Raw genomic sequence first — 1,153,433 nt, 5'->3', positions numbered from 1 at the left:
TTGGAAGAAGCAATATTGTGAAAATGACAATACTACCCAAAGCAATCTACAGATTCAATGCAATCCCTATCAAATTACCAATGGCATTTTTTATGGAACTAGACAAAAAATCTTAAAATTTGTATGGAGACACAAAAGACCCCGAATAGCCAAAGCAGTCTTGGGGGAAAAAAAACGGAGCTGGAGGAATCAGACTCCCTGACTTCAGACTATACAACAAAGCTACAGTAATCAAGACAATATGGTACTGACACAAAAACAGAAATACAGATCAATGGAACAGGATAGAAAGCCCAGAGGTAAACCCACCTACCTATAGTCAACAAATCTATGACAAAGGAGGCAAGGATATACAATGGAGAAAAGACAGTCTCTTCAATAAGTGATGCTGGGAAAACTGGACAGCTACATGTAAAAGAATGAAATTAGAACACTCCCTAACACCATACACAAAAATAAACTCAAAATGGATTAAAGACCTAAATGTAAGACTGGACACTATAAAACTCTTAGAGGAAAACATAGGAAGAACACTCTTTGACATAAATCACAGCAAGATCTCTTTTGATCCACCTCCTAGAGTAATGGAAATAAAAACAAAAATAAACAAATGGGACCTAATGAAACTTAAAAGCTTTTGCAGAGTAAAGGAATCCAAAAACAAGATGAAAAGACAACCCTAAGAATGGGAGAAAATATTTGCAAATGAATCAACAGACAAAGAATTAATCTCCAAAATATATAAACAGCTCATGCAGCTCAATATTAAAAAAACAAACAACCCAATCCAAAAGTGGGCAGAAGACCTAAATAGGTCTTCTTCTTCTGCAAAGAAGACATACAGATGGCCAAGAAGCACATGAAAAGCTCCTCAACATCACTAAATATTAGAGAAATGCAAATCAAAACTACAATGAGGTATCACCTCACACCAGTTAGAATGGGCATCACCAGAAAATTTACAAACAACAAATGCTGGAGAGGGTGTGGAGAAAAGGGAACCCTCTTGCACTGTTGGTGGGAATGTAAATTGATACAGCCACTATGGAGAACAGTATGGAGGTTCCTTAAAAATCTAAAAATAGAATTACCATATGATCCAGCAATCCCACTACTGGGCGTATGCCCAGAGAAAACCATAATTCAAAAAGATACATGCACCCCAATGTTCATTGCAGCACTATTTACAATAGCCAGGTCATGGAAGCAACCTAAATGCCCATCGACAGACGAATTGATAAGGAAGATGTGGTACATATATACAATGGAATATTACTCAGCCATAAAAAGCAACGAAATTGGGTCATTTGTTGAGACGTGGATGAATCTAGAGACTGTCATACTGAGTGAAGTAAGCCAGAAAGAGAAAAACAAATATCGTATATTAACGCATATATGTGGAGCCTAGAAAAATGGTACAGATGAACCGGTTTGCAGGGGAGAAATAGAGACACTGATGTAGAGAACAAACGTATGGACAACAAGGCGGTAAAGCCGCGGCAGGGTGGGAGTGGTGGTGTGATGAATTGGGCGATTGGGATTGACACGTATACACTGATGTGTATAAAATTGATGACTAATAAGAACCTGCTGTATAAAAAAATAAATAAAATTAAATTTAAAAAAAAGAAGAAGAAATGCTCTCCCTGTGAATGCAATATGTTAATAGAGAAAGTGGGTATATGAAATTGAAAATTATATTTTAAGAAACTGGAAAATTTTTGAAATTTCTCCAGGGGTGTATATAATTTACCTATTTGATTACACATCCTGAAAAGGCTTGCCATTTTTCAATCTTTTTAATATTAATCTTAGAAACATGGAATTTAAAACATTAAACTTAAATCCTCTATTCATAATTATGAGTATAGAAACAGCCTATGTTGATTAAATAAAACAGCAGAAAAATAATAAAAAATAAAATAAAACAGCAGAGACTGTGCCCTACAACAAAACCCAAGACAGATCTGAAAAAATGTCCTCTTTACCCTTTGATAAACTGCCTATCGGCTTGCAAAGGCAGTGGTTAAATTCCCCCTTGGTAATAATTTCACATGATAGTCTCACTGAGTGTGGAGTTAAAAACCAGACACAGAGCATCAAAATTCCACCTCAGATGATGTAGGGAGCTGCCTAGAAAATGTGAATCTGAGACTAGCAAAAGGCCTCCAAATTCCCTCTCAAACTGGCCTGCACCCAAGCCTAGGATTCCTGCCACTAATACATTTTTTCCTACTTACATGATGTTTCTTGGAGTTTCTCTGGCAGTTGCATTTTGAAATATCACAACACAACATTATCTGGAGAAATAAGACACTATAAATCACAAATTCTTTAGAATAGATTAATCTATCAGAATACTTACTGTCAAAAGGGAAGCAGCAAATAATGAGGGAAGAGGTGAAGATGCAGGGAGTGTTGAATGGCCAGGAGGCTGGAGGAATGGTACATACAGCATACAGCACTGCTAGAAGAACAGCCGGTGTGTGCTGTAGGAGTGGGAACAAGGCAAGACCAGCTAAGCAAGGAAGCCAAACATCAAAAGGGAAAGGGATCAGAGGCTAAACACAAAAATCAGACAACTTGGGAATTCTACGTGGGACTGGCCTCGTTGACCAAAACTAAAATATGGATATTATCCAATAAGGAGGGAAATTTCATCAGAGTCTACAAATTAAATTAAGCAAATAAAGGGTAGAATGACCAAATTTGTTTTAAAGAATTTTAAAATTGACAACTTTACTACAAATAAATTCTCACAGAGATACTGAAATGCACTCAGAGATACTGAAATGCACACAGAGGTACTGAAATGCTAACTTCTCTGCTCAGTATTGAACAGGTTGTTCCACCTCTTCTCAGCCAGGATTAGGAAAGGCCCTTATTGTGTTGCTAAAGATTCTATTCACTTTATATCTTGAAATGTTTCCAAAAAACTAAATAAATGTTAAAAAAGGGGTGGGGGAGGAAACGTAACTAAAATAACGTTCTGCGAAATAAGGAAAAGAGGTTGTTGACTCTTTTAAAATCTAAATAGAATCCTCCCAAACTGTAAAAAATGAGCACTAGAAAGTTAGCCACGTTAAGTGATAATGTAATTAAGTTTGTTTTGTTTTGTTTCTGTACATCTGACGAAGCAATTGTTAGTTGGTCCTTTTCTGGTGATGTCCTCTTCCAGGTTACACACTGATTTGCATCATAATAGTTCTTTCCAAGAAAATACTGATACAGTGATACTCATCACCCAGTGAAACTTACGTTTCTCTCAGTGATTATGATAGCTCTTTAACACACAAAGACAATATTCTGAGATCCCTTCTGCCTAACTCCTTCTCTTCCGTGACTAGGAAAGACCTCAAGAAACAGTAGGAATACAAACTTGAACAAGGGGTAAATAGCATCAGACTCCTTGAATGACTCTAGCATCTGAACCAGGGCAAAGACAGCTGGCAGCACTGCTCCTTCCAATAAAGGGCAGTGCGGTGTCCTAAGCTGGGTTCTCTTTTATCTCTGCCCTTTTCCCCAGTTAAAAGACAATACACTTTAGGTAAAGGATCAATTTTTTATTTACAGTCCCTAAAGATGATATTCAAAATATTTTCTTTAAAAAAGGAAAGGCAGAACAGATTCTGGATATAAACAGGTATTTGGCTACCTTATTGTTTCCTATACATTTTGCTCAACCTCAATTCCATATTTCATTCTTATTAGTTTTCAATTTTCATAAAACGTAAATACCATGATTTAAATAACACCTATTTTGAAAATAAAGCCAAAATATGTATTGCTTAAAATTACAGCCAAAATCTACTAGTAACTTAGTTAAGCTTAACATAGTCATGCAGCTACAGAAAGAAAGAAGAAAGAAAGAAAGAAAGAAAGAAAGAAAGAAAGAAAGAAAGAAAGAAAGAAAGAAAGAAGAAAGGAAGGAAGGAAGGAAGGAAGAAAGAAGGAAGGAAGGAAAGAAAAAGAAAGAGAAAAGGAAAGAGAAAATCAAACAAGAATCAACAACCTTGACACTATCAATATGAAGAGTTAACACACAGACTTTTTCCTAAGGTGTTGATCATATTTTAATAGCACATTTACCATATCAAAAGATATGTCAAGAATTTTGAAGGTGGAAAACAAGAATATATATAGTCTATTCATTTGAGACCATACAAGGAAGAATATTAAATATCAGATGTAGAAATATTACTAGAAAAAGTAGAGACATGTAATAGGAATAGAAAAGCCCATCTGGAGCCAAGTTAATGTCAAAGCCCTGGTTCCAACTCTTATTGGCTCTGGGATCTTGAGCAAGTTACTCAACCTCTCTCAGTCTGTTTCTTCACCTATTAAATGTAACAACTCTGCCTCCACTTGAGTTATTGTGAAGATCAAGGTGAAACCATGTCAGTGAAAGTGTTCTGTAAATTACTAAAATTTATTCAATGTAATAATAAGGTAATATCTTTGTATGGTGACACATGGTGACTACACTTGTCACGGTGATCATTTTGAAATGTATAGAAATATCAACTCACTATGTTGGTAACAGGAACCAACTAGTGTCATAGGTTAATTATACTTCAAAAACAAGTAAACAAACTCATAAAAAAAAAGAGATCAGATTTGTGGTTACAGGTGGGGAGTGTGAGGTGGATTGGATGAAGGTGATCAAAAGATACAGACTTCCAGTTATAAGATAAATAAGTACTAGGAATGTAATGTGCAACATGATTAATATAACTAACATTACTGAATGTTCTATATGAAAGTTGTTAAAAGAGTAAATCCTAAGTGTTCTCATCACAAGGAAAAAATATTTCCTTCTTTTTCCTTCATTTTTATTTATCTGAGATGATAGACATTCACCAAACTTACTGTGATAATCACTTCATGATGTATGTAGGTCAAATCATTATGCTGCACACTTTAAACTTATACAGTGCTGTTATGTCAATGATATCTCAAAACTGGAAGAAAAAAAGTGGTTCAATGTTACCCAATTAAGCATTAGAATAATAACAATACTAATAATAAGCTAAATCCTAAAACAGGTTCATATTTCCTCCAAGAAAAGTTGTTTTCTTCACAAACTATGCCCTAAGATAGTAGAAATGTGACAAGAATGTAAAAGCTTGACAAATTCGTTAGGAACTAACTCTGAATTTAAAAAGGTGGTAGGCTAGACAATCTCTCATCACCATAACTACACCTTTGTATCTCACACTTGAAAGTGAATGTTATTTATAGATAAAGCCGTTCAGTTAATTCTCACAAGAGGATTACCAGATTGCCAATCAAGCAAAGGCCCCAGCATGTGGGGTTTATGTGAGGTAATAAGACAGGTTCTGTCAAAGCACTTGTGGAGTGTATTCCAGAATCATTGACCCTCCCACACCTTATTCTTAATCCAAAAAATTATATCCTCTGGCCAAGAACAAAAAATAAGGGCCGGGTATTAAATAGATGTATTCCACCTAAAATACACTGTAGGTTATAAAGAGATTGTGTGTGTTCCATACACCTAGATTTTAGAAACTGTACTAAGAATTCAAAAGGTCACCTGGTGTTTTCAAGCGTGTCTCAAAATAAATTATATTTCTCTGTCAACTATAAGAATCATATTCTACATCCAAACTTGGACTCTTTACTTAAGCTCCAGGCTCAAATTTCCATGTGTATTTAGGACAAATCTACTTGGACTACCAAATAGTCTATACTCACACTAGACTGGACTATTTCATACTCATTATGTCCAGAAACATACTGTCCCCAAACCTCCTTCATGAGGGTTTGGTCTCAGTGAATAGTATCACTATTGTTCTAGCCACCTGGTGAAAACGTTACATCATATTTGACCCCTTCCTCAGCCCTACTCCCACCACAGCCATTAATAAATGAATGTCTCTGGCTGATATCTCCAAAATGTCTTTTGTATTTATTCAGTCCTATGTTCTATTCCTATTGTCACTACCCTTGTCTAAGTATTCATCGATTTCCACTAAATCATCTGGACAATGTCTTAACTGTTCTCACTGACTGCCTCACCTTTCCAAATATATTTTCCACATTCCTAATGGAGGAGTCTTCTAAACAGTAAGATTAAAAGTTCTTAGCGAGGCATTTAACAATCTAGGCTATATCTGTCTTTCAGACTTATTTCTAAATTGATGTCTCCACAAACTCCATTCTCCAATCATACCACACACCATAATAGTTACTATTCCATGGGTACTGTAGTCTATAGTTCAGGGCATTTACTCATGCTATTCCCTGCATCAAGAAAGCTCTTTTCTCCCTTCTCCAAAAAATAACATATTATTTATATTTCCAAACCCAGTTCAGGTACTATTTTCTCCACCTCCTCTCATTTGAGCTATACCCCAACACTCAGAATTTATCTCTATCTCCTACAACCTTATAAAGCCCTGTTTGTATTTCTTAAAAAGTATTTCTTTCATACATGCATGTTGCTTTCTCATTAAATTATAAATCCAAATACTGTAAGCATACTATTTTTAGCTTAGCATTTCCTATGGTCTCTAGCTGTGTGTGTGTGTGTGTGTGTGTTTTATCCATCAGTAACTCGTAGCATGTTTATCAAAAATAATGACAACCATTAAATGAGTGCTTATTATGTGCCAGGCTCTATCGGCAACATTTTACACTATATTAATTGAGTCACTTAATCCTTAAAATAAATCTATGAAGTAGTTAACATTAGCCCCATTCAATATGTAAAGTAATAACTGTCCCCAAAAGTTAAGCAGTTTACCCAAGGTCAACACTAGTCTAGAGTCAGAATTGGAACCAAGATCTTTCATAATTCACAGCTTGTGCCCTCAACCAATTCACTACACAGCCTTTAATGTATAGCTCTGAACACTTACCCATTAAAAAACTATAGTAGATAAAAAGGCTACTATATGTATACTGACTAAAAACATTGAAAACGTTGGTGCCTAAAAGGTAATATGATTAGAATCCATAAATTAAAACTCTCTCTTGAAAGAATAATATTTCCTACCTCATAAGACTATTTTGAAGATTAAATGAAATGAAGTATGTAACATGCTTAGAACAGTACTTGGAACACAGTAAGAGTTCAAACAAGTGTGTATTATATTTTCATTTGTGAATAATATGGCAAGTACACTCAAACTTATTTCCTAAATCATAAAATACTAGGGCAAGGAGACATACTTTAAATTCAAAGTGGCCTGAATGTCAGATAAAAGGGAATGTTTTAAATTTAAACCTAAATTTATAAAACATTTCCCAGTGTATCTGCTATATATAGAAAATATAAATATATTAACAATTGTTTGGAAAAAGTTATGAAAAATGTTCTCACAGATGAGATCACAAAGAGATTTACTAAACTTTCAAGGCTGATGGCATCTTCCACATTTCTACATTCCTCTCCTCCTTTGCTGGGAATAGGGCACTGGAGTCTGTGAAATTTGGACCATGAAGTTCACCCAGCAACAATAATCATACCAATGACTATTAATTCAGCAATTATGCAGTTCATATGTATCGACATTTTACTTTTCACAAAACACCGATGAAGCTCGTGCTGCTATTATTATTGCTGTTGTTGCTAGTATTATTATTCAGATGAGGAAACCAGGGTTTGAAGAATCTAGGTAATTTGCCCAAAATTACACTACTGTAAGTGACGTAGCCAGAATTTAAGTATGTGTCTGTCTGACTCTGAAACCGAACCTCTTAATCACTCTATTTTCACTCAATCTCTAATCTACAATTGCTTTGGATTTTTTCTTTTATAAAGAGAAGTTTTTAGTGTGATTCATGACATTATAAATACTAGCTTTTTTAAAAAAAACAACTCATTCAAGCAAAACACTCAGTGTCTAGGCAATCCAACTTCTTTTAGTTTAACACAAAGAGTAGGCATAAACAAATTATAATCTATGTAGTCTGAATTCCAATACCATAAAACCGGAAGGCATGATGTACATTTATCTGTCCACAGAATCTTTTCCTAGAATGGTCTGAAACCAGCAATGACATCACTGGGGGGTAGACTTACTTCATTACCATATGACTGTATGATGATGCGTTCTGAGTATGTTTTTATCTTGCTTTTTTAAAATATCATATGGGTAATACATCAAATAAGGTATTTTTAAAACTTCAGCTTTTCCCAGCTGTTGTCCAGTCTTTATATCTATATATTTGCATTGCCGTTTTCATGGTGATTCTCTTTTTCTAATTTGATACCTACCACTGCTTTCTTTATGGCCTGGGCCCTCACTTTAAAAAATGCCCCTGTTTATAATGCTTCACTTGAAAATTCCATCCCCTATATGAGAATTTAAGTTTTGAATATTTATATTGGACCTGCTCACTAAAATAAAAAAGGGAAGCACTCAGACTTTACCATAACTATTTCTGAACTCTCCTTTCTCCACCACATAAAGAAGCAGAAAGATAAACACAGAATTCAGAGGGTTTAATTTAACATGATGCTGGTTGGGGGCCCCAGCATCTGATGACAGTAATTATAGACTTCTCTTGCAAAATTCAGTATTTTGAAGTTGAGACAAGCTTTCATTTAAACATAACTTTCAACTATTCAAAAAGTTTAAGTTATTTTCATTGTTTTGTCAGACATCTCAAATGCTGTTTCTCAGTGATTATCCTGAAACTCCACAGATACCCACTAAAAGATTCTTTTTTCCTTAAATAATTTGAAGTGTTATGCTTTTGTGCCACTACCCTTTCATCATTTCCAGCTTCGTGTTTCTGATTCTTTGATCAGACCTAGAGTCATTAAGATCTAAAGCTATTCCAAAGGGAGTTAAGATTCTGGGAAAATTACATTGCATGCTCTTTTCATGCATTCTGTCCTAAAATACTTTATTTGGATGAAATATTTAAATTAAAGTTTAAATTGGAAAACTGCAAAATGGCAAGACAGTCCAGAAGGGCATACATGGAAGGAAAGAGGGGCAATACTCTTGCTGAAAATAGGACATGTGGAAATAAAATATTGCCCGCCATATCAGTAAACAAAGGATGTTGCAGCCATCAGTGATTATAGCCACTCCCCATGGTGAGCCTTGAGAGAACTGAGGATGAAAGCAAGGAATGCCTGCCATCTAACAGTCACCAGACTGCAGTCACCCCTGATGGTGCAGTCTGAGGAAACTCAGGATGAGAAAACACAGGATAACTGGTCCCAGACAGCTGAGGTGAATATCAAAGGAATGATTTCAGCGAGCCCAGAATCTTGCATCTTCCCAAACATAGAAGAGCACTAAATTCCTTAATTTGAGACATCTAGTTTTCTTTTGTTAACAGTAATCTTTTGTTTCAGCTACCTGGTGCTGTTGCAAAAACTCCTATATATTCTGGCTTCCCCCTCCTCCTCTTCGGAACAGTTTTCTCAGCGTTATCTGAGAGGCTGTCTCCTGGGCTTGAAGACTTAAGAATGTCCGCCAAATAAAACATAACTCTCAACTTTTAGGTTGTGCTTTTTTTTTTTCAGTCGAAGTGTTATATTCTGGTTGTATGTATAGGAGCTCTCTACCATTTTTTTTTTTAACCAGCTGGAGAAATACAAATTTCTCCTAACCAAACATCTATAAAAATCTGTGCATATCAGTTTATTTTGTTGTTGCTATTAGAATTGAGACTTTAGTTTAATTTAAACCACCATCTTGGTCAGTCAAAAACTGACAAGATATTTCCTCCTGCTACCTATGTAGCACTTGCAAAGTTATTGTGCAAATTCTTGCACAATCCTCCAATAATATTTATTCTGTCCTGCAATGAAACCTAGTGTGATCAATTCATAAAAATTTCTCAAGGTACATTTAATAATCAGAAGAGGAAATGATACTTTTCTAAGCACATTGGTGGTAGACTGAATAATGGCCTCCAAAGATATCCAGGTTCTAATCCCTGGAACCTGTGAATGTTACCTTATATGGCAAAAGGAATTTTGCAGATATGATTGAGAATTTTGAGATGGGGAGATTTTCCTGGATTATCCAGGTGGGTCCTAAATGCAATTGCAAGTATCCTTTTAAGAGAAAGGTAGAGGAAGACTTGACTACAGAAAGGAAGAAGGCCATGTGATTACTGAAGCAGAGATTGGAGTGATGTGGCCAGAAACTAAGGAACACCAGCAGCCTCTAGAAACTGGAAGAGGCAAGGAATGTATTCTTCCCTGGAGCCCTCAGAAGAAACCAGTCTTGCTGACACCTTGATTTTAGCCCCAAAAGACTCATTTCAGACTTTTGGTCTCCACATCTGTAAGAGAATAAATTTCTGTTAGTTTCAGTCAGGAAGTTTGTGGTAATTTGTTACAGCAGCAATAGGAAACTAAAACAACATTCTACATACCTGACTGTATTTTATAAACAGGAAAATTATGGCTAAATATGTTCAAGTTAATTTACTGACCTTTCAAAACCAATATTCTCAAAGGTAAGAAATAAACCAAGGGAACTTCCAGTTTCTAGTCCAGCTTGTAAGATTCTTGGAAGTTGCCACTCTGTCCTAACAACAAGTAGAAATCTGAACAAACTGAAAAATCAACAGCTCTTCTTAGATCTGTCAGAGAAGTGAGATCACAGGCAAGCCATTGCCCCCCAAACTGGAGAGACAGGCAGATAGAATCACAATTTACCAGAGCAGAAACCCACCAGCAGAAACCTCCAGAAATAGTAGCAGCGTAGGAAAATTTGAACTGCAATAGACAAATTGCTGAAGGCTCAATGTAGACAAGTCTGAGAGTTAAAAACTCCAGGGCATTGGATCACTCAACCAGGAAACTATTCTCTTATCAAATAAATAGTTACTCATCAAGATCCTTTCAAAACCCTCATCACTCTCTGTCTACCAATTCTCAATTATCATATCATGAATTCTGAATTGCTGCACTGAAAAACCCACCCTAAAAAAAGGAAAAAATTTTGAGGCGTTTTACCTCCTGGAGCTCAACCAAGTTCTCACAGTGAACATCAAAGAAAAATCTCCTTGGGCTTCCTACACGGAAGGGAGAAAACTAACCATTTTGGAATATGCAGAGCATTCTGTTCTTTTAACAAGTCTGTGCTCAAGAGAAACTATTTTACCAGCACCTAACCTATTTGGGTTTTATTAAAGCCTAACTGACCCCCTCTAGCCTTCCATGAGGGGCAAGGAAAATATTCAACTCCACCCCCCTCCAGCCAACTCTCCCACCTAAAGTGTGGGAGTAGGGGACTGAGAGGCACTTGTGAAGTTCACAGTTCAGACACAGGCTCACTAAAAGACTAAGACCTAATCATAGGCCCCTAGGACAGTGGTCCCCAATATTTTTGGCACCAGGGACCGTTTTCGTGGAAGACAATTTTTCTATGGACCAGTGGTGGGGCGGGGGGATGGTTCAGGTGGTAATGCGAGCGATGGGGAGCGGCAGATGAAGCTTTGCTTGCTTCCTGCTTGCCTCCTGCTGTGCAGCCCGGTTCCTAACAGGCTGCGGCCCAGTACCGGTCCATAGCCCGGGGATTGGGGACCACTGCTCTAGAACATTTCTGCTCTCCCGCACCTTACCAGCATTATCAATAAAGGCCTATTTCTGGGAGTTCCTTTCACCCAGTACACCATGTCTAGCTTTTAGCAAAAAATTACAAGGCATACTAAAAGGCAAAAATCACAGTTTAAAGAGACAGAGCAAGCATCAGAACCAGCTTCAGAATGTAAATTTAAAACAACTATGATTAATATGCTAAGGGCTCTAATGAAAAAAGTAAACATGCAAGAATAAATGGATAGTGTAAGTAGAGAGATGGAAATTCTAAGAAAGAATAAAAAAATATGCGAGAGATCAAAAACACTGTAACAGAAATGAACAATGTCTTTGATGGGCTCATTAGTAGACTGGACATGGCTGAGGAAAGAATCTGAGAATATTCAATATCCTCTGGATATTGAGAATATGTCAAAAGAAACTTTCAAAACTGAAAAGCAGGGCTTCCCTGGTGGCGAAGTGGTTGAGAATCTGCCTGCCAATGCAGGGGACACGGGTTCGAGCCCTGGTCTGGCAAGATCCCACATGCCGCGGAGCAACTAGGCCCGTGGGCCACAACTACTGAGCCTGCGCGTCTGGAGCCTGTGCTCCGCAACAAGAGAGTCCGCGATAGTGAGAGGCCCGCGCACCGCGATGAAGAGTGGCCCCCGCTTGCCTCAATTAGAGAAAGCCCTCGCACAGAAACGAAGACCCAACACAGCCAAAAATAAATAAATAAGTAAATAAATAAATTAAAAAACAAAAGAAAACTTCTGATTGGAAGTTCTTTAAAAAAAAAACAAAACTGAAAAGCAAAGAGAAAAGAGACTTGGCGGGGGTGGGGGGGAAACAAAACAAAACAAAAAGAACAGAATATCTAAAAACAGTGGGACAAATACAGGATAAGTGCCAAAAAAGCTATACCTAGTCATATCATATTTAAACTGTAGAAAACCAAAGATTAAAAAAAAAATCCTGAATGAAGCCAGAGGGAAAAACATCTAATGTATAGAGGAGCAAAGATAAGATTTATATCCAATTTCTCAGAAACCATGAAGACAAGAAGAAAGTGGAGTGAAATATTTAAATTGTCAAGAGAAGAAATGAAGCCAAAACATTCAGTAAAATTAAAACAATACTTATTCTATATCAGACATAAAGGTAAATATATTTGTCAAACAAAACTATATGAATGAAATCAAATATAAACAAAATATGAGAAAAGAATACTTAAGAACCATGAACCATTTATATTTCAATCTTTAAGATCATTTCTTGAATTAGAAGCCACAAAATAACATTACAGTTGCTTAACTGGCAACTACGACTACAACTCAGAGGGTAATGAGAGATGCTCATTGTGGAAAAGAATCTACACCTACACAGAAAAACTGGTTCCCCTCAGTAACACAATGCATAAATGTAAGAGAAAATAGCAATACCTAAGGTTTATTGCCCACTTACCAAATGTAAATTTGGTTACGTGTATTTACTCATTTAAGTGGATTAACACAACTGTGCCCATTTTAGAGACACAGAAATGTTAAGAAACTTGACCAAGGCCACACAAGTGGTGAACCCAGGAAGCCTGGCTCCAGAGTCTACACCCCTAAGCACTAGACTGTCCTCAGTGAATTCTAAAAAGGAACTGCATTGTTTTCCTCCCTAGGACATGTAAACTCTATCCATGTAAGTTAGCTATTTTTTGAGGTACCAGTTTGAGGTACCAATTCAAAGAACTATCATTATTTAGGCTCACAAAAGATAAAATTATAATTTTAAACACCTTTAATCCAAATTTGTTATGATTTTTTCAAATAAAAGTAATTTTATTTGAAATTCTTTAAAAATTATTTTCAACTTCTAGCATCTCCTGAGGTTGAATCCCATAAAATTTCTAACTTCTGTGTGAAGATAATTTCTTGCATCAATTTGCTTAAATTTATTTCTTTGAAACTTAAGATGGTGTTTCTTATGTTGAATAAGTCCATATTCATAAGGCCCACAGCCTTTAAGATTTTATGAATTACAAGTATATCTATTCTAAGGCAATGTTTTCTCAATTCTTTTTTTTGTACAAATTTTTTTTAATTGATGTATAGTTAATTTACAATATTGTGTTAGTTTCAAGAGTACAGCAAAGTGATATATATATATATATATATATATATATATATATATATATATATATTCTTTTTCAGATTCTTTTCCATTATAGGTTATTATAAGATATTGAGTATAGTTCCCTGTGCTATACAGTAGGTCCTTGTTGTTTTTATTTTGTATATAGTAGTGTATATTGATATATGTTAATCCCAAGATCCTAATTTATCTCCCCTCCCCTTCCCACTATCCCCTTTGGTAACCTCAAGTCTGTTTTCTATGTCTGTGTGTCTATTTCTGTTTTGTAAATAAGTTCATTCATATCATTTTTTTAGATTCCACAAATAAGTGGTATCAATACTTTCCCAATTCCTAAGATTTGATTCAAAATATACTTTATACGATTGCTTCCAATCATTTCGATATTAATTATCATTTTTCTGGAAGCTTTCCAGCTTTATTATTTCTTTTTTAAATGAATCCAATGTTTCCAATATGGGTATACTATGGTTTTATACAAGAGCAAAGTCATTGGCCAATAATTTATGTAATAGTCATCAATTCCAAGTTCTCCATTATTGTGAAATATAATTGAGATGACATTCTCTAAAATGTATTGATTTGCCAAATACATATGAAGATCCTGCTGTGTATTAGGCACCACTGAAGTACAGAGTTGGCCATGGAGGAGCTAATAATCTAGTGAAGAAACACCATGAATAAGTATAGCAAAGAGAATGTCAGATAAATCATTTCCAAGTAAATGCTTCCTTTATTCATTGAGTTTAGATATTTTAAAACAACATCGAATGTATTTGTTTCCCTAAGTTTTATCTTTCTTGACTGGGGTCAGAACTTAACCTCTATTTTCTTATCTAATATTTTCTTTATCAATTGCCCACTACCAATGACTGTCTCAATTAAACAACTGTTATATAATTTAGCTTAAAAGAAGGAGGGGGAGGAGAACGGAGGGGAGGAGGGAAAGGCATCATGAAGGACAAAAACCACTGAGCAATTTGATCTAAAGGCTATTAATGGTTTTATTATTTTTAGCTCAATGAATAAATTACTGTGGTAAAGGTAGCTGAATTATAGACTCACAATTATGTTTAATGTCTGCTCAGTTCCAGGAAGTTAAACCGCAAAGTACTTCCTACTTTATGAGTAATATTTTTACTAATACATAGAATTTACCTTTTTCAGGTGAAGTATTTCATGTAATACAATATCTGTAATAGCACTGACAAGCCCTTTTCCCACAACTTTTCCCAGCAGCAATTCGAGGCTCAATTAATCGTAAATCTTGATAAGTCAACAATGTATTACAATGGTAATAACAAGTAAATATTCACCTAATTCAAAAAAAAAAAATAACTCTTCAATGTTATATTTATATTGGTCACATATTTAAGCCAGAATGAGAATAAACAAATAGCTAAAAGAAACATAATCCAACCCAATAAAACAAAGAGTATATTTCCTACTTATTTTTCAATATTTGACTTGTAACAATGTGTAGATCCTATTAATAAGTTTCAAACTCTAGACTCAAAATGTGAAGTAAAAAATCAGATAAAACCGCCAAAGAGAAATAATATGAATACTTTAATTAGAAAGGTTTGTATCTCTAGTCCTCAAAGGCCAGATATATAGATGTCTGAGAGTGCTGAATTAGTTTCCTACCAAAAAAAATGAGTCTTAAACATCCTGGAGTAAAAGGAAAGGGTAAAGTTTTTAAAGCAAGCACTGAAATTATTTGAATTACATCAGGAGAAGAGAAAAGATACACAGAAATGAGAGCCATAGAAGAAAAATAATAATAATAGATTATTGTCTGCTCATTGTGTGTCAGTTTATGGTGTTAACTAATTAACAAACATTAGATTCTCACACTGATGCTCTAAGGTCAGTATTCCTATTTTACACGTTAGAAAACTGAAGTCAGAGAAGACTGTTGCAACAGTAAACAAAAGAGCTAGGAACTGAACATGGGCATCTCTTATTCTAAAAACAATGTTACTAACCCCTACCTGATGCTACCTACCTAGCAAGTAAAAAGCAGTAGAAAGAAAGTATTCACTCTTTTAATTTTTTATGGTTTTCTATTTTGAAATAATTTTAAGCATACCTAGGAGTTGCAAGAATAAGACATGAGAAACAATGTTTAAACAAATGTAAAACGTTAACAGTTGGGGAATATGGAAGATGAATATACTAGAAGTCCTTGTACTAATCTTGCAACTTTTTGGTATGTTTACGATGATTTCAAATTTAAAAGTAAAAAATAGGGCTTCCCTGGTGGCGCAGTGGTTGAGAATCTGCCTGCCAATGCAGGGGACACGGGTTCGAGCCCTGGTCTGGGAAGATCCCACATGCCGCGGAGCAACTAGGCCCGTGAGCCACAATTACTGAGCCTGCGCGTCTGGAGCCTGTGCTCCTCAACAAGAGAGGCCGTGATAGTGAGAGGCTCGCGCACCGCGATGAAGAGTGGCCCCCACTTGCCGCAACTGGAGAAAGCCCTCGCACAGAAACGAAGACCCAACACAGCCAAAAATAAATAAATAAATAAATTTAAAAAAAAAAAATAAAATATAAATTAAGAAAGTATGCATTTTTATACATTTTTCCCTTAATCAGAATTATTGGAGTAAATTCGCAGACATGATGCACAATTTCCTCAAAATACTTCTATGTGTATTTCCTAAGAATAAGAACATTCTCTTTCATAACCACAGTATAGTTGTCAAAATCAGAGAATATTGATAGAATACTATTATCAAATCTATAGACCTTATTCAGACTTCACCAATTACCTTAATGATGTCCAAGTATAGAACAAAGTAGTATTGCAATCTGGGACCCTGTAATCCAGGATCACATATTGCATTTAGCTGCAATATTTCTTTAATCTTTTAAAATCTGAAATGGTTCTTTATTCTTTATCTTTTACAACATTTTCATGGCAAGTCAGTTACTTTGTAGAATGTCCCTCAATTTTGTTTTTGTCTGATTTTTCCTCGTGATTAGATTCAGACTATGAATTTTTGGTTAGAACTCCACAAGAGTGATGTTGTGTCTTTCTCAGCATCAAAAAGCACATAATGTCAGTTTGTCTCATTGCTGGTGTTGACCTAAACAATAAAACAGCCAGTTATTTTGTCGGCAAAATGGGTTTATTCAAGAACAACAAAGAATTGCAATTTGGGACATGCAACCTATGGAAAATCACAGACAAGTCCAGAGAACAAAGGTGAGGAACATTCTTTTATAGAGAAGGGAGAGTTAGGAGGAGCTGTTATAAACAAAGTGTCCACGGGAGGAAACTGGGAGTTCAAAGTGTTGTGGGTTTTTTATTGGCTGAGTTGTGGCAGTCTCTCATTGGCCGGGCTGTTGCTAGGCCAGGAGAAATTCTTCCCTCCTCCTGCTGGGTAGTAAAGTAGTAACTTCCTGTTGGAGATGCAAAGGTACATCTCTCTCTGTTGGATCTGCAATTGACATCCAGTGGTAGGGCATGAGAGCTTCTGACTCCATTGTAAATGAGGTTTCTGTTTGTTAATTTTCACATTGATGATGGTAACTGATCACTTCATTAGGTAGTTTTTCTCAGGTTTCTCCACTGTAATTTGTTATTTTTTTCTCTTTGTAATTAATACATAATTTGTGGGGAGATACTTTGAGACTGTGTAGATATCCTGCTCCTTACCAAACTGTCACACAATCGTTTTAGCATTCACTGGTAACTCTACCTGAATGAAATTTACCCATGATGGTTCTGAGAACATACTAGTTTGATGCTTTAAAAAAAATACAAGTATTTATTTATTTTTAACATCTTTATTGTAGTATAATTGCTTTACAATGTTGTGTTAGTAACAAAGTGAATCAGCCATACATATACATATATCCCCATTATCTCCTCCCTCTTGTGTCTCCCTCCCACCCTCCCTATCCCACCTCTCTAGGTGGACACAAAGCACCAAGCTGATCTCCCTGTGCTGTGCGGCTGCTTCCTGCTAGCTATCTATTTTACATTCGGTAGTGTATATATGTCCATGCCACTCTCTCACTTCGTCCCAGCTTACCTTTCCCCCTCCCCATGTCCTCAAGTCCATTCTCTATGTCTGCGTCTTTATTCCTGTCCTGCCCCTAGGTTCATGAGAACCTTTTTTTTTTTAGATTCCATATACATGTGTTAGCATATGGTATTTGTTTTTCTCTTTCTGACTTACTTCACTCTGTATGACAGTCTCTAGGCCCACCCACCTCGCTACAAATAACTCTGTTTTATTTCTTTTTATGGCTGAGTAATATTCCATTGTATATATGTGCCACATCTTCTTTATCCATTCATCTGTTGATGGACACTTAGGTTGATTCCATGTCCTGGCTATTGTAAATAGAGCTGCAATGAACACTGTGGTACATGATTCTTTTTGAATTATGGGTTTCTCAGGGTATACACCCAGTAGTGGGATTGCTGGGTCATATGGTAGCTCTATTTTTAGTTTTTTAAGGAACCTCCATACTGTTCTCCATAGTGGCTGTATCAATTTACATTCCAACCAACAGTGCAAGAGGTTTCCTTTTTCTCCACACCCTCTCCAGCATTTATTGTTTGTAGATTTTTTGATGAGGGCCATTCTGATCGGTGTGAAGTGATACCTCACTGTAGTTTTGATTTGCATTTCTCTAATGATTTGTGATGTTGAGCATCCTTTTATGTGTTTGTTGCAATCTGTATATCTTCTTTGGTGAAATGTCTATTTAGGTCTTCTGCCCATTTTTGGATTGGGTTGTTTGTTTTTTGATATTGAGCTGCATGAGCTGCTTGTAAATTTTGGAGATCAATACTTTGTCAGTTGCTTCATTTGCAAATATTTTCTCCCATTCTGAGGGTTGTCGTTTCATCTTGTTTATGGTTTCCTTTGCTGTGCAAAACTTTTAAGTTTCATTAGGTCCCATTTGTTTATTTTTGTTTTTATTTCCCTTTCTCTAGGAGGTGGGTCAAAAAGTATCTTGCTGTGATTTATGTCAAAGAATGTTCTTCCTGTGTTTTCCTCTAAGAGTTTAATAGTGTCTGGCCTTACCTTTAGGTCTTTATTCCATTTTGAGTTTATTTTTGTGTATGGTGTTAGGGAGTGTTCTCATTTCACTCTTTTACATGTAGCTGTCTAGTTTTCCCAGCACCACTTACTGAAGAGGCTGTCTTTTCTGCACTGTATATTCTTGCCTCCTTTATCAAAGATAGGGTGACCATAGGTGCGTGGGTTTATCTCTCGGCTTTCTATCCTGTTCCATTGATCTTTATTTCTGTTTTTGTGCCAGTACCATACTGTCTTGATTACTGTAGCTTTGTAGTATAGTCTGAAGTCAGGGAGCCTGATTCCTCCAGCTCCATTTTTCTTTCTCAAGATTGCTTTGGCTATTCAGGGTCTTTTGTGTTTTCATACAAATTGTGAAATTTTTGTTCTAGTTCTGTGAAAAATGCCATTGGTGTTTTGATAGGGATTGTATTGAATCTGTAGATTGCTTTGGGTAGTATAGTCATTTTCACAATGCTGATTCTTCCAATCCAAGAACATGGTATATCTCTCCATCTGTTTGTATCATCTTTAATTTCTTTCATCAGTGTCTTATAGTTTTCTGCATACAGGTCTTTTGTCTCCTTAGGTAGGTTTATTCCTAGGTATTTTATTCTTTTTGTTGCAATGGTAAATGGGAGTGTTTCCTTAATTTCTCTTTCAGATTTTTCATCATTTGTAATACAAGTATTTAGGTCCTGATATTTAGGTCCTGATTGGTTACTCATTAGAGATGTGTAATGATTGGTTTTCAAAATCACTTGAGTAAAAAATAGATAATGGAAAGAGCTTTATGTGTAATTATAGCTGTGCTTCCTGTCGGTAATACTGTTATAGTCAGAGGTCCGGAGGCTTTTCCCTTTTAGTTCTTATAGAAATACAGACCTTAAATACAGAATTTATTTTTAGAAAGGAACATTTACTAATATTAGGAAAACACTTTATTCTCAAAGTAAGTATTTCCAGCATTAACACTTTCCAGCCAAAATCAGCCCTTCTAGAAGAACTGTTAAATAATAGAGAGAACACTGAACATCTGATCAGGACAGGTAAGTTCTTGGCCACTAGAATCTGTGAGACCTTAGACACCTAATGTAAACTCATGTGGCCTGAGTTTCCTTTTTTATAAAGTAAAAGGCTTGATTTAGGCCAATGGTTTCTTGACTCTGGATGCATGAGTTACAACATAGCTTTTTACAAATACTGATATCTGTCCAGCCTCCAGAGATTCTGACCTAATTGGCCTGGATATATCTCTCCAGGTGATGCTGATGCCAATTATGTTTAAGAGTCACTAGGTTAGGTGATCTCTGAGATGAGCCTAGCTCTGATTCTATGATTATGTGATTCTATTTCTCCTTCCCATAGCAAACCAGAGAGGTGGTACACTTCTCTTTCTCCTCCAGTCTTAATATAAGTTTCTGGCCCATGCTCAGGGTAGTGATTTTCAAACTTTAGTGGTTAGTAGTAAATAGCTAGTTAAAAATGCAGATTTCTAGGACCCACCCCACAAAATTCTGATGTAGTAGGCCTGAGACATTGTCCAGCAACCTGTATTTTTTACAAGCACCCAGGTTCTGAGGCTACTATTTGAGAACCACACTTTTAGAAACACCTTCAAGCGTATAATATGTAATCTCAAGGATGGGGTTCTATCTGAGGAAGCTTCGGGAATCTGGTTCACTCTGGAATACAATTTTTGGCTAAATTATGAAGTTGATGCAGTAATTCCAGACCCTGAGTTTCATAGCTCTGAGCCTTCTTCTTCATTTGAACTCCAGTCATATAGCCAGGATCCTGGCTTTCATCAAAACCTGCTCTAAATAGGTCAGAGAAAGAGAATTAGAATCCAGAATAGACAAACAATTTCTACAAATAAATAGAAACATTACAAAATTACAGTGGAAAAATGGGCAAAGGACATGAACAGGCAATTCACAAAAGAATGAATCCAATAGTAAATAAGCTTTAATAGTATCAGTGAAATAAAAATTAATAAAAGAGTGAGACACCATCTTTCATGAATCAAATTGGCACACATTTAAAAGATTGATAGTATCAAGTGATTATTAGGGAAACTGGTACCATCGTGAATTCATAGGGAAATACAAACTAGATGAGCCAGTTGAGAGGGCATGTTGATAGTATCTATCGAATATGTTCATATTCAATGATGCTAAAAATGTAATTTCACTTCTCAGTATTAACCTTAGGAGTACTGGAACATAAACAAGAAAAAACATATTCAATAACGATTTTTAAAAAAGAAAAATGGAAACCACCTATATGTCCCTAAAGGAGCAAATGTCTAAATATGTGGTATAGTCTTGGTAGATATTATGCAACAATGAGAATAAATAGAAAGGATCTATATGAACTAACTTGGGTAGCTCTCCAAGACTGAGAGCTGAGTGAAAAATCTAGTTAAAGAAGGCTATTCAATGTGGTACCTTGTCTCCAAGGTAACACCATCAATTCCTTCCTTTTGTACATACATGCCATTCCCCCATCAAGAAGCTAAGTCTGTTCTTGCCCTCTCCTTGAATCTGAGCTGATTTTAATGACTTTCTTGACCAATAGAATGTCACAGAAGTGATTTTGGACTTTTGAGGCTAAGCTGTAAGAAGCTTTGCAGCTTCCTCCGGGTCTCTTGGAACTTGTTATTACTTCTCGCTATGTAAAGAAGTCCGATGGTCCTGAGAACAGCATGTAGAGAGAAGATGTCAGCAAACCCTGGCTATTCTAGCCCAGGCAACATGTGACATGTGAGTGAAGCTACCATCTTGGGCATTATAGTCCTAGCAGATGCCATGTATTAGAAGAACCAAGATCCCAGACATAGGGTCCCAGTCAAGCCATTCCAGACATCCTCTTTTGAGCTACCTCAGTTGAGACTCCAGACTTGGTGAGTAGGGATGAACCATCCTTACTATGCTCTGTTTAAATTCCCAACTCATAGATTGGATGTTGGTTGTTTTACACCAGTAAAAATAAATATTACTATGATGGTTACCAAATAGTGATTTTTTTAAACTCCTTCATTCCTACTATATGTTGATTGGCATTTTATTCTAAAGACGGGATTTTCCTTCTCCTCTATTTATTTCTAATTCATTCATTTATATCAGAACACAGTCATAGAACCTTATTTTATTCTATAGATTATAATCCATTATTATCATTATTTATTTCGGTGCTTAAATTGTCCCAGATTTGACCAGTGGGGCTCTTTCAAGTGAGTTCCAGTATCATTTGAACAGTTCCCCAGATTTTTTAAAAATATTTAGTTATTTGGCTGCGCTGGGTCTTAGTTGCGGAACACGGGATCTTCATTGCGGCATGCAGGATCTGGTTCCCTGACCAGGGATCGAAACCAGGCCCCCTGAATGGGGAGCACAGAGTCTCAACCACAGGAACACCAGGAAAGTCCCTCCCCTGATTTTTGAACATTCATTAATTTTTGGCATAAGATGATATCCCAGGCTCATTTTATGCAATAGTTTCTCTGATCCAGCTCTTATTTCTTTTTCAGGGAGCCCTGGCTCCTTTTAGTGAAGATGTTATTTAGAAACCAGGATTTGGGTAGTCCTCATTGATACAGGAATGTTGTTTCTATGCCCTCAGTACACAGAGCTAGAAAATGTATGTATGTGTGTTTGTATATATACACTTGCACACTGCTAGGTAGGTGGGAAGATGATAGATAGTAGATGGATAGATAGATAATAGATAGGTAGATAGATAGATAGATAGATAGATAGATAGATAGACAGACAGATAGATAGATATGGAACAAACCATGAATTCATACTGATACCTCAAATCCCAATCCAAAATCACTGGCTTCATGCTAATCTTCCCCCAGTGCATAGTTGTACTCCTGTCAACCATGGTGATAAGTTAGACTTCTTTTACCCTCAATGTATATACCTGTTTGCATAAAGTAGTAATAGATTGCTTACCCACAACACTGCAAAAAACAGTCCTACTGACTAGAGTTCAATATTTGTGTACAGTTCTTTTGGCATTTATTCTAAGGTTAAGTTTTCAAAATACTGTATCCAAAACTTACCTGGCCTCATTGCCTCTCACCTTCAATGTGGTTCTACTTCTCATTTGAAACTGCTTAATTCCACTTTTTTCTGTTTGTATTCCATTTTAGATTCCCCTCATTCTTACTGGCCTTACTTTACTTTGTGGGTTTCATTTGAGTATGTAAAATATTAGTGTGATTATGAAAGTCAAAACTGTATGAAATATTATACTTGGAGATGAGTCACTCTCTCATCCCCAAACCTTCATTCCTGCTCATTCCCAGTAGATAGCCAATCTTTTTAGTTTCTTAGCTTTTCCTTCTTGTGTTTATTTTTTGGAAAAATAAACAGGTGCATGTATATTTTCTTATATCTCCTTTCTTACACAAAAGATAGCATACTATGTACTACTTACATTTTTAAAGGATTATTTTTATGATGAATTTATTGGCTTAGCATAGGTTTCTCTTTTTTTATTTATTTAATTAATTTATTTTATTTTTGGCTGCGTTGGGTCTTCGTTGCTGCGTGCGGGCTTTCTGTGGGCTTTCTCTAGTTGCAGCGAGCGGGGACTACTCTTCATTGTGGTGCGCAGGCTTCTCATTGTGGTGGCTTCTCTTGTGGCGCATGGGCTTCAGTAGTTGTGGCACGCAGGCTGTAGAGCGCAAGCTCAGTAGTTGTGGTGCACGGGCTTAGTTGCTCTGCAGCATGTGGGATCTTCCCAGACCAGGGCTTGAACCCATGTCCCCTGCATTGGCAGGCAGATTCTTAACCACTGCGCCACCAGGGAAGCCCTACTTACAATTTTTACTTTTCTTCTCTCACTAAACAATAAATCCTGCAAATCACTCCATATCAACCTTAGAGAGCTTTCTCTTTTAAATTTCCAAAGTACTTCATGATACGGATGTACCATTGTTTATTTAAACAATCTCCTATAGATGAACATTTATATTGTTTCTAATATTGTGCAATTAATAGCAATGCCACAATGAATAATTTTCTGCATATTAATTTTCTTATAGTTGGAGATAATTTTCAGGATAAATGCCTAGAAATGGAATTTTTAAGTTGAAAGGTAAGAGCATATGAAGTTTTATTAGGTATTACCAAACATCCCTCCATAAATTTTGTACCAATTTGCATTCCTGACAGTAATGTATAAAAGTGACTGTTATCCCCAGGTGCCAAGCTTTAAAATTTTTGCTTATCAGATAAGTGAGAAATGGTATCTTAGTGTAATTTTAATTTTTCATGTTTCTTATTTCTCATATTATGCATAAAGTTGAACATATTTTCTTATGCTTAAGAGCCATTTATGTATGTAAATATTTTATACATAATATACATTATAAGTATAAAATCTATGGTTTAGGATAATGGTTGCTCTTGGAGAAGGACAAGTGGAGACTGGTAGTAAAACATGGAAATTCATTGAGCTTTTGGTATGTGCACCTTTTGAGTAAATTTCAGAAAAAGATTTTTTTTAAATGAGTGTCTTATATATGCCTTCTAAATTAGAGGAAGAAATTAAAAGGTATTAAAGAATATAATCAACTCAAACAAAGTTTGGATATGAGTGAGAAGGGCAAAAATAAAATCAAGAAAATATCATTAAAAAGCAGAACAGGGGCTTCCCTGGTGGCGCAGTGGTTGAGAATCTGCCTGCCAATGCAGGGGACACGGGTTCGAGCCCTGGTCTGGGAAGATCCCACATGCCACAGAGCAACTAAGCCCGTGAGCCACAACTACTGAGCCTGCGCGTCTGGAGCTTGTGCTCCACAACAAGAGAGGCCGCGATAGTGAAAGGCCCACGCACTGCGATGAAGAGTGGCCCCCGCTTGCCGCAACTAGAGAAAGCCCTTGCACAGAAACAAAGACCCAACACAGCCAAAAATAAATAAATAAATAAAAATAAAGGAATTCCTTTAAAAAAAAAAAAAAGCAGAACACATGGAGAGCACAAAATAAGATAAGCATTAAATATATGAGTAGTCACGATAACTGTACATGGACTAAGTGCTCTAATTAAAAAAGAGACATTAGTAAACTGGATAAAAGACAGTATATACCTATATGTTATTTAAAAGAGACATGCATGAAACATAAGGATATTAAAAGTAAAAATATGAGAAAAGCCAACTCAGGCAAAAACTACCAATAGGCACTAAGACAGAAAAGAATTGTTATATATAGAGGTGGTTAATACATATGATAAACAATAATTAAATAGGAAGCTTTAACAATTTTAAATTTATGTACACATAAAAAATGGAGCCTCAAAATAATATTGACCAAAGTGTAAAGATCAGATGTTAAATTCATAACCATAGTTGTGATAATAACAGATCAAACTAACAAAAAGTAGTAAGTATATAAGAAATATGAACAACTAGCAAACAAGAAGCAAACTTGATCTCATGGTCGTATACAGAATGTAGAACTCAACAGTTAACAGAAAATTGTTTTTTCAAGAATAGGAAAAATATTTACTAGGTCATAAATGAAGTCTTTGTTTCAATAAATTTCAGATTTTGTCATACAAACCACATCCTCTGACTGAAAGCAACCCAAAGCAACACTTCAAAAAGAGATAACTTTAAAAAAATCCCCTATGTTTGAAAATGAAAATGATTGATTTACAGATATCATAAACCTGTAATTTCTCAGTACAAATTGAAATATGGCCCAAGGGGTTAAGCAGATAGCATCATTAGGAGAACTGAGATGCAGATTCAGATGATCAGACTGACAGTCTCATGTTCTGTCAAACTGATCAAATAAAGAAAAAACTTTGAAAGAGTTAGAACCTCTCTGGCAAGAGCTTTTTTTTTTTTTTTTAAATAAATTAATTTCAATACATTTTGGCTAAAATAATGTAGAAAATATACATTCCATATAGTCTGGGCAGGAATAAGGCAAGAGACTGTCATTGGCTTTCCGCATTAACATCTCTGTTGGCCAGTTCAACAAACTTTCTATTTTGCTATTACCTGGGGTGAAGGGATGCAAAAATAGCCTCTATCGGATATTAGAATGGTGGTTCTTAAATTTGGAAGTATATTAGAAACACCTAGGAAATTCTTTTAAAAATGTAGGACCCACCCAGGGCTCATTGAATCATAACCACCAGGGGCCAGAAATGTGTATTTCCAAAGTCTCCAAGGACAATTCTGATGCACAACCAGGATTCAGACCACCAAAAAGACATTTTACAATAATTTTACAGAAAATTATTGAGAATGTTATATAAGTTTAGATAAAAGAAACATTTTAAAGTTGTCATTAAAAATATTGTGACCTATTTCAGGAATGAGACCAAAAAGAAATGGCCCATTCCAAGTTGTTCTTTAAAATAATATTCAAAAATTGGTTTTACTGGTACCATCTAAGAGAATTAATTTAAGATTTTGCCCCCAAACAAGCAAACAAACAAAATGAAGCCAGAATAACAGATGAGAAAGAATAGTAAAAAAAAGTTTGTCATCAATTTTGCTCTACTTTGTTCCTAATTTTTATTTTTAGTACCTTGGACGACCAACAGGTGACTTCCCTTAACATGACTGAATACAAAGCTTAAGGAGAAAAAATAGTCCTCAGGTGATCTTGTCTTGTCCTTTGATTTGCTGCCATTGTATTATTATTATTATTATTATTGTAAGAACATTTAACATGAGATCTATCCTCTTAACAAATTTTTAAGTGTACAATACAGTACTGTAAACTATAGACACAACGTTGTACAGCGGATTTCTATAAGTTAATTATCTTGCATAACTGAAACTTTATACCATTTTAATAGTGACTCCCTATTTCCCCCTTCTCCCAGCCCCTGGCAGTCACCGTTCTAGTCTCTGCTTCTATGTGTTTGACTATTGTGATGCCTTATGTAAGTGGAATTATGAAGTATTTGTCCTTCTGTGACTAGATAATTTCACTTAGCATAATGTCCTCAAGGTTCATCCATGTTGTCACATATGACAGGATTTCCTTCTTTTTTGTAAGGCTGAATAATATTTTATTGTATGTATATACCACATTTTCTTTATCCATTCATCCATTGATGGCCATTTAGGTTGTTTCCACATTTCAGCCATTGTGAATAATGCTGCAATGAACATGGGAGTACAAATAGTTCTTCAATATTCTGACTTCAATTCTTTTGGCTAAATACACAGAAGCAGGATTGCTGAATCATAGTATATTTCAATTTTTAATATTTTAAGGAACCTCCATACTGTCTTTCATAGTGGCTGAACCATTCAACATTCCCACCAACAGTGTGCAAGAGTTCCAATTTCTCTACATGTTCAATTACACTTGTTATCTTTTGTTTTTTTGATAATAGCCATCCTAACAAGTGTGAGGTGATATCTCATTGTGATTTTTATTTGCATTTCCCTGATGATTGGTGATGTTGAGCAACTTTGCACATACCTATTGACCATTTGTATATCTTCTTTAGAAAAATGTCTATTGACATCATGTCTTTTTCCTATTGAGTTGAAGGAATTCCTTGTATGTTTTAGATATTAACCCCTTATCAGATACATGGATTGCAAATATTTTTCTCCATTCTATAGGTTGTCTTTTAGTTCTGTTCATTGTTTCCTTTGCTGTGGAGAAATGTTTTAGTTTGATGTAGTCCCACTTGTCTATTTTTGCTTTTTTGCCTATGCTTTTGATGTTATAGCCCTGAAATCACTGCCAGGATCAATGTCATGAAGTTTTTCCCTTATGTTTTCTTATAGGAGTTTAACAGTTTCAGGTCTAACATTTAAGTCTTTAATCAATTTTGAGTTGATTTTTGTGTATGGTATAAGATAAGAGTCTAATATCATTCTTTTCCATGTGGATATTCAGTTTTTCCAGTAATGATTTGTTGAAGAGACTATCCTTTCCCTATTACGTATTCGTGGAACCCTGGTTGAAGATCACTTGAGAGTATATGCATGGGTTTATTTCTAGGCTTTCTATTCCTTTTCCATTGGTCTATAGGTCTGTATTTTGCCAGCACCATACTGCTTTTTTAAAATTAATTAATTAATTAGTTTATTTATTTATTTTTGGTTGTGTTGGGTCTTCATTGCTGCATGCAGGCTTTCTCTAGTTGTGGCAAGCGGGGACTACCCTTCACTGCAGTGCGAGGGCTTCTCATTGCAGTGGCTTCTCTAGTTGTGGAGCATGGGCAGTAGGCTGTAGGCTGTACTTCTTGAAAGCCATCAGGAATATAACCAAAAGAAGAGCAGTGGTAAAGATTCATAGGAATTCAAAGAAAATTCAAAATAATTGGAAACAAATTGTAAATAATGATAGCATATTTACATGGGACTTTAGAAATTGTGACACTATACTATTATATCATTTAATCCTCACAACAATATGTGAAACCTGCTATTCCCTCCATTTTACTGAGGATGCTGTTTTAGAGAGGTTTACTAGCTAATTAATGGTCACACAGCCAAGAAATGGCAATTAGCATTCTAACTTAGATTCCAAGTCCACTATTTCTCCACTGTATCACACATAATCTATTTCTATACACTGATATATGGACCATAAGTAATAAATTTAAAGTTTCAATAAAAACAAGTAAACATGTCTTGGAATTTTCCACCAACATTTGGTGTAACAGAACTCAGGAAAAAAACCCAATAAAGCATGTTTAAAAACATAAGTTAATCTGAAGGTGAGGAAGATTATTCCATATGTCCCCCAGAAAGGAAACATTTGGAAATCTATGTGCCTAAGAAGGTAAATATCTTAAGGTATGAGGAAAAAAAGCAGCAGAAATAAGATGATAGTGATGTTGACATGTACAGCACAGATAAAATGAGAGACTGGAATGTTCCCTATACAGATTATAAAACTAATGGAGAGTCCACTTTTTAGTCGCTTCCTTCAGTGCAAATGAAAATGTCTTGATTACTTTTGTTGACAATATTTTTCAGAAGATAGAGGATTGAAACTAAGTAAATTGCTACCCCAGAGTTAATTCTGACCAGCAAAGAAAAACCATCAAGTAACAAGAAAATGTTGGAAACCTTCAAAAGGAAATAACCAAGGGACTTCAGAACTTACCAGGGAAAAGAAAGGAAAGGCTGGGTACAGGAGAATACATAACTGCAGACTCATAGAAAAGAGTCAGATATCATTCTATGGCCCAAGACTCTAAAAGGAAAAGTAATCTGGAGATGACAAACTAAAATTCTGACAATAACCATCTCCACTTATCTCTTGGAAAGGTGAAAGATAAAGTGGGTGATTGTGTAGCATCACAGGGAGTGTCCAAATGAACTCAGATTTGTTAAAGGGTATCTTTGGAAAGAGGGCACGCAATTAAGTATGATAAAATAATCTTAGAAATACTACAGTCCAAAATAGACTAGGTTTCATTAAATTGCTAAGAACAAAAGGAGATTTAGAATTATGTCCAGAGCAAGACAATGAAGGAAGATGTCAGTCTCTTCTTTAGAAGAATAGTAAATTGCAAAGAGAAAGAGAACCATGAAATTCTTACTTTTCTTTCATTTCCTCAATCAAGGAAAATAAAAGTTAAATAAAGAGACAAACACGTATTGGAAAGGGAAATAAAATACTAAACAAAAGAGATAACAGCACTATTTCATTCTGGTAAGTCACTTCAGCATTTTGGTCTAGTTTCCAAAATTTCCTCCCAGCTGTAAATGTTATTCTGCTATTTGAAGAGTAAGAGAGAAGTTTTCGAGCTCAAAATAAGGAAGGATTTATTTTTAGTAAAAATGATGTCACTCACCTATGGCCTTTATAACCAAAAGTGCCCCAGCCCCTTCTGAAGAGGTAGCCCTATGTAGATCACATAACCTTGCCTTCTGGCTAAAGCTGATTAAACTAAGGGCGTGACCTTTGCCAAATTATGCCAATCCATTGGGTGAAGTGACTTGAAGCAAAATGGTTTGAGCTAAACCAATCAGATTATCTCATAATATTATTTTGGAACATGGAAATAACCAAGCAGTTATCATAGGTGTTAAAGCTTGAAGAATTCCCATAGATAGGGACTCAGAAATAGAATCAAGGCCATGAGGGGGTCATGAGAAACTGAACATATAAAGAAATATAAACTATGAGTAAGCAGAGACTGTAAAGTAGAGAAAAGATACACGAACATGAAGAAACATGTAAGTGTCATTACTGACAGCAAGGATCAGCCATGGGGAGACGACCACAACCTTGGTGGTGGAGCCCTACTGGGAATATCAGTAGACCTCTGTTGCTGAGATGCTTAGAGAAGCATTGTATCCTCCAAGCTTCTGAACGACCATTCCATTCTCCTAGGGCCAGAGTGTGTGCTGTCCTTGAGTTCCTAAGGAATCCATTCTTTTTCATCAACTCTACCTTACAATAAACCTTCTCATACTTGAAAAAATGGGGAAGGTAGATATGTGATAGCTCTGGAACCAGAAAACCTGCACTGTAGACTGTTTAAAGAAGATTCTATAATTTCATCTTTTTAAAGGATGTTTAATCTGCCGTAGGCAGGATGGATTACTGGTTAATAGTGTGGGCCCTGGAATTAAATCAGACATGAATTCCAGACCTGTATTCTTCATAGACATAATGTCAATGTTTGAACACAAAAACTTTGTTTTGTCTGCTACCATATATCTTGTCCACAGAAGAGTGCTTATCATATAGTAGGCATTCCACAAACATTTGGGAATAAATGCATGAAATTGAATAAGTTACAAGACCTATTTAAACCTGTTTCCTTATCTGTAAAATTATACTTGACTTACCTTAGAGGACTGTTATGAAGATTAAATGATGCAAACATATAGTACCTCACCTGGCATGGTGAGTACTCAGAAAGTGTGCTAATTATTAATACTTTTCTTGTTTTGTAAGACATTTTCAGGTAGTTTATAATGTTTGTGATTTGTAAAGTGACAGTATTCCAGTCTCCTTAGAATCGGATATAAAATCTCAACATATAATTCTACTACTCTTAAATATTTTTACATCAGTCAGGAATCATATAAGTGAAATAATGGACCTTGTGGGCTTTGACTCTTTTTGGTAAGTTTTTATGATTTACAAAAATTGCTCAATTCATGACTGCAGCAACTGGATCAAATGTACTCTTACATACTCCCAATTTTGTAGTAATTAAACACTTCATTGTGCACCTCATGATATAGGGAATAGGGTCTAATTTTCTTTGCATCCTCAGTGCCTAGGTAGTGCTTGCTTGACACAACATAGGTGCTCAATACATGTTTATGGGACTAATGAATACATATTCATTTTATTGTAATAAATAAATATTCATGTACTTGCTGTCTCTCAGCCATCTGGTGCATCTTGTAAACTATAAATAAGCTGACTACTCTTAGATCAAAGACTATACATTCTATGTGGTAGCCTTGAACCAATGAGCTCATTGCAAAAGTCTAATTTCCAAAGACTGCAATAACACTTTTGGTAAGCATCCCCTAGCAAAGAGGCAGTCAATAAATTGTTTTTGAATAAAAGTTCATTGTTTTGAATGGCACATGGAAGAACAGTGAAATGACTAACATGATGATACAAACAAGAACTAGGAAAGATACAATAAAGCAGATGGAAGATATAAGGCAAAAGTCATTAACATTACTGAAAACTGTATTTGAACTTTTCCAGGATTTTTTTTTCCAAAACAAAAGAATAAAGATTACCAGAGATTTTAATACACAAGATATTTCAGGGCACTAAAAAGGGAGAAGAAAATAGTTGTTTGACCAATTTAAAAGGAAAAGATGGACCATGCCAGAAGAAGTTGTTGAGAAGGATAGTTATTACTGTTGGATCAAGACAAATTTCTTGATCAGAAAAACTAATTTTTTCTTTCAGAAGATGACAAGTGAATTTCTGAGAATTGTTATCAGTTTATGCTAAAAAGAGATAATATCAATTTTTTTCCTCAAATAATGTAAAATTGGTGGGGCAAAGATTGTATTTACCACAGGACTTGAAGCTCTTTGGTTTTTTTCAATTTATTTTTTTGTTTTTGCCTTACTGTTAATAAACAGGCTTTGTTAATTCTCTTACCTCAATCCTATTACTTGTTCAGAGCTATTTCTGTAAAGGTCATCAATATCCAGGGATCTGAAATCTGAGCTTAAACCTGTTCCACTTCGAGAGGAGTTCAGCAGACAGTAATTCTTACCCACTGAACACAATCGAGGACACCAGGCACTAAACTGTGAGTCTACAGGTAGTCTTCTTGATAATATAACTTTTACATTTTTACCTTAGGGGAAAAATAATGATTTCACTGTTTATATATTATTGTGTGTTCTTTTAAAATATTGCAAAGTAACATTAAGTAATATTTATCTACTATGAAGATAATTAAATACTGTGTATCTTTCCATTTTAAAGTAATTTGCACCAGTCATCTTCACTAATGTAAGCTCAGAGTAAACACACAATCTTGAGTCTGATATTCTAGAAAGTTAAAACCATGAATAGAGTATTAATTTTGAAATTTACAATTCTTCAGTCCTTCCTTTGAGTGAAGGGAGAACTGACAGAAAGAAGTGATGATTCCTTGAACTTTGTATTTGAAGAGTTGACTCCCAAGCTGTGAGAGGGAGTATTAACGTTCAGCACTAAAGCACTCTCAGACCTCTGAACCAAATATTTAACAAGTTGTGTGTTCTTGGGCTTTCTTCTTGATATTATATTTTTTGTTTTGTGTTTTGTTTTTTAATTTTTAAAGTGGGAAAATGATGTCTGTTTCAAGAAGTTTACTTCAAAAATTTAATGAGACAGAAATGATGTTTTTAAAAGAAAACACATGGAGTTTGTTGATATTTGTTAAATTAGGTAAAATTTTTCTTTCAGTTTTTTTCTTTTGGCATTTTGCTCCTGTGGAGGTGATTATTATTACTAATAAACCTTACAGTTTGCATCATGAAAATGAATGAAGTAAGGTTTTCCCATTCTTTTGCCATGGAATATTTTTATTAACTGCAAAAATAGCTCTTAATTATAGCATCCATTTTAAATATATATATTTTTTTGACGATTATGCATGCTACTTAGAATTACCTAATGTTAAAGCTAGAAAAAATTTTAGAGATCACTTAATTCTCCACAGCAATTTTTTGCCTAAATATTATGTTTGTAAACTGGATTTAATATTACATAAGTTATTGTCAAATATATATATAAACCATCTGTGATGTCTATAATGGAATTCAAATAGTATGTCCTGGTATAGTGTTTTTACAAGATACAGAGATTATTCAAAACAAGATACATATGCTCTGAATTTCCCACCAGATTCTGACATTTCTATTTTCTTCAGAACAAGTAAGAGAATATCTGTATGTAGTAAGAGCAAACCTGGATAAGTTAATGTCTTCTTCATTTGTTAGGAGCAATAATTCAGTTATAATTTGAAAGCTCCTATTTTCCCAGAATATTTTTTACTGATGATACTGGTTGACAAATATGATTGTTATTTGTTATACATTCCTGACATACAAATTGTTCAAAAGCCTCCCTACATCTCTCACTTGCCTGTCTCATTTGTTGACAAATCAAAACTATTTGAGAAAGGTAGAAGCTAAGAAAGCATTCTATCTGCTCTGCAGTATCTTACATGAAAGTTTCTATCACAGTTCTTCTATCAATGTTATTATAAACTTTAGACACTAGGGAGGAAAAAAGTAAAAAATAAAGTAAGGGATGTTTTCAATAGCATCAATATGTGAGTTTTATATGTAAAGAAAAGAAAAGGAACATTTGCTTAGAGCCAACCATTTGCTCAGCATTATTTGTTACAGCCATTTTGAGGATGGTGTGTCCTATGTTCCATTCATGCTTCTGGGGATTTATTTCTAAAGAAAACTCTCCTTATGATATAAAAATGTAAAAGTTGACCTACCCCCAAATTAACAACTAGAGTGACTAAAGGTGGCAGCAGAAATCTCGAGTGTTGTTACTGTCTCTTTAAAGTCTTACTCTACTAGACAACTGAAATTCAGAAAATATGTATGAATCACTATGACATAAATGCTGAAAGGAAATTCAAACAGAAAATCACTTACAAGCTGAAAAATCAGAGTTAGAGAGATAATTCATTGGAAAACAAATATGTCACATTTGAATTAATACCTCCCATTTTCCACATATGTACACATTTACAGAAAACCTTTTTCCTATTGTTTTCAAGGCAATTTCATGTACATTTTATTAGCCTGTATTTCATGACTTCAAATTAATCTCCTTTTCAGGTTTCACATTCTTAAATGCCTTGTGGCAAACAGACCTTACTAGAAGTAAATCAAAGTATGATGGTAAAGGACCTTAGTCAGTAATGAGACAGGAGAATGTAAAACAGCTTTGAGATAAATGTACAATATGAATGTGGATATGTACATACACACACACAACACACACACATACACACATATATTTGAGTGAGGGAGATAATTAGACATAAGCAGTGCATATACATATTGATTCCAAAATGAAATTTATATTAGTTTGACAATGTCTGTTATTAATTTTAAATATTTGGTTCTAGTATCTAAAATTTTAAATTATTTATTAATTATCATTCTACTCAATACTTATTAAGTCCCTACTATTAAATACTATATATTTTATATAATACATTTTATATCATTTAATCCTTACACAGTCATTTGAGGTAGACACTATTATCACCCCAATTTTACAGATAAGAAAACTAAAGTACAGAGAATTTTAGTGATTTGCTCAAGGTCACACAGCCAATAACTGGCAGAGCTAGATTTGAACCCAAGTGTTTATGTGTTGTTAATCGTTATGCTATACTGTCACTTGGAAACATTGCAATGCATGGTTCCTGCCCACAAGAAGCTAATTCCTCACTGGGTAGAAGACATATATAAATAAACCAATTTGAGAGTAATTCAAGAAATTAACTGATATATTATGAGGCATAAAATCCCCTCTATATTAATATTAAACCTAAGACCACATCACTCTTACTAAAAATCTCTAGTTCTCAAAGTCAGTAAATAAAAGAGTGGGGTGGGGTAGAGAAAGAGGAAATTATGGCTTGGGTGAAATCATCAGAGTTAATTTTGTGATTTGAGAGATAATGCAGTCTTCACAAGCCCAGTAATATCTCCCATGATCTGAGGTGGTGCTGTCAGACCTATCTGATGTGAAATTCCCACCACTGATGACTTTTTTTTAATAAGAAAGAAAAAGCAGAACTGTTTTCTACAGGAGCCCAATATGACATTGGGGAAGTCAGTCGTAGCAGGGCTTAAGGCATCTGACATTAATATATTAGCACTGGTGAGAACATTAACCCCGCTTAGTTGATCAGATTAGCTCACAGTCACCTTGAAAAACAAAGGAAGGCACAGATCTATAAAGATGTATGGTTAGAGGTGGAAAAGGGTAGAACATGAAGCCCTGCAAGGGTGAGCAGCACAGTGTATTACCCTTATGGAGCATAGACCAAGACACAGAATCTAGGTTTCTATCAAAAGTGAAGGTGAAGCAGAATTTCTATAGATTTTTCTCACCTAGCAGTTTTGCTTGGTTTCAGCCACCTAATAACACAGTATGTTCCAAGTATGCCTTAAAGATAGATAATTTGCTACATTCCACTTCAGTTAAGTTAAAGAATTATTTTAATCAAGCACTTCAGTACTTTACTCCCAGTTGGTTATTTACATCCCATGACTAATCATGTTCAGACAAAATAATGTCATTTTTAGTATAGCACCTTCTCTAAAACAGCTTCTTATTCCATGTTTCCAGAAGGGAACATATGCATTCATGTATAAGAGAGAGGGAAGGTTATTTGTTTTAAATTGCACGACAACAAAAAAATATTTTGAATATTTCACATTGAAGATACTTTAATGCTCTGTTTTTTATATTTTTTATGTCCATGGAAAGATGTCATGTATGTCATAGGAAGTTCATTTTAATCTTTGGTTATTTAACCTCTTTACTTTGTACTTAAGGAAACCAGTATCAGAATACAGAATCTAAAACCTTAAACTACAATTAAAAAAAGAAAAAGAATGAAAACACATTTACCTGAACCTCAGCCCTACTAAATAAAATGGAATACTTCTATTGCGCCTTTTCTTCACCCTGGCATTTATAGCTTTTATTTCTCAACAGAAAATAATAGTTTTTGTAATGCTTAAAACAGTTTTTTTTCCTCTATATGAAAAATACTGATACACAGTGTATTCTTAGATCTACAACTAGTTATTTGATCTGACCTAGATCAAGGTGAACCCATACATTCTAACCAAAGTCTATGTATCACTCTTCTGATTTACTTTTACACAACACTCTAGATTGTATTGCAATTAGTATAGAACACCAATATTTTCCTAAGGACATCAGAACAACCCAGAGACTGGCCAAGAAAATAACTGGCATTTGTATTATTTGATATGTAGGGGTTTCCGGGCCTATATTTTTATAGGACCTTCTGTGGCATCCCAGGAATGCAGGTCCAGAAACAAGGAAAGAACTAATAAGCAATCCAAAAATTGGACAACATAATCCTAGTTATGCCTCATTTCCCTACCTGCAATTCTTAAAGGATAGATGGGGAACCCTGAGACATACAGAGGCCCCAAAGCTTTAGAAATTAAGGAAAAGATGGGCTATTCAGGCCCAAAGCACAGAAATAGTGGCCACCATCTATTACATAATGTAGATAATTCTTTACAAAAGTAAGAACCAGGTGCTATGAACTGAACTGTGTCCCCCCAAATTCATATGTTGATGACCTAACCCCAGATGTGATGGTATCTTGAGATAGTAATTAATAAGGAAATAATTAATGGTTAAATGAGGTTATGAGGGTAAGACCCTGATCCATAGGATTAGTGTCCTAACAAGAAGGGACACCAGAGCTCCTTCTCTCTCTGTCATATAAGACACAAGAAGGTAGCTGTCTGTAAGCCAGGAAGAGAGGCTTCACCAGAACCCAACCCTGTCAGACCTTGATCTGAGACTTATAGCCTACAGAACTGTAAGAAAATAAATTTCTGTTGTTTAAGCCTCAAAGTCTGTAATATTTTGTTATAGCAGCCCAAGAAGACTCAGTTACCAGGAAACTATGTTTACGTGTGAGTTTTGACAAATAGAAAAGTGGCATAAAGTTTGAAAGACTAAAGTGTTAGTTTCCAAAGATATGCCACACATTGAGAAGATTTTTATATAAAAGTTGAGCTACATAAAAACAGGACTAAGAAACAGGCTTAATTTTAGAAATTGATCTTAAAGATTGTGGAAGCCATAGAATTGTTACTTCAATTACATTTAAAAATTCAAATGTCATTCTTTGGAGTACAGAATTAATTCTTTTAAAAAGGTTGAGGTGAGTCCTTGAGTGAAGTACCTCACTTAGTTGCACAAATCTCCACACAAAGCTCAGTGTAACATTTCCTTAATTCTGCCACACAAGCAAGAGTAGTTCTATAAAGAGCGTTTTGTAGTTTTATTTTGATACATAATTGTTGTATATTGCCTATTACACTTGCTTTTTATGAGTGATCCAGAGACATAGGATTGATGATAAATTCTCAATCAGTATGTATGATTGTCAAGAACCAACAGCAGGCAAAGCCATTTTGTCTTCTGTACTAACTTTCCAGTCATTATCAGTCATTTAGAATTAATTCAGATAACTTGAAATAAATAGACTCTTCTATTACATTTAGTATAAATGAATGAGGTTTAATCCAAAACAGAGACATATATAATTCATATAAGTACTATCTCAAGAAAAATATAATTTAAATAAATACTATCTCAAGAAATATATCATTAGAATAAACACTATCTCAAAGAACAAGGACATGGTGACTTATTGATCTGTTATTTTTCATATTCTCATCTTGGTTTTAATGCTTATGCAAAAATTAGGTTGATTTGTTTCATTCATTCATTCATTAAGCATGCTATTAAATAGGTGATGGCATAGTGGAAAAAATAAGTATTTTAGAGATTTGAAAGTCAGAGAAAAACCTGGATTTGAAATTTAGCTCTATCTACTCCATACTACCTCTGTGAGCTTTGGCAAGTCACTGAAGCTCACAGAGCCTGAGAATTCACATCTGAAAAATGAGGAAAATTGTTCTGTGAAAATTTAAAACAGTGTGTATAAAGTACCTAGCACTTAGATTCTTTCAAAATTGCTGCTGTCATTTACGGATTTTTTTATAACATGTGAAACAGTTATAAGAAGTAAGGCAATGACAAGTGAAGACTAGTCTCTGTCCTGGAAGAACTTACAGTAGTAAAGCATGTAAAAATAAGTTCTATAAATTGCTGTGGATGCTAGGAGAAAAATCAGTTTAAGGTACAGTGATGAGATGAGCCCACTATTTGAAAACCTACCAGTAAATTACAACAGTTAGTATTGAAAGCAAAGCTCTTCTGGAACACTGAGAATCTACAGTAAATTCTAAACTAGATGTTCTGATTAGATTAGATCAACATATATGAAATGATAAACAAATGTCATCATCACGGTATCATGTGAACAAGAATAATGATGATAATGAAATATTTTAGGGGTGGATTTGGGGATTTTAGAGAGTTTTTTAAAACAAATACTTAAGAATTTTACTTACTTCCTTTCTATTCTAGATTATCACTATTATGTGCAAAACAGGAACTAAAAGAAAAATTGTTTTAAATTGTGTCATTTTATTTCTTAATAATTTCTATTCCATGGATGGGAGGTGTTAGAGTTTTGAGGACAAAGTTCGAAAAATCTTATCCCACATAAGCTATTATTTTAAACTACTATTAAAATCCTAAACTAAGAGGAAAATAAACACTAACTTGGTAGAATTATGCTTTTAAACTATATTTCTCACCAATATTAACTTTACTTTTACTTTTGAAGAGTTTGGTATGTAAAATTTATGGCTAGTGGGAAGCTGCTGCATAGCACAGGGAGATCAGCTCAATGTTTTGTGATGACCTAGAGGGGTGGGATAGGGATGGTGGGAGGGAGGTGCAAGAGGGAGGGGATATGGGGATATATGTATACGTATAGCTGATTCACTTTGTTGTACAGCAGAAACTAACACAACATTGTAAAGCAATTATATATACTGCAATAAAGATTTAAAAAAAAAAAAAGAGTTTGGTAGTACCCATTTGAGTGAGTGACATTCTGTCAAAGGTCATCCAAACACAATTTTTACTTAACACAGATTTCATTAATTGAAACAGTATTATAACTGTCTAAAATCAGAAAGGAACAACATCACAGATTTTTATAATATATCATATGGAAAATACAGTAACTCTTGAACCACAGTAAATCTTGGGGAAGGTAGCAGATTATTTTGTCTTCTTGCCCTACTTTATCACTAATTTCCAATCACACAGCATGTGTTTACAATAACCCAAAGTCTTGTAATAATCCTATTGTTACTTTAAATCCTTTAACCTAAAGCAGACATGGAATTTTTTTAGCCACTAATAATACCATTGCAAGCCAAATATTGATCATATTTTTAAAATGACTATTACATTATATATGGAAACATAAAAGATAGAAATGTAAAAGATATATTTTTATTTTATTTTACAGACTTATATAGCACTTACTATGTGTAAGCATCTGAGCACCTTCCAAATACTAACTGGATTAATTTTAGGATATTAAAGCAAATTTTGAAGAAGATAAATTATTTGAGATAATCAGAAAGCCCCATAGTAAGTTAATGACAGGGGATATTAACAGGTGGGCAGGTCAAATATATCAATAGCTAATTACAATAGACTTGTGTGTTCCTCTACAGTGTCTTCAAGCAGTGCAAGCAAATATGCCTCATATTTCAATATTTTTCTTCAAATTTCTGTCTCTGTTGACTGGTTCCCTTAGTAGTAAATTTCACCAATCTTTGTACTCTTACTCAAATGGGGGCATTAGGTAAGGAACAGACTCTGTCTTTTACTACATAGGTAACCCAGCTGACTTCAGTCTTAGTATTTGTGAATACCATACTAGAAGAGTTTTGTTCTTCATGTAATTCAGAGCCCAGCGGAATGCCTGGCCCATAGTCTATTCTTAACATACGCTAATCCAATCAATGAAACAGGTTTTCCCCCATGTAACTGGATTATCTCTTCAGTAAAGGGATTCCTTGAAATTGGTGAAAGTCTTTTTGAAAAGTGAAATTTCTTTTTTTCTCCACTAGATTGCCAACTAGGTTGGCAAGAAACAGGTCAAGAAATAAGTTATGCTTCTGTCTCTTCACCATTTGAAATAAAATTATTTTTATTTAAACTTATTTATATTTATTGTGAATAGTACCTACCCCAAATTATTAATCTACTTTTGCAAAATAAAAGAGACTGTCTTGAGTCTCTACTTTTCTGGGGACTAAATAGCTATTGAAGTTATGAAAAAGTATCCATTACTTTGTTCTGTAGTGGTCTTTTGAAGCAAACTTATAATACTCATTTTTCTTAGACGTAAAAATTATTTTTAAATAATTGCATTAAGTAATTAAGTAGCCTCTTTTGTCCAACAATTTATTTATTTCCATTTTCTCTTATTTTCATTTTCTTTTATTCTTTTTCACTACTAAATCCATTCAGATTTAAAATTCTCTATTACATTTATAGCTACATAAATACTGTGGAATGGACTGGCATTCCTTTGACAGACTTCTCCTAAAAGTCTTTTCTTGTTCAAATTGGCAAATCAAATTGGCAAAGACCTTTGACCTCCAGTGATTCTGGGTAGGAACTGTAATGAGGGAAACAATAAAATTAAGATACCAGTCCAAATGTTGGGGGCAGAAGTCCCAGCCAAAAAGGAATCAAGACAAAGAGCTCTGTTTTACCATTCTGTGCCTTGGGAAATCACCAAACAGACCAAGCTCAGTGTTTATCAACAAAAAACTAAGATGGGATCAAAGCATAAGCTGGGTGATATCATTGCTTAAAACTGACTTTGAGGACTTCCCTGGCGGCACAGTGGTTAAGAATCCACCTGCCAATGCAGGGGACAGGGGTTCGAGCCCTGGTCCGGGAAGATCCCAAATGCCATGGAGCAACTAAGTCTGTGTGCCACAACTACTGAGCCTGTGTGCCACAACTACTGACACCTGCGCACCTAGAGCCCATGCTCCGCAACAAGAGAAGCCACTGCAATGAGAAGCCCGAGCACCGCAGCGAAGAGTAGCCCCCGCTCTCCACAACTAGGGAGAGCCCATGAGCAGCAATGAAGACCCAATGCAGCCAAAAATAAATAAATTTATTTATTTATTTAAAAATAACTGACTTTGAAAGAAAGAGGCAAAGGGGAAAGGGTAGAAGAAGGAGAAAGAGTAAAAAGATAGCATATCCCCTGTCAGTATACCCTCTTTGACTTGAAAAATTCAAGAAAGTCACAACTATATGGACCTTCTTGGGGAATGTGTTAGTATGTATAATAGAGTTTTCCAGATAAAGGAAAAATAAATAGGCAAATAAGTTGGATTTGAATGTGAACTAAGAATAAATAGGTTCTACATGAAGGCATCAGGGAGTTTCCTAAGAATAAAACTCCATGTGCTTTTGATAGATTTTGTGACAAATTTTAGCTTCTCAAAATTCTATAGGCATAGTTACTGGCTGTTTTCATTTGCTTGGTGGGTAACGTCACCAAAACGTGCTTTATGGTATGGAGAGAAGTTATAGTGTTAGGCTTCGAATCACACTATTCCTTAGATCATAGTTCTTTAATGCCAGTTCAGAAGCTGGATTTGTCAAATCACACTGAGAAAAAATGATACAGTATCTTAACTTCCATTAATAGTGTAATGCTTTAAGACAGCTCTAAAATCAAATGTAGATTCAAACCCTTGCTCCACCACTTACTATGTGATCTTAGGCAAGTAAAACTTAAACTCCCTGTCCTTCACCTTCCTCACTTGGCATTAACAATTGTCCCTGCTACACATGGTTGTGTGAGAATTAAGTGACTTTTGACACAATAAAATGATTGGTACAATGCCTGGCACATACAAGTGTTCATAGTAAGTATATAATTATTATTAATTAAAACATTATTATTATATAAAATGATTAGAATATAATTTTATGAAATTTAGTAACAAACAGTAATAATAAAGAAAATCAGTAATAAATAATGTTTACTAAGTACAAAGACCCAAGCTGAAGGCTTTTTAAGTACAAAAAAGACAAACTATAAATTATGTAAAATTCTTAGGTCCAAATATCTTTAAGGACACAAATATTAAATTAATGTGCTTTTACAAGGTAGATAGAAAACTAAACACTGCATCACTTAGTCATAACCCTTAACTTACATGGAACCTGGCAGCAGAATATATACATATATTTCTCCTAGAATTCATCTGTCGTCATTACTTCTTTGTTTATCCTATAGATTATATCAAATCTGAATCTCTAAAATGGAAGGAGCCAAAAGGCAAAGTTTGGAGGAAGACTCTGAAGGACAGGCCACACACACAGGTAAGCAAAGTTAAAAGAAAAAAATAATTATAAAATTAAAATTAGATCTGGAGATCTCTAATGTTCTTATTGCCACTATTCAGTATGAAATTTAAGTAATACCTTTGAATGGGTTGATGGAATCATCTAAAAAATATTTGACTGGATAAATTAATGTGAAATCAAATAGTTTTAGAACAGTTTTAATTAGATGTCGATTTGAGTTTGAATGAATTCATATGAGTACTAAATAAAAATGCATGAAAACTAATTTCATAGTGGCAGTGTTTGGAATACCTTCTAAGTATGACACAAAACCAAGAAACCATAAAGGAAGATTGATAAATTCAGCTATAGAAATGAGGAAAGGAAGGAAGGAAGGAAGGAAGGGAGGGAGGAAGGGAGGAAGGAAAGTGGGGAAGCAAATGTCTGCTATCTGGTAAAAGTCACCAGGAGCAAAATCCAAAAAAAATTTAACAAATTGAGGAAAAACATTTGCAACTAACTGACAAAGGGTGAATTTCCTAATATATACTAAAATTTCTACAAATCAATAAGAATAAAACCAAACGGAGGAATGGGCAAAATATAGAATAGACTATTTAGAAAAAAATTTTTATAGGCACTTACAAAGTTAGAACTATATAGTGAAATACATTTTTTTCACATGGTTTGTAAAAGTAAAAAAGTTTAATATCACACTTTGGAAAGAGGCATATTCATACATTACTGGTAGCAGTGTAAATTGGTACAACCTCTTTAAAGGTAGTTTAGCAATATTAAAATTAGAAATATATATGCTTTTTGACCAAGCAATTTTACTACCATTACCTATATGTAGACCTGCACAGAGAGGAAAAAAGATGTATGTGCAGGATTCTTCACTCAGAATCATATGTCAGAGAAAAAATGTGGAGCAACCATTTACATCAATAAGAAACTAAGTAAATTAATATCTACACAGTAGAATACCATGCCGCCATTTTTTAAAAAGGATGTTTATGTATATATGTGAAAAAAATCTCTAAGATATATTATGAAGTAAAAAAAGAAAAGTGAACAGAAGTGTGCATAATATACTACCATTTGTAAAAAAAGAGAAAAAAAGGGATTCTCTTTTCTTCACACATAAACGCATGCTATACACATGCATATTTTGTATATGCAGAAGATACATCTGGAAAACGAAGACTACACAAGTAAGTAAAAAAACATCGATTGTCTGAACATAATTAATATAAATAAATTTATATTAAAATTGTATATTATTATTATATAAATAAAAATTATTAGGAAATATGTGGGAGAGAGAATACATCTACATACATAATACAATATTAAAATATGGATATAGCTAAGTTTTAGTGAAGGATATTTAAAACTCCGTATTTTCAAGAATTTAGACCTTCTTCCAAACACTGTTATTATTTATCAGGGCAACTGAACATCAGAACTTCAGTTGGATCATCCTTGATTTAATTAATATTCTTAAATCTGAAAATTCCATCTTTTCTATATTTGTAAAAAGATTCTTAGGATCTTAGAAGGAATTGAATGGTTATATAATAAATTTCTTAAGGCCATTTTAGTTTTAACTGAAATCAGGCCTCCCTCTTACTGGTTGTCTTTTAAGTGCTATTGTCATTATTGTTCTCTGGATCTTGATAACATTTCAATCTGTTTCCCCTCAAATCCTAGTTTCCTTTGTTAATAGTGTGCTTCCAGTTTTGGTTTATTGCTGAAGTTTCTTTCTTATTTAATGACAGTACTATTTTTCTAGAATTCTAGTTTCCTCTCTATACTCTAATTTTTTAATACCTTTACCCACAATTTTTTCCAATAGCTCAAAGTGCATAATTTGCATTTTCATTAACACAGATGTTATAGAAAGATTCTTAGTCAAAACCCACTTAACAAGATTAATGTGGGAGAACATTTCTATGAGCAAGGCAGTCAGAAATTTCTAGCCCAAATAAGATAATTTTTCTGATATAGAAGATAGCAAGTCTATTCCCATGGCAATACTTATACAAATATCAATTGTGTAAATAGTAGTCCTTTTGAAAGTAAAAAGGAAAACAATTTGTTTTAAATTTTATTCCAGGACCCAAAGGAGTAATAAATGATTGGAGAAAGTTTAAATTGGAGAGTGAAGATAGTAATTCATTCCCACCCAGCAAGAAGGAGATTCTCAGACAAATGTCTTCTCCTCAGAGTAGAGATGACAAAGACTCAAAAGAAAGATTCAGCAGAAAGGTAAGATAAGAAGAAATCAAAAATAAATAATCTACAGGGTGTTTTTATTATAGTATTGTTTGTATTAGCAAAAATAAAAGGAAATGCAGTAAACGCCTATGCCTATAAAGTCATCCCATACTAAGAAATACATGGCAACTGTTAAAAGAATGAGTTACAAATACATGAGTTGACTTAGAGGTAGTTCCACAACATGAGAAAGCAAGATACAGAGAATTTTAAGTTATATGATCTCATTCTCTAGAGCAATGGAAAACAAACAAACACTGTATATGTGTTTATGCTTCTATGATTATATGAGCATGTATGTAGAAAAGTATGGAAAGACACTCACCAAATTGACAATATTGGTTAATTGGAAGGGTGAGATTGGTTGACAGTTCTCAACCTCCTTTCCAAGGAGGAGGAAGAAGGTAAGCAGAATAAGCCACACTATGAAAAAAATATATCCATGATTTTTTTAAGAGCAGCATTTTAAAAAATTCTCACTTATTTCTTATTATATAATGTGTATGTCATACATACATTAAAAAGTGAAACAAGAAAAGATGATCTCTAAAATCTTGATGGAGATTATCTTAGAGTATCAGAGTGGTAAAATTTCAGTATTTATTACTTCCTTCCTTTAGCTTTTAGTTCAGTTTTGAATCTTTATAATTAGCACATATTATTTATATAAAAACAACAGCAATACTAAAGAAATACTAAAAGAAACCATAAGGTGATTTTCATTGTGGGGAAAAATCACTTTCGTGGTTTATTTATCTCCAAACCAGCATATATGAGTTGTTGTATATTGATTGTTGTATATCGATTCTCAACAGACAGTCTGTGCATCAGAAATATTCTTGGTTCTAGGCTTCTGGCCATTGTAAAAAATCTTCAAATCTAAGATCTTATTTTCAGGGACTTCCCTGGTGGTCCAGTGGGTAAGACTGTGCTCCCAATGCAGGGGGCCTGGGTTCAGGGAACTAGATCCCGCATGCATGCTGCAACTAAGAGTCTGCGTGCTGCAACTAAGAAGTGCTCATGCTGCAACTAAAACCTGGAGCAGCCAAAAAAAAAAAAATTAATGCAATAAAATGTTTGTGAGGGAAGTGGAAAAAAAAAAAAAGATCTCGTTTTCAGATTTTGGTTCCTTCACTGAGTCACTATGTGATGTGGATGAGACAATTAAATTTTCCTATCTGAGGAACTATAACAATACCTCCTCCACTTGTGTTAAAGGGATGTGAAGAGAAAATAAATGAGAATGTATTTTGAAACATGTAAAATGCTATACAAATGTGAGACATTATAATGATTAAAAATATTGTATTAAGGTTAAGCTTTAGAAATGTATCTGAATGCTTAAATATCTATTTGCCTGAAGATGTGAATGGAACAAGTTCTCATAAGAATGCTCAAATGCATATGTAAATCAGTATTTTGTGGTTCAGCCTGTTAAATTAGCAGAACTATGGTAGCAACTTAAAAATTACATAAAACATTTAACAATGTTTAGGATTAAAACAAATTAAGTTGGAACGATAATTTTAAAGCAGAAAACAATAAGAAGAAGAATGAGGACATTAGAAAAACAAATATAGGAGGAAGAAACAAGAGAAGGAAATAATGAGAGCACCAAATACTTCTACTTAATCTCAGTATCTTCTGTAAAAAAACTAACTGATAGGTTTACTGTGAAGATTAAGAAAAATAATCTATGTAAATTGTCTAAGACATAGTAGATTTTCCATAAATGTGGGAGTCGTCCAACTTCCCTGGCTCTGGGCTGCTCCACATCTCTTAGTCACACTATGTCCCATCATCACTCCTTTATATCTTCTGTGTGTGTGTGTAAAACCAGTGCATATGAATCACCTAGAGGGCTTGTTTAAACATGTCTCACTCAGCCTCACACTTACAGAGTCTGATTCAGTAGATCTGGGGTGGCGTCCCCAAATTTGCACTTCCCAGAACTTCTCAGGTAATGGTGATGCTGCTGGTCTTTTGGCTAATCTGGTGAACTCCAAATAGTAGTAAAAGCTGTCTTTCTTAAATTCCATCCTACATGTTCCAAAAAAATTAGTAAGTGATAAGAAAAAATCTTTTTCACAATTTTTGTGGAGGAGACAATAATGTCCAAAGGCATTTGTTGGAAACACATTTAAGTGCGTGTACAGGCACTTGTGCATGCATGCTCATGTGTATACACTTTTATGAAAGTCACTCTAGAGGAGACCTTGCTGGATTTTTTTCACCCAAAGTGGCACATTTCATGACCATCTCATAGCTCAACTATATTTAGCAATACTTATGCATGTATTTAATCATGAAATAATTACTGAACCCCTATTGTGTGCCAGACACTAAATTCTGCCCCCATACAGCATAAAAGTTAGAAAAACTAATATTAAACAATGAAACAAATAAACATATACTATAATATCAAGTAATGTTTATTGCTACAAAGAAAAATAAACCAGCATAAAGAACAGAAAGCCTGGGGCAGGGACACTTTTAGGTAGAATAATAAAGAAGGTGACATTTGAACAAATGAGGTGAAGGAGAAGGCCATCTCAGGAGGTAGGGGGGACAGCCAACGCAAATTCTTTAAGTTGAGAAGGGGTTTGGTATTATAAGGAATATAAATTTCTGACTGAATGATCTCTATCATTTCTTTCATCTATTTCCAGATGAGCGTTCAAGAATATGAGCTAATCCACAGAGAAAAAGAAGATGAAAATTGCCTTCGTAAATACCGTAGGCAGTGTATGCAGGATATGCACCAGAAGCTGAGTTTCGGGCCTAGATATGGGTTTGTCTATGAGCTGGAATCTGGGGAGCAATTCCTGGAAACCATTGAAAAGGAGCAGAAAATAATCACAATCATTGTTCACATTTATGAAGACGGTATTAAGGGTTGTGATGCTCTAAACAGTAGCTTAATATGCCTTGCAGCCGAATACCCTACGGTCAAGTTTTGTAAAATAAAAGCTTCTAATACAGGCGCTGGGGACCGCTTTTCCTCAGATGTACTCCCCACACTACTCGTCTACAAAGGTGGGGAACTCATAAGCAATTTCATTAGTGTTGCTGAACAGTTTGCCGAAGAATTTTTTACTGGGGATGTGGAATCTTTCCTGAATGAATATGGGTTATTACCTGAAACAGAAATGCATGTCCTAGAGCAGAGCAACACGGAAGAAGATATGGAATAAAGATTCACTATGTCAGTGTCTCATATTTCTCCTTTAAGCATTGAACATTGATTTTGGTAGTATTTATATTCCTATAGAGAACACCAAGTGTAGCAATGGCTGTTCTAATTTGGGAAAAAAAAAACCCAGACTGACACTAAAATTATATGATTAGCATTTCTTAGTTTTAGTTACTCAAATTGATATAATGCTTTACTTCAAAACATTGTAGTCTTCAGTAATATTTTAGTAGACAAAGAGGATATGGATAATATTGTGACAGTTTTCAAAAATCCCTTTCAAGTTATATATTGGCTTTTTTACTCCAAGTTTTTTCCTCATTGTTATTACTGGGTTTTTCAAATTATATTTTTAATGTAATTTTTTTGCTTGTGTAATAAGAATAAAGTCTCATAAGAAAATACATTTCCTATTTAAAGTCTATTCTTTCTCAAATATTATATTATCAAGGCCTTAAAACATTATATAACTCAAAATACAAAAAATTATCATTCAGTAAGATATCTTATATTCCAACCAAACTAATACATTAGAAACTTAGAAACACTGTGGCACATTAAAATTGTTTAAAAAGTAATTGTTTAAAAATACAGTTTCAGAGTTTCAGAAGCTAACTTTATCTAGGAAAAAAAGCAGGGTAGAAGCAAGGTCTTTTTATTCTTTAGACAAAATAATATTTAGTGGTAATAATAATTACAACTATTATTTATTGATTGTCTTTTATGGGCCAATATTTTATATATATCATTTCTAATACTTAACCACAATTCTGCAAGTAGATATTACTCCCATTTCATAAATGATGAAACAAATTCAGAGAAGTAGAAGTTCTACTTCCATATCTCTTGAAAACATTTGGAAAACTCTCCTCCTACACAAAACACATGGAAATGCAAAATAAAATATAATTTGAAAAATGTTTTTAAACGCACGAATGAGCTGAAGAGCAAGATAAAAGAAATTTCTAGGTGTCTGAATCAGAGTGGAAAATGACAGTGAATGAGAGCCAAAGTGATATAGCTTATCTTTGAAGACATGGTGCTTGATAAGTAACCAAGTGTGGGTTCTCAGAGACAAGTGTGCTTAAAACAGGTTTGCACATTTTCCTCTGGTGAACCAATGTTGAAACCAGACATTTGTCACAAATTCTAGTCTCCATTCTCCTAAACGACTATTTTATGGCTTCTCTTCTTTCCTTAAAACATTTTTACCCCATGCCAAACACTTCACCTTGCCCATATTTCATTGAGAAAACAGAAATTATCAGATGAGCCCTACCTCACCTTTCCATTACCAATCTAAAATATGCACCTGCATGTAAACACTGTTTCCATTAATGTTAAAATGGAAGAAGCTCATGCAGCTCAGCCCGACTGATCAAACTGTGCTATGGATCCTATGCTCACCCACACAGTAATTTTATTCCTGAAATTATTTCCCCTCTATCTGCATCATCTATTTCTCACTTTCTCTATGCTGTATTATTCATATTGGCTTACAAATGAGTTTTTAAATTGTCCACTATTTAAAATATGCCCCTTATAATTTAAAATTTCCAGCTATTCTTCACTTCTCTGCTTCCCTTTAAAATCACATCTCTTGGGGGACTTCCTGGTGTTCCAGTGGTAAAGAATCCACCTCCCAATGCAGGGGACGAGGGTTCGATCCCTGGTTGGGGAACTAAGATCCCACATGCCACGGGGCAACTAAGCACACGCGCCACAACTACTGAGCTCTCGCGCCTCAACGAGAGAGCCCACGTGCCGCAAACTACAGAGCTCATGCACTCTGGAGTCCGCGCCACAAGAGAAGGGAAAACCCGCACACCACAACTAGACAGAAGCCCGCGCACCACAACAAAGAGCCCGCGCGCTGCAATGAAGATCCTGTGTGTCGCGACTAAGACCTAACAGAGCCAAAAATAATAAATAAGTGAATAAAATAAATATATTTTTTTAATTTTTAAATAAAGTCACATCTCTTGATAGAAGTGTCTAAAGTCATCATCTTTATTCCTCATTTCTAATTTTTTTCACCCCACTCCAATCAGGCCTTTGTCCCAAGCACTCTAATTACAGTTGTAATCACCTTGTCAAACTTAAGTTTATTCCTTATAAGTCTTATTGTAACAGGGAAGGACAAATCTGACTCCATATTGGATCTATTTCTTTTACTTTAACCTTTGTATTATACTGTTTTTGTTGCAAGTTAATCACTAAAATAATGTTGCTTATAGCCTGAAATACACAGGATAGCCCATTCTCAAGGTGTTGACCTTTAAAGGTATAATACTTTTCCATTTATCTAGAGATATAAAGTTGCAGAACTGAGTATAACATTTGTCTTGTTGGAGGTTTATAGGAACACTGTGACCAGACTTACATGGACAGATGCAAGAACAAAGGATTATGGCACCAAGAAGTTTGCAACAATCTACCACACCCCTTCCCCTTTTAGTATAAAACAAACCTGAATTCTAACTCAGGTGAGATGGTTCTTTGGGACATTAGTCCACTATCTTGGTCTGCTGGCTTTCTGAATAAAGTTGCTATTCCTTGCCCCAACAACTCATCTCTCGATTTATTGGCCTGTTGTACAGTGAAGAGTATGAGTTTAGACTCAGCATTATTCCTTATTTTATTCTATCTCCTATAAGCATGTGTCAGAGCTGACCACCTCCCCTATTTTTAAGTCACTTTTTTGGCTTCTTTGAACACATCCTGCTTCTATCCTACTGACTATTCTTCTAAGTCTCCTTCTCTAACTTCTCTAAACATTCACCCTAGGTAACTCCCTCCTGTCTACAGTCTTAAATACCATTTATATTCAGACTGCTTTCAAACTCACATTTCCAGCTCTACCTCTCTCCTAGACCCCAAAATCCTATGTCTCAACTGGAGGAAGGGAAGAAAAAAGGAAAAGAAGAATGTGAAAGAAAAAGAAGGTCTGCAATTATACTAGATATTGGTGATTCAAATATGGGTGAGATAGAATTCCTAACTGTGGCCAGCTTACATTGACCAGTCCTTAACATGTAGTTACTGCAATAGGTAGTTTCTGCTTATGAATCCAAAATTCCACCTTCTATTCCTCTTTATCAATTGGGAAAGGCATTTTAAATACCCTATGGCTTATTTCTAAATTGATGAATGCTAGGAGGGAGACTGAAGGGTAATTATATATAAAATGAGGCGATTTTTAAAAGAGTTCCACATGTTTTCTCCTATTGAGTAACTGCTAATGAATTTATTAATCCCTTACAGTGTTCTCTGTTAGGGAATTACTGGACTTAAAAACCATAGCAAAGAACAGGATCCTTATATGTGATATTTATCATTTAAAAACTCCTTAGTGGAACTGGTCTTTTAGGGTGATATTAATTCCATGAACTGGAAGTAAATACTTAAAAAGATGATCACAAGGCAGTGGGGAAGGATAGTCAAACATGTATCTCTAAAGAGAACAATATTTTAAGATTAAAGTATAAGTTCTTTTCAATCACCAGTCATTATTAACTGCAGTGTAGTGTAGCTTTGTAGGGCAGAGGGGAGAAAAGCATCACTTAATGGTGAAAGAAGTCTCTCATCTATAGAAAAGAATAAAAATGAGTGCTTTGAAAGATTCCTGTTTAATGAAAGCTTTACTCTTGTAAGAAATGACCCACTGTGCATTAATTTAAAATAGAGAGCTAGCAAGCTTAAGCAGGACTAAACTCTGGAATGTATTTAACCCATAATTGTCAAAACAAAAGTAACTAGGTGGCACCTATGTAAAGGGAGTAGTGATGATAGCAACCATTCTCAAAATAAGCACTCAGGGACTAATAGATGCCAGAGTGAAGCTTTGATGGTAACACTCATCAGGAAGAGTCGGAAAAAGGCAGGATTTGACTAGAATATTTGAAGCCCGCTGTTGCAGAAATCCTGGACTACAAACTCCCCTCATGTAAACACTTAATCTGCTGTGATATTTGGCAGGAGGAGAGGAAGAGATAATTTTTGTCTCAGCAAAAGAATGAAGTTTTAGATGTAGAGATTTAAAATGTCATAACATGTCTCATAACAAACCACCCAAATAATAATTGGAATAGACTTGAAAGAAAAGCCAAGAGTGTTAGTTGAAAAGTAATATAAATATAATAGGAAAATCTGTAGGAAACAGCAAAATTATCTTGGAAAGTGAGAAGATTTTTCATTAGTTTACAATATTTATTGATAAGCTGCAATGTGCCATGCAATGTCCTTGATCTTAGGGAGCTCAAGGTAAAGAAAACAGACATTTAAGCAAGCAGATGATAAATGCATCTACATTTGTATCTAAATCTATGTCTGTATTAGTAGTGGTAGTTAATATCCTGAGCACCAGTGTCAGACTTCCTAGGTTTGAATCTACTCACTAATTTTGTGATCTTAGGCAAGTTAGTTAACCTCTCTATACCTGTTTCTTCATCTGTAAAATAAGAATAATAATAGCACATTTTGGAAAAAATGAGTAAATCGTGTAAACTACTTAGAACAGCACCTGTCACATAATAAACAATACCCAATGTTATTATTACTGTTATAATTACTAACAGTTATATATGAAGTAAAATGGTAATATAGTACATAAATATAAGATCTTAAAGATATGCTTACATAAATAGAGGCTCATTTATGAAGAAGTTTGAATGCGATTATCTATCCCAAACACATCACTCACATTCCTCTATATAAGGAACTTATTTTTAAAATCTATATATTTGAATTGAAAGAGAAAGATCCTTAAAAAAACCTGCCATTTCAAATTGACTGTAGATACCACAATAAATACAAATTAAATTAGTTCTGAAAACAGAAGTGCCAAACAAACATTAACATACAAATAAGAAAGAAATCTACAGAATTTTGAGGAGTTTTATACTGAATTTATTGCAGAATATAATTACGATCATATACCTAGCTGCTCAAATATATCTAGTAAGCTATTATCTTATAATGAAAATTTGATGTGTTTTTCTTTGTTCTTTTTTTCAAATACTCTACAAATATTTGAGTATCTAATACATGCATAGAATTATGTTAGATAATAGAGGGTGGTAATTAAAATGGGTAAGATATAGTCATATCAGGACTTGCAATTAGGAGTGCACATTTCTGAAATTTAAAAAGATAGGGATTTATTTTTATTTTGTTTATTACTGTCTAAGGTCTTATATTCTGGAATCCAGCTGATATAGAATTTCAGTGAAGAAATTGTCATCCACTCATGCCTCTCTGATTAGCTAACACACTGTCATATCTATTCAGTTCCTCCCTTACTTTCACTACTCTTTTAAAAATCTTCAATTTCAATATACCATTCTCTGATGATAGGCATCTACCCCTCAAGCTCTCTCAGCCCTTTACTCCCAATGCACATTCTTTAAGACCTCAAATTTCTCAACCTTGTCTTTTTAACACTATCTCCATTTTCATGGTTTCTGTCCTTCCCATGTAGCTTAGACACTTGGCAGATGACATCAACCACCTTCCTGTTAGCACACTCTGTATTTCATCCTCTTATTCTTCCAAAGCACTTCTCTTTTAAATCCCCAAATTTCTGGACATTTCAACTACAGTCCATAGCTTATCCAGCAAACAATTCCCTCTTCCATTTCCCACAGCCACCATTTCATCCTTTATCATTCCCTGTCAGTCTTCCTCTCACAAATCCTTCCCCCTCTGAAAAAAATGACATTGCCTTCAACATCACAGAAGAAACTGAGCCTCCTCAGCAAGAAGTTCCCTAATTATTTACCCCACATATATTAATCCTCAATTCACCATTTCATTGTTCTCAAAGATGTCTCTCTGTACAAGGCTAATCCTGCCATCTGTGATTTTAATCAGATTATAACACATTCAAATTTCACAACTTTTTTGCTTATATTATACAATTTTTCTTCTCCTTCTATATTAACTTCTTATTCACAACCTAAAATTAAGTCTACATCTCTCATTAAAATTTTTTTCTCTAGTTCTTCAGAATTCTCACTAGCTATGATGCTCTCTAGCATTCTCCTTCCCTTCACTGCCACACTCTTGAAAAAAAAATCCATGTCCTTAATATTTTTCTTTCTTTCTTTCCATTTACTTCACCTCTCTTCCTAAACCACTCCACTAAAAGTGATTCTAACAAAGATCAACAATGACCTCTGTGTCAGTCAGGTTTCTGGCAAGAAACAGCACAAACAGAAAAGGTATGATTGAAGGGAGTATAATGAAGAGACTGTGTATACAAGAATGTGGGCAGGAAACTAACAGGGGATGGTAAAGCACCACAGGGCTAGCAACAGGTGAAAGTGACTACTACCCCCAGGCCTTGAGGAAACCAGAGAGACATAGTTATAGGAAAGTGCTGCCCAACAGGAGCTTTAGTTGTTGGGAGAGAACACTGCCCCTGCCAATCTATGACCTAGGAGGGAGAGAGATATCAAAATAAATAACAGGAGTTATCTCTCTTTCTGTTCTCTTATCTCTCTTCAGTGCCTCCCATTGTCCAAACCCAACCAGAAGCCAGAGGGCAAAAGAGCATTGTTGATGTGTATTAGGTCAACTTTCCCTGGGCACAAAGCAGGTTGGAGAAGGATAGAAAGTCGTTCTTAAGGGGCAAATGGGGGATATAAAACACAGCCACCTAGCACCAAACACACTAGACTCTATAATCCTCATCTTGATTTTTGGCTTCATTGAATGCTGGTGACCACTCTCAAATTCAAATCCTTTCCTCTCAGGTTAACATCCCTCTTACAACAATGGACAAATCATCCAGCCAGAAAATCAATTAGAGAACACTGGCCTTAAATGACACATTAGACTAATGGACTTAATAGATATATATAGAATATGCCATTCAAAGCAGCAGAATACACATTCTCTTCAAGTACTCATGGGATATTCTCCAGGATATATCACATGCTAGGCCACAAAACAAGTCATGGTAAATTTTTAAAAAGTGAAATCATATCAAGTATCTTTTCTGAGCATATATCTATGAGACTAGAAATCAACTACAAGAAAAAAACTTCAAAAACCACAAACACGTGGAGGCTAAATAATATGCTACTAAACAATCAATAGATTGTTGAAGAAATCAAAGAAGAATTTTAAAAATACCTGGAGACAAATGAAAACATAAATACAACAATCAAAAATCTATGGGACAAAGCAAAAGCAGTTCTAAGAGGGAAGTTTATGGTGACACATGCTTACCTCAGGAAACAAGAAAAATCTCAAATAAACAACCTAACCTTACATCTAAAGGAACTAGCAAAAGAAAAACAAACAAAACCCTAAGTTGGTAGAAGGCAAGAAATAATAAAGAATCAGAAGAGGAATAAATAAAATAGAGACTAAAAGAACAATAGAAAAGATCAATGAAACTAAGAACTGGCTCTTATAATAAACAAAATTGATAAACCCCTAGCCAGACTCATCAAGGAAAAAACAGAGAGGACCAAAATCAGTAAAATCAGAAATGAAAAAGGAGAAGTTAGAATGGAAACCACAGAAATACAAAGGATCATAGGAGACTACTATGAGCAACTATATGCCAATAAAATGGACATCCTAGAAGAAATGGAAAAATTCCTAGAAATGTACAATCTCCCAAGACTGAACCAGGAAGAAATAGAAGGTATGAACAGAACAATTACCAGTAATGAAATTGAATCAGTAATTTAAAAACTCCCAACAAACGAAAGCCTAGGACTATATGGCTTCACAGATGAATTCTACCAAACTGTTCTAAAAAATTGCAGGGGAAGGAACACTTCTGAACTCACCCTATGAAGCTATCACCCTAATACCAAAACCAAACAAAGATATCACAAAGAAAATTACAGGCCAATATCACTGATGAACATAGATGCAAAACTCCTCAACAAAATATTACAAACTGAATCCAATAAGACATTAAAAGGATCATAAAACTTGACCAAGTGGGATTTACTCCAATGATGAAAGGATGCTTCAGGGCTTCCCTGGCGGCACAGTGGTTAAGAATCTGCCTGTCAATGCAGGGGACACAGGTTCGAGCCCTGGTCTGGGAAGATCCCACATGCCGTGGAGCAACTAAGCCCGTGTGCCACAACTACTGAGCCTGCACTCTAGAGCCTGTGAGCCACAACTACTGAGCCCATGTGCCACAACTACTGAAGCCGGCACACCTAGAGCCCGTGCTCTGCAACGAGAAGCTACTGCAATGAGAAGTCTGCGCACCTCAACAAAGAGTAGCCCCCACCCGCCAAAACTAGAGAAAGCCTGCGTGCAACAATGAAGACCCAACACAGCCAAAAATAAATAAATAAAATAAATAAATTTTTTAAAAAATTTTTTTAAAAAGAAAGGATGCTTCAATATCCACAAATTAATCAATGTGATACACCACAATAACAAATTGAAAAATAAAAACCATATAATCATTTGAATAAATGCAGAAAAAGCTTTTGGTAAAATTCAAGATCCATTTTCAGAAAGTGGGCATAGAGGGAACATACCTCAACATAATAAAAGCCATATATGATAAGCCCACAACTAACCTCATATTTAATGGTGAAAAGCTGACAGCATTTCCTCTAAGATCAGGAACAAGACAAGTGTGCTCATTCTAGTCAATTTTATTCAACATAGTATTGGAAGACCTACCCACAACAATCAGACCAGAAAAAGAAATAAAATGAATCTAGATTGGAAAGGAAGAAGTAAAACTGTCACTGTTTGCAGATGACATGATACTGTACTTAGAAAATCCTAAAGACACCACCAAAAAACTACTAAAGCTCATCAATCGGTAAAGTTGCAGGACACAAAATTAATATACAGAAATCTGTTGCATTTCTATACACTAACAACAAAAAAAGAGAAACAACTAACAACTATCAAAAAGAGAAATTAAGGAAACAATCCCATTTGCAATCACATCAAAAAGAACAAAATACCTAGGAATAAACCTACCTAAGGATGTAAAAGACCAATACTAAAAAATTAAGACACTGATGAAAGAGATTGAAGATGACACAAACAGATGTCCCATTAAAGGGGTTACTCTCCAAAATATATAAACAGTCCACACAACTCAATATCCAAAAACAGAAACAAACAACCTGATTAAAAAATGGGCAGAAGACCTGAATACATATTTTTCCAAAAGAGATATAGAGATGGCCAACAGGCACATGAAAAGATGCTCAGTATCACTAATCATCAGACAAATGCAAGTCAAAACCATAATGAGATGTTACCGCACACCTGGCAGAATGGCTATCATCAAAAAGACCACAAATTATAAATGTTGGCAACGATATGGAGAAAAGGGAACCTGCTACACTGTACACTGTTGATGGGAATGTAAATTGGTATAGTCACTGTGGAAAACAGTATGGAGGTTCCTCAAAAATAGAACTACAATATGATTCAATAATTCCACTCCTGGTGTATATAGCCAAAGAAAATGAAAACACTAATTTGAAAAGTTATGGGCACCCCAGTGTTCATAGAAGCATTATTTACAATTACCAAGATATGGAAGCAACCTAAGTATCCATCAACATATGAATAGATAAAGAAGATTTAGATATATACAGTGAAATACTACTCAACCATAAAAGAGAATGAAGTTTTGCCATTTGCAACAACATGGATGAACCTGTAGGATATTATGCTTAGTGAAATAAGTCAGACAGAGAAAGACAAATACTACATGATATCACTTATATGTGGAATCTAAAAAATAAAACAAACAAATGAATATAACAAAAAAGAAACAAACTCACAGATACAGAGAACAAATTAGTGGTTACCAGTGGGGAAAGGGAAGAGGGGAGGAGCAAGATAGGGATATGGGATTAAGAGATATAAACCATTATGTAAAAATAGATAAGGAACAAGAATATATTGTACAGCACTGGGAATTTTAGCCATTATTTTCTAATAACTTTTAATGGAGTATATTCTATAAAAAGTGTGAAACACTATGTTGTATACCTGAAACTAATGTAATATTGTAAATCAACTATACCTCAATTTAAAATTTTTTTTAATTAAAAAAATACTTAACAGCAATGATTTAGTCAACTTTCAAGCGTTTGATCCCTAACTGAATGTTTGAAGTCTAAAAAGATTATAAAGACTACTATGGTATTGACACAAATTTAGATAAAGACCTGCAGGTTTTATGACAAAAGTTATTATTTTTTACAGCAACTTTACTTGAAAAAATTTGGTATATATATGTTGTTTCAATAACCCTTGTGCCTTTAGCAAGAAAATTTGAGAAGTTATTTAAGAACAACTACATTTGTCATGGGCAGCTGTTTGTATATCCTGTTATGAAAGTAAAGCACCTCACAAACAAATTAAATATTAAATTACTGAAACAAATATAAAGGCAAAAACACCATGTAAGTTGTGATTACTAAAGAATTCATGTGAAGGCAATACTATCCATGCTATGCAATAGTAGCTTTGGAGATTCCAAATAACATAGCTAACATTTTTATAATGTGTTATAATATCTATAAGAATTTCACATACATTACCTCATTTGATTCTCACAATTCCTCTATGAGATAGGCAGAGCAATGTTTTTAATACATCCTGCTCAAGGACAGAGACAATTTTTTTCAGCTTATTTGGGGTATAATTGACAAAATTGTAAGACATCTAAAGTATACAACATGATGATTTGATATACATATACACTGTGAGAGGATCTCCCCCACCACCAATCAAGTTAACTAACACAGAGGATGGAGGAATTGAAGTGTTTGTGTTTAGTTCATTTGTCCAGGTTTATAAAGGTACTAAGATGTAGAGTTTGAACTTAATGCCTAGTGCCTACACTATTCACATTACATCATACTCCTCACAAAGCAGTCATCAGTACAAAGAACACAGGAACAACCAAAATTGGGATTCTGTAAGATTAGAAAATATGTTTTAATATATTCAAGTCCATATGGCAATTCTACAGAAAACAAAACAAAACAAAAGTTACCTGGAATCCAGACAAAGCTTCAGTAAGTCTCACAACTCCAACAACTAATGCAGTGGCCATGGTCCTGGGCAGAGAGAACAAGGTTAAGTATACACTAATCTCAGTTTTCAATTATAGGTTTTCCTTATTTGGGCAATAGCATTTAGAGAAAACATTGCATTTTATCTTTACTTGAGGTTCTCAGTTATAACGAGTGTCAAAGTCCTTATATCTTTCAGGGCTCTTTTATTTTGCCATAGTATGTAAGATAATGCTTCAAAAATTAGTTTTCACAAAACCAGGTGTTTCACCCTAGGCTATTTTATTTCTCAGAGTGTCCACCCCCACTCCCAATCCCTGAACACATACTAGTTTGATTTAATCATGGTATCTCAAAAATAATAATTCATTTTTAAACGTTGACATTTATTCATTGCTGACAACATATAATTAACTCCCCTACACTGTTCCTGTTCTAACAAATTAATGCACTTTCAACAGGCAATGATAATCACACATGAAATTCAACTGGCTAGGCAACTTGAATTACAGAGGCTTACATAACAAGCTACATAAGTCCCAAGAAGTTTAGAAGAATAAAACCATGGCTTTACAGTATATTTATCTTTTATTAAAAATACAGATGCCATTTTTGCCCATCATTTTCCTACTTTGAGTGTTTAAGGAGAAGAGGGATTTATAAATAATTTTGTTGTAGCTTTTGTTTTGGTGGGGGAATGGGAAGGAATGTTAAACCTGATTTGACTTTTCCTGAGGTGAATAGCAGTGAATTGCTATCCATTTGAAACGAGCATTATCTTCTAAGTGGCAAAGTGAACATTTAAAGTAGAAAGAGTTCCGAACATAACAATAGTAACAAAAACATAAATGATTTAAACTCACTAGTTAAAAGGCACATATTCTCAAATTAGACTTTAAAAATCAAGGTACTTGCTGTTCAAAAGAAATACATTTAAAACATAATGACACAGAAGCAAGAAGAACTACAATCCTGCAGCCTGTGGAAAGAAAACCACATTCACAAAAAGATAGACAAAATGAAAGGCAGAGGACTCTGTACCAGGTGAAGGAACAAGATAAAACCCCAGAAAAACAACTAAATGAAGTGGAGATAGGCAACCTTCCAGAAAAAGAATTCAGAATAATGATAGTGAAGATAATCCAGGACCTCAGAAAAAGAATGGCGGCAAAGATAGAGAAGAGGCAAGAAATGTTTAACAAAGACCTAGAAGAATTGAAGAACAAACATCTAGAAGAATTAAGGAACAAACAAACAGAGATGAACAATACAACAACTGAAATGAAAAATACACTAGAAGGAATCAATAGCAGAATAACTGAGGCAGAAGAATGGATAAGTGACCTGGAAGACAGAATGGTGGAATTCACTGCTGTGGAACAGAATAAAGAAAAAAGAATGAAAAGAAATGAAGACAGCCTAAGAGACCTCTGGGACAACATTAAATGCAATGACATTCACATTATAGGGGTCCCAGAAGGAGAAGAGAGAGCGAAAGGACCCGAGAAAATATTTGAAGAGATTATAGTCGAAAACTTCTCTAACATGGGAAAGGAATAGCCACCCAAGTCCAGGAAGCACAGAGAGTCACAGTCAGGATAAACCCAAGGAGAAACAGGCAGAGACACATAGTAATCAAATAGGCAAAAATTAAAGACAAAGAAAAATTATTAAATTCAACAAGGGAAAAACAACAAATAACATAGAAGGGAACTCCCATAAGGTTAACAGCTGATTTCTCAGCAGAAACTCTGCAAGCCAGAAGGGAGTGGCACGATATATTTAATCTTCCTGGGCAAGATTACTCTACCCAGCAAGGATCTCATTCAGATTTGATGGAGAAATCAAAAGCGTTAGAGACAAGCAAAAGCAAAGAGAATTCAGCACCACCAAACAAGCTCTACAACAAATGCTGAAGGAATTTCTCCAAGTGGGAAACACAAGAGAAGAAAAGGACGTACAAAAACAAACCCAAAACAATTAAATAAATGGTGATAGGAACATACATATTGATAATCACCGTAAATGGGAATGGATTAAATGCTCCAACCAAAAGACACAGGCTCGCTGAATGGATACAAAAACGAGACCCATATATATGCTGTCTATAAGAAAGTGAGGGGATGGAAAAAGATATTCCATGCAAATGGAAATCAAAAGAAAGCTGGAGTAGCAATACACATATCAGATAAAATAGACATTAAAATAAAGAATGTTTCAAGAGACAAGGAAGGACACTACATAATGATCAAGGGATCAATCCAAGAAGAACATATAACAATTATAAATATATATGCACCCAACGTAGGAGCACCTCAATACATAAGGCAACTGCTAACAGCTATAAGAAAGGAAATCGACAGTAACACAATAATAGTGGGGGAATTTAACACCTCACTTACACCAATGGACAGATCATGTAAACAGAAAATTAATAACAAAACACAAGCTTTAAATGACACAATAGATCAGATAGATTTAATTGATATTTATAGGACAGTCCATCCAAAAACAGCAGATTACACTTTCTTCTCAAGTGTGCATGGAACATTCTCCAGGATAGATCACATCTTGGGTCAAAAATCAAGCCTCAGTAAATTTAAGAAAATTGAAATTATACCCAGCATCTCTTCTGACCACAACGTTATGAGACTAGAAATCAATTACAGGGAAAAACATGTAAAAAACACAAACACATGGAGGCTAAACAATACATTACTAAATAACAAAGAGACCACTAAAGAAATCAAAGAGAAAATCAAAAAATACCTACAGACAAATGACAATGAAAACACGATGATCCAAAAGCTATGGGATGCAACAAAAACAGTTCTAAGAGGGAAGTTTATAGCTATACAAGCTTACCTCCAGAAACAAGAAAAATCTCAAATAAACAATCTAACCTTACACCTAAAGGAACTAGAGAAAGAAGAACAAACAAAACCCAAAGTTAGCAGAAGGAAAGAAATCATAAAGATCAGAGCAGAAATAAATGAAATAGAAACAAAGAAAACAATAGCAAAGATCAATAAAACTAAAAGCTGGTTCTTTGAGAAGATAAACAAAATTGATAAACCAATAGCCAGGCTCATCAAGAAAAAGAGGGAGAGGACTCAAATCAATAAAATCAGAAATGAAAAAGGAGAAGTTACAATGGACACCGCAGAAATACAAAGCATCCTAAGAGACTACTAGAAGCAACTCTATGCCAATAAAATGGACAACCTGGAAGAAATGGACAAATTCTTAGAAAGGTATAACCTTCCAAGACTGAACCAGGAAGAAATAGAAAATATGAACAGACCAATCACAAGTAATGAAATTGAAACTGTGATTAAAAATCTTCCAACAAACAAAAGTCCAGGACCAGATGGCTTCACAGGGGAATACTATCAAACATTTAGAGAAGAGCTAACACCCATCCTTCTCAAACTCTTCCAAAAAATTGCAGAGGAAGGAACTCTCCCAAACCCATTCTACAAGACCACCATCACCCCGATACCAAAAACAGACAAAGATATTACAAAACAAGAAAATTACAGACCAATATCACTGATGAATACAGATGCAAAAATCCTCAACAAAATACTAGCAAACAGATTCCAACAGCAGATTAAAAGGATCATACACCATGATCAAGTGTAATTTATCCCAGGGATGCAAGGATTCTTCAATATACACAAATCAATCAATGTGATACACCATATTAAAACACTGAATAATAAAAACCATAAGATCATCTCAATAGATGCAGAAAAAGCTTTTGACAAAATTCAACACTGATTTATGATAAAATCTCTCCAGAAAGTGGGCATAGAGGGAACCTACCTCAACATAATAAAGGCCGTATATGATAAAACCCACAGTAAACATCATTCTCAATAGTGAAAAACTGAAAGCATTTCCTCTAAGATCAGGAACAAAACAAGGATGTCCACTCTCGCCACTCTTATTTCAACATAGTTTTGGAAGTCCTAGCCACAGCAATCAGAGAAGCAAAACAAATAAAAGAAATACAAATTGGAAAAGAAGAAGTGAAAGTGTCACTGTTTACAGATGACATGGTACTATACATAGAGAATCCTAAAGATGCCACCAGAAAACTACTAGAGCAAATGAATGAATTTGGTAAAGTGGCAGAATACAAAATTAATGAACAGAAATCTCTTGCATTCCTATACATTAACAACTAAAGACCAGAAAGAGAGATTAAGGAAACAATCCCATTCACCACTGCAACAAAAAGAATAAAGTACCTAGGGATAAACCTACCTAAGGAGACAAAAGACCTGTACTCAGAAAACTATAAGACACTGATGAAAGAAATCAAAGATGACACAAACAGATGGAGAGATATACCATGTTCTTGGATTGGAAGAATCAATATTGTGAAAATGACTATACTACCCAAAGCAATCTACAGATTCAATGCAATCTCTATCAAATTAGCAATGGCATTTTTTACAGAACTAAAACAAAAAATCTTAAAATTTGTATGAAGACACAAAAGACCCCGAATAGCCAAAGCAATCTTGAGGGGAAAAAATGGAGCTGAAAGAATCAGACTCCCTGACTTCAGACTTACTACAAATCTACAGTAATCAAGACAGTATGGTACTGGCACAAAAACAGAAATATAGATAAATGGAAATCCCATTGGATTAGGATAGAAATCCCAGAGATAAACCCACGCACCTATGGTCAACTAATCTATGACAAAGGAGGCAAGGATATACAATGGAGAAAAGACAATCTCTTCAATAAGTGGTGCTGGGAAAACTAGACAGCTACATGTAAAGAATGAAATTAGAACACTCCCTAATACCATACACAAAAATAAACTCAAAATGGATTAAAGATCTAAATGTAAGACCGGACACTATAAAACTCTTAGAGGAAAACATAGGAAGAACACTCTTTGACATAAATCACAGCAAGATCCTTTTTGACCCACCTCCTAGAGTAATGGTAATAAAAACAAAAATAAACAAATGGGACCTAATGAGACTTAAAAGCTTTTGCACAGCAAAGGAAACTATAAACAAGAGGAAAAGACTACCCTCAGAATGGGAGAAAATATTTGCAAATGAATCAGTGAACAAAGGATTAATCTCCAAAATATATAAACAGCTCATGCAGCTCAATATTAAAAAAAACAAACAACCCAATCAAAAAATGGGCAGAAGACCTAAACAGACATTTCTCCAAAGAAGATATACAGATGGCCAAGAGGCACATGAAAAGCTGCTCAACATCACTAATTATTAGAGAAATGCAAATCAAAACTACAGTGAGGGATCACCTCACACCAGTTAGAATGGGCATCATCAGAAAATCTACAAACAACAAATGCTGGAGAGGGTGTGGAGAAAAGGGAACCCGCTTGCACTGTTGGTGGGCATGTAAATTGATACAGCCACTATGGAGAACAGTATGGAGGTTCCTTAAAAAACTAAAAATAGAATTACCATATGACCCAGCAATCCCACTACTGGGCATATACCCAGAGAAAACCGAAATTCAAAAAAACCCATGCACCCCAATGTTCATTGCAGCACTATTTACAATAGCCAGGTCATGGTAGTAACCTAAATGCCCATCAACAGACGAATTGATAAGGAAGATGTGGTACATATATACAATGGAATATTACTCAGCCATAAAAAGGAACAAAACCGGGTCTTTTGTAGAAACGTGAATGGACCTAGAGAGTGTCATACAGAGTGAAGTAAGTCAGAAAGGGAAAACAAATATCGAATATTAACGCATATATGAGGAATCTAGAAAAATGGTACCAATGAACCGGTTTGCAAGGCAGAAATGGAGACATAGATGTAGAGAACAAACGTATGGACACCAAGGGGGATAGTGGGGTGGGGTGGGGTGGTGGTGGGATGAACTGGGAGATTGGGATTGACATATATACACTAATATGTACAAAATGGATAACTAATAAGAACCTGCTGTATAAAAAAATAAAATAAAATTCAACAAAATGGAAAAAAACATCAGGACCCAAAAGTTGGAAGTAAAATAATGGAAAAGTTATAACACGAAAATAATTTTTTAAAGCATGAATCACTAAATTAATATCAGACAAAATAAGTTTAAAGAGAAAAAGCATTATTATAGAAATGGTCATCACATAATGATAATATGGTACATTTCACCAGGAAAATCTATCAATTTTAAACTTACACATACCTAATAAAATGTCATAAAATATACACAGTACAAATTAATAAAATACAGGGAGAGGGGGCTTCCCTGGTGGCGCAGTGGTTGAGAATCTGCCTGCCAATGCAGGGGACATGGGTTCGAGCCCTGGTCTGGGAAGATTCCACATGCCGCGGGGCAACTGGGCCCTGAGCCACAGCTGCTGAGCTTGCGCGTCTGGAGCCTGTGCTCGGCAGCGGAGAGGCCGCGACAGTGAGAGGCCCGCGCGCCGCAATGAAGAGTGGCCCCCACTCGCCGCAACTGGAGAAAGCCCTCGCACAGAAACGAAGACCCAACACAGCCAAAAATAAATAAATAAATAAATAAATAAATTCATATTAAAAAAAAAAAAAGCAATAAGTTTAAAAAAAAAAAAAATACAGGGAGAGGAACTTCCTTGATGGTCCAGTGGCTAAGACTCCATGCTTCCAGTGCAGCAGGTGTGGGTTCAATCCCTGGCTTGGGAACTAAGATCCCATATGGTGCAGCCAAAAAAAATTTTTTTAATTAAAAATTTTTAATAAAATAAAATGCAGGGAGAAAGTGACTAATACACCATCAGATATTTCAGTTCAGTTCTTTCAATCTTTAATAGATCAAATAACAAAAAATTATTATCGATGTAGATATTTACCACATAATTAATAAGCTTGATCTAAGGGACATATAAAACACTGCAACCAAGAATTAGTGAATTAACCATTTTTTCCCAGCTAGCACACAAAGAAGATTTTCAAAAGTTAATAAATTATGTCACTATTAGACAGATTACATTTTAGGAAACTGAGATTAAATCTGCCATGATTCTCAACCTTGCATTCAACACAGTCAACATCCAAAGTGAAAGCTCCCCAACCTCTTCCCATTCACTACTGCTTGCCCACTCCCAACTTGCTGTTTGCCATAATACTCTACTGTACCATTATCCCCATTCACTTACACTTCCCCTCTAAAAGCAGCACACTTCCCTTTATTTTCAACCTTTTCTTTAAGCATTCCTTCTACATCTTTGCCATAAGTAAAACCTAGTTCTTAAAAGAAAGTACCCGTTCCCTTTATTGCTTTTAAGTGGTGATTGTTTATTCTTTCAAAATCCAAACAGCATTTACACTGTAGATCATTGTTCCCACTTGCTTCTGTAAAAAATCTTATGTGTTTTTTAAAAGGCTCATGCTGTTTGTCTGTATCACTTTTCCTCCATCCTTGGAATTGTCAATTAGTGATATTCTAATCACTCTCCCTCATTTATCAAAATTTTGATACTCAATTCACACAGCCTTCTCTTATGCTTCAAGTTCTATTATCATGTTGGGTATTATCATTATTCTAACAGACCACCCTTCCATAATCTGGACTCTGTTCCTTGACCTCCTCATCTCTTGACCTCCAATAACCTACTTTACATCAGCCACTCACTTCATTTGCTATCATCTATGTGTTTCTTCCCAAATCACTATTCCAAGCATTCTTGTTTATGATCACAATCGTGTCTCCATATTTACCTGTCAACTACATGCGGGATCTTAGTTCCCCAACCAGGGATTGAACCTGTCTGTGCCCCCTGCAGTGGAAGTGTGGAGTCTTAACCACTGGACTGCCAGGGATGTCCCTCAACTATCAAAATTTTAAGTCTTTTATTTTTTCTCGATCTCCATGGCACTGATGCACTTACAATTCACCAGAACATTCTCTTTCTTTCTCTCTCACGGTGTTCTCTCCCCTTTCTCTTTCTTCAATTTTTTATTCAGTTTAGATTTCATAGTTCATCCTTTAAATAATATTCTTTAAATAACAGTATTGGCAATATCTTACATTTATTAGCCTTTCTTTGCTTTCAGCTTATCTGTTGGACAAGACCCTCAAATGCTGCTATTTACTTTTTCTATTCTTAAATCTGAGAAGTCAAAGACTACTGGGGGCAAAATAATATAAGTTCATTCATTTATTATTACTAAACTCAAATGGGGCTTTACCACTGTCTGGTAATCCTGCTATGTTTGTTCGAATTGACCTCCCATTATTTGCAACAAGTCTTTGAAGTCTTCTTTATGCTCTTCTTTCTTCACTCACAGTAGATGACCTTGCCAACTTCATAGAGATCTGAAGCCATCAGATAAAATTATCTTTAACTTTCCACTACTGAACCTATAAGTCCATACACACATGCACTAATTTTCTTCTCTCTCTGAGCTATTATATTATAGATGTTCCTTCTCTCAAGGCCAATGCTTTAGAGACTATCCCCTTCCACCTTTCCAGGAATCTTACTTTCATGTTTTCTTCTGTATAGTCATCCCTCTTGCTTCTTCATATTCAATCCCTCCCTTTCATCAGTATCTTTCCCCTGAATATGTATATGCCCCACTACTATGTTTAGCAAATTACTTTCCTGAACCTCAATTTCTGAATTGTTAAAGTATGATAAAAATGAAAATACTTTGTAAACTGTAAAGCACTACATAATGAGAGTTAGTTTAATGTTAGAATTTGTTTCAACCTAAAGATCAAAGGAATTAAGTAGATTTCCCAAGGTTTTGTTTCCTAATTGAAAGACCTAGGGATACAACTCAACTCTCCATTATCAACAACTATTATTTCATTTATAATTAAAATCTAGAAAATTATTTTCAGTAGTACTAACTTGAAAGCACAGAAATATTTTTTAAATGACATAATTTTTGTTTAGATATAGATATTGCAGTCAGCATCTTAGTTTATTGACATTCAGAATTTTAATCATGGGGACAGGCATCAGGCGCGTCTACAACTAAATTGGATTTGACTAAAATAGAATCTGAGCTGATTAAAGTACCTTCATCCCTATCATCAAGTTTCCCTTCACAATTCTGTAAACATAAGATCTCCTTAACAAACTGAACAAATGGATTGAAAAATCTTTTCCTAAAAAGAATATATATATATATACAGGTAGGAATAAGTTAGGAGTATGGGATTAACAGATATGCACCACTATATATGAAATAGATAAACAAAAAGAATTTACTGTATATAGCACAGGAAACTATATTCAATTTCTTGTAATAACCTGGAAAATGTTCTGGAAAAGAACTATGTGTGTGTGTGTGTGTGTGTGTGTGTGTGTGTGTGCATGCATGTATAACTGAATCACTTTGCTGTATAGCTGAAACTAAAACGACATTGTAAATCAACTATATTTCAATAAGAATTTTTAAAAAACACAAATTCACATACACACACATATGCACACACAAAAGAAAAATCTTCTCCTAAAAGGTAAGCCTTTCTAATTAAAAATTTTTGTACAGGGTTATTTTGGGATCAGAATTTAAGTAGTTCCACAGTACAGTATAAACTCTACTTTTATTTGATGGGGCTAATTATGTAAAATATTTACAAAATATTTTTACAAAGATGAAAAAATAAGGAATAATCTGATTATTGAGATAGGTAATAGTTACCCAAATGTCTACTCTTCCTAACTATATATCCTTGGATACAACATATAATAATCAATGTGTGGGGACCTTCAAGATGGCGGAGAAGTAAGACATGGAGATCACCTTCCTCCCCACAAATACATAAAAAATACATCTACATGTGGTACAACTCCTACAGAACACCTACTGAATGCTGGCAGAAGACCTCAGACTTCCCAAAAGGCAAGAAACTCCCCACGTATCTGGATAGTGAAAAAAAAAAAAAAAAAAACCAGACAAAAGAATAGGGATGGGACCTGCACCTCTGGGAGGGAACTGTGAAGGAGGAAAAGTTTCCACACACTAGGAAGCCCCTTCACTGGCAGAGACGGGGTGTGGGCAGGGGGCAAGCTTCAGAGCCATGGAGGAGAGCACAGCAACAGGGGTGCAGAGAGCAAAGCGGAGAGATTCCCGCACAGAGGATCGGTGCTGACCAGCACTCACCAGCCCGAGAGGCTTGTCTGCTCACCCTCTGGGGCAGGTGGGGGCTGGGAGCTGAGGCTCGGGCTTCAGATGTTGGATCCCAGGGAGAGGACTGGGGTTGGCTGTGTGAACACAGCCTGAAGAGGGCTAGTGCGCCACAGCTAGTCAGGAGGGAGTCCGGGAAAAAGTCTGGACCTGCCTCAGAGGCAAGAGACCATTGTTTCAGGGTGTGCGAGGAGAGGGGATTCCTTTCCCGTCTGACCACAGAAGGCATAGCACCACCTAAACGAGTTCCAGAGACACGGCTTTCAGCTTGGACACCAGAGACAGGAATGAAACGCTAACGCTGCTGCTGCAGCCACCAAGAAGCCTGTGTGCAAGTACAGGTCACTATCCACATGCCCCACCCCTCCCCCCACCACAGGAGCCTGTGCAGCCCACCACTGCCAGGGTCCCGTGATCCAGGGACAACTTCCCCAGTAGAACACACAGCACGACTCAGGCTGTTGTAACGTCATGCTGGCCTCTGCTGCTGCAGGCTCGCCCTGCATTCCAATTATAACTACTGTACCCCTCCCTCCCCCCGGCATGAGTGAGCCAGAGCCCCCTAATCAGCCGCAGCTTTACCCCGTCCTGTCTGGGCAGGAACAGAAGCCTGAGGACAACCTACACGCAGAGGTGGGGCCAAAACCAAAGCTGAACGCCAGGAGCTGTGAGAACAAAGAAGAAAAAGGGAAATTTCTCCATGCAGCCTCAGGAGCAGCGGATTAAATCACCACAATCAACCTGAGGTACCCTGTATCTGTGGAATACCTGAATAGACAACAAATCATCACAAAATTGAGGTGGTAGACTTTGGGAGCAACTGTAGACTTGGGATTTGCTGTCTGCGACTGACTTGTTTCTGATTTTTATGTTTATCTTAGTATAGTTTTTAGCGCTTGTTATCATAGGTGGATTTGTTTATTGGTTTGGTTGCTCTCTTTTTTTAAATTACTTTTTTGTTTTTTTATTTTAATAAATCTTTTATTTTAATTATTTTATTTTATTCAAAAAAATTTTTTCCTTTCTTTTTTTCTCACTTTTCTTCTGAGCTGTGTGGTTGACAGGGTCTTGGTGCTCTAGCCTGATGTCAGGCCTGAGCCTCTGAGGTGGGAGAGCTGAGTTCAGGACATTGGACCACCAAACACCTCCTAGCCCCACGTAATATCAATCGGTGAGAGCTCTCCCAGAGATCTCTGTCTCAATGCTAAGACCCAGTTCCACTCAACAACCAGCAAGCTCCAGTGCTGGATGCCCCATGCCAAACAACTAGCAGGACAGGAACACAAACCCATCCATTAGCAGAGAGGCTGCCTAAAATAATACTAAACTCACAGACACCCCAAAACACACCACTGGGTGCAGCCCTGCCCACCAGAAAGACAAGATGAGCCCAACACACCAGAACACAGGCACCAGTCCCCTCCACCAGGAAGCATACACAACCCACTGACCTAAACTTACCCACTGCGGGCAGACACCAAAAACAATGAAAACTACGAACTTTCAGCCTGCAAAAAGGAGACCCAAAACACAGTAAGTTAAGCAAAATGAGAAGACAGAGAAATATGCAGCAGATGAAGGAGCAAGGTAAAAACCCACCAAACCAAACAAATGAAGAGGAAAGAGGCAGTCTACCTGAAAAAGAATTCAGAGTAATAATAGTAAAGATGATCCAAAATCTTGGAAAGAGAATGGAGAAAACACAAGAAAGGTTTAACAAGGACCTAGAAGAACTATAGAGCAAACGAACAATGATGAACAACACAATAAATGAAATTAAAAATTCTCTAGAAGGAATCAATAGCAGAATAACTGAGGCAGAAGAATGGATAAAGTGACCTGGAAGATAAAATAGTGGAAATAACTACAGCAGAGCAGAATAAAGAAAAAAGAATGAAAAGAATTGAGGACAGTCTCAGAGACATCGGGGACAAGATTAAACACACCAGCATTCAAATTTTAAGGGTTCCAGAAGAAGAAGATAAAAAGAAATGGTCTGAGAAAATATTTGAAGGGATTATAGTTGAAAACTGCCCTATTATGGGAAAGGAAATATTCAATCAAGTCCAGGAAGCGCAGAGTCCCATACAGGATCAATCCAAGGAGAAACATGCCAACACATACTAATCAAACTATCAAAAATTAAATACAAAGAAAAATTATTAAAAGCAGCAAGGGAAAAGCAACAAATAACATACAAGGGAATCCCGATAAGGTTACCAGCTGAGCATTCAGAAGAAATTCTGCAAGCCAGAAGGGAGTGGCAGGACATATTCAGAGTGATGAAAGGGAAAAACCTACAACCAAGATTACTCTACTCAATAAGGATCTCATTCAGATTCGATGGAGAAATTAAAACCATTATAGACAAGCAAAATTAAGAGAATTTAGCACCACCAAACCCGCTTTACAACAAATGCTAAAGGAACTTCTCTAGGCAGGAAACAAGAGAAGGAAAAGACCTACAAAAACAAACTCAAAACAATTTAGAAAATGGTAATAGGACCATACATATCAGTAATTACCTTAAATGTAAATGGATTAAATGCTCCAACCAAAAGACATAAACTGGCTGAATGGATTAAAAAAAAAAAAAGACCCGTACATATGCTGTCTACAAGATACCCAATTCAGACCTAAAGACACATACAGACTGAAAGTGAGGGGATGGAAAAAGATATTCTATGCAAATGGAAATCAAAAGAAAGCTGGAGTAGCAGTTCTCATCAGACAAAATAGACTTTAAAATAAAGACTATTACAAGAGACAAAGAGGGACACTACATAATGATCAAGGGATCAAACCAAGAAGAAGATACAACAATTGTAAATATTTATGCCCCCAACATAGGAGCACCTCCATACATAAGGCAAATGCTAACAGCCATAAAAGGGGAAATCGACAGTAAGACAATCATAGTAGGGGATTTAACACCCCACTTTCACCAATGGACAGATCATCCAAAATGAAAATAAATAAGGAAACACAAGTTTTAAATGACATATTAAACAAGATGGACTTAATTGATATTTATAGGACATTCCATCCAAAAACAACAGAATACATTTTCTTCGCAAGTGCTCATGGAACATTCTCCAGGATAGATCCTATCTTGGGTCACAAATCAAGTCTTGGTAAATTTAAGAAAACTGAAATCATATCAAGTATCTTTTTTGCCCACAATGCTATGAAACTAGATATCAATTACAGGAAAAAAAACTGTAAAAAATACAAACACAAGGAGGCTAAACAATACACTACTAAATAGCCAAGAGATCACTGAAGAAATCAAATAGGAAATCAAAATATACCTAGAAACAAATGACAATGAAAACACGATGACCCAAAACCTATGGGATGCAGCAAAAGCAGTTCTAAGAGGGAAGTTTATAGCAATAAAATCCTACCTCAAGAAACAAGAAAAACCTCAAATAAACAACCTAACTTTACACCTAAAGCAATTAGAGAAAGAAAAACAAAAACACCCTGAAGTTAGCAGAAGGAAAGAAATCATAAAGATCAGATCAGAAATAAATGAAAACGAAATGAAGGAATAAATAGCAAAGATCAATAAAAATAAAAATTGGTTCTTTGAGAAAATAAACAAAATTGATAAACCACTAGCCAGACTCATCAAGAAAAAAAGGGAGAAGACTCAAATCAACGTAATTAGAAATTAAAAGGGAGAAGTAAAAACTGATCCTGAAGAAATACAAAGAATCATGAGGGATTACTACAAGCAACTATATGTCAATTAAATGGACAACCTAGAAGAAATGGACAAATTCTTAGAAAAGCACAACCTTCCGAGACTGAACCAGGAAGAAATAGAAAATATAAACAGACAAATCACAAGCACTGAAATTGAGACTGTGATTAAAAATCTTCCAACAAACAAAAGCTCAGGACCAGATGGCTTCACAGGCAAATTCTATCAAATATTTAGAGACGAGCTAACACCTATCCTTCTCAAACTCTTCCAAAATATAGCAGAGGGAGGAACACTCCCAAACTTATTCTACAAGGCCACCAACACCCTGATACCAAAATCAAAGATGTCACAAAAAAAGAAAACTACAGACCAAAACCCATATGATAATCTCAATAGATGCAGGAAAACGTTTTGACAAAATTCAACACCCATCTATGATAAAAACTCTCCAGAAAGTAGGCATAGTGGGAACTTACCTCAACATAATAAAGGCCATACATGACAAACTCACAGCAAACATTGTTCTCAATGGTGAAAAACTGAAACCATTTCCTCTAAAATCAGCAACAAGACAAGGATGCCCACTCTCACCACTATTATTCATCATAGTTTTGAAAGTTTTAGCCACAGCAACCAGAGAAGAAACAGAAAAGGAATCCAAAATGGAAAAGAAGAAGTAAAGCTGTCACTGTTTGCAGATGACATGATACTATACATAGAGAATCCTAAAGATGCCACCAGAAAACTACTAGAGCTAGTCAATGAATTTGGTAAAGTAGCAGGATACAAAACTAATGCACAGAAATCTCTTGCATTCCTATACACTAATGATGAAAAATCTGAAAGAGATATTAAGGAAACACTCTTATTTACCACTGCAACAAAAATAATAAAATATCTAGGAATAAACCTACCTAAAGAGACAAAAGACCTGTATGCAGAAAACTATAAGACACTGATGAAAGTAATTAAAGATGATACAAACAGATGGAGAGATATACCATGTTCTTGGATTGGAAGAATCAACATTGTGAAAATGACTATACTACCCAAAGCAATCTACAGATTCAATGCAATCCTAATCAAAATACCAATGGCATTTTTCACAGAAGTAGAACAAAAAATTTCACAATTTGCACAAAACGTAAGACCCCAAATTGCTTTGCTTTCTCAAAGCAATCTTGAGAAAGAAAAACGGAGCTGGAGGAAACAGGCTCTGTGACTTCAGACCATACTACAAAGCTACAGTAATCAATACAGTATGGTAGTGGCACAAAAACAGAAATGTAGATCAATGGAACAGGATAGAAAGCCTAGAGCTAAACCCACACACATATGGTCATCTTATCTTTAATAATGGATGCAAGAATATACAATGGAGAAAATACAGCCTCTTCAGTAAGTGGTGCTGGGAAAACTAGACAGCTACATGTAAAAGAATGAAATTAGAACACTCCCTAACACCATACACAAAAATAAACTCAAAATGGATTAAAGACCTAAATGTAAGGCCAGACACTATAAAACTCTTAGAGGAAAACATAGGAAGAACACTCTTTGACATAAATCACAGCAAGATACTTTTTGACCCACCTCCTAGAGAAAGGGAAATAAAAACAAAAATAAACAAATGGGACCTAATGAAACTTAAAAGCTTTTGCACAGCAAAGGAAACCATAAACAAGACGAAAAGACAACCCTCAAAATGGGAGAAAATATTTGCAAATGAAGAAATGGACAAAGGATTAATCTCCAAAATATACAAGCAGCTCATGCAGCTGAAAAAAAAAAAAAAACCCAATCCAAAAATGGGCAGATCTAAATAGACCTTTCTCCAACGAAGATATACAGATTGCCAACAAACACATGAAAGAATGTTCAACATCACTAATCATTAGAGAGATGCAAATCAAAACTACAATGAGGTATCACCTCACACCAGTCAGAATGGTGACCATCAAAAAAATCTACAAACAATAAATGCTGGAGAGGGTGTGGAGAAAAAGGAACCCTCTTGCACTGTTGGTGGGATGTAAATTGATACAGCCACTATGGAGAACAGTATGGAGGTGCCTTAAAAAACTAAAAATAGAACTACCATATGACCCAGCAACCCCACTACTGGGCATATACCCTGAGAAAATCATAATTCAAAAAGAGTCATGTACCACAATGTTCACTGCAGCACTATTTACAATAGCCAGGACATGGAAGCAACCTAGGTGTCCATCAACAGATGAATGTATAAAGAAGATGTGGCACATATATACAATGGAATATTACTCAGCCATAAACAGAAACAAAATTGAGTTATTTGTAGTGAGGTGGATGGACCTAGAGTCTGTCATACAGAGTGAAGTAAGTCAGAAAGACAAAAACAAATACAGTATGCTAACACATATATATGGAATCTTAAAAAAAAAAAAAAAAAAGGTTCTGATGAACCTAGGGGCAGGACAGGAATAAAGACGCAGACATAGAGAATGGACGTGAGGACACGGGGAGAGGGAAGGGTAAGCTGGGACGAAGTGAGAGAGTGGCATGGACATATATACACTACCAAATGTAAAACAGACAGCTAGTAGGAAGCAGCCGCATAGCACAGGGAGATCAGCTCGGTGCTTTGTGACCACCTAGAGGGGAATAGGGAGGGTGCGAGAGAGAGGCAAGAGGGAGGGCATATGGGGATATATGTATACATATAGCTTATTCACTTTGTTATACAGCAGCAACTAACACAACATTGTAAAGCAATTATACTCCAATAAAGGTGTTTAAAAAAAAATCAATGTGTACTTCGGTTGTATCCATCAAATTTGGATCCATTCAACAAATTCTTGCTCTGCTTACAACAGAAGAGTGTTGTAAAAATCCAATGAGATCATGTATGTGAAAACACTTTAGAAATGGCAAAAGCCAAGAAAAATAACTGTCATTTCTAACTCCAGTTTTTTCTCCTGTCTTTAATCAATTAATCAAAACCCATTAAAATATTAATTTACCTTTTAAGAGGTTATGAATTATATGAGAACTCATTGACTACCTTTAGTGAATATTTAATACCATATTTGATATTCCCAATATAATTACTTATTAGGTTAAAATGAGAAATCAAGAAAAATTTACTAGGTATTTTGGCTAATTTATATTTAGACAAATCCTTTAGATAATAGTCAACAAACATAACAAGCATTTTAATAGAGCTTGATGATCCCCAACAATTATGGTAATATGGTTTTGAACCAGTTGGCATTTGAGCATTATAGAAATAAGTAAAAGGGAAAGATATTTTATATTTTCACCGAAATGTCACAATAGAAAGAAGAAAGACAGAGGCATTTTAGTAAAAGGCAGACTATGGTAAATATAATATTTGGATTATGCTTTTAGGTAATAGTAATTATTTCTCTGGGAACTTCTTTAATAGTCTCCCATTTCTTCTGCATTTTTGATCATTTTTATTATTTTACTTATTTATTTGTTTATTAAAAATAAATTTATTTATTTTTATGTATTTATTTTTGGCTGAGTTGGGTCTTCGTTGCTGCGTGTGGGCTTTCTCTAGTTGCGGGCTTCTCATTGAGGTGGCTTCTCTTGTTGTGGAGCATGGGCTCTAGGCACGTGGGCTTCAGTAGTTGCGGCACGCAGGCTCTGTAGTTGTGGTGTATGGGTTTAGTTGCTCCATGGCATGTGGGATCTTCCCAGATCAGGGATCAAACCTGTGTCCCCTGCATTGGCAGGCGGATTCTCAACCACTGCACCACCAGCGAAGCCCCTTGATCATTTTTAAAGTTTGACATATACTAAAGTATATACATGTGTAGTTAGTCTTCAGTGATGAATGCCATCAACTCTTTCCCTCTCTGTATGCATGTGCTACTCCTCCCCTGAGAAATGTGCTTTTTCCCCTCCCATGGAAGCTAGGCTGGTCCTGTTTGCTCTGACCAATAGAATACGGAGGAATGACATTCCAGGACTTTTGAACGCTGACCTTAAGAAGTTAACAATTTCTACCTACTTTCTCTTTGAACATTGATTTTGGGGGCTCTTTTTTTGGAATTCAACCACCATGCTGTGAGAAGCCTAAGACCTATGGAGAGGTCATGTGGAGGAGAAACAGATAAACTGCCAACCATGTGGATCAGGCATTTTGGATGTCACAGTTCTTAGGTAATTGAAGCCCTGGCCAACATCATGTGGAGCAGAAGAAACTTTCAGCTTAGCCAGTCTACTCACAAAAACATGGTAGTTTAATGCCAACAATTTTGAGGTTGTTATGAAGCCAGAGATAACCAATAGATGTTGATTGGTACCTAGAAATAGGATTCTATTGGGCCAAAACCAAAACATGTAACTTTAACTTTGGAACTGAGAAGGAGATGGCTGTACAACCTTCAGGAAACAGTGGTGGTAGAATAACAATGAGGAAATTGTCATTAAAAGGCAACTGTTGGGCTTCCCTGGTGGCGCAGTGGTTGAGAATCTGCCTGCCAATGCAGGGACACGGGTTCGACCCCTGGTCTGGGAAGATCCCACGTGCCGCGGAGCGGCTGGGCCCATGAGCCACAATAGCTGAGCCTGCGCGTCTGGAGCCTGTGCTCTGCAACGGGAGAGCCCGCGATGGTGAGAGGCCCGCGCTCCGCGATGAAGAGTGGTCCCCGCTTGCTGCAACTGGAGAAAGCCCTCGCACAGAAACGAAGACCTAACACAGCCATAAATAAATAAATAAATAAATAAATAAATAAATAAATAAATAAAAAGAAACTTGCTTTAAAAAAAAAAGGCAACTGTTGTGAAAGCCAACACTTTCACCTACAGTAATGCAAAAGGTAGAATAAACTTGTGGAAATTGCTAAGGGGAAGAAGTAACCTAATAAACTTGTGGATCTGGCTGAGGAGATTTCCAGGCAGAAAACTGAAAATGCCAACTGACTTCTTCTAGCTGGCTAAGATCAAATATGAGAAGAGAGAGATGAACTAAATCAGAAACAGTTGGGTTTTGGAGAAAAATTTATAAAAAATATAAAGGACCCAGAACACCTTTTCCAGACACCAAAAGGTTCTCAAGAAGGAAATGCCCTATGGGCAGAGATCAAATCCAGGGAATTGCTAGTGAAACAGAGCATCAGGGTAAGTTAGGATCAAGGGCGCAGCTGTAATAATCTTTAAGACTTCAGAAATATTTAAGCCAGTGCCTCATAGATCTCTTAGCTACACAAAAAGACTTAGAATCTTATGAGCAAAGACTGTACTCCTCTTAGCTAGACAATGGGTATCTAAGATTTTTAAGGGTATTGTCCTTCAGCACCCTGACTCTCTGCTCAAAGTAGAAAGAGAGAGGTCCGTCTTGAACATTTGTGGGTGCGCCTTTTGTCTAATGGAATGGATAATTTGATTCATAGTAAATACATGATATTTTAAAAGGAATTACATCAGTTTAGTCTAAAAGGGAGAGACAGCTCAAAATAAAAAGATGCTTCTGGGTCTTGAACCTTTCTCAACCTGCTTCAATAGAAAGCAGGTTGAGAAAGCTACTCAGCTTCAAATATAAGCCATTTCTCATGGAAAATGACTCAGAGTAGAGCCAAAATCTTGTATGGAAGAGCCAAGAGATGAGGACCACTCTCAAGAAGAATTAGGTTCTAACTGACATACATTCTCTGCTCGTAGAATCATGACGAATTAGACATGTGTCCCACTGGAGTTCAGAATTGCTATGGAGCATTCACTGCATTGTACCTCCAATTTTCCCTCTTTTTGAACAAGAGTGGCTATTACCTGTCTTGCCATTGTATGCTGGATGAGTATGGGGAAGAAAACTTGGTTCTTTAGTTCATGCATCATTAGATTGAGAGCAACTGCAGTAAAGGTTGCCCATGTGTACCTGAAACCAATTTAGATGACAAAATTATGAGCCTTGAGCCTGAATCTGATGACACAAGATGAGACTTTAAGGTGTCTAGGGAGGTGGTGAATGCATTTTCCACATGTCAGGAACATGAACTGCTATAACCCGGGGTATATTATGGTAACTAATTTCCAAAGATGGCTTCCATCAAGTCCTTTTCTTCTTGCATATGCATAACCATTGAGAGGTAAAGGTTCTCCTTCCCTATCCCCTTTGACCTAGGCTGGTCCTGTAGATTAGTTTGACCAATACAATGTAGTGAAAATGATGTTCTGAGACTTCCAAGCCAGGCTTCAAGAGAACCCACAGCCTCTACTTTTCTCTTCTTGGAACTCTCACACTTGGGATGCTACTTCTTGGCTCCCAGCCATCATGACAGGAGGAAGTCCAGCCACCATGATAGAAGAACCACAAGACACATGGAGAGAACTGAGGTGTGATAGCTGAGTTCCCAGCAAACAGCCAGCATCAACTGCCAACCATGTGAATGAGCTGTCTTGGATGTTTCAAGCCCAATCAAGTTCCTAGAAAATTGTAGCTCTAGACAACACCATGTAGAGCAGAATCAGCCAACTGATTCCTGTCAACTCAGAATTATTAGAAAAATGAAATGGTTGTTGTTTCAATTAAGTTTGGGGGTAGTTTTTTAGTAACAGACAACCAAAATAACACATACATAAATGTCATGAAGTAAATAAAATGATCAAGAAACTCACTTCAAAAAAGAAACAAATGGAACCTAATCAAACTTACAAGTTTTTGCACAGCAAAGGAAACCATTAAAATGAAAAGACAACCTACAGAATGGGAGAAGATATTTGCAAATGATGCAACCGACAAGGGCTTAATCTCCAAAATATACAAACAGCTCATACAACTCAACAAAAAAACAAACAACCCAATCAAAAAATGGGCAGACCTTGATAGTCATTTCTCCGAAGAAGACATACAGATGGCCAGTAGGCACATGAAAAGATGCTCAACATCCCTAACTATTAGAGAAATGCACATCAAAACTACAACGAGGTACTACCTCACACTGATTAGAATGGCCATCATTAAAAATTCTACAAATAACAAATGCTGGAGAGACTGTGGAGAAAAGGGAACCCTCCAACACCGTTGGTGGGAATGTAAGTTGGTGCAGCCACTATGGAAAACAGTATGAAGTTCCTCAGAAAGCTAAAAATAGAGTTACCATATGATCCAGCAATCCCACTTCTGGGCATATACCTAGACAAAACAATAATTCAAAAAGATAGATGCACCCCTATGTTCAAAGCAGCGCTAGTCACAATAGCCAAGACATGGAAACAACCTAAATGTCCATCGACAGATGAATGGATAAAGAAGATGTGGTACATATATACAATGGAATACTCCTCAGCCATAAAAAGGAATGAAGTAATGCCACTTGCAGCAACATGGATGCAACTAGAGATTATCATACTAAGTGCAGTCAGTCAGAAAGAGAAAGACAAATACCACATGATATCACTTATATATGGAGTCTAAAATATGGCACAAATGAACTTATCTACAAAACGTAAGCAGACTCACAGATATAGAGAACAGATGTAGTTGCCAAGGGGCAGGGGAGAGAGAGGGATGGACTGGGAGTTTGGGGTTAGTTGATGCAAACTATTATATTTAGAATGGATAAACAACAAGGTCCTACTGTATAGTACAGGGAACTATATCCAATCTCCTGGGATAAACCATAATGGAAAAGAATATAAAAAAAGAATGTATATATGTGTATAACTGAGTCACTCTGCTTTACAGCAGAAATTAGCACAGCACTACAAATCAACTATACATCAATTTAAAAAAAACTCATTTCAACTCAAGAACTAAAACATCACCAATACTGTTTCATTTGTTCATTTGTTCCTTCTTGCCTTCCTATCCTGCCATCACTCTCACTCTGAAATCGTAATCATGAATTTTTACATGATCCTTTACTTAAAAAAAAAAAGTTTACACAAATATATGTATTCCAACATAATATGGTTTAGATTTGCTTGTTTTTAAGCTTTGTAAAACTGCATGTAGGCTTCTAAGACTTGCTTTATTTAATCATCACTTTATTCTCAGGTCATTCTCACTGCCAAATAAAATTACAAAACCCACAATTTATTTTTTATTCTCTTGTCAGCGAACATTTGGGTGGTTACAAACAGGGCTGCCTTGAACATTCCCACACATGTACTCTTGTGCACGTATGCAAGAATTTCTCTAAGGTATGTATGTAGAAGTAGAATGGTTAGGTTTTAGAGTACATGGATGCTTAACTTTACAAGATAATGCCAAATTGCTTTCCTAAGTTTATTAGTTTACAACTCCACCTTTAGATACCTTCTTGATGTACATCTTCTTCTTGGTATTGCATATTTCTTAATTTTTCAATCTGTCAGATGAAGTATTATTCATTGTGGCCTTAATTAGTTGATTACTTGAAATTAAACATCTTTTCATGTGTTCCATGTGTTTAAGGGGGTGTTTAAGTCACACCCCCTTAAAATACCTGGTTTCTTTTGCTTATTTTTTTACAGGACAATGATGAATAGAAGTAGTGATAATAGGTATCCTTGTCATGTTCCTGATTTTTAATGTATGCAACTTCATCATGATGCATTATCCTTTTTTACATAATGTTGAATTCAGTTTATCAATAATGCTTTTGACTTTCAGATTTGTGTTAGTAAGTGCTATTAGTCTATAATTTTCTTTTCTCCTACCATATATGTCTGGTTTTAGTATCAATAAAAGTTATACAGGCCTCATAAAATGAGCTGAAGAGTATTCCCTCATTATATATTCTTTGGAAGAGTTTGTATAATATGTTGAAATAGTATGGTCCTTGAAAGAGTAAAACATCTGTAAATATGAGCTAGATGTTCTTTATCAAAACTTTTAAAAGTATTTTCTATTCAATACTATTAAGTCCATGTAGCTTGTCTATTTCTTCTTCAGCCAATCTAAGGAAATGGTACTTTTCTAGACCTTGGTCTATTTTGTCTGTTTTCAACTACATTAAGATGCTCCTGGTAGTCTCTTATCATTTTCATCTCTGCTGTGGGTTAGGACCCCTTTTTCAATCTTTATATTGTTTACTTTAGCCCTGTTTTCTTCTTGTTCAAATATGCCAATTTGTTTTGTCATGAAAACAACTTTGACATTGTGATTCTATGTTTTCTAATTCATTGATTTCTTCCCTTTCCTCTGTCTCCTTGCTTCTATACTGTGTTTATTCTGTTGTTCTTTTCCTAAGTTATACACTTAGCCTTTAATTTAAGCATTTAAAACCATTTCCCTCTAAGCGCTCTTTCTGCTGCATCACCCAATTTTTCCAAATGTAGTATTTATAATTAGGTTCTAAGTATGTTTTTTTTTTCATCTATGAAGTTTTTTTAAACTTGTAAAATCATGATTAAAAAAAAATTAACCTAAGTTATTTCTGATTATTCATTTAATACTAATTTTTTGAAACTTATTGTAACTTACTTCATGCCTAATACATGGTCAATTTTTGCTAATACACAATGCTTAAGAATATTCTGTTGATTATTCTAAATATGTTCATCAAATCAACATTGTTAATTGCATCATTCAAAACTGTGTTTTCATTCATTTTTTGTCTGGTTGATTTATTAGTAATTGAGAGCTGTTAAAATCACCTGTTCAATTTGTTCGTTCAGCCCTAGAGTTTATACATTTTGAGGCCATTTTATAAAGCATATACAAATCTAGAATTGTATATATTCCTAATAAATTGATCCTTTTACCATTATTTAGTGGCCTTCTCCATCTTTAATAATACTATCATAAAGTCTAATTTTGAGTTGATAGCACCAAAGCTATGTAAGTTTTCTTTTGCTATTTGCCTAGTGCAGTTTTTTCATCCTTTAAAAAATCCCATATCAGCCTATAGCTGATTTTTAAAAAACTGAATCAATGTTTTTAACTGGGTTTAGCCTATTCACAGTTATTTTAATTATTTGACTTGTTACTATTTATCTTACTAATTTTGTACTTCCCCCACCCTAATTTCTTTCCCTTTTTTTGTATTGAGGTATTGTCTTCTTATTCCATATTTTTAACTTTTTTCTTTGGAATGATTCATCCCATATCTATTATTTAGCAGTTACACTTGAAATTTTACTACACATATTTAACATAATTTCAATGTTAAACAGTACCTTAACCCATTTTCTGAATAATAAAATACTTCAGAACACTTTAATTCTAATCACCCCCCCATCTTATAAACTACTGTCCAGTTTTTCAATTATATCCTATTTTAAAAGTCCACATTAATGTTGCATAAAACGTTTATTTAGTTTTATTTAGTTACAATCTTGCTTCTTATAAACACTTCTTTCATTACGATTGTTTTATACAAACAACACTTTTGATTTACATGTTTTTCATTTATTTGCTTACTAGTTCTTCAATTTCAGATCATCCTTTTGGAATCATTTTCCTTCTTGAAGATAATCCTTTTGCAATTTCTTTAAAGAAGTTCCACTGATGGTAAAATCTGTTTTTCACTTGAATATGTCTTTATTTCAGTTTTGCTTCATACAAATTCCAAGATGATAATTTGTTTTTCTCAGAATTGTGAAGGCACTATTCTACCACCTTTGGAGTACATTGTTGCTATTGAGAAGCTTTCTGAAGTATCTGTCTTGCCTTCACTGATAATATTTTTCCCCCTTTGATTGCTTTAAGAATCCTCTGTTTGGTATCTCACAGCTATACTACACTGGGTTTAGGCTTGGATTTTATCTATATATGCTTGGGATACATTGTGCTTCCTGAACTTATGAATTCGTGTTTTTCCAACAAATGTGGAAAATTCTGTTATCTCTTCAAATATTGCCACTCCTCCATCCTCTCTATTCTCTTCTGCTGGTACTTCTAGTATTCCTAATTCTTCCTTCTGTATCTCTTATCTTTTCCTTAATATTTATATTTTCTAGCACCTTGTTTCTCCTTGCTGCACAGTGGATAATTTCTTTATATCTAGCTTCCAGTTTATGTATTGTCTCTTCAGCTGAGTCTAATATGATATTCAACATGTCTAAGGGATTTTTTTTTTTTTAATTGCAAGTAACGTATTTCTCATCAAGCAGTTCCACTTGTTTCTTTTTCAGATCTGTCTGTGGTTCCATCCTCATGTATGTGGATGATAAAACCTTGGAAAACTGAGTCCAAAGTTTATATCTACAGGTTCTTTCTCAAGCTAGCTAGTTTCAACTTGCACCTGGTGATCTCCAGCTATGAATAATATTGCTTATCTTAATCTATGGGAATCTGGGGCCTATATCTTGTTTCTGCCAGGAACTATAGGGTATTACAAACTGAGGCCCACTTCAGCTGTCCTGGATGGGACATCTCAGATTCAGATATATCTCCTTGTTTCCGGTCTAAGGAAAACTGCATATGGCGGTGCTGCAATTGGTATTTGTCACCCACGCAATCACTGTCAACCTTATGCTTAATATAGTTTTCACAATTTCCAGATCAAAATGTGTTCATTTTGTCAGGGAGAAAAAATAGAGGTGTAGTTCTTGGAGATTTCCCCTACTTTCTTTGAGCCTATTAATGTATTCAAAAGGAGATTTTATTCAGGATCTAGTTGTTTTGCAGTACCTAATATATTACTGGAAGCAAAAGTCTTATTTAATATATTAGGTTATGATATACTAACCAGAGAAAGCTGATGATTTATGACAATCCTTGCTGATTCAAGAGGTATGGAGAGGTTTCCTAGCCCTCAATTGGAATTCAATCAGTATTTTGGAACTGAGTATAGAGAGGTCCTAAACTATGAACTTATCCAATAAGTTTTTGCCCCACTTTGTAGAAATTTCTCCTATTGTTCTATTACTAAGATATTCAGTCAACCCTGACTATTCAAATTTCCAATGTCCTGATCAATATGTGGTTCAGGTCAACAGGACTAAAATCTATGAAAATAAACCATCATTTTGAACATTTTAAAAAATAGATAATAACGATTTTTTACATGCAACTTCCATCTAGATTCATTAACTTTATTCTTGGAAGCCTGAGCCGCCTATAATATAAGCAGGGCTAAACAAGGCAGCTGGTGATTTCATTTTAGTCAGAAACACACCTAATAGGCATTATGGCAGCAGATCTGACTGCTATTGTCTTAGACGCAGATGGATTGTTTGCATCATTATTATTCATAATTGTTGGTCAGTGTTCTCTGGATGATCAGGAAGTTCTTTGTGCCTCACCCTAATCACTGAAGTAATGAAAGGAGATACCCGCAGCAAGGGCTGCAACTGCAAATGCTGCAATCACACCTAAAAGTAAAACAAACACAAAACAAATGGAAATGGAATGAGCAAAAGAAAGGCTTAAGTGATTCTAGGCTTTGAAATGCTGGTAACTGATGGGCCTAAACAACAATAACAACACACACACACAAATACATATACTTACACACACACATATACAGGCATGAAAAGCCAGCAAAGTTTTAGAGGAAAATATAGCAATAGGTTGAAAATTATATTTTACAAAGTTGGACTGGTAATCATATACTTCACCACCTTCGTAACACCTTAAAATAAAAACGTATCTTTCTTATACACATGAGTGCACTCACACACATCTAAGAGACAAACTAATACATACTTAAAAAGGCTTCTATAAATATTTATACTGACATTTCAGCTGTCTCATGCTACTTAGCTTAATCCAAAAAGACATCTCCAATGGGCAGGAGTCCTCAATAATTACCATGTGAAGTCATTTATATAGCTATTGAAAACTACAAAAACTAAAATCTAAGAATTATTAAGCTTGGGTTGGTAACTTTTACTTTTTTTTCCTGAGTATTTTAAGTTAAAAAACAACAACAAAAACAAAACTGACCATAGTAGTCCAGACACACACACACACACACACACACACACACACACACTTAGGTACAAAGAATTTAGGTAATTAACTTATGAGTAAGTGACATGAAAAATAACCAAAGTTTCTGGCTTCTCTCAGTCAGTCAAAAATCTTAATGCTTATAAAGCATTTCTCAAATTGGCATTCAACTAAACAACAGTCTACATGTTCTTTGATCAATAAGTCTGAAAAATGTTAGAGTGACTGTCACACTTCTTGGAGTCTTTAAAATACTAAAATGCATTAGAATTTCCAGACTTGAATTTGACTTTTTTCATAGAGCACCTATCAAAATCTTCCACAATAGCAATCCTGGGAACACCAGTTTGGAAAACACTGGCCCTACTATACTAATTGATTCCCAAAACTCAACATGTTTTTCTTCTAAAAACACCAAAACATTTAATAGGAAGTGTCATCTTTTAGGGCACTTGAGACAACGCTTTATTTATAAATCTTTCTATCTCTTAGGGCGTACCACTTTCCATAATACTGAATAAATACTAGCTTAATCTAGCTCTTTTAAGAAATGAAATGAAAATAATTTTAAAGAAGAAAACTCAAATCCAAAATACCATCTTTTCAATGTTATAGAAGAAATATAATACCTATGTTTTGCTGAATTTTCAACACTATTGTAGTTTTAATTGGCTGTTTTGGTGGTTCATCATCTGTGTTGTCCAATGATGCTTCAGTATTCATAGAGGAACTTACACAGGCTGCAAGAGGATAATAAAAATAAATCCTAAATAAAATGAGAATTACCGCTTAAAAATGAGTTTTAAATAGAGCTGCAATGAACATTTTGGTACATGACTCTTTTTGACCTATGGTTTTCTCAGGGTAGAACCTAGTGGCAAGATGGGAATAAAGACACAGACCTACTAGAGAATGGACTTGAGGATATGGGGAGGGGGTGGGGTGAGATGTGACAGGGTAAGAGAGTGTCATGGACATATATACACTACCAAATGTAAAATAGATAACTAGTGGGAAGCAGCCGCATGGCACAGGGAGATCAGCTCGGTGCTTTGTGACCACCTAGAGGGGTGGGATGGGGAGGGTGGGAGGGAGGGAGATGCATGAGGGAAGAGAAATGGGAACATATTGTAATGTATAACTGATTCACTTTGTTATAAAGCAGAAGCTAACACACCATTGTAAGGCAATTATACTTCAATAAAGATGTTTAAAACAAAAAAAAAAATGAGTTTTAAAGAACATTATAAAAAACATACAGTGAGCTCCATTTTCCTTCAACTTGACTTTTTTTTTTTTTTTTCAACTTGACTTTTTAAACTTGCTCTTTATCAAGTGCAGGTGAATTAAATTTCATGGACTATATATCAAACTGATGTACTTTTTAAAATACTTTATGGGGACTTCCCTGGTGGCACAGTGGTTAAGAATCCACCTGACAATGCAGAGGACACGGGTTCAAGCCCTGGGCCAGGAAGATCCCACATGCCGCAAAGCAACTAGCCCTGTGTGTCACAACTACTGAGCCTGCACTCTAGAGCCCGTGAGCCACAACTACTGACCCCACGTGCCACAACTACTGAGGCATGCGCAGCTAGAGCCCGTGCTCTGCAACAAGAGAAGCCACCGTAATGAGAAGCCTGCGCACCACAACGAAGAGTAGCCCACACTCTCCACAACTAGAGAAAGCCTGCGTCCAGCAATGAAGACCCAATGTAGCCAAAAATAAATAAAATTTAAAAAAAAGAAAAGAACGATTCAATGCAATGACCTCAGCTTCTATCTTAAAAAAAAATAATTTATGTACTTTTATAACTGATCAAAACCAAGGAGCCACAGAGCCAGTTCTGAATGACTCCCACAAATTATAATCTGATTACTATATGGTAGTGGAGATAAATGATACCAAAAATCAAACTAGATAGAACAGGGTAAATTTTGCTCTTAATTGGGATTAATTTATAATATTCTTATTGATGGTTTTGGCAATTAATAATTTTAAGTAATCAGTAATAATAAAAGTAGGGATCAGCAAACTGTAGCCATGGGCCAAAGTGCAGCCCATGGGTCAGACCTTACATGCCCTGAAAAGCCTAAAATATTTACTAGTTAGCCCTATACAGAAAAAGTTTGCTGACTCTTGATCTAACCTGAATTACATAAGCAAATTGGGACCATAAGTTTGACCTTAAAACAATTCAATGTTAAGCAAAGTAAGTACATTATCTCATTTATAGTTGGAAAATAAAACCTGGGACATGAAGTGCATATTTGAGGGTCATAGGCAACAGAATGAGGATTCAAATACAAGTTCTCTTTCTACTTCATTATGGTGACAATAATTTGTGTAGGTTAGCCAAGCTGAATTTATTTAACACTGACTAAAAGTGTCTGAACTGAAAACATCCTTAGGGATCACATAGACCAATGGTTTTCTTTTTTTTAATTAGTGCTAGAAAATCTGACAGAAAATCCCAGTATGTAAAATTGATGAAAGCAGAATTACTCTGGTTGAAGCAGGGATGAAGGGCTCCTGGAGCCAGATTCCCTCCTTCCCCTAAGAGGTGACAGCAGAGTGCTGTTCTATAGAACTCGAGGGAACTATGTTTGAAAACAACTGCAGTTGATCCTTAAACAACATGGGTTTGAACTGCGTGGATCCACTTACTTATACGCAAATTTTTTTTCACTAAATACATACTATATGATCCATGGTTAGTTGAATCCATGGATGGGGAACTGCCCATATGGAAAGCCAACTGAAGCTGTATGTGGATTTTCGACTGCGCGAGGGTCAGTGCCCCTAACCCCCATGTTGTTCAAGGGTCAACTGAACTTCACGTTGATCCCTTTATTTACAAAGAAGAGAAGAGAACCACAGAGTGACACAGTAAATACTACTGTTTAAATTCAAAGTAAAATAGCTTATTGCTTGGATTTAAAATATCTTTTATAGACATCTTTGTATCCCAACATACTGGCACATGCAGATGTGCTCACAAGGATGACGCATAACTTACTGAAATAATTATCTGTGGTACCGAAATGGATGAAAAAACATTTGCCTGCTTCTCATCAACTTCCCCTGAAGAAAAGTTTGTCATTTTGAGAAATAATCCTTAGTAGCCACCTCATTAGAATCAAGGGCAAAACTGTCTTTTTTTCCCTCTTTGAGCATATGACTAAAGTACTTTAAAAACAAACACAAAATGTTTTTCTCTTTTGTTCTACTCCCATATCAAACTAGTCACAAAGGCCAACAAATTCTCATGAACTGTCTCCAGAATTATTCAGTCTTCCATATTTCTACAGCATCCAGTTTTCTCGGGGGCCGTAACACTTTACTTCTAGACTACCAGCTTAAAATTTCCCCTAACTTCATCCATATGTCTAAAAGTTGAATGGAGAGTACAATTTTATTCATTTTAAAAACATACACTCACACACACACAGAACTTTGGCTTTTTCTTTTAGCAAATATCACTGCTAAAAAGCTTTTTCTTTGGGCCACTAAAATCCTTATCTCAGATAAAAACAAAAATAATGGATGAAGCATGAATTATACTTATTTGCGACAGGAAATTTTTTACTTTTTTACTTGAGTACCTATAGATAAAGAGCACAAAAATGGTTTTATTTGTCATGACATATTACTCACACATTTAATACTGATTTGTTATTTGTGAAGAAGAGCATGCTCTAAGAGGTCAAGTCCACTGTATAAACAATTTACTTCTATTAAAAAAAGACATTCCATTGCTCTGCTATTTCCATTTTAAAATCTGTCATTCAAAATCATATTGATTTGATACAAAGCTGAGACAATTTTACTGAAGCAGAGCATTTTTCAAGGATGAATAAATCCTACCATAACAATTTGTTTGTGTCTGTTTTTGGTGGGGCCACGTAGAACTTAATTCAAATCTCAGATACTGTCATTTTTACCAATACCTTAATGTCATCTGAACTTTAAATGCAAATAACATGTGATTCAATAGGAAATTAGATCTTAACCATTCCTTAAAACCAGGTAATTTTAACTGCAGACAAATCTCAAATTATTCATGTAAGAAAGCAACCTTTCTTAAGCAACTGTCAACAAAGGAGAAGACAAGGGCCATGATGAATGCACGCTAAGTTGTACATATAGTCAATTTCATTCCAAGCTGCTGATAGGTAGGACTATTTAGAAGCTTAAAATGAAATATTAGCACTTGAACTCCTTAGTTAGGTGTCATCTTCCAGATCCCTAAATCCTAAGTTAATGAGGTTTCACTAGACAGCCATTAAAATACATCTTCAGCATTACTTTTTTTTCTTTATAATTAAATTATCAATGTTTAACCAAGCAATGAAAATTAATTTCACCTCTGATATCAAGACAGAATTGGCAAAGATGGGTTTCACCAGATTTTAAAGGTGTGTCTCCAAATTTGCTGATACTGTGGATAAAGTACATCTGAATTATTAAGTTAATATCTACCAGGAGATGACTAATACATTTAAGAAATTTTAAAGCCATAGTTATCCCTCACCTTAAGTGAGTCATTTTGACAAACAAATTGTTCTTCATCCCTTAAGTCATTTCAAAGTATGTTATTTTAAAATACTTACTTGGCAAAATACGTATTTTAAACACAGCAACTACTTGGCAACTACATTACAGAACAGAAATAATTAAATAATCAAGCAAATAATAACATCAAATACTTGGAAAATAAAGCTAGATACTTATAACAAGTTTAACAATCCTAAATGTACAGTAATTGATTTCAAGTTTGAATTTGAACATTTGAACTCCACTTTTCATGGTTTATTTTACCTGGAAACCCTAATTTCAAATAATTAGCAAAATCTATGCACACTACATAGCATTACTCTTATACTTTAATGTTTTTCATTATAATTCAGAAGGTCCATTATTTAAAAGTTTTATAATAACCCTAGTAAATATCACCTTACATTTCTATATCTCTTTCTGTTTAGAAAGTATTTTCCCTAACATTTTTACTAAATTCTAGTACCAACACCAAAAGAATTTGGGGTTCAGAGAGGACTTGTTCAAGGTTACACAGCTGTAAGTGGAAGACCTGGACTCAGCCAGCTAAAACATCTTGGTAAAATTATGCATCTAATATTTTTGAATAAATGAAAGAATAAATGCAAAAGTGAACATAATTCTAAACCAACAGAATGTATATGTAAAAGCACTTAATTTTTCTATTAAAATGTTTATGGGGCTTCCCTGGTGGCGCAGTGGTTGAGAATCTGCCTGCTAATGCAGGGGACACGGGTTCGCGCCCTGGTCTGGGAAGATCCCACATGCCGCGGAGCAACTAGACCCGTGAGCCACAACTACTGAGCCTGCACGTCTGGAGCCTGTGCTCCGCAACAAGAGAGGCCACGATAGTGAGAGGCCCGCGCACTGCGATGAAGAGTGGCCCCCGCTTGCCGCAACTAGAGAAAGCCCTAGCACAGAAACGAAGACCCAACATAGCAATCAAGCAATCAAGCAATCAATAAATTAAAACTTAAAAAAAAAAAAATGTTTATGTTTTTACCCTATCCCATAATTTGGAATGTGTTATTTTACTACTAAATAACTATATCATTCCTTCTAATTCAACAAATACTTGATGAAGCAAAAATAATATAATTCTAGACAAGTCTTATTCTTGGCCACAATAAATCTGATGCCAATGTTCAATTCCTAAACAGCTTAGAGTTACTTTTACTGTATTCATCCTTGAAAATGAACTCAAATGTTACCTGCTCTGAGAAGCTTTCTCTGAATCACCTCCAGGGATAATGCCTGTGCTAAATGTTCTGATAATTCTCTGTTCATTCCCCTATTATGGAACTAACCTCTAGTTAAAGTGAAATATAATAGTAATAATAAAGAAAGAAAAAATGGAAAGAATTTACTAAAATTTGAAAATACTAATGTCAAACCTTTCTTACTATAGATTACAGGTTATTGCTAACCTACCATCAAAATATTTTTTTCTGATTGAATTATTAGCCAAATCACTAGAGACCCTAAAATTATGATCATTAATCTTGATGTTCTTGAGTTCTTAGTTACTCTTTGGAACTTACTACATGCCCTGCAATAATTAATAATGCATACAATTCTATCTTCCAAGTCAGATTATAGGCTTCTTGAGGAAAGGAATCTGGCCATTGACTTGTCATCTATAACACTACCTTGAACAGAGCAAATGCTTAATAAACATCTAACAAATAGACATAATAAATGCTATAAACTGGAATATTTACGGGGCAACAATTAGTGTTACATGTTGTCATATGTTTTTAATGTTCTATATCCCTTAAAATGTTCTGAACTATTGAGCCATAGAGCTATGACCATTATATCCTTTTAGAATCTTCATCATGTTCAGTGTAGTGCACTACACAAACCTTAAAAACCTTATATCTCGCTAGGCATAAGCTTACAATTTTTCAAGCATAAAATAAGTATTAAAAAAAGCTGTGCTATAGTTTCCTAAAAATGACCAATTCAGTATATGTCAAGTCAGTTAGGAACAAATATTTATGAATGCCTATCATGTTTTAGGCATGGAATTCAGACAGAGAAATAAATACTCTCGAGAAACTTGCAGTCTAATATGAAAGATTAATATTAAACATGCAACTGATGAGTTCAATAATTACAAGAATGGAAACTAATGCAAAAAAGCAGCAAAAAACTATGATTAAGTATAATGGAGGAACTCACCTAGTCTGGGCACATAAAAGTATCTACACAGGTTAAAAAAAATACTATTTAGCTCCTTGAAGACAGGATCAGTATCTTATTGAATTTTGGTCCCCAAACCCTAGGACTGACAAAAATCAATAATTTTTTCAGTCAACAAATATTTACTGATTACCTACAATGTGTTAAGGCTAGGTTCTTAGGAAAGTGCTAGAAATGACAGCAGTGAGCAAGAAAGGAAAAGTCCCTTTCCTTGTGACTCTTATGGAAAAATCAATAAATGTTTGCTGAAATGCAATATAAAATTGTTTCATACGGGTTTTAATTTATTAGGTTTTAGTTTTATTTGGGGGAGGCTGTCAAGCAAGGCTGCCATAGTTGCCTCCTTAGGAATGTATTACAGTGGTGAAAGCTACTTGGATTTTTATTTTAACCTGTCTTAGCAATTTAAACAATGGATATTAATCTGTTATTAATTGATATTAATAACTATAACTATTTTTAAAGTATAACTTATAAAGTACTGAATAAAATACAAACTAGTCTATAAATGCTTATGTTTAAAATATGACATAAAATTAAACAAGATAAAAATATTTCAGACAGATGGTAGTCTTAAAAAAATCTAAATGAAATCTCTCTCTTCCTATTCTTTTATATCTGATTTTTTTTATAAGTTTTTTTTTTTTAATTTATTTATTTATGGCTGTGTTGGGTCTTCGTTTCTGTGCGAGGGCTTTCTCTAGTTGTGGCAAGTGGGGGCCACTCTTCATCACGGTGCGCGGGCCTCTCACTATAGCGGCCTCTCTTGTTGCAGAGCACAGGCTCCAGACTTGCAAGCTCAGTAATTGTGGCTCACGGGCCCAGCCGCTCCGCGGCATGTGGGATCTTCCCAGACCAGGGCTCGAACCCGTGTCCCCTGCATTAGCAGGCAGACTCCCAACCACTGCGCCACCAGGGAAGCCCTATATCTGATTTTTAAAAAGTTGTGAATGGGCCAAGTTTTGCATACAGTGCTTCCCTTAGTCATACTTAATTCAGCAATGTAATATGCACTAAAAGTGTGACAAATAATTCAAAAGAATATGAAAACTATATATGATAACAGATCCAAGCTTCTAGCCAACAAGTGAGAAATTACACTGCATAAGATGAAATTAAATGAGGATGATGTAACATCATTTATTTAAGTTAAAAAAATTGTTTTAAATGATGGAATTAAGAGGGTAGGCTAAAATAAGTACCTAGATCATGGAAAGTAATAACCCTATAGTCTGACCTGGTTAAGTGTCACAGAAAGGCAGTAAAACAAAACTGTCGGAAAAAAAGCACAGACTCTAAAACCAAACTGCCTAAGTTTAAATTCCAGCTCCACCATTTATTAGCTATGTAACCCTGAAAAAATTACTTGACCTTTCTGAGCCTCAATTCTCTTATTGGGAAAACTGAGCTAACAATAGTATAATAATCATTATAGGGTTCTTATAAGGACTAAATGATTTAGCATCTGTAAGGCTCTTAAAACGGTGCCCAGCACATAGCAGGTTCGTTAAAAACAATAGCTAATATTATTAGAGTATTAGGTTCAATTCAGGGTAACATATTTCAAGAAAGGCAAGCCAGACTATACTGATATTTTAAAAAGCAGTTTTTAATCCTTCTTAGGTCACCAACCCTTTGAAAGCTATAGATCTTTCCCCCAGAAAAAAATTATACAATTATGTTCAAGCGGTTTAGGGATCTCCTGATAGCCAACTATGACCCAAAAATTTTGGACACCACAGGTTAAAAATTCCTAACCTAAAGAAAGGTAAACAAGGTGGTAAGGAAAAATGAGGTCTAGAAACTGTAATAATGAGAACAGTTAAAGGTATATGGGAGTATTTGGCTTTGAAATATTTAGAACATGACAACTGCCCTCAATGTAAACTTACAGCAAGGCCTCAATAAAGAAGCAGTACAGTTGACACTTGAACAACATGGGTTTGAAATGCACAGGTCTACTTATACTTGGATTTTTTTCAATAAATACATACTACAGTACTACACAATCCACGGTTGGCTGAATCTGTGGATGTAGAACTGCGGATATGGAGGGCCAACTGCAAAATTATACATGAATTTTCGACCACATGGAAGTCAGTGCCCCTAGCTCCTGTACTGTTCAAGTGTCAACTGTACTCATGTTTAATTGCTCCAGATTACTGAAAAAGTAGAGGTTTCAGGAAGGCAGACTGGAATTCAGAATAAGGAAGAAAAAAGTCTAAATACCCATAGATTTCAGTATTATATGAAAGAGGATGAACCAGGTCAACTCTAATGATCCCACGTAAAACTAATTCAAGTTATCAACAATAGAGTTGGTCAAGAACTACTGTTAGGCACTAGTGACAGAAGTAAACAAAAGCAAACAAAAATCTCTGCCCTCATGACTCTAAGATTGGTTGGCAGAAATAGCATAGTCGCTAATCTGGAAAAACATATTTCACAAAGTAGCAAACATTTCTACCAGTCTACTCCAAAATCTATCACTTAGAGAATATGCTATAGCTATACCTTTAAAAATATTAGTTTTCAGAGGACTGAAACATAGCTGCAGCTTTAACATCTTTTACTGAGCAATTTCGAGGGTTTTTTTTTTTCCCCTTTAAAACAAACTTACTATTCCACATGATTAATATGAACTTGGAGTTGTTGAAAAAACAAGCCTGGTGATCTCCAACTAACCTGAGGCTTTACTGACAGATTTGAAATTCACCAACCAAATACTTACTTGATTCACCATAGAAACAACAGGACTCAATCACTCTACTCTTGTGGGGAATGAGAATTAGTTAAGCAACAGAAGAATAACTAAGAAATTAGAATTAGAAAAAGGACTTAAAAATGGTTATATTCAAATTTCATAAACATTTATATTCAGAAGTAACCTAAAGACTTTCTACTATGATATCAGAAATTTCAAGACTGATAAATGGCTAGATACTCAATATTTATGGATACTTGCAAATAACTACCTTTACCACATATTTTTAAAATGTTTCAGGAAGACTGTCATACACATTTATAGACACGCTTTCATATCCTACTCTCACTAGAAACAAAAACAAAGCAAAGCAAAGCAAAACAAAAAAAACCTTTTAAAATGTAAGATGAAATATGAAAATAATGGTTAGGGGAAGAATATGTGTTACACAATTACATAGTATGGCAAATCTATGCTCTGTAAAAATAATCTTGATCTAATTTTTGGAACTGCCCATTTTAGATTAGTATCCCAATTATAATGAAGGGGACAGGAAAATAACAGCAAATAGTATGGAGATGTTTAATAGAGTGTTTAAAAAAACTTCTGCAACTTGATGCTTAACCAAATAATTAAAATAACAGATTTTGAGAAAACTTCTCTCATAACAAAAGAAATCCCTTAAAGCTATATATTTCTACCTGTTTAAGACTGAACTTATTTTATGAAGATCTACTTGCTAGGCTTGGAAAAATCTAAAGTATCTTAAATTTTGATACAATTTTCCAGGAAAACACTGCATGTTTATATACTGTGTAGAAAAAAAGACACATTTTTAAATGCCTCGAAAGTATCAAACAGAACTAGCTTTAAGGAAATCTAAAGACATGATACTTAAACTAGATGTCCCATAGGTAACCTCAGCTATAGTCTAATCTGGTTCTTAAATAACCTCATATAATTACCTGTGTTTATTTCCTCTGCAATTTCCAAATCTTCTATTTGAATCATATGATCTAACATCTCTATAAAATGGTCTCTTATTTCTTCAGCTGACTCATCACCAAATTTATAATCACATAACATTACAGTGGATCCCGGAATGGGGACAAAAACTCGGTGAGGGAGGATGTGGAACTCTTTTTCAGAATCTAAAAGGAGAAGAAACAATATCAATATTTAGACAGGTCTGTCACTGGTATCAGTGATAAATACTGTATAAGTATATGAAAGCATATGCCAAAAGAAATAAAATCTTAAAAGGTCTTTTCATTTTCTAATTTATCTCGCACAAAATTGCTTACTGAATTCTTTAACTCAATACCTAAGGCCTCTGCAAGGGACATAAATGATACTCCCATGAAATATAAACTCACCTCTGCCTTCAATGTGAAGACATTGTTGATTATACATTCTTATATTATCCACTGTCCTATGAAGGAATACCTAGGAGATAATTTTGCCCCTGGTCTCAGAAGTTGTTTTTCTTGTTTGTTTTAACCTTACAAGTACTGAATTTTCTGAACAATTTTTCCCTTTTTCATGCAAGTTTACAGAGCCAAATTAGTGGCTCACCTACATCAAGTGTATAGGTCGTGATAGCATTCATTTCTGTACTAATCTCACCACTGACTTCATCTTACATGATGTAGCCCCCTAATCAAGCATGTGTAGGACATTAAGATACACATTTTCTGTACTAACCTCACCACCAACTCCATCCTGCTTTCTTTTTCATTTTCCCTTTGCCTTGTTCTCATTTTTAATACCTACTTTACCTTCTTAACTTGTAATGCCTTTTTGTAAATAGCCTTAAGTCATTTTTAGAAAAAATAATCTGGACCTAAGTAAATAATGAATATTTCATTCTTCTTTCAACACACACATTTCGCTCAATTTCTAACATAAACACATAATTATTGTTTGGCTCAAAACCATGACTCTGATGCAAGTAACAAGATAGAGATTTTGTGTAAAGAATGACTTTTTTCAGCAATGGATATGATTTCAAAAGCTACCAATGTACAGACCAAGTAGAAAACCAGGGCTCACTTTAACAGTAACCTACCTTTCCTTGTCAAGAAACAAGTGGTAGCTTTATATAACTACAAACAGATGACAATGAAGAATGCCTTAAGTGTCATAGGAAATGTCGTGACTTAAATATGTAGTCCTGCCAGATCCTGCTTAATATATTGTTTTCAAATGAGAACTGGGAGAATTTTACTCTTTAACCAGACTGCCTCCTAGCTGTAAAATTATATTACTGCAATCTGTCTTATAGCATGTAAACTGTCCACACATTGATATTGGGAATATAGTATTTTATTTTGGGCCATAGTTTCTTAAAACAGGTTAAGTTCAAAATTTTCAAAGGTGGCCTAAGTGTAATTGGCATGCAAAATTTTAAAACAATTTCAAACTGCATTAATTCTAGGTTTGCCTGAAAAAGAGACAAATATGCTTGCTTATAAAATCAAATGTTAAAGAATTGGTTGCAATGAACTTATATTACTCATTAAAAAAAAAAGTGCTTACAATTTTCAAGTTAAAGTTAAATTAAACATTTATTATCTAAATAAGACCAAGTTTTCTAGCTGGTCTGAGGTTTAAAATGGGAGAGGAAAGCTTTAAAAAAAACCATACATCTTAAAAAGTACTCAAAAAAACAATTCTTTAGGCGTATTCCCATAGCAGAGTATTTAGTTCAAAATTATTTAAATAAGTTCAAAACAGAGAAAAAAATTTAAAGTTAAGCCAATATGATAAGAATTGAGATTTTGCTGGTTAAGTATAGAATCCTAACTCATACTGGAATATTATAGAAAATTTTGTAGAATAGGCAATATCTGAGCTGACTCTTGAAAGACAAACAGACATTTGCATGAAGGGATGAGAAGCGCGATCCAGACAGTGGAACCATGACTACAGGCAAAGAGGAATATAAATGTTCTGAGAGGACAGGCAGTATGGATGGATGTGGATGTAGGGATGGAAGAAGGTAAGAGATTTCATAGCTGATGACCTCAGTTTTCACAATGAGTATGTCATCTACTGAGAGTAAGTTGGGCAGGACTGAATGCAGGCGGATAGAGAATAATGAAGAAAGCCTGGAATACTTGTTAAGGGAAGGAAAAGGGGAAGACCAGAATAAGTAAAGGGACTGACTGGAGTTCTTATTTTATTTATTTATTTATTTATTTATTTACTGTCACCTGAAGTATTAAGTTCTTTCATCTGGATAGCCAGAATTAAAAAACTATGTTTACTTTAAAGATTAAGAATGTAATGTTAATATGCCCTTTGCAGACTTCCTTATGCATGCAAAAAATATTCTAGTTCAGGTTAATTTCATGGCATACATTCTAGATTTTACCATATTACAAACCTACAAGATTTTACCAGTATATAAGAAGCATAAGCAAAACAAATATCGTATATTAATGCATATATGTGGAACCTAGAAAAATGGTACAGATGAACTGGTTTGCAGGGCAGAAATTGAGACACAGATGTAGAGGACAAACGTATGGACACCAAGGGGGAAAGTGGCGGGGGAGGGGTGGTGGTGGTGGGATGAATTGGGAGATTGGGATTGACATATACACATTAATATGTACAAAATAGATAACTAATAAGAACCTGCTGTATAAAAACATAAATAAAATTCAAAAATTAAAAAAAAATAATAATATTGTGTTAGCTATTCTAGGTCTTGTGCCCCTTCATACAAACTTTAGAATCATTTAGTTGATATCCATAAAGTAACTTGCTGAGATTTCGATAGGAATTTCATTGAATCTATGATCAAGTAGGAAAGAATTGACATCTTAACTATATTGAGTCTCTCAATCTATGAACAAGAACTATCTATCCATTCATTTAGATCTTTGATTTCTTACATCAGAGTTTTATAGTTTTCCATATACAGTTTCTATGTATATTTATTAGATTTATACATAAGTGTTTCATTTTCGGGGCCCTATTGTATTGTATATGTTATTTATTCATTGCAAATTCCAATTGTTCATTTCCATATATAGGAAAACACTGACTTTTATAAATTACCTTGTACGCTGTGAACTTGCTAGATCACTTATTAGTTAGAGTTTTTCGTATCCTTTTTGTGACTTTTCTAGATAGACAATCATGTTATCTGAAAAGTTTTATTTTTTCCTTCCCTATCTGTATATATTTTGTCTCCTTATTGCACTACCAAGGACTTCCAGTAAAATGATGAATAGGGAATTAAAAAAAAAAATGTCCTGCTGGGATTTTGACCTGCATTATGTTGAATCTATAGATCAATTAGGAAAAAGTTGACGTCTTAATAACATTGAGTCTTCCAATCCATGAGCATGGCATCTTTCTCCAATTATTAGGTCTTTTCTAATTTGTCTTGGCAGTGTTTTGTAGTTTTCAGTACATAGATCTTATATATATTTTGTTAGATTTATCTCTAAGTATTTTATGGTTATTTGAATGCTATTATAAATGGTATTTAATTTTTAAAAAATTTCCAGTTTTTTCTTACTATAGAGAAATATAATTGAGTTATATATATTGACCTTATATTCTGGGACCTTGGTAAATTCACTTATTAGTCCTAGTAGTTTTATTTTTAAAGATTCTTTTGGATTTTGTGTGTACACAATCATGTCACCTGAGAATAAAGACAGTCATTTCTTCCTTTAAAAAAAAAAAAAAAAAGAAGAAAGATAAGCTAAGTAAAATGAGGACTAAATTTAAGATCTAACAATTGGGTGTATATATACTCAACTTCAAAATTTACATGTTCGTATTATTATACTTGCAATATATTTTTTTATCTTGATATCTTAAAATCTACTAACATGTTGCTGGAATAATTATCCTCTTACTACAGTTCAAAAAATGTATACTTATACTTGGTTCATTTTTGAAATATAAGGCTACACTGCACAAAACTTAAAGTTAAGAAAGTTTAAATACAACCATCATTAAATAATTCTCTTCCTTCAGTACCTCCAACTTAATAGTCACTACTACTTGATGAGGGCTTGGCCTACCAACCTGTATTAGGGACTTTAAAAACATCATCTTCTTTCATCTCACAGGCTCGAAAAATAGCTACTATAATCCCTGTTTTTCACATAAGACAGTGGATGCTTAGACAGGCTAAATTATTCGCCTGAAGTCACTCCAGTAGTGTTAGAGTAGACACAGAACCCAAGAACTTCAGTCTTTGCTCTTTCCACCAAACTACACTGCCTATTCTCTCTTCCCACAAGCTCAAAGGCTACTCAATTATCAGTGAAAATATTCTTTCATTTTGTAAAAATGTAAGATTGGATGATAACATTAACTTCTAATATATCAAATTTAATGTATAAACAACTGCTATTAGAAGTAATTAATTTTACTGATTGGACATCAGCAAAAATTTCAAAATACTAACTCACTTAATAGAATACTAGAGCAGTCATTTGATACCCTTTTTATGAAGCATTTGTAATGGAAAGGAATATTTAACTAATGTGTGTGATAAGGCAGATCTTTGGCATTATTGGTGGATATATCCCCATGTCCCAGAAAATCCTCAAATTCACAGTTCAGTTGTAACACATACTGTTACTCAGAAAGTGAAGTAGTGTTTAATACCATGAGTTATCACACACACAAAGTCAAGTAGCAAAAACAAAGCCACAGAGATGAGACTGCTAGACTAATTGGGTGGCTAAGTGACCAGGTTTTACATACTTCCCAAAACAAAACTCTCAACCCAATTGCTGCATGTAAAATTCAAATTCATGTCTCAGCAAAACTATACATTATTAGTGGATGGGTTTTTCCACTAATAATAACTTCAGGGTTATTTGTGAAGTACATGAAAGACAGATGTTAAATCTGGAAATTCCAGGTATCTATCATACTAGGAATAGAAAAAAGATTATAATCAGTCAACCAAACCTGATATACTGGCTATTATAACTAAAAGAAGTTAGTTATACACAGGAGCTATGCTTTTCTCCTATAAAAATAAACATATTCCCTTAACAAGCTAATATGTATGTTTCAACTAGTACATATTCAACCGTGAATTGCAAATCCACCTGAATAGTAGAAAGGCAGATAAATGTGTAGCTTCAAAAAGCATACTCAGGGCTTCCCTGGTGGCGCAGTGGTTGAGAGTCTGTCTGCCAACGCAGGGGACATGGGTTCGAGCCCTGGTCTGGGAAGATCCCACATGCCACGGAGCAAATGGGCCCGTGAGCCACAACTACTGAGCCTGCGCGTCTGAAGCCTGTGCTCCGCAACAAGAGAGGCCACGATAGTGAGAGGCCCGCGCACCGCGATGAAGAGTGGGCCCCGCTTGCCACAACTAGAGAAAGCCCTCACACAGAAACGAAGACCCAACACAGCCAAAAATAAATAAACAAATAAATAAATAAAAATAAATTTTAAAAAAAGCATACTCAATATTATAATTTTCTTTTTGAGTAAAAAAATTTTTTCTAATACAAATTATTGAAAAGGTATAAATTGTTCATGTTTCTCAAAAGATGGAATAGTTATAAAAGGTTAAGACACCATGACTCAGCCTTTTTTAAATCTAGTAAAGTCTGTTAGAGAAGAGATGAGAAGTATATAAACTAGTACACACACACAAAAAAAAAAAATTGGAAAGAAAAAGAGAGATCAATTGCATATACACCTATTAAAGACTCTATTATATATAATGGTCAACACTAATAAATTAATGGCTTTAAAATGGTAACACAGACAGTCTCTTCAATAAGTGGTGCTGGGAAAACTGGACAGCTACACGTAAAAGAATGAAATTAGAACACTCCCTAACACCATACACAAAAATAAACTCAAAATGGATTCGAGACCTAAATGTAAGACTGGACACTATAAAACTCTTAGAGGAAAACATAGGAAGAACACTCTTTGACATAAATCACAGCAAGATCTTTTTTGATCCACCTCCTGGAGTAATGGAAATAAAAACAAAAATAAACAAATGGGACCTAATGAAACTTAAAAGCTTTTGCACAGCAAAGGAAACCATAAACAAGACGAAAGGACAACCCTCAGAATGGGAGAAAATATTCGCAAACGAATCAATGGGCAAAGGATTAATCTCCAAAATATATAAACAGCTCATGCAGCTCAATATTAAAGAAACAAACAACCCAATCCAAAAATGGGCAGAAGACCTAAATAGACATTTCTCCAAAGAAGACATACAGATGGCCAAGAAGCACATGAAAAGCTGCTCAACATCACTAATTATTAAAGAAATGCAAATCAAAAGTACAATGAGGTATCACCTCACACCAGTTAGAATGGGCATCATCAGAAAATCTACAAACAACAAATGCTGGAGAGGGTGTGGAGAAAAGGGAACCCTCTTGCACTGTTGGTGGGAATGTAAATTGATACAGCCACTATGGAGAACAGTATGGAGGTTCCTTAAAAAACTAAAAATAGAATTACCATATGATCCAGCAATCCCACTACTGGGCATATACCCAGAGAAAACCATAATTCAAAAGACACATGCACCCCAATGTTCACTGCAGCACTATTTACAATAGCCATGTCATGGAAGCAACCTAAATGCCCATCGACAGACGAATGGATAAAGAAGTTGTGATACATATATACAATGGAATATTACTCAGCCATAAAAAGGAACGAAACTGAGTCATTTGTTGAGACGCGGATGGATCTAGAGACTGTCATACAGAGTGAAGTAAGTCAGAAAGAGAAAAAGAAATATCATATATTAACGCATGTATGTGGAACTTAGAAAAATGGTACAGATGAACCGGTTTGCAGGGCAGAAGTTGAGACACAGATGTAGAGAACAAACGTATGGACACCAAGGGCGGAAAACCGCGGCGGGGTGGGGATGGTGGTGTACTGAACTGGGCAATTGAGATTGACATGTATACACTGATGTGTATAAAATTGATGACTAATAAGAACCTGCAGTATAAAAAACCAACCAACCAAACAAACAAAAAAACTAATACTACACTTTCTTTGGGTTATTTGTATGGAAATATGTTAATATAAATGTTTCAGACATTACATGAAATTTCTAAATATCTTATATGTTCCAGTATAATTTATAAGTCATAATTCTAGTTATTTCTTTAAAATGTATATCTCAGAAATAACTAAAAAAAAAAAAAAAGGTAACACAGCTTATCTATTCTGTCAAAAATTCATACAAAATTTTTCTTTTTAAATACTCCCTGAAATTATTAAATGTTGACAGATTTACTATTACAAGGTGTTCAAAAACTTTTTTTTAGGTGGCAACTGAAAATTTTCATTCAATAAGAAAAGTAAATGATGACATATTGTTTTAAAAAAGATATATGCAGTTAAAAAGATGATATTATCTATTATATCTTGACATCCTAATATATTAATTGAACACATGCAAAAAAAGTACTAAATATTATATTCATAACTTTTTTTTCTGGAATTTCATTCAAAAGCAGATCCTCAAATAGTACTTCACAACGATCAGCAACTGTATTCAATATATCTCTTTTCATGGCCTATGGAAAACCAAAACAAACCACAATAAGAAATAAAATCCATTTCCTTAAATTTGCATTATTTTATTACCAAAACCCCCCACATAAATGACTTCCCTGTATAATCATGTCCACTAAAATAACTAGTATGTCATTCCATTTGTCCATTTATGTAACAGGCTTATCTATACATTAACAGTTTAACAGCAAATTTACCCAGACTTCATCTAAACAGTAAATTTAAACCAAATAAATGAACAAAATTTTGCATCTGAACAAATAATGCTAGTGGTCCAAATTAGAAAATGCATAACTATGACAAAAGTGCCAGTCATCATTTTTTAAATTTCTAAATTATATTGATTATAGAACAATACCTAGTAATTCTTTGTAGGTGTACTTTTCCTGTTATTTAAAAAGTTCAATTTCCCTCAGAAGAAATGATTTCAAATATTCTAATATGTTACAACTGTGGAACACTTAATACACTTGTATAATCACTTCAAAAAGGTATAAAAATAGACATTCTACATAGGAAAATCTTGGGACCAATTACCGGTATATTTGGACTGCCCAACAGACTGGACTTTTATCAGTTAAAATCAAATGAATAATTATGAAATTTGAGATTGAAAAAAGGTAAAATTTTAAGATTTTTGAATAATTATGTTAACATGCTTCAGTTTTTCATATACCAGTTATTCCTTTTTTTTTTTTTTTTTTTTTTTTACCTGTACAGCATCTTTAACCTTGGGTTTATTGCTATGAATATAAGCTCTGCATTTCACAGCACCCTTAAGGTTTACAGAGCCACTGCAGATCTGGACTGTGGCTGTGGATCTGTGGTCTGAATTCAGAAGCTGAAAGACAAAATCTGTTTAGATTCTAATAGCCAATGACTATTAATTATGTGAAACATTTAAACATTATATATGTGAGTCATTTCATGAAGCAAGAAGGAATTTTTAACTGGACCAGGTGTCTGAAAATATTCCCCATAAATTTTTAAAAGGCCTTCATATTTCTCCTTATAAGTTACATGTTATTTTCTGAGTATTTTGAACATACTCTGAAATTAAATACACTACATCTAATTTTTTTCTTACTAATATAACCATGTAAAGTACCAATATTCATTCAATACGTTCATTAAACATACATTATTTGCAGATTACGCAGATAAGTACTATTAAGATGAAAAGATGTAAAAAGAAGATATGATCTAGTAAGAGAAGGTACACTATGCAAGATCTGCACAAAAATAACTGGAATACAAAGCAGGATGTGATAAATATGATAAAATTACAAGCAACATATAGACACTCATTTATTTATACATTTTTAACTCATAACTTTTATAGACTGAAGGTAATGTTATAGGCTTCACAGCAGAAAAAAAGCAAGTCAACTATGCCTGTCACCAGAAAATGATACCAGTGATTGTCATTTTCACCTCACAGACCCATTCTTATTTAATCTAAGTAGGGTTAGTTTATGCATGGTTTTGAGCTTTTTCACAGACATTTTTAACCTTATCATTTCAATAAGTGCCAAAACAAGGAGAGGATCGAAACTTTGAAAGTACTACTAGAGGCCCATAAAATCACACTGGAACCAAAAATTATGATTAAAAAAAAAATAGACATGGTAAAAATATATGTTCTAAGTGTACCTGAAATAAATATTCAACAATAGGGTCAATTCTGAAGAACAGAAACAAATCATACAACCCGTGACCAGTGCTAACTAACCATGTGCCTAGGCAGTAAGAAACAGTCAGGAAGTGATGAGGACAAATGGTGAAGAAATCAAAAGACTTGAATATGTAGCCACTGAAAGAGCATGAATAGTCAACGTCTAATGTAATTCAGGCAAAGGCTAAATTTTTTTTAAGAATTTAAACTTAAACACAGTCAAGGTCTTGGTAAAAAATTTGTCACAGACCAAATAAATAGTCCAGAAGATTCCAGGTCCATGCAAAAATGTCAATCATCAAACCAAGCAAAAGGGTGATGATGCTGATACTCTATTTGGAATAAGCTTCTTATGATACTTGTGGAGATCACTGATATATCAATAAGTGGAGCAGAGGAGGAGTAATGGGCTTCCCTCATCCACTCAACAGAACTTTACTATAGAAAAATAATGCTCTATTTTACATACTTAATATCTAATTTACAATACATATAACACATTTACAGCATATATATTATATATGCATAAATTAGAACATTATTTTCCAAATGGACTAGACTATATATATAAAAGACTACACACACACACACACACACACACACACACATACCAAGGAGAAGACCTTTTAAAGAATAAAAGGACTGCTTCACTCCTTTTCAGTGGAAATGTATCTGGGCTCTATACAGGTCAACTCGCCTTGGTTTCTTTGGACTTAGGAACAAACTAGCTACTTTGGGAATCTAACCTATTCATAAGTGGAGGAACTTCTGTGATGCTGACATATTTTGGAAAAGGAAAGACCCCTCTGGTTATGGCGACCAAATGAAACCTTACTGAAATGGTAACATTTGGGCTAGATCTTCATGTATAGAATAGGAGGAGTTTGACAGTCTGGATGATAAGGGAAAAAAATGGCACTGGTAAGACAGATGGCTCGGGAAACACACAGAACTTTGAAGGCATAGAAAGCATACCTCTAGAATAGTAAGTTAGAAAATAATGGAAAGGCATGTTGAGGCCATGAAAAGCCTTGAATTAGACTTTCCTAACTAGTCAATATAGAGCAATTAAGGAATTTTAAGCAAGGAAAGTAACACAATCGGTGTCTAACCCTTATACACACTTAATAAATACTAACTGAAAAAAAAAACTAGTAAGTAAATGAACAGTGAATGAATGCAAACTGTGATTCAGAAAGGATAATCTGAGGTAATATACAGGATAGATCAGAAATACGGAAGATATTCCAAGAGATATACAAACAAAGGTATCAGGATTTCGGAGAATGAATCACTTTGGACAAGAATGAATAGATGGAGAGAAACTAGTTAAGAGTTACTTGTGATAAACTAGGTAAAATAATTATGTTGTAAGGCTAATGGCACTGGGACTATAAGGAAAATAAAAGAGGAGCTATGCTGCAAAGAAAAAATCAACAAGACTTGATGAAGGGTGACTGGGAGGAAAGTGGCATCAAATACTTATTGACTACTTATTATATATTGGTCATTTTAAAGTTTCCAGCTGGCTGACCAGTGGAATTATTGACAAAAATATATGATACCATATACTATTAATTATAATAAATTATCTCATGATATTATCTTCTACTCTTCTCTCTATATTCCCACCCTCTACACATCTTCTAACTGCAATTTTATAACTAAAATAATTTTAACTGAATTGTTTAATAAACCGAGAGGTCACATAAGCATAACTAGTAAAAAGCGTATAGGTAGAAGAATAGCCTTAAAATAAAGAACACTTCTAAAATCAAAAAGGAGGAGGAAAACTAAAGACTGAAAGTACTTTTAAGATACTGAGAAGAGAAACTGAGAAATGTTTAGTGGCGTAAGTCCAACAACAATTTAGTAATGTTCTATTGCTAAACACAGAAAAGGAAAAGAAGAAATTAAAGCATCCTCATATGACAAACTGCTTTTGAGTCTATTTTATTCAGTTAAAAAAATATATAAGTCCTGGTAGTATTTCCCTGTTTCAACATTTTCAGTATATTGAAATGAAAAGTTTTCTAAAAACATGGATGTTCTTTATACCCTATCTGGCCTCTAGGATAATTTCCAGCAGGATTAAAATCAAAAGTATGCATACTTTTAGGAATAATTATGCAACTTTAAATTCCTGAAAAGAGATGTGTAATTTAAAACAACCATATAAAAACATAAACCTTGCTAATACTGTGTGGGTTTTGTCAAATCAGAGGTATAAATCTGCTTCAAATTAGGTATATAACAACTCTTGGCACATCTGTGCACACTTATTTTTAAGTTAAGAATTGCAACTTTGCTCATAAAACTTACAACACCAAATATCATACACATGTATATGTGTGTACATATATATGTGTATGTATACATATATACATTTTTTCCTAATTGCTATCTACTTGATGTTAAAATTTTAATAGGCTTGAGACAATAGATCCAAATAGATTTTATTAAAATAATGTATCTTGGGAATAACTTTCTTAGAACTGAACATTTTTTATAGTCCTTTACATCTCTAAAATTCTTTGACTCTCTAACAATAACCATAAAAACAGAAACAATTTCATTAAGCTTATTCTAAGAAATACTGTATTTTAATTTTAGATAAGGAGTATGTTAAAATATTTACCAACTGTGTTAGCACTCTGACATCAAAAGAATGATTAGCTGCTTGAGTATTTCCTCTAGAAGATTTTTTCTGAAACAACACAAAAATTTAAAAAATTAGATTGTTGAGGTTGGAGTGGAACATAAAAGACAATTTAGGGACTATCCGACATACACTAATTAACTCAGAGGGAAAACAGGTCTTATTATTTGTCTTATTTTAGCTTTTTCTATAGATGTGTAACTTTGTGTAGTCTACATCAATTAACGTGCACTCTTAAAAACCATTTATCTCCTACTTTTATTCCCCTAAAGCAAGGATCGGCAAACTATGGCCTATGGGTCAAATTCAGACTGCCACCAGTCTTCGTAAATAAGGCTTTACTGGAACACAACCAAGATCAGTCATTTACATATTGTCTATGGCTGCTTTCATGCTACAACAGCAGAGCTGAATAGTTGTAAGAGAGAACACATGGCCTGCAAAGCCTAAAATATTTACTGTTTGGTTTTTTACATTAAGTTCACTGATCCCTGCTCTAAAGGGAGAGATCACCAAAGTTCCTCTTCAAATCGAAGATATTTTAGAAGCCCATATAGACCCCTCTTATAAAATGGCCAAATTTAGTTTTTAAACTGTTATTAGGGCAGAACATGACTTTAGTTTTAAGCAAGCAGCTTACACTGTAGAAATTAGATGTTATTTAGATGACACTCTCTCCTTTAGGTTTCAAAATTCCTATGATTTAAGAAATAATCTCGTATCATTTTCTGAGAAAAACATTTGCGCTTTAGTTTAAAAGACCTTAGAAATAAAAAGTAGATGAATTGTTTTCATGAAGGCAAGGCCTAAAGAACTAAAGATAAGTCATCTTTTATTTTTCCTTAAGCACAAATAATTTCATAAGAAAGATGATTTTCTCTTAACTCACCTGTCCTTCTAATAGGTCACAATCTTCATCTTTAACTTGTCCATTAATCAAATAAATACTATTTTCTATTTGCTTGGCCCAATGTATAAGTCCATTCTTAAAAGAAATACAACATGGATATCATTCAAATATAATGCCATCTCAAACTCCCTCGAGTCGACTTTTTTCTACCTAGTATACTGAAATATTAAAAATCCCTAAGTATCAGCAATGTGGCATTTAAATTCAATATCATAAACAACAAAAAAGTGTATCCCCAATTTTTGGCACTTTACCCATATTTAATAATAGTTTTTCTAATCTTTTTCCCAAACTAACATTTATGTCACAGACCTAGGAGACTTAATAACCACAGTCAAATAAAATTCAATAATTCCTGTTATCTTAAAAAAAGTGAGAAAAGAGAAAGAGCCTCAAACAAATATATAAAGCAGTATTAAAGAAGAAAAAATAAGCAAGCTCCATTTACCTCCTTCAATAGGAAAAAAGAAGAGAAATAAGTTATGAACAAAATGGTACAGAAATACAAAAAAGAACTGGAAGATGGAAAGCAAAACTAAAGATGAAGATAGTTCCCTGTGCTATACAGTAGGACCTTGTTGTTTATCCATTCTATATGTAACAGTTTGCATATGTTATTCCCAAACTCTCAATCTATATTCAATATCCTGTGATAACCCATAATCGAAAAGAATATGAAAAAGAATATATGAATCACTTTGCTGTACAGTAGAAATTAACACAACATTGTAAATCAACTATATTTCAATAAAATAAATTTTTTAAAAAACTAAAGATGAAGAGAAAGCAAGAAGACCAAAGAGTACATCTTCTTACATAATTATATTTTACAATGTACATAATTACATGTTAATTAACAAATATTTATGGAGCACTTATTATGCTAAATACATTAGTATGATAACAATGTCCCACCTCTAATTTTTTAATCTGGGCAGAGCAACAAATTAGTTACCCATAACAATATTATTATAATTAGAATGCAATTTTTGAGGATTATAAAATGAATGGCACAGACAACCAGAATAAAGGCAGATCATCTATTCAGCAATCACTAAAGAAAATTCATTTTACCCTGATACCTTTGTATTTTTCTCCAGAGTATAGCTGACAGAAGTAGTAGACAGTGGGACATGAATATTAATATATACTGTACACTCTAAAGAAAGCCATGAAGCTGATAGTCCATTTTGATACTTCCAATCTGCTGGTTTTGCAGAACTCTTTAGCAAAGGGGGAAAAACATAAAATATGTGATTTACGTAAAACACACGGAGCAATAAAACATCATAAAATGTACAACCCAGTAACTTATACAAGCTGTTATCTAATATATTTGGCCAAATTCCTTCATCAAAGGGTAATAGGTTAGAACTAAATAAAAATAAAGCATGCATTAAAAGTTCAGTATTCTTCAGCATATCCCAGGCAATCTTGGCAACTCCCTCGCCCAGTGAAAGGCTTGCTTAAAATTCTGACAAGTCCTCTGGTCCTGTAGTTCCCATCTGTAGCTTCAACAGTGTCAATTCTGAAGCTTCTGGTGGACAGTAAATAATCACTGAGCAAATACTAAGTGCCAGACATTTTCCTTTCTGTCCTATCCTTGCTAACAGAATACTGCATTACTTTTTCACACTGCTTCTTTTTTTTTTTTTTTTTTTGGCCACACTGCATGGCCTGTGGGATCTTAGTTCCCAGACCAGGGATCAAACCCGTGCCCCCCTGCAGTAGAAGCATAGAGTCTTAACCACTGGACCACCAGGGAAGTCCCTCACATTGCTTTTTAGACACCTTGGCAAAATGTTAGTCTGGATTCTGCTGAGTACAGACAGCTTGTTTACTGGGCACTGTGGCTCCCACAAGTCTAGACACTTTTACTGCTAGCCTCTCAAATATAATACCAGACACATAAACAAGGTAGGGACAGCTTAACAAAAATATTTTAACAATAAAAAAAAAATATATAAATTGTCCTTGTCTGTAGTGAAATTAATCATATTTCAAAATAAAAAACTACAGGTGGTTGTGGACATTAATAGGAAGAGATAGCACTGAAAATTATTAAAACTAAAAATTGAATTTTATTTAAAAATAGTTTGCAACACAGAAAAATCTTTAAGGAGCAGTTTTTCTTACCTTTGGATTGTGGATATCATAAGTTCGACAAAATATTCTTTATTAATTAAGGATAGAAATAACCAAAAAAATAAAAAATAAGAAAGCAATTCTTGATAATCAAAAGAAAATAAACCGTCAAAAAATAAAAATAAAGTATACGCATCCAAGAGTTTTTACAAAATCATACCACTTCATGGCATGACACTTAAAGATATGTATACACATATATATGTATGCATATGTTTGTGTAAATACATATACTTATATATATATAAATTCCTCTGACTATAATACTTGTGGTACTTTAAACTATTTCCTACTGTTTATAAATCCTGATAATCACAATGAACAGAATGATAGCTCTTACAAAACTGTCCTCAAATACAGACCCTTTTTAACAAATAGGAGTGCTGTTTTGAATGAAGTCAAGCCTGGGAATGTTTATTGGGTCAAAGGGTCTGTACATGAAACTTTCTAGTTAAATACCAAAGGAGTTAACAGCCCACCTTCTACAGGAATGATCCCTTTTTGAATTTTGTCTTTTTGCAGGTCCTAATTTATTGGGCCCTTGCATTGCTTCACTCCCTTGGTGAGGCTGCCTCATGCTTGGGAGGTACTTGCCCTGGTAATATGTAGAGGAAAGAAGCTAAGAAGGCCCTATAATTGGCTTTTAGTGTCACTTGATCTTGGCCAAAGATATAAAAATTGCCAGCTCGGTGCACCTGTGCTTTGCATTGAACATTTTATCTATAGGAACTGGAGGTAAACAAAATAAAAGCATTACTTTGCCTAAGCTGTACCTTTCTGTAGGGGCCCTAGTGTATTTTAATGAACAGGGGTGGAGAGCTGGGAAAGAGTTCAGAATGCCCAGTCCTTGCCACCTCTCTCAAACTCTTTACAACCCTGACACATGATTAACAACCATTCTTACCATTATTATTGGCAGTCCGAATTATGTGTTATTTACAGAAAAACGTACAAACTAAGCCTATTTTTTAAATGATGACTTAAATAAATGTTTGGGGAAAAAACCTGCAGGAACATTATTTTGGTATCATATACTTTAGAACATAAACACCTAAATAAAAGATACTTTTTTGTAGAAGAGCAAAAGTGAAGTGTCACTCGTTCTGAGACCTCCTCGTCTGTGAAATTCCACAGTCTCTTTTTATTCATAGATTTTTCCACAGCAAATACTAGCTGAAAGAGAGGAAAACACATCAACTGAATGCAAAATAAAATAAGAAAGAGAGTGCAGAAAAAGACAATTATAATATCCTTAAGCACCCATCTAGCTTTAAAATTCCACGATGCTATCATTAAATTTCCTTTTTCTCAAAAGAAAGAGTGAAACTGATTATTAACCATTTAGATTCCATGTTTAGGGATATACAAAAATTAGGTATTAAATAAAAAAATATAATTCACTGTCATTAACGATCAACTGAACATGATTTGGGGCAACTAACATTTAAGTGAAGTACAGAATAAAGACTTTAAGTAGAATGAGAAGTGACAAGTGATTTTTAACCTATAAAAATGGAGCGTGTCACCCATTTGGCATTTCTTATTTAAATGTCACAAAAGATGTAAGGTAATACATAAGGGCACATAAAATATAGTAATAACATAAATTCTAAGTGAAAAAACATCAGAAATAGTGACAAAAATCTATGCCACATGTAAGAATTATAAAAATGCATACTTGATATGGGGAGAGGGTTCATAAATTTGGCTCTAAGCTTTCTAAAAATAATGTGCACAGAGAAACCCAATCAGTTCCCTAATTCGCACGGTCCAGAAGCTAAACAATTGATCAGAAGAGGCATAACTTTCTTAATAATGATATCAAAAGAAATTTCTTCAAAGACAATATTATGTAATATAACAAACAAAGTTCTTAGCAATGACCTTATGGGAGACAATGACAAGTTTTATAAGGTTACTTCATATACTGTCCCTCAGTGCAGGTCAATGGAAACAAAGTTAGATAATTAAAACGCTATAATTTCTGAAATAGGGCATTTCTAAAATTTTACATGCTTCTTAGAAACGAAAGAGATACAAAAAGCAAGAGGAAGGAGGATCTACTGCATCTCTCTAGCACTGAGCCCACATTCAACCCAACCACAAGAGGATGCACAGCCAATGCTATTAAATACACATGGATATAGATTACATTTCAAAATGCCAAATAGGATGAACGATTGTGAAAGAGGTACATTTATTTAAAATGGTAAAAATGGCAGAAGGTTGAATAACTTGCCAGGGGAGGGATTATCACCATTTTCTTCCTTTACCTCCATAAGTACAAATATCAAAGGTTTGAAGGTGGGATATTTGATGGGAGAGAATGTTACAAAACTGGAAGAATCTGTAGCACCTGGATTCTTAGCTGTACACTTTTTTACTAGAAAAAGGTTTGGGGGGATTCTGTGGGGTTTTGCACTTCTCAAGATAATGAGGTCTCCTTCTCTCTTGGGGTGGAAAATAACTTTTGAAGGCTTATTTGGATCTTAAGTACTAAAAGAGATGAAAACTGGCTGCACAGAGTTTGCTTTAGGTTTGGGCTTAAGGGGAAACAGCTTGTGGACCCTCACATTTACTTGTAAACCATGTTACCCAAATAACTGACATAGGAATTAAACAAAAAGCAGGGGATTCATAATAGATACTCGGTCCAGAAATAAAGAATAAGTATCTGACTGTCGTTATTTTATGTCTTACTCTCAGGATCCTGAGAGAATTGAAGAGGTGAAGAATTGCAAAACCTATTAATTTCATATTACAGCAATCACTTGGAACTAAATGGAAGGTCTAGCAGAATACTGCTACTGCACAAGAAAAATTGTTAAACCATTATAACTTGTTTCACAATAGTAAAAAATTATCTTTAAAATAACGACTATTTTAAAAATATGTAGCTTTGGTTGAAAATATAAATACTGACATGTATTACACTCGAGATACCAAGCAATTGGGTGGAAAAAGCTGTTTCAACATAATCCCAGCATAGAGAATTAATCTAAATATGCCTAGGATCACTGTATACAAGTATAATCAATTAAGATATAACTTTAAGAATTTCTGATATTTCAGACTTACTCTATGTAGGATATTTTGAAATTCATTTCCCATTTCTAAAGTTGTAATAATAAATACTCCAAGAACTAAAAGTCCCCCTGGTAGCATTCTGGATACCTAAAAACAGAAATATAGTATTAGCTAACAAAAGCATTTGACATCATATGCAATCTTTTGTGTTTGAGAAGCTAAATATTAAATCAGCAAATGCCTACCTAGTACCAACTATATGCAAAGCATTGAAGTAGGGGCTTTGAAAAAACTGGTTAAAATATTGAGAAATGGGGACTTCCCCGGTGGCACAGTGGTTAAGAATCCGCCTGCCAATTCAGGGGACACTGGTTCGAGTCCTGGTCTGGGAAGATCCCACATGCCACAGAGCTACTAAGCCTGTGCGCCACTACTACTGAGCCTGCGCTCTAGAGCCTACAAGCCACAATTACTGAGCCCGCGTGCCACAACTACTGAAGCCCGCGCGCCTAGAGGCTGTGCTCTGCAACAAGAGAAGCCACCGCAATGAGAAGCCTGCGCACCACAATGAAGTGTAGCCCCCGCTCGTCGCAACTAGAGAAAGCCCGTGCACAGCAACAAAGACCCAACACAGCCAAAATGGATGAAAACCAAGACGAATGGGGTGTTATTATGCACACAATCTTCCTAGAGTGTTCTTAACTTTTTACCTTAAAACTACTTTATAAATAAAACCATTTAGTAATGACACTCTTTAGCTACATCAATAAATAAACTCCTTTCTCCTAAGATCGAAAACTAAAATATCTCCTAAATTTTTCAATGGCTTCCACTATCAGCTAAATAAAATACAAATTTTTATCTTAGACTGGTATTGCAGACTCTCTAAAATCTGGCTGATCTGATATTCAGAGCCTCATTTGATACTACTGCCCACGAAATATTCAAGCATCAATCACAAACTTCTCACTGTTCTCCACATATATGGCTAGGCTTTCTAACTCTATACCTTTACTCAGGCTGCTCACTCAGCCTGAAAAGACTTTCTCTTACACGTCTACATGTCTGAACTCTACTGAATACCTCGAAGTCAGCTTGAGGAAGCTGCCTTCCCTGATCCTTTGATCTCCAAACTCCTGCAGGACCTCAGTGTAGTTTTCCCATGGAGCTTATCACATGAACGTGTACTATGGTTATGTCTGAACCTTACTAGTTGATCTGGGAGCTCCTTAATGGAAGAAGTTAATTCTCAACTACCTTTGTATCCCTATAATATTCAGCAGAGTCTGGGATTTGAGCAGAGGGGGTCCAACTTGAAACTCCATTGTTTCCTATTGTTTAGATTTACCTCAATTTTTAAAGCCTTCTTATTGATATTGGGCATTTAATATTATTTCCAATTTTTCTGTACCTTAAAATAATATTGGTTAAAAATCCTAGCAAGTTTCTGTGTTCACAGGATTATTTGCTTATAATAAATCTCCTGAGGTGGGTAACTAGGTTAAAGGGTCATACATATTTTTAAGGATTTTGACACATCCTACCAATTTGTCCTGCATAATATCTGTGATTTTCCTTCCACATCATTGTGGCTAGTTCCTAGTGCCACATGTATTCCTTTCTACTATCTATACTCATAGTGCTCTGGTTACCTTTTATGTACTTAATATATGAGCAAACTGATCACAAAGTTAAGTCTTCAGAAAATTAGATACCATGGTCTAACCCCTAATATATTTGCATTATGTCTGCTGGTGGTTCCCTCTGATTTCATAAATTCTATTTACTACAGTGACACAAGCTTGACATACATAAATAAGGAATAAAGCTTTCATACTTAGCATGGGGAACTTGTACATCTTTTCAAAATCATCAACAAATAAAATTAACCATTTCTTTCTAGAGGCAAAAAGATTATCTATTTTACTACATAAGTTTTATGTTTGTGTATATAGATGTATATAGACTAGACATAGATATAGATATAGGTATGTAATTTTACAGAAGGCCAAAAGCAAAATTAGAGTAGAAAGTTATTTACAAACCATTGGAAATTTAAGTTTAAAATATTTAATATTTCATTAGAAGTTGGTATTAAATATTTATTGCATTTTTCAAAAATATAACTACATACTACCCCGCATCACAAATGCAGATAAACATGTGTGTGTGTTTGAAGATTTAAAGATAATTGGAGAAGGAAATAATTTTATTTTTACCTAATTTAACATACTTTATTGGATGATATAATCCATTCAATAACTACTTTTAAGTGAATTTACTCATCATTCCCTCTGACTCACCCCAAATCTGTTTCCTCTTCGTGTAATGGCAACGCCATCTTCCTAGACCCAGGCTAAAAACAAAATCTCAATAATTTTTAGCAACTCTCTCACAATCTCTTTTTACTGCCAATCTACTTGGTCACTGAATCATCTTAATACTAGCTCTTTCTTTGAAATGTTTTGGCAATGAGGTTTTAGCCCACTGCTTTAGTTTGCTTATTTATCCATTCACTTATCCAATATTTTGGAGTTCTCATCATAAACCATGGGAACACTATGCTTGGCACTAAGGATACGGCCATAAACAAAACAGCCGTGACCCTGTCCTCAGGAAGCTTAGAGTCTAGTCACTAGCTCATGTCACCTTTTTTTTTTTTTTTAATTAATTAATTTTATTTTATTTATTTTTGGCTGTGTTGGGTCTTCGTTTCTGTGCGAGGGCTTTCTCCAGCTGCGGCGAGCGGGGGCCACTCTTCATCGCGGTGCGCGGGCCTCTCACTATCGCGGCCTCTCTAGTTGCGGAGCACAGGCTCCAGATGCGCAGGCTCAGTAGTTGTGGCTCACGGGCCTTGTCGCTCCGCGGCATGTGGGATCTTCCCAGACCAGGGCTCGAACCCGTGTCCCCTGCATTGACAGGCAGATTCTCAACCACTGCGCCACCAGGGAAGCCCTCATGTCACCTTTTTTTGAACTATTACTGTAACTGTATATTTTCTGCTCTCTCTCTCTCCAATCCCTCTACTCTCCATTTACACTGTACCAAGGCACTGCAATTACTTTCTCAATTATTGGCAGGATTATTTCTCAATCCTTCTCAAAATAGGGAGCTCTGAAAGTCTACCATAGAGCTACTGGCTCCAAAAGAACTCCTTCCTTCCTAGAATGACACTTCAAAACCATCCATAAACTGGCCCCATACAGTCTTATGTCTAAAAGCATTCTTTTATATACACCATGCTTCAATTATACCCAATTGTGTGCTATTCTAACATACCTTTAAATTTCATGCCTTTGGGTCATTTATCCACTGTCCTTTGTGCATTCAATGTGCTCCCTGACTTCTACTAGCAAAGTCCTATTCATCTTTCAAGTTCAGAGCCTTCCGTGAAGCTGTTTGAATCCAACCTTTGACAGATATTTAATCATTCCCCACTCTATATTCCTATAGTACTGTCCTATTTTTATTCACTTCTCTTACAATTTGTTTTGGTAATAATGTCTTTCACTTTGCTTAAAATATAAATTCTAAGGACATTAAAGAAAAATTTAACCATCATTTTATTTCCTCAGTACCTGGTTTAAGTCTTTAAAACAATCTGACCAGCAACAATGTTACCAATAACTAATATTATTTTAAAATAAGGAAAAATTGGAAATAAGGTAAATGACCAATAACAGGATATAGGTTAAAAAACACAACAGATAAAAGTTAACAATGGAAAAGCATAGTGTACAAGATCAAAGGCTTTCAAGTCACACCGCCTGGGTTCAAATCCCAGTTTCACTACCTATTACACTAATCTTGGGTGGATTACTTAACTTCAAGTAAGAAAATGCTTTTTTAAAAACTAGATGCAAGTAATCAATAAATAAAAAATATACTCATGGATGAAACAGAGCAGAAAATACTTCTATTTTTGATATACTACCCAAGTTTTGAAAACTTAAGAACGAGTACTCTGAAATCCTAGTCTAGTAACCTGAGGATAACGTACTTTTATTTTGTTAGTCAATAAACACAAACTTAACTATATAAAGAAACAAACATGATGACCTGGTTGGCATGTTCTATGGCCCATTCTTCATCCAAGTTATCCAACTTAGCTTTGGAATGTTTGGAGCTCTCATCTTGTTCCTCTTTGGGTGGTGTTCTAGTGGCAAGAATCACGTAATCCTTTTGTGAAGAACACTTAAAAACAAATTAGAAAAGCTTATTAGGGTGATAACTGACTGAGGAATGCAAAGCCCTTATGACATGCAAAAACTGAGCAATATTTATAGCAGCTTAAATTGTTTATACCTGTATTATACCAGAATCTACAGAGTAAACAACTTTCATGGATAGCCTTACAACATTTTCCTCACATGTTATTTATCTTTTAATATATTTAATACCAGCTCCTTATTTATTTGGGCAACCTGAATGTGAATCATGCAGTGGTCCTTAAAAATGGCTTACTGGAACAGATTAGACAGTTCAACAAATATAAAAACCCAATAAAATAAAGCAACAAATGACCTTGTGCATCTTACTTTCATAAAAACAATGATAGTGGGGAACGTGTTCATGTGTGTCCACAGAAAAACAAAGGTGAAGTGATATTAGATTTATGTTCCTCAGTTTTAATAGCAATTAAATGCTAACCAGAAGTGGGAAACCTAAAGATAAATTTAGGGAAAATTTAATAGCTCAGTCTCATTACAGTGAAAATTTCCTATAAAGAAAGAGTAAAAATACAAGTTAGCACAATGTTATCCTCACACATGACCTGAAATTCTAATCGTTAGTGTCATCCTGGAACAGAAAATAAAGGAAGAGAAATTATTTCAATAAAAGTTATTTCCAGAAAGTTACATTGAAATGCACACAAGGAAAAGGTAGGTGCTGATTAAGAAAGCTCTTTCTTTTCATAAAATCTATGATTTTGAAAAGAAAAAGAAACTGACTCTGGGAGTAGGAGACAGGCAAGCCTGAAAGCTTGAGCGGAAGGAAAGAAAAGTGATGAATCTTGGAACAAAGAGAAAGAAGAAGCATGTAGAATACTGAAAGGAATGAAAAGGCAGCATGAAGAGAGACTGGAATTCTCCCTAAATTGTGGGAGACTTATACGTAAGATGGTAATTTTGCTGAGCTCTAGAAACAGCCTATGTGCTGTAAGGCAGGTTTGGAAGAGGGTATTTCTCCCTGACCTTTCACCTTTACTGATCACTTCTGTTCCTAGCAAAAAGAACCCCATACTAGATGTTAAGTAACCTGAATCTAAAAGAAGTTCAGATTGTTGCCAGGAGAGGTCGTCTGGCTGTCTAATGAGAAGCCTCAGAGGGTGGTATTACCTGGGTGAACAGTGCAGGGTCTGCCCTCTGTCTTACAAGTTAAGAAATTGGATTTGTGAAAACTCTGAGAATGTACCTGTCTCTCAGGGCTACGCTGACATTACCTAAGATCATTCAGAATGATGCTAAAACTAGAATACCATGAAGGGATGTGAACATGCAAATCCTCTGCGTGGTGCATTCTTTATAAGTAGGCAACATAGGGCATCAAATTATAAGAGAAAGTAGCTTGGGAATGTGGATAGAATCAGAACAAGTTAATTATCCAATTTGAAGGTTCTAAGCCATCATGTTAAAATATCCAGAAAGAAAACTGCCCCCAGTAGGGTTTTATTTGCTATTAGGCCTCAAAATTAATCTTTGGACCAGAGTACACTCTCCCCTAAATAGTGTTTAGATGTATGTAGCCAGTTTGTTTGTGTGACTCTCCTTTTTTCATTTCTGTGTACTGCTGACAAGTCCTCCCTGCTGATTAACACATTCTTTTTTTTTTTAAATATATTTTTCTTAACCATATTTGCTTATTTATTTATTTTTATTTTATGGCTGTGTTGGGTCTTCGTTTCTGTGCGAGGGCTTTCTCCAGCTGTGGCAAGTGGGGGCCACTCCTCATTGCGGTGCGCGGGCCTCTCACTATTGTGGCCTCTCTTGTTGTGGAGCACAGGCTCCAGACGCGCAGGCTCAGTAATTGTGGCTCACGGGCCTAGTTGCTCCGCGGCATGTGGGATCTTCCCAGACCAGGGCTCGAACCCACGTCCCCTGCATTGGCAGGCAGATTCTCAACCACTGCGCCACCAGGGAAGTCCCTGATTAACACATTCTCCCTTCAATTATAATAAATCAGTGGGTGCTTATGCTTTTTAAAGTAACTGTCCAAATATCCATTCCATTTTGGTTTGATTTTTGAGCCTTAACTCTAAGAGGGAAATAAAATTTGTGTAATTTCCAAATTTCTCCCAGTCCCTTTCCCTCAATCTCCACTGAATCAATATTTTAAAAAAAATTCAATAAATGGGTACGATAATATACAATAAAATATATGACCTATATTTGCTACAAGTCTGAAATAAGACAAACTAGAAATAAAATTGTAAAAAGCTACCTTTGTAAAGAATTGGACAACCTGGAATTAAAGATTAAAGGGGTGCAAAAGTCACTTTGGAAAGACAATAAAACGTGAATAATCTGGTCAGTAGAATTCTAATTTTGCAGTTTCTACCTTATAAGTTACTTTTACATTGTCAAAAGGGAATGTGTTCTGACTTGGGCAAACCTGGGCTACATTCTTCTTTTTCATTCCATCCCTCCATCCCCTAACTTGAATTTATTGTTAAATAGCATATTTTAACTTTAAATCAACAAATTTGCTTTATCAGTAAATGCATAGGAAAAGATACATACCTGTCCTATTAAAAGACCAGAGACAAAAGCTTTTCCTTGGAGACTGATGTTTGAAAGATACTGGCCGACAGTCTCTTCTACAATGTAGGTTCTTCCCATTATTAAGAACTAATTCAACCTCCTAAATTACAAGAAAAAATACAGAACATTTTTAGGCAAAAAATATAATTTGCAATGTTTTCCTCATGGGGGTAGTATAAAGAGAGAAGTTGTACTACCCTGATACTACCCCATACCTTACAGTGATTGCTTATTCAATAGGGTATTCTTTCTTGCAAAGTTTGAATGTAGCTTCAGAATTCTCAACAGAGTGTTGCAGGAAATGACTACCAATCAACCAGAGTTGACATGAGCGATAAAACCTACTCTCATACCTCAGATAAAGAAGAGAACACTAAACTACTAGTAGCCAACACACCTGATTTCTCATTCAGATCTATTACTCCTTAGTTGTATCATCTTTGGTAATTTACTGCTGAGCCTCACTGTACTCATTTCTAAAACAGAAAAGATGATAATTTCTGAGTTGCTCAATGGGAGGTAAAGGGAATCAAATTCATGTATTCAGTAAGCACACTATAAAGAACCACTATGCAAAAGAAATTGTGCCAAGTGGGATGGCACGAAGATGAATAATACTTGGCCTCTGCCCTTGAGGAACTCAGAGTACAGCTGGAATGATGGAAGTAGACAAATAGCAATACAGTAATAACAAACATTTGTAGCGCTTCCATTTTGTGTAAGGCATTGTTCTAAGTACTTAACATATGGTGACATTTAATATTCAGAAAAACCCCCATGAGGTAGGGGATATATATACACCCTTGTTTTATAGATTTAGAAACTGAAACGAAAAAAGGTAACATAACTTGCCCAAGTGACAAATCTGGTAAGTGGCAAAGGTAGGATTTAACTTCAGGCAGTCTGGCTCTAAAATCCATTTCTTAAATAGGATTCTTAAATACTGTGCTCATACTAAGGAGTCATACCCAGTCTCTCAATTAAACTTTCACTAAGAGGGACTCCTGTTCTGCCCTCTCGCCAGTTTTGGGATGAAAATCAGCATATTCCTCTTACTGGCTCATGCTCCTTTGATTTGAGTTTCTGTAGCTTAAAATCAAAGATGCTGAATAAAAGAGGTAGGAAATAATAAATGATGATCTCAAGGAGTTCACATTCAGTGTGGGAGAAACAAATGTAAAGACATGATTCTAAAAAGCTATAAAATAGCCACAGAGAGACTGAAGAAACACAGTTGCAGCATTCTGAATAGCGGTAATAGTCACTTAGGTCCTGCAAAAAAAATTCCAATCTTATTCAGGACAACAAAGTCCAGGCAACTCTAGATGTGCTGAGGTGGCTTATCTGACATCAGTAAAATAAACTGCCAGTCACAATGATTTACATTACTCTAAAACTAAAGCCCAGAGAATTGCTTCCAGTTTGAAATGGCCTATTAGATGGTCTTTTTCCAAAGTTCCTGTTTGGTTTTGTCTCAAAATGCATTAAATTTCTTCTTAGCTCTCAGGTTTGCACTTTTTTTTTTTGGTGAAGTCTAGGACTGCCTGTGTAAATCATTAATGCCTCTAAAAAGTTAAGGGCCTTCCACTTTTACCACCCTAAGGTATGCATTTCTGTGTATTAAACTTTCTTCTACTTCATCATGCTATTCTACTCCTTTTCCTTCTGCCCTAAATAATTCTTAATTCTTACAAGAAATAGCAGTTAACAGTGACTCCAAGGTTATGATATGTAACTTTCTAATCTTACTTTTTCCAAAGTGTCATCTACTAGTCACATTAATGTGTAAGAAACTGAATGCAACAGAAAGATGAAAATCTTTGGGTTATGAAATCTGGTTGACTGTCGTATATTTTTTTTCTTTAGTGCTCCTTCAAAACTTTGAAATGTAGCTAACCATACTTTATAAAGGACACTAATAAAAATGTAGATCTTCTCTTACACAGTTCAATTTTTCCTGAAATGCTGTGTATCAGCAGAAGCTTTGCAAGTTGTCCAAACGCTGACTTGAGACCACTCAACTTCCCTGGACTCTGGTTTCCTAGTCTACAAAATAAAGAATTTGGATCATAGCAGGTCGGAAAACCTAATTTTAGGATTCTCGAAGTCCAAGTACAGAACATCTGCGTTTTCCAAATGGTAGATCAATGATGATAATATTGTGGCCCTAGGACATAATACAGTACTGCACATACAAGCAACCTTAATTAAAGTGCTTATATAAAATATTTTGGGGGAAAGAAACAACCTTAAGCTCCTTACTGCTAGTCTCAAAGGTCTGCTACTGTGGGAATTGTAGGGAGGATGACATTAGGAATGCTTTATTTTCAATAAAGAATTTAACAAATTCTTTTAGAAGAGTAATCAAACATGAAATAATCTACGGACTCAGCTTAGAAGTCACAGAACTACAATTTGGAAACAAGTAGCTCTGTTATGGTGGCAGGGTGAGAAGTGGTTTTTAAGAAGGAACGTGTTTAACAACTTCCGTTCCAACAGTTTTTCAATTTTAACAATATAAACACAAGGCAACATTTTCTGTAACGTTACCTTAAAACACAAATAAAAGCTACACTCAAACTCCTCCTTGGTTTTTTAAAATCCTCTTCCTGGAAAATAAACCGAGCTCCTTAAATTCCTATTAAATCACTGTTACCAACTCCGCCACCAAAAAACCAAAAAATCTAAGTAAGATAAGTCTCACAACTGGACTTGAGTGTGTCGTACAGGAGTGACCGTCCATATGTTTCCTACACTCTATCCCTTTCTGTCCTCCTTGAAAAGGCAGTTCTCTGTGCCCGAGTGCACACACATCACACACACACACACACACACACACACGGATTCCATCCTCAGGCTGACTCACCTGTACTCAGACTGTGCACGCGTGGCAGACAACTCAGTCGAACTGTCAGACCACCTGAGAAAAGTGTTTAGAGTGCAAGTACCAGCCTCCAGGGACCAGATTCGTCTCCGGTCCCAATTCCACAGTCAATGAATTCATCAGAAAGCGACGAACTTCCCGCACCTCACTTCCTACTCCACACCCGTGGTCTCTGGAGTCAGGTGACTCAGATTGATGACGCACGCTGGCCCCCTGCTTTCACCGCAGCGCCTCAGCCAAAGCGACTGCGGTCGCCACCCCGCCCCCTTCCGGGCGCCATTAAGAGCGTGGCGGTAGCCCGGCGTCTGCCGGCCGGCCCTGCTGGGACCGATGCCCTCTAGCGGCCCAGTGGCTAAAAGCCGCCAAAGAGGACGACCCATGGCATCCCGGAGCTATGACGGTAAGGTCGCTCTCCTCTTCAGGGAGGAACGTAGGTTAACGGGTATTATGTGGCGCCACCTCGCGGATAAGTGGTCGCGCGACAGGCAAGGAGAGCCGGGGGGCGGGGAGAAAGGAGGAAGCGGACTTGGTGGTGCGGAATTGGGCTCACGGAAGGGATTGGGAAAAACTACGTTTCCCAGAAGCCTAGGCGGCTAGAAGCGGGTGGAAAAGGGGGCCGGAAAGCGGAGTGCACGACAGGGGTCAGAGGCTGCCTCTGAACTCGTATTCCCAGGGTGCACAGCTTCCGGTGGTTGCGCGCGCACTGCGGACGCGGGCGCTGCGGCGCGTCCGGTGCAGCGGTTAACGCGGGACTCGATTTCCCAGGGTCCCGCTGTGGGAGTCTCCGTCGGGCGGGCGCGCGCGAGCCACCGAGCGAGGTGGCGGAGGCAGCAGCCCACGCTTCTGGGTCCTCTTGGTCTTCGCCTTTCTTCTCCGTTTCTGCTCCGTCGGCCGCTGCCGCCGCCGCCGCCGCGGTCCCCGGCCCGATCGACATGGCGGCGGTGTTGCAGCAAGTCCTGGAGCGCACAGAACTGAACAAGCTGCCTAAGTCGGTCCAGAACAAACTTGAGAAGTTCCTTGCTGACCAGCAGTCCGAGATCGATGGCCTCAAGGGGCGGCACGAGAAATTTAAGGTGGAGAGCGGTAAGTGCGACGCTCTTCCCGCCCTTGTTTCTGGGCGCGACCCCAGTGATGGCTGGTCTCCTCCCCTTGCAAGCTCGCCCCGTCCACGGCTTCACTGCTAGCATCGCTTCTCCGGCTCCGTGGACACCATAGGCCTTCTCGTAACTGCTTCCTTCACAGTTTGATACGAAGGAGCCTGTTTGTTTGTTTTTAAAATGTGAATCCACATTGAGTTCCTGTTTTCTTTGTAATTAGGGTGGTCTCATTTAGGGACGCCTAACGTCCGGCAAACAGAAATTGTGAAGATTTGGGTCTGTTTACACCGGGCTAGGGGTCTGCGACTCCTAACTCTTCTAAGCCTAGAGTACCCTGTCTGTATGTTGCACGTTAAATGATAGTAATTTCTGATCTGTTTTCTAGTCATCTGCCTTCAAAGGCCTATGTCTTTAATGATAACTTTCTGCACTTGTTCTGAGTCTGTCTCGCTCTGGTGCGTTTTGTGTTCACAAAAACGAGTAGGTGCATAAGACAGCGCTGGAAACACAGTGCACGTGCAGTAAATGTTTAACGTATCCGACTTCTTTCTAAAAGTTGGAGTTTGATAGAAAATATATTAAGACCTTATAAATACCTGTAGTAGTAGACCCTCAGATAAGAAAGTACCTCACAATGGTGACTTGAATATCGTTGAAGAAAGATTAAGAGCATAGTAATTACCATTAGTAAAATACAAACCGTCTGTTGTGTGTCTTGGTTTACCAGGTTGTGTGTCTTGGTTTACCAGGTTTTTTTGGTGGGGGGGGCGGTGCGGGACTGGTAACTGGTTTTTGCTAAGTGGATTGAAAATTCTGAAGAAGTTTTCATTTTAAAAAAATAAATAAAATTACCAAGCAGAATTGATGTTGAAAATTAATTCTCTGAATCCCAACACTGAATATAGTACCCTGCATTCTGTGTGTTAATTTACACAATAAATATTGAGCGTCTTCTATGTGCTTCTAATGTGCTGAACAGTACACTATCGGTCGCTTCCCTTGGAAAGTTAACATGTTTATTTTTACATAAATTTAGTAATTTTATATGTTCAGGCATTATTTTGGCTATCTTAAGACAAACCTTTTTAAAGCAAAGCAGTTTTTAACCTAAATAATTTTTTCTCCATTTAATAAATATATTTTTTGGGTCTGCTTTATGCTAAGAAGTCTACTGATGTGTGGGGGAAATACTATGATAAATGAGACATGTTGCCTGCCTTGAAGAATCTCATAATCTTGTGGAATAGGCAGAAAAATAATTTGTTAAAACCCTCTCAGGCCTTATTTTCTTTTGTCATTTTACATATGTCGGTTGGAAATGTTGGATTAAAGTCCTTTTCTGTACTTGATCTATTTATCTTTACTCAAATTCTCTCTTATTTGCAGTGTGGGTTCCAATACTATGTCTTAAATTTTAAAATCAAGGTTATCAAAAATAAGTAGCAGTATTGACAGTGTGTACATGTATGTTTGATTTTTTTTTTTTTTCCCTCTGATCATCTGTAGAACAACAGTACTTTGAGATAGAGAAGAGGCTGTCCCACAGTCAGGAGAGACTTGTGAATGAAACCCGAGAGTGCCAAAGCTTGCGGCTTGAGCTGGAGAAGCTCAGTAAGTATTTAATTATATCTTTCTAATATTGGAGTATTGAGATCTTCAGATACTCCTTTGTATGCTTTGGAAACATTTATTTACTATATATGAAAATAGTGATTGTCCTTGTTTTCATTTCTGGTAATATTATGTTTTTTTCTTTCAGTGTGATTTTTTTTCAGTCAATGGTAAAGACTTTGAAAGAGGACAGGGCTTTAATGGTCAGGAGGCATGGGTTCTAATTCTGACTGCTATTAAAAACTCTTATGTCGGGCTTCCCTGGTGGCGCAGTGGTTGAGAATCTGCCTGCCAATGCAGGGGACACGGGTTCGAGCCCTGGTCTGGGAAGATCCCACATGCCGCGGAGCAACTAGGCCCGTGAGCCACAATTACTGAGCCTGCACGTCTGGAGCCTGTGCTCCGCAACAAGAGAGGCCGTGATAGCGAGAGGCCTGCGTGCTACGATGAAGAGTGGCCCCCGCTTGCCACAACTAGAGAAAGCCCTAGCACAGAAACGAAGACCCAACACAGCCATAAATAAATAAATTAATAATTGGGGGGGGAAAAAGTTAAAAAAAAAAAAAAAACTCTTATGTCATATGTAAATCATAACAGTGTTTGATTATTGTTTATAAAATGGCTAGAACCACTTGTCTATCTACTTAAACAGCTGTACAGGTCAAATGAGGTATATATGAAAGCATTTTGAAAAGGCTAAAGCATTATCCCACTGAAAAAGTAAAGAGAGTGACTTAGTTATTTTTATGTTGTTGAAAAATTAAAGTCTATTAGTTCCATTATTATATTCATGTTTTAACTCTTGTTATGATATTTATAACTACTTATGAACCTCAGGATGTAATTTTCTCTTTAAGGCCTAATTCCATTGAAAGATGAACAGCTATTTTTCTTCTTAATTAATTTTCTTACATCATTAAGTCCTAGAAAGTACACAAGATCTTAAAGGTCCTGACATTTCTTGGGAGGATGATGTGTTTTTATGTGCCTTGTTTACAGAGAAAAAAGTGAATGTCAGGAAGATCTTTATAGAGTAGGGACATAATATTTGTTATTAGGTATAGCTGGATTTTAATTTCATTGGGAATGCAAGAAGCTAATAATCAAGAGAATGGCTGAAACATTAGTCTTCTTTCTTAACCAAGTCCATGCCCATCGGCTGTATGTTTGAGTCGAAACCCTTTTCGACTAATTTTGGCACATCTCATTTTTAAAACATGTGACGTATACATATGATGGTATATATACATGTGTAATGAGGGTATGAATACTTGAGTAGCTACATCTGATTTATCACCTGTACATAGTTTTGTCTTGGCATTAAAAGAAAAGGTTTGTAGAGCAATAGTGCTAAAAAATTTCAAGAAAATGACTGACCCCAGCTTCTTTTATGAGATCTGGAAAAGGGAGAGGGAGGAGAAGATGGGGATAAACCTAGATAGACATGCCTTCCTGGGGTGTACAGTTTATATTTTTATATTTTTTTAGTTTGGAAGCAGTAAATAACATTAAAACGACATAGAAAATTTGGACAAATTTAGCAGGTTTTTTGTTTTTCTTTTAATAAACGAATTGTTTAACTTAGAAGTAATAATAATGTATTTGTTCATTAAATTACCAGCACATAACACAGACGTGTTTCAGTGGAAGAAAGTTTCAGAAAGTATACTCTTCCTAATTATTGGAATATGTTTAGAAGAGAAACTATAGGGGAGATAGCCCATTATGAGTGGAGATTGTGGGACTGAAAATTCAGTATCAAGCATAGCTCTTTTTAACGTGGTAAACCAGCTGAATTACAGTTATCCATTATTGTGATTTACTCTGCATACATTTCATGTAGTTTAAATGTTATTATTTATTCTCTTGATTTTGTCTTTTTTCACTTAATTTTTAAATTTGCAAATACAATTAATTCACTTTTTTATGATTGACTTAGAAGATGTCATTGAAAAATAAGGAAATTGGTAATTGCATATACTTTTTCCTAAAAATGTTGGCTAAAATGATCACAAATATTATTTTGAAGACAGGATAGCATATTTAAAAATTTGTACTAGAAATACAGTAAATTTGGGTTGTACTCACGAATTTGGAACGCAGTGTTGTGCAGCTCAACCTTTCTGAAACTCAGTTTCTTAATTTCAAAATGTGTATGGGTGGCCGTTGAATACAAACTGTCATCGCAAATTTTAAGCTTATGTACGTGTGTTCATAAAATTCCTTTTATCCAGACAGTCAACTGAAGGCGCTAACTGAGAAAAACAAAGAACTTGAAGTGGCTCAGGATCGCAATATTGCCATTCAGGTAAAAGTTATTCCTGTGAATAAAGCTACTTGTAAACCTGATACTTGAGGAAGTTTTTTATTCTGATTGTGCTTATTGGTTATTTAGTCAGTGGGAAGATGAAATATGTTCAGTTAGGAGAAGCTACTAACAAAAATGTATATACATAAATTCCTTAATAGGATTTTATGTTTTAATGATTGATTGGATATTCCTTTTACTTATTAGAATAGGTAAGTTCTTGATATAAAAAAACACTTGCGGGCTTCCCTGGTGGCGCAGTGGTTGAGAATCTGCCTGCTAATGCAGGGGACACGGGTTCGAGCCCTGGTCTGGGAAGATCCCACATGCCGCGGAGCAACTGGGCCCGTGAGCCACAACTACTGAGCCTGCGCGTCTGGAGCCTGTGCTCCGCAACAAGAGAGGCCGCGATAGTGATAGGCCCGCGCACCGCGATGAAGAGTGGCCCCCGCTTGCCGCAACTAGAGAAAGCCCTCTCACAGAAATGAAGACCCAACACAGCCATAAATAAATAAATTAAAAAAATAAATTAAAAAAAAAAAAAAAAACACTTGCTTTTAGCTGTGTAGCTCTTAAGTCATGAATTAAAAAAATTTTCTTTTGCATTATAATTAAAGTGCCATAAATCTGTAAGTAGGGTAGATATTCATAGATCCATCTGTCTATCCACCCACTCACCCACTGACCTACCTATCTTCCTTCCATTCTTTTAGAAATTATCTATTTAATGCTTACTATTGCCTAGGCATTATTTCCAGTATTGTGGTACAGTTGGGGATATATGTGAATCCACATTGGTAATCATTTCCTTAGAGTAGTGATTAAGAATAACAGATTGAATATGATTACAAGAATTGCGGGCCAGTTTGTTTAATAAAGTGGTCATACCCAGTGATTCTTTGATCAGATAGACCTTTAGACTCTTGCCATTGCTTTTTAAAAATTTGTGTTTGATTTGAGGTTAAAAGATATTTGATATATGGAAGACACTTATAGTGGGAAAGAGTGATAGACTTGATCCAATAGAAATTTAAAATTTTCTACATAAAAAGAATTAAAAAGCAAATAAATCATAGAAAGTATTTTCTCAATAAAAATATGACTATATATATTCTTAATACATGACTGCTTTTCAAATTATAAGAAAAATTATTCAAAGGGGGAAATGGGCAAAGGTTTTTAAACCAGACAGGAAGCTGTACAAATAGCCAATAGCAATATGAAATATTATTCTACATCACTTGTAATCAGAAAAATGCAGATAATGCAACAAGGTAATTATTTTTCACCTCCCTATGTTAACACTGATTTTTTTTTTCTCCTTTTTTTTTTTTTTAAGCATAATCTTCACTTCTGGCATAAGTGGCTTGAGATTGGCAATTATGACTTAAAGAAAAGCCTATAAATTGCCGTTGTCTTGCTGCAAAGCAATTTGACAAAATATATTAAGAGTTTTAAATAATTCTGTTTCTGGGGATCTTTCTTGAGAAATAATTTGAACCAAGATGCAGTGATATTCATTAAAGTTTTATTTTATAACAGCAAAAATTAGAAGTAAGTTAAGTTTCTTATAAAGGCTTGTTGAAGTAATTATATAATTATATGACACTTCCAAGTGATTAAAAAGTGACATGGGAAATTTTTTTGTGAGTCTAGGAAGAATAATTTTTAAAAACCCAAAATATGGGGGCTTCCCTGGTGGCGCAGTGGTTGGGAATCTGCCTGCCAGTGCAGGGGACACGGGTTCGAGCCCTGGTCTGGGAAGATCCCACATGCCACGGAGCAAATGGGCCCATGAGCCACAATTACTGAGCCTGCGCGTCTGGAGCCTGTGCTCCGCAGCAGGAGAGGCTGCAATAGTGAGAGGCCCGCGTACTGCGATGAAGAGTGGCCCCAGCTTGCCGCAACTGGAGAAAGCCCTTGCACAGAAACGAAGACCCAACACAGCCATAAATAAATAAATAAATAAATAAAATTAAAAAAAAAAAAAAAACCCCAAAATATGAACAGAAGTGTTGAGATTATGGGTAGTTTTTAAACATTTTGATATATAAGCCATAAGTAAGAAAACCAACCATTTTTAAACCACTGCTAATGTTAACTAAGGTGCCAATTCCATGTTCATTTCTATATATTTGATCAACTTGATTTTCTTATTTAAATGTTTTATGCTTACTCCTTTATATGACAGAGCCAGTTTACAAGGACAAAGGAAGAATTAGAAGCTGAGAAAAGAGACTTAATTAGAACCAATGAGAGACTATCTCAAGAACTTGAATATTTGACAGGTATGAACAAGGACCTTAGTCTCTAACTTCACTCTTTCCTTTCTCTTCTGACAGTGCTAAGATTTAATCCCCAGTCCATTTCTATTAGCTGGTGTTTGTCATAGCTCAGAATAGAGTTCAGAGTAATATCCTGTTGTTTCTCCTACTCATTTATCTCTAGATCATTCTGAGCACTTAAAGAGGTGTCTATAGACAAGTACACAAATGAAAAACATCTGAAAGAATTTGGACCAAGGTTTATGTACTACAGTATTATTTATAGTATCAAATTGGAAACTGTTTAGATGTTCAGTTGTAGAGGCTTGAACTCCTTCGTTTTATACAGACACCCTTGCTGGTGTAAGCTGTCCACAAGCACTCAATATAAGAACCTAAAAGGAGAGCCCATATTTAAAAGCACAGGCTGAAAGAATTAGGAAGCAAGAATATAAGATATTTAGACATAGAATATAATATGTAATACAGTTGATGTATTCAAGTGAATGTGACTCTTAAGCAGTTTAATGGTATCCAGTTCCCTTTGGTTCCTTTTTATAAGATTTTTCAGAATTTTTATTTCTACTGAAGGAAGAATTTTCAAATACTTATGTTACTGTACAATAATAGTCAATTAGTAACTATTCTATTCTCAGAAAAATTAATTCAAAGTATTTGTTGATGATTTTGATCAGCTAATGGGTAGGTAAAATTAAATTTTTTCATAAAAACCTTCATGTAAGGAATACAAAAAAAATTAAGCATGTATATTCCTGCTGTTTTGAATGTAAGGTTTTGATGTGTATCATTGCTTTTTAACTTAAGAAATGACTAATTTGTGAAATTTTAATAGACCTTTGGTTAATATGAGGAAAATTAATGTTAATGTTGTATATTTAGCTTTAGATACTGCATTTAAAATAAGATAGCCAGTATAATTTACATGTTTGGTTGGATGCGTGAATTTGGCTTCATCATCTATTTGTTTAAATTTGTGATTAAGTGTGGCAGAAACAAGTTAAAATAGAAGAGTTGAGAACTACTTATATAAATATTTGTATTCCTAGAGATGCATTTTTGATGTTTGGTTCCTCTGACCATTCATTAGTCATTTTCACATTCTCTTCTGACCCTTCTAGAGGATGTTAAACGTCTAAATGAAAAACTTAAAGAAAGCAATGCAACAAAGGGTGAGCTTCAGTTAAAATTGGATGAACTTCAAGCTTCTGAGGTTTCTGTTAAGGTGAGAAACAAATAATTTCTAATGCACAAAATACAACTTTTGATTAAAACTCACCTAAATTAAATGTTAAATATAAGCAAGTTATCTATAAAGGAATTAAAAGCTACATTTTTTTAATATCAGGGAATTAAGTTTTAAGACAGTTTTAATTGAACTGTTTTGCTTATATGATGTTTGTTTCATATTGTTCTTACCTGATTCTCTTTTCTGTTAAGAGTCCATGCAAATACTTATTTCTGTTGTAAAAGTTCTGCTTGTGTACCTTAGCTACACACAAAAGCTTTTGAATAACCGTATATTATATTTAACTGTAAACCTTTTTTTCTTGGATTTCCTTAGTATCGAGAAAAACGCTTGGAGCAAGAAAAAGAGTTGTTACATAATCAGAATACTTGGCTGAATACAGAGTTGAAGACCAAAACTGATGAACTTCTGGCTCTCGGCAGAGATAAAGGAAATGAAATTCTCGAGCTTAAATGTAATCTTGAAAACAAAAAAGAGGAGGTAACTTAGTAAAATTGTATCTTTATGTTACTTATAATTTACATTTGTGTGCCAGCTTATACAAATTTATTCAGTGGAGTACCAAACTAAATATATTGTAAGATTAGGGGTCAATGTGGAGGACATAACTCATGAACATTTGGCCTAAGAAATTAACCAATTACATTTCTTTAATCAGATTATAATTGATTTACAATGCTGTGTTTCTACTGTACAATGAAGTGAATCAGCTATATGTATACATATATCCCCTTCCTCTTGGACCTCCCTCCCACCCCCCATCCCACCCATCTAGATTATCACAGAGCACTGAGCTGAGCTCCCTGAGCTATACAGCAGGTTCCCACTAGCTGTCTTTTTTACACATGGTAGTGTATTTATGTCAAACCTAATCTCCCAGTTCATCCACCCTCCCCTTCCCCCACCCCCGCTGTGTCCACGCATCCGTTCTCTATGTCTGCGTCTTTATTCCTGCCCTACAAATAGGTTCATCTGTACCATTTTTCTAGATTCCACATGTATGCGTTAATATACGATATTTGTTTTCTCTTTCTCACTTGCATTTAAATAAAAGAACTTACATATCCTTGGATGAATTTTCATACTATCTACTGTCTTATGGTGTGTCTTTCCTAAGATACATGTTTAAGAAGTGGTGGTGAGTTTCTCTGAGCTAAATCTAAACATGTTGTTCTGTGAGCTATTATTTTTCATTTTCTTAAACATTCATATTTTATGTAAAATGCTTTTTTGGGTGTGGGGGATTATTTTGCTTTTACTTGGCAGCTAAACTTTATTTATTTTTAACATCTTTATTGGAGTATAATTGCTTTATAATGGTGTGTTAGTTTCTGCTGTATAACAAAGTGAATCAGCTATACTTATACACGTATCCCCATATCTCCTCCCTCTTGCGTCTCCCTCCCACCCTCCCTATCCCACCCCTCTAGGTGGTCACAAAGCACCGAGCTGATCTCCCTGTGTTATGCGCCTACTTCCCACTAGCTATCTGTTTTACATTTGGTAGTGTATATATGTCCATGCCACTCTCTCACTTCGTCCCAGCTTACCCTTCCCCCTCCCCGTATCCTCAAGTCCATTCTCTACGTCTGCATCTTTATTCCTGTCCTGCCCCTAGGTTCTTCAGAACCATGTTTTCTTTTTTTAGATTCCATATATATGTGTTAGCATACGGTATTTGTTTTTCTCTTTCTCACTTGCTTCACTCTGTATGACTGACTCTAGGTCCATCCACCTCACTACAAATAACTCAATTTCATTTCTTTATATGGCTGAGTAATAGTCCATTGTATATATGTTCCACATCTTCTTTATCCATTCATCTGTCGATGGACACTTAGGTTGCTTCCATGTCCTGGCTACTGTAAATAGAGCTGCAATGAACATTGTAGTACATGACTCTTTTTGAATTATGGTTTTCTCAGGGTATATGCCCAGTAGTGGGATTGCAGGGTCGTATGTTAGTTCTATTTTTAGTTTTTTCAGGAACCTCCATACTGTTCTCCATACTGGCTGTATCAGTTTACATTCCCACCAACAGTGCAAGAGGGTTCCCTTTTCTCCACACCCTCTCCAGCATTTATTGTTTGTGGATTTTTTGATGATGGCCATTCTGACTGGTGTGAGGTGATAACTCATTGTAGTTTTGATCTGCATTTCTCTAATGATTAAAGATGTTGAGCATCCTTTCATGTGTTTGTTGGCAATCTGTATATCTTCTTTGGAGAAATGTCTATTTAGGTCATCTGCTTATTTTTGGATTGGGTTGTTTGTTTTTTTAGTATTGAGCTGCATGAGCTGCTTGTATATTTTGGAGATTAATCATTTGTCCATTTCTTTGTTTGCAGATATTTTCTCCCATTTTGAGGGTTGTCTTTTCGTCTTGTGTATGGTTTCCTTTGCTGTACAAAAGCTTTTAAGTTTCATTAGGTCCCATTTGTTTATTTTTGTTTTTATTTCCATTTCTCTAGGAGGTAGGTCAAAAAGGATCTTCCTGTGATTTATCTCATAGAGTGTTCTGCCTATGTTTTCCTCTAAGAGTTTAATAGTGTCTGGCCTTACATTTAGGTCTTTAATCCATTTTGAGTTTATTTTTGTGTATGGTGTTAGGGAGTGTTCTAATTTCATTCCTTTACATGTAGCTGTCCAGTTTTCCCAGCACCACTTATTGAAGGGGCCGTCTTTTCTCCATTATATTCTTGCCTCCTTCATCAAAGATAAGGTGACCATACGTGCATGGGTTTATCTCTGGGCTTTCTATCCTGTTCCATTGATCTGTATTTCTCTTTTTGTGCCACTACCATACTGTCTTGATTACTGTAGCTTTGTAGTATAGTCTGAAGTCACAGAGCCTGATTCCTCTAGTTCCGTTTTTCTTTCTCAAGATTGCTTTGGCTATTCAGGGTCTTTTGTGTTTCCATACAAATTGTGAAATTTTTTGTTCTAGTTTTGTGAAAAATGCCATTGGTAGTTTGATAGGGATTACATTGAATCTGTAGATTGCTTTGGGTAGTATTGTCATTTTCACAATGTTGATTCTTCCAGTCCAAGAACATGGTATATCTCTCCATCTCTTTGTAACATCTTTAATTTCTTTCATCGGTGTCTTATAGTTTTCTGCATACAGGTTTTTTGTCTCCTTAGGTAGGTTTATTCCTAGGTATTTTATTGTTTTTGTTGCAGTGGTAAATGGGAATGTTTCCTTAATTTCTCTTTCAGATTTTTCATCATTAGTGTATAGGAATGCAAGAGATTTCTGTGCAGTAATTTTGTATTCTGCAACTTTACCAAATTCATTGATTAGCTCTAGTAGTTTTCTGCTAGCATCTTTAGGATTCTCTATGTATAGTATCATGTCATCTGCAAACAATGACAGCTTTACTTTTTCTTTTCCGATTTGGATTCCTTTTATTTCTTTTTCTTCTCTGATTGCTGTGGCTAAAACTTCCAAAACTATGTTGAATAATAGTGGTGAGAGTGGGCAACCTTGCTTGGTCCTGATCTTACTGGAAATGGTTTCAGTTTTTCACCATTGAGGATGATGTTGGCTGTGGGTTTGTCATATATGGCCATTATTTTATTGAGGTAAGTTCCCTCTATGCCTGCTTTTTGGAGGGTTTTTATCATAAATGGGTGTTAATTTTGTTGAAAGCTTTTTCTGCATCTAGTGAGATGATCATATATTTTTTCTCCTTCTGTTTGTTAATATGGTGTATCATATCGATTGATTTACTTATATTGAAGAATCCTTGCATTCCTGGGATAAACCCGACTTGATCATGGTGCATGATCCTTTTTTTTTTTTTAAATGAGCTTATTTATTTATTTATTTATTTATTTTTGGCTGTGTTGGGTCTTTGTTTCTGTGCAAGGGCTTTCTCTAGTTGCGGCAAGCGGGGGCCACTCTTCATCGCAGTGCGCGGGCCTTTCACTATCGCGGCCTCTCTTGTTGCGGAGCACAGGCTCCAGACGCACAGGCTCAGTAGTTGTGGCTCACGGGCCTAGCCGCTCCGTGGCATGTGGGATCTTCCCAGACCAGGGCTCGAGCCCATGTCCCCTCCATTGGCAGGCGGATTCTCAACCGCTGCACCACCAGGGAAGCCCATATGATCCTTTTAATGTGCTGTTGCATTCTGTTTGCTAGTATTTTGTTGAGGATTTTTACATCTATGTTGATCAATGATGTTGGCCTGTAGTTTTCTTTTTTTGTGACATCTTTTGACATCAGGGTGATGATGGCCTCGTAGAATAAGTTTGGTAGTGTTCGTCCCACTGCTATATTTTGGAAGAGTTTGAGAAGGATAGGTGTTAGCTCTTCTCTAAATGTTTGATAGAATTCACCTGTGAAGCCGTCTGGTCCGGGGCTTTTGTTTGCTGGAAGATTTTTAATCACAGTTTCAATTTCAGTGCTTGTGATTGGTCCGTTTATATTTTCTCTTTCTTCCTGGTTCAGGCTCAGAAGGTTGTACTTTTCTAAGAATTTTTCCATTTCTTCCAGATTGTCCATTTTATTGGCATATAGTTGCTTGTAGTAATCTCTCATGATCCATTGTATTTCTACAGTGTCAGTGGTTACTTCTCCTTTTTCATTTCTAATTCTATTGATTTGAGTTTTCTCGCTTTTTATCTTGATGAGTCTGGCTAATGGTCTGTCAATTTTCTTTATCTTCTCAAAGAACCAGCTTTTAGTTTTATTAATCTTTGCTATCGTTTTCTTCATTTCTTTTTCATTTATTTCTAATTTGATCTTTATGATTTCTTTCCCTCTGCTAACTTTGGCATTGTTTTGTTCTTCTTTCTCTAATTGCTTTAGGAGTAAGGTGAGGTTGTTTATTTGAGATGTTTCTTGTTTCTTGAGGTAGGATTGTATTGCTATAAACTTCCCTCTTACAACTGCTTTTGCCGCATGCCATAGGTTTTGGGTTGTCATGTTTTCATTGTCATTTGTTTCTAGGTATTTTTTGATTTCCTCTTTCATTTCTTCAGTGATCTCTTGGTTATTTAGCAGTGTATTGTTTAGCCTCCATGTTTTTGTATTTTTAACAGATTTTTTTCTATAATTGATACCTAGTCTCATAGCGTGTGGTCGGAAAAGATACTTGATATGATTTCAGTTTTCTTAAATTTACCAAGGCTTGATTTGTGATCCAATATATGATCTATCCTGGAGAATGTTCCATGAGCACTTGAGAAGAAAGTATTCTGTTGTTTTTGGATGGACTGTCCTATAAATATCAATTAAGTCTATCATGTTTAATGTATCATTTAAAGCTTGTATTTCCTTATTTATTTTCATTTTGGATGATCTGTCCATTGGTGAAAGTGGGGTATTAACGTCCCCTACTATGATTGTGTTACTGTCAGTTTCCCCTTTTATGGCTGTTAGTATTTGCCTTATGTATGTAGGTGCTCCTATGTTGGGTGCATAAATATTTACAATTGTTATATCTTCTTCTTGGGTTGATCCCTTGATCATTATGTAGTGCCCTTCGATGTCTCTTATAATAGGCTTTATTTTAAAGTTTATTTTGTCTGATACGAGAATTGTTACTCCAGCTTTCTTTTGATTTCCATTTGCATGGAATATCTTTTTCCATCCCCTCACTTTCAGTCTGTATGTGTCCCTAGGTCTGAAGTGGGTCTCTTGTAGACAGCATATATATGGGTCTTGTTTCTGTATTCATTCAGCCAGTCTGGGTCTTTTGGTTGGAGCATTTAATCCATTTACATTTAAGGTAATTATCGATATGTATGTTCCTGTTACCATTTTCTTAATTGTTTTGGGTTTTTTATTGTAGGTCTTTTCCTTCTTTTGTGTTTCCTGCCTATAGAAGTTCCTTTAGCATTTGTTGTAAAGCTGGTTTGGTGGTGCTGAATTCTCTTAGCTTTTGCTTGTCTGTAAAGGTTTTAATTTCTCCCCTGAATCTGAATGAGATCCTTGCTGGGTAGGGTAATCTTGGTTGTAGTTTTTTCCCTTTCATCACTTTAAATAGGTCCTGCCACACCCTTTGGTTTGCAGAGTTTCTGCTGAGAAATCAGTTGTTAACCTTATGGGGATTCCCTTGTATGTTATTTGTTGCTTTTCTCTTGCTGCTTTTAATATTTTTTCTTTGTATTTAGTTTTTGATAGTTTGATTAGTATGTGTTTTGGCGTGGTTCTCTTTGGATTTATCCTGTATGGGACTCTCTGTGCTTCCTGGAGTTTATTCAATATTTCCTTTCCCATGTTAGGGCAGTTTTCAACTATCATCTCTTTAAATATTTTCTCAGTCCCTTTCTTTATCTCTTCTTCTGGGACCCCTATAATTTGAATGTTGGTGCATTTAATGTTGTCCCATACGTCTCTGAGACTGTCCTCAATTCTTTTCATTCTTTTTTCTTTTTTCTGCTCTGTGGTAGTTATTTCCACTATTTTATCTTCCAGGTCACTTATCCATACTTTTGCCTCAGTTATTCTGCTATTGATTCCTTACAGAGAATTTTAAATTTCATTTATTGTGTTGTTCATTATTGTTTGCTCTTTAGTTCTTCTTGGTCCTTGTGAAACGTTTCTTGTATTTTCTCCATTCTATTTTGAAGATTTTGGATCATCTTTACTATCATTACTCTGAATTCGTTTTCAGGTAGACTGCCTATTTCCTCTTCATTTGTTTGGTCTGGTGGGTTTTTACCTTGCTCCTTCATCTACCCTGTGTTTCTCTGTGTTCTCATTTTGCTTAACTTACTGTGTTTGTGGTATCCTTTTCGCAGGCTGCAGGTTTGTAATTCCTGTTGTTTTTGGTGTCTGCCCCTAGTGTGTAATGTTGGTTCTGTAGGTTGTGTGGGCTTCCTGGTGGAGTGGACTGGTGTCTGTGTTCTGGTGGATGAGGCTGGATCTTGTCTTTCTGGTGGGCAGGACCGTGTCTGGTGGTATGTTTTGGGGTGTCTGTGAGCTTATTATGATTTTAGGCAGCCTCTCTGCTAATGGGTGGGGTTGTATTCCTGTCTTGCTAGTTTGGCATGGGGTGTCCAGCACTGGAGCTTGCTCGTTGTTGAGTGGAGCTGGGTCTTAGCATTGAGATGGATCTCTGGGAGAGCTTTCACCATTTGATACTACGTGGAGCTGGGAGGTCTCTGGTGGACCAATGTCCTGAACTCGGTTCTCCCACCTCAGAGGCTCACGCCTGACACCCGGCCGGAGCACCAAGACCCTATCATCCACATAGCTCAGAAGAAAAGGGAGAAAAAAAAGAAAGGAAGAAAGAAAGAAAATTTAATTAATTAATTAAATTAAATAAAGTTATTAAAATAAATAATAAAAAAATATTAAAAATAAAAAAATAAAGAAAGAAGAGAGCAACAAAACCAATAAACAATTCCACCAATGATAACAAGTGCTAAAAACTATACAAAAAAAAAAGAAAGAAAATAGACAGAACCCTAGGATAACTGGCAAAAGCAAAGCTATACAGACAGAATCACAAAAGAAGCATACACACACACTCACAAAAAGAGAAAAAGGGAAAAAATACACATATTTTTTTTTTTAAAAAAAGGGAGCGAGCAACCAAATCAGTAAACAAATCTACCAATGATAATAAGCTCTAAATACTAAACTAATATAAACATAAAACCAGAAACAAATTAGATGCAGAAATCAAACCCCAAGTCTACAATTACTCCCAAAGTCCACTGCCTCAATTTTGGGACGATTCGTTGTCTATTCAGGTATTTCACAGATGCAGGGTACATCAAGTTGACTGTGGAGATTTAATCTGCTGCTCCTGAGGCTGCTGGGAGAAATTTCCCTTTCTCTTCTTTGTTCGCACAGCTCCTGGGGTTCAGCTTTGGATTTGGACCCGCCTCTGCGTGTAGGTCGCCTGAGGGCGTCTGTTCCCCACCCAGACAGGACAGGGTTAAAGTAGCAGCTGATTAGGGGGCTCTGGCTCACTCAGGCCTGGTACTTGGCAGCTAAACTTTATACCAAATTAATTTCAGTTAATACAACATCCTTCCCCCCACCCAACTCTACTTTTTTGTTTCTAGGTTTCTAGAATGGAAGAACAGATGAATGGCTTGAAAACATCAAATGAGAATCTTCAAAAGCATGTAGAGGATCTGTTGACCAAACTGAAAGAGGTGTAGTTGACCAGTTTAAAATGTCTCTTTTACAAAAATGTTATAACAGTTAGGAAGCTATTGATTTATAAAATGATTTCATGTTTTGAACCATTCCTGGCACCACAAAATGGCCAGGGTACTTTCATATGATGTAACTAGGCTAAAATTGCTAGAATCAGTTACATACTATATCCAAGGTACTGTCTAAAAATGAGTATGGTTAATTTTAATGACATTTAAATATTCTACTTTAAGATAAAAATATCATTAACATTTTATCCTTAAGATAACTTATCTCTATAATGACAACTGATTTTAATTTTAGTGCTTTAATCTTCATCTCTTTACTTTCAAAACTGAATTTTTTATCTTGGCATTTGATAAGCATTCTAAATTCAGTTCAAATCAGACTGTTGTAATTGGGTTTTTAGTGTTGGCTTTTTTTTTTCCCCCTCAGGCCAAGGAACAGCAGGCCAGTATGGAAGAGAAATTTCACAATGAATTAAATGCTCACATAAAACTCTCTAACCTTTACAAGGTAGGTACCATACCATATGTTGTAGTGTCCTAATGTTGCATTATTGGATGTTGGGTAACTTTTTTAAGATTAAATTTCAGAGTGCTGCTGATGATTCAGAGGCAAAGAGCAATGAACTGACCCGAGCAGTGGATGAATTACACAAACTTTTGAAGGAAGCTGGAGAAGGTAAGACTTTCCAATTATGGGAAGATTATTTTGTATTTAGAGAGAAGGTACTGTTTTCTTTACCCTTCTGTAGATTTTTGGATTTAGAGGTCAGATACCTTATTAGGGACAAAATTGGATGTAGAAGAAAGATCCTTAGGTCAAGAAATTTTAAATTCTATTTTCAGCAAATATTTGAAATATAAGTAGCTAATATTTTTCTGTTTCTTTCATTTGATAACCTTATATATTCTGATTTGTAATAGGAAATTTTTCTTCCATTTTGAAGCATTTCCTTTGATAAATACATATAGGTTTATAGTTTCGGTACTCTCTTAATCCATAAATAAGCCTTTTTAAGTTATAATGTATTTTAAAGTCTATGATTTCATATATTCCTGCTTTTTTTTAATGTAAGTTATTTATGTATGATCTTTTCCAGGCATTTCCTATGTTCTAGACATCTAAGATCAGATTAAAACCAAAGAGACACTTAGGGCCACTTTTTTATAATTTGAGTTCCCCTATTTTCCCCTCTTATAAAAGGGCCATCAAAAGGAGAAATAGATTCACTAGGCCAGGACACCTCAGGAATTATACGTACATCAAGAGCTTCCAGTGGGTAATAACTGTCAACCACAGCCTCTGTAGAATTTAATATTGTCTGCTGACTATTCTGTTACATTCTGTAACTCAAAGATTTTAATTATGTGCTTGATTATTCTGTCTCTAAAAATGTTTTTAGCCAATAAAGCAATACAAGATCATCTTTTAGAAGTAGAGGAATCTAAAGATCAAATGGAAAAAGAAATGCTTGAGAAAATAGGGAAATTAGAGAAGGAATTAGAGAATGCAAATGACCTGCTTTCTGCCACAAAACGTAAAGGTATGGATTAATAGATGCTTATTAAAGCTTTGAAATACTAGAACTTCCCTACATAGTCCTCACTTAACTTCACTAATAGTGTTTGTCATGTTGTGATGTAGGAAATTCATTAAGTTATAGCATTACAATTTATTTATCTTTAGTTCAGCATTACTTTATCTGTATCTTTATTGTATTGTCAGGTGTAAGTACCATTTGATCACACATAATTGTGTGTCAATTTCCAGAATAGTTTTAACTATAATTACTGCATGATTTTTAGAATTGTGTTACATGACTACTTGTCATATTTTATAGTCTTCATAGGAACTTATATGTAATGTACAGTAGGTATCACTTTTACTTGTAAGAAATATTAGTGGCTTTACTTTGAAATTTTACAAAAATATACTCGATTTCTGTGTGTTGGCACAGGGGCCATCTTGTCTGAAGAAGAGCTTGCAGCCATGTCTCCTACTGCAGCAGCCGTAGCTAAGATAGTGAAACCTGGCATGAAGCTAACTGAGGTAAAAATGGTATTAAATCTTGTTATTTTCCTTCAGCAAAGGTGTTCACATCTCTCTGACACTTATGCCCCAGAAAAATTATTCTTAAAGTTGCCTATATTAACGGATCATTTTAGGAAAGGCTTTCTTACTTTTTTTGTTTGTTTGTTTGTTTGTTTTTAGTTGTGCCTCGCGGGCTCCTTAGTTGTGGCATGCAAACTCTTGGTCCCCTGACCAGGGATCGAATCTGGGCCCCCTGTATTAGGAGTGTGGAGTCCTAACCACTGTGCCACCAGGGAAGTCCCCAGGAAAGGCTTTCTTGGTTCCTGGTTCTGTGTAACATACAGTAAACATTTCCATCTTGTGTAATTGCTAATGAATGTTTATAAAGAAGCTAGACAGACTGTATATATCTGTTATGCTTAGATTTGAAATGACCCCTCTTCTTTCAGCTGTATAATGCTTATGTGGAAACTCAGGATCAGCTGCTTTTGGAGAAACTAGAGAACAAAAGAATTAATAAGTATCTAGATGAAATAGTGAAAGAAGTTGAAGCCAAAGCACCAATTTTGAAACGCCAACGTGAGGAGTATGAACGTGCACAGAAAGCTGTGGCAAGTTTATCTGTTAAGCTTGAACAAGCTATGAAGGTTGGTTCCATTCCTAAACTTTAATTGTAGAAAAAATACATATGAGAAATCATTTACTAGATAGGGTAGTTCTTTCTTAGAATTAAAGAATTTAAGTTAAAAGGCTAACCACTTTTTCAGTGATAGGGAATTATATATTTTAAAACTTGTCATTACATTATTAAACATCTGTAATTGCAAAATGTTTTATCTTTATTCAGCTAACACTGAAAACCTTTAGCATTTTTTAAGACATTTGGGATGATTTCTGTAGGGTTCTCTAGTGGATGATAAATAGCCAGATGTCCCTGGGCTACTCTTCAGATTAAAATAACAATCTCTCTTTGTTAATAGAACCTTTCTAAATTTAGCAATAGTCATTTTTTGTCAGGCAATTCTGATATTCTGTCTAGAAATGATATTGTTTGACTTACCATTGAAAAGAATTCCTTTTTTTAAATATCGTTTCACAGTTTGGCAAATCTTTATATACATTATTTTGTTACTGTTCCTTTGCATATTAGAAGTACCAAGGAAGCTTGTAAATATTCTTTACCTCTTAAGAGTCCTTTTTAATAGATAATGGTTTAAAAAGAGTACTTATATGCTGATAATGTTGTTTTTAGGATACAACTATTATTAGTGAGAAATCTTCAAGTATAAATAAATTGTATCCTTAATTCAACTTAAACTTTTGTTGCTGTTGTTATTACAATTCAGATATCAGTTTAAATCAGGGTGTATTGTGTCTAATGGTCTCTTTCTCCTGAATCAAATGATGTCTAGCAGTCTTGCCTTGACAGGATATTGGGTTTTAGACACACCCCTGCCCCTTTGATGTGGTTTAAAAAGAGGTCCTTTGGATCTACTTGACTTTCTCACTGTTGAGAGTGAGCATTTTGCCTGGAGCTTATTGTCTGAATCAGGTAGTAAAGTAGAGGGACTTAAAAATCAGATAATAGCAGCTGTTCATTGTGGGAAAAACCTATTTGTTAATTCATCACTAACGTACAGGTACAGTAATAAATACAGACTTTTTTCATAACTGCCAAAGACTTTAAACATAATTTCTGTATGTTTTTCATAGTTGAATCTTCTGTCCATAACATACATTATGTCCAGTCTAGATTCTGTGGTGCTTATTTGTTAGATTCTTAGAGTTTTATAACCAAATTACTTCCTTCCTTGGCATCTTAATTTATCCCAGTTTGAACTCAGTAGATTTGTGTCGTTACCATCTTTCATGAATATTTGCCTGCTTCATTTTGTCAACTGAAATTGGTTTATCCATGTTCCCTGAGGGCACTGTGCTCAAAGGTACTTTAAACACCAGGAAAAATATGAGCCATCTTTCACTCAAATAGTGTGTAAAACATTATTATGTGAAAACAATACATTAAGAAGCAAAGTTTGTATGAATTTGAGATAAAACATAAGATGTCAAAGATATTTTGTGCTTACATCAAGCTTCTTAAAACTGTGCCCCTAAATCCCTAATGATATTGTGATGCTAAACTTTACAGAGCACTGCAATATGCTGTAATTTCTTTCCTTTTTTTAACAGCCTTGTGACATTGGCTGCTGCTTCTTTAGAATTAATTCCTGATGCATTTTTAATAGAACCAAGTCTTTTATGCATCTTACCCAACGTTTTTTACTTTTAACATTTATTTCCAGATAGTATAATAATGATTATCGTTGTAATGCAGTCCTTTGTTTTTGTCTTAGTAACGAAGCTTTTTGAGAGTATTTCTCTGATATCATTTGATAATACACTATGAATTTGCTGTGGCTGTAACATTGTAGTTCACAGTTAACTTGGGAATTCCTCATCATTATCATACAGTGATGAACGTTACAATGAGCAATATTTGAGATATTAAGAAATACATGTATTCATATTTTTAAGAAATTTCTCTTTAGAGGCTAGTATATTATATAGAATATTTTTTATATATAAGTTGATTACTGTGGTATTTGAGCACTGTATATTTTTGTTGTTTGTGTAACTGCTATTTATATAGATCTTAGAAGGAAATACAGAATCTTCATTTGACTTTTCATTTTAAAGGAGATTCAGCGATTGCAGGAGGACACAGATAAAGCCAATAAACATTCATCTGTGCTTGAAAGAGACAATCAAAGAATGGAAGTACAAATAAAAGATCTTTCACAACAGGTAAGAATTTTTTGTTTCTTTTCCTATATTTTTTCCCTGAACTGACTGCCTAGTAGTGTTTGAATCTGTTTGCAGGTATGTAAGATAGAACTAGCACATATGAAATTCTCATCAACTAAGAAAACCACTCTAGCAGGATTGCAGCCTAGTCATTGTTTTCCTGTAGCTGCTCCCCCTTTTCTTTTCTTTACGTGTTTGATAAATTTTCAAATCGAAGGTACTGGTTGTAATAAATGAAGTAACTCAAAGATAAATAAAAGTTTTCTTCCCCCTGCCCAAGTCCCAGAGTTAACAGAATGGTGTTATTCTTTCACGCCTTCTTACACGTACAGATACACAGGAGCTTATGTAAACATATGTAAACATTCTTTGTTTTTACTAAAATAAAATCATGCATTTTGTATATGCATCTATAAATGCATTACCCTACCACTTTTTTTTTTTTAACTGAACAGGTTTGGAAATGTAGGTCTGTTTTGTTCATATATTTTACCCTAATTTTTGTGTGTGGGTATACACACATACACACAAACATAGATCAAAATTTCACATGAATGAAATTAACATCTATTTTCCATGCTCCTCTTCTGCCCCACCACATAATACATACATAAGCATGCAAGTGCAAGCATACACACACACACACACACACACACACACACACACACACACACACACACACAAAATGGGTATATATTTCTGTGTGTTTTATTTGGTCGTTGTTTTAGAAAAATGGAACCATGCTTTTGGAATCTGTTTTTTAAAAAATAGTCGTTTTCATTATGTACGTCCATAGAAATGAAAAATAAATTTTTTCAATTTTCTTTATTTAGGCCTTAATATCTAAAATGATAAGCTTGATGTTTTGTTTTTCAAGATAATTTAATACTAAGTTGACAGTGTTGATAAAGTAACATTGTCATTTGAAAATTTTTACTTTTCTTCTAAACATTTCCAGAATCAAAGCCAATACTATTTGATAACATATTAAAACCCTTTTTTAGATTAGAGTGCTTCTGATGGAACTTGAAGAAGCGAGGGGTAACCATGTAATCCGTGATGAGGAAGTAAGCTCTGCTGATATAAGTAGTTCATCTGAAGTAATATCACAGCACCTAGTATCTTACAGAAACATTGAAGAGCTTCAACAGCAAAATCAACGTCTCTTAGTGGCCCTTCGGGAACTTGGGGAAACCAGAGAAAGAGAAGAACAAGAAGCAACTTCATCCAAGTAAGCAATAGACTACTTTGGTTTATTCAGCAAACATTTATTGAAACCTTTTATGTGCCCCTAACAGTGCTGGATATTGGGAATATAGTGATTTAGGAGAAAAAAAAAACAACTGAGCAACAATACCAAAAAAAAAAAATTCTACTCTCAGGGACCTCAGTTTGTGGATGAGACTGATAATAGATAAGATAGATAATAAGATCAATAAATAGATAATTTTAGTTCAGTGTGATTAGTGCTGTAATAGATAAGCCTATCCATGGGAGCATAGGGTATGAGACCCAGCCTAGATTTTAGGGAACAGGCCAGGCTTCATGAAGAAGATATTTAAGGAATTACAGTAAAGAATTTTTTTTGAAAAAATGGTTTTGGTACTAGAGGAGGAAGAATGGCTCTGAAAGCAAGAAGACTGGAGTTTGGACTCAGTGGAATTGGTTTAATTTTTGCAAACAAATTTTTCAGATGACGTTGGTGAGTGTCTGTGTCCTATATGGTGGGGGTTTTAAAAGTGATTCTTAAAATAGCAGAAGAAAGAAAGGATAAGAGAGATGAAAATACTGTGCTTAACGATAGGCGATTAAATGCTTAGTCAATTTGCAATAGAAATTATAAGTGCCTCTCAATCTCAGTCCTGTGAAATAGACTGATTTCTTTTCCTGCAGAATAACTGAGATTCACCTCAAACTTGAGAGCGCCCTCGTTGAAGTGGAACAACTCCGTGAATCACGGCGACATCAAATGCAGCTTGTCAATTCCATAGTTCGTCAGCGTGATATGTACCGTATTTTGTTGTCACAGACAACAGGAGTTACCATTCCTTTACAAGGCAGGTTTTTATACGTTATCTTAAAAATTTCCAAGTATTTTTGGGAAATATTTCTGAAATGTATATTAGGGAATGGATTTTGCAATATAACTAGTATCTACTTTAATAGTGATAACTTCAAATTTGACTACCACATATGAGTGATCATAACACATCATCAATTCTAAAATACATTATTTTAGGTAAGAAAAATGCTGATCATTGTTGAAAAATATGCATCTGAGAGGCAATGAATTACAGTGTTTATTCTGGTTATGTTTTAACATTTAATCTGCAAAAATTACCTTTATTTAACTAGAAGTCATAAATAACTTTAATAAGTTGTTTAGTAGGTTCTTTGTTTCATAATTTCTATAATCTTATGATTTCATTTAAATGAGTCGACTTGTTGATTTTTGGTAATGACGTATTTTGTGAAGAAATGTTACATCATTCTTTTTACGTTTCTGAAGCTTCAAGCTTAGATGATAGTTCTCTTGTGTCAACTCCAAAACGTTCAAGTACATCACAGGCTGTTTCCACTCCTACTCCAGTACCTGTAATTGAGTCAGCAGAGGCTATAGAAGCCAAGGCTGCCCTTAAACAGGTAAAGACCCCACCTTTACAGCTTTATCTTGGGTCAGGTTTTTTGAGAATATGGACTATCATCTTCTAATAATTTCTCCAATATTTAGTTGCAGGAAATTTTTGAGAACTACAGAAAAGAAAAGGCAGATAATGAAAAAATGCAGAATGAGCAGCTTGAGAAACTTCAGGAGCAAGTCACAGATTTGCGATCACAAAATACCAAAATTTCTACCCAGCTAGATTTTGCTTCTAAACGGTAAATTTTCTTTTCAAAAATTAAGTCTAAACGGTATACTTAGTTTTCAGTTGAATCAAATTCAAGTGTTAATTTGCGATAGTGTTACTTTTTTTGGTGGATTCTGATCCAGGATGAGATGTACAGGGGTTCATTTTTTATTTTTGGTTAATGATTATCCTGGATATTGCTAAGGAGTCCAGGTAGTTATTTAGTTAAGTTGAAGTTCATGTAAGGAATGTTGCTATTTTTCCTTCCTGAGATTAAAGAAGATACTGTTTCCATAGGACTTAATTACTTTAAGTAAGGAGGATAAGAGAACTGTGAGCAAATTTCATTCAGCCTTTTCTAGTCTAGGTAGAAGAGAAGCAGGCTCTAGAGAGTTAATTTGGGAAAATTCACTTTCTTGGTCACTTACAAAGGAATAATGGTAAATTTCATTCCATAGTTATTACCAGAGCCATTGAATACTTGTTAGTTTATCAAGTTAGGAGAAAACTTATTTCTTTGTATACTACATGGTCAAACTGTTTTTGTAAGTATGTGACAAGCAGTTGTCTCTGTACATTCCAACAGTTTGATATCCCAGTAAAAGCACCTTTTTTTTTCCTATGTTGATAGCTCTAGCCAGCCATTTTCTAAGCTTTCAAGCACATAAGAAAATAACATGAAGAATTTTAGAGAGAAAAAAAAGGATTGGCAAAAATCCATCACTAACCATGAGTGAATATCTTAAATTGCATACTGTATTGTGGTGGGTGTCTCGTGTATCAACATTATATGGCATTATTTTGAATATGATTAAAATACTTGTAAATGAGTAAGATTAAAAAATTAATTCAGCATGAAATACTGTGCTTAATTAGAATTTGAATTTGACTGCTAAATGTGGAATTTAGAAAAAAGAATGAAGATTTTTACATTATTACATAAGCCGCTGTTTTCATATTGTTAATCATGTAAAATTAAGTTCTTGTGAAAATCAAGGAACTAAGCTAGGATATAGTACTTCAGTTGCTTATGGAATTTTTTTTTTTCATATAAGTTATGAAATGCTACAAGATAATGTTGAAGGATATCGTCGAGAAATAACATCCCTGCATGAGAGAAATCAGAAACTCACTGCAGCAACTCAAAAGCAGGAACAGATCATCAACACAATGACACAAGATTTGAGAGGAGCTAATGAAAAGCTAGCTGTTGCAGAAGTGAGACCAATTTCCAGCATCTCACTTGCGTTATAAGTTGCATTTGACACTTGTTTTTTAATTATTACTTTGCTTTTACTGGTTGGTGTAATGTAGATACTTGAGGTTTGTGAATTACATGTCCTTATCAAATAGTTTCCAGGCATCCACTTGTCCATCAGATCAGTTGGGTGATTGTTTCTAATAAAACTGGAGAGGGAAAGAAGTTTGTTTGTCTGGACTAAGATTGTCTTACAGATTTTCCATTTCAAAATAAATTTGTAAGTCACTGTTGCTCTAGTTACAACAAAGGCAGTGGGTGAATATTTTATCCATTCTTATTTCTAATAAAGGACAATATAAAAATTTCAGTAGCATTGAATTATATTTCTGAATTTCAGTGAATGAAATATAATTGATGAAATGAATGATGAATATAAATGTCAATCAGAAATTGACAGTACTGTCAACTAAATTCTAAATTCTTTGAAGATAAATTTTCATACAATGTTTTACTTTTTATAAAGTTGTCTCTCACAGCATTTTAATCATTACTTATGAACTAGGTACAGTTGTCCCCCATTTGGCCTATCAAGAAACAGACTCAGAAGCTAAGTAGTTTGCCTGTTTTGGGGCCATCATGAGAGATGGGTTGGTTGGGACTTAAAAACCTAGCTTTTCTAATTCTGTTGGCTATATTCTTTCATTTTTGTCTTGTACCCACTCCTTTGTGGAGACTAGACAGCAGCACTTTTTCAAACTGATGGAGTAAGCTTTATGATTGATAGTTTTTGACTCATCCTGAAAATATGAATATTTGAGGATATTGATTTTCAGCGAACCCTCCTATATCCCCTGAAACTCAGAGTGTACTCTTTATGGGGAAAAAAAGTTTAAATAGATCAGTCAGCACTTTCAAACAGATACTTAGAAACCAAGCTTAGATTCCAAAACTTGCATAATTTAATAGTATGCAGGTATGACTATAGCACAATTTTTCAGTTTTGCCTCTTACGCTCTGGCATTTTAGATTTTTTTATTGTTTGTTTTAAAGTCTGATTTGTTAGAGCAAAGATAGTGTAAGTATTTGTGGTAATTGCAAGATTTTTTTCCTTTGATCCATTAGTATTTCCAATATTTGCTTCATATTTCAATACGTGAAACTAAGAGTTGTATTTCCTTATATAGTGAAGAGATGTAGTCTCTACTGTTAGTTTCTAACATTAAGAAATATGTAGTAATGAAGAATCATTTTAATTTTATAACTGTGTTATTACATTTGACACATTGTTTTTCAGCATTTTTTCTTTAACTTGTATTTGCCTCAAGGTAAGAGCAGAAAATTTGAAAAAGGAAAAGGAAATGCTTAAACTTTCAGAAGTTCGTCTTTCTCAGCAAAGAGAATCTTTGTTGGCTGAACAAAGAGGGCAAAACTTGCTGCTAACTAATCTGCAAACAATTCAGGTAACCAAATAAAAAAGGACATGTAGAAAAATTAAGTTAAATTTGAACAATTTTGACATTGTATTTTCTCAGGTTTCTTAATGAGAAAATTCACGTCATTTTCGTCATGCATTATGATCATTGAATTTGAAGTTTATTAAGACGTCAGTATTCTAAATAAAACATTTAAAGAGAACTGACTGAAGCCATGCAATTGGCAGTTTTAATCCTCAGGTCTATATTTATAGAGTCCTGTACAGTTTAATTGTTTACAAGATTAAATCTTTGGTTTATATTCTTTAAAACTTCAAGAAATCTGAATGGCCATTGGTAATATGGTTTTTATTTTCCCTATTAAATAGATGTTTTAGTATGGAAAATGTCAAAATACCTCCTTGGTAAATGTTTTAGATCTTAACCTCTTCATGTAGAAATGAGTTGTATTCCCATAATTTTCTATTGCGTTTGGTTTTTTTTTTTTTGGTGGGGGGGTTTACTTTTTTCTTAAGTATAACCAAAATCCTTTTTTAACATAGGGAATATTGGAACGATCTGAAACAGAAACCAAACAAAGGCTTAGTAGCCAGATAGAAAAACTGGAACATGAGATATCCCATCTAAAGAAGAAGTTGGAAAATGAGGTGGAACTAAGGCATACACTTACTAGAAATCTAGATGTGAGTCTGTGTTCTGAATTTCTATAGAATGTTTATGTTTAAAAATTAAGCTGGTGTGTAGATAAATTGTCATCTCATGTTGAAGCATAGTTTTGAAGAGATCTCTTAACAGACTTAAGTTTTTCTTGCCTTTTTGTATGCTTAGTAATTTTTGATTGGGTTTTATCCTATTGGGTGCTGGATATTTCTGTATTTCTATAAATCTTGAGCTTTGTTCTGGAATGCAGTAAAGTTCATTGAAAGTAGTTTGATTCTACTGAATATATTTTTTACGATTTATTAGGCAGGCCCAAAGCAGTGCTCAGTTTAGAACTAATTATTCACTGCTACCAAGGCAGTATCTTCCTGACTACTAGTCCCAGTGTCCAGTGAATTAAGAGCTTTTTCAGTCAGGCTGCTGAAAACAGGCATTATTTATTCCTAATATCTGTCTCTGAGCACCAGAGAGTCTTCATTCCAGTCTCTTTGGGTGATTCTTTACCCTGTCTAGGGTAATTTCATAGGCATGCACTGATCACAGTTTTGCTGAATATTCAAGAGGGATCCTGTGCAAATCACAGTACTCTGTGCAGCTCTCTTCTCTCTGATAGTCTGTCTTACGAACTCAAACTAGCCGCCTTCTACTCTCAGTTCTATGTTCTCAATTCAGGAATCCTGTGGGCCTCATTTCCCTTTCCCTATGCCTTAGCCTGGACACTCTTAAATCAATAAGCTGGGAAATTGTAGGGTTCACCTCTTTTGTTTCCTGACTCAGGTATCACAGTTGTTTTAATGTGTTTTGTCTGGGGTTTTTTGGTTGGTGTTTGTTGTTTTGATTTTGGTTGTTTCAGATGGGGAGGTAAATCTCATCTCTGTTACCCTGTTTTAGCCAGAGTTTTAAAGTTCTGTAAAAAGATAACTTGAACCTCTAGTTACTTAAGAACTTAAAGGTAAGTGTTTGTAGGGTTAATGTATTTTTTCTTATAGGTTCAACTTTTAGATACAAAGAGACAGCTGGATACTGAGACTAATCTTCATCTTAACACAAAAGAACTGTTAAAAAATGCTCAAAAGGAAATTGCTACATTGAAACAGCACCTCAGTAATGTGGAAGTCCAGCTTGCTTCTCAGTCCTCACAGAGAACTGGTAAAGGTAAATAATTAAGTAGGCTGATAAAAAGTACCTCTTTAGGTTTATAACATATCCTGTAGATAAATAGCCTATTCTTTGTGGATACTAGCAAAAGATTTAAAAAACAAAAAACCTTTACTATTCATATAGTAAAGCTCAGTTTTCCACTTAATTTAATAAATTTGCAAACTTGGAAGATTCAGAATAGTTGTACATATGGCAGTTGACCAAGATATGCTCTTAGTTTTCCAATTATTGAAACCATTTTACTGATACTTTAAGAATGTTTCTCTTGTGGAGGGTTAATATTTGAATTTTTAACTCTCCCTTTCGAGATGGGGTTACTTGTTGAATTTGTAATGACATGGCTCACTTACAGAAATAATTGATTGGCTTGGTCTCCTTTAGAGCAATATTTCTAATCTTTGGTCATTGATAGCCGCAGGTAAAAAATTTGTCTCATTAGGTTTTGCTTCTCTTTGTCAATACATTATTTCAAATGCAAAGCCATTGTGTCCAGATAATCTTTCTACGTGGTTTTATTTCTTAATAGAAGAGAAATTTAAAACATAAGTATATATGTGTATATGTGATATATATAATATATATATAATTATCCAATACTTCTTTCTTGTTATCATATGATATGAAAACATTCTTTCTAATCTGCAATTTCTTCCTTTTCCTTGAATTTTAGAATGAAAATTGCGCTAAATGATTAAGGTGTAGTGTTTTGGAATAAACAACGTTTAAATAACTTAAGAATGGTAATTTCTGCAAGTAGCTGTCTCAGTTTAGTGGAAATATTTTATATTCTCTTTTTAAGTATCTTTTTTTTTTTAAATATTTGTAACAGCGGAGTTCTTTTGAAGAAATAACATACTGACAGTAACCTGTTTTTATTTTGGTATTCAGTATGGGTTGAAATATACTTTCTAGATAGTTAATTACTTATTTCAGCCTTAATCCTAACTTCACAGTCAGGATTGATAACAGTCATCTCTAATATCTTTTAAAATGTTAATTTTAAGAAAGCTGTTAAATCTTTTAGGTCAGCCTAGCAACAAAGAAGATGTGGATGACCTTCTGAGTCAGCTAAGGCAGGCAGAAGAGCAGGTGAATGACTTGAAGGAAAGACTCAAAACAAGCACTAATAATGTGGAACAGTATCGTGCAATGGTTACCAGTTTGGAAGAGTCCCTCAACAAGGAAAAACAGGTATATACAATTTTGAAATCGTTTTGCATGCACTTATTAACTTTTTTTTTAAAGTTAGGTTGTTGCTATGTGTAAGGCACTGTGTAAAAGTATGGATTCGACTGACATCATTGCACTTACCTCTTAAGAGTGCTTGAGTCTAATAAGCCAAATAAAACAAACAAAAAGATCACACAAAATTTGTGAAACATGGAAAGTGTATTGCTGTAGAAAAGGTATAGATGAGATGTTGGTGTGAGTGGGAGGTAGGTGAGATTATTTGTCTTTTGAGTATGCATAACTTCACAGGAGAGAAGGCATTTGTGTCCAGCCTTGAAAGAAAGCATCATTTGGAGAGTTAAAGGTAGGAAGTTATTCCACGTAGAAGGCACCATCAGCCAAGATAAAAAGGCTAGTTAGTGTATTGCGTTTATGAAGTGAAATAGTGAGGAATATAATTATAAACGTAGTCAAGAACCAAATGTGAAAGGTTTTCAAGTCATACTAAATTATATGTTGTAAGATTACTGAGGCATTGATTTTTTCCCAACATGTCATAACCAGAATGTGCTTTAATTAGAAAGATTAACGTAATAGATTGGAGGGTATGAAGTTTGTTTTGGAGGCTATAGCAATAGACTAGGGCCACAGTTTTAAAAGATCCTTTCGTGGCTGGCATCATGGAAATCAAAATATGTGGGGAGGAAAACCCCTTTCAGTGGTAGAATGGACAGATTTGGCAAGTGGATATGAAGATTGAGGGGAAAATGAAAATTGGAAATTTCACTTCAAAAGAGAAAAATGACCAGTAAACAGGTAGAGAGGTAAATTATGCATAGTTTTAAGTGATGTTTTTGAACTCTTTAATCAGAATTTGATGGATTTTTAAAAAAAATACGAGGCAAACATTAACTTTAGTATTTTTAAAATTTAGTTTAGATTTGGGGAAAGTAACTGTATAATTTTAAATGTGTATATTCTTTGTATCCTACTGTTTGGTTGATGGTGAAGGTGACAGAAGAAGTACATAAGAATATTGAAGTTCGCTTAAAAGAGTCCGCTGAGTTTCAGACACAGCTGGAAAAGAAGTTAATGGAAGTAGAGAAGGAAAAACAGGAACTTCAGGATGACAAGAGAAAAGCCATAGAGAGCATGGAACAACAGGTAAATTAAGTTATTACCGTATCAATCACTTTTTCTATGGTAAGAATTTAAATTAACCAGCTCATTAGTTACTATTCAGTTCATCTCAACAGATATTGAATGAACACATACCCAACAATTTTAGTTTTATGTTTTACTCTACTCTGTACATCTGTACATGTTTCCTTTTGGATATTTAAGACTACTTTATGGTACTAGGTATCAGTGCTGCTTTTTAGAAGCCTCTGCCTAAAAATTGACTTTTGCACATAGTAATATGGGGTCAACATAGACCTGCAAAATTTGTCCAGTAGATTATATCAGGTTATGACTATTTTAAATTTAGTAAGAAGTCTTTGGGCTACTTGTATTTTGAAAAATCTATCTTCAGTATTTTTAAAGTAAGTTTGCAATTAACTCTGGTTTTAATCTTGTTCTTCTGATTTAGTTATCTGAGTTAAAGAAAACACTCAATAGTGTTCAGAGTGAAGTACAAGAAGCTCTTCAGAGAGCAAGCACAGCTTTGACTAATGAACAGCAAGCCAGACGGGACTGTCAGGAACAAGTAAGTGTCACTCTTAGAGCCAGTTATTGAGAAGTGAGCTTTGATCTTAGGGAACAGTTCTTGGAGTATATTAATGCATTTTGGGGATTGGTGAATCTTAAAAAAATGCAGGTTATTTCCACTCTTGTGGAACTTGAAATAACATCAGTTGAAAAGTATTGATGAAGGCTAAAAGTAAACACAGGTTTCCCCTGCTGTCCAAAAGCAGAAAGTTCCTATGAGGCCGTGTGTAAACTGAAATGGCATAAAGTGAAGAAACAATTATCTTAAGACACATCTTGCTAATGGAAGCACAAAATAAATTGAGATAAAGCACAGGTGCTCACAGACACAGTTCAAAGCTATGACAGCTTGATGTTGAGATGCTGAGTGTAGTTCTCAGGGAGGGAGCTTGGCGGTGCCTCTCTTGCTATTCGGGGTGTGCACAGCCTCTATCATGGCTCCTGCAAAACAAACTCTGAACACTGTTTTCACTTTTCTCCTTTTTTGTAAAAGCAAAAATGCTCTTTGGATTTCTTTTGGTTAGCAAAAACAGATGCTAATGTAGGTTTTTCATAAAAGCAAAGTGGCATAAAGCAAACTTTCAACAAGTAGGAGATACCTGTAGAGCAATATCCATTAACAAAACAATGCTGATAAATGGGAAAAATATAGAAAAATAGGAGTCGGAGATTAAATGAGTACTTGCTTTCACTTGAAAACATTCTTTCACTATTATAGTCCTTCACTAATTCTGGTTGTAAAGCTGTACTACAGACAAGATAGAGATACTTTTCTCAACAAAACAATTTTAATACCTTTTTAATGCATTACTGAGCTTACACAGATTTCTATACACCACTGTTTATAAGCTTTAAAAGTACAAAACCACATTATTTAAGTATGCATACAACATGCACACACATATATGTGATACTGCTTTTTATAATTTTTTATGAACAAGAAATGGTAAAACAATTCAGGAAAATGGGGATTATTGAAATGGTAGAATGGGAAAGAAAGACATGTAAGGATATTGGAAACATTCTCATTTTTATGTTTGGTGGTATATTAATAGCTATTCATTGGGTTACTATTGTTTATTGGTTACATAGTGCTTACATACATAACATGTATATATATCAGGATTACTTTAAAAATGGAATACAGGGGAAAGTGCTTCAAATTGAAGGTAAATTAGACAAAAATGAATTGTCTTTGGCTTATTGCCAAACAGCATAACATTGGAAATTAGAATCAAAGAATGTATCCATAATTCAGTATTCAAATAGATTATTTTCATTTCCCTTCATTCACTTTGTGTGTATATATGTATTTTATGTAACTCAGTTATATTTAGTCTTTTTTTCATAAAGACTGTTCCGAGTTACTATATCATCTTCTTAAGTTTCATTTTGAACAGATGTTTAATATTTCATTAAATAGATACAGTGTGAGTTTTTTTTTTAATTTTTTAACATCTTTATTGGAGTATAATTGCTTTACAATGGTGTGTTAGTTCTGCTTTATAACAAAGTGAATCAGTTATACATATACATATGTCCCCATATCTCTTCCCTCTTGCGTCTCCCTCCCTCCCACCCTCCCTATCCGACCCCTCTAGGTGGTCACAAAGCACCAAGCTGATCTCCCTGTGCTGTGCGGCTGCTTCCCACTACAGTGTGATTTTTAATCATTCTCCTATTTTGGTACATTTAGAGATTGTCTTCACTTTTATTACTTTAAATAATACAATGTGCGTCTTTTCAAAGACTAGCTTTATGGGTTTTTAATCATCTGTGTCGATGGGGAAATAATTCCTTTCAGGCTAAAATAGCTGTGGAAGCTCAGAATAAGTATGAGAGAGAATTGATGCTACATGCTGCTGATGTTGAAGCTCTACAAGCTGCCAAGGAACAGGTTTCCAAAATGATGTCAGTGCGTCAGCACTTGGAAGAAACAGCCCAGAAAGCAGAATCACAGTTGTTGGAGTGTAAAGCATCTTGGGAGGAAAGAGAGAGAATGTTAAAGGTATTATTGTACATCATAATCGAATGTTTGGAGAATTGAAAGTTTTGGTTTTTTTTAATGTACATTGGAAAATCTGCTATTATGATAGACTCTTGGCTTATAGGATGAAGTTTCCAAGAGTGTGTCTCGCTGTGAAGATCTAGAAAAACAAAACAGATTACTTCATGATCAGATTGAAAAATTAAGTGACAAAGTCGTTGCTTCTATGAAGGAAGGTGTACAAGGTCCATTGAATGTATCTCTCAGTGAAGAAGGAAAATCTTCAGAACAAATTTTAGAAATTCTCAGGTAAATCCAATATATTCTTAATGCTTTATTACTTCTGTAGTTAACAACAATTATGAAGTGACACTATAAATGTATAAATTAGACAAGTGGGAGTTATATGATATTTAGGTATAAAGCTCATTTTGTCTCTTATTAGTCAACAAACCCACTATCACCCAATTGGTGATCACTTTTGACATTTAGACATATGCCAATTTAAATAAATTAGTTCAAGTTGAATCCAATAGTAAGAACTTGAGTGGGTTCTTTAGAAAATTAAATGCCTTTCGGATTATTTTAAAGGTAGAAGCCACTGTCTGTAATAAAATATATCTCGCATTATTTTTTAATGAAAACATTGTATAAAAATAGTTTTTAAAGTGAATGATTTTTGTCATCTTAAAAATTATCCAAGTTTTGAAATGTCATGTTGTTGGCATTTTTCTATTCAAATAAAATCTTACATATTCTTGTAGATTTATACGACGAGAAAAAGAAATTGCTGAAACTAGGTTTGAAGTGGCTCAGGTTGAGAGTCTGCGCTATCGGCAAAGGGTTGAACTTTTAGAAAGAGAGCTGCAGGAACTGCAGGATAGTCTAAATGCTGAAAGGGAGAAAGTTCAGGTATGTATCCTAAGCTTTAAGAAAGCACTTGTTAAATCAAGAGATGAGCTCATTTCAGTTTCTAATAACATAAAATTTAGTTTGAAATAAGCATTCTTTTTAAACGCGTAAATTCATTAAACATCATTAAACACTGGCACAGTACAGTGGTGAGAGACTAATGGTAACCAGACTGACTGGTTTCAGATTCTAGCTTCACACCATGAGATATGTGCCTTGGATACATTGTTTAACTTCCTTGCTCTTAAACTTCCTTGTCTGTAATATTGGGGTGATAATGAGGATTGAGTTAGTGCACATGAAGCATTTAGAATCATGTCTGGTGCACAGTGAGTGCTTAATAAATTTCAGTTATCTTAATTTATTACTGTAGTTTTCATTATAGATAGATAGTCATTCTAGAAAAAAAGGTAGGTTGAAACTGCTACAGAATATTCCTTTCTCATCAGAGGTGCAAAATGTAGTCAAAACAATTGACCAAAGGAGAAAAAAAGATGCTTAGTGAATATGTGATCACAGCATAAGCTTATTAACTCTTTAGTCCACACTACCACCCAAAGGCTTACTATTGCATAGCCTCATTCTGAGGAGAGCAGTAATATAACTCCACATCTGGAAGGAAGGAAATTAAGACCTTGAATCATTGATCTTCTTTTAACTGATAGTTGGAATGGCTGCTAGAGAGAAACCATTGAAACAAGGGAAAGTGAATAATTGAACAATTAGATGTATGGGATTTACATTTTCAGACAGAAATTTAAAATTCCAGAGTTATATCCTATTGAGAAAACAACCCAAATTCAAACATATCTCATTATGGAAATAATAAACAGACCCTCTAATTCAATGGAGTTAACACTTGGAGGAAAAGAGCAGAATCGGGGTTTCTAACGAAGATTGTATATTCTCTCAGTCTCTTCTGCTTTCTTTGCTGTTCGTTTGGGCTGTAGAAAGGCAAATAATACTAGAAAATGCCCAGCTCAACCAACTCTTACATACAGTCAGAGGAGAGTCAAGAAGTAACATTCATTATGTCAAAAATAATAGAATGTCTACCAAAGATGAACAGTGTAGCATGGCAGTCATGAACCATAGATTTAAAAATGGTGAAGGAATAAAGTAACGTGTGCAAAAGATGGATAATTATACTCAATGAGAACAGAAGAAAAGTTCTTCACAAATGAACAAATATTCAGTAAAATTGCTCAGAACCAAGTGATGAAACAACTGAGTGAAATGAAAAAGAGTTTCTGGGGCTTCCCTGGTTGGCGCAGTGGTTGAGAATCTGCCTGCCAATGCAGGGGACGTGGGTTCGAGCCCTGGTCTGGGAAGATCCCACATGCCGCGGAGCAACTCGGCCCGTGAGCCACAATTACTGAGCCTGCGCGTCTGGAGCCTGTGCTCGGCAATGAGAGGCCGCGATGGTGAGAGGCCCGCGCACCACGATGAAGAGTGGCCCCCGCACCGCGATGAAGAGTGGCCCCTGCTTGCCACAACTAGAGAAAGCCCTCGCACAGAAACGAAGACCCAACACAGCCATACATACATACATAAATAAAAAGAATGTAAGCAGACAAGAATAGCATTAAAAAAATAAAAAATTAAAAAAAAAAAAAAGAGTTTCTGAAAAAGGGGGAAAAAACTGAGGATCAAAATAACATTGTTTTAGAACTATTTAATTCAGTGTAGGAAGAAAAAGAATAGATACAGAAAGAGATCTGGATTGATGTTCTTATCTAATGTAAAAACTATTTGTCAGCAGGATTTGTAGTATCTTTTTACTTTCATCTTTTAATTTCTAGTATTTGTTTAAACTCTGTAATTAGCATGAATCACAGAAAAACATGTAAGACTTCTAAGAATTTGTTTTAAAAGTTGACATTTAAATCCTTTTTACTTTTGTAGGAAAGATTAGAACTGGTAGGAAAAGGTAGGTCTTAATCTATTGTTATGTGTTGCTGTATACATGTTTGAAACCTTTAGGTAACTGCAAAAACAATGGCCCAGCATGAGGAACTGATGAAGAAAACCGAAACAATGAATGTAGTTATGGAGACCAATAAGATTCTGAGGGAAGAAAAGGAAAGGCTAGAACAGGATCTACAACAGATGCAAGCCAAGGTTTGTAACGTACTAATGAAGAGTAGAGGCACATTATTTTTAATAGTATTTTAAATAAATTCTCACATCAGGTATTAAAAAAAATACTGGAACTATTTTCAGGTGAGGAAACTGGAGTTAGATATTTTACCCTTACAAGAAGCAAATGCTGAGCTGAGTGAGAAAAGCGGTATGTTGCAAGCAGAGAAGAAGTTATTAGAAGAAGATGTCAAACGTTGGAAAGCACGTAACCAGGTAAGTGCAGTTAAACCCATTCCAAAATATGGAAACATGTTGGTTTAAAATAATAGGGTAAAATTTAAGGGGATAAAAATGTATGATGAGCTAGTGGAAAGTATTATGTGTTTATCAGTAAAAGTCTAACGTGTAACCTGTACATATGTGACAGGCATTAAACTTATAACTCAGTTTTTAAAGTTTTGGTTAGGTTTTGTATATTTTTAAAAACAGCTAATTTATTTACTTGGATTCCAAATTTCGGCTTTTGCTTTATCTCTAAAATGCTTTGGTACATGAAAAATGGATTCATGTAGTTTACTGAATCACTTTAAGAAGACTTGTTCACTGACTGCTACCTTTTTAGGAGGGACAAAACCATATAGCATAGTATGGTTAGAAACGCCAGCTCTAATCAATGAATTTAGTAAAGTAGCAGGATGCAAAATTAATGCACAGAAATCTCTTGCATTCCTGTACACTAATGATGAAAAATCTGAAACAGAAATTAAGGAAACACTCCCATATACCATGGCCACAAAAAGACTAAAATACCTAGGAATAAACCTACCTAAGGAGACAAAAGATCTGTATGCAGAAAACTATAAGACACTGATGAAAGAAATTAAAGATGTTACAAACAGATGGAGAGATATACCATGTTCTTAGACTGGAAGAATCAAGATTGTGAAAATGACTATACTACCCAAAGCACTCTACAGATTCAATGCAATCCCTATCAAACTACCAATGGCATTTTTCACAGAACTAGAACAAAAAATTTCACAATCTGTATGGAAACACAAAAGACCCCAAACAGCCAAAGTAATCTTGAGAAAGAAAAACAGAGCTGGAGGAATCAGGCTCACTGACTTCAGACTATACTACAAAGCTACAGTAATCAAGACAGTATGGTAGTGGCACAAAAAGAGAAATACAGATCAATGGAACAGGATAGAAAGCCCAGAGATAAACCCATGCACGTATGGTCACCTTATCTTTGATGAAGCAGGCAAGAATATAATGGAGAAAAGACGGCCCCTTCAATAAGTGGTGCTGGGAAAACTGGACAGCTACATGTAAAGGAATGAAATTAGAACACTCCCTAACACCATACACAAAAATAAACTCAAAATGGATTAAAGACCTAAATGTAAGGCCAGACACTATTAAACTCTTAGAGGAAAACATAGGCAGAACACTCTATGAGATAAATCACAGCAAGATCCTTTTTGACCTACCTCCTAGAGAAATGGAAATAAAAACAAAAATAAACAAATAGGACCTAATGAAACTTAAAAGCTTTTGCACAGCAAAGGAAACCATAAACAAGACAAAAAGACAACCCTCAAAATGGGAGAAAATATTTGCAAACGAAGCAACTGACAAAGGATTAATCTCCAAAATATACAAGCAGCTCATGCAGCTCAATTATCAAAAAATAACAACCTAATCCAAAAATGGGCAGAAGACCTAAATAGACATTTCTCCAAAGAAGATATACAGATTGCCAACAAACACATGAAAGGATGCTCAACATCTCTAATCATTAGAGAAATGCAAATCAAAACTACAGTGAGGTATCACCTCACACCAGTCAGAATGGCCATCATAAAAATCTACAAACAATAAATGCTGGAGAGGGTGTGGAGAAAAGGGAACCCTCTTGCACTGTTGGTGGGAATGTAAACTGATACAGCCACTATGGAAAACAGTATGGAGATTCCTTAAGAAACTAAAAATAGAACTACCATATGACCCAGCAATCCCACTACTGGGCATATACCCTGAGAAAACCATAATTCAAAAAGAGTCATGTACCACAATGTTCATTGCAGCTCTATTTACAATAGCCAGGACATGGAAACAACCTAAGTGTCCATCGACAGATGAATGGATAAAGAAGATGTGGCACATATATACAATGGAATATTACTCAGCCATAAAAAGAAACAAAATTGAGTTATTTGTAGTGAGGTGGATGGACCTAGAGTCTGTCATACAGAGTGAAGTAAGTCAGAAAGAGAAAAATATTGTATGCTAACACATGTAAATGGTTCTGAAGAACCTAGGGGCAGGACAGAAATAAAGACACAGACGTAGAGAATGGACTTGAGGAAACAAGGAGAGGGAAGGGTAAGCTGGGACGATGTGAGAATGGCGTGGACATATATACACTACTAAATGTAAAATCAATAGCTAGTGGGAAGCAGCTGTATAGCACAGGGAGATCAGCTCGGTGCTTTGTGATCACCTAAAGGGGTGGGATAGGGAGGGTGGGAGGGAGATGCAAGAGGGAGGAGATATGCGGATGTATGTATATGTATAGCTGATTCACTTTGTTTTAAAGCAGAAACTAACACACTATTGTAAAGCAATTATACTTCAATAAAGATGTTAAAAAAAAAAAAAAGAAATGCTAGCTCTGTATTCAAACAAAAGGTTGGGAATTGGCCTTACCACATACTAGTTATGTGATTTGTGAAAATGAGGACATTAACCTTTCGGAGCCAATTTTCCTTATTTGTGAAAATGAGGACATAATACCCCTCTTCATGTTACAAAAATTAAACAATAAATGAAGCAGTTCACACAGCACCTAGCACCTGGAAAATGCTCTAGGGAACCACTCATATCTGAAGAAGATGATAGAATTTTAGAGCACATTTATTCTTTTTTTTTAATCAAACAAGCAATCTGAAAAATCAAGAAAGGAGGATAATCTTCCCAAATCTAGATATATTCCTGTTAAATTATGATGCCTTCTTTCCTAGTTAATGGAATCAATTACATTTAGGATTATTTTCATATTTTTGTTTAGATTGTAATGCATTATGACATTTTCTTCCCTTGTATATGTCACTTTAATGAAATTAGGTATTTAATATTAATATTAAAAGCTTGTAGATTCTTTAGATCCCTTTTTTGGCTCCATTGTAATGGCTCTGAAATGTTCCTTTGCAGCTATGAAAAATAATAGTGAATGACATTTTATTTTCCCCTTCCATTTTGGCTAAACATCTTAGCTAAACAAAGGAACTAAAGCTTTGATCTTATTTTCTTGTAGTTTGGTGCTTGATCATTATGTATGCAAGTAGCAAATGTAAACACAATTAGATACTCTGATATTTTATTATAGCACATTCGTTTCATAAAACCTATAAAACCATATTATACATTTTTGCTGTTCTAGCATCTAGTGAGTCAACAGAAAGATCCAGATACAGAAGAATATCGAAAGCTCCTTTCTGAAAAGGAAGTTCATGCTAAGCGTATTCAACAATTGACTGAAGAAGTTGGAAGGCTTAAAGCTGAAATTGCAAGGTATGTGGAAGAAACCTTAAGTTGTATACAATTCTTGAAATCTTAAAGAAGTTTGTTTCTATTCTTTATGTGACCCCCTAGGTGCTTCCTGATTTTAGAAAGAATGGAAAGTGCTGGAGCCCTTACATGTGGCTTTCCTTTTATTACTTTATAGAGCCAAGCAAGCAGTAATTTAGTTTTATGCCTTCATATATGCATTATTTCTTAATATTTTATTACTTTTTGAAAAACTACATAGTTGGTATGAATCTAAAGCAAACTTCTTTAAATAGTCAAAATGACTTTTGCAAGTAGATTTTTCTTTTATTTTTTTTTTTGGTTAACATATATTCATGAATCTATTTTGAAAGTTTTTAATAAAGAAAGTTTTTAAATGAACTTATAGTGAAGTATTGCCTTTTAAAGATAAATGTAATATTAAAATTAATGTTTCTGGTTTACCTCTTTTAAGCTTCAATGTCCTTTGTCCCTGTCATAGCCCCTATTTATGTGATACTTGATAGCTTACAAATTTTTGTCATATTTATTCTCTTATTTTTTTCATAACAGTAGTCTGGCATTTTCAGTAGGAGAGAGATTACTTAATTTTAAAATGAGGAAGCTAAGATTCAGAAAGGTACCCAAGCTTATAAGGTTAGTAGCGGTTAAACCCATGTTCCTAATTCAGGTCATCTGATTTCAAGTTCGGTTCATGATAAAAGTACAGGGGTTGGCACACTATAATCCACAGGTCTTTTTTTGTACAGCTGGAAGCTAAGAATGATTTTTACATTTTTTAAGTGTTGTAGAAAAGGAGGAAGAGGAACATGTAACAAACACTGTATGTGGCCTATAAAGCCTAATGTACTTACTCAGCACCCAGTAGAGTGGAAAGCGTGTAGATTTTGCTATCAGGCAGATGTGGATTAAACTCTGTGTACCAATGCAGAGTAAAAGTGTGCATGTTACTTGACCACTTGTAGCTCAGTTTTTCTCATCTCTAAAATGGGCATGTATGACATATAATAAGTAAATCAGATCTTTCTAAAGGACCACAGGTTCATAAGTTAAGGAATTATCTTTTGAAGTGTGTGTATGGTTTTCTTAGAATTTTCTAAATAAAAAACAGACTAAAGCAATACAATAAAAATGTAACTTAAAGGATTTTAAAATTTGGAAAGTTCCAAATATTTAGTCTTTCTCCTTTACCCCATTTTTTTTGCTTAGATCAAATGCATCTTTGACTAACAACCAGAACTTAATCCAGAGTCTAAAGGAAGATTTAAATAAAGTAAGAACTGAAAAGGAAAGCATCCAGAAGGACTTAGATGCCAAAATAATTGATATTCAAGAAAAAGTTAAAACTATTACTCAAGTCAAGAAAATTGGACGTAGGTACAAAACTCAATATGAAGAACTTAAAGCACAACAAGATAAGGTATTTTGAAGCAGTTTTCTTTTTATGTATTCTTCATATATATATTATCATTTTTTGATATACACAGTTTTGATCTACACAATTTACACAGTTTTTATATATATATTTGGATATATGAGTGGATATATGGATATATATTTGGATATATATATAAATATTTGGATGACTTACAAAAACCTTATTCATAATTTTTAATTACTGGTTTTTAGATTCTAAACAAGGGTAAGTTTATATGTGATATCTTTATTTGGTTTAAGATTTGCTCTTTAGTATGTCCCAAAATGAACTATAGATTCATATAGAAATAGTAGTAAATGCTAGGTATTTTAATTCAGTTTCCCAATTTCAAATATTGCTCCTTTTCAAAACTATGTTCTTGTAACTCATTGCTGATTGAAATTGTGTATATCAAAAAATGCTAGTTCTTTATAATTGATCAGGTTGTGTTATAGTTTTAAATAAGTAGTCTGTGTTAACCACCTACCAAAAAGAATTTTTAAATCCTTGTTTTACTTTGGATCTGAATTTTGTTTTTAATTCCCAGTGGTAAAGAACTTGTATATTGACTTTATTGTGTATTTAGTACGTTAGATGAAAAAACATATAAAGAAAAAATTTCAAAATTCTTACCTCTCAGTTAACCATTGTTAGCACTTTAGTATGCTTTCGTTTACATATGAGTGATTTGTTTTTCCAAATAATTCTATGTCAAATAATGCATCATCATTTTGATTAGCTGGTTAATACCTAGTGGTATGGAAAGCCCTAACCTGTTTAACTAATAGCTTACTTTTGGACATTAAAGTTGTTCCATAGAAGATTTAGTTATGAATACCCTTAAAAATAAATTTCTTTACATACTTATGATTATTTTCTTAGATGAATTTGCAGAATTATTGAATATAAATGTGCAAGTATATTATTACTCTTTGTCATCTTAGGTCATGGAGACCTCAGCTCAGTCTTCTGGAGACCATCAGGAACAGCATGTCTCAGTCCAGGAAATGCAGGAGCTCAAAGAAACCCTTAATCAAGCTGAAACAAAGTCAAAATCACTCGAGAGTCAGGTGGAGAATCTGCAGAAGGTATGAGCGGAAGAGTAGTGGAAGGTGTTGAAGGAATTGTTTTCTTGTTGAAAAGCTAAAGAAGTACAATGGAATTTTACTCAGTCATAAAAAGGAATTTTGAAAAGAGAAAGATGTGTTAAACACTGATACTTTCTCTTATATGGAAAGGTATATATTTTATCCTTTTACTTTGAATGACTTATGTATGTAAATAATACCTAATCATCTTTAAGTGTTCACTTGCTTGGTTTGACCACCATTTTATATTTATACTTCCATTTAATCTAAATAAGCAAATTAATAAGTTTTACATTTTAAGTCTGTAGGGCATACAGTTATATTGATTTTGTTGAATTACATAGTGAGTACTTTGTCTTCCTTTAAAAGGCATTATCTGAAAAAGAGGTGGAAGCAAGAAATCTCCAGGAACAGACTGTGCAGCTTCAATCTGAACTTTCACGACTTCGTCAGGACCTTCAAGATAGAACCACACAGGAGGAGCAGCTCCGACAGCAGATAACTGAAAAGGAAGAAAAAACAAGAAAGGCTATTGTAGCAGCAAAATCAAAAATTGCACACTTAGCTGGTAAGTTTCTGTATACTTTAAGATTTAAACTTGATGGTGAAAGTTGGTTACCTGATACAGGCTTAAAATTAAATAGGAAAGAAAAAAGTGACTATACTATAAAGTGACTTCTGTGTATGTGCGTGTGTGCTTTAGATATTTAGGTTTATTTAATTAGACACAAATTATAGCAATTTTAATTTTCAAGTGATGAGGATGTCCTTAATTTATTTATGAAATCTTTCTTGTTAACTGGTAGTAGATAGTAGATAGGGAGTACAGCCATCCTTCTGCTTTACTGTGTAACTGTTACTACCTTTTGATGGTGATCCTTTGGGTCCACAGTATACTGTCCAGAAGCCTTCTGTAAATTCCTAGACAACATTAGATCTTACCAGCCAAGTGAGTTTTCTGTGCCTCACTTCACGGAGGGCCCCTTTAGCCCTTCAGGGAGAATATCATGTCAAATTTATGAGGAGCCCAGTGCTACAACGCTCAGGGCCTTACTGCACCTCGCTTACCAGTCTGCTCGTAGGTAAATAAAATGCCAAATCAGTTGAGTTTTATTATATGCAGCTTTTTAAATGATCTCTAAGATAGTGCCCCTGGCAACTTATTTCATAAAAGAAGTTACTTAATTATTCTTGAGTATATGCTGTAGGTTATATGAAATGAAAATTTTATAATTCCTAATATATTAAAATATTAAAGGCCATATAAAAGGGCTCCTGCTGACTAGTTTATGGTAGATCCTTTGTCTTTTTGAGATCTTAGGAAAAGTAAAATGTTTTATTTTGGAGTATACTTTATATTGGAGTAATAAAGCAAATACAGATAGGTTTAGAACTTTACTTATTGAGATGTATATCAGAATTATTGTGGATGTTGAAGTTCAGGAATGGAATCTGATACGACTTTTGAGTACTTATTACGCACATAAATGCGTTTTATTTCCAGTGTTTGATTATGATATTAATAGAATCATGTGGTTACTTCTGTAGGTGTAAAAGATCAGCTAACTAAAGAAAATGAGGAGCTTAAACAAAGGAATGGAGCCTTAGATCAGCAGAAAGATGAACTGGATGTTCGTATGACTGCTCTTAAGTCCCAGTATGAAGGTCGAATTAGTCGCTTGGAAAGAGAACTCAGGGAGCATCAAGAGAGACACCTTGAGCAGAGAGATGAGCCTCAAGAACCTACTAATAAGGTAATTAGCTAATTTGGTTTAAGTGACAAATCATTTTTGCCCTGTGCATTTTACTTGAAGAGACCTGGTGATTTAGGAGCCTTTGTCAGACTGAATTTTGACTAAACCAGGTATATAGAGAGAATTAACAAGTAAAATATTCTGATGGTATTGTTTAGTGGACTCTTGTGGGATAGGTACAGTAATCCAAAGTTTTCTTTTTATAGGTCCCAGAACAGCAGAGACAGATCACGTTGAAAACAGCTCCAACTGCTGGTGAAAGAGGAATGTGAGTTTTGTTCTTTGACAGTCTGTTTACAGTCTGTTCCCTGTTTTTCTTTTAAAATACAGGAAGGATCTAGTGATCTTTGGGCAGAAAAAATCTGTATTATAAAAATATGTAACTAAAGAGCCGTTTATCCTGTGCAAAACTGCATCATGTAGTTGCTGAGATTTTTTTTTCCAGAACTCTTGTTTTCAGTATACTTTCAGTCCTATCAGATAGGTAGAGCTTTGTGACAGAGAAAGTGTCTTTCATCTTTTAGTTTGTGATTGATTTCTAAGATAGGCTACTGATGTTCCCTGTGATGTTATATGATACAAGGATAAAAGGCTGAGCACAGTTGAATACTTTCTACATTGTCAGGATGCACCACTGCAGAACATTTCCTGCACAGTTTTTAATGCTTAAGTTCAAAACCTCTTCAATAAGAGTTTTGTAATATTTAGTGAACAAAAAATGTAGAACTATACTCAACTGTCTCTTTAATTTTTTTTCTAATCTGCCAAAAGTCTACCCAAAGCAGTGTTAGGAAAACAGAGTTAATAAGGTCTGAATGCATATTAAGGTCATAATTATTAGACACTCACTTCAGGAAGCATATGTGCTTTGCTTTTGATAGAGTATATGTACTTTATAAGGAATATTTGTAGTAATCTTTTATGATTTATTATTCTTGCATTTTCCCCTCTGTAAGTGCCAGCACCTCAGACCCACCAACAGCCAATATCAAGCCAACTCCTGTTGTGTCTACTCCAAGTAAAGTGACAGCTGCAGCTATGGCTGGGAATAAGTCAACACCCAGGGCTAGTATCCGCCCAATGGTTACACCTGCAACTGTTACAAATCCTACTACTACCCCAACAGCTACAGTGATGCCCACTACACAAGTGGAATCACAAGAAGGTAAGTAAAATCATAACAGGTCTGGTTGAACTGTTTACTTAGATTTATTACAAGAAGATGACGGTAACTTCAAGGATAAATGAGGCTTCCACTAAAGCTACAGTCAGACATCATGTACAAGTGGGCATTTAATATTTTCAGGTGTATGCCTCCTGGGATACTTGTTAATGTAGCATATTTCCTCCCTCCCTTCCTTTTTGCTTTTTGTGTTTTGAAGCTAAAGAAGGAGGGAAATACACCCCTATAAGTATATGGCATGCTTTTCCAGGACCAAATTTTTTTACCTCTATTAACTAAGAAAGATGATATGAAATCCACTTTAGAAAACCATATTAAATCACTGGTTCAACCCAAGCATCAACTTCTTCCCTGATAAACTGTCTGACCTTGTAACTGCTTTCTGCACTTTCTTCCCATGTCACTTTCTTACTCATTACAACAATTACAACCACATTTTATTCAGTTGAATACATGTTTTTTTATTCCGCTAGATTGAGCTCCTCAAGGGTGGGAATTTGTTTCTCATTGTTTAATCGCTTTACCCAACCCCAAGATAGGTGTCAGTAAAAGTTACTAAATACAATTTTCTTAGATTCTTGTCTTAACAAATGTTAGAATTCAGTAAATTAAGTGTTTAGAAATATATAAAATATATATATGCTATGAAAGGACAGAATATTTTATTTGAACTACATTCAGTAAAATAATTATGAGATATATTACCAATTAAATTTAACAGTCATTTTGTATTAGTTGAAAACAAAATGATACTTAATAAAAACTTATAATTTGACTTTGAGTTTCTTAATATCATTTTATTTGGTCATCATTTACATAGAATAATAGATGCAAAAACAGTTTATTTATTTAATTCAGCCAACAGTTTACTGCATACTCTATTTCTGTCACATAGGCAATTCAAAAATGCGTAATACATTATTTTTACCCTCAGTGTTTTTTGTCTAGTGAGTGGAAGAGGTATGTACATAAATAACTATGCAAAATGTCACCTGTAAGAGAATAGGGAAGGACAATTCCAGCTTTGGTAAGAATAGAAAACTTAATATATTAAATGTTTTAATTATTTTTCAGCCATGCAATCAGAAGGGCCTGTGGAACATGTTCCAGTTTTCGGAAGCACAAGTGGATCTGTTCGTTCTACTAGTCCTAACGTCCAGCCTTCTATCCCTCAACCCATTTTAACTGTTCAGCAACAAACACAGGCTACAGCTTTTGTGCAACCCACTCAACAGAGTCATCCTCAGATTGAGCCTACAAATCAAGAGCTATCCCCAAACATAGTGGAGGTGGTTCAGAGTTCACCAGTTGAGCGGCCTTCTACTTCCACAGCAGTGTTTGGCACTGGTACGATTAATTTTAAAATGAGGTTAGAGTAGACCTGTGCATTTATCGTTTCTTGAGTATAATACATATTTTGAATGTTCTTTGTACCCACTTGTTTCCTACCAGGTATGAAAACGGATGAAGATATTCCTAACATCTTATTTTATGTTTACTGCTGAATTCTATTTTAGGTCACGCGTTTTTGTCATTAAGATCTTTCTTCCTTTCCAGTTATTTTTTGACTAATTTTAAAGGTGATACAACCTGAAACTTATTTTATGTACAGTTGACCCTTGAACAACACAGGTTTGAACTTCGTGGTCCACTTAAATGTGGATGTTTTTCAATAGTGAACACTACAGTACTATACATCCTCAGTTGGTTGAATCTGCAGACACGAAGGAATGGCTGATATGGGGGGCCAGCACCCCTAACCCTTGAGTTGTTCAAGGGTCAGCTGTAACTTAATACAAGTCCTGAGAACTAAGAGGTATCTAAAAGAACATCAAGTAAGAATTTTCAAGTCTAAACATATAAGGAAAATTTTTTTATCCAAGGAGTCCTGGGTTTTATAAATTATAAGATGGCCCTATATAAGCTTTGTGAGTAGCAATTCTATATCAGTGCAGTCACAGTGAGTCAGATGTATTGTTGTAGAAGTTAATTGGCTTTATTAACCAAAGGTTAAGACCATTGATTCAGAGCGTAAATTGCTCTTCGTTTACGCATAGATTAGCAGGAACAAATTATGTTGTTCTGTCCAAATTTTTACGTGTTTTTTTTTTAGTTAAATGACCAAGATATTTTTTAAATTAACTTTGTCTAAATTGAGTGATTATCACGCTCTAATTCGAGATTTAAATTATGTAATTTCAAAGTTTCAGCTACCCCAAGTTCTTCTTTGCCGAAGCGTACACGTGAAGAGGAAGAAGATAGCACCATAGAAGCATCAGACCAGATCTCTGACGATACAGTGGAAATGCCTCTTCCAAAGAAGTTGAAAAGTGTTACACCTGTAGGAACTGAGGTGTGTAAAGATCTTTCTGTTTACTTTTACTTCTACCAATAGAACCAAGATATTCTTTCAGTTACAGCATTATTAAGAGAATGGACCTTTTGGGGTCTAAATCCAGAAAACTCTCTTGTTGAACTTACTGTAAAATTTCCACTGAAAACCCAGGTATTGTTGCTGTTGCCAACACTGTTTTATATTCTTTGAGTATGTTTAATTGAATTCCCATTTCAATTTTAAGAACACAGTTACAAAAACGTAGGATGAATTCCATTTCAATTTTGTTTTTAATTTAAAGAATAAGGAAGTTATAGTCTCATGGGAATTTTAAACTGGTGCCTGCCAGCTTTTTCTCTGATTGACCAAAATGGTATTCCTTTATTTTCTTTTGTTGAAGATAAGTTGTAATGAATTGTTTTATTATCAAGCATTGAGACTACTAAATTAATTTCACTTGCATGTATTTAATTAATGTTCATAAACCTTATTTTATATATACCAAAGAGGAATGTGATTGTTTATATTTTATAAGTAAATATAAGTGAACATTTCTGATGTACAGCTTCATAAAATTACAGCTTTGAGTTTTGTTTTATTGGGAGAACTCACTGAACAGGTGATGCTTCATCTAGTGAACTGATATGGTTACCACACTTGTATGTCATGATTCAGGAAGAAGTTATGGCAGAAGAAAGTACTGATGGAGAGGTAGAGACTCAAGTATACAACCAAGATTCTCAAGATTCCATTGGAGAAGTAAGTAAAATGTACTTAAAGTAAACAAATTATTGCTTATAGTGAGTGAAATGAGCTTTGACAAATTGAAATATTATTTGGACTTCTGTTTTCAATTTGCTGCTTTTATATTTAATGAAATATTGTTAGAATTGCCAGTGCAATTTCTGCTTTACTTCTAATTAGTATCCTGCCTTCTCAACTTTATTAAAGAAATGTTTTTGTTTATAGTTAGCACAGATTTTCCAAGCTAAGGTTGTCATGAGTAAAGATTACCCACTCTTTTTTTTGGAAGGATGAGCTGGTTGAGGCTGGAGTTCATCCGGAAGTGCTCCACTTGGTATCCTTTGTTGCTCCCCTCTATTGCTTCCCTTACTGAATTAAAATAATCTGTGAAAGGAAACGCATTTGTATACTTCTTCATCTTTTGAACTCTCATTGAGGCTTCTCCAGAGGCAGCCTAACTAATGGGAATGCATAGACTCTGAAGTTACAAAGCTCTGGCTTCTGTCCTTAACTGCACCACTTAGAAGCTGTGTGACTGTAAGCAAGACATTAATTCTCTCTAAGCCTCAATTTTCTCATAAGATAACATAATTTTTAGTTTTGTAGAGTACCTAAAATAGTACCTGCCACATATTAGGCACTCAAATTATTACTTTTCTTCCATTCCTCCGCCCTACAAATTGAGAGTTCATAATTTATAGTAATTCATATTTATAGTAATATTATAATATTAGTTAACACAACTCATTATTATATGCCAAGTGTGGTTCTAAAATATTTGCATTTATTAACTGACTTAATCCTCATAAGAAATCTTACAACAACCCTGTTTTACAGGTGAAGAAACCAATGCCCAGCTAAGTCATGCACCCAGGTTTTCATAGCATTGGAGCTAGGGTTTGAACTCAGGCTGTCTGGTTTCCATTTGTCTTGTTAAGCTTGAAACAGTACTTTCTGTCTGGATAAATTTTTAGGATCATTTTATTCTAAAATTATATTATCTGTATAAAATAAAGGAATTGTTTCAGGCTAATCATAAGTAACCATAGATTGCAAGTAAATTTTAGTTTCTTAGATGCATTAATTTTGTAAGTTAATTTTTTCAGTTTTCCTTGGCTAAGAACAGAAAACTAAACCTCCAAGATGAATATGTAATACTCTAAATGACATCAATTTTGTGTATATTTCAGAGCGGGTCATACCTGAAGAGCATAATAACAATTTTGAAATAAGATGTGAATTTCTGTGTTATTGCCAGACTTGGTTAAATTATACTGAAATCTTTTGTGCAAAGCTTTTTCTTGAGATTGGCAAAATTGTCTGTGACTCAAAAGTGCCATTGGGCTTTCCATTTTGTCTTCTAGCAGTGTCTACTTAGTGTGTGAAAGTGTAACAGTTCATTTTTCTAATTTTCTGACAATGAAGCAGATGTTCTAAGTGTTGCTTTTCTTGAAATAAGCATGTTAGTTTGTTACGTTTTTAATCATACCATGACTTACTCATTTTTTCCATTACAGTAAACAACTTTATGAATGATTTAGTTCATAAGACATTGTTTCTGGCTTGTATAAAAAAACAGATTTTGGAATTCCCTGGCAGTCCAGTGGTTAGGGCTCCTTGCTCCCACTGCAGGGGGCATAGGTTTGATCCCTGGTCACGGAACTAAGATCCCACATGCTGCGTGGCATGGCCAAAAAAAACCAAATTTTGCTGAGTGCTGAACTAAAATAAAAAGTAAACATTTAACTTTTTATAGTAAATATCAAAAATAAAGTTAAATTGCAGTTTATTTCAGTAGCTAAAAAAATGGAATTGTGAGGAAATAGATTAAGGGAAGAATTATTTTTACGTCTAGTATATCTTTAATGCAGTTTAAAGGCTTAAGATAGAGTTTTGAGAGGGGGAGAAGTATTTTTGTAAAAAGACAATTATAATAGTTTGTTTAGTGTGTTTTACACAGTATTTCTGATTTGGGGAAAATTTTTTGTCTTTTTTAAAATTATATGTTACAGTTCCATGGATAGTCTTTTTTTCTGCCTTTGGTCCGCACTGTTAACTAACCACGTTGGCTGTTGAGCGCTTGAAATATGGCTAGTCCTAACTGACATGTTCTTAAGTGTGAAATATACATTGGATTTTGAAGACTTATTACAAATTTTAAAATGTAGGATTAATAACTTTTATATAGGTTACATGTTGAAATAATGTTTGGCTATATTAAGATTATTGTTAAAATTGATCTCACCTGCTTTTTTTTTTTTTAATATTATTATTTATTTATTTATTTATTTATGGCTGCGTTGGGTCTTCGTTTCTGTGCGAGGGCTTTCTCCAGTTGCGGCAAGCGGGGGCCACTCTTCATCGCGGTGCGCGGGCCTCTCACTATCACGGCCTCTCTTGTTGCGGAGCACAGGCTCCAGACACGCAGCCTCAGTAGTTGTGGCTCACGGGCCCAGTTGCTCCGTGGCATGTGGGATCTTCCCAGACCAGGGCACGAACCCATGTTCCCTGTATCGGCAGGCAGATTCTCAACCACTGCGCCACCAGGGAAGCCCTGCTTTTTTTTTTTTTTTTTTTATGTGACTGCTAAAAAATTTTAAATTCCGTATGGGAAATGTATTGTGGCTCACATTATACTTCTGATGGACAACACTCATCTACAGTACCACACTGGTAGATTTGACACATATATACCTGTGTGTCTATATAAAGTATTTTCTCTCTTTTTTATTGGAGTATTACCCAGTGGGATTTATAATAATTCTTCTATAGGAAGACTGTAAAGAAGCCCAAAGCATTTATTTTAAATTAATTCTGCTTTCAAAACCGTATTTTTAAAAATAAAATTCTGGTAGTCCATAAGTATTCTTTACCCTTTACTTATATCTACAGTATGTCACTGATAGTTTTAAGTATACTTGACTTTATTTATTTGTTTGTTTACTCATTTATCTTTTGCTTCTAAAGGGAGTCACCCAGGGAGATTATACACCAATGGAAGACAGTGAAGAAACCTCTCAGTCTCTACAAATAGACCTTGGACCTCTTCAATCAGATCAACAAACAACATCATCACAAGATGGTCAAGGCAAAGGAGATGATGTCATCGTAATTGACAGTGATGATGAAGAGGAGGATGATGATGAAAATGATGGGGAACATGAGGTAAATTTGGATTTGAAATCATTTATTGTTTTAAACTGCTGGATGAAATGCTGAAATCCTTGGGAATTCTAATGCATCAACCAGTAAATTCTGATTCCCTGTCACTTTAAATAGATTATTATGCTTTTCTTTTATCCTGATTAGTTATGAACTTAACATTTTGCATAGAACAAGTGATGGAAAATCTCATTTTTTTTTTAATGATTACTGAGTCCTTTAGGATTTGGTAAATTTGTTAGATTAATTAAACTTAAATCTCACTGATAAGTGACTATAGATTTAATTGTAAGCACTGTGGTTTCTGGAAATAAGGTTTTTTTTTTCTTGTGGAGCCCTTATAGTTCTTTTCAAAAGAAATTGAGGTGTCATGATAATTAAAACATATTCTAAGTGAAACTTTGCATTTTATTTTGGGAGTTAATCCTATATTGACAGCTTCTCATTTTTAGATTCTTTTATTAATCAATGTTTTTTAAAAGCTTATAGCATAGTATAATTTCACCATTTTCTTATTCAGTGCCACATTTTAAATTTAGAATTAAAGTGGACCACTTGACATTCTGTGGACATCTGGGAGCTTTAATCTTTGAATTGATCTCATACGAATAGTTAGAATTCAGAGTTGATTATTACTGTACTAATTCCAGTAAGCTTCACAGTTTTGATACTTGTTGCCACTGAAGTAATCCCATACAACTCTCAGGACAACTCCTGTATCCTGGTCAATAATGAGTCACTTAAATTTCTAACCATGGTATCAAGATATGCAGAACATGTGTACCATGTCCTAGATCTTTATTTATACTTGGGGAGTTTTTAACTAGGATTATGAAGAAGATGAAGAAGAAGACGATGATGATGAAGATGACACAGGGATGGGAGACGAGGGTGAAGATAGTAATGAAGGCACTGGTAGTGCAGATGGCAACGATGGGTATGAAGCTGATGATGCTGAGGTAACTGGCTAGAATTTTGACCATCAGTTTTCTTTAAGAACTTGCTTAGTATTGTTTTTCAAGAATATAAAAAGGCTTGTATTCTCAGAACGCTACAGCTTTTCTTATCTTTGGGTTTTTGTTTGTTTCTACTGTGATTTGGTTTGGTTAATTATTTTTTAAGATAACTACTTGATTTATTTGCATTTAGCATTCATATTTTGTTTTTAGGGTGGTGATGGGACTGATCAAGGTACAGAAACAGAAGAAAGTATGGGTGGAGGTGAAAGTAATCAGAGAGCAGCTGATTCTCAAAACAGTGGTGAGATTTGGTTTTGTTTTTCTTTCGTTATGTTTTGTTTTGTTTTTTTGGTCTCTTTTTAATTGAACACTTTTAATATTTTGATTTAATTAACTTAATATTTTAACCTGACGTTTTCTAAACTAAGACTGCACTTAATTTTCACATAGGTAATAAAACTTGGTTAGTAAACTGGCAAGCAAAAGATAGGCTCTTGTTCTTGCTTTGTCATTATTATTCTCATAAAGTCTACTATGTTTATATCTAAAATGTAGTCATTATACTATCTTTTCTACCTCATTGGTCTTCTGTAAGATTCAAAAATTTTAAATCTATAAAGCATTATAAATGCCGTGTGTTGCTGCTGCTCTTAAGTGGAAAATTAAGTCAGGGACTTCTAATAGTAATGGCAGTTCACAACCAGAAGAGGTCAGTCTAATCAAGCTACATGTTTCAAGATTTGTGGGTGTAGGAGTTTTGCAGTGTTGTCCAGTTTTCCAATGAATAAAAGATTTTTTCATCAATATAGCATACCTTTTGTTAATTCTTGAAAGGATGAGTCCTGGAGGTCAGCTGAACTGTTGTAGGCAGTAAAGAATTATGGAATTTATAGAAAATAATTTTATTTTAGAATTGTTTTTAAATGTTTTTTTAAAGAATTGGTGATCGTCTGGTATGCCATTCTGGTTTTAACAAATACTGAGCCAGAATCATTAATAGTAATATAATAAAAACTTTATATATGTAGACTAGTGGGAAAACAGTATATCTGAGTTTCTGTGTAGGCCTGTGTATTTAAAAGTGCAAATTTTATGCTCATTTGAATTAAAGCAAAGGCAGGCAATCTTTTCAACTTTTAATTGTTTAAGAGAAAAATAAACTAATGAATATTGAACCATATAATGAAGATAGTGTTGCTTTTTAAGGGAGATGAGCTAAGGAGAGAGATTAATTATAATAATCTACACTTTCTAAAACATTTTATGGATTTAAGAAGCACCTTTTTTGTGTCACATAACTGGGTGATAGAGGGAAATTTTTTGCCTCTTTAGGTAATATCACTAAAAGCTAAGTCTTGTGAGGGTGGATGTTCATAGCCATTTTTCCTAGGTACAAAACATATAACAGATGTTCATTGAATACTTGTTGGAGACTTTCTTTTCTTTTTTACAATCAAGCAAAAATATGCCTAGTAGTCTAGATAATTTTAAGTTAGTGGATGGATTTGGTACATTGCTAGTAATTACAAAATAAGTGCTTTTTCTGAGCAACTATACTTGTACTGAATTATTTAATTCTTAAAATAAGCCTATCAGATTCAGGTACCAGTGAAGAATCTGAGAAGCAGAAGCAAAGTGATATAACCAAGATCACATAGCTATTAAGTGTTAGAGCTGGCTATTTACAGTAGCCAGGACATGGAAGCAACCTAAGTGTCCATCGACAGATGAATGGGTAAAGAAGATGTGGCACATATATACAATGGAACATTACTCAGCCATAAAAAGAAACGAAATTGAGTTATTTGTAGTGAGGTGGATGGACCTAGAGTCTGTCATACAGAGTGAAGTAAGTCAGAAAGAGAAAAACAAATACCATATGCTAACACATATATATGGAATTAAAAAAGAAAAGGTCATGAAGAACCTAGGGGCAAGACTGGAATAAAGACTCAGACCTACTAGAGAATGGACTTTAGGACACGGGGAGAGGGAAGGGTAAGCTGGGACAAAGTGAGAGAGTGGTAGTGTATATATGGACATATATACACTACCAAATGTAAAATAGATAGCTAGTGGGAAGCAGTCGCATAGCACAGGGAGATCAGCTCTGTGCTTTGTGACCAGCTAGAAGGGTGGGATAGGGAGGGTGGGAGGGAGGGAGATGCAAGAGGGAAGAGATGTGGGGATATATGTATACGTATAACTGATTCACTTTGTTGTAAAGCAGAAACTAACACACCATTGTAAAGCAATTCTACTCCAAAAAAGATGTTTAAAAAAAAAAAAAAAGTGTTAGAGCTGGAATCTGATTCTAGACCTCAGACTTTTAAACTACTAAATTGATATCCTATTCAGCTTTTCACTTTTGTTGTTTTACTTTGTATGTAGAAGACCTACACATCTGAAGGGCCATTGACATTCAAAATTTAGGAAAACCAGAATATGAAAGTTATTGTAAGGCTTTTTACCAATCTCCTTCACCCTGTTTGAGTGTAATACTAATAACTGTAGTGGTCTGATCTTTAGGTAATTTGCCTATTTTAATAATATGAGCCAAAATTTATTAAATGTTTATTTTATCATGTGTTAATTAAACTAGGTGCTTTATGTCCATTATCTTCAGAAAAATGTTTCTTGTACATTACATTTTGGTTCCATTAACCAACCAAATAAATAGAAGGGAGTTGCTAAGGCCATACCACTGTTAACTGCACACCCAATATCTCTGGGTCTACCACACCTCACTACTTTTTTTCTGAAAATATTAGGTGAACAGTCCTAGTGGTAAGATTTATACTTCTAGGGATTGTCCAAGTTACTTTGTGGTAAACATAATAGTTCAAAATAAGCTTCTCTCTTCCTATAGGTGAAGGAAATACTGGTACTGCAGAGTCCTCTTTTTCCCAGGAGATTTCTAGAGAACAACAGCCATCATCAGCATCTGAAAGACAGACCCCTCGAGCACCTCAGTCACCAAGACGCCCACCACACCCACTTCCCCCAAGACTGACCATTCATGCTCCACCTCAAGAGCTAGGACCACCAGTTCAGGTATTAAAAATACTAGTCATTCTGAAAATTTTACTTGAAAAAAATGTTGGTTTTTTTCTCCCTTTCTTTCCATTAGCAATTACTTTGTTTTTATCCAGAAATTAAGTGAACTTTCTAATGTTTGGTATATTTTTGTAAAATTTTTGAACTGAAACTAATCTCTGAATTCTTTTCCCTGAAATATGGCAGTAATTTACTTCATAGAGGAAGTGAACTTTGGAAAGGCAAGGCTTATTAAAGTTGTGTATAAAGTGAGATGATTATATTCATAGAAAATAAAAGTCTCCCCGCTGTTTTTACAGGTTAAAGAAAATTTTCTTGGATTTTAATTAAAATAAAATGTATTTCAGCAGCTGACCACCATTTGTTTTGAAGGTTTCTTTCTCTAAGGTGCACGTTTTTTTTTTTAAAAAAAAAGGAAATTTCTGTTCTGCTTAACAGAACTTCTTTTCCTCTTATTTTTTTGCAATCACATATATTAACATCCACTTTTAAAGTTCATGAAAGTGTGCATAACCCTTTACATGTAACGCTCTTTGTAGTAGGATTGGACATCTCTTATCAGAAGCTCTTGAAGAAATAGCAGGAAAAGTACAAAGGCTCTATTAATCATGTAGCTTGAGTCTTACTCTGTAGTGTACTAAACACTGTCAAGTGTAGATTCTACTAAAATACCACTGATGAAGACAACCTCATCTTCTGAAAATATAAAGTCTTACAGGATTGTTTATGGATCCTGCAAAATATACCGATTCTATCAATTTAGAATTGTCTAAATTGGGAAACAGTTTACAAGTAGTCAGTACTGCTGTTTGAACTCCAAAGGATAATTAAACTTTAAGATCAAAGGATACTTACTAACACTTAAATTAAGGAGACAGGAACTAAATTAGATAGGAACCTACAAATAAGATAGGATGAGAGTTTGGTTTTACATATTGGTTAATATTATCTACTGGCTAATAAAATATTTGTCTATTGGTTAATATTATGGTCTATATAATTAAAAACATGTCGTTGTTTACAAAATGGATTTCTTTAGTACTGGTACAAGATTAGTAGCAGTTTTTCCTAAGAAAAATCCCAGTGATTACATTATCTGCTAACATTTCAGTTATTTTATTACCAGCGTATAATAAGCCGTATCTTTTAATATTTGGTGTTTCTTTCATTGCCTAGTTCCTTAAAACAAATGAAATTCCTTTCTTGACATAGAGAATCCAGATGACCCGGAGGCAGTCTGTAGGACGTGGGCTTCAGTTGACTCCAGGAATAGGTGGCATGGTAAGTACCTACCTGTCGTGTAAAAGTGATTCATCTGTTCAGCAGTTATTTATATAGTCCATACGTATGCTCCTGTCAGGCCTGTTTAGTACTTGTTTTCTGTCTTTTTAGCAGCAGCATTTTTTTGATGATGAAGATAGAACAGTTCCAAGTACCCCAACTCTTGTTGTGCCACATCGTACTGATGGATTTGCTGAAGCAATTCAGTAAGTCAGCGAGAGGGAAACATACTTTGTGACTAATCAAATTCTTCCTGTTTCCCTGTTAACTTGATTACCTTTGATTGATTCATTATTTGTTAAGTCCTATGCTATGTACTAAGCAGTTGAGGGTAGGAGGGTTGAGGGTGTAGTGTTGGGGAAAATCACATAGAGGTGAATGAAGTACAGTTGCTTCCATCAGGAATTTGAAATTTAAAGGCAGTATAACAATGGTTAAGAGCATGGACTTTAGAGTTAGAATGCCTGGGTTGGAACCTAGCTGTACTGCTTACTAGCTATGTCAAGTTACTGGGTTCTTTGTTTCTGAGTATCTTCATTTTATTAATGAGAATAATAATAATACAATAGTTCTTACCTCTTAAGTTGTGAGAATTAAATGAATTTATGTTAACATGTTTGTAATATCACCAGGCACATAATAAATGCTTTATAGATGTTGGTGAAGGTATTGGTAATTACAGTGATCATGATGGAAAATACTGTTGTGAAAGCTAAGCATATGCACAACTAACGATAACCTAAACAATCTAGGAGAATAGAGGCATAAGCAATAGACTTTGTTTATATGAACGAAGGAGTGATTTATTCTAACACTTAGGGGAAGAGAATCTGAGAGGACTTAATGGGGACAACATTAAATTGAGTCTTGGAAAAAAATACCTAAAACTTACTGAGCATTCCCATGAATCAGTTTATTTAATCTTCGTAACTATGAGGATAGATACTATTATTTCATTTACAGATAAGGAAGCACAGAGATGCTAACAAATTTGCCAGGGGTCAGACAGCTAGGAAGTGACAGCTTTTTTATTTCAAACCAGTCTGGCTCTAGAACCTATTTTAATGCTTGTGCTATACCACTCCTTTTAGAGAATAAAAAGGCTTTCCACGTGCAAGTGCACATGTTTAATTGTGGCTGAAGTATCAGTTGCATGACAGGATGTACCTGAAGAATAGAATAAAAATGTTTCTACAAATTTAGGGAATGATTGATTTTTCTGTAGTATGTGGTAACATATGGCCATCAGAACCAGTTTTAAACTTGCTCAGTTAACCACAACTCACCTCAGCTAACACAATTTTACAAGCCAACTGATCAGTGTCAGCCCCACCCTTCCAGAAGTTAGCCAATCAGAAACAGACTCACTCCTAAAGAACTGCTGAGTACCAGCCAATCAACAACATTCTCACATAGCTCAGAAGAATTTAAGGTCCTTCTAATAGAAGAATAACTTGTGGAGACAGGTTTAAAAATTCACCTGAGGGCTTCCCTGGTGGCGCAGTGGTTGAGAATCTGCCTGCTAATGCAGGGGACACGGGTTTGAGCCCTGGTCTGGGAGGATCCCACATGCTGCAGAGCAGCTGGGCCCGTGAGCCACAACTACTGAGCCTGCGTGTCTGGAGCCTGTGCTCCGCAACAGGAGAGGCCGCGGTGGTGAGAGGCCCGCGCACAGCGATGAAGAGTGGCCCCTGCTTGCCGCAGCTGGAGAGAGCCCTAGCACAGAAACGACCCAACATAGCAATCAATCAATCAATCAATCAATAAATCTTAAAAAAAAAAAAAAATTCACCTGAAAGAGACTGTCCTTAACTAAAGCAATAGTGTGAAACAGAAAAGAAAATAGATTCAAGAGTTACTACTGAGGTAGAATCCATAAACATCAGTAGCTGACTAACCAAGAAAGGTTAGGGTAAGGAGTGGGCAAAGAGTGAGATAATGCTATTTTATATCCTGGATTATGGGCAGAAAGATGGATGGTAGTGTTATTAGGGCAGCGAGAAAACAAATTTCTAGCCATCTAATACTAAAGTTTTTTTCTAGACCTTGGGAGCCACCTAGTGAATTCTTTCAGATAAGAAATGGGCTCGAGAGGTGACCTGATTTATCTATGACTAAACATTGAAAACTGAGACAAAACTTTTTTCATGACTTTATTCTTTTTTTGTTACATTTCATGTTCAGTTTATGTTGCTTTCAATATGTCTACATAGAGATTTCTAGCAGATTCAAGAAATGTGAGGTGTATTTCAGGACAGCTGAAAGCTATTTATGTATAAATCATGTATGTATAAATCATGTATATATAGATCACATAATACGAATCACATGATTTATATTATTGCTAAGTTCTTGACAACTGATATTTTGAAAATATTTTCATAAGTGAGAATTCCTTCATGAACTTTATTTTCAAACTGTTTTCTTTCTTCTTTGTTTATGCTTATTCTTCCTTATTCCTCATAAGTGAGAATTCCTTTATCAACTTTATTTTCAAACTGTTTTCTTCCTTCTTTGTTTATGCTTATTCTTCCTTCTTCCTATAGTCTTTCCATCATTGCAGTTTAAACAAGGTAACTTTAAGTGTCATCTTAAATGAATTTCTGTCTGTTTAGTTCCCCACAGGTTGCTGGTGTTCCCAGATTCCGTTTTGGGCCGCCTGAAGATATGCCACAGACGAGCTCTAGTCACTCTGATCTTGGCCAGCTTGCTTCTCAAGGGGGTAAATCGCTAAAAAAAGCTTAGCTCTCCTGGATTTGCATGTATTTTGCTAATAAGCTGTTCTGACATGATTTTTTTTTTAAGTGAGCAAATATTAATATAAAAAAGTTTATCTCTAAATAAACCTTATCCTAATTTATGGAAAAAGCTATAATATATTTACTACTTATTAAGCACTGCCTTACATATTAGTCTTTCCAACAAAATTTTCAGTTCTTTGGGCATAATGACTAGCTTTTACATTTGTATCTCTTTTGGCTTTTAGTATAGTATCAGGAATATCTGTTGTGCTAATAAATATACCTAGGTACTACCAGCCATTTTTAAAGTTGTTGGAAGGAATACAGCATATTTTTTGTTTAGTTTGACATTTGACATTCCTAGTTTAAGTGTATAAAACTAGTTAGATATTTTCCATTAACATTAGAAATAAGAAAAATAAAATGTTAAAAATACGTGGAATAAAATGACCCCTAACTTAAGTAATAACAGTTGGTTATTTGGACATGAATTGTGCTATTTCTGGAATTAATTACCTTTTAATCATTAGTTGGCATTCATAGAACCCGCTATATTTCTAGGAAGCTATTATGGCATTTTGTAAGTGAATAGGGAATGCATACTGTTTTAATAATAAGCCCAAAACAAAGATTAATATGCAGCCCTCGTGTAAGTCATGCAATACATCTTAGTCCCTGGTGGTTTAGGATGTGAGGTCTAACACTGCTTCCCTCTACCAATATGAAATTGTGAGTTGACTTCAGAGGAATTCACAATTTTATGTGGCTTTATTATAGGACACTTGCAAGACTTGGAAGTCAGATCTAGGCTTAAATTGGAATGCTACCACTTTACTAATAACTTTGGGAAAGTTAATTAACCTTTTTGAAATTCAGTTTCTTTAGCGAAAAGGAGACTAATAATACCTTACTGTTTTGGTGTAGAGTAGATTCAAACACAGTACCTAGTTCATAGTTGGGCACTCAGTAAAGTTAGCTTGCACGAAACTTATAAGAGCACTTTAGCTGTTTTTTATTTAGCGTTACTTAAATTAGTGTTAGGGAGCTTAAAGGATACATTTAAATTGTATTTACATTTTTGAGGGATTGAATTTTGCTTGATGGGCTAATTGTGGGCTTGAACAAAGTTGTGTGTCTCCACTGATTAGTTTTTTTCTTTTAGATGTCTGGGATATTGACAATATTTTGTTCTTTCAATCATTAATATTCAGAATTGTCTTTAGGTTTGGGAATGTATGAAACACCCCTCTTCCTAGCTCACGAAGAGGAGTCGGGTGGCCGAAGTGTTCCCACTACTCCTCTGCAAGTTGCAGCCCCAGGTAGGTATCAAAGGCAGATCAATAGATTATGTGTTATAATGGTAAAATGGAAACCTGTGATATATCTTCTAGCTAAAAATTAGAGAAACCACAAAGTTGTTAAAGTTTTCATTGCTTTTCTGGTCTTTCATTTTTTCAAGTGACTGTATTTACTGAGAGTACCACCTCTGATGCCTCAGAGCATGCCTCTCAGTCTGTTCCAATGGTGACAACATCCACTGGCACTTTATCCACAACGAATGAAACAGCAACAGGTGATGATGGAGATGAAGTATTTGTGGAGGCAGAATCTGAAGGGTAAATGTTTACCGTGTAATTTTTGCTTGCTTAAACTTGTCAGACTTTTACAATTTTTTTTTTTTTTAAGCCAGGAAGCAACAGTCTCTTGAGCTGTATTTTCAATAACATCCTGTTACAAAAGTAAACCAAGCCATATATTTTGGAAAACTAATTTTTGCACAAAATAACATATTTTAAGACTTAAGACATTGTTATTACAGAAGACAAATAATTTTTTAAAAGGTTATCTCCTTGAAAATTGCATGATGCATTCTAGAACAAAGTATTCTTTAGAATCACCCTTCCATTAATGTCGCTGCTTGAACTTTTCCCCAAGAAAGAAGGCTTTCTGTGAAAATTAGGAAATATTAGGAAATGACTCAATTTTCCATTTAGTAGTGGGCTCTCAAGCAAACCTCACCTATTTTTTATTTACGTGCATTTAGAACTTGGTCTGAAACACTAACTTGTTAAAAATCAGAAATCTTCAAGACCTGACTCTTTTTAGCACATCAGTTATAAACAAAGGTTAACAAAAGAAGTATTTCATAACAAATCATCTGGGCTTTTTTAAACCAAAGGAGGTGGAGTAATTTAATGGGAAGAACCATTGGACAGTGGTCTTGGAGAAGTTTAACTTTCAAGGTGGAACCTGATTCTTCATAAAATAACAAAAGTTGGACTGCTTCGTAGTCAGAAGCATAGCTAGAAGTAGAACCCAGATTTCCTCAGTAGAGCTCAGAGGTTTTGTTTTATTTAGCAACATTTTCTTAGTGTAATTACAGGCCAACTCTAGTATATAAGAAAAAAGGCAGGTCTATTATTATGCCTCTAACACAGTGCTGCTTAATTTGGGGAAAGTTACAGATCCTGCTGAAAATACTAGCTGCCTTTAATTCCATACCATGTATGCAGGTCCCTTTATATATGTCATTTCTAAACCACACAGTATCTCTGCAAAGTATTATCTCCATTTTACAAATGAGAAAGCTCAGACTCTGAACATGTTAAAATAACTTGCGTAGGCTGCACTTCGCCAGTTCTTCTCAACTTTAGCAGAGTCATGAGAGGTATCTTTCAGGTACATTGTTATTAATAAGTGCACTAAAGTTTGCATATGATAAAAACTGGAACTGATTCAAGTTATTCTTGTACTCTTATCTCCCTCACTTGCTTTTTTTTTTTTTTTTAAGTATTTATTTATTTATTTATGGCTGTGTTGGGTCTTCGTTTCTGTGCGAGGGCTTTCTCTAGTTGCAGCGAGCGGGGGCCACTCTTCATCGCGGTGCGCGGGCCTCTCACTATCGCGGCCTCTCTTGTTGCGGAGCACAGGCTCCAGACGCGCAGGCTCAGCAATTGTGGCTCACGGGCCCAGCTGCTCCGCGGCACGTGGGATCTTCCCAGACCAGGGCTCGAACCCGTGTCCCCTGCATTGGCAGGCGGATTCTCAACCACTGCGCCACCAGGGAAGCCCCTCACTTGCTTTTTGATGTACTTTCTTGAATGGGAGAGAGAGAGAGAGATGGAGTTATAGCTTTGAGCCAGGAATTCACCTACCCTAGCCTGTCTCATCTGGGCTAGAGCCCATGGTGAAATAGTGGTATATTATTAATAGTTGTAACTGTTGTGAATTATTTTAGTGCTCTGCTTTCCTAGAAAGTTGTTTTGTGATATATCAAAATCTGGATAATATATCTCTTGTGAATATCAAGAATGTGAACATCTTTTGTCAAAAAGAAAAAACAACAACAGCAAAAAAGAGGAAAAAACAAAAATTCAAATTGGAACATGTCCTAGTGAGAAAAGGAGTGAGGAAAAAGGAGCTTGAGCTCTCTTTTCCCCTGCCTTTTAAAAAAATGTATGGTTACCAATATCAGAGACTGCAGTTTTGAGTTGGAGGGGAGCTCTGGGTTATTTAAATGGTAGACTATCGGAAAAAAAAAGATTGGGAAAAATTTAGGATACGTTCTAGGATCAGTTTTGTATTTTCTAATCAATTTGTGTTTTTCTTTCTTAGTATTAGTTCAGAAGCAGGCCTCGAAATTGATAGCCAGCAGGAAGAAGAGCCGGTTCAGGCGTCTGATGAGTCAGATCTTCCTTCCACCAGCCAGGACCCTCCTTCCAGTTCTTCTGCAGGTAAGTTCCTGCTCTTGGCTACAGTACAGCTTTTATACATCAAACTTGTTTGCAAAAGATCCTGCTCTGTTAGCTACAATTGATAATTCTTTTTTCCTTGACTTTTAAAATGCTTCATTTAAAAGGGAAATTTTATGTTATTAAAAGGAACTTGGTTTATATTAAAGGGAATTGGTTACATTAGAGGTGCTATAGGGGCTGTGAGGGATGGGTTATTAGGAGAGAAGCTAAGGAGTAGTAGTACTCCAGGCCTCCTGCCTGTGTTTAAACCAGAGCAGCTCCTTTTTTATTTCTTCTACATATTAGGTTCTACGTGAGATTTGGTATGGAGGGTTGAGGGTTGGGAGGCCTGTTGCTTCAACAACAACCAAAAAAAAATTGAAATTTACTTGATATAAATAGTTTTAAAGTTTGGTTTTTCACGTTTTTGAAGTTAACTTTGAAAAGGGCTATTTTATGTATCTTTCTGGCAATAAAAATCAATTCTGCAGGACTTTTTAAAAAATAACTGGGGCTTCCCTGGTGGCGCAGTGGTTGAGAATCTGCCTGCCAATGCAGGGGACACGGGTTCAAGCCCTGGTCTGGGAAGATCCCACATGCCGCGAAGCAACCAGGCCCGTGAGCCACAACTACTGAGCCTGCGCGTCTGGAGCCTGTGCTCCGCAACAAGAGAGGCCGCGATAGTGAAGAGGCCCGCGCACCGCGATGAAGAGTGGCCACCGCTTGCCGCAGCTGGAGAAAGCCCTCGCACAGACACGAAGACCCAAAATAGCCAAAAATAAAATATATAAATAAATAAAAGATTACTATAAAAAAAAAAAAAGCTATAAAAAAAAAAAAAAAAAAAAAAAAAAAAAAATAATTAACATTCATTGAGCACTTACTGTATATCAGACAGTATTCTAAGCCCTTTACCTGTATTTACTTATTTAATTCTCACACCAACCCAACGTGGTAAGCACGCATACCCATTTCATAGTAATGGAAACTGAGTCACAAAAGGTTGAAAAATTCCTCCCAAGTCACATAGTGAGTAAATAATGGGCAAGCCAGGATGCAAACTCAAGAAGTTCAACTCCAGAGACTCCACTCTTAAACAGTATACTACACTAGCTTATCTATCTCAGAGTTTTTAGGTAGGGAATTACTTTTATTATTGAAGAAATATATACTCAGTCATCCTCTCTGATTGTTTTCATATTAAATTGTTTATAGCAGTAATCCTCAAACTCTGTCATGGAACCTTCAGGTTTTATGGAAGACCTGCTTATTTACTACTTTTTTCAATCATGGAACTTTCCTATCTCAAGATCTCTTCTCCCTTTCAGCTGCTTTTCTGTGACACATCAACCTATAGCCAACATCCCCAGGTTCAGATCCTGTATCTGCCTTTTAACAGCTAGTAACTTTAAATCTCTGCTCATTTCATTGTGAAATATGGGCATTCATAACTCATCTTGCCGTCAAGATTAAAAATAATGTATGTAAATTATATAACTCAATGCTTTACACACAGTAAGAAGGCCCCCAAAAATTGTAGCTGTCATAGTTACTAGTAAAACAGTAATATTATTAATAATATAATAACTGAAGTTCTTTGCCCCCACTTATATCCTGATGTCCCATGAGAATTGTCTTTCCTCAACAGGGGAATTGGTAGTAGCTATATCTTACCAGAGCTTGCATAAGAAAATATGGTTCTTGTTCCCTTTTACAGTATAATATGAAATTAGGGTGTTTTTAAATTTATTTGATAACATAAAACACTAAACCTCCCCATCTAAGCAATTATCCATTTGGTCAGCAAATACTTAAGTGCCCACCAAGTGCCAGGCAATTTCACAAAAATGTTACTAAGAAAATGGTATTTAAGGAAAGACCTGAAAGAGGTAAGGGAGCGAAGCTGTGCAACTCTTCAGGGGAAGGTGTTCCAGGATGAGAGAAATAGTAGATGCAAAGTCTATAAAGCAGCAGTGTGATGTGTTCAGGGTCAGCAAGGAGGCCTGTGTGGCTGGAGCACAGTCAGGACAGAGAGAGACTAGCAGGAGGTCACAGGGTGGGGGAGGAAAGATCTAGCAGACCATTGTAATTTCTTTGGCTTTCATGGATGGAGCAGGTTTTTGGAGGGCTTCAAACAGAGTGGTAACATGATCTGCTTTAAAGACTTAACAGTATCAGTTTTGCTGCTGTGTAGAGAAGAGACTGAAAGTGAGTAGTGGACAGAAACAAAGAGAAAGTTTGGAGGATATTGCAGTAATTCAAGGTAAAGATGATGATGTTTTAGACAGGATGGTAGAGTCAAGGTTGTGAGAAGTAGTCAGATTTGGGATATATATTTAAATTAGAGCATGCAAGATTTGCTAATGATTGGATTGGGGGCATCTGGAAAAGAGAAGAGTCAGATATGACTCATGTTATATTGTAATGGACTGTTGTTTCCTGAGGGATGTGGTATTTTGTTTCCCATTGTATTCCCCAACCCCTAGCACAGTGTCTGATAAATGGATAGGCACCAAGTACATATTTATTATTAAATTAGTAGAGTGAATGAATGAAAAAAGTCAAAAAGAACATTTTTTTAAACTTTTTACCTTTTCTGTTTGTTAAATGTCCCTTGTTAAAAAAACATTTAAATATTGAAAGCAGTGGACACCTCTGCATTTTATCCATGCATTCATTTAGTAATTAGTTTTTGTCACTATAACTGCTTTCATGTTTATTAACTTGCTTTCTTGTATATTAATGCTTTTCTTAGATACCAGCAGTAGTCAGCCAAAGCCTTTCAGACGAGTAAGACTTCAGACAACATTGAGACAAGGTGTCCGTGGTCGTCAATTTAACAGACAGAGAGGTAAATTTCTAACATATTGATCACGTGATAGGATGTGGGATAGTAATAAATGGAATGAGTTTTCTAATCCTTAAGCCTCCAACCTGTATCTAGTTTTTTAAAAACGTTCCAAGGGTTGATTAAATAAGTACACATTGAGCATGTGATGTTTACTAATCTGTAAACATCTTACAGACAAGTTTGTATGCCATAGGTATATCATGAATATGTGCTTACATTTTATTTTTATTCATTTCTTCCTTAAATTCATGGTGTAATCTGGAAAAGCTAAAATGTTATAGTGCTATGTAGATGTAACTACTTGTTACATCTTTGCCTATTGTTGTTATACTTTTTATACAGCAGAATAAAGCTTTGTGACTTGTTTAGCTAGTAAAAAAAAATGTAAAATTTCAATATCTCTGTTTTCCAATGTAACTGTTAGTGATTGCATTCATGTAATAAAACATTAATCTGATTGTTGTAAGTTCCATTGAAGATGTGACATATCTAACAGTTTTTTGTCTACATGCCTACACACTTGATCTTGAAAATTTTTATAATGAACTAGGGTAAGTGAATACTCTAGTTTTGAGCTAACTTTTTAAAAGATGCATTCAGTTTAATTCTTTTTTTCTCTTATAGGTGTGAGCCATGCAATGGGAGGGAGAGGAGGAATAAATAGAGGAAATATTAATTAAATGTTCTATAAACTATAATAACTGTGAATAAGATAGTCAGATCTGTTTTAGTGTAATGATTGTTGAGTTGAAAAACATTTTTGTATTTAAATTGGTATGCTTATATCAACATTCTTTATTAATAAAATGTATTTCAGTGTCAAAGTTTATCATTCTTTTCTTCATTTTAATTAGTCGATTCTTCCTTTGCCCATCAGTCTAAGGACAGTTGTACCAGACATTAGATAAGGTCCGTCCAGAACGAGTAGTAATGGCTCTTGCTGTTCTAGTTGTCACATCGATGTTATAGTACTGATCTAAACAGAAGAGAAGTCATTTTTTCAATTAAAAAGAAAACAAAACACTTGAACTTAAAAATAGTTTATATTTATTATTATACTCGAAGACAGTATTTATCATTTTAATATCAGAAATGTATTAATTAATTTGAACTTTCTGACAAGGAGAAAAACAATTGCCTTGACTGATCTTTCACCATCTTTCAATAAAATTAGGTTTAACTCTGCTTTTTCAAAGTAAGAATTTGAGAAAACCGAGTTAGTTTAAAAAATAATTCATTTGGGTTTTATTCTTTAAAAAAATACATTCTGATGTCATTTATATAGGCAGAATAACTTATATTTTTATGGATTTTTCAAGGAAAAATATCCCAGGTAATATAATTTCGTTAATAAAATTAGTTTCTCAGCAACTTCTTTCTGATCTTACAGACTGTGTAATGATGTAAATCAGTACAACTTCGTGGCAAACAAGACCTCTGTTAAATGCCACAGATAATAGAAGTAAAATACTGTTTTCAGTAGCAGTTTTACTCAATTAATTGGATGTTTCGTCGTAATAGGCTTTAATCTCATGAATGATAGGGCAGAAATGAATTGCAATCCATTCAATTTAATTGAAAGTAAAGCAAAAATCTAAACTTTCTCTTCTTCAGAATAATTAGAATAAGTGATATAATTTAATTTCTCACCTTTAGTCACCACTGAACACTTGTTTTTGCTTTGAATTTATTCATGTTTCAGAGATTAGATCCCATCTTCAGAAAGCTATTAAGACTTTACTTAATAACTTACCTTTAGAAAAGGCATAGTAATCGTAGCCATCAGGTTTTCTGATGTTGGGCAGTGATACAGCTGAAGTAACCACATTTGGAAGTCCTCTCCACAGTGTACTCACTTTAACTTCATTATGGAGGAAACCTGCAGATGACACTTTAAAGGTATCAGATTGAAAGGCAATGTACTGTATTGGAAAGAGCAGCTGTTCGAGTCAGACAGACCTGGGTTTTAATCCCAGTTTGGTCACTCAGTAGCTCTGTTACCTTGGGTGAGTTAACTTAAATGCCTCAGCTTTTGCTATCTCTGATATGGTACAAATATCTACCTTTTAGGACTGTTTTGAGGGTTACAGATTTGGATTTAATGTTATTGGTTAATGGCATTATAATTAACAAGCCTGAATAAATTGCCTTTCTTAGCCACAAAGAAAAAAGTATTGATCTTTGGTCATTCATTGAAGCAAATTGATGTTTTGCATTAATAAGTATTAGGGTTATATGGTCAGTATTTATATTTAATAAGCCATACTCTATAAGAAACTATTACATCTACTTCATGTGTAAGAATTTTTAACACAGTAAAAAATATTACCTTTGTCTTGATAAGTGACTCTGATGGGTGAATAGTGAATTCTGATGGTGTGTGTTTGAGAAGTTTCTATAGCACGTTCAAATCGACGTCTCCTAACCTGTGTCGTTTCTCCATACACTGAATAATTTATTGCAAGCTTTCTTCTAGTACACTTTTGGGTGGGTTCCTGTTTATAAGTATACTGCTGAATGCTGCCACCTATGATGAATTAGAAAATCACATACAATATGAAAATTAATTTTAATTCCCAAAAGAGATGGAAAAGAGCTTTTACAAGGTAGAGGAAACAATGTTTTTCATAAAGTATGTCCGGACGTTAATAATGGTTATTATTAGTCAAGGTATTATAAAAATAATTATTAAATCTCGAAGTACTTGTGAATAAAGCCAACAGATTGCATATTCATATATTTAACTTTGAAAATAAATGACATTCTATATATCAATGTCCTGAAAACTCATGAAATTGTGATTTGCATGTTAAGAGAGCTAAATACTTCTTACTGCCCTTAATTTTTATTTTTTAATTGAAAATACTTGATTCTAGCCATTAAAGATATCTTTTGACAGTAAACCCTATAATAAATGGAAATATTGAATAAAATTTTCTGGGCAGATCACTTCTTAAAAGTTTTTTAATTTTGTCAATTATGTAACACATACCTCTCTTGAAAAAATACACAGATTCAGGTCTGTTCTTGTATTTAGCTATTGAGAGAGCTGCCACTATTTTTCCATTTAGTCCTCCAAATCCTTTGGGAATTAGTTTGGGATACCCTGCATCTTTTATATCATTGGTGAAACGCCAGTACTGAGAATCCTGGTAATTAAAAAGAGGAAATGATGTGAACAGCTTTTTTAAAAGGTTAAAAAGGAAAAAAAAAAGGTTAGGAACTCATTCTTAGATTTAAGTATAGGGAGAAAGTTTTAACTTAGTTAAGTATTTGAATAAGTTGACAATGTTACCAAATTGAGTGTTAACTATTTATTAAATTTTAATGATAGTTTATTAAAATATGGAGACCCTTCTGAACTGGAGGTTAAATTGTCATAATAAAGAATAACTATTTGCTGATTTCTCTCACAAAGATATTTTTCTTACCTTAAAGAAGAAAGTTTTTCCTTCACAGTTGCATCTAGTAAAAACAGTATCAATGGGGGAGGGAATGCCCCAAACTTCAGTAATTCTACGAGGTGGAGATGGTGGACTGAATGCATTTAGCATCCAGAAATAATGACCTAAAATTGAAAGTGATGATCAGCCTACAAGCTGAGTGAAGACTAAAACCTATCCCAGAAGAAATCAAAATGAAATCTTTTAAGAACAGTTTATCATAAAGAAGCAGATTGAATGTGTTAACAAGCATTCTATGATGTTTACTCAGAATTTTGAGTACTAATACAGAAGGTAGTATTTGAATATTTCTGAGAGTAGATATTTCTCAAGTCTGAAATTTAGCATAACTTAAAATATATTAGTTTCCCAGCTTCTCTAGAAAGAGCCTTCTGGCTTTGTGATTTACAGCAAATCACTTATCTCTCAATTTCTTTACCTGTTAGAATTAAGGAGTTATAATTAAATAACTTTATTTTGTTTGTTACTTTACTATGTCTAATTTTGTTAATCCAATATTTTGGTATTTACCCTCAGGTCCTTACAATATTGTGTGAGGTAAGTTCATCAATCAGGTTTCCCTCCAGGAAGCTCAGCCCAAAATTGTACTCTCCTATGGTTCTCGCTTTCATAAACACCAAGAAAAAAACAAGGGGCAGAAAAACAAATGTGTGCAAAACTCACCTCGAAATGCAACTAGTGTCCCATTGCGCAAAGCAGTCAGTCCATCTACTGGCCTACCGTTGCATAAATTAGTCTCATCTAAAACAAATTAACACAAATTAAGCCAATATAAAAATGAGAAAAGTGTTCCCGTTCTTTTCAAATCCTCCCACTGGGTTCTATTTCCTCTGTTTGCCCTTTCCTAAGCTCTTGAAGAGTATAGTTTGAAGTACATGTATTTCAGAGGTGAAAAAGAAGTGACATATTTCACAGTTGTTTTACTTAAAGGTGATATTATTCAAAAAGTGTTATATAAAAATAAATTATGAACTGGAATGGGTCAGGGTACCTGATCTTCATGTAAATTAGACAAGTATTGGATATTCGATCTCAATGTGAAATTCTGTTTCTCAATTCTGATTGCCCTGTGGAATTGGTTTGGAAAAGAATATTGCAGATTTTTGCAATCCTAGGTTATTACTTGATTTTCCAAATAACGAAATAAACTTACTGTGATTACCCCTCTGCTTACCTGTAGAGAAGATGTAAAACTTCACAAGTTCAGGGTTCTAAATAATATATATCAATAGAATAATACTAAATCAGGGCATCCTGGTTCAGAAAGATTTAAGTTAACATTGCCAATTTTAAACGTGAAGGTAACTGATTCATATTACCTGAAAACATGGGGTTGATGCCAATGCCTTGACTGGGTCCTCTCCCTATGAAATCAGTGCCTGGAATAACTATAGGAGTTAACACAGGGGGCCTAGGAATCATGTGAGGTTTTTCTCCTTCAGTAGCATCTGCATCTTCATTCTTTGGACTTACTTCGATTATTTCTGAGTTGGGAGTTTGGTTAGGGCTGGTGGTGGTTTGGAGCTTGGCTTCTGCTAAAGAGGTAGGGTTTGCTGATGTCATCTTTGGGGGAGTTGGTGTAGTCTTTGGTTTTCTCACTCTAGGTGTTTTTGGCTTTTTGGTACAAGTGAGCTTTTTGGGTGCTTTGGTTGGCTTTTGGGGTTTAGGAGTTGTCACTTGAGAGTTAGTAGCTGTACCTTTTGGTATAGCTCTTGTTGGTTCAGGTTTGCTTGTAGTCTCTTCAGTTGTCTTTTTTGTTGCTGTCATTACTTTGGGTGCAAGAGTTGTTGCTTTAAGAGTAATTTTGGATGATGCCATGGTATCAGTTGTGTCTTTTTCTGTGGCCTTGTCTTTAGCTGTTGTAGTCATTTCAGGTTTGGTCACTTTAGGAGCCTTGGTTGTAGGTACAGCAGGCTCCTTGGGACTCTTTTCAAGAGTCTTTGATGTGGGTTCTACAGGAAACTCAGGAGATGATTCAGCAGGGCCCTTGGGAGTAGTGGGAGGCTCCATGGTGGTAGTTGAAGTATAGGCCTCTGAGGTGGTTGGAGCAGGTGTATTAGGAGAACTTGGAGTAGGTTCCTTGGGGGTGGCAGAAGCTGGCTCCTTGGGGGCGGTGGGAGCAGGCGCCTTGGTGGTGGTGGGAGCTGGCTCTTTGGGGGTGGTGGGAGCTTGCTCCTTGGTGGTGGTGGGTGTAGATTCCTTGGTGGTGGGAGCTTGCTCCTTGGGGGTCGTGGGAGCTGGCTCTTTGGTGGTGGTGGGTGTAGATTCCTTGGTGGTTGGAGCTGGCTCTTTGGTGGTGATGGGTGTAGATTCCTTGGTGGTGGGAGCTTGCTCCTTGGTGGTGGTGGGAGCTGGCTCTTTGGAGGTGGTGGGAGCTTGCTTCTTGGGAGTGGTGGGAGCTGGCTCTTTGGTGGTGGTGGTTGTAGATTCCTTGGTGGTGGGAGCTTGCTCCTTGGGGGTGGTGGGAGCTGGCTCTTTGGTGGTGGTGGTTGTAGATTCCTTGGTGGTGGGAGCTGGCTCTTTGGTGGTGGTGGTTGTAGATTCCTTGGTGGTGGGAGCTGGCTCTTTGGGGGTGGTGGGAGCTTGCTCCTTGGGGGTCGTGGGAGCTGGCTCTTTGGTGGTGGTGGGTGTAGATTCCTTGGTGGTTGGAGCTGGCTCTTTGGTGGTGATGGGTGTAGATGCCTTGGTGGTGGGAGCTTGCTCCTTGGTGGTGGGAGCTGGCTCTTTGGAGGTGGTGGGAGCTTGCTCCTTGGGAGTGGTGGGAGCTGGCTCTTTGGTGGTGGTGGTTGTAGATTCCTTGGTGGTGGGAGCTTGCTCCTTGGGGGTGGTGGGAGCTGGCTCTTTGGTGGTGGTGGTTGTAGATTCCTTGGTGGTGGGAGCTGGCTCTTCGGTGGTGGTGGTTGTAGATTCCTTGGTGGTGGGAGCTGGCTCTGTGGTGGTGGTGGTTGTAGATTCCTTGGTGGTGGGAGCTTGCTCCTTGGGGGTGGTGGGAGCTGGCTCTTTGGTGGTGGTGGTTGTAGATTCCTTGGTGGTGGGAGCTTGCTCCTTGGGGGTGGTGGGAGCTGGCTCTTTGGTGGTGGTGGTTGTAGATTCCTTGGTGGTGGGAGCTTGCTCCTTGGGGGTGGTGGGAGCTGGCTCTTTGGTGGTGGTGGTTGTAGATTCCTTGGTGGTGGGAGCTTGCTCCTTGGGGGTGGTGGGAGCTGGCTCTTTGGTGGTGGTGGTTGTAGATTCCTTGGTGGTGGGAGCTTGCTCCTTGGGGGTGGTGGGAGCTGGCTCTTTGGTGGTGGTGGTTGTAGATTCCTTGGTGGTGGGAGCTTGCTCCTTGGGGGTGGTGGGAGCTGGCTCTTTGGTGGTGGTGGTTGTAGATTCCTTGGTGGTGGGAGCTTGCTCCTTGGGGGTGGTGGGAGCTGGCTCTTTGGTGGTGGTGGTTGTAGATTCCTTGGTGGTGGGAGCTTGCTCCTTGGGGGTGGTGGGAGCTGGCTCTTTGGTGGTGGTGGTTGTAGATTCCTTGGTGGTGGGAGCTGGCTCTTTGGTGGTGGTGGTTGTAGATTCCTTGGTGGTGGGAGCTGGCTCCTTGGGAGAGGTGAGAGCAGGGGATTTGCTTATAGTTTCAGCTTTGAGTGTAGATGTAGCAGGAACTTCAGATGTGGGTGCAAAATCTTTAGTAGATGTTTTCTCTGCATTTTGTGTCTCTTTAGCTGAAGTAGTCCTCTCTTTTGCAGTAGTTGAAGTCTGTTTATTTGTTGTAGAAGTCTCTTTAGTTTCATCTATTGTCTCCTTATTGGCTGTCAAAGACGTCTCTTTAGTTGTGTCAGAATTAGGTGGAATACTGGGTTTAGATAGTATCGGTTTTACTATTGTAATCTTGGGAGTTGTGGTAACTTTATTATGTTGAGTGGTGGGAATGTCAGGAGTTGGGGTGAGCTTGAAATCACCATTGTCTGGTCCATTTCCAGCTTCATCTATTACTGGTGGTTCTGGGGTAGGTTTCTTTTTAGGGGTTCTTTTCTTCTTGTTGTCTTTTACTAGTGAAAAAAATATACATCTTTTATTTTTGTATAGTTTTTTTTCTTTAATAGTGCCATAAAGATGCCATCCTTATCATTGACTAGCTGTGTTGTCTCTAGGCAAATTGCTCATTTCTAACATGTCTATTAACTTACTGTAAAATGATAAATACTCAACCTATCTTATTGGGCTATTTTAGGGAATGAATGGGATAAGGGGTGAAAAACACAAGTAAAACTCAATAGAATTAATACATGGAAGCAAGTGGCAACTTTGAAATGATCAATATGATCAATAACACTAATTCTACTCTTTATGTCAATGTTCTTTGCCCGTCACTTTCTCAACTCTTCTTATTCCTTATTGCTCAGTGCCACTTCCTTCCTACTGGAAACCTAGTTCCAACATCTTTTAGACTCACTGTGCCAGTTCCCTCAGAGGCCTCTATAACTACATCCAAGGAATCTGTTCCAGTCACCCCCATGGTTCTTGCTTAGTCCTGCTTCTGTGCACATGGCTTTTAACTGCTTTCTTTCCTCTGCCTGTATAAACTCAGCAGTCTCGGGATACAGAGAGGAGATTAGGATGCCATGGCAGCAAAAGGACCCTGTTTAACAGGATTTCCCATAGCAGCTACCCCATAGGTGACGTACAGAGCCCAAGAGGCACATCACTGAGATGAGCTCCATTTAGCAAACACTTCTATTGTGTGCAAGACTCTCTGGATGACTCAAAGATTAAATATCTGGCTATTCAGCTGGAAAGAAGGCTTCGGGGAAATAACCACCCAGGAAATGAGTTCTTCAAAACTCCAGTATCCAAAATCCAGTATTTCCTGGAGAATGAGAATGTATTTTAGAAATTCAGGAAATAATAAAAAAGCAGAACAAAGGGAATCTCTTTTCAGGAGGTAATAGCCAATTCTGTAGTTTCTCTACTACAGAAAAATCAGCCAGATATGATGGATAATTTATTAGGAAAATAATAAAGAGGACCTGTAAAATGTGGGTAATAATATTGCCTTTCTCAGAAATGTATGAGAATTTACTGGAATAACATTTTAAAACACTTAAGGAAGTATATAAAAGTTAAATAAATAAAATAAATCTGGGTAAGGAGAAATGAAAACACAAGATAGAGGAAAGAGAAGAAAGAAATGATATCAGGTAGACAGGACTTGAAATAGAAAACTATTAATAGTCATCTCTGGTGCCACCCTGTGGTTCTACAGTTGCTTCTATAGTATCTTCTTCCTTTGCTTTATAGAGTGGTTTCCTAGCTGCTTGGCACTAATTTCCTTTAGGAAATTTTCACTGGTATCTTCTAAAGTAATTTTTATGAAGTTACATACCCCCCCAAATATTGAAATGTCCTCAAATCATTCTACCCACACGCCTTACTTTTAGGTCATTATTGTTAAGATGGCATTGATATAGCCACTGATCTTTATCAATGCTCAAACCTTTGGGTATCTTCTTTAATTCTCTATTAAGCAGCAGCTCAATCACAAGTAATGAAATTGAAACTGGGATTAAAAATCTTCCAACAAACAAAAGTCCAGGACCAGATTGCTTCACAGGTGAATTCTATCAAACATTTAGAGAAGAGCTAACACCCATCCTTCTCAAACTCTTCCAAAAAATTGCAGAGGAAGGAACAGTCCCAAACTCATTCTATGAGGCCACCATCACCCTGATACCAAAACTAGACAAAGATACTACAAAAGAAGAAAATTACAGACCAATATCACTCATGAATATAGATGAAAAAATCCTCAACAAAATTCTAGCAAACAGAATCCAACAACACATTAAAAGGATCATACACCGTGATCAAGTGGGATTTATCCCAGGGATGGAAGGATTCCTCAATATATGCAAATCAATCAATGTGATACACCATATTAAGAAACTGAAGAATAAAAAGCATATGATCATCTCAGTAGATGCAGAAAAAGCTTTTGACAAAATTCAACACCGATTTATGATAAAAACTCTCCAGAAAGTGGGCATAGAGGGAAACTACCTCAACATAATAAAGGCCATGTATGACAAGCCACAGCAAACATCATTCTCAATGGTGAAAAACTGAAAGCATTTCCTCTAAGATCAGGAACATGACAAGGATGTCCACTCTCACCACTCTTATTCAACGTAGTTTTGGAAGTCCTAGCCACGGCAATCAGAGAAGAAAAAGAAATAAAAGGAATACAAATTGGAAAAGAAGAAGTAAAACTGTCACTGTTTGCAGATGACATGATACTATACATAGAGAACCCTAAAAATGCCACCAGAAAACTATTAGAGCTAATCAATGAATAAGGTAAAGTTGCAGGATACAAAATTAATGCACAGAAATCTCTTGCTTTCCTCTACACTAATGATGAAAAATCAGAAAGAGAAATTAAGGAAACACTCCCATTTACCATTGCAACAAAAAGAATAAAATACCTAGGAATAAACCTACCTAGGGAGACAAAAGTCCTGTATGCAGAAAACTATAAGACACTGAGGTAAGAAATTAAACATGATACCAACAGATGGAGAGATATACCATGTTCTTGGATTGGAAGAATCAACATTGTGAAAATGAGTATACTACCCAAAGCAATCTACAGATTCAATGCAATCCCTATCAAATTACCAATGACATTTTTTACAGAACTAGAACAAAAAATCTTAAAATTTGTATGGAGACACAAAAGACCCCGAATAGCCAAAGCAGTCTTGAGGGAAAAAAACGGAGCTGGAGGAATCAGACTCCCTGACTTCAGACTACACTACAAAGCTACAGTAATGAAGACAATATGGTACTGGCACAAAAACAGAAACATAGATCAATGGAACAAGAAAGAAAGCCCAGAGGTAAACCCATGCACCTATGGTCAACTAATCTATGACAAAGGAGGCAAGGATATACAATGGAGAAAAGACAGTCTCTTCAATAAGTGGTGCCGGGAAAACTGGACAGCTACATGTAAAAGAATGAAATTAGAACACTCCCTAACACTATACACAAAAATAAACTCAAAATGGATTCGAGACCTAAATGTAAGACCGGACACTATAAAACTCTTAGAGGAAAACATAGGAAGAACACCCTTTGACATAAATCACAGCAAGATCTTTTTTGATCCACCTCCTAGGGTAATGGAAATAAAAACAAAAATAAACAAATGGGACCTAATGAAACTTCAAAGCTTTTGCACAGTGAAGGAAACCGTAAACAAGACGAAAAGACAACCCTCAGAATGGGAGAAAATATTTGCAAACAAATCAACGGACAAAGGATTAATCTCCAAAATATATAAACAGCTCATGCAACTCAATATTAAAAAAGCGAACAGCCCAATCCCAAAATGGGCAGAAGACCTAAATAGACACTTCTCCAAAGAAGACATACAGATGTCCAAGAAGCACATGAAAAGATGCTCAACATCACTAATTATTAGAGAAATGCAAATCAAAACTACAGTGAGGTATCACCTCACACCAGTCAGAATGGCCCTCATCAAAAAATCTACAAACAATAAATGTTGGAGAGAGTGTGGAGAAAAGGGAACCCTCTTGCACTGTTGGTGGGAATGTAAATTGATACAGCCACTATGGAGAACAGTATGGAGGTTCCTTAAAAAACTAAAAATAGAATTACCATATGACCCAGCAATCCCACTACTGGGCATATACCCACAGAAAACCATAATTCAAAAAGACACATGCACCCCAATGTTCATTGTAGCACCTTTTACAATAGCCAGGTCATGGAAGCAACCTAAATGCCCATCGACAGATGAATGGATAAAGAATTTATGGTACATATATACAATGGAATATTTCTCAGCCATAAAAAGGATCAAAATTGGGTCATTTGTAGAGACGTGGATGGATCTAGAGACTGTCATACAGAGTGAAGTAAGTCAGAAAGAAAAATAAATATCGTATATTAACACATATATGTGGAACCTAGAAAAATGGTACAAATAAACTGGTTTTCAGGGCAGTAATTGAAACACAGATGTAGAGAACAAATGTAGGGACACCAAGGGGGGGAAGCTGCGGGGGGTGGATGGTGGTGTGATGAATTGAGAGATTGGGATTGACATATATACACTAATATGTATAAAATGGATGACTAATAAGAACCTGGTATATAAAAAAATAAGTAAAATAAATTTAAAAATTTAAAAGAAAATAAATAAAAATGAAGTACTGAAGATCTAGTTGATGCCTTCATTTTCAGTTGGACCCTGACTATCTCTGTGAATTCTGTAAATGATGCACTACCTTCATCAATTTTTTATCCTTGAGTTTTACAAAAACGTCAAGTAATCTGACCCACCACTTGGTAGCATAAACTATCGTCTTTATTAACATGTTCTCTCAATGCTTTGTCATTCTCTAACCATCTTCCCTCCCCATCCATCCTCTGCCCAAAATAAATTCTTAGTTTTTTGTCTCACAGCCAAAACAATTATCAGAGTGATGAGTAAATATGGAGCACTCATATGTCCTTCTGAAAGCTGCAGGAACTCTGAACTCTGCGATTTTGATTACAGGAGGCGTGTCTCCATTATTTTTGGAATGCTTTCCAATGAAAACATTGAAGAGTTAAGAAATATTCCTTAACTATGCTGATTAATAGTTTTCCACCCTATTTCTCCACAGTTTGAAAGAAGCAGAAGGTGCAGCCTTGTTTAAATAAAATAAGATTATGCAAGCAATGCTAATTTTCACTTTTACCCCCATAGATATTCTTGTTTTAACAGAGTAGGATTTAAGAACAAACATTTGGTAAAAGAAAGGAATTCATTATTTAAGTACATTGTTTAAAGTCTTTTTTTTTTTTTTTTTTTTTGGTAAATCTGGAGGGTTTTATTATGCTCTCAGAGTACTCCTTCAGGACCTATAACCAGAGAAGAGGATTTTAAAATGGAACTACCTCTTTTTATTGACTCCTTCACACACAGGCATTTAGATAGAGACCATTGAGGGTACTGTAGAGATCAGAAGGGAAATACAACCGACAATTAGCTTCTTGGTTTGCCTATCAACTTAGTGCTTTAAACTGACTCAAATTTACTAGTTCAGAGAAGCTAGATGTGTTGATTCTGTCCTCAAATATACACTCAAAAACATTGAGAGCAAAAGCACAGATAGCTCAAAGGACAGTTGACTTTGTGGGGTCAGCACCATAGGATTAGACAAGAAATCATCAAATGAGCTGCTTACTGTTGATTTAACCTGAAATGGAACCACACCTGTAGGAGAAAAGCATGTATGCCCAGCCCCTATCCTCTCCGTTACTCAACCTGCAATCACTTGCACTCCTGGAGCCTGGCTGAGCCAGGGAGTGCTTTACAAGAAGCATTCCTTCTCTAATTCATCTTGGTGAAACAAAATTAATATGAAATAGAAATAGCATATATGTTAGTAAAATCAAGACGTGAGTTGGACCGCATGTTAAGACATTATCAGTGAAGCTAAGATAGGTGCCCAGGTCTGGCTGTACTGAGAGGCACTGATTGGTACTGGGATGCTTACCTTTTTCACAAAAACTGTCATAATCGAAGCAACACTTGCCGTACTTCTTACATTCTGAGTCACAGTCACACGCCCTCCCTCTTGTAAAGGACTCGAAGCAGCGGCCTTTACAGGAAAACTCTACCCAGAGCAAAACAAAACATTATGGATTACTGGTTACACAATCAGTCACACCCATGTATTGATAGCCATTTCCCACCATATAGATGACTAGAGTTCCAAAAGTGCATAGCTAAGTCTTTTATTTAGAATTTGGAAGATAGATGGTTTCCCAAGTGGAGACAGCCCTGGTCAAGAAAGAAATATGGTGACTAAGGAAAATTTTCTTGCCCTTCAAGGCTCCAAGAGACATCCCAATGCTGTCTGAGTCATTTCATGTATGGACAGTGGAAAACTGGGAAATGTCTAAAGAGGTAAGTACACTTCATATGAATTCCCACTATTCTCTCCTTTTGATACTGCTACTTTTTAAGTAGATTTTTGTCAATTGAGCGTGCATATTCTACAACAATATATTCTAAAGAGCTGGCTCAATATAACTAGGTCACTGTTTAGGCTCAAAAATCATTTATAATACAGAAACCGTTGTTATGACAAACTGGGCATGGTGTAGAGTTGAAAGATTTCAGCCTAATCCCATGATATGGACTATATAAGAAGCCTACTCATTTCCAAAAAAGCCTTGGTTAAAGCCACGATGATTTACCCAGGCCTGTCTGAAATAATTACCTTACACAACAAACAAATTGTACAACAATATATTTATCAACTTCACATGCAAATTCTGAAGCAAATATAACTTTGAGCCACTTTTAATTATAACTTTCATAAATTAAATATGAAATATTTGCACATTAACAAGAAAATGGTCCAAAGTATGTTTAAATGAAGTATCATAATTTAAAATTCATACCCTTTGGGATGTAACTGAAATTCATCATTATACACTCATTATTAAACACTTTTAAAGTGCCTTTTTCAGGTAATTTAGAAACATATTAATACCAAAATTTTAAACAGTAAGCAAGATTATTTTATGTCCATGAATTTTTTGATGAAGCTATTGAAGGGCTCCATCCCTAAGCGATTACCTCCCTGGTTAATAGCAAAGAATTACTCATTACGATTTACTTAATGATTCCCGAGTCATAGTATTGTCTCTGTTTAAAACAAGACATGATACTTGGCACTAGTCAATAACCTTGTGCAAGTGACAGACTTCCAGGCTCCCCTTAACCTCCCCCAGTGATCACAAGCTTTGACACCACCCTCAGGCACAGCACACTGCAGCATTTACGCGAGGGAAGGGAAAGGCACTTCAGCACAGAGAAGTGAAATAGTGTGACAACAGCACTGCAAGGGGTACAAGGGGACTCTCACAGGACATGTGCTTGACAGAGGAGACACCAGCTCTCAGGACTTACCTACAGTGCAGACTTTCTTGAAGTCAGGGCAGCACTCCATGTAGTGTTGACAGTTATAATCACAGTTGCAGATGGCATCTCTAGAATACCCTTCCCCACATCTCCCTGCACAGCTTGATAAATCTAAAATTATACAATACTAGTGTAAACAGGGCCAAACCACTTTGTAAAAAGGAAGAAATCTAGGGAGGAGGACAAAGCTGCTTGGTGAGGCAGAAGTTTATCAATTGGAAAGGTTGGGAATGATGGTTAGCAATGGGTCCAGGTGACCCTAGGTGGGCCTGGTCTCCTAGGTGACCTTGATGGGCCATTTTATTTGTTACTAGACTGAGAAGATAAATGCACTTTTGAAAATCAGGGTGAGTAATGCCTTTGCACAAAAGAGCGTGGTATTCCTGGAGGAGGGTTGGCAGCTACAGCTCTACTGATACTGCTACTAGGATGATGACTAGTTGCCATTTACTGAGCATCTCTGTGCTGGGCACTGAGTCACACATTATCTCCAATGCTTATGAAACGTTGCCAGGAGAGTATTAGTAGTCTCATTTTTAGAGATAAGAAAGCTGAAACACAGAAATTTTAATAACTTGCTCAAGGGCACCCAGCTACTTAATAACTCCAGTATATATGTATTACAGGTCAATTAACACCCATTAATCATTCATAGTGGACTTCCCTGGTGGCGCAGTGGTTAAGAATCCTCCTGCCAATGCAGGGGACACGGGTTCGAGCCCTGGTCCGGGAAGATCCCACATGCCGCGGAGCAACTGAGCCCGTGCGCCACAACTACTGAAGCCTGCGTGCCTAAAGCCCGTGCTCCGCAACAAGAAAAGCCACCGCAATGAGAAGCCCGCGCACCACAACCAAGAGTAGCCCCCACTCGACACAACTAGAGAAAGCCTGGGCACAGCAACAAAGACCCAACGCAGCCAAAAATAAAATAAATAAATTAAAAAAAAATCATTCATAGTGACCTCTTTCACTCTTAGAAGTGTCCTGATTTGCATAGTAAATTATCTGGTCATCCTAAGTAAACAGCCCACCTAGAATTTGAACTCTGATATATCTGATTCTGATGCCCAGACTTTTCCTAATCACATTGCCTCTCATTCCTGATCAGACGCTGACAGCAAGCTAGTCATGCCAGCACAAACTTTCCTAGGCTCCTGCTTCTTTCACGGGTGGGGATAACTGAGCGCTATCAATGTTGGGGAATTCAGATGCTTACGACCACCACTAAAGAGAGTACCAAATACGTGACTCTTGAAAAGCATCTGGACTTGAATAAAGGTCATGAACAGAGTTATTTTGGGTAAAACAAAACAAAAACAAAAGCATAATTATCCTTAAATATATTTTTTAAGTCATTTAGAAAACACCTTGAAAACCTCCCTGAGAGATAACCTCAGAAATGTAACAACTGAATCCATCTCTGGAATAGAAACTGGCAGGTGCAATGTCCTAAATCCATAGAGGGACGCTGAAGCACACTGAAAAATTACTCAAAATAATGAGTCCAGGAAAGTTAAAGTCTTAATATGCAAATAAAACAGTAAACATCAGGACAACTTTCAGAACTTTTTACATACACATGTGCACAATACATACAAAAATGCATATCATATATAGTGTATGTATATAAATACATATATATAAAGAAAAAAGAATGGGAAGAGGCTGAGAAGGCAAGAAAAGCAGACAAGACAACATCAAAACGTTATTCTTTTATAACTAGCAGATTTCTGAAATAGGAAGTCAATCATCTTTACAAGAAAATTTATTTCCATAGATTTAATGGCTGTCCTACTTTTATTGATGATGATTTTAACAACTAATTTTAATTTCATTTATTTAAAGGAGAGTAAAATTGTTCTAGTGAACAGCCAATTGTACCACAGAGGAGATGTAGCTTAGGAAATGCACCCAGTGTTATGAACCTTGTAATATTATTCTGAGAGAGCAGAGGGTTTGGATACACCCTGGTATTCATCATTCCTGATTAAATATTTATATTTGCTTTCACCTTATCTAAGTGATTCTGAAACTATGTCCATGGCAGGCAGCTATCTCCCATGCTCAGGCTTATTTAAGTGTTTTACTGGAAATGTAAACAATGCCATAACAATCATGCACCTTGATTTTTCTTCTCTCAGATTTTGCTTATCAAAGAAAAAAAAAAAAAAAGAAAAGGACATTGTAAAGCAACCATACGCCAATAAAAATTAATTTAAAAAAAAAACAATAACTTGAAACAAACAAAAAAAAAAAAATGAAAAGGAAACAAAAATCCAAAGCTTGGTGTTATTGTTAAGTAATTTACCTTGTGATGCTAGAGACTTCTGTTAAGGTGATTACACTGAATGTACCTTAACATTCTCTAAAAATGAATAACAAGAACTGTTCATCCAGGACTAACTCTGTTTTTGGAGGGCTGTGACTGGTTCAATATTATAATATAAAATGACATTCATACCTCTGTAAATTTATATCTGGATGAACAGTCCTTATAAGAAAGAAGGCACATTTTCAAGATTAATAAAATGTCATTTGAAACATTGTAAATGTTCATTGTAATATAGCTGTATCGACATGATGCCATAATTTATTTGATGTAAAAGATTAAATTTCTTTGTAAACATGTAGGAAAAAAATTATATGCTATATACATATTGTTCATTTCAGTTAATCTGATATTGTATCATTTTAGCATAGTTTTATTGTGTAAGTGTCTATATTTTTTTAAACCTTTGGGAGAACTATAGGAATAATGAGTACAAAAATTATTCTATAGAAAAACTCAAAACTTCTTGAAAAACTTCATAATACAAAATGCTTATAAATATGCTATATATTCTATACATAATTTTAAGGTTTTATTATGTATTAAACTCAAACAAATATATGTTTTTAGAAATCTATTTCTTTTGTTGTCATAAAAGTCAGAACTGAATGATTAGCAATAGCTGTTAAATAAAAGTATTTTTGATGGTTAAGGTACCTTGAGAAGAAACTTGCTGAATCAAGAAAACAGAAAGCAGCAACAACAAGTAAATGGGAAGTATTTTCCTCTCCATAGTTGTTTTCGGGTACTGAGCCCTCGCTGAAAAGAAAAAAGCATCAGAAAACTGCTCCTGAATCTCACCACTAATTTATGCCTGTGTTACATACAGTGTTTCAGTAATTTTTAAAATGCAATTTAATGACAAAACCCATCTCATTCTTGAAACAAGACTTTTAAAAGTAACCAGCCTTAATTCATTGTAAATATTTGACCATTAGATTTCATCTTATACAGAAAAAAATAATCAAATCACCATCCCAGTCATGTTACTGACCATTTTAATACTTTAGAATCTCCCCAAATAGAAAACAGGCTTATCTTAAAACTCTATTCAAATTACAGCATGTACATACAGTGCAGGGTTTAAATCCTATCTTGGGAAAAAAAATAAAATAACCAGCTTCAGTAAAATTTAATTTAACAAACAAGAGTTATCGTTCCAACTTTCCCTTAACTCTCAAAATAAATTTATAAGCTTCCAGCAGGTGTATTGCATAAATGTGATCCTTTTCAAAACTTTCCAACCACTATCCTTATAAATCTTTTCAAACAACTTTAATAAGGTATATCCCTATTGAACTGAAAACACATTTAGTTCCATGAAGCAAGTTAACGTTGACACTTACCCGTAAAAGGAGAGATGAATTTCTCCAATGTCCTGGAAGTCTTATATATCAGGGCAAATATATTGGGATGAACAAATTAGTCCAAAGGTTAGACAAAATCAACAGTGACAACCTATGAAATCAAACTTTCCTCATTTATTGGAAGAGGTCCCAGACGACTAGACTTAGGCAACATCTGGAAAACACTTCCATTAAGAAAAATGACTACTACAAGTAAATTTAGATTTGTTGGCCCAAACACAGTTCTGATTTCTAAGTGAAGTGAACAAATTGTTCTGAGATGGTAAATTGCTCTGGCAGGCTTTGACTAGTGCAGCAACTTTAAAATAGTCAAATGCTGGTATCATTTCTTTTTTTCTTTTTTTTTTTCCCCCCAGTTAATCCAGCAAAGAGTGATTTTGAAACTTAACTAGTGTCAGTTTGTGGCATAAATTTTCTGAACTTATACTATTAATTCTAATGTGCGTTTCTTGAGTATTTTCATTTTCACTGAGCGCAGAAAATATGCTTTCGATTTTACCTATTGGTAGATGATGTACACTGTGGATTTTATAACTTCCTTTACTACGTAAAAACCTGCTTAAAAATTGCATTGATATCTCCCTTAGCCCCTTTATTTAAGCCCAGCATTGTTTGGAAAAGGTCTTTTTACTTACTAATTAACTTCCTTGCCACAGAGAAAATGTGAACTGTCAACCTTGCCGAGCTGGGTCAACTAGCTCAAGGTTTTACCCAGTTTGATATGCAGCGTTCCTGTTCAAGTCCTATCTACCTCCATAAGACCCAGTTTATGTCCTAGCACCCCCCGAAACCTTGTCAGATCGATCCAAAGCACATCCAGAATCATTACTGAATTAGCTGTTCATCTGTCTCCTCTCCACTCCCCCCCACCCCTCCTCCAACAGTCTGTGAGTTTCCCAAGGACAACAAACACCTATGTTTAATTCTTTTGCCAGCATCTAGTCTAGTGCTTCACCAAGGATGTGTTTAATACAAGCTTGTTGAACCAAACTGTTTTAACCTGGATTCTGCTGTTTACTATGTTTGGTAGGTGCCGCACTTAATTATCACCAAAAAAATGCCTTTAAGTTAAATGTAATCATCCATATTTTACAGATAAGATGAAGAGCCACAAATCAAGAATCTGTGACCCATCTAAGGATACATAAAGGAGGTTTCATCATGTTTCCACTATATTCAGCTCCCTTTCGATCAAAGCCATCACTTCAGTACTTAAACACAGTACTAAATTTTACTCCTTCATGATTACATGTGGGCTTATGAGATTGTAACCTTTGTAAAGACAGGGATTATAATATAAACATCTCTTTTGTTCCCAAAATTCTTATTCCAGGCTAAATATATAATGTATAAGGACAATTTAGAGACTATTTGACCACCTCTAAATAATCTCCTTTCCCTGGGAACTACCTCCCTAACTTTAGGGATATTTCCCTTTTAGCTGCTTTCATATATGGGATCTTGCCACATCAGCCTCAGCTGGCAGGGTTGGCAGTAGAAACCTGAAATAAACTGGGCTAATATGTTTCCCTGTCCTGGAAATTTGGAATTGCAATCCAGAGATTACCAGTTTGTCTATGGTCGGAAGAAGTAGAGAAAGTCCTTCAGAATAAAGACATGCAAATAAACGAAGCAGTCACGCAGAGAGAGGCAGAGAGTGTTCTGAGAGCTTTCTAGGTCTTGGTTACTCCTTGTTCCTGAGACCCAGATGACTTCTTGCTCTGTATCTTTATGGCAGACTCTCCGTTTGAGGGTGAAGCCAGCTAAAGAGTATGAGTTATCTTACTTAAAATCACTAATCAATACTTAGTAGATATACAGAAGATCCTTTTGGATGGAATTGAATTCTCTTAATTCTTATCTTTCTTGAGGTCCAGAAGGGGACGCTAGAAGCTTAGTAATTTGTTCAAGTCAGACACAGTGTTTTCTTATTATTTGTTTGAAATGCTGGGAATACCAAGAATATCAGATACAGATATACACGCAGACCCATATTCTTAAAACATAAATTGATTTCTGATTATTGTTTTTAGAGCTAGCTGTAATATCATTTTCCTTCTTTGGACAAATTCATTAGAATGACGGCAAGTGACATTTTTAAAGTGATTGAAAAGTCTGCTCTAGTAACTCTTGTTAAGTTCATCTTCTAGGCTTGGAAAACTGACAAGTAAAACAACACCCACACACACAATTATGACCAATAATAATTTTAAACATATCCATTGAGACATTCTCATTGTCATCAAACGTGTTTTCTCTGCATACTAAAGTATGAAAAAAATGAGAAACTTTATTAAATATCAAATTCATGAGGTTTAACCTGATTTGCATAATTCTATTGGGTAATGAGGCTATCTGGGTAAGTAAAGTTTGCCTTTAAAGCATGGCAGCATTTTAATTTTATCTACTAAATATATCTTTATGAATTGTACTAAATGCTTGATTCTGTGAATATTGGGCCATTTAACCTTCCTTGTTGACCACACAGAAATTGTTCCATTAGATTACAGGTTCCACCTTTGAGATTTCTTTTCTCATTAAATGTATTTTCTTAATGTTCGCTTAAATCTCATTTAATTGGGATAGAAATTATCTCAGGATTGGTCTTTGGTGCAGGAGAGATAGGGAGGAGGATAAAGAGAGGTAGAGAAAATGTAAATAATATTGGATCCTATACCCATCTTCTAGGGGTGTTCTTCACCCAGTTCACCCTCATGAACATCAGTTTCTGTGCTTGGCAGCAGCACAATGATGCTTTCAGAGAACATTCAAGTGTGTTTAGGGATATTTTCACTGTATTAAATTATCGCAGACCCACGTACCCTTCTGCTTGGCATGCCCTGTCTCCATCCCTGCTGTGAGCTGTCTCTTTGCCCTGTAGCCAGTGTGTCTGTACCGATTGGTTTCTCTCTGCCTTTCCCCACCTTTGATATGTTTCATTTTCTTCCAACAGCAGCCTAGGAAAAACTGAAGGCCACCAGGGGAAAACCACAGATGCAAGCTTCCTCTCTATTGCCCTAATTTCGCTCACAATGTCAAATTAGTGTACTCTAGAAGTGCAACATCTCTCCTCTCCTATGGAATAGAGATGAAGATTTGGTTCTCACCTGCTCTGTCTGCTCTGTTCATGGCATTTTCACAGAGCTGCGGCTTTTTTTCTGGATGTGGATCAAAAGTCTGACCATTAGATAAGAATTATTGCATTTGCTTTTGGAGATCGTGGCCACCTGATAATTGCTCCGGATCTTTTCTACCTTTTTCTAGCTGTCCAACTAGAGATTCCATTGCCCAGGTCCCCCTTCAGTTGTGTGTGACCAGGTGACTACATTTTCTCCAGTGAAATGTCAGTAGATGGATATGTACAACTTCCACTCTGCTTTCCTAACAGGAAATTGCTTGACCTAAAAGTCCTCTTTTCCCCCTTCTCGCAGAAGGCTACGTGGCACATATGCATGGCTTAATTGACCTTCCCAGTGATCTGATGAGATAATTATTATAATTAAACCCATTTTATCTTTGAGATAGTTGAGACACAGAAGATTAAGTAATCTGCTTAAGATCGAAAAACTAGAAAGCCAGTAAATGGTAAAGTTAGTATTTTAACCCAGGCCTGTCTGGCTACAAAGCCCAAGATGTTAACGAATTCTATGACCCATATGCTGTCAAATCCAGGGTTAATAACTGCTTACTTTGTACTGCTATATAACTTTTATTTGTAATCTATAAGGCATTTCATACTTGTCAATATCCATTTTCCACTAAGTCATAAGCTTCTGAAGGTTCCAGAGTGATTACATCTTGCTCATTTTGTAGCCTTTTTCGCAGCTAGCGTAGATTCTTTTTGTACCTGATTGATACTCTATATCTGCTTGTTGAATTTAACTCAAGTTTATTGTCTTTCTTCTAATGGCTACTTTGCCATCATATCTCTGTTTTCTAACTGTTACCACTATAGCATTGTGATCACTCCACTCTACCGCACGTGGATTCCAGATGTCAAGGAAGCATATTATATGACAGCTCAGAAAAAATCATTACAAATTTATTTTCCAGGAGCCAACAACATGAGTAATTTCCACATAACTATTTAAGTGAGTGAAAGTGAATCAGGGTGCTTTAATAACTCAGTGTGACAAATACTTGAGATTGGGAAATTCAGAGAGTGGGAGCAAAGTTTGGGTGTGGTTGAAGGACCACACATACGTGGGACAGGAGGTAAGTCTCCCAAGAGACACCGTGGAGGACATTTCATTGAGTCATTCCAAAGCAGGAACGCCAGGCTCTTCAAAGATACTGAGCATAATACAGTTTTGGCTGATTGTACGACATTGCATAATAATCTTTGCAAAATCCCTTTGTCTGCCATGGTAGCTAGTTTCTGTCAAAAGAATTAAGAAGCAGGACATTTGCGATGAATTGCCCCAATGAGGCTTTTATTAAGCTTGATATAGAAAACACAATCAGAAGCTTAAAATAAAGCTCAGCATTTTTTCTCTCTTGACCCTTTTTGCTGATCCCTTATGAAACCCAGCACCAGAGGATCTTTACGTCTCTGGTGGCTCCATAGATGTTGGTTGAATGAATTTATGAATAAACGTTACAGCTAATATTAGCACCTGTCCTACCTCTCCCTTGGGCTGGGAAGGAGAGTCTTGGCTTCTTTGTATGTGTCAACTAGTCTGCAAGAGTGAAGGGATGGAGAGGGAGAGGAGAAGAATGGTTATTTATTTATCCTTCTATTTGTACTCTGCTCTTTCCGCAAAGGAAACATTTACGGCAGGGGTGTTGGTGGAGGCCAGATCTTTTTGTTCCCTCAAGCCCTCCTTGAAGTAGTATCAGGAAGAGCTGTGCCCTTTATGGAGGTGAACTCAAGGTCAATGTCCCCCGGAGTGCGGTCAGGCTTTGGCCAACACTCCCACCAGCTCCCATCCACGTTTACTGAGTACCAGATAGATACCAGGCACTTAGTCTTCTTACAGCAAAACAAACATAAGCAAAAACAAAACAAGACAAATAAAAAAGTCGGCCTTATTATTCTCTTTCCAAGTAAGGAAATCGAGTACTAGCATTTCAGTAGCTTTTCCTGTGATTGGAAGGAGCTGGATTCCAGCCTACATTTGTCTAAAAATTATAGAAGTCGATTTCTTTTAATATTACATTCCAAGTTCTAACACTGAACTACTGTAAGGACCCAAAGAAGCTTTGGGTCTTTAAAAACTTATTCCAGTTTCAAAGATAGATGTGGCTTCCTCCTTCCTAGGTGGGCTGTCATCATAGATGACATCATAGGTGATGAATTCAGTAGAAAATGACAACTAAGTCTCAGCTTTTGATTTATTTTTTTATTTAATTATAAAAATATTTTAATTAATAAAAGAAAAAACATTCACGTACAATTTTACCACCCACAATACAACTATTTACATGCTTACATACGCTCTGCAAGAATTTGTCCCTATGCCATTAAAATTTTACAAATGTATTTAAAATCAATAATAATTTTTATTCTTATGTTTTAACTTATTGAATTGGCAAACACATTTATATTTTCTTCATAATTGTCATGTTAATTCTTCTATAATACTCCAGGTACTTGAGGTATCATAATTTAATTTTACTGAACTATTCCTCTGTTATAAGACTTTTAGGCTATTTTGTAATAAAAATGTATACTTAGCTTTTTTCTTCTATTAAAGACAACTTGGGGGCTCTATATAGAAAATATAGATAACTTGAATGTTTTTGTATTTTTGGAGGTTAGAAGAAGCAGTCATAGAAACAGCCTAAGCTTCAGCTGCGTAAACTTAAACTTTGGATCCCAAAGAAAATTTTTATATCATGCAGCCTATAGTTAACTGTTCCCCCAAAACTTTTTTGTAATATATTATGGAGTCTCCTCTCTCAGTGGCCAGTGTACAATTCTTGTCTGCTTAAATGAGATAGCCTCTCCTTGTCCTAATTTCTATAAACTCCCTAACCCTATGTATTGATACCATACTTCTTAGGGTGTATTTATCCTTAAATCTGTCTGATTAACTATAAAAATGAAATTGAGCATGCCTCCATAATGAAATTGAACTTAGTAAATGTCAGTGGTATATCCTTATGGTTAATCTTCTTATTTCGTCTTCACAATTATTATTTTAAATGACAATATTTTATTTTAATCTTTACTTAACTATACTTTGTTACTGACCTCTATACAAGTTGTTTCCAGTTCCTTTGGTTATGATTCATGCTGCAATAAACTCCTTTTTTCATGTAGTTTATATTGGATCTTACCTTTAAAATAAATTGTTGGGAGTAGTAACATCTTTATGACTCTTGATAACTATTGTCAAATTATCTTGCCGTCTATTGTAAATTCATCAAAGAAAGGAAATTGTCTCATACACATTTGTATCCCCAGCACCAGCAAAGGAGTTGCGCATAAGATGTGTTTCATGAAATATCAAGTTGAGTTTCGTGAAACTGTAGAAGTATCATCAGTATAACAGGCATTTTAAAAATTCTTTTTTCCCATCCCAACAAGGCAAATGAGTTGGTACTTAGATACACTCCTGTTTATTCTTCCGTATGACAGCAGGCATTTGTAGAAATGAGACAAATGATGGATGTGACCCAGTAAGGTAAGGAACAGTGCTGGGAAACAAGTGACTTCTGAAGGAAACTTCCATTGAATGACCCCAGAACTCAGAAAACTTAACAATCAGCCCTCCACAACATTGAAAACAGAAACTGCTCTCTCCTTTGGTTCTTTTCCTTTCTTTCCTTTTTTTTCTCATCTTAAAGTATATGGCTAGACATGAAAGTTAGCTGATGAATGCTGAAGGTCAAAGTTGAGGTGAGCAGCCAAAAACTAATATCTTTCCCGTCACCTTTTATCTCTTCCATGCTTCCTGTAGAAAAGGAATGTGGGAGACTTAAGGAGAAAAGAAGTAAAGCGCCAAAAAAGATAAACTTAGACGTAAATAGTTGACGCAGTCTTGCACAGAACCATCTATCCTGATATAGTAGAAGGCAGGTAGGAATACCAGAGGGGGAAAAAAACAGAGCAATTTATCTGAATGCCAGTAAAACTAAAATTGGGATTGTTTAAAACTTTTGAGAAACCAGTTGAACTATTTTGTGGCTCTGTTTTTGGATCTAAAAAATTAGTTTGACATGGGAAAGTCAAGAAACTACAGATTGTGTAATGCAATGATCTGGAAAATCACATTTTAAAGCAACAACTCAAATTGTACTCCGATGTTGCTTTCCTGAGAGAGACTGGTTGGTTGAAATAAGATTTTTTAAAAAATATTTATTTATTTAGGCTGCACCAGGTCTTAGCTGCGGCACATGGGATCTTCATTGCTCACGCAAGATCTTTAGTTGCGGCATGTGGGATCTAGTTCCCTGACCAGGGATTGAACCCAGGCCCCCTGCATTGGGAAAACATAGTCTTAGCCACTGGACTACCAGGGAAGTCCTGAAATAAGATTTTAATAAACCCTTAGCAAAGTAAAAGCTGGCCAGCACCCAGGAACTCTGCATAGTAAAGAAAGGTAGAAGGAAGCAGAGGGAGTGAGTGCTGGGTTGGAGGCAAAAGGGAGAGAGAGGAAAGTATCTCCAATGGGAAATTTAAAAAAACAGCAACCGACTAATGAAAATTTATTGTCATGTGCTGTGTGGTGTGCAATGTCACTCCTCCTTTCCCTGCTCCTTACACAATCTTTAACAAATCCCACAATGTTCACAAAAACTTTTGATATCAGTGGATTTGTTGACCATAGTCATGGTTGGCACTGGGTAAAACCAGAAGCTACATGTGGACTACTCTCACACTTGACCTCTAAAAAAACTGAATAACCAGATGATGTCTAATACGTAAAATATTAGGAAAAGGCACCTCCTCATCAGAGTTGCTTTCAGAGGCTTCAGAGGCTGAGAGTCACGAGGAGGGGTATGGGTTGACAGCCTGAATAGCTCCAATGAATTAAGGAATAGTTAGAGCTAATCAAAGTGTTTGAGAGAACATATCTGACCTGAAGACTGACATGGAGAACAGCGGGGCAGATCCCTGCCACTGGGGCCTCCCTGGGGCCCAGGGAGCCTGGGGCTCACTGAGGCTTCCCTGGGGCTCACTGGGGCCTTCCCTGGGGCCTCTGTCAGACACAGAGTCCTGGTGGGGCTAATTCTTGGTCTGTCTCATGTGGCAATTCCAGAGTCCTGGGCTGAGGTGTCTAGGACAGGAAAGATAACAGTGTGGTTTTTTTGTTTATATCTTTTTTTTTTTTTTTTTTGGTTACTTGCCTTTTATTTATTTATTTATTTATTTATTTATGGCTGTGTTGGGTCTTTGTTTCTGTGCGAGGGCTTTCTCTAGTTGTGGCAAGCGGGGGCCACTCTTCATCGCGGTGCGCGGGCCTCTCACTATCGCGGCCTCTCTTGTTGCGGAGCACAGGCTCCAGACGCGCAGGCTCAGTAGTTGTGGCTCACGGGCCCAGTTGCTCCGTGGCATGTGGGATCTTGCCAGACCAGGGCTCGAACCCGTGTCCCCTGCATTGGCAGGCAGATTCTCAACCACTGCGCCACCAGGGAAGCCCCTTTTGTTTATATCTTATCATTGAACAATAGTGAATCATGATATAAAGAAAACACTTCAAAAACAAGTGAACGTTTTCAAATATAGAATGGAAAAGGTAAGAGTAGCTCTTTGCTCTTCATGGATTATGGCCAGTTCCTTCCTCCTTGATGGTAATTCTTAGAAGTGATGCACTGTTATGAACCGGAATGAAGTCTGACAGCCAGAGTGACTCACTGACGGGATCATGGGAAATTAGTCAACAAACTACAGCAACTTTTGGGTAATGCGTCACATTATATCTTCTGGTTTGAGCTACTATTTCTCTCCCTTTGCTCTTGGAATTTCACCTGATCATCCTTTTCTCTTTCATTGCATCAAGGAAACTTGGGTTCAACAATAATTTTGTAAAGCGTCTTACAGGAAGTAAACCTATGAATCAAAGACTCAGTGGGAGTGACCTAATCGCTGGTCCAAGCGTCCTGCCATTGGCAACGCTCCCAACCATTCACTCCTTCAGAAGATTTCTCTTTAGAAGCTGCTAGTGCTAATTATTTTCAGCTGTTGCTGAGCTTTCTGTGACAACCAATGTGTTCACCCTAGGAATCCGACAGACTGACCGGCGTATGTGGGGTTATTGGCTGAATCTCATGAAAACTAAAGGAAGGGGGAGTAAAGTTATATAGGAGAAATCTTAAAAGAAATCTCAGAAAAATCTCAGTAGAAAAGTATATTTTCCCTAAAAGCAGTCAATTTCAGAACTGCTAGTGTTAGTGAAGAAGTATCAGCAGAGAATTGTAGAACATAATAAAAAGGAATGATCGGTGAGGGGGTTTAAAGAAGGAAAGAATGAGTCATTACTTGAGACTTGGATCTGGAAAGATAATTGCTCTCCAGGGGGGGAGGTTGGAGGTGGGTTGACAACCCAGCCCCTCTGAACATCCAGGAACAACAGCAGTCAGGGGATATTTTAGATGTGGTGGCAACCTGGGGATAAGCATGGGACAGAGCTGACCAAGGAAAGGAGGTGAGGACACACTGAGGCCTGATGAGGTACAGTGCCATTGGGTGGACACCCGACCAGACGCCCTGGAATACTTACCACTTACAGCCTTCCTCAACAGACAAAAGTGCTGTGTTTGGAGAACTGGGAAGTCAGGAGTGGTATCTTTTCTTTCTCCTCGATACTTTGTGAGGCTGGTGCCTCAAAATATCATGTTTTAATTAATACATTTTCCATTATTCATAATGGCAACGGCAATAGCGACAGAATTATTGCAGGGGCGGTGAATGCGCAGCACCAGAAAAATCCAGATGTGCTGGAGTTGAGTGTTTGAACAAAGGCACTTTGGTTTAACATTCAGGCAGAGGGGCAGGGTTCCCTGAGGCAGTACAAGAGGTGTGGTACCACTAAAAGTCATCTAATGAAAAATATATAAAGAAAGAAATTTTTATAACATTGATGAGTTATCTTATATTTTTAAAAATCTATATATTTTCAAAAATGTACATTTTATAGTTCACGTCAAGATAGCTGAGGCAAGTCTATTCCGTTTAGAGAGCAGATATTAGAGTTAAATCATTCTTCCTAGTCAGTCTTTGTACGGTCCATAGGGAATTAGCAAATAATATCCTGAAATAACTGATGCACAGAGAAATTTACATTTTTTTCCCCAAAAGTTAAGTTGCATTAAATAAGTAGCCTTCTATAAAATGGAGAGACAATATACTATCTCATCCTTGGCTTTTAGAGTTTAGAGTCAGAGAGCTGGAGGGCAACTGTTTTATACCACACATCAGTTTGCGTCCTGGGTCTCTCTTGGCTTTCTAATTATGTTACTGAGTCCAACCTCACCCTGCTCACCCCACGGCAGGCCAATGAATCGGAGACGAGGTGCTGAGGCAAGGAATATGACTTTATTGGGAAAGCCAGCAGACCGAGAAGATGGCAGACTAGTGTCTCCGAAAAACCATCTTATCGGGGTCTGGATGTCAGTTTCTTTTATAGAACAGAGAGGGGGAGGAGGTGAGGAAGTAAAGTAAAACGGCCATAAATTTTGCAAATATCCGCTGGAACGGCCAGCCTCCGGCAGGGGATGTGTAAATTTCTTCTTTCTTGCCGCCATCCACAGATGGACGGGGTCCGGATGTTTCCTTGAACAAAGGCATTTTGGTTTAACATTCAGGCAGAGGGGCAGGGTTCCCCGAGGCAGGCCATTACGTATAGACAGTATCCTTTTAGTGAACAAAAGCAACGGGAAGCAAAAGTTAAAGAAATAGATCCAACATGTAGTCAGATTTGGCTCTTCCCTGTTATAATTATGCTAACTTTTGAATCTAATATTTTCTCCCAATAAGAGATGCCCCCTCTCCTCCCCTCAGGCATCAATGTCCTGAGGCTATGGCTTCCTATCAAAGCCATCCTATCAAAAGCAAGCCTTTGGAAAGGAAATGAATAAATTCAACCATGAAGCTGATGAAGATTTAAGTGTTACCTCTCTCAGTTGAATTTGAATTTTTAAAAAAATCACAAAATCCCCTGAAAAATATCTGTAAAGAAATTTCTCAGATGAAATCATTATAAGGAGTCAACATTTTATTGCAAGCCTGCTACAAGGGAAAAGTTCTCTGAGAAAACCAAGTGAATGATTTATCGCCTGGTAGAGACATTTGATAGTAAAGTAGAGAGCTTAAACACTTATACTTAGATAAGAAAATGAAGGACTATAGTCTAAGATCATTTGACTCTTTGAGAGTTTCTCCCAGGGCTGAGAGACAAAGGGTGGGGTTCACAGAAGTGGCTTTTAAACTCATTAAAATCTACCAAGTAGAATTCTAATTTCTTCTCAGAAGGAGCAGCTAATTACATCAGATATGTCAATAAAATCTGCCCCAGCTCAGGACTGGGACTATTTTCTCTCTTATATGTGACCTGGATATTTTTTCATACTTTTCCTTGACTTGCTTTTTTAGACATTAACAAATGTTTAATTAAAGAAAACTGTATTTTTCTAAAAAGAATGGAAACTCATAACTGCAATTACAGTGTCAAGCTTTATCAAAGCTGCTTTGAGTGATTTAACAAGCAAAGTTCATACCTTGATTTTTTTTTTTTTTTTGGCCACGCTGCGCAACCTGCAGGGTCTTAGTTCCCTGACCAGGGATTGAACCCTCAGAAGTGAAAGGATGGAGTCCTAACCACTGAACCGCCAGGGAATTCCCTATACCTTGATTTTAAACTTTGGGAAAAGGAACGATGTCTAGCTTCTAACCAATTTATCATTAAGCAGAGAGCTAGGAGCCCACTTGAGTAGGTTTCTGATTATTAGGGCTGTTAACTTATATAATCATAAAACAAGGCACAGGAGTATAAAGTTTGGAGGCAAATCCAGATGTAATAGATAACTTTATAAATTTAAATAAATGTAAGTATACTACGTGGTACCTAATATGTAAGCATATTTAGCAAAAATAGAATAAATAAAATGTTAACACAAAATGAGATACAATAGATATTTGTTTTGTTCCACATAAGCTTTAAAAAGGTATTCTGCTATACTATGAACTAACAGGGAAGCATGAACTCATAATCTAATTGTTGAGCTTCAAAAACTTTTGCAAAGCTGTTGAAAACTGCCCCTGTTGATAGGAGAATACTATATGAAAATTCCTATAAAAAATGTAACTCAAATCTAGGCTCTACCAATCACTAGTTGTGTAAACTTGGGTGCCACTGCTGCCTAATTTGGAGGGATGTTGTAATGCTCCACATGAGTTAATGCATATAAAGCACTTAGAATAATACTAACTACATAGTGAACACTCAATGCAAGTTACCTTTCAATATCACTGCTGTTTTTATTTCATCAGTTTTAAGAATTACTTGATGTGATACCAAATTCCATGGTAAAAAGGCTGTCTTCTGAGATTTAACAGATTATCCTGTGAAAAAGTATGGGATTTTCTGATAGAAAGTGGGTTTACAGTAGAGAAGGAAAAATATATGTTGGAATCAGAAGAGTTCACGGGTACATTGTACAGTTTTGTCACAGAATCTCATCTAGACTCTCCCTATTCTTGAACCCCATCCAAACCCCCAACCCCCATCAACTGCCTGGGTCAAATATGAAGCTCTACTCCTTCAATGATTTATTCACAAAAAATACAATCTATGCGTAGAGCATTTTTATAAATTTGTGAACTTCCATGACAATTTCACAGGAAGTCAAAAAGGGATTTGTGTTCAGTAACTCCTACCAGCTCACTGGTTCTCTTCTCCATTCTGCCTACATTCCAAAGTATTTTATGAAATGATTATGACGATAAATTATTAGGATCCGTGTAAGATCAAATAACCCTTTACTATTCATACTGATAACTAGAAAGTTTAAGGCTAAATTTATGGTTTATTATAACAAGAGTCTCTTGAGTCACATAATTGTTTCTGTAAAGTAGCATGTAATTCCACTGCTTCAGTGAATTCTCTGCTACAAAATTTTTAAAAAGACATAGGAGATACGTTAAAATAGGTTTTGTAAACACCACTCATTTTCTTGTCTGCCATATTAAATTAATATGAACAATAAACAATTTATGAGAAAGCAAATATATTCAGGTGTTTATGATATGTATCTAAAAGTCATGACGATATCCAGTTAATATCCAAATGACCGCCTACAACCAGAGCTGGGAAGGGAAAACTATGGCAACGACTGTCACAAAAAAAATACTGGAATAAATCAGAAATATAGAGCCAGTTAATTTTAGTCTTCACATGGAAATTAAGGAAGAGAAACTGGGCACAGAGCTGGATTGCATTTATCTGCATCGTTTACAGTTAGGTGGAGCCACGTGGCTGTAATGGATCATGGGCAAAAGTGAAATATATCTTTCATTTGGCCCAACGCTGAAGACTCCAAGGCTCTCGATGATGGCAAGCTACCACGTGGAAAAAGCCTGGATCCTTGAATGACGACTGTGGATTGGAGGTCCCCCTGTCCTATTCCCTACATTAGATTGTGCCATGAAGAAGAAATAAACTTAATTGTGTTACAGAGACTTGGGAGATTGGGTTTTTGTTTTGTTTGTTGTATAACACTTAGCATAGACTGACTAATACAGAAATCTTAAAAAACCGGTAAAATGTAAACTGATTTTTCTTCCAGTGAAGTAGAACACACCCTTCAGATAAAACTGAAAGACCTTCCCATATCTGGTGAGTAATTTTATGAAGTGCCCCTGGCAACTGATAAAAAGAGACCAAATGGAAAAATCCCTTGTATCAAATTGTGAGGCGTGTCAGGCCTTTCCAGCTTGGCCCCTCACATCAATCCTGAACTTCTCCAGTTTGGAGACCTCAAAATATTGTGGTGAGCCATTTAAATTACACCATTCCTAACTTTTTTTTTTTTTTTGGATTCCATATATATGCGTTAGCATACGGTATTTATTTTTCTCATTCTGACTTACTTCACTCTGTATGACAGTCTCTAGGTCCATCCACCTCACTACAAATAACTCAGTGTCGTTTCTTTTTATGGCTAATATTCCATTGTATATATGTGCCACATCTTCTTTATCCATTCCTCTGTCGATGGACACTTAGGCTGATTCACTGTTTTATAAAGCAGAAACTAACACACCATTGTAAAGCAATTATACTCCAATAAAGATGTTGAAAAAAATAAAATAAAATAAAAAATAAATTACACCATTCCACAGTGCATTACGTTTTTTTCCTCTTGACGCTTTAAAACACTCTGCTATGTTGTTTGGATGGTTTCTGAGGAGGAGTCAGCTATAATTCTTATCTTTTTTCATCTATAGGTAAGGTTTCCCCACCCGCCCTGCTTCTTTCAGGATTAAAAAAAAAAAAATACAATATGCCTAGGAGTAGTTAGCAGGGGTACTTATCCTGCTTGGCATTCTATGAGCTTTCTGAATCTTCAGTTTGGTGTCTGAAATTAAGTTGGGAAAATTCTTAAAACTGAGCAGAACCCTGTGGGGTCCTTCTAGACACAAAAGCCTTTCTGCATACCCTGCTGTTTGTAGGAAAACAGCTTCATCCTCCCAGACCTTTTCTGGGTTTCAAAGAACAGATTCAAACAGGTACTAATTAGGGAAGTGACGGGATACAGAAACAAAGGGAAGGCAGTCAAGAAACAGCAGGGCAGAGATGGGGCAGCACCCCGATTCCTCCTCGGGGGTGTGCACAGTCATCTGATATATATCTCGGAGCTCTTCTACAGGTGCTGGGGCCCCCACCCAGCTGGAGGATGGTAACTTCAGGCTGAGCATAAGCACATGGACTCCAGACTGGTTGGAACCAAAAGGCTGCTGATTGAGATTCCTGGGACACCACCCTGTTACCTCACCACCAATCAATCAGAAGAAAGCCACACACCCTGCAGCCCTACCCCCAAGTTTGCCTTTAAAAATTCTTCCCTCAAACCCATCAGAGAGTTTGGGCTTTTTTTTGAGCATGAGCTGCTCGTGCTCCTTGCTTGGCCCTTGCAATAAACCTTTTTCTGCTCCAAACTCTGACATTTCGGTTTGTTTGGCCTCACTGTGCATCGGGCACACAAAGTTGGGTTCAACAACATTCTCAGTCACTATTGTTTCAAATTTTTCTTCTGTTCCTTTCTCTCTTTCTTCTCCTCCTGGTATTCCCACTATATATATGTTACATCTTTTGTAGTGATTTTACAGTCCTATTCTATTTTTCTCAGTCTTTATTCTTTTTCTTTTTCGGTTTTTGAGGATTCCATTGATACATCCTTGAGCTCAGAGATTCTTTCTTTTTTTTCTTAATAAATTTATTTATTTATTTAATTTTGGCTGAGTTGGGTCTTTGCTGCTGCGCGCAGGCTTTCTCTAGTTGCCGTGAGCGGGGGCTACTCTTCGTTGTGGAGCACAGGCTCTAGGTGCGCAGGCTTCAGTAGTTGTGGCACGTGGGCTCAGTAGTTGTGGCTCGTGGGCTGTAGAGCGCAGGCTCAGTAGTTGTGGCGCACGGGCTTAGTTGCTCCACGGTATGTGGGATCTTCCCGGACCAGGACTCAAACCCGTGTCCCCTGCATTGGCAGGTGGATTCTTAACCACTGCGTCACCAGGGAAGTCCCAGAGATTCTTTCTTTGGCCATATCCAGACTACTAATAAGCCCATCAAAGGCATTCTTCATGTTTGTTACAGTATTTTTAAATCTCTAACACTTCTTTTTGGTTCTTTCTTAGGATTTCCTTTTCTCTGCTTAAATTGCACATCTATTTTTGCCTGCTGCCTGCTTTATGCGCTTAGTATATCAATCATAGCTGTCTTAAATCCCTGGTCTGATATTCCAGCCATATCTGGTTCTGCTTGCTCTGTATCTTCAAACTGTGTTTTTTGCTTTTTTACTATATCTTGCAATTTTTGCTTATACCCAGACATGATGTACTTGGTAAAAGAAACTGCTGTAAATAAGCCTTTACTAATGTGATGGTGAGGTATGGGGGCAGGGGAAGCATTCTGTAGTCCTATGATTAGGTCTCAGTGTTTCAGTGAGCCTACACCTCTTGACTGTGAACTTCACAAGTGTTACTCTGATTCACCTCCTCTCCTGCACCCTCCATCACCTCCCCTCCCCCACACTTACATGAAACTGGAAGGCTAGAGTGGGCTGGAGTTGGGTATTTCCCTTCCCCTGGCTCAATTAGCCTCTGATAAAACCCCAGCAGGTTAAGTATGGTTAATTAGTTTCTCCTAAGGGCAGACCTTGTTAAGAAGAACTAGAGTGCTCTAGTGTTTTTCAAAATGGTTCTTTTTCCCTTCCCACTGCTGGAAGCAAGAGGATATTTTTCTCCAGTACTCACTGTGAGAACCTGGTCAAGCTCCTGGAGGTGAAAGTCCCCAAAATGTGGTGGTGGCCCCCTATAATTGGATTTCCCTGGAGTTTTTCACTCTCAGACTTGTCAAATCTGAGCCTCCAGCAATTTATCAATTACTGTTCTGGTTTTCCTAGCAGGGTATTTGTTCCTACGGAGGTTTCAGTTTGCAGGTTTCTGCTCTGGTAAGTTGTGATTCTCTGTGTTCCCCAAATTTAGGGGTAGCCTTTGCCCTGTGGCCTCACTTCCCTTATGGATCTAAGAAGAGTTGTTGATTTTTCAGTCTCTTTAGCTTTTTACTTGTTAGGGTGAATCCAAGCTCCTTACACACAGACCTCGAAACCAGAAATCCCATTACATTTTTTTTAAAAGTATTAATCACCATTATTTTTGTGAGGATATGGAGGATATTTACTTGCCATAATCCCTGGATTCAGAGGCAAAGCCAGTTTCTAACAGGAAGGGAAAGAAGCCTGGGGACAGAGTTGGATACTAGTGTTCTAAGCAGAAAAATCTTCCCAAAGACAATCTCCTTTGGTCTCCATCTTTGAATATATCATGTAATCAACAGAGCTTTCCATAGGACCCAGCAAGTTGGGATGAACTGTTCTCTTTGGGACAGTATAGTCAGAAGGACCCTCTGACAGAGGTTCCAAAAACAGAACCATGCCTCTTTGTCCTCAGGATAATGTACAAAAACTCAGTATAGAATATGAGTCCTTCATGTGCTGGCTTTTGTTTATCTTCCAGCCTGACCTCTGTCGACTCCCTGCATCATTCTACATGGAGCATACTGAACATTTTATAGTTTCTTCATTTACCCATGTTATTTCTCAATTCCATTTTTCTTTGTACATGTTGTTTTCCTTCTCAGAGCTGGTAAAAAAAGCTCTTTCTAACTTTCCCCATGACTGCTGAGTTGGACAGAGATTCAAGGAGGCAACTGGTTGTAACGAAAGAAATGGCAATCTGAGGGGATTCAAAGAAATATGGTTAGAAATTCTAACCTTTTTAGTCTCCACTTAGATGTTCTTTCTACGTGGAAGATGTTAGGGAGGAAGAACCTCTAGGTTTCTCTGACTGGTCTAAGAATTAAATTGACATGAGATAAATTAACAGGAGAAAGTAAAACAAAAGTTTAATAACATGTGTACATGGGAGGGACCCAGGAGAACTGAGTAACTCGTCAAAAAATACCATCCCCAGCTAAAGATAAAAGAGGATGTTGGCGTCTTTTTAAATTCCATATATATGTATTAGCATATGATATTTGTTTTTCTCTTTCTGACTTACTTCACTCTGTATGACAGATTCTAGGTCCATCCACCTCACTACAAATAACTCCATTTCGTTTCTTTTTATGGCTGGGTAATATTCCATTGTATATATGTGCCACATCTTCTTTATCCATTCATCTGTCGATGGACACTTAGGTTGCTTCCATGTCCTGGCTATTGTAAATAGAGCTGCAGTGAACATTGTGGTACATGACTCTTTTTGAATTATGGTTTTCTCTGGGTATATGCCCAGTAGTGGTGTTGCTGGGTTGTATGGTAGTTCTATTTTTAGTTTCTTTTTTTTTAAAATTAATTAATTAATTATTTATTTATGGCTGTGTTGGGTCTTCGTTTCTGTGTGAGGGCTTTCTCTAGCTGCGGCAAGTGGGGGCCACTCTTCCTCACGGTGCACGGGCCTCTCTTGTTGTGGAGCACAGGCTCCAGACGCGCAGGCTCAGTAGCTGTGGCTCACGGGCCTAGTTGCTCCGCGGCATGTGGGATCTTCCCAGATCAGGGCTCGAACCCGTGTCCCCTGCATTGGCAGGCAGATTCTCAACCACTGCGACACCAAAGAAGCCTTGATTTTTAGTTTCTTAAGGAACCTCCATACTGTTCTCCATAGTGGCTATATCAATTTACATTCCCACCAACAGTGCAGGAGCGTTCGCTTTACACCACACCCTCTCCAGCATTTACTGTTTCTAGATTTTTTGATGATGGCCATTCTGACTGGTGTGAGGTGATACCTCACTGTAGTTTTGATTTGCATTTCTCTAATAATTAGTGATGTTGAGCATCTTTTCATGTGCCTCTTGGCCATCTGTATATCTTCTTTGGAGAAATGTCTATTTAGGTCTTCCGCCCATTTTCTAAGACGCAGACATAGAGAATGGACTTGAGGACACGGGGAGGGGGAAGGGTAAGCTGGGGCGAAGTGAGAGAGTGGCATGGACATATATACACTACCGAATGTCAAATAGCTAGCTAGTGGGAAGCAGCCGCATAGCACAGGGAGATCAGCTGGGTGTTTTGCAATGACTTAGAGGGGTGGAATAGGGAGGGTGGGAGGGAGGTTCAAGAGGGAGGGGATATGGGAATATATGTATGCATATGGCTGATTCACTTTGTTGTACAACAGAAACTAACATAGCATTGTGAAGCAATTATACTCCAATAAAGATGTATAAAAAAACAAGAAGTAGAGATTTAGGTATCCTGAAGGGTTCATCAGATTCCATCAATTGCCTTTTGAAAACTTCAACCTGAATAAAGTTGCAAATTCTTGCCCTGATTTTGAAGGTCTTCTAATTTCTGACCACAAAGTAGTACCTAGAAGTTACCGTATCAAAACAGGGCCCACACTCAAAAAAAAAAAAAGGATGTTGGAGTTAGTGGTTTAGGACTTTAAAGCAGAGGAAAGCAATTCACATAGAGATGGAAAAGGAAATGTTTGGTAAGCAAATGTTTGCTGGGCAAGGCAGAGACAATGGGACACAGAGTGGACTCTGTCCTCTAGGCCCTGCTGAGTTTCCCCCACCACACCTAGCCCATGTTCTTTACAGATATTTCTGATGATAACTCTATTCCAGGAACAGGCTCTTTATCTGAATTCTTTTAGGCAGTTAAGGAGGAGGTCACAAGAAAATCTTCCTGAGTCTTCTGTTTCTTAAAAGTAATCAGCCTAAATTAATCCTCATGATAAAGAGACTCATTTTAGGGTGGGAAATTTTGCCTCCCTACAAAGACATCTGGTAGGTTGCTTCCTCTACAGCCTGTAATAGCCCTGTGTGTTCCAATGTTATTCAGTGATTGCACTTTACTCCTCAGTGTACCCTCTCCTGCAACACCCCAACACACACACACACACACACACACACACACACACACAGATACACAACCCCCCCCCACTGTGAGCTTCTTGAGAACAGTGCTTATGTCTTCTTTATTCCTGTTCTCTTTCAGGCCTCAGTGCCTAGAAATTTGTTGAATGCTTAAATGAATGCATCTACCACTATCATCAAAATAAATAGCTGAAATGGCCCCACCCTTCTATTTTTCCTGCTTCAGGCTACATGTTATATTAATTTTCACTTATTTTCTCTTTGAGGCTGCCATTGATATTAACTTAAAATCTACAACTTCTGTATTATAATGCATAAGGAAAAGATATATATGCTGTATTTTATCTGCAGAATTCTGTTCTGGCCTATGGACCGCTATACTTATTACTCATTGACTTTAACAATGGCATTTTTGGGGGCTTCCCTGGTGGTGCAGTGGTTAAGAATCTGCCTGCCAATGCAGGGGACACGGGTTTGAGCCCTGGTCCAGGAAGATCCCACATGTTGTGGAGCAACTAAGCCCGTGCGCCACAACTACTGAGCCTGCCCTCTAGAGCCCGTGTGTCACAACTACTGAGCCTGTGCTCCACAACAAGAGAAGCCACTGCAATGAGAAGCCCGCGCACCGCAACAAAGAGTAGCCCCCACTCACTGCAACTAGAAAAAGCCCGCACGCAGCAATGAAGACCCAACACAGCCAAAAATAAATAAATAAAATAAATCTATAAAAAAAAAAAAGGTATGTTTTTTATTTTCTTTGGTTCTCTTTTCATGAAGGCAACTCAGAAAAAAATTAAAATAGTTGTAACTTGCATCTTTGAATTGAAAATAAAAAGCTCTATTGAGGGAAAAATATATATTTACATAACATACTATTGAAAGAGAACTATCAATAAAAAGGGTACCACTTTAAAACTACTATTTTTAACTTTTCACTTTAAATAATTTCAGACACAAAAAATTGCAAAATGACATAAAGATTTCTCATATATATTTCACCTAGATTTCCTTAATGTAAACATCTTACACCACCACAATTTCAAAATCAAGAAATACTATGACAATACTATATCTAATTTATACTTTACACACTTTATTTCATTGTTCCACTAATGTCCTTTCCTAGCCCAGGGTCCAATCCAACATCATACATTGCATTTAGATGTCATGTATCCTCATTCTCCCATATTTTGGAAGATTTCATCAATTTTTTTTTTTTAGTGATGTTACTGAACATCACTTGGGTCCGCTTGCCCGCCGTGCAGCAAAGCCAATCTACTGCCACTGGGCTGTGGTGAAGGAAAGTTCAGCATTAATTTGTGGGGCGCCAAACAAGGAGAATGAGCAGCTCATGCTCAAAAGACCCAAACTCCCCAGTGGCTTTCAGGGAAGGGTTTTTAAAGGCAACATTTGGGATAAGAATTGCAGCTCACAGGCTTTCTTCTAATTGGTTGGTGGTGAGGTAATAGGATAATGTTTCAGGCACCTTAATCATCAGTCTTCTGGTTCCACCCAGTCTGGGGTCTACTTACTTGTGATCAGCAGTTAGTCACCATCCTCCACTTGGTCTTAGTTTCTGCAGAACAGCTCAAAAATATATGTCACATTATTATACATATCTCTTGAGAAGGAACTTGGACTGTTTTATTGCTGAACTATTGTTCAAGCTATCTTGTTTAATTGCTCCCTTTGTTTCTGCATTCCATTACTTCCCTAATTAGTAACTGCTTGACTCTGCTCTCTGGAACTCAGGGAAGGCCTAGGAGACTAAAGCCTTTTTCTACAAATAAGAAACAGGGGACATGGAGGGGTCTTTGTACCCAGGAGGGCCCCTCAGTGTTCTGCTCAGTTTCAACCCTCCATTTTCTTGATACTCCTCAATCTTGAACAAGTATGAAACAAGAAATGGAATAAAGTTTTGGATAGAGAGGTTAATCATAAACTTGGCAGGGAAATTTGATTTTAGGGGTACTAGGTTTCAGTGACATTGACAATTTTGAAGAGTACTGGCCTGTTATTGTGTCAAATTCCCCTAAATTTGGGTTAGTCTGATTTTTCTTCATGATTAAGTTCAGGTTATGCATTTTTATCAAGAGTACTACAGAAGTGATGTTGTCTTCCCCATATATCTTATCAGGAGGCAGATTTTATCTATTTGGTCACTTGGCAAAGGTGTTATCTACCAGATTTTCCACTGTAAAGTTACTTTTTTTTAATCTTTGTAATTAATAAATATCTTGTGAGGAGATAATTTAAGACTACATATTCTGTTTCTCATTATACTCTCATCCACTCATGTTAGCATCCCTTGGTGACTTCTGTCTAAAACAATTATTAAGGTGGTATTGGCAAACAATAATTTTCAATTTCTTCATTTCTTCTACATTTATTAGTTGGAATCCTACTAAAAGGAAGAGTTTTCCTATTTATTTATTCAGAATGGACCTATGGATTGGTATTTTATTGAATGGGTTATAATCTATTACATCATTATTTATTTTATTGTTTAAAGTGTCCCAGATTTAGCCATCGTGAGTCTTACCAAGTCCCATGTCCATTAGACATATCCCCATCATTTCTTAGAGCGCTTCCTACTTTCTGGCACTACAAGATGTTTCCTGCAGCACTGGAATCAGCCACTTCTCCAAGGAGCCTTAGTTCCTTCCCCCCACCCCCCCAGCAGGTGGATGTTATTTAGAAATCAAATCTGAGCACTAGGTGTGCTCCTTGTTGCTGGGATATTCTTGCTTCTAGGCCCTGAGGACAGAGCCATAAAAAAGGAAATACACACTCGTACACTCTATATCTATTTTTATGTCTATCCATCTGCATGCATATTAAAACCTCGAGTTCATACTGTGATACCTCTAATTCCAGTCCAACAACACAGTATTCACCCTTTTAAAATTTGTAACAGCTTACTCCAACAGTGAGAAACCTGGCTCTCATTGTCCACAATATATTTACTTATTTGTTTAGTCCTGGAATACGCATAAAATAGTTTCATGTGCTAACAAATATCCCTATGAAAAACAAATCTACTGAGTAGTATATTTGTGCATAGTTCTTCTTGTCTTTAACCCTGGAGTATATAGTGTAAATAGACTATTATCCAAAGTTACTTAGTATAGTTTGGTTTGTTCCCCATCCAACTTCACTGGGATTATATTATTCATTATGTAATTTCCCTCAGCCTATTCCCTTTTCCCCATTTTCCCACCATGTTTACCCTCATTCCTCTTAGGTAAATAATCTTATGAGTTTCTGATTTAGCTCTCCTGTGTTTTTTGTTTGCTTATTTGTTTGTTTTGCACAATGTAGCAGATACATATATTTTCTTATGTTCCCCTCCCTCATATTATAGATACTCATTTGCACTTTGATTTTTTATTTAACAGTTATTTTGCAAACTATTCCATATCGGTTTACAGAGATCATACTTATTCTTTTCCTACAGTTGTGTAGTACTCCACTGTATAGATGTACCATTGTTTATTCAACTACTCTTCTCTGTATAAGCATTTAGGGGGCTTTAAGTATTTTATTTTATTTTTTATAAATTTATTTATTTCTTTTTGGCTGCTTTGGGTCTTCATTGCTGGGCACGGGCTTTCTCTAGTTGCGGCGAGTGGGGGCTACTCTTCATTGCAGTGTGTGGGCTTCTCATTGCAGTGGATTCTCTTGCTGTGGAGCACAGGCTCTAGGCATGTGGGCTCCAGTAGTTGTGGCTCACAGGCTCTAGAGTGCAGGCTCAGTAGTTGTGGCTCATGGGTTTAGTTGCTCCACAGCACAGGGGATCTTCCCAGACCAGGACTCAAACCTGTGTCCCATGCATTGGCAAGCAGATTCTTAACCACTTTGCCACCAGGGAAGTCCAGGGAGATTTAAGTATTTTAAAATTATGGGTAACACTGCAATGAATAACCTTGTGTCTAATATTTTTGTATAGTTGGAGGTACATCTTCAGGCTAAATTGCCAGAGTGGGATTACCAGGTCAAAAATTAAGTGCATATGTTGTTTTGTTAGAATTTGCCAAATTTCCCTTAAAACATTCCACCAGTGATGTATGAGAGTGTCTATTTCCCCACAGCCTACCACCAAAATGCATTGCCATCCTTTTAATTTTTCTTTTTTGCCAGTACATAGAAGACAAGTAGTATTTAAGCGTAGTTTTAATTTGCATTTCTCCCAATTACAAGTGAGGATGAACGTCATTCCCTATGTTTAAGAGCCATTATTACATCTTTGTGTGTATGTGTGTGTGAATTGTGTGTTCATATATTTTTTAAAAACCCTTCAACTGGATTTTTTACTCTTTTCTCCTGGATTTTTAAAGAGCTATTTATATATTATAGATATTGAGCCTTTATTTGGATGGCACTAATTTTGAGCCAGTAAAATAGTAAATTTAAACAAAGTACCCTGAATAGCCAAAGCAATCTTGAGAAAGAAAAACGGAGCTGGAGGAATCAGGCTCCCTGACTTCAGACTATACTACAAAGCTACAGTAATCAAGAGAGTATGGTACTGGCACAAAAACAGAAATACAGATTGGAACAGGATAGAAAGCCCAGAGATTAACCCACACACATATGGTCACCTTATCTTTGATAAAGGAGGCAAGAATATACAATGGAGAAAAGACAGCCTCTTCAATAAGTGGTGCTGGGAAAACTGGACAGCTACATGTAACAGAATGAAATTAGAACACTCCCTAACACCATCCACAAAATTAAACTCAAAATGGATTAAAGACCTAAATGTAAGGCCAGATACTATAAAACTCTTAGAGGAAAACATAGGAAGAACACTCTTTGACATAAATCACAGCAAGATCCTTTTTGATCCACCTCCTAGAGAAATGGAAATAAAAACAAAAATAAACAAATGGGACCTAATGAAACTTAAAAGTTTTGCACAGCAAAGGAAAACATAACCAAGATGAAAAGACAACCCTCAGAATGGGAGAAAATATTTGCAAATGAAGCAACTGATAAAGGATTAATCTCCAATATATAGAAGCAGCTCATGCAGCTCAATGTCAAAAAAACAAACAACCCAATCCAAAAATAGGCAGAAGACCTAAACAGACATTTCTCCAAAGAAGATATACAGATTGCCAACAAACACATGAATGGATGCTCAACATCACTAATCATTAGAGAAATGCAAATCAAAACTATAATGAGGTATCACCTCACACCAGTCAGAATGGCCATCATAAAAATCTACAAACAATAAATGCTGGAGAGGGTGTGGAGAAAAGGGAACCCTCTTGCACTGTTGGTGGGAATGTAAATTGATACAGCCACTATGGAGAATAGTGTGGAGGGTCCTTAAAAAACTAAAAATAGAACTACCATACAACGCAGCATCCCACTGCTGGGCATATACCCTGAGAAAACCATAATTCAAAAAGAGACATGTACCACAATGTTCATTGCAGCACTATTTATAATAGCCAGGACATGGAAGCAACCTAAGTGCCCATTGACAGATGAAAGAATAAAGAAGATGTGGCACATATATACAATGGAATATTACTCAGCTATAAAAAGAAACGAAACTGAGTTATTTGTAGTGAGGTGGATGGACCTAGAATCTGTCATACAGAGTGAAGTAAGTCAGAAGGAGAAAAACAAATACCGTATGCTAACACATATGTATGGAATCTGAAAAAAAAAATGATTCTGATGAACCTAGGGGCAGGACAGGAATAAAGACACAGACGTAGAGAATGGACTTGAGGACACGGGGAGGGGGAAGAGTAAGCTGGGACGAAGTGAGAGAGTAGCATTGACATATGTACACTACCAAATGTAAAATAGATAGCTAGTGAGAAGCAGCTGTATAGCACAGGGAGATCAGCTCGGTTCTTTGTGACCACCTAGAGGGGTGGGATAGGAAGAGTGGGAGGGAGACACAAGAGGGAGGGGATATGGGGATATATGTATACATATAGCTGATTCACTTTGTTATACAGCAGGAACTAACACAGCATTGTAAAGCAATTATACTCCAATAAAGATGTTTTAAAAATATAAATAAAAGCAAGTAAAATAAAATGATTGTTAATAGAAAAAAAAACCAAAGTATTTCTCAATTTTTCATCTTATTTCCAATTTATATCATAAATAGAGAAGGAAAAAATGTCGGCAGCTTTCTAAATTTGTCTATGTAATCTGGTTGCAAGTCATTTTGATAATGTTGTTCATCACATTCCTTTCTTCACTTCAGCACTGTCTGGGACTGTTATTTGAATTGTTCCATAATTGCATGGTGTTTCTGCCTAATAGTTTTACTAGTACTTTGGGAATAAAAGGGATTTAATTCTGTGTACCTATGGTTCCTGCCACAGGGCAGACACAGTGGATGCTCAAAAAATATTTGCTAAGGTGTAAAGAATGCTAAAGGAAAAAACAGAACTTGGTAATTCTTTACACAAAAGAATGAGAGAGGGAATACAAATTCATTTTTATTTATAGATTACTTCTAGAAAAAGTAAAGCAGCTTGGTAAAAACACATGATAAATAATACAATGTAAAGTAGAAGTAAGAGAAGGTTGATGCAAAGAAAAAACTAAGAGAAGAATAAGGCTAATGCACAGAATATATATCTTGGTGATCTATACTTTTGCTGAGAACAGAAAGTAGAATTTTTTGTCTAATAAAGCACAATTGTAATGCCAATAATGAAAGCAGAATTGCTTATTTCTTCCAGATCATTTTGAGACTGAGGTTTCAAGCCTAGAGGTGAAAGAGTATGTGTTTTTTTAAAAAGGCACTATGGCTCTCATATTCTTCAATAATAAATTGCTTTCTTAATTTTAAACAGATGTTTAAAGGGCAAAGGGTGAATTTGATGTACAAAAATAAATAAATAAAGAATATCATACAAAGAATGAGAGAGAATCTTCCACTCTTGACTTCCTTTGGCCTTTTTAGAGTATTGCTAAGAAACCCCCATCTGTGCCAGCTTCTGAGTCTTCGCAACTTGACTCGCATCCCTGCTTTTCTTTTATGGAAAAAACAGTCTAAAACCAAACCCTCCTACAGGGAGAGGTTGACAAGCCATGTGGGGTCCCTCTGGCAACCAGAGCAATTTACCATAGCCCATTACAGGCAGGCAGACGTGCTTACATAAAGACCAATAGCAGCCGAGCAAGGCAAAAAAAGAGCGCAAATAAAAATAAAAATAATTTAAAATAGTTTTTATTGTAGTGCTTAAAGGAAAAACATATTTGGTCTCTGCACACTGGAGTTATACCTCCAGGAAGGCAACAAACTGCCCCCAAAGGCACTGTAATGCCCTGTATTAGTCCCCTGGGTTCCTGTGCTTTCATGTTTCCCTTACTATAGGCTACTCCAAGCCTTTAATATGCAGTTAATGTGCAGCATGACTTTCTAAAAGGGGAACGTTATATAAAGCACTTTCCAAAATATCTTGGAATATGTGGGGACATTCCATATTCCACATGGACATTTTGTAGTTCTCAAATTTCAGCATGTATCAGAATCACCTGGAAGGCTTGTGAATCCAAAATACTGCCCACCCTGACTGGAGTTCCTGATTCAGTCAGTCTGTGGTGGGGCCCAAGAATCTGTATATCTAACAAGTGTGCAGGTGATACTGATGCTGTAGTGCTTGTCCAGGGACCACTTCGGGGACCACTGGCCTAGGTATATGGTACTCGAACCATTTTGGTTTAAATATATTTTCAGGGGTCCTTTGTATCTTTCAACTCCCAGCAAGAGGCAAACTAAAAATTAGCTCTTACTTTGTTGGAATTTTTGTTGTTGTCATTAAACACAGTCAAGTATTTTCAAAAGTTTAGACCGAGAACTACTAATAATCCACCGAGGTTCTCCAGGGACACACAGGTTGTTTTATTACAGCATTGACGTGTGTAGTACTCACGATCTGTGCTTCTAACAGGAAAGAAACATTGACTTATGGTATTCCATTGATTCGTGTTTCATCCCACGGGTGATTCACTAAGAGAAACCTTAGTCTTCTTACAGATGATGGTGGAGATCTTTGTATCAGAAAGTGTACATTGTACAGGTATGTGTTTATTTGGCTTTGTTGTTTATTTTTGTTTTTCTTTTAAGCTTTTGGTCCCATTAAAAAAATGTTTAGGAAAAAAAAAAAACCACTTCTAAGCACTTCCTGGAGGTGCTAAAGTTTCTTTGTGGCTGTGATAGAAGATGGGAGGTGGTAGATATATCAACAAAAACCTCTGAGAGCTGTGAATTCTGTGAATTAAGAACCAAACATAGTTTACAAACCAACTTTAGGTCAGAGGTATCTGCATAGATCATAGATAGTCCCTTTTTGTTCTAAGTGTCTAAGAATGCTTTCAGGCCAAGTAACCCCATAGTAGCCTTTTAATTAAACATGTATCTGTTCACTGTAGTCTTGGGCTACAAGAGGGAAACCAAAATTGAAATTCAGTATTTGTCATTATGCAAGTGGTTATGAATAATAATCTAGGTTCATGGTTGTTATTCAAAAATCCCTGGAACCTGTCCATAAGTATTCAGAACTGCTATCACTTTAGAATGGTAAAGAGCAAACACATTTCATAATATGTAACACCTGTAGCAGGGCCCAGGACAGCAGTTGATAAAGAAATGCAGTAATATTTCTGCAGAAAAATGTATGAATAGTTACACTAAGTGGCATAAAGAAAGACAATGAACAATTTTATAGTAGTTAGATTTTGCTATCAGATGAGTTGCCATATTTTTACTTTTAAAAACAACTTTACTGAGATATAATTCACATACCATAAAATCCATCATTTTAAAGTGTACAGTTCAGAGGTTTCTAATATATTCATAGAGCTGTGCAACCATCATCACTCTCTAATTTTAGAATATATTCATCACTTCCCATTTCTCCCTCCCCTTTCCCCTGGCAACCACTAATCTACATTCTGTCCCTATGGATTTGCCTATTCTGGACACTTCATATAAACAGAATTATACAATATGTGGCCTTTTGTGTCTGCCTTCTTTAACTTAGCATAATGTTTTTAAGGTTTATCCATATTATAGCATATATCAGTACTTCACTCCTTTTCATTGCTGCATAGTATTCCATTGTATGGATATATCACATTTTGTTTATCCATTCATCAGTTGATGGATATTTGGGTTCTTTACTTTTTGGTTATAATGAATAATACTCTTATGAACAATCAGGCACAAATTTTTTTGTGTGAAAATATGGTATATACCTATGAGTGGAACTGCTGGGTCATATGATAATTCTGTTTAAATTTTTGAGGAACTGAAAAACTTTTTTCCAAAATGGCTGCGCCATTTTACATTCTCATCAGCAATGTATAATGATTCCAATTTCTCCTCAACCTTGCCTTGTCCATCTTTTTGATTGCTATCCCAGTGGCTGTGAAGTGATTTTCACTGCAGTCTTGATTTTTATTTCCCTGATGGCTAATGATGTCAAACACTTTTTCATGTACTTATTGGTAATTTCTACAATCTTCTTTGGAGAGATATTTATTCAAATCTTTTGCCCATTTTAAATTGGGTTATTTGTCTTTTAAATATTGAGTTGTAACAGTTCTTCATAAATGCTCCTTGTATTATTGTGAGTTTTGGCTATTTCTCAGAATTCTGAAAAAGCTGATTTGACACTTTTGCCAATATTCTCATTGCCTTTATGGAGGAGCTGATTTTCAGAATTTCTTATTCTGTTATACCAAATATGCTTCTCAGGTCATATTTTATAGACTATATAAAACTTTAAATTTTTCAAAACTTTTTTGAATTGTAGAATTGTGAACAGGTTTTGTTTGAATATGAGTCATGTCTCTTTTTTCTTTTTAGCTAGTTCACCTTTTCAGAGAACATATGACCTGAATAAAGGAGATAAAAAAGTCATATGATTGAAATTACAACTTTCTCAACATACAGTAAAAAACTACTGATGAAGAGGTAGTAGTTAAGCATGAGTACTAATTTTTTATGTTGGTATTATGGAGTATCATTTTATAATGCTACCTCCGTGAGAAGAAAAAATAATATTACTGCTGATTTATACTTATTTTATGTTAAGAAACACTTGTTAGTTTTTCATAAGAACAAGCCAAAGCCACATGTTTTTGTTTTTACTGGCAGAAAGTAAAACCAATATAAAATTTAATTAAAGTTGTAATTTTTTATAAATTTACATGTATTGGCTGACAACTAATTACTCTGTTTTATGATATTTTCTGCCCTTTAAAAATATGGTTTTTAGAAAATATGGCTTAATTTAAAAAATTCATTGGAAAGCCATCAGATTTTAAGTACTGAACTGTTAGGAGCTTCAAACAGCCATGTTTTGCTTGTAGATTTTTAGATGTCAGAAGAGGATACCAGGACAGGCTGGCTAGCAAAGTAGAAGACTCAGCAGCTCTAGAAACCAGTATTTATTGTGTGTGCTCTATAAGCCCTGCTATATATCTCTCTTAATTGTTCATTTATCTCACAAACATGTGTTTGAACTGATCTAGGTAGACAGGAGTATTGAATAAAATGGACTTAAGTTCCTACCTTGGGAAAAAATATGCCACAATGTCAGGCAGGTACTAGGAAGAATAAAAGAAATCAGATGGCATGGCTAAAGAAATACGGTGTATGTGGCAGGGGGCAGTTTGCTAAATATGATAGGGTGGCTCAGGGAAGACATCTCTGAGTAAGTGACATTTTAGAGACTTGTGTAAAGGGAGGGAGTGGGCCATATAGACATCTGAAAAAGGACTATTCCAGGCAAAGGTAACAACAAGAACAAAGGTTCTGAGGTTGAAATGTATTTGTCACCTCACATGACCCCTCTTGCACTCCAAGACCAGGCAAAACAGGTTCACCTTCAAGAAAAATATGGGTGTGGGTTTGGTTGGCCTGAAAGGCCTCCTAGACACTTAGAGAACTGGGGAGACCCATGCAGATACCTTTTGATCTGAAGTTGGTTTGTAGCTTAGCTCACAGATTTGGTACCTAACTCACAGGATTTACATATCTCAGAGTTATTTAGTGATATTTCCACCATCTCTACTCTTCAATCATGGTCACAAAATAACTTTAGTGCTTCCAAGGAAGTACCTAAAGTTTGTTTGTTTTTAATAAAAGCTTTTTTTAGTTGAACCAAAACTTTAAAAACAAAAACCATCTATAAGGTTGAAGACATAAAGAGAGATCTAAGATCAACGGAAAGTAATGTTTTGTCTGATTGTAAATTCCATCTTTTATATGCTTACAAGTCCATGTTTTTAAAAACAATAGAGGCTTAAATAAATTTCAAACTCTTAGGGAATATTCTGATGGTTTGGTTGTGCAATCTATGGTGTCATCTAGTGGTAATTCCTTTAAATTTCTACCAAATGTCCCAGAGGGTCATGCTAAATCATTAGAAAACACGACTAAAGCAAAGTTCCTCTAAATTAAAGGCTGTCGAATTATAGCCACCAGTTTTTTAAAATAATTATAGATCAGAGGAAGTTATAAAGACTATACAGGGAAGACCATGTACCCTATATCCAGTTTCCCCTATGGGTTATAATTTATGTAATTATAGTACAATAGTACTATTATAATAGTATTATATTATAAATACAACAATACCCAAACCAGGAAATTGATATTGGTACAATGAACATTCATATCATTTTATCACATGTGTAGATTTGTGTAACCACCAACACGATCAAGATACAGAATAATTCTGTCACCCCAAATGTCTCTTTTGTGCTTCCCTTTCATTGTCACATCCCTCATTCCCCACTATCTCTAACCTCTGACAAATACTAATCTGTTTTCCATCTCTATAATTTTATATAATACATATAATATTTCAAGAATATTATATAAATGAAGTCATGTGGCATATGCCTCTTTAAGATGGACTTATTTTTCCCACTCAGCATAATTCCCTGGAGATTCATAGAAGTTGTGTATATCAATAGTCATTTCTTTTTCTTGCTGAAAAAAGGAATATGGAATATTCCATGGTATGATGTACTACAGTTTGATTATCCACCTGTTGCAGTGCATCTGGGTTGTTTCAGTTTTGGGATATTACAAATAAAGATTCAATTAACAATAGTGTGAAAGATTTTTGTGATCATTTTTCCATTTTTTTAGAGCAAATGTCCAGAAACATGATTGATGGGTCATATGGTGGGTGTATGTTTAGTTTTTTAAGGAACCACCAAACTATTTTCCAAAGTAGTTGTACCATTTAAATTCCCACCAGCAACGTATGAGTGATCCAGTTTTTCTTCATTTTCATCAGCATTTGGTATTGTCACTATTTAAAATCTTTTGCTATTATAATAAAATTATGTGTATATAATAATATCTCTCTGTAGTTATAATTTGTATTTCTCTAATATCTAATGATTTTGAGCATCTTTTCATGTGCTTACTTGCCATATGTATATCGTCTTCAATGAAATATCTCTTCATTTCTTTGGCCCATTTTCTAATGGATTGTTTATTTTTTGCTGTTGGATTGTAAGAGTTCTTTATATATTCTAAATATGTCATTTGTAGTATAAATGGTTTGCAAATATTTTCTCCCAGTCTTTAGCTTGTCTTTTTATCCCCTTAACAGAAGTTTTTCACAGAGCAAATATTTAAAATTTTGGTAAAATCCAATTTGTCACTAATGTCTTTTATGGATCATGTTTTCGGTGTCATGTCTAATAACTCTTTACCAAGCCCTATGTCCTGAAAATATTATACTATGTTGAGTTTTTATGGGGTGGGGATTTATCTTGCTTGAGGTTCATTTAGTTTCTTGAAGCTGTATGTTTATGTCTTTTGTGGAATTTAAGAAATTTTCAGTTATTATTTTTTCAAATATCTTCAATCCTTTTCTTTCTCCTCTCCTTCTGGACTTTTATTACACAAATGTTAGATCTTTTGTTATAGTTTATTGTCCCACAGGTCCCTAAGGCTGTGTTCACTTTTTGTCAGTCTGTTTACTCTGTTGTTCAGATTGGGTAATTTCTATTGTTCTATCTTCAGGTTTTCTGATTCTTTCCTCTACCCCCTCCATTCTGTGGTTGAGCTTATTCATTTGGTTTTTTATTAAGGTTATTATATTTTTCAGTTCTAAAATTTCCATTTGGTTCTTCATTTGGCTGTTTTAAAATCTTTGTCAGATGATACTAGCATCTATCTACATCATCTTGGTTTTGGTGTCTGTTGATTCAAATTGAGGTTTTCCTAGTTCTTAGTATGACAAGGGATTTTTGTTTGAACCTGGAATTTTTATATTCTGTCATGAGACTCTGAATCATACTTAAATGTTTTGCTTTAGTAGCCTTCTTCTTTTTATTGAGTTCTACTTGATGTATGATATTATATAAGTTGCAAGTGTACAATATAGTGAGTCACAGTCTTTAAAGGTCATACTCCATTTATAGTTATTATAAAATATTGGATATATTTCCTGTGTTGTACAATATATTCTTGTAGCTTATTTTATACATAAGAGTTTGTACCTCTTAATCCCCTCTCTCCACTGGTAACCATTAGTTTGTTTAGCAGGTTTCTTTGACATCATTCTAGTGGGGTAAGTGGGATGCTACTTTATTACTATTAAATGGAGGTGGAAGTCCAGTTTCCATTGACATGCAGGGTGGGGGAAGTGCTCCTCTTCACAGTTGGGTGAGAATGAGCATTCCAGCCACACTAAGCTTCCATTGATATCACCTTGGCTGAGAAGGGCAGGGGTGTCTCATTCCTGTTCTCCACATGGCCTCCATTGGCACTGCTTGGGGTGGCCTTGTTACCACCACATAGTAGTGAAAGCCCTGACTCTCCATTAGGCCTTCTCTGACACCACCTCAACAGGGAGGGGAGGGACCCCTCTTTACCTCTGGTTGGATGGGAATCTAGGCTCCCCACTCAGCCTTTGTTGATGGGGGTCAGTGTGGAAGCTGCATTTTTTTTCTGTGCTGTATCGCTAGTTTAGGGCAATTATTGTTGAAAAGCTTTTGTCTTGCCAGGCTGTTTCTTTCTTGGTCCTTTGGATGGAGAGAGAAGTCTTTTCTTTGGGCTTTTTCTTTTTTTTTCTTTTGGTCTGTACTACTGGGGTTTCCAAGTTTCTGGCTTCTCCATTACCCAGTTTAAGATATATCAAGCAAAAAGAAAACCCAAGGAATATATCACCATGTTGCTTCTCAGATCCCAAGGTCCCTAGACAGTGTGACTTTTTCTCTCTACGTTTCAGAGTCTCATCATTTTTTTTTTTAATTGGAGTATAATTGCTTTACAATGTTGTGTTAGTTTCTGCTGTACAATGAAGTGAGTCAGCTATATGTATACATATATCCCCTCCCTCTTGGACCTCCCTCCCACCCATCTAGGTTGTCACAGAGCACCGAGCTGAGCTTCCTGTGTTTTATAGCATGTTCCCATTAGCTATCTATTTTATGCATGGTAGTGTATATATGTCATTCCTAATTTGTTTTATATATAACATCCAGGGGAGGAATTTATTTAGTAGGAGGAATGGGGAAAGTGTGTCTACTCCATCTAGTCTGGAAATGGAAGTGGAAGTCCGTCACCACATAAAAAAAATTATTTATTGAGGTGAAGTTAACATAACATGCAATTAACCATTTCAAAGTGAAAAACTCAGCGACATTTAGTTCATTCAAAGTGTACAACCATCACTTCTATCTAGTTCCAAAGAATTTCCATTAGTCTAAAGTAAAACCCTTTACCTACTAAGCAGTTCCTCCTTTCTCCCCACTGTCCCCAGCCCCTGGCAACTACCAATCTTCATTCTGTCTCTATGGATTTATCTCTTCTGTGTATCTCATATAAATGAAATCACACAATATGTGATCTTTTACACAATATGTGTATCTGGCTTCTTTCACATAGCATAATGTTTTTGAAGTTCATCCATGTTGTAGCATGTATCAGTACTTCATTCCTGAATAATATTCCATTGTATGTGTATATCTCAACTTGTTTTTCTGCTGATGGACCTTTGGGTTGTTTCTACTTTTTGGCTATTATGCATAGTGCTGCTATGAACATGTGTGTGCATGTACTTTTTTGAGTACCTGTTTTGAATACTTTTAGATATACAGCTAGGAATAGAATTTCAGGGTCAGGTAGAAATTATATGTTTAATTTTTTGAAGAATCAACTGTTTTCCAGAGGCTAAACAATTTTACATTCCTGGCAGCAATGTATGAGGGTTCCAATCTCTCCGTATTATCACCAACGAATCTAGCTTCTGGTGTTTGCTGGCAATCCCTGGTGCCCCTTGGTTTGTAGATACACCACTCCAATCTCTGTCTCTGTCTTCACACGTCATCTTCCCTGTGTAACTGTGTCCAAATTTCCGTCTTATATGGACACTCTAATCCAGTATGAACACATCTTAAATTGATTACATTTACAAAGACTCTATTTACAAATAAGGTCACATTTACAGGTACTAAGGATTAAGACTTCAACATATCTTTCTGAGGGACATGATTCACACCGTAACAGTCCATTCCAGTTTCAAAGCACTCTAACTATTAAAAATTTCTTACTTATGGACACTAGGTCAGCCTTCCTATAGCTATAAATAACACGACTAGCTTGAATCAGAAGCTCAGTATTGTATCTTCAACTCAGCAGCTAACTGCTCTGTGACTTTAAGTCAGGGTTTTCATCTCCCTGAGCTAACTTTTCTGGTCTGCAGAATGAAGAACTTGGACAAGGAGAATAACTCTTCTAGTTTTCAAATTCCAGGTTCCAATAACATATTCACAGGACCTTGTGATATGTCAAGGCAACTGTTATCTTCCCTGTAGGTTTTCTTTTTGTGCACTACAGTTATAAGCTTATTCATGCACTATGGTTTCCAGATCCTTCACAATCCTTATTGTCCTTTCCTAGATATTCCTCAAATTATCCATGTGCTAAGATGTGGTAATCAGAAATGAACAAATAAATGTTCCAAGTGTAGCCTGGCTCCTTAAGAAAAATAATCTTAAAAGGTTGAAAAAGGAGAGAGAGAGAGAGAGTAATGAGGGAGTGAGGAGAGAATACCAGGCAAATAACAGTCACAAGATGACAGGTTAAGGATTATAAACAAAACATTATTTAATGCAAAAAAAAAGGAACAAGGAGAGAGAATCTTAATGGGAAATAGAATAATCTACCAAGAAGGCCATGAATTGTTATATAGCAATATCACAGTGTCACCTCAAAATATGTTAAGTAGTAACTAATGGAAATATAACAATGCATCATCAAGTCACAGAGGGAGCATTCATACACTTTTCACAGGAATCTACAAATCAGGTAGATAAAGCATATGAAACATACTGTGATAGAAAATAGAATCTATTTGCTAAATGGCTTTAAAGTTGAAATACAATCTAAAGTGTAAATTAAAAACACCTCAGGACTGAAAAACTCTTGTTCACTCTAATCCATTATCCATACTTTATTTATTATGATGCATGTAAGTATGTATTTATTTATTTTGCTCTTTAAAAAATTTTTTTATTTTTATTTTTAATTAATATATTTTTTATTGAAGTATAGTTGATTTATAATGTATTAATTTCAGGTGTACAGCAAAATGATTCAGTTTATATATATATACATATATACATACATATATACATATATATGTATGTATATATGTATATATATATATATATATATTCTTTTTCAGAATATTTTCCCTTATAGGTTATTACAAAATATTGAGTATAGTTCCCTGTACTATAAGTAGGTTCTTGTTACCTATTTTATATACAGTAGTGTGTATATGTTAATCCCAAACTCCTAATTTATCCTTCCTCCCCACATTTCCCCTTTGGTAACCATATGTTTGTTTTCTTTGTCTGTGAGTATGTTTCTGTTTTGTAAACAAGTTCATTTGTGTTATTTTTTAGATTCCACATATAAGTGATATCATATGATACTTGTCTTTTGCTGTCTGACTTACTTCACTTAGTATGATAATCTCTAGGTCAACCCATGTTGCTGCAAATGGCATTATTTCATTCTTTTTTATGGCTGAGTAGTATTCCATTATCTATATATACCACATCTTCTTTATCCATTTATCTGTCAGTCGACATTTAGGTTGCTTCACGTCTTGGCTATTGTAAATCGTGCTGCAATGAACAATGGGGTGCATGTATTTTTTCAAATTATGGTTTTCTCTGGATATATGCCCAGGAGTGGGATTGCAGGATCATATGGTAGCTCTATTTTTAGTGGGGTTTTTTTCAGTTTTAATATTTTTTTAATTGAAGTATAGTTGATTTACAATGCTGTGTTAATTTCTGCTGTAAAGCAAAGCAATTCAGTTATACATATACATACATTTTTTTTTAATGTTCTTTCCATTATAGTTTACCATAGGATACTGAATATAGTTCTCTGTTCTATACAGTAGGACCTTGTTGTCTACCCATTCTATGTATAAAAGCTTACAGCTGCTAACACCAACCTTCCACTTAATCCCTCCCCCAACCCCCTCCCCCTTGGCAACCACCAGTCTGTATTCTATGTCCATGATTCTGTTTCTGTTTCATAGATAAGTTCATTTGTGTCATATTTTAGATTCCACATATAAGTGATATCATACGGTATTTGTCTTTCTCTTTCTGACTTATTTCATTTAGTATGGTAATCTCTAGTTGTATCCATGTTGCTGCAAATGGCATTATTTCATTCTTTTTTATGACTGAGTAGTATTCCATTGTATATATGTACCATATCTTCTTTATCTATTCATATGTTGATGGACATTTAGGTTGTTTCCATGTCTTGGCTATTGTGAATAGTGCTGCTATGAACATAGGGATGCATGTATATTTTTGATTTATAGTTTTTTCCAGATATATGCCCTGGAGTGGGATTGCTGAATCATATGGCAACTCTATTTTTCATTTTCTGAGGAACCTCCATACTGTTTTCCATAGTGGCTGCACCAATTTACATTTCCACCAACAGTGTAGGAGGGCTCCCTTTTCTCCACACCCTCTCCAGCATTTGTTGTTTGTAGATTTTTGGATGATGTCTATTCTAACAGGTGTGAGGTGATACCTCATTGTAGTTTTGATTTGCATTTCTCTAATAATTAGTGATGTGGAGCATCTTTTCATGTGCCTTTTAGCCATCTGTATGTCTTCTTTGGAGAAATGTCTATTTAGATCTTCTGCCCAGTTTTAGCTTGGGTTGTTTGTTCAATGTTGAGCTGTATGAGATGTTTGTATATTTTGGAGATTAATCCCTTGTCAGTCATATTGTTTGGAAATATTTTCTCCCTTTCTGTGGGTTGTCTTTTCATTTTGTTTATGGTTTCCTTCAATGTGCAAAAGCTTTTAAATTTAATTATGTCCCATTTGTTTATTTTTGCTTTTATTTCCTTTACTTTAGGAGATGGATCCAAATAGATATTGCTGCAGTTTATGTCAAAGAGTGTCCTGCCTGTGTTTTCCTCTAGGAGTTTTATAGTATCCAGTCTTACATTTAGGTCTTTAATCCGTTTTGAGTTTATTTTTGTGTATGGTGTTAGAGATTGTTCTAATTTCACTCTTTTACATGTGGCTGTTCGGTTTTCCCAGTACCACTTACTGAAGAGACTGTCTTTTCTACCAGGAAGATACTTTTAAAACTTGAGTCAGATCATGTCACTTCCTTGCTCAAAACTTTCCATTGGTTTCATATCACAATTATAATAAAACCTAGAAATATTAACCATGGCCTTGCAGGTCCCATCTGGTTTCCTGTCCTTCAACTTTCCTCTTTACTCTCTGCTGTTCCCACACCCACTTCCTTACTCTGCAGCAAGTTACTTACTGTTGTGCTTACTGTTTTTACTTACTGTTTATGCCTATTCTGATTTCCTTTTGGATACTTGTTTAGATTTTTTCTCATTCTTGTTCAACTTTACCTCGTGAGAGGGGCATTTTCTGTTCAATCCATCTAAAATGAGTTGAATGTAAGTTTCATGAGGGGAAGAACTATCTAGTTCATTCACTGTTGTATTTTTAGCAATTAGAACAGTTTTTGGAACTCTGTAAGTGCTCAGTAAGTATTCACTAAGTCAATAAGTGAAAGAATGCACTATATAATAAGACCTGTAGCATGTGGCTAAGGTAGTATTTATAGGAGATATTTAGTGTAATGAAACCAAACTAACTGTTATTTGAAAACAGTGAAGCTCAAAATTAAATTAAGTAATCTTTCAATTCAAGAAACCAGATAAAGTAAAAAAAAAAAAAATCCAAAGAGAGAATAAACAAAGAAATGAAAAAGAAGAAATTGATGAAATAGGAAACAGAACTAAAGAAATAAGAAAAGTTCCTCCATAAAACCAAGCCTAATATTAAGACTAAAAAGGTAGAAAAGAGTATCAAAATATCCAAGTAAGAAGGAGAATCCACAAATAAGCAACATCAAGGAAGAAAAATGAGACTGACCTCAGATACTGAAGAGATGCTTTAAAATTATGAGAATACTACCTACAACATTATGCCAACAGTTTATAAAATATAATTTAATTTATGTTTTATTTAATGTTTAATTCCTAACATCAACTCATCAAATAGTAAAAAAGAAAAAAAACCAGAATAGACCAAGATTCATATAAGAAACTTATATAGTAGTAAGATATATCTCTAAAAGGCCCTAGATTCCTACAGAATTTGGGCAAGCTTTGCTTATCTTCAAGAAACAACTTTCATTTATACAAATGTCCCAGAATCTTGGTAAAGATAGGAAGCTATTCAGTTCATTTTATGAAGCTAGGATAAACACTGTACCAAAATTGGACAGAAACTGCAAAAGAAAACTTGAAGCCAATTTTATTTATGAATACAAACATAAGTGAAACATTAATAAATTGAATACTGAAATGAGTTAAAAGAAAAATACTTTATGGTCTAGATTTTTATGTTAGATTTTTCTTAGAAATGTAAGGATGGTTCTACATTAGAAAATTATTACTATAATTTACTAAGTTAGATTAAATGGGGAAGACCATTTGATATCTTAATAGATGTTGAAAGTCATTTGATAAAATCCAACACCTATTCACAAGTAAAGACACACACTCACACTTAACAAACAAGGAATAAAGGAAATTTTCCTTGGCTGGAAAAAGCATATGCAAGAAAGACTAAAACAAATACACGTATTGGTGAAACTTTAGAAGCATCCCCATTAAAGTCAGGGAGAAGAAAAAAAGACACTCTCTTCTTGACTATTCAACATTGTACTGGAGGTTGTAAGAAATGCAATGAGTTATACAGATTGGAAACAAAAGGAAAATAAACTGCTAATTTTAGATGATAATGCTCATCAATCCAGCAAAACAAAGTGAATCGAGTGGCAGACTGTTAGCACTCAATGACATTTTTGACCCTACAGTGTAATGTGGCTACTGCCTCGTTTCTCCCTGACTCTCTGTGGTCCAGACACACTAAAAGTCATTCAGTTTCTTGAATGTTCTTCTCTTGATACTCAAAATGTGATCTGAGGACCAAAAGTATCACCTGGGAACTTGTTAGCAATGAAAATGTCAGGTTCAACTTTGGATCTATTGCTTTTTAATAAGACTCCCCCCCAAAATTCTTTTTCAATTCAACTTTGAGAAGCATTGCCCTACATCACTTCTCTTCTTATAGACATTGCACATGCTTTTTCTTTTTTTCTGGGATATACTTGCCCTTCTTTTGAATTTCCCAACTCAAACATTTCAACTCAAACTCAAACTTCCCTACTATTTCAGACTGAGACGGGAGCCTCCCATGTGTTCTCTCGGAGCACTCTGTACTGTTTCTTCATAGCATAGCATTTGTCACAGATCATTCTTAAATACTTATTTATATGACTGTTTAGTTAATGTCTGGCTCTTTCTCTAGACCATAGGTCCTTGAGGGACCATGTCTCTTTGGTTCACTCTTGCTTCCAGTGCCTAAGGCTTGGCTTACCGTAGTCATTCAATAAATCTTTGTAGAATGAAAAAATATAGTGGAAAGTCTGAACTACATGGCACCTTCCTCTTGGTTATGAAAAGAACTTTTATTATCATTGCAACTTAAACCTTGTTTCAATTATTTAGTTAATTTACACAACAGTATAATTTAACCTGAAAAAATGTCCTTCATTATCCTAAACAAGGCATTCTTTTTGTATTTGTTTTAAGATATAGAGGTGTAAACTTGTGATTCTCAATACTGGATGAACTTCAGATCACCTGGAGGTTAAAAATGTTCCAATACCTGGGTTCCGTCCCAGAGACTTTTATTTCATTGGACCAGACACTGATGAAAATGTTGTCACTCAAGTGGATAAGCATTCAAAAGTAAAGTCAAAGAAAATCAAATAATATTACCTTTCAGTATTCATATAAGTAAATTATGAACTGGTTACCAAGGCAAAGCTTATCATAAACAAAAGTTGCTAAATTACAACTTTTAAAAAGTGAAGTAAAATAAAATTATATAAAACTTGAAGGATTATATCATCTGGTGTTAGGTGATCTAAACCATGATGTCTATGTCATTTTTTTTGGTTCCTTCTAGGAACTGATTGGTATTACAACTTTAAGAATCTTTGAATTATATTGTTATTAACTTCTTCAGATATGTGATTAGTAGGCACTAAATGTCTAAGGCTTTTCTCCATCATTTATTTATTTTTTTATTTTTTATTAATTTGTATTGAAGTATAGTTGCTTTACAATGTTGTGTTAGTTTCTGCTGTACAGCAAATGGAATCAGCTATACATATACATATATCCCCTAGTTTTTGGATTTTCTTCCCATTTAGGTCACCACAGAGCACTGAGTAGAGTTCCCTGTGCTATACAGTATGTTCTCTTTAGTTATCTATTTTATACATAGTATCAATAGTGTATATATGTCAATCCCAATCTCCCAATTCATCCCACTCCCCCCTTCCCCTTGGTATCCATACGTTTGTTCTGTTTGTTCTCTATGTCTGTGTCTCTATTTCTGCTTTGCAAATAAAATCATCTATACCATTTTTCTAGATTCCACATATATGCATTAACATACGATATTTGTTTTTCCCTTTCTGACTTACTTCACTCTATATGACAGTCTCTCGGTCCATCCACGTTTCTGTAAATGACCCAATTTCATTCCTTTTTATGGCTGAGCAATATTGCATTATATATATGTACCACATCTTCTTTATCCATCCCTCTGTTGATGGACATTCAGGTTGCTTCCACGTCCTGGCTATTGTAAATAGAGCTGCAATGAACATTGAGGTGCATGTATCTTTTTGAATTATGGTTTTCTCTGGGTTCCTCCATCATTTAGATGGCTCACACTACTCAAGAAAATTCATATTTCACACTCTTACTCTTAGGTTATTATGTCTACAATTGCTAGAAAGTCATATCAGAGCTTTCCTATCCCTCACGGAGGGAAATGGTACTAAATCTTTGGCTGAATTGTGTCAAAGCCACCAGGCAAAGACTACAGGAAATATACTTGTAGTTAAAATTAGGGTTTTTATTCCTTTGGCTACAGCAAAGAGAATGCACTTGGAAGGAACCATGGGGTGTGTCAGAAAGGGGGAGTGGGGAAGAGCTTCCCATAAGGTCTGGGCTTGTGTTGAGTGGTTCTAAGGAGAGATTAGGGTAGAGGGAACACAATCTGGATTGGCTAGTCTGGAAACAGAGATGCTTCAGCAACTTGATATTTCAGAATCCTTTCCCTTTCTCACCTGAATAAGCCAGAGAGCAAACTTTTTTCCTTTTTCAACAATTAGGAGTCCATGTCTGTTAACTTCACTATCTGAAGCTTCCGCAGGTCTGGTTTTTCTTCTTCCAGTTTTTATTCATGTTATGTGTTTCCTTTATGTGCCTGGTTATTTTTGATTATGCCAAGATTGAAATTGGAATCCTAGGAAGATGTAAACTTCCTCCAGGGTGGATTTAAATTTGCTTCTATTCGGGTCCTTCATATTATTCCAGCTCTAGGCATTGAGATAATCGATGCTGAGACACATTTTCTTCATTTTCTGGGCCGTCAACTTCTAGTTCACCCCTGCTCCTAGAGTGCAATTCTCTTTTCTTGAAATTAAAGAAAGAAGACTCATCAGACACACTTTTGGTAGGTTCTGGACCTCATTTTCTGTTTCCTTGTGAGGCTGTTAAAGCACCATTCAACCTCAGCCTCTGCTTCTGTGGTGGGTAAAGGAGTCCTCCAGGATTGGCAAACATCCCCAGGGGAAAAGTGACCCCAAACTCCAGACTTCCTTCCCAGGCCTATGTCCTCCACTGGCTTCTGGCTCAGTAATTCTTCCCCATTTTATTAGCTCTAACATTCCATCAAGTCATTAAAAAAGCTTTTTTCATCTAGATTTTCTAGCTGTCTTCAGTGGAAGCCTTGGTCTGCCATTCCCAGAAGCACAAATCCATACCATATAATTTTTGAAAATTAATTATATTTTATTATACTTAAAGTCCTTGCATAAAATTGTCAAGCTAGGTATGGCATAGTTATAATTCTTTCTTAGTAATAATAAGTTGTTATCCAGCGCCTCACTCTCCCAAACCATGATAGATAACCAAATTAATTTGACTCTCTAGAAGATCAGTTTGCATTTCTTCAAAGGAAGAGTCATATGAAATTTAACTTCTAGAGACTTGTTGTTACATCCCAAGGCTCCACAATTAAGTCAGCTAGCTCTGCATTTCTCCTACTGGGTCCTCTTTAATTAATTTAGAAAGTAGCTCTCAATTTATGAAACATTAAGGCCCTCATGAGTAGAAATACCTGTTACAATCCTCCACAAATTGAAGTAACAAATTTATTCATTTAGCTGTTGCTTTTGCAAGACTTGCCACCAAAGAAGGTAGAATGTCAATGGTAATTTTAGAGACATTACTTCATTATAAATGGATCTCAGGCCATAATCGGTTTCTTTTTTCTCAACCATGTGTATCATGCACATGTGTTAAAAGAAAGGTTGTTTGCATCAATGCAGTTTTGCCATTACAAAGGGACACAGCAACAGAGTCCCTTCCAAACTTACAGTTGAAACATAATATTTTTCTTTACCTACTTTCCTGATGAAGTTAATTTAAATTTAAACTAAGCTGAAGGAAGTTTATGGTTTGAAGGAAAATCCCCAGTTGGAGCCACAGGGTTGATGGAGCAGAGATGGAACCTTTCCAAACTGAAACTGTTTCATAGTATGATTTAATGGTGACAAAACAGGAGTTCCCAGAAAAATATAATTTCCATTTCCCTTGCTGCAAGTGTTCATCCAGTTTGAATTGTTAATATCCCTGAACCTAGATGAACATCAGAAAGAGTCCTGAAAATAAGTCACTTTCCAGTTATTTTCCCCAGATATGGCAGGCAAAAATGCAGCAGAATAGAAATAGGCACAATTATTTGTATTACACGTATCTTGAAGAAATTGATTGAGGCCAGAAGTATTGAAAGATTATAAAGTATACATTTAAGAGTATTAGAGATATGTGAGATAAATGGGAATATTAACAGCCATCTTCACAACTGGGCAAACTTGGACTAGATGCTTATTCTAAATAATATTAACTAAGAAAGACATTAACAATGGAAACTTAACAAATCAGTAAGTTAGAAAACATGAAAGGAACTGATGGTGGCATTGGTTATATTTTTGCCTCTCAGGATTGCAAACAAATGAACAAGAACAAAAACACCTTGAAATACAAATATCTTTAATCACTCTAAACTCAAGAGAGGGAAAATAAATGACCAAATAAAAATCACATCTGACCTCCAGCATAGAGACTACATGTAGTTGCTGATCGTTGCCTGCCTGGTCTTTCTATGTGGTTTCTGGAAAAATAGTCCATCATTCTTTCCCTCCTGTAAGCAAGCTTACCAAGAAAACAGAAGCAACCCTTTAAAGGTTTTGTAAGAAGCTGGTATTGGGTCTAGAGTATATCATTTTATTATATTGCCCCTATGAGCAGAGCTAATTAAGAGTGCATTATCATATAAGTCAGAAAGTTCCCTTAGAAATTGTGAAATGAATCAGTTTCAGTAAAGATGAATCAGCCTTGTTAAAAGTGTTGAGGAAAATGATCATGATTTAACCCTTAAATATTTGGCAAGAAGATCTACTCAGTCTTTTGTAAAGGCTCTGATATTCAGCCTGTATTGCACTTTCCCAAAGAAAGATATTTGATTTTTTTTTTTGGCCACACAGTGAAGCTTTTGGGATCTTAGTTCCCTGACCAAGGACTGAACCCGTGTCCTCAGCAGTGAAAGCACTGAGTCTTAACCACTGGACTCCACTTAACCACAGGGAACTCCCAAAGATATTTGACTTTGAATCATGGACCTATTTGAAGATATATTCCTTAAAACTGTGTTGATTTTCAGTTTGCTATAAGTTCTTGATCTTCCTTGGTCAACAAAGTCCATACAGATGATTGATTTAATACTCTCTCATGTGGTCTGATGACATTAACACACTCTTGTTGGGCTGATCATGTAACATGGATGGTATATGAGTTTCCTATTGCTGTTCTAACAAGTTACCACAAACTTAGTGGATTAAAATAACACAAATTTATTATTTTACAGTTTTGAAGGTCAGAGGTCTTATAGTTTCAAAGGGGACTAAAATCAAGGTGTCGGCAGGATTGCATTTCTTCTGAAGGAAGAATCCTTTCCTTGCCTTTTCCAGTTTTTAGAGGCTGCCCACATTCCTTGGCTCTCAGCTGCATCAGTACCCCTGCTTCTGTTGTCACATCTCCTTCTCCCTCTCTGACGGTCCGGCCTCCTTCTTATAAAGACCCTTGTGATTTTATATTGGCTCACCGTCAAAGATAAATGCAGTCAGGCATTAGTTAAAGTGATAAAAACAGATTTTATTCAGTGACTACTGAGAATAGGGGAAAAAGCTGAGCTCAATTCTGATTTGTGCAGAGGTGATTGGGTATTTTAAAGGGAGAATGAGAGAGTAGGGAGTGGCAATGGCTTGAGCAGAGTCAGGAAAATGAAAAACTATAAAAAGCAGGAAGTGAGGATTGGTTCATGTAAAACCCACCTGGGTGTGCTAGCTGGTGTTCATCATAGTTAGGTTCTTACTTTCCCACAGAGATTGGGAGACAGGGGCCCTACCTTCAGAGGTCGGCTGGAACAAACAGTAAATTCTTTTGGCAGCCTTGAGTTTTCTCTGGCAGGCACTTTAAGGAGGGGCTAGTATCTTCCCTAGGTGCACACTTGAGCTGTTAGAAACTATGTTAGTGTTTGTTCAAGACTTCACAGGCCATGGTTGAGGCCTAGTCGAGAAGAGGGCTCAGAGGAGCCTGACCAGAGTTTGATCAAGGAGAGTCTCTTTCACCACCTGGATCATTTCTCCATCTCAAGATTCTTAACCCAATCACATCTGCAAAGTTCCTTTTGCCATATAAGGTAACATAGTCACAGGTTCTGAGGATTAGGACTTCTATATCTTTTGCAGGGCGCATTAGTCTGCCTACCGTAGATAGCAATGACAGAACTCTACCCCCAACAAAGTACATTTCTCTTATCATTTTTAAGTTTTGATAAACTTCCAATCTACAATCACTCAACTGAACCTCATAACAGTCTTTTGAGATAAAAGGACAAATATCTTTGACCCATTTGCACATGTGGGAGCCTAAACTAAGAGATACTAAGAACCTCCCCCAAAGGTGTGATGATGATGATTGCATTAAAACCTAAGTTTCTGATTTCTTAATTACAAGTTTTTTACACAATATGTCACTGAGTTTTTAAAAATTTTTAAATTTTATTTAATTTTATTTATTTTTGGTTGCATTGGGTCTTCGTTGTTGTGCGCGGACTTTCTCTAGTTGCGTCGTGCGGGAGCTACTCTTTCGTTGTGGTGTGCGGGCTTCTCATTGCGGTGGCTTCTCTTGTTGTGGAGCATGAGCTCTAGGCATGTGGGCTTCAGTATTTGTGGCACACGGGCTCCGTAGTTGTGGCTCGCAGACTCTAGAGCATAGGCTCAGTAGTTGTGGCACACGGGCTTAGTTGCTCCGTGGCATGTGGGATCTTCCCGGACTAGGGCTCGAACCCACATCCCCTGCATTGGCAGGCGGATTCTTAACCACTGCGCCAGCAGGGAAGTCCCAATATGTCACTGATTTTAAAAGCATTGCACACATACAAAAATGTGAAAACAAAACAAAACAAAACAAAACATATTTATGGCCTGAAAAAAAGGACCGCTTCATTGCTTTAAAAGCATTTTCAACTTTTATCAAAAGCTCATATCTTTATATTCTGACTGCTTTTCATTTCTCTTAATTAAAAGTGCTGTTTTAATTCCTTCAAGATTTTAGGTCAATGGACCCAAGGAAATGTTCTCAACTTTTGAAATCTACTTTATGCTCTGTTGACCTAATCACAGAGGATATTATAACCACCAAAGTTATTTTTTTATGGCTAACTCTGATAATACTGTATCTATCTAGCTTCCAAATTAATTTATTTATTAGTATGATTAAAAAATAGTGAGCATGAACTATAAAATTTCTGTTTCTTCAAGGGGTTTTCAGATAGAGATTATTTTCTTTTTCTTTTTTTTTTTTTTAATTAATTAATTAATTTATTTATGGCTGTGCTGGGTCTTCGTTTCTGCACAAGGGCTCTCTCCAGTTGCGGTGAGCGGGGGCCACTCCTCATCGCGGTGTGCGGGCCTCTCACTGTCGCGGCCTCTCTCGCTGCGGAGCACAGGCTCCAGACGCGCAGGCTCAGTAATTGTGGCTCACGGGCCTAGTTGCTCTGCGGCATGTGGGATCTTCCCAGACCAGGGCACGAACCCGTGTCCCCTGCATTGGCAGGCAGACTCTCAACCACTGCGCCACCAGGGAAGCCTGAGATTATTTTCTTTACCTCCATATCCCTAGTCCTTAGCACAGTGTCTTGGACTTTGATAATCAATAATTGATGAAAATAAGTAAACAAATTCTATGCAGCTATGAGAGAGGTGAGCACAAGGAGATCTCCTATGGATATGGCAGCACTTAACACAGTCAGGGGGGAACAGGGGGTCAGTTAGGCCCATTAGATGAAGGGATCTCCTAAAGTGTACTGTGAAAGAGGAGTAACAATAGAAAGAATAATAACAATAGTTCAGATGGGGATAGGGAAGGGCATTCTAGGAAAAGAAGGGAGAAGATTGTAGGGATGAAATTGTAGAGACCCTCCTATGACTTTGGTTGTCACATAATATGATATTGAAACTTTTCTCTATTTAATTTAAGAAGTGCAGGTTATTTTCTCAGGTGTGTGAATGTGTAAAATAATTTGACTATTTGATGCTTGATAAGCCACAATTACCTAAGTTGCCATATAATAATATCATATGAATCTACTTGTAACTGTTAAAATATGAGGTGTGTGTGACATTAAGACATTTGGAGATGACATCATAGTTCTTAAATTTTTTATAAATTTATTTGTTTTATTATTTTATTTTATTTTTTTGGCTGCGTTGGGTCTTCATTGCTGCATGCGGGCTTTTCTCTGGTTGCAGCGAGCGAGGGCTACTCTTTTTTTTTTTTAAATTAATTTATTTATTTGGTTGTGCTGGGTCTTAGTTGCGGCAGGCGGGTTCCTCAGCGAGGGCTACTCTTTGTTGCAGTGCTCAGGCTTCTCATTGTGGTGGCTTCTCTTGTTGCAGAGCATGGGTTCTAGGCACTGGGTTTCAGTAGTTGTGGCACACAGGCTCAGTAGTTGTGGCTCACAGACTCTAGAGTGCAGGCTCAGTAGTCATGGCACACCGGCTTAGTTGCTCCGCGGCATGTGGGATCTTCCTGGACCAGGGCTCGAACCCCTGTCCCCTGCCTTGGCAGGCAGATTCTTAACCACTGCGCCACCAGAGAAGCCCCCATAGTTCTTAAATTGAAGTGATCTTGTGAAAATCACTAGAAGTGAAAATCATAGAAGCAAAAAAGAGATTGATTAGTCTTCACCACTGAAGTACAGATAATGGTTATAATTAGAGAATGCTTGGACCCTCATAAAAATTTAGGCAAATAGTGAAAAATGAATCTGGTGAAGGGATCTTATAAAATGCCTCTCAAAAGCTTCCACACCGAATTCTCTTAGCATCTCAGGCAAATTAAGAAATTCAAACCTGAAGCTGCAAAGAGCTATAGAATCTGGAAATCCTTTAATTTTCGATTTTTTTTCCTCTGATAAAAAGTGCTTAACTCATTACACTGAAATTTTCATAATAAAAACAAAGTTTTCTTTTTTTTATGACTTGGAGAGAAATGGGGAGTTAGCTTTCCAGTGTATTCAACCAAGTGTCAATCCCGCTGACACTTGTTCTTTATATGTGTATTTCACATGTATTTCTTGATCAGTAACGTCTCAATGCACTTGACAAACTTAGAACACTTTCTCCCTCTCTCAGTAAATGACACCATATTTTCAGCTGCTCAGACCATCTTGAGTCCACTCTTCCTGTCTCACCCCACATCCAAACCAGCAGGGCTTTTTTTTTCTTGTTTATTTTCTGTCTCCTCTCCTTGAATGTAAGGTCTGAGGGAGAAAGGATGGTGTCAGTCCTGTTCACAAACAAATCCTCACTGTCTAGACGAGCAGATATTAAATGCATATTTATTGAATGAATTTAAAAAATATTAATGACGTCTTTTTGTATAAAATTTGCATTCTCGTGAGATTTTTGAAAGGCACAGAAAAGTGTAGAGCATAAAAAAATGTGTAAGAAAACTCCCAGGAGCCCCTATAATTTTTGTTTCCAGAGATAATCACTATTAATATTCTAAAATATTCCCTCCAAAGATGAGTTAATATTTTCAGACACTTTGTAATAGATGCCTAAAAGATGAATTAAAGCATCAAAGAAAATTAACTTTAAGGCTTTTAAGACATACCTGGATATTGTATAAGCTGTTTAGAATCTTGATTTTTCCTCTCATAACTTCATATAAGCATTTTCTCACATTATTAGAATTTGAAGATATATTTTTAATGTTTGCATATTTCACTTCATGAATGTACTATAATTTATTTGTTTATATTTAATTAAGACATTAAGTTGCTCACATTTTTTGAATTTATAAGAGACATCATGATGAACATCAATACATAGCCTTTCTGGATGTTTCTTTGAAAAGTAGAAGATGAATTACACCAAATTATAAAAACATTTTTAAGGCTGTTGATGTATGCTGCCAAATTATTTCCTAGAAATATAATGGTTAGTACCTAATAAACTGAACATGGGTACCTGATTTATTATCCCTTTGTTTTGTATGTAAAAATATGTATATTTAATTGTTTATTTGTGAATTCAATAGACAAACTTCTTTTTCATTGTTTTAATTTTCAGTGATTTGATCACTAGTGTGGCTGAATATTCATTCAAAGGTTTTTCCTCATTGATTTACATTGTGCATCTAACTAAAATATTATTAAACATATTGCACCCAAAAATATATATGTAATTTAAATGTGCACTCTTAAGAAAATCATAAATAGTAATAATAAACTAGACCCTTGTGTAGCCATAATTCAGTTTATAGAATAGAACTCCTAAGATTTTTAAGATTCCTGTATATCCCATCCCAACCTATCTACTTTCCTCCCTACAGAGATAACCATTATCTTGAATTTCTTTATTTTCTTTGTAGTGTTACCAAAATAAATTTTTCCCTAAAAATATTTTGCTTAATTTATCTTTTTAAGACTATTTAATAAAATTATGTTTTATGTATGCTCCTGTCACTTATTTTCATAATTTAACAATCTCTTTGGAGAGTCATCTGTGTTGCTATATGTAGCTACTATTTACTTATTTTTTTCAATTCTACATAACATTCCATCATAGCAATATCTCACAATTAATTTATTCATTATAATTTAGATGAAAAATTGAATTATTTCCATTATTTAGTTATTTTAATGATGAAGTTTTATATGTATTCTTATAATTATAATGTGTATATGTATTCTTTTATAGGAGCAAGAGTGAGTATGTGTTTAGGATGAAAGAGCTGGGTGTAGGATTTATGCATCTTTAGCTTTATAGAGGAATCCCCAATTGTTTTCCAAAGTGATTGTACAATGTACATGTGGAACAGCATGAAAATTCTCATTGCTTCCCAACTTTGCCAGTACTTGGCATTGTCAAACTTTTTATTTTTTGCCAATCTGGTGGGTAGGAAATAACAAATTATGGTAATTTTACTTTTCATTTCCCTGAGTACAAATGAAGTTGATTATCTTTTCATACTTTTCCTCTACTGCAAACATTTCTTTTGTCCATTTGACTATTGGTCTGTTTCTATTTTTCTTGTTGATATAAATGTATTCTGAATACTAATCCTATGTTTGTTCTGTCTACTGTGTATATCTTTTCTCTGTTTATGGATTAACTTTTCAGTCTATTTATGGTGTCTCTGAATGAATAGAAGTTTCTAACTTTAGTGAATTAGAATATATAAATGTTTTCTTATTTTGGGTTGTGCTTTTGTGTGCATTTTAGAAATCCTTCCCTTTCTTAAGGTCTTAAAGGTATTAAGTTTTCTTCCAAATAAGTTAAAGTTTTGACTTTTCACATTGAAATCCTTAACGCATTTGGCATTTATTTTTGTGTGTGGTGTGAAGCATGGATTGAACGTTATTTTTTCCTGTATGAATAACAAATTATCTCAGCACCAGTTATTGATCAATCTGTCTTTTTCTGTCTGACCTACAGAGCTAACTCTATCATACCTTGTTTCCATAATTTATGACTCTTTCCTATCTCTGTAGTAACACCATACCATCTTAATTACTATGAAGCTTTAACATAAAGTTTTGCTATTTGTCCTACTGCCTTCTTTTTCTTCATAAGTGTTTTGACATTATTCATAAATACTTTGTTCTTTTACTTACATTTTGATATCAGCTTGAAGAGTTTCATGAAAAACTACATTAATAACATTTTAAAGTTTTACTTTAATAATATTCTAACTAGACTTTTAAATTTAGAATAATTTTAGGCTTACAGAAAAGTTCATGTAAAAGGGAGTATGGAAAAGTTCCCACATATCCTACACCTAGTTTCCTTTATTATTAACATTTTGAATTACTAAATCATAACTAATGAATCAATATTGATACATTGTTATTATTATTAAGTAAACTTCATATTTTATTCAGATTTTATTAGTTTTTTTTCTAATGTCCTTTTTCTGGTCTAGAATTCCTTCTAGGATACCACATTACATTTAGTAATCATGTCTTACTTAATCTCCTCTGTGAGTTTAAATGTGACAGTTTCTCAGATCTTACTTGTTTTAATGACCTTGATAGTTTTGGAGAGCACTGTTCAGGTATTTTTGTAGAATGTCCTCAAATTAGTTTGGTTTGATGTTTTTCTCATGATTTAACTGAGAGGTTATTAGTTTTGGGAGGAAGATCATAGAGGTGAAGTGCCATTCTTCACACATCGTATCAAGAGTATATGGTATCAACATGACAAGTCCTTAGAGTTAACCTTGACCACCTGGCTAAGGTAGTGTTTGCCAGGTTTCTCCACTGTAAAGTTACTTTCCCCCCCGTTTTTCACATTCTTTGGAAATAAGTCCCTAAGTAGAACCTGCCCTAAAGGAGTGAGAAGTTATACTCCACTTTCTTGAGGAGGGAATATCTACATAAGTTATTTTGAAATATTCTGCATGGAAAATTTGTCTCTGTTCCCTCATTTATTTACAGCTGGCCTTTGAACATCACAGAGCTTAGAAGCTCCAAACCCCACACAGTCAAAAATCTATGAATAACTTTTGACTTCCCCCAAACTCAACTACTAATAGCCTACTGTTGACTAGAAGTCTTACCAATAACATAAACAGTCAATTAACACATATTTTGTATGCTATATGTATTATATACTATTTTCTTACAATAAAGCAAGCTAGAGCAAAGAAAATGTTAAGACAATCATAAAGAAAATATATTTATAGCACTGTATTGTTTATATCGATACCGTAAGTTTACGTGATCTATTCACAAGATGAACTATCTGTCCCTCAGTACCTACATCAATATTGTCTTATGTGATACAAATACTATAGATGTTTTATGTGTTACTAATACTAGATATCAGAATTGAACAGACAGTGTGAAAAAGAAATTCATATTTATTTACAGGTATAACCAATATACGCACTGATAACAAAGAAGCAGCAATACAATTGCTTTATTGTAGCCTAGTATAATTAATATGATTGCTTCCTGGTAGCCTAGTCTATATACTAGTGAAAGAATCATTGTAAAATTTTTATAAAACTGTAAAAAACTGTCCCTTACTGACAAGGTACCTCCTGACTTCAAGTACAAAGCATCAATGCAACCAATCCAGAAAAAGTGTTCTCACTGTCCAAATCTTCTTGTACAATCAAAAAACTGGCAGCTGGTGTTTATCTTTTCTCTTCAAGGCTCAGGATTAACAGCTTTATAGGTAAGGGAAGTCCTAATCATAAACCTTGACTGCATTTGCACAAAACAGTAGAGTTAGCCTATCTCTTCCTGCCTTTAAATCCTGATGCTTGCTTCTCTTCTTCAGTGATAAAATATCCTTTGTGGCTTCCCCCCACCTCCCCAGAATAAGGCAATTTCCTCTGATTAAAAACCTGTTCAGGCAGATAATCTTTCTCCTCCATGATTTTTTTAGTGACATCTGGGAACTCATCTGCTCTCTCTTGGTTGGCAGAATCTGCTTCTCCTGATATCGTGACATTTTAAAGCCAAATCTCTCTCTAAAATTATCAAACCTTCCTTTGCTGGCATTAAATTCTCCAGCTTTAGACCTTTCACTTTCCTTTTGCTTTAAGTTATCATGTAATGACTTCGCTTTTTCTGAAATCACAGTAGAGTCTATAGATACGCCTTTCTTATAGCAATCCTGCACCTATATAAAAGCTGCATTTTCATCGATGATCTGGTAAAAAATGCAAAGTGCTCTCAGATGAGCTGAAAACATTCCCAGGAAGGTAAGCGTGGCTAGCACTTTCCCAATATGATTGGCAGACTAGAAAAAAAGTCCCTTTCCTTGGAGACTGATGTCCTGTGTGCAATAGAGAAGGGATGGGGGGAGTGGGGAGAGAGGAATGAGGCCATGCGCTCAGCTGGCAATAATCACAGGAAGATCGTGGCAGGAAGAAGAGCCAGAGCTGACAAGCCTGTCCCCTATGGTTTCTAAAGCCTTCTGATTGTACTATGCTAGGTACAGGTAACCACTCTTCACTTTTCTTCTTTCTGCAGGAAGATTTGGCTATTCCTTGCAATATATTAGAAAAATCTCTTTTCCCGCTAATTAGAAGCCTCCTACATGGAAAGGCGACAGGTGGACCCAGCCTGCTGACTTAACCATCCGTGCACCCAAAGTAGCAAGTTTGGGTTTGGAGTTGCAGGAGAAAGACACTTAGGCATCGGAAGGGTTTTTACACACGGCCTTGATTTTTTTCCCCAAGTATAAACGAAGAATTTGGTGACGTGAAATTGAGTCCAAAATGAAAACAAAAACACAAACCCATGAACAAAATGCAACCCACCACTCTTCAAGTTGATGACATTTAAAAATTCCCCCAGTTAATAAAAAATAGCCACTGGGGGGAAAAAAAATCTCCTGTAAGTTTTGTTTACTACAACCAGACTTCCCTGTTGGCGCAGTGGTTAAGAATCCTCCTGCCAATGCAGGGGACACGGGTTCGAGCCCTGGCCTGGGAAGATCCCACATGTTGCGGAGCAACTAAACCCGTGTGCCACAACTACTGAGCCTGAGCTCTAGAGCCCGTGAGCCACAACTACTGAGCCCGCACGACAACTACTGAGCCCATGCGCCTAGAGCTCTGCTCCGCAACAATAGAAGCCACTGCAATGAGAAGCCCGCGCACCACAATGAAGAGTAGCCCCTGCTCGCTGCAACTAGAGAAAGCCCGGGACGCAGCATCAATGACCCAATACAGCCAAAAATAAATAAATAAAATTTTAAAGTTTTATTTACCACAACCTTATCGTTTCTCAACTGGACCGTGTTCGGGAGAACACTGGTTTGTTTTGAAGAGGCTATTTGGTTTGCAAAATAATGAGCAAAATTTCTTCATTAGCATTTTCTTCGGATATTGCTAAATTTTTACAAGTGGTGGTGACACAATTTTAAGAAGTTCTACTTTAGGGGTAACTGGGGAGGCTCAGAGAAACCTGAAATCCCCTTTCTAGCCCTGGTCTGAGAGGATGTGATGCAGTTGAAAGAATTTTCCTGATTCTCACAAATTAATCTGAAGTTAAGGCTCAATTTTCAGTCATCCCCAAACCACCAAGCTATTTGCTCACATTAACAAATTAAAGTGCCTGAAGCATAATTCATTCTTTACCTGTATACTAAAAACCCTGTTGCATTGATTTTTTTATAAGCCTTTTTACCTCTGTGTAAAAAATATATATATACAAGTGTATGATGTACATTTTAGTTCTTAACTTTTTTTTATGGTTTCTAATATGTATGACCAACGTAGCCATTGCTTTAAATGTGCCATGTAAATATAAACACGTCTTATCAGATTAAAAAAAAAAAGCTGCAGTTTCAGTATGTGATAAAAAGGTATTTTGCAAAACGTGCAAGGTTTTCATGCCTGCTGGCATAGCTGCAGTAATGGTTTCACAAATTTCCTTTTCTTTTTTTACAGTTGTCCTTAGGCTGGATTCACTTACCTTGAAGTGGAGGGCAACCACAGCTGCAGACCTCAATTACGGTACATATCAAGCAGTTCAACTTCTTTTTTGTAATGTTATGACTTTTTTCTGCTTCTTAGAAGGAGCACTTCCAGCATCCCTAGTGGCATTTTGTATTAGTCCCATGGTGTTATTCAAAATCTACGGTATTGCACTAAACACAATGAAAAAATACATACAAACCCTGAGAGATCACTTTTTATTGTGATATGCAATTTACTGGAGAGACGAACTGCTCACACAGAGATGATTAATGACACATGGCATTTTAAGCAGATACAACACTTAAGCTCACTGCAACAGCAACAGGAGGTGGCCATGAAATTATTACAGTAGCACAATATGTACAACAGTTAAGATTTAGTAATGCATCTTTAAGTTTGTTAAGATTTCTCTTGACTTTGAATGGAGACATCTATGGTTTGTGCTGTGTGCATAAGTTTTGATACATTTTAGCTTTTTGTAATAGTTTTGTGTATATTTTATGGTAGTAAATAATAGACTAGTATCTACATATATTTTATGCATTTATGACATATGTAGCTTTTTCTTAATTTTTTTGAATTCACAATTCATCTGTGTTACTTCAAATTGTCACAAATTTCCAAAATATTTATTGAAAAAATCCATGTATAAATGGACCCATGAAGTTCAAACCCAAGTTATTCAAGTATCATCTGTCCTCATTTGATCATGTATTTAAGAATAGTATGTACTTATGAATATTTATTTTATATACATTTGTGTGTCTATTTAAATGGCATTTATTTATTTTACTTAATTGTATCTAATATATTTATATACATTGATATTTTGCCTATAATTATATTAAATCCATAGATTATTTGGGGGAAAACTGATGAGATATTGAAACTGTCTATCCATGAGCATGGTATGTCTCTCTTCATTTACTTAAATTTTTATTTTTTGCTTTTATTTTATTGAAGTATAGTTGATTTACAATTTTGTGTTAGTTTCAGGTGTACAGCACAGTGATTCAGTTATATATATTCTTATTCAGATTCTCTTCCTTTATAGATTATTACAAAATATTGAGTATAGTTCCCTGTGCTATACAGTGGGTACTCTATTTAAAAATTTAAAATTATCTTTGAATAAAATTTTTCTTTCTCTTCCAGAAAGATCTTAACACATTTTAAGATCTTAATTAATTACTGGATTTTATTTTATTTTTGTTGCAACCCATCAGTCACGATTCATGTAAAAGAAATCATACCTGTAATTTAATCAAAGAAAATTTAAAGAATTACTAACTAGAAAAAGGTGATTAGCTTCTAAAAAGAGTAAAAGAGGATTCTAAATAATACAGAAATAGCAAATGTAGGCAGTAGTTACTGCTTCTAGGACTGAAGGAAAATTTCTAAGGAAGAATACATTTGGAAAAGCTCTCCTCCTGTGGCTGAGATTCAGATCTCATTGAAGAGAGAGTGTCTGTGGCTCACTGGATGCTGGCGAAGTTCAAAAAGAAGCTAAAGCCTGAACTGGTGAGCAGGCTATTAGGGTGCCAGTACTTGGCAACAGGAATCTATCTGCTGAGGTGTCAGATAAATTTGTTTGTGGGTGTGCAACACTGCGTCTCCCATACATCACTGACAAGAAAGTCACTCCCTGGGATATCAGCAAAATGTGGGCACTACTGAGTCTTTTGCACACAACTGACAGCCAGACTGTAGGGATAGAAGGAAGGTACACCAAAACCAGGAAGAGAAGCTCTTTCCTGTTACACCTTGCAGTGTCCCAGTAGTGTCCTCTACTGACAAATCCTAACATTGTGCCAGCAGGCAAAGGAGAAATGTTTACAGGATCCAGATGCAGCATTACAAAGCAAGATAAAGAAGGGTAGATCCCGCATGCTATCAAATATAGTATTTTTTAAAAAATAGTATATTCTCATTATTACTGGTATATGGAATTATCTTTAATTTTTATCTATTGATATTATATTTGCCAACTTTTATATAGAGTATTCTAATTATTATTAGTGCATAGAATTACCACGAATTTTTGCCTATTGATATTTGGAAACTTTGATAAACTCTCTTATTAACTCTAATTTATCTGTGTATTCTTCTGGTTTTATATGTTGACTATTATCTGTGAATAATGACTCCTTTGTTTCCTTCTTTATAATCCTTACACAGGTTTTTTTCCCCTTTCCCTTGTCTTATTGAGCTGAATAGGACTTACAGAACAGTGTTAAAAAGAATCGGTGATAGTGGCATTCTTAACTTGTTTCTGAGTTTTAAGGGAATGCTTTTAATATTTCACCATATAATATCTAGTGTAGGGTTTCTTCTGGTAGATTGTAGGTTTAAGAAATTTCCAAAATTTAGGAAAGTCTCATCATTGGAGTGATTTTTCTTTAAAGGCATACTTTCAGGAAGACATTTATTAAAATTACAGAAAGTTGGGAAACCTAAATTAAATTTATTAGTTTATTAGAAGCAGAGTATAGTTAATAATATTAAGAACATTTCACATTTAATATTTTATAGTTTATGAAAATCCTTCATATTTGCTGCTTATTTGAGCGACAAAACAACCATTTGATGTAGGAGAAGAAGGTGTAGCCGAAATTGCTACTTGCTTTCTAAAATCCCATCTCCCCATTTTCCTTTTTCTTAGCTGCAGCACATGGCCATTCAAAATAAATATGCATTTCTCTTTGCAGTGGGAGTGGCTATGTTACTTTGTTCTGGCCAATGGGATGTAAGTTGAAGTGTCCTGTAGCACTTTCACAGGAATCTTTTTAAAGAGATAGTTGATGTGCAATCTTTGCCTCTTTTCTTCACCCTTCTTACACCTTCCTGCTTGAAACATGGATAACACCATCCTGGGCTGTGAGCATGAAGACTGTCCCCTTATGACATCAGAACAGTGAGCTGGCATCCAGGAGCTGGATCCCTGAGGGTTCTGTGGAGCAGAGCGACTGTGCCAGGTCATTTATGCGCTTTTAAATGAGAGAGAGAAATCAACTTTGTATCTTAATATCTGTCTATCTATCTATCTATCTATTTATCTATCTACCTACTTACCAACCTACCTACCTACCTATCTATCTATTTATTTATGGCTGCATGGGACTTAGTTGTGACACTCAGGATCTTTCATTGTGGCGTGTGAGCTTCTTTCTAGTTGTGGCGTGCAGGCTCGTTAGTTGTGGTGCACGGGCTTAGTTGCTCTGTGGCATGTGGGATCTTTGTTCCCTGACCGGGTATCAAACCCACGTCCCCTGCATTGTAAGGTGGATTCTTAACCACTGCACCACCAGGGAAGTCCCTGTATCTTATTTAAGCTACTTCTTGTGCTTTCTCATATTTGATCCTTTTATTTAAGAAAGAGAAAAAATATGATTATATGTAAATATAGGTGCTAACGTTAAGTATATGATAGGGTAAACCATTAAATTTAAAAAATGTATTTACCAATAGGGAGTTTGAGGGAATAGGGTAGATGGAACAGGAATACAATCTAGACTTATGTGACTATAAGGGTAGATCTGCCCTTGGATCATGTAAATATATCATATACTTATAAGCATAAATTAAAATATCAATCACTTAATATAAAAAATAAGTGAAAACAATTGAGTGTCGTGTATTGAGTTAGTGACATAACCAAACAGGGAAAGACTATTTCAAATGACTTTGTCACACAGTAATTTGTCCATGGATCCCTAGTATGATATACTTTAAGAACAAAAAAAATTGCAGAAATATCTTAAAACAATAATCATACTATTGTTGGTAGTATTGATATTGCTATACATACAGTTGTGAGATAAATTTAATGGGCTATTTATGTTGGTGTTGTTTAGAATAAGAATATTTTTATGGGAGAAAGAAGATATAAATTAAGATTAATGGTGTTAAATAAATATCCCATAGTCTAATTTAAACTGGAATTGAAAGTATGTATTCATGACGAATTTCATCTTAAAAATATGTGTTATCTAGTTCTGTTCACTGAAAAGTCCTGAAACAAAGGCCAACCCAGTAATACTGAACATCATTAGTGCTAAAAGGCTTCTAAATACCCCTTCCCTTTAAAAGTTACCAGGACTTCTTGAAAAAAATGGCCAATTCTAGCTCTGGAGCAAAAAATGTACAAAATGAGACTGGAACTTTTTTTTTTTTAACAAGTGTTTTTTACTATTGTTTTTGATAAACACTCTTAATTAAGGCTGAAGATTTAAGTATATTTTCATTCTTCTAATTTAATTTTTTAATTTTTATATTTATTTTTTATTGGAATATAGTTGATTTATGATGTGTTAATTTCTGCTGGACAGCAAAGTGATTAATATATATTATGTTACATATACATTATACGTATTATATATATATATATACATTCTTTTTTATATTCTTTTCCATTATGGTTTATCACAGGATATTGATTATATTTCTCTGTGCTATATGGTAGGACCTTGTTATTTATCTATTCTATATATAATAGTTTGCATCTGCTAACCCCAAACTCCCAATCCACCCCTCCCCGCCCCCACCTTGGCAACCACAGATCTGTTCTCTATGTCTGTGGGTCTGTTTCCATTTCATAGATAAGTTCATTTGTGTCATATTTTAGATTCCACATATAAGTGATATCATACGGTATTTGTCTTTCTCTTTCTGACTTACTTCAGTTAGTATGATAAACTCTAGGTTCATTCATGTTGCTGCAAGTGGCATTATTTCATTCTTTTTTAATGGCTGAGTAGTATTGCATTGTATATATATACCACATCTTCTTTATCCATTCATCTGTTGATGGACATTTAGGTTGTTTCCATGTCTTGGCTATTGTGAATAGTGCTGCTATGAATATTGGGGTGCATGTATTTATTTGAATTATAGTTTTGTCTGGATATATGTCCAGGAGTGGGATTGCTGGGTCATATGGCAACTCTATTTTTTGTTTTCTGAAGAACCTCCATACAGTTTTCCATAGTGGATGTACCAATTTATATTTCCACCAACAGTGTAAGAGGGTTCCCTTTTCTCCATACCTTCTCCAGCATTTATTATTTGTAGACTTTTTAATGATGGCTATTCTGACAGGTGTGAAGTGGTACCTCATTGTAGTTTTTTGTTTTTTTTGTTTGTTTGTTTTTTGTTTTTAACATCTTTATTGGAGAATAATTGCTTTACAATGGTGTGTTAGTTTCTGCTTTATAACAAAGTGAATCAGTTATACATATACATATGTTCCCATATCTCTTCCCTCTTGTGTCTCCCTCCCTCCTACCCTCCCTATCCCACCCCCTAGGTGGTCACAAAGCACTGAGCTGATCTCCCTGTGCTATGTGGCTGCTTCCCACTAGTTATCTATTTTACATTTGGTAGTGTATATATGTCCATGCCACTCTCTTACCCTGTCACATCTTACCCCTCCCCCTCCCCATATCCTCAGGTCCATTCTCTAGTAGGTCTGTGTCTTTATTCCCGTCTTGCCACTAGGTTCTACATGACCCTTTTTTTTTCCCTTAGATTCCATATATATGTGTTAGCATACTGTATTTGCTTTTCTCTTTCTGACTTACTTCACTCTGTATGACAGACTCTAGGTCCATCCACCTCACTACAAATAACTGAATTTTGTTCCTTTTTATGGCTGAGTAATATTCCATTGTATGTATGTGCCACATCTTCTTTATCCATTCATCTGTTGATGAACACTTAGGTTGCTTCCATGTCCTGGCTATTGTAAATAGAGCTGCAATGAACATTTTGGTACATGATTCTTTTTGAATTATGGTTTTCTCAGGGTATATGCCCAGTAGTGGGATTGCTGGGTCGTATGGTAGTTCTATTTTTAGTTTTTTAAGGAACCTCCATACTGTTCTCCATAGCGGCTGTATCAATTTACATTCCCACCAACAGTGAAAGAGTGTTTCCTTTTCTCCACACTCTCTCCAGCATTTATTGTTTCTAGATTTTTTGATGATGGCCATTCTGACCAGTGTGAGATGATATCTCATTGTAGTTTTGATTTGCATTTCTCTAATGATTAATGATGTTGAGCATCCTTTCATGCGTCTGTTGGCAATCTGTATATCTTCTTTGGAGAAATGTCTATTTAGGTCTTCTGCCCATTTTTGGATTGGCTTGTTTGTTTTTTTGTTATTGAGCTGCATGAGCTGCTTGTAAATCTTGGAGATTAATCCTTTGTCAGTTGCTTCATTTGTAAATATTTTCTCCCATTCTGAGGGTTGTCTTTTGGTCTCGTTTATGGTTTCCTTTGCTGTGCAAAAGGTTTAAAGTTTCATTAGGTCCCATTTGTTTATTTGTGTTTTTATTTCCATTTCTCTAGGAGTTGGGTCAAAAAGGATCTTGCTGTGATTTATGTCATAGAGTGTTCTGCCTATGTTTTCCTCTAAGAGTTTGATAGTGTCTGGCCTTACATTTAGGTCTTTAATCCATTTTGAGTTTATTTTTGTGCATGGTGTTAGGGAGTGTTCTAATTTCATTCTTTTACATGTAGCTGTCCAGTTTTCCCAGCACCACTTATTGAAAAGGCTGTCTTTTCTCCACTGTATATGCTTGCCTCCTTTATCAAAGATAAGGTGACCATATGTGCGTGGGTTTATCTCTGGGCTTTCTATCCTGTTCCTTTGATCTATGTTTCTGTTTTTGTACCAGCACCAAGCTGTCTTGATTACTGCAGCTTTGTAATATAGTCTGAAGTCAGGGAGCCTGATTCCTCCAGCTCCATTTTTCGTTCTCAAGATTGCTTTGGCTATTCGGGGTCTTTTGTGTTTCCATACAAATTGTGAAATTTTTTGTTCTAGTTCTGTGAAAAATGCCAGTGGTAGTTTGATAGGGATTGCATTGAATCTGTAGATTGCTTTGGGTAGTAGAGTCATTTTCACAATGTTGATTCTTCCAATCCAAGAACATGGTATATCTCTCCATCTATTTGTATCATCTTTAATTTCTTTCATCAGTGTCTTATAATTTTCTGCATACAGGTCTTTTGTCTCCTTAGGTAGGTTTATTCCTAGATATTTTATTCTTTTTGTTGCAATGGTAAATGGGAGTGTTTTCTTAATTTCGCTTTCAGATTTTTCATCATTAGTGTATAGGAATGCAAGAGATTTCTGTGCATTAATTTTGTATCCTGCTACTTTGCCAAATTCATTGATTAGCTCTAGGAGTTTTCTGGTAGCATCTTTAGGATTCTCTATGTATAGTATCATGTCATCTGCAAACAGTGACAGCTTTACTTCTTCTTTTCTGATTTGGATTCCTTTTATTTCTTTTTCTTCTCTGATTGCTGTGGCTAACACTTCCAAAACTATGTTGAATAATAGTGGTGAGAGTGGGCAACCTTGTCTTGTTCCTGATCTTAGTGGAAATGGTTTCAGTTTTTCACCATTGAGGACAATGTTGGCTGTGGGTTTGTCATATATGGCCTTTATTATGTTGAGGAAAGTTCCCTCTATGCCTACTTTCTGCAGGGCTTTTATCATAAATGGGTGTTGAATTTTGTCGAAAGCTTTCTCTGCATCTATTGAGATGATCATATGGTTTTTCTCCTTCAATTTGTTAATATGATGTATCACGTTGATTGATTTGCATATATTGAAGAATCCTTGCATTCCTGGAATAAACCCCACTTGATCATGCTGTATGATCCTTTTAATGTGCTGTTGGATTCTGTTTGCTAGTATTTTGTTGAGGAGTTTTGCATCTATGTTCATCAGTGATATCAGCCTGTAGTTTTCTTTCTTTGTGACATCTTTGTCTGGTTTTGGTATCAGAGTGATGGTGGCCTCGTAGAATAAGTTGGGGAGTGTTCCTCCCTCTGCAATATTTTGGAAGAATTTGAGAAGGATAGGTCTTAGCTCTTCTCTAAATGTTTGATAGAATTCGCCTGTGAAGCCATCTGGACCTGGGCTTTTGTTTGTTGGAAGATTTTTAATCACAGTTTCAATTTCAGTGCCTGTGATTGGTCTGTTCATATTTTCTATTTCTTCCTGGTTCAGTCTCGGCAGGTTGTGCATTTCTAAGAATTTGTCCATTTCTTCCAGGTTGTCCATTTTATTGGCATAGAGTTGCTTGTAGTAATCTCACATGATCGTTTGTATTTCTGCAGTGTCAGTTGTTACTTCTCCTTTTTCATTTCTAATTCTATTGATTTGAGTCTTCTCCCTTTTTTTCTTGATGAGTCTGGCTAATGGTTTATCAATTTTGTTTATCTTCTCAAAGAACTAGCTTTTAGTTTTATTGATCTTTGCTATTGTCTCCTTCATTTCTTTTTCATTTATTTCTGATCTGATCTTTATGATTTCTTTCCTTCTGCTAGCTTTGGGGTTTTTTTGTTCTTCTTTCTCTAATTGCTTTAGGTGCAAGGTTAGGTTGTTTATTTGAGATGTTTCCTGTTTCTTGATGTAGGCTTGTATTGCTATAAACTTCCCGCTTAGAACTGCTTTTGCTGCATCCCATAGGTTTTGGGTCGTCGTGTCTCCATTGTCATTTGTTTCTAGGTATTTTTTGATTTCCCCTTTGATTTCTTCAGTGATCACTTCGTTAATAAGTAGTGTGTTGTGTAGCCTCCATGTGTTGTATTTTTTACAGATCTTTTCCTGTAATTGATATCTAGTCTCATAGCGTTGTGGTCGGAAAAGATACTTGATACGATTTCAATTTTCTTAAATTTAGCAAGGCTTGATTTGTGACCCAAGATATGATCTATCCTGGAGAATGTTCCATGAGCACTTGAGAAAAATGTGTATTCTGTTGTTTTTGGGTGGAATGTCCTATAAATATCAATTAAGTCCATCTTGTTTAATGTATCATTTAAAGCTTGTGTTTCCTTATTTATTTTCATTTTGGATGATCTGTCCATTGGTGAAAGTGGGGTGTTAAAGTCCCCTACTATGATTGTGTTACTGTCGATTTCTCCTTTTATGGCTGTTAGTATTTGCCTTATGTATTGAGGTGCTCCTATGTTGGGTGCATAAATATTTACAATTGTTATATCTTCTTTTTGGATTGATCCCTTGATCATTATATAGTGTCCTTCTTTGTCTCTTGTAATGGTCTTTATTTTAAAGTCTATTTTTTCTGATATGAGAATTGCTACTCCAGCTTTCTTTTGATTTCCATTTGCATGGAATATTTTTTTCCATCCCCTCACTTTCAGTCTGTATGTGTCCCTAGGTCTGAAGTGGGTCTCTTGTAGACAACATATATACGGGTCTTGTTTTTGTATCCATTCAGCCAGTCTGTGCCTTTTGGTGGGAGCATTTAATCCATTTACATTCAAGGTAATTATCGATATGTATGTCCTTATTCCCATTTTCTTAAATGTTTTGGGTTTGTTATTGTAGGTGTTTTCCTTCTCTTGTGTTTCTTGCCTAGAGAAGTTCCTTTAGCATTTGTTGTAAAGCTGGTTTGGTGGTGCTGAACTCTCTCAGCTTTTGCTTGTCTGTAAAGGTTTTAATTTCTCCATCACATCTGAATGAGATCCTTGCTGGGTAGAGTAACCTTGGTTGTAGGTTTTTCTCCTTCATGACTTTAAGTATATCCTGCCACTCCCTTCTGGCTTGCAGAGTTTCTGCTGAAACCTTATGGGGATTCCCTTGTGTGTTATTTGTTGTTTTTCCCTTGCTGCTTTTAATATGTTTTCTTTATATTTAATTTTTGATAGTTTGATTAATATGTGTCTTGGCGTGTTTCTCCTTGGATTTATCCTGTATGGGACTCTCCATGCTTCCAGGACTTGATTAACTATTTCCTTATTAACTATTTCCTTATTTCCATATTAGGGAAGTTTTCAACTATAATCTCTTCAAATATTTTCTCAGTCCCTTTCTTTTTGTCTTCTTCTTCTGGGACCCCTATAATTCGAATGTTGGTGCGTTTAATGTTGTCCCAGAGGTCTCTGAGACTGTCCTCAGTTCTTTTCATTCTTTTTTCTTTATTCTGGTCTGCAGTAGTTATTTCCACTATTTTATCTTCCAGGTCACTTACCCGTTCTTCTGCCTCAGTTATTCTGCTATTGATCCCTTCTAGAGTATTTTTAATTTCATTTATTGTGTTTTTCATCATTACTTGGTTCCTCTTTAGTTCTTCTACGTCTTTGTTAAATGTTTCTTGCATTTTGTCTATTCTATTTCCAAGATTTTGGATCATCTTTACTATCATTATTCTGAATTCTTTTTCAGGTAGACTGCCTATTTCCTCTTCATTTGTTAGGTCTGGTGTGTTTTGCCCCTGCTCCTTCATCTGCTGTGTGTTTTTCTGTCTTCTCATTTTGCTTATCTTACTGTGTTTGGGGTCTCCTTTTCACAGGCTGCAGGTTCGTAGTTCCCGTTGTTTTTGGCATCTGTCCCCAGTGGCTAAGGTTGGTTCAGTGGGTTGTGTAGGCTTCCTAGTTGGGGGGACTAGTGCCTGTGTTCTGGTGGATGAGGCTGGATCTTGTCTTTCTGGTGGGCACGTCCCCCTCTGGTGGTGTGTTTTGAGGTGTCTGTGGCCTTATTATGATTTTAGGCAGCCTCTCTGCTAATGGTTGGGGCTGTGTTCCTGTCTTGCTAGTTGTTTGGCATAGGGTGTCCAGCACTGTAGCTTGCTGGTCGTTGAGTGAAGCTGGTTCTTGATGTTGAGATGGAGATCTCTGAGAGATTTTCGCCGTTTGGTATTACATGGAGCTGGGAGGTCTCTTGTGGACCAGTGTCCTGAAGTTGGCTCTCCCACCTCAGAGGCACAGCCCTGATGCCTGGCTGGAGCAGCAAGAGCCTTTCATCCACACAGCTTGATTTTGTCTTATTAACATCTCGTTGCAAGAACAATCTCATTTGAAATTAAATCAAACAGTTTGGTGCCGTGTGCGTCAAACCAGGGCGACGTCTAGGATCAGCTTTTGCTTGGAGAGCTTTTGTCTGTTTTTTGGTGTTTGCACATCATAGGTAACACTGTGTCTGTTTTGGATGTCAGCGTCAAGGACACACTGCAACGCACGACAACCAAAGCAACTCCCTCCTCGAGGCGCACAACCACAGGACAGAAGAAAGCCCTCATTGTAGTTTTGATTTGCATTTCTCTAATAATTAGCAATGTGGAGTAACTTTTCATGTGCCTTTGGCCATCTGTTTGTATTCTTTGGAGAAACGTCTGTTTATGTCTTCTGCCCATTTTTCAATTGGATTTTGCATGGTTGAGCTGTGTGAGCTATTTGTATATTTTGGAAATTAAGCCCTTGTCAGTCACATTGTTTGCAAATATTTTCTCCCAGTCTGTAGGTTGTCTTTTCATTTTGTTTATGGTTTCCTTTGTGCAAAAACTTATAAGTTTGATTAGGTTCCATTTGTTTCTTTTTGCTTTTATTTCTATTGCCTTGGGAGACTGACCTAAGAAAACATTGGTACGATTTATGTTAGAGAATATTTTGCCTACGTTCTCTTCTAGGAGTTTTATGGTGTCGTGTCTACTTAAGTCTTAAATCCATTTTGAGTTTATTTTTGTGTATGGTGTGAAGGTGTGTTCTAACTTCATTGATTTACATGTGGCTGTTAGACTGGAACATCTTATCGTTCTGGAAAGCAAGATAGTACTACTATCAAATACCACTATGGTCATATCAAAAAGAAGCATGAACTAACCTAAAGATGGCATTTTAAGGATACTAGTTGCAATTAATGCACATCAAATATGTTTACATCCACAAGTTAATAATTATGCCCAAAGATGAAATAAAACAAAAACTCTTAATTGTCACCTTTGGAAGTTGTTAGTAAAACAACTCTTTATTTGGAAAGAAGTAAATAAAGGGAAAGAAGCACTTTATTGCTTCTCTTGTATGAAATATTCCTCAAAGTAACTACACAGTTGATAAGAAAAAAATTCTCTTTATAAGAGGATTCCAGCTAGTGATCATGGAAGGAATGGTAAAATTAGCATTTCTCATTTTGCAACCTGAGTGAATTAGTGGATCTAGGCAATGATTGTTAGTAGCCAGCATCACAAAAAGAGACATCCGAACACTATATATGTACCACTACTTATGAAGTATTCTTGCAAAGAATTGAAGCTGAAGCCAAATAAACTTATTTATCTAATTTCTGATAAATTGGAAACACAGGGGGCAGAGAACCACAGTAAAGAACATTACAGGGATATAATCAGCAAAATACAGACTATGGGAAACTTTACAGAAAACAAACTTTTTTCTTCAAAGAAAGATTTAAAAGAAAAGGAGAGAGGATGATGGAAGAAGCACCTGTAAATTAGGAGTGACTAAGAAACTATATCCTCTGAAGGCAAGGTATAGATCTTTGGATTCTGTTTAAAACATTAGTGAAATAATAATCATTAGATAACACTGTCTGGATATCTGTCAATATGAAGGAATTAGGATTAATATTTTAAGGTGCAATAATGATATTGTGGTTTAGTTTTTAAAGAGTCCTTATTTTTTAGAGATACATATCAAAATATTTATAGATAAAATAACATGCTGTATGGAATTTGCTTTACAATCACCTGGAGGTGGGGGAAAAAGCCATGATGAAGCAATATTGATAATTGATGAGTTGACAGTTGATGAAACAGAGTGATTCTTGGCTATTAAACTATATTTGTATATGCTTGAAAATTTTTTTAATGTAAAAAAATATATTGATGCCTTGATTCCACCCCAGATTCCAATTTAAATAGATGATCTGGGTGGCAGGAAGTCCTTGAGACAATGAAATCTTATTTAGTCTGAGTTAAACAAGAAACCAGGAGCTGAAACTGCAGTTTCAGGTAAACAGAGCAGATTGAAAAGTAGCTGTGTGATATAATAGAAAGAGCACTGGAGGGAGGTCAGGGGAATTTGATTGACTTGGTTTTACCTCTAGCCAGTCAAGTGGAACTAGACAAGTCAGTTTACCTCTTTGGGACTAAGTTTCTTCATCTGTAAAAGGCAAGTTTAGGTTATTTAATTTCTAACTTTCTTTCCAGCTTTTGCTGTGCATGAGAGGAGTGAATGATCTTGAGTGTATTGAGGTGCCCAGTCTTACACCATTATTTTCTTAACTATTTTTTTTCCCAACCAAATGATCCCTTTGGCCTTTGGGATAAATGTGTTTGCTTCTCCTTGGAACCTAACTGAACTCTCTTATACTCTTAGGATTGTTCACATTTAGCTGCTCACCTCACTGTGGGGCTCAGCTAGCAACAGCTGCCTGGTCCCCACGTGCAGTCCTTTTCTTTCACTGTACGAACATTTAACGAGTCCTATAGAGTTAAGGAAGGGTGTTAGAGACTGAGGCAAAAAAAATTTTTAAACCAAACAGACAGTAATAAACCATCGTTTTTGTCCTTGTAGAATTTATGATTCTTGTGTGGAGAGTTATATAAACGTTAACACACAATGAGTTGAATGTGTAAAAAGTATAATACATGGACAGCTGGATCAGTGGGAAAGTATCAGAAGTTTGTCAACAGGGGAATGACAAGTGCATTTTTGTATATTTGATATATCTTTGTGGCAATGGTGTAAAGTGATCTCCGTTCAGCAAGGCAGCTCAGCTTGGTGGTTAAGAAAATGGATCTCTCAATGTGAGACTTGTTTGTGCTTGAAAACCGGCTCTGCTGCTTATTAGCTGGTGACTGGGGCAGGTTATTAACTTCTCTTTGTTTCAAATCCCTCATCTGTACAGTGGAGATCATTATCCGTATGGTTTCCACTAAATGCATATCACTTTCACACTATCATAAAGTTGAAAAATTGTAAGTCAAACCATCATAAGTCAGAGACCACTGTAGTATCTTTTTTCACGGGGCTGGTTTAAGGATTAAATGTTAAGCACTTAGAATAACACCTATCTCAGAGTAAGCACTATATAACAATGTGCAATATGAATAAACATTATATTTTATATAATATAAAATAATACTTTGCTATTATTATTCATTTACTTTATGGCATAAAAAATAACTTCTACTAGTACCAATTCTGAAGAGAGTCGTCCCTGGAGAAGGTATTTGGTTGTCATAATTCTGCTACATATAACGCAAAAGGGGGCATAAAATATACCTCCATCACTTATGAAGAAGTATAAAATAGAAGAATAAAGTAAAATAGTATAAAATAGAATGTGCAAAGCAAAGAAAATAATTCTGAGAAGAAATGAAACAAATGTAGACAATTATAAAAATGTGTCTGGAGGGAATTCTCATTAGGTTGAAAATTATGGTGAGCAATTTATTTGACATATTTTAATCAAATGTCCTGAATTAGGAGTCACAGCTAAATATACCCATGATGAAATCTTGTCGGCTGGAAACACACAGACATATAATAGAGAAACACGCATTTTTCTTTATTTTCAAAAACAGATGTTCTGAGGTTTTGAAATGTGTATTTGTGCCCACATATCACTAGGGAATATTAAAATTACTCCCTCCTTACAAGACTGGAAATCTGTTTCACTAAAAGAATCATGGCTTCCTTGGCTTATGTTTGGGAGGACATTCTCAAGTTGGTCAGTTCTTTGTTTTTTTTTTCCCTCTTGCATCTGGTCAGTTCTTGAAAACATGAGCCACATCTTCTTTTAGGAGGTTAAATCTTGCCCTAATTAAATAGTAGTCACCACATACTTAGCCAATCATAACAAAAACATGTGGTGAAATATTTGAGCTGGAGAGAAAATGTATTCCTTGAGGGCCCAGTGGATCTCTTGAGGTGACAGAAGAGGCCATGTAGAGGAAAGCAAATATTCTTTGGCTCTTATGGGATAATTGAAGCCTTAACTATATTAAATAAATCAGTGGCTGGGTTGGTGATAGTGGTAAAAACTGTTAGTGTCTTTGGCCTTAACAATTAGAGGATGCTTTTCAGGGCAACATCTCAGAGACATATACAAGTAACTTCTTAAAGGATGATGATAAAACATGTAGCCACCTATTCATGGCGATGAAGTGAATGTAAATGAAAGGCCATTCCCTGGGTCCATATAAAGCCAAGATTGGAAAAAGGATTTCGATCAAGAAGGCTTCCTTTATTCATATATGGTTTCTTCGTTTAAAGACTTGAATTTTAGAGGCTCATTTTTTGAAAATTCAAGCTCCTTCCCTCCCTAATCTCTACTGTCATCTAGCAGATTTCAGCACGTTGAGGAACATTTTTTACTTTATGACGGATGAGGAAGATGATTTTAAAATTCCACATGAGCTTGTACCCTGTGATGATTTTTGCCAAACAGCAAGACTTCTACAGGAGCCCACAGGATGTGGTGTGACTGAGGGGTCCTGGGGAAAGCTCCTGGGTCATGAATGAGGTCATGAAGGAGGTTTATTCCTTTAACTATTTAAATACATACATTGCACAAGGAATGGTTAGAGTTATTGACTAGCCCTGTATTTGGGATCAGTCTACAACAAAGTAGTTCTTGTGAAAACAGGACCCTGGGAAGGGCTCTGGAGAGGACAGGTATTAGAAATCAAGGTATGAGGGCTTCAAAAATATAAGTGGAATGTCACAATGTAATCAAGAGCCTGACTGATTTTCTACGTGTATTTTTTCTACTTCTTGCCTGCCTCCTTTTCATCCTCTCCACGTGCATGGCAACTCACTCATTTTGTTCAGATCTATTACACACATTTACTCACCCTTGCCTTTCAATGGGAATGAGTATTGTGCTGTAGCTGCTAACTAAGTGTCCACATCTTCATTAGGCTGTGATTGTACCGTCCCATGCTAAGGATGCCTGAGTGTATAAGCTATCTTCCAGGTATTAATTTGTTCGTGTTGTTTCCTCTTAAGCCATGTGGACTCCCTGACCTAGAAACTTGGGAAATAGATATCATTGCACATAGATGTCTAATCATTATGATGATGATGATGATGATGATGGTGATAATGATAGCTGATTAGGAACTATTATTATTCCCTTTTTACAGATGAGGGAATTGAGACCCTTGGACCTCAAGTATCCTATCCAGCTCCACACCAGAGGTAACCCAGGCTGTGTCTTTCTGGAGCTCATGCTTTTAATTCATTACCTGTACTCGACTTTTACTTCCAGATACCCAGCTCAAATAACTAAAGAATATTTATATCAAAATTTACAGATTGTTCTGTGCAACTTAGTTGAAAATAGTCTGTTTCTGCCTTTTCTTCTGTCTGCCCTTGGGGAAACCTCAAGGTCACTTGCAGATCACCAGGGCCCATTGCTTTCTGTTGGCAACAGCCACTCATAGGTTCTGCTGCTCCTGCGTGTACCTGTGACCTGAGGGGTCATTTCACTGAGGCTCTCCTGGGAGTTGCTTGCACATCTCCTCATTGGGAACGGCCCCCTCAACCCTAGGGTGAGAAGGTGTCAGGGATCAGACGTGTGATGCCTCCCCAGTGAGTCACACACCCCTCTCCTCCCGAGATCCTCTTGTCCTGCTTCTGCCTGGATATCACCAGCTATGCTTCTCCACTTGAAGTTACTCACCCCTGCTGTCCTTTCAGTCCTGCTCAAAAGTGAGTGGCAGTCTTGACCCGATGGAACAGTTTAACTGTCTTGAATTTTCTTTTCTTTAAAATGCTGAGGTACTTCAGGCAAACCAAGTACCTACGTAAACAACAAACAGTGCCCTTCCAAATAATCGCCATGGATAATCCATATACTTACCATACACTTTCAGCCCATACAGATCTGTGTACATGCTTTTATTTCTCTAAGTGTAGTGGCAGGTGGTAGGCACCAGAGAGGTCTTCACCACTAAGCTAAGGCAGGACAGAAGTCACCTTGGAACAGCTAATGTTAGCCCTCTTAGTTCTAGGAAGAGAATGAAATTAAATCTATTGTATTTTGAGAGTTTTTAAAAATTGGGATTCAACTCTGAGGGGTAGAAACATTAGATCTAAGGCTGACTAATTCTCTTGGGGTGACTTGTTCAGGTTCAGGGAAGTGTCTGTGTAGGTGAACTAAGTGAACTTATTGACAGAGGATACATCAAGTGTTAGTATTCAGATGCAGTATGGACAGAGGGTCCATGGTGCTAGAGATTTTCTTTCCCCAAGGCATTGTTGGGAAAGAGCCCTATCCTGGCACCCATAGGAGCAGCTCTAGCAGAGGATTCTATCTTTACCCCTGGCTTTAGATCCAACATGTGTGAAAGGCCTTGTTGGTACAAAGAATGTGTTTCTTCCCAGCATCTTCCATCCTAAGACTCATTCTGGATTGCCTTGTGTCTTCTGCCAAAGTGACTCCACTATTGTTATGCAGCTTGGTTCTATCACAGGCCAAATTTCTACAACTTCACACCTGCAGGAAAACTGGAAACTAAAAGAACTTCCATCAATAGGACCCTGGGCATCTTGTCTGGGAGCTTTTCACTGAGCATAACACTGAGGTATGAATAGACTGCCATAAAGTGATTGGCTTCTGTGGGGAACTATGTTGCCCCACTGGCTGTGGCTTTTATTTAAGATTGGGGCTTTGCATTACTTTATGAACTTCAAGGCATGATTCACCAAGGCCAATTTCTCATCAGAATCAGTGACTGTCTACCATAATTGCATACATCAAGAGAGGTCTGAGATGGATTGGTCTCTCTCTCCAGACTCTTAAACATGAGGGGAATCTCTGGAGGTAGGAATCTGGAGGATGATAGTTTTGATTTCTAGATAATCTGCTATTGCCACAAGTGTAGGCTCAAGCATTTGCATTTTGGAAATAGATAGGGAGAAGTCAGTGTGAACAGATACCCCAGATATCATATGTTTACAGCCGTATGTATGTATGCGGCTGTATATATATTTATGCGTGTGAGGGGTGATGGGAAGGAAAAGTTTACTTTGAATAGTAACATATCATCACTGGGAAAACAGAGTAGATACCAGACTGAGGTTCAAAAGTATGGATCTGATTCATTTTCTATAAATATAGAATGTCTATTTATTCTTCCAATAAATTCAAACTTCTAGTTACACCTATAAATCATGACTCACCCAGTATAGATACAACATCAGAACCACGATTTAATAAAAATCAAGTTAAAAAGTTGGGCAAAATTTCAGACATGCTAAGCAGTTATAAGGATTTTACATGTCTTTGTCCTTACTTTCTTCCAAATTACTAAATATGACACACCACCATGCATGTTGACATGTTGGTCTCAGTAACACTAGCTGCTGTAACAAATAAATCCCCACATTTCAGTGGCTTATCACAATAAAAGCTTGTCTCTAGCTTAGGTAACATGCCAGTGAAGAGGCTCCTGGTTGGTAAAGTGACCAACTGTCCTGGTTTACCTATGATGGAGGGGGATCCAGAGATGAGAGATTGTCAGTGTTAAAACTGGGAATGTTCTGGGCAAACTAGAACAGTTGGTTACCCTACTGATCAAACAACTCTTCTCAAAGGGGTGATCAGGGTACACGGGTTTCTTCCACTTTATGGATTCAACATCTTTGCCATTTGACCTCCAAGGTTGTCCTGAGGGCTATATTCATTCCCATCCAGCCATAAAAGGAAAAGAATATGGAAGCTCTCATGGGAGTTACACGTAAAAAATGCAATATCTGTGAGGTGCAATAAAGCAAAGTACAATAAAATGAGGTCTGCCCATATATCACTTCCACTTGGCTGGAATTTGGTTACATGGCTACATGTAATTTTAACAGAGTTTGGAGGAAAATAACCTATTTGTGCTCCCAGGAGGAAAAGGAGAATATCGTCAATCTCTACCATACCTAAGGAGGTTGGACCCCAGGAGTCAGGGTTTCAACCTTGATAAAGATCCTAGCCCATAAATAAGGCATTGGACCAGTGAAGTCACCCACCTTTGAGGGACCATGCTTTCATAGACAATTGTTTACTAGCAGTGACTTATGTGGACTAATAATCAGAGTCCCTAATGCTCTGTACTGTATGTAAGACCCCTGAGATCTTTGTGAAGGTGACATCAGTAATGACTCAGTTTGACATTTTCTCCATTCAGGGAAAAGGAAGACGTTAATCTGATTCAGAGGATGTTTTAGCTATAGCTTCACAACAAACCACCACAAAATGTCAGTGCCTTAACACACGAGCTTTTCTCTATTATGTGTTGGCGGGTGGGCTGACTTTATCTGACCTAGGCTAGGCTTGGCTCTATTCTGTGGGTTGGATACAGGTCTGTTGCATGTGTCCCTCATCCTTCTTTGGGCCAGCAACATGTTCTCCTCATGGAGAAAGGCAGAAATGCAAAAGGAGTGAACAGAAACATATGATTTTTCTTAAGGCCTAGATTCAAACCTGGCCCAGTTTCACTTCCCTCATATTTCATTGGTCAAAGCAAGTCATATGACCAATCCCAACATCTATGGAGTAAGGAAGTGTACTCCTCTCGTGGAGATGGGGAGAAGAGAGAGCAAACATATGCTTGTTAATAATTTAATCTACAACAGAAAAATGAAGTAAAGATTATATATTACCTGAAGTTAGAATTATGTTTACTTCTTAAAGATAGAAGACCAAATAAGGAAGACTGGAAACTATCTCAGAAACAGCACAAACTTTTGGTGTCTCTCTCTGTGACAGGATGGAATATACAGCAGGACTCCTAAAGAACTGGAATGATGGTCCATCACCATTGAAGATAAAATGGCATGTCTACAGATCCAGCCATTTTCTGTTCCCCCGATGAGTGGAAGCCTATCATTCCCACTGTTTTTTCTGAATGCACTGAAGAAAGGGTCTCACTGAGTCATCAATACTTGTTCCCACCAAGTATTGGGCTATGTTTCCTTCTCTGTTACCTCATGGCTTATTGAACTTCCTTGGGTGTTAGCACCAATCATTAACCCTACCAGTTAGCAGAGCACAAGACCATCTGTATAAAAAATTGCCTCTCAATGATTTCCTCAAAGGGAAGTACTGGGTATAGCAGAGATTTAAATGTTATAGATTTCCTGAACATTGTCATTCATTCATTCATTTGTTCATTTTCAATATTCATCAAATATCTGAGGATATGAGGATAAAGACACAAAACATGTAAATAGGAAAACATAGTTTAATGGGAAAGAAAGAAATACAAATAAAACTGTGTTCCTTGAGTCTATAACGTGTATCTCTTTTTACATTTTAATGTTTCTAAAATATAAAAGTATCTTATAATTGATATCAGTGAAACTTTCTAGGCATTAGGCAGTGAATAAGGTGTGATATAGTTCTTTTTTTTTTTTTTTTTTTTTTTTTTTTTGCTGCAATATATATATTTTAATTCAAAGTGAATCGACAGTAATACACCATAAATTCTTATTTTGACACTCACCAAAATAGTCACCTGGAAAACCCGCTTTTTGTGACAAAGTACAGAAGGCTTGGTCACATTTAAATCACTGAGAACTAGAGAGAAATACTATCGCAAACCGTAATAGACATTACATCCATAAAAATTTTCCCAGTCCTTATTGTAATATTGCACAGTGCAATTGCTACATGGCAACCTAGTGTAGCATAGAAGTAAAAGCAAAAACAAACCAAAGAAAGAAAGCCACAAGTCTAAAACTGTTAAACAGTTAACAGTTCAAACTTAGTAATCAAATCTATATCATTGGGTTCTTTAAAACAAATCTTCCTACACCTTGCAGTGTATGATTTAACTTTTACTTAACACAAACCAACTTTAAAATTAGTAGTAGAGATTTTTAAAATGAAAAAGTTTTGCTACTACAGTAACATATTTAAACACCCTGAAGGAAAAGAAACGAAATATCACGATATTTGATTAAAAAATAATTTGTAAATTAAAGTAGTATGCAAATACGCAACTTGGAAGTCATGCAGTGTTTTATTTAAGAAAGCAGTAAAACCAAAGAAAACTGGTAAAAATGGTTTTAAAGAGAGTACAAATTCTTTTGTCAGTATGCTAGATTTTGACTTTAGCAGGATCTTGGATCTTTTTTTATCTTCTTAAACACATAAAAAGCACGTGATTAGAATCAGTTAAGAGCAGTGTACTTAACTTGGGTACGCCCTTATCAAACAGGACTATTATATTACGAAAACACTGAAGTTTATCATTCACCATCAATTTAACAAGACATCTCAGTCTTGGAACAGAAATACAGAAAATACGATGTTTCAGGGTAGTGAACATGGCCCTGAACAGAAAGAAAACTGCGCCAGTTTTGTACCTGGTACAAACATCAATCAATCCTTTGCACTTGGTGTTTCTGAACATCCGCTGCCAGCAATGATTCTTCTCCAACAAGTGAGCAGATACCAGTAAACTGCTGGACCAGATAAATAAAATTAGAAGGCTGTGGAGGGCAGCAAGTTTACTTAAATAGTGACTCCATAAATTTGCCATCTGTAAATAATCTTTTAAATTAATCTTAGGCTACTCCTTTTTATGTGTAATATATATATATATTTCTATTTATATAAAATGCATAGAATTGATCACTAAAAACACTGAAACTTGTGGGGAAAATTAAGTCCTTCATTTTCAGTGTGACTAAAAATGTACTGCTGGTTTTTATCTTATGATCTAATACTGTAATTTTTAAAATTAATTTCAGGCACATTTATTTCATTGATGATTATTAAATAAAACACTGCTTGTATTAATGGAGTAAAGAAAAGTTTATCCATTATTAGCTTATTGTCAACGCTGTACTAGATCTGTACTAGTGGTATGCAATTCATTTATCAAAGAAATGCTGTAAATCCAAAACAGCTGGAGTTTTACACTCAAATGCTTTGTACTGTTTATTCCAGTAAATGCTATAAGATTATATTCCAGATTTTTAAGGAAAAAAAGTTAAGTCAAGCCTGCAAGATACAGCTTTCTCAAGTGTCTACAATGCCAGTATGAAAATTAAAAATTAAGTTACATTGATACATCCCAGTTTTTTTTATATGCAGTGATGAGCACAAACATTAATTAGAGATAAAATACTGATGCAAATAACACACCCCAAAATAACATATGCAATTTTTTCCCATCATTTACAATACAGTAGTTACAATGACACTCCAAACAGAAAAGCAAAGTAAAAAATCAAAACCCCAACTTCTATTTCATGTAATTAGACTTATACAGAAATTAGAAGGCTAAATAACAACTAGTTAATCACCTAATTTCACAGCTATCTGAAGTGGCAATCGTTATATAGCAGCTTATCTATGATACATTCAAGATAAATGATACAATTTATTATTTGCCCATAAGCTAAAACACAGCCTGCTTAATACCTTCCTTTAAATTCCACCTCTACACTACAATATACTTGAGGTCTATGCAAAAAGTAGCTACCTTTTATATAGGAAATGGATGATTAAGTCTTTGGTGCTGTAAAAGCAACTTCATTTAAACATCACCACCACCACCACCCAAAAAAAAAAGAAAAAAAAGGAGGGAAAAACCCAAGACGCACTTCCTAGGAAAACAAGCATGTAATTTCTGTCCCTGACGGAATGTATTAAATAAGCAAACACCACCAACAAGCAAAACAAGTACTACAATGTAAAAATACTTAAAAACAAAACAAACCCTCTCACATGCATAAATGAAAAATTGCACACAAAGAACTCACATCTTTTCAAGCTTCAATAGTAAATATTCTGCTACTATTTATTAAATACTGCATGGTTTGCCCAAGCTAGGATGAAACCACATCATGAATCAATGAGCATTTTGCATTTTCTTTCATTATCTACTCAAAGTCATGCCTACTGCATCTCTAAACATTTTATTAAATCCAATTATACAGCAAACACTCCCAAAATAAACTTAGATTGTATTGCAGTTTCACTTAACAGTATATAAAATGCTGTGTTGTGACAGGTATCAACTATCCATTAGATACTGAATCAATTTTTCTTAAGCACTACTACCTGCTTGCTTTTCTTGAAGCTAGATCATTCTGAAAAATCAGACAGCAGAATTCAGCTATAGCAAACATGCTGCCCTCTTAGTAAGGAAAAAACAGCTACAACCTGAAATCATACCACACAAAACCAAAAATGAACATTACTCCATCAAAGGAAACTAAAAAGTCTGAACTTTAAGTGCTGCAGTCCTCAACATTTATATATAGTAATAACATTAACAACCTCAAATATTTAAGGCACTATGTGTGGGAACGGTTTACAATGCAGCTGAGATTATTAGAACAACATTTAAGAGCAAAGTCTAGGCAACATTGTGCCCATGCAAAGACACATGCAAATGTAAAGAACAATAGCTCAATTTCTTAGGTAAGTGATCCAACATTTATACACTAAGACACAGATAATACAATTCACTTGTATGCTGTAATTCTGACATATGTGCATCTGTTGCTCTAAATCTGTACACAGAATGGCTTCCCAAATATAGACGTGTCTTGCACTAGTTAGAAGGCAATTTTATAAAAAATAGCGGGAGCAAAACTGGACTTCTGCTCCCATAAGTCACCTGCCTAGAGTTACTACATAAGAAGATAACATGACCAAAGACAAGTTATACCAAATGTGCAAAACACATTAAAAGTGAGTTTTTTTTAAAGCTCAAAGTTGTTTAAATTGCACCCAAGTCTACATGATTCAAAAATAATTTTCTTGTGCCATGGCTAATATTTATTAAATACCATGTTTTATTTTTAATCAAATGTTTATATCATTGAGCTTCCTCAATATACTCTTTTGAATTTTCACATATATGGATACTGGCTGAGTTTGGTTGGACTCAGTGGAAATCCAGTATATGCAGGTGATGCTGCAATGTAAGAATGTGGTGGGAAGATTGGTTTGTACTGAGTCTGATGAATGGTTGGGGATGGTAACAGACGGGGATTTATGCCCACTGGGACTTGGTGAACTATGCCACTGGGATGGGAGATATTATAAGTTGGATGCTGTAACATAGGTCTTGAGGTACACGGAGAGGCTAAGAGGTGGGCCACTGGTGCAGCACTGCTGAGGGTAGCTGATGATGGGTATGGAAGTAGAGTAGGCTGTCCTCCGAGGTGCGTATTTCCAGCCAGATGGGCGTGCACAGCTGTGTGATTAGGACTTCCGTGAGAAAGAGTGAATGGATTACTGGTAACACTAGTAGGGATATAAGCTTGCTGTCTTCGATGTCCAAAGTTTCCATTCCACTCTTGATGCCCAGATCCAAAGTGCTGAACCTGACTGAAATTCAAATGCTGCTGCTGGAATGCTGATGTCAATTTCTGCTGACGATTACCTACTGCGGAAGGCTGGTTTAATCTTCCAGGAGCAGATCGTCCTTTTATTAATGGCTGGCATACAGAATCTGTGTTTGCCATATGCTCATCGGCATTTAATCCATTTTCTAGTCCCATTGGTGGCACCACAACAGTACAAACAGCTGGTTTGGTTTCTGTGTCAGCAGAGGTTACCAGTTCTGTGTTTTGATGAGTATCCGCCACAAAACTGCTCTCTGCAAACGGACTGTCATGTCCTGAAGAGTCTGATGTTGGAGAGCCATCCACAGTATCACAACTACTTTCCTGTTCTTCATCTGACATACTGTTCGGTCTCTTGCAAGGGGATGGGCTGGACTGTCCTGAGGAGCTGGTGCTCAGAGTGCTATCAGGACTACTTAATGAACAAATCCGATCAATATTCAAAGTGCTCTGGCAAGCTTCACAATCCAGATTACCTTTGCATTCTCTGAGCGAATGTCTCTGCGACGTCTCTTCCTCATCAGTGTCACTGCTAATGGTGATCACACTCACCGCAGGACTCGGGGAGTCAGCGATGATGATGGTTTGCCGCTGTTTATCTGAAACTGATGAATCAGAGTCCTGCCTGATAGAAGTTTCACAACAATTTCTTGCCTCTCCTTCTGAGTTATGATTGTCCTGTGTTTCTATGCAACTTGCTTCCTCGACATCTTTCCCATTTACTATCTTTGGAGAAATAAATGCTGATTGTGGGATATTGGTATTCTGCAATGAATTACTCCTGTTCTGGCACAGTTTATTTTTCTTGGTGGTGGCAGGCTGAGGCCACACAACATGTGCGATGCCCACACTAATTGGCTGAGGGGCTGATAAGGTGATCTGATTGGTTAGAAGAGGTTGCGGCATCACTGAGCTGTAATGATTGCTGTGTGAAATCATTTTCCCCCAGTCTCCGAGCCTTTGTGAACCAGCCATACCCTCAGAAGCTAATGTAGTAGTAGCAGGAGCCATGGGTGTTATCTGTTGCCAGGCAGGTACCAGCATCTGCTGTGTTCTACCAGACCATGTCTGAGAAAGAACTCCTGGTCGGATCTGTAGTGGCTGCATGGCTGGGGCCTGTGTTACAAGGGGTACTGTATTATCTACCCTTATTGAATAACTAGTGGGTTTACCATGCGTTGCAGGAATACCTTGAATAGCTGGTGGACAGATAATCAGGGTCTGCTGAAAAGCATCACCACAACCAAAATGAGCAGTTCCAGCCTGCAGAGGAATCCCATGGTGCACAACTGAATGAGCAGATGTGGTTAATGCCTGACTTCTTAATGTGCCAATTTTAGTAAAATTTGCTGTCAGATTAGCAGTACTGCTTGGAGCAACTGGTCTCAAGAGTGAAGTTTTATTGTGATTATTTGTGTCACATGAATTCGGATGGGACTTACAAATATCCATAATATGAAAACAGGACTTTACATGGTTGCTATGCGGGAAATCTAGAAGATGTTTCATATTAACAAAAGCATGGTTCAAAGTCTCTGCTGGAGTAATTCTTAAATCTGCATCAATCAGCAACATTTTTTTCAACAGACTAACAAATTCTCTTCTATCAGCTTTCTCAGCCAAAAGATCACTTCCTTCCAAATCCATCACTGTGTTCACATGCACTATATCATCCAGACTGTTGAATATGTACTTTCTGGCTTCTTTAGACTTCATTCCTGTCTCAGCCTCATGTTCTTCCAGTGTCTTTAATCTCCAACCAGAATGAGAGATATCTGTTTCTCTGCAAAAAAATCTTGTGGATTTTGTACCCACATTTAACAACTGTTCTCCTGGTAAACCTTGAGTCTGAGAAATGTATCGAATCTGGTCATACTCCAAGGCTCCTGGGTAGAGAGGCCATCCAAGGAATAATTCTGCAATCACGCATCCCAGTGACCACATGTCTATGGCTTCACAAAATGGCAACCCCAATATAATCTCTGGAGCTCTGTAGTACCGAGACTGCAGATATGTTGAACAAACAGTCTTTGATACGTGACTGGCAGACCCAAAGTCTATTACTTTAACCCTATATGGCTGTCGAACAGGATCCACCAACATAATATTCTCTGGTTTGAGGTCTGCGTGAATTAAACCAAGACTTTTCAATTTTTTCAGTGCAGTGGCCACTTGCTGAAGAATGGGTCGAATTACTTTTAGTGGCAGAGGACTGAACTTATTTTGTTTCAGAAAGTCATACAAGTTTTGTTCCAGCATCTCAAAGACTAAACAAGTATGGTTACGGTGCTGAAAGCATTCATAAGCTCGTACAAAGTTATATTCATCAGCATTTTCAGTACTGAGCCTTGCTAATATGCTCACTTCTATCTGACCTTGACGTGCATAAGAAGGGTGGTTCTTCAAAATTTTGATTGCTACAATTTCATTTGTCCCTCTTTTCCAGCATTTGACTACCTGGCCAAAAGTGCCTCGACCAAGAAAATCAAGGACTTCGTAAGTATTTTTCATGGAGCATAAGACTTCATGCTGTACTAACTGATAGTCACCTTCTCCAGTGGTACAATTCTGTTTTGTTCCTGTGGTAGTTGTTACAACTGTCACTGGATTTCCCATGTTGGTTTGCAACATTGCAGGAAGTATGGACAACTCATCCACAATCTGCATTGCGCTATGATTATCCAACTCCTCACTCTTGCGCTTCAATCCACATCGCTGGGGGCCTTCTAGTAAATTTAACCTGTGTCGCCACGCCCCAATCTGAGGTGCCTCCACTTGAGTTTGCTGCGCCTGAGCTGCTATAACCTTAGTAGCACCCGCAGTGCTTTTTAAAACAACAGCACTTGTCTGCAATGAAAGGTTGTGTCCTCGAGGTCTGTTAAATGGTATCTTTGTCTGAAAAGCACTACCCTTAGCGGGAGGATGAGAATTTCCAACGTTTCTACCATTCACATAGGTCCGTGGATAGTTTCTTTCCTGGAATACACAACTGCTTGGCTCTACTTTGAGTTTCTTCACACTACAAAAGGCACTTGACTGAGTTTGATAAATATACGGTGGGTAGACCAAGACTTGTGAGGCCATACCTTCCTAGAGGCCTGCGCTCTCCCCTCTTCGGGCGGCCGCAGCCCTGAGCATGTCCGGGGTGGGTGCGGGGCCGTGTCGGGGACAGGGAGCCAGGCGCTTCAGCAGGCGGCACCACCCAGCCCGGGCTCAGCCCCTCTCCGCGGCCGCTGCCATCTTGTCCTGGCGGCTGAGAGGAAACGGCGAAACACCCTCCCCCGACCGCTGCTGCTGCTGCTCTGGCTGCTGAGCGCCGGGCCCGTGTCCCTCATCTTCCTTCCCGGGGATTTGGGGTGGGGATGGCTTGGCTAGGGCAAAGGGGTGGTGAGAGGTCGGGCGGCCGGCCTCCCACTGCTGGGGCCTACGGGCGGCGCGCGGTGCGGGGCCCGCGGTGGTTGGGGCCCATTCCTGACGCCCCCGCCGAGAGAGGAGAAGGAAGACAACAGGGCGCGGCGGCGGCGGCGGGGCCCGCGGCTCGGTCTCCTCAGGTCGCTGCGCTGCCGGCAGTCGTCACGGAGGCGGCTACCGCCGGCCGCCCCACTCTCGGGCCCCTCCTCCGCGCCCGCCGGCCTCGGTCGCCGCCTCCGCAGCGCCACCGCTCGCCCGGCCGCTCTTGTGATATAGTTCTGAGTGTACAAACAGCTTCTTATCAAATCTATCAGTTTACTGCATTGTAATCTTGCGTAAATTGTTTATACTGGTAGCACAATCTCTGGTTTGAATTTTAATTTAAATCCTGATTTTTACTTGAACTTAAAACAAAAACTAACTTATGATGCAATATTAAAATGAGAAAGTATTATATATCCAGAAGGTTGCCCACTGAAGCCAAAATATTTACTGAAAGTGTGAACTGCTAAATATCCTAGAACAGATTATAGATTATGCAAAATTGGGAAGATTTGGTGTGATCGATTAATTTATAGTGAAGAAGTATTACTCGGGTGCTCATATTTGTCAAAACCTTCCGACTTTCAATAGGAGCTTTTAAATTCCATGATATTTAATTCATTAAAGAAGAGAAAATTATGAATTTAGTCCATAGGAAATGCAGAAGAAATTATGTTCTTTGATAAACCTCAAATTTATAATGTGATCCCTAAATACACTGTTGAAGTAGAGGTCATGAACACAAACTATGGAAGCAGTGTTGCTGTGATGAGATGACTGACTACCAATTACCAAAGTTGATTTAAAAGATCTTAGATTTTGTTTTGAATTTATTCGATCCTTTATTTTATTTCATATGGAAAAGCTAATTTCTTCTTAAATTTACATTGCTTATGTTCTCACTAGCTACGTTCTACAATCCAAATACTGCCTTTTAGTGTAATATCACCTAAACAAATGAAGACAAATGGAACATTCTCTATAAAGTTACAATTACGCTTGAAATATGAAAGAGCCTGATAAAGTTTTCTATTCAAAATGTGTTTCTTTCAACATTGTTTTGCTCAAAAACATAAGTGAAGTTCCAATCAACCACTTTTTTCCCCTTGAAACTTCAAGATAAATCTGTGTTAACTTTTCTAGATTTAGCTCCAGTTTAGAATTCACTGTTATAAAATCAATTATTGCAATTTTCTAAGAAAATAGTCCTTTTATTAACAACAACAACAAAACTATTCAAGCTTACAACAAATAAGCTAAATTCAATCCATAAATTCTTTTTTTTGGAACTAAAGTTTAATATATCTTCATATAAAAACTAATTATTCTCAAAAAAACTTCCATTAAATATTATCTATCACTTTGACCAATTATCTATTCCCAATAGTCTTATTTAATTAATTAATTAATTAATTATTTTCCCCAATAGTCTTTATTTATTTATTTATTTTTAACATCTTTATTGGAGTATAATTGTTATACAATGGTGTGTTAGTTTCTGTTGTATCACAAAGTGAATCAGCTCTACGTATCCATACATCCCCATATACCCTCCATCTTGCATCTCCCTCCCACCCTCCCTATCCCACCCCTCTAGGTGGTCACAAAGCACCAAATTGATCTCCCTGTGCTATGCGGCTGCTTTCCACTAGCTATCTATTTTACATTTGGTAGTGTATATATGTCCATGCCACTCTCTCACTTCATCCCAACTTACGCTTCCCCCTCCCCGTGTCCTCAAATCCATCTCTACATGTATGTCTATATTCCGGTCCTGACCCTAGGTTCTTCAGAACCATTTTTTTCTTTTCCTTTTTTTTAGATTCCACATATATATGCGTTAGCATACAGTGTTTGTTTTTCTCTTTCTGACTTGCGTCACTCTGTATGACTGACTCTAAGTCCATCCACCTCAATACAAATAACTCAATTTTGTTTCTTTTTATGCCTCAGTAATATTCCATTGTATATATGTGTCACATCTTCTTTATCCATTCGTCTGTCGATGGACACTTAGGTTGCTTCCGTGTCATGGCTATTATAAATAGTGCTGCAATGAACATTGTGGTACATGACTCTTTATGAATTATGGTATTCTCAGGGCATATGCCCACTGGTGGGATTGCTGGGTCATATGGTAGCTCTATTTTTAGTTTTTTAAGGAACCTCCATACTGTTCTCCATAGTGGCTGTATCAATTTACATTCCCACCAACAGTACAAGAGGGTCCCCTTTTCTCCACACCCTCTCCAGCATTTACTGTTTGTAGACTTTTTGATGATGGCCATTTTGACCGGTGTGAGGTGATACCTCACTGTAGTTTTGATTTGCATTTCTCTAATGATTAGTGATGTGGAGCATCCTTTCATGTGTTTGTTGGCAATCTGTATATCTTCTTTGGAGAAATGTCTATTTATATCTTCTTCCCATTTTTGGATTGAGTTGTTTGTTTTTTTGATATTGAGCTGCATGAGCTGCTTGTATATTTTGGAGATTAATCCTTTGTCAGTTTCTTCGTTTGCAAATATTTTCTCCCATTCTGAGGGTTGTCTTTTCATCTTGTTTATGGTTTCCTTTGCTGTGCAAAAGCTTTTAAGTTTCATTAGGTGCCATGTGTTTATTTTTGTTTTTATTTCCATTACTCTAGGAAGTGTGTCAAAAAGAATCTTGCTGTGATTTATGTCATAGAGTGTTCTGCCTATGTTTTCCTCTAAGAGTTTGACAGTGTCTGGCCTTACATTTAGGTCTTTAATTGGTTTTGAGTCTATTTTTTTGTATGGTGTCAGGAAGTGTTCTAATTTCATTCTTTTACATGTTGCTGTCCAGTTTTCCCAGCACCACTTATTGAAGAGGCTCTCTTTACTACATTGTGTATTCTTGCCTCCTTTATCAAAGATAAGGTGACCATATGTGCGTGGGTTTATCTCTGGGCTTTCGATCCTGTTCCATTGATCTGTATTTCTGTTTTTGTGCCAGTACCATACTGTCTTGATTACTGTAGCTTTGTAGTATAGTCTGAAGTCAGGGTGCCTGATTCCTCCAGCTCCGTTTTCTTTCGCAAGATTGCTTTGGCTATTCAGGGTCTTTTATGTTTCCATACAAATTGTGAAATTTTTTTGTTCTAGTTCTGTGAAAAATGCCATTGGTAGTTTGATAGGGATTGCATTGAATCTGTAGGTTGCTTTGGATAGTATAGTCATTTTCACAATGTTGGTTCTTCCAATCCAAGAACATGGTATGTCTCTCCTTCTGTTGGTATCATCTTTAATTTCTTTCATCAGTGTCTTATAGTTTTCTGCATACAGGTCTTTTGTTTCCTTAAGTAGGTTTATTCCTAGGTATTTTATTCTTTTTGTTGCAGTGGTAAATGGGAGTGTTTCCTTAATATCTTTTTCAGATTTTTCATCATTAGTGTATAGGAATGCAAGAGATTTCTGTGCAATAATTTTGTATCCTGCTACTTTACCAAATTCATTGATTAGCTCTAGTAGTTTTCTGGTAGTGTCTCTAGGATTCTCTATGTATAGTGTCAAGTCATCTGCAAACAGTGACAATTTTACTTCTTCTTTTCCTATTTGGATTCCTTTTATTTCTTTTTCTTCTCTGATTCCTGTGGCTAAAACTTCCAAAACTATGTTGAATAATAGTGGTGAGAGTGGGCAACCTTGTCTTGTTCCTGATCTTGGTGGAAATGGTTTCAATTTTTCACCATTGAGAATGATGTTGGCTGTGGGTTTGTCATATATGGCATTTATTATGTTGAGGTAAGTTCCCTCTATGCCTACTTTCTGGAGGGTTTTTATCATAAATGGTGTTGAATTTTGTCAAAAGCTTTTCTGCATCTATTGAGATGATCATATGGATTTTCTCCTTCAATTTGTTAATATGGTGTATCATATTGATTGATTTGCGTATATTGAAGAATCCTTGCATTCCTGCGATAAACCCCACTTGATCATGGTGTATGATCCTTTTAATGTGCTGTTGGATTCTGTTTGCTAGTATTTTGTTGAGTATTTTTGCATCTATGTTCATCAGTGATATTGGCCTGTAGTTTTCTTTCTTTGTGACATCTTTGTCTGGTTTTGGTATCAGGGTGATGGTGACCTCGTAGAATGAGTTTGGGAGTGTTCCTCCCTCTGTTATATTTTGGAAGAGTTTGAGAAGGATAGGTGTTAGATCTTCTCTAAATGTTTGAGAGAATTCCCCTGTGAAGCCGTCTGGTCCTGGGCTTTTGTTTGTTAGAAGATTTTTAACCACAGTTTCAATTTCAGTTTTTGTGATTGGTCTGTTCATATTTTCTATTTCTTCCTGGTTCAGTGTCAAAAGGTTGTGCTTTTCTAAGAATTTGTCCATTTCTTCCAGGTTGTCCATTTTATTCGCATATAGTTGCTTGTAGTAATCTCTCATGTTCCTTTGTATTTCTGCAGTGTCAGTTGTTACTTCTCCTTTTTTATTTCTAATTCTGTTGATTTGAGTGTTTCCCTTTTTTTCTTGATGAGTCTGGCTAATGATTTATCAATTTTGTTTATCTTCTCAAAGAACAAGCTTTTAGTTTTATTGATCTTTGCTATTGTTTCCTTCATTTCTTTTTCATTTATTTCTGATCTGATTTTTATGATTTCTTTCCTTCTGCTAACTTTGTGGGTTTTTTGTTCTTTCTCTAATTGCTTTAGGTGTAAGGTTAGGTTGTTTATTTGAGATTTTTCTTGTTTCTTGAGGTAGGATTGTATTGCTATTAACTTCCCTCTTAGAACTGCTTTTGCTGAAACCTGTGGGTTTTGGGTCATCGTGTTTTCGTTGTCCTTTGTTTCTACGTATTTTTTGATTTCCTCTTTGATTTCTTCAGTGATCTCTTGGTTATTTAGTAGCGTATTGTTTAGCCTCCATGTATTTGTATTTTTTACAGTTTTTTTCCTGTAATTGATATCTAGTCTTATAATGTTATGGTCAGAAAAGTTACTTGATATGATTTCAATTTTCTTAAATTTACCAAGGCTTGATTTGTGACCCAAGATATGATCCACCCTGGAGAATGTTTCATGAGCACTTGAGAAGAAAGTGTATTCTGTTGTTTTTGGATGGAATGTCCTATAAATATCAATTAAGTCCATCTTGTTTAATGTGTCATTTAAAGCTTGTGTTTCCTTATTTATTTTCATTTTTGATGATCTGTCCATTGGTGAAAGTGGGGTGTAAAGTCTCCTATTATGATTGTGTTACCGTGGATTTCCCCTTTTATGGCTATTAGCATTTGCCTTATATATTGAGGTGTTCCTATAATGGGTACATAAATATTTACAATTGTTATATCTTCTTCTTGGATTGATCCCTTGGTCATTATGTAGTGTCCTTCTTTGTCTCTTGTAATTGTCTTTATTTTAAAGTCTATTCTGTCTGATATGAGAATTGCTACTCCAGCTTTCTTTTGATTTCCATTTGCGTAGAATATCTTTTCCCATCCCCTCACTTTCAGCCTGTACGTGTCCCTTGGTCTGACGTGGGTCTCTTGTAGGCAGCATATATATGGGTCTTGTTTTTGTATCCATTCAGCCAGTCTATGTCTTCTGGATGGAGCAGTTAATCCATTTACATTTAAGGTAGTTATCAGTATGTATGTTCCTATTACCATTTTCTTAATTGTTTTGGGTTTGTTATTGTAGGCCTTTTCCTTCTCTTGTGTTTCTAGCCTAGAGAAGTTCCTTTAGCATTTGTTGTAAAGCTGGTTTGGTGGTGCTGAATTCTCTTAGCTTTTGCTTGTTTGTAAGGGTTTTAATTTCTCTGTCCAATCTGAATGAGATCCTTGCTGGGTAGAGTAATCTTGGTTGTAGGTTTTTCCCTTTCATCACTTTATATATGTCCTGCCAACCCTTCTGGCCTGCAGAGTTTCTGCTGAAAGATCAGCTGTAAACCATATGGGGATTCCCTTGTATGTGATTTGTTGCTTTTCCCTTGCTGCTTTTAGTAGTTTTTCTTTGCATTTATTTTTGATAGTTTGATTAATATGTGTCTTGGTGTGTTTCTCCTTGGATTTATTCTGTATGGGACTTTCTGCACTTCCTAGACTTGATTGACTATTTCCTTTCCCATACTAGGGAAGTTTTCAACTATCATCTCTTCAAATATTTTCTCAGCCCCTTTCTTTTTCTCTTCTTCTTCTGGAACCACTATAATTCTAATGTTGGTGCGTTTAATGTTGTCGCAGACGTCTCTGAAACTGTCCTCAATTCTTTTCATTCTTTTTTCTTTATTCTGCTCTGCAGGAGTTATTTCCACTATTTTATCTTCCAGGTCACTTATCCATTCTTCTGCCTCAGTTATTCTGCTATTGATCCCGTCTAGATAATTTTTAATTTCATTTATTATGTTGTTCATCATTGTTTGTTTGCTCTTTAGTGCTTCTAGGTCCTTTTAAAACGTTTCTTGTTATTTTCTCCATTCCATTTCCAAGATTTTGGATCAACTTTACTATCATTACTCTGAATTCTTTTTCAGGTAGACTGCCTATTTCCTCTTCATTTGTTTGGTCTGGTGGGTTTTTACCTTTCTTCTTCATCTGCTGTGTATTTCTCTGTCTTCTCATTTTGCTTAATTTACTGTGTTTGGGGTCTCCTTTTCACAGGCTGCAAGTTTGTAGTTCCCATTTTTTATGGTGTCTGCCCCCAGTGGGTAAGGTCGGTTCAGTGGGTTGTGTAGGCTTCCTGGTGGAGGGGACTGATGCCTGTCTTCTGATGGATGAGGCTGAATCTTGTCTTTCTGGTGGACAGGACCACATCCTGTGGTGTGTTTTGGGGTGCCTGTGAACTTATTATGATTTTAGTCAGCCTCTCTGCTAATGGGTGGGGTTGTGTTCCTGTCTTGCTATTTGTTTGGCATGGGGTGTCTAGCACTGGAGCTTGCTGGTTGTTGAGTGGAGCTGGGTCTTAGTGTTGAGATGGAGATATCTGGGAGAGCTCTCGCTGATTGATATTACAAGGGGCCGGGAGGTGTCTGGTGGACCAATGTTCTGAAATCGGCTCTCCCACCTTAGAGGCTCAGGCCTGACACCTGGCCGGAGCACCAAGACCCTGTCATCCACATGGCTCAGAAGAAAAGAGAGAAAAGAAAAAAAAAGAAAAAGAAAGAAAAATATAAAATAAAGTTATTAAAATTAAAAATTAAAAAAATTATTAAAATAAAATATTAAAAAATAATTAAAAGATAAAAAAGAAGGGAGCAACCAAACCAATAAACAAATCCACCAATGATAACAAGTGCTAAAAAGTATGCTAAAAAAAAACGGACAGATGGGACCCTAGGACAAATGGTAAAAGCAAACCTATACAGACAGAATCACACAAAGACGCATACACTGCAAAAAAGAGAGAAGGAAAAAAAAAGTGTATATATATATATATATATATATATATATATATATATATATATATATATAAAGGAAGAGAGCAACCAATTCAATAAACAAATCTACCAATGATAATAAACTCTAAATACTAAATTAAGATAAAGATATAAATCACAAGCTAGTCAGTCACATACAGCAAACCCCAAGTCTACAGTTGCTCCCAAAGTCCACTGCCTCAATTTGGGATGATACGTTGTCTATTCAGGTATTCCACAGATGCAGGCACATCAGGTTGACTGTGGAGATTTAATCCGCTGCTACTGAGGCTGCTGGGAGGAATTTCCCTTTCTCTTCTTTGTTCGCACAGCTCCCGGGGTTCAGCTTTGGATTTGGCCCCGCCTCTGCGTGTAGGTCACTTGAGGGCATCTTTCTTCACTGAGACAGGAGGGCATTAAAGGAGCAGCTGCTTCGTAGGCTCTGGCTCGCTCAGGCCGGGGGGAGGGAGGGGTACGGATGTGGGGCGAGCCTGCGGCGGCAGAGGCCGGCGTGACGTTGCAGCAGCCTGAGGCACGCAGTGCGTTCTCCCGGGGAAGTTGTCCCTGGGTCACGGGACCCTGGCAGTGGCGAGCTGCACAGGCTCCTGGGAGGGGCGGTGTGGAGAGTGACCTGTGCTCGCACACAGGCTTCTTGGTGGCGGCAGCAGCAGCCTTAGCGTCTCTTGCCCGTCTCTGGGGTCTGCGCTGATAGCCGCGGCTCGCGCCAGTCTCTGGAGTTCGTTTAGGCGGCGCTCTGAATCCCCTCTCCTCACGCACCAGGAAACAAAGAGGGAAGAAAAAGTCTCTTGCCTCTTCGGCAGCTGCAGACTTTTTCCCGGACTCCCTCCCGGCTAGCTGTGGTGCGCTAACCCCTTCAGGCTGTGTTCACGCCGCCAACCCCAGTCCTCTCCCTGCGATCTGACCGAAGCCCGAGCCTCAGCTCCCAGCCCCGCCCGCCCTGGCGGCTGAGCAGACAAGCCTCTCCGGCTGGTGAGTGCTGCTCAGCGCTGATCCTCTGTGCGGGAATCTCTCCGCTTTGCCCTCCGCACCCCTGTGGCTGCGCTCTCCTCCGTGGCTCTGAAGCTTCCCCCCACCCCATCCCCATCCCGGCCAGTGAAGGGGCTTCCTAGTGTGTGGAAACTTTTCCTCCTTCACAGCTCCCTCCCAGAGGTGCAGGTACTGTCCCTATTCTTTTGTCTCTGTTTTTCCTTTTTTCTTTTGCCCTACCCAGGCATGTGGGGAGTTTCTTGCCTTTTGGGAGGTCTGTGGTCTTCTGCCAGCGTTCAGTAGGTGTTTGGTAGGAGTTGTTCCACATGTAGATGTATTTCTGATGTATTTGTGGGGAGGAAGGTGAACTCCACGTCTTAGCCCTCCACCATGTTGAAGGTCCTCTTGATCTTAGATTTTTGAGTGAAGAATATTTAAACTCAAATTTCAGAGGGGAATCAGGGAAGGCTACTGGGAAAGAGAAAAAACCTGAATTAAATTTTGAGTATGAATAGCAGTTAGCTAAATAAATAAGTGAAGCAAGGACATTTCTGCAGTGGTAATAGAATATACAAAGGAATGGAGATGTGATGAAGGGAGTGGGGTTCAGTGAAGTATTTCTACTTAACCAAAATCTGTGATACGAATGCAGTGGTGGAGAGAGACAAACAGAGAGAAACAGGACAAGAGTTGGGACAAGAAACATCTTTTGTCCCATAATTAGGGTTTGGAATGTATAATGAAGGCACTGGGGAGCCATTTCAAGCTTTACATCAGGCGAGTGAAGTGATCAGATCTGTTTCAGGAAGGTCACTCAGGAAAGAGTGTGGATGTGGATAATGGATCAGCCTAGATGTCTCACCCCAGAGGGAGACTGGAGGCAAAAAGCCCAGGTAGGAAATGATAAACACAAGCCTAACCCAGGACAATTGGTGGTGGGGATGGAATGGAAGGTATGTATTTGAGAAATATTAAGAATATAGTGTTACAAAATGTGCTGGTGAGATAGTAAGACAGGTAAGGCTCCAGAATAACTTGGGTAAATGGGTGGATGGTGATGCCATTCCCTCAAAAAAGGGAAGAAAGGAGGTAGATCTGAGAGAGGTGGGAAGCAGAGACAATGAGCTTAATTGTGGACTTGTTTGAGGTGTCTATGAGACATCTAAGGAGAGACATCACCTGTACTAAAAACATAAGAGAGTGCATTATTCTTGTCTGTCATGAAACCACAGTTCACACTTAGCATATTTCAATTCTAGTTGCCCTCTTCCATAGGCACCTCACACTAAAAAAAAAAAAAAAAAAAATGTGTTTTTCTGATGAGGTCTAGATTCCAGGTGTTAGGCACCAAGAATTTTCCATGTGAATATAATTGGAATTTCTTTATAAAAATATGGAAAAAACATATAGCCCTAACCTGTAATATTTTAATGAAACTAGATGAGATAAATTTTAACTTAATCAAATCTAGGTGAACTGAGACCTCAAAACATGGAAGTAGGCTTAAGATGAAAACAGTAAAGTATTCTTACCCTAGAGGATAGTTAACTTATAGATCTAGGGTTAAAAAGGTAAAATACAGGATGCTCAACTAAACAAATTTCAGATAAAAAAAAAAGAATGTTTTTAGTATGTCCCAAATATTGAATGGGACATATTTATACTAAAATATTACATGTTGTTTACCTGAAATTTAAATTTAACAGTGTAGGGGCTTCCCCAGTGGCACAGTGGTTAAGAATCTGCCTGCCAATGCAGGGGACACGGGTTCGAGCCCTGGTCCGGGAAGATCCCACATGCCGCGGAGCAACTAAGCCCGTGTGCCACAACTACTGAGCCTGCGCGCTAGAGCCCGCAAGCCCCAACTACTGAAGCTCACAGACCTAGAGCCCGTGATCCGCAACAAGAGAAGCCACCGCAATGAGAGGTCTGCGCACTGCAACAAAGAGTAGCCCCCGCTCACTGCAACTAAAAAGAAAGCCCACGCGCAGCAACGAAGACCCAACGCAGCCATAAATAAATTAATTAAGTAAAAAAAAATTTAACGGTGTACTCTGTATTTTTGTGTTAAATTTGACACCCCTATAGAGGCATTCATTTTATGCTGAAAATATGAAATCTAGTAGCTGTATTAGTTTCCTATTGGTTCTATAACAAATTACTGTAAATTGAGTGGCTTAAAATAACACAAATTTATTATCTGACAGCTTTGGAGGTCAGAAATCTGAAATGGGTTTCACTGGGCTAAAATTCAGGCATTTTCAGGCCTGCATTCATTCTGGAGGCTCTAGGGGAAAAACTCGTTCCCTTGCCTTTTCCAGCTTCTAGAAGCTTCCTACTTTCCTTGGCTCTTGGCCTCTTCTTCCATCTTCAAAGTCATCAGCATTGTATGTTTCAATCTCCAACTGTTTCTGCCTTCCTCTTTTAAAGATTTTGTGTTTACAGTGAGCCTACCTGGATAATCCAGGATAATCTCCCTATCTCATGATTCTTAACTTAATCACATCTGTAAAGTTTCTTACATAAGGTATATTCACAGGTAAGGTTAAATATTCACAAGTTCCAGGGGATTAGGACATGGGCATTTTGGGGGTCATTTTTCCACCTACCACAGCAGCTTTTCGAAAACATTAGACTCATGGATGTCAAGTCTATAATGGACTAACTTTTTTATCCTGTGTGATATGTCACCTCCAGTTTTCTGCGATTTTTCATCAGTTTTGTCTGCCAGTCTTAGGACAGAATCCTGTAAAGTAGCTGGTTTACTAGCATGGCAGTAACATCTTTCAAATCCTCCTGAGCTGAGTATGAGGAAATCCAACTATACTAGGGTACAAGACTATCTTGAGTTATAACAGGGCAATGGAGGGGATGGGCTGGGGGATGAGGCTGAGGGAGAGTACATTATTTTAAAGATGCCCTGAAGCTCCTCCTGGATGCTGTCAAAACTATGGATATTAGAAGGCAGAGGGATGTGACTGGAAGGAATTGTAAAGCGTATTATTTCTCTTATTTTTACCTAAACTTTTTTTAAATTAAAAAAAAAAAAAGCATCAAGGAAGAATGCAGACAAAGTAACTAAAAGGCCGGTGTCTTATTCCATTTGGGCTGCTATAACAAAATGCCACAGATTAGGTAGTTGATAGACAACAGAAATTGATTTCTCACAGTTCTGGAGGCTGGAAGTCTGAGATCAGGGTGCCAGCATGATTGGATATGGATCGTTTGTCCAGTCTCAGACTTCTCATTGTATCCTCACATGGCAGAAGGGTCTTGAGAGCTCTGTGGGTCTCTTTTATAAGAGTACTCATCCCTTTAATGAGGGCTCCACTCTCATGACCTAATCACCTTTCAAAGGCCCTACCTCTTAATACCAGCATATTGGGTATTAAGATTTCAACATATAAATTTGGGGTGGGGATGGACACAAACATTCAAACCATAGCAGCTGGGTCAGAATAGCAAAGCAGGGCTTCCCTGGTGGCACAGTGGTTGAGAATCTGCCTGCCAATGCAGGGGACACGGGTTCGAGACCTGGTCTGGGAAGATCCCACATACTGCGGAGCGACTAGGCCCGTGAGCCACAATTGCTGAGCCTGCGCGTCTGGAGCCTGTGCTGCGCAACAAGAGAGGCCGCAATAGTGAGAGGCCCACGCACCGCGACGAAGAGTGGCCCCCACTTGCCGCAACTAGAGAAAGCCCTCGCACAGAAACGAAGACCCAACACAGCCATAAATAAATAAATAAATTAATTAAAAAAAAAAAAAAGAATAGCAAAGCAACTGATGAATTTGATCATTTCAATCAATTGGACAATTTCCCAAGTTCGTTGAAAATACATCAGACTTATCATTTAATGTCAGATAGAAAAAACATTGTTATTTGCTTTTACTTCATCATTGATTATGACCATATAAAAGTTCTATTAAATACCTATTCTGTCATAGGTACTGTGCCAGAACATTTTACTACGTTGTTTTCTTTACTCCTCATAATAATCCTTCAAGCTAGGTATTATATTCAACATTTTACACCAGCAGAACCTGAGGATCAGAGAGATTAGCTTGCCTGTCCAAGGACAAACTTAATGTCAAAGTCAGATTTAGTTGCTAGTTTGTCTTTACCCCAAGTCACTTTTTCCACTGTGTTATGTTTCTGGGATGTTGTCATATTTGTTTTAAGAGCTGCAAAAAGGAGCAATGAAACTGCAATTAGGGACATTTTTAATTGTTCTTTGTTCCTCCCGAGGAGAAAGCCCTGTTGGTCACGTATAAATATCCTTCAGCTGCATGAGAGTAGCCATGTAGAATTTACTTTACAAGGATAACCATGTCCCTTTATAGAAGAGTATAGAACCTTGCTTTCCATTCTCTTTGTAGCCCATCCCTTCCTTCCCCCACGTAGCTCAATATTTGCTTCATGAGATGATTAGACTGAGGTAATACATTCTGAATGTTGAGGCATATTTTGGTCTTCTCTGGACGAGACATGGATTTCTGGCTCTCCTTCACGTCCCTGTTTTGTTCTTTGTACAGTGAAGCTCCAGGGAGCTTTCTCCTTTTTTCCACCAGGATTTCACTGTCCTGAGACATTCAGGGATTGGAAACCCAACACACTAGTGAGCCAGTGAAAGGCGTTGGCCCACAGTCAGACCCAACCCAATGACATAAACTGAGACAATCTCAGTCTGCTGCAAATGTGTTTTTCTGAACACACCCAAATCCCAAAGATTTTCATCTTCTCTTGGCTCCCCAACATCTGCTTTGTCAAATCACAGGCTATTAGAGAGAAGCAAAACCAGTCTAGATTCCCAGAGGCAATGGGTTTCAGAATCGTCTTTGAACATTTTGTTGGTCGAAGATTTTCAAAATCATTTGTTTTGATTGAAGAATCCAGAGAAAGGGAACCAGGTACAAAGCTGTCTGAGTTTGGCAAATGCGAGGATCCTTTAGCAGCAAATGACTTAACAGAAATACATGGAATGTTTTGAAATGAACTTGGTGATTTCTTTTCCATTCTTGACTTTCAGTTTTCTTTTATAAGTAGCTGCATAATTTGCTGGCAGGGAGGAGCAAGTTGGTACTTAAGCATCTATCAACATGGAAAGCAGCACAGCATGGGCAAGTGAGGCAAACCTGGGCTTCAGTCCCAGCTCTGTCACTTACTGACAGTATCAGCCTGGATAAATGAACTTTTCACATCTTTATCTTTCTCGGTTGTGACTTAATAATGCTCTTCTTGGGATGCTAACACGAAGATCTATGTAAGTTGCTTGGTATACAAGATGCAACTCAATAAGCAGTAGCTAATATTCTTCCTTTTTGAAAAATAAACTTATTTATTTTTGGCTGAGTTGGGTCTTCATTGCTGCACACGTGCTTTCTCTAGTTGCAGCGAGTGGGGCTACTCTTCGCTGCGGTGTGTGGGCTTCTCATTGCGGTGGCTTCTCTTGTTGTGGGCTCTAGGCGCACGGGCTTCAGTAGTTGTGGCTTGCGGGCTCTAGAGCGCAGGCTCAGTAGTTGTGGCGCACGAGCTTAGCTGCTCCGCGGCATGTGGGATCTTCCCGGACCAAGGCTCGAACCCATGTCCCCTGCATTGGCAGGCAAATTCTTAACCATTGAGCCACCAGGGAAGCCCTATTCTTCTTTTTTTCGTCCTCAGCACCTGGAACATAGTTGGACTTTAATCAATTTTGGGGGAAAGGAAGGAAAGAGGACGATGCCTAAAGTCACAAAAGCTTCTCTTCTTCCAAATGCCATTTCCCTTTCCCAAGCAATCATTGAACTTCTCCCTCGCTCCTCCTTGCTTTGCTCATGCTCATCCTGTGTGCTATTGCCCTCCGTCAACATTTTTTTACCTCTTGATTATAATGAATCAACATTCCTTGAACTTCTATGAAATAATTACTCTGGCATCGCTGAGAAAATAAAAATAAATAAAACAAAAATCCTTCCCTCAAAGCACTTACTGGTTACTGTTCAACAAAAGGTATAAGACATAAAACTGTAACATAAAGGAGGGGAAAAGCATGTAATATAAGTCTACTAACGTGCTTTGGGATAAAGATGGGGAAGGGCTTCCTATAGGCAGCAGCATTTGTGCTGGACTTAAGCAGGATTTGGACTTGCAGAAAAGGAGCCAAATGACATCCCGGAAAAGAACCAGCAAAAGCCAATGGATGCTGCATAAAAAGGGTAACACAACTCATCATAATAACTACAAGGAACCAAGTACCTACTATGCATCAGGTGCTATTCTAAATGTTTTACATGTATGATTTCATTTAATTATGAAAACAGACTATGAAGATAAATTATGATAGGCCCAAAGTATCTGTTTCTGTCTTGATTAAAATTAATATGTACCCAGAGGGCCCAGGCTCCAACAGAAGGAACTTTAAGGGAGTTAGAACAGTAGAGCTATTAACACAGTGCTTTCAGAATATAGAGCACTAAGTAACCTTAACTTCCTTTTTATACTAAATGTAAGAAAGAAGATGAGACTATTCACCAGTCTGGTAGTTTGAATATATAAACACAGGGCCTAAAGGGGTGAAGAAACTTTCTTATCATATCTATACTTATCCCGTACCTTGTCATTATAAAATTGTGTGGTTTGTTTATAAGAAGATCCCTGTGGGAATCATCTACTCTAACTACAATAATCCTTAACTTAGAGTCTATGATACTTGTTTTAATTAAGAAATTATATTCATTGTTTGAGAAGATTGCATTTACTTATGAATCCTATCATAATAATTGATTTTCTTATACTTAACCTTATAAAAGGCCATCATATTCTCTTGGAGTTAGAAAAAGTTTGTTTCTTTCCTTGCAAAATTATGTAAGGAAAAATTAAATAGTGATGTTAAAAATTAAATTAAAAATTAAATAGTAGAGTTATCTTTAACAGACAATGCAGATATCTTGGCATTTCACTGACATGTGATTTTGGTACTACCCCATTCGAAAGACGAGGAAGCTGATTCAGAGAAGTTCAGTGTGGAAGCCACAAGAATGCACCTTGTAGAACTCCAACTAACTCCAGCTTTGTTGTAAAAAAACTGCTTTTGCGTTTGCTTCCACCAGAGCCCTGCTTCTCAGTGGCCAGTGGCCAGTTCATCAGGGATACTGGCAGATCCATTCCTGAGAGACACAGGACTCCTCTGACGGCTGACTTTGACTTGAGGATGTCTGACGGCCTTGCTGAGCTCTCCTTAGACTGCCAATCACTTCTTTCCCTCCTTCTATCTGTCACTAGGGGTCAGGTTTACACCGTGGTCTGACAGCTCTTCCAGCCTTCCCCATTCCCCCTGTTTTCTCTCACAGATGTTTCCCTGACACAATCCTTGCTCATTTAATCCTGTGTGAACATCTGCTTCTGGGGGTCCCGGACTAACATAACCAGTGACTGACCCAAGGTCACACGGTGATAAAGTGTCAAAGCTAGGTCTCATGCCCAGGTTTTGTACCAGAACAGGGGGGTGAGTGGTGGGAAATATGGCTGGAAGAGCGGTTACTAAAAATAATAATAATAATAAAATTCTGTCTAAATCTCCTTGGTGAAGAGGTTGGTCAAATTACAGTCAATAATTCCCCAAGACCTTATTTTAGAGATAAGGTAGTCAAACACAATTTGGCTTTCTGTCTCAGTGAGTTCCCTTTTGGAAGGTAAATGCCTGCTGGGTTGGTATTTCTTAAATCTTCTTATACAATTTAGCTAACACTTTAGTTGACACATAGGTGTGAGTAAATCTCTACTATAATTGACAAGAGAACTGACATGCTGGGTTTGGAAGTTGAGTATCCAGAGGGAAAGGATCAGGCTTGCTAGGGGTGGGAAGAACTTCTCAAAAAAAGGGGAGATATTCTTTATTTTACAACTGTGCCTCAAGCCAACCTGAGGAGCCTTTATAATAGCCAAACCGAATCTTGCAGAAGCCCTAAAGGATTATGAGAAGTTCTACTATAAACTATTAAGCCCTGCTCCTGAAAACTGGCCTAGAGTCTAAAAACTGAGTTCAAGAGTCCAAGTTATAGTTAAATCACAATGCACATTGATGACCCTGAGACTGATAGGACAGGGACCTTTAGGCAAGCTGTAGGCAGGAATGTGAAGTTGGCCAAGTGGACTCTACTTGCCTTTTTGTGTTCCTTCTAATTGGCAATGATAGACTGACCAATCAGATTGCAGTTCTGCCCTTATTTGCTGTATGACCCTAGGAAATACACTGAACCTTTCAGAATCTCAGATTTTTCTACTACATGTAGAGTAATTGTGAGGATTAGAAGAAAAAAAGAAAGAAAGGCTCTTGATCTACTTCTACCTGCCACTCTTTCCCCATTTCCCTATCTTGCTCCGCTCCCCACACATGTGTTCCTGCTTTTCATCAAATTGCTCAGCCCCTTGGTGCCTCAAGGCCCTTACACATGTCTATGACTTTTAATAGGGAAGACTCTTTGTATTCTATTACAAGTTAATCTCTAAGGGGATGTTGCCTGTGAGCTTAAATTATACATAATGGCCCATCTCTGGGAACCCTGCCACCCAGGTAATGAGCATTAACTTAAAATACCTTTGTTTAGCTCACAGGAAACATCCTGACCAGGTCCACCTGTGCATAACTGCAGGAAGGCTGAAATTAACACATCCCCTCCGGAGGCTGACCGGAACCAGGAAATGTTTGGCTTTACTCCCTCCCCTTTTAGTATAAAAGAAGCCTGAATTCTTACTCAGGCAAGATGGTTCTTTCGGACACTGGCCCACCATCTTCTTGGTCTGCTGGCTTTCTGAATAAAGTCAATATTCTTTGCTCCAATAACTCTTCTCTTGATTTATTGGCCTGTATTGCAGCAAGCAGTACAAACTTGGACTTGGTAACAAATTTTGAGGAGCCAGCTAGGAGCCTTACTGCTCATGGCCAGCCAGCTCCACTTGGGAATTTTTGGGCTAGGCCCTAGCAGCTGCTGGGACCACTTATTCTGAGAACCTGCCCTTCAAAATACCCTGAAGCAACACCTGCTGCCCCAGTGCTTGGCAGTTGGATCAAGGAATCGACATTTGGCAGCCAATGGTCTCCATATAGTAGGGTAAGTCACTCTGGTGTGTACAGCCAGAACTTTATTTCCTCTCCATTTGGGGCTTTTTCTCTGGAATAAGCCAATTTGTTTTGTATTTGAGTGGGGTACCCTGTTGGAGAGAGGAAAGAGTTGTTAGACTTTAGCCGATTTGTGAACTGGTTAGTTTGTTTCTTTGGATGCTAGCATTTGTGTGTCTCATTTGTGTTTTGTCTTGAATTTGTCTTTAAAAATGGGGAATATTTCAACTATCCCTAAAGAAAGTCCTCTGAGTTGCATTTTGGGTAAGTGATCTGATTATAGCCGTGAACCCATGAGTGAGAAAATGTTATTTTATTGTAAAAATGTGTGGTCCGGTACCTATCAGGATCTCCACAAGGGGTTTATGCAGGGTTATTTTGGGACCCTGTGCACCATGTACTGCTACCCTTGCTGTGTCAATTACGTTGTTTGCGGTCTCCTGTGTTGTTGGCATATGTAAAACCCTGAGACCAAACTTGGGGGTTTATTTAGGATTTTGGTTGTCCCTTGGGTTTCTTGTTTCATTTTGTTGGGTACTGTTTCTCCATTTACAGCCAAATAAATTTTGTGATATTTAAAACTTTTACTGATGTCAAATGAAGGAAAGGAATAGAAAAAAAAAAAAAAACCTGTCTGTGGGATATTTACAGGGAGAAGAGAAAGGTTCCACTCGATTCCTAAAATCACCAAAAGCCCCAGCCCAGAATTCAGCCCAGTTGGTAGACGTCAAGGCAAAAAGGCATCCTTTTAATGGTTGGACGTGATCAATTGCTATCTATGGTTTTATGGTGGCTAGTCTGTGAAGAAGAGGGGAAGAATGATGGAATTCTTTATGTATAAGCATTTGTGCTATCACATCAGGGAAAATAAGAAAAGGGGACGAGAGTGAGGATATGTTGCTTCAGACTTTAACTCCTCCACCTGAACTAGCTGTTCCAGTCACTCCGATATATCCACCCCTTCCTCCACCTTTCATTCTTATCCGTCCCCAGTCCCGACACTAAGGCTCAGGACTGCCCTTCCTTATAGGGACCACTTAGAAAACCTGTGTTAGTTCCTTGGGCACAGGGTCTTGGTCTGATATCACCATCTAAGACCTGACAGGCACTCAGTTTGGGCCAGGAGTCACTCCCAGGGCAGGGAAATTTCCCTTATGTCCTTATCTCATAGGGGGCTTAAATGCAGATGACCAGCCAGTTGGGTTTCTCAGACTTAATTGGAAAGATCACAACCCTCCTTTACAGGGAGGATCCTCTACACTTGAAGCCTACTTAGCAGTACCCACAGCTGAACCAAACTGGGACCCTAATGAGGGAGGAACACTTATTAGGGCACTACTTTTTGGTGCATCTTGGCAGGGCTTTGAAAGGAGAACCAAAGCAATGCAGTTTGAACAAAGTTCAAGAAATTCAGCAAAAAAGCAAATGAAGACACCTCCAAATTTTTGGAAGAGATTTATCAGGCCTACAGACATTATACTAATGCAGATTCCAGGGCCCCTGAAAACATTAGAATGGTAAATTTGATCATTTTGGGCAGAGTGCCTCAGGTATCAGGAGAAAGTTGCAAAGATAAGATGATGCATTTGGAATGAACCCTTCTCAATGGGCAGATTTGCTTTTAAAGTGTTGAGCAGGGAACAACAACAGAAGAAAGAAGATGCAAAATGAAATGAAATGCCACTTTTTTGGCAGTGACATTGGATTCCCAGTGACCTGAAGAGAGGGAAGCCACCACTGAAGAGGAACAATGCACTTACTGTAAGGAAGAAGAACATTGGAAAACAGATTGCCCTAGTCTAAAACATAAGAAGAAAAACAATAAAAGATGAGAGCCTCTCATATATGGTAGAAAGATAGAAACACTCTGAATGAAGAGGCCCAGGGGCTCCCTTGGACTTGAGGTGCCTATTCCCTACAGGAGCCCTGGGTGAAATTGAGTGAGGAATGAGCTGATGAACAGTTTGATGGACCTCACCCTGAAGTTTTTCACTAGAACAGCTTGACATCAGAGTCTCACCAGAACACACTTTAAGCCTATAGGTGATGCTCATGAAAACCCCAGGAAAAGAGACAGAGCTCTTTCCCCCAGAGGTCTAGGAAAAGGTAAGACCAGAGTATGTGCTAACTGCACCCCAGGGAAGGCCAGAAACACATGGCCAATAGGAATCCCATTAAAAGAGAATGCTGGGACACCTAACCTAAAACCATACGCTCTGAGGCAAGAGGATCACTTCTCCCACAGATTGATCTGTCTAAATACCAGCCACTGTATTCAGAAAGGACAAAGAAGGCCAAGAGCTGATTTCACTTAGATCACATCTTGCCAGGCTGGGAATGTAGTGCACAGTTGGTTCAATCCCTGAGGTGATCTGGGACACTGTGCTGCAGCACATTCGTAATAGTACCCATTATGGGAGAGATGCCACCTTACAGTGGACTCAAACATATCATGGGGCCTAACCTACAAAAGACTATCCAGCGAGTCACTCAGAATTGCATGATTTGTGCTAAAAATAACGCAAAGGCTGCTGTTGAACCTCCCCAGATGGGGACCCAATACAGAGAAACTTGCACCACTGAGGACTGGATGCAAATGTCTTGAGCTGTAGGAAATTTCAGATACCTGTTAATGATTGTGGACACTTTTTTCAGGATGTGTGGAAGCATATCCCACCTGGGCAGAAAGACTCTGAAGAGTATGCCTGGGTCTTGGACAAACTGAAAGCTGAACATGAGTATGGTTTCACCATTGACATCTCCCTCTGGAAATTGGAGACCAGCAAGTACTATGTGACCATCACTGATGCCCCAGGACACAGAGACTTGATCGAAAACATGATTATAAGGAAATCTCAGGCTGACTGTGCTGTCCTGATTGTTGCTACTGGTGTTGATGAATTTGAAGTAGGTATCTCCAAGAATGGGCAAATCCATGAGCGTGCCCTTCTGGCTAACACTCTGGGTGTAAAACAACTAATTGATGGAGTTAACAACAAAATGGGTTCCATTGAGCCACTCTACAGCTGGAAGAGATATCAGGGAATTGTTAAGGAAGTCAGCACCTACATTAAGAAAATTGGTTACAACCCTGACACAGCATTTGTGCCAATTTCTGGCTGGAATGGTGACGACATGCTGGAGCCAAGTGCTAACATGCCTTGTTCAAGGGATGGAAAGCCACCCATAAAGATGAAAATGCCAGTGGAATTATGCTGCTTGAAGTTCTTTATTGCATCTTGCCACCAACTTGTCCAACTGACCAGCCCTTGCGTCTGCCCCTCCAGGGTGTCTACATAATTGGTGGTATTGGTACTATCCCTGTGGGTCTAGTGGAGGCTGGTGTTCTCAAAACCTGGCATGGTGGTCACCTTTGTACCAGTCAACTTTACAACTGAAGTAAAGTCTGTTGAAATGCACCATGAAGCTTTGAGTAAAGCCCTTCCTGGGGACAATGTGGGCTTCATTGTCAAGAAGGTGCCTGTCAAAGATGTTCATCATGGCAACATGGCTGGTGACAGCAAAAATGACCCACCTTTGGAAGCAGCTGGCTTCACAGCTCAGGTGACTATCTTGAACCATCCAGGCCAAATTGGTGCTGGATATGTCCCTGTGCTGGATTGTCACACAGCTCACATTGCTTGCCAAGTTTGCTGAGCTGAAGGAGAAGATTGATCGTCATCCTGGGATAAAGCTGAAAGATGACCCCAAATTCTTGAAATCTGGTGATGCTGCCATTGTTGGTATGGTTCCTGGAAAGCCCATGTATGTTGAGAGCTTCTGACTATTTTCTTCTGGGTCGTTCTTCTGTTCTTGACATGACTGACTGTTGCTGTGGGTATCTTCAAAGCAGTAGACAAGAAGGCAGCTGGAGCTGGCAAAGTCACCAAGTTTGCCTTGCCCAGAAAGCTCAGAAGGCTAAATGAATGTTATCCCCAATACCTGCCACTCCAGTGTTAATCAGTTGTGAAGTAACGGTCTCAGAACTGTTTGTCTCAACTGGTCATTTAAGTTTAATAGTAAGACTGGTTAATGATAACAATGCATCGTAAAGCCTTCAGAAGGAAAGGAGAAAGTTTTGTGGACCATTTGTTTAGTGTGTGCCAGTTTTAAGTTTTTAACATCAGTACCTTTTAATTGGTTAAAGCCCGTCTTAAGGAAGTTATCCCCTGATTTGGATTAAGGCATTGGAATTACATTCATCCTGGAGACCACAATCAACAGAAAAACTGAGAAAATGAATACTAATTTAACTTGGGATAAGGCCTTGTCAGTTGTTCTGTTACAGATCCATGGCTCCCAGAGCAGGCTTAAATTAAGCCCCTTTGAAATATTGTATGATAGGCCACTCCAGGTGTCTGCCCAGGCAAGAGAATCTATAAATTCTCTAAAAGACCTAGCAGTTGACAATTTTGTTAAAACTTTGGGCACTATAATAACATATATACATACATATATATATATTATAACATATATAACGTATATATACATGAGTTTGCCTCCAACAGGTCTGCCTATCCAACTGAAGTAAATGGTGATTTCATTATAGCTGGAGAAGGGTCAGATCAACCTATTTGCTTAATTTTGTCCAAATACTATATTCCTGTACCACTTATATGTATTGGGAACTGGAACTAAAACCCCAAGTTCAGTTACAAATTAGACAACAAAGTGCTAAGGGTTTTTATCAGGTTCAAATAGCTGTAGATAGAAAGGGAAAGCGGGTTTTACTACTGACTAAAGTCTCTAAGGCAGCGGTCCCCAACCTTTTCGGCACCAGGGACTGGTTTTGTGGAAGACAATTTTTCCACGGACTGGGGAGGAGGATGGTTTCAGAATGATTCTAACGCATTACATTTATTGTGCACTTTATTCCTATTATTAGTACATTGTAATATGTAATGAAATAATTATACAACTCACCATAATGCAGAATCAGTGGGAGCCCCAAGCTTGTTTTCCTGCAACTAGATGGTCCCATCTGGGAGTGATGGGAGACTGACACCCGAAGTGTTTTGTTTGTCTAGTCTACTCTGTAATCTTTTGGTTGCTGTCACTGCAGAAAATGCTACTTCACAAAGATAGGATGTTGGAAATGGAAACAGGCTTTTCAGGGCTTTTGTGGCAATCTCAGGATATCCTGCCTTGACTTTAATCCAGAATGTATGGAGATTTGAAGTTATCTCAAATATACTTTTAAGGGCACCGTCATTTGCAATCTCAAGCAGTTGATCCTTTTCTAGCACGGACAAAGTCAATTCACCTGGCTTATTCACAAAGGGGCCGTGGATCCATTCCTTCCCAGTTTGGGGGTCTTACTTCTTGGGAAGTAACGCTCAAACTCTTTTGAAAGCTGAAATAGGTGATCATGCATCAGCTGGGAGAAAGAAGGCCCTGGCTCAGTCTCTTTCAAAATCTCTGCTAATGTTTGAAACATGTCAAAAATGCCAATGTTCACCTGTCGTCCCCAGAATTCTAGTTTGGCTTTGAATGCAGCCACTTTATCTGCCGACTTGAACACAGTTGTCGTTTTCCCCTGAAGTGACAGATTGAGTTCGTTGAGCAGGTTGAATATGTCACACAAGTAAGCAAATTTTGCGACCCATTCTGTGCCACTGAAATATGTTGCCAGTGGTGACTCTTTCTAAAAGAAATCTCTAGAGCAGCTCTCATAACTCAAAAACTCTGGCCAGTGATCTACCTTTAGAAAGCCATCTCACTTCTGTGGGTAAGAGAAGACGTGTGTGCTCTATGTCCATCTCCTCACAGGGCTGCGCAAACAGACGTGAGTTAAGGGCAAATACTTTAATGTGGTTGATAATTTTAATCACATCCTGCAAAACGCTGTTAAGTTCAGGTGACATTTTTCGGCTAGCCAGCATTTCTCTATGGATGACACAGTGCGTAGACTCACATTCAGAAGCGACCTCTTTGACCCGAGTAGTGAAACCAGAAAGCTGTCCAGTCATGGCAGCCGCTCTGTCCGTGCATATACTGACACAAAATGACCAATTCAGTTTTCCTGATATGTAATCATTCAAGGACTTGAATAGTTCTGCAGCTGTGGTGTTGGTTGGCAACAAAAGTGCACATAACATATCCTCATGCACATCCTCCTGAAAAATATATCGCACAAAAACAAGCATTGTTGCCTTGTTGTCAACATCGGTAGACTTGTCAACCTGGATTGTGTACCACGGTGACTCATTAATCCTCTCTAACAATTGTGCCTCAATATCCTCTGGTATTTCATTAATTCCTCTAGTTATGGTGCTAGCTGAAGGAGGAACGCGTACCACCTTTTGAACTGCAGCCTCTCCTAAAAGTTCACAACAAATGTCCTTAGCAGCAGGCAGGATCAACTCTTCACCAACAGTAAAGGGCTTCTTAGCTTTAGCAATGCAGTTAGCCATTAAGAATCATGTTCTCAGTGCAGACACATTTGATGAAGTGGTGGCTTTTAATAATTGCTTCTGTTCTTCGTGTTAACACTTTATTCTTTTGAAAAATTCCAGAGGCTTGTCTTTTGATGCAGGGTGCTTGGTCTCCATGTGGCAAAACAGTTTTGAAGGTTTCATGGCTTCGTTGGATAGCTGGTCGCCACGTATTATTCAAAGCGGGCTTGGAGAATGTGAATCACCTGTTGCAATGAACCCGTAATTTAGGTAGGACTCTTGGTATTTTCTTTTCTTTTTATTTTTTAAAAATATTTATTTATTTTCCTTATTTTTTCTGGCTGTGTCAGGTCTTAGTTGTGGCACACAGGATCTTTGTTGAGGCATGTGGGACCTTTTTTTTCATCACGGCGTGCAGTCTACTTGGTTTTCTCTCTAGTTGTGGTGCTTGGGCTTCTCTCTAGTAGCGGCGCGTAGGCTTCTCCCTAGTTGTGGCGTGCAGGTTTTCTCTCTCTAGTTGTGGCACGCAGGCTCCAGGGCACGTGGGCTCTGTAGCTGTGGTGTGGGGCTTCCAGAGCACGTGGGCTCTGTAGTTTGTGGCACACAGGCTCTCTAGTTGGTGTGTGTGAGCTCAGTAGTTGGGGTGCATGGAGTTTTTGCCCCATAGCATGTGGGATCTTAGTTCCCCGACCAGGATTGAACCCACATCCCTTGCATTGGAATGTAGATTCTTTATCACTGGACCAACAGGGAAGTCCCTTGGTATTTTCTTTCTTTTTATGGGGGGGGGGGTAAACTTTTTTTAAAAATTTTTTATTTTTTTGGTATTTTCTTTTAAATGCAGCTCTCTTTTTGTTGGCAGTCTTAGAGTCTTCTGCTCTCTCATCATTGAGTCTTTCTCTGTTTTCAAAGAAGCTCTCCAGCACCTTTTGTTTTTTTACTCATTTTGGCTAGGATTAGCTTGTGGACTTACCAAAACTGTGACTGAGACAGTGCACAGGGCAGGAAGGAGGTGCAGATGGAAATGGTAAATAAAATAATGGGCAGGCCATGTGTGGACTAAAATAAGTGTCAGATTCTGATTTAAAGGCTGCCACCAGATGCAGCTGTACAATTGAAGTACATCAACTCACTCGCCACTATAAAGCCTGCCACCAGATGCAGCTTAATTGTCACTTGCCACTCACTGATAGGGTTTTGATATGAGTCTGCAAGCAATTGATTTATTATGGTCTCTGTGCAGTCAAACCTCTCTGCTAATGACAATCTGTAATTGTAACTGCTCCCCAGTGGTAACATCACTGCCTCAGCTCCACCTCAGATCATCAGGCATTACATTCTCATAAGGAGCGCGCAACCTAGATTCCTTGCATGTGCAGTTCAGAGTAGGGTTTGCACTCCTATGAGAATCTAATGGTACCGCTGACCTGACAGGAAGCAGAGCTCAGGCAGTAATGTGAGCGATGGGGAGCGGCTGTAAATACAGATGAAGCTTTGCCTGCTTTCCTGCTACTCACATCCTGCTGTGTGGCCCGGTTCCTAGCAGGCCACGGACCGGTACTGGTCTGTGACCTGGGGCTTGGGGACCCCTGCTCTAAGGAATATTCATCACCCCTGTTCAGTAGGAAGTAGCTAGAGCAGTCTTCATCCCTTTCCCCACAAGATTATGGAATGGACATTGACAGTGGGGATTTGTAATAGAGAAGAATCTTTGTACTCTATTACAAGTTAATCACTAAAGGGATGTTGCCTATAAGCTTAAATTATACATAATGGCCCATCTCTGGGAGCCCTGCCTCCCAGGTAATGAGCATTAAGCTAAAATACCATTCTTTAGCACACAGGAAACATCCTGACTAGGCCCACATTTGAATGACTGTAGGAAGAATGAAATTAAGACATCCCCTCTGGAAGGTGACCAGAACCAGGAAATGTTTGGCTTTACTCCCTCCCCTTTTAGTATAAAAGAAACTTGAATTCTAACTGAGGCAAGATGGTTCTTTGAGACATGAGTCTACCATCTTCTTGGTCTGCTGGCTTTCTGAATAAAGTCACTATTCCTTGCCCCAACAACTTTTCTCAATTTATTGGCCTCTCGTGTGGCAAGCAGTCCGAGCTTGGTCTTCGCAACACTTTACTTGGATATTCTTCTGCATATCTTTGCATGACTTCCTCTTTCCTACCATTCAGATCTCTGTTTAAAATTTCTCTTCTGAGTGGCCTTCTTAGACTTTTTTAAAAAATTAATTTATTTAATTTTATTTATTTTTGGCTGCATTGGGTCTCTGTTGCTGCACATGGGCTTTATCTAGTTGCAATGAGTGAGGGCTATTCTTTGCTGTGGTGTGCGGGCTTCTCATTGTGGTGGCTTCTCCTGTTGTGGAGCACAGGCTGTAGGCTTGAGGGCTTCAGTAGTTGTGGCATGCGGGCTCAGTAGTTGTGGCTCATGGGCTCTAGAGTGCAGGCTCAGTAGTTGTGGCGCACGAGCTTAGTTGCTCTGCGGCATGTGGGATCTTCCCGGACCAGGGCTCGAACCCGTGTCCCCTGCCTTGGCAGGCAGATTCTTAACCACTGTACCACCAGGGAAGCCCCTTGGACTTTTCTATACAAAATAGGAGTCATTCACCCATCATTGTCTATTTCTTTAGCATTATTTTATTGTCTTCATAACTCTCATCATGAAAAGAAATTATGTAATTCATGTATTTATACTTACTTGACTAGCTCTCCCACTAGCTGAAGGCTCCAAGGGAACAGGGTGTTCTTTTCATTGTTGCATTGTTTTTCATGGCTGAATCCCTGTGGTGTAGGAAAGCACCTGGCATGTGGTAGAGGGTCATTAAATATTGTTGCATGAATGAACAAATAAATGAATAAAATGAATGTGCTCAGCTCCAAGTAGATCTTGTGAAAATCTTTGCTTCTTTCCCTTCTGGTATCCCATTAAAGACAATCAAGAGTTTTAAGTTCAATAGTTTTCCAAGAATATGTGCATTTAAAAAGGAGTGTCTAAGAGACAATGTCAAACCATAACCTAGTCGAATGACTGTCTAATGCGAGCATTCAGAGCCTGTGCCTAATTGATATTTTTTTTAATATAAAAGAATTTTTTTAACGTGGATCAAATTTGTCTATCTACTTCTATTTTTATGGTTTTCATATATACAGACAACAACTAGATAGAAACTATTTTAAAACATTAGTTTCTTTAATAATAGCAAAAGACATAAAATATATACAGAAAACTTAACTAGAAATGTAGACAAACTATACCAAGAGAACTGTAAAACTCACTTGATAAACACACAATGTAAACTTTTCTAATTGATATTTTTGAGCAGAGGTATTAACCCTTGTCTTCACACACCAGCTAACTGCTAAGCTGTGTCAACGCTAAGAGTCATAAAGGATGACAATGTTAAATTTTAACTGATCCTGGAAAACGGTGAAGGTTAAGAAATCCCCTCTACCTTTGTGTTCTGGAAAATGTCTTACTGCAAAATATCACCTTTCTTCTTATGACTTAGATAATACTCATGGATTCCCCATTTGTTTACCTATGACAAGGCCAGACACAGTCCCTTCAAATTCCCATTCTTCGTCTCATAAGTATTTAGCTGAACTACTTGTCCCTATTGATCAATGGGGACAAAATACTTGTTAGCAAATGATTTTGCACTTCTCTCCTTCCCCTAAGTGCCTGAACCTTGCCCCTCACTCAAGTCGGCACACAGCCTCTTCTGAGAATGCACCAGACTCAGGGTGAAACATTCTCTAATCTACTATCTGATCATACCACCCTTTCACCCTGCCTCCCCACACTTGGTTCTTCCCAACCCTGTTTATGACTATCACTTTGCCTAACTCTTGAGACTTTTGAAGATCTTAGGGTCACAGTGCTCTCACTACAACAGTCCCTCCCCCTCCCACCTTGCAATAATCTCTTTCATAATAAAGTCTCTCCTTAATAGGTCTGAATTTGTTGTTATCTAACAAAGACTAAGAATATTGCTTTTTGATGATGGGTTATGGAGGGAAGTGCTTTGGTTAAACACTCATAGCTGAGACAATATAGTGCTTTATTACAACACCACTCTTACACATTCTCTAGATTCTTTAGTTACTTTAATAGTATCTCTATATCAGGGTTGCTGTGAGGACTAAAGATCTAAACACACATACATAGAAAGAGTGTTGTTGTTGACACCTTCCTTCTCTGACGCCCACCATTCCATAATGATGTCTTTGGGTCTTACCTTTCAAATATGTTTGCTATTTCTCCATCTCCACTGCCATTGCTCTTTATAACCGCTTGCCATCTATCTACTCTTGTCAGGATTACTGCAGTGATCTGCTCACCGATCTCTTCATATTCCTTTTTATCCCACCCTAGTCTCTTCACCACAGTTAAGCAATGGTACTAAAAAGCAAATCTGAGCAGGTCACTGCACTATGTTCAGCACTTTTGTAGGTGGCAGTATAAATTTTTGGAATTATAATTTAGATTTATTTTTCCTCTTAGTTTTCTCCCTTTCCTTTTATTTCCCCCATTTGAAAAGGGAGCTGATTCTGGGCTTTTTTCTTCAGAGGAGGTTTGTGGCATGGCTCCCTGTATTTTTGTTTTTGTTTCCCCAAAAGTCCCATTGAAGAGACTCTAAGAGGAATTCTGGCAGCTTTGAGAATAGAGGGAGTATCTATGAGAGAAACTTGGTGAAGAATTCCTACTCCCCCCACACTCGCCCTCCTGCCCTGGACAAAATAAAATACAATAAAAGACCTGGGGAGGGGAGAGTTGACAGAGGTCTAGGGATTCCAAAATCTCTAGGGCAGTTGAGCTGGGCTCTACAGCAGAGAGTTGATATCAAAGGGCTGAAGCCAAGGAAGTACCTGGGCAAAGCCAGTGCTGGTGGGCAGCGTGCGGCTGTTGTCAGAAGCAAAATGGTGTCCTGCATGTGGATCTGGAGTCGGAACAACTTGGATTCCCATCCAGCTCTTGCACTAACCAACTCTAAAACAGTTATTTCACCTCTTTTGTTTTATAACCTTGAATTAATTTAATTTTTTTATTTTATTAAAATTTTTTTCATGCTTAAATTTTTATATGATTTTTAAAGCTTACTTTCCATTCACAGTTATTACAGAATATTGGCTATATTCTCCATGGTTTTTTGTTTTATTTTAAATAAATTTATTTATTTATTTATTTTTGGCTGCATTGGATCTTTGTTGCTGTGCACGGGCTTTCTCTAGTTGTGGCGAGTGGGGCTACTCTTTCGTTGCAATGCACAGGCTTCTCATTGCGGTGGCTTCTCTTGTTGCAGAGCATGGGCTCTAGGCGCACGGGCTTCAGTAGCTGTGGCACGCGGGCTTCAGAAGTTGTGGCTCGCGGGCTCTAGAGCGCAGGCTCAGTAATTGTTGCGCATGGGCTTAGTTGCTCTGCGGCATGTGGGATCTTCCCGCACCAGGGATCGAACCCGTGTCCCCTGCATTGGCAGGTGGATTCTTAACCACTGTGCCACCAGGGAAGCCCTCCATGGTTTTTTTTTTTTTTTTTTAATTTATTTATTTATGCTGTGTTGGGTCTTCGTTTCTGTGCGAGGGCTTTCTCTAGTTGCGGCGAACAGGGGCCACTCTTCATTGCGGTGCGCGGGCCTTTCACTATCGTGGCCTCTGTTGTTGCGGAGCACAAGCTCCAGACACGCAGGCTCAGTAGTTGTGGCTCACGGGCCCAGTTGCTCCGCGGCATGTGGGATCTTCCCAGACCGGGGCTCGAACCCGTGTCCCCTGCATTGGCAGGCAGATTCTCAACCACTGCGCCACCAGGGAAGCCCCCTCCGTGGTTTTTTAATTTAATTTTTATTTTATATTGGAATACAGTTGAGTTACAGTATTGTATTAGTTTCAGGTGTACAGCAAAGTGATTCAGTTACACATATACATATATCTATTTTTTTTCAGATTCTTTTCCCATATAGGTTATCACAGAATATTGAGTAGGGTTCCTCGTGCTATACAGTAGGTCCTTGTTGATTATCTATTTTATATATAGTAGGGTATATATCTTAATACCAAACTCCTAATTCATCCCTCCTACCCCAACATTTCCACTTCGGTGACCATAAATTTGTTTTCGAAGTCTTTGAATCTGTTTCTGTTCTGTAAATAAGTTCATTTGTATCATTTTTTTAGATGCCACAGATAAGTGATATCATATGATATTTGCCTTTCTCTTTCTTACTTCACTTAGTATGATAATCTCTAGATCCATCCATATTGCTGCAAATGGCATTATTTCATTCTTTTTTACGGCTGAGTAATATTTCATTGTATATATGTACCACATCTTCTTTATCCATTCCTCTGTCGATAGACATTTAGGTTGTTTCCATGGCTTGGCTATTGTGGATAGTGCTGCAGTGAACATCGGAGTGCATGTTCATTTCTTGAAAGAAATCTTTTTGAATTATGGTTTTCTCTGGATATATGCCCAGAAATGGGATTGCTGGATCATATGGTAGCTCTATTTTTAGTTTTTTAAGGAACCTCCATACTGTTCTGCATAGTGGCTGTACCAATTTACATTCCCACCAACAGGGTAGGAGGGTTCCCTTTTCTCCACACCCTGTTCAGCATTTATTGCTTGTAGATTTTTGATGATGGCCATTCTGACTGGTGTGAAGTGATACCTCATTGTAGTTTTGATTTGCATTTCTCTAGTAATTAGTGATGTTGAGCAGCTTTTCATGTGCTTTTTGGCCATCTGCATGTTTTCTTTGGAGAAATGTCTATTTAGATCTTCTGCACATTTTTTGATTGGGTTGTTTTTGTGATAATGAGCTGCATGAGCTCTTTGCAAATTTTGGAGATTAATCCCTTGTCGGTCGCATGGTTTGCAAATATTTTCTCCCATTCTGTGGGTTGTCTTTTTGTTTATGGTTTCCTTTGCTGTGCAAAAGCTTTTAAGTTTAATTAGGTCCCATTTGTTTCTTTTTGGTTTTATTTCCACTACTTCAGGAGGTGGATACAAAAAGATATTGCTGTGATTTATGTCAAAGTGTGTTCTGCCTATGTTTTCCTCTAAGAGTTTTATTACCATCTGGTCTTACATTGAGGTCTTTAATTCATTTTGAGTTTTTGTATAAGGTGTTAGAGAATGTTCTAATTTCATTTTTTTTAAAAATAAATTTATTTATTTATTTATTTTTGCTGTGTTGGGTCTTCGTTTCTGTGCAAGGGCTTTCTCTAGTTGTGACGAGCGGGGGCCACTCTTCATCACAGTGTGTGGGCCTCTCACTATCGCGGCCTCTGTTGTTGTGGAGAACAGGCTCCAGACGCGCAGGCTCAGTAGTTGTGGCTCACGGGCCCAGTTGCTCCGCGGCATGTGGGATCTTCCCAGACCAGGGCTCAAACCCGTGTCCCCTGCATTGGCAGGCAGATTCTCAACCACTGTGCCACCAGGGAAGCTCTAATTTCATTTTTTACATGTGGTTTTCCAGTTTTCCCAGCACCACTTATTGAAGACTGCCTTTTCTCTCTTATATATTCTTGCCTCCTTTGTTGTAGATTAATTGACCATGGGTGTATGGCTTTATTTCTGGGCTTTCTATCCTATTCCATTAATCTATATTTCTGTTTTTGTGCCAGTACCATACTGTCTTGATTATTGTAGCTTTGTAGTATAGTCTGAAGTCAGGGAGCCTGATTCCTCTGGCTCCATTTTTCTTTCTCAGGATTGTTTTGGCTATTCGGGTCTTTTGTGTTTCTATACAAATTTAAAGATTTCTTTGTTCTATTTCTGTGAAAAGTGCCATTGGTAGTTTCATAGGGATTGCATTGAATCTGTAGATTGTCTTGGGTATTATGGTCATTCTGACAATATTGATTCTTCCAATCCAAGAACATGGTATATCTTTCTGTTTGTGTCTTCTTCAATTTCTTTCATCAGCATCTTATACTTTTCAGAGTGCAGGTCTTTTGCCTCCTTAGGTAGGATTATTCCTAGGTATTTTATTCTTTTTGATGCGATGGTACATGGGCTTGTTTCCTTAATTTCTCTTTCTGATCTTTCACTGCTAGTGTATAGGCATGCAAGAGATTTCTTTGTATTAATTTTGTATCCTTCAACTTTACCGAATTCATTGATGAGCTCTAGTAGTTTTCTGGTAGCATCTTTACTTTCCATTTACAGTTATTACAGAATATTTACTACATTCTGCACATTATACAATACATCCTTGAGCTTATCTTACACCCAATAGATTATACCTGTCACTCTCACCCTTCTATTCCCCACTTCCACTCCCCATTTGTAACCATGTGTTTGTTCTTTATATCTATGAGTCGGCTTCTTTTTTGTTTTATTTACTAGTCTGTTGTATTTTTTAGATTCCATGTATGAGTGATATCATACAGTATTTGTCTTTCTTTTTCTGACTAATTTCACTTAGCATAATGCCTTCCAAGTGCATCCATGTTGTTGCAAATGGCAAATTTTAGTTCTTTTTTATGGCTGAGTAGTATTCCATTTTATATATATATATATATATATATATATATATATATATATATATATATATATATAAAATCACAACTTCTTCATCCATGCATCTGTTTTTCTTGTGTGCTTTTTTTTCTGGAGTAATTTAAAGTTTTTATTTTCACAATCCACAAGTGCCATTTAGAAGTTACATGAGTATCTTAAATACACATCACACATATTAACATTTTAAGAAAGATCATTAATTTTTCTTCAGTAGCATTGTTTAATCAAAATAATAAAATAAATATACAATCAAATCTACATGAGTAATTATGCAAATATCACCCCACCTACACCAGTGAATACTTTTTCTTTCTTTTTTTTTTTCACAATTCACACACACACACTGTATTTTATTTTTACAAGAGATAAATAAACTGACATCAAGAATTGTAAATGGATGTCCACAACAAAAGCAACAATGATTGCAATTACCAAACAAAAAACACACTCATACTATGTCATAATATTGACATTCAGTGCAGTAATCCTCCACTGTAACAGCTCCTTTACTTTGCAGTGAAAATTGATTTGTATATTTTTTTGCCTCTGAGTCCTTGTGGGATTTTTTTTTTTATTCAAACAGAAAGTCACAAAAATTATAATCATCCTCATCAGTTCACTCAGTCCCATGTAATTAATTTTTTTTATCTTGATCTTTTGTTAGCACTTTTATGAATTCATCAGTTTTCCATTAGAGTTCTGAAAATGCTTATTCATTCAGTTCAGCAGTCTAGTCAGTTACCAGAAACCTGTACTTGTCAGAGTCTTTTCCTTGAATTCCTTGAAGATGAAACACTTTTATAGGAAAATTTTTGTGAAAGCATCAGAGTACACCTAGAACTGTCTGTAAATGAAAGAAGACTTAAAAATGACCACGGTTAAAGATTTGATGAAAGTTCATAATAATGTAATTGACAAGGAAATTTAGTTATGTCTGAGATATACATTTTAAAGTAATAGCTAGAATTATGACTTATAACATTATACCAGAACATATAAGATTTTTAGAAATTTCATGTAATGCCTGAAACATTTATATTAACATATTTCCATACAAATCACCCAAAGCAAGTTTAGTATTACTTGTTTTCTTGGTTTGTTTGTTTGTTTGTTTATACTGCAGGTTCTTATTAATCATCAGTTTTATACACAACAGTGTATACATGTCAATACCAATCGCCCAATTCAACACACCACCATCCCCACCCCACCACGGTTTTCCCACCTTGGTGTCCATACGTTTGTTCTCTACATCTGTGTCTCAACTTCTGCCTTGGAAACCGGTTCATCTGTACCATTTTTATAGGTTCCACATACATGTGTTAATATATGATATTTGTTTTTCTCTTTCTGACTTACTTCACTCTGTATGACAGTCTCTAGATCCATCCACATCTCAACAAATGACTCAATTTCGTTCCTTTTTATGGCTGAGTAATATTCCATTGTATATATGTACCACATCTTCTTTATCCATTCTTCTGTCGATGGGCATTTAGGTTGCTTCCATGACCTGGCTACTGTAAATAGTGCTGCAATGAACATTGGGGTGCATGTGTCTTTTTGAATTATGGTGTTCTCTGGGTATATGCCCAGTAGTGGGATTGCTGGATCATATGGTAATTCTATTTTTAGTTTTTTAAGGAACCTCCATACTGTTCTCCATAGTGGCTGTATCAATTTACATTCCCACTAACAGTGCAAGAAGGTTCCCTTTTCTCCACACCCTCTCCAGCATTTGTTGTTTGTAGGTTTTCTGATGATACCCATACTAACTGGTGTGAGGTGATCCCTCATTGTAGTTTTGATTTGCATTTCTCTAATAATGAGTGATGTTGAGCAGCTTTTCATCTGCTTCTAGGCCATCTGTATGTCTTCTTTGGAGAAATGTCTATTTAGGTCTTCTGCCCATTTTTGGATTGGGTTGTTTGTTTTTCTAATATTGAGCTGCATGAGCTATTTATATATTTTGGAGATTAAACCTTTGTCTGTTGATTCATTTGTGAATATTTTCTCCCATTCTGAGGGTTGTCTTTTCATCTTGTTTATGGTTTCCTTTGCTGTGCAAAAGCTTTGAAGTTTCATTAGGTCCCATTTGTTTATTTTTGTTTTTATTTCCATTACTCTAGGAGGTGGATCAAAAAAGATCTTGCTGTGATTTATGTCAGAGAGTGTTCTTCCTATGTTTCCCTCTAAGAGTTTTGTAGTGTCCAGTCTTACATTTAGGTCTCTAATCCATTTTGAGTTTATTTTTGTGGATGGTGTTAGGGAGTGTTCTAATTCCATTTTTTACATGTAGCTGTCCAGTTTTCCCAGCACCACTTATTGAAGAGACTGTCTTTTCTCCATTGTATATCCTTGCCTTGTTTGTCATAGATTAGTTGACCATAAGTGCGTGGGTTTATCTCTGGGTTTTCTATCTTGTTCCACTGATCTATGTTTCTGTTTTTGTGCCAGTACCATATTGTCTCCATTACTGTAGCTTTGTAGTATAGTCTGAAGTCAGGGAGTCTGATTCCTCCAGCTCCATTTTTTTCCCTCAAGACTGCTTTGGCTATTCAGGGTCTTTTGTGTTTCCATACAAATTGTGAAATTTTTTGCTCTAGTTCTGTGAAAAATGCCATTGGTAGTTTGATAGGGATTGCATAGAATCTGTAGATTGCTTTGGGTAGTAGAGTCATTTTCACAATATTGATTCTTCCAATCCAAGAACATGGTATATCTCTCTATCTGTTGGTATCATCTTTAATTTCTTTCATCAATGTCTTATAGTTTTCTGCATACAGGTCTTTTGTTTCCCTTGGTAGGTTTATTCCTAGGTATTTTATTCTTTGTGTTGCAGTGGTGAATGGGATTGTTTCCTTAACTTCTCTTTCTGATCTTTCATTGTTAGTGCATAGGAATGCAAGAGATTTCTATGCATTCATTTTGTATCCTGCAACTTTACCAAATTCATTGATTAGCTCTAGTAGTTTTCTGGTGACATTTTTAGGATTCTCTCTATATAGTATCATGTCATCTGCAGACAGTGACAGTTTTACTTCTTTTCCAATTTGTATTCCTTTTATTTCTTTTTCTTCTCTGATTGCTGTGGCTAGGACTTCCAAAACTATGTTGAATAATACTGGTGAGGGTGGACATCCTTGTCTTGTTCCTGATCTTAGAGGAAATGCTTTCAGTGTTTCACCATCGAGAATGATGTTTGCTGTGGGTTTGTCGTATATGGCCCTTATTATGTTGAGGTAGGTTCCCTCTATGCCCACTTTCTGGAGAGTTTTTATCATAAATTGGTGTTGAATTTTGTCAAAAGCTTTTTCTGCATCTATTGAGATGATCATATGGTTTTTATTCTTCAATTTGTTAATATGGTGTATCACATTGATTGATTTGCGTATATTGAAGAATCCTTGCATCCCTGGGATTAACCCCACTTGATCATGGTGTATGATCCTTTTAATGTGTTGTTGGATTCTGTTTGCTAGTATTTTGTTGAGGAATTTTGCATCTTTATTCATCAGTGATATTGGTCTGTCATTTTTTTTTTTGTATCTTTTTTTTTTTAGTATCTTTGTCTGGTTTTGGTATCAGGGTGATGGTGGCCTCATAGAATGAGTTTGGGAGTGTTCCTTCCTCTGCAATTTTTTGGAAGAGTTTGAGAAGGATGAGTGTTAGCTCTTCTCTAAATGTTTGATAGAATTCACCTGTGAAGCCATCTGATCCTGGACTTTTGTTTGTTGGAAGATTTTTAATCACAGTTTCAATTTCATTGCTTGTGATTGGTCTGTTCATATTTTCTGTTTCTTCCTGGTTCAGTCTTGGACGGTTATACCTTTCTAAGAATTTGTCCATTTCTTCCAGGTTGTCCATTTTATTGGCATAGAGTTGCTTGTAGTAGTCCCCTATGATGCTTTGTATTTCTGTGCTGTCTGTTGGAACTTCTCCTTTTTCATTTCTAATTTTATTGTTTTGAGTCCTCTCCCTCTTTTTCTTGGTGAGTCTGGCTAATGGTTTATCAATTTTGTTTATCTTCTCAAAGAACCAGCTTTTAGTTTTATTGATCTTTGCTATTGTTTTCTTTGTTTCTATTTCATTTATTACTGCTCTGATCTTTATGATTACTTTCCTTCTGCTAACTTTGGGTTTTGTTTGTTCTTCTTTCTCTAGGTCCTTTAGGTGTAAGGTTAGACTGTTTATTTGAGATTTTTCTTGTTTCTTTAGGTAGGCTTGTATAGCTATAAACTTCCGTCTTAGAACTGCTTTTGCTGCATCCCATAGGTTTTGGATCGTCTTGTTTTGGTTGTCATTTGTCTCTAGGTATTTTTTGATTTCCTCTTTGATTTCTAGAGCGATCTCATGGTTATTTAGTAACTTATTGTTTAGCCTCCATGTGTTTTTTTTTTATGTTTTGTTCCCTGTAATTGATTTCTAATCTCATAGCATTGTGGTCAGAAAAGATGCTTGATATGATTTCAGTTTTATTAAATTTACTGAGGCTTGATTTGTGACCCAAGATGTGATCTATCCTGGAGAATGTTCCATGTGCACTTGAGAAGAAAGTGTAATCTGCTGTTTTCGGATGGAATGTCCTATAAATATCAATTAAATCTACTGGTCTATTGTGTCATTTAAAACTTCTGTTTCCTTATTTATTTTCATTTTGGATGATCTGTCCATTGGTGTGAGGTGTTAAAGTCCCGCAGTATTACTGTGTTACTGTCGATTTCCTCTTTTATATTTGTTAGCAGTTGCCTTCTGTATTGAGGTGCTCCTATGTTGGGTGCATATATATTTATAATTGTTGTATCTTCTTCAATTGATCCATTGATCATTATGTAGTGTCCTTCCTTGTCTCTTGTAACAATCTTTATTTTAAAGTCTATTTTATCTGATATGAGTATAGCTACTCCAGCTTTCTTTTGATTTCCATTTGCATGGAATATCTTTTTCCATCCCATCACTTTCAGTCTGTATGTGTCCCTAGGTCCGAAGTGGTTCTCTTCTAGACAGCATATATATGGGTCTTGTTTTTGTATCCATTCAGCAAGCCTGTGTCTTTTCATTGGAGCATTTAATCCATTCACAATTAAGGTAATTATCGATATGTATGTTCCTATGACCATTTTCTTAATTGTTTTGGGTTTGTTTTTGTAGATCCTTTTCTTCACTTGTTTTTCCCACTTAGAGAAGTTCCTTTAGCATTTATTGTAGAGCTGGTTTGGTGGAGCTGAACTCTCTTAGCTTTTGCTTGTCTGTAAAGCTTTTGATTTCTGCATCGAATCTGAATGAGATCCTTGCCAGGTAGAGTAATCCTCATTGTAGGTTCTTCCCTTTCATCACTTTAATTATATCAGACCACTCCCTTCTGGCTTGCAGAGTTTCTGCTGAGAAATCAACTGTTAACCTTATGGGAGTTCCCTTGTATGTTATTTGTCATTTTTCCCTTGCTGCTTTCAATAATTTTTCTTTGTCTTTAATTTTTGCCAATTTGATTACTACGTGTCTCATAATTTTTCTCCTTGGGTTTATCCTGTATGGGACTCACTGCGCTTCCTGGACTTGGGTGGCTATTTCCTTTCCCATGTTAGGGAAGTTTTTGACTATAATCTCTTCAAATATTTTCTCTGGTCCTTTCTCTCTCTCTTCTCCTTCTGGGACCCCTATAATGTGAATGTTGTTGCATTTAATGTTGTCCCAGAGGTCTCTTAGGCTGTCTTCAATTCTTTTCATTCTTTTTTCTTTATTCTGTTCCGCAGCAGTGAATTCCACCATTCTGTCTTCCAGGTCACTTATCCGTTCTTCTGCCTCAGTTATTCTACTATTGATTCCTTCTAGGGTAGTTTTCATTTCAGTTATTGTATTGTTCATCTCTGTTTGTTTGTTCTTTAATTCTTCTAGGTCTTTGTTAAACATTTCTTGTATCTTCTCGATCTTTGCCCCCATTGTTTTTCCGAGGTCCTGGATCATCTTCACTATCATTATTCTGAATTCTTTTTCTGGAAGGTTGCCTATCTCCACTTCATTTAGTTGTTTTTCTGGGGTTTTATCTTGTTCCTTCATCTGGTACCTAGCCCTCTGCCTTTTCATCTTGTCTATCTTTTTGTGAATGTGGTTTTTGTTCCACAGGCTGCAGGATTGTAGTTCTTCTTGCTTCTGCTCTCTACTCTCTCCATTCATCTGTTTATGGATACTTAGGTTGCCGTTATTTCCCCTCTTTGAGCTTCAACTTCCTCACAGGTAAATAGAGATAATTATTATAAAAAAAGTAAATAACTTTTTTATAAGAAAACTATGAGACAAATACATAACTTGGTGCTGGCATAGACTAAGCACTTCATAAATATGAGTTTCACTTCCTCTATCAAAACTACAAAGTGTGGTTTAAATAAACATGAACACGGGGGCTTCCCTGGTGGTGCAGTGGTTAAGAATCCGCCTGTCAATGCAGGGGACACGGGTTCAAGCCCTGGTCTGGGAAGATCCCACATGCGGTGGAGCTACTAAGCCCATGTGCCACAGCTACTGAGCCTGAGCTCTAGAGCCCACAAACCACAACTACTGAAGCCTGCATGCCTAGAGCCTGTGCTCCACAACAAGAGAAGCCACCACAATGAGAAGCCTGCACACCACAACGAAGAGTAGCCCCCACTTGCTGCAACTAGAGAAAGCCTGCTCGCAGCAGCAAAGACCCAACTCAGCCAAAAATAAATAAATAAATAAATTTATAAAGTAAAAAACAAACATGAACACGGTTATGTCCCACTGAGCCAGTCAGAGGAAAGTCTTGTTCATACAGTTCTTTCTCAGCAGAGATAAGCAGCAAGGCTCTACTTAGATCTGTGCTATTTGTGAAGAATTTTGTATTCACCTCCCAAGGGGAAACTAAGCCGTCTACCATTAAATGAATCTACAAGGACACCTACAGCATACATGCATTGACTCTTCTTGATATGGAATCTCCCATAATATCATTTTTCTGGGCTCCTCTCTTAGATTTTCCAATGTTTTGGATTGGGTGGTCATTTTTTTTAGGGCTTTCTTATTCTGAGTCCCCATATTTTTAATGCCTTTTAGGCATGAAGGCATGAGTTTTGATCAATGCTGTAGCATTATTCATGCAATATGGTTTCTTTTTACTATAATTTCACTGGAAGACTGCTCTTTTTGTTTGTCACGCAAGCACAGACTTGCTGCAAAGAAATTTCTGTTGACCAAATACAGCAACACCTTGTATTTTCATGATCAGCATTCTGGTATTTAATAATCCCTTCATACCAAACTGCTTATCCTAAATAATAGTTTTATTTTTAAGAATTTATTTTCCCTTGTAATAGTTTTCAATATGGAATGCAAAATACTGATTTATTTAGTCTCATATATTGTGCATATACTGTATACTTGAATTCTAAAAATAACGTGACTCAATACTCTGATCAGATTCCAAAGCAATTATGATTAGCTCATAAGGGTCAAATATCCAGAGTGTCTCAACTTGGAGTATTCAAAGGGCAATTATTGCCATCAGCCTAATTAAATCATAATAATTCACAACCTATGGCAGGTTTCAATGTATCTTAATGAGATTTAACAGAGATTTTCCTTTGCTACTTTTAGGTCTCCTACTCACTTAAGCATACAGTATTTAAAAGTATGATATCTGGGGACTTCCCTGGTGGCCCAGGGGTTAAGAATCCGCCTGCCAATGCAGGGGACATGGGTTCGAGCCCTAGTCCGGGAAGATCTCACATGCCGCGGAGCAACTAAGCCCGTGTGCCACAACTACTGAGCCTGTGCTCTAGAGCCCGCGAGCCACAATTACTGAGCCTGTGTGCCGCAACTACTGAAGCCCATGCCCCTAGACCCCATGCTTCACAACAAGAGAAGCCACTGCAATGAGAAGCCTATGCACCACAATGAAGACCCAACACAGCCAAAAATACTTTTTTAAAAAAAAGTATGATATCTGGATCACTTATATGTGGAATCTAAAATATGACACAAATGAACCTATCTACAAAACAGAAACAGACTCATAGGCATAGAGAACAGACTTGTGGTTACCAAGGGGTGGTCGGGGAGGGAAGGATTGGGAGTTTGGGGTTGGTAGATGCAAACTATTACATTTAGAATGGATAAACAACAAGGTCCCAATGTATAGCACAGGGAACTATATTCAATATCCTGTGATAAGCCATAATGGAAAAGAATATGAAAAAATAACATATATGTGTATAACTCAGTCACTTTGCTGTACAGCAGAGATTGGCACAGCATTGAAAATCAGCTATACATCAATAAAAAAAATATGGTATCTGGTTACCTTAAATAGTCACCTATTAGCAAGCAGAGACTATTTTTTGATCTGTCATGTGCTTTATTCTGAAAGCTAACATTATAAATCAAATATAATAAGAATTCAGTAAACTCACAATTTTCATTGTCTATTAGGAGAGAAGACTGTAGCTAGCATTTAATTCCATGCTAAACTGCATTAATCCATTGTGCGTGGATTAACGTTATCTTTATCAGAATTAAGCTGCTTTTGGTTAATCAACTAAGCATTGCTGTTCAGTCCATCAAGTCTGGAGAGATTTTTGGAAATGGTTGAACGTGAGACTGCATTGTAAGGACCAGAGACACATTCCACTGCTGTTAGAGCCTGTCCTAAATGCAACCCTGTTGAACAGCATCCCCTTGAAGAACTTCCGAAGCCTCCAGGATCATAAGCTTTGGTTGTTATTTCAGTAATGGCAAAGGCGCGTGGGTGGGAAGCTCTGTGGGTAGCCGCCATGTATACAGAATCACACTATGTGTAACTGGAGGGTGTAGTCTCAGATTCCAGCTGCATAAAGTCATGAGCAGACTGAATCTCATGTCGTCAATGGTTGTATTAAAAAGTCTAGGTCTCTGACATGGGACTCCTGCCGCTTTCACCAAAGTGATACTTGCTTCCTGGGGATGATGACATAGAAGGAATTCGAGTGGATATTGAGATCGTTTAAGAATGTTGGTTTTTCTCAGAATGCATATGGCTTTTTAAAATTTTATTGATGTATAGTTGGTTTTCAATGTTGTGTTAATTTCTGCTGTATAGCAAAGTGATTCAGTTATACATACATATACATTATTTTTCATATTCTTTTCCATTATGGTTTATCACAGGATAACTGTGCTATACAGTAGGACCTTGTTGTTTATAGCTTTTATGTCCATTTTCCATTTTCTTGATTCCTACAAGCTACTTTCATTAGGTCAAACACAGTATTTATGCCGTTACTCCTCATGACTGGGAGCCTATTTTCTTAGTTATTGTCTGGCCATCAGATTGGAATTGACATGTAATTTAGTTAAGTAAGCCAAAGATCAGCCTTAGTAATGCTTTAGAGACAGAAATAACTCATATTTACATAAAACATTGTGCAAAATAATTGTGTATTGTGCTTTGCATTGTCTTGTGTCAACTTACCTAAGTTGGAACTAGGTTTCCCAGTATTTTCCATAGTTTTAGGCCAGTGTGGGTCATAAGAAACACCTTGCACGTGATTTGCAAGGTGTAAATAAGCAGCAGCCATATTATTTTTACACTCAGACAGTTGGTGCAGCTTTGCACACATAGTTCTGGATCTGTTGGCTTGTCTTGTCGACATGGGACAACAGCTCAACACCTCCAGCTCCCACCTCTCATCCTTCAGCTCCTACTCCTGGGAAAATGCATGTCTAGCTCCATTATGAAGAGTGCCAGCTCCTTTTGTAGGTTACTTGCATCATTGAAGTTGGAGACTTGGAGCCTATAAGAGACCAACATGGTTTCCAGCTTGTCCTATGTGTTCCAATTTGTCATTGCTCTCCACCATTTCACAACCACCTTTCTTCCTTCCTGATTTCTTGCCCTGCTGCCCTCAGGCCCAGCAAGAGATACAGAAACAACAGCAGAAAGTAAACTACTTAACCAGCTCCCATCATTTTGTGAGATCAAATCTCTACAATATAATCTCCTATTACATGCATAACTTTCTAGTGATTTTGCTTCTCTGATCAAACCATGACTGATACAACTGGGATTTGTTTTGGTGCCCAAGAGTATATAAGCCAGAATTTCTTTCCCTAGAAAAATGTAGCTCACAAGGAGTTACAAACTAAGGACCCATATTGATGCAACTAGTCTGCTAATAGGTGAGCTGGAAGGAAATTTAACAAGAATCTGAACATAAAGAAGAAAATGGCTTACCAATTTTGATGACTTTCAAGATTTCTTTTCCTATATATTTACAATCTTACTATGTCTGATAATAGTTTTATGGAGGGATAATTTTATAGGAATAGAAATTCTCTACTGAATCTATGATAGATACATCCTTTTATAACATAAAATAAGATACAGGCTAGAAAGCCTGGAATAAGCAGTATGCTTTGTCTTTGATTTATGAGCTAAGCTGATGGATTGCATTGGGTGGTAGTCAAAGCTTGGGTTTTGGAATCAAGCCAAACTGGATTCAGACTTTTATTGTTGTGCAACTGCGGGCAGGTCACTTAACCTCTCTGAGCCTTGGGTTTCCCATACATAAAATTCTGCTTATTCTAGAATTGTTGTGAGGGCTAAGTTAAAATAATATATCAAGACCAAACAAGGTCACAGATGAATGCATGACTTGCCATGTATTTCCATGTCCAGTTGTTATCTGTGCATCTTTTTTTTCCAATTTGAAGACGCCCTTGAGGATGTGGTTGCGTCTTTTTCATCATTGTTCCTAGCACTGTGTGGCATTCAATTATAGGCATGTAGTTCATGCTCAGTATTATATGTGAGACAAATGAATGAATGTCCAGAAGCATATCTTTATTGTTGATGCAGCACATCTAGACCTACTGGTTATTTTATCTTCTCTTCTGAGATTCAAAGTAAGTAAAGCTGGTTGCTATGTTTGGAAACTTAGGAGAATTCCATGGATGGATGTCTGAGAAGCACCATGCCTGATATAATGTTTAAGTTAAGGATTTCCTGTTTGCAGATCTTCGAAGCCCTGGCACATGCAGTTATGATTATACACCAGTAGATGTCACTCTCAGAACACACATATGTGCTCAGACCCTCTTTGGGAAGGCAAGGCAGACACTCCACAGATGTTTGCTTCTTTTCCCAGGGTCATGTGAGAAGTAATGTTGGTCTCCAGATGTCACTCATCATAACAGAGCCCTCCACACTGTGTCTTCATCCAAGGGTAAAAACAAAAATTGTGGAATGCTTTGCAAAGCACGCTTTTATCTATAGGAATGGTGTCCATTGATGGATGGAATTTGGGGAATGCCTCTTAGTTAATTAATAGCATTTAAAAATGTTGTTTGGCTGTAATCATAGTTGCCTCTGGGAAGGAAAGTAGGAGATTCAGGCATAGACATGGGAAGAAAACTTACTTTTCACTGTATCTGTTGTTTGTGGTTTTGTTTGTACTTTGTTAATAATGCTAACAAATCACTCATTCAAAAGTAAAGATTAAAGAATAATAATATTTGGCAAAATTTTCATAGTGTACTCTTTCTTCTTTTGAATTGTTTGTCCTATTACTTACTAAGGACATTTCTGTCGTGAAAAAAAAACCACTGATAATGTTCTCTGCAATGTTTCTTATTTCTTTTCCTCAAACTGGTCTCTCATTCAGACGTTAATTCACATTCATTTATTTAAATTTTTATTATGCACGTAACTATGTGTTACCTGTTGGACAAATGCTAAGGTACACTGGCATATAGAAAAAACCACAAGATCTTAAAAGAGAACTCTAACAAGAATTAGAGTTGAAGAAACACATCGGCTGTAAAATTATCCTTGTCTGGTTTATAGTTTATAGGTAGATTTACAAATAGGTAAGTTTACCATAAAATGTACAGCTTATAATTTTATAAGAGTAAAAATGTATTTCAAAGTTGACAAAATCAAATGTTTTCCACCTGGGAGTGTAAATTGGTATGTGTTCTCAGAACAATTTGGAGATTTTCTCCGTAACCTCAGGCGTTATCATGATTTTTGACACAGCAATTCCACTTATAGAAATCATTCTTAGGTGACAAAGATATACTTTAAAAGTATGTAAAAGAAACAACTATTTATGATGAAGAAAAATCAGAAGGAAGAAGGAAGAAGTATAGTAATCACACCTTAGCAGAAAAAAGCAGCAGGATGTAGCAGTTGACAAAGCATAAATGCAAAGTTGCCTCAAAAAATCCAACCATCCCTTCCCCACTGGGTTGCTTTGTGTCACTTGTGCCCTATGTAAAGTCCCAGATAGGAGGATGGCAAGAGGTGAGTCCTTTTTACTTTGACTTTTGGGGGAAGGACTGAATAAGGTACTGTGTGTACCAGCAGTACTACACACGATGCCAGATACCCCACCAGATAGGCAGAGGTGTGTTTTCGGCAAAAAACTGACACAAGTCCACATGGTTAGCTTGGGGCAATGGAACTTCTCCAGATCTAATTGGTTTCGGTTCTGTCTATTGATAAGATTAAACTTCAGGTTGAAGAAGATAGAACATCGTCAGGATGACACTACAGTGTAAGCATGGGTTGAGATTCACCTGGCTGCCTTCAATGAGTTCCAGTCTCTAGAACTGGAAGATTAAATCCTAGGCTACTGACACAACTGGCAAATGAAATCATCAAGTTGGCTTCAGGGATCTCTGTCCCACTGTGAAGAAGTAGAGAGATGCTGAAAAGCTGAACATAAGCAAAGATTGTTTTGATTTTCCAAAGGGTAAATATACTGACCATGTTAGGCCTTTGAGCTGAGGAGTGAAGCCCCTTAATTCTACTTCACATCAGGGTACAGTTGGATGACGTCAGGTGCAGGCTTCTCCTCGTGTGCCCCATATTAGTCTCCCAGGGCTGCTATAAGAAAGGACCACAAACTGGGTGACAAAACAACAGGAATTCATTCTTTCACAGTTCTGGAGGCTTGCAGTCCCAAATCCGGGTGTCGAAAGGGCTCTAAAACCTGTAGGGGAGGACATTTCCTTGCCTCTTCCTGGCTACTGTTGGTGGCTGTCAATCCTTTTTGTTCATTGACTTGCAGCTGTATCACTCCAATCTCTGCCTCTGTCATCCTTTGACATTCTCCCTGTGTGTCTGTCTCTTCACATGGCACTTTCCTCTTCTTATAAAAACACCAGTCACCAGATTAGAGCCCACCCTAATGACCTCATTTTAACTTGATTGCATCTGCAAAACCCCTATTTTCAAATAAGGTCACTTTCACAGGTACAAAGAGTTAAGACTTCAACATTATATTTTTGAGGGACAAAATTCAATCTGCAACAAGCACCCTATTTCTTCTTTTTCTTTATCTCTTTCTTACTTTATTCTGCTCCATATTTTATAGTCTATTTCTTATTCTATTCTATATTATATGTCCACACCCACAACTCCTACTACCTCCAAACTCTTTCCCATATTTTTATTAGGATTATTTCCATTTTCCATACTCAGGTGACTAAGGCAAATTTTGATTTATAAGTGTAACCAAAAATGAAAAGGTTGGGAAATGCCCTATTGAGTGGCATCCAGCTTAAGGTAGGACCTAAACAACTTGACCTTACCCATAGCAGTCATCCTTTCTGCCCTCGGCTTTCTCACGTGTAAAATGACCTCTAAACTTGCCAGCTTGAAAAGTAATAGTATGTGTGAACAAACTGTGGTAGCCAGCATTTCTGAAACAGAGGTCTTTGATTAGGGACAGAGATTAGGACAGCCTGAAACAAGCCCTACTCTTTGGCCTACTGGGATCTGCAGATAAACTGCCTCCTTATTTGGTACATCCTCATTTCTCTATTGGAGCAGATGTATCAACAATCGTTCTCTTGTTGTTTTTGGCTCACACCTCAAGCTTTCCTCAAAACCAACATCTGAAGCAACCTGCAACAGAATGGAAGAACTGCGGAAGCAGCAGTTTGAAAGAGCCTACCAGGCCAACAGTCAAGTTCAGTCTGTAGGTCTGGTCATTGTTTCTGTTGCATATCAAAGATGCCTATTTTTCATCTTCATACCATGTTGCCAAAGAGGTAATAATAACGAAGTGTGATACTGTGAAGCAACAGCCCTATATCAAATGCGTGTCCTTCTTTGATCCAACTGAGCCAGATGATAGTGATTTTGCTGTCAAGAGAGCAATGACAAAAGGCCAGCCAGTGCTGCAACATTTTAGCTGAGTGTGTGTCAATTGAGGACAGATGCGTGTGCCTGTTCTAACTGGAGGCTAAGGAAGCTCAGCTTCGTTTGCTCAGAAACCAGATGTAGCCATTGGTACTCAAAAGTCAGTGTATAGAAACGAAGCTCCTGAGGTGTGAGAAAGATTAAAGTGTCTCCATTTTTTTACCTTTTGTCTGTGGAATAATACCCTGAAGGCAGGTAGCTGAGTGGATCGATAGAAGCATTACTTCTTGTTCATTCTCATCTGTTTTGAATGATGGTTTTTGTGCTATGAGGCAATAAAGCATTCTCTCTGTCTCTCAATATATTCTCTCTCTCTCTCTCTCTCCTTCCCCCCGCTCCACGTATACTTCTACTTTTTTGGAGAACCATTTTCCTAGAGTGCAATCAGATATTTTGTGTTGTGGTTTATTTCACAATTAAAAACTGCAAACAGGATGGAACACTACTTAGCTTGATAATGTCAATTTAATAAATTTTATCCTTGCTTTTAATCTTACTTGATAACAAGTACTTTGGAATTTTGCCTGCCTATTGTAATGGCTTTCCAAATGCTGCCGAAGTGCTCTATTTCCTTCTATAATTTTCCACAATTGTTGGTACCTTTGACCTCACACCAGGGATAAGAATTATCATGAAGACAAACACCCCATGTATCAGCTGCAGCAAGGATGCTGTTTACCTTTTAATGACCAGATTCAGGCTTTTCCAGGGAAGCAGTGGTTGGGCAACCTCAAAATTTTGAGGGAACCGCATTTCTAAGACAGAGAGTACTGGTCTTCTGGTGCCAGTAATTCCACCTTTGACTTCCCGTCCTCCTTGCTAAGTATCTGGTACATCTCATTTAAGAAAGACAAGACTAAAACTCGTTCGACTTCACCACCTAGAATAAGGGCATTCACTCTTGCTTTATGGAAAATAAATGAACTTTAGCAAAGGATGAAACAATCCATTCCTAAATTTCCTCTTGTTAACATGCCTCAGTTTGGGACAAGGACCAACTTCCCAGGGTGGGTTTCATTGAGTCTAGCCTTTCTGGGTCTCTCAAAACATTCTGTTTAACATTACTCTGGAAATAAAGTCAAAACTCCTTAAAGGGCTTTATGGGACCATTCATATTTTGGCATCTGCTTAATTCTCCAGCCTTTTAGCCACACTGAACTACTCACTCACCTCTGAGCCTCTACAAAACTGATGATCTCTTTAGAAAATGGCCTTTATCCACTGACTCACTATAATCTAGGAATAAATTACAGTCCCTACCTCAAGGGATTATTAAAGTATTCATTAACCAATTTAGGTAATATATGTAACTCATGTAGAACTGTATCTGGCCTAATAAGTGTTAGCTAACTTTGCTGTGATTCAGATTTTCGCCTAGCTGTTACATTCTTCGGGGACCACTTCGTCCTGGTTTAATGACCCTGCATGTGCCCTAATTGTTTTCTGTGATTATCACTTTCATATCACTTATCATGCAGTATTTTCATGTGGGAAAGACGTCTATGCTGAGATGAGGTAGCACAGTCCTATGTGTGGTATTTAATACTGTCACCACAGAGTAATTATACTTCATCTCTTTTTACTCTCTCCTGTATTCAATAGTCAAGTCACTTAAAGAATGCCCCTTAAATTCCCAAACCACTAACCTTCAAAGATACCACATAAAAAGTTTTGCTTTCAAAGGAGGACAAGATGAAAGCCATATCTGTGAAACATCCTCTTCCTTTCCTACTGGGTCCACAGAACTTCTTTCACATGCTCATTCTCTACAGTGACTCCAGGAAGCTGTTTTATTTCCTTGGAACGTGACATACTCTCTTTTACCAAGTTTCTCTATCCCAAAAGGATAGGCTGCTTTGCGGAGTTCAACCTCTGTCATGGATCTATTTCCAGTCCTACATCACACTTGATACATATTCTGATGTATGTAGTACACAGGCAGGCACATATGTCTCATCACACATCTTTTACTACTGCTTCTAAGGCTATTGTCCATATCCTGGAAATGCCATAGGATATACACAAAACCTTGCCCTGTTGGCAGCTGTGATCATTTGGCATTAGGAAATCACTGTTTTTCCAGCCCTGTGCTTACTGGGAGTCTGAGCCTTGACTGTGCCTCATCACACAAGAGAAACCCAGGAGAAAGATGAAGCATTCATCCACCCTTCTGAATGCTTTCAGATATTGGGGAGTGAGGTTTTGTGTAGACCAAACATCTGGGAAAATGACTGATTTTTCATTTGCCATCCAGATGGTTCTATGTTCTGGCCAATTTCTTTCATCTCATTTGGTCTCCTTGACATCAAGACAGCTAATCCATTTAGTAACCACTCTTCTCCACCTCTCACTAAATACTTCATTTGGTCTTACTCTGTACTCCCAAGCTCCTGCTTGTTCCACTTAATTGTTAACTCTTTAAACAGTTCTGATACTGTAATCTACATGGAAGTGAGTGTGAAGCATGAAGTGAATGTAATATGGCATGGCAGAAAATTGGCAGCTTTAATCCCATTAGCCATAACTTCAGGGACCTTTGATTTTGGAGACAAAGATGCCATCCTAAAGAGTTTCTGAGCAACTTTCAAGGATCTTTAAGTTAATGCTTAATATAGTTTTTTACCTTCCACCTAAAACCAGGCAAATCAGTAAACTTTCCCTACTGGGCTTCCCTGGTGCCGCAGTGGTTAAGAATCCGCCTGCCAGTGCAGGGGACACGGGTTCGAGCCCTGGTCTGGGAAGATCCCACGTGCCGCAGAGCAGCAAAGCACGTGTGCCACAACTACTGAGCCCGCATGCCACAACTACTGAAGTCCGTGCACCTAGAGCCTGTGCTCCGCAACAAGAGAAGCCACCACAGTGAGAAGCCCATGCACTGCAACAAAGAGTAGCCCCTGCTCGCTGCATCTAGAGAAAACCTGCACGCCACAACTAAGACCCGATGCAGCCAAAAATAAATAAATAAAATTAAAAAAACAAAACAAAAACTTTCCTTACTGACCACAGTGGGGTTAGGCATATGTACATTCACCCATACATTTATCAAAAGTTCATCAATCCTACTATATGCTGTGCTGAGTGCAGGAGATATATTTATTAAAAAATGTATTAGTATGCACTTACAAGAACTGTGTAAACAGATAATTACCATATAGTATCATTATGGACTGAATTATGTCCCCTCATATTCATTTATCAAAGTCCTAACCCCCAATACCTCAGAGTGTGACTGTACTAGGAGAGAGGGCCTTTATTTTTTTATTTTATTTTTTAAATTAATTAATTTATTTATTTATTTTTGGCTGCGTTGGGTGTTCATTGCTGCACGCTGGCTTTCTTTAGTTGTGGTGAGCGGGGGCTACTCTTCGTTGTGGTGCACAGGCTTCTAACTGCGGTGGCTTCTCTTGTTGTGGAACACGGGCTCAAGGCACATGGGCTTCAGTAGTTGTGGCACGTGGGCTCAGTAGTTGTGGCTCGCAGGCTCTAGAGCGCAGGCTCAGTAGTTGTGGCGCACGGGTTAGTTGCTCCACGGCATGTGGGATCTTCCCGGACCAGGGCTCGAATCCGTGTCCCCTGCATTGTCAGGTGGATTCTTAACCACTGTGCCACAAGGGAAGTCCTGAGAGGGCCTTTGAAAAGGTGATTGAGTTAAAATGAGGCCAGTAGAGCAGACCTTAATCCAATCTGACTGGTGTCCTTATAACATGCATTTTGAACACACAGAAACAACAGGGCATGTGTGCACAGAACAATAACCACGTGAAGAAGCCAGGATGTCAATGATTTTTTTCACATTTAAAAATGTATACTATAAGAAGTATAAAGTATATAAACAATTAGGTAAACTCGTGGAGAAGCTGACCAAGATACATGAATTAAGAGATACAAGTGGCCATCCAAATTTTCTATATTTCTTTTTTTTTCTTTTACAGAATATTTGTTAAACTTGCTTCATGTACAATTTCTCATTTTTCACTTTGGAAGTTCTTTATTGTAAAGACAATTCTTTCGTCTGATGACAAAAAACAGCCACCTTGTCAGTGATTATACTGGACCTCTATGGTGGAGTTAAGGAGTGACACATTTAATGGAAGGAACAGAAGGGTTAAAAGCTTGGGCTTCTATTTGGTGTGTTCTCTTTCTTTCTTTGAACTTTCTCCCTTGGGATTCACAGTCTCTCTTGAATTCTATAGTCTATCTCCCATGCATCTATGGGAGCTACCCCTTCCCTGGAAATGCCCAGGAAAAAGAAGCCCAAAATATCCCTTAGTCTGATTTTGGTGAGGTCCTTGGACCTACTCATAGTGTAAACAAGTGTTCCAGTTCAAGAAGGGCCTATAGTGTCATCTTAACTTTGTATATCTCTCCATGTAAACCGACTGTAATTGGGTGGCAAATGGTTGAGAATCATGGTTGTTGGCTTAATACCAACTCTACATCACGAGCAAGTATTACTGCAGGTTCCAAGGTGGGAGACAAATCCTAGTAGAGGTGATTCTGCTACTGAGTGCAGACTGATGTGAAAGGAGGGAGAAACCTACAAAGATGGAAGTAAGCTGATGCAACTAAGATGTCTCATGGCCAGCATGAGGCTTGAGGTGGTAGAAATGAGGAGGGAGGAGCTCATCCAGAAACTTCTGTGAAGAACTTCCAAATTCCCAGGCTGTTCCTCTGAGAATAGAGAATTTGAAACAGAATCTTGGCAGAGGACTGTGATTGGGAAACTACATTTGTTCTGACCAGTTACATGTTCTACTGCTGCCCCAGCTTGGCAGTGAGCTTTCTGACTCAGTGGAGAGGTGAACACACACTGAAAACTTGGCTTCAGCTTCTCCCCTCCAAGGACCCCTGCGACGCTGCAGTTAATCAAGGGTCACTTGACATTTTGCAAATGTGTTTTATATACCTGGGCAAGTCTGTTGATACATTCTTTCAGTGTCCCTACAGAGTTGGAACAACCTGCAGCCAAAGGGGCATGTCAGGCGTTGTCTCCACACCTGGAACCGCTTTACTGGGTAGCCTGGGCCAGAGCACGATGAGCTCCATCCTGCTGTCTGTCTCGGAGGTGGAGGAAACTGGGAACATCAGGATAGTGTGGATTACAAGCTTGAAATCAGGCCGTCTGGGAGCTGAAAACGAATAGAACAAAGTGGCTCAGGGTGCAAGGGTAGCCTCCTAGCACCAGAAAATCACGTAGACTTTGTCCCATTGGATCAAAGTCCATTATTATCATTGGGAACATTCTTAGAGTGGCAAAAACAGAGGGCTTCTCCTTGGGCTTAAGCGAAATAACACCCCTCCTCTAACACACACACATCCACCTATGGGCACATGATTACTCTGTGAAATCGAGTAAGAATGGTCATTAGTCGTGATGAGAAAAACAAGTCTCAACAGGAGAGGGAGATAAAACAAAATGCCTTCTTGACCAATTTTTCCTTGAGAATAGTGAGTAGGTAGTTTGTGTGTTGGTTGAATGAATGTAAAATCGTGGGAAGTCTTTAACTTTTTAAAGGCAGCTGGTGGAGTCAATACTTCTTCCTTTTCACAGTCTTCCTGCTAGGCTTCATCCTCCTTGTTCCCCATCAACACCCATGCTACCTTACTATCCTCTACCCACTCAAAGCAACAAAAGCAGAGGATCCCAGGCAATCTCATTCTCTTGCAGAAAGACTTCTTCAACCTGTAACTCTTTGTATCTTTAGTTGCCTACATAGTTCCTGGCATAGAATAATAAATGCCAATATGATAATCATAGCTAACAAGAAACACTGTGCGATGGGCTTAATAGGAAATGTATCTATTGATTCTGAAAAAGTAGAAGCAGGTATTATTATTGAATTTTTAAATTTAATTTTATTCATTTTTTTATACAGCAGATTCTTATTAGTCATCAATTTTATACACATCAGTGTATACATGTCAATCCCAATCGTCCAATTCAGCACACCACCATCCCCACAACCCCATGGTTTTCCCCCCTTGGTGTCCATATGTTTGTTCTCTACATCTGTGTCTCAACTTCTGCCCTGGAAACTGGTTCATCTGTACCATTTTTCTAGGTTCCACATACATGCATTAATATACGATATTTGTTTTTCTCTTTCTGACTTACTTCACTCTGTATGACAGTCTCTAGATCCATCCACGTCTCAACAAATGACCCAATTTCGTTCCTTTTTATGGCTGAGTAATATTCCATTGTATATATGTACCACATCTTCTTTATGAATTCGTCTGTCGATGGGCATTTAGGGTGCTTCCATGACCTGGCTATTGTAAATAGTGCTGCAATGAACATTGGGGTGCATGTGTCTTTTTGAATTATGGTTTTCTCCGGGTATATGCCCAGTGGTGGGATTGCTGGATCATATGGTAATTTTACTTTTAGTTTTTTAAGGAACCTCCATACTGTTCTCCATAGTGGCTGTATCAATTTACATTTCCACCAACAGTGCAAGAGGGTTCCCTTTTCTCCACACCCTCTCCAGCATTTGTTGTTTGTAGATTTTCTGATGATGCCCATTCTAACTGGTGTGAGGTGATACCTCATTGTAGTTTTGACTTGCATTTCTCTAATAATGAGTGATGTTGAGCAGCTTTTCATCTGCTTCTAGGCCATCTGTATGTCTTCTTTAGAGAAATGTCTATTTAGGTCTTCTGCCCATTTTTGGATTGGGTTCTTTGTCTCTTTAACATTGAGCTGCATGAGCTGTTTATATATTTTGGAGATTAATCCTTTGTCCGTTGATTCATTTGCAAATATTTTCTCCCATTCTGAGGGTTGTCTTTTCATCTTGGTTATGGTTTCCTTTGCTGTGCAAAAGCTTTGAAGTTTCATTAGGTCCCGTTTGTTAATTTTTGTTTTTATTTCCATTACTCTAGGATGTGGATCAAAAAAGATCTTGCTGTGATTTATGTCAAAGAGTGCTCTTCCTATGTTTCCCTCTAAGAGTTTTATAGTGTCCGGTCTTACATTTAGGTCTCAAATCCATTTTGAGTTATTTTTGTGTATGATGCCAGGGAGTGTTCTAATTTCATTCTTTTACATGTTGCTGTCCAGTTTTCCCAGCACCACTTATTGAAGAGGCTGTCTTTTCTCCATTGTATATCCTTGCCTCCTTTGTCATAGATTAGTGGACCATAGGTGCGTGAGTTTATCTCTGGGCTTTCTATCTTGTTCCATTGATCTATGTTTCTGTTTTTGTGCCAGTACCATATTGTCTTGATTACTGTAGCTTTGTAGTATAGTCTGAAGTCAGGGAGTTTGATTCCTCCAGCTCCGTTTTTTTCCCTCAAGACTGCTTTGGCTATTCGGGGTCTTTTGTGTCTCCATACAAATTTTAAGATTTTTTTGTTCTAGTTCCTTAAAAAATGCCATTGGAAATTTGATAGGGATTGCATTGAATCTGTAGATTGCTTTGGGTAGTATAGTCATTTTCACAATATAGATTCTTCCAGTGCAAGAACATGGTATATCTCTCCATCTGTTGGTATCATCATTTTTTAAAAATTAATTAATTAATTAATTAATTAATTTTTGGCTGTGTTGGGTCTTCGTTTCTGTGCGAGGGATTTCTCTAGTTGTGGCAAGCGGGGGCCACTCTTCATCGCGGTGTGCAGGCTTCTCACTATCGTGGCCTCTCTTTCTGGGAGCACAGGCTCCAGACGTGCAGGCTCAGTCGTTGTGGCTCACGGGCCTAGTCGCTCTGCGGCAAGTGGGATCCTCCCAGACCAGGGCTCGAACCCGTGTCCCCTGCATTGGCAGGCAGATTCTCAACCACTGCACCACCAGGGAAGCCCTGTTGGTATCATCTTTAATTTCTTACATCAGGGTCTTAAAGTTCTCTGCATACAGGTCTTTTGTCTCCCTAGGTAGGTTTATTCCTAGGTATTTTATTCTTTTTGTTGCAATGGTAAATGAGAGTGTTTCTTTAATTTCTCTTTCAGATTTTTCATCATTAGTGTATAGGAGTGCAAGAGATTTCTGTGCATTAATTTTGTATCCTGCAATTTTACCAAATTCATTGATTAGCTCTAGTAGTTTTCTGGTGACATTTTTAGGCTTCTCTCTATATAGTATCATGTCATCTGCAAACAGTGACAGTTTTACTTCTTCTTTTCCAATTTGTATTCCTTTTATTTCTTTTTCTTCTCTGATTGCCGTGACTAGGACTTCCAAAACTATGTTGAATAATACTGGTGAGAGTGGATATCCTTGTCTTGTTCCTGATCTTCGAGGAAATGCTATCACTTTCTCACCATTGAGAATGATGTTTGCTTTGGCTTTGTCATATATGGCCTTTATTATCTTGAGGTAGGTTCCCTCTATACCCACTTTCTGGAGAGTTTTTATCATAAATGGGTGTTGAATTTTGTCAAAAGCTTTTTCTACATCTATTGAGATGATCATATGGTTTTTCTTCTTCAATTTGTTACTATTGTGTATCACATTGATTGATTTGCGTACATTGAAAAATCCTTGCATCACTGGGATAGATCCCACTTTATCAGGGTGTATGATCCTTTTAATGTGTTGTTGGATTCTGTTTGCTAGTATTTTATTGAGGATATTTGCGTCTATATTCGTGAGTGATATTGGTCTGTAATTTTCTTTTTTAGTAGTAAGTTTGTCTGGTTTTGGTGTCAGGGTGATGGTGGCCTCATAGAATGAGTTTGGGTGTATTCCTTCCTCTGCAATTTTGTGGAAGTGTTTGAGAAGCATGGGTCTTAGCTCTTCTCTAAATGTTTGATAGAATTCGCCTGTGAAGCCATCTGGTCCTGGACTTTGGTTTGTTGGAAGATTTTTAATCACAGTTTCAATTTCATTACTTGTGATTGGTCTGTTCATAATTTCTATTTCTTCCTGGTTCAGTCTTGGAAGGTTATACCTATCTAAGAATTTGTCCATTTCTTCCAGGTCGTCCATTTTATTGGCATAGAGTTGCTCATAGTAGTCTCCTATGACGCTTTGTATTTCTACGATGTCTGTTGTAACTTCTCCTTTTTCATTTCTGATTTTATTGATTTGAGTCCTCTCCCTCTTTTTCTTGATAAGTCTGGCTAATGGTTTATCAATTTTGTTTATCTTCTCAAAGAACCAGCTTTTAGTTTTATTGATCTTTGCTATTGTTTTCTTTGTTTCTATTTCATTTATTTCCACTCTGATCTTTATGATTTCTTTCCTTCTGCTAACTTTGGGTTTTGTTTGTTCTTCTTTCTCTAGTTCCTTTAGGTGTAAGTTTAGATTGTTTACTTGAGGTTTTTCTTGTTTCTTGCGGTAGGCTTGTATAGCTATAAACTTCCCTCTTAGAACTGCTTTTGCTGCATCCCATAAGTTTCGGATCATCGTGTTTTCATTGTCATTTGTCTCTAGGTATTTTTTGATTTCCTCTTTGATTTCTTCAGTGGTCTTTTGGTTATTTAGTAACGTATTGTTTAGCCTCCATGTGTTTGTGTTTTTTACTTTTTTTTCCCTGTAATTGATTTCTAATCTCATAGCGTTGTGGTCAGAAAAGATGCTTGTTATGATTTCAATTTTCTTAAATTTATTGAGGCTTGATTTGAGACTCAAGATGTGATCTATCCTGGAGAATGTTGTGTGCACACTTGAGAAGAAAGTGTAATCTGCTGTTTTTGGATGGAATGTCTTATAACTATCAATTAAATCTATCTGCCTATGTTGGGTGCATATATATTTATAACTGTTATATCTTCTTCTAGGATTGATCCCTTGATCATCATGTAGTGTCCATCCTTGTCTCTTGTAACATTCTTTATTTTAAAGTCTATTTTATCTGATGATATGAGTATAGCTACTCCAGCTTTCTTTTGATTTCCATTTGCATGGAATATCTTTTTCCATCCCCTCAGTTTCAGTCTGTATGTGTCCCTAGGTCTGAAGTGGGTCTCTTGTAGACAACATATATATGGGTCTTGTTTTTGTATCCATTCAGCAAGCCTGTGTCTTTTGGTTGGAGCATTTAATACATTCACGTTTAAGGTAATTATCGATATGTATGTTCCTATGACCATTTTCTCAATTGTTTTGGGTTTGTTTTTTAGGTCCTTTTCTTCTCTTGTGTTTCCCACTTAGAGAAGTTCCTTTAGCATTTGTTGTAGAGCTGGTTTGGTGGTGCTGAATTCTCTTAGCTTTTGCTTGTCTGTAAACCTTTTGATTTCTCCTTCAAATCTGAATGAGATCCTTGCTGGGTAGAGTAATCTTGGTTGCAGTTTCTTCCCTTTCATCACTTTAAGTTTATCATGCCACTCCATTCTGGCTTGGAGAGTTTCTGCTGAGAAATCAGCTGTTAACCTTATGAGAGTTCCCTTGTATATTATTTGTTATTTTTCCCTTGCTGCTTTCAATAATTTTTCTTTGTCTTTAATTTTTGCCAATTTGATTACTATGTGTCTCGGCGTGTTTCTCCTTGTGTTTATCCTGTATGGGACTCTCTGCGCTTCCTGGACTTGGGTGGCTATTTCCTTTCCCATGTTAGGGAAGTTTTCGACTAAAATCTCTTCAAATATTTTCTCCGGTCCTTTCTCTCTCTCTTCTCCTTTTGGGACCTCTATAATGTGAATGTTGTTGCATTTAATGTTGTCCCAGAGGTCTCTTAGGCTGTCTTCAATTCTTTTCATTTTTTTTTCTTTAGTCTGTTCCGCAGCAGTGAATTCCATCATTTTGTCTTCCAGGTCACTTATCCGTTCTTCTGCCTCAGTTATTCTGCTACTGATTCCTTCTAGTGTAGTTTTCATTTCAGTTATTGTGTTGTTCATCTCTGTTTGTTTGTCCTTTAATTCTTCTAGGGCTTTGTTAAACGTTTCTTGTATCTTCTCGATCTTTGCCTCCATTGTTTTTCCGAGGTCCTGGATCATCTTCACTATCATTATTCTGAATTCTTTTTCTGGAAGGTTGCCTATCTCCACTTCATTTAGTTGTGTTTCTGGGGTTTTATCTTGTTCCTTCATCTGGTACATAGCTCTCTGCCTTTTCCTCTTGTCTATCTTTCTGTGAATGTGGTTTTTGTTCCACAGGTTGCAGGATTGTAGTTCTTCTTGCTTCTGCTGTCTGCCCTCTGGTGGATGAGGCTATCTTGAAGCAGGTATTATTAATACCTCCATTTTAAAGATGAGGAAATTGAAGTTTAGAGACATAAACTTGTCCAAGATTATGCTGTGGGAAATAGAACTAGAGGTGAATTCGGGTCATCTGACTCCAGTATCTATTTTGCAACCATTTTTCTATGATACAGGAATAATTTTAATCCCCCAAATTTATCTATAGCTTTAATATAATCTCTACCAAAATCTCACAGGCTCTTTTGAAGAAATTGACAAGCTGATACTAAAATTTATGTGCAAATGCAAGGGACCCAATATAGCTAAAATATTCTTGAAAAGGAACAAAAAATTAGAGGACTTGCACTTCCTGTTTACAAAACTTACTATAAAGTGTCAGTAATCAATTTTTGGTCAACTAATTTTTGACAGTAATACCAGGGCAATTCAATGGGAAAGAGGAGCTTATTCAAAAATGGTGCTGGGACAACTGGATATCCTTAGACAACAAGATGAATTTAGATCTTTACCTCATAGCATACACAAAATTAAATCACTTTTTCATAAACCTAAATGTAAGATCTAAAAATCTAAAGTTTCAGAAGAAAACATAGGAGAAAATTTTTGAGACCTTAGTTTAGACAAAGATTTCTCAGCTACAGCACTAAATGCATGATCCATTAAGAAAAAATTAATAAATTGAACTTCACAAAAAATAGCATTTTTGCACTTCAAAAGACAGTATTTAAAAAAATGAAAAGATAAGCGACAGACTGGGAAAAATATTTCCAAATCAGATATCTAACATATATAAAGAACTCCTGCAATACATTAATTAGACAACCCAATTTAAAATGGGCAAAATATTTGAATAGATATCTTGCCAAAGAAGATATCCAAGTAACAAATAAGCACATGAAAAAAATGCTCATAATTCGTTGGGAAAGGCAAATTAAAATGAGATACTACAAAAGGATTTCTGGACCCATCTCCAAGGTATGTTCATGGAGGCATCCCTACACCAACAAGCAGTACTTGGACTCCAGCAGGGTGTCTGAGAATTCAATTCAATTCTATATACCTGGGAGATTGATTCAAGATGGTGGAGTAGAAGGATGTGTGCTCACTCCCTCTTGTGAGAGCAATAGAATCACAACTAACTGCTTAACAATCATTGACAGGAAGACACTGGAACGCACCAAAAAAGAAACCCAATATCCAAAGACAAAGGAGAAGCCACATTGAAACAGTAGGAGGGGTGCAATCACAATAAAATCAAATCCCATAACTGCTGAGTGGGTGACTCACAAACTGGAGAACAATTATACCACAGAACTCCACCCAATGGAGTGAAGGTTCTGAGCCCCATATCAGGCTTCCCAACCTGGGGGTCTGGCAACAGGAGGAAGAATTCCCAGAGAATCAGACTTTGAAGGCTAGTGGGATTTGATTGCAGGACTTCGACAGGACTGGGGGAAACAGAGACTCCGCTCCTGGAGGACACACACAAAGTAGTGTGCGCACCAGGACCCCAGGGGAAGGAGCAGTGACCCCATAGGAAACTGCACCAGACCTACCTGCTAGTGGTGGAAGGTCTCCTGCAGAGGCAGGGGAAAGCTGTGGCTCACCGTGGGGACAAAGACACTGGCAGCAGAAGTTCTCAGAAGTACTCTTTGGTGTGAGCGCTCCTGGAGTCCACCATTAGCCCCACCAAAGAGTCTCTAGGCTCCAGTTCTGGGTTGCCTCAGACCAAACAACCAACAGGGTGGGAACTCAGTCCCACCCATCAGTAGGTGAGCTATTAAAGTTTTACTGAGGTCTGCCCACCAGAGCAACACCCAGCTCTAGCCACCACCAGTCCCTCCCATCAGGAAGCTTGCACAAGCCTCTTAGATAGCCTCATCCACCAGAGGACAGACAGCAGAAGCAAAAAGAACTACAATCCTGCAGCCTGTGGAATGAAAATCACATTCACAGAAAGATAGGCAAAATGAAAAGGCATAGGACTATATACCAGATGAAGGAACAAGATAGAACCCCAGAAAAACAATTAAATGAAGTGGAGATAGGCAACCTTCCAGAAAAAGAATTCAGAATAATGATAGTAAAGATGAACCAGGACCTCAGAAAAAAAATTCAGAATAATGAGAGTGAAGATGACCCAGGACCTCAGAAAAAGAATGGGGACAAAGACTGAGAAGATGCAAGAAACGTTTAAAAAAGACCCAGAAGAATTAAAGAACAAACACCTAGAAGAATTAAAGAACAAACAAACAAAGATGAACAATACAGTAAATGAAATGAAAAATACAATAGAAGAAATCAATAGCAGGATAACTGAGGCAGAAGAACAGTAAGTGACCTGGAAGTCAGAATGGTGGAAATCACTGGCATGGAACAGAATAAAGAAAAAAGAATGAAAAGAAGTGAAGACAGCCTAAGAGACCTCTGGAACAATATTAAATGCACCAACATTCACATTATAGTGGTCCCAGAAGGAGTAGAGAGAGAGAAATTACCCGAGAAAATATTTGAAGAGATTTTAGTCAAAAACTTCCATAACATGGGAAAGGAAATAGCCACCCAAGTCCAGGAAGCACAGAGAGTCCCATACAGGATAAACCCAAGGAGAAACACTCTGAGACACATAGTAATCAAATTGACAAGAATTAAAGACAAAGAAAAATTATTAAAAGCAACAAGGGAAAAACAACAAACAGCATACAAGGGAACTCCCATAAGGTTAACAGCTTATTTCTCAGCAGAACTCTACAAGCCAGAAGGGAGTAGCACATTGTTTTTAAAGTGATGAAAGGGAAGAAACTACAACCAAGATTGCTCTACCCAGAAATGATATTCACATTCGACGGAGAAATGAAAAGCTTTACAGACAAGTGGAAGCTAAGAGAATACAGCACCACCAAACCAGCTCTAGAACAAATGCTAAAGGAACTTCTCTAAGTGGGAAACACAAGAGAAGAAAAGGACCTACAAAAACAAACCCAAAACAATTAAGAAAATGGTCATAGGAACATACATATCAATAATCACCTTAAATGTGAATGGATTAAATTCTCCAACCAAAAGACACAGTCTCATTGAATGGATACAAAAACAAGACCCATATATATGCTGTCTACAAGAGACCCACTTCAGATCTAGGGACACATACAGACTGAAAGTGAGGATATGGAAAAAGATAGTCCATGCAAATGGAAATCAAAAGAAACCTGGAGTAACAATACTCATGTCAGATAAAATAGACTTTAAAATAAAGAATGTTACAAGAGACAAGGAAGGACACTGTATAATGATCAAGGGATCAATCCAAGAAGAATATATAACAATTATAAATATATATGCACCCAACATAGGAGCACCTCAATACATAAGGTGAATGCTAATAGCGATAAAAGAGGAAATTGACAGTAACACAGTAAAAGTGGGGGAGTTTAACAGCTCACTTAGAACAATGGACAGATCATCCAAACAGAAAATTAATAAGGAAACAGAAGCTTTAAATGACATAATAGACCAGATAGATTTAATTGATATTTATAGGACATTCCATCTGAAAACAGCAAATTACACATTCTTCTCAAGTGTGCATGGAACATTCTCCAGAATAGATCACATCTTGGGTCAGGAATCAAGCCTCAGTAAATTTAAGAAAATTGAAATCATATCAAGCATCTTTTCTGACCACAATGCTATGAGATTAGAAATCAATTACAGGGAAAAAATGTAAAAAACACAAACACATGGAGGCTAAACAATATGTTACTAAATAACCAAGAGGTCACTGAAGAAATCAAAGAGGAAATCAAAAAATACCTAGAGACAAATGACAATGAAAACACAACGATACAAAACCTATGGGATGAAGAAAAAGCATTTCTAAGACGGAAGGTTATAGCAATACAATCCTACCTCAAGAAACAAGAAAAATCTCAAAAAAACAATCTATCCTTACACCTGAAGGAACTAGAGAAAGAAGAACAAAGAAAACACAAAGTTAGCAGAAGGAAAGAAATCATAAAGATCAGAGCAGAAATAAATGAAATAGAAACAAAGAGAATGAAGCAAAGGTCAATAAATCTAAAAGCTGGTTCTTTGAGAAGATAAACAAAATTGATAAACCTTTAGCCAGTCTCATCAAGAAAAAGAGCGAGAGGACTCAAATCAATAAAACCCTGATGGCACAGTGGTTAAGAATCTGCCTGCCAATGCCGAGGACACGGGTTTGATCCCTGGTCCAGGAAGATCCCACATGCCACAGAGCAACTAAGCCCGTGTGCCATAACTAATGAGCCTGTGCTCTATAGCCCGTGAGCCACAACTATTGAGCCTGTGTGCCACAACTACCGAAGCCTACATGCCTAGAACCTGTGCTCTGAAACAAGAGAAACCACCACAATGAGAAGCCCATGCACCACAACAAAGATTAGCCCCTGTATGCTGCAACTAGAGAAAGCCCACACACAGCAATGAAGACCACTGCAGCCAAAAAAAAAATATTTTTAATTAAAAAAAAAAAGAAATAAAAAGGAGAAGTTGCAACCGACACCAAAGAAATACAAAGCATCATAAGAGACTACTACAAGCAGCTCTATGCCAATAAAATGGACAATCTGGAAGAAATGGACAAATTCTTAGATAGGTATAACCTTCCAAGACTGAACCAGGAAGAAACAGAAAATATGAACAGACCAATCACAAGTAATGAAATTGAAACTGTGATTTAAAATGTTGCAACAAACAAAAGTCCAGGACCAGATAGCTTAACAGGCGAATTCTATCAAACATTTAGAGAAGAGCTAACACCCATCCTTCTCAAACTCTTCCAAAAAATTGCAGAGGAAGGAACACTTCCAAACTCATGCTACAAGGCCACCATCACCCTGATACCAAAACCAGACAAACTTACTACTAAAAAAGAAAATTATAGAGTAATATCTCTGATGAAGAAGATGCAAAAATCCTCAACAAAATACTAGCAAACAGAATCCAGCAGCACATTAAAAGAATCATACACCCTGATAAAGTGGGATTTATCCCAGGAATGCAAGGATTCTTCAGTATACACAAATCAATCAACGTGATACACCATATTAACAAATTGAAGAAGAAAAACCATATGATCATCTCAATAGATGTAGAAAAAGCTTTTGACAAAATTCAACACTCATTTATGATAAAAACTCTCCAGAAAGTGGGCATAGAGGGAACCTACCTCAAGATAATAAAGGCCACATATGACAAACCCACAGCAAACATCATTCTCAATGGTGAAAAACTGAAAGCATTTCCTCTGAGATCAGGAACAAGGCAAGTATGTCCACTCTCACCACTATTATTCAACATAGTTTTGGAAGTCCTAGCCACGGCAATCAGAGAAGAAAAAGAAATAAAAGGAATACAAATTTGAAAAGAAGAAGTAAAACTGTCACTGTCTGCAGATGACATGATACTATACATAGAGAATCCTGAAGATGCCACCTGAAAACTACTAGAGCTAATCAATGAGTGTGGTAAAGTTGCAGGATACAAAATTAATGCACAGAAATCTCTTGCATTCCTATGCACTAACAATGAAAGATCAGAAAGAGAAATTAAGGAAACAATTCCATTCACTATTGCAACAAAAAGAATAAAATACCTAGGAATAAACCTACCTAAGGAGGTAAAAGTCCTGTACTCAGAAAAGTATAAGACACTGATGAAAGAAATCAAAGATGACACAAACAGATGGAGAGATATACCATGCTCTTGGATTGGAAGAATCAATATTGTGAAAATGATTATACTACCCAAAGCAATCTACAGATTCAGTGCAATCCCTATCAAATTACCAATGGCATTTTTTTACAGAACTGGAACAAAAAAATCTTAAAATTTGTATGGAGACACAAAAGAATAGCCAAAGCAGTCTTGAGGGAAAAAAACGGAGCTGGAGGAATCAGATTCCCTGACTTCAGACTATACTACAAAGCTATAGTAATCAAGACAATGTGGTACTGGCACAAAAACAGAAATATAGATCAGTGGAACAGGATAGAAAGCCCAGAGATAAACCCACCCACCTATGGTCCATTAATCTATGACAAAGGAGGCAAGGATATACAATGGAGAGAAGACAGCCTCTTCAATAAGTGGTGCTGGGAAAACTGGACAGCTACATGTAAAAGAATGAAATTAGAACACTCCCTGGCATCATACACAAAAATAAACTCAAAATGGATTAAAGACCTGAATGTAAGACCGGACACTATAAAACTCTTAGAGGAAAACATAGGAAGAACACTCTTTGACATAAATCACAGCAAGATCTTTTTTGACCCACTTCCTAGAGTAATGGAAATAAAACCAAAAATAAACAAATGGGACCTAATGAAACTTCAAAGCTTTTGCACAGCAAAGGAAACTATAAACAAGATGAAAAGACAACCCTCAGAATGGGAGAATATATTTGCCAACGAATCAACAGACAAAGGATTAATCTCCAAAATATATAAACAGCTCATGCAGCTCCATATTAAAAAAACAAACAACCCAATCCAAACATGGGCAGAAGACCTAAATAGACATTTCTCCAAAGAAGACATACAGATGGCCAAGAAGCAGATGAAAAGCTGCTCAACATCACTAATTATTAGAGAAATGCAAATCAAAACTACAAAGAGGGATCACCTCACACCAGTTAGAATGGGCATCATCAGAAAATCTACAAACCAAAAATGCTGGAGAGGGTATGGAGAAAAGGGAACCCTCTTGCCCTGTTTGGTGGGAATGTAAATTGATACAGCCACTATGGAGAACAGTATGGGTTGTCCTTAAAAATCTACAAACAGAATTACCATATGACCCAGAAATCCCTCTACTGGGCATATACCCAGAGAAAACCATAATTCAAAAAGACACATGGATCCCAATGTTCATTGCAGCACTATTTACAATAGCCAGGTCATGGAAGCAAGTTCAATGCCCATTGAGAGATGAATGGATAAAGATGTGATACATATATACAATGGAATATTACTCAGCCATAAAAAGGAATGAAATTGGGTCATTTGTAGAGACGTGGATGGATCTAGAGACTGTCATACAGAGTGAAGTAAGTCAGAAAGAGAAAAACAAATATTGTATATTAATGCATATATGTGGAATCTAGAAAAATATTACAGATGAACCAGTGTGCAAGGCAGAAACAGAGACACAGATGTAGAGAACAAACGTATGGACACCAAGTGGAGAAAGTGGGGGGTGTGTGGTGGTGGGATGAACTGGGAGATTGGGATTGACATATATACACAAATATGTGTAAAATAGACAACTAAAAAAAAGTTCTATATACCTGCAGATAGAATTAGATTCCACAGTTAAAGGGCTCAGTCCCACAAGACCACCCTCCACTTCAGATGCCAGTTGCAAGCCCAGGTTGTTACCCGTGCTTCTGACAATTTGGATATCAGATGTTCCCACAACCCCATCCTTGGGTTCAATTAATTTGTTACAGTGTCTCACAGAACTCAGAAAAACTCATTTACTCACTAGATTATCAATTTATTATAAAAGAATAATAAAGAATGCAAAACAACAGCCAGATGAAGAGATACACAGAGCAAGGTTCTGAACAAAGGAGCTCTGTTCCTCATAGAATGTAGTGGCATGCGGAGGCTTTCTGGTTCCCCAACGTGAAAACTCTCCAAAAGAGGCCGAGAAGCTGTCTTTTGGGGGTTTTTATGGAGGCCTCATTTAGTATTAGTTGAGCAAATCATTGACCAATGGTGATTAATTCAACCTCAAGCTTCTCTCCCCTCCCTGGAAATCAGGAAGTGGGACTGAAAGTTCCAACCTTCTAATCACAAGGTTAATGCTCCTGGCAAACAGCCTCCATCCTTAGGTGCTTCCAAAAGTCACCTCATTCACATAACAAAAGACACTTTTATGACTCTCAGCACTTAGGAAATTCCAAGAGTGTGGGAAGCTTTGAGCCAGGAACTGTGGACAAAGACCAAATATATATGAGAATGACCTGAATGATCAAATATATATTTCTTATAAATCACACTATTGGAGATACCACTCCATACCCACTAGAATAGATAATAACTAGTGTTGGTGTGGATGTGGAGAAACTAGAATCTTCATATATTACTGATCAGAATATAAGCGTTGCAGCCACTTTGAAAAACAGGTTGACAATTTCTTAGAAACTTAAACATAAATTTACGTGTTAAGTCTTTGTGTAGACATCTCTTGCATAGATACCCAGGAGTAAAATTGTTAGGTTCTTGGGTGTTCAAGGTATCTATGCAAGAGAAATGAAAATATATGTCTGCACAAAGACTTACGTGTAAATTTTCATGGCAGTATTATTCATAATAGCCAAAACCAGGAAACTGAGTCACAGGTAAATAAAAGTGGCATATTCACACAATGGAATACTATTCAACAATAAAAAGGAATGAAATACTGACAGTATGGATGAACCTCAGGAATGTTGTGCTAAGTAGAATGAGCCAGATGCAAAAGACAACATACTGTATAATTCCATTCATATGAAATGTCTAGAAAAGGCAAATTTATAGAGACAGAAAATTAATTACTGGTTGTATAGTGTTAGAGGTAAAATTAGGGAATATCTGCAAATGGATATGAGGGATCTTTTTGGAGTGATGGAAACATTCTAAAATTAGATTGTCATGATAGTTGCACAACTCTGTAAATTTATTAAACATGATTAAATTTTACACTTACAATGCGTAAAATTTATGGTTTATAAATTATACTTCCAATAAAGCTGTTGAAAAGAGAAATAGTTTTCAAATGAGCAAATTAATCTTCATGCCTTTAAATTTTCCTTGCTTTTTTGGTCTTATTATTCATTTCTTGGTTCCACTTTTTTTTTCTCTCTGGCCTACAATCCACATCCATTTCTTTAGACATCGCTCTCAGTAACACCATCAACTCCACTGCCCCAACTTTCCAGCACTTTACCTGCTCAGAAAAGCTCGGATTGTGGACAAATTGAATCATCTACATTCTCCACTCCATTTCAGCTGCTGACACAGCGTTAACTGTACTGTTGTCCATAAATATTAAAGTTTTCTGATGATCTCTATTATGCTCTTAACAACATTTGCCAATTTTAGTGCAGGTCCCTGTGATTCTGATTCTTCTTGGCTGCTATTCCACAACTTGACTCTTCTTCTCAAACCCCCAATTCCTCTGTTTTAACATCTATTTCACAGAAAAAGCAGAGGCTGTCTAGTATGAACTCCTAACTTCTTGTCTTCATAATGACAATGATGTATCCATTTGTAATGCCAATTATCAGTCCACACATCAAACATTTGTTGAGTTTGACAATGTTTCTCCTCTCTTCAAAGCCTGTAAACCCTTAACTGCATCAAAATATCTGAGGAGGCTCAGAGTCTCTTGTAAGGGCTTTAGGAGAGACCATTACGGGCTATTTAGACAAAGAAGACTAATTTCCTCAGAGGAAGCACTGTCTCTGTTGGTGGAAAAGACACATCAGATTTGGGGTTCAAGTTTTCTAGCTTCATCAAAATCTGCTCATATGCTTCCATCCCAAGTTTTAGGATCACACTTCTTTTTCAATCAGTGCTCTAACTTTAACATAAGAGATTGGGAGTTAAGTTTGTACCGTAATCTAAGCACTCTCAGAGCTAGATCTTTGTTTTGGTTTTTGGAGAAATTGGCTCTGCAGTTATAGGAGATCAAGGTTTCTTTTTCGTCATCATTCAATTTTTTTTTTAATAAAGTCTTTTTAAAATTTTTATTTGTTTTATTTTTGGCTGCGTTGGGTCTTCGTTGCTGTGCGCAGGCTTTCTCTAGTTGCAGCGAGTGGGAGCTACTCTTCGTTGTGGTGCGTGGGCTTCTCATTGTGGTGGCTATTCTTGTTGTGGAGCACAGGCTCTAGGCACGTGGGCTTCAGTAGTTGTGGCACACGGACTCAGTTGTTGTGGCTCATGGGCTTAGAGCACAGGCTCAGTAGTTGTAGCACACAGGCTTAGTTGCTCCGCGGCATGTGGGATCTTCCCGGACCAGGGCGCGAACCTGTGTCCCCTGCATTGGCAGGCAGATTCTTAACCACTGCACCACCAGGGAAGCCCTCATCATTCAATTTTATATCATTTTGCAGAACCTTAGTTGGGAATTTAAAGCCCTGAACTCATTATTTTCTTTCTCCTCATTCTCCAGTGCACTAAGAAGCAAGCAAGCAACATACTTTCCGTTTTCACCAAAATAATCTGTGGGAGTAAATACTTGACTGTTCAAAGGCTTGTCTTCCATAAACACTTGATAGAAATGTCTATTGGAGACAATCTGAGTACCACTTTGGCACTGCCTCCCATGAACTATCAGTGTCCACTGTACCACTTGAGGCAGCTTATTAATGCTAGTAAATCTGACTAGATCACACACCAATTCAAGTTAACTCAGAACCAATTCAGAGAATCCATTTAAAGTCTGTATCATCTTTATCCATTCATCTGTCGATGGACACTTAGGTTGCTTCCATGTCCTGGCTATTGTAAATAGAGCTGCAATGAACATTGTGGTACATGACTCTTTTTGAATTATGGTTTTCTCAAGGTATATGCCCAGTAGTGGGATGGCTGGGTCATATGGTAGTTCTATTTTTAGTTTTTTAAGGAACCTCCATACTGTTCTTCTTAGTGGCTGTATCAATTTACATTCCCACCAACAGGGCAGGAGGGTTCGACAGATGAATGGATGTGGCACATATATACAATGGAATATTACTCAGCCATAAAAAGGAATGAAATCGAGTTATTTGTTATGAGGTGGATGGACCTCGAGTCTGTCATACAGAGTTAAGTAAATCAGAAAGAGAAAAACAAATTCCGTATGCTAATGCATACATATAGAATCTAAAAAACAGTACTGATGAACCTAGTAGCAGGGCAGTAATAAAGATGCAGATGTAGAGAACAGACTTGAGGACATGGGGTGGGGAAGGGGAAGCTGGGACAAAGTGAGGATAGCACTGACATATATACACTACCAAATGTAAAATGGATGGCTAGTGGGAAGCAGCTGCATAGCACAGGAAGATCAGCTCGATGCTTTGTGATGACCTAGAGGGGTGGGATAGGGACGGTGGGAGGGAGGCTCAAGAGGGAGGGGATATGGGGATATATGTATACATATAGCTGATTCACTTTGTTCTACAGCAGAAACTAACACAACATTGTAAAGTAATTATACTCCAATAAAGATATTAAAAAAAAATTCTGTATCAGTCAGGTTCTATCACAGAGACTTCATCACTAGGAGATTGTGTGTGTGTGTGTGTGTGTGTGTGTGTGTTTGAGCTTTTGCAATTGGAGTGTGAATTAATATCACTATAAAGTCTCTATAAAACATTGCCTCTGGGGTGAGAGTTTGATGTCAGCAGAGCAGGGACTTGGGAAGATGGATGTGCAAGGGAGAGCAAGGCAAAACTGAAATCCACGAATATGAGTTGGAACCCATGAGGACAGACTGGAAGCGGTGTTAGTCTCTCATTTCCAATCTTCTGGCTTTGATGGTGTGGGTCTCTTGCAGGAAGAGATGGGGCTCTTTGACACAGAGATAAATACTTATGTGACCCAGAGTGGTAGAAGGAGATCCATTGAGAGGTAGAATAGCTGACCTGCACCAATGACTATCTCACACCAGCAAGGGAAGCCAGACTATAGTGACAATGTACATGAGTTGCCACAGTACCTGGGACCCCTGCACTGACCTTCAAAGCGTAAAAGCAATTGACTGTATCTTCGCTTCTGCCTCCCAAGTCTTGTGAGAAATGTCTCTTGTGGACACACTCTGAACTGTGCAAAGAAAGGATATGTAGTTCCAGCTTATCTAAGCTGACACAGTAGGGAGGAACCAGATCATATAAGAGTTTTAGCCATGAAAGAAAAGAATGGAAAGTCATTGATGGAATGACACGGACTGATGTTTTTAAAAGATCAATCTGGTAGAAAATGGAGTATAGCAGAGAAGTGGAGAATGAACCAGTAAGGAGTGTATTGTGTGAGATGATGGTGGTCTTGCTTAGTGTCTTAGTCAGTTCTGGCTGCTTTAACAGAATATCATAGCCTGGGTGGGTTATAAACAAGAGAACTTTATTTCTCACAGTTCTAGAGTCTGGGAAGTCCGAGGTCAAGGCATTGGCAGATTAGGTGTCTGCTGAGGGCCTGCTTTCTGGCTTAGAGATGGCTGTGATTTTGCTGTGTCCTCACATGGTAGAAGGGGCTAGGGATCTCCCTGGGGTCTCTTTTATAAGGGCACAAATTCTATTCATGAAGTGGAGTCCTCAGAACCCAATCATCTCCCAAAGTCCCCACCTGCAAATACCATCACATTGGGGGTTAGGTTTCAACATATGAATTTGGGGGAGATACAAACATTCAGTCCATAGCACCTAGGGTAATAGCAGTAGAGGTGGAGAGTTATCATTTCATGAATTGAATTTGGGGAGTTTGGGTGAGTGAGACATTATGAGTGAATCCCAGGGTTTCAGCTGGAGTAACTGGTTGAATGGTAGTACCATTAACTTAGTTGGGAAAGACTAGGGAAGGATAAGATTTGGAGGGTCATGCCCTAGGCCTGAATGTATAGACAATGCAACAAACAAGGGATTGAATAAGCGAGGGGTTTATTGCCCTCATACAACCAGAAGTTATTCCAGTGCTTATAGGGTGGTTCAACAATGTCACATAAGGTCTCAGCTCTTTCCTTCTTTCTCCGCCCTTAGTATGTAGGTCTTCATTCTCAGAGCTGTTGCCTCACTGTTGCAAATTGGCTGCTACATTTCTCTCCACGTTCTGAGCATGGAAGATGGAAAACGGCAAAAAGCCAAACCAGCATGCCACCAAAACTTTCCTTTTATTTGTTTTGTTTTGGAGGGGTAGAGATGTCTCTTTTTAGGTGTGTCTGGCTTCTTTTGCTTCTCTTTTTCTTTTTAATTAATTAATTACTTAAATTGACGTATGATTGATTTACAATGTTGTGTTAGTTTCAGGTACAGCAAAGTGATTCAGTTATATATATTTCTTTCAGATTCTTTTCCCTTATAGAGTATTACAAAATATTGAGTATAGTTCCCTGTGCTATACAGTAGGTCCTTGTTGGTTATCAATTTTATATATAGTAGTGTGGTTATGTTAACTCTTAATTTATCCTAAATTAGGAGTTTGTGATTAACAAGACCCTCCCTTTTAAAGCAATTTCCCCAAAATCCCACCAAGTGACTTCTGCTTACATTTTATTGGACAGAATGGAGTCACATGACCACTGTAGTAACTTGAATGTTGCTAGGGAACAGGGAATATGTGGACAGGGTTTGGGTTAACCATATGTTGGATTATAAATTTGAGTTGATCATGAGACAATAGCAAGTAGTCAGTTTGACAAAGGGTCTTGGAAAGGAGTGTCATATCTCCTCCCTACCGTGCTCACCCAGACGGATTGAAATGTAAAATAAGTTCTGGTGAGTGTGCTGTTATCTAGCTCTGCAAAGCATGTTCCTCTGGGCATGGCTGTGTTTATGAAGGGAGTGTGAGGCTTGAACGTGATTGCTAACTTAACAGCTAAGTCTACAGACTGGGATAATGTAAAGATTGAGAATGGGTTAGAGAGATGTGGTAGGATTGCACATGCAGACTCCTGTTACAAAACTTGATCAGAGCCATTGCCTAGTGTCTGTACTTTGAGCTTGGATTAGGCTGAATGATAAAAAGAATTATACTCATTGTGTAGAGCATAGGTTCAACTATGTCCCACAGGCCAAACCCAGCCTGATTTTGTAAATAAAGTGATGGTGGAACACATGTATACATACTATCTGTGGCTGATTTTGTGACAAAACAGCAGAGTTGACTAGTAGCAAGAGAAACCATATGGCCTATAGAGCCTAAAATATTAACTACTTTTCCCTTTACAGAAGAAGTTTGCTGACCACTGGTGTAGATCATACTTCTTTCTATGTTAACATCAGATTACTTAATTATATCGTAGGTAGACTTCCTATGACATATAAGGAATTGTAAATATGTGAGTCTACTATTACCTATTAGATTTCTCACTTGCCCCTTGGTTTCCTGCCCTTGGAGACCTTCCCTTTTATGCTATTATGACTGTAATAGCAACATACAAGATGTGGACTTGCTCCTTACAGCTTTGCTAGATGCCATGGAGGGCTGCAACACCCTGTCTTGTCATCCTAAGGAAAATTTCAAGCTTGATAATTGATATCACTGTCAAACTCTGCTCAACCACTAGGGTTGTAATAGGGAAGAAACTATGTACTCTATTACAAGTTAATCACTAAAGGGGTGTTGCCTGTAAGCTTAAATTATACATAATGGCCCATCTCTGGGAGCCCTGCTTCCCAGGTAATGAGCATTAAGCTAAAATACCATCATTTAGCTCACCTGAAACATCCTGACCAGGCCCACCTGTGAATGACTGCAGGCAGGAAGAAATGAACACATCCCCTCTGGAGGCTGACCGGAACCAGGAAATGTTTGGCTTTACTCCCTCCCCTTTTAGTATAAAAGAAGCCTGAATTCTCACTCAGGCAAGATGGTTATATGGGATACTAGTCTACCACCTTCTTGGTCTGCTGGCTTTCTGAATAAAGTCGCTATTCCTTGCCCCAGAAACTCATCTTTCGACTTTTTGGCCTGTTGTGTATCAAGCAGTATGAGCTTGGACTTGGTAACAAAATGTGAGAAGCCAGCCAGGAACCTTGCTGCTCGTGGTCAGCCAGCCTGTTGGGGAATTTTCAGGTCAGGCCCCAGCAGTTGCCAGGACCACTTGTCCTGAGGACCTACCTGCCCTTCAAAATTCCCCAAAGGGGCACCAGCTTCCCCAGTGCTTGGAAATTGGATCAAGGAATCAATATTTGGGATCCAACGGGCTCCATACATTAGGGTAAGTCGCTCCGGTGTGTACAGCCAGAAACTTTATTTCTTCTCTGTCTGGGGCTTTTTTCCCCCTGGAATAAGCCAATTTGTTTTGTATTTGAGTGGGGTACCCCACTGGAGAGAGAAAAGAGTTGTTGGACTTTTACCTGATTTGTGACCTGGGTCATGTTTCTATGGATGCTACATTTGTGTGTGCCATTTGTGTTTTGTTTGTCTTGAATTTCTGTCTATAAAAATGGGGAATGTCTCAACTATTGCTAAAGAAAGTTCTCTGAGGTGAATTTTGGATAAGTGATTTGATTCCAGCCATGAACTCATGAGTGAGAAGAAGATGCTCTTTTATTGTAACAATGTGTGGTCACAGTACCTGTCAGGATCTCCACAAGGGGTTTAGGCAGGGTTATCTTGGGACCCTGTGCACCATGTACTGCTGCCCTTGCTGTGTTAATTATATCCTTTGTGGTCTCCTGTGTCATTGGTATATGTAAAACCCAAGACCAAACTTGAGGGTTTATTTAGGATTTTCTGTCTGACCTTTGGGTTTTTCATTTCTTTCTCCATTTACAGCCAAATCAGTTTTCTGATATTTAAAACTTTTACACGTGTCAAATAGAGGAAAGGAATTAAAAAAAAAAAATGACCTGTCTGTGGGATATTTACAGGGAGAAGAGAAAGGTTTCACTTGGTTCCTAAAATCACCAAAAGCCCCAGCCCAGAATTCAGCTCAGTTGGTTGATGTCAAGGCAAAAAGGCATCCTTTTAATGGCTGGATGTGATCAACTGCTATCTATGGTTTTATGGTGGCCCTTCTCGAAGAAGCGGAGAAGAATGATGGAATTCTTTAATATGCAAGCATTTGTGCTATTACATCAGGGAAAATAAGGAACAGAATGAGAGTGAGAATAGATTGCTTCAAACCTTAACTCCTCCACCTGGGCTAGCTGTCTCAGCTGCTCCAATATATCCACCCCTCCCCCACCATCTGCTTCTATTCAACCCCAGTTCCCGACACTGGGGCTCAGGACTGCCTCTCCTTACAGGGACCACTTAGAAAATCCTGTGTTAGTTCCTGGGGCACAGTGACTTGGTCTGGTATCGCCATTCTAAGACCTGACAGGGCATCCTTTTTGGGCCAGGAGTCACTCCCAGGGCAGGGCAATTTCCCTTATGCCCTTATCTCATAGCGGGGCTAAACGCAAATGACCAGCCAGCTGGGTTTCTCAGACTTGTTTAACTGGAAATACTGCAACCCTCCTTTGTAAGGAGGATCCTCTACACATGAAGCCCACTAGGCAGTACCCACAGCTGAACCAAACTGGGACCCCAATGAGGGAGGAACACCCTTATTAGGGCACTGCTTATTGGTGCATCTTGGCAGGGTTTTCCCTGAAAAAGTTTCCCTGAAAAGGGGAACGAAAGCAAAGAGTTTGAGCAAAATTCAAGAAAATCAGCAAAAAACCAAATGAAGACCCTTCCAAAAATTCGGAGAAAATTTTTGGAAAAGATTTATCAGGCCTGCAGACATTATACTAACGCAGATCCCAAGGCCCCTGAAAATATTAGAATGGTAAGCTTGAACTTTTGGGGGGCAAAGTGCCTCAGATATCAGGAGAAAGTTGTAAAGATTAGATGATGCATTTGGAATGAACACTTCTCAATGGGTAGATGTTGCTTTTAAAGTGTTGAACAGGGAACAACAACAGAAGAATGAAGATGCAAAATGAAATGAAATGCCACTTTTTTGGCATTGGCATTGTCCCAAGAGAGGAAAGCCACTACTGGGGAAGGTACAATGTGCTACCGTAAGGAGGAAGAACATTGGAAAACATTGCCCTAGAGTAAAACATGAGAAAAAAAAACGAGATGAGAGCCTCTCATATGGTAGAAAGAGAGGGTCACTCTGATGAATGAAGTGGCCCAGGGGCTCCCTTTAACTTGAGGCACCTAATTCCCCACAGGACCCCCAGGTGAAACTGACAGTGAGGAATGAGCTGATGAACAGTCTGATGGACCTCACCCTGAAGTTGTTCACCGGAACAGCTTGACATCAGAGTCTCACCAGAACACACTTTAAGCCTACAGATGGTGCTAATGAAAACCCCAGGAAAGGGGACAGAGCTCTTTCCCCCAGAGGTCTAGGAAAAGGTAAGACCAGAGTGTGTGCTAACTGCACCCTAGGGAAGGCCAAAAACACATGGCCAATAGGAATCCCATTAAATAAGGGATGCTGGGGCACTTAATCTAAAACTATATCCTCTGAGTCAAGACGAACACTTCTCCGACAGATTGACTTGCTAGAATACCAGCCAGTGTATTCAGCAAAGGCCAGAGAGAGGGCCAGAGTGGGGTCTGACTTGGATCACACCTCGCCGGGCTGGAAATATAGTGCACTATTGTTTTGATTCCTAAGGTGTTCTCAGACACCGAGCTGCAGCACATTCATAGTAATAGCCATTACGGGAGAGATGCTGTTGCAGGAGAGGGAAATGTCATATCCTGGGACCCGCAGGAGCCCTTAGGACGGACCACCAAGTGAGGGTTCTTGGATCTGAGCAGGAAGGAATTCAAGAGCAAGCCAGAGTAAAGGGAAAGCGAGTTTATTTAGAGAGATACACATTCCATAGGCAGAATGCAGGCTGTCTCAAAGTGAGAGCGACCCCAGGGCATGGGGACATAGGTGTTTATGGGCTGAGTAATTTCATAGTGGGAGGAATATTCTTGCTATTTTGAGGTAGGGTGGGGATTTCCCAGGAATTGGGCCACCGCCCACTTTTTGGCCTTTTTTGGTCTTCCTCGGAACTGTCATTGTGTAAGGGGTAGTGATTTGTAGTATTACAATGAAGGTTATAATGAGCTAAATGTCAATGCCTGGACTATTCTCAAAGCCCCCTTGGTTTCAGCTGGTTCCAGCCAGTCTTTACTGCTTCCCAACGGCTGCACCCCTTCTTCAATATCTAGTGTTCGTGTCCTGCCCCTTTCCCTCCTAACTCATTCCTCCCTTGAAGATTTTACTCCTATTCTTATGGGAAGCAGAGAAGCAATGGTCCATCTTCAGTAGTTGCTTCAGGGCTGAGCAGTGGTGTTGACCCTGCCTATCAGAGAGTGAAAATCTCTGGATGCCTGGTCTGGGGTCCCAAGGGTAGGACAGTTTCTTGCTTTAAGTCAGGATTTTAGGGGTTGGAATCCTCACATAGCCATCGTTTTGAGGTGGAACTGTTGTAACCTGGAAGACACGAACTTAACCAAGAGGTTAAAGACGAAGGGTCCAAAGAGGAGGAGGAGGAGTATGACCCTTATTGGGTCCAGGAGGGGCAGGAACCAAGTAAGCCTAGGGAGGGTGCTCTTAATCATGGACCACATGGCGTTAGGGCCTGACCCCTGGTTGTAGTGGTGTAACCATGACGCTTGTTCATAAATCTTTTTGATGTCATCTCAATCTGGACCAAACTATTAACATGGGTACAGCAGGTTTTGTTTATGACCGCACAAACACCACCCTGCTCAGTCAGCAAGTAATCCAAGGCCAATCTATTCTCCTAACTACATTGGCCAGTGAGCTTAAAGAAGTTGGAAGTCCATTTAGGGCACTTTCAGTGGTCATGGCTAGGCTCTCCAAAGTGTTGGCTAGATTTTCTAGGGTTACCTCATAGTAGGCAAAGCCTCCCTGTGGAGCTGCCAATTCCCCTGCCATTCCTATTCCTGCCGACATAAATCTGATGGCCCCTCTAGGATGGTGTTGAGTATTACATATTGTGACTGTGAATGGGACCAAGTGTCCTAATGTACAAGCTTCCTTGTGCCACACATTATTGATATAAGGATAAGCAGTTACATAGGGGCCAAATATTCACTGGCGTGCCCTTGTCTTTGGACCCTCATTCTAGGGAGTGCTACATAACCAGATATATCCTGAAGGTTCAGTAAGAGATATGGGAATAGAAGAATTTAACAAGGAAGCAGCCGTCCAGATCCATGGAAGGGACAAGTCATGAACACAATGCGGAGACAGGGGCCCATTAATATATTCAAAATCATGAAGTCTGGGAGTACTCCATGCCCTCGGCTTAGATGAGATGGTGAAGTAAGAGGATTTCACCCATTGTTGCCATAGAGCCTGACAATTTCTAGCCCAGCTTTTAGTCCATTCCATCCCTATCCAGTAGGCACCTTGGGTCTGGTCTTCATTATAAGCACACAGAGTAGAGGCATTTGTGGGAATGCAGTTTCGGTCTGGGTTCCAAAACACTGGTGATATTAGCATCTGGTGGCCAGGGGTTGTTCCAGAGAGGCTCACCATACCCAAGAGAACCATTAGAGGTGTAGTGGCATTGGAAGCATGACTGGTTTTCTGAATAACAAAAGTAACCATGATTAATGGAAAAGGTATGTAACCCTTTTAAAAGGAGTCAAACATAGGCAAGGTATTGGACCTGACGGGGGTATTGCCCAGTGTGCTCGAATTGGTGGAGAGGGGGATTTTCCCTGTGTTTGAATTGATAAAACTCGTTGTATGAACATATTTGTACCTGTAAAGCTTGTTGTAAGCCAGGATTTTTATGGCAGACCCGACAATTAACTAGTTTTTCTCCCTGGGGCACTATTTTAGATGTTTACTGAAGCATGATTTTCCATTCTTTCTGAGCTGCAACCATCATCAGAAGTCCTACTAGGAGTATCATGGCTTTTGACATCATATTACATATTTTTTTTCAGACTCAGCAGGGGCAAATGTTTATCAAGGGGGGGGGGTTCTGAAAAGCAGCAGAATAAGTGCATGATAGTGAGGAACACAAGGAATACTAGGCCTGCCCACCACCACGACCACATGGAGTCACTTAACTGTTTTGTTTTGTTTTTTGGGGCTCACTGCACTATTTATTTGTTAATTGAAGTATAGTTGATTTACAATGCATTAGTTTCAGGTGTACGACAAAGTGGTTCAGTTACACATATACATATATCCATTCTTTTTCAGATTCTTTTCCTCTATAGGTTATTACAGAGTATTGAGTAGAGTTCCCTGTGCTCTACAGTAGGTCCTTGTCGATTATCTATTTTATATATAGTGGTGTGTGTATGTTAATCCCAACCTCCTAATTTATTCCTCCTCCCTTTCCCCTTTGGTAGCCATAAGTTTTTCTATGTCTGTGGGTCTATTTGTATATAAGTTCATTTGTGTCATTTTTTTAGATGCCACATGTAAGCGATCTCATATGATATTTGACTTTCTCTCTCTGGCTTACTTAGTATGATAATCTCTAGGTTCATTCATGTTGCTGCAACTGGCATTATTTTATTCTTTTTTAAGGCTGATTAATATTCCACTTTATATATATATATATACACACACACACACACACACACCACATCCTTTTTATCCATTCATCTGTTGATGGACATTTAGGTTGCTTCCATGTCTTGACTATGGGAAACAGTGCTGCAATGAACATTGGGGTGCATGAGTCTTTTAGAATTATGGTTTTCTCTGGATATATGTCCAGGAGTGGGATTGGTGAATCATATGGCAGCTCTATTTTTAGTTTTTTAAGGAACCTCCACACTGTTTTCCATAGTGGCTGCACCAATTTACATTCCCACCAACAGTGTAGGAGGGTTCCTTTTTCTCCACACCCTCTCCAGCTTCTATTATTTGTAGATTTGTTGAAGATGGCCATTCTGACTGGTGTGAGGTGATACGTCATTGGAGTTTTGGTTTGCGTTACTCTAATAATTAGAGCTATTTAGCATCTTTTCATGTGCTTTTTGGCCATCTGTATGTCTTCTTTAGAGAAATGTATATTTAGATCTTCTGCCCATTTTTTGATTGGGTTGTTCCCATACTGAGCTGTATGAGCTGTCTGTATATTTTGGAGATTAATCCCTTGTTGGTCGTAGCATTTGGAAATATTTTCTCCCATTCTGTAAGTTGTCTTTTCATTTTGTTTGCTTTCTTTGCTGTGCAATAGCTTTTAAGTTTAGCTAGGTCCTATTTATTTACTTTTGTTTTTATTTCCATTACTCTAGGAGATGGATCCAAAACGATATTGCTGTGATTTATATCAAAGTGTGTTCTGCCTATGTTTTCCTCTAGGAGTTTTATATTATCCAGTTTCACATTTAGGTCTTTATTCCATTTTGAGTTTATTTTTGAGTATGGTGTTAGAGAATATTCTAATTTCATTCTTTTACATGTGGCTGTCCAGTATTCCCAGCACCACTTATTGAAGAGACTGTCTTTTCTCCACTGAATATTCTTGCCTCCTTTGTCATAGATTAACTATAGGTGCATGGGTTTATTTCTGGGCTTTCCATACTGTTCCATTAATTTATATTTCTGTTTTTGTGCCAGTACCATACTGTTTGATGACTGTAGCTTTGTAGTATAGTCTAAAGTAAGGGACCCTGATTCCTCCAGCTGTTTTTCTGTCTCAAGATTGCTTTGGCCATTTGGGGTCTTTTGTGTTTCCATACAAATTTCAGAATTATTGTTCTAGTTCTGTGATAAATGCCATTGGTAATTTGATGGGGATTGCATTGAATCTGTAGATTATTTCGGGTAGTATAGTCATCTTGACAGTAGTGATCCAATCTGAGAACACAGCATATCTTTTGATTTGTTTGTATCATCTTTGATTTCTTTCATCAGCATCTTATAGTTTTTGGAGTACAGGTCTTTTGCCTCCTTAGGTAGGTTTATTCCTAGGTATTTTATTCTTTTTGATGTGATGGTAAATGGGACTGTTTCCTCAATTTCTCTTTCTGATATTTCATTGTTAGTGTATAGAAATGCAACAGATTTCTGTGTATTAATTTTGTATCCTGCAATTTTACCAAATTCATTGAAGAGCTCTAGTAGTTTTTTGGTAGCATCTTTAGGATTTTCTATGTATAGTATCATGTCATCTGCAAACAGTGACAGTTCTACTTCTTCTTTTCCAATTTGAATTCCTTTCATTTCTTTTTCTTCTCTGATTGCTGTGGCTAGGATTTCCAAAACTATGTTGAATAAAAGTGGTGAGCGTGGACATCCTTGTCTTGTTCCTGACCTTAGAGGAAATGTTTTCAGCTTTTCACCATTGCATACGATGTTAGCTGTGGGTTTCTCATATATGGTCTTTATGCTGAGGTAGGTTTCCCCTATGCTCACTTTCTGGAGAGTTTTTTTTATCATAAGTGGATGTTGAATTTTATAAAAATCTTTTTCTGCATCATATGGCTTTTATTCTTCAATTTATTAATGTGGTATATCACACTGATTTGCAGATATTAAAAAATCCTTGCATCCCTGGGATAAATCCCACTTGATCATGGTGTATGATTCTTTTAATGTATTGTTGGATTTGGTTTGCTAGTATCATGTTGAGGATTTTTGCGTCTATGTTCATCAGTGATGTTGGCCTGTAATTTTCTTTTTTGTGGTATCTTTGTCTGGTTATCAGGGTGATGGTGACCTCATAGAATGAATTTGGAGATGTTCTTTCCTCTGCAATTTTTTGTAATAGTTTGAGAAGGTTGGGTGTCAACTCTCATCTAATTGTTGATAGAATTCACCTGTGAAGCCATCTGGTCCTGGACTTTTGTTTGTTGGAAGTTTTTATTTTATTTTATTTTATTATTATCTTTTTTAATAAGTCTTTGTGGGTCTCTGTCTCTCTTTATTTTATTTTATTTATTTATTTATGGCTGTGTTGCGTCCTCGTTTCTGTGCGAGGGCTTTCTCTAATTGCGGCAAGTGGGGGTCACTCTTCATCGCGGTGCGCGGGCCTCTCACCATCGCGGCCTCTCTTGTTGCGGAGCACAGGCTCCAGACGCGCAGGCTCAGCAATTGTGGCTCACGGGCCTAGTCGCTCCGCGGCATGTGGGATCTTCCCAGACCAGGGCTCGAACCCGTGTCCCCTGCATTGGCAGGCAGATTCTCAACCACTGCGCCACCAGGGAAGCCCTATTTTATTTTTTAAAATTATTTTTGTTCATTTATTTGGCTGCATTTGGTCTTTGTTGCTCTGCGCGGGCTTTCTCTTGTTGTGGCGAGCGGGGGCTACTCTTCGTTGTGGTGCGTGGGCTTCTCATTTTGGTGGCTTCTCTTGTTGAGGAGCATGGGCTCTAGGTGCACAGGCTCAGTAGTTGTGGCTTGCGGGCTCTAGAGTGCAGGCTCAGTAGTTGTGGTGCACGGGCTTAGTTGCTCTGCGGCATGTGGGATCTTCCTGGACCAGGGCTTGAACCCGTGTCCCCTGCATTGGCAGGCGGATTCTTAACGACTGTGCCACTAGGGAAGCCCCAGTTGTTGGAAGTTTTTAAATCACAGTTTCAACTTCAGTGCTTGTGATTGGTCTGTGCATATTTCCTATTTCTTCCTAATTCAGTCTTGGGAGATTGTACATTCGTAAGAATTTGTCCGTTTCTTCTAGGTTGTCCATTTTATTGGCATATAGTTGTTTGTAGTAGTCTCTTATGGTCCTTTGTATTTCTGTGGTGTTGGTTCTAACTTCTCCTTTTTCAATTCTGATTTTACTGATTTAGGCCATCTCCTTTTTTTTGATGAGTCTGGCTAAAGGTTTATCAATTTTGTTTATCTTTTCAAAGAACCTGCTTTTAGTTTCATTGCTCTTTTCTATTGTTTTTTAGTCTCTATTTCACTTATTTCTGCTCTGATCTTTATGATTTCTTTCCTTCTACTAACTTTGGGTTTTGTTTGTTCTTCTTTCTCTAGCTGATTTAGGTGTAAGGTTAGGTTGTTTGAGATTTTTCTTGTTTCCTGGGGGTAAGCTTGTATCACTGTAAACCTCCCTCTTAGAACCACTTTTGCTGTGTCCCATAGGATTTTGGATCATTGTCTTTTTCATTCGTCTCTAGATATCTTTTGATTTCCTTTTTGATTTATTCAGTGATCAATTGCTTGTTCAGTAGGACATTGTTTAGCCTCCATGTGTTTGTGTTTTTTGCAATATTTTCTCTTGTACAGTAAGTCCCCTATATATGAACCTTCAAGTTGTGAACTTTCAAAGATGTGAACGTGCATTTGTATGTCCAATCATGTAAGTTAGTTCACATGTCTGGTGTACATTGTCATGTGCGTGCTTCCTCTACAAGTGGTTGTGTTTTTGTGTACTTTACTGTACAGTGCTGTATAGAGTACAGTAGCACAGTATCTTTATTTCAAGCCTGGGATGTCCCGACGCAAGCGTAAAAGCAGCAGTGATGTAGCTGGTCCTGCTAAGAAGTGCCAGGAATTGGAGGCCCAGAGAAAGGATGAAGAGGGACAAGAGGAAGAAGTAACTGAAGAACTGAAGAGATTCACAATGCAGGAAATGGCAAGGGAATTTTCTTTATTTGAGGAGGCACTGTTAGTTTTTGAGGCACAGGACCCGAATGTAGAACAGTACATGAAGGTTGCAGCAGCCATCCAGAATGCAAACCAGGGCTACCATGTCATCTGTGATGAGAAAAAAAGAGCTACTACCCAGACATCACTGGATGGTTTTTTTCAAGAGGGTAGATAAATTGAATCCAGCAAGGAACCAAAACCTGTACCACTGATGTCAGGCATGAGTGAAATTGCAGCTTGCCCTTGCTCTCTGTCTCCTATTGCTGATGATCCTTCAGCTCTACCATCTCCCACCTCCTCTCCTGCCTCCAGTCAGTAACTCTTCTTGCCTGTTCACTCGATGCTGGCCCCTGTATGCCATTTGTTGTACTGTATTACTGTACTTTCAAAGGTACTGTAAGATTAAAAGTGTTTTCTGTTTTTTAATGTATTATTTGTAAGAAAAGTATTATAAACCTGTTACAGTACAGTACTATATAGCTGATTGTGTTAGTTGGGTACCTAGGCTAACTTTGTTGAACTTACAAACAAATTGGACTTATGGACACGCTCTTGGAATTGAACTTATTTGCATGTAGGGGACTTACTGTAGTTGATGTCTAATAGCGTTGTGGTCGGAAAAGATGCTTGATAAGATATCAATTTTCTTAACTTTACCGAGGTTTGCTTTCTGGCCCAGTATGTGATCTATCCTGGAGAATGTTCCATGTGCACTTGAAAAAAATGTGTATTCTGCTTTTCCATGGAATGCTCTATAAATATCAAGTCTATCTGGTCTAATGTATCATTTAAGGCCTGTGTTTCCTTATTTTATTTATTTATTTATTTATTTATGGCTGTGTTGGGTCTTCGTTTCTGTGCCAGGGCTTTCTCTAGCTGCGGCAAGTGGGGGTCACTCCTCATCAAGGTGCGCGGGCCTCTCACCATCAAGGCCTCTCTTGTTGCAGAGCACAGGCTCCAGACGCGCAGGCTCAGCAGTTGTGGCTCACGGGCCTAGTTGCTCCGCGGCATGTGAGATCCTCCTAGACCAGGGCTCGAACCCGTGTCCCCTGCATTGGCAGGCAGACTCTCAACCACTGCACCACCAAGGAAGCCCCTGTGTTTCCTTATTGATTTTCTGTCTGGATGATCTCTCCATTGACGTAAGTGGGGTGTTAAAGTCAGCGTGGTTTAATTAAGAAGAAGCTCAATGGTCAAGGTCATGTGCTGGAATTGTTTACCAAAGTAGGCTGTAAAGTATCCTTTCTAAGGACTAAGGAGTTGAGCAGATATCTTGATTATATTAAACCAGCATTCTCCAAATGTTCAGTGATATATTACCATACATTGGGGGCAAATGTTTGTGATTAAATATTTTGGTAATTGTGGACTTGAACAATTTAAATTTGTTTACTACTGAATTTCTAAGATTATTTAAGTATCAGTACTCATAGTAAATATTTAATAGGAGGACATGATATATAGTGTTTCACAAACTTCTTGATATTGGAACTCAGTTGACTCAAAGTACCTTACCTGGGCTATTGTTCTGTAGAATATTCTTTGGCAAACATTGATTTAGATAATCACCCTCCTGACTGCCTGGCTGTGGACTACATGATTTTTCCAGGTTTCTTTGAATAATGTGAGCTAGGTAAACATTCTTCAATCAATCATAGGCCATGATCAGACCTTTGCTAGCTTATTACCTATCAATCACAGGTAGATGAAGTCACTTCATGTGATATAAAACTGTTTAGCTAGGTGAGAAAACTGTCATGAAATGGAGATACTGTTTAACTTGGAGTCATGGGAAGTAGAAGGTATGACATTTTTGTGACTAATTAGCTGTGTTGTCTTAAGGAAGTTACATAAGTTATCTGAATCCTAGGATCCTGACATAAAAAATGTGACTAATACTATCTCAAGAGTTGTGATGATTAAATTATGATATGTATGACATACACATATATGTATGTGTGTCTATAAACTTTAATACTTTAGCTATAAGGAAACAAATTTTAGGTTTTAAAAAAAGTTAAGAAAAAGGATGTGAAAATTTTATTTAGGCGGGTTTTACTGTAACAATGTTATTTTTTTATAAAATAACTTTATAAAAGAGTCCATCAAGATATTATATAGAAAATACACACTAAGGAAATATATGTACACTTCATAAAAATAGAATACATCCTGGCAATTGCTTCCAGAGTCTGTTACCACCATTTACAGTGTATTGACGTTTAACATTTATGCTAATTTGAACATACAAGATTTTCAAGAAAAACAAAACTGTCCCACTGGTATTTAAAAAAAATTGTTTCCAATTGACAGGAAAATTTTAAAAGTCTAGAATGTAAAAGTTATGGAGATGGGACTTCCCTGGCAGTCCAGTGGTTAGGACTTCGCCTTCCAATGCAGGGGGTGTGGGTTCAATCCCTGGTTGGGGAGCTAAGATCCCACATGTCTCATGGCCAAAAAACCAAGACATAAAACAGAAGCAGTATTGTAACAAATTCAATAAAGACTTTAAAAAAAAATTTAAAAAAAAAGTTATGGCGCTAACTGAATGGAAGGCCATGTCAAAAATGTTAGAGCAAAGATCCATGCCATAAATAATCATTGCGGACAAAAATACTTTTTTCCTACTATCCTAACTGGTTCAGCTGGTTCCAGAAAGTCACTGAAAATAATCTCCTTATTTTGGATGTTCAATCAAGGTGAGCATCATTTGGTATCAAAACTTTCTAGAAGCTGTACTATATTTCTACAATGAGTGGTATTTCTTTCTTTCCTAAGTGAACATAAGTATGTAAGTCCTATTATAAAGTATTAATACATAAAAAAGCATCTTCATAAGTTACTTGGTAAGCTTTGATCAAAACACATAGCAAGCAGTTTTATTATTCTAAAAATGGTTAAATGCTCAAATCCACTTGGCTTTTTTCTTTTCTTTTTTTACAGGAAATTATCTTAGCTACTATGTTACTATAAACACATCACTGATGGGTCCTGCTAGATGTTCAGGATAATCTTTGCAAAGTAACTGCTCCAGTGTAATAAATAAAGAAAATACTAAGGGACTTTTCTAGACCTTACCAAAAGATATGACCATGGTGGGATCATGAAAATACCTCAGCAGTACCAAGGAAGGCACACAAAAGAGCATAGCACCATTTTCAAGTTGCCAAGATTGCAACTGTTCAGGAGACAGTAATCTGGAAGAGAACTTGATTCCCATGATATATGCAGTTTAATTATGTGGATTAGGCTTTGGAGAGCTGCTTAGTATGGATAGGCAGACACAGCTATATAAACTATGAATGTGGTCTGATATTCAATGGTCCCGTTGGCACTGTAGGATAAGGCTTGAACCCTCATGCGGTAGGTCTCTGGTTCTCGTAGTGGTCGTGTTGTGTACACCACTCCTTTAAGGTTTTCATCCCTTAAGGCAAAAGGAACAGTCTGTTCCTCATCTATCATGAGGAAAGTTGTCCTGGGATGCATCACTCCATCCTGTGTGTATGCAACCAGCCGGATCAAATCCTGATTGGCGTCTATTCCAAATGGGAGGGAGACAAGTTTGTATTCCAAGGCATACGGGCTCAAGGCACATTCCAAATCATTGGGTGGACAGTTCTTGAGGCAGAACCTAAGGACAACAAACACATGAAATGTATACAGTTATCTTGTCTTGGAAGCAGGAGAAAGCATGATGCAGGTGATCGTGATGCATGACAACTTTTGGGCATTAAAGGCAGGAGACAGTCTGACTGCAAAGCACTAAGGCTCGCCCCACGTTCTGTGTCATTAACGGAAACCAGATGCCAGATGGTGATGAGAATGTGCTGGTCTAGAGTCATATATCTCTCTCTCAGCTCTATTAAAATCAGAAGCTTTTGAACCACTGAAGAAAGTATGAGTACCACAAGATTGTCTTTAAAATGAAAAGTCAGTTTTGGAAAGAGAAGCATCTGCACATATATTGGAAACAAGGACTTCTTAAAGAGAGGAATAGAAATGATTTAAAAATTTTAACATCTATCCTAAGACTATTTGAAAGCAGAAATAGAATATTTTGATATTTGGTTTACTTTTCTAAAAATAATAAAAGGTCAATTAGGACTCCTGAAAAAAAACTTCCTTCTGTACTTGCCTTCCACATGATTTTAGATTAAAAATACTATATTTTCTTTTTCCAGGGCCCACAGTGGTTGTTCTTGAGTCGTCATGACTTTTAAATTGTCTGCCAGAAATCACTGGTAATAAAGAGTAAAACTAAAAAAAAAAAAGAAAGTACAAAGGACCATGTTCTGAAGATAGGGATTCTTCAGTCATAGTATTTTTAAAAGTATCCTAAGTCTGCACTTTTAATTTTTTCCCTTTCCTTCCTATTACCCTCAGACAGATTACAAATAGGTTTTTGATGGATCCTGGCCAGTCCGCACTTGACCATGTTACGGTAACATGGTAGTCACCGCTGAGAGGAAAACAAAGTGTGAGATCCAACCAGCATTTGGTTTCAGAACCACCTTATTAGTGGTTCCTATTCATGATGGCCATTATCTCATTTTCCAAGCACCCCACTAACTTGGTACCTAAACAGAATACAACATTTCTGTAAGGGGAGGGAGAAAATAGAAGAGTGGTTTATTCAGAACCCAGAAAAGACAGTGTTTCAGACAGCAGGATACGTAAGCGAGATGAGTTGTGAATGGACAGACCACTGACTCATCTTTGCTCTCCTCCTCATCACCATAACAGCCATGATACTTCTTGGAGCGCTCTAACGGCTGAGAGCCCTGAAAACCCTGAGGCGACACCAACGGAAAGGAGACAATTTCAAAGAAAAGCAGGCTCTATCACCCTATAAAATGCTTCCTGCTGTGGCGGAATTCTAGATGTTGCCTGGTGGATTACATGCTGGGGAGACTTGCTCCAAGAAACTCTGCAGCTCAAAGTGATGGTTTCAGCTGCAGTGGCTGCTGCAGGATGAGCTCATTTTTTTGGCCAGTTCACTGAAGAAGGAACACACCGTCACTCTCTGTCCCCTGGGGGGCTATTGACGTCCTGTGAGTGAAACATGACTGCAGACAGGGGTTGTTGGTCAAGGAGAGAGAGGAAGAAGGATGTTCAAAAGCATGTCTGGGAAGAGAAGGCAAGACATACCCTGACACAGGATCCCGTTGGTAGTCGGGCGGACAGGGCGTCTGGAGGCACTGGTAACTTCCCCTCATATTGAAGCACATGCGATTCGGCCCACAGTGCACATTCTGCTGCAGACACTCATCAACATCTACAATAGCACAAGGAACATGCAGCATCAGCAACTCGGGTCAGAACACGCCATCAGGGCAGGCATTGTGGATACCGGACTGGAACGTTGAGGGCTAGCTCTCTCCTCGCCATGAATGAACCTGGTAGCTGCACTTAGGCTTCTTCACCCACCAAGTGGGGATCCTGATTCCTGGTGTGCTATTTCCCAGACTGCTCTAAGTTTTTTTTAAACATACGTGAAAAGACATTGAAAAATACGAGCTATAAAAGTAGAAGGGAAGCTATTAAGAAACCTGTTCTTTATATTTAGGAAACAGAATGCATTTGAGTTTTGTAAAGCCAATATAATACTTTAAGTTCACTAAAAACAAGCTAAAAATTTAAAGGACACTTGTGAACCTTTCTGTAAAGTGAAGAATCTCTTTAAAACGTGAGTGATCCTTGATCCTTCCCTAGTATTTTCTTTTGTAAGTTCAAATTGTTGAGTGGGAAGCAGGGTAGTGGAAATTAAAGAAGTTTTAAATTTAGGGGAGACTGTACAGGTCATTCAGATCTTGTGGAGAGAGATGGAATAAAGAAAAAAAAAAAAAAAACAGAATCAAGAACCATAATCCAAGTTTGATCAAATCTGAACTGTGTAGAAGCCAGCCTCAGTTGTTATAGGTGGGATGCTTTCCCTAAAGTATCTCTCCCTAGGATACTGGGGGGACATGCAAATGAAATGCTCTTTATTTTGTTGTTTTCTATACAAAGTTGTTAAATAAAAACACTCTTAAATCACCAAAATTAAGAAGCATCAAGATGAAGCTAAAAGAAACTTATTTTTGAGCTTTCTGAAAATCAGTGTTTTTAAGCCATGATTCTTAACTTGAGGTCCATATTTGAGCATCAGGAGATCTGTGAATGAAAATGTTTCTGTGCGCGAGTGTGTAGGTACACATGCATGAGTAAGCAAGAGAGATAAAGCAAGGCTGAGATTGGACCCTCCTTCCAGAAAATTTATCATAGAGTTCAACACAATTTAAAGGATTGAGACCCCAAAGTTAAGAATCATATTTTAGAGCAATAGTTTCAAACTGTGCTATCTGTGTTCCCCTGGTAGTGCATGAAAATTCCCAGCAGTATGAGAGCAGGCAAATATTTTGGGAATCAATTTCCATTCAGATTTAAAAGTTTTTTTTAGTAAAGTACAGTTGATTTACAATGTTGTGTTAGTTTCAGATGTACAGCAAAGTGATTCAGTTATACATACATATATATATATGTATATATATTCTTTTTCAGATTCTTCTCCCTTATAGGTTATTACAAAATGTTGAGTATAATTCCCTGTGCTATATAGTAGGTCCTTGCTGGTTATCTATTTTATATATAGTAGTGTGTATATGTTAATCCCAAACTCCTAATTTAGCCCTCCCCCCTTTTCCCCTTTGGTAACCATAAGTTTGTTTTCTATGTCTATTAGTCTATTTCTGTTTTGTATAGAAGTTCAATGGTTTTTTTTTTAGATTCCACATATAAGTGATATCATATGATATTTGTCATTCTCTGACTTCATTTAGTATGATAATCTCTAGGTCCATCTATGTTGTTGCAAATGGCATCATTTCATTCTTTTTATGGCTGAGTAACATTCCATTGTATATATATACCACATTGTCCTTATCCATTCCTCTGTCGATGGACATTTAGATTGCTTCCATATCTTGGCTATTGTAAATAGTGCTGCACTGAACATTGGGGTGCATGTATATTTTCGAATTATGGTTTCCTCTGGATATATGCCCAGGAGTAAAGTAGCAGGATCATACGGTAGCTCTACTTTTAGCTTCTTAAGGTACCTCCGTGCTGTTCTCCATAGTGGCTGTATCAATTTACATTCCAACCAACAGTGTAGAAGGGTTCTGTTTTATCCACACCCTCTCCAGCATTTATTATTTCTAGACTTTTTGATGAGGTCCATTCTGATCAGTGTGAGATGATACCTCATTGTAGTTTTGATTTGCATTTCTCTAATCATTAGGCATGAGCATCTTTTCATGTGCCTTTTGGCCATCTGTATGTCTTCTTTGGGAAAATGTCTATTTAGAGCTTCTGCCCATTTTTTGATTGGGTTGTTTTTTTTGGTCATGAGCTGTATGAGCTGTTTGTATGTTTTGGAGATTAATCCCTCTCAGTAGCAGCATTCACAAATATTTTCTCCCATTTTGTAGGTTGTCTTTTCATTTTGTTTATGGTTTCCTTTGCTCTGCAAAAGATTTTAAGTTTTTTTTTTTAATCAGTCATCAATTTTATACACATCAGTGTATACATGTCAATCCCAATCGCCCAATTCAGCACACCACCAACAGTGCAAGAGGGTTCCCTTTTCTCCACACCCTCTCCAGCATTTGTTGTTTATACATTTTCTGATGATGCCCATTCTAACTGCTGTGAGGTGATACCTCACTGTAGTTTTGATTTGCATTTCTCTAATAATTAGTGATGTTGAGCAGCTTTTCATGTGCTTCGTGGCCATCTGTATGTCTTCTTTGGAGAAATGTCTATTTAGGTCTTCTGCCCATTTTTGGATTGGGTTGTTTGTTTCTTTAAAATTGAGCTGAATGAGCTGTTTATATATTTTGCAGATTAATCCTTTGTCCGTTGATTCGTTTGCAAATATTTTCTCCCATTCTGATGGTTGTCTTTTCATCTTATTTATGGTTTCCTTTGCTGTGCAAAAGCTTTGAAGTTTCATTAGGTCCCATTTGTTTATTTTTGTTTTTATTTCCATTACCCTAGGAGGTGGATCAAAAAAGATCTTGCTGTGATTTATGTCAAAGAGTGTTCTTCCTATGTTTTCCTCTAAGAGTTTGATAGTGTCCAGTCTTACATTTAGGTCTCTAATCCATTTTGAGTTTATTTTTGTGTATGGTGTTAGGGAGTGTTCTAATTTCATTCTTTTACATGTAGCTGTCCAGTTTTCCCAGCACCACTTATTGAAGAGACTGTCTTTTCTCCATTGTATATCTTTGCCTCCTTTGTCATAGATTAGTTGACCATAGGTGCGTGGGTTTATCTCTGGGCTTTCTATCCTGTTCCACTGATCTATATTTCTGTTTTTGTGCCAGTACCATATTGTCTTCATTACTGTAGCTTTGTAGTATAGTCTGAAGTCAGGGAGTCTGATTCCTCCAGCTCTCTTTTTTTCCCTCAAGACTGCTTTGGCTCTTCAGGATCTTTTGTGTCTCCATACAAATTTTAAGATGATTTGTTCTAGTTCCGTAAAAAATGCCATTGGTAATTTGATAGGGATTGCATTGAATCTGTAGATTGCTTTGGGCAGTATAGTCATTTTCACAATATTGATTCTTCTAATCCAAGAACATGGTATATCTCTCCATCTGTTGGTATCATCTTTAATTGCTTTCATCGGTGTCTTATAGTTTTCTGCATACAGGTCTTTTGTCTCCCTAGGTAGGTTTATTCCTAGGTATTTTATTGTTTTTGTTGCAATGGTAAATGGGAGTGTTTCCATAATTTCTCTTTCAGATTTTTCATCATTAGTGTATAGGAATGCAAGAGATTTCTATGCATTCATTTTGTATCCTGCAACTTTACCAAATTCATTGATTAGCTCTAGTAGTTTTCTGGTGGCATTTTTAGGATTCTCTATGTATAGTATCATGTCATCTGCAAACAGTGACAATTTTACTTCTTTTCCAATTTGTATTCCTTTTATTTCTTTTTATTCTCTGACTGCCATGGCTAGGACTTCCCAAACTGTGTTGAATAATAGTGGTGAGAGTGGACATCCTTGTCTCGTTCCTGATCTTAGAGGAAATGCTTTCAGTGTTTCACCATTGAGAATGATGTTTGCTGTGGGTTTGTCATATATGGCCTTTATTATGTTGAGGTAGGTTCCCTCTATGCCCACTCTCTGGAGAGTTTTTATCATAAATTGGTGTTGAATTTTGTCAAAAGCTTTTTCTGCATCTATTGAGATGATCATATGGCTTTTATTCTTCAATTTGTTAATATGGTGTATCATATTGATTGATTTGCGTATATTGAAGAATTCTTGCATCCCTGGGATAAATCCCACTTGATCGTGGTGTATGATCCTTTTAATGTGTTGTTGGATTCTGTTTGCTAGTATTTTGTTGAGGAGTTTTGCATCTATATTCATCAGTGATATTGGTCTGTAATTTTCATTTTTTGTATTATCTTTGTCTGGTTTTGGTGTCAGGGTGATGGTGGCCTCATAGAATGAGTTTGAGAGTGTTCCTTCCTCTGCAATTTTTTGGAAGAGTTTGAGAAGGATGGGTGTAAGCTCTTCTCTAAATATTTGATAGAATTCACCTGTGAAGCCATCTGGTCCTGGGCTTTTGTTTGTTGGAAGATTTTTAATCACAGTTTCAATTTCATTACTTGTGATTGGTCTGTTCATATTTTCTATTTCTTCCTGGTTCAGTCTTGGAAGGTTATACCTTTCTAAGAATTTGTCCATTTCTTCCAGGTTGTCCATTTTATTGGCATAGAGTTGCTTCTAGTAGTCTCTTAGGATGCTTTGTATTTCTGCGGTGTCCATTGTAACTTCTCCTTTTTCATTTCTGATTTTATTGATTTGAGTCCTGTCCCTCTTTTTCTTGATGAGCCTGGCTATTGGTTTATCAATTTTGTTTATCTTCTCAAAGAACCAGCTTTTAGTTTTATTGATCTTTGCTATTGTTTTCTTTGTTTCTATTTCATCTATTTCCACTCTGATCTTGATGATTTCTTTCCTTCTGCTAACTTTGGGTTTTGTTTGTTCTTCTTTCTCTAGTTCCTTTAGGTGTAAGGTTAGATTGTTTACTAGAGATTTTTCTTGTTTCTTTAGGTAGGCTTGTATAGCTATAAACTTCCCTCTTAGAACTGCTTTTGCTGCATCCCATAGGTTTTGGATTGTCGTGTTTTCATTGTCATTTGTCTCTAGGTATTTTTTGATTTCCTCTTTGATTTCTTCAGTGATCTCTTGGTTTTTTAGTAACGTATTGTTTAGCCTCCATGTGTTTGTGCTTTTCACGTTTTTTTCCCTGTAATTGATTTCTAATCTCATAGCGTTGTGTTCAGAAAAGATGCTTGATATGAGTTCAATTTTCTTAAATTTACTGAGGCTTGATTTCTAACCCAAGATGTGATCTATCCTGGAGAATGTTCCATGCGCACTTGAGAAGAAAGTGTAATCTGCTGTTTTTGGATGGAATGTCCTATAAATATCAATTAAATCTACCTGGTCTATTGTGTCATTTAAAGCTTCTGTTTCCTTATTTATTTTCATTTTGGATGATCTGTCCATTGGTGTAAGTAAGGTGTTAAAGTCCCCCACTATTATTGTGTTACTGTCGATTTCCTCTTTTAGAGCTGTTAGCAGTTGCCTTATGTATTGAGGTGCTCCTATGTTGGGTGCCTATATATTTATAATTGTTATATCTTCTTGGATTGATCCCTTGGTCATTATGTAGTGTCCTTTCTTGTCTTTTGTAACATTCATTTTAAAGTCTATTTTATCTGATGTGAGAATTGCTACTCCAGCTTTCTTTTGATTTCCATTTGCATGGACTATCTTTTTCCATCCCCTCACACTCAGTCTGTATGTGTCCCTAGGTCTGAAGTGGGTCTCTTGTAGACAGCATATATATGGCTCTTGTTTCTGTATCCATTCAGCAAGCCTGTATCTTTTGGTTGGAGTATTTAATCCATTCACGTTTAAGGTAATTATCGATATGTATGTTCCTATGACCATTTTCTTAATTGTTTTGGGTTTGTTTTTGTAGGTCCTTTTCTTCTCTTGTGTTTCCCACTTAGAGAAGTTCCTTTAGCATTTGTTCTAGAGCTGGTTTGGTGGTGCTGAATTCTCTTAGCTTTTGTTTCTCTGTAAAGTTTTTGATTTCTCCATCAAATCTAAATGAGATCCTTACCAGGTAGAGTAATCTTGGTTGTAGGTTCTTCCCTTTCATCACTTTAAGTATATCATGCCACTCCCTTCTGGCTTGTAGTGTTTCTGCTGAGAAATCAGCTGTTAACTTTATGGGAGTTCCCTTGTATGTTACTTGTCGTTTTTCCCTTGCTGCTTTCACTAATTTTTCTTTGTCTTTAACTTTTGCCAATTTGATTACTATGTGTCTCGGAGTGTTTCTCCTTGGGTTTATGCTCTATGGGACTCTCTGTGCTTCCTGGACTTGGGTGGCTATTTCCTTTCCCATGTTAGGGAAATTTTCGACTATAATCTCTTCAAATATTTTCTCTGGTCCTTTCTCTCTCTCTTCTCCTTCTGGGACCCCTATAATGCAAATGTTGTTGTGTTTAATGTTGTCCCAGAGGTCTCTTAGGCTGTCTTCAGTTCTTTTCATTCTTTTCTCTTTAGTCTGTTCCGCAGCAGTGAATTCCACCATTCTGTCTTCCAGGTCACCTATCCGTTCTTCTGCCTCAGTTATTCTGCTATTGATTCCTTCTAGTGTAGTTTTCAATTCAGTTATTGTATTGTTCATCTCTGTTTGTTTGTTCTTTAATTCTTCTAGGTCTTTGTGAAACATTTCTTGCATCTTTTCGATCTTTGCCTCCATTCTTATTCCAAGGTCCTGGATCATCTTCACTATCATTATTCTGAATTCTTTTTCTGGAAGGTTGCCTATCTCCACTTCATTTAGTTGTTTTTCTGGGGTTTTATCTTGTTCCTTCATCTGGTATATAGCCCTCTGCCTTTTCCTCTTGTCTATCTTTCTGTGAATGTGGTTTTTGTTCCACAGGCTGCAGGACTGTAGTTTTTCTGACTTCTGCTCTCTGTCCTCTGGTGGTTGAAGCTATCTAAGAAGCTTGATGGGAGACGCTGGTGGTGGGTAGAGCTGACTGTTTCTAAAAGCTTTTAAGTTTAATGAGGTCCCATTTGTTTCTACTTTATTTTATTTATTTTATTTTATTTTTATTTCCATTACTCAGGAGACAGATTCAAAAAGATATTGCTATGATGTATGTCAAAGAGTATCCTGCCTATGTTTTCCTTTAGGAGTCTTATAGTATCTGGCTTTATATTTAGGTCTTTAACCCATTCTGAGTTTATTTTTGTGCATGGTGTTAGAGAATGTTCTAATTTCATTCTCTTACACGTAGCTGTCCAGTTTTCCCAGCATCACTTATTGAACAGGCTGTCTTTCGTCTATTGTATAGTCTTGACTCCTTTGTTGTAGATTACTTAACCATAGGTGTGTGGGTTTTTTTCTTGGCTTTCTATCCTTTTCAATTGATCTATGTTTGTTTTTGTGCCAGTACCATACTGTTTTGATTACTGTAGCTTCGTAGTATAGTCTGAAGTAGGGGAGTCTGATTCCTCCAGCTGTTTTTCTGTCTCAAGATTGCTTTGGCTATTTGCGGTCTTCTGTGTTTCCATACAAATTTTAGAATTATTTTTTCTGGTTCTGTGAAAAATGCCATTGGTAATTTGATAGGGACTGCATTAAATCTGCAGTTTGCCTCAGGTAGTATAGTCATGTTGACAGTATTGATTGTTCCAATCCAAGAACATGGTATATCTTTCCATCTGTTTGTTATCTTTGATTTCTTTCATCAGCATCTTATAATTTTCAGAGTATAGGTCTTTTGTCTCCTTAGGTAAGTTTTTTTTTTTTTTCCCTTAGGTAGGCTTATTCCTAGGTATTTTATTCTTTTTGATGCAATGGTAAATGGGGTTGTTTCCTTAATTTCTCTTTCTGATCTTTCATTGTTAGTGTATAGAAATGCAAAAGATTTCAGTGTATTAATTTTGTATCCAGCAACTTTACTGAATTTATTAAGGTCTAGTAGTTTTTTTGTTGCATCTTTAGGATTGTCTATGTATAGTATCATGTCGTCTGCAAATAGTAACAGTTTTACTTCTTCTTTGTCAATCTGGCTTCCTTTTATTTCTTTTTCTTCTCTGAATGACATGGCTAGGACTTCCAAAATAATGTTGAATAAAAGTGGAGTGTGGATATCCTTGTCTTGTTCCTGATCTTAGAGGAAATGCTTTTAGCTTTTCACCATTGAATATAATTTTAGTTGTGGGTTTGTCATATATGGCCTTTATGATGTTGAGGTAGGTTCCCTCTATGACAACTGTCTGGAGAGGTTTTTTTTTTTTTTATCATAAATGGATGTTGAATTTTATCAAAAGCTTTTTCTGCATCTATTGAGATGATCATATGGTTTTTATTCTTCAATTTGTTACTGTGGTATATCACACTGATTGATTTGTGGATATTGAAAAATCCTTGCATCCCTGGGGTAAATCCCACTTGATCATGGTGTATGATACTTTTAATGTATTGTTGGATTTAGTTTGCTAGTATTTTGAGGAGTTTTGCACCTATGTTCATCAGTGGTATTGGCCTGTGTTTTTTCTTTTTTTGTGGTATCTTTGTCTGGTTTTGGTATCAGAGTGATGGTGGCCTCATAGAATGAGTTTGGAAGTGTTCCTTCCTCTGCAATTTTTTGGAACAGCTTCAGAAGGATAGGTGTTAACTCTTTTCTAAATGTTTGATAGAACTTGCCTGTGAAGCCATCTGGTCCTGGACTTTTGTTTGTCTGAAATTTTTTAAGCAGTTTCAATTTCAGTACTTGGTGATTATTCTGTTCATATTTCCTACTTCTTCTTGATTCAGTCTTGGGAGATTGTACCTTCCTAAGAATTTGTCCATTTTTTTCTAGGCTGTCCATGTTATTGGCATATAGTTGCTTTTAGTATGGTCCTTTGTATTTCTGTGGTTTCAGTTGTAACACCTCCTTTTTCGTTTCTGATTTTATTGATTTGGGCCATGTCAGTTTTTTTCTTGATGAGTCTAAAGGTTTATCAATTTTGTTTATCTTTTCAAAGAACCGGCTTTTATTTTTTATTTTCACTTTAATACTTTGACTTATTTTTATTTTATTTAAAAAATTTTATGGAGTATAAGTGATTTACAATGTTATGTTAGTTTCAGGTGTATAGCACAGAAATTCAGTTATACATATACATAGGTTCATTTTTTTTTAAGAACCAGATTTTAGTTTTAGTGATATTTTCTACTGTTTTCTTCATCTCTATTTCATTTCTTTCTACTCTGATCTTTATGATTTCTTTACTTCTACTAATTTTGGGTTTTGTTTGTTCTTCTTTCTGTAATTGCTTAGGTGTAAGGTTAGGTTGCTTGAGACTTTTCTTATTTCCTGAGGTAAGCTTGTACAGCTATAAACTTCTCTCTTAGAACTGCTTTTTCTGTGTCCCATAGGTTTTGGATCATCATGTTTTTGTTTTCATTTGTCTCTAGGTATTTTCTGATTTCCTCTTTGATTTCTTCAGTGATCCATTTGTTTAGTAGCATACTGTTTAGCCTCCATGTGTTTGTGTTTTTTGCAGTTTTTTTCTTGTAGTTGATTCCTAATCTCATAGCATTGTGGTCAGAAAAGATGCTTGATTATGATTTCTATTTTCTTAAATTTACTGAGGCTTGCTTTGTGGCCCAGAATGTGATCAGTCCTGGAGTATGTTCCATGTGAACTTGAATGTGTATTCTGCTGCTTTTGGATGGAATGCTCTATAAACATCAGTTAAGTCCATCTGGTCTAATGTGTCACTTTAGCGCTGTGTTTCCTTACTGATTTTCTGTCTGGATGATCTGTCCATTGATGTAAATGGGGTGTTAAAGTCCCCCGCTATTACTATGCTACTGTCAATTTCTCCTTTTATGTCCATTAATAATTGCCTCACATATTATGGTGCTCCTATGTTGGGTGCATATATTGGGTTGGCCAAAAAGTTCGTTCGGGTTTTTCTGTAACATCTTAAGGAAAAACCTGAAAGAACTTTTTGGCCAACCCAATACAGTTACAATTGTTATCTCTTCTTCTTAGATTGATCCCTTGATCATTACGTGGTGTTCTTCTTTGTCTCTTGTAGCAGTCTTTATTTTAAAGTCTCTTTTGTCTGATATGAGTATTGCTACTGCAGCTTTCTTTTGATTTCCATTTGCATGGAATACCTTTTTCCATTCCCTCACTTTCAGTCTGTATGTGTCCCTATATCTGAAGTGGTCTCTTGTAGACTCTATATATACCAGTCTTGTTTTTCTATCAATTCATCCGTTTGTAAACATGTCTTTTGGTTAGAGCATTTAATCCATTTACATTTAAGGTAATTATTTATATGTATGTTCTGACTGCCATTTTGTTAATTCTTTTGGATTTGTTTTCATAGGTGTTTTTTCTTCCCTTTCTCTTTTGTTCTCTTCTCTTGTGATTTGATGACTATCTTCAAAGTTGTGTTTGGATTCCATTTTTTTGTTTGTTTGTGTGTGTATATCTATTACAGATTTTTGGTTTGCATTTGCCATTAGGTTTTCATATAGCTGTCTATATATATATACATGATTGTTTTAAGTTGTTGGTCTCTTAATTTCAAGTGCACTTCAAGTATCCTGCATTTTTACTTTCCTCTCACGATTACTGGGTTAGATATCATATTTGAATATGGATGATTTCCCACCTTTACTGTAGGTGTGCCTTTACCAGTGAGCTTTCCCATTTTGTAATCTTCTTGTTTCTAGTTGTGGCCTTTTCTTTTCCACCTAGAGACGTTCCCTAAGCATTTGTTGTAAAGCTGGTTTGGTGGTACTGAATTCTTTTGGCTCTTGCTTGTTTGTAAAGCTTTTGATTTCTCCATCAAAATCTGAATGAGAGCCTTGCTGGGTAGAGAATCTTAGGTTGTGGGTTTTTCCCTTTCATCACCTTATTTATATTGTACCACTCTCTTCTGGCCAGATTTTCTGCTGAAAAATCAGCTGATAACATACAAGGGAACCCCCATGAGGTTACTTGTTGCTTTTCCCTTGTAGCTTTTAATATTTTCTCTTTGTCAGTTTGATTACTATGTGCCTTGGCATGTTCCTCCTTTGGTTGATCCTATATGGTACTCTCTCCACTTCCTGGACATGGGTTTCTGTTTCCTTTCCCATGTTAGGAAATTTTTGGCTATTATCTCTTTATATCTCCTCAGGCCCTTTCCCCCTCTCTCCTCCTTCTGGGACCTCTACAATGTGAATGTTGGTACGTTTGATGTTGTCCCAGAGGTCTCTTAAACTATCCTCATTTGTTTTCATTTCTTTCTTTATTCTGTTATGTGGCAGTGATTTCCACCACTCTGTCTTGCAGCTCACTTATCCATTCTCTGCCTCACTTATTCTGCTACTGATTCCTTCTAGTGTGTTTTTCACTTCAGTTATTGTATTCAAGTCTGTTTGGCTGTTCTTTATATTTTCTAACTCTTAGTTAAAAACTTCTTGTAACTTTTTGCTCTGTGCATCCATTGTTTTCCTGAGTTCTTGGATCATCTTTATGATCATTACTCTGAACTCTTTCTCAGGTACATTGTCTATTTCCACGTCACTTAGTTGTTCTTCTGGGGTTTTATCTTGTTCCTTGGTCTGGAACATACTCCTCTCCCCCTCATTTTGTCTAGATTTCTATTTGTATTTTTATGTATGTGGAAGGTTAGTTATGTTTCTTGACCTTGGAGAAGTGGCTCCCTGTAGGGGTTGTCCTGTGTGTCCCAGAAGTACATTCCCTTCTTGTCACCAAGGGCCAGAGACCAGCTAGTCCTGGGGTAGGTTCTTATCTGTGTTTGTGGACTCAGTTCTGCAGGATGCCAGACTGTAGTTTTCTTGCTTCTGGTGGGTGGAGCTGGGTCTTGACCCTCTGGTGGGTAGGGCCATGTCAAAGGACATGTCTAGAGGTGGCTGTGGGCTCAGGAAGTCCTTATGCAGCCTGTCTGCTGATGTGTGGGGCTGTGTTCCTGCCCTGTTGCTTGTTTGGCCTGAGGAGTCCAGTACTGGGGCCTACAGGCTGTTGGGTGGGGCCAGATCATGGTACCAAGATGGCAGCCTCTAGGGGAGCTCATGCTAATAAATAACCCCCGGTACCTCTGCCACTGGTGTCCTTGTCCCCATAGTGAGCCACAGCTGCTCCCCCACCTCCCCAGGAAATCCTCCAGGACCAGCAGGTAGGTCTGGCCCAGGCTCCTAATGAAGTCACTGCTTTTGCTCTGGGTCATGGTGTACACAAGACCTTGTATGCACCCTACAAGAGTGGGTCTCTGTTTCCCCTACTCCTGTGGAGCTCCTGGACTCAAGCCCCGCTGGCCTTCAACATCAAGTGCTCTGGGGGCTCCTTCTCCCAATGCCAGACCCCCAGGCTGGGAGCCTGACATGGGGTTCAGAACTCACTCCTGTGGGAGAACTTCTGTGATATAACTGTTCTCCAGTTTGTGGGTTGCCCACCTGGGGGTCATGGGGTTTGATTATATTGCGAGTGAGCCCCTTGTACCGTCTCATTGGGGTTCTTAATGTCTTTGGATGTAGACTATCTTTTTTGGTAGGTTCCAGTCTTTTTTTAAATCAATGGTTGTTGAGCAGTTAGTTGTGATTTTGTTGTGCTTGTGAGAGGATGTGAGCTCAAGATCCATCTACTCCACCATCTTGTCCTGCTCTCCATTCAGATTTTGATTTTCCCTAAGTAAGTTCTCCTTCCTAAAATCAATCTGCTTGAGAATTTCCTATGGCCTGGAGTTCTCCTTTCCCAAACTCTTCCCTCTTACATCCTTCTTCTGCTTTACAGGAAAATGTTTCCACTAATTGCAAATCTCTTTATGATACAGGGTATACAATGCTTCCAGGCACATAGGAAGCATAAGAGAATTGGTGGCATATGGTGATAGTGGCAGGCCTTATTTCATCATGGCTACAAACCAATGGTCTTAGCTCTCCATTTTAAATTAGATTTCAGAAGTGAGTTGGCTGTCATAGGAACACCTACTAACACTTTTAGTTGAACAGAAAAATGACTTTAGACATTTTTCTGACAGTCTGGTTGGCTTTACAATGAGTACACACTTTTAAATTATATGGTGGTCATCCTCCAGTAACTGAGTTAAGTGTGCAGTTCCAAAGTTTTGATGAAAATACATTGAAAGCACGTAAACACCAAATAACAATGCCAGAACTCACATTCTCTGTAACTATTTAAACATGGTAAGAAACTTTGGAGGTTGATTTTTACAAGTATGAGTGAAGTATAAGGTTTTCAAATTTCTTTTTGGAGTAGGTAAACAAAAAATATGAAGACTAATTTTAGAGAAAGTTTAAGTCAATGGGCTGCACAGAGCCACTTGTAACATTTTCTTCTTTAGTATTTGAATAAACATAGATTCTGATGTATAATTGGACCCAAATCAGCTTTTTGGAGAGAGAGGTTCTAACGGTCAAATGTACTTCAGTCATGGAATTGGTGCCACAAGCAATGGGTATGTGTAACTATTATGTCATTTCATAGTAGTGACTTGGTATCTGCATGATAGTATTTATATTGATCTTGGGTTAAATTCGTGAAGTTCTTTCATGAACTTGTAAATAACTTGGAATATTACTATAAAAAAAAAGGCGAGAAGATATTCCAAGAGACAGTATATAAATCGTGGAGAATAAATGTTAAATTTTTAAATTATTTGCCATTTGCATTTCTGTGTCAAAAATGAGCATTTTTAGATTTGGTTCTAAATATATTCCATTTCTTAAGGAAATGACATACAATGTAATTAGTTACTTTAAACTTAACAATAGTCTGCACAACGTCAAAAGATATTAAGCTAGAATGATATGGAGTAAATCACTTACTTGACTTTTTAGTTACTTAGATGTGCTGATAATGACATAATGTGCTTTCTATTACTCATTTTATATTAGGACTAGTTTTCCTCCAGGAATGGAACAGAGTGAAACATGTTTTATTTCACTTAAATCTTGCCTTTTGTCTCTGCAAACCAATTTCTAATTATGATTTTATCTGCCAGAAGTGCTCCATCTCCTTGACAAAATGAGATTGTCTCAGAATGAAGTAAAAAGCCCTTTAGGAAACTGTGAAAGAAATTCAATTAATCTTATCTTCTTTTCTCTCCATAAAAAAAAATTCCCTTCCCATCCATACTCCAAATTTCATTTTAGCTTTAATTTTTAGAGTGAACTCATGCAGAAACATGGAGGCCAGTGGGCTGCTAGGGTCCATGAAAATGGTGATTGGAGGTCAGAATCTGGACACACATCCAGGCATAATAAGAACAGCTACCTTATCACAGATTTTCATTGGCTGCAAATAAATCTATCAGAGATATGAGAATCTAATATACAAAGTGTTTGTCTCTAGCTCCATAATAATGTACACTTCCTATAGAAGAGCTTTCATAAAGTATTTGAGCTTTGGGGAAGGTAGTAGCTCTCCTTTGTCTTCTGTCTACTGCTACCTCCTCAGGAGTAAGTATCCTGTAGGCATTCACTCTAGTCACTCTGTTCATTCACTTTACTCATTGGTCTTAAAAAAAGAAGCTAGAAAAGATGGAGAAATAAGACTGTCTTCTGTTAACTGACAGTGTGGTGATGTCTGGTTTTTATAAAATATTATGAGAAAATTATTATGATAAAAATTAAAGTATAGGGATTTCATAACATAAATATTATTGCTACAAGAAAAGAATACCAAGATGAGCTGGAAAACTTTCACAATAATAGCTTTAGAACATATGAATGCATTTAACCAAGTGCTCTGGATACATTAAAAAAGTAATTTAGGATAAGCATACTTGAAACATTTGTCTTATAGAGGGTGTAGAGTAATTCAGATTCTTGACAAACATTATGAATTGCTTCTTAAAAACTTGGATAGATTAGAACACTCATTTCGAATGCAATGCCAACATGTAGTGTTCTTACAGTTTTAGAATTAGATTAATGGTGCTTAAAATTAGCATATGGATTTTTTAGTTTGTCCTCTCTGCTTCTCGGGCAAATTATGATTGGCATGTTTTTTGTTTTTCATTTTGCAGTCTGGTGACTTCCACTTTAGACTAGTCTTTGTCCTCATTCAATGTCAAATTCACTTTAATATCCCTTTTATTACTGACATTTCTATCACTAATGTATAAAGCTTCAAAAATTTATCTGTGAATGAAAAGTAGCATTTTGTTCCTCATAAATGCCTCAAACACTTTCTAAAGCTATAAAGACTCCAAGTTATTCTTTAGAGTAAAGACGTCTTTAAAGGTCATAATTGTTGTCTCTCATGTCTTTTCTTAGACAACTTTTAAAATAATTAATTAATTAATTAATTAATTAATTTTTGGCTGCATTGGGTCTTCGTTTCTCCACGCAGGCTTTCTCTAGTTGTGTCAAGTGGGGGCTACTCTTTGTTGAGGTGCGCAGGCTTCTCATTGAGGTGGCTTCTCTTGTCACAGAGCACGGGCTCTAGGTGCGCGGGCTTCAGTAGTTGTGGCACGTGGGCTCAGCAGCTGTGGCTCTCGGGCTCTAGAGCGCAGGCTCAGTAGTTGTGGCACACGGGCTTAGTTGCTCCACAGCATGCGGGATCCTCCTGGACCAGGGATCGAACCCATATCCCCTGCATTGGCAGGCAGATTCTTAACCACTGTGCCACCAGGGAAGTCCCTCGTGTCTTTTTTTAAAACCACAAAAATATGTAACTCATTTAAATTGCAAACATTTTAAATGACACCTGTTTCTGATTTGTGCACATTATTTTCCACTCTCTGGAGTACAAGTGAAAGCTGAAAAATGTTTTGAACTGAATGAGTGACAAGGGCAACTAAAAAAAAACAAACTGGAATAATTTAGAGAGGAAAAAATCCTCTAATGAGAATATGACATAATATAACCCTTAAAAATCTGGCTAAAGGGGCTTCCCTGGTGGCGCAGTGGTTAGGAATCCACCTGCCAATGCAGGGGACACGGGTTTGAGTCCCAGTCCAGGAAGATCCCACATGCCGTGGAGCATATAAGCCCGTGTGCCACAACTACTGAGCCTGTGTTCTAGAGCCTGCAAGCCACAACTACTGAGCCCACATGCTACAACTACTGAAGCCCACGTGCCAAGAGCCCGTGCTCTGTAACAAGAGAAGCCACTGCAATGAGAAGCCTGTGCACCACAACGAAGAGTAGCCCCCACTTGCCGCAACTAGAGAAAGCCCGTGTGCAGCAACGAAGACCCATTGCAGCCAAAAATAAATAAAGTAAATAAATTTATTAAAAAAATCTGGCTAAGGAGTTTGCAGTCTGGCTGGTTATTCCAAATGCTTCAGTATCTACCCCCTTCCTTCCTTGGTGCCTGGTGCACCTGTAGGGAGTGTAATGTTAGTGTTGTGCACTGCCACCTCTTCAGAAGGATTTTTGGATTGAAGAGCTGAAGAAGTTATAAAATATGGACAACGTAAGTGCTCTAACCTCTGTCTGCTCCCACAATACAATGACCCTGGTGTTCACAGCATCACAGGAGAGACAAAGGACCATTCCTGACATTGTGAGATCTGTGATCAAGTCCTACCCTTGCTCTTGATGGTTCTAGGACATTGAGACTCACATAATCACTCTGAGAATTAGTTTTATCATCTGTAGAATGGGTACAAATTATTGTTCTTGACAAAACTATACTGCTGATTAAAATGAGGTAATAGTTGTTTTGGAAAAGCATAAAACTATAATGTAAATATGTTCTTCCAGTATTTCAAAACTTAGTAAGATGTTCCTCACAGGGTAAGTTCTTCATAAATGTTTGAGTGATGGCTGGGAGTAAAGGTTATTATTGAGTTCATTTTCCTTCTCCAGCCCACATGATCAGTGGGGGCTCTCAGGGAGTGTGATGGGTGAATGAGTTGAGTAAGCGTGTGGAAGCTCATGGTAACTCAGGTGAAGACATTGTGCATCCTGGTCTTGGCTTCTGGAACACATTTCCATGAGCTGCATCCTAGCAAGTCTTTTGTGAAGGGAAGTCTTTTATACATGACAGAAACTAATAAAATTTAGAGGCTTATTAAAACCTATATAATATTCTCAGATTTTGTCCATGGAATTGAGGTGGTTTCTTAGAAGATTTTAATGATTTATACAAGTTCATATTCTTTTGATCAAGGACATATTACAACATACTACACCTCATCAATATACAATGCTCCTTTCACATTTTTGTGTAACAATTTTGCTATTGAAATTGATTTTCTTTCTACCATCACTACACATTATCTAAAACAGTTATAACACCTACAACCTTGTATGTTGATTATGCACTTATTTGCATGTCTGTCTCCACTAGACTCTAAGATCATAAAGGGAAGAGAGTGTAAATTATTCATCTGTTTTAACCTCCTGTATCCTGCAACTCTGTCACATGATTGTTACTCATCATTTGACTCAAAGAATGAGTGGATTAATCAATTACCCACTGATCACTAAGACAAAGTATAAAATAATGCCTAATACTGAGGTACGTTTACTGAGAACTCTTCTCATTTCTCCTTTCTTCTTAGCTGAACTGTGAAAACATGTTTGAAGAGGTCTACTTCCATTTAGTTTTAAATATATATATATATATGTGTGATATGAGGTGGCTTAGGCATTCTTGCTCCTTCTAGTAAGACCATACCAAAAGTGTTTCTCAACTCTTCCTTTGCTTAATTGCTTTCTCCTGCTTGCAAAAGCAAGGATTATAGATAAGTCGGACCCATGGGAATGTGAGAGGAGAGGAAGCAACTAGAAGAAAAATTATTCAAAAAAAAGACATTTCTCACACTATCCTGTACTGGTTTTAGGTTAAGTTGTAGCAATAAATGTCCCAACATTTTCTCACCTTGACATGTCTTTCCATTGAGCATGAGTTGATAGCCAGGTGGGCAGATACACTGATAGCTCCCAAAGGTATTTTTACACTCATGCTGGCAGGTGTCTCTATTTTCACATTCATCAATATCTGTGCAGAAAAAAAGCAGTGTGTGTAACCATGCAAAACAAAGGCAGAAACTGTGACAGAATCAAGTATAAACAAGTTGTTGACATATAACAGAAAACTTGATTTTATACTTGTGCTTAAAAATGTTCAAAGCTGTTTCATATCAGTATGTTTTTAATGGAGTACAGTATAAACTGTCCTGTATTATAAAATATGAACATCTCTTCTGTGTATAAGCATATATGAGCTGAAGCCCCAAACTGGCCAATTGCAATATTAGTTAAGTAATTAAGATTGGAATGACAGATGAAACAGACCTGTACAGGATCCTAAACCACCAAGGTACTAAACTCTTGACAGAACACAGTAGAATTTACCTAAAAGATAAAGTTTCTATTGAGATTAATTGGGAAAAGAAATACTCGTTTCTGTTTTATTTAAAGTTTAGCGGCCCCTCTCTCTCCAACAGCCATGCCTGTAGCTTTCCCATATGCAGATATCATTAAGTGGAGGCGGTTTTATCTTTGTGATAGGAATATTCATCCAACTTCATACAATTGTAAAGTACTAATGACAACTAGATATACATATAGTTGCTATGTTACTTTGGGCCAGTCACCTAACTTCTCAGGATCTCAGTTGATTCTTCTGCCAACAGGAGCCACTGATACAATCTCCCTACTTCACAGGCTTGTTGGAAGGTTCAAACACGTAATATATGAAAAACATTGTATAAATTATAAAGAGCTAAGCTACCCGCTATTACTAAACAAAGTCAAGAAAACAGCAATAAAAAGAGTGGGAATAGATAGTAAAAAATTAATTGATATTTGCTTTCAGAATGAGAGATAGGATTTGAGAAACCTCAGATTTCTTGTCTCAGTTGTGCTTTGCCTAATATCAAAATGTGCCAACCAGTGTTAGAAGGAAGAGAACGTGGTATGAAATGGGAGCAGGAGTGCTGAGGGCTGGAAGTAAAGGGAAGACAAAGTGAAACCCTGGAGATGACTCAGCAAAAGGACCTGTTCATTGCGCATATGCTCAGATGATAATTGCAATGACTCAAAATCTGTTAATGACAAATGCTCATCAAATATTTGTCACTGTTTTTGCCCCAGTTTGGTTAACCAAAGCACTCATTGCAGAACTTTTGATATATTTTTACTTTTTCCCTTTATAATCGGCTTTAACCTAAGATAACAACAGAAATGTAAATGACGTTGAACTCCAAGTAGTCGACATCACACTTTCCAGAGTATGAATTTTAAAGTGGCCCCAAGTGTGATTTTGGTGTTCAGAGAAGCAATGCAACGTTCATTCTCTCTATTAAGCTTTGGAATCAATTCCCTAAAAAGCTAAATCTTAGCCCAAGTCTAACAAAATTCCATGGTGTTAATCTGAATATTTTGTAAGCTGTCTATCCTAGATGGTTAATTAAAGGCATTTGGTGTTTACTGCAGGTTGCTTGTTACATAATTCCAAAGCTGTCTGCAATCTTAGTGTAAATTTCCTTATTAGTACCAATGCCAGAAAATACTCACCATATTTTAAGAAATATTTCTAAATGTCTAAGCCTATTTATTACCCCCAAATAAAACTTAAATATCCAGTCCTAGACTAGTTATAGAAATTTACTTTAGAGCCTCCAAGATTGGTTCTTACTCTGAAATAGTAGCTGCCTCACATAGTAGATGGTTTCGGGAAGGTAATTCATATAAACATTAGTGTAATATAAACACAAAGACACAGAAAACATTCATAAGACTACTGTGATGAAACTACAGGGCACAGATTGTGATAAAGAAATGGAGAACTGGTTATTAATCAGGGACTCTTTCTTCAAATGACTTGGACCTTCAGATGATCTAGAAGAAATTGACTAGATGGTGTGGGAAATACCGTTTCACTCATTTATCAGAGCATAAACAAGGATTTTTGGAGCAGGAGAGTAAAGGTAGAAGAGTTGTCTAAGATGAAGGCAGAGAATGGAATTGTAATAGGATATGAAAACCCTTCAGTGGGAATGACTATTCAGAAGAAACACTGAAAGACAAAATGTCAGATGTTAATTCTGTCAATAAAATAGTGAAAAGTTTCACTAACAAAGAGGTAAAAATTGTGGGCATGAAAAATTACCAAAATTGCCAGTGGAAAAAAACCAGTAAGAATGGTTTGGAGCAGGCTGAGAGCAATGTTTGACATACTCCCAAGGACAGTGGAGTCCACAGGTTTAGTAATTAAGTAGTGTTTGACCATATGGGGCAAAATGTTCAGAGTTGTTAATGAACCCATGAATGTTTCAAGTTCAAGGAGTAAAAGAAACTAGCACTGTCCACAGTTCTAGGAAGCTGATCACAGGGAGGAGATTCCATGTGCATCATATTACGCTTTAGGTACTTCAAGACAGCCAGACAGAAAAGTTCTGGGAACACCTGGGCCTAGAGAATAAAGGTTAAAGAGTAAGGATCCAGAGGGTCTGAAGGCCCAGCTGAGTGGAGATAATGTGAGAAGCTGAGTCCGCCTAAGAGTGACTAAGGAAGCATGTCTAAGAAGATAACGATGCAGGAACAGGGCTTGGAGAAGGGTAGAAAAAGAAATGACAAAAACTGAAGTCAGAAAATATTTCTTTTAAATATCTAAAAAATGTTTAACAGAGAGCATATCTGGGAGAGAATAAGCAACGTGTGGAATGCTTAAGAAAAATTCAAGAACATGAGGTTAGCATAGGGGTCTTCAAATTTAAACAGAATTTCTTTCTTCCCTCCCCTCTTGCCTCCCTCCTCCCTTTCTTCTTTGCTTTCTCATTTCTTCTGACAAACTGTGGGGCTAATTTGTGTTTGCTAATTCCCCTTGGTGCATAGCTCAGTGACATGCAAACTGTGGATACTCACAGCAAATTGAATTAAATGAATGACAGATGGAATTGTTTGCAACTTAACTGAAGACAAGGTCTCAATTTTTGAGTTGCAAATTACACTTCACTTTTGCAAACAAGTTAAATTACAGACTTGAGTTTAGGTAAAGATACTGAAAGCACATATGTTAGAACAATGGAAACAAATTAGTTTTGTCCTGGCTTACATTATCTTTTCAGTGACTTACATATATACAAAATAATTGAACTGAGAGGTTCCATGGGGAGTGTGTAACAACAGTCAGGGCAGTGCTGGTTGCAGACAGAACAAGCAGTCGACACAGTAGCTGAGAGTTTCACTTTTAACCCACTGCTTTGGCACCCATCACATAAAGCCATAATCTGATAGTATTATATTATGGTGGCAAGATGCATATTCTGGATGCCACTGAATTTTATTTCTATATAGCATTAAATTTAGTAACACTTTCAGGAGTGATCAAAAAAGAGAAACTGACAATACAAAACAATACATTATCAGAATGTACACATGTAAATACATCATTTGATAAAACTGGTAATAGTTTTAGGTGCCAGAGTAAATGTCTTGAAACTTGAGTCATCCCAGATTTGAGATCAGCTGTAGTTCACTACACCCAAACTCTCACAGGTGCTGTATATATGCTTAGACTCTGGTCCATGAAGTGAGCCCACAGAAAGGAAATGGAATATGGCTGACATTTACCTACACATGTGTCATGGCTCGCCTCAGAGCCTGCAGGGCAAGTTTTTCTAATAGTCCTTCTAGTCTTGGAGAGAGACGTTCTGCTGTTCCTATACTCTGAGTAGGAGCTGTAGAGATGTGAGTACTGTCTGTAATGCTGTTGAGGTTGATAGTTGTTTCTCACGGGGGAGAACCGTGCAAGGTTATAGCTATTGTACTGAGTGCCATAATTTGGCAGCCTCTCCAATCCAGCGCAAGATTTCCCGTCCCCTAATAAATGTTGTCCTGGTGGACAGATACACTTGAAGCTGCCGGGGGTGTTGGAGCACTGATATGCACAAGGCTTAGGCACTTGTTCACATTCATTAATGTCTGCTCGTGTGCCATGATACATAAAAAAGAGAAAAAAAAACATACACACATATACACACAGAAAACACAGGAATAAAGAATCAGTCTGTGAAACAAACTGAAGACATTATGTTACCCTCCAAAGCAGGGAATACAGTAATTTCTCAGCTGTTGTGAACTTTTGAAAAAGCTTTCTTCATTCAGCTATGAATATATAGATTCTATGACTCTCCCTGAAGATTGTTTCACATGTACAGTAGAATCATATAGGGTCATAATGGAAAATGTGGTCTTGAATCCAGAAAAACTAGAGTTCAAAGCTAACATATAGATCTTAATTTTGTTGGTGAAGAATGCAGTCAGATCTCTAGTTTGTATTTAATTACAATATTGATCACTACTGCTTCTAATCTTTTATATAATTACAAGTTTCAGATGCAAGAATGTACAATGTACAGCTACAAATAGTTTTATTTTCCTTTGTTTCTTTTGCATCAATAATTATTAATGAATAATCAGGTCAAGCACATTTTCTTAAAAAAATTAAAAAGAAGGAAATGAAGATACAGAATCATTCTTCCTAAGATAAACTCAAAGTTCAAAAATTAAAGTTATTTTTCTTTCTATTCCTACGTCAACAGAGTATGTACTCCTAACTCTTCTTGTAAATTGAAAAAGTGAATAAAGACCAGAGATCAAAACCAAATTCTTTAATTCATTACCACAGTGGCATGAAAGAAAACAATATGAATAAGTAGAATAAAAGTAGTAAATTGTGCTTTAAAAATTATTTTAGTAGGCAAAAGTTAAAATTAACATTTTAAATCTCTTTAAGGCAATGGCCCTACCTTCTTCACTGACTTATCCCCCAGCCCAATTTCTGACATTCAGCTTCAAGTCAAATTAGTGAACAAATAAACACATTTCATTCTGCTAGGTCACTGTAATGACTGATCAAAATGTTAAATTATATACAAATTACAATATCTAAATAGAAGACTAAAATGATATATATTCCTGCTATTAAAAAGTATTTATTTTAAGAGCATTCATAATAATGATACTACATTAAACATTTTCTATGCGCAAAGTACTATGCTAGGGACTACATAAAGACAGAACTAAGTCTTTATGGAAGAATTTGCTATAAAGAATTAAATAGACAACCAAGGCATCCAATTTTAAAAGTATTGATATAATAGCATGCAAACCAAAGGCCAGTATTTAAAAGCTCACACAATTTTTTTTCTGCATGTAAATGTAAATATTCTAAGGTGAAATATAATTTTATAGGTCAGTTTCTTGATTGTAAATGTATTAATTTAAAAAAAGCATATGGTTACCTTCTTATAGACATTTTCTACCATCGTTACCTGCCTTACTTTACATTCAACTATAACTAAGATGGAAACAAATAGGCAATTGGGAGAATTAAATGAGATTCTTAGCACAGGGAATGGCATATAGTATGCACAAAACATATGGTAGATAAAGTAATAATTATCAATTCACTTAAATTGTGTGTTCACATTTTAATCCTTCACAACTAAACCTTCATAGTACATACAGATATACTTCATATTCAAATAAAATGTATCTATGCAAACATTTACATCACATGCATAGAGAGATAATCAATGAGCTAATCTTCATAATTAAGTTGTCGTGGTAATTATACCACAGCCTCACTTTGATACGTATAGTGCATAGTAAGCACTCCGTAAGTAGTTATTATTATCACTTGAAAGTCAGTGTAAATTGAGTTCAATATGAAGTCTCTAAGAAGTAATTCAACTTATGTAATGGACTACTTAAGCCAACTTACAAATCTAATTGTAGCAAAAAGTATTTGAGGATAGAGTGGTCCTAACCAAGCTGGTAAAATAGTTACCCAGCCTTTATTACTCAATAAGAGTTCCTGTTAACTTACCCATACAGGGTCTTCCAATTCCTTGAGACCGGTAACCTCTTGGACATACACAACGATAGCTGCCTCTCATATTCTCACATATCTGGTTATATCTGCACTGATGGGTCCCATCTCTACACTCATCAATATCTAGAGACATGGAGGGCAATAAAAAGCAATAACATTTCCTATTTCAAAACCTAAAGTCATTATATTTATTTATTTATTTATTTTTAACATCTTTTTATTGGAGTATAATTGCTTTACAATGTTGTGTTAGTTTCTGCTTTATAACAAAGTGAATCAGCTATACATATACATATATCCCCATATCCCCTCCCTCTTGCATCTTCCTCCCACCCTCCCTATCTCACCCCTCCAGGGGGTCACAAAGGACTGAGCTGATCTCCCTGTGCCATGCAGCAAGTCACTATATTTAAAATGAACATTTTAATTGCTTAGAACGTTGCATTTCTCACCACGTGGTTGAGACCTGGAGTCAGAAAACCTGGGTTCAAGTCCCAGCTCTGCCACTTGTTAACGGGCCCCTTTTTCTCTTCTTGCTCCCTACTATGGGAAGAGTTTTCTTCTCAGCTTTCCCCCCTTCACTATATCCCTCCTTTTTTGGCCATCCTATTTATATTAGTGACTCTAGCGAGCTTGCTGATGTGGACTTAACAGCAACATTTCCACATTGCTACTTATCCACAGTCCCAAATTTCTAGCTGCTGGCTGCTCATCTCCATCGCCAAGTTTTACTAGTACTTCAAACTCAGCATGTCTCCAGTATCTTATCACTACTCCCTGATTTATAAAAACAGTATTCTTTTATCCCCAGTCAACATGGCTGTGAACCTCAGAGTTATCTTTAAACTTATTCTGTTTCCAAGATTGGGTAATTCTACTTCCTTCAAACAAACCCATATATCCCCATTTTCCATTTCCTCATTTAGCTATATTTTTGCTGTAGCTTCTTAAACATCTGATATTTCAGCTTCTCTCATTTCTAATTAATCTTATACATAATTACAGAATCAATATTCTTAAAAATACTTAGTTACACATAACTGCATATGATGCTGTGAGTTGGCTACTATTCTTAAGAATTAAGAAAAATATTTACCTATATCCATATTGCTGAGGAGTCTTTGAAATCTGATAGTCCACTCCCCTTACTTTTTTCTTTAAGTATACTAAATTTCCATTTACCTCAACTAGTATCAACAAGTGGTCAATACTCCCTCATTTATATCTACACCCTCCCCTCACTCTTATATTATTTTGAAACAAATCCAAGACAGATTGTAACTTTATTAATAAATACTTCAGTATGAAATTCTTAAAATGTCCCATTTTTTAAAATGAGAAACTTAAACTCAAATTTCTGTGTCATCTTAAGACTTGTTCAAGGTCAGATAGCTGTCAAGAAGGGAGGATGAATTTTAACATGTTTTCTCTAAATCCAGCTCTTTCCCCCTCATACAGGGCTATTTATCTTTCCTTTTTCTACCACCTCCATCTATTAACATTCCATTAAAGACTATATTTAAATGTGATCACTTCTATGACACTGCTGATAGTCACTCCTATTAGATATGATCATTCGTTCGAGTACTCTGGTACAATTTTATTTGTACCTCTTTTATGATATTTCATCCCAACTTGCATAATAGTTGTTTTTTTTTTTTTCTTTTGGTGAGGGGAGTGGAGTTGGCCAATCTATCCCAGTTGATTGTAAGTACATGAGAGCAGGAATGCTATCAGTTTCAGTTTTGTACATTGTGCAGCTCATAGTTCTGCTAACTATGGCAGACTGGTACAGAATAGGCACACAAAGAACAAACTTAGGGAGAAATATAATTTACTTTATTGCCTGGTTATTGATTTGACATTTAAAGAATATTTAGTTTTAAAATAATTATATTTTGAACTTTTAATAAATCTCTACAAACATAATTTTTTCTTAACCCTTCCAATGAAATTCTTAGTATATATGCTAAATTTCATATTAGAAATTATATGACATAATATTAATGTATGTGGATAAACTATATAAACCAATTGTGTAACTGATGGGAGCTCAAAATGGGCTATGTCTCCCTGGTGAGCTTTCATTTCCTGGTACAGCCATGACCCTGGGACCCAAGAGCTCAACAATACTAGAAGTTGGGAGTAAAAACCTATAGAAAAAGATATTTCCTTGTTAGATTAAATTTATTCTAATCATTAGTTTTAAGAATGGATGCCTTATTTGGCTTGTTGATGGTACATGAATCTCAGTCACTGAGATAGCCAGACACTCACCAATGCAGGTTCCGTTTTCTGCCTTGGTCATTCCGTTTGGACAAAGATCAATGCATTTATAGCCACCGCGGGTGTTCTTGCAGTGCTGATCTGGTCTGCATACATTCTGTCTACATTCATTTACATCTTGATAAAAGGACAAAGGTAATGCAGATTGAGAAAGTGATTTCTTCTGACTTTACATAAAAATTATACGTTCAGATTTTAAGGATATCATAAACTAATATAGATGATTATATAATCATGGTGTAAAGTTAAAGTGTTTAAATCAATCAAGTTATGTAACATACTTTATTTTAAAACGTTATGATAAAAATAAAAAACAAAATATTACTTCACATAGCTGGTAGCCATACCAACCACTTCCTCCTCCTAGAAAAAGAAAAATTATATATTTATACATTATATATAAGTATATATATATATATATATATATATACACATATAAATTATGATTTTGTGAAAAAAATTGGTAATAGGGGAAATGTTAAAAAAAATGGTTATGTAATTAGAAGATGAAACCTGTAATGTATAGCATTTGCTTCCATTTCATTTTTGCATGGATCACATACAGGATGCGTGGTATTACAGTCCAGCCCAGGACACAGCACATGGATTAGATAAGGCACCATTAAGAAGTTACAAAGGGAGATTGGAACCAAGATGGCGGAGTAGAAGGACATGCTATCACTCCCTCTTGTGAGAACACCAGAATCACAACTAGCTGCTGGACAATCATCGACAGGAAGACATTGGAACTCACCAAAAAAGATATCCCACATCCAAAGACAAAGGAGAAGCCACAATGAGTGGGTAGGAGGGGCACAATCACAGTAAAATCAAATCCCATAACTGCTGGGTGGGTGACTCACAGACTGGAGAACACTTATACCACAGAAGTCCACCCACTGGAGTGAAGGTTCTGAGCCCCACATCAGGATTCCCAACCTGGGGGTCCAGCAACAAGAGGAGGAATTCCTAGAGAATCAGACTTTGAAGGCTACTGGGATTTGATTGCAGGACTTCGACAGAACTGGGGGAAACATAGACTCCACTCTTGGAGGGCACACACAAAGTAGTGTGTGCATCAGGGCCCAGGGGAAGGAGCAGTGACCGCAGGGGAGACTGAACCAGACCTACCTGCTAGTGTTGGAGGGTCTCCTGCAGAGGTGGGGGGTGGCTGTGGCTCACCGTGGGGACAAAGACACTGGCAGCAGAAGTCCTGGGAAGTACTCCTTGGTGTGAGCCCTCCCAGAGGCTGCCATTAGCCCCACCAAAGAGCCCAGGTGGGCTCCAGTGTTCGGTTGCCTCAGGCCAAACAACCAACAGGGAGGGAACCCAGCCCCACCCATCAGCAGTCAAGCAGATTAAAGTTTTACTGAGCTCTGCCCACCAGAGCAACAGTCAGCTCTACCCACCACCAGTCCCTCCCATCAGGAAACTTGCATAAGCCTCTTAATAGCCTCATCCACCAGAAGCAAGAAGAACTACAATCCTGCAGCCTATGGAACAAAAACCACATTCACAGAAAGATAGACAAGATGAAAAGGCAGAGGGCTATGTACCAGATAAAGGAACAAGATAAAACCCCAGAAAAACAACTAAATGAAGTGGAGATAGGCAACCTTCCAGAAAAAGAATTCAGAATAATGATAGTGAAGATGATCCAGGACCTCGGGAAAAACAATGGAGGCAAAGATCGAGAAGATTCAAGAAATGTTTAACAAAGACCAGAAGAATTAAAGAACAAACAAACAGAGATGAACAATACAATAACTGAAATGAAAACTACACTAGAAGGAATCAATAGCAGAATAACTGAGGCAGAAGAACGGATAAGTGACCTGGAAGACAGAATGGTGGAATTCACTGCTGTGGAATAGAATAAAGAAAAAAGAATGAAAAGAATTGAAGACAGCCTAAGAGACCTCTGGGACAACATTAAATGCAACAACATTTGCATTGTAGGCGTCCCAGAAGGAAAAGAGAGAGAGAAAGGACCAGAGAAGATATTTGAAGACATTATAGTTGAAAACTTCCCTAACATGGGAAAGGAAATAGCCACCCAAGTCCAGGAAGTGCAGCAAGTCCCATACAGGATAAACCCAAGGAGAAACACTCTGAGACACATAGTAATCAAATTGGTAAAAATTAAAGACAAAGGAAAATTATTGAAAGCAGCAAGGGAACTCCCATAAAGTTAACAGCTGATTTCTCAGCAGAAACTCTACAAGCCAGAAGGGAGTGGCATGATATACTTAAAGTGATGAAAGGGAAGAACCTACAACCAAGATTACTCTACCCCAAAAGGATCTCATTCAGATTCGATGGAGAAATCAAAAGGTTTACAGACAAGCAAAAGCTAAGAGAATTCAGCACCACCAAACCAGCTCAACAACAAATGCTAAAGGAACTTCTCTAAGTGGGAAACACAAGCGAAGAAAAGGATCTACAAAAACAAACCCAAAACAAGTAAGAAAATGATAATATGAACATACATATTGATAATTACCTTAAATGTGAATGGATTAAATGCTCCAACCAAAAGACACAGGCTAGCTGAATGGCTGCAAAAACAAGATGCATATATATGCTGTCTACAAAAGACCCACTTCAGACCTAGGGACACAATCAGACTGAAAGTGAGGGGATGGAAAAAGATATTCCATGCAAATGGAAATCAGAAGAAAGCTGGAGTAGCAATACTCATATCAGATAAAATAGACTTTAAAATAAAGAATGTTACAAGAGACAAGGAAGGACACTACATAATGATCAAGGGATCAATCCAAGAAGAACGTATAACAATTATAAATATATATACACCCAACATAGGAGCACCTCAATACATAAGGCAACTGCTAACAGCTATAAAAGAGGAAATCGACAGTAACACAATAATAGTGGGGGACTTTAACACCTCACTTACACCAATGGATAGATCATCCAAAATGAAAATAAATAAGGAAACAGAAGCTTTAAATGACACAATAGACCAGATAGATTTAATTGATATTTATAAGACATTCCATCCAAAAACAGCAGATTACACTTTCTTCTCAAGTGCACATGGAACATTCTCCAGGATAGATCACATCTTGGGTCACAAACCAAGCTTCAGTAAATTTAAGAAAATTGAAATCATATCAAACATCTTTTCTGACCACAATGCTAGGAATCAATTACAAGGAAAAAAACGTAAAAAACACTAACACATGGAGGCTAAACAATACATTACTAAATAACCAAGAGATCACTGAAGAAATCAAAGAGGAAATAAGAAAATACCTAGAGACAAATGACAATGAAAACACGACGATCCAAAACCTATGGGATGCAGCAAAAGCAGTTCTAAGAGGTAAGTTTATAGCTACATAATCCTACCTCAAGAAACAAGAAAAATCTTAAATAAACAATCTAACCTTACACCTAAAGGAACTAGAGAAAGAAGAACAAACAAAACCCAAAGTCAGCAGAAGGAAAGAAATCATAAAGATCTGAGCAGAAATAAATGAAATAGAAACAAAGAAAACAATAACAAAGATCAATAAACTAAAAACTGGTTCTTTGAAAAGATAAACAAAATTGATAAACCATTAGCCAGGCTCATCAAGAAAAAGAGGGACAGGAATCAAATCAATAAAATTAGAAATGAAAAAGGAGAAGTTCCAACAGACACTGCAGAAATACAAAGCATCCTGAGAGACTACTACAAGCAACTCTATGCCAATAAAATGGACAACCTGGAAGAAATGGACAAATTCTTAGAAAGGTATAACCTTCCAAGACTGAACCAGGAAGAAATAGAAAATATGAACAGAACAATGACAAGTAATGAAATTGAAACTGTGATTAAAAATCTTCCAACAAACAAAAGTCCAGGACCAGATGGCTTCACAGATGAATTCTATCAAACATTTAGAGAAGAGCTAACACCCATCCTTCTCAAACTCTTCCAAAAAATTGCAGAGGAAGGAACACTCCCAAACTCATTCTATGAGGCCACCATCACCCTGATACCAAAACCAGACAAAGATAATACAAAAAAAGAAAATTACAGACCAATATCACTGATGAATATGGATGCAAAACTCCTCAACAAAATACTAGCAAACAGAATCCAACAACACATTAAAAGGATCATACACCATGACCAAGTGGGATTTATCCCAGGGATGCAAGGATTCTTCAATATATGCAAAGCAATCAATGTGATACACCATATTAACAAATTGAAGAAGACAAACCATATGATCATCTCAATAGATGCAGAAAAAGCTTTTGACAAAATTCAACACCCATTTATGATAAAAACTCTCCAGAAAGTGGGCATAGAGGGAACCTACCTCAACATAATAAAGGCCATATATGACAAACCCACAGCAAACATCATTCTCAATGGTGAAAAACTGAAAGCATTTCCTCTGAGATCAGGAACAAGACAAGGATGTCCTCTCTCGCCACTATTATTGAACATAGTTTTGGAAGTCCTAGCCATGGCAATGAGAGAAGAAAAAGAAATAAAAGGAATACATATTGGATAAGAAGAAGTAAAACTGTCACTGTCTGCAGATGACATGATACTATACATAGAGAATCCTAAAAATGCCACCAGAAAACTACTAGAGCTAATCAATGAATTTGGTAAAGTTGCAGGATACTAAATTAATGCACAGAAATCTCTTACATTCCTATACACTAATGATGAAAAATCTGAAAGAGAAATTAAGGAAACACTCCCATTTACCATTGCAACAAAAACAATAAAATACCTAGGAATAAACCTACCTAGGGAGACAAAAGACCTGTATGCAGAAAACTATAAGACATTGATGAAAGAAATTAAAGATGATACCAACAGATGGAGAGATATACCATGTTCTTGGATTGGAAGAATCAATATTGTGAAAATGAGTATATTACCCAAAGCAATCTACAGATTCAATGCAATCCCTATCAAATTACCAATGGCATTTTTTACAGAACTAGAACAAAATATGTTAAAATTTGTATGGAGACACAAAAGACCCCGAATAGCCAAAGCAGTCTTGAGGGCAAAAAATGGAGCTTGAGGAATCAGACTCCATGACTTCAGACTATAGTATAAAGCTACAGTAATCAAGACAATATGGGACTGGCACAAAAACAGAAACATAGATCAATGGAACAAGATACAAAGCCCAGAGATAAACCCACGCACCTATGGTCAACTAATCTATGACAAAGGAGGCAAGGATATACAATGGAGAAAAGACGGTCTCTTCAATAAGTGGTGCTGGGAAAACTGGACAGCTACATGTAAAAGAATGAAATTAGAACACTCCCTAACACCATACACAAAAATAAACTCAAAATGGATTCGAGACCTACATGTAAGACTGAACACTATCAAACTCTTAGAGGGAAACATAGGAAGAACACTCTTTGACATAAATCACAGCAAGATCTTTTTTGATCCACCTCCTAGAGTAATGGAAATAAAAACAAAAATAAACAAATGGGACCTTATGAAACTTAAAAGCTTTTGCACAGAAAAGGAAACCATAAACAAGACGAAGAGAGAACTTTCAGAATGGGAGAAAATATTTGTAAACAAATCAATGGACAAAGGATTAATCTCCAAAATATATAAACAGCTCATGCAAGTCAGTATTAAAAAAACAAGCAACCCAATCCAAAAATGGGCAGAAGACCTTAATAGACGTTTCTCCAAAGAAGACATACATATGGCCAAGAAGCACATGAAAAGCTGCTCAACCTCACTCATTATTAGAGAAATGCAAATCAAAACTACAGTGAGGTATCACCTCACACCAGTTAGAATGGGCATCATCAGAAAATCTACAAACAACAAATGCTGGAGAGGGTGGGGAGAAAAGGGGACCCTCTTGCACTGTTGGTGGGAATGTAAATTGATACAGCCACTATGGAGGACAGTATGGAGGTTCCTTAAAAAACTAAAAATACAATTACCATATGATCCAGCAATCCCACTACTGGGCATATACCCAGAGAAAACCATAATTCAAAAAGACACATGCACTCCAATGTTCATTGCAGCACTATTTACAATAGCCAGGTCATGGAAGCAACCTAAATGCCCATCTACAGACGAATGGATAAAGAAGTTGTGGTATATATAAAGAATGGAATATTACTCATCCATAAAAAGGAATGAAATTGTCATTTGTTGAGACGTGGATGGATCTAGAGACTGTCATACAGAGTGAAGTAAGTCAGAAAGAGAAAAACAAATATCGTATATTAACACATATATGTGGAACCTAGAAAAATGGTACAGATGAACCAGTCTGAAGGGCAGAAATAGAGATGCAGATGTAGAGAACAAACGTATGGCCACCAAGTGGGGAAAGCAGTGGGGTGGTCGTGGTGGTGGTGTTGTAATGAATTGGGAGATTGGGATTGACATGTATACACTGATGTGTATAAAACTGATGACTAATAAGAACCTGCTGTATAAAAAAATAAATAAAATTAAATTAAAAAAAAAAAAGAAGTTACAAAGATGTCACTGCTTTGAATTCATAGCCCTCTCCTTACCCACGCATTTTCTGCCTTTGAGGTGATACCCAGGTTCACATCCACAGTGAAAACTTCCTATGGCATTGAAACAGCGGTGGTGACAGGGGCTGGATTCTTGACATTCATTAATATCTGTTAAAGAAAACAAAACTTGCTTTACATGCTGTTAGAAAACTTGGTTTAATTTACCCCAAATGTTAAATATTTTAGTGATCATTATGTTTAAGATCTTCCCTGAAAAGAATCCAATTGAAGTGTTCTCAAAGGATCTGCTAGATAATTGATAGAATTAACTGCTGGAGAGGGTTATTCTCTTCAACACTACTCCAAGGTAGAAGTTTGCTAGTGATTCAGAACTATGTTGATGCAAAACTTCTCTACTTTAACTATTTTATTTACCATATGGCTCCCATTCCAGTTTCTAGGAACTTTTAGCCCTGGAATGTTGCTGACAGACTGGAGTACTGAAGGTAGAAAAATAATAATAATAATAAAAAAGTTAAGTCTTCTGCAACAACTTTTGCAATTTGACCCTTCTTCCCAATTTTTGCTGCTATTAGTCTGATGCGGGTGTTTTATCACCTTGCACTCGAATGACTGCAGCAACTTTAGCTTTTCTCCTCATCTGTAGTCACTGCCAAATTAATCTTCCTGAACACCATCTGGGTCATAGTGCAATGGAAAAAAACCCTGCAGGCATGAATTCCCCAAACTTGTGAGCACTTGCCTGTATTTTGTAACTTCTCCCCTTTCTTTCCTTTCATTCCAGAAAAAGGGAGACCACTCCTTCCATTTAAGAAGAGTTCCTCTATTTGAGTTTTTGATCTCTGCAGCCCATCTCCTCCTTCCTCATCACGATGACTGTGGTCCACTGATCATTCCCTCCTCTTCTGTATTTTTAACGCCCTTCTCCTTACTGTCATCTTTCCCACAACCCTGTAGACATAATCAAATCTTTCCTACCCCAACAAAATCCCTCTCTCAGGTCTCTACTCACCTCAAGCTCCTGCCACTTTTCTATTGTTCTATTACAAACCCTCAAAAGAACAATCTCACCATATTATAGGCTCTTCATGTTCTAATCTTACATTCCCAAGTTCGAGATTTCCAGTGTCTTATTTTGTTCTTGTTTTCTATTTCAGATCTTCTAATTTAATCTTTCAAAATCTGTACATGTCACAGAAATGCACAAATGTGATAACATATTTTTTGAATTTAATTTTTATTTTATATTGGGCTACAGTTGATTTACAATGTTGTGTTAGTTTTAGGTGTACAGCCAAGTGGTTCAGTTGCACATATACATATATCCATTCTTCTTCAGATTCTTTTCCCATATAGGTTATTACAGAATACTGAGTAGAGTTCCCTGTACTATACAGTAGGTCTTTGTCAATTACCTATTTTATATATATTAGTGTGTATATATTAATACCAAACTCCTAATATATCCCTCCCCCCCCTTTGGTAACCATAAGTTTGTTTTCAAAGTCTGTGAGTCTGTTTGTTCTGCAAATAAGTTCATTTGTATCATCTTTTTAGATTCCACATATAAGTGATATCCTATACTATTTATCTTTCTCTTTGACTTACTTTACTTAGTATGATAACCTCTAGGTCCATCCATGTTGCTGCAAATGGCATTATTTCATTCTTTTTTATGGCTGAGTAATATTCCATTGTATACACGTGCCACATCTTCTTTATCCATTCCTCTGTCAATGGACATTTAGCCATTCCATATCTTGGCTATTGTAAATAGTGCTGCAATGAACATGGGGGTGCATGCATCTTTTCGAAGTATGGTTTTCTCTGGATATATGTATGGTTTCTCCATACATACTGTTTTCCATAGTGGTTGTACCAGTTTACATTCCTACCAACAGTGTAGGAGGGTTCCCTTTTCTCCACATCGTCTCTAGCATTTATTATTTGTAGGCTTTTTAATGATGGCCATTCTGACTGGCGTGAGGTGATACCTCATTGGAGTTTTGGTTTGCATTACTCTAATAATTAGTGATATTTAGCATCTTTTCATGTGCTTTTTGGTTATCTGTATGTCTTCTTTAGAGAAATGTATATTTAGATCTTCTGCCCATTTTTTGATTAGGTTGTTTGTTTTTTCATATTGAGCTGCATGAGCTGTTTGTATATTTTGAGGTTTATCCCTTGTCGGTCACTTTTTTTGCAAATATTTTCTCCCATTCTGTGGGCTGCGTTTTCATTTTGTTTATGATTTCCTTTGCTGTGCAAAACTTTTAAGTTTAATTAGGTCCTATTTGTTTATTTTTGCTTTTATTTTCATTACTCTAGAAGGTGGATCCAAAAGGATGTTGCTGCGATCTATGTCAAAGAGTGTTCTTCCTATGTTTTCCTCTTAAGAGTTTTATAGTATCTGGTCCTACATATAGGTCTTGAATCCATTTTGAGTTCATTTTTGTGTATGGTGTTAGAGAATGTTTTAATTTCATTCTTTTACATGTAGCTGTCCAGTTTTCCCAGCACCACTTATTGAAGAGACTGTCTTTTTTCCGTTGCATAGTCTTGCCTCCTTTGTCATAGATTAATTGACCATAGGTTGTGTGGGTTTATTTCTGGGCTTTCTATTCTGTTCCATTGACCCATATTTCTGTTTTTGTGCCAGTACTATACTGTTTTGATTACTGTAGCTTTGTAGTATAGTTTGAAGTTAGGGAGCCTGATTCTTCCAGCTCTGTTTTTCTTTCTCAGGATTACTTTGGCTATTCAGGGACTTTTGTGTTTCCATACAAATTAAAAAATTTTTTTTGCTCTACTTCTGGGAAAAATGCCATTGGTAATTTGATAGGGATTGCATTGAGTCTGTAGGGAGCTCTGAGTAGTATAGTCATTTTGACAGTATTGATTCTTCCAATCCAAGACCACAGTATATCTTTCCACCTGTTTGTGCCATCTTCAATTTCTTTCATCAGCATTTTATAGTTTTCAGAGTACAGGTCTTTTGCCTCCTTAGGTATGCTTATTCATAGGTATTTAATTCTTTTTGATGTGATGGTAAATGAGACTGTTTCCTTAATTTCTTTTTCTGATCTTTCATTGTTAGTGTATAGAAATGCAACAGATTTCTGTGTATTAATTTTGTATCCTGCAACTTTACCAAATTCATTGAGCTCTAGTAGTTTTCTGGTAGCAAAATCTTTAGGATTTTCTCTGTATAGTATCACGTTACCTGCAAACAGTAACAGTTTTACTTTTCCTTTTCCAATTTGGATTCCTTTTACTTCTTTTTCTTCTCTGATTGCCATGGCTAGGACTTCTAAAAGTATATTGGATAAAAGTGGCGAGAGTGGACATCCTTGTCTTGTTCCTGACCTTAGAGGAATGCTTTCAGTTTCACCACTGCGTATGATGTTAGCTGTGGGTTTGTCATATATGACCTTTTTATGTTGAGGTAGGTTCTCTCTATGCCCCCTTTCTGGAGCATTTTTATCATAAAGCGGTGTTGAATTTTGTCAAATTTTTTCTGCATCTATGGAGATGATCATATGGCTTTTATTCTTCAATTTGTTACTGTGGTGTATCATACTGATTGATTTGTGCATACTGAAAAATCCTTGTATCCCTGGGATAAATCCCAATTGATCGTGGTGTATGATCCTTTTAATGTATTGTTGAATTCAGTCTGCTAGTGTTTTGTTGAGGATTTTTGCATCTATGTACATCAGTGATATTGGCCTGTAATTTTCTTTTTTTGTAGTATCTTTATCTGGTTTTGGTATCAGGGTGATGCTGGCCTTGTAGAATGAGTTTGGGAGTGTTCCTTCCTCTGCAATTTTTTGAAACAGTTTCCAAAGGATAGGTGTTAACTCTTCTCTAAATGTTTGATAGAATTTGCTTCTGAAGCCGTCTGGTTCTGGACTTCTGTTTGTTGGAAGTTTTTAAATCACAGTTTCAACTTCAGTACTTGGGATTGTTCTGTTCATATTTCATATTTCTTCCTGATTCAGTCTTGGGAGATGGTACCTTCTATGAATGTGTCTGTTTCTTGTAGGTTGTCCATTTTATTGGCATATAGTTGCTTGTAGTAGTCTCTCAGGATCCTTTGTATTTCTGTGGTGCCCATTGTAACTTCTCCTTTTTCATTTCTAATTTTATTGATTTGGGCCCTTTCCCTTTTTTTTCTTGATGAATCTGTCTAAAGGTTTATCAGTTTTGTTCAACTTTTCAAAGAACCAGCTTTTAGTTTCTTTGATCTTTTCTATTGTTTTCTTCATCTCTATTTCATGTATTTCTGCTTTGATCTTTATGATTTCTTTCCTTTTACTAACGTTGGCTTTTGTTTGTTCTTCTTTTTCTAGATGCTTTAGGTGTAAGGTTAGGTTGTTTATTTGAGATTTTTGTTTCCTGAGGTAACATTGTATTGCTATAAACTTCCCTCGTAAACTGCTTTTGCTGCATCCCAAAGTTGCTGGATTGTTGTGTTTTTGTTTTCATTTGTCTCTACGTATTTTTTGATTTCCTCTTTGATTTCTTCAGTGATCCACTGGTTGTTTAGTAACATATTATCTAGCCTCCAGGTGTTTCTGTTTTTTGCAGTTTTTTTTCTTATAGTTGATGTCTAATCCCATAGCGTTGTGGTTGTAAAAGATGCTTAATTTCAGTTTTCTTAAATTTACTGAGGTTTGCTTTCTGGCCCAGCATGTGATCTATTGTGGAGTATGTTCCATGTGAACTTGAAAAGAATGTGTATTCTGCTGCTTTTGGATGGAGTGCTTAAATATTAAGTCCGTCTTGTCTAATGTGTCATTTAAGGGCTGTGTTTCCTTATTGATTTTCTGTCTGAATGATCTGTCCATTGAGGCAAGGCGGCTGTTAGAGTCCCCCACTACTATTGTGCTACTGTTGATTTCTCCTTTTATAGCTGTTAGCATCTGTCTTACATATTGAGGTGCTCCTATGTTGGGTGCATATATATTTACAATTGTTATATCTTCTTTTTGTATTGATCCCTTGATCATTATGTAGTGTCCTTCTTTGTCTCTTATAACAGTCTGTATTTTAAAGTCTATTTTGTCTGATATGAGTATTGCTGCTCTAGTTTTCTTTTGACTTCTATTTGCCTGGAATGTCTTTTTCCAGCCTCTCACTTTCAGTCTGTACGTGTCCCTAGGTCTGAAGTGGGTCTCTTGTAGACAGCATATGTACGGGTCTTGCTTTTGTATCCATTAAGCCAATCTATGTGTTTTGGTTGGAGCATTTAATACAGTTACATTTAAGGTAATTATCAATATTAATGTTCTTATTGCCATTTTGTTAATTGTTTTGGATTTGTTTTTGTATGTCTTTTCCTTCATTTCTCTTTTGTTCTCTTCTGTTGTGATTTGATGACTATCTTAGAGTTGTGTTTGGATTGCTTTTTCTTTTTTGTGTGTGTATCTATTGTAGATTTTTTGGTTTGTGGTTACCATGAGGTTTTGATATAGCAATCTATATATATACAAGATTATTTTAAGTTGCTGGTCTCTGAATTTCAAATGCATTTCTAATGTACTGCATTTGTATTCTCCTCACGATTGCTGGTTTTAATGTCATATTTGTGTGTAGATGATGTGCTACCTTTACAGAATGTTTGCCTTTACTGTTTAGCTTTCCCATTCATAATTTTTTGTTTCTAGTTGTGGCCTTTTCTTTTCTGCCTAAAGAAGTTCCTTTAGCATTTGTTGTAAAGCTGGTTTGGTGGTGCTAAACTCTCTTAACTTTTGCTTGTCTGTAAAGCTTTTGATTTCTCCATTGAATCTGAACAAGAGCCTTGCTGGGTAGAGTATTCTTGGCTGTAGGTTTTTCCCTTTCATCACTTTAAATATATCGTGCCACTCCCTTCTGGCTTGCAGAGTTTCTGCTAAAACATCAGCTGATAACTGTATGGGGATTCCCGTGTATGTTATTTGTTGCTTTTAATATTTTCTCTTTGTGTTTAATTTTTGTCAAGTTGATTAATATGTGTCTTGGTGTGTTCCTCCTTGGGTTTATCTTGTATGGGACTCTGTGCTTCCTGGACTTGAGTGAGTGTTTCCTTTCCCATGTTAGGGAAGTTTTTGGCTATTATTTCTTCAAATATTTTCCTAGGCCCTTTCTCTCTCTTCTCCTTCTGGGACCCCTTTAATGTGAATGTTGTTTGTTTGTTTTTTTTTTTAAATCATGGAAGACTTCTTGTGTCATGCTATGGAACTTGAACTTTATCTCATTGGTGATTTTTCAGCAGGGGAATAGCATAGGCAGAGTTGTGTTTTTATTTATTTATTTATTTATTTATTTATTTATTTATTTATTTATTTATTTATTTATGGCTGTGATGGGTGTTTGTTTTCTATGCAAGGGCTTCCTTTATTTGTGGCGAGCGGGGGTCACTCTTCGTCACAGTGCACAGGCCTCTCACTGTCGCGGCCTCTCTTGTGGCGGAGCACAAGCTCCAGACGCGCAGGCTCAGTAGCTGTGGCTCATGGGCCTAGTTGCTCCACGGTATGTGGGATCTTCCCAGACCAGGGCTCGAACCCGTGTCCCCTGTATTGGCAGGCAGACTCTCAACCCCTGCGCCACCAGGGAAGCTCAATGTTGCTGTGTTTAATGTTGTCCCAGAGGTCTCTTAAACTGTCCTCATTTCTTTTCATTCTTTTTTCTTTATTCTGTTCTGCAGCAGTGATTTCCACTCATCTCTCTTCCAGCTCACTTATTCGTTCTTCTGCCTCATTTATTCTGCTATTGATTCCTTCCAGTGTATTTTTCATTTCAGTTATTGTATTGTTCAACTCTGTTTGTTCTTTAAATCTTCTAGCTCTTTGCTAAACATTTCTTGTATCTCAGTCTGTGCCTCCATTGTTTTTCTGAGATCTTGGATAATCTTTACTCTCATTACTCTGAAGTCTTTTTCAGGCAGATTGCCTATCTCCACTTCACTTAGTTGTTCTTCTGGGGTTTTATCTTGCTCCTTTGTCTGGAATATATTTCTCTTCCACCTCATTGTCTAACTTTCCGAGTTTGTGGTCTCCTTTTTTCAGGCTTCAGTACTGTAGTTCTTCTTGCTTCTGGTGTCTGCTCCTTGGTGGGTGAGGTTGGTCCAGAGGCTTGTGCAGTCTTCCTAATGGGAGGGACTGGTGCCTGCCCATTGTTGGTGGAGTTGGGTCTTGTCCCTCTGGGCAGGGCCATGTCACGGGGTGTGTTTAAAGGTGGCTGTGGATTCAGGATGACTTTAGGAAGCCTGTCTGCTGATGGGTGGGGCTGTGTTCCTGTCTTGCTTGTTGTTTGGCCTGAGATGTCCCAGCACTGGAGCCTACAGGCTGTTAGGTGGGGCCAGTTCTTGCTGCCAAGTCCTCTGGGAGAGCTCACATTGATGAATATTCCCTGGGGTCTTTGCCTCCAGTGTCCTTGCCCCCACAGTGAGCCACAGCTGACCCCCACCTCCCTGGGAGATCCTCCAAGACCTGCAGGTAGGTCTGGCTCAGGGTCCTATGTAGTCACTGCTTTGCCCTGGGTACCAGTGCATGTGAAACCTTATGTGCACCCTTCAAGAGTGGAATCTCTGTTTCTCTCAGTCCTGTGGAGCTCCTGCACTCAAGCCCCAAAGGCCTTCAAAGCCAAATGTTCTGGGGGCTACTCCTCCCAATGCCAGACTCCCAGGCTGGGGAGCCTGATGGGGAGCTCAGAACTCTCACTCCTGTGGGAGAACCTTTGTGATATAATTATTTTCCAGTTTGTGAGTCACCCACTCAGTGGGTATGGGGTTTGATTATATCACGGAAGCACCCCTTCTATCATCCTGTTGTGGTTTCTTCTTTGTCTTTGGATGTAGAATATCTTTTTTTGGTAGGCTCTTTTGGTAGGTCATTTTTGTTGATGTTTCTTCAGCAGTTAGTCATGATTTTGGTGTTTTCATGAGAGGAGGTGAGCTCAAGTCCTTCCACTCCGCCATCTTGTCTCCTCCCTGATCTGTGATCATATGCTTCTAAAAGATTTTCTTAGTGCAGTTTTTTCTTCTTCTTTCACTTGGCTTCCCTTGTCCTCCCCTTGTCCACCAAAGCCAACTTACATTAACAGTCTAATATAAATAATAACATCTCTTTTATGTAAACCTATATCTCTCCTTAAATATATAAATCCATTTCGTTTTTCTTTGGTTATTGTTTGTTTTCCAGTCACATAATCTTTTCTACACAAGTTGCATACACTCTTTTATATCTTTGTGTTCTCACTCAACAACGCCTCATGGAAATTCTAAGCCAAACAGTTGTTGGCTGTTTGTCTAAGCCAAACAGTTGAGCTTCATTCCGTTCTTTATAATGGCAGCATAGTGGTTCATGGTATAGATGTACCATAATTCATTCATTCTTCCTACTATTGATAAGAATTTCATTTTGTATCCACTGTTTCTTCCTCTGGAAAATCCTGATAGCAGCTTTATTCATAATTGCTAAAATTTGTAAGTGCCAAGATGATGTCCTTCAGTAGAATGGATATATAAACTGTGGTACATTCATACAATGGGTTATTTTTCAGCACTAAAAAGAAATAAGCTATCAAGCCATGAAAAGACATAGAAGAATCTTAAATGTATATTACTAAGTGAAAGAAGCCAATCTGAAAAGGCTACATACTGCATCATTCCAACTACGTGACATTCTGGAAAAAGTAAAGCTAGAGAGACAATAAAAAGATGAGGGGCTTCCCTGGTGGCTCAGTTGTTAAGAATCCACCTGCCAGCGCAGGGGACACGGGTGCAAGCCCTGGTCTGGGAAGATCCCACATGCCGCAGAGCAACTAAGCCCGTGTGCCACAACTACTGAGCCTGCGCGCTACAACTACTGAAGCCTGTGTGCCTGGAGCCCAAGCTCTGAAACAAACAGAAGCCACCGCACTGCAACAAAGGGTAGCCTCCACTTGCCGCAACTAGAGAAAGCCTGGTGCAGCCAAAAAAGAAATAAATTTATATATATATATATAAAAAAAAAAAGATGCGTGGTTTCTGGAGGTTGGGGGAGGAAAGGATGACTAGGTGGAACACAGAAGATTTTTAGGGCAAGGAAACTATCGTGTATGATACTATAATGGAGGATATATGACGTTATTCATTTGTCTTAAACCCATAGACTATACAACACCAGGAATGAATCCTAATGTAAACAATGGACTTTGGGTGGTAATTATGTGTTAATGTAGGTTTATCCTTGGTAAAAAAAAAAAAAAAATGTACCAGTCTGGTGCAGGATGTTGGTAGCAGGGGAGGCTATGCATGAGTTGGGGCAGGGAGAATATGGAAAATCTCTTTATGTTCTACTCAAATTTGCTGTGAATCTAAAACTGCTCTAAAATAATAAGTTCTATTAAAAAAGTCCTGCAATAAATATTCATAGCCTTACGAAATGTAGTTTTATTAAATAGATTCTATTAAGATCATGCTGTATGATCTCTTCTCTCAAATATTACAGGCAAGTTTTATTCAAAACCACTTTGTTACAAATACTTAAAATAGCCATGGCATATTACATTTAAACATTTTACTAAGAAGCTCAATCTATTAAAGAGATTTTACTTTAAGTGATTCAAAAGGCAGGGGTTTTAATTTGTAATACAATGAAGATAAAGCAAGGGCCTCCATTTGTATACCTTGACAACTCAGGCCATCACTGGTTCTTCGAAAGCCAATTCCACAGCGGACCACACAGTGATAGGATCCAATGGTATTGTCACAATCTTGACCAGCATGGCAAGTGTGTCCACTCAAAGCACACTCATCAATATCTGCAACAAAGTGAGTCATTCAACTAGGGGGAACTGAAGAAAACCAACCAAAGAACCTGTTGTGAAACGGGGATAAGAAAAGCAATGAATGACACTTGAAATGAAATATACAAGAGCAAAAATGGTGAATTTTGGGGGTGTGTCATTTCAGGTGGGTTGAGTAGCTGACAAGCTCATAGCAGGACAGTGTGATGTCTTCACAGACCAAGCCATCCAACAGACCACTTATAAATTAGGTGGCTGAAAAAAGGTACTTCTCCTTTCTGACATCTCAGTTTTTTCATGTGTAAAATGAGGATAATAATATCCACCTCTCAGCATTGCTTTGAAAATTAAATAATGTTTATGAGGTGCCCAATCCATACTGGACATTCCATAAAAGTTACTCCTATGCCCTCCTATGCCCCTGCTCTCTCTCTCTTTTGCATTTAGAAGGGGGTCTCCTTGGGCATAGAGGGATAAATCCTTTCTTCTTTTCATCATTTTTAATTTATTATACAACTAGGCTCTTATACAAGTTCTAACTTTGAAGCATACCTAGAATCTGATAGAAAAGTGTGCTTTTCTTTAACGTTCCAAAAGTGCTACCACGATTGTGCAATTTACTAAATTTCTTTATAACCTCTTCCTTCCTACCTTTATCCCTGTAAAAGGAGTATGGTAATAGTCCTGCCTGCCTCTTCTCATTGTGTTGTGGGGATTGAGTGAGTCACTACAGGCATTCCTGCCCACAGAGCACACCATATGAAGGCAGTGTGTGAGCAGTATTCCCTCTTCCTTACTTTTTCAACTCAATGAAGGTGGGGGCAGAAAGAGTAGGAAAGAAGAGCACTGGTCTACCACGCTTTTCCTAGGAGAGAGATTGCCATGTCCACTGCTTAAATGTGTTGATTAGACTTAGCTTTGTGACTACCTTGACAAGTTCTTCCATCCACAGCTATAGTGAGGCCTTTTGGGCAGGAGCAATAATAAGTTCCCATGGCATTGTGACAGATATGGGAGCAGGGATTCCCTGCTGCACATTCATCTTCATCTGAAAGAAGAAACAAAAAGACCCAATTAATATGAAGAAGGCCTACTTTCAAGGAGTTATTAAAGTTGGTGAAAAGAGTTGCTTATAGAGGCCAATGAATGAATCAAATGTAACAGGAAATGCTCTAAGTGCCACAGGATGGAAACATGAAATAAAAATTAATTTGGGGTCCTCAAATTATCTCTGAGAGTGAATAAATGGTTAGATTAATTCTAAAACAACAATGATGACAGCTAAGATATAATGACAATTTATTGTGATCTAAATGCTTTTTACCTACGTTAACTCATTCCTCAACATTCCTAGGAGATAAGTATTTTTATTCCTATCCTCATTTGCATGATAAAACTGAGGAACAAAGAGGTTAAGTAAATTGCTCAAGGTCATATAGGTCATTATTCGCAGAGCTGGGATCTGAACCTGGGCAGTGTAGTTTCTAAAGACTACCTTTTTACCACTATACTACATTACATTGCCTACCGGCAAAAAGAAAGGCACTGTGGGGCTTCCCTGGTGGCTCAGTTGTTAAGAATCTGCCTGCCAATGCAGGGGGCAGGGGTTTGAGCCCTGGTCCAGGAAGATCCTACATGCTGTGGAGCAACTAAGCCCGTGCGCCACAACTACTGAGCCTAGAGCCCGTGCTCCACAACAAGAGAAGCCACCGCAATGAGAAGCCCGTGCACCGCAATGAACAGTAGCCCCCACTCGCTGCAACTAGAGAAAGCCCGCGTGCAGCAACAAAGACCCAACGCAGCCAAAAATAAATAAATAAATAAATAAATTTATTTTAAAAAAAAAAGAAAAGCAAGGCACTATGTATGCTAACTTGAGCTCCTCAAGTCATTTACTTAGCTATTTACTTATCTGTGACCCTCTTGCACTGGTACTTGGATGGCACAAGACTGGTTTAGTCATTAGTCCTCCACCCACAATCCAGCCCTATCCTACGGTTAAGCAATTCTAAGGTTAGGTGACTTAGAGTTGAATTACTGCTGTTCCACATTCATGGCAATCAGGTGGCCAGACGAAGTCCAGTGTTTTGTCCCTGTGTTCCCTCTACCCCTTTACTTGATCATGATCCTTGACACACTTGATTGTGGACTAATCGGAAGAGCACGGGCTTTGTATCTATCTTAAATTCAAATCTAGCTCTGCCACTAGATAGCTGAGTGATCTTAGGCAGTCAACTTCTTCACATCTCAATTTCTTCACCTGTAAAATGGGACATTTATAGGACTGTTGTGATTCTTAAATATCTAGCAAAATGACAGTAAATGTCCATTAAATGGTAGCATTAACAGCTTAATAAAAATAAAAATGAATAATTTATTCCCGTCCTTACCAGCACAAAAGGGTCCAACTGAATCTAAGGCAAACCCAGAGGGGCACTGATTACTGCGATCTCCTACCATAGAGAGAAAAGCAAAATTAACTGGCTTGTTAGAACATTAGGATCTTGTTTCTCCCCAGGACCATCTTCTCTGGGAGCATATGCCAAGGATGGAACACACGACACAGCAAATGCAATAGGTGAAAACAAGCAGAATGGAAAAATTTTACTGTTTCTCAACCAAGAACTAAATGAATCATAATACAGAGATTGTTGGCAAGCAGCCACTGGAAGCAGATTTTCTGTTTAAGTTGTTTACATTAATCAAAAGGAAATTAATTACTCTTTGATAATGAAAAAGGATCCAAATCAATATGAATGCCAGGCATAACCACAGGCAAAGTCCTATTCTTCCAGCCATTTACTTATTCTGTTTGTTCTAGAAGTAGGATTGCTATTTTGAAGCCACTTAAAATAACTTATGCCAGTGAAAAACAAACTCTAGTGAAGAAACCCTCTCCTTTTGTAGATCTCCTCCATTTGTACTGTGAAGAATCTGGGTCTAAGTCCTCCTAGGTGTAATCAAGTCTTTTCCTTCCTGGTAGTCAAAGCAAGAAGAAACAGGTATATCATTATAGCAATAGAATAGATTTAAGTTAGATGTCAGAAAAAAAATATTAACAAGAATAAATAGGTTAGGGAATCTCCTTGGAAAGTAACTCTGTTTTGACTGGTGTAAGCAGTTTAGCAAATATTTTTCAAACATTATTGAGATGCAAAAACTTAAACGAAACATTTTTCAAGTTAACAAAGTAATCTCACACGCACACACCTTAAAAGACAATCATTGATATAATAGGTATAGTAGATTTCTCTCAAGGGAAGTTTTATGTTCAGTTCATATTCAATCTCTTAGAAATTATCTTAGATTTTCCTTCAATTCTAAATGCATGAAACTGTTTATTTTTATTATTGTTTTAGGTGCTCTTCATAGAGGGAGTCTGGGCATTCATTAATTTTTCAGATTCATTCTACTTTGGAGAGTCTCAATTACAATATTATTTAAGCCCTGCTGAGAACATGAAACTGTTCAAAACTCTTCTGTACATTTATATATTTGGAGAGTGGAAGAAACACGCTCCAATGAAAGTATTTCCTTGACTAGAAAGCTAGAGCCCTACTTGCTATTTCTAGGCAATCAAATTGTTTTAAACCATGAAGCGAAAGCAGAGAGGTTCATGATCCATTTCCACCCTGAGTGTAAAAATGACCCTGAGAGCATCCAAGCCTTCCTGCACCTTCAAGGAAATGGGGACAGCATGGATGGGATAGAAACGTCCAGAGCATGTTGCTAAATGATTGTTGAGTGTCCTACAGTACTGTGAGCTTCATGTGCTGTATTTCATTTAAACCTCAGAACTGCCCTACTCCCATCATAACCAATTTTCAGATGAAGAATCTGAGACTGAGGACATGTAAACTGCTTAAAGTCAAAGTGCTAATATAATCTGGAGCAAGGATTTAGATGCAAGTCTGTGTGACTTTCAACCACTGAACTCAAGAATACAATTCAGGTGGTGATTATAATTCATGCTTCATTTTTATTTACTATACAAATAAACATTCCTTAATGCAGCCAGTATGTTGTGTACAGCACTGTGTTGGGGACATAGCTGTGGAAAAATGTGTAACATAAACATAAATTATTATCTGATAGAAGCTTTAGATTTCTGGTTCTAAATGGGGAGATATCTTCCATGGGGTGGCATCTGGGAAGGTTTTTGGGAGAGACTTTGGTTGTCATGGTGATGACATGATTTAATAGGGAAGCCTATTTAAATTTAGGGAGTGGGGAAGACCCTGGGGAAGGTTTTAAATATTGCAATGTGTGGGATAACGATGCAAGATGAAGATGTGTCCCTTGCCCTGAAAGACTGTCGTGGAAGCGAGAAAGCTGTTTGTAATTATCTAAGGCTAGAACCCATCTTCCACATATAAAACGGTTTTTTTGTGTGATTAAAATATACAATGAACTTTCCAGAAATGCAACTGTCATATAAATGGATGGTTGATTGTACATGGTTTTATTCAGAACATTACCAAGAATTACTCAATGTTTTTTAAAAAAATCACACTGGGGCTCTAAATATTGGTTCAGCCATGTAAATACTTCTCTCTTAACTTCCAGTGTAGTAATGTCTAAAGATTTTCATATTGCAATACATAATATTTTGTTATCAACTATTTTCCTTTTATTTATTCTTTCTGTTGTAATTAAATCATGTTATTTTGAATTATATTATGATTTACTTTTTGACATAGTAGGGAGACAATACAAAATATTTGTTTGTGTTACAGTAATGTATAAGTTTAGAAACTTTAAAAAGTACAAAATTCCCTGTAGCTTTGTCACTTGGAACAAACTACTGCCAAGATTTTGGTGCTTTTCCTTGCAGTCACATCTATCAGTATATACTTCAAAAAATTAAGTTAGGATCCTTTACAGACTAATAGTTGCCAAACTTTACTGATCGTAAAATCTCTTGGAGAGCTTATTAAAAATATAGATCCCTTTGGTCCTACCCCAGTCAGAATTGCCAAGGAAGAAGCCTGGGAATCTGTGTTTTTAACCAGTATAAAGGTTTCCTTACAATCACTGTGATGTGGGCAACCCAGGTTTGGATCATATTGTGTACTATTTTTCAATGATTGTTATGTCATGTACATTCTCCTTTGTCACTTGTTTATAGCTATATTGTCAATACCTAGAGCAGTATGTGGTATACAGTAGGTACTCAATAAATATTTTTAAATGAATAAATAAGCAATCATTAGAGTACTTTTGAAGGAATATTTAGTTTAAGAGTTTATCGTACATCTGTGCCATCATTTACATATTTACCTCTTTCAGGACATTTATTCTTGGCCATTTCTGTGATTTTCTTAGGGCAGACTCCTAGAATGAGATAACTAAAAAGATGTGAACATTTGAGAGGCTACTGATACATACTGTTTTCCAGAAATGTCAAATAAATCTACAATCTCTGCTGGCAGTGTAGGAGGGTATTTGTTTCCTATACCTCTCCAATACTGAGTGGTTATCCTATATTTTAATCTCTGACAATGATAACTGGAAAACGGAACCTCATTGTTTTAATTTACATTTCTTTGCTTATTAAGGAGGTACAGTTTTTCACCTTCATTTTGTCATTATTATTTCTTCCTTTGTGAATTTCCTGTTCACAGACTACGTATTTTTCTATTGGGGTATTTGCCTTTTTCTTATTGATTTTTAAGGTTCTTATATATATTAAGGGTAATCATAGTTGTCCATAATATGTAATGCAAGCAAGTTTAAATATACACAAAGAAAAACTATATATTTTGTTTTTCTCCCATGAGGAAGCTTTAAAAATTTTATTTGTAGTTAAATTTCTTTTCCTTTATTGTTTCTGATATCTTCTTCTGCTTAATTTGTAAAAATATAAATATGTTTTATAACTATATTTTGAAAATCATTTAATTTTAAAGATATAAATTCATATAATTTAAAAAATTTTCTATATTTGTGAATTGTCTTGACTAGTAGTTTCCAAATGCCAGAGTAAAGACCAGTTACAATAGAATCATTTAATTTTAAAGATATAAATTCATATAATTATTAAAAATTTCTATATTTGTGAGTTGTCTTGACTAGTAGTTTTCGAATGCCAGAGTAAAGACTGGTTACAATAGAATCATTTAGGGGCTGTGTTAAAAATACAGACTCCAAGGCCCTACCTTAGACTAGCTAAACTAAAATCTTTGTACCTAGAAATCTGAACTTTCATCAAGCTCTCTGCAATTCTAATTGCATTGTAACCATAGGTCTAGTCTAGACCCAACAAAGAGAAAGAACATGCTGGTCAAGCAACTAAGAATGCAAGCTTACTCCCTGGTGGTCAAAGAAATTGCAGGTACAAAACTCTTGCAACTCACAGGAACAATATCAACAACCAATGGGCACCTACATCAGATGTAATTCATAGAATCATAGCATCCAAGGATAGTAAGGGGTTTTAAATGTCCTATAGTGTTTCCTTCTATTGTGGGACCCAAGTCCCCCAACACTCTTAAACCATAAAGACCTTCAAGCAGTTTCAGGTTTAGAGGACTTACACGACTGGGTAGAAAGTGTATGTGACTTTTCAAAAATCACTTTAATGTCTCTGGTCCCAGATGATATAAATTCATTTTTAACTAAAGTCTTGTGCTAAGTTATCTTTTTAAAAATTATATGGAGTACTGGAAGAAGTAGAAACAGAGGTTAAATTTGAAAAGTAAGTATTATTGGGGAAAAGAAAACATAATTCTTCATTCCAGTGGCTCTTTTCTTTTGTCCAAGTTACCTTAACATGCATGACAATAGTAAAATGAGGTGGTGGTGACAACATTTGGATGGAGAAGGTGTAGGGCTACGGGCTCTACTGGCTATGAGGCTTCGTGAATCTGTGATTAGCTCAAAAAAATGTGAATATACTCCTACATTACTATGACCTCAAATTTGATGAAGCAGTTCTGATAGATGCTGAAGAAGAAAACAGTCACATGCACAACTGATGAAAGCAAGAGTAAACAGTGAAAATGAATTTTAAGTGTATGTGCTGAGCATGATTGATAAGCAAAATGATGGTTAAAATCTACTTGCATCTATTTTAGGAAAGCCAGCACAAAGCAAAACACATACATTCACCAGGCCACTCTGAATCATTTGAAGTGTCTCATGGGAGCCTAAAGTTCAAAGCTAAAGTCATTCAAACAGTTAGTGCCTATAACATAACCACATGCAAGTATCTCCTAGCATCAAAACCCCGCGGGATGTGGAATGCTAATTGTCGTGTTGCCTCTTACAACTGAAAAGGAAATCTCAGCGTACAGACACATCAAAGCACCACACAGCATAGGGAGACTGCTGAGATCAAGGGAAAGCAGTTCAAAAGTTATAATTTCCAAGAACAATAAATGACAGCTGAAATTACTGCCTCCCGGTTTTTAAAAGCTGCTTTTAAAATATGGAAACATTTTTGGCTAGTTTAGGTTCAGATACACCTTTACATCATGCTTCAGGAATTAAAAAAATTCTTGTCAAATATAAGATTCAGAACAAGAACAAATGGACTTTATTACCCAAAGAAAAATCGTTGACAGAGGATATATTTTTAAACCTCTCTGTGTACATAGGCTAGAACGGTACCAAGTCCACTATGCCATATGAAGATGCCTATTAGTCAACTAAATGTACTAGAATGCCAATGGGATTGGCCTTACCACAGGACTTTACCTACAAAACATGGGCAACACACATGAAAAACATATTATCGTGTTCAGTCTATACCTTAATATCCTTATTTTGAATGGCGTCAACGCGATTCTTTTACCCATTTAGAAAGGACTGCATAGCTTAAAGAGCTGTACTTTCCTTTAACCGAATTACCTTTGGAAATTGAAGCATGGATTTTAAAACCCAATGTCTCTTCTAAGTGGTCGTAGTCAGATTCCACAGAGGATGCATGAAGTGTTTCTACCAAGAAAGGCATTCTTCCCTGTGCCTCATCATAGAAAACAGTGTGGTTCCATGTGTATGGGATGCTGATGCCATCAACGGAGAACAGCCGGGTTGAGTAGGCATACAGCTGCCCAGGACCTGTTTGAATGTAGTCCTCTGTGTAATCCTAAGAAGGACAGTATAGATGTGAGGATTAGCATGGCTCATCCTATTTTTTTTCTTGAGGGTACTATGAGATGTAGAATGAGATTAAAAAAAAAAAAAAAGGTTTAGGGGATAAAAATATATAATTCTAAATAAAATTGTAATTGTACAGTAGTGTTCAGGAACTAAAATTTGAACCTTTTAATTGTAAATACCTTAGTTTCATAATTTTAGTGTCATAAGTTATAGTTTAATAAGGGACTCAGTCGTAGGTCAAAAAAAAAGAAAAAATGTGAAAGGGTGATTGTTACCATTCTTTAATTTCTGGAATACTTCTACAGATGGTCTACAAAAACTTTAATGCAAGAATTACTATCCTCTTTGTCTACAGAAAGTTAAACAAATGGCTTAAATCAACAAAGCTGTGATCTTGGTCCTGATAAGCAGGGTAATAAAACTACTAAGAGCTTATAAAGACTTGTCCCTAAAGATTTTTAAACAAAGACCAGATAGCCATTCCTAACTTCAGTGGTTTAGACATTTACTCCCCAAAGTGAACAAGGGAAACTACACAAGTTTTCTGCACTCTTGTTATGATCTTTAACTCCTACTCTTATTGTTACTCCAATAAACAGCGAAGGCAAGTTATCCAGGCATCTTACCTTCACAGTGACTTCAGCAGGTGACTGCAGCTGCAGGACATAGCCACTCACAACGATATCTACCAGCAAAGCTCCATCGGGATCCAAGCCCCGGGCAACGTGAGTCATCCGCAAGATTTCTCCTAGGAATTAGAATTCGTTCATTTCAATAGCAATATATATATATATATATATATATGGTTTGTGTAAGCACAGAGCAGATTTACTTTATATACCAGTTCAGCTATGTTACTGTACTTCAAACTTGATTAAACACAGATCATAAGAGAATTAAATTAGCACTTAGTCCCCAAATTAAAGACTTAGGTTGACTGAATTAGGTTGATTCTAAAATCTCTTTTTATGTGGCAAAAATGTAGCCTATGATTAGGTGAAGGATTCCACACTTTTAACTCACAAGCAAGAGAAAGGTAGTTCTACAAAAATGGATCGCTTGCCTGTGAGAAGGGACAGAAAGCTTGACCAGGCAGACTGGCAATAGCCACAAGTCTGGCCCCAGGGCTTTGTTCTTTCGGATGCTTTAAGAAGTTGCAAAGGGGATCTTCATTGCCGCGTGCGGGATATCCCATGTGCCACAACTAAGACCTGGGGCAGCCAAATAAATAAATATTTTAAAAATGCTTAAAGAAAAATAAGAAGTAGCAAAGGGGCATCTTCGTAAGTGGATTGCCATACAGAGACCCACATGTCTTCTGGGCTGATTAAAGCTATGCCCTCCCTCAGCCCTTCTTTCTTAAAGATCACTGCTGCTGAGCTGACCACCTTCAAAGATGCTAGAAATGGAGGTCTATAAAAAGCTGTAGACCCTTGGAAAGGGCCATGAATTGCTAATACGTATTCATTAAGACTAAGGATAAAGCGAAAAGTGTTTAGATTTGCTTGTTTTTATTTCCATTTTTTTGATTAAAGAATCCCTATAAGATATCCTAATTGACTCTCAGGTTCATAGACAAAAGCCTTTAATTAATATTAGCAATGGCTCATCTTCCTACTCTGTTTGGCCTTCAAAACCCTCTCTAAGGATTTAAAGAGAACAGATACAGGAAAGATGAGGGAAAAAAAGCTTTTAGACTATAAAAATCACTATACTATTTGAAAACACATGGCCTCTTATAGACCCACGTCAGTAAAAGTTTATAGGAAAATATAAACTTGCTTTTATATCATTTATGCTAAGATGGCAACAAAACTTTGAAATTATTCTCTGTGGGAACATATAATGTATTTTTCTTAACCATCAACATTTAAAGCAATCATATTTTTAAATAGTAATAGAATAATAAGTTCAGCTGGTACTAACCAGTTGCAAATTCCACTTGGGTTTCTCTCTTGAAGACCGCATTGGTGAGGGTAAAGCCATTGACTGCTTCTCCTATTTCCTTTGCTGTTGTCCAATAAATGGGATTTAGAATGGAAATTATCTTTCTCATTGCTGGACCTAGAGAAAAAGGAATAAATAAGATATCAGAGCAAAATATTTACAGTTCATTATTATTATTCATAGCATGTTATTCAAAAGGATGAATCCTAAATAAACTTGAATAACAACAAAATAAACATCAGTATCTCATGTGTCTTTAAGTGTTTACCACTGGGATAAAACTAAGGATAAAACTAATATAACTAAGGATAAAACTAATATATAAAACTATTATACTGATCATGTAGTAGTCGCATCCTCTAGAAATTTTAATAATAGATGAAAAAGAAAAATATATGTTTTTAAAAAGAGGCTTATTAACAACTTTTGTAAGCAAAGAGACTTACCGAGACTGCGAGGTACATTGGTAATTCTGGCATGTATTATTCTGGTATCAGAGTTTGGGCTATCTGTTACCGTGGCATTAAGGAAAGCAATTCCAAATTCGACATCATTAATACTTCCAATAACACTTCCTCTGGCTCGCTGGGGCCCACCTATTGCGGGAAGAAAAAACATTCTTGGATAAGGAAACAATTTCATCAACATTACATGGGAGAAAAGAAAGCCAGTATTCAAAGATGCTCCAAGTCTTCTCTCAAACATTTAAAAGATCATATGACATCTGAATTTAAGAGTGAAATAAATAAGCTTTCAAAACATTCTACTCTCATGTAACACTCATCAACCCATATAAATCTAGGATCCTTCCAATCTACGCACATCATAGTATTATTTCACAATCCAAAGAATTCATTCGGCACCCGGTCCCAAAGCCAAAATAAAGTATGTGTTTGGTGATGGTGATGAAATGATGATAATAATGAGAGTTTATTGAGCATGTCATGCGTGCTACAGTAAGCACTTAATACGCATTAACTCTTTAAATTCCAGCAAACATCCTATAAGGTAGTTTGAAATAGCCACAGTTTGCAGACTAGGGAAATAAAGTTCAGAGAAATCAAGTGACTCTTCCCACGATTACCCAGCTAAGAGGCAGTAGAGTGAGGATATGAACACAGATCTGCTTGTCATCAAAACACATATTCTTTCATCTATCACCTCCTTCAAGGGAACATGGAGGGGAAAGGAGGGATCGCCAACAAAACAGCTCCAAAGTCCTGTGACAGGTCACTGTCAACATAAATGTGAAGTATCTAAGGGTTATTGTTCAGTCTTGAGTTTCAGATCAAGGGCTTACCAAGCTCTTCATACTACAAATATATTGGAAAATGTTTAACTTGGGAAAAATTTGAGAAGAATATTGTACTTTTAACATTGTTGCAAAACCCATACCAAGACAATTATGTTGAAAAACAATCATACAATCTTTTAAAAGTAACTCTACAGTAATTTTATGCCTTCTTTCCATTGTTCAACAAAATTACTGGTTACTAACACAGAACTGGTGGTTAAGGAGTACATGCTTTGACAAGAGAGGGAAACGTACTGGGAAGAGGCTAACAGTTAAATTTAAAAATATTCATTATTTAATGCCTTTTAATTGAATATATTTTAAAACAATCACTAGGTGGTTCAGATATTGTTATCATGTATTATATACTGGGGAGAAATACAATTGTATTCAGTCTGAGAAAAGTCAATAAGTAAAGTGTTTCACCATTTTAATTTGCATTATTTTACTAGTGAGAGGAAACTTTTTTTTCACATTGATTCACCCTTCATGTTCTGGATTATATTCATTAGTTCATCAAGTACTGAGGATACAATGGTAAGAAAGAAAATAAAAAAGACATGAAGCCTGCCTTCATAGCACTTATGTCTGAATAGGGGAGATAAACATTAATTAGAATTCCACAAATAAATGTAAAAATGAAATGTATATCTTAATGAATAGGATATCTACTACTCAGGGAAGTCTGAGAAGGAGGTAAAAATAGATTGAAGATCTGAAGAAAGTTAAGGTCTTAGCTAAGTCAAGGAAGGCAGGAAAAGGGCTTTCCGTGTAGAGGAAACAGCATATGTCACCCTTTTGGGAGCTGGTGGCTTGTCACATCTGAGAAGCCAAGAGTAGCGAGCTTAGTGAGTGATGGGAACCATGCAGCAAGATGATGCAGGAAAGTACACAGGAGGGCCAGTCAGGACCTGGTCGGCTACATTTGTGTTTATCCTTAGTCCTAAGCAGGGCAAGAGAAGGGTAGAAGGATCACTAATTTACTTAGTTCTCTGGATCATCACTAAGGAGCATGGCCTCCCATTTCGACCTTGATTCTCTAGTCTCACAGAGGAACTTGAATCTCAGTGCTCGACAGACATCTCCTAGTTCTGTCTACCTAGTTGGGATCCTTCAAACTCTCTGCCAGACCCTGTAATCCAAATTGTCTGCCTATTTGGACTTCCTTCTGTCACCGGGGCCCTGATACCATGAGAGGTTGAGCTACAAAATGTCTCAGCTGAAATGAGACCTATCACCATGCCTACATGTTAGAGCCTCAACATCCTTGGTAATCAGTGACATGTTAAGAAGATATGGTGAACATCTGACTGATAGATATTTGCCCTTTCAGCATGCCTACAACCTATAAATCTTTTCATGTAACTCCTTTCTCTCACTCTGCCAAATGGGCCTTCTGGATTTTCAGGGATATTTTATTTCTAAGGCAACCTTAAACCTTTGGAAAGTCCAACGGTATCTCAATATTTCAACAATGTGAAAATATTCTTTTTGGTCTTCTTATAGCACTTAGGAAGCCTGTCCTTTGAGATAAGTACCCTTAGTATTATCCACCATTTCTTGGGACTCCAATAAACTCCTTTTAAGGTCCATGAGTTCTAGAATTCTGACTTTGTTCCTTCTGAATTTTTGCATCACTTACAATATCTAGCCATGTTGCATGACTGATTGAATTATGGTAGTTGAACTCCCCCTAATCTTTTTCCTTGAGCTGAATTTGCCCTATTTTACTGTCTACACTCATGTTCTCCATATTTCCATCTGTGAAAGAACAGCCTCCAGTTGTGTATTTCTATTAGATATTCAGTTTCTACCCCACCCTCATTTTTCCGCCTGGAATCTCAGCCTGGCTTTCCCACTCTTCCACGCCCTTTTACCCCTCAAGCCCAGGACTACTATACGGCTGTGCAGACTATTTCCTTTTACAAGGGAGCCTGGAAGAGGGCAATCAGAGACTAAAATCCAGCATGAGCTTTGGTGTAGAGCTGCACCAACGAGGGGGAAAAAAGTGCACTTTTCCTATTTCTTCCTCCCAGAGTTGGTACTGTTTTGTAATTTGAGGGCTCAGAGTGACACCTTTCTTTAGTATGTGGAAAGTCTGTAAATGTGGTCCTGCCAAAGTCTAACTTAGTTGCTTACCTGGGCATGCTTGTATATTGCATCTGGATACCTGAGTAGCATCTCCTAGGCAGGGGCGACCACTTTTGGATGGTATCGGATTGTTACATTGCCGTTTTCGAGTCTTTTCACCTCCTCCACAAGAGGCAGAACACCAGCTCCAACTATGCCAGCTTCCCCAACTTCCATCCACTGTGAACAAGAATGGAATGGTTGATATTAACAAATAGGTTTTAAAACCTACACTTAGGGTAACTCTGCCTATACAACTTCCATTTTAAGATCTGAAATGATGGGCTACTACAATGAGCACTAATGAAATGGTTTACTTGTTCTACAGCCAGGAGTCGGGAAGCTCACCAGGACATATGTCAGTGTTGCATCTCTGGATCTGGGAGTCTGGGCCCCCACAAGCTCTTCCTCCATTGGAGGGACGAGGGTTATCACATGTGCGGTACCGCCGCATCTGCCCCCCATTACACGTCCGGCTGCACATTCCCCAGCCACTCCAAGGACTCCAGTTACCATGAGCTACAACACAGAACCATTGGAGAAGTGCTAAAGAATGACATTCATCCAAAAAATACGGAAAGACTCTCTCCAGGAACTGAAAAGAAACACACAAATCTATAAATAAGCAAATTCCAAAGGCAGGTGGTTTGGTTGCTGGTTTGACTAGAAACAGAATACATTCCAGTGACTGTTCAATTCCATTTAACCTACATTTACTGAGCCTTAGAGTTTTCCAGGAGTTGGAGGATAGGAATGAGAAAAGATCTCTGAGGAGTCAAGCTATAACATTCAGGATACAGTGAATTCAAATACTGCTATGGTCTAAAATTCTAGCTTGGTGACTAAATTAAGGCAGAGAGCCACCTGCCTGCCTCCATAAAAGAATCAACATCATTACCAGTTCGCGTGGAAGGGTGCCCTAGCCCCTGCCCATATAAATCAGCGGCATCTATGGTATTAGACAAAACAGAAACCATGCAACATTTTGATATTCTAAACCAGAGGTAGACAAATCAAGTAACAGACTATATTATAACTTTACGGACTTGAGTCCATAATGAAACTTGAGAAAGTATAATGTTGACTCACTATTTCCAACACTCACTTGGACAAGAGTCACTATTGCAAAAATCACTCTGCACATCACTCCCTTCACACTTGTTGCCTCCATACTGGGGCACAGGATCAGAGCAGTCCCTTGTTCGTTGTCTGGCGCCTCCTCCACAGGACACGGTGCAGGTGCTCCAACTGGTCCAAGTGGCCCACTTGCCATCAACTGGGTTAAAGAAAAACATATGTGCTCTGTTACTACTTAAAAATGATCAAGTTAAACTCTGGGCATTGATAGGTTGGGTGGTGTTCTTATTGACACTGATTCTTATTGAAATATTCCCTAGATCAGAGATAGATGTTAATTTATTAAGGGTACAAACATTGCATTTATCTTACCTGGACAGTGTCTTTCATGGCAAACTTGCATCTGTGTTTCTGCTCCATCACAGTAGGATCCATCAAACGATGGTGGCGGGTTATTGCACAGTCTTGTTCTTGTTTGGGTACCCTTCCCACAACTTACGCTGCATGTACCCCAAGGCTGCCAAGTACTCCATGCTCCATGAACTGCAAACATCCCAAGAGACAGAGTTTCAAGTCACAGAACGATGTTTGTTAAAAAAACAAAATTATACAAATAAATCACTCAGTAATGAGTTCAATTAGCCCAGAATCTAAAATTATTGAAATTGAACCAAAGGAAACATAACAAATGATGTTCTTCCTTTCCCATCCTGGTTAGATTTTCATGAGAATTAGTGTCTATCAGGAAATTCAGAAGGCTACCTAATGCCAAAATAAATGCTTTAAATTATTCAAAGGGGCTATTTTATTAAAATTAAATTTAAGCAAACTACTATATGTAAATAAAATCTGAGCTTTTAACCCTAGCTAAGTATTTGTACTCTAAGCTCTGGGGAAAGTGGAAGGGACCAGAAGCTAAGAAGCAAAGCTGTATAACAAATCTAGATGTGGTTATGGACAATACAAATGTCTCCATAATGATTACTTGGACCCCAGACTGCATCTTTAAGCCTGATTCAGCTTCACATTTAAAATGTACTTGGACCTTTCAACAACATGATGATTTGCACAGTTGTGACTCTTTGAAAATTTTTCCCCATTACATAATATTCATGAATTAAGAGTTCTAAATAACACACTCACCTGCTTCCTAAACAACAGTAAAAATTGACCAGTAGCTTCCAAGGAATGATAGTAAGTCCTTCCTTTTAGTAACTAACATATTACACCATCTGACCACAAGACTGGAACAACATTATGTTTCCTACCAGGTGCAGGGGCTGAGAATCAACATTATGGTTTCTCTTATGTATAAGTCAGTATCAGGTCATAGTTCTGTTGAGGGGTATTTTCTAGATGTAGGGCTCAAAAAGTTTGTTGTTGTGGTCACCCAGTTTAACCAAGATATGAACCATAGGGCCGTAAGGTCTTGTCTAAATATTCTCTTAACACAATCTATAAGAATAAGTTGAAAAACAAGGAATGGAATTATCATTTGGTTGCTTTGTTTGGAAAATATTTTAAAACACATCTTGAATTTTCTTTTAATTAACTGTTTTCTAGTTGAATTGACTACATATTCTTATACTTTTTAGACACAGTCACACAAATTTATTTCAGCTGACAAGAATCTGTAATAAAAATTATTTGACTAAGCATAAAAGGAAAGAAGAAAGCCTTTAATTAAATGGCAAGTATTACTCAAGACTACTTCTTTATTAATTCAGATTACTGATGCTCATGGTTCTTATATATGGACTATGGGATTTCAAAATTCTGCCATTCCAATTATTTTAATATGTTCCATTTTCAAGGCTGTTGGTTAACAAAAGCCTTTATCTCTTACAATATAAAGACTTATGATACATGCATTTTTTGGAGGACTACAATTAGGTGACATTTATTCATTTATTATCTGTGTAGTTTCTATTATATATGAATAGAGGTTTCCAGCTTAAGATCCTTTTAATTTTTTTAAGTCAATACAGAAAACCCTAACCAAAATTAAATTTCATGGCATAAAATGTGGTAGAGTTGAAATGTTTCTTTTATGTGAGTGGAACGATAGCAAGAAAAAAGAGGAAAGACAATATAAACCAGAGAAGGCATAAAACATCATGGTATCTAAATAATATAATACAAAAGAAAACAGCTATGGAGGAATTAGTACATTGAAAAAAAAAGTAAAATATAATAGATGAGTTGGTTGTTATACTATGTTGCAGTTCTGATTCTGGAAAGGTAGGAGAGCATGGTGCTTATGAGCAGGGATTCTGGAGCAGATGCCCTGGGCCTGAATAACCACTCTGCCCTTACTAGTTGTACGATTCTTGACAAGTTACTTGGCTTCTGTGTGCCTAGTTTCACCATCTGCCATATGTGGATAAGCAAAGAACCTACCTTATTAGGATGGGCATGAGGAATAATGAGTTGATAGATGAAAAGTCCTTGAGCAGTATAAGACACACAGTATTACATGAGTGTGGGCTCTGAGCTAGTACTGCTATTCTTCACTCAAAGTTCTCAACGATTTTCAGAATAACACTTAAAAAAAGCTCATTCTTTAAGTAATCTGTAACAATATTTTTTTATGATTGACTCAAATGGCAGCAGGATGGTCTACCCCAGAAGATACCCATCTTTTTTAGAGGGAGGATTGTCAGTTTAGAAATATCTTCTAACTGGGGGAGGACAAGATAGGCCTAAAATATCAATTCGTACCAGAAAGTCGAAGCGTTCATGAAATCATGGGGACATATCAAGAGGACACTGAAGCTAGGATCCCTCAAGGGATCTCCACTAACCATATCTAGGACAATTTGTGCATCACAATAAATGAAGACAGTAGTGCATTTTAAACCACTGAATGAAATGATATTTGAGTTCTTACTGACATAACTGAAAAAAAAAGGAGAAAGAGAAAGAAAATTCTTTCTTACAAGAGAAAGCCAGTAGGGGACTTCCCTGGCGTTCCAGTGGTTAAGATTCTGTGCTTCCAGTGCAGAGGGTGTGGGTTCGATCCCTGATTGGGAACTATGATCCCACATGGCGCACGGCATGGCCAAAGAGCAAAAAAAAAGGAATGAAAAAAAAAAAAGAGGGGCTTCCCTGGTGGCGCAGTGGTTGAGAATCTGCCTGCCAATGCAGGGGACACGGGTTCGAGCCCCGGTCTGGGAAGATCCCACATGCCACAGAGCAACTGGGCCCGTGAGCCACAATTACTGAGCCTGCGCGTCTGGAGCCTGTGCTCTGCAACAAGAGAGGCTGCGATAGTGAGAGGCCCGCGCACCGCGATGAAGAGTGGCCCCCACTTGCCGCAACTAGAGAAAGCCCTCGCACAGAAACGAAGACCCAGCACAGCCATAAATAAATAAATAAAAATAAATAAATAATTAAAAAAAAAAAAAAGAAAGCCAATAATAGATGTAGAAGATATGATAGAGTTATAAATGTTTTGTAAGATCATAGCAATAACTGATTTAAAACAAAAATAAATCATAAGTAGATGCTAAAACTAGTAGATAAAAGATTGATAAGAAACAAGATGTTTATGAAGTCCTAAAGTTTCCCTACAAAATACTTATTATTTACAAAGGTAAAAATAGTAACTACACAGTGGAAGACACCACTTTAAACAAGTGAACAAAGTTAACATCACCAGCTTGGGACAAATTCTGACATCATGCGCTATCTCATATGATGCACTGAGAAGGACACAAAACCATTTCTGTGATGTTTCTGCCAAAATCAAAACCTGAATCTAATCATGAAGAAATATCAGACACATCTAAATGGAAACTCTTTTACAAAATGATTAGCCTGTATACTTAAAAAATAGCAAGGCCATAAAAGGTAAAAAGTGACTAAGGAATTGTTCCAGTTGAAAGGGACTAAAGAGACTTGACGCATAAACGTGAGTGTGATCCTGGACTAGATCTTGCAGTGGGAAAAAGAGTTATGAAGCATATACGACTGGGACAACTAATAAAATTTGAATGTGAACTGTGGATTAGGTAATAAGACTTAATTAGTATTGTATGAGTGTTAAATTTCTTGATTTTGATAACTGTTTATAAAAGAGAATGTTCTTGTTTTAGGAAATATACACAATAGGTGAATCTGGGTAGGGGTATACAGAAGTTCCTTGTACTATTCTTGCAACTTTTCTGTAAGTTTGATTAAGCATAAATTTTTACTAAAAGAAAATCTCATTAAACCATGTGAGGCAAAAACTAACAGAACTGCAAAGAGAAATGGATGAATCCACCATAATAGACAGAGACTCCAATACTCCTCTATCAGAAATGGACAGATCCAGCAGGTAGGAAATCAGTAAGGAAATGATTGAACTCAAGAACAACATCAATCAACTGGATGTAGTTGACATCTATATACTATTTCATCCAACAACAGCAGAATAAACATTCTTCTCAGGCTCACATGGAACATTCACCAAGGTAGAACACATTCTGAGCCATAAAATACACTTTAACAAATTTAAAAGAATAGAAATCCTACAATGTCTGCTCTCAGATCACAATGGAATCAAGTTAGAAATCAATAATAGAAAGATAGCTGCAAAATCCCCAAATATGTGGAGACTAAACAACACACTACTAAATAATACCTAGGTCAAAGAAGAAATCTCAAGAGATATTAAAAATATTTTGAATTAAATGAAAATGAAAACACAAGTTATCAAAATTTGTAGGATGCAGCAAAAGTAATGCTTAGAGGGAAGTTCATAGCATTGAATGCATATATTAGAAAAGAAGATCAAAATAAATTATCTACATTTCTATGTTAGGAAACTAAAAAAGAAGAGCAAATTAAATCCAAAGTAAGATGAAAAGAAACAGTAACAATTAGAGCAGAAATCAGTGAAAATGAAAATAGGAAATCAATCGATAAAAATCAATGAAACCCAAAGCCGGTTCTTTGAAAAGATCAATAAAATCAATAAGCCTCTAGCCAGGCTAACCAAGAAAAAAAGAGAGAGAGAATACAAATTATTAATATCAGAAATAAAAGAGGGGGCATCTATTAAAGAAATTGAACCAATAATTAATAACCTTCCAAAACAGAAAACACCAGTACCAGATGGGTTCACTGCTGAATTTTACCAAATGTTTGTGGAAAAAATTATACCAATTCTCTATCTTTCATTCAGAGGATAGAAGCAGAGAGACTACTTCCTAACTCATTCTATGAGACCAGCGTTACCCTAATACCAAAATCAGACAAAGACATTATAAGAAAAGGAAACTACAGGCCAATATCTCTCATGAACGTAGATGTAAAAATTCTCAACAAAATATTAGCAAGTTGAATCCAACAATGTATAAAAAGAAAATCTCTTCAGTCCCTAAGATGCTGACATACCCCCCTGGATGAAAAAGACTATCTTTAGCTATTTGCCCATTTTGCAGTGGTATACTGATAAATGTTTAACAACCAGCTCTCTGGGAGTAGGGAGGGAAACTCTGATTTATAGCATCTGCAATATTTGTGGTGCGAAACACTCCCACTATGGTCAATATGTACCTACTAATATGATGTCACTAAACTCTCAGTGGGAAGAGACACATGCTCTCAGTGGTAAGATGCAGAACACCACTGACAATATGCCAAAATCACAGCTAAATTCAATCAATATAGAGGCTGGGAGATAACCAAAGAAAGTCTGAAGAACAGTAAGCCAATAGAAAAGTGAGCAAAACAGCAGTAAGCGAATAGTTACTCAACATGAAGAGAAAAAAAATCCTGACTTTTGTTTTATGACATTTACTAATATCATTTACCTTTTCATTATATAGACATTAGATATCATAGCTGACAAACTGTACAAAGATTGCTCTAATCCAGTATTTCTGGTTCTTTTTGCTTTGATATATTATTCTCTTATAATTAGATTTCTAATTTTTCAAGATTAAAGAAACTTGGCTTTTGGTTTATTTTAAGATTTCATAACAGTTATTTAATTTTTGTAATGTAATAGAAGTTCTGAACTGCAAATCAAGATACCCAGGATCTAAGTAAATTGGCTTGGGAATCAGACAGACCTGGGTTCAAATCCTTAATTCACTTTTTAGTAGGTATGTAACCTCAATGAATTAATTATCATATACTTTCTGAATCTTAGTTTCCTTTTCTGTACAATAGAATGCAATATCCAATGCAGAGGGTAACTATCTCATTTTTGTTTGTTAATATCCCTTTTTTAGACCATCTCAGCTAAGGTGGCTCTCCCAGTTATGCTCTGTCACTTCAACTCTTTGAGTTTGTCCTGTCTGCTTATCAATATCTGAATGATATTCTAACTCCAGCAGTTAGAATGGTGCTCAATAAGTATCTGTTGGATGAATGAATGATTAAAAGCATGAATTAATGAATGATTAAAAGAATGAATTAATGAATGAACAGCCACTCTTCTATTCCATATGATTTCTTTCAGGCTGTCAAACAAGAAACCCTGCCCCTCTTGATACACGGTGGGCAAGTAGCCCAAGCTGGCTCTCAGATCAGTATCCTTCTCCTGGACTCCCTGAGTTCAGAGGTGAGCCTGGGACCCAAACAAAGTCAAACAGGGTTCTTTCTCAGAGGCTGATACAAATTATGAGAGAGAGAGAGAGGAACTTTTTTCCTCTGAGGCCTTAGATTATAAGGCCGCTGTGAGCCAGCTGCCGGAAGTCCTATTTCCCACCACATGGAAAGAGTTTAATGGAGAATAAAGCCAAAGAAAAGAAAGCAGAGATGAGAGATGGAAAACATGCTAGTGAAAACATGCTAGTAAAAACATTAGCCAAATCCCTGGATTCAATCATACCTGAAAGTAGAATTTTCTATGTAAGCTTAGTATTTAAGTTTGATTTCTGTCACTTTAACCTGAAAGAGCCCTAATATACCACACCCAGTATATTCACTGTAAGAATATTTGCCCCAAACAGTTTTACCACCAACTAATTGGCTGTAAGGCAATTTTGCTGTGAAAGATAAAACAACGATCGACAGGTTTGACAGTTTGGTTTCAACTAGTTGACAGTGGTTTCATTTCTCCATTGACTCAGTGCTCCCATTTTTATATTATATACATCTTAGGCCTCATAATGGTCGCTACAGTGACGAGCAGATGTGAGGGTCTTAAAATAGTGGATGATAACAGCTTTGTATAATGACTTGATAGAAAATACGGTGATAAGAACACTTACTGGAAATGTGAAATAAGAGAGTGTAAAGCCAGATCGCATACTATACTAAAATGATAATATATCGGTTTGCAAATCCTTTGGTGAGCACAGCCATCCCTCTCACCTGTCAAAAGCAAAAGTTTACCAAGCTATGGCAAATATAAAAGGGGCGGCTAGTAATTCATAACGGTCTTCAAGAGCATTAACTATCGATTCTTTAGCTAATTCAGATACTACAGATTGCTCTCTAAGCTGTCTCTATCAAATCTATCCCACAATATTAGAAGTTGGAGGCAAAAGAATCAAGCTCCTCTTATCCCCGCAAAAGGTAACGGTTACATGCTTCCCAGTAAGTTTCTTGAAAATGGTGAAAATTTTTGCTATTTGATAGTGGAGAACATTATGTAGCCAGAATTTTGGTATTTGGGACAAAATCTGGCTTAGATGATTTGGTGAAATATAAGGACTGAGAATGTGATGGAACATTTAAATGTAGTCCAGATATGTATGACCAGTTATATATGTAACATATATTGATAAGAAATAGCAGCATCCATCGTCTGTTCATTTAACGTTCAGGGATATCTGAAAAGACTTACAGCAGATTTTTTTTGTATATCAAAAAGAATTTATGATGTCCAACATAAGATCCTGAATCCTTAATGATAAACTTTGAGAAAGGAAGTATCATCGTTTTCTAAGACATACCCCAGTACAACTATAACATGAATTTACACACATTTTAAATGTATTCAAATATTTTCTGTATTTTCATTTTTCATGACAAAATGTTTTAAAAATTTTGTTTTTAATTTTTCATCTTAATTATATCCTTTTAAATGTCCCTCTTTTGTTTTATTTTATCTTTTACAGCAAAATTGTCTTATGGTCTGTTTAGTTGTGCAGCAAAACTGCCTGCAGTAAAGATTCTTACAGTGAAGATACCTAGAACCCTAAAATACCTATGTTGTAGTGTTGTTTCACAAAGTCAAAAACAACATGTAGATAAAGTACTGAGCATGGTTCCTAGCACATGACAGGTATTTAGTGAATGGTAGCTAATATTATTTTACTCCTCACCAGCTGTGTGTTTCTGGGCAGGTCTTTAACCTCTCTAGGCTTCATTTATTTCATGTGAAAATCAATGACTGGATTAGCTGTTATCTAAAGTCCTCATAATCTCTAAAATTCCATTAATTTGATTAAATCTACATGATTAAAAATACACCACAGTTTAGAGCCTTTTATTATGTTCAGTTATATCAGGTATTTGATGTAACACTGATTAATGTCCTACCTTCACAAGTTCATCCATGAGACAGGACTAAGAACACAGAAAATGAATATGTTCAAAGGTTGAGGCCATAATATCTCTTCACAATAAAGAAGAAAAGGTAATTATAAGTCCTTTGTGGGAGTTAGAAAGATGCAAGTTTTGCTTATTGGTGGATTCTCACCTGGGCAAGGTCTAATGTTGCACATGATTATTTCCACAGCATTCCCTTCACATGGCTGCCCACCATGTTGAGCTGATGGATTATTGCAAGTTCTGGTCCTGGTTCGGTTGCCATGTCCGCAGCTCCTTGTGCATTCTTCCCAAGGGCTCCACTCTGACCAGTTACCATCCACTATCCAAAGGTGACACATTACACCATTAGATATATTTCAGTTGAATGAACTAATAGTGAGACAAGCCATAGTTAGGGAACAGAAATGAGTATCTACTGAACACGTGCCTGTCCGGTGAATAAAGAGGTTTACCTGGACACAGCTTATGTTGACAGTTCCGCATTTCTGAATCCGATCCGTGGCAAGGCTTCCCACCATTGGCTGGAGAGGGGTTGTTGCACACACGACTCCTCTTTTGGATGCCTTTTCCACAGGTGACACTGCAGGATCTCCAGGTTGACCACTGGGAAAAGCCACCATGAACTGCAAGTAAAACATTGTACTTGGTCTCTGTTTTTGTAAGTAAAAAAACTGTAAGTCAGATGTCATTTAAGATATGCACTGCGTCTAGCGCTGAACCTATGAAGGCCGAGAGATTGCTTATGGAAGCTCTTCTTTACTGTAAAATTAAAACCTAAGCATGAGAGAAGAACTTCAAACTGTTAACTAGAGTTTCTTCCCAGCTCCAGTCCTGACTCATCAGGACATGGCTGTTGAAAGAGTCAGCGACCAAGAAATTTATATGCTATTTACCTTTTGGAAAGAAGTCATTCTTTAAAGCAAAAATATGCATTGATTTTTGAGAATAAATTTAACCTAGTTTTGAACACAAAATTCAGTTCGGGATTTTGAATTATTAACTTGGTATTCTGCAGCTCTCATCTGTATTGTTTCAGTCCTTTCAGTTTGTGATGTGATTTTTGTCCTAGCCCTATAATCTAGAAGTATCTTCAAGGTAGAGGAGACTTGGGCTAAGATGCTTAATGATTTTTATGATTTGGATCACTCCAGGTGCTGTTTAACATGAATATCCCAGGGTGAATGAATCACACTCACCCTGGACGATGACAGGCACTCGGACAAGGACAGAACCCATCAAGTTTCGAGCAACACATTCATATTCGGATGTATCTTCTTTCCGAACAGCGGTGATATATAATGAGTTGTTGGACAACACATTAATTCGCTCATCCCAGGGGATAGAGTGCCCTTGACGGGACCATGTAATGGTTGGATGAGGCTCTCCAGTTGCCTGACAATTCAAGATGACTTTGCCACCAGCATTAATAATAGTTTCTACTGGCTCAAGAGTGATAACAGGAGGACCTATGGAAAAAAGCACATAGTATTTCTTAGCTTTTGGGGAATTATATGAACATTTTAAGCTATATTATATAGTAACATTATTCTGAAAAAAAGTTAGGCTGATTTTTTAATACACTGTAGCTTCTCAACTATTAAGGTTGTAATGGCTATTGATAGAATGTTTTATTTAGTAAATGGCAAAAATTTAAAATCCCCAAGCAGTCTAGCCTAGAGCATGGGCTCTGCAGTCAGGCTGTTCTGGATTCAAATTTTGTCTCTGCTCTTTACTACCTTTTGGAATCACTGTGTCCTTAAAAATGGTCCCTAGTTCACAGGATCTTGTTTGACTCGACTAAGATGATGTAAGCACAGCTCTTCAACAAACTAAGCACACAATATTATTAGTACTGTTGTTGTTATTATCATTGCTTTTGTCTGTGTTTTACATGGTGAACATTCAATTCTTTCCCTTACATTATTTTTGAGGTAAGGAGTCATTATCAACTCATTCTTTCACCAGTGGTCATCATTCTTTAATAAACATATATTAAGAAACTACTTTTTGCCAGGCACTGTGCTAGATGCTGAGGACACAGATATAATTTCTAGTCTCAAGGAGCTAACAGTCCACTTATAAGACAGACAAATAACCCATTATTAAGCTGTGCTATAATATACCTGCAGAATTTGGTAATAGAATAGGTAGAATAGAATTTAGTATACAATAGGTAAATGTGTGGTAATCTGGGAGCATAAACAATAGTGACTCAATAGATCATACAAAAGCATGTCACTGGAAATGAAGAGGAAAAGGAAAATATTCAAGAATTATTAAGAAGGTGGGAGTGATAGAACTTAGCCATTGAATGGTATGGCATAAAGGGAGGAATTGATGACTACTACGAAACTATTGGTTTTGATTTGGGCAATATAGTATATCTTTGGGCAACCCAGTAGAACATAGGAGAAAGAACAGATTTGTTGGGAGGGAGTAAGGAATGATAATTTGCATCCATGTAGAACTGCTGAGCTTGAGATATCTGTAGGACATTCAAATGGAGATGTCTAGACCACAGTTGGATATTCATATCCAGAGCTCAGAATAGAGATATGGGCTAGAAATATAGATTTGTGAGTCTTTCATGAGTGGATAAGATTGCTTCAGAAGTGAGTCTAAAATTAGAGGAAGAGATCCAAAGACATAAACTATTACAACATCATTATTTAAGAAATGGACAGAAAATGAGCCTGTAATTGAGTTTCTTCCTTGAAGAAACTCAGGAGAAAATGGTATCCTGGCAACCAAAGGGAGTTTCAAGAAGGAGGAAGAGGTTAACAGTATCTATACTGGATGATAGCTGTTCAAATAAAGTTGTTGGAAAGAATGTAAAAGGAACTGCAAAAAGTTGCTGACAGAATGTTTATCTTTATACTGGTCTACAGTGTCAGGATAGAATATGAAAGACTTCATGGAGAAGAAGCTTGGACTGGATTTTTAAAAATGAGTAAGATTACATACAGCAGAAAGGAGGCTCCCTGGAGAGAAGGAAATAGCATAGAGATGGGTTTAGTTTTGAAAGGATGATTCACCCAGGAGAGCAGTAGCATGAAGGTTTTAAACATTTGGTTAAAATCTTATAAGAAAATCAGAAGGGTTTATGTTTGAATAGGTAAGCAAAGGGGAGTGTGCTTATTCTTGATAGAGTATGTCGGGATGACAGTGGTGTTTCAGTGAGACTGAATTGAATGGTGGAATGATTTGCTCAGTGAGAGTTAATGCAATCATATAATTCAAGGCAGTGGCTGCACATTATAGACCAGGAAATGTATCTGGAATGATGGAACATAAAACAAAAATAGAAGTAAAATGTGTTTTATTGTGATATTACTATGCTAGTATTTTATGTAAAGGTACCACTGACATGTTGTCTTTTACAAAAGTAATTATTTCATATGAGGTTTGAATCCCTCAGTGAGTGTTATTAATGTATTATTCATATATATGCCCACATCATCCTATACAATTGCCTTCTTACTTGATGTTTACATTAACATCACTCCAGAAACTTTCAGTGCTGGTGCTTTTCCTTCTCTCCCAGTGTTCAGATTACATTATGTATTCAATAAACTGTTGCTGAATAAAGTAAATGCCTCAGACTAATCACGCAACACTAAATAACAACATAATAATATGAACAGACAAGTTCATTTATTCATTATGGTCAAAGAAAGTGTTAAATAAAACTTAGAATCTTAATTTAGATTCCACATTTGAACATTTCCAACTGCACATAAGGCTATAAATTAATTCAACAAGATTCCATATGTACATCTTTCAAAGTTGAATTAATTCTATATCAGTCACATAATGATCAGTTAAATACGAGCATTTTATCTAAATGAAGACATTACTTCTGGTGCTTTATTTTAATTTTAAACAAATTATATTTTTGGCTTTTTTATATCCCTCATTTATTACAATGAATTTATTGTCAGTATGTAGATGAGCTAATCTAATCTAATGCAGCTTTTCTTAAACTGTCAGTGGAACACTCTTCCAGGAGAGATTAATCATGAGATGACCTACCTACACTCACCCAACAAAGGGGTGAGGAAGGTTTCATGGAAATAACATTTTTTGGGGGGAAATGTAGAATATTATATTTTCCTCTTGTTGAGTTATAACTAACTCACATCTGCATATTAACATTTCTGGAAATATCTGCAGTAAAGAAATTGGTGCACCTAAGCAGGGCTTGGCATATAGTAGGTGCTCTTCATATATTTAATAAATGAATAAACTTTGTTTAATCTATTTTTTTCTCAGACTTATTTGATCATGGCACTCTACTTTTTTCCTAATGACATCCCACAAAGTTATCATTTGGTAGATATGTATTTTAATAAAACATTGTCTTAGCAAGACATACAAACAAACAACCTGAGTGTCTCTCAATGGATGAATGGATAAAGAAAATATGGTATATATATATATTACATATATGGTATATATAATATAGTCTATTCTATTTTGTATACACACACACACACACACACACACACACACACACAGACACACACGAATATTATTCAGCCATGAAAAGAAGAGAATCCTGCCGTTTGTGACAACATGGATGGACCTGGACAGCATTATGTTAAGTGAAATAAGCCAGACAAAAAAGAGACAAATCATGTGTGGTAAATCACTTACATGTAGAATCTTAAAAAAAAAAAAAAAAAAAAAAAAAGTCAAACTCAAAAACAGAGAATAGGGGCTGAAGGGTGGGGGATATGGGGAGATACTGGTCAAAACATACAAACTTTCGATTATAAGACGAATAAATTCTGAGGATCTAATATACAGCATGGTGACTACAGTTAGTAGTACCATACTGAAATACTTGAAATTTGCTAAGTGAATGGATCTTAAATATTCTCACCAAAAAACCCACAAAAAAACAAACCAAAAACAATGACTGTGTGAGGTGACGAATGTGTTAATTAACTTGATTGTGGTAATCATCTTATAATGTACATGTATATCAAATCATCACTGTACACTTTAAATATACGTAGTTTTTTTTTTCAACATCTTTATTGGAGTATAATTGCTTTACAATGGTGTGTTAGTTTCTGCTTTATAACAAAGTGAATCAGTTATACATATACATATGTTCCCATATCTCTTCCCTCTTGCGTCTCCCTCCCTCCCACCCTCCCTATCCCACCCCTCTAGGTGGTCACAAAGCACCGAGCTGATCTCCCTGTGCTATGCGGCTGCTTCCCACTAGCTATCATCTATCTATTTTACGTTTGGTAGTATATATAAGTCCATGCCACTCTCTCACTTCGTCCCAGCTTACCCTTCCCGCTCCCCGTGTCCTCAAGTCCATTCTCTACATCTGCGTCCTTTAAATATACGTAGTTTTGTCAATTATACCTCAATAAAGCTGGTGGGGGGGAACCACTGTCTTAAATATCTGTTAAATATCTATTCAGTGTTGAAGTTTTAGAGAACAGTAGTTTGGCAAACAGCTGTTAGTAAATGCTAGTCTACAGCATCTCTCAATAGTGAATAAAGAAAATGTAAATAAATTCATCCCATTAATTATTGAGGCTATTCACAAAATAAGCTGATTTCCTTAAATTCTCAACCTAATGACACTGTTCTCGGGTCAGCCCCTGAAGTGGTCCTGGGGACTGTCCAGGGAGACACTGGAGTCTTTCATGTTTTTCTAATTATGAAAACCTGTCTTCCAGTGGTTTATACTGAGGGATTTCATCATGAGCATGATAATCCTGCCCAGAACACATAGTTATTTCACGGCAGATTGACAGCAATCGAGCTGGAGCACTCTTGAGTGACTTCATTTACATTAGTCTTTATTTTCAACACTTATTTTTAAAGTGCCAGAAAATATCTTTGTAAGTTCATCACAACAACTGTGAGGAGCTATACGAAGGGTACTCGATTGAATATATTGCAAACAACACAAAAAGCTCTGCTACCAAGCAACTGCAAGCGTGAGCTGCATGTGTTAGATAAAATATATTGCAAAATTATATCAGTCTTATGCTTGGTAACAGCTGCTCCATCAGCAGCAGAAAAGTAAGTTAGACAGACTCTGAAAGCTACCATTAATGTACTTGCTAGAAAGTTAAACGAACAACTAAATGGACATTTCTTAAAACAAGTGTTTAATTAGAGTTTGATTAAGCAGCTTACTCTGCAGAGTCAGACTCATGCTGCGCTCCACCACCCCAGCTTCATTGGTAGCTACACATTTATAGTCACCGGCATCTTCGTTCTACGGAAATAAGCAGTGTTTTAGAAAAATATGAGCCTATAGAACAGCGCAAATCACTTTTTATTACCCTGATGCTTGTTTATATGCAATTTTTTTTTGAGATGGTATTTCAGTGGAAATAGAAAAACTTACATATATTTAACCACATAAATAGATTTTTTTTTTAAAGAAAAGAAGAGAAAGAAATTCCTAGCTTAAATTTTTTCTGAACAACCTATCATTGCTCTCAGGGAATGATAACTGGCAGGAAACCTAAGCAGAAAATCACATTTTTTACGATCACTTATCCAAAATTATCTTATTAAAGAAAAATGCCAACACTATTCTTATAGATATCTTAAAAAGCATTAAATAATCAGAACAAATCAACGAATATCTAGTTCTTTCTTATGGGGGTTATTAAAAAAAAACCATTAAGCTTAGCCTCCATTTAGAAGGCTTGAAATGTAGGAAAGAAAGTGAGAAACTAATTTACTAATGATGACAAATCACAGAATGTAAGTCACAAATTTATACGTATATGGTATAGAAAATAAGGACCACATGAGTTTAGATTTGATGACTAATTAGAGACAGATTTTGCTAAGGTCTTGTGAACAGAAGAATTCTGGTGTTGTTAATAGAAAGAGTAAGTCAGTTAAGGGGAACTGAATTGAAGGAAGTGGAGGAGGGTGGGAGGAGAGAGACAGATGTTGATTTAGATGTTTAATCGGGGTATCAATGCATTATCCAAATAGAGATTTCTAGTAGGAAACTGTAAATGGAACTTGAAAGAGTTTCAGGGTTGAAGGTACAGGGTTAGGAATCTGAAATTGTATGGTGGAAAATAATTAGTATTAGTATTAATATTGATATTAGGAGAAGTACCAAGGACTTCAGAAGTAGTAATGTTTGTGTAGAGGAAAAGGAGGGTAAAGCAGTAATGAAGAAGCCTGAGACTCATTAGTGTAGCTAGAGGTAGAAATCATCTCAAAATTGAAGGGACAATCAATATCATCTAAGGTTGAAATAAAGCCAAGGAGAAGAAAAGACTGAGAGTGGCCCATTGGAGCAGGTGATAGGATAGTATATACTAATTAATTAATTCAACAGTAGGTTAACAAATTACCCTCATTTAGTCTAGTTAAGAATTTTTCAGATAAAATATCTCATTCACTTGATCCCCAAATTAGAATAACTTAAAGTACTAATCACTGTCTGAATTACTGAAGCTTTTGGAAAGCCTAATATAGGTATCGACTTGGTGATGAAATCTAACATTTATTTGTAATTTACAATGTTGTAATTCTTCAATTTCCGCATTCTAAAACAGATTTGAGGAAGTTATCTACTGATGTTGAACAATAGGTCAATGATGGAGAACCAAGCAGCAAAATTATTTTATTGCTTGTACTTCTTTGAAGGGCTAAAAATCATCAATTTGAACCATTGTTTCAGTTTTTTAAAAGAACCCATTGATTCAGATTTTATGATTAAAATAGGAATGCATGAGAAACTTTTCCCATCCATGGCACCTGTAGAGAGGCATTGATTGTGACAGTTAAAGTGCATACTGACAATTCCAGTGTGACTTACTATAGTGCCATAAATGGCCAGGGAGCCGTTTCCAAGTTGCCGAATTCTGTGGCTAATTTCAATATCCATCCCTCTTCTGCTCCACTGGATAGTTGGGGCGGGATCACCTTTCACCTCACAATTCAGGATTGCATTACCACCAAGTGGTTCAATCCAGTTAGAAGGGTAATCACCTTTGAAGACTGGAGGTTCTGGGGAAATAACAAAAGATGAGTATAAGAAAAAGGAAGCTCCAATAATTTCTTTGTGATTTTGATCTATTTAAAAGATAATTTAGTGAAGAGGGGAAAAGCCACTTTGGAGCCCCATGAATCTTCCAGAATTAATTGCTCATGCTAATCAATGAGATAATTTTGTCCATTTCAATAACCTAAGTGGATGATTCCATTTTGTGCCAAATGATCTCTTTACATACTGCTTACCTACTTTTGAGTTGAATGTTCATAATTTTTTTTACGTCATGAATTTGCATAACTGTGAAATAAGACTAAATGGATTAATAAACTGAAGTTATATTGTATTATTATACAATAAGGAGACAAAACACAAACCATTCATCATAAATAAATTACAAATTAAAAATAGAACACTTTTATCTACCTTTCACATAAACAAATCCAATTGCCTTCACAAAACCAACGCTGTTCTCTGCAGTGCACACATAAGTACCCGAATCTTCTTTTGACATCCTTTCAATAACAAGTTCACTGTGTCCATTTACACTGTCAAAGTGGGCTGAAGGAAACAAGGTAGAAAGCAACATAAATGCCTCTCAGTAACCTAGGAAAATAATCACTACAGCTCAATATTTTGCAGGTTAGATTTATGAATTGGTCAGTAATTGAACCAAAGAGATCTCATTATGACATTGGAGGAGAGAGCCTTTTCCAGGGATTTCTTCCTGAGCTATTTGCTGTGTCTCTAGACACTTGTTTGAAGAATGAAAAACAGCAGAAGGAACAGGAGAAGAGAATGAAAACAAACATCTTTTAAAATTAATTTTCGATTTGAAGTACACCTTTCATCTCAAACGGTTGCCTAAAGCTGGCTCACAGTCTCTCTGGGTTTCAAAAAATCTTTCAGAAATATGACATTTTCCATTTCATTTCTCTCACACCACTTTTCCTCCAAAACAATTTACATCAAAATATAATTCAACTGACCTGGCAGCTCAGAGGGGAAATCATGAAAATATACGCTAGTTAGGTGATAAATAATGACAACAAGATTAAATTTGTAATAATTTGAACTTCTCCATAAGTGATGATGATATAAGTATTTACAAAGGTATTTACAATACTTGGAATAGAGTATAAGATAAACATGCTAATCCTAAAATAATCAATACTAAATAAGGTTTTGATTAGACCAGCCAATATCTAATTATGTTAAGTATGTTTACCTTGCATGTTCTCTCTCATTCAAATTATCTTTTAAAGTTTCATACTGCTGAATATTATGTGGAAAATTAAGCTTTAAAAATTTAAATAGCTAAGTTAGTACTACACCTTAGAAAAGAGTACTGATTAAGTTTTTTAGAGTTTATTTTTCCTTAGTAAGGTATACTATTATTGTTAAGGTGATACAGTTGGTGAATTCTAGTGATTAACATAAATCTTTATAGCAGAGAAAACTCAAGCTTATTACTAATTTTCCAGCAAGGCATTTGTAAATGCAGTACTTCAGAACTCAATTTTGGGATGCAACAATTTCTCTTTACAGACAATATCTTTATGCTGGTCATAAAGTCTAACAAATAGAGACACTTGTCCTCCCAAGGGTGAGGGCTCCTGGGCTTTAAAACAAAAAAGGAGATTGGTTTTGAGTTCTCTATGGTTGTACTATTCACTTCTTAAGAATTAAATTACCAACCTGGGATAATATTGTTATTGAAGGTCCATGTTAACTTGGGCAATGGAATACCAGTTGCTTTACAGTTTAATCGTAGCTGTTCTCCTTTATTTAATGACACATCTCCAGGAAGTTCAGTAAAAGTGGGGAGGACATGCACAGTCAGGCTGACGGTGTGTGTGTCTTCGCCTGCAGCATTCTTAGCAATGCAGGTATAGGTGCCAGAATCCTCTGGCTTAAAGAAAGAAAAATCATAGGGTTTAAAATTACATAATCTTACATTATACTACATATAATACATAAAATTGCATAGCTTGGTCCCCAAAGGAGCACTCTTCTTTAAAGCCAGTTTAAATTTCCATCTTGTAGTCTGAACCATCTGGCTAGCTTTTAAATAACATAATTTAAAATGTATAAGAATTTAAACAAAAGCCCATACCTTATAGAACTATAGAATTTATAATAAGATCTCAGAAAACTTCAGATTATAAAGTTTATTAAACATCAACTGCTGTACTGCAATGTACAAATACAGAGCAAATAGTCCCAAAGGCTGTTAGAATCTTGACAGCATAGTTGGCTCTCTGGGTAATGTGGCACCAAAGTCCACCAAAACTATCAAAGGAAATGGCAAGAGTAAGGGCAATAACACCTGCAGTTCCAAAATTTCACTTGCTAAATCCAGCTCTTGGCACTCACTTTATTAGATGTATTGGCAGTATTTGACACAATTCTGGCTTCCTTCGTTTTAAAACCATGTCTCCACTTGGCTTCCAGGATACCCCATTCCCCTAGTTTCCTTCCTACTTCACTGGTTGCTCCTTTTCCATCTCCTTTTGCTGGCTTCCCCTCCACATTAATGTCTTTATGTTGGTATGTGAAAGCGCTCAGTCTTAGTCCTCTTTTCTTCTGTATCTGCACTCACCTCTTTGGTGATCTCATCCAGTCTTATGGCTTTAAATATCATCTATCTATTGATGAGTACCAGGATCTCCAGCCCAGATCTTTCTTCCAAATTCCAACTACATTGAACTTTTCATTCCAACTCTCTGCTTAGATGTCTAAAAGACATCTCAAACTCATGTCCAAAACTGAACTCCCCATTTCCCCTTCCTGTTCTATCTGCAGCCTTCACACCATCTCAGTTGATGGTTACTTTGTTCTTCCAGTTGTTCATGCCTTTGTTCTCAGACATTTGAGTTATCCTTTATTCTTTTCTTTTTCAGACTCTACTTGCAATCTAGCTAGGAAATCCTAGCTTCAAAGTATGTGCAAAATCCAATCACTTCTCACCCCTTCTCTGCTAATGTTCAGCTTTTTAAAATTACTTTTTATTGGAGTATGGTTGCTTTACAATTCTGTATTAGCCTCAACTGCACAACAAAGTGAATCCGCCATATGCATACAGATATCCCCTCCCTTTTGGACTTCCCTCCCATTGAGGTTACCACAGTGCACTAGGTGAGTTCCCTGTGCTGTACAGCATGTTCCCATCAGTTGTCCATTTTACACATAGTATCTGGATAAAGAAGATGTGGTACATATATACAACGGAATATTACTCAGCCATAAAAAGGAATGAAATTGGGTCAGAGATGTGGATTGACCTAATGTTCAGCTTTGAGTCCTATAATCTCTCCTCTGCCTCCAGACCATCTTCCCAACTGGCCTTTTCTGTTTCTACCCTTGCCTCCCTACCATATATTCTCATGGAATAGGAGGAGGAGAAAGAGGAGCAGGGGGAAGGGGGAATGAGGAGCCAATGCAATATTGCAAAAACATAAGGCAGACAACATTGTTCCCCTGCTCACAACCTGTAATGGATTCTGATTTTACTCAGAGTAAAATGCAAAATTGTTATGACCTACAAGACACTACATGTATCTGGCCTTCATTTTTCTCTGACTTCTTTCTCCCTCTTTTCATTCTTTTTCTTCTTTGCTTTCACTGGCCTCCTGTTTCTCAAATACATCAGACACGTTCCTACCTTACATTCTTGCGTTCTTTGCACCCACCTTAATTTCTTTGCCCCCCAAATCTGGGGGAGGAGCATCCCAGTTTTCTCTGCCTGGGATGCTCCTCTTCCAGATATTTGCTTAGCTAACTCACTTCCTTCAAATTTTGCTCAAAATGTCTCCTTCCCAAAGGACATTTACTCTGACTATGCTATTTAAAAATGTAACCTGTACTCCTCCAAATTCTGATCCCCTTTACCCTGCTCTTCTTTTATTTTTCATACCAGTTGTTTTCTTTTGGCAACTGGTATGAAACAATACATTGTTTATTTTTATTTGTTATTTTCTATCTCCCTCCTCTAGAAATAAACTCCACGAGCGCAAGGATCTTTGATTCTTTTGTTCCCTGATGTATCTATTCCCAGTGCCTAAAATCAGTGTTGATCACAGAGAAGGTACTCAATAAATATTTCTTGAATTAATGACTGAATGCTTCTGACTGCGTTAAGGTTCATATTACAGACTTTTTCTTCTTTTTAAAAAGTTTAAGAATATATATATATATTTTTGCATTGAAGCATCAAAAAACTGATTGGAAATGCAGCATAAAGATTGTAATTACTCATTATAGATATAATCTAAATTTGGTTGGTTGTATACTAATTTTTTTAAGGGCAAACAGGAATAAATCATTTTCCATGGAAAGGTCTCCCCACTCTGACACCACTTAGTTATTCTTAAAATTCCCAGGTTATAACAACTTAAGTTTAAAATCAAGGATTTTATGGAAGTAAAGCTTTTGAAAATCTGGATTGTACATATTATTGACAAATAGACTTCTTATCATTTGTGTCCTTCATCTAGTTTTTATAAGCTACCTTATTGTTGATATATTTCTTAATGTATCTGAGTCACTATCTCACTAAAAGTCTAAACTTTTCTTATTTAATTTCTTCAGGTCTAAGAGTGATTAAGGGGCCTAATTCAACATTCTTGAACCTGGGAGTAATCCCTACCAGAGATGTTTACCAGCTTAAACAAACAAGCAAACAAATGTATCCTTATTTTATCAATTCTAAAATTCATAGTTTTAACTTTTAATATCTCTGAATTTGGGATACAACTTAAAAATTGATGATCTTCTCTAGTTTACTTGACTATATATTTTTTTCTTAGTGGCACATAAAATATTGGTGCATCTTACAATTGATGGAAACTTAGATTTGAATAAATACAATTTCTACTAGCACATGAGACAGAGTTAGCCTATCACTAGAGCTATTTATCTGGTAATTCCAGGAGTCTGGCTAAAGGCTGAAATTATACTGTGAAGTGAATGTGATCAATTTTATCATTTTAATTTGTTCAAATTTAATTCTATGAAGACTTTGTAATGAAATTTAGGCACTTTGAAGGGTAATGAAAAGGAATAAGATAGGCACAAAAGCTCTGAATATGATTCACATTTTAATCATGTTTAATATTTAGTACCAAGTGTTGATACTCTCAAACTATGTGATAATTTTTTTAAAAGTCATGTGGTATACATAGATACAGATTCCTCTTCAAGTGGGCTCATACTGAAAAACTAAGATGCTTCCCATAGCTACAATTTTGCAAACTGGCGAAGTACCACCTAAGAATATTCAAAAACCCCAGCTTGCCCTGATCCCTAAGACTAAGAGTTATTTAAAAACCTGAAAAGAGCAAAAAGTCTGCTTTTTGTATTTGCTTAATAATACATCAGACATTCTTACATCTCTATTCTTCTAACCATCCTCATGCATTGTTACAAACATGGAATATAACAGAGGCTTAGAATTTTTCTTGATAAACACAGATTTCCACAAAAATAAAATAATTTTAGAAGGAGGCCACTTATGAGTTCTCACAATCTGCTAAATACTGTTCTCGGGGACATAAAATGAAATATGTGTAAAATTAATTTTTTGACCTGAATTTATAAGAGTACCTTCTTTCCTTTCATTATTAAAAAATACATTTCTGAGCTAAGTCACTAAATGTAAAAAGGTGAATTAATAATCTGGCTTAATGTATCTATTCGTGTCTATTAAACTTACCACAACATTTTCCAGAATGAGCTCCCCATAGGGTTCGACAGTGTGTTTTCCTAACAAGTTAGCCAAAAGAACATTGTCTTTTTTCCAGTTAATTGCTGGTGTGGGGATTCCATCAGCCACGCATGGAAGAACGGCTTGTGAATTCTCATTGACCGTGTAATGTACTTCTGTACTTTGAATTCTAGGTGGTACTATGAAGAGTTTAAAAATGATAGGTATTCAGGATGTTGAGTTCAATAATATCTTTATTCACACTGAAAATTAACACACAATAGACTTTCTTGAGGGTAACTTGCTAGAAATACTAACAAAATTTATCAAGCCATTTACTTGTTTGTTACTATGAAAGCAATCCATATTTTTGATGCTAGCAAGAATTCTAATGCATCTGTACTTGCTGAATATCAATTTCTGAAAAAATGACATAGAACTGGTGAGAAATATTTAGATTTTATTTGACTTCCTGACTTTTCCTTACTTGAGTTTCTTTTGCTTATTGCACTGAAGTAAAATAAACAAGAGCAACTAAAACCAAAAAATGCTTCTATAGTTGTAGAATTGCTAGATTTGTATCACAGAGATATTGTGAGGATAGACTAATAAAAGTCCCTAGTAAAAAACACTGTAAAATACTCACCCCATATTAAATATCACAAAGTGCTAAAGAAAAAAATATTTATTGCAGTATTTCACATGTGTTACAACAAATGCAAGTAAAACCGGTGAAGACATTTAATTCAGTTTTTATACTGTCACAGAGAAATTTTTACAGTGATTTCATAATTCTGTGCAAATACTGCCGTTGCCTCAAATTTTTTTGAAATGGAATTTAGGCAATATAGAAAGGTCAATTGACTATTTCAGGGTACTAAGAAATACTTTAGTGAACTTGGAACTAAGATATTCACTTCTAAAAGAAAGGCTTAAAAAATATTAAGAATACTTGGCTCAAAAAGTAAAAATAGAGATTGGTTCAAGATGGTGGAGTAGAAGGACATGCTCTCACTCCCTCTTGCGAGAACACCAGAATCACAACTAACTGCTAAACAATCATCGACAGGAAGACACTGGAACTCACCAAAAAAGATACCCCACATGCAAAGACAAAGGAGAAGCCGCAATGAGATGGCAGGCAGGGTGCTATCACAATAAAATCAAATGCCATAACCACTGGGTGGGTGACTCACAAACTGGAGAACAACTTTACCACAGAAGTCCACCCACTGGAGTGAAGGTTCTGAGTCCCATGTCAGGCTTCCCAACCTGGGGGTCTGGCAACGGGAGGAGGAATTCCCAGAGAATCAGACTGTGAAGGCTAGCGAGATTTGATTGCAGGACTTCGACAGGACAGGGGGAAACAGAGACTCCACTCTTGGAGGGCACACACAAAGTAGTGTGTGCATCGGGATCCAGGGGAAGGAGCAGTGACCCCATAGGAAACTGAACCAGACCTACCTGCTAGTGTTGGAGGGTCTCCTGCAGAGGTGGGGGGCAGCTGTGGCTCACCAAGGGACAAGGACACTGGCAGCAGAAGTTCTGGGAAGTACTCCTTGGCGTAAGCCCTGCCAGAGTCCGCCATTAGCCCCACCAAAGAGCCCGGTAAGGCTCCAGTGTTGGGTCATCACAGACCAAACAACCAACAGGGAGGGAACCCAGCCTCACTCATCAGCAGACAAACAGATTAAAGTTTTATTGAGCTCTACCCACCACCAGTCCCCCCCATCAGGAAACTTCCACAAGCCTCTTAGATAGCCTCATCCACCAGAGGGCAGACAGCAGAAGCAAGAAGAACTACAATCCTGCAGCCTGTGGAACAAAAACCACACTCACAGAAAGATAGACAAGATGAAAAGGCAGAGGGCTATACACCAGATGAAGGAACAAGATAAAACCCCAGAAAAACAACCAAATGAAGTGGAGATAGGCAACCTTTCAGAAAAAGAATTCAGAATAATGATAGTGAAGATGATCCAGGACCTCGGAGAAACAATGGAGGCAAAGATCGAGAAGATGCAAGAAATGTTTAACAAAGACCTAGAAGAATTAAAGAACAAACAAACAGAGATGAACAATACAATAACTGAAATGAAAACTACACTAGAAGGAATCGATAGCAGAATAACTGAGGCAGAAGAACGGATAAGTGACCTGGAAGGCAGAATGGTGGAATTCACTGCTGCGGAACAGACTATAGAAAAAAGAACGAAAAGAAATGAAGACAGCCTAAGGAACCTCTGGGACAACATGAAACGCAAAACATTCACATTATAGGGGTCCCAAAAGGAGAAGAGAGAGAGAAAGGACCCGAGAAAATATTTGAAGAGATTATAGTTGAAAACTTCCCTAACATGGGAAAGGAAATAGCCACCCAAGCCCAGGAAGTGCAGAGAGTGCCATATAGGATAAACCCAAGGAGAAACATGCTGAGACACATAGTAATCAAATTGGCAAAAATTAAAGACAAAGAAGAATTATTGAAAGCAGCAAGGGAAAAATGACAAATAACATACAAGGGAACTCCCATAAGGTTAACAGCTGATTTCTCAGGAGAAACTCTACAAGCCGGAAGGGAGTGGCATGATATACTTACAGTGATGAAAGGGAAGAACCAGAACCAAGATTACTCTACCCGGCAAGGATCTCATTCAGATTTGATGGAGAAATCAAAAGCTTTACAGACAAGCAAGAGCTAAGAGAATTCAGCACCACCAAACCAGCTCTACAACAAATGCTAAAGGAACTTCTCTCAGTGGGAAACACAAGAGAAGAAAAGGACCTACAAAACCAAATGGAAAACAATTAAGATAATAGTAATAGGAACATACATATTGATAATTTCCTTAAATGTGAATGGATTAAATGCTCCAACCAAAAGACACAGGCTTGCTGAATGGATACAAAAACAAGACCCATATATATGCTGTCTACAAGAGACCCACTTCAACCTAGGGACATATACAGACTGAAAGTGAGGGGATGGAAAAAGATATTCCATGCAACTGGAAATGAAAAGAAAGCTGGAGTAGCAATACTCATATCAGATAAAATAGACTTTAAAATAAAGAACATTACAAGAGAGAAGGAAGGACACTATGTAATGATCAAGGGATCAATCCAAGAAGAAGATATAACAATTATAAATATATATACACCCAACATAGGAGCACCTCAATACATAAGGCAACTGCAAACAGCTCTAAAAGAGGAAATCAACAGTAACACAATAATAGTGGGGGGCTTTAACACCTCATTTACACCAATGGACAGATCATCCAAACAGAAAATTAATAAGGAAACACAAGCTTTAAATGACACAATAGACCAGATAGATTTAATTGATATTCATAGGACTTTCCATCCAAAAACAGTAGATTACACTTTCTTCTCAAGTGCGCATGGAATATTCTCCAGGATAGATCACATCTTGGGTCACAAATAAAGCCTCAGTAAATTTAAGAAAACTGAAATCGTATCAAGCATCTTTTCTGACCACAACGCTATGAGATTAGAAATCAATTACAGGGAAAAAAACGTAAAAAACACAAACACATGGAGGCTAAAAATACGCTACTAAGTAACCATGAGATCACTGAAGAAATCAACGAGGAAATCAAAAAATACCTAGAGACAAATGACAGTGAAAGCACGATGATCCAAAACCTGTGGGATGCAGCAAAAGCAGTTCTAAGAGGGAAGTTTATAGCTATACAAGCCTACCTCAAGAAACAAGAAACATCTCAAATAAATAATCTAACCTTACACCTAAAGGGACTAGAGAAAGAAGAACAAACAAAACCCAAAGTTAGCAGAAGGAAAGAAATCATCAAGATCAGAGCAGAAATAAATGAAATAGAAACAAAGAAAACAATAGCAAAGATCAATAAAACTAAAAGCTGGTTCTTTGAGAAGATAAACAAAATTGATAAGCTATTAGCCAGACTCATCAAGAAAAAGAGGGAGAGGACTCAAATCAATAAAATTAGAAACGAAAAAGGAGAAGTTACAACAGACACCGCAGAAATACAAAGCATCCTAAGAGACTACTACAAGCAACTCTATGACAATAAAATAGACAACCTGGAAGAAATGGACAAATTCTAAGAAAGGTATAACCTTCCAAGACTGAACCAGGAAGAATTAGAAAATATGAACAGACCAATCACAAGTAATGAAATAGAAACTGTGATTAAAAATCTTCCAACAAACAAAAGTCAAGGACCAGATGGCTTCACAGGTGAATTCTGTCAAACATTTAGAGAAGAGCTAACACCCATCCTTCTCAAACTCTTCCAAAAAATTGCAGAGGAAGGAACACTCCCAAACTCATTCTATGAGGCCACATTCACCCTGATACCAAAACTAGACAAAGATACTACAAAAAAAGAATTTTACAGACTAATATCACTGATGAATATAGATGCAAAAATCCTCAACAAAATACTAGCAAACAGAATCCAACAACACATTAAAAGGATCATACACCATGATCAAGTGAGATTATCCAAGAGATGCAGGGATTCTTCAATATATGCAAATCAATCAATGTGATACACCATATTAACAAATTGAAGAAGAAAAACCATATGATCATCTCAATAGATGCAGAAAAAGCTTTTGATAAAATTCAACACCCATTTATGATAAAAACTCTCAAGAAAGTGGGCATAGAGGGAACCTACTTCAACATAATAAAGGCCATATATGACAAACCCAAAGCAAACATCATTCTCAATGGTGATAAACTGAAAACATTTTATCTAAGATCAGGAAAAAGACAAGGATGTCCACTCTCACCACTTTTATTCAACATAGTTTTGGATAGCCACAGCAATCAGAGAAGAAAAAGAAATAAAAGTAATACAAATTGGAAAAGAAGTAAAACTGTCACTGTTTGCAGATGACATAATACTATACATAGAGAATCCTAAAGATGCCACCAGAAATCTACTAGAGCTAATCAATGAATTTGGTAAACTTGCAGGATACAAAATTAATGCACAGAAATCTATTGCATTCCTATTCACTAATGATGACAAATCTGAAAGAGTAATTAAGGAAACACTCCCATTTACTATTGCAACAAAAAGAATAAAATACCTAGGAATAAACCTACCTAGGCAGACAAAAGACCTGTATGCAGAAAACTATAAGACACTGATGAAAGAAATTAAAGATGATACCAACAGATGGAGAGATATACCATGTTCTTGGATTTTGGAAGAATCAATATTGTGAAAATGACTATATTACCCAAAGCAATCTACAGATTCAATGCAATCCCTATCAAATTACCAATGGCATTTTTTACAGAACTAGAACAAAAAATCTTAACATTTGTATGGAGACACAAAAGATCCCGAATAGCCAAAGCTGTCCTGAGGGAAAAAAATGGAGCTTGAGGATTTAGACTCCCTTATTTCAGACTATACTACAAAGCTACAGTAATCAAGACAGTATGGTACTGGCACAAAAACAGAAATATAGATCAATGGAACAGGATAGAAAGCCCAGAAATAAACCCACGCACCTATGGTCAACTAACCTATCCCAAAGGAGGCAAGGAGATACAATGGAGAAGAGACAGTCCCTTCAATAAGTGATGCTGGGAAAACTGGACAGTTACATGCAAAAGAATGAAATTAGAACACTCCTTAACACCATACACAAAAATAAACTCAAAATGGATTAGAGACTTAATTGTAACACCGGGCAGTATAAAACTCTTAGAGGAAAACATAGGAAGAACACTCTTTGACATAAATCACAGCAAGATCTTTTTTGATCCACCTCCTAGAGTAATGGAAATAAAAACAAAAATAAACAAATGGGACCTAATGAAACTTAAAAGCTTTTGCACGGCAACGGAAACCATAAACAAGACGAAAAGACAACCCTCAGAATGGGAAAAATATTTGTAAATGAATTTTCAGACAAAGGATTAATCTCCAAAATATATAAACAGCTTATGCAGTTCAATATTAAAAAAACAAAAAACCCAATCCAAAAATGGGCAGACGACCTGAATAGACACTTCTCCGAAGACATACAGATGGCCAAGAAGCACATGAAAAGCTGCTCAACATCACTAATTACTAGAGAAATGCAAATTAAAACTACAATGAGGCCATGGCTTGGAGTTAAAGAGCAGAACTCCTGACTACCATTCTGTGACCGATCAAGAGACTAACAGTTAAAAACCTCAGCAGGCCTTGTTCATGACATGCAGAAAAAAAAGTGCTGCAGTTCAGATACCTCTGGAATTTTTCCACAGTGTCACAGGTTTCTAATACTTGAAGCCCTACATTTCTAAGAATATATTTCTTGCTCAGTTGTTTCAGGGAAGCCCAAGACTTTGTAATTTTTAAAGGGCCCAAGATTTTTTTTTTTCAATAACAGACCAGCTTCTTTTTCCTGCAGTTACAGATGTAATTTCCTTTTTGTTGTCAAACATAAGGTACCAAATATGATGCAATAAATTGTTTTGAAAAAAAAAAAAAAAACTACAATGAGGGATCACCTCACACCAGTTAGAATGAGCATCATCAGAAAATCTACAAACAACAAATGCTGGAGAGGGTGTGGAGAAAAGGGAACCCTCTTGCACTGTTGGTGGGAATGTAAATTGATACAGCCACTATGGAGAACAGTATGGAGGTTCCTTAAAGAACTAAAAATAGAATTACCGTATGACCCAGCAATCCCACTACTGGGCATATACACAGAGAAAACCATAATTCAAAAAGACACATGCACCCCAATGTTCACTGCAGCACTATTTACAATAGCCAGGTCATGGAAGCAACTTAAGTGCCCATCAACAGATGAATGGATAAAGAAGATGTGGTATATATATACAATGGACTATTACTCAGCCATAAAAAGGAACAAAATTGGGTCATTTGTAGAGACATGGATGCATCTAGAGACTGTCATACAGAATGAAGTAAGAAAGAGAAAAACAAATATCGTATATTGACGCATATATGTGGAACCTAGAAAATGGTACTGATGAACCAGTTTGCAGAGCAGAAACTGAGACACAGAAGTAGAGCAAAAACATATGGACACCAAGGGGGGAAAGCCGCAGGGGTGTGGGGGTGGTGGTGTTATGAATTGGGAGATTGGGATTGACATGTATACACTGATGTGTATAAAATGGATGACTAATAAGAAAAAAAAAAAGTAAAAATACACTCCCCTCCCAAAACAATAAATTTTGGAATTATTCAAATACATTGCTGAGAAATGGATCAATCTTAATGACATTTTTTAGAACAATTGGTTTCAGCAAAAATTATTTTTTTATGATTATATTAGTAAATATACAAAGACTATGTGAATGATTATATGCATAAACAATAGATAATATGGAAAAGCCAAAAATCTATTTTGCTGAATGGTATGTCATAAATATTCATTTTTCATTAATGTATGCTTTATTTTTAGTATCCCCTTTATCCTGGTTTCCTTGGGGTTTATATTTCAACTTTTCTAATGGTTACAAAGTTGCAGTATTAGTACATTTACTTAAATTCATTCTTTTTCAAAATGAAAATTTTAAGGTTGTGACTTTATATTTCATTATAGTTTTGGCCACACACCATACATTTTGATATGTGGTGTCCTTATTTTTATTATTTTCTAAATAATCTGAAAATAAAACCATATTCTTTGACCTACTTGTTGACTAGAATGGTATTTTTTAATTTGGCTGGGGTTGGGATTTTGGCATTAAAAGTTCATTACACATTTCTAGCTTTATTGTGTTGTGGGCAGGAATTGTGGCCTATACTTTTAAATTATTATTAACAATTTCTTTGTTGTTTAGTATATGGTCAATTTTTGTAAATTTTCTACAAACACTTGAAAGAAGGAATATTATTTACTTGAAACTAAAGGACTAATGTGTATTAATAGGTTCAATTATATTAACTGAAAGCAGGTATAAAACTGTAGAAAATTCAAATACACCTGAAAGATAAAAAACAGCTTTCACAAATTTTTTAAAAAGGAAAAAGTAGAAACTCATCATTAAAACAAAAGTTACCTCTGAAAATAGTAGTTGGAAACAGTTTAATTCACTTATTGTTTCTTACCACTGATATTAATAGGTATTCTACCTTTAGTCTTAAAAGTATACAATTAAAAAAAGTAACAAAATAACAACTAAAATATTTCACTGCTGATCTTTAGATATTTTGTTAGTTGTCTGAATGCAAAGGAAAATATGGTATTTTTTCTATTATTCAAATATACCTGTAAATATTTTGCTACATACTTTAAAATAATGAATCAAATAGATCTCCAATTCTCATTAGATTCACATTACATTTATAATGTAGGTCACATGGTGATTAGTTTTGAGCCAAGATGACTTGCAACTTGAAAAGTAAAGCAGAAGAGTAACAAAACAAATGGACTCCTCATAAGCCAAATTAAAGATCCCAATAATCACAATATGAGGGGATTGGCAACACATTAGTTATCCTGGCTTTAGTGATAAAATCTCTCTTTCTCACACACATATGTGCACACACAAATAAACATAGCCTACCAAAAACATATTTGAGGGGCAAGTGTTCCTACATACCACATGCACACACACACTCCACTCTGGATTACTGTTCTACATTGTTTGGATTTTCATCGTATTTTCTTCCTGGTGGTTTTTGTTTCTTTGCCATGGTAATGTAGCACACTGAAATGATTTATGCTAAACAACCTACCATGGACAGTGAGCTTGGTGCTCGTGCTGCTTGATCCGGCCACGTTAGCTGCTGTGCACGTGTACTGGCCAGCGTCACCAGGCTGAGCAAATGCTATTTGCAGAGCTCCAGAGCTGAGGATGCGCTGGCGGATTGATTCCATAATTACGTGCCCATCTTTATGCCACGTAATGTCAGGTGGTGGGAGGCCATCTGCCTCACAGGGTAGCATGATGGGCTTATCCACAGCAATGATATATTCCTTAGGATGGGAGCTAATGACTGGAGGAACTAAAAGATACAAGGTTTGAAAGTTATCTTAAAAGCAGGAATGTACCATTTACACACTACAGTATCACTCTAGCAAAGTGAAGTCACATTGACAAGAAACAAAGCCCTGACTTTACCATATCATCACCAAAGGATTGCTATAGCTTGTTTGCATTGGAAAAGAAAATTCATTGAACCCATTGTAGAAAATTATTCTCTATCTAGTTAACAAATATAAATGATAATCAATTTTAAATAAGGATATAAACATGTACTCGTGAGGGATTTCATGTCTAGAAAACTTAGACTGTGTTGACAGAGGTATTTTCTTTAACATACATGTATTGTGATTCATCAGCTACTTAAAACTTCCAAAATAGACCCCTTCAAGGTTTGGAAATTGTTCACCTGCTCAAAGATTCTTTTATTCACTCATTTCCTACAGTGCTTATGATCTCATATACAGTGGCCATATTTAACAAGGTATTTTTATTAATGAATAAAGGAATAAAGAAGTAGAATATGGAAAAGAATTACAATTAACCCTTGAACAACGCAGGGGTTAGGGATGACGACCCTGTGTGCTACCGAAAATCTGAATATAACTTATAGTTGGCCCTCTGTATCCTTGTCTCCTCTGTATCTGTGGTTTTGCACCTGCAGATTCAACCAACCTTGGATTGTACAGTAATGTAGTATTTACTACTGAAAAAATATCCACGTATAAGTGGACCTGCACGGTTCAAACCGTGTTGGTCAAGGGTTGACGGTATATAGATAGAACTCTTTCCACTTCTTCAGAAAATGGTGGAAGGATTTATGATTAGGATTTCCCTTCCTAGTGTTTACAATAGATTACACTAAGGATATTCTACTGAGCTTTTCTTACCCTTTCCTGCCTTGTGGCCATTGCACAGGCTGCCCTCTCTTCCTTGGACACTCTGCTACTTTTACACGGCTCACCCTAGCTCATCATTCAGGTCTCAGCTCCAGTGGTACCCGCCTCAGCTCCAATAGTATCCCCCACCCCCCAAGTAGTTGTTAAAGCTTACTTTAACCACTAGTGTAAAGTGGTCCCCACATTTTCCCATTTTGGAATATTGAAATGCTGTTAGTTGTTCAAAGTGTTTCTTTTTCTTTTTTGAAAAAAAGTGTTTCTTTTTTTCATATCAATAGTTTTAATCAATTAGTGAAGGAAAAAACCCTCACTACTTCTTTTCTATGACCTCAGTGTTGCCAAAACCAATGAATATTTCTTGGTCATCATCCTAACTGACCTCTCGCTTGCATTCAAAAAGCTGTCTACTCCCTTCTTGAAACACTGACCTCTCCTAGCCTCCATCTAGTTTTCCTCTGTCATCTCTTCCCTCTCCTTTGTATTCTTTTCCAGTGTTCTCTCTTTTCTCAGACCTCTTAACAATGCAGAGTCCTGGGGCTTTGTCCTTAAGCTCTTTTCGGTCCAAATTCTCATCCAGTCTTGTAGACTGAAATACCCTGATTACTTCCAAATTTATATCTTAGACTATACTTCTCCCTTGAGTTCTGAATTCATAAATATTCAACGCTTTTTGACATCCCTGCTAGATTTCTAATAGTTTCCCACATCTAACATGATTAAACAGAAATCACGCTTTCCTTCCTCCCAAACCAGTTCCTCCCCTTGCATCCCTCACAGCACTATCTCCATCACTAGCTCAGGCCCAAAGCCCAGGAAACAGCGTTAACTCTTCTCTTTTCCTAACCTCCCAATCTGATTAATCAGCAATCCTGGCAATTACATCTCCAAAGAGTTCTTGAATCCACCACTTCTTTTTCATTTTCCCCTGCAACTCACACACCCACTCGCACTCCCAGCCAGACTGTGTCACATGATGCCTAGAGCACTTTACTAGTTCTTCTAGCTCTAGACTTGTGCTTTCTCGAAATCATTATCTACATACCAGCAAAAGAGGTCTTCCTAAAACCAAACAAGAGTCTTGGTTAAATCATTAAAAGGCTTCAACATCGCACACAGAAGGAAATCTTACCCCTCCTCTGGTCCTTCGGGCACTCCGTGCACTGGTCCCACTTTCTCTTCTGACCTCCTTCACATTTTGCCAGCCTTCCCAGGTTCATTACTGTCAGCCACACTGGCACGCTTCTTTTCTTACCCTTTCCTGCCTTGGGGCCATTGCACAGGCTGCCCGCTCTTCCTTGGACACTCTGCTACCTTTACATGGCTCATCCTAGCTCATCATTCAGGTCTCAGCTCCAATGGTACCCCCCTCAGCTCCAATGGTACCCCCATCAGTAGGTTAAAGCCTACTTTAACCACTAGTGTAAAGTGGTCCCCACATTTTCCCATTATTCTCCAACTCAGCCTTTTGTTTTCCCTCTGCATAGCATATGTCAGAATTTATCATAATTTCATTTATTTGGTAGTTTCATTTTTTTCCTTCTCCACACTATAAGGAAAGGATCATATCTATAATGGTCAACGTATTTCTACTTATTATCCCAATAAACACTTGTTAAAGAAGTGTTGAAAAATACAAATAAATTAGATTTACAATCTGCAGGTAAATGAGCTTTACTACAGTTATTAATTCACCATAAGAAAATCACACTACAAGGAAATTCAAATCAGCAATGCAAACTGAGCAGCTCGGAACCCATCTCTAGGTCACGTCTTGATCCACAAAAACAATGCATGTAAGATATGAATATTACATCAAGAAAATATAAGTTAAATGTGAAAAACACCCCACTGTCTTCAGAATATTTTTCTCCATCAAGCTGGTTTAATTGCAATTATGATTTATTTTTTTGTTTCATGATTCTTTAAAATTTTTAAAATTTGATTTGTTTTTTAAGTGGATATTACAATCCAGTATTTTGTAATGTATACAAAGTAGTATTACAGAGAGAATAGTTTTAAAAATCACCTTAAATATGTGCTACAACGAAAGTACCAAATAGAGGTTCACAGAAATTCAAAATATCATGAGATGCTTCAGTTTTCTTATACAAATAATGCCCCAAAACACCCAAGCACTAAATTTTTTCCTTCATAAGGTTAATAGAAAAACATATAGGATAACATAAACTAAGAATGTTAATTAAGAACTATGGCGGCATCATTACTTTAGATATATGAATTCTGATATACACTATTATAAGCATCTTTGCAATGAAGGCATAGAGATTTATTATTTAGGTACCTTGGACATTTAACTTGATTTTGCCCAAGGCTGTACCAGCTGGATTCTGAGCCACACACATGTAAGTACCAGCATCCTCTCTGACAGCTCTGGAGATCTGCAAGCCACCACGAGGAAGGATTGCATGGCTTCTACCTACATCATAGTTACAAAAGCAGAGTGAGAAGAATTTTTATTTTCATTAAAAAATCATATCGACTTCTGAATTATAAAACTGAGTTGCCATTATTTTCTTGATTGAAACGGTACCTGAAGTGATGACATTGATACCTTCCTTTTGCCAAGTGATGAAAGGACTGGGAGTCCCTGTTGCTTCACATGGTAATAAAATGGGATTGTTTAGAATGACGGCTAGTTCACTTGGCTGAGGCTGAATGATTGGAGGCTCTATAAGAACCAATCAACAGAAATAAGCAAAGGCTCTAGTTAGTAGCATAAATGTCTACAGTAGCCATGAGGTTAAACATGCCTGAATTCAAAATTCCAAAATATTAGTGATTTCATTGTCCCAGGGAAAAGCAAATAGCGGCCATATCACATTTTTTGAGTCTTGTTACTATAGCCAGTTTCCATTAGAAGAGCTCCATAGAAAAGACTAAAATCAGAAACAGATCATAAAAATTCAAGAAGACAAATAATTTAGGGGTTGTTTTGTGTGGTTTGTCATCTGTATGTTTTCTTTAGTCTATTGAAGAACATCTATCAGGCTTTCCTATCCCCAAAATATTACTGTGGTTTATGACTCTGGACGGTACCACCTGTCAAGAATAAACATGACTTAAAAAAGTACAACAGTAAAATTTTAATGAATAAATAACCTTTCATACCTTGGACATAAAGGCTCACATGTCGATGTGCAGAACCAGCTGCATTCCTGGCAACACAAGTATATCTTCCAGCATGGCTTAATTGAGTGGCAAATATTTCAATTGCTCCTAAAAAGGAAAAATTTTTCATGCACAGTGCATCCCTGTTTTTCTGGTTTGATAAACCACGTCTCTTTGATTTTGTGTGAGTCTGTCCCCCTAGCACAGTAGTTCATGGCTTGTACCCATACTTGTACTCCCTGTGCTTACCTACCACAGTATTTTTTTAAAAAATCACTATTAACAGCTGTATTTAGGCAAAACTTACAGACCATAAAATTCACTGATTTAAATGTACAATACAATGATTTTTAGTATACTTACAGAGTTGTGCAATTATCACAACTTAATTTTAGAAAATTTCCATTATGCCAAAAGAAATCTCACCCCACTTATAGTCCCGCCTCACTCTCAACCCCAGGTGTAAGCAATCAGTAATCTAATTTCTCTATATATTGGCCTTTTCTGGAAATTTCATATAGATGGGATCATACAGAAGGCTTTTGTGTCTGACTTCTACTGTGAGCCTAGTTTTTGAGTTTCATCTGTTGTAGCAGGTGTCAATATTTTTGTTCCATTTTATTGCTAAATAGAATTCCATCCTGTGAATTATCCACATTTTGTTTATCCATTCACCAGTTGATGGACATTTACATTGTTTCTATGTTTTTGGCTATTGTGAATGATGTTGTATGAACATTTGCATATAAGTCTTTGGGTGGACATATGCTTTCATTTCTCTGGGTAGAGACCTAGGAATGGAGTTGCTGGGTCATATGGTAACTGTTTAACATTTTGAGAAATTTCTAAACTGTTTTCTTAGCACAGTACTTTGTGCTGAAGAGTAGTTAATTTATATTTTATGATTTTACTTGCTACCCGTTTATGCAGATTTCTGAGCTAGCCAAAATACTATGCTTTGAAAGCCAAGTTCCATCCTGAGAACAAATCTTTCATTATTTCCCTTCTACTAAAGAAATAAACAAATTCTCTTAGAATAATATGCCCACACTCATAAAGCCTCAGGATGGTAGTTGCTACTTTAGTTTATCTCCAGTGTACCTCCCCAATGCAGGATGAATTTCCAGAAACACAAATGTGAATCACTTATACTTTCATTTAGGTGAATTTTTTTCTCTTTAATATTATAAAATTTTCAATACTTAAATTCTATAAATGATGGTTACTACCACCCTCAAAAATTATCCATATCATAGCACTTAACACCCAGCCCTACTTGCTAAATTATTGAAACCTTAAAAGCAAGAACCCTGTCTTAGTTTTATATCCTCAGAAACTCAGTGGAGTTTTTAGCCTATTTTAGGTACTAAATGTTTGTTGAATGAATGGACATTCTACTTGGCCAATTAAAGAAGTGTGGTTCACTCAAAGGCAACCAGTAAATTTGTTAAACCTTAGGTTTAGTAAATACGCACATAAAATCCCAGTGGTCATGCTTAATATATTCATATCAGTCCTAGATATTATTTGTTATTTTGTTTTTAGACTTTTTTTCTATCCCTTTCCCAAGTTCCCCCTCCCCACTCTTAAGTGCATTTTTTCCCAGATGCCTAAGCCCAGGAATGCAGATGTACTTTATTCTTTTATTTTGGTGCAACACAAGTCCAAGTAAGGCCATCCAGTAAAAACGAATCCAATCAATAGCTGTGTAATCACTGAGCTGGGTCTTACCTGAGGACAGAATTCTATAGCCCTCTCCTCTGGGAAGCAGTCTTATACCATTTTTCGCCCAGTGAATTGAGGGAAATGGAACTCCTGAAGCCGTGCAGGTGATCACGGTGGGGCCGTGTGTGGTTACTAGGAAGTCAGTAGGCTCATCAGCTATGGAAGGTGGAACTAAAACAAAAACAACAAAAAGAAAGAAAACTACATGTTCCCAACCCTTACAGATTTCCAAAGCCTCCTCATATATCCTCTTTCTACACTGAAAGTGAATGCTTGGTGAGTGGAAAAGGAAGCTCTCTTGTGAAGTAGAGGAATGATGGAATGATATCATTGTAATAACTTTCAGTCCACATAGTAAGCCAGTTCTACCTTGGACAGTGAGATCCACAGTTCTCTTATCCTCTCCCGCATCACTTGTCACAGTGCACTCATAGGTTGCAGTGTCATCCACAGAAGGGGAAATAATTACTAGTGAACCTGAAGACAGGAGCCTAGAAGAGAGATTTCAAAGTAATGAGGTGCTTTATATCAATTTTCATAAATGTTTCTAGTTGGTTCAACATGGTACTATCTTGTGAATTGAGGGAAATGGAACTCTTTCGTCATGTTAAAATGAGCATCATTTTATGCATCAGACTTTAAGTTTATATGGCAGTGGGTTAATAGGACCTCACCCTTGACATCTGCAGGAAGCAGTGGTGTGGAATGATTGTGTGAAGAGGGAATCTTGAATTTTCTGAATGCTTATAACATAATCAACCATGTTCTCCCAGGTGAAATACAGTGAAATGAGCACACTGATGATAGCCATTGTTGATTGACCATTGAACACATTCCTGGCACCATCTCAAATGCTTCACATTAATCATCTCTAAATTTCACAATAACTTTGCAGATTGGTATTTGATTATTTCTACTGACAGATGGGTAACTACAAGTCTGTCTGTCTTGCACTTTTCCCTACTTCACACGTCTCCTTATATGTGGTGGATACCTTGGAGATGCATAGTACATAAATCAAAGAGTCTTTTCCTTAACTTTGAATCAACTCAAAACTAAAGTGATCTGAATCACTTCAAATGTTCAGAAGGTTGAGTAAATACACATACATTATTTAAAGTAATCTAATGAATCACTTTGCTGTACAGCTGAAACTAACATAACATTGTTAATCAACTATGCTCCAATATAAAATAAAAATTAAAGAAAATATGTATCAAAATGAAAAATCAATAAATCTTTAAAATTTCCAGTGGTTGAACACACTAAAAAAATTAAAGTAATCTAAAGAAGAATATCTGTATTCTTACTTCAAACTGTGCAATGATGAATGGAAATGATTTGATTCAATGAAAACATACTTGACCTGCTTTTTTATTCAAGGGCATTGTACATTTTCCCCATAGTATATGCTTCCAAGTCACTAAACTCCCAATGCCAAAAGATTAAAAGGGTGAGAAAGAGGGAGAAGCAACAGAGTTTCAAGTGAAACACTCCTAGTTTCATATTTCCTGATGTATCAGAACGAATTTTTGTTAAGGTAGGTCTATGAGAACATTTGCTTTCAGTACTATGGCAAATCTTTTGCAAGATATCTATTAACTTGAGATACAAGAAATGATGCTTATCTAAAGCATCAGAAATTCCTAGTTTTTTTTTTTAAAGGTTAGTCTTTAAAAAATATGATGTCATATTAAGAGCAATGGTAGTCAAGCTGGAAGAATACAAAAAACTGGGAGAAAATGCTGTTCTTCCTCCCTCCACATGCTGCCAAATACCTATGCTGTATTTCAAGGTATAAAATTTGATTTTTATTCTGCAACTAAAACTTGTATTATTTCTACAGACTAGTTTTTCTTTTATACCAAATGATGGTTTTATCTTTTGTCTTTATAAAATTCCAAAAGATACTAAAAAAAAAGCAGAATGGAAATCTAATCTTTTAGAGCTCAGACAGTTATCTACAGGACTTACGGATAGAGAAGTTGCACCTATAATTCAGAAATAAGATTTTAGGCTGAAAAACTAATTCTATAGTAAGAAAAAATAATATGCTCTCTACATACTAGCGAATTCTTCATACTTTATATATTTGTTGTCCCCATTGATAGAGTTTAAATGTTAATTCTTTTAAAAAATATGTTTCTAAATAACAGGTGGGATTTTCCAGTTAAATTATTCCTTACCGGTATGAATTCTGATTTTGATCCACATTAAGAAGATGCCCATTTTTTCTCCAGTTGACTGATGGTTTCGGTATCCCAGTAGCCTCACAAGCCAGAGTGGTTTGAACATTTACTGTTACAGTTATGTTGGTAGGACCCAGAGCAATAGATGGAGGAACTAAAACGAAGTCACCATGTAAGAAACACGTTCAGCAAATAGTATGCCATTCGAAGTATCTCTGCCAAACTGAAATTAATCATTGCTAACTTGCTTTATAGTTATGAACACAATAAGGTTCTGTGAATTTACACAGTGTTGTGATGATACGCTTCATAATGGGTCTTCACTGCTCATAATATAGTGTAATACATTTAAATAGCACTAGATATGAAGGTCTTTATGTTATGACCTCACAGGTTTAGGCTACCAAAGAACATCTGACCAAAAGATTGGATGTTGTTCATAAAAGTACATTTACCATGGACTTGTAAATCTATTCGCCTGTGATCTGTTCCAGCAGCATTGGTAGCCATACACAAATATCTCCCACTATCAGTCACATGTGCTGACTGGATGTGAAGGAATCCATTTTCCAAGATGGAGTATCTATAAGAAAGATCACAAGTGAGGTCCTCCAGATCAGCCTTTCTGATTACGCACATTTTGACTGAGAGCATTATAAAATACCCAGTTAAATCCATTTTTAGTCCTTTTCCTACTTCAGAAATTTATAATACCCTTGGTGGAAAAAAAAAGGATATTCTGCAAAGGTGCACAGCAGATGGGCTTGTGATCTTGGATAGATTATAGTCATTACATTTTGAACATAAGCCTTAGGAATTATGCTTTTAAAATACTATATTTTGATCCTCATTTAAGATGAAGAGACTCATTTTAGAATGAAAAGACCCAAATAATGCATTGGATCAAAGATTTAAAAACTTATATTTCAGTTCTTACAGTATTTTTTATCCTTTTCCAGAATTGTTACCTTGCATGATTCTCAGATAGAACAGCTCCATCCTTTCTCCATGTTATCCTTGGGGTTGGCACACCTTCCGCAAAGCATTCCAATACAGTTGACTTATTTAAGTGAATGACAAGACTCTGGGGGCCACTCTTTATGCTTGGAGGAACTGCACAAGAGATGCATGTGGAAAACTTCCTTTATATCAATAACATAGCCTGAACTAAGAATCTTAAGAGGTAATACAAAGAGAGATTTGAGTCAAATGTATGGCTTTGCCTACAGCTAATTCAGGTTAGTATAAATAGAATTGGGGTTTAATTCCTAAAGTCTAATTCAAGATAAGATTTTATTTAAAAATTTACTTAAAAATGAAGAGTAAATGGGTGGGGAAGCTTTAAATCCCTGATATGGTGTATGAAATCTGGCTTTCTAATGAAAGAGGCTTGAATAGAATAAAAGTCAGCTCTGGTATGATACAAATTAAAGATGATATTTCTTGTTTCTCTTTGGCCAAATAATGGTCAGAGAATGTTAATACTGGAACAACTTCACTTTAAATAAAGGATAGAAAGTCGGCTGTTATAACAAAGCACATCTGTGATTAATCATGCAAGTCTCAGAGTGTGTATTTTATTAATCATTGAATTCATACGGGAATAGAAAACTTGAATTTTAATTTTAGTGTTAGAGATATTATCTGCCTGGGTCACTCAACTTGTAAAGTTTCGTATATTAAAAATCCAAACAGACGGTTTTGAAAAAGTCTGTATCATATTCTTGAAATTTGGCAGATTTTAGTGTTTAGATTTTATATTTGAGAAAATTACAGTCCCATTGACAGTCTCTGTCTAGCACATATATAATCAAACATCAACATCAACAAAGGTGACTAAATAATTGGCTACTTGTCATCCAGAGATTTAGTGTATTAACTTCTCCAATGGCTCTGATCTGAATGACGCAAAACATCAGGATACGCGGATAACAATTGGACATATATTGTCCTCTAAGAGAAATGTATCTTTTTTTTTGGAAATTGAGTTAGTTTGAATATAGTGATAGTACAAATATCACATGTTGTCTTTATGAAAAGAAATAAGCACAAGAATTTGTTTAGTATGCTCATAAAAAATAAAAATGTTATCATCTCTTTAAATGCCCTTATCTAAATTTTTAAATTGCGAAACAGTGATTAATTTTTCTTACCATTTACAGTGAGAATAAATTCTCTTGTAGTCTTTCCTGCAATGTTGCTGGCAGCACAGGTATAATTGGCTGTATCACCTAGATCTGCATTATTAATTTGCAAGTATCTCCCTCCAGATAGGATTCTTACTCGAGGTGTTGCCTGGATTCAGCAAGTAAAATATACCATTAAAATGTTGGACAAATAAAATAAAATATTAATCATCAAAAGTAACTAGAGTGAACTGTAGTGCACCTGTCTCCCAGTATCTTTGCTCCCCCCACCGCTATCCTGGTATCAAAAACTCTTGGGAAATATTTCTATGAATGTAGTTAAGGCAAGAGCACAATCAATGTCTCCAGTTCTTCACAGTGATGGCCACAATGAACCTCTCAAGGATGAAAAGTTGTCTCGAGTTGGGCCCATTTGAGCTCCCCAGAAAGACACTGCTGGAAGTGTTGGAATAAGGCATATTTTTACTGGAATCACTGGTAGTGAGGATGACATAGCTTGGTGGCAGTCTTACCACCATGTGGGGACAGCTTGCTCTGAATCTAAGACATAAGCAGAGTTGGGATTCAGAGAAAGGACCGAGATGCTTGACTACATGGTTAGAGCCTCTGGATCTAGTAATGCCTAAAGCTTAAGTTCACCAATTACTATAGCTAATAAATATCTTTTTTTTTTTTCCATTTAAATTATTTTGAGTTTGAATTCTGTCACTTAAAGCTGAACGTTTCCTGACTAATAAATTAACTTTGGTTAACTTACAGGAAATAATTATCCTTCAACATTTTTAACATAAGTAAATAAATGATTTTAGTCTACAAATATTTATTAAGCACTTATTTTGCGTCCAGGCATGGGACCGAGAATTGTGAAAATGCAGAGACCTATATTGAAATGAAATACTGAAATATAATGAAATCTAATCTCTGCTATAATGTCCAATTGGGGATTGTTCATAGACTTTAAAAAATGCCAGGTAACATCAAAGACTGATATCTTCTGATTGTGCCTAAGTGGAACTACTTCAGGAAGAGCCCAAATAAGATTTTTCTACCATATGGGTTCTGTCCCAGATAAACATATATTTCTAATGAAAAATGTTGTTCACACTAACATAGACAGTTCGGGTCAATTTATCTTGAAAGTCCACACATTTTCTCTAGGCCTTTCCTTGTTACAGGGGCTATTAATGGTAAACTTTTATTACTTCTGATGAGAATAAGTGATTTCTTAAACATACATGGTAAGTTCTACAAAACATATTTTAATTTTGATATGGGTATAGCAGGATTTTAGGCTAATAAAAAAATTCTGAGTTGATTCTCATGTCTTTCTTCCATGAACATCAGTAAGTTCTGCTAACTTATTCAGTCTCACTACAATTTTCTCTGGTTCTCTTCTCATTTACTGCCAGTGATTCTTCCAAATTTGATTTCTTTCCTCAGATAGAACATCATTCTCAGCTGATGACCTTAATTCCTACTTCATTGAGAAAAATCAAAGCCAGGTACCCGCAATTTCTCCCTCTCATCTCTTGCATATGAATGCAACCTTCCTTCCTATTTTTCCATCTCTGTGGAAAAAGGTCAACGCTTCTGTCCAAGGCTAGTCTCTTCACCTGTCACCAGGGTCCCAACCCTTCCCCACTCGACACACTTAGTCCTGTATCTTCCATCTCTTTCAGTAAATAAGCATATACAAATCTCTTTTGTATTTAAGTAACAGTCCACAATCATTTCCACTTCCTCTTCTTTAACTCCCCCAGACAGCTGTAACCTGTCTTCTACTTTGATCACTCTATTGAAGAACCGTTGTTCAGATCTTTAATCAAGTCTATGTATTGCCAAAGCCAGTGAATACAACTTAATTTGCATCTTAACATGGACTCTGTTAACCGCTCCCTCTCTCTTCCTTGGCTTTCAGTACACCAATGTCTCCTATATTTAATCTTATTTCTCTGAGTCCTCATTCTCAGTCCCACTCTTCTCTTCTTCCTTTGCTCACCTTTTAATTGTCAATGTTGCCTTAGGCTTTATTCTCATTTACTGGTCTTCTCACACTGTGTGCTTTCTGGTTGACCTCATACAAACCGATGGCTTCAGCAACAGGTTACACCATTGAGGACCACCAAATCAAAGATGTTTTTGATGAAATATGGACCCATATTTCTTAGTGCTTCTTAGAAGCTCCACTTGGATAATATATAGGTAATTTAAACTCAAAATATCTATAAAACTGGACTCATTTTTCCCCCCATAACTGTTGAAATCAGTCTGTCCCAGTACTGACATCACTTGGTCATATCTGAGATTAGCCTGAATTTCTGTATCATCAACATGCACTCAGTCCCTATCTGAACACCTAATGGTCTAGAGTGAAATGCACACATGGGAGATAAGACTATGGAGGAGAAGTCAGAGCATGAAGGGCTTTGTGAGCTAAGCTGGGCAGTTTAACCCGAATCCTGAAATCTATGGAGAATCAACAAAGGATTTTAATCAAGGTCTACTTCAACCACACCAAGCTACCTGCAGTTCCTGGGACAGCAGCATTCCTTCTCCTGTAATGTCTTTGTACATGCTATCACCTATGTTTGGAATCCCCTTCTTCTTTCTCACCCAACATCTACCCAACATTTAAACTGAACTCACCCTTTCCAAGAGGCTCCCCTGGGCTATTCCTTACCCTTCAGTCTGGATTACTTGCTTCTCCCCTCTGTTTCCATAAAATGCTGTATATCCCTCTAAGATATTGTTTATTGAATATCAGCGGTATCAATTTTCTACATTTGATATACTTCTGTATATTTTCAGATAGCCTGTGAGCTCCTTGAGGATCAAGATTATTCTCAGGGGCAATCATAGTTCCTAGCATTATAATAGGCACACAATAAATAGAGAAACTGAGGCATGGGACTGTTAAGTGATATGCATGATGATTTAACAAGGAAGTAACTCTCAGAAACTAGTCTCTCTGTGTTTGGCACTTGTGTGATTTGATGATGGCGAAAGTCTTTCTGCCTTATGTATTAGGGACACAATTTCCTTTTATTTAGGCACAGTGTACCACAATAGGTTATACTAACAGGATGAGGAAGAACAAAGGAGAAACAAAAGAATAAGTAAGTACTAGGATGAGGACAATCAGAGCATTCAAAGTCAAGGGTTTGAGCGAACCCTCAAAGCCTATTTAGGATTCTGGGCTGTGACACTCTAGGGCAGCAGACAGGTATCACCTGAGCATGGGAACCTTTAAAGAGCCAGTAACTGTGTTTTCAAAGATTCCAGTCCATATTCCTGGTGTTGCACAGATCCTTGGGGTCACTCCTGAGGACCAAGTTTTGACTAGGGAAATTCAGTAATAGGTTTGCCCTAGGGAGTTGGCAGGACAGGTCAGGTCTTTTGAGACTCTGATGGTTTCTTCCCTCTCAAGTAAAGACATAAATGGTACAGATGAACCTATTTGCAGAGCAGGAATAGAAAGGCAGATGTAGAGAACGGACATGTGGACACAGTGCGGGAAGGGGAGGGTGGGATGAACTGGGAGATTAGGTTTGACATAAATACACTACCATGTGTAAAATAGATAGCTAGTGGGAACCTGCTGTATAGCACAGGGAGATCAGCTCAGTGCTCTGTGATGACCTAGATGGGTGGGATGCGGGGGGAGAGAGGTCCAAGAGGGAGGGGATATATGTATATATATGGCTGATTCACTGTACAGCAGAAACTAACACAACGTTGTAAAGCAATCATACTCCAATAAAAAAAAAAAAGACATAGCTGAGTGTTTTAATTCAACTTTAATCTATGGTCTCCAGGAGATATATACTTGGGCCAATTTACAGAGTATATGAATCAAAATACCTGTCTTTTGCCTCATAACTAGCTACTAACTACTCAAAGAAGGCTGAGAAAAAGGTTGATTAAAGGACCCTGTGCCCACCCCTGTAATGTTGAGTAACTAGTAATCTGACATTGTTTGGTTTTATCTCCCTAGGAAGGACTCTATTGCTGATTTTTTTTTCTCACAATGAATCTGTGGAATTTAGCAAGATTTACCTGTAACCGTTCTCCATTTTTAAGCCAAGTGATTACAGGTGGGGGCACTGCATCCGATTTGCATTCCAATGTCACTTGTCTGTTCCGTAACACAGTGAAATCCTGGGACTCATCAGTTCCAGCAATATTAGGGGGGACTGGGCATGAGAACAAATACACCAAAGGCTTTTAATAAACAGGATATAAAATGATCTGGATTATCTGAGGTGTTCAACGAACGTTGCTTCTGCTGTATGAAATAAAAAGCATAAACTTAAAACATTACTCATTCAATTTATAGTACAATGATTACAAATAGTAAAAAATTTTTTACCTTCCTCAGTACTTTCACATATATTAAGTAATGAAATTCTTCCAATGGCCACATAAATGACAGGATAAGTAATATAATCACATTTTATCACCTTTTAACAGATAAAGAAACTAAGTACCAAGAAGGGATTCCTTGTCTAGCTCTACAATTGGTAATAATTTTCTCTGAACATCATATTTTAAAACTTCTAAATTAGGGTCTGCCCATTATAATATACAGAAATATATACATTTTTCTTAATATGCAGAAAGGGGGAGGGGCAAAATAGGGGTAAGGAATTAAGAGGTGCAAACTACTATGTATAAAATAAATAAGCTACAAGGATATATTGTAAAGGGAATACAGTCAATATTTTATAATAACTTTAAATGGAGTATAATTTATACAAATTTTCAATCACTATGGTTTACACCTGAAATTAATATAATATTGTAAATCAACTATATCACAATTTAAAAATGTACCTGTTTTATGTGACTCATATACACAATTTACATGTCAATTAGTGGCAGGTCTAATTTTTTGTGTAGGACTGGCAGGGTGAGGGGAGCACTCCTATATTACGCCAGCCCTACAGTTTGTGTTGCCTAGTCGTTTAGGCTATGAGGAGATAAAGATCTTCCGTTAAGTTCTTTTAATGTTCCTCTCCATGAAGAGTAATTCCCATTTCTATGTCAAAATAGTATCGGCCACAGTCTAATTGGCCTAACTTTTCTAGAAGGTAATTTGGCCTTAAATGTGTGTGTGTGTGTGTGTGTGTGTACATGCATGCGCGGGTACTTGCATATAATCAAGTAAATATACCTACAGAAATTTATCAAAACAAAATAATTAAAGGAAGAGGCCAACACACATGTACAAAGATGTCTATAATAGTGTGGCTTATATTGGTAAAAATACAAAACAGCCTAAATATCCAAAAATAAGGAATGTATTAAATAAATAATGGCATATTCATAAAATGGGACATCATGGAATCACTAAAAAGTAATGTTATAAAAATACATTTTTTGACATGAAAACATGTTCACCATACCACTAAGTAAGATACAAAAAGTTAAATACTATATGCTGTATGATCACATTTCTGTGACAATATTTATATGTAAAAAGGTCTTATCTTTGTGTGATGAGATTATGATTGATTTATATTTTTATTTTTATAATTTATATTCTATGATTTAAAATCAATGAATATGAATTATTTGTGCAGGAACAAAACAAATAACTCAAAAAATCCATTAAACTATTCCCAACAATAGTTTAATGGACTACTGTGATCAAATATATCCATCAGATTTGCAAAATACATTTTTCCTAATATATAAACATAGTTTTATGATATGTTAGATAGTTGCTCTATGTTCCATGAATTATGCCTTTTAATTAGGTATTAATGTATGATGGACTGCAGGACATTTTGCCAACTTTACCATGCACTCTCACTAAATATTCTTTATCATCATCTCCTGCAGGACTGGATGCCAGACACGTATATCTTCCTGTATCTTCCACCTATAAAATTCGAATAAGTGAATGACACAATGTTAACATGCTGGTTTTGGTGATGAGAATAACCATCTATTAGAATGAATATAGAAGTCTCACACAAAGCAAGATATCGTTAAGAGTACAGTAATAAAATTTAATAAATGGTTTTAACATTTGTGATTAAATGTAACTTATACATTTAATCAGTTAAGTGTATCAGTTTCATTTGATACTGATACTGAGCATGGCTTGACATCTCTGTTACATGTAAATCTATGTATTTGACATAGATTTAACAGGGTTTTGGTATTTGATCTCAGAATGTTTGCATATTAGGTATATTTAATGATCTCAGAAAGGGCAGATACATATAAGACCCACCACCATACATGACAGACTAGATACTACTCAGTATTTATTGAAGAAATAAGTATTTATGAATTTAAATTGCAGACTGAAAATTCTACTGGAGTCTTCCTGAAGAAAATAAAATACATTAACCAACCAATCAACTAACCAACCAAAAATGTAAATAAAATATCCGGTTATTTTAATAAAGCACATTAATACCACATTTTTAATCTACCTTTGATATACATGGTGAAACAAAATAGCTGTATTATGTAATTTGGCTGTAAATAGGTCAGGCTGACAGCAAAATCTACTATTTTCTGATGAAAACCAGAAACATTTCTTTAAAAATCTCCATACATAGTTTCCACTGGAAGCGTTAGTCTTCATTCATATTTGACATTGTGTAGAGGATGTCTTATGTACGTGTAAAGGATACACTGAAAAACAGATGATCTTACTACTGTGAAAAATATATTTTGGAAAAGTAGAAAATCCTGTTTTCATTTATTTTATTACTTGAATAGTCCTAGAACACTGGGAATTTTAAACTTCTTACATTCAAAACTGACTTTATAGATTATGGAAAAACGTTTGGGTAGGCTGCAAAAAGTCCACTGAAAAAATTTAAGACTAGTATGTTTGGAAAATTACTAAATATGACTTTAGAAGAATGACTGTCTCATCGTCCTTCAATTAAGAATTGGAAGTGATGCCCTACTGCCTAGAGAATAATTTCTAAATTTCTCATCATATCTTTCAAACCTCTAAAAGTCAACTCTTACTCCACAAATTCAGTTTATTCCCAAATCATATTGCCCCCTCCACTTGTCGTGACTTAGCCAAACTTGCACCATCATTCATGACTGTTTTGAGATCTTGCCTTCTCCAAGAAACATTTCCTGACAACTTATATCCTTCTGAATATTGACAGTTACTATTACTAGCTACATTTCCTAAAGTGTGTTCTGTTAATAGGGTGTTTGAAAAATTATAGTTAGTCAGGTTTCTTTGGAGTAAGATTTTGCAGAGATGTTGACATGCATTATGGCTCACAAAGGAGAGGAAGGTACAGTATATAAAGTTTTTCAGATCTACTTGGTCACAGACTTTTTCTCCCTTTGGAATAAATGACAGAATGAGGGTTTGATGGAAAATGTCTTAGCAAACTCTTGTCTTTACCACACAATTTGGAATTTGCAAAGCATCCATTTGGTAGCAGGCATAACTACATGCTATAGATACATACACAAAAAGACACAGGTAACTAAGATATAGTTTAGTAATAAGTGCTTTAACAGAGATATGTACCAAATGTTGTGAAAACACAGAGGACCAGAGGAACCAAGAGCAATCTTGGGACTTGACAATATTTAATTTTTCAATTCTATGATGTTTTTAATGGTTTTCTTATTGTTTTCCTAATTTTGTCATATGTAGTTTTATTTTTCTTAGAAAACTGGAAACTTCTTGAAGGCTGAGAAACGTCTTATGTATTACATTTGTATTCTCCACAAAAGCTAGAATGTGTGGATCACCATTTAACACTCTATGGAAGCTTTGTCTTGTTTTGTTATAACATAACTTTTCCTTCTTACATTTAAGACCTAGTGTAATGTGGCCTTAATTTCCCTCTAAAGCTTTATTTACCATGATTCCTGTATACTTATGGTTCTAGTGCACACACTTCCCTGTCTCCATGCTATTCCCTATGTTACAAAATTCTTTCTGCTTCTTTTTTGGTCTGTTGAGATTATAACATTCAAGGGTTTTGATTCAGTATGTGGTTTGACAGTTGGACCTGAGTTTTCTCTGGGTTATTGAAGTGCTTGACAGAGGGAAGAGGGGAATGGAAGGTGTGTTCTCCTTGATGTTAGAAACAAGAACTGGGCTGGGTTCCACTGGCTATGCTTTTTTTTTTTTTTTTCATTCTCCAAAAATTTATTGAGCACCTAATATAAACCAGACAATGTGCTTGAAATATACTGTTAACAAGACGAAGAAGCTCCTTAACCCAAGGAACTCACAGTCTAGCTTAAAGGCAAATATTAATTGAATAATCCCACAAATAAATCATCATAGATCATGATAAATGCTGTTTATTGTAAAAAGTCATGACAAGTTGTGACAGGATATCACCCGAGGGCTTGATGTTCTCAGATAGTAGTAGGTGAGGTTTCTCCATGGAAGAGACATTTACGTTCTGAAGGATGAACAGGAGTCTCCTAGGACAGGGGTAGGAGTATGGGAAAGATGGCGTGGAGGTGACCAAGCACAGGAACAGCGTGTGCAAAGACCCCAGGGTGGGAGAGGGCACAGAGCACCTGAGGGCCTGAACTAGACCAGAGTGGCTGACAGCAGAGAACAAACAGGACAGTGGCCCGAGATGAGAAGGGAGCAGGGTAAGGACCTTGGCCTTTATCCCAAGAGAAATGGGGGCCACTGAGGTTTTTCAGCAGGGGACTGACATGATAAGATGTGTACTTCATTATCACTCAGCTGCTCTGTGGAGAATGAACTGGAGAGGGCCAGAGGGGAAGTGCAGAGGCCAACATGGGAGATAAATAGAAGGAAAAGAGAAAATGAGAGGGTGTGAGCAACCCCATGTCAGTTGGGAGGCAAACTGGTAGAGATTAAGAACATGGGCTCGGAATCAAGCTGCCCAGTTTGTGTCCTGGCTTTGTCACTTACTCTATGATCTTGAGCAAATTACCTAAGCTCATCTCTAAAACAGGGATAGTATCTGTCTATGTCCTAGATTGTGTGAGGATTAAATGACAAATACACCTCAAGAACTCAGAATGGTATCTGGCACACAGGAACGCGCTGTGGCCCAAGGCCACACAGCTACTACTAGAAACAGAGAAACACTGGACTGCTCTGATTAAAGCTGGGGGTGGGCGGGCCGGGCCCCGAGCCTCGTCCACTTGTTCACCCCTAACCACCACCTTGTCCTAGTCCCACCCACGCAGCCCTAAATGCCTGGGACTTCACAGACTCCCTCTCTGCCAAAGAAGGTTGGCCTCAGAGTGGCCTGTTGGGAGCCCGTCTCCTGGGCACTGTGTGAAAAAATGGGGTGACGGCAGCTGACCCGTTTAAGAGTTCTGGCACGCAGGGCCACGCTCAACTTTATAACATGACTAGACTAGAACCTCAGAAGGCTTTTGCTTCCCTTACTTCATCTACCAAAAAGAAAAAAAAGTCTAAACACTCTTCTGCTTGTTGATGTCTATATAAACTGTTTTATTTTTTAAATAACGATGAAGGGGAAAAAGGCCACAGAACAGACAAAAATAGCCTCGAAGGAACTCGAAGGAAATGTAGATCTCAGAAGGGTACGGTTAACAGAAATGTCTTTGAAGGAACTCCTGAGAAGTGGCCCTCACTACCTGCCTGCTTTATGCATTCTGTCTCCCCTCTCTGGCCCTCCTAAGCCATGGTTCTGATCCGGTTTCGAGCAGAGACTTAGTCAACTCTGGGTTCTAACCTCCTAGAGATTTGCTTGGGGACAAGGAAGTCCATGTATCAACCACAGGCCCCAGTCCAGGAGCGGCCCCCTGAGACCTCACGACCTGTGGCTGGTCAGGGTCACTGCGGGGTGAAGTCAGGGTCTATGAACCCACAACCCAGCCAGCTGTTCCAGAATTAGGTCACAATGAGAGATACTTGGACTCCCTGTGTGCCAAACACCTGTCCTGAGCCATTCCCAACATTCCTGACCAGACGCAGCCTCCTGATGATTCTGGTTTACACAGATGAGACCATGGGATCATGAAGGCAAAAAGGCCTCACATATCTGAAGGCCAGGATAGCTGATAAACCCGGAACTACCCCAGGACAAATGAGAGCTCTCACCAGCCCAAAGAAAGCACCCAAAGGTCAAACAAGCTGGGAAGACTTGGGCAGGGGAGGCCCTCTCCAGACAAGGTGGGCTGCTGGACAGCACAGATATACACAGACAGAACGAGAAACTGACAGGAGTGCTAAAGATTGTCCAGACAATACTTGTTCATTGGCGGGGGGGGGGGGGGGGGTGGGGGGGGGAGATAAGGGGAGGGAAACTGGCAATCGGCCAGTTGTCCCCAGCTGCCCCGGGGAAAGCACGTAACTTCTGTTCCGGAGAGACCAGAGCTGGTGGAGCTGTTCTTCAGGGAAGCACAGCCTTCTCCGCCGCACCTCAGCCAGCCGGGGCCAAGTCTGCGGACCTGCCGTCGCTCCGTCTCCTGGGATGCTCTGCTCCACTGCGCCACACTCGGCTGGGAACACCTGAATCCTTTTCACCAAACCCTTCCTTTTCATTCTGCTGTCTTTGCAATTTTCTGGCAGAATTAGTGTGCCGATCTCTCCCAAGATCTTCATGAACTGCTCGATTGTGGCTTTCACCCTCCCATCGAGTTTGCAGAGAGCTTCAGCTTGCAAATCCTTGGCTAGGAAACCCTGCTGGATTCCGGAAAGCTCTTTAGTCCACTCTTCCAGTTGGTCAGCTATCGTCTCCACAGACTTCTCCAAATCTTTCAACTTCTTTAGTTCAACTTCTTCCTCTGGACTGTTCTTTTCCCCAGGTAACATGACCCGGTAACCATTTCGTATTCCAAGTGCTGACACCGGAGTCTCCATTTCCTTCAGAGATTTCCCCTTAAATATGGGTTTCTGAAAAGGCAGCGGGACCCCTGTGGCCTCTGCAAAAACCTGGGCCAGATCTTGGACCATTGGTTCACTACAGCCCTCTTGTGGGATAACTTGAAGATCGTGCTTCTCATTAATGTGGGTGATGGTCCCGCTGAGCTCGGCAGCCGCCGTTTCCTCGCTCCGGGCCGAGCGAGGCCGCGCTTTCTTCTACACCCCCGGCCTGCGAGCGCAGGCGGCGGCGCCCCTGCTGGATCCGGCATGCCCTCTGGTCACACTCCGGACGGCTGATCGCTGGGAGGGAGGCGGACCGGCCTCGGCTGGGGGCACCGACTGGGGCGGCTCTCGGGGGAGAGGGCGGGTCGCTTCGCGGTCTCCGCGCCGCCGCGCTCCGCCGGACCCGTGCTTTGGCTCCGCTTTTGAACCAGACCCAGGATTGAGACCAGCTCCATCACCGAGCAGTGGCTAAGTACTTGGCAGGTGAATACTTAATCTTTCTGTGTCTGTTTCTGGATTTGTAGAAAGGGGATAAAGACACTGCCTCACAGAATTGTCATGATGGTCACGGGTGTGATAGAGCCCATAGCTGAACATAAGACTGACACGATTTACAACCCTTAGCTCTCTTTTCCAGCTCCCTTTCTTTTCTGTTTCCTCAGTGAAAATGTACATGAAATATGATTAAATAATGTATTATTCTACTTTTAAAGAAATGATGATTATAATAACAATAAAATCAGCAACAACAGCAATCATACTAACTCCGTTTTAGAACCACTTCATGCCCGTGGCACCAGTCTAAGCACATCAAGTTAGACTGTCTCTAAAACCCCAAGTATATACGTTCAGTATTATTACTGTTTTTATCCCCAGTTTACAGATGAGGGCGTTAAGGAACACATGCATATTTGTAATATAAGGTTTGCCTTTGTTTGTAGAACAGTATATTGTTACAATAAGACATCCCAGACATACTTCTCTTTAATATATTTACATTTCAGATTAATTTCCTTAAACACAAACTAAAAGAACAATTTTATTGAATTGATCATTTTTTGAAAAATTGTGTCTCTTCAGATTTTCACGTCTGAGATTTCTTTCTAGAGATCAAAAGTGCTCTCTGAAGCCTCACATATATGTACGTTGGATAGCTTTTTGCCATTTCTGTAAAGAGCTACATGGCACAAATAAGGGCTTTGGGAAATATGTTATCACTTATAGAACTGTGAAAACTTGCAAAAATTAATGTGAAGGTAACTTGCTTTCTTCTGTGTTTAATATGATAATTTCACTTCTTCCTTCTAGGCATGTTACTTTGTAAGTGTCTACCCAATCATGCATGTCATAGACCCAATCTACCCTTGCTAAAGTTACAGAGATCTGTGATATATTCAGACTCCAAGACAACTTCTCCAACATTTCTCATAGATTAGCAAGTAAGAAGTTTAACCCGGAAAATAACTGTATGAACTCTGAACTTACCTGAGCACTAGATATTCGAAGAACCTCTCCTCCTCCAAGAGTTTGCATCTGATCCACCTGTGGAAGGGGCCGTCCGTCTTTCATCCAGGTAATTTTAGGAGCTGGGATTCCAGAAGCAATGCAGGTAAGTTCAAGTGGATTATTAACAATTACTGACATCTCTACAGGTTCTTCAGATCCATTGATATGAGGTGGTTCTATTTAAAAGGAATGAAAAACAACAACAAACTAAACTTGCTCTTTGATAAAATACTGCAGATTAGAAAAACTTTAAAATTCAACTCAAATTTATGTTCGTACAATGCAAATTGATTTGAACAAGGATACCAAAATAATTCCTAGATGTTATTATAATTTGTCACTGGAACTATTTTTTTTTTTTTTTGCAATTTATTGAGGGACAATATATTAAATGCCAGCACTATATAAGTCTTTGTGCATTATCTTTTCACTGGCACTATTTTTTTAAAAAAAATAGATTTATTTATTTATTTATTTTTGGCTGTGTTGGGTCTTCGTTGCTGCTCGCGGGTTTTCTCTAGTTGTGGTGAGCGGAGGCTACTCTTCGTTGCGGTGCGCAGTCTTCTCATTGTGGTGGCTTCTCTTGTTGTAGAGCATGGGCTCTAGGTGCAAGGGCTTCAGTAGTTGTGGCCCGTGGGCTCCGTAGTTGTGGCTCGTGGGCTCAGTAGTTGTGGTACATGGGCTTAGTTGCTCCGTGGCATGTGGGATCTTCCCAGAGCAGGGCTCGAACCTGGGTTCCCTGCACTGGCAGGCAGAGTCTTAACCACTGCGCCACCAGGGAAGTCCCTACTGGCGCTATTTTAAAAGAGATGGATCATGCCTGTGATAGATCATGAAGTAAATGGCAAGCCATTAAAGGTAATTATAGCACAGCAATTGGGATTAAGATAGTTAGAGCAGTCTTACTTAACTGTAAAGATTTGAAAACTATAAAAACTAAAGTAATCTTGTACTATTTTTAAAAGAGAGTTACTTAAATATAGTAGTGTCTTTTTGCACCTTTTAAATATCTATTGGTTCTACAAAAGCAATGGGCAAATGCTATGGAATTTTGCCATCATTTTTTCCATGCAGAACTTTAAGAGGAAACAATGACTAAGCAGAAGAAAAAACAGTTATATTTGGAGACCATTTCTGTATAAACCACATTTGTTATGTCTGGGCAGAAATAACTTCCTTTTTTGTTATTTACACTTCTAAATTACCTTTCTCAAGAGGATGTTAAGAAATCTAAACACTTGGAGGAAACAGTAAAGTTTCTTAGTCCAACTATTCCTAAGTTTAGGAATCACTTTAAAACAGATTTCCCTTACATAGATCATTCAAATTTTCTATTAACGTTTCCAGCTTACTATTTCACGAGGCAGCAAAAATAGCTGTTGGACAGCTCCAAGGATTAGCTGTGTGTGTGTATGTGTATGTGTGTGTGTGTGTGTTTGTGTGTGTATGTGTTTAAAGTCAGGCACATAGTTTAGAGCAGAGGTTCACAGAAGAGGATCTGGAATCAAATAGCCTGAATTTGGATCTTAGCTCCAACAATTATTAGGTTAGTGGATTTGGGCAAATCTCTAAAATAAGTATAGTACTATTATTTAACTAACAGAATTGTGAGGATTCAATGAAATAATCTGTAAACTACATTTCTTTTGTGTTTCTGAATCTGTTTTATTTTATAATTAAAGGTTTTAAGAAAGTTATAACTACTACTAAGTCTACTACATCTGTTGGCGTTATTATTAAAAGCTGCCTCCTAAGAATTTGTATCTTTGGTCCTCGTTTTCCTTTCTGGAAAAAGATAATATATTTAATACATTATAATTAAGAAGTCAGAGTTTCTTAACTATGGTCCCACATGACTACTCTTTTTCACTTTCATGCGTCTTATTGCGTTTTGCTGTCAAAATACATTTTCTTAAGTGCATTTTAGATCAATCCAAGATTTCTTGGTTAAAAGATGTCAGTGTCTCCATGTTGCTCATTGAGTTAAATACAAACTCCTCATCATGGCTTCCAAGCCTTCCACAACATAGCCTCAATCTCTCTTTATAATATTATTTACTTTTAATACATTTTATGTAACCTAGACTTCAAACTAGACTACTTTTCTCCCTCAACATGTTCAGTCCCTTCTTGCTCTGTGACTTTACTAATGCTATTCCTTCTACTGGAATATCTCCAATAGTCCCACCATCCCCTAACTGAGCATGTTCAAGTACTCTCAAGGTCACTTTAGTATCATTATGTTCATTTGTAAAAACCATAAGTCCTTTCTTGATTCTCTCAACAAACTATAAAATTTCTATCCCTTTTAATTTCCATAGCACGCTGGATGGAAAAGCACTTATCTGATTCTCCATTTGACTACAGTCAATTCTTTATTCCTCTCACTTATTGGTTATTTACTATGTGTCTGTCACTGTGGATACAAAGATTATTTAAGCACGGCCTTAATCTCAAAAGCTTATAGTACTAGATTTAAAATAACAACATGTTCCCAACTGGTTCAAATACCAGTCATCAGATCTCACATGTGTTAAGTGATTGCGAACCATTTTACTCTGTATCTTGTCCATATGTCTTGTACTTTGAGCAGAATAGGAGTTGTCCATACTCTGATGACTCCAAAACTTATATTTCTAGCCTAGATCTCTCTGCTGGGCTCTAGATCCATTTATATATTTATCACATAAGCATTTTCAGTGGGTTGTTTGAAAACAACTTCAAACTCATCATGTATTCAGACTGAACCTGTTACCTTTTCCCTCAAAACCTGGTCTTTTTCCAGCATTCCCTGCATTTACGTGATGAACCCACCAATTGTTGAGTCACATAAACCAGAAGCTGGGAGTCATCCTTGGTATCTTCTTCCTTGTCATCACTCTCAAATGGCCAAATCCACCACCAAGTCTTAATACTTCTACCTGCTAGTAGAAGAATAGTAGAACTAGTTCTAGAATACATCTTTTCCTCTCACCTGCATCACTAATCTGAGCTATAATACCGTTTACTTGGACTAATATCTCCTCCTTCCTGGCGGTAGCTGCCTACCCAATATCATTTACTTGTTTCTTTCTTATTAACAGACCTCAGTTTTGTTAGGGCTGTCAATGTGCTAAAAACTACATTTCCTAGCCTCTTTAGTAGATAGTAGATGGAGTGGCATGTGAAGATTCTGACCAATGAGATATATAAGTAGAGGTAGTTTTGTGGGGATTCTAAGAAAATCCTGAAAGGGGCAGTTCTTTGCCTTTCCTATTTTTTCTGCTCTGTTGTTGCCTATAGTGACGCTGGGGGTGAGCAGCCAATGCATGATCACGGTCTGACTATGATATAAAGGCCAAAGGCCAGGAGAACTGTTAAGATCTGAACTGCAGAACGAATGCAACTACTGCCCACCTCCAGACACCTCATTCAGTGAGAAAAACAAAAGTTCTTTAAGTCACCATGTTTAGACTCTCTGTTAATCACAGCCAGACACAATTCCTAATAACACACTGTCTCTCAGAACCCACTCCAAGCCGCTCTCCACTTTGCAATCAGAGTGGTCATTTCAAACTGCAACTCTGCTCATGGCATTCCACTTGTTAGAACTTCTAATGGTTTCCCATTGTTCCAAGACAAAACACAAAATGCTTAATGTGGTCAACAATCCCTTCATAGCCTGAACCCTGTCAACTCCCTTACCCACTAGCTTTATTTTGCATGATCTTCTCCCTTGTTTTTAGTATTTTACCCATAGTGGACTTTCAGAACCCCTAATACACCATGACACCTCCCACCAGGTGGATAGAATTAAGTTGAGATTAGTGGTTCACCAAATCAGGACACTTAAATTCACATTTCTATTGTAATATAGATCAGAGTGAAGTTTTTCCGGTTTTAATGGAATTAGCTTTCAACAGATGCTGAAATGCTAAAACTGCTCATTCTTCTGTTAAGCCAGTTTTCAAATCTGTTTTAAGAGCATATCCTTATAAACCCTGCGGGTGGGAAGGTTGTTCTTTGTACGTGACTCTAACAACATTGGTGTTATTTTTCTTTTTGTGTGTTCTACATCCAGAAAGGTACTGGGCCCTGATTCTGCTCCTGGGTTCTAGAATTCCTGCAGAAGTCTTCCTTCTCTTTTTCTCCACTGCCACATGCTACACCAGGCCCCTGTATTTTTAGGCCTGTGTGAGTTTAACAGACTCTCCGATTCATTCTTCACTCTGTCATCAGAGGGATTTTTTGGGAAGTGAAATCTGACTGTAACATATTCCTGCTTAAGCTTCTTCTACTGCCTTCGTAATGAGGCCCAAATTCTCTAACTGAGGCTCTTCACAGTATGGCTTCTGTCCAGGTGTATTTCCAGTCTTGTCTTCTACTCTTGCTGTTACACTCAGCTTCAGTAAGCACAGATAGACAACTCAAGGTTTATCATTTCTAGGTAAAAGATGTAGGCATCTCCTCACTCATCTCTACAGTCTTACTTTTTAAGGCTTAGATGTATCCTTGAAGAGACCTTCTTTGAACCTTCCCACAGAATTTAATTTTCGCCATATCATCCTCATCACACTCATAAGTAATTACTTTTTCAATATCTGTGTTCCCCGCCAGTGCAGGAACTTGAGGGCTGAGACCATATCCTTCCTATTCAGTGATGCAGTCAAGTACTTGTCATACCATATGTCACATAGTAGGTGTCCAATAATTATCTGTTACATGTTGACTAGAAATATGCCTGGCACATAATATATAGTCAATAATTAACAATTAATAGGTAATTAATGTACAAGATGTCATCTCTTGATATTCCTCATATCCTGTGAATTGCTATACGGGAATTTGCTATTCTATCCTTCCTTACAAACACATGCTTTCTTCTGCCTTTTGTCTCTAAATATTCTGGTGTACTGCCTCCACTACTACCTTTCATTCTATGGAATACTCATCTACACCACAGTATTTCTGTTTGTTTATTTAGATATTGTTCTGTCTCCTGCTACAGTTAAAACTCACTTTAATCCACCTGATAAGTACCTAGTTCCATTCAGTTCAAGCCAACAGATAAATATTATGTGTCAAATGCCATGCTAAGCCCTTTTTACAATAAGTAAAAAGGGTACTGATCATCACAGAGTTTAACTAAGGATGAAACAGACTTTTAAGGTTACACAAATAATTAAAATTGTAATAGGTACCACGAGAAAGATTATAGGATGTCCTGAAAACATTTGGCTAGACTCTTGCCAAAATTCTTATTTTTCCTTGTGGGGTGCATTTTGTTAGAAAAACTGTAAAGAGCCTGAGGTTTTACCTCAATCATCGTGAAAACAAAAAACTCCAAAAAATTATTGATTATTGAAATAATTCATTTCATTCATTTTCATTTCTCTTCCAAAGTCAAATTTTTTTACTTCAAGGAAAAGATATGTTTTCCCTTTATACTATTTATTTGCATGTAGAACACTGGAGTACCTATTTAAAATACTTATTTTAATGCACAAAAGAGTAAATAGAACTAGACTATTTGAAATGACCATTACAACTATAATCTACAGACTGGGTCATTTAAAGATTGTTTGGAATAACATAATAGTATAAATATCATGCTTTTCCATTAAATTACTAGCATCAGAAGTGATTTCAGTTCTCCGAAAAAGTTAAAAAGCTACTTATCAATTGGTTGTATGACACTGTCAATGAATAATGTTTTACAAGTGGGAGTGTTCATCCTTTTACACAGATAAGAAACACAATAATTTAACATGCTTCAGATACTAAAAGTAAACCTAGGTGAATTACAGAACAGAAATATGAAGTACAATGAAGTTTTTACAAATTTTGTCCTATAGCCAATGATTCTAAGAATTATACTTACTTATTGTCTTTATTATCACTTATTTTCCAATTATTTTACTTACCTAGGACCTTCAGGATAAAGTGTTTACTGACTTCTCCTGCTTCATTTGAGGCAATGCAGCTGTACCTCCCTGAATCTTCGGTTTCTGCTTTGATGAGCTGAAGGACCATTTCTTGAGAGCTTATTGACAGATGGGCATCAAGCCCCAGAGGCTGGCCATCTCTAAGCCAGGACATCCTGGGAGTTGGGGTTCCATCGGTAAAACATGTCATGGAGGTGGAACTACCCTTGACAATTGTGATTTCCTCTGTTCCCATCCCATTGTCCAGTTTTGGTGGTACTGTATAGAAAACAAAATAAAATTATATATCTATTATAATTTGAGATCAATTTAGATTAAAAAATTTAAATGGTTCAATTAGTTCTATAGTGTTTCTATGATCTATAAAAATATAGAATTTAAAATAGCATATAATTAGTTGATGACTTTACTATAAAATCATGTGTTATGTAGGCTAATTTTTAACCTTCCAAAATATTAGCAATAAGACCTCAATACTGTTTCCTTGTAGAACATACAAACTAAATGTGTTTTAAAATTTGGCCATTTTTTAACATCTTAGGTTTTTCCTTTTAAATTGTTATAATGTATATTATTACAGAAGTATACTTCCAGCTACTTTATGTGGAATAAATAAAATAATAATAAGTTCCAGAGTAAATTGTATATAATCCAACATAAATCATTTGTAGGCTATAGTAAATAGTTACTTAACTGTTCTGAGAAATTCTTGGGGATTGTGAACTCTGGTCTAGCAAATCTTAATAATTCAGAAATTGAATGTTTTGAGTTCTATCTCTACCTAACATACACACAGAGATGTTTAGTATATATGCGCACATCCCTTCATACTTTAAATACTCTCAGTGAGACACTAACATTATTAGAAAACAGTCTTAACTTCCTCTTTGTATGAAAAGACTGGTCTTGTGTCTGGATTGAAATACTATTTTTAAAAATTTAGATTTCATTGAATGCAAAATTCCAGGTTAGAAAAGTATGTTGACAGACAGTATGCTCCAATGTATATGGACCCCTTGGGAGAGCAGGCATTCTAGAAACCCTAGTTAAGATCCTATTTTACCACTCCTTCCTGATACGTCAATATTTAAATTAAGGCTGTTGTTTAATATTGGACACAGTATAGTACTAGGATTGTTTCTGGTGACATACCAAAAACTTGAAGACTGTAATGTTTATTATCCACCCCGGCTCTGTTGGAGGCCACACAAGTATACACAGCAGCGTCAGACACCTGAGCTCTCACAATCCTGAAAAACAGTTTGAGCCAACGCTTCGTAATTTGATCCCATTCAACGTATACAAATACAACATTTGTGATAATACAAAGATCAAAGAAGGTGATTTATTTTGGGAAATTTTAGTTATAAAGCTTATAACCATCCATCACAAAACATAGATGCCTCCAGTGCCATTTATTCGATAGAGCCACTGAAAATATAACACAATATGAGAGGTGAATACTTTTCAAATATATATTAATAGAGAATGATGAAAATCATGAAAATCACATGATTGTAGTAAGCATCTTCCTATCATTTTGCCATATAAAGTTTTAGCTATACTAGTAGTCCTTGAAAAAATATATGATACATATATGTCTATGAAAGACCTATTTTATACAAACTTACTAAAACATGAGCATTTAAATAAGAATAATAAACCATGCCAGACTTATATTTGCTATCCCCCCTCTTCTAAAAAAATACTGAAAGGGAAACAAAAGTAAAAGCTTAGGGAAAGACATTTTAAAAACATTATTTAGATGAAGTTAAAGTTTACAATCACAGTAACTTTGTCTAGCAAATCATATACAATGAAAGCTGACCTGACAACTTGTCCTCCAGACAGCAACCGGACATGGGAGGAGAGAGGCAGAGGAAGTCCATTCTTTAGCCAGTTTATCTGTGGTGGAGGCATCCCTGTGGCTCTGCATTCAATATTTATTGAAGTATCCACCAAAGCCATTAGTTTCTCTCCTTCTTCTTTATTACCCCTAATTGCAGGTGGAACTATGTCATGTAGAAAATGAGAGAGAAGGGGGTGGGGTGGGGTGTGTATTACCAGTTCCAATCATTTCAACTACATTTACCCATATTTCTGCCTTGTATCCCAAAAGGAAACAACAAGGACATCGCATTTTAGAACTAAATGCTTCAGACACCTACTGCTGGACCTTCATTTCTTCTGATCGATTCCTAAGGCAGCATAGTCAAAAGAGGGTGAAATTTCGTATTTACCATAGACGTTCAAGTTAAAAATTCGGTCTTCTTCTCCAGCAGGATTAGTAGCAACACACGTGTATTTCCCCATGTCAGATGGGAGGGCTTCGTAAATGTTTAATGTGCTGCCATCTGCAGTCACCCTATAGAAAAGATTATATCAGAGGCACTGAGATGATATATATGGAGCTATTTCTGGAAAACTCATTCCAGATTATTAGATTCTTTAAAAAAAGTCACCCTAAAATGCATCTTCATCTTGGATATAATAGTTCAAATCTTTTCCACTAAGTACATGGAAGCCTGTTAAAGTCAGAGCTAGTGAAACTGGTAGAGATTTCAGGCAACCAGCTAAACTGCCACAGTAATGGATCTCATATATCCCCTGCCTTCTTATGAGAAAAAAGGAAGTGAACAAAATCAGGTTAGGAACTTTTCTACCCAAATCATGGGCAAAGACATGTTTTTCTCAGAGATTGAATGTTTTGTCCTTAGTTATCAATATAAGCCTGGAATTAAATGAAAATTATAAAAACTCTGGTATAAAAATTGAAGAATGTTATAGTAAAAAATTAAAGTGAAAAATCTAGCTATAAACAACTTACTAATACTCTTAATGAGAAGGTGCAGGATAGGATAATTTATTTAAACACTGACAACAACTTAGTATTTATGTATGAGTATAGTTTGCAGAAATTTTTCTACAAATTGCTAAAGCTTTTCCTTTGATTTACATAATAGTGAATACTAACTATACAACTAGGTTATAATGATATCTAAATTAAGATTATTGCATTATTGATTCTCTTCACACACCATTAATTATCAAATAAAACTTCCTGTGTTTTACAAAGAGATTAAATTGCTATCTACAGTCATTCTTACAATAGTGATTTTATTAGATTCTCCCACTGTCAAAAGTAAATACTCCATTTCTACTATATCATGTTATTAAATATAATTATTGAGAATTACAATTTTATTATCTGGGTCTATTTTATTTTTTCTTTTTCAAAATATGAATTTTAAAATTCCATGAGTTTAACCATATGAATAAACAAAAAGCAAGTTGCCATGACCAAAGGAAAGTAGTAAGTTGACTTTGGAAAAATTACTGTATTTGACTGACAAATTGGCCCATTTACAAACCTACACATATTGTGGAGCTGGGAACAAATAATAAAGTGGATATAAGAATAAGTATATTTGGGATCTTAATGTGCGAGGAGAAGTAATAGATCCTAAATTCCTCGGTACAAATATTATCTTATAGATCTTGAGGTCCCACCAACTATCTAGTACTTGGTTTAGAATAGGGTTGATATCAGCTGATTTAATAAATAACTAAATATTTAACTATTCAGAAATGTCCACACCAGAGAATTGAAACTCAAAATGTACCTCTAAACTAAAACATTATTTGGCAATTTACCTAATCTTGTAAAGGGGACAAATGTGTAAATTTTAACGTAAAACGATTTCAAAGAAAATAACATTTATTTTTCTTTAAATTATGTATATTCAATTCATTGATTAGAAAATATACTGCAAACCCTTAAATTTAAAATACTGGTTCAAAATGATAAAGTTTGCAATACACTTAATTAATGCCTTCTGAGGTATATATAATTCTTTGAGTAATTATAATTATTCTGGTATGTGTATATTATGGGGCTTTGTGATGAAATAATATAGTGGAGTGTAGAATTCTGCAGTGTCCTTCAAAAGGCATTTGTTGTTGAAAGTAGCAGGAATCCCTTACCACATTATCATTCCATCTCTATGTGGTTTGTGGTGTGAAGTGTCAGCTGAAAACGGGATTTGGACAAATCACTATAGGAGATGAAGAGGTTATTATGATGATAGTATCTTTTCTCAAAATGAGCCAAGCACTATGGCATGTCTGGTGGTTTGGTGATTTCAGGACACAAAATCATATCTAAGAGATGACTGATGAATCTTTTGTAGGATGAAATTGGTTTGATGTTAGCAAGAAAGAAGAATGAATTATTTTATGATGTGGACTTTGGTATAAATGTTCTGAAATTAGAGGAATAAAATCTACAACAGTTAACTAACACTTGCAGGAATGAACATGTGAGATTTTATAACACAGAGTTGATAAATAAGGAACACATACACACACAGACAAATACTTTTGAGTGATTCTCCAAGGAGAATATCTGTGTCCAACTCTCTAAAACTGTAGAACACATTACAATTAATGATGCAAAAATTCTTTTCACACATACCGAATTCTTTCTGTTTCACTGTTAGTTATGGGCTTTCCATCTCTAAGCCACTGAATAAGTGGGGTAGGAATGCCATTTGCATTGCAGACCAGCTCAACATTTTCCCCAAGAAGGACACTGACTTCACTTGGAATCTCAGCACCAGCAACATTGGGAGGAACTTTGGAGAAATAATTGACTTTCATTAACAAGGCACAAGAATATAAATTCTAATGAATGCAACAGAATCATAGAAAAATATGCCATTTTTATTTCATATTCTTTCTAGATTGTGGTTCAAGATCAAACTCTTGTTATTGCCATAAATTATTTTTAAATGAGGAATAGGTAGAGGAATCACTTCAATATTCCTGTTATATTGTAAGTTGGTATAATTATTTGCTCATGGTGGTTGGTGACATATCTACCTCATGGGCACCCCTCCTGGCCAAACGGAATCACTCTTAGAGTAAATCCTCAATAGATAGCTCAGAATTAATGCAGTTCAGGAGAATCTGTTTTATAAAATTTTGGCATAAACATCTAAGAAAAGTATCTAAGTTGGTTAATTCTTTCTCTATTTAAATATTATTTATTCTGAACAATAGATAGGTTTATTATTGGTTTCAAGATTTAATCATTTCTGTTCCCTTTTTCTAGCCATCTTTGTTTTTCACCTTAATGATTCATTTAAGAAATAGTGTGTACTTAAAAGCTTTTGCACAGAAAAGGAAACCATAAACAAGATGAAAAGACAACCCTCAGAATAAGAGAAAATATTTGCGAACAAAGCAACTGACAAAGGATTAATCTCCAAAATACACAAACAGCTCAGGCAGTTCAATATCAAAAAAAACAAAACAAAACAATCCAATCAAAAAATGGGCGGAAGATCTAAACAGACATCTCTCCAAAGAAGACATACAGAGGGCCAACAAACACATGAAAAGATGCTCAACATCACTAATTATTAGAGAAATGCAAATCAAAACTACAGTGACGTATTACCTCACACCAGTCAGAATGGCCATCATTAAAAAATCTACAACTTTGTTACAGAGCAGAAAGTAGCACACCATTGTACAGCAATTATACTCCAATAAAGATGTTTAAAAAAAGAAATCTACAAACAATAAATGCTGAAAAGGGCATGGAGAAAAGGGAACCCCCTTGCACTGTTGGTGGAAATGTAAATTGGTGCAGCCACTATGGAGAACAGTATGGAGGTTCCTTAAAAAACTAAAAATAGAACTACCATATGACCCAGCAATCCCACTACTGGGCATATACCCAGAGAAAACCATAATTCAAAAAGACGTTCAGGGCTTCCCTGGTGGTGCAGTGGTTGAGAATCCGCCTGCCAATGCAGGGGACACGGGTTCGAGCCCTGATCTGGGAAGATCCCACACGCTGCGGAGCAACTGGGCCCATGAGCCACAACTACTGAGCCTGCACGTCCGGAGCACGTGCTCTGCAACAAGAGAGGCCGCAATAGTGAGAGGCCTGTGCACCGCGATGAAGAGTGGCCCCTGCTTGCTGCAACTAGAGAAAGCCCTCACACAGAAATGAAGACCCAACACAGCCAAAAATAAATAAATAAATAAATTTATTAAAAAAAAAATAAAAAATAAGACACGCACCCCAGCGTTCATTGCAGCCCTCTTTACAATAGCCAGGACATGGAAGCAACCTAAATGTCCATCAACAGAGGAATGGATAAAGAAGATGTGGCACATATATACAATGGAATACTACTCAGCCATGAAAAGGAATGAAAGTGGGTCATTTATAGAGACGTGGATGGACCTAGATACTATCATACAGAGTGAAGTAAGTCAGAAAGAGAAAAACAAATATTGTATATTAACGCATATATGTGGAATCTAGAAAAATGGTATAGATTATCTTACTTGTAACTCAGACATAGAGACACAGACATAGAGAATGTATGGACACCAAGGGGGGCAAGAGGGGGGGTGGGATGAATTGGGAGATTGGGATTGACATATATAAACTACTGATACTATGTATAAAATAGATAACTAATGAGAACCTACTGTATAGCTCAGGGAACTCTACTCAGTGCTCTGTGGTGACCTAAATGGGAAGGAAATCCAAAAAAGAGGGGATATTTGTATACGTATAGCTGATTTACTTTACTGTACAGTAGAAACTAACACAGTACTGTAAAGCAACTATACTCCAATAAAAATTAATTAAAAAAAAAGAAATAACATGTACATACAACTCAACAACAAAAAAACAAGCAACCCAATTGAAAAATGGGCAGAAGACCTAAACAGACATTTCTCCAAAGAAGACATACAGATGGCCAACAGGCATATGAACCAGATATTCAACATCACTAATTATTAGAGAAATGCAAATCAAAACTACAATGAGGTATCACCTCACACCAGTCAGAATGGCCATCATCAAAAAGTCTACAAATAACAAATGCTAGAGAGGGTGTGGAGAAAAGGGAACCCTCCTACACTGTTGGTGGAAATGTAAATTGGTGAAGCCACTATGGAGAACAGTATGGAGGTTCCTCAGAAAACTAAAAATAGAATTACCATATGATCCAGAAATCCCACTACTGGGCATATATCTAGACAAAACTATAATTCAGAAAGATACATGCAGGACTTCCCTGGTGGCGCAGTGGTTAAGAATCTGTCTGCCAATGCCGGGGACACGGGTTCGATTCCTGGTCTGGGAAGATCCCACATGCCGCAGAGCACCTAAGCCCGTGCGCCACAACTACTGAGCCTGCGCTCTAGAGCCCGCTAGCCATGACTGTTGAGCTTGTGCGCCACAACCACTGAGCCTGCGTGCTGCAACTACTGAAGTCCACGCGCCTAGAGCCCATGCTCTGCAACAAGAGAAGCCACTGCAATGAGAAGCCTGAGCACCACAACGAAGAGTAGCCCATGCTCATCACAAGTTGAGAAAGCCCGCATGCAGCAATGAAGACCCAATGCAACCAAAAATTAAAAAAAAAAAAATTATATTAAAAAAAAAGATACATGCACCCCTATGTTCATAGCAGCACAATTCACAATAGCCAAGACATGGAAACAACCTAAAGAAGATGTGGTACATATATACAGTGGAATACTGCTCAGCCATAAAAAAGAATGAAATAATGCCATTTGCAGCAACATGGATGCAACCAGAGATTATCATACTAAGTGAAGTAAGTCAGAAAGACAAATACCATATGATATCACTTATATGTGGAATCTAAAATATGACACAAATGAACCTATCTATGAAACAGAAACAGAATCACAGACATAGAGAACAGACTGGTGGTTGCCAAGGAGGAGGGGGTTGGGGGAGGGATGGAGTGGCATGCTGGGGTTAGCAGATGTAAGCTTTTATATATATTATAGAATGGATAAACAACAAGGTCCTACTGTATAGCACAGACAACTATATTCAATATCCTATGATAAACCATAATGGAAAAGAATATTTTAAAAAAATGAATGTATATAGATGTATACCTGAATCACTTTGCTGTAGAGCAGAAATTAACACAACATTGTAAATCAACTATACTTCAACAAAAAGAAATATTGATTTAAAAAAAAGAAATAATGTGTAATAAAAATATTGACAGTAGTATAAGACAGAAACACATTTTAATTCTTTCTAAATAATTATAGTGGTGTGCTGGAGGCAGCTCACACCAGAGCCAATTTTGCACATCTTTCCTACTCCATGTTCGGTGCCATCATATTCGTACCTTGAAATGGGCCACTGTGGGAATACTTACACCATAGAAACTGACAAATGATTGGTTACAAATCAAGACCTTTTTGTCTGCAGAGTCAACTGTTAAACATTTACCAGCACATTGCTATATAATATCTCCAAATCTCATTTTAGTCGTCCAGAAGATGATAATAATTATATCAAATTTGTACAATTTAGAAGTTGAATCAAGAATGTAAATGAGACATCCTATAACAAGTATATAATATAGGAAAAGCACAGACTAGGCCCTATGTGTATATACAATTTCTAGTCCTAAGACATAATAGCATATATAAAAAGTCTGGCAAAATGTTTGGTCACACCACATACCGCATGATTGGCATCTCTTATTATTAGTGCATTAAACATAATTAAACATGCAATTTCTGACACTGAATCTCTGAATAGCAGTTTTTCCCTTTTTACTTCTGAAATCTTAAAGCATCACTAATAGGAGAAACCACTGTTACTCATCAACATCTTAATTTTTCTTTAATTTCAGTTTTTAGGTGGTGGCTTTTAATTAATCTTATTGTGATCACTTTGCAATATATACATATATCAAGTCATTATGTTGCACACCTTAAACTAATACAGTGTTATACGTCAATTATATCTCAATAAAACTGGAAAAAAATTTCAATTTTCTGGAGTTAGCTTTAACAGAGCTTGCAACGGGTAGATAATACATATTCACAATTGCATTTATAACTGATGAGAAATTCTTTTCAGTAACTATAATAAAATTGGCAAAAGCAAGCATTGCAACTTAGTTTCAAGTTAGACTTCCATTTCAATTTAAGCATTAGGCCAAAAGTAATACCCCAAAGGTTTGCTGAAAATCAAAAGGATGCAAGTTCTCCCTGCAGTGCTCAATTCTATGCTGGAACATAGTAGATGTTAATTAAATATTTCTTGGATGAATCAATGCTCCTTATTCCAAAATAGTATAAGATTCATGATTATTTAAGCTCACCTAATCCTTGGCCAGCAATTAGAACATATTTAATCTCTTCATGAGATAAATCTTACTTATCTATATAAATAGGAAGAGACCTATAGGCTTAGCATCAAAATAAGTTATTCCAGTTTTAAATAAACAAGTAATTCAATAGAATATATACTATAGGAAGGTAAACATTTCAGGAAACATGAAAAAAAATAGATTTTGAAATTTCTACTATTCTTTTCTCCACATTTATGTCCATTTTCATGAAAATACTATCTACTGGCAAATGTAGGACAGAAAATTGACAGTATTTTTTGTTTATCTAATGATGTTTTGTAAGTCAAATCATTATGCTGTGCACCCTAAATTATACGGTTCTTTATATCACTTATATCTCAATAAATTGGAAAAGAAATAAAATATCCAAAACATGCAAAAAAGAGATATTTTGAATCCATCATAAATGATCTATTTAGATGTACTCTTATTTTGTACTATAGACAGAATGTAATAAAGAAACTGAAGACAGATCAGAGTGTACCACACATACCTTGAATTGAAAGAATGTAATTTTTCTGTGCTTTTCCCTCCATATTTGATGCAATACATGTATAGTTTCCACTGTCTGAATGCTGAGACCGGGCAATTTGGAGTTTGCTACCTCCCGACAAAATATGAACTTCAAGTGAGTCAGAATTTTCTTGAGGTAGAAACAAAGCAAAACAAAACATAAAAAAGCTTTTATGTTAACATCTCTACAAGTCACTGTAAAAATGTCTTACTTTATGTGACAAATGTATTTTTTGAAGTTTTTCCCTTGTACTTTGATTTTAAAGGACAGCCTTTTTTTGAAAATGGAAAGGAGAAAAATCTCTGTAAAATGAAGAATCCTTTTGTAGGGCTTCCCTCGTGGTGCAGTGGTTAAGAATCTGCCTGCCAATGCAGGGGACACGGGTTCGAGCCCTGGTCCGGGAAGATCACACAGGCCACGGAGCAACTAAGCCCGTGCTCCACAACTACTGAGCCTGCGCTCTAGAGCCCGCGAGCCACAACTACTGAAGCCTGCGCGCCTAGAGCCCGTGCTCCGCAACAAGAGAAGCCAGCACACTGAGAAGCCTGCGCACCGCAACAAAGAGTAGCCCCCGCTCACCGCAACTAGAGAAAAGCCCGCGCGCAGCAACAAAGACCCAACGCAGCCAAAAATAAAAATTAAAAAAAAAAAGAATCCTTTTGTAAGTTTATATTACAATACATTAGGCTTTATGAACTAAACACAGCTATGTGCATAATACTGAAAATGTGCTAGTTTATTAACCTAGTGAATCACGAGCAAAAGAAAACAGTCATAAAAGAATGCACAGCTACATTACCTATGGGTTTGTGGTGCTTTAACCATGCTATCATGGGAGGTGGGATTCCAGTGGCATCACATGTTAAAGTCACAGGATTGCTGATTGTCTCCACAATGACTTCTTTTTCAGGCCCTTCAATACTGGGTGGCACTGTAAAAAGACAGAAGAAAATCATGTGTCCTCATTAAGTTAATTCAGGATACTTTCTTTCATTTGCATATCTGGGGGAAAAAGACTTATATTAGAGGCAGATGCTCACCATATACATTGAGGTGGAAATTTTTATCATCCCGTCCTGCTACATTTATAGCTCTACATACATACTGGCCTGTGTCAGATACCTAAAAGAAAAAGATACTATTGTATGTGCTCCATTAAGTTATAGATGACCAATCACACCGTTCGAGTGTAGATTAAATCATCAGTCATCTTTATGCTTAAATGCCCCAGTCCTAATTGCCTTCTACAATCCTGCTTTTTTTAAAATGAAAAATGAGGATAATGGCATTGATGATGTTATTTTTTAAATGGAAATAATTTTTCACTGTAGTAAGGGGAATATGCAACTTCCAATTCTCCCTTCCATAATCCCACCAAGGAGTCATGGCACACAAACAAGAATAAAAGATGCACCTCAGCTTTCGTGATGTGCAGCATTTGTCCATCAGCCAAAATCTCCAGCTGAGTAGACTCTGTTAGCATCCGCCCATTCTTATACCAGGTGATGACTGGAGGTGGGACAGCATTCGATTCACACTCCAATGACACTGAGGTGCCCTCTCTTACATTAACTACAGAAAGAGATTCGCTGCCATGATCTTTAATGCTTGGGGGCACTGAAGGAAGAAAATAAGAACAGAGGATTTTTTTTTCATAGAATGCTCGGATAGAAAATATCTAATACCAGTTGAAAAATGAAAAAATCTTATGAAAAAAGTATAAGCAAACCATAAACAGTCAGGGAAACTTTTTTCTTGCTTTCACCAGCTTGGTTGATAGCTATACAAGTGTATTCACCACCATCAGATACCTTGGCCCGGATAATTTGTAAAGTTCGACCACCTGTGGGCAAATATAATGCAAACTGAAGTTTGGTACAGAGGTTGTTGTAATAACTACCTTACAAATAAGATAAATAGCAAAATATATCCTTACCCTTAGAGGAAAATCTAAGCATAGATAGAAGCATATAGAAGCATTTCATATATAAAATGAAAGAATTTAATCAGTTTCCTTTGATCCTTTCATTACTATTTATTCTACTTCCTTATAAAGGAAGAAATTAATAAAATTTTCTCTCCAGTAACCAAACATGGATAATAGAACTGTTTCATATAGATTCTAGTGAGCAAACCATAATTGTACTATAGTCAGTATATGTCAACAAGTATTTCTGGGTTTAAATCCCCCGCAGTGCAGAAGTGGCTGTCCGTCTGTTAGTCTATCTACTGATATTACTCTATCCTCAAGGAGCTTTAGGATCGATTGAAAACAACCAGTGATTTTATCCAATGAAAGCACTATTTACTAGTCTATCACCCCCAAGTAATTGCTAAGCAGTTCTGTTCCTAAATTTCATAATTTCTTGAAGTAGACCTTGTTACTGTACATTCCCATTGAAATCATAAAGTCTTTACAGTCTTATCCTAATGGCCCCAACTGGCTGAAGAGAGGCATTTAATGTGAACAAATAAATGCAGCAAGACAAAAGTTTGGAAAGAGACTAAGTTGAAATGCCATTTGTATTAAAAATAAAGAAAAATGAGAAAGTGTTGCCCACTTCATAAAGAGTTCTAAGTTCCTTACCGGGCACAATGAGAGCATTTGTGTTTAGCTTGATAGGCTGTTCATTCTTGAGCCAGCTGAGATCAGGAGGTGGAAAACCGGAGACCTCACAGGTCAAAGAGATGAAATTGTTCACCACAACAGTGAGATTTTCAGGGTTAGGACCAATGACACTTGGAGGAACTATAATAGTAAATATATTAAGAGTGAAATATATTGGTATTAATAGTAAACATATTAAAAGTGAAAAGTGATATTATCAGTAATACATATTCCAATTTATTAATATAAGCCCAACCACTGTACTCTGCTAAAGCACTGAGTTAATGATACTGTTAATTATTTACCTTTCTTCTTAGAATTCCCTAATGCCTTCATCAAACTCATGTCCATCAGTTTTGTTTTTCCCAATTGAAACAATACTAGAATTTTCAGACAGAATTATTCTGCATTTTATTTGTAAAATGTAGTTGCCAGTTCCTAAGATGGTTTTGTCAATGTACACAGACCTAATACTGCTTTTTATTAAATACATTTGAATATTATTGTTTTTAATATTATATCCTTAAAGTTTTTATTTTCTTGCTTATAGAAATAATAGAGTAGACCTGTTATTTTAGGGTATCTATCAATAAATTATACAGGTTATTTCAACAATGTAAATCATTGACTTTCAAGATAAGCAGAAAATTTAAGAAATAAGCAATACAATGGCTTATTGTTCAAAACCAAAAAAGAATTCCAAAAGCAAAAGCGGTACAGAGAAAAAGTGGAGTAAAAAAGCATAAGATTAATAATGCAATGCCAATTATGCATGTTAAAACACATGCAGATGGACTAATAGATTTTTTTACAAGAACACATGCATGTGGAAAGAATAACATCATACATATTTGAATGGTTTCTATGTGGGGGGTGGGAATAGGAGCGAGGAATGAGCATAAAAATGAGTGAATACATTAATGAATGAAAACATTAATAAATAAAGGCAGAGGTGGGTTTTGCTCAGGCCAATGAAGATAGTAAGACATGAAGTAAAGAACACAACTAATGTAACACTCTATTATTATATTATACTCTCTCTATATTATACTCTATGTTACATTATACCCTTTTATATTAAGACTGAGGTCTTCCATAGTATGAGTGTGTTTCATGTTTGGTAATTGCAATCATTGTTGCTTTTGTTGTGGTCATCCATGTACAATGCTTGGTGTCAGTCTATTTATCTCTTGTAAAAATAAAATACAGTGTGTGTGTGTGAAAAAAAAAAAAAAGACTGAGGTCTTCAAATAGCATCAAAAACAAAAGCAAAAGATCAAAAGGCAAAATTGCTTTTTAAATTTTACTCTACATGGTTTTTTTATCCACCAATTTTCATATTCATTCATTCACGCATTTATCAAATATTTATTAAATACCTACTGTATTTCAGATGTGCTAAGTGCTGATACAGTGTGAAAAATGCAATAGATAATATCTATAAAGAATTAATTATTTGGTGATAGTGACAGACATTGAACAAAAAATAACAGCTAACATTTTTTTGAGTGGTTATGCTGTGCCAGGCACTGAACTAAACGCTTCATGTATACCATTTCATTGGAGGCTCAGAAACCTTATGTGTTAGATACAGTTCTTATCCTCTTATTTATTATAGATGAGCAAGCAGAGACAGAGAAAGGTTAGCATCTTGCCTAAGGTTTCACAGTTAGATACTGGAAGAAACTGGAAGACTGCTGTCTGGCTCTAGAGCCCTGTTCTTAGCCATTGTTCGATACTGCCTAGTAATTACAAGTGTGCTGAGTGTGAGTGTCAATCAGAAGAGTAGGGTGACAACAGGGAAATAACCTAGTTTGGGGGTCAGGAGGAAGAAGTGACATATAAAAAGATGCTGAAGTATGACCAGGAATAAGCTAAGCGGAAGACAGATAATGGATGTGTCTTTCAGAAAGAAGGCATGGCACATAAAAAGGCCCAAATGGGGAAAAGAACATGGCACCAGAAGGCTGACATGACCAGAGTCTGAAGAGCAAGGCTGCTGGGGAGTAAGGTGGAGAAGGCAAAGATGAAAGGACTAAATAGTATAAAATCCTAGAGGGTCTTCTGGGCATCATTAGAATGCTGAAATAACAGCCTAAGGAAAGGAAAGCAGAAGAGTGGTTTACTCAAAAATTAGCTTAAAAGGTATCAATCTGGCCACAGTGGAGGGAACTGGTGAGAAGGCTAGAAGGGACTCAGAAAGACCAGTTAGGAGACTATTGCTGTAATAAGTGCAAAAGATGATAGTGCTATGCCTAGGATGGTGTCAGAAAGGACAGAAAAGTGAGTGGATCCAGAATATTATGTAGGTAGAATATTTAGGACTCAATGCTTTGGGGGTGAGGTATAAGGAGGAGGAGGAATCAAGGATGACATTCATTTTACTGGCTCAAACAATGCGAAGATGGTGATGCCGTTTACTGAGACAGAGATCCCTGGAGGAGGAACACATTTTTGGGAAAAGGTAATGAGCTCAGTTATATACACATGGTCTTAGAGTGACTATTAGGCATTTGTGTCAATAAGAAGTACAGGACTTCCCTGGTGGTGCAGTGGTTAAGAATCCGCTTGCCAATGCAGGAGACACGAGTTCGAGCCCTGGTCCGGGAAGATCCCACATGCCGTGGAGCAACTAAGCCCGTGTGCCAAACTACTGAGCCTGTGCTCTGGAGCCCGTGAGCCACAACTACTGAGCCTGTACACCACAACTACTGAAGCCCGCGTGCCTAGAGCCCGTGCTCCGCAACAAGAGAAGCCACCGCAATGAGAAGCCCGCACACTGCAATGAAGTCACCCCCGCTCACCGCAACTAGAGAAAGCCCCCGTGCAGCAACGAAGACCCAACGCAGCCAAAAATAAATATAAAAAAATAATAAATTTAAAAAAAAAATAAGAAGTACATTTTTGAACAGAAGAGTCCAGAGTTCCTGAGGCGGCCCTGGCTGAAAATAAAAATTTGGAAACTATTTTGCACATAGATGGTATCTGAAATTTGGGAATTCATGAGACCACATAGGAAAAGAGTGGGAAGAATAAAGTCTAGAGCTTGGAAAACTAAAGTGTAATAGTCAAGTAGAGAAGGAGGAACTGGCAAAGACAACTGGGAATGCGAGACTGGAAAGGCAAGATATCAATAAGGGGTGTGGGCATCACAAAAGCCAAAGGAAGAGAATTTTTGAAAAACATAGTCAAATGCTCAAGAATGTTGAATGCTCAGAAGTAAGAAAGATAAAGCCTGAAAATGCCTGTTGGACTTCTGATGTCATTTCATGAATTCAGTGAGCAGTTTCATTGCAGTTGGGGTGAAATCCGGTGAGCAGTGGTGGGAGGAGTGAGGAAAAGGAGACAGTAAATACAAACGGCTGTTAGAGAAGGTTGCTTTGAAATGGGGGAAAAAGAGAAGGAGGCCGCTGAAGAGAAAGACTAGGTCTAAGGGAGAGTTGTTTTGGGTTTTTTTTGTTTGTGTTTTTGGTTTTGTTTTAAGAGGCAAGAGACGAGTAAATTTAAGCGCTCTTGGGAAGGAGCCAGTAAAAGTGTGAATTTCAATACTGGAGAGGAAGAGAGGAGATTGTGAGATTTTTGAGGAGGCGGTCGCCAGGGATGTAGAGTCAAGTCAGTCTTTAGAAGGTAGAGGAATGCTCCCATCTTGTGTTGTAACGGAAGGAAGAAATGGCAGCATCACATGCAGCTAATATTCCCATTTTGATGGTAGGAATTTGAAGTGGTTTCAGCCATATGCCTTCTCTTTTCCCTGTAAAACAGGAGGTAAGGGCACTGACAGTGAAAGTGAGAGGCGACTGTGACTGACTGAATGTTTGTGTCCCCCCAAAATTCATATACTAAAGCCCTCTCAGTGTGGTTGTATTTGAAGATGGGGCCTTTAAGTAAGTAATGAAAGATAAATGAGGTCATAAAGATGGGGCACTCATCTTATAGGATTATTGTCATTATAAAAAGAGACACCTGAGAGCTTCCTTGCTTTCTCTGTCCATGCGTGCTCAGTGGAAAGGCCTTGTGAGGACAAAGTGGCCATCTGCAAGCGAGAAAGAGCCTTCACCAGAAATTGAACCCTGCTGGAACCTTGATCTTGGACTTTCCAGCCTCCAGAATGGTGAGAAAATAAACTCCTATTGTTTAAGCCACGCAATCTCTGGTATTTTGTTAATGGCTGCCTGAGCTAAGACAGGGGCCACCTGACATTCAAGAAGGTATGAGTCACTATGGAGTAGAGCCATGAAGAGGCAGTATAATGGGCTCATTTCAAGCGGGATCTATGAATTTATCATAACACCAATATTCCTGACACCAAGAGTTCCTCTAGCCGTAGTTAGCTACCTAGGTGCAGGTATGGAATTCAGTGAGAGGTAATACAGAAAAGCAGCTAAGTTTAAAGCCTCTGGAATCAGACTACCTGAGCTAAAATCCTGTTCTGTATTTGCCAGCTGTGTAACTTTGGGCGTGTTACTGAATCTCACTGAGCCTCAGCTTTTTTATCTGTAAAAGAGGTATAAAATAGTACCAACCACCTGGGGTTATTGAGATAATTAAGTAAAATAACATATATAAAACACCTGGCACAGCACCTGGTCGGTATCAAGCAGTCAGTGTGTTGTGTTGTTACATGCAGAGTTGAGCCTTTATTGAGCAAGAGCGCTGAGAAGGCGTGGGCTAAGAGAAGTGATTGATGTGCTGGTCCATGAAAGTTAAACTGGATGTGAAGGCAAGTAAAGACACAGAGGGTTGAAAAAAAACTGGGAGGTCCACAGACTGAAGGTTAGGGCCCAAAAGAAACAAGCAATATTGTACAGGGAGATAACAAATGGTGTGGTTTTAAGTGAAAACAATTTAAATTGTTTCTCCCCCACATGAATTTTCCAATATTTAAGTATGGGTTCCTGGCTGCAGGCAGGAGCTCAAGACACTGTTAACCAGTATAAGAGAAACTCCCCCTCCTGAACTCCAATTCTCAATAGTAAACACGAGTGGCTTCTGCCTCTCAAGTCACACAAGGCTCCTACTTCAGGTGTTTTTCCTATGCATTACAAAGAGGAAATGGATATGAAGGAAATATAATAAAGGAACAACAAATATTTATTTAGCAACTACCATGACTCTAGGCTAGGTTTAGGAAGACCAAGGTCCGTAAGAAATGACCATTTGCCTACAGCATTTATAATAAAGTTATGGGGTAGAGGTGAAGATACAGACGTATAAAGATAACAAGGTAGCATATGTAACTGCTAAAACTGGGGTATTTACAAGATGCTTTTGATCACATAAAGGAGGAAAAATTAATTCTGCCTTGTGGAATCAGGAAAAATGATCAACATTTTTATGTTTCAACATTTATTCTACTTTACAGATTAGATTACAAATTAGATTACAGATTACTTTAGATTACTTAGATTAGTACAGTATACTTTCACAATGATTATATTTGTTTAATTTATTCTTCCGGGGAATTCATAACACATTTCTTCCATTTTGGTCAGATTTACTCAAAAAAAACTTGCTAAGCACTGGGAATAAAAAAAGATAAGAGTGCTTCAAATATCTGTTACACAAACACCAAACATTGCTAGACATCAATACTCCCTACGTATCACACCAAAAAAGAATATCCATTATGCTAAATAAAAGTCTTTTGAAGGAAGAAATTTTTCACTAATGTCAAATTTCAGCTATTTCCAAAATGAGCTAGAATTTTGTATATGAATCACGTGTTTAAAGAAAATCTTTTATAATAATTGTTCAGCATTTCCAATATTCTGGAAGCAGCTGTGCATGATGAAAATAAAACTATTTATGGCAGACATCTAACTGCTTTTTTAGCAAAAACTTAGTATTTATGGAGTGTCTAGCATTTATTGAGAACTTAGAATCTAATAAATAAATTAGGTGTACTGATGGTTTTCAGGAATTATTTAACTCTATAAAGTTACTTTTTCGTCTTCAGGAAGTATATTACGTACCAGAGCGTGTAACTCAACATGAATTCTACAATTGAGGACAGAAACTGGTTCCAAGCAGGCCCAGTGGGTAACTTTTTATGGGTAGAAGAGCTACATTTGGTTCTAACTTGATATAAACTTGTAATCTTTGGGATTTCAAATTGTGATTTTTTTTTTTTTTTTTTTTTTTACTTTTAAATATGTAGGAGTAACTATTTTTTCTTAAGGGACTGAAATAATATAAAAACAGACTCCCTAAAAGATTTGTACTTTATAAATCGCACCAGCTGTGGTAGAAAGAAAGAAGGGGAAAGGTTGAATGAATGCAGGCTCCACACATTGTTCAAGTTAAAAAATGCAAAATAAGCCTACATAATCTAAAATACAGTTTTCCTGCTTTTCCAAGCATACTCTAACAGATGTTTTTGGAACTGAGCTCTTACCATGAACATTGAGGTTAAAATATTTTTTGGCACTTCCAGCTGTGTTCTCAGCAATACACACATACCTGCCGATATCTGTTATTTGAGTGTTTAGAATCTAAGGAAAAAAATGAAGAAATTCCAACTGAAATTTTTTTATAAAGCAACTTGTCAATTTTTGAGAATAAACAAAACATACTCTTTCTAGCTAATGCCAGATCAGCATAGGGAAAAAATTTTGTACATAATAGTGCTGATGCTGGTTTTTATTAGTCAGGTCAATCAAATAAATATTTATAAAGATTCCTAATCAGAAAAGGCAAATGTATACATACTTGTATATTGGCTATGAAAAGTCCCAAATCATTCTCCCACTTTCCTATCTACATCCCTGGCAGTGTGACTGTGAATCTTCTCCCATCAGGGAGTGGAGTAAAGATGTAGAATTTGTGTTGGCCTTGTGACCAGCTTTGACCAATAGAGTGTAATGGATGTGACAGTCTTCCATTTCAAACCTAGACCATGTGCACCCTGCCACCACCACTGTGTGAGGAAACCAGGACTAACCTGCTGGAGGGTGAGAGATCATGTGGGAAGAGTCAGCCTCGTTATTGCAGCTGAGGTCCCAGATACGTACAAGAGCCCAGCCAAGATCAGCAGAGCCACGGATTCAATCCACAGCATGCAGACACTTGAGTAAGCCTTGCCGAGACCAGAAGAATCACCCAGCCAACCAGAAAGCTTGTGAGCTAAATAAATGCTTATTGTTTTAAGTTGTTTGGAGTGGTTTGTTTTATGTAGCAAGAGTTAGTTAATATAGCAGTTATATTTTCTTTTTTTTTTATTATACAGAAATTTCTATCCATCTATATATCTTTTGGCCCTAGCCAACAGAAATATTTAAGTATTTAGATAGAGGTTTTATGAGCATCAAAAAGAAATAGTCATGGTGTTCAGAAGATACTTTGAGAATTAAAGGTTATTTACAAGCAGTGAAACTCATACTTTTATTTATTTATTTTTTTAATAAAGAACTCCATGGAATAGGTCCTGTGTTAGATACACTGATGCTTAGATTCTTGGGCCTATATAACATCATTCATGTTTGGGAAATAATTTCTTAAGTTGCATCCTAACAAAAGAGTTGGTGTTATTTCTACAAGTGCCTATCTTCCTTTTAAGAGCCTTGAAAAGAAAAATATAGACATGCCCATTAGAGAACAACAACTCAGGATATTTATGTGGTTTCCATTATTATTTATTATCAATTCTTTGCCAATAGAGGACAAATTTTAATCTACAGGGAATCTTAAACCATCTAGAATTCAATCATCAGAAATCTGCAATGGAAAGAATTGTAATAATTTGGTTTTTATCACAGAGGCCATATTGTAGTAAATTTAGGTGTGTGTGTGTGTGTGTGTGTGTGTGTGTGTGTGTGTGTGTGTGGTGTGCTGAATGTACAGATAATCTCTGGAAGAATTCACACAAAACTTAATGGTGGTTACCTTTGATAGTGAGAAAAGAATGAGTAAGAAGAATTTTATTTTATATATCCTTTTTATGATTAGTTATTTTTGCCAATATTTATAAACCAAGACAAATTATTTTTAAAAGCAAAAAGAAAATTATTATAAAATATAAAGTCAAATAGCTATTTTTATTTTTAAATTAGATTTTTTACTTTTACCTGCAGAATTCTTCCATTAGATAGAAATTTATGATGCTCATCTTCTAGCAAGAACTGCCCATCTTTTTGCCAGGAATTTCTCGGCGTGGGGCTGCCACTGGATAAACACTCCACCAGCATGCTCTTGTTCACCAGCACGGTGACCTCTTCAGGGAGATCGCTGTCTGCTCCCTGGATAACTGGTGGCACTAATAAGTGATTGCAACAGAGAGATAACGACAGGAAACAGGGTCTTTTCTAAATTATTCTAGTTTTCTGACAATTTTTAAAAGTTTGGGATAATAGAGGAACAAAAGTGGAAGAGGAATCCATGATTCTGAAGTAACACTTTACACTAATAAATTAGGGGGGGGGTGATAAATCTATGTGAATTTGGGTTTATTCTCTTCCCTTTCTTTACCTATCCTGGACTAACCCCTCCCATAGTTTCCTTCGCATTTAGGTTAATCCCAATTCTTCCCCAATATATCTTGTCTAGTTTCTCTCTCAGACCCTTCCATGGTGCCCTCTGGGTTTGCAAGCACACATGCAAGTGGCATCTGCACAAATTGACAGTTAAGTCTACTTGGTCACCTAGACAAGCCAGGTAAATCTTTAAAGTGTATTTGAAATGTACAGGTTTGGTCTCATTTGCAAGGGAATTGTCTGGGCTACTCAAAGTGTGTTTCCCCAGCCTCGGTATCAGTGGAATCACGATAAGCATCACCTGGGAGCTTGGCTAGAAATGCAGATTTTGGGGTCTGACTGAGCCTTCTTTAGTTGGCATCCCTAGGAGAGCCAAAGAAGTTTGTGTTTTAACAAACTCTCCACGTGATCGTTATGCATGCTAGAGTTTGGGAAGCCATGCTCTAGATCTTTCTACATATATTCATTCTCATTTAAAACAATAATACAGAATCAATCCAGGTTCATGCCCACCTGATGTTAGACTAGTCAGTTATGAAAAAACACATACTATCTGTAGAATTTTTAAAAAAATGGAAATGTTAAATCAGGAATGCATGTGTTGGCTGGTTTTGTAAATGTAGAAATTCATTTTCAAAACGAATAATCACTTTGTTTTGTTTTGAAAGCTTAGGTATTTTGTTTAACTCTCTTAAAATGTACCATATCTTTATCAATCAGTAAAGAATGTATGTTTAATGCAGATGCCTTCTTGTAGCATTTGGGTCTCTCCAAAACTAAATTTAAAGTCTATAAAGCAAATAATCAAGGCTACAAGGCCCCATAATAAAATTTCAGTGTTATTTTGAATGCAAACTTTCACATTCAAAATTAGATGATTTTTGCTGTACTTTAGATAACATAGAATATATAGCTTGAACTGCAGATTAGTAAATAATAAACTTGAATTTCAGATTAAATGAGGCTATCAGTACCTCCATACCATGAAAACTAATCAAATGAAATGTTGGGACATAAAGATTCAATGTTTTCTTCAACTCTTACCTGGAGCTGAATCATTAGGAGCTACCAGGAGATGCACTACAGGCCCAAGGTCTGACCTGTAGAGGCCTCCACCAAAGCTCTTTGCTCTGACCTGCCCTCCAGCTGGATTACACCTCTCAGAATTGTTCTTAGTGGCACTTAGGAGGTGAGCATCAAACATTGTGAAGTATTCCTAATTTAGACAGACTTTGTGGGCTGTTTTTCTTGCTTTGTTCGTACTTCTCTAAACTCATCTCCAACATGCTTTCCAACTTCCTCCTAATTAAAAATAACAGACTGAAGACATGAACATCTCCCTTTGACAACCAATCCCTAAATTCCATTTCAATTTAACCAAATTCCAGTTCTTCCCAACCTATAATATCTTGCTACTTTATCAGATCCTTCCACTCAGTCCTAAACTAAACTCCTTCCAAACTTAGGTCAAATTAAGCCAGGTGGTCTAAGATATTCCTTCACTGCTCTTGAATATTCCTTCACTGCTCTTGATGATGTTAGCACTGATTTTAATTGTCTTCTTATCACTACCTTGTAGACTTTAAAATCTATGTTGATGACCCATCCCACCCTAGTGTCACCTCTACCCCACTTCAGCCAGCCACAGGCTGTCATGCCTTGGACCATTCAACATAAACACTTCTGCCCTTTGCAAGTTCATAAGCTCCCTGAAGAAGGTCTGATGTCTACGGTATTCACTGCTGTATCCTCAGTGCCTGGCACAGTGCCTGGCACACAGTGAGTGATCAATAGATATTTGTCAAATAAATGAATTTTGAATTCTTGTGTTTTCTCTATTTCACGTCTTTTCAGGCTTCCTTCATAAGCTGGCTTTTTGTTTGCGCTGAAGACTCTAGCCCTTCCACTCCTCCCCCTTACAATCAATCTATCGGCCTTCCTGCAAGCTCATTTTTCCTCTTCTTCTGCCTAGGTCTCCGAGTGGGTCATTTCAGTGATGCTCTGTCTCATTGCACATACTATGACCCTTACCGTCCAGTGCTTCCACAAAGTGTACCTTTGTTACCTTGTGGCACTGCCTCCATGGCTCCCCTCTCCCCACCCTTAGGTCACATCAACTGTTTTTTCTACCTCTGAACCCGGGCTAATGAGGGTGGGTGCAGAAAGCTATGACTAAGCCAAATAGCTCCAACTCCAGTGTTTGACTGTCTATCACACCCCCCATAGTGGCAATCTCTAAGGTTCTCTGTTTTCCATAGGCCCAAATACCGGCCCTGCCACTGTCTTTCTTCTTCTCATACTTAAGGAAAGGACTAAATACAGTTGATACACATTCCCACATATCCCTTCTTACCATTCCAAGGTATGGCAATTCACTACCATGAAAGGCTAATTGACCCCTCTCGGTTTCTTGATTGCATTTTTCCCCTGTTCTAGAACTTGCTCCATCAATCCTTGCCCCCTCCTCCCATCAACACACATACTTGAAACTTTAACTTGTCTCTTTCTGTTGGATCATTTTCCTTGGTCTATAAGCAAGTTCAAATCTCTCTTAAATATGTTTTTTCAAACAAGCTCTTTTCTTAACACTCTATTTCATCTCTTCCTGCCTCTTCAAAATGTCTTAAGAGTACTCTATATTTGTTTCCTTTTCTTTCTGATTATTTGCTCGATATTTATCCTTTTGTTCTGTGGCTTTGTATCACACCATACTATACATAAATTGATCTTCGGAATTTCACTAATGATTTCTTAGTTTCAAATGGCCTTTTCCCCCAGTTTTTATTTTCTTAAACTTACTTTAGCATTCCATACTAAACCCACTTCTTGATAACCTTTCCTATGCCTTGAATAGGTGATATGGTAGTTTACTACTTTTCATTAACTCCTCAGATTGTTTCTCCTCTATTTTCTTTTTCCTGTCTCCTACTTGTAAATGATCCCACAATGATTTTTTTTTTTTATCTTCTCCTAAGCTATCTATGACCGTTTCTGCTGGAAATCTCATGCCTTTGAATATCACCTGTTTGTGGATAACTCTCAACTCTATATTCTTAGTTCAATTCTCTCTCCTGTGTTGTAGTTCCATATTTCCAATGTCTCATTCAACATCTTCCTAAGTATCTTGGTATCACGCCAAATTCAATACATCCAAAACAAAATTGACTTCCTTCTTCCCAAGTTATGTTGTTTTCCCAAATCTTCTATTTTTATTGCTCTTGCTATAATTTTCTTAATCACCCAGGGTAAAAATCTCAGTGTCATCTGATACTCTCAGATAAGTGCCTAATGCTTCATATCACTTAATCACTTTCTCTGTAAAATCTTTCATACCAACTGCTTCCTATACATTCCTACTGCTACTTCTCTAGCTCATCTCCTTCTCATGGAAGCATCTATTTATTCCTGCTTCTAGTAAAATCACCTTTCTTTTCCCTTAAAGGTGCAATACTTCTTCTACTCTCAGTCCCTGCATTCATAATATGACTGTGATCCAAGGGTGGACATATGTATTACGCCTTATCAATTAGGCCTCTTGGCCTCTGTAATTGGTTCAGAAATGCATATGTGAGTCATGCTTGGCCAGTTAAAGCCACGGAAATCCAATTCTGGGACTTCAGTTGTAAATACTGGATAAGAAAAGCTTTCACTTTGGATGTGAAACTAAGAAGATGTGAGATTATAGAGTTTCTAGGGGCCCACTTGCTATCCAAAGGGATTCCCCACCTGAGAGTGATGCTAACAGAGAAAAACAAAGCCAAGAGAAAGAGAAAGGTAAAGTTTGGTGGACCTCTTTTGAGCCATAGAAGTCAGATATGACTATAGCCAGCTCTACTCTGGGACTTTTCAGGTTCATGAATCAGTGATTTTCTCTCTCTCTCTCTTTTTTTTTTAAGCTAGTTTGTTATTTGATACTTCAGGAGTCCTAACTAATGTGCTTTCAATTTGTATTAAGGCAGCTCCCTGGGAAAGCTATCAGGTTCTGATTATGTCTTTAAAATGCTTAGTGCAACATCATGCAAACATGAGTTCCTCAAAAAACTTTTGAGTGAAAGAATGCATAATAAACAAAAAAACGAACGAAAAACTCACAGAGTACACGGACATCATACTGAAGGGAGTCTTCTCCAGCCTCATTCACAGCCACACACATATATCTCCCAGCATCTTCTACTTTAGCCCGGGGAATCTGTAACACTCGCCCTCCTGAAAATATATCCCAATACATATTTTTACTTCTCTAAATCTTAGAGTGAAAGTGGTCATAAACAGAGATATAATTTTTCAGGTCTAATGACTTCCTTACATTTCCTTTCAAGGCTCTTACTTCATCCAGTGTTTCAGTGTGAATCCCACATACCACATTTAGGACAAACACTGCATTATTGAAAAGTGACCCAGCATATGAATGAGACCTCCTGAGAACTAAATAGCTTGTACAGAGCAAGGGAGGAATGTCGCTCCATGGCCCTCTCACATTCCATGTGGAATGTTGCTATGTGGTGACTTCTTGCCTTTACAGTTTTGAACACATGTAAAAGAAGTGTACACTGTTGGAGGCAAGTACTGATTTGAGAAAATAATAGCCAAGGATATAAAAGGTATAAAGTATACCTTTATACATATGATCTGAAAGAATAACTGTGTATTTTTAAACTTTTCATGTTGATGTAATGTCAAACTTAGAGAAAAGTTGCAATAATTATATTAAAAATTTTACCTGTGTTTATCAATAATTTGTATTTCAATCCAATTGTTTGATGTCTGTCATAAAAATGTACATATTAACTTTATTTATATATATAAATGAGTAATACTCTCAAATGATTCAGAAAAAGATTGAGAGTATATTGGAGACATGATGCCCCTTCATCCCTAAATATTCATACATATGTATTTCATTAAAACAAGGTATAATGATCAAAATCAGAAAATGTAAAATCTGTGAAAAAAGTACTATTGAACCATAGTCCATATTCAAATTTCACTATTATTACAATATTGTCTTTAATAGCTATTTTTCCCCAAGCCCAGATCCAATTTAGGATCACATGTAGTTGTCATTTCTATCTAGTCTCTCTTCTTTTTTTGCCAAGATATTTTTTTATTTAATTGAGATGAAATTTACATACATTGGAAGGCACTGGGCTTTAAGTGTACAATCTGATAAATTTTGACAAGCCTATTTGAATGTTTGCTAAAAGTAAATAGAAGCCTTGAAAATATTATTTTTCCACAATTTAAAGATCTCCTTTTCCATCGATAAACATGTAATAACTAAAATATTTGAAACTAAAATCTTTACTATCGATTTATGAGTAATAACTACTTGCAAATATATTCTAGAATTTATCATTAATAATGTATAGAAACAAAACTGATTATTTCATCACACTATTTAGAAAAATGGAGGCACAAGGGAGCCAAAGGACTTTCTTAAGTTGATAGAATGATCGCATAGTAGATATGAAAATTAACTAGGTATTCTATCCTATGTCAGATTCTCAGTCTAGGCTCTCCTAGCTTGAAGCTACATAGATACCAATGGCATTCAGTAGCCTGTGTCAGTTAAATTACAAGGCCAGAAAGTCAATCAATTTGACTGGTCTAATAAATGAGAAGAAACACATTTGACAGAGATTCAGATTTTCACCCTGTTCCTAGCAATCTTTACCTGGTAAAATCAATACCCTATCACTTGAGGTCAGAGGGTGGCCATCTTTATACCATGTCAGTGTAGGAGGAGGAGCAGCGTTTGTCTCACAGTAAAGAGAGGTGGGATTGTTGATGATCACATCCTTGGCTTCACCACTCCTGCCAGTATCCAGCATGTTTCCTATTTCCCAGAGCTTGTGAAAACTTGGAGGAACTATGGAGAAAAGACATGAAATTTTGGACTCATGTAAATGACAGTGTCAATCCATTAAAGAAAGATCTTGGCGGTATTTTCACAAGAGTGATTTGTACATGTAATAAATTAGACAATGTGAAAATATTTTCAAGTACTTATACACCTACCAACTTAGCCTTTGGCTAAAAAAAGTAGTAGACAGAAGTCAGAGCTGGTTCTCCAGTGGAAGAGCAAGAAGTATGGAGCTCAGAATGCTGTGCTCATGCTTTGCTCGCCATTCTTGTTCAAAGGCTCTAGCATTTAGAACATAAAATGTCCTGCTCTCAGGAAGGACCTACTATAATAAACATGGCTAAAGACTATGATCATAGCAGGGAAAACTAATTTTGAGAAATCATTAAAAAATACTGGCTCAATAGAGCATTTCCCAATGATTTGTCTTATTCAGAAAACTAAAGAAGTTATGCAGCCAAGATTAATAAGTCTATTAAAAAATATAATGGGACATTCTCAAAGTTTTCTGGGTGACAAGTATGAACTTTCTAGAAGGTAATTTGCCTGTACATCAAAAGCACTGCAAAAGTGTATAACACTTGACCTAAAATTTCCATCATTAAGAACTTATGAAAAATAAAAAATGTGCAAAAGTTTTAGGTATAAAGATGTTCAATGAAGCATTATATATGAGTAGTAAAAGCTTGGACACACCCAGACATTCAACAATAGGAGTCTGGTTAAATAAATATTTGGATACTCAACTGATAAAACAGGTATAGTTATTAAAAATCATGTTGAGAGTAATAATATCAACAATAATAGCAAATATCATTTCTTAAGCATTTTGCTAAGAGTTTTATATACTTTATCTTATTTAGTACTCACCACAATTCTACAAGGCATTAATTCTAAAAGTGAGAAAATGGGGTTTAAAATATTTAGGTAACTTGCCCAAGTCACAAAGCTTGAAGGAGCCTAAATCATCATTCAATTCCAAGTGTGACTACTTTAAATTCTGATATAATGTTACATTAGCTTTCTGATAAACTTCATGATATAATGTTAGGGGAAAGCTAACGTAACAGAGAAGTATGTATTGTGTGATCCCAATTTATAAATGAACTATACATTTACAAAAATATATCAGAAGGAAACACATAAAAATAACTGAGGTAATCCTGAATGAGGTGATTATTGTCTTCTTTGTTAATTTCTTGAGTCCGAGTTTGCAATAATGAATTTATATTATTGTCAACAGAAAAAAAACACTATTTAAAATAAACCAAGTCAAATCTCTTTTTCATTGCTTTGCCAGATCATATAAATTAAATTACATACAATAAACATATTAGTATTACCTTGTATATTCACATCAAAATCCAGCTCATCTTCACCTGCGATATTAGAAGCTATACACGTGTATCGTCCAGTGTCTGATATTTGAGCCTCCCTGATTTGAAGTGTGTGTCCATTGGCAGCAATAGTAACATGATCATCTGCTTTAAGGGGCTGTGATTCAATTATAATAATGTTATCATTAAGTACTCCAGTAAATCCACTAGGGCATCATGCAGTTGAGAGTTTTTATGATTCTTTAATAAGTAAAAATAAAAATTTAGGTGAAATACTCAAGACAACAATAACAATTTACTTTGAATAAGCTGACTGTTTTTGAGTAATCATGTCCTATAGTTTACATGTGTGCCAAGTGTTTCTGGGTGGTGCATTTATAAATTATTTATGATGAAATATGTTCTTAGGTGCCATATCCATTTATCCATGTTGCAGAAAAAGAACTTCAGCTGATCCCACATTGTAGTAAAAAAGTGTATCTTTTCTTACTATTTTGTAGCAAATGCTAGAGTTTTATAATGAAAGACTGAAGGCATTAGCATAGTCTGATTTGATTTAAAAATCACTATTGCTCATTCAGAAACATCATTACTTCATAAAAGAGAAAATTTAACCTAGATATATTTATATTATGATGTTTTATTGAAAACATTACCGACATTTAATAGGACATTTCTCATCTTCTAAACATTTCCGAATATACTAAATTCCCTCTTATTCCTTGAAAATTTTAGTTCCTGGCTCACTGTTACTCCTTCCAATGATACTCTTCTCATAATTCTTGGTGATTTCATTACCCACATAGACAGTCATCCAATGCTTTGTGCTCTCAGCTCCTTGACCTCCTATTTTTTTTTGCCCCAACACTCTCTTAGCCACTCAATAGGAGAGTCATACCTAGAACTTATAATTACCAATAATCACATCTCTTCAGAATCTCAGTTTCAAGTTCTCACCTTCTGACCACCACCTCTTAACTTACTAACTCTTTTCCTCTAGAATCCCAACTCCCATAATATTTTGATCCCATGGGAGGACCCAAAATTCACTGAACTTGCAATCTTTTCCCTATCACTCACTCTCCTCCTGACCCAGAGAAGGTCTATTATGGCAATCACTCCTTGTATAAACTACTATAAAAAAATCAACTCCTTTGCCTCCTCTCCCTTTATCTTATTCCCCCGGCAAAACTGGTTAATACCAGTTTCTGTCCATTCTGAACATCCCCTGATCTACTCAAGAACATTCCTCCAGCAACTGTGTCCTCTCTCATGTGAGTCATCATCAATTGCTTTTTTTCCACTGGATGATTTCAATGTATACACAACAGTATAATTTCCGCATTAAAAAAAATCTCATTAGACTGCAGCCTAACTCCACATTTTTCTATTCTGCTTTAGAGCCAGTGACTTTAAAAAGTTTTCTACCTTTGCTGTCTCCATTTCCTTCCATCTTTTCTTGAATCCTCCAGTAAGACTTTCACCATCTCTACTTGACCAAAATTGATGTTGTCAAGGTCACATGACAAGTGACATCCATGTTGCTAAATTTACTGGTCAATTCTCAGTCTTTATTTTACCTGATCAGTGGGATTTAACACAGTTTAACTGGTCTTTATTTTGAAAACTTTTTTTCTTTATCTTTAAGGACACATCACTCTCTGCCCCACAGCCTCTAAATGTAGGAGTACCCCAGGGCTTGATCCTTGGACCTCTTCTCTTTCTACCTAAACTCACTCTCCTAGTGATCTCATGCAAAACCTTGGACTCATCTTTGACTCATCTCTTTCCCTCACATCCTGCTACCACCTTCATCCAAGCAATCACCATCTATCTCCTGGACCATGGCAATAAATTCATTTCTGGACCCCATTCTTCTTCAACTAGTAAAGAAGCCAATGTAATCTTTTTAAAGCCTTAAGTCAGATCACATCACTCCTGTGTTCAAAATTTTCCAGAAGCTTTCCATCGAATAAGGGAATAAGGCCTACTGATGTACAAGCAGTATGATTTAACCCTAGCTCTCACCTTTCTCTGTGTTCCCACTAATCACTGCACTCCAGCCAAATGCCTCAGGGCCTTTGCCCCTTGCTAGTCTCTCTAGAATATTTTTCTCTCAGATATCTTATATCTGCTTCCTTCAGTTTCTGTAAGTTTCTGCTCAAATATCACCTTATCAGTGAGGCCTTCCCTAGTGTAAGAGATCACACCTCTCACACTCGCTATTCTTCCTGACTGAATTTTCTTCATAACATTTACCTTATCTGGCACTGTATGCTTTACTTGTTTGTTTAGTTTCCCCCTCCCCCCCAAACTCCATATGAGCAGAGATTTTCATCTGTTTCCTTCATAGCTGTATCACCTGCACCTAAAATAGTGTTTGGCAAATACTATGTGCTCAGTAAATAATTTGGGATGCAATGTATCATTATTAACATTATATCACTTATATAAAAATAGTATAATTTAAACTTTCCATGTCAAAGAAAAACTTCAGAGCATGAATAAACAAAACACATAGATTCTATCAAAATTTACGTGGTTACTGCTGCCAATATTTTTGGTGGCTTTTCTCAAAAACACTGTTTCACTCAAGTAGTGTTGCTTATCTGAGAAATGAACTGGAACTCATTTCTCTTATCTGAGAAATGAGAAGAAAGGATATGGAAAATAAACAAAAACCAGTATTTTTTTTGTCATATTTTAGGGGACCAATCCCAAATCTTGAAAAATTTAACTAAAGCATCATAATTGGATCAATTTCAGTCTGGATGTGAAACTAATTTAACTATTCATTATGAAACTTAAAAAAAAACAGCCCTAATTCCTAGTACAAATCTAGACTTTATCCTATTTTTATGTGTGTATGTGCTTGTGTATATGTGTGCATGGGTATAAAATGCAAGGAAAGAAAAGGTTTTAGGTAAAATTAAAAATAAAATTTGAAAGGTGAAAGGAATTGTTTCCATGCAAACTCATATACAGTTGATATTGTACCATGAAGTGTGCTTGTAGTCAGAAAAGAAACTGTAAACAGAACATGGTGGGAGTTCCATATTTTTTCTTTTGCAATGGCTTCCAGATGAAACTTGCTTATAAGAGATATTTTTTTTCCTGGCTGCCAGGATTGCAAAGTCCATCTGTCTGAAATAATAAAGTTATATCTTTCTGCATCTTAAATCATGACTCTGACCTGAACATCTACAACTGGAATTTGACTGACCATTTGGTTGATTATGTGTAAAACAGGACAAACATCAGCTTAGCTATGTCACATCTGTATTAAGCAGAGTGTTAACAGCAGCTAAAAAAAAATCTATTTTGGTCTTAAAACACCAGCACATATGTTTTTAAAACATGCATGTTAGAAAATAAGTTGAATGAGAAATAAAGGCGTGTGGTCTGAAAGCCAGATTACATAATTGAAGGATGTGTCTTTTACTGAAAGTTCTTCATTGCCCCCAATTAATTGTATTGAGCACTTAATCATCACATTTAGCTTATTTTTTTCATCTTGGAACATTAAAAATGTTACCCTTTGTAAAAGTGTTAAAGGTGTTTAGAGAAAGTTCTGAATAAACTTAGCACCTGTGTTATGCCTATCATTCTAATCTGGCTCAGCACTGTCTTTGCATTTCTTCTCCACAAAGTTTACTTACTCTGAAAAACCACAGAGAACAAAAACCATTCCCCAGTGGGAAGGTGGCTGGATTTTCAAAGACAATTGCTAACGTGTATTAAAACAGTCCTTCAAACTTTAGAGTGATGAAATAATACTAAAATTGTTGAACATGGTTCAATTTTTTTGCAGTTTTATACTCTAGGAGCATGGGATTGTGCTAGTTTTAAGGTCACATTGATTCTCTGAGTTATCTGTGTCTGGGTGTTTTGTTTTTTAATTTAACTGACCATTTTAGTCTATAAGAAACCATCAGCAAATGAAAAAACTTGACTGGCCTGTCCATCCTTGTACCAGCTGAGAGAGGCAGAAGGAATTGCATAGACTTCACATTCCAAGGTCAGGGTGTTGTTTACTTTGATCTTCACTTCTCTGGGGGAAAGACCTGGCCCCAGGAGGTCGCTTTTACTGATTATGGGTGGAACTGCATAAACACGAATATTAAAGTATTAAACATTAGTTCTTTTAAATGGAATGACATGGAACACAGTGAGGATCACTTAATAAGAAAACAAGGAAATAACTTAGGCATTTTCTATGCTCTCCTTTCATCAAGGACCCAAGTTAGCATCTTATGAAATGGCAGTGTTCATATACAGAATGTGAAGAAAACTACCTTTCTCCCCTCATCATTATAATACTGCCAATGAGGTTAATGTTCTTCACAGAACAGTTAGGTTAGGTTGTTCCGGGTCCCCAGACACAGTCTGAATATGACCCATAGAATGCATTTTATTAGTCACTAAGGGGAATGATTCAAAGAATAAAAGACAATCAAAAAGATGCTCTTCCTTTTTAAAAACAAAATTCTGAAATTTATTGCCTATCAGTGGTAGCATTAGTTTTTTTTTAATAGGTCAATGTACAGTGGATTAGCCCAAAGTCACTGACAAACTCATCGTAGGCTGTTGAATAGAGCGTATATATTTAAGGAAGAGTTTTGTGCATGCAAGTACTTATACGCAGCAGAATTCAGAAGAGGGTAATTCACAAGAAAAAAATAGAGAAACTTAAGGAAGTGCCACTGACAAGTTCTCCAAAAAGTTGAAGAGAGCAGATTCAGTGGGCTTTCACATCTTTAAGCAATTGAAGTCATGGGCACATTGCTTAATTCAACTTCCATCTTAATGGAGCAAGCTGGATAAACGATAAACTTTAATGATGAATATAAATAATTATGAACCCATAATGAAAAACAGAATTGAAAAAGTTAGAAAACCTGGAGAAAACTAGGAACATAGTGTTCTTTCGGAACTTACTGTAGACCTTCACTTCATAGTGCTTTATCATCTCTCCTGCCTCATTAGTGGCTACACAAGAGTATCTCCCAGCACTGTCCTTCTGTGCATTTAGGATCTGCAGAGTCCTACCTCCTGAAAAACAATGGAATACCAAAGAATCTCTGAAGTCACAGTGGCAGCAGGGTTTGCACAAACCACCAGGTTTTAGTTCTTACTATTAACACATTTCTTCTTCTCTATGCCAATTCTGTAAGAGACATTTGTCATAGACAAACTACAATACAGATGGGCATTACTTGGTGGATGGAGACATTCACTAAGTCCACGATGGTCCTCCGTGGTAATGACTCTCATGCTCATTCTGACCCTCCCCTACCTCTCTGCACACACTGTAATTAAGGTTCTTATTTTACTCTCTTCACAAATAGGTCTTCTGCCTTTGTCATCTTCTTCCTCTCATCTACCTGGCCTATCAGTAGAGATTGATCTTGCTAAAACACAATTTTTATTATGGTATCTTTCTTCCTAAAAATCTTCAGTGGTTCTCAATTGACTAAAGTATAAAGTCAAAACTCTCAAATCCAGGTATTTAAAACATGACTCCAACATTCCTTCCTGATCTTATCTCCTACCTGCCCCCTTCCCTGCCATACACACATGTACACACAATGTCTCCACTCAAGAAGGAGGCGAGGAATCTGTTTATTATTACTTGCACATAGATATGCCATTCTCCTTCGTACTTTCCCATACTAGACATCCTGAAGGATCTGAAATCTCTCCTAACTCATTTCCAACTAACAAAATTCTATAACTTTCTTTAAGGTTTGGTTCAAGTTCTGTCTATGACAAAGCATTTCCTGACTGCTTCAGCCCACGGTGGCCATTCCTTCTTTTGAATTCTTCTAAAACTGGTCACTATCCCATTTATCAGAACCTATGACTATTCAGAACCAATGATTATTCATGGATTCCTGTTGTTAATGAACTTTCACATGTATTATCTCTATAAATTTCTTACAGCCAGTGATCATACTTTTAAATTCTTTCTGTTTTCATACATATTATCAGGTATTAAAGAGGAATAAATAAACTCTGTCAATCTAAATACTAACCTTCAAGGGTTAATTCAACAAAAAGTGAATTTCTACTCTTTTTGGCATTCTACATTATATTTGAGCAATTAATTACACTGTAGTATTTATTTATTTGCCTTTTATTTACTTTATTGGTCTTTCAAAAAGTAATTTTAGATAACTTAGATTACAACATACATACAAAATATTAAAAAATAAGATAGCAATAGTACAATACCACCAACAACATAAGTATTTTTATAAAAATAGTCAATGATTCTGTTCTTCTGTAAAAGTAGATGGCACAAATGCAACTTGGGCATCTGAAGTAAGCTAATTACCTGGAAGAATACGGATATTTCGGTTGGATTCTAAAGGAGTTCCATTCTTAAACCAGGTGATGGTGGCTGGGGGATATGAATAAGCTTCACAGACCAAAGATGTGGGGCTGTTAAGGATAACAGTGACATCTTCAGGGATGCCATCGCTATCAACACCAGCAATTGTAGGAGATACTGAAAAAGATTTAAAACTTGATCAAAGAAATATATTCAGAAATGTCTTTATTTGTACATTTTGAAGTTTCCATAGTACTTATTTGTGTAATTCCGTTCCCTAACAATTACAGAAACAATTGATTAGTGTTCTCATTCTACGCAAAAGCGGTGAGAACCTCAAAAAGCTCACAGAGTAATGGAGGAGATGACACATAAAAAGGAATCATAACACAATGTAGTATGGGCAATACTGGGAATTTTGGTGCAGGATATATGGAGGCATGGCATTCAGTCCAATCTGAGGTGTGGGGTGGTGTGTGGACTCTCATCAGGGAAGATCTCCTAACGGAGCAGATTTCAAACTGAGCCTCAAAGGACTGGTGGTGGTCAGAAGGTGAAAGAAGGGAGACTACTAGGAGGAGGGAGCATATTGGGAGCAGAGTAGTGTAAACAATGAGGGGCAAGCAGGAAATATATAGAGGATGGATTCAAGGGGGTCAATGTTGGAAGCAGGGGAAAGACAGACAAAGTACATTTGTTCCATAAAAGATAGTGAGGGCCTGAACTAGAGCACTGAAGAAAGGCATAAAGAGGAGGGAGCAACTAAAGAAAAATTTAGGAAATCAATTGGCAGGATTTGATGACAGAATTTAAGGGGTAAAGAAACCAACGTCAAAGATAACTTCCAATTTTATTGCTTGGGAATGAACCTAGGTAAACTTCAATGAAGCAAAATAAATAGAAAATATGGAAAGATTTGCTCACTTAGGAGGGGAAGATGATTTGTTCAGTCTCAGTATCTTGAATTTTAAGTGCTTGTGAGAATTCCAGGTAGAAATGTCCAACAGGCAACTGTATATAGAAATCTGAACCTTGGGAGAAGGATCAGGGTTGCAGGTATGGATTTTAAAAAGTCTCCAGTTGATAAGAGATGATTATTAAACCTCTGGGAATTAAGTTTTTGTTACTTGATGAGAATATCTAGAGTAAAATGAACACTGAAGTAAGGACAAAATGTGAGGGGACTTAACGTTTAAGAGACAGATTAAGTAAGAGTCCATAAAGGAGGGAGAAAGGGAGCAACCAAAGGGGTGCAAGGATAACTGGGGAAGAGCAGTGTCCAGGAGAAAGTGATACATAATATCCAAACATTAAGATAAGGACTGAACAATGTTTGTTGGATCTAACAACAGGGTAGTCTTCACCACAGCAGTGTCAAGAATGGTGTGGGCAGAAGCCCATATTTAGTGGGACAAGAAGTATAGACAGGGAGTGGTGACTATATGAAGTGATGGAGACAGTAGAAGGTAAAGATGAAGGTAAGGCAGATGGTGGGCATGACCGGCAGACCAAAGAAGGGGGAAAGATACAGGATCAAGGGCATAAGCAGAAGCAGTAACTGTGAACACAAAGGATAACACCCTCTGGGAAAAGAAAGGGTAAAGACACTGAATTATGGCTGGGTAGACTGGAAATTGCCAGTGCACACACTTGAATAGCCTCAACTTTATATGAAGTTGGTGAAAAGAAGACTTGAATTCAGATCCCTCATCTTCAATGAATGAGGGAAAATGATAAGAAATAAGTAACTAGGAAGGGGGTAGGAGGCAGAGGAAGGAATATAGTCAGAGAGCACGACTTGAGATGCCTGGGGTAAAGAATAAGTGATCTCCACTGGAGAGAGTCCCCAGGGAGCTAATGTCTCTTGGGAAGTCAGATTTCAGTTACTGAAAGGAGCCAGAAAGAGTGTTAAATCAGGTTTCCAGACGACAGGGATAGGATTTGGACATGAGCCAGTATTGGGAGGTGAGTCAGTGGTAGGAGGAAGGAGGCATGAGGAACATAGAGCTCTAAGAGAAGCAGTGGGCTACAGGAGAGGAGAGGAAATCCAGGGCGGGGCATTTGTCTTTCATACGCTGATGAGCAGGGGTGTTAGGAGACAACTGGCTCATGAACTCTCATTCTTACTTATCCATGCATCTGTTATTCACTGCTATGTTAGGTGCTGGGGCTATATCCTTTTCAAGATAAAAAGGGTTCTGTCCTAGGGAGTTTATAGTTTTATGTAATTATTACTTATATATACTATTTATTTGACACTTATTAATACATTATCCAGTATTCTGACTTAACATTTCTGGCCTATATATCTCTTCTACTCAATTAGACTGTAAGCTGCTTGAGGGCTGTGTCCTGTATGGGAGTTTCTATGTATGGGACTACCTATTCCCCCAGTCTAGCCAATAACTACCAAAACATACAAACAAATAAAAAATTGCAAAAGTTTACATCCTCAATTATAGGTCAGTTTATTTAAGTAGAATGAAACGTGTTTTGATATTAGTAATCAAATACAATACATTTAGGTGGTGCATTTTAAATTTCTAACATGAGCAGAAATTAGGAATCTATTTTAATATCATTTCCAAGATATAAGTATAATTTTAATGCTGCAGAAACTGAATGTGTAGTTATTTCATCATTCCTACTCCATATTTTTTCATGGTGTAGTTTTTGTTGCTCTCAAGGGGCTTGATATTCAAATGTACAAGCTAATCTGTATTAAATCAGAAGGAAGCCATGTGAGATTTAAAACCTACACTTGAGGCTGCAGTCTACATTTTAACCTAGGACTCTTCACAGCTTATCATTGACAAAATAGAATTTACACATTATATATTAATTTCAAGGGGAGGGGATTTATCTGGGAAAAAATAACTATTAATTAAATGGCAAAATATCTAAATTTGCAATGTCCAGGTAATTTACTGCACAGCAATACCTGTCAACTGTCTTCCTTTAAGATTTTTTAGGGATTAGTGAGTTAGCAAATGACACAGATAAACACACATAAAGACAGATGAGCAGCATATTGTGTTAAGAAAAAGAAAATCTACAGTAGTTGCTCACCCCAGCGGGAGCAGATGTTCTGCTCGCACTACTGCTATATAAGTTGGCAAAGGGAAGGAGGGGAAATGTGTTTTAAGACAGAGGAAAGCACACTTCTAAAATAAAATCATTTTAATGATGTTTTGTTTTGTTTGAACCCTTCAACCTCGCAAGGGACTGGGTTAATTCACTATCGCTCATGAGCAAGCATACAATTTTGGTGTGCTTGTCTGCATCTCCTCTCCTTCATCATAGTTACCAACAGAGATTTCAGTATGGGCAATTACCAGTAATGGCAGAGTCCCACAAAGAAATGATAAAACATCTCACAGTGATCCTCTTTCACTGTTGACCTGCTTCTTTTTGACCAGTATTTATTTTTCCTTTACTATTGCTTATTTAATGTCTATCTTGTTTATAGTTGTGCTTTGCACAAAACACAGTACCTGGAATATAGTAGGTATGCCAAACGTAATGAATGAAATGTATGAATTAATAAAAGAAAACCAGCAAATGTACACAAGCACTGGTCCTTCTTAAATAATGAAATTCTATGGTAGAAATATTAAGTAAACAGAAAAAGAAGAGAATTTAGCCTATTGCCATGGCTGATTCTTCAAGATTTGCAGCAATGCTTATACCTACCCAACACATTAAGACTGAAACTTCTGCTCTTGTCACCAGCTGTATTAGAAGCCAAACATGTATATCTTCCAGTGTGTGACACCTGGGCATTGGTAATCTGAAGAAAACGGCCACGAGACATAAGATGATGGGTGTCATCTTCTTTGAGGAACTGCCCATCTTTCTGCCATGTAATTTCTGGCACTGGATTCCCTATAACAAAAAGCCATTTCTGAGAGTTGGCTAATAATTACATGTCTACAGTTGGTAACTAAAAGGATGCATTTTCATTCATTTCCCTTTTAAAATATTCTACTTCTGAAACAATGTAGTAGCCATTCATTTTAAAATAAATTTGCAAACATAACTGAATTTATAATAATAATCATGCTATGATTTAAAAAATCTATAAGTGAAATAGTTATGTTAGTCTCTGTGTTTAACTAAATTTATACCATACCTTAGGATATTATAATTAAATATTTTCATAGTAAAATACACTTAAAAAATAATGGAGCATGCATGTTTACTAAAATTATTACTCATGAATACCTTTGTATTCATATTAAATTTTTAAAGAAGATTTTTATTTTTGAAGAAAAGCTGTAAAAAAGGAAAAAAAAACTTTAATTAAACAATTCAACAAGCAGATATGTATACCAGGATTCTAGCACAGATATATAGATAGGGAGAAAGATAGAAATATATAGTAATTATTCCTTTAATATTTATAGCCTAGAGAAAAAAGATCTTTCATATTTTTCATGGGAATTTTGTTAAATATTAAGCTTTAAATTGCTCAAACAGTTTTTTTTTTGAAAATTTAAAACTATAAAAACAAGCTCTGTTAGGAAAGAGGATTAGGATGATATCATATTAAGGCACAACTGTATTGGCCATGGAGCTTGTTCTATGGCCCTGCCTGGGCAGGAAAGCAAATTCACAGGCCCACCCAACTGCTGAGTATAGCACACAGTCCTATCCAACTAGGAAGTATGACCAGAGAATCCAGGTAACCACAGGCCTATTCTACAGTTGCACTTGGGCAGGAAACCAAACCATCAGTCCTATTCAACTGTTCCCAGACAATGGCACCCCCTGCCCCAACCTCACATCTCAGGCAGAGGCAGTGGCCTCACCCAAATAGAGACCCTGAGAGAAAACTCCACCTGCCCAACGATGCTACCAGCTGACCCATCCAGAATCCCAAGCTGAGTTGAACGGTGAAGGACAATCTCTGCTGAAGCAAACCTGTAAAGTCTGGAATCAGAGACCCTTTACTCAAGTGTGCAGATATCAATACAAGGAATCAGGTAAACATGACACCTCACAGGAAACTAATAAAGCTCCAATAACTCAGTAACTGACTCTAAAAAATGGAGATCTATGAACTGTGAATTCACAATAATACTCTTAATCAAGTTTAGTAAACAAAATGAAGAAAACAATGCATGAACAAAATGAGAAGTTCAACAAAGAAACAGAAATCATAAAAGAACCACAATCAAACAAATGAATCCTAGAGCTAAAAAATAGAATGACTGAACTAAAGAATTCAAAAGAGAGCTTCAACTTCAGACCTGAAGAAACAAAAGAAAGAATCAGTAAACTAGAAGATGGTTCGTTTGAAATTATCCAGTCAGAGGATCAAAATGAAAAAAGAATGAAAAGTGAAGAAAGCCTACAGGAGTTATGAGACACCATTACAAAAACAATATACACATTATGGAAATCCCAGAAGGAGAGGAGAATGAGAAAGGAACAGAAAGTATATTTAAAGTGATAATGTCTGAAAACTCCCCAAACTCCAGACTCATGAGGCACAAAAGATCCCAAATAGATTGAACTAAAAAAGGGCTACACTGAAACACATTATAACTAAATTTTGAATGTAGTAAGAAGAAAGCAACACATCACATACAAGGGAACCCCCCATAAGAGTATAGGCAGATTTCTCATAAGAAACTTAGAAGGCTAGGAGAGAATGGCATAAAACATTCTAAATATTGAAAAAAAAGCCTGTCCACCAAGAATACTATAGCTGGCAAAATATGAATGACAGATAAAGATTTTCCCAGACAAACAAAAGCTGAGGAAAACAAACAAAAACAAAAACATACACCAGACCTGTCTTACAAGAGATGCAAAATGGCATTCTCAAGTAGAAACAAAAGGATGCTAATTATCATCATAAAATCACATAAATGTATGTGCAAAACTCACTGCTAATGGTAAATATGTAGTCAAAGTCATATTCTCTAACACTGTGATGGTGATACGTAACTCACTTTTAAAATTTAAAAAACAAACATTTTAAAAATAACTGTATCTACAATAATTTGTTATTAGATACACAAAATAAAAAAACATATAAATTGTAACATTAATAACCTAAGATGTGAGAGGAAGAGAAGTAAAAGTAAAGTTTATGTATGCTATCAAAGTTAAGTTATTATTAGTTTAAAATAGGATGTTATACATATAAGATATTTGATGTAAGCCTCTGGTAACCACAAAGGAAAAAAATCTTTAATAGCTACACAAAAAGTTATGATAAAGCAATCAAAGCATATTGCTAAGAAAGTCATCAAATGACAAAAGAAGAGAAGGATAAGAAGCAAGGAAGAAAGGATCTACAAAACAGTTAAAAAACCCCAACAAAATGGAGATAGTAAGTCCTTACCTATCAATAATATCTTTAGATGTAATGGATTAAATTCTCCAATCAAAAGACATAGAATAGCTAAATGAAGAAAAAAAAAAAAGCAAGATCCAAAAGTATGTTGCCTACAAGAGATTCACTTTAGCTTTAGAGGTACATGTGAACTGAGAGTAGAGGGATATAAAAAGATATTTCAAGAACATGGTAACCAAAAGAAAGCTGGGGCAGCTATACTTATATCAGCCTAGACTTTAAGCTAAAATTGGTCAAAAGAGGCAAGAGACAATGAAAAAGGGGTCAATCCATCAGAAAGACATAATAACTGTAAATATTTATGCACCCAATATTGGAGCACCTAAATATATAAAGCAAATACTAACAGAGCTAAAAGGAGAAATAAGCAGCAATAAAATAATAATTGGGGACTTTAATACCCCACTCTCAACAATGGATAGGTCATCCAGTCAGAGAATCAATAACAAATCAGAGATATGAAAATTACCGTAGACCCACTATACCTAACAGACACATACAGAGCGTTCTATCCAACAAAAGTAGAATACACATTCTTCTCAAGCACACATAGAACATTTTCTAGGATAGCTCATAGGTTAGACCACAAAACAAATCTCAGTAAATCTAAAATGACTGAAATCATACCAAATGTCTTTTATGACCACAATGATATGAAACTAGAAATCAATAACAGGAAGAAAGGTGGAAAATACACAAATGAATGGAAATTAAATGACATACTCTTGAACAACCAATGTATCAAAGAAGATATCAAAAGGGAAAAAAAAATTTGAGACAAATGAAAATGGAAACACAACACACCAAAACTTAAGGGATAGAGCATAGGCAGTTTTAAGAGGGACATTCATACTGATAAATGCATACATCACAGAAGAAATAAGATCTCTAAAAAAAATCTAACAGTACACCTCAAGGAACTAGGAAAAAAACAGACTAAGTCCAAAATTAGCAGAAGGAAGAGAATAATAAAAATTAGAGCAGAAATAAATGAAATAGAGTACAAGGAAACAATAGAAAAGATTAATAAAACTAAGAATTGGTTCTTTGAAAAGATAAAATTGACAAAACATTAGCTAGACTAAGAAAAAAAAAAAAGACAGGGCCCAAATAAATAAGATTATAAATGAAAGAGGAGACATTACAACTGATACCACAGAAATACAAAGAATCATAAGAGACTACGCTCAACAACTATAGCCAACAAACTGGACAACCTAGGAGAAATGAGTAAATTCCTAGAAATATACAACCTGTCAAGACTAAATCATGAAGAAACAGAAAATCTGAACAGACCAATTACTAGTAAGGAGATTAAACCAGAAGTCAAAACCTCCCAACAAGGAAAATCTAGGACCAGATGGTTTCAGTGATAAATTTTACCAAATGTTTAAAAAAGAATTAATATCAAGTCTTCTCACTCTTTCAAAAAATTGACAAGGGAACATTCCCAAACTCATTTTACAAGGCCAGCATTACCCTGACACCCAAGTCAGGTGAGGACACCACAAGAAAAGAAAACTACAGGCCAACATCCCTGATGAATATAAATACAAAATTCTCAGAAAATACTAGAAAACTGAATTCAGCATCAAATTGAAAGGATCATACACCATGATCAAATGGTATTCATCTCTGGGATGCAAGGATGGTTCAAGATACGCAAATCAATATAATACATTATATCAATAGAATGAAAGATAAAAATCATATGCTCATCTCAATAGATGCAGAGAAGCACTTGACCAAATTCAACATCTATTCATGATAAAAACTCTCAACAAATTGTATATAGAAGGAACATTCCTCAACATAATAAAGGCCATATGACAAATCTGCAGCTAACATCATACTGAGTACTGAAAGATTGAAAGTTTTTTAAGATCAAGAACAAGATGAGGGTGCCCACTCTCATCATTCCTATTCAACACATTATTGGAAGTCCTAGCCAGACAATCAGGCAAGAAAAAGAAATAAAAGGCATCAGAATTGGAAAGGAAGAAGTAAAGTTCTCTCTATTTGTAGATGACATGATTATTTATATAGAAAGTCCTAAAGACTCCACCCAAAAACTGTTTGCTTTAATCAACAAATTCAATAAAGTTTCAGATACAAAATCAACATAAAAAAGTCACTACATTTTTATACACTAACAACAAATGATCTGAAAAAGAAACTAAAAAAAAATCTCATTTGCGATAGCATCAAAAAAAAAAAATACTTAGGAATAAATCTAACCAAGGAGGTGAAAGATCTCTACGTTGAAAACTACAAGACGTTGATGAAATAAATAAAAGAAGACACAAATAAACGGAAAGATATCTTGTGTTCATGGATTGAAAGAATTAATATTGTTAAAATGTCCATATTACCCAAAGCTATTTATAGGTTCAGTGCAATCTCTATGAAGATTCCAATGGCAATTTTTACAGAAATGGAAAAAAAAAATCTTAAAATTTGTTTGGAATCACAAAAGACACTGAATAGCCAAGGCAATCCTGAGAAAGAAGAGCTGGAGGCATCACACGTCCTGACTTCAAACTACATTACAAAGCTACAGTAATCAAAACAGTAAGGTACTGCCATAAAAAAGACACATAAACCAATGGAACAGAATCATAAGCATAGAAATAAACCCATGCATATACGATCAACTAATATTAGTTAAGAGGGTCAAGAATACTCAATGGAAAAAGACAGTCTCTTCAATAAATGGCAGTGGGAAAATTGGATATTCACATGCAAAAGAAGGAAACTAGACCCGTGTCTTACACCACTCACAAAAATTAACTTGAAATGTATCAAAGGCTTAAATGTAAGACCTGAAACCATAAAACTCCTGAAAGAAAACAGAGGGACAGGGACTTCCCTGGTGACACAGTGGTTAAGAATCCGCCTGCCAATGCAGGGGACATGGGTTCGATCCTTGGTCCGTGAAGATCCCACATGCTGTGGAGCTGCTAAGCTCGTGAGCCACAACTACTGAACCAGCATTCTAGAGCCCGTGAGCCACAACTACTGAGCCCGCGTGCTGCAACTATTGAAGCCTGAGCACCTAGAGCCTGTGCTCCACAACAAGAGAAGACCCCGCTCAACACAACTAGAGAAAGCCTGCGTGCAGAAACGAAGACCCAACGCAACCAAAAATGAAATAAATAAATAAAAATAAAAATGAATTAAAAATAAACATGAAAAAATAATAAAAATTTTTTAAAAAGCAGCTGAAATTAAAAAAAAAAAAGAAAACATAGGGACAAATCTCCTTGACATTGGTCTTGGCAATGATTTCTGTGATATGACACCAAAAGCATAAGCAACAAAAGCAAAAACAAATGGGCCTACATCAACTAAAAAGCTCTATACAACAAAAGAAAACATCAACAAAATTAAATGGCAACCTACAAAATGGGAAAAAATATTTGCAAACCACTATCTGATAAGGGGGTTAGTATCCAAAATATGTAAGGAACTCATATAACTCAATAGCAAACACACACACACACACACACAAAGAATTCAATTAAAAAAATGGCAAAGGACCTGAATAGACATTTTTAATATATTATTATTATTATTATTATTATTATTATTATTATATTCAAATGGCTGACAGGTACAAGACAAGCTGTTCAGCATCACTAATCATCCAGGAAATGCAAATCAAAACCACAATGAGATATCACCTCACACCTGTTAGAATAGCTATTATCAAAAATACAGGAGATGACAAGTGTTGATGAGGATGTGGAAAAAAGGGAACCCTTGTGCACCTTTGGAGGGAATGTAAATTGGTATAGCCCCTATGGAAAACAGTATCAAGGTTGCTCAAAAAACTAAAAATAGAACTACCATATGTGCAGCAATTCTACTTCTAGGCATATATCCGAAGAAAACGAAATCACTATCTCAAAGAGACATCTGCACTCCCATGTTCATTGCAGCATTATTCACAATAGCCAAGACATGGAAACAGCCTAAGTGTCCATAGATAGATGACTGGATAAAGAAAATGTGACATATATAAAACTATACATATAATTTAATATTATTATTAAATACTAAATATTACTATACAACATATAATACTAATATTATTTACTATATATATATATAATTTAATATTATCTAGCCATGAAAAAAGAAGGAAATCCTATCATTTGTGACAACACAGATAAACCTCGAGGATATTATACTAAGTGAAATAAGTCAGACAGAGAAAGACATACTGTATGTTCTCACTTATACATCAAATCTAATAAAACCAAACTCATAGAAACTGAGAACCCATTAGTGGTTATAGAGGTAGGAGGTTAGAGGTGGGGCAATGAGTGAAGGTGGTTGGAAGGCACAAAGTTCCAGTTATAAGATGATAATTGTGATTACAGTTAACAATACCATATTGTGTAATTGAAAGCTGCTAAGAGAGTAGATTTTAAAAGTTCTAATTACAAGAAAAAAAGTTGTGTAGCTATGTGCAGTGATGGATGTTAGCTAAACATTGTGGTGATCATTTTGTGTGTGTGTGTGAGTGTGTGTGTGTGTGTGTATAATCACCTTAAACTTATGCAATATTATATGTCAATTATATCTCAATAAAACTGAAAGAAAGAATAAAAAAGAAATATCTTAAAAAACCAAATGTCAATGTTAAAAAAAAAAACTGGAAGGCTCAAGATGGGATGCTACAAAATTTAGGCAGCTGTTCTCTATGCAATAGTTGTTACCACATCATTGCAAGAAAAAAAAGAAAACAGGTTAAGTAATAGTATATGTGAAACTTTTTATAACTGTCTTTCTTAAAATGAAAGTATTTCCTTGCTTACTTAAATGTATTGCTCATGCAAGGCATGTGAACAATGAAATAAGAAATTAATTGAATCTTCCTTAAAATGCTTGCTTTCTATAAAACGTATGGACTGTTCTAGTCGTTCCATTAAAACTGCAAGGCTGTGCCTTTACTAAAAAGACAATCTTGAACACATTCTCTTAGAGATTTGTTTATTTTTATTACATGCAACACAATGATTCACTGGTAAAGCCGGTGAAATTGGTTTTAGAATTTTCATTTTTATTTTTACTCTTCTCCATTTCCTTTGTAATATGCAAACAAGTTTACAAAAGGTGACAATTTTGATCTTGGGTAATTCCCACTATCAGTGATGCTATACTTTCACCAAAATTCCTATTTCTTTGAAATAAAATTTAAGAAAACAGTAAAAAGGAAAGGAAGGTACAAGCATAGGGAAGGAAAGAAAAAATAAGAGGAGGTGGGACAGGAAATCTTACCCACAAGTAGGAACAGGATTAAAAAAAAGAAAGAATAATTTACAGAGTTGAAAGAAAAGACTAATGTGTCTTTTTCTGTCTCTCTCTCTTCCTTGCTTTCCTTCCTCCCCTACTCCCTCTCTCCTTCCTTCCTTCCTTTTTTTCAGTGTAGGAATTTCCTTTTTATCTCCACAGAATCTGAAAGGTTTCCTTCTATACTTCTACCATCTATACTGGGCTAGAATTCAATGTCAAATGCTTGATTTTTCTCAACTAAGAGATAAGTGGAGGCAGTGAATAACCAGTGAGTTGAGCAGAAATGCAAGAGCTGAGCCCCTTACCTGTCACTTCACAAGTCAATGCAACACTCTGTTTCTCTTTTACCTTCACATCTTCAAATGTATTTTCACCCACAATGTGAGGTGGTACTAAAAAAAAAAAAAAAGACAGAAAAAGTAACAGTTCTAACAGCAGAATGGTTATTTACAGGCATCTATTTTCAAATTTTTTATTAGGCTGTACCCTTTAAAACAATCCCTCCAAAGTCTTATTATTCTTTGTTTACTAGAATAATGTTACCATATTGTTTGATCAGTTCTAAGATATACTATAAAGTTATATGTCATAAATTCAATTATAATGAATTTTATTGTATGTAAATCATAAAATCTGGATAAATATGTCAACAAGTCAATGAGTAACAAAATCTATCAGACACTTATTTCTCCCTCTATAACTCTGATAAGCACTCACATTAAACAAGTTATCAGAGCCTTAGAACACTGTTGAACAATTGTGAACTGATAAGACATGGCATTTCAGCCATTTTAATCCAACTGATTAAGTACAAACCATTCTAACATTGAATTCTTGCCAAGAGTGACAGTCCAGGGGCCAAAGAATACATAAATGTAAGTTCAAGCTGCAGATAAATTTTAACTCTGCTTCCAGAATGTATTTAAGACAATTTTATTTTGTCTAGATATTGTAAGTTATATAAATACCTAATACTGAAAGCCCAAAGGTTTTTCTTTCTTCACCAGCTGCATTCCTTACAACACAAGTATACTGGCCAGCATCTTCCATTCTGGTCTGCATCAACCGCAGAGTCCTTCCTCCTGGAGAAGCAAACCACCAGGTGACACAAAAAGAAATCTGTAACTTTACAAGTTTGCCGTGTAGTGCTGAATTTCGGGAAAATTTAATCAATTCACTTCAAAGGCCTTTAAAATGCATTTATGTCAAGCTTTTTAAAAATATCACGTTTTAAGGCTATACGAAGCAGATTTCTGATTTAATGGATGAAAAAAGTTAATACAAACCTAGGTGACGGCAAGTAAGAAATGGAGTTTCACAGAGGTACTGTTTGAACATAATCTCGAAAGGTAAGTATTCTTTAACACAGAGAGGAGTTAAGAGACACCGCTGTAGGTAGAGAATGAATGAGGATCTAGAGGTAGAAAGCAGATGTGAGGTGTGGCACCTAAAACAGAACAGGCGGAGAAAACAGTGAGAGATGAGACTAGTTGGAGTATGGCCAGATTCTGTGGGCCTTCGAATGCTATGCTAAGGAATTTAGACTTTATTGCGTTCACTAAAGGTTATGGAAGTACGTAAACAAAAAAGTCATGATCTGATTCGTGCTTTAGAAAAACAACTGTGACAGGATGTTTACGAAAAGATTCCCAGTTTGCCGTGGAACACATGAAATGGGAGTGTTAGAAAGAGGACCACGCCAACTACCCAGATTGGGATGACGTCAATATACAAGGGATGAATGAAACCATGAAGACTGACTACCAGTTTTCAATTGAGTTTCATGGAATTCTAGAACTATTTATATCAAAGTTTATGATGGTCACTTTGTTCATTAGCATGACTGATTTTGTTCCTCTTTATATTTTGAACTTCTATGTAATGAAGAAAGATTCTGGTAGACTGGGAATGAAACTCTGATATGCTGAAGGGTGTAATTTGGAGGAAAACTCTTCTTAAGGACCAAGGAAGAGGAGCCAGCAGATGAGACTGAAACAAAGCTGGCAGAGAACAAAGAGACACACTGAGAGAGTAGAGTCCTTGAGGACACGGGGAGGGGGAAGGGTAAGCTGGGACGAAGTGAGAGAGTGGCATGGACACATATACACTACCAAATGCAAAACAGATAGCTAGTGGGAAGCAGCCACATAGCACAGGGAGATCAGCTGGGTGCTTTGTGACCACCTAGAGGGGTGGGATGGGGAGGGTGGGAGGGAGATGCAAGAGGGAGGGGATATGGGGATATATGTATATGTATAGCTGATTCACTTTGTTATAAAGCAGAAACTAACACACCATTATAAAGCAATTATACTCCAATAAAGATGTTAAAAAAAAGTGTAAATCATTTCTTAGTTTTTGTAATAATTTTCCACTCGGTATATTTTGCTTAGTACCCTGAATTTGAACTAAAAAAATTGAAATGGTTAAACATAAAATTTTTATGTAAATATTCACCTGGATCTGAATTTATCAGGAGTTTCCATCTGCTTTATGTTTTTATAAACACAAGCCCTCATTGAGCTTTTCCTATAAGCAACCTACTCATCCTCAAACCAATGAAAGGGGAACTTAGTAGTATCTTATTTAGACAGACAAAACTGATTACCTAAATTCAGTCTTTTTCCACAGCTGAATTTAAGTAAGCAAAGTTGAATACAGAAATTCCCTAAACGTGTCAAAAAACTTATGTTAATTAGGAAAGGATTCAAAAGCACTCACTGCTACTTCAGATTAGTGAGACCATAATATGATTCCAGTTGAGAGATATTTAAAAAATACAACGTTTATGAGTCATTGCTGGCTCTGCAAACCTCAACCTCATAAATCTCATGATCTTTCCTTTCTCTTTGTTTCCTGGTCCTCTCCCTTATTGCAGTGAAAGACAAAAAAGGGTTGGACAGTAAATTATACTTAGATGGAGACATTTCTCGTACCTATTAAATTTTTATAGCAGCTATCTGTTCTTGGCAGATAACTTCATAACAATGATAGGGCCTTCAACAAAGTACTTCTTTTAGAAAAGCTTGACTTAACGTCTCAAGAGGACTAATCTTAATGAAACAGAAATGTGCAGCCGATCAAGGAACAAGCGAGTCATACGCCATTCATCTGATTCTCAGTCATCGATTGCACAACACACATATTCAGATTGTAAAACTGAATGACTCTTCTGGCAGCGCCACAAGGTGAAGTACATTTAATGCATTCGCTCAGGGATCTCCAGCTGCTAGTCAAGCAAAACAAAACTATACAATAAAACCAAAACACTACTCCTGTGGATCTATAATAAGCCAGAGTACCTCATTTTATCTTGCCTTTATCATTTCCAGGAGCCCTGATGTAGTTATTATATTTAAAAAGAATTCCTACTTTTTCAGCAATTGAGAATTAAAAAAAACCCAATAATATGAGGATGATTATAAGAGAAGAAGATAATGTGTTCAGGTTTTTGGCAACCAAACTGCAATGAAATCTTTGACATCAGTATGCATTCCTTAAGATCAACAGAGGCAGGCAGTCCTTCAAAAATGAAAGCATTATAGGACATAGGAAAGCCTCCTAGGAGAGGGAGACCCAAATCTTTTACCAGGTTGTCTATGGCAAATAACAACAAACATGTACTGGATGCTTATGATATAAGCAGGCACTGTGTTAGCTGCTTTACACATATTAACTCATCTTTACAAAACCCCCTAACAGGCAAATACCACTAGTATCCTCACTTTACAACTGAAGAACTGAAGTTAGCAAAGTTAAGAAACTTGTCTGAGGTTATAAATCTAGTATTATAGGCAATAGATATAATAATTATAGAAATGTATATTCCTCATTAAGCCCCTATCATTTATAGACCAAGATCTTGAAGAAACAGAGGGACCTTACGCTATTTAGACCTAATTCAAATACTAGCAAAGTATCTTTTCTGAAAAAGCCTTCAAAAGTGAGAATTTAAACTTTGAACAAATTTAGGGGCAGGGAGCTTGTTACCTCTTAAAATAGCTCATCTTGACTTTCAACAATACAAATATCTTTTAAAGTTGTTTGTATTCAGACCCAAATCTGTCCCTAGAATATTCCATACACTGGTATTACTTTTAACCTCTGGAACTAGACGGAACCAACATAATCTTTTCTACGCCATGGCTCTGCAAGTATTTAAATGTAATTTTCACTATGTTGTCATGAGTTACACAGGGTTTATTTTTTCAGGTTAAATAGAATCGGACGCATAGTTTACTTTGCAATCATTTGCCACCATGGTTATCCTCCTTCGAAAATACTGTCAATAAATCCTTCTTCTAGTCTTCCTAATGAGTAAGTTAAATCCACAATACAACTGGTGTTTTACTTGTTTTATTGGTGAAAATATATTTTATTCATGTGGCAAAATATTGCATCTGTTTTCATGATAAACACATTATACTGTTAATGCATACTCAATAACCAAACCAATTCAGAGATCTTTTCATATGAAGAATTCTGAAGCTATATCTCACCCTAATTTTCACCATTGGTTTTTGAATGTGAGTGCAGGAGTTTACTTAACTTTCATTTTGTTAGGTTTAATTCAAAAGTTCCAGAGTGAGGCGTGTTTGAATTCGGATGCCTTCATTCAACACATTAGGTATTCTTCTAAATATCCAAGCTTTTTATTACCCATAAACTTGGCGAGATTATTTTCTTAGTCTGTACCCAATTTATTACTGAAAGGGGCCAAGCGCAGATTCCTGTGGCATGCCCCTAGACACCTCTCTCGACACTTACACTGATCCATAAAGAATAAGCTAATAGATTTTCCTACATAATTAGATAAGGAATAAGAGGAATATCTTTTTTACAATAATGATAAAATCTTAGCTCATTTGAAACTATTCTATCTTGGAAATATAAATCTCACTCAGATTAGAGTTGTGAAAAAATTCAAACTTGTGGTTATAGAGATATGTTATATAACATTATTCACTCTAGGCTCTGGCTTCAAGTATTTCTTTTCATTCTTCACTTTTCGCATTGGTTGGTACTCATTCCAGCATGAATGCTCTGACATCCCCATGATTTAAGTAATAAGCGAGTGCCAAGATTTCTTTGTCAAAAGGATATAGAGATATTTAGAGATTTTCCCCATTGTCATATAGCTTCTGATGTCCTAAATTTTTTTCTTAATATGATCAGTGGGTATTATAGTAAGCAGCTAGATCATAAAGAAAAAAATAAGACATGGAGTTATGAGAAATTAAGGAGAAACTGTGGCCACAGGAAGCTAATCAGATTACCAGGCTACAAGAATTTCTAATACCTGAGAGAATTCTCAGAGAACTGCTAAAGTTGACAGGCCACCCATCTTTAAGCCAGGCAATTGAAGGCAGGGGAATTCCTGAAGCTTCACAAGTTAGGGACACTGAGTTTTTTTCCACCACACTGATATTTTCAGGTGTCCTGTGGTTTCCTATGATACTTGGAGGTGCTGTAAGACAAAACAAAACAAACAAGAAATGGAAAGGAGGGTGGCTAGTACGTAACAAACACCAAATTCTAAACAGCTTATTCTTAAAAATAAGGCTTCCATTTTCTAGTCAACAGTAAGCAAAATAAGCAATCACAACAATAAGATGATGATGATGATGACGACGACACTCCTGGAAGTAAAAATGTCGCTTCTTCCTCACTAACAGCAACATATGACTTTTAAAAAAAAAAAAATTTTATTTATTTTATTTATTTATTTTTGGCTGCGTTGGGTCTTAGTTGCAGCACTCGGGCTCTTGGTTGCAGCATGCGAGCTTCTCTCTAGTTGTGGCGTGCGGGATTTCTCTCTCTAGTTGTGGTGCGCGGGCTCCAGGGTATGTGGGCTCTGTAGTTGTGGAGCGCGGGCTCCAGAGTGCGTGGGATCTGTAGTTTGCGGCATGTGGGCTTCTCTAGTTGAGGTGCCCGGGCTCAGTAGTTGTGGCGTGCGGGCTTAGTTGCCCCACGGCATGTGGGATCTTAGTTCCCTGACCAGGGATCAAACCTGCATCTGCTGCATTGGAAGGTGGATTCTTTATCACCGGACCACCAGGGAAGTCCCCAAATGACTTTCATATTGTTATTCTAATAGTGGTGAATGATTTTCTGTGAGTCACTCATCTTTTCTGGTAATATGGATTCATGACTTTCTTATACGCAGAATTTTCTAACAAATAATTCTAGTATTAAAAATTAAAAACAATCAAACAAATTAGAAGCTCAAAACCTCGTGAAACACACCAGCTTTCATGTTATCTACACTAACCACATTTTTGTTCCTCGGGCTAGTTGTTTCCTTGCTGGTTTTTTCCTTATTTTCACCCCAATCCAGCTCATGGAGACAAATGTGGTTTCAACTAGAATAGGAGCAGTAGAGCTGATGGGACTTAGTGACACTGGATGTGAGAAAAAGAGGAGTCAAGGATGATTCCTGGGTGTTTTCCTTGCTCAATCACATTAGGGGGTGGGATTGGCACAATCACCCATGAGAGAGTGTGGATAGAGAAGCAGGTATTGCCCATTTCAGAGCCTTGGGGCATTCAAACACTACAGGCTGGAAGAGTAGGGGGAAACAATAAGAGAGGTTGAGAGGAAGGAGTTGGCTGAGAGTTAGAGAACAACCAAGAGGGGCAGGGGTGGGGCAATTCCAGAAGCCTAGAAAAGACATGAGTGACCAGCTCCTCGGGGTCAAATATGCCTTGTGAATGCAAAAATGTGAGACACACAAAGTGGGTTGAGAAGACGGGTTTGGGCAATGAGCAGAGTGGAATCAGGATAGTCTGAGGATAGAGTGACAAGTCACATTGACCCAACAGGCCTGGACAAGTGCAAGGGCTGGGTCAGAGGAGAACCAGTGTTAAAACCCAATTAAGCCAGCACTGGAACATAGATAAAACAAGGTTACACAGAGGCCTTGAGTGCCTCTATGTCCCTCATTAGCACCATGGAAAGTTACCCCTCCATCATGTTTTCTTTCTGCACAGAGAAGGGCCAGTGACACCCTCCACTTTCAATGGTCTTGCAGAATTGAAGTACATGGAAGATTGAGCCAACTGGAATTTAGCATAATATGAGGCCTTGATTTCTCAACATCAGTCTTGCCTAGGAAATTTTATGACAGAAATTATTGTTAATACAACTAACCTAAATGTCCCTCCCTAGAGAACTGATCAAATAAAGTATGAAACATTCAAATAATGAAATAGTAAGCACCTGTTAAAAAGAATGAAAAAACCATGATCTAACAAAACGATACATAGGACTGATTCCTTTTCAGTCTTTAGCTTTGGTTTACACATTGGCTGCAAACTACAAGATATTAATACTGGACTTTGTGCATGTTCTAACTGGATTTAAGTTACAAGACCATGTCTATTAGATTTACCATTGTTTCTATAGATTTTAAAAATGCAATTCAAATTGTATGCATACAAATAGGTGTCCTTGAGTACATGTATGTTTGGTCCATTCCTACGGACATTTACTGCTCATTACTTAGAATTTTAAAGCTGACTTCAGTACAACTTATGTCCATCTGATGCTCAGTCAGTAAGCTCTAAGGAACCTAGACTTACACTAGCCAAGTCAGCTAATGTGGAAAACATAGAATCATGGAATATTACTTGGGATAGCACTGGATCAAAAGTACTTGAAGAAGATAATTATCTACTTTACTATGTGCTTTCCTAAAAGAATATCCAATATATGCTTATTTCACCAAGGTAAGATATGGAAGGTCAGGCATAGTAGGATGAGTGATGAGACTGATCTAAAGAAGTGGTGCAAATGTAGAAAATAATCGACTATAAATAAAAGACTCAACACTTGAGGCCTATATCTCCCATCCAGGAGGCTATAGATTATATCAGCCAGTGAATAGACCGATTGAGCCTGTTTATACTTACTGTGTACACTTAAGTCATATTTTCTGTCAGTCATTCCTGCTATATTCGCAGCAACACACACATAACGGCCTGTGTCAGACACATGGACATTCTTCAGCTGAAGGATATGACCTTCATCCGTTACTTCCATTCCCCTTCCCTTAGTCAAAGGGCGGCCCTCTTTCATCCAGGTCACTGTCGGTTGAGGAATACCCTCCACCTCACACTCTAAGGAAATGCTCTTCCCTCGAGTTACAGTGATTTCAGTAGGGTGGTTGCCACTGTTGGCTATAGTTGGTCGAACTGGGAAAAAAAGAAAAGAATAGGAAATGTTTGCCTTAAGTCTTATATAAGAATTTTCATCAGGCAAAGTTAAATTCTTTTTTTGAAAGAAAATGTTTTATTGTTTCTTGTGGTCATACAAGCAGTACAAATTTACAGCAAAACAAAAATCACGAAATTCAGAAAAGTATAAAGCTCACTCACCATGCTATAATCAAATATACCCACTGAAAACATTTAGGTCTTCATGAAACCAATCATTACAAAATGAAATTAAAGAAAACCTACTAAGCACAATAACATAAAAACAAATATCTAGGAATAATATGACAAAACACACTAAATTCATTTTTGATGTCAAAAAATTAGCTACTAAAGAAAAGACCCAGGACTAATAGACATGGCATTGCTGTACTGAGAGGTAGAATTCTTCTCCAATGTACCTAAATGGGTTCATAACTAAAATAAAGCTGTCAATATAGTAAGGAAAGAATACTCCATTAGCTACTTTCCCTGCTTTTGAGAAGTTATACAGCTATTTGAATTATCATTTGTAGCTCTAACCCAGGGAAGTCTTCTAGTACTAATTTTAAAGTAGATATGATAGCCTAGCTCATGACCTAACGTCTGTTACCAATTCCTTTCTTCCTTTCACTAGAGGAGTTGGAAAAGCTGAGACTTTCTCAGTCTTCTTTGGAAATTGAGGTGACCTCACGAATCACTGTAGACCTAAAAAGTCTAAATGGAGGTCTGCTGGCGGGGGTGAGGTGAGGGGGCGGGTTTGGGAAATTTTTTGCTCTCCTGCTAAAAGAGAAAGATACCATTCCTTCCCCTTCCCACACTGCCTTCAATGTGGACTTGATACTACAAATGCAGCAACCATCTTGAGATAACAAAGGAAGGACCAGGAGGATCCTAGATCTCCTGTCCTGATAAGAGTAAGGTGCTGACCAACTCCAGTGACTGCCGGCCTCAGGCTTCTCATTACGTGAGAAAATAAACCTCTATTTGTTTAAGCCACTGATGGCCAGTGATTCTGTAAATGTATAGCTAAATTCACCTAGTGGATACTGATTCCAAGAAAGAAGATTAAACCAACTCAAATACACATGTGTGTGGGAAAGAAAATGGACCAGTGTTAGTAATCCTGTGTTCCAGGGCCAATCCTGTCACATACAAGCCATGTGACCTCAGCTGGTCATGGAAACTTCTCTGGGCTTAAGTTTCCACATACATTTTTGAGGCAATATTTTTGTCTCATACCACAGCTATGTAAAGGTTAAATGAGGTAATGTAAATATTTTAAATACTTTAAAATCTTATATAAATTAAATATTCTTTACGATGAGATATTTTTACATATTGTAAATATACCCTATGGTACAATGCCATCTTCTCCATTCCGCACATACACTATCCTGCCCCCCCAAAAATTACAGGCACATTGATATATCTGCCAGCAGCAAGCTGATGCAGATGTTCAGCTGTATTACTGAATAAATAACAGCTAGAAATAAGTAATTACTCTCTTTATTATGTCAGCACAATTAAAATTTGTGGGTCTTATGAAAGGTATAGTTGTCCCTGGGTATCCACAGGGGACTGGTTCCAGGACGCCCTCAGATACCAAAATGCTCAAGTCCATTCTATATAAAATGGCATAGTATTTGCATATAACCTATGTACATTCTCCCTTATACTTTAAATCATCACTAGATTAGTTATAATACTTAATACAATGTAAATACTGTGTAAATAGTTGTAAATACAATGTAAATGATATGTAAACAGTTGTCTGGTGCGTGGAAATTCAATTTTTGCTTTTTGTAACTTTTTGGATTTTTTAAAAATATTTTTCAATCTGCACTTGGTTGAATCCATGGATGTATGTAGAATCTGTGGATATGGAGGGACAATTGCATACTATAACCATACTACTTTGAATGACTCTTAAAGATATGAAGAAAAAGTAAAAGGGAAGGATGGAGAGGTTTTTTAAAAAAAATTGTGTCAAAGCCTGGCTAACTAATAACTTACTGTAAACTTGCAGACTGTAGTCTTTCTTTGCTGTTCCAGCAACATTTGATGCCACACAGGTATAGAGCCCTGCATCAGATTCTTCTGCAATTGAAATCTGCAACTGCCTGCCTCCAGATAAAGTTCTGACTCGCCCTGCAGAATCAGCCAGCACTGGGGAGCCTGCAAAGAAAACCAAGTGGCAGAATGTGAAGCATAAATTAAGGCGTTTTGTGTATATACTCTAATGAGTATATATACATATTTATTTACTTCCTAGTTCACATACTTAAAAGGCAGAGGACACTGTATAATAATCTATGCAAAAAGGAGGAGGAGGAAGATGAAGAGAAGACTATCTTCTGCAAATTTTTCTTTCAATCAATATTGCATTTAAAAGAAAACATACTTAGTAAAACAAACAAAATGAAATCTTTAAGTAAAACAAAAATTATTTTTTAGATCAGCTAAAAATTTAGCTAATCTGATACTTAATGGAAACAGATATTTGTTGATGAATAACTAAAAATCTGTTCAACTGCAGAATTCAGTCTTAACGTACATTACAAAACTGTCACAAATACAGCAAAAATGTTTGCTTTAAAAAAAGAGAAAAATTTTAAAACTATTTTAAAGAAGAAATAAATAGTTCATTGAATGGTGGATTCTTGATCATTATAGCTGCCCTACAATACATTTGATTAAAAAAGAGTTAATGGAGAAAATTAATTTCTTCTTGGGAGCAGTGAGTCTCAAAACTGACAATTTTCAGGTTGATACTGTAGAAGTATCGCATATGGCACATTTAACACAAAGCAATTCTGCTGTCTAGTATTTTCGCGTGCAAACCGTAAGAAAGTTTGTTGGCATGTTTCTCAAACAAAATATAAATTCACTTAATATTTATATTTAATTTTATAAATGTCAAAGGATGAAAACTGACCTTTCTTCTTCCAAATGAGATTTGGGGGTGGAATACCACTTGATTCACACAATAGACTAGTAAGATGCCCTTCAATGACTGTAAGTTGAGCAAGTTCATCAGAACCATAAATATTCGGTGGTACTGAAAGATTAAAAAAAGGAAAAATACTATTTTACCCTCAAATATAAAATTTCCCTAACACTTTGCATGTAAAAATAAAAAAGGTTCCCACTCAAATGGTACAAGTAAATAATTTAGCACTTGAGGTTGACATATCAACACCACATTAAAAGTCAACTGTAAGACCTAGAATAAATACCTAATAGCAGACTTCCCATTTTCACAGATAGAAACTTAATTATCAAAATACTCAGAGTGATATAAAAAGGAGATACAGTCTAGATATTTAGACATCTTGCACCAAAAGAAATGATGACACTTACCAAATTTAAATTTAACCCAGTCATTTGTGCCTCTCCAGCTTTGATATCTCAGATGTTGAACAGAATAGAAAGACATCAGGCATATAACGTATAGTAAAGAACAGGGTAAGGAATTTGATCTGAGAAACAGACGTGCTACCTATCCTAGACTGCACAGTCTGCCTTCCCCCATTGATCTCCAGCTTCTCCTTGGAACCCTCAAAGTGAATTCTGCCTACCCACACTTTACTCAAAGAGGCTGAGTCTGCATTTGCTGGTTGAACTCTCCCTTGGGACACTTTTCTGGCTGCAGTATTATCACGTGATAGATGCTTATTCTCCCAAGCTCCTGGGAGTTGAGGAGTGGGAGAATCCTCCCCACCTCCAATGCTGCTTCCAGCCATTGTTCAAGCACCCCCATGAAAGTCTCTATTCTTTTGAGGCTCATGTCACCCATTTACTTCTTTTTTCCTTATCACCATCTGTGAACCTGTCATTCTTTTTCCATTCACTGAACAATTTGGTACTTGTTTTTATCCTTTCTCTTGACATGAAGACCTGCCACATTCTGTATGAACTCAATATTCGCACATCTAAACACCTGGCTACTCAGTTCCTTGATCTGCTCATCCTGTTCTCCATCAGAGGCCATACCCTTTCACCATCTAGAACATTTCTCCTATTAATTTATAAATTTAGGCCACTTTCTGACAACTGCTTTATCCTTATAGCTCTTTCACTCAACTATTCCCAATTCTCAATTCAATGACCTAATTGAATCTCAAGTACTGAAATCTCTCAGAAGCCTCCCAACCTAGCTGCTTACTTTTTTATTTGCCAACTTCACTATCCAACTTAGATTTCATGATCAGTAATTTCAGCTAGTCCTCTGCCAATATTTTCAACTGCCTGGCACCATTGCTCTTCCTATTTGGCAATACCCTTACTTGGGATGAATCCTATAGTTTACTCTGTCATCACCTATGCCACAGATGAAAATTCTACAGAAGAAAATGACAACTACACAAATTGCCACCACTATAAATTCATGATCTCCAACCCAAACTCCACCTCCTCTACTCCCATGGCTTCCATTAATACAAATACTTGCAAATCTGTACCTGTAATACAGATACTCTCTGGGATCTGGATTTTTATATCTGACTACTTAACATCTCATCTTGGATGCCTTAGAGGCACTGTCAAACTCAACTTGCCCCAAACTGAACTCAGTAACCAGTGTCATTGTCTTTCTTCTTAAGCTCTCTATGCCCACCTAGAACACAGAGTCACACTATAAATAATTTTTGAGGTTTCAACTTTCTCTCCCCTATCATTCACTCTTACATTGACTGCGACCTGCTTTCCTCTTTAAGAGGCATTGGTCTACTCAGTTGTAAAGTACACTTTGCATTTTATGTCTCATTTGGCTTCTCTGCAATGTGTGCCATTATTCATTCATTCATTCATTCACTCATCTATCTAACCACGTCCAACTTATTTGTTGTCTGTGTTCTTCTTCTGGGAACACCATTGTCCTTAGTTTCCATGACACAAGCTTTACCCAGTTTTCCTCCTCCCTCTTTGACTGTTCCTTCTCAGTTCCCCATTTTGGGGGTCTCTTTTTCTGTCTCCCTTCTTATGTGATATGTGAGGGTCATTCTATACAGTACTCTTTTTTACACATTCTTCTTATTCTCGCTAAGGGATCTCAACTACTACGTATATACTCATGTCTTTAACCTCACATTTTTAACTGTTATCTCTTTCTCCTGAGCTATAGGCTCATAATTCTGATGGCATAGAGGACAGCTTCATATGAACGGTCTACAGGTATCTCTAATACAGCATTTTAAAAAGGAATTCTTCACCTCACTTTCTAATTGATCATCACTCCAAATTTTTCTTTTTCTTTTCTTTTTTTTTTTTCAACCTTTACTTGATAAGACTCAGCTCAGTGTTGTCCATATTGGGAGTTATATGAATATTTTCCCCATTTGAAAGAAATGAGAAGAGAAGGGAAAGAAAGGAAATATGAAGGGAGAAAAAGGATGGAAGGAGGTAGGAACAGAAGTGAATGATAACATAACAAATATATAGTAAATATAAATGTACTGCATAGTAAATTTTGTCGTTTAAAAGTAAATCCTTTTACAGGTGAATGATAATACTTCTTACAATTTTCCTCAAGATTTTTAAAATGATAATAATGATTTATAATTAACAAGGCATTTTATACATAAAATATTTATTCTCTATTGGAATTAGATTACTTCCTCTACCTATTTTTATTTTAAAATGTGTTTTTGAATTAACTTTTATAATCAAAGGTAAATTTCAGGTTATTATGTCAAAAATTAAAAAGTTTAAACAAATACAATCAAAATTAAGAGAGCTTAATATGTTATAAATGAATTTAAAGAAGTACTTAAAATAAAGGTGAATATGTAGGAACTGGGAAAACTTTTAAACATAGTGTAACAGACAACTACAGTGATATACAATTTGTGACTATTCTTAAGAATTATCTTAATTAGTAACAGTAAAACTTCAAGCGAGAATAGCTTTGCACATTCGTCAGCGGAGTAATCCCATCTCCCACCCACAAGTGCATGTGTTCTCTTTCTCTCACACAAATATAATTCACATACACAATTTAGCCTTTTGATTTATTTTCAATTGACCAACACACTCTCTGTTCATGGAGAACACTCAATCATTAGAGGATCTCAGTTGTAGAAGCTAAAAGGCATATTAATCAGGCAGGAGAGCAGAACTGTTCTATATCAAAGTTACAGTGACCAACATGTTTAGGTTCAGGAAATCTGTCTAGTTGCTCTTGAATTAATTATATAAGCTGATATTCAGGACAGTTCAGCATCATTTAAACATATTAATTAGTGTCCATGTCTGTATTATGATCAATTTTAGTTACGTGGTTGGTTATTTTAAGAACTGACACAAAGAATCAAAGATTAAACCACAAGCTGTATCATTTGCTTTACAGGGGCTGATCCCACTTACCCCAAATGTTGACATTATAGTTTTTCTCAGTTTTTCCAGCAACATTTGTTGCCTCACAAGTGTAACGACCACTATCTTGAACCTGAGCATCTTCAATCTGAAAACAAAATCATGCTTTGAAACCACAGTTTCTATTTCGTAAGTAATTGGGGTTTTTCTATTAATGTTATTTGTGATCTCTGATTTTTCATTTCTGTTCTGAAGGTTTTCAAACATATAAAAAATAGAGGGAAGAGTAAAATGGATGGCTATATGCCCATCACCCACATTCAACACTTATCAAGATTCAGCAATTCTCATTTATGTCATACCTTATTTGAATCTCATTAATTTTACTGGTTGAAGGTCTAGAAAGGCCTTTTAAATATGATTCAGATAAAATAACAAGAAAATCACAACTAATTCCTGAATATGTTATTCAGGGCTTTAAATATACAATCTTTCCATGCCCAGGTCCTTGTTCAGTAAAATAATACCCATACTATTAATTTATTATGTCTTCTCCCATATTGGGTTTGTAAGCTTCTTCAAGACAGGTATTATACTCAATTAGTCTCAATCTCCTAATACCCAGTTTGGTGCTTGTTAGATAACTGAATACCAGTAAATACTTTCCGTATATTTATCTGCAACATACATTAATACTCATTTATCATTTATTCATAGACCTTTCAGCAGTTATTGAGAATCTTGTACCAGGTACTATAGGTAGAAGATACAAAGAAGTATGGTGTAATATATTATTTCTGACTTGAGTCTTCAATCTAGTTGAGAATATAATGTATGTGCACATAAAAAAAGAGTTTAATAATAAACAAAGTATAAATAAGAATATAAGATAATCTAAGAGGTACAACAAACAGTATGGAATTGCTAAAAGCTTTGAAATCAATTGCTAAAACATTCAAAAGAGAATCATTGGAGTTGGAGTTATCATTAAAAGTATTTAGTACAGCAGGGGTACACTAGAAGTTTTCATTTCCATGAGTCTTCTCCCTATGTTCCTTCCTATGGACCCAAACATTCCAGGGTGCCTGGCTAGCCTCAGTGGTGGAGACTCAGTGGATCCTAGGATTTCTTCACCATCACCTCTCTCCTGGCTTCCCAACTCTATTGGGATCTGTGCTCTGAAGAAATGAACTTCTCTACTCACTAAAATTTGCTAGGAGAGTTCTAATCATGTATAGCTCTCCCCTAGCAGGGCTGGGACCTGTGGTTTATACAGTCATCTCCCTCTATCATTCAGTCAGAGCTGAGGTTTGAGAATTCTACCAGCTGCTTTCTTGAACTCTGGGGTCTGCCTCTGAGAAGGGGCAGTGCTTTTTGCTTTTTTTTTGCTTTTTTCTCCCCTATATAGCTCAATTGACTTATCCTACTTTCCTCCATCAGTGACTCCAGACTTTCCTTCCTCACCAGCTCCATCGTTACAGGATCATAATTTCGGACGACTCCATCCTCTTGCCTCCAATATACACTTCCACCCTCCCTCTCACTCTCTCCTGTACTTCTATCCTCCTTGTGTAAGCGCCTTAGCTTCCTTGTGTTGACAATCATTATCCATTTCCCAAGACTCTCCTTGTTTGACAGTAATAATATTCCTTTACCAAGAAACTATGTGGTGTAGTGGTTAGCAGCATGGATTCTGAAGCTATACTCCTGTATTCAAATCCCATTTCTGCCGCTTAGTAACCGTAGGCAGACTACGTAGCCATTCTTTCAATTCTAAATACGGTTATTATGAGGATTTTATAAATATTCCAATGGCCTGTTGGCTTCCTGAATCCTAATTCCTTAAGTTGGCTTTCAGTGTTAGCTCTTATTTCACTTAAGTCAAAGTAGTCAACCTTATTTCCAAAATTCACTTTGTTAAATTGTTTCAGTCACACTAGCTTACTTGCTTCCCGTAATCAGGCCTTTTGTCCTATCTACCCATAAAAAGCCAAGTAGCTTTCCAAGACTATTCTGGACAACCACAGCCTCACTTTTTGCTATCTTTCCCAAATGTACTGTCTGTACCATCCACTTGGTAATTAACTTAGAGACTTAGAGCACTCATTGCATTTTTCATGAGCTGTTAAATTCTCATATATTTATGCAAAATTGGAAGACATTTTGCATAAATGTGTCATACTTTTTTGCATCCCTATGCAGAGCACCTAGAATGGGTATTTGCTGATTGGCTGAATGACTGAAGATGATGCACTCCTTAGAATATTTCTATAATATTTTCCTAAAAGTATTTTTGAATGGCTTCTGGCTACAAACATGAATTGACAGTTAAGTATAATATTTAAACCTTACTAAGCATAAAACTGAAAAATATTACAAACCTCATTAATAAAAGGGTTCCTAGAATTTTATAAGATGAAATTAGTAGAATACTTGTGAAGTTTAATAGGGGTACTATTTTGATAGTGGTAATACCAAAGCCATGAGCTTAGGAATAATACAAGAAGCAATAAATGACTCTATAGGCTTACCTTTAACACACTTCCATTTTCAGTGACACTGAGGCCTGGTTTCTTCAGCAAGGGGTGGCCGTCTTTTAACCAGGTCAGAGTCGGTGGGGGAATAGCATCACTTTGACATAGTAACTCCACAGCTTGGCTAATGAGGACAGAGACGTTCTGTTCTTCTCCCATGATATTTGGTGCAACTAAGTGAAAGATGGGTTTTCCCTCAGGATAAAAGAGGCCAGCATACTGCTTATCTTTATTAATCATCAGGACATATATTGAATAACTTTATTAGTTCTTTTAAGATGTAGGATCACAGTAATTCTAACATACCCTCTGCATATCATTTGGTTCAGAATCAAGTGTTCATAAGTCACTGATTAATGTGTTCCTGTTGAACAGAAATAGTTGTTTCACTAACTTTTCACGTAAAAAAGTTTTAGAACTGGAAGTTCTCACCAAGTGCCCACTTAAGAAACTTCTTGAACTAGATGTCACCACTTAAGATTTTCAAAGTATTAAGCCACTCATGAAATATTTTGGAAATAACAATGAATTAAAAGCAAACACATTTTTGATGCTTATTTATATTTTTTTGCAAAAGAAAATAAATTTCATAAACACAGAGGCAAAATAAAAAAATAGAGTTGAAAGAGATCATCCTGTCCCACCTCACAGTTTGCAAAACATAAGATGGGGGACAGATAAGAGCTTATTTGAAATAACGTGACTAATTGGTGGCAAAACTAGGAGTCTTCTGACTTGCAGTTTAGAGCTCAATTTGATTTTCCACGGTGCCTTGTCAGCTTTCTATGGAATAAAGACCATGTGGGATAAATGATACATTAAAGACCAAACTAAAACAGTGACCAGCTGTACAGCATACAACTACATAAAAAGAAGAAATGAGTTGAAATTTTAATGAGATTAAAATTAGAATTCCCTGGCTATAAGGCTTGTCAGATCCTGAAATATGTTCTTGGAGAAGTTTAAGGAACTGCATTCCCTTGGGTGTATTAAAAAATAGAGTAAACAATCATTTGTCTCAGATGGTCAAGGTACAGCCCTGCCAAGAATTAGATGGTGGGCTCCATAAGATCTCAAGGACTCTTTCAGGCTTATATTTATAATAATTCAAAATCATGAACTAATGATAAAATCAGGCCTGTTATAAAAGGGCCACTCCAAAAAAGCACAGAGGGGAATTTCCTCAGCCATTTCTCACTAAATCCCATAACTATTTAGGATTGTAGGAAACATACCATATTTGTAGTTTTTTTGGTTTTGTTTTTTTTTACAAGAAAGGTTAAGTTTCATTGAAATGAATCCTAAAGGATTTTCCAAATGCTTTGGTAGAAATAAGATTTTTGTGGTAAGGAACATTATGATAGTCCATTGGCCATTGTTTCCAGCTTGATACTGTTGCATGTGGCAAAATGACAATGAACGCAGGGGACTTAAGCTAGTCCCCATAGCTTAAGGGACTTTAACCAGGAGGTTATATAACCGTGTTCTATAACCAGAAGGTTTCTCTGCTACCATGTCTTTTACACAGGGAAAGGCATTTGAATTAGAGGGTATTTCTTAAGCTGTTTCTGGATGCAGGACTTGTGCTAAAACCAAAGGAAATGAGGCTAACAAAAGAAACTCCATGCACAATGGTTGGAACAGATCAGTGGAACTTCTGGGCAGAGATCTCTGATGCCCGTCCTGCTAAATTTAATAGCACAACAGACATCTGGCTTTCCAAAAGCTTAAAGTAATCTACGGGTGACAGAAAAGAGTGGGATTGTTTTTAACATGTGAGACAACAGATAAAAGATATACAACTAGTCTGTTTGAGATTAAAACTTCTATAATCTCAGCAAAATCAGCACAATGAGTGCCATCTTCTAAGATATTATGAAAAAAAGATATATTCACCAGTCTTAGCACAGACAGTCCTAAATAGAACTTCACAGGTTGGAAATCATTTCAGGTTAAGTCTGTCCTCCGTGGATAAAAATGTACCACAACTATATAAAAATATGTTTATCTTAGATTATTTGTAGAATTTACAAAAGAGCATAGATTCTTTATGACTGCTTGTAGACGTAAAAGTCAGAAACAATTCAAGAAAGCAGAATGCTAATTTATTTCCAAATATTTTTCCTTCAATTACTTTTCTTTACAGCTAAATAAGTTGAATCAAGCTCAAATTTTTTCATTTGAGAGGAAAAATACAAAAACAGTAGAGTATTTGTTTCTTAAAGAACATAAATTAAAGCAAATCTAATTACAGTCAAGGATATATATTACCACAGCACAACTATTTTTTTCTGCCCTGTCTTTCGTTTCCAACTTTTTGTTTAGTCTGAGAAGAGAACAAGCTTCTACCCTTTAGATCCTCAGCTTCCTTAGATGTTATCCCTAGTCTGCTTTGAGGTCATGTTGCTTAGGAAGGGGTGTGTTGTGTCTGTTTCTCATCCTATGCATTATACTTGTGAAATGTAATTACACAAGTCAGAATTGCCACAGGGTTATGTTTGTTGAGACACCGGGGAGTGTGTGATCTCTAAGAAAGTTCTACAGGAATCCAAATCATTTAAAAACTCTATTCTCATGTTTCAGCACCTAAGAGTATGGTGATGCATGCTGCGAATTTATACCAGGGAGAAACAGTTTTAATGAACTACTCTTGTAATTGTAGGGAAAGCTATTTTACACAATGTCTGCTCCTCCTACACCACCACACTCTACAATGTAAATCTGACGGACACTTACCTCTGAGGCTGCAGACTCATTATGTACCAAATAGATCCAAGATTGCCAAGGTTACTACCACAAATTTAGGAATATAATAGAGGGACATAATACTAATAGTAGAGCATAGATTGGAAGCTAATTTCACAGTAAAAACCTGTTTTAATCTGGCACTTCTTTAACATTTAAAATATATACACACAGCAAGCTACTAAACACATACGCACATTCTAAAACATACGTATGGGCTGGCTAGCCACTTGACTTTTATAACAGAGGGAAGATTCTGGTTTTCAGACTAAAAAGGTAGTATGGGAGTATCTTAACAAATGATAAAAAATAGTCATGCACATCTTCATAACTCCTGAAAAATATCAACTCTCTATCACCTTCCAGGTCCACTTTTGACACTAACCAGTGCAGAAATGGAAGGAGCCAATCCCAGATTTTCAGTGTTGACTAAAACCCGTTGAATACTGATGTCAGTCCTCTGCTTGCTTGCTCATGATTGAAGGACCTATTGTGTCACATACTTAGATTGAGGTATCATTCTCTAAGGATAGTTTAGATTGGAAACATTCCAGTTCTTCATAAAGCATAAAAGTGACCCATTTAAGGGAAGGAGTTAGATTCCTTGCAGTTGGGCATTTTAGACCCTCTGTTATCTCGGACACAGAGCGCCAGCTGGAGGCTAGATACAGACCCATGCCAACTGCAGAAGCTACACAAAAGAGGGATGCATAACGAGCCTTGGGTAATTTATTGATGCCAACTGGGATTTTTTAGCTTAATTAGAGATGCATGGCATCCATGTTGAAACAAGGGGCCTTTTTATTAAAAAATTAGGACTTATTATATAAGTTATTTGTGATGATTACATTTGTTTTGGCAAACTCAAAAAGGGAAGTCAATCCACATGTCCTGGAGGTAAAAAAAAAAAAAAAAAAGTAATATATTTTGAACAGGAGTAAATTATTTGGAAGTGAGGTAGGACTTAGAAGAGAAGGCCTGCATTAAACAGATACTCTTTGAGGACTACAGAACAAATCCATTACTCCAGGAACCAAGAATATAATGCAAATAAAACCCTGAAAAATTTCTAAACGCAAAGGTATACTAAAATGTGGAATGACAAGTGTAATCTATGCATGGAGGCCATTGAGGCCCCAACTTTGCTCCAGGGGCCTCTTGGTGTGATGGAATCAGACCTTTCCTTTTGTACCTTACAGCTGCATCATAGGTAGGAAGAAAAAATACTTGAATTTTGTCTAAGTTTATGTTTAGTTTAACTTTTGCTTCTCAAATATCCTTTAATTCATAGACATAGTACTGACTATAAAATATGCTGATTGTACATATAATTAAAAAGTAAGAAAATCCAGGCTTCGAGTAGAACAGATCAAGAGAGCTACTTGAACAGAGCCTTGTTTTAGGGAGAAGAATATGTCTTCCAAATTGCAAAGATCTCTCCATAGTCATGTTCTTCAGAGGGCTCCATAAAACCAACACCCTACATGCTGGATGTATGCATTTTTAGTTCTCAGAACTTCAATAAAGGAAAATTAAAGTCAAATATAAGGCAGAAAGGGTGAATCTGATTTAACTAACCTTGCAATATTTTGATAATTTCTATTGTTCATAGCTCTTTATTGTCAAAAACTTGCGTAACTTCCTCAATGATATTAGGACTTAAACACAGCTGTATCAGAGCAGAAATAATTATTAAAATGTCTTACCATATACTCTGAGGTCAATGTCCCTTTGTTTCTCCCCAGCAGCATTTACTGCCACGCAGGTGTATCTCCCTGTATCACTGATTTGTGCGCTGGTCAAGGCTAGGATGCGGCCCCCAGACAGAACCTGTTGATGAATAGAAAGCTAAATAACCAATATATCTCCTGAGAACTGTAGGCGTAAACATACTTTTTCAATTATTTTCTGACATTGATCAATTGAACATTTGCCTCTAGAAGCATTTTTACTTGGATGTTTTAAAGAGGGCAAGCATCATTTAATCCCCTTCTCATCTTATCTGTGGAGGACGACAGAGGCTAGAACCAAACTTGGTAATAACCACTGAACACAACTCTCTACATACAGGATCAAGTGAAGATCCAACTTTATCAACACTTACTACAGAAAGAGAAAAAGCCACCAGGGGAGAAAGATAAGAAGTGGGAATAAGAGGAGCTAATCCTCCTCTTAATTTTTCTTTGAGAGAACAAGTAAGAAGGTAAAATTAACAGCACAGTAGCAGTCAAATAAATTAATTAGTCACATTCATTGTCCTTTTATCCCATTGATGTAGTTGTACCTTTAATATTGACATGGACTCTGGATAGTCTATGATCTCAAATTCTGCAAGCAATGGATTTTCAAGAAAATTTCAAGAAGTAGAATGGTGGAATAACTATGCTCTCTGCTAAGCAAAGCAAAATTGAAGTACACTTTCAATGAGATAATATGTGTTTCCGTATTTTAAATTTTGAGTCAGTGCAATGTACTTACATTTTTTTGTCAGACTCAAATTTCACTTCTCATAATGCTGCCTTTATAATTTTTCTTTATATGATGTTTTAGTAGAAATAAATATACTCTGTGTGGTTCTCTGATTATTTCCAGACATTTAAATATAACGTCTACCAAAAAATTCCTGTTTTTATTGTTGATGGACATTTCTTTGCGTAGGGTATCTTTTATGGTGGTGGCAGAGAGTGGGGGGGAAGTAGAAAGTATCTAAAACAATGGTCAAAATACAGCACTACATATGAGATAAGGGAACTCTTAGATATACTGAGCTTTTAATGAATTGTTTAGAAATCACAATTGTGTGCCCATGGTATTTATGGATGTATATGTGTACATGTTTGGATAACATTTGTGAATCCTTGCTCTCCAAATCCCTTTAATAGTTTTACTTGTTTATACTTCCTGTATTGAATAATTAGATGGTAGATTTCACTTAAGGAATGACAGAGAGTACCTGTATCCCATTAGTGAAACTAGCGACAGGGCTCCCATCTTTCAACCAGGTCAGACTTGGGGCAGGGATACCTCTGGCTTCACATTCTAACCTCACCAGGTTATTAACTACCACTGACACCATGTTATTGCTGCCAGAAATTGATGGGGGCACTGAAAAGGAATAAAAAAATAAATAAAATTAAGATATGTTAACATCATGGAATATTACATCTCAAAATAATAAAACTATATGTTGTGTCCACAGTAATATGTTTTACATTTTTATTTCTTGATTTCCAGGCTTTGTGTGTATCTGTGTATGTTTCCTTACACTATATCCACTCTAGTATGTTAACTATGAACTACTCTTAAAAGCATTATTAGAGATAATAACTTAGAAACATTTCTTGAACTAAAACCTATGATTCTGACAGACAATATTTACAAACAGGGCCATTGTCATTGGCTGATAAGACTGTTGATGACTATTTGCAACAATTCATCTAAAGAAAACTTAAGTTCAATAGCATGTGAAAATAGAGCATTTAATGGGAATCAGAAAATATAAACGCTTATCAGTTTTAGAACACTGCATTCTTAAGTAAAGATGACAATAATACATTCTGTTAAATATTTACACTAGAATTCTATAGATGCACTTAATCATTTTGAATGCTTCTTCACCCCAGGATGAATCTAGGAGAAGTAGCACTAACCATGGACCTGTAGACTATAAAATAACTCTGTAGCTCCAGCTGAGTTGATGGCCACACATTTATATATGCCAGCATCTGTGATCTGGGTGCTTTCGATATTGATGATCTGTCCTCTGTTCAAGAAAGTCATGCTACTGGAACCTAATAGTGGACGATTATCTTTGTACCATGTAATAGCTGCAAGGGGAAGAGGACAGAAACCCATCTTTTTAAAACTTTTCATTTAAAAGCTCAATACACACACTAAATCGAAGCTTAACTACAACAGTAACAATTGCTTTATTCTTATGCTTATCATCTTAGTTTAATCTGTTTAATTATCTCTTTAGGGTTGACTTTTAGGAGGAGGTAAACTTTAGAAAAACATGAATAGCCAATCCAATATAAGAGTCCTGAAGTGAACTTATAAAAATAATATTCTTTACATTATCTCTAATGTATTGGGTTGGCCAAAAAGTTCATTTGGGTTTTGCCATACAATCTTACAGAAAAACCTGAACGAACTTTTTGGCCAATCCAATATCAGTATTTGTTTGATAGCAAACTTTTAACTGATTCTTTTTCTTTTGGTGTAGTATATATTCCTCTCATCTATAAAATTTTGTTTATGCATCTAATCAAAACCAAACACTATACATACTGTTAGCCTCAAAATTTTTATATTATTATTGATTTGTATGAATAACTTACTGGTGATGAAAATCAACAAAATAATAGTCTCATCAAATGAATGATTTATAAAGATAATCAATTGAGACTAGATAAAAATATATTTTTCAACAAAAATTTATATGCAATACCATTGTGGGTTTTGTGGCCATAGTAAGGACAATAAGATAATTATTCACATATTTCTACATTGTTTAAATGGGTAAATTATTTCATGTAGTTAAAAGCAATGAAAATTCAAAAATATCATCTACCTAACGATATCCTTATCAATGTTTTACCCTTGAAATATATTCTATAATATTTCCCTTATTAGTAATTACTATATTATGCTTATAAACAGATTTAGCAATTCGCAGAAATCTTAAAATGTTAATAAGTTACAGAGTCCACAAACAAACCTACCAGGAGAGGGATTTCCAGTTGCCTTACACTCCAGCTGTATGGGGTTGTTCACTACCACGGTCTCATTCAGCATCTTCCCTGCATCCTCCAGACTGGGTGGTTCTGTAAGAAGCCCAAACAGATAATTAGCAAACACAAATAGGATATTTAAACTGAAATTGTTTGCTCACTGGGAATTCTCATTTCTTTCTTTCTTTCACTTATATACAATGATATATTTGGAATAAAACTAAAGTATACTATTAAGTAGTACTGAAGAACAGGATGGAAAAAGATGTTAATAGGTTTTCGGATCATCCATTTCTCTATGCCTAGACAGGAAAAGCCTTAGAATTGTAGATTAGTAGAGCAGTAAAAGAAAGTTAAAGGAGTATTTTTTTTAATTCCAATAAATCTGACTGGTCTGATGATGAATTGCCTTTACCAAGAAGTAATCTAACACATTTGAACTCTTTCAGGGAAGGACATGGGTATTCCTCAAAATATCTGACTTTACCTTAGTAAGTACTATCTTAAACCATTTCAGAGGGATTAAAATCATTTTTTGTTTGTTTATTAGAGTTTTTTCTTTTGATATGAAAGTTACAATTAAACTGTTAGTAAAATAAAACAGAAAACTACATTTTCAACTTTAAATAATCACAGATAATGCTGCTCTATTTTTAATGTATTTATAAAGTAGGAATTCAGAAAGTCTAAGAGGCATAGTGTAAAAGTAATGACAACTTAGAACAGCAATGCCATACATCTTCTCCTATCTCAAGGAGTGTAGGAGGGATGCCAGGAGAAAAACAAAAGTACAAGTAAACTAGAGATCTTATCTTACTTGGAAAAGATGCTACAGATATGTTTGCTTTAAGTTTTATATAAAAATACATTTTAAAGATTTGCTAAATTTAACTTATCCAATGCATGAGAGCCCCTGACCTCTGCCTCATATACAATTAAACAATTGATCTATTAATCTAGCAAAAACAGAGAAAGGGGAAAGGAGAAAAGGGAACAAGAAAAATGATGAGAACTAAATAAGATGGCAGAAATAAAATCAAATATATAAATCAAGAGCATAAATGTGAATCAGTTCATTTTCTTGGTCAATAGAGAATGACTTAACACTATTTGAGGGTTAACAGTATTTTTTAAAAATTAAAAAGCAAAAGTAAAACAATTGCAAAAATGTTGACAATAAAGAGCTGGACAAAGGTATACCAGAACAAGTGTGATATCAATTTCTGACAAACTGTTATACAAGGCAAAAATAATGCTTTCTATTGACTGAACTGTTACAATTCAGAAAGAATCCACTATAATGATAATGCTTTATGCACTGAATAAAAAGGCAAAAATTGTTAAATAGCAGAGAAAATTTGAAAAACCGAAAAGTACTATATTTTAGTACACCTTTCTTAGAAATTAACTATGCAGTGAAACAAAAAATAAAGTTACAAAGAATTTGAGAACTAAAATTACCCATCCATACTGTATGTGTGTATGTATATTACATATATACACATACACATATGTATTAGTGTATTTATGGTTAACAAAGAATATGTATTATTTTCAAATGCCAACAGAATATTTTCAAAACAGACTATATATTAGGCCATAAAAAAAGTCAATAAAGCATTTATAACCACAAGTTAATAAAACCATAATAAAAAAAAAAGAGAACTCAGTAATAAAATATAAAGTTCTCTACATGGAGAAAAAATTTATTAAAAAGGAAATCAAAAGTATAGAAGTAGAAAAAATAAATTAGAATGAGACTGATTAAAAACTAAAACCTATGGAATGTCACTAAACAGTACATTACTCAAAGAAAATCTTAAAGCCCTAATTAATATATTAAAAACTAAGAAATAATGAAAATAAATGTTCCAATCATTCAACTCAGATTCCATAAAAAGACCAATAAAATAAGCCAAAGAAGTCAGGAATAAAGAAATAATAAAAATAAAAGCAGAAGACTACACCAAAGAAAACAAACAAGCAAAAGAAATAACAAAAGAAGACAATAAAACTCAAAGCTGGTTTTTGACAAGTTTAAAATAAAGTCTGTCCTCAAAAGTAGATGTTCTTGTGAGTCATATTTGTTTTCTTGGAAGTTGTTCCTAAAGACAAAGCCTAGACTCCACTCCTCCTTCATACCTGTAGTTCCTTTGTATCCATCTAATGAAATGTATTAACCCCTCCTGCTTGAAATGCCTAAAATGTTTCTGTTTTCTGCACTAAATTCTGATTTATGATATGGTATTTAAGGACAAAAGACCTTTAAATATGGCTATCTGACTTTTCCAACTGGAAAGGAAAAATAATTAATCCATGGCGCATTCTTTCAAAACTGTTATATAAATACTAACTTGAAGCCTTCTGGACTAAAGTGATCACTGAAGGCTTTGACAGACTATGCAGCAACTGCAATAAAACAACATGGTAAGAATAAGAAATAAAAGAGCTGTGGAGTGGGCTGGCTATTTTTCATTCCACTAAAGGACTGAAAGAAAAAAAGATTAGATGTCAGCAAGAATGGCAGAGTAAAGACTGAAAATCCATGCCTCCATTAGAAAACAAAAAAGAACACTGGAAAAATTATCAAAACCAACTTTTTCACAACTCTGGAAATTAACCAAAGGCTTGCAATAATTAAAGTGCTTATTCAAGAAAAACAGCAAAATCTAATTAAGAACAACAAGGTTGATGACATTTTATCTCATTCTATTCCCATCACTCTCTCCCTACCTCAGCAGTAAGCTTGAAAGCAAAGAGCTCTGCAACCACAGTGAAAAAAGCAGCCAAGTAGAAACTGGATAGTAGAATGCGTTTGGTGCTACCTAAAAGGTTCCTGGAAGGACCTTCAAGAGGGCGGAGGAGTAGGACGATGGAGATCAACTTCCTCCCCACAAATACATCAAAAATACACCTACATGTGGACCAACTCCTACAGAACACCTACTGAACGGTGGCAGAAGACCTCAGACTTCCCAAAAGGCAAGAAACTCTCCACGTACATGGCCGTGTGGCTGACAGTCTTGGTGTTCCAGCTGGGTGTCAGGCCTGAGCCTCTAAGGAGAGAGCTGAGTTCAGGACATTGGACCACCAGAGACCTCCCAGCCCCACGTAATATCAATCAGCGAGAGGTCTCCCAGAGATCTCTGTCTCAATGCTAAGACCCAGCTCCACTCAATGACCAGCAAGCTCCAGTGCTGGACACCCTATGCCAAACAACTAGCAAGACAGGAACACAACCCCATCCATTAGCAGAGAGGCTGCCTAAAATCATAATAAGCTCACAGACACCCCAAAACACACCACCGGACACGGTCCTACCCACGAGAAAGACAAGATCCAGCTTCATCCACCAGAACACAGGAACCAGTCCCCTCCACCAGGAAGCCTAAAAAACCCACCAAACCAACCTTATCCACTGGGGACAGACACCAAAAACAACGGGAACTACGACCGTGCAGCCTGCGAAAAGGAGACCCCAAACACAGTAAGTTAAGCAAAATGAGAAGACAGAGAAACACACAGCAGATGAAGGAGCAAGGTAAGAACCCACCAGTCCAAACAAATGCAGAGGGAATAGGCAGTCTACCTGAAAAAGAATTCAGAGTAATGATAGTAAAGATGATCCAAAATCTTGGAAACAGAATGAAGAAAATACGGAGACGGAGACATTAAAACCTCTACAGACAAACAAAAACTAAGAGAATTCAGCACCACCAAACCAGCTTTACAACAAATGCTAAAGGAACTTCTCTAGGCAGGAAACACAAGAGAAGGAAAAGACCTACAAAAACAATTAAGAAAATGGTAACAGGAACATACATATTGATAATTACCTTAAATGTAAATGGATTAAATGCTCCAACCAAAAGACACAGACTGGCTGAATGGATACAAAAACAAGACATGTATACATGCTGTCTACAAGAGACCCACTTCAGACCTAGGGACACATACAGACTGAAAGTGAGGCAATGGAAAAAGATATTCCATGCAAATGGAAATCAAAAGAAAGCTGGAGTAGCAATTCTCATACCAGACAATAGAATTTAAAATAAAGACTATTACAAGAGACAAAGAAGGACACTACATAATGATCAAGGGATCAATCCAAGAAGAAGATATAACAATTGTAAATATTTATGCACCCGACATAGGAGCACATCAGTACATAAGGCAAATGCTAACAGCCATAAAAGGGGAAATTGACAGTAACACAATAATAGTAGGGGGTTTTAACACTACACTTTCACCAATGGACAGATCATCCCAAATGAAAATAAATAAGGAAACACAAGCTTTAAATGATACATTAAACAAGATGGACTTAATTGATATTTATAGGACATTCCACCCAAAAACAACAGAATACACTTTCTTCTCAAGTGTTCATGGAACATTCTCCAGGATAGATCATATCTTGGGTCACAAATCAAGCCTTGGTAAATTTAAGAAAATTGAAATCGTATCAAGTATCTTTACTGACCAAAATGCTATGAGTAGATATCAATTACAGGAAAAAACTGTATGAAACACAAACACAAGGAGGCTAAAGAATGCGCTACTAAATAACAAAGAGATACTGAAGAAATCAAAAACTACATAGAAACAAATGACAATGAAAACACGACAACCCAAAACCTATGGGATGCAGCAAAAGAAGTTCTAAGAGGGAACTTTATAGCAATACAATCCTACCTCAAGAAACAAGAAAAATCTCAAATAAACAACCTAACATTACACCTAAAGCAAATAAAGAAAGAAGAACAAAAAAACCCCAAAGTTAGCAGAAGGAAAGAAATCATAAAGATCAGATCAGAAATAAATGAAAAAGAAAAGAAGGAAATGATAGCAAAGATCAATAAAACTAAAGCTCGTTCTTTGAGAAGATAAACAAAATTGATAAACCATTAGCCAGACTCACCAGGAGGAAAAGGGAGAAGACTCAAATCAACAGAATTAGAAATGAAAAAGAAGAAGTAACAACCGACACTGCAGAAATACAAAGGATCATGAGAGATTACTACAGCAACTATATGCCAATAAAATGGACAACCTGGAAGAAATGGACAAATTCTTAGAAAAGCACAACCTTCCAAGACTGAACCAGGAAGAAATAGAAAATATAAACAGACCATTCACAGCACAGAAATTGAGAGTGTGATTAACAATCTTCCAACAAACAAAAGTCCAGGACCAGATGGCTTCACAAGCAAATTCTGTCAAACATTTAGAGAAGAGCTAACACCCATCCTTCTCAAACTCTTCCAAAATATAGGAGAGGGAGGAACACTCCCATCCTCATTCTACAAGGCCACCATCACCCTGATACCAAAACCGAAGATGTCACAAAAAAAGAAAACTACAGGCCAATATCACTGATGAAGATAGATGCAAAAATCCTCAACAAAATACTAGCAAACAGAATCCAACAGCACATTAAAAGGATCATATACCATGATCAAGTGGGGATTATCCCAAGAATGCAAGGATTCTTCAACATACGCACATCAATGTGATACACCATATTAACAAACTGAAGGATAAAAACCATATGATCATCTCAATAGGTGCAAAAAAAGCTTTTGACAAAATTCAACACCCATTTATGATAAAAACTCTCCAGAAAGTAGGCATAGAGGGAACTTACCTCAACATAATAAAGGCCATATATGACAAACCCACAGCCAACATCATTCTCGATGGTGAAAAACTGAAACCATTTCCTCTTAAATCAGGAACAAGACAAGAATGGCCACTCTCACCACTATTATTCGACACAGTTTCAGAAGTTTTAGCCACAGCAATCAGAGAAGAAAAAGAAATAAATGAATCCAAATCGGAAAAGAAGACGTAAAGCTGTCACTGTTTGCAGATGACATGATACTATACATAGAGAATCCTGAAGATGCTACCAGAAAACTACTAGAGCTAATCAATGAATTTGGTAAATTAGCAGGATACAAAATTAATGAACAGAAATCTCTTGCATTCCTGAACACTAATGATGAAAAATCTGAAAGAGAAATTAAGAAAACAATCCCATTTACCATTGCAACAAAAAGAATAAAATACCTAGGTATAAACCTACCTAAGGAGCCAAAAGACCTGTATGCAGAAAACCATAAGACAGTGATGAAAGAAATTAAAGATGATACAAACAGATGGAGAGATATAACATGTTCTTGGATGGGAAGAGTCAGCATTGTGAAAATGACTATACTACCCAAAGCAATCTACAGATTCAGTGCAATCCCTATCAAACTACCAATGGCATTTTTCATAGAATGAGAACAAAAAATTTCACAATTTGTATGGAAACACCAAAGACCCTAAATAGCCAAAGCAATCTTGAGAAAGAAAAATGGAGCGGGAGCAATGAAACTCCCTGACTTCAGAGTATACTAAGCTACAGTAATCCAGACAATAAGGTACTGGCACAAAAACAGAAATATAGATCAATGGAACAGGATAAAAAGCCCAGAGATAAACCCACACACCTACAGTCAATTAATGTCTGACAAAGGAGGCAAGGATATACAATGGAGAAAAGACAGCCTCTTCAATAAGTAGTGCTGGGAAAACTGGGCAGCTACATGTAAAAGAATGAAATTAGAACACTCCCTAACACTATACAAAAAAATAAACTAAAAATGGATTAAAGACCTAAATGTTAGACCAGACACTATAAAACTCTCAGAGGAAAACATAGGAAAAACACACTTTGACATCAACCACAGCAAGATCTTTTTTGACCCACCTCCTAAAGTAACTGAAATAAAAGCAAAATAAACAAATGGGACCTAATGAAAGTTAAAAGCTTTTGCACAGCAAAGGAAACTATAAACAAGATGAAAAGACAACCCTCAGAATGGGAGAGAACATTTGCAAACGAGTCAATGGACAAAGGATTAATCTTCAAAATATATAAACAGCTCATGCAGCTCCATATTAAAAAAACAAACAACCCAATCCAAAAATGGGCAGAAGACCTAAATAGACATTTCTCCAAAGGAGACATACAGATGGCCAAGAGGCACATGAAAAGCTGCTCAACATCACTAATTATTAGAGAAATGCAAATCAAAACTACAATGAGGGATCACCTCACACTGGTTAGAATGGGCATCATCAGAAAATCTACAAACAACAAATGTTGGACAGGTTGTGGGGAAAAGGAAACCCTCTTACACTGTTAGTGGGAATGTAAATTGATACAGCTACTATGGAGGACAGTATGGACTTTCCTTAAAAAACTGAAAATGGCATTACCATCTGACCCAGCAATCCCACTACTGGGCATATACCCAGAGAAAACCATAATCCAAAAAGACACATGTACCCCAATGTTCATTGCAGCACTATTTACAATAGCCGGGTCATGGAAGCAACCTAAATGCCCATTGACAGACAAATGGATAAAGAAGATGTGGTACATATATACAATGGAATATTACTTGGCCAGAAAAAGGAATGAAACTGGGTCATTTGTAGAGATGTGGATGGACCCAGAGAGTGTCATACAGAGTAAAGTAAGTCAGATAGAGAAAAACAAATATCATATATTAATGCATGTATGTGGAATCTAGAAAAAAGTTACAGATGAACCAGATTGCAAGGCAGAAATAGAGACACAGATGTAGGGAACAAACTTATGGACACCAAGGAGGGAAAGCAGGGGTGGGTGGTGGTGGGATAAACTGGGCAATTGGGTTTGACATATATACACTAATATGTATAAAATAGATAACTAATAAGAACCTGCTGTATAAAAAATAAAGAAATAAAATAAAACTCAAAAAAAACAAAAAAAGAGCATGGGTAGGGACTTTCCTGGTAGCACAGTGGTTAAGAATCTGCCTGCCAATGCAGGGGACACAGATTTGAGCCCTGGTCCAGAAAGATCCCACATGCCGCAGAGCAACTAAGCCCGTGAGCCACAACTACTAAGCCCGTGCCCTGGAACCCACGAGCCACAACTACTGAGCCTGAGTGCAACAACTACTGAAGCCCGCACACCTAGAACCCGTGCTCCGCAACAAGAGAAGCCACTGCAACAAGAAGCCCGTGCACCGCAATGAAGAGTAGCCCCCGTTCACCACACCTAAAGCTCGCGTGCAGAGACTAAGACCCAACACAGCCAAAATTAATTAATTAATTAATTAATTAATTTTAAAAAAAGAGCACTGGTAGAGGTAACTAATAGTAAAGACAGTAAAACTATATATTTTGCATATAACATTTTTTCTCCTCTCTGAATTAAAATACAATAGCATAAAGCAATTATAAATATGTAGTGATAGGCACATGATGAGTAAAGGTGTAACTTGCATGACCATAATAGCACAAAGGAGGGGAAGGGAAGGGACCTATATAGTAGCAAAGTTTTTTATACTATTGAAATTAAATTAGTATTAATCCAAATTATAACATTATTAATTAAGGTGCTAATTGTAATACTCAGGGCAACCACTAAAAGTGAACTCAAAAATATAGTAAAAAAAAGAAAGTATCTATTTAACACAAAAAAGGTAGTAATGGAGGAACATAAAAACAAAAATGACATAATACATATAAAAACACATATAAATGGTAGACATAAATCCTGTCATCTCAGTAATTACGTTAAATGTAAATGTATTAAACACTCAAAGCAAAAGGCAGAAGAGACTAACAGAATGGATTTAAGAAGCAATACGACAATAAAAACACAACCTGACTATATGTTGTCTACAAGTGACAGACTTTAAATTCAAAGACACAAATAGGTTGAAAGTAAAAGGATGGAAAAGATATACCATGCAAACAGTAACCAAGTAAGAATGGACACTCTATACCAATATCAAACAAAGTAGATTTTGAAAGAAAAACTGTCACTAGCAACAAAGTAGGACATTTTAAAATGATACAAAGTATCAATTTATCAAAAAACATATGAGAAAACAACAGAGTCTCATATATTCACAAAACAACAGAGTCTCAAGATACATGGAACTAAACCATGCAGAATCAAAGGGAGAAAGACAATTCAACAATAAAGGTTGGAGATATCAATATTCCACTTGCAATAATGAATAGAACAATTAGACAAAAATCAACAAGAAAATAGAAAATAGTATGAAGTTTCCTCAGAAAATTAAAAATAGAACTACCATATGATCCAGCAATCCCATTTCTGGTTGTATATATGAAGGAAGTAAAATCAGTATCTCAAAGACATATCTGCACTCCTATGTTCATTGTAGCATTATTCACAATAGTTAAGACATGGAAACAACCTAAGTGTCCGTAGACAGATGAAAGGATAATGAGGATGTTATCTTTCTTTCTCTCTCTCTCTCCCCCTCTCTCATGTGTGTGTGTGTGTGTGTGTGTGTGTGTGTGTGTGTATTATATGTATTATCATACAACATATACATATGATGTATGTTGTATATATACATATATATGGTGTGTGTATACACACACACACACACCCACACACACACATAATGGAATATTTTTCAGCCATGAGAAAGCAGGAAATTCTGCCACTTGAAGCAACCTGAGAGAACCTATAAGACATTATGCTAAGTGAAATAAGCCAGACAGAGACAGACAAATACTATATGATCTCTTATATGTGGAATTTAAAAAGAGTTGAACTCATAGAAACTGGTGGAATGGTGATTACCAGGGGCTGGGGGGTGGGGGAAATGGGGAGTTGCTGGTCAAAGGATACAAGCCTTCATTTATAAGATGAATAAGTTCTGGGAAGCTAATGTACAGCATGGTGACTATTCTATTACTAATACTGTATTGCTAAGAGAGTAGATATTAAGTGTTCTCACTACACACTCACAAAAATGGTAACTATGTGAAGTGATGGATGTGTTAATTAACCTGATTGTAGTAATCATTTCACAAAGTATACATGTATCAAATCATCACATTGTACACTTTAAACATATACAATTTTGTTTATCAATTACATCTCAATAAAGTTGGGAGACAAAAAGGAATAAAAAACACAGAGTGGTACTGCCATAAGGATACACACTTAGGCAATGGAATAGAATTGAGATTAGAGAAACACACCCTTACATCTACAGTCAAATGGTTTTCAAAAAGACTGCCAAGCCATTCAATGGGGAAAGATTAGTCTTTTCAATAAATGGTGCTGGTTCATTTTTAGGTTAAAAAGTAAATACAAATATAAATGCTATTATTCCCTTCTAGCATTAAAGAGATGGTCTTGGAAATCTGAATTTAGGTGAACGCTGTTCTAGAAGAAGAATTAGTAAGGTAATAATATCTTACGTTAACAGTAAGAAGATGTCTGCATACTCCAAGCAGAAGATTGAATTCCATTCAACTTAACTGGTTTTTTCCTTTCTTCTAAAAGTTCTAGGCGTATATCACGCCAAAACGAAAATACCTTCTTCTGGACATATTGTGGGTCTAAATTTTGCCTATTATTTTAATCATTCAGAGGCATAAATTCATTATTTCAAACTCTGGTTAAATTTGAATTAATACATAACTGATCTAAAAGTGATTTGGGTGAGATAATACACCTTAACCACCAAAATTATAATATAGTAAATAATAAATTCATCTATACCGAGAAAATAGTATAGTAGAGCCCGGAACTGAAGTTATCCTTTAAAAAAGAAAAAAAATTCCCTATAATATTCTCAAGTCTCCTTTAAGCCACAAGTGAGCTATTAAGCAAAACACAGAAATGCTATAGAAACCTTTTTTTAAGTGGGTGTTAGCAGATGTTAGCCAAGCAAATACTTTAAAATAATAAAATTAAATTAAGGGTGCTCTATTAATGTTTTAACCAGACAGCTAATACAGACTCAAGATGGTTCCTGGCCAACAGTAAAGATAGCAGGACTTTAGACATATTTGTTAAGATGTTGGTACAGTGAGAAGTGCCAGAAGCCAAATATGTGTTTGGCTGAAACAGTCATTAAGCTACTACTTACAGATGATGACTAGGAACCAGGCACCAGGCTAAATTTTTCATGTCTAGTCTTGCGTTTATTCCTCAGAACAACTTCCCTGATTATGGTATTATGTTCATCCTTCCCATTTTACAGATGAGAAAACGGGGCTTTTAAAAAGTTAACATCTAAGCCCACTGTCCTCCAGATATTACTTGAGAGTATAGGAGCCTAAATTCAAAGCTTTTAACCACAACATTCTACTTCTGGGCGCTTCACTTGGTTGATTTCAGCTAGGAAATAATTAAGTGCAGATGAAATGAATGCTTGAGCCATTAGACCCCAAATAATCATTTGTTTGTGGAAACATCTGTCTCACTTGGCAAATATCTGAGGTTTAAATATAATTTCATAGTTTGGTCTAGAGAATTAGAACTTCCAGAATTATGAAACTTTGATCATCAAAAGGACCACCTACTGAGAGCCTCAGCCTTTTATGATTGACAGAACTCCCCCTGGAAAACCCAGGGGATCATGAGAATATTCCTCTTCTCATGATCATGACTTCATCTTCTAGCCCACGAGACCATGCACCCTTACTTTTGGAAACACTTTTTTCCATGTTTGAGAAGAATGGAAGCTTCTACAATCTTTTTTATAGGAAAGCAAAATACTAATCAATCTGAAAGCTGAGTTTCTTTGATTAAATAAATTGATAAATGAACTAAATTAAATAATAGTTGCTTCCCTATAGATTTTTCAATGTCCCTCAATATATAGCACCAGAATTAGATACAACACTTTGGAAGCATTCAGAGAGCAAGAATATAAGAGGGCTACTATAAGCTTCTATTACTGACTTCTAAGATTGATTAGCTTTATTATGAAATTGAATTATCAAATCTACAGTAATTGGAGAGAGCCATTAATACCTCAAGTATTTCAGTGTGTGGTATCTTTAAGCCATTCTATCTCTATTCTTATGCAATTTTTGATGTCAGGTTAACTTGTCATTTTAACCTCTGAGGTCTTTTTGAAATCTCTCAACCCTTAGAAATTCCTATACCTTTTTTAACATCTCCAGTTCTCACCGAAATTATTAATACAAGTATTGAAGAGGACAGAATCAAGTTTGGAGCCATTTTCATCCAATGTGACACTGCCCTCATGAGTGCCAAGATGATACACCAACTTTCTGTTCAGATTCCTGTCACATGCTCTTAGCCAACTACTTCCTCCAAGTTGACCATTATCAGTATTAGATTAGAAATTCACTTCATCATTTATTCTCCCTTCAGGTTGATGAAATGGTGTCCAGACAAGTCAAGATTGTATTAGATGAAACATTTTCAGCTACTAATATATCTTACCTCTATACTATTGCTGATTCGTATGAAGAAGATTGTTTTATATTCTTCATCTAATTTGGTAGTTTTTTTGGGGGGGGGTATAGTTGCTTTACAATGTTGTGTTAGTTTCTGCTGTACAGCAAAGCAAATCAGTTATATGTATACATATATCCCCTCTTTTTTGGACCCATAAACTAGATGAAAAGACAACCCTCAGAATGAGAGAAAATATTTGCAAATGAAGCAACTGACAAGGGATTAATCTCCAAAATGTACAAACAGCTCATGGAACTCAATATCAAAAAAACAAACAACCCAATCAAAAAATGGGTGGAAGACCTAAATAGACATTTCTCCAAGAAAGACATACAGATGGCCAAGAGGCACACGAAAAGATGCTCAACATCACTATTAGAGAAATGTAAATCAAAACTACAATGAGGTATCACCTCACACCGGTCAGAATGGCCATCATCAAAAAATCTACAAACAATAAATGCTGGAGAGGGTGTGGAGAAAAGGGAACCTTCCTACACTGTTGGTGGGAATGTAAATTGATGCAGCCACTATGGAGAAGAGTATGGAGGTTCCTTAAAAAACTAAAAATAGAACTACCATATGACCCAGCAATCCCACTACTGGTCATATACCCTCAGAAAACCATAATTTGGTAGTTTTTAATAAATCCTTACAATGACTAACCTTCTATTTCTCTTTCTTTTCACATTAACTCAGACATCTTCTAGCCTGCATCCCCTGTCTCTGATGATTTTCCATGTCAGTATGTACACTAATTGCATCTCCTGCTAACATACATTGTGTTACCATATTCAGACAGTACATTTATAGACTTGTGTTTTCTTAGGTAGTGAATCTGTTTATTCTATTCTGTTGTTGCTAGGTAGTTGATGGGATACTTGATTTCTTTTATGGATTCTAGTTTTCAGTCATTCTTGACTACACTGGCAAGTCTCCAGGCCAGTCTTTACAGTCTGAGCCAACGTACCTCCACGTAATGGCACAGACTACTTGCATCAGAGATGCTGTTTCAGGAGATGTGGGAATGGGCCCAGGAAGCTGTACTTTTTTTTTTTTTAATTAATTAATTTAGTTATTTATTTTTGGCTGTGTTGGGTCTTCGTTTCTGTGCGAGGGCTTTCTCTAGTTGTGGCAAGCGGGGGCCACTCTTCATCACGGTGCGCGGGCCTCTCACTATCGCGTCCTCTCTTGTTGGGAGCACAGGCTCCAGACGCGCAGGCTCAGTAGTTGTGGCTCACGGGCCTAGTTGCTCCGCGGCATGTGGGATCTTCCCAGACCAGGGCTCGAACCCATGTCCCCTGCACTGGCAGGCAGATTCTCAACCACTGCGCCACCAGGGAAGCCCAGGAAGCTGTACTTTTAACAAGCAATACCTACGATTTTTATGAACACAAGTTTGAGAGCCTCAAACACTGAAGTTTGGTTCTTCCCAGTTCTGGAGACATATATTCTGTTCTTCATTACAGAGTCTTCATTTAAGTAATTTAAACCAGTCTAGAGAACAAAACCAAATCTTTCTTTTTGATAACTCCTGAAAGAGTAAAAGTGGGAAATATTTTACGTCTAATACCTCTAAACCTCAAAAGCACTCTGCAAGTCAGATACTCAGAGAGGTTAAATCGTTTGCTCAAGGTTACACAGATCACGTTTAGCATAGAATTTAAACTAAAGTCGGCATGACTCCAGTGCCTGAGATGACTACAACACATCATGCTGCTATCCCACTCAACTATTTCCTTTAGCCAACAATGGAGATCAGATAAGGACTGAAATTGTTGGAAGGGAGGGAACAAATAGCCTGTATAAGGAGGAGAGAAGGAGACTCAGAGCAGAAAAATGGGGAAGGAGAGCAAGCCCACCCTGAGCACACTCTTAGATGGAAGTGGAGGTCTGAGTATATGCTGGAGACAGCTGCCAAAGAACACTAGAAAGACATACAATGCCCTACGAGGAACAAGGTAAATTCAAGGCAACTTAAGGGAGAGCAAGGTCAGCCTGTCCCCCAACCCTCAATTATAGTGAGACCATTCCAAGATGGTTCCACTCAGATATTGGTCTTTAGGTTAATTATTCAATGAAAAAATAAAGGTCCTCTTAAGGAACATGGTTTGTGTGTATGACATCTGTAAGTCAGGTGTTCATATTGGAAGAACTGGGGAAAGAATAAGCTGGTTTATTGGAAACGTTTAGAGAACTGATGATTTAAATCTTTTAACTGGGTGATTTAAATAAAAGAAAATATGTAAAGAAACAGATTAGAATTCAACGTTCAAATTAAATTTTTTCATTCACTTACTATTTACTCTTTCATTTGTTAAATATTTATTGACTGCCTGCTATATACCTGGAATTAAACTAAGTGCTGGAGTGTTCTTCTAGGTTAAGATTGCTCAGAAAATGTAGAGTAAATATATGAATGCATGGATGGATGGAATGAATGAATGAATAAAAGTTTAACAAGCAATCCCGTGAATCAGAGAAAATGAACAACACGTACAATGAGAGCTTGGCTAGCTCTCTGCAAATATCCTTGGCTGAGTTAGGAAAGCTCAGGCCTACAATTCTTGGCCTTTTCTGATGAGCCTCTAGAGATGTGAAGTCTTACACTGAAGGTCAGATAATCTTTCAAGTTTACTGTGAAGCTACAGTATTCATGAAGTGTTCCACAGCCAACCAGACTTTTTATTAAAGCACATGAGAGAAGATCCTGAGTCAAGAATAGCTTCTGCTCACAAAATCCATCTTACAGGCAGGCAGGATAATCACAGACAATGCTAAGGAAAAACCCTGCAACTTCTGGGTTGTTTTTTTTTTTTTTTCAATAAAAGTTATCTGTACAAAGTTATGAGTTGACAGAATTCAAATAATTAAAACACAGGGTAGTGCATTTATTTATTTATGAGCTCCAGCACTTCCTATTTGACAACCTGAAAACTGAAGATCTTAATATGAGCAAGTATAATGAAAATAATGTAAAAAAAACTATATACATTTTTATACAGATTAAAATAAACACTTGCTTATTTTATACCATAATTCAATAAAAATGGGCCCGCTATGTTTTAAAAAAGCCACAGAAATACTCTTGTTAAGACGTGAAGATGCCATTACCATGCACATGCAGTTGAATGTGCTGTTGTGTTTCTCCAGCTGCATTGGTAGCCACACATGTGTATCTGCCAGCATCTTCCATGAGGGCTTTGGCAATTTGTAGAACTCGACCAGAAGACTGTATCTAATTGGGATCAGAAAGTATGGCAGCATTTTGTACTTTATACTTGGACTTGAAAACATCTGCTGAATAGACAAACTTATTTAAATTTGTAATATCTAGTTATATTTTTATGCCAGTATCTTAATTATCTTTTGATAGATTAGAGCCAGATCACTTCATCATGCACAAGAAAATAGACTATTTTGATTGAAAAGCTTTTCTTAGTCATTGGAAAACACAAAACAGTGTTACCTAAGGCAAGCCCGCTGGTACAGTCATAAAACTCCACTGAATAAAAGACTTTAGCACTGCAACTATGAGGTATGTGATGAAAATTTAAGCTATTTCAAAAAAACATGGTTACATTTATGCAACACTTCATAAATAGTTTTAAAACAATCTTTTTTGATTAAATGGTCATGGGGGCCAGAAAAACAATAAAAATTATAAAATATGAGTAATGGAAATGCAGATAAATTTCCTTGACTTGTTTTCCTTATTTCCCTCTTAAACACATTGCAGCTAGCCTCTACCATTTTGGAACTGGTGATTCAGTGGTTATTTTTTGAAAATGATTATTCAGAGGTCACCAGTTAACTTCTAATCACAGCATCCAGCAGCCTAGGCAGTGAGCTCATACTCTCCTTCACCATCTACAGCATTTGGCGTTGTTGACTTCCTGCTCCTTCAGTCACTCTGCCCTCTGGGAGCTGAAGGTACAGCATTCCCTCAGTTCTCATTCTCTGACTTTCTTAGTAGATTACTTTATGGAATCTGCTTCCTCTTCCTGCACCATAAACAGGAAACTTAGCTTTCTGATAGTTTTCATCCAAACCCATGGCTGTGATGAAGAATCCCATGCAGACTCCTAAATTTACAGCATTGGCCTTAACTTTTCTCCTGAGCTTCCAGCTATCTGCTGGACAGGTTAGCACATGAAATTGAACAATCCAAAACAAAGCTGTTTTCCTGTATTTCTAAACCAAATTCTCACTGCGTGTTTCCAATCTTGCTTAATGGCACCAGTCATCTGGGTTTCAGAGCCCACTTTGACTCTCTTAGTAATTATACCACTCTGTGTTTCTCAGATCCCCTGTCTCCATTCTCACAGCCACTGTGGGATTATAATGGCTCCTTAATTTATATTCCAGTGTCTCCAACCTTCCGAACTGTTAATCTGCCTTGCATACTGTTGCCAGAATAATTTCTAAAATGCAAATTGGATCCTTTTACCAGTCCCCCTTCAAAGCTCATTCATGGCTCCCCACTTTGCCCAGAATGAAATCCGAACTCAGCAAAGCCTTCCAGGCTTACTGCATTCTGACCCCATATGATCTTCTCTCCATACACTCCCACATAAACTCCCACGTAGCTTATTCTTCATCCATACTGTACTAAACACGTTAAGCAGCACATTCATATACTTATGTTCACTTCTAGACTTTCGCATACAGCCTTTAAGTGCAGTAATTTCTTAAGATTCTGAACTAGATCATTTTTTTTTCTATTTCTTCTTACTCTTTATTCTGCCCTTGGATTAACTCATCTACGTCCATGTGTTTCAAATATGATCTGTGTGCCAATATCCCAAGCCAGAACTATCTTTTGAGCTCCAAAACCATATATTCAATGGTCTACCTGGCAACGCCACTAGTTTATTTCAAGGTCAACTCAACACCCAGAAGTCTAAAACTCAAATCACAGTTATTCCCCCTCAAACTTATCTTCCTCCAAAGTCTCCTTTCTCACTGGATGGCAACACTATTTATGCACTTGTGTAGATTAGCTTCCTACTAATTTTTCTTGATATTCCCCACTCCCTCACCTTTCATCAACAATCTATAATCAAGCCCTAATGATTTAACCAATAAATAACTCTCAAATATATCCATGTATCCTCATCTCTATGGCCAGCATGTGAGTCCAAATTTCTATCTTGTCTCTCCTAGACAAATGCAAATAAGTTCAATTGATTTCCACATATCTACTCTTGACTCCTTCAATTCATTCTCCAAACGGACCTAGGTAACTACTGAAAATATAAGCCTGATCATGTCACTCTTCTCTTAAAACTTCAAAAATTTCGCATTGTGAAATTCGCAAAGTGAAAATAAAATCATTAACATTACTTAAATGCCTCCTACCTGTCCTCTGGTCTCCTCTAATACCATTTCTCCCTTGCTCTTGGTTCCCTAATCCAATGGCTTGCTTTCACGTTCTCAAGAGGTGTCGTGCTCCCCTTTACTCTCAGTTGTTTGCCCATGCACATCTTCTCTGAAAGATTCTACTCACCTCTCTTCTATTAATTTGCCCACTTAACTCCATATGTTCTTCAGATCTCTGCTTAAAGACTTTCTCCATAAATTACCCTCCCTCACGCTGTTGGAGGAGGTCACTGAGAGGATGTGACCGCAGGGATGACCTGTGAGCTGGACTCAGGCATTTGGAGGCTCTTCATCCTCTCCCCATTTTTGGAATGTGCATTCCATCTTCTTTCCCAGTGCTAGAAACTGCCCAAGGACGCAGCCTTGAGATAGTAGTGTGATGTTGAGACCATCTGGACAGGATATATGACTGAACCCAGTTAAGACCTCTATATAAACTTTTAAGATTTGGTGGGCACGTGAGGAGATCTACTCATTTTGCAGTCATCCAAGACAAGCCTGGTAAGTAAGTTCCCTTGCTTAGTAAACCTGCCCCCTACCAATCTGGAGCGCTGTGCCTCTTTCTTAGATCTCTCTCTGCCCTCTCTGAATAGGGGGCCGATTTCAGATGACACCCAGGAAGCTCCAGGGGTTGCAAACCAACACACGCTCAAAGGCTTTCCTCATTATCTGTTTTTATACCTCTCTATACTGTCTCCTAAAATTACTCATCACAGTTTGCAATCATACTTTTGTACAACTGTATGATAAATATCTGTCTCCCAGGTAAACAGTTGTTTACCTGCTCTGTGTTAGAAGGCTACATATTAGATCTTTTGTTAGCGCAAATGTGTGAGATTAGTTCCACCAAATTTGGAATAGGAATGATAAATGAACAGATATCCATCACTTCTGCCGGGAGAAGAACTTGGCACATCCCTTGTTACTGAAACCTACCTCAAGCAAAGCTCAAACCCACATTAGTCAATTAACTTGATCTTAGTAGCAAAATCTATTAATTATTTTAATTGTATCATGTAGATTACTCAGGTTTGCAATCTACCTATCTATTAATTCAACAAATATGTACTGAGATATAGTTATATGCCAGGGACTATACTCAATATGAAAGATACACAAGTGAACTTATTCATAGAGTCTGAGTCTCTGCCATCATGATGTTTATAGACTAAACTATGTTTTTCAAGAAACCATTTCACTTAGGTTTATGTATCAATAGATATAACACTACCTTAATCCTGGTCAATGGTGAATATACTGAGGATACTCTGACTTACTTAGTACTGATGAACTATTCATCCATAAGATACCAGTTTATAAATAATTAAAACAGGCATAAATTGAAATAATAAAAATACCAACCACTATGTTAAAATTAACATCCCTGTTAAAGTTATTAGTCTTTAGTTAATTCCATTTTTCAAATCAAAATATTAAGTTAAATTCTGAAAAACCCTAAGGAAAACACATATTGTTTTAGGACATTTCTTGCAAAATCTATCCAACAGGAAAATCTATAATTAAGAAAGGAGAATATGATAGCTCCATATATAGCTTTCTCATCTTGGGCAAAATAATATTCATACTTACTTTGAGGTTTCCTTGGGCAGTGTTGACAGGTTGGCCATCTTTTAACCATGTAATGGATGGCTTTGGAATGCCATTGGCTATGCACTGCAAGGTGATGGGCTTGTACCTTACTACAGCTCTCTCAGAAAGCCCTGAGGATTTGATTGTTGGAGGAACTAGATTTAAGAAAAAGAGAGGAGAAGAAAGGAAAGAAGGAAGAAAAAAGGAAGTGAGGGAGGGAACGAAAACTATAATCAGTGGGATCAAACACTTAAAAGTCTGTATCCAAGAACTTGAAACTTCAAAATTTAGAAAAGGGCAGAGGCCTATTTTAACAAACAGAATAATTTCATTTCATGCATTTCACGTATAACTTTTAGCAATTTTAGAGATTACTGATCTCTTAACTATGGGTCTCTAATTCTCCAGAGAATAAGTGAAATGTATTCACAGCAACTGCAATCCACATGTATGTTTGGTTTACAACCTCTTGGTGTGTTTTCTCAATCTACTATGACCTGCCCTTTCTCTAGAACTGCCTCATTAAATTGGGGTGGGTTTCCAGTACCCATATTTATACCACATGACTCTGTTCCCAGCAAGGCTGATTAAATCCAGGAGAGTAACTTGATTTAAGCTGGGCCTGCCAGATTCCCTCCCTCAAGAATTGGAATTGAGACTGAGAAACAGGATTAGCTGTATTCCATCAAAATGCAGGAAAAAACCAGTCTGCCTGGGAAGAATGAAGTTGATATTCATAGAAACCTCTGCTTGTTGCTTCCAAACACTCTCTAGTTTCTCATTGCAGTCCCCCCCTTCCCAAGGTCTGCTGGCAAGTGAGACACCTGATACCCTGGCAGAGGGTTGCTTCTGTCATTAGATGAATGGTTCTAACCCAATTGTGCCAGTTCCATGAGTGCACTTATGTGCCCTGGACCCTGCATAACACCCTCAGCCTCCATTTCTGGAAATGACTTTATTCACACTCTCTCCTGTTTTGGATGAATCTTTGAACACTCGTATCCCCCCTTTATTTGAAATTTGCTGCCTGCCTCTTCTATCTTCTTTGATCTCATACCTCAGACCCTCACATTCTATGCAGAATATACCCCCTACCATTTAAATTCTGTCTCAGTTCATTCACATGATACCTCTTGGTTAAATCTTCTGTGTTAGTAAAGTGCCTTAAAATTTTCCAATACCTAATTCAAATTTGCATCCAAATTCTCACTCAAATTAGCACTACTTTCCACAACTCAAGATTTATCCAGATTACTGAGCTAAATTCTGAATTAGATACTGAAACAATGCATAAATGAATTTTCAGTGAAATGCTCCTGCCCCTTCTTCAGCATACCATGAACAGTCACTTCAAATTCCTTCTTGTGGTCTCCAGCAGTGTTTGTTGCTACACACCGATAAAGGCCTGTGTCTGACACTTGAGCCTGGGCAATAACCAGTTTGTATCCATTTAGCAAGATCTTGAATCCATCCCTTTCATCAATTAGCTGGCCATCCTTCAGCCACCTACAGAAATAAGGCAAAAAGAAGTCTGGAGACATATTTTAAATAACTATGTTCCTAACTATATCTTAAATAACTATGTTTCTAAAGCAATCTATCTATCTCGGAGCAACTACATTTATTCATATATTCGACTTATATACTTATATATATGTATGTATATGTGTATATATGTATATATGATACATTTATATTATGTATTCTCAATTATTTACTTGCCTAATTTCCCATCTGCTCACTCTAATAAAATAAACTGTAAACAGGGAAAAGAAAAAGGAAACCTGGTTTAACAAAGAAGCCGGCATATTATTGGAACCCAAGAACTATGTGTACAGTTCTTCATTCTTCTATTAATGCTGGGCTACAGAAAGAGGCAAATGCCCCTACATATCACTCACTGCAAATGTTTAAATAATATTAACCAACAAAACACACATAATCTTAAAACATCTGTAAAATAAAATCCTAAAATCATATAGCATTATAATTTTTAATTTATTATGAATTATCACTTTCCATTTAGTTTTATAATCATGTGTGAACATATTTTAGCCCAAAAGTTAGTTGAGTATCTGTTCCTTTGCATACCCCATAGCACTTTGGAAATGAAAGATAAGTATTCAAGAAATACTTTGTGAATGAAGGAATGAGAAAAAAGTATTGGTAATCATATATTCATGTTAACTTCCTCTATTCCTTAATATGTCTGGCATACTGTTTTAAATTCCGTTGTTCATTTAACATTTCAGTGCTTCAAGAAGATCTGACAGATACCACTTAATAGTCTGTCTCTATGAACTGAAAATGTAATTTTTAAGAGCATATGATGAAGTCTTCTAATTGAGCAGATTTATGGGCCCCGTGAGTATCAAACAAAAGTTGCCTTGAATATAGAGTACGTCTTTTAAAAGAGGGATATAATTAGTATAATTTTATAAATCACTTTTGAATGACACAGAACCTCTTTCAAGATAGCTCTAAAACACTCAAATAAAGAAGTGGGAGATATTTAGAAGACATACCAAAACGCTTACATGATAGTTGGTGGAGGAGAGCCTGTCACCTGACAATCTAGCTCCAGTAAGTTATTAACCATCACAATGAAGTAAGACATTTCATCTCCTCCTTCTATAGCTGGTGGCACTAGAAAACAACAAGGATGTAACATACAAAGAAATGTTTACAAGAAAAAATATAGCATCACTTTTAAGCAATACTAAGTTGCACTTAGAAGGCTGATAAGTATCATAGTCATTTGGTACAGGATGGAGACTTGAAATGTATTGTAAAATACCTTTTACAATACACATTTGCCACGATCAATAAATATACTTTTGACACACTGTGAATTTTTCTCAGTTAATCTAGCACTATGGGGCTGATGATGCCATCAAAACATAAAGCTGATTCATATTTTATGTTGCTTATTTTCATAAGAGTAAGATAAGGGAACCTCAAAAATTGGGCCTGCATTGAAAGCCTTCAATTTATAAAGAAACAGAGATGTAAGGTTACAAAATGACTTCCCAAGTCCCACAGACTAAGTTTCCTGTTGTTTTGCACAATGCTCATGACAAGAGGCCATGCCGTCACTCACTACAATCAGATATTGTCACAGATGTAAAAAGGCATCTACCTACTTACCAAGTGTACCTATCAGGGCAAGTGGAAGATTTATGTGGGGTTTTAGATCTTGGGACTCTGGTGATCAATTCACCACTCAGTAATGTGTAGTCCAGAGTTGAACAGATCACTAAACCTTCTCTAAGATCATTTTATTATTCCATGAACACAAAAGCATTTAATAAACTAGTCAGGTTTTGCTATGAATATGAGAATACAGGTGGCAGCATCCTCATTTACCTAAGACGTCAACTTCGTATTTGATTTCCTTTTCTCCTGCCACGCTGGTAGCCACACATATATACTGTCCCCTATCGACTTCTAGGGCACCCGTGATTTCTAGTTTCTTCCCACCAGCTTCTATGCGGATGTTGTCGCTAGCTTTCACGGGTACACCGTCTTTCAACCAGGTGAGAACTGGAGGAGGGTTGCCAGCAGCTTTACATTCCAGTGTCAATGAATGAGCAATAACCACTTGCTTATTGAGAGGCACAGCCAAGTCACCTTCAATCATTGGAGGAACTGGGTAGAAAAAAGTAATATTTCAGGCAATTCTTTAAGATCCTAATGAAATAAAGGGGATTCTTTTCATTTTTAACTCACGTAGTTTGACTATAGAAACTACCTATATGTCCATCTCCCCGTAAGCTACTGAGGAAAGACTTTCTTGGTTCAGCTTATCTGCAATTAGTCTAAATATTGTAGGATACTCTATACTGTGTCTGGCTTAAAAAGGACAAATTGGAGAGAATGAGCTTAGTCCTAAGAACTACTTTACCTTCTCCGTAAAAATCAAATGGTCTAGATTCCCAAGTGCCACAGGCAGACGGTTGACTGAATGAATGGGCCCACTTCTTGCTAACCTTAGCTTTTTAAAATATTTTTCCAAATCATGAGACAAATTCTTCTAATTCCAATGTATGCATATCGAAGACAACCCAACCCAACAGGGATTCATTAGTGAACAAATTGCATGTTGCCAGATTAGAAAGCATAGGCAGAAAAGTACATAATTAAAACATATATTTTTTTCCTTACCATAGACATCCACATGGAATGATTTTTCAGCAGTCCCAGCAACATTGGTTACTTGACACTTATATGTTGCTGAATCAGAGACCTGTGCTCGAGGGATATGAAGAAATTGTCCTTTATCAATATAAAGTGCTTGTGAGCTGGATATGATTGGTTGGCCGTCTCTATACCAAGTAATAGCAGGCATTGGAAGTCCCCGTGTCTCACATTCCAGTTTAATTATGCTGTTGATCAGTGCTGATATTTCTGTGGTGACATTCCCTCCTTTAATACTAGGTGGAACTACAAAGGATTTCAGAACAGAAACAAGTCTTCTAAGTTTTAGCATCTGCATCAAAGTCTCAAATGCTATAGATATTTAAATAATGCATTAATGTAAATATGAATTAAAGACAATTAGGAAGTCTGTGATTTACCTACTGATAATTAGTTGCCTGTTTTGTCAAAACAGTCTTCATCACTGTCCTTTTGGGTTTCAGATTTCAGTAAAAGCAGAAAGTCAGTTTTCATTTCAGGGGTTCATTTAAGCCCAATAGATCATATTACAGTAACTAAGAAAGTCGTGTTTAACAAAGCAAAACAAAATAAATCCCACTTAAAGTAAATACAATAAGTTTGAAATGAGGCCAAGGGAGCAAAAATGTCAGAAGAGGTACAACTGCATGCCATTTCCCCAGGAAATACAAAACGCCTAAGTGCTTTCAGATCCAGCTACTGGTAATAGCTGTGGAGTCTTTAACTTTTGCTTCTTCTTACTTTTTTTTTTTTTTTTTGGAACCGCCACAGAGAGTTCATTCACTCAATTATACTCATCTAATTGGCTACATGTGTATCCTTCATAATTCAGTAACCACATGTCTGGCCTCTCACACCACATGAGGACTCTGCTGCTGGAAAAACACCACCACTGACTCAAGCCCTGCTACACACTCTGAACACGATCCTTCCAGGATTGTGCTATCACTGCAATAACTTAAAACAAATTAAATGGCATGTGCCTGAATTTGAGCGCCTTAATTTTTTAAAATAAACTTTTATTTTAGAAGAGAATGTTTTCCTTATGGTTGGACTAGGGTTATGGGTTTTGGAAGCACGATCACAGAGTGCCATTCTCATCAATCATATCAAGGGTACACACTATCAACATAGCTTATCACTGATGATGTTGACCTTGATCACCTGGTTGAGGTAGATTTTGCTAGGTTCCTCCACTGTAAAGTTACTCTCTTTTGCCCTTTTGAAAAGAATCACTCTTCCCAGCCCATATATATGAGGGGGAGAGCTATTCTACTTCCTTGAGAGGGGAATACCTACACAATTTATCTGGAATTCTTCTGTATGAGAGATTAGTCTATCTTCCCCAATTTATTTATTTATATCACTATGCACTCATGGAGATTCATTTTATACTTTGGGTATAATCCAATACTACATTATTTATTTTATTGTTCAAATTGTTCCAGTATGGCCTTCGGGAGCTATTCCAACTGGCCCTATGTCCCTTTGATATACTCACATCATATTATTTTAGTATTTCCTTACTTTCTGGCCCTACTACATGCTCCAGGCTCATCTTTATACTCCCTGCCCCAGCCTTAGAATTAACTATTTCTCCTAGAAGCTCTGGTTCTATTTAGTGGAAAAGAATATTAGAAAACAGTATCTGGATCTGAGTGGAATTCCTTAATGTTTTCTGATAATTGTTCTTAGAACTAGTTCATAGTGACAAACATTAATATACATACTTTTTTCCTCACACATAAATGAAGGCAAGATCTACTATACAGGCATACTTCATTTTATTGTGCTTTGCCTTACTGTGCTTTGCACACATTGTATTTCTCACAAACTGAAGGTCTGTGGCAGGCCTGCACTGAGCAAGTCTATTGGCACTATTTTCCAACAGCATTGGCTCACTTCCTGTCTTTGTCACATTTTGGTATTTCTATCAATATTTCAAACTTTTTCATTATTATTATATTTGTTGTGGAGATCTATGATCAGAGATTTTATTTTATTTTATTTTTTTTAGTGATCATGATGGATTCTTTAATAAAAATATCATTATCTTTTTTTTTAACATCTTTATTGGAGTATAATTGCTTTACAATAGTGTGTTAGTTTCTGCTTTATAACAAAGTAAATCAGCAATACATATACATATATCCCCATATCGCCTCCCTCTTGCGTCTCCCTCCCTCCCACCCTCCCTATCCCACCCCTCTAGGTGGTCACAAAGCACCGAGCTGATCTCCCTGTGCTATGCGCTGCTTCCCACTAGCTATCTATTTTACATTTGGTAGTGTATATATGTCTATGCCACTCTCTCACTTTGTCTCAGCTTACCCTTCCCCCCCACCCCGTGTCCTCAAGTCCATTCTCTGGTAGGTCTGCATCTTTATTCCCGTCTTGCCCCTAGGTTCTTCATCACCTTTTTCTTTAGATTCCATATATATGTGTTAGCATATGGTATTTGTTTTTCTAACTTACTTCACTCTGTTTGACAGACTCTAGGTCTATCCACCTCACTACAAATAACTCAATTTCGTTTCTTTTTATGGCTGAGTAATAGTCCATTGTATATATGTGCCACATCGTCTTTATCCATTCATCTGTTGATGGACACTTAGGTTGCTTCCATGTTCTGGCTATTGTAAATATAGCTGCAATGAACATTGTGGTACATGACTCTTTTTGAATTATGGTTTTCTCAGGGTATATGCCCAGTAGTGGGATTGCTGGGTCATATGGTAGTTCTATTTTTAGTTTTTTAAGGAACCTCCATACTGTTCTCCATAGTGACTGTATCAATTTACATTCCCACCAACAGTGCAAGAGGGTTCCCTTTTCTCCACACCCTCTCCAGCACTTATTGTTTGTAGATTTTTTGATGATGGCCATTCTGACTGGTGTGAGATGATATCTCATTGTAGTTTTGATCTGCATTTCTCTAATGATTAATGATGTTGAGCATTCTTTCATGTGTTTGTTGGCAATCTGTATATCTGATCAGAGATTTTAATGTTACTACTATGACTTGCTAAAGGCTCAGATGATGGTTAGTATTTTTTAGTGATAAGGTATTTTTAAATTAAGGTGTGTACTCTTTTTAGACACAATGCTTTTGTACATTTAATAGACTATAGTATAGTGTAAACATAACTTTTATTTGCACTGGGAAACCAAAAAAAAATTGTGTGACTCGCTTTATTGCAATATTTGCTTTATTGTGGTGGTCTGGAACAGAACCTGCAATATCTCAGAGGTATGCCTGTATTGTGAGGTAAATTTGATGGTGGAATAATTTTTCTATAAGGTGGTTTACTATATAAATCAGGGCAGCCAATTATGGCCCACAGGCCAGGCATCAAGATGCTGAACCAAGCACAGTTTTTGCATTTTTAAACGACAGGAAAAAATCAAAATAATGATAATATTTTGTGACATGTAAAAATTATATGAAATTCAAACTTCAGCACCTATTAAGTTTTACTGGAATATGGTCATGCTCATTTGTTTATGTACCGTCTATGGCTACTTTCACTTCTACAATGGCAGAGTTAAATTGTTGCAATAAATACCAAATGTGGTGTTCTCATTGCTTCTCACTGTTGCTCAGCTCACCATAAATTTCAGTGACACGATTATAAGCCTACAGCATTTCAAGTGCCATAAATATCACCATACCGTGATATTTTACTTTACTTTTATTACCAGTGCATACTCCGCAGGTCAAAACACACACAAAAAAAGAAAAGTAAGCTTTAAAATGTAACATTTTTAAAGCACAGAACAGTGTGGATTATTTTGTTATTAAGTTCAATGGCAAAGCACTGAGTTTATTTTTTAATAACACTATAGCTGTTTTGAAAAAATACAGTGTACACTAACTCTATTAGCCTAAGCACTCATCACAATATATCCCAAAGAAAAACAACCGATAAATTAATATAAAATGGAATGTCTCATTAGGCAGAATTTCTTCACGAACATAAAAAGTCAAAAAGGCTACCATCTAAGTTTCTGAGTGGCTCATTTGTTAGCCAAGGAAGGAGAGCCATTTACCAACAGTGATTTAATTAAATCAAGAATGATTGCATTAGCAAACAATTATGCCTAAACTAATCAATTTGTTTAAGATTATCAGCCTTTCCATAAGAAAAACTGCTTGAAGAGTTGAGAAAACTGACAATATCAATAGTCATTTTTTTTTTTAAAGGCAACTTTTCTGAACAGTATTCTTGGCTCTTGACAAATTGACAGATGTTACTGATACTGCTTAGCTGTCTTTTATTTGAGGAGTCAATGCCACGCTAAAGAAACTGAAGAATTAGTCTCTAAGAATAGTCTGCATGGAACAACTACAGACAAAAATATTTTCAAAGAAGTTGAAAAAGCACTAATTTATTACAACCTGAAGTGGGATCTGCTAAGACGTGCTACAACTGATGGTGATAAAAATACGTGTGGGGCAGAAAAAGGTTTAGAGAAATTTACAAATTTTACATTTTAAATTTATTAAAATGTAAAATTCTAAAAGTCTATCATTATTCCTTGTACTATTCATCAGCACTTGTGTAAAATATTCATGTGTTATTGAAACAGAACTGTCCATGGGGTATTTTACTTGCTCTTATGGACTTAAATATCAGTAGTTCCATGAACTTTTGTCAGAAGTAGAAGGTGAATATAATGACTTGTTCTACCTTATAGCAGCTTAATGTCTTAATGGTGGTAAAGTTACATTTTAATTTTTGGAGCTTAGGACTGAGACTGAATTTTTTCTGAATGAGAATTGTCCTCAAACACTATTATTGAGTACTGAATGATTCTGGAATTTAGTTTTGCCATAAACTTGACAATGTTTCTTAATAAATTCAACCTAAACTTACCAGATAAAACCAGCACTTGAATGCAAAATCTATAGTTAGTAGTCATTCTGTTGTTTGACTCACAAGTAATGTCAAGCTCCTCTACACATTTTCCATGCTGTCAAACAAAACTCAGATCTTGATTCCCCCACAAATTTGCAGTGAATATATTTTCTGAGCTCAACTTTCAGTTTCAACAATGTTTGTCAAACTTCGATGCAAATGCAAATGCAATTTCCACATTTTACGTTCTTTTATCTCTGAAAATGAGGGCCTTCCATCTAAAATTCAATTGGAATTGATTAATTGGGAGTAGAATGGCAGGCCAAAAGTCAAATATCAAGAGAATATAACAGAATTCTGCAAATGCCTTTCAAGTAATGAATATGAACAATTAAAATCCTGTGTTTGTGAAATGATATTAGTATTTGACAGTATCTACAGTATCTGCATGAAAAGACATTTTCAAAAATAAAATCTCATTACAGATCAGTATTAACAGATGAACATCTGCATTTAATTTTGGTGACAGGAATCATTAACTTTGAACTCTAATTAAGTAAAATGTTATCCCTCCAAAAGAAATCCATTCTCATTAGTAGACCTGTATTACAACAAATTTTACAATTTTTAAAATTACCAGAAAAATAGAATATCATGAATAAACGACTGGTAGACATTTCTTTCCATTTTGTTATGTAAGTACCTATATAATGTCTTTGATTTTGCCTCACAGTATGCAAAGCCTAAAATATCTACCAACCTGCCCATTATAAAAAAGGTTTGTCAAGTCCTGCTATAGGTAATTAATATCAATTCAAGCCACCATTTTGAAATCTTAAGAAAGAACATTTTACTCAGACTTTAAATTTTAATTTTGATTTGAGCCTATTGATGTAATCTGGAAACATATATCAAATTTTTGGCTGAAATTGTCTAAATAAACTGGCTAGCCTAATTAGTTGGATGATACATTAATGAAGTCAAGAACAGATGGGAACTCTACCTAACGCACTGTGGTAACTTAAATGGGAGGGAAGTCCAGAAGGGAGGGGATATCTGTATGTGTATGGCTGATTCAAATGCACTGCATTTGTGCAGTGGAGGCTAACACAACATTGTAAAGCAACCATACTCCAATAAAAACTAGTAAAAATAAACAAATTAAATTAAATTAAAAAAATGAAGTCAAGAACATAGGTTCAAACAAGCCCTTACCCTCCATGAATGCTTTACAAAGGAATATCACTTGTACTGAAAAGAGTTCATTTTAAAAGTTTGTATTTATGAAATTGAGAAAAAAATTACTCAAAGAACATTTCCAGCTGAAAGCAGAACAACAAACCATCTACTGTTTAAATCTGCCAGATAAATATTTCTTCCTGTTTCAATCTAATTCATATATACTTTTCTGAGACCTGTACTTCTCTTTGAGGAAGGGTGTTACAGGTAAATGTTATGAACCCACTGCACATTAAAATTTACCATGTATATACACTCAAAGACTTTTACACCATTTGGGGAAACTCTCAGACCTCTGAAACTTATACACGGACCGCAGGTTAAAAATCTTTGCCTCAGAACTACTAGCTATGAATTTGCACAGTCTCCCCACAGGTTATTAAAAGCTCTTTTATTTCCTTTTTTTTCACATTCATTCCCCCCCTCCCCCGTCATTTCCCCTCCATCTCTTTTATTTTTCATCATATTTTGTCTCCATTTCTTCCCTAATTCAGGCAAAATGTGCATTTCTGCCTTTCAGATGCATCGGACCCACTTGCTTTTTCCTCATGTTAGTATGTAAATAAAGAAAATGAATGAATCAACTGCAGTATGAACCACATTCTCAACCTGAAATCTGTATAAATATTTCTCACAGTTAGCCCAAGTATGGCATCTGTTTCATTTATTCTTAGGAATAAAAGCATTTTCACAAGTGAAATAAAATAAGCTTAAGATTACCCACTCAGAGGTGCAGACAAGCTTGCTAGAGAGGAAATGGCATTATTTCCTGAATTACTGAATACTTAAAACTTCACAATGTTACAGTGCCTTTCATCTCAGACAACCTTAGAAGGTTTAATCATTACAAAGCTCTCTCTTCTCTGTGCCTTAGGGCATCATACCAAATGAACAAGAAAATCTGAAATGAAAGAACTCAACTCCTATGGAAACAGGAGTCTTATTGAATCACCAAAATGTATTCATCACATTCTTTGGCAACAATACAACAATGTAGAGAAAACTATGCAACAGCTTAGGGGAAGTATTGCACCTATTGTTTAAAAGGTTGGTTCTGGTAGGAGGCCAATGGTAGCAATAACACTTTTGTTTAACTTGGATGCCTGTACAGCTAATCTTTCAGTAACATTACTGTTTTTTTGGAGGACATGTCTGTTCACGATTGATTTCTTCCACAGGCTTCTATTTATAGAGAGAAATGATTTAAAAGCCTGCATTAAATAAAATTTCTTTGATTCAAGAAAGCTATTTGAACTTTATATAAAGACAACTAACATTAAAAAGGGAAATTTGCAATTCAGTGAAGTTATATAGAAATCAAGCCAGATTCTATATATATTTCAAGTTGCAAGACAATACAATCACTAAGTAGATAATAATAAATGAATAATATTCATTGAACTTGTACTGTAAGCTGGGCAATATAAAGTATCTAGCAATTGATCCTTACAATAATATTATTAAGTAGGTACTATTATTATCCCCATTTTATAGATGAGAAAACCGAAGCTCAGAGGGGTCAGGCAATTTGTCCAAAGTTGCAAAGTTAGTAAGCGGCAGAAGTTGGGTCTGAACCCAAGTCCACTTACCTCAGAAGCCCAAGTTCCTTTTTTTTTTTTTTTAATTCTTATTGGGGTGTAGTTGATTTACAATGTTGTGTTAGTTTCAGGTGTACAGCAAAGTGAATCTGTTATGCATACACATATATCCACACTTTTTGGTTTTTTTTTTTTTTAGATTCTTTTCCCATATAGGCCATTACAGAGTACTGAGTAGAGTTCCCTGTGCTATACAGTAGGTTCTTATTAGTTATCTATTTTATACATAGTAGCATGTATATGTCAGTCCCAGTCTCCCAAATCATCCCCCCACCCCGCCACCTCCCCACCTAACCTCTGGTAACCATAAGTTTGTTTTCTACATCCGTGACTCAAACCATCACCATCCAACAGAATTATAATTAAGACCACATATATAATTTAAAATGTTCTAGTAGCCACATTAAAAAGCACGAAAATAATACATTTTACTTAGTCCAATATATCTAAAATATCATTATTTCAGATGTAATCAATGTAAAATTATTACTTAGGTATCTTACATTATATTTTCATATTAAGTCTTTGATATCTGGTGTGTATTTTATACTTACAGCTTGTCTAAATTTGGACTAGCCACATTTCCAATGCTCAACAGTCACGTGTGGCTGGTGCCTACCATACTGAACAGTGTATCACTAGACAATTCATTCACTGAGCAAGTATTTCTTGAGAGCTACTGTGTATCAGACATTAAAGTAGAGAACATGCAAAACAAGGCCCTGCTTTTATGAGGTTTAGCTTCCTTTGAGAGAAATAGCAAATAAGTAAATAAACCCATAAGTAAGCAATTAAACTATCAGACAGTGATCCGTGCTATAAAGAAAACTAGGACAATGTAATAGAGAGTGATGACGTGATTGGTTTGGTTTGGGAAGACCCTACAAGGAAGTGACATTCCTGAGGTATCTAAACTTTTCTTGAGTGTCAAACGCTATACAAAGCAGAAGATAGTGCAGGAAGTAGAGCCACAATAAGCATGACTGGCCTAATGAGCCCTATTCCTTTCTATCATGTAATTCTTTGTGCCTGCAACATAATGTTCAAGTGCCTTCCTATGGCTCCTGGCATGAAAAATAAATGACCTTGGCAGTCACCTTCCTCAGGGGATGTTGAGAATTTTAGTGAAATGAGGGCTACATACCTCTGATGGGGACTTAACTGAGAGAAAATAGCAGCACAGCCTAAAACATTTAAATATTACCATGTGGTCTGAATAAAGGCCAAGATGGAATGAGAATAGAATAATTGAGTTGTTCTCATACCATCATCTTCATTCTATTTCATGCATCTCTACTCTTTTTAGAGCTTTTTAAAAACCCCTTTAGGGATACAGACATTTGACTTATGTTACACTAACAAATCAGGGAATACTTGACCTCTTAAGTGAGGTCATATGAAAATCACTAGACCCCTTGAAGAAATCCATAATGTATTTTAATGATAAATACATAATTTTAATGATAAAATACATTAAAATTGGATGCAATGTTATAGCCTAAAACACATGAAAATAGGCTTTTTCTTTTAAAGTAAGTAGCATTCCAAATTACTTAGTATTGAATCAAAGAGCAGTTAACAGTAGAGCAAACCCTGATTTTCAATGTATAATGAGAACTGATAATAACAGTAAAAAGCATAAGAACGTCACACTTACTATAGAGAGTCAGTTTTATATCCTTGGCTTGTTTGCCAGCTGCATTAAACACAGTACACTGGTAGCGTCCCTTGTCACTTCTTCGTGCGTTCTTTAAACGTAAAATTTGTCCTTTGTCTAGAAGTTCAATATTAGGGTCTCCCAAAAATAAAGGCCTAGAAAAAGTAAAATTTTATTCCATGGGCCCATTTTTGTTTTCCTAAATGTTTTCTCTTTTATTAATCACAACAAAAATCATTAAGTCATATGAGCTTAAAAATATGAATCAAAGTTGAATTTTTTAGTATGAATCTAAAAAAAATACAATGATATGATTAAGTACTTCTGTTCAGAAGAACAGAATTATTAAACCACTTTACTAATGAAAGTAGATAATTATCACTTTGAGAAAAAACTTCCCTTAAACTTAAATTGAATGAATATCATTAAATTATTAAATTGAACTTCATTTCAAACTTAAATTGTTGAATAATATTACTACAAAACTTTATTTCTTTCATTCATCCCCCCCCTTTTTTTTTCTGGTTTACAAAGCCAAAATTTCTACCATCATTCAGAAAAGAAAAACTAAGTGTCCAGGAGCTTCAAGCCAAGCAATATTATTTGTAAACTAATATTATAACACCTGGAAAAATATTTACAGTAGAATGAATGGTTATTACTTACTAAAGACAATGATCATGCCAATTTTCCTAAAAAGTAGATATTGTAATAAATATGAATGCTTTTATAATCATAAATACTGAAAGATATTTACCCCAAAGGCAGCTCATATATATTTGTCAAGGAAGTCTTCTTCTACTATACAGAATCATTTACTAACTACTACAAAATGCTTACTTTATGTTTGGCAGCAGCTTTATTTAATACTTAAAACATCATGGTAATTAGAGTCTATGATATCCTAAGAGTCATGCCTTTAAAATCCATTGATCTTTCAGGAAGACCCATAGCCAGTTTTTAAAAAGCTGCAGTGAATTAGCCCCATGATAAATAGATGCACTGCTATATTAATAAGCCACCAATCAGACTACAAGATTAAATGGAAACACATTTAATTTTCTGTGGTAGCATCCCATACTATTCCTTGGTATGACTCTTTTAAGTTCTCTAAAGCTAAGAGAATAAAGTACCTTACTTTAACGCATTTTAACTGTTTAAAGAGGTGAAATACTTGATAATGCTACTCAAATTGAAGTAACTTTAAAACTTTCACTGACTGTTAATTATGCAAGTAACACAAAAATTGAAACAAACAAAAAAACATTATAATAAGAAAAGGTCTCCTTGGTTTATTACCCCTAATGTGAGTCTTTTCTCTAGACTTCTTATGATTGTCAGTTTAGTTTGTGTTCTTCCACATGTTTTTCTAAACATTTTTCACCCATAAGTTTATTGCTAGAGGAATCTAAAGTTGCTATACATAATGGTATTGTATTATTGTTCTACTTTTCACTTGACAATAGCTATGGAGATAGTTTTGGTACATATAGCTTGATCTTACTCTTTTTAATTGCTATCCAGTGTTTCATAATAAGACAATGCCATACGTCATCTATCCTCTCTCCCAATGTCAAGCTTTAAGCAGTTTTCACTTTTCTGCTTTCACAGTGTTTCAGGGAGTATTCAGGGAGTCAAGCCTTCCTGCAGAATAGATGACTGGCTTCCCTGTCCTAGACACCAGAAGTGTAATTGCTACATTATAGCATATGAGCATTTAAATTTTAATAGATATCAACAAATTGCCTTTCAGAGTACTAATTTACATTGTCCCATCAGAGTCCTATACCCTGATTTCCTTCCCATACTCTAAGCCAACACTTGATATTTTTCAAACCTCTACTTTTTCTTGCCAAACTAATCTATGAAAAACAAAATCATATTATTTTGCTTACCTTCTCCAAATTATTGAAGGTAAGCATCTTTTAATATATTTATTGCTTAACTATATAACTTTTTAATTGCCTGTTTATACCTTCCACACATTTTTCTATGTTGTTTGTCTTTCTTATTAACATATAAAAAGTTTTTACACAATCCTTTATTTTATACACTGCAAACCTTTACTCTTTGCTATTTAGGTCTTAGACAGCTGCTTTCAGAAATTATAATAATACACAAGGGCTAAGAGAAACATCTAATTGCTCTTTTGTGGTTGTTCCTTTTTGACCATATATTAAACTAGCTTAAGCATTCATCTTGCTGTCATAAGCAAGTTTTCCTTTTTAATAATTCAAACAATTCCATGTAAAGCCAAGATTATCTCTGTACTTGGATCTTGCATTTTTCATTTTTCATTCTTAGCCCTTAGTGTATATTTAGTGTATAATAAATGTGAGTTCCTCTGTGTCTCTAAAATAAATTCCCAGCATTTCTAAAGTCTTACGATTCATAAATTCATAAATTTGAGACCATTTTTGAACAATATTGTTTTTCCTTCATGTTCATTTAATAATACTCTATGTGGTAAGATAATTAAGAGGGGGAAAATCCACATCTATTTCCAAACAATTGGATCCTTGTAACAAATACAGAAGAGGTACTCACTTGCCATCTTTGAACCAGTGAATAATGGGAAAGGGAGTGCCTTTGACTTGGCATTCAAGGGTGGTATCCTGGTTGAGGGCAACTGAGACTTCACTTGGGGAGCTGGTACCTATTATGGTGGGTGGGACTTGAACAAAGACATTTTATCATGAAAATCTATGACTTAGCAAAAGGAGTGGGGAGTGAGAGAAGATAATGACTTCTATAATATTTCAACAAGATCTTAATGTTAAAAGTAAAATATCATACAATAATCCCTTTCATATCACATCTGCGGACCCAAATGTCAAATTTAAACATAGGAACATGTTCATGAAAGATTTGATAGCAAGACAATTACTTGGAAGAATTACAGTAGTAAAGAACTCATTTTGAGGAGTATTAAATCAAAGTACAAAAGGAGTTGAGAATACAAATGAGCCATGAAGCTCATATAATGAAATTTACTACTGCTATACGTTTTAGATAATGAATGACATGGTCAATGACAATCTTATAATATTTAAGTTCTACCATAGTGCTGTTTGAAATATATTACCCTTGTCTCTTTTAAAGGGCTCCTATGCTAAAATTGTATATGAGATATAATGTGACAAGATTGTACTAGTTTTTATTCTCGGAATTATAAAGCATATTAAAGAGTTCCCATAAACTTCCCTGGTCTTTGAATCCTCCCCCTTTATATCACGTTACGGTGTTTGATCTTAATCTTCAGAGCAATGATCAGCCACTAAAGGGTTTCAATAAGGGAGGGCTGTGATCAAATTTGTTTTAAGACCACACTGGCTTCTGAATGAAGATCGGATTCCACTGGCAAATAATGGATGAAGGGGAGTAGTTAGGAGGTTATTACATTAATTCAGCTTTTAAATTATAATTAACATGGAATTAAGAAGCAGATTTAACAGGATGTAGACAGATTTACAGAGTCAGGGAGAGGGAGGTAGGAAGAATGAGTACCAGGTTGCGGCAGAAGCAAGTGGATGGATGGAAGTGCTGGTCACTATGATGGGGGTCACTGAAGGTGACCAGAACAGGCATTTACTGAGACCTTTCTGTTTTCTATGCCACTGAGATATTCAAGCCAAGATATTGTGGAGGAGGTCAGATATATCACCTGAGAGCTCAGGGAAGAAGTCTGAGCTGGAGATGAAAATGTGGGAGTCATCAGTGCACAGATAGCAGTCAAAGTCATGAGAGTAAATGAGTGCCAAGAGAAATAATGCCAATGAGACTAATGATAGAAAAGATCACTTTGTTTTTATAACCTATACTAATAATGGTAATTTTAGCAGAGGAAATTCAAAGTACTTCAGGCTTTGAGAAGACTTATGAGAGAGAGAACTTTTATGTTTTAGCAGTTTACGAATGGTAATTCTTAATGCAGCATCATTCCCAGACCTCACTTCCACTCCAGACTTACAAATCATATGCCCTTTCGATGAGCAAAACATTGAAAAGGAAGGAAGTCATTTTATCACAAAGTAAACTTTGATCAGGAAATATAATTTCACAAACTAAACTTACAAAAATTTTATGATTATGATTAAAACATTTCAAATGTTTTAAATCCCAATTTATTACAGCTGCTACCCATTCTCAGCATTCTCCCCACTTAATTAGAATCAGGGCTGAGGTTGTTTAGTTATAGGAATTAATTAGAATGCAGGGGAGGGTGAATTTACTACCTTCCTCAGTTCAAGTACAACCTAGCAGCTTTAGGAGATGTCAGCAACATGAATGAATTTTACCGTGCATCATCCGGCATAGTTACTTCCCAAAGAATTTCCTGACCACCTCATTAGAGAAACTAACAAGAGCAGTAATTTAGTATTTTCTGTACAAGACAGTACCAAGTTCCCCTAGACATCGCTATATGATAATAACAAATACCTATAAACTTTCTATATCACATAGTTCTGATTAACCAATATTAAAGACAAACATAATAATAGAATAAAATGAATGATATTTATCCTATCAATTTATTTTTCATCTCTTTACTCTTTAATACAGTTAATGCTGTCCTATATAAGAAATGCATCTGAACTGAAGTTTTTTAAAAGAATGTTTTCCTTACCTAGCACATCGATGTTAAAATACTTTTGAGAAGTGCCTGCAGTATTAATTGCTTTGCAGGAATATCTTCCTGCATCCTCTGGAGTGGCTTTGAAGAGCTTTAATATCTTCCCATTGCTCACAATCTGAATAGTGCTGCTTTCAGTCACCTTTTAAGGCCAAAAGGGTCAGTGTTATTTCCAATCCTAATAAAAATTTGAAGTAAAATTTTTATACTATTATTAATAAGAAAGTCACATTTGAATGATTTACTTCAGAGGGAGAGGCAAGGACCTATGCATATTTGGATGTCTCCATTTACCTGGACATCATCTTTATACCACATAATGATGGGAGATGGAGTACCTTCAACTTCACAAATGAGACTGGTCAGCTGGTTGACCAACACGGACACATTTGTTACTTGTTCTTTATCTTTAATTACTGGAGGAACTGCAAAAAGTGAGAAGTTGTAGTTAGATAGTTTTAAATAAATATTATATACAAAGTTTCTTTACAAAGGACTTTAGAAAGCAAATTCTGAGACACTTGATAGCTAGAAAGGCTGGTCATACTTAAGACAGCTTTTATTATGAAATGAAGAGTCTTGATCACTATATTTATAAGTAACTCATTGAATTTTTACTTTAGTTATTATTTCAGAGTTTTGAATTAAGGATAAATTTAAGGGAGATCCTACTTATTTCACATACCACTCAAAATGCAAACTGCTAGAGTCTCAAGTTATGTGAGACTACTTTGCTGATGAGAATGAATATTGCCCAGTGTTTCTGGAAGCCAATATCCATCAAATTTCAAAATGCACATATCCATTGACGCATGCAAAGTGCCATATATACATGATTTCATTGAAGCGTTACTTAGAATAGTAAACGAATGGTACCAAACCAAATGCTCATCATTGATAGAAGAAGGTTAAGTAAATCATGGTACGGTGGGATGCTAGGTAGGCATAAATAAGAGTTAGGAATATTGAATAATCCCCAAGTTAGAGTGTTTAATGAAATAGGCAAGGTGTGGAGTAATGTATATAATGGTCTACTATAAATGCTTTTTGTATCTAAAAAAAAGAGGATGAAATATATATTCATATTTCTTCATTTTTGCATAAAAATATCTCTGGGAAGATACATACACACACACACATACCTAACAACTTTCCTTGCCCATAGGGAGGAGAAGTAGATGGCTTAGCTCAGGTCCAGGGGACTTTTGATTATGTATCTTTTTCTACCATTTGAACTTTCAGTGATATAAAATAAATCAATAAATGCAGTTAGACGACTACTTTTCTGGTTGATAACACGTCTATTCACATAAATATTAAATAACACTAGACTGAAAGCATAACATATATAAAAGAATCTGAAAATGTCATATATTCAGTTATACGATTTTAGCATTTCTATCTGTATTTACCATGGACTTTGAGGTTATATTTTCTTTCTGTGGTTCCAGCTTCATTGACTGCCACACAAATGTACTCCCCACTGTCATACGGCGTAACAGAAGCAATAACCAACAATGTGCCATCTTCTAATATAGAAATACCAGGATCTCTGGCTGTCAGCTCTCTACCATTCCACAACCATTTGATGGTTGGTTTGGGGGTACCTAAATAAGAAATTAAAGCTTTGTGATATTTTACAACAAAATTAGAAGTCACTATTGAATATCAAATATCTTGAGGAGAAATAAAATTTGCTATGATTATAACAGGTACCCTTAGGTACTATGCTTCTTTGAAGATATTGCTCCTGGCATGGGATTTTGACGAGATTACAGTATTTAATGCCTCTAATTCCTGATCAGTCTTAAAAGATGTATGGTCTGTAGTGCAGAATTTGATCAAAGTTGTTTTTATCAAGACATTCAGATGATAGTAAGCAAAGCAAAACATTTTCTTGAGTGAGTTCATGGTGCTAGTGGGGGAAAAAAGCTATATTAATTAAATGGACTAGAAATGGGGAGAGTTTTTGGATGAAAATAAAGGAAGAACAAAAATAAGATACTATCAGAGGAATATACATGAAGATTGCTCAGAGTACATAAATGATGTACAGAAATGATGCTTCATAATTCACATTTTAAACAGGCCTAATAGAGCAGAGATGAGGAACTTCTACTAGCCACACATCTTCTGGGGATCCCATTCTGTTAAACAGAGGGCAATAGATTAATTCTTGACTTTTTATACTGAAAAGAAAGCTGAGAAAGCAGTGAGCAGAATTGCTTTCCTCAATTTATTTACGACCAAGAGAGTGAATGGAAGTTACATAACTCATGAATGAAAGTGATAAAAACCATCTTAAAATGCATAATGGAGCCAAAAGGACATACTTGAAATAGACAAACAGTAAACTCTATAATAAGAATGTATTTATTTAGCAAACAATGTGCCAGGCACTATTTTAAGTACTTTCACATTTTACTTAATCCCTATAAAAATAAAAAAAGCACATTCAATAAAATTAATAGAATTGTATAAGACATGGCTAATAATCTTATATTAAAGCATAATAAAAATATTAAAGAATGGTCATATATCTACGTACAAAAGAATGCCAGGAATACATAGAATGTGTCATTTAGGTTAAACTCAAATTGAGTTAAGGAATTATAAAAATGACTGTGATTGACTATGAATGACTATGAACTAATAAAATGACTATACTTATGGGAAAAAATAAAACAAAAATATTGGCCTATTTCATCATCCTCATAGTAAGATGCTGACTGATGAGGAAGAGAAGATAAAACTGATGGACTGCAGTTGTTCATGTTGTCAAGGAAAAAAGGGGGTTATAATCATTTCCTCACATCCTACTCATTCTTTTATGTGGTTCTCAAACTTCTCAATTAATATTTGTGAAGTTAATAAATGAAAAAGTAAATGAACGAGCAAAAGAAAGAAATTGTGTTCTATTTTATTTCTAAATGGTAGAACCACCATGGTCAAGATGAAATTCACGGCAAATAAAATGAAAAGGCATCTAGCTGTTTTAAATGAACTCAAGAGTTCTATCCCAGGTGAAAATAGAGTACTAGGAAGAGGTGGTATTTCAAAATGGAAAAGGGAAGTCCAAGCCAGCTTGGGAGTCAGGGATTCAGTGGAGAGTACAGAGCAATAGTGCCACTGGCAGGGCTCCATCAGTAGGAAGCACCCACAGAACTCAGCTGAACTTAAACCTTTCTCAAGGATCCTTCTCCAGGCCTTGCCTCCCTCCCCACTGGCTCTGGGAATAGTTACTGACAATTCTTTAGCTATCTGAAAATCTTGTTAAAGTTATCTTTCTTTTAATGCTGTTAAGAGATGCAAAATCTTGCTACAGTAACAGAGACAGCCTTAAGGACCTTCAACTGCCACTGTCTCCAGGGACAGGAGAGTTAAGAGTGACATGTGGGAGCACTAATGCTACCAGCGGCATGGAGCCCTCAGGGAGGTCACGGAAAGAATACTGCTTGGTCTTTGCCAGAACTGTTACAGACTCATTTGAGTCATTGCAGATGAACGCATATGCGAAAGAAAGGACGTTCTTAACCATCTATTGGGCATCCAGAGTAAGGTGATGGTGACAGTGCCTTTTTCACATCCTCTAGAGGAGAGAGAATAACAATCTCCTGCCAGGAAACATGGTGGGATAGAAAACCCAGAAATTCAGGGAGAGAAGGAGTTTGGACAAGCATCAGAGAGCCAAGTTACAACCTGGCTCCAGAATTACCAGTAGAGGATAAATCTAGAAAGAGGTTTTTAGGAAAGAAGTATCTAGAACAAACAAGGGGATTGCCCTAATTTATACCCCTGACTGAGAAAGATATGCAAAAGTTTGAATAGCCCTATCTGTCACATTTTAAAGAGAATTCTTGTCAAAAATAGAATGAACTAAGAAGGAACAGGAAGGAGCATGAACGACCTGGAAAACATGCTAGATGAGGCAAGTTTGAAAGAACAGAAGATATTTCCAGTGAAGGAAATAAAACACCTGGGACGGAAAAATACCTATTCAACCTAGTTGTTATTTGAAGAGGGATTAGTTTCCGTTATGCCCAAATGTTATAACGAGGACTGACAAGTAGAATTTTATGATGTTTGGGGTTCAATATAGAATTCTGGAACAATACAACACTATGCCAATGCCCATGTGTCCGAGTATTACACACCTTTTGCAGGACATGGAAATGCAATGCGTTGATTGGCCACTCTTTCTTGGAATGGAGTGTTATACGGAGGCTCTAGAACTTCCAGCGTAGGTGGTTCTGTTAGAAAAATAAATGCATTATCACAGGCTTTCCTTGGGCAATATCGAACTCTTCTGAGGCTACGTATGACACCTGCTTCTCTATTCCTACCTTTGCAATGGTATTCTCTCTGACAGGAGTGCTTTTCCTCCTGACTGGACATGGCTGGTTCCTTCCAGTCAACAAGATTTCACTATAAATATTATCTCCACAGAGAAGTCCTACATGACAATTCAATCTAAAGTAGCCAACTGCTGGGAGCATCACCCTGTTTTAATTTTCTACACAGCATGTCTCACGATCTGTATTTCTTGTTTATTAGCTTGCTTGCTTTCTGCCTACTTACAGAACCGCTCACGAGAGCAGGTGTTTTACCTTTGTCACTATTTCCTCCTCACTGCCCAGATCATGACAGACACCTGGCAGGAACTTGATAAACACTTGTTGCTTGAAGGAATAAAGATTCATCTTTTTTTTTTTTTTTTTTTTGGCCGTGACGCATGGCCTGTGGGATCTTAGTTCCCTGACCAGAGATCGAACCCATGCCCCCCTGCAGTGGAAGCTTGGAGCCCTAACCACTGGACCACCAGGGAAGTCCCCAAAGATTAATATTTAAACCCTCAAAATAAGGCCTACATCATTACAGGGAACAGTGGACCTCGACTTTCTAGGGAATAATATTGAGTGCAAATTACCACTATGAGGTAAATCCTACTCCAACCCACTCTGCCCACAATTTCTTCCAAACCAAAAATAGCGGGTGGGGCACTTATCTAGGATTGTTTCCACTGTCTACATCATCCAGGGCAACTCCATTTTCAAAGGTAAACAGTTTTGTAACATATAGTTTCATTTCTTTCTGGAATCATTCTCCTTTCAAAGTTAACTAGAGAGTCATATAAGTTATATAGAAATCTTCTAAAAGTGATCCAAGACCATCCAAGACTATATATTCTGTATAGACTCCAGGGTTTTTCCCCCACTGTACAAATATTTTCCTAGGCCAAAAATCACCTTGGACATGTAGCGTTATCTCCGTCTCATCACTGCCTGCTATGTTAGTAGCGACACATGTATATATGCCAGCATCGGAGAGCACAGCTTGGTCGATGCTGAATGTTCCATCTGGATGACTAATGTGCTGCAGTCCATCAACCAACATGGTGCTTCCACCTGTAAACCAGGTGATTACAGGAAGAGGTGTCCCTTGAGCGCTGCATGGAATGTCCACTCTTTGACCAACTTGGACTTTCATAACTGTAGGGCCACGCTGTATCTTTGGAGGCACTGGAAACAACAACTGAGTATTAATAATCCAACTTTTAAAAAACTCCTCCTTTTCTCACTTTAAATGAGAGCTCCTCACCAAGAGGCAGCATGAGAAAGTGGAATAATCTCAGGATTTGGACCCAGGCTCAGGCCACTTAACTAGCTGTGTGATCTAGGGCAATTCAGTAAATTTCCTGAGGCCTGCTTCCTTGATAATCCAGGCAAAATAACCTCTTCAATACCAATACACTGCAAGGATTATGGGAAATAATGAATATAAAACTCCTCATTCCAAACTCGAGGAAAAGTAAGCATTTAATGATGTCAGATTTCTTATAATATATAAATAACTTACAGTTTAAAGCCCTCTTAAATGGCAAACCAGTTAATTTCTATCATCTAAGTGAGTAAAACAAAAAGCATTTTTCTCCACGTATTCTTAGTTTTTGTTCTCTTTGTGGAAGGTTTAGCCAGACAGTACGAAATATTTCTAATAAAAGCTTTTGTTAATTTCAGAGAAGAAAATCAAGATAAAGCCTTTATTATTTCCCTTTATCTACATTCCTTCAGAAATTTAAATGAGATAATTTATCAAAACACTGGCAAGTAGTATTGGGTTCCACATACAAGCATTATGAACTATAGAATCAAGTTGACTCCTAAGAATATGATTAGAATTTATGTACTTTACTTCCCTAATAAACCCCATTCCTCTGTCCTTTTGTTAAAACTTAATATTTAACCAGTATATTCTAAAGGTTTTCCCTTACAACAAACTTTTAAGTTTGATAGTACAGGCATACTTTATTTTATTTTATTGTGCTTTGCTTCATTGCACTTCACAGATATTACAATTTTTACAAATTGAAGTTTTATGGCAACCCTGCATTGTCAAAGGATGGTTAGCATTTTTTAGCTGTAAAGTATTTTTAAATTAAGGTATGTACATTATTTTTAAAGACATAATGCTATTGCACACTTAATGGACTATAGTACAGTGTAAGCATAATTTTTATAGGCACTGGGAAATCAAAAAATTTGTGTGACTTACTTTATTGCCGTATTTGCCTTATTGAGATGGTCTGGAACTAAAACCGTAATATCTCCAAGATATGCCTGTATTATTATCGTCATTTTATGAAAGAGAAAATTAAATATAAAAGAGGGTAGGTAATATGCCTAATGCTAGTAAATGACAGAACTCTCATTGGATTTCATATCCCACAGTCAAGAGGACACTACTGCAGTGACTGATCTGAGAGTGAAATCAGGCCAAAACTATTTGAGAAAATTTCTTCTGATATTTGAATGTGTGGCTTACAGTATGTGCTCACTAAGCATGTGTTGAATGAATGAGTAATTATCAATAGATAGACTATGGCAAATTGAGAGAAGAAAGCAGACTACCTAGAGAGTTTTAAAGTAGTTAAAGAATCCCAGGAGCAGAATGTGTTCAGTGGCTGAGCTCTATAAACATTGAAAATGACCATTTATATGCTATTAAGTTCTTCCTTGAGCATTCACATTCGCTTCTACAAAAAGCCACCGGTCTAAACACATTTTCTTTTTTTTTATGGTGTATCAACAATAGTCATAAGTGACTATAGACATCTAGTAAAATTGAGATCCAAAATTTTAATACTGTGCATCTGAGGAAAAAGGGGAGAGTTGTTTACAGATGGCAGATAAAGATTTCAGAGTAAATGAAAGAAAATCACAAGTCTCAGATTTTAGAAAATTTTTCTGTAATTACTCTCTATCCAATTTGAGGTTAACTATCAAAGAAACTGGGACAATAGGTCTCCCTGTGGCCAGTATATGCCATAGCATATGCCTTCATTTCAAAACTCACCATGGACATTTAATTTAACAGACTGGGTCACGTTCCCAGCAATATTTGTGGCAACGCAAAGATACATCCCACTATCTGAAACGCGGGTCTCAGTGATCTTCATTGAACCAGAAGGAAGGAACGTGTGTCTAAAAGAAAGAAACCAGAGAGTAGACCATAAAGTATGAGGATTTAAATATCCCCTATGCAGTTACAATTCAATGTGAAATTACTACTCTGCAAGTTCTTTTTCAAACCATTCTCCCATCTATAATGTCATTTCTATACACCTTAAAAGTCAGGAATTTTAATAATTATCAAAATTGTCTTGTGTATTCTGTTTGTTGTTCTTACAAATACCAAATCAGTTTTCTTTTACATTTAAATCTAATGTAAGGGCCTGACATTGTCAAATAATTGTACATCTCTCTGCTTTGCTAAGTTGCAGCTTTACAAAGTAAATGTACATTTTAATAAACTGTAAATATACTCTGAACACATTATTGCTTTTTTCTAAAATGTTTTATTTAAAAATTTAGTATGTTAAAATAAAGGCAAAAGAAGGTACGTATGCAATTCTCAGATATATACTGAATATATTCCTCTTATGTAGTTAGGTAAACCAGATCTACATATAAAAATGTTATGTTAATTGTGCTAAAATAGCTGTAAGAGGGAGGGGGTCAAATAGACCTACTTACTATCAAGGTTTCTTATAAGCTAAGACAAATAAAGTGTGCTATTGGCCCAGAGACAGACAAATAGATAAACAGTTAAAGATGGAAACCCCCTTTCAAAAAAAAGACTTAAGCATGTATGAGAACTCAACATGTAATGTGCAATATCAGAGGCGGTGTTACAAAAAGTCAGGAAAGGATTGAGTATTCAAAAATGGTGTTGGGCAAGTGGCTCTCCACATGGGAAAAATAAATAAATAAGATTAGAGCACTACCTAATACTACACACAAAATAAAAATTCAGATGTATTAATATCCAAAATGTGAAAACAAACTTTAAAATTGCAATAAAACATTGGAGTCCTGTTTATGATCTTCCTAAAGTACAAATCTAAAGAAATGATAGATTAACACCTTGAGCTACATACAAATATTTAAATTCTGTACAACCAGACACCATACATAAACCTGAAAGGCTAGGAGTAGACTGAGAGAAGATATTTTCAACACATACAACAAACAAAGGATTGTTATTAAGAACAAAAACCAAATTTCTACATTCAATAAGAAAAAGAGAAACAAGTCACCAGAACGCTGCAGCAGGTTTAAAGAGGCAATTCACAGATAACACAAATGGCCAACAAACAAGGGAAAACATTCCAGGCTCACTAGAATTCAGTCACGTGAAAAGTAAGACAGTTGCAAGACACCACTTCACATCCATACGAACGGCAAAAAATTTTAAGTCAGTCAACACCACGCAGTGATTATAACATGGCAAAAGGTACACCTATATTCTGTTGGTGGAAGGTAAATCAGGATTGCCCCTTCAGAAGGCAGTTAAGCAGTGTCTACAAAGCTGAAAATAGTAATTCATTCTAACTAGAAATTGGGGTTCTAGGTACAAGTCACAAAGAAACATGCATATGCATACAAAGAGAGATATAAAAAGATATTCCCTGAAAAGCCTTGTTTCTAAAGCCAAAAAGAAAAAAGAAAAGAAGAAAATGTAGAAAGACAAAACAAACAAGAACATGAATGTCCATACACAGGGAAATGTATAAATAAAATGTAGAATATGTATATGGTAGTTAAAATGAATAAACTGAATATATTAAATATTGAGTCAATAAAGCAAGCAGTAGAATAATAATATAGAACATGTTACAATGGTAAATTGAAAACAAGTACACAAAACAAAACTAAAAATAGAGAAAACAATATTCTATACTATTTAAGGATGTATGCATAGGATATACACCAAGTCTGTGTCAGTGTTTGTGTCCCTGGGAAGGGAGAAAAGAGATTATGACTGAGGAGGGGAACAATGAAACTTCAACTTTATCTGAAATACGGTATTTCTTCTATTCAAAAATATTTGAGGCAAATATTTTTTCAAAGAAATAGTAAAGTAGTTCTTAATTGTTTACTTTTTTTCTCACCAGTCGTAGGGAAACTACTGTGGCATGAATTTATAGCTTCATAACTATACATCAACAAGTCTAAGAGACAATAGCTAGAGACTATAATTCTTATTCCGCCAGTAACTTCTGGCATGATGTTGAGTTAAAACAGTAATTGCTACCATTCTTTGAGAACCAGAGATGGGATATGGAATGTACATTATCTTATATCATCCTTTCAGGTATTATCCCCATTTTATAAACAAGAAATCTGGGCTTCCCTGGTGGCGCAGTGGTTGAGAATCCACCTGCCAATGCAGGGAACACGGGTTCGTGCCCCGGTCCAGGAGGATCCCACATGCCACGGAGCAACTAGGCCCGTGAGCCGCAACTACTGAGCCTGCGCGTCTGGAGCCTGTGCTCTGTAACAAAAGAGGCCATGACAGTGAGAGGCCTGCGCACCGCGATGAAGAGTGACCCCCGCTTGCCACAACTAGAGAAAGCCCTAGCACAGAAACGAAGACCCAACACAGCCAAAAATAAATAAATAAATAAATTTATTAAAAAAAAAAAAAAAAAAAAAAAGAAAGAAATCTGAGGTTTGAAGAGGCCCACTGAAAAAACTGCCAAAAGTTTCAGGTAAGCTTTAAGTGGTGGAGGTAAATTAAAACTCACACCTGCGTGGCAACAAAGGTTGTGCTCTTAAGGGCTGTGGCATTCTGCTTTCCATGTCACTTAGCCTATCAAATATATTGTTTCAGTGGGCCTTTATTTGTATAAGGGTTTAAGTTCAATCAAGAAGATTTTTACAAAGTCATCTAATGAAAGTCAAATCCTAGATATTAGAGAATGTATTGTGTTTTATTGCTCCTCTGGGATTAATGGAATTTTATAATATGCACTTTGTGCTAACCAGAATCTACATACAAATCCACTCCATTTTCGTAACTACCTTGTAGAATGCACCAGTGGGAAATTATGTCAAAGCTGGGTGTTAGCATTTCTGCTATTAAAGAATGACTTAGAAGGTATATATGTTTTCTGTAGGCTCGAATGTACATGTAAATTATCTCAAATTTAAAAGGTTTTTTTTTTTTTTTTGAGACATTTGAAAACCTGAACAAGTACAGTCACCTGTCCCAAGAGATTATGTTTCACATGTTTCGATTCATCCCAGGTCCCCTACCTTGGAGAGAATGGCGAGATGAGCTGGGTTTCTTTGGCCCAGGTAATGATGGGTGGGGGTAAGCTCTTCACTTCACATGGAAGTGTCACCTCTACCCCTGCAAGGACTGAGATCTCAACAGGCTTATCCTGGGACAGTCCTCGTTGATCTCCGAACACTCTGGGCCTTACTAAAATAAACACAAGTTTTGAAACGGAAACAGTACATTGAAAACAAAGCACACTTTAACTCACATTAAAATGTGGACTACTAATATTCTTCAGTAATTTGCAAAAAGACGCTGTTTGTTCCAAAGTTTCAGGACGTATCTAAAGCTTTCCATTAACACACATTGTGAGAGCTTAAAGGAAAATGACTAGGAAGTTTTCCTTTTTAGCTCCTTCTTTCAGAACACAATGCAGAGGTCAGCTGAAATGCCCTTTTAGAATCTAGCATCTGTAAAAGTAACCTCTCAAGGCAGAGCACTAACCAAGACATAGCTGAGGTTTGGCTTTGCTAGGAGTTTTAACTAAGTGGTGTTTCTAAAGAGGGTTGGGTACCATAAGCATACTCCTTGGGAAAACACCATAAAATTTTTCCGAAAGGCTATACAATTCCTCTCCCTTTAAATCAGAATCTAAGTAGAGGAGATGTTGGTTGGCAGGAAAGATGCATTTTTGTACAAAACTATAAACTTGGAAGAGTAGTTCACTTTAGGGGTACAGCTCTCTAGTAACATTATTTGGGAGAGAAATGTGAGTTTTGGCACAGACAGACAGTGTCAAAGAAAAACATTCCTCCCCGAGGGCTCTCACCATAGACGGTCAGCTGCACTTTCCTTTTGGCGTAGCCGGCTGCATTGGTGGCGGTGCAGACGTACTCCCCGCTCTCCTCACCTCCAGGGGACACCACATATAGACTTCCGTCAGCCCCTGCGGAAAACTTAGCACTGCTGGTGGAAATCCGCTCGCCTTTCTGCAAAACAACACAGAGCAAAAAGTGTTTTTTAAGATAATAAAGGAGTGACTTAATGTCTGGAAGAGGAAGAGAGGAAGAAAAAAATCTCTAAAGGGGAAAATACTAGATTGAAAGAATGCTAATTTGAAGAAAGCTCTTCGTAAGAAAAATTAAACAAACAATGCAAAGGTGACATTTCTTCATACCAAACTAGATTCCGTTCATTCCAAAGCTACTTAAAAGTGGAGGGGATGAGGTAGCAGCAGATGGGATGATTGTTTATGCTAAGCCAGGTACCATTTTGAGCACTTCACATGAATTAATTATGTTAATGCTCACAGCAATCTTATGAGTAGGAACCACCACAATCCCTGTTTTACAGATGAAAGCATTAAATCTGGGGGCTTGGTAGAGTAACTTGCCCAGGGCCAAAGAGTCAGTCAGTGGTAGAACTGGAACTCAAACCCAGGCAGGCAGGCTTGGGGGCCTAAACTCTTAACTTCTGTGCGTGATTCCAGCTCAAAGGCCATCCTGTAAAGACGATTTCATTTTTATATTTCCCTAAAATGCATTAAACTTCTACTCAGTACCAGAGATTGTGCAGTTTGGGGGATCAGCTTCACCACCATATTTTTGTGCCCAGGAGGCAGAAATCTTAACCTTTCAATTTAATTTACAGATGTCAAAACCAACTTCTCTATATTTCAGAGATTTTTAGAAGTATAAAATTAGATGTCATGACAAAATACTTTGGTTGTGACCCTAAATATACAAATGCCATATTTCATTATTATGCCATCATTTTATATTACTTTCTCTCTACCAGATTTAATCTACAGAAAATATGCCATCTTCATGGCTGTTGAAAGATGGAAAGGACTTCCTCAGGAAATGGAAGAAGGAAGTCCTTCTTTCCTCACTGCAAGAACATAAGGAAAAGCCAGAGAACTTCACGAAAGGGGGATAAATGAGTTCATATATGTGTCTTATTTTGGCTTCCAGAAGAGCAGAGTCCAAGATAAAGATTTGGAGTCAGAAAGTTTACTTGGAAAGTGATTCCCAGAGGCTTGAAGAGGACAGTTGGAGAGTGAGGCAAGAAGGAAGGAAAGCTAATAAAGGGTTTCACTGCCCTGGTTTCCTCCGTGGCTGGGCTTATAAGCTCAGTGTGCTCGGGGCCCTCTGAGAAACTACGTAGATGCACCCCAGAAGGATTCTTCTGATAGATGAGAAGTGGGACATTTATATGGGCCACCTCCCCCTCCCAGGAGTTAATGTTCTTGTACTTCCTGACCACTCAGCAGGCTAAGTGGCCTTGTGGGGTTTTGGAGAAAGCCCTGAGTCCCCAAACTAGAGAGGTACATGCATGACGAGTGACTCTGGCAGAGAGCATGGATCAGTCCACCAGAGCTGAGCTTAAGTCAAAAGGGTTTAGGGGATGTGGCAGGGAGTAAAAACGGATCTGCTACAACATGTGAAGTGCTTAGAAAAGTCCCCGGCGCAAAGAATGTGCTATATTAGTGTTCACTGTTGTGTTAATACTATTTAAGCATCAAGTAGTTGAATGCACTAAGGACATTTTAAGGTCCCGTCTAAGAGGTATGACTGTATGGGTTTTCCTTTCTGTAAGGTTCTGTGGTACAGTGACACGTTCCATGTATGAAAATATTCAAATATTGTTGTAGCAACACATATTATTAACAAACATCTCTAGATACGTCATTTACCTTGGACCAGATGATAGATGGTTTGGGGATTCCACTTGCCTTGCATGGTAAAGTTACTGGAATGCCTTCTATGGTACTGAGTACCTGCTGCCCATGCTGGATGGTTGGCAGAACTGGAAAAGGAAGCAACAGGCAGAATCTGAGCACCCGTCCTTCCATTCAGCCTCACAAGTTTAACGTTGAACATTTTCAGGAGATACGAATATTTCTAAAAACTAGCAAAGACAGCCTTTTCTGTTAGAAATGTATGGCAATTTGTAAGGGAGTGTAATAAAGTAAATAAAATAGTTGCAATCTGAAGAATTTAATAAAAACTTAAAATCAAGTTGTAAATTAAGTTGATTTTCCTAACAAAAATAAGAGAGGACTGAAGGAAATCGTATCTTCAGGAAATTCAAGCTAGAACTACATCCTAACAGTTACACACTTAACATATCTTTCACCATTGTCCATTACCCCATTAAGCTGCAGTGAGCTGACTTAACCTCACCTCCAGAGAAATGGACTGTTTAACCACTACAGATTAAATACCTGTCTATACACAAGAATCACTTAGCAAGCTACTAAATTTAACCTCGAAAATAGAATCTATTTTTGTAAAAGGAATTCAAGAGTAAAGCTTGAAAGGCCTCAGGAGTTTACATTTAAAAGTCTAAAATACAAGATTCTAAGTCAATATTTTTCAGTAAGAATGCATACCTTTTGACTTTAGAAAGCAACTAAAGAATTGACATTATATGATTGGAAGCAAAAGGAAAGGGAAGACTTCATCATTCTATTCTGTATATATCTGTTCATCATAACCAACTTGCATACAAAAAATTATCAATACTCAATGTCCTCAAAATAAAGAATTTGATTAAAGAAGCTCCCAGGGACTTTACTGGTGGTCCAATGTTAAAGAATCCGCCTTCCAATGCAGGGGACGCGGGTTCCATCCCTGATCAGGGAACTAAGATTCCCACATGCCGCAGGGCAACTAAGCCCACGTGCCACAACTACTGAGCCCGGGTGCCTCAACTAGAGAGAAGCCTGCGTGCCACAAACTACAGAGCCCATGCATTCTGGAACCCACGCGCCACAACTAGAGAAGAGAAAACCTGCACACCACAACTAGAGAGAAGCCCGCACTCCACAACAAAGAGCCTGTGCGCTGCAACAAAAGATCCCGCATGCCTCAACGAGGATCCTGCATGTCGCAACTAAGACCCGACGCAGCCAAAAATAAATAAATAAATTAATTAAATAAATAAATAATAAATCTTAAAAAAAAAAAAAAAAGCTCCCATACGTGAAAGTACCTAACACAGTGCAAGGAACGTAATAAAAGTCCAATATATACCAGGAATTTCCTTTCCTTCCCCCAGAAAGATGAGACTGGAGCTGTTCCCTAGAGCTCAAGCACTCACTGTGGCTCTTGTTTTTAAGTCAGATTTCTCTAGAATTATCCCAGCTACCCTGGAGTAGAAGTTTGCCAGAACAAGAGAAACCAGAGACCTCAGTGCAAAAGCTTCCTTTTGAAAGGCTTAGATGAGCTTTGCTACATCCTTGTATTTTCCTAAGGCTGGGATTATTCTTTAGATCATATCTTCTTAAAGAATTGGCAGTAAATTCCCAGCCCTAGACAAGAATGTCAGGCTACTCTCTAAAGCGAGAAATTTAATTTCCAGAATCATCATGGAATAGTCAACTTACAACTTTGCTGTCATTTTATGGCAACATGGAATAAGCCATTTTTTAAAATACATATTCAGTTTGACAGCTATAAAGGTAAGTGGCAAATTTAGGCAACAGTTTTTCAAATCTGATGACATTTGAGTATGGAAGGGTTTTTCTCTCCAGATTGTCAATCTATGTAAATCAACATGACAATTAAATAGTTTGTCATTTTAATTTGCACTTATACATGCATTCGTTAATTCAATTCTTCTAAGAATTCATTGAGAGCCTTTGATTTACAATGTTGTGTTAATTTCTACTGTACAGCAAAGTGACTCAGTTATACACACACACATATATATATATTCTTTTTATAATATTCTTTTCCATTATGGTTTATCTCAGGATATAATAAATACTCTTAAAAGTGGAGAGGCAGAGTGATGAAATTAACATAAATACAGAGGTATAGAGAAATTGTGATACTGCATCACATCCAACTCAAAGGCAAATCTGTCCTCTAAATAGCTGTTTGGTTTAGTTCATGTCAAACGCTGGGTTAATTTTTCTTAATCTTATTAACTAAATCAGTTACTCATTTTGGCCTAAGATGGATGAAACAATGTTATGAAATGACCTTTTAACTTTTAATTGTTAAAATTTTTCGCATCTTGATAAACCACATCATTGGTTTGTCTTGTCTTCTCCATACTCCTCGGATTTGGCAGACATCACAACTAATCGTGTCACTCTTTCACCCAAGTGAAAATTTATATCAGCATTCTTCTCAACACAATATTATAGGCAGTTGCTAGACGCCAAAGGGAGATGACATGAATGCATTTCTACCGTAGATTCTCAAACTGGTCCATAAGCACCCTCCGCAAAATGTATGGACTGATCTTCTTTAAAAAATAGTTAAACACAACTATACCCAATTTGACATTACGTATTTTCTCAACTAATTTAATGTTACTTTGGTATTTCTTCAAGAATATCTCACATAATGTTGGTGGAGATTAGTACAGGATTGGTATAACACTGAAAGAGGTGGAAGAGGCTATTTACAATGAGAAGCACACATTAAAAAGAAGATGGCCTGTATCCACTGAAAATTTCAACAGAACAAGCAAAATTTGGAAATTACTGGATTCTCCACTCCAGACCCTAAAAAAGACTGAATCAACTACTAAAAATAAATGTTCTTGTCTACTTTCATCCCTGTACACAGAGCTAGTTTTTAATACAACACTTTAAAAAGCAAATGTTGCAAAGTCTTTAAAGGAAATATACAAAAAAAGTTACGACAATTTCTTAAGCTATGAAGCTGTTATTTATTGAGATGTAAAAAGTTGGTAATGGTTACTCACGAATGGAAAAAAGATAGTTTCTGGATTTTTTATTTGTGAACTTTAAGTTATTTAACACGCAAAAAGATTGTTTGGAGCACATGAAGTGGCCTTTAGAAAAGTTTAGGTCATTTCTAGCAAGCACACAAAGGGGTCATTAGTAAGAAAATGCTTGTTGCACAATCAGAGAACAAGAGGCAGTTTGGATGGTACAATAAGTTCAGCTTGCCTGAAATTAAAATGTACTTTTAAACATAACTCTTTGAGAGCTGAGTTCACTTTTATCAATTAAGAAACCACTTACAAAAGCCCTTGGAGAGACTCAGCGAGTGACTCCCAATAATGTCTTTTTGTATATACAGAAAAGGGAAATCTGGAAAAAAGCCTTAACAATGTAAATATTGTTCAAGAAATAAGGCTTTTTGTTAAGAATAACAATTAGAAAAGATATCTACTTCTTAAAACTAGAAGAACGGAGTTATTTGATTTAAAGATATGAACCCAGCTTTGAACATGGTTTGGAAAGCATTATGATGGGTGTGCCTCTTACCATGCACGTCCACAGTGGTAGTTTTGCTAATGGTTCCAGCAACATTACTGGCCACACAAGTATACTCGCCCCCATCCTGCAGCCGAGCTCTTTCAACATGGAGACTCCCGTCACTGCGCACAGTGATGTAAGGATTTTGGACCAACTTGAAGGAAAAAAAAGTTATTTTATTTTTTTTGAATTTAGTTTTTATTACCATTGTTACAGTAGCCACTTAGATTTAACTTTATGGTTTCAGTGTTGCTTGAAAGGCTTATTATTTATTTATAATTTTTATTGAAGTATAGCTTACTTACAATATTATATTAGTTACAGGTGTACAACATAGTAATTTGATATTTTTATAGATTATTCTCTGTACATAGTTATTATTAAACATTGACTATATTTCCTGTGCTGTATATTACCTTCTTGTAACTTATTTATTTTATACCTAGTAGGTTGTACTTCTTAATCCCCTTCACCTATTTTGCCCCTCCCCACAGCCCACCACCCTCTGGTGACCACTAGTTTGTTTTCTGTATCTGAGTCTTTCTGTTTTGTTATATTCATTTGTTTCTTTTATTTTTTTAGGTTCTACGTATAAGTGAAAACATGCAGTATTTGTCTTTCTCTGACTTATTTCACTATGTTTAATACTCTCCAGGTCCAACCATGCTATGCAAATGACAAAATTTCATTCTTTTTTATAGCTGAGTAATATTCCATTGTCTCTATATACTATATCTTCTTTACCCATTCATCTGTTGATGGACACTTAGGCTGTCTTGGCGATTGTAAATAAAGCTGCTATGAACATTGGGGTACATGTGTCTTTTTGAATTAGTTTTTTTGTTTTCCTTGGACAGATACCAGGAGTGGAATTGCTGGATCACAGCATGTGAAAAGCTTATTAAAAGTATAATTTCTGTATTGGGTTCTTAATTTTTAATTCATGTCTTAGTTAGCTGGAAAATAACTTCAAGTAATTAAAAGAAATAAAGACCTCTCAGTGGTTTATATTTTGTGACTGTGCACATATGAGAATGACTTTTAATTAAACAGGCAATATTGTATAAGTCCAAACCAGATCTGCTTTCTTCTCCAACTGGGTTATTAAATGTGTTATAAAATAACAAAATATTTTAACACGCTTAAGTGAAAAATGATGAGCATAAAATGTTACCAAGAGTAGCATCAATTGTATGTCACTGTGATATACCACCAAAAAGTCTACCCACTAACATCTGTCAGAATTATGCACATATTGGAAAGGGAAAGAAATAGAAACAACACTAATTCCCTGTTTCTGTAATTTTTGTTATCATGAAGGACCCAAATTTCACTTTTACTTTTGGCTTAATTTGTTCTTTTTCAAGAAGGTTTTACTACCACTTGCAAGCCATTTGACATTTTCATTCTGGCAAACAGGCATCATTCAAGCTGAGAGAATGTGACTTAATCTCAACATGCACCCTTTTCAGTGACAGATACAAATAATATTAGAGGGCAATGTATGATATAGGAACTGCATGAGAGAAGGTTGACAACGGTTTCTGTTAAGAATCATCCCCTCTAACTCGGTAACATTTATGCATTTTGTTCAATAATAGGGTACTTTAGTGCTCAAACAGTATCATCCTATGTTATAAGGGCATTTATTATTGAGTGAGGTGCACTCATTTTTCTCAGGTTTTTATGCATATACGAACAATTTTACATCTTATCCCATGGAGTCAATTCACTTTTAATTGGTACTTCACTAAGGGAGTAAGTCTAAATACTCTGGAAAATGGAAGGAAAAATGCTCTGGACTAGGTGAAAATTTATTGCCATAGATAGCATGTTTACAGAATAATTCCTTACAACTGTGAAAATTTTTCACATTCCTTCATAATCAAAAGTTACGCAATGAAAACCAATGACACAAAATAGATCCACATTTTAAAATAGTTCACGATAAAAGAATGTTTGATGATAACAATAAAGATTAATATATAAAACAAAAGAATGTTACGAGAATATTAACATTTTATTATGTCCTGCAAAGAAGGATATAAAATATTTAAATCCTATGGAAAAAAACTTCATACTTGCTTCAGTTATTACATATTCTGAAGAGAGTTTACTAGTTATAAAATTATAAAAATTACACCATTGACTATTTCTCCATCATATTAATTTCAAAATAATATGAACTGCATAAACATGTTAATACTGAAGAAAAGTTTTGGTACACTTAAAAAATATATGTTTGTATATTTATTACATTAAAATTTCAATGTTTGGAATACATTGCCTCTTACGCAAGAGGCAATATATGAATATGAATTCATATTACGCAAGAGGAATATGAATTCATGGATTTAAAATGTTCTTACCATGGCTGAATTCTTAATCCACCGACGTTCTGGAATGGGATTTCCAGCCAATAGAACACAAGGTAAAGTCAGCTGCTGTCCTTCAATTACACTGGTCACTGGAGGGCTGATTCCAATGAGTGGAGCAACTAAATCAGAGAGAGAACACAGGCACTGTCAGTGCTATTTCATCCAAAGGAAGGCAAATTCTTTTATAGGCAAAGATGACTACTAATTATGCTATTAGAAACTGAATTTTCAAGAACAAGATTTTTAAATGTACATGGGTATGAATTGGAAGATAGAGATAAAGGACCCTTCTAAGCAGAGGGAATGGCAAGAGGACAGGTAATAGCAAAGAAGTAGAGAAAGTAAAAAAGAATAAGTCTATGGCATGAAAGGGCAGAAAAGTCAAGCCAAGAAATTTGCAATGTATTCAAATGGAGAGTGACTGAAAGCATTGATAAATAGAAGAGTGGAATCATCAGAACCCTTTTCAGGAAATATCACTCTGAGAACTTACTGGACAAGGGAAAATTGGAAGGGATGAGATTAGTGAGTAGGCTGTCATAAGAGCTCAGGCAAATAAAATGAGGTGGACTTAGATGGAAATGAGTGAAGTAATTCAACATAAATCAAAGCAAAATCTCTAAGAGAGTCTTCTTGGAAAATTTAAATACACGTAGATGAATTGAGGGAGATACATAAAGAAAATTCTATAGAAGTGTATTAATGAAATTTAAAAATCACAATAAATGATGTAATAATTTAAACAATGTAGGACTAGTGCGTAAATAGAATTCCAAGGAATAGACATAAGATTATAAATTTAGCATGTGACCAAATGGGCATTTTACTCAGTGGGAAGAGAACATGCAATAAAAACATTAAAACAAATGTCTTACTACTTGGAAATAATGGATATTATATTCTTACTTCATATCATACACAGAAATAATTCCATGTGGACTAAAATAATAAGTGTAAAGAAAAGAACTAGAAAAGCACACCACCACCCTAACGCGTGTGTGTGTTGTATGTGTGTACTCATACTTAGACTTAAATGAATTTATTCAATTGACCTTCATTTCTTCAAATGGAAGATAAGGAGCTTGAAGATGATGATCTCTATTTTCCAGTTCTAACATCATGAAATATGAAATAGGGTGGGGAGAAGGAAGGCTAATGTGGTAATCAGATGTTTACCTGTTTTTTGTTTGTTTGTTTGTTTTTAATGGTACAGGCAAGAGATGAGGTACTAAGAGGAGTCTGATGTTTTCAAAAAGTGTGGTGTCTAAGTACTTAATTGATCTTACCAAGTCCTGTCACTGTTACTGTTGCCTGGGACTGGATCTTTCCAAACTGGTTTTCAGCTTCACAAATATATGTTCCTTTATCATTTGCCCATAAGTCTAAAAAGAAGAGATAATTTACCCATTCAACATCATCTGTGGAGCATTAACTATGTGTCAGGCACCATGCTTGTGATCTGGTAGTTCCCATTCTAGGGGAGGAGACATACCTTGAAAGCAACAATCATACCACAGTGTGACGACTGCTCTAATTTGAGCTTCAGACAATGAGCTATGGGGACACAGAGACAGAACTGACTGATGGCACAAGGAGGAGTTCGGGAAGGATTCACATAGGAGGTAATACCTAAGCTGTACCTGAAACAGTAGGTAGAACAGAGGAAGGGCAGTCCAAGCCTAACAGGCTGCAAAGGCAAGAGCATGACTTGAAAAATCATGGTCTGTTCAAAGAATGGAAAGCTGCAGTACCACCCTGGGGGCATTTTGGAGGTTTGCAGGGGCAATTGCTTTCATTGGTCCAATGATCAGGGGAGTCCACTGGCAAAAACTAGGGAGAAAATGCATGGGGGGGATTCATGAAAGGAACAATATCCCAAGTTCACCAAGACTTTTGAAGGCCCCACTGGAAATTCATGGATGTGATGACTTTGTTTATAATTATTTGAGCCTACAACCTAATTCTGTATAAGTGGAAGAAAGAAAGAACTTTTGCAAGAATTGCCCGCCATTTCAGAAAATCACTTCACCAGCCTGGAGTTTCTGAGTCATCAATCCCATATTCCTGGATCAGTCTACATTTTAGCTCTCAAATTCATGGTGATGTACATAACGTGTATGCATATTGTATGAGCATTGCCAGAGTATTTATCTATTTAAATAAATATTATTTTAATAAAAATTACTTTCCTTTGTTTTCCTTTGTACTATATTTTGCAGGTTAAAATAATTTTTATTATGTAGGTTGATCAAATACATAGAATTTTCAGAATAATAAAAAGGATATTTATAAAATATTTAAAATTAAAGAGTGTGTTAGGGGATTAGGATGAGGATCGCTGGGTTACAGGCTGTGTGGGCATAGTCAGGAGCCTGAAGATGAAGAGGTAGCCTGGTGTCTTATAAAACAGTAAAGTTTTATCTTATGAGCAACTGGGGAGTCAAGAGAAGATTTTAAATAGGGGATTGATCGTCACCTTTGCAACTATCTTAACTAAAATAGGCACAGTTTAATCTATTGATAAGACGTTGACATAGCTTTCCATTATGAATAGTTCCATACTATCCCAAATAAAGAGCAGTGACCAAGTTTCTACTCTGTTAACCACATGCATATAACTGCAGAATTGCATCTGGTAAGCACAGACAGTGTTCACTCTCAAAATTAGCAAACATTCATTTGCCAAGGAAAGCTCAGCAAATCACCTGGTTCATAAGTTATACATTGTTTCTAACCAAGATAGTCTCCATATTATCAACTCGGGCTAATTTCTGTAGAAATACAAAATACCAGGGAGAGCTAAGTTTCTCATCATTAGTTTCCTTTTAGATGATTTAATTTGAACAACTGGGCAACCATCGGTGAATACACTGCCCTCCTTTATTCTTACTTTTCTTTCATTTCCGCTAACTGATTTGTTTTCAGGTCTCATTTGTTTCCCTCTGGGTTGTTTCTCATCACCACCATCACCCTACCTATATGACCCTCCCCATTCTTCCCTCCTGCTCCTGTCTCCTCATATCCTGCAGGGGAGCTGTTCTGAAACAATACTTTCACATGCCTTTTCGTGCCTTTGAAGCTTGGGGGTCTATTTTCTACCTCACCAACTACATTTCTTCACCTGCACGTTTCAGTTCCTGCACAATCTGACCCAATCTAAAGAGTAACTCTGGTAGGTACTTTTGTGACCATCCACTCAGACAGTAGATTGTAAAATGCCTGAGTGAGGAACCCCATATTTGACTTCTGTCTTCACCTAGCACAGAGCTGTAAGCACTTGTAATTAGACAGTTTAATTTGTATTGAAAGTTTAAGTGGTTAATGCACATTTAATTGTTAATAAACATGAAAATCACTTATTGGGGGCTTTCTACAAAATATCCTAAAAATGCAATTTTATTAAAAAAGTCAATTAATCATCTAAATGTTTTAACTCCTCTGGTGCCAGTATCCAAATAGTCTTAACAATATTTGAAAAAGTGCTAAGTGTTTACAAATATCTGAATGCTTAATAGCTTACAGGTAAAAGTTTGGGATGATGGCATATTTGACTTTTTAAAAAATGTTTTGCTCCAGATAGATATAGCTTTTAATTAAAAATTTTTGATAGTGTATAGTGTCCCTATGCATGTGGTTATGTGTTCTTGGCCCAAAATAATTAACATTAACTAACTACTAGTAATATTTTACCTTTCTATACAACAGGTGGTACAAGAGTCAATAAAATGTGATTACTTATTCACCTACAGGCCCAGGAGACTCTATTTGCAATAAGAAACAGTGAGATATGAAGAAGTCATATTGCTTCATAAGTCTATATGATATAGTAATGACATAAAATTGAATAAAATGTTATTCATTTATGACAATTCCCAGATATGAGTTCAGTATTACTTTAAAATGAAACGCAACAAACACAAAATATGTTGGCACGATTAATTCACTATTTTAAACATAGCAACACCTATGTATAAAAAATGTATAATTTATATGTATATATTTGTATAAAATATATTTCCTTTAACCTACTTGAAATAAAGAGAGCTCCTGTTCTTAGTTGGCTGATGGAACTCACTGAAAAAGGTCTTGAGTAGATGGGCATGTTGTCTAACCTTCGCCATTTAACCTTTGGTTCTGGATAACCCTGGACATAGCAAGGTAATGTCACATTTGAGCCAATTTCCATAGACACATCAGCAGGTTCTTGTATAAAAACTGGAGGTGCTAGAAGATATTTAAAATGAAAAAAAGTGGTCATTGGTATAGTATACATGTGCATTAAATATAAATTAATTATTAAACTATCAACAGATTGAATTCAAATCAAATCATGGTTCATATAATATTATAAACATAGGCTTTAAGTATTCCTGTCTGCTATTGAAATAGATTTTTTTAATAAATGAATAGAGGCACAAAGAAGTTCAACTATTTCCTTAAAGTGATAAGATGGAAAGGGTGGGAATTTAAATCAAGATTTCCTTAACTAATGGAATTTGTTTTCAATTTTAGTTTACGCCATACTCCTCAAAACTTAAAATTTTTCCTACAAATAAGTCTTCCTTGCAACGAAATATTTTTGACACTTTCCAAAACTTACTTCTTTAGGCTGAATTTTTAAATAAACTAATTATATCAGAGTTCATTCTTCAATAGATCACCATATAACAAGGTAACAGTATTTAATCTTAAATTATATTCTTGGTGTATATCACATTCTTGCTTCTCAATATCTTTCACATTTTTTGTTTTTGCATTTTTGAGTTAAAGAAATTGAAGCTCGAGAATCAATAATTCAAATTAAAGTAACAGAATAGTATCTGATAAGTGGAGAATACGGAGTGCTTAATGTTAGAGCTAAGAAATGATTCAGAAATTATAAAATTATAGGTAAGAAGTCTACACTTATCTACATAATTTAGGTAACCACAGAAGCCAGGGGGAAAAAATCAGAGGTAACAGGCATACCCTGGAAAACAGAGGAATGCAATATAGGGAGGACGCTGTCAGAAAGCCCAAATAGATGAGGCTCTCAGTATGTCCCACGGAACTTATGAGTAATGATGTTTGAGGTAACAGGCAAGGAGAAATACATAAGATACTATTAGAGGTAATAGATGAAACCTGCTCGTGTAGGACTCTAAGAGGAAGTACCCTAGGGATGTCTCCTTGATAATGTCAAGATTAAACAATGGTTAGGAACTACAACAACCATCACTTATAGAGCCAGAGACTCTGTTAAGTCCTCTTCATTAATTACCTCATTTGATCTTCAAAATATCCCTATGAGGTAGGTACTGTTATTACCCTAATTTTATAAAACTGAGACAGAGATAGTTAATTTGCTAAGTGTCATATGGAGTTGAACAGTGGAACTAGGATTGAAAACCAGGTTGATCTGACTCCAAAGTCACAATTCTTTATCATTTTATCAGCCTTCCCTTTTCCATGGGTTCTTATAACTGCCCATACTCAAGCTGGTTATCAGGCTAGTAAGAATGGGTATGGAGATCACTTCTCTCCTTCTCAACAGGAATTCTGGGACTTGGATGTACAGCTGTCTCCCAAGTAGCATTAGTGCTTTATTAGCCTGGGCTAAACGACCTCCTTTAACTTTACAGCCACATTTTCGATCATTTCTCCACACAAATCTTATTCTCTGGACAATCAGAACTTACTCTTCTCCAGTCAAGGACTGACCTTTCTGAAATCAGCACCTGTGTTACCACCACCCCTTTCAAATGTGATGTCTGCTGTTGATCTCTGGCTACTGAAATACTGACAATTCTTGAAGGCAGTTCAAAAGGCCCTTCCTCAATGCCATCTCTTACCATCCTAAACGGATATGATTTCTTCCCTCTCTGAGCTTTCACAGAACTCACTCTACACCACCCTCATGGCAATGGCTAAATTCACCCTCTTACTAGACTATATGTTTGACTTTCCCCAGAGAATTTATATTTGTAACCACATTTTTACCTTTTATAGCAACTAACATGGTACTTTGTGCATTATACATGGCTGCTAGATATTTGTGAATGATTGAATCAATATTAAAACACTTCAACCATAACCTTGTGTGTGTGTGTGTGTGTGTGTGTGTGTGTGTGCATTAAGTGTATATGATGATAACAACACTGATCCAGTACATTTGAACTTGCATTTTTGAAGAAACATGGCAATTTCAGAAGTGCCATTGTTCGTTTTTTGAAACTACATAAAATAAAATTAAGTTAAATACTACAACTGAGCAATGTGTTTTTAAAAAGAAGTTATGTATCTGTGTTTAGATTTCTCTTACATATATGTGGGAATTTGACTAATAAAAAATAATAGGTAAAATAAACGTATTTAAGAAATAGCTTAGAAAGCAGCTGATTGTGTGCTTATCTTACGTATGTAAGGTCTAGTTACTTTTCTCTGGAGTGATACTAGTCATTTATTCCAGAGCCAGTTGCTTGTCTGAAACAGAGAGGTATAAAAATCCCAGAATATGTTAGGCTCAGAGTGTGAACAGGTCAATATGGAAATAAGACAGAAAATAAATTCCAGAAGAGCAAAAAGATATGCAGAAGCCTGGGATTGATCAAGTATTGGGGAGGAAACCAAGCTTAATAACATAAAGAACATAGACATCAGTGAAAATGGAGACAAAATGAGAATTTTCAGATGTGAGAAAGCCAAGAACAAACTAGATTTAAAAAGGATAGGGGGCAGAGTCAAGATGGCGTGTGGAAAGACACCAAGTTAGCATCTCCCCACAGCTAGGGTGCCTGCCGGCGGCTGGCGAGGGGCCCTGACACCCGAGGAGACGGGAGGAACCCCCTAGTGAACCAGTAGTACGTGGGGGGACTGAGGGGGGAGAAGAAGTAGAGGCCAGACAGGATTGGCACCCCTGAGGCTGGGGAGATCAGGAGAGGCAGGTGGGAGGGGCCCTCTGGGAGGAGCAGGAGAGAAGCTAAGGGTGACTGCCCCACCCACTCAGGCCTGGGGAGCCTGCTGAGCTCCCAGGCAGGTCCCCTGCCCCCCAAGGCCTCCACGTCCCCCGGCCACATTGGTCCTGGGGGCATAAGAGGGAGGCTGGGGAGATCAGGAGAGGCAGGCAAGAGGGGCCCTCCAGACCAGAGAAGCAGGAGAGGAGAGGAGGGCATTTGCCCCACCCACTTGAGCCCAGGAAGCCTGCTGGGCTCCCAGGTGAGGTCCCCCACTCTCTGAGACCGGGGCCTAAGCCCCAGTCCCCCACAGCCCCCAGGGCCTATTCCAGCCCTGTGGGTCCTAAGCATAGGCGCTGCCCACCGCCCAAACCTCGCCCTTGCTTAGGTCTCACCTCCACAGCCAAGGCCTTTACCCCCCTTTTTTTTTCTTTTTTCTTTCTTTTTTTTTTTTTTCCTTTTCCCTTCTCTTTTTTACGATTGTGGTACTGATGTACCTTCCAGTTGTTGATTCATCTATATTTTTATTTTTATGTTCTTTCTAACATATCTGTTAGTTTCCTAGCCTAACTTTATTTTTCACTTTGTTATTGTTCTCTCTTTTTCTTTTCTTTTTTTTTTTTTGCCACCCCATGCGGCTTGTGAGATCTTGGTTCACGAGCCAGGGGTCGGGCTGAAGCTCCTGCAGTGTGAACTCCGAGTCTGAACCACTGGACTAACAGAGAATAGGGGTATTGCCTCAGACTCTAGGGAAAATTCATCGGAGTGAGGTCTCACAGAGGTTCTCATCTTAGCACCAAGACCCAGCTCTACCCAACAGCCTATAAGTTCCAGTGTTGGAAGCCTCAGGCCAAACAACCAGTAAGACAGGAACACAATCCCACCCATTTAAAAAAAAACAAAAAAACACATGAGATGGCAAAAAAATATGTCACAGCTGAAGAAGCAAGGTAAAAACCTACAAGACCAAATAAATGAAGAGGAAATAGGCAATCTAACTGAAAAAGAATTCAGAGTAATGATAGTAAAGATGATCCAGAATCTCAGAAATAGAATGGAGGCACGGACTGAGAAAATACAAGAAATGTTTAACAAAGATCTAGAAGAACTAAAGAACAAACAAACAGAGCTGAACAACACAATAACTGAAATGAAAAAAACACAGGAAGGAATCAATAACAGAATAACTGAGGCAGAAGAACGAATAAGTGAGCTAGAAGACAAAATGGTGGAAATAACTGCCGAGGAGAAGAATAAAGAAAAAAGAATGAAAAGAACTGAAGACAACCTTGGAGACCTCTGGGACGACACTAAACACACCAACATTCGAATTATAGGGGTCCCAGAAGAAGAAGAGAAAAAGAAAGGGTGTGAGAAAATATTTGAAGAGATTATAGTTGAAAACCTCCCTAACATGGGAAAGAAAACAGCCACCCCAGTCCAGGAAGCACAGAGAGTCCCATACAGGATAAACCCTAGGAAAAACACACCAAGACACATATTAATCAAACTAACAAAAATTAAATTCAAAGAAAACATATTAAAAACAGCAAGGGAAAAAAAAAATAACATACAAAGGAATCCCCATAAGGTTATCAGCTGATTTTTCAGCAGAAACTCTGCAGGCCAGAGGGAGTGGAAGGATATACTTAAAGTGATGAAAGGGAAAAACCTACAACCAAGATTACTCTACCCAGCAAGGATCTCATTCCGATTCAACGGAGAAATCAAAAGCTTTTCAGACAAGCGAAAGCTAAGAGAATTCAGCACCACCAAATCAGGTTTACAACAAATGCTAAAGAAACTTCTCTAGGTGGGACACACAAGAGAAGAAAAAGACCCACAAAAACAAACCCAAAACAATTAAGAAAATGGTAATAGGAATATACATATTGATAATAACCTTGAATGTAAATGGAATAAATGTCCCAACCAAAAGACACAGACTGGCGGAATGGATACAAAAACAAGACCCATATATATGCTGTCTACAAGAGACCGACTTCAGACCTAGGGACACATACAGACTGAAAGTGAAAGGATGGAAAAAGATATTCTATGCAAATGGAAATCAAAAGAAAGCTGGAATAGAAATACTCATATCAGATAAAATAGACTTTAAAATAAAGACTGTTATACAAGATAAGGAGGGACACTACATAATGATCAAGGATCAATCCAAGAAGATATAACAATTATAAATGTCTATGCACCCAACATAGGAGCACCTCAATACATAAGGCAAATGTTAATAACCATGAAAGGAGAAATCGACAGTTAACACAATAATATTATGGGACTTTAACACCCCACTTACACCAATGGACAGATCATCCAAACAGAAAATAAATAAGGAAACACAAGCTTTAAATGACACAGTAGACCAGATAGATTTAATTGATATTTATAGAATGTTCCACCCAAAAGTGGCAGAATACACTTTCTTCTCAAGTGCAGCCAGAACATTCTCCAGGATCACATCTTGGGTCAAAAATCAAGCGTTGGTAAATTTAAGAAAATTGAAATCATATCAAGCAACTTTTCTGACCACAACACTATGAGATGGAAACCAATTACAGGAAACTGTAAAAACCATAAATACATGGAGGCTAAACAATACATTACTAAATAACCAAGAGATCACTGAAGAAATCAAAGAAGAAATAAAAAAATACATAGAAACAAATGACAATGAAAACACGATGACCCAAAAACTATAGGACACAGCAAAAACAGTTCTAAGAGAGAAGCTGATAGCAATTCAATCTCACCTCAAGAAACAAGAAAAACCTCAAATAAACAATATAACCGTACACTTAAAAACTAGAGAAAGAAGAACAAAGAAAACCCAAAGTCAGTAGAAGGAAAGAACTCATAAAGATCAGAGAAGAAATAAATGAAATAGAAACTAAGAAAACAATAGCAAAGATCAATAAAACTAAAAGGAGTTTCTTTGAGAAGATAAACAAAATTGGTAAACTCTTAGCCAGACTCATCAAGAAAAAAAGGGAGAGGATGCAAATCAATAAAATTAGAAATGAAAAAGGAGAAATCACAACTCACACCACAGAAACACAAAAGATTATAAGAGACTACTACAAACAACTATATGCCAATAAAATGGACAACCACGAAGAAATGGACAAATTCTTGGAAACGTACAATTTTTCCAAGACTGAACCAGGAAGAATTAGAAAATATAAACAGACCTATCACAAGTAATGAAATTGAAACCATAATTAAAAATCTTCCAACAAACAAAGGTCCAGTACCAGATGGCTTCACAGGTGAATTCTATCAAGCACTTAGAGAAGAGCTAACACTGATCCTTCTCAAACTCTTCCAAAAAATTGCAGAGGGAGAAACACTCCCAAATTCATTCTACAAAGCCACCATCACCCTGATATCAAAACCAGAAAAAGATATCACAAAAAAAGAAAATTATCGACCAATATCACTGATGAAAATAGATACAAAAATCCTGAACAAAATACTAGCAAACAGAATCCAACAACACAATAAAAGGATCATACACCATAATCAAGTGGGATATATCCCAGGGATGCAAGGATTCTTCAATATACACAAATCAATCAATGTGATACACCACACTAACAAATTAAGGAATAAAAACCATATGATCATCTCAATAGATGCAGAAAAAGCTTTTGACAAAATTCAGCACTCATTTACGATAAAAAACTCTCCAGAAAATGGGCATAGAGGGAACCCACCGCAACATAATACAGGCCATATGTGACAAACTCACAGTAAGCATCATACTCAATAGTGAAAAACTGAAAGCATTTCCTCTAAGATCAGGAACAAGACAAGGATGTCCACTCTTGCCACTCTTATTCAACATAGTTTTGGAAGCCATAGCCACAGCAATCAGAGAAGAAAAAGAAATTAAAGGAATACAAATTGGAAAAGAAGAAGTAAAACTGTCACTGTTTGCAGATGACATGATACTATACATAGAGAATCCTAAAGATGCCACCAGAAAACTGCTAGAGCTAATCAATGAATTTGGTAAAGTTGCAGGATACAAAATTATTGCACAGAAATCTCTTGCATTCCTAAACACTAATGATGAAAAATCTGAAAGAGAAATTAAGGAAACACTCCCATTTACCACTGCAACAAAAAGAATAAAATACCTAGGAATAAACCTACCTAGGGAGACAAAAGACCTGTATGCAGAAAACTATAAGACACTGATGAAAGAAATTAAAGATGATACCAACAGATGGAGAGATATACCATGTTCTTGGATTGGAAGAGTCAATATTGTGAAAATGACTATACTACCCAGAGCAATCTACAGATTCAGTGCAATCCCTATCAAACTGCCAATGGCATTCTTCACAGAATTAGAACAAAAATTTTTACAACTTGTATGGAAGCACAAAAGACCCCGAAGAGCCACAGCAATCTTGAGAAAGAAAAATGGAGTTGGAGGAATCAGGCTTCCTGACTTCAAACTATACCACAAAGCTACAGTAATCAAGACAGTATGGTACTGGCACAAAAACAGAAATATAGATCAATATCTTGTACCTGATAGATCTATCAGGTACAAGATAGAATGCCCAGAGATAAACCCACGCACATATCAGCACCTAATTTACAACAAAGGAGGCAAGAACATACAATGGAGAAAAGACAGCCTCTTCAGTAAGGGGTGCTGGGAAAACTGGACAGCTACATGTAAAAGAATGAAATTGGAACACTTCCTAACACCATACCCAAAAATAAACTCCAAATGGATCAAAGAGTTAAATGTAAGACCAGACACTATAAAACTCTTAGAGGAAAACACAGGAAAAATACTTTTTGACATAAACCACAGTAAGATCTTTTTTGACCCACCTCCTAGAGTAATGGAAATAGAAACACACAAAAAAACAAATGGGACTTAATTAAACTTAAAAGCTTTTGCACAGCAGACGAAACCATAAACAAGACAAAAAGACAACCCTTAGAACAGGAGAAAATATTTACAAATGAAACAACAGACAAATGATTAATCTCCAAAATTTACAAACAGCTCATGGAGCTCAATAACAAAAAAACAAACCATCCAGTTAAAAAATGGGCGGAAGACCTAAGTAGACATTTCACCAAGGAAGACATACAGATGGCCAAGAGGCACATGAAAAGATGCTCCACATCACTAATTATTAGAGAAACGCAAATGAAAACTACAATGTGGTATCACCTCACACCAGTTAGAATGGGCATCATCAGAATATCTACAAACAACAAATGCTGGAGAAGGCGTGGAGAAAAGGGAACCCTCTTGCACTGTTGGTGGGAATGTAAATTGATACAACCACTATGGAAAACAGTATGGAGGTTCCTTAAAAAACTAAAAATAGGACTACCATATGACCCAGCAATACCACTATTGGGCATATACCCTGAGAAAACCATAATTCAAAAAGAGACGTGTACCACAACATTCATCGCAGCTCTATTTACAATAGCCAGGACATGGAAGCAACCTAAGTGTCCATCAACAGATGAATGGATAAAGAAGATGTGGCACATATATACAACAGAATAGTACTCAGCCATAAAAAGAAACAAAACTGAGTTATTTGTAGTGAGGTGGTTGGACCTAGAGTCTGTCATACAGAGTGAAGTCAGAAAGAGAAATACAAATACCGTATGCTAACACATAGATACATATATGGAATCTAAAAAAAAAAAAAATGGTACTGATGAACCTAGTTGCAGGGCAGGAATAAAGATGTAGACATAGAGAACGGACTTGAGGACATGGGGTGGGAGGGGGAAGCTGGGGCGAAGTGAGAGTAGCATCGAGATATATACACTACCGAATGTAAAATAGTTAGCTAGTGGGAAGCAGCAGCATAGCACAGGGAGGGAGATCAGCTCAGTGCTTTGCAATGACCTAGAGAGGTGGGATAGGGAGGATGGGAGGCAGGCTAAAGAGGGGAAATGGGGACATATGTATGCATATGGCTGATTCACTTTGTTGTACAACAGAGACTAACACAGTATTGTGAAGCAATTATACTCCAGTAAAGATCTATTTTAAAAAAAAAAGGGTAGGTGAAGCTCAAGTTGTGCCCATAAAACTCAATTAAGATGAGAGAAGTCACCAGTGGTGAAGAAGCTTTGGGAAGAGTGTCAGGCACGAGACAAGCACAAGGTCAGGGAATAAATGTACTGGTACCAGAAAACAAGGCAAATGAGAGTACCAGGCACTAGGTAAGCAGCCAGGATAGCATCAATGACAAGCAAACATCAAAATGAAGCAGCTCCTACCTCAAGCCAAGAAGCCTTTTAAGTACTTCCTACTCCAGAGTGTGGCCAATTCGGACTCCAAGTGAATTACATTGGGTGGATGGTAAACAGATTAACAAAACCAGTGGGAAAGGAAGCAGAAGTGATTATAGTACAAAATATGGAACTTGTGCAGAGGAGCTGCTTAGAGAAGTAGCTTAGGGAAGCTACAGCCCACCAGGTGGTTTCAAATCGCAGCTCCACTATTTCTTAGTCTATAAACTTGGAAAATTATTTTACCTCCCCCAGTTTAAATTTCCCCACGAACAAAAGGGCGATAACATATCCTATCTCACGTTGTTAAAAGAGAGAATCATTATTAATCATTTAGCATGTAGTAATCACCCAACTATAAACTATCAATGATCATAAATATTGTATAGTTAATTTATTAAATCATAGTTCTGGAGTTTAATGTATCTAATGTTAGTTTCAACTTTGGCTTCTGCATACAGTCTGTTGGATTTATTATGCTGGATCCTCTGTGATCCCCTAAATATTTGTGTGCAAGCACTTTGAGGACTGCACAGGGTTAAAGCACAGTACAGCTCTGTTGTCACTTACAGGTGGATACGGCTGTGTGCACACAGTATTTTGAAAATATAAAAGTTACAAACAGATTGATCATCTTGCTCTGACACCTATTCTATAAAATTATTCTAGTTCCTTTAGTGATAATTAAATCTATCCCCACTATGCAACTCTTGCATTAGATTAGTCAACCTGAGATTTTCTTTCCTAAAATGGCTGAACATACTGTTTTGGTTCTACCAAACCACAAAACATGAAACCACAGTCTAAGTCTAAAACATCACCCTCTGTGGTGTGGAATGCTGCAAATATAGTCACTACCAGGCCAGCTTTTTGTTTGATGTAGCCAATCTTCTTCTCTTCCAAATGACACCCTTTTAAAAAAGGATGAAAAGCATTGGTAACATTCCCTGAACATTGACCTGAAATGTCCATAACGGAGACTCACTACAAGAAGCTAGAACTCATGAATAACATTAAATGGCCTTTTTATGATTATTTTTTGATCTAGTATTGTTTATGTGAAATAATAGGCCCACAAAAACAATCTGAAAGTCTAACTAGTTACATGATATGGATAAAAGCAAGTTTTTCTTCTTAAGTCATAATCTACTTAAATTTATGCCCAGTAGTTTTGGAACTCAAATGAATAATTTTATGCACCACTAATAGTAGTACTTAAATTGTCTCAAGCCCTTTTTTAAAAAAAATCAAGTTGAAACAGTGACTATCGTATTAAAAGCACAATGCTTAATCTTAAACGCTATACCACTATTATATATGCATTTCTATATTATTTTTCAAGACTCAAAGAATCAAAGTGACCATTCAGTTTGTAAAGTTAATATTCACCTATTTGATACATGTTCATTAAGCAGCTTTGGAGGAAAAGCAGTAACCGCTGACATACTGAATGCACATAGGTGATAATACCTCATTTCATCTTTACAACCAACCTATCAGGTAGGTACTGTTAAAAGTCAGGTAGAAAACCCAGTCCCTTTCTAGAGCTCATTCTCTTAAACACTATATAAATTCTAGGGAAAACTTGTTCTTTTGTTTGTTTGCTTTTAAACCTAATAGCAATAATCACAACTATCACTGCAACTGTGATTTGCACGGTGCTTGGCAGTTATATCCTCTGTCTACTAGGATATGTAACAATAGCCTTATGTGGACAGAAAAGGTCTGATCAAACTTTGTAAGCTACAATGATCAGAATTCTAATGGTGAATAAGGAAATAGTTAAGGCATAGCAGAAACATGAATGGCACTGATGTTAATATTAAGTTATTTGGCAACTTTTAACAGTGATCAAGGTTACAGTAAGCAAACAATAGAGTTTATGTAAGTAGTTCCATCAGGACAATTACTGGAATAAAAGTTAAGGAAGCCATTGTTTTAGAAAGGGTCATTGCGAGTGAAGATCTTGAATATGAGTGGAGATAAAACAAAATTCAGTTCAAGGAATAAGGGATAAATATAAAACTTTTGTTAGGATGTTTCCTATCTACTCCAAGTCACTTCAGCACAGACAGACCTAACCCTTATATGGTTTGTCACTAATCCGAAGAGAGAACCTGGAAAGTCCAGAAGCTAAAAAGATTTTCAAGAAGACAGTAAGTAAGCAAAGAAACATGTAAGATGTTTAGATTTTCTACAGTCTTGGAGGGGTTGAGGGTGTCATTCCCTTTTTGCTGGGCTATTTCACTCTTCCTTCTAGAGCTAGACAACTCTACAAGAACATTGGGTGAATAGAAAATATCTGTGCAGGAAAGAGAGAGAAGCAAAACTAGAAAATGTTGAGAAGTGAAACTTTGTATATTTCTTGAAAACAAGAATTCTGTATCTAATCACCCTCTTCATTTGGGCCTTATATTTCTAAAAGCATTTCTTGTATTTTACACTCTGCTGGTAGATTCAGAGACCCTCCACCCAGAGATTCCAATCTTATTTCCAAGGCACTTCTCTTAATAACCACAGAGTTTAGTCATGGTTCAAACACATCTTACTGTGCCCTAGACAGATTCTACAGTGGTCTTTGTGGCCACTTTCAGCTTTGTTGATTCTACCCCAGGGGCATAATCACCAAGAATGCAGAGTGTTCACCAGACAGCCTAGGGGCTTGGGGATCATAAAAGATCCCAGCAGGAAAAAAATTTTAGTTTATATGAAATAAAATACGAAGCTTAGAGGGTCATGATTTTCATTTAAAGAACAAAGATAGTAGAACTAAAATGTTTTGTGTTAACTTTATTCTAAATAAAAAATGCATTTTCTTTATAGTTCTTAACTTTTGTTAAAAAAAAAAACAGCTTTGGCATGAAAATCATCATGCATAAATGAAAATACAATTTAATGAAATGTCATATTTTATAAATTTAAGTGATGCAAACATTTGACTTATCTGTTAAAATTAAGCTGCCAGGGTCTTTTTCACATGAAACAAGCTCTGTTTTATTTCATGTGTTACCAAACTCTGTAATTTTATTTTTCAAGAAACATGAGATGAGACGGAGAGATGAAGAAGGAGGGAGGGCCAAACTTCTTGAGTAATCCGACTAAAGTTGTCATGCACATGCTGTATCATTCACATTGTGATTGACATTTATTTGTAGTTTGTACTTTGTTTTATACATAGAGGAGTCATTGCTAGTGAATTAAAAAAAAAAAAAGGTAAGATAACAATCTGCTACCTTTGCTGTCATCAACATCTCCAAATTATGGTCTAGGGCCAAAGTCTAAGTTTTGGCCTCCAGATGTTAATACTTAGGAATTTGGTGTCCAGATGGATGACTCCTGATAGGAAAATGTTTGGCAACAGATGATAGACCAGTGAAGCCTACAGTCTCTAAAATCAAACAACCTAGATTCAAATATCCAGGCTCTGTCCCTCCATAGCTCTTGACCCTGGTCAAGTTGCTTAGCCTTCTTAAGCTTCCATTTCCTTACCTATATAACAGAGAAAATTATAGTATCTTCCTCTTAAGATTGTTATGAGGGTTTAATGATATAATGCATATACAAGTTCTTAGCACAGTGCATGGTAAATAGGAAAAAACTTGGTATATGCTAACTACCATTATTATATTAATAATCTGAAATGCTCTCTAATTTTGCCATTCTGACAAATATTTCCACCAACTGCTTCAAAGTTATTAGTGTCAAAAAATACCAGGTCAATTTCAATACAAACTTGTCTATCAGAGACGGGATGCTTACAGCCAACATCCAGAGTTATCTTGCCAGTTGCTCTTCCGGCATCATTGACAGCAACACACGTATAATCACCAGCATCCAGATCTTGAGTTTCTTGAATCTTCAAAAGTCCCAAGAGAGGGTCAATAATGAGAAATGGTGAGGGCCTCAGCTCAAGATCCCCTAAGTCAAAACAAAGCGGAGAACATTAAACAGTTAAATGTTTACATAGTTTGCTATTGATTTGATTGCAAAACTTCTGAAGAAAACGATTGTAAAGTTTTTAAATACAAGTGTCTTGCACAATGCAGACACTTAAACAATGTTTATGCAATGAAAGAATGAAGTGTTTCTTGGTAATGAGCTGATTTATTAGTCTGTATAATTCCACAGGCTAATCTATAGTCAAAAGTCAGGCCCTAAATGAATTATATACAAATATTTCCTACCGTATATGTACCTAAATGAGAACAAACTCTCTGAAGCTATGTTGGGGGACTAGGAAAGAGTGGCAGCTGTCACCGTGGCTGTGTTAGGTAAGAAGGGAATGGGAAGATGAAGGTTGAAATGAGGTTTCTACCATCTTTGTGGCAGGATGAATTTCAATGACCCAGGAAATGCTTCGGAGACTATGGCTGTTCTTAGTTTGGCTAATGACCAGGTTTCTGGTTTGCTGAATGTTCTCAGTCAGATTTTGTCTTGTGAAAGGTATGAGCTGCCTGAGAGGATTCTAAGGATGGTTCGGGAAGTAGGAACCACAGCTGGCTAGAGAGGGTAGGGAAGAGCTTGCTGAGAGAAGAGAAAGAATGGATGAGGAACTCTTGACAATGGCCAGAGAGGAGTATTGTTATATAAATCTCCCAGGATACCTCTACTAAATCTGTATTAGGCATCAAAGTTCTTTAAGTTGGAGTTAGAGGAAGAGTTTTTTATTATGGAGCTTTTTGGAAGAAGCAGGCAGGGGATAAATGAGTGGAGGATGGAATCAGATATTGAGTTTGACATCGGTATGAGGGTGGAATGACCCAAGAAAGATGACTTATGTCTGGGTTGCCTGTCCCTGCAGTGCCTCAGATCCCCTGAGAACCATTTCTATTTGAAGGCAGGCAATGCCTCAACAAATCTCTAAGTTGGGTTAGCCTTTCCTTAGGCTTCCCTTCCTCCAAGGTTTCTCCTCATCGAAGAATGAATTTCACCAGGATGACAAATATCATAAAAAATTACCTAGTACTGATGTTTAAGTGGCAGCCTAGTGTCCGTATCTTTTTTGTTTGTTTTTGTAAAGGGTGATGTCAAACTCTTTGTGGGGATCCTAAAAAATTCCAGGAGGTTTAAGGGCCATTGCCTTAGGGTTTCACAGCATGCCCAGATGTCAAGTCTGAAGAGGTACTCTCCAAAATGCCATATACTAGCTTAGCCATGTGCCCTGGGACTAAGGACTGTGGAAGTAACTCCCTCAGCTTTTAACAGGCTAAAACCCCAGAGCTAGCAATTCTCTAGGACACTACATAAAGCAGCCACCAACAGACTCAGAGCAACAAACAATTCTCCTTTTGTTTTTATAATTTGGGGAGGAGAAGAGGTCAAAGGAGCCATAAATTTAAAAACAAAAAAATTACATTAGCAACTGTCAGTGCCAAAAATAAAGTATTTTTCAGCATTCCAACATTTAAAACCCCAATCATCCTTCTAAGCTTGCTACTGGATACCACGCGAGAATGAGAGAAGCGACTAAAGCCTTGTCTATGTGCCTCTGGGAAACTTTCATAAGTAAAAGCAGATGATGTTGACATAAACTTTCCTCCCTCTAGGGGAGGATGCAATGTGACCAAGCTGTTCATCAAGCATTAAAATGTTTGGACTAAAATGCATTTAGATTTTTGGATTTTACTTCTCCTTTATTTCTTCTGTATATGTCAGAGGACATAACAGGTTGAAATAAAGACTAAAAAGCTACTTTTTGCTAGTAGCTTTTTTTTTTGTAAATAAAAGTGTTTAAGGAATAGCAGCAATGAAACAAAATATAAATTGGAAAACACTGGTTATATCAAGTTTGCATTTTGATCACATTTTGGTCATCTCTCTTGATTTCTACTGAACAATTAGTAATCAAATTACTGAGAAGCCACAGAGAAATACAGAACCTTGCGATGGAAATGATTGAGGGAGAATTTACTTTTAATATTAGATAAGATTAGAAGAATGTTTACACACATAGTAAAATATATAAACTTTGCTGACAATCTATTCTAGGATTGAACAATCATTACCATTAAGGAGGATTCTTTCTGCTTTAGTTTAAATTCAATTCTGGCCTCTGTGGATGCAAAGACTAACAGAGAGATCATTATCCATGACATAAGACCCTTTAAATTGTTGAAGGTTCTTTAGTGATTCTCAAAAATGTTTGTCTCAAGACCTTTTTATACTCTTAAAAATTATTGGGGACTTTAATGAATTTTTGTTTATGTGGATTATATTTGTACTTCACATTTTAGAAAGGAAACTGAAAAATTTTAAAACATATGTATTTAGTTTCTAATAACTCATGATATTTTAACATAAATGTATTTTATAAAAAAAAAATTTCCCTGAACAAGAGAAACTTAGTGAGAAAAGTGGCATTGTTTCACATTTTTGCAAACCTCTAGAATGTCTAGCTTAATAGAAGAGAGCTGAGTGGTCATTTTTGCTTCTGCATTCACTTTATTGGATATCACATATCATGTAGCTGAGATGAGTGTGAAAAAGCCAAATAACATCTTAGTATCATCAGGAAAATAATTTTGATCTCATGGATTCCCTGAAAAGAATTGTGGGGAACCTCCAGGGATTCCCAACTACACTTTAGCAACAACAGATCTAAAGAAACAAATTCAATTTCTTTACTATTTTACCAGAAATATTCTTTATACAACATTTTAATAGTGTCCCTGATTCTTCTTTGAACCCACTTTATGTTGCTCATTTCTTTTTTAAATTTATTTATTTATTTATTTATTTATTTTTGGCTGTGTCGGGTCTTCGTTTCTGTGCGAGGGCTTTCTCTAGTTGCGGCGAGCGGGGGCCACTCTTCATCGCGGTGCGCGGGCCTCTCACTGTCGCGGCCTCTCTTGTTGCGGAGCACAGGCTGCAGACGCGCAGGCTCAGTAATTGTGGCTCACGGGCCCAGTTGCTCCGCGGCATGTGGGATCTTCCCGGACCAGGGCTCGAACCCGTGTCCCCTGCATTGGCAGGCAGATTCTCAACCACTGCGCCACCAGGGAAGCCCTATGTTGCTCATTTCTAAAATCTAAAATTTTGGGGGGCATTTGTACGTACGAAATTCCTTTTCTCAAATGGCCTGAATGAAATACAATTTATTAATGAATGATGGTTGCCAAGGGCTGCAGGGCAGGGGAAATGGGGAGCTGCTGTTCAACAGGCATAAAGTTTCAATCATACAAGATGAATAAGTTCTAGAGATTTGCCGTACAACAGTGCCTAGAGGTAACAATAGTGTACTGTTGCTTAAAAATTTGTTAAGAGGGTAGAGCTCGTGTGTTCTTACCATAAATAAAAAATAAACAAACGACCACCTACTTTATTCAATAAGAACTGCCTGGAAAAAAAGCTATGAAGAAAAAGTTATTCTTATGGTTAGGGAAAGAACTATTCTTTCCCCCTGTGGTTTCCATAAGGTAGGATCTTCCTAACCTTGTTGTTGCCTCATCCCCAGCAGAGGTGGCACAGAAAGGTCCAGCTGCCTCCTCGTCCCTTTCTTTTTGGAGCCAGTTTGCATGTAGAAGAGTTTGTCCCCTGGCTTTTCTCTTTATGATCCAGATTCTGCTTATGGAATAAATTGCCTGCCTGGGACTGGGAGAGGAAGTGATACTGGGGTTCAGGGCAGCTCTGCATATCGGTGATGAACATCAATCGAAGCAGGTCCTCCAACATGATGTGTCAGTGCTTAATGCCCACATGCTAGCTCTGTTGGTGCATAACTCGAACAGAGAAATGGGATATGATTTACTAGGCGCACTGAACTCCAATGTCTCTGGTTGAGAAAAGAAACTACTAGGCAGTCAATTCTAGAATCTTCCATGGTGGTAGCTGCACAGCTCCCTAACTCCTCATTCACCCCCCAAGCCATTTGTGGGACCAAAGCTGACATACAGACTATTCAGGAGAGTAGCACCTACTTGGGAGAATAAAAAACTTTCTCTCTGTGACTCAGCTATTTACAGGCAGAGAAATCAGCAGGTTCCATTACTTTAAAGATTTTTTTTATTATTAACATAAACTACTGATTGATATTTTTCTGGATTTATTTAATTAAGATGTGCGTTTGAAACTTTTATCTACTTCATTTGTAAGTTAAAGATTTAAGTTTTTCAAATAAGGAAAATTAGTTTTTGTTGACTGGAAATCTAATTAAGAAGCAAATAGAGAAATGCTTTCTTTTCAGAGAAAACACGAAGACTAAATCATTTAACATGGAAAACTATGAAAATGACATTATTTTCTAGTTTCCCTCCCTGTTTTTGATTTGTATTATTGAAAAGTATTTGTTTTCTACATAAAGCCTTTCCTTTTCACCTCGTGTTCCCTAAGAGTTTGAACCCGAGGTGAATTCACAATTTTGTAATTATGACATCAACCTGTTGCTATGGGAATGTCTGTGATTTAACAAACAGAATCATAACAATAGTGCTTTGTACTATTTAGCATTTTTCATCTGAAGATTAAAGAGTATTTTGCAAACAGCATCTCAATAATCCTAGCAACCTCCCTCTTAGGGTGTTTGTGGGGATTTTTCTTTCTCATAGATTGGAAAAACTGAGAGAAAAACAGAAGCAGGACATTTTATACAGATATCTGCTGTCAGCATTTGAGCCTAGACCAGGACCCAAGGACATTCTCACCACGGACAAGCAGCACATTATGGTTATTTTATTACAGAATCACAGAGGTAGAATCTTTATATCACAAATAGAGGCAGATAATTTCTATACTTGATATAAACAGCTGCCATGCAATGATGAAGCTGACCACAAAATACGTTTGTCTTTCAGTCAAATGTCATTCAACTGTAATTTTCGAGGTATGTCTTTATTTGAGCACTTTATAGAAAGCGTGCTAATTGTGAGAGCCTAAGCAAAGTCAACTGAAATAAGTGAAGCTATTTTAAACATTAACTGAGTATTCTTGGACAATTTTCTACAGGAAACAATCCTAAACTAATAAAGAGAATGTTCAGCTGGATTAGCAAAGGCGAAGTTTTCCTGCTTAGATTTTCACGGTCCTATAATCCACACCAGATGTCAAGTGCTGAAATTCAGAGTGCAGAATTTTGAACTATCGTCTCTAGTGAGACCATAAACACATTTTATGGGGCTGCTAAGTCACACACCAAAACAAATTTTTAACAAATCATTTTTATCTAAAAGAGAAAACAACACTAAGTGAACTGGACATGAACATACTTAAGAAATGTACCTTTGAACCATTTAACCTGAGGTGGAGGAACACCAGACGTTTTACATTCCATAACTGTTGTATCCCCAAGGGCAACCAAGAGCTCACTCTGAATTACGATCAACTTCGGGGCTTCTGAAAACAACAAACATGCAAATAATTAACGTCTAGCACAATGCCACTTACACCTTGTTTATGTTTACTAAATGAACCAATAAAAAAAAAAACTATTATTATTTATGTGCTTGTGGCTATCTCAGTTTTTACAAACAGAAATAAACTCATGATGTATATGCACACAGATGTGTGTGATGAAAAGATCATCTATAAGGCCAAAAGAACATTAGGAAAAAATAATTCTGATGAAACAGTGTCCAAAAATTTAGGAAATTAATTGATGCACATTTTCTAGGTGATGCACATTTCAATTAATTGATGCACATTTTCTACGTGATTTTAAGGATATTCATGTCTATCTACAGAGAGACAGTTGTAGTCTAAGGCTAAAATTTGCATCTATAAAAAGTAGAATCTCCCACTTTTAACTCTATTTTTCCCTTTGATGTTAAATACAGACATTCTCTAAGTTTCTTTCCTTAGCTCTGTTTGATTCACCCCTTTGCCTAATGCTTTAGTTCATGCACATATTTTTTTCTTAACTGAACATTTTAGGACTTCCTAACTTCAATTGAGGTAGTTTTAAACAAAGCCAAGAGTTAATTTCTCAAAGATCATGTTACTCTTTGGCTAGAAAACTTTGGTGATTGCATTTCATAATTTCCTAGTTCGGCTTTCAAAAATCATAAACTGGTGCATGGCTTTCTTTTGAACTTCACGCTCCATTACACTTCCTTACTTATCACAAGGTATGGAGCTACACTGGTAGTCCAAAACATGCCCTATTCCCTCCCATCTTCCTGCTTTTGCTAAAGTTTTTTCCTCTGCCTGAAATGCCCTTTGCCACAACTCTTCAAATCCCACTCATTCTTCCAGGCTGAGCTTAAATCCTATCTCCTTTAAGAAGTGTTGGCAAATTCCCCAGTCAGAATTAATCTTCCCCTCCACCAACCTTCCACTTTTGTACTTATTTGTCTGCCTTATTATATTTATTTACATATATCCACTCCCATTAATCACACTCTTGAAAAGTAAGGACCTCCTGACATACATTTTTTATTTTACATTCCACAGTCTCTAGCACAGCATTTTACATACTTTGGGTGATTACTAAGTTAAATAAATGGGTGAAATATTTTGGTTTCTTTGTGAATGAACCAAAATTCATTTCTGCGATGCAGAATCTGTTTCAACCCCCATTCCCAACTGTTTGTTCCCTCTCCACATGGCTGTTCTATGAACGTTTTTAATTGTCATCTCTAAATCTGAGCCCATCTTCCCTTCTAAACTTATTCACCACGTGCCTTCCTCATTTCTATAAATGAGACTTCTTCCCAGGCTTTTAGGTCCAGTATTTGTGACTTTTTTGTTACCTCCTTCATCTATACACAGCATCTACAATTCTCAATCTTTATTGTGGCTCTTTTACACTCCTTCCTCTCCACTGCCAATTTTACTACCTTACTATGAATGATGAAGAAAAATGAGAGAAAGGGTGGATTGCTAGTCATTAATTATTCACAGTTTACAAAATGACACTGAGCATATAATGCCCTTGTCCTTTATTTGTCTAAGAAAGACCAAAGTAAAAGAAATATTCTCTTCTATATTACATATTATTAGAATATACAATTATGTATTATAATAGATTCGATTACATTATATATGTTAGAATGTATTATATTCTACTATATTATGGAATATTGTATTATAAAATAGTTGTCATAAAGTATATCTTCAATAAATGTCTGAGTTTGGAGGGGAAAAACTGAAGATGAAAAGCAAAAAGTAATATCTAGATAATTGACAGAGATGTTGTAAATATTTAATTATAACAGAAATATTATAAAGTTTCATATGTATAAATATATTTATACATATATATAAATTCATATATATATGAACATAAGTGGAAAATGTAAAATGAAAGTTGAGGTAAACTAGGAAGGATACAGAATTTATTAATTTGTAAGTAAAATATTACAAAGAACAGATGAATCATGGAAGGATAGAACTCTGTGGACATTCTGGAACTCTTCCATAATCTGGAAGCTTCCTTGATTTCTGTTGATTACCAAAGCTATTCACCCCCTGAACTTTTAACTTAAATTAGTTACAGTATTTGCTTTAATCAATGTGTGAAACAAACAATAACTTATACAACTGGGTATAACTCATTCCTAATATTAATTTTCAAGAAAGTACTTTTACATTGCTTGATATGATATTCATACTATTTGTACTGCCTTTTAAACTGATTATACTTGCCAGTGTATCTGAGGGTAGAAGTCTGTTTATCCATCCCAGCTGAATTACTTGCCAGGCAACCATAGGTCCCTGCATCTTTGGGAACTGCATTTTTGATAAATAAGGTACCTTCTGAGGTCATCCTATACCTACAGACAAAAAGAAAATAAAATTGAAAATACTCTAATAATAGTATCAAGGAACTATAGCACCTTCCTTTCAAATATTTTAGAGTTATGTTTGTGGTGCTGATTGCAGAAATGATTAACATCATCATTTTATAAGCAGAAATGTTATAATGATAATAACAATAGGTCCCACATATCTAGTACTTGCCATGTATTAGGGCTGCTCTAGTAGCTTTACATTTATCAATGTTTTAAATCTTCCTAACAACCCAATGAGTTAGATACTATTATCTCTGTTATACAGATGAGCAAAGAGGTTATACAACTTGCCCGGAGTCAGGGTTAGTAAAGGGAAGAAGTGGAATTTGCACCCAGGCAATCTTGCTCTGTGTGAACTTCTAAGCTAAACAGTTCCTCAAAATGAAAACCTGAGAGATGCAATGCCTCACATCTCAAGTCAGTCTTGTGAAGAGACCAGGAATGGAATCTGGCTCACACCTAAGCCCTTCTCCTCCTGCCAAACCCAGAGTAATGGAAGCCTGATGGCTGGAAACTTCATTGCTTATGCCCCTCGTGTTCAGTACTCTCTTTGAGCATGAGAGGATTCATTTTCTTGTAAAAGCATCCAGCAGAATGTACGATAGTATGGCAACAGTGAGCAGGAGTTATGAACAATGTCTGCATACACTTTAATTAGAGCTACTGTTCTGTCCTTTGTCTCTCCCTCTCTCTTCTGTTAAATCTCAGGACCAAACCTCTAGCAGACAGGTTAAAACTACACATTACTTTACCCACAGAAAGTCCATTATCCCCATTTCAATTATTCAAGGTAAACCAACTGTTACAGTGTTATGTTTGCAAAGCAAAGTATTAGGAAGCACTTAGTCCCAGCTATTGAATTCAAGACTTAAGAACCTCAAACTCTATACATTTATACATTCATCATTTATTATTTTACTGACATTTCCTGGCCTATTGAGAAAATCTAAAGCTGTGGATTTGGGTCAAATCTCCCTTAACCTTAGGGATTTGGTCAGATTAGTATTGTCCAGAAATTTCACCAACTTCTCTCACTCAGTAAAAACAAAGAACATGATACAAACCCAGTACCTGTGTGAACCCACAATAAACATATCATTCATGGTCCAGGTGATCTTTGGTTTGGGATAACCTGTTGCAGAACACATGATGGAGACCTCAGATCCACCTGTAAAAGACTGATTTTTGGGCATCACAGTGACTTTGGGCGGTTCTGCAGATAAAAGGAAACACACAGAGTGAAATGTCAATGATGTTAGCAGATTTGCAGGTTTCTCACTGCCACGCCTTTACTTTTAAAAATATATTTATTTGTTTGTTTATTTAGTTATTTTGCACTTTCAGGAGTGTACAAAACTGGGGTCTGCTCCTTTCACTCCCCCAGAGCTCCTCCTCTCCCTGAAAGACCGATGCAGGCTGTGGCTGGGCACCCAAAACCTGACTCCGCACCCCACAGGCCCAGGCAGGACCACAGAGGGCCTCATCTCTGGCCATTCATCCCAAGGCCTTGCAGCCCAGCCCAGCCCTGTCAGCCGATCTGGAGCCCCAGGCCTGCTCCTACTCCTGGATCTTGCAGGCATGACAGTGGGCAAGGCTTTGCCTTCAGAGCTTGGTGAGGGTCTGGCACACTCTCCTTTGAGGGGACATCAGGGGCCTGGGTCTGAGGCCAATGACAGAAAGAGGCTTCCACTTGATGGGGCCTGAATGCAAGGCGGAGAGCAGCCGGACTACTGTGACATAGTATTATTTGGCAGCCAGGGCTGGGGTCCCTCTGTCCATTCTCTAGCCAGGTCCTGCCCTCAGCTCCTGACCCAACCCATGGCCTCAGCTACTGGGCTGGCTGGGCACCAGGCCCTGCAGTGGCCCCGTTTTTCCGGGGTATCTTGGACGTGCGGGAGAAGGTGGTCCTCGAGGTGGTCCTTGGGACTTGGATGTTCCCAAGCTCATGGCAGCTGGTGTCCGTGAGGTTGGGAACATCCAGCCACAGGGTGGCTGCTGGTGGGGGTGGCATCCAGAACCTTCACCGTGACCACTCCTGAGGTGAAGAGCTTCCTCTTGGGGTTGCAGAAGGAGAAGGTAGAGTATAACACAGAGGTGAGGGGCAACCAGCCTTAGATCACCAGGTAGAAGGCCCCTCTCTTGAAAGGCAGCAAGTCCTATTGTCGTTCTGCACGCCCTCAGGGTAGAATCACACTTCAAGGTTCTCTCTGACCACGCCCAAGCCCACCTGTGCCATCATGGTCCTGGTACTTTGTTAGTTGATGATACAAGAAATTTTCACAAATTAAGGTATGGGGAATTCATCCTAGTTTATACATGATTTGGCTTGAACTTTATGCTAACTAGAACAGCCTGTCTACGTACTGTCAAGCATGCATTGAACATGGGCTTTAACCATTAAAGAATGTATTTAAAAAGTAAAAATGGAGTAACTGTGGTTCAAGCATTCAAAACGGAGCCAGGTGGCCACTGTGGGTGTGGTTTCAGACACGCTCCTGCATCACTGAGAACTTGAGTTTTCTGAACTGTATCAAACTCAAGGACACCACCAACTGTTCTCAAAACAACATCTGCTAGCAGTTGCCTGCTGCAACCTTATGGTCTCAAGGTCTCCCCTTATAACTATGCAACCATTCAGTCCCCAAACAATCCTTGCTTAACAAGCACCCTTTCTTCTTGCCAGTTCTAATCCTAATCCTTGACAAACAATTTATGCAACTTTGTGGGTTTTGCCTATATAAGCCTCCCTCATTTTGTTTGTTCAGGCAGAACACAATTCAAGTGCTTCTTGAATCTGTGTCTCCAGGGCTACAGTCCTCAGTTTGGCTAGAATAAAACTCTTCTCTATTCCTATTATAGACTGTTTACTGATTATTTGCATTGCCAATGAAGATGCCCCAAGGTACACATGATCAGGCCCATGCATCCTATGAAGAACAGCTCCTGCTTGGCAATCTGCATTCGGGAAGGGCCTCCATGAGACCACGATGCCCAGGATGCTCTGGTGGTGAGAGATGATGACACAGGGGTGGTCCACCTCCAGCTTCTGGTGGCCCTTAATCTCAAAGTGAATGCAGTATATGTACTTGAAGGGCTGGATGAGCCCACTGACGATGCTCACATTCTCCACTATCTGGCCATGGCGACACAGCAGGCAGGTGACCATGGCCACGGTGATGACCATAAAGCAGAGCACGCAGTACAGGGTGACCTTGGCTTAGAACTTGGCCATGCAGCTCAGCGGCACAAGCAGCAACAGCTGCAGCAGTGTGCAGTCAGCCACGGCCAGAGTTCCACGGCCAAGGCCGCGCTGGAATCATGCATGTACGGCGGCCCCCTTGGAGCCTCGATGGCACTGGCCTCAGGCTCCCTCCTTGGGCTCTGGCTGGAGAGGAGCTCTTTGGATAACCCCTATCAGGGATCTGGTCCAATCCGTGCAAGAGAGAAACCAAAAGTAATGAAAGCACGGGAGGTAAATTGTTTTTGAGAGTAGAATGAATCTGATCCCAATGTTGTGTTTCTGCATCTCCACTGGTTACTATGGGGCCCCTGGCTACTTTGCTCCCGCTAGCTGACTACTGGTTTCCATCTGCTCATCTGGAACTTCAATATAAACGTGTTTTCAGGCAAAGTCTCTATACTGGGCCTTTTGCCTCTTTCTATCTAGTGAACATAGGTTTGGAGCCAATCTTGTCCTGACTGCTGCCTGTTTTGTTTGAGTTGCTCTTTCCCTTTTTATTTGTTTGATGATAAGTTTGTTGAGGTCGAGATCATGTCTTTCTTATTATTCCATATTCCAATATATTCCAAGGTACATAACATCTCTTTCATGTTATGCAGTGACTTGTAAATGAAAGACACTTAAAGCCATTGATGGAATACAGGTCATTCCTAAAAGGTAACTTGGCTCTGAGAATTTTTATGCCTGCCGGCCTCTGGAGATCCTGCGATACTATCATTTGCCTCATGCCCATGGATTCAAAGGACCTCAACTTAGAAAATATCAAAGTGCCTATTGCATTCCACTTCTATGGCAGAAAAAAGACTTTTGAAAATGAAATATTAAATCAGAAATTTATCGTCAAAAAGGATACAAGAATTCTCTGGGGTAGCTGGGATGTTGATATATCTGGTCTAGTCAATTATGTTTTACATCTATACTACTACAGAGTAAGAATTAATCATCAAAGAAGGTACCATCAAAGAAATATTTAATCATTTTCTTTCTCTTTAAAGCCTATTTTTTTATTTTATTGAAGTATAATTTACTCATAATATTATAATAACTTCAGGTGTATAACATAGTGATCAGTTATTTATATAGATTAGGCACCATACAAAATTGTTATAATATTGACTATATTCCCTGTGCTGTACATTATATACCTGTGACTTATTTATTTTATAACTGGTAGTTTAAATAATTTACTTAGTGTAAATATCCCCCACTCAATCAGCTAGAAATCAATTCATTTCCACAATTTTTGAAATAGATGCCATGAGTATTAACAAAACTAAATTAATTCAATAATGTGCTTTTTGCGCAATTATTATGTTCCAGGCTCTGTGCTAACTTATAGGGATACACTGATGAGCCAAACAGACATGGTGTCAGCTTTCCATTCAACTGGGTTTTTACTATAAATGAAATTGAGAATTCAGTTAGTCAGTTAGATCTGGATATATTTATGATGTACCTTTATTATAAGTCAGTCTGCAAACTGTGGTTTGGTTTCACTAAGAGGAAACCCCAAACATTTGAAAGAGATACAAATGGTGCCGCTGAAGTGGGCAGCTAAAGAACGGAACAAACCTAATTAGTGCCTAATTGCTAGCAGCTTATAATCGCTCTTCTTTTTTCTCCTGTTTACATTGTGTTTTTCAAATAATGTTTGCCTTTGAAGTTAATGTTTAAAGGGTTTTTCCAGCCAGTGGACTTGGTTGATAACCTCATTATTCCATGGTTTCTTCTTGGTGAACATAGGGCTAGAGAAATGTGTGAGGTCAAGGGCAGACTGGCCATGGCCAGTAAGTTCAAATTGTGATTGCATCTGGAGGCCATCAATTCTGAAATGCTGGAGTACTACACATGATGTGGGGATGCTGCAGACAGCCTTTAGGGGAAGAGGTGGAAAAAAATGAACAGTTGTTTCTCTTCGGAATTTTCTGAATACCTACATTTATTCCCACCTTCCTAAAACAAAAGGTTTTTCATGTCTACCTCATTTTGACATAGGATTGCTGCAAAGATTCGGCAGCTCTTGGGATTTCTGTCTAAACATGATGCCTTCCAACGGCGTCTGCCAGAATTGGTTTGGCAAATCTCCCAGCGAGAATCCCACTGGTAGGCCCTGTAGTTCAGATATTAAAGTGAAAATAAATGTCAGTTACCCAAGCCAGGATGTGGAGAGCTAGGAGGTCATTTCTCAAATAACGCCTGGGTATAGGGTGCTGCTCAGGGTCATGAAATAAGTCTGTGTGCAACATACAGATGGGATGACATCATCCCACAGCAGGTGAGAAATTTACCACTGCTCTGGAAAGAATATTTCTCCTGATGATAAGAAAATTAGAAAGGACATGAACAAACACAGGGAAGCATAATGGGATTTCAACCAAATAACAGTTGAATAAAGATGATCAGAATGATTCAGACTTTACTTGATTAGGTTAAATAAGGATATAATAGACCTCACTATAATTATTTCTACTCTTAGATTTCTTTTAATCCCTAGAAAAAAGCTCAACTCGTTTTTAAAAAGTAGTTGTAATGGAGCAAGAACAAGGTATTGAAGAACCACAGTTCAACTCCATCAAAGTCCAGAGTCCAATTTCAGGCTTTAAGGAAAAGTAATCCATTCTCAGTTGGTTTTCAGTCTCATTTCAGCATCACAATCATCACCATTATCATCACCACCACCAACACTAACCATCTGCACCACCATCGTAAATAACAACTTGCTGTTCATTAGCCAAAGCAACGGGAACATGGCACTCTATTAGGTATTAAGGCATAAATTCATTCTTTATATTTGAACCATAACGAAAGAAAAATATGTGAGTTTTTATAATTCGTCACCAATGATTTTAAAATGTTAAACATAAATTAGGATACTAAGAATAAAAAATACTACTTTAAGACTTAGGTGTCTTTACATAGCATTAATGTTAAGGTTGCAAAATGCATTATAAGAGAGCATGAAAACAGCCATTGCTCTGACTACAAAGACCAAGGAAGATAAAATCTCACCTAACTCTTAAAAATCTCCAACATCACCTTCATATGCAAGAGGCATATTTCCTGTTAGTCAGGTCATTTGGGTCTGATTTGTTGCTGCTACGCCTCTGGTAGGAAACTCTCAAAGACAAGACCTAGGGCCTTTTTCTTCAAGGTGATTTAATTACCATCAACAAATTAATCAGACAATGGTAATGATTTGAATTACTTAAGCAATAATTTAAAATATTTTTCAGAACTGGTATATTTACAGTACTTGGGCAAACTTCTTTGGGCTTTTATTCTTTCACAAAACAAACATTTATTGAGTACCTACTGTATTTCTGACACTTTATGACCTCAAAGATCTCACAGAATATTGTATACAAAGACATATTATGTACAGTTAGGAACTAAATCTCTTTCTAGTAGTCAGTTCATTGAAATAGAAAGGTGGGCAGAAGTTACTGAGTATCTATGTGCCAAGAATCTAACTCTAGACCCATCATTTATTTTTCTCAGTAACCCTATGAAGTATTACTGCCATTTTACAGATAAAAAAACTAAGGCTCAAAATGGTTAAATAATCCATTGTATCTGGTTTATATTTCAATGGAGATAATAATGGTATCTATACACTAATATGTATAAAATAGATAACTATTAAGAACCTGCTGTATAAAAAAAATTAAATTAAATTAAAAAAAATCAAGATGAGTGTTTTTACCTTTGTGTAAAAAAAAAATAATAATAATGGTATCTAACTCATAGGGTCATTGTGGATTAGCTAAACTAATATACATAAAACACTTAAAAAATTCCTGGCACATAGTAGGCACTATGTAATTTTTGCCATTATATTCCATTATACGGTAAAGTATGACAAAGAATGATAAAATAAGTATACAGTATTTACAATATATGTGTACAAATGTATTATCTAGACATTTACACATGAAACTTGATCACAATTCTCACACTTGCATATAGTATTTAGGTTACACATCCTAGTAATAAATAATACTTATTATATATTATTCGATTCTTCTGAAATTTGAGATGTTTCTAGACACTCAAAATGTATTAGAAATTTCAATAAAAACAGATAAATTTAGTTTTACTGATGGAAAAAAAACACACCAATACCTATGCCACCTGGCACATGTTAAAAAAGAGTTATGATGATGTAATGAACATATGGTTCTGATAATATCAATTTCATTCTTAGTGAAGTAATTCTGGTCATTAGGGACTTACTTCATCAATCAGTTTGAAACTATTTCCTTTTTTGTTGCAAAATTCTCTCTAGTGACCTAGACTAATTAGTGACAGACATCTACCCTTTCCTGACACCATAGAAGACAAATTAATACTTCTCATGTTCATACAGACATAGAAGGAGGAAAGGAGGCTTTGTCTGGCCCTTTGCGTTCCATGTGGCAGCATGTGATTATGGAAGAAATGTCAGCTCTACACTGAATATGCTCAAATTTAACCAGGACACCTGTGTTCATCTTCAGCTTCAAAAATCATCCTCATAAAGGAGCAGTCAATGGAATCAACGGAAGATAGTCTGTTTTAAACAAAACTTTAAGGTCACATCATGTAAATAAATACCACTACACTTATTCTGATTTTTACTCCTAAGCCTGACCAATACAAGCATTTGGAAATTTAGCGGCCACTGTGCCACCTTAAAAGTGATAAATTGTTTTAGCCGATTTCACAAAATTTTGCAAAACTCACTTGACAAAATTCCTAAATTAGGGTGAACTAGTTTAAACACTACTTCAAAAATAATATCTGTATAAATTTTTTCACCAGGTAATTATCAGATTTTGTTGTAAAATATGGTTTTAAATGTAAGCAGTCATATGCTGGCATGTGCTATAACAGGAAAAGAAAGTACTTATATAATGAAATCTAAAATTGTTGACGTGATTCAAATAAGCCATTGAAGTTAACATGGAAACATGAAAGACAAGGTTGGTGACCCCAATTTTCCTTATAGTCTGCTGTTGTTACTTTGAGGTCCATTCAGCAATTAAGGAGCACACATCCATTGGGTACAACTGTGTTTTTCTCTCTGTGCAAGGCATTATGATTTTTTTTAAAAAAAGGGCAATAAGTATCACACAGTGCATATAATATGATTGGGGAAAAACAACTAGACACATGAAATTGATCATGACTAAGTGCAGGCTTGTGTGGCATAAAGTAAATAAAAGTTCTACAGGATACCAGAAAAAAGAAACCAACAATTTTCAGAAAGGAGGTGGTTTATGAGAAGGGCTTAGCATTATAGGTAGGATATAGGTAGGGAACATTAAAGTCCAACAACCCTATGAGCTAAGTCACAGAACTAGAATGAGAATGAAGTACTTTGGAGGCAGTCAGAACGCCCCTGTGACTCAAGTATGAGAAGTGGAGTTGGGGTAAATTATGGAGGGATGGAAAATAACAGGGCAGGGGCTAGAGTTGAAGCACTAGGAAACAGAAATTCACTGAAGGTACAATGAACATGGCGTTTGACAGAAAACATTCAGTGGCCATCAAAAACTCAATTCTGAAGACTGAAAACAGGATAAGTGTAGTACCTATCCATCTTTTTGAGAAATTTAATACAAAGAAAATTCAAACCTCATATACGGACACCAAAAATTATTTGCCTGATACTACTCTGACATATAAAATTTAGCAGCATCAGTAATATTTTATAGACAAAAGAATTATCTACCAGTTTCTCTACTTTTAATCAATAATTAGAGGTGAAGCCTTAACAGCAAGTTCAAGTATGCAGTTATCCATATTAAGGAAACATGAATGATGGAAAAATATATGAATATCTAATTATTTTAAGGTAAACAGTTTTCTTGTATTGAAAGGAAACATTTTTATTTCTTTTTGCTTATCCATACATGGTTTTATGTGGATCAAGGGTAAAGATCAAATGTTGAAAGTATTATGAAAGAGTCAGCTCGTGGAGGACTGAGGGGTGTAAATTTTATTCTGGGGTAATTAGGAAACCACAAAAAGGGTTTGACTAGATGGATACAAAGCAATATTTAGGGAAATTTCACCTGATGGTACTACGGAGTAGAGTGGGGCAACAAAATCAGAAGAAAGGAAGTCCCTAAAAGGAGGATTTTTATGGATTTAGTTTAGGCATGTGAATCACAAGGGGGATGAGGGTGGTGCCAATGGAGATAACAAGAAAGGGAGTGATGTGAGAGGCAACGAAGAACTGAACTAACCCACGCATAGGGAAAGTGAGAGGTGCCTCAGCCGAAAAATATCATTACAACTGGGATAATTCCATTTGAACTCTAAATTTCCCATTAGATCATTCACTCTGATCCCTATCAGCATAGACAATCATCTGCTGATTCCAGCATCAATGTCACATAGAAAATGTGTCCCATATAGGTGTCCATAAATAAAAAGGATGTGGGAAATTCAATTTTAAAAACTGATGCACTGTGTTTGTGTGGCCTGGGGAAAAGAACAGAGAGAGAGAGAGAGACAGAGAGAGACAGAGAGAGACAGAGAGAGAAAGAGAGAGAGAGAAATAAGGCATGATTCCTGAAAATAGATCTCAAGTACCCTACTTCCTGGTCTAGAGCTTTTGTTACCCCAAAAAGCAAATTAGGTTAACAGAATCAACCATGAAAGGATTTTTATCTCAAAAACTTTTTGTGTTCAAAAGAAATAGGGTTACAAAGTTTTAGAACCTTTTATTTCCCAATTCCAAAAGGATTTGCGCCCAAAAGGAACCTAGTGGAACAACTGATTATCAATTGCTGTTGTTTAAATAGGCATTAAATTACATTCTGGAAAAAAAGTATTTCAAGGCTATCAATTGATCTCTGTGATGTAAGATTCCCAGGCTTCTAAATGTTCCTAATGATAAACTTTATGTCATGAGGAATTAAGACTCTGATGAGAAGAAAGATACTCCATTAACGAGTTTTTAGTATTAAGTTTCTTTTCTTACTTGAGTTCTCTCCATAAAAGCTAAGTAAAGATCCTCATTTTAGAGACTGTTTAAACCTACATTCAGCCCAACCACCTAATTGACTTATATTTCTGAAAACATATTAGAACTGTTTTACAACTGTTCCCCAAAATATTTTTCATTGTGGATAATATATTCCCTTAAAATGTTGCATGGCCTAACATCAAGCCATGCTACATGAGAAATTGGAAAATAATTAGTATTTAATTACTGAACCTAGGTTCCATTGAATCCTACAGCCTGAAAATATATTTTACAGCATCTCTGACCCTTCTAAATATCTGTATTTACTATAGAAAAAGCTAACTTCAAAAGGTTACATAATGACTATCACTGAGCCTGCTGAGAATTGTAATTAGTAGTTGCTGTGTCCTGTTTTAACAGATGTGTACCTACTGATTTACCTCAATCAGCTTATTTAAAATGTATTGACATTGTTCTAAAATGCATTACTTCAGTTTCTGATTAGGAAGGTAACTCTAGCTAGTTCTGATGGTAACTAACTTTTAAGTGTGAAGCTTGTACAATGAGAGTAACAAAATTTCACTAAGAATGATTTATAATGGATAGATGTGCTTGCTCACTTAATTTTTCCTAAATCTTCAATCAGTAGAAATGGCAATGGAATATATTTTAATATTTTTAAGTTTTTCCAGGACTACTAGACACTTTGCATAAGTGGCCAGGGAGTCTTTCCAAACAGCAAAGGATGAAAACTTAAAACTAACCAATCAGCCAAATGATCAAAAACAATGAAAACAGGTATCAATGGCCTGGGAAAAGAGGCAAGGGCCACTGAAATTCCAAAGATATGGAATCAAATGCAACATTTCCAAATGAAATCTCATCAATAGAAATATGAAGACCTGGCTACAACTTTCCCAAAATGGTAGAATTATTCCTGAATGGCAATAATTCAAATGAATTACGATAGTGGTTAGTCTACAGGGCAGTAGCAATAAGTTTCCTAAGACTTCGGTTCTTGCTATTTCTGCCTTTCTTTTTTCTCCAGAAAAACTGGAGCTGTCTCCAATAGCTACATGCCTATTTAAATTCAAATTTAAAATTTCCAAAACTAAGTCAAATTTCAAAACAAGCTCCTTAGGTGCATTAGCCATATTTCAAGTGCTAAATTGCCACATACAGCTAGTAGCTATTATGTGGGACAGCCAGATACACAACATTTCCATCATTATATAAAGTTTTACTGACAGTGCTGGACTAGAGAGCAAGTCTATTAAATCTCAGAGAGAAGGTCACTAATTCTTTGACTTACCAGTAAGTGGGTACAGTGGCAATAAAACACACAGGCAAAGACTAAATATTGACAGTTGCATGCTAGATTTGCAAAAAAATTCCACACCCAAATTCCAGTGTGGTTATGAAATTCAGTTAATGAGAGAAAGGCAATAATTTCAGAGACAAACAATGATAAATTTAGGCTACATTCTATTTTAATGACAAAATCTTAATGGCAAATAAGCATCAAGATTTCTTTTCTTCAAAATTTACAACTTTTACTTGTCCAATATAAGATATAAGAATATGTAAATATACCAAATGTTTGCTGCCTTTATACCCATTTTAAGTAATTCCTAATGTAAAATTATTTATACATTAACATTGTTTCTATTTAATGCTATGTTTTCTTTCCTTAACAATAACAACAAGAAGTCATGAATTCAGGAGCTTCTTTGGATGATTAGCTAAAACAGATTAAGACAATAAATATGGTTGATCAGAGGAAAGAATTTTTAAAGTTTAGTTTTTTCTTAGTTAGAAAATCTTGTAAATCAACTAACTCCAATAAAAAGTTTTAAAAAAGAAAATCTTCAACTAAATGATGACTAACATTGCCTATTACATTGCCTTTTCTTTAGTGGATCCTCTTTATAACAATTTTCCAAAATCAGAGAATTTCCAAACTAAAGAGGAAGGCCAAAGCTTAGACTTACATTCTCATTTGACTTGGATAAAAGTGGCAAATTACCATTATTACTTCTTGGCATATTAGAAGGATACTATTAAAGCTTTACATATATCTACTTGCATCTCCTGATTCAGAATCAATTACAGCAAGAATATCTTTTGACTATAAAATGCTGATCACGTTCATTCAGACAACAGAATATCATTCAGTGCTAAAAAGAAATGAGCTATCAAGCCATGAAAAGACATGGAGGAATTTTAGTGAAAGGAGCCAATCTGAAATGGCTAATTACTGAATGATTCCAAGGATATGACATTTTGGGAAAGGCAAAACTATGGAGATAGTAATAAGATAAGTGGCTTCCAGCGGTTGGGAAGGTGGGAAAAACAGATGAACAGGCAGAGAAGAGAGGATTTTTAAGGCAGTGAAAATACTCTGTATGGTTACTATGATGATAGATACATGTTATTATACACTTGTCCAAACCCATAGACTGTACAACACCAAAAATGAATTCTAATGTAAACTATGGACTTTGGGCGATTATGATGTGTCAATGCAGGTTCATCACTTGTAACAAATGTACCACTCTGGTGGGAGATGTTGATAATGGGAGAGATTATGCATGTGTTGGGGCAGGGAGCATATGGGAAATCCCTGTACCTTTGTTTTAATTTTGCTGTGAATCTAAAACTGCTCTGGAAAAAAAAAAAAAAGTCTTTTTAAAAATGTGGCCGCACATTTTACAAAAAAGGGATTATTTTTACAAATTATCATGCAACAGGCATAGAATCAAAAGCATATGAAAGTGGATCTACCTAGCACTTCTTGAAGGAAAGATTTTAAGATCTGGTAATTAATTTATCTAGACAAATTCATCTGCTACCTTAGTTATCTTATCAGGGAAGCAACCCACAATGGGATTGGAAGAATATTTAGTCTTGGGAGTCCAGTTTGAGTCACAACCTCCCATCCTTCCAGCTGTCACTTCCTGACTCCCATACTTCCCTTCTCCAAGTTCATCATGGCCTCAACTCCTTTGAACCTTCTTTTTTATTCCAATCTATCAGACCGTGCCTTTAACCCTCTCTTCTTTCTTCATCCAGCCTAAACTCCACGGAGCGTCACTACAAACACTTTTTATTCCCCAATTACCTTGTCTTTTGCTGAACCAACATCACAAAACCACAAACCTATATGATCCTTCGAGGTGTATTTTGAAAAGATTACTGAAGACAGCACAGGAAAAAGCAAATCACACCTTCGTGAGGACAAAGCTTCCAATTCAGTCAGACCCTCTACTCTCAGCAAGCTCACATTTCTGTGCCCTCATTTTTCCATGGCTTTGCACGTGTAGAGTTCTCCATCTAGAAAGACTTTCCTGACTTCTATCTGGCAAATGCTGACTCATATTCCAGTGGATACCTCAGACACCATCTCCTGTGTGAAGCCCTTCTCAATCTCCACTCATTACTGAGACAGTATTCAAGGCTCCTATAGTACCCTGGTGAAGTTCCTATCACATTGGGTAATAGATATTTATTTTTTAAATTTAGTTATGTCCTTTTTTTTTACTGTGGACTTAACTGAGGGGAAGGATGTTGTTTTCTTCTCATTTATATCCTCAGCAAGGAGCAGAATGCCTGACATTTAAATTTTTGGTGAATACATGAGTGAACGAATACATGTATAAACAAATGGACAAACAAGATACCACCTCTGACCTTTTGTAAAAATGTGTTTTAAGTCAAGGCACTTCATACATTTCAGTATTGGTTTCATTATTATGGAAAAAAAATATACCTGACATAGTATGATTTAGATAGTGCAGTGGGAAATAGCATAAATGAAGATCTCATCAATATAACAGCTATCTATCAGCTTTGCAGTCTCAATAACCAAATGCTCCTAACATATCCTACGCTTCTGCACATGCAGCAATAAGTACTCCTATTTTGGGTATTAGCTCTAATTCAATTTTTATTCATAATTGTCAAATATCAAAGCTCCTTCCTCATGTATAAAAAGAGTAAGTCATTATGTTTTTCCTGTATTACAAATATCTAATCTTTAGAAACAGAATTTGCTTTTTAGCTGGGTCATTAATTTATAAAACAATAACTCAAAGAAACATTAATTAACGTTTCAAGGGAATCTGAATCAAGTCAATTTTTAGTACGTGTTCTGACATAGGATTTTTCAGACTTGGCAATAGTTCCTTTGCCTAGCTAAGCCCTCTGCTTTTCATGCAGTCTTTCAACAGACATGCATGCACACAAAACTACGTGCTAAATATGATGTCAGGCACTAAAGACCCCAAACTGCAGAAAACTGGGTCCTGCCCTAATGTAGCTTACAGTCTAGTCATCTTACATGGTCTCTGTGTTCATATTCCCAGTCCTCTCTTTCCTCTAGGCTGTTACCAGATGCTCTATCAGAACTTAGGTCAACGGATTCACCAAACTTTTTTTTTTTTTATATATTTAGATTTAGATTTCCAGCTATTCTTTACCCATGTGACAGGAACTTGCAGACACTTTGTATCTTTTCTATTTAAAAAAAAAATTATTTCAGTACTCTCACTTTCCTATTCATACTCAAGGACCCTTTATTTATTTTCTCTTTTTATACTTTACTCTACGCACCTGTACCTTAGACCTGCTAATAGCATGTGTAGGCATTTCTGTACACTATGCAGAATGATGGAAAGACCTAGTTCAGATCTGGGCTTTGCCACTTGCTGGCTTTGTAACCTAGGGCAAGCCACTAACCCCGCAGATACAAATACATACAATTTGTGAGGGTTAGATGGCATAATGTATGTCACGAATTCTCAAAAGTTTTAAAATGGGTAACAGTGGATTGAAGTACTTCATTAGGATAACTTACTGGATTGAAGTGCTTCATTTGGATAACTTAGTGGATTGAAGTGCTTGCTGATTCCTCGTCTGTTCTCTCTCTTCCCAGCAGTCCCTGAACTGTGAAAGTTATCACAGCCCATCATTTAACCTCTCCAACATCTGGATATCTTTCTAGCTCACTTAAATCCATCAGGCTTGGCTTAATACACATTTTCTAATGGTCCATTTTAGCTGGAAATTAAAATGTCCTTGGTGTCAAGCTTCTTTAATAACAATGTCTCATATACTTGAAGTATTTATTAGGCCATCGCATGCCTTTTTTTCTTTTTACAATGTAAATAACTAATTCTTTAACCTTCCTTATAACTTCTATTTAAAGACATTTTAATAATGTTTCTGTCTTCCAAGATTTAGAGAAATAGGATTCTTTCTATCTACAAATAAAGTGGTCTAAGATCTATATACCACATAGATGCCTTGCATGAAAGACAAAAAAATGAAATGCATAATATTTATTTATACATTTTACTGCATGGAATTGAATCGTATTATAACAGAAGATTGCCCCTGACCATGGAGTCAGCAGAGGACATTAGTCAGATAAAGTAAGTGAATATTAAACTTTTCTCTTCATAAAGTTTACAGTCAGCCTATAAAGAAGTAGGAAGCAAACATTTCTGTAGGAAAACTACACATTCTGTGGATATCACTGCAGGATATACTTGATGTAAAATTTCACTAGAATATTTTCCTTCAAATCTAAAAGCCTCCAACTCACTCCTTATTAGATCCCTAGTATTCCATAGACAACAAAACCCAGTATTTTAACAGAGCATCTTATTCATTTGTGCTGATTCACACTGAGACATCAAAGAACCAAAGCAGTGAATAAAATTAACTTTTGACAACAAGTAATGATTTAGAAGTTTTAAGTATATGATTTCATCTCATCTAAATGAAATCCACAAAGATGGCACTAGTATTTGAAACAGACATAGATATATCTCAGGTCAACCTCCAAAAATAAAAAGCTTAACTAGCAAGACTTCAATGTATTAAAATGTCTAGGAAAATAGATGAGCTAATTAAATTCAATTTTTATTATTCAAACATAGATACAGACTTCTATAAGTGAAAATTTATTCCTGTGAAAATCTTGCAAAGGGGAAAGTTAAGGGGATTTTCATGATTCTCTTACTGGACTATTAGTTATAAGAAAACCTAATTTAATTATCAATTAATATTCTGCATTTCTCCTTTTTCTCTTACCTCACTTGGGTTCAGAAATGATTTAAAACAGATTACTCTGTGATATAATCCTATAAAATTCCAGACCTTTAAGCTTTCAAATATGATTTTTTGTACTGTCAAAATTTCTCACTTGACACTTTTTGAGAGGCATTATTTCCTAATTTTTCTTAATTATTCCTTAGTTTTAAATTATCTCCTATTTACTTTCTTAATTATATCTTAATTATTTTAAATATCAAAGTGATAAAGCAAATTTATAGAATATTTAGCAAAGAAGGAACACATATTACCCACATATAATTTGATCTCCCCAATAAAATTAATGTCAGCATTTTCAAAACTTTTAAAATCCTATTTACACAAAGGTTTAAGATAATTCATTTCTATTGAATACTTTTTTTCAAGTACAGAAAAGCATAAGTAAAAAGTCACTTATAGGTCCATTGCCACCAACAATCACATTTTTGTATATATCAATTTAGTTTTTTTTTCCTCCTAGCAGAACTGCGTGTGGCTTTTATTTGATTGTTATTTTGTTTGCATAGCTGTACTTCTGAGTCTTGTGGTAAACCCTGCTTGAGGTAAGCAGAGTTTTCTGAAAAGTTTCCTGTGTCTAGTTATACCATGATCTCCACAGTGAGGAATTCTCATAATGAAATAAGCGTATCAACCCATTCACATTCTCTCATGCTCATTAGTGAGACTGATTGAACAGCCATAGTTTCTGCCATCAGCATTTCTTTTCAAGGCTCTTCTGATAAATTGATAATGAGCCTATTAGTCACTGAGGGAAATTAGAGTGATGGAAAAAGGCCACTGGGACATTTGTTTCTGCTGCTGCTGGACTCAAAATTCCATCATGCTGCCAAAATTGAAGTCTTTTAAATGTCCATGGTCTTAGTAAGAACTAAAACCCCACGGGGAATATCTGAATGGCTGACTCTAGGTAATGTGACCTGCAAGGGTTTAGGGAAAGGTAATTATCTGATCTCATCTGTTTTCCACCTTTTTTATTATTGAAGTAGAGTTGATTTACAATGTTGTGTTACTTTCTGCTGTACAGCAAAGTGAATCAGTTACACAGATACATATAGCCCCTCTTTTTTAGATTCTTTTCCCATATAGGTCACCACAGAGTATTGAGTAGAGTTCCCTGTGCTGTACAGTAGGTCTTTATTAGTTATCTACTTTATATTTGGTAGTGTGTGTATGTCAAACCCAATCTCCCAATTTATTGCCCCCCCTTCCCCCTGGTAACCATAAGTTTGTTTTCCAAGATAGTAAAGAATTCCTCTCCAAATTACAGAACATGTTCAGACCCTAAGAGCCAAAATATGACAGATATCCACTTTAACTACTTTCCAGCCTTTAGCATATCTGAGAAGTTTGACACCAGTCTGATTTTATCCCTCTGTTTACAACGTATTGGTTTAGTCTGTATGCTGTGGAGTTTTTTCCCCTCATACTAGCAATTTGAAATTTCAGCCAGGAGGTGTCTAGATGAAGTTCTCCCTTCATTGACCTTGCTTGATTTGCTCACTCAGGACAATTTTTTTTTCCTCCCTAGTGCACTTTTCTTCAATTATATCTTTGACTATTTTTTTAGTTTCAGTTGTCTTTGCTGTGTACCTATATATGTTATATACCTATAAACCTTAAAGTTCCATTCTTTGTTTTCATTTCTACTTAAAATATCATATTATTCGACTCTTAGTCCTTTGCCTCAATATTCTGAAAGAACTTCTCAAGTTTATGCAGCACATCCCTGATTTTATTTTATGTAGTACAAATTCTGTTCTTCAGTATCTCTGATTCAGACTGCATTATAATATTGCATTTTTAACATCAAATCCTTTTATTTCTTCCATCACACTTGCTATTGTCCTTTCATCTTAGCCAGTTCTTCCTTTATAAATATATACTCCCACTTAAAGGAGGATAGGTCTTTCTGAAACACAATGGTGACAGTAAACATTTTTTTTTCCAGTCTTTAGAATAAGCTACTACTTTCAAAGCATCAATTTCTTCTAAGTCTTTCCCCCTGCCTTGTTTTGTTCCCCAGTATTTTTTTCTTAGGTCCTATGCTTTATTTTTTCCTGTTCTGCTGCATCTGTTTTGACAATCTTCTGTTTATTAACCCTCAAATGATGTGGCATCTCTCCAGACTCAGTGTCAGTCAACAAAGTGTTTGAATGGACCTAACTTCATTCTCTGTTTACTTTTGTTCTAGTTGAACCCTCTTTGCAGCTCTGTAGCTAAGAGTCTGATGTGCATAGCTCCTTGCCTGATTCTCACCCATGATACCCTTCTGGCTGAGATGGGCCGCTCCCCTCTGCTACCATTTGTCTCTAAAATCCCTTCTGACATACCCATCAATGTTTCTCTTGCTTCCAAATATTTTCACTTGGTGAGAAACATATCTCAGGTTCCAATTTTTTACATGGTGCCAGGTTGCCTGTCCACTTCTTGTCCTACTGTTTTCCTAACTAGATGGTTATAGCTATTGATAGGTTTAAGGAGGTAGCATGCTGGCTCCCTAAAGAGTAACATTTTCTTTCTGAAGCAAGCTATGAAATGAAGGAACAGAGATACATCCTCCCTGCTTTCATGTGAACATAAGAAAAGATGGACCACTGATTGAAATTTTCATTCCATTGAACTTAAAATATAAGTGAAGACTATATACTTATTTATACAAATAAGAATCTTTATATATAACCTATAAAATTCCTCCCCAAATTTTTTTTTTTTTTTTTTTAAATTATTATTTATTTATTTATTCATTCTTGGCTGTGTTGGGTCTTCGTTTCTGTGCGAGGGCTTTCTCCAGTTGTGGCAAGAGGGGCCACTCTTCATCGCGGTGCGCGGGCCTCTCACTGTCGTGGCCTCTCTTGTTGCGGAGCACAGGCTCCAGACGCGCAGGCTCAGTAGCTGTGGCTCACGGGCCTAGTTGCTCCGTGGCATGTGGGATCTTCCCAGACCAGGGCTCGAACCCTTGTCCCCTGCATCGGCAGGCAGGTTCTCAACCACTGCGCCACCAGGGAAGCCCCTCCCCAAATTTTTGCCACTGTATATTGCAACTGGTTTTTAGTATTCTTCAGTTTTGTCTTTTTGAGGTCTTTACAGATATTTTACTGTTAATGAGAAGAGGTTGTAGTAGCTAGACATATACTATTTTTAACCAGAAAATCCTTGCTAACTACTACCAAAATTTGTAAAATCTGGATGTTTAACTTTTTTTTTTTTAAAACAACAGTTCCTGTTTATTTTTATTTATTTATTTTATTTATGGCTGTGTTGGGTCTTCGTTTCTGTGCGACGGCTTTCTCTGGTTGCGGCAAGTGGGGGCCATTCTTCATCGTGGTGTGCGGGTCTCTCACTATCGTGGCCTCTCTTGGTGCGAAGCACAGGCTCCAGACGCGCAGGCTCAGTAGTTGTGGTGCACGGGCCTAGTCGCTCCGCAGCATGTGGGATCCTCCCAGACCAGGGCTCGAACCCGTGTCCCCTGCATTGGCAGGCAGATTCTCAACCACTGCTCCACCAGGGAAGCCCTGGATGTTTAACTTTTAAAAGTATTTCAGGACTTCCCTGGTGGCACAGTGGTTAAGAATCTGCCTGCCAATGCAGGGGACACAAGTTCGATTCCTGGTCCAGGAAGATCCCACATGCCCCAGAACAACTAAGCCCATGCGCCAGGACTACTGAGCCTGCGCTCTAGAGCCTGTGAGCCACAACTACTGAGCCCGTGTGCCATAGCTACTGAAGCCCTCGCGCCTAGAGCCCATGCTCCACAAGAGAAGCCACCGCAGTGAGAAGCCCGTGCACTGCAATGAAGAGTAGCCCCCACTCGCCGCAACTAGAGAAAGCCGGCACACAGCAATGAAGACCCAACGCAGCCAAAAATAAATAAATAAAATAAATTAATTTAAAAAAAAAAGTATTCCAGATAGAAACAGTTTCCAAACAAATCTGTGGAGGCAGAGTAACATAAATGAGGTTATAAATTAAGCTACTGATTCCCCTGTAAGCAAGAAAAATATTCCTAAAGTGTGTATTCAATCCAAGTAACTATTGTATCTTTTAAGCTTTCTTGAACTATTTTTTATTTTTGCTTTTTAAAACATTTAACTGCATAAAAATGAAATTAATTTACAATTTATGATTCAATGTCAATAGTTGGCAAACATATTCGCATGAATTATAATCCTAGGTACAGCGGTTTATTTCATCAAATATCCACTGCTTTTCAATAATGTATTCAACCATAAGATAATCAGATGGCTACAGTTAACTAGAGTCTCTTATTTTTTATTAAACAGTGCCATCAATTCTAGAACATATTTTGTTAGATTTTTAAAACAAATTTTTCACCAAAATTGTTCCCTCAAACTCAAGACAAACTAGACAGGCCATAAAATAATGCCTCTAAACAGATTTACACCACTAGAGATTATACAGGCTAGCCAGTAATCATGTAATGACATGTGTTTTTTGTATTTATATTTTGTACATTATATAACATCTTACCTCAGAACTTAAATCATTAGATAATAATGAGTCTATTTTACCAGAAAGAAGAGAGTTTAGGGTTTCCTTTAAAAGTATGCATTTCTATATCATAGGATTCATACTTTGGAATAGATTCAAATGCTGTTTTGGAAAATGTTGTCCCTGAAACCACCTGAGAGGTCTGTTATAAATGCAGATCCCCAGGCCCTATACCAGGCCTGTGAAATAAGAATCTCTGCGTGTGGGGTTAGAATTTCTGCTTTTTCAAAAGTTCCTTGGGTAATTCTTTATTCATGAAAGTTTGAGAATCACTGCTCAAATTGACTAAACAATACTAAAGGATTAAAAGTTAATCTGGGGAAACAAGGAAGGCTCTGATTTTATTTTGCAATCCCATTCTAAGGGACTCCAGGGAAAGAACCAAGGTCACATTTCAGAAATCCATGAACATTTATCCTATCTGAAACAATCCGTTTGGTAAAAATACTTCCAAAACTCTAGTAACTCAAGTTACTACTTGGATTGACTCAAATGATCTAGGTAGTTGACCACGTAGAAATGCAGTGAATCATTTACAAAAGTAATGTTCCCCCAGAGGTTTCAGCAGATCAACTAACAAAAGACACACAGCCATACAGTCGGATTGCAGAATATATCTCAACTACCAGCGAGAAAACCAGAATCAGATGTCAACCATTTTATTAAGTCTCATGGCAGTTTCACTTTTTTGCCATTAATAACATTCCAAGAGCTAGCCTCCAAAACTCAGTGGTCACTCTCTTAGATAACCATGTTAAAAAAAACATCTGACAGTGTTACTTGAGGCATGTTATAAAGTTGTTGCTAGTACCACAACCAAGGAGCCAGACCTGATTCCAATGCAATCAGTCTCTCACATCAAGGATTTGAAATGAAATATTCTGCTAAGGCAGCAACCGAACCTTTCAGCTAAACTGTGTAAAACTGCCAACAGTAAGTTGCTCATTACATTAAGACTCTAGAGACATTTAGAAGCCAATTATGATTCTACTGAAAGAGATACTTAGGAATAGTTTCTGATCTTCATTTGATGGTAGCGATTAGACCACATTGTTAATGCACTTGTTTTCAGCTATCTGAAACTATCATTTAGTCTATATAGACAATTCAAGTTTGGCTTACCATTAGCTTACTTTCAGTAAGTACCGTGTGTGTGTGTGTGTGTGTGTGTGTGTATGTGTGTGTGTGTGTGTGTGTGTAACATAAATAAGGTAAAAACAGCTCTGCTAAAGTTTCAATAAAATTTCACCTAGGGCTTCCCTGGTGGCGCAGTGGTTGAGAATCTGCCTGCCGATGCAGGGGACACGGGTTCGAGCCCTGGTCTGGGAAGATCCCACATGCCACGGAGCGACTAGGCCCGTGAGCCACAACTGCTGAGCCTGCGCGTCTGGAGCCTGTGCTCCGCAACAAGAGAGGCCGCGATGGTGAGAGGCCCGCGCACCGCGATGAAGAGTGGCCCCCGCTTGCTGCAACTAAAGAAAGCCCTTGCACAGTAACGAAGACCCAACACAGCCAAAAATAAATAAATAAATTAAGTAAAAAAAAAAAAAAATTAAAAAAAAAAAAATTTCACCTAGACGAGAAACATCTTAAAACTTAATTAAACCATAAAAGTAAATTAAATATGCAAATAATGCACTCAAATTGGGAAAAAAACTTTTTTTATCAATTATTAAGTTTTTTTTAAAGTTCACAGGATAAATGAGAGAATTTAAAACCATTAAATCATCCAGAGACAATTTCTATTTCTATTTGCTTAAAATAAAGGTCTTCAACTACTAGGATTAGCTGTGCTTGTTTTAAAGTCACCTATTTGTTAGTGATGTTTTAGTTTCCAGTTTAGTCAGCTTCAGACCCTCAAGGTCCACAAGCATTCTATCTTTCAAAACTGTAATTGTTTGCGTAGATACCCTCAGAGAGACAACTTAAGAGAACAGAAATCAAAAAAGGAAGACAGAAAGACGCCATGATTCAGAAGTTACCATAAGCACAGTACCTTGCACTGTGAGGAAAACTGACGCAGACGATGATCCTCCTTCATTGGAAACTACACAGTGATATTCTCCGGCATCGCTGAATTTCACACTCCTCAGCTCCAGGGAAAGGTTGGCCAAGATCCTCATTCCTGCTGGATCTGCCAGCCTGACATCTCTGTCATTCCTCTGCCAGGTTAGATTGTAATCCACTGCACTGATGACGAGACAGGTCAAAAGTGTTCTTTCTCCAGGAGTGACTGTAACATTATTAGGCACTTGGATGACTGGCGGGGGCTCTGTGTGAAATGAAAAGATTCAAATTGAAAGATCCAGAAGTCATTTTGCTCACTCATAGAGGTGGTTTAAAAATTTAATGAGCATGTGTTGAATATCTAGTAGGAAAGATGCAGTACAACGGAACATATTCATTAATACATATGTCTGTCACCCCAAGAAAATTATCATCTAGTTGAAAAATGCTTTCAATAGGAGTGCATGTTTACATACCAAAGTACACTCAAGTCCAAATCCATAAATTATATATATGAGGATCAAAGAGGCATGGCAAAATGATATGACTTGACTGATTCAGGATTGCAGAATGAGTCAAATTTCAATTTGAATTTTGAAGAAAGTAGCATTTATGGATTTTTAAAATTTAAAACCATTTACTTAGTGTTTCAAAGAAAATAGCGCATGAAGTATGGTAGATATGGAAAAGATACAATGGTATCAGCTTTAAGGGGATTATAATCTTATTAAGACACAGTACAACAGTAGAGTAAGATGAATTTCTCCCAGTGAAGATGAGGAATGTTTGATTTAAGCAAGTCAAGTTAACGGTAAGGCATAGACTTTTAAAAAAATTATACACATTGGACCATGTACACAAAAGGCATTGAGTAATGCAAGCGCATTTCAGATGTGGTCAAAAGGCACTTACTAATTAAATATTTAACTACATTTCTAGAGAAAATCACATATTGCTCTCGTTAGGTTTGAGAATACTGTAAATCTAAATGCCCCTGTAAAGCTCACTCTGCCCAAATGCTTTAAAATAACCTGCCATAGCAAGCCATTATTGAGCAATAATATAGCAATAAAAACTAGCTGGAAACCCATGTGTCTGTTTCAGTTTAAATGTGAAAGAGTATCAGATATTCAAGATCCAATTTTATACTTCGTTATTCAAAACTATATATACGTGCAGATGAATAACATAAGCCTAAAATAAAACCTGGAAGTAATATGCCAAAACCATAGTGGTTATCTCTGAGAGAGAAAAATGTGTATATTTTTCATATTTTCCTTTATATTTATCTTTGTTTTCCAAACATTTTTAGAGGAGTATATGTTATTCTAAATCATTTAAAAAATCCTTAATTTTTACAATTCTGCTATGTTTTTAAAATCTCTTATGAAAACAGCTAATGAATCAATTGGAAAGAGTACATGAGAAAGTTAGGAAGTTCTGACTGAAGTCTGGTTAGGTATGACAGATAAAATACATGATGTTTTGCTAAATTTGAATTTTAGATAAACATCAAATAACATTTTAGTATAAGTATGACTCATGAAATATTTGAGACACATTTAACTGGGCATCTTATGTTTTTATTTGCTGAGTCTGGCAAACATAGACTGCCTAGCTTTATCCCTAACTAGCTGTATGACCTTAGACAAGCCAATTTATTCACAATGTTTGTTTCCCTATTTGAAAAATGAGATGATTAAATTAGGTAATCTGAAAGATGCTTTGTAGCACTAAGGCTCTGTGATGCTAACATACAAGATGGTATGGACCATCAAAGATCCGGAGGCGAGTATTTGTGAACGTGTGTTGACACCCTATCAAAATCTTTTTGAAGACCACAAAACATTTTGTATGGTCTTCTTTTTTTGTTCTTTTCAAACAAACTTCTTCAACTAGACTAGGGATTTTTAGAAAATGTAAAATCCCATATTATGGGCATACAGGGGATTGCTGGGTGCACACCTAGTTCCTTCTCAAGGACCTAGGCACTCATACCCCTAGCTGCTCTGCTTGTTGGCTACTGAGCTCATGGCCAAGGGAGCTAACATGCTCGGGTTAGGCCCCCTTTCCAGTGCAGCCCACTTCCAGGGACCACTTAATGAAGGAAAAAGACGCAGCTCTCTTGCCTCAATTCAGGGTCACCCCAGCTCCAGAACTCCCTGTAGGATCAGCTGAGGGTCCTGTTGTGATTACATCGCAGTTTAACTTCTTCCACTCGCTTACAGGTGCTCTTCCCTAGAAAACTCAGCAATAACCCTCCTGCGTGCAAAATCTGCCTCAGAGTCTATTTCCTCTTCAAATATAAATTCAAATACGTAAAATGCCAACTTTCTGCTAATATCCAGGAGGAGAGGAGATTTTAAATATGACATACAATACCATCACTGCATAAATATGTACAGATAATAAATAGTATATGCACCGAAATATTTATGCACACATCAATAAATCTGGTGGTGATGGAGGAGATGACGAAGGAGAATTACAGCAGTTTGCAAAAGAGGCCAAGATAACAAATTACTGGAAACAGCCTGGTCCCGGGAGGATGAGGGGGAGTCATTCCTAAGTAAAAGAATGGCTGAGGCTAGGATCAGGGGACCAGAGATGAAACCTCAAAACTGAGAAAGAATGATAAGCATAGGCCTTATGACATTAGGTAAAGATCGCTGGACTGAGAGTCAGGAGGCCAAGAATCTACTTCTCACTACCTATCCATCTGATCAGAAATGGGGCACCTGCCTGCTCTGGGCTTCAGTTTCTTTAGCTACAACATGATGAGGTGGTATAATATTATTGCCAAGTCTTATCCTGCTCTAAAAGAGTATCCTGAAATTAAAATTTAAGATTGCCTGTCACTGACATGCCCTTGACAAGTTTTCTCTTTTTAATTTTACTTAAAGCCAAAATTTTGGTATTGTGTGTATGTGTGCATTGGGGGTGGGGGACATTATGCGAAAAAAATAAATTCAGTAGAGAAAATTAATATAAAGTACAAAATATCATTTGTAAAGAATTTTTTCCTGCTTCTGCAGTTCTGTTCATTGGTTTCTATATGTTTATATGCAATAAAAGAGGTATAATTCTTTTTACACCCATTTTGCATTTAAAACCAATATATCAATAACCAATATCGCCAATGAACCAAAAATCCTTAAAAATGTTGGCTAGAAGGAAATGCTGGAAAAAAAAAATGAAGTAACATATTGCTGGGAGCTTTAACTTTTCTTGAAACAGTTCTTGGGTGCTACTTGACTTTATAAAAGTCCATCCACAGTGATACAAAAACAACACCATTCCATCATGCCGTGTTTTCCCAACACTCCTGTCCAAAATATAAGATCTAACTATCCTGTGAATTCACATCTGATTCTGGTGTGCTGGTTAGTAGTGACAGTAGGGTGGCTGAGCCAGGACCTGGGTGGAGGTTTGAGGCTGGAAGATTAAACAAAAGTTAGCCCAGAAAGAAATGTCCACTCTTTCAAGTCCAAAGGGGCACTTGCTTGCTACTTCTGCTGTTACAGTCATTGCCATACAATCCACGCTTCTGCCTTTCTTTCATAATTAACCAGTGGGACACAATCCCTGAAAAGTGGCTTTGGTACAGTACAACTTCCTAGTGATACCATGGCTTGGCCGGCACAGATTAATACTAGAAGGGCACGTGTAGAGTGTATATTTGGAAGTTACTGACACCACAGGGCCAAATTCTTAGCAGTCAGTTCAGGAGTTCTTTCTGGCACTTTCGAGTTATTTATGCAAGATGTCTGAATCAACTCACTCAAACCTCTTTCCCTGTTGTCCTTCCCTTAATTAATATTGCTGGGGAAAAAACCCTCAAGTGCTTGTTTCTCCAGAAGCTGAGGAATGTTGACACGATTCCAATGCTTTTCATAATTACTGGAGATGAAAAAATGAATAGTTTATGGTGCATGTCAACTTGCTAAATTGTTTCAGAAGACGAACTTAATTTTTCTAAGAATAAGAGAAAATGAATAATTTACTGCAAGAAGAACAGGCTTGCACGCCTCTGTTTTAAAGTTCAGCTTGGACTTAATGATAACAAACATAAATCCTAGGCTTCTAAACAGCCCTACAGTTATAAAGCTACTTTTGTCTTAAATTTTCCAAAGAAAATGCACATCAATACTAATTTGACAATTCAGACATTGTTATAAACTCAACAGGCACATTTAGGTCAGAAGAGGCTTACTATTAAACACACAGCAACCCTAGGCTACGAGGCAGGTAGAAAATAACTGAGTCAAAACAAAGTTTCCAATAAATTCTATATATATGCTGAGTAAGTGGCTTAAGTCCTGATCAATGATGATACATGGTAGTCTGTTTGGTTTCTAATTGATAATGGTAGTCTTTTTGGTTTCTAATCTGGGAGATTAGAGGAAAAAATGAATTTTTTTCACTAAAATATATTCTACCTTATAAAATAATCTGAGCCTTGCCCATTTATTCATAGGAAACATACTATTTAAATGTAAATTAATTAGCATGACTTCTGCCCTTCTTAATACCAATATTGTAGCCACTGAGGTCCTATGTTTTTTGAATGTGATACTTTCCTTATTGTCCTCAACTTAGATGTCAGAATCCATTCACAAAAGCACTCCGCTCATTATAAATATGGGAGAGGGAAGGGGAAAGTTAAACATTGCTATAATCAGAATGGATCTCTCCCTTTTCTTATATTTTATTTTTTCAAAGGAAAATACTATATGGAGATTAAAAAATATTTATTAAGCCCCTATAATAATAATAATGATAATAACAACAACAACAATAAAAACAGCTAATGTCTATTAGGTGTTTCTATGTGCCAGACTCTCTTCTAAGTGCTTAACATACACTATCTCATTTAATCCTCACAGTTTCTCCATGAGATAGAGACTGTTACTCTTATTGTCATCGTTTTATAGTTAGGAGAGCCAAGGCACTGAGTTCTTAAGTAATTGGCCCAAGGCAGGTCACACAGCTAATATGCAATGAAGCCTGGATTAACAAACATCCCATTTCCATAGCTGCATTAATACTTAGGCAACTGCAAAGCAATTAGGGATAATTACCTGACACGTCAAAGAACGTCTGTGCCCGTCCAGTCCCTGCACTGCTGACAGCAATGCACTCATAGGAGCCTTCATCAGACAAAGTGACCTGTTCAATATCCCAGGTCACACTGGCCGATTCTCTGGGGTAAGAAAATGGAAGCATGTTTAGTTACTACAAAAACAAGACCAAATTGAAAACAGTGATTCCACTATATGTTTTATGCATTCAAAAGAACGGCTTAAAAAAAGTTCTTTATAGCTTAAAATTATACAGAGTTCTTTTATTATCATAATTTTATTGATAAAATTATGCAGAGTTCTTTACAGCTTAAAATTATACACCTTTTGTATTTTAATTAGAAAGTTAAGCTTTGCTACTCTGAGCAAAAAACATAACAAAGACAGTAAGTTCTGTTGGTTTTTTTTTCTATTGATCTTCATAGGCTCTAACAAAAGAATTCACTTCCACACAGGGAGATCAGCTCAGTGCTTTGTGACCACCTAGAGGGGTGGGAGAGAGGGAGACACAAGAGGGAAGAGATATGGGAACATATGTATATGTATAACTGATTCACTTTGTTATAAAGCAGAAACTAACACACCATTGTAAAGCAATTATACTCCAATAAAGATGTTAAAAAAAAAAAAAAAAAGAATTCACTTCCAAATGTGAGAAAAACTTGAAAGAGGTAGAGGATAGAAGAGTGGAACTTTTTTACTGAGAAAATATCAGGGAGACATCTTTAATCTTCCCTCAAAACTCATTTAATTCAAACTAATGATCATTTTACAACTTTTTTTTTTTCCACATTTTCACATTCATATGTCTTTCTTTTTTTCTTTTTTGAACAGGCCTGTAACTTTGCTGTTGAGAACTATAGCCTGTGTCTATGTCCAGTTAGGGTCACTGGAAATTTCTTTAGGAGACATTCGCTGGCTATGTCAAAACATAAGATACAAAACTGGCACAGAAACACTCTTTATATCCTCTCTCCTTCCCCTCTCATTTCCAGGTTTTGGTCATGTTCAGTGGGGTTCTAGCCAAAGCAACTCAACCAGTAATTTACAAGTGTGAAGGCAGAAAACAGACTTTTTGGTTCCCAAAAGATAAATTCTCTTTAACTTTCTTATATATAAGCTCTACATAAGGTTATATACCATAACTGGTTCAATCTATGTATATAATGAGTAAAGAAAAAGATTATCAGTTTTATAGTCAAAGTTGTCATTTAGGTAAAATAAATCCCTTTGCCATATTACATATTCATTCATTTAATAAATATTTATACTTTGTCCTCTAACACTCTTCAAATTGTTTCTCATTTTTTGGAAATGTCTTAGTAATAGCTATTTAATCCTTGTTTAAAACATTCCAATAATCTATAAAACAAGCATTATATTGTTTTAAAATATAATTGCAATGTCATAAATATTTTCATAATTTTTTCTTATAATCATCCATAGCTATTTATAAACTTTTTAAACATTCAAGATACAGACGAGATGAAAAGCCCACTGCAATCAAAACACCTTCCACTGAAGCTGAAAGTGGTACAAGATATGCAACCTCACAGTAATAACTCCAGATCTCTCCCCATCCGAATGAACCACACCCACCACCAAACCACTATGAAGAATTCACTGAACTCTTAATGTACATTTACCACTAACCTAGAGTTTGTAAGAGAAAGTCAAGACACAGGTTCCTGTCATTAGGAAAGTGAGAAAATTAGCAAGGTAATCCTTCCATGTATTTCAGCAACTGAGAATATTCACTTAATACTGTTTCCTTTCACTTGCGTCTGCATTAGGTGTCAGTGGTCCTTACTGTCACGTTCAGAAGAAAACGGAGTATGACTTATTCTATGCTGCATTGATCACCTAAGATGTATCTTGAATGCTTAAGAGCAGTAGGCTAAGCCCAAATTTACAAATGCCATTGTCTAGGAGGTACTGGTAAGTTCCAGGAAGGTAGGAGTTTGAAATACACACATCTTTCATGTCTTCTGCAGTGCCTACTTCAGAGCCAAGCAAATTTTAGGATTCATCAAAAACTCAGACATGCAGAAATTTTAGAATAGAAAATGACAATTCTTCTAGTCTTAAGGCCCTTTATTTAAAAACAAGAAAGTCGAGGAAGAAAGACAAGTAATTTATTCAAAGGCACAAAACGACTGTATGGAGTGCTTAGAGAACATTCTTTACAGTTATACTTGTTCCTCTCTTATTTATGAAATATTACATGAAAACAATTCTCTTTTTCATGTACCCTTATCAGTTAGCATTAAGATTATATGGCCACGATAAAAAGTTTTGAAGGGATGACCTTTGGAACAGGGGAAGGAACATGTCAGATAGAAATGTGTCTTGTTACTGATGGAAACTAATTCTCTCCTACATACCCTAGAGACCACAGCGACTCACATAACAAAGATCCCGTCATGCAGCTGGAGCTATTAGGAAATCTAGGGCAGAGATGTGCAAGTGAATTGGGATTAGAGTATCAATCCATCATCACCCATGCCCAATTTTGTCTTTAGCCTCTTACATCCAAAGAACTTAACAAATGTCAGCAAGGCATGTCACATCTCTGGGCCACAGAGCTGGAAAAATGAAAGAAAGAATCCTTGTGGTTTACCTCAGAGGAATTGTATGGAATTAATAAATTAATGCTTAGAAAGAATCTCAAGTGTCTTTGAAAAATGTTACTATTTAAACACGAAGCAGAATTGTTTGATTTCATCATTCAGTTATGTAACTTCATCATTTGATATCTTGGTCAGTTATGTTGCTGATTATTAAATATGCAGCTAAGGAATTCATCAAGATGTATGCTAAGCAAGTAGCAGGAAATAATACAGTCCAGTCTTTAAACAATGGAAAATTTTCTCAAGTTATAATGAACATTCTTGCCATAGCTTCTGCTTAAAATGACCCCATAAGGAGATTGTATAAGCTAAGACTGTCAAATATTTAACATGTTACACAAGTTATTTATGTGAATATTGAACTACCAGTGTAAAAGCTTTGTAAAATAATTCTTAGTTTTTCCTCCCAAATGTAGTTTCATAGTTAAAAAAAAAAGTTTTCCAGAAATCATCCTCTAGTTTTCAAGGCCTACTTAATTTTTATCATTAGATTCCTTAAACTTGTCTAGAAAATTCACGCATCTTCACAACGGACGTTGGTGCCCTCTAGCCCACTTCCCTTGACTGTTGGCTGCGGTAGTGACCACACACGCTTCTTCTCCATCTGGCCCACACCCCCAGCACACATCTCATTTCTACCCTTCTCCTCTTGGCTCCCTGGGCTCCAGCTACACTGGCTTCCTTCCCATCTTTCTTTCCCACGTGCCTGGTGGACTCTGGCCTTAGTGCATTTGCATTGCCTGTTCCTGGTGTGTGAATGCTCTTCCCTGGATATCTGTGTGATCTGGATATCTCACCATGTTCAAGTCCTTGCTCAAATGCCCCTACTCTGAATTTTAAAATTGCAACTTGGCCAAAACCACATGTACTCCACCAACCAGTAGTACGTGCCCCAATTAACCTGCTCTACTTTTTGCCATAACACTTTAAATCAGATTCAGAGACATGTTTACGCTCAAGCCACTAAAGCTTAAGTTTCAGGGTCGTTCATTTGCAAGGACTCTTGCAAAGTTCAGTACCTAACTTTGTATTCATAATTTTGTGTTCTTTGTCTTATCCAGGGACCCTTAAACTGTGTAAAATTCAGATTCTATAAAACCTGAATCAATTCTTAAATGTAGTCTAGCATTTATTATATTATCATATTATATTTATTATCTGTTTCTGTCTTCCTCCTTTACAATATAAGCTCCACAAAGGTTCAGAATTGTGTCTGTTTTGCTCACTGCTACATTCCAAGACTATGAAGCAAATAAATAAGAATGTCTAATGAAAAAAGTACATTAAAGTAAGTATCTATTTGTATTTAGATATTTAGTGCTATAAATTATTACTAATGGAAACATTTACACACTTTAAGTACTGGTCTACTCCAAGTGTAACTCCATTTCTGGCAAAGCTCAAGGTAAAGGGCAAAAGACTCTCAACAGAGCAGTGAATTTGGCCCGGCTGCAGGTAGTATCCCGGGGTTTTCTCAGGCATTGTAACTTTGGGAGCATCTGGGAAAAAAAGAACATGGGCAAGAAGGTCACAATGATATTTGGTACTGCCTGTTAATCCATTCAAAAGCTTCATACTTAAATTATTCCAGTAAATTCTCTGCCTTCCAGTTAATCTAAATCACGAAAAATCACCTTATCTTTCTTTGTTCAAAGGTTATTAATTTCTGGATTATCTCCATGGACCCTTTACTAAGGTACTCATTGAATCTAAGACTCCACTGATCTTAAGGCATAACACTTTTTGTACCACCAAGATAGAAAACAAAGCTACCAGATAAGAAAACAAAGCTACCAGATAAGTTACAATACATCATCAATTGTAGAACATAGTTCAATTTCAAAAATGTAAAACTATGAAAAGAACACACATATCCTAGAATTGAATTCATAGGGTAACTGTTTCCAAAAAGGAACGAAAAAATTGATTTTTAAGAATCCAATAGCTTTTTTAAGCATTCAATTCGGGGGCTAACACAACTAACTTTGAATATTGCATATGAGGAAATACTGAGGTTAGTTCTATTATTTCCTTTCTACAGCTATTAATCAAAAGCTATAGAGTGGTTCCTGAATTTCCCAAATCATAACCTTACGTATAAATGATAAACTGTTATCCCTCTACCCGAAAGTACAATATTAGAAACAATCCTTCTGTATCCTTGTCAGTCCATGGTTCAAGTTACATTCAGTTCTAAAGTTTTGGTCAGAATCCAGTCATCAGCCTTGAGAAATAATAGCAAATATATAAGTAACTAGCTTACTAATTAACTAACTAACCAAAAAAGGCAAAATCATCACCAGTTATTTGCAAGGAACTACTGTTCACAAAGTAGAAAGGTTTCTGACAATTGTATACAAACGTTTAGCCAAGTCAGATCGCTAATCAAATATTAAACACATATGCCAGGGGGAGTAAGAGCACGAGAACTTCCCAGTTCAAATTCTCACACTGATTGAAGTAGTCAAAATCCTCAGATCTACAATCACTGAGACTTAACATGAAACTTTGAATGTGATATTTTATGGTTAGGAAAACTTGTGTTACCTAAGTGTAAATGCTCTTCTACATGGTGACCCAGTAATAATGATAGGATATTATTTTTGACTTTAGAGTCCATTCTTCTTATTTTTCTTTTTTTTTGGCCACACCGTGCAGCTTGAGGGATCTTAGTTCCTTGACCAGGGATCGAACCAGGGGCCCCCGGCAGTGAAAGCCCAGAATCCCAACCACTGGACCGCCAGGGAATTCCCTAGAGTCCATTCCTTACTCATAGGAACCCATCAGCCCCTTAAACTATCAATACTCCAGTGTTGAATAAAGTGATTTCTTACCTGGGATGATACTAGAGAAGGAAACACTTGATACTCTCTGGAAGAGATAATCATCCTTATCATAGCCTGTTACTTTGAGAAAGAAAGCTTCATTTGGTGGTGTAAAGTCAGAAATATTCCATATGCCATAAGGTTTTCTATCTGGATAATATTTAATAGGAATTGTCTTAAGAGAGCTGCCTGAGATACTCAGAAGTTCAAGACGATCTACTCTAGCTGGGATGGAAATTCCAGAAGTATTCAGCAGCACATAGGTAGGTATTCCTACAAGAGAAAGGATCTGTCATCATGTGCAAGTAACATGCACCTGAGGTTATCTATCAAATAAGTTTTGAATTATAATAACAGGTAACAAGGACATACGTATGAGTAGTACAGACAGTGCCACAAATTGTGGCCCAGTTGTAGAATCTTCTCTACATAAAAGACAGTTTATTCATGACCAGAGAAACTTAGGAAACCTTAAGTAATTATTTTCATGGTATTTAATCATGTTTATATGTAGAAAGAATAGAATTATGAATATTGTGTTATATATTTGTTATATGAATACTTTTAAAGATTCACTATTCTGTATCCTTCCAGTAACTGCAGCAATAAAAATAAAAGAACTATCAGAAAAAAGAAATTTAAAGTCACAGTAGGATTGAGCCTTCTTTTTAACTATAAATCTTCTTGCATGAATAAAACAAGAGGAAGAAGCAGCTTTCAAATCAACAATAATTTCACCTTGGAACATAAGCACCTTTCAAATCAACAGTAATTTCACCTTGGAACATATAATGCTACATGGTATCTTTAATGTTTTAACTATACACACACACACACACACACACACACACACACACACACACACACACGCAGCATTTCCACCTTGACAACAGGCAAGTAAGATGTTAGTAAGGAAAAAGTCTCAAGATCTAGGTGATCAGTTTTCAAAGTTTAGTAAGTATAGGAATCAATGAGGTGCTTGTTAAAGCGCGTATTCCTGGGCCCTACCTTCTGTGATTCTCATTCAGGAGATCTGGGGTGGGCCCCAGGAATCTTAATTTTTGATAAGCTCCCTGAGTGATTTCAATATCACTGGCCTCGGGACCACACTTTGAGAAACAGTTACCAGGTCAAGAGTGCGATCATATTTAGAATAAAGATGCTATGTTTCCCAATTTTATTGAATACCACAAAATTATAAAATCACAGACAGTCTGAGAACTATTTTGCACTTCAACATCTACTATGTCAACTGAAGTAATGCGAACATACAAACCTTGCACTGGTCTGCTGACTGTGTTTTTGAAGTCCAGGGTGGGCTTTCGGGAAAAACCAGCTCGAAAATCAATAGTACTGAGGCCGGTGATGCGAACAGAGTGCCTTCCACTGCTAGACGTCTGAAAAATGTTTAATGACAAATTCTATCAGCAGTTGATCCAGGATGCAGGTCACACTAGACACTAACCAGTACGGGAAACTGCAGAGTGTTTAACTAGGATTGATGTCCAATCATTGAGGTTTTGATCTGGGTGTTTTGAACTTAACTGTGATTCTGTAACTTCAATACAAGTTTTGTAATACATATCCCAGGGGACTAAAGTACAGTTGAGTTTTATATTGCACGCCCAGTGGTAAAAGACAGAGGGGTGTAGTCATAGTGAATGGACTTGATTCACATGGTGAATGTTCAGGAAATATTTGTGAAATGAACGAATGACTAAATCTTCTCCCCTAAATACCATCCAGGTTCTGTTATGGAAAATATTTCCCTTCTCTTTGCCTCTGGGAAGAGACAGCCAGAACAAGCACAAGAGCCGACCATTCTCCAGCTTTTAGCCAAACGGCATCCTCAGCTCAGCAGTGTCCAGCCAAGGCACTCAGTGCTCAAGATACAAATATGAGTAAAAAAAAGGTCCTGACCCTGTAAGGGTCTATGGCCAGTGAGACAGTCAGGTGGAGAAAGCGAAATCTTCAAGAGGATGCAGTAAATGCAGTGACAGAATTACAGAAAAGGCACATAGAAATATGTATATAAAAGCATAGACTAGCCTGTAGTTCAGTTAACACCTCCTAAGGGAGATGAACAAGATATTGAATAGCTAAGCACTGAAGTTACCCATATGTGCATAAATAATAAATATTGATAATTTGGATTAGGGTCACAGGATAAAACACTAACATTTACTGGGCACTTCCTCTGTGCCGAGACTCTTTGAATACATTGGCTTATTTAATCCTTATTACAACCCTATAAGGTAGATATCGTCATTATCCCCACTGCACAGATAAGGAGGTTGAGGCACTAAAGCTATTAAACAGTTTGCCCAAGTTCACAAGGTTTCCTAAATTTCCTATCTTGCAGAGGTGGGGTTTTAATGCAAAAGTCAGGCTCTGGGCTCTTTCCCACCATGCTACATTGTCTCCCAAGGGCAAGGTAAGTCAGAGTTAGCCTCTACATCAATATCTCTCCAAATATGATTTAAGGACCACCTATATCTACACCTACACAAAAGCACTTCAGTTGTTTGCAAAAATATGGACTCTGAGCTCCAGCCGAGATTTACTGAATCAGAATCTCTAGTCAGTGGAGTTTAGGAACATGCATTTCAAAAACCATCTAAAGGCTTATGAACAAGAGTTCACCATTATTTTATTACATTGATCACTGAGATTTTTGTCTCAAAATAAAATGATTACATGATACCAGCATTTAGGTAGAAGCAGAATACAGGAGTAAGAGAAAGCATTCACAGGATAACACCAGGATGCCAACATGGCTCTCCACCTCAACACTGAGAAACACATATTTAGTTATCATAGCATGACAGAAGGTGCTAGAAAGATATATATATATATATGATTTTAATATGGTGGACAGCTAGATTAAGCCACGGCATGGTTAAAGATAAGCCAGCTCCAAGGCTCGGCAAACCACACAGTTTCCCCTAAATCACTGTGACTCATTATTTGGCAATGAGGACAGAAAGGATGAGGAGATATGTCCCTGTTGCTACCAATCATATTCCTCATTGAGCAGAACTTGCAGGAACTCAGAGGAAAGGAAAATGAAGGTGAGGGAAAAGAAAAAAAACACATCTTCATGAAAACAGTGTTGTATTCTTAGTATAAATTATGCTGCTTATCACTATGGCTCATTTTCATAGGGGTAACAAAGGATTGTAAGTGTAAGTGTAGGAGTCTCAGTACCACCACTTATTGCATTATTTCTAAAGGAAAAATGTGTTCTGAATTTCACATAACAGACAAGAAAAAAAAAAAAACTACAATCATAAACCAATTTTAAGTCGAGGATTTCCTACAAGGCTATACAAAACCTTGCTAAGTCTAATTTCAACTGCTTTAGATAATGTAGAGCTATACTGAAGACACTATTGTCTACTGGTTTCTTGTAAAAGAGAAATGAAATGGTCAATATTATGAGTTGATTTAGATTTTTTCACTGACATCATCTATTGCTGTTAGTTGTCTTGCTGCTCAGAAAGTCCCTTGTGATAAAACGGCTCTTGAGGCTACCAAGGGTAAATATAACACGTAATTCGCCTAGTGACTGTTGTCAAGTGCTAATCATCTACCAAGTGTCTGTGCACAAATCAACTGATAACGAGTCCATTTAAAAAATGTTGCTTAATAGCTAAGTGAGAAACTTAAAAATTACCTAAGTGTTTGAAAATACGCTATCCTGTTGCTAAATAATACATTAAAAATAAAGCTGAGTTGATGAAGAGGGAGTCCTTTACAATCTCTATAAAAACATTGGAAAATAAATTAATTTTGATCCAAATAACATAGCAAAAAAGTAGGGGGAGATAAGGACATAGTTTTACTATTCTCTGAGAAATGCTAAGAATAGGAAGCGTAATTAGTTAAGAAAATCTTAATTTATTTATATATTATACTGTAAACAGTAGGAATGCCTGCATAGAATTTAAAAGGGTTTGTAAGTAAAAGATATTTCCAAGCGAGTCAGTTTTTATGCACAATGACATCCAACTCTGGGTTAATCAGAGTAATGGGAGCAAGGGACATCACAAATAAACCAAAATTATAGTTTAAAAATATAATGCAAAGAAAAATTTTAAGCTAACTTATTTAAAAATGACCTCTAATACTCACCTCTGCATTTATCATTCTTGAATCATTCTCTTAAAAGAATTACAACAATATTTGGACATTATTTTAGGAACACAATATATCACATTAAATTTCTTCATGAGAAAGTGCCAATAATTTATCATTTTAATCTGTTTTCTTAAAGTAAGCTATTATTTTAGTCTGTTTCTTAGCTGAGTTCCCTTTTTTTCAAGTATTATTGACATAGGAACAAAAAGATTTTATGTATAATGATGGTTAAACAAACCAGTAAATGGAAAAAGGAGAAAAGTACCAACATATACAAAATGCATTCTGTACAGCAGGCAAATCTTTTATGTAAATTATCACGTTTAATCCTCACAAAAGTCTCTGTGAGATAATACTATTATTATCTTCATTTCACAGATCAGAAGGGTAAAGTGACTTGCTCAAAGTCACAGATAAACAGTGGGTAGCAGACCTGGGATGTAAACTCAGTGAGGCTCCAGAAACTGACCTCTACTGCTACCCCATGCATTTCTCATGATCATCTCAGTGAACTGGATTATGCTGGTTTCGGGCTAAAAGCTGAAATATACCCAACTGCTCTACATAATAGAAGAGTAATATGGAATTTCTGAGTCTATCCACAGGAGAGAAGCAGAAACAAAATGGGGAGAAGGAAGGATGGGGGGCAAGGAGAGAGCAAAAGGACACAACTCACTTCAAGATATGTCCCCAAATCTACAGGCAAATCTACTAAACTCACAAAAGATTCTTGGTAGTGGATTTCCTACGAAATTTTTGAAGGGCTGAGCTTTACCCTCCATCGAAGTACAAAAGATTAGAATCAACACACAAATAATCAGGAGGCAAGGAGACCAAAAGAAAGTAAGTCTTCAGGAAACTCCAGAAGCATTGGGAGAAGGCTTTGGATTCTCACATGCTATGGACAGAGTGGGGTTGGAGGAGAAATAAATGATAAGAAGATCTTGGAGGGGCGAAGAAAATTCAGCTAATTCCGTAATGAAGTTAAACAGAGGGGAAGTCCAGCTGTGTATTTCTTATTCCTCTCTTCCCTTCTGAATTATTTTAGCCATCTTAGCACCATTTTTCTATATACATAATTAAATTAGTAAGACAAAAATTACTGATTTAATGTTTTTCTATTTGCTTTTTACATCATGTAGATTTAAACTGTGGGTTATAATAAAATGAGAATTTGGCTCCAAAAATCATCTCTCCACCACAGAATATCTAGAAGTATCACTCTGGCACAGAGCCATCCTCACCTCATGGTTTCTGTAGTTAAGAAGAGGGAAATCTTATGCTTGGAGCATAATGGCTCCAAACATAACAGGAAAATTTCTAGGCACTAGACACTGAACTGGGTTTGTATTGGCTTGAAATTCGGAGAGTTGTATTTTAAAGAGTATATTTATTCATACAATTTATAAAGGTTCATAATGAGCTACACTACTATCCTGAGTTAGAATGTCATGTTGATCAAGTTCCAGAAGAATCTGATTCAGGAATACAGAGGCTGCTGTAGTATGAACAGACCTGAGGCAAAGATGAGGTTAGACTAGATACCTACTGGCATTCTATAATTGTAAATAGGTAGCCATGATCCACAAAGCAGTAAGAGGAAAGAAGGAGCAGAGTGGACCAGAGTGTAGGCTTCTGAATTGGAGTGAGTCTATGAGGAATGAAAAAGCAGGACAGGCTGAAATACCATGAAGCAAGCACCATGGAGAGCTCCAGGGAAAATTAGTTGCTCCTCTGATACCTTCCTGGTCAGTTCTATTGCAGATGGATCTACTTTTAGTTTAAGGATAAAGGCTTATTAAATATTGAAAGCCCTCTCTACACTGAAAGCCCTTGAAGTCAATAATTATATTGTATATATCACCTATAAAATCTTACTCAGTAGGCACTTAATACATGTAGGTTTAATAAATGATACTAAAGTCATCCAAATGCTTAACGTTGGCACTTTTCCTTAGATTCCCCTAGGACCAACTAATGCCAGAGTCATCAAGAATTCATTGAATTTTTCTAGACACATTATGCTAAGTGTGTTCACACATTATCTCATAAAATCCTCTTACATCCAAAAATGATTTTATAGCACCATAAGAAACTGGGGCTCAAAGAAATGATTACTTGCCTAGGTTTAGACAGGAAGTTAAATGGCAATTACTCCAAGCTCAATACTCTTTCTAAGTCTATACACAGCCTTTTAGGATAACATAATCTCTGAGTTGATTTGGACACTATGGCATAGAAAACAATAATACCACCCAACTATTCATTTGCCATTCTAAATTTCTAAATACTCTCTCATTTAGGAGGGGTCAGGTTAGTGGAGTGTTGGTAAAATTCTCTCTGAAAAGAGAAAGCCCTAATTTGGGGTATGTGCCAATTTCTGTGATGTAAATACTACCACAGTGGCTGACTTCAAGCTCTCAACGGGATGTCACTGAACAGAGAGCTGGGAAGAGAAAGTGCATAACTGACTCTACACGAGCCATTTATGAGCCAGCTCCCGCAGACCATTAGGCCATGACAATAGTTCTGGCCAATGGGTTATAAAGGAAGTAAAGCGTGTCTGTCACTCACAAAAAATTCTCATCAGAGAAGTGACACAATCCCTTCCTTTTTTCTATTCAATGCACATTGTCCAGTCTTTTCCCCACTAAGAGAGGCCACGTGTTCAAAATATGATGGTGTCTCCATCAGCTTGGGTTCCTGAGTGACCATGTGAAGTAGAACACCTGTCAGCCCTCACAGGACATGTGACATAAGTGAGGAATGAACTTTCTTGTATTAAGCCAGGAGAATTCCTCCTGGTACTAAATGTGAAGCATGCCCTGTTATAAACTGAATTAAAGTGTGATTGATAGAGCTGGCTTTAACTTCTCTCTCCTAAGGAGTTTCAATGTTTTATAAAACAATAAATAAGCCAAGTAAAAAATAAAACCTTTATGTGTATCTGAATTCATAAAAAATATACATACAATTTACAATTTACACACGTTCAGGAGAACAAGAATAACGGATTTAACTACTTTTACCATTCATGTGTCAGAAACCGTTTAAACATTTTACCAACATCTAAATTAATCATGACAATATTAAGTAGGTATTATTTTCCCCCATTTTTCTCAGACTTGGAGAGGTTTAGGTAATTTCTTCAAGGTCAAAAAGATACTAAGTAGTGTACCTTGAATTAAAATAGACATCCATCTCTTTTTAAAGTATTTACTCTTATATGACATACTGTTCTTTACAAATTAAAGAATATTATGGTTTTAATCAAATATTTATTGATAATCTACTGTGGGCTAGGCATTGTGCCAGCCATAATGATATAATAAAGCCAGCTAGATTTAAATACTATCATTTTATTAGATATTATATGTTTAAAGAAATGTGATACAAGGAGAGAAATGTACCCAAAACAAAGAGTAAATTCTGTATATGTTCACACACACACACCTCTACACATTTATACAAAAACACAAGAGTACAGACATGTCTTTAAAGGAAACATTCCATTTGGTTGACAATCTGATATTGGCAGACAAAAATAACCGGGAAATATTCCAGGAAAAAAATCTACTATACAGCATTCCATTGACCCTAAACATTGAATTAATGCCATATCTAATCCATTTAAATAACCCACCTGGTGTAGTCTGAAGGCTTATTCAAAAGAGGTACCAGGTGAGAATAATTGGAGGCCAGCATAATAGTCTACTTGTGCAGTCCTTTGTAGACTTGAGGCTTATTTAATTATGATTCCTTAGCAAGTTTGTGTCACTTGAGTATGATTTCTAAAATATCCTTATCCTATAGAAAATGCATTAGTAGGCTCTGGCAACCAAAATAATCTACAAACAGAATATTTCTACTAGTCTCAGAATCTCTATTTAGGAGATTATATAAGGACAGTTTATCCAAATTCTCTATTTAGGAGATTATATAAGGACAGTTTATCCAAATTTACTTAATGGAAACACCCCAGGGCATGTGCTAAATTACATGATCACACTGATAATCCTAGACTAATAGAAACAGTCTGTACCACCTAAACCTAATGGGTGCTGACAGTTATTTAATGTCTTTGCAGGAAGTTTCCCTTAAAGAGCAGAGCACACAGTTTGGCCTGAGAGTTTCCGTGGTTATGTTCAAATACTCTATGTACAGATACAGCTGCCCGAATGGAAAATTTAAATTTTTTCTCAGAAATTAGATTCAGGATTTGTAGCTTCCCTACAAATGAAAATTTAGGGCCATAAAACAACCTTCTCTTTTGTTTCTAATAATACTTGCAGTTCATTTCAGTGACTTCTTTTTGGCATGTTTTCCCCTGCATCAGAGGCAACCTAAAACATCCGAGTCATTTATATGAACTGTACTGATGAGTTGACTCATTGCCTATGTTTAGTGAAAATGTCCTAATAAATCACAGAAAAGAAATTACCAGGGTTTCAGAGGAAAACCACAAAAGAAAAGAAATCGCCACTCTCATAGCAATTCAAATGATGGACATAATAAAGTGTTCTGTGTCAGTATATCAACTGTGGGTGAACTAAACCAATGCTTCTGTCTGCTTCCCTGGGTATCATCAGAATAAGTATATTAATTTTTATTCATGAATATTTATACAGTTCTTTCCCAGGCACTATGGCATATATTGGTGACAAAGTCTGGTCTATAGCAAAATTGGAGGACAAAATCTGTACAGAAATAAATATGATATAAAGGGGAAAAATAATGCAAAAGGGAGGTGCAGAAAAATTGCAATAGAAAGCCAGAGGGAAAAGAGAAGGTTCTGGATGAAAAAAGTCAGAAAAACCTTGATGAAAGTGTTGCCATTTGAGCTGAGCATAAGTGGGTAGTTATCAATCAGACATAAAGTAAGAAGAGAAGAGCATTCTAGAAAGAAGCAACAGCTTGAGACAGAGCATGGACCATGAGAATGTGGTAAGAGAGAGGGTGAGAGACACTGCAAAAGCATATTAGATTAGAATGGAAAGGCACGTGGTAGAAGATAACCAGAAAGATTGGTTGAGGCTCAATTAGGTGGTCCTTGAATACCAGGCTAAGGTCAATTAAGATATAGGCTGTGCTCCATACTTGAGATTAAAACTGTTATGTGAAACATTCAAAAAGCCATTATTAATTCCATTGATAGAGCAGACACTTTCCAGATAGGAGAGTGCACAGGAGACGGCACCAGGGGTGTGCTATCTTATCTCAGACATTTCTCCACTTGAGAAAGCACATGTGTAAAACGTTATCATTCATTAGCCATCCAAAAGGGAGATCCAAAGTCAACAGCCATATTTATGTCAGTAGATTCAGCTCAATTTCCTTTGCACCAACCCAATACATTATTTTGGCATTTCGTTTAGGAGCAAAATAAGTTTATTATTTTTACTTGCATTGTAATGCTTATCCTTTGTTTAGTTACCACGAATTGTACTCTAGAAATTGTGTAACATCAGGACCAGAAGCTTTTTTGGTGATGGCTAGATATAAATTTAAGGTAATATGATAATAGATACTGTGTCCTTTTATTGCTTTCTTAATTATAGGAGACAGAGCTTAGAAACTTGTCTACAGTGTTCCCACCATCTTATCCTCTCTCTCCTCACTCACAGACTAATCCTCAGTGCTTCTCTGTTCTAATTATCAATTAAGATGTTCTCAGTGCCCATTAAGTATCATGGAACATGGCCAAAAGCAGATGCTCAGTAAATGTTTATTGAATGGATGACTGAATGAATAGGTGTGTTAGGCACAAGGAAAAACATCAGACATGTAAAATATCCCTCTTCTAGGCAAGAGTTTTACTAGAGGAAATACCACACTAACAATCCAAATCACCTGCAAAATGGATTCAAATACTTCACAGTAAGTTGCTAATAATACGAAAGAGTGGCATCACTTGTACATATTTCAAAATCAATGATAAACAACTTAATGTCACTCTTCAGAGAGCAAGAATGACTTACCTTAGTGAACTTGCTAGCTCAGGACCACTGCTGGCTTAGGTCATGCTTAAGTTAAAGTGTTTGGGGGATAAAGAGACTCAGAACCTTCTTATACTCCTTCTTACTGTGGTCACAGAAAGTCAGACTCAATCTAGTCATATTTTGGGCAAGTTGGTCAAAATAACCATAACATCAAGTTTGGCCACATTTATTTAAAATGTAACAGCAAAACACTTCATTGCTGACAATCTAATGCACTCAATAAATATTGAGTAACTACTATGTGCAAGGAACTGGGTGAATAAAACAGGCAGATGGGACCATTTCTGATCTATTCAATAAAAAATTACTAATTTTATTTCACATTGCCTTTTTACTTACACCCTTATCCCATATTATCCATGTTTAAAAATCCATATTACAGTTTCAATTTTCCTTATAAGGCTGAGAGTTCTGAGAATAAAAAATTGATATTCTAGGATTTAAATGGAGTTACAATGAAAACTTTCATTTTTTAAATTGGTAAATATAAGTATTCCTTAAAAAAAAACTGGCATGCAAAAAATGGCACCTCGAATCTCTACAGTGTAACACCTCTGCATACTTTCACAGAAGCTAAATAATTTGAACTATGAGCCCATTGATCCCATTTTTTTATGCAGGGAAGCCGAGACAATGAAAGAGTAAATGATGTAAGGGGTATCTTCATTTGAATTGTCCCAGAAGGATTCTAGAGTAAGTTGTTCATTTGGGAGGTATGACGGCTGCTAATAAGCAAAGAGCAGGTAACACAGGAAAAAGAATGCAGCCCATAAAGGGTGTGCTTTTAAGCCTGCTCTCACTATAGACAACTGGAGCTTATTCCTGCAGGGGCTGAAAGCTGCTTTTGAGGGGCTTCATCCTCCGGAAGAACAGCCTTCTCCTGTTCAGGTTAAAATAAAAAAAGCCTCTCAGACACAGAAACACGGGTACCTGAGTTGGAAATAGGTCAGAGCACACTGAAAATTTTGAGAAATATGGGCAAGCCACTCAGACCACGTACTAGAGTGGGTCCCACATATAATGTGCAACAGAACTAGATCTCAGGTTTATGGCATCCTGAATTTTGAGGGTATGTTCTTTCCTCCATACTGCCAAAATACAGTGCTTTCTTACAGTGAATATACACTACTGAATGTAATTCTAGGATACAAATACCATTCTGTGTTAAAGTACACAATGAATGTACATCCACCAAATACCAATAACCAGCAGTGCTTGAGAGCTTATTTTGTAGCAGGAAAGATGTGAAGTACTTCATTTGTACCATCTCAATTTAATTCTCAGCACAATTCTATGAAGGAAAGGTCTATTATTGCCATCCTACATTACAGAGGTGGAAAGCAAGGCACAGAGAAGTTATAGTTCTGACGTAATGCAGCTTTTAAGTGGCGGTGTTGAGATTCCAACCCAGGGCAGTTCCATACTGGGGCCTATGCCCCAACCATCATTCTCTACTGGCTCCATCTCTGATTGTTTTGGAAGCAGACAGTGGCTAACACAATCAATCTACAGATTTGATGATAGGAAAACTATCCAAGAATTTTAAGTCTATTTATAGTGGTATTGATGCCTTTCGTGGTCATCAAAACTTAACACTATCAATTCATGTGATCAAGACACCTCCTACAAATGCACCATGTATATTGCTTTTTAGTAAAAGCGTTCTCTCTGATTGCTAGAGAAGATACAAATAAACTATTGTATACACTTTATAAAACATGCCAACACCAAAATAAAATAACAAATAGACTTTATAAAATACCTTCACTGTCCATATTCCAGCCTCTGGCTCTTTAACATTCACCACCTTGGCAGAGTTATGAATATTTAATAGCTCATTCAGGCCAAATCCCTTTTTTATCAGCTTCCCTGAAAGACAGACATAATGGTAACAATCATAATCTTTCTTTCAGCTATGTATATTAGCTGTATACATTTCCAGTACAAATTACCTGATGGACATTTGTGCCTCTAGCTCAAAACATTATTTTATTTATATCTAAAATATACTCAACTTTAGCATTTCTGGACGTTGGAATTGAAGTAACAGATTCCTATTCACTATGCTGATTTGATCTTATAAAGAGAGTAACAAATGACAGGCTGTAATCATATTTCCAAAGCCAGCCTAGGTAACTATTATGGCTACCAAGAAGTTATGTGCAGTCCCAGAGACATTTACACTTAATAGATAGCAAAAACAGTAAAACAGAATAAATGTCTTTTTGAACATCACTCAAGGTATTACTAACATAAGAGCCCTGGTCATATCTTTGCATAAAGTGTAAAACTTCAGTTTTCCACGAAGCACAGCTTGAAGGCTTTTACTTGTCACAGGAATAGTTAAAGGAGGCAGTGAAATGAAGTAACATGATAGGTGGAACTTACGAAGAAAAAGCAAATTTGGAATTAAGCCATAGTTTACTTATTCACTTCACTCTTGGCTCTCCTATGGATTACTTCTGCAGTTATATAAACAAATCAATTATAAGAATTCTATGTTTGCATCAAAAGCTTTACAATCGCTATAAATGACTTTTAAAATATCAATATCAATGACTTTTTAAAGTAGTAGAAACTTAATGCAATGGTTACAGGTACTTTTAAGTATCCAGAAAATGGAAAACACAAATCTTTCCTGGATAGGTAACATGGATGGTATTAGAAGAATGCTACCTAAAAAGACAAATCCAGGGCTTCCCTGGTGGCACAGTGGTTGAGAATCTGCCTGCCGGTGCGGGGGACGCGGGTTCGAGCCCTGGTCTGGGAGGATCCCACATGCCGCGGAGCAACTGAGCCCGTGAGCCACAACTACTGAGCCTGCGCATCTGGAGCCTGTGCCCCGCAGCAAGAGAGGCCGCGATAGTGAGAGGCCCGCACACCGCGATGAAGAGTGGCCCCCGCTTGCCGCAACTGGAGAAAGCCCTCGCACAGAAACGAAGACCCAACATAGCCATAAATAAAATAAATAAATAAAATTTAAAAAAAAAAAAGACAAATCCATTTCTAAAGACAAATCCATTTTTAAGACCAAACCTGTAGAAGTCTTGAAAAACAGATTTTGCTTGCTTGTAAATTTCAATTTGATTGTTAGTGTGGATGAAGCCTTTGAGGACAATTTCATATGCTATTTTCTTTAAGGTATTAGTTATTTTCTAAGACTCAAATAAGTAAGAAAGGTAGTTACTCCCTCCCCATTTATAAATATTCACAAATAGGTTAAAAAAAATGTAGCACATACTAAAGCTACAATGGGAATAAAAATATTTTGCAAACATCAATAGGTTTAAAAAAAATTTCTAAATGCAAATATTAAGAAAAATGAGGTTTCTGTTTTTATTAGATTACTATTCAACATTAAGTCTTATTGTAATATTCAACCAGCAATGGAATCAAGCCAAAACTTAGGGTTATACTATACAATTATTGAGGAAGCAAAGTAAATTAAAACATCATTCTAATGAGAACATGAATTTGTTTTTTAATGATTGTCTCCTATAAAATTAAAATTTATCAAGAAAATGATATAGTAAAAAAATTAGTCAGTGGTTTTAAAAGGAGTTTTTTCATGTGATTCACTTAAAAATAACATAAAATACAGAATTTTACAGAATAAGTTATTGTGAAGTATTTCCCCACATAAAGATGAGGAAAATATGATTTCAGGTTCAATTAAAATATTTTTTCTTTTGGATACTTTACCTACAGTTAAGTTAGTACCTGTGATCTGTTTAAATTATTAGGAGTTTCAGCTTTTTGAATCTCATGTTAAGTCAACAATACTTAAGACTAAAAACATTCAGTTTTAATTTTTAAACATCCTCCCTAGTCACTTTTGAATTTATTGAATTTATTTATAAAATTAGCATTAATTTGAACAAGTAAGTGTACAAAAAATCTTTCACTTTTCATGGTTTTTCTATTTTATTATATGAATGTCCCATATATCTCACCTAAAGGATTGCGAATTTCAATCATTGGAGAAGGGCCACTCAGAGACACAGTAACCTCTTTTAGACTGGGATCAAAAGGAATTTTCCAAGTGTTTACAGCCTGTTCCAAATGATCTGTTGATAAGAGGTGAACTTTGGAAGCCTGCACCGCTTCCTCTACCCATTTTAACACCTATAAGAGAAAAAGAGACACGTGAGTGATATCAAAACATTTACAGCTTTATACTACCTCGAATTCCTGGTGCAGTAGTTGACTTTGCTTAATTACATGACTCCGTCACTTTCTGTACTAGTGTGAGGTTTATTTCCATCACAGTTAAGACAAACTTTCCCAACCCTAAGAATGGGAGAAAATATTTGCAAACGATAAGATCAACAAGGGATTATTCTCCAAAATTTACAAACAGCTCATGCAGCTCAATATCAATAAAACAAACAACCCAATGGAAAAATGGGCAGAAGACCTAAATGGACATTTCTCCAAAGAAGACATACAGATGGCCAAGAGGCACATGAAAACATGCTCAACATTGCTAATTATTAAAGTAATGCAAATCAAAACTACAATAAGATATCACCTCACACCAGTCAGAATGGCCATCATCAAAAAATCTACAGTTAATGCTGGAGAGGGTGTGGAGCAAGGGAACCCTCCTACACTGTTGGTGGGAATGTAAATTGGTAGAGCCACTATGGAGAACTGTATGGAGGTATATATACAATGGAATACTACTCAGATGTGGTATATATGCAATGGAATACTACTCAGCCATAAAAAAGAGTGAAATGATGCCATTTGCAGCAACATGGATGGACATGGAGATTATCATACTAAGTGAAGGAAGTCAGACAGAGAAAGACAAATATCATATGATATCGCTTATATGCGGAATCTAAAAAATGATACAGGCAGATTATCAACTTTGAAGAAATAAATTTTAAGGAGGTATGGGAGGAAGGAATACATTTTATAAAACGTTACAAGGAAGCTCATGACTGACCTTTGAATAGTAGGAGTGTTAAGTATGCTGTTAAAAATCTGTAACGGACAGTTAAGAAAATTATCAGACTGTAAGAGAAATGTGTGAGCTTGCCAAACAGGGATTTCAGTGTAGATTTTGTCTTTATCAAATGAAGTTAAAGGAACAAGTTATAGTTAAAGTTTGAATGGAAGAGCCTGCCATTGTTGTTCCACATCTGGTTGTTGCTGTTTGCATTCCTTTATTGAGCCTACATCTTCATAAGCTTTTTGGCAGGGTATATGTTGAACACTTGTTTCATGCTCAAGACAGGATTAGAGAGCACGGATACTGACAACTGATTTGTCTGTTTTCTTCTTTTTCCATGACTATATCTACTAGTAGCCTCATCTTGATTTACAAGCAAAACCTAGAAAACCTACAAAAATAAGTGTTTTGTGGTTTATCTAGGAATAATACAGAAAATATTGCTGTTATTTTTGGTGAAGAAAATCAATTTTGTATAGTTTATTTCAACCTAAATGAAATGTGAATTTTGTTTAAAAATTTTTTTTTAAATGATACAAATTAACTTATTTACAAAACAGAAACAGACTCACAGACTTAGAGAATGAACTTGTGGTTACCAGGGGGGAAGGGGGTGGGGGAGGGTTAGACTGGGAGTTTGGGACTGACATGTACACACTGCTGTATTAAAAAAAAGAAAAAAAACACAAACTTTCCCTACATCCACTTATTATAGTAGGTTCAGAATAAAATGCTAGTTTAACTCATGCACAAATTTCAATTTTTATATCTTGGAATAATATATTCAAAATGAGATTACAGTGTCCAAAAACCAGTTGTGCAGAGATATTACATGCAGAGGTATTACAGACAGTTCTATTTCTCAAGAGAAATGAAAAGAACCTATAAAAAACATGGTAATGGCGATACTGAGATTCTTTTTCCCCTCCATTCTTTCTTTCTGGATTTCTTTCAAGGTCCAATTTATAAAAGATAATTAGCAAATTATCAAATCCAATTTCAATATATTGGGTATTGAATTATTGTAATAGAGTATACTATAATTATATATTGTATATTATAATATATATTGTAGTATATTAATTATTGAAAAATAATTGCCATGCCAGCAAAATATTCATTTTTATAATAAAATAAATAAGTAAAAAATAATGGGAAAAGTAACAACTGTATTTTTTTTAAATGGAAAAATATTTCACCACCAATTTAAGTGGTGTGTCCTTGAAAACTAGGCTTTGGGAAAATATTAAGAAACTGGGTTATAATAGGGTATTAATGCCTCACTGTGAACAAGGAAACCTTTCAGTCCACAGAAATGTTCTGCAACAGCAAACACAATTCCTCATTAAACAAACAGGTCATGACTGGACAGGTACTGCTTAGTTAAACTTACTACAATTACTTCTAAATCATACTAAGTTTTAATCCATCTCAGATCTTTCTCTGGTTCATATATCCTTTAAGACTATATCCCGTCATAACAATTTCCCTTGTAATTATGCATAAAACACTGAACAGTGCTGGATATTAAGCTACAGCCAAGCTACTCAAAATAAACAAAAACATATTTGAAATTTCAATAGTAGTAGCCACGAATCAATGAACCAAACAAGTATTGTGCAATAACTTAATTCTCTGTAAAAAGGATCCCATTTTTTTTTTTGTCCTCAAGGATGATGAAAATGGCTAAGACATATTATCATAAAATTAACAATGTGAGGCAATTATGTTCATTCATTAAATAAAGGTTTATTGTTCAAAGTACTCTTCCAGGTACGGAGTGTTGATGAACATATTTTTAGTCAATATTTAGTAATCGCACTTCTTCTCTGAACTAGTCTCTTTTTGCATTATTTTGTAGTCTGCATTATTCGTTTTTAATAAATCTTCTTACCTTTCCTCCAAGGTCAAGAACCACAGCTCCTTTATCATTGTATACCCTGAACCAAGCGACCTGCTCTACACATAATAAAGGTGGGATATGGACTAATGTCCATGAAGTTGGTCATAATGATGATAATAACGATGTCTTCTTAAATAAAAGACTGTTATGGGAATTCATGAAACAGGGAGCCCTTGTTGAAATAATGTATATAAGGTGCCCATCACAGTACTTGCCACATAGTGGATATTCAGATGTTTTCCTCCATCTCCAACTAAATTCCCTTCTTTTCCCCTAATTGAATATTTCAATAATGACTTCATGGGCAAAGTGAAAAAACTTACCCATGAAAGTCAGATAAGATTTCTGTAAATGAAAAAGAGACACAAAGTCATTCCAGGTAGAAGAGAAGTTCTGAAGAAACACAGAAAGACAGAAGTACTCATATATGTTAAGAACATGAGTGCATCCAACTGGCTACAGTTAAGTGCTCAGAAAAGGGAGAAGCAGAAGATGAGGTTGGAAGCTTGTGTCAGGGGCAGACTATGTATGGTCACAAAGTCAAGCTATGACAATCGGATTTTATCCTAAAGACCCAAATGAAAAATTCCTGAAGGACTTTATGCAGAGGAGTAATACATTGAATGTGGTATTTTACAAAGTAACACCCGTAGGGGTATCATCAACTAACTGAGCACAAAAAAAAAAATCTATTACAGTTAATTACTCCATAAATCAAATGATATATTTCCTCAAAGTTTAACCTTATAAAGCACCTGGAATTTTACGTATGAAATAAAGCATGTATCAAGATAATTGTCGAAAGAAGCAGATGCCATATTTTGAAAAATGGGTTCTGAGTGATCTATCATGCTTGAACAGAAAGGTATGAATCATTTTGTTCATCAAATCTATCCATATGGCTATAGAAACCAGACTGATTATCAGTAATACCTGACCTTAAATAGAACACATGTTTCAATAATCAGAGTGTTGACATTCTTATGTCTTAAACATAAAATATGGCTGCCTTACTCAAGGAAGTGCAAAGAACTGACTTATTGTCTGAGAAAGCACTTGATAAATTTGACTGGGGATAAATAACTTTGAGGATAATGTCTGATTTAGAGACTAAAGAAGGCAAAGGACAAGAGAAATCAGATAAATAGAACATTTGTTTTAAGGACAAGACACAAAATGTGGCCATAAATAATTCTCAATGTAAGGGAAGAAAAGAATTAGAAAACAAGGATAGTATAGAATCTCAAGTTCAACAATGAAATGCAATAGTGTTAAGTAGAAATAAAAGTGAAATCAATTTTTTATACACCTTTACTTAAGTGTTTAGTGTATTCTGGGTGACTCCTCAAATATACCTCTCCTTCAAACCCCATGAAGAAAGGTTATATCACTGGAAATCTATCCTGTTGTCTGTTAGTTATGGATGGAAAGCACTAAGTTCTAGGCATTCTTATGAAAATGGAAAACTATTTAGTTGCATTTTCATAAGGCAATTGTGTTTAAATGGTACGAAACATAAGCAGGCTTTTGGTTTATTCTTAATACTGTTTCCAATTCATCAACATTTATGAGGCTTTCACAAAGGGATTACCACGTATCATGATACTACTTGTTGGGAAAGATACTCATGATACTTTTTTCATCCACTTACAGAAAAAATCAAATTGAAAACAGATGCAACTCACTTTGTTAGAAAATACAGATATTAGCTACATGTGTGTAAAAGTAGATCCCTGCAAGCCACAGAATCACCATAAGTGAGGTTTCTGGCCTCTCATGTTGCTACATATAAGAAAAAAAACAAAACAAAACTTTGTCTAACCATGAGAAATATTCTCATGAGACTGGAAATGATCTTATACTGATATTGTAATGACAAAAGAAGTGAACTAGAATAATGTGAGATCCTTTGAATCAGTACATTTTCACTAACATAAAAACTGTTTCAACCCACGAGGGAACCATTAATTGTACATTAAGTTGTAATGTAAAAATAGTCTCTCATGATTTGTAGCAGTTTAAACCTCAAAGGGCCTTTAAGAACATCTAACCCAGCTCTTTTATTTTATAAATGAGGGAAACTGATATTTGAAAGAGTTCTTGTACCTTTTAAACACCTAACCAGACTGATTCTGGCTCAGTAGTTATTTTTTACATAAGCCCCTTTGTTCCTGAATACACTCTCTTAGTTTAAATATTTTGCATCCGATGTAATAATCAGTACTTAAAAATAAGTTCATATTTCGATTCCACTCAGGAAGGAAATGCAAATATTATTGCAAAACACAAAACTGGCCTACATTATTATGTATTATGAAATATAATACATAGTATTACGTAGAAATGGAAGTGAAATCAATTTTGCATACATCTTCAAGAACAGAATTTGAAGAAAACTTTGGAAGGATATTTTTCTTTTTTCTTTTTTTAATCAATATATGGTTGATATGTAACATTACATTCATTTCAGGTGTACAATATAATGCTTCGATATCTGTACATATTGCAAAATGATCACCACGATAAATCTAAATAACACCCATCACCACACATAGTTACAATTTTTTTTCTCTTGTGATGAGAACTTTTAAGATTTACTAAGCATCATTCAAATATACAACACAATATTATTAACTATAGCTACCAGGCTGTACATTACATCCCCAGGACTTACTTATTTTATAATTAGAAGTCTGTACCTTTTGAACCCTTTACCCATTTTGCCTACCCCACCAAACCCCTGCTTCTGGCAACCACCAATCTGTTTTCTGTATCTTATGAGTTCAGTCTTGTTTTTGTTTTAGGTTCCACATATAAGTGAAATCATACGGTATTTGCCTTCTTTGGTCTGACATTTCACTTAGCATAATGCCCTCAAGGTCCATCCCTGCTGTCAAAAATGACAAGACTTCCTTCTTTTTATGGTTGAATAATATCCCAGTATGTGTATGTATATATGCCACATTTTCTTCATCCATTCATCTGTAGGTGGGCACTTAGGTTGCATCTATGTCTTGGCTATTGTAAACAGTGCTGCAATGAACATAGAATGAATATATTTTTTGAGTTAATGTTTTCATTTTATTCAGATAAATACCCAGAAGTGGAATTGCTTGATCATAAGATCATTTTTAATTTTGGGGGTAACCTTCATACTGTTTTTCATAGTGGCTGTACCAAGTTACATTTCCACCAACAGTGCACAAGTGTTCTCTTTGCTCCACATCCTTGCCAACACTGGTCATTTCTTGTCTTTTTGATAATAGCCATTCTAACCAGTGTGAGGTGATATTTCATTGTGGTTTTGATTTGCAATTCCCTGATGATTAGTGATGTTGAACACCTTTTCATGTACGTGTTGGCCATTTGTATGTCTTCTTTGGAAAAATGGTTATTCAGATCTTTTGCCCACTTTTTAATTGATTGGGTTTTTTTGCTATTGAGTTGTATGAGTTCGTTAGGTTTTGAATATTAACCCCTTACCAAATATATGATTTGCAACTACTTTCTCCCATTCAATAGGCTGCCTTTTCATTTTGTTGATGGTTCCCGTCACTGTGCAGAAGCCTTTTAGTTTGTTGTAGTCCCACTTATTTTCGCTTTTGTTGCCTTTGCTTTCAGTGTCAAATCCAAAAAATCATCACCAAGACCTATGTCAAGAAGCTTATCACTCACGTTTTCTTCTAGGAGTTTTATAGTTTCAGGTCTCACATTCTAGTTTTTAATCCATTTTGAGTTAATTTTTGTGAACGGTGTAATATAGTGGTCCAGTTTCACTGTTTTGCATGTAGCTCTCCAGTTTTCTCAACAGTATTTATTGAATAGACTTTCCCCATTGTATATTCTTGGCTCCTTTGTCATAAATTAACTGACCATATATGTGTGGGTTTATTTCTGGGCTCTATTCTGTTCCATTGATTTATGTGTCTGTTTTCACGTCCATACCATAATTGTTTTGATTACTATAGCTTTGTAATATAGTTTGAAATCAGGCAGCATGATGCCTCCAGCTTTGTTCTTTCCCAAGACTGCTTTGGCTATTTGGGGTCTTTTGTGTTTCCATACAGACTTTATGATTGTTTGTTCTAGTTCTGTGCAAAATGCCATTGGAATTTTGACAGGGATTGCATTGAATCTATAGATAGCTCTGGGTAGTATGGACATTTTAACAATATTAATTCTTCCAATCCATGAGTAGGGAATATCTTTCCATTTATTTGTAATTTATGTCATCAATGTCTTATAGTCTTTAGTATACAGGTCTTTCACCTCCTTGGTTAAATATTTTTCTGAAGTATTTTAAGTATTAAGTATTTTATTGTTTTGACACCATGTGGAAGGATGTTTTTCTTTTAAAAATTATATCCAAATGAATTTCCCCAGAACATCTTTTGTCCTTTTGGTGGGAAAATGGAAATATGGTAAAGTGTTAGATACAACTTGTAATTATGCATATATCTGTATCTTTGTTGTTGCTGCTGTTTATCATCTGTCATCTCTACTAAACTGTCCCATGAGACAGAACAGAAACTATGGATGACATGTTCACTACTATATCCCCTCAACCTAACACAATGCATGAGATATAGTAAATTCCTAATAAATATGTATGAGAAGGAGGGAAAAGAGGAAAGAGGGAGGAAAGAGAGAGAAATTGTATATCAGATCTTTACCCTCAGAGTTAAGAGTATGGAAAAGGTAACATTTGGGCCCTGTGTTCATTTGTGACAAGCCCTCTCTCTGCACTAAATTTTCAATACTGAGCTGAATAGGGTAAGAACTTGCACGTGTGGTCTTAAATGTGAGCATTAGGCTCTAATTAGTTTTGATTTATTTGGTTAGCTAACTTGGGATTTAAAAATGCATTGGAGATATCTCTAGAATTAAGTCCATTTTTTAAAAAATGCCAGTGTATGCTTTTCAGTAGCACTGGATGAAGATTTTTCAAGCTCAGTAGTGGTAGAAAGTTGTTCAGTAAATGAATGCAACAAAGCAAAAGTAGTTTAAAGGGCTGGGTTAGGCATAAATGCACCCACCTAATAATCAGAGCCTACCCAGAAAGCCATCCATGTAATATTACTATTAATAATAGAAAGCACTTTTATAGTGTTTATTATATGCCAGATACTTTTAAGAGCTTTACAGTGATCTTCACAAGAGCTCTTTGACATAGGAATGGTTATCTCCATCCTACATATGGAAAAACTAAGGTACATTCTCAAAGTTCATAAGTCACACAACTAGTAAGAAGGCAGGGCTGGCCTTTTGATTTCAATAATCTTGTCTATTTTCTAAATTTATCATAAGGAAAAATCAGTTTTCAAGAGTGAATCAGAAATAATATCTAGTGAAAAAAAATCAATGCAGGTGTTTTAAATGAGAAATGGCTTGCAGAACAGTGATTTGATTATCTGTATATTATTATCACTACTTGAACAGCAAATTGTCAAGAATTAACTTATATAAAAATATTAAAGCCTTTAAATCTATATTGAATTTGATGTGAGAAAGACTTACTACATTTCCAAGACAATCATTTTGTGGTAAACCCTACATGATAGCAGAGGCAGGCTTCACTCTACTCTGATCTGGCTAAGAGAGACACTCTTCTGGGTAACCAGGAGAGCCTTTCCCCCCAGGTTCAAGTTCATTTTTACCCTGCAGCATAGCATAGAACCCATAATTCAGAATCTGCATAGAAGTCACTAAGCATTTATTGAGCATCTACTGAATATAAAGGATAGTATATGATATTATAGAGAATACCAAAGAAATAGAAACACACTCCCTGCCTTACAAGACATGACAATCTAGTTGGAGAAATGAGACAAAGACAATAAAAACAAATTAACTAGCTCTTACCTTCAAGTAATAAGTTAAAAAGATCAGATTTATAGTCTCAATTTTATATTATAAATGATCAATTTATAGTTCTAAACTGTGATGCACTTTTCTACTCAAAAATTTTAATGATTCCCTGTTACATTCAGAATGAAGCCCAAGCCAGGGCTGGCAGTGGGAGTAGTCTACCCTGGATGCAGATAATAAAGGGGTGCACTGTCTGTGGAAAATTTAAAAACAATAAAAAAACGGACTAAAAGTTGCTCTGCTTTCTAATATCATCATGTCTTAGTAATCCTAACCAATTCCCCCTTTAAAAAATTCTGTTTGTCTAAAGTCTAACCAGCTGTTATTACCGTTGAGTTTTAATCATACATGTAAGCTTCAAGTTAGCACATTTTTATTACTTTCCCTTTAAGAAACATCATATTCTGCATAGACATTAACTCAGAGAACTCCCAGTTATATATCACGTACATGGTCATGCTAACTCTGTTACTCACTTTCATTTCAAGAGTATATGTAGTACTGTGATCCTACATTTTCCTGTATTTAGACAGTAGATTCAAGCTATACCTTCATAGCTCAGGAGTTACATGATATGACATGTGTTAAAAGGATCATTCTAGGGCTTCCCTGGTGGCGCAGTGGTTGAGAATCTGCCTGCCAATGCAGGGGACACGGGTTCGAGCCCTGGTCTGGGAAGATCCCACATGGCGTGGAGCAACTGGGCCCATGAGCCACAACTGCTGAGCCTGCGCGTCTGGAGCCTGTGCCCCGCAACGGGAGGGGCCGTGATAGTGAGAGGCCGGCGCACCGCGATGAAGAGTGGCCCCCGCACCACGATGAAGAGTGGCCCCCGCTTGCCGCAACTAGAGAAAGCCCTCGCACGAAACGAAGACCCAACACAGCTAAAAATAAATAAATAAATAAATAAATAAATAAATGGAGTAGTTATTAAAAAAAAAAAAAAAGATCACTCTAGGCTCTGTGTTGAAATTAGACTGTAGGGGATTAAAGGTCAGAAGCAAGGAGATCAGATATAAAGCCACTGCGTTAATCCAGGTGGAAGATGATAGTGACCCAGACCAGGGTTGTAATAGTGGGGCAGAAAGAAGTGGCCAGTTTTGGATGTTTACTGAAGCCAGAGTTGACAGGGCTTACTGAAGACCAGAAGTGGAGCCTGAGGATGATACCTCAGTTGCCATTAACTGAGACAGTGAAGACCGCAGGAAGTTGATTTAAAGGAGTGATGGACTGAGGAGGAGAATGTAGGCTCTCAGCTTGGACATGCCAAATTGAGACGTCTATTAGACATCAGGTGGAAGAAAGAAGCAGGCAGTCAGATATATGGATCAGAAGTTCAGTTGAGAGGTCCAGATTGGAGATATAATGGAATTTAAAATCATGAAGCTCTCCTCGAAGCCCCTCCCCACCAAGAACTTACACAAAGAGGGAAGTACACCATTCTGTGAAAATAAACTTAGATGTTAATACACAATGGTCCAGAAGAAAGCCTTGGAACAAGTCTCCCCTTGTTCTGACTCCAGGCAACCTTCAGATGACAAGGTCCCCCCAACATTGTATGTGAGTCTGTAGGGAGTGAATGCACTAGTCATGCCAATACAAGTGTTCTGGACTTATGGCAATGAGATTTCTCATCATAGATGAATGAGTAGCATTCTAATTTATACAACACTGCTGTGAGTTTGGCTAATGAGTGTCTATTCCTGAGGAGGATGGGTCCACTTTTGGAGTGCTGACAAACCCAGGTCCATAGTTTGCAAATCTTAGCAAATCCACTACAGAAATGTCACACTTTGAGGTGTCTTAAGAAGGTCTTCTGCTGATAATATCCATTTTTATTACCCTCTGTGTACCTTATACCTACTTAATTTGGAAAATTCCACTGTGAGCTTTTCCAACAGTAAGTGCCCCAAAACAAGTGTGGTTGGTAATTCATGGAACAGACCATAAATGCTCATGCTTGAAGGTAGGCAAAGTAAGAAATAATTTATGTGTTATTATGTTTTTGCCAAGAAAAGGCTTTCTGGTGGAACTAAATTTTACTGAGTTCAATATAGAGAATATGGGTTGGGGGAGGGCTTAGAAATTGGAAGAGCAATAGAAAATTTGGGTTCAACGGGTACACTACAGAGGATTGATGACAAAAGGAACCATCAACTTCAACTCTATGAACACCTAAAACTTGTGTAAAACTACCACACCTTCAACATGGTGCAAGTTCTCTAATGCAAAGCAGCTGAAAAAATAAAAGCACGCTTCAGACATTTCTGAAGGGTGAAATCATTCCTGCTGTTATAAAGTGTCAAAGTATATTTCATTAATTTATCTTCATAAAATTCTTATGTGTCACAAGCTCAATGTGCTACAAATGACTGAGGAAATTTATCTTGCAGAAAATATGCATTATTTAAAATAATAAAAATATACAGTATTGACTTCTATACATTAGATCCGTGGACCTTATTCATCATAGAGCTAAAAGATGGTATCCTTTTACCAATCTCTCGCTGTTTTCCTAACCACCCAGCCACTGGCAAATACGTTTCTACTCTGTGTTTCAATAAGCTTCACTTTTTTTCTTTTTTTGTAGATTCCAAATATAAATACCATGCTGATAACACTGTATTGCATAATTGAAATTTGCTGAGAATAGAACTTAAATGTTCTTACCAAAAAAAATAAAAAAAGATAAATATGGGAGGTGATGGATGTGATACTTAACTAGATGAGGAGAATCCTTTCACAATGTATAATTATATCAATAGGTATATACATCACAATATACACTTTAAATATCTTACAAGTTACCACTTAACACTTTATATTATCAATTATACCTTATAAAACTGAAATGATAAACTATTGACTTTTTTAACATCTTTATTGGAGTATAATTGCTTTACAATGGTGTGTTAGTTTTTGCTTTATTACAAAGTGAATCAGTTATACATATACATATGTCCCCATATCTCTTCCCTCTTGCATCTCCCTCCCTCCCACCCTCCCTATCCCACCTCTCTAGGTGGTCACAAAGCACGGAGCTGATCTCCCTATGCTATGCGGCTGCTTCCCACTAGCTATCTATTTTACGTTTGATAGTGTATATATGTCCATGCCACACTCTCACTTTCTCACAGCTTACCCTTCCCCCTCCTCATATCCTCAAGTCCATTCTCTAGTAGGTCTGTGTCTTTATTCCCGTCTTGCCCCTAGGTTCCTCATGAATTTTTTTTTTCTTAGATTCCATATATATGTGTTAGTATACGGTATTTGTTTTTCTCTTTCTGACTTATTTCACTCTGTATGACAGACTCTAGGTCCATCCACCTCACTACAAATAACTCAACTCCGTTTCTTTTTATGGCTGAGTAATATTCCATTGTATATATGTGCCACATCTTCTTTATCCATTCATCTGTTGGTGGACATTTAGGTTGGTTCCATGTCCTGGCTATTGTAAATAGTGCTGCGATGAACATTGTGGTGCATGTCTCTTTTTGAATTATGTTTTACTCAGGATATATGCCCAGTAGTGGGATGCTGGGTCGTATGGTAGTTCTATTTTTAATTTTTAAAGGAACCTCCATAGTGGCTGTACCGATTTACATTCCCACCAACAGTACAAAAGGGTTCTCTTTTCTCCACACCCTCTCCAGCATTGTTTGTAGATTTTTTTGATGATGGTCATTCTGACCGGTGTGAGATGATATCTCATTGTAGTTTTGATTTGCATTTCTCTAATGATTAATGATGTGAGCATCCTTTCATCAGTTTGTTGAAAATCTGTATATCTTCTTTGGAGAAATGTCTATTTAGTTCTTCTGCCCATTTTTGGATTGGGTTGTTTGTTTTTTTGATATTGAGCTGCATGAGCTGCTTGTAAATTTTGGAGATTAATCCTTTGTCAGTTGCTTCATTTGCAAATATTTTCTCCCATTCTGAGGGTTGTCTTTTGGTCTTGTTTATGGTTTCCTTTGCTGTGCAAAAGCTTTTAAGTTTCATTAGGTCCCATTTGTTATTTTTGTTTTTATTTCCATTGCTCTAGGAGGTGGGCCAAAAAGGATCTTGCTGTGATTTATGTCATACAGTATTCTACCTATGTTTTCCTCTAAAGGTTTAGATAGTGTCTGGCCTTACATTTAGGTCTTTAATCCATTTTGAGTTTATTTTTGTGTATGGTGTTAGGGAGTGTTCTAATTTCATACTTTTACATGTACCTGTCCAGTTTTCCCAGCACCACTTATTGAAGAGGCTGTCTTTTCTACACTGTATATTCTTGCCTCCTTTATCACAGATAAGGTGACCATATGTGCGTGGGTTTATCTCTGGGCTATCTATCCTGTTCCACTGATCTATATTTCTGTTTTTGTGCCGGTACCATACTGTCTTGATTACGGTAGCTTTGTAGTATAGTCTGAAGTCAGGGAGCCTGATTCCTCCAGCTCCGTTTTTCTTTCTCAAGATTGCTGTGGCTATTCGGGGTCTTTTGTGTTTCCATACAAATTGTGAAATTTTTTGTTCTACTTCTGTGAAAAATGCCAGTGGTAGTTTGATAGGGATTGCATTGAATCTGTAGATTGCTTTCGGTAGTAGAGTCATTTTCACAATGTTGATTCTTCCAATCCAAGAACATGGTATATCTCTCCATCTATTTGCATCATCTTTAATTTCTTTCATCACTGTCTTATAATTTTCTGCATACAGGTGTTTTGTCTCCTTAGGTAGGTTTATTCCTAGAGATTTTATTCTTTTTGTTGCAATGGTAAATGCGAGTGTTTCCTTAATTTCACTTTCAGATTTTTCATCATTAGTGTATAGGAATGCTAGAGATTTCTGTGCATTAATTTTGTATCCTACTACTTTACCAAATTCATTGATTAGCTCTAGTAGTTTTCTGGTAGCATCCTTAGGATTCTCTATGTAGAGTATCATGTCATCTGCAGTGACAGCTTTACTTCTTCTTTTCCGATTTGGATTACATTTAATTCTTTTTCTTCTGATTGCTGTGGTTAAAACTTCCAAAACTATTTTGAATAATAGCGGTGAGAGTGGGCAACCTTGTCTTGTTCCTGATCTTAGTGGAAAATGGTTTCAGTTTTTCACCATTGAGGATGATGTTGGCTGTGGGTTTGTCATATATGGCCTTTATTATGTTGAGGAAAGTTCCCTCTATGCCTACTTTCTGGAGGGTTTTTATCATAAATGGGTGAACTTTGTCAAAAGCATTTCTGCATCTATTGAGATGATCATATGGTTTTTCTCCTTCAATTTGTTAATATGGTGTATCACATTGATTGATTTGCGTATATTGAAGAATCCTTGCATTCCTGGGATAAACCCCACTTGATCATGGTGTATGATCCTTTTAATGTGCTGTTGGATTCTGTTTGCTAGTATTTTGTTGAGGAGTTTTGCATCTATGTTCATCAGTGATATCGGCCTGTAGTTTTCTTTCTTTGTGACATCTTTGTCTGGTTTTGGTATCAGCGTGATGGTGGCCTCGTAGAATAAGTTGGGGAGTGTTCCTCCCTCTGCAATATTTTGGAAGAATTTGAGAAGGATAGGTGTTAGCTCTTCTCTAAATGTTTGATAGAATTCGCCTGTGAAGCCATCTGGACCCGGGCTTTTGTTCGTTGGAAGATTTTTAATCACAGTTTCAATTTCAGTGCTTGTGATTGGTCTGTTCATATTTTCTATTTCTTCCTGGTTCAGTCTCGGCAGGTTGTGCATTTCTAAGAATTTGTCCATTTCTTCCAGGTTGTCCATTTTATTGGCATAGAGTTGCTAGTAGTAATCTCTCAGGAACCTTTGTATTTCTGCAGTGTCAGTTGTTACTTCTCCTTTTTCATTTCTAATTCTATTGATTTGAGTCTTCTCCCTTTTTCTCTTGATGAGTCTGGCTAATGGTTTATCAATTTTGTTTATCTTCTCAAAGAAGCAGCTTTTAGTTTTATTGATCTTTGCTCTCGTTTCCTTCATTTGTTTTTCATTTATTTATGATCTGATCTTTATGATTTCTTTCCTTCTGCTAACTTTGGGGTTTTTTTGTTCTTCTTTCTCTAATTGCTTTAGGTGTAAGGTTAGGTTGTTTGAGATGTTTCTTGTTTCTTAAGGTAGGATTGTATTGCTATAAACTTCCCTCTTAGAACTGCTTTTGCTGCATCCCAAAGGTTTTGGTTCGTCGTGTTTTCATTGTCATTTGTTTCTAGGTATTTTTTGATTTCCTCTTTGATTTCCTTAGTGATCTCTTGGTTATTAAGTAGTATATTGTTTAGCCTCCATGTGTTTTTATGTTTTACAGATTTTTTTCCTGTAATTGTAATCTTGCCTCATAGCGTTGTGGTCAGAAAAGATACTTGATATGATTTCAATTTTCTTAAATTTACCAAGGCTTGATTTGTGACCCAAGACATGATCTATCCTGGAGAATGTTCCATGAGCACTTGAGAAGAATGTGTATTCTGTTGTTTTTGGATGGATTGTCCTATAAATATCAATTAAGTCCATCTTGTTTAATGTATCACTTAAACCTTGTGTTTCCTTATTTATTTTCATTTTGGATGATCTGTCCATTGGTGAAAGTGGGGTGTTAAAGTCCCCTGCTATGATTGTGTTACTGTCGATTTCCCCTTTTATGGCTGTTAGTATTTGCCTTATGTATTGAGGTGCTCCTGTGTTGGGTGCATAAATATTTACAATTGTTATATCTTCTTCTTGGATTGATCCCTTGATCATTATGTAGTGTCCTTGTCTCTTGTAACAGTCTTTATTTTAAAGTCTATTTTGTCTGATATGAGAATTGCTACTCCAGCTTTCTTTTGATTTCTATTTGCATGGAATGTCTTTTTCCATCCCCTCACTTTCAGTCTGTATGTGTCCCTAGGTCTGAAGTGGGTCTCTTGTAGACAGCATATATATGGGTCTTGTTTTTGTATCCATTCAGCCAGTCTATGTCTCTTGGTTGGAGCAGTTAATCCATTTACTTTTAAGGTAATTATCGATATGTATGTTCCTATTACCATTTTCTTAATTGTTTTGGGTTTGTTATTGTAGGTGTTTTCCTTCTCTTGTGTTTCCTGCCTTGAGAAGTTCCTTTAGCATTTGTTGTAAAGCTGGTTTGGTGGTGCTAAATTCTCTTAGCTTTTGCTTGTCTGTAGAGGTTTTAATTTCTCCATCACATCTGAATGAGATCCTTGCTGGGTAGAGTAATCTTGGTTGTAGGTTTTTCTCTTTCATGACTTTAAATATGTCCTGCCACTCCCTTCTGGCTTGCAGAGTTTCTGCTGAAAGATCAGCTGTTAACCTTATGGGGATTCCCTTGTGTGTTATTTGTTGTTTTTCCCTTGCTGCTTTTCATATGTTTTCTTTATATTTAATTTTTGATAGTTTGATTAATATGTGTCTTGGCGTGTTTCTCCTTGGGTTTATCCTGCATGGGACTCTCTGTGCTTCCAGGACTTGATTAACTATTTCCTTTCCCATATTAGGGAAGTTTTCAACTATAATCTCTTCAAATATTTTCTCAGTCCCTTTCTTTTTCTCTTCTTCTTCTGGGACCCCTATAATTCGAATGTTGGTGCGTTTAATGTTGTCCCAGAGGTCTCTGAGACTGTCCTCAATTCTTTTCATTCTTTTTTCTTTATTCTGCTCTGCAGTAGTTATTTCCACTATTTTATCTTCCAGCTCACTTATCCGTTCTTCTGTCTCCATTATTCTGCTATTGATCCCTTCTAGAGTATTTTTAATTTCATTTATTGTGTTTTTCATCATTGATTGGTTCCTCTTTAGTTCTTCTATGTCCTTGTTAAATGTTTCTTGCATTTTGTCTATTCTATTTCCAAGATTCTGGATCATCTTTACTATCATTATTCTGAATTCTTTTTCAGGTAGACTGCTTATTTCCTCTTCATTTTTTAGGTCTGGTGGGTTTTTGCCTTGCTCCTTCATCTGCTGTGTGTTTTTCTGTCTTCTCATTTTGCTTAACTTACTGTGTTTGGGGTCTCCTTTTCGCAGGCTGCAGGTTCGTAGATCCCGTTGTTTTTGGTGTCTGTCCCCAGTGGCTAAGGTTGGTTCAGTGGGTTGTGTAGGCTTCCTGGTGGAGGGGACTAGTGCCTGTGTTCTGGTGGATGAGCCTGGATCTTTTCTTTCTGGTGGGCAGGTCCACGTCTGGTGGTGTGTTTTGGGGTGTCTGTGGCCTTATTATGATTTTAGGCAGCCTTTCTGCTAATGGATGGGGTTGTGTCCCTGTCTTGCTAGGTGTTTGGCATATGGTGTCTAGCACTGTAGCTTGCTGGTCATTGAGTGAAGCTGGGTCCTGGCGTTGAGATGGAGATCTCTGGGACATTTTTGCCATTTGATATTACGTGGAGCTGGGAGGTCTCTTGTGGACCAGTGTCCTGAACTTGGTTCTCCCACCTCAGAGGCACAGCCCTGATGCCTGGCTGGAACACCAAGAGCGTTTCATCCACACGGCTCAGAATAAAAGGGAGAAAAATAAGAAAGAAAGGAAGGAAGGAAGGAAGGAAGGAATGAACAAACAAAGGAAGGAAGAAAGAAATAAAGAAAGGAAAGAAAAAAATATAAAATAAAATAAAATAAAGTAAAATAAAGTTATTAAAATAAAAAATAATTATTAAGAAAAAATTTTTTAAAACTAATGAAAAAAAAAAAACCGGACAGACAGAACCCTAGGAAAATCGTAAAAGTAAAGCTATAAAGAAAAAATCACACACAGAAGCATACATATACACACTCACAAAAAGAGAAAAAGGGAAAAAATATATATGTATTGTTGCTCCCAAAGTCCACCTCCTCAATTTGGGATGATTCGTTGTCTATTCAGGTATTCCACAGTTGCAGGTACATCAAGTTGACTGTGGAGATTTATTTCTCTGCTCCTGAGGCTGCTGGGAGAGATTTCCCTTTCTTTTCTTTGTTCGCACAGCTCCCAGGGTTCAGCTTGGGATTTGGACCCGCCTCTGCGTGTAGGTTGCCTGAGGGCGTCTGTTCTTCGCTCAGACAGGACGGGGTTAAAGGAGCAGCTGATTCGGGGGCTCTGGCTCACTCAGGCTGTGGGAAGGGAGGGGTATGGATGTGGGGCGAGCCTGCGGCGCAAACTATTGACTTTTTCATTTGTATCTCCCATTGAATCTTTTTTTGTTTGCTTGGGTTTTTTCGTTTGTTTGTTTCGTTTTTTTTTCCCCTCTACTAACTACCTTTCTATTTTAGAATAGAAAAATCTCAGTGAATTCAAGTGTCCCATTAAAATTCTTCCTAGTTATGAAAGGAAAAGAAATTATAAAAACATCTGAGTATATAAATACATACATTCATATACCTACATACATATATACATACATGCAAACATATGTAGACTCATTCAGGTCTTACTCCTGGCTACACTGAAAGCAGGAAAAAGTCCAAACTTTACTCAGGCTCTCTCTGAGTAACAAAATAACCCATAGTTAAAAAGTTACTTGAGTACTCTTAAAATTAGCTTTCTTAGCAAAATTTACTTCCAAAATTATATAATTATGTGGGCATAGTACATGGGAGGCAGATTCATAGTTTGGCCAGATTCTCAAAAGTATATAGGGGGGGATTTTGAAAAACAACTTTGCAGAGGTACCATCTCTTCTTTGGAACAATCATTTATATTACTAAACAAAATATTTCTTTAAAAGTATCTGAACATCTTACTTAAAACAGATAAATTAGAGCATGAAATAATTCATACTGTGAAGGAATTCCTCACTTCATAACTGAACTACAGTCTCTTTTCAAGTGTTTATATATAGTCCTTAAATAATTAAAAGAAGTATCTATGAGCTGAAGTATTACAGAGTATGAAAACAAATTTTAATTTACAATGACTAAGAAAAGTAGGTATTTATGTGTCCTGATCTGCCCTCCACCCCCTTTCTACCAGAACAAAGCTAAAATACAAGATTGCCTGGTTTATACTTGACATGTAAAAATCCTATCAGTCCCTTATAGCATACATGTTATGAAAATTAGCAACATCTTTCCCAAAAACCTCAAAACAGACTTCGTTCCCAAGAAGAATTTACTAAGGGGTAAGATCTGGCTCTTAAATATAGAATAATTTGGGGTGGAGAATTTATTCCTCTGGGGCAGACACATATACACTGAATCTCAAAAATTGATAATGTCAAGTCATACATTTACAAGAAGGAGGAATCAGAACAATTATGGCCACAAGACTGCTCTACTGGCTTCAAGATACAGACTTACTTCTTCTGGATTCCAAATCATAACTGAATGGTTATTTTGATGGCTGCCATTTAAATAGCACTTACATGCTAAGCCCCATGTTAAGAACTTTACAAATTTTACCTCATATAATTTTTCCTATATCCTGAAAGTACTTAAATTTTATAGTAACACACTGCTAGTAAGTATAAGATATAAGATTCCAAAAAAAGCATAGGACTCCAAATCACATGCTCTCAACCACTGTAATGTAATATACGGTAAAGTTGTTTGGGTGCCCATTGCCCCTCATTCCTACCTTTGAAAGAAATCTCATATTCCAACTGGACCAGGACAAAGAAAAAAAAAGAGAAATAGAGAGGGAGAAGGAAGAGAGAAAAAGGGAAGGAAGGGGAGGGGGAGAGAGTGGTGGGGAGAAAGAGAGAAAAGGGAGGAAGGGAGGGAAGGAGGGAGGAAGGGAGGGAAGGAGGGAGGAAAGGAGGGACAGGAGGAAGGTAAAGAAATAAATTAGATTTTGAGCTTCTAAGCCTAAGTCCTAGGAATTTAAAAGTGATTCAAAAGATTTCAGGCATAATTTTGATTATATACAAATTTCAAATTATGTCCTGGTCTAAGATGCACCCCTACACACACTTAATATGTAAATCCACTGTACTGTCATGTGCTTGTTGAGTTTGGGAATAAGACAGAGGAAGTGATTCAGATGCATTAAACACCAATAGCATTTGGTTGATTAAGTTAATCTCACAATAGATCTGCTCTTATCAATGAGATGGGAAAATCTCACAGTCCATAGACTACAACTCTTTCATCACTAATCGGAACCATATAGGACCAAACAGACCCTAACTCAGCTGATGGAGGCTCCCTCACTTTTAGACAGAATGTGGATGGGCACTGCAAACATTTATCTTAATGACTTAGCATGTTGATTTGTACCCATTCTTACTGACACATTATTGAGATATTTTAACACATTCGGTCAAGCTACAAGCAAGTTTCACTGACCCCTGAGCCATTCAGTCACGAAAAGGAGTCTTTTGTATATCTTTGCTCTGATTATGTGTTGGTTTTAAAGTGAAATTCTCAAGATCTCATCATACTTTCCATATTTCCAAATAGCCTCCTAAGAACTAATAATGTACTCAAAAAACAAGAAGTTTTAGGAAGTATATATTCAAATGTCATACAATATAGCTTTAAGTGCATTTAGTGAGGAGATAAATTGGAAGATTTAAAGATCCAGTTATTTCAGAGGTTCCACAAGGTACAAATGCTAGTAACAATGTGTGCCTCAGACAGTCAAGAAGAGGAGCCATCGGTGTGGACTAAAATTATTGGGAAACACTTTATAGGAGTGGTAAAACTTCAATATTATACAGTTTTTTAAAATCTGGCACCATGCACAAAAATCTCAGTAACACTAACTCTTTCCAGATTCCCTGTAATCTTTAGTAAGGACCCTTAAATTTATATAACAGCCTGGGTTTTACTGGTAACGCTTGAAATAATATAGGTGAATATTCAGTACTTGCCAAGCATCTTCAGCCTCCCTTTTAAATTACAGTGAAACTTTATTAGCCCCACAACTAAATCATCACTCCAGAGATGGCAGTTGGAAACAACTGTACAAATCTTAGCAACTCCCAAGGGGGAAAGAGAAAAAGTAAAGCAAGAATCTAAATTTGGGAAGTAAATGAAAGTGATGGATTAAGAAAGACAAAGTCTGACCCATCAGCATACCAAAAGGTAATCTAGATGTCTGAAAAAGAAGAGATTGGAAAGTAAATGTGATAAAGAGGCAGGAAGACATTTTCAACAATGGGTGGGGGTAGGGAAGGAGAAGGTAAAAAAGAAAAAGCATCCAACGAATAATCTAGTAAGGTCTTTAGAGTACATACTATTTATATAGTATTTATTTTAAATCGCATTATCACACTTTATTAACAACCAAAGAAAAAATGACAGTGATTAATGGCCTGAAAAGAGATTTTATGCTAAGTTGATAAACATTTAAGTACAGTCATTTTATCAAATACTAGGATCTGCACTAAATCCATAAGGGAAAATGTATGTTCCCTGCCTATAATAGTTTACAAAGCCAGATGTGAATAACTAAAGTACAGGCATTTGGCATTTGCTATCATAAACTAGGATAACATATCCTCTCTGTTTCACCCCTAGTAAATTCATGTTTTTTGAGCAGGGGGACAGTTCTGGGTCTCTGACTAAGAGCAGTGAGAGATGACTCAGCAAAAGATAATAGATCATAAATGTTTTCCCAAATACCTTCTATTCAAGGACAGACACAGGTTCTGTGGGCCTAAAGCTTATACAATTTGGGGGTCCTCTTTAAGAGAAATACAAATTCACAGCTATGAAAGTAGGTACAAAAACAGTCACCTGTAATAAGAAAATAGTTCACATGCATTTCAAATTATTAAAAGCTGACAAATATTGTAAATCCCACAAAATCTAGAAATTAATTTTTAAAAGTTACTATTGTTAAGTGACAAGAGGTTATGATATTTTCCCCCTTGCATATTTGGCTGCATACTCTTTGAATGTCTGTTCCCATGACCAAAAAAAATGTAATATTTTATGTAGAGAAAATAGAAAGCCTTTAATATAATTTATCAAAAAAAATTTTTATTATCTGGGATGCTTTAAGAATTTTGACTTCATACATGACGTACTTTGTGTTTAAAGTACTGCTAGAGCTATGCATCCCCAAAAAACAGCTAAGATTACCCCAGTGTCACTGGACACAAGGGCACATGTGTCAGAGGGGAAGCTGACGTTGAAGGAGACAGTGGTCTTAATCAATCATGGTTTAAGTATCTTACCTTTGCAAACATCCCCCTTCAATTTTTAACTCTCTGAACATGTTTCAGTTCATTTCCCAGAGCCTTGGAAGGGATTCAAATAAAGAAAGTGCCTGAATTTAAATTTTGTTACTGTCACTGTAATCCTGCCTCCACTCCCATTTTTGGAGGATACATTAATTTCAACTTCCTTGCCCATTTACTACACCACTCAAATGGCAACCATCAATGTCAATTTTTTTTTTTTTTTTTTTTTTTTTTTAGCTGCCTGAAGACCAGTCAGGAGTGAGTTTCACTATCTCCTTGCTTGGTAAATATTGCTATACATTGCAATTATATCACAGTCTTGGACTGATTATTGAGTAAATGATCAGGGACCATTTTAAGTAATTGCCATTAGGTTCTACAAAATCTCTAAGATGAACTAAGCTAGACATGTAGCATTCTCCTGAGAGATCAGCAATGTGGCAGTTAAAATAAACCAGGCTAAAAATAATGAAGCACCAATGATACTGGGAACGAAGAAGAAATAGAAGTCAAAGATATCTTAGATTCAGTGTAACCTCAGTGGTAATTTAATGTGGACATGAAAAAGAAGGAAAGTCTGGAATGACTCTCAGATTTCTGGCATGAGAAATAAGAAGAATGATGATCCTTTTTAACCATGACCAGAAATACAAAAGGAAATTTCAAAAGGTTCAAGAATCATTACATTAAAGGTCAAATGTTTCTACTACTAAGATGAAAAGGGAAACTATAACAACATGAAAACATATTTCAAATCAGCTACAAAGATAAAAGTTATACTAATTATAAAGAATGAGAAAAAAATTCAAGTTAATGTGCACCTATAAAGTCAAAGAGTAGGTAAGCTCATTAGTTTTGGATTACTACACTACAACAGAATGACTACAAAACTATTCTGTTCATGACTATTAAACTGATTTACATATTGGAATTAGAAGAATCCTGGTTTCTCTGTCAACTATATAACACTGAAATTCAGTTGGACCAAGAGTTTTGAGGGATCAATTCTAAGGATCCTGCTGTTTCTGTATCTGACATACATAAAAAGTTAATAAACAGAAACCTCAATTAAATAGAGTTGGGACACAAAAAGAGGGCTTTCACACCCTGTAAAGACAGCAGAGCCCAAGAGGAAGAAGAAAGACTCCTCCTCTTTACTGGCAAGATTTCAGCTAGTGAAAAGCCACAGACTCTTTGTTTACTACAGCCCTCCCAACTTCCTTTTTGTCTCTATAAAAGCGTTCTCCTTCTGGGGACTGCCATGTGGCTTTGCCATGGCTGCAGACTCCGAATTGCAATTCTCTGCTGATCCCAAACTCATCTTTGTTGGAGAAATATGTGGCAGTCTATTTGTTTTAGGCAAACATACAAATTAGATAAACTAATATTACATTTTTATTTTCAAAGTTTATATTAAACCTGTTTCTTGTAACAGTACTATATGCTATGTAAAAAAAAATGGAAAAGAGACAATCATATAAGGAGAATATAAATAATACCCACTAGATTTTGGTTCAAGATGGTGAAGTAGAAGGACGTGCGCTCACTCCCTCTTGCAAGAGCACTGGAATCAGAACTGCTGAACAATCACTGACAGGAAGACACTGGAACTCACCAAAAAAGATACCCCACATCCAAAGACAAAGGAGAAGCCAAATGAGACGCTAGGAGGGACGCAATCACAATAAAATCAAATCCCATAACTGCTGGGTGGGTAACTCACAAACTGGAGAACACTTATACCACAGAAGTCCACCCTCTGGAGTGAAGGTTCTGAGCCCCACGTCAGGCATCTCAACCTGGGGGTCCGGCAACGGGAGGAGGAATTCATAGAGAATCAGACTTTGAAGGCTAGTGGGATTTCATTGCAGGACTCCAACAGGACGGGGGGGGGACAGAGACTCCACTCTTGGAGGGCACACACAAAGTACTGTGCACATCGGGACCCAGGGGAAGGAGCAGTGACCCCATAGGAGACTGAACCAAACCTACCTGCTACTGTTGGAGGGGCTCCTGCAGAGGTGGGGGGTGGCTGTGGCTCACTGTGAGGACAACAACACTGGCAGCAGAAGTTCTGGGAAGAACTCTTTGGCTTGAGCCCTCCCAGAGTCTGCCATTAGCCCCACCAAAGAGTTGGGCAGGCTCCAGTGTTGGGTCGCTTCAGGCCAAACAACCAACAGGGAGGGAACCGAGTCCCACCCAGCAGCAGTTAAGCGGATTAAGGTTTTACTGAGCTCTGCCCACCAGAGCAACAGCCAGCTGTACCCACCACCAGTCCCTCCCATCAGGAAACTTCCACAAGCCTCTTAGATAGCCTCATCCACCAGAGGGCAGACAGCAGAAGCAAGAAGAACTACAATCCTGCAGCCTGTGGAACAAAAACTACATTCACAGAAAGATAGATGAGATGAAAAGGCAGAGGGCTATGTACCAAATGAAGGAACAAGATAAAACCCCAGAAAAACAACTAAATGAAGTAGAAATAGGCAACCTTCCAGAAAAAGAATTCAGAATAATGATAGTGAGGATGATCTAGGACCTTGGAAAAAGAATGGAGGCAAAGATTGAGAAGATGCAAGAAATGTTTAACAAAGACCTAGAAGAATTAAAGAACAAACTCCTAGAAGAATTAAAGAACAAACAAACAGAGATGAAGAATACAATAACTGAAGTGAAAAATACACTAGAAGGAATCAATAGCAGAATAACTGAGGCAGAAGAATGGATAAGTGACCTGTTAGACAGAATGGTGGAATTAACTGCTGTGGAACAGAATAGAGAAAAAAGAATAAAAAGAAATGAAGACAGCCTAAGAGACCTCTGGGACAACACTAAATGCAACAACATTCGCATTACAGGGGTCCCAGAAGGAGAAGAGAGAGAGAAAGGACCTGAGTAAATATTTGAAGAGATTATAGTTGAAAACGTCCCTAACATGGGAAAGGAAATAGTCACCCAAATCCAGGAAGCCCAGAGTCCCAGGCAGGATACACCCAAGGAGAAAAACGCCAAGACACATAGTAATCAAATTGACAAGAATTAAAGACAAAGAAAAATTATTGAAAGCGACAAGGGAAAAACAACAAATGACATACAATGGAACTCCCATAACGTTAACAGCTGATTTCTCAGCACAAACGCTACAAGCCAGAATGGAGTGGCATGATATATTTAAAGTGATGAAAGGGAAGTACCTACAACCAAGATTACTCTACCTGGTAAGGATTTCATTCAAATTTGATGGAGAAATCAAAAGCTTTGCAGACAAGCAAAAGCTAAGAGAATTCAGCACCACCAAACCAACTTTACAACAAATGTTAAAGGAACTTCTCTAAGTGGGAAACACAAGAGAAGAAAAGGACCTACAAAAACAAACCCATAACAATTAAGAATATGGTAATAGGAACATACATATTGATAATTACCTTAAACGTGAATGGATTAAATGCTCCAACCAAAAGACACAACTTGAGGAATGGATACAAAAATAACACCCATATATATGCTGTCTACAAGAGGCCCACTTCACACCTAGGGACACATACAGACTGACAGTGAGGGGATGGAAAAAAGATATTAAATGCAAATGGAAATCAAAAGAAAGCTGGAGTAGCAATACTCATATCAGATAAAATAGACTTTAAAATAAAGAATGTTACAAGAGACAAGGAAGGACACTACATAATGATCAACGGATCAATCGAAGAAGAAGATGATATAACAATTATAAATATATATGCACCCAACATAGGAGCACCTCAGTACATAAGGCAACTGCTAACAACTATAAAAGAGGAAATCGACAGTAACACAATAATAGTGGGGCACTCTAACACCTCACTTAAACCAATGAACATTTCATCCAAACAGAAAATTAATAAGGAAACACAAGCTTTAAATAACACAATAGACCAGATAGATTCAACTGATATTTTTAGGACATTCCATCCAAAAACAGCAGATTATATTTTCTTCTCAAGTGCACATGGAATATTCTCCAGGATAGATCACACCTTGGGTCAAAAATCAAGCCTCAGTAAATTTAAGAAAATTGAAATCATATCAAGCATCTTTTCTGACCACAACGCTATGAGATTAGAAATCAATTACAGGGAAAAAAACATAAAAAATACAAATACATGGAGGCTAAACAATACGTTACTAAATAACCAAGAGATCACTGAAGAAATCAAAAAATACCTACAGACAAATGACAATGAAAACACAATGACGTAAAACCTATGGGATGCAGCGACAGCAGTTCTAAGAGGGAAGTTTATAGCAATACAAGCCTACCTCAAGAAACAAGAAAAATGTCAAATAAATAATCTAACATTACCCCTAAAGGAACTAGAGAAAGAAGAAAAAGCAAAACCCAAAGTTAGTAGAAAGAAAGAAATCATAAAGATCAGAGGCGAAATAAATGAAATAGAAAAAAAGAAAACAATAGCAAAGATCAATAAAACTAAAAGCTGGTTCTTTGAGAAGATAAACAAAACTGATAAACCTTTAGCCAGACTCATCAAGAAAAAGAGGGAGAGGACTCAAATCAATAAAATTAGAAACGAAAAAGGAGAAGTTACAACGGACACTGCAGAAATACAAAGCATCATAAGAGACTACTACAAGCAACACTATGCCAATAAAATGGACAGACTGGAAGAAATGGGCAAATTCTTAGAAAGGTATAAGCTTCCAAGACTGAAGCAGGAAGAAACAGAAAAAATGGACAGACCAATCACAGGTAATGGAATTGAAACTGTGATTAAAAATCTTCCAACAAACAAAAGTCCAGGACCAGATGGCTTCACGGATGAATTCTATCAAACATTTAGAGAAGAGCTAACACCCATCCTTCTCAAACTCTTCCAAAAAACTGCACAGGAAGGAACACTCCCAAACTCATTCTATGAGGCCACCATCACCCTGATACCAAAACCAGAAAAAAATACTACAAGAGAAGAAAATTACAGACCAATATCACTGATGAATATAGATGCAAAAATCCTCAACAGAATACTAGCAAAAAGAATCCAACAACACATTAAAAGGATCATAAACCATGATCAAGTGGGATTTATCCCAGGGATGCAAGGATTCTTCAATATACGCAAATCGAGCAATGTGATACACCATATTAACAAACTGAAGAATAAAAACCATATGATCATCTCAATAGATGCAGAAAAAGCTTTTGACAAAATTCAACACTGATTTATGTTAAAAAGCCTCCAGAAACTGGGCATAGAGGGAACCTACCTCAACATAATAAAGGCCATATATGACAAACCCACAACAAACATCATTCTCAAAGGTGAAAAACTGAAAGCATTTCCTCTAAGATCAGGAATAAGACAAGGGTGTCCACTCTCACCACTATTATCCAACATAGTTTTGGAAGTCCTAGCCACGGCAATCAGAGAAGAAAAAGAAATAAAAGGAATACAAATTGGAAAAGAAGAAGTAAAACTGTCACTGTTTGCAGATGACATGATACTGTACATAGAGAATCCTAAGGATGCCACCAGAAAACTACTAGAGCTAATCAATGGATTTGGTAAAGTTGCAGGATACAAAATTATTGCACAGAAATCTCTTGCATTCCTAAACACTAATGATGAAAAATCATTAAATTTAATAAATCATTAAATCATTAAATTAAAAATCATTAAAAAGAGAAATTAAGGAAACACTCCCATTGACCACTGCAACAAAAAGAATAAAATACCTAGGAATAAACCTACCTAGGGACACAAAAGACCTGTATGCAGAAAACTATAAGACACTGATGAAAGAAATTAAAGATGATACCAACAGATGGAGAGATATACCATGTTCTTGGATTGGAAGAATCAATATTGTGAAAATGACTATACTACCCAAAGCAATCTACAGATTCAATGCAATCCCTATCAAATTACCAATGGCATTTTTTACAGAACTGGAACAGAAAACCTTAAAATTTGTATGGAGACACAAAAGACCCCGAATAGCCAAAGCAGTCTCGAGCAAAAAAACAGAGCTAAAGGAATCAGACTCCCTGACTTCAGACTATACTACGAAGCTACAGTAATCAAGACAATATGGTACTGGCACAAAAACAGAAATACAGATCAATGGAACAGGACAGAAAGCCCAGAGATAAACCCACGCACCTATGGTCAAATAATCTACGACAGAGGAGGCAAGGATATACAATGGAGAAAAGACAGTCTCTTCAATAAGTGATGCTGGGAAAATTGGACAGCTACATGTAAAAGAATGAACTTAGAACATTCCCTAACACCATACACAAAAATAAACTCAAAATGGATTAGAGACCTAAAAGTAAGACTGGACACTATAAAACTCTTAGAGGAAAACATAGGAAGAACACTCTGACATAAATCACAGCAAGATATTTTTTGATCCACCTCCTAGAGTAATGGAAATAAAAACAAAAATAAACAAATGGGACCTAATAAAACTTAAAAGTTTTTGCAAAGCAAAGGAAACTACAAACAAAATGAAAAGACAACCCTCAGAATGGAAGAAAATATTTGCAAACAAATCAACAAACAAAGGATTGATCTCCAAAATATATGAACAGCTCATGAAGCTCAATATTAAGAAAACAAACAACCCAATCCAAAAATGGGCAGAAGACCTAAACAGACATTTCTCCAAAGAAGACATACAGATGGGCAAGAGGCACATGAAAAGCTGCTCAACATCATTAATTATTAGAGAAATGAAAATCAAAACTACAGTGAGGTATCCCCTCACACCAGTTAGAATGGACATCATCAGAAAATCTACAAACAACAAATGCTGGAGAGGGCGTGGAGAAAAGGGAACCCTCTTGCACTCTTGGTGGGAATGTAAATTGATACAGCCACTATGGAGAACAGTATGGAGGTTCTTTAAAAAACTAAAAATAGAATTACCATATGATCCAGCAATCCCACTATTGGGCATATACCCAGAGAAAACCATAATTCAAAAAGACACATGCACCCCAATGTTCATTGCAGCACTATTTACAATACCCAGGTCACGGAAGCAACCTAAATGCCCATCGACAGATGATGGATAAAGAAGATGTGGTACAGATATACAATGGAATATTACTAAGCCATAGAAAGGAATGAAATTGGTTCATTTTTAGAGATGTGGATGGATCTAGAGACTGTCATACAGAGTGAAGTAAGTCAGAAAGTGAAAAACAAATACCGTATATTAACGCATATATGTGGAACCTAGAAAAATGGTACAGATGAACTGGTTTGCAGGCCAGAAATAGAGACACAGATGTAGAGAACAAACGTATGGACACCAAGGGGGGAAAGCGGCGGGGGGGTGGGGGCAGTGGTGGGATGAATTGGGAGAGTGGGATTGACATATATACACTGAAGTGTATAAAATGGATAACTAATAAGAACCTGCTGTATAAAAAATAAATAAAATTCTAAAAATAAAAAAAGGAAGATTTTATGTTCATGAATTTGAAGAATTAATATTGTAAAACATCCATATTATTCAAAGTGATATACAGATTGAATGTAATCCCTCTTAATAATATTCACTATTGTACTACCTGTAAATAATCACTGTTCAATATTTTGATATTTCTTTCTGTATTTGTGCATTTGTGTGTGTGCTTATACACAGACTTATTTACATAATTAGGTTTATTACACATTTAGTTTTCTTTTTCTTTTTTTTTTGAATTTTATTTATTTTTTTAAACAGCAGGTTCTTATTAGTCATCTATTGTATACACATCAGTGTATATATGTCAATCCCAATCTCCCAATTCATCCCACCACCACCATCCCCACCACTTTCCCCCCCTGGTGTCCATATGTTTGTTCTCTACATCACACATTTAGTTTTCTTATTTCAATACATATTTATAAACACTTACTCTGTACTCACCCATCAGGTAAACATTTGGGAATACAAAAGAAATTAGAGTTCATGGCCTGAAGCAGATTTTTAAGTTATTAAATTAGATTGTAATAAGAAAGTTAAGGTTGGAGTCAGGAGACAAAAACTAAAGGCAGTAATTTGTAGGAGATGAATTAATCAGTGTCCAGCCTCCCAGTGGAAAAGGCAATCCTAAAACTAGATATTCTTCACCCAATGACAATGTAAGAAAGATCTTACATATGCTTATTCAGTAAGAGGCTCTTAACATGTAATCCATCACAGACTGGTTGAACTTAGCACTCTGAATTTCTAGACAACTAAAGAAATAGTTGGAAATTGACTATGGTTTCATAAAACTACTGCACTGATCTTTGCTTATTTTTTAAAGCCTTGTTTTGTAAATGGGACATTGTGATAGAGTGAGTACACCTTTCTCATTTCTGAGCCATAATTAATTTTTATGGTAATTAGTCACACAATCTGTACAAACTTCTGGGGTGAAATATACTGAAGTCAGCATCTTTGATTTCAAAACAATTAAAAAATATAGCTTTATCATTCAGTAAGAAACAAGATGTCTTGGCCGGAAAATGAATATGAAAGAATATTGGCAAGAAAAATGACCACAGTGTTTCTCTCAGCAATCACAGGGTAGAGAAATGGAATTACAGGCTAATTATCTAGTACTTCAAGCACATAAAATATTTTGGAGCACATGAAAAATCAATGAGAAATATTAGTTCATTAGAGATTTAATGCCCAGATTTGAAACCACGGCTTTCACTTGCAACATACAATCACAGTAGATAATAGTTATAGTATCAATGGGGCTCAACATTTTATTACTAACTTTACCTACCCAGTAAACAATGCTGGTATTAATCAGAGATATTTATAAACAAAAAAAAAAAACAAATGATATTAATCTAAAGAGGTAATCAACAAAATGTTAATTAAGTTGTCCCTAGCTCCCAGGAATTAGCATAACTAATTCTAAACTCAAGAGTTAGGAGAGCCAAATAGGTAACTCTAGAGATATACGAAATGCTCAGTAAATTTTCACAAAGACAAAAATGATTACAGTTAAATGTCACCAGAAAGATATCACTAGAAACAGCCCCTAATACAGTGTTTATTAGTCACACAGGCATTGAACCATAGCCAAGCAAATATCCAAAGTGAGTAATGGTAACAGCTTTAGTAATTATTTTCATGTGAATCCTTAAACTCAACCCAAAGTGATTATATTCAATAACTGTCACATTTCTGAAGGAAAATCCAAAAATTTTGCTGGAAGCATTTTTTTAATCTGTACAAAAAAAATAATAATGATGATGATACCATACACATCCATCATAATGGCTAAATTGAAAAAGACAAACACCAAGTGTTGGTGAAAATGTGGAACAGTCAGGATTCTTACATACTACTGATGAGAATATAAATTGAACCAACTTTCAAAACAGGTGGCATCTACTGAAGGTGAATTTATACTCTGTGACAGAACATTCTTTCTCCTAGATATTTAACCAAGAGAAATTAATGCATATGTACAACAAATGAACATCCTAGAATGTTCAGAGCAGTACTATTTGTATTAGATCAAAACTGGAAATTACCCAGATATATATCAACAATGGAATGGACAGACTGTGATATATTCATAAAACTGAACTCAACACATGAATGAGGATGAATGATTTACAACTATGGGTAACAATGTGGCTGAGTCTCACAAATAACAATGTTGAACAAAAGAATCCAGACATTAAAGTGTGCATCCTGTATGACTGCATTTATGTAAAGGACAGAATGTGCCAAACTAATCTATGTTTTTTGAGGCCAGGATATAAGGGTACCCCTTGTAACTGGAAGGTGGCCTGAAGAGGGTTTCTGGGGTCCTGGTAATGTACTGCCTCTCAATCTGGGTGTTGGTTACCTAGGATGTGTTGAGGTTGTGAAAATGTATTAAGCTGCAGGTTTATGTGTACTTTTCTGCATGTATATAATACTTCAGTGAAGAGTTTAAAATAAAAGAAAAATTAACAATGATTCACAAAAGCCCTTTTCTAACCAAGCACATGCTTTTATTTATTTAGTTTAATATAACTGAAATAAAGTTTCACTAATTAATTTCAAGAAATTCAACTATACACATAAAACTAAACGGTATTCACGGGAAGATTAAAAAAAAAAAAAAAAGATTTCCAAGGTAAAAATTTACAATAACACTGGATAACACATCAGATACATGGGAAAACAATAAATAAAATATACACTGATTTTTCAACTCTTAAAATACCATAAATTATAAGATGCACCGCTATGTTATGTGTCAATTAGAAAGGTAAAACACTTGTAATCAATCTGTGACATGCCACTGATTGTAAAGTAAATTCCATTAAAAACATATTAAGTTTTTTTAAGTGTCACTTATAATGGATAAGAAGTGTACCATAAACAAATAGTAATAACTGTGGGTACTCAGACTAGGAAAGGCTCCACACGGCAGGTATCCTCTGGGAAGGGGTTATCTATTAAGTGGGACAAAAAAACAAATGGTCTTTGAAGGATAGAAAGGAAAGAAGTTAAGAGCTGCAAGGTGAGGTTATTCTAGGTTAAGGAAGCTTTAGAAGAAGAAGTGCAGAGGCAGCAAAGTACCCAACAGTGTGTGGAGGTAGAGTAGAGATAGCCTAATTAGAGTAGGGAATGGAGTATTAGGAAATATCTGGAGATATATTTGGATGGCAAGGTGAGGCCAGATTATAGTAGGTTGGAATTCCAACAAAAACTATTTGGATACCATTCAATTGGCAGTCACTGTCGGTTTTTAGAGCAGGGACCAGATGTGATTAAAGTGATATTTGAGGAGGCTTATCTTACTGGATTGGATGGGGGAAACTAGAAGTAGAGAAAGAAGAAATTACTGCAGTAATACAGGTGTGAAGTGATGAACACTTGGACTAGAGTGCTGACATTAGAAAATGCATTAAACAAAAATTGTATCTTTATGATGCATTCCATATGTAAAACTAAGCTTGATGTTGTAGTAAGTACAACTTCCTAAAAGTAAACTACATGCTTTTCTTTTTTATAAGACATTTGACTTATGATTAGAAATTTGAAAATGAGTTTGATTTATATTTTGTGCAAGAAAAAGAGATGAATAAAAAAGAGTTATAATGAGAAATAAATATTCCCAACCTTTTCAAAGGAGATTCATTCAAGCTTCATCTTTTTAAGACCTGAAATTTCTAAACACCTAACTAAACAAACTCTTGGGTATTTACCTACTTAACTACGTATGTTGGATGCTTACTGCATTTAGATCATGAATGACTATTAGCTATTTAATAAATGCATAACTGGATTTCTCTTTCTCGCTCTCTCTCTCTCTGTCTATCTCGATCCCTTTTTCTCCTCTAGCTACTTTTCTTCCAACAAAACATGCACAGCACAGGCTCTCAAGTGTTTATAATCCTTATACTAATATTAAGACTTAGAATGTTTAGTAAAGTTCTTTGTTCAATGAAACAGGGCAAAATCTGTGTGGTCTTCTTCACTGAGTTATGCAAATAACGATTATCTGTCTTTAGACAGGACCTTAGGTACACAATAAGCATTTGGACACTTTTTTAACTTAAAAAGGTAGATTTCCAATTGGTGAGTCATTATAGAATAACTACAAAACTGTCAAGAGACTACTTTTAGATTAAATTTGGTGTAATCATTCACTTCAGCCATAATCCTATGAAAAGCACAGTATTACCAACACAGCAAGAGAGACAAGTGGAATCAATTTTTCTCTTAGAAGTTTTATGGATTGCTCGGTAGAAGACTGGCTGTTGCCCCTCCTTTACTCAGAGTAGATATAATTAAAGGGGATAATGTGTCTGGAATTGGGAAGTAGAATTTCATATCTACTCATTCAAAATCTTCTGATTCATCTGGTTATAGGCATGTATTTGTGTTTATAAATCTTAATAACAGAGCAATAGGAGCAAAGCCTATACCTTAAGAGACCTAATTGAAAGGACTGAATATAGGAACACAGTCCTTTACTGTAGTGACATGTAGTATAATCATGTTGGCAATTTAGAAAAAAAGAAATACTTTGGTCACAACTTCAAAGTAAAAAGGTAGTTTTTAACATAGCTAATGATAAAAGACTTACTATTTACCTATGGAACCTCATGATTTCAGAAAAGGATGGAATCAGATTATCCAGTTGTCTGCTTCAATTATGTCTCAAACTATCAAGACAGATGGTGGTAAATGTTGCTTAATGATTTTTAAAAACTGTATAATCGTGGTCTTTATGTCTGCATGCATTTTTAAAAGTAAACTATGGTTATTCTCATTCTTCCCTGTATGAATTTGTTGAGATATTATCTATCCTTTTCTCTATATTCTCTATATATTTATGAAGTCACTTAGTAATGTAACTACATTCTTAAGAATAATGAATATTTTCTAATATACTGAATTTATAATTCCTTCAGTAACTTTTGCTTCTCTGGAATTCCTCAAGTTTTTCACAGTTCTTCTGATGAACAAGGATTACTATCAGATAAAATATAAAATATAGGCTTATTCAAGGATGGCATTTTTCCATTGATTATTATAAAACATTCCTTAAGATTTACTAGTGTATATTACTTAACCATTAATGCTGAACTTTACAACATTTTAAAATTTTAGGTTTTCTATCATTTATAAATCGCCTATTTTACCACTTTATATGTAGTAGTTTGCATCTGCCTCAGCAAAATCAATATTGTTGAATCTTTTAAAACAACAAATGCCATTTTTTGCAAAATGACCATTATACAACATGATGAAGTAAAACAGCTTTATCTGATTCTGAGGTATCATGCCCTTTGCAGTCTCCTCCATTTAGTCCCCATGAGCCTTCTATAAAAAATTCTCTACAAAGTAGTATGTGCTTTCCAAAGCTGATACAATGTTTTATTGATTGGCTTAGTAACCTGTTTCAGACACTTTCAAACCAATTTTGTTTCATCAGGGAATACCAAGCTAGAAATTACCCTCCCCAAAACAACTAAAACTACTAGATAATAGAGAGAATAACATTTTAGAAAACATAATCCAACAATAGCAAAGGACTGTGATTCTTAAAAGATGACAAATGAGAGAAGCCTAGGATTACTAGCTGGAGGCAATTTCTGCCCTGGAAATGAAATTGAATTGAGGACACACAGATCTGAGTTTGGAGAGGCTGAAGCAACTAGAATTTTAAGAAAAGAATTCTACAGAAGAGTTTTGAAAACAAAAAGATCCAGATATTTGCATAGGAGGCCTCTTCAGTCTTGTTTGAGTAACAATCTGTGTATGCCTGGATAAACCACATGGGGACAAGACAGAACCACTTCTCACAAAAGGAAATTTTCTTGGGATAAGTAAGATAAAAATTCCTAGAGATCACACAGGACCAGTAATTATATGAGTTCTTTTTTGCCAGAGCAGAGAGACCTTGTTGAATTCATGGTGAAATCAGTAGAGACAATAGAAGGGCCATCCCTTATATGTAGGACTAAATTACCCCTAGAATAATGGCATTTTTCATTCACTCTATTAGAGCTTAAATACAAGCCTCAAGGATCAACCTAATCCAGAAGCAACTCAACTCCCTGTCATATAAAGTCCAATAATCCTTAAATGAAAACAACAATATCCAACACTTAATGATATAAAATTAACAATGTCTAGCCTATAGTTCAAAATCACTGGACATACAAAGAAGCAGGAAAACATAAACCATAACTGGTCAACTGAAACAGACCCAGAAATGACAGAAATCATAAAACTAGCACACAATGATGTTAAAACAGAAGATACAAATATACTCCATATGCTGAAGGATACAAAGGAAAACATGAACATAATGAGAAGAGAAATGACAAATATAAACAAAAACTAAATGAAACTTCTAAAAAATGAAAAATACAATATCTGAAATGAAAAATACACTACATGCGATTAACAAAGGATTAGATACTGTAGAAGTAAAGAGGCCCTAAAGGAATATCAGTAGAATCTATTCAAAATGAAACACAGAGAGAAAAACTATTAAATAATACAAACAAAACTTCAGTATTCTGTGGGTTAATATCAAATGGTCTAAAATATATGTAATTGAAGTCCCAAAAGGAGAACAAGAACAGAAAAATATATATAAAGATATAATGGGGCTTCCCTGGTGGTGCAGTGGTTGAGAGTCTGCCTGCCAATGCAGGGGACACAGGTTCGAGCCCTGGTCTGGGAAGATCCCACATGCCGCGGAGCAACTAGGCCCGTGAGCCACAACTACTGAGCCTGCGCGTCTGGAGCCTGTGCTCCACAACAAGAGAGGCCACGATAGTGAGAGGTCCGCGCACCGCGATGAAGAGTGGCCCCTGCTTGCCACAACTAGAGAAAGCCCTCGCACAGAAACGAAGACCCAACACAGCCAAAAATAAATTAATTAATTAATTAATTTAAAAAAAAGATATAATGGTCAAAACGTTTCCAAATTTGATAAAAAACTGTATATCCACAGATCCAAAAGGTTCAACAAAACACAAGCAAGATAAACACCAAAAGAACTACATAAACAAACTGATGAAAACAGGTGGTAAAGAGAAAATATTAGCAACCAGAGAAAGGGGAACATTACCTACAGAGAAAGAAACCTAAGCATGACTGCAGACTTCTCAGCAAAAACTAAGCAAGTCAGTGTTAGACGGAAAAAAGCAGTCAACTTAGAATTCCATATACAGTAAAAATAGCAAAGGCAAAAATAACACTTCTCTGGAGAAAAAGAGAAAGAAAGAAAAGAAAGAAAGGAAAGAAAAGAGAGAAAGAGAGAAAGAGAAAGAGAGAAAGAGGAAAGAAAGAAAGAAAGAAAGGAAGGAAGGAAGGAAGGAAGGAAGGAAGGAAGGAAGGAAGGAAGGAAGGAAGAAAAGCTGAGATAATTTGTCACCAGCAAACCTGTAGCACAAGAAATATTAAGGGAAGTACTTTGGGCACTAGGAAAAAAAATACCTGGTTGAAACGTGGACCTACTCAAAGTAATAAAGAGAGCCAAAGATGGCATATCTAAAGGTAATTATAAAACACTATTTTTAAAACTTATTTAAAAGATAATTAGCAATTTAAAACATTGTACATTAGTAGCAATATATTACGGTTTTCATTAAATATGCAGAAAAAAATTAATGACAAAAATAGCTCAATAGATGAAAGGAGAGAAATGAAAATATACTATTGTAAACATTATTTTTATAATATGTGAAGTAATATTACTGAAGGTATATTTTGATAAGTTAAAGTTGATATTAAACATTAAATCAACCACTAAAAATATAAAACATTGAGCTGTAGTTAATAAGTCAACAGTGGAAGTTAAAGGAGCAATAAAAATATGTTCAATTAATGCAAAGGTAAACAGAAAAAAAGGTTTTAATGTAGCAAAGAACACATGGAACAAAAACAAAAACAGATAATGAGCTGATATATTTAAGCCCATGCATATTGATAATTATATTAAACATGTATGGTCCAAACACTCCAGTTTTTAAAAAGGTAGTATTACTCATGATACAAAAAGCAAGATGCAATCATTTGCTGTCTACAAGAAGCACACTTTAAATATGAAGACACTGGTAGATGAAGTGCAAAAGAATAACAAAAAAGATTTATCGTATAAACATTAAACATAAGAAAACTGAAATTGCTTTATTAAAATAAGAAACACTAGATTTCAGAATAAAAAACATTTCCAGAAATAAAAGAGAGAGTTCAACATGATACAGGGTCAATTCATCAAGAACATATAACAATTCTATATAAATATGCACCCAATAACAGAGCCTCAAAATACATGAAGCAAGACCTAACATAACTTAAAAGACGAATATACAATTAGATTTTAGCATTTCTCTTTTGATAACTGATAGAACAAGTGGACACAAAATCAGTTAAGTATATAAATCTGAAAAACACTACCAAACAATTGAACATAATTGACATTTATAGAACACTCAACCTAACAACAGAAAAATACACAATCTCAAGTGCAAAAATCCACATATGGATATTTGAAAATTAAACAAGATACTACCCAGGAAATCATGGATCAAAGAAGAAGACACAAAAGAAATTAGAAAATGTTTTAAACAGTACCAGTGAAAACACAATAGATTCTAATTCCTGGGGAGTCGCTAAAACAGTGCTTTCAGAAACATTATAGCATTAAATGCTTACCTTAAAAAATTTTTAAAAAGGTCTCAAAGTAAAATAATGATCTAGGTTCCCAGACTGATCAGACAAAAGCTGCTTTAACCAAAATAAACACTGGAAGCACCCAACAGTCTGACAACAGAGAAATGGATAAATTGTGGTCTATTCATGAAATAGAATGCACTAAATAAAAAAGAATGAACTAATGTTACACACAAAAGCATAGATGAATCTAAAAAACATTAAATTAAGTGAAAAAACTAGGCACAAAAGTTTCCATCTACATGAAATTTTAGAGAAGACTAAGCCAATCAGGTGACAGAAAGCAAATCAGTGGTTGACAGGCTGAAAGGCAAAGAACAGAATTGACTGGGATGGGGCATAAGGGAAGTTTTAAGGGCGATGGAAATGTTCTATAACATGATTGTGGTGGTGGTTACACAAGTGTATAAATTTGCCAAAATTCAACAAAAGGTACCCTAAATATGGTTGCACTTTAGTTTATGCAAACTCTACCTCAGTAATATTGGCTAAAACATATTATGTGAATATACAGCATGTACAGAAATATGGTTAGCGTCATAAGAATGCAAAGATATATATATGTTATAAGCATGCTTTGTGTTCATATGGGGTAAAGTAGTAAATATATATGCATATATATGTATATAAGTGTATGTGTGTATACTGTGATTCACTCTCTCATTCATTGTTCAGAAAGCATGTGATTGAAGTTCACAGTAGGATAAGATGCTCAAAGTGTTTAAGACAAAACCCCTGCCCTCAGGGGCTCACCATCTGGCACCATAAAAGAGATGAGAGAAACAGGAGAGTATGAGGAAAGGAAAGATTAATTCAAGTGGGCCCAAGGATTCAAAAGGCAGCTACGGAGAAAGAGAACTCAACTTTTTGTCATCTTTATAAATGGTCTCCCTCATCAACTATAAAACATACAGGTTTTTAGCCCTTGATTTTTGCCAAATATGAGCACAAAATTTCTTTTGATAACCACTGAAGAGGTGACATTATAAATAACTATTTCTTGTAGTTGCAGACTCAAGCTGATGCTAGCATTGACATAGACATCAGAGAAAAAAAAAATTCAAAAAATAAACATCATTTGATATTTCAATCTCCAAAGCTAAATGTTATTTTTACCATTCTTTATATTCTAATTTCTGAAATGGGAAGAAGTGGTTTCCAGACTTGTGGTTTTACATGAATGAATCCCAAATAATTTCAGTTTTAGTGGCAATTGACAACCGCATCAATGCTCCTCAAACTTTTTTTTTTTTTTTTTAAACAGCCTTATATGTCAAATCAAGCCTTATGCATAAAAAACACAGAAAACAGGTACAGGCACAACTGTTCCAGTAGAAACTAGAGTACGGTCCACTGCAGAGCCCCCAAGATCTACCCCAAACAAGCTCCAAGAAGCACAGTTTACTATATGGGAAAAGAATCTAAAAAACAGTGGATATATGTATATGTATAACTGATTCACTTTGCTGTACAGCAGAAAGTAACACAACATTGTAAATCAACTATACGCCAATAAAAATTTTAAAAAATAAAAGTTTTTTAAATATGATACAAGATTTAATTTTTTTCACAGATGGCCTTTATCAATTGTGAAAGTTTCTTCTATTTCTAATTTGCTGAGTTATCATGAATATATGTTGAATCTTATCAAATGCTTTTTTAAAATATTGAGATGATCATATGTTTTCTACTTTTTATTCTGTTAATATGATGAGCTACGTTGATTTTTTTTAATGTTAAGTCAATCTGGCATTTCTGGGATAAATCACACGTAATCATAATGTAGTACCCTTTCATATATTGCTGGATTCTTTTTGCTACAATTTGTTAAGATATTTTTGTCTATGTCACAGAAAATGTTTCTTTGTAATTTTCCTTTCTTGTAATGTTTTTGCCTTGTTTTGATATCACAGTAATTCTGATTTTATTAAATGAATTGGGATATCTCCCTTTTCTACTATTTTCTGCAAAGAAAAGAAAAGAAGCACAGTTTAAAACTTCTTTGCTGCATAATCATAGAATAAAATTATAATGAAAAAACAACCATTCATTTATTTGAGACAGGCACAAAAACATTAATTTGCTTATTATTCTTTCAGGTAGGGAATAATAAGCTGTGGATGCCCCATTAGAGTTTATTCAATGAAGGGAGGCTCACAGAGACTCTCCACGTGGGAGTCAGCTTTGCTTCATTCCACAACTGCAAAAATCAATGTACACTTGAAAAATCTTCTATGGTCAATAGAGCTAGCCAAGCATCTTTATGTGTCCTTTAAAATAACACTTAAGTACTTATAGTCTAAAAAAAAATTAGTTTAAACCTCTCGAAGTTATTCAGTCTGACAAACCTTCAAATATGTAATGAGCGGTTTTCCATTAGGGTCCTAGTCTTTTCTATATCTGTTTAGGCTAGAAATTTCTAAAAGAGCAGTTCTTTTGTGAAATTCTGAACTTCAACTTCCAGGTCCCAGCTAAAAGAGGAAGTATAAGGAGTGAGTGAAATGAACAAATACTATAAAACTTATCCAAATATTTTCGAGGCTGCAAAAGTATTCAGGGTAAGTTTGGAAAAATTACAAATTGGTTTTTATTTCATAAAAACTGGCTATTTCTATTGTGTTTACTTTGGAAACCTCTTCTGTAAATGAGCTTTTTTCTGTTTGATATTGCACCCTGAATTCATAAATGACATTTGTCTAAATCCACGTACTGAGTATTGTCTTATAATACATTTCTAATAAAAAATGAAGAACAAAATGAAAAAGAAATGAAGGAAACAATAGCAAAAATCAATGAAACTAAAAGCTGGTTCTTCGCGAAGATAAACAAAATTGACAAACCATTAGCCAGACTCATCAAGAGAAAAAGGGAGGAGACTCAAATCAATAGAATTAGAAATGAAAAAGGAGAAGTAACCACTGACACTGCAGAAATACAAACAATCATGAGAGATTACTACAAGCAACTCTATGCCAATAAAATGGACAACTTGGAAGAAATGGACAGATTCTTAGAAATGCACAACCTACTGAGACTGAACCAGGAAGAAATAGAAAATATGAACAGACCAATCACAAGCACTGAAATTGAAACTGTGATTAAAAATCTTCCAACAAACAAAAGCCCAGGACCAGATGGCTTCACTGGCGAATTCTATCAAACATTTAGAGAAGAGCTAACACCTATCCTTCTCAAACTCTTCCAAAATATTGCAGAGGGAGGAACACTCCCCAACTCATTCTACGAGGCCACCATCACCCTGATACCAAAACCAGACAAAGATGTCACAAAGAAAGAAAACTACAGGCCAATATCACTGATGAACATAGATGCAAAAATCCTCAACAAAATACTAGCAAATAGAATCCAACAGCACATTAAAAGGATTATACACCATGATCAAGTGGGGTTTATTCCAGGAATGCAAGGATTCTTCAATATACGCAAATCAATCAACGTGATACATCATATTAACAAACTGAAGGAGAAAAACCATATGATCATCTCAATAGATGCAGAAAAAGCTTTTGACAAAATTCAACACCCATTTATGATAAAAGCCCTGCAGAAAGTAGGCATAGAGGGAACTTTCCTCAACATAATAAAGGCCATATATGACAAACCCACAGCCAACATTGTCCTCAATGGTGAAAAACTGAAACCATTTCCACTAAGATGAGGAACAAGACAAGGTGGCCCACTCTCACCACTATTATTCAACATAGTTTTGGAAGTGTTAGCCACAGCAATCAGAGAAGACAAAGAAATAAAAGGAATCCAAATCAGAAAAGAAGAAGTAAAGTTGTCACTGTTTGCAGATGACATGATACTATACATAGAGAATCCTAAAACTGCCACTAGAAAACTACTAGAGCTAATCAATGAATTTGGTAAAGTAGCAGGATATAAAATTAATGCACAGAAATCTCTTGCATTCCTATATACTAATGATGAAAAATCTGAAAGTGAAATTAAGAAAACACTCCCGTTTACCATTGCAACAAAAAGAATAAAATATCTAGGAATAAACCTACCTAAGGAGACAAAAGACCTGTATGCAGAAAATTATAGGACACTGATGAAAGAAATTAAAGATGATACAAATAGATGGAGAGATATACCATGTTCTTGGATTGGAAGAATCAACATTGTGAAAATGACTCTACTACCCAAAGCAATCTACAGATTCAATGCAATCCCTATCAAACTACCACTGGCATTTTTCACAGAACTAGAACAAAAAATTTCACAATTTGTATGGAGACACAAAAGACCCCAAATAGCCAAAGCAATCTTGAGAACGAAAAATGGAGCTGGAGAAATCAGGCTCCCTGACTTCAGACTATATTACAAAGCTACAGTAATCAAGACAGTTTGGTACTGGCACAAAAACAGAAATATAGATCAATGGAACAGGATAGAAAGCCCAGAGATAAACCCACGCACATATGGTCACCTTATCTTTGATAAAGGAGGCAAGCATATACAGTGGAGAAAAGACAGTCTCTTCAATAAGTGGTGCTGGGAAAATTGGACAGGTACATGTAAAAGTATTAAACTAGAACACTCCCTGACACCATACACAAAAATAAACTCAAAATGATTAAAGACCTAAATGTTAAGCCAGACACTATCAAACTCTTAGAGGAAAACATAGGCAGAACACTCTATGACATAAATCGCAGCAAGATCCTTTTTGACCCAGCTCCTAGAGAAATGGAAATAAAAACACAAATAAACAAATGGGACCTAATGAAACTTAAAAGCTTTTGTACAGCAAAGGAAACCATAAACAAGACCAAAAGACAACCCTCAGAATGGGAGAAAATATTTGCAAATGAAGCAACTGACAAAGGATTAATCTCCAAGATTTACAAGCAGCTCATGCAGCTCAATAACAAAAAAACAAACGACCCAATCCAAAAATGGGCAGAAGACCTAAACAGATCTTTCTCCAAAGAAGATATACAGATGGCCAACAGACACATGAAAGAATGCTCAACATCCTTAATCATCAGAGAAATGCAAATCAAAACTACAATGAGGTATCATCTCACACCGGTCAGAATGGCCATCATCAAAAAATCTACAAACAATAAATGCTGGAGAGGGTGTGGAGAAAAGGGAACACTCTTGCACTGTTGGTGGGAATGTAAATTGATACAGCCACTATGGAGAACAGTATGGAGGTTCCTTAAAAAACTAAAAATAGAACTACCATATGACCCAGCAATCCCACTACTGGGCATATACCCTGAGAAAACCATAATTCAAAAAGAGTCATGTACCAAAATGTTCATTGCAGCTCTATTTACAATAGCCAGGACATGGAAGCAACCAAAGTGTCCATCATCGGATGAATGGATAAAGAAGATGTGGCACATATATACAATGGAATATTACTCGGCCATAAAAAGAAATGAAATGGAGGTATTTGTAATGAGGTGGATGGAGTTAGAGTCTGTCATACAGAGTGAAGTAAGTCAGAAAGAGAAAAACAAATACAGTATGCTAACACATATATATGGTATCTAAGAAAAAAAAAAAAGGACATGAAGAACCTAGTGGCAAGATGGGAATAAAGACACAGACCTACTAAAGAATGGACTTGAGGATATGGGGAGGGGGAGGGGTGAGATGTGACAGGGTGAGAGAGTGGCATGGACATATATACACTACCAAATGTAAAATAGATAGCTAGTGGGAAGCAGCCGCATAGCACAGGGAGATCAGCTCGGTGCTTTGTGACCACCTAGAGGGGTGGGATAGGGAGGGTGGGAGGGAGGGAGATGCAAGAGGGAAGAGATATGGGAACATATGTATATGTATAACTGATTCACTTTGTTTTAAAGCAGAAACTAACACACCATTGTAAAGCAATTATACGTCAATAAAGATGTTAAAAAAAAAAAAATGAAGAACATTGTGGACAAAAAGCAAAAACAAAAACCAAAAAATCCAGAAAGCCAGGATCAGAATACCTATTCTTGTGAAAATTCTTCTACTACAAAATAATGGAATTTCAAGACAAGTTATTTATTTCCTAAAGAAGATACGAAAGTGAAATAAATTTATTAACAATCAAATTGGTCTTTTTGTCTGATATTTCCCTATCTGTAATTTTCTGAAATATATTGTGTAAGACAGTATTATGTCATTAAAAAGAGTAAAGTGGGGCTTCCCTGGTGGCACAGTGGTTGAGAATCTGCCTGCCAATGCAGGGGACACGGGTTCGAGCCCTGGTTTGGGAAGATCCCACATGCCGCGGAGCAACTAGGCCCGTGAGCCACAACTACTGAGCCTGCGCGTCTGGAGCCTGTGCTCCACAACAAGAGAGGCCGCGATAGTGAGAGGCCCACGCACTGCATTGAAGAGTGGCCCCCGCTTGCTACAACTAGAGAAAGCCCTCGCACAGAAACGAAGACCCAACACAGCCAAAAATAAATAAATAAATAAATAAATAAATAAATAAATAAATAAATAAATAAATAAATAGTGTGCAATTGATTTAAAAAAAAAAAAGATTGGAAGGGACCTAAGAAAAAAAAAAAAAAGAGTAAAGTGTTAGGTATTACCGATGACTTTCTCCACCACAACAGACTATGCTAATGTAGATATTGCTACAAAAAGTTCATCTTTGTCATATATCAATTACCTCATAGGAAGTAAATCCATGTAACAAATTCTAACAGCACTATGATATCTCTGCATATTTACTTTTTTAGCGCTATACTCTTTAGCGCTGGTTATCCTATCAGGAAAATAAAGAAGCCCAAAGCAGAGGGAAAAGTATATTCACCGGCAAGAACAATTTGAACAACTGAATCTGTGATGTACAAAGAAAACAACATCAGCTGATGGACAGGTTGATTCAGAAGAATTAAGGAAGGGTTCAGAAGGGCTTCTGAAGGGTGGCAGAATATGGCACCTCCACATATGCTTCTTCGGCACAGGATTATTTTGAGCTGATTATTTTGAGAAACAGCAGACACAGAAGAGGCTCTGAAAACAGAGTAGAGGCTACACTTTTATAAGGGAAATGTACATTTATAAAGGAAATCTCCATTTGGAAGCGTGCCTCCCTCTCCACATCAGGAAGACAAGAATGCCTTGAAGTCACAAGAGAATCCTCTGACTTAAATCTGCATAACAAACCTTACCTTTGTTAACCTTGCTTTTCCTGGTCACCTGCCCAAAACTGCCTCCCCAGCCTTAAATAGTATTTAGGCCTGAGTTCTAAGCCATCTTGGAGAGCAACTAATTCTTCCCCTGGGTATCTCCCATGTGTACATAAGGTATACATGTTAATAAACTTGGGTTTGTTTTTCTCTTGTTAAATTGTCTTTTGTTACAAGGTTCAGCTGAGGCATAGAAGTGTAGAGGAAAATTTATTTTTTCCTCTCCTCACCTCCAAGATCCCACTGAAGTAAGTTCCAGGCTCTTGGCAGAAAGGAATAATAGAGAGAGCCCTGGACACTAAGTCAGAGTACCTGGGTTTGACATCACCCTCTGACTTAGAATCAGCATCCCTGCTTACAAGAGATGTGACTAAATTTAGATACAGGGTCTCCCTGTGTGTAGTGAAACTATTAGCCAAACAATTCCTTTCTTCTTCAATTTTCTATAGCATACAGTAGAAGACCTGAGATTTTATGTAAATGTGGAAATCACTGGGGATTTCTTCTAGTCCAAATCTCAATGTAATTCCACCATTTTAATTCTTCATTCATTCAGTCAACAGATATTTTAATATCTGTTGATATTAAGTTTCTGCTAGTTTACTATATGCTTGGCACTCTGGCAGGCAGCAGAAATATAAAAACAAAAGCAGTTCGTGCTCACATGAAGCTTATAGCCTATTACAGTAGATACACTGTTATAATAATACAACATGATGATACAATAAGAGAGGGACAAAGGACAGGCACCTAGCCCAAATTTGGGGATTCAGGGAGGTCCACTGAGGGAAATCACTTCTAGCATGAGATTGAAGGATGAATGGGAATTAGCCAGGTTAAGGGAGGATGAGGGATTGATGGTTATGGGTACAGAGTCTGGAAAGTTTTCTGGGAGGAAAGAACAGCCCATCCAAAGTCTCAGATGATAAAACAAAATGCATCAGAGAAACTAAAACAAGTATATTTTGTAATCAAAACAGTATGGTACTGGCACAAAAACAGACACATAGATCAATGGAAAAGAATAGAGAGCCCAGAAATAAACCCACACACTTGTGGTAAATTAATCTCAACGAAGGTGGCAAGAATATAAAATGGATAAAAGACAGTCTCTTCAATAAGTGGTGCTGGGAAAACTGGACAGCTACATGTAAAAGAATCAAATTAGAACATTCTCTAACACCATATACAAAAATAAACTCAAAATGGATTAAAGACCTAAATGTAAGACTGGAAACAATAAAACTCCTAGAGGAAAACATAGGCAGAACAATCTTTGACAAAAATCGTAGCAATATTTTTTGGATCTGTCTCCTAAAGAAAAGGAAATAAAAGCAAAAATAAACAAATGGGACCCAATTAAACTTAAAAGCTTTTGCACTGCAAAGGAAACCATCAACAAAACAAAAAGACAACCTACTGAATAGGAGAAAATATTGCAAATGATATGACCAAAAAGGAATTAGTATCCAACATATATAAACAGCTCACACAACTCAACATCAAAAAAACCAAAGAAAACCCAATTAAAAACTGGCCAGAAGATCTGAATGGACATTTTTCCAAAGAGGAAACGTAGATGGCCAACAGGCATGTGAAAAGATGCTCAACGTTGTTAATCATCAGAGAAATGCAAATCAAAACCACAGTGAGATATCACCTCACACCTGTCAGAATGGCTATCGTCAAAAAGAACACAAATAACAAATGTTGGCAAGGATGTGGAGAAAAAGGAACCCTCATACACTGTTGGTGGGAATGTAAATCGGTGCAGCCACTGTGGAAATGAGATAGAGGTTTTTCAAAAAACTAAAAATAAAACTACCATATAACCCAGCAATTCCACTCATGGGTATATATCTGAAAAAAGCAAAAACACTAATTCAAAAAGATACATACACCCCAATGTTCATAGCAGCATTATTTACAATTGCCAAGATATGGAAGCAACCTAAGTGTCCATCAATAGATGAAGGGATAAAGAAGATGTGGTGTGTATACACACACACACACAATGGAAAACTACTGAGCCATAAAAAAGAATGAAATCTTGCCATTTGCAGCAACATGTATGGACTTGGAGGATATTATGCTAAGTGACATAAGTCAGACAGAGAAAGACAAATATTGTATAGTATCACTTCTATATGGAATCTAAAAAAACAATAAACTAGTGAATATAACAAAAAAGAAGCAGAATCAAAGATGTAGAGAACAAACAGAGTGGTTACCAGTAGGGAGAGGGCACAGGGGAGGGGCAAGATAGGAGGAGGGGATTAAGGGGTACAAATTATTATGTATAAAATAAGCTATAAGAATACATTGTACAACATGGGGAATATAGTTGATGTTTTATAATAACTGTCAATGCAGTGTAACCTTTAAAAATTGTGAATCACTATATTGTACACCTGTATAATACTGTACATCAACTATACTTCAATTAAAAATAGGAAGAAGTACATTGTAACTGAACCCACATGGCTCACTCTACATTAAACCTAGTCATCCTCTAGGATTGAAGTCCCTTCAATTATCAGTCTCTTTTTGTTCTGTCACCCTCATTCTGTTCTACGCTTTCTTCCTATTAACTTTTCACTCATCCTTCTAGCCCAAAGCTTCCACTGTGATTTCTAAAAACTCCATGTCACTTATGGACTCCCTTACTTCCAGTCTTCACCAAAAATTCAAAAATTCAAGGTACTTCCTAACCTCAAGGGAAATACGTCACCTAGGCTAGTTTCTTCTCCAATAACTTTCTTTAATGAAGGCTGTTCATTCTCCTGTAGCCCATACATTTTAGAGACCTGAGGCAGCTTTCTCTTTCCTCCCTACTGATTTCCCCGCCCCGAATAAAGCCCTGCTCCTTTGAAACCTGTATCAGTCCATCTTTACTGCTCTGTTGCTGATGGTCCTCATTTATTGAAGACTTTGGCACCTGGCCTGCTGTCTTTCTCTCCATCCCAAGCCTTGTCAACACAGTGATTTCCACATTCACACAGATGACTTGTCCCCTGCTGACTCCTGGTCTCCTATAACCACATCACCACTTCATTTCAGCCACAAACCCCCAGAGCCACATCATGGGACTGGCTATCAACTAGGGCAGCTCCAGACATCTTACTTCCTCACTACAGTCTCTAAATCCTTCAGTCTTTATACTTAGTTGCTCTCTCTAAAACCATTTTGCACCATGAGAATGTGTATTACATCTATTTTCGCTTAAAATTGAATCCTTAAAGCCTAACACACAGTAGGGTAGGCCTCAACGTTGTTTGTTGAATGAATAAATGAGTGAAGTGAATAAAGCAAAGAATTAAGATATAAATAAATAAGAGAATGACAGAGAGACAAGTAAAAATGACCCATGGCCACAGACTAAATGAGCCATGAGGTGAGGAAAGCATGCACTGACTGGGAAGGCTAGTATGAAAGTAGAATGGAAAGAATTTTAATAACTGACTGAATGTGAACAGCAAAGGAAGGGAAGGTGTCAAGGATGACTCAGGCCATCTGGGCTGGGATGACTGCAAGAAGGGTGGTAATATCAAGAGCAAAGGGGAGCTCTAAAAATGAGCATGCCTAATGGTGAGATTCTAACTTAGAGCTGTGGGCAGCAGAGTCAGGTTAAGATGACCAAAGGGCAGTTGGAATACAGGACGAGAGCTGGGGAAGCAGTCAGGGCTGAAGATGTGGACTTAGCATCTGCACAGAGTAAAAGAAAAATCAGTGAGATCTGTTCATTCAAAGCATTCATTTAATAACTATTAATTGAGCACACACTATGAGTCCAAACTATTTTAGGCATAAACAAAGGGTATGTAATATAATTCTAGCAGAGAGAAATGCTATAAGGAATGAAGTAGAATAATGGGAACTAGAACAGAAAATGAGGCGTGTTATTTTAAATAATACTTTCAGGAGAAAGACACATTTAAGTAGAGATCTAAATGAACTAAGGAAAAGTGTGATACAGAAAAAGAAAGAAAAGACTGAATTAAAATATCAAGAGAAAAAGTATGTTCAGAGGCTAGGCAAGGTTGGAACACAGACACTTAGAATAATAGGAGGAAGAAGTACCAGTAAAGGAGACAGAGAAGGAACAGAGATCCACTGGGAAAGAACATCAATCATATCATGGATGCTCAGGGCAAGAGGGTTACAAAAAAGCAAAAACGATCAGCAGTGTCGCCTTTTACAAAGAAGAATGAGGACAGAGGCTACAGTCTTGGATTACATGAAAAGAACAGTTCTAACTGGGTACAGAGAGTGAAAATTAGATGCCAGAATAAATAGGTAGGAGGGGACAAAAGAAGTAACTATCCCTCAAGAAGTCTGGTGAAGAACGAAGAAGCAAAATTTAGAAGGTGAAGTTTGGGTCTTGATTTTGCTTTTGGATAAGCAAGACTTGATCTCTCTCCTCTTAGATTCCAGAATCTGGCATCTTTAGACACTAGGTCTATGTGTGATTCATCCTTGCATCCCCATAGCTCACAGCATAGAGCCTTGTTTATAAACCTGGTCTGTAAGTACATGGAGTGCATTTGAAATTTTCTTTTTTTAGTGAAAATGTCTTCACTGCTTTTATTTTTAAAATAATACATACTCATTATTTTAAAAATCAAGAAAGCACATAAAGCAAAAAAATATTAAAATTACCTGTCCCGTAATTGCCATCAACATATTTGGGTATGACCTTTCCAATTTTTCTAGAAATATGCATATATATGTAAATGATTAATGTATTTTTAAAACTGTAATCTAACAGATATAAAATGTTAATGAACATCATTTGAAGTAACAATAATTTAAATTACTTGTTTTTATTAATTTATTAAATTTTAAAATTCATTATCAAATTATTGAGTTAATATATTAATTTAATAAATATTATTTGAACAATGGGCAGATGTTCACAAATGGGTTCACTAATGCTGAGGACTTTCTTCCTATTCCCAGAAGAAATTTTCAAATTTTAAATGGTTTAACCAGACTATGTGTTTTTTCCTAAGTTCATAATTGTTAAAGGTGATAAAGTATCCCAACAATGATATTTTAAAAGTAAATTAATTATTTGTACCTATTTAAAATTATAATCAAGGATTTTGAAAATTTTTTTCCTTTCTCTTCCTTCACACCAAAGCTGTTTAAATTGTATGATAAATGACCTTAAAATACAGTTTTCTTCTGGGGCCTTCAGCAAGAAAGAGAAAAGCTATTTGTAATTTTTGCCACAAAGCCAAATCATGTCTAAGATGTTACAAGGGAGCTCTAAAAGTAGCTCATACCATCTCTCAAAGATTTTGCTTTTATAACCCTATTACAGTTGGTTCATTCCAGGAATGCATAAGGAAACCTGGAAAATATATGAAGCATGGACTCTGTTTCCATTTATTTACCCTAGATCATAAGGAAATTTCTTATATAAAACTTCCTCTACTTTGACTCTTAACTCTTTCATCTCCTCTTTGCTACAGCAGAATAGAAGCAAAAATTAGATTGCCCCTGACGAATTTTTCTAATTAATGCTGAAACAAGTGCAAATAAGGATAAATCATGATATATATTTGGCATTTACATAGCATTTGCAACCTAATATCTTCATGGAACTGCTTACCACTTCACTAAATAAGCCTACTGATTTCAAAGTTGTCTGTTGGTTTATTATTAAATAGAAATATTAGAAGTAAAATCATGAGTTTTCTTCATTCTTTGTACAGGAAATCCTTTAAACTGCCTTTCAAAGAAACAAATTCAGGGACTTCCCTGCTGGCGCAGTGGTTAAGAATCTGCCTGTCAATGCAGGGGACATGGGTTTGAGCCCTGGTCCAGGAAGATCCCACATGCCGCGGAGCAGCTAAGCCCGTGTGCCACAACTACTGAGCCTGCGCTCTAGAGCCCACGAGCCACAACTACTGAGCCCATGCACCACAACTACTGAAGCCTGTGCGCCTAGAGCCCATGCTCCGCAACAAGAGAAGCCACCGCAATAAGAAGCCCGTGCACCACAACAAAGAGTAGACCCGGCTCGCCACAACTAGAGAAAGCCTGTGCACAGCAATGAAGACCCAATGCAGCCAAAAGTAAATAAATAAAATAAATAAATTTATTAAAAAAAAAGAAAGAAACAAATTCATATGTTTCCTCCAGAGGTATTAAGCCACTTTTAATTGATACAATTATTTCTGCCAAAGGTACTAACCAAGTCTTTTCTTGCAACTGTAAAATAATATTTATCTAATCCGTTTAGTCCACAAGTTACGACTTTTTTCTTTCAGATCAATAGTAATTACATAACAGGACTTCTGGATAGGTAATTAAAAAAAGAAAATTAGAAGATTATGTAAACTCTTCTATGTCTAGAAATTAGCAACAGTCAATTACCTTGGGCCAAATTATTAAATTATCATTATTAAAGGAAAATACTAGCAGTAGGTATCTCTTGATCTGGACAAAATATGTAGTACCCAGACCTTTTTATTTCCCCCCTTCTATGATAAACAAAAGACTGACTTTTGGTATCCTGGACACACAGATTTCTTGGTCAGATGGAGCACTTGGCCTACACATTCAGAAGCCTTTTGGGAAAGAAAGGACTAAGATTCCAAAATTCTTCTTCCCAAGATTCAAGATTAGGTCCTTTTCAAAATAATCTGGATACATGATTTCACTCAATTTTCACCAAAAAAAAAAAACTTGCTGCCTTTAATAATTCCTAGATTGGATGATTAAATGATAATTGCTTTCTTTTTTTTCCATTAATTTTTTTAATTGAACTATGGTTGATTCATAATGTGTTATTTCAGGTATACAACATAGTGATTCAGTTATATATATAAACATATATATAAATATAAATATATATATATATTCTTTTTCAGATTCTTTTCCATTATAAGTTATTACAATATATTGAATGTAGTTCCCTGTGCTATACAGTAAATCTTTGTTGTTCTGTAATTGCTTTCTTCACAACAATATAAAAACTTTACAATACACAAATACAATATTTTTGGAAACAATAGGTATATAACCTCTTAAATGTGTTAATTCTCTTGTTCTTTCTGAATTAATATAAGATCAGATATACTCTGGTGTGTGTTTGTAGAGAGAGAGAGAGAAATCATGCCTACTATTTTACCACAGACATATGCCTTCTCTAAACAAAAAACTTTAAAATGAACCTTTAAAATTTAAATAGATGAAATATGAAAGGAAACATCCAAATTGTTGAGGCTCTCTGAAAATGCCTCAATAGAATTTTATTTGCTTCAACACTGCAGATTTTCTTCATGTTTTCTTGTGTTCCTTTGTGGTTCCCAGCAGGAACTCTTCAAGAGATCATGGTCAATGACTTCAAAGGCTAATTAGTTATTTCACTTTTAAATATCAAGCATTTGGGACATATTTTTTCTCAACTCAAACCTTTAGTTTCCATCACAACTCCAGTAAAAATAAAGACCAAGCCTTCTAAATGGAGATAAAAGATTATTTCTTTCAAGTCAGTGCAGATCTGAATAAATTTTTCAAAGACTTTGAGTCTGACACTGTAACTTTTTGATAGTTAAGACTCTTGCAAATCCAGAGTTAGTTATACAAGTAATTGATTGATTCAGTTAAAACTGACATCTCATAGTCAAAATTAATATATTATTTCAGCTTCTAATCAAAACAGAGTCAGCTAAGTAAACAGGTTTATTTCTTTTTCTATTTATTTTGGTCCTGTTGAATGCATGTAACCTACTGGCTAACATTTGCTCTTAAATAACATTTCTTTTTTTTTCTTTAAAAAATATTTTTTCAGGGCTTCCCTGGTGGCGCAGTGGTTAGGAGTCCACCTGCCAATTCAAGGGACACGGGTTAGAGTCCTGGACCGGGAAGATCCCACATGCCACGGAGCAACTAAGCCCGTGCACCACAACTACTGAGCCTGAGCTCTAGAGCCCTCAAGCCACAACTACTGAGCCCACGTGCCACAACTACTGAAGCCTGCACACCTAGAGCCCGTGCTCCGCAGCAAGAGAAGCCACGACAATGAGAAGCCCGCGCACCACAACAAAGAGTAGCCCCCGCTCACCGCAAATAAAGAGAGCCTGTGCACAGCAACGAAGACCCACACAGCCATAAATAAATAAATAAATTTATTTAAAAAAAAAAAAAAAGAGAGAAGAAATATTTTTTCAGGCATTTATATAAGCTTCTTTTCTCCTTTCTCTTTGCTTTTTTGGTATTTTAGAAAGACGCTTTAGTGAGTGGTATCCATTCTGTTTTCTGAGTTTTGTAGACAAGTAATACCAGGGGTCAAATATCATGACTGTCTTTGGAACACTTTCATACTGAAACTCACATTTCATAGGCAGTGAGTTTTGTTTTGTGGATATGACTCCCACGGCCCTTATAGAATATACTGCCACAGTTTGTAACTAGTACTTCAAATAGTTCCCAGAGCCACTATGTACATGAAACCATGAAATGAAAGATGGAATTCCCATTTTTTTACGGAGTGTATCCTTTTAAACACTCCCTATTCCCCACTATTTCACATTGCAGAAGGGCTCTATTTGACTCAGTATATTTTGCCTAAATAAGATTCTATTGAGAACAGTCATCTTTTTTTTTTCCACTCGCAAGGAATATTATGTACTATGTATACTTTAAATGTCATTTTGAAAAACTGTTCACTTTCTCAGAGGTCTATAAGCAATAAATAGTTTTTTAAACCATAAATTATGTTATGTTTTGTTTTTTTCTAAACAAATGGAACCATAAAGTGCACATGGCTTCATTTAACCATATTGGTGACCTATAAAGCACTCCCAGGTGCCCTGGAGTGATAACTACAGGAGCCTTAGTTCCCAGCACACACTCATGACATGTCAATCTTAGCATAGTAATAGAGGAAGAAATCATTCCACTGGAACTAAGGTACGTATTCCTTTTTTGGTATTTTTGTGGATGTAGAGACATCTGTATTATTTTAAAGTATGTGGTCTGAGCTCTCCACTTCATTTGCAACATTTAATTAGGTGAATTCAAAGAAGGGATAAGTGGAAACACTTATGCCTTGTTTTCATACATTTCCTGAAGCTTTCTAGATGTTACAATTGTCTCTGATACATTTTCAAATTTCAGAGGAAACACCCATTTCTACTTATTGTCAAGGTCAGCAATAAGGTTATGTTTTTGAAATAATGTGTGGAGTGACACTTGAAATAGAGGAAAACAAAATGGCCGAAACCTCATTTCAGAGCACTGACTGTTCAAAACCCTGAGTTTCAGAGTCTCATCGTTAAGCCCATATACAGAAAACTCTTGGTCTGAATTCTAGTCACAAGTAGCCTTTAGCCAAAACTGCAGGAAGCGGCTGTGCTGAATTCGTACTCCAGCAAAGCTTACAGTTTTTCTTTTTTTTTCCTTTTTTTTTGGAGGGGGGAGATGCACTGCATTTAATTTCCATGAAGCTGTGGGAATGGACAGAGTCACAGCTGCTTTTAAATTGGTACATGCTACTCTATTCTCACTGGTATTAAGGTAATTAGTACTTGATTTTTTAGAAATCGATCAATACAATTCTACAGATTTTATTTTTTATTGATATTGCTACGCTGACAATCAAAACCGACTTAGGCTTGCTTTTATTTCACAGAGTTGCCTACAAGTGAACAGGGTACGTATGCGGTGTTAACATCAGCCTCCACACAGTTTTTCTAATATCAATACTGACCCCTATGAAAAGGAGCATGAAACTAGCAAGAGAAATACATCCAGTAATCTCTAATCAATAAGGCTTTTTGTTGCCAGGTTGTTGGTATTTTGCACCAATCAGTTGCAAGATTGTCATTTCATTTTCCTCGGCTTTAGTTACTTCCTCTGAAATATCTAGTGAGTTCAACTCTTCCCTTCCCATTGGAAATTCCTTAGTGGAAAAAAATAAAGATGTTTTCTTTATCTTAGAGTCTCAATTCATGTTACAGACAGAAAGATGATCATCTGCTCTGTCTTCCTCTAGAAGAACTCCATGGACCTATTTCTCAGCTCCAGGATACTACTCCCAGCCAATCAGCCCTCATCTTACCATGCAGGACACCCAGGGACTCTGCCTACTTTCCTCTCCTCTCTCAGTAGCTGCAGCTACACATGCTGACTCCAGAAAGACTCCCAGGGGAGTGGGATTTATTCTCCTCGGGGCTTCTTGTAGACTGCTTATCATGTTATTATTATTACTAGTGTTTTATAGGTCACTAATATGGGTAAATGAAGCCATGGGTACTTTGTTTCCATTTGTTTAGGGAAAAACAAACAAAAAATAACATAATTTATTGTTCAAAACATTATCTATTGCCCATATGTCTGTGATGATTAAAGGAATGCACTCACCATAGTGCCTGCAATAAAATAAACACTCTATAAGGATGACCTATATTATTATGACTATAATCAATGTTATTATTATTCCCAAAATAAGGAGTTAAACCCTTTACCTTTAAATGGCTTTACTGCAATGTGAAAATAAGAAAACATGACAAATACAGGGAAATTGTAAATGTTTGAGAATCTTACAGTCTGTAGTAGTTCTGAGTCCATTCTCCCTTAGGTATTTATTTGTAAATGTGGGGCTCACTGAGCCCTCCACAGAATAAGGTCATCCAGGACCTACAATCAAAGCAAAACCATAGGTCCTCTCTGGCATCAGAGGACCTCCAGGCTCGCTGATTTCCATTTTCCTGAGACTCTATTCAGCTTATTATACGTATTCCTTATTTTATTTAAGCTTCAGAACAATCCTGTGAGTTAATTAGTATGCCATTTTTCACATGAAGAAACAGTCTCAGAAATGTTATATAAAGTTACATAAAGTTGTCCAACTATTTAAAGACAGAGAAGTCATTCCAACCCAGATCTCCCTGATTCTAAGGCCCCATCACAGCATGCTGCCTTTGGCCATCTCAACACAGATGGACAGTAAATATATATTTCTTTGTTTTAGGAAAAATTATACAAATGTTCGTGGAATGTTTTGACTAACATGTATCACTAAATAAAAACATTTAATATTTATTGGTATGTTCTAAATACAATAACTTTATGAGGTAGGTACTGTCATTCTCCCCATTTTCAGATGAGGAAACTGAGACAGAAAAACTATGTAACTTATCTAATGTCACATGGCTGGGATATGAGCCATGGTCCCAGAGCCTGGAGTCTTTACTGCACAATACTGCTTGTGCTGGATACTTTCATTTTGCCCCTCCAGATCTGTTCTCTGCCCTTCTCCATTAGGCTCTGTGTCCAGGGATGCTGATCTTTATGGACCGCCTCACTAGGGGCTCCTTGGTCTTGAGGCAGGAGACAGATGGGCCCCAGGCTGAGCAGCTTGTTCCCTGAGGACAGATACTCCAAGATGAAAAGGAGGAGGAGCTGAGCCCTGCCCATAGAGACCACATATTTCTCATTCTCAAGGTCAAGGAAACCTTCCCGACCATACATGTGCAGAGAGGCTCCTTGGAGGTCAAAAAGGGAGTGACGTCAACCTACCCATAGGCCTCTTCGCTAGAATCCACCTTGGCTAAGAGATGCACGCGCACACATGGGAGGACCCAGAGATTAACCAAATACGGACTCAGAACCAGACAAAGCAAGATGATTGGACAAAGGAAACCTGGAAGAAATGCCCCATATAAGTGATTCAAACTACCAAGAGGGCGCGACTCTTTCTCTGAGTCCGCCTGTGCGTCTATCCACAGGTATTCTTTTTCCTCCTAATAAACACTTTACTTGTTTCACTACTTTCCGTTTCTTTGTGGAAATTCATTTTCTGCAAAGCTGTACAGGCCAGGGCCTTGTCACTGGTCACTGGTCTAGTGGCTAGGATTCAGCTCTCCCACTGCCGCGGCCTGACTTCAATCTCCGGCCGGGAACCGCAATCCTGCTTCAAACCGCTTCAGGATGAGGTCACCCGAGATCAGTGGCCCAGCTTCCAGTTAGATTGGGTGAAATGAAAGGGATAAAGAAAGAGGAGTGGGGTATTCATTCCCCTGGTTCCATCCTCCAGGGCTGCAGTTTGCCTATCAGAGGTCCTTAGCCTTGATCTCCCTGGGTGATGGTCCAAGCTCTCTCCTCTATTGTTGCTGGACTCTTAGTGCTTCACCATTCCCTGTTGGCTGTCCTTAGGCCTACCCACACCTTGGTAATCTGCTATTCAGTAAACTCTCTTTTGCCCCTGTTGAGTGGGCCATCTGTTTTCTGCCCAGATGATTACTGATATCCTGTTTCTTTTATCATTCTTAGAGAAAAATTCTGGGATGACCTCCCCTCTCTCCTTGCTGTTGTAAGAAAATTGATGGTAAACTCCCAGAGCATGTTGACTTTAGCAGCGGTTGGAACAGTCTTGCCTAGGAGGGAGGAGAACTTAGAATGGAGATTCCTAATGTCCTGGACTTTTACCACCCTGCCACATATTCAAAGAAAAGTAGACAGCATTTCAGTGCCTTTCCAGCCCCTTATAAGGTAGAGGGTAGTAAATTTAGATCAGATGCCCAAGTCTATTGTTAAGAGATAGAAAGGACAGGGGGAATGGGGTTTGCAGTTTTGCTACTTGAAAAATAATATTAAAAAATAAACAAAATGTTTTCAAAGGCTTATTATGTGCTGGGTACTACTGAAATTTCCCTATTTGCTTAATCTTATATGGTTGGTATTATACGTATCCTATCTATCAATGAAGAAATTGAAGCACAGAGGAGGTAGATAACTAAGGGTCATGAATCTAGTAAGTGGTGGAGCTAAGATTTAAAACCAGAGAATCTGGCATTAGATGCCCCCTGTTCACTCCATTGGCCAAGGCAGCAGTTAGGACCCTGAGGAACAGAGTGTGTGCCCTGGTCTTCAAAGAGACCCACGCCCTTCTTGAGTGAAGTCTCTGGCTGGTTAAGGAGTTGGGGTGGTCTCCATCAGCTATTATCGCCCTGTAGTGTAATTACATCCCCTTTCCTCCTCTAGGCTCCTTGAAAATCAGGACAGCATCTTGTTGATCTTTGCTTTCCCATGGTGTTTAGTGTGGTAGCTAGCGTCAAGTAGACAAACATCTGCTGAACAAATGAATGAGGATGGAATCTCTGATGTGTCACTTTATTGTTAAAACTGCATCCTCTGATGAAAATAAAAGACGAAATCAGAGGCAGGACTCACAGTGGTTAAGGGTGCAGTCTCAGGAGAAAGCATGCATACATCCCCTATGTTCAGACACTTAGCAGCTAGCAGCAGTTTAACCCTGAGTAAGATGCTTTGCCTCCCTATGCTTCATTTCCCTCATCTGTAAAAAGGTGATGATCATGGTGTCTTCCTTATAGGCTGTGGTAAGGATTAAGTGAAATGAAATGAAATGAAGTGAAACAAAATTCATCTCTTGTTGAATGGCCATAACAAGCACACAATCATTCTGATCTGGTATTATTTTCTTAATCACAGGGCAATCACCAAAGAAAGGAAAGAGTCGTGGGAGTCTTTCACATCTAACAGAGAATGACGGTCGAGAGGAGTATGCCGGTGCCAAACAGAGTAGCACAGGGAACCACTCCAGAAGAAAGCACTGGGTGTTAAAAAGGAACGCTGGAACTAAAACATCCTACACCAAAGACCTGCAAGTTATATGATAGAGTAGTCATTAAGATACATTCTCATGGGACTTCTAAATATCATCATTGACCTCCTTCAAAAAATATAAATTTCCTGACAATTATTTCTTTACTTGATAAAATTTCCTTCTGATATAACATAGCCAGCTAGCCAGCATTACTTAGAAGTGGGAAATAAAACCAATCCACAAGTCTGGGATGTCCAGGGAGAGGTTTTTTTGGGGGGGATTGGAAGGGGAGATGTTTGAAGACGTGAGTTGGGAGAGGTGGAGAGAATGGATGGGGAAACTCAGAACAAGCGAATTATCCATTTGATAATGGATTTTTTTGTGTTAGGTTCTTGGACACAAGAATATAACATCTATGGGTAACTTTGAGATTTCAAACTCGGACTTTGCTTAAACCTAGGAAGCATTAATTAGATCATTGACAATCACCCCGTTTACAAAGAAATGAAAGAGTTAGACTGTTTAGTTCCTTTTCATCTTCAAAGGTGAAATGTTTAAGTACATCCTTTAGATGTGTCTTAACTTGTATTTCCAAACTGTAACACCATACAATGATTTATATGCCCCTGATGTTCAGCCAAATGATTTCTTTACTTTGGTTTCTCTTTTATGTTAAAAAAAAAGATGAAAGATACCTAGATCTTCTTTTAAAAAAGAACAGGAAGAAAGAAAAAAACTACAAGTTATCTCAAGAGAGAGGATACAAAATATATCCCACTAGGTTAGGAAATTGATGAACTAGGTTAAGAGAGTAAACCATAATACTCTACAGATTCCTTTAGAAACAGTAGATGAAAAATCGTTCTAGTAAAATGAAAGGACTCAGTACGGGCATGGCTTCACTGCAGTTCTTAAATCTATTAAATGTGCAGTTATCATTAAAGCATCTATATTCTCTAGAGTTTAAAATATTTATATAATAGGAGAATCTGGAACAATGAGACAAGAAAAATGGCTAAATTATATGCTAAAAATTTTGCAAATCCAATTTTAACACTGTCACTCTGCTTTTTGTTAACAAAAGCTTTTACTTTGGTGGCTTTAAAGAACATATTGACTCATACAATTCCAGTAACCCCTCACAGTATCTTTTTGCACACACATCAAAAAAGAACCATCTCTCCAGCCTTTTCCTGGACTCTCCCACTCAAATTTATTTCCCAGCAACCGACAACTAGCCCCCTGGTTTCTAACAAACACAGTGGCACAATTTCCCCACTTTGAAAGCAAAATAACAACATTATGAGGATTATAACAATACTAGTTAACATTTATTGGGCACTTACCCTGTATCAGACCTGTGTAGAACATTTTACATGCATTATCTCATTTAACCTTATAACAACTTCCTGAAGTGTATAATTCTATTATCCTCATTTTACAAACAAGGAAACTGGGACTTACAGAGACCATGTCACAAAGAAACATAGAATTCTTATCAGTTAGAATACATTTATCTTTAGGTAACTTAATACTCAACTCTAACTGGCTTAAACAAAAAGATCACTTCCCTGATTCAGAGGCTTAGAGGTAGGATGGTCTGAGTGTTGACTTAAGCCAAAGGCTCTGGATTTTCTTAGCTCTTTACTCCCCCTCATATTTGTTTCATCCTCAGACTTGTATGAAGATGCCTATACCAGATCTGGAATTCACATCCATGCAGGACAATATCTAGAAGACAACTTTTCCAAGTCACCCTTAGCTAAATTTCCCTGCATCTCAGTGGCACAAAGTACATGAGATGACCTTTCCTGAACAACCTGGAAGGGGGATTGGAAATGCTATGGTTGACATATGAATTAAAGCCCATCCCTGTTGGCATCAAACTCCAGCTTATAAAAACGGACAATTTTAGCAATGCTTTTTGCTAGTCCTTTTCTGCCTAGCTAAAGTTAAAGATCAAAATAGCAGTTGATGATCTGGGAGAAAAACACTATTAAGATTACAGTGGGTTAAATTTATGTTATATATCTATATCTATAAAATTTTCTGTAATTCACACCAAATTTTTTAAATTGTTCCTATAAATTATTTGGTAATTGTCAGAATTATTAGGACTACAAAAAATATGCATTACCCCATTTGTTTAATAAGTAAGCCTGTACCTCTGTAGGACTCATATTCTCCATTTAAGACAACAGTATTTTCTTTTCTTTTTTAAAGATTTTTTTTTTTTGATGTGGACCATTTTCTTTTTCAAGTCTTTATTGAATTTGTTACAATACTGCTTCTGTTTTTTTTTTTTACTAATTTATTTTTTTATTTTTGGCCGCATTGGGTCTTTGTTGCTGTGCGCGGGCTTTCTCTAGTTGCGGGCGAGCAGGGGCTACTCTTTGTTGCAGTGCACGGGCTTCTCACTGCGGTGGCTTCTCTAGTTGCAAAGCACGGGCTCTAGGGGTGCGGGCTTCAGTAGGTGTGGCACACGGGCTTAATTGCTCTGCAGCATGTGGGAACTGCCCGGACCAGGGCTCAAACCCGTGTACCCTGCATTGGCAGGCAGATTCTTAACCACTGGACCACCAGGGAAGTCCCGACAACAGTATTCTCAATTTTGCATAAATCAATTTTCTCTGAGTATATGAATATAGAGTTATATTTATGGGACAGACGAGCTTATATTCTAGCTCTATGGCCCAACTCCTAAAAAAGTCCTATGGTTCTCCGTAAAAGTTTACCCATTTGTTTTGAGAACTTCCAAGTTATGCCTGACTGCTCACAGCAGGTTCAAGCAACTGTTCTTGCAAACGCTCTAGGTGCTGACCACGGCCATGTCTCTTCTCACCTCTTCTCTAGTACTTTCTGCTGAGAAACACCCTGCCCACTGGGCATGGTATCCTCTGCTGGCAGCAATGCCCCATCTGTCTACACTGAACACCACTGCCACTTCTCCCAAAAGCCTCACAACCCCCTAAGCGGATGGGATCCCCATTGATGCAAGAGAGAATGTTGCTTTTCCTCACTTATGCCCTACCTTGTGCTGATGATACTGACTGTACCCCCAGAGTCTTACATAATTCCAGGTTAAAAAGCAACTCCAAATAGTGGCCTTTCTTTTTTTTTATTGGAGTAAAATTGCTTTACAATGTTGTGTTAGTTTCTGCTCTACAATGAAGTGAATCAGCTATATGTATACCTATATCCCCTTCCTCTTGGACCTCCATCCGACCCCCCATCCCACCCATCTAGGTCATCACAGAGCACTGAGCCGAGCTCCCTGTGCCATACCGCAGGTTCTCACTAGCTATCTATTTTACACATGGTAGTGTATTTATGTCAAACCTAATCTTCCAATTCGTCCCACCCTCCCCTTCCCCCGCTGTGTCCACATGTCCGTTCTCTACATCTACGTCTCTATTCCTGCCGTACAAGTAGGTTCATCTGTACTATTTTTCTAGATTCCACATATATGCGTTAATGTATGATATTTGTTTTTCTCTTTCTGACTTACTTCACTCTGTATGACACTCTCTAGGGCCATCCACATCTCTACAAATGACCCAATTTTGTTCCTTTTTATGGCTGAGTAATATTCCATTGGGTATATGTACCACATCTTCTTTATCCATTTATCTATTGTTGGACATTTAGGTTACTTCCATGTCCTGGCTATTGTAAATAGTGCTGCAATGAACATTGTGGTACATGTGTCTCTTTTGAATTACGGTTTTCTCAGGGTATATGCCCAGTAGTGGGATTGCTGGATCATATGGTAATTCTATTTTTAGTTTTTTAAGGAACCTCCATACTATTCTCCATAGTGGCTGTATCAATTTACATTCCCACCAACCGTGCCAGAGGGTTCCCTTTTCTCCACACCCTCTCCAGCATTTATTGTTTGTAGATTTTTTGATGATGGCCATTCTGGCCAGTGTGAGGTCGTCATGGTCAAGCTCAGTGTATGGGATGGGACAAGAAACCCAGTTCCTGAGACAGTCCTGCACTCTTCTCCAACTCTTCTCTTCCCAGGCTCCCAAATTCTCATGCAGATGTTTATTCAAATAACTGCTAAGGGCTCAGCAGTTGAGTAGCTGTCAGACCTGCCCAGGCATTTCTGGATCACTACAGTGGACACAATATGGACTCAAGCCATATATCGCTCTAAGGCTGTTTCTTGCAAGAAAAAAAAACGTTTGGACTAGAGTAACCTCCCAGGTTTGTATATCACATATTAATAAAAAATATTTTTGCTAAAATGTTTATTCTAGAAATTTGCAATGTCCTATTAGTTCCACCATGATGTAATAGGAACTCTTTAGTTATAAGAGGACTACTGAACCATTTCTTTCAAGACAAGGAAGTTCGTCATGAAATTCATAGAACCTGTATATTGACTGTATTCCCTGTGCTGTCCATTACATCCTTAAACTTATTTATTTTATACTTAGTAGTTTGTACCTTTTAAACCCCTTCATCTATTTTGCCCCTCTCCCCCACCCATTCCCCTCTGGTAACCACTAATTTGTTCTCTGTATCTGTGAGTCTATTTCTGTTTTGTTACATCTGTTTGTTTTATTTTTTTAGATTCCACATATAAGTGAAAATATACAGTATTTGTTTTTCTCTGTCTTACTGTACTAAGCATAATACTCTCCAGGTTTTATATATATGTATATATATATTTATACATATATATATAAAATCCTGTCCTACAAAGAGAAACCCATATTTTTAGCTCACATCAGAAACTTAAATATTTACCACATATTAGATCACAAAGAAAGAGGAAAAAAAGAAAACATACACACACAAACATACATCTACATATATGTACATATATATGAGTATGTGTTAAGTATCTGTGAATATATATATACACAGTCAATCATGCTTGTTATCTTTCAATCAATAGTTGAAAAATTGTTCATTAAGAAAAATTTTAAATAATACTAATTGCAGTAATGACAAACAAAGAAACAAAATATAGAATTTTTTTGATACACTGACCACATCAAATCAAATGTGAATTATACCCATGTAAAATCTTATCTTTGTTCTGGCATGTTCCTAGAAACTTAAGTGGGAGCCAAATAAATAAATAAATAAGTAAACAAAATTTTATCATCACAAGTAAGGTCAAGGCAAGGTAACAAAAAGAAAGAAATAATCATGACAATTAAATATATCTCAAACACTTCTTTAGAAAGTACCAAGATTTTCTTAGCATATCAGTTATAGATTTTATTATCATAAAAATTTTTAGATAAGTATATAGTTACTGAGTTATAGTTTTTTACTTTTAATCTTAGAGATCAAACTTCATTAGAATTTGGCTTAATAACTCATTTTTATATTCTATTTCAGTAAACAAATGTAAAATGAGTCAAGTAAAAGTCAAATCAAGCCTCATTTTACCAGTTATCCACAAGCTGTACATCAGAAATACAAACTGACCTTACTAAACAACAACAACTACAAAAATTTTCAAGTTCCACTAAATGAATTTTAAATAAATATATGCTTAAATCTAAATAATTTATCAGTATAGCATAATACAGTCTAGAGATAAATACCAGATAAATCTATGTTTCTCCACATTGTTTTAATGACTTTACTGACCTGTGGGGAATGGGGGAAAATTTTGTTTGTTTGTTTTTGAAATCAAAACTGACACAATTAGGTTTGCCTAACTGATGTTGGTAAGGTAGCTGGTAATAAAGTAGACCCACTTTATTAAACTGACCTCATTAACTTGTTTTTTGTCCAGATGGAACACTTGACCAGAACTTGTAGAGGCAATTTCTTCATAGACTCTATATCCAATATGGCCCCTGTCATCACAATCTCCAGTGAGCACAAATACCACCTATGATTTTTGAAAAAAGAAGATAGTTTAAAGGGTTCTCAGAAATCAATATATATTTACTGAGCACTTACTATGTATTAACATACTACCAGGCAAGTGGAAGATATATAGATATATAGATATAGATATGCATTCTATTGGTTCTAAGCCTGCACTCAAGAGGCCTTGGGTATTTCCACTTGCTCTCTAGTGTTTCTGCCTTGGTCATGAGAAGAACATGCCTAAACTAGCTTCCTGGTCTCAGAAAGAGGCTGATAAACCTGCAAGGCAGAGCCAAGTCACCCCAGAGATCACCTAGATAAGCCAAACCCAAACTATGCCCAGATACACAAGTGAGCAAGCATAGCCTAGCATAACTGAAACCTGCAAACATGTGAGAAATAAATGATTATTGTTTTAAGTCATTGAGAGAACAGCTTGTTATGCAGCAATAGCTAACTGATACAATGAGTAACTGACTCAGACAAGATTCCACACAGGAGGTGATATTTGAAATACAGGCCTTTTCTGTCAGGGCTATGTTTTTGTCAGTTATAAGGATAAGATGGTAACAAGCATCTTAATTAAACCCTAATCATTTCTTCTCCATATTATGAAACAAGGCATTCATATGCTATATACAAATATCACATATCCATTTAACATGTTTAGATTAAATGATGCATACATATTGGAGTCCATATATATGGATCAATAGTTGTAATTATTGGCATTTGTCACACATAGTATAGTCAGGGAGGGGAGGCAATCTCTTGTATTTCTTACAGCTGTGTTCAGATGGAAAATTCAGTGGTGGGGAGTTGATTCCTACTCACTTGTGACTGTTTCTGTTGGATAAGCTGCAGCACCTCATGAGTGAGCCGATAATCCTTGGACCGTGCATCAGTGAAAACATAGATGAAAGAACCAGGAAGAGAAATTTCCAAGGCAATTTTTATAGCTCCAATACTCATTTCTGGACAATCGCCACCACCCTGTTGAGGAGCAGTGAGAAAAAAGTCAATTATTTCATTAGCAGAAAAGAGATACCTTAGTTATTACAAGTTGCTGTAGGAGCTCTAGAACTGAGCGGTTGTCTTCACTTTTATTTTCTGTCAGTTTGCCACTGGATTAACCACTTTGGTTACAAGGAGATGGAAAAGATATAAAGTGATGCAGAGATAGAAAAACGTGTATTTATGGATAAATTAAAAATTCACCCATATGATCCTACAATCCCGTTCCTAGGCACATATCCGAAGAAAACCATAATTCAAAAAGATACATGCACCCCAATGTTCACTGCACCACTATTTACAATAGCCAAAACATGAAAGCAACCTAAATGTCCATCGACAGATGAATGGATGAAGAAGACGTGGTGTGTATGTATATACAATGGAATATTAACTGTAAAAAAGAATGAAATAATGCCATTTGCAGCGACATGGATCAAACTCGAGATTATCATACTAAGTGAATAAAGTCAGACAGAGAAAGACAAACATCATATGATATCACTTATATGTGGAATCTAAAAAAAATGATACAAATGAACTTACATACAAAACAGAACTAGACCCACAGGCAGAAAACAAACTTATGGTTACCAAAGGGGAAAGGGGTGGGGGAGGGATAAATTAGGAGTTTGGGATTAACATATACACACTACTATATATAAAATAGATAACCAACAAGGATCTATTGTATAGCCCAGGGAACTACACTCAATATTTTGCAATAACCTAGAAGGGAAAAGAAACTGAAAAAAATAGATGAATATGTATATATAACGGAATCACTTTGCTGTACACCTGAAACTAACATGACATTGTAAATCAATTGTATTGCAATAAAAATAAGTAAATAAATTAAACTTAAAAGAGTCAGGAAAAGAAAACAATAATAAAAATTCACCAAAAATACAGAAAATAATAGAAATTGTTATATGCTTTTTAACTAATATTGATTGACTCCCACTCTCATACATGACTATTTTATACATTCCCTCTTTTCTTATCCCTTCTCACTCTTATTTGATGACTTTTCTTCTACTGTACTGAGAAGATAGAAGCAATCAGAAGAGAACTTTCGTAAACTCCCGCACCGATATCAATTAACCTCCAGCAACAGCAGGCACATGCCCTGCCTTCATGGTGAAGGAATCATTTACACTCACAGCTTAGGCTAACTTCTCACCTGGGCCTAATCAAGGACATGGCTCCTAAGGCTGTCCCTTCTCCCCACTCCATTGTCAAACATTCCCTCTTTACTGGATCATTCCCACCAGCAAACAAACACACTGTTTCATCTCCTATACCCAAGTTTCTGTCCAAATGTGACTTATCAGAGAAGCCTTCCATGACCACCTTATATAAAATACACCCCTCTGTCACTCTTTTCACTCTGCTTCATCATTACTACTAACACATGATCTCTGTGTTTTATTTTCTATTCGATTAGGTTCAGTATACCTTCCTAAACAAAAATAGTCCTCACCCTAAGAGGAATTCTTGTCACACTTATTTCCTTCCAATACATGTGAATTGATAGATAAAACTGTGAGCATGCTGTAATTACCATTTTATACATTATATTTTAAATTTAGAGCTATATCCTACTTATGTTATCACGTCATCAATGTTCTTCAAAATCACAGGTTTTAATGATTGTATGATATTCTGTCTACATCCCATAATTTAGTCAGGCATTTCTCTATGGTTAAATATTAAGTCTCTTTCAAATTTTCCTCTGTTATAAATAAATACAAATCTATTATAAATATGCTTATATTTATAATATATATAATATATTATAGCATTTTATATTTTTTTTCTCATGTCTGATTATTTCCTTAGATGTCAATAACTACAGGGCCAAGGAAATGGACTTTCAACCAATATGTTTTGAGCAATGAATAACTGCTAAACACCCTGCAAGGATTTAGGTACACAAAGATGAATAAGCCAAAGTATCTTGTCCTTAAGGAACTCATGCCTAGAAAAGACAATCAAATAAAAAAGCAGGGCAGCTTGGGATCCTGGGGGGCTTCGTGTTTCCACGGTCCACTAGAACTCAGTGAGTAAGAGCTCTTTCTCAAAAAGAAAATAATTACTTGATGAAAGGGATAAGGTTTTACCTCTAAACTCTGAAGATTCTACTTGGTTCTCCTATTGGGGCTTTCCCTAGGCTCCAAACAATCTCTGATTCTGATACAGATAACCTGAGCACCACAGATCTAATCAGGGTCATAAGAACCAAGCACTAGAATTGTTTACACTTTAGCCTGGACCACCTGAAGAATCTTTTCTTGCACTGGATGCCACTCAGTACTTACAGCCTTTAAACATCATTTATTCAATGAGTTGGAACTGAGCACCAACTATTACAAATTACTTCTAAAATTGAGACACCCATTAAATATTATGCCACTTTCTTAATAGTAGAGGGCTGGACACTGCAGTAACTTTCGAGAAGATAACAGTTACCGACTCCCAGAAATTTTATTGAGTTAGCAGTTCCTTCTATTTTTTCAGTAAATATCTCCTATCCTCTTTTACTTATGTGCATTTTCACAGGATCTAGCTTAACAGATAATACTGTTCTCAAAAACTTGTATACTTGTATCCTCAGACTGTACTTATCTCCCAAATTCCAATTTTCTATTTACAAGTGCTTGTTAGACATCTACTCCTAGATGTTTTACAGGTGTCTACAATTCAGTGCATCTACTATGGAACTCACCGTATTTTCCCCAAACATATCTTCCCTATTTTTGTTAATGGTAGCATCTGCCTAGATGTTCAGTTCAAAACCTGAGTCATCTTTGACTCCTCCCTCTTTCTTCACCTAATCAGTGGTCAAACCATTTTCCTTCTACACCCATCATGAATCTGTCCCCTCCCTTCCTCTTTACTTCCTACAATTCACTCTTATCATTAATTTTATTATAAGTATAGCCTCCTATCTAATCTGCTCTTCCTACCACCAAACTTAATATTTCCTGAAGTAAAGAGCCGTCTATATCACGTTCCTAGTTAAAATCTTTCACTAACCACTGTGTTGGATCAAATTATCTTTCTGGCTTTCTATCTCCTGATGCTCCCTCTTCAAAAATTGCTTCCTTGGTAATTAGACTTACCTTGGTGATCATTGTGAAATGTATAGAAATATTGAATTAATATGTTGTGTAACAGGAACTGTGTTATAGGTCAATAATACTTCAAAAACAAACAAACAAACAAACTCACAGAAAAAGAAATCAGATTTTGGTTACCAGAGGCAGGGGGAGGGGGAATTAGATGAAGGCAGTCAAAAGGTACAAACTTCCAGTTAAAAGTAAGAGAAGTACTGGGGATGTAACATACTACATGATAAATATAGTGAACACTGCTGTGTGTTATATATGAAGGTGGTTAAGAGAGTAAACTTTAAGAGTTCTCATCACAGGGAAAAATTTTTATTCTATTTCTTTGGTTTTATATCTATATCGGATGATGACTGCTTACTAAACTTATTGCGATAATCATTTCATGATGTATGGAAGTCAAATCATCACGCTGTACACCTTAAACTTAATACAGTGATGTATGTCAATTATATCTCAATAAAACTCGAAGAAAAAAATTGCTTCCGTTAATCTGAGGCTATTTCCTGTTCTTTAATTATGCCCCTTGCTTCACATCTTAATTCCTTTAGTACTTTCATTCAAGTAATCTTTCTTCTGCTGCATCTCCACCATCAAACATTCCTTACCGATGTATGCATGTCTAAAATCTGCCATTTTCTATAAGCTATTTGATGGCAGGAACTGTGTGCTAAGTCCTTGAGAACTCAGTACATAGCATTTGCTGACGTACAGTAATTATTGAGTAAATATTTGTCAAATTGAATTATTTTCCTTCCAAGGTTGAGATACTATGCCTTCCCCTCTTTAAAATGTTCTCTTTTCTCCCATTCAGATGTACTTCCTCCCTCTTCAGATGTACTCTAATTTGCTCTATTCTTTAATAATGAAACATATTTTCCTTGGCATAACAGTTATTTGGAGGGATTACCGTGTGCAGCAAATGCCCCTGAGTGAGCATTTGTGGGCTAGGAAAGTGGGAAAAAGCTACTGGGCACATTGGTAACTTTAGTATGTTGGATAGGAATAACTTTTACTTGTAGCCAACTCTACATATCTGTAATGAATATTCTGGACTGCTCAAAAATGTATTCGATTCCTACTGTATTTTCAGCAGCTTAAGCAAAAAACAATTTCTCACCTGCACTTGACATTGTGCACCTGAGTGGAATCACAATATAAGTTATCCATTCCACAGCATTTGTTAAATGGCCAAGTACACAATAATGCTCTGTGGTAAATAACTCTATGGAGAGATGAATTGCTTTCTGCTCATTGTCACCTAGTGTCAAGGGGCTAGGAGAAGTCATCTGTCTGTGGGCCAAAAATCAGAACAGCTAAGTCAATCTTCAGAGATACTTGTTAGGAATGGCAAGAATGATAAATCTTGTCCAGTTACTGAGTGGAGAACAATCTTTGAGCCACTTGACTTGCATTCAAATTTACTCTAAGAGAACATCGGGATGCTCATCCCTCAACGTCACCCAGGAATAGACTCTAAAGACCACTAGAATCCTTGGAAGTTTGCCTATCTCGTTGTACATGTAGGTTCTTGAAAAGAAAAATAAGTTTCTTTTTTCCAAAAGAAGTTAACATATAATGTTATAGCCTTATAAAAGGTCCCTCTCTGATACTTGAGTTTAATTTTCTAATCATTTTAAATCATAAATAACCATTAAAATGATCTATAAAAGGAAGACTTCAGATATGGGCTATCTACTATAGTAGCCACTAACTAGCCTTATGTGGTTACTGAACACTTGAAATAAGATTAGTGAAACTGAGGAACTGAATGTTTTATTTTATTTTAAAATTTAAATTTGAAAACTGAAGTACTGATTTTTATCCTGATGACATGTTAAATTGATAATATTTTAGATATAATGGGTTAGATTATTTAAATTAATTTCAACTGTCTTTTAAGATTACATATGTGGCTCACATTCTACTTTTGTTGGACAGCACTGCTTTAGAATGATATGTTTGGTTTAGTTATGTAGGCTTCATTCTAGACTATTATTTGTAAAGCTGTTGATTTGATCTAAAAGTCTTCCATGAACTTTGCTTCCTGGAAGAAGTTATTAGAAACAAAAATTCAAGTTGTTTTAATTTACTAAGGTTTAGGAATCAAGCTAAAATCTACTCCAAAAATCTATAAATCACTTACTTTGTTTAAACATACACATACACACACACACAAAGTTTATAAATAAAGTTTTTATATGTTTACATAAACATATAAAATATCTTAGAAACTTAACTCACAGGTTGGCTAATAGTGTTTCCCAAATCATTAACTAATCTTCTGATCATTAAATTTAGCTAAAAGGTAAATTTGTCAGAACAGGACTGAGAACCTTTGTCAAAACGTCCATGCTTATAAATAAGCCAAACAAAGTCAGATACTTTAGGTTAATTTGGGTCAAATTCATGTACAGATTATAAAATTAGTGCAATGGGATTGTGACTGAAATTATAAAAACAAACTGTTTTAAGTTTTTAGTTCCAAACTTAAAAAAAAGGTAGTCCTTTAAAAGTCTTAACATTTTCTGTTTTGACCTGAATACCAAACGGAAAAGTAAAACAATATTCTATAAAACATCTATGATGAAGAAATTTGGAATAGATAAACGTGAATCTATGAAAAGTCTCATTTATTTAACTGATACTTTGTTGGTGATGACACTCTACTTGTATTAACTCAATGGATATCGATTGTGCACCAAGCACTGAGACGGTATTGTCACACATGCTCCGCTATTTATGCTTTACATCAATTGATGGGGGAGGTAGCATTTTTAGCATATTTTATTGACAGAGCACTAAATCTTGAAAACCCCTTTCCCAGGATCACACAACCAGTACGTGAAAGAGCAGGGATTAGGAACTCAATTTTGCCTGGCAACACGCAAACAGCAGTGTGGCATTTTATTTCCTCATCTACTTCTGTGGCTGCAAGCAGCTTGTCAGGGACACTGTAAAAGCAGCAGAAGAAAGATTCTCCTTCTTCTGGATGGCCACAGAATATTGTTCATTCTATTATAGCATTCGCTGACTTGTCCGTATAACTTATCTGCTTCCTCCCACTAGATCATTGTTCCTTGGGGAACTTAGTAAGTGTTCCATTGTTGTTTGATGAATGAATGGATAAGTGAATGAATAGTGTGTAAATGGGTGAATGAGACTGTGCAAAGCAATCCTGACACAATCTAGACACACTCGCTGTATTCAGTCTGAGCTTTGCTCAAGTCTGGACCATCTCAAGTAGTAAAATTCCAGAGCTAAGTCTCCTGAAAATACAAGTGCCAAAAGTTGTTCTTTAAGTAAGCAATACATATATGAATATATATTTGTGTGTGTGTGTGCGCGTGTGCGTGTATATATATATATATATTCTTGTGATATATAAAACTAACTCCCCCCACGTCTCCCCTCTCCCCCTCCTCCCTCTTCTTCCCTCTTATCTCTCTCTCTCTTTCTCCCTCCCCACCTCCTTCCCCCCACCCTGCATCATGAGGGTTTTTATATTTAACAGAAACAAATTTTTATATTTAACAGAAAACAAACACGGCAATGTATATTCATCCCCTGAAACCACATAAACCTGCACAGACACATGAAAATGAAAGTTGTGAGGGAGATAGAGTTGCATAATGCATTGAATTGCATAATTCCTTAAAGGTATATAAGAAGGGCCTGACTTTGTTAACTTAGAGTTTTTTATTTGAATTCTGAAATATAACTAATTTGTATCAGTAGTTTCATTCATCATTTTGTCTTTATAATTCTACTGATGGCAACAACTTACCAAGTTGCCAAAGACACTTCAGATAGAAAAAAATGTTTACTGAAAAAAGAGAAGTATGTGCCCTTTCACAGGAAACACTGCTCTTGAAATTAAAGGGAAAAAAATGGTAACCTCCGAATTACAGTGATAATTATGTTCAGAAAATAAATTCCTGTCAACAAGATTAAATAAGAATGAATAGAAATGCTATCAGTCAAGGGAGTAATAAAACAGATTACCATGCTGTCTTTTCTAAATACAAGACAGTATGGGAGTGGTACTGGAAGAAACTGAACCTTTAAACCCTGAGAGGAGTTGGAGAAAAATGAGGTCTCTGTCCAAAACCTAATGGGAAAACGCTCATCAAACAAGGGATCAGAGAAGGAAGAGGGCTAATCTCAAAGCAGGCCCTTGCCCATGCCTTATTATTTCTCTTCCAACCCATTTCAATTCTTCTATTCTCATCAGCTATTTTCAATGAATTAGTGTTTATACCAGTTGTTTTCCAGTTACGCCTAATTCTAAGCAATCAAAAAATGAAACATTTTTGGTAGGCTCATGCCTGAGTCCAAAAGAATGTCTATTGGCATTACAATATTTACCCTTATTCTAACATGACTACAACCTACTAAGCCTAGTTTCAGAGTCAAACTGTATTTTCCTTTCACATGGAACACCCATTGTTTTGGATGTCTTATTTGCATAATTTTCCCTTTACATATAAAATTTATAAATGAAACTCAGTTACAAGCTGAACAAAAGTTTACCACCCTCAGTTCTCTTTCTAAAAATACAGCTGTGCGATTCTATAACCCAGAAAACAGAATGTACATGTGGAAACCATTAAATTACATTGAATTTAATTAAAGTTGCTCCCAATCAAGTATAAAGTAAATCAAAATGACTGTAGAATCCTAATGCATCAGTGACATTTGGTATTCATCACTTGTAGAAAATACAGCAGGGATGTACTGAGGGACAGAATATTTCAGAGCCCAAACTTCAAATCTCCATAATCAAAAAAAGAAAATACCGCATCCCAGGCAGTCCACCATGCTGCCCTTTACTAGTCTGAAGAAGGTGGAATCCAAATCAAGGCATCAAAGAACTGCTGATCTCAATTCCAGGAATATTAAAGGTTAACAATGACAACCCTTTCCAGGCTTTCAGGTTATCACCTGTCAGTAGTAGGAGTCTAACTCTTCAGAAATTGATCTTTCCATTTATTGGAACTTATTTCATGTTGAGCCTTAAGAGGATATTCAGTTCACTTCCATTTAAATAATCATAAAGAAGAGACTATGTACCAGACGCTCAATATCTGGATTAATAAATCAGAAAATAATGTGCCTTCATACCTTAAAACATTTCAAAAGCTTCATAATTTACATGAATTATAATAGACCATGGTCCTGTCAAGAGGGAAACAGCGTGGAAGCAACCAAGCATAACAAAAACACCACCGAATAGCTTCTCGTGATCAGGAGACATATAGAAGTGTGCAGGGTTACCTCCAGGCAAAAATGGGAAACTGCAAAATGATATCTTGGAATTCTCAGTATCCATTTCAGTAATCCTCCTCTTCTCTGCTACTTAAGAGAATTCCCTCCTCCTTCAAGGATTCTGTACCTTTTCATTGGGACCTTTTCTTTTCCCATCAAATTAAGACACTGCCTTGGTCTCTGGTTGGAAAGGACTCCTGGTCTCCAAATGTCTCTTTGAGAGAGATTCAAATGTCTCTCTTGTTTGCTCAGTGAGAAGGAGCCAGAAGAGGGCAGGGGCATGGTCTAAGGAGGCCCTTGTAGCCAATCATCATTTGCTTATTCAAGGGCTAGGCATTCACCCTGCTTGCACTTCCTCTGGGAAGGCTTTCTTTCTTCCTGTCTTCTCTCTGCTATGACCCCTCTCTACCTTTCCTCTGTACTACCTCAGACTCTACCTGCCCACTTTCTCTTCCTTTCTGTTCCAACATTCACATATGGATTTTACATGCTTTCCAGCACATTTGGCATTATCTTTGTTACTAATTGAAGAAGTCGTAATGTTGTGATTCTTTTTATTTAAAGTGATAAAAATATATTTATACTATGTAGGTTATAATAGGTCTTCATGAAAAAAATTAATAGAATGTATTTTTACTAATAAAATCATTATAATTTGTGAATATTACATTTATATAGAAGTTGGAGATAGATAAGTTTGTTTGTTTTTTTTTTAGAACAAGTAAGTAGTCATTAAACAAAATTGGTGAACTAAGATCTAGGTCATCTCAAAGGAGGAGACTAATATATAGAGAGAGTAGATAAATGAGGAATTTTAAAAATCAACATGAATATAGAAGAATGGAGACCCGGTTTAAAGTTTGCATAAGGAAACCTGAGGGACTTAGCTGGTGACTGGACCAGTATTCAGTAATGGGATACTCCTGCCCAAGAAAGCCTGTATAAGCCTTGAACACCAACAGAGGCTCCCAGATATTGCTCCACAGGAGCCCCAGGTATCATCTGCTGAGGAAGGCCAGTGCTATCAAATCTCTAACTGATGCTAGTTCATGCCTGTGGTACTGATAAGTTTCTGGAAGGGATCCGAACATCTGAAGGGATAACTGAACAAATAATACGCAAAGTCAATACCAAAACCAAGACTCTACTAGTCTTCTTGAGACTTTTTCAAGGCCTAAGAAGAAAAAAAGATGGCTTCTTGAGAACTGCTTCAGATCAATTTGGATTGAGAAGAAACTCTTTAATTTTCCTTAAAGAAACTCTTTAATTTTCCATTTTGTTGAAAGTGAGGTTTATAGGTTTTTTCTAGGAGTCATGGCTTTAGATCAAGAAACATTCTCCCAAGAAAAACATTTTGACCTCCATCCTTACCATCACCTAAAACCTGACAAAATCAGGTATAGTACTTATTGTGGGGAACAGAGCAATCCCTTGATTGACTTAATAGCATGAATGGAATAAATCCAGGCATCATAGGTCAAAGGAGTCCTCTTCCTAAATGTTATTCTGTCACATATATTTGCAATATTTACTCCACAATGACTTATGTATGTACCCTTAAGAACATCCCCACACATCCACACTTTGAAAAGAAAATCAAGAAATGTCCCATCATAATCCACACCCACCCCATTCTAAGTGTGTGTGTATTCTGCTTTGAAAAAGCAATGCAACGGTCAGAATACCCTTTGTCCTTTGAAGTGCACACAAAAGATCATTAAGAAATCAGCCAACTCTTTGCTTCTGGATGGGAATACCAGGATGGACAGCTAGAAAGGAGCCAATCATTCCCACTCGGTGCCCTCCAGTCACTTATTTTAGTCCCCATCCCTCACTTCCTGGGAATACAGGATTGTTTGTCCCTCAGAGAATTTATTACCCTAGCAGAAAACTCCAGCAGCAAACTAAAGTTTGAATAGATGCTTCATTCAGGCACCAAGAAGTTTCAACAATAAAAATAATCAAAACCGCCTACAAATACAACTGCAGGATAAACACTACCTTTCAGTCTCTTAAAATGCATCTTGTTCTCGTGTCTCTCCAAGGTGACTGTGAGGTTACACTTAAATAAGCTTACCACGCTAAGTAGCATGAACACATGCTGAGCAAAGGGAGTAATTTTCAATTTACAGTTATCATTCTCATTAGCTGCTCAGTAACTTTAGGTGAGCCAATAACCCAAAGTGACTGGAGGTAGAAGAGGAAGTCAAAATCTTTAAGAAATAAACTTGTTTCGTTGAGGATGAGACCAGCCCTAGACCTACATCTGTCTTTAATTCTCTACTTTCCTACTTTGAAGTAAAATACAAAGAGAAATTATATAAATAAACGTAAATTTGATTAGCTTAATAAGGTTACTTAAACCAATCTTTAGAAGAAAAGTAGCAAAGTGAAAAAGGACACTGGCTTTGACATTAAATACCTCCACTTTTGAGACTAGCCTTGCTCCTTGCCAGTTTGGTGACCTGAGTAAGACATGTTACCTAAGATCTCAAAGCTTGACTCTTCTCATTTGCAAAAAAGGAAGATTAATATTTGTGTAGGTTTGAAATGAGAGGATGACTTTAAAATACATGCAAAATCTTTCACAAGGCACATGTTCCATAGTTGTTGTTCATTTATGGTATAATTATTTGATTATTTCTGTTAAAAGAACCTCGGAGTACTAGAGATAATAGTAGTAATAGCAGTAACAATAGCTAACGTTTATCAAGCCCTTATTTTAAGCCAGATGCTGGTTCTACTATTCTTGTAGCTTTCACACGTATTATGAATTTTATGTATTGGACTTTATCTCACTTTCTTCCCTAAATTAAATACATGCCATTCCTCCTGTAAAAGTGTATATATATGCTGATATATATGCATTTGTAAGTCGAATGCATATTTGTAAGTCAAATGCATATTAAGAAAACTTAAATGGAAATGAAAACTGCTCTCTTCAGTTGAATCATGTCCAACACCAAACATGAAAATCACATCTTTTATAGCTCTACATTATATTTATCCTAACATATAATCCTTTCCCTTTTCTTGTTCTAGTCAATTTTTCTTTTTACTTTCTTAATTTTTTTGGTTATGTATCAGTTTTGTTTTTTAAATTCATATAGAAGACTTCTATAAATATAGAAATAAAAAGGACACTTTTGCACAGTAGCATGATTTAGAATACTTGAAATTAAATAAAATGTACACTGAATTGACATCATAAATCAGCATTATCCTCTGTTTTAACAGTCTTTGCCTATCTGGCCACAGTTTTTCATATTCTCTGTTGGCAGTTAATTCTAACATCAACTGTTCTTATACTACAGCAGAACATTTTTTCCCCTTAACCTTAGTTTATTCTTCTGTTTCAGTTAAAGAATGACAATAATTGGACCTTACCCTAATCTTCACAACTCTATCTTGTTGCTATGTCATGATGCTGTTCTACATATTTTTACTCTTATTCTTGCTTTTATTAAGGTCAATTTTATCAAAACACTTCTCAAAGAAAAACTAAATTATGTGTGAAATTTTTCAGTTCTGGGGATCAACCATCTATATGAAAAAATTGTAATTCCATTACTGTAGAAATATCTTCCTTCTCTACACTTCAAATGTTTGACTAATATGCTTTTTGTTCTTTAAAATGTTTGGATAAAAGGCTTGAAAGCATACCATTGTGAATACCATTTTCTAAAAATCAACAAGCTTTATAGTTTCTTACAAAGAATGTGACCTGAGGCAGGACTTCGCACTGCATATTTACAAGGATATTAATTCCCAAAGCCCTGTGTGATTTGAATACCATTGCTATCATTTGTCTTCCCTTCTTTTCCCCAGAGAGAAAGCTCAGATACTTTTCAAGTTACTTCTCTGCATTCCAGATGAAAGAAGATGAAGGAAAATGAAATTAATGTTATAAATTTAATGATTTAAGTTTAGCTATTTTTGTCACGCTTTTCTTGGAAATTTTTAAATTGCTTTTCCTCAAGTTAATTCCATATCCCTACAGGAAAAATAGCTGAACCTAGTAAAAAGTTAATGGGCAATTATTTAATTTACTTCCAACTGAATTTACTTTTCTTGCTTTCAAAACGATTAAAGTGTGAAAGGAATATTTTTTAAGGTTTCTTTTTCAGAAAATCCAAGTTAATTTTAATAAGATAGCAATCCTTGTTGCTCTTTATATCAGTGATTTGGGGGGAGTTACTAAAAATGGTAGAAGGGGAACTGAAGAAGTGTCTGGAAATTATACACACACACAATTTAGTATTATTCTAAAATTTTATGAAATTTGTAAATTTTAGTTTCTCAGAGTGATTTATGAAATAAAATATTCTCTAAGAAAACACTGAAGAGAAAACAAAATATATTCTTTAGGTTAGATGTTAAGCGATAATGTAGCCTAGTGTCTTGTCATATTTGAACCTTACTTGATGAAATTTTTTGCCATTGATTAAAAAAGGAATAATTCACTAGAAACTTTGAAAGTAAAAACACTTCTGTGGTATTCCCAATGCCTATAACAATGCACGATTTTGAATGAAGAGAAAAAGTAAATATTTGATTTCTTCCTTGGCTGGTTGTTCTAATTAAGCATCCCCTTGGATCCCAAGACAATTCAAAAATAAATTCCATAGGATGCAGACAGTAAAGAGGAAATCTCCAGAGAAATGGACACCAGCTTTCATTCCAGGGGAGAAAGAAAGATTATTTTCTTGAACAGAGATGTTATATGACCCTATAGAGTGTCTGTATCAAGTTCAATTCCAGAGGTTGGCTGGGGAGAGAATCAATGGAGTATGATTAAGAATCACAATCCTTCACCCTGGAGACAAATGGAGCAAGGAGGATAAGGGCACTCCCTGAAGATCCGTCTGAACAAAAGAAGGGGAGAGGCAGGAAATCAGGAAGTGCCAGTGCCAGGTCTCATTGAGAATGTAGGCATTTTCATTCGGGCCAGATTTCCAAGAATATATCCCAGCTGAATTCTCTTTTGCAGAGAAAAAAAATGAATAGAGTAAATCTCTTCTTAACATTCTATCAGCTAGAAATCTCCATTACTTGGCCCGTCTGAATCTTTATATAATGAAAACTGATGATTAGGTTTTTAAGTATTTTTGTACCACCAAAGTAAAGCTTGTATTATATTTGATATAGTTTAACTGTTAAATATACATTTTTAAAAGAAGCCACCCGTGTATGACATTCATTTATAGCTATTTGAGTCCACTCTACTGCCGACACTTGTTCATCCCACAGTGGACCAGAGGCTCAATGAGAGCTACAAGGCTCTTGCCCTCAGGAGCTCATGACAAAATACCAGAACATAAAAATTTTAAACAATTAGGGCAGTACAACTTCTAATTCCTATGATCCATGTACAGGATAGAAATTTTTCTGTAAAAGTTTTTTTCAAAGAATGTGGACATCCAAAGCGGCAAAGAAGTTGTTATATCAAGGGATAGAAAAGTAAATTGTCAGTAAGTATCAAGATAATGACTGAAAAAGAATGACATGGTTTAAGAGAAAGGAAATGGAGGATTAATGAAAAAGATTATCAGAAGAAATTGAATAAAAGAGAAAAACAGTCAAGGGATAACTATATACACCTATTTAGATATTTATGAAACATAATTCAATTTAGTATGCAAATTAAAAAGAAAGACAGTCACAATAAAAAATCACGATGGAATACATATTTGGAATGCCAAACTTTTGAGTCTTTTTCATCCTATGCCCCAATTATGCTCATACCGTATATAATTCCAAATCAAGTCACGCACCCTACAGTGAACCAATAAAGTATTAAACTTCAAACTCTAATTTGGACTCTGTTAATTTGTACATAATGGTTTGTTGATTAGTTCGTTCATTCATTTTTGCATTCATCAAAAATTCAGCACGTTCTATATGCCAGGCATTTTACTAAGGGATTCACTGATGAGCTAAATCAGACATAGTTCTTCACTGTGAAATGCCAACAGGTTTGTGACAGAGAGAGGCAGTGAGATATGACCAAGCCTGGAGGATAGGGCAGGATTTTCTGAGGAAGTGGTATTCCAGATGAGATTCTGAATATAGGATTTTAAACTAGGTTAAAGGAGCATAGAGGTGAGGGCAGGATGAAGAACAAGAACTTCCTATGCAAGGAGAACAGCATGTGCAAAGGCCCTGTGGGGAGACAGGTGGGGATACAGACAGGAGGAGGCTCTATGCAAGGCCCCTATGGCAGAGCTCAGGGCCCAAGGGAAGACAGCGGCTCTAGGCAGGGCTCTAGGTTGACAGGCCTCAGGTCACTCATGAACTTGGGAAGACTTTGATGAGATGGGGGTAGGAGATGAGTGGACAGGGTATTAGGGGGAAATGTTCAGAGATGTATTTTGAGATTATTTTGTCTGCCTGTCAGAGTAGAGAAAGGCCTGGAAAAATAAAAAGAAGAGTAAATGAAGGAAAATCACTTAGAAGCTTTTTTGCATTAATTTAGCCTAAAGATACAGTAACTGGGACTAGGACAGTGCCAATAGAAAAGAAGAAAAGTCAATTGATATCAAAATTATTTAGAAAGTTAAAAACCAAGACTTGATTCATGGTTTGTATATTGGGGTTGGGAGGGGGGCGGTGGAGAGGCAGGGAACAGATATAGTAAGGATAACTTAGATCTTTGGTAGTATAACCAGAATATTGTAGGCATCATTCACAAAGATAACAAACACAGAACAAAGAGCAAGGATTTAGGACCAGATTTGGGGCAGTAGAAAGAGAACATTTGTGAATTTCACTTTGGAGGGCCATTGTGACATCCAAGAGCCTGACACAAGGGTCTATTTCTCAGAGGAGAGGCCTAGGCTAGAAACATATTTATGTGGGTATGGATAATTTCTCCTAAAGAGAAGATATAAAAATGAGAGAAAAAATAGGGCCACTTTCAAAACCTTCTAGGATCCTAAACACTTAATGGCCAATTGGACAGAAATGAGCTGCCTAGGAAGCTGAGGAAAAGTGGGGAAAAAAATGAGAGCATACATAAGGGAAGAGAATGTCTCAAGAAGAAGGGAGAGGCCAGTATTGCCGAGAATTACAAAGATGTTAATCTAATATGCTGGCAAGTGAAATGTTACCACTGCATTTAGCAAAATACAAATCATGTATCACCAACTAGAGCTACTTTGACAGAGCAGGGGTGTGGCGACTAGATCGAAATAGACTGAGGAGTAGATGGGGAAGGGATGTGAAGAAAAGATGACCGTCAATACAGACAATATTCTTGACACTGAAGGAACTGAGAGAGATAAGTTATTTGTAGGAGGATTTGAGAAAAACAGAGATTTGTTGTTGTTTATTTTGTTTTGCTTATAATGGTTTGATTTGTTGGGATGCATTTGTTTTGGGGGGAGACTTAAACATATTTAAAAGTAAATGGGGGGAGGAGAGAAGATGGCGGAAGAGTAAGACGCGGAGATCACCTTCCTTCCCACAGATACAGTAGAAATACATCTACACGTGGAACTGCTCCTACAGAACACCCACTGAACGCTGGCAGAAAACGTCAGACCTCCCAAAAGGCAAGAAACTCCCCCCGTACTTGGGTAGGGCAAAAGAAAAAAGAAATAACAGAGACAAAAGAATAGGGACGGCACCTGCACCAGTGGGAGGGAGCTGTGAAGGAGGAAAGATTTCCACGCACTAGGAGCCCCTTCGCGGGCAGAGACTGCGGGTGGCAGAGGGGGGAAGCTTCGGAGCCACGGAGGAGAGCGCAGCCACAGGGGTGCGGAGGGCAAAGCGGAGAGATTCCCGCACTTCCCGCACGGAGGCTCGGCGCTGACCAGCACTCACCAGCCCGAGAGGCTTGTCTGCTCAGCCGCCGGGGCGGGCAGGGCTGGGAGCTGAGGCTCGGGCTTCGGTCGGATCGCAGGGAGAGGACTGGGGTTGGCTGCGTGAACACAGCCTGAAGGGGTTAGCGCACCACAGCTAGCCGGGAGGGAGTCCGGGAAAAAGTCTGCAGCTGCCGAAGAGGCAAGAGACTTTTTCTTCCCTGTTTCCTGGTGCGCGAGGAGGGGGATTCAGAGCGCCGCCTAAACGAACTTCAGAGACGGGCGCGAGCCGCAGCTAACAGCGCGGATCCCATAGCAACAGGGGCGCAGAGGGAAAAACGGAGAGACTCCCGCACAGAGGCTCGGCGCCGAGCAGCGCTCACCAGCCCGAGAGGCTTGTCTGCTCCCCCGCCGGGGCGGGCGGGGCTGGGAGCGGAGGCTCGGGCTTCGGTCGGATCGCAGGGAGAGGACTGGGGTTGGCGGCGTGAACACAGCCTGAAGGGGTTAGCGCACCACAGCTGGCTGGGAGGGAGACCGGGAAAAAGTCTGCAGCTGCCGAAGAGGCAAGAGACTTTTTCTTGCCTCTTTGTTTCGCGGCGCGCAAGGAGAGGGGATTCAGAGCGCCGCCTAAACGAACTCCAGAAACTGGCGCGAGCCGCGGCTATCAGCGCGGACCCCAGAGACGGGCGTGAGACGCTGGGGCTGCTGCTGCCGCCTCCAAGAAGCCTGTGTGCGAGCACAGGTCACTCTCCACACCGCCCCTCCCGGGAGCCCGTGCAGCCCGCCACTGCCAGCGTCCCGTGATCCAGGGACAACATCCCCCGGGAGAACGCACTGCGCGCCTCAGGCTGCTGCAACGTCACGCCGGCCTCTGACGCCGCAGGCTCGCCCCGCCTCCTCTGTACCCCTCCCTCCCCGCGGCCTGGGTGAGCCAGAGTCCCCGAAGCAGCTGCTCCTTTAACCCTGTCCTGTCTGGGCGGGGAACAGATGCCCTCAGGCGACCTACACGCAGAGGCGGGTCCAAATCCAAAGCTGATCCCCAGGAGCTGTGCGAACAGAGACGAGGAGGGGAAATCTGTCCCAGCAGCCTCAGAAGAAGCGGATTAAAACTCCACAAACAACTTGATGTGCCTGCATCTGTTGAATACCTGAATAGACAACGAATCATCCCAAATTCAGGAGGTGGACTTTGGGAGCAGGATATATTAATTTTTCCCCTTTTCCTTTTTTTTTTTGTGAGTGTATATGTATATGCTTCTGGGGTAGATTTTGTCTGTATAGCTTTGCTTTACAATAGCTTTATTTTACTTCACTATATTATAGCTTCTTTCCTTCTTTTCTTTCTTTCTTTCTTTCTTTCCTTCCTTCCTTCCTTCCTTCCTTCCTCCTTCCTTCCTTCCTTCCTTCCTTCCTTCCTTTCTTTCTTTCTTTCTATTTTTTCTCCCTTTTACTCTGAGCCGTGTGGACGAAAGGCTCTTGGTGCTTCAGCCAGGCATCAGGGCCGTACCTCGGAGGTGGGAGAGCCAACTTCAGGACACTGGTCCACAAGAGACCTCCCAGCTCCACGTAATACCAAACGGCAAAAATCTCTCAGAGATCTCCATCTCAACATCAAGACCCAGCATCACTCAATGACCAGCAAGCTACAGTGCTGAACACCCTATGCCAAACAACTAGCAAGACAGGAACACAGCCTCATCCATTAGCAGAGAGGCTGCCTAAAATCATAATAAGGCCACAGACACCCCAAAATACACCACCAGACGTGGACGTGCCCACCAGAAAGACAAGATCCAGCCTCATCCACCAGAGCTCAGGCACTAGTTCCCTCCACCAGGAAGCCTACACAACCCACTGAACCAACCTTAGCCACTGGGGACAGATACCAAAAACAACGGGAACTACAAACCTGCAACCTGTGATAAGGAGACCCCAAACACAGTAAGATAAGCAAAATGAGGCGACAGAAAAACACACAGCAGATGAAGGAGCAGGGTCAAAACACACTAGACTTAACAAATGAAGAGGAAATAGGTAGTCTACCTGAAAAAGAATTCAGAATAATGATAGTAAGGATGATCCAAAATCTTGGAAATAGAATAGACAAAATGCAAGAAGCATTTAACAAGGACGTAGAAGAACTAAAGAGGAATCAAGCAATGATGAAAAACACAATAAATGAAATTAAAAATACTCTAGATGGGATCAATAGCAGAATAACTGAGGCAGAAGAAAGGATAAGTGACCTGGAAGATAAAATGGTGGAAATAACTACTGCAGAGCAGGATAAAGAAAAAAGAATGAAAAGAACTGAGGACAGTCTCAGAGACCTCTGGGACAGCATTAAACGCACCAACATTCGAATTATAGGGGTCCCAGAAGAAGAAGAGAAAAAGAAAGGGACTGAGAAAATATTTGAAGAGATTATAGTTGAAAACTTCCCTAATATGGGAAAGGAAATAGTTAATCAAGTCCTGGAAGCACAGAGAGTCCCATACAGGATAAACCCAAGGAGAAACACGCCAAGACACATATTAATCAAACTGTCAAAAATTAAATATAAGGAAAACATATTAAAGGCAGCAAGGGAAAAAAAACAAATAACACACAAGGGAATCCCCATAAGGTTAACATCTGATCTTTCAGCAGAAACTCTGCAAGCCAGAAGGGAGTGGCAGGATATACTTAAAGTGATGAAGGAGAAGAACCTACAACCAAGATTACTCTACCCAGCAAGGATCTCATTCAGATGTGATGGAGAAATTAAAACCTTTACAGACAAGCAAAAGCTGAGAGAGTTCAGCACTACCAAACCAGCTTTACAACAAATGCTAAAGGAACTTCTCTAGGCAAGAAACACAAGAGAAGGAAAACACCTACAATAACAAACCCAAAACATTTAAGAAAATGGGAATAGGAACATACATATCGATAATTACCTTGAATGTAAATGGATTAAATGCTCCCACCAAAAGACACAGGCTGGCTGAATGGATACAAAAACAAGACCCATATATATGCTGTCTACAAGAGACCCACTTCAGACCTAGAGACACATTCAGACTGAAAGTGAGGGGATGGAAAAAGATATTCCATGCAAATGGAAATCAAAAGAAAGCTGGAGTAGCAATTCTCATATCAGACAAAATAGACTTTAAAATAAAGACTATTACAAGAGACAAAGAAGGACACTATATAATGATCAAGGGATCGATCCAAGAGGAAGGTATAACAATTGTAAATATTTATGCACCCAACATAGGAGCACCTCAATACATAAGGCAAGTACTAACAGCCATAAAAGGGGAAATCGACAGCAACACAATCATAGTAGGGGACTTTAACACCCCACTTTCACCAATGGACAGATCATCCAAAATGAAAATAAATAAGGAAACACAAGCTTTAAATGATACATTAAACAAGATGGACTTAATTGATATTTATAGGACATTCCACCCAAAAACAACAGAATACACATTTTTCTCAAGTGCTCATGGAACATTCTCCAGGATAGATCATATCTTGGGTCACAAATCAAACCTTGGTAAATTTAAGAAAATTGAAATCGTATCAAGTATCTTTTCCGACCACAACGCTATGAGACTAGATATCAATTACAGGAAAAGATCTGTAAAATATACAAACACATGGAGGCTACACAATACATTACTTAATAATGAAGTGATTACTGAAGAAATCAAAGGGGAAATCAAAAAATACCTAGAAATAAATGACAATGGAGATACAACGACCCAAAACCTATGGGACGCAGCAAAAGCAGTGCTAAGAGGGAAGTTTATAGCAATACAAGCCTACCTCAAGAAACAGGAAACACCTCGAATAAACAACCTAACCTTGCACCTAAAGCAATTAGAGAAAGAAGAACAAAAAAACCCCAAAGCCAGCAGAAGGAAAGAAATTATAAAGATCAGGTCAGAAATAAATGAAAAAGAAATGAAGGAAACAATAGCAAAAATCAATAAAACTAAAAGCTGGTTCTTTGAGAAGATAAACAAAATTGATAAACCATTAGCCAGACTCATCAAGAGAAAAAGGGAGAAGACTCAGATCAATAGAATTAGAAATGAAAAAGGAGAAATAACCACTGACACTGCAGAAATACAAAAGATCATGAGAGATTACTACAAGCAACTCTATGCCAATAAAATGGACAACCTGGAAGAAATGGACAGATTCTTAGAAATGCACAAACTGCCGAGACTGAACCAGGAAGAAATAGAAAATATGAACAGACCAATCACAAGCACTGAAATTGAAACTGTGATTAAAAACCTTCCAACAAACAAAAGCCCAGGACCAGATGGCTTCACAGGTGAATTCTATCAAACATTTAGAGAAGAGCTAACACCTATCCTTCTCAAACTCTTCCAAAATATTGCAGAGGGAGGAACACTCCCAAACTCATTCTACGAGGCCACCATCACCCTGATACCAAAACCAGACAAAGATGTCACAAAGAAAGAAAACTACAGGCCAATATCACTGATGAACATAGATGCAAAAATCCTCAACAAAATACTCGCAAACAGAATCCAACAGCACATTAAAAGGATCATACACCATGATCAAGTGGGGTTTATCCCAGGAATGCAAGGATTCTTCAATATACGCAAATCAATCAATGTGATACACCATATTAACAAATTGAAGGAGAAAAACCATATGATCATCTCAATAGATGCAGAGAAAGCTTTCGACAAAATTCAACACCCATTTATGATAAAAGCCCTGCAGAAAGTAGGCATAGAGGGAACTTTCCTCAACATAATAAAGACCATATATGACAAACCCACAGCCAACATTGTCCTCAATGGTGAAAAACTGAAACCATTTCCACTAAGATCAGGAACAAGACAAGGTTGCCCACTCTCACCACTATTATTCAACATAGTTTTGGAAGTCCTAGCCACAGCAATCAGAGAAGACAAAGAAATAAAAGGAATCCAAATCGGAAAAGAAGAAGTAAAGCTGTCACTATTTGCAGATGACATGATACTATACATAGAGAATCCTAAAGAGGCTACCAGAAAACTCCTAGAGCTAATCAATGAATTTGGTAAAGTAGCAGGATACAAAATTAATGCACAGAAATCGCTTGCATTTCTATACACTAATGACGAAAAATCTGAAAGTGAAATTAAGAAAACACTCCCGTTTACCATTGCAACAAAAAGAATAAGATATCTAGGAATAAACCTACCTAAGGAGACAAAAGACCTGTATGCAGAAAATTATAAGACACTGATGAAAGAAATTAAAGATGATACAAATAGATGGAGAGATATACCATGTTCCTGGATTGGAAGAATCAACATTGTGAAAATGACTCTACTACCCAAAGCAATCTACAGATTCAATGCAATCCCTATCAAACTACCACTGGCATTTTTCACAGAACTAGAACAAAAAATTTCACAATTTGTATGGAAACACAAAAGACCCCGAATAGCCAAAGCAATCTTGAGAACGAAAAATGGAGCTGGGGGAATCAGGCTCCCTGACTTCAGACTATACTACAAAGCTTCAGTAATCAAGACAGTTTGGTACTGGCACAAAAACAGAAATATAGACCAATGGAACAGGATAGAAAGCCCAGAGATAAACCCACACACATATGGTCACCTTATCTTTGATAAAGGAGGCAAGCATATACAGTGGAGAAAAGACAGCCTCTTCAATAAGTGGTGCTGGGAAAATTGGACAGGTACATGTAAAAGTATGAAATTAGAACACTCCCTGACACCATGCACAAAAATAAACTCCAAATGGATTAAAGACCTAAGTGTAAGGCCAGACACTATCAAACTCTTAGAGGAAAACATAGGCAGAACACTCTATGACATACATCACAGCAAGATTCTTTTTGACCCAGCTCCCAGAGAAATGGAAATAAGAACACAAATAAACAAATGGGACCTAATGAAACTTAAAAGCTTTTGCACAGCAAAGGAAACCATAAACAAGACCAAAAGACAACCCTTAGAATGGGAGAAAATATTTGTAAATGAAGCAACTGACAAAGGATTAATCTCCAAGATTTACAAGCAGCTCATGCAGCTCAATAACAAAAAAACGAACAACCCAATCCAAAAATGGGCAGAAGACCTAAATAGACATTTCTCCAAAGAAGATATACAGATGGCCTACAGACACATGAAAGAATGCTCAACATCATTAATCATTAGAGAAATGCAAATCAAAACTACAATGAGATATCATCTCACACCGGTCAGAATGGCCATCATCAAAAAATCTAGAAACAATAAATGCTGGAGAGGATGTGGAGGAAAGGGAACACTCTTGCACTGTTGGTGGGAATGTAAATTGATACAGCCACTATGGAGAACAGTATGGAGGTTCCTTAAAAAACTACAAATAGAACTACCATACGACCCAGCAATCCCACTACTGGGCATATACCCTGAGAAAACCATAGGTCAAAAAGTGTCATGTACCACAATGTTCATTGCAGCTCTATTTACAATAGCCAGGACCTGGAAGCAACCTAAATGTCCATCGACAGATGAATGGATAAAGAAGATGTGGCACATATATACAATGGAATATTACTCAGCCATAAAAAGAAATGAAATGGAGGTATTTGTAATGAGGTGGATGGAGTTAGAGTCTGTCATACAGAGTGAAGTAAGTCAGAAAGAGAAAAACAAATACAGTATGCTAACACATATATATGGAATCTAAGGAAAAAAAAAAAGAGGCCATGAAGAACCTAGTGGCAAGACGGGAATAAAGACACAGACCTACTAGAGAATGGACTTGAGGATATGGGGAGGGGGTGGGGTGAGATGTGACAGGGTAAGAGAGTGTCATGGACATATATACACTACCAAATGTAAAATAGATAGCTAGTGGGAAGCAGCCGCATAGCACAGGGAGATCAGCTCGGTGCTTTGTGACCACCTAGAGGGGTGGGATGGGGAGGGTGGGAGGGAGGGAGATGCAAGAGGGAAGAGAAATGGGAACATATTGTATATGTATAACTGATTCACTTTGTTATAAAGCAGAAGCTAACACACTATTGTAAGGCAATTATACTTCAATAAAGATGTTTAAAAAAAAAAAAAAAAAAAGTAAATGGGAACCCTTAAGCAGTTGAAAAAAAAAAGAAAAAAACAGTTTGACAGGTTAAGATCCTGAGAAAGCTAAGGAGTTGTGATTAAGTAGAGAATGAGGATAGGATGGATACCGGATGTAGGTGGATGACATGCTAGGTACGGGGAAGCAGAGGGCTTCCATTTATATATGCCTGTGTGTGAAACAGTAAGTGAGATAGCTTGCTCAGAGTAGATCATTAGCTGAAATAGCTAGTAGTAAAAGGGTAATGGGATAGAGGTTTAAGAAGAATAGATAAGATTTGCAACTGTCATTGAGAGGAATGGGAGATTTAATTGACCAAAGAAACACAGTAGGATCATGGAAGTATTAAGAGTCCAGTGAAAATAGGTGGTTATGTATTTACAGTGGAAGCAACCTGCCATGTTGTGAGGTTTCAACAGCACTTGGCCATCGGTGGACATAATTGCAGTCATTCAGGAATGAGGTTTTGCCTTTTGAACAGAAAAGCAATGGACAAGAAAGAAAAGGAGTGTTTTTGAAATGATAGGACTCTGAGCTAGATTGGAAGAAAGTGAAAAAGGAGAGATCTGATGGCCTGGGAGACAGGATAGGGGTCAATGGACTAGAGTGCTTGATGAGGGTGAAGGAGTAGTTGTAGTGTAAGTAGCTGCAAAAACAAGCTTGGTGGAGCTGCTTGAATTAGTGATCTGAGAGATGGAACAGATTGGGGTGATCATAAGATCCAGAGGGTGTGTGTGAGAATAGAAGACTGAGATGGAGTAATGACAAGGTCATTGAAGACAAATAGCAGGTCAAAGAACTGAGAGGAGAAGGTTCTGACAGGTCATTCCCGTCAATGCTGAAGTGCTCCGGAATGATGGCAGCCCGAAAGGGGAAAGGTAGCCAATGATTCGGGTATCAATACCTTAAATGAATGATGAGGAGTGGCCAAAAGATTTGTAGGTGATTGCAGCAGAGACCATCCATGGAGGATAGAACAGTAAAACAGCCTCAAAGAAGCAATTCTTTTTTGATTAATGGATTTGGGAATAATGACCTCAAAGCAGCAGTGAGGAGAAGGTGTATATCAACCCTATATCCAAGTCCTGTTTTCAGAATAACATTTAAACCAATTATTCATCTTCTCTACTAACAAAATTATACTTACAGTCAAAAATTTTATAAAGATGACTTACAGCAAAGAATATCAAGATTACCGTAATTTTACCATTACTATTACAAGGAAAGAACTAACTGCTCCTTATGATTCTCAGTGAAAGGAGTCATCTGGAGCAGGAGTCAGTAAACTTCTTCTCTAAAGCATCATACAGTCTGTCACAACTATGGAATTCTGCCATTGTTGCATGGAAGCGGCCATAGACAATGCATAAATAAAGGTGATATTTTGAACCCAATCTGTCCCACTACCATAGCTATCATTCAAATCAAGTCAGAAAAAGTGGTATTAGAATTTAAAAACCAATAATCACTGCTTTCAGACTTAAAACTAAAGAAAATCAGCCAAAAGTTCATGATTTTCCTTTCCCTTAAAAGAAATAAAATTGAATGCAAGAACTCACCTGAACATAGAGTTCTCTGAGTTCATACTGAAACTTCTTGGGATCTGTGGTAACTGTTACTGGGCCAATTTCTGTGGAGATAAAAATGACATAGGTCAAAAATAGTAATCAATAGCGTTAAAGACTTTAATGTACTATGTCTGCAAGTGTCTTTTCACTATGCACTACATGGTTATTTAACAATTAGAAATGGCAAAACAACAAAGACCACTTCTCAATTTATAGCAACCAAAGAATACCTTAAAATTTGCTGTAAATTATGCATACCTAAAAAAGTGGATTTTTAGCCTTAGAAAATGCAAAGAGGTAGTCAAAAATGTCACAGGACAAAGAGTCAGGAGACCCCAGTTTCAGTCTCTTTTTACTCTCACCAGTCAGTGATATTAATTGAGCACCTACTTTGTTGTTGAAGTCTAAATGAATCACTTATTCATCTTTTAATTCTGCTTTCTCAACTATAAATTGTAAATTTGTCTGCAAATAAAAAATTTAATACTAAACAAAAAGAAAACAAACGACCCTTCCCTGTCTATCCCACAGGGTTTTTAAGAACTTGTAGAAGCACAGATATGAAGATATTAAAAGTTCAGAAAACAGTCCCTATCACTTCCTTCACCATGGCTGGTGTTGCTGTCCATCACTATCACCATTCTCCTAAGCTGGCTTTGACCACCATAATTATCTTTGAGGTCATTGACACCCTCATAACTGCCTTAATGTACTGCACAAACCATTGTTTCAAGTGGAAACAGGTGAGGGGACCACTGCATTCCTTGGAAAACCAAGATCTAAGTCAGGTGAAGAGAAAGAGCCCAGATACCGGTGTGGGTTAAATTGATTTATTGATTGATAGAACGATAGCGAGACAGATATAAATATATAGATATACATATATACAGCAGGTTTATAATAAACATTTTAATGTGCCAAGACCATTTTCTAAAAACAGAAAATCAACCTTTAAAATAGACAAGCAGAAACTGGCCTTTACAGGTATCAATAACTTCCCCCAGGAAACATTCATATATTTAAGTAATAGTATTAAAATTCATTCGAGTATCATGTGTACAGACATATCACCTTAAATTCCTAGGGTGGATGAAAATTTTTCTATTTTATCTAATGAAGATAACAATACAAAATTATAAAAATACTTAACATTTAGTTTTTATAAGACATTATCTAGCTTCAAATGCTTACTGCTAGAAAAGGACTTTACGACTTCAAAGGCTAATAATTAATTAGCCAGGCTTTCTATAATGTGCTAACTGTGATATAAAAACAGACTTTTAGAATTTTAGAAATAAATGAGGTAAATTGGAAAGGAAGCACGATATGCCTGTCATAAGCCATGTAATTTTTCTTAGAAATTACATGAAAAAAAGGTCTCCATCCTGCACCATAGATTAGACACCTTGCAGTATGCAAAAGGAATGGAGAGGCGATTGAAGAAACTGTGTGAAAGTGCAAACATCTGCATTCTATACAGAGCAGAACAGTCACTGGCTGTGTAAATGTCATGTCCTGAGTATATGGAAAATCAGAGAAGCCCACTCCCTCAAGATTAAACAAAGGCATACTTTGCAAAGGAATGCAAAACAGCAAAGAATATGCTAGGCAGTTACACCCTGACATATAAATTGTCAGCAGCACTGTCAAGCCAAGCTTCTATGTTCCTACATGGTATAATACTGAAGTAATTCTAGAATTCCAAACTCAAGAAGTAGAAAGAAGTACAAAGAATACTAGAAAAAAAAATCAATTACATGAAAATAAAAAGTACAGACATGCCAGAACATTCCCTATAATAATAATTTTTAAAATAACCCTGATATATGTCTGTTCTTCAATAGTGGCGATTAAGGGACGCTATTAAAATAGGAGGACGGATTAGCCTTCATTTAGTTATTGAGAGATTCAAATATCCACCTGTTTTCAACAAAGATAGGAAATATCTCCTGAAGCTCATTAATATTCATTTTTGCAAATCACACTGGACAGCTGAGATAAATCTTCTATCAGTTATGAGCAATACTCAGGAGAGGTAAAGGCCTGCTGAGTTGCCACATGCCTCCAGGTGTAAGCATCTTTTCTAACTCTTTTGAATTGAATGATATAACCATTTGGCAAAATCAGCCCTCCTCCCTTTCAGGACCTGTGTCCATTCCAGTCTTTCTCTTCGTTTAACAGAGCCCTTTGACAGCTGTGTCATGAACAATTTCCTCTTCTCTTCCTTTTTTCTCACGTTGGTTTCATCCCCTGCCAAGCCTTTGATGACATTCAACAGGTATGACTTCGTCTTCTCTTCCTGCCTGAACATGGTCCTCTATTGCTTATAGAATTAAATGGGAACTGTCCAAGGCATTTCAGGCCCTCTCTATTTATCTAATCTTCCAACTTCGTCACACCCCTTAGCATGAAGCTACTGCTCTTCCTCATCACATCCATGGCCATCCCCATGTCTTTCATCTGCCCGTACACCTCTTATTCTGTAAAGCCTGATTCAAGTCCTATCTTCTTGAATGTTCTGCCTTTTCTTCAATATGCTTTAATGTTGTTTGATAATGTCTGTATAATAAAGACATGGGAAGAATGAAGGTGAATAACATTTAACAGAATGCAGGGATAATATCTTATTTTATTCAACCATCAATCTCCAAACAGAATCCTCAAGCTAGATGGGGCATTAAAGATCATTTGGTTCAATTCTCTTATCTACAGACAAGAAAACTTGAGGTTCAGGGAAGATGACCTTGAAAGATTTTGGTAGTGAAGAAAGAGGTTAAGATATCTAAAAATACTTTCTACACTGAGCAACCTCCACACCTCACTAACATTTCCTCTTTTCCAAGATCTCCATTCTGTCAATGATTACATCACTATTAACTTTCTTCTTTCCTCTGGACCATGGGCAAGACAGGCCATGTTCGGAGTGCCTAATTCGATGCACACAATATCTAGAATTCTTTATTGTCACATGCCTGGATATTATCTTTAATAGAACAAAGAAAATTATCTCTCTTGCCTAGTAGATATTATAATTAAAAACACAAAGAAACCTCACTAGAAAATTCCTTCTCTAATCTATTTAACAAACACACATTGATCATGTACTATATATGGCTGCCACTGGTAACATAAGGATGACCAAACATGAACCTTGCCCTCAAAGTCCTGATGGATCTAGTGGAGAAAATAAAACTAATATGTAATTACAGTACAATACAATAAATGCATAAAGAGAAGTATGGAAAAGGTAGTGTGGGAGTACTAATTAACATAGAAAAAAATTTTTTTCAGAATGAACCATGGGGATTTCAAAAAGGAAATGAAAATCTAGGATTTCATATTAGAGAAAACAAAAACGTTCTTTAGTAAAACCAATTTCTTTTTAAATTCTATATATCAAGTTTTCACGACAGCCCTGTATTTTATCAAATTACTGCTATTACCTATAACTATCGATATTTGCAAGTACAATTCACAATACTTTGTAACATATAGTGGCTTCCTTTGAGCCTCACAACAACCTCATGAAGAAGCTAGAATACATATAATTATACAAAAAACTGAAGGTTGGATGATAAGCCAAAGGCAACCAGTCCCTTTGAAGGCTACCACAATACTGTGTGCCTGCGACATGATGGCATCTACCATATAATACTGTGACTGCCAATGCTTTTTTGTCTCCCTCACTTGACTGTCAGCCCAAGGAGATGAATTGTCTCAGTGTACCTATAATAGATTCTCAGTAAATGTTTGAAGACGGGAAGAAGGGAGAGAAGGGAAAAAAGAGAATAAAGGTTAAGCCCAGGCCTTCAGACCCTTTATTTTGTGCTCTTTTCATTTTACCATGGAGCTTCCATGCTATAGCTAAAGACCATGCTACATGATCAGCATGATGGCACTGACTAGTCAACTGAGAAAGTCTTCAGTTTACCCTTTTAACCAAATGTTTTGCTCTTTAATCAAGTTCTTGATGCAGATAATCAATAGATACAATTTTCCACATACAGCTTATCTTAAAAAGCAAAAGAACATCAAGGTAACGTGTTATTAAAAATATAAGGAGTATGTCACGCTTCAGAACACCACTTTTGATTTAAAAAAATAACTGTACTGAAACTCTAAAAAAGTCTTTACTCTTCTCATTAACTGTGTTATTTCCCGTTTCCTAGGGATTTATCAGATGGGTTGGATTTATTTCCAACATCTCAGCCATTGTTCTCTTAACCTGAGTTGCTGGATTGAATTTGAGAAAATAGTGGAAAGAAGTTCACAGTGTAATATTTTCTTTCACTGCTTCACTTGGCAAGATCGATATCTAGTTCCTCACTTCCTTTTTCCCTTCCACTAACAGATTTCTGCTCCTTATAGTTTTTCTTTACTCATAGTGGCTCCTTGATAATAAAAGGAATATTTACTGCTGCTTGCTGGGGTCTCAGTACTGTCTGTGAATGATTTGATAACAATGTTCACAATTTCCTTGCTTTTCTGAAAAAAATTATGTAGTTCTTGGCTTTATATTTATAGTTACACATAAATATGTGAAAAGTTAAAATGAAAACCCCTAAGCTGCATTATAAATTAATCAATATTTGCAAAGCACTGTAAAAGAACAAAAGAAATATATAAATCACAGGGCTTGCCATAATGGAAATTTAAATATAGTTGAAAACTTAAAAAAACAGCAAGATATGAAAAATTAAACAGTTTAATCTAGCATCAGAGAAGGGCAAGTGATATAGATGCAGAGGGACGGCAAATTTCTTCAGTGTCCAGAGAAAGACCCCCAAGCTCTAGGGAAATACACAGTGAAGGTATCAGGGAGAAGATGTGGTATGGAACTTGAAGAGAACACTGGATTAACAGAGGGTGACATCAGAGCAAAGAAATTCCAGGCACTGTGATATGGCCTATTCAAAATGCCTTCCATGAGCTGAATCTCAACACATTCCACTTTGTAAACATTCCACTCTTAGTCAATAATTTTACACAAATCAATGATGTCTTCTATGTGCAAAGTTGCTAATATAAATATATACATATTCAAAATATTAAAATTGTTTACATGAAAATTAATAAATTATGTTTCTTGCCTTGGGATGGTACAGAAAATCAGATTAATAACTATATTTACTTTCACTGTTTTCAGTTTAATCTACAATACACTCTTTCCAGATTTCTCTCTCCTCATTTAATTATAATGTTGCTGTCCAGCACCATTTTTAAATGATTTGCATCTAAGCCACAAAAACAGAACTGTTTCCTGACTTTGAGCTGAGCCAATGCCAAGCATATTTCAGGCCTCATTTAATTGAGTACATGCCTACTCACATTAGAACAGGTAATTTTCAAGACCACTTAAAGGCCCTTAATGATTGTTTTGACATGAAGTGATGTACTTGGTGTGTTTTATAAAACTGAGTCAAAGATGAATTCATTCACAGCATGTTATCTAATATTGATTACATAGCATTCTGCTTTAATTTCCAAAAAGATTATTCATTTAACAGTGAGTTGCATAACCTTAAACGTATGCACTTAGCAACACTGCAGATAATATATGTATAATGAAAGGCTCATTTCACTTGGACTGAACAGGATATAGAAAAAGTCATGAACATGAATTCAGGAATGTTTCACAGCTGTTTAGAGGAGGAAGCAAAGAAGAATGCCTTAATAATTGACAGTCCTCACAGGACCGTGAGGTATACTGAGTAGGATGTTATTGCTTAGACTGGACTTTGGCCAGGGCTCCAGCAAGCATTCTTACAACAACAGCCGTGGGATTTTTAATGGCCAACAAAATTCAGACGCTCAGTTTCACCTGTAATCCTAAAAATGGCATTTTTTTTTTTTTTTGAGCAAAGATGTTGCTGATTATACAGATCTGAAAATGAAAACTCCAAGATAACAATTTTTTTTAATACATCTTTATTGGAGTATAATTGCTTCACCATACTGTGTTAGTTTCTGTTGCAAAACAAAGAGAATCAGCCATATGCATACACACGTCCCCATATCCCTTCTCTCTTGAGCCTCCCTCCCATCCTCCCTATCCCACCCCTCTAGGTCACCGCAGAGCACCAAGCCGATCTCCCTGTGCTCTGCTGCTGCTTCCCACCAGCCAACTATTTTGCATCCAGTAGTGTATATATGTCGATGCTACTCTCACTTCGCCCCAGCTTCGCCCTCCCACCCCATGTCATCAAGTCCATTCTCTATGTCTACCTCTTTATTCCTGCCCTGCAACTAGGTTCATCAGTACCATTCTTTTCTTTTAGATTCCATATATAGGTATTAGCACACGGTATTTGTTTTTCTCTTTCTGACTTACTTCACTCTGTATGACAGTCTCTAGGTCCATCCACCTCACTACAAATAACTCAATTTCGTTTCTTTTTATGGCTGAGTAATATTCCATTGTATATATGTGCCACATCTTCTTTATCCATTCATCTGTCGATGGACATTTAGGTTGATTCCATATCCTGGCTATTGTAAACAGTGCTGCAGTGAACATTGTGGTACATGACTATTTTTGAATTATGGTTTTCTCAGGGTATATGCCCAGTAGTAGGATTGCTGGGTCATATGGTATTTCTATTTTTAGTTTTTTAAGGAACCTCCATACTGTTTTCCATAGTGGTTGTATCAATTTACATTCCCACCAACAGTGCAAGAGGGTTCCCTTTTCACCACACCCTTTCCAGCATTTATTGTTTCTAGCTTTTTTGATAATGGCCATTCTGACCGGCATGAGGTAATACCTCATAGTAGTTTTGATTTGCATTTCTCTAATAATTAGTGATGTTGAGCAGCTTTTCACGTGCCTCTTGGCTATCTATATGTCTTCCTTGGTGAAATATCTATTTAGGTCTTCCGCCCATTTTTTAACTGGATTGTTTGTTTTTTTGATATTGAGCTCCATGAGCTGTTTGTATATTTTAGAGATTAATCCTTTGTCTGTTGTTTCATTTGCAAATATTTTCTCCCATTCTGAGGGTTGTCTTTTTGTCTTGTTTATGGTTTCCTCTGCTGTGCAAAAGCTTTTAAGTTTAATTAAGTCCCATTTGTTTATTTTTGTTTTTATTTCTGTTACTCTAGGAGATGGGTCAAAAAAGATCTTGCTGTGGTTTATGTCAAAGAGTGTTTTTCCTATGTTTTCCTCTAACAGTTTTATAGTGTCTGGTCTTACATTTAAGTCTTTAATCCATTTGGAGTTTAAGATAAACTCCAGAAAAAGCTATCACAAAAAAAGAAAATTACAGACCAGTATCACTGATGAACATAGATGCAAAAGTCCTGAGCAAAACACTAGCAAACAGAATCCAACAGCATGTTAAAAGGATCATACACCATGATCAAGTGGGATTTATCCCAGGGACGCAAGGATTCTTCAGTATAAGCAAATCAATCAATGTGATACACATTAACAAACTGAAGAACAAAAACCATATGATCATCTCAATAGATGCAGAAAAAGCTTTCAACAAAATTCAACACTTATGATAAAAACTCTCCAGAAAATGGGCATAAAGGGAACCTACCTCAACATAATAAAGGCCATAAATGACAAACCCACAGCAAGCATCATACTCAATGGTGAAAAACTGAAAGCATTTCCACTAGGATCAGGAACAAGACAAGGATGTCCACTCTCGCCACTCTTATTCAACATAGTTTTGGAAGTCCTAGCCATGACAATCAGAGAAGAAAAAGAAATAAACGGAATACAAATTGGAAAAGAAGTAAAACTGTCACTGTTTGCAGGTGATATGATACTATACATAGAAAATCCTGAAGATGCCACCAGAAAACTACTAGAACTAATCAATGAATCTGGTAAGGTTGCAGCATACAAAATTAACGTACAGAAATCTCTGACATTCCTATACACCAACAATGAAAAATCAGAAACAGAAATTAAGGAAACACTCCCATTCACCATTGCAACAAAAAGAATAAAATACCTAGGAATAAACCTGCCTAAGGAGGCGAAAGACTTGTACTCAGAAAACTACAAAACACTGATGAAAGAAATCAAAGATGACATAAACAGATGGAGAAATATACCATGTTCTTGGATTGGAAGAATCAATATTGTGAAAATGACTATACTGCCCAAAGCAATCTACAGATTCAATGCAATCCCTATCAAACTATCAATTGCATTCTTCACAGAATTAGAACCAAAAATCTTACAATTCATATGGAAACACAAAAGACCCCAAATAGCCACAGCAATCTTGAGAAAGAAAAACGGAGTTGGAGGAATCAGACTCCCAGATTTCAAACTATACCACAAAGCTACAGTAATCAAGACAGTATGGTACTGGCAGAAAAACAGAAATATAGATCAGTGGTACAGGATAGAATGCCCAGAGATAAACCCCTGCACATATGGGCACCTAATTTACGACAAAGGAGGCAAGAACATACAATGGAGAAAAGACAGCCTCTTCAATAAGTGGTGCTGGGAAAACTTGGACAGCTACATGTAAAAGAATGAAATTAGAACACTACCTAACACCATACACTAAAATGGCATTTTAACATCAAAATATATCCAAGCATTGACAAGTTATACTTAGATAATAAAACATATAATATTTTAAGTCATGCTATTTAATAAAATTTAATTAACAAGCTTTCCAATGTGATCAAGATACTCTGAAAGCAAACAAGAAGAAAATTAATACTATTTTCCAGAACATTTTTAAATTTAGATATGATATTCTTATAGGAAACTGTGTTTTAAACTTTAAAATGAAAAATATTAGAATTCATTTCAAAGTTTTAATTGTTCTCTTAGACAATTCTTTAGCATTAATAGTCTTCTAAATAAAAGTAGACATCAGGGGGGATAAAGAAAAGAAAAACTATAAAAGGAGCAGTAAAATGTTTTTGAAAAAGAAAAAAATATGCTTGCAAATCCTTAGAAAAGAATCATTAATACTGCTGAAATTTCCACATGTTAGGAAAACACACTTAACTTCAGCCCTGATTGTTGCCACAACTAAACAAATACATGCAGTCCTTTGATCATGTTTTCAGGGAAAATACAATTCAGTGGTCCAAAACCATATTTATGAAGTAAACGCTTTATTTGCAAACAATGAGAATCAGAGGCATGGAAAAATATAGATGCTTTTTATGTGTCTGTATATATGTTATAATATGTGTATGCTTTTCCCTAAATACTTGCATTCATTCATTCATTCAACAAACAGGCACTCTATCCTTGAGTTTGGTTCAAATAGGCAGGAGAAAGCAAATACATTTAAAGAGTGGGGTCTTGAGTATAAGAGTCAGAAGTATCTGGGTGTATCTTATAAACAAAGAGGTGGCTGAATGGACTTGTGACTGGCACAGTTGTACAAGGCCCTACTCTCAAAAGAACCCCTGCCTTGGGGTTTAATGCTTTGCAGTCACTGTCTTGAAATAATTTTATGTCTGAATTTATGTTTCGTAAAGCAAATTTCAATGGGAAGATGTAACATGTACTCCAAGTTTGTAGCCTCATCTCATACATGGTCCTGCCCCCTATCACCTTCTGGGGACAGGTTCTCAGCCACTGGTTCACCCACCCCCATATGCCCCCGGCCATACCCAGCACCCCAGTCCTTGCTTCTACCATCTGCCCCAGTGAGGATCTGGATGTGAGGATGGGGAGGGTTAGGATGAGGGCATGCAAGTGCTGGCCAAGGTTAGAGGCCAAGTCTTAGCCTCTCAGCTGGGACAAGCCTTTTAATGAACTCCCAACCCATACACCAGGCACTTCCCAGCACCAAGGTTTAAAGATCCCTGGGGGTCATCTGTCTGCCAAGAGTTGAGGCAATGGGGCCAGAGACAAAGGAGGTACCTGGCTCAACTTCACCAGACCCTGTTTCCAGCTTGAGCACAGTGCTTGGGTCCCAATGGCAGGAGGGGGAATCCGACAGCCTGCATCCCTAGGTGGGACCTCAGGGACCACAGGGGCCAGTGTGGGTCTGCACTTGAACCACAGGTATCCTGCTACCCAGGGGCGCTCCCTTCGCAGGTGCCATGCCAGGAGGATCTTCTCTTCCTCCTTGCAACCCTCTGTAGCCTAGCTTAAACCATTAAGCAAACTTTACCATCCATCTTTATTTTGTGCAATGTCAATATTAGACGCAAATATCAGAGCATTTGACTATTATGTAGATATACCCAAATTATACAATTTGTATTTCATGGATGATACCAGATGGTGCCTCCAGCTTTCCAGAAGAGACACACAAGTCAGATTTGGGAAGGTTGAAGGAGGAACCATTCATTTATAATCCCAGCAACAGGATGAATGTTCCAGGTTTATCATGACATTGAATTAAATAGTACTTCTTATTGAAAAACATAAAGGATTTTTTAAGTGAAAAAAGACCACAGTTATATAAAAGAAAGCTAAATACTAAAATGTTATTCTGCCAAGTTGATTTATGGATTTAATACATTAAAAATCTCAAAAAGAATTTTTTTTGCTTGTTTTAGAATACTTAGCAACAATATTCTTAAATTTATTCTGAACAGCGCATGGGCAATCATATCAATGAAAACTGGCCAAAAAAACTATAAACAGGACATCATGAGCATGAATAACTAAGAGGATAGAAGTGCTGACATACAAATAAATATGTAATAAGTGGAAAAGAATTAATAATTATATACAAACTAGCATCTGAAGACAAGATGCATAAAGTAAGATTATTTACTTTAAAAATATTTATCTCTAATTCATATTTTACAGTATCTAGTAAAAATAAGCTCCAAAGGGTTAAATGGTTCAATATAACCATTGTAATTATTTTAACTGAATCTAAATTAGAATATATATCAGATATATATAGAAAAATAACATTCTCCTTTCCAAAGTAATAGAAGAACTCACAAGGGGAAATACTGACAGATATGAATATATAAAAATCAAGTAAAAATTAAAATCTAAAAAAGATATAAAGCCAGATTTGCCAACATTTATGTCATCAATTAAAATAAATTAAAATCTATGCTATCTGAAGAGATCAAATTTAAACAAATAATAATAATAAAGTACCAATCACTAAATGAAAGGTAAATTCATAAAAAGAAGGTTAACAAAAAAAAAAAAAGACCAGAAACAAACGCTCATATTTAGTTATAGCAAAAGAGAGTAAACTGCAGCAAATTTGAAGTATCTTGTAAGAAAGAAAATGGTTTTGTTTAACATTATCACTCAAACCAGTATCATAATAAACCTGCAATACTGGTACTGTTGTTAAGATTATAAGTGGTTGTAACTTTTGTGAAATTCACTGTAGTTATGTGTATGATATGATTATAGGTATGATAAGTCTTAAAAGTACCTTGTGATAAAGTCATTTCCCACTTTGTTATAATCCGCTGAAAATAGATATTGATATTACTAGGATATCAATAAATAATGTCAAAATAAGAAATGATTATAAACATGATTCTCTAAATAATATTAGGCAGCAATTAAACTACTGTTCCATGTAGAAACACAAGTGAATGTTTATCATATAACATTAAAAAGCAAAACATAGAATTATAGGTATCTTGATTGCAACTATCTACAAAGACACATACTCATAAAAACAAATTCTGAAAGGTCACACCACAGTAAAAATTGGTTCTTGGAATAGGTGGAGTGATGATTACTTTTCTCTTTCATCAAATTTTTCAAATTATTTGTACTTGTAATTTAAGGAGAAAGAGAAGACTTTCACTTGATCACAGACAAGTTTGAGGTTTTGCTCATAAATTCTGGTTGACTGTGGTTCTTAATTGGTCACTGGAAAAAAGAGGCAAAAATATTTTTCAGCATTGGGCAACGTAACAAGAAAAGCATTGATTTGAGACATTATCTGTTAATGTTGTGAGGAGAAATATTTTAACTATTTAGAATCTAACCAGAACAGTCATTGTCTGGATATGGTATTCTTTTCTAATCTTCTCACTTCCATCTTCCATCTTTCTTTCAAATGCCCAACTCTTGGCAATGTCATCTTTCTACTGTTAGTTAGTCTTTATTGAATATACAAAGAATTCCTCTTGATTGGATGAAATAAAACACTCTCCACACCTGTAACACGGAAGCTCAATCACAGTCACATTTTGTTTCTCTTCTGCTTATTACTGACTTTCTTCTCTACACACTCTTGCAATGACGTGTGTTTATTCATATACACATGTGTCTTCTGTTTTGCTTTTTTTCTCTTCATAGAAAAAATATGGGAAATAGGAAATACCCAGTATAATTGTAAATATTGAACATGAAACCAAATCATCACTGTGAATATGCATTTTAAATTTAAATACCTCTCCTACTGGGAAGAAGTTCAGAGTATCCACCTTAGTTGGTAACTAAAAGCATCCCAGATTTGGAAGTTACTATAGTCTAAGGTAATGAAGTTAATTTACTATGTGCCATTGTGAATAGACTCCAAAGGCATTTTCAACTCAAGACAAACCCGTGCATCGTGCCCGTACCTGGTAAGAGGAAAGCATTCACATAGGAGCCATCTCACTTCTTCTCCTCCCACATCACCAGTGCACCCACTACTGCATTAGCAAGGAGAGGGATGTCCCCATAGATACCAAGAGGCTGTGGCACATATCCAAATCAAGGACAAGAGACACTCTGTGGCATTTCTCTTGTATCACAGTGATCAGTCCTTTCTTACCATCGGTTTCAATACCTCTGCTCCAAGCTCCCATGCTTCTCTATTTTACTCTGAAGAACATTCCTATTAACCAATTATATCAAGCCTTCTCTTTAAAACTTGAACTGCAAAACGCAGGAGTTGTTTCCTTTTTGTACTACGTTACTCAAACCAAAATAATTAATATGTTTTACAGATATCCATTAATAAAAATTAGCAGAGACACTGAGAGGGAGATTTGGCCAAGTGAAGTTCCCAACCAAACTGATTAACAATAGTGCTTAGATGGGTGCTGATCCAGACGCCACCAGAAAATCTACATAGTCTAGATGAAAAGTGACATTGGATTTCGGAAACTGTCCACTCACATGGCCCTCATTTACTAAATGTTTGACCGAAGAGTCAGTCGGTTGTCCTTCTTAAGAGCTCAGGCACTGGAATCAAAACTACTTGGGTTAGAAGCAAGGCTCTGCCACATAATGTTTTTTTTGTTTTGTTTTTAATTTTTATCCAGTTCCTAAATCTCAATGACTTTCAGTTTCCCCATCTATAAAGTGGGGAAAATAATCATAGCTATGCCACTGGGTTGTCGTGAGAGTTTAATCAGGATAGCATGCATGATGCAATGCTTGGAATGGATTAAACACGCTAACTCTGCTATTGCTACTGCTGCTACTGCCAGTAACTTTCATGACAATGTGAAATACATTATGCTAGGTACTATGATTGGTTAAATAAAAATCTACTATAATATACGGAACAAATTCAGTCTTGGAGTTTAGAAAAACATAATACTTTTCTTGTGCTTATCACTGCTTAAGATGATTTAATGAATTTGAATTTCCAACTCAAATCGCATTAGTTAAGTAAGGTGTGTTTTGTTTTGTTTTTTTAAGTAAGGTACATTCTTATCAAGCCATGCCTCCTAAAAAATCTTCATATTTTTACCTTGTATCAGATAAAAAATGTCAAACTTTTAGACAAGTAAAACTCTTTCTGGCCTTTGGAGATAACAGAACAACATTTCTCATACTTGTCATTAAATCAGATCTCAGAATCTGAAGTTACATGATCAAGCATTTCAAAAATATGTTTGATCTTTAATTTCCACTTCTCTGATACTTAAAAATATTAATACCCAAACAGGATTGAGATAAGAACAGCATTTATCAAAAAGAGAAACCAGGTATCTGATTTAGGGTTGCTAATTAATATGTTATAAGAAAATACTACTGTCAAGTTATATTTTCTATTCACTCTTCCCAAAGTAATATAGAAAAATGTCCACCTCTACACCTTTGTTTATATTTTTTCTATATAAGAGACTGTTCTCTCCCTTATCAAACTTTTCTTTAAGATTTAATTCAGGTCCCAACTTTTTTGGAACAAATTCCTGAGTGTTTCAATCCTTAGAGGTCACTCCTCTGAATTCTTTTAACGACATATCTCAACTGTTAAGTATTTACCCAATGTGGTAAATGTCCTCTAAAATGGCCTCCAATGACCCCCACCACCTGATACTCACACCCTTGTGTAATCTCCTCTCCTTAAGAATGGGCTGAACCTAATAACTTGCTTCTAATGAAGAGAACAGGGCAAAAGTGATGGGATGTCACCCACCACTGGGATTAGGTGCAAAGAGACTATGGCTTCTGTCTTGCATGTACTCTCTTGCTCTCTGATGGAAATTACCCATATGAGCTACCCTATTATCCTACGGAGAGGTTCACGTGGCAAGGACAGAGGGCATCCTCTGGCCAACAGCCAGCAAGTAACTCAATCCTGACAACAGCCATGTGAGTAACAAAGTGCACCTTCTCCAGTCAAGCCATGCAATGACCACAGACTCAGTGCCTTAATTGTAGACTTGTGGGAGACCCTGAATCAGAGGACCCAGCTACGTTTTACTGGGATTCCTGACTCCCAAAAAGTATGATTTAATAATTGTTTGTTATGTTATAACACTAAGGTTTGGAATAATTTTCCATGCAGCAATAGATTCATTTAACTCCATATTCAGTCTCCATAGCTAGATTATAACTGCTCTGATGACAGCAACTGTGACATTTTGAATCTCCATCATTTCGACAGTGACCTTCACTGTGTGATGATGGTAAAGTTACAGAAATACTTAGACAACAATTTTGAACAGTATATACAAGTATTACTTTAAAATAGTCACTATAAATTGCAGTATCTTCAAAAATCTGTAATTTAATTTGCAAAACAGAGAAAATATAAACATATGTATGTATATATGCATGTGTTTATAATAAGTAAATGCCCACAATAGAAACAGATCATTAATGACCAAATTTAGAAGAGGCAAAGGAGTAATAATTAAGGAAATGAAAAGTGTGATATCTGGAAAATCAGAAAACAGTATGGCTATCTGAAAAATATTTAAGAAAAAAATACTAAGCATTACAAAATCTCTTAAAACAACTATGGCATTTAATCCTAAAAATTAGAGAAATAGTGAACATTAATAGAAATGATGTCATTCATACATTATCTCTAATGGTGCCTATGAATTTCATCATGATAATTAAAGCAATAAAGTTAGGTGGATGAATTAAGCAAAGAAAATTCAAAGAAATTGAAATTGAATTCAAGACTCTAAAGAAGTTATTAATAAAGTATACATTCTACCAAAGAATAAATGGACAAAAATTTAAGCTCTCTTCTGGCAAACACTCTTCTTCTAACAGTTTTTAATTCAATAAACCATCTTTCAGTCCCTACTAGGTAATCATACCCCATGCCTGAAGCTGACCACCGGAAGCCTGATAAAACAGTTCACATTGCAGCCCAATTGCTTTGTGAATTTGTGATGTTTTAATTCTGTAAATCTCAACTCACCTATCAAGTTTACTGTAAAAAAGCAGAATATGTTTGGCACAGGTCATAAGGAAGAAAGTTTAGAAGGCATATTTCTGAGACGGAATACAACAGACTAGCATAGAACAGAATTGTGAAGTGCACTGTTCTTAGTGCAAGGGAACCAACTGTGGAGGACACAGACGTGATCTCCTTCCCCATGGATTTCACAGTATGAGAGAGAAAATGGACAATAAAACAAGTAAACGAGCAAAGAGAAACAAAAATGGCAACAGGTTGGAATAAGTGTTGTGATGGAAATAAGCAGGCTATGGGACAAATAATGGGCAGAGGGGCTGCTTAATAGTACGGCATCAAGGAAGACCTCTTTCATTTCCTTTGTGCAAAACGAATGTCCATAATCTTTGTCCATTTTTATACTGCGCTGTTGCTCTTTTTGTGTCAATCTGTGAAAGGTGTTTATATTAAGTAAATTAGGTTTTGTCTGTGACATGAGTTGCGAAAAGTTTTTTCTACCTCGATGTCTCTTGTGGCAATTTTGGTCATGTAGAAATAGTTTTCTTTTATGTAGTAATAAAATTTATTACTCTTTTCCCTATGGTTCTTGGTTTTTATCATAGTTGGGAAAACTTTCTTCATGCTGAAGTTATATAGAGTTCTCCCATGATGTCTTCTAGTCCTTTTAAGGTTTATGTTTTAGATTTACATCTATGGTCCATTTGAAGTTTCTGCTGGTGTAAGCTATGAAGTATGGATCCACTTCTCTTCCAGATGGCTACCCTGTTGGTTCATCATTATTTATTGAAAAATCAATTTTTCCCTACTGATATTACATGCCACTACAATTCATGTATGTATTCTACATTTTTTTCCATTAATCTTTTGCTTCATGCCCAGAACCAAATTGTCTTAAAAACTGAGGCATAATATGTTTTAATCTCAGGTGGGGCTAATTTCCACATCATCACTCTCCTTTTGCTGAATTTTCCTAGCTATTGGTGCTTATATATTTTCTGTAACAATTTAAGATCAGCCTATCTAGGTCCGAAAACATCCTGTAGGTATTTTTGTGTATGTCACATAAATTTATAGAATGAATTAGGAGAAACTGACAAGATGCTGAGATTTTCCATGGTGTATTATTCCAATTATTAAAGTATCCTTTTGGGAATATTAGAAGCTTTTTATAGGGTTTTTTTCTACATAGAAGTTTGCATATTTCTTGTTAAGTTTATTGCTATTTCATGTATACTTTTTGATATCGAAAATCCATTATATCTTCTAAATGTCTGTAACTTTGTATATCCAAAAGCTACTGATTTTGTATATTAATTCATCTTTTACCACTGTTTAGATTTTTTTTTACTCTTTGTAAGAATTTTCAGCTGATTCTTTTGGTTTTCCAGGTATACAATCATATAAGCCACAATGATTTTCTATTTTTATATCTCTAATTTCTTTCTCTAATTGAATTGGTTAGTATTCCAGAACAATGTTAAATAATAATTGTGATAATGAACATCATTGTCTGGTTCTAAAATTAGCAAGAATACTTCTAGTCTTTCCACATTAAGTATGATACTGGATTTGGGATTAAAATATATATATTTTATCATATTAAGAAAATATTATCTAGTCACAATTACACTAGAGATTTTTCTTTTTGGTGTTAATTATAAACATTAAATTTTGTTGCTTTTTCATGTGTATGAATATAATCATGTGCTTTTCTCCTTAAATGTAATGTTAATAGATTTCCTTTTATTGAACCATTATTATATCCCTGAAATAAACCCCCTTAATCAGGATGTTTTATTCTTTTAATGTGTGTTAGATTCTGTTAACATTTTATTTAGGATGTTTGTGTAGTTATTTGCATGAACATGAATGATGTAAAGTTTTCTTTTAATTGTAACCTTTATTAAATTTTGATGTTAATATCATGCTCATATTATTTTAAAAATTGATAAATTTCCTTTTCCTGTTCCCTGAAATAGTTTAAATATCACTGACATTAGGTTTTAAAGGTTTGGTAGAATTCCCTTGTGAAATCATCAGGATCTAGTGCTTTTGTTGATGGGGGTACTATATATTTCTCCACCCTCCTCGCCCCCCCCAACTTAATATGTCTGTCTTTATTTTCTACATATTGGAGTCTTTTAGTAAATTATCTCTCTTGAGATAATTTAACCACTTTAACCACTTTATGCAGTTTTTCAAATTACTCATCTAGAGTTTAGAAAACAAAATCTCTTAAGGCTTAAATTTTCTACATTTTGAGGTATTTTCCCTATTATCCTTTCTTACATTATGTATTTTTGCCCTCTACATTTTTTGTAATTTCATTAGCTAATATTTTAGTTTTCCCAAAGAAAAGTTCATCTCTTATCTAATCCATTGATTTCTGCTTTTATTTTTTTAATTATATCATTTTACTTTGCATAGATTGATTTTGTTGTTTTCTTCCAGCTTCCTAACTTACTACTCAAAGTAGCAAATGTATACTTTTTCTTCTGGGAGTTATTTATCTACATATCATAGATACTGATAGGCTGTATTTTTATTATATTTATTTTCTATATTTTAACAATTTTAGCTTGGATTTCCTTTTTTTTTTTTAACTTTGGGTTTATTTATTTATTTTATTTATTTATTTATGGCTGTGTTGGGTCCTCATTTCTGTGTGAGGGCTTTCTCCAGCCGCGGCAAGCGGGGGCCACTCCTCATCGCGGTGCGCGGGCCTCTCACCATCGCGGCCTCTCTTGTTGCGGAGCACAGGCCCCAGACGCACAGGCCCAGCAACCGTGGCCCACGGGCCCAGTTGCTCCGCGGCACATGGGTTCCCCCCAGACCAGGGCTCGAACCCGCGTCCCCCGCACCGGCAGGCAGCCTCTCAACCACTGCGCCACCAGGGAAGCCCGGATTTCCTTTTTGACATGACTTTGAGAGAAAGATTTTCTAATTTGATGAATTGTTTTAAATTTTATTCTCTTATTAATTTCTAGTTTTATTGTATTATTATTAGTGCAATTTTCCTTGTAGTACTGCAAATGTTTCATTTTTGTTAACATTCCATGCTCACTTGGAAAGAAGATGTATTCTCTGTTTTAAGGAAACATAGTTTTATACATCAATCAGATCCATCTTATTAATTATATTAACTAGGTCTTACAGATTTACATAGTTTGGGCCACTTGGTCTGTCATGAACTATGGAAGAAAATCAAGGCTCCTCATTCTAAATTGCTTATATTTCTTCCCCTAACATTACTTTGTTTTATGAATGGTACATAGATATATTTCACTGTTATATCTTCAATATGAATGCTTCAACCCTTAATAAAGTATTATTTTATCTTGTTTAACATTATAGAGTGCTCTTTTTATTTCATTTTAGGTTAATTTGACTTAGAGTAAAACTTGCCTTCTATCATCTAGATCATGACCCTAGCTTGCTTTTAATTTGCATTTGAAATAAACGTACTTATTTTACCTGCCAGTCTCTTTCCCTCTACTGTCTCACTTTTGTAAGGTTTATTATTTCTACTGTCAGCACAACTAAGATTATAGTCTATTTTGTTGCTCTAATCCCCATATTTGCTCTACTGTTAAAAGAGTTACGTGGATCTAGTGCTCCTGGCTAGTACTTTTGCTGTAGTTTTTTCAGACATCTTCAAAATTCCTGAAGACATTTCATGGGAACAATATTCCCTGAGTTGCACATGATCAAAATTGTTTACTATTGCTTTTGTACTTTAACAACATTTTTGCTGGCTATAAAATTCTTAAGTCACACTCTTTATCTGAAGATTCTGTAGATGTTGCTCCACTCTCTAGCACTGAACGTGTTATAGAACAGCTTAAGGTCACATTAATCTTTTCCTTCTACAAGTGACTCTTTTCTTGGCCACCCAAAGGATTCTTTCACTATCTTCAATGTTAAGCAATTTAATGTGGATGTTTTTACATGGATGCCTCTGGGGCAATTTCCATTGGGCTTGATATGCTTTTTAACATGTAAATGCAAGTCTTTTTTAATTTATGGAAGTTCATTTAATTTATATCTTTCATTTTGTCACATAATTTCTGTTTTATTTATTAGCAACTCCAGTAATATGCATGATTGACTTCCTTTGCCTGTATTCTATAGCTATCATTTTATCTCTAATCTTTTTGAACTCTTTTTATATTTGTTTCCTTTTGCTCACTTTTCTCACATCCATCCTCTAGATCTTTGCTATGTTTCAGCAGTGTTATTTCTTATTTTCCTGCCAACTTTACCTTTATTTCTATGATGGTTTTATTTCACTCTTCTATTTCTTTCTTGAGCCTCCTCACTATTCACCTACCATCTCTTTTCTGAGTTCTTGTATTTTACAGTTGCACTAACCCTTCAGAGAGACATTTATTTCTTTAAGGTTTTGTTTTGCTTTATTTTTAAATTTATGGCACAATGTTCAAGAACAATTTTTGTCTCTTTCATGGCTACATTGTTTTGTTTTGTTTTGTTTTTTCATGATCCTTCCTTACTGAGCTTTTGGTTTTCCTGTTCACTTCCTCATATTTTCCTTGTGATTTTCTTTAAAAAGATCTTGGGCTGGTTCTTTTTTGTATCATAGTAGTAACACTGGTACTTTTTTTCTGTACCAGCTGTTTGCTGGAGATTCATGTGGGGACAGATCCAGGGACATGTTCCAGGATAATAGCACTTTTTCTCCTGATAAAGGATTTTGTTTGTATATTTATTTGCTCTTTACACTTCCTCAGCCAATGGACATGGCAGCTGTGGCAGTTTTCTTAACTCAACATTTTTTTCTCCACTGCAACAGAAACTGCCTGTTTGCTGAACTATTCTCTGTATTTTCTTATGATTAACCCATCTTCACTGCTGAGAACCAAACCAACCCAAAGGGTCTGAGAAAGCCCTTGCTATCTGCTGGTTCACCCCATGTGTGCTGTTATAAAAACAGAGGTCAAGCATTGCACCTCAGTATGTGTCCCCCTTCTTCAAAAATGGTCCTCTTCTAGAACATCGGCTGCATTCTGTCTCCATTCTGTTCCATTTCCACATCCTACTGTACAATGTCCATAGCTTTGGGTAGAAATTCATTTTGGGGGGTATCTGGGGTTTTAGTAGTCTCCTAGTTTCACCAAAAATGGTTCTTAACATTTTTGTTTCTCTTTCACCTTCTTGTTTTGGATAATTTCTGGGAAGAGGATGCCATAACGTGATTGTAAACTACCACATTCAAATCAGAGGTCCAATCCTAAATTCTTTAATTTTTAGTCTTAACAATTGAACATTCTCGGACTTCCCTGGTGGCGCAGTGGTTAAGAATCCGCCTGCCTATGCAGGGGATACAGGTTCGAGCCTTGGTCCGGGAAGATCCCACAGGCTGCGGAGCAACTAAGCCTGTGCGCCACAACTGCTGAGCCTGCACTCTAGAGCCCGCGAGCCACAACTACTGAGCCCATGTGACACAACTACTGAAGCCCGTGCACCTAGAGCCTGTGCTCTGCAACAAGAGAAGCCACCGCAATGAGAAGCCCACGCACCGCAACGAAGAGTAGCCCCTACTCGCCACAACTAGAGAAAGCCCACATGCAGCAACAAAGACCCAACGCAGCCAAAAATTAAAAAAATAAATAAATAAAATTTAAAAAAACAAACAATTGAACATTCTCAAAATCCACACATTTTATATGGTTAGGAATTGAGTTGGAAGTACTAAGAAATAATAATAGCCATCTGCTTTGTATCTGGCACTGGGCATACACATATATTTATTTTATTCTGTAGTCCTTAAAACAGCCCTGCAAATGAGGTATTATTATCTTCATTTTACAAATGAACAGCAGAGCCCAGATTTCAACCTGGATCTATCTGACTCTAAAGCCCACATTCTTTACTCCAAACCATACACAAATAAATTCTTTTTCTCTACAGACAATTTTTAAATGTTTAATTGTTGTGGAAACAAAGGAATTCAGATTGATTAGATTATGGCATTATTTCCTTGTTCTGGAAATTAAATTTCTTTAGTCTCCTCCAAATACTTTTTTAAACCACTGGTTACATATAGGAGGAAAAATTTTAGAACAGAAATGGTTGCATGCTATCGAACAAGGACTGGACTTCCTAAACTGTAAAACCACAAAGCCCAACATAACACAACCAATATGCTGTTTGGTTTTGTCCCCTAAGCAACTGACCAAACACTACTATAAAAGTGCCTGCCAATGGATTTGACAAAGATTAAGAATGTTGATATACCCCTACCTAAAAAGTAAACTTTGAATAAACATAAATAATAAACAGGCGAGCATTCAGGTGACAATTTGAGAGTAAATTACAAATGCTTCATTTTGGACATAATTGATAAAATTACTTCATGAACGTTTTTAACTTGCTACATGTATGAAAACTACAGACACATTCACTATTTCAAACAGTTACAGATAGAAATTAGCAATTGCTACCATACTTTTCTTGCCATTCAAAACAAAGAAAGCACTGCACAAATCTTCCCTTCTTTCAAAATAAAGTTTTATTTAAAATTTTTCATAGATATCCTCTAAAGATAGCACTGAAGAAGACACAATAGAAGAGCACTGTGTTTCAAATTAAGACTTGAGTTTTTATACCAGTTCTACACTATTAATGGTGTGAATCTGGGCAAGTTACTTAACCTCTAAACTTCAGTGCCTGTGCCTGTAAAATAGACTTGGAAATATCTCTCCTTGGTGTTCCTGTGTGGCTAATACCTGTGTAAACTGGCTAGCATAGTTTCAAACACATAGTAGATTGTCAGTAAGTATTTACTGAATCTGAATAACATTATGAACAATTTCTTGTTTCTCCGTTCTGCTGCACTGATCTAATATGATAATAATTATATATCATAATATTATGACATTACGATGAATGATAACAAACTTAAGTTGCTATCAACTTAAAATCGACTGTTACAGACACAAGTTGACTCATCCATATGCTGCCTACAAGAGACACACTTTAGCTGTAAGGACCTACACAGGTAAAAAGTGAAGGGATAAAAAAGATATTCCATGCAAATGGAAACCAAAAGAAAGCTGGAATATCTATACTTTTATCAGACAAAATAAACCCTAAAACAAAGACTGTAATAAGAGACAAAAAAGGGTGTTACATAATGATAAAGGGGCCAATCCAAGAAGAAGCTGTAACATTTGTAAATACAATAACTGTAGAGAACTTTAATACCCCGCTTACATCAATGGGTAGATTCTTGAGACAAAAATCAATAAGGAAACATCAGCCTTGAATGACATGTTAGACCAGATGAAATTAACAGATATCTACAAAACATACCATCCAAAAGCGACAGAAGACACATTCTCCTCAAGTGCACATAGAACATTTTCCAAAACAGATCACATGTTAGGTCACAAAACAAGTCTTAATAGATTTAAGAGGATTGAAATCATATCAATGGTATGAAACTAGAAATTAATTACTTGAAAAAAACTGGAAAATTCACAAATATGTGGAGATAAAACAACATGCTAATAAACAACCAATGGGTCAAAGAAGAAATCAAAAAAGAAATCAAAAAATGCCTTGAAAAGAATGAAAATGGAAATGTAACATACCAAAATTTATGGGTTACAGCAAAAGCAGCTCTAAGAGGGAAGTTCATAGCAATAAATGCCTACCTCAAGAAACAAGAAAAATTTCAAATAAACAACCTAACTTTACAACTCAAGGCACTACAAAAACAACAAAGCCCAAAGTTAGTAGAAGGAAGGAAATAACAAAGATTAGAGCAGAAATAAATGAAATAAAGACTTAAAAGAATATAAAAAAGATCAATTAAACTAAGAGTTGGTTCTTTGAAAAAAAAAAAACAAAATTGATAAACGTTTAGGTAGACTCACTAAGAAAAAAGTGTGAGGACTCAAATAAATAAAATCAGAAATGAAAGAGGAGATATTACAACTGGTATCATGAAACTACAAAGGATCATAAAAGACAATTACAAACAATTATATGCCAATGCATTGGACAACCTAGAAGAAATGGATAAATTCCTGGAAACATACAACCTATCAGGCCTGAATCATGATGAAACAGAAAACCTTAACAGACTGATTACCAGCAAAGAGATTGAATCTGTAATCAAAAACCTCCCAACAAACAAAAGCCCAGGACCAGACAGCTTCACTGGTGAATTCTACCAAACATTCAAAGAAAAATAAATACCAATCCTTCTCAAATTCTTCCAAAAAACAGAAGAGGGGGAAACTCTTCCAAACACATTTTACAAGGCCAGCATTACCCTGATTTCAAAACCAGACAAGAATGACACAAAAAAGAAAATTACAGGCCAGTATCTCTGTCGAACACAGATGAAAAAATCTCAACAAAATATTAGCAAAACAAATTAAACAATACATTAAAAGGATTATACACCATGATCAAGTGGTATTTATTTTAGAGATGCAAGGATGATTCAACACCTGCAAATCAGTCAATATGATATACCACATTAACAAAATGAAGAATAATAATCACATAGTCACATAATCACCACAATAGATACGGAAAAAGCATTTGACAAAATTCAACAGCTATTTATAACTAAAAGCTCCCAACAAAGCGGGTATAGAGGAACGTACCTCAACATAATAAAGGCCATTTATGATGAGTCCACAACTAACATCATACTCAATGGTGAGAAGCTGAAAGCTTTTCCTCTAAAATCAGGAAAAAGACAAGGATGCCCACTCCCACCACTTTTATTCAACACAGTAATGAAAGTTCCAGGCAGAGCAACTAGGCAAGAAAAGGAAATAAAAGGTATCCAAATTGGAAAGGAAGAAGTAAAGCTTTCATTATTTGCAGATGACATTATATTAGACACAGAAAACCCTAAAGACTCCATCAAAAACCTGTTGGAACTCATAAACAAATCAGTGAAGTTGCAGGATACAAAATCAATTTGCAAAAAGTCTGTTGTGTTTCTTATTTATACTAATAACAAATTATCAGCAATGTTTTGAAATGTTTTTTAAATCTCATTTACAATTGCATCAAAGAGGTAAAATACTTAGGAATAAATTTAACCAAGGAGATGAAAGACTTGTAGATTGAAAACTACAAGATAGTAATGAAAGAAATTGGAGATGACAAAAATAAACAGAAAGACATTTTGTGCTCATGGATCAGAAATACTGATACTGTTAAAATGTCATTACTACCCAAAGTAATATACAGATTCAATGCAATCCCTAATAAAATTCCAGTGTCATTCACTGAAATAGAACAAACAATCCTATAATTTGTATGGATACACAAAAAAAACATAAATAGCCAAAGCAATCTTGAGGAAGAAGAAGAAAGCTGGAGGCATCATACTCCTTGGCTTCAAGTCATATTACAAAGCTATAATAATTAAAACAGTATGGTGGGGCTTCCCTGGCAGTCCAGTGGTTAAGACTTTGCCTTCCAATGCAGAAGGTGCAGGTTTGATCCCTGGTCCGGGAGCTAAGATCCCACATGCCTTGCGGCCAAAAAACCAAAACATAAAACAGAAGCAATATTGTAAAAAATTCAATAAAGACTTTAAAGAATGGTCCATGTCAAAAAAATCTTTAAAAAAAAAAAGATTTGCTTTAAAAATTTTTTTAAAGAAATAAATAAAACAGTATGATAGTGGCATAAAAACAGACATATAAATCAAAGGAACAGACAGCCCAGAAATAAACCTATGCTTATATGGTCAAGTAATTTACAACAAAGGAGCCAAGAATATACAATGGAAAGGGGAGAGTCTCTTCAATAAATGACGTTGAGAAAACTGGACAACCACATACAAATAAAATGAAACTGGACCACTATCTTACACTGTATACAAAAACTAACTTAAAATAGATTAAAGACTTGAACATAAGACCTGAAACCATAAAATTCCTAGAAGAAAGCAAAGATGATAAGTTCCTTGACATAATTCTTGGCAATGATTTTTTGGATCTGATACCAAAAGCAAAGGCAAAAACAATAAATATCTGATACAGAGCTAATATTCAAAATATAGAAAGAACTCATACAACTCAATAGCAAAAAAAAAAAAGAGCAATTATTAAAAACTGGGAAGAATATCTGAATAGATATTTTCTGAAGAAGACATACAGATGGCCAACAGACACATGAAAAGACGCTCAACATCACTAATCAACAGGGAAATGCAAATCAAAACACAATGAGATATCACCTCACACCTATTAGCATGGCTTATCAAAAAGCCATTCTATTGGAAGGCACTGTGTACCCTGCAGAGAGGGTAAATTTTATTGGGTTATACAATTTGAGTGTTCTCAGTTTTTTCAACCCCTGATCCTGAAAGGTCTACAATTTAGTAGGAAGAAAAAAATGAACCAAATAAGTGCAAATAAGACTGTGTAAGATAAGTTTAGTGCAAGCAAAGCCACAGGAGTCTAGAGAAAGAGAGTATCTCTTTCACCTGGGTCAATAAGCCTAGCAGTTACACACGCGGAGTTTGAAGGAGAGACAGCCTGTGCTCTCATCCTGCTCAACCACTTACTAGCTGCATGACCTTGAGCAATTTACTTAAACTCCTTTAGCCTCCGATTCCTCATCTTTAGAATTGGGGTTGTTGAGAGGATAAAACACACCAAAGCGTAAGGCCCAGCACTCAGGACCCATGAGTTAATGATAATATCACTGTCATCATCTAAGTCACACAGTTCAGGACAGAAAAGTCTTACATCTATTCCCATTTCTATCAAAGATATGCTGTCAGTTCCCCCATAGAATGTTGTTTATGGTGATTTAAACAAACAAACAAAAACCTACTTGCTGTTAGTTCTAGCTCACATATGTTTGGAATAAAAAAATAGACGAAGTAAGATATTATAAAGCAATAAAAACACAATAACATACTTGACTGCACTATCAACAAAGTAATTTAATTACTTGTTTCTAGGAGTCTAGATTGCTTTAATTCTAAATTGAAAATGCTGCTTCTTGTTTAAATTTCAATTCTTAATTTAGAAATAAAAAGACTTAAGGAAACACACACAGGTCCTTTAGGTAGTTTATTTTCCTAGAATGGGATATTTTACTTCGCTTCTAATCTTCTGGCATTCAGTCCTGTGAACTGCTAGACAGACCTGAGTTGGATTTTGCCAAAACCACAAAGCCAAGAGATGGCACCTGGGAAGTTCATGACTAATTTTAACCTTAAAAATAAGCATCTTTGCCAGAAATCTGTAGTAAAATGAGGCAACATCAAAGTTGTAGTCAACTGAGGCAACAACAACAACAAAAATACCTATCAATATTTAGAGCTATGAAATTAGCATTAAACATCATTTACACTTTAAATTTCTAAGAGCATTTTTTTGTTGCCCACTCTTTCACACTTTCCATGTTTGCCTTAGATATGACAGGAAGCTTGTGAAAATGTCAATATAAAGATTTGTAATTTTGCTATTGACTATGGAATAAAAGAAAATGAACTACCTTTTCCCATAAAATGTCTCAACACAAGAACAGATTGTTTCCAAAAAATTTTTCTAATCACTCCTTTTTTAAGGGGAAAAAATCTTTTAATGTCCAACAGAAGATAATGAAATAAATAATGATCCATATGTAATATTTTAAATAATGTTTTGGAGTAATGTTAATTCCTTCTGGAAATACTCATCATGTATGTGGGGGGGGGTGGAGGAAGTACAATACAAAATAAATATCCCATATATTTTCCAACTGAAACAAAAAGGAAAGAGAGAACAGTGAAGGGAGGGGAAAGAAAGACAGGAGACAAATGAAGTATGACAAATTTTAACAGTGAGATTGTTAGAATTTTGCTGATTTTGTTGTTCTCTATACTTTTATAGTCTCCAAGCTTTCTACAAGGAACATATTTGGTTTCATAAGCAAACAAATGAAAAATCTTGAATCTGAAGCATTATCTGTTAAATGGGATAATTCCTGCCCACTACACAGACATTTTCCATCAAGAAAAACACTACCAATTCTTAAAATTATGAAATCATAAATGAGGAAGCCCATATCTTCAGTTAAAATGTTATTTAATGTTAAATGTTAGTTTTCCAAATCTTCAGTTAAATGTTATTTTTTAGATGTATTAACTCTTGCCGGGCAACCAATATGCCATTGAATCTTTGCCACTGAAACAGGTTCACCAACAGACTAATTTCTAACGCTAACCTAAGACAGATTTTTTTTTTTTTTGAACCTAACCCTTTAGTTTAAAACACTTATTGGCTGCAGGAAAGCACTCCTAGATATTCTAATGGACTTAATCAAGTACGTTAATGCAGTTGTGTAAGGAAGCGTTTGATTTAATTTACACTGAACACTATCAAGTCCTTCAGGTTAATAAGAAAACGCTGACCAAGCAAGCAGAAGCTAGAATACTAGCTTTGATATGTTTGAAGCTCTAGTTTCCTGGCACATGGAGAAAAAAACATAAAGCTTAATATACAGCAAAGCAATCAACAGGTAATAATTTCATATCCCAAGCCAGGACACACTATCTCTCATTCCCACAGAATCATCTCTGCCTGCTCAACTACTCCCCAGTTGCCTAGCCTCCTCCTTGGCTTTCCTGAGCCTTCCCCCAATTTGGCCAAGCAGAAGGGGACCATGGGCAGGCCCTGCTGCTAAGCGTCTTCCTAGGCTCAGAAAATAAGATACAATCAGACTGGCCTCACAGCTCTCAGAAAAGCTGAAAACGCTGAGCCACACCAGGGCTGAAACTTACTTGTCACACACACACACGCACACACATATATACACAGAATATGATTGTCACCAGACTCTCACAAAACTGATAAATGAATTACATTCTAAAAAGTTGGTTTGGTTGCAAGAATTACAAATATCGACTCTGGGGAAACAAATTGCCCACCGCTGTCTGCAACTCAGTAGGGATTACAGTATGCTACCCTTAAGCTTGTTTATTACAACTATTAGTTTTTTACTAACACATGACAGAATATGAGTTTCCTACACCTTTCTATCCATAAGAAAATTCATTTCTCTTAGATCAAACATATGTCAAATACCTAATGACATACAGTTACTATAAATTTAAAAAGAGAGAAAACGAAACTTGAAGCGAACCTCAGAATTCCTCTCAATGTATGTATCTTTAGTTAAATTATGCCAGAGAATGCAATCCTTTACATTGGTGGTCTCTACAGTGAGGTACACATATCCCAAAAGGGTGTATAAGAATATCTGTATGCAAGAAATCTCTGCTTATATTTATCTCAAACATTTATATTTTCTGGAGTTTTTCAGTTAACATAATTTATAAGAACAATAGTACATGCATGTGGTTTATAAATTAATATGTATATTATTACAGTTATATACTCAATATTTTTATCAGTAAGGATGTTTGTTTTTAAAAGTTTGAAATCTGATAATCAGAACTAGAAAATCAGAACTAAAAATCTATATATAAAAATCAGTGTGCTAATCTCTACCTGAGCAAGAATCTTTACCCAGCTCAAGGCAATAGACAATCCATTTCACTTATAGTTTATCACAAGCACTTCAGAACCAGAAAATATTGCTATAAAGCACTGAAATATTATATATTCTATCAATACTTCCCACAAAGTGTCTCTAATGACTCAAATATATTTGGCTAATGGGCCGCAGCTTGTACCCTTTATCACACTTCATTGTGCATTTTTCCTTTCTGCTACTTCCTTTATCTACTTCCTGCTCCTTCTCTGAGTTTTTATTTTCTTGTCCTGTGCTTTACTACATATGTTTAACAGGCTATATGGCATGATACATTGTTAGTAAAAGGAAAATAAAACTACATTTCAGAATCTTGGTTGGGGTTCATAATATTGAATTGTTTTATTGAGGATTTCCATTGAGAAAACATCAGTGGTTCAATATACTTCCTTGATCTATTCTGGATTTCTCTTGTTTTTAAATATTTGGGGCAATTTCTTATAAGATTGCTTCTTTCTCCAACTCTTTCCAAACAACAAAAGAATATTTTCTAAAATCAAATATTTAAGAAGGTTATATGGAGGTATAATTATGATTATATGGAGGTATTTTTTTAAAGCCATTGTAATCAGAGAAGTACGTACAAAATCATTGAAAAGACAAGAAGAGAATAATCAATCAATTTAAATAAGATATTTTTCTCCAATTTCTGACTAAACTACATTTTAGTTTCTTAAAGACCATACACAAGGGTGCAGATTGATGTAATACCTCAGAATTCATGGACATAAGAAAATGTAACAGAAAATGACAAATAGGAAAAATTTTTTTTTTCAAAAGAGTGACAAATACTGAAAAGCATATATGGACTGGTAAATTTAATTTTAAATTCAAGAAAATGTCTAAAATGGCCATGAATATTTAGAAAAAGATGTAGCCGCATGTGAATAAAAAACAAAATATATCAAACTAGCAGCAGTTCCTTTTTAAAACATGGTTTCCATAGTGATAGATCAAGGAACTGCATAACATAGCTTGATTTCAGAAAAAAAAAAAAACAGGTAAAATTTCTTAAATTATTCATGTTCAATGAGATGGCAATTTTAGCCCAAGTGAAAGGTTTTGCTTTGGGTTTTTATTTTTTAAATTGAGATATAATTGACATAAAACATCATATTAGTTTCAGGTGTATGGAAGGTTTTTAAAGATGGGATTTAGTTAGGATGAGTTTTACATTCTATCAATACATGTTTTCAAAAGCACAGAATGGTGTTAGCTGGTGCCATTCATTTACTCATCCAAAACCACAGTTATTGGGCACATACCATTTCAATTATTCTGAAAAATATGTTTAGACTTTAGCCAATTGCTAGCTTTATATCATTCAATAATGTGAAATCACTAACAAAAAAGCTAAAAATCTTAGGGTTAATAAAGATGTTGTATAATATCAAGGAGGGTAAGAATTCACTACACTCAGTTCTACCCAATTCACCTTTGCAGAACTGTAGGCCACTACATATTTTAAGACAGGAAAGTGACCAATTAAAGTATATCCAGAGAAGGGCTATAAGGTTACAAGACGTCTTAATCTGGAAACCATTTCATATGAATATTTAGTAACAGGAAAATCATCTTCAAACTCTTATAGCCATGTCATTTAGAATGAAAAGAATTTAAATCAACAGTAATAGAAACAGATAAACAGTGCAATATAATGAGGAATTTTCTAGTACAGGCATACCTCGGTTTATTGCGCTTCACTTTATTGCACTTCACAGATACTGTGTTTTTTACAAATTAAAGGTCTGTGGCAACGTGCATCCAGCAAGTCTATTGATGCCATTTATCCAACAGCACTTGCTCACTTTGTGTCACATTTTGGTAATTCTCACAATATTTCAAACTTTTTCATTATTATTATATTTGTCATGGTGATCTGTGATCAGTGATCTTTGATGTTACTACTGTAATTGCTTTGGGGTGCCACGAACCAGGCACAGTGATGTTGTGTGTTCTGACTGCTCCACTGACCGGCCGTTACCCTGTCTCTCTCCCTCTCCTCAGGCCTCCCTATTCCCTCAGACACAATATTTAAATTAGGCCAATTAATAACCTTACAAGGGCCTCTAAGAGTTCAAGTGAAAGGAAGAGTCAATTGATGCAGCAAACTTTACTGTTGTCTTATTTTTAAAAATTGCCACAGCTACCCCCAACCTTCAGCATCCACCATCCTAATCAACACTGAGGCAAGACCCTCCACCAGCAAAAAGACTGGCTCACTCAAGGCTCAAATCACGGTTAGCGTTTTTTAGCAATGACGTATTTTTTGATTAAGGTTATGTACATTTTTAGTCATAATGCTACTGCACACTTAACAGACTACAGTACAGTGTAAACATAACTTTTATATGCACTGGGAAACCAAAAGATTCATGTCACTTGCTTTACTGCGGTGGTCTGGAACTGAACCCACAATATCAACAAGGTGTGCCTGTAACTAAAACTGGTGTAAGATGATATTTCAATCAGTCATTCGAAATATTTAAGGGCAATTTAGATCATCAACCTCAGGGATCAAATCAACTTCAAGGATCAACTTCAAGGCTTGGAATGAGAGAATGATTAACTGATCCATTCTTGAAATCAAAGATGATTATTGTGCAGTGAAAGAAATATGAGGAGAGGATATATTCAGGTGCAGATGTGGGTCCATTTGCCTCATAGATGTGGGTAAGTTCAAGGAAGGTTTCAGGAGAAGCACAGAAGAAATAACAAATGGTCTGAGTTTTGATGAAAAAGTTGGGTTTAGCCACATGCAGGAGACGGACTGATGGTGGCAGGAGGACCAAAGAAAACAACACAGGTAAAACCACTAATACTAGAGAAAAAAGAGTAGCTGCAAGGGACTAAAAGTATTTAAGCTTGGTTCCATTGTCTTCCAACTCCTGAGCTTTTATGAGCCAAAAGAGCTTTCTGTGCTCCACACAGAATGATGATTTTCAGGCTTTTCTCAATCTTCCTTCCCTATGTTTCAAATCTGGATGTAGACTTCCATCTTGGGCCACTTTACAATAATTATATTAGATATAATGCCTAGGCTTTAGTGAATTTAAATCTGAAACAATCTAAACAATTTTCTGAAAACTGTGTAATATGCCAAGAGGTATAAACTGTGGCTAGAGACCTTCAGGATTTGAGAACTGACCCTTACCCTTACATTCCCTAATTCTAAGTAAAATCTTCACTGCCTAAAGTGTGAACTTCTTTATCATAGCTTTGCCAGCCCTCCATCATCTGGCCCCGGCCTTCCCCTTCAGCTTTCTCTCCTACCTTGTCCTCTTACGTATCCTACCCTGGGTCCAACCTCTCTGCTTATTGCTCTGCAATCATGCTCTGATGCTTCCACCCGTCTTTGCTCCAACTGTGCCACCAGCCTGGGTGCACCCTTTCCGCTGCTGCCTCTTGCTGCCAACCCATCTCTGAGGACCAAGCAGAATGTCTCTTACTCCCAGGGAGCCCCGCAGTTCTACTCCTGAAGTTCCAGAGACTTCATTCACCACTGTGGACCCTCAGGGATACTCTGTGTTGTCTTATGTGCACATGTCTTCCCTGCTAGGCTCTGGGCTGGCTGAGAAAAGCAGAGTTTTTCATTCATCTTTATTTCTCCTGTCACACCTACGAAATCACTTTGCACAGAGTCGTCTCTTGGCAAACTCTCTTGTTCAATTTATTCACAAATATTTACTGAGCTCCTACTATGTACCAGGCTCTGTTCTAGACACTGAAGATACATAGGTGGGAGGGGAAAAATAAACAATCAGCAACCCCTGCCCTCATGGAGCTTCCACTGGTGGGTAGAGGGAGGTCTAAGCAGTAGACTAGAAAGAGGTCCAGGCCACAGCATCAAGAACATCCTGCAATAAAGATATATTAAAAAAAAAAAAAAAAAAAAAGAACATCCTGTCATCAGCCATCAAGCCATATGATAGTCAAAGATGAAGCAGCCCTTGCCACCTTCTACTTCTGTCTGTCTCCTGGCTTCCCCTCAGCTAGACCCATGGATGTATCCGATTCCAGGCACTAACCCTAGCAACATCTGACATTCCTAAAATCTTAAAACAAGATGTACTTAAATGCCTCATCCCCGACACTGGGGCATTGGTACTGAGTCACTCTCGCTGCTAGAATGTTACCCAATACTGACCACGGGGTTTTCCATGTTATATTCCAATGTGCCTTTATTGCTAATCAGATACAGCTGACATTATCATACAAACGTCATCTATTGTTATCTAAAACTTTCTCTGCTATCGGCAGAGTAGAGATAAATTGTTTCAATCTCTTTTCCTACAACCAATAAATTGAATGTATATTGGGAAGTCACAGTGGGATGAGCACTGTTTAAGAGATTTAAAAGCTGCGATCAAGCTAAGGTTATAAGAGTCTGGGAAACTCCTCTCCATTAAACATACTACAAGCATCCGTCAATATACAAGACTGCTTTTCAAACATTAAACTGGTAGAAGGAGATATCACTGACCCCTTTACAAGGTCAGCTTAGCACATGGATTGATGAATCTGAGTTAGTAACTGCCTATAATTTATGATCTTTTTGGGTCCCTTAACGTTCCAGTCTGACTAGATAGTGACACCATCCCATGACCATGCTAGATGCCCTTCCTTAAAAGGGAAACAAAATGGAATTTTTTTGGTTAAGGCAAAAGACTTTCCACTCTACCGGTCCCAATTTTTCCGCATGTCAAACGTAGTCCATGAATTCTTGCCTGGATTCTGACCCCTGGGTACATTCATTACATAGTCTCATGGGTAAAATATTCCTAAAAAAATAGCATTATCACCAAGAAATGGAGTACACAGCAGCATCTGAAATTATAATAAACAAACCAAAATGGTGTTCAGCAATATAAAACAGTAAATATTTTAGCAAGGAATTCCAACCATCTGCAAGTCTTAGGTGGCCAAATGTGAGAAGGTGACAATCTGCGAAAACAGCAATAGTCTCAAAACTGAAGAGCTGTTTTCATAGACAACCAGGTTGACAAAGCCTAATGGCACTACTATCAGTTATACTTACTTTCATGGATTAGTGTACATGCATTTTCAAAGTCAGAGGAAACAAATATTTGCATAACATTGTTACTAACTTGTTACCGAGCACACTAAACTGCTTGATTTGATGCTTTTAATACTATACCAAAATCACCTCCACAGCAAATAATCTAAATAACGAAAGTAAAGATTTGCAAATTTCTATTTAGAATAAACACATTCTTTCATTCACTTATCTTCCTGGAGTACCTTCAACGTGTAAGCACAGCTCTCGGAAGTATGGATGATAAAACATGGTACCCATTTATAAGAAACCTAGATGACTATAGGCACTTAAGAATAACTTATTCAGTTTGTAAACAACTGACACACCCACTTTTTACCTAGAAAATCTCAAGCTTAGGACTTGACAAATTTATCATCCTACTTAATTTCCTTAGGGTCCATGTCGAACAATGTTTCAAAAGTTAATTAGATCATTCTTAGGATACTGTGCTTCAAATTATCTAGTTAGTATTTCTGAGTAATCCATCTATCATTATAAATGTAAAATTACTCAGATATAAAGCTTCTGCATTTGCCATTGGTTTTAAGCATGTTTTTCTTGTCAAACTAATGACATTGTTCACTTTTCTCTTTTTTACCAAGATCTTTTTCAAAAGATCCTGATTTTTTTACCCTCCGCAACCCCTAAATTATGCTAATTATACAATAATATTCAAAAAATACTAAGTATAACAATATAATTAAAATATAACCTCCTGAGAAACAGTGGGTAGGAGAGATAAAATAGATGCCTTCGTTGCTAAGTGAGTCCCTAGGAGCTAACTGATTAAATATCGCCAAGCACCAAATTTGCCTTCTATTGAATAGATTGTTTAAATAAAAAAAGAAGCATGAAAACAGATTTTCATCTTCAACTATACCCAGGTAGGACTGGGAGTAATTTCTCAGAAACCAACTTTAACTGTCTATTAAAATTCACTGTATTGTGAAAACCAGTACACATTGGGAAATATTCCCTCATCCTTGTTTATAGCACTGATTTTCAATTTTATAGTACATAGATGTTCCAGAAAAACATCATGTATTTAAGGCAGAAGAATAAACGTTTAAGTCAGAGACTTATCAACAACTGCTTCAAAAAGACAGCTTATACAATTACTGGTTTAAGGGAAGAAAACAAGACTCAAATTTGAAGTAAGGCCTTTTCCATTTTCAAGCTGTCAGGTTCTATTTCTCTCCCAATTAGAGGTTAAACTTGACTGTTCTGTTTTACTTTTTAGAATTCCAGTTTGTCATTCAGAAAAAAAAATATGCAGTGCCTTAAGCCGTGAATAACAAGATGCCATAAATGTAGAAGTGATGTAAGCCAAACATGCTTACATGAACATCTAAAACTCCACTATAGCTTCTCTATCACTCATCTTTCTTCACTCTTTCTTCATGATGAGTCTATACTTGGCTTTGCAGTTACTTCTGGTATGTGTATTTTGATAGTATACATTGAAGATAGATCAAATGTAATATAGCAAAATTATGACTGCTTTCATGATAGCAAACTCATGGTTCAAATCCAACAATGAAAAGGAGTAAAAAAAATTTTCTATTAAACTCCAAATTACCTTATATACAGAATTTAAGATGTGCACATCATACCATGATATGCAAAAATCCCTTATAAAATTATTGACCAGGATTTTGGTCCTACCACATGAGTCAGCCCTCTAGAAGGGTCTATTTGTTATTCAACACTGGAATATAGAGCCACTTACAGGTACTTTTAGATCCAAGTTAAAAAACTATTGTAGACTAATCTACCTAAATTTATGTTTATTCAAAACTGACTTAAACCCTCCTATAGTTGTATATCTTACAAGAATAATTAGGATTTGATTCGCTTTAAATGTGTCCAAAAGTAAAATTAAATAGAAATTACTCTGCTCCTGTACTAAGTTTCTGTTCTGGCTTATATTTTCACATTTTAACTAGGTGGTCAAATAAAACCTCAGTAATTAAACTTTTACCCTGTTTCCATGTACCCAAGTTTCAATTTTAATAAATGAACAAAAGTTACATAATTAAGTATCCATTGATTCATTCATTCATTCACTCACAAATATTAATTGAGCATCTACATATAAAGAGCCAAGCTCCATGTTAGACTCTGGGAAGCAGAAAGAAACAAGGAAGACCTGGACTTTACAGTGTAGTTCAGGTTGTCACTACCACTTCAATCAGATGCAGTGAGGAAATCATCACAAAATGCTCTCATGAGGAAAGCATGTCAAAAGTGTACCCATGCACACTGTGTAGAGAAAACTCATAATTGTTATCTCTGTGAAAGTACAGTATTGAAAATTTGGAAATCTTATCATTTTGTGCTATATATTTCCTCTTAGATTAAAAAAAAGTTAGGACTCATTCCCATCTCATTTAGCATGATGCACAATGAAGGCATGTGTGTGTATGTACATGAAAGTGTTCATACTGGGATAATTAAAGAGCTAGGAAGCAATTTCGTGAATAACAAAATTGCCAAAAAACATTTTCAATACTTTCCCTCAATTATTCAATTATTCTTACTTCATGTACAAATATAAAAACTATTTCAAAAGCCTGATGTCTGCACTAAATATTTACCTTTAAAAATTCACAAAGTGGGCTCTGTGATGGGAAGCAGATCATAAGTATAATTTTCATTTCTTAGATTTCAATGTTATATGTTGTTAACAGCAATAGATAACCAGAGAATGTGAAAAAGCTAAAAGGCATTTCAAATAAGAAATCAGTTTAATTTTTCTTGGAGCTGAATATGGCAATGCAGCTTTTTTTTTTTTTTTTTTTGTCAAAATTAGATTCATTTGTCCATGTCAGCTAGCTCTTATGATGATCCAATTTCTTCTAGAAGTGTTTTCCATTGGTTTGAGTGTGTGAGTGTATGTTTTTCAGTCAAATATAATACTAAAATCAATATTTCAGTGGAAAGATATTTACTGAGAAAAAATCAGCCAAATAATTTCAGAGGACACAGCTGCAATCAGCCGACCCACCAACCACTCCTTGTTATCATCGCTTATATCTTGCCCTAAAAATACCAACATACTATTAAGCAGATATAATTTTTTTAAAGTTGACTATCTGAAACAACTGTATACTACCTAGAGATTAGCTGATGGGTTACCAAAAGCTGAGTATTCTAGAGCTCTGACAGGATCTACCTTAAATTGAAAATAAATGACCTTTGTAAACGTTATTAAATGTGTCTCTAGTTTTCTCTCACATCACAATTCTTAAGGAAATGCCCTAGAAACTACTTCATCTCATTAATTGAGGCAATCTTAAAATATCGAGCAAGTATTTAAAAGAAAAGTATGGAAAAATAATGTCAAGAAGGAAGTTCTAATAGGTTAGTTTAGTATGTTCAGTATTTTCTTTCAATCTTTTAGTTAAAACAATTCAATGAAGGCATCTGCATACATGTTTATACATTTATTTTTTTCAGAGTGAGTGAGAGAGATCACATTGCCTTTCTTTCTTTTTAGTCTCCTAACTTAAAAAACAGATCCATGAGAAAAATGAGTTGTATCAACAGACACTCACACGTTTCTATCAAAATCCTATTTCCCTGTTTCAAGTAGCCTGATATGTGGAGAATGGTATATTCATGGCCCTCCGTAAATGTGTGGAATTCAGTTGATGAAGCACATTGGAGGGGGACATACATAGTTCTTTGTGGAGCCCATATAAGAGAAACTACCCTGTCCCTCAGACTAAGACCCCAAATGATTATATTCTTTAAGCATTTTTTTCAAAATTCTATCTTAAGTCCTAAATGTAAGAATACATGGAAATGAAATAAACAAAAACTCAAATGAAATAAGCAAATAAACTAAAACTCATAGATGCACAAAAAATGTGAGACTGACTTTCATGCCACTTAAAAACATTTCGTGACAAACTTAACTTGTTTGAGAGACTGGGGGTGTGGGGTGTTTTTTAATAAGCAAATGCAGATGTTGAGGGAAAAACGTTTAGATTTTTGACACTGTTCTTTGCTAACAGAATTGCAAATGTTTTCCATAAGCAAACAATGTTGAAATGTCTGAATATTTTTTTCTTAAACCACCACCCAGTTAAACTTTGAAAAATGGAATTTATCAATTTACCATTATTGAGATTATACATTTGGTATTTTCTCATCAATATTTCTTTGTTCAACTTTAACTTATTCTCCATGCACTTTACAAATTGTAATCAATTATGAGAAGAATTCATGGTCTTCCCATGTTGTACGCACAGACATACATATACATATACACACACACACATACACACTAAGTAGTTATTCAAGTGTCACTCTCTAGGAACATACTGAAAGTTGTTCGTAAATAGATTGTGGGATGAAATATTTCATTTTACTACACACAGAAGTTTGGGTTCACATTTATATAACATGCAAAACTACCTGTATTTAAGTACTCACTGCCAAATCAGAAAAGAATACTCAACAAGTAAAACACTGATGCAGGTTTTCTTACACTTGAGTTTTACTTTCAGTCATTACTGTGATGCCCCTGAATCTTTTTATGAGGTCAAATATTTTTTTTTCCTTTTAGACTTAAAATAGTCACTGATTATACTGAATAAGTTTCACTTGTCTATCTCTTCCCAAACTCCGTGTGCAAAATTGCCCCAACTATTAAGGAAAACTTTGTAAATTCGGTTATAATGCAGTTCCCCTATTGAGATCCTAAGAGCTTATTAATCAATGGAAAAAATGACAGATTAAAGCGGACTAAGTTGAATAATTTAACTGCAAAATATGTCTTCCCCTTCATTCCATTTAAGAGTGTGATGAAAACTCAAAGGAGTCTGACTCTCCTGTGCTTTGCAATGCTACAACCCAAGTATCAAAAGATTACTTTTCAATTACCAATAATGCCTAAAAAAGAGCTTCCGTGATGAGCTTGCCTTGCCTCTTCAAGAATTTATTTCCTCACCTCCAATCTCCTCACTAGATAAGACTTACAATAAATAGGGCCAAAGGAATTCCAGGATACAAAATAAAAATTGATACCAAGGAGAAAAATAATACTACAAAGACAGGCTACATTCTGCAACAAACATTTTGAAGTTTCTAGTGGGTAGTGGTAGGAGTTTGAATAGCTTTGGAAAGTATCTTAAGCCTTTCAAAGTGGTGATTGATTAATGACTGAAAGTAGTTTACTAAATCTGATAAGTATAGACAAGATCTAAATGCTTTTGGAGTACTTCATACCTGGCTGATCCCAACATCCATATATCAGGAAGTATGTCAAGATCCTACTTAATATTATTTCCAGAAATGTTAACTCTACCAGGGCAAGGATCATCTTTTCATCAACATTATCTTCCTATGTTCATCAACCAAGTACAAGATGCATAGTAGGCATATTTCAGGAATACCTGACACTGTGTGTGTGTGTGTGTGTGTGTGTGTGTGTGTGTGTGTGTACACACTAGGAATTTCTAGTGAGAGAGAGATATATATATATAAAATCACGTGTGTAAATATGTAAATACATATGATTGTGTGTGTGTGTATATATACAATTGTTAATGGAGTAAAGAAGAGAACATATTTTATTAATCATGAGTATCTCAACTATTCTTATTAATAAAGCTTATTAAAAGAAAGTATTTCAAAATTAAAATTCTTAGAGAAAACTGCCAAAGTCTGTGTTCCAGAAAATGGCCTTATGGTCCAGCCCTGTCTGTAAAATGGGGTTTTTACTATTGTGAAGGAATAAACTTGGCATCTATCTTATTTTTAGACATATGTTAGGAATGAAGGAGATGTTAATACAGTGCTTATATGTCCTTTGGGAGAAAAATTCTATACCAAGGGCTATCATAAGGTAAGTCAAAATGTAATTTGACAAAAAGGTAATTACCATTTGAAACCTTTGGCTCTGGATCAGAAAAGAGGAGGGTGGGTAAAGTAACCTTGAACAAGTGGACTGGAATAAATTAATAGCTATCCATTCCAAAGAGCTAATCCATTACGTACTGCCTGTTGCTATTTCCCTTCTGAATACTTTTGACTCTTGTAAGAGTTGCCCAAAGATCCATGTTGGATGCCATCACATCATTAACAGTCAAAGACAGAAATATTGATCTGCCAAGAAAAATGGAACAGTTAACCTCTCATGTCATTCAGATGCCTGAGAAGTAGAGAAAGTAGAAGGTACTTTGAAGGATTCCATTATTTCACACAGTTGATCAAGTTGCAAAGATTGAAATATAATATGAAATGCAGCTGTAGGCTTATTCCCACAAAAAGAAAATCTTGTAGGAAGCATCACAACCCATTCAAAAATTTAATAAGTAGTCCATACCACATGCAATAACAAAGGCAAATTAGAGATAATTTGATTGGTTTTAAGTAATTATTCAATTAATTATTTTTATAATTATTTGGAAATTTCAATATAAACCAGAACTGTCTCTCTACACCCAAAAATTAGATCAGAAAAGTCCATGTCTTAAATATTTCTAAAGGAGAAATTTTCTGTCACTTGTTTCTGAACATAATAACGTTTCAAGATGTTTACTTTTTAGAAAACTGGAAGAGTTGTACCACCTAATTTGTTATCTCTTATCTTTCAACTACAAGAGAAAAAAAGAAGTCTTCTTGTCATAAAAGAATCTTTGCGGAAAGAATCTAATGTAAAGAGGTATAAAATTCATAAATATGAAGGAAGTGATACTAAAGATAGGAATGCAAGGCTCATTCTCACAAATTATAAATAATGTTGGAAAGCTTATTTTAAAGGAGTTTTTGAATCCTTATACCAAAACACAGTCATCCAAGAACAGCCCTTTGGCCACAACTAGTCTTACTTTCAAATATGTGTGTATATGAGCATGAGTGCGTATGTGTGTATGTATCTATGAGCACATGTGTATATTTGTGAGTGTATATATGAGCATGCACAGGCATGTGTGTGTGTGCACATGTATGCGTGTATTTGTATGTTAGTGTACATATGTATTTGAGTGTGCATGAGCATGTGTTTGAATCTGTGTATGAGTGTGTATGTGAGTGTACATAAGCATGCGTGCACATGCATGCACATGTTTGTGCATGTTTGCATGCGAGTGCATGCTAATGTGCTAATTTGCTGTTCTCAACCGTATTTATTCTTCATGTTTTAAGAAGCAATCTATTTTCTTGTTTGTGAACTATGCAGCATGTATACAAGCCATAATGTTGCATGCAACTATTGGGCAGAGGATTGGGAAGGTGGAAAAAAGTCTGAACATTGATTCTTCAGTACCAAAACGCCACTGTTTATTTTGCAAGGACTGTGTAATCTTCCACAGGAAACAATCACACTGAAGGATTAAAATTTTTCATATCATTCAAGGTTTTTGAATGTTCCTAGGTAGTTGGGACAAGGATTTTAACAGAAAACCTGTTTTATTTATTTTACAATCTTCAACATATAAGTAGCTCAAACAAACATCCATCCTCTTACTAACTGCTGTTATAATCATAAATTCTAGTGAAATTAAAGTTATTTCAAAGTCAAATGCATAATTTTAAGTATTTTCATTCAGTGAGGAAAAACCCTGTTTCATCAATGAAATGTTAGGAAAAAAATTTACAAGACAGGAAATAAGAAGGGAAGGCCTCTCATAACAAAACTAATTAATTCAACCTTCTCAACAGATTGCCTGCATTAAGCCATGTCAAATAGTGTAAACACAACCAAAACACAGTGATCATTTTACATATCTATTCATAATATTACATGAAAACAAATCTTCGTAGTGGATTATATTTAATTTTCAAACTCTGAAACTTTAAAAGGCTCTAAGAAGCAAGACAGTTTGTATAGGTAAATGAGGCAAGAAGCAATGCCAATGTACATGAGACATGCTTGGTAAATATTGCTGAATGAAACTTCTGTTAGGCCTCAGAAACACAGTATGTAAATCTGAGAAAAGCACTCCCAAGTTATCAGAGGTGGTAAAGCCAAATGGTTAAGAATGTGGACTCTAAAGTTAGACAGTGTTCAAAACTCATTTCTGTCTCTTCTTAGCTTTCTGAGCATTTAACCTCTTAGTGTCAGTTTCCTTACCTACCAAATAATAAAACTACTCTGTAGAATCACTGTACATTTAAATGAGTTAATAAATGAAAGCATTTAGAACAGTGATCAATAGTATGTGCCAAGCTCACAATAAAATTTACCTATTATTATCATTATGTTAAGTTTGTTTATGCTTAGATTCACTCTACAGTCAGCTCTACGTTTTTTCAACCATAAATTTTTTTCATGGAAAATGAGCCATGACGCAATCATGAACGTGGCACCAAGTCATAATGAGTAAAGCATCTATATGCCTGCACCAAGATCAACTAAAGAGCTGGCTGTACAAACACTGGAGCATTTCAGGAAGAAGGCAGAGCTGAAAAAAATCTTCAGAAGTACTTTTGTACTCCATGGATGAGCGTTAGGCATATGAGGTAAAGAGACAGAGACAGAGATTGAAACAAAGAAAGGGAGAGAAAGAAAGAAATACCACACATGCCACAGCAAAATCCTGCTTTCCCAGAATGAATACACCAAAAGATCAAATGGTTTAAATATTTTTTTTCAAAAATAAGTTTCGCTAAAGATAAAATACTCATGTTCCTTTTTTGTTCTTTGTTAATAATGACGTGTGACAAAAACTCAACAATAATTCCCACTAAAGTTAGGAAGCGTCAATCAAATTTGATATTTACTTTCATTTCACACACACAAAAACTAACATTTTTAACTAGATGTTATTAGATAGCAATGATATTTTTACTATTCCAGAAGTAAAAAATTTAACTTTAGCCTCTCCACTTGATCATTGTGGAATGGGGGAGTACAAAACTCTTAGTTGTCCACTTTATAGGCATATGTGAGGGGTCGGATTACTAACTTAAAAAATACTGGAGATTGGTTCAAGATGGCGGAGTAGAAGGAAGTGCTCTCAATCCCTCTTGCAAGAACACCAGAATCACAACTAACTGCTGAACAATCATTGACAGGAAGACACTGGAACTCACCAAAAAAGATACCCCACATCCAAAGACAAAGGAGAAGCCACAATGAGATGGTAGGAGGGGCGCAATCACAATAAAATCAAATCCCGTAACTGCTGGGTGGGTGACTTACAAACTGGAGAACACATATACCACAGAAGTCCACCCACTGGAGTGAGGGTTCTGACCCCCACGTCAGGCTTCCCAATCTGGGGGTCTGGCAACAGCAGGAGGAATTCCTAGAGAATCAGACTTTGAGCACTGGCAGAATTTGATTGCAGGACTTTGACAGGACTGGGGGAAACAGAGACTCCACTCTCGGAGGGCACACACAAAGCAGTGTGTGCATCGGGACCCAAGGGGAGGAGCAGTGACCCCATAGGAGACTGAATAGACCTACCTGCTGGTGTTGGAGGGTCTCCCGCAGAGGAGGGGGGTGGTTGTGTCTCACCGTGGGGACAAGGACACTAGCAGCAGTTCTGGGCAGTAGCCTTGGTGTGAGCCCTCCCAGAGTCTGCCAGTAGCCCCAGCAAAGAGCCCGGGTAGGCTCCAGGGTTGGGTCACCTCAGGCCAAAAAACCAACAGGCAGGGAACCCAGCCCCAGCCAGCAGCAGTCAAGCGGATTAAAGTTTTACTGAGCTCTGCCTACCAGAGCAACAGTCAGCTCTACCCACCACCAGTCCCTCCCATCAGGAAACTTGCACAAGCCTCTTAGATAGCCTCATCCACGAGAGGACAGAGGGAGAAGCAAGAAGAACTACAATCCTGCAGCCTGTGGAACAAAAACTGCATTCACAAAAGATAGACAAGATGAAAAGGCAGAGGGCTATGTACAAGAGGAAGGAACAAGATAAAACCCCAGAAAAACAACTAAATGAAGTGGAGATAGGCAACCTTCCAGAAAAAGAATTCAGAATAATGATAGTGAAGATGATCCAGGACCTCGGAAAAAGAATGGAAGCAAAGATCGAGAAGATGCAAGAAATGTTTAACAAAGACATAGAAGAATTAAAGGACAAACAAAGAGAGATGAACAACACAATAACTGAAATGAAAACTACACTAGAAGGAATCAATAGCAGAATAACTGAGGCAAAAGAACGGATAAGTGACCTGGAAGATAGAATGATGGAATTCACTGCTGTGGAACAGAATAAAGAAAAAAGAATGAAAAGAAATGAAAACAGCCTAAAAGACCTCTGGGACAACATTAAATGCAACAATATTTGCATTATAGGGGTCCCAGAAGCTAAACAGAGAGAGAGAGGACCCGAGAAAATATTTGAAGAGATTATAGTCAACAACTACCCTAACATGGGAAAGGAAATAGCCACCAAAGTCCAGGAAGTGCAGAGAGTCCCATACAGGATAAACCCAAGGAGAAACATGCCAAGACACATAGTAATGAAATTGGCAAAAATTAAAGACAAAGAAAAATTATTAACACAATAATAGTGGGGGACTTTAACACCTCAGTTACACCAATGGACAGATCATCCAAAATGAAAGTAAATAAGGAAACAGAAGCTTTAAATGACACAATAGACCAGATAGATTTAATTCATATTTATAGGACATAACATCCAAAAACAACAGATTACACTTTCTTCTCAAGTGCGCACGGAACAGTCTCCAGGATAAATCACATCTTGGGTCACAAATCAAGCCTCAGTAAATTTAAGAAAATTGAAATCATATCAAGTATCTTTTATGACCACAACACTATAAGATTAGAAATGAATTACAGGGAAAAAAACATAAAAAACACAAACACATGGAGGCTAAACAATACATTACTAAATAACCAAGAGATCACAGAAGAAATCAAAGAGGAAATCAAAAAATACCTAGAGACAAATCACGATGAAAACACGACGATGCAAAACCTATGGGATGCAGCAAAAGCAGTTCTAAGAGGGAGGTTTATAGCTATACAAGCCTACCTCAAGAAACAACAAACATCTCAAATAAACAATATAACCTTACACCTAAAGGAACTACAGAAAGAAGAACAAACAAAACCCAAAGTTAGCAGAAGGAAAGAAATCATAAAGATCAGAGCAGAAATAAAAGAAATAGAAACAAAGAAAACAATAGCAAAGATCAATAAAACTAAAAGCTGGTTCTTTGAGAAGATAAACAAAATTGATAAACCATTAGCCAGATTCATCAAGAAAAAGAGGGAGAGGATTCAAATCAATAAAATTAGAAATGAAAAAGGAGAAGTTACAACAGACACTGCAGAAATACAAAGCATCCTAAGACACTACTACAAGCAACTCTATGCCAATAAAATGGACAACCTGGAAGAAATGGACAAATTCTTAGAAAGGTATAACTTTCCAAGACTGAACCAGGAAGAAATAGAAAATATGAACAGACAAATCACAAGTAATGAAATAGAAACTGGGATTAAAAATCTTCCAACAAACCAAAGTCCAGGATCAGATGGCTTCACAGGTGAATTCTATCAAACATTTAGAGAAGAGCTAACACCCATCCTTCTCAAACTCTTCCAAAACACTGCAGAGGAAGGAACACTCTCAAACTCATTCTACGAGGCCACCATCACCCTGACACCAAAACCAGACAAAGACACTACAAAAAAAGAAAATTACAGAACAATATCACTGATGAATATAGATGCAAAAATCCTCAACATAATACTAGCAAACAGAATCCAACAACACATTAAAAGGATCATATACCATGATCAAGTGGGATTATCCCAGAGATGCAAAAATTCTTCAATATATGCAAATCAATCAATGTGATACCCCATATTAACAAATTAAAGAATAAAAGCCATATGATCATCTCAATAAATGCAGAAAAAGCTTTTGACAAAATTCAACACCCAGCTATGATAAAAACTCTCCAGAAAGTGGGCATAGAGGGAACCTACCTCAACATAATAAAGGCCATATACGACAAACCCACAGTAAACATCATTCTCAATGGTGAAAAACTGAAAGCATTTCCTCTAAGATCAGGAAAAAAACAAGGATTTTCACTCTCGCCACTATTATTCAACATAGTTTTGGAAGTCCTAGCCACAGCAATCAGAGAAGAAAAAGAAATAAAATGAATACAAATTGGAAAAGAAGAAGTAAAACTGTCACTGTTTGCAGATGACATGATACTATACATAGAGCATCCTAAAGATGCCACCAGAAAACTACTAGAGCTAATCAATGAATTTGGTAAAGTTGCAGGATACAAAATTAATGCACAGAAATCTCTTCCATTCCTATACATTAATGATGAAAAATCTGAAAGAGAAATTAAGAAAACACTCCCGTTTACCATTGCAACAGAAAGAATAAAATATCTAGGAATAAACCTACCTAAGGAGATAAAAGACCTGTATGCAGAAAATTATAAGACACTGATGAAAGAAATTAAAGATGATACAAATAGATGGAGAGATATACCATGTTCTTGGATTGGAAGAATCAATATTGTGAAAATGACTATACTACCCAAAGCAATCTACAGATTCAATGCAATCCCTATCAAATTACCAATGCCACTTTTTACAGAACTAGAACAAAAAATCTTAAGATTTGTATGGAGACATGAAAGACCCCAAATAGCCAAAGCAGTCTTGAGGGAAAAAACGGAGCTGGAGGAATCAGCCTTCCTGACTTCAGACTATACTACAAAGCTACAGTAATCAAGACAATATGGTACTGACACAAAAACAGAAATACAGATCAATGGAACAGGATAGAAAGCCCAGAGATAAACCCACGCACCTATGGTCAACTAATCTATGACAAAGAGGCAAGGATATACAATGGAGAAAAGACAGTCTCTTCAGTAAGTGGTGCTGGGAAAACTGCACAGCTACATGTAAAAGAATGAAATTAGAACACTCTTTAACACCATACACAAAAATAAACTCAAAATGGATTCGAGACCTAAATGTAAGACCGGACACTATAAAACTCTTAGAGGAAAACATAGGAAGAACACTCTTTGACAAAAATCACAGCAAGATCTTTTTTGATCCACCTCCTAGAGTAATGGAAATAAAAACAAAAATAAACAAATGGGACCTAATGAAACTTAAAAGCTTTTGCACAGCAAAGGAAACTACAAACAAGACGAAAAGACAGCCCTCAGAATGGGAAAAAATATTTGCAAACAAATCAATGGACAAAGGATTAATCTCCAAAATATATAAACAGCTCATACAGCTCAATATTAAGAAAACAAACAACCCAATCCAAAAATGGGTGGGAGACCTAAATAGACATTTCTACAAAGAGGACATACAGATGGCCAAGAAGCACATGAAAAGCTGCTCAACATCACTAATTAATAGAGAAATGCAAATCAAAACTACAATGAGGTATCCCCTCACACCAGTTAGAATGGGCATTCAGAAAATCTACAAGCAACAAATGCTGGAGAGGGGGTGGATAAAAGGGAACCCTCTTGCACTCTTGGTGGGAATGTAAATTGATACAGCCACTATGGAGAACAGTATGGAGCTTCCTTAAAAAATAAAAATAGAATTACCATATGATCCAGCAATCCCACTACTGGGCATATACCCAGAGAAAACCATAATTTAAAAAGACACATGCAGCACTATTTACAAATAGCCAGGTCATGGAAGCAACCTAAATGCCCTTCGACAGATGAATGGATAAAGAAGATGTGGTACATATATACAATGGAATATTACTCAGCTGTAAAAAGGAACAAAATTGGGTCATTTGTTGAGATGTGGATGGATCTAGAGACTGTCATACAGAGTGAAGTAAGTCAGAAAGAGCAAAACAAATATTGCATATTAACGCATATATGTAGAACCTAGAAAAATGGTACAGATGAACCGGTTTGCAGGGCAGAAATGGAGACACAGATGTAGAGAACAAACGTATGGACACCAAGGGGGGAAAGTGGCAGGGGAGGGGTGGGGATTGTGGTGTGATGAATTGGGAGATTGGGATTGACATGTATACACTGACGTGTATAAAATGGATGACTAATAAGAACCTGCTGTATAAAAAAATAAATAAAATAAAATTCAAAAATTCAAAAATAAATAAAAATAAAAATACTTTGGATATATAAGACAAAATACTATAAATTCTACTATAATTATAACTTTTGTGTTTATATATTTAGTGTCTTTGGAATGGAAGAAATGTGAATTTTTTTTCTCATACTTTTCTCATCCTCCCAGTCTAAGGCTAGGTAAGTAAACTTTGAATAAAAGTCTACCACAAATTTAAGGAAAAATCTACCATCATAATCATTTTTCTCCACTAAAAATCTAATTGCAATGTTTCAGGATACAGTTTCCAATAGAATCTGTCAGATATGCTCTTCCTTCCAAATGCCAGTCTCATCTATTTTCTAACCAAACAATCAAAGCAGGTCAATAGGGAAATAGTATTTAAAAAAAAAAAAAAATCATTAGGGCAACAGACATTACTTCAATAAAATGCACATTTTTTCCAAAAGCAGGAATCTGTAGTCTTGTCATAACATTCTAAGACCCCTCTGAAGTTTAGAGAGCAAGGATTTAGGAAGAGGAACTGCTACAGTCAGGACAGGAAACAATTAAGACATAAATAAGAATTTCCGCAGAATCAGGTCAAAGTGAGGACACATCTGACATGTCCCAGAGGTGAGAATAACAAATAACGAGGTAATGGGTAGAAGTGGGGGTAGGAGATCTGTTTGGTGGTAAAAGAACCCATCTTCAAGTACATGAAAGCTTTGAGTTGAAAGTCATAAAAGTTTTTTTTTTTTTAATGCACAAGTACAACAAAATTTCATAAGGACTTTGGGTTGTGGGGTTCCATGGCCAATCCTGAGATTTTGCAGGAGGTGAAGTTATACTATGAGTTTGAGGTAAACTGGGCTTTCTTTTTCTTTAATTACTCAGTGAAGCACTCTCGAGATATTGTATTTAGAAGAAAAAGATCTAATCATTTGAATTTAGGTAATATGCATTCCAGAAGACTGTCAAGCAAACAGACAACACTCAATAGACACCAAAATCATGAAGACTGCAGTTAAAATGTGCAAAGTAGTCAATATTTCAGTAAGTAGATATTATACCAAAAAAGGGTTTGTTAGTGCTATTTTTGTGATGCTCTATGTATAATTATTGTTACTCACTTTTGAAATGATCACAATCATTTTTTGATTACCAAAAATTTATCTTGAAAGCATGGAGTATAGGGTGTGCACTCTTTAGCCATTTCTCTCAATTTTCAAATGAACATAAAAAACACACTGACTTGTAAACACTCTGTAAACCAGCTGATCTAGGAAATGTGGTGAGCGATGGATAAAAATGCCCTCTCTTTTCTGTACCAATTCACACATCTGGAGCTTTAAGAGGGCTATTTCAGAAATAATTTATTTTTGTTGACAGATAACTAAAGGATCCAAGAAGACTTATTCTTAGGGAAACAAGTGACAGCCAAAAAGCAGTGACTAAAGTTTACTGGATCCTGGAATCCTAGATCAGGAAGGAAACTTGGATGTCTTCTCTTCCAGTCCTTTTGTTTTAGAGATGACAAAATTGAAGGGACTTACCTAAGTTTACACAACAAGTTAGAGGGCACTATAGGAGAAGATAAGAAGGTTTTAACATAATTTTTTTTTAATTTGGCATCAAAAGCAATGTCTGACGTATAAGGAAATTTTAAAACAACTAGAATTATACTTAACTCTACTTCCTTCTTTCTAAGCAGGTACCAACTATCAAAAGTAACTTTTCCACCTCATTCTTTTTTGTCTTATTCTTTAAATGTTGGGAGAACATGTGCTGTTAGAGATTTGTTTTTCATCTACTTCTGGAAGGTAAAACTGACTGAAAAAAAATGGCTATTGAAAAAAAAAATGGATCTTTCAGCTTAAATTGCCTGAATTCCACAGATAAACATTCATCATTGCTTCTATCGACTTAAGTTACTATGGTGAGTGTTTATGATAAAACTACTTTATAATTATAAAAAAGTTAAAGTAGACATATTTAAAGGTTTTTATGAAGGTTAAAGTAAGTTTAGAGGAATTTATCTTTCCTTTTCTTTCTTATCTCACCATTTTTACTCCTCAAAGTCATTTCCTCCTTGTTTTCTTGGTTCTGTTAATTTTAGTGGAGGCATTTAACAAAGAGGACAGCTTTTCTGGTGCAAATAAGCAATCAGATTCTGATTAATAAGCAAAGAGAAAAAACTAATTCTAAATATGCAGTACGATTCTTATTTTTTGGATTATTCGATGTTCTACTGTATATATCTAAGCCATCCCTCTTTCCCATTAGCTTTTGAACTTTCAAATTCTCCAATTTAAACCAAAAAACCACCTCCTGTTCCCCTCATTCTCCTCCACTGCTGCCCTATATTCCTCTTCCCTTCTGTAGGAAAATTTATCAAAGTATTTGGCTATGCTCACCATTTCCTCACCTCCCTCTGAAGCCTCAACTTTAGCCAAATTCAGCTTCTTCCTCCAGCACTTCACCAAAACAGCTCTGGGTGAAGTTACCAGTGGCTCTCCTCACAACCAAATAAGCACTTCTCAGTCCATATCTTGTAAGATCTCTCAACGGCATTTGGCAACGCTCCCTCTTTCTTGAAGTACTCTCTATCCTTGGTGACCCTGACATCACATTGTCCTGATTTTCTCCCTCGTCTTTTATCATTGATTCTGGGTCTCTCAGCTGCATGTTCATTCTTCCTCACCTGGCCAATAACGATTCTGCAGTTCCTAAAGTCTCATTCATAGGCCATCTCATCGATACTTTTCCCTAGCCGATCTCATCCATGCCAGTGACTCCAGTTAAAACCTAGGCCAACAGTGACTCACAAATGTATATTTAACTAAAATGTCTTTAAGTTACATATAGTTCAATATATAAAAGAAAAACTTACCATTTTATCTCTACCCTCCCATCTGGTCCTCTTCCAGAAAAGTACCTACATTCATCCAGTTGCACAATACAAAACCTTCGGATTTATCATTACTCATCCCCCCAGCCTCACTCCTCCATTACCTAAACCATCACCAATCCCTAATCATTTTACCTACTAAATACCTCTTGAATCTTTCTACTTTTCCAAATCTCCTCAACCACAACCTTAGTCCTAGCTCTACCATCTTTTATCTCTTAGAGGACCTAGACTATAGAAAGAGCCCTGAACGGTTCTTTCATAATTCGCTATGAACTTCTCTCTAATCCATTCCACACAGGGAGCCATAGTGATTTTTCTGAGACATAAATCTAATTATATCATCTCCCAATTAAACCTTTCCAATGACCTCCTATGGCTCGTAGGATAAAGTTGAAATCCCTAAACGTGGACTTTGTTGTCCCGGCACGGACTGGCTTCCACCTATTCCTCCAACAATCCCTAATCCTCTCCACACCTTTTATTTTCGCTTACTCATCTGCTCACTCATTCCATAGGACCTTCCTTCTGTGTCCCTACCCTAGAGTGTTCTTCCCTCTACCCTTTTCTCTGGTTAATTCCTATTCCTCCTTGGCATTTATTTCTGTCTTCTTTACCTTGGGGAAGCCTTGCCTGAATCCCCCAACTACATCATACTCTCTAAGTTGCATTTTCAGCTGCTTAATTTGACTACTTAATCAATTTCTATCATTCCACAAGACTGTTAGCCAAAGGAGGAAAGGGCTGCATCTTGTTTTTTGTTTCTCAACCATCCCAGTGTGAAGTGAGTGCCTAAGACATTGTGGAAAGAATATTTGTTGAATAAAAGAATACGTGACCAAACTAGAACCTCAGAGCACTGAACCATCAGAATGACCTGCAGTTGTTGGAGATGTGCAAGAAATGGAAGATGAATGTATCCAGTCATTTTGGCTGTTACTTATCCAGAACATTTCTTTTTCTTAGCACACAAGTGATTATACCTTAACCAATTGACTTTTTTCTGTTTCAGCACTCATCACTAACACGAATCATTCTGAATTACTGACCAAACTCTAACCAGGCAAGATTTTCATAACTGCAGTATATGATTTTTGTTCAGGAAGGAGTTGTTGTTCTACTCAATTCAACTGAAAACAATAAGTGTTTCTGTGTAACTGGTGTTACACCATGTGCTGTGCTACTGTGTTTGTTTGTTTTCATGTAGTTGTTGTTTTGTTTTATTTTTAAATGTGCTGAAACCAGCTCATCTTTTGCTTTGTGTAATGTAGTTTATTTTCTTAGCTGCCATATAAATCTTTTTTTTGTTTTTAATTTTTGGCTGTGTTGGGTCTTCATTGCTGCATGTGGGCTTTCTCTAGTTGTGGTGACCGGGGGCCCCTCTTTGCTGTGGTGCCCAGGCTTCTCATTGCGGTGGCTTCTCTTGTTGCAGAGCACGGGCTCTAGGTGCGCAAGTTCAGTACTTGTGGCTCACAGGCTCTAGAGCGCAGGCTCAGTAGTGTGGCACAGGGGCTAGTTGCTCCGCAGCATGTGGGATCTTCCCGGACCAGGGCTCAAACCCATGTCCCCTGCATTGGCAGGCAGATTATTAACCACTGTGCCACCAGGGAAGTCCTGCCATATAAATCTATATTTTTTTAAAATGCTTTATTTTCCACAAAAATAGAAGAGATGTTATCAGATATTCACGTCTCACACGTGGCCTAACATATTTTCAATAGTAGGCATTTATTTTCTCTTTAACATAAACAATTCATAAGTAGTATAACAATTCATAAATTAGATATGGTTAATTCAATTATTCTGATGCATGGAAATTTTTACTGAAAGATCTAATTCATCTGCAACACAATATAATCATGAAACAAAGTTGCACTTATTCCATTTATAATTATTTATAATAATATTTCCTACCATTTAATAAGTATCTACTATGTATTAGATGCTTATCACTAATCTTCAAAACAACCTGTAAAATTAATGTAATATAACATAACATAATGTCATACTTAACAGAGAAGGAGCTTGAAAATGTTAAAGACCAAACAGATGATTGGATGATTTCTAACATGTAGTTAAAAATAAGCTGACATAACTATGGAAACACCACTAACATTATTCTCTCAGTCAATCAACAGATATCTAGCGAGTACTTATTGGGTGCGAGACCTCGGGATACGACAAGAAACAAGACACAGTCCTTCACCCTCACCGAAGCTAATAAGCGTATCTTTTAAAACCGGAAGAGGAAGAAATCAGTGCTGCAATTTAAAAGGGAAACTCCAAGACCTTGGTTCTTTAAGGAGCTGTTTTCTAGGATTAAAGAGGTGAGAAAATTCTTATTTTTCATATGCTGGACATGCTCCTCTTCATGACCTTATCAATGTAAACAGAGATCACATCTTTTTCTGAGAACTTTAAGCAATGAGGCAAGATCCCCACACTCAATACATTCCTGCGAAGAACTGTAAAGTAGAATTTGGCACCCAAATGCTCATCATGGTTTTCACGAGCTGAGTCTTTGGCATGAGGGCACCAAATTTAGTATGTTACTACGAGGTTATTTCAACAGTCAGAAATTGATGATTTGTAATACAACCAACTCAACATGCAGCTCCTTAGGAGATAAAAGGGCTTCTCTTGGGAAAATATTTTGAAAGGATTCTGTAACTTATTATTTTAGAATTCAGTGATTATATGAAGTAACAAGATAAAAATGTACATTTCTTGGACAGCTAAGAGACTGAAATATTTGGGTTGGCAACCGAATGTTCTAAGTAAGTCAAAGGCCCTATAGCTTCTGTCAGCTAGTGGCCAATAACTATGGGAAAGAAATTTCACAAGTTCAACTATGACCCCTCCTACCTTTAAAACCCTACTATTTGACACTCAGCTGTGTGACTTTTTTGTAAAGTCCAGTGTGTCGTATACTATTCAGGTATACTCGCTTCTTTCTAATGCAACACACACATACATTGTTCCTTCAATAGTAAGCAAAGATTTCTAGCTGCTTCCAGAAATAGACAGTGAATCTTAATGGAGAATGGAAACAATTTCCAAACTGATTAATATTCCAAAAGCTAAGGTTCTAATCTAACAATTCCTACTCTAAATATAGTGACATTACTTTCATTTTACTTATAAAAGTCATATCTTGGCATTGTTATTACAACTCTTTTTAAAAAACTAACGCCCTGCATACATTCAGTAAGACATAGCTAAATACGTAATTTGGGCCTGAAGATTGTGGCTGCATTTCAGACTTGTTAGAATACCCCTACTATTTTCAACAAGATTTTTTAAAGTTTTCTCCTTTTAGAAAGAGAAACCAAAAATGGCAAGAGGATCTATAAAACAAAGACTAAACTCTGGATAATTCAGGCAATCATAACATTTCGCAGGGCTGTCTACTTATCAAGAAGTTTTACAGAAATCAAATAACAACGTTGGCAGTGGTAAATTAACACCATTAAAATCAGAAATTATTAGCATTTGGAATACATGGATATTACTTACCTAAATACAGTTAATGGCTCAATCTTCTGATAGTCCCTAAAAATTGAATTAACTGGTTCTGAACCATTTTTTAGGTCAGTATATGGTTCATCTGCACAAGACACTCCAATTAGTAGTATCTCTCATTACACGTAGTGATTCTTAACGGAGGGGAGGGTAAGGGAATGCAACCCTTAACCCCCATGTGGAGTACGTAAGAATCTTCTTAGAGGCACATATTATTTGAAAAATGCCCCCTCTAAAACTTAAATGATTCTTAAAATGCTTCCCCATTCCGTTTTGAAAATTTCCTATTTCAATATTTGATATCAATCGTCTTCTGATATTAATCAGCATTTTAAATGTTAGTTAAAATAATTCTTAATGATTTAGACACTCTTATTTTAAGGCATCTGTGATAGAGAGAATAATGGTCCCCTAAAGATGTCCATATCCTAATCCTCAGAACCTGAAAATATGTTACCTTGCGTGGCAAAAGGGACTTTGCAGATGTGATTAAGGATCTAGAGATAGGGAGATTATCCTAGATTTTTCAGGTAGGCCCTATGTATTCCCCAGAGCTCTTACAAGAAGGAGGCAAGTAGGTCAGAGTCAAAGGAGGAGATATGACTATGGAAGGAAAGTTGGAGTGATGCAAGGGGCAAGGGGCCTCTAAAAGCTGGAAAAGGCAAGGAAATGGATTCTCCCATAGAACCTCCGGAATAAACACAGCCCTGCTGTTACTTTGATATCTGGACTTCTGTCCTCCAGAACTGTAACATAATAACTATTGTTTTAAGCCACTAAGTTTGTGGTAATTTGTTACAGCAACAATAGGAAACTAATACAGTACCACTATGTCAAGAATTGTAAAATCTATCAGAACCATGCTAGAACTGACATAAATTGCTAACTTGTGACAACCTGAACTTATCTAGACAAAACCATTAAAAAAGGTGTTGAAATCACAGCCATCAGTAGGTTACTTTTTCAATGAAACGCTGGCTCCTTTTATATACTAGATCTTATATTCTTAATTCTAGACACTGAAAATATTGCCATAAAATGTATTATTAATAATAACTATAATATTAAAGTAATATACTATTGATAATACATTTTTTAAAATCCATTCCTGTTAATAATCATAGTAAGTTTGCTGTAGTGTAAGGGGGTGATCGTGACCTACCAGAGGTTGGCAGGTGATGTCACTGCAGCCCCAACCATGAACTACTAATAGGAGGTGCAGTCACAGGGAGGATTGTGATGTGATTGCAGACTAACGGGAAAATTCCCAGTGGAAACCATTCTCAGTTATGTCTGTCTTTTAACAGGTAACAATCACCTCGAGAGATTTAATGATATCATAACAGCATTACTTAAACCATAATAATGGAAATAAAAACCAAGAAAACGCACAAAGAAAATGCTGAACTGAATGGGTCAAATTTATATACTGACATCGTGCCCTTTTGGAGCCAAGACATTTAAATACTAAATCTATCATTAATTCAAACAGCTCCTTAGCACTGACATGCTGGAGAAATTATTTTCTACTCAAAACGATGACAGTACTTAGCCACCAACAATAACTAATCGGACACTTTGAACGGTTTTCCTTATAGTCATGAAGGACTTATGTCAGTCCATTAAAATTTTACCTCTATATCTCACTTACCACAAGACTGTGATTGGGAATACAGTTTGTGGTTATAGAATCGATGAATGTTAAATGGTCCGTGCAAGTAAAAATAATTGCTCTTAGTAGCATAGTGATGGCCCCTTACCAAGAAAGCCAAGCAATTTTATCATCATACCACCTTCAGAGTTGTCCTTCTAAAATGACTTCTATACTTCCACTGCATGGCTTTTGAGTTTTTATTATAGCTATTTTTTCACGTCTATTTACTCATCTCTGTTCCCTCATTGCCTGTGACACAGTAGGCATTTTATAAATGCTTATTCAATTAATCCACCTATCCATCAGTACCCTTCAACCACATTTTGGCCTACACCTGGGTGAAGCATCTCCCACGGCAAAGGACAGCAAAATCACCTGTGCAAGCTCAGGATTTACATGGGTTCACAGCTATTTAGGATTATCCTGAACCTTCATGACATGTTAAAAATTGCATCATTCAATTGGAATATATGAACCAATTTACTATATGAACTAATTCAGTCTTTCTGATTACTCCTTTTTTCTCATGCATAAGACAAATATACTCCTAGGCAGCTAATGGTTCAAAAATTACTGAATAAAATCGGCAAAAAAGTATTAAGAAAAAATGAATTCACCTGGTTTTAAGCATTAACTAAGTTTTTGTTTCCAAACAAGTGGTTATATATACTAACAGTTAACTGCAGTGCTCTAAGGCAAAGATCTTTTCTAGCATTCATTACTACTAGAATAAGAAAACTATATAAGATCCTTGGGCAATGATTTGGTTTATTAGCTACAGCACAGTTCTTATTGACAAAATTAGAACACTACTAGGAAACCAAATCAGCATCTTATCTCTTGAACCACATAAAACCTTAAATAGCACCAAAAAAATGAAGATTAAGGCCAGGTAAATACGAGCAGATGTACTTATGCCCATTGAGTAGCATCTAATATTTATCTGTGGGCTAAGGGAAAAAAGACTTCTACACAAAGCAGCTTTGCCAACTATTAATAGCTGGAATAAATAACTGGACAGAGAATTGAAGACAGGCTCATAAGAGTAAACGGAACAGAATTTTGAGAACATAATCTGGCAACTAGAAAAAGCTAAGGTTTTTTTTTTTAATTGAAATATAGTTGATTTACAATGTTGTGTTAGTTTCTGGTGTACAGCAAAGTGGTTCGCATATATATATATATATATATATATATATATATATATATATATATACTTTTTCATATTCTTTTCCATTATGGTTTATTACATGATATTGAATATGCTTCCCTGTCCTATACAGTAGGGCCTTGTTGTTTATCTATTTTATATACAGTAGTTTGTATCTGCTAATCCCAAACTCCTTATTTATTCCTCCCCCCAACCCTTCCCTTTGGTAACCATAAATTTGTTTTCTATGTCTGTGACTCTGTTTCTGTTTTGTAAATAAGTTCAATTGTGTCATATTTTAGGTTCCATATATAAGTGATATCATATGATATTTGTCTTTCTCTTTCTGACTTACTTTGTTTAGTATGATAATCTCTAGGGCCATCCATGTAGCTGCAAATGGCATCATTTCATTCTTTTTTATGGCTGAGTAGTATTCCATTGTATACATATCTTCTTTATCCATTCACCTGTCAATGGACATTTAGGTTTCTTCCATGTCTTGGCTATTGTAAATAGTGCTGAGAAAAAGCTAAGTTTTAAAATAAGGGTTTATTTTTTTTAATATCCTCAATGATAAAGATATGGGGTTCAGAAACTATGAAAAATAATTCTCAAAATCCATTTAAATCTCTGCATTAAAGAGGTACAGCTCATTGCTTTTTTTCAACTTACTCTTGTTAAGAGAGACCCTAACTCTTCTTCCTTTCCCAACTCTGATCTTTTGAAATCTTTCTGAATAATCACAATCCTTCATGTTTCTAATTTCAACTTTATAGTTTTTTCAGTCTTGCACTGGGGGTTTTGAAAATTACTTGAATAAAAATAAGTTTACTATAAAGACATTCTTTCTAAGCTCAGATGGGAGCAGATGCTACTTCAAAGTCTGTTTATCCTTTGTTAACTCACTCTCATTGTCAGGATAAGAGCATTAAAATTTCCCTCTACATTCCAAGTTTTAACATAGCCCATCTCACTCTACAATGTTCATAACCAGTTAATATAAGCTCTTTCTACCTAAAAATTTTTCTGAATCTCATTATACTTTTCTTTTTGTTTTATTCACATAACAGTAAATATTTACTGAGGGTCTACAATATGCCAGACAGTATACTAGGCATGAACAAGATAAAGTCTCTGTCCTTGACTGTATTGAGAGAGATGGACGTGAAAATAGGCAGTGGATTTCAGTACGACAAATGCTCTGCAGGTGGTAAAGGGTGCTCATAGGAGGCAGCTCCTGTATCTACAGGACAAGGAGGTTAGGTCTTGGTATGAGTAGCATGATTCCAAAGTATGAGTAGGAGCGTCTCAAGCACAACAATTTCACATTAATTAAGATAGAGGCTTGGAAGTGAAGAAAAAAATAAGTTTGGAAAAGTATGAATAGGATAATAGGTGCACATTTTGTGACAGAGGTAATAGAAATAAATGATGCTGGACCTTACATACCACGCTAGTCTCTCAAAAGAAATAAGTGAGTAAGGGCTCATGTGCGATGTGAAGGACTCTCTGAGGAAAAAGCTAACCATAACCTCCCATTTCCCCTCAACCCAAGGCAGTATCACCTCTGCAGAAGACATTTGGAAAAGTGTGGGGCATTTTTTGGTTAGCACAATGGTGATCACACCAAGTCTGAGGTTCCCACCAAGTCTACGCGATCACAAAGCCCTGCTCCTTCCATGAGTCGGATAACGCTGTGGTATGAAAGCCAAGCACAAAGGCAGTGTGTTAGAAAGGACTGACGGTCAGTAGCAACACAGTCTACAAAAAAGGGAAGGAGAACGAGACTGACCAAATCACTGTTTGCTTTGGCAGCAAGCATGTTGTTGGCGACCGCTGGAGAATAGTAGCTTTTTTTTACAAGGAATACAGGAAGGGGTGATTAGGAAGTGGAAGTTTCAAGTAGATTTAAAATGTGCTTTCAATAAATGTGACAATGAAGGAATGCATGACATTAAAGTAGCAGTTTGAGAGAGCTGTTGCATTGTAGCCGCAAATTTTTGTTCTTATTGTTGTTTTGATCAGGAGACTAGGATATGGTGTGTGTGTGTGTGTGTGTGTTTCACAAATGATAGGAGAAACTGTTTGCAAGAGCCCATCAAAACTGACTGAAGGACAGTGTCTCAGAGGAATGGAAATAGAACAGATATTTTTCTAGGAAATATGGATCTGACAAATATTCAAGTATTGAAGATCTCTCAAACAGAAAGACTCAGGCAGACTCTATAGTTCTTAGCAGGTAGAGCCTAGAGATGGGACCAAAAAAAAAAAGAAAAAGAAAGCATAGAATTAAAGACTACACCAGCAAGCTGTAAACTCAGAGATTATCTCTGACCCTGGAACAGACTCTTCCTGAGCCCACAGGAGCTAAGAGATAGCAAATAAAATTGCCTCTGCCAATAGCCAGGACAAAGTCATAGAAAATATTAAAAGAACATCACAAGGTACATCGAGTATAATCACAAGGCCACAATCACACAAACGGTCTCCACTCAGAAACATGGTAGAGAAAACAGCCAGGTCATATGTCATTCTTTAGATTGCCACCACAATTGGTGGCATAATTGAGTTAAAATTTACAATATTTCTGTGGTGTGTAACATTTACAATATTTCTGTTGCACAAAATCACAAAGTAATCAGCGTATATGACATGCTTCCTAATTAATGTAATCAGGCATGCTTTATCATGTCATAGTGATAGTATGGTGATTTCAAAACGCAGCCTGACCTATGCTGAGGTCTGAATGCCATGTCCTGTTAAACCTCCCTGTAGCTATTGCCAGTGTCTCTGTGATTACTAGAGAGGGCACCACAAACCACCTCAAACTTAAGACCCAAAGAGCTAACTCTTTTCTCACACACCCTTGTTCATTCTCTTAACTAACAGAAAACCCATTCACCCAGCTGCTGAAGCTAAGAACGTAAAATAAATGCCTTTCAAGTCACATTAATATCCAGTAAGGTACCAGTGTTTCTGATGGCTTTTTATTGTTTTAGTCATATCAAATACTATATGTGAATTTTAATTTTATAAAAGTAACTTACAAGTCTTTGGGAATTTCTAATAAAAACAAGTGTAGTTAAAGGGTTTTATTTCTCTATCTCAAAATACCTATAAAGCTTTATTTCATAATATTTCAGAAAACCTTAGGTTAACCAAATACTTTGAATTTGTTGCTTTATTATACAGGTATAAAAAGGCAAATAAAAAAAAATCAAATCCCCATGATTTCTTCAAACCAAGTATGGAACATTTTTACTGACTATATTACTTGAACTATTTTTTTCTGAATATATTTTTTAATATCCATTAAAAAAAACTGCATCTGGGGGCAACATTTTTTCACAAAACGAAACAAAAGCTCTGTTCTTCTGAGAGGAGACTTGGGCATACCAATGTACAATTCAAGAGAGCTCAGGAAATGTTTTAGTGATATTCCATTATCCCTTGAGACACTTAACTTCAGCTCATGAAAATACCAGTGTTTAAGGGATGAAAATTACAATGGCTTCCTGCAAAAGCCCCCTCTAGGCTATGGGACTAATTTAAACAATATGCATAACTCCAACCAAACCACTAGCATAAGCTAAAACATCTATTATCTAAAAAGCTGATCTGTGCATTTATCTGTCAATACTAAATCTTTTCTTTTAGGTTTCACATGTTTTACATGTTCCACAAAAATAAAAAGAAATTATCAGGTATTCTAATGTAATATTAATTTACATTTACACTGTCTCTCTCTTTTTTTCTTTTTCTTGTCTTTTTTTTTTTTTTTTTGGAGAAGGAGAAAGGGGAGGGGAAGGCTGGGCACAGTGCCTTACATATGTATGTACAGATGTGTTGAACTGGGTATTTTATCATGGCATTTGAATGAATGCATAGATGAAGCTATGTCCTCTTTCTGTCTGTTGGCATTAGAGAAATGCCAAAACTTTGCAATAGTCCATAAAGTCTATCAAGAACAAAAAAATCAAAATAAAAGGCAATATCATACATTTCAAACTTACCAAACCGTCAGCCTAAAATTAATTTAATGTAATTCACTGGGGTATGGCCTTTAGGAGAGAGCAAGCTAAGCTGATGTTTAATATGGACAGACTTGCTACTTTGGATATCAGTACTTGGGGGTGAGCAAGTGGGAGAAAGGTTTAGTATATATTAGTCCAAACATACACTCTGAATCCAAATACTTGGGCCTGAATTCTACTTACCATTTACCTGCTATTTGGCCTTCAGTAAGTCACCTGACTTCTCAGAGCTTTGCCTTATTACCTATAATTTGGTATAAAGAAACAAACAATCTCATAGAAATAAAAGAGAAAATGCACGTTAGCCCAAAGGATGTTAGTTTCCTTCCTTATCTCTTCTCCAGCATTTGTTCCTTCTGCCCTGAGATATGCAGATAAAATATATTCTACCATTTTGCTGAGGATTTCAGTCACAGAGAGAAAAGGACAAGGAGAGCTGAAAAATGGCAATGGAAGTGTTCAGGATTTTTGAGGCTTTCTGTCCTCTGTCTTCCCACCCTGGTGATTCCCTCCCCAACACACTTTCCTATGAGCGCTCAGAAAACATGGCAGCAGATCTTACAATATTAGCATACCATGTGCTTTGCTCAAGCGGTGTCCCTGGGTCCTGGGTGTGCTTCTGCCAGTCTCTCCAGACTCTAATTCGGTGTGGCACGCACCTGCTTGCTGATTCCCACCCTCCCAGTCCAGAGTAAAAAACCAAGCCAAGTTGGAGTTTAAAGCAGCTTCTGAAAAGGGCATTCTCTTGCTACCTTCAAGCCTGGTCTTAACCTAATTCCTCTTATATCTGATAGAGGGGGTACCTCAGAAGGCACATCTTTTCTCTCTGCCTCTTAGGCAAATTTGTCATCAAGAAAACTTACATATAACACCCAACCACACACACATGCACACATTCACCTCACAGGTTCAAATTTAAAGAAGTGTATTTTAACTTGTGAAATTACATTTAAAAAGAGGAAGAGAAAGAGAAAACATTGAAAAGCAAAGTCATCTCATACTGCCAGAGGCAAGTCAAAAAAGCATGTCCCTTCATTCCATGTTTAACTTATAACAAGCCAAGCCTGGAGGGAAAAGGGCTCCCTATGCATGTTGGCAAATGCAGCATTGGGGTGACACATAGTATAGGATATACTGATGCTAGCCACAAATGGGAAATTAGGCCATCACAACGACCCAAACCTAGAGACTGGGAAAAATTCAATAGTTTTAATTTGGTTCTGCCATATTTGATTTATATGAAAGCTTCATGTTGGCTTGGTATCTGGAAATGTGTCCTTCTTCAAATAGTTTTAGCATTAATAATTTGCAGATCAAAATCTGTGGTTGAATACATCTTTAAGAGGGTATTTACAGCTAGCAAAGATTTGCACAATGCTACATCACAACTGCTGGAATCAGACTGAGCGGTAGAACAGATTTCCAAGGAAGCCAAAGAAAGCCAAGATGCAAGAGAATCCCAGATGAGGCAAAGAGAGCCAAGACACCATTTTTAATACAAAGCCCAGCCTCCCTTTGCCTATGTGCATTTTCATCTTAAAACAAAATTAGGATTAGTTCTCATTGGCCAAACAGTGAGTGCCCTACAAAGAAAGAAATGACAGGAAAAAAAAAAAAAGGATAATTAACATTAATAGGGAAAAACTCAGGCTAAATACAAAGTCACGGGCATGCAGAGAGAACATGGAAGAATACGTATCACATAAATTCAAGTTCCAAATACAGTTTTCTGCATTTCCATGGAAAACCTCATGTTAGGGAAAATGATTTCTGGGCCTTCAATTTGAAAACCAGAAGTGGCCTCCTTGGAGCCAGATAAATAACAACATTGTCACAAAGGCATTTTTCTTCGAAAATATCTCAAAATGTCTTACAGACATCTCTGTGTTTATTGGCATGGGACTCCCTGAGATACACACATAGCATTTTACTGATGGAGGATTTCAATCACAGAAAAAATTGTCACTTGCCAACAATAGCTGATAAGTGGAGACAGGACTAGGCACAAGGTCATCCAGTGTATAGAACAGACATCTATCCCAGAGGCAATGCTGTTTCAAAGGCAAGTACATTCACAATAGAATGACTTAAAATCCTGCAAGTGAAGAGAATTACCCATGTATTTTAAAACATCCCACTGAAGAAGATGAATCTTTCTCAGAATTGTCCTAGGATTTGTTCATGTTAATGAAGTGTTTGATTTTTAAGGATAGAAAGTCTCCTATCAGGCACAAACTGAATCACATTACATTTGTTGTGCTGAAAAACTATTTTCCCTATTTGGCCATCAAAACAGATTTACTGGACTTCTGAGGGAAGATGGCAGAATAAAGTCAAATTCAGTTTTAAAATATATATCTGCTTTGAGAAATATATATAATGCATGGAAAGGAGAACTCTGAATTAGTTGAGCAATTTTCAATATTTTATCTGCTATACATTGGACTTCTAAGGAAAACTAGCAGTTTGAAGCCAGATCACAGAATCATCCTTCCCACAAGCCCAACAAATGAAAGAAAAAAAATACGTTAAAACTAACCAAGAAATTTATCACAGCAATCAAATAAAGTAGGAGGCACAATCTTAATGCCACTTTCTTTTTAAGAAGCATGTCCAGCCAATGTTTTCTTAGGTCAGTCTCCCAAGGTAATAGAAATAAAAGCAAAAATAAACAAATGGGACCTAATCAAACTTATAAGCTTTTGTACACCAAAAGAAACCATAAACAAAAGGAAAAGACAACCTATGGACTGAGAGAAAATATTTGCAAATGATGCGACTGACAAGGGCTTAATTTCCAAAGTATAAAAACAGCTCATACAACTGAAAAACAAAAAAACAAACAGCCCAATCGAAAAATGGGCAGAAGACCTAAATAGACATTTCTCCAAAGAACACATACAGATGGCCAATAGACACATGAAAAGATATTCATCATCGCTAATTATTAGAGAAATGCAAACCAACAATGAGGTACCACCTCACACCAGTCAGAATGGCCATCATTAAAAAGTCTACAAATAACAAATGCTGGAGAGGGTGTGAAGAAAAGGGAACCCTCCTACACTGTTGATGGGAATGTAAATCGGTGCAGCCACTATGGAAAACGGTATGGAGGCTCCTCAAAAAACTAAAAATAGAGTTGCTATATGACCCAGCAATCCCATTCCTGGGCATATATCCAGACAAAACTATAATTCTACATTCATAGCAGCACTATTTACAATAGCCAAGACATGGAAACAACCTAAATGTCCATCAACAGATGAATGGATAAAGAAAAGGTGGTACATATATACAATGGAATATTAGTCAGTCATAAAAAAGAATGAAATAATGCCATTTGCAGCTACATGGATGGACCTAGAGATTATCATACTAAGTGAACTAAGTCAGAAAGAGAAAGACAAATACCATATGAAATCACTTATATGTGGAATCTAAAATACAACACAAGTGAAAATATCTATGAAACAGAAACAGACTCACAGATATGGAGAACAGACCTGTGGTTGCCAAGGGGGAGGAGGGTAGGGAAGGGAAGGATTGGGAGTTTGGGATTAGCAGATGCAAACTATTATGTATAGGATGGATAAACAACAAGGTCCTACTGTATAGCACAGGGAACTATATTCAATATCCTGTGATAAACTATAATGGAAAAGAATATGAAAAAGAATATATATATGTATAACTGAATCACTTTGCTGTACAGCAGAAACTAACACAACATTATAATTCAACTGTACTTCAATTTAAAAAAATTTTTAAAAAGGAAACATTGCCAGAGGAGAGAAAAAGTAAAGATTCTAGAAAGTAGCTTACTCATCCTAAACCACATTCTACATATACCAGAGCAGTAAGTAGTGACAAATTCCCAAGTTTTCCACTAATATCTCCAATTATTTTTTTTAAAGAAGCAGCTTAAGCAATCCTAGACCAAACAATGCATTTCCAGATACTTATTCGAGAGAAATGAAAACATATGTCCACAAAAGGACTTATACAAAAATATTCATAATACTCAAAAACTAGAAGCAACCCAAATGTCCATCAACATAAGAATGAATAAATAAATTGTGGCATAATCATATAACTGAATATTACTTAGTCATGAAAAAGGAATTCATACATGCAAAAAGAAATTGAATCATGAAAAACACTAAATTGAGTGAAAGAAGTCAGTCACAAATGAATACATATTCTTTTGACTTCACTTATATGCAAAACTAATCCATGATGACAGTTATGAGAAAAATGGTTATCTATATGGTAGGATGATTGGCAGAGAAGGAGCATAAGGGAACATTCTGGGGAAATGGAAAAGTTCACTACCTCGATTGCCCTAAAGGTTACATGGTGTAAACATCTGTCAAACTCATCAAACCATAATCTTAAGATGTGTACGTTTTACTGTATGTAAATTATACTATAATTATTTTTTTAATCCAAAATAAATGAATAAAAGCAGCTGCTGAGGGGATAGGTAGACAGCCCAGGAAAAATATATAGAAAACCCCTCACATGAACAAGGCCTCCCTACCACCACAGGGTCTCACAGGTTCAGAAATTTCCACTGAGTTGTCCAATGAGAACTATTAAAACCAACCCACCAGGCTTCCCTGGTGGCGCAGTGGTTGAGAATCTGCCTGCCAATGCAGGGGACACGGGTTCGAGCCCTGGTCTGGGAAGATCCCACATGCCACGGAGCAACTGGGCCCATGAGCCACAATTACTGAGCCTGCGCGTCTGGAGCCTGTGCTCCGCAACAAGAGAGGCCGCGATGGTGAGAGGCCCACGCACCGCGATGAAGAGTGGCCCCCGCTTGCCGCAACTAGAGAAAGCCCTCGCACAGAAACGAAGACTCAACACAGTCATAAATAAATAAATAAATAAATAAAAAGAATGTGAATTTCAAAAAAAAAAAAAAGAAGTGGTTACTTAAGAACCATTCCATTTAAAACCAACCCACCAAATTTCCATCAGGAAAGAGGGATTGGCAGAAGGAAAAATAAAAGGGAAAATAAGATGATTTTCTGAGGGAACGGGAGATGCTTCAGAGAGAAACACACAGAGGTCCCTATAGAAGTCCTGACACCTCTTTGAATTAACAGGCTATGGCCAAAACCCAGAGTTGTCGCTTCACGAACTGGAGAAAGGTCTGAAACCCCCCAAAATAAAAAAGTTCTCCCAAATAGGTGGAGGAAACGCTAGCCCATGTATTTTCATTGGCCTTTATGCAAACAGAGATTGGTCCACCAATCACCATAGCCAGCCAATCCCTTGCAAGTTCTACTATCCTCCATCCTCACGCTGTCAAAGAAAAGCATATTGAAGACTCAACATATCCAGTCCCAGAAGAGTAGTAAAGGGCATGACAAACAGGCCTCAAATAGGGTGAAGACAAAAGAGAATTGAACAAGGCCATATCACAATCAATTAGAGGCTGATGGAGCTGCTTGCATCTAACGTGAATAAGATGTAAAGGAACGGCATGTTGCACCAGAATTGTGTATACTGGAATCCCACTTTAACACTGTGTCAAACATCTGAATTTGAATAATCTTTTATAATAAAACTATAAGATTATGGAGAGTGAGTTATTGAACACAAGCAATAAATGCCTACTTTGAGATATCAGAAGATGAATTGCTCTGAGTTGATGTCGTCGTAGAACAGAGGCAGGAGAGGAGACAGCAAGAAACCAACCTGTATACTCTTCTCTTCATCCCCACCTCTCTACGTCCTTATCTATCCAAAGGGAAAAAGTAGAAATGAGGGATGGGAAAAGGCACTGGAACTTAAAGCAATTCCTGAGTACTGAAAATTATGCAAAATAAGACTATAATAATAAATATTTTCCTGTATTGACCTACGGACTTCACATTTACACTTGAATGGTATGTCAAAAGAGTAAAACAAGTAGTATGACTGCACTCTCTCTTGTACTTATTTTTTAACTGGCTATGCACAAACCATACTTTCAAAGGCAGTGCAGACCCTATTTTTGACAATAAACAATAATACAACAAAGTGGGGTTCACCAAATGAAAACAGAAATTACTGAAATAAAATCTGTGAAGTCTTACAAAAAGTGAGTATTCCACCAGGAACAAGATAAAAGAAAAGCAAGCATCCTAAATAGGCAACCAGAAGATGTGCCATTCATATTAAGCATTTTGATGTAATCATGCTGTCATCGTAGAATAAGTGAAGTATTTGTGGATGCTAAAAGCTTATGTATTTTTCCCACTCTCAAAATAATCTTATTTATTTTACCAAGCTTTCAAAACTATTTACCCCCAGCAGAGACCTAATGAAATGAGCTTCATCCTTAGTGAGATTTTTTTTAATCAGAGAAAAAGGAAGCTATGAGAATGTAATTGTTTAAAAAGAGATTTGTATTTACTTGTATTTACTCCACATTATAGTATGGCTATGTTCATTGAGTGAGGAAGGAAGGAAGAAAGGAAGGAGTTGAGGCAAGGAGGGAAAAAGGGAGAGAGGGAAGGAGGGAGGGAGAAACAGAGAGAAAAACATATACAATTATTACTGATACTGAAAGTTAATCACCTCCTCAAGGGCATGTTCCTCACTTGCCCAAATGTGAGAAAATTCAATGACAACAACGGACATTCCACCAAAAGAGTGAAGAAAGCATATGGCCCCTAAAAACAAACTATCTAATTAAAATGCAGAAAGACAGCTCAGCTCTCTAATTATTAAATACACAAAAGAGACCATTTAAAGGTTCATAAACAACTCTAAAAAGAAAACTAGAGTTTACAAAGAATTTAAATATGAAAACAAACTAGACCTAATAATAAATATAAACAGGAAATACCAATGGCTGATCACTTAGTAAACCATATGCTCTGAGCCGTGATTTGGGTCACTTTAAAAAACAAACCCAAACTTTACAGTATTGCATTTCAACATATAGAACAGTCAATAAAACCTGCAGGGAAAAACACACCTTCTCTCTCCATCCTGTTCCTACAAGCTTGTCAATTACTGTAGGGCACAGCAGAGGTTGAGGAACACAGCTGACCTCTTTCAACAATGTTAAGGCTTTCACCAGCCCAGCCTAATAAACACATGTTCCCAATAACTTCTCCAATGAATAAGCCCCTTTCAAGAGAGAAACAGGACTCACATGAACACTAACCTCTTGATTAGAAAGCACATACTTAGCCAGTGGACTGTGAAGGTCTCCCCCAATTCGCATGCTTCAGGCTACATTCCTAATCAATTAGTTACATCAAATCCCCTTTTGTTTCCCTCCAGTGACTTTCTGCCACCCTGTTACTTGACTCCTAAGCAAATGCCTCACCTGGCTTTCATCCAGATTCCCTGCAAAGCTTGCCCTTCCCAGACCATGGGAGCCAGCCTCTAGAGATGTGACTAGCCTTCTAGAACTTCTACAGTATGGTAGAGAAATGTTTTCAAAACAATTCTGCAGATCAACTGAGGCATTTGGAATATTTGTTCAACTGAAGAATCTGAAAGGTACTGAAGAAAAGTGTCTTTCTTTTATCTACTCCAGAACTGCTCCCGGAAGAGCATATTCAGCTGAAAACAAAGATATCCAGGTTATAATCTCAGTTTAGTCACTAAAAGCTACCTGACCTTGGGCATCTGCCCTTGGCATCTCTGAAGCTCATATTCTTTATCTACAAAGTGGGTGAATTTTGGTAAATCCATTTCTATTTTTAAAAGTTATTAATTTGTGAAACAGGACATCCAAGACATGATCTGTTGCCTTCAATTACACTTTATCCTGTTCTCATTTTAAATAAATGTTCAAGCCCTACCACCACCCCCCCAAACCTCATCCCTGAGAGATCACTTGATGCCTAATGATGCATTCTAACCATTCATAATTCCCACTGTGTTCTTTAATACCCTAAGCATCAGAATTTATCTGAATGTGTTTCTACTGACAATGTGATTGATGCTCAGTAATACCAGCAACTTTCCTACCAGCATTTACAATTATTCCTTTGCCATTTTACCTTCTATTCTACCCCTCCTTCCAATCTCCCAGTTTGGATTAATACAACTGTTTCCTTTCAAGAGTCACTGAGCATTGCCAAGGGGAATCACATAAATATGCTAACTGATCCATCACAAATTTATTAGATTCAACTTCAGCTGCTCAACAATCCATTAATTTATTTCTCCTCTGCTCCGTTTTCCATTGCCTACAAGTAGTTATTCCAAATCTTTCTCACTCACTTCAAGCACTAGACTCCCTGCTTCTGCCCTCCTCATTCCTAGTGGACAACTGTCAGGAAAAAAAAAAAAAAAATCGATGACTTTAGCCAAGAACCCCCTCAATTGCCCTCCCTTTGATTTACATTGTATCCATTCTTCCCACCTTCCCTCCTGCAGTAGACCAACTACAGTTAGTGATGCTTCTTTTCCAAAGGTATACACTCCTTCTTGAAGTGAACTCACATGCAACTTTTCACATCTCTTCCAAAGCTATCAATCACATCTTCCATTTCTTTTATCAGTGTTTCTCTTCCACTCCATAGCCTTTTTTCTCACCTGCCTGGGATATGCACTCAAAACTCCCCCAAACTGTGAATAACAAATTCTCTCCCATTAGACTTTCTTGAGGTTAGAGGGGTCTGGGAAATGTAGTTTCTGGCTGAGCATCTGCAGCCCAGTGATTCTTCCACAGTATGGAACAAAAAGCACAACTTTCCAGAAAATGGCAAGTTGTCTCTATCACACTGTATCTCTCATTAGGTTTGGCACTTAGCTTTCCTGACTCCTTTCAGCAACTCTTTTACTAAATCTTCCTCTTCTCAGACTCACAATTTAAGATTCTACCCTTATTGGCTTTCCTTCTTGCTCTCCAAGCCCTGCTTGGATTAGATCATCAGCTCCATGACTGTGCCTATCACCTTTATATGAAATCTTTCACAGCTCTAACTCCAGGCTTAACCTTTTCCCTAAGCTCTAATATCACATTTTAACACTACCATTCTGAATCATCCACAAGCAACTCAACATGGCAGTATCAGGATGCTTTAGCTTACAAGTAGTAGGAAACTTCTACTCATTCTATCTTAGACCAAAAGCAAATTTACAGCCCCATGAGGTAGAGCAGGCTACAGGCACTGCTGAGGTATGTATCAAGGCCCTGAATCCTTTTCTTTTTTTTTTTTTTTTAAGAAATTCACGTTCTTTTATTTATTTATTTATTTATTTATGACTGTGTTGAGTCTTCGTTTCTGTGCGAGGGCTTTCTCTAGTTGCGGCAAGTGGGGACCACTCTTCATCGCGGTGCGCGGGCCTCTCACCATCGCGGCCTCTCTTGTTGCGGAGCACAGGCTCCAGACGCGCAGGCTCAGTAATTGTGGTTCACGGGCCCAGTTGCTCCGTGGCATGTGGGATCTTCCCAGACCAGGGCTCGAACCCGTGTCCCCTGCATTGGCAGGCAGATTCTCAACCACTGCGCCACCAGGGAAGCCCCCTGAATCCTTTTCTCTGTTCCCCTTTTTTTTTTTTTTGGCCCTGCCCTCCTCTGCATTGGCTTTATCCTCAAGCTGATGGCAAGATAAATGCAACAATTCTAGGTGTAATATTCAAACATAACATCATCCATAAATGAAGCGTTTCACTTCCCTAAGAGAAAAACATTACAGAAGTCCCACTGAAAGAGATCCATGTTTATTTCTAAGCCAATCACTGGCAAATGGAATGAGAGTAGCATACTTAGTTTAGACCAGGGTTTCTCAACCTTGGAACTACTGACATTTAGGGCCAGATAGTTCTTTCTTGTAGGGGGCTATTCTATGCATTGTAGAACGTTTAGCAGCATCCGTGGCCTCTACCCACTACATGCCAATAGCATTTGCCACTCTTGACAACCAAAAAAGTCTTCAGACATTGCCAGATATCCCCTGGGAGGCAAAATCACCACTGTCTGAGAACTCCTGGCTTAGACTAACCATGATATATCCTTAGAACACAAGTACTGGAAAGGTCATCTCTTAAGAAAGGAGATAGGAAATTAAAGTTGACTAGGCAACCAATAGTGGCCACTGCAATGTCCAAAAACAAACTTGTTTTCTACTTCCCATGTCCAAAATATATTTCTCCTCCTGAATTTCTGATATTGATTAACATACCACTGTCTAGATACTCAGTGGCCCAAAATGAGAACAACGGCCCAAACTAAGAACTCTAGCATCATCCTTATACCTTCCTTATTTCCCGTATCCAGTGGTTAACAGTTCTTATCAATACTGATGATGAAGCTTTTTGTGGATCTGTTCTCATTTCTCCATTTCCACTGTCACCTAAATATCTCAGTGGTCGCCTCCTTACTATGTTTCCTGCCTCCTAGGCTTTCCTATAGTTTTGATAGCTATCTTCTAAAGGATAAATCTGGTCAAATCAACCTTCAACTTAAAACCATTTGATGACTCTTCCTCATTACCCACAAAACCAAATTGAAAGTCTTTAGCCTATTATACAAGGCCCGCAATGATTTATCCATTGCCCAGTACTGCAGACTCAACTCCAGCCCCTCCACTTACCTTATTCTGTACCACTCCAGATTATTTATTGTTCCTCAAACCAGACATTTGATATATCAGTGATTTGTTTGTGTCAGTGCTTCTGTCTGGAATGACCTCTCCACTCTCACTTCCTAATCCGTCTTCAAGTCCTTCACACTTCTCATGCATTATTTCTTTTTTTGGTAACTTCTACTCTCCCCATGAGAAAATTAATTACTCTCGCAGCTGTATCCCCAATAGTACTCATTAAAAATATAATTCTGATTGACCACTTAATGCATCATATTATAGCTTTATGCATCTGCCCAGCTAGATCAGGGCTACTAAAGGTGAGGTATTATCTCTATTTATAACAACAATTTCTGGCACAGTGCCTAGAACGTAACGAAACAGCTCTAAATGCAGAGCTTTTGAAATGAAGGAACTCAACCAAACTGACTTCAATGTATTTGCCCAAAATTATTATAAGTCTCAGGGACTAAGTCTAACCAGTCAGTTAAAATAATTTTTCTCTAATAGTAAGCCAAATAATCTGAAAAATGTATATACCATATAAAATGCTAATAAATACCTGTTTAATAATTAAATAACAAGTCAAAAACTGAAAATCAGTGTGACAAATAAAAATACAGCAAAATCGCCTATAAAATCATTGAAGTGTTAAGAGGGATGATAATTTCCAAGTCTTTGCATGATTCAGAGAGGCTTCTACACATGTGCATTCCCACAGACTACCCAAATCCCTTCTCATACTTCACCCTCAGTGATGAACAGGGTCTGAGTAGGGTCTCTGAGAACAGGGGCTCAAATACAAGTGTCCTTGGGCCCCAAGAGATGCTGAACTAAAGAAACTAAGCAAAAGCCACATCTCCAAAAGATAAGAAGGAAGGTTTTTTGTTTTTTGAGTTTTGTTATTGTTGCTGTTGTTGTTTTTAATCCAAACCAAAGTAGAAACTGAGTACAAAGCAAAGGAGTCAGGGTAAACAGAGACTATCTGGGGAGAGTCACTAACAGAGGCATCATTGCTTTTGGTCTGTTGTTATGTTTCTTAGTACACAAGATGCCTGAGTAGAAGATAAATATCGAGAACAGAATTTATAAAGGCCTATGGACGGGAAAAGCAATGGGGCAATATGTGTCGAGTCATAAAGATGTGACTTCTCTTTGTCACAGAGGTTCTGCTTTGGGAATCTTTGCTAGGCAAATAATCAAAAACCCAGAAGGCAGTCTGTAAGCACCTTTGTTTATAAAAAAGAAAAAACAGAAGTGACCTACAAATCCCCCGTAAAAGACTGATTACATCTTTTTACATTCTTTCAATGAAATTAGCTCTGAAGACTATGTAGCAACTACGTGAAAACATGAGGAAGTGCTTAAGACACCTGATACTTATGTCCCAGTCACAATTATATTAATAAAAAAATCATATGTGTAAAGGCTCTACCTAAATATGTCAGAAAAGACAATGGCTATACCAGAATGTAGCAATTTCTAAACTTTACATTTTCATTATCTTCTAAACTTTCTATACTGTGGTTATGTTATTTTTCAAAAGTTTAATTTCAAGTTGGCAAGAGAACCACAGAGGCTGTGTCACAAATAAATTTCAACCATTTATACACGCCTTCAAGCACAAGCAGCACAAAACACCCATGTTCAGAAAGGGCAATGTTTGGGTGGAATGCCACTGAGAAAGATCTACATAGCCTGTTGGAGGCCCTGGCCAGTTTGATCTCACTTTTTGGAAAGTCCCAAGAGCTTGGAATTCAACTCAAAACTGCAGTCATAAGCTTCATCAGCAGTGTCCCAAAGAATATGAATTAGTAGACAGAAGTTTATGAGGTTTCACTCAAAAAAATCTAAAATTAGCTGCTCTGGCACCCTGATGGAAGCCCCAGCCTGGACACCTACCCTGCCTGGTCAGGGTGAAGAAGCACCTGTGATTATCTGCCAGACCTTGCTGACTGCTTCTCTTCTCTGCAGAGAACCTTAACTGTGTTAGCCTGTGGACCATGGTGCCCAGGAGTCAGAATTCTCAAATACGGTAGTTCATCTTATATCCAAAGTGAGATTTGTATAATAATGCTATAATGTGGACCTGTTCTCTCTGTCTCTTAAATTTCTATTTAACCCTGTTTGTCAGGAACAGCCCAGGATCCAGCTCTTGTCCCTAATAATATAAAACTGCTACAGGCACCAAGATAGAGGCAAGAGCTAATAAGATGGCCCTTGCTGGGCTGGGTGTGGCGTGATCCTATTGCCTTTAACTAACAGTCTGGTGACCATAAACACTGCCTTAATAAGGTCCCTGCCCTTAAATGTCCCTTGTATTTTTGTTTCCTGCTTAATCAGCTGGAATAGAGTGAGAGTTACTGCTAAATGACTGCTCCATGGTGGAAGCAACTGCATATTAGTGATGGGCACATAGAGAGTATAAATTCTGAAAAAGGGTATTCCCCCACGGCCAGAACTAGAGGCAGTTTGTAGGGCTGAAGAGACACCACTTCTCCTCCCTCCACCCTCACTCATCCTGTTTACCAGGGTAAAAAGATCAGATTTCCCAGAAATTCCTGTTTGCATCTGGGTATCCTAAAATGGAACTTATTGCCTTATAAAACAAAAGCACCACATTTCTACAGGAAAAAAAAAATCATAGATAGCTATATGTCATATTTATATTTTTGGATAGGATCTGGATTTTTTTTCTGTGTTCCCTTTCTCTTCTTTTTTAACATTGATACACTCCACCTGACTTTCTCTATATTGCAATTACCCAACCACTGACTTCAACATTTTATCTAACTTAAAGTTTAACACGAATAATTTCTTTTCTCTCTAAAGTTAATCTCTTTTATCTATAGAACACCTTAAACATATATTCTCTCTGAAAAAATTTAAATCCCCATTTGCACCTCTCTTCAGTATTCTTCACAAACAGAGTTCCCATCAAGTTCTACATCACCCTTCTAGGCCTTTCTAACCACCACTGTTGGGAAAATTGTTGGGTTTGGTGAAATCAGTCTCCTATAGTTCCTTCTCAAGATCTTTCGTTCTCATCATAAAATCTACTAGAACTCACTTCCCTGCTGTAGCAGTTTGCAAAAATGGCCACAACTATCTACATGCATGCCCTCTGCAATGTGACTGTACCTCCCACCAGGAGGCAGCATCTATTTCCCCCACCCCTAATCTAGACTGGCTTTGTTACTTGCTTTGGCCAATAGAATACGGTAGAAGTAATGGTGTGCCAGTTCAAACAGTAGACTTTAAGAACCTTTTCACACTTCCCCTCAGTCTCCTGGAACCCCTCATTCCCTTGGATGAACCCTAAGCTAGCATCCTGGATGATGGAAGACCACAAGAAGCAGAGCAAATCATCCCAGCTGAAATCATCCTAGAGTAGCCAGGCCCTAGCTGACTAAGCAGCTTATCAAAGATGCATCAATGAAGGCAGCCAAGACCAGAAGAACTACCCAGCTGAGTTCAGCCAAAATTGTCGGCCCATAGAACTGTGAACTTCAGTAAATGATTGTTGTTTAAAAATCACTAAGTTTGGGGATAATTTGTCACACAGCAAAAGCTAACTAATACAGCTGCTTGTACACATTCCTTAACAAACAAGCCTCCTCTTCTTTACCTTGCTACTTTTCTATTTATAGGATAGGGTAAAGGTTTCTCTTCAATTATGATATCCTTTCACCTAGCACATATTATAAATTCCTATAGTTCAATGCAAAAATTCTCCTCATTCCCAAAGTATTTGGACAGAGTGTTCTTAGCCATAATGATATCATAGGAAGTATTATGTAAAAATTTCCCTCAAGAATCAAATATGTAAGATTATCCTACTCTGTAATAACCTAAATGGGAAAGAATCAAAAAAGAATAGATACTTAGATCTGCAAAAAAAAAAAAAAAAATTATCCTAGTTCATACAATTGTCATATAATATAGAAACAAATCCTTTCCTAATCCTTTCAGGATTATAACCTGCTATGTGCCAGATATTTTACAAATTATATCTCCTTTCATCTTTTCTATGAGAAAATAGGTTAATTCATGTCTTCATGTCCTTCTGATTCCAGAGCCTATGCTTTTTTCATTAAACCATATTTTCACCTTGAGAGTATATGATTAACGTCCTAATTTCTTAAAAGACTTAGATATACTAAATTTTGCATCAACTTATAGAACTAAAACCAAAATCCTTTACTTTGTTTGTTTACTCATTCATTCAAGCGGCAGATGCAGCCTAAGAATGGTGCACTCTTGATCCCACCATTCTCAGCATTGACTTACCTACTTTCCTGCTTTTTCTCTTCTCAGAGGTCATGACAGTGGACTAAGCCACTTTCATCTACTCATTTCTACATGTGCTTTCCTGTCAAAAAAAAATCAGCCATCTCCTCTGAAAGGTCTTACTTTTTCCAGCCTCTCTCCTAATCTGTGACTGAGGTAGACAGAGGAGGAGAAAGATGGAATACAAATCAAAACATTCATTAAATGTAAGACGTCAGCTTACTCTCACCTATGAGATTCATCCCTGGCTCTGGGTTATACATATTGTAAGCTTTCTGGACAAAGTCTACTTCTTCCTTTATATCTTGACATGAGGGGTGTTCAGTAAATGAAAGTTGAGGAATAATAATACCAAAGTGGAAACTATGGCCCCCCTCCCCACTGGCTTCATGTTGCATTCAAACGAATTATCTTTTATGGCATTTAACTTGAACTTTATGTTTTTTTCTTGCTAAGAGCTATTAACATTACTATTGCACCACAGAGGGGACTTTTGTTTTTCTTCTGATAGCCGTCTTTCAACAAGTCTGGCTGCAAGTAAATGAGATCAGGATTTTAAGAGCCAATTATTGTGTGGCTTATTGTTTGTACTTGCTAAACTTTATTTTCCCCATAGTTTGCCTCCGTTTCTATCACTGACTCTATCTTGTAATGAAAATTAATGCTCTGATTTAAATGAGAGATATGAAACATGATCTATTATGCCTGCTGGCACACAGTATGTTTCACCTCATTACCACATTATTAAAGAATAATTAGCATCTCTAGGGATGAATTGGATATTACACATGCAACATTTGTAGATAGATTTACTCACAGTTAGAAAACGGTGGTTCTATCCTTTCCATACACTAAGCCTCAATTATACGTTTTACCAGTCCTGAAAATTGAAATTATTCTCTGGGGAACACAGATTGTGTTAACTGCTGAATCACTTGCATGCTAGTGGAACCTAGAAACTTTCCACTTGCATGCTTATATACTGACCCTATTGTCATATCTGCCTTTCTTCCAAAGTTATTTATACTCAAGTTGTTAAATAAAATGGAGACTGACACCATTTAACTTAAATATTTGGTCTCAAAATCCACAAGTGTTCATGATATATTCAGATAAGTAAGACCAATTTAGGCCATTGTTTAATTTATTGGAGAGGTCACTCATACAGCTATATCATTATCTATACTTCAGTTGAATGTAGAAACTGAAATACAGATTTAATGTAAGTTTAATGCACTTTGAATTATCTTTATGTATTGACGAGTTAGAATTTAAACATTAAACATGTCACTTATTCATTAATTTCAAATAAATTTAAATCAAAAGTTAACCACATAAAATATAAGATCTCACAAAATCTACTCTTATCAAAAATATAGAAGGTTATTCAGAGTATAAAATAGTGTAGTTCAATCCTCTGTTATCAGTCCCTTGGTTTAATTTTCTTTTTACCATTCTTTTCTTTTCTCTAAATTCTATTTTTTTCCCCTCAAATCTGCTAGGATTGCAGTTTCCTATTTCCTTAAAATATTTTCAAGTTCATCTTACTGCTTTAAAGATAGGACTGTGTCTTATACTCTGACAATTCAAAAACCTTACATTCTTGTGTGTCTGTTTTGGCAGCTGCTTGTTCCTGCTTGTTCTTTCCCTTGGTGCCTGGCTTCCATGAGTGCTCGATTAAATTTTACTGTGATTTTCCCATTTCACTCATGGAACTATTGGGTTGGCCAAAAGTTCGTTCGGGTTTTCCACAACATCTTACGGAAAAACCCAAAAGAACTTTTTGGCCAACCCAATGTTTCTGGGAATTCCTGGGAGCCTAGGAGCTTCATTTGCTTCTACTAGGTACACACAGGGCACAACCAGTTCAGGACCACCTTAAACCAAATCCACACCTAGCATTCTTGAAAATTCCTAGGTGAGGTGTATTTAAGCAGCACATCCTTGAGAACATAAGGGTTTGGCTGTAACTTCTCAATGATTTATTTCATTTTGGTTTGGTTTTTGTGCCGTCTTCTACTCAGCACTAAAGGTGGGAGGGCAGGGAGTCTTGACCTCTGGCTCACCCTTATCCTGAGGGGGCAGCCTTGGGATCTCAGCTTTATGCAGACAGGTTTCCCCTTAGACTCCCTACCACAGGTGGGCCCTGGGCTCAAAGTGACCAGGTTTTGCAACCTAGAATAATCCCTGCCCATGTCCTCAAGCAAAAGTGGCTTCAGTGTTCCACTTACCTTTCTGGGTTCTCATTTTCCTCTATGATTGTAGCCAGGTAATTCCTTACTGTTTTTTAGCTTTCTGATGTTTTTAAAATTATATATGTGTTCATCCCAGGTTTTTTAGCTGTTTTCAGTGGGAGCATTGGTCCTAGCCCACTATGTTTCCAGAAATAGAACCCTCCCTAGATTTAATAAGCCCCATTAAAGCAAACACACTCTATGTGTCTGAAGTGGTTATTTTAATTATATCTTCTAATTACAAGTAACAAAAATAGCTCAAGCTATCTTATATAATGGGATATATATATATCTTATATCTTAGTTATAAGGATACCGGTGCATAGGACCCCAGGAGTAACTGAACAATCCAAACCACAGAAAGAGAAGGAGCTTTTTACGATGTGCCGAGATGGGAAGAACTGAAAACAGTAGGAGACTCTGAGCCTTCACTCCGCCTCGGAGATTCTCAAACTTTAGAAAGGCTCAGAATTGCCTGGAGGGCTGTTAAGCACACAGATTGCTGTGTCCCACCTGCAGGGTTTCTGAAGTAGGGCCTGAGAATTTGCATTTCTACTGAATTCCCAGGTGATGCTGATGTTCCTGGTCCAGAGACCACCCTTGCACCACCCTATTGCAGGAAAGCTCTGGAGTTGCACTGCTTAGATCCCAACCCTAGTTGCCCCTCTACTACACCTGTGAATTTAGACACATTTTCTCACCTTCTCCAAGCTTGTTTCCCGTCTCGGTGACTAAGATTCCTCATCTGTAATAAGGAAACTGGCAGTACTTACCTCAAAGGGTTTGTTGAGAAGATTAAATGAAACGAAAGATGTAAAATGCTTAGAATAGTGCCAGTATTTAGCAAGCACTTGGTAATCTCAGCTATTACTAATATCATTATCACTCACCTATTTTAATTACATCATATTTCAGTATTTATTCTTTTTCACCTATGTCCAATCTTATTTTCTTTTGTGAAGTTGCTTTTGCTCCCCTGACTCCCTCCCTCCCGCATATGCCTTTAAAAATATTCTAGCATAGTTTCCTTGCAACTTGAGTTTACATGACACTCACAGACCAGTCGTCACTATCCCCCTTCATGGCTGTCTACTTTATGACTTCTCTGTTGCCAATCTTTTGAGTTTATTAATGACTACTGTATACTTAGTTCTTAATTATACTTCTTAATTACATACTTCATTCTGTCCATTTTTCCCAGTTTAAATTCCCAAGAGAGAATCTGACTACTCAAATTATCATTTGCCGCCATGCCACGTCACAATCCATGAATTCGCTGCCGTTGGACCAGGTCACCCTCCCTGGTCCAATCAGCTGTGGTGCAGCAAGATGAGAGGGTGAGTGGAATAAAATGAGGCTGCAGAGGGCTATCTTCAAGCAGTGACAATGAATGAGGAAGATGCACTAAGAAAGGCCTGGAAATGAAGCACACACCATGATTGACTAGTCTAAATACCATTACAGGCTTGAAAACATTTAATGTTGTTGCTCAATTTGTTCTCATTAAAATTAAATACTGTGATTAAATTCCCTTATATCCAATAATTTCTCTTTTTATACAGACCCTATTCAGATATATCTGAGCTCTCATGTCATGTGCTTCACACATGTTAAGAACATTGGAGGCTGTCAGCAATAAGTATAGCAGGACCTTCATGAATGGGAACAGGAAGAAACTGATCCCATCACAGGGGTGAAGTTCTTCTAAGTGTATATTTACACTATCTGCTTTGACATTACTATTAGATCCATCAGTCAGGAAATATGATAAAAGGGATAATTTTTGAAGACTGCCTGAGAGAGTGATATTCAAAAGAAAATCCATAAGACAAACATGAAGAGCACAGCAAACATTAATAAGGATGAAAACAACATTCCAACTCTTCCTAGAAATGGCATCAGATAATAATTCTATACAAACTGTGGGAGTTCCTTTAAAAACACCATCTTGAAATACGAGCACAGCAAACATTAATAACGATGAAAACAACATTCCAACTCTTTCTAGAAATGGCATCAGATAATAATTCTATACAAACTGTGGGAGTTCCTTTAAAAACACCATCTTGAAATATTAACCATAACAGTCCTAACTTCTTACAGAAATACTGGTTGTGGATCCATCATCTATGAGTTTATTATTGAAATCTTCACTGAACCTATTTGTAATGTTGAAACATTACATGTACACTTCTATTCTCCCTCATTCTCCACTTCACCATGCAAAGTAGAAAATGTAGGTTTCTCATCTCAAAATGTCCACTAACACATTATATGTACATATATACTGCATATATGTTCATATATACTTATCTTTCTTGAGTTCATTTTATGGGATTCCACCAGCTGTTTCAAGAAGTTAAGAGTTGTGAGCCATTCTTTTTTTTTTTTTTTTTTTTTTAATAATTATTTATTTATTTATTTTATTTTTGGCTATGTTGGGTCTTCGTTTCTGTGCAGGGGCTTTCTCCAGTTGCGGCAAGCGGGGGCCACTCTTCATCGCGGTGCGCGGGCCTCTCACTATCACGGCCTCTCTTGTTGCGGAGCACAGGCTCCAGACGCGCAGGCTCAGTAGTTGTGGCTCACGGGCCTAGTTGCTCCGCGGCATGTGGGATCTTCCCAGACCAGGGCTCGAACCCGTGTCCCCTGCATTGGCAGGCAGATTCTCAACCACTGCGCCACCAGGGAAGCCCCGAGCCATTCTTAATGATAGACATTTGTTTTCCATTTAGGAAACTGGCTGGACGTTTTCTCATGGACCCCATCACAGGGTTGGCATCCAGCTCCTGGGTCCTAGAATACATTTTCTCTTCCTGACCTGAATAAACGACTTGCATAAACATTTTTGTTCAGGTATTCCTCAATTGTGAGAGACTGTCATATCATTTGAACTTTGAATTATAAAATAAAAAATGTTACAAACATTATAGCACATAAAACTTAGAGCGTGACTAACTGTCCAACAGAGAGAACAGGTGACCAGGTGAATTAAGTAATCTCTCATAGCCTTACCCTTCTCATCTGTAAAATGTGTATACAAAGAACCTACATCAAGCCAAAATTGTGAGAGTTCAATGAGACAATGCATGTGAGCATTTGGCCGAGTATTTATTTTTATGAAATGTAATGTTCCTTTCCTTTTCTTCTACAATATACAATAGAAGACAGAGCCTGCATTAAAATGTGATGTTGCTCTTTATTTTTACTGAGCATTTAGGAAGAGATACTATAAAGTTCCTTGAAGAGCAACCACTAGCTTGTTCCAAAAGCTGATTAACATAAAGAGCCAGATTTCAGCCAGGGGAGGAGAGAGCAACAGTAAAGGATATCATTTTATACAAAATCTTTTCTGTGTCTCTACATTCAGCTAGATTGTTCTAATCCTCCCTCAGATGGATCCTTTCAGCAACGAAGTTCTCATTTTGGGAATGTGCCTTTGTGTCTCTGTAATTCCAGCCAACTCTTGACTCCACACTTCACCCTTGGAATTTTCCCTCAGGCCTAAATTCATCTCTGTGGTTGTCGGCCTGCTTCTAGCTGCCCCAGTACTAGTTCTCAGGTTTCTGATATCATGTCTGGTATCAGCTCTCCCTCACATTTTGTTGCAGAAAATGGAATCGTGCCAGGCATGATCAATTTACCAGTGTCCCTGGGTTTGGGGGCCTAGGTACTCCCAGTCTCAATGCTACCCTTTTCTAGATAACCTCCCCAGAGGACAGATCTCCTCTGTTCTTCTCATGCCCCTAGCCCTGTTCCTTAACCTTTGGGCTATAACAGCTTTAAGCATAAATAAAGGGATAAATAAGTTAACCAAAGAAGAAACTTCCATCATTTGAGGAAGACAAGAAGGAGGTGGAGAGTAACAGGTGGAAAAACAACAACCACTGTAAAAGTCTTAAAAAGTTTTGCATAAACATCCCCAGTATTAAAACAACTGGGATCTTCTGGTCTTAACCAACATCTAAACCTCTTCTACACTAAAAGCTTTCAATTCAGGTTCTTGGGGTGTTTTTCTTTTAAGTTATTGTTGACACTTTTATTATCAGAACTAGGGTCAAAATGGATTCATTTCATTACCTATCTTCTGCTACAGTCAATTCTGCTGAAATCCATCTGTCCTGTCCTGCTGGTCTCTCTGCCTGACTTCATCACTAGGAGGGGTAAAATTTGCTTCTCCTCTGATTAGTGAATGACAGATTGATACAACTTCTAGTTTCCCCAGTTTTCTTATTTACTAGGAACCATGACTATGGGAACTAAAGTTTCAGGATTAACCTAAAAAAGACAAGCACAAACTTCATTCACTTTGCTTTAATAACCACAGTGTCCAAGCTAAATACGAGCACCTTAACACAAGTTACAAGCACCCAGAAGATGTGCGCTCAAAAATGCCACGTGTGCCCAGCCATCTGTAAATGAAAGTCCTACATAACATCTGCAAATCTTTCCTGGTGAAACTAGAACTTCATTAAAAAAAAAAAAACCCAATAATTTGTTTTAAAGTGCAGAGACATATAAAACTGCTCAAGGAAACCCCCTTCAAAAAAATAATGTCAGTTATTCCTTTCCAAACAGAATTGAAATGCAGGGTAGAGTGTTAAGTCTTCCCCTAGAAAAAGGAAATCATTCTTCTAAAATACTCTTCCTCTCTTTTTTCCTAGAGTACAAATCACACAGAGTATTCTACATGGAAGTTCTTCTGGTCCCCTAAAACTGGTAAAACTGAAACGCCTATTATGAGCCTGTTTAAATAGGGTACCAGGCCAGGACATTATCCTTTGTACACAGTCAACTGTAAAGGTGGATATTGTTTTATGACATGCCTTCATATTTATCACGATTTTTTCTCTCATGCTAAAACTTAAATTTAGCATTTTTAAGATTAATTATGTAAGACTTATGATCTTATTAATAGTCAAGTATCTCTCTCCTAAGACTTCACTTGACCATCTTACTCTCCTGGTCATGTTCTTCTTTAGTTTTTATGTGTCTACAGTCAAAAGTCTCTCCCCATGAACCTACTAACTTCAGCTGAAGCTCACACATCAGCCAACAAAAACAGCTCTACCACTCACCTTGACTGACAGACTGCTCTCCAATTTCACCATCTCCTTTTTGCCTTTGAGTCCTGAACATGCTTCCCCTCTGCCCTGTGCCATCAGCCTTTCTCCCCAGCTATATCTCCATCCCTTCAGCCAAGTCTAACTGCAATGCCCCAGATTGGGGGAACGTTTCCTCGTTCCTTGTCCCAGTCCCACCACCTTCCACTGAAGACTGGAAAAATTAATAGGCCATGGCGGGGCGGGGGTGGGGGGGTGGTGCGGTAGGAGAGTACATGGACTAGGAGCTTGGATCCTGGAGATGAATCCTGGATTTCAAACCTCAGATCTACCATTTACTAGTTATGAGGCCCAGGGCAGGAAACATCACTTCTCTGGGCCTCTGTTTCCTCATACATGAAATATAAACAATATCGCTATTTTGTGAGGATTAAATCTGTTAACACATGTAAAGCACTAAGAACAGTACCTGATGCACAGTAACTATTCAATAAGCATTAGCCATTGAGTATTACTGCCACAAAATCTGGATTTCCCACATTCTATTATATGATGTTATAATGTAATTATATTATTATAACAAAATAGTATAATTACAATATATTATTATATTGTAATTGTATATTGTATAATATATTATAATATAATTACAATATATTATTATAATTATAATATAATGTTATTATATTATATGTAATTATATTATTATAATTCTTATTCTTATAGCATGATCTTCCAAACATTATAAGCTCTGTAAGAGAAAGGATCTTGTCTGACTCATTTATTGCATTCTAAGCACTAAGTATTGTATAAGGCATAGAATAGGCACTCAATAAACATTTAATGATTCAGTGAATAAGTGAATTATTGTCAGACAATGACTCTACCTCCAAGTCATGAGTCCAATCTTCCATTTAGGGAACTGTCACTGTATCCCTACAAGCCCATGTCCCCCACTAACAAACTAGAGGGGTTCAACTGCTCTAGAATGACTTCTCAACTTCTCTCACACCAAGTTCCACTGTGCATTACCTTTGAGGCTTTCGGACTTGAGTCAGCTGTTGGAATACTCTAACTTGATGTTTTGGAATCTGGACTAAACTAGTTGATCCGTAGACTTGCTGAGTGTTTGGACTTGGTTTGTTTCCTGGACTATTTACAGGACTTGGTATCCTAGCTGTGCATAAGAAATACCCTGCTCTGGGTCACCACCTGAACGAGCATTTCCTCACATTTAGTCTATATCTTATCCCCACCAGGAACTGAGGAAATTGACAATATAACACCCCCAACTGTAACTTTGTTCACTAACTAGGTGGCTTTAAAGAAAAGAAAAATTATCTGTTCTGAATATCAGTTGGAATTCTATTATTTGTTACTTTCTCATTATTATGGTACAATGACAATAGGTGTTAATAATGACTTGACTCAATACATTCAGTATCAGTTTACTCTTCTGTGTTTTATTAGTTGTAATGTTTAAGATCTTCCAAATTCATAACACCATCCTATCGTCCATGACATGTAACAGAAAATGTTTCATGCTAACAAAATCATGGGACAATACTACAAAGTTATATACAAGTCCATATCAAGGGCACTAAAACAATGGCATTTCATCTGTTCATTCAAAAACATGTATTGAATTCCTACTATACTGTTATGTATTAAAATAAAGGATAGAGATGTAAAGATGAACAAATCATATTCTATGCCTTTAAAAGTTCATAAATTAGTCGATTTAAATTTAGGTTAAAATAATACTGAAGCGTCTGAAATTAAAGCTGTATCCAGTTTTGTTCTTCACCAAAAAAAATGGTGCCGTCATGATCTTGAAGGATAGCTGCTAAATCATCTCTTTTGAAGTGTATTATTTCTATTAAATCTTTCTAAATATATGTAGAACAGATCTAAAGGACTTTCTCTCCTTATGACCCTTCATTTTTTGGTCAGTATAGAGTCTAATAGAATAACAAATGCATTATAATGCTCTGGTCTTAATATTCAAGGAACATCCCAGGAAAGGCAGAGAGGGAATCAAAGTTCAACAGCCACAGACCTGCTCCCTCCACAGTTCTCCTCGTCTGTACAGCACACTCACATTTCTGCTACGTTAAAACAGTGAAAATGTGTTCATATCGCAAGAAGGAAATAAGGGGAAAGGACAACACTCTCAAGTGTTTATAATCATAGACAGTACAAAAAACAGGCTCTGGTCAAGCTATGTTTAAATGTATGCATTTTTCTTCCAATAGAGCTGTAGCCTGTCAGGAATAGATGCAATTTGAGCTCTTAAACCTCCAACCATGGCCTTCACTAATGTTTCCGTTCTGTTTTGCCTATTAATACACTTTCAAGGAACACTTTTGGGTTAGTCTACAGTCCTGACTTTGGAAGTAGAAACACCTGGATTTGAATCCCTCCCCCACTACTTGCGGGCGTCTTGAACAAGCTCTTTAACCTCTCTGATCTTCATGTACACAATGACAGAAATAACAGCTACTTCATAAATAACATACGAAGATGCCTAACAAATGTTGGTTCTCTAACTGTTGAGTCAAAAATTAACTTTTAAAAAAAGGAGGAGTAAGACGATGAAGGCAGGAGGGGAAAAAAAAGAATAAGTCAGGGGGAAGTAACAGGAAGAGGAGGAGAAAAAGAAAAAGGAGAAGGAGGAAGACAATGGAAAAGTTTTTTAAATCATGTCATCAAGTATGGAAACCATAACCCACTGGCTTCAAAAGCAGAACAGCTCTAAAATTAAAAGAATAACAGGAAATAAAGCCATAAACTGGTGGTTTGCTTGAAATGCTGTGTATCAGTGAATAAAGAATGAATGAATTGTACCAACCTAATAGGGCTGAGAAAAGGCAGGGGCATGTGTAGAGCATTCCTAGACAATGTATATAGTTGACCCTTGAACAATGCTGGTTTGAACTGTGCAGGTCCATTTATCCGCTGATATTTTTCAATAGTAAATACTACACTACTACACTGCCCATGGTTGGCTGAATCCGGGGATGAAGGGGAACTGCAGATAATGAAGGCCAGGGCTAACTGTAAATTACACGTGGATTAACCCCTGCAGTTATTCAAGGGTGAACTATATACCTTCCAACAAGCTTAATTATGGTCCAAATGCCACAACTGTCAAAGAATATTGAGAAGTGGTAGTGAGCCAGGCTATAGCCATTTTCAGGACTGCCTCTTCTATCAGTATTTTAAATAAGGATGATTTTATTGTTTGTAATTGATTCATCAATTCAACCAATATTTATTGAATGCTTGCCCTCCAGTTCTGCCCTCCAGCAGTCTATGGTCTAGTAGAGGATACAGGATAACACCCACAAATAACCAAAATACAGGATTTGTGATAAATACAGTGAGAAATGCAAATGAAATATAATAAAGACTCAAACGAAGAAAGAAATTACCTTTGGTGGGAGTAGTCTGAAAAGGCTTCATGAAGGAAATGATATTAATTCATTCATTTATGCATTAAGCAAATATATTGTGGCATTTTCCCATATACCTGATACTATTTTAAGGAGTCAAGAAACACATCCGTGATCAAGACAGATGAAGCAAACTTTCAAAGAAGAAAATAATAAACATGCATATAGATTTATACATATATAAATAAGTTTAGGCAATGACAATTGTTTTTGAATAAATTGAAATAGGGTAGTCTGATGGAGAGCAATTTCAGGCAAGAGGAGGCAACTTCGGGTAATGTAGTCACAATCAAAATCTCTCTGAAGTTTTAGCATTTGAGCTGAGAATTGAAAATATTCTTGGCAGGGACTTCCCTGGTGGTGCAGTGGTTAAGAATCCACCTGCCAATTCAGGGGACACAGGTTCAAGCCCTGGTCCGGGAAGATCCCACATGCCACGGAGCAACTAAGCCTGTACCCACAACTACTGAGCCTGTGCTCTAGAGCCCGCGTGCCACAACTACTGAAGCCCGCACGCCTAGAGCTGGTGCTCTGCAACAAGAGAAGCCACTGCAAATGAAAAGCACGCACACCACAACAAAGAGTAGCCCCCGCTCGCCACAGCTAGAGAAAGCCCGCATGCAGCAACAAAGACCCAACGCAGTCAAAAATAAATAAATAAATTTATTAAAAAAAGAAGAAAGAAAGAAAATATTCTTGGCAGAAAGAATAGGAAGTGTAAAGGCCCTGAAATGAGAATGGGCTGAGCATGACAGAGCATTCGTAAGAAAGAAATTGAAAAAAAGTGCACAGAGAGGTACTCAGGTGGCAGATCACATAGGGCTTCCTAGGTGGAGGAATTTACCAGAAGGAATTTACATTTTACTTAAAATCTGTAGGAAGCTGTTGAAATGTGATTTATTTCCATTGTTAAAAAGACTACCATGGCTTTTGTGTGGATGGAGGCAAGACTGACAAGCACGGAGACCAGGTGGAAAGCTATTACAAAGTTAAGAGAGATGCTCGTAACAGTTGACAGTAGTGGCGACTGAGAGAAATGGACAGGTCCAGGCTGTATTTTGAAGTTAGAGCAAAACATGTTGAGTAAGTGTGTGTGTGTGTGTGTGTGTGTGTGTGTGTGTGTGTGTGTGTGTGTGTGTAAAATTCACTGACTTGACCATTTAGAATATTGGTAGAGAAAAAGGTAGAGAAAGATAGAAAAGTAGAAAGGAATTCATGTTTATTGGTCACCTGCTATGTCTAGGCACTTTATATCAATTACTTCATTTAATGCTCACAACAATTGCAGAGGTAGATATTATAACCCCTCCCTTTTTTTGCTGAGATAAAATTAAGGGAGAAATATGTTAGGTAAATTGTCCAAGGCCCCATGACTAGGAGAGAACAGTTTCGAATCCAGGTCCATCTGACTCAAAACCTGTGTCCTTTTTTGACCTGGTATCTCTCTGGGGCTGTGAAAAGGCGTCAGTAAAGACACAAGGTAAGTAAAGGTATGCACAGGAAACATCAATGTTTCTCAGTGCGACTGGAGAATGTTCATAGGGGAACAGTAAGAAACTGCACTGGTTACAGCCTTTAACAACTCTCTCTTCTCCCAGAATTTCACCATGGATGTCCTGTAAAACTCTTGGCTTAAAGCATCTCTCCAGCTCCACCTCCCCAGCCATCCACACTTATTGACTTCCACTGCCAAAACTCCATTTGTGAGCATTTTCTGTCCATCCTCTGGATGTGATTTTCTAGAAGAGTCCATGTTTTCTGAGTGCTGCACAGGAGATAAGAAATTTGGTTCTCCTCTGTTCCACTCATGGGGAGCCCCTTTGCTCCTATTCCCATCTCTCTGGAACCTCACCAGCCCCAGAGAGAATAATGGGGCTCCCAGTCTCCTGTGATTCTCATCAGGCACGGCTGCCCTGGCCTGCCAGTCCTCAGCCCGTTCCTGAACCCCAGACATGGTTTACAGAGCAGCTGTGATCTCCTCAGCCAGCTGATGAGGTGACACTTGAGACTTTTCACTCTAGGTTTCCCAGCCTCATACAGGAATGTCCAAGCAGCACATGATGGTCTCACAGTGGCCAAGGATGAGTTCTAGAGCCTTCCCCTAGCACTGCACCCTGAGGCTTAGCAGCACCCTCCACTGGAAAACCAGTGAAAGACAGCCTTCCAGGTTTTGGCCAATCCTGATGCTGTTTGGCCTAGACATCTCCAAACCACCCTGGACAACCTGTTGAGTTGGCCTTCGGCCAAGCTACCTGACCCACAGGATGTGGCTTTTTCTAATCTCCACAGAGGCAACTAGATCAGGTAGAAGTTCTGGATTAAGAAGGATACTACTATGTAATAAGAAAATGGATAAATCCACCAGGTAAATAATTTTATATGCACACAACATTATAGCATTACAACAAAGAGAGTAAAAACTGGCCAAAGTACAAGAAGAAAAAAACAGATGATAGTGTGTGATTTCCATATATCTCTATCACAAATGTATAGGGCAAGCAAATAAAAATAATTAGAAGTATAGATTTGAACAACAGGATTTTAGACATATTCTGTAGCATTTAATATGTGCCAGGCACTATTATAAACACTTTACATATTAATTAATTTAACCCTGAAAATAATTCTGTGGAAGGGTACTATTATTATGCCTATTTTACAGATGAAGAAACTGAACATAAAGAGGTTATGCCCAAGTTCACAGAGCTAGTAAGTAGCAGAGCCAGGCTTGAAACCCAGGCAGTCTACCCCAGAACCTATGTTCTTAACCACTATGTTATACTGCCTCTCTAAATAATATAATTAACAAACTTATCTAAATTATATATAAAGAATCACATATCCAATAAGCAGAGAATACTGTTTTTCAAACACACTCAAAATATTTAGAAAATAATAATTGACCAAACTGGCTCATTCACAAAAGTAGTCTTTACAATTTTTTAAATAGAAAAAAAGTATGAATTAAAGTTAAAAGCCTTAAATGTCTGCATTATGAATAAGATAGGTAAAAATTAACATATAAATTTTGAAGTTAAAAAGGAACAACAGAACAAAACTAAGAAAAGTGGAAGCTAAGAAACAATAAAAATAAGGCCACAAATTAATAAAGTAGAAAACAAAAATATAGAGATGATCAAAAAACCAGAGGCCATTTCCTTGAAACAAACAAACTGATCATGAAGAAAGAGAAGGCACAAAGAAATAACACTGGAAATAAAAACTGAGTCATTGGTATGGATACACTAGAGTTAAACTTCCTTTATTGCCATCTTTATCTGGGTTGCAATTTCAATGGGAAAAATTTTAGTTTAACCATCAAACATGATCATAACTTTAGTGTTTTTTGAAGAGGTTTTTTTTTCTTTTAGATTAAAGGAGTTATTGTATATTCCTAGTTTTCTAAGAGTTGTTTGTTTCCTTATTTGATAATAAATAGATATATAATTATATCGAATGCATCTACTGAGATGATCATATTATTTTTCTCCTTTTATTTACTAATATGATAAATTACTATTTATTTTCTAGTGTTAAACTAATCTTCTTAGCCTTGGGATTAAAACAACCTGGTCATTACATATGTCCCTCTTTATATATTGCTGGATGGATTTGTTAATATTCATTTTTGCATCTAGATTTATGAGGGAAGTTGACCTATAATTTTTCTTTCTTGTATTAGCCTTATCAGATATTGGTACCAGGGTTATGCTAGCCTCAAGGAAAGTGTTCCCTTTTTTTTTTCATGAAGTGGTTTTATAGAATTGTGATTATTTTTCCTTGAATACCTGGTAAAGCTCTCCTGAGCAATCACCTGGGCCTAGAGTTTTTCTTGTAGGTAGATATTTTACTATAAATAAAACTTTTTTAATGGGAGAAATTTGGATACAGGAAAAGAATACAGAAGGAAAAGTATGAAGATATGAGAAGTGACCTTTCGGCAACATGGCAGACTGAGTTGACAAGGAAGACACTCGCCCTACAAAACAGAAATGCTGGATAAAACATAAAATTTCCTTTTTAATAAAAAGCCAAGCTCAAATAATAAAAATAAAGGGAAATCTCCCAAGTACCTAAAATAAAAAAGGAATTCAAACCAGAAGTAAACTTCAGTTGTCACCATGTCAGCAAAAGAGGGTGTCAGAACCTGATACAGGGCTTGGCTGCTAAGATTTTAATGCCCACTGAGTACAGTTTTCAGAGTACCCTGTTTAAAGCCAAGTCCTATCAGTGAAACAGTGATCAGGAAAAATTCCTCACACTAACCTAGAAAATTGGTAAGAAAGTTTACTATCTATTCAGGTCTATAATTGGGGGAATAAATCTCCTGAGGCTAAATTGAAACCCTAAGCAAGAAACATATAAGGGTTAGTAGGAATTGTACTAACTGCATAGTGCAGGAACCCAAAGCCAAAGAAAATTTGCCCACAAGCTAATTTTACGACCTCAACAAAATGAAATGCAAAACCTCTCTGTAGAAACACTAGTAAGTACACAATCCAGGGTATACTAGACTCCCTGCTAAGGATGCACTCACAGTCAACAATCAGCAACCACACAAGGAAACAAACCATAATGAGGGAGAGTCAGCAGACCAAACAGCTGGAAGAATCTGCACCACTCTAAGAGGTAGAAATAATACAACAATATTAAAGAGACTGTAATATTGAAGAGCCTACAACACAAAACAAAATAGGCAGATTTGAAAAAGAACCAAATGAAACTTCTGGAAATAAAAAAAAAACAAACAAACCTATGGTTATTGAAATTGAAAACAATGGATGACTTAAAGAGTAGATTAGAAAGAGTTGAAGAGAACTTACGAAAGATTTGAGAAAATCATCCAGAATGTAGCAACGAGAGAAAAAAAAAGGAAACTATGAAAGAAAGAAAGATAAAAAGGCTTGGAGAATCAAATGAGAAGATCCAAAATGTACTTAATAATATTTTTTTGAAGGGGATATTACAGAATAAAGAGAGAAATATTTGAAAGGTAAGAACTGTCCAGAAATGAATACAAACTAAAGTCCTCAGGTTGGGGCGGCAAACCAGGTTCCAAGAAGGAAAAATAATATCAAATCCAAGCTTAGACAATAAAGAACTGCAGAAACAGAAAGGCAAAAGAGATCAATCTTAAAATAACCAGAAAGAAAAGACAGCTTACCTAAAAAGGAATGACAAACCGAAAGAAGACTTCTCATCAACAAGTCAGAAAACAATAAAATATCTTCAATGGGCTAAGTTAGGTACAGAATTCTACCTACCTACTAATCAAAAATTAAGGTGCTATAAATAGACTCTCAAAAAAAAGAAAAAAGACCAAAAGGATTTCCTATTATTGGAGGAGGTCACTGAGAGGACGTGACCTTGAGCTGGAGGCTCCTCACCCCATTTTCTCTCCTTAGAATGTACGTTTCTTCAGACCACTGTTCCCACATTAGGAGATACTTCAGGGGCAAAGCCTTGAGAGACTAATATGTTTTTGAGATCATTCTGTACTGTATACATGACTGAACCCTGTTAAGGCCTCCACATAAACTCCAGTTGGTGGATGTAGAAATCAACTCATCTTGTAGCTACCCAAGACAAGTCTCGTATGTAAATTCCTTTTCTTATTAAAACTGCCACTTATGAATCCAGAGTGGTCTTCCTCTTTCTTTGGTCCCTCCTTGCCCTCTGTATATACCGGGGGGTTCAAATTTCTCCTGGGAACTCCTGAGGTTGTGAACCAACACCTACTTATATACAATTCCTGAAGAAAACTACTAAAGAGTGTAAATAATTTAAGAAAGAATGGAAAAAAATACCTTAATATCTGTTATAAGGTAGAAGAGGGAAAAAAACAAGTGAAGTTATCAAAGGAACAAATTAAGTCCGTATAAGGTACAATTGATAGGTGGCATATTGAATGACACTTTTCCAATACTCCAGAAAAATTCCTTGGAAGAGGTGAAATTTTGAAAAATCTTTTAATTACAGAAGAGAAGATGTCTGGCACACAGAGAGACACTCCAACATAGGGTGTGGCTTAGGAGAAAACTTCAAGGCACAAGTGTGATCACCTGACCCAAGGGCTAGTGAACAAGTTCACCTAAGAAAAGCAGGGAAGACCCTCTGGGGAATGTGAAACAATAAAAATGAGGTTTTCTGTGTGTTCCAGGAAAGGACTCTGAAGAGGAAATAATGAACTAAACAAAAAGCAAAACAGATTTCACTTTGAACCTAAAAAATTAATATTCCAAGTAGTACAATAGCTTTTTAGAATTTTGTTCTCTACTGCTTAATGAAATAATGTATTTTCTGGACCTTCTACTTGGTAAAAAAACAAAGAAAAGAAAAAGAAATATTAAATATTCATCTCATGTATTTATCTCTTCCCCATCAACCATCAGTCTCATTTAACCAGCCTCTCCCAGTCTGATCTAGGCCAGAACAGCTACTGAGTTGCCCTGAAGCATTTTCGACAGTAAACAGAGTGACTTCCAGCCTGGGAACTTCAAGGAATTCCTCCCACCTAAGAATAAAACAATGCTTAAAGGGAACCTCTCAGAGATTTAGTGCTAATGGAAAAATTGCTCCAATGTGTGTGTTTGAAGTTTCCTAGAAAAGAAACCCATAGGTATACAAACCCAAAATATTTTGGAACACACACATAATTCCCAGAATTCCTAGCTTCTGTATAATTTCCCCCATTTCAAAATAAAAGTAAATGTCTCAACATCTCCGAAGGAAAAAAAAAAAATCAAATAAAGCTTTATTAAATGTTTTAAGAGTAAATGCTCTAAAGTATTAAGTGATTTAAGAGTAAAATTCACAATTTTTTGAATTCAAATTATTTCAAGGACTTAAATAGCATCCCAAACATATTAATACCTCTCTCTGTAACTCTCACTGGGAACCCTGTTCCTATCCAAAAAGAGCTCAGAGCTTAGAGTCCATGATACTCCCTGATGCAAACATTTTTATTAGAAACTTATAGAATGAACTGAGTCTTTAGCAAAAGAGTTAAAGAGTTTTGTTTTATTCAGTGTTAATCACTGGATGGTCTTAATATGGGTTGAATTGTGTCCTCCCCAAAATTCATACATTAAAGTCCTATCTCCCAGCACCCTGGAATGTGACCTTTTTTTTTAGAAATTAGGATGTTTCAGATATAGTTAGTTAAGATGAGGTCATACTGGAGTTGGGTGAGCCAAGAATTCAATATGACTGGTATCCTTATCAAAAAAAGGAAAAACTGACACAGCACACAGGGAGACCACCCTGTGAACATGAAGACAGAGATCTGTGCATCTACAAGCCAAGGAACGCCAATGATCATCAGCAAAGCACCAGGAGCTAGGAGAGAGGCATGAAACAGATTCTCCCCTACAGCCCTCAGAAGGAAACAACCCTGCCAACTTCTTGATTTCAGCTTTCTAGTCTCCAGAACTGTGAGACAATAAATTTCTGTTGTTTAAGCTATCCAGTTTGTGGGACTTTGTTATGGCAGCCCTCACAAACTAACACGGTGTTCCCTTTGCCATGCCTTCCTGGTCACGTCTTCTCAATTTCACACATTTCTCAAAACAGAAGAAGGTGGCAAAAAATAACTTGTAGAAAGCTATTCTTCTTCAGGAAATTTTGTACATAATGTGAGAGTTCGTATAAGCCTCAGTTGCCTCCTACATAAAATAAAGTTTAACATCGACCGGTTAGATTTTTCTGTGAGCCACGCAATGTAACTAGTTCCGCGTCAGTCCATAGTAATGACTCAAAAAAATAAAATGGTAGCTGTTATTATTAGAAATAAAAATGATTCTACTAAGCCTGTGTCGCTAAGATGTGTGAGCTGAAGTGTTCCCTCAGGAGTCCCTTCCAGCCATGCTGTCTGCCACAGATGACTTCATCAGGCTCCAACTCTCCCAGGGCCTGAACTGGTTATCTTAAATTTATATCCAAGTCTCAGACTTTGCAACCAGCATATCCTGCCCTGCTTTATATCACCATCATCTGTGGTCACTGCCTCAAATGCAAACCATTCCTCTTCCCTCTTCCTCTCATCCTGTTTCCTCTCTCCTGACCCATTCATTCACATCCTATTTCCTCACAAATCCTGTGGCCTTCCAAACTACCTGCTCACAGAAACTCCCCATCTAATTCCCACTTGAGCTGAAACAAGGTTCTCCGTAGATGGCACCACCTCTCCTACAGCCCTCCCCAGTGCAGTCTGATCATTCTTCAACATGCCAGCTACATGAGGGTCAGGAGGTGGATCACCATTTTATTCACGTCCAGTCTGCCATTTCTCTACCTTCAGAGAAAACACCTTCCATTTTGAGGTGTGTGCCACCTATGACACCCTCTAACCTTCTTCATCATTGTCATCTCCCATCTGCAGACTTCTCAATAAATCCTTATTAAATAAAAATTTGATGCCTGACTCACTGGCTTCCTCAGCATTTTAAGCTCTGTTATTATCCAGGTTACTTTAACACACATGTTCAACGCTGCAGAGTCAAGTTCCTTGATTTCAATCCCACAATCTTCATTTCTACTCAAGCTGAATTCTATCATCAATCACTCTGGTTATTCTTACCAATTAATCCCAAATTCCTTGTTATATTGTCCTTCACGTGCAAAATCTCAACTCTTGTCAGTCCAGTACACCCAGATTTGACTCTATGATCTGTCACTTCAGTCTCTCTCTTATCAATATTCTTCTCAACCATATCTTATTTCTTTAGCCACACCTGCTCAACGAAATCCCAGTCCTAGGTCAAACAAGTGATTAAACTCAGCAATTATACCCAGGCTGCCGAGAGCTACTGGAGAAAATCACAAAGGTAGGCAGTATTCAAGCATCACAAATTCATCTTCTGAACCACAACTCATCCTGGGAAACTGTCTCTGTGTCCACAGGTAACTTCTACCTCCAAAACTCCACCATTTTTCTAAAATCCCTCACTTACCGTTCTGCCACTTCCCTCCTCTCAACAAATGACCCTCCTTTCTGTTTGAGAAAAAAAGAGTCCATCAGACAGGAAGTCACCCAACATCCTGCATCCTCACCTACCACCTTGTCCATGACTATACCTATCAACGGTCTGCTTCTCTCCTATCACACTCAACCAAAGGTCTTCTCCTGCCAACAGCCAATCCTTCTACTTCGCATTCTATCTCCTCTTGCTTCCTCAAAGTCCTGGTTTTATAAAGTATCTGTTCTCCCTTTGGCATATTTTATCTCTTCTATTCTACTGACTTTTCTAGCAGTATTTAAATATTTCTCCTCTCTCCCACCTTAAAAAAATGTCCTTTCTCAACTCTAAATCCCAATAACTAATGATTATTGAGAATTTACTGTGTGAAAGGAATTGTGCTAAGTTTTGGACATCTAGTATTTCACTCCTCACATCAACCTTATAGAATAGATAATACTACCCCCAATTACTGAAAGGGAAGCACAAAGAAGTTAAAATCACACAACAAGTAATTGGTGGAGCCAGTCTTCCAACCCAGGCATCAGACTCCAGAGCCTATGCTTTAAACCACAATGTTATGTTTCATGACAGAAACACACTGCATTCATTAGCTCCATTTTCTTACCTGTCATTTCAGCCTCCTGACTCCACAACTCCAATGAAACTGTCTATTTTATTTTAATCTTTTGGTTAAAAGCCTTTATTTTCAGTAACTTATAAATGGATAGAGTTGACAACTTCTCCTGCTTTAAACTAACAACTTTTTAGATTTCCAAACCCTGCTCCTTCCTGTTTCTCTTCCTATTTACCTGGACTCTCCTTTCCAGAATCCTTTATGAATGTCCCTTCTTTTAAATGCTTGTGTTCACCGTAGTTCTTGCCTGTCTTCCTTCTTTTCTCAGCCTACATCCTCTCTTTAGATGATCTCATTCACTCCGATGGCTTCAGCTATCACCTATATAAGTTTCAAGTGGAAAGGACAGTTACCTGGCACTATTGACACTAACAGTGACAGCTGGAAATGCTGAGGGGTGGAACCTGGAGATTGATAGGCCACCCAAACAGATCCACACAGGGAGACATTTACTTTCATAAATTTACCATCAACCAAGATCTGGCTCTCAGACTTGCAAACTCAGAAACTTTAACTTGACACTGTCAGAATACTTTAAACAGTAGAGGCAGATGTATAAAACTGGTGTGCCAAAATATGAGTTACCAACGAGGAATATAACTCTCTGTGAATCTGAGGTATATGCCAGTCTGACCAGAGCATTCTCTCACCATAAGTAAAGTTCATGAGGTTAAGTTATTTGGAGGCTGTTTGGTGAGCATGGAACCAAAACAAGGAGAGTTAATAGTATGATCCAAATATGTAATGACATCATTACCTATTTATAAAGATAAACAGTCTATCACCACAGTTGGAACATTGCTCATGATGGACTAGTTATTTAAGTGTAGAATGAACTAACACTCCAAACCATAGATAGAACTTGGCAAAAATATATATATCTGATTTAAAAATGGGCAGAGGATCTGAAGAGACATTTTTCCAAAGACATGCAGATGGTCAACAGGTAAATGAAAAGTACTCAACATCACTAATCACCAGGGAAATACAAATCAAACCCACAATATCACTTCACACCTGTCAGAATGTCTATTATCAAAAAGACAGGAAATAAGAAGCGTTGGTGAGGATGTGGAGAAAGGGAACATTTGTGCGCTGTTGGTGGGAATATATATTGGTGCAGTCACTATGGAAAACAGTATGGAGGTTCCTCAAAAAATTAAAACTAGAGCTACCATATATATGATCCAGCAATCCCACTTCTGGGTATTTATCAAAAGAAAACAAAAACACCAACACAGAAAGATAAATGAACCCCCATGTTTACTGCAGCATTATTTACAATAGCCAAGATACGGAAGCAACCAAAGTGTCTGTTAATGGATGAATGGAAAAAGAAAATGTGGGGCTTCCCTGGTGGTGTAGTGGTTGAGAATCTGCCTGCTAATGCAGGAGACACGGGTTCGAGCCCTGGTCTGGGAAGATCCCACATGCCACGGAGCAACTAGGCCCGTGAGCCACAACTACTGAGCCTGCGTATCTGGAGCCTGTGCTCCGCAACAAGAGAGGCCACGACAGTGAAAGGCCCGTGCACCGCGATGAAGAGTGGCCCCCACTTGCCACAACTAGAGAAAGCCCTCGCACAGAAATGAAGACCCAACACAGCCATAAATAAATAAATTAAAAAAAAAAAAGAAAGAAAATGTGGCATGCATACACACACACACACAGAGGAATATTCTTCAGTCATAAAAAAAAAGGAAATCTTGACATTTGCGACAACATGGATGGACCTTCAGGGTTTTATGCTAAGTGAAATAAATCAGATAGAGAAAGACAAATACCATATGTTCTCACTTATATGTGGAGTCTAAAAAAATTTTTTTAAAAACTAATAGATACAGGGCTTCCCTGGTGGCACAATGGTTAATAATCCACCTGCCAATGCAGGGGACCCGGGTTCAAGCCCTGGTCCGGGAAGATCCCACATGCCACAGAGCAACTAAGCCCATGCACCACAACTACTGAGCCTGTGCTCTAGAGCCCGCAAGCCACAACTACTGAGCCCGCCTGCAACAAGAGAAGCCACTGCAATGAGAAGCCCATGCACAGCAACTAAGAGCAGCCCCTGCTCACCGCAACTACAGAAAGCCCACACGCAGCAACGAAGCCCCAACACAGCCAAAAATAAATAAAATAAATTAAAACAAACAAACAAAAAAAACTAATAGATACAGAGAACAGACTGGTGGTTGTCAGGGGCAAGGGCTGGGGCGGGCAAAATGAGAGAAGGGGGTCAAAAGGTACAAACTTCAAATTATAAAATAAGTAAGTCATGGGATTGTAATGTAGAGCATGGTGACTACAGTCAATACTGTATTGTATATTTGAATGATGCTAAGAGAGTAAATCTTAAAAGTTCTCATCACAGAAAAAAACAGTTTGTAACATGTACGATCACAGATCTTGACTTATGATGGTGACCATATCACAACACAGACAAATATCAAATCATTATGTTCTACACCTGAAACTAATATTATATGCCAATTATGCCACAATTTTTTTTAAAAGGAACTTGGTTGTACAATGTCTAAGTCTGTTTCTGTGACTCTTTTTTCATTGCTGACCTCCCACACTTTTGGTTGAGACTTTATTTTGGACAAGTTAATGTATACGGAACTTATAACAAAGACTACCACCCTGAGAGTAACAGTGCATCTTAAAGCTAACTTTACATATCTTTTGTCTTTCATTGTATGCCAATTTCATATTTTAATCTACAGAAGGCAATCATATTTCCCTTTTTTCCACGTTCTAAGGGCCAAGTCCAGTCTTTTGGACTTTACTAATAACTCAGAAATCCATACCCTTCTTCCTATGCCCAAGTCCCCTCAATTTTCCTCCCTGAATTGCTATGATGGCCTCAGATTTCATCTCTCAGCTCTCAGGACTGCCTTGCTCCAATCCATCCAAGAGATGGAGATCTAAAATGAAAACCCAATCATGTCACTTTTCACTTACAATCCTTTCAGCTTCCCAAAAGCTTTCAGGATGAAATCCAAACTCCTTAATATTTTCAATTAAACTGCTTTTACTCATGCACTTTCTCCAGGTAACACTTCTTCCAGAAAACCTTTGCTGACCATCACCCTCTTGAATTCGGGATCAGGGACATGCTCTCAGCTCACACAATTCCCCATGCTTTTTTCCCCACTATAAAATGTTTCACAGCATATAATACTGTTATTTCTCTTGCCTTTCTCCCCAAAGACTGTTAACTTCTTGTAAGCTATACCTCATTATCTTTGAATCAAAAGCACCTAGCACAGTCCTTGACAAACATCGAGTTTACTACCTATAAATAGAGATAAGCAGTGATAAACATCCTTGAGAATGGTTACTGTTTGTCTGACAAGAGACAAGCTATAAGCAAAACCAAATTCTGATTTACTATCAATCAATTAAAAGGCTGTCCTCAACTTAATAAGGAAAAAAAAAAAACACCTTCATCCTGTGGGAGTCATAGACGATATTTCAAAATAGAAGCATCCCTAACGCACTTAACATATCTGATATAGCAAAATTCGATTCCAAATGTTGGTGTTTATAGCTGGCGTGATGGCTTCAAGTTTACTCCGCAGAGCTGAAGCGCTGGCCGTGCAGGCCCTGACGGCCCGCGGTCCCAACGGAGTCTCCATGGTGCACTCTATGGCGTCTGGAGGTGGTGTTCCTACTGATGACGAGCAGGCAACTGGGCTGGAGAGGGAGGTCATGCTGGCTGCACACAAGGGACTGGACCCGTACAATATGCTCGCCCCAAAGGCAGCCTCAGGTACCAAGGAAGACCCTAATTTAGTCCCCTCCATCACCAATAAGCAGATAGCGGGCTGCATCTGTGAAGAAGACAACAGTGCTGTCATCTGGTTCTGGCTGCACAAAGGCGAGGCCCAGTGGAACCCATTACAAGCTGGTGCCCCACCAGCTGGCCCACTGAGCCCCTGCACTAACTCACTCAAAATGTGATGTTAAAAAAAAAAAAAAAAAAAAGTGATGTAAAGTTTCTTCTTTCCCATAAAAACTAGCCATTACATTGGCTCCTCCTCCCATTAAAAAAAAAAAAAATTCGATTCCTACACTTTGAAAAGTTTTCATTGTGCAGAGCAAAACGTCTCCATATCCTCAGAAAACAACCAGTGACATGGGATCTACACTCTCAGGTTAAAATAGTCTATCATCCTAGGAAACAAAGTTATCATTATCATTGTCTAACCAAAATCTCTCACTCTTAAATTTTAGTTCATTTCCTTTAGTTAGATTTCTCTTTGACTTAAAAGACCAGTCCATTTCCTCATGAAAACCCTTTTCCTGTAGGATGTGCCAGAGGCAAAGGGAGACTAATAGCTTCTTGGCTCCTTTTTCTACATATACTGAAACTGAAAACATTCAACTTGAAGTTTAGTTCATTTAAATTTGTATAGGTTTTCAAGGTCTGAATGTGCAATACTTTCCTAGTAGAAATCTTTCTATTCTATTGCTCCGAAAAATATTCTAAGAGAATCTTTTCATAAAAGAAGTCCTAGAGTTTTTTTTAACACTGTGTAGGTCCTGGAGAAACATACAAAGTCACTGAGGGCTCAGTTTTATTACAATGGAACTCTTAAGCGCAGAGACATGTAATGCTGCTATTTCTCCCAGTGAATCAAGTCCTTATCACTTTGAGTCTCTTTGCAGTCCCTTATCTTTCACTATATTATGATCATTAAAACCATGGACTTCAGTAATAATCTACCAATGCACTGATTTTATAGATAAAGAAACAGAAGTCTGGCAAAGTTAAACGATTTGCTTAAATGACAAGAATAAGAAAGAGAACACAAATCTGTTCCAAATTGGATGTTCTTTCTACTACATCACATGGGCATTTTGTAAAATACTGGCTGAATCATTTATCAAAACTAGTTTCTATTTTGTTCTATTAGCTTCATGAACAAAACAACCTTTCCAGTAGCTGGAAACAGCAATATAATTCCAAAGATGTCCAATTCCTCTACTCCCATTCTCTTTTAAATTCTCTCCAAACAGGCTTTCACTCCCATCATTTCTTGTTGAGACATCAATGATTTCCACGTTGCTAAGTAGATTAGCCAATTCTCGGTCCTCTTTTTAACTAAACAATTAGTGCTTCTTCCTTGGAATGCTTTCCTCTCTTGATTTCTAGTTATACTCTTCTATCTTCAGTTTCTCAGGCTACTTTGTTCTTTTATCATCATCTCTGACTGCTAAACATTTGAGTATTCCAAGGCTGAGTCCTTAGACCTTTATTAATTCTTCATTTAATCAGTCCTTTAGTGGTCCTACCTAGCCTCACAGCCCTGATTACCATCTTATATGTGCTTTTGGATCCCAGATTTATGTATCTGACCCAGACCTGTCCCCTTGAATTCTAATCTTATATATCCAACTGCCTTTGTAATATCTCCATTTGGGTAACAAAGGCATCTCAAACTTAAACATACCCCAAAATAATAGCCTCAGTCTCCCACTCTTTCTCAAACTTGCTTCATGCTTGTTCTCCATCTCAGTAAATCGCTATGCTATGCTTCTACTCACTCAAGACAAATCCTCAGAATCTGTCTTATCTTCTGTTATTTTTCTCTCACATCTAGTTCATCATTAAATCCTTTTGGTTTAATCTCCAAAATATACACAGAATCCAACTATTTCTCAAAACTTCCAACTACCAACTTTACCCAAGATATACCGTCCTCTTCTGCACCTGGCTCTGATGACCAGGGAAACTGTGCCACTGGGTCCCACAAGACACTTTCTATATAAGGCCACTCTTTCAAGACCAGGAGACACAGCTGATATACTTCATATATAGAAACAAACACAAAGAGTTAGGCAAAAGGAGAAGACAAAGGAATACCTTCCAAATAAAAGAACAAGATAAAAATCTCAGACAAGAACTAAACAAAACAGAGATAGCAATTTACCAGATAAATAGTTTAAAGTAAGTAATAGTCATAAATAAGCTTAACAAACTTGGAAGAAGAATGGATGAATTCAGTGAGCTTCAACAAGGAGATAGAAAATATTAAAAAGAACCAATCAGAACTGAAGAATAAATGAAATGAAAAATACACTAAAGGGAATCAACAGTAGAATGGAGGATGAAGAGAACAGATCAGTGATCTGGAAGACAGGGTAGTGGAAATCTCCCAATCACAACAGCAAAAAGAAAAAGAATAATAAAAATAAAAGGATAGTTTAGGATACCTCTGAGACAACATCAAGTGTAGTAATATTCACACTATAGGAGTCCTAGAAGAAGGAGGAGAGGGAAAGGACATGAAACCTATTTGAAGAAATGATGACTGAAAACTTCTCTAACATGGCAAAGGAAACAGACATCCAAGTCTGGAAAGCACAGAAAGTCTCAAACAAGATGAACCCAAACAGACCCACACAAAGACATATTATACTTAAAATGTCAAAGGTTAAAGAGAGAATCTTAAAAGCAGCAAGAGAAAAACACCTAGTTACATACAAGGGAACCCCCATAAGACCATCAGCTAATTTTCAGCAGAAACTGTATAGGCCAGAAGAAACTGGCACAATATATTAAAAGTGTTGAAAGAAAAAGCTTACAACCAAGAATACTCTACCTGGTAAGGTTATCACTCATAATTGAAGGAGAGATAAAGAGTTTCCCAGAAAAGCAAAAGCTAAAGGAGTTCATCACCACTAAACTGGCCTTACAAAAAAAAAAAGTATTAAAGGGACCTCTTTAAATGGAAAAGAAACGCCCATAACCAAACCAAACCAAACAAAACAAATTATGAAACAGAAAATCTCACTGGTAAAGGCAAACATACCAAAGGTAGTGGTTCAACCACCTATAAAACTAGCATGAAGGTTAAAAGACAAAAATAGTAAAATCATTGATATCTAAAATAATCAGTTAAGCAATACACAAAGAGATTTAAATATGACATCAAAAGTATAAAACGTTGAGGGTGGGGAAGTAAAAATGTAGTGCTTTTAGAATGTACTTGAACTTAAATGACCATCAACTTAAAATAGCCTCCTATATACATAGGTTGTTATATATGAACCTCATGGTAACAACAAACACAAAACCTATACCAAATACACAAAAAATAAAGAGAAAGAAATACAAACACAACACTAAAAACAAGTCATCAAATCACAAGGGAAGAGAACAAGAGTAAAAGAAAGGAACAGAGGACAACTACAAAAACACCAGAAAACAATTAACAAAACTGCAATAATAATTATTAATACTATTCTATGAATTATAATTATTCCTATGAATAATTATTCTAAATGTAAATGGACTAAATGCTCCAATCAAAAGACATAGGGTGGCTGAATGGATTTTTAAAAAAAGACCTATATATACACTGCCTGCAAGAGACTCACTCACTTCAGGTCTAAAAACACACATACTAAAAGTGAAGGAATGAAAAAAGATACTCCATGCAAAAAGAAAACAAAAAGAATTGTTGGAGTAGCAATATGCATATCAGACAAAATAGGCTTTAAAACAAAGACTGTAACAGGAAACAAAGAAGAGTATTACATAATGATAAAGGGATCAATCCAATAAGAGGATTATAATACTTCTAGTATGCACCCAACACAGGCATACCTAAATACATAAATATTAACATATATAAAGGGACAAACTGACAGTAATACAATAATATTAGGGGACTGAAACATACCACTTGCATCAATAAATAGATCATCCAGACAGAATATCAATAAGAAAAAGTTGGCCTTAGACATAATAGACTATTATAGAACATTCTATCCCAAAACAGCAAAATACACATTCTTTTTAAGTACACACAGAACATTCTCCAGAGGTTAGGGGTGGGACTGAAAGTTCCAATGCTCTAATCACAGGGATGAGTCTCCTGGCAATGGGCCCCCATTCTTCAGTGGGGTCCAAAAGTCACCTCATTAACATAACATAAGATACCTTTATGGTTCTCCTCACTTAGGAAATTTCAAGGGTTTTAAGAGCTCCGTGCCAGAAAAGGTGACAAAGACCAAATATTGATTTTGTATTACAAATCACAATATCACATATGTTCACACAGAAAAATGCACACAAATGTTTATATTAATAGAAGCATTATTCACACTAGCCAGAAAGTGGAAACAACCCAAATATACATCATAGATTAAAAGATAAACAAAATGTGGTATATCTATAAAATGGAATATTATTTGGCCATAAAAATTAATAAAGTACTGATTCATGCTACAACGTGGATGAATCTTAAAAACATTATGCTAAAGTTAAAGAAGCCAGTCAAAAATGACCACATATTATATGATTCATATGATTCCATTCATATGAAAGTCCAGAAGAGGAAAATCCACAGAGACAAGAGGTAAATTAGTAGTTGCTTAGGGCTGGGAGGAGGACGATATGTGGCAGCGGAGGGGAGGGGTAGAGGACTGATACGTAAAAGGCACAGGGCTTCTCTGTGCAGTGAGGAAAATGTTCCAAACTTGACTGAGGTGACGGTTGCATATATACCTCTGAAAATACTATAAACCACAGAACTGTACATTTTAAAAGAATGATTGTATGGTAAGGGAATTATATCTCAATAAAGCTGTTAAAAATTAATACATTAAATGTGATTCGGGAAGTGAAAAACCCATCTTAAGCAGAGGTAGCATCAAAAAGTTGACTTGACCTGCCATGACCCTGGTCCTCTCTGGTACTTCCTCCTACCATGGGTTATGCTGTTGCCCCTCTAACACTAGCTTCCTACATACACATTTTCTGAATGATTTTATCACCTCCTTGTCAACTTGTTAGACTTATTCCTCTTGTATGTCTGTATTTTCCATGTATTTTCATTTTTACCCCCACCTGAAAACACACACCTTGCCCCAAACGGTAACGCAGAGGTCCAAAGCAATCATCTGTAAAGGCTTGAAGGTCTTCGTCGAATGCCTGAGACTATAGCCCAGATCTTATCCATTATTTCATCTAGCTAAATGCAAAAGCAGATGTCAAAGGATTTTGAAAAGCTGTAAGTAGTCGAGGTGATTAATATAATTATATTAAATTACACACATCTTTTCTTTGCCTGTCAGTTGTGTCAGGGACTGTGAAAAACCACCACATGTACAACAGTCGTAAAATGTTACAGTTGGACATGACCTTAGAGATGTTCAGATCCAATTCTGCCATTTTATAGTTGAGATAACAGATACAAAAAGGTAGATAGACTTTTCTAATGTCACTCAGTAAGCCAGCAAACCTCCATTCAAGGCCCTTTCTGTCCACTGGTGAGTCCAAACTGATAACCAACCAGAAGTACAAGGGAATCAGAAACTCCTGATGACTGTACACACACACACACAGAAAATGACACACAAAGATAATACTATAATCCACTACAGTGAGTTAGTAAACTTAACTAAAGGTTATTAGTATGTTTTCATTTTTATTTCCCTCTTTATCTTCAAAAACACTTTGGTCTTAGCCTCTCTACTCTGAATCACAATGGAACTAGAATTAATCATTTTTGCTCAATTATACATACAATTAATTTTATGGAACCAATTTAAGTTAATCATTTTCTCATATTATTTAACTCAAAATAGCTATAATTTCTAGGCCATTTGTTATTAGCATACCACCTTTCCCCTACTTTGAATCATGATTGCCAAAGTATAGGAAAGTCAACTACAACAAACTTCCCCATTTGGTTAACAACTGGAAGGCGGCACACTACGATACAATTTATTCCAATAATTTTTCGTATCGCATCAAAATATCATGGTGATCTAGTTTCCATTTATGACTAGAGGCAATTTTTGTGTTCTGCTTACAGCAACATCATTTCATAACAGTTTTTTGGAGGAAAGCAAATTGTGCTGTTAGAGAAAACATTTTTTACTTTATTTTTTACCCGATTTCAGATTCATCCCTATAGAAGAAACATATTTAGCCTCTTCCAAAATAACAAAAGTCTTGGACCACATCACAATTGGCATCTTGACATTTAATAAATTAAAACATTATAACACATGAGGTATCTCACGGAGGCAGCTAACACAGTAAATGATCATTCAATTCTTTATGCAAATATAAAGAACATATCACGTTTGATCAACGTAGAAATTACTAAAATATATGTATATCCCGGAAGAGTAGGATCGGTTATGGTTTTCATCATTTAAAGAACAACAACAAACAAAAATCCCAGAGTTCTATTTCCCTCTAAATTCCTCCCCCTGCCATTTTTTTTAATAGCTGAAACCTGCCACATTTAATACCCAGCAATAATTTGAACTCATAGATGCTTGTCAAATGCATGAGGAAAGAATTTGAGATTCTCAGTATCAAACTCTCATTGTGAAGAGGTTGTGTCAAGGTCTTCCAGTGAAGAGAGGGATTTCAATAGAAATGTGGGAGAACAGTGGGGGAGGACTTTTAAGAAACCACTGCTTTATTTCTTCAACTGGGCAGCCACTTGTGCTAATGAAATTCAGGTGGATGTTAGACAGCCAACCCCAGGGCTCCCCCAGCAGTGCTACCCTCAGCAATGACAATGAAGGCTCCTATGAGCCTCACAGAAAGGTGCCACTTTGAAGAGAAAAAAGTAAAGAGGATCAAATTCCAGTGGAGCAGCTGAAACCCATGGCTTTAGGGCAAAAAATAAAGTGATTGTGCTTCAACTACCTTTACAGAGCACCGCCATACCAAATTTCATGCATTTCTACTGGATGAGACATGGACATAACATTTATTACCATCTGTGAACCTAATTAAGAATGATCTGGTGCAAAGAATTTGAATAGATTCAATTAAGAAATGGATGGCTTCTTATTTTCATCTCTTCAATTCATTAGTAGTCATTGCTTACAAGCTTCCTTGGGTCTCACACAACAGGTTTTTCTCTCCCTTACGTGAGAGTTATCTTGAGTATGCTCTCAAGCTGGATGTTAGCTCTTAAACTATTGTTGCTGAATACCCATGTCCCAATCTGCCTTAATTAAACATTCTTTAGTTCTAAAAATTTTAAGTTAATTTTAAGTTAATTAACTGCTTTTGATGTCTCTGCTCTGGTTCTGATTTTCATAATTCCACATTTCCAGGTTTGGGTACCACCGTACAATCACCCTAAACAAGCCGTCTCCATGGCTGAGACTTGAGTAGGTATCAGGGAGCAAACCCAGATACAGGCGAGCAATTCTTTGTTACAACTGTATTCAGCTACACATTTTTTAAAAATTGTTTTGAAACTCACACAAAATTTCACAGCATAAGAAACAATGTAATCATAAGGAATAACAAAGAATAAATATTTCCCTTACCTGGATCATGGAAAGGCACCAAAGCAAAGTTGAAAAGAGGTCTCTTAGGTCTTTTCAACGACGTCTCCAAAATTTTGGAAGCCCCCTCGATAACCTGAACTAAATCATCATACATGGAACCCGTCACATCAAACACAAAAGCCAACGTGGAGGCCCCCTCGGGAATTTCCTCAGCCCTGATCTCTGACTGGGGGCTTGCATCCTGAGCCTGGGAAGTATAAAGAAGAGTGAACAGGAATACTGTGCGGACAATGCCCCAGGAAATCATTTTGTCTTTCTTTCCTTTTTTTTTTTTTTTTTTCCTGAGCGCCTAAGCACTGTGCTGAGTCCTCCTCAACAACAGGCAGCGGGTTTCTTCTCGGGGCAATTCATTCGACTCCCGAAACCTCTTTGAACTCGCAAAAAACTGGGGGCTGAGAATCAGATGGGGACAAGCACCAAACCCGAAACCCTGCAGGGGCCGGGCGGGCAGAGATGCGGCAGCTTTTGTCCGGACGCAGCCTCCTCCGGGACAGCCGAGTGCCCGCGGCCCGGGCGGCGTGTGGCTGAGTGCGGGAGGCGCGCCCGGCCCATGCCCCGGGGGCCGCTCCGAGCCAGCGGCGCCGCACCGAGTCCGCTGCCCTCGCCGCCGCCGCCGCCGTTGCCGCCGCCGCCGCGCCGCTCTCCGCCGCGCCAGCCGTCGCGGCTCCCAACTTTCCACTGCGCGCCTCCCGCCCGGGAGCTGGGAGGGGAGGGGAAGCCGGGCTCGGCCTCGCCTCCTGATTGGCCGGTGGACGCCCCCCTCCTTTGCTCTTGGGCGCCCCCCCCCCCCTCCTGGAGGCCGACTTCTCTCCACTGATTCTCGGGTCAATTCAGTACCTGGGAAGCGCTCCCAGTATCCCCTCCGCACCCACCCGCGTTGCTTCTCACCTCCAAAACCCCAAGGTAAACAATGGCTTTCAAGAATGTGTGGCAAGGACCCGAACCGAGGGACACCACGCTAACCAGCACAAAGGGAACTGTATTTTTCTACGATGCAAAATGCTGCTTCAGACACCTCTATCATAATTCCCCCCCTCAAGAAGCCAAGACCTCCCCCCCTCGCCAGCCCAGCCTCCCGCTCTCAGCCCGCAACTCAGCCCAGCCGGGAGGGGGAGCTGGAAAGTTCTCCCGACTGGGCTGCAGCCGCATTCTCACTCTTTGATCTCCTCAGGGACCAGAAACGGGAGGAAGGGGAAAAGGCTGTTGAGGGGAATGAGAGAGAGACAGCTGGAACTGGGTAGTCACTGATTGTAGTTAAGAAAGATGGTAGAAGGGAAAGCAGCTGGATGTGGAATACTGGGTGGAAGCTCAGTGCAAAGGATGAGGAGGGAGAGAGGGAAAGGCAGGGGGTGCGGGGGGGAGAGAGATCATACTGAAGAGAAAAGTTAATTTTTTAAAATTTCACTATCAAGATTCATGTTTGCTGAGCAATATGAACCCTCGCCTCAGCATGGTGTGGCAGAATAATATCCTCATTTCACACTTCCTTCCATAGAACACCCATGTGCCAAGTCTCAGCCAAAGATCCATTGAAAAGGTGTTCCCTTCTATGGCATTTTCTTGCTGATAACTAAGGAAACCTCGCCCTGTAAAACTACAAAGTTTTCCCGTGTTGTAATTATTATACACATTTGGGTACTAATAACAGAGATAAGAAGGGGGACAAAGAAAGTCAACCATAAGCTAAGGATTCCTTGCCTCTTTGTAATAAAAACATATTCACATCCTGCAAAAGGAGCTGTTGTCTGGATCCTGGCATTTAAAGAGGGGCCAGCAGGCATCTTGATCTGAGTTGGAATGTGTGTCAGACCACCCATCCAACACGGAGGCAGCCTGAGGAAGAGCCAGCTCCCCTGAGCCTTTTATAGTCTGCAACTGTCTTCTCTTTCAGACCCAGGGGCTCTGGACCCTGAGTTTATGATACCTATAAATAGTCACGTCATTTAAAGGAAGCAGCCTGGCCATTTGGACTGAGTGGGAATATGAGAGGAAAGGGGGAAGGTTCTTCCTTTCTAAATAGTATTTAGAAAATGCTATTTGAGTAACCTACTCCTTTGTTTATCTAAAAGGGATTGCATTCTAAATCCTGGAGATTTCACCGAGACCTGAGCTGTTCCAGGTGTTCGAGGGAGGTGGTAGAGCCTGGTGATTAAGGCTTCTGGGTCAGATAATCTGGGTTCAACACCCAGCTGTGACACTTAATAACTGTGTATCTTCAGCAAGTTACCTATTTCTTTATGCCTTCGTTGATTCAGCTGTAAATGGAAATAATGACAGTACCTACCTAATAAGGATTCAATGATCTATCTTGGTAATTGTTCCGTGCATACTTGAAAAGAATGTTATTTGGTGGAATGCTCCATAAATGTCAATTAGGTCAAGTTTCATAGTGTTGCTCGAACATTCTGTATCCTACTGATTTCTGCCTTCTTGTTCTATCAGTTATTGTGAGTGGAATTGAAATCTATGACTGTAATTGTGGATTTGTCTATTTCTTCTTGTAGTTCTATGAGGTTTTGCTTCATGCATTTTGAAGCCTGTAATTAGAGGCATAAACACTTAGGATTATTATGTCCTCTTGACTGACATTTTTATCATTATGAAGTTACATTCATTATCCCTGGTAATATTATTTGCTGTGGAATATGCTTTGTCTGATATTGACATAGCACTCCAGCTTTCTTTTGATTAGCGTTAGCATGATATATCATTTTCCATCCTGTCACTTTTAAACTATTTGTGTGTTTATATTAAAGTGTGTTTCTTGTAGTTACCTTACAATTGGGTCTTGCTTTTTTCATGCAAACAATCTCAGCCTTTTATTGGACTATTAGACTATTTACATTCAATGTGATTATGGATATGGTTGGGTTGAAATGTACCATCTAGCTATTTGTTTTCTTTATGTCCCATCTCTTCTTTGTTTCTTTTTTCCTGTTTTTCTGACTTCTTTTGGGTGTACTGAATATTTTTTATGATTCCAATTTATCTTTATTGCTAGCTTATTAGCTATAACTCTTATTTTATTTTAGTGGTTGCTATAGTGTTTATAGTATACATCTTTATCACAGTCTTCCTTCAAGTAATATTATACCACTTAACCTCAGAATAATATACTTCCATTACTTTCCTCCCAACCTTTTTGGTTAGTCATCCATTTTATTTTACATTACTGTATTTTAAACCCCACACTGTATTAATGTAATTTTTAAAGTAGTCAATTATCTTTTTAAAAGATTTAATTAATTCTAAAATTAATATATTTACCCATGTAGTTACCATTTCTGGTGCTGTTCATCTCTTTGTGTAAACCCAGGTTTTCATCTGATGTCATTTTCCTTCTCCCTGTAGGATTTGCTTTAATACTTCCTGTAGTGCAGTTCTGCTGGTGATGAGTTCTTTCACTTTTGTGTGTTCAAAAAATTCTTTATTTCACCTTTGTTTCTGAAAGTTTTGGGGTTTTGTTTTGTTTGGGCTTTGGGGTTGTTTGTTTGTTTTGTTGGATAGAGGATTCTAGGTTGGCAGGTTTTTATTTTCCTTTCAGTACCTTAAAGATGTCACTCCACTGTCTTCTTGCTTGCATTGCTTCCAGTTGAGAAGTGTCTCTCACATTTATTTTTGTCCTTTTATATGAACCATATCTTTTTGTCTCTTGATGCTTTTAATAGTTTTCTCATTATCACTGATCTTGAACCATTTGATTATGGTGTGCCTTGTTGTGGTTCCCCTCATATTTCTTGTGCTTGCAGATTGTCAAGATTCTTGCATCTGTAAGTGTATGGTTTTCATCAAATTTGTACATTTTGGGGCATTATTTCTTCAAATATATTTACCTCCTTTCCTTTGCAGACCCCAATTCACACATATGAGGCCACTTCAAATTGTTGCATGGTAAACTGATGCTCTGTTCAGTTTTTTAAATTAGTATTTTCTTTTCTCATTGTGTTTCATTTTTTGATAGTTTTCATAGTTATTTCTTCAAGTTCACTAGTCTTTTCTTCTCCACTGTTTATTCTGCCAATTGTCCCATCCAGTGTACTTTACATCTCAGACATTGCAGTTTTTATCTCTAGAATTTCTATTTGGATCCCTTTTTTTTTTAATATCTCCTATGTCTCATTTTAAGTGTATGAATATCTAGAAGACAGTTATAATAACTTTTTATGTCCTTGACTGGTAATTCTGACATCTGTACCAGTTCTATTACACATCAGTTTCAATTAATCAGTGTTTCTCCTTATTATAGGTTATATTTTCTTGCTTCCTTTCAGACTTCATATTCTTTGATTGGATGTCAGACATTATGAATTTTGCCTTTACATGATGAATTTATACTAGATATTTTTGTACTTTTATAAATATTCTTGAGCTCTGTTCTGGGACAGAGTAAAGTTATTTGGAAAGAGTTTGATCCTTTTGAGACTCACTTTTAAAATTTATTAGGTCAGACCAAAACAGTATTCAGTCTAGAACGAATTCCCAATTGCTGGGAAAAAACCCTTCTGAGTACTCTACCCAATGCTCTTTGAATCATGAGGTTTTCCAATCCAGCAGGTGGGGATCCCCATCCCTGTGTGAGTGTGGGCACTGTCACCTTTATTCCTTCAAGTGGCTCTTTCCTCACATGCACATTCTGGTCAGTACTCAGCTGAATATACAAGGGGGACCCCCTCCACCTTGGTTCCACCTCCACACACCATGGCCTGTAAAATCTCTCTGAAGATGGTAAACTGAGACAGTTATAGGACTTGCTTCATTTGTTTCCCATCTCTGTGGAATCATTGTCCTTTTTTGCCTGAGAGTAAAATGAAAAACATGCTTACAATGCACTTGGCACAATAAATACTCAGTAAAGTTTGGTATTATTATTACCATTATATTTATTTGAAGTTACAGCACTGAAAGTTTGAAGCTATGTGTATATGCATTGAGGAAACAATGCTTTGGAAAGGACAGATAACTAGCGAGGCTTTTTTACTTGTTTATTTATAGAAGATCTTTTGTAGCTTCACTAACATCCTGAAATCTAAGTGGGTGGTAACACTTAAGAACTTAATGTTTAAGGTCCAGAAGGTACCATGACAGGGAAAGACGAGTGACAAAGAAAAGGAATATTTAATGTCTCAAAAGGCATTTCTACTTACATATGTATATATGTAGAAATACACATTAACTTCCGTAATCCCAGTGCATCTCTCCTCTTCAGTCTCATATAATTGATAACTGAATGATTTGGAACACATGAGAGACATACATGGGCTCTCCCACTCCTTTTCAATAAAATTTGATCTTTGTTGAAATGCAGATCTCTGGGGACAGAGTAGCCCTGTGGACAGAAATCTTATTTACACTTTAAAATAAATGAGTCCCTGAAAGTAGATTTTGGCAGGCAGTCAGCTGAGAACACCAAGAATGTAAAATGGGAGAAAGTAATTGGGTTAGGAAGAGGGCATGGCCCAGGACAGGGGTAGGAAGGGTTGGGCAAAAAAGACAGTGACGCTTAAGTCAAAGTACTGCCCAGAAATAACAATATATCCTAGCCTTTTTCCTGCTTGTGTTATTAAAAACAGTCTCTATGATGTTGGAAGGGACACTAGTTTATGAATCTAGTCTCTTCAGCCACTAATTGTTTCAGTTCTGTCACTCACAAGCAAGTCATACTAAACAATTTCTAAAATTTGTTCCAGCTGTAATGTTCTCTGATGGTCTTAGCTGAAGTTCCCCAGAAAGCAGAGCCTGAAATGAAGGGCTGGGGTGTGATTCCAGGGTGCAGGCATGAGGGATAGGGGGAATGAAGCAGCAGAGAAGGGGGAGCCAGTATAAAAGTGCATTATCAAGTTGGCCTCTTCTGTGAGCTACTAGTTACTGGGTCCTGTGGAACTGACTGAAAACCCTTACGTTAGGTGCCTCAAGACTGTGAAGGAGAAAGAGTAGTGAATGAGGTAAAAGGGCAAAGTACCTACTATCAGCAAGCATCCTCATTGGTCAAAGCCTTACCCCATCAGGCTAAAAAACCCCAAATATTTGGGTCCCACTTATATGGGTGCTGATCTGGTTTCCTTGGCATCCTGCTCCAAGGTGTCAATAGAAAAGCCCAGGACAGAGACAAGAGAGGCACACGAGACACCTGAGACAAGATGCTCAAGATGCTGTCAGGTTGCACCTGCATGAAGTTGGTTGGAGCTTGATTATATCCTGAAGACATGAAAAGACACTGAAGGAATTTAAGCTGAAGAGCAAAAAGATTAATACTTCAGCAAAATCAGACAATGAGTGGAATAAGGGAAGTAAGTTGGGGAAAAAGACAAAAATAGGAGTAGGCTGCAGTAATAATATTAACAACATCCTTCATCTAGCAAAACTGAGACTTGGCAAGTTTATGCAGTTTGCCTAAGGTCATTATTAGTGAGCAGCAGAATCATGATTTGGACCCAGGCAAGCTGATTCCCAAGCCCAGGCTCTTCACTGCTTTGCACTGCTGCCCTCAGGCTCCAAGTTCCAAACTAAAGTAATAGCAATGGATAAGACAAGGAGAAACTGTTAATACGTTAGGAGTTTGGGATTAACATATACACACTACTATATATAAAATATATAATCAACAAGGACCTACTGTATAGCACAGGGAGCTCTACTCAGTATTCTATAATAACTAAATGGGAAAAGAATCTGAAAAAGAATAGATATATGTATATGTATAACTGAACCACTTTGCTGTATACCTGAAACTAACACAACATTGTAAATCAACTATACTCCAATATAAAATAAAAATTTTTTAATAATGTCGTTGCTTTTTAATATATTGACTTTGTATACTACAATCTTGTTGAATTTGTTATTAGTTTAATAAGATGTGGTTGGGCTTCCCTGGTGGCGCAGTGGTTGAGAATCTGCCTGCCAATGCAGGGGACACGGGTTCTAGCCCTGGTCTGGGAAGATCCCACATGCCGCGGAGCAACTAGGCCCGTGAGCCACAACTACTGAGCCTGCGCGTCTGGAGCCTGTGCTCTGCAACAAGAGAGGCCACGATAGTGAGAGGCCCGCGCGCCGTGATGAAGAGTGGCCCCTGCTTGCCGCAACTAGAGAAAACCCTCGCACAGAAACAAAGACCCAACACAGACAAAAATAAATAAATTAATAAAACACTGACATCATCAGAATATTCTGAACATGAAATAAAATTAAAAAAAAAAATAAGATGTGGTTTTTCAGGCAGATTCTTAGGACTTCCTACATATATGATTATGTTGTTTGCAAATAAAGACAGTTTTACTTTTCAAAAAAAATTATCAAAAGTATGTGGTAGGGACTTCCCTGGTGGCACAATGGTTAAGAATCCACCTGCCAATGCAGGGGACAAGGGTTCGAGCCCTGGTCCGGGAAGACCCCACAGGCCACGGAGCAACGAAACCCGTGAGCCACAACTACTGAGCCTGCGAGCCACAACTACTGAGCCTGCGAGCCACAACTACTGAGCCTGTGAGCCACAACTACTGAGGCTGCGAGCCACAACTACTGAGCCTGTGAGCCACAACTACTGAGCCTGTGAGCCACAACTACTGAGCCCATGTGCCACAACTACTGAAGCCCGTGCGCCTAGAGCCCGTGCTCCTCAACAAGAGAAGCCACCACAATGAGAAGCCCGCGCAACACAAATGAAGAGTAGCCCCCTCTCGCCGCAACTAGAGAAAGCCTGTGTGCAGCAACAAAGACCCAACGTAGCCAAAAATAAATTAACTAAAAAAAAAAAAAAAGCATGTGGTAATTTTCCATTGCTTTTTATAGAAGATCTGCATAGGTAATTCCAAACAAGCACAAGTCAGAAACACCCTTTAAAGTCTCTATGGACAGAGACAAGGATGAGAGGAAAAAGTAAGTTTAATGGTAGCTGATACCTATCCTTCCTTGGTCTACCCTAGACACTATTCTAGATAACCTCCAGGATGTCCTAGAAGATCCTAGGAGGTAGGGAATAGGAGTAGAGAAGGGAGTAGCTCCTCCTGGAAATTAATACACAATGCAGGCTTTGCAGTGACATGTAGTAGATTACAGAACAGCTCCAGTTTCATGCTAACAATCACCAAATTAGCTCTCGAAAGTCTCGTTACATAGATTCTCATCTTTGTTATATTTTAGGGAGAGAATATGAAAAGGTGATGTGTTTTAAAAAGTAGTCTAGCACATTTACAGCAACGTCAACACTAAAATCTTCTCTTCAATTCAGTTTTCTCCCTTGAAATTCTTTGACCTGCCCTCGAGAAGATCAGACACTGCTCACTGGTTAAGTATTTCAAGAGATCACCTAATTGGAAGCATTTATCACACTAGGCCTGATAAAGCCTAGCTCAGAAAAACATTGCCTTAAAAGAGTGAGTTCTCAAGACGATTGCTATAAAGTAGTGTGTCCATACACTGCTTTATTGTAAACTGCCTCCTGCAAATCACTAGATGGTTTGACATTATCTTCAATGATCTTTCCTAAAATGTCTAGTTCTCTATGTAATGAGGCCCAGGATTATTTTATGTTTACTTAGCACATTTCTACCGGGTAAGTAACGTGCTATTACAACTAAATTAAAAGTAGAGTACTTCTGCACCGACCATAATGGTTGTACTTGGCACTGCTATGAAACTTAAAAAAAAAAAAAGTTTGCTTATTTTTTCTTGTCTCCCTTAAGAAGGCAATAAAAGGACAGAAAGCCATCATGTTGTAACTGGAAAATTAATCACATCAAATATTCTCTTATACTAATCAAGTTATAAGTCAGGAATTGGCTTATATAAAACAGATGTTTATATTCTTATTCTCCTTTGGTACGAATGTCGAGAGAAGAAAGCACAGAACAACTCTGTCATGGTGTGCTTTGGAGAATGGAACACTCTAACTTTTTTAATGGAGCCACAAAGCCTGTGGTCAGCCAAGGGGACAGCCAGAAGAGGGAAAAGCACGGGGGCCAAGTCTTCTACTCCTTATATAGGCAAAACTCCTGTTGTCTGTAATGGAATGGGAAGTACGCTGCCTGAGGAAGAGAGAACACGTGTCTTATCCAAAGGGAGCCCCACTTTTGGCTCAGCCGCTGCCCTAGTTCTCTAGGACTCATGATTCTGGTTTGCATTTCAATTGTGAGCTCTTCATAAGGACCACAGCTACCCACCGCCTCCTAAAATAAAGATCAAGAGACCTACGAGCTATCCTCAGACTACTTGGGGAGGAGTTTTGAAAGCTTAACTCAATGCTTAATGGAGAAGAGAGCCTTGAACAAAGAATGCCTCAGCTTCCCTTTCTGAAAAGAATGGAAGAAATTAACATTACTCCTCAATGACCTCTCTCCAGATGTCTTCTCAAACCTCCATCCTCTTTCACAGGTGGATGCTGTCCCCATAAAGTCAGGGCAATATTCACACACCCAGTCTTTTCCGCTCCTTTTTCCCAATTCAAATGCTGGAAAAGATTTTAGAGATCATTTTTCTACTCCAGGGCCTTCAGTTTACAGAGAGAAAACTGAGTCCCAGAGAGTGACTTGTCCAAGGTCTTACAAAATTTTGAAGTAAGGCTGGAAGTATATTTTGGGCCTGTAATTATCACTTTTCTATCTCACCAAATGTACTAGCTAATATTTATTGAGGACTTACCAGGCACTCTTTTAAGTACTTTTTATGTATGAACACAGTGAATCATCTTCAATTCTCATTCCAAAACTATGAGGTAGCTAACATAATGATCCCCATTTCACAGAAGAGGAAATTGAAGATGAAATTCACACAAAGAGGTTAGGTCATCTGACCTGGTTCTCACAGCTCATCCTTCTCTTCACTTTTATTCTCTTCCTTTTGCCTTCAGTCCACATTTTCCCTATTATTTTACAGTAAAATTGAAAATTTTAATAATCAAACTTTGAAGTATATAATTACTTTATAGTATATTTCAAAGTTTTATTAATAATATAATAAACATACTATATTGGCCTTTTCAGAGAAAAAAAAAGATACTACAGTCTTGATTTCTTTTGCTTTGTCAATCATCCATGAAGCAGTCTTTGGCCTTGAATGAGCTTTTCCTGCCCCTAAGCCTACTTTTGAGCTTTCTCCCTCATGATTTATCAATTCAAACTAATTTTATATTTTTCCCATGATGCCATGAATTCCTTGAGAAAAAGGGCTGTATTTGAGTCAATTTTATAAACACATTGTGTTCAACATGCAGTAGGAATTCAATAATGTTTCTTTAATGAACTGCTAAATTCATAATGATTAATGATAATGACAGCAGTAATAATAACCACTGCCATTTAAGGGGTAATTTAACCATGTTCCTGGCACATAGGTAAAATGAATACATTCAATATTCACAATAATCTTGTAAGAGAAATATTTCTATAACCGTTTCAGAGATGATAAAACTAAACTAAGAATGGCAAGCAATTTGCCCAAGATCACATTGGTAGTACATGGTACAGATGGGAGTTAAACCCAGGTCTTTTAGGACTCTTTCCAATACACTCCATTACCACCATGCAAAATAATTTCATTATTAGCCTGAACCTGACATTTCTAGGAAAAATAAGTGTTCTGCAGAGAAAGTTATTCATTTTAAGGCCAAAATATTTATTTAAATCATCTTGCTTATGTGAATCTATTTTTACTTAACCCCAGATACCTAATCAAAGAGTTGTAGAAGTGAGGACAATTTAGCAGGATGTAGCTTTGGAGAAAAAAGAAAAGGGAATAGTATGAAGCTGTGAATATTTTATTTAGCTACTCATCTGTTTATTAGAAACATCCATAAAACATCTATTTTTATGGAAAGGGAAAGATCAATGTTCTAATATGGATTTACCTGATACTGAAAGAATATGAGAAGGTATTAGAGTACAGTTCAGATGGTAGATATAACCCATTTTCTGTTTTCACTGTTAGTCTAACTATGATATATTTTTAGGGATGAAACATCCTTTCTTCTCTTCTTGCAGATCTCCCTTCCATGTCTTCAAAATAGGGATTTTCCTAGGCTAAGGCTTTGACTATGGATGTAAAGGAGTCCTAGAATTCAGGGAGGAAAAGAGCTATGAAAATCAGAAAACACCTACTGTTTTAGACAGCTGGGAATCTGTCCTAATTTCAAACAGAGGAAGAAATTCTAACTTCTTATCTTACATTCCAACATTCAGTAATTCTCTTTATCAGAATATTTCTCCTTACATTTCTTCTAATATAAGTTAAGCCTCTTTCTTCTTGTTCTGTTTTCAGAAGTACTACAGCTCGTCACAGCCTTCCAAATATTTTTTTTTCTCTATAAAGTCATGAAAGGGTAAAGGTGTTAGCTTCAATAATAATTACCTAGATCCAGGTTTTCTGCCTTTACTTTTTTTTAATACCTTAGTCTTATTCAAATCATATTAATCAAAATATGATAAATAATTCCAGGTTCCTCTGAAGAAATAGGAAATATATCATAAAAATCAATCTTTCTTTCATTTTTATTTCCAGCCTACACTTAGTTTAAAATCAATATTTTTTTTGAAAAATTTTAATTAAAAACAAGGCTACACCAATAGCAATGATACACCAATAGCAATGATACACCAATAGCAATGAACACACTTAGTGCCTAAATCTTGGTTTCTAGTGGCAATTTCCAGTAAAAGGAACCAGAGCTCCTTGGAGAAATGGCTGATTATAAGGCTGGAACAGGAAATATATAAGATGAGCTTAGAGCATCTTATTGGGCCACAAATGAAGGAAATGCAAGACAAAACAAAAAAGGTACACACACACACACACACACACAAATAGGATATGTCAGAGGGACACAGAAGCCAACTGAAAAAACTCCCAGTGTCTAAGCTGGAACAATTTGAACAACAAAACATAATATTAAATTATAACCCAAAGTATAAAATAAATATCCTTCAGTCTAGAAGGATACAAATAAATGATTGGATAAATAAATAAATAAGGGGTTCTTCTCCCATGCAGAAGAATTCCAAATAATATATGTAGAAACACCAGCCTCAAGGAGATGGAAGATAAATACCCACCCCTTATATGTGGTAACTTGCTCCTCAAAAATAAAGTAAAGAAAGGGGGAAAACAATTTTACAGAGGAGAAATCTAGCCAACATTAACTCCACCAGGTGATCAAGGTTAATTAACATCAACAATGATAAATCATGTTGACAGCATGTATTCTTGATATGACGTGATGAGAATAGCATCTGTCATTTTCCTTCCAAGAATCCCCCCAAGACTTCTTGTTATAGACTAGAGAAGTCTAATGTGCAATTTGGTATCCTGGATGGGATCCTGGAACAAACAAGGAGCATTAAGTAAAAAACCTAGCAAATATGAATACAGTATGGTGGAGTTTAATTAATATTTAGTTAACACTGATTCACTAGTTGCAACAAATGTACCATACCCATGAAAGATATTAACAATAGGGGAAACTGGATATGGGGTTTATGGAAACTTTCTGTTCTATCTTCACAACTTTTCTATAAATCTAAAACTGCTGTAAAATAAAAGGTTATTTATAAAATAAAATAAATAAATAGCAAAAGTAGCCCCGAAACCATTTTTAATGAGGCATGAATATGATAGCATCAAAAAATACAAGTAATTTATATTAGTCGTTTGTCATCCATACAATGAAGTGAATTAAATAATTCATGGTAGTTCATGAGTGTATTTTATCAAGCAGAATAATGTCTTGCACTTAAAAGACAGAACATCTGAAAGAAATTCTACTGGGCCTATTGGAAATTAGACGAAAGGCATTATATAGCATAAATAAGCATTGAGAAATGTACCCTAAAGCAAAAATACTGCTGTTGCTTATTGCCATATGGCAAATCACTGCCACTTAAGCAAGGCTATAGTGTTAGTTACTGAAACATTAAGGGTGGAAGACATTCATGATTATGTTTTTTCAAAAAAAATCCTATCTATCATAAATTGCAACTGCTATTTCAATCAGAACAGCTTGCTAATGAACCCAAAGTCATTAGCACGTGTATCATTTAGTTTGACTATATTTGGTGACAAGCTCTAGCCCCATAACAGCTTGTTGCCTTACAGTCGTTAGTCAATGTGAGACAAGAGTACGCCTAGATCAGCATAAACCTAAACCCTTCCCTGGAAAAACTGCTTAAACGAATGCCTTATTGATGATAGATCAGATATGTTACTATCTATGGAACCTGACCTGCATTAACCTGGGAAAGAGCCTGTGCACAGGCAAAGCAAGTTCTACCATAAATGACTCTAGTGGGAGAACTTTGCTGAGACTTACAGACAAATTTCAGCAAAACCCTTCCACTCACACTGCAGCTAATCCCAGATGTCTTGATAGAGGATTTTCTGTACTACATTGAAAACATCTCCACAAATTTCTTTTGCTGTGACTTATAGGCTGGCCAAGGAACTGAACATTAAGATTGCACAGACAAAGGTTTCTTCCCACTGGGCTTGTAGTTTACGGCTTAGGGTTGATTTTCTAAACACAAATGTACAATGAGTTATTAGAAGCATGAAAACTCATTCAGTCATCCCCAAAGAGCATTCTTTAATGCTAAATATTTAGCTATATGCCGAAACTGAGTATAAAATTAGAACCATATTTAAGAGATGTTGAAAAAAAAAATGGTGTTACTCCAACTAATTCAAACTACCAATATTGCTGCTATCAACTTATATAAAGAACAAAATAATAATAATAAAATAACTGCACACCATAATTGACAAAATAAGATACAAACATATCCAGCAAACATATGACTTACAATTTGTATCATATCTCTCAACTAAATTCATCCTAAAAAAGTCACAGTTTCACTCTTTCTGACTTTAGTTCTTATGAAGCAGCTCATTTAGTTCAACCAGAAATTGATCAACAATGGTTTAATTTTCCAAAGCTTGCTCTTCACAAATCCAATCTATCCAAATATCTTTACCAATAAAGTAAAACTCAGAACGCTTCCATGGAAAATTCAGCAACTATGTTTGTCTTCTACTAACGCAGAGCTAGTTGATTTAAGGTTACCCTAAAATTTTCAAAATGGCCAGAAACTACTTTCCAAGGTGCTACCAGAAACATTTAGAGAAACCATGCACAAAAAGGATTACATTCTCAATGAGAAGGCAGTGTGGGAAGTTTTCACCCTACCCTCAGTCTCTACCCTAACCCACACATGGATATATTTGGTCAGCATTATCTGTTCATAAGTCATTCAATGTATAGTCATTGAAAAACTTCTATATGCTAGACACTAGAGAAATACCATAAAGAGATGGCAACCCTCCAGCCACATTATAATCAGCCAATATCTAGAGTTTTCATGGCAAGATAAATAAACTTAACTCTTACCAGAGATGTTAAGATTTTGATAATTAACAGTTGCCTGATCTTTGCTTCTAGTATGTTACTAGCCTTATTTGCCTAAGATTTCTACTAAATAGCTATTTTATACTTAATGGTTTAGGATCAGTAGAGGTATTAGGAAAGTGTGAAAACTAATATTGCCCTCTGCTGGCAGATTCCTCAAGTAAAAAGAATTGCATTCGTTTTGCCATTTTACCTTATTCCTCAGTCTTTGGGGATACATTTTGACATTAAAAGATTAGAGTTTGCTTCTTATAAGTAATGCTTGGAATTCCTTCTGAAACAAAGTCCAAAATGTCTAGGCAAAGAATGATAAGCACAGTCAGCACCAACCAAAATCAATACTTTAAAAAATATAGTTCTATCCACATCATGTGAAGACATTGTCTCACAGCATAGTGGTTCAGGGGTATCTTCACCTCATCTTATTGAACCTGAACCTAATGAGCCAAGACTCTCCAGTTTCCTGAGAACTAGGTAGCTCTGACATTTGAGTAGGCTTTGTCAGTCCACGTGACAAGACAATTATGCCTCTCTTTTCACCATCGAGGTGTATGAATTCGCTCCTGTTAAAACTTCAGATGCAGCATGAGATCTGGGGACGTAACTATCTCAAGATATTTGTATCAACTCTCAGTTTTAGATGATCCTATGTTAATAAATTGAGAGGCATTAGGACATAGAAGCTCCTTGTTAGTGAAAAAGATTTGAATCATACTTGGAAGTTGATTCCAACATTCTTCAATGAATTTCTCTTTTTTAGTGCGTATAGATGGATACAAGAAGCTTTGGTTGTGAGCAAGCACTCAATTTCATCTCTGTATTTCTAGCACTTAGCACAGTGTCCCATAATTAATACATATTTAAGGCAGGCTTGTTGAATAGATAAGTGAATTGGTCAATTACATTTATTATGTTTAATCAAATTAAGCCTTGTTTCTCAATAATATGCTTAGGGTAGAATCTGGTATGGTGTGTAGGAAGAACACATGCTTTGGAGTTGAACACGCTTGGATTTAAATCCTAGCTTTGATACTCAGCTGTGTGGTAGGAAATTCACCTAACTTCTCTGTGCTGCAGTTTTCTCATCTGTAAATAAGAAATATATTTCTTCTTGTGCTGCTTTAGAGGTTAGATGAGATAAAGTATGTAAAGTATCTGGCACATAATGAGCATTCAAAAATTTAGTTCTCTTCCTTTTCCTTTTAGATACATTGTCATTTTTTTCTTTTTAATCAGTATCACAGAACATTTAGCTCAGATACATCTTGAGAAGAAAGAAAATGTGCTATAGTCACACTATTTATTTAATTTGCAAACCTTTCTTTTCCCCACCAGCAATAAGAAGATGTATACATAATCTCCCATGTTTTGCCTGCTTTAGGGCTTCTACCAACATCAAAAGAGCCTACCTACATTGGAAAAGGCACTAAGGAAATTTATTTTACTTACCGTCATTTTCCAATTAAGTAAAAGTGGAGAAAATTACAGATTCCAGAACACTTTAATCTATACTCTCTCACTTCAGTTTCACATTAGCCTCTGTTTTAAAGCTAAGGAAACTGGGAGGAGAAAAAAGGGGGGCTGCCAAATATGGGGACTAAAACCAGAAACCATGTGTTCTGACTTGTCCAGGGATCATTCCTGACCCACCTGGGATGCACTTCTTCATGTGTTCTCCCGAGCAGTTGCCATTATATGCTCGCCAGCGCTCCCTGCCCTCCACTTTGGGCACTGCATCATGGAACCCAGCCTTTTCCTGCTGCCAGTGGGATTGTGATCTCCTAGTCAAGGGAGACACCCGAATCATGAGTCCTGGAGCTCATTTTTTGTTTGTTTGTTTGTTTTTGTTTTCTTGGTAACTCACAGCAAGATATCTGGTGAGTTGTTTGGAATTAACTACTTTTCCAGCGTTTTACAAAGGCTAAATGCCTTTGGTGGTATTTTTAAACAATTCTGGGGAAGTTCTCAGCTTATTTCAACATTAAATATGCTACAGCAAGTGTGAGCAGAATGGAAAAGTTGAAGCTCTTGTCTGTAGGGCTACAGACTCAGAGTCTCCATTTGAAACAGCTGTGCCTTCAGTTTTCTTCTATGATGGATTTATTGACATTCTTGTGTTGCCAGTGCTAGCTGGTGGCCAGCTGTTCTCATAATATTTTAATTAAAGACGCTCCCACACCATCAAGCAATATTCTGTGTAAAGATGTGTAACACCTTCCTGTCACTTTTCCTGTATCAAATCTATCTCCATGCCTAGACCTTAACAGTATAATTCATTCTTACCCTTGCTGTCCTACATCCCAAATAAAGTATATTCAACTGGGATACCTGTACCTTTAAGGGAATTGGATCCCCCTGAAACTGTATACAAATTTGGATTTGCATATTTTGATGAAGAGAAAGCTCATACTTTCAACGGATTTTCAGATGGGTCTGTTATTCAGAAAAGGAATAAAGAAGATTGACTGTAGACAGGTACCCCTTTATATTAATTTTCAGTGGAAATACAGTAATACTTATTTCTCGTCTTAAAACTTCAATCAACAATGGGAGACTTCTGGGGGTAAGCTAAAGACTAAATAAAGTAGGGACAAACATGGGAAAGGAAATTTAAGTACAAATAGTTATTTGTTAATAGGCAATAGACGATGAATTACTTGTAAAGTGTAGGTTATAAAATAGAAACTTTTCTACCATAATTTTACCTTAGTCAACATATTAACAATAAGTGTATGTAAAAACTTCTGGAAAAGGATTTCTGGAAGGCAAAGGTCATCTTTCAGGTTTACAAGCTCATGCTGCATCCAAAAAGAAAATACATAACCAATTTTAATAAATAATCATTTATAAATCAACAGATTATAATTTGCCAATATTCACTGTTTTTCTCTGCTTACTTTCCCATTTGTCAAGTGAAGCAGCCAGTCCAAGGCCATTGTCCATCTTGCTTCTCTATCATAGAATAGAAAAGATCACAGAAGTTCTGAATTTGCCTAACTATGCCCAACACCAAAACATGATACAGTATTGGCCAAACTCATCAATGTATTCCCCCAGTTGCCTTCAAACTCGGAATTCAATAAGAAATCTCATTTAAGTTCCTACTGATATATGAGGCATCCCACCCACACCGTTATTCTTTCCCCCTCTTTCTTCAACATTCCTCCCTGGCCCTGCTTCTACTGCCCACTTCCCCTCACCCTCTTTCCCCCCAAAAAAAGGGAAAAAATGACATTAAGAGTAGACTTTCTCTGGGGGCAGAGGAGTCAGCCCAGGACTGACTGACATAATAATTGAAGAAATATCCTTGAATATGTGACAACAATTTCTACCGCCTTGCCATTTCCACCTTAAGTTACTTCTGTTGCCTTTCTCTTAAGAATCTCTCAATATTTATTGCTTTTAAGAAGCCCTAAAAAAACCCACTCTGTCACTAAAGCCATCTCAAATCCAATGTTTCTCACCACCTTCAATTTGGCCAAAATGAGAGTCTTTGAGAAGAGAAAGAATAGCACTAAAAAAAGGGAACTGAGAAAATCTTTATTGTTTTTTCCCTCTTCCTCTCTGAAAAAAGAAACTGTTTGGTACAGGAAAAGGAATGGACAAGTAAGGAAACAGCAGCAAAATGCACACACATAAACACAGCATAATGGTCAAAATTTTCGTTGTAAAGAATAACTGAATGGTAAGATGAAGTCCATGTTAGCAATGAAGTGACAATTATAGCACACAGTTTTGGGGGAAAGTTATACTTGGCTCACTTCTAGTAAAATCTCAATTTCTTAACCCTATAGATTTATTAGCACAATAATGGAGTATAACCAGGCAGTAAAAAGTTACTACTTTGAAGAGAAAAAGTTGATTCTACATTAAATTGTAAACTTTGTTTCTTTGGTGCCCGAGGTACTGTTTCCAGAAGATTTTTAGCCTAGCCTGTATGTGTGCATACAGAATATCAAAATAAAACTTTAAGTGGGAAACTTAATAATGTAATTTTTTTTTTTTAAAGAAAACTAGTTTTAGTGTGAGATGCATGCTAGTCCTCACATTCTAAGATTTATTCCAACAGTAGTAAAAAATGTTCATATTTACAATCTGGTTCAGGACAAGTTAATAATTAGTCCTGAGTTCGACTATATTTCTATATTATGTCAATCTAACAAAATTAAGTCAATATTCAAACAAAATTCATCAACTGTTTTAAGACTTCTTGAAATTCTACCTCCTCCACAAAGACTTGCCTGAGTAAGGTAGCAATTTCCTGCCCTCTTACCCTATCCTTGTTTTAATATAACGTGCATAAATCTGATCCCATGGTCAGCACTTTTAAAGAAATGATGGAGCTGTGCCAGAAGACCAAAGATAGGCAAATCCCTGATCTTCAAAGGAAAAACAAACTTATAAGGTCTTTGAAGTGAAAGGCTACATCTTATTTACTTTTTTATTGTCAGCACCTAGTACAGCATCTGTAACATGAAAGAATACATGAATGAATGAACGAATGAATGAATGAATGGCAAACCAAATAGATTCTGAAAACCACAGGCTGGCAAATATAACATCTACCTCCTCTTGAAGTGAGAAATATGTAGATGAATTGTGACCCCTTAGAAAGAGAGCCTGGATTCACTAAAAACAAATCATGTCAGGCTAAATCCACCAGGATCTTATTCTTTGCCATGTCCTGATCAACTTGGATCAAAACATAATCAGCATACTAATCAAATTTGTGAACATTACAAAATTAATGAGGAAAGTTAATATACTAGATAACAGAATGGAGATTCTACTTTATCTCAAAGATCTGAAAAAGGGACTGAAATCCAAATGTTTAAAATTTTAACAAAGAGAAATGTAAATGACTTTTTAGATTCATGAAAACAATTTTAAAATGTAAGATGAGAGAATCTGGACTCAATGGTAAGAAAAATATGGTATGGTAGTTATGGTATGAAAACATAATAACAAAGGTTTCAGATGACCACGGATCAGTATGAGCCAATGATGTGAGATGGCTACTAGAAAGTTAATGTAAAATTTAGCAATAATAGAAGTCTCCTATACAGATCATAAGAGCAAATAGTCCACTGTTTCCTGCATTAGACAGAAGCCATGTTTGCCCTCTGGTGTGACACTTTAAGAGAAATGCCGACTAACTGGAGAGCATTGAGAAGAGAATGACCAAGATGGTGAGAAGCTCTAAAGACACATCAGATGAGAAAAATCTAAGAAAATGGGGGCATCCAAATGAGGTAGATAAATAGCAGTCTTCAGGTTTGTTTGTATTTGTTTTACTGGACTGCAGTGCACCAAAGTATGATAATCATAATACTTTATTTAAGACACATTCTCATCACCAGCCCATGAATGTTCTTAATGATTTATTTTTATGTTTCATTGTCTCCTTGCCTACTTTTAATAATGTAGCACCATCCCATGAATCACTACCCCAAAAGAAAATAAGAACCTTGGCAATAAGTTACTTCCACCTCTGACAGAGGCCACAAGGATATATCTCTGGCAGATGGCCACATAGATAGTCCCCATACCTTCCTCTTGAACCTGGGAGGACCACTGTAATAACCTTGACCAGTAAAGTCTGGCAAATGTGACACTATGCAACTAGCCTAAATCATAACAATGTCACGCACTTCTGTTTTTCTCCCTTAGGATGCTTGCTCTGGGGATCCAGTCATCATGCTGTGAAGAAGCTCAATTAGTCCACACTGAGAATCCATGAGGAGTGACCACATATAGGGGGTCCAACCATTAGCCAGCATCAACAGCTAGACATCACCAGATAATTCCAGGTCCCAACTGCCAAGAAAGTCAGTCCCATCCTTCAAGTCTTCTCAGTTGAGGCTCAGACATCATGGAGCAAACACAAGATATCCCCATTGTTTCTTATTCAAATCTCTGATCTATAGAATCTGTGAACATTATTAAATGGTAGCTTTGTGACACTAACTTCTGCGTTGTTTGTTACTCAGCAACAGTAACTGGATACCAGAATGTGGTCATCATCACTGCATTTCCCTGTTACACTCAAAGTAACCACCATCTGTACCCTGTGTTTATGCATCCCTTCCTTTCATTTTTTTTTTTTTTTTTTTTTTTTCACACACACACTGTATTTTATTTTTACAAGAGATAAATCGACTGACACCAAGCATTGTACATGGATGACCACAACAAAAGCAACAATGATTGCAATTACCAAACATGAAACACACTCATACTATGTCATAGTATTGACATTCAGTCCAGTAATCCTCCACTGTAACAGCTCCTTTACTTTGCAGTGAAAATTGATTTGTATATTCTTTGCCTCTGAGTCCGTGTGGAATTTTTTTTTTTTTTTAAATTCAGACAGAAAGTCACAAAAATTATACTCATCCTCATCAGTTCACTCAGTCCCATGTAATTAATTTTTTTTTTCGTCTTGATCTTTTGTTAGCACTTTTATGAGTTCATCAGTTTTTCATTAGACCTTCCTTTCATTTTACGTTAATTAGATCTCATCTGCAAGTAAGCTTAAAAGTATATTTTTAATGTTAATTGATTTTTACTTTATAAAAAAGATCATATTTAGTATATTCTTTTAGAACTTTTTCACTTAATATTACATTTGTAATATCCATCCTTATTGTTTTTGTTCAATAATTTCTACTGCTAAATAATATTCCATTGAATGAATATACAAAGTTGATCATCCACTGTCCTGTCAATGGGGCTGTTAGTCTGTCCCAGGTTTTTGCTATTGTGAATAGTGCTGCCAAGAACATTCTCATATGTCTCCTGGAGAATTTTTACAAAGGTTGATCTGGGGAATATAAGTGAGAATGGGATTACCTGAAAGTAGGAGATGTAAATGTTTGGTCAAATATTTAAAAGAACATCGTAAGGAAAAGGACTACAATAATTAAGGAACAATAGAACGAACTAGCCCTGGAGTCAGATGACTTTCAGGTGAGTCCAAGTTTTGCAGCTCAAAGGTTGTGTGACCATGGACAACTCATTTTGTTAATCTCTAAGAAATTCTTCTTGAGGTTTAATGTGATAATATAAAATCTCTTTGTAAATTACAGTGATATATAAATATGACTTTTTAAAATAGACAACAGAAATTTACGGTTCACAGTTCTGGAGGCTGGACGTCTGAGATCAGGGTGCCAGCATCGTCAGGTGATGGCCCTCTTCCAGGTTGCAGACTTCTCATTGTAAAACATGGCATTATTTTTTCAAATAGATATATTGTTTTGTGTGTTACTACAGAAAAAAGAAAAGAATTAGGACCAAATATAAAAAAGAACTCTTAACAATTTAACCTATACAAAAATAGAACAAGCTTCCTGGAATGGCTGAGTTAAGACTGGTTCAGGGGTAAGTCTGATCTGTGAGGGTCTGGAATCTCCCTGAAGAGCCAGGTCAGGCAGGTAGGTGGTCACAAGGAAAGAATGATGGGCTAGGCTTCAGGACTAAATAGATGTGGAAGATTCTTAGCCAAGAAGCCAAGAACAGAAGCACAAGTAATGGGACCTACCCAGGGTACTCATTTAGCTCTTTCAGATACACTATGGGTTATGGATTGAAATATAACACCCTCCCCCCAACCCTAGCCTCGCGCCTGCCAAAAATACATTGAGGTCCTAAACCTATTTGGAAATAGGGTCTTTGCACATGTAACAAAATTAAGTTGAGGTCATGAGGGTGGGCCCTTAATCCAATATGACTGGTGTCCTTATAAGAGGGGAAGACAGCCATGTGAAGAGACAGATACAGACAGGCAGAGATTGGAGTTATGCTGCCACAATAAGAAACATCTGGAGCTACCAGAAGTGGGAAGAAACAAGGAAGGATCCTCCCCTAAAGGTTTTGGTGGGAACATGGCTTTGCCAATACCTTGATTTCAGACTTGTAACCTCCAGAACTGTGAGAGAATAAATTTCTGTTGTTTTAAGCCACCTAGTTTGTGGTAATTTGTTATGGCAGCCCTAGGAATCTAATACATGATGAATCACTGAGAGCCCAAGGAGGTATAGACAATTCCCTATTATTAGACAATTATACGGCAAGGATGTTGTGAAACAGATATCTTCATTGAAAGAGAATTTGGACATGATGATCTCAAAAGATCTCTCCTGATTTTGAGTTTCTCAACGTACCCATCCAGTAAAATTTTCATGCCAATAAATATGTAAATTGCAGTTAAGGGGTTAGAAAGGTCAGACAAACTTTTTAACATGTGAATTCATTTAAACACCATAGATTTAAAATCAGATGTGCTCAGCTTCCCAAAATACCATAGGTGTCCACATATCTCTACCCATCAGTTCCAACATTCTCTTCTGACGAGGTATAAGAAGGGAATCGTAATAAGTTAACCCCATGAAAGTCATTTGGGATTATTAGCTACAATAAAAGTAAAAAATAAAATATGGATATGACAAATTTGTGCTTCTCAAGCCTTGTGTCTTGCCAAGAAATCTCCTGCCTCGAGATTTTTTTGAAATAAAGAAATATAAAGAAAGAATTTCAGGGTATATAACTCTACTTTCTGAATTGAGGACCTGGAGTAAGAAAGTCCAAATTATTGAACTAGTCTCTGTACCACCATAATAAAACAAGCTCATGATTTTCCAAAAGGTAGAAGGTACCACTGACATATCTTTCTCTATGAAATGTTCTCAGAGCTTTAGGAAAGCTACTAATGGCACATGATTTATATCTCTGTTTAATCTATGTTTCTGTTCAGTATTTGCACAGTTTTATAAATGTATTTTCTTACATTTACACAGTATCTCCTGAATTATACACTCTGAGAGGGAAAGAGACTCTATTTTACGGCTACATTATGCCATAAGACAATTAGAGATTTTAAAACTAGAGCAAATGGTGATTTAATTAAATATCATTGTGTTTTGCCTTAAACTGTATAGTAAGGGTACTTTTTAATTACCCTCATGGAGCTGTTGGGATAATTAGACAACCAGGGCAAAGCACTTGCACACTGGCTAGCAATCAGTAAATCTCCATTAAATATCAGTTCTAGGTTTCATACTGAGGAAAGGATTGAGAGTCCATATTTGTGCTTAAAATTAAATGTGTAAAATTTCAAGATCCTTACACCCGTAATGATATGGTGAGAAGTGGCAGAGTATAGAGTAAACTCCCTAAAGCACAAGCTTTATTGGAACCCAATAATTGAGGGTTTAGACCATGACTCGTATTCACTAACTGTGTGACCTCAAGTAAGTTATCTAATATTATAAAAGAGTTATTTTTAGGGTCATTATCTGAGAATTAGACATAGTGCTAATAAAACACCTAATGTGATACCTGGTACACAGTAAGGATTTGATAGATAGTAGTAGTAAATCCAAGGGGGCCTACAGTCTATGCTGCCCCATTTCAAGGCTTCCTCAAATGCTTTCCCACATAGTTATACACATATTTATATAATGTCTATATTACTAAAAATATACAATTAATTGTTTAAAATTAAACATCTTGTTAAGGAAAAGTATCCAACACTGGAAAAAGGGAAAAAAAAGTAGATGGTAAGTCTTGTCAGGATCATTTTTGTTGAAGACCCACCCAGCGATATCTAGGGGATGTCATTGTTTAATTTACCATTTACTGATTAAAGGTCCTAGACTTAGTGATGTTCCCATGAAACTTACAGATTTTTGTCCGGTAGAGATGCAGATAATGTCTGTTTTGTGGAACAAATAATCCCAAGGTCATGGTTATTGCCCTGTAGGATATTAACCAGTTTTTTGGGTATCCAGCAATCATATCCTAACATTCTTTTATTAAATTGCCTGTAAGAATCTAAGTCCTCAACTGCTCTTTGAATGCGTCTTAACATCTTCCCAATTCCCGCATTAATAAATGAGTGAATTAAATCTTTGACATGCATTCATTTTATATTTTCATGTGAGTCATGGCTTTACTTTTCTAAAAATTATGTTAGCAGCCCCAAGAAAGCTTATTAGGAAAGTAATTACCATCATCTTTTACATAATGAGAGATTATTTGGCAATGTGAATGATCATTTTCTAGTTAATCTGTTAAATCAATTCAGAGTTTTTCTGCATATTTTCCTATAGCTGGGCATTCCTGTGTTCAGGCCTTTGGCATGATCAAGCAGAGCAGCCACTTGCCGCAGCAAGATAAGTTGGCAGAAGTTGTAAGTCTCATACAACTGTATTTGCAATGAATTCAAAATCACTGTAGCAATTGCGATTGGCTTCCCTTTCTTGCTTATTCCAATCTTTAGTAATGGTCTGAGAGATAAGGCTCATGTTACCACATACTCACAATGTCTGGCCAGCTTCGCACATACAAAATACAGTTTCATTCCAGTTTTCTTGCCAACAGAACTAACAACGCCAGACTCTGAAGGAGTGGGCTTGTTGGTTTAAGCTGTTTTGCACCTTGTTAATATGTAATGCTCATCAACACAGAAACCATTTGGCAGAACTTGGAGCCAACTTTCTCCTCAGTTTATGACTACTTTAAGCCATGTGAATTATCATAGGTTCACATACCCAAGGTTTAGAAGAAAGAAAGATGTGGACAATCCAGACTTGAATTTAAATTTGTATGAATAATTGAGTCTAATGATTCACATTTCCATGGACAAAAGTTGAGGTATACAATGAATTCAATAAACTTAAAATAAGAAAAACAGAAAAGATACAAATAGGGAGAATTATTCTCTTCATAGAAGGATTCTCCACTGTACAAAACAATTCATAATAAGACCTTTTAGGAGCAAAACTCCTCGGGGCTCTAAACTTTTTTCTTCCTTCCTTTATTTTTTCTCTCTTTCTCAATACAAATGCTTAAAGCAGTGCTGTAGAATGAGCAATGCCTTGGTACTACTGGCGGTGTGTGACCTTAGAGGAACCTATTCATCTCACTTGGATAGGATTTCCTTATCCAAGAATGAATGAGTGGGCCTAATGGAATTTTAAGACTCCATCCAACTTCATTTCGTGACTTACAGACAACTTTCAAGAGGACACATTACATAAGACATTCCTAAAGTAATATGAGGAAAATAATCGCCAGAAAACTTGCATAGCCTCAGCTCACTTGACTTAAGGAGAAAAGGACAGTGTCCTGTAATGGACCTACTCACGCTGCTATCTTGTTTTGTCTAAGGAAACGGAGTGGAAAAGAGCACCAAACGAAGCAAGTTTTAAGGGTTCCAATCAGAGCTTTGCCAAGAACTAGTTGTCTGGCCTTGGGCATGTCACTTTGCCTCTGTAAAATGAGGACGCAGACCAGATCTTTCTTCCAGCACTACTTTTCATTATCTACCCAATTTACAGATATCTAGCTAGTTGCAAGGGTAGCTAGATCAAACCTACATTTTTCATTTATTGGCACTACAAAGAGGCTTTAGGGGCATGAATCCTAGCTTTGAAGCTCACAAGTTGTGTAACTTTGGGCGAATCACTTAAACTTGCAAAGCCTCAGTTTCCTTATCTGTAAAATTGGGACACAGATACTAATTATAGCATATATATATATATATATATATATTTTTTTTTTTTTTTTTAAATTTTTATGGCTGTGTTGGGTCTTCATTTCTGTGTGAGGGCTTTCTCTAGTTGTGGCAAGCGGGGGCCACTCTTCATCGCGGTGCGCAGGCCTCTCACTATCGCGGCCTCTCTTGTTGCGGAGCACAGGCTCCAGACGCGCAGGCTCAGTAATTGTGGCTCACGGGCCCAGTTGCTCCGCGGCATATAGCATATATTTTAAAGGCTAAATGGCTAAGTATATTTAAAATGCCTGATATAGTAACTACTATGCAGTTTTACTCAATGAGAGCATTTATTTTTACTGTTGCAGCCATGATTTGGTAAGACTTCATAGCTGAAGGAAAAATTTTGCATAATTATTTTTAAAAATTTATCTTCAAAGCTGTGTATGCCCTTTTTGATTCAGAGTAACTCACTTACTCGGAGTAACACCAAGATATCCTGTCTAGAACTGAAATTAAATTTTGGATTTCACAATAATTCTCTCATGAGTGTGTAAAGATTAGTAATAATTGTAATATTTTGTTGCCCTGCAAATGGAAAATACTACATCTCTGTCCAAGGCTTTTTATTGTATTAAAAGAAGTAAAAATATCTGCATCAACAATGAGACAGAATGACAATTACAGAGGATTACAATTAAACTATAATTGTTGAAGGAAGTTTCCTTAGCAAACTGTAAAGTCTCTTCATCTGAAATAGCCTCTAAAATGTTTTTACAATATCAGTATTAATATTAATTCAAATGGTACGTTACTGTTCATAAGCCCTGAAAAATATGAACAGTATGGACTTTTAGAAGTCAATTTGAGCTTCAACTTTTAAATTTTAAGCATCATGCCTAAAATTTCAAAAAACATGAAATTCACTTTAACTGCCAAATTTTACAGATTCATTTATAAAAGTTTGTTGTGACCATCATCTAAAGTAGTAAATTATTCTAAGCTTAACACTGGTAACATTTCAGCTTTAGTTACTGTATACTAATTTCTATTTAATAACATACCTCCCTCCAATTTACCACTCTCCAACTAGTATAGAGCTTATTACTGTTTTGAAGTGGAAAAAAATCTCTCTTCAAGGCATTATGTCCAAAGGACACTTAGATTTTGAGGGTAAAATAAGTCTTCAAAGTCATAAAAACAGGGTGAAAACAGTAATACTACAGTCCATTGAATATCTAGAATATCTACCTCTTATTGAGCATTCACTATGGGTCTGAGATTATTGAGTACATGAGCATTTAATTTAATATTTATATATATAATTTAACAACCACAAAAGTAAACATTATTTCCCTAATTTATCAGACAAGGAAACAAGGTCAAGGAAGTTCAGTGACTTGCCCACAGTTGCAGAGCCTTCAAATGACAGGGCTGCAAGTTTTTGTTTTTTTTTTAACATCTTTATTGGAGTATAATTGCTTTACAATGGTGTGTTAGTTTCTGCTTTATAACAAAGTGAATCAGTTATACATATACATATGTTCCCATATCTCTTCCCTCTTGCATCTCCCTCCCTCCCACCCTCCCTATCCCACCCCTCTAGGTGGTCACAAAGCACCGAGCTGATCTCCCTGTGCTATGCGGCTGCTTCCCACTAGCTATCTATTTTACATTTGGTAGTGTATATATGTCCATGCCACTCTCTCACCCTGTCACATCTTACCCTTCCCCCTCCCCATATCCTCAAGTCCATTCTCTAGTAGGTCTGTGTCTTTATTCCCGTCTTGCCACTAGGTTCTTCATGACCTTTTTTTTTTTTTTTCCTTAGATTCCATATATGTGTGTTAGCTACTGTATTTGTTTTTCTCTTTCTGACTTACTTCACTCTGTATGACAGACTCTAACTCCATCCACCTCACTACAAATAACTCAATTTCTTTTCCTTTTATGGCTGAGTAATATTCCTTTGTATATATGTGCCACATCTTCTTTATCCATTCATCCGATGATGGACACTTAGGTTGCTTCCATGTCCTGGCTATTGTAAATAGAGCTGCAATGAACATTTTGGTACATGACTCTTTTTGAATTATGGTTTTCTCAGGGTATATGCCCAGTAGTGGGATTGCTGGGTCGTATGGTAGTTCTATTTTTAGTTTTTTAAGGAACCTCCATACTGTTCTCCATAGTGGCTGTAATAATTTACATTCCCACCAACAGTGCAAGAGTGTTCCCTTTTCTCCACACCCTCTCCAGCATTTATTCTTTGTAGATTTTTTGATGATGGCCATTCTGACCGGTGTGAGATGATATCTCATTGTAGTTTTTGACCTAAAGTTTGTGCTTTCTCCACCACGTCACATTCCTCATTAACAGATTATCGTAAGGCTCTGGAGCCTCTCATCTTCATTTCTACCCTAGCTTCCTACCTATACAAGCTGTATCTACTGGCTCACCCCTGGGAGAGGAGGGGAAATGGAAGGAGAGAGACTTGGGTTGTTTCAATTCATTCATTCAACTGTACTAGGATATGGAATGTGGTTTTTCCCATCATCCCACAATAGAATTTAAGTCTCAAGTACAGAGCTGAGGGTAAAAGGCACTTCACACTTCCACATTTCAAGTTCCTAGAACTGCCAGCATTTAGGGTCAGCCCTACCACCACCAAACTCCATCATAATTTAAAAAATTCATCTATATATTCAGTTTTCTCTTGTGCAGAGCCTTCTGTTGATGGAGTGTTGTGGAGTCCCCAAAGGGAGAGAGGGTGAACTAGGACGTGCACAGCCCTACAAGCAGGTTTAAAGTCTAGGCTTGATTTTAAATTTGCGTAAGGGGAAGGTTTAAGAATAGGACATAACTGGCCTTGACCTGTGCAGAATCTTGGGGGTGAGACTGCAGATGGGGAGCCTGGCTGGAGAGGTGCAGAAATGATGAATGTGGGATGATGGTGGTGGTAAAGATTTGAATTTGAGCCAGGGCAGGGGGTGGTCTTTGTCAGGTGAGACTGAGTTGGAGATAGAAGGGCAGAACTCACGTCTCTGGTGTGGTGAAAGAAGAGGAAAAGCCCACTTTGTGAGAGGTGGGGGTGGGGGGGAGTGTTGCTTCATCCCTGGAGCAGGAACCAAGGAGGATGGACCATCCCTCCTACCCATCCCTGGCTCCTTGCTTGGGAAAGGTCCTCTATCATCTTCCCAAGGTTAAAATTTTGAGCCCAGGCTGAAGCCAGAGAGAAATGAGGAGAAAAGGAAGGGCCCCAAATGGAGGCCAAGTCCATAGCATGGGGCCTTGCCAGGTCCTATAAAAAGAAGACTGAGAGAAGAGGTCATCATCCATGGTTTTGAGGGTCAAGTGTCTGGGGGAAGGGGGCTATTCCCCCACTTTCTAGTGGGGAGGTAGAGGGAGGTTTTTCTTCCAGAAGGCAAGTGAGGAAAGCACTGAAAAAATCCCCAAAGGACAGCAGGTGCCTGCAGAAAGGGGCATCGTTTCCTGGCTGGATCCACACTGGGCTGCAGAGCCCACGGGTCCACATTCATCTCAGCACAGGAGCCAAGCTTGGTGAGACTATCCTCAGGATGGAGGCAACGCATTCTCAGAGAAGTGGCCCCTGTACCATGTTTGCCTTTACAGTCTCCTCCTCAATCTGGGGCTGAAGGAAGGGTCGCTTAACATCTGTTCCCATGTTAGGAGATCCCAGAAGGAGGTTACATCTGCAAGGTTTGATGGGACTGTTCTGTGACATGTCTAGGAGGAAGATGGGGTGAACCCCTACCCAATCCCAGTTCCCCAGGGCCCTTAAAGGGTATGTACTATCACCCCTCTCATCACTTGGCTCCATAAGAAGGTACCCAGAGATTAGCAAAGGGGTAGAAGCCCTGGGAGCTGCCTAGGCAGCCCAATGTAGAAAAGAGTTTAGAACTTTTCCTCCTGGCAGCAATGAAGGGGCCAAAAAGAAGCTAAACTGTGACCCCTAAAAGCCACCAACAGTCCCTATGCAGAGACCACCATATCAACAGAGGCTTCCAGCATGAGGCAGAAACAAGGGAAACTGGAATGAGCAGAGGACTCCTCTGTGCCTTGCGGCTCACATGTGACTTCTGATAGGCAGTCTGAGCATCACCTGGGAGTTATTAGCAATGCAGAGTCTCAGGCCCCACCCTCAACTTTCTGAATCAGGATCTGCTTTTTATCAAGACCAGTAGGAGTTGAACCTACACATGAAAGTCTGAGTAACAGTGCTGTAAACCAAGAATCTGTCACCAGTCAGGGCAGCAAAGCTTCCGCTCCCTTCCTGCTAAGTCTCTGCAGTGGGCACCTGTGGGAGTCCAGGGTCTGATGAGAAGCGAGAAGGAAGTTCCAAAGGGAAGAGAAAGAAGTACGTAAGACAGACCACATAGCTTGGTTTTCAGCTAAACAGATAAACAGTGTCAGGGAAAGGGGAGGAGAAAAGCTTTAAAGTTTAAAAATGAAGTTTTCAAATGAACAGTTGTAGCTACTCAAAGACTGACCCAATAATTAGATTGACAAGAATAATAGGAAAGTGGCCAAGATGTTTTTTTAAGGGGCAGTGCAACAGAGATCATCGGGAATCAGTAATAAGAAAAAATACAATCATTCCATGTTTATATGTTCAATAAGTTGAGAGCTTTCAGGAAGTTACCTCAACAGTCATTCATTTATCCACCAAACAGGTATTAAAAATCGAAGTGGGGGCTTCCCTGGTGGCGCAGTGGTTGAGAGTCTGCCTGCCGATGCAGGGGACGCGGGTTCGAGCCCTGGTCTGGGAAGATCCCACATGCCACGGAGCAACTGGGCCCGTGAGCCACAACTACTGAGCCTGCGCGTCTGGAGCCTGTGCTCCGCAACAAGAGAGGCCGCGACAGTGAGAGGCCCGCGCACCGCGATGAAGAGTGGCCCGCGCTTGCCGCAACTAGAGAAAGCCCTCGCACAGAAATGAAGACCCAACACAACCAAAAATAAATAAATAAATAAATAAATTTTAAAAAGAAAAGATGACTACTATCTTAAAAAAAAAAAAAAAAAATCGAAGTGCTGGGCACTGTGCTGGGTGCCACGATGCAAACGAACAAGATGTGGACCCAAGGAACTAAAGACCAATGGTTGAGACAGCCATTCTTTCGGGAAATACCTACTGTTACCCACCCTGGATCCAGGAACTGTCGTGAGCACCAGGAATACAAAAGCTGACAAAATAAGCAGAATCTCTACTCATGGTGCTTACATTCTAGTGGACGAGATGGATAATACATGAGATAAATAAGTAAAATACATAATAAGACTAAGAAAGTAAAATAAAGCAGTGAAGTGGGATTGGGGATGTATGGGGAGTGTTGCAATTTTAAATAGGGTAGCCAGGAAAGAAACATGAATTTTAAGTAACGCTGAGGAGTGAGGGAGAACACCTCGTGGATGTCTGGAGGGAGGGCACTCCAGGCAGAGAGGGCAGTAATGCAAAGCCTTTTCTGTGCCCAGACCACCGAGGAGGCCACCGTGTAGCCGCAGCAGAAGGATGGCAGGTGACAGTCAGAGGACGTGAGGTTGGAGACGTAACACCACCCAGGTAGTGTGAATCCTGAAGGCCACTGTGAGGACTTGGGCTTTTCCTCTGAGTGAAAGGGAGTCATGGAAGGATTCTAAGCAGAGGCGTGATGGGAATTTGACTTATGTTCTAATAGGATGTCTGGTTGCAATGAACAATGGAAGTAATGAAAGGTTATTAGATTCTGGATATGATTTTCAGGTAGAGTCACCATGTGCTATTAGATTCTGACAAAAAGATAGGAGTCAAGGATGATATGTAACCAAATAAGTATCGTAAAATATTGTGTTTTGTTAATCACATTCTGTAAATCAAATCTCATGTAAATCCAAAGAGCTCTAATCTTGATCCCAGCACATCAGGTCTACCCTTAGCAGGACTTCATGCTGGAACTCCCTGGTCTGTAAGCTGCACAGAGCCATGCTGTACAGCAGGTGAATGTCATACAGCTTTTCTGTAATGGTAACGAAGAAACCTAGAAAATGAAATCACAGTATTCCTAGTTGTCACTTATCTGCTTTCTTGGACCACGTTAAACCACATGTTTGATTATTTTGTACATTTTTCCCCAGAGTTCGGAGGTTGTAAACTCTGGAACCGTTATAATCTACCCATTGGAGTTTACTGAAGGCAAAGGAAGATATTAATAATGAGGTGTCTCTTATGGGTTCCTTCTCTACCAGCTCTAACACAAGAACTGACCTCTGAATGTCTCTTCAATACTTAAGAAACTTAAAATTAATTTCTCAAGGTAGTTGAACCAAAAGTGGCAAATCTGTCCTTCAGAGGAAAAACTCACGCTGGAGTAAACTAAATCTGAATTATAAATTTCTAAATACCCAATCATAAGTCTCCGTTATTTTCAGACAATGTCATCTCATTTAACTTATCTTCAGACAACATCCTTTCTGACTTCCTTTTAAAAAGAATCTATAAGCCAAGATCATAAAATCCAAAGGAATTTACATTTTAAACATCTAACCACAAGGTGGAGATCTAAAGCAAAGATTAGCTTTCACACCAGGGTTCAGTTTAGAATCCAGAATTTCTCACCTAAGATTAGAGTGTTGCGTGTTCTCAGATTCTGTCAGAAATTGACTTAAAATATTTTAAGCTAAAGGAAAACATTGCTTATATATCACTGTTGTTTTGTATAGATTGGAAATATACATGGCATGCAAGTATTTCAGGAAGTTCTAAGCAACACAATTTCAGGCGGCAAAGTGGAGATATTGTTTAGAAATGTCAAGTTTAGGTCTAAAGTAGGGAGAACACCACTGTTTTATCACTTGATCATGAGCACATATAACAAGGGGTTAATGTGACTATTTTAGTCCAGATATTTTATGGCTGGTATTGAATAATTAAATCCCTTTACCTTGACAGCAGTGCTAGACTAATGATTCTGTAGATTCTAAGCCAAGAGTATGACTCAAAGACCCCTCTAGTTTTATTTCATTTTCATATGGTAATAGGACCGACTTACCAAGTGAAGCCCTGGTGACAGCAGAAAACCCTCACCTTCTTTTTATTTTTTAATAAGTTTATTTATTTTTGGCTGCGTTGGGTCTTCGTTGCTGTGCACGGGCTTTCTCTAGTTGTGGTGAGCGGGGGCTACTCTTCGCTGAGGTGCATGGGCTTCGCATTGCAGTGGTTTCTCTTTGTTGCAGAGCATAGGCTCTAGAGGTGTGGGCTTCAGTAGTTGTGGTTCACGGGCTCAGTAGTTGTGGCTCATGGGCTCTAGAGCGCAGGCTCAGTAGTTGTGGTGCGTGGACTTAGTTGCTCCATGGCATGTGGGATCTTCCCAGACTGGGGCTCGAACCCGTGTCCTCTGCATTGGCAGGTGGATTCTTAACCACTGCACCACCAGGGAAGCCCCTCACCTTCTTTTTAGATGGGTGGGTTTTATCAGTTTCCGAAATTACACACCAAATGTACTTGTTTGATTCACAGATTATCTTCCAAATTTACTCATCTAGAAGTCTCATTATTTAAAAAATAATCTAAATTTCCTTTGGTTTCTTGCAGTATGAACAATTATTCTTCCTATAAAAACAAAAGACTAAAAGCAAAAATCTAAGCTATATAATAAATAGAAAACATGGTATGATCTTTTTTACTCTGTTCCTTCTACTTCCATATGCCTTAACTTATTTTAGAGATTATATAACAGAAGTAAATTAACCAGTCTCAACAGCAGCTAAAATTCTTGGCAGAGTAGCTCCTTAAAGCTCTTCTGCCACTTTTTATCATAATGAAAGAACCAATTTGTGGAAATTGTTTTTCCTCCTAGTTTACTCAGGTTCTAAGACTTTTACTCTTCAATTTATTATAGGTTTTGGTCACCTACACTTAGAAAATTAATAAGGAAGGCAACCACAAGCTCAAGGATTGTTGCTTTCAGCTATTCGGTGGGAATTTCCCCCTCATTCCTTAGGGCTGATTTATCTCTTTATCTCAGTCACCTATGTTACAACTAGTAGCACAGAGTCCCAAGCTGTTTATTTAGATAAGCATCAAAGTTTGGGACGCTGATCTGTACTTAAAAGACCTTTGATCCTGTGCACCTTGATTTGGAAATTAAATTGGAACTCTAACAAGAAAGGTTTGTCTCTTCCGCTACTTTCTGGGCTCGGCCAGTCCGGAAATACCAAGAGCAGACTTCATGGTAGTATTTAGAACTTCCGCTTCCTGTTCTGAAGGAAAGCAGAAATGGAGAAACATGAACATGTTAACCGAAAAGAACAATGACCTTTTGCAAGCCATCACAACATCCAAGTAAAATTTTGTTCAAATGTTGCCTGTTTACTTAACCCAGTGTAAGCTTATGTGACACCATTTCAAACCCAAACAAAATCTGTAGGTTTTCAGCTTTGGCTGCTTCCCTGGGGAACCTGAAAGAATGAGAAACATTCTCCAGGAGTGGTGTCTGGGAAGGGAGTGTGATGTGTGGGCTATAATGTTTATGATCAGTTATAACCTTAGCGAGCTCTAAGGGCTGCTCAGTTCTTAATTCCTCCAGGCAGTGGTTCTCAACCTTCGTGTGCAACAGAATCGCAGGAAGGGCTGGTTAGAATGCAAATTACTGGGCTCATCCCATCCCCATCCCAGTCACTGATTCAGTAGGTCTGGGATGGGGTCAGAGAATTTGCACTTCTAACCAGGTGACTCTGATTCTTCTTTTTTTTTTTTTTTTAACATCTTTATTGGAGAATAATTGCTTTACAATGGTGTGTTAGTTTCTGCTTTATAACAATGTGAATCAGTTATACATATACATATGTTCCCATATCTCTTCCCTCTTGCATCTCCCTCCCTCCCACCCTCCGCTTGGAAAACCACTGCTCTGAGTGATTTTACCTGTGACAAATGGGGAAAACTTAAACCTTAGCAAAGGTTGAGATCTCATTTTAAAGAGGAAGTGAGACAAAACAGGAGCACAGAGTTTAGAACCAGTCACACTTGGGATTTGAATCTGGAATCTGTCCAAAACTGTGAGTCCAGGCAAATGGCTTAACCTCCCTGACCCATACGTTCCTTATCTGTAAAATGAGGCTTAATAATCATATCTGCCTCTGAGAACCAAATGAGATACTGTATGTAAGGTGTCTGGCACATAGTACTCTATAAATGGTTATTTTTATTTTAAAAATTAGACACAATTATTAAAAAAAAAAACCAGTTCACTTGTAGGCAATAATCTCTGAGATCTAATACAGGGGAAACTTTGGTCAGGATACAATATGTGTTTGTTTTGGATTCAGATTAAATAAAAAGAGATTGATATAATCTGAAGAAAAACATTTCTCCTTTAAAATAAAATCTCTCATAAGATCCGTGGTTCGTTCTTGAAACCTATTTTTAATTCTCATTTCTTATTGTCATCTTAAAACTCATTCTAACATTTGCTTTTTTATTCCGTCTCTTGCTGCTGTATTTCTCTACCCTGCTGTTTACACCTCCCCTCCCCCCAAAAGAATGTTTTTTCTAATATGGAAAAGGTCTGGGAGCCCTAAACTCTTAAGTAGTGGAGTTAACTCTCTCCAGTTACCAAATTAGAGTTTGAACACAAAGGGATAATTAACAAATTGAAGAAAATGAAGGAAATTAACAACATATGTTAATAAACTACTCTAGTGACGTTAGAATTAATTTGTACTGTCTAGTTTCCATCTTAATGAGGCATCTGTGCATTGCCATCAGAGTAATAGTCTATTACAGCCCAAAACAAAGGGAGAACTAGAGGAAAAAGATCAGCAGTTCTCCATCTCTTCCAATGATTAAAAATGGGCTCAATCCAAAGCATGAGCTGGTTGGTAGACAAAAGAAACAGTTCATTCATCTATTAGGCATATATTCATTGTGAATTTACTATGGTCTCTCTCTGTGGGAATATACTGGGAATGTACTTATGAGTAAAAGAGACCCAAGTCCTCATCCCATGGAGCTTATAGTCTAGTTGGGAAAACGGACAATAATCAAATAAGCACACAACATATTAATAAAGAGAAACAGTGATAGCTGCAATGGACCAAAAATATGGGTTAAAATAACACAGTGACAGTGGGGCTGGGGAAGCACAGATGAAAGCCTACAGGAGCTATTACGGCCTGTGCAAGGAGATACGAAAGGAGACTAGAGAGGCTGGAGGTGAGAGTTAGGAAGAGAGACAGGCTAAGTCACGATTATGAAGGGCCTTGTAGGCCATGCAGGTCTTTATCCTAGCAACAGCGGGAAGCCACAAAACGGTTTTAAGCAGGGAATTGGCATGATCTAATTAGCATTTTTAAAAGGTCACTTGGGCTTCAGTGTACCAAACAGATTACCAGCTATGTGGGGATAGGGATGAGGAGGGGGGGAACAGATGGCAAAGGGGTAGCTGCGGCAAGAGTCAGTGATGTTTAGGGCAGTTACAGTCTAGTGAGAGAAGTGATGGTAGATTGGACTTCGTGGGGAGAAAGTATTCACTATAACCTTCTTTAGCGGAAATTTGCACAAAGAAGAAAAAAATGTCATTTCTCATGGGGGTCAAAGTATAGATGTGCCTAAAAAGCTTACAAAGGGACCACATGATCGTTCAAAATCCCTTCTAATACTCTGACATGATTTAGTGAAGTTCTAATTCACACTGTCACATAACCAGCCTTATGAGTGATATTCCATTGTATTTCAAGGCTATTCAATAGGTTGCCCAAAAGGCCCGTCACCTTGGTGCCTGACCTCACCATTTGCATTTCATCTTTTGTGTGGTAAAGGCTTATCATTTTTCAGGAACTATTTGAATGCACAATTTTAATTTGTTTTCTGGTTAAGTGACCAATGAGGATTACATAGCAACTAGCTGAGGATCAGCCTCTGGAAAAAAAGGACCAAGGGTCTGCTTTAGTAGACCTGAGGTGGCGAAAGAGGAAGGGGTGCTGAAGTAGGTTGGGAAAGAGGGGATGGGACACTAAGGACAAACTTCACCTCTTCCTCAAGTTTGCCTGGGGACAGCCTTGTAAATGAGAAGCTATGGGAGGTTACCACAGGTAGTAGGCTGCCATTTTAAACCGGTTTTACACAATATCTTCCCCCTATAGAATAACAGCCAAGAGTGAAGATGAATCCCAGTAACACATTTTCTAATCGGACCCTTTATTATTGGAAATGATCCCAGTAAAGGCAGAGGGATATGTCCATGAACATAGCCTTTCTGTCCACCACAGCTCAAGAAGTCACTACTTCTCCATTTCCATCCATTTGTGTGCTGAAGGCATCCCCATAAATTTCTACATGGTTCCTCTCTGGTGAAGGTGATACGGAGGGCTCATAAACTGGCCACTCCCATGGGACCAGGCTGTTTATTTCTTCTCCCTTCAGATAAGTCTGCACCCTGACCCACTTGACTTACATATGAAAGTCAAGACTACTGCTTTCTCTTCCTCTAATATAGCCTTCAACCTCCACTAAGAACCTTTCCCATCCCCTACATGCTGTTATTATAGGGAGTTTTATTGTCAGTTGGTCTGTAAGATTCTTCCTGGAGTTGAAATCTTCTAAGGAAGTATCTATAGAAAGGGTAGAGAGAATGGATAAAGAAGATGTGGAATATATATATATATATATATATATATATATATATATATATATATATATATATATATATATATATATATATGATGGAATACTACTCAGCCATAAAAAAGAATGAAATAATGCCATTTGCAGAAACACGGATGAACCTAGAGATTATCATATTAAGTGAAGTAAGCCAGAAAGACAAATACCACGTGAATATCAATTATATGTGGAGTCTAAAATATGATACAAATGAACTTGTTTACAAAACAAACAGACTCAAAGACATAGAAAACAAATTTATGATTAACAAAGGGGAAAGGGGGTGGGGGAGGGATAAATTAGGAATTTGGGATTAACAGATATAAACTACTATATATAAAATAGATAAACAGCAAGGTCTTATTATATATTTCATATATATATATAATACATATATATATGAATTACTTTGCTATACACCAGAAACTAACACAACATGGACTGTAAATCAACTATACTTCAATAAAAAATTAAAAATAGATAAAGAAAGAAAGAAAGAAAAGAAAAGAAAGGGTGGAGAGGTAGCAACTTGAATCACATTTATATGGAGTGATTCTGTAAAATGCAGGTCCTGAACCCTGGCTCAAATGTACTAGATCAAAATCTACACTGTAATAAACACTCCAGGTGATTCCTAGCATGCTACAGTTTAGGAACCACTGCCCTATGGCAGCTATGTTACCACTCTATACGGATGCACTGCTGAGTCTCTAGCTAATGGGAGGGAAAGGAGTAGATTGCACATAACCCTCAGCCTTCCTCACCCATGCAGTGGCCTGAAGAACTCCATTCATGAGGTCAGTCAAGTAGGTTGATCAGGAATTTCGCCTCTGACAAAAAGGTTGTGATCTTTCCTCTGGAATCCTTTTTAGAGTGAGGTTTGAGTACAGGGAGGATGTTTACCATCTCGTCTCCACATGGGATGGAACCACCCCTCTACCGGGCATTTGGGAATGTAGGTGGGAAGGTCACATTGTTGACCCATGGGTGCTATGGACATTTTGTGGTCTGGGGCCAGAGATGCTAAATCTCTTGCCTTTGGGGGGCCTCCCACACAGCAAAGAATTGTGCTGCCCAAATGCCAGTAATATCCCAGGTGAAGAATCCTTCAGTTTTGATGCCCCTATAATGAACATGGATCCAATGTTTAAGATTTGCTATAGAATCCTCTCTTTGTCCTATGCATTGAATACAATATATGTGCTTCTATGTCGCTGAAGAGCGTGTACATAAAATCCTCAGCACATTACTGGTTTTATTCTAGGTAGCTCTAGGAGTTTCAGATTTACATGGATTTGATCAGTGCAAATGAGTGATTATGGATTAATTAATAAGATTATCTTTCCCTAGGGCTTGCCAGTTTGAACACAATCCAAAGTGGAAAAGATGGAAGAAGGTTGATATGACCTTTTGTTAACTTATAAGGTCCGTGTGAAACCTCTTAATTACTCAGGAAACTCCAGTATCTGACCACGATTCTCCATCATCTTCCCATCATCTTCAGTTAACAACATTATTCAACAGATCATGTAGAATTTTACTGAAAGCTGGGAAGATAGAGTGCTTGCCATTGAAATACTGTGCATCAGTATTTGGCCTTAGCTTTTATTGCTGTTAATGGTAGTTTCCAAGACAAGTTGAGCTTTCTATAAAAATAAATCCCATTGTTAGGAATCATAATTTGTACCAGATTCAGGAAAAAAGATTCTTGTACACACACACACAAAAGAGTGCAGTTGAAATGGTATTCTTGCCAGAAGCTATATACCATTCTGCGATTTATTTCCTTCTTGGTGGAAGAGAGAACTTCAAAGACATAAGTATACACATATGCTACAAGTATGTCTAAAATCTAAGTGTAGGAACCTCTGAACCAACTTCCACATGATATAATTAGCAAGCCTATCACTTATATTACTAAATAATATAAAAATATATTTACTACATAATATATAAATAAGGAGATGTAGATATTGAGAGATGGCACAAATTATACAAGTGAAGAATAATTAGGTTTGGAAGATAAAACTTTCTAAAATTCAAATGTGATCAGTAACTCCCCATCACCTTTAAGATACAACTTCCTTTAACATGTCCTACAAGTCCCTTCATTATCTGACCCTTTCAAAACTAACAAATCAATATATATTTTAAGTACTTGTTTCAAAAACAAGGAAGAGCACGTGGAAACATAATATAAAAAAGAGAAAGCACTGCTCTGAGAGATGGAGGACGTGATGTTCTAGCATCCATTTTGCCACTAACTTCATACAGGGTACTTTTCATCCTCTGTGAAACTGTGAGAGAAACTACACAACAGCTGCAATCAATAGTGAGGCTAACAATTTATTAACGCACTTGAATTTCTACTTCATTGTCAGAATTGCTTAGCATGTCAACAGGGCTTATGATTGGTCTGTTTCACCCCTTATTCTTTCCTTATGAATTGTGTCATGGATTAACATAAATTTAAGAAGCAATCGCTAAGAATAGTTTGAGCACTGATATCTTTTTAAAGTGGAAAAAGGACTTTTTTGATAGTGGAAAGCAAACAGTAAAACTCATGATCTCTTTTATTTTATTGGAACGTAAACGTTTTTAAAACTCTAAGTTTGGTACTTCACCCATCTGTTTCTTTGAATATTTGTTTGAGAAAAATCCATTAAATTTCAGTAAGTTTGCAAATAGTTGTTTTGATAATATATCCTATTGAAGCGATTCAAGTTTGTGCTGATTCAAAATGTAAGGAAACCTTCCTTGTAGCAGTTCATCAGAGGATATTTTTGGTGTCTTTCACAGTGACATTAAGAATTTTTAAATACGTGAGTTCTCCCAAAGGTTTTCAAAATAAGCATGTTTCAAAATAGGCTTTTAAAAGAAATCCAATAAAAGCAAAGATGGCAGCAGCTGCATAGAAAAGGAAAAATAAAACCTCATAATTGATCTATAAAAATTTCTTCTAAGAAGCCCATGTTGCTTAAATAAAACTCTAAAATAAGTATCAAGGTTTCATTCCTAGTACACACAAATTAGTAGACTATAAAATACTTACACAAATATAAAGTAACTGGCCCAGACTAGATAATCGCTATTTTGCCGCTAATAGCTCGAAATTTTATCCAGAACAATCCAGTCCCCAGAAACAAGTTTGATACTAGGAGGATGCACTTTTACGCATTTCTAAAATCTGAATCCTCCCAGAAAACAGCTTCTTGGGAGTGTGCTCATAGCTTCCAGCCTGACGCCTCCCCAGCCTGCCACCCCTCCTGCTGAGCAGCTCCTTCAAGAAAGAGCCCCAGGGTGCCTCTCACCCCATGGGGGGAATCCAGGCAAAATTCTGAGACTTGTGAACAGTGACATTCCAAGTAACTGTACACATCGTGAAGGCACTGATGTTGGAATTTTCTATTATGTGGCAGAGCTCTGTTCTGGTGAAACAGGAGAGAACAATTTTAAATATAATAATTAGGATTTTCAGTCTTTTGGGAAATAAGCATTAGTCAGGGTCTCATCGTCACCCAAATAGGTGTTGAAGAACCTAGAAAAGTTTGTGTCATGTAAGAATGACAGAGAAAAGACATTACTGTATAACCGCCTCTCTGCTCCCGTCCGGCTGAGGATATGTCCATCTGGCCTGCTGGGCTCGGGGGGAACAGGAGAGGCCTGGCGTCCACCTGGATTTATATTAGAGGACAGGAAAACAAAATAGACGAGAAAAGGCTAAGAGATGAAAGATCGAAGACAGCCTGTGTGAACGCAGGGCATGAGAGAAATTTTAGCAGCAGAGAGACTTAGGAGAGAACATTTGAAGAGATTCCCTACGATGAATCTCCCCAGGAAATTTTCTTGGGACATTGCAATAGATATTAGGTTCCCTTTAAATAATTTTCATTGCTAGGTTGGTGTGGTCTTGAATGTGACACCATCTGCAAGGATCTACTGATCTCTCAGGCAGAACTGGAAATCACAACCTTTCCAAAATGCAAATCTGATCATGCCCCTCCCCTCCTGAAAGTCCTCCAAAAGTTTCTAACCACTCTGCTTAGCACTGCATGATCTGGCCCCTATTGGTTCAGCCACATTGCCTATCGTTACCCCAATTCTAAGCTCCAGCCATACATAAAATGGATAGCTCTGTGATCTCACAGGGCTTCAGACCTTCACACTCGTTGCTGCTCCCTCAGCTTGAAATGCCTCCCTACCCATTCTTTCATTCGTCCACTTATACAATAAATATTTGTTGAGAACCTATTATGTGTAAGCACTGTTCTAGGCACGGAGTGACCAAAACGGTGAACAACTACAAGAATGATTACAAAACAGTGAACAAAACACACAGAAAAGTCCTGCCTAAGTCACATATTATCTTGGCTAATTCTTTATGCCATTCAAACACACTCCGAACTCAACGCAACACAGTGTGTGGATCCCATTTGAATCTTGTTTCAAGCATGCCATCTTTGTTCTGTTTTGTTTTTTATATAATGTATTTAAACTAAAAAGAATAGTTCATCCATTTCTCCCACCCCTCACTCCCCGCCTCTGGAAACTACCAACCTGTTCTCTTTGTCTATGAGCTTGGTTTTTGTTTATTCATTTGCTGCTGCTGTTGTTGTTGTCGTTGTTTTTAGATGCCACATGGAAGAGAGATCCAATGGTATTTGTTTTTCTCTGACTTATTTCACTTAGAATAATGTCCTCAATGTCCATTCAGGTTGTTGGAAATGGCAAGATTTCATTTTTTTAATGGCTGAATAATATTCCATTGTGTATATATATATACCACACTTTCTTTATTTATTCGTCTGTTGATGGACACTTAGGTTGATTCCATATTTTGGCTATTGTAAACAATGCTGCAGTGAACATGGGTGCATATATCTTTTCAAGTTATTGTTTTTGTTTTCTGCAGATACATACAGAGGAGTGGAATTGCTGGATCATATGGTAATTCTATTTTTAAGTTTTTGAGGAACCTCTGTTTTCCATAGTAGCTGCTCCAATTTACATTCCCACCAAGAGTGCACAAGGGTTCCCTTTTCTCCACCAACACTTGTTATTGCTTGTCTTTTTGATAACAGCCATTCTGACAGGTGTGCAGTGATATCTCACTGTGGTTTTGATTTGCATTTCCCTGATGATTAATGAAGTCGAGCATGTTTTATGTATCTGTGGCTATCTATATGTCTTCTTTGGAAAAATGTCTATTCAGATCATTTTAAATCAGATTGTTTTTCAGCTATTGAGTTATATGAGTTCTTTCTGTATTTTGAATATTAGCCCCTTATCAGTGCTATAGTCCCACTTGTTTAATTTTGCTTTTGTTGCCTGTGCTTTTGATGTCAGATCCATCAATGAGCATAATGTTAGCTGTGGGCTTGTCACCTACGGCCTTTCTTATGTTGCAGTACATTCCCTCTATACCTGTTTTGTTTGGAGTTTTTACCATAAGTGGATGTTGAATTTTGTCAAAAGGTTTTTCTGCATCTATTGAGATGGTTATATGATTTTTATTCTTCATTTTGTTATTGTGGTATATCACATAGACTGATTTGTGGATATTGAACTATCCTTGTATCCCTGGAATAAATCCCACTTGATCACAATGTATGATCCTTTTAATGTGTTGTTGAATTCAGTTTGTTAATACTTTCCCGAGGATTTTTGCATCTAAGTTCATCAGGGATCTTGACCTGTAATTTTTTTCTTGCAGTGTCCTTCTCTGGATTTGCTGGCCTCCTATAATGTGTTTGGAAAAGTCCCTCCCCCCATCTATTTTTTGAAAGAGTTTGAAAAGGATTGGTATTAATTCTTATTTAAATGTTTGGTATAATTCACCATTGAAGCCACCTGGTCCTGGACTTTTATTTGTTGGAAGTTTTTTGATTACTGATTCCATTTCCCTGCTAGTAATCAGTCTCTTAAGACTTTCTATTTCATTATGATTCAGTCTTGGTAAGTTGCATGCTTGTAGGAATTTATCAGTTTCTTATAGGCTTTCCAATTTGTTGGCATATAATTGTCCATTGTAGTCTCTTATGATCCTTTGTATTTCTGTGGTATTGTTGTAACATCTTTTTGCTTTCTGATTTTATTTGAGCCCTTTCTCTTTATTTTTCTTTTTCTTTCTTTCTTTTTTTTTTTTTTTTTTAGTGACTCTAGCTAAAGGTTTATCAATTTTGTTTATCTTTCAAAGAACCAGCTCTTAGTTTCATCAAGCATGCCATCTTAAAAAATCATGAGACAATAGAGGAAATTTGGAACTGACTGGACATTTGAAAATATAATTATTATTAATTTTTAGGTGAGATAATAACATTGTCATTTTGTTTTTTTAATAAAACAAGAATCCTTATCTTTTTTGTTTTGTTTTTCATTTATCATTTATTTAATAGTATTTTCCTGCAAAATAAAGCAAATTAAATGTACACACTTATTTTCAGCAATAGATACACATATATCTTAAACTGTATAAAAACTTAGAAATATTAAATATCATTACAGAAAAATTTGAAATTATGACAAGATATATAACAAAAACCACTTACTGAAAAGAGCGTACATGTGGTAGTTAGTTGGTAAATGCTGCCTCTGTATCAGTATACACACTTTGAATATCATCCTTCTGTGCTATTGATGTGTTTAATTTTTTCTTATATCTGCAAATATAAATTTCACTAATATTTTCCCCTTGAAATAGAGAAAAATTCTGCACTGTTCCAGGGATCCCATATTGAGAAATGCTCTTTTGTATTTACCATCTCAAGTCCTTACAAGCTCTTTATGCTCTTATAGAAATCATATATACTGTTTCCAAGGTGCACTCTAAATTTTTTTAAAGTTTTTGTTTCATATTGGAGTATAGTTGATTAATGTTGTGTTACTTTCAGGTGTACAGCAAAGGGATTCAGTTATATATGTATCTATTCTTTTTCAAATTCTTTTCCCATTTAGGTTACTACAGAGTATTGAGCAGAGTTCCCTGTGCTATACAGTAGGTCCTTCTTGGTTATCTATTTTAAATATAGCAGTGTGTACATGTTAATCCCAAACTCCCAATCTATCCCCACCCCACCTGTAACCATAAGTTTGTTCTCTAAGACTGTGAGTCTGTTTCGGTTTTGTGAATAAGTTCATTTGTATCATTTTTTTAGATTCTGCATATAAGCAAAATCATGTGATATTTGTCTTTCTCTGTGTGACTTACTTCACTTAGTATGGATCTCCAGGTCCATCCATGTTGCTGCAAATGGCATTATTTCATTCTTTTTTTAAAAAAATATTAATTAATTAATTAATTTTGTTGCACCGGGTCTTAGTTGCGGCAGGTGGGCTCCTTAGTTGTGGCTTGCCAGCTTCTTAGTTGCGGCACTTGGGCTCCTTGGTTGCGGCATGAGGGACTTCTTAGTTGTGGCATGCGAACTCTTAGTTGTGGCATGCACGTGGGATCTAGTTCCCTGACCAGGGATTAAACCCCGGCCCCCTGCATTGGGAGTGCAGAGTCTTAACCACTGTGCCACCAGGGAAGTCTCTATTTCATTCTTTTTAATGACTGAGTAATATTCCATTGTATATATGGACCACATCTTCTTTATTCATTCATCTATCAATGGACATTTAGGTTGCTTCCATGTTTTGGCTATTGTAAACAGTGCTGCAATGAACATTAAGGTGCATGTATCTTTCAAACCATGTTTTTCTCCAGATATATGCCCAGGAGTGGGACTGCTGGATCATATGGTAGCTCTATTTTTAGTTTCTTAAGGAATCTCCATACTGTTCTTCATAGTGGCTGCACCAATTTACATTCCTACCAAGAGTGTAGGAGGGTACACTCTTCTCCACACCCTCTCCAGCATTTATTGTTTATACATTTTTTTTTGATGATGGCCATTCTGACTGGTGTGCGGCAATACCTCATTGCAGTTTTGATTTACATTTCTCTAATAATTAGTGATTTTTAGCATCTTTTCATGTGCTTTTTGGCCATCTGTGTGTCTTCTTTGGAGAAATGTCTATTTAGATCTTCCGCCCATTTTTTGAATGGATTTTTTTTTTTTGATATCGAGCTGCACGAGCTGTTAGTAAATTTTGGAGATTAATCCCTTGTTCATTGCATTGTTTGCAAATATTTTCTTCCATTCTGTGGATTGTCTTTTTGTTTTGTTTATGGTTTCCTTTGTTGTGCAAAAGCTTTTCAGTCCCATTTGTTTATTTTTGTTTTTATTTCCATTACTCTAGGAGATGGATTGAAAAAGATATTGTTGCGGTTTATGACAAAGAGTGTTCTGCCTATGTTTTCATCTAAGAGTTTTATAGTATCCAGTCTTACATTTAGGTCTTTAATCCATTCTGAGTTTATTTTTGTGTATGGTGTTAAAGAATGCTCTAACTTCATTTTTTTACAGGTAGCTGTCCAGTTTCCCCAGCACCATTTATTGAAGAAATTGTCTTTTCTCTATTGTATAGTCTTGCCTGCTTTGTCTTAGATTAATTGACCATAGATGTGTGGGTTTATTTCTGGGCTTTCTATCCTGTTCCATTGATCTATATTTCTATTTTTGTGCCAGTACCATACTGTTTTGATGACTGTAGCTTTGTAGTATAGTCTGAAGTCAGGGAACCTGATTGCTTCAGTTCCGTTTTTCTTTCTCAAGATTGTTTTGGCTATTCAGGGTCTTTTGTGTCTCCATACAAATTTTAAGATTTTTTTTGTGTGTGTGTTCTAGTTCTGTGAAAAATGCTGTTGGTAATTTGATAGGGATTGCATTGAATCTGTATACTGCTTTGTGTATTATAGTCATTTTCACTATATTGAAGAATCCTTATCTTTTAAAAATACATGCTAAAATACTTACAAATAAAGCAATATGAGGTCTGAAATTGGATTCAAAGCAGTCCAGTGAGGGATTAGAGGGAGTGAAGAGAGTATGAATTTTTAAAAAACTGGCCATTTGTAGATAACTGTTAAATTATCTCCCTACATTTGTATATGTTTGAAAATTTCCATTATACAAAGATACTTTAAAAGGAAGAAAAAAAAGGTAAGGGTATATTGGACTTCCTGTCCTCCAACAAGCCTTCCCTGGAGTCCCAATCCCAGCTCCACTCCTGAAACCCAAGGACCCCTTTTGCTCTCCTAGCCCCTTAGTTCACCCCATCATTACACCATTTTATGACTATCTGCATCACCCCCATGAGACAGTCAGCTGCTTGAGGGCAAGAATTGTCTGTGTCTGTCTAATCATTCTTTCATCAGCTTCAATTACAGTGCCTGGCAGAAAAAATAGACACTAGACATCATCTCTGCAAATGAAAAACCAAAGAATAAAAATCAGATTTCAATGCACGTGACACTGGTTTTAAGGAAACCGAAACTTGGTAGCTGTCTTCTGTCCTAAGTAAAATTATCTGGCAGATGTAATACCATTGACTCAACACATATTTATTGAGTCCCCTATTGTGTGCAAGACATGGTGCTGGGGACCATATACTCCCTATTATTGATTGTTTTCCTTTGGGGTCTCCATGAAAGACTGGGGGAAGATGCAGGGGTGTCCGTGCATATGCGCACATGCTTGCACACATACTTAGTTATTTTCTCATTGTTGGTTCTTTTGTCGGGGTCTAGTTGAAACAAAAAAAACTTAGTATCCCTATAGCAATATTTAGCATTTCTGTTTGCTCATTTTATGTACCATATTGATAAACAATATAAGATTCTTTGTTATTTAAAATAGTTTCTAGTCCTCTTTAATAAAGATTAAGTTAGCTAAGGATAAAAACAGCTTTGGTCTTTCCCCCAGGGTTTATTTCCTTCTTAAAATAATTAAAAGACAAAATATATATGTATGTTATTTATTCTACTAATAATATGAAACTTGCTAAGTCCTGACAGATTTCAGTAAGGGGTAGGTGATATGAGTCTCTACTCAATCTCTCCCAATCCCAAATTAAGTATAAATAATAAAATCCACTTTATGATAAGGTAAGATGGATAAATCACTCTAGTTTTGAGATCGTCCTCTCTCCTTGGGAGGTTACTTACCCTTCTTTGAGTAAAACCAAATCATCTGTCAAGAAAAATTCACATCACATAAAGCGTAATTCTCAAGGAATATATACTTAACTCACTTCATTCTTTTACCTTAACTTGGTTAAGTGCTTGAAGTGTGTCAATATTTCAGAAACCTGTGAAAATCTTGCTCAGTGGTGGCTCAGTCTGACAGCTAGAAATATTCTTCCACACATTTAATTCCATCAATTTAAGATAAAATATATTTTGCAAGAGCTATTAATGAGCCATGGGGTATAAAAAACATAAGCCAGGACTGCTGTTGCAAAATTTCCAGTACACCTGTACTAAGTGGAGCCAATTTATTGCGATCTTCACTATCATAGGATCACACAGGGCGCACACCCCATGGAAGCTGAATGCATTCTTATTGAATGAGTAAGTGAATGAATCTCATCAGTATGGACTAATGAAGCAGAGTCAAATAGTAAAAGCCTATGTTATAGAAGAATATACATACATATGGTTATTATTCTAAGAACGTACCAAAGTTGTATCCAGATAAAAGACTTTAGAGAAACTCCTTTAATAATGATAGCCAAAAATATGTTTTGACTAATTATCCAAATATAAATACCTTTATATATTCTAGTATGTGTTTAAAATATTTCAGTATAGTAATTACAGCATCAATTTCCATTATCTATGAAGAAATATTTTATTAAACCAAGAGAAATGCCCACCAATTAATTCTCCAATATGGAGGATGGCACGCAGGTGCTGAAGCCAGAAACCTGGCTTGAACTCTATCTTGGACTCTCCCTTTTTCCTAGTCCCATCTGCCTGATTACCAAAGTGTGTTGTGCCTATGATCTAACCATCATTTCCTCTTGTCTGTTTGGAAAACTCCTACTTTTCCTTCACAATTCATAATTCTGTGTAGCCTAAACTGACTCTCCCAGACAGACTTAGGCCTTCCTAATGTCTAATGTACCTTAGTCATATTTCTATTACAGCATATTCATATGTTATAATATTGTCATTATTTGAACTCCTCCTCTCAGGAATGGGGTGGATCAGAGCCAGTTCTGACTAGATAAAACTGATGGGGCATTAAAAAAAAAAAAAAAACTGATGGGGCAAACCCAAGCCAACATCCACAAGAGGGAGCCATAAATCAGGAATCAGAGATCAGAAATGCCCTAGAATCAAGGGATCAGATTAAAATGGTACCTGGAGATGGAACTGATATATGGAAGATGGAGGAAAGACAGAAGTGGGTGTAGGTTAGAAAGTGGAAGAGGGTCCAGAATGATTGCCACAAATATTGGTGGTCAGAGGCTAACATTTACCTGATTCTGATACATGGGGAATATTAAGCTACTTAACAGAGCCAAGTGACGGCAATCAGTCAGGAATGTTCTGTTTATGCTATTGGGAGAGCAGAGGTCTGACCTCCTCTCTTAAGTAAGAGGAGACAGGGCCTTGGTTCAGCTAGAATTCCAGAGTTAGGAGGGTGTGGCGAATGAGTCTGGGGGCGAGCCGTTGCTGCAGGGTGAGAGCAGAGGGTAATTGAATCTATGGCTCAGGAACCAGGAATAGTACTCATTAATTTATTCAACAAATATACATTAAGTGTCTAATATGTGACAAGCACCGTGCCAGTGTCTTATTCAGCTTGGGCTGCCAAAACAAAATACCACAGATTGGGTGGCTTAAACAACAGGAATTTATTTCTCACAGATCTGGAGATGGAATTCCAAGATCAATGTTCCAGCAGGGTTGGTGTCTGGTGATATCTCTCTCTCTTTGGGTTGTAGATGGTTACCCTCTTGCTGTGCCTTCACATGGTCTTTCCTCAGTGTATGCCAGTCAGGGCGGGGCGAGAAGAAGCTCTCTTGTCTCTTTTTATAAAGGCACTAATTCCATAATGAGGACCCCACCCTCATGACCTCATCTAAACCTATTTACCCAAAGGTCCCCTCTTCAAATACTATCACATTGAGGGATTAGAGCTTCAACAGATCAATTTTGGGGAACAGAATTCAGTCCATAGCAGCCAGTGTGCTATTACATTCGTGGTAGAGAAGATCCTTCATGAGTACAAGTGAGAGAATGTTACAGAAAGGAAAAACAGGGTTTTAAGAAGAATGTATTTCAGGGTTGTTAATCTAGTCATCAAGTTTAAGGAAATTGTGGAAGACAAGAATGGGACCCAAAACCAGAGTCAGGAGCAAAGTCAGTGAACTGAAAAGAAGAGCCAGTGGAGTTTAGGACACCAGCCTGGGAAGATGTACAGAGGCAGCAGGACATGGGGAGAGTGTGTGGCAGGGACAGGGAGTCTTTCTGGTGGCTGAGCCCAAGGGGAGGCCAAGTGAGGTGTTGAACCTGTTCAGAAAAGAGGGAAAGTGTCTTGGACACAAGTTCCCCTCCAGGTTGTAGCAAACAAACAGCATTCAATACACATTTGCTGAGTAACGTAATAAATATGACTGTCTTGCTTTTAACACTGACTTAACTGGTCTGATCCATGAGGAGTATTTTCTTTTTTCTTTTTTTTTTTTTAAGTCTTATTTATTTATTTATTTATGGCTGTGTTGGGTCTTCGTTTCTGTGCGAGAGCTTTCTCTAGTTGTGGCAAGTGGGGACCACTCTTCATCGCGGTGCGCGGGCCTCTCGTTGCGGAGCACAGACTCCAGACGCGCAGGCTCAGTAATTGTGGCTCACGGGCCTAGTTGCTCCGCGGCATGTGGGATCTTCCCAGACCAGGGCTCGAACCCGTTTCCCCTGCATTGGCAGGCAGATTCTCAACCACTACGCCACCAGGGAAGCCCCCGGAGTACTTTTTTAAACCAGTAATTCTTATCAACTTCTGTCCTGGTTGGCCAGTTTACAGATAATCTAGCTCCTTTTCTTCTTTCTACTACCCTATTTCCCCTCCTGGTCCTCCTGACTCTCCCCGAACATAAAAATCTTTTTGAATCTTATAAACCAAAAAAGAAAGGGAATGAAGCTGAGCAATCAAGTTGGATACTTTTAGGGAAGTCATAGCAAAAGACCTGATTCAGAAACAATCAATTGTGATTTTCATCTGACTGTGTAATAATTCTCTCCGTACCACAGGCCGAGTAAAAATTGACTAACCATCATTTCCTTTTGCCAGTGGAGAAATTGCTCAAGTGGTTTTACAGTTCACAGTTAAATAAATGCTGTTTGGTTCTTGTTGAAGCCTTGTTAGGATGTTATTTAATAGAGGAGGAAGCCTAGAGGGACGGCAAGGTCACTTGATGCTCAGCAGCACGTATGATCTTCCCACTCATCGCCTTGCCAACTTGGGTGTGTGCACGTGGTCCTTCCCGGAGCTGTTCCACTGGGCTCCTGGAGCTGCCGCTTCCGTCCTTGGCTGTGTTGCTGGGAATCTGTCAGCTAGATGCTCCTCACCCCTAGAGGGGAGACGCCTGAGGAAGTTCAATCAGGGTCAGGGAGGCTTGTTTTCTCTTCCCCGTCAATGGATTGACTCTATAAACTGATTTGTCCTGCTGAATAGAAGGAAGTCCTCATTGTCTTTTCACACTTGGGCTTCCCTAACGCAAGCACTAACTCAGGAGTCATGATTAAGTCACAAAGCTATTTCACGTACATTTTGTTTTTTCTTTTCACACTTGGGCTTCCCTAACGCAAGCACTAACTCAGGAGTCGTGATTAAGTCACAAAGCTATTTCACGTACATTTTGTTTTTTCCTGGAATGATGATGAGATCAAGGCCTGTATCTATGAAAGAGTCTGTGAGAACCTCTGGAAATATAAGGTGTTTATTGGGATGGATGGTGGGGATTTGAAGTTACTTTATTCCTTTTCACTTCTGTTATTCTCTAAGGATTTTAGCCATGTTGCCTGAAACGTCATCACACAAATGCTTTAGTGATACAACTTTCCAAAGAGCAAAATGTTGGAAAGCTCCAGTTCATGATCTAGCCTGTGTCTAGTGATATTCAATTCCTCAAATTTTCAGGATTATTAAAAAATGAGGCTTCCTAAAGTTGCAATAAACCTTTATGTTTCTTCAGACAATTGAAAGGATACCATATATTATTTTTAAGTGCAAAAATATTAGATCTCCAAGGAACTATGATCAGAAAAATAGGATCTAGAGAAAAATAGGATCTAGAGAAAAACTAGCCAAAAAAAAAATTCCCATAGAATTTTTAAATAATAGGGTGAAAATAGTCTTAAAGATGAATGAAATAGTCAATACCATCCTGTCACTTTACAAGTGAAGAAGCCAAGGCCACACAGTTGACATGATGTGTACATAGTGACAAAATTCATGGAGGGAAAACCAGGACAAGAATACAGGTCTTCCATTCCTCAAAGTCCAAGTCTGTGCTCTAGAAAATTCTAGTCCACTGCACGTCCTCCCTTCCAAAACTGCATATTTAGAAATACATGTTTCACATTAAAATTCCAAACCAGTATGGAGATTGAAAGATATTTTTCCACATATTTTCTTAAACATTTCAAAACAGGCTTTTTGTTTTCAGTTTTGCATTTGGCCTTTATTCTTAACTTAAAAGCTTAGCTTAAAAGCAAGTCTTTGGAATTTTTGAAAAGATGGAGATTTCCTTTGCCTCCGAGACCTTAGAGCTTCCTCAGACCTTATTTTGTCTTAGGTAGTTGGATTTTTCCATTTTGAAACGTCTTTGTTTTCATTTAACTAAGTAAGTGTGTTCATCACTTACCTCTTTGCCACTTGAAATCATTGTCTTGTTCAGCCAAAAAAGTCTAAATACAGTTTAACACCTAACAAGAAAAGAAGTATTATTGGAAAACTGTGACAATTTTGCTAAATTGAGCAGTACTTCTTAGAAAATCATAGGGAATCTGAATTCTCTGATTGTGAACTATACACCTTTTAGCACTGAATAATAGCTACCACCTTCTCTAAACTCTACCATTAAGGTATCTAATCCCGATGACATTTTACCAAGGAAAGGTATGGTCATTCTCTTGGAGATCTGAAGATAACAAATATATATTAATTAAATTAGAAAGATGAAAGATTATTAGAGTGAAGATTTTATTTCTCCTGGCTGACTGCAGTTCCAAAGAATAAATATTAAATGAAAATTATTAAAGAATTTTAATTCAAATCTATTTAAAATTCTTGAGAAGTTCATCAAAAATAACTGCTGACATGTCATCATCCAACAAGCTTAAAGCACTTCCTACTTGGTATAAAAGAGACCTCATGTTCTGTATAATCATGCTGTCTAAAGAAGAGAAAAGACTTTAATTTTACAGAAAGTGTTTTTCATCCCCAGGAATTAAAAGGAGGGATAAAACCCAAGTTGTTAAGTGGAAATACAATTGCTACAGTACCAGTATTAAATTTGCCCACAAACAATATCAATATAATTTATATCCAAAGCAGTATCATTGGAATTGCTATCATGGATGAATAGCTATTTTTCAATATAACATGTATTTTACCAAAACACCTCCCTTATGTAACAGAAAAGTGAACAAGTTTAAACACAGTGACTCATGACCACCTGCTACTTCTAAAAGTCCAGTGATATGCATACCTATTATTCAGAGGTTAGTAATGCCCTCTAGAGCTCTCTTTTTCTTCTCCACCTTTGTCAGCCAACTCACTTTATGACTATTAAGTCCATAAAGCTTCTGAATCCTCTACAGCTCATCTCGTAACAAAAGTTGACCACCTGACATCCAGGCCTAGTTTTGTGAAAATACGTTAATCCCTCCCTAAGACCATGATAACCTGAGTCAACAGTGAGCACATTAGTGAAATACAATTGTTGGTTTACGGAGTAATTCCAGTTAGCCACTGAGCATGAGGTATCCTCTAGTTCTTCCATTGTTTAGAGATTCATTCAGTTTGAATGAGTGGGCATAAGAGAGGAGGCAATGAAATCATGAGTTGATCTGTCCATCTAAAATAACCCCCATTATTTAAAAAAAACATTTAATATTAATTCAGAGACTAGACAGAGACTTTGAACTGTAAGTAACAATCTTCAAACTATAGAAAAATTACTAAAGTGCTTTCTATCAGATATTTTTATTGACCTTTGGGATAGTCTAGAGTTCTTGAAAGAAAATTAAACACCAGATAAGTTAACTGACTTAGAAGTAAGCACGGGTCAGTGGCTAATATGTGAATAAACTAGAGAGAGACTAAAAATCACATGAATCTCTCTTCTCTGCTCTTTGTCTGTAGGACAGAGGTCACTGTCATCCTCCCACCTCCCCTTTTAGGACGCCCCCTCATGTCCCCTTGTTCCAAGTGCCTAGGCTATGTCCTGTTCCTAAAAAGTCTGGATTTCCCAGTTAACTCTTGTTTGGAAAAAAAATCTCTTAAGCCACTATGTGGTCTTAAACCAAAATGTGTTCCATGGCATAGGAATAGATGTTGCCTTACAAAAGTGGTCTCTGATCAAATTAGGTTTGGAAGTTCTAGGTTAAATAAATTTTTCCCAGCCTTTAATATCTCCAGATATTCATATCCCAACTTTAATACATCATTTTTGTTGTTTTCTAAAACAAAGTATATGTCACAGACACTATAATAAAATAAAACACAATTTGGGGGACTTCCCTGCTGGTGCAGTGGTTAAGAATCCACCTGCCAATGCAGGGGACATGGGTTTGATCCCTGGTCCAGGAGAATTCCACATGCCTCGGAGCAACTAAGCCCATGAGCCACAACTACTGAGCCTGCACTCTAGAGCCTGTGAGCCACAGTTACTGAGCCCACAAGCCACAACTACTGAAGCCCGTGAGCTTAGAGCCTGTGCTCCACAACAAGAGAAGCCACCACAGTGAGAAGCCTGCGCACTGCAATGAAGAGTAGCTCCCACTCACCACAACTAGAGAAAAGCCCATGTGCAGCAACGAAGACCCAGCAGAGCCAAAAATAAATAAATAAATAAACAAATTTATTTTTTAAAAAAACACAATTTGGGAAACACTGTGACAGAAGCTAATTCCTATGAGTTTACCTAAGATGTGTCCTTTCCAGAAAGATACTTTTTTTAATAATTATGAATGTCATTTTGAAAATTTGCCAAATACATAGTAGAAAATTAAACTGACCTCTAGTCATACTAGTCAAAGATGATAAGATGTCTAGAATATTTGCATTTTAAATTTGGCTTTTGGAAGATTAAAAGGCTTTAAGATGTGAAGAAATTACAATTTAAGATGACATTTCATGTACTGTGAATAAGATGCTCAAATTACTTCACTTATGTATCTTCCTTGGGAAGCTGATCCTAATAATAGAGGTGCCATTTATTGAGCACTGCATGCCAGGCTGTGGTAAGCATTTTTCATTATTCACAACAGCCCTTTAAAGTAGACCCTTTTAAAATTCAAACCAAATTTGTCTAGTTTCTAGACCTATGCTATTAACCTCACTATGACACACCTTCACCAGTCCATCCAATTACCAAAGTTCCAGTAATTCAAACATGAACTCTGCTTTTTCCTTCATACCCCAGCTCCAGAAAGTGCCAGGATTTAAGCCAGGATTCTGTCTATATTTCAGAACCATTTCTCTCTCCTTGTATAGGAAATGTTGAACTTCTTTAGAGTAAGTACTTTGATTTCTGCTATGGATAACAATGTAATAAACTAGGCAGGTGCAAGGCATGCAACCGAATTGATTCCACCCTCAAAGGGGCTCACTGGTGACCCTGGTTAGTTCACTGTGGTTTCTTCTTTGAGCTGTGTTACTCAAAGTGTAGTCCTGCCACTCCCAAACTATGTGTTATTGGTCTGTGATAGGGGGCTTGTTCCAGAAAACAAATCAACTACCTCATTAAGCATTCTTTAGTTCAGCTGACATTTGCTTTCAAGGCAAGAGTTTCTTGACGAAGGAAGCAGTGTGTAGATTTACATTCTGGTGCAAACTCCTTACCTCACTGCAGATGGGTACAAACAGTTCACAGACAGGCTATGAGCAACACTGCTCTAATTGACTTGGTTTGGCATTATTTTGTTTTGACCCCAAGGTCTAGGTGGTAGAATAAAAAGAGCATGGACTTTGGAATCATGCAATTTGGGTTCCCAGTGACGATTCTGTTGCTTACTTGCAATGTAATGTTGGGAAATTTATGTAAAGTCTTTGAGTCTCAGTTTTCTCACCTATAAAATGGAGAAATTCATTCTTTCCTCATAGGTTGGTTGCAAAGATTAAATCAGTCAATGTTTTTAAAGTTCCTAACCATATGTGGATAATTGTTAATATGTTAATAAACCTCACTCTCTTTCTGCTTCTGCCACATGGCTTCCAATACCATGTATTGGAATTTTGGTATTTTTGGAATTGGCATTTTTCATTGAGATGGGTTTTTCATTGCAATTTTGGACTATAGTAAAGCAGAAGGAAAAGGTAAGAAAGTATGGCGATGGTAGGAAAAAATAGACCCTTAAAAATGCACAATTATTAAAATTTATACAGAATAAAAAATCATTCATTTTACTTGTTTTGACAGATCTTCTAGGGAAAGAAGTTAAGGACTAGAAAGAAATGTTAGCCTGTCTTTGATGATTTCTGAAATCCAGGGAATACATATACGCTGGTCTCTATTATCCCAAAGAACTATTATTCCTTATCTTTTTGCTTCAGTTTATTGCCCAAGAGTATTGTATTGAATCTATTTAGAAAGATATGGGGACTATGACTTGTCAAAGTTAATCAGAATTCATAATACTTAAAAAATTTTTTAAATAGGCTCTAAAAAAATTTTTAAAAATGTTCAAGTACACTTGAATAGCAGAGTTCTTGCTGAATTCTACTGGTGGGCTCTTTCTGTAATTGGCTTATTATTGGTCCAGGCTTAATTCATACAACTGTTATTGTTAATAAACATGAGGAGAATCTCTGGAAGAGCATAGTAATCTTTCACATTTGAATAGCTATGGTAGGATGTTGCTAAATAAATCTACTTGAAGAAGTTTTCTGATGACCTAGAGTACAACTTTATGACATGGGCAATTAATATTTTGATTTACTACAGCAATTGCTTGCGAGAAATTTTGCTTAAGTTGCAGGATTTATATTAGGACAGCACTTCCAATATATTCTCAAAATTTATTACTCAATGTATTTATTATAGAATATATTTTCTTACCACTGTAAACTTTGATAGAAGTATTAACACTACCACTAATACATAGTTCATTTTTAGGTACATAGTTTTAAATGAAAAGTGCAGTCTAAATAAAGAATAAAATAGAAGGTCAAATAGAGAATAAGAATTTTTATTTCACTCAATAAATGCCTATAATTTTAATTTTTTGAAAAAATCAATCTAATTCTAAATGCATCTATTCAGCACAGTAAGGATAGACAAATACAATAAGAATAGACCTTTCTCAACATACTTATACCAATTCCACCTGTCTCTAGAAATGTTTTCTCAATCAGTAGAGATGGGATATAATGAATTAATTTACTTTACATGGAAAAATCTTTTGCTTAACACTCCATATAGCCTGAGTGAGTTAATTGTTGTAGCACATTTTTCTCATTCATTAAAAGAGAGACAAAAGAAACTTCTTTTGTATGCTCTCCATTCCTTTGTTTTGAGATTTCTCTGCAGGGGATTTAAACTCTCCAGGTGCCTACATTACACATAAAGGCACAGTGGAGAACTAAGCAATCATCCAACTATGTCAGATTTTGCTGAATTTGCCTCAATAATCTGAAATTTCAGAAAAACAATATCTGTTCAGAATCACCTAAGTGGTTGCCTCAGTTTCTTCCACTAACTTTGTAGTAGTCTATACATAGTTCCATAACCTTTAAAATGGGATACCTTGAACCCTGTTACACTGTTGGTGGGAATGTAAATTGGTGCAACCACTGTGGAAAACAGTATAGAGTTTCCTTAAAAAAATAAAAATAGAGTTACCATATGACCCAGTAATCCCACTCCTGGGCATACACCCAGACAAAACTATAATTCAAAAAGATACATGCACCCCTATGTTCACAGCAGCACTATTTACAATAGCCAAGACATGGAAACAACCAAAATGTCCATCAACAGATGAATGGATACAGAAGGTTTGGTACATATATACAGTGGAATATTACTCAGCCATAAAAAAGAATGAAATAATGCCATTTGCAGCAACATGGTTGTAACTAGAGATTATCATACTAAGTGAAGTAAGTCAGAAAGAGAAAGACAAATACCATATGATATCATTTATATGTGGAACCTAAAATACAACATGAATGAACATATCTACAAAACAAAAACAGACTCACAAATATAGAGAACAGACTTGTGGTTGCCAAGGGGGAGAGGGGTAGGGAGGGAAGGATTGGGAGTTTGGGATGAACTGTATTCAATATCCTGTGATAAACCATAATGGAAAAGAATATGAAAAAGTATATATATATATATATATATACATATGTATAACTGAATCACTTTGCTGTACATCAGAAATTAAATACAGCATTGTAAATCAAGTATACTTCAATAAAATATTTTTACAAAGTAGATGAGATTTAAAAAAATATGAGATCCCTTGAAATTGCATTTTAAAAATAATCTTAAAAAAGACTCTACTGCTGAATACTTCTTTCCAGTCTCTGATGAAGGAAAGCAGTAACCTTCATCCCTGAAGAGTTGTGACAATGTAAACATAAAGTATTTATCTAGCATTTGGTCAGACAGACAAGCACAAATAAGTCATTAGAATGTGCTATATCACAACCATGACTTAGAAATAATATAATTAGTATATTATAAATTACTATGTTCTTATAAATGATAACAATAGAAACGTAAGGAAAAAACTTGTCATAAGCTTATGGTCATGTTTTCACAGGGGTAGAGGAGCACAGAGAGGATGTATTTCTCTTCATTTATCTTGAGCAAATGTTTGCTTTGGTCTATTTTTGCTTCTTCTCCCACTTCCTACTAAACAAGTCACACCAGAATCAATCATGTCAATATTTAAGAGACTCATTTAGCAGCTGCATTGTTTCCACTTCCTGTAATCACTGAACACTAATGTGTAGCTATTTTCTACTTTCAAAATAAGTTTTAATCATAGTTATCCCCATCCTTATGCCCTCTTCCCACAATCAGCCTCCACATTTTCAAATTAAACAACTTCTAATAATTCATCAGTTCTAGAATTCTGCTTTGTCTGTGGTTCATACCTAGTGCTTCAAAGAAGCTGGAAGAAAGGTACAAAATTAATTCATTAATCCAACCTACTGACCTTCTGAATCAGAGCTTTCCAGCGATAAACCCTGGGCATCTGCATTTTTCTCATACTTTTGATAATGTCCTTTTCTTATTTGGATCCCTTGTTAATCAAATATTGAATATTCTAGATTGACTCTGATCTTCTTATAATTCTTTTCCTATTGTCCCTTTCTATTGTTCTCTCTTTATTCTCCATTCCAGGATATGCCTCAATTTTATCTTCCAACCTTTCCACTGATTTTTTTATTTTGACATCCTTTTTAAAATTTTATGTTCCTTTAATTTTTCTTTTTTCACTGTGCTCTGTTTTTTTTTTTTTAATATATGCAGGAGCTAAACAAAACAGAAGTGCAAAGAGCTGAACATATTTAGGAGACTGTCATCCATTCTCTACAGAACAGCCAGAGTAGAGGTATAGACTAGTGAAGATAAAGATGGAGAATACAATGAAAGCTCCGATTCTCCCCTCTTCACCTTCCCCCACCCCGTATTCAAGCCTGTTACCAAATGACTTTGTAATTCCTCTCATTAAACAGATGGAATCTGTTTCCCGAACCCTGATCTGGGCCAGTCTTATGACCTCTGTTGGTCAATAAAATTTAGCAGATATGAGAGCATACCGATTCTGAGCCTAGACCTCAAAAAACCTTGTTTGTTTCTGATTACGCTTTCTTTTGCACCTCTGTGGTCCCCATAAACCACGCCCAGGCTAGCCTGCTGGAGGATGAGGGACACATAGTCCCAGCCAAGCTGTCCCAGTTTTTCCAGCTAAGTCTATCCTAGACCAGCCAAGGCCAGCCAACCCCCAGGCACAAGAGCAATTCTAGCCAAAATCAAGAGAGCCACCCAGCATACCAGCCCAGACAAGATAGCAATAAAAGTTTCCTAAGTATGTTTCTGAGATTTTGTGGTTGTTTGTTACATAACATTGTTGTGGCAATAGACAACAGATACAGAAAGGTAGTCCTTAGCCAGATGTGGAGGATCATATATGTTACTCTGAGGAATTTAAGTTTATGCTTATGAAATGGAAACCCCTGAAGGGTGTTCAAAGGAGAGAAACATGACTTAGTTTGCATTTTGGAAAAGTAACTCTAGTTACAATGCATAGGTTGAGTTGAAAGTGGAATCTGTTGCAATAGTTCAGGTAAGAGATGGCAAATGCCTAAATGACCAACATCAGTGGGAGTAGTAAGGAGAAGACAAATACCAGAGACATCAAAGAAGTAGATAATCTAGCAGAAGGTAAATGATTGGTTGAGGAAAGAGAGGGACAGGAGAGATGCTGGCATGTTTCCCAGGTTTTGGTGCCATGAAATGAACTCAAACTAGGTTCTGGGAACAATTAGATTAAGTTCAGTTTTACTATATTAAATTACTATGTATATTAAATTTGAGTCCCTATGGGACATTCAGGTAGATGTTTGGCAGTCAGTATTATGTATAAGTCCGGAGGTCAGGGCTGAGTTCTGGAGTTTTGATAGCAATACTAATTTAGGAAACCGTAATGTGTGGGTAGTTAAGTAGAGTCATGAGGTTGGATGAAATTGCCCAGGGAGAAGGTGAATATATTAAGAAGAGAATCAAGGACAGGCAGGGCACTAAGGTGAACAATGTTTAAGGCACTTGCTAAAGATGAAGAGCCAGCAGAAAGAGAGGGGACAGAAATACAAGGGGAATCAGGAACATTACAAAAAGAGGAGTCATCATTATCTATTTGGTGTGAGTTGTCTCTCTCCCATTAACAATACATGTTTATCAAAATTTTAGAACCAGAAAGGGATTTAAAGATCAAGACTTCAACATTGCAGTGACATCTATAAAGTTATTTTTCAAACTAAATAAGTAATTTTATAGGAGTTGGGCCTACCAATCCAGCAGCAAAATGAAAAGTTAAAATATTTCTGAAAATATTTAAAAGGTTCATTTTAATAACTGCAGAATCACTTTAAGTCCCATGAAATTTAAGAAAGAAAAGAAGCAGAATGATTCTTAACATCATAATAAGCTCTATTCTTTCTAATTTCAGGTGGCATTCCCTAGAGAATACTAGAACAGATGTTCAGGGAACACAAAGCTCAACTCTCTCTAGTGCAGGGCACTCTGTTTCTCTGATTATTTATAACTTGTCATTCATATCACCTGATTTAAAAACAAGCCAGGAAGTATTTAGACCAAATGTTCAAGGACTACAAGAAGCCTGCATTTTTTTGGATCTTCTAATATAGTACCTCCATTTTAATCTTGCCCTTCTAAAGGACAGAGACTAAACATAGATAAATTAATCTACCATGTTAGGGTTTTTTTAAAAATTTAATATCTACTCCTGAAAATACTTATTTCATGAGCCTCCCCTTGTAAAGGAGTGTGAAATTAACCCTTCCAGAATATAAGAAGCTCCATCCTAGTACTTAGAAGTCATTCAAAGTGGGATTTCTTAAACGATGCCATCTAAGTTGTACTGTTATCACTGCAGGCTAGTTTGTACAGTTTTTACCAACACAGTATATATGAGGGGACAGTGGACTCTACAGGTAAGTCCTCTAAGGTTCATTTTAGGTCTCCTACCTGAAGGCAGCTTCTTGAAGAAGGAGAATTCAGCAGCTTCTCTAACCACCGGAGGGGGCCATTTCATCAATCTCAAGCCTGACTATAATTAAGCAAAACTGTTTTTTGTAGCAGAAGGCTTCCCACCTGGTGGTGAAAAGAACTTGCTTACCAGTTGCAAATGAGAAGAGCCAGGACGCTTTGTTGGTTGCAGCTTGTGTTGGGAGAGTGCCTCAAGCCTGTGATCCCCCCTGTGAGGACCGGGAGAATTCTGGCAGCAGTGCAGGTCACCTCCAAACAGCTCTCCAACACCCCACAGCTGTTCCTGTCCTATTACGGGCCTCACTCACAGGAAAGTAAGCACTCTCATGGACTTGCTTTCCCGTGGACAATCTAACACTTTGCTAAGTTGCCATACTAAACATATTTTTCTTTAAAGGGACGCTCCCAAAATATGGGGGCAGGTGGAGAGCGATTCTATTTTAAATTTACTCACGTTATTTCACCAGCACGCATCCTTGGAGATATTGGTGTTTAAGAACAGGGGATTTTTATTTTAAAAAAAAAAAAAATTGTAAGGTCTGTGCCTATTCCAGTGGCCAAGAACAAAAGCCCAACTCAAACTAGCTTAATAAGGACAAATAGGAATTTCTTGGGCCACGGAATAGAGAGGCCCAACGGAATACTCCCTTCAGGAATGGCAGGCTTCAGAATTTCATGCCTTGAGGATGCCGTTGCGCCCTCTTCACCTCTTGGGTCTGCTTTCATGTGTGTTGACCTCACTGTCAGGTAGGGGCTCTTCTCATTGTAGCAGGTGCTCCTGGTCAGTTCCAGGTTAAATGGCTCTTACACCTAATGACCCCACCAGAAGGAGAGTAGCTCTTCTCTAAAAACTCCAGCAAAAGCCTAGGTCCTGGCATGGCTCAGTCCACCTTGGGATACATGCCCACTTGTAACCAGTCACCGTGGGCTCAGCCAGGCCGTGACCACTACCACCACAAAGCCTACGGGCAGTGGTGTGGATGCAAGGAGTTAGAATGAGGAAAGGTTGGTTTCCAAACAGAAAAAAAAAAAAAATTATTTTTGGAAGAAGAGGGAAGGGATGCTAGACATTAAGAAATCCATTTTATCTTACAATTTGTAAATCACCACAGTGCTTGAAACATAAAAAGAACTTAAAGGATAGTAGATAAAAGAAAGAATAAGAGTAATAAAATGTTCATGATTTATAACATTTCTGAGACCCAAATAGATGATGATGTAGATAAAGATAAGATCATTGGTATTTCAGTATATAACTTCGTTGTTCTTTGTACAACTTACGTGGTCTATTAAGCTGCAAACTTGGATATAAATGATGTCAGTACTGTGTGATTATTAATGAGGAATAATGAAAAGGTGAAGAAAGCATATTCAGTGGTGCAAGAAAATTGATATTTGGGCATAATAAATAATTTTGTGTTCTAGGAAATGGAGAGTTGGTTTGTGGTCCTGTTTCAGCCATCCCAATGTATCACTGGGCAAATTTCCCTCTCCTTTACCTTTGAGAAGAAATCCCTATTCTCAGCAGGCCCATAAAGCACGACTACCAACCACTGGGCCTTTGTCCAGGCTGTATTCCCAGCCTGAAGTGTTACTACCCTCCTCTCTGGCTCTCTAAGTCAGCCCACAATTTAAGGCCATCTCTGCCATAGATACTGTTCCAACTCTCACCCATCTCTCATCTATCTCATAGCACTTTGATAGCCTGTAAAGGCCTTGGGAAGACCAGTGAACTCTTACTTTATAGAATTTTGTGACTATAGCGCAATTTGACAGGTAATTATGCTATTTTGTATTATCCCCTGCATGTGAGGGACATAGGCTGAGCTACCTCTTGCTCACCCTACTCAGCTTTAAATGTTGTCTCCTCCAATGAGCCTTCCATGACCCTAAAAGTTAGGACAGGTATGCCCTATCATTTTCCAGAGCCTCTTCAGCCGTCCAGGTATGCATTTTCTTTGTGAATATTAACAATGCAAAATCTTCAACAAGCCTTTGATCTACTTAGCAATTCAAAAATAACTCACAGGAAAAAAAATTACAGAACAATTTAATCCAAAATGACATTGTACTTAAAGTACATGAGGAATTCAGCAAAAGGGAAAAATCAGAAAGGTTTCAGGGAATGGTGTGATTTATTCATCACAGTATACTTAGCCCTATGCTCAGCACCTAGAACAGATAGAACGTCAGTACCTAGACAAACAGAATAATTTGGAGGAATGCCTGTGGGATGAAGGGGGGCATATATGGAAGGGGAGAGGGAGGAAGCATTGAACCAAGTGCTAAGCAGGAAGTGAATTTGAACACATGGGGCTGAGAAGATTATTATTGTGTGTAGTTTGAATCTCCTGTGAAACTATATGAATCACACAATCCTTGATTTAAGGCACCTTTAAAAAGAGGATAGAAAAAAAAACAAGAAGAAGAGACTAGAGGTTTGAAGCAGTGAGAAGGAGGGAAGCAAGAATGAATCACATCTACAGAACTTTATAGTTCTATACTCATTTCTAGAATATCTAAAAACAAATTTATCACACCAAAGTCTGAGATTATCTTGCAATGGATTCTGTTTTAGAGAAGTATTGTTTTTAATCGAGTCAAATGCTTTAAACTTTGATCAGGAACTGAGAAATCATACAGCTTTTATCCCAAAAAAACATCTCTCTGACAAATCTGGGATGTATTTCCTATGAAACAGAAAACAATCCGTTGGTGGCATGAACCTCAATAAGGAGTTTTGGGTGATCTATTATTTATCAAACCACTGGTCTGTGTACATGGGTCATAATGAAATAATCACTCCACAGGAACTTAATACACTCTGGGAAAGATCTCTGAGTGTTGTACCCAGGGAACCTAATAATGAAACTTGAAGCAACCGTGTAAGAGGAACAGGAAAACAACCCAAGCTGTTATCTCTTACTGAGGCTATTTTCTCGCAGAGAATCCTGAGAAAACAAAAGACATCTTGTTTGAAGTGTTTTTGCCTTCTTCAGGTTTGAGGGGAAAAAAAAAAAATCCCTTTGAAGTACTTACAAATTAAACATTGCTGAAGACTATTTCTTCCTTCATATCTGAAATATTTACTAATTCTATATTTGGACAATTTTGTCTTTCAAAAAATTTATTTGTTTAATTAACGTCTACTTGTACCTGGAGCTAAACATTGCAGAAGATACAAGAGATATAAAATTGCATCAACATCACCTGGGAACTGACTGGAAATGCAGATTCTCAGGCTCCACCTCAGCCCTAATGAATCAGAATCTGCATTTTAGCCAGAGCCCCAGGTGCTTTGTATGTGCTTGAGAGTTTGAGAAGCAACATTATGGCTGTACACTGGAATCACATGGACTTGTTTTTGTTTTTTTGTTTTTACTGCTGTTACCTAGATCTCAGTCCCAGAAATCTCTATTCAATTTGTATGGGGTGCATCCTGGGCATAGGGATTTTTCTGAAGATTCCCAGATGATTCTAATGTGCAACCAAGTTTAAGAATCACTGCTCTGGAGTCAATGCTCTGGTGGTTTTGATCTTTGTTGCAGCCTGGGACACTTGCTAAAATGCAGATTCTGATTCTTTAGGTCTGGGGTGGACCCTGAGAACCTGCATCTCTAACCAGTTGCTATGTGATATTGAAACAATTTTTTTCTCTTGTATCTTCCTCCACAATACCTAGCTCCAGGCACAAGTAGATGCTAATGAAGTATTTTTTCAAGTGCTTGCTTATTTTTTCCAATACAAAGATAATTGTATTTTATGGCTATTTTTCTTTTTCTTTTTCTTTTTTTTTAAGTAATGGCAGCACAAACTCAAACCCCTAAGAAATAATAAGAAGGAAAATTAATGTTAGCTTAAATGTTACAGCCTGGTACGGGCTGACTTGTGTCGCCCGCAAAAGACAGTGAAATCCTTACCTCCAGAACCTCAGAACTTATTTGAAAACATATGCCATTGCAGATGTAATCAGTTAAGTTAAAATGAGGTCCTAGGGACTTCCCTGGTGGCACAGTGGTTAAGAATCCGCCTGCCAATGCAGGGGACACAGGTTTGATCCCTGGTCTGGGAAGATCCCACATGCCGTGGAGCAACTAAGCCCGTGCGCCACAACTACTGAGCCTGCGCTCTAGAGCCCGCGAGCCACAACTACTGAGCCCATGTGCCACAACTACTGAAGCTCGCACACCTAGAGTCCGTGCTCCGCAACAAGAGAAGCCACTGCAATGAGAAGCCTGCACACCACAACGAAGAGTAGCCCCCGCTCACCGCAACTAGAGAAAGCCCGCGCACAGCAACAAAAATCCAACGCAGCCAAAAATAAATAAGTAAATAAATTTATTAAAAAAGTAAAAGAGGTCCTACTAGAGTAGGGTGGGCCCTTAATCCAATGTGACTCATGTCCTTATAAGGAGAAGAGACAGAATGACAGACGCACACAGGGCTACGTGACAATGGAGGCAGAGACTGCAGTGATATATCTGCAAGCCAAGGAAGACCAAGGATTGCCTTCATCCACCAGAAACTAGGAAGAGGCAAGGAAGGATTCTCCCCTAGAGCCCTCAGAGAGAGCATGGCCCTGGTGACATCTCGATTTCAAACCTCTAGCCTCCAGAATTCTGAGAGAATTAATATCTGTTGTTCTAAGCCACCCAGTTTGTAGTAATTTGTTATGGCAGTCCTAGGAAACCGATGCACGGCCTACCTCCCTAGTACTTATTGCAAAGGCCAGGGTTTTTTGTTGTTTGGGGGCTTTTTTTTGCATCCCAGACATGTGGCCCCCTGTGTATTTACAAAAACTAGATTGATCTGCCAATGGCTACTTCAAATTTGGCTCATCATTTACTATTACATATAACTAGGGAAGGAATTATAGACAAGAAGCAACTGAATAGAGTTCTACTGAAAAAAAAATGAAACGGGATACTTAAAACTCAAGGAAAGAAAAAAGAATATACAGTCACTTGTAAAGTTTATTATAAATAACCTTGAATTTGAAGAAAAGCAAAACAGTTCTCAGAATATTACCCTTTAATGGAAATATATTGCTTTGTGATCATACTGATCTAGATTGAAAACCCAGCAACATCAGTGTGATTTTAAAGAAGTCATGTAACGTTCATGATTCTGTACAATGGGAACACCAATGATACTATTTTTCCATAGAGGTTGGTGTAAGAATTTTTAAAGGTTCGGCAGTCTGTCAAAAACATTCAGTAAGTGGTAACTATTATTATCAGAAGACAGAAGAAAGAATATTGAGCGTAATTACTTTAAGAAATGCCCCTCTACCACACTTTTCATTCATTACAAAATTAGTATGTTTAATCAGCTCAGCAAAATACCACCTTAAGCCCAATTCAGAACAGAAAATATGGAATCTGTTAAGTAAAAACAATGGTAGCAGCTTACCCTTCTCCCTCCCCGTGTCCTCAAGCCCATTCTCTATGTCTGCGTCTTTATTCCGGTCCTGCCCCTAGGTTCATCAGAACCATTTTTCTTTTTTTTTTAGATTCCATATATATGTGTTAGCATACGATATTTGTTTTTCTCTTTCTGACTTACTTCACTCTGTATGACAGACTCTAGGTCCATCCACCTCACTACAAATAGTAGCATGGACATATATACACTACCAAATGTAAAATTGATAGCTAGTGGAAGCAGCTGCATAGCACAGGGAGATCAGCTCGGTGCTTTGTGACCACCTAGAGGGGTGGGATAGGGAGGGTGGGAGGGAGACGCAAGAGGGAGGAGATATGGGGATATATGTAAGTGTATAGCTGATTCACTTTGTTATACAGCAGAAACTAACATAACATTGTAAAGCAATTATACTCCAATAAAGACGTTAAAGAAAAAAAAAAAAGGTAGCAACAGCAGCGACCTCTGTGTAGGAGAGAAACCCCTGGAACCGTGGTCAAGTTCAGGACACAGGGCACTGGGGAGAAGCACCGGTGGGAGAAAAAGGCTTTCCAAGGGCATGGGGATGGCGGGGGCAGGAGCAGTGACCCTGAAAACAAACTTCCCTTCACAATTTTCTCATGTGTCAGTCTTGAGTAAATAAAATATTTTTCCTTTCTGTGTATTAAAAACACGTCTGATCTTATTTCTAAACTGTTTCGAATAAGAATGTCTGAGCAAAGACCACAACTGATAAAAACTTTATTATGTATACTTTTTTGTATAGAAAAACAAAAAAAATAAAATTTGCTTTTGAGCTTTATTATTGAATTTCAAAACGAAAATAAAGTCAAGTTTATAATATTTTGAAACCAATTAAAATTCAGTACAAGCCAGTATTTTGATTTTTTAAATGTTCATTGGACAAGAAGAGATAAAAAAAAAAGGAGTGAAGTTTGTTCTGTGTAGAGAAAAAAATAAGAAATTTATTTCCAATAAGGATACAACATAATCTGTCTCTCTGAGGGCTTTTGGTCAGAAGAACTTCTAAACTACCGCCAAGCAGACAAATATAATTATAGCAGATATATATAATTTACTTTAACCTGCAAAATTATTTAGAATTACTTAATTTCTTGGATAAAAGGAAGAATATTGTCTATTTACTAGATTAGGGAGAAATTCTTTTCTTGAGACATTTTGCTCATACCTGTATGCTATAGACTGAATGTTTGTGTCCCCTGCCAAATTCATATGTTAAATTCTAACCCCCAATATGATGATTTTAGGAGGTAGAGCCTTTGGGAGATATTGAGTGGAGCCTTCATGAATGGGATTATTGCCCTTACAAAAGAGACTCCAGAATTCCTAGTCCCCTTCCGCCTTGTGAGGACACAGTGAGAAGATGCTGTCTATGAACATGGCAGCAGACCCTGCATCTTGATCTTGGATTTCCCAGCCTGAAGAACTGTGAAGAATAAATGTCTGTTGTACAAGCCACCCAGTTTAGGGTATTCTGTTATAGCAACTGGAACAGACTAAGACACTGCATTAATACATTCTTCCTACTACACTGTAATTTATGACTATACAGGTCTGATTACCTGTGAAACCCTGAAAGACAGAAATTGCCTAATTCATGGTTATAGGCTCAGGACACTCTAACTGTTCCATAAATTATACTGAATTAACTATTATAAGACTATGGAGTGGACCTTAATATGCTCTGGTGAACTGTAACACAAGACATCTGATATAGTGGACATCGTCAGTTTTTTGGTCTCCAATCGTCTAAACCTCCCTCATATATTTAAAGCTTTATACGAGTCCCTTTGTATAAAGCTAGATACTCACTTCCCCAAGCCCCTGGTAAACACAATCCCCCAATCACATTTCAAACTGGGGCATCATGACCCTGACAAGCTGAGACCCTGACAAGCTGAGACCCTGGAGCTTCTACCATGTTGGTGGCAGATGAAGCCCCAGCTGAAATCCAGTTTCCAAGGGGGGCAGTGCCGCCAGCATGATATACCACGCAGGGTCCAGAGGTCAGCCTCAGCTGCGGCACAACCTTGCAGGACTGCTCGGGACATGTGGTCCTGTCCACTGCTCAGCATCCCCTGCTCCCAAGCCCTTCTCCAGCCTTCCTGGGGATGTTGTGAACCACCCAATGTCTTCTAGATAAATTTCTTTTCTGCCTAAATCATTCAAAGTTCGCTTCAGTACCAGTAACTAAGAATCCTACTGAGTCCAATTGGGCTCTACCATTAATCAGCAGACTGACAGGCTCACCTCAACACTCTGGGATTAATTAGATGATCTATTTATGAACATGACCATTTTTGACTATATGTCTAAACTCCCTTCCAGTTCTAAAATTCTTTGATGCCATTAGGGCAGTTTCAGTGAAGGATGTAAACATAATATTAACACAATACCTGTGCTTCTCATTCACTCATCAACATGTATGTGTGCCTTCTAGATGGATAGACCAGACACCAGTTCTTCCAGAATTGCTTGGGTCTTTTAAGAACTCTAGTCCGTAGGGGAGTTCTGTACTTTTGGTGATTAAATTATATTAGGGCCAATACTGAGAATTCTACAAGCTCCACTGCCCATCATACAACCGTATCTCATATACCACTGAATGTATCACTGAGCAGAGGAAGAAAAGATGTTCTCTGGCCCCAACTTAATCAGGACCTGTAGAGCTATTTGGTAAAGTGCTCTCATGGGAGTTAAGTATGCTTAGCATGTTCCTTCATTATTCCTGACTGTCACATGAATCAGACGAAGTCATTCTCGTCCAAGATAAAAAGGCACTGGCAATTCAGTTGCACAGTTGCTGGAGTGCTTTTTAAAGCAGTTATGTGAAAAGAAAATTCAAAGAAAGCCAAATTACACAGGGCGCGTTACCTGCCATCAAGCTGGTGATGGTTATCTTGTTTCCCTGGTCTTTATTGCTAACAAAGAGCTCATGTACTTTGACACTTATCAGAAAAAAAGGCACTAATTTTCTTTTCACTTACACTTAAGCTATCTCTTCCAGATGAGATTTGAATAGGAGATTAGCATGGAATCCTTGCCCTTTCTTCTATTTCTATGATCTAGAGACCATTTAGTGGATCTGATAAGAGCTAGTTCTTTGCAGTTTGACATTGAGAGGAGAATTTTGAAGGGTTATTATGAGGACCAAGCTGCATTTTTATTCTAAAAGAGTTAGGAAAAAGTATGTGAAATACAAAATGTCAATTTACTAAGATTCTTATCCCTAGATCCTAAAAAACTAAAAAATGCTTAAATTTACAAGACAGTTAGAGACCATGTAGTTGACATTAAACAATATCATGTCCATTTTGTTTCAGCAAGTCCTTCTTATAGCCAGGCATAAATCTACAGCTATGGATTAGCTTTATGATATGAAGAATAATCTTTACAGTTAGGATTTAAAGTCTTTTTTTTTTGGCTGTGCAGCTTGCAGTATCTTAGTTCCCTGACTGACTAGGGATCGAACCTGGGCCACGGCAGTGAAAGCGCCAAGTCCTAACCACTGGACCACCAGGAAACTCCCAAGATTTAAAGTCTATTAATGTCTGGAGTTCAAGCCATCAATACTTCTGGGAAGAAGGGCCTGGCAACTCCTGCAGCTCACCCCCTCCAGAGCCTCTGGGAGTGTAGAGGCAGAATGTTAGAGAAAGAAAAGTTCGGGACAGAGGAGGGGTGGTGATAAGGTTGACTGTCATTCCCTGTTCCCTCTGGTGGTCAGCACCCAAAAGCTTTTATTTATTTATGTATTTTTAGATAATCACCCTTACTACTTTATTCTTTCTGACCTTTGTCTAATATTTATGTATATATGTATAAGGTATACATGCACATAGTTTTATTTTTTTATAAATTTATTTATTTATTTATTTTTATTTTGGCCGCACTGGTTCTTCATTGTGGCATGAGGGCTTCTCTAGTTGCGGTGGGCTCTAGGGCACATGAGCTCAGTAGTTGCGGCACATGGGCTTAGTTGCAGTACGTGGGATCTTAGTTCCCCGACCAGGGATCAAACCCAGACCCCCTGCATTGGGAGCACGGAGTCTTAACCACTGGACCACCAGGGAAGTCCCCCAAAATTGACCTTTTGTCTACCTGAGTGAATCTAATATATTTTTTTTTAAAGTAAGAAGGAATTATGCAAGAGTGAGTTTTCTTTATTAGTTATCTCCAACCTTGGGGTACAGAAAATGCACAATGAATAGTACTCAAAAATTGAACAGAAGAAAATGGAAATAAAAGAAATAATCTTCTAGGAGACATTCTCTGGTAGATTTATCTCCCACCAAGCAGGAACTTGTGGAGTCATTAGCTACTTGAATACTTGGGTCAATAACTCTTTGACTAAATTACCATTTATCTAGATAGAAGCCGCACCAACATTCCTATGATTCGACAGTAGTAATTAGATATGTCTTTCAGGCATGTCACAGCCCAGTGCTTTTAGGCTGCACTCTCTGCATTGCTGGGCATGATTTTCTATTATACTGATGATCTAATCAGACATTTCTTCAGAACAATTGTAGGCTATTGTTAAATGAATGGCCAAGATTAGTAGTTTAGTCTATGGGTGTGGAAAATACCTGGTTATTTTAGGGCACCGGTTTGTGATGTTAGAATCATTTCAGCAACAATCATTTGTTGAACATCATAAAGCTACAAAATGTGGTGGAAAGAATGTGGATTCAGAATCAGACAGACTTGGGTGTGAATCCCAGTCGCATCATTAATTAATTTATCTGTGTCCCTTTTCTTTCTTTCTGTACAATGGTATGGTAGGCAGTCTCTAAGATAACTCCCAGTGATGGCTTCTTGGTATTCACACCCTTGTGTAGTCCCCTCCCTTTATGGGTTGGTTGAACCTAGTATATTGCATCTAATGACTAGAATATAGCATATGGCAAAAGCGATCAGATATCAGTTGCAAGATTAGGTGCTCCGTATTCATATTCCATCTTTCTCTCTCCTTTCTCCCTCTGTTAGGATCAATAGCCAGTGAAGATCTGAGGCCTGTCAACAGCCATGTGAGGTAGAAGCATGATCTCCTGGAAGTGTGGGAGTACACCCTCCCCTGGCTGATCCTTGGATGACTACAACATCAGCCAACTCCTTGAGCGCAGCTTTGTGAGGGACCCTGAAGCAGAGGGCCAAGCTAAGCCTGCATTTCTGACCCACAGAAACTATGGATTAAATAAACATGCGTTGTTTTAAGCTTCTATGGTTTTTTTTTTTGGGGGGGGGTGTTACACAGCAATAGATAACTAACACAAATGGAAATAATAGTACCTCCATTCCAAGGCTATTGTGAGGGTTAGAAATGTGTGTGCCTCATTTGGTCCACAGCCTCTCTTCAGTAAATGTAGCTCTGACTACTACCGAGCGGCTTCTCCACATGGCGAGCTACTCTCTGCATCACTTATGTATCTAAATTATGTAATGCAACATGGGTTACAGGAAAAAAATAGTTCCCTTCAACCTCAAAAGTAATTTGAAAAGAAGAAAGTTGAGTATGGATCCTGGTGGAAAGGCCAACTGGCAGGTCTTTGAAAAGTATAGACTTGACTGAGGCAATAAAAGAAGAAAACAGAATGAGCTAAGGAGCTGATATGGAGAATAGAAATGTCCAATATGGAGTAGGATTTAATGCCTTAAGAATAAGAGCCTCAAGTTCCTTTCACTGACTTAACCACCCCTCAGGGCACAGTCATTTTCAAACCTTTAATGCAACACTTGAAAAAATTAATGATACACAGACATAGAGAACAAATGTATGGTTACCAAGGGGGAAGGGGGGGTGGGTGGGAGGAATTGGGAGATTGGGATTGACACATATACACTATTGATACTCTGCATAAAATAGACAACTAATGAGAACATACTGTATAGTACAGTGAACTCATGCACTGTGATGACCTAAAAGGGAAGGAAATCCAAAAAAAGGGGATAAATGTATATGTATAGCTGATTCATTTTGCTGTACAGTAGAAACCAACACAACATTGTAAAGCAACTATACTCCAATAAAAATTAATTTAAAAAAATTAATAGTAAAAGAGTTAATCATGTTTTACTTGGGTAATAAAAAAATAAATTTGTAGGAGTGAAACTCAAAAGGATATTGTAAAAATATGAAGAGGGCTCCCTACAGAGGCAATGTAGCATCAGGGAAAAGTCCCTGATTCAGAATTAGAAGCTTTGGTTCTGGGATTTGCTTTGCTTTCATTCTGTCACAAAACATGTATTAAGTGCCTACTGTATGCCAAACCCTTTTCTGACTCTATAGTTGCTGGGATATAGCAAAACAGACATAATCATTGCCTTTGTGAGCTAGCGGGACATGAAAAACCATATTTATTACAATTATGATAAGTACCAGAAGGAAAAGAACAGGGTATGATTAGAAAATGCAGGAGGACTTACATACACTGAATTGGAGGGTTTAGGGAAAGCTTCTCTTGAGCAAGTGACATTTAAACTAAAGGATGTGCATGAGTTAGCCAGGCAAGTGAGTAATAAAGAGCTGGGGGAAGGGTATCAGAGAAAACAGCATAGTGAACACTCAAAAGCAGAACAAGTTTGGCATGTCTGAGCCACAGAGAGGTTCATGGGGCTAGAACATGGTTGGCAAGAAGCAGCATGGAGGTTGGAGAAGCAAACAGGTCCAGATCATACAGAGACTTGTGGACATGTTAGAAAGTAAGTTATTGTGGCATTGAAGGATTTTAAGTACGATAGTGAAAGTTATTTTTAATGAATGATCACTCTGGATGGCATGTGGAAATAGGATTAAAGGCAAGAGGACCTGGTGTCAAACTAGAGTGGACACGGTAGAGATGGAAAGAAAAGGATAGATTAGAGATATGTTTTAAAGTTATAATCCAGAGGATTTGGTGATAGGTTGGATATGAGACATGAGAAAAAAGGAAGGGGGAGTCAGGAACGCTACCAGGCTTGGATTTACTGAATGATTAAAAACTGGAGCAGGAAGAAATTGAGGAAGGGAACAGAGTAAGAAGAAAGTTTCAGTTCTGCACATTAAGTGTGTGTTGCCTGCAACACATTCAAGTAGAAACCAGTGGGCTGTTATGTACGTGATTCTAGATCTGTAAGCAGAAGTCAAGCCACTTATCAGTAATGAAACTTTGGACAAGTCACCTTGTAACTCTGAGCTCAGTCTCATTTTCTGAAAAATGAGACCTAATACCTGCCTGCCGCAATAGGATGGAGGGAAAGACAGATGAGGCAGCATCTATGAAGGTCCTCTCTAAACTATAATTCAGTATAGATGTGCAGAGTGATTGATTAGTGACAGGTAGCTTCTCACGTTGGTAAGGAAAATGTGAAATAGGGCTTATACTAAGTTTCAGTGTTTCCATATGTTCCTATTGGCATATATACATACATTTATGGAGAAAGAGGAAGAGGGGAAAAGAAAGGAAGAGGAAGGAAGGAGGATGGAAGGACGAATGGAAGGAAAGAAGGAGGGAAGAAAGGAAGGAAGGAAGGGAAGGAGGGAGGGAGGGAGGGAGGGAGGAAGACAAAACATGCAAGCAAAAACAAAAACATTAGTGATTTTTATGCTCACGTATTTGTTAAAAGATTAATTTTAAAGGGTAAAATTATGACAATTAATGTAAACATAAATGTATCACAGACTTTATTTAGCCCACTAATGAGGGAACTAGTAAGGTGAAATCAACAACAACAGCCAGTTCAATGGGGATTCCAAAGAACACACACACACATAACACACACACGTTTCTTTAGTATATATGTGTGGGTGTGTCCAGGAAAGGATTGACTCAGCAGGTTTGGTTACTCAACCCTGCACATTCCAAAGAAAGGACTGGTTTTCTGCTGACACCTGGGAGATGACCTCTGAGTCCTTGGAATATCCTGCCTGCTAAGGATGGTTTTTCACGTCTGAGGCTTTGGGCCACACTGCATTAGTTTGAACTCTGGGGCATGGAGATTGCATAGCTAATATCAGTCACTTGCATACTACATGCCTACATAACTGATCCTCAGTAAAAATCCTGGACTCTAAGGCTTGGCTGAGCTTCCCAGGTTGGCAGCCCTAGAAGCTTGTGCCTAGTTTGTCCTGGACTCTGCCCTATCCAGTCTTTCCTTTTGCTGATTCTAATCTGTAGTCATTCACTATAACAAATCATAACCATGAATATAAGGGTTTTTTCTGGGTCCTATAAGTCCTTCTAGTGAATCACCAAGCCTGAGAGTGGTTTTGGGGATGTCTGACACAATAGGTGATTAGGACTGCTGAAATACATTATAGATTTCAAACATGACTCTTTTACAGGGCAGATGGAAATTATTCACATTGCTATCAGCTTTCTTCCAATTACAGAGTTGTAAAAAAGTCAAAGACAATGAAAGACACAGACCCTTAAAGAATCAGATAACTCTGGAGCATACACTAGACAAAGAACAGCATTCTATTGAAAAAAATGCCTAGTAATATTTTTGCCCACTTCAAAGCCTTTTATAATTTTTTTTGGCATATTCATTAAACCACTACTAAATCAGTACTCCTTAAGGAAGTCCCTGGTCCAGACAATGAAGAGTCTCTTGAGGCTTAAATTAAGAAAATGGAAAATAATAATTTTTTAAAAGGTGATTCTCATTTCAACTTGTGTTTGTTCAAATCAATGCTGTTTGATTCTCCAATTTATGAGCCATAAATTTCCTAATAGTAAAATGAAAATTTTGTCTTTTTTTCTCAAGAGGAATCCACGATTCCAGGTTGTTTAAAAGAGAAACATGTTTCCAAAGGAGTAACCTAAGTCTATATATTCAAAACTAAAAAGGCTTAGAGACTTAAGCCTTTAAGTTTATTATCTAACAATTGTTGATTTTTAGGGAACAATTTCAAAAGCATAATCTGGAGAAAGTCTTGACTAGAACAAAAGCATCATCAAAGGAGCTACCACATGAGGGCATGTTAACAAGACTGAATTTGAAAAAGAAAGAAAACAGAATCAAAATTTTAAAAACATGTGGTATATATACATATACAATGGAATATTACTCAGCCATTAAAAAGAACAAAATAATGCCATTTACAGCAACATGGATGGACCTAGAGATTGTCATACTGAGTGAAATAAGTCAGACAGGGTATAGACGAATATCATATGATATCATTTATATGTGGATTCTAAAAAATGGTATAAATGAATTTATTACAAAAGAGAAGTAGAGTCACAGATATAGAAAACAAACTTATGGTTACCAGGGGAAAGTAGGGGGAGGGGGGATAAATTGGGAGATTGGGATTGACAAATACACACTACTATATACAAAATAGGTAACCAATGAGGACCTACTGTATAGCACAGGGACCTCTACTCAATACTCTGTAATGACCTACATGGGAAAAGAATCTAAAAAAGAATGGATATAGGTATATGTATAACTGATAACAGTTTGCTGTACACCTGAAACTAACACAACATTGTAAATCAACTATACTCTAATAAAAATTTTAAAAAAAATTAAATTAAAAATAATTGCTGGAATGAGGGCAAACATGCAAATCCCAAGATCATAGAATATGAGGGCAACCCTTGAAGCCTGCTGCCCAATGCTCCCAATGCCAATTCATTCATTATCCACACCCCCAAAAGGGTAACGATCTTCAGAAACTAACAGAATTATGGCTATTCTCTGCCTATAGTACCCTCAATCACTGCCCATTATCTGTAGGATAAATACAGATTTCCTAACCTGATGTACAAGTTTCTTTCAAATCTCATTTTGTGCCATTCTTTAACAAGTATCCTTCGCCCCAACCACAAATGACTCCCAACTCGGAATCACTTTCGGAGCTCGGAAATATGTACTGCTTAGGCCTTCTCCTGGACGGATTAAATCTGCCCATACATCAATATCTTTTTAAAACTTTCCAGGTAACTCTAATGTGCAGCAAAGATTGAGAACCCTGAACTAATTTTTCAGGGCTCCAAGAAAACATATCTGTACTGATTTTTCTCTCTCTGAAAGAAATAGTGGGGTACAACTTAACTTAGATCAATTTTTTTCCTTTTCTAACATTTATTATTTCCAAATTATTTTAAAGGCTTTATTCAGAGGATTAAAAATCACAGATCATAGATTAACCTCTCATTGAGGAACAAATTCTTTTCCAATCACGTCACATTCTTCCTCCACATCCGAAGGAATTCAGTAGGGTAGAAATAACAGCAGAGCTATGAGCACCTCTTGTTTACTTTGGTTCCTGTCAGCAAGTACAGAGTTATCAGGTATTGTTAAATTTAGGTTTAGGAAAATGACTATTATTCCCTTGCCAATGACTGGCTAGTCAATTAACATGGGAAGCTGATACTAAGAAATGGCATTTAAAATAGTGTTCATGGACCCAACATTCTCTTTCTCACAGCCTTTATTCTCTTTTTTCCTTTCTTCTTCTTTTTTTTTTTTTTTTTGTTAGAGAAAGAAGGAGAGAGAGGAAGGAAGAAAGGAAGAGAAGGAAGGCAATGGAATAATCCAAGTGATAATCTTGGATTTTGTCATATTAAGTTTTGTGAAGAAATAGGCCTTGCACAGTCCTATAACAAAAGTTTTCTAGTTCTTTGACTATCCCCACCTTGATACCTGGGCTTTACACCTATTTGCTTCCCCAAGTACCCTTCCTAAATGGGGTTTTCCATATAATGTTTCATCAGACAGATAAACTGCAAAGCTCATATTTTCTACTGGCATGAAGAAATATAGGGTGTATATTACTATATAGGTAACTAAACCAATTGACTATTTATTTTAGTTTGATTCAAGATAGATCTTTTGCAGTTTATTTCTACCCATTGTTTTACCCCTACACCAATTTAAGAGCCTTCTGTTAATTCTACTAATTGCTAAAGTATCAATAGTAAGTATCCACTTACACAGTCTCTCTAGAATTTACATTGATTATTAAGCCCAGCAAAACCCCTTGTGGTCTCAAGAAGTTCTCATGGAGGTATTCTTTCAGCTGGTTTTTGCTCTTGCAGGACACACAGTTTTCGGTCATTTCCCTCTACTACCCCAAAGGAAGATTTTCTAAAATATCTATTTTCTGCTTTCCAGCCTTTCCTAACAAAACTGAGTCAAATGACTTCTGGCTTTTTCCATGGCACTCTCACCCTTGACCATAATGTCCTGCTTTCAGATTCCTGTTTTCACAAAGTTCCATTTATTCTTCCTCACTCAACTCCTATAGTTTGTCCTCAGGGTCTCTCCTTGGCTTCAAATCATCAGTTCTTTACAACACTAGCTTTCTCAAAACCCACACTTATATCCAAAGAGGATTCTGCTTCCTTTGATAGAGTATGCTTTAGTTCTCACATACTATGGAGGAGAAGTTCTTAGAGTCTTAAGACTGGTCGAGTTGTTTGAGTGACTTGAAGGACACGAAGAAAATAATCTAGTGTTGATTTTAAGATTTACTAAAAGAATGGGAAGTAAATAGGAAATTTTGATTAAATTAGATAGAAGAAAAAGTACAGCAATGAGGGTGGTATCCCTTTTAGAGTAGATAAACTCTCAATGAGGTAGAGATGCCCCAGAGTTACTACAAGCTTTTTTTAAAAGGCATTATACAGTATGCAATATATGAGATTCCAATAGAATAAAAGAGACAAATTGAATTTCTTTTGCTTAAAAAATAAAGCTATTTTAGGGAGTAGCTTGAGACTACTTCAACTTCACCAATGAGGCCACGTAAGAAAGAATCACAAAAGCCAAGCTCAATTCTGCCATCTACTGCCAGGAGCAGAGACCATGGATGGTTGAGACCTGAGTCTGTTCCAGTCCCCAGGGTCATTGCTAGAGCACCAACACCCATTTAGAGAAAGATGGGTTAGAAGCCACTGAGATAATGCCCAGGAGATGCAACAAGGCTTGCATCAACAAATAACAGATACTGGGTTTAATTTAACCCTGTGAATAAACCAAGCCGGGGTTTCTAATGTATCTATATCAAATATATAACATTATATTCCACCCCTTTTTAAAGCTTCACCACTCTTGGAGTAAAAACTCAATCTATAAAACATCTTTGAATGCTCAGCAACATTGTGGAATGATAGCTGTACCTTTTTTAGTTTCCTCATGGATCTGAAAGTGACAAACTTTTTACTCACTCTTTAAGGGAAGATGGATCTTCAGATATTGCTATAGGGGATTGGAAAGAGCATCCCAGGTTTTCTGTGTGCTCCACTATTCTTGAGCAATGTTGTCTTTAAAGGGCCAAAAAAATGGAGAACATAACTTTAAAACTTGTATGTTTTTGCCTCCCTGAAAAATTGACTCCCATGTTATATTCTTCCCTGAGTTGTATTTTGGCAACAAAAACTCATAGCATATGTTTGTAGTCAACAACAAGACCTTGTGTTCTTATCTGGAATAAAGGGCAAGGGATCACATTTTTTATTTCCATCTCTAGATTTCTAATTCAGATAGTAAGAAGAAACACTGATAAACTTTAGCCTAGTAACTCTGAAATTATCATTTGTTGCTGATCTCTTGTCAGTTGCCTAGACTTTAAAGGGAAAAGCAAAAATTTTGCAAAGACTGATGGAGGAGTTGTCCTTAAGAGTCTAGGCTTGTAGTCAGGAAGGCATGGGTCTGACTTCTGGCTCTATTGCTCACAAATTCTTAACCTCGCCAAAACCAGTTCCCTTCTCTTTGAAAACCTCCCTTATAGGATGGCTATAAGGATTAAATGAGATCACATAGGTAAAGAAACTAGAACAATGCTGGCACGAAACAAATCCTTAATAAATAATTGTTGTCATTACTGTATGATTATAATCAGTTGGACTTCTGCTTTTGATAGTATAACCATAACCCCATATCTTTTGTGATACTTCATGGTTTCAAAAAAATTTGCTTCTTTTAGATCATTTAATTTCATAAGGCTCTGGGAAAAGTAGGTGTAATCATCTCTCTCCCTCCCACCCACCCTGCCATTTTATAGATAAAGCAATTGAGACTTAAAGAAGTCAAGTCGTTTGCCAAAGAGAGCATAGTTGGCTAGGCAGCTGCTATAAGACCCTGGAACTCACATCTGGGTCTTCTGATGCCCCTGCAGCTGCTCTGAAGAGAGAAGGTGAATCTTGCTCAAGCTGGTAGTAGTGAAATACATTGTAAGCCTGGTTAGTTTTATCCTGCTCTTCATATATCCCAAGGCAGAGTGTTTTAGTTACAAAGAATTTTCTCAATCTTTAAGGAATAAGATTGGTCATACTGTGGCAATAGTCCACATCCAAATGTACAAACCAGATGGGTATATGCTTTATAAGCATTTAACAAATGCTTAGATCCTTCACATGTAAAACCCCAAATGGCATCTGGACCTGATTATTGCTACTTTCTCTGAAGATTCCTGACTGTCTACAGAAGGACTTTGAAACTATATCATGTGTACACAGACACCCTTCACACAGGAGACCTCTTGCCTCAGGCTCTCTCCTCTCACCGTTACCCAGAAGTTCCCACGGCACACCTCTGTCCACACTGCCCCTCTTCCTGAAGCACCCTCCCCTGCACCTCCCTCCACCTTCTCCAATACACGCTTCAAGGTCAAGCTCAGATTATCACCGTCTCTGCAAGACTCGCCTTCACCAATCTCCCTTTCAGGATGAACTGCTTTTTCATCAGTATTTCCATGGCAGTTGATCACATTCCTCTTTATTGCACTTATATTTTATCATTAATGCTTGTGTTTCGAGATTCTCCACTGGACTGAAGACTCCTTAAGGGCAAAAATCATACGTCATTCATCTTTACAGCTCCAGTGCCTGGAATGCAAGTGTTTGATCTTTTGAAATATACTGGGTTTAAAAGCTACAAGTGGCATGCTGAAGTTAACTAATATTATATCTCACACATCTAATAAAAATAGATCTTTGCAAATCTACATGTGTCTGTTTCAGAAGATTCTGCACGATTTGCAAGTGCTCATCAAAAGGCAGACTCATCAACAAGAAAGACAGAAATGGTACCACATTTCAGTTCTGATAGGGAACTGAAATATGAAGGAATTGATACTCTTATAAAATACATATCAAAACCACAAAATCTTTCCATTCGAGTTTTCAGCAAATAATAATGAATATTTAAATGACTCAGGGTGCATAATATATTTAATATTCTGTCTTTTGTACATTCATTGCAAGACTCCGAGTAAACTGAAGGAATTAAAAATTTTCTCTTTTTCTCAAACAATTGTTAGTGTCTCTGCTAAGCAGATTTTAGGGCTATAATATCAAATACTAGAGTCTTGTTTGTAGTGTCGTTCATGGCGGAATTTAGAAAGCATGGTATCCAGTGTTAAAGTATGCACCTTTCAGATAAGATAATAAAGCTTTTTAAGGGCCTTATCTTAGAGGAGCCTAGAACTCTTGCCTTCTTCCAACTGTGATAAATGAGTAACTCTTTTTGTTTTTTTAAATTTTGTTTAAATCTCTTAATTTCGGGTAGACTTTAAGTCTAGTATTCACCAACTCAAATTTCAAAGGATATATACACCTATCCTTGAAACCGTAAGTTTTTTCTACATTGCTTTCTTAGTTTTTTTTGAATTATCATTAATCTAGGTGCTCACAAATTCAGTTGGCATTTACCCCAACATTCTCATGAAGATTTAATTTTAAAAGTTGTGTAAACAAATTCTTTCTCCAAAACAACAACACACCCAGATGTGGTTATTGCATCAGTTACATTTCTGAAAGAAATATGTCATTTTATGGCCGTTTCCTTGGTAAATTTCTGGTAATCACCATGAGATGAAAGATGGTAGAAGAGGTGGGGGAAGATTAGCAAATGTTGGGGAAAATAAACACAGGTTATCACATGTTTGCAAAGAATAATCCTCAAGATTCAAAACCTTCACAGCTCTTTTTGTCCTTGGGCTCCCTAGTGAAAACAGTCTAGGTGAAGCAGAAGCAAGCCCACTGTGCTCATGAATAACTTACATTCTTAAGCTGAGAGCAGCCAATTACCCTGGGACCAAATTCCTGTTTACTTTGTAGTGAATGTGGGAGACAAGCTGCCTGCCAGTAGCTGTTGAGGCAGTAAAAACACAGCCAGAGGCTGTCACAGGGAGGAATTCACAGAGCAAGTTAATTTGTGAACTTCAAGGACAGAGATTAAACACTGTGCAAGGAAGCCCAAATGGTGGCTTTGTCTGAAAGGAGAAGAATCTGGGCTGAGAAGCCCCCTTAAGAGTTTGGTAAAATATTTGCCTAATGAGTGGTACATCATTGTTCCCCTACTGGGTCTTTAATCAATAGCCTTCAAAGGTTTCTTTCCAAACAGTTATTGATTCACTATTTGGCAGAAAGGCAAGTTTGTTTCATTCTGATTCTCCTGTTCACCGTGACATTTATCTGGTCCAGAAAGAATTAAAGCCAAAAGGACAGTATTTGGGGTCAAATTCTGAGCATCCCACATAACATTTGGAAACCAGGATAGCTCATTATGCTATTATGCTATGCATATGATATTATGCTGGTTATGAAGCTGCCATGTGCAGTGCTTCAGGGACTCGAGACAGCTGACGCCTCTTATTTCCACTCAGAACTTGAGTAATTTTTGACCAAGGGAAAAAAGACAGACTGCTAAATCCATTAGTTTTGCCCATATCCACAAATCATGTACTCTTATACTCCACAGAGGAAAAAGTTTACTTTTTAAATCTTAGGAATTACACAGTGACTCTTAGTTCACTGGGACCTCACTATCATATCCATAGGTCTCATGCCATGAGTTTTACAATTGTTTGGACATAAAGTTTATTTTTAAAAAAATCATTGGCTAGAGGATGGGATGGTATTAAACCAATCTCCAGTGCCATGGCTAGTCATATTATATTGTGGTTGCAATGGAGTGGAAAATTGAATGCATCTACCACATGTCCTATTTTGGAAGACTTTGGAGGTGTTTTTCAATGTTTTATCAGGAAACATGAAAAATAGCCTGCCAGGTCCCAAATCCAGAAGCTTTATCCATTAGCACTCTAAATCTAGTCAGATGGAATGTACACACTGGTGTTGGGAGGTCTATGTGTCTGGGAAAGATGGCATAGCTGTACACCAACAAAGGACACATATTCAACCAACTATGAAGCTTACGGCCTTAAAAGGAAGCAACCTTTTAAAGGTTATGTTGTTGGCATCGTTTTGCATTTAGATTTATCAGTTAAAATACATGCCTTTGTTCATCCTTTAATTCAGATTTTGTTTTCCTTCCTTGAGGCAATAAAGACTCTAATAAAGAGATTACTCAAGTCTATGCATCATTCAGACAATAGTTAGGCCATCTTCCAATTTTTCTCAAAAGTGTTATTTTCTTTTTTGTATAATTTTCTCTCCAGAAGAAAGGACATGGTAATTTCAAAGTGTCCCCAGATCACAACTGGAAAAAAAAAGTCAATTAAGTTTCCCAGTATGGAAGCCCAGCATGTTGAACTATATTTGAAACTCTTCATTTATTTCTTTCTCTCGTCCCTTTCCATAGTACCCCATATTTTCTTGGTGACAGTGGTTCCAAAGGAACATGGAAGAACATGGTTGTTCTTGCCATCACTTTCAGAAGTTAGAGGTATCCTAGTTTCCATCTGGAGTCAATTGTAGCTATCAGACATGAATTTATTTTAATCTTTTTGTTTTGGGTAGTTTGTTTATATTTTTAGCTTGTGACACCTCTTGAGATAATGAGTTCTACTTTCCGTATGAGAGAAAAATCATTTGTCTTCTATAAATAGCATTATTAGGAACAAAAAGGAAAGATCCAGGTCCTGGTTTACTATCCTGGGGAGTCAGACCTGGAACTGACCTTGAAACAAGGGACTCTGGGCAGCTAAAGAATACTGTTCTGTAATTTTTGGTTCAGTTGCCTTCCCCCTGCAGGGAAGAATCTGTGTCTTTGTATTCTCAGCACTCAAACAGTACCTGAAATATACTAGGCCCACAATAACTGTGTTTTGGAAAATAATGGCTGGCTGGATGGATGGATACCTGTCTTGAGGAACTACAGGGAATGCAAGTGAGACAATATCACTACTTCATAATTTTGGCAAGAATACAGTACAGGGCTTCCCTGGTGGCGCAGTGGTTGAGAATCTGCCTGCTAATGCAGGGGACACGGGTTCGAGCCCTGGTCTGGGAAGATCCCACATGCCGTGGAGCAACTAGGCCCGGGGGCCACAACTACTGAGCCTGCGCATCTGGAGCCTGTGCTCCGCAACAAGAGAGGCCGCTATAATGAGAGGCCCACGCACCACAATGAAGAGTGGCCCCCGCTTGCCACAACTGGAGAAAGCCCTTGCACAGAAACGAAGACCCAACACAGCCAAAAATTAATTAATTAACTAATTAATTAAAAAAAAAAAGAATACAGTACATTTCTCTACTAAATTCCCAACTCTTGAATTTCCCACATAGCTCTTAATTGATAAATACTGATTCCACTTCAGAAGTCACCTCTTCCTATTCCACTTTAAAATATGCTTTTCTATTTTGCATGTATTCTTTTGCTTTAATTAAAAACTGAAGTAGAAATATTAAACATGATGTCAAAAAATCATAAAGGTGAAGAACTGTGAATCCATTAGAAACTACTAAACTGGAGTTTTTCAGCTACATAGGCCAGGAGCTTTTGTGCCTTTTGATTTCTGTTATTATCTTGATAGTTTTAGTTTCTATTACTGTACGTGTCAGTGATTTAAATTGGGCTTTTACTTATGTGTATTTAATTAAGAAATATTATTAAGAAGACCTATTCATTCTCAAATCCCTGGCAGAAATGATTAAGATTTCTGTAAGGAAAAAGTAATAATTACCAGCAATAGAAACATAAAGAACCATTGAAAGCAATTGGTAACAATTCCTCCTAAAACTGGAACAGATATAGTATCTAAATAGATCTTTTGTTTATTTAGCTTGGCACTGAAATGCTCAATATTGCCCAGGCTGCTGCCTAGGATTCAGATGGTGAGAGGTCTGTATCCTATCTGAAAACAAGCAAAATGGAGAATACTAAACTTTTGAAAATTTACTGGCTCAAATATAGGTCCTCAAGTTCTCACTGACACTGTACAGCCAGTTCTCATAAAATGCATTGGCATGGGTGCCAAGGAAGGAGAAACTAAAATAACAAATCTGAAAGTCTGAGGAGCAGAGGTTTGTTTCCTGTCCCTAGTGTGGGCAGAAGGAGGTCTTCAAGATATAGAGGTAGAAGTGAGATATTAGACTCAAAGTTATTTAAAATATTTCTACTAAAATTTGGCAATGGGAGAAGTGACATTTGTTGACCTGTCACAGAAGGATCCATTTATCCAAGGTGTATTTAAAGGGCTGGTGTGGCCCCAAAACTGATTCACTTAAATCCAGAAATTTGATGAAATTTGGTGAGATTGTTGAAGGTGAATTTCTCACAAATGTTATCAACAGCATGGAGAAAGCACTATTGTTCATGTTGCAGAATTACCTTCATCATCCCAGCAATCTGATTTAGGAAATTTCTCCAATAATGCATTTCAAGATTACCCACTGCATGGAATTCATATTGGAGCCCTTATACTTCTTAACTAAGTCAGATTTGTTCTTCTAGTAGCTCAATAAAATACCTCTTCAACTGAAACCGTGTCATACCATGGCTCCAAACTTATTAACTGCTTCCATACCCATAGAAAGTATAGGTTGGTAGACTCTAAAAAACATTCAATCCTTTCTATATGTTCTGTGCCTCTAGGATTTCTTTTGTTTCAACAAGGTCATTGATAACCGTACAACATCTCAATAACTGTTTGGGTTTGAATCCCAGCTTGGCTTTTACTTAGCTCTGGAACTTCAGTTTATTCAACCTTTCTGACGTTAGTTTCCTCACCTGTAAAATGAATTAATAAATGTGCAGTACTCTTTGACGTATAATAATAGCTCAATATCAATGACTCCCCGTATAGAAGAAATTCTATCCGACACTTCTGTCCTGTTCAGCCAATTGCTCTGGCTCAGTTACAATGACACTTAAAGATTCTACAGGCATCTTAAGCTCCATGTGCCCCAAATCAAACATATCATATTCTTTCTGAAACCAGTTCTATTGTCTCCATTTTATTTTCTGAATTTGCTGTAATTCTCAAATCTAAGCAAAAATTGGAAGTTCCAGTTGCATCCCAAACCTTGGTCCGGTTACCACACAGTTTTCTATCTCCTTTTCAGGAGCAAGGAGATTAGACAGTTAGATCACAAATCTAAAAGCCTGGCACATAATTCTCAGTCTGCAAAGAAAACTGCATGGCAAATTTATAATTTGGTTTTTGGAGAAAAAGTGCCTTGTCCTGAACCTGCTCCAGGAACTTCATTATTTTTTCTGTATCATTGTTTATTTCTTAGCAAATAATATTTACATTCATTTATATGCCCCCAAACACAAATAAGTATGGCTGCTAAGTAATATCATGCTATTAAACTTCTTGTTTAATGCTTCTTCATTATGGTTCTTGTTAGAAGTTAACAAACAGTTTATGCTTAGTCTCTTAGTGGCAATTAAAAAAAGAAATAAACACTAAATCCCCTGTGAGCCACAGAAATAAATCAGTATGTCCTAATCTCAGAATGAGAAACAAAGATACAATTTATTCCTCAGACCCAACAAAGAAGAGATTTTCACATTGTAGGAGAGCCATTGAAAAGACTGAATCCCCAAATATGGTGAGCTTAGTCTAGAATGCTAAAATTAAAAGTCCAAGCATTAATAAAAGATTAGAACCTTACATCTGAAAAAAAAAGTATGAAAAGTTTTTATTATTGTGCTGAGAACTTTTCACACATAATTCCATCCAGCCAACAGAAGCACAGATATTTTTCGTTGTTTTTAGAAGAATTTATACACTCTAGATGCCAGGCTAGAATTCAGCAAAGATGGTCCTTTATTTTGAAAATAGAGTATTCAAACTTGGCTTCTGGCATCCTAGAGGCCACCCACACTGGCTCAGATGCTGCAGCTGTAGTATTTCCTGGCAGGTCTAAGGCTTCTTGGAAAATTGCTCTGGTCAGTTGTCGCCCGAGTGGTTAATGTGGTAGTGATACATTCCAAGGCTCAGGACTGTAAGGCAGGATAAGACATCCCTGGCTGGGAATGAGACTAGAACCTAAATATGCCTCTGACAGACTTAATGCAGAGCAAGAAGTACCCTAACGAACCAGTCAACAAATGGAAACCCTACTCTCCCTTCCTCACTGCTTTTACCACTTCCTGCCAAATAACCAAATGAGTTGTTGACAGAATCTCCCCTTTGCCTCTTTTTCCTTTTGGAATAATCAACATTTTGTTGTTCTTTCTTACCATAAATAAATTTACTTGTTTCTGAGGCTCATCTGGAAAAGTCAAAATCCAGCCAAGTCCTCAACATTTCATAGGAGTTGTTTTCTCAGTTTCCATGGCAGAAGGTCAAACAAGGAGAATTCTTATGAGCTGGAACTAATTACTCAGGTACAAGGTGAAAAAGAGGGAGGCTAGATTCATTTTTTCCTCTTTGTATCTCAAGTGCACAAAGATGGAGTAATCCTATTTCTCTGTTCATTGCATGCTACTATCACAGCTTCATGAAAGGTCTCATCCTTGTTTAATATTTTTTTTCTCTTCATCCCCTATCCACATCCCCATTTTCCTGCCTGTTATACAGATACCCACTCTACTTTGTTTAATATGTGTCAGTTATGTATGTATCTCTAAAAAATCATTGCTATGTACCAAATTGTGTCACTGTCACTCCTACCACAGGTTCAGGGGCAAGACTGTTTCCACCATTTCAAAGAGTAGGACCATCTCTCCAGTTTCAGGGGGTCAACATGACCACATTTATGCCTCAGAGGTGGGGGCCTTGCAAAGTATTGAATGAAAGAGGATTATTTTTGAGAATTAAGATCAAAGAGTATTTGCCTTGCTAGGTTTTGGACTTGCTTGAGATCTGTCATCCCTTCCTTCCTTCTGATGTCTTCCTTTTGGAACAGGAATATCCATCCTATACCTGCCTACCATTGTATTTTGGAAGCACATAACATGTCTGGTTTTACAGTTCACAGCTGGAGGGAATTTTGCCTCAGGATGAATCATACTTCAAGTCTCAAACATACCTGACTTCAATGACATTTAGATAAAACTTTGGAGTTTAGAGTTGATGCTTGAATGAGTTAAGACTTTGGGGGCTATTAGGGTGGAATAACTATATTTTGCATGGATAAGGACATGAATTTAGGGGGGTTTATGGTGGAATGCTGTGGAATGAATTATGTCCCTCCTCAAATTCATATGTTGAAGGCCTAATCCTCAATGTGATTGTATCTGGAGATACGGTCTTTAGGAAATAATTATGGATGAATGAAGTTATAAGTGTGGAGCCCTAATCCAATAGGACTGTAGCCTTATAAGAGGAAGATATCCTCTCTCTCTGTCCCTCTCTGTCTCTGTCTCTGTCTCTCCCCCTCCCTCCCCCCCCTTCCTCACTCCCACCCATGTGAGACAGCAGCCATCTGTGTGAGTTACATGGGAAAAGAACTCTGGTTAATTGCAGAGAGTATTTGGCTAAGGAATGACTTGTGAGTATGCTAGAGCAGTGGTTCTCAACAGGCGACAATTTTGCCTCCCAGGGGAAATTTGGCAATGTCTAGAAACAATTTTGATTTTTACAACTGGGAGAATGATATTGGCACCTAGTAGATAGAGGTCAGGAATGCTGAAAAACTTCCTGCAATGTACAAGACATCCCCAACAACAAGAAATAATCATGTCTAAAATGTCAGTAGTGCCACAGATAAGAAACTCTGCATTAGAGGAAAAGACACAAGGCAAAGGAAAGATGTTTCAGAAAGCAATAGACTGAAAAATTCCCAGAACTCGTAAAGGCTGGAAATAGTTTATGTTCTCACAGGCCAAAGTGGAAAAACTTTGTAATACACAGGGCATTTAATAGAGTCCTCAGAAGGGTATTGTCTTGCTAGTGAAGCTAAATTAGCACTAGACCACAGGTTATTCTGTAAGTGCCCTAACAAACCTTAAAAGAAAGTGCTGAAAAGGTCTAGTTATTTAAAACTAACTTTACTGCATGTGAGAATAAAATCTGACACTATTTAAAGGAATACAACAAAATCCAGTAACCAACTCCTTAAAATGAACTATGTCTAGCATCTAAACAAAAAGTACCTGGCATACAAAGAAGCAGAAATATACGACCTATAATCAGGAGAAAACTCACTTCATAGAAATAGACCCAGAAATGACAGATGATGGAATTAGTAGACAAGGATGTTTAAAATGCTATTATAGATATATTCAATTTGTTTAAGAAGATAGAGGAAAACTCGACATGATGAGAAGACAAATGAAATAAATTACTGAAAGTCTCAAATGAACATCTAGAGATGAAAAAATACAATATCTGAAAATAATATATACTGGATGAGATCAGCAGCAGATTGAATTCTGAAAAAGAAAATATTAGTAAACTAGAGGGAAAAGCAACAGAAAATATGCAAAATGATATGTGAAGAGATAAAATGAGTCAAAATATTAAGAAAGCAATAATCACAGAATCACAGAATACAATATTCTTTTTAAATGTACACAGAACATTCACCAATATTGACCAAGTCCAAATAAGTTAAAGAGAAAATACATAAAAATTTTTTACTTGACCACATTTGAAATCAGTAACAAACATATGGCTAGGATATCTCCCAAATACTGGAAAATTAAACAACACTTACTACATAACCCAATGATAGAGGAAAAATCACAACAGAAATTATAAAATGGTTTGATTTGACTAAAGATGAAAATACATGTCAAAACATGTAGAATACGGGTAAAATAGTTCTTAAAGGGAAATTTATAGCCTTAAATGTTTGAATTAGAAAAGAAGTTCCAAAATTAATTATCTAAACTTCCACTCCAAAAGAACAGTTAAAAAAATCAAATTAAACCAAAATAAGGAAGAAATAATAAAAAAGAATGCAATTATCTAGAAAGCAAAACAATAAAGAAAATAAATGACCTTTAAGAACGGTACTGATATACAACTGATAAACTTCTAGCCAGACCAAGCAGGAAAAGAAGGGAGATGATACAAATGAGGAATATCAGGAATGAAAGTGTCATCACTACAACTCCTACACACATTAAAGAGCAATAAGGAGATATCATAAATAATTTTATGCACAAAAATCTACAAATTAGACCAAATGACCAAATTCCTTAAAAGGCACAAATTATCAACACTCATTTAACAACGATAACAAAAATGTTTACTCTGAATAGTCCTTTATCTAATAAGGAAATGAAATTCATAGTTAAAAATACAAGAGCTAGTTGGATTCACTGGTGAACGTCATCAAAAATTTAAAGAAGAAATAATACAAACACTATACAAACTCTTCTTGAAATAGAAAAGGAGGGACCACTTTCTTACTCATTTTATGAGGCTAACATTACTCTGATACCAAAATCAGATAGATGTTACAAGAAAAGAAAATTAAAAGACCAATATCCTTCATGATTAATATTTTAACAAATTGAATTAAGATATACATAAAAAGGTAATACGTCATGGCTACGTGGGTTTTACCAGAAGTCTAAGGTTGATATAATATTCAAAAATAATTCAACCTACCATATTAATAAACTAAAATTAAAAATATATGATCATCTCAATAGATGTAGTAAAAGCATCTGAACAATTTCATACCTGTTCGATATTTTTTAATCTCAGCAAACTAAGAATAGGAAGGAACTTCTTCAGTCCAATAAAGGGTATCTGTGGAAACACTTAACATTATGGAACAAATTGCACTGTGAAGAACAACTTTATACTTACTGGTGAAAGACTAAATGCTTTCTGCCTAAGTTTGAGAACAAGACAAAGATGTCCCCTTGTTCACTTTTATTTAGCATTGTACTGGAATTCTTAATATAATAATGCAAGAAAAAGAAAAGCCATACAGCTTGGAAAGAAAGAAGTAAAACTGTCTAATAGCAGTTAGCAGGAACAATGTGAAAAATCCTAAAGAATCTACAAAGGTAGATACTAGAAACAATAACTGAGTTTAGCAAGGTCACTGTACTCAAGGTAAGTATACAAAAATCAAACATATCTATATATTAGAAACTATTGGAAATTAATATTAAATGTAGTACCATTTGCAAAAAATCTAAAATATGAAATATTTAGGGGTTAATTTAACAAAATATATGCAAGGACTGTACTTTTTTTTTTTAATTTATTTTATTTATTTTTGGCTGTGTTGGGTCTTTGTTGCTGTGCACGAGCTTCCTCTAGTTGCAGCGAGCGGGGGCTACTCTTCGTTGCGGTGTGCGGGCTTCTCTTTGCAGTGGTCTCTCTTGCTGCGGAGCACGGGCTCTAGGCACGTGGGCTTCAGTAGCTGTGGCACGTGGGCTCAGAAGTTGTGGCACACGGGCTTAGTTGCTCCGCGGCATGTGGGATCTTCCTGGACCAGGGTTTGAACCCGTGTCCCCTGCATTGGCAGGTGGATTTTTAACCACTGCGCCACCAGGGAAGCCCAAAGACTGTACATTTAACATTATAAAACATTGCTGAGAGAAATTTAAAAACTAAATAAATGAAGGTTACCATGTTTATGGGTTAGAAGACTAAATATTGTTAAGATGTCAATTCTTTCCAAATTTATCTGCAGATTCATTGCAATCTTAATCAAAATCCCAGCAGGTTTTTATTTTTGCTTTTTGTGTGGTTTTTTGGGGCAGAAATTGACAAGATGGCTCTAGAATTTATATTTAAATGCAAAGGATAGAAAATATAAAATAGCTAAAGAAATTTTACACAGGAAAATGTTAGAGGATTTCACTACCTGACTTCAGGACTTATTCTAAAGGTGTAATGATAAAGAGAGTATGATATTGGTGTAAGACTAGACATATATATATTAATGGAACAGAATAGAGAGTCCTAAAATAGACGATTTACAATCAAATGAAGCCTAAATGTTAACTGTCTTTCAAGAAGGGAATGACAGGCCAGTGACTGGAGAAGGTCATAGGATCAAGGGAGGTTTCTTTTCTTCCCCCCCCGCCCCCAGATTTATTGAGGATAAATGACAAATACAATTGCAAGATATTTAAAGTGCACAATGTGATGATTTGATATATGCATACATTGTGAAAGGATTTGCACCATTGAATTAATTAACACATTCATTATTTACTTTTTTTAAATGAGAACATTTAAGATCTACTCTCTTAGCAAATTTCAGTTGTGCAGTACAGATTATCAACTATAGTTACCATGTTATGCATTAGATCCTCAGACCTTATTCATCTTATTCATCTTATAACTGAAAGTTTGTACTCTTTTTACCAGCCTCTCCCTATTTCCCCCACCCTCCAGCTTCTTGCAACCACTTTTTTACTCTTTCTATGAGTTTGACTGTTTTTTTTTTTTTTTTTAACATTCTGCACTAAGTGATACCATACAGTATTTTTTTCTCTGTCTGGCTTATTTTGCTTAGTATAATACCTCCCAGTTTCCTCCATGTTGTCACAAATGACATGATTTCCTTCTCTTTTAAAGCTAATAGTATTCATTATCTATTCTTTATCCATTCATCCATTAGTGACACTTAGGTTGTTTCCATACCATGGCTATTGTGAATAATGCTGCTCTGAACATGAGAGTACAGATATGTCTTTGAGATAAAAAATACCCATGTCTTAATCCCTGAAACATATGAAAATGTTATTTTACAAGGCAAGGAGGAATTAAGACAGCATATAGAATTAAGGTTGCTAATCAGCTGACTAAAACGGAGAGATTCTCGTGGATTACCTAGGTAGGCTCAATGAAGTCACAGGGTCCTTATACAAGTGAGGCAGGAGGGTCAGAATCACAGAGAGATTTGAAGATGCTATACTGTTAGCTTTGAAAATGAAGGAAGGGGCAACAAGCCAAGGAATGTAGGTGGTCTCTAGAAGTTGGAAAAGGCAAAGAGGCATATTCTCCCCTACAGCCTACAGAAGGAATACAATCTTGTTGATACCTTGATTTTAACCCAGTAAGACTTATTTTTAGACTTCTGACCTCCAGAACTGCAAGATATTGCATTTGTGTTGTTTTAAGTCACTAAGTTTGTGGTAGTTTGTTGTAGCAGCAATTAGAAACTAACATAAGGTGAGGGTTCAGTAGACAGTGGTGAAAGTTTGAAATACTGCTTATAAGGATCAGGTGAGGTAACTGATCAAACCTGGAGGTTTTAGAAGGCATTAACTAGGTAAAGAAGGAAGAAAAAAATGTTCCAAGTAAAGAGAAGACCCTGAACAAAATCAGGAAAACAGGAAAGCTTAGCACATAGAAGAGTCACAGCTTGAAACTTAAAATATTAAGATAAAAGCTTGGTAAATGACGTGATATGTATGTGTCTGTACACATATGTTACATATGTCATGATCAATGGCAGAATTGAAAATAAAACTTAGGGTATATGCCAATGAGTAGCTCTAATTTGTAACTCAACTTTGGAAGTATGACTAATCTAGACACTTGCTCCAAAACTAAACAGTATCTTTTGTTTGTTTGTTTAAACAATACTTTTTGAAAGATAAAATTATTAAAAGTTATTACAAGAGCAGCATGTTTTGGGTTTAATTTCAGCCCCACCATTTATAAGGTGTGTGAGCTTAAGCAAGTTCTCTCTCAGACCTTCAAAATCCTCACCTATAAAATGAGGATTATAATTATACTTGCTTCATAGAGTTTTTTTGAGGCTGAGAAAAGCTGATGCATGCAAAGTCAATGTCATAGTGTTAGCTACTTTTAAAGCTATTGTTATTTTTATTCTTGTGAAGAGTTTCTCATAGAATGTGTCTTAGATCTCAGGCAATGAGCTTGTTTGGAAAGCTGCTGCAGCATTTTTTTCTGCCTCTTACTCTGAACAGTGACTGATAATAAATAAATTAGTTTTCACTATACCTTGACTGAATCATTAGCACAAAAGGCTATGCAAGAAATTGTAATTTTCAAAAGCAACCATGAACAGAGTATGGCATCAGAACCAACTGATTAGCTGTGGGAGTTATGTAATATTATTTTGAAGTATTTCTTATTTTGTGGGACAATAAAATTATTTAGTCTCAGAGACTGTGCCAAACAGAGCTACTATTTATAATTCCTGCAATGACACCGGATTTTCAGAGAAAAGTCAGTAGGTAGTGAACTAAAGAAATGAGTTTTGAGAGAGCATCTATGACAAGGCATTACAGTTATACTCTGCATAAGTAAAGTTAGTAAAATGACTTCATTCTTTAATAACTCCTTCTACAACCTGGGCCGTATATTCAATCCCATACCTTTTGTGTAACTGAGTGAGAAAATATTTCTTGATTTCTATTGTAAATAGGGGCTAAATTGTCTGGGCTTGATTTAGCCCTTGAGATAGCCCTGGTATCCTATGGTTGCATAAAGAACATACAGAGTATTGATAATCCGGAAGTCAGAGAGCTAGAGAAACAGAGGATTTGATACACTTATAATTATTGGCGGGATAATGTTTCAACATCATTCCAATATTGAATTTTTGTTGATTGATGTATAGAAATTAAAATATGTTGTGCACACATATATATGTATACACATTCACACTTAAAATAAAAATAAAGAAACAGTGTACAATTTAGATTTCTTCTCTTGAACCCTTTGGTTTTTAAGAATTTCTTTGCTTGTTTTTACTACAGACACCATTCACATCTTTACCTAATATGTCATGAAATAATGTTCACTAATTAATGAGCATAGCAAATTAAAAATTCTGTAGATTTGACATGAAACACTGTCTGACTCTTTTCACCAACACTTAAATTAGTAGACAGTACGCACCTGGACTTCAGGGATGATACCTTTTCGTGTTTGTATTTCCAGCACCTTGCTCAGTGTCTGGCAACTTGGAGATGAACAAACACATACTGGAACAAATGAGTGAATGACTACTGAAGAAAATGATAAAGACAAGAGTAATTAAACAAGTTGTTAGCTTTCTGAAGTTCTCAAAGGTTTAAGGAGAACAATGGTTGCCGTGTATTTAATGAGGAACGTACCTAAGAGATGCCCCACGCATCTGAACACCAAGAGCTGGAAGGCAGTGGCAGCTGGCTGATCAAGCAGGTTGATCTGCTGCTCATTCAAACTCTTTTACTGGACACATATCTCTAGATATGTCCTTAAATCAAAGAGAGTATAACATAGTATTTGGTTAGTCTGATCCTTTTAGTATATTCATTTGCTATTTTATTTCTTTCCATGTTTCTTGCTTGAGAAGAAAGAAGAATTACCATATCAAAGACTGTAGCTCTCCTGCATCATGACAAAAATTTGAACTTGGTGTTTGAAGAACATGAAAGAAGCAAGGAAGAAGAGATGAATAGTGGTGGATCCTCTGGTCATTAACGGTATTATGCTGAGGTGGCCACTGAGGCCACCTGGCCCTTATTTTTCTAATGTGCAACTTGAGAATATAGAATTGGATATTTACTGAATTCCCTTCAAATTGAATAGTCAGTGACTCTTATTAAATATATGATATTGGGGGGGTAAATATGAAAAGCATGGTAGTTAAGGGTCCATTTTACTTCCTCCTTCAGTAACTTTGCAGTAGCTTTTCTAAAACAGACTTACCTTTTCCCCCCTTAATTTGCTAATTTATTAATGTCAGCTGTGCATACAATGGGACTGAGAATGATCAACACGTCCATAGCTCACCCCAGCCCTCTACCAGAACTGAAGCAAAGACGAAAAGGGGTGCAGAGGACAAGAGCCGGATCACCTAATTTCTCCAAGAAAAATAGTAGTAACAGGACAAACTAAATTTCCACTGGGCTCTGTCTGATAAGGAATATCTTGTATTAAGGAAGATGGAGCTTAAAGAAGGGATATAAGCAGGAAAGTGACCAGGGAGACAGATGGAGATGAGGGATGAATATAGATTTGGGGAGAGAGTCCATCAGTGAGTTTCAGAGAGCTGGAGAAGTAGAGAAGATTGTGGTCAATTTTGCTGTGAATTATATGCTTAGATTTCTTCTTCAAGAAATAAATGATTTATTTCTAATGCCATTTGAATCATGGATGGACCTAGAGATTGTCATAGTGAGTGAAGTAAATCAGACAGACAAAGAAATACTGTATGATATCGCTTATATGTGGAATCTAAAAAGAAATGATACAAATGAACTTATTTACAAAACAGAAACAGACTCACAGACTTAGAGAACGAACTTATGGTTACCAGCGGGGAAGGGTGGGGGTGAAGAGATAGGGAGTTTGGAATTGACATGTACACACTGCTGTATTTAAAATGGATAACCAACAAGGACCTACTGTATAGCACAGGGAACTCTGCTCAATATTATGTAACAACCCAAATGGGAAAAGAATTTGAAAAAGAATAGATACGTGTATATGTATAACTGAATCATTTTGTTGTACACCTGAAACTAACACAACATTGTTAATCAACTATACTCCAATATAAAATAAAAAGTTAAAAAAAGAAATAAATAATTTATTTCTAGATTCCTTTAAAAAAAAGGCTTCTTATGTTAGAATAGTTTTAGCTTTATAGAATAGTTACAAAAATAGTACAGAGAGTGTGCATGTAACCCACACCCCATTCCCCCTTTTAACATCTTAGATCGCTGTGATATATTCATCACAACTGATGAACCAATATGGATACATCATTATTAACTAAACCATGCTTTATTAAAATGTCACTAGTTTTTCTGCGATGGCCTTCACCTGTTCCAGGATCCCATGCAGGATACATTGCACTTAGTTGTCATGTCTCCTTAGGCTCCTCTTGGCTGTGACAGTTTCTCAGACTTTCCTTGTTTTTGATGACCTTGACAGTTTTGAGTATTGCTCAGATATCTTGTAGAATATCTATCATCACTTTGGTTTTGTCTGATGTTTTTCTCAAGATTTCCTTGGGGTTACTGGTTTGGGAAGGAAGACCGCAGAGATAACATGTCATTCTTATCACATCACGTCAAGGGTACAGGCTGTCGACATGACTCACCGCTGATGGTGTTGTTCACCTGGCGAAGGCAGTGTTTGCCAGGTTTCTCCACTGTAGCGTTATTTTCCCCTTTCCTTTCTGTACTCTTTGAGAGCAAGCCACTAAGCTCAGTCCACACTTAAGGGGTGGAGAGTTCTACTGCACCTCCTTGAAGGGGTAGTATCTACATAAATTATTTGGAATTCTTGTTATGGGAGATTTGTCTCTTCCTCCCATTTATTTACTTTTTTATATGAGTATGGACCCATTTTATACTTTGGGTTATAATCCCAAAGTTATTCATTTTGTTGTCTACATTCTTTTTTGTGGTTGCATTAATTTTCTTGAACACAACCCCTGAGGAGCTCATAGTTCCTCAGGCTTCCTTTGAGGCCTTTTCTATTAGTTCAGAAGACTGACTTGGAAGAGGTTCCTTGTATGCTCTTGTTACTTTCTCCACTCAGGTACATATTATATTTTGTTCATAATCCTTGGACCAGGAGGCTTCTGTTATGGTAGTAAACCATTGCTTAGACGTTCCATCTAGAGAAATCACATGGAATGTCACAAGCCCCTGACATTTGGGATTTTTAGGCCCTACCCTCTAAGGGTTTGGATAGCCTCAGGAGGGTGGTTGAGAAAAGGCTTGCTTGTGTTCTCGACAGGCTATAACATAATCAGGATAAGATCGTTGAGTGTATGCACGTATTAACCTTTTGCTCCTCCATCTATTATTAGTCTGTTTTAAACATAAATTTAAGATGTGATGCCATTCCAATGATCCTGAAACTTACATTCTTGCTAAAAGACAGTAAATAAAGTATCTGAAAAATGCATATTGTTAGGATGGCTGTGTTTTTAAAGTGTGTCAGCAATACCAAAAGTATAACTTAAAATGACATATCCCTATTTAAAATATTTTTTAAATTGTCTTATCAATCAAAGTGTGTTGAGTGCTATAATAAATAACCTCAATATCTCAGTACGTTAACAAAATAAAGGCCTATTTCCCATTCAAGCAAAGTCTGATATAAATATTTCTGATCAGGAAGCTCTCTCGTATGACCCCTCCATCTGGTCACATGGATAGGTAAGAGAGAGATGCACACAGACCACCTGCAATGTCTTAGGGACCTGGCTTGGAAGCAGACTACGTCATTCCTTCCACCTCTACCTTCTTTTCATTGGCCAGTGTTCAATCTCTTGGTCCCACTTGGATGCAGTGGGGGACTGGAAAATGTAGTCTTCCTGGAACCTAGGGTGTGGCGGGATGGGAACAGATTTTTGAACACAGAGCAGTGTGTCTGCCACAGCTGCTTAACCTATTTTCCTGAAATGATAGTAAATTACAACAGAGTTTCTTTTTTTCCTTCCTAATTTTTCCATCCTTTCTCACCACTCTTTCTCACTTTTTCTTTCAAGACTCTCTTCTGTTTCTTCATGATTCGGTGTTCTCTGTGACTCCATCCTTGATCAAGAATTCATCTCTTCTTGGCCTGTGTTCTCCCTCAGTGATCTTGTCCATTTTCCTGGCTTCAGCAGCTGGGGGTTTCCACTTCCATCTCTACCATCCATATTTCTGTCTTGATTGGCTGGTTTGTATTTTCAAATGTCTGCCAGGCATTTCCATCTAGATGGCTCAGAGGCTCTCAAACTAAGAGGCTCCCAAGATAAATTTATCATCTTCCTCCAAATTTACTCGTGTTCATCTCTTCTGTCATTTCAGGAAATAGACCATCACACAGTGGTTTCTCAAACTACAAATGGGGGGGGGGGGTCATTCTAGATTTTTTTACTTCCCCTTCACAATACATCTGATCTCTATGTCTTTTTATCTGTATGCCCTAAATAGTCCTTTAAATTTCTTTTCTCTCCATGATCATTGCTAGTGCTTAAATTTAGGCTTTTATTATCTCTCATCCAGTCTGTTATAATCACCACCTAACCATTATTACTCTCTGAAATACTGCCTCTTCATTTCCATCCTCCATATGGCCACCAAAGTCATATTTATCTTTCAATGTCCCCTTATCTCATGAAAGCTATGAATCTTCTCTCAAAGGAAAAATTGAGGCTTGTGACAAAATGGCCAACCTTCCCCATATTTCCAACTTCCTCCCTGCTTCCCAGATTGGCTATTCCTGCTTCATGAAAAACCAGGATACCGAGGGGAAATTTTTAGTCAAGTCAACTCAGAATATGAATGGTAGAAAGTAAAAATAAGCTAAATATCATCTAGGGTAAATGAATAATTAAATGACATAAAAACCAATTATGGACATCTAATCCAAAGGGCCAGTGGCAGTACCAAATCTGTAAAGACAATACTTAAGTCCAGTAAGAGCCAAAGTATGCCAGTAACAAGCAGAAAGCATCTGAAGCAATTAACTCAAGCAACTTTGGGGTATCCAATCCACATCTAGCCTTTACTGTTTGGTTACCAGGCTAATGGATGTTTGCGGCAAAAATTGCAAAAAAAAAAAAAAGAAAAAGAAAAAAAGTCAGGAGATCAAGATGGCAGAGGAGTCAGACGTGGAGCTCACCTTCTCCCCACAGATACATCAAAAATACATCTACATGTGGAACGACTCTCACAGAACATCTACTGAACTTTGGCAGAAGATCTCAGACTTGCAAAAGGGCAAGAAAATCTCCATGTAACTAGGTAGGGCAAAAGAAAAAGAAAAAAAAGAGAGAGAAAGGAATCGGGAGGGGACCTGCAACTCAGGGAAGGAGCTGTGAATCAGGAAAGGTTTCTGCACACTAGGAAGTCCCCTCACTGGTGGGGACAGAGGGGGAGCTTCAGAGCCTCAGAGGAGGGCACAGCAACAGGTGTGCAGAGGGCAAAGTGGAGAGAGACCTGCACAGAGGGTCGGTGCCAACAGGCACACCCCAGTCTAAGACACTTGTCCCCTCACCCACTGGGGCAGGTTGGGGCTGGGTACTGAGGCTCGGGCTTTGGAGATCAGATGCTGGGGAGAGGACCGGGATTGGCTGCGTGAAGACAGCCTGAGGGAGATAGGGTGTAGTGCACCACAACTGAGGGAGTCCGGGAAGAAGCCTGGGCCTGCCAAAGAGGTAAGGGACCATTGGTGGGAGGTGGGCAAGGAGAGGGGCGGGCCCACCATAGGAGCTTCTTTCTCTGTGTGCTCACAGGCAACAGGGCACCACCTACACGAGTTCCAGGGGCAGGCATGAGCCGTGACTACTATCTCAGACCCCAGAGGCGGGTGCAGACCATTACTGCTGCCACCACTGCCACCGAGCGTCACGTGAGCTAGCACAGATCACTGCCCTCACCTTCCCAGGGGCCTGCGTGGCCTGCCACTGCCGAGGGTCCCGCAATCTGGGGCCAACGTCCCTGGGAGAGCGCACAGCATGTTCCGTCTGTTGCAAATTCCTGCTGGTCTCTGCTGCTGCAGGCACTTTGCACATGTCCCAGCTATGGCCGCCTTATCCCTCCCTGGTCTGAGTAAGTAAGGGTGCCCCAATCAGCTGCTGCTTTCACCCCCTCCCGCCTGGGTGGGGAACAGATGCCTGAGGGTGGCCCACATGCAGAGTTGGGACCAAAGCCAAAGCTGAGCCCCAGGGGCTGTGCGAATAAGGAAGAGAAACGGAAATCTCTTCATGAAGCTGCACAAGCCTCAGTTTAAAACCCCATGATGGCTTGGTTAAACTCTGCATCTGTGGGATATCTGAATAGACAATGAGTGCTCTCACAACTGAGACTGGTCTAGCTTTAGCAGAATGGACTTTGGAGGCAAGTACATGCAGGAGTCGGGCCAGGTCAGAGTCTGAACTGCCCCCACAGTGCCCACAGCAGGTCCAGAGACCTACCTAGAGGTATTGGAGGGCCTCCTGGGGAGGCAGGTGTTGGCTGTGTCTCACTGTGTGGGCAAAGACACTGATAGCTGCGGCCCCAGGAAAAGATTATTATTACTACTATTTTTTTGTTTTGTTTTGTTCTGTTGTTTTTATTTTTTTAATTTATTTTTTCTTTTCTTTTAAAAAATTTTTAATATACTTTAAATTTTTCTATTTTTACTTTACTTTTTTGTTGTTTTTTTTCTTGCTTTTGTTTTTGTTCTTTGTTTTGTTTTGTTTTTATATACTTTTGATAGTTTTTGTGTGTTTGTTTTATGTTCTGTTTGCTTTTTTTTAAGTTTGCTTTCTGTTTTTTGTTTTGTTTTGTTTTTATTAGTTTTGCTTTTATTGTTTGTTTTCATTTTGGGGTTCTTTTGGTTGTTTGGCTGTTCTCTTGTTTTTTTTTTGTTTGTTTCTTTTTGTCTGTCACTTTGTTTTTGTTTGGTTTTGCTTTCACCATTTGTCTTGGGTTTTCTTTGTTTTCTTTTCTTCTTTTTGTTGCTGTTGCTGTTTGTTTCTGTTTTTGCTATTTGTCTTGGGTTTTGTCTGTTTTCTTTTTGGTTTTTTTTTTTTTTTTTTTTTTGCCATGTCACCCAGCTGGCAGAGTCTTAGTTCCCAGCCTGGGGTCGGGCCTGAGCCTCCGGGGTGGGAGCGCCAAGTCCAGGACTAGAATTCTCTGGACCGCCAGAGAAGTCCCAGCCCCAGGGAATATTTAGCAGCATGAACTCTCCCGGAGGTCTCCATCTCAACACCAGGACCTCGCTCCACTCAACTACCTACAGGATCCAGTGCTGGATGCCTCCCACCAAACAACCAGCAAGACAGGAACACAGCCCCACCTGTCAGAAGACAGGCTGCCTAAAGTCGTGCTAAGCTCACAGACACCCCAAAACACACCACGTGATGTGTTCCTGCCCATCAGAGGGACAAGACTCAGCTCCACCCACCAGAGTGCAGGCATCAGTCCCTCCCACCAGGAAGCCTACACAAGCTCCTGGACCAACCTAATCCATCAGGGGACGGACACCAGAACCAAGAGGAACTATGACCCTGCAGCCTGCAGAAAGTAGACCACAAACACAGTAAGTTAGACAAAATAAGAAGACACAGAAATATGTTGCAGATGAAGGAACAAGGTATACAACCTACAAGACCAAATAAACGAAGAGGAAAAAGGCAATCTACCTGAAAAAGAATTCAGAGTAATGAAAGTAAAGATGATCCAAGATCTCGAAAAGAGAATGGAGGCATGGATCGAGAAGATACAAGAAATGTTTATCAAGGACCTGGAAGAACTAAAGAACAAACCAACAGTGATGAACAACACAATAACTGAAATGAAAAATACACTAGAAAGAATCAATAGCAGAATAATTGAGGCAGAAGAACAGATAAGTGAGCTGGAAGATAGAATTGTGGAAATAACTGCCAAGGAGCAGAATAGAGAAAAAAGAATGACAAGAAATTAGGATAGTCTCAGAGACTTCTTGGACAACACTAAACACACCAACATTCAAATTATAGGGGCCCCAGAAGAAGAAGACAAAAAGAAAGGGTCTGAGAAAATATTTGAAGAGATTATAGTCAAAAACTTCCCTAATATGGGAAAGGAAACAGTCACCCAAGTTCAGGAAACACAGAGAGTCCCATACAGGGTAAACCCAAGGAGAAACATGCTGAGACACATATTAATCAAACTAACAAAAATTAAATACAAAGAAAAAATATTAAAAGTAGCAAGGGAAAAGCAACAAATAACATACAAGGGAATCCCCATATGGTTATCAGAGGACTTTTCAGCAGAAACTCTGTAGGCCAGAAGGGAGTGGCAGGATATATTTAAAGTGATGAAAGGGAAGAACCTACAACCAAGATTACTCTACCCAGCAAGGATCTCATTCAGATACAACGGAGAAATAAAAACCTTTACAGACAAGCAAAAGCTAAGAGAATTCAGCATCATCAAACCAGCTTTACAACAAATGCTAAAGGAACTTCTCGAGGTGAAAAACACAAGAGAAGAAAAAGACCTACAAAAACAAATCCAAAACAATTAAGAAAATGGTAATAGGAACATACATATTGATAATTACCTTAAATGTAAATGGATTAAATGCTCTGACCAAAGACACAGACTGGCTGAATGGATACAAGAACAAGATCCATACATATGCTGTCTACAAGAGACCCACTTCAGAGCTAGGGACACATACAGACTGAAAGTGAGGGGATGGAAAAAGATATTCCATGCAAATAGAAATCAAAAGAAAGCTGGAGTAGAAATACTCATATCAGACAAAATAGACTTTAAAATAAAGACTATTACAGGGACTTCCCTGGTGGCACAGTGGTTGGGAATCCACCTGCCAATGCAGGGGACACAGGTTCAATCCCGGGTCTGGGAAGATCCCGCATGCCATGGAGCAACTAAGCCAGTGCGCTACAACTACTGAGCCTGCGCTCTAGAGCCCATGAGCCACAACTACTGAGCCTGTGTGCCACAACTACTGAAGCCCATGCGCCTAGAGCCCATGCTCCACAACAAGAGAAGGCACTGCTATGAGAAGCCTGCAGAAACCAACGAAGAATGGCCCCTGTGCACCACAATGAAGAGTAGCCCCTGCTTGCTGCAACTAGACAAAGCTCATGCACAGCAACAAAGAAGCAATGCAGCCAAAAATAAATAAATAAAAAATCAATAAATTTATTAAAAAATAGACAATTACAAGAGACAAAGAGTGACACTACATAATGATCAAGGGATCAATCCAAGAAGAAGATATAACAATTATAAATATTTATGCACCCAACATAGGAGCACCACAATATATAAGGCAAATGCTAACAGCCATAAAAGGGGAAATTGAAAGTAACACAATAATAGTGGGGGACTTTAACACTCCACTTATACCAATTGACAGATTATCCGGACAGAAAATTAATAAGAAAACACAAGCCTTAAATGATACATTAGACCAGAGAGATTTAATTGATATTTATAGGACAGTCCACCCGAAAGCAGCAGAATACACTTTTTCTCAAGTGCACACAGAACATTCTTCTGGATAGATCACATCTTGGGTCACAAATCAAGCCTTGGTAAATTTAAGAAAATTGAAATCATATCAAGCATCTTCTCTGACCACAGCGCTATGAGAATAGAAATCAATTACAGGAAGAAAACTGTAAAAAACACAAACACATGGAGGCTAAACAATATGCAACTAAATAACCAATGCACCACTGAAGAAATCAAAGAGGAAGTAAAAAAATACCTAGAAACAATTGACAATGAAAACACGATGACGCAAAACCTATGGCATGCAGCAAAAGCAGTTCTAAGAGGGAAGTTTATAGAAATATAATCCTACCTCAAGAAATAAGAAAAATCTCAAATAAACAACCTAACCTTATAGCTAAAGCAATTAGAGAAAGAACAAACAAAACCCAAAGTTAGTAGAAGGAAAGAAATCATAAATATCAGAGCAGAAATAAATGAAATAGAAACTAAGAAAACAATAGCAAAGATCAATGAAACTACAAGCTGATTCTTTGAGAAGATAAACAAAATCGATAAAACTTTAGCCAGACTCATCAAGAAAAAAAGGAGAGAGCTCACGTCAATAAAATTAGAAATGAAGAAGGAGAAGCTACAAAGGACACTGCAGAAATACAAAGCATCATAAGAGACTACTAAAAGCAACTCTATGCCAATAAAATAGACAACCTGAAAGAAATGGACAAATTATTAGAAAAGTACAACTTCCAAGACTGAACCAGGAAGAAATAGAAAATATGAACACACCAATCACAAGTAATAAAATTGAAACAGTGATTAAATATATTCTGACAAACAAAAGTCCAGGACCAGATGGCTTCACAGGTGAATTCTATCAAACATTTAGAGACAAGTTAAACCTATCCTTCTCAAACTCTTCCCAAAAATTGCAGAGGGAGGAATACTCCCAGGCTCATTCTACGAGGCCACCATCACCCTGATACCAAAACCAGGCAAAGATATCACAAAAAAAGAAAATTACAGGACAATATCACTGATGAACATAGATGCAAAAACCCTCCACAAAATATTAGCAAACAGAATCCAAAAACTCATTAAAAGGATCATACCCCATGATCAAGTGGGATTTATCACAGGGATGCAAGGAGTCTTCAATATATGCAAATCAATCAATGTGATACACCATATTAACAAATTGAGAATAAAAACCATATGATCAACTCAACAGATGCAGAAAAAGTTTTTGACAAAATTCAACACCCATTTATGATAAAAACTCTCCAGAAAGTGGGCAAAGAGGGAACCTACCTCAACATAATACAGGCTATGTATGGCAAACCCACGGCAAATGTCATTCTCAGTGGTGAAAACTGAAAGCATTTCCTCTAAGATCAGGAACAAGACAAGGATGTCCACTCTTGCCACTATTATTCAACATAATTCTGGAAGTCCTAGCCAAGGCAATCAGAGAAGAAAAAGAAATAAAAGGAATCCAAATTGGAAAGGAAGAAGTAAAACTGTCACTGTTTGCAGATGACATGATACTATACATAGTGAATACTAAAGATGCCACCAGAAAACTGCTAGAGCTAATCAGTGAATTTGGTAAAGTAGCAGAATACAAAATTAATGCACAGACATCTCTTGCATTTCTATATACTAATGATGAAAAATCTGAAAGAGATATTAAGGAAACACTCCCATTTACCATTGTAACAAAAACAATAAAATACCTACGAATAAACCTACCTAAGGAGACAAAAGACTTGTATGCAGAATACTATAAGACACTGATAAAGAAATTAAAGATGATACAAACAGATGGAGAGATATACCATGTTCTTGGATTGGAAGAATCAACATTGTGAAAATGACTCTACTACCCAAAGCAATCTACAGATTCAATGCAATTCCTATCAAACTACCACTGGCATTTTTCACAGAACTAGAACAAAAAATTTCACAATTTGTATGGAAACACAAAAGACCCCGTATAGCGAAAGCAATCTTGAGAAGGAAGATTCCTTCCTTCTTGAGAAGGAGGAATAATGCTGCCTGACTTCAGACTATACTACAAAGCTACAGTAATAAAGACAGTATGGTAGTGGCACAAAAACAGAAATATAGATCAATGGAACAGAATAGAAAGCCCAGAGATAAACCCACGCACCTACTGTCACCTAATCTATGACAAAGGAGGCAAGAAAATATAATGGAGAAAAGACAGTCTCTTCAATAAGTGGTGCTGGGAAAACTGGACAGCTACATCTAAAAGAATGAAATTAGAACACTCCCTGACACCATACACAAAAATAAACTCAAAATGGATTAAAGACCTAAATGTAAGGCCAGACACTATAAAACTCTTAGAGGAAAACATAGGCAGAACATTCTTTGACATAAATCACAGCAAGATCTTTTTTAACCCACCTCCTAGAGTAATGGAAATAAAACCAAAAATAAACAAATAGGACCTAATGAAACTTAAAAGCTTTTGCACAGCAAAGGAAACCATAAACAAGACAAGACAACCCTCAGAATGGGAGAAAATATTTGCAAACAAAACAACTGACAAGGGATTAAACTCCAAAATATACAAACAGCTCATGCAGCTCAATACCAAAAAAAACAAACAGCCCAATCCAAAAATGGGCAGAAGTCCTAAATAGACTTTTCTCCAAAGAAGACATACAGATGGCTAACAAACACATAAAAAGTTGCTCAATATCATTAATTATTAGAGAAATGCAAATCAAATCTACAATGAAGTATCACTTCACACTGGTCAGAATGGCCATCATAAAAAAGTCTACAAACAGTAAAGGCGGGAGAGGGTGTGGAGAAAAGGGAACACTCTTTCAATGTTGGTGGGAATGTATATTGATAGAGCCACTATAGAGAACAGTATGGAGGTTCCTTAAAAACCTAAAAATAGAACTACCATATGACCCAGCAATCCCACTACTAGGCATATACTCTGAGAAAGCCATAATTCAAAAAGGCACATGCACCACAATGTTCATTGCAGCTCTATTTACAATAGCCAGGACATGTAAGCAACCTAAGTGTCCATCAACAGAGAAATGGATAAAGAAGATGTGGCATATATATATACAATGGAATTTTATTCAGCCATAAAAAGGAAAGATATTGGGTCATTTGTTGAGACGTGGATGGATCTAGAGACTGGCATACAGAGTGAAGTAAGTCAGAAAGGGAAAAAGAAATATCATATAATATCTCTTATATGTGGAATCCAGGAATATGATACAGATGAACTTATTTGCAAAGCAGAAATAGAGACACAGAAGTAGAGAACAAACATATGGATACCAAGATGGGGAAGAGGGTGGTGGGATGAACTGGGAGATTGGGTTTGATATATATACACTACTAAGTATAAAATAGATAACTAATGAGAACCTACTGTATAGCACAGAGAACTCTACTCAGTGCTGTTTGGTGACCAAAATGGGAAGGAAATCCAAAAAAAGAGGGGATATATGTATATATATATAGCTGATTCACTTTGCTGTACAGCAGAAACTATCACAACATTGTAAAGCAACTATATTCCAATAAAAATTAATTAAGAAAAAGAAGTAGAGGATACAACCATTTGTTACTTACACTTCCTCTCTACCTATGCACTAAATAAATATGTCCTATTCTGCTTCAAAAAAAAAAAAGAATGGCGCCAAAGCAAGACTTTAGGCACAGTGAGTTTAAATTCAATTCTAAGTGAATCCAAGTGAAACCAATATTATATCTCCCTAGGACAGTGAAAACACAAAATCTAAATGAGCCAGAGAAACTCTTCAATCTGAAGGATGGTACGGGACAGATATAATTTGAAAGGAAACTTACTTTTGTTCAGAAGTGGTAAGTCAAATAATTACCAACTCTTTCATACCTGTTCCTATTTTCTTACAGTGTGGATGAAGAAACTTAAATAACAAGATTAGAAATTTAGCCAATACTACACATTAACTTTCTGTTCCATCTGCTAGAACAGTGTGTCCCACTCTAAAGGTTGAGTTCTTCAAGAGAGAATCCTAAATTACAAAATTAAGTATAATATCACTTTGAGAGCAAATACGAGCATCAACATCCAAATCCTTAATAATCATGTATCAACTGGGATTACATTCCATTGCAAGAAATAGAACACCCAAAAAAAACAGTGGCATCAACAAATTAAGAGATTATTTCTTCTTTATGTAAAAATCCAGAGATAGATAGTTCAGGGCTGGTTTGGAGCTCTACAATGCCAAGAACTAGGCTTTCATTCCCAAATTCACCTCTTTGTCCAAGAAGGCTCCAACCATTTTTAGAAAAAGAAGGGAAGAAGGGTGCAACCCCTCCTTTTATGTACACTTGCTGGAAGTTTCACATTTTCGTTTACATACTATCATAGTCTACTTGGGCTGCTATAACAGAATACCATAGACTGGGTAACTTTTAAATAACAAATTGATTACTCACACTTCTGGTGGCTGGAAGTCCAAGATCAGGATGCCAGCAGATTCAGTGTCTAGCGGTAGCCCGCTTCATGGTTCATAGATGACCATTATGGAAGACAATCTACTTCAGTCAAATCCCACCAATTTAGATGTTAATCTCATCCAAAAACAGCCTCACAGAAATATCCAGAATAATGTTTGGCTAAATGTCTGGGTACTATGGCCTAGCCAAGTTGCCACATAAAATTAATCATTACAAACAGGATATGGACTTTTTAAGACAGTGGCATGGCATGTAAACTTTTAAAAATCAAATATTGAGAATAAATCTACTGCATATACTTAATACACATATAAATATATAAAGACATATAAAACTGACAAAAAAATTAAAGAATTGAGATAAAAAGACTTTCCCAAAACATATAACAACAAACTCCAAACATAAATCAGAATTTCTGGCTACACAGCTGAGAGCTAATTCTTCTTTTCACTTAGACTTATATCCTCAAATCATTTCTCTGTGTATTAGAACATCATAACCATTATTTTAAACTTTAACTATAAAAAATTTATTTTCTCTTTTTTGAATTTTATTTTATTTATTTTTTTATACAGCAGGTTCTTATTAGTCATCAATTTTATACACATCAGTGTATACATGACAATCCCAATCGCCCAATTCATCACACCACCACCACCACCCCCCTGCCACTTTCCCCCCTTGGTGTCCATACATTTGTTCTCTATGTCTGTGTCTCAATTTCTGCCCTGCAAACCGGTTCATCTGTACCATTTTTCTAGGTTCCACGTATATGCATTAATATACGGTATTTGTTTTTTCTCTTTCTGACTTACTTCACACTGTATGACAGTCTCTAGATCCATCCACGTCTCAACAAATGACGCAATTTCATTCCTTTTTATGGCTGAGTAATATTCTGTTGTATATATGTATCACATCTTCTTTATCCATTCATATGTCTATGGGCATTTAGGTTGCTTCCATGACCTGCCTATTGTAAATAGTGCTGCAATGAACATTGTGGTGCATGTGTATTTTTGAATTATGGTTTTCTCTGGGTATATGCTCAGTAGTGGGATTGCTAGATCATATGGTAATTCTATTTTTAGTTTTTTAAGGAACCTCCATACTGTTCTCCATAGTGGCTGTATCAATTTAAATTGCCACCAACAGTGCAAGAGAGTTCCCTTTTCTCCACGCCCTCTCCAGCATTTGTTGTTTGTAGATTTTCTGATGATGCCCATTCTAACTGGTGTGAGGTGATACCTCATTGTAGTTTTGTTTTGCATTTCTCTAATAATTAGCGATGTTGAGCAGCTTTTCACGTGCTTCTTGGCCATCTTTATGTCTTCTTTGGAGAAATGTCTGTTTAGGTCTTCTGACCATTTTTGGATTGGGTTGTTTGTTTTTTTAATATTGAGCTGCATGAGGTGTTTATATATTTTGGAGATTAATCCTTCGTCCATTGATTCGTTTGCAGATATTTTCTCCCATTCTGAGAGTTGTCTTTTCATCTTGTTTATGGTTTCCTTTGCTGTGCAAAAGTTTTGAAGTTTCATTAGGTCCCATTTGTTTATTTTTGTTTTTATTTCCATTACTCTAGGAGGTGGGTCAAAAAAGATCTTGCTGTGATTTATGTCAAAGAGTGTTCTTCTATGTTTTCCTGTAAGAGTTTTATAGTGTCTGGTCTTACATTTAGGTCTCTAATCCATTTTGAGTTTATTTTTGTGTGTGGTGTTAGGGAGTGTTCTAATTTCATTCTTTTAGATGTAGCTGTCCAGTTTTCCCAGCACCACTTATTGAAGAGACTGTCTTTTCTCCATTGTATATCTTTGCCTCCTTTGTCATAGATTAGTTGACCAGAGGTACATGGGATTATCTCTGGGCTTTCTATCTTGTTCCATTGATCTACGTTTCTGTTTTTGTGCAAGTACAATATTGTCTTGATTACTGTAGCTTTGCAGTATAGTCTGAAGTCAGGGAGTCTGATTTCTCAAGAAATTTCTTTCCCTCAAGACTGCTTTGGTTATTCGGGTTCTTTTGTGTCTCCATACAAATTTTAAGATTTTTTGTTCTACTTCCATAAAAAATGCCACTGGTAATTTGATAGGGATTGCATTGAATCTGTAGATTGCTTTGGGTAGTATAAGTCATTCTCACAATATTGATTCTTCCAATCCAAGAACATGGTATGTCTCTCCATCTGTTGGTATCATCTTTAATTTCTTTCATCAGTGTCTTATAGTTTTCTGCGTAAAGGTGTTTTGTCTCCCTAGGTAGGTTTATTCCTAGGTATTTTATTCTTTTTGTTGCAATGGTAAATGGGAGTGTTTCCTTAATTGCTCTTTCAGGTTTTTCATCATTAGCGTATAGGAATATAAGAGATTTCTGTGCATTAATTTTGTATCCTGCAACTTTACCAAATTCACTGATTAGCTCTAGAAGTTTTCTGGTGGCATCTTTAGGATTCTCTATGTATAGTATCATGTCATCTGCAAACAGTGACAGTTTTACTTCTTCTTTTCGAAATTGTATTCCTTTTATTTCTTTTTCTTCTCTGATTGCCATGGCTAGGATTTCCAAAACTATGTTGAATAATACTGGTGAGAGTGGACATCCTTGACTCGTTCCTGATCTTAGAGGAAATGCTTTCAGTTTTTCAGCATTGAGAATGATGTTTGCTGTGGGTTTGTCATATATAGCCTTTATTATGTTGAGGTAGGTTCCCTCTATGCCCACTTTCTGGAGAGTTTTTATCATAAATCGGTGTTGAATTTTGTCAAAGGCTTTTTCTGCATCTATTGAGATGATCATATGGTTTTTCTTCTTCAATTTGTTAATATGGTGTATCACATTGATTGATTTGCATATATTGAAGAATCCTTGCATCCTTGGGATAAATCCCACTTGATCATGGTGTATGATCCTTTTAATGTGTTGTTGGATTCTGTTTGCTAGTATTTTATTGAGGATTTTTGCATCTATATTCATCAGTGATATTGGTCTGTAATTTTCTTCTTTTGTAGTATCTTTGTCTGGTTTTGGTATCAGGATGATGGTGGCCTCATAGAATGAGTTTGGGAGCGTTCCTTCCTCTGCAATTTTTTGGAAGAGTTTGAGAAGGATGGGTGTTAGCTCTCCTCTAAATGTTTGATAGAATTCACCTGTGAAGCCATGTGGTCCTGGAATTTTGTTTGTTGGAAGATTTTTAATCACAGCTTCAATTTCATTACTTGTGATTGGTCTGTTCATATTTTCTGTTTCTTCCTGGTTCAGTCTTGGAAGGTTATACCTTTCTAAGAATTTGTCCATTTCTTCCAGGTTGTCCATTTTATTGGCATAGAGTTGCTTGTAGTAGGCTCTTAGGATGCTTTGTATTTCTGCGGTGGCTGTTGTAACTTCTCCTTTTTCATTTCTAATTTTATTGATTTGTGTCCTCTCCCTCTTTTTCTTGATGAATCTGGCTAATGGTTTATCAATTTTGTTTATCTTCTCAAAGAACCAGCTTTTACTTTTATTGATCTTTGCTATTGTTTTCCTTGTTTCTATTTCATTTATTTCTCCTCTGATCTTTATGATTACTTTCCTTCTACTAACTTTGGGTTTTGTTTGTTCTTCTTTCTCTAGTTCCTTTAGGTGTAACGTTAGATTGTTTATTTGAGATGTTTGTTGTTTCTTCAGGTAGGATTGTATTACTATAAACTTCCCTCTTAGAACTGCTTTTGCTGCATCCCATAGGTTTTGCATTGTCGTGTTTTCATTGTGACTTGTCTCTAGGTATTCTTTGATTTCCTCTTTGATTTCCTCAGTGATCTCTTGGTTATTTAGTAACGTATTGTTTAGCCTCCATGTGTTTGTGTTTTTTACGTTTTTTTCCCTGTAATTCATTTCTAATCTCATAGTGTTGTGCTCAGAAAAGATGCTTGATACGATTTCAATTTTCTTAAATTTACTGAGGCTTGATTTGTGACCCAAGATGTGATCTACCCTGGAGAATGTTCCATGCGCACTTGAGAAGAAAGTGTAATCTGCTGTTTTTTGGATGGAATGTCCTATGAATATCAATTAAATCTATCTGGTCTATTGTGTCATTTAAAGCGTCTGTTTCCTTATTTATTTTCATTTTGGATGATCTGTCCATTGGTGTAACTGAGGTGTTAAAGTCCCCCAGTATTATTGTGTTACTGTTGATTTCCCATTTTAGAGCTGTTAGCAGTTGCCTTATGTATTGTGGTGCTCTTATGTTGGGTGCACATATATTTATAATTGTTATGTCTTCTTCTTGGATTGATCCCTTGATCATTATGTAGTGTCCTTCCTTGTCTCTTGTAACTTTCTTTATTTTAAAGTCTATTTTATTTGATATGAGTATTGCTACTCCAGCTTTCTTTTGATTTCCATTTGCATGGAATATCTTTTTCTATCCCCTCACTTTCAGTCTGTATGTGTCCCTAGGTCTAAAGTGGGTCTCTTGTAGACAGCATATATATGGGTCTTGTTTTTGTATCCATTCAGCAAGCCTGTGTCTTTTGGTTGGAGCATTTAATCCATTCACGTTTAAGGTAATTATCGATATGTATGTTCCTATGACCATTTTCTTAATTGTTTTGGGTTTGTTTTTGTAGGTCCTTTTCTTCTCTTGTGTTTCCCACTTAGAGAAGTTCCTTTAGCATTTGTTGTAGAGCTGGTTTGGTGGTGCTGAATTCTCTTAACTTTTGCTTGCCTGGAAAGCTTTTGATTTCTCCATCGAATCTGAATGGGATCCTTGCCGGGTAGAGTAATCTTGGTTGTAGATTCTTCCCTTTCATCACTTTATCATGTCACTCCCTTCTGGCTTGTAGAGTTTCTGCTGAGAAATCAGCTGTTAACCTTATGGGAGTTCCCTTGTATGTAATTTGTCGTTTTTCCCTTGCTGCTTTCACTAATTTTTCTTTGTCTTTAATTTTTGCCAATCTGATTACTATGTGTCTTGGCGTGTTTCTCCTTGGGTTTATCCTCTATGAGACTCTCTGAGCTTCCTGGACTTGGTTGGCTATTTCCTTTCCCATCTTAGGGAATTTTTCGACTATAATCTCTTGAAATATTTCGTCTGGTCCTTTCTGTCTCTCTTCTCCTTCTGCGACCCCTATAATGCGAATGTTGTTGTGTTTAATGTTGTACCAGAGGTCTCTTAGGCTGTGTTCATTTCTTTTCATTCTTTTTTCTTTATTCTGTTCCACAGCAGTGAATTCCACCATTCTGTCTTCCAGGTCACTTATCCGTTCTTCTGACTCAGTTTTTCTGCTATTGATTCCTTCTAGTGTAGTTTTCATTTCAGTTATTGTATTGTTCATCTCTGTTTGTTTGTTCTTTAATTCTTCTAGGTCTTTGTTAAACATTTCTTGCATCTTCTCGACTTTTGCCTCCATTGTTTTTCCAAGGTCCTGGATCATCTTCACTATCATTACTCTGAATTCTTTTTCTGGAAGGTTGCCTATCTCCACTTCATTTAGTTGTTTTCTGGAGTTTTATTTTGTTCCTTCTTCTGGTACATAGCCCTCTGCCTTTTCATCTTGTCTATCTTTCTGTGAATGTGGTTTTTGTTCCACAGGCTGCAGGATTGTAGTTCTTCTTGCTTCTGCTGTCTGCCCTCTGGTGGATGAGTCTATCTAAGAGGCTTGTGCAAGTTTCCTGATGGGAGGGACTGGTGGTGGGTAGAGCTGACTGTTGCTCTGGTGGGCAGAGCTCAGTAAAACTTTAATCCTCTTGACTGCTGATGGGTGCAGCTGGATTCCATCCCTCTTGGTTGTTTGGCCTGAGGCAACCCAACACTGGAGCCTACCTGGGCTCTTTGTTGGGGCTAATGGCAGACTCTGGGAGGGCTCAAACCAAGGAGTACTTCCCAGAACTTCTGCTGCCAGTGTCCTTGTCCCCACTGTGAGCCCCAGCCACCCCCCACCTCTGCAGGAGACCCTCCAACAGTAGCAGGTAGGTCTGGTTCAGTTTCCCCTGGGGTCACTGCTCCTTACCCTGGGTCCCGATGCACACACTACTTTGTGTGTGCCCTCCAAGAGTGGAGTCTCTGTTTCCCCCAGTCCTGTCAAAGTCCTGCAATCAAATCCCACTAGCCTTCAAAGTCTGATTCTCTAGGAATTCCTCCTCCCATTGCCAGACCCCCAGGTTGGGAAGCCTGACGTGGGGCTCAGAACCTTCACTCCAGTGGGTGGACTTCTATGGTATAAGTGTTCTCCAGTCTGTGAGTCCCCCACCCAACAGTTATGGGATTTGATTTTACTGTGATTGAGCCCCTCCTACCGTCTCATTTTGGCTTCTCCTTTGTCTTTGGATGTGGGGTATCTTTTTTGGTAAGTTCCAGTGTCTTCCTGTCAATGATTGTCCAGCAGCTAGTTGTGATCTGGTGTTCTCGCAAGAGGGAGTGAGAGCACGTCCTTCTACTCTGCTATCTTGGTTCAGGGCCAAAAATTTATTTTCTTGAATAAAACAAATATTGCTCGTAAAGATGTGTGAATCTTTCGGTATTTAAAGTATTCTGGGTGTTCCAAATGTTATCTCATTCTATAATTTAATATTGAGTTGTGTAATTTAGTACCTATTTTGCATGAGGCGCTTTGCTGTACTCCATGGGAGGTGAAGCAAGAGTTGAGATCAAGATAAATCAGGGCTATTAATAAACAAATTTTGAAGGGAGAGACAATACCTTTGCAAAAATATGTTTACTAAAACAAATATGAAAAATGTCATAATGTAGGATAAATTCTTTTGAAGTTCAGAATAAATTTTGACTATATTAACATTTTCAAATATACATTACTAATATGACCTTCTTTTCCAAGCTTGCAATGCAAAGGTAATTATATCTCCTTTGTAATACCAACTAATTATTTCATCAGCAAGAATCTCAATATTTCCCTTTAGGAACCACTACTTGTTCTGAACTATCCAAGTTTACTTACTCAGTTTACTTACTCAAATTTACTTATTCAGCCCAAAGTGGCTGTTCCTACTTCCAAATATCACATGGAGAGAACCAGGAGGGCTAACAAAACCACTAGTGTAATTGTTCAGTAGCAGCCCCATCACTTAACTACTGAGCACTGGATGTCCACAGGATGATTGTCCACTTGTAATGACTTCTTTGCTGGCTCTTGCTGCAGTTCTTTTAGTTCATAATCAAAATTTCAGTCATTGCATCCAAATATGACCCCCAGCTTGTTTCTGGCTGGGCTAAGAGTAGCTTCTACCATATCCACATTTTGTACATTTTGTGGATATGCACCACCAACATGCAACCTTGGTGTTAAAATTGGGACACGACAATTTTTTGCACATTTCTTAGCAACGTTTGGAGTCCTTCCTGCTGGAAGAGTTCAGTTAGCATCAACTCTGTCTACTGAAGATATTCTAATAACATTGAAACTCAGAAGAGAGGGGGCCAGGTTCTTGATTCTTCGGTCCCATAAATTCCCTTAGCTCCTTTGCAAATTTTCCTACCTCTTCCCCAAAGGTCAACTCTGCCTACCAACAACTACTGGGAGGAGCTGCCTTAATCTAGCCACCAAGACTACCATTACACATAGTTATATTTTCCCCAATATTTGAGTTTGTCTTAAAACCACTTTGTATCTTTTGTTGGCTCTCTGGAAGAGTTTCAAAGTGGTTTCAAAAGTTACACTCTGATATTACTTAGATAATTAACTTAGAATATATGGTCTCAGTAAGACCAGAAGGAAAACATATTAGATCTTGGGTATGAGGGTTGCTATGGGATTGATATGATGTACATTTCATTTTACAGACGCTCAACTAAGCAATTTGTCAAGAAAGGAGAAAAGAAGCTCAGAGTAGTTTTCTTTAAGAAGAGGCAAATGTATATAAGTCCATGCCACTCTCTCACTTTGTCCCAGGACATATATACACTACCAAATGTAAAACCGATAGCTAGTGGGAAGCAGCTGCATAGCACAGGGAGATCAGCTCGGTGCTTTGTGACCACCTAGAGGGATGGGATAGGGAGGGTGGGAGGGAGGGAGACACAAGAGGGAAGAGATATGGGGATATATGTATATGTATAGCTGATTCACTTTGTTATAAAGCAGAAACTAACACAATATTGTAAAGCAATTATACTCCAATAAAGATGTTAAAAAAAAGAAAAAGAAAAAGAATAGGTTGAGATATATCTGCTAGTAGTAGGTAAGCCTCTGTCTCCTCACCTATAAAATGGGGATAACAATGATACCAACTGAAATGGATTACTGGAGAATTAAATAAGATGATGCATGTAAATATTTAATACACTAATAAGCATTTAATAAACGATAAAAAAAAAAGAGGCAAACTTAACTAGTAAGTCTTCATGTAGCTGAGGGGAGAAATGTGATTGTCAACTTGGGTGTGCTGCTGCCTGGGAAAGGCACATCATATCTGTAATTTCTCTCCATCAACAACAGCCTTGTGAATCTGGAGGACAATTTTCTACCCCACTAAGGAGAAAGTAAGAGACTGATACATGGAACTTAGATAAAAAGAAAACTAAGTAGTGTTAAGTGAGGAAGCTAAAGACAAACGGAAGACTGCATCTATAAGGAAGTTAAATCTTGTAGCAGAAATATAAGTGAAGCCAGTGAAGCTACTAAAAAGCTCAGTACAGTGAGAAAGCCCCAGAAAGGTCTTTGGCCAAGTTAAGGAAGAGCAGCTTCTTCCCAGACTAGAAACAGACTAGAGCTGAGGTTGGATGGACAACAGCTAAGGATCATCAAGAAAGGTACAGAAATGTACCTAGGTTTTTATTAACATACTTTAAAGTTGTTTTCAATTTGGTACTTACTTTAAAAATAATAATGATGTTTCATAATTCAGGCCAATGTTTATACTTCACTATGTTAATGTTATATTTTTACACACTAATATCAAAGTATGCAACTGTACAACATAAGGCACTAGCCAGCACTATTTGGCCATATATTCTAACAGAAAGCAAAGCATCCAGAATAAATGAGGTAAATTTGATGACTGGTCTTTCAAACGCATAATTGATCCTGTAAAGAGGCAGCAAATGTCATGCAGATTAAAGATGGAAAGAGGTCTAAACCCCATCAAAGATTTATGTTATGTTTGCACCATGGGTTTTTTTTCCTGTTTCTCACATAAATATTGTTACCAGCAGAGAAACAAACACATAAATAATGCATAGCTTATTTTAAAAAATTGATATCTGGGTAATTTTTCAGGAACCTATAACAAGACCATATTTTTGAGAAATAAATATATTTATCTGTTTATTGTATTTTGTGTTTCTGATAAAAGCTGCATTTTGTTTTACAGTTGAACACTGAATTCTCAGATCTTTGTGACTGCCAGTAATTCTGGTTTGTGTTGATTTAAGCAACAAAATCAAAGTATGTGGCATTACTGAGGGATTAATGGCCAGCTAAAACTGGCCATGGAATAATGATCTACAGGAATTATCTTTCACCAAGGTTATTATTGCTTTCTAATGCTGAAAATCAGAACAGGGAAAGTATGTGGAATAAAATAATAAGGTTTCAGTTATACAAACAACACCAAGGGATTATTTTCAGGAAATGAATGTTTGAGACGGATGAGTCAATTTGAACAATAAATAACATTTCAATGCCCCTTTTAAGTGGAAAGTTCATTCTTTCCATACCAGTTTAAGTACTTATTTCACTAACTCTCTGGAGAAATATAGGAGTTGAAATAAAGGAACTAAAGAACTGAATTCAATTATTGTCATTGACCAAGAGGAATTGATCAAAAGTCGCACTTTTGCATTAAATCGACCTTCCATGCAAACACATCTTTTAATATAGGACACATGAAAAAAATTATTTATACCTAAAACTGTGTATTTTAAGGTACTTCAAAGTAGTATTGGGCAATCCAATCATTATTTGTAATATTCCAAAATATCCAATGAACATCACCTTTTAGTCTTTGTTAGAACTGCTTGGGATGGCTAAAACATCCATTTGCTAAGTTGAATTCAGTCAACTTAGTATCAAAACGGTGGTTAACTTTTAAGAATATTGTTATTCACAAATATTGAGAAATTACTGATAACCTATTGTTCGTGGTTTAGGTGACAAAATATTCCACACCATGGGGCTCAGGGCAGGGGGAGTAATAAAAAGGTCTCTAGGTGGTACCTGCTCAGCTTCATCAGCCTAATTGGCTTTAATTAAGCCTAGGTCAGAGACTGGGAGAAAAGGCACATGTGATTCTCCAAATCCCAGGGATTCTACAGTCAACCACCAAGGGAAAAGTGGGGAAGCAGAGATTTCCCCGGAGTATACAAGCAAGAGATCTGATAGATGGCAAGACCTTTTGGTATCTGAAAGAAACCTGTGTAATCACCTTCAGTATTTTAATGAATGTGTGTGCTAGTTTCCAATAGCTTTAAGTCCCGGAATGAGATCTTGTTCTTTTTCAATAATTTAAAATATACACTTAAATATCATACACTTAAATATGAATGTGTATGTATATGTATGTATTACATACATATGTATATGTATAGATATACATACGTATACATATATATGCATACATATACACATACATTTCCACTTCAGAGACTGGAGTGGCATAAACTTAAAAGACGTTTTCTCTATGTTTCTGCATTAGCAGAGGAATTCATCTTCATTACTTCCAAAGAAAGAGTTAATGGAATATTTTTGTCTGCAGTCTTTCAAAATAACTTGCTATATGCTAAAGGTCAGAAATTAGAGATTCAGATGCTATCCAAAGCAAAATCATGTCACCCTTGATGTCCGATTATCAAGGCTCACCGCCTTTGTTCTTACCTAGATAAAAACTGACATCCACCCTTCTACACTACGCTATTTGATGCTGGGGCTAGGATTCTGCAAATCACATTTCTGCTTTGCCTGTTGATCCCCTATCATTTTCCACCAATAGTGGCCGCTAGAGGGAGCCTAGAAGGTAAGCTCCTTTCTGCTCTCTTCCTGTTCTATCACTGTTGTCTTAGCAGTGGCGCTCCACCCTGGGATGGGCATATGGCCTCAGTGTCCTGCTTTATCTCAGTAATCTTAGAACTAACGTGAATGATTCATTCTTAGAGGTATAGGTACCAGCACCAACTGAGAAGTCTTCCTAGCTTTTCCAAGCTCCCGAGGTACCAGCACCTGCTGGCAGCACCTAGAGAGCCCCTCTGCCTCCACCCTCACCCCCTCACACACGTGGTTCTGAGTTCTAGCTCCTCTGGGCTATAAAGATAGGACTTTGTGAGAGACTGGATGTGGGAGAGAGAGGCAATAAAGATGAAGTTTAAGATTCTGGTCTGGAGATGTAGTAGCTTCTTATAGTCACTCCCTCTCTTACTCTGATGTTCTCTCTTCCTACTCATTTCTCCAGTACCTGTGTAACCAACTCGTCTTTTAAATTCTCACTGCTGAAATGTCCAATGTGGTTTCTATTTTCCTGATTGGACCCTTACTGATGCACCACTTACCCAGAAAACCGCTTTCATGTGAGGCCTCAAAGAATCAGATGAACCAGCTTTACCCATGTAGCCTACGCCATTAACAAGTATTAATCGAGCTCTTCAATATATAGGCACAAGATAACAGGAAAATGACAAGACATAAAACCCAGTTCCTCATTCGACCACTGTGTTCTGGCCGTGCTGGCCTTCTTTCAGTTCCTCACACACTCCGTGCTTTCCTCCAGCTCAGGGTCCACACACGTGCTGTTCCTTTTGCCTGGAATATTCTTCCTGACATTCACCTGGTTCACACTTATTCCTTTTCCATATCTAAATTCATTTATCACTTCCTCAGGGGAACTTTCCCAAACCCTCCAGGGTGCTCAGAGCACCCTGTACTTATTAAAAGAGTAGTATTTAAATAAATAATTGAGTAATTAGTTACTAAGGTTTAGAATTTAAACTCTACTATGGCAGAAATCATTTCTGTAGAATATTGCCTGTTTCATAACTGCTTCTCCAGTTCTTTTAATCTCAGGAGTTAAATAACAGTAACCATACAAATATAACAATTATTGAAGACTAGCTATGTGCCAAACACTATATAAACATGTTACGTGTATAATTTCATTTAACTCTCCCAACAACCTTAAAAGATAGATACTATTATCACATTGAACAATGAAGGCACCTAAGGCATAAAGATGGAAAATGGTTTGAACAAGGTCATACAGCTAACCAGTGATGCAACCAGGAGTCCAGGCACTCTTATTCCAGAGCCTGTACTTAGAATCAGTGAGGGAAAGACAAAGGTGATAGTCTAATTGGGAAGACAAAGCTTATATTTGACAGATAGGCAGCACACGTTAAGTTTGAAAAAACTAGTGTAGACATTGTGTGTTACCAGAACACAGAGAAAGGGCAGATCCCTAAGGCAGGGGTGGTGAGTCTTCATGGAGTGGCTGAGATTTCAACTGGACCTTGAAGTTAGAACTGCACTAGATGAGGAGAAAGGAGAAGAAACGGCACCTAAGGCAGAGTAAACAGCCCAAGAAAATGTCCTTCAACTCCTTCACCTTCAGGTAACCTTTAAAAACAAAGAAAACCACTGAAAAAATTACAAGATGTATTTTTATTTTTTTTGGATTGAGGCTCTTATGACTCTTTTCCCAGTAGTCAAAAATAAGCAAGAGTTACCAATTTCCTATAAGGTACTTCTAATCCAAAAAGGACAATCACAAAAACACTGGAACACAGGGATGTAAGCCAAGGTACAGTTGGGCAAGTGGCAGACTGCATCAGGGGGCACCAGAACACGATGCTTACCATTGGTCACTGCAGATACAGTGGAAGACAGCCACCAAAAACAAAACAAAACAAAAAAAACCTGGCACAGTAGCATTTGTCCTACAGAGCCAGGCAGGAAGTCTGTGTTCCAAAACTGACACTGAGCTGGGACTCAGCATACTCTCGATAAAGCACAGAATAAAAGGAAGCCTGTAGGATTTAGCTGACAAAATATTCAAAGCCAGAACTGAAAGAAGTCACTGATAGAAATGGGTCAGGAAGTGGAGCTGGTACTATTAGCAAACATAGACGGAGGCAGATTCTTTTGAAGGATGGGCATATAGAAAACGGGAAAGTTTCAGGAAGGATCAAAAGACACCTGGATTCAGGCTGATTTTTTTCTTCACATAGGAACAGTAGAAAGTTCAGAACTAATATGGTCCTTGATGTGCTCAGGGTCAAATAAACTGAGCCGGATTTCACTCCATATAAGCCATCTTGATTTTGATACTTATCCCTTCACAAATGATAAAATTTGTCCTACCTTATGAAATAAAATATTATTATCTATGTTTGCACAGTTCTGTTTTCTTTATTCTCTTCATTTTACTATTTCATATTGTTAAATTTTGGTAAACACGATTCCATTTTGTTATTCTGTTAAAAATATTTCCAGACATTGATATATGAAATAAATTAATTGAATGAGATAAATACATTGATGTATATATATAGTTTTTCAAAAACAGAATTATACACTATAGGTTATTTTTTAAACCCTTATTCCACTCAGCAATATGTTCAGACATCTCTGACAAGGAATATATTTCTTCATCGTTTATCATCTATTTTTCAAAATGGGAAAACTGAAATCCAGAGGAATAAAACAACTAGTCAAAGTTTCAAAGGGAATGGTTTAGAAAAGGCATTCATTAAACATCAATTTTTATGTAACACAACACAAAAGAAGTTAAATCAATGTGGACCTTGATCAAAAGGTATGTACTATATAAGATAAAAAGAAAACCCACAGAAATTACAAAGCCTAAAAAAAATACTCCTAAAAATTTTCTTGAAGTAGTTCACAGTCTACAGAGGAGTTCTGCAGAACTCATTTGATTTTCAAAACAATCCAAAGAATTGGCTAAATCAGGTATTTGGTTAATGATTAATGTTGATAAATGTCTCCAGGTCTATTGTATCAGTCCCGCCTGCATAAAATATTCTGCCTCATTCCTCTGATCTCGACTCGCTACAAACCTATTAACTAATGATTCAGAACTTGCTATCTCCACTTCCTCATTCAACTATTGATTCTTCAACCCACTCCAATATGCCCGACCTTTTTACTCTATGGACCTCCATTTGCTAAATCCAATAGACACTTTTCTGTCCTTATCTTTTCTAAACATTCCAGCAGTACTTCATGCATGTTACCACATCTTTCTTCTGAAAACTTTCTCTTCTCCTGGCTTCCAGGACACTACGTTTTCCTGGATTTCCTTCAGAATTACTAGCTGCTCTTTCTTAGTTTCTTTTGCCAAATTCTTCCCAGTTTCTTAGTGTTTAAGTGTCTTGGGAATTTTCCCCCAGCCATCTTCTCTTCTCTAGCTGTACTTTTGCCTTATTTACCTCATTCAATCCAGTGACTTTAAAGGATACCCATGTGCTGACAACTACCAAAGTTGTATCTACAGCCCTAATCAACCCACTCCCAAACTCCAGACTCATATTCTCAAATGCCTACTAGACAACTCTATTTGAATGTCTAATAAAATTTCAGACTCAACAAATCTAAAATACTATACCCCTCCCAACAACAATGGAATCTAGGTATTCCTCCAGTTTTCATTACATCAGTAAGTTTTATCACCATTTATCCATTGCTCAAGCCAAAAGTCCAGAATGCTTTTAGATTCTTCTCTTTCCATCACTCTCTCATACATAATCTCTCCAAGTCTTGGAGAGACTCTAACTTCTTTTTTTTTTAATTTTTTTTTAATTTGGTTGCATTGGGTTTTCGTTGCTGTGCATGGGTTCAGTAGTTGTGGCTCGTGGGCTCTAGAGCGCAGGCTTAGTAGTTGGGGCGCACGGGCTTAGTTGCTCTGCGGCATGTGGGATCTTCCCCGGAACAGGGCTTGAACCCATGTCCCCTGCATTGGCAGGTGGATTCTTAACCACAGAGCCACCAGGGAAGTCCTCTAACTTCTTAATAATTTTCAGATCTGTGCACCTATTTCTGTATCCACTGCTAGCACCCCACTTTAAGAAGTATTGGAAGGTCAGACTCTGGAGCTCCTCCACTTACTAGCTGTAAGGGCAATTTATCTAACTTCTCTGTGCCTCAGGTTCCTCACCTACAAAATGGCCTATCTGATAGGATTGATATGTTGTGAAAATTAATCAGTCAACATATGTAGACTGCTTACAAAAGAAACTGGAGTTTTTAGGTTAGGAACAGGTAGCTCTTGTTTTTATTTTACTTAAGTTGAAAAAAATCAACACTCTTCTGAAGAAATTAACAGAATCCAGAGTCTACACAAAATATTATCCACATGTCCAGGAGACAATCCAAAATTACTTTATATACAAAGAAACAGAAAAATACAAACCAAATTCAAAAGGAAAGGCAATCAATGGAGAATAACCCTAAAGTGATGCAGATGTTCAAATTAGTAGACAAGGATTTTGAAGCAGCTATTACAATTATGCATAATATTACAAAGAAAAATACATAATGAATAAAAGAGCAGGAAAATTTGGCAGAGAAACATAAACTGTAACAAAATATCAAAAGAAGTTCTTGAACTGAAAAATAAAAAGCTAAAAAAATTTAAAAATCACTGAATGAGATTAATAGAAGATTGAAGATGACAAAGCAAAGTGCACTTGAAGATAGATCAATAGGTTATCCAACCTGAATAACAGAGACAAAAAAGATTGAAAAAAGTTTACAGAGCCTCAGGGACCTGTGGAATAATATCAAAAGTCTCATAAAGTGTCACTGGGATGCCAAAAGAAAAGGTGAGGAAATAGGGCATACATTGCTATATGCGTTTGGCAAATGTGTCAAATAGTACATTTATATTTGTGCATTACAAATATGTATGTTTCATCACAAAAGAAAAAAAGAATCATAAAAAATTCAGATTCCTAGTTAAGTTTATTCATGCTGCAGTGTTTATGGGTTGTGTATTGATACCTGCACTTACTTTGAAATGCATCAAAAAAATAAGATGACCTGATAGAGGGATGATTAGAGGAACAGACATGTGACAAAGTGAGACTAGTAAATGGTTATTTTAGAATCTTTGAGGTAGGTATGTACTGTAACACTCTGTAATTTTTTTCATGTTTTCTGTATTTTTATAATAAAGTGATGGAAATTTATAAATTAAGTAAAACATTTTCAGTGTTTTTTTATCCAAAACTTACCCAAAATTATCTATGAAAAAAAATTTCTAAAAGAGTGTAAGTGCTATAGACCCATTACTTATTATTATTTGAGCTACTTTTATCTTTCCTGGACAGCTGTAATAGTCTCCTAGCTGATCTCTTTACTTTCTCCCTCTCCAATTCATTCTCCATTTAGCAGCCAGAATGACACTATAAAAATGTAAATCTGGACATGCTGATTGCCTTGCTTAAAATGCGCTAATGGTTTCTCTCGCTCTGAGAGTAAAATGTAATCTCCTCTTAGCCTACAAGGCCTGCCTCCGTGAGTGCCTGTTACTTGACCCACCAAGCTCTTTCCCATTGGCAGGCTTTGCACTTGCTGTCCCTTCTGCTTGTAATGCCTTTCCACCAGCCCTTTAGTGACTGACCAATTCTTATTCTTTAGCTCTATCTCATGATCCTTTTTTATTTCCTTCATAGCACTTACCACAATTTGTAATTATCTAGTTTTCTATTTATTTGCTTATTGTCTGTCTTCTCAGCTAGAGCTCATAAAAGTTAAAGATTTCACTCTTGTTCACTGTTGTCTTCCTGGGGCCTGAAGTGGGCTCTGATTAGACATTAAGTATTTTGCCTGATATCTCAAATTTACTGAATTGCAAAACTGTGACTCAAACCCAGTTTTTCTGTGATTTCTTTCATGATACCAATTGGGTAGGGAGAAAGTACACTGCATGATTTCTATCCTCCTGGAGTTTCAAGTCCAAAACAGAAAAGGTCAAACACAGAATCCAAGTGACAATTGGTTCCAAGCTCCAGAAAATCCCTGCATTTCATGCTTCTCACATCTTTTCCCGTGAGAATCCGGGCTCAGCATCATAAGGATTTATCATGTCCCTGATCTCCCACATAGTGTCTGCCACTAAATCCTGTTATTTGCCTCCCTACACCTCTCCATTCCCTACTACGGCTACACTGTCCAGGCCACCTCTGTCCTTTGTCAAGACTATGACGATCAAGTGGTCCCCCTGCTTTCAGTCTTGCCTCTATTCCCTACACTGCAACCAAGGTAATCCTTGTGAAACGGAAATCTAATTGTGTTGTTTCCCTACTCCAAACCCTACAACTGTCTTAGGATGAAGTCCAGTCTCATTAGCATTTCTTTCAAGGCTCCTCAGGAGAGGTAGGTAGACGCCTCCTTATTTCTGCAGGTCCATTTCCTGTTACTCCTCTCCCTGAACTCCAACATTTCAGCTCCCCAACCACCCATGACTCTCTCTCCCTGTCAGCTAATTCTCCTGCCAGAACAAGGCTCTGCCCGCTCTTGGGCTGACCTCCTCCCGCTCAGCCTCAAGTTTCAACTCAGACATCACTTCCCCTGTGAGAGCGTCTCACAGGTTACGTGTTTATGCGGTGTGTTCCCACGGTCTCATATTCTTCCTCTATCAGAACACTTCTTCTATTATTTATATTTGCTTTTTTAATTGTGTTCCTTTGCTGCTCCATTATAAGCTCCCTGAAGTCAGAAACCCCGTCTGTCCTGTCTTTCTCACCATTATATGCCCAGTGGCTTGAACATACTAAATGGTTAGTAAATATTTATTGGTTGGATGGATGGATCGATGGATGGATGGACGGAGAGACAGATCATAGCACTTGAAAATGTCTCCAAAATAATCATACAAACTCTCTTAAATAAAATCAGCTGGATTACTCCATTTATGGATAGGAAGTCGTAGTCAAAAGGCAGAGGCCTACTGGTGGCAGACATTGGTGGACAGAGAGAAGCTGTGCCATCTTGGTTACAATGTTCTATCCACATAATGGTTAACCAGCTTCTTCTAGTTAAGGGAGTTTAGTTGATTACTTTGGAGAACCAATTCCTACAGAGAGCAGACAGACATTCTGGTAAGGTTTCAAGTGACACTAATAATTCAGAAGGATAAAGGGTTAGAGACCAGGAAGATTAAAAAAAAAATCTATTTCAAATGCTCTCATAGAGCAACTATAGTATTTCGCTACCAGGTATACTTGCATGCCATTATTTATAGAGGATTAATTTTATTTAGGGTTTCTTGAGTTACACAGCTTTTGCTGTGCTTTTCACAATCCCCAGTCAAAATTCTGACCTAGTTTGCCTCTTAACTGGTGCTCATCAAAGCAGGTAGTTTCCAGGATGGATGACAGCTGTGAGAAGATAGGCAGAGAACATTATGATCAACAATACGAGCATGATTTTTTTAAAAAGCACAATACAAACTGTCATTCTTAGAAGAGATATTTCTGAGTCTTTCTTCCCTACTGTCAAAGAAAAAATATAATCATAATGCAGTTAAATTCAAAGGTTGGGACCTTAAGACACATATTAGTCTCTTGTCACGATTGTGGTCCCAGATGACAAAAATTTCTCTAGAAATACAAGCTATGGCAATTCACAGACTTTCACTAAATGTACAGTCAGCTCCCTGATGGTCTCTTGAAGGACCTGGTTAGTGAAAACAAGGTCCCTAATTGAAAACACAGTTTTAATATTTACTTTCCAGGGAGTTGTAAAGGTACCATAAACAAACTCTAATCCCCTCTAATGTTTGCATAACTATTAGTCTTCTGAAATTATTAGACTTGTTCAGTTTTAAAATTTCACAGGTGTAGCACCAAATTCTTAATGGCTGAAGATTATTTAATAGGCAGTAAATCTCAGTCCAGGTGTATAAGAAGTGCAGCTATTTTAAACTTACTTTTAGAGTTCAACCTGTACAAGAAAATCCAGGAAGAAATAGATCATTACTATTTTGAGTACTTTCCTGTCACATTTCTTTTATCTATAGCAGAGCATGCATAGTATGTGGCAGGAACGTTTGTCAAACAGAACATTTTTTCTGACTGCCTCATGTGATGTGACTCAGGGTCCAACTTGCTGCAGTGAGAAGCAAGGGACACAGAGCAATGACAGGCTGAGGAGGTCACAGACACATGGTTCCTGGAATGTGCGTGATCCTTGACTGGTGAGTGTATAAGAGGGAGGTGCTGGGTCAGGGAACAGCTTTATCCAGACTGAGTACACGTTGACTTGATACCAGCAGTAGAGAATGTCTAGTCCCCTGGTTGGATCTAATTCTATGTGTGTTTGATCTGGCACAGACCTTAGCTGGCTCTACCCAAAGAATTTCCCCTACTGGGCTTCTGGCACTGTGTTATTTAGAGACAAGACTCTAAACCAGCAATGAGTATAGAGATAACTGATCAAAACTTCAGATGATTTATAACTGAACTCCAGGTGAATAGGGTACAGTAAAACAAACAAACAACCAAACAAAAAACCCAAAAAAACCCCAAAATGAAACCAAAAAACCCCTGCACTCATTTAATCCTTCTTCTCCTCATTCTTTTCAACGTCCCTTGCTTTATGACTGACCTTTCACACCCTCTCTTCTTTTGTGCCTTCCCCTCCACTCCTCTACCCCTCACCCTCTACTGATTACTCCCCTACATTATTGCCTATGTAAATTTAGGCAAATTTCTCAGCATCTTGGAATCTCAGTTTCTTCATCTATAAAGTGGGGTTAATAATATGTCTCCATGAATTTCTCTGCTGCAGAGCGCTTCCACAGTGCTCAACTAAATGGCACGGATCTCAAGTTCTCCCCTCTGCCAGTGCTTCTTCCTTGAAGACCATCCCCAGTCCTGGCTTATCGTTGGAGATTCCAGCTGAATGCATAAGGGCACACTCACGGAGCACCAGCCACAATTTGCATGGGAAGAAAGAGTAACGCAATCCAAGAATAAAGGAAAAGGCGTTAACGCACTCTAAATGTGGGACTGCAGATCATGAGCTTGATTCGGCCTTTAAGACATTTCCTTTCACAGGCTGAGATTACAATAACAAGCGTGTACCCAGTTTCGTGCTAAAACCTTATTCATGAACCTGCCGCTCATCCGTAATGATGGAAGGTTAGACTCATTCCAAATAGAGGAGTGAGCTACAGCCAACTTTTGATTAATGAAGGACAGCTGATCTGATTTGGAGCTCCTCTGGGGGTCCTGCAAGACCACATTTCTGTCACATGCACCATTTTATCATCAGCTTTCCTGCTCTGAGGCTGATCCTGGTAAGAAGCCGTTAATTACTTTCAGTCATGCACATGCCATCAGCCAGCTGGAGAGATGGGATGTCAATCTGCCTCTTTTTTGGGAGGAGGGGGAGGCTAGATGGAACCCAAAACATCCCAAGATGCTATTTCAGTTGACATTTTCTGCTTATCTCCTCCTTGCTCTTCCTGTCTTCTCCTGATGCTCCAGATTACAGCTGAGGCTCTGGTAGTGCTGGTAAAGACATCCAGGCTTGAATGCAATGGGGGCAGCAAGGCTGTAACTATAATTAAGAACTCAAGTTCTAGGTAGTCCCTGATTAATTAATTCATTCAGTCCGTCAGTCAATAAGCATTCATTGTCTCTCCACATACCCAGGAAGCACTACATTCAAGCCTGTTCTAGGAAACTTACTTTTGTTGGAATAATTCCCAACGGTGGCTGTGTCTAAATATCCTGTGGAGTCTGGGGGTGGGAAGGTGGGGGAATGCATATTCCTGGGCCCTGTTCTCCAAAAATCCTGATTCAGTATTTCTAGTGGGGTTCTCAGCATCTGTTTGCAGATGTGCAGCACAATCCCTCCGTTTCATTACCATGTGCCTATCATGAATGTCTTCCTCTAGTCATACTGTCTTCGGTCACAAACACTATCTATTCACATTACTTAGCTAATCAGATAAACTTAGTCAGGACCTTTCCTCTCCTACAAGGAATATCCATCCACTGGACAAATATATACAAGCCCTGAGCCAGGAACTCAGTATATATCATATATCAATGATAAGCCCTGGTCCTCCCTCGGCTGTTTTCACAATGGTCTTCTGGAGACAATAGTCTTCTCATAGAATACACTAGAGGAGATTTTCAGACCAAGGGAAGGTGGTGCTTTCAGGGACGTTTCCAAAAACAGGTGGTTTAGCTGCCACTTAATCTGACCCAAGGTAGAGCTAGCCTACACCAGGTTCTCACGATTCGGGGGACTGGGGGCGATCTTCTTCCTTACCCTCTTTAGAAGTAACAGCCTGGAATTGGGCCTTCTGTTGAAGCATAGAAACCTGAATCCTAGAACAGACCATGACCTTAGGAGACCCCCCGAGAGAATCTGAAAAACAGATCAGCAACTTCAACATAATCAAGAGTTGGCAGAGAGTGCTGGATAAGCTTAGAAAGATGATTAGTTTGTGCCTGACTTAAATGTTCTGCCTAATTTTCATTATACAAGTTGACATATTTTAAATTTGAGATTATCTATGCCAAAATCTTTTTTCTTAATAATCTGGAGTTGGCCATATTACATTGTCTAAAGCATGTAATTCTTTACTATCCAACTCTGGAATGAACTACTGAGGAAAAATCTACGTGATCTTAAGCCAGAGAGGTCTAAATAAGTTTTGGATTTAAGCCTTTCATGAACACAAGGTTTGAAGGTGGTATTTTCTCAAGGGCACATCCATTCCTGTGAATCCAGAAAACACTAGAGATACTGAGGTTGATATGCAGAGGATGAACAATAAATGATAGCAGAATTTAATTGTTTAATTCTGATTGAAAGGGAAAGATGGAAGAGAAACACCAAATTAGTATAGGCACTGGATAGAAGATTTTAAGAGTTGGAAAGTAAGAACCAAAACAAATGCCTGTTAGACTAATTGGAACTTTTAAATGAGCTGGAAAGAGTTGAACACATGTTATTTTGTGGTTTCTCATACCACCCCACCCTACCCTCAATCATTATGAGGCAGCAGTGGAATAACTTGATAAAGTAAGTTTTGCCTCACCAGCATATAACATTTTTGGTGAATGAGTAACTGGCTAGATCATAAAATCAGAATACAGACATTTCTTAAAAAGTCAAATGCTTTTGGAAAGTAACCTGAGGGTATCTTTCATGATTCCACTCACAGACTTTAGACTTCACCTGTTCCTCAGTTGACTGTGATGTGATGGCATCACATGGCTTAGGTGTGTCACAGGTTGCCAGCTGCACACACGGCGTTGGTCACAGGCTACAGAGCTGGGAATCAGGGTTCATGAGACAAAGCTCATTTCAGATATCTGCCATTCCAAATGTCAGGACAAGTAAAGATTAAACGGAGGGAAACTGGAGACAAAAAGAAAGGAAAGGAAAACCTGAGGTCACAAATGAAGACCAAGTTTATTTCTCTATTTATTCGTTTTATTTGCTCTTCTGACATTTATCCCTTGACTTTTCTGTTTCACGTGTACATATACACACATATGTATGCATATTTATATACATAGATATGCACATATACACGGTTCCTATATTTCTCCTCTTCCGCTATTAAAATCGTAATATCCATCCTATTTATGTGGGAGGAGCATGAAACAGATAAAATAACAAAATCACATTTTGTTGCAGGAGGACTACCGCCTGAGGACATTTAGAAGTTAGAGACCAGAATAAGTAGAGAGAGAAGGGTATCACAGTAATAAGGGAAAGTCTTCCAAGATACACTCAGCCAAGAATGTGTTTTCTTTTCCTTCTTAAATCCAGGGTGGTCTATAAAACCACTCTCATTAAAGCTTCAGAAAAAACTTTGACTAGCATTTTTGGTAGAGGGAAGGAGTAGGCATTTACAAGCATTACCAAGGAACTGGTTAACAGAATATATAACATTGGAGGAGCCTCCCATGTCTAACGTTTCGTACATTTGCTTGGATTCGTAAAATTGGAAATAGGAAAATAAATGATGGGGGGACCATAACGGTGAAGCGAAGCAGAAAGCCTGAACTTTAAACAATTGCAGACTGAAAAATCGAAAGCTCTGTAACTATAAGTGCACTCTAATTCTAAGAAGTGACCAGTCTGATGATGAACCAATGTGGAACAGGGTTTGATGTGGAGCAGATGAGGCCCAAGAAGAAAACTAAAAACATGAGAATCTTTAGCCTAAGGGAAGATAGTCCCTAGCAAGAAGAGACTGGTGGTCAGAATCAAAACTATGGAACAATGGTTTGCCCTCCTAAACTTGCTTAGTTTACCCTCTCAAATATTGATGTCCTCTGTTACCTCTGGGAGGAGCTATCTTCAGCCCCATGAAACCCAAACCTGACCCTGGCTTCTCAAAAATCACCTGCTTAAGCTAGCTGTGGGGTCCCTGCAAAGTGGTAGGAATCTGATGTTCTGGAGATCCAATTAACTTGATCGGGTATATATTTCTTTTCATAACATTGCCTGAGCAAAATCAAGTTTTGTTCACATACTTTCCGCCCAACTAGACCATGATCTTTTCAGGGAAAATTACTATGTCTTATTCATTCATATATCCCCAATGCACATAGCTGATGCTCAAAAATATTTACTGAATGAATAGACCAATGTGCCAGTCAAAGCAAAAGTGGCTTCAAAGTAAACTATTGACAGTCATGTATTCATTCAGTATACATTTACTGAGCACCCAGCTCTTATGCTAACTAACTAGGGATAAAAAAATAAAAGGCAACACGTGCCCTCAAGGAGCTCACATCTCAAGGGGGAGACAAGATCTATGATGGAGGGAGAGTGGAATAGAAAGAAGAGGGCAGACTCAGAGACAGTGAGGACATAAAACCAATAGGACTGGATACCTGTTTCTCACTTAGATGGAATGAATGGATGGTAAGGAAATTAGGAGAAGAGCTTGATAAAGGGAGAGACATAAGAAATTCTAGTCTAAGGGGAAAAGCCATTCGAGAGAAAGGAGATAGTTGACATAGTGAAAACCCTCAAGGCCCCCCCCCCCACAAAGTGAGACCCAAAGACAGGGTAGGTAATAAGTAAAGTATTCCTCCAATAATGGTAAGTCCTCTGCATATTAAAGCAGCCTAGACCATTTTTAGCAACTCTGAGAACTTAATGTCTACTTTGATATATCTTCTGCCCACTGATCCTAGTTCCATTTATGAAAGCCACAGAGAATAGGTTAAATTCTTCTTCTATGTGATGGCCCTTTAAATGCATGCTCTCCTTTCCTTTTAACTGAAGTTCATATAAGATTTTCATACATTTCACCATTTTTCCCCATCCTCATGCCTCTAGATTGACTAATTGGAAAATGGAAACTCTAAGAGAATATGAAAGATAAGGAATCTGAAAATTATGGTTGGCAGTGCTAGGAGGTATGGTAATAGAAGAGGAAATATTACTCACCTACATGTTAAGCACTAGGTTAGGACCTTTTTATACAAACTAAAATGCCACAGGGATCTGAAGCTAATTCCATGACACCTTATTCTCCTCCTCCAGTTCATTACCATTTACTTTCTTATAAGCATTCTCCTTTATTAGGTCAGTTATCATGTCCTTAAAATATATTCATTCTGTTTTCTTTTCCTATTCTTTTGTACGAAACTACTTATGAAAATAATGTGTTGGGCAGTGAGATAAGTATCTCACAGTCTTTTAGAAATAAGATATACTTAAATGTGAGGCCACAAGCAACGATGAGCCAGCCCTATCTTTGGACATCTTAAGTCATCCAAACATTTCCTTTGTGGCAAGTTGTAAAGAAAAAAGAGTGAGTGTTTTTACTGTAGCATATGCTGCAGTTATTTTTATACATCGAAGGTAAAGGAGTAGAGAGGTATAAATTCATTTTTAAATTTACATACATAGTATAATTAGCTTATAAAATAAGGAAAGACATTGCTCAATCAAGAAAGAAACAATTTCTTCTAGACATCAGAATCTATTTGGAAATTGTCTCTTCCAATTGGACTTTCATCTGACTCTCAACATTTCAAGTCAGATATCTCTTAAATAATATACTCCTTTTCATAGGTTGAATAGCTTCAAATGAGGCTCAATTTACTCCTTGTCTCTGTAAAGTCATTCACTTTACAATTCACCTTTCTTATCATCTTGTCACACTTTACGCTGACAATTTATACATGCGAACCCAACATTTCAGAATCAAAGACTACAGTGTCCAAACCAGCACCATCTTCTTCTCTTTAGGGTCTTGTTCTACATGTATAGGCCTTGAGACAAGGCTTAAAAAATATACTTCATCCATTATCAACATTCTAGGATCTTTTTTTTTCCCTATAAGGAGTTTTAGCAGCACCGTGTTCCACAACTCTCTCTTTCCCTTTGAAGCAAAACCCAGCATAAACTGGACAAACCCCCAAAATAGGCTCTCCATTTCCTGCAGCCCCTGTAGCCTCTAGCAGTCTAGTCTATCCCTGGGCAATGCATTCAAATCTCCAACTAATTATGTAATCTAATCTGTTTAAAATTCCATCCCTTGAATTTGTGTTTGGCAAAGATGGGATCACCTGTTCGTTAAATGAAACGTTTCCCCTAAAAATGCACACCGTATATTTTGAGAACATAGTGGGACCTTGAACTTGTTTCAACGAGGATATTTTACTCCCACTCCCATTCTACCACACTTTCAACATATTATCCCTCTTGAGTTTCATATTTATATTATCAAACAAACAACATATCAGTTAATATCTAGCATTTTGCATCTAGTACATTCTCACCACTTCCAGTTGGCTTGTGGCTCATTTCATTGTACACTTACTTCTCCACACTACTAGACAAGTTTTGTTTTTATAGTATTAAAAACAAAACAAAACAAAACAAAACAGGGCTGCTGTCAAACATTATATAAGGAAATGGTTTCCTTGACAACCATAACCACAAGCAAGTTGTTTGAACCTCTTCCTCATTGCACGGTTTGTTTAGTTACTAAAATATTTCAGAACATTTTGATGCAGAGTCAGGTACTAAATACCTGAATGTTTAGAACCAGCTGGAAGCAGAGTAGGTGATAAACTATCCAAACAGTTGTAAAGTATTTAACGCTAACCGTTTTCAAGTATTAGAGTTCAGCCTCGTGACACAGTCTCTAAAAGGACAACTGTTGAAAGCTTGATATTTAAGATCCAGAATAAATGGATCTACCCCAAAGACATAATTAAAAAAAAAAAAATAGTAGCTAGAAATGCCAAAGAAGTGAAAGACATTGTTTGATATGGAAAATGACATTTTGGCTGTATTAATTGCCAAATGTAAATTCTGTAACAGAAAAGAGGTCAGCTTCAAGGTTATCAGTAGAACTCCAGAAATTTGGTCAACAGTGCTCTTAAGAGTATGTCTCTTAACAAATTTAGACACAAAATAGGGAGTATCACTAAAAGAGTTACTGAAAAATTGCAATGTAAAGAAAATGTCTCATAGCTCATAAGATTAAAAAAAATCTCTATCTCTGGAAAACTCCCAAACTAAAAATATTTTCCCATATATCAGTTTTTCACCAATAAAATGGAAATATACAGCTTGCAAGGATTATAAAAAACATTAGAAAAATCAATAGGCGATTACATAGAATGTGATTAGCATCCCGACATAACACTACGAACAAGAGCATATAACTCCTATACTGTCCAATTCTCCTTCTGAAACCTGTCAAAGACAGAATATAATAACACAGTTTACTTCACTCCCAAACCATTCTGAATTTGGGGATGTCTGCAGACTATCTAGAATCAGAGTAACTGGACTGAAATAAATTATATAAACAGTTATGTTTGTGTTCATACGTGTTTAGTAAGAAAAAACTGTGTGAAAATATGGGTCAAAATTTAACTAAGGAGGACTTCCCTGGTGGCGCAGTGGTTAAGAATCCACCTGCCAATGCAGGGGACACAGGTTTGAGCCCTGGTCTGGGAAGATCCCACATGCCATGGAGCAACTAATCCCGTGCACCACAGCTACTGAAGCCCGCACGCCTAGAGCCCGTGCTCCGCAACAAGAGAAGCCACTGCAATGAGAAGCCCGCGCACCGCAACGAAGAGTAACCCCTGCTCGCCACAGCTAGAGAAAGCCCGCGCGCAGCAGCGAAGAGCCAATGCAGCCAAAAATAAAATAAATAAATAAATAAATAAATAAAAATTTAACTAAGGAAAGTAGTGGAAACTCTTTGAGAAATTGGAGCTGTGGGTCCCCTGACAGGCTGAGAAGCAGGTGGAGAAGACAAATAGAATTTTACTTTCAAACTCTGAGAGAGTCTTTGAATTTAGATATGAATTAAGGAGCAGGGGTTGGGGAGGCAGGAAGGAAGAATGGATGGAGGGAAGGAGACAGGAGGGAGATAAGAAAGGAGGGAGAAAAAAAAAAAAAGAAAAGAAAAGAAAGAGAGTTCTGGAAAGCAGAGATTCCAGGTACCATTCTAAGGCAGTTTTGAGAACAGTGTCAAAATGAAGCCAAAGAGATTTATCTGAGGCCTAGCCATAAAAGGACCTCAGTTCTCCATGACTGAGAGCTTAAACGTTTTTACATAATTACATTCTTAACATACTGCTCTACAGATATAGAATGTTAGAGCCCTTCCATTCAGCCATGTGTTGGAACAGAACCAGAATGGTAAGGAGAGCTTTGGCACTGTCACAACCCCTCCTTGGCCCCCTCCTTGGCCCATAAAAGGCCTCTGCTCAGGTGGCATCCATATTTGAATTCTCAACATTTGCCTGAGGAATTCTGTCTGATGGGTTCTAGACATAACTGGCCACAGAGGAGTGTGCATTCCAGGAGGTATTTGTCAGGCAGAATCTCATCAAACTCATTGCTTTCAGTACCTCAAATGCTTGCTCGGGAAACATCATTATGGACCCTTGCCTGAAGGATAGAAAATCCAGACATTCCTCTGCACAGTCTAAAATCTATCTTTGGAGTGATCCAAGCCAGTAGAGATCTTCATATCTAGATGGTCTCATTTAGTTCTTTCCCTCTTTTGATGAATTTTATTTATTTTAGTTTTAAAATGTATATATATCTGTAGTTCACTTTGTTCTGTAAAAAAATTTAAGATAGGAATTTTGTTAAATTGAACTGTGGGATGACACCATTAGCCTTTATTTGAGGAACATTATGGGAAACAGGTCTATGAAACTCCTATCAAGATACTATTGAGAATGTTATTCATTATATTTCAAAGTGTGCTCCCTAAGAAGACCCCCTGGAAAAAAGTGCCCTCTTGCTTTGGTACAAAGAAGTGTTGTACTTCTTTTCTTATGGACATTGACTCATATAATAGACCGTATTTCTCTCTGGGCACAGAGACTTGTGGCCTGTCCATCATACAGAACCTCGCAGCATACATTTTTGTGGATTCACTCCTGGACTCATCATTCTTTCCCTCCTCCTATTTTCTCTGCATTCAAATATTCCCACTTTTAAAATTTTTGAATTAGTTAATATTCAAAAAAAGTACCACGGGTTAGGACAACACATCTCCTCCCCACAGATGGAGAGAGGCAAGCGCACTACATTGGGGTAGGACAGGAATCCTACCCATGCAGACCCAGAAAGGAGTCTGAGTCTCTCTTCTCCCCATTGAGAAAGAGTACAGTAAAATCACAGGCCACCATCATCAGCCAGACCATCTCATCCATGGGAGGGTAACTTTTAGGGAATGCATTTTGGAGTGTCATAAAGTACCACTCAGTTCTCCTGTACAATCATAAAATAAAATACTCAGCACTTTTTAAAAATGAAAATAAGAAACTAGAGTTCATGATTAGGATGAAATATTTACTTTATCCCTTGGATAGGATGGAGACAGCCTACTGCCCTAAAGGACAGTGCTGGCTTCCTCTGCTGGCTTTGTAAGTGTCTGGACACGCCCATGCCTGCCTCAGAAGGAATCAGATGAGAAGACGCGATAGAAGCCAGCTCTTCTGTAATTCCTGGGGGGAGCAATCCTCATTAACCCCCTAGAATGGGTGTAGCTTGTTCTAATTTCTTTTGGCTCTACACAAGGACGCCCCTCACTCCCTAAAACTTTGACTTGGCTGTTAACTTCAGCCTCTCTACTTAACTCTGCTCTGGTCCTTTCCTTAACCCACTATTTTTGTTCACTATCCCCAGGGTTCTATACCTCACATTATACACCTGGCCTAGGTCACCGGGAGAACGCATCCATCCCCTATCCACAGTTACTCCCTTGAGCTAAAGTGAACGACATTTCCTGGTTTTAAAACTGAAAACCTCACATCCTTGGAAACCTCTCAGTCCCAGGCAAACAAGGATAGCTGGTCACTCCCAGTCTACACTGAGCACATAGGAAGTTGATGGCAGAAATGGAATCTTGTTTATTTTATTCCTTATCTAATATATGACTGGTAAAAAAGACAGCTCTGTGAGCAAAAATCACAGAACTAAGTTATCTAAGCATGTATGAGCAACATGGCAATAGCCATAAAACTTAAATCTCATTCTCCTCACCCTGCACGCTTCAGAAATGCCTCTGCTGCCTTTTACCACTGTATGCTTATGTAATATAATTTTTAAATTGGCCCAAGGAAAATGAGGTAAACAGTATATCTTCTATCTAAAAATAAACAATGAATTCTTGGACTTCCCTGGTGGCACAGTGGTTAAGAATCCGCCTGCCAATGAAGGGGACATGGGTTCGATCCCTGGTCCAGGAAGATCCCACATGTCGCGGAGCAACTAAGCCCGTGCGCCACAACTACTGAGTCTGCACACCCAGAGCCCGTGCTCCACAACAAGAGAAGGTACCGCAGTGAGAAGCCCCCGCTCGCTGCAACTAGAGAAAGCCCACACGCAGCAATGAGGACCCAATGCAGCCAAATATAAATAAATAAAATAACTTTATAAAAAATAAAAATAAAAAAAACAACGAATTCTAAATCCAAATAGAAATGATTTTCGGATAATTCAATTTTATCACATCTCCATCTTTCTCCTCTCCCTTTCGTGTAAATACAAGAGCTGCATATGAATCTATCTCAAAAGACAAAGGGAAAAAACAAAACTCTGTGCCCAGGGAAACCTGATTTTACAAACCAGGAAGTGATCAAATTTCCAAAACATAATTGCCCTAATCCCTGATCAACAGAAAGGGCACTCTAGAAGTACAAATAGTCAATATACACAATAGGACTCACACCTTGCAAATTAGTCACTGATCCTTTATGCATTTCTTAACTCACCCAGTCTCAGAAAATGTGCACATAAAGACTCTTGTTTACATTACGGTCTCAATTGTGAGTTTTTAAGCAACCAACAGGGCAACCTATCCACATATGTTCATTATGACCCTTTCTAACAAAGAATATTTCCTTAAACTGTTTCAGCAAAAAGAAGTTAATGCATAAGCATTTCAGAGTTCTGACTTTTTTAAGTTTGCATACTTTTTGATATATTGGAGAAAAGATATACTTAGTGTACATTGGAATTGAGAGTAGGATTAATTCCATCCAACATACATATAGTCCTACATCTAATTCTGCAGGTAATATAATCATTCTGTCATGTCTGATGGATGCCTGAATAGATTTTAGGATTTTGAAAGTATCAAGTTAAGCTTCTAGTTTATTCCTCTAAATCTCCAAGGCTTTAAATAAAAATGATCTCTTATATCTTCACTATAAGACTCACGTATGAAACTCTCCAGCAGGAAAACATCCTTAAAACTAGATATATTTTATAATTGATTGTGTGTCCACATTACCTGAATATAGGATACCAATGCTGAAGGTGCTTTAAAATAACAATAGGAAAACTGGTTGCCAGTGGGGAAAGCCCCAGATATAGGAAGGTCAATTTACTGCAGACATTTGTGATAAAAGGGGAAATCTGGTCGTTTTTCTTAAAGGAAAACGAGTCAGACATGGCAAATCTGTTGGCACTAAAACCTAATACTATGCCTATTTTAAAAGAACAACACATTTTAAAAAATAGACTTTACTTTTTAGAGTAGTTTTAGGTTTTTAGAGGAAAAAGAGAGAGAGGTTTCCGTATACCCCTTCCCCCTACACATACACAACTGCCACCACCATCTAACAACAGAGCGATGCATATGTTACCATTGATGGACCTGAACTGACACATCATCATCACCCAATGTCCATAGTTTACATACAGTTCACTCTTGGTGGTATACATTCTATGGGTTTGGACAAATGTATAATGATACGTACGCACAATTGTAGTATCATACGGAATAGTTTCACTGCTCTAAAATCCCCTGTGCTTTACCAATTCATCTCTCCCAACCCCTGGCAACCACTGATCCTTTTACTGTCTTCACAGTTTTGCCTTCCCCCAAAATGTCATATAGTTGGAATCATATAGTATGTAGCCTTTGCAGATTGGCTTCTTTCACTTTGAAATATGCATTTAAGATTCCTCCATGTCTTTTCATGGCTTGATAGCTCATTTCTTTAGAACCACACTTTTTTTTTTTTTAAATTGAGCTTTCTTCCTTAACTTAGAACTGTGATATCCATGGTTAGAGGTAGAGTTTGTGTTTTACAAATTGGTAAACATAACATATTGGAGTAGGTAAGCTCTGGATTTAGAGACAGTAGTCATGGGTTCAAGTTCCAGCTCTGCAATTTACTAGAATGAGACCTTGGAGAAGTCACTTAACCACTGAGGTGAGTGAAGATTGAACATAAATAGGCTTAATTATCCATGAGGAAACTTGGCTTAAGATTGTGCCTGAAAGGCGTGTCCTTGAAATGGTGGTGACACACTGATTTAGTCAAATCTTCTATTTTGCTAAGTGAAACAGTGAAATGAACACACATAAGAAATAGGGAGTTACTAAGTTTGAGGGAATAAAAAGAAGATAGATCATAAAACTGCTCTGGAATTCTAAAATAAATTCAAGTTATACCCATACAGTGGAAAAAAATATAGCCAATAAAAATCACGATTTAGGGTATGGAAGATTTTACTAGTAAGGGATCACTCTCATAAGTAATTATGGGGGAAAAGAGATATAAAGATGCATATACAGAATTATACTAGACCTGTTGCCCATACATAGGATCATAAATGAAGGTGGCTAAGGAAATATACCAAAATGCTTATCAGCACTTATCTCTGGGTAATAATTATAATTGTACCACCCAGGGTTTCAGCAGAAAAGAGATGAAACTCTTTAAGTAATTTAAGGAAAGTTTATTAAGGGACTCTTTGCAAGATATGGGTGCAGAACGGTACAGGTTCCCAGAGTAGACCCCATTACCAGCCTACACTGGTACAGGCTGGGATAGGAAGTGGTTTCCTGAACATGTAGAGAGAGAATTCTATTAAGGGGGCTGCTTGGTAGGAGCTGTGCCCTTCAATCAAGGCCCACAGCCAGCTGGCAGCAACCCCACCGGGAGGAAATAAATAACCCAACCTCACTCACACTGGCAAAACCCAAGGGGAAGTCAGAAGGCAAGGGGGGGCCATTGGATGCAGGTGAGCCACCCAGGCACTCCGCAGCATGGAGAAGGATAGATCTAGAGAAACAAACAGGGTGGTTTAATTTTCCTTTTTTTTCTTATCTGAATTTTCTATATTTTCTCCAAGGAGTATGTAAAACATGTATTCCATAGCTTTACGTTTCTTTTTCTCCTGTGGCATTTCAAGTTTGTCATTCTTTGCAGACGTGTGGGTCAAAAAAAAGATTGAAAATAAACAGGAGGGAAAATGAGAAATTATGGAAAGGCTAACCTGTGGAGTGATGCAGGGGATATAAAGGACACACTTGGTGGCTAAAGAAAATAGGTGTCTGAGGGTCACTGCCCCAGCTCCACACTGTATGCTCATTAACGACTAATAGTAATAGAAATAATAGTAATTTTTTTGCATTTCATTTATTTTTTTAATGTTATTGAAATAATAGTAATTTTAAGGGAAATTTTAAGGGACTTTCCTGCATCTGCTTTGACATACACAGTCAGCCCTGAATGGAAACATCATTTCAGAGCTGCCAAGGGCCTTTCCAGCATCCAGAAACCACTTTGTCTTCTCTTGTCTCTCATCTAAACGCATCTGCTTTCAAACCCAAAATTGTAATGTTTGCAAGTGTACCAGATCAAATACAATCCAAACCTAGCAGATCTTACAGATGCGACCAGTTTCAGTACAAGCAGGGGTCAAGCCGAGCAAATTACAGTCACTGGCTAATTGCACGCAGGTGAAATTGGGAATAAGATGTGTGGTCTCCACCTCCTCAGAGCTCAGTTCTGTAAGGCTAACACTCTGTTCTTCAAAAGTCCTCGCTATGGGGCTTCCCTGGTGGCGCAGTGGTTGAGAATCTGCCTGCCAATGCAGGGGACACGGGTTCGAGCCCTGGTCTGGGAAGATCCCACATGCCGCGGAGCAACTGGGCCCATGAGCCACAACTACTGAGCCTGCACGTCTGGAGCCTGTGCTCCGCAACAAGAGAGGCCGCGATAGTGAGAGGTCTGCGCACAGCGATGAAGGGTGGCCCCCGCTCGCCACAACTAGAGAAAGCCCTCGCACAGAAACGAAGACCCAACACAGCTAAAAAAAAAAAACAAAAAAAAAAGTCTTCACGATGCATCTAGGACGCCTATGCCCATCCAGTAGCAGTAGAGGGAAACAGTAGATCTAGGAGAGCCTGGCCCTCTGCAAGGACTCCCCAGTGGAGGCACGGCTCCGAATGGCTTCATCTGTGTCAGGCAGGCAGGGTCCCCTGAGTTCATTTCTCCCATCACAGTCTGGTCTGCGGCTGCTCCCTTAGCAACCCTGCGGCTGCTGCCAGCAGTCATGGGAACAGGAATTATGACCTTCACCTCAAACTGCAACCCTGAAAACAAAAGCCACAGCACCACCAGCCTCAGCAACATCTAATTTATGGCTGAGTTGCCTGCCTGTATATTTCAGACCCCAGGCAGCCCCTGAGTGAGGTAGGCAGAGGGCTACTCCACTAAAGGGGCAGTGGGAGAGCCAGAAGTCCCGAAGCAGACGTCCAAACCTAATCAAGAAGAAATCTAAGGGCAGAGAGAATCAATGCTGGTCTTTGGCAGGTCTGTGGCTCTTTAATTTAACAGACCCTTGACTTGACATTACAGTCAATGCAAGAGAGGTGAGGGTGGTTCTCAACAAGCAAAAGCCTGTTTCAATTGTAAAATCTCAAATAAGTGGTGGCAACTATTAGCATGGATTATTAGCTGGTAGGTACCTCTGGAGATTTCAAGCCACTAGGATTTTCTAGAAATAGTTGATTTAAGACAAGTTGGGGAAGCACATTGTGTGAGAGTTTCTCTAGTGTAACTTAACTTTCCTATTAAGGAAAACAACTTTAGTAATTTGCATTGAACCATTTATATGCAATCAAGAGTTAGTCTTCCTTTCAATGGCGTATAAAAATAGATAGCATAAATGTTAGAGCTGGAAGAGACTAGACAGCACTGTTTTTAATTTGTTAAGCAAAGGAACCCTTTTTAAAAAGATAAATCTTTCATGCAACCTCAATATACCTAGAACAGATGAGAGAAATATTTTATTGACATAAATTTATAAGATCCCATTTCTCTCCAACGCTATAAATTTAGTCACTAAGAGCAAGGAAGTTTTCTGGGTGAACGTGATCTGGATTTAGATGTGACTTGCAGACATATCAGTTCTAGAATCTAATTTTTTTTTTCGTATTTTCTTTGCAACTACTTTTGGGAGTGATGACAGTGGCTCCCACAGATAAATTGCTGCCGATGGTGAGGATGTTTTGTAACAGCTTTTTTTTCTTTTTTTTTTTTTTTTTGGCAACTTTAGGGCATTCTATCATTAAACAGAGCAAATGAAGTTTCCTCCCAAAGTCTTCACTGAAACAAGTTAACACTGGCAATGTTTTCAGAAGCTGTGGTCTCCAAAGAGTTAAAAGATTTTTAAAAAATGATTGTGGTGTGTTCTTAGCAAAAGTCATCTCTTTTTCCTTCTCTTCCTGGGTATACAGCTCAACCACGTTTGCCAGCCTTCTTTGGTGCCATTTGTGTGAGATCTACCTAGTGAAATGTGAACAGAGCTGATCCGCGCCACTCCCAGACCCTGCAAACTCGCCACAGGCAACCCTCCAACCCTTTCCTCAGCAGCCTGCTGGCTAGAAAGGGCTCTGAGGATCCAGAGAAGAGGATGAGGCCCCAAAGTGGGAGGAGGCTGGGCTCCTTAAGGACCATGTAGAAGGCCACTTGCAGACCAGGAACACACTTTGCTAGACTTGGAATAGCAAGTAATAAACTTTAACTGTGTTTTAGGCAAGTAAGGTTTGGAACGTTGTTATGGCAGCTAGCGTTATTTACTCTTACTAATATAATGGTTTAGGTAAATATGGAAATAATATTTGAATCAAATGTTCACAGGACCCCTGAAGCACCCATCCAGAAGCCATGATTGGAGAACTAGAACTTTGATCCAAATTTCTACAGAGAGGTATGTCTTCCTTGGTACAGGACAAAAAGAACCAAAGCCACCAAAGCATCAGGAGGGCTTTTAGTAACTGGTGAGAATACTAATATAATCAAAATAACATCCATTTTTATGCAGTACTGTGAGAGACTTAAGGCTCTGTTCCCTCCCACCGTGAACCGTTATAATCCTGGCACACCTACCCTCCATAAATCTCAGAAGACTCACCTGCTATACCTGACATACTTGAAGGTATAAGATAGATCAGGACTTCCTTCTTCTAAAAAATTCCTATAACAGAGGGACACCTTCTCTGCCGTTTCACTCCTAGTGAATTAGCCACGATAAGAGGGGAAGCTGGGGATAGCAAAAAGACCAGCCAACACAGAGAAGGTCCAAATTCAAATCCCACGCCCACTTCTTTTTCCTTAACCATTTTATTGAGGTATGATTGACACACAAAAAGCTGTACAGGGGCTTCCCTGGTGGCGCAGTGGTTGAGAATCTGCCTGCCAATGCAGGGGACGCGGGTTCGAGCCCTGGTCTGGGAAGATCCCACATGCCGCGGAGCAACCAAGCCCGTGAGCCACAATTACTGAGCCTGCGCATCTGGAGCCTGTGCTCCGCAACAAGAGAGGCCGCGACAGTGAGAGGCCCGCGCACCACGATGAAGAGTGGCCCCCGCTCGCCACAACTAGAGAAAGCCCTCGCACAGAAACAAAGACCCAACACAGCCATTAAAAAAAAAAAAAAAAAAAAAGCTGTACATATTTAATGTATACAAGTTGGTGAGTGTAGAGATAAATACAAAACCATGAAACCATCAGTACAATCTATGCCAGAAACCTATCCATCACCTCCAAAAGTTTCCTCCCAACATCTTATTTGTTATGTTTTATATGTGTGGATAAGAACAATTAATACAAAATCGACCCTCTTAGCAAATTTTTATGTGTACAATACAGTATTGTTAACTATAGACACTGCTGTACAGTAGATCTCTAGGACTTATTCATCTTGCATAACTGAAACTTTGTACCCAAAGCCCCTCAGAGAGCAGGGAAGAGAGGAGTTCACTCTAATCTTTGTTTCTGAAATAACTTTAGCTGAGAAAAAAATTAGAACAACTCCCATATTTCCCATTTCCCAAGCCTCAGTGATAGGAAGGGATAGGAATCTAGATGTTTAATTTTACTTAGTGCTGTTTTTTCTCCTATAAAATCAGAAAAAGCCTTTATCAAGAATTGCACAAAAGTAGCAGGATACAAGAAATCTGTTGTATTTCTTTATACTAACAATGAAATATCAGAAAGGGAAAGTAAAAAAAAAAAATCCCTTTTAAAATCACATCAAAAAAAGAAAATACTTAGGAAGAAACCTGACCAAGGAGGTGAAAGGCTTATAAACTGAGACCTACAAAACATTGATAAAGGAAAATGAAGATGATTTAAAGAAATGGAAAGATATCCCATGCTCTGGGATTAGAAGAATTAATATAGTTAAAATGGCCATATTATCCAAAGCAATCTACAGATTTAATGCAATCCCTATCAATTTACCCATGACACTTTTCACAGAACTAGAACACCTAGTCCAAAAATTTATATGGAACCATGAAAGATGCAGAATTGTCAAAGCAGTCCTAAGGAAAAAGAACAAAGCTGGAGGCATAACCCTCCCAGACCTCAGACAATACTGAAAAGCCACAGTAATGAAAACAGCTTGACACAAAAACAGACATATGGATCAATGAACAGAATATAGAGCCCAGAAATAAACCACTCACCTACAGTCAATTAATCTTCAACAAAGAAGGCAAGACTAAATCGATGAAGTTAGAACACTCCCTCATACCAGACACAAAAATAAACTCAAAATGGCTTAAAGACTTAAATATAATACATGACACCATAAAACTCCTAGATGAGAACATAGGCAAAAGATTCTCTGACGTAAATCATAACAATGTTTTCTTAGGTCAGTCTCCCAAGGTAATACAAATAAAAGCAAAAATAAACAAATGGGACCTAATCAAACTTATAAGCTTTTGCACAGCAAAGGAAACCATAAACAAAATGAAAAGACAACCTACAGACTGGGAGAAAATATTTGCAAATGATGTGACCGACAGGGCTTAATTACCAAAATATACAAACAGCTGATACAACTCAATAATAAAAAACAAACAACCCATTCAGAAAATGGGAAGAAGACTTAAATAGACATTTATTCAAAGAAGACATACAGATAGCCAATAGGCACATGAAAAGATGCCTGACATCACTAATTATTAGAGAAATGCAAATCAAAACTACAATGAGGTATTACCTCACTCTTGTCAAAATGGCCATCATTAAAAAGTCTACAGATAAATGCTGGAGAGGGTGTGGAGAAAAGGGAACCCATCTACACTGTTGGTGGGAATGTAATGTAGGCTGGTGCAACCACTATGGAAAACAGTATGGGGGTTCCTCAAACTAAAAACAGAGCTATCATATGATCCAGCAATCCCACTTCTGGGCATATATCCAGAGAAAACTGTAAGTCGAAAATATACACGCATCCAGTGCTCATAGCAGCACTATTTACAGTAACACATGGGAGCAACCTAAATGTCCATCGACAGATGAATGGATAAAGAAGATATGATATATTTACACAATGGAATAGTAGTCAGCCATAAAAAATAGTGAAATAATGCCATTTGCAGCAACATGGATGGACCTAGAGATTATCATACTAGGTGAAGTAGACAGAAAGAGAAAGACAAATACCATATGATATCACTTATATGTGGAATCTAAAATATGATACAAATAAACTTATTTACAAAACAGAAACAGAATTACAGACATAGAAAACAAACTTATGGTTACCAAAGGGGAAAAGGGGTGGGGGAGGGATAAATTAGGAGTTTGGGATTAGCAGATACTAATTATGATATATGAAATAGATAAAAAACAAGGTCCTACAGTATAGCACAGGGAACTATATTCAATATCCTATAATAAACCATAATGGAAAAGAATATGAAAAAGAATATATATATATATAAAACTGAATCACTTTCCTGTACACCAGAAATTAACATATTGTAAATCAATTATACTTCAATAAAAAAAAAAAGTATTGCACAGATACACCAATGGCCATCTCAGCAAGAGCATCTTCCAACTCAAGGCTCTTCCACAGACATTTCTCAGAATCATCCTCTGTTATCCCACCACAGGTTCTGCCTTGAAAGTTTTTTTGGTTCAAACATAAATACACTGTGAATGCACCTTCCTCCTCTGAATCCTCTCCCCATGTAAGGTTTATTTCCAAAAGGTGGTTTCAGAGGAAAGGAAAGGGCAGAACAATGCAACCACACACACATGCGTTAACACGCCTCAACTATCCCCAACTCAAAAATAAAGCGCTGTTAATTGAGCTTGCTTCAGAACATCAAAATAGTTACTAAAAGGGAACAATTCTACAAATCAAGAGGGAGAAGAAATGCCTAGGAGAACAGATTCTGATGAGATTTGCTTCTGTGTGCACTGTCAAAAGCAACTTAACCAGACAAACATCAGCCTATAAATAATGGCAATCACTCCCAGGAAACCGGTGATTCTGTAGAGGAGTGGTTTTCTTTATTTGGCTATCATTATTTTCCAAGGGTCTTGTTATTATATATAAAAAGAAACCAGAAGCTAGAATTCATCAGGGACTGTTTATGGAAATAGCTACTCTGAACCCAGCCTTGAAGATAGGTCCACAGAGTCTGTCAACTCCCCCCAGTTAAAACGCTGCTTGCAGTACAAAAAAAAGTATGCAATTTTATGCCACAAAAAAATATGCTGTTGTGACAGAAAATACTAATTAGATGTCTGGGGGGAAAGAAGTTCTGTTTTGGAATCATGAAGGAATGTTAAATACTCAATGCGTGAATATACTATAAATACAGAAGGAGGTGAGAAGGTGAAACAAACACTAAATGCCACGAGAAAAAATAATTTGTAAATATTTCTTTTGCGATAAAGTTAATGCTTTAAAAAACAAAACAAAAAAAGTTGTTCCTTGATGGTATAAATAGCTAGAAATGCAAAACGAAGACATCCCCAGAGAAGAGACTTTAAATGCTAATTAAGGGAGTAATTTTCATATAATATGAAAATTAACATTGAGAAAAAAGAAGAGAAAGGACAAATGAAGTAAACAGGAAATTTTTTCTTTGAAATATTGATGAGAAAATCTTTTAATGTAGTTTCTATACAATATAAATTACATGTAAACTATTTCTGATAATTGATAAATTTTTGTTTATTTTTAGGAAACATAGTCCAACATTTACAGCCAATTTGCTTTTTGGAAAGTCCTACTGGAAGGAAGAGTTATACCGACCCAAAGCCTCAAAACCTGTTTTACCCCTTTTAACCTTGAATATAACACTTTACAGACTGAAAACACTCCATCACTAGAAAGCTTAATTAAAAGATTTCCAAACTGTTCCTGGAAATCTAGGGAACCATGATTTCAAGTTAATATCTTCATAAATTTGGTGTTAAACTGTTACCAAAAAAAGTATGTATCGTATTTCAACTTCCCCTAAATACAGAGATGCAAAATAAAATTAAATCCATGATTCCTCACAGCCCTCTGAGATTATATTCACATCCCAGATTCACAGTAAACTATGGCACACAGGGTAACCATCCCCCAAAATGACAGACTCCAAGCTGACATACACAAAGCTCTAAAAGAAACTTTACTTGAAAAGCAGGTGTTTCCAGGATCCCAACACCAGGTCATTCAATTTAAGGCCTAAGGAAATTGAACTTTGGTCAGCAGGTTTTTGTATACTTGTCTTATTGTCCACCAATCAATCATGGGTGGCACGTCATTCAACAAATATTTATTGAGCACTTACTGCATGTAAAGTACTCTTTTAGGCACTGAGGTTAGGGCGATGAACAGGGTCCACATACCTTCTTTCCCAGAATTTACAACCTAAACTAGAGGTAGATCTCGAGAGAGGAGAAGGAAATGTTTCCTAACTGGAGACACTATTGGCACTTGAGGCCAGACAATTATTTGTGTTGTGAGATTATCCTTTAGTGGTAAGGAGCATATTATCACTAAAAGCCAAGATCAGCTCCTAATCAATGGTGATAACCAAAAACATCTCTCCACATTTCCAAATCTCTTTGGGGGTAGGAGATGTCTTCAAAAGCGCTTGGATGAAGAAAAGAAGCTTTCTGTGCAAGATATGAACTCCCCCATCTGGGAAGGTGTCCCAAATTCAAGACAACCTAGGAATTCAGAAGCAGTCCTAATAGAGGTGGACCCTAAAAGAAAGGAAGGGTCTTAACGACAACGTTATTGAGCATTTCCTAGCATTCCTTATTCATTCTGCCTTTGTGCTCCATCTCAGGAATTGAGAGAAAGGGCAAAAAGATCAACCTCCAGGCTAGGAACTCCTGAAAAACAGTAAGATAGTAGATTACTGTAAATTCTGTTTGGGATTTGTATTTGCTTTTTTTGCTACATCTGTATATTTGTAGCGATTCTTACATGCTCTGTGGCAAAAGAGTGATGCTTTGCAATTGAAGAAAAAGTTTTGGGATCTAGACCGCTAAAATATCATATTGTAAGTCACTTTGATTCATTTAATTCATTTTTAAATTTAATTAATTTATTTTATTTATTTATTTTTGGCTGTGTTGTGTCTTCATTGCTGCGCACGCACTTTCTCTAGTTGCAGCGAGCTGGGGCTACTGTTCGTTGCGGTGCGCAGGCTTCTCATTGCGGTGGCTTCTCCTGTTGCAGAGCACGGGCTCTAGGTGCGCGGGCTTCAGTAGTTGTGGCTTACGGGCTCTAGAGCACAGGCTTAGTAGTTGTGGCACACAGGCTTAGTTGCTCTGCGGTATGTGGGATCTTCCCGGGCCAGGGCTCGAACCTGTGTCCCCTGCATTGGCAGGAAGATTCTTAACCACTCTGCCACCAGGGAAGCCCAGATTCATTTAATTCTTAAAAGCTAACTATTTGTTATAAACACTGCTGAATTAGAAGTTTTATCTTAGTGTCCTTTCCTCAATTTTTTCAGAGTTGGTAAGTTAAAGTTTGCTCTTTGGATAAATGACCTTCAAATATAATATCCTGAAATTCGGACTCTCAGGCATGTATTCATTTTGAATATTTGTGAATAATTTATTTGTTAATGAAAGGAGACATAGGTAAATTTTTTCTTAAATGCATTCTTCTAATGAATAACAAGGGCTATTTATATTTAGGAAGTTCATTTGGTTTTGCCTTGTTTTTGATGGTTTGTTTTGCTAAGAAAAACATCTAGAGTATTGTGATGGTTTTAAAATATGTCCACAAATTCTCTGATACTCCTCTCTTTAAGAAGTAAAGCTTAATTTCCATCCCCTTGAGTGTGGACTGGAGTTAATGACTCACAGCTAGTGCACAGCATATAGCAAAAGTGACAGTGTATATTTTCAACTAGATCATAAAAGATGTTGTGGCTTCCTCCTTTTTCTTTGCCTTGGGTCACTCATTCTGGGAGAAGCCAGATGACGTGTCATGAGGATACTCAAGCAGTTCTATGGAGAGGTCTACTTGGTGAGGAACTCCTGTCAACAGTCGTGGAAGCAAGCCGTCCTGGAAGAAGATCCTCCAGTCCCAGTCATGCCTTCAGATGATTGCAGCTCCTGCTGACATCTTGAGTCAAACCTCATGAGACACCCTGAGCCAGAACCATCTAGCTTAGTCACTCTCCAATTCAGACCCACAGGTACTATGGGTTAAAATGTTTGTTGTTTTAAGCTGCTAGATGTGGGGGCAATTTGTTTCTAAGCAATAGATAAGTAATTCAAGTTTGTACTTTGATCAACAGGTCTAAATAAAAACCTAAAGTTCCAAGGTTATTTTTAACTCTCCACATCACAAACAAGTGTAACTCAGATGTCAGCATCAGCATCTGTCTTTCAGATGTCTAGATCTAATTGACTCTGCTCAGAGCCCAGTCAGTTCCACAGCTGTGAACTCTGAACTCCACTCTGTGGTATCAACCTGGACACAAAGTACTGACCCTTGCCTTCCAGACCTCTTTTTCCACCTAACCAGAGATTACCAAGACATTCTTTCCAAGTAAATACAGTGTTCTGTATTTATCTGGAAAGGAATTGAGGTAAGTACAAATTTCTCCATCTCATCATTCAATATTTTATTGGATTTTAATGCACGAACCTATAATCTCTGAGTCAGACTAACATCAACATATCCTTAAGTACCAGACCCATTTAGTGGAACAACACCCTCATGCCACAAATTTTTAATGTGTGTGATAGACAGCTTCTAAAATGGCTCCTAATGATCCCCACTTCCTGGTATTCATGTCCTGATATAATTCCCTCCCCTGAGTGTGGGCTGGACCTAGTGACGTGCTTCTAACAAACAAAATGTGACAAAAGTGATAGGATGTCACTTCTGAGATGAAGTTTCAAAAGGACTCTGGCTTCTATCTTGCACACCCTCTCTTGTTCTCTTACTCGCTCAGCTGATGAAAGCCAGCTACCATACTGTGAGTTGCCCTATGGAAAGGCACGTGTGGCAACGGACAGAGGGAGACCTCCAGCTAACAGCCAGTCAGCAACAGAGGCCTTCAGTCCAGCAGCTCACAAAGAACTAAATCCTGCCAGCAACCACATGGGTGAGCTTGAAAGCAGATCCTCCCCTTGTCAAGCCTCAAGATGACTGCAGTTCCTGTCAGCACCTTGGCTGCAGCCTAGACCCCCACAATGTAAGGATAATAAGTGGTTGTTGTTTATGGTGCTAAATTTGGGGCTAATTTATTATGCAGCAATAGATAACTAATATAATATGGAAAAAGAATTACTTTTAAAACATACATTATGAAGTGCATGACAGTTATGTGTTTCCAGAGCATACCTAGCACAAAGCGCTAAATACTTATTGAACACGACTTAGTAACACCAAAGCCTAGATTACTGGATGCAAATTTATCCAGGTGTAACATGTGATTTTTCCCCTGTGGTAATTTTCCCCAGATTCGTCTCTGTTGTCCTCAAGAAATTGGAATGAGAATATAAACATGGTTACAGGGTCTTAAAATGTTTTTCTGAAAAATCAGTTAGTGGTGAGTGGCCAAGATGGTGGAATAGAAAGACCCTGAGATCACCTCCTCCCATAGATACACCAAAATTACAACTATTGATGAGAAAGATGAGAAGACTAGTAGAAAAGATCTCTTACAACTAAAGATATAAGAAGGAACCACAGTAAGACAAGTGTAAGGGTGGAGAGGAGGTATAGTCAAGACACATAACCCCAGGTGGGCAACCAACATGTGGGAGGATAATTACAACTGCAGAGGTTCTCCACAAGAAGTGAGAGGTCTGAGCCCCGCATCGGGCTCCCCAGCCAAGAGAGCCTGCATGGGGAAGATGAGCTCCTCAGATTGTTTGGCTCTGTTTGGCCAGCAGGGCTTACTTTTGGGAAAGCCAGAAGGATTTGGGAAATAGAGACTCCACTCTTAAAAGGTGCACACAAAATCACACACTCCAGGACCCAGGACGGAAGCAGTAATTTGAAAGGAGTCTGGGTCAGAATGATCTGCTGATCTTGGAGAGCCTCTCAGAGAGGAAGGAGGCACCTGGCACTCACCCTGGGAACGTAGACACTGGTGGTAGCCATTTTGGGGGAGTTGGTTTTACCATGAGGACACTGGTGCTGGCAAGCACAATTTTGGAATCCTCCCTCTAGCCTATTAGCACTGAACCCAGTCCTATCCACCAGCCTATTGGCACCAGGAGTTGTATGCCTCAGGCCAAGCAACTAGCCAGTCAGGGACACAGCCCCACACACCAGCAGGCTAGCTGCCTTAGACTGCCTGAGCCCACTGCCACCCTGAGACACAACCCTGTTCCCCAGAGGGCCCAGGATCTGGCCCTGCACACCAGTGCACTGGCACTAGCTTTGGGGATCCCAGAGCCCTGCACCCAGAAACCATAAGACCCAGCTTAGCCCCCAGTGGGTTAGCACTACCCCAAGAGCAGCCTCAGCCACCAGTGGGTGGGCATCAGCATCAGAATCCCCTGGGCCTTGTAGCCTGTCATGTTAGGACTCAGCCCACCCACCAGTAAGCCAACACCAGCTCTGGAACACCTTGAGCTCCTCAGTCAGCTGCCCTGGGATTTGGTCCCAATCACCAGTGGGCAGACACCCTGGACCACACAGCCAGCCATGTCAGGAACTGGCCCCACTCACATGTAAGGTGACACTAGATCCAGGAATCCCAGTCCTGAAACCACCTACCCTGGAAGCTGGCTCCACCCACCAGTGAGCCAGCACTATCCTTGGGGCCCCCAGAGCTCTGCAGCCAACAGCCTAGTGACCTGGCCCTACCCATTGGTGGCCAAAAGACTCTGCACAAGACAGAGCCTGGCAACCAACAAGACCGGGAGCCAGTCACACCTACCAGACCACCCACAGTACTCAGTCCATCACAAAAGAAGGACCCACACTGCCCACATAGGGGGCATCCCTAGAGCATGTAGCTCTGCTGGCCAGAAAGTAGTGCACTGCTGGGATGCATGGGATATCTCCTACAAAAGGCCATTTCTCCAAGGCTGGGAAACATAACCAACCTACCAAATACATAGAAATAAAAATAGCAAATTAGGTGAAATGAGGTAACAGGAGAATATATTCCAAACAAAGGAACAAGATAAAATCCCAGAACTAAGTGAAATGCAGATAAGTGATTTACCCAATAAAGAGTTCAAGGTAAATATGCTCAGAGAACTCAGGAGAAGATTGAAAGAACAGAGTGAGAAGTTAGAAGTTTTTAACAAAGAGTTAGAAAATATAAAGAAGTAACAAACAGAGATGAAGAACGCAATAACGGAAATAGAATATACACTAGAAGGAATCGACAGGAGATAAGACAATACAGAAGAATGGATCCATGAGCTGGAAGAGTCCTAAACAGGATCAACTGAAAGAGGACCACATCAAGACACACTGTAATTAAAATGGAAAAAAATAAAGATAAGGAGAGACTCTTTAAAGCAGAAAGGGAAAAGCAACAAGTTACATACAAGGAACTCCTATAAAGCTATTAGCTGACGTTTCTGCAAAAACTTTGCAGGTCATAAGGGAGTGGTACTATATATTTAAAGAGATGAACGGGAAGAACCTACAACAAAGACTACCTGGCAAGTCTTTCATCCATACTTGATGGAAAGAACAAAAATTTCACAGACAAGCAAAAGCTATTGATAAAAGAGTTCAGGATCACTAAATCAGCTCTACAAGAAATGTTAAATGGACTTCCTAAGCAAAAAAGGAAAGATCACAACTAGAAATATAAAAATTATGAAGGGAAAAACTCATTAGTAAAGGCAAATATACAGTAAAGGTAGTAAATCAACCACATATAAAGCTAGTAGAAAGGTTAAAAGACAAAAGTAGTAAAACTATATATAACCACAAGAAGTAGTTAAGGGATACACAAACAAAAAGATGTAAAATATGATGTTAAAAACAGGAAATGTGGGTTGGGAGGAATGCAGAGTTGTTAAAATGTGTTTGAACCTAAGAGATCAGTAACTTAAAATAACTATACACACACACACACACACACACACACACACACACACATACATATATGACTCTACAAGAGACTCACATCAGATCTAAAGACACAAACAAACTGAAAGTGAGGGGATGGAAAAAGTTATTCCATGTAAATGGAAATGAAAAGAAAGCCAGGTTAGCAATACTTATACCAGACAAAATAGACTTTAAAACATAGATTGTAACAAAAGACAAAGAAGGACATTACATAATGATCAAAGGATCAATCCAAGAAGTAGTTACAACAATTGTAAATATATATGCACCCAACATAGAAGCACCTAAATACATAAAGCAAATATTAATAGACATAAAGGGGGAAATTGACAGTAACACAATAATAGTAGGGGACTTTAACAGCCCACTTAAATCAATGGATAGATCATCCAGACAGAAAATCAATAAGAAAACACTAACCTTAAATGACATATTAGACCAGATAAACTTTATATATATATATATATATATATATATATATATATATATATATATATATAAACATTCCTTCCAAAAGCAGCAGAATACACATTCTTTTCAAGTGCATATGGAACATTCTCTAAGATGGATCACATGCTAGGCCACAAAACAAGCCTCAGAAAACTTAAGAAAATTGAAATCATCTCAAGCATCATTTCCTTCCACAACACTATGAGACAAGAAATCGACTACGAGAAAAAAATTGCAAAAAACACAAACACAAGGAAGCTAAATGATATGCACTAAACAACCAATGGATCCCTGAAGAAATTAAAAAATACCTGTAGACAAATGAAAACAGAAACACAATGATCCAAAGTCTTTGGGATGGGGCAAAAGCAGTTCTAAGAGGGACATTTATACTGATACAAACCTACCTCAGGAAACAAGAAAAATCTCAAATAAACAACCTAACCTTACACCTAAAGGAACTAGAAAACAAGAACAAACAAAACTCAAAGTTAGTATAAGGAAAGAAATGATAAAGATCAGAGCAGAAATAAATAGAGATTAAGAAGACAATAGAAAAATTGTTAAATTAAGAGCTGGTTCTTTGAAAAGTTAAACAAAATTGATAAACTTTTAGCCAGACACATCTAGAAAAAAAGAAAGAGGGCTCAAATCAATAAAATTCGAAATGAAAAAGGAGAAGTTACAACCAACAGCACAGAAATACAAAGGATCATAAGAGATAAATATGTACAATTATATGCCAATCAAATGGACAATCTGAAGGAAATGGACAAGTTCCTAGAAATGTACAGTCTCCCAAGACTGAACCAGGAAGAAACAGAAAATATGAACAAATTACCAGTAGTGAAATTGAATTAGTAATTAAAAAAAAAAAAAGAACCTCTCAACAACCAAAGTCCAGGACCAGATGGTTTCACAGGTGAATTCTACCAAACATTTAGAGAAGAGTTAATGCCTATGCTTCTCAAACTATTCCAAAAAGTTCCACAGGAAGGTACACTTTCAAAGTCATTCTGGCAAGCTAGCATCATCCTCATAACAAAACTAGGCAAAGATACTGCAAAAAAAAAAGAAAATTACAGGTCAATTTCACTATGAACATAGATGTAAAATCCCTCAACAGAATATTAGCAAGCCGACTCTTGATCATACATGATCAAGTGGAATTCATTCCAGGTATACAACAATGGTTCAATGTCTGCAAATCAATCAATGTGATATACCACATTAACAAATTACAGAATAAAAATCATATGATCATCTCAATGGATGCAGAAAAAGCTTTGACAAAATTCGCCATGCATTTATAATAAAAACTCTCCACAAGGTGGGTATAGAGAGAATATACTTCAACATAACAAAGGCGATATATGACAATCCCATGACTAACATCACACTGAAAGGTGAAAAGTTGAAACATTTCTTCTAAGATCAGAAACAAGACAAGGATGCCCACTCTTGCCATTTTTATTCAGTATAGTATTGGAAGTCCTAGCCATAGCAATCAGACAAGGAAAAGAAATAAAAGGAATCCAAATGGGAGAGGAAGGAGTAAAACTGTCACTATTTGCAGATGACATGATACTATACATAGAAAATCCTAAAGATGCCACCAAAAAAACCCCCACTAGAGCTCATTAATGAATTCTGTAAAGTTGCAGGATACAAAATTAACATACAGAAATCTTGCATTTCTATACATTAACAACAAATTATCAGAAAGAGAAATTAAGAAAACAATCCTATTTACCATCACATCGAAAAGAATAAAATACATAGAAATAAATCTAACTAAGGAGGTAAATATCTGTACTCAGAAAACTCTTAGACACTGATGAAAGAAATTGAAGATGACACAAAGAGATGGAAAGATATACCATGTTCATGGATTGGAAGAATTAATATTGTGAAAATGACCATACTACCCAAGGCAATCTACAAATTCAAAGCAATCCCTACCAAAATACTAACGGCATTTTTCACAAAACTAGAACAAATAATTCTAAAATGTGTATGGAACCACAAAAAAACATGAATAGCCAAAACAATCTTGAGAAAGAAGAACAAAAATGGAGGTATCACATTCCATGATTTCAAACTATACTACAAAGGTACAGTATCAAAACAGCATGGTATTGGCACAAAAACAGATACATAGATCAACAGAACAGATTAGAGAGCCCAGAAATAAACCCAAACTTATATGGGCAATTAATCTATGAAAAAGGAGACAAGAATATACAATGGGAAAAAAACAGCCTCTTCACTAAATGGTGTTGGGAAAACCAGACAACTACATGCAAAAGAATCAAATGGACTGTTCTCTCACACCATGCACAAAAATACATTTAAGTCTTTAATCCATTTTGAATTTAAGACCTGAAACCATAAAACTGTTAGAAGAAAACATAGGCAGTAAGGTCTTTGACATCAGTCTTTTTTTTTTTTATAGCTACTTTATTTATTTATTTATTTATTTTTGGCTGTGTTGGGTCTTCGGTTCGTGCGAGGGCTTTCTCTAGTTGCGGCAAGTGGGGGCCACTCTCCATCGCAGTGTGGGGACCGCTCTTCATCGCAGTGCGCGGGCCTTTCACTATCGTGGCCCCTCCCGTTGCGGGGCACAGGCTCCAGACGCGCAGGCTCAGTAGTTGTGGCTCACGGGCCCAGCTGCTCCGTGGCATGTGGGATCTTCCCAGACCAGGGCTCGAACCCGTGTCCCCTGCATTAGCAGGCAGATTCTCAACCACTGCGCCACCAGGGAAGCCCGACATCAGTCTTAGTAATATTTTTTTGGATCTGTCTCTTCAGGCAAGGGAAACAAAGCAAAAATAAACAAATGGAACTACGTCAAACTAAAAGCTTTGCACAGCAAAGGAAACTCTCAAAGAAACAAAAAGGCTGTCTACTGAATGGGAGAAGATATTTGCAAACAATATGTTCAATAAGGGGTTAATATCCAAAATACAGAAAGAATTCATACAACTCAACATCAACAAAAAACAAAACAAAACAAACAAACAAAAAGAACAACAACAAAATACCAACCCAATTAAAAATGGACAGAGGATATGAATAGACATTTTTTCAAGGAAAACATATAGCTGGCCAACAAGCATATGAAAAGATGTTCAACATCACTAATCATCAGGGAAATGAAAATCAAAACCACAATGAGATATCACCTCACACCTGTCAGAATGGCTATTAATAAAAAGACAGCAAGTAGCAAGTGATGGCAAGGATGTGGAGAAAAGGGAATCCTTGTGCACTGTTGGTGGGAATGTAAATTGGTGCAGCATCTATGGAAAATAGTATGGATATGCCTCAAAAAGTTAAAATAGAACTACCATATGATCCAGCAATTCTACTCCTGGGTATTTATCTGAAAAAAGACAAAAACACTAGTTGGAAAACGTATATGCACACCAATGTTCATTGCAGCATTATTTACAATAGCCAAGATATGGAAGCAACCTAATTGCCCCCACTGATAGATGAATGGATAAAGAATATGTGGTATATATATAGAATGGAATATTACTCAACCATAAAAAATAATGAAATCTTGCCATTTGTGACAACATGGCTAGACCCAGAGGGTATCATATTAAATGAAATAAGTCAGACAGAGAAAGACAAATACTGTATGATTTCACTTATATGTGGAATCTAAAAAACAAGTGAATAAACAACACAACAGAAACAGCATTATAGCTACAGGAAAAAAACAAAACGAAACAAAAAAACAACAGATGGTTACCAGAGGAGAAGGGAGTCGGGGGAGGGAAGAAATAGGTGACAGAGATTGAGGTACAAACTTCCAGTTTTAAAATACATGACCCACAGGGATGAAATGTACAGCATGGGGAATATAGTCAATAATGAAAAAACATTGTATGGTGACAGATGGTAACTAGAATGATCACAGTGATCATTTTGTAATGTATAGAAATATTGAATCACTATGTTGTATAACAGGAACTAAGATAGTATTGTAGGTCAAGTATACTTCAAAACAAACAGGCAAACACAGAGAAAAAGAGATCAGATTTGTGGTTACCAGAGGCAGGTGGTCAGGAGAGGGGGAACTGCATGAAAGGTACAAACTCCCAGTTATACGATAAATAAGTACTAGGGATGTGATGTACAACATAATAAGTACAATGAACACTGCTGTATGTTATATTTGAAAGTTGTTAAGACAGTAAATCCTAAGAGTTCTCATCATAAGAAAATTTTTTTTTCTATTTCTTTAATTTTGTATTTATATGATATGATAGATGTTCACTAAACTTATTGTGATAATCATTTCATGATGTATGTAAGTCAAATCATTATGCTGTACACCTTAAACATATACAGGGCTGTATGTCAATTATATCTCAATAAAACTGAAAGAAAAGAAAGAAAGAGAGAGAGAAAAGAAAGGAAGGAAGGAAGGAAGGAAAGAAAGAAAGAGGGAAGGAGGGAGGGAGGGAAGACAGAAGGAAGGGATGGAGGGAGGGAGGAAGGAAGTCACCAAAAAAAAAAAAGTATTAAATAGAGACACATCTGGCATGTATAGATACATGGCTTCTGATCTCCTCACCTGGGTTTTATGAATTCAGTACCTAACACATGGTTAAGTTTTTGTTACAACTAAATATGTATGAAAAGGTAAATTGGAGAAGCTATTTGTCAGCACAATTTGTCTTAAACGCATGAATTTTATTTATTTTTAAAATTAATTAATTGATTTTTTTTTTTTTTTTGGCTGCGTTGGGTCTTCTCTACTGCGCATGGGCTTTCTCTAGTTGCAGCGAGCGGGGGCTACTCTTTGTTGTGGTGCTCAGGCTTCTCATTGTGGTGTCTTCTCTTGTTGCAAAGCACAGGCTCTAGGCACACGGGCTTCCATAGTTGTGGCACGTGGGCTCAGTAGTTGTGGCTCTCAGGCTCTAAAATGCAGGCTCAGTAGTTGTAACGCATGGGATTAGGTGCTCCACGGCATGTGGGATCTTCCTGGACCAGGGCTCGAACCAGTGTACCCTGCACTGGCAGGCGGACTCTTAACCACTGCACCACCAGGGAAGTCCCTTAAACTCTTAAATTTTAAAAAGGGAAAAGTAGCTGAGTTTTGAGTTTTCTATGAATCAGCATTTCTCTAGATGTGTTCCATGGAGGATTAATTATACAGACTATTTAAAGGTGGTATATTTTTAAAGGGTCCCATTAACAAATAAGTTTGAGAAAAGAGAGGTGGAATTAAGTAAAAACAGGATTCTTTTTTGCATACCTCTAAGCCTTTGCTATGTAAATGAATACTGTGAATCTCCAAGATGAGAGTAGGTTATGCAATATTTTTAAAGCTTATTTGGATGGAGCACTGAAGTTTCTCCCGGAGCACGCCCTGGATGCACAGTTTGGAAAACCTGGAAAATTAAGAGCTTAACTGATGACTGACATCAGAATGTTGTTCCCTGCTCTCCCCTGTTAGAAGATCCCACCCCTCAACCATGGTCAAAGTCCTCTCCAAACCTCTCTCATGGATTGTAAGCTGTATTAGTTCCACATTTAAACGAGTTTAATATCTCTGACTACTGGTGGGTTTAGCTTCAAGCACAGTTGTTACAGGCAACATTACTAATAGCATTCTCACTCCTAAAATAGGGTTCATAGGTTATAATAGTAAACCCACACCAAATGTTAGCAATGTGCCATTCACTATTTTGATGCAATATAATCTGTACCTACAGATGAAAGCATTGACACCCAGAGGGGTTAAAGGAACGGCTGTTTAAACACTGCCTCTAATATCTAGGTACCGTATAGACATGGCATGAAATTCTATTGTAATATGGACATGACCAGCATCAGTTCAATTTGATACAAATTCATGATAGGATGAGCACAAATTAATGTCACAATCTATTACAACTGATCTCAGATCAATACTACATTTTTCCCTATTGATTATTATGTTGTAACAGAAGCATACTGGCAAAATATTCTCAATGAAAATTAATGTTAATGCAGCAGGAATGATATAATCAATGCCAAGATACAAAAAATTAATAATCCATTAGGTATCTCTTACAGTCTTTTGAACTAAATTGGTTATAAAATTCATAATGTTATTTTTAAGCTGTACAATATCAAAGTGAGATTTTTTTTCTGGCAACTTCTATAAATCAAGTGAATATACATTAAAGTTGTATATGACACCAAGCGGTAAGAAGACTTACGATTTCCTTCGGCTTTTGTTAATGCCTGTAAGTCCACATGTGTTTTGCACAATGAACATTAATGTATAAAACTACATGTGTTTTTATAAATAAGCATTAAACTTAAGACTTATAAAGTCTTTTTTTTAACATCTTTGTTGAGTATAATTGCTTTACAATGGTGTGTTAGTTTCTGCTGTATAACAAAGTGAATCAGCTATACATATACATGTGTTCCCATATCTCCTCCCTCTTGCATCTCCCTCCCACCCTCCCTATCCCACCCCTCTAGGTGGTCACAAAGCACAGAGCTGATCTCCCTGTGCTATGTGGCTGCCTCCCACTAGCTATCTATTTTACATTTGGTAGTGTATATATGTCCATGCCACTCTCTCACTTCATCCCAGTTTACCCTTCCCCCTCCCCTTGTCCTCAAGTCCATTCTCTATGTCTGTGTCTTTATTCCTGTCCTGCCCCTAGGTTCTTCAGAACCATTTTTCTTAGATTCTATATATATGTGTTAGCATACGGTATTTGTTTTTCTCTTTCTGACTTACTTCACTCTGTATGACAGTCTCTAGGTCCATCCACCTCGCTACAAATAACTCAATTTCATTTCTTTTCATGGCTGAATAATATTCCATTGTATATATGTACCACATCTTCTTTATCCATTCATCTGTCAGTGGACACTTATGTTGCTTCAATGTCCTGGCTATTGTAAATAGTGCTGCAATGAACATTGTGGTACATGACTCTTTTTGAATTATGGTTTTCTCAGGGTATATGCCCAGTAGTGGGATTGCTGGGTCATATGGTAGTTCTATTTTTAATTTTTTGAGGAGCCTCCATACTGTTCTCCATAGTGGCTGTATCACTTTACATTCCCACCAACAGTGCAAGAGGGTTTCCTTTTCTCCACACCCTCTCCAGCACTTACTGTTTGTAGATTTTTCGATGATGGCCATTCTGACCAGTGTGAGGTGATACTTCAATGTAGTTTTGATTTGCATTTCTCTAATTATTAATGATGTTGAGCATCCTTTCATGTGTGTGTTGGCAATCTGTATATCTTCTTTGGAGAAATAAGACTTTTAAAGTCTTAACTTTAAAAAATTATGCCACTCTGGTACTTTTTCTAACTATTAAAAATTTTAATTGAATATCATAGTGGAGTTTCCAATTGATAACAAAAACAGATCAGATACTCGTATAACCTAGAAGGAATCCAATTGTATTTCAAAGCTACTAGCCTAAGTTTAACACATGCCTTACCTCATGAGTAAGTTTAAGAAATAAGACAAAAACAAAATAAATGAAAAACAGTACTTGAAAATAGAATTCTTCGGAAGAGGAGTAAAAAGATTGTATGCAACCCCCTTTGTCATTAAAGCACAGAGGTAGTGAAAAGAGCTTGGGTTTTTTGAGTTAGATTTATGTTCTAATTCCACTTCTGGCTGTTTTACATCAGACTAGTCACTTAACCTCTCTGAGTTATCAATCTATGAATTGATGTTAGCAGCGGAGTGATAATACAAGGATTAGAAATAACGTTAAGTACCTAGCACATGGTAAGCATTCAGTAAAGTCCTGGAAATACTATCATTACTCAATAAAAGGACCAAATGCTAAAACTTATTTTTTAAAACACTCTGTGTATCTGTTTTAATAAAAAGAGAAGGAAGCCCCAGCTAGTGACTGGTCATATGTCTGGAATTTGCTTGGTATGACACAGTGAATCTTAGGAGATTTTTTTCTCCTAGCTTAGGGAAAATCATTAGCCATTAGTCATCTAATCCTTAGAGCAAGCTTTAGAAGGGAGGAGGATGGGGAGGGGAAGAGGAGGAGGAGGAGAGAACTTTAGCAGATTTGGAATGGGTCTGTACCGACAAGGTGGAGGTGAGGGAAAGAAACCCGAGAGATGATTTTTACAAATTTGATTTACTGCATTCTTTGTCTGTGTCTGTCTCTCTTGTTGCTTGAGAGCAATATGAGACAATGGAACTATGTCTCCTTTATCTTGTGTTGGCCACAATGCCCAGCATGGACTTTTAAACATGGTGTTGTAAGTGCTGGGAGTGGGGGAAGAAAGAATGAAGAGGTGAGGGAAAGGAACTTCAGAGAAAGGAAGGAGAAAGAAGTGGATAGCTGAGCAAAAAGAAGGAAGATGTGAAGAAAGAAGGAAGGAAGAGGAGGACAAGAAAGTGGTTACTCTCTCAAACAGATCAGAGTAAAACTGCTCCCAACTGTGTTTTCGTGACTTTTTTTTTTAACATTTCTTTTACTCAGTTGGTATCTATTCTTTGGTTCACCTGAACTAAGACTAAGAAAGCTTTGTGTAGTTGCGAGTAGAGTTATTGGTGATGGTGTCAGCAGCTACATCATCTTCCAAGAGATTGGGGCTGGAGCTGTGAGATAGGGGAGCTGCACAGCAATCTGTTACTCACTCACACCCCTGTGATGGCTAATCCTTTCCTCTAACTCACACTGGCCAATCTAATTGCAGCCTGCTAACATCTAAGGCATAACCAAATCTTATCCATTTCTCTATGTAATCCCTCTGAAAGCCTTTCCTGAACTTCAACCTTTTCGGTTTTATCCACTGGTTTCTGAGATCCTGAATTCTTTCCTTTCAACTCCATTTAATAAATAGCTGTGAAACCTTTTGCTGCCAGACTCCCTGCTTCATAACCTTCCTTAAGTCCTTTGTCCTGGCTTCCTTACCTGTCACATAAACTTTGAGTCTATCAGTTTTGATCATAGAGCTAAAGAGGCTAAGGCCAAAGGTTAAATACCAGAAAAAGCTTATAAATTCGGGCACTCACGAACATTAAAGCATGAAAAGTACCTTAAACAATGACTTAGTACAACCCTTTTATTTTACTGATGAGATCATTAAGGTCCGGAAAGATCAAGTTTTCATAGGAAAAAAACCAACAACTAAACATGGCCACAGAATGACCTTTAATCTTAGGCAATCATCTTGAAAATTCTTGTTTTTTTTATTTCCAGAAGTCAGGCAAGAATGTGGATTACATCACATAATCATTACCCTCTTGCAGGAGGCCAGGAAACCACAAAGCCCTTTTGGGTTCTCTTTCTCTAATTACCAGTACCTTTCTCACTGGAGTATTTGTCTTAATCCTCAACCCCAACTAGCATTTCTTTGATTTGTCACCTGAGGAGGAGAAAAACCATATAAAGGTCTCAGATAGGACATAGAGTATAGTGGTGAGATGCAAGGACCCTAGAGACAGACAAGTTCAAGTCTCAGCTCTTAGTTGTCTCCTGGCACTCTTACTTTGGGCCAATTTCTTAACCTCTCTAAGTTTTGTAATGAAAAACAGGGATAAACACCAGGTCCCGCTTTGTAGAGTTTTTCTGAGGGTTAGATGAGCAACACCAACCCAGTCTTCCCCATCACCATCTAGGACCTTATTTGGGACATGTGTCACAAGCCTAAACCCTCCCCTTCTTCACAGCGACTTCCTTTCTGGGTGGAAGAAACCTGGTCTCCTTTCCTGGTCAATGATTTCAACTGGAAACACCTCAGTCCATGAGGTCAGAGATGTTCTAACAATATTGAACTTCAAAAGGGAAGAGATGAGGATCTCAATCCCTTTGATTTCTAAAAGTTTCTTGGCACCCCGTGTAAATATGCCTTCCCTCTTCCCATCCCACATACACCAACCAGCAATCCTTATCTACCAAGAACATAGAGAGGGGTTGCCATTGTCTGACCAAATAAAATCCTATTCCACCACTGTAATACATCTGCATTTCATATATTTGCTTTATCTTTATACTATATCTTTCCTATAGCATGAATCATAAGTATTTGGTTCTACTGTATACTCAATTGCATATTCTTTTTGTTGATTATAATGTCAGAATTTTCATATTGCTACATAAACAGGTAAGCTTGTTACTAAATATCTGCAATTCTGAGAAAAGCCATTAAGTGGTTCTTTCCAGAAAAAGAAGGTCTGGTCCAAGCTGACCTGATATTTCCAAAACCAGAAATGCACATTTTTGGGGACTACCAGATGCAAAGTATTATATATAGAATGGATAAACTGTATTGTATAGCACAAGGAACTATATTTAATATCCTATAATAAACCATAATGAAAAAGAATATGAAAAAAGAAACACTTTTAAATAGCAGTTATTCTTGCTATAAAACATTCCAATGTTTCTTCTCATTGGGCAATCCCACCAAAATGATAATAATATCATTTATTTTGTTACTATTCTGTCCTAAGCATTTTTGCAAGTGTTACTTCATTTACTCCTCATAATCTTATTAGATCAGTATGGTTATGCCCACTTTTCAAATAAGAAAATTGAGGTGCAGCGGATAAAGTATTCTGCAAAATGTCACTCAGCTAGCAGATGAAAGGGCTGGGATTCAAAACAGGTCTATGTGATTCTGTAACTCATGCCTTTATCATCTTAATTTACAGAATTCTGCACAAACAAAATGTAAGCCAAAGGGCTTAAAAGGCAACTGTGGCAGAAATTTTTAAACCTAAGACTGTTAAAGTCGGAGCTAGATGGTAGTTGTAGTGGTAAAACTATATTTTATTCAGAAACAGTTACAATGGGGGGAAAGAGATCTCAGTATAGAACTGGGCTCAATTCCAAAACAGCATGCACAAGTGGGGATTTCTAGTCAAGGGTGGAGGTCAGGGGGTGGAAAATTACAGAAAGGATTACTTACATTATCTACAAGGGTGAGGGGGATTTCTGCCTAAAGTGACTTGATAGAACTCTTGCTGAAGGCAAGCCAAGGTGATCATATATCACCTGGGGGAAGCTGGGGAATGTGGAATTTTCTATATTGAGGATGACCAGATATCAAGGGTAGGGGGCTCTCTTTAAACCAACTTAGCAAGATTCTTGCTGTGACTGGGTGATGCTGGCCCAACAAGGACAGACACCAAGGTCAAGGCCTAAAGGGTTTAAAGGAGCCTAACTAAGGTTTGGTCAAGGAGAGCCTTTGTCAAGACTCAGCCAGTGACTCTGAAGCTCAATAACTTCTTAGTGGCAGAGAGGACTTAGAGCAGAAAGTCACATGTAATGGGCCACACTTGCCACTGTCTATGAGCTGTTTGGTCGCCTGGATTGTTAGACACCTTGCTTTGTGCTCCCACCAACAATTCAGTACAGTATTGGCTGAGACCACAGAATGGCAGAGCCTATGAAAACTTTCCATGAGACATGCCATGTTCTAGTCTATGTTAAATCCAGTGACAAGCTGAAAGACACGTATAGAGTACAAAAATTGTCAAGGTGACCTTAATCCAGAGGCGCCATATTTTATAAGAAAATTTTAAGAGAAAAAGGTAGGCAAGTGGTTAAAGAAGATTCGAGATAGATAGATAGGCAGAAAATTCAGCCATGAGAAAGAAGGAGATCCTACCATTTGCAACAACATGAATGGAACCTGAGGACATTATGCTAAGTGAGAAAAGTCAGAGAAAGATAAAAACTGTACAATATCACTGATATGTGCAATGTAGAAAAGCTGAACTTATAGAAAAAGAGAGTAGAATGGTGATTGCCAGGGGCTGGGGTGTGGCGGGAATAGAAGAGATGTCGATCAAAGGGACAAACTTGCAACTAGTAGATAAATAAGTCATAGAGATCTAATGCAGAGTACAGTGAATATAGACATTATTGTATTATAATCAGCAAACTCACTAAGAGACTAGATCTTAATTATTCCCACCACAAAAAAAAATGATGATTATGTGACATGATAGAGGTGCTAACTATCTCTACAGTGGCAATCATATAAGAATATACAAATGTATCATATCAACATCTTGTACACCTTAAATTTGCACAATGTTATCTGTCAAATATATTTCAATAAAAAATAAAATACTTTTTCAAACCAAAAAAGAAGATAGGCATTATAAATGTATGTGTGTATACATATATATGTAGATATAGATATATAAATATATTTATACAAACAGTTTACCCTTGAACAGCATGGGTTTGAACCACACAGGTCCACTTATATTTTCAATAAATATGTACCACAGTACTACATGATCCCTGGTTGGTTGAATCTGCAGATGTTGACCGCAGATACAGAAGGCTGACATTAAAGTTATACATGAAAGTGGCCCTGTTACCTTGGAGAGCTGAAGGGGTCTGGAGATCCTGTGACGGTGCTCTGGGCCGGAGATCTAAACAATCTAAACATTAAACAGTACAGCTGCCTCAAATCCCTGGGAATTTCAGAATGACTGACACTTCTGAAGCTGTTCCAAATTTTGAAGAGATGTTTGCCAGTAGATTCAAAGAAGATGACAAAGAGTACCAGGAATACCTGAAACGCCCTCCTGAGTCCCCTCCAATTGTTGAGGAATGGAATAGCAGAGCTGGTGGGAACCAAAGAAATAGAGGCAATCGGTTGCAAGATAACAGACAGTTTAGAGGTAGGCATAGCAGACGGGGGTGGCCAAGTGACAATCGATCCAATCAGTGGCATGGACGATCCTGGGGTAACAATTACCCACAGCACAGACAAGAACCTTACTACCCCCATCAATATGGACATTATGGTTACAACCAATGGCCTCCCTATGGCTACTACTGATAGAGATGTCCGCAGCTTTTAGTAAAACCATTTACTCTGTTAACATGACAAAAGTTTATGTTGTGTTTTCTGTTGGTCATAGTTTTACATCTGATTGTAGAGAGTGGATTGATTTTTTGGAACTTGAGACTTTTTTAAAATTAGATCTTACTGGAGAGATATGATGGCTGCTGGAAATATCAATAAATGCCCCCCTAAAAAGGTTGTGGATTATATCACTTGACTTCTACCTCAGATTCTTCTTTATTTCATGACTTAATAGTGCTTTGAATGTTGTGAATTTTTTCCTTGTTTGACTTTCAGGAGTTCTTTGTTTTACACAGAAATAAAAATTTTACATAGAAAATGCTTGCTTTTACTTTGTAAGGTAAGCAAGTATCACTATACTCAGATGTGCTCATTCCTAATATTTTACAGAAGTAGTACAATCAGCTCCTAAATGCACAACTATGCTTACTTGTGATGTATTGTACATAGTAGCAGTTGAAAGGAAAACAGTTATAGTATATTTCATTTGGCTTTTGTTATTATGTGACTGTGGTACTTTGTAATTACTCTATAGGTATGAATCATCTTCACAATCGTTTTGGTCTCTTTTTAGAGGGATATCAAGTATAAAGCTGTCAAATCAGGAAGGAATCATTCTCAGTTTCAATGTCTTGATCTAGTGGTAGGTGGGATTAAGGCACACAGTAATTTTATACAAACTCTAAGGTTTTTTGCTAACTTAAACATACCAGGTCAAAATTCACGCATTATACAAAAGTTTAACTCTGCAATGTTCCCTTCCTTTTCAATCATATGTAAATAATGCTGCATTTTGTATTTACTTTTATGGTATTTAATGTGGGTTGATTTTACAATGTTATGTTCACCTCCAAATGTGCACCTTTGCTGCTTCCTCTTCTGTAAATCCAGTGATGCTGTAACTTCCTTTCAGAGTGATCATTGTATTTCACATCATTTTAATGGCCATTATAATGGTTTTACTCAAATAAAATACTTGTTAGTAAAAAAAAAAAAAAAGTTATACATGAATTTTCAGCTGCATGGAGGGTTGGCACTCCTAACCACCACATTGTTCAAGGGTCAACTGTATACATATTGTAAATATCTAAATGAGGAATGAGATGTGTGTCTGTGTACATATATCCTCCAGGATTAAAAATCATCTGTAAAGATTGGAGAATCTATCCCCAATAGTTTGAAATGACAAATGCTTTACCAATAGCATTAGAAGTATTTGAACTCTGTATTGCTTATCTGGGCAGTTATGGCAGAGATCCTGTTTTCTCAGTAAGCCATAGTTCTTGAGAGAAAGGGCTTCCTAGCAGTCAAATGATCTTTTAAGTCCAGGCTACAGACACTGGAGCAGTGGTGGTATCTTAAGGAGGATGCTGGTTGGGACACCTTATCCAGAAACCTGCATGGCATTTGGTTATAAGCTGTCGAGTTCCTTCAGGACACTCTGGACACTGAATTCTCTGTACCTGGAACGTGTGAGCCATAATAACAGGCAGCTGGAGTTGGAAAGAGTCTCCCCCAGAATTCCACCCTTCCCTTGCTCCTATTTACAACACCAGACTTCCTTCAGGCTTCAGCCCAACTTCTTCTGTGGCTCCTGTTTCTTGCCTTTGCTTTCTTTGGTAAGGCTGAATGTTCAAGCCTATGTCTGCCCTTTGGTCCCATGAGCACTGACTCTTGCTTTGAACCAGCTCCATCTCTGGATGGAACTCTACCCTGGCCTTGCCTTTGTTCCCAGCTCCTCCCTGTACTATTCCCAGTGCACAATCCCCCACCAACCCCACAGCCTACTTATTCCTTCCCTAGGCCTTGGGCTCATGCCTGCCTACATCTGATGTGAGCTCCAACTCTTGTCCAGCTATCTGTGCTGGCTCAGCTCCCCGCCTTGCTGTGACAGCCAGAGAGTCACCAAGTCCCAAGCTGAGGCCCCAGCAGAACTAAGGAACCATTCCCCTTTCAAAATATCTCTTTCAAAAATATGTAAGGAAGTCCCAACAGCCTTGCCAGAACCAAAGAGAATTCCTATCTCAATAGCAAGCTCTAAATCCTGTTCTCCATCCCACAGTGTAGACACACTCAGAGCACAATGAAAGGAAGTACTTTCCTTGGAAGCCAAGAGACTGACCTTGCATCCCCAATCTCAACCACTAATCCTAGGAGCCATAATGTCTTCAAATTTTTAATTGTACAGATTCACAATGAATGGAGAAGTTGTGACAGTTACACTTAAGTGTCAAATGTATTGTATTTCCCTTACTAGAACTATTGAAGATTGAACTAGAAATATATGATTACAATTTAATAAACAAAGCTAGTTTCCAAAAACTTAGTTCTACTGGAACTAAAGCACAAGTTTAAAAAAAAAAAAAGAGTGTATTATGTCTTGCAACAGCAAACAATGCCAGGAAAGTTTGGAGATTTTTTTCCCTTCATCATAAAATTAATAAAAAATTTGAAACAAAAGAACATTTTAAAACTATTCCACTGCAGTACATCAGTATTTCATGTATTTTCTTCATTTTTATGCTATATCTTTCTTATAATGTAAATCATAAGTATTTGATATATTGTATATCCAAATGTGTATTTGTTTACTATTGGCATGTTTTTATAATGCTACATAGTCTGTATAACCATTATTTTAATGGTTGCATAATATTCCACAGACAGACCAAACTGTTTAACCCAAACATTTAGGTAATAAATTGGATATACAGGTTGTTTCTATTTTTTCCTGTTTTTAAAATTACTGCTGCTAATGTAAAATAGAAAAAATACATATAATCGTCCCTGCCCCCAATTTTTGGCACAGAACTCCTAAAACCCTTGTAATTTCCTAAGTGACATGAGCACTAAAAGAATCTTGGTGTTCCAATATTTGGTCTTTGACCCTGATTCCTGACACGAAGCTCCTAAATTGCCTGGAATTTCCTGGGTGACGGGAGTGTCTTTTGTTCTAATGAGATGACTCTTGGTGGGTTCCTAGATGGCTTCAGAATGGGGACTGATCACCAGAAAGACCAAGCCATGATTAGAAGCTTGGAACTTTCAGCCCTACCCCCTCTCCAGATAATGGAGAGGGGCTGGAGATAGAGTTAATAATCTATCATGTTTAGGTGATGAAGCCTTGACAAAAATCCCCAAAGTGTGGAGTGCAGAGAACTTCTGGGTTGGTGAATACATCTACATGCTGGGAGGGTGGCACACCTCAACACCATGGGGACAGAGGCTTCTGGCCTCCGGACCCTTCCAAACCCTGTCCTATGTATCTCTTCATTTGGCTGCTCACTCATATCCTGTATTATAGCCTTTAAAATAAACCAGTAAACATGTTTCCCTGAGTTCTGTGAGCCATGCTAAGCAAATTATCAAACCCAAGAGAAGAGGGTCGTGGAAACCCTGATTTATAGCTAATTGATGAAAAGTATGCATGACAACCTGGGACTTGCGATTGGCATCTGAAGTTGGGGGCAGTCTTGTGGGCCTGAGCCTTTAACTTGTGGGATCGGACACTTACTCCAGGCAGACAGTGTCAGAATTAAAGGGAATTTTAGGCAATCCAGTTGGTGTCATGGAGAATTACTTGATGTGTGGAAAACCCACACACCTGGTGTCAGAAGTGAAGTACTGTGCATATGGTAGCAGTGTGAGGGTAAAGGGGAAACACAGAAGTGCTTTTTCCAACTCCGCCAGTAATACCTTTGTGCCATTTTTCAACATTTAGAATACTGTCTTAGACTAAAGTCCCAGAAATGGATTAATAATAAAGGCTATAAAAGAGGGTATACATACTTTTATCGTTCTTGATCTATATTGCTAAATTTCTTTCAAAATAAATTTTAACCAAGTTGTAGGAAAAGTTTTGATTTTACTCAGCTCTTGCCAAAATTAAGCATTGCCATTTTAAAATTATTTTTTATTCAATTAACTAATTTTTTATTTTAACTTAGCTTTCTTTGATTTGTACAGAGAATTAAAAAATCCATATTTACTTATTTTTCTATGAAGTACCTTGAGCTTCTTGGGTACAGAAACTATATCTTCTGGTTCTTCATATTCCTCGTATAATATAGTAGAAAGGGAGCAAGATTTGGAGCCTGAAGGCCTGGGTTAAAGTATCTATTTTGCTACTTGTTTTGTGACCTTGGACAACTTATCCTCTCAGAGTCTCAGTTCTCTACTGTAAAACCGGATAATCAATTCTACTTCATGGGGATTCCACATAAAATGACTGGTATATTCCAGGAGTCTAATATATATTAGTTCTTGCTACACATTATACATAAGGAGCTCTATACATTTTGTTGAATAAATAAGCACATGCCTTTCTCACTTAATGGCTGAATTGTTAGTCTTGTCAATTTGAGTACATTTTACACTATTTACTGAATATATTTTACTTACTAACATTTTAAGGAGCATCATTACTTTGATCTACAAACATCTGGGTTCTGTTTTATGAGGTCAAATCTCTTTTTGCGGTTTCTTATATTAGGGTGGATATTTGATGCAACAAATATGTGAAGCAAAGTCACCATAAGAAGCAAGCACACAAATGTATATGTCCAATTATGTGTTACCTGTACCTCCCAAGGACATTGCCGTTGTTGGAAAGCTCTTCGAAAAGTCTTTATTGGAATTTCTGCCAAGTACTACCTTCAGTGAGAGTATATGTATATACGACCAAAAGCCTATTTGGAATATGTTCCTAGGGGCTCAGATGGATAGCAACAGGAAGAATTCCAATTTGGATTTAAAAAAAAAAAAGTCTTGCCACCATTATAAAACGAGTTTCTTTTGTGTGATACATGAAGTGGGGTCTGGAAGCAATTCTAAAAGAAGAAGTGAAGAACAGCAAAGAATTTCAGTTAACAACATGCTTTGTATGAATTAACAATGTGGCCACCAAAAAACCAGCTAAGGCCGTATTAGCTCACATTAATGGGAATATAATTCCTAGAAGCAAGAAACTGATAACCACTCTCCTCTAGTTTGTCCGACCTTGAACAGCAGGGTTCAGCTCTGTGCAGAGCTCATTAAAGAGAATTGTAAACAAATAAGATTGTGTTCAGCTGTGTGCAAGCAAGACAGTAAAGGGACTCAAAAGTCATGCCACTGGATAAGAGAGGAGCAGAGAGAGGCAAATGATAGTAATACTGAGATATTTTAAAGACTGTCACGTGGAAGGGAGATTTGATTTCTTCCCTGTGACTCCAGGAAGCTAAATCTGAGCGATGGGTAGAAGACATCAGATTTAGATTTCAGACCAATGTAAGTCAGTTTTCCAAAGATGCTTTATAAGTTATGAGTGCCCCATCAATACCACCCATTAGAGGTATTTAAGTACATTCAATAGGCATTCAAATATTGAAATCGCTTCTACTAACAACTGTCTCCTTCCGCCGGCTAACATAGGTTAAATCAGTGCTTCTCAAACCAGAGTAAGTAACAGAATCCTCTGGACGGTTTGTTAAAACACAGATTCTGGACCTGACCTCAGGGTTTGATTCAGTAGATCTACAAAGAGACTTGAGAATTTGCATTTTTAACAAGTTCTCACTTGATGCTGCTGGTCAGGGGAATCACACTGAGAACTATTGAAACATCTGGATGCCTTAGAAATTCTAGCCTGAAATGAGGGCTTGGACTTTCTTTCAGTCCTACAGCAATTATAAGACATTCAATATTAATTCATGTGATATAAATTATAAGAGCAGTAGTAAAGGAGAATAAATACATTGAAGAGGGAAGACTTAAGCCAAAGCTTGAAGGAAAAGTACAGCAGGAGAGCGATAAAGGAGGAGGAAGAATGTTCTAAGCAAGAACAACCTGAGCAAATGTAAAAGCATTGAAGTTAGTATAGTGAGATAAATTTTTGTATATTAACTGACTATTTTCCCCCTAGTGTTTCATTCCTTCCACTCTCTTCACCTTTTCCCCCATACAGTCAGCAGGGCTGCTCTATGTGCTTTGCCTTGGGAAAAGTATGTAGCAACAAAGAGAAAGGAGTTTCCTTCTGGTTTTTTGACTTTCAAAAGTTCAGGCTCTTCTCTATTTACAATAGCCAGGACATGGAAGCAACCTAAGTGTCCACTGACAGATGAATGGATAAAGAAGATGTGGTACATATATACAATGGAATATTACTCAGCCATAAAAAGAAACAAAATTGAGTTATTTGTAGTGAGATGGGTGGACCTAGAGTCTGTCATACAGAGTGAAGTAAGTCAGAAAGAGAAAAACAAATACCGTATGCTAACACATATATATGGAATCTAAAAAAAAAAGAAAAATGATTCTGAAGAACCTAGGGGCAGGGCAGGAATAAAGACGCAGATGTAGAGAATGGACTTGAGGACACGGGGAGGGGGAAGGGTAAGTGAGAGAGTGGCATGGACATATATACACTACCAAATGTAAAATAGACAGCTAGTGGGAAGCAGCGCATAGCACAGGGAGATCAGCTCGGTGCTTTGTGACCACCTGGAGGGGTGGGATAGGGAGGGTGGGATAGGGAGGGTGGGAGGGAGACACAAGAGGGATGAGATATGGGGATGTATGTGTATGTATGGCTGATTCACTTTGTTATAAAGCAGAAACTAACACACCATTGTAGAGCAATTACACTCCAATAAAGATGCTAAAAAAAAAAAAAAAAAAGTTCAGGCTCTTAATAGAGAAGGGACTAGGCCACGGAGAAAAGAACTGGAATGAGTGAGAGCAAATTGTCTCCACCGTAGATCTAGAAAATTATTCTCTGGGCTCAGAGGAGGGAGGGAGATAAAGAAATACTGGTCCAAGGACTCCAAGGAAATATGGGCTCCCTACTTGATACCTTGGCTCACCTTAAGCCCCTGGGACTTTTATAGAGGAAAACTGTGATTTTAATGAAAATGAGTTTTCATAGCCCTTCAGAAAAATGGCTTGAAATGGAAGTCAAGCTGTTAGAAAAACAGTCACATTATTTGCATACCTCGTGCCCTGAGATAAACACCTGCCACAAGACGGTGTTTGGGATGAAGAGGAGGCTAGCCTGCCTGGGGAGAATATGTTGGAAAGAGAATGAGAAATTAGGTTGGGTGAGCAAGGTGAGACCAGAATATAGTGGACTTTGAATGATGGAGAGGAGCTTCGATTTAAAGCAATGAGTTAAGCTCCTGTGCTTAAAGCCAAACTGTTTGGCCTCTAGGGTCACCGTGAAGCCTGCTCAGATTTCTAGTACCCCATCCTCAAACTTCTTTTCCACAACTTAAGGAGAAGCCGGCACTTTTAGCATTCCTCACTTGGACACTTACAAACCATCCTCAGAAAGACTGTTTGCCGAAATTACTGAGAGGTCTCATCTCTTTACCACTCAAGGACTAGCCTTTCATTTGACATCTGGTAATACTTACCTGATGTGTTTCAGAATTATTTCAGTCAACTATCACCTAGTCATATTCATATAAGTTTGTTATAAATTAACCTATATATTTTTAAGTGGCTGATCTTGTTTTGGTTGATGATAGATGAATTTTATAGATGGGTGATCTCACTGGAAATAAATGAATCTTATCTTCGAACCAAAAACATGTATTATTTTTATATCTTCCAGGGAGTTCTCCCAATCAACAACTGGGTAATTCTCTAAACTACCCCAAGGATTTATCTGGCTATTGTGTGAAAAAAATTCAGTTCTTTGAACTTAATCTTCCACATGTACATACAAATGCAAGTGCTTAAACTCAACAACAGAAAGTCAAGCAATCTGATTTAAAAATGGCCAAGGACTTGAATAGAAAGAAGAGATTCAAATGCCCAATAAGTGCATGGGAAGATGCTCTACATCATTAATCATTAGGGAAATGCAAATTAAAACCACATTGAGATACCACCTTACGCCCATTAAGACAGCTAGTATCCAAAAAATAGAAAATAGCAAGTGTTGGCAAAGATGTAGAGAAACTGGAACTCACTGTGCTCTTAGTGAGAACGTAAAATGGTGCAGTCAGTATAGAAAACAGCACAGCAGTTCATCAAAAAGTTGGAAGTAGAATTACCATATGATCCAGCAATTCCACTTTTGGGTATATATTCAAAATAATTGAAATCAGTGACTTGAATAGGTTTTTGTACACCCATGTTTATAGCAGTATTATTCACAATAGCCAAAGGGTGGAAGTAACTCAAGTGTTCATCAACAGATGAATGAATAAGCAAAAGGTAGTACACACAATGGAATAGTTTTCAGTCTTAAAAAGGAGGGAAATTCTGACACATACTACCACACAGATGAACCTTAAGACCATAATGCTAAGTAAAATGTGCCTGTCACAAAAGGACAAATATGTATGATTTCACTCCTATGAATTACCTAGAGTAGTCAAATTCATTGAGACAGAAAGTAGAATGGTGATGGCCAGGGGCTGAGGAGAGGATGAAAACTCCTGGAGACGGATGATAGTGATGGTTGCACAATAATATGAAGGTGTTTTATGCCACTGAACTGTACACCTAAAAATGGTTAAGGTGTTAAAACACACACCCACATTTTAATTGGCAATTGTGTTGTTAGTGAGGTTGCATATTCTTGCAATATGCATTTTGACTTTAGGGTGGTTAGTTCTTTTGCTCATTTTTTAATTGAAATTGCCATTTTGTTATGAATTTTCAAGATGCAATTATATAATAAAGATAAAACCCATTATCATGTAAAAAAAGTAAGTCCTTAATTTAGATGCTGTTGTAGGCAGAGAGATTACTAAAGGAACTGCAGACATTTATCAAAGGACTGCATCCTGAAATGTTAGATAGATTTTACCAAAAGTCAAAACTTAGAAGTTTTAAAATCAGAGATCCTCAGTTTAAAAATCAGAGATCATCTTTCTTGCCTTGATGTAATTTGGCACCATTTTATAAAATGCTGGTTGATCTTGAAAGTGCTGCATTTTATATTTTTTCTAGCAATGATAAAACAACATTAATAGATTAGCTATACCCCTGCTGCAGATGTATAACAGTGGCTTGTTTTATAGGATATTGGATGAGGTGACTTCCGTCTCACTACTCCGATTGTATAACTAGTATCCACTTCGTAAAATTGACTTTATCTTATCTTTTGCCTTCCCCTCTGTGTATAAAACATTTATTTATTTGGTTTCCTAAAAGGAAGTTAAAAACATTATTCTGAGAATTGGCACTTGCTACCCACTCACCTGGCAATTGTAAAGAGGGAGAGAAGCTGAGGGAGAGAGCGAAACGGAGGGTCCGAGGGAGGCAACCTTAACAAGAATTAAACAGGATAGATGAAAATCTGAGAAGATCCATTTCTCCAATTTTGGATTAAATTTTAAACTTTTTAAAGAATATAAAACATTTACATGGGAGCTAGAAATTAGGGTCTGTGCAGTAGGAGGGTAAAGAGGTTCACAGTTGGCAATGTAACATAAAGCCCAGAAAAACAGTGGCCTTTCCATGTTCCTGAAATAAATTGCAAGCCAAACCAGAATCTTGACTAGGTACTTTGAGCCAAGCAAAGCATCGGAGCATACTCAGTGTCCTGCATCTCGTGTGTACCTCTGACAGGACCAGGGCACAGTGCTTTCCCCAGAATGATCTTAGATTCATAGGAGGGACACATGCAACCTTCTGTCAACAAACAGAGCCATGAAAATAGCTTGGCCTCTACGTCCACTGGCCCACATCCTCGAAAAAGTCAACATGGAACTGAAAGCAAACAAGTAGTATGCCCAAAAACTTAAGCAACAGGCTTTTGACACACTTTATGACTTTCCATATTCTGCATGTTTATGAGAGGAATCTATTCTTGTTCATAAAGTGATAGTTCATTGTTTTCCAACAATAAAAGATCATTTTTTAAACATGCTCATTTAATTGAATATTTACAATCTTTAAATATGTAACGATATGGAAAGATTTTTGATATACTGTCAAGTGAAAAAGAACTGTTACAAACCAATGGAAATTGTTAATTGTATCTTTTTGAAAAGGTGAAAGCATGACTCTCATAAGATATAAAATATACACTTGTTAAAGATTTTTATTTAACTCATTATTATAAAATGAGGGAACTAGGCAAGTGTTTCAACCAATTCAAAGGAACAATTAGAGAACCACAAATTTATATAGGGTGAATGAACATTGAGATAAATTTACAAATGGACACAAAACTGGCTTTTTCCTAGTGATGAGTAGTGGGAATGGTCTCTCCACTGTACAAAACTCATTCGCAAGTCTATAGACAAGAATTATTTGCATTTGCAATAATTTGTCAGTTATCTAAAAAACTATAGACTTGAAAAATATCCTAATCAAAGACAAAGATTCATATAACAATGTTGCTCGATACTTTTTTTTGTATTGTTGTCTTCCTAAGGAGACTTTTTAGACATTTTTACCTAACTCTCTCTTCCCCCAAATTAAATATTAAAAAATAAGATTTTGTTGGATAGAGTTGAACTTTGGAGAGCCACAAATATTATAAGAGCTAAGGGGTTTTTTTCCACCCCTAAAGAACCAATATTTTTCCCCTTTGGGACAATTAAATATCCATGCTCTATAGGACAGACAATCCCCAGAGGCTCCAAGATTTGAAAGGATATCTAGTAATCTCTTTATGATGTCATTTTTAAAAACCACCATATACATACATATATATATGTTATATGTTACATATACATTATTATACATATTACATATATATGGGCTTAAAGGATAGTGTATACAGAGGTCAGCAAACTATAGCCTGCAGGCCAAATCCAACCAGCCTGTTTCTGCAAATAAAGTTTTATAGGAACACAGTCACAAACATTGTCTACGGATTTTCTTGTCTTCTATTGCCTACAGCTGCTTTCACGCCACAACAGCAGAGTTGAGTGGTTGGGATAGAGAATGCAAGGTCCAAATGTGCCTCAAATATTTACTATTTGTTTATACAAAAAGTTTGCCACCCTTTGGTTCACACTAAACTGTTGATAGTAATTATCTCTGCTTAATGGGATAATAAATGATTTTTCTTTCAAAAAATCTATATTTCCTACAAATGTTTTACTTACTGATATGACAAAACTTTTAAAAATTATTACATGTCAATTGTGTAAAAAGCACTTGAATAGACGTATGAGCCATGGTTCCCACCTTTTACAAAGCTTCTAATCTAATGTTGTTGAAGTAAATTGGGGGGTTTGCTATAGGAGGGTTGTTGCATACTTCTACTGAAATAAGCTAAAAAGAGAAGTAGGTAGGGACAGCTAGAGGGAAAAAAGGTAATATTAGTAAACATGAGCTGGGTCAATGTAAATTTTTAGGTTAAGTTTTGGCCTTCAGAGCCTTAATTATTAATGGCAAAGCAGATTTAATAGTCCACTGTGACTGGAGTATTTACTTCAAATTATTATAAAATAAACATAAAAGAATGTGCTTGCTATAAATATCTAGAGAATATTATCACTCCATTCAGATTTTGGAATCACTGAAGTCATGAAATGCAAAGTTATCTTAAAAGCCACTATGAGAAGATATGTAATATTTCAGGACTTAAGCTGCCCTGATTCACATACATCTCTAATCTTTTCCTATCCAAGTTTTTAGATGTAACTTATTAGAGCACCTCAAGGTAATATGTGCCATTCCATTCAGTTCATTCTTTGCAGGTTCCAGAAAAAGGGGTCTCTTTAATACCTGAATGATATCTTAGTTCCCTTAGAAACTGTTCTTTGTAATATACGACTCCTGAATACATAAAACCATTAAGACCCCCCAGAATGATTTTTTCTCACTGCTCAATTCTAAGAATTTAAGAACAGGGTTGCTCCAATCCAGTATGCTTCCAGAACAAGAATTTTACCTTTTGGTAAGATAAATAGGTAGATAAGTTAATGAGTCTTTTGGGGGGAAAATTTTTTTTGGTTTAAAATTCTCCAGGAAGTAATTCTAAGATCATTAACATTAAATCCAAATCGATTCAACAATCATTTGAACACCTAACAAAGCAACCTTTCCCAATCAAGTTGTCATGATACACTAATGCGTTCCAATGAATCGTGAGGTGTGTTTCCAGTAATCTATCACTAGTAAAGGTTAAAGTACTGAAGTTTGCAAATTATTTACTTTTTTTTCCCCAGAAATTAAAATGGATGCAAGGTGATCTTGATAACAACCACTCTCATTCACCTGCCTTCTAACATGTGTTACTGATGAGCAAGAAAGAAGACTTTGAGGCCAGTGACTCAGACACTACCATCGGAAGTGTCTGGCATGTGAACGATGTCTGTCATTTGTATCACGGAGTAAAAATGGGACTTAAACTTGTAGCTCAAAGGAGAGCATCAACGGGGGAAAAGAAAAAAAGGAGGGAGGAGGAGGAGGAAGACCGAAGGCGGTGGAAAAGGAAAAGAGAAACAATTTGAAGAATAAGAAAGAAGGAGGAGAGCTCAGAAGAAACAAAGAATAATCAAAGAACAGGAGAGAGTGGCTTCATGGAAACCAAGAGAGCAACGTCTTGAAAAGGGGGGTGTGGTGGGCAGTGTCAACTGCTGCTGAGAAATTGTTACCCTGGTGACGTGAGCCAATTAAATGTCCCTGAAAACCTCGGTAAAAGCAGAGGGCTGACATTAAACACTGAATTGAAGAAAGAGTTAAAGGAGAGGAAATAGAAGGACATCTAGACTCCACTTATTGATGCTTGGCCCTGCTGGAAAAGAGAAAGATAGGTTGGTAGTTAGAGAGGGCCCTGGGTCAAGGCAGGCACTTCTAAGGACTGGAGAGACATGAACATGTGTATGGGCTCCAAACATAAAGAGGAAGAGGTTGAAAATGGGAGGAAATAATCAATAGAACAAGGTTCTATTCCCAGAAAGGACAGAGAGGTAGGATCGTGAGTAAGGATTGGTCTTGAGCAGCGAGAGGCACTCTCTTCCTCATAAGCTGGAGGAGAGGATGTAAGCGTGAGTACAGGTGGAGGTCAGCTTGTTGCGGACAGAAAGCCAAAGGGATTCCCATCCAGCTTTCCCAGCCCTGCTTTCTCATTATAGGAGGGTCATGATCATCAGCTGAGAGGGAAGGGGTCAGGGTGCAACACGATGGCTGTTGTAGAAAGTGGGGGAGGAGGATGAACAGAAATAGGTAAAATCATTGCTCAGGGGGGCCTGAGGCTGAGAGGGGAGAGCCTGAAAGAAGAAAGGGTCACAGGCACAACCTTAGGGAATGTACACATCTTCCAGAAGAAAGGAAAGAGGAACCAGCAAAGACATCAGAGAGGGCCTGGCCATAGAATTGGGAAGAAAATGTCATTGCCACAGAAGCCATGGTGAGGAACACTTAAAAGACTAGACAGAGAAAACATGGAGCTGATCAATAGAATCCAAAACTACAGAGAGCTTTGGGTGATAAATACAGAGAAAAATCCACTGGATTTGGCACTAAGAAAGTCATTCACAACTAAAAGCTTTCTATAACAGTAAAGATTAAACAGACTTAATGGAGTAGTAGTAAGGAGTTGAAGACAGTCATGGGAACATTTTTTACCTTTTCAAGAATTTTAGAAATTAATCAACTGTGAGATGGGGGTTACAGTTTGAGGAGATGGTAGTGTTGGGGTATTTTTTATGTGAGAGAAAATCGAACATATATGTGTATGTCTGTGTGTATATATGTTTGTGTGTGTGTGTAAGTGTGTGTGTTGGGTGTCACTGTAGCTCAACAACTCAGCTATCTGATATATAGGGTTATTGCAGGAATGAAATGAAAGCACTGTTTGAACTGAAAAGTACCATATTAATATTTGGTATTATTTTCATCATACACAAATTCTCATTTTTTGAATGTAAGAAAGATCATTCTTATATTTCCTGGTTTTCAAAAGTCCACAAGTGTTTTATATGAATGCAGTAATAAATCAATAAACTTTATCTTCAGGGTCTCTCCTTGTAGCCACTAAAATTCTTGACAGCTCTGAAAGATGAAATCCCCAAACAAACTGAAAACAGCAGTTGGCATCTCAGAAGCTGAACAGAGAAAAATGGGAAAATTATGTTAAACTGATTTCTGTGGTCCTTATACACCTGCAGATTATAGGGACAAAATATTGACTTTGGGGATTAGCTTGACTCTCTGCCTTAAGATCCGTTGTTAATTTAGTGAAACACATATTTCTGCTGGACAAGACCAAGGTAAGGCTTAGGTCAAGTTATAAACCCAAGCCTTTTATCACACTCTGACAGCAGGAAAAATCACGTCTGGAAAATGTCATTATCAGGAAAAAACAGTGTGTTTTGCTTTGGGCTCTTTGACTTGAGGTTTTCTTCACATTTTAAAAACCACTAAGGAGCTAAAAGGTTTGTAGCTAATAGCCAGTAAAGTAATTAAATTGTAGATAGGCCAACAATTTTTAAGTCCTTTAATTAGTAGGATTGCATTACACTCTATGATTTTGTCCCAGTATTTTTGTAAGAGCAGATTCTCAAACTCTTGATATGAAATCAGTGGGCCTTTGTAACAGGGTGATCTTCCTGTTTTGCTGTCATTTTAAATATTTGAGAGCAAGTCATTGAACTTATCCAAATCTCAGTTTCTTCATATACAAAAGGTAAATAATAAGAATTATAAATCTGAACATGCACACCCTTTTTGGGCACAATAGGCAATGGACATTTCACCCTTATCTTCACAGAGCTTTGTATATTCAAAAAGCAATATTACTAAAATAGCATTTCCGTCTCTTAAGCACTGAAAAACCTTGGCACTTTAGCTGTGGATCTGAAACAGAGAATCTGTGGAAATGCTGTAATTACAACCCAGGCCATGGAAAGGTGAGACGGGATACACAAAGACTCTTTAATGTTGGTCACTTTAGGTGAAGGAGAGGACAAGGTAGCTAGCAGTTGGCAGATTTGAACATTATTTTAATGCATATGTCATGACCCTGAAATGTGTTGTATTTTGTAAGTGTTGGAAGGGTTTTTCTAAATATTTTAAAATAAATTTAAATAGTCTATATCTCTTTACTCTTTTTAGTACAAGTTAATATATAGTTAGTTAAGTATACATTTTAGGAAGCATAAATGAAGATAACTTTATATAAACCCATATTAGTTTAAGTGAGGCAGCTTCAAATTGGAAAACTTTTATAAGACTATCAAATGTAATACTTGGCTATCACATATTTCTTCACATCTAGTGAATTTCCTGGGCTGTCACCAAGAAGTCTAGTATGAGTGAAAAGATGCTTAGTAAGGCACAAGAACAATCTTTCATGCCAGTCTTACATAAAAATCACATTGGCAGCAAATCTTCCGAGGCTTCCTTGTCATATGCTTCTATCTGCTAAAGACATGAACAGTGCAGCAAACTGCTGGATGAGGAGTGAGTCACGGGCAAGACCTGCCACCCGCGTTATCCTCAAGGTAAGTGCATGTCATGAGACAAGGCCACAGAGGCCTAAAATAGTCTGAGCCTGTCACTTAGTACCCAAAATTATTACTCAAGAAATAGCTCTCTCTAAAGGGACAAATTACCCCATCAGCATAAAATGACACTGTCATGAGATTATCAGAAAATGCCTTTTTTTTCTTTAATTTCCTGGTGATCACCCTGACATGAAAATTATAAATTAAAATTACATCAGCTAATGGAAGCCAAGAATTGTTTTCTAAAATCTCTTCTCAGTTCTAGTCTAGGTTTGAAGTCACCCTCTCAGAAAGACCACAGCAGGAGCTGGTCAAGAGAATCCAGGGGAATCAACTGCCAGGTAAACTGAAAAACAAATACCTTAGAAAGACCAGACAGACTGCAGGCTCCCCATGGGGAGAGGCCAGGAGAAGCAGGTCCGCGGTCCACTTGCATGCCTCGTGCACATGCCCGCTGGAGATATGTCCAGTCACAGGGCACATGACAGGGATGACAGAATGCCAAACTTTAAACATTGGTCAGGATCAGCCAAAGCTGAAGTTTGTCAGGTGTGTCCGTTTCCTAGAGCTACCATAACAAATTACAACAAACTGGGTGGCCTAAACAGCAGAAATGTATTGCCTCACTGCTCTGGGAACTCGAAGTCTGAAATTAAGGTGTCAGTAGGGTTGGTTCCTTCTGGAGGCTCTAAGAGAGAATCTGTTCTAGGCCTCTCTCCTAGCTTCTGGAGGTGACCAGCAACACTTGGTGCTCCTTGGATTGTAGCTGCCTCACTCCAATCCCTGCTCCCACTGTCACATGATGTTCTCTCCCTGTCTGTGTCCAAGTCCAAGTTTCCCTCTTCTTACAAGGACACCAGGCATTGAATTAGCTTCCACCCCAACCCAGTATGACCTCATCTTAACTTGGCTACATCTGAAAAAACACTATTTCTAAATAAGATTACATTCACAGGTACTTGGGGACTTGAACATATATTCTGGGGGACACGACTCAACCCACAGCACCAGGTCTCTCAGAAGCACCCTGGCCATCTATTACCAGTAAGATCTGGGACTTTGTGGCACAATGTGAGCAAAACATAAAATGTTAAAGCTCAAAGCAACCTCAGAAATCACCAGACTGGACCATCTGATTTTATAGATGATTAACAGATCTTTCTAAAGCAGCAATTTGCAACCAACCAACTGCAGTTTTGAGGCCCCGGGTACAATCAGTTGTGAATGAGGGGGCAGTAAACTTATTAATAAAAAGTACTAAACAGTGAAGATGATTCACTTTTTTTCTTATACACAAGGATTGATTAAAGGCTGTGTCCATAATCATCTCAAATTCACTTGCATTTCTTGTATAGGAGAGAAACTGGGGTGAATACGGAAAGATACAGCGAGAGGCTCTACGACTTGTCCATAACCTGCAACCCATCTCACCTCTGCCTCCAAGGAAGTATGTCAAGCACAAGAATGTCATTCAGGTGTTTACCTCAGCACAGAAAAGGCTGAAGATTTCCATTCTACAAAACTACTTTGCCAGGCAAAGACTGTGCGATATACCCGTGTACCTCCTAGATTCTAGACATATGCAGAATTGCGGTAGAGGGTGTCAAATGACAATTTTATCCCACCCCTTTATCTGTCCTTATTTATTGTTTTTACCTTCTTAGATGTACTAATCCTTGAGCCTGCTCTAAAAAGTAGGGGAATGGTGAAGCAACAGAAAGGAGGGTTTGAGAGAAATAAGCAAATGGCCCAGTAGAGCACAATCTCAAACCAGGAGGCTTGAGGCCAGGGCAGGCTGCAATGGAGCGCAAAGAAAATATGTAAGAGGCAGAATCAAAGGAAAATTTTCCCATGCTCTACTGAAGACCTATCCAGACACAAAGTGACTGTCCCCAGTTCTCTCCCTTTCAGCAGGAGGAAAAGAAAGAGAAGTATAAGTTATAAAGAGAGGGAGAAAAGACAAGAGAGACAAGCATGTATTGGATGATTACTGTAGACCAGGAAACATGCTAGACATGGAAGATACATCTCATTGCATCTTCACAGTCTAAAGCATTGGTGTTGTCCTCACTTCACAGATGAGGAAATTAAGGATCAGTGTATCTGAGTATCTTGGCCATTGTTACACTGCTATTCCCTGACAGAACTACAGTGAAACCTAGGACTCTCTGATCCAAGGCAGCTCTTCTCAAGAAGAAAAGCAGAAAGAAGGTTGAAGTTATCATTTGAGGTTGTTTCTTGGAAATAAAATTCACATGCTTTTGGATATAAAAAATTTCTTTAAAAATAGGATAGATGAAAAAATATGATTTGGGTGCTGCTTCTGACTGTCTTGAAACTCTGTATAAGATGACAACAGCACAGAGAAATGAAGAAAACTATCTTTGGGTTAGTTTAATGGGAGGTGGGCGGCTGAAAAAGTCATGGGGCTTCACTGACATTCAAGACTAAACTATTTTAAAGTAACAGAACATAACCAGATAAAAGATGCTTTCTTTATTTTCACATTTTATTTTATTCATTTTAAGGTCAAGGCTACAGACCCCTGGTCCCAGCTGGGGATAGGGTCTGAGCTTTCAGCAGACCAGGACTCTGAGGTTGTTTTTTTCCATACAGCACTGGTGCACAGTGAGTGCTTGTCCAGATTCAAGTATTTTTCTACAACATTATCCCCAAATAAGAGAAGATGGCTTGGAGGATGGTGAAAGGTTCAACGTGCATAAGGCAGCTGCTATCTATGGACAAATATAAATAATACATTCCTATCCATTACACTTGTCTCAGTGTGGGTCACCTGATTGGAGATGGTTAACAACTCACCCATAACAGATGACTAACACATTCCTGGGCCTGTACCACAATTATGTTGGCATACTTCCTTGCCTCTTGCCTTCTCTGTCATGAAGTGTCTCTCTCACCTAAATTCATCCAAAGTGGCAAGTCATCTCCTTTGTCTTCTTTTCAGTTCATCAACTCAACGGCCACATTCATACCTAATCCTGGATTCCAGACTTATTTTATGCTGGATGGTCTCACAAGCATCTCACAGGCAGTATGGCAGGATGATAAGAAATGCACCAGATTGATCTGGATTCAAGCCCCAGCTCTATCTCTTGCTTGTAATAAGACTTCGGTTGCAGACTCTTCTCTAAGCTTCAGTTTCACATCTATAGGATGGGAAAAATCAGTACCTGGCTCATGGTAAGTGCTCAATAAATAAGTATTATAAAATACAAAACTGAAGTCACTATCTCCACCTGCAAATCTCTATTTTTCACCTAGTCGTATCTCCCTAGACTCATTTTTTTCCATCTATATTACATCCAATGGGTCATTTAGTTCCACTTATAACTGGTTTTTTAAAAGACTTTCTGGAGCAATTTTAGATTTTCAGCAAAGTTGAGAGGAAGGTAGAGAGATTTCCCATACACTGCCTTTCCCCTCACATGCACAGCCTCTCCCATCATCAATATCTACCACTAGAGTGGTACATTTGTTAAAACTGATGAACCTACATTGACACATCATAATCACCCAAAGTCCATAGTTTATATTACAGTTCTCTTTGTTGCTGCACATTCTATGTGTTTGGACAAATGTATGACGACATGTATCCATAATTACAGTATCATACAAAGTATTTTCACTGCCTTAAAAATCCTCTGTGCTTCACCTATTCATCCCTTCCCTTAGGAACCATTGATCTTTTTCCTGTGTCCATAGTTTTGTCTTTTCCAGAATGTCATATTGTTGGAATCATACAGTACGTAGCTTTTTCAGATTGGCTTCTTTCACTTAGTAATATGCATTTAAGTTTCCTCCTTGCCTTTTCATGGCTTGATAGCATATTTCTTTTTAGCACTGAATAATATTCTATTGTCTGGGTGTACCTCAGTTTATTTATCCATTCACCTACTGAAAGACATCTTGGTTACTTCCAAGTTTTAGCAATTATGAATAAAGGTGCTATAACGTGCAGGTTTTTGTGTGGACATAAGTTTTCAACTCCTTTGGATAAATACCAAGGAATGCAACTGGTGGGTTGTATGGTAAGAGTATATTTAGTTCTGTAAGAAAGTGTCAAATTGTCTTCCAAAGTGGCTGTGCCATTTTGCATTCTCACCAGCAATGAATGAGAGTTCCTATTGCTCCACATCCTCCTTAGTATTGAGTGCTATCAGAGTTCCAGATTTTGGCCATTCTAATAGATGTGCAGTGGTATCTTATTGTTCACTTAATTTGCATATCCCTGATTACATATGATATGGAACATCTTTTCATATGAGGTTTTGGCCCATATTTTTATTGGGTTGTTTGTTTTCTTATTATTGAGTTTTAAGATTTCTTTGTATATTTTAGATAACAGTTCTTTAACAGATGTGTCTTTTGCAAATATTTTCTCCTAGTCTGTGGCTTGTCTTCTCATTCTCTTGATTTTTTTTTTTTAGCATATAGAAAGAGAATTATATGTAATTATAAATTTTTTCCCAAAATAAGTCTGACAAACTGAATAGTGTAACAGGAAAGACCTATCTGTAAAAAAGAGGTCAAGTAGAAAACAAGATGTATTGTCTACGGGTTTAATTGCTGTAATCTGAAGTCTCAAATACAGCAAGGTCAAAAAATAAAGATTTTATTTTCATTACAAGAAAATTTATCATGATTTTTCTTAATACCTTGAGAAATATTCTCCCTAACGCCTTAGACGTGGCCAGTGCCAAGTTGTATAATGCGTCATATGGCCTTGGAAAAATGTACCTGGATAAAGTGTTCCAGGTAAATAGCAGCACTGGGGAAAAAAAAAAAAACAACTTCATGGGAAAAAGATAAAGAACAATCTGTACCTTTACCCTGCTTACCTAAGCAGCTCTAGAGTAACATGACTAAAAGTATGCATTCTAGGCCCAGTCCCAGCTCTTCCTCAAGGTTGTATGACCTTGAGCAAGTTACTTTAACTCTGTGTCTTGGTTTCCACACCTATAAAATGAGTACAATAGCAGTAACTAGGGCTGTTTTTGTTTTGTTTTGTTTTTTGTGCATCCCTTCCATCTGACTGTTCCTGAGTTACAACCTTTTTCTTTTCTTTTTTTTTTTTTTAAACGTGATGATCCATTTATTTATTTATTTATTTATTTATTTATTTATGGCTGTGTTGGGTCTTCGTTTCTGTGCGAGGGCTTTCTCTAGTTACGGCAAGTGGGGGCCACTCTTCATCGCAGTGCGCGGGCCTCTCACTGTCGCGGCCTCTCTTGTTGCGGAGCACAAGCTCCAGACACGCAGGCTCAGTAACTGCGGCTCACGGGCCTAGTTGCTCCGTGGCATGTGGGATCTTCCCAGACCAGGGCTCAAACCCATGTCCCCTGCATCGGCAGGCAGACTGTCAACCACTGAACCACCAGGGAAGCCCACTAGGGCTGTTTTAAGGACAAAGTTAATAGATATAAAGCTCTTAGAAGAGTTCCTGACACATAGTAAGCAATCAGTAAATACTAGCTATTATTTTTATAGTGCTATTTGTGAGGATGAAACATTTGTAATCTTTAAAAGCTATACAATCTAACCTTACACCTAAAGGAACTAGAGAAAGAAGAACAAACAAAACCCAAAGTTAGCAGAAGGAAAGAAATCATAAAGATCAGAGCAGAAATAAATGAAATAGAAACAAAGAAAGCAATAGCAAAGATCAATAAAACTAAAAGCTGGTTCTTTGAGAAGATAAAATTGATAAACCATTAGCCAGACTCATCAAGAAAAAGAGGGAGAGGACTCAAATCAATAAAATTAGAAATGAAAAAGGAGAAGTTACAATAGACACCGCAGAAATACAGCGCATCTTAAGAGACTACTACAAGCAACTCTATGCCAATAAAATGGACAACCTGGAAGAAATGGACAAATTCTTAGAAAGGTATAACCTTCCAAGACTGAACCAGGACTTGAGGATATGGAGAGGGGGAAGGGTAAGCTGTGACAAAGTGAGAGAGTGTCATGGACATATATACACTACCAAACGTAAAATAGATAGCTAGTGGGAAGCAACTGCATAGCACAGGGAGATCAGCTCCGTGCTTTGTTACCACCTAGAGGGGTGGGATAGGGAGAGTGGGAGGGAGGGAGATGCAAGAGGGAAGAGATATGGGAACATATGTATATATATAACTGATTCACTTTGTTATAAAGCAGAAACTAACACACCATTGTAAAGCAATTATACTCCAATAAAGATGTAAAAAAAAAAAAAAAGACTGAACCAGGAAGAAACAGAAAATATGAACAGACCAATCACAAGCAATGAAATTGAAACTGTGATTAAAAATCTTCCAACAAACAAAAGTCCAGGACCAGATGGCTTCACAGGTGAATTCTATCAAACATTTAGAGAAGAGCTAACACCCATCCTTCTCAAACTCTTCCAAAAAATTGCAGAGGAAGGAACACTCCCAAACTCATTCTATGAGGCCACCATCACCCTGATACCAAAACCAGACAAAGATACTACAAAAAAAGAAAATTACAGACCAATATCACTGATGAATATAGATGCAAAAATCCTCAACAAAATACTAGCAAACAGAATCCAACAACACATTAAAAGGATCATACATCACGATCAAGTGGGATTTATCCCAGGGATGCAAGGATTCTTCAATATACGCAAATCAATCAATGTGATACACCATATTAACAAATTGAAGGAGAAAAACCATATGATCATCTCAATAGATGCAGAAAAGGCTTTTGACAAAATTCAACACCCATTTATGATAAAAACTCTCCAGAAAGTGGGCATAGAGGGAACCTACCTCAACATAATAAAGGCCATATACGACAAACCCACAGCAAACATCATTCTCAATGGTGAAAAACTGAAAGCATTTCCTCTAAGGTCAGGAATGAGACAAGGATGTCCACTCTCACCACTATTATTCAACATAGTTTTGGAAGTCCTAGCCACAGCAATCAGAGAAGAGAAAGAAATAAAAGGAATACATATTGGAAAAGAAGAAGTAAAACTGTCACTGTTTGCAGATGACATGATACTATACATAGAGAATCCTAAAAATGCCACCAGAAAACTTCTAGAGCTAATCAATGAATTTGGTAAAGTTGCAGGATGCAAACTTAATGCACAGAAATCTCTTGAATTCTTATACACTAATGATGAAAAATCTGAAAGAGAAATTATGGAAACACGCCCATTTACCATTGCAACAAAAAGAATAAAATACCTAGGAATAAACCTACCTAGGGAGAAAAAAGACCTGTATGCAGAAAACTATAAGACATTGATGAAAGAAATTAAAGATGATACCAACAGAGGGAGAGATATACCATGTTCTTGGATTGGAAGAATCAATATTGTGAAAATGACTATACTACCCAAAGCAATCTACAGATTCAATGCAATCCCTATCAAATTACCAATGGCATTTTTTATGGAACTAGAACAAATCATCTTAAAATTTGTATGGAGACACAAAAGACCCCGAATAGCCAAAGCAGTCTTGAGGGAAAAAGACGGAGCTGGAGGAATCAGACTCCCTGACTTCAGACTATACTACAAAGCTACAGTAATCAAGACAATATGGTACTGGCACAAAAACAGAAACACAGATCAATGGAACAAGATAGAAAGCCCAGAGATAAACCCACGCACCTATGGTCAACTAATCTATGACAAAGGAGGCAAAGATATACAATGGAGAAAAGACAGTCTCTTCAATAAGTGGTGCTGGGAAAACTGGACAGCTACATGTAAAAGAATGAAATTAGAACACTCCCCAACACCATACACAAAAGTAAACTCAATGGGCTTCCCTGGTGGCGCAGTGGTTGAGAATCTGCCTGCCAATGCAGGGGACAAGGGTTCGAGCCCTGATCTGGGAAGATCCCACATGCCACGGAGCAACTAGGCCCATGAGCCACAACTACTGAGCCTGCGCGTCTGGAGCCTGTGCTCTGCAACAAGAGAAGCCACGATAGTGAGAGGCCCACGCACAGCGATGAAGAGTGGCTCCCGCTTGTCGCAACTAGAGAAAGCCCTCGCACAGAAATGAAGACTCAACAAAGCCAAAAATAAATAAATAAATTAATTAATTAAATAAAAAAAAAAAAAGAAAAAATGCTTTTAAAAAAAAAAAAAGTAAACTCAAAATGGATTCGAGACCTAAATGTAAGACTGGACACTATAAAACTCTTAGAGGAAAACATAGGAAGAACACTCTATGACATAAATCACAGCAATATCTTTTTTGACCCACCTCCTAGAGTAATGGAAATAAAAACAAAAATAAACAAATGGGACCTAATGAAACTTCAAAGCTTTTGCACAGCAAAGGAAACCGTAAACAAGACGAAAAGACAATCCTCAGAATGGGAGAAAATATTTGCCAACGAATCAACGGACAAAGGATTAATCTCCAAAATATATAAACAGCTCATGCAGCCCAATTTTAAAAAAACAAACAACCCAATCCAAAAATGGGCAGAAGACCTAAATAGACATTTCTCCAAAGAAGACATACAGATGGCCAAGAAGCACATGAAAAGCTGCTCAACATCACTAATTATTAGAGAAATGCAAATCAAAACTACAATGAGGTATCACCTCACACCAATTAGAATGGGCATCATCAGAAAATCTACAAACCAAAAATGCTGGAGAGGGTGTGGAGAAAAGGGAACCCTCTTGCCCTGTTGGTGGGAATGTAAATTGATACAGCCACTATGGAGAACAGTATGGAGGTTCCTTAAAAAACTAAAATAGAATTATCATATGATCCAGCAACCTCACTACTGGACATATACCCAGAGAAAACCATAATTCATAAAGACACATGCACCCCAATGTTCATTGCAGCACTATTTACAATAGGCAGGTCATGGAAGCAACCTAAATGCCCATCGACAGATGAATGGATAAAGCAGGTGTGGTACATATATACAATGGAATATTACTCAGCCATAAAAAGGAACGAAATTGAGTCATTTGTTGAGACGTCGATGGATCTAGAGACTGTCATACAGAGTGAAGTAAGTCAGAAAGAGAAAAACAAATATCGTATATTAATGCATGTATGTGGAACCTAGAAAAATGGTACAGATAACCGGTTTGCAGGGCAGAAGTTGAGACACAGATGTAGAGAACAAATGTATGGACACCAAGGCGGGAAAACCGCAGTGGGGTGGGTGTGGTGGTGTGCTGAACTGTGCAATTGGGATTGACATGTATACACTGACGTGTATAAAATTGATGACTAATAAGAGCCTGCAGTATAAAAAAACAAACAAACAAAACAACTAATATTAAACTTTCTTTGGGTTTTTTGTATGGAAATATGTTAATATAAATGTTTCAGACATTACATGAAATTTCTAAAAATCTTATATTTTCTGGTATAATGTTATAAGTCATAATTCTAGTTATTACTTTAAAATGTATATCTCAGAAATAACTAAATTTCCTTGTCAATTGCATTATTATGAACTTTCATCAAATCTTTAAACGTGGTCATTTTTAAGTCTTTTGTCATTTACAGACAGTTCTGGGTGTACTCTGATGCTTTTGCAAATATGTTCCTATAAAAAGGTTTCATCTTCAAGGAATTCATGGAAAAGACTCTGACAAGTACAGGTTTCTGGTAACTGACTAGACTGCTGAACTGAATGAATAAGCATTTTCAGAACTCTAATGGAAAACTGATGAACTCATAAAAGTGCTAACAAAAGATCAAGATAAAAAAAAAATTAATTACATGGGACTGAGTGAACTGATGAGGATGATTATAATTTTTGTGACTTTCTGTTTGAATTAAAAAAAAAATCCCACAATGACTCAGAGGCAATAAATATACAAATCAATTTTCACTGCAAAGTAAAGGAGCTGTTACAGTGGAGGATTACTGGACTGAATGTCAATATTATGACATAGTATGAGTGTGTTTCGTGTTTGGTAATTGCAATCATTGTTGCTTTTGTTGTGGTCATCCATTTACAATGCTTGGTGTCAGTTTATTTATCTCTTGTAAAAATAAAATACAGCGTGTGTGTGTGAAAAATAAAGCTATACAAATTGATATTATTATGACAAAAATAAAGAGGAAAATGATATCTCCTTTAAATCAGATTATTTGGTACTTGACAAGGATTTATGGGGCTCTTCTGACATGATCGCTTAAATTTAAACTCAGCTATAGAAGATAAACACTGCTCTTTGAAATTCAGGTAACAGCATTTTTTAAATATTTTAAATCATTTAACTCTTATTAGTCAAATTTTGTATAGACTCATTATTTTGGAATCTAGGAGTCTTTCTAAATGTTCTCTAAATACACCGCATTTGAGTAAAAAACACATTAGACTGGTAACAGGAGTCTAGGGTTCAAATTCCAGCTCTTCTATGAACATGCTGAATGTTGAATGTTGTTTAGGTAAATCACTCAGCCTCTCAAAGTCCCAGTCTCCTCATACATAAAATTACCAGGTAGGAGCAGGTAATCTCTAAGGTCATATCCAATTACAAAATTCCATGAGTTTTAGGTTATGATAAGCATCACTACCTTTATTTTGGCAGGAAGAGGCGGGGATAGCTTTTAGAAGACTTGCCTTAAGTCAGACATTTGGAATTTCAAACAAAAAAATACCATCCTCCTGACTCCCAGGCTGGAATCCCAGACCAGTGAATCTTAAACTTTCCAAATCAAAATGCCATAGAATTCCTCTACTGTGTAAAAATATTGAAAATAAAGACAACTGAAGAAAAGTAAACTCTACAATTCTTAGCAAGCTGACACCACCTGAAAATACTTTTTCAGTTTTAATCTCTTTCAGGCAAAATAATACCTCTTCTAGCTTGGTGGAGACAAAGATCAAAAATGTTTCCAAATGTATATAAAGCCTGTCATCCTATTAATATAGGCTGAGACCAACAAACTACTTGCGCTTTTGCCCTGTATTTGTCTCAATACTGCCCAATTTTAAGAAAATTTCAATAAACCCAATACCATCTGTAACTCCCCACCAATGTACTAATACTGCCTGGCAAAGGACAATAGGAGGGACAGTAAGTTGGCAGATGAGAGAAATAAACATAAAGCATTTTAAAGTCTATCATTTTCTTACTGGCCATATTAGTATTAGACAAAGTAGACTTCAAGACAAGGTATATTACCAGAGATAAAGAGGGACACTCCATAATGATAAAAGCATCAATTCATGAAGAACATATGGCAGTCTTACATGTGTAAACACCTATTAACAGAGCTTCGAAATACATGAAGCGAAAACAGAACTGAAGGGAAAAAAAGACAAATCTACAGACAGAGCTGGAGTATATATTCTTCTCTCAGTCATTATCTTAATGTATCAAATAGAGAAGATCAATAAGGATATTGAAGATTTAACCAACGCTATCAACCGACTAGGTCTACTTGATTTTTATAAAACACAACAACAACTGCACAAAATATTTTTTCAAATGCACATGGAACAAATGTCTAGAGGGCCTATATGATGAGGCATAAATCAAATCTCAAAATTTTCAAAGAATTTAGTCAGTATTTCTCTGACTGCAACAGAATTAAATTAGAAATCAGTTATCAATAGAAAAACCACAGAATCTGGAAATTACCAAAACTATGTGTAAAAATAATCCATAAGTCAAAGATGTAATTTAAATGTAAATTAGAAAATATCTCAAGCAAAACATTTATGAAGTCAAAATTTGTGGGATGTAGCTATATTGTGCTTAGAGGGAAATTTCTAGCTTTGAATGCTTATATTAGAAAAGAAGAAACATTTAAAAATAATGATCTAAGCTTCTACTTAAAGAAGCTGGAAAAAACAAGGTAATTAAACTCAAAGTAGCAAACAGAAAATACAAAAGAATGTAAAACAATGAAATGATAAGCAATAGATAAAATTTTAAAGTCAAAAGCTAGATCTTTGAAAAGATATTTTTTTAAGTGATAAATCCTGTGAAGACTGACCAGGAAATAAAACCCACAAAATACCATATCAGGAATGGAATAAGAACATTGATACAGACTTTATAGACCTTAAGAGATTAATAAGGGAATATCACAAAAAACTTTATGCCAATAAATTTTCCAACTTAGATGACATGAAAAAAATTGACTGAAAACACAAATTATGAAAACTGATACCAATAGAAATAATTTGAATAGTCCTGTAACTCTTCAAGACATTTAACTTTGTGCGTGGGAACACTTAACTTTCCCAAAAAGAAACCTCCAGGCTTAAATGGTTTCATTGGTGATTTCTATCAAACATTTAAGGAAGAACTAATACTAATTTTATACAAACTCAGAAAATAAAAGAGTAAGAAATATCCCAATGTGTTTTTTGAGGCCAGAATAAACCTGATACTAAAACCTGACAAGGATATTACAAGTACATACTAATAACTATTGAATATAAATGCAAAAATTCTTTTTTGTGGGGGGGAAGGGGTTGCCATACTGTGCAGCTTGAAACATATTAGTTCCCTGACCAGGGCCTGAACTCGGCCCCGGCAGTGAAAGCACTGAATCCTGACCACTGGACCTCCAGGGAATTCCCAAAAAATTCTTAGCAAAATATTAGTTAATCAAATCTAGTAATATATAAAGAGTATAATGTATCATAACCAATAGGCTTTCTTGTGAATGCCAGATTAGTCATTCACTGTAGTTCACCATAATAGCATCTCATTAAAAGCATAAGCATATGACAAAATTCAAATTCATTAATTTGGAAAACTAGGAACAGAAAGACAGTGTCCTAAATCTAATAAAGGGCATAGAAGTAAACTACTGTTTTCTTTCCTCTGCTCTCACCAACACTCTGACACCAAATGTGTGGAGTTTTTCTCCCACACTGACCAATTCTCTGATACCAGTTTGGTGTCCTACAATTCAATTCTGATACTATCTACCTGGAGTTAATGTTAGATCCCACAAGTAAGGTCTCAGTCTCGCAGACTGCACCCACTTCAAATGCCAAATGCAACTTCCAGAACTCCTGTACCTTTAATTGACCAGCTCTAAATTGAGGGTTCCCATGACCTCCTCCTCAGGATTGATTTTCTAGAATGGCTCACAAAACTCAGAGAAACACTCACTTACATTTACCAGTTCATATAATAAAGGATATGATAAAGTATACAGATGAACAGGTAAATAGGGTGAGGTCTGGAAACTTCCTCAGAGTAATCTGTCCCTGTGGAGTTGGGATGTACCACTCTCCTGGCATGTGGAAGTTCTCCAAACACTGCACTTTATTTTTGTAAAGGCTTCATCATGTAGGCATAATGGATTATTAATTCAATCTCTAACCCCTCTCCCCTTCTCAGAGGATTGGAGGGGAGGCCTAAAAGTTCCAAGCTTCTAATCATGGCTTGGTCTTTCTGGTGACCGATCCTGAAGTTATCTGGATGATTATCCAGATGATAATGAGCCCACCAAGAGTCACTTAATTAGAGCAAAAGAAGCTCCTATCATCCAGGAAATTCCAAGGGATTTAGGAACTCTGTGTCAGGAACTGGTGTCAAAGAGCAAATATTTGAACAAAAGATGTTCCCATCATCCCTATAACTCAGGAGATTACAAGGGTTTTAAGAGTTTTGTGTGTGGAATTGGTGGCAGATAATATAAGATAATATTATTTTGCAGGGCATCTATAAAAAACACAGCTAGCATTATACTTAGTGGTGAAAGACTAACATATTTGTCTTAAGATTAGAAACAATTTCTCCTAATAATGGCTCTTCTATTTAACTTTGAACTGGAAGTCTTAGTGCAATACGGCAAGAAAAAAATAAAAGGCATAAATATCAGAAAAGAAAATTTTTAATTGTCTTTATTTGTAGATGATATTGTTTTGTACATAGAAAATCCTAAGAAATCTATAAAGAAGCTAATATAACCAATAAATGGTTTTGCAAGATTTCAGGTTACAAGGTCCATATAACAAAATCAGTTATTTCTATGTACTAGAAGCAAACAAAAATTTAAAAATTTTATTGCCATTTATAATATCATAAAAGAATTTAGGAGTAAATTTAATAAAGATGTGAAAGACTTCTATAGTGATAACTAAAATATTGCTGAGAGAACTTAAAGACCTAAATAAAGAGAGATACGTAATGTTCATGAGTTTGTAAGACTCAAGTTTGTTAATATGGCATTTTTTCCCCAAATTTATCTCTGGATTTAAAGTAATAACATTCAATAAAGAAGATGTGGTACATATATACAATGGAATACTACTCAGCCATAAAAAGGAACAAAATAATGCCATTTGCAGCAACATGGATGCAACTAGAGATTATCACACTAAGTGAAGTAAGTCGGAAAGACAAATACCATATGATATCACTTATATGTGGAATCTAAAATATGACACAAATGAACCTATCTATGAAACAGAAACAGAATCACGGACATAGAGAACAGACTGGTGATTGCCAAGGGGAGGGGGTTGGGGGAGGGATGGAGTGGGAGGATGGGGTTAGCAGATGTAAGCTTTTGTATATAGAATGGATAACAACAAGGTCCTACTGTATAGCACAGAGAACTATATTGAATATCCTATGATAAACCATTATGGAAAAGAATATTAAAAAAGAATGTGTGTGTATATATATATATATATAACTGAATCACTTTGCTGTACAGCAGAAATTAACACAACATTGTAAATCTACTATAACTCAATTAAAAAAAAGAAAAGAAATAAAAAGTAAATAAAGTAATCACATTAAAAACCCTACAAGGCTTTTTAAAAATAGAAATTAAAAGACTATTTCTAAAAGTTTATATGAAAATGAGAATGATTGAAAATAGTCAAAACAATCTTTAAAAAGAAAAACAAAATTAAAGTACATATGCTACCCAATTTCAAGATTTACTATAAACCACAGTAATTAAGATGGTAAAATATTAATGTACAGATATTCAAATAGATCAGAGGAGTAGAATAGAGTCCAAAAATAGATCCATGCTAAATGGAAAACTGTTGACAAAAGGTGTTAGTGCAATTGAATGGGGAAAGAACGTCTTTTCAACAAATGGTGCCAGAAAAAAATATATATCCATGCACAAAAAGACATAGTCTGAACTTCCATTTCATGCCATACAAAAAATTAGAGATTGATCATAAAACTTAAAACTATAAAGCTTCCAGAAGAAAATTTAAGAGACTATCTTTATGATCTTGGATGGAAAAAGAATTTGTAGATAAGATTTTTTAAAGTTCTAACCATAAATAAAACGTAATCAATTGGACTTCACCAAAATTAAAAACATATTACGCTTCATCAAAAGCATATTAAGAAAGTGAATAAAAAATCCAGAAACTGAGACAATATTTGTGACCCATGTATCTGATAAAGAACTTATATCCAAAATATATAAAGAACTACCACAAATTAATAATAAAGATGATCCAATTTTTTTAAAGAGGTAAAACTTGAAAATATACATATAAAAAAGAGGAAACACAAGACATAAATGGCCAAGAATCACTTGAAAAAGTATTCATCATTAGTCATCAGGGAAATTCGAATTAGAACCACAATGAGAACTACCACGCAAACAGCTAAAAACTGACAATATAAATATTTGCAAGGATGTGAAACAATTGGAACTCCCACGTTACTGGTAGGAGAGAAAAATGCAGCAACCACCTCAGAAAATCATTTTTTGGTTCTTTGTAAATTATACATATCCCTACTCTATGACCCAATAATTCCACTCCTAAGAATTTACCCAGGACAAATGAAAACGTTTCCACACAAAGACTTTTTAAGAATGTTCATAGCAGCTTTATTCATAATAGCTGAAAACTGGACACTAAAATGTCCATCAATAGAAGTACGGTTAAACAAATTGTGGCATAATCACTAAATGGAATGCTCCAGAGCAATAAAAAAGAATGAACTACTAATACCCATAACAACATGAATAAATCTCAAAAACATTTTGAGCAAAAGAATCCAGATGCCGGAGAGTATTCCATTTATAGAAAGTTCAAGAGGAAGCTAAACTAAACTGAGGTAATAAAAATTAGAACAATGGTTGGGAGGGAGGAAGGGGATTGACTGCAAAGGCACATAAGGAAATTTTGCAAGTTGTGGAAAAATGTTCTACATCTTTATTGGGATGTTCGTCACCTAGGTGCGTACATCTGTCAAAACCCATCAAACTGTACTGTTAACATCCGTGTACTTTATACATTAGTAAATACAAATCTAGTATTTTCAAAACCTTATTTTAAATATGTGAAATATGAACCAGGTACGTCCTGCTTTTTTAAAAAGTTATAAAACAGCTAAATTAGGTTGTGATTAGAGCACAAGATGATTTTTGCTCTGGATACTTGCTTGGGAGTTCCTCTAAATAATAAGATTCCTTAGTGCACTGAAATTATTGACAAATACATAGTTTAAGGCAGCTTTTTAGGAACACATATGCTACATAGAATCAGCTCAAAAACTGGAAAATATCTCAGTCTTGGTTCCAAAAAATTTCTCAGGCATTTGACTTAGTCCCAGAAGCATAGGTGACTTGAGATCATTTTCCAAGGAAATAGTCCTCATAGTAGGCATGTCACAACTGGTGAGCTACCTATGTGAGTTTTCTTAGCACACAGGGAAAAAACACGTTTCAGAGGATTCAAGAGTTATAAGAAGCTTTTGCACTTACAAACCAATCTGACTACATATGACATTTTCCTGCATGGGCAAGCATCTTCAGTTTTATCTTGACATATCTATTCCTATCTTTCTAAAAGCTGCTTTTGCACATGAAAAATTGCCATTTCACATATAGCAAAACACTTTAAAATATACTTGACATGTACAAAAAGAGTCATATGATCTCTGGAAAATTGGTTATATTTTTATCATTACTGAGAACTGGTATAAGGTTATAGAAGTTTACTTTTATAGTAAACTTACCTATAGCTTTACCTATTATCTCATTAACTAGGTATGGTAAATATGATCTATACGTGATACGTACAGTATAACCAAAATGTTTCCAATTACCTGCTTTCTCCATGAGCTTCTCACGATTTAAAGTCTAATCATACCATGTTTACATAAAAATAGAAAACAGAGGGTCAAAAAGACATAGTCAGGACTCTGCTACTTGCAATAGTGTCTTTTGCTCCTCAGTAACAGACATCAATTTTACCACAGGCTTCCCATTCCAAAATATCAGTGAGCTAAGGGCCTTCTCCTTGGAATCAGTATAACTCATCACTGCCATTAACGCTCCTCTGCTGCCATGGCCAATGTCAGAGCTCAGGGCCAGGGTTGGGTGAAAAGAAGAAGGAGACCAACAGGAGATCCATGAACCTGGCAATAGCGCTGGGCTGGGTTTGGTCAGACAGAAAGATCTTCAGTGCCACTCCCAACAACTTGATCATCCATCCCATACTTAGCTAATTCTGAGTGGGGTCAAAAGAAGCAATTTAACCTCATTGAACTGGGACACTATATTGAAAAATTATTATTTGTTAACTGGTGGATTTGGTACATACGTGATCCATCTTGGGCCATACCTAACTTACTGAAGAATCTGGGGGTGCTTTGTAGAAAATTTCACTGTTAAAAGCAATGTCACTTATTTGGCCTAAACTCTAAAAAGGAAATTGTGGAACACTTAAAGCAAGTCCTAGCATATAATAGGCTATCAATCTATATTTGTTGAGTGAATGAATGAATGAATGGTATAGAGCTTTAGTATATTGCTAAGCAACTCCAATACTTAGGCATAAAGGTAAGCATTATTTCCTGGCTTCATTTAAACAAGTATATTTACATAAAATAAGAATAGCTTGTTATCAAGTATCTGCTGTATAGCTGGTGGAACAAGGATAATATTTTTAAAATATTACACTGGTATATTGCCTTGTTGCTCCCTACCCAGTAAAATCAAGAGCATTTAACACTTTCACAGGAGAAATAAAGTTATTGTTCAGCTTCAACTTGCAAATTATACAGTTTTAGTTCCATTTTTAGTTTTGATCACTAGGTTCTGTTGAGAAGGAGTGGAATTTTGCAAACTCAAAAGGCTTTCCTTGAAATACTAAGAACCAGACCTGAAAGAAAAAGCAGGGAAACAAAGCCAGAAAGAACTCAGGATATGATACAACACTCAGAAGAAGGAGAAAAAGAAATCTTTGTCCCTGGGGGAGCTGGAGATGACAGGAGAGAGTGAGAAAAAAAAAAGGAAGAAGTTCAGATTCAGGCATCCTGACTATCCTCTAAGAGTCAAAATCGTGGGGAGGAGATGCAAGTGGGAATAGAAACACCCAATTAATCCAACTACAGAAGAACTTAATCCTCATTTCTCAAGAGAATAGCCTTAAAAAAAAAAAAAAAGCAAACTCCTTAAAGAAGGCTAGCATTTTACATGCTATTTTCAACAGGGTACAGGGTTAACAGTGTAGGAATGGTAGAGGGTGATAACTCATACCATAAAATTTAGAGATAAAACAGATGGAAATTCTGGGCATTCCAGGAAAATTGAAGCCAAGCAGCCTAGAGTCAGGAGGAAGGGCCACAATGAGCAGGGGCTTTGTGTATGGAGGCTATGGCAGGACCCAAATTCTTCGGGGGAAGATAACAGTTTGATGTCAAAAACTAGGCAGGCCCAGCCATACTTCAATGGCCACCAGCTCAAGATTCCAGGGACAAGATCTGACCAGCCACACCAGTCAGATGGACATCTGAGAAGATACAGGAGACCACCCAAGTGCCATGATGATCTACATTTTCTTCCTGCACCCAGTTCACATTAGGGAAGGAAAGGAGAGGGGGGGTGAGACCTCATGAGAGAAGGGAGACAGTTTCATAAGGAGTTTGAGTTTTAAACTTATTGCTTTTGTATCTAAAAGATGCTATTTAAATTACCTCTTAATAGCAATTTTCAGTTCCCCTCCACACCCACACCCCACCCCCATTAGCAGAAATAACAGTTTGAAAACTAGATTAGTTATATAAAAATAATTTTAAGTTCCTTTCTTTGTGTGTCTGAGTTGTACTAAAATAATAATAATAATTAATGATGGCAATTATTATGTACCAGGCACTATTCTAAGCTCATTTATTAACTCATGTATTAATCACAACTATTCTATGAAGTACTCTTCTTATACTCATTCTAAAAATGAGGACATTGAAACACAAAAATCACCCAGTTAGTAGTGACAGAACCTGGACACATACCAGGCAACCTGGCACCAGAATCAGGACTCAAATCCTCTGGTAGAATGCAGGTACATTTGAGTAAATTGGACTTTGCAAACCAGCAAGCAGTATAGCTGGGATTTAACTCAAATGGGTCTAGCTACAGTCATAAACTCTTTTTATCATGATGTTTTTTTTCCTTTTTCCTTTTGTCTTATAACTGAACCACTTTTCCTTTGGGTACCTACATCTTTCCATAAAGGGATGTCAGTCAAGGATCCCCACCAAAACCAGCTTATCCGTGAAGCTCCTACTCATCTTACACAATAATTTGTTACAGGGGTCAGCAAAGGACCCAAGCAAGGCCAATCAGAAGCTTTCTCAGAGATTGAAACAGACCCTGGGAGACAAAATCTCTCCTCTTCTAGGATTGTAAATGCTGTGGCAGACATTAGTCATTCTTTTTGTTAACCAGCAGCTGAATCGCCTTCTCAGGTGAGGAATCCGCCACCTTGGAAGCAGAGCAGAAAAGTCAACTATGCCAGATATTCACTGTCTCAAAATCCCTTGCAGCTATGGTGCAAGCATAAAAGCCAAGCCAAGACAGTCATACATCTAGATTCCAGGTTTTGATTAGATGTTAATGACCCAAAGACGTGGAGACTGCACAAAATCTACATCCTCTAGAGAAGATGATGCGTAATAGCATCTACTGATACATTCAGTTTCCAGAGAGAGGCTGAAGTTCTAGCAACAGTGTTTGATACCTAGCGTCCAGCGTTTCCATCAACAGTGCAAGCTCAGTGGCTATGCCCCTAAGGGCACTGCAACAGTTCAGTGAATCATGTCCTCGGGAAGACTGTGGTATTGCTTCGGACAGGGAGCCTCTGTGCTCCAACCCTTCCCGGAGATTCTGAGAGCTATCTGATAAAACTCTTTCAATAAATCCCTTCTACTTAAAAGCCATTTAGTTTCTTGCGCTTGAAACTAAGAATCTGCTTTAGTTTTCTACTGCTACTACAATAAGTGACCACAAACTTTGTAGTTTAACACAAAATTATTCTCTTACAGTTCTGGAAGTCAGAAGTCCTAAAATCAAGGTATCAGCAGGGCTGCATTTCTTTCTGGAGGCTCCAGAGAAGAACCCATTTCTCTGCTTTTCCCAGCTTTCAGAGGCATCTTTCTTCCATTTTTAAAGCCAGCAACATTGCATCTCTCTGACTATTCTTCCCTTGACACATCTTCCTCTGACTCTCTCCCTTCTTCTACCGCCCTCTTCCACTTTGAAGGACCCTCGGGGTTACATTGGGTCCACCTGGATAATCCAGGCTAGTCTCCCTATTTTAAATTCAGCCGATTGTCAACATTAATTCCATCTGCACCCTTAATTCTTCTTTGCCATGTACCTTAACACATTCACAGGTTCCAGGGATTAAGACAGGGGCATCTTTGGAGGCATTGTTCTGCCTATCATGGAATTTAAATGAGCAGATATCTGTATCAGGTATGAGGTACAAGCAACAGATGCCTAATGAAACAGGGGCAATCTGGAACCTATCATCTGACCTGATTGTAGCTAAAAAGAATAAAAACACAGTTGGTGTAAATGGATGAAACTCTGGTAGCCCACAGCAGCCAAGGGCAAATGGTGGTCAGCTGGAATGAAGAACTCATTGAAGCCAGGTTTGGGGAGACGCAATAGCATATAACTACTGTATAAAAGGACTGAAGAAATGCAAGGACATTTGATAGCTTAAAGAAAGAGAAGCTAAAGTTTTCAAAGCTAAAAATACAGACCAATAATCAGGGGATTTCTCCAATGGTCCTATATGAGTCTCCTACCTCTTGCTCCTGCAAGCCTGTAATAGCCCCAAAACAAACTTAAAGATTGATCTTAGATGTTGCCAATTTACAATGTTCGATAAGTGTAATTTACAGCCTAGGCAAATATCTTAGGTGAAACTAAGGGCAGCAGTAATAAAAGACTAGAGCCCCAAGATTTGAAATAAGGACATATGGGAAGATTCAGATGACTGACTACCTTCAGCTGAGTAGTCTATTACCAGTGGAAAAAGCCTCACATTCTCCTTTTAATAAAACCGTCCTTGCCTTGCTTGAAGGTCTCATATGACCTCACCTAGTTATTGTCTATGAGCAAGAAATGCTGCATTGGAAATGGGCTCCACTGATTTCATTGAAAAATACCAGGATTCTGGGGTCACAGAGGCCGAGTATTGGTATTTAATGATTAAATGCAAGGTACACAAATGCAAGATAACCTAATGGGCAGAACTGTCTGACATTCAATTATGACCCTTTTTGGTGGCTAATTAATTGTGGGTCCCCTCAGGTTGAAACAGTGGGTAGCCCACTAAGGTCCTACTTGATTTATATAACTAAAAACTTTAGGTCTGGCTAACAAAGGGCTGATTTGAGCTACTATAACAGCCACTCTCCTCATCCAATTCTCTGATTGGAATCATTTCATAGACCTGGAAGGAAAGCAAGGCACTTTTGAGGAAGAAACCTGCAAGCACATGAAAGTAGGTATTATACATCCCCCTTCTAACTTTTCCTATGAAAACTGTGGGAGGCATGATCATTTGACAAGATAACTATGCATTGGAGAGGGAAATATCTGGTCCTTTGAATCTTTATTGACATTGGCTTCAAAACGTGCTAATTCCTGGAGACCCATCCTGTGGTACACCATTTATAGTTAGAGATCATCATACAGATAAACCCACCTATTCATAGGCCCAGGGTGGCCATAAACCTACTCTGTGATCATATCCCCAGTTCTGAGTGTGTAGCTTGAGTAGGTGTACCCAGAATTGTGCAGAATCTACACATTAGTCTCTTGAACTGTGGAGTATTACAATAGAAATGGACAAGTAAAAACTCTTTGAACTCCCACTGCTATCACAAAGGCTAGTTCCACCATCAAAGACTTGAAAGATGCAGGGCTCGTGATTCTTATCACATCTCCATTTACCTTACCTTTTGATCACTGTATCAGGAAGATGGGTCTTACAGAATAACTGTGGATTATCATCAGCTTAATCAAGTAGCATCTCTAACTGTACTTGCTGTTCTAGAGGCATTGTCCCTGAGGGACAACGAAGAAAAGAAACCCCACTGTGAGTAGAAACTTGAGATCTCTTAGTCCAGTATGCCTATAAATACTGATGGCTTGAGGTTAAATCTATACAGATTTATTGGAATGCGCTAATGTCAGATGTCCAAATTTTTGGAAGGAATGACATTGCAGGATTGAAGGTGAGGTTTGGAGAAAGGTATGTAACTCTCTGAATGGACTCAGATTGTGAGAATATCTGTGGCTCATATGAATGGTCACCAAAAGACCCCACTGAGGAATTGGACCAAATGACAGGCCACACTGTCTTCCAGCTGCCACTCCAGTGTTTGCTGATAAAGTTCATGAGCAATGTAGCAATGTTGGCAGAAGTGAAAACTGTACATGGACTCAACAGTATGAACTTATACCTATCAAAGCTATCTGGAAACTAAAGAATAAAGTCATCAAAAAGGAAAACAGCTAAAAGCTGTGGAGATAGAAGAAAAGCCTTGACACTTGAAAACCTAGATCCAGCTTTTTCAGTTATAAGAGCCAATAAATTCTCTTTTCAGATTTCACTGGTCGAATTGTTTTTCTAAAACACATTACAAAAAAGCATTCTTTTATACAGCCATGATGCAGGATTATCATACTCAACTAATTTGTGGAATAGATGTACTACAAAGATGCTTCTGTCTTTTACATTTCAGAAGGACACTATTTATATTTTCCTTTCTCCCAGGAGTCATTGGCAGGTGCCAGTTCTGACCATTGCCCAAACTCCTAGGTTTCTTGAAGTCAAACAAATGTCAATTTCTTTTTTTGTACATTAATGATACATGTTCTTGATTGGGAAAAAATTAAAAATTGAAACTGAACATGAGTAAAAAGAAGAAAAAATAATTTACTTAAAAAAATTTTTCCTATTACACAGCAAACTGTAGGGCTAATATTTTGTTATATATCTCTCCAGCCTTTTTCTGCATTTTTTCAAAAACAAAATGTAATGTAAACTTATAAGCTTTTTTCTTAACCTTACTACCTCTTCCATCATCATTTTATTATTCTCCACGTCATTTTTGGGAAGAGGACCATAGTTTTTATAGAGGTAGATTTGCAGTAAAATTTACCAATTTTAAGTATAATTTAATGAGTATTGACATCAGAATAAAATTGTGTAACCACCACCACAATTATGATATAAAATATTTCCATCACCCCAAAAATTACCTTCTTTCCCTTTGTAAACAATCAACTCCCCAAATTTTGCCCATTGTTTCCAGAAATTCTTTTTTCTGTTCTGTCCACCTCTTTTTTTAGGACCTATGTTTCTAGTAACACATGTGATAGACTGCATTATATTGGTTCACACATCACTGATGCTCTGTTCCTTTAAAAATCTGTTCCTTTAATATCTGTTCCTTTTTATATCTTTGCTCCATTTTGGAATGCTTCTATTGCTATATCTTCAAATTGATCTCTTCTTTGGCAGTATCTAATCTGCTGTTAATCTCATCCAATGTACTTGTTTCTGATATTTTATTTTTCATCTCTGAAAGTCCCATTTAGGTCTTTTTCTATATCTTCGATTTCTATCATCATCATGTTTTCCTCTACCTTTTTGAACATGTCAAATACATTTATAATAGCTGTTTTGATGTCCTTTTTCTGCTACTTTCTACATCTCTGTCATTTTTGAATCTCTTTCTATTGACTGATTTTTCTCCTGACTATGGGTTTTATGTTCCTGCTTCTTTGCACACCTGATAATTTTTGATTGATGGCCAGAAAGAGTGAATTTTACATCATCGGTTGTTGAACTCTGTAAACAGCAGTGGATTTTGTTCTGGTGTGCAGTGAAGTTATTAGCAATCAGCTGTATTTTTTGAGTCTTGCTTTTAAGCTTTGTTAGGGCAGATCCAGAGTAGCCTTTAGTCTAAGGCCAATTCATTTGCACTAATAAAGTGATTATCTTCTAAGGATTGTACTCTATAAAATCTTTGTACTCTGGCTATTGGAAACATGAATATTTCCTAACTTTGTGCGATCCAGATATTTTCTACCCATTCCTTCTAGCAGTTATTTCCTTAGGTCCAGATAACTTCCTTTCACATGTGTACAGATCAGCACTCAGTCGAAGACTCAAGGGGATCCCTCTAGAAATCTATGAAGCTCTCTCTTTATGGAGTTCTTCCTCCCGAGTACTCCACTCTGAAAATTCTAGCAGCCTTGACTTCCCTAAACTCTGATCTCTACCTCGTCAATTAAGCAAGGCTAGCAGAGACATCCACCTCCCCGAAACCTCCTCTAGGTAGTAATCTGGTGCAATCTTAGTATTCTTTTTTTAAAACTTCCTTTCTCTCAGAGATTACAGTCCTACACTGTTGTCCAATGCCTGAATATCATTACTTTGTATAATTTCTCTCGTATTTTGTTGTTTAACACAGTATAGTAAATCTAAACCCTGTTACTCCATCTTAACTGAAGCAAACGTCTACAGCATAATTTTTAAATGGGTGCCTAGCATTTCATTGAATGGATGTACCTACTGAGCTATAGGTATTTGATAAGAGAAACCATGCCTTGTTCACCACTGTACCCCAAGATTCTGAGGAATGATGGAATTTGGCATATAACAGGACTCAATAAATACATATTGACTGAATAAATTAATGTTGAGACTGTTTCTCTTTATTTCTTAGTATAAAAATTGTTGAACATTTTTTGTCGTTAATCTTTACCAGAATCCCACAGTAATAATTATTTCTTTAGGATATATTTCTGTAAGTATAAACACTGTCTCAAAGAGAAGGCATATTTTAAGGCATTAATATTTCTTTCCGAATTGACCAAATGGAATCAGTCTACATCCTCACTGGCCAAGAAGCTTTTCACGAATGCTTATTCCTCTATATCCTGACAAAATTGGATGTTTCATTTAAAAAATCTTTGCTACTTTCATAGGTTTAAAAGGTTATCTAATTTTAGTAGTTATTTTAATTTATTTGATTACTATTTAGGTTCATCATTTTTATGTTTTTGTTTTATTTGTAATCATCGAGTGATTATTACTGAAAAGTTCTGTGCTTTGTTCATTAATCAAATAGACTGTAGGAACTTTTAACCCCAAAACATTCATCCTATATTCAGTGCAACATCCAAAGCTTAGAGAGATATTTGTTTTTAATCGTTGTTTTTCTACCATCATGTTTAGGTCAGCATAAAACCAGAGAGCTCATTTGCTACTCCAAACAATAGACAGCATGTTCAAAGGATCCAGCAGTCTGGTAGAATCAAACAGCAAAAAGAGAAAAAAAAAAAAAGTGTAATTAAAAACACTTTTCCTATTGGTGTCAGTCTATTTATCTCTTGTAAAAATAAAATACAGTGTGTGTGTGTGTGTGTGTGTGTGTGTGTGTGTGAAAATAAATAAATAAATAAATAAATTACAAAAAAAATAAATAAAATAAAAACACTTTTCACAGGTCAAAGTGTAAGCTCATTAATGGTTTACTGAACAGATGGCATTAATGAGTAACCAAAGATGCATGTTCATTATTATTGTCCCCACTATTATTGTTTTGATATAAGTGCCTCAGTAGATGTGAGGCACTTACCCAGACAATGAGAATCAATAATTACCATGGTACCTGGTCTCTCTTCCTACAAAAACACTCAGTAGAGTCCATAAATGAAGATGCACACTATTAGGGAGAAAAAGAAACATTCTCACCTTATAAAGGAGATAATTTATCTCAACAGTATTTATAATTGCAAAAATATTGGAAACTTCCAATATTATAGTAAATAGTTAAATTATGGGACCACACCTAACTAAAGAAATATGCTGCCATTAAAAACTAGATGTTTGGGACTTCCCTGGTGGTGCAGTGGTTAAGAATCCGCCTGCCAATGCAGCGGACATGGGTTCGAGCCCTGCTCTGGGAAGATCCCACATGCCATGGAGCAACTAAGCCCGTGCACCACAGCTACTGAAGCCCGCATGCCTAGAGCCCATGCTCTGCAACAAGTGAAGCCACCGTAATAAGAAGCCCACGCACCACAATGAAAAGTAGCCCCCACTTGACGAAACTAGAGAAAGCCTGTGCACAGCAATGAAGACACAACACAGCCAAAAATAAATAAACAAAATTTTTTAAAAAACTAGATGTTTCCAAAAAATTATTAGCAATATGGGAAAATGTCCATTTTATAATGTTAAAACTTTTTAAAAGCGGGGCAACTGTACATGCACTAAAATTACAATTATGTAAAATATGCATGACTATAAATATTTGCATAGATAAAAACTAGTAGGAAATACACTAAAATATTTATCTCTGTTTAGTGAGATAATGAGTTGTTGATTGTTTTCTTCTTTTTTTCTTATAATGACAACATACTACTTTTCAAACCAGATAAAACAACACTAGAGGCCACTTTTTAAAAGAGAGAGATACATACAAACTAACAGTAGTCACCTCCACGAAAGGCGGTGCGACTGGGGTAAGTAAATGGGGACTTGCTTTGTCTGTACTGTCAGAATTCTTTAAAACAAGGATATACTCTTCTATTATTTGTATAAAGAAAATAATTTGTTGCCAGTTGCAGCAACATGGATGGACCTAGACCTTGTCGTACTGAGTAAGTCAGACAGAGAAAGACAAATATCATATGATATCGCTTATATGTGGAATCTAAAAAAAGGGTACAAATGAACCTATTTACAAAACAGAAATAGAGTCACAGATGTAGAAAACAAATTTATGGTTACCAAGGGGGAAAGAGAGGGAGGGATAAATTGGGAGATTGGGATTCACATATACATGCTACTATAAATAAAATAGATAACTAATGAGAAACTACTATATAGTGCAGGGAACTCTACTCAATACTCTGTAATGACCTATATGGGAATAGAATCTAAAAAAGAGTGGATATATGTATATGTATAACTGATTCACTTTGCTGTACAGCAGAAACTAACACAACATTGTAAATCAACTATACTCCAATAAAAATTAATTTAAAAAAAGAAAATTTATTTTTTAACAAGAAAGAAATGGTGGAATATATTTTGAATATTTTCTTTATTTAGTTTCTTTGTACTTTATATTCAAGTATAAGCCTCCATTCTAACATTGCAATTTAATACTGTGAGAGGTAGTCACTTTACTATTAGAGAAATACCTTGATTTCTGGCCCAGGTCTACCACTTACTAGCTAGTCAATTAACCTCTCTGTTTCCCCAAATCACAATATGTTAAATGTTAAATAGATACTTTCTTGACCATAAACATGATATAACTTATAAGAAAGTACTTGTGAGCCATAAAAATGCTCCTCCAATGCAAAGTGTCATTGGACAGTAACAAAAGTACGTTGCCACCAAACAAAAGGGAAATTTTTCAAGAGTGGTTTAACTTTGCCTTCTCAACAAGGGGAATTTAAAGAGAGAGGGTGGGAGAATTTAATGAAGCAGAATGAGGGAAACATAGGATTAAGAAGTAATAAATGCTTCTGACCAAAGAAAGAGAAGAAGAAAAGTGCTCTCTCCCTCTCTCCCTCTCTCTCTCTCTCTCTCTCTCTCCTTCAGATGAAGAAAATGAAGTTCAGAGAAATAACTTCACTTTGGGAAATTCCCATGGAACTGAGATAAAACCCTAGACTCCCAATGTCTCACACACTGAAAGCGCCAAACTCATATTAATATACTACACTTTAGTGAGCCTTATTCAAAGGTCCACAGTGGACACACACCTCTCTCCTGCAAAGCCACGGGGCAGACATTAGCTCACTTGAGGAATGACCAGGCTCACACTCAGAACAAACCAGGGACTTGACCTCTTTCCACATCAACCCCACATCTATCTGCTGCCATTTGCTCTTATTACTAGACAAGCGAAGACCATCCCCTTCAATTTGCATACTAGCCCTATTTTCCACAAATTTCATTGCTTACTGCTATATTTTCCATTTTTCTTTCTACTTGATCCTTGTCCATCTTGGTGGAAAAAATGCTCTTCCTTTCCCTTTCCCTTCCAACTATCACTTCATTTCTCTTCTCGCTGTTAGAGAAAATCTTCTTAAAAGAGTTGTCTAGGTTTGTTGTCTCCAATTTCTTTCCTCCCTTCCTCTCTTAAACCCTTCCACTTCAGGCTTTTGACCCCACCCCTCCCCAATGACCTCCATGTTGCTAAGTCCAATGATCAATTTTAAGTCCTCATCTGACTTGATCTATCAGCAGATGACTGCTCATATGAGCTGATAATTCCCTTCAAACTAACAAATATTCCTCTGGTTTCTCCCAAGACATGTTTGTTTGGTTTTCCTCCTACCACTCTGGCTGCTCCTCTTCAACATGCTTTGCTATTTCCTTCCTTCTCTTTTACCTTCTCTTTCAGTCAGAATGCACAGGGCTCAGACCTTGGACCTCTCCTCTTCTCTTGGACCATCACATACTTGCGTATGTCATCTGGTGACTTCCAAATGTATATCTCCAGCTCAAACTCTCTCCTAGGCTACAGACTTCAATATCCTACTCAACGCCTCTATTTGGATATTTAATTGACATCTCAAACTTAAAATTTCCAAAGTTGAACTCCTGATCTTCCTCCAAAATCTATTCCACTCACAGTTTTCCCAACCTCATGAATAGTAATTTTATTCTTTCAGTTACTTAGGCCAAAAAACTTATATTCTTCCTTAACATCCCTCATTCTCTCAGCAAAAAGTCTTGTAGGTTCTTTCTTCAAGTTATATCCAGAATCTAACCTCTTCTCACAACTTTCATTACTACCATTCCAGTCTAAACTAAAATCACCTCTGACCTGGATTATTGCAACAGTTTTCTAACTGGTCTCTCTGCTTTCATCCATGTACTCAGAACTAGTGTACGTATTGGAAGGATCACCCTGCATGCTGTGTTGAAAAGAACTGTAGAGGGACAAGGGTATTAAGTAAGTCCCCTACATAAGAACCTTCAAGTTGAGAACTTTCAAAGATGCGAACATGTGTTCGCAAGCCCAATCCTGTTAGTTCACGTGTCTGTGTATGTTATCAGGTGCGTGCATCCTCTACAAGTGGTTGTGCTTTTGTGTACTTTACTGTACAATACTGTATAGAGTACAGTAGTTCAGTATCCTTATTTCAAGCCCAGAATGTCTGGAAGCAAGCATAAAAGCAGCGGTGATGTAGCTGGTACTACTGTACTTTTCAAGGTACTGTACTGTAAGATTAAAAATGTTTTCTTTATTTTTTGTGTTTGTTTGTTTATGTGTTATTTGTGTGAAAAGTGTTATGAACCTATTGCAGTACTATATAGCCGATTGTGTTAGTTGGGTACGTAGGCTAACTTCGTTGGACTTACAAACAAATTGGACTTAGGAACGAACTCTTGGAACAGAACTCTTTCTTATGTAGGGGACTTAATGTATTTTAAATTTTACAGATGAGAAAATGAAGGTTTAGAGAGGTTGAGTTGTTATTCAGGGTTACTTAGCTAATAAAACATTAAAAATTGCTCTTTTTTACCTTATGCTTTTTTGTAATTATAATTCCTCAATATGTAGGCTGCCCATACTTACTGCTTTGCCTGGGGCAGTCCTGGTTTACACATGTTGTCCTGGCATGATTGAATTGTGCCTCCTTCCACCTTCAATATGCCCTGGTCTAGATCACAAAGGATATGAGATAGATACTTGGCATATAGCATATATATTTCATCCTATCAATAAGCAGGAGTAGGACTATGTGTGTACTAATATAGATTGCCCCATTTGCTGTCATTAACATCGAGTATTGAGTGAGTTGAGTTCTGGTTTAATAACTGTCAGCTCCCTTAAGCTTCCAAGGAATCACTTAAATCTAGGAGATCAATTAGAAATGCCCCAGTGGAAGGCATCAATGGCTCTTGGTCAATGTTTCACTTTAGAGTGCCCACATCCCCCCCCTCTCATTGACCAGTGCTCACATAGGTGATTCCTCAACACTACCATCACCTTACTCTTAGCCCAGTCCTTCACTCCTACTATCTGATGGACATTTTGAGTCAGATTTGCTGCTAACATTAAATATGACCTTACCTCCAAACCTGCTCTCCCTTCAGAACTTCTCAGTCGTATGAATGAAGCCGTCTGTCACCCAGACTCAGACTGCAAAGTCATCCTTCACCTCCTCCTTTGCTCTACCCTACCCTATTCACCTCTTCCAACCACCCAGGCTTGTTCATCACAAACGGACTCTTTTGATCTATGTCACTGGGGAACAATAATCCCTGCCCCAGTCCCTGCAGAAGCTTTATTTGGGAAAGCTTTCACAAGTGCTGCTATAATTACAGCATTCTCTTTTTCAAAGCATGCATCCTTCAAAGTTCATTCCAACTCATAACTTCTCCCAGGAAGCCTTCCTCCTGCAGAAAGACATTTCTCCCTCCTCTGCATATCCATCAAACCTCTTATCTGTACCACTTGCTCAACATGCTAACCACCTGGTACTGTTATCTCTTTAATTAGAGTACGGCAGCGCTGAGGGCCAGGATCTTATCTATCTCAGACATTTTAAAAAAATCTCCCTGAAGTTTAGTGTAGTTCTTGACACTAAATGTTTTCCCTGTTTGTTGGCAGGAAAGCTGAAGGACAGCCAAATTAGATAAAGTATACACTGACTAGGATTTGAGGAGGCCTCTAAGAGTATTTTTCGAATCTTCCTTAGAAAAGCTACTGGAATATTTTTTAGATTAGTCGTTAGTCATACCATTTCATCAAACCCCTCTGGGAAGATTTTAATCAATATGTTGGAAAAAATAGTTTCAAAGATGAAACTATATGATTCACTTGCCCTAAGAAACACTGCTGGACTTTCTGAGCTCCTTGAGTATATTTTTCATCTACATATATCTTCATTCTGGAAATATTTTATGAATTTGTATTTCTTAAAAAACAAGGGGAGCAACAAGGATTTACTGTGTAGAACAGGGAATTATACCCAATATCTTGTAATAACCTAAAATGGAATATAATCTACAAAAAAAAAACTGAATCACTGTGCTGTACACCTGAAACTAACAATATTGCAAACAACTATACTTCAATAACAATAATAAGACCCCCCCTGCAAAAAAACCCACACAAATGGGGATATGTTAATCGAAAGAAAATAAATTTGTATTTTTGACTTTCAACACACATGCAAAGTACTGTGTCATTTATCTCTTCTATTTCTTTGAAACAGTCATTCAAGAAGAATTTTGGTAAAGCAGAAAGAGAACTAAATTGCAAAAGATCTGGCCACACAATGTGATGTATCCCAGTCTCTCTGTCTAAAATTTACCACCATCTACTCTGTTCTAGTGTTTGTGTTTTGCTTCTTCCAGGTCCCCTTCCAACTAAAATGTGATCTTCGAGAGAGCAGAAACATTGTCCATCTGCTTCTTCAACCACTACTTGGGTGGTAAAATTTAAGCAAATCATTTAGTTTCATTGGGTCTTAGTTTCCTCAAGGGTAATTTTTAAACACTGAACTAGATAACCTCTATTTTCTCTTTGATTCATTTTATTACAATATAGTGAAAAGCATAAAAGACAAGGCTAATTGGGGGTTGTAGTGGCCAAAAACTCTCCAATCAGTCAAGGCATCTGCTCTAGCTAATTGAATATATTCCATGAAATCTTTACTTTCCTTGCTTAAATCACAAAGAAATATAACAAGCAACTGTAGCCCTATAATATAAATTGGTTATTTCTGTTATTGCTTCTATATTTCTCAAGGCTAGACCAGATTCTTACTTTAAAAGTAGACGATCCCTTTAATCTCACTGAGATCCAGTTAATAGACCAAGATAATTTCATTAAATGATCTACAGTGGTTTTAAGTTTTGAATTATCTTCTTTTCTAGAAAAATCTTTCCCACTATCCATCTTTTCTATCATTCTGCCCATTTGCAAAAGTAAAGCAGTACTTTAGTATATATGGGATTAGGAAAATCAGATAATTAGAAATTCACGTTTAGAGATAAATTAATGAATGATTACTTACCTTGTGAAATACTTCTTAATTCCCATCCTCCAAGAAAAAAGTACTGATTATGTACTTGTCAACTAATGAGCTATCTTAAAATCATTAAGTAAGGATGCAATTTATAAAAAAGAAAATCAACTTAAACATGGCAATTGAATGAAACAAGGAGACCATCATAAACCATACTTTTGTTTTAAGTAAGAAGTTGAAAATGCTGTCTTACATTTATGAAGTGGAAGATATATCATTAGGAAATGAACAGGGTAATTTGTAAGCTCACAGAGAGGGAATAAATGATTAATAGGAGCCATTCTGGATTCACAAAGAATACCAACTTAAACTTACTTCATTTTTCAATAAGAATACCAACTAGACTGATAGATAAGAAGAATTCTATAGGCATAAGAGGATCTGAATTTCAAGATTTCTAGATAATTTTATTGAGAACACGGTGAAATGTTGGCTGATAATCATACAGTTAGGCTGATTTCATAATTGGTTGAAGGGCCTACCCAAGGATACCAGTCAAAACATTGATATCAACTTAGAGGGGTTTGATGCCATATTCTGTACACATCCCTGTATTATGGGGACTTGGAGGATAAATGACATAACTAAAATGAGTGGATAACAAGAAGCTAGGTGGAATAGCAAACTTCTGGGATAATGAAATAGCGATCCAAAATGAATTCAAGAGAGCTGAATCATACAATTAATTTTACATGAAAATTATACAGTCATCAGGGAAATGCAAAATAAAACAACAATTAGGTAACACCATCCACCTCTTTAAAATGGCTAAAATTAAAAGAACTTACAATAGTTAGTGCAAGAAAAGATATGAAGAACTGAAACCGTATACATTACTAGTGAGAATATAAACTAGTACAACCATTTTGGAAATTGTTTGTCAGTGTATACCAAACAAAACTTAGCATATACTAAGCAAAACATATATATGCCCCATGACTCATCAATTCTACACCTGAATATATAACCAACAGATGTGAGTACTTGTATCTTCCAAAAGACATGTACTAGAATTGTCAAGGTAGCTTTATTCAAAAAAGACAAACAGTTGAATAGATACATAAATTGTGGTATAATTCATACTACAGAATGCAACATAGCAAGAAAAAAAGAGTAAACTTCAGCTTTACTCAACAATATGAATAAATCTCACAGTCACCAGTGTGAGAACTGGAATCCCACAATTCCATTTATATGAAGTTCAAACAGGCAAAATTAATCTACAGTTACAGAGGTCAGAATAATGGTTACATTTGGGGAGCTGTTGACTGTGAGGGGGCATGAGAGAACCTTCTGAGGTGCTGTAGAATTTCTATATGTTGTTCTGGGTGGTGGTTAGATGGGCATTTATATATGCAAAAATTCAGATTAGTGCTTGTTACTGTCTCTAAATTATTCCTCATCAAAATATTTATATATTTTGATGAAGAACTGCACTTAGATTCAGGTAAGCAATTCTACAGAATAGAGGAGAACCCAAACAACCACATAAATGAAGATATTAATAGCTTTTAGTTGTATACACACAGAATATGGGTAAATGCATGAATAAAAGTTAATGAGGTCTTAATATTCATAAAAGTGTGGTGTCAAGAATGAACAATCCTACTAGACCTTCTCTGCAATGTTTAGACTACACACAGGGTATTGCAGTCATTTTCTCCTGCAGTGCTTTAAGGAGAACATCAACAAATTGGTATCCTTCCAGAGAAAAATAACCATATGTTGAACATCTGAGCAAAGTCTAAAAGAACTATTTTCAGCCTGGGGAGAAAAAAAAAAAAAGACTTAAAAGGAAACCGGATTTATTTTACATGTTTTTAGAAGACTGAAGTGGAATTAACAGGTAGAAGTTGCAAGTAGGTTGATTTTGTTTCAACATAAGGAAGAACTTCCTAAATAATGGAGCTTCCAACAAATTGTCCCAAGACGTAGTGAGCTGAAGCAATGAGCAGACATCTGCCCACATACTTAGAGGAGGTACTTGCCTCAGTTAGTGAGTTAAATAAGATGTCCTCTAAGATCCCTGTTAATTCTGCATTCTGTTACGTTACCAATCAACATTAGTGTATATATTGGGAAAATTTGGCAGGAGTAAAGGAAATCCACAAGCAGGTTTTTCTGTGCAGAAAGTCACCAATTGTGTCCTTCCACTTAATCAAGAGAAGTTTCTCTCCTACAGCCCTGGGCTCAGTCACCACTCAAAGACTACAATACTTAGAAGAGCTCTCCTAAGTGGATGAAACACATTTCTGAAAATGATAAAAATAGGAGAGTCTCTTGACAATGATTTTCCCGATTACCCATAATTTAAGCTATAACATTTTTTATATAAATGGCTTCCTTTTTTATTATTATTTCCTTGACCTCTATCTCATAACATGGGTGATAACTGAGTGAAAGGGCACAAAATCAGTTTTATTGCTCTTATGAAAATTGAACAAAATGTACTCCAGAATCACTGGAGCACTTGAAATGTCACTAGCAACATACGACTGTATTCTTCCACTAGCACTGGATTATGCCATTGTTACTAATTTTTTGCTAATTTAATAACTAGTAGTAGAGCTCAGAGTTGTTTCAATTGATATTTTTTAAATTATAAATGAAGCCAGTTGCTTAAAAGAATTCAAAGACTTTTTAAAGAAGAAAAGCACTAAGCAATCCCAGAGTAATCCCATGTTATTCAGTGTGTCATGCTGCAATCAGTCCGAGTCTGTTTGAGCTATAAACCATTTACTGCCCTGACAGGGACCTCTTCTGTCCTCACACAGGCAAGTGGTTCCACAGGGTAGCAAACATGCAATCAATGCCATATTTCTTTGGCCCTGGTTGCACATGACACTGTAGTATTACCACTTTCTCATTATCCTGTTATACTTAGTCTCAAGAACAGTTTGTCTCTCCTGGTTCTAGTAATAGTAACTTTCATACATAGATCCACAGTAGACAGCACCCCCATGAAGAGTTCATAGAAACAGGTGTGCACCCCAATGCACCCCCAATGAGGACATTGTTATAAACCAAATTGGTCACCTCTGCATGGTAGAATTTGAGGTAACTCTTTTTTCCTTTTGCTATTCTGTATTTTCTAATTTTTCACAGTGAACGTGGAATGCTCCTATAATTTGAAAAAATCATCTTGATGGAAACAGTGACAGACGGGAGGAATATTAATAGAGAGAAAAAAGGATTATACCTCTAAACTGTATTCCCTTTGTTCTCAATTTTTTAAAAAGAAAAGACTCCCATAATAAGCTCCATTGATGCATAAGTTGTAAAAAGCCATAGGTCAAGGTGAAGCAAAGAGTGCAGACGTAGAATTCCACAAAGACTCTAGGTTGGACCACTGTAAAGGCACCTGCTTTTCTAAGTCAGGGAAGACAGGAGGGAGACGTTCATATGAGCCCACCTTGAAGCCAATGAATATTGGATTTTATGCAAACACTTTTCTGTTTGAGTCCTAAAAGGTTATGAACACCTAGTTTATTGTCCATTACCAGGAAATAGTAATATGTAATCCAACAAAAGGCAGGTGGAGAATCCACAGGCACTTTGACCTCATTATAGGCTGCTTAATGACCCTTCTCTGTTTACATTTTCATATATAATTAAGCCACAAGAGAATTTATAACTGGAAAAACAAAAGATCCTAGAATGATCATTGAATTACCCTCACTAAGTTCTGAGAAGGCCTTATAGTTCCCAAAAGCTTGACCCAAACAATTTCCAAGGCAAATGTTGTTTCTTCCCCTACCAGCCCATTAAGTCTGCGTTCGTGGGACACTTAAGGAACAGGTTCTACCTCACTACCTTAATCCTTCCTCATGTACTTGCAACCAGCCAGAATGCTGGGCAAAGAGGCAATTCCAATGAACCTTTGTTCTGTAATGGGAGTATCAGTTTTTACTAATGTACAAAGGGATGTAGTTATTAGGGTCTACTTCTTTAAATATTAGAGCTAAAATTACTTTTAACTGTAATTACTAAAGTAAAAAGATCTGTCACATTTCAATTTAAAGTTCAAAATGTACACTTAAGAATATTCTGAGTGCTTTTTATAAAAGCCATTTAATCTTAGATATATGTACATATATATATCACAATATTCATTAAGAAAAACAGTAGATATTTAGAGAGATATATTAATAAATTTGAGGGGCCCAGATGCTTAGAAAATTGTATATAGAGGGTAACATTTTTGAAATAAAAATATAACAAAAAAACTTTAAAAGAAATCTGGTTAATAAGACTCCACGGAAACAACCTTTAAAATAACTGAGTTGAATTTTCAAAATATTAACGTTGTAAAATTTATTGCATAGAGGCCTGGGATATGACATGAAAACAGGTTTGTTCCACATGTATCAGGAGCCAGGGCTCAAGATGTGAAAACTGATGGGAAGAGGCATGCTAGCCTGTGTCTGAAAGGTTAGGTGGTGACTTCTTGTAAAGAGAGATGAGGCTCAACAGAGGAAGGCAGACTGGATCAGCCGAGGCTTCGCTAGAGAAGAGATTGTGTGGATAGAGACAGAAGTCTCAGCTGAGCAGAGCAGGCCAGGAAGCCTGGGGCCTGTGAAAAAAAAAAGGTGGGGAGGGTGCCTGCCAAGGGCCAAGGACAAAATCCAGAGATTGCTAACTGCCTGGGGATTCATGCAGCTTCAAGGAAAACCACCCCAGCCAACAACTATAGAGATAAGTCTGCCCCCAGACTGAAATGGACTTTGCTTCTCCAGAAACCTCAGAAGCAAAGAGAGAGAAAGACATCAGCTGAACAAGTCCAGTCCAGCTCTGGAGGGCGAGAGTCAGGATGAAACAGAAGAATTCTGTTATGGTTAGAATGCAGTTACTGCATTCAGACTTCTGCAGAGGGGTTACCAGAGTATGCCTGCCCTGGTTTCCTTTAGCCAAGGCAGAGGGGCAAAATGAGGCGCTTCTTAATTGTTAACTGACTCCAAAGGAGGAGAAGAAGAATCACATGGAATCTGTATGTACCCTGAAATGTCCCTCTGTGATAAAGGAAATTTGCAATAAAATCAGCTGACAAAGATGAGTTGTGCATCTCCCCTCTGCATGGCCTGCTCTTTTCCTGCCTCTGAGTTGTTTCTCTTTGTTGCCACATCGCTTGGGAATCAGGCCTTTCAGCAGCTACATGAGCAGAATTAGAATGGGAACTTCACTCTCCCCCTAGATCCAATATGGCTGCACCCCAAGGCAGCCAGTGTAAGCTTCTAAAAACACAAATCAGATCTTGTGAATATTCCTTCCGTGGAACACTCCCCTAGCTTCTTATTACTCTTAGAATAAAACCCAAACTCCTTGTCATGACCTCCAAGCCCTGAGCCGTCTGGTCCCATGGAGCTCCTGACCTCCTCAGTCACCTATCCTTTCTTTCCCTCTTCTCACCCACAAAGGACCTGAGTGCGCTGTCATCCAAGAGAATGGCTTATAATCAAACACCTAAGCATATTTTCGTTTAATTTCCCCAAATTTTTTAAGCCTGTATGGTTCCAGAATGATTTAACACAGCCCTTAATCATTCTGTAATCAGCATGATCAATAAATGTAGACGCACAGTTATTTTGACAAGCCTAGATTAAAAATGACTCTCCCGGTCTTGGAAATGATCTCTATCCCATACATTGTTACCCTTCATATTCATGCACCTATCATCCTTAACTTTCAGGAATTATGAGGGGAGAATACTGTCAGAGCTAAGACCTAGAGAGTAGACAGTAACATTTCCACAAACATCACTGAGAAAACGTCTGTCCTTGAAAGCCAGGATCACCTCCAAAGCAGACCATCATCCCATTATTTTAACAGAGCACAGTTTTTTCCTGCTAAAAGGCATCTGGTCTGTAGGATGGTTTTATTTTGCTTTGTTTTTAATTGCAGCATTTGCAGTCGGTGCCCAGCTCATGATTGGGTCTTCAAACAGGCTCATTGCCCATCTTATCAAATGCTGCATTCTCTCACGCAGCCAAGAGAACGCTTTGCTGTTTCAGCATTCCAGGTGACAGGGTGGAAAACACAAACTCCGGGAACCTAGGAATCAGACTTCTTCAGGTGATCTCAGCACAGATGCAGCAAGCTTTAAGAGACTCATGATGGAGTTCGAGCTTTAAAATTTGTGTGTTTTGACCCAAGGCCTAGTGATGTAGGAATGCCCTGCCTTCTCTCCTGGTGATGGGTGGAAGAGAGACTTCACCATCTGAGAGATAAACACCAGTTTTCATCACTGCCATCTCTTTCAGATTTGCTGAGAGCACCAGACACCTTGCTTGCCAGATTATAAGAGCATGGAGGTAACAGTTGGGGCAGGTTTCCACAGTGCCCAGACAAGTAAGCTTTCTCTCCAGGCATAGAAGCTTGCTATGACCCTTAGAAGGATCAGCCCATTTTCCAGGGCCTGTCTTCAGACTCTGGGTCACTTCCTCTGCAACTGGCAGTGTGTAGAAGTATTGGTAACATGATAGTTGTTTAAGGTGTGCACTGGACCTTTTACCTCTGTTTTAAACCTGGCTCACCCACCACCCACTTAAGCTGCTGGCCGCCACCTGAAGAAAGTGACTGTCCACCAATCACTTTTTACCAGCTGACTTTGACCCCCCTCTTCTTATTTCTGCTGCCCCATTCCATTCCACCTCTCCCAGGCTTTCATCCCTTCGATTTAAACTTTCATTCCTTTTCCCATTGGCCCTAAGACTTCATCACTGAGTTAATCTCCCTTCATGACCTTTGGCCCTCTCTAGGATACACTTTATGTTCATTCTCTATCTCTTCCCCCTCCTGATCTATTTCACCAACTTACCCCACTCCCTCCCGGCTGTGGTCTCCAGCCCACCTACAAGCGGCCCCAGAAAAGAAGTCCAGACATTAGGACTTTGACAAAAGAGGTAACTTGCCAGCTCCACCAACTCTAAAGGCTAAATCTCTGGTCCTTCCTTTCTCCCATTTTCCTATCCCACATCTCTATTTTTTTCACCCAAAAGTCAACATCTTAAAATCACATTTATCTTTTCTCTAAAAATAGATTTCTTCTGGATGATTTCTCTCTTTCTGTTCTTAGTGCCATCGTTTCCCCCCTCACTCACAAATTTCAGAATGCTGCCCTCCTTTTCACTCCTTTTTTAACTCAAAGTTGTCACACAGACCATTGCCTTTGCCTGGAGTACCCTTATCTTCCTTCACACCTGGCTAACTCCAACTCATCCCTCAAGTCTCACCTTTAGCATTCCCAAGCTCTTCCCAAGTGCTTATTACCATTGTAATTCAAATGTTTACTTGTGTGATTATGTATCTGGTGTCGGTAAGCCCACATTGCCCAAGTCAAGTGGCCACCAGCCATATGAGGCTGCTGAGCATTTAACATGTGGTGAGTCTCAATTGAGATGTGCTGTAAGTACACGTAGCAAGTTTTGAAGACTTAGTACAATAAAAAAATGTAAACTATCACATTAATAATTTTTATGTTGGTTATATTGGCATGATGATATTTTAGATACGTTGAGCTAAGTGAAATATATTATTAAAATTTATTTTACCTGCTTTTTATCTTTTTTAGTGTAGCTATTAGAAAATTTTAAGTCGCAACATGTGCACACATTATATTTCTATTGGGCTGTGCTGCTGTAGACCTTAAGCTCCATGAGGTCAAGGCCATCTTGTTCATGAAGGTATACCCAGCTATATTTAACACAGTGCCTGGCACATAGTAACAAGATTAGTAAACATGTTTGAAAGAAATTTTTCTAGACAATTGGGATTTAAGTGTAGGATTCTTCTTTATAGAAAAGGAGGAATCAAAGATAAACAACTAGAGATAAGGGAATGTAGAAGCTCACCCCTCCAGCACTGCATGCTCTCTGCCTGCCATGGGCATCAGAGCTTCTTTCAGCCTTACACATTTAGTTATGAGTTAGGGTCTAAACTATCAGATTGGGACAGTGTGTCACTGGCTCAAACTGATAGTATATCCATCTAAAACTACTAATCAATTAGATTCATCTTTCTTTTTTTTAATTGAAGTATAGTTGGTTTACAATGTTGTACTAATTTTTGCTGTACAGCAAAGTGATTCAGTTATACACATGCACACACACACATATATATATCCTTTTGCATATTCTTTTCCATTATGGTTTATCACAGGATATTGAATATAGTTCCCTGTGCTATATGGTAGGACCTTGTTGTTTATCCATTCTATATACACTGGTTTGCATCTGCTAACCCCAAACTCCCACTCCATCCCTCCCCTTGCCCCCATCCCTGAAATTTATCTTTCAAATTATGGATAGACTGCCAAAACAGAAAATAATAAAGAAAAGAATCTACATACATAGCAAACAAGGATTAAAGGGCTATTTGTTTGATCTAAGCCACTTCTACCAATATGATCTCATGGGTCATATCTCATTTACTTATCTCAATCCTTGGTATCAGAAAATTCTTCTTGACTTAACCTGAATCCGTTATATGGCAAAACATTTAACACAAATGTAGGACAGACTGGAGTGTCTAAAAAGTCTAGTAATGTCCTTAAAGACTGTTTTAGTTCCATGCTGCTCACTCACATTCATGGGCATGGACGTCACTGTGAAGTGAGTCAGCGATTCCAAGTATCTGTATTGCATTATAAGTTCTCCGTAGTTGGCATTAGCAGTACTTGAGGAAGGAAGAAGCCAAGCTGTCCTGTGATCCCTGAAGACTAATCCAGCAAGAGACATGCTGGTTAGTCACGGACAAGAGCACAAGGAGTAGAAGCTGTTCCGCCAGTTGCATCAGGTGACAAGTAGAAGAAGGCAGCTGAGAGCCGGGATGCTGAGAAGGTAATCCAACCCCTCAACTCTTGACACAAACATCCATTTTTATCGAGGCATCAAGCACTCCTAAGTTGGCAGTATCACTCTGTTCCCCAATGAAAATTATCACTTTAGTAATGTTTACACACTCCCAGGAGGCTACCACTCTTTCCATCTTTCCTCGTGATACAAAATCCAGAGAGCTGAGAGACAACCAGATGGTATATCCTCAGAAGTGCCACAGTCAGCCTGAAACTTTCTCAAGAACACAAAAATAGTACTGGACTGGAAATGAGAAGTTGGGACTCCTAGCTCTTCTATCAGGTATTAATTTCAAAATCATTGAGATGACACATGTTAGGCCTGCTGTTGTCCGTAGCTGGAACCAACACAGCACTTGGGACCCAGCTCACAGCAAATGAATTAAACAGCAACAGCTGTTATATAACTTAGGGCACTCAGCTTCCCTAGGTCTAGGTCTTCTTCCACCCTGAAGAAGTCTTGGAAGGCCTCAAGACCCAACAGGACACTTTAGCCTCCATGAGACCTTACCAACCCTATGTTCACGTCTCCCCCACATACCCAGTAGAAACAGACGCACTTTTATAGTAATATTAGAGGAAAGAAAAGAACTTGAATAACTTTGGCTTCAAAAGGATGGAGGCGTGTAGAAATGAATCAACGGTACTGAGCCAGAACAGTCTGAGCAACAAAACAAATAATAATGGTATTGGATTATAACACACTGAATAAAATAAATATCCATGAGTCCACGGTGAAATGAATAAATAAATAGAGGGGAAAAGGCAGCTCTCTCTTACCAAAGAATTCTAATTAATAAAAGTAGAAGAAACAAGGGCAGTAGAAAATCACCATTAGAACACCACAGTAATAATTACTGCAAGCAGGATCCACAGACAGAGGCTAAAATTAGTGGACAAAGTTTGAGGAGAAGCAGGATATTTGCAATGTCTCAAAATATTTCCCCCAAGCTATTTATTAATTACAAAGGGAAAAATAGTAACTTCGCAGAAAAGAAACCCAGCAGATACCACCTTAACCAAGTGATCTTGGTTAATATCACCGGTAATGACATACTAGTGATACATCATGAAGCCTGGGTTATGATGCACTGAGAAGGGCACTGACATTACGTCTGCTGGATTCTTGCCAAAAACGCGTAACCTCAATCTGCTCACGAGAGATCATCAGACAAACCAAATAGAGGGACATTCTACCAAATAACGGACCAGTTCTCCTCAAAAGTGTCAGTGTTGTGAAAGACTAGGAGAGACCAAGGAACTGTTACAGCTCAGAGAGGACCAAGGAGAGGTGACAACTGAATGAGATGTGGGATCCTGAGCTAGGTCCTGGAACGGAAACAGAACACTAGGGGAAAACTAGTGAAATACAAATAGAATCAATAGTTAATAGTATCTCACCAATGTCAATTTTTTTTTTTTTTTGACAACTGTACTGTGGTTGTGGTTGTACAAGAGGTTAATATTTGGAGAAGCTGGGTGAAGAGTGCATAGGAACTCTCTATGTTATATTTGCAACTTTTAATCAGAAATCATTTGAAAATTAAAAGTCTGAAGGAGGGTTGAATTCTAAACCCAAAAGTGACAGAAGATATTAAAAATTTAAAAGACCAATATATTCAACTAAATGAAATTTCAAAACTTTGAATATGTAAACCTTAAAGATAAAAAATATAAATGTCTGACAAAAATATGTGTACAGCAAATACAAAAGCCTAAGGTTGTTTAGTATCTTTATAAAGGGAGAGAAATTTTTATACAAATTGATATAAATTGTTAAAATATTAGAAGACCAATCCTTAAATAAAAGAAAAATAAATACTGATACTTCACAAGATAAAATTTTAAGAAGGAGCAAAAATATGGAACTAATATTCACCCTTATTTGTGGTTAAAGAAAAGCAAATTAAAACAATAAAATGATGTCACTTTTACCTAACAACTGGCAAAAATGGCAGTAATAATAACACCAAATAATAATGAACACCCAGAAAAAAACTGATACTTATAAATTTCAGCGTCATTACTGCTTGTTTGACAAAACCTTTGATTTATATGTCTTTTCACTGCCTTCCTGGACATTCCAAGTTCCATCCAAGCCTGTCTTAGGCCATACCCATAGTTCAAACCCTACTACCTCTGGATAATTTTTTAAAAGCTTTAAAAATATGGTCCCATAAAACAAAACAAAACAAAACAAAACAAACAAACAAAATATATATATATATATCTTCCATCAAGCCATTTAACTAATTTCAAATGCATTCATTTATTCTCTAAACATATTTCAAGTGTTTACTACTTACCAGCATTTTTCTGGATACCAGGGGTAAAACAGAAAGCAAAATGTATAAAAAGTTCCTCATTTCATGGAGTCTACATTCCAGGGTTGCAAGAATGATCATTTTAAAACAAATGAGTAAATTATATTAGAATTTTGAAAGGTGATAGGGTTATAGAGAAAAATAAAATTAAAAAGTGGGATATAGGGACTGCCAGGGTCATCACGGAAGACTTCACTGAAGAAGTGATATTTGAGTTAAGACTTGAAGGCGGTGAGGAAATAAGCCTGGGACATGTGGGAGGAAAGCATTCCAGGCAGAGAGAGCATAGTCTGTGCAGAGACAGGAGCATGGCTGGTATGTTTGAAGAACAATAAGTAGACCAGCATAACTAAGAACAGAACAAGACAGGGGTCTTGAAAGACTCTCTCAAAAGAGAATCCCAAAACAAATTAAACAGTGACATAGTTGATTTACATTCTGGCACAAGCTCCTAATCTCCTAATGGACTAGACACACACAGGTGCTGTAGGCCATTATAATGTCTTTGACTTTTAGTTAATGACAGGGGAGCCCGTCGGAGAGTTTTGAGCCAGAGTGATTTAGTCTGACACATTTTTGCAGAATCACTCTGACTCCTGCGTTGAAAAATGCTGATGACTTGGACCAAATTCAGAAACAGTGGAGGTCATGTAAAGTAGTAATCCAATATCTAGAAATATTTTGAAGGTAGAGTCAATAGAATTTCCTGACAGACTGAATGGGCAAGAGAAAGAGAGGGAATCAAGGATATCTTCAAAGTTTTTGACCGTTACTGCTAGAAGGAGAGATGGAGTTGCCATTTATTGAGATGTAAAGACAAGGAGCAAGTGTGAGGAAAAAAAAAGAATAGGATCTTGGTTTTGAATATATTAAGTCTGAAAAGCCTATTAGACCCCTGTCAGGAAATATCAAGAAGGTAGTTGGAGGGCTTCCTTGGTGGTGCAGTGGTTGAGAATCTGCCTGCCAATGCAGGGGACACGGGTTCGAGCCCTGGTCTGGGAGGATCCCACGTGCCGCGGAGCAACTAGGCCCGTGAGCCACAACTACTGAGCCTGCGCGTCTGGAGCCTGTGCTCCGCAACAAGAGAGGCCGCGACAGTGAGAGGCCCGCGCACCACGATGAAGAGTGGCCCCCGCTCGCCACAACTAGAGAAAGCCCTCGCGCAGAAACGAAGACCCAACACAGCCAAAAATAAATAAATAATTAATTAAAAACTTAAAAAAAAAAAAAAAAAAGAAGGTAGTTGGACATAAGGGTCTGGAGTTCAGGGACTTCATCTAACACCCCCTCCTCTTCCCTAACCTACAGCCTCTCCAGATTAGACCTCGGTTTGCCTAAGTCATTTCCTGTAATAACTTAAACCATGGAAATTTTAAAACTACTGTTGGATGGAAATTACTAGGAGCCGCTTTACATTGTTTATTTTTATCACCACAATTATACTGAAGGTTAAATACGATTATCCCCCTTATCGATAAGAAAACTGAGGCTTAGGGAAGCCAAATGATTGGCTCAAGATCACATAGCCACGAAGTAATAGAATGATGATTTGAAAACAACTCTGCCTGCCCCTAAGCTCCTGTTCTTCGGACTGCCTTGCTGTTCAAACACTTGCATGATCTCCCCTGGGGATGTGGTCATGGGGACTCCCGCCTACATTGGCTGGGTGAGACCAAATGACTCAGATGCTTCCCAGCTTTACAACTCGAGGTTTCCATAAAATTTATTTTGATATCGAAATGGCTTTGGGAATTGTTCATGTCTTTTTTCTGAAAAACCTCAGTAGGAAGGAACAAGATTCCAGTTCAGGAAGGGGATTGGGTGCTTCAAAATTAGTACACGCAGCAAATGGGTTCCCCCTTTCCACTCTAGCTCCAATTCAAAGACCTTTAAAATGAATGTTAAAAAAAAAAAGTCCAATGGTATTATCCCCATTACCTGTGGTAAATATACACAAACGCCCACCAACCTTATCATAAAGCAAAGACTCAGAAAATGAAGACAGCTCACATTTGAATAAAAATCATAAAATCACTGCAGGCATATTCGTTAATACCACTGTTCCATTATTGTTCTCATTCTTCCCCCACCGGCCTCCCACCAAGTAGCGCTTAATGATCCTTTCATTGTTCTGCCCACCAAAAGTGGCTTTTGAGTGTAGGAAGGTATCAGAAGGTCCCTGCTGAGCTGCCAGCTGGGGAAGTGTCACAGGTCACTGAACTCTAAAATGAGGTGTCTTTGTAACAAAAGGTCCCTTTCCCTTGGAACAACTTCAAGGGTATCTCACAGTGTGGCCCCCACTGCTCCTTTTGTATTCCAGCTTGATTAAACTGGGAATTGTTCTGTGCTCAGGGCTGTTGAGAACACCAGGTGGTAGATTCTAGAGATAAAGGATTATATAGATCCTTTGTTAGAAACAGCTGTCCCCATGGTACGACTTACAATATTTGAGCACAAGCCTAAGAGCTTCCCAGACCCCCTAATGGTTATGCACAGGAGACAACAATAAATCCTAGTCCCAATTCCCTCATGGCAAACAGTTGCTGCTGGTGGCTAAACATAGTCTAGCTACTGGCTAAAAATGAAAAAAACTAAAAAATGAATATTTATGATAAAAGTGAACCAAAGCAAGGCAAGTAAGAAGAAATATGTACAAGATTCAGTAGCGATTGATCTTCAAAGAGCCTGGGTGTCAGAAAAAAATGAAATGATTTATCTTCTTGACTATAAACTCCTTGAGGACCTGCACCATATCTTGTTCAACGTTGTTTCCCCAGTGCTGCACACAGTACGTCCTTCACTGAAGATGTCTAATAATAAATATAATAATGAGAGCTAATATTTATTAAGCACTTCTATGTAACTCTATTAGTTTTCTATTGTTGCGTAACCATTTACCACAAGCCTAGTGGCTAAAAGCACCCGTTCATTATCTCACAGTTCTGTAGTTCAGAAGTCCAGGCATGCTTGACTGGGTTCTCTGCATAGCATATCATAAGGCTGAGGTCAAGATATCAGTCAGCTGGGCTCTTATTGGGAGGTTCTGGGAAGAATCCACTTCTAAGCTCATTCCTGTTGTTGGCTGAATTTAGTCCCTGCAGCTGCAGGACTGAGGTCCCCATTTTCTTGCTGGCTGTCAGCCCAGGGTCTCTATTAACTCCATAAGGATGCCCACATTCCTTCGCAGTTGGGCTGCTCCATTGTCAATGTTGCCAATGGCACGTTAAGTCCTCCTCACACTTGGAATCTCCCTGACTTCCTCTTCTGCCATCAGCTGGAGAAAGCTCTCTGCTTTTGAAGAGGCCTGTGTGATTAGATTAGGTCCACCAGATCATCTTCCTGTCTAAGGTCAATGGTGCCTGCATAACACGATTGTGGCAGTGATGTTTCATCATGGTCACAGGTTCTGGGGATTAGGGCAGGACATCTTTGAGGGCTCTTTGAGAAGTCCTACCTGCACAGGAAGTCATGGTTCCAAGTGTTTTGCCTTTAATAATTCATCAATCTTCACAGCAACCCTAAGTGGTAGGTTCTATTATCATGCCCATTTTACAGATGAGGCACAGAGAGATTAAGTTACTAGCCAAGGTCACCCAGCAAATAAATGGCAGGATTTGGGTTTCAACGCAGACAGCCTGACCTCAGAATCCTACCTCCTATCCACTATTGCCCATTGCTACTCAATTGACTATCTCTAGAATTAATGGATACATGAATAATTGCATTAAGAATGGGATTAAGAAATAATGCTAAGGATGAATAACTTCCTTGATTTGTACAGAAAATTTTGTATGTAAGTTCTTATGTTAATTGTTCTGTGAAGGGGATTCTCAGAGTCTCAAAGAGAGAAATCTTAGAGATCTCCATATACCTGAGAATCTCCTTCAATAAAATTCCCTCCCTTTTCAGACTTGGATTAAAACATGTAAATTATAAACATTTGAGGCCAATATGGAAACGGTACAACTCCTTTTGACCTTGAGGCAACATTATAAATAATCCTTTGTTCTCAGTTACTTTCTTCCATACCACGCATGACTGTGCCCCAGGACGATACTAATAGTCATGCAGGACGACGCCAATATGCTGATTTGGATTCTGGGAAGATACATTTGAGAAAAAAAAATTAAAAGAGCCAAAAATTAGAGTTGAAACAGCACAAGAAATAAAGAATGACCATATATTGAAGTCATTCCTCATATCTGAAATTGTTTTACATGCAGCTCTCATTGCTTAGCTGAGGTGAGGTGGAAATAGCACAGGATTTGAAGACAGAAACTTGAGAGCCAGTCCTGGCTCTGTTTCTTATGTGAAGTTCAATAAGTCATTTAATTTCCTGAACCTTACTCACTCCACCTGTAAAATAGAAGTCATAATAATATCTACCTCACAGAATTATGGAAAGAATCAAATAAGACACTAATTTCATTTGGGCTTCTATAACAGAATACCATAGACAAGGAGGCTTATAAACAACAGAAATTTATTCCTCACAGTACTGGAGGCTGGGAAGTCCAAGACCGTGGCTCCAGCAGATTTGCATCTGGTGAGAACCTGTTTCCTCATTGGCGGCCGCCTTCTCCCTGGAACCTCAAACAGTGGAAGGGGCTAGGGATCTCTCTGAGGTCTCGTTTGTAATGGCACTAATCCCATTCATGAGGGTTCTATCTCATGATCTGATCACCTCCCAAAGGCCCCCTCCACCTGATACCATTGCCTTGGGGATTAGGATTTCAACACGTAAATTTGGGGCAGACATAAACATTCAGTCCATTGCAGATACTGCATGGGTCACGTCCTCCTTGTGAACTGTAAAGTACAATACAAATGTTACATGTTCTTGCACCAGGTAACCAGGGGACTAATGGAACAGACAGGTGAAGCATGCACAGTCACCTCTTTGTGTGGTGGCCTCTTTTCATACTTCTCCCAGTGTGAAAATCTGAGATGAACACTGGCTTCAGAAGAAAGTGGGATCAAGAAGCTGTATACCACCTGCTGGGCATCTGCTGAGCACAGGTTTTGCAAGATGAAATATACTTAGGGAGTAAAAAGTAGCATTAATGTCATCTTAGGAGGAAGAAATAGAGACAGAAAAATGATTTGTTCAAGTGGCACAACTAAAAGCCCAACTTGGATACGCTGACTGCCGATACAGTGTTTTAGTCAGGGAAAAGATGGTCAATGGTTGATTAAGAGAAGAAGTTGTGTTGCTTGAATAAATACTGAAGCCCAATATACCCAGACAAAACTATCATTCTAAAAGATACATGTACCCCTATGTTCATAGCAGCACTGTTCACAATAGCCAAGACATGGAAACAACCTAAATGTCCATCGACAGATGAATGGATAAAGAAGATGTGGTACATATATACAATGGAATACTACTCAGCCATAAAAAAGAACAAAATAATGCCATTTGCAGCAACATGGATGCAGCTAGAGATTATCATACTAAGTGAAGTAAGTCAGAAAGAGAAAGACAAATAACATATGATAGCACTTATATGTGGAATCTAAAATATGGCAAAAATGAACCTATCTACAAAACAGAAACAGACTCATAGACATAGAGAACAGACTTGTGGTTGCCAGGGGGCAGGTGGGGAGGACGGACTGGGAGTTTGGAGTTGGTAGATGCAAACTATTACATTTAGAATGGATAAACAGCAAGGTCCTAATGTATAGCACAGGGAACTATATTCAATATCCTGTGATAAACCATAATGGAAAAGAATATAAAAAAAGAATGTCTGTATGTGTATAACTGAGTCACTTTGCTGTACAGCAGAGATTGTCACAGCATTGTAAATCAACTATACTGCAATTTAAAAAAATACTGAAGCCCAGTTGTATCAAATTAAATGGAATACCAAAATGTTCACCCTCTCAAATCTCTATAGTTAATTGTCTGGTGTAAGTATCAAGTCATATGAGATAGTCCTTAAAATGGTCATATAATCTACAGCTCAGAGAATCGAAAATATTTCTCATGACAATCTCTCATGACACCTTGATTTCAGCCTTGTGAGACACTGAGCACAGAACCCAGTCAAGCCTGCTCAGACTTCTGAACTGCAGCACCAAGATAATAAATGGATATTTTTTTAAGCCACAAATTTTGCAGTAATTTGTTACACAGTGCTTTATCTGGACACTTTTTTTCAGTATATTAATCAAAAAGCTTAAAGAAAGTCACCTTTAGAGCACATTAACATGAAAGTCATGACTATAGTCCATCATTTTCTGGAAGCTGACCATTCTGTCAACCAGCAAGTTCTAGAAACCCAGCAGGTGAGTGTACATGGCTTAAAGGTAGACAATCCAGAGTTCTCCAGTAACATCCCACCACCAGGGATATGAACATGCATCCAATAACTGCCTTGCAATTAGGCTGATCAGCCAGGCAAAAACAAAAAAATTCAAGCCTATTGACTGTCTTAATTGTCTGACACAAATCCTTAAAACACATTCCCAGAATAATCTGGGACAGCAGGCAAAGCAGTTCGACAGGGTGGCTGCTTTGAGTAGACCTAGAGAGGGTCCTGATGGGAGAACGTCAGGAGAAATGGTACTTGCATGCAACACACACACATACACTCCTCCCACCCAAGGCGACCATCTCAAGGGCAGAAACTGTGCTTTAACATTTCATAATACTATAATACCAGCTGGTATTGAGATGAACAAAGCTTAATGATACTTACTGGCATCACATTTACAGCTCCTTGTGGTGATAAGGTTAAATATTTCAATAAGCATCCTTAATCCATTTAACTACTCCTACTTAATGTTAACAATATAGACACTCAAATATTTGTTCATATGATTGAGCTGTTGAAAAGAAAAGCTAAATCAGAGAGGTTTAAAAAAGAGGGGAAGAGGACTGCCAAAAGAAAAGTCACACAGCATCAAATGCTTGAAGGCATAAACGCTCGGGTCAGCTCTGAGGAAGGCAGGATGGTACGGTGAAAAGATGCGCTGTAATGTTCTTGGGCCAGATAGACCTGCGTTCAAATTTGTCTTAACAACTCATGAGCAATGTGTAACCTGAAGGCAAGTCCCTGCCTTCCTAAAACTATGTAAATGACCATAATAGAAAGTGAGTGTGGCCATGAGAATTCCCTAAGAAAATGATGTCGAGGGCTTCAGACAATGGCAGCACACACTTGGTTCTCAGTATACTCCAAATATTTCCTTAGGCTCACCATTACATACTGAGACTCCCTCCCTCTCCTCCTGCAACACCCCCCCTCATTTATTGCTGATGAGGAATTTGACCTGCCAAAGGAGTACACTCTAAGGATATCATTCACAAGAAGAAGAAGAAAAAAAAGGTACTTCCCTGTATATACAAGGGCCTGGAGAATGGTAAGTAAATGATGTTCGAAAATCTAGCTTCACTCTTTGCCAACTGTGTAACCTTGGACAAGTTATTTAACTGATTAGTGCCTCAATTTCCTCATCTGTAAAATGAGGGAAATGATCACATTTATCTCATAGAGTTGGTATGAGAATTAAATGAGCTAATAGATGTTAAGTTCTAATAACAGTGCTGGCATAGGTGAGCACTCAGTAAGTGTTAGATGTTATTATTAAGTGTTGTTATTACTCACAGCAGCCTTATTCGTGCAATGCCTTCAGAAGAATGAAGGAAGAAGGCTGGTGCCTGGCATGAGGCAAAACTGTGTGGAAAAGGGCATGGCAGCAATAGCTGGCTAGACGATTGTGGGTAGGAGCCAGTGAGCAAAGGAAAAATGAGCCATGAAAGAATAATAAACAGCTGTATAATGTTCACTATAGGTCAGGCACCGTGCTAAGTATTTTATATATATTAATTTACTCAATCTTCCTAACAACCCTATAAGTTATTGACTCATTTAACCTTCAAAACAAGCCCATGAGGTGGAGACAATAATTATTTTATTTTATTTCTGAGATATACATTTTAAAATAATAACTAGAATTATGACTTATAACATTATACCAGAACATATAAGATTTTTAGAAATTTCATGTAATGTCTGAAACATTTATATTAACATATTTCCATACAAATAACCCAAAGAAAGTTTAGTATTAGTTGTTTTTGTTTGTTTGTCTGTCTCTACTGCAGGTTCTTATTAGTCATCAATTTTATACACATCAGTGTATACATGTCAATCCCAATCGCCCAATTCAGCACACCACCATCCCCACCCCACCGTGGTTTTCCCCCCTTGGTGTCCATATGTTTGTTCTCTACATCTGTGTCTCAACTTCTGCCCTGCAAACCGGCTCATCTGTACCATTTTTCTAGGTTCCACATACATGCGTTAATATACGATATTTGTTTTTCTCTTTCTGACTTACTTCACTCTGTATGACAGTCTCTAGATCCCTCCATGTCTCAACAAATGACTCAATTTCGTTACTTTTTATGGCTGAGTAATATTCCATTGTATGTATGTACCACATCTTCTTTCCATTTGTCTGTCGATGGACATTTAGGTTGCTTCCATGACCTGGCTATTGTAAATAGTGCTGCAATGAACATTGGGGTGCATGTATCTTTTTGAATTATGGTTTTCTCTGGGTATATGCCCAGTAGTGGGATTGCTGGATCATATGGTAAATCTATTTTTAGTTTTTTAAGGAACCTCCATACTGTTCTCCATAGTGGCTGTATCAATTTACATTCCCACCAAGAGTGCAAGAGGGTTGCCTTTTCTCTGCACCCTCTCCAGCATTTGTTGTTTGCAGATTTTCTGATGATGCCCATTCTAACTGGTGTGAGGTGATACCTCATTGTAGTCTTGATTTGCGTTTCTCTAATAATTAGTGATGTTGAACAGCTTTTCATGTGCTTCTTGGCCATCTGTATGTCTTCTTTGGAGAAATGTCTATTTAGGTCTTCTGACCATTTTTGGATTGGGTTGTTTGTTTCTTTAATATTGAGCTGCATGAGCTGTTTATATACTTTGGAGATTAATCCTTTGTCCATTGATTCGATTGTAATTATTTTATTTTTAAGATGAGGAAATGAGGAACAGAGAAGTTAAGTAACTTGGCCAAAGTCACAGAGGAAGCAGCAGAATTGGGATTCAATCCTAGGCAATCTGGATCCAAATTCAAGAGCACTCTCCATTACATTATTTATGTAGACTATCGGCTGTAAGGTAGACTCACTAATATACCCACCTTCCATCCCCTCAGAGATGTGGAACAGTTCTGGAGTTCTTTTCAGTGGATGAGATTAGATCTCAAGCCATTTTTAAAAAAATTAGTCAACGAAAGCTTGAGGACATTCAATCTAGAGACATTGTGTGGAAAGAAAAATAGACAGATATGGATAGGCTGATGGGAAGATTTTCTGAGATATGTCTCTATATTAAAATCAAAGGAGAAATCAAATAAATGAAGTCAGCTGCAAGAATTAGCATAAAAAATTATGTACTACAAAATGTTATTTCATTTTTATTTAAATTAATAATGGAGTACATTTAAAACTTAGCTCTCTGGACTCCCAGCCCAATTTTCCTTTTACTTGAAGCAACAATTAGGGAGGAAATCTGGCTTGAAATATTATCTCCTGCCTCACACTTACACTGAAATGAGACTCAGTCCTAAAATAGGAAGACAAATCCCCAGTGATAGAGACATGCTTAAGAAATGCATATGCTTAAGAAATGCATATGCTTAAGAAATGCATACACCAAGAGTTTCATCTCTTTTCCAACCCAATAAAAGAGCCAGCTGACCCCAGGGAAGACTCAACAACTCACGTATCAGGCCATGCCCCTCAAAGCCCTCCCCAGGAAGCTGTGATGGCACCAAGAGCCAGTGCAAGGTTGGGGGGTGGGGGGAATTGGGGAGTTTCACCTATTGGAGGATCACAGCCAAGTTCTTGAAACACACAGCCTTTAGTACACGTCAGATTGCAAAGGAAGCTTCACAGAAGAGCTTCTTCATGTCTATTTTAACAAACAAATCAAGTTTGTTTGGAGGAACAGGTTGTGAAGGACCAGGCCGTCTCCCAAAGTGAGATTTTCCAATTCTGCTGATTTTTTTTTAAGGCATTATACTTTGTAATGGTGGAAGATAACCAATCCTAGAAAGAATATAGAGAAAGGCAACACCTGTGAAGATTTTCTTCTTACTAACCATGAGGGGAAATGGGACCAGGCCTGCAGGAAAGAGGGCAGATGATGAATAATCTTTATTTCTGTCAACTGTTGCAACTTCTTTGCACTCCAAACTAGTGGCTAGAACCAGAGACTTAAGCCTATGTCCAGAGAACACTCAACACAAAGCTGGGGCGGGAGTGGAAAATAGCCATCCCCTGCAGTGACTTCCTAACGGGTTTCCTGCTCCCAGATTCAGGCCATTCACCATCATCTTCCCCACCACCACCACCAGTCACATTCTAAAAGACGAACCTGATTCTCTTCTTCCTCCACTAAAATCCTCCAACTATTTGCCATCACCTACAGGAAGTGAATCAAGATCTTTAGCATGGACTACATGCGCTTCATAACCTACCCACGTTTGAAAGCTCATCTTTTCCTGTCCACTGTGTAGTGTACTGGACGAAGGGAAGGACGCTCGCTGCACCAGCAGAGTTCTCTTTGCAGACTCTGATGTCTCTGAACCAGCTTCCTAATCTTAATCTGGAGAAGACTTGGTATGGGGAGTCCCAAGATTCAAAAGGGAATACACTGGACAGGAAGAAAAAAATTCGGAGAGCATATATTAAATCAAAAAACATACATTCAGGGGCTTCCCTGGTGGCGCAGTGGTTGAGAATCTGCCTGCCAGTGCAGGGGACAAGGGTTCGAGCCCTGGTCTGGGAAGATCCCACATGCCGCGGAGCAACTAAGCCCGTGAGTCACAACTACTGAGCCTGCGTGTCTGGAGCCTGTGCTCCGCAACAAGAGAGGCCGCGATAGTGAGAGGCCCACGCACCACGATGAAGAGTGGCCCCCGCTCGCCACAACTAGAGAAAGCCCTCGCACAGAAACGAAGACCCAATACAGCCATAAATTAATTAATTAATTAATTAAAAAAAAAACATACATTCATGAATGTTCTTAAGCTCTCCCAAATCAGCAACTATCAATTATCTTGCAAGCACATAATATAGATGAAGGCGCACATCCCTTAATATGTAAATGTTTTAGCACTCTTTAAGTTCAGGCCTTCGGAAATTTAATTTTAGGTATTTGCCTTTTCTAATTCTGGTGAGATTGGGGTATTTCATTTAGAGAGGCTATCTTTTCCTTGATTAAGGCAATCAAAAAGGGAAATCCTGATTGAAAATGAACTTTCTAAGAAATATCCACTTTGTTGATGAGGCAAAACCTCACCTGCTACTTATATTCCTCTTTGTTATCAATGAAAACCAGGGCCCAAAACAAACAAACAAACAGTTTTCAACATCATGTCAAGTAGGGCTTAGTGTAGAAAACTGAATAATCCGTTCTGGGAATTAACATGATATTTATTATATAAGAATCCAAATATATAAAGATGTTTTATGGGAATTAATTATTTGTATTATTTAATGAATACCTCACTGGGCAAAAAGAATCACTGCAGGTTGTTCTAAGTTACAAACTCCCTGAAAGCTCAGAAGATGCTAAATCCATTTACAAAATATTAACTAACACCAAACTTCTTGGAACTCTATTTAGCACAGTGGTGAGACCACAGGCACTCCCCACTAAAGCACACAAGTTTTCCCTTCAGCTTCTCTGCCTCGGCAGCACAGGATGTCACAGCCCTGAGAAAGGCCTCTCGCTCTACCTGAAGAATCTAACAAGAAATTTTATCACAAACCTCGGAAGTGACATTTTGCTTCCGCTTCATGTGTCACAGAGCCATTTCACACCTGCAAGTGAAAATAGGGTGCCTGTAAATAACATTTTTCAAGGGAAAATTAGAAATCGACTCTGAAGCAACTGTAAATAACACCCATCTAACACAGTTACTGTATCACCAACCGATACACAGGTCTCGGGCACATAAAGGTAAAGAAAACCAAGTTAAAAAGAGAAAGAGAAAGCAAAACAGGTTATTATCAGTAAGTCTCTCTAGACGTGATCCTTATAATTAATCCTGCTGGAGAGTTCCATTTTTAATTAATATTTTCAAAGATGTTTTTAAGACAGAGAGAAAAAATAAAATAAGAAACACTTTATTACCTGGATATACATTTCATTCATTTATTCATTCATTTATTTATTCATGTATGCATGCATGCATGCATTTATTCATTTTAAGTTCTAGGGAGACAGGAATTTTTGTTCACTGCTATATTCTCAGCTCCTAGAACAGTGCCTGGCACAGGGTAAGAGTTCCATGTATATTTTTTAAATAAATTCATTCACTGAACATGTATTGAGTGCCTACCATGTACCAGGCCATGTGATAGGGCCCAAAGGTACAAAGATTTGCTCACAGTTTGTAAGGAACACTTGTCTCAGCTCCAAATTCATGTATCTGAATGCTTCCTTGAAATACCTAACAGACCTCTCAAACTTGACATGGTCAATACAGAACTTTTTTTGCTACAACTGCCTCCTCATCCTCTTGCCCCAAATGATTCCTAGCCTTGCCCTCCCTGTCTCAGTTCATGATACTGTCTTCCACTTGGTTGTTCAAGCCACAGAAACACAGTCAACTTTTCTGCCTTCAGTCCTTCCAGCTCTAACCCATCCCTTCACCACTACCCTCTACTTCAAGCCACTTTCATCTCTCCCTGAGAAATAGCCTCCCACAGGTTTCCCAGCTGTCACTCCTGCCAACACTGCAATCCAGCCAGAGTGATCTCTTTGAAACATGAATCAAATTGGTTCACTGCCCAACTTAATACTCCTTTCCTCACACTGAGGTCCACTAACTCCCTTCTGTGGGCCATAGTCCTACAAGTCCTGCCTCTGGTCTACCTCCCCCATCTTGCTCCAGCCTTGCCCCTCTTCCCTCCTGCCCACTGTGCTCCAGCCTCACGGGCCATCTTGTGTTTCCTTAACATCTCCAACAGTGTCCTCACTTCAGGGCCTTGTACATGCTCTTCTCTCACTGGAATGTTCTTCCCCCCAAATGATTAAGGTTTCTCTTCAAATGTCACCTTCTGAGAGAAGTTTTCCAGGACCACCTGCCCAAATTTCTGATTCTAATATACCACTGAGGCTTACTTAGACCTGGGTGAACAGCTAAGAGGTCTCCAAATAGAGCCAATCCTGAGCCCCTCCTTCAATCCCCAACATCCCCGAGAGATAGAGGGATTCCTTCACTAGCATCTAACTAACACCCCTCCCTCACTTTCTGATCAGCTGCTTTTCTCAACAACTAAATGAGCCAAACAACTGCAATCCCACCCACATGTGGGTCAGCCTCACTTTGACTCTTCTGCTCTGAGACAAAATCCATTTGGGAGGTGACTCTGTGGGTCGTGCTGGGTGAGCTCTACCCAGTTCTGTCACATCACTGAAGACAACTTCTATTTCCAAAAAAAACGAAGCCCAACAATTCAACTCCTCTGTGCATATCTAAAGAAATGCACCTTGGGAGACAGATGAGAACATTCATATCAGCTCTACTCATAATACTCAACAATAAGAAACTACCCAAATATTCATCAAAAGCAGACTAGATTAATCAGTTTGGGCATACTCATGCAATAGAATTCATTTAGCAATGAATACCACATATAACAATATGAATGAATTTTACAAATAAATGTTGAACAAAAGAAACCAAACTCACAAAAGCACATTTTTGTATGGTTTTTATATAAAAGAGCCAGAAACGGGCAAAGCTCAACTATAGTTGGTATACTTAGGAATAATACAGTTTTAGCACTGTAGAACTGTAAGGAAATGTAAGGAAGCAACTACCACAAAAATTAGGAGAGGGTTGATCTTTGGGGTGGAGAAAGGGGGTAGGAATTGGAATGGGATACATGGGACGTCTCTGGGGGATATTGACAACGTTTTATTTCTTGACTTCGGTGTTGGTTACACAGGTGTTCATTGTATGATTTGATAACAGGCATATTTATATTTTATACACTTTATATATGTTATATTTGGGAGAGGTTTAAAAAATTAAAGCAGATGGAAAAGCACTGCCCCAGTGTATTAATAGCAAATAAATTCCCATCTATTGTCACTTGATAAAAAATAAATTTGAATCAATTTAAGCACTGTTGTAAGGTTTTCAGTATGTACAGCCAAACACAGTCCTAGCTGATATAGCATTCAAAGTATGGATGGAAGAAGAGAGGCAATGAAGGAAACAAACAAACTACTGTTGTTCAAATTAATAAGAGAACCAGGAAAGCAGATTAGATAGGAAGGTCAACTTGAGACCAAAGACTACCACAAAGTGGTCAAATAGGATGAATACCTTAAAAAAGGCCAATTTACTTGGCCATTAGAAGGTTTTCTTCAGCAGGAGTTAAAAGGAGAAAACTAGATTAATATGCATTCATATTATATTTAGAGCAATAGTATATTTATACTTTGTTGATTTATGAAATCTGTACATACTCAAAAAACTTTTTTGTACAATAGTTCTTAAATGGCCAAGAGAATCGTGTATTAACATATTTCAGAAAGTATAGCAAAGAATCCCAGTGGAACCTGAGTTCCTCTAGAAGGAGTAGGAAAAAATTAATTGGCATGACTGCTCTCACCAGTGTCGTCCTAACCAGAACCAGGTTAATAGATTCTTCTCAACAGGATGGACGATTCTATAAGAGAAGGAGAAAAGAAGGAGGTAAAAGAGGAAAAGGAAGGAAGGGAGAGAGGAAGGGGAAGGGAAGGGAAGGGAAGGGAGGGAGAGAGGGAAGAGAGAAGGAATGCATTTAGTATTATAATAGACGTGGGCATAACAAGCAGTGAACCTATACACAAGAGAGTCAGGGAAGACTTCTCAGCAGAAATTGTTCATAAACTGAGACCTAAAGACAGTGGAACTAGCCAGAACAAAATGAGAGAGAGTGTTCCAGGGCCAGATCAGGAAGGACCATGGGAAGTATATTAAGCATGTCTTAATTGTCTTAAACATCTCTCTCGAGGTTTCTTTCCATTAAAATGTGCTTGTACTTAACAGGTAATCCACTATTTTGAATTATGCCAACTTGATTTTTCTGGTAATTTGAAACACTGACCACCACCCCGTAGTCACTAACTGGATTTTGCCAGTGACTTCCTAGGTCCCAGATTATAACACAGTTCTAGAACAAGGTCCATCACTATTATAACCTTTAGGATCATTTATTGAGGTTTATCAGTGGACACAGGAAAGAGCAAACTGATACCATTCCAGTCACTGATTTGGGAATGGATGTTCAGACTTTCACGTAACACCAACTCAGATGCCCAGGGGGTTTTGCGGCAGCCCCACACACTTGCTGTATATCATTGAATGCTAAGGGAAGCCTCTGAAATGGCTGAGATTTCAGAGTAAAAATCTTTTCTTGTCTCTATCTAATATAGAACTGGAAAATGACGAGGGTAAGAAAAAGTACCTTTTTTCACTTTGCCTTTATTCTTCCTGTTTAAAGATTGTTAAGGATTAGTGCAGTGTGAAAGCTGTCTTTTGTACTTGGAGTTCTCAGCCATTTACTCTCTGGTAACAGCTGAAGAAGATGGGGGTAGGGGAGAATTTGACCAAAATGAAAAAAAAAAAATTACCCTGTAACCTTGTATAGAAAACCCTGAAGGGCCTGACTCAGATTACATTACTAATATAGTCACGGCAGCCAGGATTTTCCATCTAAATCCTTACACCCTGCTAAGAAAACCCAAATGGATGAAAACAATTGCTCGGGCTTAAATTGCAAAGAGAAAAAAATTTAAGCATGTAAACTTGGATTACTGTGTTTCACAGGATATATCCAGTTACCAAAGATTTTATGAGCTTAACATAAATTAGCTCCTCAAATATTCTTCAGATGAGTTAACCAGTGAATGAGAGTCAATGGATGAAAGGAAGAGAGGGAAGGAAATTCAACTGCAAGAATTAACAGGATATAAATATGCTTTGAGTATTAGACATTAAATATAATTTAAATCAAGACAACTGATGGCTGGGAGATGACTGATACAAAATGAGCTATCATCCAAATGAAACTGTTAAGAAGGTAAGAGACTAGGAACCAGGTTATAACACAATATCCTTTCTCCTTCCTGACCCTCACACTCTTACTTTCTAATCACTTCTCTTCCCTGTTCTCCCACCCCACATTTCCCTAATCCCCAGCCCTTTGACAAACATTTTCTCAAAGTTTCTGAAGAGAGAAAGACCTTTCATTCTCTTTATACTGGTAATATTTACCCCTTCAGTGGGCTGAATCTGTTCAATTCTTTGTTCTTCACTGAATGTACTTGACAGCAAGTTATGGGCCCTTAGCCGGTGTGAGACACTGTGCTTAGTCTAGGACCAGAAACAGTCAAGAACATACACTTGATGTCGCCCTCAGTCTGCTTAGAGTCTTTGTGAGCATTGAGATGAGTAAACAGTCAATTATAATGGAAAGAGACTTATATTTGGGGCTCTGGGGACACAGGGCCTAACACTGCAAGTTACAGTCTAGTTGAGGAGAAAAGACGTTTGAAATTTAAAGGGAGGTAGTGTTGGTTTACAGTTCAAGAATACTGGTGAGAGAAAGTGAGGTCTAAGATGGAATCTGAAGACGAGAAAGCCTAGCCAGATGGAAATGTGGGAAAAGGTAAGGGGATGGCTCTAAAGGAGAGGTGACTGCATGTGTGAAGTCCCTGAGCTGACGGATTAATATTCGGAGGATATTTGTCTGTATAAGCCCTTTGCTTTATGTAAAACAGGAAAACTGACCACTTTTCTAAGCACAGTCACGTGGTGCTTTTCTGTCTCCTCACCAAAGGCCACATGGGAATATCCTTCCTACCCTGTCCCTCGTCCTCCTCATCCTTCAAAGCACAACTTGGCAATTCATCATGTCTTGCCATAAAAGCTTACATTTACATAGCTCTTTCCAGTTTTCAAACATCCCATATGTGCCTTGTCAATGCTTGTAATATATGTACTGTTTCAAATGCCCTTTCTCCTCAGCTAGATTGCAAGTTGTTCCTTACAAGCAGCCTCTGATGGTCTGTGTCTTTCTTCCCGGCACAGTACTTGACAAGAGCCAATGCTTGCTATTTATTGTTTAGTAACATGGTTTAAATAAGCAAAGAAGAACAAAATCACCACCCAAAGCTACCTAGTCATCAAAGTTCTTGACTATTCTCAAGGGGGAGATGGAAAAGACTAAATTTTTTGGTGTCACTTCCACTGGATCTATGTAGCAGTCTACTATGATGAGAAATTACCTAAGTGGTTTCTACTCTATCAACACAATGAATTTGGTCTACGAGTCCAAATAGTTGGGTCAGCATGACACTAAAACCATTTTCACGTCAAGAATGATTCCGACTATGGGTCAAATATTTATCCTCTTCGCTGAGATGCCGCTAACACCTAAATCTCCAGTACCCCTAAATTTCCACAGAAGAAAGGAGGATTCTTTTCAATTACCAGTTGAAAAGAAAGGCATCCTTGGGGTAAGGGGCAGTAAGTTTCCAAAAGACTCTTCTCCAGAAATCAGAAGCAAAATTTCTAGTATATTTTATAATAAAAGGATACATGTAGCTGACTCCCTTAGATGAGATTTTTGAGACAAAAACAAAAACAACTTGAACTTTGAGAAAGATTATTTTCCTAAGCCAGCATCAGAGGACTTTGTGCATTTATTCAGTTCAGTGGTTTACAAAGCTGTGGATGCATATAGTTCAAAACAAGGGCCAGTTCCCTGTGTGAGCTGCCCAGTGGTGAGAACACCCATTCCAAGGCTCTTAGGTGTCCTTTCATTAAGTGGAAAATTCCACTAAAAATGAAAAATGATACTAGCATACCAGCATACTAGTACTGATTAAAAGATAAGCCTCAAGTGCCTTTCCACATTTGGGGACTATCTAGCACAATCAGGGTACCACAGGTGATAATTAGCGTTTGCCTGATACAACAAGGTGCATATTTTGCCACTTAGGATTTAGAGCAGACTTACTTATAGTGGAAGCTTAGGCAGTCCTAAACTACTCACTATTATTACCAAACTGTCTCTGAGAGGTTTGTAATTTTTTAAATTAACTCAACAAACTCATATTAAGCACCTACTAGCTTCCAAGCACTGAACTGGGACAGAGGCAATTAAACTTACCTTGCCTTTACAAACTAACAATCTCAATCTAGTGGTGAAGACAGATATGTAATAATTTTGCTAAACTGTGATGATTGCTATAATAAAAGTAGGAAGAGTACAGTAGATTCAGGAGAAGCAAAGAAGAATATCAATCATCTAATGTTAGACTGTTAAAAGGGACATCAATAGTGCTAAGAGCAAAATAATGAGGTTACTACCATTCTTCAACTGCTTTCCTGAAAACCATTTTAAAACCATTTATTTTTCTATCAAGAACTTAGTGAGTAATTCAATTGGTCATAAGACCCAAAATGATTTAAAAAAAGAGACAAAGAGAGCGAATCACAAACTTCATCAACTCCAAGTAACCTACTCACCCACCCATCTACCTTCAAAGTACGGGTCAACCCTAGTTTAAATTTACAGGGTTCAAGATCACCCACAATAACCCAGAGAAGCTCATGTGACTCCTGGTTGCCTATGATCAGAAAAGCAAGAGAAGACCAAGTCAATTCCAAAAGCAACCTAGGACACAGCTAAGTTCTTTGCACTCCCAAGGCCCTCCAAGTTATCCTTCTCCCCTACGTTTCCAGGCCAGAGTTACCTAAACAGTCTCCCATCCTCTCACAGGTTGCCCTCTAGCCATACAGCCAATGTCCCCCAGATGTTCTCCAGCTCACTAATCAACTAACTCTTTTACACAAGTGTCTTGCACATAATATAAGAGCTCACTTAGATTTGTGAAGGAATGAGTTTTTCTACTTCTATTCATTTTATCAAATTGTTCTATGTCAATTGCTGTTTCCATGTCTCCCTTTCCTTCCTCTCCCACCACAAATCTCTGCCCACCCCTCTCATCGTATTCATTTGTGAAAGTAATAGAAGGGAGATGTATAGAAGGAAGAACACGGATTCTGGAATTAGACATCTCTGATTCAAACGCTGACAATATCACCTTATTAAGTCACTTAATATCTCTGACCCCCAGTTTCTCCACTGTAAAATGAGGATAATCCCACCTAATATATAGTGTTACTGTGAGGGCTGAGATATGTATAAAGTTCCCGGTATGCTTAGGTGTTAAGCACTTAGCATGCAATAAATGCTAGTTTCTTTTCTTTCTTAAGACCCAACTTAAATCCCTGATATTCTGAGAAGCCTCTCAGCTTACCCACTGAGTATCCATCTCTACTGTAGCATAGTAGAGCTGCCCCAGTCCCTGAATGCCTCTATGGTAAGAAAATCTGCAGTTGAGAAACTTCAGACATTATAGAGGAAACAGAATTAGGGAACTGAGGACACCATTAAACCTGAACTGTTTTAAATACAGTAAAATGAAGCCATAATCCAACCTGCTGAATAAAAACTATGACACTCAATGTCATTTCAATGACATTTAGACCTTATAATTAGTCATTATGACTACTGTGGTATTATTTTCCATTTACCACTCCCTGCTCTTTAGAAAGCTTCTAGAGTTTCCCACCCTGTAATTAGTAAAGCTGCTTGCAACTTCATTTGGCTTTGAGGCAAATAATCCAGGTACTGCCAGAAGGTGTGTTTTTATATGCCTCCAAGTGTTTGATGCCTATCTGATCTTATAGCTCAGTGCTGTTGACTCTGAGTCTTAAATTCCAACGTGGTCTCCTAAACAGGGAAGCACATAGATGCTTGAGAGGATAAAAGCTTTAGCTAAGCTTGGATAAACCACTGTGTATTGCCAAGTAGGCATTCTACAATCCCACTTCCAGTACTCAGGTGCACGTGGCTCTCCTGGGTGCATGATAATCTCATGTGCAAAGGCTTTTTAGCTTCCAACCACCCAAAACTGCAGTTCCACAGTCTGAAAATTGATCTGTTTTTCAGCCTCCTCTGTTAGCTTCCTCAGGCTTCTTGAACAATAACTCTAGTCCTATTCTGTTTTCCCCTTAACTCTCTTTCCTAATACCCTTTTCTGTGCCATTAAACACTTGACTCCTCTACCACCAATTCCTATGTAACTGGCTACTTGGCTCCTTCTATGTAAAAAAGCAAAAAACTAACATTTATGTGTCAGGTCCCATTCCATTCTAAGCACTTCCACTGTATTAGCTCATTTAACATTCATGACAAAATTAGAAGGTGGCTACTATTATTATCCCCATTTTACAGGTGAGGAAACTGAGGCTCAGAAAGGTTATGAGTCAGGGTTCAAATTTGGGCAGTGTATGGGTCCAACAGTCAGCACTTGTCAAATTTCCTTGATTCTTTGCCCAGAACTCAGACCACATAGAGTGTCTATTTTCGGTTTTGTATAAAGTGTGTTTTCAGGTGAAATAAACCCTTGTGAAATCACAGCCTGTTTCCTTCTCCTTCTCTCCCTCCTCTTTCTTCTTCTTTACATTGTCTAATGTCATATAAATGTTGCTTGATCAGAGCCCCAAGGTGTCACCACAATTAGGTAGATTCTCAGGTAGAAAAGAAATCCCTCCATGTCATATCCCAAAGTCTCCTCCTGCCTTATCCCATCTCTAACTGAGAGACGTGCTCTCTCTCTGGGGTCTCCAATAAAGATGTGATACAGAAAAATTTAAAAACATTATTCTGGATCAGACCACAAACTACTCTGTAGAGTATTCTGCTTTCTGACAGGAAAAAACAAAGGACATTTCGTAAAAGACATCTACAGGGAATTCCCTGGTAGTCCAGTGGTTAGGACTCTGTGCTTCCACTGCAGGGGGCATGGGTTCGATCCCTGGCTGGGGAACTAGGATCCTGCAAGCTGTATGGTGTGGCCAAAAATAAATAATAAAGATTTTTTTTTAAAAAGACATCTACAGCTACATGCCACAATCCTTACTGCCTTTTAATGAACTTTAATGGATCTATGATTCACTAATACTTCATGCCTTTGTGAACCAACTAATATTACCAAGGTAGAAACTCTTATAGATGTTCTATAATATCTCTAATGAACATGAAAACTAACTTTTAGTGTCAAGATATACCCTCTACTTCTTTTTTCTCAATTTCATAGTTGTATTATATTTTTAAAACCTGTTCAATTTTCAAAGCTTTGCTGGTTGATGATAAATTATATAGTCAACCCTACCTATTACCATCATCAAAAAACATTGACTTTTTGTACCCAAAGTTCTTCTTTTTCTTTTTAATTAGGGTATAGTTATTTTACAATGTTCTGTTAGTTTCTACTGTACAGCAAAGTGGAGTTTCCTGTACTATACAGCAGGTTCTTATTAGTTATCTATTTTATACATATTAGTGTATATATGTCAATCCCAATCTCCCAATTCATCCTACCCCCTACTTTCCCCCCTTGGTGTCCATACATTTGTTCTCTACATCTGTGTCTTTATTTCTGCCTTGCAAACTGGTTCATCTGTACCACTTTTCCAGATTCCACATATATGCGTTAATATACGATATTTGTTTTTCTCTTTCTGACTTACTTCACTCTGTATGACAGTCTCTAGGTCTGTCCACATCTCTAAAACTGACCCAATTACGTTCCTTTTTATGGCTGAGTAATATTCCATTGTATATATGTACCACATCTCCTTTATCCATTCATCTGCTGATGGACATTTAGGTTGCTTCCATGTCCTGGCTATTGTAAACAGTGCTGCAATGAACATTGGGGTGCATGTGTCTTTTTGAATTATGGTTTTCTCAGGGTATATGCCCAGCAGTGGGATTGTTGGGTCATATGGTAATCCTATTTTAGTTTTTTAAGGAACCTCCATACTGCTCTCCATAGTGGCTGTATCAATTTACATTCCCACCAACAGTGCAAGAGGGTTCCCTTTTCACCACACCCTTTCCAGCATTTGTTGTTTGTAGATTTTCTGATGATGCCCATTCTAAATGGTGTGAGGTGATGCTTCATTGTAGTTTTGATTTGCATTTCTCTAATAATTAGTGATGTTGAGCAGTTTTTCATGTGCCTCTTGGCCATCTGTATGTCTTCTTCGGAGAAGTGTCTATTTAGGTCTTCCACCCATTTTTTGATTGGGTTGTTGATGGATATATACTCTACTTCAGACATGATTTTATGACTCACTGAATAAGCTATGTTTGCTCCATTCAATTACTCAACAAACATTTAGTGAGCTCTGAGATATCATGGCAACCAAGACAGACAGTATTATTTCTCTCCTGGTACTTAAACACCAGCATAGGACATACAATCAACACAAAAGCATTTAATTGCAGATAATGATAAATACCGTGAAGACAATCAGGCAGAATGAGGTGTGAGAAAGTGAAGTGGATGGGTATAGGGGAAATTAGTTTAGACTGGGTTATCAAGGAAGGCCTCTCTGAGAAGGTGGCATTTAGCTAAGACCTGAATACCGAGAAGCAAGCATGCACATTCCAGGCAGAGGAAATAGTGAATGCAAAGTCTTCAGGTGGAAAAAAGACCAAGGCACGCCTGCCCTTGGAGAGCTCACCATTGTGTATGCTTCTTCATGACTTTATAAACTTTATACAAAAATCCTGTCCATCTTAATTGTTGTGAACTAAAAAATGCAAATCACATCTATGAGTTTCTATCTCCCTTATCACCACAGTTGCCAAATTTCCAGGACTGTTCTGTCTTGGTTCTCTCCGGAGCACTCCTGTCAGGGCCAGCTGCAAATACCCAGCAATACCTGTTGATAATTAACACCAACAGACCACGGAAAACATTTTTCAAGTCAGTCAACCATAAAATTCTTACTAAACAAGACTGCGGGAGATTTAGTCCAGTTCTTGGGGAGCTGGGCCATTCATTACTGCAAAACCACCACGTGTCCAATCCCTCACCATGTCTCATCCTGTCCCCAGGAGCCTAAATGGCTGTGCTGAGTGATTACCTTTCTTGATCTGTGGGAAACCAGTGGTTAACAACTGAGGATTGTCTTTTTCATTGCTTTATGTTGAAACATTGTTAATACCCTCAGGCTTGTACCTGGTACCAGATTAGTCATTTAGTAAAAGTCCTAATACTTCACTTGATAAAGAGATAATTTACAAAAGGATAAACTTTACTAGACATTCCTGATGAGCTGACATCCTAGACATTAAAAGCATCATAAAGTTAAAATAGACCAGATTCCATACGATAATTACATCCTGACTTTGGGAATGGATATACTTTTTTTGCATTCTATCCATTCATTATTCACACAGCTGAATTTATCATACCTGAACTGTACCACTGTCTTAGACTATTTTCCCCTAATCTAGTCTAAGTCTCCACATTCCCAAGGCTTTGGGGAGCTGCCTCATTGGTATCACCTTTGCTAACATTAGAGTGTGACATTCTCCCTCATTCACATCTTCCCTCATTGGCCCACACACCTCTGGAGAACAGTAAGACATCTTCTACTTGGATGTTTGTAGAAAGCCATCACAATCTCTTACTGAGGAAATTTTTTTTAATACCCTGAAAGTTTGTGCTTCCCTAAATGGATCCAGTTTGCTTCTCTCTGTCCTGTAGCTGAGCCTAGTTTTCAATCCTAGAGACATTATACCTCTATGATCATATAATTAAGAGTACCAAACATAGGAGACATAAATTCCAGTCTTGTATTTTATTTATTCACTCAAAAAATTCTTATTACATACCTGTTGTGTACCAGACCCTGCATCACTAATAGGTTTTTCATTTTGGACAAGTAACTAAACTGCTCTATGCCCCAGTTTTCTTATTTGTACATATCTTTATAAAGAGGACATTGTACTAGATAATATCTAGTCCTTGCAGTTCTAAATGTCTTTGCTTTTAAATCCATTTCTAACTTCCATATTGTTTCTCGATCACACTCGTCTCTAAGTAAACTGGTCTTATCATATGGAAATTTCCCATTAAAATAAAGGCTAGTATTGGTTATATCTCCTAAAGTGTTCATATAATTCCACTGACTGACAGAGAAAAAATTTACATTAATCAATATTTCTGGAGTTTAGATGATTATTTGCAAGGATAATCAATAAAGAAATTATACTATATATATATATATTCATAAACAAGAGAAGAGTAATATGATGTAAATGACTCAGAACCAGTTTCCTCAAGAAGAAAAATCAAGTATATGACCAAGCACTGAAAATATAAATCAATATGTAAAACTCAAAGTTGAATAGACCATATAAAAAACAGGTATACATATATATTGCCGGTAACATTGTATATTCTTTCTAAAGAATAAGTTGACAACATGCATCAAGGGCCATAAAACTGGTTATGCAGACTCATTGCAGTAAACAGTCCTTCAGTTTTTCATCTCTTGATTCTGGGCTCACTCATGTAATCTTTGTCCAATTAGCTTGCTATCTTTCCAACCATGCTCCTTGGCCTTAACCATGAGATCATGCTCAGGTTAGCCTGATGAGTGGATGTGAGAAACACATGGAGGAGGATCAAACCTTTCCAGCTGGGACCCACAATTTGCCTGAGTTAAGGAGCTGGAGCTGGGAGTTTAGGAAGGCTAAAGAAGCTAGAATTTGCAGGGCAATATACCAGAGAGAGCTCTGATCTGCAAAGGGTCACCCTTGAGTCTTCAGCTGAGTAATGATCAGCACGTGTGTGAGGAAAACTGTCAAAGGTCTGGGAAACAACTGCCCAAAAGGATTAGAAAGAATAATTCCCAGAGCTCAGACAGAGCCAGAAATAGTTCCTGTTCCCACCAGCTAGAGTGGAAAAACACATAATTAATGAGACATCGGATTGAGTGATCAGAAGAATTTGTCCTGTATAGTGGGGCAAAATCTGCCCTAGACAAAAGACTGTTCTGCTCCCACCTAGCAAAACCTAAAAGCAAGACTAAAAGGATCAAACTGTTTCCAAGTAACTTAACTGAATCCCAGAACAAATCTCAAGAATATTTATAGAAATACAAAAATATCCAGAAGCTCAAAAAATACTCCAAGTACAAGAAGTATAAATAAAACTACACCAAGTCACATCATTATCAAATCGCCTAAAACCAATGATAAAGAGAAAAATCTTTAAAAGAAACCAGTGAAAAGACATTAAGTACAGAGGACCAAAGATAAAAATAACAGCAGACTTCTTGTTGTAAACAGCAAAACCAAGAGACAATGGGGCAACATCTAAAAAGCACTGAAAGACAAAAATCTGTCAACCTAGAATTCTATATTCAGTAAAAATAGCCTTCAGAAATGAAGGTGAAATGAAGATTTATTGAGACATACAAAAGCTGAAAGAATTTATCTACAGCAAAACTTCCCTACAAGAAATGTTAAAGGAAATCCTTTGGGCAGAGGAAAAATAACACCTAATGGAAATCTAGATCTATCCAAGGAAAGAAGAACGCTAAAATTGTAACTATGTGGGTTCTAGAGAGAAATTTCTCCATTATTTCCTCCCTCCCATCACCACTCAGTCTATGTTCCACTTAGAAATACAATTGAATGAGGCTTCATCTCATACGTACAGTTTATATAACATCATATATGGTAAATTATATTCATTCAATAGTCATTCAACAAATATTCATTGAGCCTGTACTATGTTTCAGACACTGGGGATAAACTTGCTAAAACAGACAAGCCCCTCTAACAAGCCCATTGAGCTCACTTCCAGCATTTGATCCTCTTATTCACAGACATGAGAACGCAGTATCATAGTCACACTGCAATTTGCTGACATTGTTTTATTTATGTTTTAATAATTCTTATTTATGTTTTAATAATTCCCTCCAGACTGCAGAAACTTCAGTTTGGTTGTTTCATCATAATTAAGTAATCCAATACAATTCAGTTATTAATAGAAGGCCTCTAAATATTGTCAGTGCTGTTAGCTACATAAGCCTAGACCATAATGCAATCTAAACAAAGTAATTTTATTATTTTTCATTATGTCAACTTTTTATCAGGCTGCTGGCATTGGGGTAGGAAGAAAGGGGAAAGGAGGACAAAGAAGCCATTTAGGACTAAAATAAGGTTCTGTTTCTTTTATAATCCATATATTTTACAAATCAATGTGAAGGTGCTCACCATAGACATACACAATAATGCAATGTGAATGAAAAAGCACAAATATCTGGAGGCCATGAATAACTGGAAGAAGCAAATATGCTAGCCCCAAGTGCCAATTTTGTTACTAAAATTATTAATAAACATGACTTGGAGCTTCCTGGCAGCCATAGCAAAAAGGGAAACACAACTGGTAAGAAATTGTGTTTTGTGTCATGGAGAAAAAATTAGTAATGCACAGATACTCACTGCCTTTTACTTCCTTTCCCCTAGATGTCTTTAAACATTACTTCTCCAAGCCAGGCTTTTGATAGGTGCTAGAACTGGTAGGGGATTGGAAGAAAACCAGAATATACACTATGAGGAAACACAGGACTTCTATATCACTATCTGAAGGGGAAATCATATATTTTGGTACTTAATATCTATTTTGAAAGTTGTCCTCACCCAGGAAGTAGGTTACTACTTTGAGAGCATATGTAAATCTTATCCCATCATTTTACATTGGTTAAATGCTTCACTTATCTTTGCCAATGAGCAGTCAAGCAAGTGCTTTTCTGTAAGATGCTAAATAATTGGGAGCCAAAATGGTGAAATGCTGAAATCATCATCTTCAAATTAGCAATGGCTTTTTACGTCAGGTTTTAATTTGAGGAGAAAGGAAAAAAGTATATTCCAATCCAGTTCGTAGGAACAGCTGTAATTAGCAGATGCCTGCAATGATAAAACTCAAGTAATTAAACTTCTTCATTTAAAAATCTGTTCAACAGCAACAAGAAAAAATGCATCAGTGGATTTTTCACTTGTCAGACCTCTGGAAAGTGGCCCATCTCTGTCATTAATTTTTATAATTTATGTGATTAGGCAAACAAACAAAAAACAAATAGGAAGAAAGAATGGAAGAAATATTATTATCTTGAAAGAGAATGTTTTGTAGCCTACTTGTTTCTTTTATGGTCTTAATATATAGAAAGAGATGTTATTATGGAAATATCAGTCTATCTCTTTTTGCTTTTTTATGTTATTGTCAAATCCCGCAGAATGCAAGATGGCACTAGACAAAATGCTTTGCTATTTCCCTCTATTTCATTCCATTTCATTGAGCCCTAACCTATTGTTAGAATTTCATTTAGTTTCTTTCTGAGTTCTCTTGCTGGCCCCTTTGACAAATAAGTAAATAAGTTACTGGGGAAAGTCCTCATCCGTCATTCATTCCTTAAACTAATATTTATTGGCTCTCCTATGGGCCAAACAGGATTCTAGGCAGTGAACAAAATAGACTAAAGTCCTTGCCTTCACAGAGGTTTTATCCTAGTGGAGGAAGAAGGACAATAAAACAAACAAGTAGAGATTAAATCGTAGGTGATAAGACTGATAGAGAAAAACAAACCAGGGCAAAGGGAATGGGAAGTGCTGCTGTGGAGGGCTGGCAGTTTTAAAGCGAGAGAAAAGTCTCTCTGAGAGAGTGACATGTGAGCAAAAACCCAAAGGTGTGGAGGAAGGAGTCATGTAAACAACTGCAGAAAGAACATTCCAGACAGAGGGAATGGGCTTGGCAGGATTAAGAAATAACAAAGAGGTCAGCACTGCTAGAGCAGAGGGGTTGAGCAGGACAAGTCAAGCCAGTGACAGAAGGGACAGAGGGACAGGGCAAATCATGGAGGGCCATAGTGGCCATTGTCAGGACTTTGGTTTTTACTCTGAAACAGATCAAAAGTCATAGAGGGTTTGAACTAAGGAGAACCATGAAATGACACACATATTTTATTTTTTTGAATCTAATTTAATTTATTTATTTTTTATACAGCAGGTTCTTATTAGTCATCCATTTTATACACATCAGTGTATACATGTCAACCTCAATCTCCCAATTCATCACCCCACCTCCACCACCCCTGCCACTTTACCCCCTTGGTGTCCATACGTTTGTTCTCTACATCTGTGTGTCTATTTCTGCCCTGCAAACCAGTTCATCTGTGCCATTTTTCTAGATTCCACATATATGCGTTAATATACGATATTTGTTTTTCTCTTTCTGACTTACTTCACTCTGTACGATAGTCTCTAGATCCATCCACGTCTTTACAAATGACCCAATTTCGTTCCTTTTTATGGCTGAGTAATATTCCATTGTATATATGTACCACATCTTCTTTATCCATTCGTCTGTCGATGGGCATTTAGGTTGCTTCCATGACCTCGCTATTGTACCACATCTTCTTTATCCATTCGTCTGTCGATGGGCATTTAGGTTGCTTCCATGACCTGGCTATTGTAAATAGTGCTGCAATGAACATTGGGGTGCATGTGTCTTTTTGAATTGTGGTTTTCTCTGGGTATATGTCCAGGAGTGGGATTGCTGGGTCATATGGTAATTCTACTTTTAGTTTGTTAAGGAACCTCCATACTGTTCTCCATAGTGACTGTATCAATTTACATTCCCACCAACAGTACAAGAGGGTTCCCTTTTCTCCACACCCTCTCCAGCATTTGTGACACACATATTTTAAATTAACACGCTGGTTGTTGTGTTGAGCACAGACTACAGAGGATTAAGGTGCAGTAGACTCTATAGGAAGCTACTGCAGGGGTCCAGGCAAGAGAGGATGGAGGCTCAGACCAGGGGTTTACAGCACCCACGGTGAAAGACTCCTTGCAGATGGCTACCCACCCAGCAGTTCTGGCAGATGAGTGCCAGGGGTTGACAGTCAAATTTTCTTAGAAAACCCTTTTTAAAAAAATCTATTATCTTTAATAAAAAATATCAGAAAGTTTTGAAAGCCAACAAGTCAACATTTATATGTGAGTGACTAGTATGAAAGAGCTCTTGCTAGTGAAACTGGAAACACAATACCTCTGTTTCTAAAGGCTGATGTTTATTCTTTGAAGTTCTTGCTTAGATGACAAGTAAATAGGAAAGCTCATTTGTTTTTACCCTTGCTATGGAAAATGCCTTCTTAATATAACCAGCTTACTTCCTTGCCTTAGTAAATGCTGTATAATGAACAAAAATAAATTAACTCAGTTTTCGATGATTGAAGATTTGCATTACTTCAGTATCCTAATTCTTGCCAATAGCCAATAATTCATATTAAATAAACATTTAGATATAGATGTACCTGATATGTAAGATTGGCCTGAATTTCTACACTCTAGAAATTTGATTATTTGTTTTCAAATGCCTTGCATGTTTGTTTTTTGTTGCACATTTTTCTCCTAAGAGCAGATTGCAAATGAACTCTGGTTAATGAATTATGGCTAATCAAGATGTGTTTTTTTCCCTGTGATCTCAGCCTTTGAGGGCTACAGTGCACATCATTTGCTGACTCTACAGCTGATTATGATACACACCAAATAATTACAGAAATTCATCATCTTGTTTCTGAAATAAACATATTACTAACCTCAACCATGTTATTCAAAATATAGATCAAAACAGCCTCTTTTGTGATAAGCCTGTACTTTTATAATCTTCTCTGCTATTTTCTCTCCAGCAACATTTTTCTGGACTCGCAGGACTGCTAACCAGATTTTCAAACCAAGGGTTATTTACATCCTCCAGTACATTTCAGTGAAATTAATTTGAATTGTCCTCCTTTTCACCAGCTTCTCAATAAATCTTGCTGGCAGTCTAAATAGAAATATCATCAAGTCAGTCTAGCTTGTGGCAAAAATCGCCACTGTTAAATGTTCTGCCCAGAGCTTGCATGGTCAAAGAAAAAAAAAAAAAAAAGGAAAAATGAGGAGAGAACTTTTCAATAAATATGAATACAACAGAAAACAGAAAAATATGTGAAATTTCACAGTATATGGAAAAGAACAGAATCCCAAAGGAACATTGCAAACACACCATGATAGTTTTCTAGGGCTGTTATAACAAAGTATCAGAGACTAGGTGACTTAAGCAACACAAATTTACTTCTGATTGCGCTGGAGGCTAGGAATCTCAGATCAGGGTGCAGGTTTGATTTCTTCTGAGGCCTCTCTCCTTGGCTTGTAGAGGGCCATCTTCATGTTCACATGGCGTTCTTCCTCTATGTGTATATGTGTCCTAATCTTCTCTTTTTATAAGGACACCAGTCATATTGGATTGGGTCCCACCCTAATGACCTCATTTTTATTTAATTAATTCTCTAAAGCCCATCTCTCCAAACACAGTCATAGTCTGAGATACTGAATGGATGGTGGGGGCTGGGGGGAAGGGTACATCATTCAACCCACAACACACACTATTTAGGAAAAGTACATGGTATAAATCTGCTGTAACCTATTTACTGTTTAATGAGCCATGATTTTTGATTCTTTGAATGTGCTAAGCCCAGAATACAGCATTTGACATCCTCACTCCACATATGGAAAATGACCACTAAGTCTCCGTGTGACGTGCAAACTCATGACAGAGACAGAAAATACTCAGAGGCACTAGCCCACTTTCTGTTCAGCATACGGCTCTGCTTTCAAGGGACAGCCATTAGCCAGACTCAGTACACGTCTTATGAAGACTCTTTCTTTGCCAGGTGTCCCAACATTTTGTATGATTCATGAAGCCAGATGAAAAGAATTGTTTTGTGTTTTCTGAAAGACACCACAGAGAAAGACCTCCCTTTGCTCTTTATTTTTTCCAGCCATATTTGTAACACTGCAGCTTCCCACTTGGACCAGGGAGATGGAGTCCAACCCATATCAAGGCTAGTATTGGGTAGGTATCCATAGTGGCCATCATTTCTTGCCTCTCATGAACCTGGCTTCAGAACCCTTCTCAACATAACAACTACCATGACTGTGACTGAGGTTGACACTTGAAGTGAAACTTACTTAGCAACCCTGGCCCAAACAAAATGGGCTGCCAGAAGTTCCAGCTTGCCTCTTCCCACTAAGCAGCCCCTTCAGCCAGGGTTTATAATTACCAATTCAGTCTTAATTCTCGACTAGTCAAGCTAGGATTGGTCTCTGTGTTAGCAAGAACCGTTCTAAAAGAGCAGGAATGAAACCAGGTTTTGTGGAGCCTGTAGTTTATGCAATGTGAGGGAGGGGAATTTCCTTTTTAAAAAAAAGCATAAAATTATAGACAAAAATTTATAGAATCTCTGCCAGGGCCTTGGAAGAGTCCCATGCAAGTGAGAGGCTTGAAGCTTAAGCTTCATTCGCTTCAACTGGTGTATCTGTCCCTGTCACAAGGAAGAAGCTGCCTCAAAATCAGAACTCTTCTATATTAAAAATTCACTCCCTCACTTCCCTTCCCCCATCCATCACTCATGCACTTCCCTCCTTCAGCTCCTGTATGTCTGTGTCTTGTTCTAAATAGGCTTTCCTGCTATTGCCTTTCTTTGACCTCCAGTCAGCTTTGGTTCATGGATGGTAACAGAATGAGGAAGTTAGGCGATACGAAACTGGGGCTGAGCTTTAGAAGTACCAGGCCACAGAGAGTACTGTCATCTCATTTAGAAAGGAGCATGTATTTGGTTACTCTCCTTCTGAGATTAAACAGAAATCACATTTTGAGTGAACTAAAGACCAAGTTTCAATATTTAACAGATGAGGGCAACCACCCCTCTCTCATACCATTGAGAAGTGGGTATGGAGGTTTCTGGAAATTACGTGTGCAATATATATAAAGAACCCAAAGCCTCCTAAGGAAAAGGAACTAAGATTACTAAGTATTTCCACAGAGATTTAAAGTTATAAAAGCTAATGGGACAGACTGCATTGGCTTTGTCCAAGGCTGGATGCCAAAAAAAGCAATGAGACCCTTGAGGTAATAAGACATCATAACAGTTGACTGAGACTGAATCAGATGACTGGTCCCTGCCCTAAGACAATCAGAGGGGACATTGGTTCTGGATCTACAAGGTGAATGACACCACCTAGACCCCATAGAGACAACACTGGTACTCTCCCCAAAAAGCTATGAACAGTAGGCAGGGTGAGAGACCAGTGGAACTACAGAGCCGTAACCTTGGAAACACAGACCTTCTTTAGGGCAGAGTGTTCATAGATGAACATAAAACTGATGATAGAGGAACATCTTTTACACACTTACCTTCCTCTCTCACTAGCCATCTTCACACACATCACTCAGTTTCCACAGCATTTCCTGGAGCACCCACGAGCCCTTGATTCCAGTTCTTTCCACTGGGGCAGTGACAGTGGCTTTGGCGGCAGTGGCATGTCTGGGATTCTGTTGCATTCCCAAGTATCTGGGAACCCTTTGCAAGCCCTATATTAAGGAAGCTTTTTAGCATAGTGCAAAAGGTATGGATTTGGGAGTGAGAGAGACCTAAGTTTGAATTCTAGCTCCAACATATACGAGTTGTATGATCTTAAGCAAGTTGACTTATCTCTGTAAACCTCAGTTCCTTCCTTTGTAAACTGAAGTCATTGTGAGTAATAATTGAATGGATTTGTCTAAAATACATAGCACCGTATCTAGCATAGCATGTCCTCTGTAAATATTTGTTCTTTGCCTTTGTACTACCAAAGATTTCCCTGGCAATGTTTGGCCAATAGGAAGTTTTAATTTGGAGTATGGAATCAAATCGTGCTCAAAACAAGCCCTTTTGGTATCACCATCACCTGTACATCGCTCTTGTAATCCCACGGGAAGCTGTAGTCAGACCAATGTAAGAATATATGGAGAACAAAAAGACTGATCATAAATTGGCCTTAAGTTTGAACACTATATAAACAGTAGGAAACAAGATAAGAACACTAGGCATCAGTCAGCTTGGGTTGGATGACAAACCCCCAAAAATGTAGATATGCTGATGATGTGGATAAAGAACAAAATGCATATGGAATCAAATGACTAGAACCTGAAATAACTTGCTTTAGAGCAAGCAGGAAAGAAAGTAAGCAAATTGGCTTCAAGAAACTTTCCTGGCAAACCCCACCTCAGATGGATCACTTACTGTGAATTCTCTCCACCTCTAAGAATATAGGTTGGACTTCCTCACCCTACACTTATCTCTATCCACAAATCATTTTATGTTTCAGATTTTTGTCTCCTTAAATTTATTGTCAATTCCACCTGGGACAAAACCATAGTCTCTGTTTCTTTGGTATACTCCTCTTGGGTAGGAACACAAGAAATAAAGAAAAAATAAAGGAAAAAGAAGGGAGGAAGGAGGCAGCAAGGAAGGAAGGAGTAGGAAGAAAGCAGAAAGGAAGGCCAGCTTTGAAAGGAAGGCTGAACTTTGTGGTGAAGCATCCTGTGGTGAAATATCCCCATGCCAGGAACGCTGGCCATCTGCAAACTGTTTGCTCTTGGCTGTTCTACTGAACTTGAGGCGTCCATCTTCTTGTAATAGATGCTTGTTGGAGAATTCAGCATAAGGAACCATCTGCCATGCTTGACCTGAATCATCAACAAAGGCAAAGAACTCATTTATAGCCCATATTGGTCATTAGTGACTAATTAAATGTGGGAAGCAAATGCAATACTTTCCAGGACAGCTGTTCCACATAGAGACAAGGCAACAAAAATATTTGCACAACTGGTTTTATAAAGAGTTCTGGGTTCTTTGAACCCAAATCCAGGTGTTTTCTATGATGACAGTACGTAAAACAAGGAATAAGTAGCACTGGCAGAAGAAGTTGAAAATGAGCAGTGCCGGAGTCCTCTTCAACCCTACCCACGATGATGGAGAGGAGATCATTACACCTGCCCAAACGTGCTGCCTTCAAGAAGACCCCTCCCACCTCTCTGAATCCCCTTAGTGCTTTACAGGGCTCATGAGGCTCTTATGATGCACTGCATTGGATTATCATCCTTTGGATTCCTGTCTTTTTATTTCTACCACCTGTAGATTCCTTAAGGCAGTAACTTTGCCACATTCAACTCAAACCTTACGTAAGACTAAACTTAGAGCTTTTTACTGAGTCTACAATGAAGAAACATTGCTATAAATTAATAAAA

At 36.9% G+C, this 1,153,433-nt stretch overlaps 7 protein-coding genes and 4 pseudogenes across 12 annotated transcripts; 5 read left to right on the top strand and 6 right to left on the bottom strand.

Annotated features, from left to right (window-relative positions):
• The first annotated feature begins 42,187 nt into the window (after positions 1 to 42,187).
• Positions 42,188 to 47,686, top strand: PDC (phosducin). Its single transcript, XM_059904154.1, has 3 exons — positions 42,188 to 42,248; positions 44,332 to 44,483; positions 47,162 to 47,686. Exons 1-3 carry the CDS (start codon positions 42,188 to 42,190, stop codon positions 47,684 to 47,686), a joined length of 738 nt encoding a protein of 245 aa, XP_059760137.1.
• A 35,163-nt stretch (positions 47,687 to 82,849) lies between these two features.
• ODR4 (odr-4 GPCR localization factor homolog) lies at positions 82,850 to 123,669 on the bottom strand. 3 transcript variants are annotated; one of them, XM_059938074.1, is made up of 15 exons: positions 123,474 to 123,669; positions 122,550 to 122,653; positions 120,587 to 120,707; positions 117,906 to 118,040; positions 113,898 to 113,993; positions 111,886 to 111,992; positions 110,811 to 110,847; positions 109,757 to 109,897; positions 108,654 to 108,749; positions 107,744 to 107,812; positions 104,143 to 104,271; positions 103,344 to 103,432; positions 95,837 to 96,024; positions 86,034 to 86,144; positions 82,850 to 84,824 (listed from the first exon to the last, which is right to left on the bottom strand). In XM_059938074.1, the coding sequence occupies exons 3-15, from the start codon at positions 120,683 to 120,685 to the stop codon at positions 84,757 to 84,759; spliced, it is 1,365 nt and encodes a 454-aa protein (XP_059794057.1). In that variant the 5' UTR covers positions 120,686 to 120,707; positions 122,550 to 122,653; positions 123,474 to 123,669; the 3' UTR covers positions 82,850 to 84,756. The 3 variants fall into 3 exon arrangements, with proteins under 3 accessions (XP_059794057.1, XP_059794048.1, XP_059794065.1); XM_059938065.1 differs by lacking the exon at positions 122,550 to 122,653; XM_059938082.1 differs by lacking the exons at positions 82,850 to 84,824; positions 86,034 to 86,144; positions 122,550 to 122,653 and having other exon boundaries at positions 95,855 to 96,022; positions 103,343 to 103,432.
• A 114-nt stretch (positions 123,670 to 123,783) lies between these two features.
• TPR (translocated promoter region, nuclear basket protein) lies at positions 123,784 to 190,873 on the top strand. 3 transcript variants are annotated; one of them, XM_059938023.1, is made up of 52 exons: positions 123,784 to 123,891; positions 124,257 to 124,574; positions 126,095 to 126,199; positions 128,434 to 128,507; positions 130,699 to 130,795; positions 131,911 to 132,014; positions 132,354 to 132,518; positions 140,064 to 140,156; positions 140,596 to 140,676; positions 140,757 to 140,844; positions 141,569 to 141,709; positions 142,124 to 142,215; positions 142,647 to 142,844; positions 144,895 to 145,002; positions 146,007 to 146,233; positions 146,896 to 147,059; positions 147,512 to 147,645; positions 147,734 to 147,882; positions 148,907 to 149,069; positions 150,378 to 150,512; positions 151,028 to 151,168; positions 152,135 to 152,300; positions 153,331 to 153,497; positions 154,488 to 154,640; positions 155,068 to 155,184; positions 156,991 to 157,194; positions 157,298 to 157,482; positions 157,938 to 158,085; positions 160,069 to 160,206; positions 160,309 to 160,440; positions 163,616 to 163,746; positions 164,953 to 165,163; positions 166,105 to 166,248; positions 166,618 to 166,816; positions 167,797 to 168,002; positions 168,209 to 168,270; positions 168,959 to 169,167; positions 170,260 to 170,532; positions 171,390 to 171,538; positions 172,196 to 172,279; positions 175,232 to 175,429; positions 176,254 to 176,385; positions 176,596 to 176,686; positions 179,255 to 179,439; positions 180,655 to 180,723; positions 180,838 to 180,929; positions 183,339 to 183,445; positions 184,688 to 184,783; positions 184,924 to 185,080; positions 187,080 to 187,198; positions 189,954 to 190,049; positions 190,674 to 190,873. In XM_059938023.1, exons 1-52 carry the CDS (start codon positions 123,822 to 123,824, stop codon positions 190,727 to 190,729), a joined length of 7,323 nt encoding a protein of 2,440 aa, XP_059794006.1. In that variant the 5' UTR covers positions 123,784 to 123,821; the 3' UTR covers positions 190,730 to 190,873. The 3 variants fall into 3 exon arrangements, with proteins under 3 accessions (XP_059794006.1, XP_059794012.1, XP_059794002.1); XM_059938019.1 differs by having other exon boundaries at positions 123,785 to 123,891; positions 180,835 to 180,929; XM_059938029.1 differs by lacking the exon at positions 176,254 to 176,385 and having other exon boundaries at positions 180,835 to 180,929.
• PRG4 (proteoglycan 4) lies at positions 190,835 to 207,559 on the bottom strand. Of its 2 annotated transcripts, XM_059938042.1 has the most exons (10): positions 207,484 to 207,559; positions 204,486 to 204,608; positions 203,062 to 203,181; positions 194,833 to 197,538; positions 194,177 to 194,254; positions 193,481 to 193,617; positions 193,042 to 193,198; positions 192,379 to 192,576; positions 191,803 to 191,928; positions 190,835 to 191,025 (listed from the first exon to the last, which is right to left on the bottom strand). In XM_059938042.1, exons 1-10 carry the CDS (start codon positions 207,557 to 207,559, stop codon positions 190,928 to 190,930), a joined length of 3,819 nt encoding a protein of 1,272 aa, XP_059794025.1. In that variant the 3' UTR covers positions 190,835 to 190,927. The 2 variants fall into 2 exon arrangements, with proteins under 2 accessions (XP_059794025.1, XP_059794035.1); XM_059938052.1 differs by lacking the exon at positions 204,486 to 204,608.
• A 76,140-nt stretch (positions 207,560 to 283,699) lies between these two features.
• Positions 283,700 to 291,302, bottom strand: LOC132374385 (homeodomain-interacting protein kinase 3-like). Its single transcript, XM_059938006.1, has one exon. The coding sequence runs from the start codon at positions 290,723 to 290,725 to the stop codon at positions 287,144 to 287,146; it is 3,582 nt and encodes a 1,193-aa protein (XP_059793989.1). The 5' UTR covers positions 290,726 to 291,302; the 3' UTR covers positions 283,700 to 287,143.
• Positions 291,303 to 304,277: 12,975 nt separating this feature from the next.
• On the top strand, positions 304,278 to 312,481 carry LOC132370999 (elongation factor 1-alpha 1-like; annotated as a pseudogene).
• A 62,601-nt stretch (positions 312,482 to 375,082) lies between these two features.
• Positions 375,083 to 893,326, bottom strand: HMCN1 (hemicentin 1). Its single transcript, XM_059937996.1, has 107 exons — positions 892,732 to 893,326; positions 784,781 to 784,851; positions 759,719 to 759,877; positions 758,781 to 758,903; positions 694,224 to 694,395; positions 692,033 to 692,139; positions 681,408 to 681,528; positions 680,141 to 680,404; positions 678,661 to 678,805; positions 674,677 to 674,798; positions 669,585 to 669,860; positions 647,838 to 647,979; positions 646,621 to 646,748; positions 644,257 to 644,370; positions 638,803 to 638,961; positions 625,832 to 626,026; positions 623,089 to 623,184; positions 621,794 to 621,921; positions 619,434 to 619,578; positions 615,876 to 615,988; positions 614,010 to 614,169; positions 613,216 to 613,384; positions 609,971 to 610,098; positions 607,864 to 608,136; positions 606,772 to 606,867; positions 604,030 to 604,224; positions 602,912 to 603,042; positions 602,612 to 602,759; positions 600,532 to 600,658; positions 597,985 to 598,139; positions 588,620 to 588,898; positions 587,822 to 588,103; positions 586,993 to 587,101; positions 585,792 to 585,961; positions 584,456 to 584,610; positions 580,598 to 580,721; positions 565,159 to 565,260; positions 564,085 to 564,261; positions 563,388 to 563,539; positions 562,141 to 562,264; positions 557,687 to 557,862; positions 555,207 to 555,303; positions 551,779 to 551,901; positions 550,857 to 551,018; positions 548,559 to 548,840; positions 545,948 to 546,115; positions 541,617 to 541,730; positions 540,954 to 541,040; positions 532,674 to 532,865; positions 528,984 to 529,157; positions 527,585 to 527,698; positions 526,604 to 526,749; positions 522,653 to 522,803; positions 521,121 to 521,315; positions 519,539 to 519,652; positions 515,042 to 515,229; positions 513,373 to 513,469; positions 506,958 to 507,119; positions 506,100 to 506,213; positions 505,785 to 505,987; positions 505,411 to 505,492; positions 505,170 to 505,301; positions 504,350 to 504,499; positions 499,107 to 499,266; positions 496,873 to 496,997; positions 496,461 to 496,644; positions 495,785 to 495,882; positions 494,612 to 494,890; positions 488,688 to 488,884; positions 482,171 to 482,252; positions 480,425 to 480,561; positions 476,375 to 476,516; positions 475,190 to 475,334; positions 474,677 to 474,804; positions 474,219 to 474,375; positions 472,402 to 472,523; positions 472,039 to 472,203; positions 470,308 to 470,415; positions 469,730 to 469,867; positions 469,481 to 469,615; positions 466,032 to 466,301; positions 457,306 to 457,496; positions 453,291 to 453,504; positions 452,019 to 452,153; positions 451,419 to 451,609; positions 449,762 to 449,843; positions 444,787 to 445,056; positions 444,043 to 444,213; positions 443,739 to 443,909; positions 435,467 to 435,637; positions 435,123 to 435,293; positions 434,366 to 434,536; positions 434,027 to 434,197; positions 431,040 to 431,189; positions 430,573 to 430,710; positions 429,273 to 429,394; positions 428,395 to 428,632; positions 422,934 to 422,996; positions 421,472 to 421,591; positions 420,424 to 420,558; positions 410,806 to 410,919; positions 404,245 to 404,370; positions 401,962 to 402,090; positions 399,702 to 400,052; positions 396,004 to 396,123; positions 378,193 to 378,319; positions 375,083 to 376,675 (listed from the first exon to the last, which is right to left on the bottom strand). Exons 1-107 carry the CDS (start codon positions 892,997 to 892,999, stop codon positions 376,309 to 376,311), a joined length of 16,908 nt encoding a protein of 5,635 aa, XP_059793979.1. The 5' UTR covers positions 893,000 to 893,326; the 3' UTR covers positions 375,083 to 376,308.
• Positions 486,563 to 488,631, bottom strand: LOC132347331 (BAG family molecular chaperone regulator 1-like; annotated as a pseudogene).
• LOC132347325 (1-acyl-sn-glycerol-3-phosphate acyltransferase beta-like) lies at positions 648,595 to 650,090 on the bottom strand (annotated as a pseudogene).
• On the top strand, positions 884,974 to 885,378 carry LOC132353163 (cytochrome c oxidase subunit 5B, mitochondrial-like; annotated as a pseudogene).
• A 166,658-nt stretch (positions 893,327 to 1,059,984) lies between the features above and the next one.
• On the top strand, positions 1,059,985 to 1,060,406 carry LOC132353158 (RNA guanine-N7 methyltransferase-activating subunit-like protein). Its single transcript, XM_059904132.1, has one exon. It carries the CDS (start codon positions 1,060,050 to 1,060,052, stop codon positions 1,060,404 to 1,060,406), a length of 357 nt encoding a protein of 118 aa, XP_059760115.1. The 5' UTR covers positions 1,059,985 to 1,060,049.
• Positions 1,060,407 to 1,153,433: the final 93,027 nt, after the last annotated feature.

This window comes from Balaenoptera ricei, chromosome 1, assembly GCF_028023285.1.
Source record: "Balaenoptera ricei isolate mBalRic1 chromosome 1, mBalRic1.hap2, whole genome shotgun sequence".
Classification (NCBI taxonomy): domain Eukaryota; kingdom Metazoa; phylum Chordata; class Mammalia; order Artiodactyla; family Balaenopteridae; genus Balaenoptera; species Balaenoptera ricei.
This window is presented reverse-complemented; position numbering and strand designations above follow the sequence as displayed.

What these genes read in the sequence shown, in the direction of transcription:
- ODR4 (XM_059938074.1), bottom strand. Translation starts at nt 120,685, where the DNA reads ATGGGAAGAACCTACATTGTAGAAGAGACTGTCGGCCAGTATCTTTCA. An exon ending in CTGGTCTTTTAATAGGACAG is followed by an intron (nt 118,041 to 120,586) that starts GTATGTATCTTT and finishes TTTGTTTTTAAG; the next exon opens with TGTTCTTCACAAAAGGATTA. An exon ending in GTGACCTATTAGAAGGACAG is followed by an intron (nt 107,813 to 108,653) that starts GTGAGTTAAGAG and finishes GTGTTGTTTCAG; the next exon opens with AAAAAATCTTCTAGAGGAAA.
- PRG4 (XM_059938042.1), bottom strand. Translation starts at nt 207,559, where the DNA reads ATGGAGAGGAAAATACTTCCCATTTACTTGTTGTTGCTGCTTTCTGTT. An exon ending in TGACAGTTTTTGTGAAAAAG is followed by an intron (nt 197,539 to 203,061) that starts GTAAGCATCCCA and finishes TTTTTTCACTAG; the next exon opens with TAAAAGACAACAAGAAGAAA. An exon ending in AGTCACTTATCAAGACAAAG is followed by an intron (nt 191,929 to 192,378) that starts GTAATATTTTTT and finishes TGTCATCTGCAG; the next exon opens with GTTTCCTCCATAATGAAGTT.
- LOC132374385 (XM_059938006.1), bottom strand. Translation starts at nt 290,725, where the DNA reads ATGGCCTCACAAGTCTTGGTCTACCCACCGTATATTTATCAAACTCAG.
- TPR (XM_059938019.1), top strand. Translation starts at nt 123,822, where the DNA reads ATGCCCTCTAGCGGCCCAGTGGCTAAAAGCCGCCAAAGAGGACGACCC. An exon ending in AGGTGGAGAATCTGCAGAAG is followed by an intron (nt 166,249 to 166,617) that starts GTATGAGCGGAA and finishes TTCCTTTAAAAG; the next exon opens with GCATTATCTGAAAAAGAGGT. An exon ending in TTACACCTGTAGGAACTGAG is followed by an intron (nt 171,539 to 172,195) that starts GTGTGTAAAGAT and finishes GTCATGATTCAG; the next exon opens with GAAGAAGTTATGGCAGAAGA.
- PDC (XM_059904154.1), top strand. Translation starts at nt 42,188, where the DNA reads ATGGAAGGAGCCAAAAGGCAAAGTTTGGAGGAAGACTCTGAAGGACAG. An exon ending in AGGACAGGCCACACACACAG is followed by an intron (nt 42,249 to 44,331) that starts GTAAGCAAAGTT and finishes ATTTTATTCCAG; the next exon opens with GACCCAAAGGAGTAATAAAT. An exon ending in AAGAAAGATTCAGCAGAAAG is followed by an intron (nt 44,484 to 47,161) that starts GTAAGATAAGAA and finishes ATCTATTTCCAG; the next exon opens with ATGAGCGTTCAAGAATATGA.
- HMCN1 (XM_059937996.1), bottom strand. Translation starts at nt 892,999, where the DNA reads ATGATTTCCTGGGGCATTGTCCGCACAGTATTCCTGTTCACTCTTCTT. An exon ending in GGAGTAGACCAGTACTTAAA is followed by an intron (nt 674,799 to 678,660) that starts GTGTGTAAATGT and finishes TTCTTACCCCAG; the next exon opens with AGAATCGGCCAGTGTGACCT. An exon ending in GGTATAAAGATGATGTCCAG is followed by an intron (nt 602,760 to 602,911) that starts GTAAATGGAGAC and finishes TGGCCTTAAAAG; the next exon opens with GTGACTGAAAGCAGCACTAT.
- LOC132353158 (XM_059904132.1), top strand. Translation starts at nt 1,060,050, where the DNA reads ATGACTGACACTTCTGAAGCTGTTCCAAATTTTGAAGAGATGTTTGCC.